Below are 1153433 nucleotides of genomic sequence, written 5' to 3' on the forward strand. Positions count from 1 at the left end.
TTAGAATAAACCCCGGGTTCTGGGCAACAAGTATGCGAAAAATGCGAAAGTATGAGCCAGATGATTGGAAATACCAGAACTAACCCAGACATAACCAGCGTTATCCTCTAAAATATTAATCGGACCAGCTTTTATTGAATGTTTCAGTGTGGTGCCACATTACTACGTGATCCAAACCAGAAATATCCCGGGATCTAGCCAACTAGTATGCGAAAAATGCGAAAGTACGAGTCAGATGAGGGCAAATCCCAGACCTGGCTGAGACATAACCGGCGTTATCCTCTAAAATATTAATCGCAACCAGGTTTAATTGACTGTTTCGGTGTGGTACCGCATTACTACGTGATCCAAACCAGAAGAAGCCCTGGATCTGGCCATCAAGTATGCGAAAAATGCGAAAGTACGAGCCAGATGATGGCAAATCCCAGACCTAACCGGGACATAACCGGCGTTATCCACTAAAATATTAATCGCAACCAGGTTTAATTGACTGTTTCGGTGTGGTACCACATTACTACGTGATCCAAACCAGAAAAAGCCCAGGATCTGGCCAACAAGTATGCGAAAAAAGCGAAAGTATGTGCCAGATGATTGCAAATACCAGAACTAACGCAAACATAACCAGCGTTATCCACCAAAATATTAATCGGAACAACGTTTAATTGACTGCTTCGGTGTGGTACCGCATTACTATGTGATCCAATCCACAAAAAACCCACGATCTGGCCAACAAGTATGCGAAAAATGCGAAAGTACGAGCCCGATGAGGGCAAATCCCAGACCTGGCCGAGCCATAACCGGTGTTATCCTCTAAAATATTAATCGCAACCAGGTTTAATTGACTGTTTCGGTGTGGTACCGTATTACTACGTGATCCAAACCAGAAAAAGCCCTGGATCTGGCCATCAAGTATGCGAAAAATGCGAAAGTACGTGCCAGATGACGGCAAATCCCAGACCTAAACGATACCCAACCGGAGTTTTGCTTTAAAATAATGATCGAGGCCACTTTTAACTGACTGTTTCAGTGTGGTACCACGTTACTACGAGATGCAAACCAGAAAAAGTACAGGATAAGGCAAGCAAGTGTGCGAAGAATGCGAAAGTATGAGCCAGATGATTGCAAGTACCAGACTTAGCAGAAACCTAAACGGTGTTATCCCTTAAAATATGGAGCGAACCCAGGTTTAATTGACCGATTCGTTCCGGTACAACATTACTGCGTGGTCCAAACCAGAAAAAGCCCAGGATCAGGCCGACAGGTATGCGAAGAATGCGGAAGCATGAGCCAGGTGAGGGCAAAACCCAGACCTATCACAGACCTCGCAGTTGTTATCCTCTGAAATACTGATCGGAATCAGGTTCAATTGACTGTTTCAATATGGTACCACATAACTACGTGATCAAACCAGAGAAAAAACCCAGGATCTGGCAAAGAAGTATGCGAAAACTGCGAAAGTATGAGCCAGATGTGGGCAAATCCCAGACATAACACAAACCTAAAGGGTGATATCCTCTTAAATATTGATCGAAACCAAGTTGAATTAGCTGTTTCAGTCTGATACAACTTTACTAAGTGATCGACACCAGAAAGAAACACAGGATCTGGCCAACAAGTATGCAAAAAATGCGAAAGTACGAGCCGGATGAGGGCAAATACCACATCTAACCCAAACATAACCAGCGTTATCCTCCAAAATATTAATCGCAACCAGGTTTAATTGACTGCTTCGGTGTGGAACCACATTAATACGGGCTCCACTCAAGAAAAAACGCTGGATCTGGCCAACAACCATGCGAAAAACGCGAAAGTATAAGCTAGATGATTGCAAATACCAGAACTAACCCAGACATAACCGGCGTTATCCTCTAAGATATTAATTGCAACCAGGTTTAATTGACTGTTTCGGTGTGGTACAGCATTACTACGTGATCCAAACCAGAAAAAACCCTCGATCTGGCCAACAAGTATGCGAAAAACGCGAAAGTATGAGACAAATGATTGCAAATCCCAGACCTAACCGTGACATAACCGGCGTTATCCTCTAAAATATTAATCGCAACCAGGTTTAAATGACTGTTTCGGTGTGGAACCATATTACTACGGGATCCAAACCAGGAAAAACCCAGGATCTGGCCAACAAGTATGTGAAAAACGCGAAAGTACGAGCCAGATGAGGGCAAATCCCAGACCTAACCGAGACATAACCAGGGTTATCCACTAAAATATTAATCGCAACCAGGTTTAATTCACTGTTTCGGTGTGGTACCACATTACTACGTGATCCAAACAAGAAAAAGCGAGGATCTGGCCAACAAGTATGCGAAAAATGCGAATGTACGAGACAGATGACGGCAAATCCCACACCTAACCGAGACATAACCGGCGTTATCCTCTAAAATATTGATCGCAAACAGGATTAATTGACTGTTTCGGTGTGGAACCACATTACTACGGGATCCAATCCAGAAAAAACCCGGGATCTGGCCAACACGTATCTGAAAAACGCGAAAGTATGACCCAGATGATTGCAAATACCAGAACTAACCCAGACATAACCAGGGTTATCCTGTAAAATGCTAATCGGAAACAGCTTTTATTGACTGTCTCAGTGTGGTACCACATTACTACGTGATCCAAACCAAAAAAAGCCCAGGATCTGTCCAACAAGTAGGCGAAAAATGCGAAAGTACGAGCCAGATGAGGACAAATTCCAGACCTGGCCGAGACATAACCGGCGTTATCCTCTAAAATATTAATCGCAACCAGGTGTAATTGACTGTTTCGGTGTGGTACCGCATTACTACGTGATCCAAACCAGAAAAAGCCCCGGATCTGGCCATCAAGTTTGCGAAAAATGCGAAAGTACGAGCCAGATGACGGCAAATCTCAGACCTGGCCGAGACATAACCGGCGTTATCCTCTAAAATATTAATCGCAACCAGGTTTAATTGACTGTTTCGGTGTGGAACCACATTACTACTTGGTCCAAGCCAGGAAAAGACCAGGATCTGGCCAACAAGTATGCGAAAAATGCGAATGTACGAGACAGATGACGGCAAGTCCCAGACCTAACCGTGACATAACCGGCGCTATCCTCTAAAATATTTATCGCAACCAGGTTTAATTGACTGTTTCAGTGTGGTCCCGCATTACTACTTGGTCCAAGCCAGAAAAAGGCCAGGATCTGGCCAACAAGTATGCGAAAAATGCGAAAGTACGAGGCATATGAGGGCAAATCCCAGACCTAACCGAGACATAACCGGCGTTATCCACTAAAATATTAATCGCAACCAGGTGTAATTGGCTGTTTCGGTGTGGTACCACATTACTACGTGATCCAAACCAGAAAAAGCCCAGGATCTGGCCAACAAGTATGCGAAATAAGCGAAAGTATGTGCCAGATGATTGCAAATACCAGAACTAACCCAAACATAACCAGCGTTATCCACCAAAATATTAATCGGAACAACGTTTAATTGACTGTTTCCGTGCGGAACCACATTACGACAGGATACAACCCACAAAAAACCCAAGATCTGGCCAACAACTATGTGAAAAACGCGAAAGTATAAGCCAGATGATTGCAAATACCAGTACTAGCCCAGACATAACCAGCGTTATCCTCTAAAATACTAATCGGAACCAGCTATTATTGACTGTTTCTGTGTGGTTCCACATTACTACGTGATCCAAACCAAAAAAAGCCCAGGATCTGGCCAACAGGTATGCGAAAAATGCGGAAGTACGAGCCAGATGAGGGCAAATCCCAGACCTAACCGAGACATAACCGGCGTTATCCCCTAAAATATTGGTCGCAACCAGGATTAATTGACTGTTTCGGTGAGGAACCACATTACTACGGGGTCCAATCCAGAAAAAACGCTGGATCTGGCCAACAACTATGCGAAAAACGCGAAAGTATGAGCCAGATGATTGCAAATACCAGAACTAACCCAGACATAACCAGAGTTATCCTCTAAAATACTATTCGGAACCAGCTTCTATTGACTGTTTCAGTATGGTACCACATTACTACGTGATCCAAACCAGAAAAAGGCCAGGATCTGGCCAACAAGTATGCGAAAAATGCGAAAGAACGAGGCAGATGAGGGCAAATCCCAGTCCTAGCCTAGACATAACCGGCGTTATCCTCTTAAATAATAATCGGAACCAGCTTCTATTGACTGTTTCAGTGTGGTACCACATTACTACGCGATCCAAACAAGAAAAAGCGAGGATCTGGCCAACAAGTATGCGAAAAATGCGTAAGAACGAGCCAGATGATTGCAAATACCAGAACTAACCCAGACATAACCAGGGTTATCCTCTAAAATACTAATCGAAAACAGATTTTATTGACTGTTTCAGTGTGGTACCACATTACTACGTGATCCAAACCAGAAAAAGCCCAGGATCTGGCCAACAAGTATGCGAAAAATGCGAAGCTACGAGCCAGATGAGCTCAAATCCCAGACCTAACCGAGACATAACCGGCGTTATCCTCTAAAATATTAATCGCAACCAGGTTTAATTGACCGTTTCGGTGTGGTACCGCATTACTACGTGATCCAAACCAGAAAAAGCCCTGGATCTGGCCATCAAGTATGCGAAAAATGCGAAAGTACGAGCCAGATGACGGCAAATACCAGACCTAACCCAGACATAACCGTCGTTATCCTCTAAAATATTAATCGCAACCAGGTTTAATTGACTATTTCGGTGTGGTACCGCATTATTACGTGATCCAAACCAGAAGAGGCGAGGATCTGGCCAACAATTATGCAAAAAAGGCGAAAGTACGAGCCAGATGAGGGCAAATCCCAGACCTAACCGAGACATAACCAGCGTTATCCACTAAAATATTAATCGCGACCAGGTTTAATTCACTGTTTCGGTGTGGTACCGCATTACTACGTGATCCAAACCAGAGAAAGCCCTGGATCTGGCCATCAAGTATGCGAAAAATGCGAAAGTACGTGCCAGATGAGGGCAAATCCCAGACCTGGCCGAGACATAACCGGCGTTTTCCTCTAAAATATTAATCGCAACCAGGTTTAATTTACTGTTTCGGTGTGGAACCACATTACTACTTGGTCCAAGCCAGAAAAAGGCCAGGATCTGGCCAACAAGTATGCGAAAACTGCGAATGTACGAGACAGATGACGGCAAGTCCCAGACCTAACCGAGACATAACCGGCGTTATCCTCTAAAATATTAATTGCAACCAGGTGTAGTTGACTGTTTCGGTGTGGTACCATATTACTACGTGATCCAAACCAGAAAAAGCCCAGGATCTGGCCAACAAGTATGCGAAATAAGCGAAAGTATGTGCCAGATGATTGCAAATACCAGAACTAACCCAAACATAACCAGCGTTATCCACCAAAATATTAATCGGAACAACGTATAATTGACTTTTTCCGTGCGGAACCACATTACGACGGGATACAACCCACAAAAAACCCAAGATCTGGCCAACAACTATGCGAAAAACGCGAAAGTATAAGCCAGATGGTTGCAAATACCAGTACTAACCCAGACATAACCAGCGTTATCCTCTAAAATACTATTCGGAACCAGCTTCTATTGACTGTTTCAGTGTGGTAACACATTACTACGTGATCCAAACCAGAAAAAGGCCAGGATCTGGCCAACAAGTATGCGAAAAATGCGAAAGTACGAGCCAGATGGGGGCAAATCCCAGACCTAACCCAGACGTAACCGGCATTATCCTCTAAAATATTACTCGCAACCAGGTTTAAATGACTGTTTCGGTGTGGAACCACATTGCTACGGGATCGAAACCAGAAAAATCCCAGGATCTGGCCAACAAGTATGTGAAAAACGCGAAAGTATGAGCCAGATGTTTGCAATTACCAGAACTAACCCAAACATAACCAGCGTTATCCTCCAAAATATTAATCGCAACCAGATTTAATTGACTGTTTCAGTGTGGTCCCACATTACTACTTGGTCCAAGCCAGAAAAAGCCCTGGATCTGGCCAACAATTATGCGAAAAATGCGAAGGTACGAGCCAGATGAGCTCAAATGCCAGACCTAACCCAGACATAACCGGCGTTATCCTCTAAAATATTAATCGCAACCAGGTTTAAATGACTGTTTCGGTGTGGAACCACATTACTACGTGATCCAAACCAGAAAAAACCCAGGATCTGGCCAACAAGTAGGTGAAAAACGCGAAAGTATGAGCCAGATGATTGCAAATACCAGAACTAACCCAAACATAACCAGCGTTATCCTCCAAAATATTAATCGCAATCAGGTTTAATTGACTGTTTCGGTGTGGTAACACATTACTACGTGATCCAAACCAGAAAAAGCCCAGGATCTTGCTAACAAGTATGCGAAAAATGCGAAGGTACGAGCCAGATGAAGGGCAAATCCCAGACATAACCGAGACATAACCGGCGTTATCCTCTAAAATATTAATCGCAACCAGGTTTAATTGACTGCTTCGGTGTGGTACCGCATTACTATGTGATCCAATCCAGAAAAAGTCCTGGATCTGGCCAACAAGTATGCGAAAAATGCGAAGGTACGAGCCAGATGAGCTCAAATCCCAGACCTAACCGAGACATAACCGGCGTTATCCTCTAAAATATTAATCGCAACCAGGTTTAAATGACTGTTTCGGTGTGGAACCACATTACTACGGGATCCAAACCAGAAAAAACCCAGGATCTGGCCAACAGGTATGTGAAAAACGCGAAAGTATGAGCCAGATGATTGCAAATACCAGAACTAATCCAAACATAACCAGCGTTATCCTCCAAAATATTAATCGGAACCAGGTATAATTGACTGTTTCGGTGTGGTACCGCATTACTACGGGATACAAACCAGAAAAGGGCCAGGATCTGGCCAACAAGTATGCGAAAAATGCGAAAGTACGAGGCAGATGAGGGCAAATCCCAGACCTAAGCTAGACATAACCGGCGTTATCCTCTTAAATATTAATCGGAACCAGCTTCTATTGACTGTTTCAGTGTGGTACCACATTACGACGTGATTCAAACCAGAAAAAGGCCAGGATCCTGCCAACAAGTATGCGAATAATACCAAAGTACGAGCCAGATGAGGGCAAATCCCAGACATAACCCAGACATAACCGGCATTACCCTCTAAAATATTACTCGCAACCAGGTTTAATTGTCTATTTCGGTGTGGTACCGCATTACTGCGTGATCCAAACAAGAAAAAGCGAGGATCTGGCCAACAAGTATGCGAAAAATGCGAAAGAACGAGCCAGATGAGGGCAAATCCCAGACCTAACCGAGACATAACCAGCGTTATCCACTAAAATATTAATAGCAACCAGGTTTAAATGACTGTTTCGGTGTGGAACCACATTACTACGGGATCCAAACCAGAAAAAACCCAGGATCTGGCCAACAGGTATGTGAAAAACGCGAAAGTATGAGCCAGATGATTGCAAATACCAGAACTAATCCAAACATAACCAGCGTTATCCTCCAAAATATTAATCGCAATCAGGTTTAGTTCACTGTTTCGGTGTGGTACCACATTACTACGTGATCCAAACCAGAAAAAGCACAGGATCTGGCCAACACGTATCTGAAAAACGCGAAAGTATGAGCCAGATGATTGCAAATACCAGAACTAACCCAGACATAACCAGGGTTATCCTCTAAAATACTAATCGGAAACAGCTTTTATTGACTGTTTCAGTGTGGTACCACATTACTACGTGATCCAAACCAGAAAAAGCCCAGGATCTGGCCAACAAGTATGCGGAAAATGCGAAAGTACGAGCCGGATGAGGGCAAATCCCAGACCTGGCCGAGACATAACCGGCGTTATCCTCTAAAATATTAATCGCAATCAGGTTTAATTGACTGTTTCGGTGTGGAACCACATTACTACTTGGTCCATGCCAGAAAAGGGCTAGGACCTGGCCAACAAGTATGCGAAAAATGCGAATGTACGAGACAGATGACGGCAAATCCCACACCTAACCGAGACATAACCGGCGTTATCCTCTAAGATATTGATTGCAACCAGGATTAATTGACTGTTTCGGTGTGGAACCACATTACTACGGGATCCAATCCAGAAAAAACCCAGGATCTGGCCAACACGTATCTGAAAAACGCGAAAGTATGACCCAGATGATTGCAAATTCCAGAACTAACCCAGACATAACCAGGGTTATCCTCTAAAATGCTAATCGGAAACAGCTTTTATTGACTGTTTCAGTGTGGTACCACATTACTACGTGATCCAAACCAGAAAAAGCACAGGATCTGACCAACACGTATCTGAAAAACGCGAAAGTATGAGCCAGATGATTGCAAATACCAGAACTAACCCAGACATAACCAGGGTTATCCTCTAAAATACTAATCGGAAACAGCTTTTATTGACTGTTTCAGTGTGGTACCACATTACTACGTGATCCAAACCAGAAAAAGCCCAGGATCTGGCCAACAAGTATGCGGAAAATGCGAAAGTACGAGCCGGATGAGGGCAAATCCCAGACCTGGCCGAGACATAACCGGCGTTATCCTCTCAAATATTAATCGCAACCAGGTTTAATTGACTGTTTCGGTGTGGTACTGCATTACTACGTGATCCAAAGCAGAAAAAGCCCTGGATCTGGCCATCAAGTATGCGAAATAAGCGAAAGTATGAGCCAGATGGTTTCAAATACCAGAACTAACCCAGAAATAACCAGGGTTATCATCTAAAATACTATTCGGAACCAGCTTCTATTGACTGTTTCAGTGTGGTACCACATTACTGCGTGATCCAAACAAGAAAAAGCGAGGATCTGGCCAACAAGTATGCGAAAAATGCGAAAGTATGAGCCAGATGAGGGCAAATCCCAGACCTAACCGAGACATAACCAGCGTTATCCACTAAAATATTAATCGCGACCAGGTTTAATTCACTGTTTCGGTGTGGAACCACATTACTACGGGATCCAAACCAGGAAAAACCCAGGGTCTGGGCAACAAGTATGCGAAAAATGCGAAAGTACGAGCCAGATGATTGCAAATACCAGAACTAACCCAAACATAACCAGCGTTATCCACCAAAATATTAATCGGAACAACGTTTAATTGACTGTTTCCGTGCGGAACCACATTACGACAGGATACAACCCACAAAAAACCCAAGATCTGGCCAACAACTATGTGAAAAACGCGAAAGTATAAGCCAGATGATTGCAAATACCAGTACTAGCCCAGACATAACCAGCGTTATCCTCTAAAATACTAATCGGAACCAGCTATTATTGACTGTTTCTGTGTGGTTCCACATTACTACGTGATCCAAACCAAAAAAAGCCCAGGATCTGGCCAACAGGTATGCGAAAAATGCGGAAGTACGAGCCAGATGAGGGCAAATCCCAGACCTAACCGAGACATAACCGGCGTTATCCCCTAAAATATTGGTCGCAACCAGGATTAATTGACTGTTTCGGTGAGGAACCACATTACTACGGGGTCCAATCCAGAAAAAACGCTGGATCTGGCCAACAACTATGCGAAAAACGCGAAAGTATGAGCCAGATGATTGCAAATACCAGAACTAACCCAGACATAACCAGAGTTATCCTCTAAAATACTATTCGGAACCAGCTTCTATTGACTGTTTCAGTATGGTACCACATTACTACGTGATCCAAACCAGAAAAAGGCCAGGATCTGGCCAACAAGTATGCGAAAAATGCGAAAGAACGAGGCAGATGAGGGCAAATCCCAGTCCTAGCCTAGACATAACCGGCGTTATCCTCTTAAATAATAATCGGAACCAGCTTCTATTGACTGTTTCAGTGTGGTACCACATTACTACGCGATCCAAACAAGAAAAAGCGAGGATCTGGCCAACAAGTATGCGAAAAATGCGTAAGAACGAGCCAGATGATTGCAAATACCAGAACTAACCCAGACATAACCAGGGTTATCCTCTAAAATACTAATCGAAAACAGATTTTATTGACTGTTTCAGTGTGGTACCACATTACTACGTGATCCAAACCAGAAAAAGCCCAGGATCTGGCCAACAAGTATGCGAAAAATGCGAAGCTACGAGCCAGATGAGCTCAAATCCCAGACCTAACCGAGACATAACCGGCGTTATCCTCTAAAATATTAATCGCAACCAGGTTTAATTGACCGTTTCGGTGTGGTACCGCATTACTACGTGATCCAAACCAGAAAAAGCCCTGGATCTGGCCATCAAGTATGCGAAAAATGCGAAAGTACGAGCCAGATGACGGCAAATACCAGACCTAACCCAGACATAACCGTCGTTATCCTCTAAAATATTAATCGCAACCAGGTTTAATTGACTATTTCGGTGTGGTACCGCATTATTACGTGATCCAAACCAGAAGAGGCGAGGATCTGGCCAACAATTATGCAAAAAAGGCGAAAGTACGAGCCAGATGAGGGCAAATCCCAGACCTAACCGAGACATAACCAGCGTTATCCACTAAAATATTAATCGCGACCAGGTTTAATTCACTGTTTCGGTGTGGTACCGCATTACTACGTGATCCAAACCAGAGAAAGCCCTGGATCTGGCCATCAAGTATGCGAAAAATGCGAAAGTACGTGCCAGATGAGGGCAAATCCCAGACCTGGCCGAGACATAACCGGCGTTTTCCTCTAAAATATTAATCGCAACCAGGTTTAATTTACTGTTTCGGTGTGGAACCACATTACTACTTGGTCCAAGCCAGAAAAAGGCCAGGATCTGGCCAACAAGTATGCGAAAACTGCGAATGTACGAGACAGATGACGGCAAGTCCCAGACCTAACCGAGACATAACCGGCGTTATCCTCTAAAATATTAATTGCAACCAGGTGTAGTTGACTGTTTCGGTGTGGTACCATATTACTACGTGATCCAAACCAGAAAAAGCCCAGGATCTGGCCAACAAGTATGCGAAATAAGCGAAAGTATGTGCCAGATGATTGCAAATACCAGAACTAACCCAAACATAACCAGCGTTATCCACCAAAATATTAATCGGAACAACGTATAATTGACTTTTTCCGTGCGGAACCACATTACGACGGGATACAACCCACAAAAAACCCAAGATCTGGCCAACAACTATGCGAAAAACGCGAAAGTATAAGCCAGATGGTTGCAAATACCAGTACTAACCCAGACATAACCAGCGTTATCCTCTAAAATACTATTCGGAACCAGCTTCTATTGACTGTTTCAGTGTGGTAACACATTACTACGTGATCCAAACCAGAAAAAGGCCAGGATCTGGCCAACAAGTATGCGAAAAATGCGAAAGTACGAGCCAGATGGGGGCAAATCCCAGACCTAACCCAGACGTAACCGGCATTATCCTCTAAAATATTACTCGCAACCAGGTTTAAATGACTGTTTCGGTGTGGAACCACATTGCTACGGGATCGAAACCAGAAAAATCCCAGGATCTGGCCAACAAGTATGTGAAAAACGCGAAAGTATGAGCCAGATGTTTGCAATTACCAGAACTAACCCAAACATAACCAGCGTTATCCTCCAAAATATTAATCGCAACCAGATTTAATTGACTGTTTCAGTGTGGTCCCACATTACTACTTGGTCCAAGCCAGAAAAAGCCCTGGATCTGGCCAACAATTATGCGAAAAATGCGAAGGTACGAGCCAGATGAGCTCAAATGCCAGACCTAACCCAGACATAACCGGCGTTATCCTCTAAAATATTAATCGCAACCAGGTTTAAATGACTGTTTCGGTGTGGAACCACATTACTACGTGATCCAAACCAGAAAAAACCCAGGATCTGGCCAACAAGTAGGTGAAAAACGCGAAAGTATGAGCCAGATGATTGCAAATACCAGAACTAACCCAAACATAACCAGCGTTATCCTCCAAAATATTAATCGCAATCAGGTTTAATTGACTGTTTCGGTGTGGTAACACATTACTACGTGATCCAAACCAGAAAAAGCCCAGGATCTTGCTAACAAGTATGCGAAAAATGCGAAGGTACGAGCCAGATGAAGGGCAAATCCCAGACATAACCGAGACATAACCGGCGTTATCCTCTAAAATATTAATCGCAACCAGGTTTAATTGACTGCTTCGGTGTGGTACCGCATTACTATGTGATCCAATCCAGAAAAAGTCCTGGATCTGGCCAACAAGTATGCGAAAAATGCGAAGGTACGAGCCAGATGAGCTCAAATCCCAGACCTAACCGAGACATAACCGGCGTTATCCTCTAAAATATTAATCGCAACCAGGTTTAAATGACTGTTTCGGTGTGGAACCACATTACTACGGGATCCAAACCAGAAAAAACCCAGGATCTGGCCAACAGGTATGTGAAAAACGCGAAAGTATGAGCCAGATGATTGCAAATACCAGAACTAATCCAAACATAACCAGCGTTATCCTCCAAAATATTAATCGGAACCAGGTATAATTGACTGTTTCGGTGTGGTACCGCATTACTACGGGATACAAACCAGAAAAGGGCCAGGATCTGGCCAACAAGTATGCGAAAAATGCGAAAGTACGAGGCAGATGAGGGCAAATCCCAGACCTAAGCTAGACATAACCGGCGTTATCCTCTTAAATATTAATCGGAACCAGCTTCTATTGACTGTTTCAGTGTGGTACCACATTACGACGTGATTCAAACCAGAAAAAGGCCAGGATCCTGCCAACAAGTATGCGAATAATACCAAAGTACGAGCCAGATGAGGGCAAATCCCAGACATAACCCAGACATAACCGGCATTACCCTCTAAAATATTACTCGCAACCAGGTTTAATTGTCTATTTCGGTGTGGTACCGCATTACTGCGTGATCCAAACAAGAAAAAGCGAGGATCTGGCCAACAAGTATGCGAAAAATGCGAAAGAACGAGCCAGATGAGGGCAAATCCCAGACCTAACCGAGACATAACCAGCGTTATCCACTAAAATATTAATAGCAACCAGGTTTAAATGACTGTTTCGGTGTGGAACCACATTACTACGGGATCCAAACCAGAAAAAACCCAGGATCTGGCCAACAGGTATGTGAAAAACGCGAAAGTATGAGCCAGATGATTGCAAATACCAGAACTAATCCAAACATAACCAGCGTTATCCTCCAAAATATTAATCGCAATCAGGTTTAGTTCACTGTTTCGGTGTGGTACCACATTACTACGTGATCCAAACCAGAAAAAGCACAGGATCTGGCCAACACGTATCTGAAAAACGCGAAAGTATGAGCCAGATGATTGCAAATACCAGAACTAACCCAGACATAACCAGGGTTATCCTCTAAAATACTAATCGGAAACAGCTTTTATTGACTGTTTCAGTGTGGTACCACATTACTACGTGATCCAAACCAGAAAAAGCCCAGGATCTGGCCAACAAGTATGCGGAAAATGCGAAAGTACGAGCCGGATGAGGGCAAATCCCAGACCTGGCCGAGACATAACCGGCGTTATCCTCTAAAATATTAATCGCAATCAGGTTTAATTGACTGTTTCGGTGTGGAACCACATTACTACTTGGTCCATGCCAGAAAAGGGCTAGGACCTGGCCAACAAGTATGCGAAAAATGCGAATGTACGAGACAGATGACGGCAAATCCCACACCTAACCGAGACATAACCGGCGTTATCCTCTAAGATATTGATTGCAACCAGGATTAATTGACTGTTTCGGTGTGGAACCACATTACTACGGGATCCAATCCAGAAAAAACCCAGGATCTGGCCAACACGTATCTGAAAAACGCGAAAGTATGACCCAGATGATTGCAAATTCCAGAACTAACCCAGACATAACCAGGGTTATCCTCTAAAATGCTAATCGGAAACAGCTTTTATTGACTGTTTCAGTGTGGTACCACATTACTACGTGATCCAAACCAGAAAAAGCACAGGATCTGACCAACACGTATCTGAAAAACGCGAAAGTATGAGCCAGATGATTGCAAATACCAGAACTAACCCAGACATAACCAGGGTTATCCTCTAAAATACTAATCGGAAACAGCTTTTATTGACTGTTTCAGTGTGGTACCACATTACTACGTGATCCAAACCAGAAAAAGCCCAGGATCTGGCCAACAAGTATGCGGAAAATGCGAAAGTACGAGCCGGATGAGGGCAAATCCCAGACCTGGCCGAGACATAACCGGCGTTATCCTCTCAAATATTAATCGCAACCAGGTTTAATTGACTGTTTCGGTGTGGTACTGCATTACTACGTGATCCAAAGCAGAAAAAGCCCTGGATCTGGCCATCAAGTATGCGAAATAAGCGAAAGTATGAGCCAGATGGTTTCAAATACCAGAACTAACCCAGAAATAACCAGGGTTATCATCTAAAATACTATTCGGAACCAGCTTCTATTGACTGTTTCAGTGTGGTACCACATTACTGCGTGATCCAAACAAGAAAAAGCGAGGATCTGGCCAACAAGTATGCGAAAAATGCGAAAGTATGAGCCAGATGAGGGCAAATCCCAGACCTAACCGAGACATAACCAGCGTTATCCACTAAAATATTAATCGCGACCAGGTTTAATTCACTGTTTCGGTGTGGAACCACATTACTACGGGATCCAAACCAGGAAAAACCCAGGGTCTGGGCAACAAGTATGCGAAAAATGCGAAAGTACGAGCCAGATGAGGGCAAATACCAGGACTAACCCAAACATAACCAGCGTTATCCACCAAAATATTAATCGCAACCAGATTTAATTGACTGTTTCGCTGTGGTACCGCATTACTACGTGATCCAAACCAGAAAAAGCCCAGGATCTGGGCAACAAGTATGCGAAAAATGCGAAAGTACGTGCCAGATGAGGGCAAATCCCAGACCTGGCCGAGACATAACCGGCGCTATCCTCTAAAATATTAATCGCAACCAGGTTTAATTGACTGTTTCGGTGTGGAACCACATTACTACTTGGTCCAAACCAGAAAAAGCCTTGGATCTGGCCAACAAGTATGCGAAAAATGCGAAAGTATGAGCCAGATGAGGGCAAATCCCAGACCTAACCGAGACATAACCAGCGTTATCCACTAAAATATTAATCGCGACCAGGTTTAATTCACTGTTTCGGTGTGGAACCACATTACTACGGGATCCAAACCAGGAAAAACCCAGGGTCTGGGCAACAAGTATGCGAAAAATGCGAAAGTACGAGACAGATGAGGGCAAATCCCAGACCTAACCGAGACATAACCGGCGTTATCCGCTAAAATATTAATCGCGACCAGGTTTAATTCACTGTTTCGGTGTGGAACCACATTACTACGGGATCCAAACCAGGAAAAACCCAGGGTCTGGGCAACAAGTATGCGAAAAATGCGAAAGTACGAGCCAGATGATTGCAAATACCAGAACTAACCCAGACATAACCAGGGTTATCCTCTAAAATACTAATCGGAAACAGATTTTATTGACTGTTTCAGTGTGGTACCACATTACTTCGTGATACAAACCAGAAAAAGCCCTGGCTCTGGCCAACAAGTATGCGAAAAATGCGAAGCTACGAGCCAGATGAGCTCAAATCCCAGACCTAACCGAGACATAACCGGCGTTATCCGCTAAAATATTAATCGCAACCAGGTTTAATTGACTGTTTCGGTGTGGTACCGCATTACTACGTGATCCAAACCAGAAAAAGCCTTGGATCTGGCCAACAAGTATGCGAAAAATGCGAAAGTAGGAGCCAGATGACGGCAAATACCAGACCTAACCCAGACATAACCGTCGTTATCCTCTAAAATATTAATCGCAACCAGGTTTAATTGACTATTTCGGTGTGGTACCGCATTACTACGTGATCCAAACCAGAAAAGGCGAGGATCTGGCCAACAATTATGCAAAAAATGCGAAAGTACGAGCCAGATGAGGGCAAATCCCAGACCTGGCCGAGACATAACCGGCGTTATCCTCTAAAATATTAATCGCAACCAGGTTTAATTTACTGTTTCGGTGTGGAACCACATTACTACTTGGTCCAAGCCAGAAAAAGGCCAGGATCTGGCCAACAAGTATGCGAAATATGCGAATGTACGAGACAGATGACGGCAAGTCCCAGACCTAACCGAGACATAACCGGCGTTATCCTCTAAAATATTAATCGCAACCAGGTGTAATTGACTGTTTCGGTGTGGTACCATATTACTACGTGATCCAAACCAGAAAAAGCCCAGGATCTGGCCAACAAGTATGCGAAATAAGCGAAAGTATGTGCCAGAAGATTGCAAATACCAGAACTAACCCAAACATAACCAGCGTTATCCACCAAAATATTAATCGGAACAACGTTTAATTGACTGTTTCCGTGCGGAACCACATTACGACGGGATACAACCCACAAAAAACCCAAGATCTGGCCAACAACTATGCGAAAAACGCGAAAGTATAAGCCAGATGATTGCAAATACCAGTACTAACCCAGACATAACCAGCGTTATCCTCTAAAATACTATTCGGAACCAGCTTCTATTGACTGTTTCATTGTGGTAACACATTACTACGTGATCCAAACCAGAAAAAGGCCAGGATCTGGCCAACAAGTATGCGAAAAATGCGAAAGTACGAGCCAGATGGGGGCAAATCCCAGACCTAACCCAGACATAACCGGCATTATCGTCTAAAATATTACTCGCAACCAGGTTTAATTGACTATTTCGGTGTGGTACCGCATTACTGCGTGATCCAAACAAGAAAAAGGCGAGGATCTGGCCAACAAGTATGCGAAAAATGCGAAAGTACGAGCCAGATGAGCTCAAATCCCAGACCTAACCGAGACATAACCGGCGTTATCCTCTAAAATATTAATCGCAACCAGGTTTAAATGACTGTTTCGGTGTGGAACCACATTGCTACGGGATCCAAACCAGAAAAAACCCAGGATCTGGCCAACAAGTATGTGAAAAACGCGAAAGTATGAGCCAGATGTTTGCAATTACCAGAACTAACCCAAACATAACCAGCGTTATCCTCCAAAATATTAATCGCAACCAGGTTTAATTGACTGTTTCAGTGTGGTCACACATTACTACTTGGTCCAAGCCAGAAAAAGCCCTGGATCTGGCCAACAAGTATGCGAAAAATGCGAAGGTACGAGCCAGATGAGCTCAAAACCCAGACCTAACCCAGACATAACCGGCGTTATCCTCTAAAATATTAATCGCAGCCAGGTTTAAATGACTGTTTCGGTGTGGAACCACATTACTACGTGATCCAAACCAGAAAGAACCCAGGATCTGGCCAACAAGTAGGTGAAAAACGCGAAAGTATGAGCCAGATGATTGCAAATACCAGAACTAACCCAAACATAACCAGCGTTATCCTCCAAAATATTAATTGCAACCAGGTTTAATTGACTGTATCGGTGTGGTAACACATTACTACGTGATCCAAACCAGAAAAAGCCCAGGATCTTGCTAACAAGTATGCGAAAAATGCGAAGGTACGAGCCAGAGGAAGGGAAAATCCCAGACCTAACCGAGACATAACCGGCGTTATCCTCTAAAATATTAATCGCAACCAGGTTTAAATGACTGTTTCGGTGTGGAACCACATTGCTACGGGATCCAAACCAGAAAAAACCCAGGATCTGGCCAACAAGTATGTGAAAAACGCGAAAGTATGAGCCAGATGTTTGCAATTACCAGGACTAACCCAAACATAACCAGCGTTATCCTCCAAAATATTAATCGGAACCAGGTTTAATTGACTGTTTCGGTGTGGTACCGCATTACTACGGTATCCAAACCAGAAGAAACCCAGGATCTGGCCAAAAAGTATGCGAAAAATGCGAAAGTACTAGCCAGATGAGGGACAAATGCTAGACCTAACCGAGACATAACCGGTGTTAACCTCTAAAATATTAATCGCAGACAGGTTTAATTGACTCTTTCGGTGCGGTACCGCATTACTACGGGATCCAAACCAGAAGAAACCCAGGATCTGGCCAACAAGTATGCGAAAAATGCGAATGTGCGAGACAGATGACGGCAAATCCCAGACCTAACCGAGACAAAACCAGCGTTATCCTCCAAAATATTAATCGCAACCAGGTTTAATAGACTGCTTCGGTGTGGAACCACATTACTGCGGCTTCCAATCCGGAAAAGACGCTGGATCTGGCCAACAACTATGCGAAAAACGTGAAAGTATATGCCAGATGTGTGCAAATACCAGAACTAACCCAGACATAACCAGCGTTATCCTCTAAAATGCTAATCGGAACCAGCTTTTATTGACTGTTTCTGTGTGGTACCACATTACTACGTGATCCAAACCAGAAAAAGCCCAGGATCTGGCCAACAAGTATGCGAAAAATGCGAAAGTACGAGCCAGATGAGCTCAAATCCCAGACCTAACCAAGACATAACCGGCGTTATCCACTAAAATATTAATCGCAGACAGGTTTAATTAACTCTTTCGGTGCGGTACCGCATTACTACGGGATCCAAACCAGAAGAAACCCAGGATCTGGCCAACAAGTATGCGAAAAATGCGAAAGTACGAGCCAGATGAGCTCAAATCCCGGACCTAACCGAGACATAACCGGCGTTATCCTCTAAAATATTAATCCCAACCAGGTTTAATTGACTGTTTCGGTGTGGAACCATATTACTACGGGATCCAAACCAGGAGAAACCCAGGATCTGGCCAACAAGTATGTGAAAAACGCGAAAGTACGAGCCAGATGATTGCAAATCCCAGACCTAACCGAGACATAACCGGCGTTATCCTCTAAAATATTAATCGCAACCAGGTTTAATTGACTGTTTCAGTGTGGTCCCACATTACTACTTGGTCCAAGCCAGAAAAAACGCTGGATCTGGCCAACAACTATGCGAAAAACGCGAAAGTATGTGCCAGATGATTGCAAATACCAGAACTAACCCTGACATAACCAGAGTTATCCTCTAAAATACTATTCGGAACCAGCTTCTATTGACTGTTTCAGTATGGTACCACATTACTACGTGATCCAAACCAGAAAAGGGCCAGGATCTGGCCAACAAGTATGCGAAAAATGCGAAAGTACGAGGCAGATGAGGGCAAATCCCAGACCTAACCTAGACATAACCGGCGTTATCCTCTTAAATATTAATCGGAATCAGCTTCTATTGACTGTTTCAGTGTGGTGCCACATTACTACGTGATCCAAACCAGAAAAAGGCCAGGATCTGGCCATCAAGTATGCGAAAAATGCGAAAGTACGAGACAGATGAGGGCAAATCCCAGACCTAACCGAGACATAACCGGCGTTATCCGCTAAAATATTAATCGCGACCAGGTTTAATTCACTGTTTCGGTGTGGAACCACATTACTACGGGATCCAAACCAGGAAAAACCCAGGGTCTGGGCAACAAGTATGCGAAAAATGCGAAAGTACGAGCCAGATGATTGCAAATACCAGAACTAACCCAGACATAACCAGGGTTATCCTCTAAAATACTAATCGGAAACAGATTTTATTGACTGTTTCAGTGTGGTACCACATTACTTCGTGATACAAACCAGAAAAAGCCCTGGATCTGGCCAACAAGTATGCGAAAAATGCGAAGCTACGAGCCAGATGAGCTCAAATCCCAGACCTAACCGAGACATAACCGGCGTTATCCTCTAAAATATTAATCGCAACCAGGTTTAAATGACTGTTTCGGTATGGAACCACATTACTACGGGATCCAAACAAGAAAAAACCCAGGATCTGGCCATCAAGTATGGGAAAAATGCGAATGTACGAGACAGATGACGGCAAATCCCAGACCTAACCGAGACATAACCGGCGTTATACTCCAAAATATTAATCACAAACAGGTTTAATTGACTGTTTCGGTGTGGAACCACATTACTACTTGGTCCATGCCAGAAAAAGGCTAGGATCTGGCCAACAAGTATGCGAAAAATGCGAATGTACGAGACAGATGACGGCAAATCCCACACCTAACCGAGACATAACCGGCGTTATCCTCTAAAATATTGATCGCAACCAGGATTAATTGACTGTTTCGGTGTGGAACCACATTACTACGGGATCCAAACCAGAAAAAACCCAGGATCTGGCCAACAAGTATATGAAAACGCGAAAGTATGAGCCAGATGATTGCAAATACCAGAACTAACCCAAACATAACCAGCGTTATCCTCCAAAATATTAATCGGAACCAGGTTTAATTGACTGTTTCGGTGTGGTACCGCATTACTACGGGATCCAAACCAGAAGAAACCCAGGATCTGGCCAACAAGTATGCGAAAAATGCGAAAGTACTAGCCAGATGAGGGACGAATGCTAGACCTAACCGAGACATAACCGGTGTTAACCTCTAAAATATTAATCGCAGACAGGTTTAATTGACTCTTTCGGTGCGGTACCGCATTACTACGGGATCCAAACCAGAAGAAACCCAGGATCTGGCCAACAAGTATGCGAAAAATGCGAAAGTACGAGCCAGATGAGCTCAAATCCCAGACCTAACCGTGACATAACCGGCGTTATCCTCTAAAATATTAATCGCAACCAGGTTTAAATGACTGTTTCGGTGTGGAACCACATTACTACGGGATCCAAACCAGAAAAAGCCCAGGGTCTTGCCAACAGGTATGCGAAAAATGCGAAGGTACGAGCCAGATGACGGCAAATCCCAGACATAACCCAGACATAACCGGCGGTATCCTCTAAAATATTAATCGCAAGCAGCTTTAATTGACTGTTTCAGTGTGGAACCACATTACTACGGGATCCAAACCAGAAGAAACCCAGGATCTGGCCAACAAGTATGCGAAAAATGCGAAAGTACTAGCCAGATGAGGGACAAATGCTAGACCTAACCGAGACATAACCGGTGTCAACCTCTAAAATATTTATCGCAGACAGGTTTAATTGACTCTTTCGGTGCGGTACCGCATTACTACGGGATCCAAACCAGAAGAAACCCAGGATCTGGCCAACAAGTATGCGAAAAATTCGAAAGTACTAGCCAGATCAGGGACAAATGCTAGACCTAACCGAGACATAACCGGTGTTAACCTCTAAAATATTAATCGCAGACAGGTTTAATTGACTCTTTTGGTGCGGTACCGCATTACTACGGGATCCAAACCAGAAGAAACCCAGGATCTGGCCAACAAGTATGCGAAAAATGCGAAAGTACGAGCCAGATGAGCTCAAATCCCAGACCTAACCAAGACATAACCGGCGTTATCCACTAAAATATTAATCGCAACCAGGTTTAATTGACTGTTTCGGTGTGGTACCACATTACGACGGGATCCAAACCAGAAAAAACCCAGGATCTGGCCATCAGGTATGCGAAAAATGCGAATGTACGAGACAGATGACGGCAAATCCCAGACCTAACCGAGACAAAACCAGCGTTATCCTCCAAAATATTAATCGCAACCAGGTTTAATTGACTGCTTCGGTGTGGAACCACATTACTGCGGGTTCCAATCCGGAAAAGACGCTGGATCTGGCCAACAACTATGCGAAAAACGTGAAAGTATATGCCAGATGACTGCAAATACCAGAACTAACCCAGACATAACCAGCGTTATCCTCTAAAATGCTAATCGGAACCAGCTTTTATTGACTGTTTCTGTGTGGTACCACATTACTACGGGATCCAAACCAGAAAAAGCCCAGGATCTGGCCAACAAGTATGCGAAAAATGCGAAGGTACGAGCCAGATGAGCTCAAATCCCAGACCTAACCGAGACATAACCGGCGTTATCCTCTGAAATATTAATCGCAACCAGGTTTAAATGACTGTTTCGGTATGGAACCACATTACTACGGGATCCAAACAAGAAAAAACCCAGGATCTGGCCATCAAGTATGGGAAAAATGCGAATGTACGAGACAGATGACGGCAAATCCCAGTCCTAACCGAGACATAACCGGCGTTATACTCCAAAATATTAATCACAAACAGGTTTAATTGACTGTTTCGGTGTGGAACCACATTACTACTTGGTCCATGCCAGAAAAAGGCTAGGATCTGGCCAACAAGCATGCGAAAAATGCGAATGTACGAGACAGATGACGGCAAATCCCACACCTAACCGAGACATAACCGGCGTTATCCTCTAAAATATTGATCGCAACCAGGATTAATTGACTGTATCGGTGTGGAACCACATTACTACGGGATCCAAACCAGAAAAAACCCAGGATCTGGCCAACAAGTATGTGAAAAACGCGAAAGTATGAGTCAGATGAGGGACGAATGCTAGACCTAACCGAGACATAACCGGTGTTAACCTCTAAAATATTAATCGCAGACAGGTTTAATTGACTCTTTCGGTGCGGTACCGCATTACTACGGGATCCAAACCAGAAGAAACCCAGGATCTGGCCAACAAGTATGGGAAAAATGCGAATGTACGAGACAGATGACGGCAAATCCCAGACCTAACCGAGACAAAACCAGCGTTATCCTCCAAAATATTAATCGCAACCAGGTTTAATTGACAGCTTCGGGGTGAACTACATTACTGCGGGTTCCAATCCAGAAAAGACGCTGGATCTGGCCAACAACTATGCGAAAAACGTGAAAGTATATGCCAGATGATTGCAAATACCAGAACTAACCCAGACATAACCAGCGTTATCCTCTAAAATGCTTATCGGAACCAGCTTTTATTGACTGTTTCTGTGTGGTACCACATTACTACGTGATCCAAACCAGAATAAGCCCAGGATCTGGCCAACAAGTATGCGAAAAAGGCGAAAGTACGAGCCAGATGAGCTCAAATCCCAGACCTAACCGTGACATAACCGGCGTTATCCTCTAAAATATTAATCGCAACCAGGTTTAAATGACTGTTTCGGTGTGGAACCACATTACTACGGGATCCAAACCAGAAAAAGGCTAGGGTCTTGCCAACAGGTATGCGAAAAATGCGAAGGTACGAGCCAGATGACGGCAAATCCCAGACCTAACCCAGACATAACCGGCATTACCCTCTAAAATATTAATCGCAAGCAGCTTTAATTGACTGTTTCAGTGTGGAACCACATTACTACGGGATTCCAACCAGAAGAAACCCAGGATCTGGCCAACAAGTATGCGAAAAATGCGAAAGTACTAGCCAGATGAGGGACAAATGCTAGACCTAACCGAGACATAACCGGTGTCAACCTCTAACATATTTATCGCAGACAGGTTTAATTGACTCTTTCGGTGCGGTACCGCATTACTACGGGATCCAAACCAGAAGAAACCCAGGATCTGCCCAACAAGTATGCGAAAAATGCGAAAGCACGAGCCAGATGAGGGCAAATACCAGACCTAACCCGGACATAACCGGCGTTATCCTCTAAAATAGTAATCGCAACCTGGTTCAATTGACTGTTTCGGTGTGGTACCGCATTACTCCGTGATACAAACCAGAAAAAGGCTTGTATCTGGGCAACAAGTATGCGAAAAATGCGAAAGTACGAGCCAGATGAGGGCAAATCCCAGACCGAACCGAGACATAACCGGCGTTATCCTCTTAAATATTAATCACAACCAGGTTGAAGTGACTGTTTCGGTGTGGTACCGCATTACTGCGTGATCCAAACCAGACAAAGGCGAGGATCTGGCCAAGAAGTATGCGAAAAATGCGAAAGTATGTGCCAGATGATTGGAAATAGCAGAACTAACTCAAACATAACCAGCGTTATACTCTAAAATATTAATCGGAACCAACTCTTATTGACTGTTTCAGTGTGGTACCACGTCACTACGTGATCCAATCCAGAAAAAGCCCTGGATCTGGCCAACAAGTATGCGAAAAATGCGAAAGTACGAGCCAGATGAGGGCAAATCTCAGTCCTAACTAAGACATAACCGGCGTTTTCCACTTAAATATTTATCGCAACCAGGTTTACTTGACTGTTTCGGTGTGGTACCGCATTACTACGTGTTCCAAACCAGAGAAAGGCCAGGATCTGCCCAACAAGTATGCGAAAAATGCGAAAGCACGAGCCAGATGAGGGCAAATACCAGACCTAACCCGGACATAACCGGCGTTATCCTCTAAAATATTAATCGCAACCTGGTTTAATTGACTGTTTCGGTGTGGTACCGCATTACTCCGTGATCCAAACCAGACAAAGGCGAGGATCTGGCCAAGAAGTATGCGAAAAATGCCAAAGTACGAGCCAGATGAGGCCAAATACCAGACCTAACCCAGAAATAACCGGCGTTATCCTCTAAAATATTAATCGCAACCAGGTTTAATTGACTGTTCCGGTGTGGAACCACATTAGTGCGGGATCCAAACCAGAAAGAGGCCAGGATCTGGCCAACAAGTATGCGAAAAACGCGAAGGTATGAGCCAGATGATTGCAAATACCAGAACTAACTCAGACATAACCAGCGTCTTCCTCTAAAATACTAATCGGAACAAGCATTTATTGGCTGTTTCTGTGTGGTACCACATTACTACGTGATGCCAACCAGAAAAAGCCCAGGATCTGGACAACAAGTATGCGAAAAATGCGAAAGTACGAGGCAGATGAGGGCAAATACCCGACCTAACCCAGCCATAACCGGCGTTATCCACTAAAATATTAATCGCAGACAGGTTTAATTAACTCTTTCGGTGCGGTACCGCATTACTACGGGATCCAAACCAGAAGAAACCCAGGATCTGGCCAACAAGTATGCGAAAAATGCGAAAGTACGAGCCAGATGAGCTCAAATCCCGGACCTAACCGAGACATAACCGGCGTTATCCTCTAAAATATTAATCCCAACCAGGTTTAATTGACTGTTTCGGTGTGGAACCACATTACTACGGGATCCAAACCAGGAGAAACCCAGGATCTGGCCAACAAGTATGTGAAAAACGCGAAAGTACGAGCCAGATGAGGGCAAATCCCAGACCTAACCGAGACATAACCAGCGTTATCCACTAAAATATTAATCGCAACCAGGTTTAGTTCACTGTTTCGGTGTGGTACCACATTACTACGTGATCCAAACAAGAAAAAGCGAGGATCTGGCCAACAAGTATGCGAAAAATGCGAAAGTACGAGCCAGATGATTGCAAATCCCAGACCTAACCGAGACATAACCGGCGTTATCCTCTAAAATATTAATCGCAACCAGGTTTAATTGACTGTTTCAGTGTGGTCCCACATTACTACTTGGTACAAGCCAGAAAAAACGCTGGATCTGGCCAACAACTATGCGAAAAACGCGAAAGTATGAGCCAGATGATTGCAAATACCAGAACTAACCCTGACATAACCGGCGTTATCCTCTTAAATATTAATCGGAATCAGCTTCTATTGACTGTTTCAGTGTGGTGCCACATTACTACGTGATCCAAACCAGAAAAAGTCCAGGATCCTGCCAACAAGTATGCGAATAATGCCAAAGTACGAGCCAGATGAGGGCAAATCCCAGACGTAACCCAGACATAACCGGCATTACCCTCTAAAATATTACTGGCAACCAGGTTTAATTGTATATTCCGGTGTGGAACCACATTACTACTTGGTCCATGCCAGAAAAAGGCTAGGATCTGTCCAACACGTATCTGAAAAACGCGAAAGTATGACCCAGATTATTGCAAATACCAGAACTAACCTAGACATAACCAGGGTTATCCTCTAAAATGCTAATCGGAAACAGCTTTTATTGACTGTTTCAGTGTGGTACCACATTACTACGTGATCCAAACCAAAAAAAGCCCAGGATCTGGCCAACAAGTATGCGAAAAATGCGAAGGTACGAGCCAGATGAGCACAAATCCCAGACCTAACCGAGACATAACCGGCGTTATCCTCTAAAATATTAATCGCAACCAGGTTTAAATGACTGTTTCGGTATGGAACCACATTACTACGGGATCCAAACAAGAAAAAACCCAGGATCTGGCCATCAAGTATGGGAAAAATGCGAATGTACGAGACAGATGACGGCAAATCCCAGACCTAACCGAGACATAACCGGCGTTATACTCCAAAATATTAATCACAAACAGGTTTAATTGACTGTTTCGGTGTGGAACCACATTACTACTTGGTCCATGCCAGAAAAAGGCTAGGATCTGGCCAACAAGTATGCGAAAAATGCGAATGTACGAGACAGATGACGGCAAATCCCACACCTAACCGAGACATAACCGGCGTTATCCTCTAAAATATTGATCGGAACCAGGTTTAATTGTCTGTTTCGGTGTGGTACCGCATTACTACGGGATCCAAACCAGAAGAAACCCAGGATCTGGCCAACAAGTATGCGAAAAATGCGAAAGTACTAGCCAGATGAGGGACGAATGCTAGACCTAACCGAGACATAACCGGTGTTAACCTCTAAAATATTAATCCCAGACAGGTTTAATTGACTCTTTCGGTGCGGTACCGCATTACTACGGGATCCAAACCAGAAGAAACCCAGGATCTGGCCAACAAGTATGGGAAAAATGCGAATGTACGAGACAGATGACGGCAAATCCCAGACCTAACCGAGACAAAACCAGCGTTATCCTCCAAAATATTAATCGCAACCAGGTTTAATTGACAGCTTCGGTGTGGAACCACATTACTGCGGGTTCCAATCCAGAAAAGACGCTGGATCTGGCCAACAACTATGCGAAAAACGTGAAAGTATATGCCAGATGATTGCAAATACCAGAACTAACCCAGACATAACCAGCGTTATCCTCTAAAATGCTTATCGGAACCAGCTTTTATTGACTGTTTCTGTGTGGTACCACATTACTACGTGATCCAAACCAGAATAAGCCCAGGATCTGGCCAACAAGTATGCGAAAAATGCGAAAGTACGAGCCAGATGAGCTCAAATCCCAGACCTAACCGTGACATAACCGGCGTTATCCTCTAAAATATTAATCGCAACCAGGTTTAAATGACTGTTTCGGTGTGGAACCACATTACTACGGGATCCAAACCAGAAAAAGGCTAGGGTCTTGCCAACAGGTATGCGAAAAATGCGAAGGTACGAGCCAGATGACGGCAAATCCCAGACCTAACCCAGACATAACCGGCATTACCCTCTAAAATATTAATCGCAAGCAGCTTTAATTGACTGTTTCAGTGTGGAACCGCATTACTACGGGATTCCAACCAGAAGAAACCCAGGATCTGGCCAACAAGTATGCGAAAAATGCGAAAGTACTAGCCAGATGAGGGACAAATGCTAGACCTAACCGAGACATAACCGGTGTCAACCTCTAACATATTTATCGCAGACAGGTTTAATTGACTCTTTCGGTGCGGTACCGCATTACTACGGGATCCAAACCAGAAGAAACCCAGGATCTGCCCAACAAGTATGCGAAAAATGCGAAAGCACGAGCCAGATGAGGGCAAATACCAGACCTAACCCGGACATAACCGGCGTTATCCTCTAAAATAGTAATCGCAACCTGGTTCAATTGACTGTTTCGGTGTGGTACCGCATTACTCCGTGATACAAACCAGAAAAAGGCTTGTATCTGGGCAACAAGTATGCGAAAAATGCGAAAGTACGAGCCAGATGAGGGCAAATCCCAGCCCGAACCGAGACATAACCGGCGTTATCCTCTTAAATATTAATCGCAACCAGGTTTAATTGACTGCACCGGTGTGGAACCACATTAGTGCGGGATCCAAACCAGAAAGAGGCCAGGATCTGGCCAACAAGTATGCGAAAAACGCGAAAGTACGAGCCAGATGACGGCAAATCCCAGACCTAACCCAGACATAACCGTCGTTATCCTCTAAAATATTAATCGCAACCAGGTTTAATTGACTATCTCGGTGTGGTACCGCATTACTACGTGATCCAAACCAGAAAAAGGCGAGGATCTGGCCAACAATTATGCGAAAAATGCGAAAGTATGTGCCAGATGATTGGAAATAGCAGAACTAACTCAAACATAACCAGCGTTATACTCTAAAATATTAATCGGAACCAGCTTTTATTGACTGTTTCAGTATGGTACCACGTCACTACGTGATCCAATCCAGAAAAAGCCCTGGATCTGGCCAACAAGTATGCGAAAAATGCGAAAGTACGAGCCAGATGAGGGCAAATCTCAGTCCTAACTAAGACATAACCGGCGTTTTCCACTTAAATATTAATCGCAACCAGGTTTACTTGACTGTTTCGGTGTGGTACCGCATTACTACGTGTTCCAAACCAGAGAAAGGCCAGGATCTGCCCAACAAGTATGCGAGAAATGCGAAAGCACGAGCCAGATGAGGGCAAATACCAGACCTAACCCGGACATAACCGGCGTTATCCTCTAAAATATTAATCGCAACCTGGTTTAATTGACTGTTTCGGTGTGGTACCGCATTACTCCGTGATCCAAACCAGACAAAGGCGAGGATCTGGCCAAGAAGTATGCGAAAAATGCCAAAGTACGAGCCAGATGAGGCCAAATACCAGACCTAACCCAGACATAACCGGCGTTATCCTCTAAAATATTAATCGCAACCAGGTTTAATTGACTGTTCCGGTGTGGAACCACATTAGTGCGGGATCCAAACCAGAAAGAGGCCAGGATCTGGCCAACAAGTATGCGAAAAACGCGAAGGTATGAGCCAGATGATTGCAAATACCAGAACTAACTCAGACATAACCAGCGTCTTCCTCTAAAATACTAATCGGAACAAGCATTTATTGGCTGTTTCTGTGTGGTACCACATTACTACGTGATGCCAACCAGAAAAAGCTCAGGATCTGGACAGCAAGTATGCGAAAAATGCGAAAGTACGAGCCAGATGAGGGCAAATACCCGACCTAACTCAGCCATAACCGGCGTTATCCTCGAAAATATTAATCGGAACCAGCTTTTATTGACAGTCTCAGTGTGGTACCTCATTACTACGTGATCCAAACCAGAGAAAGCCCAGGATCTGTACAACAAGTATGCGAAAAATGCGAAAGTACGAGCCAGATGAGGGCAAATCCCAGACCTAACCGAGACATAACCGGCGTTATCCTCTTAAATATTAATCGCAACCAGGTTAAATTGATTGCTTCGGTGTGGTACCGCATTAGTACGTGATCCAAACCAGAAAAAGGCCAGGATCTGGCCAACAAGTATGCGAAAAATGCGAAAGTACGAGCCAGATGAGGGCAAATACCCGAACTAACCCAGCCATAACCGGCGTTATCCTCGAAAATATAAATCGGAACCAGCTTTTATTGACAGTTTCAGTGTGGTACCGCATTACTACGTGATCCAAACCAGAAAAAGCCCAGGATCTGGCCAACAAGTAAGCGAAAAATGCGAAAGTACGAGCCAGATGAGGGCAAATACCCGACCTAACTCAGCCATAACCGGCGTTATCCTCGAAAATATTAATCGGAACCAGCTTTTATTGACAGTCTCAGTGTGGTACCTCATTACTACGTGATCCAAACCAGAGAAAGCCCAGGATCTGTACAACAAGTATGCGAAAAATGCGAAAGTACGAGCCAGATGAGGGCAAATCCCAGACCTAACCGAGACATAACCGGCGTTATCCTCTAAAATATTAATCGCAACCAGGTTTAATTGACTGTTTCGGTGTGGTACCGCATTAATACGTGATACAAGCCAGAAGAAACCCTGTAGCTGGCCAACAAGTAAGCGAAAAATGCGAAAGTACGAGCCAGATGAGGGCAAATGCCAGACCTAACCCAGACGTAACCGGCGTTATCCTCGATAATATTAATCGCAACCAGGTTTAATTGACTGTTTCGGTGTGGAACCACATTAGTGCGTGATCCAAACCAGAAAGAGGGCAGGATCTGGCCAACAAGTATGCGAAAAACGCGAAAGTATGAGCCAGATGATTGCAAATACCTTGACTAACCCAGTCATAACCAGCGTTATCCTCTAAAATACTATTCGGAACAAGCTTTTATTGACTGTTTCAGTGTGGTACCACATTACTACGTGACACAAACCTGAAAGAGCGCTGGATCTGGCCAACAAGTATGCGAAAAACGCGAAAGTATGAGCCAGATGATTGCAAATACCAGAACCTACCCAGACATAACCCGTGTTATCCTCTAAAATCCTAATCGGAACCAGCTTTTATTGACTGTTTCACTGTCGTACCACATTACTACGTTGTTCAAGCCAGAAAAATGTCAGGACCTGGCCAACGAGTATAAGAAAAATGCGAAAGTACGAGCCAGATGAGGGCAAATCCCAGACTTAACCGAGACATAACCGGCGTTATCCTCTAAAATATTAATCGCAACCAGGTTTAATTGACTGTTTCGGTGTGGTACCGCATTACTACGTGATTCAAACCAGAAAAAGGCCAGGATCTGGCCAACAAGTATGCGAAAAATGCGAAAGTACAAGCCAGATGAGGGCAAATCCCAGTGCTAACCTAGACATAACCGGCGTTATCCTCCAAAATATTAATCGCAACCAGGTTTAATTGACTGTTTCGGTGTAGTACCGCATTACTACGTGATGCAAGCCAGAAAAAGCCCTGGATCTGGCCAACAAGTATGCGAAAAATGCGAAAGTACGAGCCAGATGAGGGCAAATCCCAGACCTAACCAAGACATAACCGGCGTTATCCTCTTAAATATTAATCGCAACCAGGTTTAATTGACTGTTTCGGTGTGGTACCGCATTACTACGTGATACAAGCCAGAAAAAGCCCTGTATCTGGCCAACAAGTAAGCGAAAAATGCGAAAGTACGAGCCAGATGAGGGCAAATCCCAGACCTAACCCAGACGTAACCGGCGTTATCCTCGAAAATATTAATCGCAACCAGGTTCAATTGAATGCTTCGGTGAGGTACCGCATTACTACGTGATCCAAACCAGAAAAAGCCTAGGATCTTGCCAACAAGTATGCGAAAAATGCGAAAGTACGAGCCGGATGAGGGCAAATCCCAGACCTAACCAAGACATAATCAGCGTTATCCTCTTAAATATTAATCGCAACCAGGTTTAATTGACTGTTTCGGTGTGGTACCACATTACTACGTGATCCAAACCAGAAAAAGCCCAGGATCTGGCCAACAAGTAAGCGAAAAATGCGAAAGTACGAGCCAGTTGAGGGCAAATCCCAGACCTAACCGAGACATAACCGGCGTTATCCTCTAGAATATTAATCGCAACCAGGTTTAATTGACTGTTTCGGTGTGGTACCGCATTACTACGTGATACAAGCCGGAAGAAACCCTGTATCTGGCCAACAAGTAAGCGAAAAATGCGAAAGTACGAGCCAGATGAGGGCAAATCCCAGAGCTAACCCAGACGTAACCGGCGTTATCCTCGAAAATACTAATCGCAACTAGGTTCAATTGAATCCTTCGGTGAGGTACCGCATTACTACGTGATCCAAACCAGAAAAAGCCCAGGATCTTGCCAACAAGTATGCGAAAAATGCGAAGGCACGAGCCAGATGAGGGCAAACCTCAGACCCAGCCCAGACATAACCGGCGTTATCCTCTAAAATATTAATCGCAACCAGGTTTAATTGACTGTTTCGGTGTGGAACCACATTAGTGCGGGATCCAAACCAGAAAGAGGCCAGGATCTGGCCAACAAGTATGCGAAAAACGCGAAAGAATGAGCCAGATGGTTGCAAATACCTTGACTAACCCAGTCATAACCAGCGTTATCCTCTAAAATACTAATCGGAACAAGCTTTTATTGACTGTTTCAGTGTGGCACCACATTACTACGTGACACAAACCTGAAAGAGCGCTGGATCTGGCCAACAAGTATAAGAAAAATGCGAAAGTACAAGCCAGATGAGGGCAAATCCCAGTGCTAACTAAGACATAACCGGCGTTTTCCTCTTAAATATTAATCGCAACCAGGTTTAATTGACTGTTTCGGTGTGGTACCGCACTACTACGTGTTCCAAACCAGAAAATGGCCAGGATCTGCCCAACAAGTATGCGAAAAATGCGAAAGCACGAGCCAGATGAGGGCAAACCCCAGACCTAACCCAGACATAACCGGCGTTATCCTCTAAAATATTACTCGCAACCAGGTTCAATTGACTGCTTCGGTGTGGTACCGCATTACTACGTGATCCAAACCAGAAAAAGCCCAGGACCTGGCCAACAAGTATAAGAAAAATGTGAAAGTACGAGCCAGATGAGGGCAAATACCAGACCTAACCAAGACATAACCGGCGTTACCCACCAAAATATTAATCGCAACCAGGTTTAATTGACTGTTTCAGTGTGGTACCACATTACTACGTGGGCCAAGCCAGAAAAAGGCCAGGATCTGGCCAACAAGTATAAGAAAAATGCGAAAGTACGAGCCAGATGAGGGCAAATCCCAGACTTAACCGAGACATAACCGGCGTTATCCTCTAAAATATTAATCGGAACCAGGTTTAATTAACTGTTTCGGTGTGGTACCGCATTACTACGTGATCCAAACCAGAAAAAGGCCAGGATCTGGACAACAAGTATGCGAAAAATGCGAAAGTTCGACCCAGAAGAGGGCAAATCCCAGTGCTAACCAAGACATAACCGGCGTTATCCTCCAAAATATGAATCGCAACCAGGCTTAATTGACTGTTTCGGTGTGGTACCGCATTACTACGTGATGCAAGCCAGAAAAAGCCCTGGATCTGGCCAACAAGTATGCGAAAAATGCGAAAGTACGAGCCAGATGAGGGCAAATCCCAGACCTAACCAAGACATAACCGGCGTTATCCTCTTAAATATTAATCGCAACCAGGTTTAATTGACTGTTTCGGTGTGGTACCGCATTACTACGTGATACAAGCCAGAAAAAGCCCTGTATCTGGCAAACAAGTAAGCGAAAAATGCGAAAGTACGAGGCAGTTGAGGGCAAATCCCAGACCTAACCGAGACATAACCGGCGTTATTCTCTAAAATATTAATCGCAACCAGGTTTAATTGACTGTTTCGGTGTGGTACCGCATTACTACGTGATACAAGCCAGAAAAAGCCCTGCATCTGGCCAAGAAGTAAGCGAAAAATGCGAAAGTACGAGCCAGATGAGGGCAAATCCCAGACCTAAACCAGACGTAACCGGCGTTATCCTCGAAAATATTAATCGCCACCAGGTTTAATTGACTGCTTCGGTGTCGTATCGCATTACTACGTGATCCAAACCAGAAAAAGCCCAGGATCTTGCCAACAAGTATGCGAAAAATGCGAAGGCACGAGCCAGATGAGGGCAAACCCCAGACATAGCCCAGGCATAACCGGCGTTATCCTCTAAAATATTAATCGCAACCAGGTTTAATTGACTGTTTCGGTGTGGAACCACATTAGTGCGGAATCCAAACCAGAAAGAGGCCAGGATCTGACCAACAAGTATGCGAAAAATGCGAAAGTACGAGCCGGATGAGGGCAAATCCCAGACCTAACCAAGACATAACCGGCGTTATCCTCTTAAATATTAATCGCAACCAGGTTTAATTGACTGTTTCGGTGTGGTACCGCATTACTACGTGATGCAAACCAGAAAGAGGCCAGGATCTGGCCAACAAGTATGCGAAAAATGCGAAAGTACGAGCCAGATGAGGGCAAATCCCAGAACTAAACAAGACATAACCGGCGTTATCCTCTTAAATATTAATCGCAACCAGGTTTAATTGACTGTTTCGGTGTGGTACCGCATTACTACGTGATACAAGCCAGAAAAAGCCCTGTATCTGGCCAACAAGTAAGCGAAAAATGCGAAAGTACGAGCCAGTTGAGGGCAAATCCCAGACCGAACCGAGACATAACCGGCGTTATTCTCTAAAATATTAATCGCAACCAGGTTTAATTGACTGTTTCGGTGTGGTACCGCATTACTACGTGATACAAGCCAGAAAAAGCCCTGTATCTGGCCAACAAGTAAGCGAAAAATGCGAAAGTACGAGCCAGATGAGGGCAAATCCCAGACCTAACCCAGACGTAACCGGTGTTATCCTCGAAAATATTGTTGCGCCGGGGAGTATTGCTCGTCGCTCGCCTCATATTGTCACAACACAATTAAAACAGCACAACGTGACACACTAATGTAAACTGGGAACTTTATTAACAACAGTGCTTTTCAATACGTCTGTTCGCCTTGCGATCTGTCGTAATTCTAATCTTCAAAATCGTTGCCGGTTTTTCGGCAACCGGAAGGCTCGGGATCTCGCATCCGCTCGTTTTCGTGTGGCAGCTTCACCTCATCGCAAAGCCTGTTCACACCATTGCGACGATGCAATTTCGCGGTATTGCGCGGCATCTTCATACCGTGGCAGTACTGCTCCCTCTTCCTTCAGAGCGGTCGTCCCGACCGCTGCAAATTCCGTTCGAACAGCCAACTTCACCCGTAGTCTCCTAACCTCCGGGTTGTCGCGAAGCTGCGTCGAACCTGTACACCTCTGTCTGTAAAGTAGATAAACTAATAGGTCGAACATTTACCTGAGTGGCCTTTATCAGACAGTCAGCACCTTGACATTCGTCCTTCGTCCCAAGGGAAACCACTCAAAATCCTTGAGCAAGGCGCCGGTGTAACCTTCAGAATACTTCGTCCGAACTTAGACATCTTCGAGGATGAGGAAATCCCGACTGCTCCTCGCCCTCCTCTTGACTCTTACGACTTGCGTACTTCTTTCTTGATGTCTTCCCGGATGCGGATCCCCCCCCCCCCAGCCTCACGAGAGAACTTCCCATGGGATGTTCCCCAATCTCCAAGGAGAATTTCCTCGAAGATCGGTTGTGGAACATACCACAATTCCGCCGCCCGACCGTCTGTGCCCCACTCCGCTATTAGAGTCGAGCATGACTGGGGGGCGACCCTCCCCGGGGAGAATCGCACTTCCCCGGCTGTTTTGACCTGCGGAAATGGAGAGTCCTCCGCGGCCGGTATGAAAACCCGATCCTCGCCTTCTGCGATGAAACGTCCTCTTCTTGGTCGAAGATGTCGGCCATCTTTCTCAATCCTCACCTCGCAGTTACTTCGCAGGGGGCCTCTCGTGAATCGTACCGGGCCAGTCGATTCACATGCACCACCCTTGGTTTGGACTTCGGGGAACGGACTATCCGGTAGATCAACTCATTCAGCCGATTTTTCACCTCGTATGGTCCTTCCCAGTCGTATTAGAGCTTCGGGCATCTTCCTTTCGTCCTTCGAGGATTGTATAACCACACCTTCTCTCCTGGAGCAAAGGAAATTGATCTCGAGAACGAATCATACCACGATTTCGTCCTCTCCGAACAAATTCGCATCCGCTGTCGAACGAATTTGTGAACTTCTTCAATCCTTTTCTTGGTTTCCTCAATGAAATCATCTTCATCCTTCCTCTCAGCAGGAACAGCTCCCCTTAGAAGATCCAGAGAAAGGCGCAGCTCCCGTCCCGTGAGGACCATTGACGGAGTATTCTGTGTCACTTCATGTTGCGAGGAACGATAAGCAAGCAAGAACGTTGGAATCCATTCGTCCCAGTCCTTTTGATGTTCTGCAACAAACTGAGACAAATATCGCAACAAGGTTCTAATCATCCGCTCAACGAGCCCGTCCGACTGAGGGTGTAATGGAGTTGTCCTTGTCTTCTTAATTCCAAGCATCTTCATCAGTTCCCTGAAGATGCTTGATTCGAAACTTCGACCCTGATCAGAATGCAGCTCTAGCGGAACTCCATGTCGGCTTATCACTTCCTTCAGCAACGCCGTGGAAATCGTTGTCGCCCGCTGGTTGGGAAGTGGAATAACCTCTGGCCACTTCGAAAAATAATCCATCACAACCAGCGCGAATCTGTTCCCAGCGAAAGACCTCGGCAGGGGACCAACAACGTCGAGCGCTACCCTCTCAAAAGGTGCTCCTACGTTATAAACCTTCATGGTTCCTCTTCCCTTCTCCGCAGGTCCTTTCCTCGCAGAACAGCTATGGCACCGGCGACACCAATCTTCCACGTCCCGACGGTGGTTCGGCCAAAAGAAGCGCTGTCGAATTTTCGCCAATGTCTTCCTCACCCCAAAGTGTCCTCCAGAAGGCGCATCATGGCATTCCTGAAGGGCTTCGGCAATTTTGCTTTTCGGTACAACCACTAACCGATTGAACTCATTTCCATCAGCAGATTCCCACCTCCGGAACAATAATCCACGTTGTACTTCCAAGGAATCCCACGTTTTCCAGAAGTACTTCGCTTCAGGAGAAAGTGCTGAAACATCCTGCCAAGTAGGCTTATTCTCTTCAATCTTCGCTTGTCGAATAAATCGCAGATCCTCATCCTCTTCCTGGGCCTTAATCTAATCTTCCGTCTTCGCAGATACGCAGGTAGTCCTGAGAACAAGATGCTCTTCTTCGCGATCTTGCTCCAGACGTAAGCAGCGTTTGCATTGCAAAGCTTCGCATGGTCTCCGGGAAAGGCTGTCTGCATTCCCGTGGTTCTTTCCTTCACGATGTTTGATCTCGAACTCGTACTGTTGAAGACGCTCTATCCATCTTGCAGTTTGTCCTTCGGGATTCTTGAAAGAGAGGAGCCATCTTAAGGAAGCATGATCCGTCCTCACCAAGAACTTGCGGCCATAGAGGTAATGGTGGAAATGCTCAATGGATTTCACGATGGCTAATAGTTCCCTTCTTGTCACACAATAATTTCTTTCCGCCTTTCCCAGCACCTTCGAGAAATACGCAATCACCTTTTCTTGCCCATCTTGAATCTGGGGAAGGACTGCACCAATTCCATTGCTCGATGCGTCGGTGTTCAAGATGAAATCCGCATCAGGCAAGGGGTAAGCCAAGATAGGGGACTTTGCAAGATGTGTCTTCAAATCTTCGAATACCTTCTGGCATTCCTCTGTCCATTGGAAAGAAACCTTACTCTCCGTCAAACGATACAAGGGCTTTGCAATCGCTGAAAAGTTTCGGACAAATTTCCTGTAATAAGTGCAAAGTCCTAAGAAACTTCGCAGTTCCGTCTGATTTTTGGGTATAGGCCATTCTCGTACCGCGGCTATCTTCTCGGGGTCCGTCTTAACGCCTTGCTCGGAAACCATGTGATCAAGGTATTTAACCTCCCGGCAAAAGAAATTGCATTTCTTCGGGCTCATGACCAATTTCGCCTTGCGCAGGCGGGTGAAAACTTTCCTCAAATTTTCAATTTCCTCCTCGAAACTTCTTCCGAAAATTATAACATCGTCCAGGTATACCAGACAGATTTTCCAGTTTAAATCCGTCAATACTGTATCCATAAGACGTTCGAAAGTAGCAGGGGCATTGCAGAGTCCAAACGGCATCACCTTGAATTGCCAAAGACCAGCACCAACACAAAAGGCGGTTTTCTCCTTATCCTCTTCGTGTACAGCAATTTGCCAGTAACCACTTTGCAAATCTATCGTCGAGAACCAGGTTGCACCAGCCAGGGCATCCAGCGTGTCCTCAATCCTGGGAAGCGGATAGGAGTCCTTCTTCGAGACTTTGTTAAGACGACGATAGTCTACACAGAATCGGGTGCTTCCATCCTTCTTCTTCACCAGTACAATTGGAGAAGACCACGGACTTCCTGATTTCTCAATTACTCCCTGCCTTTCCATTTTCGCAAGCAGCTCTTCAACTTCACCACGACGATGTATAGGCAAACGCCGCGGTGGTTGTTTAATCGGACGATGATCCCCAGTGTCAATTCTGTGTTGAACGACATCGCATCTTCCTACTTGATCAGGATCCCTTGCGAAAACGTCTTGAAATTCGTTTAATAACTTTCGGAATTCAGTCTTCTGCTGTTCGGAAAGGTCAACAGAGCAACGTCCATACAGATCTTGAAGAAATTCCGGAGTAGAAGCTTCAGTCTTCATTTCCGCAAGCATCAGGACCCGGTCTTCAGGATGATTCCTCTTCAAATCCATATTTTGATGTCCTTTAATCCGAAGTTTTCCTAGGATGAAATCCAGCTGGCAAGAATGCTTTCGGAGAAAGTTCGTTCCTAAAATGCATTCTTCAACCATTTCAATCAAAAGAAAATCTTCCTCGGTTCGGAGGCTTCCAATGGTAACAGAGAAACGTCGTTTTCCTAGAATTTGTAACTTTTCACCGGAAACAAAGTAAATGTTAATGTTTTCTTGTACTCCCGCCGCGCAAGACTTGTCATTCTTGTGAAATTTCCTCAAGTTCACACTTGAGCCTGTGTCGATGACGAACCGACACCTCCTTCCCTCGACGGTTCCCTCGACGCTAGTCGAATCTTCTGACAAGTTTGTCTTCCTTACGACGGGGGTAGAAGAAAACGAAGCCGGAGTCTCTCCCTCTACGCCGACTTCTTCAAGTTTCCCTTCTTCGAGAGGGCCTCTTCTCTCCTCCTCTTCTTCGGGCAGTTCCGCTGTAATCAAGGCTGGACTCGCGATCCTCGCTACGGAACGCCGCGGCCGACACGTTATCAATCACATTTTTAAAATTCTCCGCAAGCACCTGATAACGATCTTCCATGGCCCTTATGCTTCCTTCCACAGCAGCCTCCTTCGCCGAAGCGGCAGCCTCCTTCGCGGCCTGCCTCTCTTCGGTCCGCTTCCGATCCTCTTCCCACCTGGACTCGAAAGTTCTCTGCTGCTCCTGGAACTGCGCCGCGAGGCTCCTCTGCAGGCCCTCGAACAACAGTTCCAAGGAAGGAACGGCCTCTCCCTCCCCGGCGGTAGATCGGGTCGACATCCCACTTCTGACACCACTGTTGCGCCGGGGAGTATTGCTCGTCGCTCGCCTCATATTGTCACAACACAATTAAAACAGCACAACGTGACACACTAATGTAAACTGGGAACTTTATTAACAACAGTGCTTTTCAATACGTCTGTTCGCCTTGTGATCTGTCGTAATTCTAATCTTCAAAATCGTTGCCGGTTTCTCAGCAACCGGAAGGCTCGGGATCTCGCATCCGCTCGTTTTCGTGTGGCAGCTTCACCTCATCGCAAAGCCTCTTCACACCATTGCGACGATGCAATTTCGCGGTATTGCGCGGCACCTTCATACCGTCGCAACACTATTAATCGCCACCAGGTTTAATTGACTGCTTCGGTGTGGTATCGCATTACTACGTGATCCAAACCAGAAAAAGCCCAGGATCTTGCCAACAAGTATGCGAAAAATGCGAAGGCACGAGCCAGATGAGGGCAAACCCCAGACCTAGCCCAGGCATAACCGGCGTTATCCTCTAAAATATTAATCGCAACCAGATTTAATTGACTGTTTCGGTGTGGTACCACATTACTACGTGAACCAAACCAGAAAAAGCCCAGAATCTGGCCAACAAGTAAGCGAAAAATGCGAAAGTACGAGCCAGTTGAGGGCAAATCCCAGACCTAACCGAGACATAAACGGCGTTATCCTCTAAAATATCAATCGCAACCAGGTTTAATTGACTGTTTCGGTGTGGTACCGCATTACTACGTGATACAAGCCAGAAAAAGCCCTGTATCTGGCCAACAAGTAAGCGAAAAATGCGAAAGTACGAGCCAGTTGAGGGCAAATCCCAGACCTAACCGAGTCATAACCGGCGTTATCCTCTTAAATATTAATCGCAACCAGGTTTAATTGACTGTTTCAGTGTGGTACCGCATTACTACGTGTTCCAAACCAGAAAAAGGCCAGGATCTGGCCAACAAGTATGCGAAAAATGCGAACGTACGAGCCATATGAGGGCTAATACCAGACCTAACCCAGACATAACCGGCGTTATCCTCTAAAATATTAATCGCAACCAGGTGTAATTGACTGTTTCGGTATGGTACCGCATTACTACGTGATCCAAACCAGAAAAAGGCCAGTATCTGGCCAACAAGTACGCGAAAAATGCGAACGTACGAGCCAGATGAGGGCAAATACCAGACCTAACCCAGACATAACCGGCGTTATCCTCTAAAATATTAATCGCAACCTGGTTTAATTGAATGTTTCGGTGTGGTACCGCATCACTACGTGATACAAGCCAGAAAAAGCCCTGTATCTGGCCAACAAGTATGCGGAAAATGCGAAAATACAAGCCAGATGAGTGCAAATCCCAGACCTAACCGGGACATAACCGGCGTTATCCTCGAAAATATTAATCGCAACCAGGTGTAGTTGACAGTTTCGGTGTGGTACCGCAATACTACGTGATCCAAACCAGCAAAAGGCCAGGATCTGGCCATCAAGTATGCGAAAAATGCGAAAGTACGAGCCAGATGCAGGCGTATCCCAGACCTAACCGAGACATTACTGGCGTTATCCTCTTAAATATTAATCGTAACCAGGTTTAATTGACTGTTTCGGTGTGGTACCGCATTACTGCGTGATCCAAGCCTGAAAAAGGCGAGGATCTGGCCAACAAGTATGCGAAAAATGCCAAAGTATGAGACAGATGAGGACAAATACCAGATCTAACCCAGACATAACCGGCGTTATCCTCTAAAATATTAATCGCAACCAGGTTTAATTGACTGTTTCGGTGTGGTACCGCATTACTACGTGATCCAAACCAGAAAAAGCCCAGGATCCGGCTAACAAGTATGCGAAAAATGCGAAAGTACGAGCCAGATGAGGGCAAATACCAGACCTAACCCAGACATAACCGGCGTTATCCAATAAAATATTAATCGCAACCAGGTGTAGTTGACAGTTTCGGTGTGGTACCGCATTACTACGTGATCCAAACCAGCAAAAGGCCAGGATCTGGCCATCAAGTATGCGAAAAATGCGAAAGTACGAGCCAGATGCTGGCGTATCCCAGACCTAACCGAGACATTACTGGCGTTATCCTCTTAAATATTAATCGTAACCAGGTTTAATTGACTGTTTCGGTGTGGTACCGCATTACTGCGTGATCCAAACCAGAAAGAGGCCAGGATCTGGCCAACAAGTATGCGAAAAATGCCAAAGTATGAGACACATGAGGACAAATGCCAGACCTAACCCAGACATAACCGGCGTTATCCTCTAAAATATTAATCGCAACCAGGTTTAATAGACTGTTTCGGTGTGGAACCACATTAGTGCGGGATCCAAACCAGAAAGAGGCCAGGATCTGGCCTTCAAGTATGCGAAAAACGCGAAAGTACGAGCCAGATGAGGGCAAATACCAGAACTAACCCAGACATATCCGGCGTTATCCAATAAAATATTAATCGCAACCAGGTTTAATAGACTGTTTCGGTGTGGAACCACATTAGTGCGGGATCCAAACCAGAAAGAGGCCAGGATCTGGCCATCAAGTATGCGAAAAACGCGAAAGTATGACCCAGGTGATTGCAAATACCATGACTAACCCAGACATAACCGGCGTTATCCTCTAAATTATTAATCGCAACCAGGTTTAATTGACTGTTTCGGTGTGGTACCGCGTTACTACGTGATGCAAGCCTGAAAAGCCCTGGATCTGGCCAACAATTATGCGAAAAATGCGAATGTACGAGCCAGATGAGTGCAAATCCCAGACCTTACCGAGACATAACCGGCGTTATCCTGTTAAATATTAATCGCAACCAGGTTTAATTGACTGTTTCGGTATGGTACCGCATTACTACGTGATCCAAACCAGAAAAAGGGCCGGATCCGGCCAACAAGTATGCGAAATATGCGAAAGTACGAGCCAGATGCGGGCAAATCCCATACCTAACCGAGACATAAACGGCGTTATCCTCTAAATTATTAATCGCAACCAGGTTTAATTGACTGTTTCGGTGTGGAACCACATTAGTGTGGGATCCATACCAGAAAGAGGTCAGGATCTGGCCAACAAGTATGCGAAAAACGCGAAAGTATGAGCCAGATGATTGCAAATACCAGAACTATCCCAGACATAACCGGCGTTATCCTCTTAAATATTAATCGCAACCAGGTTTAATTGACTGTATCGGTGTGGTACCGCATTACTACGTGTTCCAAACCAGAAAAAGGCCAGGATGATGTCAAGAAGTATGCGAAAAATGCGAAAGCACGAGTCAGATCAGGGCAAATACCACACCTAACCCAGACATAACCTACGTTATCCTCCAAAATATTAACGCCAACAAGGTTTAATTGACTGTTTCGTTGTGGTACCCCATTACTACGTGATCCAAACCAGAAAAAGCCCAGGATCTCGCCTTCAAGTATGCGAAAAACGCGAAAGTACGAGCCAGATGAGGGCATATACCAGACCTAACCCAGACATATCCGGCGTTATCCAATAAAATATTAATCGCAACCAGGTTTAATAGACTGTTTCGGTGTGGAACCACATTAGAGCGGGATCCAAACCAGAAAGAGGCCAGGATCTGGCCATCAAGTATGCGAAAAACGCGAAAGTATGACCCAGGTGATTGCAAATACCATGACTAACCCAGACATAACCGGCGTTATCCTCTAAATTATTAATCGCAACCAGGTTTAATTGACTGTTTCGGTGTGGTACTGCATTACTACGTGATCCAAACCAGAAAAAGCCCAGGATCTGGCCAACAAGTATGCGAAAAACGCGAAAGTATCAGCCAGATGATTGTAAATACCAGAACCTACCCAGACATAACCGGCGTTCTCCTCTATATTATTAATCGCAACCAGGTTTAAATGACTGTTTCGGTGTGGTACCGCATTACTATGTGATCCAAACCAGAGACAGGCCAGGATCTGGCCAACAAGTATGCGAAAAATGCGAAAGTACGAGCCAGATGGGGGCAAATCCCAGACCTAACCAAGGCATAACCGGCGTTATCCTCTAAATTATTAATCGCAACCAGGTTTAATTGACTGTTTCGGTGTGGTACCGCATTACTACGTGATCCAAACCAGAGAAAGCCCAGGATCTGGCCAACAAGTATGCGAAAAATGCGAAAGTATAAGCCAGATGATTGCAAATACCAGAACTAACCCAGACATAACCAGCGTTTTCCTCTAAAATACTAATCGGAACAAGCTTTTATTGACTGTTTCAGTGTGGTACCACATTACTACGTGGTCCAAACCAGAAAAAAGCCAGGACCTGGCCAACAAGTATAAGAAAAATGCGAAGGTACGACACAGATGAGGGCAAATCCCAGTGCTAACCAAGACATAACCGGCGTTATCCACCAAAATATTAATCACAACCAGGTTTGATTGACAGTTTCGGTGTGGTACCGCACTACTACGTGATCCAAACCAGAAAAAGGCCAGGATCTGGCCAACAAGTATGCGAAAAATGCGAAAGTTCGAGCCAGATGAGGGCAAACCCCAGACCTAACCCAGACATAACCGGCGTTATCCTCTAAAATATAAATCGCAACCTGGTTTAATTGACTGTTTCGGTGTGGTACCGCATTACTACGTGATACAAGCCAGAAAAAGCCCTGTATCTGGCCAACAAGTATGCGGAAAATGCGAAAGTACGAGCCAGATGAGTGCAAATCCCAGACCTAACCGAGACATAACCTGCGTTATCCTCTAAATTATTAATCGCAACCAGGTTTAATTGACTGTTTCGGTGTGGTACCGCATTACTACCTGATCCAAACCAGAGAAAGCCTAGGATCTGGCCAACAAGTATGCGAAAAACGCGAAAGTACGAGCCAGATGAGGGCAAATACCAGACCTAACCCAGACATATCCGGCGTTATCCAATAAAATATTAATCGCAACCAGGTTTAATAGACTGTTTCGGTGTGGAACCACATTAGTGCGGGATCCAAACCAGAAAGAGGCCAGGATCTGGCCATCAAGTATGCGAAAAACGCGAAAGTATGACCCAGTTGATTGCAAATACCATGACTAACCCAGACATAACCGGCGTTATCCTCTAAATTATTAATCGCAACCAGGTTTAATTGACTGTTTCGGTGTGGTACCGCGTTACTACGTGATGCAAGCCTGAAAAGCCCTGGATCTGGCCAACAATTATGCGAAAAATGCGAATGTACGAGCCAGATGGGGCAAATCCCAGACCTAACCGAGACATAACCGGCGTTATCCTCTAAAATAATAATCGCAACCAGGTTTAATTGACTCTTTCGGTGTGGAACCACATTAGTGCGGGATCCAAACCAGAAAGAGGCCAGGATCTGGCCATCAAGTATGCGAAAAACGCGAAAGTATGACCCAGGTGATTGCAAATACCATGACTAACCCAGACATAACCATCGTTATCCTCTAAAATACTAATCGGAAGAAGCTTTTATTGACTGTTTCAGTGTGGTACCACATTACTACGTGACCCAAACCAGAAAAAGCGCTGGATCTGGCCTACAAGTATGCGAAAAACGCGAAAGTATCAGCCAGATGATTGTAAATACCAGAACCTACCCAGACATATCCAGAGTTTTCCTCTAAAATAACAATCGGAACAAGCTCTTATTGACTGTTTCAGTGTGGTACCACATTACTACGTGATCCAAACCAGAAAAAGCCCAGGATCTGGCCAACGAGTATAAGAAAAATGCGAAAGTACGAGCCAGATGAGTGCAAATCCCAGACCTTACCGAGACATAACCGGCGTTATCCTGTTAAATATTAATCGCAACCAGGTTTAATTGACTGTTTCGGTATGGTACCGCATTACTACGTGATCCAAACCAGAAAAAGGGCCGGATCCGGCCAACAAGTATGCGAAATATGCGAAAGTACGAGCCAGATGCGGGCAAATCCCATACCTAACCGAGACATAAACGGCGTTATCCTCTAAATTATTAATCGCAACCAGGTTTAATTGACTGTTTCGGTGTGGAACCACATTAGTGTGGGATCCATACCAGAAAGAGGTCAGGATCTGGCCAACAAGTATGCGAAAAACGCGAAAGTATGAGCCAGATGATTGCAAATACCAGAACTAACCCAGACATAACCGGCGTTATCCTCTTAAATATTAATCGCAACCAGGTTTAATTGACTGTATCGGTGTGGTACCGCATTACTACGTGTTCCAAACCAGAAAAAGGCCAGGATGATGTCAAGAAGTATGCGAAAAATGCGAAAGTACGAGTCAGATCAGGGCAAATACCACACCTAACCCAGACATAACCTACGTTATCCTCCAAAATATTAACGCCAACAAGGTTTAATTGACTGTTTCGTTGTGGTACCCCATTACTACGTGATCCAAACCAGAAAAAGCCCAGGATCTCGCCTTCAAGTATGCGAAAAACGCGAAAGTACGAGCCAGATGAGGGCATATACCAGACCTAACCCAGACATATCCGGCGTTATCCAATAAAATATTAATCGCAACCAGGTTTAATAGACTGTTTCGGTGTGGAACCACATTAGAGCGGGATCCAAACCAGAAAGAGGCCAGGATCTGGCCATCAAGTATGCGAAAAACGCGAAAGTATGACCCAGGTGATTGCAAATACCATGACTAACCCAGACATAACCGGCGTTATCCTCTAAATTATTAATCGCAACCAGGTTTAATTGACTGTTTCGGTGTGGTACCGCATTACTACGTGATCCAAACCATAAAAAGCCCAGGATCTGGCCAACAAGTATGCGAAAAACGCGAAAGTATCAGCCAGATGATTGTAAATACCAGAACCTACCCAGACATAACCGGCGTTCTCCTCTATATTATTAATCGCAACCAGGTTTAAATGACTGTTTCGGTGTGGTACCGCATTACTATGTGATCCAAACCAGAGACAGGCCAGGATCTGGCCAACAAGTATGCGAAAAATGCGAAAGTACGAGCCAGATGGGGGCAAATCCCAGACCTAACCAAGGCATAACCGGCGTTATCCTCTAAATTATTAATCGCAACCAGGTTTAATTGACTGTTTCGGTGTGGTACCGCATTACTACGTGATCCAAACCAGAGAAAGCCCAGGATCTGGCCAACAAGTATGCGAAAAATGCGAAAGTATGAGCCAGATGATTGCAAATACCAGAACTAACCCAGACATAACCAGCGTTTTCCTCTAAAATACTAATCGGAACAAGCTTTTATTGACTGTTTCAGTGTGGTACCACATTACTACGTGGTCCAAACCAGAAAAAAGCCAGGACCTGGCCAACAAGTATAAGAAAAATGCGAAGGTACGACACAGATGAGGGCAAATCCCAGTGCTAACCAAGACATAACCGGCGTTATCCACCAAAATATTAATCACAACCAGGTTTGATTGACAGTTTCGGTGTGGTACCGCACTACTACGTGATCCAAACCAGAAAAAGGCCAGGATCTGGCCAACAAGTATGCGAAAAATGCGAAAGTTCGAGCCAGATGAGGGCAAACCCCAGACCTAACCCAGACATAACCGGCGTTATCCTCTAAAATATAAATCGCAACCTGGTTTAATTGACTGTTTCGGTGTGGTACCGCATTACTACGTGATACAAGCCAGAAAAAGCCCTGTATCTGGCCAACAAGTATGCGGAAAATGCGAAAGTACGAGCCAGATGAGTGCAAATCCCAGACCTAACCGAGACATAACCTGCGTTATCCTCTAAATTATTAATCGCAACCAGGTTTAATTGACTGTTTCGGTGTGGTACCGCATTACTACCTGATCCAAACCAGAGAAAGCCTAGGATCTGGCCAACAAGTATGCGAAAAATGCGAAAGTATGAGCCAGATGAGGGCAAATACCAGACCTAACCCAGACATATCCGGCGTTATCCAATAAAATATTAATCGCAACCAGGTTTAATTGACTGTTTCGGTGTGGAACCACATTAGTGCGGGATCCAAACCAGAAAGAGGCCAGGATCTGGCCATCAAGTATGAGAAAAACGCGAAAGTATGACCGAGGTGATTGCAAATACCATGACTAACCCAGACATAACCGGCGTTATCCTCTAAATTATTAATCGCAACCAGGTTTAATTGACTGTTTCGGTGTGGTACCGCGTTACTACGTGATGCAAGCCTGAAAAGCCCTGGATCTGGCCAACAATTATGCGAAAAATGCGAATGTACGAGCCGGGTGAGGGCAAATCCCAAACCTAACCCAGCCATAACCGGCGTTATCCTCTAAAATATTAATCGCAACCAGGTTTAATTGACTGTTTCGGTGTGGTACCGCGTTACTACGTGATCCAAATCAGAAAAAGGCCTGTATCTGGCCAACAAGTATGCGAAAAATGCGAAAGTACGAGCCAGATGGGGGCAAATCCCAGTGCTAACCAAGACATAACCGGCGTTATCCACATAAATATTAATCGCAACCATGTTTAATTGAATGTTTCGGTGTGGTACCGCATTACTACGTGACACAAGCCAGAAAAGCCCGGTATCTGGCCAACAAGTATGCGGAAAATGCGAAAGTACGAGCCAGATGAGTGCAAATCCCAGACCTAACCGAGACATAACCGGCGTTATCCTCTAAATTATTAACCGCAACCAGGTTTAATTGACTGTTTCGGTATGGTACCGCATTACTACGTGATCCAAACCAGAGAAAGCCCAGGATCTGGCCAACAAGTATGCGAAAAATGCGAAAGTATGAGCCAGATGATTGCAAATACCAGAACTAACCCAGACATAACCAGAGTCTTCCTCTAAAATACTAATCGGAACAAGCTTTTATTGACAGTTTCAGTGTGGTACCACATTACTACGTGGTCCAAACCAGAAAAAAAGCCATGAACTGGCCAGCAAGTATGCGAAAAATGCGAAAGTACGAGCCAGGTGAGGGCAAATACTAGACCTAACCCAGAGATAACCGGCGATATCCTCTAAAATATTAATCGCAACCAGGTTTAATTGACTGTTTCGGTGTGGAACCACATTAGTGCGGGATCCAAACCAGAAAGAGGCCAGGATCTGGCCATCAAGTATGCGAAAAACGCGGAAGTATGACACAGGTGATTGCAAATACCATGACTAACCCAGACATAACCGGCGTTATCCTCTAAATTATTAATCGCAACCAGGTTTAATTGACTGTTTCGGTGTGGTACCGCGTTACTACGTGATGCAAGCCTGAAAAGCCCTGGATCTGGCCAACAATTATGCGAAAAATGCGAATGTACGAGCCGGGTGAGGGCAAATCCCAAACCTAACCCATCCATAACCGGCGTTATCCTCTAAAATATTAATCGCAACCAGGTTTTATTGACTGTTTCGGTGTGGTACCGCGTTACTACGTGATCCAAATCAGAAAAAGGCCTGTATCTGGCCAACAAGTACGCGGAAAACGCGAAAGTACGAGCCAGATGAGTGCAAATCCCAGACCTAACCGAGACATAACCGGCGTTATCCTCTAAATTATTAATCGCAACCAGGTTTAATTGACTGTTTCGGTGTGGTACCGCATTACTACGTGATCCAAACCAGAAAAAGCCCAGGATCCGGCCAACAAGTATTCGAAAAATGCGAAAGTACGAGCCAGATGAGGGCAAATAGCAGACCTAACCCAGACATAACCGGCGTTATCCTGTTAAATATTAATCGCAACCAGGTTTAATTGACTGTTTCGGTGTGGTACCGCATTACTACGTGATCCAAACCAGAGAAAGCCCAGGATCTGGCCAACAAGTATGCGAAAAACGCGAAAGTATGACCCAGGTGATTGCAAATACCATGACTAATCCAGACATAACCATCGTTATCTTCTAAAATACTATTCGGAAGAAGCTTTTATTGACTGTTTCAGTGTGGTACCACATTACTACGTGACCCAAACCAGAAAAAGCGCTGGATCTGGCCAACAAGTATGCGAAAAATGCGAAAGTTCGAGCCAGATGGGGGCAAATCCCAGACCTAACCGAGACATAACCGGCGTTACCCTTTAAAATATTAATCGCAACCAGGTTTAACTGTCTGTTTCGGTGTGGTACTGCATTACTACGTGATACAAGCCAGAAAAAGCCCTGTATCTGGCCAACAAGTATGCGGAAAATGCGAAGGTACGAGCCAGATGTGTGCAAATCCCAGACCTAACCGAGACATAACCTGCGTTATCCTCTAAATTATTAATCGCAACCAGGTTTAATTGACTGTTTCGGTGTGGTACCGCATTACTACGTGACCCAAAACAGAAAAAGCCCAGAATCTGGCCAATAAGTAAGCGAAAAATGCGAAAGTACGAGCCGGATGAGGGCAAATCCCAGACCTAACCAAGACATAACCGGCGTTATCCTCTTAAATATTAATCGCAACCAGATTTAATTGACTGTTTCGGTGTGGTACCACATTACTACGTGAACCAAACCAGAAAAAGCCCAGATTCTGGCCAACAAGTAAGCGAAAAATGCGAAAGTACGAGCCAGTTGAGGGCAAATCCCAGACCTAACCGAGACATTACTGGCGTTATCCTCTTAAATATTAATCGCAACCAGGTTTAATTGACTGTTTCAGTGTGGTACCGCATTACTACGTGTTCCAAACCAGAAAAAGGCCAGGATCTGGCCAACAAGTATGCGAAAAATGCGAATGTGCGAGCCATATGAGGGCTAATACCAGACCTAACCCAGACATAACCGGCGTTATCCTCTAAAATATTAATCGCAACCAGGTGTAATTGACTGTTTCGGTATGGTACCGCATTACTACGTGATCCAAACCAGAAAAAGGCCAGTATCTGGCCAACAAGTAAGCGAAAAATGCGAACGTACGAGCCAGATGAGGGCAAATACCAGACCTAACCCCGACATAACCGACGTTATCCTCTAAAATATTAATCGGAACCAGGTTTAATTGACTGTTTCGGTGTGGTACCGCATTACTACGTGATCCAAACCAGAAAAAGCCCAGGATCCGGCTAACAAGTATGCGAAAAATGCGAAAGTACGAGCCAGATGAGGGCAAATACCAGACCTAACCCAGACATAACCGGCGTTATCCAATAAAATATTAATCGCAACCAGGTGTAGTTGACAGTTTCGGTGTGGTACCGCATTACTACGTGATCCAAACCAGCAAAAGGCCAGGATCTGGCCATCAAGTATGCGAAAAATGCGAAAGTACGAGCCAGATGCTGGCGTATCCCAGACCTAACCGAGACATTACTGGCGTTATCCTCTTAAATATTAATCGTAACCAGGTTTAATTGACTGTTTCGGTGTGGTACCGCATTACTGCGTGATCCAAACCAGAAAGAGGCCAGGATCTGGCCAACAAGTATGCGAAAAATGCCAAAGTATGAGACACATGAGGACAAATGCCAGACCTAACCCAGACATAACCGGCGTTATCCTCTAAAATATTAATCGCAACCAGGTTTAATAGACTGTTTCGGTGTGGAACCACATTAGTGCGGGATCCAAACCAGAAAGAGGCCAGGATCTGGCCTTCAAGTATGCGAAAAACGCGAAAGTACGAGCCAGATGAGGGCAAATACCAGACCTAACCCAGACATATCCGGCGTTATCCAATAAAATATTAATCGCAACCAGGTTTAATAGACTGTTTCGGTGTGGAACCACATTAGTGCGGGATCCAAACCAGAAAGAGGCCAGGATCTGGCCATCAAGTATGCGAAAAACGCGAAAGTATGACCCAGGTGATTGCAAATACCATGACTAACCCAGACATAACCGGCGTTATCCTCTAAATTATTAATCGCAACCAGGTTTAATTGACTGTTTCGGTGTGGTACCGCGTTACTACGTGATGCAAGCCTGAAAAGCCCTGGATCTGGCCATCAATTATGCGAAAAATGCGAATGTACGAGCCAGATGGGGCAAATCCCAGACCTAACCCAGAGATAACCGGCGATATCCTCTAAAATATTAATCGCAACCAGGTTTAATTGACTGTTTCGGTGTGGAACCACATTAGTGCGGGATCCAAACCAGAAAGAGGCCAGGATCTGGCCATCAAGTATGCGAAAAACGCGGAAGTATGACACAGGTGATTGCAAATACCATGACTAACCCAGACATAACCGGCGTTATCCTCTAAATTATTAATCGCAACCAGGTTTAATTGACTGTTTCGGTGTGGTACCGCGTTACTACGTGATGCAAGCCAGAAAAAGGCCAGGATGATGTCAAGAAGTATGCGAAAAATGCGAAAGTACGAGTCAGATCAGGGCAAATACCACACCTAACCCAGACATAACCTACGTTATCCTCCAAAATATTAACGCCAACAAGGTTTAATTGACTGTTTCGTTGTGGTACCCCATTACTACGTGATCCAAACCAGAAAAAGCCCAGGATCTGGCCTTCAAGTATGCGAAAAACGCGAAAGTACGAGCCAGATGAGGGCATATACCAGACCTAACCCAGACATATCCGGCGTTATCCAATAAAATATTAATCGCAACCAGGTTTAATAGACTGTTTCGGTGTGGAACCACATTAGAGCGGGATCCAAACCAGAAAGAGGCCAGGATCTGGCCATCAAGTATGCGAAAAACGCGAAAGTATGACCCAGGTGATTGCAAATACCATGACTAACCCAGACATAACCGGCGTTATCCTCTAAATTATTAATCGCAACCAGGTTTAATTGACTGTTTCGGTGTGGTACCGCATTACTACGTGATCCAAACCATAAAAAGCCCAGGATCTGGCCAACAAGTATGCGAAAAACGCGAAAGTATCAGCCAGATGATTGTAAATACCAGAACCTACCCAGACATAACCGGCGTTCTCCTCTATATTATTAATCGCAACCAGGTTTAAATGACTGTTTCGGTGTGGTACCGCATTACTATGTGATCGAAACCAGAGACAGGCCAGGATCTGGCCAACAAGTATGCGAAAAATGCGAAAGTACGAGCCAGATGGGGGCAAATCCCAGACCTAACCAAGGCATAACCGGCGTTATCCTTTAAATTATTAATCGCGACCAGGTTTAATTGACTGTTTCGGTGTGGTACCGCATTACTACGTGATCCAAACCAGAGAAAGCCCAGGATCTGGCCAACAAGTATGCGAAAAATGCGAAAGTATGAGCCAGATGATTGCAAATACCAGAACTAACCCAGACATAACCAGCGTTTTCCTCTAAAATACTAATCGGAACAAGCTTTTATTGACTGTTTCAGTGTGGTACCACATTACTACGTGGTCCAAACCAGAAAAAAGCCAGGACCTGGCCAACAAGTATAAGAAAAATGCGAAGGTACGACACAGATGAGGGCAAATCCCAGTGCTAACCAAGACATAACCGGCGTTATCCACCAAAATATTAATCACAACCAGGTTTGATTGACAGTTTCGGTGTGGTACCGCACTACTACGTGATCCAAACCAGAAAAAGGCCAGGATCTGGCCAACAAGTATGCGAAAAATGCGAAAGATCGAGCCAGATGAGGGCAAACCCCAGACCTAACCCAGACATAACCGGCGTTATCCTCTAAAATATAAATCGCAACCTGGTTTAATTGACTGTTTCGGTGTGGTACCGCATTACTACGTGATACAAGCCAGAAAAAGCCCTGTATCTGGCCAACAAGTATGCGGAAAATGCGAAAGTACGAGCCAGATGAGTGCAAATCCCAGACCTAACCGAGACATAACCTGCGTTATCCTCTGAATTATTAATCGCAACCAGGTTTAATTGACTGTTTCGGTGTGGTACCGCATTACTACCTGATCCAAACCAGAGAAAGCCCAGGATCTGGCCAACAAGTATGCGAAAAATGCGAAAGTATGAGCCAGATGAGGGCAAATACCAGACCTAACCCAGACATATCCGGCGTTATCCAATAAAATATTAATCGCAACCAGGTTTAATTGACTGTTTCGGTGTGGAACCACATTAGTGCGGGATCCAAACCAGAAAGAGGCCAGGATCTGGCCATCAAGTATGAGAAAAACGCGAAAGTATGACCCAGGTGATTGCAAATACCATGACTAACCCAGACATAACCGGCGTTATCCTCTAAATTATTAATCGCAACCAGGTTTAATTGACTGTTTCGGTGTGGTACCGCGTTACTACGTGATGCAAGCCTGAAAAGCCCTGGATCTGGCCAACAATTATGCGAAAAATGCGAATGTACGAGCCGGGTGAGGGCAAATCCCAAACCTAACCCAGCCATAACCGGCGTTATCCTCTAAAATATTAATCGCAACCAGGTTTAATTGACTGTTTCGGTGTGGTACCGCGTTACTACGTGATCCAAATCAGAAAAAGGCCTGTATCTGGCCAACAAGTATGCGAAAAATGCGAAAGTACGAGCCAGATGGGGGCAAATCCCAGTGCTAACCAAGACATAACCGGCGTTATCCACATAAATATTAATCGCAACCATGTTTAATTGAATGTTTCGGTGTGGTACCGCATTACTACGTGATACAAGCCAGAAAAGCCCGGTATCTGGCCAACAAGTATGCGGAAAATGCGAAAGTACGAGCCAGATGAGTGCAAATCCCAGACCTAACCGAGACATAACCGGCGTTATCCTCTAAATTATTAACCGCAACCAGGTTTAATTGACTGTTTCGGTATGGTACCGCATTACTACGTGATCCAAACCAGAGAAAGCCCAGGATCTGGCCAACAAGTATGCGAAAAATGCGAAAGTATGAGCCAGATGATTGCAAATACCAGAACTAACCCAGACATAACCAGAGTCTTCCTCTAAAATACTAATCGGAACAAGCTTTTATTGACAGTTTCAGTGTGGTACCACATTACTACGTGGTCCAAACCAGAAAAAAAGCCCTGGAACTGGCCAGCAAGTATGCGAAAAATGCGAAAGTACGAGCCAGGTGAGGGCAAATACTAGACCTAACCCAGAGATAACCGGCGATATCCTCTAAAATATTAATCGCAACCAGGTTTAATTGACTGTTTCGGTGTGGAACCACATTAGTGCGGGATCCAAACCAGAAAGAGGCCAGGATCTGGCCATCAAGTATGCGAAAAACGCGGAAGTATGACCCAGGTGATTGCAAATACCATGACTAACCCAGACATAACCGGCGTTATCCTCTAAATTATTAATCGCAACCAGGTTTAATTGACTGTTTCGGTGTGGTACCGCGTTACTACGTGATGCAAGCCTGAAAAGCCCTGGATCTGGCCAACAATTATGCGAAAAATGCGAATGTACGAGCCGGGTGAGGGCAAATCCCAAACCTAACCCAGACATAACCGGCGTTATCCAATAAAATATTAATCGCAACCAGGTGTAGTTGACAGTTTCGGTGTGGTACCGCATTACTACGTGATCCAAACCAGCAAAAGGCCAGGATCTGGCCATCAAGTATGCGAAAAATGCGAAAGTACGAGCCAGATGCTGGCGTATCCCAGACCTAACCGAGACATTACTGGCGTTATCCTCTTAAATATTAATCGTAACCAGGTTTAATTGACTGTTTCGGTGTGGTACCGCATTACTGCGTGATCCAAACCAGAAAGAGGCCAGGATCTGGCCAACAAGTATGCGAAAAATGCCAAAGTATGAGACACATCAGGACAAATGCCAGACCTAACCCAGACATAACCGGCGTTATCCTCTAAAATATTAATCGCAACCAGGTTTAATAGACTGTTTCGGTGTGGAACCACATTAGTGCGGGATCCAAACCAGAAAGAGGCCTGGATCTGGCCTTCAAGTATGCGAAAAACGCGAAAGTACGAGCCAGATGAGGGCAAATACCAGACCTAACCCAGACATATCCGGCGTTATCCAATAAAATATTAATCGCAACCAGGTTTAATAGACTGTTTCGGTGTGGAACCACATTAGTGCGGGATCCAAACCAGAAAGAGGCCAGGATCTGGCCATCAAGTATGCGAAAAACGCGAAAGTATGACCCAGGTGATTGCAAATACCATGACTAACCCAGACATAACCGGCGTTATCCTCTAAATTATTAATCGCAACCAGGTTTAATTGACTGTTTCGGTGTGGTACCGCGTTACTACGTGATGCAAGCCTGAAAAGCCCTGGATCTGGCCAACAATTATGCGAAAAATGCGAATGTACGAGCCAGATGGGGCAAATCCCAGACCTAACCGAGACATAACCGGCGTTATCCTCTAAAATAATAATCGCAACCAGGTTTAATTGACTGTTTCGGTGTGGAACCACATTAGTGCGGGATCCAAACCAGAAAGAGGCCAGGATCTGGCCATCAAGTATGCGAAAAACGCGAAAGTATGACCCAGGTGATTGCAAATACCATGACTAACCCAGACGTAACCATCGTTATCCTCTAAAATACTAATCGGAAGAAGCTTTTATTGACTGTTTCAGTGTGGTACCACATTACTACGTGACCCAAACCAGAAAAAGCGCTGGATCTGGCCTACAAGTATGCGAAAAACGCGAAAGTATCAGCCAGATGATTGTAAATACCAGAACCTACCCAGACATATCCAGAGTTTTCCTCTAAAATAACAATCGGAACAAGCTCTTATTGACTGTTTCAGTGTGGTACCACATTACTACGTGATCCAAACCAGAAAAAGCCCAGGATCTGGCCAACGAGTATAAGAAAAATGCGAAAGTACGAGCCAGATGAGTGCAAATCCCAGACCTTACCGAGACATAACCGGCGTTATCCTGTTAAATATTAATCGCAACCAGGTTTAATTGACTGTTTCGGTATGGTACCGCATTACTACGTGATCCAAACCAGAAAAAGGGCCGGATCCGGCCAACAAGTATGCGAAATATGCGAAAGTACGAGCCAGATGCGGGCAAATCCCATACCTAACCGAGACATAAACGGCGTTATCCTCTAAATTATTAATCGCAACCAGGTTTAATTGACTGTTTCGGTGTGGAACCACATTAGTGTGGGATCCATACCAGAAAGAGGTCAGGATCTGGCCAACAAGTATGCGAAAAACGCGAAAGTATGAGCCAGATGATTGCAAATACCAGAACTATCCCAGACATAACCGGCGTTATCCTCTTAAATATTAATCGCAACCAGGTTTAATTGACTGTATCGGTGTGGTACCGCATTACTACGTGTTCCAAACCAGAAAAAGGCCAGGATGATGTCAAGAAGTATGCGAAAAATGCGAAAGTACGAGTCAGATCAGGGCAAATACCACACCTAACCCAGACATAACCTACGTTATCCTCCAAAATATTAACGCCAACAAGGTTTAATTGACTGTTTCGTTGTGGTACCCCATTACTACGTGATCCAAACCAGAAAAAGCCCAGGATCTGGCCTTCAAGTATGCGAAAAACGCGAAAGTACGAGCCAGATGAGGGCATATACCAGACCTAACCCAGACATATCCGGCGTTATCCAATAAAATATTAATCGCAACCAGGTTTAATAGACTGTTTCGGTGTGGAACCACATTAGAGCGGGATCCAAACCAGAAAGAGGCCAGGATCTGGCCATCAAGTATGCGAAAAACGCGAAAGTATGACCCAGGTGATTGCAAATACCATGACTAACCCAGACATAACCGGCGTTATCCTCTAAATTATTAATCGCAACCAGGTTTAATTGACTGTTTCGGTGTGGTACCGCATTACTACGTGATCCAAACCATAAAAAGCCCAGGATCTGGCCAACAAGTATGCGAAAAACGCGAAAGTATCAGCCAGATGATTGTAAATACCAGAACCTACCCAGACATAACCGGCGTTCTCCTCTATATTATTAATCGCAACCAGGTTTAAATGACTGTTTCGGTGTGGTACCGCATTACTATGTGATCCAAACCAGAGACAGGCCAGGATCTGGCCAACAAGTATGCGAAAAATGCGAAAGTACGAGCCAGATGGGGGCAAATCCCAGACCTAACCAAGGCATAACCGGCGTTATCCTCTAAATTATTAATCGCGACCAGGTTTAATTGACTGTTTCGGTGTGGTACCGCATTACTACGTGATCCAAACCAGAGAAAGCCCAGGATCTGGCCAACAAGTATGCGAAAAATGCGAAAGTATGAGCCAGATGATTGCAAATACCAGAACTAACCCAGACATAACCAGCGTTTTCCTCTAAAATACTAATCGGAACAAGCTTTTATTGACTGTTTCAGTGTGGTACCACATTACTACGTGGTCCAAACCAGAAAAAAGCCAGGACCTGGCCAACAAGTATAAGAAAAATGCGAAGGTACGACACAGATGAGGGCAAATCCCAGTGCTAACCAAGACATAACCGGCGTTATCCACCAAAATATTAATCACAACCAGGTTTGATTGACAGTTTCGGTGTGGTACCGCACTACTACGTGATCCAAACCAGAAAAAGGCCAGGATCTGGCCAACAAGTATGCGAAAAATGCGAAAGATCGAGCCAGATGAGGGCAAACCCCAGACCTAACCCAGACATAACCGGCGTTATCCTCTAAAATATAAATCGCAACCTGGTTTATTTGACTGTTTCGGTGTGGTACCGCATTACTACGTGATACAAGCCAGAAAAAGCCCTGTATCTGGCCAACAAGTATGCGGAAAATGCGAAAGTACGAGCCAGATGAGTGCAAATCCCAGACCTAACCGAGACATAACCTGCGTTATCCTCTGAATTATTAATCGCAACCAGGTTTAATTGACTGTTTCGGTGTGGTACCGCATTACTACCTGATCCAAACCAGAGAAAGCCCAGGATCTGGCCAACAAGTATGCGAAAAATGCGAAAGTATGAGCCAGATGAGGGCAAATACCAGACCTAACCCAGACATATCCGGCGTTATCCAATAAAATATTAATCGCAACCAGGTTTAATTGACTGTTTCGGTGTGGAACCACATTAGTGCGGGATCCAAACCAGAAAGAGGCCAGGATCTGGCCATCAAGTATGAGAAAAACGCGAAAGTATGACCCAGGTGATTGCAAATACCATGACTAACCCAGACATAACCGGCGTTATCCTCTAAATTATTAATCGCAACCAGGTTTAATTGACTGTTTCGGTGTGGTACCGCGTTACTACGTGATGCAAGCCTGAAAAGCCCTGGATCTGGCCAACAATTATGCGAAAAATGCGAATGTACGAGCCGGGTGAGGGCAAATCCCAAACCTAACCCAGCCATAACCGGCGTTATCCTCTAAAATATTAATCGCAACCAGGTTTAATTGACTGTTTCGGTGTGGTACCGCGTTACTACGTGATCCAAATCAGAAAAAGGCCTGTATCTGGCCAACAAGTATGCGAAAAATGCGAAAGTACGAGCCAGATGGGGGCAAATCCCAGTGCTAACCAAGACATAACCGGCGTTATCCACATAAATATTAATCGCAACCATGTTTAATTGAATGTTTCGGTGTGGTACCGCATTACTACGTGATACAAGCCAGAAAAGCCCGGTATCTGGCCAACAAGTATGCGGAAAATGCGAAAGTACGAGCCAGATGAGTGCAAATCCCAGACCTAACCGAGACATAACCGGCGTTATCCTCTAAATTATTAACCGCAACCAGGTTTAATTGACTGTTTCGGTATGGTACCGCAGTACTACGTGATCCAAACCAGAGAAAGCCCAGGATCTGGCCAACAAGTATGCGAAAAATGCGAAAGTATGAGCCAGATGATTGCAAATACCAGAACTAACCCAGACATAACCAGAGTCTTCCTCTAAAATACTAATCGGAACAAGCTTTTATTGACAGTTTCAGTGTGGTACCACATTACTACGTGGTCCAAACCAGAAAAAAAGCCCTGGAACTGGCCAGCAAGTATGCGAAAAATGCGAAAGTACGAGCCAGGTGAGGGCAAATACTAGACCTAACCCAGAGATAACCGGCGATATCCTCTAAAATATTAATCGCAACCAGGTTTAATTGACTGTTTCGGTGTGGAACCACATTAGTGCGGGATCCAAACCAGAAAGAGGCCAGGATCTGGCCATCAAGTATGCGAAAAACGCGGAAGTATGACCCAGGTGATTGCAAATACCATGACTAACCCAGACATAACCGGCGTTATCCTCTAAATTATTAATCGCAACCAGGTTTAATTGACTGTTTCGGTGTGGTACCGCGTTACTACGTGATGCAAGCCTGAAAAGCCCTGGATCTGGCCAACAATTATGCGAAAAATGCGAATGTACGAGCCGGGTGAGGGCAAATCCCAAACCTAACCCAGACATAACCGGCGTTATCCAATAAAATATTAATCGCAACCAGGTGTAGTTGACAGTTTCGGTGTGGTACCGCATTACTACGTGATCCAAACCAGCAAAAGGCCAGGATCTGGCCATCAAGTATGCGAAAAATGCGAAAGTACGAGCCAGATGCTGGCGTATCCCAGACCTAACCGAGACATTACTGGCGTTATCCTCTTAAATATTAATCGTAACCAGGTTTAATTGACTGTTTCGGTGTGGTACCGCATTACTGCGTGATCCAAACCAGAAAGAGGCCAGGATCTGGCCAACAAGTATGCGAAAAATGCCAAAGTATGAGACACATGAGGACAAATGCCAGACCTAACCCAGACATAACCGGCGTTATCCTCTAAAATATTAATCGCAACCAGGTTTAATAGACTGTTTCGGTGTGGAACCACATTAGTGCGGGATCCAAACCAGAAAGAGGCCTGGATCTGGCCTTCAAGTATGCGAAAAACGCGAAAGTACGAGCCAGATGAGGGCAAATACCAGACCTAACCCAGACATATCCGGCGTTATCCAATAAAATATTAATCGCAACCAGGTTTAATAGACTGTTTCGGTGTGGAACCACATTAGTGCGGGATCCAAACCAGAAAGAGGCCAGGATCTGGCCATCAAGTATGCGAAAAACGCGAAAGTATGACCCAGGTGATTGCAAATACCATGACTAACCCAGACATAACTGGCGTTATCCTCTAAATTATTAATCGCAACCAGGTTTAATTGACTGTTTCGGTGTGGTACCGCGTTACTACGTGATGCAAGCCTGAAAAGCCCTGGATCTGGCCAACAATTATGCGAAAAATGCGAATGTACGAGCCAGATGGGGCAAATCCCAGACCTAACCGAGACATAACCGGCGTTATCCTCTAAAATAATAATCGCAACCAGGTTTAATTGACTGTTTCGGTGTGGAACCACATTAGTGCGGGATCCAAACCAGAAAGAGGCCAGGATCTGGCCATCAAGTATGCGAAAAACGCGAAAGTATGACCCAGGTGATTGCAAATACCATGACTAACCCAGACGTAACCATCGTTATCCTCTAAAATACTAATCGGAAGAAGCTTTTATTGACTGTTTCAGTGTGGTACCACATTACTACGTGACCCAAACCAGAAAAAGCGCTGGATCTGGCCTACAAGTATGCGAAAAACGCGAAAGTATCAGCCAGATGATTGTAAATACCAGAACCTACCCAGACATATCCAGAGTTTTCCTCTAAAATAACAATCGGAACAAGCTCTTATTGACTGTTTCAGTGTGGTACCACATTACTACGTGATCCAAACCAGAAAAAGCCCAGGATCTGGCCAACGAGTATAAGAAAAATGCGAAAGTACGAGCCAGATGAGTGCAAATCCCAGACCTTACCGAGACATAACCGGCGTTATCCTGTTAAATATTAATCGCAACCAGGTTTAATTGACTGTTTCGGTATGGTACCGCATTACTACGTGATCCAAACCAGAAAAAGGGCCGGATCCGGCCAACAAGTATGCGAAATATGCGAAAGTACGAGCCAGATGCGGGCAAATCCCATACCTAACCGAGACATAAACGGCGTTATCCTCTAAATTATTAATCGCAACCAGGTTTAATTGACTGTTTCGGTGTGGAACCACATTAGTGTGGGATCCATACCAGAAAGAGGTCAGGATCTGGCCAACAAGTATGCGAAAAACGCGAAAGTATGAGCCAGATGATTGCAAATACCAGAACTATCCCAGACATAACCGGCGTTATCCTCTTAAATATTAATCGCAACCAGGTTTAATTGACTGTATCGGTGTGGTACCGCATTACTACGTGTTCCAAACCAGAAAAAGGCCAGGATGATGTCAAGAAGTATGCGAAAAATGCGAAAGTACGAGTCAGATCAGGGCAAATACCACACCTAACCCAGACATAACCTACGTTATCCTCCAAAATATTAACGCCAACAAGGTTTAATTGACTGTTTCGTTGTGGTACCCCATTACTACGTGATCCAAACCAGAAAAAGCCCAGGATCTGGCCTTCAAGTATGCGAAAAACGCGAAGGTACGACACAGATGAGGGCAAATCCCAGTGCTAACCAAGACATAACCGGCGTTATCCACCAAAATATTAATCACAACCAGGTTTGATTGACAGTTTCGGTGTGGTACCGCACTACTACGTGATCCAAACCAGAAAAAGGCCAGGATCTGGCCAACAAGTATGCGAAAAATGCGAAAGATCGAGCCAGATGAGGGCAAACCCCAGACCTAACCCAGACATAACCGGCGTTATCCTCTAAAATATAAATCGCAACCTGGTTTAATTGACTGTTTCGGTGTGGTACCGCATTACTACGTGATACAAGCCAGAAAAAGCCCTGTATCTGGCCAACAAGTATGCGGAAAATGCGAAAGTACGAGCCAGATGAGTGCAAATCCCAGACCTAACCGAGACATAACCTGCGTTATCCTCTAAATTATTAATCGCAACCAGTTTTAATTGACTGTTTCGGTGTGGTACCGCATTACTACCTGATCCAAACCAGAGAAAGCCCAGGATCTGGCCAACAAGTATGCGAAAAATGCGAAAGTATGAGCCAGATGAGGGCAAATACCAGACCTAACCCAGACATATCCGGCGTTATCCAATAAAATATTAATCGCAACCAGGTTTAATTGACTGTTTCGGTGTGGAACCACATTAGTGCGGGATCCAAACCAGAAAGAGGCCAGGATCTGGCCATCAAGTATGAGAAAAACGCGAAAGTATGACCCAGGTGATTGCAAATACCATGACTAACCCAGACATAACCGGCGTTATCCTCTAAATTATTAATCGCAACCAGGTTTAATTGACTGTTTCGGTGTGGTACCGCGTTACTACGTGATGCAAGCCTGAAAAGCCCTGGATCTGGCCAACAATTATGCGAAAAATGCGAATGTACGAGCCGGGTGAGGGCAAATCCCAAACCTAACCCAGCCATAACCGGCGTTATCCTCTAAAATATTAATCGCAACCAGGTTTAATTGACTGTTTCGGTGTGGTACCGCGTTACTACGTGATCCAAATCAGAAAAAGGCCTGTATCTGGCCAACAAGTATGCGAAAAATGCGAAAGTACGAGCCAGATGGGGGCAAATCCCAGTGCTAACCAAGACATAACCGGCGTTATCCACATAAATATTAATCGCAACCATGTTTAATTGAATGTTTCGGTGTGGTACCGCATTACTACGTGATACAAGCCAGAAAAGCCCGGTATCTGGCCAACAAGTATGCGGAAAATGCGAGAGTACGAGCCAGATGAGTGCAAATCCCAGACCTAACCGAGACATAACCGGCGTTATCCTCTAAATTATTAACCGCAACCAGGTTTAATTGACTGTTTCGGTATGGTACCGCATTACTACGTGATCCAAACCAGAGAAAGCCCAGGATCTGGCCAACAAGTATGCGAAAAATGCGAAAGTATGAGCCAGATGATTGCAAATACCAGAACTAACCCAGACATAACCAGAGTCTTCCTCTAAAATACTAATCGGAACAAGCTTTTATTGACAGTTTCAGTGTGGTACCACATTACTACGTGGTCCAAACCAGAAAAAAAGCCAGGAACTGGCCAGCAAGTATGCGAAAAATGCGAAAGTACGAGCCAGGTGAGGGCAAATACTAGACCTAACCCAGAGATAACCGGCGATATCCTCTAAAATATTAATCGCAACCAGGTTTAATTGACTGTTTCGGTGTGGAACCACATTAGTGCGGGATCCAAACCAGAAAGAGGCCAGGATCTGGCCATCAAGTATGCGAAAAACGCGGAAGTATGACCCAGGTGATTGCAAATACCATGACTAACCCAGACATAACCGGCGTTATCCTCTAAATTATTAATCGCAACCAGGTTTAATTGACTGTTTCGGTGTGGTACCGCGTTACTACGTGATGCAAGCCTGAAAAGCCCTGGATCTGGCCAACAATTATGCGAAAAATGCGAATGTACGAGCCGGGTGAGGGCAAATCCCAAACCTAACCCATCCATAACCGGCGTTATCCTCTAAAATATTAATCGCAACCAGGTTTTATTGACTGTTTCGGTGTGGTACCGCGTTACTACGTGATCCAAATCAGAAAAAGGCCTGTATCTGGCCAACAAGTACGCGGAAAACGCGAAAGTACGAGCCAGATGAGTGCAAATCCCAGACCTAACCGAGACATAACCGGCGTTATCCTCTAAATTATTAATCGCAACCAGGTTTAATTGACTGTTTCGGTGTGGTACCGCATTACTACGTGATCCAAACCAGAGAAAGCCCAGGATCTGGCCAACAAGTATGCGCAAAATGCGAAAGTATGAGCCAGATGATTGCAAATACCAGAACTAACCCAGACATAACCTGCGTTATCCTCCAAAATATTAACGCCAACAAGGTTTAATTGACTGTTTCGGTGTGGTACCGCATTACTACGTGATCCAAACCAGAAAAAGCCCAGGATCCGGCCAACAAGTATTCGAAAAATGCGAAAGTACGAGCCAGATGAGGGCAAATAGCAGACCTAACCCAGACATAACCGGCGTTATCCACATAAATATTAATCGCAACCAGGTTTAATTGACTGTTTCGGTGTGGTACCGCATTGCTACGTGACGCAAGCGAGAAAAAGCCCTGGATCTGTCCAACAAGTATGCGAAAAATGCGAAAGTACGAGCCAGATGAGTGCAAATCCCAGACCTAACTGAGACATAACCGGCGTTATCCTGTTAAATATTAATCGCAACCAGGTTTAATTGACTGTTTCGGTGTGGTACCGCATTACTACGTGATCCAAACCAGAGAAAGCCCAGGATCTGGCCAACAAGTATGCGAAAAACGCGAAAGTATGACCCAGGTGATTGCAAATACCATGACTAATCCAGACATAACCATCGTTATCTTCTAAAATACTATTCGGAAGAAGCTTTTATTGACTGTTTCAGTGTGGTACCACATTACTACGTGACCCAAACCAGAAAAAGCGCTGGATCTGGCCAACAAGTATGCGAAAAATGCGAAAGTTCGAGCCAGATGGGGGCAAATCCCAGACCTAACCGAGACATAACCGGCGTTACCCTTTAAAATATTAATCGCAACCAGGTTTAACTGTCTGTTTCGGTGTGGTACTGCATTACTACGTGATACAAGCCAGAAAAAGCCCTGTATCTGGCGAACAAGTATGCGGAAAATGCGAAGGTACGAGCCAGATGTGTGCAAATCCCAGACCTAACCGAGACATAACCTGCGTTATCCTCTAAATTATTAATCGCAACCAGGTTTAATTGACTGTTTCGGTGTGGTACCGCATTACTACGTGACACAAAACAGAAAAAGCCCAGAATCTGGCCAATAAGTAAGCGAAAAATGCGAAAGTACGAGCCGGATGAGGGCAAATCCCAGACCTAACCGAGACATAACCGGCGTTATCGTTTAAAATATCAATCGCAACCAGGTTTAATTGACTGTTTCGGTATGGTACCGCATTACTAGGTGAACCAAACCAGAAAAAGCCCAGAATCTGGCCAACAAGTAAGCGAAAAATGCGAAAGTACGAGCCAGTTGAGGGCAAATCCCAGACCTATCCGAGACATAACCGGCGTTATCCTCTAAAATATCAATCGCAACCAGGTTTAATTGACTGTTTCGGTGTGGTACCGCATTACTACGTGATACAAGCCAGAAAAAGCCCTGTATCTGGCCAACAAGTATGCGGAAAATGCGAAAGTACGAGCCAGATGAGGACATATACCAGGCCTAACCCAGACATAACCGGCGTTATCCTCTTAAATATTAATCGCAACCAGGTTTAATTGACTGTTTCAGTGTGGTACCGCATTACTACGTGTTCCAAACCAGAAAAAGGCCAGGATCTGGCCAACAAGTATGCGAAAAATGCGAATGTGCGAGCCATATGAGGGCTAATACCAGACCTAACCCAGACATAACCGGCGTTATCCTCTAAAATATTAATCGCAACCAGGTGTAATTGACTGTTTCGGTATGGTACCGCATTACTACGTGATCCAAACCAGAAAAAGGCCAGTATCTGGCCAACAAGTAAGCGAAAAATGCGAACGTACGAGCCAGATGAGGGCAAATACCAGACCTAACCCCGACATAACCGACGTTATCCTCTAAAATATTAATCGGAACCAGGTTTAATTGACTGTTTCGGTGTGGTACCGCATTACTACGTGATCCAAACCAGAAAAAGTCCAGGATCTTGCCAACAAGTATGCGAAAAATGCGAAGGTACGAACCTGTTGAGGGCAAACCCCAGACCTAACCCAGACATAACCGGCGTTATCCTCTAAAATATTAATCGCAACCTGGTTTAATTGAATGTTTCGGTGTGGTACCGCATCACTACGTGATACAAGCCAGAAAAAGCCCTGTATCTGGCCAACAAGTATGCGGAAAATGCGAAAGTACAAGCCAGATGAGTGCAAATCCCAGACCTAACCGGGACATAACCGGCGTTATCCTCGAAAATATTAATCGCAACCAGGTGTAGTTGACAGTTTCGGTGTGGTACCGCATTACTACGTGATCCAAACCAGCAAAAGGCCAGGATCTGGCCATCAAGTATGCGAAAAATGCGAAAGTACGAGCCAGATGCGGGCGTATCCCAGACCTAACCGAGACATTACTGGCGTTATCCTCTAAAATATTAATCGCAACCAGGTTTAATTGACTGTTTCGGTGTGGTACCGCATTACTACGTGATCCAAACCAGAAAAAGCCCAGGATCCGGCCAACAAGTATGCGAAAAATGCGAAAGTACAAGCCAGATGAGGGCAAATACCAGACCTAACCCAGACGTAACCGGCGTTATCCAATAAAATATTAATCGCAACCAGGTTTAATTGACTGTTTCGGTGTGGAACCACATTAGTGCGGGATCCAAACCAGAAAGAGGCCAGGATCTGGCCATCAAGTATGCGAAAAATGCGAAAGTACGAGCCAGATGCGGGCGTATCCCAGACCTAACCGAGACATTACTGTCGTTATCCTCTTAAATATTAATCGCAACCAGGTTTAATTGACTGTTTCGGTGTGGTACCGCATTACTGCGTGATCCAAACCAGAAAGAGGCCAGGATCTGGCCAACAAGTATGCGAAAAATGCCAAAGGATGAGACAGATGAGGACAAATACCAGACCTAACCCAGACATAACCGGCTTTATCCTCTAAAATATTAATCGCAACAAGGTTTAATTGACTGTTTCGGTGTGGTACCGCATTACTGCGTGATCCAAACCAGAAAGAGGCCAGGATCTGGCCAACAAGTATGCGAAAAATGCCAAAGGATGAGACAGATGAGGAAAAATCCCAGACCTAACCGGGACATAACCGGCGTTATCCTCGAAAATATTAATCGCAACCAGGTGTAGTTGACAGTTTCGGTGTGGTACCGCATCACTACGTGATACAAGCCAGAAAAAGCCCTGTATCTGGCCAACAAGTATGCGGAAAATGCGAAAGTACAAGCCAGATGAGTGCAAATCCCAGACCTAACCGGGACATAACCGGCGTTATCCTCGAAAATATTAATCGCAACCAGGTGTAGTTGACAGTTTCGGTGTGGTACCGCATTACTACGTGATCCAAACCAGCAAAAGGCCAGGATCTGGCCAACAAGTATGCGAAAAATGCCAAAGTATGAGACAGATGAGGACAAATACCAGACCTAACCCAGACATAACCGGCGTTATCCACTAAAATATTAATCGTAACCAGGTTTAATTGACTGTTTCGGTGTGGTACCGCATTACTGCGTGATCCAAGCCTGAAAAAGGCGAGGATCTGGCCATCAAGTATGCGAAAAATGCGAAAGTACGAGCCAGATGAGGGCAAATACCAGACCTAACCCAGACATAACTGGCGTTATCCAATAAAATATTAATCGCAACCAGGTTTAATTGACTGTTTCGGTGTGGAACCACATTAGTGCGGGATCCAATCCAGAAAGAGGCCGGGATCTGGCCATCAAGTATGCGAAAAATGCAAAAGTACGAGCCAGATGCGGGCGCATCCCAGACCTAACCGAGACATTACTGTCGTTATCCTCTTAAATATTAATCGCAACCAGGTTTAATTGACTGTTTCGGTGTGGTACCGCATTACTGCGTGATCCAAACCAGAAAGAGGCCAGGATCTGGCCAACAAGTATGCGAAAAATGCCAAAGTATGAGACAGATGAGGACAAATACCAGACCTAACCCAGACATAACCGGCGTTATCCTCTAAAATATTAATCGCAACCAGGTTTAATAGACTGTTTCGGTGTGGAACCACATTAGTGCGGGATCCAAACCAGAAAGAGGCCAGGATCTGGCCTTCAAGTATGCGAAAAACGCGAAAGTACGAGCCAGATGAGGGCAAATACCAGACCTAATCCCGACATATCCGGCGTTATCCAATAAAATATTAATCGCAACCAGGTTTAATAGACTGTGTCGGTGTGGAGCCACATTAGTGCGGGATCCAAACCAGAAAGAGGCCAGGATCTGGCCATCAAGTATGCGAAAAACGCGAAAGTATGACCCAGGTGATTGCAAATACCATGACTAACCCAGACATAACCGGCGTTATCCTCTAAATTATTAATCGCAACCAGGTTTAATTGACTGTTTCGGTGTGGTACCGCGTTACTACGTGATGCAAGCCTGAAAAGCCCTGGATCTGGCCAACAATTATGCGAAAAATGCGAATGTACGAGCCAGATGGGGCAAATCCCAGACCTAACCGAGACATAACCGGCGTTATCCTCTAAAATATTAATCGCAACCAGGTTTAATTGACTGTTTCGGTGTGGAACCACATTAGTGCGGGATCCAAACCAGAAAGAGGCCAGGATCTGGCCATCAAGTATGCGAAAAACGCGAAAGTATGACCCAGGTGATTGCAAATACCATGACTAACCCAGACATAACCATCGTTATCCTCCAAAATACTAATCGGAAGAAGCTTTTATTGACTGTTTCAGTGTGGTACCACATTACTACGTGACACAAACCAGAAAAAGCGCTGGATCTGGCCTACAAGTATGCGAAAAACGCGAAAGTATCAGCCAGATGATTGTAAATACCAGAACCTACCCAGACATATCCAGAGTTTTCCTCTAAAATAACAATCGGAACAAGCTCTTATTGACTGTTTCAGTGTGGTACCACATTACTACGTGAACCAAATCAGAAAAAGCCCAGGATCTGGCCAACGAGTATAAGAAAAATGCGAAAGTACGAGCCAGATGAGTGCAAATCCCAGACCTAACCGAGACATAACCGGCGTTATCCTGTTAAATATTAATCGCAACCAGGTTTAATTGACTGTTTCGGTATGGTACCGCATTACTACGTGATCCAAACCAGAAAAAGGGCCGGATCCGGCCAACTAGTATGCGAAAAATGCGAAAGTACGAGCCAGATGCGGGCAAATCCCATACCTATCCGAGTCATAAACGGCGTTATCCTCTAAATTATTAATCGCAACCAGGTTTAATTGACTGTTTCGGTGTGGAACCACATTAGTGTGGGATCCATACCAGAAAGAGGCCAGGATCTGGCCAACAAGTATGCGAAAAACGCGAAAGTATGAGCCAGATGATTGCAAGTACCAGAACTATCCCAGACATAACCGGCGTTCTCCTCTATATTATTAATCGCAACCAGGTTTAAATGACTGTTTCGGTGTGGTACCGCATTACTATGTGATCCAAACCAGAGAAAGGCCAGGATCTGGCCAACAAGTATGCGATAAACGCGAAAGTATCAGCCAGATGATTGTAAATACCAGACCTAACTGAGACATAACCGGCGTTATCCTGTTAAATATTAATCGCAACCAGGTTTTATTGACTGTTTCGGTGTGGTACCGCGTTACTACGTGATCCAAATCAGAAAAAGGCCTGTATCTGGCCAACAAGTACGCGGAAAACGCGAAAGTACGAGCCAGATGAGTGCAAATCCCAGACCTAACCGAGACATAACCGGCGTTATCCTCTAAATTATTAATCGCAACCAGGTTTAATTGACTGTTTCGGTGTCGTACCGCATTACTACGTGATCCAAACCAGAGAAAGCCCAGGATCTGCCCAACAAGTATGCGCAAAATGCGAAAGTATGAGCCAGATGATTGCAAATACCAGAACTAACCCAGACATAACCTGCGTTATCCTCCAAAATATTAACGCCAACAAGGTTTAATTGACTGTTTCGGTGTGGTACCGCATTACTACGTGATCCAAACCAGAAAAAGCCCAGGATCCGGCCAACAAGTATTCGAAAAATGCGAAAGTACGAGCCAGATGAGGGCAAATAGCAGACCTAACCCAGACATAACCGGCGTTATCCACATAAATATTAATCGCAACCAGGTTTAATTGACTGTTTCGGTGTGGTACCGCATTGCTACGTGACGCAAGCGAGAAAAAGCCCTGGATCTGTCCAACAAGTATGCGAAAAATGCGAAAGTACGAGCCAGATGAGTGCAAATCCCAGACCTAACTGAGACATAACCGGCGTTATCCTGTTAAATATTAATCGCAACCAGGTTTAATTGACTGTTTCGGTGTGGTACCGCATTACTACGTGATCCAAACCAGAGAAAGCCCAGGATCTGGCCAACAAGTATGCGAAAAACGCGAAAGTATGACCCAGGTGATTGCAAATACCATGACTAATCCAGACATAACCATCGTTATCTTCTAAAATACTATTCGGAAGAAGCTTTTATTGACTGTTTCAGTGTGGTACCACATTACTACGTGACCCAAACCAGAAAAAGCGCTGGATCTGGCCAACAAGTATGCGAAAAATGCGAAAGTTCGAGTCAGATGGGGGCAAATCCCAGACCTAACCGAGACATAACCGGCGTTACCCTTTAAAATATTAATCGCAACCAGGTTTAACTGTCTGTTTCGGTGTGGTACTGCATTACTACGTGATACAAGCCAGAAAAAGCCCTGTATCTGGCGAACAAGTATGCGGAAAATGCGAAGGTACGAGCCAGATGTGTGCAAATCCCAGACCTAACCGAGACATAACCTGCGTTATCCTCTAAATTATTAATCGCAACCAGGTTTAATTGACTGTTTCGGTGTGGTACCGCATTACTACGTGACACAAAACAGAAAAAGCCCAGAATCTGGCCAATAAGTAAGCGAAAAATGCGAAAGTACGAGCCGGATGAGGGCAAATCCCAGACCTAACCAAGACATAACCGGCGTTATCCTCTTAAATATTAATCGCAACCAGATTTAATTGACTGTTTCGGTGTGGTACCACATTACTACGTGAACCAAACCAGAAAAAGCCCAGATTCTGGCCAACAAGTAAGCGAAAAATGCGAAAGTACGAGCCAGTTGAGGGCAAATCCCAGACCTAACCGAGACATAACCGGCGTTATCCTTTAAAATATCAATCGCAACCAGGTTTAATTGACAGTTTCGGTATGGTACCGCATTACTAGGTGAACCAAACCAGAAAAAGCCCAGAATCTGGCCAACAAGTAAGCGAAAAATGCGAAAGTACGAGCCAGTTGGGGGCAAATCCCAGACCTATCCGAGACATAACCGGCGTTATCCTCTAAAATATCAATCGCAACCAGGTTTAATTGACTGTTTCGGTGTGGTACCGCATTACTACGTGATACAAGCCAGAAAAAGCCCTGTATCTGGCCAACAAGTATGCGGAAATTGCGAAAGTACGAGCCAGATGAGGACATATACCAGGCCTAACCCAGACATAACCGGCGTTATCCTCTTAAATATTAATCGCAACCAGGTTTAATTGACTGTTTCAGTGTGGTACCGCATTACTACGTGTTCCAAACCAGAAAAAGGCCAGGATCTGGCCAACAAGTATGCGAAAAATGCGAATGTGCGAGCCATATGAGGGCTAATACCAGACCTAACCCAGACATAACCGGCGTTATCCTCTAAAATATTAATCGCAACCAGGTGTAATTGACTGTTTCGGTATGGTACCGCATTACTACGTGATCCAAACCAGAAAAAGGCCAGTATCTGGCCAACAAGTAAGCGAAAAATGCGAACGTACGAGCCAGATGAGGGCAAATACCAGACCTAACCCCGACATAACCGACGTTATCCTCTAAAATATTAATCGGAACCAGGTTTAATTGACTGTTTCGGTGTGGTACCGCATTACTACGTGATCCAAACCAGAAAAAGTCCAGGATCTTGCCAACAAGTATGCGAAAAATGCGAAGGTACGAACCTGATGAGGGCAAACCCCAGACCTAACCCAGACATAACCGGCGTTATCCTCTAAAATATTAATCGCAACCTGGTTTAATTGAATGTTTCGGTGTGGTACCGCATCACTACGTGATACAAGCCAGAAAAAGCCCTGTATCTGGCCAACAAGTATGCGGAAAATGCGAAAGTACAAGCCAGATGAGTGCAAATCCCAGACCTAACCGGGACATAACCGGCGTTATCCTCGAAAATATTAATCGCAACCAGGTGTAGTTGACAGTTTCGGTGTGGTACCGCATTACTACGTGATCCAAACCAGCAAAAGGCCAGGATCTGGCCATCAAGTATGCGAAAAATGCGAATGTACGAGCCAGATGCGGGCGTATCCCAGACCTAACCGAGACATTACTGGCGTTATCCTCTTAAATATTAATCGTAACCAGGTTTAATTGACTGTTTCGGTGTGGTACCGCATTACTGCGTGATCCAAGCCTGAAAAAGGCGAGGATCTGGCCAACAAGTATGCGAAAAATGCCAAAGTATGAGACAGATGAGGACAAATACCAGATCTAACCCAGACATAACCGGCGTTATCCTCTAAAATATTAATCGCAACCAGGTTTAATTGACTGTTTCGGTGTGGTACCGCATTACTACGTGATCCAAACCAGAAAAAGCCCAGGATCCGGCCAACAAGTATGCGAAAAATGCGAAAGTACGAGCCAGATGAGGGCAAATACCAGACCTAACCCAGACGTAACCGGCGTTATCCAATAAAATATTAATCGCAACCAGGTTTAATTGACTGTTTCGGTGTGGAACCACATTAGTGCGGGATCCAAACCAGAAAGAGGCCAGGATCTGGCCATCAAGTATGCGAAAAATGCGAAGCCAGATGCGGGCGTATCCCAGACCTAACCGAGACATTACTGTCGTTATCCTCTTAAATATTAATCGCAACCAGGTTTAATTGACTGTTTCGGTGTGGTACCGCATTACTGCGTGATCCAAACCAGAAAGAGGCCAGGATCTGGCCAACAAGTATGCGAAAAATGCCAAAGGATGAGACAGATGAGGACAAATACCAGACCTAACCCAGACATAACCGGCTTTATCCTCTAAAATATTAATCGCAACCAGGTTTAATTGACTGTTTCGGTGTGGTACCGCATTACTGCGTGATCCAAACCAGAAAGAGGCCAGGATCTGGCCAACAAGTATGCGAAAAATGCCAAAGGATGAGACAGATGAGGAAAAATCCCAGACCTAACCGGGACATAACCGGCGTTATCCTCGAAAATATTAATCGCAACCAGGTGTAGTTGACAGTTTCGGTGTGGTACCGCATCACTACGTGATACAAGCCAGAAAAAGCCCTGTATCGGGCCAACAAGTATGCGGAAAATGCGAAAGTACAAGCCAGATGAGTGCAAATCCCAGACCTAACCGGGACATAACCGGCGTTATCCTCGAAAATATTAATCGCAACCAGGTGTAGTTGACAGTTTCGGTGTGGTACCGCATTACTACGTGATCCAAACCAGCAAAAGGCCAGGATCTGGCCAACAAGTATGCGAAAAATGCCAAAGTATGAGACAGATGAGGACAAATACCAGACCTAACCCAGACATAACCGGCGTTATCCACTAAAATATTAATCGTAACCAGGTTTAATTGACTGTTTCGGTGTGGTACCGCATTACTGCGTGATCCAAGCCTGAAAAAGGCGGGGATCTGGCCATCAAGTATGCGAAAAATGCGAAAGTACGAGCCAGATGAGGGCAAATACCAGACCTAACCCAGACATAACTGGCGTTATCCAATAAAATATTAATCGCAACCAGGTTTAATTGACTGTTTCGGTGTGGAACCACATTAGTGCGGGATCCAATCCAGAAAGAGGCCGGGATCTGGCCATCAAGTATGCGAAAAATGCAAAAGTACGAGCCAGATGCGGGCGCATCCCAGACCTAACCGAGACATTACTGTCGTTATCCTCTTAAATATTAATCGCAACCAGGTTTAATTGACTGTTTCGGTGTGGTACCGCATTACTGCGTGATCCAAACCAGAAAGAGGCCAGGATCTGGCCAACAAGTATGCGAAAAATGCCAAAGTATGAGACAGATGAGGACAAATACCAGACCTAACCCAGACATAACCGGCGTTATCCTCTAAAATATTAATCGCAACCAGGTTTAATAGACTGTTTCGGTGTGGAACCACATTAGTGCGGGATCCAAACCAGAAAGAGGCCAGGATCTGGCCTTCAAGTATGCGAAAAACGCGAAAGTACGAGCCAGATGAGGGCAAATACCAGACCTAATCCCGACATATCCGGCGTTATCCAATAAAATATTAATCGCAACCAGGTTTAATAGACTGTGTCAGTGTGGAGCCACATTAGTGCGGGATCCAAACCAGAAAGAGGCCAGGATCTGGCCATCAAGTATGCGAAAAACGCGAAAGTATGACCCAGGTGATTGCAAATACCATGACTAACCCAGACATAACCGGCGTTATCCTCTAAATTATTAATCGCAACCAGGTTTAATTGACTGTTTCGGTGTGGTACCGCGTTACTACGTGATGCAAGCCTGAAAAGCCCTGGATCTGGCCAACAATTATGCGAAAAATGCGAATGTACGAGCCAGATGGGGCAAATCCCAGACCTAACCGAGACATAACCGGCGTTATCCTCTAAAATATTAATCGCAACCAGGTTTAATTGACTGTTTCGGTGTGGAACCACATTAGTGCGGGATCCAAACCAGAAAGAGGCCAGGATCTGGCCATCAAGTATGCGAAAAACGCGAAAGTATGACCCAGGTGATTGCAAATACCATGACTAACCCAGACATAACCATCGTTATCCTCCAAAATACTAATCGGAAGAAGCTTTTATTGACTGTTTCAGTGTGGTACCACATTACTACGTGACACAAACCAGAAAAAGCGCTGGATCTGGCCTACAAGTATGCGAAAAACGCGAAAGTATCAGCCAGATGATTGTAAATACCAGAACCTACCCAGACATATCCAGAGTTTTCCTCTAAAATAACAATCGGAACAAGCTCTTATTGACTGTTTCAGTGTGGTACCACATTACTACGTGAACCAAACCAGAAAAAGCCCAGGATCTGGCCAACGAGTATAAGAAAAATGCGAAAGTACGAGCCAGATGAGTGCAAATCCCAGACCTAACCGAGACATAACCGGCGTTATCCTGTTAAATATTAATCGCAACCAGGTTTAATTGACTGTTTCGGTATGGTACCGCATTACTACGTGATCCAAACCAGAAAAAGGGCCGGATCCGGCCAACTAGTATGCGAAAAATGCGAAAGTACGAGCCAGATGCGGGCAAATCCCATACCTATCCGAGTCATAAACGGCGTTATCCTCTAAATTATTAATCGCAACCAGGTTTAATTGACTGTTTCGGTGTGGAACCACATTAGTGTGGGATCCATACCAGAAAGAGGCCAGGATCTGGCCAACAAGTATGCGAAAAACGCGAAAGTATGAGCCAGATGATTGCAAGTACCAGAACTATCCCAGACATAACCGGCGTTCTCCTCTATATTATTAATCGCAACCAGGTTTAAATGACTGTTTCGGTGTGGTACCGCATTACTATGTGATCCAAACCAGAGAAAGGCCAGGATCTGGCCAACAAGTATGCGATAAACGCGAAAGTATCAGCCAGATGATTGTAAATACCAGAACCTACCCAGACATAACCGGCGTTCTCCTCTATATTATTAATCGCAACCAGGTTTAAATGACTGTTTCGGTGTGGTACCGCATTACTATGTGATCCAAACCAGAGAAAGGCCAGGATCTGGCCAACAAGTATGCGAAAAACGCGAAAGTACGAGCCAGATGGGGGCAAATCCCAGACCTAACCGAGACATAACCGGCGATATCCTCTAAATTATTAATCGCAACCAGGTTTAATTGACTGTTTCGGTGTGGTACCGCATTACTACGTGATCCAAACCAGAGAAAGCCCAGGATCTGGCCAACAAGTATGCGAAAAATGCGAAAGTATGAGCCAGATGATTGCAAATACCAGAACTAACCCAGACATAACCAGCGTTTTCCTCTAAAATACTAATCGGAACAAGCTTTTATTGACTGTTTCAGTGTGGTACCACATTACTACGTGGTCCAAACCAGAAAAAAGCCAGGACCTGGCCAACAAGTATAAGAAAAATGCGAAGGTACGACACAGATGAGGGCAAATCCCAGTGCTAACCCAGACATAACCGGCGTTATCCTCTAAAATATAAATCGCAACCTGGTTTAATTGACTGTTTCGGTGTGGTACCGCATTACTACGTGATACAAGCCAGAAAAAGCCCTGTATCTGGCCAACAAGTATGCGGAAAATGCGAAAGTACGAGCCAGATGAGTGCAAATCCCAGACATAACCGGCGTTATCCTCTAAAATATAAATCGCAACCTGGTTTAATTGACTGTTTCGGTGTGGTACCGCATTACTACGTGATACAAGCCAGAAAAAGCCCTGTATCTGGCCAACAAGTATGCGGAAAATGCGAAAGTACGAGCCAGATGAGTGCAAATCCCAGACCTAACCGAGACATAACCTGCGTTATCCTCTAAATTATTCGTCGCAACCAGGTTTAATTGACTGTTTCGGTGTGGTACCGCATTACTACCTGATCCAAACCAGAGAAAGCCCAGGATCTGGCCAACAAGTATGCGAAAAATGCGAAAGTATGAGCCAGATGATTGCAAATACCAGACCTAACCCAGACATAACCGGCGTTATCCTCTAAAATATTAATCGCAACCAGGTTTAATTGACTGTTTCGGTGTGGTACCGCATCACTACGTGATTCAAACCAGAAGAAGCCCAGGATCCGGCCAACAAGTATGCGAAAAATGCGAAAGTACGAGCCAGATGAGGGCAAATACCAGACCTAACCCAGACATATCCGGCGTTATCCAATAAAATATTAATCGCAACCAGGTTTAATTGACTGCTTCGGTGTGGAACCACATTAGTGCGGGATCCAAACCAGAAAGAGGCCACGATCTGGCCATCAAGTATGAGAAAAACGCGAAAGTATGACCCAGGTGATTGCAAATACCATGACTAACACAGACATAACCGGCGTTATCCTCTAAATTATTAATCGCAACCAGGTTTATTTGACTGTTTCGGTGTGGTACCGCGTTACTACGTGATGCAAGCCTGAAAAGCCCTGGATCTGGCCAACAATTATGCGAAAACAGCGAATGTACGAGCCGGGTGAGGGCAAATCCCAAACCTAACCCAGCCATAACCGGCGTTATCCTCTAAAATATTAATCGCAACCAGGTTTAATTGACTGTTTCGGTGTGGTACCGCGTTACTACGTGATCCAAATCAGAAAAAGGCCTGTATCTGGCCAACAAGTATGCGAAAAATGCGAAAGTACGAGCCAGTTGGGGGCAAATCCCAGTGCTAACCAAGACATAACCGGCGTTATCCACATAAATATTAATCGCAACCAGGTTTAATTGACTGTTTCGGTGTGGTACCGCATTGCTACGTGACGCAAGCGAGAAAAAGCCCTGGATCTGTCCAACAAGTATGCGAAAAATGCGAAAGTACGAGCCAGATGAGTGCAAATCCCAGACCTAACCGAGACATAACCGGCGTTATCGTGTTAAATATTAATCGCAACCAGGTTTAATTGACTGTTTCGGTGTGGTACCGCATTACTACGTGATCCAAACCAGAAAAAGCCAAGGATCTGGCCAACAAGTATGCGAAAAACGCGAAAGTATGACCCAGGTGATTGCAAATACCATGACTAATCCAGACATAACCATCGTTATCCTCTAAAATACTAATCGGAAGAAGCTTTTATTGACTGTTTCAGTGTGGTACCACATTACTACGTGACTCAAACCAGAAAAAGCGCTGGATCTGGCCAGCAAGTATGCGAAAAATGCGAAAGTACGAGCCAGATGGGGGCAAATCCCAGACCTAACCGAGACATAACCAGAGTCTTCCTCTAAAATACTAATCGGAACAAGCTTTTATTGACTGTTTCAGTGTGGTACCACATTACTACGTGGTCCAAACCAGAAAAAAGCCAGGACCTGGCCAACAAGTATAAGAAAAATGCGAAGGTACGACACAGATGAGGGCACACCCCAGACCTAACCCAGACATAACCGGCGTTATCCTCTAAAATATAAATCGCAACCTGGTTTAATTGACTGTTTCGGTGTGGTACCGCATTACTACGTGATACACGCCAGAAAAAGCCCTGTATCTGGCCAACAAGTATGCGGAAAATGCGAAAGTACGTGCCAGATGAGTGCAAATCCCAGACCTAACCGAGACATAACCGCCGTTATCCTCTAAAATATTAATCGCAACCAGGTTTACTTGACTGTTTCGGTGTGGTACCGCGTTACTACGTGATCCAAATCAGAAAAAGGCGTGTATCTGGCCAACAAGTACGCGGAAAATGCGAAAGTACGAGCCAGATGAGTGCAAATCCCAGACCTAACCGAGACATAACCGGCGTTATCCTCTAAATTATTAATCGCAACCAGGTTTAATAGACTGTTTCGGTGTGGTACCGCATTACTACGTGATCTAAACCAGAGAAAGCCCAGGATCTGGCCAACAAGTATGCGAAAAATGCGAAAGTATGAGCCAGATGAGGGCAAATCCCAGACCGAACCCAGACATAAACGGCGTTATCCTCTTAAATATTAATCGCAACCAGGTTTAATTGAGTGTTTCGGTGTGGTACCGCATTACTACGTGTTCCAAACCTGAAAAAGGCCAGGATCTGGCCAACAAGTATGCGAAAAATGCGAAAGTACGAGCCAGATGAGTGCAAATCCCAGACCTAACCGAGACATAACCGGCGTTATCCTGTTAAATATTAATCGCAACCAGGTTTAATTGACTGTTTCGGTGTGGTACCGCATTACTACGTGATCCAAACCAGAAAAAGCCCAGGATCCGGCCAACAAGTATGCGAAAAATGCGAAAGTACGAGCCAGATGAGGGCAAATAGCAGACCTAACCCAGACATAACCGGCGTTATCCACATAAATATTAATCGCAACCAGGTTTAATTGACTGTTTCGGTGTGGTACCGCATTGCTACGTGACGCAAGCGAGAAAAAGCCCTGGATCTGTCCAACAATTATGCGAAAAATGCGACAGTACCAGCCAGATGAGGGCAAATCCCAGACCGAACCCAGACATAACCGGCGTTATCCTCTTAAATATTAATCGCAACCAGGTTTAATTGAGTGTTTCGGTGTGGTACCGCATTACTACGTGTTCCAAACCTGAAAAAGGCCAGGATCTGGCCAACAAGTATGCGAAAAATGCGAAAGTACGAGCCAGATGAGTGCAAATCCCAGACCTAACCGAGACATAACCTGCGTTATCCTCTAAATTATTAATCGCAACCAGGTTTAATTGACTGTTTCGGTGTGGTACCGCATTACTACGTGATCCAAACCAGAGAAAGCCCAGGATCTGGCCAACAAGTATGCGAAAAATGCGAAAGTATGAGCCGGATGATTGCAAATACCAAAACTAACCCAGACATAACCAGAGTCTTCCTCTAAAATACTAATCGGAACAAGCTTTTATTGACTGTTTCAGTGTGGTACCACATTACTACGTGATACACACCAGAAAAAGCCCTATATCTGGCCAACAAGTATGCGGAAAATGCGAAAGTACGTGCCAGATGAGTGCAAATCCCAGACCTAACCGAGACATAACCGACGTTATCCTGTTAAATATTAATCGCAACCAGGTTTAATTGACTGTTTCGCTGTGGTACCGCATTACTACGTGATCCAAACCAGAAAAAGCCCAGGATCTGGCCAACAAGTATGCGAAAAACGCGAAAGTATGAGCCAGACGATTGCAAATACCATGACTAACCCAGTCATAACCAGAGTTTTCCTCTAAAATACTAATTGGAACAAGCTTTTATTGACTGTTTCAGTGTGGTACCACATTACTACGTGGTCCAAACCAGAAAAAAGCCAGGCCCTGGCCAACAAGTATAAGAAAAATGCGAAGGTACGACACAGATGAGGGCAAACCCCAGACCTAACCAAGACATAACCGGCGTTATCCTCTAAAATATAAATCGCAACCTGGTTTAATTGACTGTTTCGGTGTGGTACCGCATTACTTCGTGATACAAGCCAGAAAAAGCCCTGTATCTGGCCAACAAGTATGCGGAACATGCGAAAGTATGAGCCAGATGATTGCGAATACCAGACCTAACCCAGACATAACCGGCGTTATCCACATAAATATTAATCGCAACCATGTTTAATTGAATGTTTCGGTGTGGGACCGCATTACTACGTGATACAAGCCAGAAAAAGCCCGGTACCTGGCCAACAAGTATGCGGAAAATGCGAAAGTACGTGCCAGATGAGTGCAAATCCCAGACCTAACCGAGACATAACCGGCGTTATCCTCTAAATTATTAACCGCAACCAGGTTTAACTGACTGTTTCGGTGTGGTACCGCATTACTACGTGATCCAAACCAGAAAAAGCCCAGGATCCGGCCAACAAGTATGCGAAAAATGCGAATGTACGAGCCAGATGAGGGCAAATACCAGACCTAACCCAGACATATCCGGCGTTATCCAATAAAATATTAATCGCAACCAGGTTTAATTGACTGTTTCGGTGTGGAACCACATTAGTGCGGGATCCAAACCAGAAAGAGGCCAGGATCTGGCCAACAAGTATGCGAAAAATGCGAAAGTACGAGCCAGATGGGGGCAAATCCCAGTGCTAACCAGGACATAACCGGCGTTATCCACATAAATATTAATCGCAACCATGTTTAATTGAATGTTTCGGTGTGGGACCGCATTACTACGTGATACAAGCCAGAAAAAGCCCGGTATCTGGCCAACAAGTATGCGGAAAATGCGAAAGTACGTGCCAGATGAGTGCAAATCCCAGACCTAACCGAGACATGACCGGCGTTATCCTCTAAATTATTAACCGCAACCAGGTTTAACTGACTGTTTCGGTGTGGTACCGCATTACTACGTGATCCAAAATGGAGAAAGCCCAGGATCTGGCCAACAAGTATGCGAAAATTGCGAAAGTATGAGCCAGATGATTGCAAATACCAGAACTAACCCAGACATAACCACAGTCTTCCTCTAAAATACTAATCGGAACAAGCTTTTATTGACAGTTTCAGTGTGGTACCACATTACTACGTGGTCCAAACCAGAAAAAAAGCCAGGACCTGGCCAGCAAGTATGCGAAAAATGCGAAAGTACGAGCCAGGTGAGGGCAAATACTAGACCTAACCCAGACATAACGGCGATATCCTCGAAAATATTAATCGCAACCAGGTTTAATTGACTGTTTCGGTGTGGAACCACATTAGTGCGGGATCCAAACCAGAAAGAGGCCAGGATCTGGCCATCAAGTATGCGAAAAACGCAAAAGTATGACCCAGGTGATTGCAAATACCATGACTAACCCAGACATAACCGGCGTTATCCTCTAAATTATTAATCGCAACCAGGTTTAATTGACTGTTTCGGTGTGGTACCGCGTTACTACGTGATGCAAGCCTGAAAAGCCCTGGATCTGGCCAACAATTATGCGAAAAATGCGAATGTACGAGCCGGGTGAGGGCAAATCCCAAACCTAACCCATCCATAACCGGCGTTATCCTCTAAAATATTAATCGCAACCAGGTTTTATTGACTGTTTCGGTGTGGTACCGCGTTACTACGTGATCCAAATCAGAAAAAGGCCTGTATCTGGCCAACAAGTACGCGGAAAACGCGAAAGTACGAGCCAGATGAGTGCAAATCCCAGACCTAACCGAGACATAACCGGCGTTATCCTCTAAATTATTAATCGCAACCAGGTTTAATTGACTGTTTCGGTGTGGTACCGCATTACTACGTGATCCAAACCAGAGAAAGCCCAGGATCTGGCCAACAAGTATGCGAAAAATGCGAAAGTATGAGCCAGATGATTGCAAATACCAGAACTAACCCAGACATAACCTGCGTTATCCTCCAAAATATTAACGCCAACAAGGTTTAATTGACTGTTTCGGTGTGGTACCGCATTACTACGTGATCCAAACCAGAAAAAGCCCAGGATCCGGCCAACAAGTATGCGAAAAATGCGAAAGTACGAGCCAGATGAGGGCAAATCCCAGACCTAACCGAGACATAACCGGCGTTATCCTGTTAAATATTAATCGCAACCAGGTTTAATTGACTGTTTCGGTGTGGTACCGCATTACTACGTGATCCAAACCAGAGAAAGCCCAGGATCTGGCCAACAAGTATGCGAAAAATGCGAAAGTATGAGCCAGATGATTGCAAAAACCAGACCTAACCCAGACATAACCGGCGTTATCCTGTTAAATATTAATCGCAACCAGGTTTAATTGACTGTTTCTGTGTGGTACCGCATTACTTCGTGATACAAGCCAGAAAAAGCCCTGTATCTGGCCAACAAGTATGCGGAACATGCGAAAGTATGAGCCAGATGATTGCGAATACCAGACCTAACCCAGACATAACCGGCGTTATCCACATAAATATTAATCGCAACCATGTTTAATTGAATGTTTCGGTGTGGGACCGCATTACTACGTGATACAAGCCAGAAAAAGCCCGGTACCTGGCCAACAAGTATGCGGAAAATGCGAAAGTACGTGCCAGATGAGTGCAAATCCCAGACCTAACCGAGACATAACCGGCGTTATCCTCTAAATTATTAACCGCAACCAGGTTTAACTGACTGTTTCGGTGTGGTGCCGCATTACTACGTGATCCAAACCAGAAAAAAAGCCAGGACCTGGCCAGCAAGTATTCGAAAAATGCGAAAGTACGAGCCAGGTGAGGGCAAATACTAGACCTAACCCAGACATAACGGCGATATCCTCGAAAATATTAATCGCAACCAGGTTTAATTGACTGTTTCGGTGTGGAACCACATTAGTGCAGGATCCAAACCAGAAAGAGGCCAGGATCTGGCCATCAAGTATGCGAAAAACGCGAAAGTATGACCCAGGTGATTGCAAATACCATGACTAACCCAGACATAACCGGCGTTATCCTCTAAATTATTAATCGCAACCAGGTTTAATTGACTGTTTCGGTGTGGTACCGCGTTACTACGTGATGCAAGCCTGAAAAGCCCTGGATCTGGCCAACAATTATGCGAAAAATGCGAATGTACGAGCCGGGTGAGGGCAAATCCCAAACCTAACCCATCCATAACCGGCGTTATCCTCTAAAATATTAATCGCAACCAGGTTTTATTGACTGTTTCGGTGTGGTACCGCGTTACTACGTGATCCAAATCAGAAAAAGGCCTGTATCTGGCAAACAAGTACGCGGAAAACGCGAAAGTACGAGCCAGATGAGTGCAAATCCCAGACCTAACCGAGACATAACCGGCGTTATCCTCTAAATTATTAATCGCAACCAGGTTTAATTGACTGTTTCGGTGTGGTACCGCATTACTACGTGATCCAAACCAGAGAAAGCCCAGGATCTGGCCAACAAGTATGCGAAAAATGCGAAAGTATGAGCCAGATGATTGCAAATACCAGAACTAACCCAGACATAACCTGCGTTATCCTCCAAAATATTAACGCCAACAAGGTTTAATTGACTGTTTCGGTGTGGTACCGCATTACTACGTGATCCAAACCAGAAAAAGCCCAGGATCCGGCCAACAAGTATGCGAAAAATGCGAAAGTACGAGCCAGATGAGGGCAAATAGCAGACCTAACCCAGACATAACCGGCGTTATCCACATAAATATTAATCGTAACCAGGTTTAATTGACTGTTTCGGTGTGGTACCGCATTGGTACGTGACGCAAGCGAGAAAAAGCCCTGGATCTGTCCAACAATAATGCGAAAAATGCGACAGTACGAGCCAGATGAGGGCAAACCCCAGACCTAACCCAGACATAACCGGCGTTATCCTCTAAATTATTAATCGCAACCAGGTTTAATTGACTGTTTCGGTGTGGTACCGTATTACTACGTGATACAAGCCAGAAAAAGCCCTGTATCTGGCCAACAAGTATGCGGAAAATGCGAAAGTACGAGCCAGATGAGGGCAAATCCCAGACCTAACCGAGACATAACCGGCGTTATCCTGTTAAATATTAATCGCAACCAGGTTTAATTGACTGTTTCGGTGTGGTACCGCATTACTACGTGATCCAAACCAGAGAAAGCCCAGGATCTGGCCAACAAGTATGCGAAAAATGCGAAAGTATGAGCCAGATGATTGCAAAAACCAGACCTAACCCAGACATAACCGGCGTTATCCTGTTAAATATTAATCGCAACCAGGTTTAATTGACTGTTTCGGTGTGGTACCGCATTACTACGTGATACACGCCAGAGAAAGCCCTGTATCTGGCCAACAAGTATGCGGAAAATGCGAAAGTACGAGCCAGATGAGTGCAAATCCCAGACCTAACCGAGACATAACCGACGTTATCCTGTTAAATATTAATCGCAACCAGGTTTAATTGACTGTTTCAGTGTGGTACCACATTACTACGTGGTCCAAACCAGAAAAAAGCCAGGACATGGCCAACAAGTATAAGAAAAATGCGAAGGTACGACATAGATGAGGGCACACCCCAGACCTAACCCAGACATAACCGGCGATATTTTCTAAAATATAAATCGCCACCTGGTTTAATTGACTGCTTCGGTGTGGTACCGCATTACTACGTGATACACGCCAGAAAAAGCCCTGTATCTGGCCAACAAGTATGCGGAAAATACGACAGTACCAGCCAGATGAGGGCAAATCCCAGACCGAACCCAGACATAACCGGCGTTATCCTCTTAAATATTAATCGCAACCAGGTTTAATTGAGTGTTTCGGTGTGGTACCGCATTACTACGTGTTCCAAACCTGAAAAGGGCCAGGATCTGGCCAACAAGTATGCGAAAAATGCGAAAGTACGAGCCAGATGAGTGCAAATCCCAGACCTAACCGAGACATAACCGGCGTTATCCTGTTAAATATTAATCGCAACCAGGTTTAATTGACTGTTTCGGTGTGGTACCGCATTACTACGTGGTCCAAACCAGAGAAAGGCCAGGATCTGGCCAACAAGTATGCGAAAAATGCGAAAGTACGAGCCAGATGTGTGCAAATCCCAGACCTAACCGAGACATAACCGGCGTTATCCTCTTAAATATTAATCGCAACCAGGTTTAATTGAGTGTTTCGGTGTGGTACCGCATTACTACGTGATCCAAACCAGAAAAAGCCCAGGATCCGGCCAACAAGTATGCGAAAAATGCGAAAGTACGAGCCAGATGAGGGCAAATAGCAGACCTAACCCAGACATAACCGGCGTTATCCACATAAATATTAATCGCAACCAGGTTTAATTACTGTTTCGGTGTGGTACCGCATTGCTACGTGACGCAAGCGAGAAAAAGCCCTGGATCTGTCCAACAATTATGCGAAAAATGCGACAGTACCAGCCAGATGAGGGCAAATCCCAGACCGAACCCAGACATAACCGGCGTTATCCTCTTAAATATTAATCGCAACCAGGTTTAATTGAGTGTTTCGGTGTGGTACCGCATTACTACGTGTTCCAAACCTGAAAAGGGCCAGGATCTGGCCAACAAGTATGCGAAAAATGCGAAAGTACGAGCCAGATGAGTGCAAATCCCAGACCTAACCGAGACATAACCGGCGTTATCCTGTTAAATATTAATCGCAACCAGGTTTAATTGACTGTTTCGGTGTGGTACCGCATTACTACGTGATCCAAACCAGAGAAAGGCCAGGATCTGGCCAACAAGTATGCGAAAAATGCGAAAGTACGAGCCAGATGTGTGCAAATCCCAGACCTAACCGAGACATAACCTGCGTTATCCTCTAAATTATTAATCGCAACCAGGTTTAATTGACTGTTTCGGTGTGGTACCGCATTACTACGTGATCCAAACCAGAGAAAGCCCAGGATCTGGCCAACAAGTATGCGAAAAATGCGAAAGTATGAGCCGGATGATTGCAAATACCAGAACTAACCCAGACATAACCAGAGTCTTCCTCTAAAATACTAATCGGAACAAGCTTTTATTGACTGTTTCAGTGTGGTACCACATTACTACGTGATACACGCCAGAAAAAGCCCTATATCTGGCCAACAAGTATGCGGAAAATGCGAAAGTACGTGCCAGATGAGTGCAAATCCCAGACCTAACCGAGACATAACCGACGTTATCCTGTTAAATATTAATCGCAACCAGGTTTAATTGACTGTTTCGCTGTGGTACCGCATTACTACGTGATCCAAACCAGAAAAAGCCCAGGATCTGGCCAACAAGTATGCGAAAAACGCGAAAGTATGAGCCAGACGATTGCAAATACCATAACTAACCCAGTCATAACCAGAGTTTTCCTCTAAAATACTAATCGGAACAAGCTTTTATTGACTGTTTCAGTGTGGTACCACATTACTACGTGGTCCAAACCAGAAAAAAGCCAGGCCCTGGCCAACAAGTATAAGAAAAATGCGAAGGTACGACACAGATGAGGGCAAACCCCAGACCTAACCCAGACATAACCGGCGTTATCCTCTAAAATATAAATCGCAACCTGGTTTAATTGACTGTTTCGGTGTGGTACCGCATTACTACGTGATACAAGCCAGAAAAAGCCCTGTATCTGGCCAACAAGTATGCGGAAAATGCGAAAGTACGAGCCAGATGAGTGCAAATCCCAGACCTAACCGAGACATAACCTACGTTATCCTCTAAATTATTAATCGCAACCAGGTTTAATTGACTGTTTCGGTGTGGTACCGCATTACTACGTGATCCAAACCAGAGAAAGCCCAGGATCTGGCCAACAAGTATGCGAAAAATGCGAAAGTATGAGCCAGATGATTGCAAATACCAGACCTAACCCAGACATAACCGGCGTTATCCTCTAAAATATTAATCGCAACCAGGTTTAATTAACTGTTTCGGTGTGGTAACGCATTACTACGTGATTCAAACAAGAAAAAGGCCAGGATCCGGCCAACAAGTATGCGAAAAATGCGAATGTACGAGCCAGATGAGGGCAAATACCAGACCTAACCCAGACATATCCGGCGTTATCCAATAAAATATTAATCGCATCCAGGTTTAATTGATTGTTTCGGTGTGGAACCACATTAGTGCGGGATCCAAACCAGAAAGAGGCCAGGATTTGGCCATCAAGTATGCGAAAAACGCGAAAGTATGACCCAGGTGAATGCAAATACCATGACTAACCCAGACATAACCGGCGTTATCCTCTAAATTATTAATCGCAACCAGGTTTAATTGACTGTTTCGGTGTGGTACCGCGTTACTACGTGATGCAAGCCTGAAAAGCCCTGGATCTGGCCAACAATTATGCGAAAAATGCGAATGTACGAGCCGGGTGAGGGCAAATCCCAGTGCTAACCAAGACATAACCGGCGTTATCCACATAAATATTACTCGCAACCATGTTTAATTGAATGTTTCGGTGTGGGACCGCATTACTACGTGATACAAGCCAGAGAAAGCCCAGGATCTGGCCAACAAGTATGCGAAAATTGGGAAAGTATGAGCCAGATGATTGCAAATACCAGAACTAACCCAGACATAACCAGAGTCTTCCTCTAAAATACTAATCGGAACAAGCTTTTATTGACAGTTTCAGTGTGGTACCACATTACTACGTGGTCCAAACCAGAAAAAAAGCCAGGACCTGGCCAGCAAGTATGCGAAAAATGCGAAAGTACGAGCCAGGTGAGGGCAAATACTAGACCTAACCCAGACATAACCGGCGATATCCTCTAAAATATTAATCGCAACCAGGTTCAATTGACTGTTTCGGTGTGGAACCACATTAGTGCGGGATCCAAACCAGAAAGAGGCCAGGATCTGGCCATCAAGTACGCGAAAAACGCGAAAGTATGACCCAGGTGATTGCAAATACCATGACTAACCCAGACATAACCGGCGTTATCCTCTAAATTATTAATCGCAACCAGGTTTAATTGACTGTTTCGGTGTGGTACCGCGTTACTATGTGATGCAAGCCTGAAAAGCCCTGGATCTGGCCAACAATTATGCGAAAAATGCGAATGTACGAGCCGGGTGAGGGCAAATCCCAAACCTAACCCATCCATAACCGGCGTTATCCTCTAAAATATTAATCGTAACCAAGTTTAATTGACTGTTTCGGTGTGGTACCACATTACTGCGTGACCCAAACCAGAAAAAGCGCTGGATCTGGCCAACAAGTATGCGAAAAATGCGAAAGTACGAGCCAGATGGGGGCAAATCCCAGACCTAACCGAGACATAACCGGCGTTATCCTCTAAATTATTAATCGCAACCAGGTTTAATTGACTGTTTCGGTGTGGTACCGCATTACTACGTGATCCAAACCAGAGAAAGCCCAGGATCTGGCCAACAAGTATGCGAAAAATGCGAACGTATGAGCCAGATGATTGCAAATACCAGAACTAACCCAGACATAACCTGCGTTATCCTCCAAAATATTAACGCCAACAAGGTTTAATTGACTGTTTCGGTGTGGTACCGCATTACTACGTGATCCAAACCAGAAAAAGCCCAGGATCCGGCCAACAAGTATGCGAAAAATGCGAAAGTGCGAGCCAGATGAGGGCAAATAGCAGACCTAACCAAGACATAACCGGCGTTATCCACATAAATATTAATCGTAACCAGGTTTAATTGACTGTTTCGGTGTGGTACCGCATTGGTACGTGACGCAAGCGAGAAAAAGCCCTGTATCTGGCCAACAAGTATGCGGAAAATGCGAAAGTACGAGCCAGATGAGGGCAAATCCCAGACCTAACCGAGACATAACCGGCGTTATCCTGTTAAATATTAATCGCAACCAGGTTTAATTGACTGTTTCGGTGTGGTACCGCATTACTACGTGATCCAAACCAGAAAAAGCCCAGGATCTGGCCAACAAGTATGCGAAAAACGCGAAAGTATGACCCAGGTGATTGCAAATACCATGAATAATCCAGACATAACCATCGTTATCCTCTAAAATACTAATCGGAAGAAGCATTTATTGACTGTTTCAGTGTGGTACCACATTACTGCGTGACCCAAACCAGAAAAAGCGCTGGATCTGGCCAACAAGTATGCGAAAAATGCGAAAGTACGAGCCAGATGGGGGCAAATCCCAGACCTAACCGAGACATAACCGGCGTTACCCTCTAAAATATTAATCGCAACCAGGTTTAACTGTCTGTTTCGGTGTGGTACTGCATTACTACGTGATACAAGCCAGAAAAAGCCCTGTATCTGGCCAACAAGTATGCGAAAAATGTGAAAGTATGAGCCAGATGATTGCAAATACCAGAACTAACCCAGACATAACCAGAGTTTTCCTCTAAAATACTAATCGGAACAAGCTTTTATTGACTGTTTCAGTGTGGTACCACATTACTACGTGGTCCAAGCCAGAAAAAAGCCAGGACCTGGCCAACAAGTATAAGAGAAATGCGTAGGTACGACACAGATGAGGGCAAATCCCAGTGCTAACCAAGACATAACCGGCGTTATCCACCAAAATATTAATCGCAACCAGGTTTGATTGACTGTTTCGGTGTGGTACCGCACTACTACGTGATCTAAACCAGAAAAAGGCCAGGATCTTGCCAACAAGTATGCGAAAAATGCGAAAGTTCGAGGCAGATGAGGGCAAACCCCAGACCTAACCCAGACATAACCGGCGTTATCCTCTAAAATATAAATCGCAACCTGGTTTAATTGACTGTTTCGGTGTGGTACCGCATTACTACGTTATACAAGCCAGAAAAAGCCCTGTATCTGGCCAACAAGTATGCGGAAAAAGCGAAGGTACGAGCCAGATGTGTGCAAATCCCAGACCTAACCGAGACATAACCTGCGTTATCCCCTAAATTATTAATCGCAACCAGGTTTAATTGACTGTTTCGGTGTGGTACCGCATTACTACGTGATCCAAACCAGAGAAAGCCCAGGATCTGGCCAACAAGTATGCGAAAAATGCGAAAGTATGAGCCAGATGATTGCAAATACCAGACCTAACCCAGACATAACCGGCGTTATCCTGTTAAATATTAATCGCAACCAGGTTTAATTGACTGTTTCGGTGTGGTACCGCATTACTACGTGATACACGCCAGAAAAAGCCCTGTATCTGGCCAACAAGTATGCGGAAAATGCGAAAGTACGAGCCAGATGAGTGAAAATCCCAGACCTAACCGAGACATAACCGACGTTATCCTGTTAAATATTAATCGCAACCAGGTTTAATTGACTGTTTCAGTGTGGTACCACATTACTACGTGGTCCAAACCAGAAAAAAGCCAGGACATGGCCAACAAGTATAAGAAAAATGCGAAGGTACGACATAGATGAGGGCACACCCCAGACCTAACCCAGACATAACCGGCGTTATTTTCTGAAATATAAATCGCAACCTGGTTTAATTGACTGTTTCGGTGTGGTACCACATTACTACGTGATCCAAACCAGAAAAAGGGCCGGATCTGGCCAACAAGTATGCGAAAAATGCGAAAGTACGAGCCAGATGCGGGCAAATCCCATACCTAACCGAGACATAACCGGCGTTATCCTCTAAATTATTAATCGCAACCAGGTTTAGTTGACTGTTTCGATGTGGTACCGCATTACTACGTGATCCAAACCAGAAAAAGCCCAGGATCTGGCCAGCAAGTATGCGAAAAACGCGAAAGTACGAGCCAGGTGAGGGCAAATACTAGACCTAACCCAGACATAACCGGCGACATCCTCTAAAATATTAATCGCAACCAGGTTTAATTGACTGTTTCGGTGTGGAACCACATTAGTGCGGGATCCAAACCAGAAAGAGGCCAGGATCTGGCCATCAAGTATGCGAAAAACGCGAAAGTATGACCCAGGTGATTGCAAATACCATGACTAACCCAGATATAACCGGCGTTATCCTCTAAATTATTAATCGCAACCAGGTTTAATTGACTGTTTCGGTGTGGTACCGCATTACTACGTGATCCAAACCAGAGAAAGCCCAGGATCTGGCCAACAAGTATGCGAAAAATGCGAAAGTACGAGCCAGATGAGTGCAAATCCCAGAACTAACCTAGACATAACCTGCGTTATCCTCCAATATATTAACGCCAACAAGGTTTAATTGACTGTTTCGGTGTGGTACCGCATTACCACGTGATCCAAACCAGAGAAAGGCCAGGATCTGGCCAACAAGTATGCGAAAAATGCGAAAGTACGAGCCGGATGTGTGCAAATCCCAGACCTAACTGAGACATAACCTGCGTTATCCTCTAAATTATTAATCGCAACCAGGTTTAATTGACTGTTTCGGTGTGGTACCGCATTACTACGTGATCCAGACCAGAGAAAGCCCAGGATCTGGCCAACAAGTATGCGAAAAATGCGAAAGTATGAGCCAGATGATTGCAAATACCAGAACTAACCCAGACATAACCAGAGTCTTCCTCTAAAATACTAATCGGAACAAGCTTTTATTGACTGTTTCAGTGTGGTACCACATTACTACGTGATACACGCCAGAAAAAGCCCTATATCTGGCCAACAAGTATGCGGAAAATGCGAAAGTACGTGCCAGATGAGTGCAAATCCCAGACCTAACCGAGACATAACCGACGTTATCCTGTTAAATATTAATCGCAACCAGGTTTAATTGACTGTTTCGCTGGGGTACCGCATTACTACGTGATCCAAACCAGAAAAAGCCCAGGATCTGGCCAACAAGTATGCGAAAAACGCGAAAGTATGAGCCAGACGATTGCGAATACCATGACTAACCCAGTCATAACCAGAGTTTTCCTCTAAAATAGTAATCGGAACAAGCTTTTATTGACTGTTTCAGTGTGGTACCACATTACTACGTGGTCCAAACCAGAAAAAAGCCAGGACCTGGCCAACAAGTGTAAGAAAAATGCGAAGGTACGACACAGATGAGGGCAAACCCCAGACCTAACCCAGACATAACCGGCGTTATCCTCTAAAATACAAATCACAACCTGGTTTAATTGACTGTTTCGGTGTGGTACCGCATTACTACGTGATACAAGCCAGAAAAAGCCCTGTATCTGGCCAACAAGTGTGCGGAAAATGCGAAAGTACGAGCCAGATGAGTGCAAATCCCAGACCTAACCGAGACATAACCTGCGTTATCCTCTAAATTATTAATCGCAACCAGGTTTAATTGACTGTTTCGGTGTGGAACCACATTAGTGCGGGATCCAAACCAGAAAGAGGCCAGGATCTGGCCATCAAGTATGCGAAAAACGCGAAAGTATGACCCAGGTGATTGCAAATACCATGACTAACCCAGACATAACCGGCGTTATCCTCTAAATTATTAATCGCAACCAGGTTTAATTGACTGTTTCGGTGTGGTACCGCGTTACTACGTGATGCAAGCCTGAAAAGCCCTGGATCTGGCCAACAATTATGCGAAAAATGCGAATGTACGAGCCGGGTGAGGGCAAATCCCAAACCTAACCCAGCCATAACCGGCGTTATCCTCTAAAATATTTATCGCAACCAGGTTTAATTGACTGTTTCGGTGTGGTACCGCGTTACTACGTGATCCAAATCAGAAAAAGGCCTGTATCTGGCCAACAAGTATGCGAAAAATGCGAAAGTACGAGCCAGATGGGGGCAAATCCCAGTGCTAACCAAGACATAACTGGCGTTATCCACATAAATATTAATCGCAACCATGTTTAATCGAATGTTTCGGTGTGGGACCGCATTACTACGTGTTCCAAACCTGAAAAAGGCCAGGATCTGGCCAACAAGTATGCGAAAAATGCGAAAGTACGAGCCAGATGAGTGCAAATCCCAGACCTAACCGAGACATAACCGGCGTTATCCTGTTAAATATTAATCGCAACCAGGTTTAATTGACTGTTTCGGTGTGGTACCGCATTACTACGTGATCCAAACCAGAGAAAGGCCAGGATCTGGCCAACAAGTATGCGAAAAATGCGAAAGTACGAGCCAGATGTGTGCAAATACCAGAACTAACCCAGACATAACCAGAGTCTTCCTCTAAAATACTAATCGGAACAAGCTTTTATTGACTGTTTCAGTGTGGTACCACATTACTACGTGATACACGCCAGAAAAAGCCCTATATCTGGCCAACAAGTATGCGGAAAATGCGAAAGTACGTGCCAGATGAGTGCAAATCCCAGACCTAACCGAGACATAACCGACGTTATCCTGTTAATCGCAACCAGGTTTAATTGACTGTTTCGCTGTGGTACCGCATTACTACGTGATTCAAACCAGAAAAAGCCCAGGATCCGGCCAACAAGTATGCGAAAAATGCGAATGTACGAGCCAGATGAGGGCAAATACCAGACCTAACCCAGACATATCCGGCGTTATCCAATAAAATATTAATCGCAACCAGGTTTAATTGACTGTTTCGGTGTGGAACCACATTAGTGCGGGATCCAAACCAGAAAGAGGCCAGGATCTGGCCATCAAGTATGCGAAAAACGCGAAAGTATGACCCAGGTGATTGCAAATACCATGACTAACCCAGACATAACCGGCGTTATCCTCTAAATTATTAATCGCAACCAGGTTTAATTGAGTGTTTCGGTGTGGTACCGCGTTACTACGTGATGCAAGCCTGAAAAGCCCTGGATCTGGCCAACAATTATGCGAAAAATGCGAATGTACGAGCCGGGTGAGGGCAAATACCAAACCTAACCCAGCCATAACCGGCGTTATCCTCTAAAATATTAATCGCAACCAGGTTTAATTGACAGTTTCGGTGTGGTACCGCGTTACAACGTGATCCAAATCAGAAAAAGGCCTGTATCTGGCCAACAAGTATGCGAAAAATGCGAAAGTACGAGCCAGATGGGGGCAAATCCCAGTGCTAACCAGGACATAGCCGGCGTTATCCACATAAATATTAATCGCAACCATGTTTAATTGAATGTTTCGGTGTGGGACCGCATTACTACGTGTTCCAAACCTGAAAAAGGCCAGGCTCTGGCCAACAAGTATGCGAAAAATGCGAAAGTACGAGCCAGATGAGTGCAAATCCCAGACCTAACCGAGACATAACCGGCGTTATCCTGTTAAATATTAATCGCAACCAGGTTTAATTGACTGTTTCGGTGTGGTACCGCATTACTACGTGATCCAAACCAGAGAAAGGCCAGGATCTGGCCAACAAGTATGCGAAAAATGCGAAAGTACGAGCCAGATGTGTGCAAATCCCAGACCTAACCGAGACATAACCTGCGTTATCCTCTAAATTATTAATCGCAACCAGGTTTAATTGACTGTTTCGGTGTGGTACCGCATTACTACGTGATCCAAACCAGAGAAAGCCCAGGATCTGGCCAACAAGTATGCGAAAAATGCGAAAGTATGAGCCGGATGATTGCAAATACCAGAACTAACCCAGTCATAACCAGAGTCTTCCTCTAAAATACTAATCGGAACAAGCTTTTATTGACTGTTTCAGTGTGGTACCACATTACTACGTGATACACGCCAGAAAAAGCCCTATATCTGGCCAACAAGTATGCGGAAAATGCGAAAGTACGTGCCAGATGAGTGCAAATCCCAGACCTAACCGAGACATAACCGACGTTATCCTGTTAATCGCAACCAGGTTTAATTGACTGTTTCGCTGTGGTACCGCATTACTACGTGATCCAAACCAGAAAAAGCCCAGGATCTGGCCAACAAGTATGCGAAAAACGCGAAAGTATGAGCCAGACGATTGCAAATACCATGACTAACCCAGTCATAACCAGAGTTTTCCTCTAAAATACTAATCGGAACAAGCTTTTATTGACTGTTTCAGTGTGGTACCACATTACTACGTGGTCCAAACCAGAAAAAAGCCAGTCCCTGGCCAACAAGTATAAGAAAAATGCGAAGGTACGACACAGATGAGGGCAAACCCCAGACCTAACCCAGACATAACCGGCGTTATCCTCTAAAATATAAATCGCAACCTGGTTTAATTGACTGTTTCGGTGAGGTACCGCATTACTACGTGATACAAGCCAGAAAAAGCCCTGTATCTGGCCAACAAGTATGCGGAAAATGCGAAAGTACGAGCCAGATGAGTGCAAATCCCAGACCTAACCGAGACATAACCTGCGTTATCCTCTAAATTATTAATCGCAACCAGGTTTAATTGACTGTTTCGGTGTGGTACCGCATTACTACGTGATCCAAACCAGAGAAAGCCCAGGATCTGGCCAACAAGTATGCGAAAAATGCGAAAGTATGTGCCAGATGATTGCAAATACCAGACCTAACCCAGACATAACCGGCGTTATCCTCTAAAATATTAATCGCAACCAGGTTTAATTAACTGTTTCGGTGTGGTACCGCATTACTACGTGATTCAAACCAGAAAAAGCCCAGGATCCGGCCAACAAGTATGCGAAAAATGCGAATGTACGAGCCAGATGAGGGCAAATACCAGACCTAACCCAGACATATCCGGCGTTATCCAATAAAATATTAATCGCAACCAGGTTTAATTGACTGTTTCGGTGTGGAACCACATTAGTGCGGGATCCAAACCAGAAAGAGGCCAGGACCTGGCCAACAAGTGTAAGAAAAATGCGAAAGTACGAGCCAGGTGAGGGCAAATACTAGACCTAACCCAGACATAACCGGCGACATCCTCTAAAATATTAATTGCAACCAGGTTTAAATGACTGTTTCGGTGTGGAACCACATTAGTGCGGGATCCAAACCAGAAAGAGGCCAGGATCTGGCTATCAAGTATGCGAAAAACGCGAAAGTATGACCCAGGTGATTGCAAATACCATGACTACCCCAGACATAACCGGCGTTATCCTCTAAATTATTAATCGCAACCAGGTTTAATTGACTGTTTCGGTGTGGTACCGCGTTACTACGTGATGCAAGCCTGAAAAGCCCTGGATCTGGCCAACAATTATGCGAAAAATGCGAATGTACGAGCCGGGTGAGGGCAAATCCCAAACCTAACCCAGCCATAACCGGCATTATCCTCTACAATATTAATCGCAACCAGGTTTAATTGACTGTTTCGGTGTGGTACCGCGTTACTACGTGATCCAAATCAGAAAAAGGCGTGTATCTGGCCAACAAGTACGCGGAAAATGCGAAAGTACGATCCAGATGAGTGCAAATCCCAGACCTAACCGAGACATAACCGGCGTTATCCTCTAAATTATTATTCGCAACCAGGTTTAATAGACTGTTTCGGTGTGGTACCGCATTACTACGTGATCCAAACCAGAAAAAGCCCAGGATCCGGCCAACAAGTATGCGAAAAATGCGAAAGTACGAGCCAGATGAGGGCAAATAGCAGACCTAACCCAGACATAACCGGCGTTATCCACATAAATATTAATCGCAACCAGGTTTAATTGACTGTTTCTGTGTGGTACCGCATTGCTACGTGACGCAAGCGAGAAAAAGCCCTGGATTTGTTCAACAATTATGCGAAAAATGCGACAGTACGAGCCAGATGAGGGCAAATCCCAGACCGAACCCAGACATAACCGGCGTTATCCTCTTAAATATTAATCGCAACCAGGTTTAATTGAGTGTTTCGGTGTGGTACCGCATTACTACGTGTTCCAAACCTGAAAAAGGCCAGGATCTGGCCAACAAGTATGCGAAAAATGCGAAAGTACGAGCCAGATGAGTGCAAATCCCAGACCTAACCGAGACATAACCGGCGATATCCTGTTAAATATTAATCGCAACCAGGTTTAATTGACTGTTTCGGTGTGGTACCGCATTACCACGTGATCCAAACCAGAGAAAGGCCAGGATCTGGCCAACAAGTATGCGAAAAATGCGAAAGTACGAGCCAGATGTGTGCAAATCCCAGACCTAACCGAGACATAACCTGCGTTATCCTCTAAATTATTAATCGCAACCAGGTTTAATTTACTGTTTCGTTGTGGTACCGCATTACTACGTGATCCAAACCAGAGAAAGCCCAGGATCTGGCCAACAAGTATGCGAAAAATGCGAAAGTATGAGCCAGATGATTGCAAATACCAGAAATAACCCAGACATAACCAGAGTCTTCCTCTAAAATACTAATCGGAACAAGCTTTTATTGACTGTTTCAGTGTGGTACCACATTACTACGTGATACACGCCAGAAGAAGCCCTATATCTGGCCAACAAGTATGCGGAAAATGCGAAAGTACGTGCCAGACGAGTGCAAATCCCAGACCTAACCGAGACATAACCGACGTTATCCTGTTAAATATTAATCGCAACCAGGTTTAATTGACTGTTTCGCTGTGGTACCGCATTACTACGTGATCCAAACCAGAAAAAGCCCAGGATCTGGCCAACAAGTATGCGAAAAACGCGAAAGTATGAGCCAGACGATTGCAAATACCATGACTAACCCAGTCATAACCAGAGTTTTCCTCTAAAATACTAATCGGAACAAGCTTTTATTGACTGTTTCAGTGTGGTACCACATTACTACGTGGTCCAAACCAGAAAAAAGCCAGGACCTGGCCAACAAGAATAAGAAAAATGCGAAGGTACGACACAGATGAGGGCAAACCCCAGACCTAACCCAGACATAACCGGCGTTATCCTCTAAAATATAAATCGCAGCCTGGTTTAATTGACTGTTTCGGTGTGGTACCGCATTACTACGTGATACAAGCCAGAAAAAGCCCTGTATCTGGCCAACAAGTACGCGGAAAATGCGAAAGTACGAGCCAGATGAGTACAAATCCCAGACCTAACCGAGACATAACCTGCGTTATCCTCTAAATTATTAATCGCAACCAGGTTTAATTGACAGTTTCGGTGTGGTACCGCATTACTACGTGATTCAAACCAGAAATGCCCAGGATCCGGCCAACAAGTATTCGAAAAATGCGAAAGTACGAGCCAGATGAGGGCAAATACCAGACCTAACCCAGACATATCCGGCGTTATCCAATAAAATATTAATCGCAACCAGGTTTAATTGACTGTTTCGGTGTGGTACCGCATTACTACGTGATCCAAACCAGAAAAAGCCCAGGATCTGGCCAACAAGTATGCGAAAAACGCGAAAGTATGAGCCAGACGATTGCAAATACCATGACTAACCCAGTCATAACCAGAGTTTTCCTCTAAAATACTAATCGGAACAAGCTTTTATTGACTGTTTCAGTGTGGTACCACATTACTACGTGGTCCAAACCAGAAAAAAGCCAGTCCCTGGCCAACAAGTATAAGAAAAATGCGAAGGTACGACACAGATGAGGGCAAACCCCAGACCTAACCCAGACATAACCGGCGTTATCCTCTAAAATATAAATCGCAACCTGGTTTAATTGACTGTTTCGGTGAGGTACCGCATTACTACGTGATACAAGCCAGAAAAAGCCCTGTATCTGGCCAACAAGTATGCGGAAAATGCGAAAGTACGAGCCAGATGAGTGCAAATCCCAGACCTAACCGAGACATAACCTGCGTTATCCTCTAAATTATTAATCGCAACCAGGTTTAATTGACTGTTTCGGTGTGGTACCGCATTACTACGTGATCCAAACCAGAGAAAGCCCAGGATCTGGCCAACAAGTATGCGAAAAATGCGAAAGTATGTGCCAGATGATTGCAAATACCAGACCTAACCCAGACATAACCGGCGTTATCCTCTAAAATATTAATCGCAACCAGGTTTAATTAACTGTTTCGGTGTGGTACCGCATTACTACGTGATTCAAACCAGAAAAAGCCCAGGATCCGGCCAACAAGTATGCGAAAAATGCGAATGTACGAGCCAGATGAGGGCAAATACCAGACCTAACCCAGACATATCCGGCGTTATCCAATAAAATATTAATCGCAACCAGGTTTAATTGACTGTTTCGGTGTGGAACCACATTAGTGCGGGATCCAAACCAGAAAGAGGCCAGGACCTGGCCAACAAGTGTAAGAAAAATGCGAAAGTACGAGCCAGGTGAGGGCAAATACTAGACCTAACCCAGACATAACCGGCGACATCCTCTAAAATATTAATTGCAACCAGGTTTAAATGACTGTTTCGGTGTGGAACCACATTAGTGCGGGATCCAAACCAGAAAGAGGCCAGGATCTGGCTATCAAGTATGCGAAAAACGCGAAAGTATGACCCAGGTGATTGCAAATACCATGACTACCCCAGACATAACCGGCGTTATCCTCTAAATTATTAATCGCAACCAGGTTTAATTGACTGTTTCGGTGTGGTACCGCGTTACTACGTGATGCAAGCCTGAAAAGCCCTGGATCTGGCCAACAATTATGCGAAAAATGCGAATGTACGAGCCGGGTGAGGGCAAATCCCAAACCTAACCCAGCCATAACCGGCATTATCCTCTACAATATTAATCGCAACCAGGTTTAATTGACTGTTTCGGTGTGGTACCGCGTTACTACGTGATCCAAATCAGAAAAAGGCGTGTATCTGGCCAACAAGTACGCGGAAAATGCGAAAGTACGATCCAGATGAGTGCAAATCCCAGACCTAACCGAGACATAACCGGCGTTATCCTCTAAATTATTATTCGCAACCAGGTTTAATAGACTGTTTCGGTGTGGTACCGCATTACTACGTGATCCAAACCAGAAAAAGCCCAGGATCCGGCCAACAAGTATGCGAAAAATGCGAAAGTACGAGCCAGATGAGGGCAAATAGCAGACCTAACCCAGACATAACCGGCGTTATCCACATAAATATTAATCGCAACCAGGTTTAATTGACTGTTTCTGTGTGGTACCGCATTGCTACGTGACGCAAGCGAGAAAAAGCCCTGGATTTGTTCAACAATTATGCGAAAAATGCGACAGTACGAGCCAGATGAGGGCAAATCCCAGACCGAACCCAGACATAACCGGCGTTATCCTCTTAAATATTAATCGCAACCAGGTTTAATTGAGTGTTTCGGTGTGGTACCGCATTACTACGTGTTCCAAACCTGAAAAAGGCCAGGATCTGGCCAACAAGTATGCGAAAAATGCGAAAGTACGAGCCAGATGAGTGCAAATCCCAGACCTAACCGAGACATAACCGGCGATATCCTGTTAAATATTAATCGCAACCAGGTTTAATTGACTGTTTCGGTGTGGTACCGCATTACCACGTGATCCAAACCAGAGAAAGGCCAGGATCTGGCCAACAAGTATGCGAAAAATGCGAAAGTACGAGCCAGATGTGTGCAAATCCCAGACCTAACCGAGACATAACCTGCGTTATCCTCTAAATTATTAATCGCAACCAGGTTTAATTTACTGTTTCGTTGTGGTACCGCATTACTACGTGATCCAAACCAGAGAAAGCCCAGGATCTGGCCAACAAGTATGCGAAAAATGCGAAAGTATGAGCCAGATGATTGCAAATACCAGAAATAACCCAGACATAACCAGAGTCTTCCTCTAAAATACTAATCGGAACAAGCTTTTATTGACTGTTTCAGTGTGGTACCACATTACTACGTGATACACGCCAGAAGAAGCCCTATATCTGGCCAACAAGTATGCGGAAAATGCGAAAGTACGTGCCAGACGAGTGCAAATCCCAGACCTAACCGAGACATAACCGACGTTATCCTGTTAAATATTAATCGCAACCAGGTTTAATTGACTGTTTCGCTGTGGTACCGCATTACTACGTGATCCAAACCAGAAAAAGCCCAGGATCTGGCCAACAAGTATGCGAAAAACGCGAAAGTATGAGCCAGACGATTGCAAATACCATGACTAACCCAGTCATAACCAGAGTTTTCCTCTAAAATACTAATCGGAACAAGCTTTTATTGACTGTTTCAGTGTGGTACCACATTACTACGTGGTCCAAACCAGAAAAAAGCCAGGACCTGGCCAACAAGAATAAGAAAAATGCGAAGGTACGACACAGATGAGGGCAAACCCCAGACCTAACCCAGACATAACCGGCGTTATCCTCTAAAATATAAATCGCAGCCTGGTTTAATTGACTGTTTCGGTGTGGTACCGCATTACTACGTGATACAAGCCAGAAAAAGCCCTGTATCTGGCCAACAAGTACGCGGAAAATGCGAAAGTACGAGCCAGATGAGTACAAATCCCAGACCTAACCGAGACATAACCTGCGTTATCCTCTAAATTATTAATCGCAACCAGGTTTAATTGACAGTTTCGGTGTGGTACCGCATTACTACGTGATTCAAACCAGAAATGCCCAGGATCCGGCCAACAAGTATTCGAAAAATGCGAAAGTACGAGCCAGATGAGGGCAAATACCAGACCTAACCCAGACATATCCGGCGTTATCCAATAAAATATTAATCGCAACCAGGTTTAATTGACTGTTTCGGTGTGGAACCTCATTAGTGCGGGATCCAAACCAGAAAGAGGCCAGGATCTGGCCATCAAGTATGCGAAAAACGCGAAAGTATGACCCAGGTGATTGCAAATACCATGACTAACCCAGACATATCCGGCGTTATCCTCTAAATTATTAATCGCAACCAGGTTTAATTGACTGTTTCGGTGTGGTACCGCGTTACTACGTGATGCAAGCCTGAAAAGCCCTGGATCTGGCCAACAATTATGCGAAAAATGTGAATGTACGAGCCGGGTGAGGGCAAATCCCAAACCTAACCCAGCCATAACCGGCGTTATCCTCAAAAATATTAATCGCAACCAGGTTTAATTGACTGTTTCGGTGTGGTACCGCGTTACTACGTGATCCAAATCAGAAAAAGGCCTGTATCTGGCCAACAAGTATGCGAAAAATGCGAAAGTACGAGCCAGATGGGGGCAAATCCCAGTGCTAACCAAGACATAACCGGCGTTATCCACATAAATATTAATCGCAACCATGTTTAATTGAATGTTTCGGTGTGGTACCGCATTACTACGTGATACAAGCCAGAAAAAGCCCGGTATCTGGCCAACATGTATGCGGAAAATGCGAAAGTACGAGCCAGATGAGTGCAAATCCCAGACCTAACCGAGACATAACCGGCGTTATCCTCTAAATTATTAACCGCAACCAGGTTTAACTGACTGTTTCGGTGTGGTACCGCATTACTACGTGATCCCAACCAGAGAAAGCCCAGGATCTGGCCAACAAGTATGCGAAAAATGCGAAAGTATGAGCCAGATGATTGCAAATACCAGAACTAACCCAGACATAACCAGAGTCTTCCTCTAAAATACTAATCGGAACAAGCTTTTATTGACAGTTTCAGTGTGGTACCACATTACTACGTGGTCCAAACCAGAAAAAAAGCCAGGACCTGGCCAGCAAGTATGCGAAAAATGCGAAAGTACGAGCCAGGTGAGGGCAAATACTAGACCTCACCCAGACATAACCGGCGATATCCTCTAAAATATTAATCGCAACCAGGTTTAATTGACTGTTTCGGTGTGGCACCGCATTACTAAGTGATACTAGTCAGAAAAAGCCCTGTATCTGGCCAACAAGTATGCGGAAAATGCGAAAGTACGAGCCAGATGAGGGCAAATCCCAGACCTAACCGAGACATAACCGGCGTTATCCTGTTAAATATTAATCGCAACCAGGTTTGATTGACTGTTTCGGTGTGGTACCGCATTACTGCGTGATCCAACCAGAAAAAGGCCAGGATCTTGCCAACAAGTATGCGAAAAATGCGAAGGTACGAGCCAGATGAGTGCAAACCCCAGACCTAACCCAGACATAACCGGCGTTATCCTCTAAAATATTAATCGCAAACTGGTTTAATTGACTGTTTCGGTGTTTCACCGCATTACTACGTGATACAAGCCAGAAAAAGCCCTGTATCTGGCCAACAAGTATGCGGAAAATGCGAAAGTACAAGCCAGATGTGTGCAAATCTCAGACCTAACCGAGACATAACCGTCGTTATCCTCTAAAATATTAATCGCAACCAGGTTTAATTGACTGTTTCGGTGTGGAACCTCATTAGTGCGGGATCCAAACCAGAAAGAGGCCAGGATCTGGCCAACAAGTATGCGAAAAATGCGAAAGTGCGAGCCAGATGCGGTTAAATCCCAGACCTAACCGAGACATAACCGGCCTTATCCTCTAAATTATTAATCGCAACCAGGTTTAATTGACTGTTTCGGTGTGGTACCGCATTACTACGTGATACAAGGCAGAAGAAGCCCTGTATCTGGCTAACAAGTATGCGGAAAATGCGAAAGTACAAGCCAGACGAGTGCAAATCCCAGTCATAACCGAGTCATAAACGGCGTTATCCTCTTTAATATTAATCGCAACCAGGTTTTATTGACTGTTTCGGTGTGGTACCGCATTACTGCGTGATCCAAACCAGAAAAAGGCGAGGATCTGGCCATGAAGTATGCGAAAAATGCCAAAGCACGAGCCAGATGAGGGCAAATCCCAGACCTAACCGAGACATAACCGGCGTTATCCTGTTAAATATTAATCGCAACCAGGTTTAATTGACTGTTTCGGTGTGGTACCGCATTACTGCGTGATCCAAACCAGAAAAAGGCGAGCATCTGGCCAACAAGTATGCGAAAAATGCCATAGTACGAGCCAGATGAGTGCAAAAACCAGACCTAACGCAGACATAACCGGCGTTATCCTCTAAAATATTAACCGCAACCTGGTTTAACTGACTGTTTCGGTATGGCACCGCATTACTACGTGATACAAGTCACAAAAAGCCCTGTATCTGGCAAACAAGTATGCGGAAAATGTGAAAGTACGAGCCAGATGAGGGCAAATCCCAGACCTAACCGAGACATAACTGGCGTGATCCTCGAAAATATTAATCGCAACCAGGTTTAATTAACTGTTTCGATGTGATACCGCATTACTACGTGATGCAAGCCAGAAAATGCTCAGGATCTGGCGAACAAATATGCGAAGAATGCGAAAGTACGAGCCAGATGATGGTAAATCCCAGACCTAACCCAGACATAACCGGCGTTATCCTCTAAATTATTAATCGCAACCAGGTTTAATTGACTGTTTCGGTGTGGAACCACATTAGTGCGGGATCCAAACCAGAAAGAGGCCAGGATCTGGCCATCAAGTATGCGAAAAACGCGAAAGTATGACCCAGGTGATTGCAAATACCATGACTAACCCAGACATAACCGGCGTTATCCTCTAAATTATTAATCGCAACCAGGTTTAATTGACTGTTTCGGTGTGGTACCGCATTACTACGTGATACAAGCCAGAAAAAGCCCGGTATCTGGCCAACAAGTATGCGGAAAATGCGAAAGTACGAGCCAGATGAGTGCAAATCCCAAACCTAACCGAGACATAACCGACGTTATCCTGTTAATTATTAATCGCAACCAGGTTTAATTGACTGTTTCAGTGTGGTACCACATTACTACGTGGTCCAAACCAGAAAAAAGCCAGGACATGGCCAACAAGTATAAGAAAAATGCGAAGGTACGACATAGATGAGGGCACACCCCAGACCTAACCCAGACATAACCGGCGTTATTTTCTAAAATATAAATCGCAACCTGGTTTAATTGACTGTTTCGGTGTGGTACCGCATTACTACGTGATACACGCCACAAAAAGCCCTGTATCTGGCCAACAAGTATGCGGAAAATACGAAAGTACGTGCCAGATGAGTGCAAATCCCAGACCTAACCGAGACATAACCGGCGTTATCCTGTTAAATATTAATCGCAACCAGGTTTAATTGACTGTTTCGCTGTGGTACCGCATTACTACGTGATCCAAACCAGAAAAAGCCCAGGATCTGGCCAACAAGTATGCGGAAAACGCGAAAGTATGAGCCAGACGATTGCAAATACCATGACTAACCCAGTCATAACCAGCGTTATCCTCTAAAATACTAATCGGAACAAGCTTTTATTGACTGTTTCGGTGTGGTACCACATTACTACGTGATCCAAACCAGAAAAAGGGCCGGATCTGGCCAACAAGTATGCGAAAAATGCGAAAGTACGAGCCAGATGCGGGCAAATCCCATACCTAACCGAGACATAACCGGCGTTATCCTCTAAATTATTAATCGCAACCAGGTTTAGTTGACTGTTTCGCTGTGGTACCGCATTACTACGTGATCCAAACCAGAAAAAGCCCAGGATCTGGCCAGCAAGTATGCGAAAAATGCGAAAGTACGAGCCAGGTGAGGGCAAATACTAGACCTAACCCAGACATAACCGGCGACATCCTCTAAAATATTAATTGCAACCAGGTTTAAATGACTGTTTCGGTGTGGAACCACATTAGTGCGGGATCCAAACCAGAAAGAGGCCAGGATCTGGCCATCAAGTATGCGAAAAACGCGAAAGTATGACCCAGGTGATTGCAAATACCATGACTAACCCAGACATAACCGGCGTTATCCTCTAAATTATTAATCGCAACCAGGTTTAATTGACTGTTTCGGTGTGGTACCGCGTTACTACGTGATGCAAGCCTGAAAAGCCCTGGATCTGGCCAACAATTATGCGAAAAATGCGAATGTACGAGCCGGGTGAGGGCAAATCCCAAACCTAACCCAGCCATAACCGGCATTATCCTCTAAAATATTAATCGCAACCAGGTTTAATTGACTGTTTCGGTGTGGTACCGCGTTACTACGTCATCCAAATCAGAAAAAGGCGTGTATCTGGCCAACAAGTACGCGGAAAATGCGAAAGTACGAGCCAGATGAGTGCAAATCCCAGACCTAACCGAGACATAACCGGCGTTATCCTCTAAATTATTAATCGCAACCAGGTTTAATTGACTGTTTCGGTGTGGTACCGCATTACTACGTGATCCCAACCAGAAAAAGCCCAGGATCCGGCCAACAAGTATGCGAAAAATGCGAAAGTACGAGCCAGATGAGGGCAAATAGCAGACCTAACCCAGACTTAACCGGCGTTATCCACATAAATATTAATCGCAACCAGGTTTAATTGACTGTTTCTGTGTGGTACCGCATTGCTACGTGACGCAAGCGAGAAAAAGCCCTGGATTTGTCCAACAATTATGCGAAAAATGCGACAGTACGAGCCAGATGAGGGCAAATCTCAGACCGAACCCAGACATAACCGGCGTTATCCTCTTAAATATTAATCGCAACCAGGTTTAATTGAGTGTTTCGGTGTGGTACCGCATTACTACGTGTTCCAAACCTGAAAAAGGCCAGGATCTGGCCAACAAGTATGCGAAAAATGCGAAAGTACGAGCCAGATGAGTGCAAATCCCAGACCTAACCGAGACATAACCGGCGTTATCCTGTTAAATATTAATCGCAACCAGGTTTAATTGACTGTTTCGGTGTGGTACCGCATTACTACGTGATCCAAACCAGAGAAAGGCCAGGATCTGACCAACAAGTATGCGAAAAATGCGAAAGTACGAGCCAGATGAGTGCAAATCCCAGACCTAACCGAGACATAACCTGCGTTATCCTCTAAACTATTAATCGCAACCAGGTTTAATTGACTGTTTCGGTGTGGTACCGCACTACTACGTGATCCAAACCAGAGAAAGCCCAGGATCTGGCCAACAAGTATACGAAAAATGCGAAAGTATGAGCCAGATGATTGCAAATACCAGAACTAACCCAGACATAACCAGAGTCTTCCTCTAAAATACTAATCGGAACAAGCTTTTATTGACTGTTTCAGTGTGGTACCACATTACTACGTGATACAAGCCAGAAAAAGCCCTGTATCTGGCCAACAAGTATGCGGAAAATGCGAAAGTACGAGCCAGACGAGTGCAAATCCCAGACCTAACCGAGACATAACCTGCGTTATCCTCTAAATTATTAATCGCAACCAGGTTTAATTGACTGTTTCGGTGTGGTACCGCATTACTACGTGATTCAAACCAGAAAAAGCCCAGGATCCGGCCAACAAGTATTCGAAAAATGCGAAAGAACGAGCCAGATGAGGGCAAATACCAGACCTAACCCAGACATATCCGGCGTTATCCAATAAAATATTAATCGCAACCAGGTTTAATTGACTGTTTCGGTGTGGAACCACATTAGTGCGGGATCCAAACCAGAAAGAGGCCAGGATCTGGCCATCAAGTATGCGAAAAACGCGAAAGTATGACCCAGGTGATTGCAAATACCATGACTAACCCAGACATAACCGGCGTTATCCTCTAAATTATTAATCGCAACCAGGTTTAATTGACTGTTTCGGTGTGGTACCGCGTTACTACGTGATGCAAGCCTAAAAAGCCCTGGATCTGGCCAACAATTATGCGAAAAATGCGAAAGTGCGAGCCAGATGCGGTTAAATCCCAGACCTAACCGAGACATAACCGGCCTTATCCTCTAAATTATTAATCGCAACCAGGTTTAATTGACTGTTTCGGTGTGGTACCGCATTACTACGTGATACAAGGCAGAAGAAGCCCTGTATCTGGCTAACAAGTATGCGGAAAATGCGAAAGTACAAGCCAGACGAGTGCAAATCCCAGACCTAACCGAGACATAACCGACGTTATCCTGTTAAATATTAATCGCAACCAGGTTTAATTGACTGTTTCGCTGTGGTACCGCATTACTACGTGATCCAAACCAGAAAAAGCCCAGGATCTGGCCAACAAGTATGCGAAAAACGCGAAAGTATGAGCCAGACGATTGCAAATACCATGACTAACCCAGTCATAACCAGAGTTTTCCTCTAAAATACTAATCGGAACAAGCTTTTATTGACTGTTTCGGTGTGGTACCACATTACTACGTGGTCCGAACCAGAAAAAAGCCAGGACCTGGCCAACAAGTATAAGAAAAATGCGAAGGTACGACACAGATGAGGGCAAACCCCAGACCTAACCCAGACATAACCGGCGTTATCCTCTAAAATATAAATCGCAACCTGGTTTAATTGACTGTTTCGGTGTGGTACCGCATTACTACGTGATACAAGCCAGAAAAAGCCCTGTATCTGGCCAACAAGTATGCGGAAAATGCGAAAGTACGAGCCAGATGAGTGCAAATCCCAGACCTAACCGAGACATAACCTGCGTTATCCTCTAAATTATTAATCGCAACCAGGTTTAATTGACTGTTTCGGTGTGGTACCGCGTTACTACGTGATGCAAGCCTGAAAAGCCCTGGATCTGGCCAACAATTATGCGAAAAATGTGAATGTACGAGCCGGGTGAGGGCAAATCCCAAACCTAACCTAGCCATAACCGGCGTTATACTCAAAAATATTAATCGCAACCAGGTTTAATTGACTGTTTCGGTGTGGTACCGCGTTACTACGTGATCCAAATCAGAAAAAGGCCTGTATCTGGCCAACAAGTATGCGAAAAATGCGAAAGTACGAGCCAGATGGGGGCAAATCCCAGTGCTAACCAAGACATAACCGGCGTTATCCACATAAATATTAATCGCAACCATGTTTAATTGAATGTTTCGGTGTGGTACCGCATTACTACGTGATACAAGCCAGAAAAAGCCCGGTATCTGGCCGACAAGTATGCGGAAAATGCGAAAGTACGAGCCAGATGAGTGCAAATCCCAGACCTAACCGAGACATAACCGGCGTTATCCTCTAAATTATTAACCGCAACCAGGTTTAATTGACTGTTTCGGAGTGGTACCGCATTACTACGTGATCCCAACCAGAGAAAGCCCAGGATCTGGCCAACAAGTATGCGAAAAATGCGAAAGTATGAGCCAGATGATTGCAAATACCAGAACTAACCCAGACATAACCAGAGTCTTCCTCTAAAATACTAATCGGAACAAGCTTTTATTGACAGTTTCAGTGTGGTACCACATTACTACGTGGTCCAAACCAGCAAAAAAAGCCAGGACCTGGCCAGCAAGTATGCGAATAATGCGAAAGTACGAGCCAGGTGAGGGGAAATACTAGACCTCACCCAGACATAACCGGCGATATCCTCTAAAATATTAATCGGAACCAGGCTTAATTGACTGTTTCAGTGTGGTACCACATTACTACGTGGTCCAAACCAGAAAGAGGCCAGGATCTGGCCAACAAGTATGCGAAAAACGCGAAAGAATGATCCAGATGATTGCAAATACCATGACTAACCCAGACATAAACGGCGTTATCCTCTAAAATATTAATCGCAACCATGTTTAATTGACTGTTTCGGTGTGGTACCGCATTACTACGTGATCCAAACCAGAAAAAGGCCAGGATCTGGCCAACAAGTATGCGAAAAATGCGAAAGTACGAGCCAGGTGAGGGCAAATCCCAGACCTAACCGAGACATAACCGGCGTGATCCTCGAAAATATTAATCGCAACCAGGTTTAATTGACTGTTTCGGTGTGGCACCGCATTACTAAGTGATACAAGTCAGAAAAAGCCCTGTATCTGGCCAACAAGCATGCGGAAAATGCGAAAGTCCGAGCCAGATGAGGGCAAATCCCAGACCTAACCGAGACATAACCGGCGTTATCCTGTTAAATATTAATCGCAACCAGGTTCGATTGACGGTTTCGGTGTGGTACCGCATTACTGCGTGATCCAAACCAGAAAAAGGCCAGGATCTTGCCAACAAGTATGCGAAAAATGCGAAGGTACGAGCCAGATGAGTGCAAACCCCAGACCTAACCCAGACATAACCGGCGTTATCCTCTAAAATATTAATCGCAAACTGGTTTAATTGACTGTTTCGGTGTTTCACCGCATTACTACGTGATACAAGCCAGAAAAAGCCCTGTATCTGGCCAACAAGTATGCGGAAAATGCGAAAGTACAAGCCAGATGTGTGCAAATCTCAGACCTAACCAAGACATAACCGTCGTTATCCTCTAAAATATTAATCGCAACCAGGTTTAATTGACTGTTTCGGTGTGGAACCTCATTAGTGCGGGATCCAAACCAGAAAGAGGCCAGGATCTGGCCAACAAGTATGCGAAAAATGCGAAAGTGCGAGCCAGATGCGGTTAAATCCCAGACCTAACCGAGACATAACCGGCCTTATCCTCTAAATTATTAATCGCAACCAGGTTTAATTGACTGTTTCGGTGTGGTACCGCATTACTACGTGATACAAGGCAGAAGAAGCCCTGTATCTGGCTGACAAGTATGCGGAAAATGCGAAAGTACAAGCCAGACGAGTGCAAATCCCAGACCTAACCGAGACATAACCGACGTTATCCTGTTAAATATTAATCGCCACCAGGTTTAATTGACTGTTTCGCTGTGGTACCGCATTACTACGTGATCCAAACCAGAAAAAGCCCAGGATCTGGCCAACAAGTATGCGAAAAACGCGAAAGTATGAGCCAGACGATTGCAAATACCATGACTAACCCAGTCATAACCAGAGTTTTCCTCTAAAATACTAATCGGAACAAGCTTTTATTGACTGTTTCGGTGTGGTACCACATTACTACGTGGTCCGAACCAGAAAAAAGCCAGGACCTGGCCAACAAGTATAAGAAAAATGCGAAGGTACGACACAGATGAGGGCAAACCCCAGACCTAACCCAGACATAACCGGCGTTATCCTCTAAAATATAAATCGCAACCTGGTTTAATTGACTGTTTCGGTGTGGTACCGCATTACTACGTGATACAAGCCAGAAAAAGCCCTGTATCTGGCCAACAAGTATGCGGAAAATGCGAAAGTACGAGCCAGATGAGTGCAAATCCCAGACCTAACCGAGACAACCTGCGTTATCCTCTAAATTATTAATCGCAACCAGGTTTAATTGACTGTTTCGGTGTGGTACCGCGTTACTACGTGATGCAAGCCTGAAAAGCCCTGGATCTGGCCAACAATTATGCCAAAAATGTGAATGTACGAGCCGGGTGAGGGCAAATCCCAAACCTAACCTAGTCATAACCGGCGTTATCCTCAAAAATATTAATCGCAACCAGGTTTAATTGACTGTTTCGGTGTGGTACCGCGTTACTACGTGATCCAAATCAGAAAAAGGCCTGTATCTGGCCAACAAGTATGCGAAAAATGCGAAAGTACGAGCCAGATGCGGGCAAATCCCAGTGCTAACCAAGACATAACCGGCGTTATCCACATAAATATTAATCGCAACCATGTTTAATTGAATGTTTCGGTGTGGTACCGCATTACTACGTGATACAAGCCAGAAAAAGCCCGGTATCTGGCCGACAAGTATGCGGAAAATGCGAAAGTACGAGCCAGATGAGTGCAAATCCCAGACCTAACCGAGACATAACCGGCGTTATCCTCTAAATTATTAACCGCAACCAGGTTTAATTGACTGTTTCGGTGTGGTACCGCATTACTACGTGATCCCAACCAGAGAAAGCCCAGGATCTGGCCAACAAGTATGCGAAAAATGCGAAAGTATGAGCCAGATGATTGCAAATACCAGAACTAACCCAGACATAACCAGAGTCTTCCTCTAAAATACTAATCGGAACAAGCTTTTATTGACAGTTTCAGTGTGGTACCACATTACTACGTGGTCCAAACCAGAAAAAATGCCAGGACCTGGCCAGCAAGTATACGAGAAATGCGAAAGTACGAGCCAGGTGAGGGCAAATACTAGACCTCACCCAGACATAACCGGCGATATCCTCTAAAATATTAATCGGAACCAGGCTTACCCTCAGGGGCTGCCAGCCTTTCAGCTGCAGTACGGGCTTAACGAACCCGGGGTACCCGAGTCATACACACACCGTAAGCCTCCTGTTGGTCGTCACAACGACCCATTCACAATTCCCTATTGGTTTTGTGAATGGTACGTGACGGCAGGAGGAACGGGGGTCTTGGCTTAACCGCCTGGGCCACGAGTATGGCGACTCTATAAAATCGCCCTCCAATCCTAAGCTATGGTGCGCGGCGATGGGATGCATGGTTGGGGGAGAAGGCCCAATCCCAAGCGACCACCTCCGGGGAACCTGCCGAACCCCCGGAGTATTAGGCTTACCCGGGTAAGGCGGCTCTGCCCGGGTGGACCTTTATTTCCGACCATCTCGTGGGATTTTTATGGACACTGAAAATAAAATGGGGATGGGGCGGGTTTTGTCGGTTGGGGAGGACGGAGACGGGGTTGGGGTTAGGGTGGCGGCGCTCGCGCCCCACTCAGCGCCAGGTCCGGCTTCGTGGAGGGTGGAGGAGGACGACGAGACGGCGTCGGTCTCGTCCTTCTCCTCCAGCACGAGCCACATAGGCTCTAAGAGGAAGAGGACGGGGCAGGCCGTCGTCGAGGTGGGCGGGGCGATGAGCCCGTCGGTGAGGCTGAGTTGCCTCAGGGACGAGGTGACCGAGGAGATATCGGAGAGGATCTCCTCGTCCCTGAGGCGGGTGGAGAAAGTCGCCGCTGCCTGCGCCTTTAAGGGGCAGAAAAGCGGTGGCGCGGAGGCCCTGAAGGCCGCGGCGGAGGAAATGAGGGAGGCGGCGCGGGAGCTCAGAGGGCGGAACGCCCGTCTGCAGCTCCTGTTGGAGGAGGAGCGACAGGGGAGGAGGAGGGCAGAGGCGCTGTGGAACAGCGCGGCCCTCCCTCCCATCCTCCCTCCTCCTCCACCGCCGCGTCCCTCGGCGGAAGTAAATAAGCGGAGTGCGGCGGCAGTGGTGCGGGGCACCGCGGGCCCCTCCACCCGCATTCCGCCCGTGAAGAAGTCCCCGTCCTCCTCAGAAGACGATCTTCTGAGGAGGATTGGGGACATGATTGATGGCAAGCTGGCCGCCTTCCGGGAGGAGCTCCTCGCCGGAAGAGCGGTCAGCAGGAAGGCGGTGCCTCCCCGACCTGTTCCGGTACAGTCGGGGAAGGCAAAGAAGGGCGGAGTGAAGGCTCCGCCCAGCGTTGCGGCACCAGGGCCCCGGGTCGCGACCCCCAAGGGGGGTGGTGTACCCGTGGTCGCGGTGGTCGCGTCCTCCACAGCACCCTCCCAAGGGGGGGTGGCGTGGAGTGAGGTGGTGGGGCGGAAGGCGAAGCGGGCGGCGAGGAAGGCCTCGCAACTGCAGCCTCCGCCTCCGCCGCCGGCGGCCAAGGTAAAGGCCGCGAAGGTCGGGAAGGCACGACCAGGTCGTCCCCCAAAAACGGCAGCGGTGACGCTGACCGTTGCGCAGGGGGGCGACCTGACCCTCGCGGAGGCGATGCGGCTCGCCAGGGAGAATATCTCCCTGGAAGAGCTGGGCATCGCCTCCGTGAGGGCGAAGAGGGCCGTGACCGGGGGTCTCTTGCTGGAGATCCCCGGTGCAGAAGGCGGCGCGAAGGCGGATCGTCTCGCCCAGAGGCTCCGGGAGCAGCTGGGCGAGCGAGGTGTCCGGGTCGCCCGGCCCACGAAGCGCACGGAGATGCGCGTTTGTGGGCTGGACGACTCGGTCAGCGCACAGGATGTGTCCCGTGCCCTTGCGAGGGCAGGGGACTGTCCTGTGGAGGACCTGCGGATCGGAGAGATCCGCAGGTCGCCCTCCGGCCTCGGGTCGGTGTGGGCCCGGTGCCCCCTCTCCGCCGCCCGTAAGGTGGCGGAATCCGGGAGGGTGTTGGTGGGGTGGGTTTCGGCGCGAGTGGAAATCCTCGCGCCGCGCCCGCTCCAGTGTCACCGCTGCCTCGAATTGGGGCACGTGAGGCAGTGGTGCACCTCGCCGGTAGACCGCAGCGGTCAGTGTTACCGCTGCGGTGCCAAAGAGCACCGTGCGAGCCAGTGCTCGGCGGCCCCCCACTGCCCGCTGTGTGCGGACATGGGGAGGCCAGCCGATCACAGGGTGGGGAGCAAGAAGTGCTCCCCCCCCTCCCGGAAGGAGAGGAAGAGGCGGGCTGCACCGGCTCCGGTGCCGAGGGCGGTGGCATCGTCCTCCATGGAGGTGGACGGTGCTACGGGGACGGACGGCCGGGAGGAGGCTGGCGCGGCCATTAATTAATGCCGCCCCGCCTCCTCCTCCAGGCCAACCTCAACCACTGCCGCGCGGCACAGGACTTGATGTCCCAAGTCCTCGCGGAGTGGGGGGTTGGCCTGGCGGTCGCCGCCGAGCCGTACCGCGTCCCTGATCACCCTCATTGGGTGGGCGACGCGGACGGCTTGGTGGCGACGGTATGGGGAGGGGGCGACGGGTCCCCACCGTTCTCCTTGTTGGAGCGCGGTCGGGGATTCGTCGCCGTGGACTGGGGGGGAGTCGCTGTGGTGGGGTGCTACATTTCGCCCCGTAGCGGTCACGCTGCGTTCGAGCTGTACTTGGCCGAGGTCGCGGCATGCGTGCAGCGCTACGCGGCCCGGCCGGTGCTGGTCCTGGGGGATTTTAATGCCAAGTCGGTGGCTTGGGGATCCCCCAGGACCTCCGTTCGCGGCGGGATCCTGGGCGATTGGGCGGCGGGGCTCGACCTCCGGGTATTGAACCGGGGGTCGGAGCACACATGCGTGCGGCGATATGGGGGGTCCATCGTGGATGTTGGATTCGCGACCCCCAACGCCGTGCGCATGGTGTCGGGTTGGCACGTGGTCGCGAGGGCAGAGACACTCTCCGATCACCGGTACATCCGGATGGAGGTCTCTGCCGCCGCGAGTGCATCCCGACACGGACGCCTGCGTGGCACCCCACCACGCCGCTGGGCGCTTCGGCGCCTGGACAAGGACGCCCTGATGGCAGCTGCCCTCGCTGCAACTTGGCCGCAGGGAGCGGCCGAGTTGCCGAGCATAGAGGAGGAGGTCGCCCGGCTCGGAGCATTGGTCGCGGGTATTTGCGACGCGGCGATGCCTCGGGTCGGGCGGGCTTCTCCTCGCCGGGCGGTGTACTGGTGGTCGGACGCGATCGCGGAGTTGCGAGTCGCGACTGTCCGCGCCCGACGCCAGTACACCCGCGCGCGCCGTCGTCAACGTACAGGCGACGGCGTGGCGCGAGCGAGGGCAGCTGATGACCTGTATGGAGCATACCGCGTGGCGCGGGTTGCTCTGCAGGTCGCCATCAAACGGGCCAAGACCCAGGCATGGAAGGAGCTCCTCCAGACCCTTGATGACGATCCATGGGGGCGCCCATATAAGGTGGTGCTGAATAAGCTCCGCCCGTGGGCGCCCCCCGTCACCGAGGGTCTTGACCCCCGGCTGCTGGAGGACGTGGTCAATACACTCTTCCCAATTGGGGAGAGGGGACCGCGTCCTCCGGCGGCGGCGGCTGTCCCAGTGGAGTGGACGGCCGAGCTGGGGGTCACGCAGGAGGAGCTGGCAGCGGCCATCAGACGGCTCGGGGTTCGTAACACGGCCCCGGGTCCGGATGGTGTGCCCGGCCGGGTTTGGGTCTTGACCCAGGGCGTCCTTGGGGCCGACCTCAGGCGGTTGTTCGACCGCTGCCTGAGGGACGGGCGATTCCCCCCCAGTTGGAAGGTGGCGAGGATGGTCCTCCTCCGGAAGGAGGGTCGGCCCGCGGAGTCTCCCTCCGCATACCGGCCCATTTGTCTCCTCGACGAGGTGGGCAAGCTCTTCGAGCGTGTGATTGCTGCCCGCCTCGTCGAGCACCTGTCGCGGGGTGATCCCGGTCTGGCCGACTGCCAGTTCGGTTTCCGGGGGGGCCGATCGACTATCGACGCGATAGGTCGTGTGAGGGCCCTCTCGGGGGCGGCCGTCTCCCGGGGAGGGGTGGCATTGGCAATATCCTTGGATATTGCCAATGCCTTTAACACCCTCCCCTGGGAAGAGATAAGGAGGGGGCTCGAATATCATCGAGTCCCCCCTTGTCTCAGGGCGGTCGTCGGGGATTATCTCCGCGGCAGGTGGATCGAGTATCCGGGCCGGGATGGTGATATGCGGAGGGAGGTGTACTGCGGTGTTCCGCAGGGGTCGGTCCTCGGGCCACTCCTGTGGAACATCGCGTACGACTCGGTGTTGCGGGCCGGCCTCCCCGACGGCGTCAGCACGGTGTGTTATGCGGATGACACACTGGTGCTGGCCGTCGGGGCACACTGGGGGAGGGCCATGCGTCGCGCGGAGGAGGGGTCGCAACGCGTCGTCGACCGGATCAGGGGGATGGGGATGACGGTGGCGGTCCATAAGACCGAGGTGATTGCGTTTCATTCACCTCGGCAGGATCCGCCACCCCCTCTGATTCGGGTGGGTGGGGCTGACATCGAGGTGAAGCCCCAGATCAGGTATCTGGGGCTGATCCTCGATAGCCACTGGCGTTTCGAGAAGCATTTCCGCTGCCTGGTCCCCCGGTTGGAAAGGATGGTTGCGGCTCTGGGCCGGATCCTGCCCAACCTGGGGGGCCCGGCGGGCCGAGTTCGTCGCCTCTATGTGGCAATGGTCCAGTCGGTGGCCCTATACGGGGCCCCCGTCTGGGCGGACGACCTGGCTGCCTCCCGGCGCAGCATGACTATGCTGCGTCGGGTGCAGAGGCGCATGGCGCTCAGGGTCGTCCGCGGGTATCGGACCATGTCACATGAGGCGGCGACGGTTCTAGCGGGGATGCCGCCCATGGACCTGCTCGCGCGATCGCACGCGGTGATGTACCGGCACCGCGTCGACCGTCGCGCGGGGGTGGGGGCGGTCCCGGGCGGGCAGGAACCTGCTTGGGGCGATTTGAAGCGCCAGGCCCGGCAGTCCGTGTTGCTCGCGTGGCAGGAGCGGCTGGCTCTGCCAACCGCGGGGCACCGGACTGTCGGGGCGGTTCGGCCACTCCTGAAGGAGTGGCTGGACAGAGGCCATGGCAGCCTCACCTACCGGATGGCACAGGTATTTTCCGGGCATGGCAGCTTCGGAAGATACCTGTGCCGGATAGGGAAGGAGCCGACGGCGCGTTGCTGCCACTGCGACGCTGAGCAGGACACGGCGGATCATACCCTGGAGGTATGCCCCGCGTGGGAGGGGGAGCGCCGTGTCCTGGTCGGCGTCGTCGGGCGGGATGTCTCGCTGCCGGGCGTGGTGCGCGCCATGCTCGGCAGCGAGGAGAAGTGGAGGGCCGTGGCCTCCTTCTGCGAGAACGTAATGTTGCAGAAGGAGGCCGCGGGGAGGGAGCGCGAGCTTCAGCGGCGTGCTGAAGCGCGCGCTCGTGCGGTGGCCCGAGGTCGCCGCCCGGTCGCGAGGCGTCGCGGGCGGCCGCCTCGGCGTGGCGGATGACCTAGGCTGGGAGGGGGGTCCTGAGGGGACCCTCCTCCCGCCAGGCGGCGCCGGGTCGGACCGGTTGGGGGTAGGAGTGCCTCCCCCTACCGGTCCGACGCAAGGGGAGGCACCCTCGGCGGTCTGGTGCGGCCATGAACGCCCGGCCGCCGAGGGGTGGAAACGGGGTCGCGGGCGGTTGCGAGTTGGGGCTCGCAGCCGCCACTAAACGCGACCCCGGGACGGATAGCGGCGGGATGGAGTGGCCCCGTCCCGCCGCTATGAGGCAGTGTGTCTACTGGGGGGACCGGTCCCCCCGGGGGATGGGCGCGAAAGCGCGGGCACGGGGAGGATACCGGAAGAATGCTTCGAGCGATTCCCGGTATCCTCCCAAAGCGTGCCGAAGGGTCACCGTGGGGTTTTTAGTGGGTAGGTCCCGCGCCTGTCGTTGTACGGGCGCGGGGAATCCCACACACCCCTCCCACCTCTCCCCAAGGAGGTGGGAGGGAGTCTTTCGAAGATTTTCCCCACGACAAAAAAAAAAAAAAAAAAAAAAAAAAAAAAATAAAAAAAAATCGGAACCAGGCTTAATTGACTGTTTCAGTGTGGTACCACATTACTACGTGGTCCATACCAGAAAGAGGCCAGGATCTGGCCAACAAGTATGCGAAAAACGCGAAAGAATGATCCAGATGATTGCAAATACCATGACTAACCCAGACATAAACGGCGTTATCCTCTAAAATATTAATCGCAACCAGGTTTAATTGACTGTTTCGGTGTGGTACCGCATTACTACGTGATCCAAACCAGAAAAAGGCCAGGATCTGGCCAACAAGTATGCGAAAAATGCGAAAGTACGAGCCAGGTGAGGGCAAATCCCAGACCTAACCGAGACATAACCGGCGTGATCCTCGAAAATATTAATCGCAACCAGGTTTAATTGACTGTTTCGGTGTGGCACCGCATTACTAAGTGATACAAGTCAGAAAAAGCCCTGTATCTGGCCAACAAGTATGCGGAAAATGCGAAAGTACGAGCCAGATGAGGGCAAATCCCAGACCTAACCCAGACATAACCGGCGTTATCCTCTAAAATATTAATCGCAACCAGGTTTGATTGACTGTTTCGGTGTGGTACCGCATTACTGCGTGATCCAAACCAGAAAAAGGCCAGGATCTTGCCAACAAGTATGCGAAAAATGCGAAGGTACGAGCCAGATGAGTGCAAACCCCAGACCTAACCCAGACATAACCGGCGTTATCCTCTAAAATATTAATCGCAAACTGGTTTAATTGACTGTTTCGGTGTTTCGCCGCATTACTACGTGATACAAGCCAGAAAAAGCCCTGTATCTGGCCAACAAGTATGCGGAAAATGCGAAAGTACAAGCCAGATGTGTGCAAATCTCAGACCTAACCGAGACATAACCGTCGTTATCCTCTAAAATATTAATCGCACCCAGGTTTAATTGACTGTTTCGGTGTGGAACCTCATTAGTGCGGGATCCAAACCAGAAAGAGGCCAGGATCTGGCCAACAAGTATGCGAAAAATGCGAAAGTGCGAGCCAGATGCGGTTAAATCCCAGACCTAACCGAGACATAACCGGCCTTATCCTCTAAATTATTAATCGCAACCAGGTTTAATTGACTGTTTCGGTGTGGTACCGCATTACTACGTGATACAAGACAGAAGAAGCCCTGTATCTGGCTAACAAGTATGCGGAAAATGCGAAAGTACAAGCCAGACGAGTGCAAATCCCAGTCATAACCGAGACATAAACGGCGTTATCCTCTTTAATATTAATCGCAACCAGGTTTTATTGACTGTTTCGGTGTGGTACCGCATTACTGCGTGATCCAAACCAGGAAAAGGCGAGGATCTGGCCATGAAGTATGCGAAAAATGCCAAAGCACGAGCCAGATGAGGGCAAATCCCAGACCTAACCGAGACATAACCGGCGTTATCCTGTTAAATATTAATCGCAACCAGGTTTAATTGACTGTTTCGGTGTGGCACCGCATTACTACGTGATACAAGTCAGAAAAAGCCCTGTATCTGGCCAACAAGTATGCGGAAAATGCGAAAGTACGAGCCAGATGAGGGCAAATCCCAGACCTAACCGAGACATAACCGGCGTTATCCTGTTAAATATTAATCGCAACCAGGTTTGATTGACTGTTTCGGTGTGGTACCGCATTACTGCGTGATCCAAACCAGAAAAAGGCCAGGATCTTGCCAACAAGTATGCGAAAAATGCGAAGGTACGAGCCAGATGAGTGCAAACCCCAGACCTAACCCAGACATAACCGGCGTTATCCTGTTAAATATTAATCGCAAACTGGTTTAATTGACTGTTTCGGTGTTTCACCGCATTACTACGTGATACAAGCCAGAAAAAGCCCTGTACCTGGCCAACAAGTATGCGGAAAATGCGAAAGTACAAGCCAGATGAGTGCAAATCTCAGACCTAACCGAGACATAACCGTCGTTATCCTCTAAATTATTAATCGCAACCAGGTTTAATTGACTGTTTCGGTGTGGTACCGCATTACTACGTGATCCAAACCAGAGAAAGCCCAGGATCTGGCCAACAAGTATGCGAAAAATGCGAAAGTATGAGCCAGATGATTGCAAATACCAGAACTAACCCAGACATAACCAGAGTCTTCCTCTAAAATACTAATCGGAACAAGCTTTTATTGACTGTTTCAGTGTGGTACCACATTACTACGTGATACACGCCAGAAGAAGCCCTATATCTGGCCAACAAGTATGCGGAAAATGCGAAAGTACGTGCCAGATGAGTGCAAATCCCAGACCTAACCGAGACATAACCGACGGTATCCTGTTAAATATTAATCGCAACCAGGTTTAATTGACTGTTTCGCTGTGGTACCGCATTACTACGTGATCCAAACCAGAAAAAGCCCAGGATCTGGCCAACAAGTATGCGAAAAACGCGAAAGTATGAGCCAGACGATTGCAAATACCATGACTAACCCAGTCATAACCAGAGTTTTCCTCTAAAATACTAATCGGAACAAGCTTTTATTGACTGTTTCAGTGTGGTACCACATTACTACGTGGTCCAAACCAGAAAAAGCCCTGTATCTGGCCAACAAGTATGCGGAAAATGCGAAAGTACGAGCCAGATGAGTGCAAATCCCAGACCTAACCGAGACATAACCTGCGTTATCCTCTAAATTATTAATCGCAACCAGGTTTAATTGACTGTTTCGGTGTGGTACCGCATTACTACGTGATCCGAACCAGAGAGAGCCCAGGATCTGGCCAACAAGTATGCGAAAAATGCGAAAGTATGAGCCAGATGATTGCAAATACCAGACCTAACCCAGACATAACCGGCGTTATCCTCTAAAATACTAATCGCAACCGGGTTTAATTGACTGTTTCGGTGTGGTACCGCGTTACTACGTGATGCAAGCCAGAAAAAGCCCGGTATCTGGCCAACAAGTATGCGGAAAATGCGAAAGTACGAGCCAGATCAGTGCAAATCCCAGACCTAACCGAGACGTAACCGGCGTTATCCTCTAAATTATTAACCGCAACCAGGTTTAATTGACTGTTTCGGTGTGGTACCGCGTTACTACGTGATCCAAATCAGAAAAAGGCCTGTATCTGGCCAACAAGTATGCGAAAAATGCGAAAGTACGAGCCAGATGGGGGCAAATCCCAGTGCTAACCAAGACATATCCGGCGTTATCCAATAAAATATTAATCGCAACCAGGTTTAATTGACTGTTTCGGGGTGGAACCACATTAGTGCGGGATCCAAACCAGAAAGAGGCCAGGACCTGGCCATCAAGTATGCGAAAAACGCGAAAGTATGACCCAGGTGATTGCAAATACCATGACTAACCCAGACATAACCGGCGTTATCCTCTAAATTATTAATCGCAACCAGGTTTAATTGACTGTTTCGGTGTGGTACCGCGTTACTACGTGATGCAAGCCTGAAAAGCCCTGGATCTGGCCAACAATTATGCGAAAAATGCGAATGTACGAGCCGGGTGAGGGCAAATCCCAAACCTAACCCAGCCATAACCGGCGTTATCCTCAAAAATATTAATCGCAACCAGGTTTAATTGACTGTTTCGGTGTGGTACCGCGTTACTACGTGATCCAAATCAGAAAAAGGCCTGTATCTGGCCAACAAGTATGCGAAAAATGCGAAAGCATGAGCCAGATGATTGCAAATACCAGAACTAACCCAGACATAACCAGAGTCTTCCTCTAAAATATTAATCGGAACCAGGCTTAATTGACTGTTTCAGTGTGGTACCACATTACTACGTGGTCCAAACCAGAAAGAGGCCAGGATCTGGCCAACAAGTATGCGAAAAACGCGAAAGAATGATCCAGATGATTGCAAATACCATGACTAACCCAGACATAAACGGCGTTATCCTCTAAAATATTAATCGCAACCAGGTTTAATTGACTGTTTCGGTGTGGTACCGCATTACTACGTGATCCAAACCAGAAAAAGGCCAGGATCTTGCCTACAAGTATGCGAAAAATGCGAAAGTACGAGCCAGGTGAGGGCAAATCCCAGACCTAACCGAGACATAACCGGCGTGATCCTCGAAAATATTAATCGCAACCAGGTTTAATTAACTGTTTCGATGTGATACCGCATTACTACGTGATGCAAGCCAGAAAATGCTCAGGATCTGGCGAACAAATATACGAAGAATACGAAAGTACGAGCCAGATGTGGGTAAATCCCAGACCTAACCCAGACATAACCGGCGTTATCCTCTAAAATATTAATCGCAACCTGGTTTAATTGACTGTTTCGGTGTGGCACCGCATTACTAAGTGATACAAGTCAGAAAAAGCCCTGTATCTGGCCAACAAGTATGCGGAAAATGCGAAAGTACGAGCCAGATGAGGGCAAATCCCAGACCTAACCGAGACATAACCAGCGTTATCCTGTTAAATATTAATCGCAACCAGGTTTGATTGACTGTTTCGGTGTGGTACCGCATTACTGCGTGATCCAAACCAGAAAAAGGCCAGGATCTTGCCAACAAGTATGCGAAAAATGCGAAGGTACGAGCCAGATGAGTGCAAACCCCAGACCTAACCCAGACATAACCGGCGTTATCCTCTAAAATATTAATCGCAAACTGGTTTAATTGACTGTTTCGGTGTTTCACCGCATTACTACGTGATACAAGCCAGAAAAAGCCCTGTATCTGGCCAACAAGTATGCGGAAAATGCGAAAGTACAAGCCAGATGTGTGCAAATCTCAGACCTAACCGAGACATAACCGTCGTTATCCTCTAAAATATTAATCGCAACCAGGTTTAATTGACTGTTTCGGTGTGGAACCTCATTAGTGCGGGATCCAAACCAGAAAGAGGCCAGGATCTGGCCAACAAGTATGCGAAAAATGCGAAAGTACAAGCCAGACGAGTGCAAATCCCAGTCATAACCGAGACATAACCAGCGTTATCCTGTTAAATATTAATCGCAACCAGGTTTAATTGACTCTTTCGGTGTGGTACCGCATTACTGCGTGATCCAAACCAGAAAAAGGCGAGCATCTGGCCAACAAGTATGCGAAAAATGCCAAAGTACGAGCCAGATGAGTGCAAAAACCAGACCTAACCCAGACATAACCGGCGTTATCCTCTAAAATATTAATCGCAACCTGGTTTAACTGACTGTTTCGGTGTGGCGCCGCATTACTACGTGATACAAGTCAGAAAAAGCCCTGTATCTGGCCAACAAGTATGCGGAAAATGCGAAAGTACGAGCCAGATGAGGGCAAATCCCAGACCTAACCGAGACATAACTGGCGTGATCCTCGAAAATATTAATCGCAACCAGGTTTAATTAACTGTTTCGATGTGATACCGCATTACTACGTGATGCAAGCCAGAAAATGCTCAGGATCTGGCGAACAAATATGCGAAGAATGCGAAAGTACGAGCCAGATGAGGGTAAATCCCAGGCCTAACCCAGACATAACCGGCGTTATCCTCTAAAATATTAATCGCAACCTGGTTTAATTGACTGTTTCGGTGTGGCACCGCATTACTACGTGATACAAGTCAGAAAAAGCCCTGTATCTGGCCAACAAGTATGCGGAAAATGCGAAAGTACGAGCCAGATGAGGGCAAATCCCAGACCTAACCGAGACATAACCGGCGTTATCCTGTTAAATATTAATCGCAACCAGGTTTGATTGACTGTTTCGGTGTGGTACCGCATTACTGCGTGATCCAAACCAGAAAAAGGCCAGGATCTTGCCAACAAGTGTGCGAAAAATGCGAAGGTACGAGCCAGATGAGTGCAAACCCCAGACCTAACCCAGACACAACCGGCGTTATCCTCTAAAATATTAATCGCAAACTGGTTTAATTGACTGTTTCGGTGTTTCACCGCATTACTACGTGATACAAGCCAGAAAAAGCCCTGTACCTGGCCAACAAGTATGCGGAAAATGCGAAAGTACAAGCCAGATGAGTGCAAATCTCAGACCTAACCGAGACATAACCGTCGTTATCCTCTAAAATATTAATCGCAACCACGTTTAATTGACTGTTTCGGTGTGGAACCACATTAGTGCGGGATCCAAACCAGAAAGAGGCCAGGATCTGGCCAACAAGTATGCGAAAAACGCGAAAGTATGAGCCAGATGATTGCAAATACCATGGCTAACCCAGCCATAACCAGCGTTATCCTCTAAAATACTAATCGGAACAAGCTTTTATTGACTGTTTCGGTGTGGTACCACATTACTACGTGATCCAAACCAGAAAAAGGCCAGGATCTGGCCAACAAGCATGCGAAAAATGCGAAAGTGCGAGCCAGATGCGGTTAAATCCCAGACCTAACCGAGACATAACCGGCGTTATCCTCTAAATTATTAATCGCAACCAGGTTTAATTGACTGTTTCGGCGCGGTGCTGCATTACTACGTGATAAAAGCCAGAAAAAGCCCTGTATCTGGCCAACAAGTATGCGGAAAATGCGAAAGTACAAGCCAGATGAGTGCAAATCCCAGACCTAACCGAGACATAACCGGCGTTATCCTCCAAATTATTAATCGCAACCAGGTTTAACTGACTGTTTCGGTGTGCTACCGCATTACTACGTGATCCAAACCAGTAAAAGGCCAGGATCTGGCCAACAAGTATGCGAAAAATGCGAAAGTACAAGCCAGATGAGGGCAAATCCCAGACCTAACCGAGACATAACCGGCGTTATCCTGTTAAATATTAATCGCAACCAGGTTTAATTGACTGTTTCGGTGTGGTACCGCATTACTGCGTGATCCAAACCAGAAAAAGGCGAGCATCTGGCCAACAAGTATGCGAAAAATGCCAAAGTACGAGCCAGATGAGTGCAAAAACCAGACCTAACCCAGACATAACCGGCGTTATCCTCTAAAATATTAATCGCAACCTGGTTTAACTGACTGTTTCGGTGTGGCACCGCATTACTACGTGATACAAGTCAGAGAAAGCCCTGTATCTGGCAAACAAGTATGCAGAAAATGCGAAAGTACGAGCCAGATGAGGGCAAATCCCAGACCTAACCGAGACATAACTGGCGTGATCCTCGAAAATATTAATCGCAACCAGGTTTAATTAACTGTTTCGATGTGATACCGCATTACTACGTGATGCAAGCCAGAAAATGCTCAGGATCTGGCGAACAAATATGCGAAGAATGCGAAAGTACGAGCCAGATGAGGGTAAATCCCAGACCTAACCCAGACATAACCGGCGTTATCCTCTAAAATATTAATCGCAACCTGGTTTAATTGACTGTTTCGGTGTGGCACCGCATTACTACGTGATACAAGTCAGAAAAAGCCCTGTATCTGGCCAACAAGTATGCGGAAAATGCGAAAGTACGAGCCAGATGAGGGCAAATCCCAGACCTAACCGAGACATAACCGGCGTTATCCTGTTAAATATTAATCGCAACCAGGTTTAATTGACTGTTTCGGTGTGGTACCGCATTACTGCGTGATCCAAACCAGAAAAAGGCCAGGAACTTGCCAACAAGTATGCGAAAAATGCGAAGGTACGAGCCAGATGAGTGCAAACCCCAGACCTAACCCAGACATAACCGGCGTTAACCTCTAAAATATTAATCGCAAACTGGTTTAATTGACTGTTTCGGTGTTTCGTCGCATTACTACGTGATACAAGCCAGAAAAAGCCCTGTACCTGGCCAACAAGTATGCGGAAAATGCGAAAGTACAAGCCAGATGAGTGCAAATCTCAGACCTAACCGAGACATAACCGTCGTTATCCTCTAAAATATTAATCGCAACCACGTTTAATTGACTGTTTCGGTGTGGAACCACATTAGTGCGGGATCCAAACCAGAATGAGGCCAGGATCTGGCCAACAAGTATGCGAAAAACGCGAAAGTATGAGCCAGATGATTGCAAATACCATGGCTAACCCAGTCATAACCAGCGTTATCCTCTAAAATACTAATCGGAACAAGCTTTTATTGACTGTTTCGGTGTGGTACCACCTTACTACGTGATCCAAACCAGTAAAAGGCCAGGATCTGGCCAACAAGTATGCGAAAAATGCGAAAGTGCGAGCCAGATGCGGTTAAATCCCAGACCTAACCGAGACATAACCGGCGTTATCCTCTAAATTATTAATCGCAACCAGGTTTAATTGACTGTTTCGGTGCGGTACCGCATTACTACGTGATACAAGCCAGAAAAAGCCCTGTATCTGGCCAACAAGTATGCGGAAAATGCGAGAGTACAAGCCAGACGAGTGCAAATCCCAGACCTAACCGAGACATAACCGTCGTTATCCTCTTAAATATTAATCGCAACCAGGTTTAATTGACTGTTTCGGTGTGGTACCGCATTACTGCGTGATCCACACCAGAAAAAGGCGAGGATCTGGCCAACAAGTATGCGAAAAATGCGAAGGTACGAGCCAGATGAGGGCAAACCCCAGACCTAACCCAGACATAACCGGCGTTATCCTCTAAAATATTAATCGCAACCTGGTTTAATTGACTGTTTCGGTGTGCTACCGCATTACTACGTGATCCAAACCAGAAAAAACCCAGGATCTAGCCAACAAGTATGCGAAAAATGCGAAGGTACGAGCGAGATGAGGGCAACCCCAGACCTAACCCAGACATAACCGGCGTTATCCTCTTAAATATTAATCGCAACCAGGTTTAATTGACTGTTTGGGTGTGGTACCGCATTACTGCGTGATACAAACCAGAAAAAGGTGAGGATCTGGTCAACAAATATGCGGAAAATGCGAAAGTACAGGCCAGATGAGGGCAAATCCCAGACCTAACCGAGACATAACCGGCGTTATCCTCTTAAATATTAATCGCAACCAGGTTTAATTGACTGTTTCGGTGTGGTACCGCATTACTGCGTGATCCAAACCAGAAAAAGGCGAGGATCTGGCCTACAAGCATGCGAAAAATGCCAAAGTACGAGCCAGATGAGGGCAAATACCAGACCTAACCCAGACATAACCGTTGTTATCCTCTAAAATATTAATCGCAACCAGGTTTAATTAACTGTTTCGGTGTGGATCCACATTAGTGCGGGATCCAAACCAGAAAAAGGCCAGGATCTGGCTAACAAGTATGCGAAAAATGCGAAAGTACGAGCCACATGCGGTTAAATCCCAGACCTAACCGAGACATAACCGGCGTTATCCTCTAAATTATTAATCGCAACCAGGTTTAATTGACTGTTTCGGTGTGGTAGCGCATTACTACGTGATACAAGCCAGAAAAAGCCCTGTATCTGGCCAACAAGTATGCGGAAAATGCGAAAGTACAAGCCAGATGTGTGCAGATCCCAGACCTAACCGAGACATAACCGTCGCTATCCTCTAAAATATTAATCGCAACCAGGTTTAACTGACTGTTTCGCTGTGGAACCACATTAGTGCGGGATCCAAACCAGAAAGAGGCCAGGATCTGGCCAACAAGTATGCGAAAAACGCGAAAGTATGAGCCAGATGATTGCAAATACCATGGCTAACCCAGTCATAACCAGCGTTATCCTCTAAAATACTAAAAGGAACAAGCTTTTATTGACTGTGTCGGTGTAGTACCACATTACTACGTGATCCAAACCATAAAAAGACCAGGATCTGGCCAACAAGTATGCGAAAAATGCGAAAGTACGAGCCAGATGCGGGCAAATCCCAGACCTAACCGAGACCTAACCGGCATTATCCTCTCAATTATTAATCGCAACCAGGTTAAATTGACTGTTTCGGTGTGGTACCACATTACTACGTGGTCCAAAACCAGAAAAAGCCCAGAATCTTGCCACCAAGTATGCGAAAAATGCGAAGGTATGAGCCAGATGAGGGCAAACCCCAGACCTAACCGAGACATAACCGGCGTTATCCTCTTAAATATTAATCGCAACCAGGTTTAATTGACTGGTTGGGTGTGGTACCGCATTACTGCGTGATCCAAACCAGAAAATGGCGAGGATCTGGCCTACAAGTATGCGAAAAATGCCAAAGCACGAGCCAGATAAGGGCAAATACCAGACCTAACCCAGACATAACCGGCGTTGTCCTCTAAAATAATAATCGCAACCAGGTTTAATTTACTGTCTCGGTGTGGAACCACATTAGTGCGGGATCCATACCAGAAAGAGGCCAGGATCTGGCCAACAAGTATGCGAAAAATGCGAAAGTACAAGCCAGATGAGGGCAAATCCCAGACCTAACCGAGACATAACCGGCGTTATCCTGTTAAATATTAATCGCAACCAGGTTTAATTGACTGTTTCGGTGTGGTACCGCATTACTGCGTGATCCAAACCAGAAAAAGGCGAGCATCTGGCCAACAAGTATGCGAAAAATGCCAAAGTACGAGCCAGATGAGTGCAAAAACCAGACCTAACCGAGACATAACCGGCGTTATCCTCCAAATTATTAATCGCAACCAGGTTCAACTGACTGTTTCGGTGTGCTACCGCATTACTACGTGATCCAAACCAGTAAAAGGCCAGGATCTGGCCAACAGGTATGCGAAAAATGCGAAAGTACAAGCCAGATGAGGGCAAATCCCAGACCTAACCGAGACATAACCGGCGTTATCCTGTTAAATATTAATCGCAACCAGGTTTAATTGACTGTTTCGGTGTGGTACCGCATTACTGCGTGATCCAAACCAGAAAAAGGCGAACATCTGGCCAACAAGTATGCGAAAAATGCCAAAGTACGAGCCAGATGAGTGCAAAAACCAGACCTAACCCAGACATAACCGGCGTTATCCTCTAAAATATTAATCGCAACCTGGTTTAACTGACTGTTTCGGTGTGGCACCGCATTACTACGTGATACAAGTCAGAGAAAGCCCTGTATCTGGCAAACAAGTATGCGGAAAATGCGAAAGTACGAGCCAGATGAGGGCAAATCCCAGACCTAACCGAGACATAACTGGCGTGAACCTCGAAAATATTAATCGCAACCAGGTTTAATTAACTGTTTCGATGTGATACCGCATTACTACGTGATGCAAGCCAGAAAATGCTCAGGATCTGGCGAACAAATATGCGAAGAATGCGAAAGTACGAGCCAGATGAGGGTAAATCCCAGACCTAACCCAGACATAACCGGCGTTATCCTCTAAAATATTAATCGCAACCTGGTTTAATTGACTGTTTCGGTGTGGTACCGCATTACTGCGTGATCCAAACCAGAAAAAGGCCAGGATCTTGCCAACAAGTATGCGAAAAACGCGAAAGTATGAGCCAGATGATTGCAAATACCATGGCTAACCCAGCCATAACCAGCGTTATCCTCTAAAATACTAATCGGAACAAGCTTTTATTGACTGTTTCGGTGTGGTACCACATTACTACGTGATCCAAACCAGAAAAAGGCCAGGATCTGGCCAACAAGTATGCGAAAAATGCGAAAGTGCGAGCCAGATGCGGTTAAATCCTTGACCTAACCGAGACATAACCGGCGTTATCCTCTAAATTATTAATCGCAACCAGGTTTAATTGACTGTTTCGGCGCGGTACCGCATTACTACGTGATACAAGCCAGAAAAAGCCCTGTATCTGGCCAACAAGTATGCGGAAAATGCGAAAGTACAAGCCAGATGAGGGCAAATCCCAGACCTAACCCAGACATAACCGGCGTTATCCTGTTAAATATTAATCGCAACCAGGTTTAATTGACTGTTTCGGTGTGGTACCGCATTACTGCGTGATCCAAACCAGAAAAAGGCGAGGATCTGGCCAACAAGTATGCGAAAAATGCCAAAGTACGAGCCAGATGAGGGCAAAAACCAGACTTAACCGAGACATAACCAGCGTTATCCTGTTAAATATTAATCGCAACCAGGTTTAATTGACTGTTTCGGTGTGCTACCGCATTACTACGTGATACAAGTCAGAAAAAGCCCTGTATCTGGCCAACAAGTATGCGGAAAATGCGAAAGTACGAGCCAGATGAGGGCAAATCCCAGACCTAACCGAGACATAACCGGCGTTATCCTGTTAAATATTAATCGCAACCAGGTTTAATTGACTGTTTCGGTGTGGTACCGCATTACTGCGTGATCCAAACCAGAAAAAGGCCAGGAACTTGCCAACAAGTATGCGAAAAATGCGAAGGTACGAGCCAGATGAGTGCAAACCCCAGACCTAACCCAGACATAACCGGCGTTAACCTCTAAAATATTAATCGCAAACTGGTTTAATTGACTGTTTCGGTGTTTCACCGCATTACTACGTGATACAAGCCAGAAAAAGCCCTGTACCTGGCCAACAAGTATGCGGAAAATGCGAAAGTACAAGCCAGATGAGTGCAAATCTCAGACCTAACCGAGACATAACCGTCGTTATCCTCTAAAATATTAATCGCAACCACGTTTAATTGACTGTTTCGGTGTGGAACCACATTAGTGCGGGATCCAAACCAGTAAAAGGCCCGGATCTGGCCAACAAGTATGCGAAAAATGCGAAAGTGCGAGCCAGATGCGGTTAAATCCCAGACCTAACCGAGACATAACCGGCGTTATCCTCTAAATTATTAATCGCAACCAGGTTTAATTGACTGTTTCGGTGCGGTACCGCATTACTACGTGATACAAGCCAGAAAAAGCCCTGTATCTGGCCAACAAGTATGCGGAAACTGCGAGAGCACAAGCCAGACGAGTGCAAATCCCAGACCTAACCGAGACATAACCGTCGTTATCCTCTTAAATATTAATCGCAACCAGGTTTAATTGACTCTTTCGGTGTGGTACCGCATTACTGCGTGATCCACACCAGAAAAAGGCGAGGATCTGGCCAACAAGTATGCGAAAAATGCGAAGGTACGAGCCAGATGAGGGCAAACCCCAGACCTGACCCAGACATAACCGGCGTTATCCTCTAAAATATTAATCGCAACCTGGTTTAATTGACTGTTTCGGTGTGCTACCGCATTACTACGTGATCCAAACCAGAAAAAGCCCAGGATCTAGCCAACAAGTATGCGAAAAATGCGAAGGTACGAGCGAGATGAGGGCAACCCCAGACCTAACCCAGACATAACCGGCGTTATCATCTTAAATATTAATCGCAACCAGGTTTAATTGACTGTTTGGGTGTGGTACCGCATTACTGCGTGATCCAAACCAGAAAAAGGTGAGGATCTGGCCAACAAATATGCGGAAAATGCGAAAGTACAGGCCAGATGAGGGCAAATCCCAGACCTAACCGAGACATAACCGGCGTTATCCTCTTAAATATTAATCGCAACCAGGTTTAATTGACTGTTTCGGTGTGGTACCGCATTACTGCGTGATCCAAACCAGAAAAAGGCGAGGATCTGGCCTACAAGCATGCGAAAAATGCCAAAGTACGAGCCAGATGAGGGCAAATACCAGACCTAACCCAGCCATAACCGTCGTTATCCTCTAAAATATTAATCGCAACCAGGTTTAATTGACTGTTTCGGCGTGGATCCACATTAGTGCGGGATCCAAACCAGAAAAAGTCCAGGATCTGGCTAACAAGTATGCGAAAAATGCGAAAGTACGAGCCACATGCGGTTAAATCCCAGACCTAACCGAGACATAACCGGCGTTATCCTCTAAGTTATTAATCGCAACCAGGTTTAATTGACTGGTTGGGTGTGGTACCGCATTACTGCGTGATCCAAACCAGAAAATGGCGAGGATCTGGCCAACAAGTATGCGAAAAATGCCAAAGCACGAGCCAGATAAGGGCAAATACCAGACCTAACCCAGACATAACCGGCGTTATCCTCTAAAATAATAATCGCAACCAGGTTTAATGGACTGTTTCGGTGTGGAACCACATTAGTGCGGGATCCATACCAGAAAGAGGCCAGGATCTGGCCAACAAGTATGCGAAAAACGCGAAAGTAAGTGCCAGATGATTGCAAATACCATGACTGACCCAGACATAACCAGCGTTATCCTCTAAAATACTAACCGGAACAAGATTTTATTGACTGTTTCGGTGTGGTACCACATTGCTATGTGATCCAAACCAGAAAAAGGCCAGGATCTGGCCAACAAGTGTGCGAAAAATGCGAAAGTACGAGCCAGATGCGGGCAAATCCCAGACCTAACCGAGACATAACCAGCGTTATCCTCTAAATTATTAATCGCAACCAGGTTTAATTGACTGATCGCTGTGGTACCGCATTACTACGTGATCGAAACCAGAAAAAGCCCAGGATCTTGCCAACGAGTATGCGAAAAATGCGAAGGTACGAGCCGGATGAGGGCAAACCCCAGACCTAACCCAGACATAAACGGCGCTATCCTCTAAAATATTAATCGCAACCTGGTTTAATTGACTGTTTCGGTGTGGTACCGCATTACTACGTGATACAAGCCAGAAAAAGCCCTGTATCTGGCCAACAAGTATGCGGAAAATGCGAAAGTACCAGCCAGATGAGGGCAAATCCGAGACCTAACCGAGACATAACAGTCGTTATCCTCTAAAATATTAATAGCAACCTGGTTTAATTGACTGTTTCGGTGTGGTACCGCATTACTACGAGATACAAGCCAGAAAAAGCCCTGTATCTGGCGAACAAGTATGCGAAAAATGCGAAAGTACGAGCCAGATCAGGGCAAATACCAGACCTAACCCACACATAACCGGCGTTATCCTCTAAAATATTAATCTCAACCAGGTTTAATTGACTGTTTCGGTGTGGAACCACATTAGTGCGGGATCCAAACCTGAAAGCGGCCAGGATCTGGCCGACAAGTATGCGAAAAATGCCAAAGTACGATCCAGATGAGGGCAAATACCAGACCTAACCCAGACATAACCGGCGTTATCCACTAAAATATTAATCGCAACCAGGGTTAATTGACTGTTTCAGTGTGGTACCACATTACTACGTGGTTCAAGCCAGAAAAAAGCCAGGACCTGGCCAACAAGTATAAGAAAAATGCGAAAGTATGAGCCAGATGAGGGCAAATACCAGACCTAACCCAGTCAGAACCAGCGTTATCCTCTAAATTATTAATCGCAACCAGGTTTAATTGACTGTTTCGCTGTGGTACCGCATTACTACGTGATCCAAACCAGCAAAAGGCCAGGATCTGGCCAACAAGTATGCGAAAAACGCCAAAGTAGGAGCCAGATGAGGGCAAATACCAGACCTAACCCAGTCATAACCACCGTTATCCTCTAAAATACTAATCGCAACAAGCTTTTATTGACTGTTTCGGTGTGGTACCACATTACTACGTGATGCAAACCAGAAAAAGGCCAGGATCTGGCCAACAAGTATGCGAAAAATGCGTAAGTACGAGCCAGATGCGGGCAAATCCCAGGCCTAACCGAGACATAACCAGCGTTATCCTCTAAATTATTAATCGCAACCAGGTTTAATTGACTGTTTCGCTGTGGTACCGCATTACTACGTGACCCGAACCAGAAAAAGGCCAGGATCGGGCCTACAAGTATGCGAAAAATGTGAAACTACGAGCCAGATGAGGGCAAACCCCAGACCTAACCCAGACATAACCGGCGTTATCCTCTAAATTATTAATCGCAACCAGGTTTAATTGACTGTTTCGGTGTGGTACCGTATTACTAGGTGATACAAGCCAGAAAAAGCCCTGTATCTGGCCAACAAGTATGCGGAAAATGCGAAAGTACGAGCCAGATGAGGGCAAATCCCAGACCTAACCGAGACAAAACCGGCGTTATCCTGTTAAATATTAATCGCAACCAGGTTTAATTGACTGTTTCGGTGTGGTACCGCATTACTGCGTGATCAAACCAGAACAAGGCGAGGATCTGGCCAACAAGTATGCGAAAAACGCGAAAGTATGAGCCAGATGAGGGCAAATACCAGACCTAACCAAGCCATAACCAGCGTTATCCTCTAAAATACTAATCGGAACAAGCTTTTATTGACTGTTTCGGTGTGGTACCACATTACTACGTGATCCAGACCAGAAAAAGGCCAGGATCTGGCCAACAAGTATGGGAAAACTCCAAAGTAGGAGCCAGATGAGGGCAAATACCAGACCTAACCCAGTCATAACCACCGTTATCCTCTAAAATACTAATCGGAACAAGCTTTTATTGACTGTTTCGGTGTGGTACCACATTACTACGTGATCCAAACCAGAAAAAGGCCAGGATCTGGCCAACAAGTATGCGAAAAATGCGAAAGTACGAGCCAGATGCGGGCAAATCCCAGACCTAACCGAGACATAACCAGCGTTATCCTCTAAATTATTAATCGCAACCAGGTTTAATTGACTGTTTCGCTGTGGTACCGCATTACTACGTGATCCCAACCAGCAAAAGCCCAGGATCTTGCCAACAAGTATGCGAAAAATGCGAAGGTACGAGCCAGATGAGGGCAAACCCCAGACCTAACCCAGACTTAACCGGCGTTATCCTCTAAAATATTAATCGCAACCTGGTTTAATTGACTGTTTCGGTGTGGTACCGCATTACTACGAGATACAAGCCAGAAAAAGCCCTGTATCTGGCCAAGAAGTATGCGGAAAATGCGAAAGTACGAGCCAGATGAGGGCAAATCCCAGACCTAACCCAGACTTAACCGGCGTTATCCTCTAAAATATTAATCGCAATCTGGTTTGATTGACTGTTTCGGTGTGGTACCGCATTACTACGAGATACAAGCCAGAAAAAGCCCTGTATCTGGCCAGCAAGAATGCGAAAAATCCTTAAGTACGAGCCAGATGAAGGCAAATCCCAGACCTAACCGAGACATAACCGGCGTTATCCTCGAAAATATTAATCGCAACCAGGTTTAATTGACTGTTTCGATGTGATACCGCATTACTACGTGATGCAAGCCAGAAAATGCTCAGGATCTGGCGAACAAGTATGCGAAAAATGCGAAAGTACGAGCCAGATGAGGGCAAATCCCAGACCTAACCCAGTCATAACCAGCGTTATCCTGTAAAATATTAATCGCAACCTGGTTTAATTGACTGTTTCGGTGTGGTACCGCATTACTGCGGGATCCAAACCAGAAAAAGGCCAGGATCTGGTCAAGAAGTATGCGAAAAATGCGAGAGGACGAGCCAGATGCGGTTAAATCCCAGACCTAACAGAGACATAACCGGCGTTATCCTCTAAATTATTAATCGCAACCAGGTTTAATTGACTGTTTCGGTGTGGTACCGTATTACTACGTGATGCAAGCCAGAAAAAGCCCTGTATCTGGCCAACAAGTATGCGGAAAATGCGAAAGTACGAGCCAGATGAGGGCAAATCCCAGACCTAACCGAGACATAACCGGCGTTATCCTGTTAAATATTAATCGCAACCAGGTTTAATTGACTGTTTCGTTGTGGTACCGCATTACTGCGTGATCAAACCAGAAAAAGGCGAGGATCTGGCCAACAAGTATGCGAAAAACGCGAAAGTATGAGCCAGACGATTGCAAATACCATGACTAACCCAGTCATAACCAGCGTTATCCTCTAAAATGCTAATCGGAACAAGCTTTTATTGACTGTTTCGGTGCGGTACCACATTACTGCGTGATCCAAACCAGAAAAAGGCGAGGATCTGGCCAACAAGTATGCGAAAAATGCGATGGTACGAGCTAGATGAGGGCAAATCCCAGACCTAACCGAGACATAACCGGCGTTATCCTGTTAAATATTAATCGCAACCAGGTTTAATTGACTGTTTCGGTGTGGTACCGTATTACTAGGTGATACAAGCCAGAAAAAGCCCAGGATCTAGCCAACAAGTATGCGAAAAATGCGAAGGTACGAGCGAGATGAGGGCAACCCCAGACCTAACCCAGACATAACCGGCGTTATCCTCTTAAATATTAATCGCAACCAGGTTTAATTGACTGTTTGGGTGTGGTACCGCATTACTGCGTGATCCAAACCAGAAAAAGGTGAGGATCTGGCCAACAAATATGCGGAAAATGCGAAAGTACAGGCCAGATGAGGGCAAATCCCAGACCTAACCGAGACATAACCGGCGTTATCCTCTTAAATATTAATCGCAACCAGGTTTAATTGACTGTTTCGGTGTGGTACCGCATTACTGCGTGATCCAAACCAGAAAAAGGCGAGGATCTGGCCTACAAGCATGCGAAAAATGCCAAAGTACGAGCCAGATGAGGGCAAATACCAGACCTAACCCAGCCATAACCGTCGTTATCCTCTAAAATATTAATCGCAACCAGGTTTAATTGACTGTTTCGGCGTGGATCCACATTAGTGCGGGATCCAAACCAGAAAAAGTCCAGGATCTGGCTAACAAGTATGCGAAAAATGCGAAAGTACGAGCCACATGCGGTTAAATCCCAGACCTAACCGAGACATAACCGGCGTTATCCTCTAAGTTATTAATCGCAACCAGGTTTAATTGACTGTTTCGGTGTGGTACCGCGTTACTACGTGATACAAGCCAGAAAAAGCCCTGTATCTGGCCAACAAGTATGCGGAAAATGCGAAAGTACAAGCCAGATCCGGGGGATGGGCGCGAAAGCGCGGGCACGGGGAGGATACCGGAAGAATGCTTCGAGCGATTCCCGGTATCCTCCCAAAGCGTGCCGAAGGGTCACCGTGGGGTTTTTAGTGGGTAGGTCCCGCGCCTGTCGTTGTACGGGCGCGGGGAATCCCACACACCCCTCCCACCTCTCCCCAAGGAGGTGGGAGGGAGTCTTTCGAAGATTTTCCCCACGACAAAAAAAAAAAAAAAAAAAAAAAAAAAAAAAGTACAAGCCAGATGAGTGCAGATCCCAGACCTAACCGAGACATAACCGTCGTTATCCTCTAAAATATTAATCGCAACCTGGTTTAACTGATTGCTTCGGTGTGGAACCACATTAGTGCGGGATCCAAACCAGAAAGAGGCCAGGGTCTGGCCAACAAGTATGCGAAAAACGCGAAAGTATGAGCCAGATGATTGCAAATACCATGGCTAACCCAGTCATAACCAGCGTTATCCTCTAAAATACTAAAAGGAACAAGCTTTTATTGACTGTGTCGGTGTAGTACCACATTACTACGTGATCCAAACCAGAAAAAGACCAGGATCTGGCCAACAAGTATGCGAAAAATGCGAAAGTACGAGCCAGATGCGGGCAAATCCCAGACCTAACCGAGACCTAACCGGCATTATCCTCTCATTTATTAATCGCAACCAGGTTTAATTGACTGTTTCGGTGTGGTACCACATTACTACGTGGTCCAAAACCAGAAAAAGCCCAGGATCTTGCCACCAAGTATGCGAAAAATGCGAAGGTATGAGCCAGATGAGGGCAAACCCCAGACCTAACCGAGACATAACCGGCGTTATCCTCTTAAATATTAATCGCAACCAGGTTTAATTGACTGGTTGGGTGTGGTACCGCATTACTGCGTGATCCAAACCAGAAAATGGCGAGGATCTGGCCAACAAGTATGCGAAAAATGCCAAAGCACGAGCCAGATAAGGGCAAATACCAGACCTAACCCAGACATAACCGGCGTTATCCTCTAAAATAATAATCGCAACCAGGTTTAATTGACTGTTTCGGTGTGGAACCACATTAGTGCGGGATCCATACCAGAAAGAGGCCAGGATCTGGCCAACAAGTATGCGAAAAACGCGAAAGTATGAGCCAGATGATTGCAAATACCATGACTGACCCAGACATAACCAGCGTTATCCTCTAAAATACTAATCGGAACAAGATTTTATTGACTGTTTCGGTGTGGTACCACATTGCTACGTGATCCAAACCAGAAAAAGGCCAGGATCTGGCCAACAAGTATGCGAAAAATGCGAAAGTACGAGCCAGATGCGGGCAAATCCCAGACCTAACCGAGACATAACCAGCGTTATCCTCTAAATTATTAATCGCAACCAGGTTTAATTGAGTGATCGCTGTGGTACCGCATTACTACGTGATCCAAACCAGAAAAAGCCCAGGATCTTGCCAACGAGTATGCGAAAAATGCGAAGGTACGAGCCGGATGAGGGCAAACCCCAGACCTAACCCAGACATAAACGGCGCTATCCTCTAAAATATTAATCGCAACCTGGTTTAATTGACTGTTTCGGTGTGGTACCGCATTACTACGTGATACAAGCCAGAAAAAGCCCTGTATCTGGCCAACAAGTATGCGGAAAATGCGAAAGTACCAGCCAGATGAGGGCAAATCCGAGACCTAACCGAGACATAACAGGCGTTATCCTCTAAAATATTAATAGCAACCTGGTTTAATTGACTGTTTCGGTGTGGTACCGCATTACTACGAGATACAAGCCAGAAAAAGCCCTGTATCTGGCGAACAAGTATGCGAAAAATGCGAAAGTACGAGCCAGATCAGGGCAAATACCAGACCTAACCCACACATAACCGGCGTTATCCTCTAAAATATTTATCTCAACCAGGTTTAATTGACTGTTTCGGTGTGGAACCACATTAGTGCGGGATCCAAACCTGAAAGCGGCCAGGATCTGGCCGACAAGTATGCGAAAAATGCCAAAGTACGATCCAGATGAGGGCAAATACCAGACCTAACCCAGACATAACCGGCGTTATCCACTAAAATATTAATCGCAACCAGGGTTAATTGACTGTTTCAGTGTGGTACCACATTACTACGTGGTTCAAGCCAGAAAAAAGCCAGGACCTGGCCAACAAGTATAAGAAAAATGCGAAAGTATGAGCCAGATGAGGGCAAATACCAGACCTAACCCAGTCATAACCAGCGTTATCCTCTAAATTATTAATCGCAACCAGGTTTAATTGACTGTTTCGCTGTGGTACCGCATTACTACGTGATCCAAACCAGCAAAAGGCCAGGATCTGGCCAACAAGTATGCGAAAAACGCCAAAGTAGGAGCCAGATGAGGGCAAATACCAGACCTAACCGAGACATAACCGGCGTTATCCTCTAAATTATTAATCGCAACCAGGTTTAATTGACTGTTTCGCTGTGGTACCGCATTACTACGTGATCCGAACCAGAAAAAGGCCAGGATCGGGCCAACAAGTATGCGAAAAATGTGAAACTACGAGCCAGATGAGGGCAAACCCCAGACCTAACCCAGACATAACCGGCGTTATCCTCTAAATTATTAATCGCAACCAGGTTTAATTGACTGTTTCGGTGTGGTACCGTATTACTAGGTGATACAAGCCAGAAAATGCCCTGTATCTGGCCAACAAGTATGCGGAAAATGCGAAAGTACGAGCCAGATGAGGGCAAATCCCAGACCTAACCGAGACAAAACCGGCGTTATCCTGTTAAACATTAATCGCAACCAGGTTTAATTGACTGTTTCGGTGTGGTACCGCATTACTGCGTGATCAAACCAGAAAAAGGCCAGGATCTGGCCAACAAGTATGGGAAAACTCCAAAGTAGGAGCCAGATGAGGGCAAATACCAGACCTAACCCAGTCATAACCACCGTTATCCTCTAAAATACTAATCGGAACGAGCTTTTATTGACTGTTTCGGTGTGGTACCACATTACTACGTGATCCAAACCAGAAAAAGGCCAGGATCTGGCCAACAAGTATGCGAAAAATGCGAAAGTACGAGCCAGATGCGGGCAAATCCCAGACCTAACCGAGACATAACCAGCGTTATCCTCTAAATTATTAATCGCAACCAGGTTTAATTGACTGTTTCGCTGTGGTACCGCATTACTACGTGATCCCAACCAGCAAAAGCCCAGGATCTTGCCAACAAGTATGCGAAAAATGCGAAGGTACGAGCCAGATGAGGGCAAACCCCAGACCTAACCCAGACTTAACCGGCGTTATCCTCTAAAATATTAATCGCAACCTGGTTTAATTGACTGTTTCGGTGTGGTACCGCATTACTACGAGATACAAGCCAGAAAAAGCCCTGTATCTGGCCAAGAAGTATGCGGAAAATGCGAAAGTACGAGCCAGATGAGGGCAAATCCCAGACCTAACCCAGACTTAACCGGCGTTAACCTCTAAAATATTAATCGCAACCTGGTTTAATTGACTGTTTCGGTGTGGTACCGCAATACTGCGTGATCCAAACCAGAAAAAGGCGAGGATCTGGCCAACAAGTATGCGGAAAATGCGACAGAACAGGCCAGATGAGGGCAAATCCCAGACCTAACCCAGACATAACCGGCGTTATCCTCTAAAATATTAATCGCAACCAGGGTTAATTGACTGTTTCGGTGTGGTACCACATTAGTACGTGGTTCAAGCCAGAAAAAAGCCAGGACCTGGCCATCAAGTATGCGAAAAATGCCAAAGAACGAGCCAGATGAGGGCAAATCCCAGACCTAACCGAGACATAACCGGCGTTATCCTGTTAAATATTAATTGCAACCAGGTTTAATTGACTGTTTCGGTGTGGTACCGCATTTCTGCATGATCCAAACCAGAAAAAGGCGAGGATCTGGCCAACAATTATGCGAAAAACGCGAAAGTATGAGCCAGACGATTGCGAATACCAGACCTAACCGAGACATAACCGGCGTGATCCTCGAAAATATTAATCGCAACCAGGTTTAATTAACTGTTTCGATGTGATACCGCATTACTACGTGTTCCAAACCAGAAAAAGGCAAGGATGAGGTCAAGAAGTATGCGCAAAATGCGAAAGTACGAGCCAGATGAGGGCAAATACCAGACCTAACCCAGACATAACCGGCGTTATCCACGAAAATATTAATCGTATCCAGGTTTAACTGACTGCTTCGGTGTGGTACAGCATTACTGCGTGATCCAAGCCAGAAAATGCTCAGGATCTGGCGAACAAGTATGCGAAAAATGCGAAAGTACGAGCCAGATGAGGGCAAATCCCAGACCTAACCGAGACATAACCGGCGTTATCCTCGGATATAATAATCGCAACCAGGTTTAATTGACTGTTTCGATGTGATACCGCATTACTACGTGATGCAAGCCAGAAAATGCTCAGGATCTGGCGAACAAGTATGCGAAAAATGCGAAAGTACGAGCCAGATCAGGGCAAATACCAGACCTAACCCACACATAACCGGCGTTATCCTCTAAAATATTAATCGCAACCTGGTTTAGTTGACTGTTTCGGTGTGGAACCACATTACTACGAGATACAAGCCAGAAAAAGCCCTGTATCTGGCCAACAAGTATGCGGAAAATGCCAAAGTACGAGCCAGATGCGGGCAATTCCCAGACCTAACCGAGAGATAACCAGCGTTATCCTCTAAATTATTAATCGCAACCAGGTTTAATTGACTGTTTCGCTGTGGTACCGCATCACTACGTGATCCAAACCAGAAAAAGCCCAGGATCTTGCCAACAAGTATGCGAAAAATGCGAAGGTACGAGCCAGATGAGGGCAAACCCCAGACCTAACCCAGACATAACCGGCGTTATCCTTTAAAATATTAATCGCAACCTGGTTTAATTGACTGTTTCGGTGTGGTACCGCATTACTACGAGATACAAGCCAGAAAAAGCCCTGTATTTGGCCAACAAGTATGCGGAAAATGCCAAAGTACGGGCCAGATGAGGGCAAATACCAGACCTAACCCAGACATAACCGGCGTTATCCTCTAAAATATTAATCGCAACCAGGTTTAATTGACTGTTTCGATGTGGTGCCGCATTACTACGTGATGTAAGCCAGAAAATGCCCAGGATCTGGCGAACAAGAATGCGAAAAATGCGAAAGTAGGAGCCAGATGAGGGCAATTACCAGACATGACCGGGACATAACCAGCGTTATCCTCTAGAATATTAATCGGAACCAGGCTTAATTCACTGTTTCAGTGTGGTACCACATTACTACGTGGTCCAAACCAGAAAGAGGCCAGGATCTGGCCAACAAGTATGCGAAAAACGCGAAAGAATGATCCAGATGATTGCAAATACCATGACTAACCCAGACATAAACGGCGTTATCCTCTAGAATATTAATCGCAACCAGGTTTAATTGACTGTTTCGGTGTGGTACCGCAACACTACGTGATCCAAACCAGAAAAAGGCCAGGATCTGGCCAACAAGTATGCGAAAAATGCGAAAGTACGAGCCAGATCAGGGCAAATCCCAGACCTAACAGAGACATAACCGGCGTGATCCTCGAAAATATTAATCGCAACCAGGTTTAATTAACTGTTTCGATGTGATACCGCATTACTACGTGATGCAAGCCAGAAAATGGTCAGGATCTGGCGAACAAATATGCGAAGAATGCGAAAGTACGAGCCAGATGAGGGTAAATCCCAGACCTAACCGAGACATAACCGGCGTTATCCTCTTAAATATTAATTGCAACCAGGCTTAGTTGACTGTATCGGTGTGGTACCGCATTACTACGTGTTCCAAACCAGAAAAACGCCAGGATGAGGTCAAGAAGTATGCGAAAAATGCGAAGGTACGAGCCAGATGAGGGCAAACCCCAGACCTAACCCAGACATAACCGGCGTTATCCTCTAAAATATTAATCGCAACCTGGTTTAATTGACTGTTTCGGTGTGGCACCGCATTACTACGTGATACAAGTCAGAAAAAGCCCTGTATCTGGCCAACAAGTATGCGGAAAATGCGAAAGTACGAGCCAGATGAGGGCAAATCCCAGACCTAACCGAGACATAACCGGCGTTATCCTGTTAAGTATTAATCGCAACCAGGTTTAATTGACTGTTTCGGTGTGGTACCGCATTACTGCGTGATCCAAACCAGAAAAAGGCCAGGATCTTGCCAACAAGTATGCGAAAAATGCGAAGGTACGAGCCAGATGAGTGCAAACCTCAGACCTAACCCAGACATAACCGGCGTTGTCCTCCAAAATATTAATCGCAAACTGGTTTAATTGACTGTTTCGGTGTTTCACCGCATTACTACGTGATACAAGCCAGAAAAAGCCCAGGATCTTGCCAACAAGTATGCGAAAAATGCGAAGGTACGAGCCAGATGAGGGCAAACCCCAGACCTAACCCAGACATAACCGGCGTTATCCTTTAAAATATTAATCGCAACCTGGTTTAATTGACTGTTTCGGTGTGGTACCGCATTACTACGAGATACAAGCCAGAAAAAGCCCTGTATTTGGCCAACAAGTATGCGGAAAATGCCAAAGTACGGGCCAGATGAGGGCAAATACCAGACCTAACCCAGACATAACCGGCGTTATCCTCTAAAATATTAATCGCAACCAGGTTTAATTGACTGTTTCGGTGTGGTACCGCATTACTGCGTGATCCAAACCAGAGAAAGGCTAGGATCTGGCCAACAAGTATGCGAAAAATGCCAAAGTACGAGCCAGATGAGGGCAAATACCAGACCTATCCCAGACATAACCGGCGTTATCCACTAAAATATTAATCGCAACCAGGGTTAATTGACTGTTTCAGTGTGGTACCACATTACTACGTGGTTCAAGTCAGAAAAAAGCCAGGACCTGGCCAACAAGTATAAGAAAGATGCGAAAGTACGAGCCAGATGAGGGCAAATCCCAGTGCTAACCAAGCCATAACCGGCTTTATCCACCAAAATATTAATCGCAACCAGGTTAAATTGACTGTTTCAGTGTCGTACCACATTACTACGTGGTCCAAACCAGATAAAAGCCAGGACCTGCCCAACAAGTATAAGAAAAATGCGAAAGTACGAGCCAGATGTGGGCAAATCCCAGTGCTAACCAAGACATAACCGGCGTTATCCACCAAAATATTAATCGGAACCAGGTTTAATTGACTGTTTCGGTGTGGTACCGCATTACTACGTGATCCGAACCAGAAAAAGGCCAGGATCTGGTCAAGAAGTATGCGAAAAATGCGAGAGGACGAGCCAGATGCGGTTAAATCCCAGACCTAACAGAGACATAACCGGCGTTATCCTCTAAATTATTCATCGCAACCAGGTTTAATTGACTGTTTCGGTGTGGTACCGCATTACTGCGTGATCAAACCAGAAAAAGGCGAGGATCTGGCCAACAAGTATGCGAAAAACGCGAAAGTATGAGCCAGACGATTGCAAATACCATGACTAACCCAGTCATAACCAGCGTTATCCTCTAAAATGCTAATCGGAACAAGCTTTTATTGACTGTTTCGGTGTGGTACCGCATTACTACGTGTTCCAAACCAGAAAAAGGCCAGGATGAGGTCAAGAAGTATGCGAAAAATGCGAAAGTACGAGCCAGATGAGGGCAAACCTCAGACCTATCTCAGGTATAACCGGCGTTATCCTCTAAAATATTACTCGCAACCAGGTTTAATTGACTGTTTCGGTGTGGAACCACGTTAGTGCGGGATCCAAACCAGAATGAGGCCAGGATCTGGCCAACAAGTATGCGAAAAATACGAAAGTACGAGCCAGATGCGGGCAAATCCCAGACCTAACCGAGACATAACCGGCGTTATCGTTTAAATTGTTATTCGCAAACAGGTTTAATTGACTGTTCCGGTGTGGTACCGCATTACTACGTGATGCAAACCAGAAAAAGCCCTGTATCTGGCCAACAAGTATGCGGAAAATGCGTAAGTACGAGCCAGATGAGGGCAAATCTCAGACCAAACCGAGACATAACTGGCGTTATCCCCTTAAATATTAATCGCAACCAGGTTTAATTAACTGTTTCGGTGTGGTACCGCATTACTGCGTGATCCAAACCAGAAAAAGGCGAGGATCTGGCCAACAAGTATGCGAAAAATGCGAAAGTACGGGCCAGATGAGGGCAAATACCAGACCTAACCGAGACATAACCGGCGTTATCCTCGAAAATATTAATCGCAACCAGGTTTAATTGACTGCCTAGGTGTGGTACCGCATTACTACGTGATCCAAATCAGAAAAAGACCAGGATCTTGCCAATAAGTATGCGAAAAATGCGAAGGTACGAGCCAGATGAGGGCATACCCCAGACCTAACCCAGACATAACCGGCGTTATCCTCTAAAATATTAATCGCAACCTGGTTTAATTGACTGTTTCGGTGTGGTACCGCATTACTACGTGATCCAAACCAGAAAAAGGACAGGTTCTGGCCAACAAGTATGCGAAAAATGCGAAAGTACAAGCCAGATGAGGGCAAATCCCAGACTTAACCGAGACATAACCAGCGTTATCCTGTTAAATATTAATCGCAACCAGGGTTAAATGACTGTGTCGGTGTGGTATCGCATTACTACGTGATCCAAACCAGAAAAAGGCGAGGATCTGGCCATCAAGTATGCGAAAAATGCCAAAGCACGAGCCAGATGAGGGTAAATCCCAGACCTAGCCGAGACATAACCGGCGTTATCCTGTTAAATATTAATTGCAACCAGGTTTAATTGACTGTTTCGGTGTGGTACCGCATTACTGCATGATCCAAACCAGAAAAAGGCGAGGATCTGGCCATCAAGTATGCGAAAAACGCGAAAGTATGAGCCAGACGATTGGGAATACCAGACCTAACCGAGACATAACCTGCGTGATCCTCGAAAATATTAATCGCAACCAGGTTTAATTAATTGTTTCGATGTGATACCGCATTACTACGTGTTCCAAACCAGAAAAAGGCAAGGATGAGGTCAGGAAGTATGCGAAAAATGCGAAAGTACGAGCCAGATGAGGGCAAATACCAGACCTAACCCAGACATAACCGGCGTTTTCCACCAAAATATTAATCCCAACCAGGTTTAATTGACGGTTTCGATGTGGTGCCGCATTACTACGTGATGTAAGCCAGAAAATGCCCAGGATCTGGCGAACAAGAATGCGAAAAATGCGAAAGTAGGAGCCAGATGAGGGCAAATACCAGACCTAACCGAGACATAACCGGCGTTATCCTCTTAAATATTAATCGCAACCAGGTTTAATTGACTGTTTGGGTGTGGTACCGCATTACTGCGTGATCCAAACCAGAAACAGGCGAGGATCTGGCCAACAAGTATGCGGAAAATGCGAAAGTACAAGCCAGATGAGGGCAAACCTCAGACCTATCCCAGGTATAACCGGCGTTATCCTCTAAAATATTACTCGCAACCAGGTTTAATTGACTGTTTCGGTGTGGAACCTCGTTAGTGCGGGATCCAAACCAGAATGAGGCCAGGATCTGGCCAACAAGTATGCGAAAAATACGAAAGTACGAGCCAGATGCGGGCAAATCCCAGACCTAACCGAGACATAACCGGCGTTATCGTTTAAATTGTTATTCGCAAACAGGTTTAATTGACTGTTCCGGTGTGGTACCGCATTACTACGTGATGCAAACCAGAAAAAGCCCTGTATCTGGCCAACAAGTATGCGGAAAATGCGTAAGTACGAGCCAGATGAGGGCAAATCTCAGACCAAACCGAGACATAACTGGCGTTATCCCCTTAAATATTAATCGCAACCAGGTTTAATTGACTGTTTCGGTGTGGTACCGCATTACTGCGTGATCCAAACCAGAAAAAGGCGAGGATCTGGCCAACAAGTATGCGAAAAATGTGAAAGTACAGGCCAGATGAGGGCAAATACCAGACCTAACCGAGACATAACCGGCGTTATCCTCTAAAATATTAATCGCAACCAGGTTTAATTGACTGCCTAGGTGTGGTACCGCATTACTGCGTGATCCAAACCTGAAAAAGGCGAGGATCTGGCCAACAAGTATGCGAAAAACGCGATACTATGAGCCAGATGAATACAAATACCAGAACTAACCCAGACATAACCAGAGTCTTCCTCTAAAATACTAATCGGAACAAGCTTTTATTGACTGTTTCAGTGTGGTAACACATTACTACGTGGTCCAAACCAGAAAAAAGCCAGGACCTGGCCAAGAAGTATGCGAAAAATGCGAAGGTACGAACCTGATGAGGGCAAACCCCAGCCCTAACACAGACATAACCGGCGTTATCCTCTATAATATTAATCTCAAACAGGTTTAATTGGCTGTTTTTTTTGTGGTACAGCATTACTACGTGATCCAAACCAGAAAATGGCCAGGATCTGGCCAACAAGTATGCGAAAAATGCGAAAGTACGAGCCAGATGAGGGCAATTACCAGACCTGACCGGGACATAACCAGCGTTATCCTCTAGAATATTAATCGGAACCAGGCTTAATTCACTGTTTCAGTGTGGTACCACATTACTACGTGGTCCAAACCAGAAAGAGGCCAGGATCTGGCCAACAAGTATGCGAAAAACGCGAAAGAATGATCCAGATGATTGCAAATACCATGACTAACCCAGACTTAAACGGCGTTATCCTCTAAAATATTAATCGCAACCAGGTTTAATTGACTGTTTCGGTGTGGTACCGCATTACTACGTGATCCAAACCAGAAAAAGGCCAGGATCTGGCCAACAAGTATGCGAAAAATGCGAAAGTACGAGCCAGATGAGGGCAAATCCCAGACCTAACAGAGACATAACCGGCGTGATCCTCGAAAATATTAATCGCAACCAGGTTTAATTAACTGTTTCGATGTGATACCGCATTACTACGTGATGCAAGCCAGAAAATGGTCAGGATCTGGCGAACAAATATGCGAAGAATGCGAAAGTACGAGCCAGATGAGGGTAAATCCCAGACCTAACCGAGACATAACCGGCGTTATCCTCTTAAATATTAATTGCAACCAGGCTTAGTTGACTGTATCGGTGTGGTACCGCATTACTACGTGTTCCAAACCAGAAAAACGCCAGGATGAGGTCAAGAAGTATGCGAAAAATGCGAAGGTACGAGCCAGATGAGGGCAAACCCCAGACCTAACCCAGACATAACCGGCGTTATCCTCTAAAATATTAATCGCAACCTGGTTTAATTGACTGTTTCGGTGTGGCACCGCATTACTACGTGATACAAGTCAGAAAAAGCCCTGTATCTGGCCAACAAGTATGCGGAAAATGCGAAAGTACGAGCCAGATGAGGGCAAATCCCAGACCTAACCGAGACATAACCGGCGTTATCCTGTTAAGTATTAATCGCAACCAGGTTTAATTGACTGTTTCGGTGTGGTACCGCATTACTGCGTGATCCAAACCAGAAAAAGGCCAGGATCTTGCCAACAAGTATGCGAAAAATGCGAAGGTACGAGCCAGATGAGTGCAAACCTCAGACCTAACCCAGACATAACCGGCGTTGTCCTCCAAAATATTAATCGCAAACTGGTTTAATTGACTGTTTCGGTGTTTCACCGCATTACTACGTGATACAAGCCAGAAAAAGCCCTGTATCTGGCCAACAAGTATGCGGAAAATGCGAAAGTACGAGCCAGATGAGTGCAAATCTCAGACCTAACCGAGACATAACCGTCGTTATCCTCTAAAATATTAATCGCAACCAGGTTTAATTGACTGTTTCGGTGTGGAACCACATTAGTGCGGGATCCAAACCAGAAAAAGGCCAGGATCTGGCCAACAAGTATGCGAAAAATGCGAAAGTACGAGCCAGATGCGGTTAAATCCTAGACCTAACCGAGACATAACCGGCGTTATCCTCTAAAATATTACTCGCAACCAGGCTTCATTGACTATTTCGGTGTGGTACCGCATTACTGCGTGATCCAAACCAGAAAAACGCGAGGATCTGGCCATCAAGTATGCGAAAAATGCCAAAGCACGAGCCAGATGAGGGCAAATCCCAGACCTAACCGAGACATAACCGGCGTTATCCAGTTAAATATTAATCGCAACCAGGTTTAATTGACTGTTTCGGTGTGGTGCCGCATTACTGCGTGATCCAAACCAGAAAAAGGCGAGGATCTGGCCAACAAGTATGCGAAAAATGCCAAAGTACGAGCCAGATGAGGGCAAATACCAGACCTAACCCAGACATAACCGGCGTTATCCTCCAAATTATTAATCGCAACCAGGTTTAATTGACTGTTTCGGTGTGCTACCGCATTACTACGTGATCCAAACCAGAAAAAGGACAGGATCTGGCCAACAAATATGCGAAAAATGCGAAAGTACGAGCCAGATGAGCTCAAATCCCAGACCTAACCGAGACATAACCGGCGTTATCCTCTAAATTATTAATCGCAACCAGGTTTAATTGACTGTTTCGGTGTGGTACCGCATTACCGCGTGATCCAAACCAGAAAAAGGCCAGGATCTTGCCAACAAGTATGGGAAAAATGCGAAGGTACGAGCCAGATGAGTGCAAACCCCAGACCTAACCCAGACATAACCGGCGTTATCCTCTAAAATATTAATCGCAACCTGGTTTAATTGACTGTTTCGGTGTGGCACCGCATTACTACGTGATACAAGCCAGAAAAAGCCCTGTATCTGGCCAACAAGTATGCGGAAAATGCGAAAGTACAACCCAGATGAGTGCAAATCCCAGACCTAACCGAGACATAACCGGCGTTATCCTGTTAAATATTAATCGCAACCAGGTCTAATTGACTGTTTCGGTGTGGTACCGCATTACTGCGTGATCCAAACCAGAAAAAGGCGAGGATCTGGCCAACAAGTATGCGAAAAATGCCAAAGAACGAGCCAGATGAGGGCAAATACCAGACCTAACCCAGACTTAACCGGCGTTATCGTCCAAATTATTAATCGCAACCAGGTTTAATTGACTGTTTCGGTGTGCTACCGCATTACTACGTTATCCAAACCAGAAAAAGGCCAGGATCTGGCCAACAAGTATGCGAAAAATGCGAAAGTACGAGCCAGATGCGGTTAAATCCCAGACCTAACCGAGACATAACCGGCGTTACCCTCTAAAATATTACTCGCAACCAGGCTTCATTGACTATTTCGGTGTGGTACCTCATTACTGCGTGATCCAAACCAGAAAAAGGCGAGGTTCTGGCCATCAAGTATGCGAAAAATGCCAAAGCACGAGCCAGATGAGGGCAAATCCCAGACCTAACCGAGACGTAACCGGCGTTATCCTGTTAAATATTAATCGCAACCAGGTTTAATTGACTGTTTCGGTGTGGTACCGCATTACTGCGTGATCCAAACCAGATAAAGGCGAGGATCTGGCCAACAAGTATGCGAAGAATGCCAAAGTACGAGCCAGATGAGGGCAAATACCAGACCTAACCCAGACATAACCGGCGTTATCCTCTAAAATATTAATCGCAACCAGGTTTAATTGACTGTTTCGGTGTGGTACCGCATTACTGCGTGATCCAAACCAGAAAAAGGCGAGATCCTGGCCAACAAGTATGCGAAAAATGCCAAAGTACGAGCCAGATGAGGGCAAATACCAGACCTAACCCAGACATAACCGGCGTTATCCTCTAAATTATTAATCGCAACCAGGTTTAATTGACTGTTTCGGTGTGCTACCGCATTACTTCGTGATCCAAACCAGAAAAAGCCCAGGATCTAGCCAACAAGTATGCGAAAAATGCGAAGGTACGAGCCAGTTGAGGGCAAACCCCAGACCTAACCCAGACATAACCGGCGTTATCCTCTAAAATATTAATCGCAACCTGGTTTAATTGACTGTTTCGGTGTGGTACCGCATTACTGCGTGATCCAAACCAGAAAAAGGCGAGGATCTGGCCAACAAATATGCGAGAAATGCCAAAGTACGAGTCAGATGAGGGCAAATACCAGACCTAACCCAGACATAACCGGCGTTATCCTCTAAATTATTAATCGCAACCAGGTTTAATTGACTGTTTCGGTGTGCTACCGCATTACTACGTGATCCAAACCAGAAAAAGCCCAGGATCTAGCCAACAAGTATGCGAAAAATGCGAAGGTACGAGCCAGATGAGGGCAAACCCCAGACCAAACCCAGACATAACCGGCGTTATCCTCTAAAATATTAATCGCAACCTGGTTTAATTGACTGTTTCGGTGTGGTACCGCATCACTACGTGATACAAGCGAGAAAAAGCCCTGTATCTGGCCAACAAGTATGCGGAAAATGCGAAAGTACAAGCCAGATGAGGGCAAATCCCAGACTTAACCGAGACATAACCAGCGTTATCCTGTTAAATATTAATCGCAACCAGGTTTAATTGACTGTTTCGGTGTGGTACCGCATTACTGCGTGATCCAAACCAGAAAAAGGCCAGGATCTTGCCAACAAGTATGCGAAAAATGCGAAGGTACGAGCCAGATGAGTGCAAACCCCAGACCTAACCCAGACATAACCGGCGTTATCCTCTAAAATATTAATCGCAACCTGGTTTAATTGACTGTTTCGGTGTGGCACCGCATTACTACGTGATACAAGCCAGAAAAAGCCCTGTATCTGGCCAACAAGTATGCGGAAAATGCGAAAGTACAAGCCAGATGAGTGCAAATCCCAGACCTAACCGAGACATAACCGTCGTTATCCTGTTAAATATTAATCGCAACCAGGTCTAATTGACTGTTTCGGTGTGGTACCGCATTACTGCGTGATCCAAACCAGAAAAAGGCGAGGATCTGGCCAACAAGTATGCGAAAAATGCCAAAGAACGAGCCAGATGAGGGCAAATACCAGACCTAACCCAGACTTAACCGGCGTTATCCTCCAAATTATTAATCGCAACCAGGTTTAATTGACTGTTTCGGTGTGCTACCGCATTACTACGTTATCCAAACCAGAAAAAGGCCAGGATCTGGCCAACAAGTATGCGAAAAATGCGAAAGTACGAGCCAGATGCGGTTAAATCCCAGACCTAACCGAGACATAACCGGCGTTATCCTCTAAAATATTACTCGCAACCAGGCTTCATTGACTATTTCGGTGTGGTACCTCATTACTGCGTGATCCAAACCAGAAAAAGGCGAGGTTCTGGCCATCAAGTATGCGAAAAATGCGAAGGTACGAGCCAGATGAGGGCAAACCCCAGACCTAACCCAGACATAACCGGCGTTATCCTCTAAAATATTAACCGCAACCTGGTTTAATTGACTGTTTCGGTGTGGTACCGCATTACTGCGTGATGCAAACCAGAAAAAGGCGAGGATCTGGCCAACAAGTATGCGAAGAATGCCAAAGTACGAGCCAGATGAGGGCAAATACCAGACCTAACCCAGACATAACCGGCGTTATCCTCTATAATATTAATCGCAACCAGGTTTAATTGACTGTTTCGGTGTGGAACCGCATTACTGCGTGATCCAAACCAGAAAAAGCCCAGGATCTAGCCAACAAGTATGCGAAAAATGCGAAGGTACGAGCCAGAAGAGGGCAAACCCCAGACCTAACTCAGACATAACCGGCGTTATCCTCTAAAATATTAATCGCAACCTGGTTTAATTGACTGTTTCGGTGTGGTACCGTATCACTACGTGATACAAGCCAGAAAAAGCCCTGTATCTGGCCAACAAGTATGCGGAAAATGCCAAAGTACGAGCCAGATGAGGGCAAATACCAGACCTAACCCAGACATAACCGGCGTTATCCTCTGAAATATTAGTCGCAACCAGGTTTAATTGACTGTTTCGGTGTGGTACCGCATTACTGCGTGATCCAAACCAGAAAAAGGCGAGGATCTGGCCAACAAGTATGCGAAAAATGCCAAAGTACGAGCCAGATGAGGGCAAATACCAGACCTAACCCAGACATAACCGGCGTTATCCTCTAAATTATTAATCGCAAACAGGTTTAATTGACTGCTTCGGTGTGCTACCGCATTACTACGTGATCCAAACCAGAAAAAGCCCAGGATCTAGCCAACAAGTATGCGAAAAATGCGAAGGTACGAGCCAGATGAGGGCAAACCCCAGACCTAACCCAGACATAACCGGCGTTATCCTCTAAAATATTAATCGCAACCTGGTTTAATTGACTGTTTCGGTGTGGTACCGCATCACTACGTGATACAAGCGAGAAAAAGCCCTGTATCTGGCCAACAAGTATGCGGAAAATGCGAAAGTACAAGCCAGATGAGGGCAAATCCCAGACTTAACCGAGACATAACCAGCGTTATCCTGTTAAATATTAATCGCAACCAGGTTTAATTGACTGTTTCGGTGTGGTACCGCATTACTGCGTGATCCAAACCAGAAAAAGGCCAGGATCTTGCCAACAAGTATGCGAAAAATGCGAAGGTACGAGCCAGATGAGTGCAAACCCCAGACCTAACCCAGACATAACCGGCGTTATCCTCTAAAATATTAATCGCAACCTGGTTTAATTGACTGTTTCGGTGTGGCACCGCATTACTACGTGATACAAGCCAGAAAAAGCCCTGTATCTGGCCAACAAGTATGCGGAAAATGCGAAAGTACAAGCCAGATGAGTGCAAATCCCAGACCTGACCGAGACATAACCGTCGTTATCCTCTAAAATATTAATCGCAACCAGGTTTAATTGACTGTTTCGGTGTGGAACCACATTAGTGCGGGATCCAAACCAGAAAGAGGCCAGGATCTGGCCAACAAGTATGCGAAAAACGCGAAAGTATGAGCCAGACGATTGCAAATACCATGACTAACCCAGTCATAACCAGCGTTATCCTCTAAAATACTAATCGGAACAAGCTTTTATTGACTGTTTCGGTGTGGTACCACATTACTACGTGATCCAAACCAGAAAAAGGCCAGGATCTGGCCAACAAGTATGCGAAAAATGCGAAAGTACTAGCCAGATGAGGGCAAATCCCGGACCTAGCCGAGACATAACCGGCGTTATCCTCTTAAATATTAATCGCAACCAGGTTTAATTGGCTGTTTCGGTGTGGTACCGCATTACTGCGTGATCCACACCAGAAAAAGGCGAGGATCTGGCCAACAAGTATGCGAAAAATGCCAAAGTACGAGCCAGATGAGGGCAAATACCAGACCTAACCCAGACATAACCGGCGTTATCCTCTAAATTATTAATCGCTACCAGGTTTAATTGACTGTTTCGGTGTGCTACCGCATTACTACGTGATCCAAACCAGAAAAAGCCCAGGATCTAGCCAACAAGTATGCGAAAAATACGAAGGTACGAGCCAGATGAGGGCAAACCCCAGACCTAACCCAGACATAACCGGCGTTATCCTCTAAAATATTAATCGCAACCTGGTTTAATTGACTGTTTCGGTGTGGTACCGCATCACTACGTTATCCAAACCAGAAAAAGGCCAGGATCTGGCCAACAAGTATGCGAAAAATGCGAAAGTACGAGCCAGATGCGGTTAAATCCCAGACCTAACCGAGACATAACCGGCGTTATGCTCTTAAATATTAAGCGCAACCTGGTTTAATTGACTGTTTGGGTGTGGTACCGCATTACTGCGTGATCCAAACCTGGAAAAGGCGAGGATCTGGCCAACATGTATGCGAAAAACCCGAAAGTATGAGCCAGATGATTGCAAATACCAGAACTAACCCAGACATAAACAGTGTCTTCCTCTAAAATACTAATCCGAACAAGCTTTCATTGACTGTTTCAGTGTGGTACCACATTACTACGTGGTCCATACCAGAAAAAAGCCAGGACCTGGCCAACAAGTATGCGAAAAATGCCAAAGTACGAGCCAGATGAGCACAAATCCCAGACCTAACAGAGACATAACCGGCGTTATCCTCTAAATTATTAATCGCAACCAGGTTTAATTGACTGTTTCGGTGTGGTACCGCATTACTGCCTGATCCAAACCAGAAAAAGGCCAGGATCTGGCCAACAAATATGCGAAAAATGCGAAAGTACAAGCCAGATGAGGGCAAATTCCAGAACTAGCCGAGACATAACCGGCGTTATCCTCTTAAATACTAATCGCAACCAGGTTTAATTGTCTGTTTCGGTGTGGTACCGCATTACTGCGTGATACAAGCCAGAAAAAGCCCTGTATCTGGCCAACAAGTATGCGGAAAATGCGAAAGTACAAGCCAGATGAGGGCAAATCCAAGACTTAACCGAGACATAACCAGCGTTATCCTGTTAAATATTAATCGCAACCAGGTTTAATTGACTGTTTCGGTGTGGTACCGCATTACTGCCTGATCCAAACCAGAAAAAGGCCAGGATCTGCCCAACAAATATGCGAAAAATGCGAAGGTACGAGCCAGATGAGTGCAAACCCCAGACCTAACCCAGACATAACCGGCGTTATCCTCCAAATTATTAATCGCAACCAGGTTTAATTGACTGTTTCGGTGTGCTACCGCATTACTACGTTATCCAAGCCAGAAAAAGGCCAGGATCTGGCCAACAAGTATGCGAAAAATGCGAAAGTACAAGCCAGATGAGGGCAAATTCCAGAACTAGCCGAGACATAACCGGCGTTATCCTCTTAAATACTAATCGCAACCAGGTTTAATTGTCTGTTTCGGTGTGGTACCGCATTACTACGTGATCCAAACCAGAAAAAGCCCAGGATCTAGCCAACAAGTATGCGAAAAATGCGAAGGTACGAGCCAGATGAGGGCAAACCCCAGACCTAACCCAGACATAACCGGCGTTATCCTCTAAAATATTAATCGCAACCTGGTTTAATTGACTGTTTCGGTGTGGTACCGCATCACTACGTGATACAAGCCAGAAAAAGCCCTGTATCTGGCCAACAAGTATGCGGAAAATGCGAAAGTACAAGCCAGATGAGGGCAAATCCCAGACTTAACCGAGACATAACCAGCGTTATCCTGTTAAATATTAATCGCAACCAGGTTTAATTGACTGTTTCGGTGTGGTACCGCATTACTGCGTGATCCAAACCAGAAAAAGGCCAGGATCTTGCCAACAAGTATGCGAAAAATGCGAAGGTACGAGCCAGATGAGTGCAAACCCCAGACCTAACCCAGACATAACCGGCGTTATCCTCCAAATTATTAATCGCAACCAGGTTTAATTGACTGTTTCGGTGTGCTACCGCATTACTACGTTATCCAAGCCAGAAAAAGGCCAGGATCTAGCCAACAAGTATGCGAAAAATGCGAAAGTACAAGCCAGATGAGGGCAAATTCCAGAACTAGCCGAGACATAACCGGCGTTATCCTCTTAAATACTAATCGCAACCAGGTTTAATTGTCTGTTTCGGTGTGGTACCGCATTACTGCGTGATGCAAACCAGAAAAAGGCGAGGATCTGGCCAACAAGTATGCGAAGAATGCCAAAGTACGAGCCAGATGAGGGCAAATACCAGACCTAACCCAGACATAACCGGCGTTATCCTCTAAAATATTAATCGCAACCAGGTTTAATTGACTGTTTCGGTGTGGAACCGCATTACTGCGTGATCCAAACCAGAAAAAGCCCAGGATCTAGCCAACAAGTATGCGAAAAATGCGAAGGTACGAGCCAGAAGAGGGCAAACCCCAGACCTAACTCAGACATAACCGGCGTTATCCTCTAAAATATTAATCGCAACCTGGTTTAATTGACTGTTTCGGTGTGGTACCGTATCACTACGTGATACAAGCCAGAAAAAGCCCTGTATCTGGCCAACAAGTATGCGGAAAATGCCAAAGTACGAGCCAGATGAGGGCAAATACCAGACCTAACCCAGACATAACCGGCGTTATCCTCTGAAATATTAGTCGCAACCAGGTTTAATTGACTGTTTCGGTGTGGTACCGCATTACTGCGTGATCCAAACCAGAAAAAGGCGAGGATCTGGCCAACAAGTATGCGAAAAATGCCAAAGTACGAGCCAGATGAGGGCAAATACCAGACCTAACCCAGACATAACCGGCGTTATCCTCTAAATTATTAATCGCAAACAGGTTTAATTGACTGCTTCGGTGTGCTACCGCATTACTACGTGATCCAAACCAGAAAAAGCCCAGGATCTAGCCAACAAGTATGCGAAAAATGCGAAGGTACGAGCCAGATGAGGGCAAACCCCAGACCTAACCCAGACATAACCGGCGTTATCCTCTAAAATATTAATCGCAACCTGGTTTAATTGACTGTTTCGGTGTGGTACCGCATCACTACGTGATACAAGCCAGAAAAAGCCCTGTATCTGGCCAACAAGTATGCGGAAAATGCGAAAGTACAAGCCAGATGAGGGCAAATCCCAGACTTAACCGAGACATAACCAGCGTTATCCTGTTAAATATTAATCGCAACCAGGTTTAATTGACTGTTTCGGTGTGGTACCGCATTACTGCGTGATCCAAACCAGAAAAAGGCCAGGATCTTGCCAACAAGTATGCGAAAAATGCGAAGGTACGAGCCAGATGAGTGCAAACCCCAGACCTAACCCAGACATAACCGGCGTTATCCTCTAAAATATTAATCGCAACCTGGTTTAATTGACTGTTTCGGTGTGGCACCGCATTACTACGTGATACAAGCCAGAAAAAGCCCTGTATCTGGCCAACAAGTATGCGGAAAATGCGAAAGTACAAGCCAGATGAGTGCAAATCCCAGACCTAACCGAGACATAACCGTCGTTATCCTCCAAAATATTAATCGCAACCAGGTTTAATTGACTGTTTCGGTGTGGAACCACATTAGTGCGGGATCCAAACCAGAAAGAGGCCAGGATCTGGCCAACAAGTATGCGAAAAACGCGAAAGTATGAGCCAGACGATTGCAAATACCATGACTAACCCAGTCATAACCAGCGTTATCCTCTAAAATACTAATCGGAACTAGCTTTTATTGACTGTTTCGGTGTGGTACCACATAACAACATGATCCAAACCAGAAAAAGGCCAGGATCTGGCCAACAAGTATGCGAAAAATGCGAAAGTACGAGCCAGATGAGGGCAAACCCCAGACCTAACCCAGACATAACCGGCGTTATCCTCTAAAATATTAATCGCAACCTGGTTTAATTGACTGTTTCGGTGTGGTACCGCATCACTCCGTGATACAAGCCAGAAAAAGCCCTGTATCTGGCCAACAAGTATGCGGAAAATGCGAAAGTACAAGCCAGATGAGGGCAAATCCCAGACTTAACCGAGACATAACCAGCGTTATCCTGTTAAATATTAATCGCAACCAGGTTTAATTGACTGTTTCGGTGTGGTACCGCATTACTGCGTGATCCAAACCAGAAAAAGGCCAGGATCTTGCCAACAAGTATGCGAAAAATGCGAAGGTACGAGCCAGATGATTGCAAATACCAGAACTAACCCAGACATAACCAGAGACTTCCTCTAAAATACTAATCGGAACAAGCTTTTATTGACTGTTTCAGTGTGGTACCACATTACTACGTGGTCCAAACCAGAAAAAGCCCAGGATCTAGCCAACAAGTATGCCAAAAATGCGAAGGTACGAGCCAGATGAGGGCAAACCCCAGACCTAACCCAGACATAACCGGCGTTATCCTCTAAACTATTAATCGCAACCTGGTTTAATTGACTGTTTCGGTGTGGTACCGCATCGCTACGTGATACAAGCGTGAAAAAGCCCTGTATCTGGCCAACAAGTATGCGAAAAATGCCAAAGTACGAGCCAGATGAGGGCAAATACGAGACCTAACCCAGACATAACCGGCGTTATCCTCTAAATTATTAATCGCAACCAGGTTTAATTGACTGTTTCGGTGTGCTACCGCATTACTTCGTGATCCAAACCAGAAAAAGCCCAGGATCTTGCCAACAAGTATGCGAAAAATGCGAAGGTACGAGCCAGATGAGGGCAAACCCCAGACCTAACCCAGACATAACCGGCGTTATCCTCTAAAATATTAATCGCAACCTGGTTTAATTGACTGTTTCGGTGTGGTACCGCATTACTGCGTGATCCAAACCAGAAAAAGGCGAGGATCTGGCCAACAAGTATGCGAGAAGTGCCAATGTACGAGCCAGATGAGGGCAAATACCAGACCTAACCCAGACATAACCGGCGTTATCCTCTAAATTATTAATCGCAACCAGGTTTAATTGACTGTTTCGGTGTGCTACCGCATTACTACGTGATCCAAAAAAGAAAAAGCCCAGGATCTAGCCAACAAGTATGCGAAAAATGCGAAGGTACGAGCCTGATGAGGGCAAACCCCAGACCTAACCCAGACATAACCGGCGTTATCCTCTAAAATATTAATCGCAACCTGGTTTAATTGACTGTTTCGGTGTGGTACCGCATCTCTACGTGATACAAGCCAGAAAAAGCCCTGTATCTGGCCAACAAGTATGCGGAAAATGCGAAAGTACAAGCCAGATGAGGGCAAATCCCAGACTTAACCGAGACATAACCAGCGTTATCCTGTTAAATATTAATCGCAACCAGGTTTAATTGAGTGTTTCGGTGTGGTACCGCATTACTGCGTGATCCACACCAGAAAAAGGCGAGGATCTGGCCAACAAGTATGCGAAAAATGCGAAAGTACAAGCCAGATGAGGGCAAATCCCAGACCTAACCGAGACATAACCGTCGTTATCCTCCAAAATATTAATCGCAACCAGGTTTAATTGACTGTTTCGGTGTGGAACCACATTAGTGCGGGATCCAAACCAGAAAGAGGCCAGGATCTGGCCAACAAGTATGCGAACAATGCCAAAGTACGAGCCAGATGAGGGCAAATACCAGACCTAACCCAGACATAACCGGCGTTATCCTCTTAAATATTAATCGCAACCAGGTTTAATTGACTGTTTCGGTGTGGTACCGCATTACTGCGTGATCCACACCAGAAAAAGGCGAGGATCTGGCCAACAAGTATGCGAACAATGCCAAAGTACGAGCCAGATGAGGGCAAATACCAGACCTAACCCAGACATAACCGGCGTTATCCTCTAAATTATTAATCGCAACCGGTTTTAATTGACTGTTTCGGTGTGCTACCGCATTTCTACGTGATCCAAACCAGAAAAAGCCCAGGATCTAGCCAACAAGTATGCGAAAAATACGAAGGTACGAGCCAGATGTGGGCAAACCCCAGACCTAACCCAGGCATAACCGGCGTTATCCTCCAAAATATTAATCGCAACCTGGTTTAATTGACTGTTTCGGTGTGGTACCGCACCACTACATGATACAAGCCAGAAAAAGCCCTGTATCTGGCCAACAAGTATGCGGAAAATGCGAAAGTACAAGCCAGATGAGGGCAAATCCCAGACTTAGCCGAGACATAACCAGCGTTATCCTGTTAAATATTAATCGCAACCAGGTTTAATTGACTGTTTCGGTGTGGTACCGCATTACTGCGTGATCCAAACCAGAAAAAGGCCAGGATCTTGCCAACTAGTATGCGAAAAATGCGAAGGTACGAGCCAGATGATTGCAAATACCAGAACTAACCCAGACATAACCAGAGACTTCCTCTAAAATACTAATCGGAACAAGCTTTTATTGACTGTTTCAGTGTGGTACCACATTACTACGTGGTCCAAACCAGAAAAAGCCCAGGATCTAGCCAACAAGTATGCGAAAAATGCGAAGGTACGAGCCAGATGAGGGCAAACCCCAGACCTAACCCAGACATAACCGGCGTTATCCTCTAAAATATTAATCGCAACCTGGTTTAATTGACTGTTTCGGTGTGGTACCGCATCACTACGTGATACAAGCCAGAAAAAGCCCTGTATCTGGCCAACAAGTATGCGAAAAATGCCAAAGTACGAGCCAGATGAGGGCAAATACCAGACCTAACCCAGACATAACCGGCGTTATCCTCTAAATTATTAATCGCAACCAGGTTTAATTGACTGTTTCGGTGTGCTACCGCATTACTTCGTGATCCAAACCAGAAAAAGCCCAGGATCTAGCCAACAAGTATGCGAAAAATGCGAAGGTACGAGCCAGATGAGGGCAAACCCCAGACCTAACCCAGACATAACCGGCGTTATCCTCTAAAATATTAATCGCAACCTGGTTTAATTGACTGTTTCGGTGTGGTACCGCATTACTGCGTGATCCAAACCAGAAAAAGGCGAGGATCTGGCCAACAAGTATGCGAGAAATGCCAAAGTACGAGCCAGATGAGGGCAAATACCAGACCTAACCCAGACATAACCGGCGTTATCCTCTAAAATATTAATCGCAACCTGGTTTAATTGACTGTTTCGGTGTGGTACCGCATCTCTACGTGATACAAGCCAGAAAAAGCCCTGTATCTGGCCAACAAGTATGCGGAAAATGCGAAAGTATAAGCCAGATGAGGGCAAATCCCAGACTTAACCGAGACATAACCAGCGTTATCCTGTTAAATATTAATCGCAACCAGGTTTAATTGACTGTTTCGGTGTGGTACCGCATTACTGCGTGATCCAAACCAGAAAAAGGCCAGGATCTTGCCTACAAGTATGCGAAAAATGCGAAGGTACGAGCCAGATGAGTGCAAACCCCAGACCTAACCCAGACATAACCGGCGTTATCCTCTAAAATATTAATCGCAACCTGGTTTAATTGACTGTTTCGGTGTGGCACCGCATTACTACGTGATACAAGCCAGAAAAAGCCCTGTATCTGGCCAACAAGTATGCGGAAAATGCGAAAGTACAAGCCAGATGAGTGCAAATCCCAGACCTAACCGAGACATAACCGTCGTTATCCTCTAAAATATTAATCGCAACCAGGTTTAATTGACTGTTTCGGTGTGGAACCACATTAGTGCGGGATCCAAACCAGAAAGAGACCAGGATCTGGCCAACAAGTATGCGAAAAACGCGAAAGTATGAGCCAGACGATTGCAAATACCATGACTAACCCAGTCATAACCAGCGTTATCCTCTAAAATACTAATCGGAACAAGCTTTTATTGACTGTTTCGGTGTGGTACCACATTACTACGTGATCCAAACCAGAAAAAAGCCAGGACCTGGCCAACAAGTATGCGAAAAATGCGAAGGTACGAACCTGATGAGGGCACACCCCAGCCCTAACACAGACATAACCGGCGTTATCCTCCAAAATATTAATCGCAACCTGGTTTAATTGACTGTTTCGGTGTGGTACCGCATTACTGCGTGATCCACACCAGAAAAAGGCGAGGATCTGGCCAACAAGTATGCGAAAAATGCCAAAGTACGAGTCAGATGAGGGCAAATACCAGACCTAACCCAGACATAACCGGCGTTATCCTCCAAAATATTAATCGCAACCAGGTTTAATTGACTGTTTCGGTGTGGTACCGCATTACTGCGTGATCCAAACCAGAAAAAGGCGAGGATCTGGCCAACAAGTATGCGAAAAATGCCAAAGTACGAGTCAGATGAGGGCAAATACCAGACCTAACCCAGACATAACCGGTGTTATCCTCTAAATTATTAATCGCAACCAGGTTTAATTGACTGTTTCGGTGTGCTACCGCATTACTACGTGATCCAAACCAGAAAAAGCCCAGGATCTAGCCAACAAGTATGCGAAAAATACGAAGGTACGAGCCAGATGAGGGCAAACCCCAGACCTAACCCAGACATAACCGGCGTTATCCTCCAAAATATTAATCGCAACCTGGTTTAATTGACTGTTTCGGTGTGGTACCGCACCACTACATGATACAAGCCAGAAAAAGCCCCGTATCTGGCCAACAAGTATGCGGAAAATGCGAAAGCACAAGCCAGATGAGGGCAAATCCCAGACTTAACCGAGACATAACCACCGTTATCCTGTTAAATATTAATCGCAACCAGGTTTAATTGACTGTTTGGGTGTGGTACCGCATTACTGCGTGATCCAAACCAGAAAAAGGCCAGGATCTTGCCAACAAGTATGCGAAAAATGCGGAAGTACGAGCCAGATGCGGTTAAATCCCAGACCTAACCCAGACATAACCGGCGTTATCCTCTAAAATATTAATCGCAACCTGGTTTAATTGACTGTTTCGGTGTGGTACCGCATTACTACGTGATACAAGCCAGAAAAAGCCCTGTATCTGGCCAACAAGTATGCGGAAAATGCGAAAGTACAAGCCGGATGAGGGCAAATCCCAGACCTAACCGAGACATAACCGGCGTTATGCTCTTAAATATTAAGCGCAACCTGGTTTAATTGACTGTTTGGGTGTGGCACCGCATTACTGCGTGATCCAAACCTGGAAAAGGCGAGGATCTGGCCAACATGTATGCGAAAAACGCGAAAGTATGAGCCAGATGATTGCAAATACCAGAACTAACCCTGACATAACCAGTGTCTTCCTCTAAAATACTAATCGGAACAAGCTTTTATTGACTGCTTCAGTGTGGTACCACATTACTACGTGGTCCAAACCAGAAAAAAGCCAGGACCTGGCCAACAAGTATGCGAAAAATGCGAAGGTACGAACCTGATGAGGGCACACCCCAGCCCTAACACAGACATAACCGGCGTTATCCTCTAAAATATTAATCGCAACCTGGTTTAATTGACTATTTTGGTGTGGTACCTCATTACTGCGTGATCCAAACCAGAAAAAGGCGAGGATCTGGCCATCAAGTATGCGAAAAATGCCAAAGCACGAGCCAGATGAGGGCAAATCCCAGACCTAACCGAGACATAACCGGCGTTATCCTGTTAAATATTAATCGCAACCAGGTTTAATTGACTGTTTCGGTGTGGTGCCGCATTACTGCGTGATCCAAACCAGAAACAGGCGAGGATCTGGCCAACAAGTATGCGGAAAATGCGAAAGTACAAGCCAGATGAGTGCAAATCCCAGACCTAACCGAGACATAACCGGCGTTATCCTGTTAAATATTAATCGCAACCAGGTCTAATTGACTGTTTCGGTGTGGTACCGCATTACTGCGTGATCCAAACCAGAAAAAGGCGAGGATCAGGCCAACAAGTATGCGAAAAATGCCAAAGAACGAGCCAGATGAGGGCAAATACCAGACCTAACCCAGACATAACCGGCGTTATCCTCCAAATTATTAATCGCAACCAGGTTTAATTGACTGTTTCGGTGTGCTACCGCATTACTACGTTATCCAAGCCAGAAAAAGGCCAGGATCTGGCCAACAAGTATGCGAAAAATGCGAAAGTACAAGCCAGATGAGGGCAAATTCCAGAACTAGCCGAGACATAACCGGCGTTATCCTCTTAAATACTAATCGCAACCAGGTTTAATTGTCTGTTTCGGTGTGGTACCGCATTACTGCGTGATCCAAACCAGAAAAAGGCGAGGATCTGACCAACAAGTATGCGAAGAATGCCAAAGTACGAGCCAGATGAGGGCAAATACCAGACCTAACCCAGACATAACCGGCGTTATCCTCTAAAATATTAATCGCAACCAGGTTTAATTGACTGTTTCGGTGTGGTACCGCATTACTGCGTGATCCAAACCAGAAAAAGGCGAGGATCTGGCCAACAAGTATGCGAGAAATGCCAAAGTACGAGCCAGATGAGGGCAAATACCAGACCTAACCCAGACATAACCGGCGTTATCCTCTAAATTATTAATCGCAACCAGGTTTAATTGACTGTTTCGGTGTGCTACCGCATTACTACGTGATCCAAACCAGAAAAAGCCCAGGATCTAGCCAACAAGTATGCGAAAAATGCGAAGGTACGAGCCAGAAGAGGGCAAACCCCAGACCTAACCCAGACATAACCGGCGTTATCCTCTAAAATATTAATCGCAACCTGGTTTAATTGACTGTTTCGGTGTGGTACCGCATCACTACGTGATACAAGCCAGAAAAAGCCCTGTATCTGGCCAACAAGTATGCGAAAAATGCCAAAGTACGAGCCAGATGAGGGCAAATACCAGACCTAACCCAGACATAACCGGCGTTATCCTCTAAATTACTAATCGCAACCAGGTTTAATTGACTGTTTCGGTGTGCTACCGCATTACTGCGTGATCCAAACTAGATAAAGGCGAGGATCTGGCCAACAAGTATGCGAAGAATGCCAAAGTACGAGCCAGATGAGGGCAAATACCAGACCTAACCCAGACATAACCCGCGTTATCCTCTAAAATATTAATCGCAACCAGGTTTAATTGACTGTTTCGGTGTGGTACCGCATTACTGCGTGATCCAAACCAGAAAAAGGCGAGGATCTGGCCAACAAGTATGCGAAAAATGCCAAAGTACGAGCCAGATGAGGGCAAATACCAGACCTAACCCAGACATAACCGGCGTTATCCTCTAAATTATAAATCGCAACCAGGTTTAATTGACTGTTTCGGTGTGGTACCACATTACTACGTGATCCAAACCAGAAAAAGGCCAGCATCTGGCCAACAAGTATGCGAAAAATACGAAGGTACGAGCCAGATGAGGGCAAACCCCAGACCTAACCCAGACATAACCGGCGTTATCCTCCAAAATATTAATCGCAACCTGGTTTAATTGACTGTTTCGGTGTGGTACCGCACCACCCCATGATACAAGCCAGAAAAAGCCCCGTATCTGGCCAACAAGTATGCGGAAAATGCGAAAGTACAAGCCAGATGAGGGCAAATCCCAGACCTAACCGAGACATAACCGGCGTTATGCTCTTAAATATTAAGCGCAACCTGGTTTAATTGACTGTTTGGGTGTGGTACCGCATTACTGCGTGATCCAAACCTGGAAAAGGCGAGGATCTGGCCAACATGTATGCGAAAAACGCGAAAGTATGAGCCAGATGATTGCAATTACCAGAACTAACCCAGACATAACCAGAGTCTTCCTCTAAAATACTAATCGGAACAAGCTTTCATTGACTGTTTCAGTGTGGTACCACATTACTACGTGGTCCAAACCAGAAAAAAGCCAGGACCTGGCCAACAAGTATGCGAAAAATGCGAAGGTACGAACCTGATGAGGGCACACCCCTGCCCTAACACAGACATCACCGGCGTTATCCTCTAAAATATTAATCGCAACCTGGTTTAATTGACTATTTCGGTGTGGTACCTCATTACTGCGTGATCCAAACCAGACAAAGGCGAGGATCTGGCCATCAAGTATGCGAAAAATGCCAAAGCACGAGCCAGATGAGGGCAAATCCCAGACCTAACCGAGACATAACCGGCGTTATCCTGTTAAATATTAATCGCAACCAGGTTTAATTGACTGTTTCGGTGTGGTGCCGCATTACTGCGTGATCCAAACCAGAAAAAGGCGAGGATCTGGCCAACAAGTATGCGAAAAATGCCAAAGTACGAGCCAGATGAGGGCAAATACCAGACCTAACCCAGACATAACCGTCGTTATCCTCTAAAATATTAATCGCAACCAGGTTTAACTGACTGTTTCGGTGTGGTACCGCATTACTGCGTGATCCAAACCAGAAAAAGGCGAGGATCTGGCCAACAAGTATGCGAGAAATGCCAAAGTACGAGCCAGATGAGGGCAAATACCAGACCTAACCCAGACATAACCGGCGTTATCCTCTAAATTATTAATCGCAACCAGGTTTAATTGACTGTTTCGGTGTGCTACCGCATTACTACGTGATCCAAACCAGAAAAAGCCCAGGATCTAGCCAACAAGTATGCGAAAAATGCGAAGGTACGAGCCAGATGAGGGCAAACCCCAGACCTACCGGCGTTATCCTCTAAAATATTAATCGCAACCTGGTTTAATTGACTGTTTCGGTGTGGTACCGCATCACTACGTGATACAAGCCAGAAAAAGCCCTGTATCTGGCCAACAAGTATGCGGAAAATGCGAAAGTACAAGCCAGATGAGGGCAAATCCCAGACTTAACCGAGACATAACCAGCGTTATCCTGTTAAATATTACTCGCAACCAGGTTTAATTGACTGTTTCGGTGTGGTACCGCATTACTGCGTGATCCAAACCAGATAAAGGCGAGGATCTGGCCAACAAGTATGCGAAGATTGCCAAAGTACGAGCCAGATGAGGGCAAATACCAGACCTAACCCAGACATAACCGGCGTTATCCTCTAAAATATTAATCGCAACCTGGTTTAATTGACTGTTTCGGTGTGGTACCGCATCACTACGTGATACAAGCCAGAAAAGCCCTGTATCTGGCCAACTAGTATGCGGAAAATGCGAAAGCACAAGCCAGATGAGGGCAAATCCCAGACTTAACCGAGACATAACCAGCGTTATCCTGTTAAATATTATTCGCAACCAGGTTTAATTGACGGTTTCGGTGTGGTACCGCATTACTGCCTGATCCAAACCGGAAAAAGGCCAGGATCTGGCCAACAAATATGCGAAAAATGCGAAATTACGAGCCAGATGAGCTCAAATCCCAGACCTAACCGAGACATAACCAGCGTTATCCTCTAAATTATTAATCGCAACCAGGTTTAATTGACTGTTTCGGTGTGGTACCGCATTACTGCGTGATCCAAACCAGAAAAAGGCGAGGATCTGGCCAACAAGTATGCGAAGAATGCCAAAATACGAGCCAGATGAGGGCAAATACCAGACCTAACCCAGACATAACCGGCGTTATCCTCTAAAATATTAATCGCAACCAGGTTTAATTGACTGTTTCGGTGTGGTACCGCATTACTGCGTGATCCAAACCAGAAAAAGGCGAGGATCTGGCCAACAAGTATGCGAGAAATGCCAAAGTACGAGCCAGATGAGGGCAAATACCAGACCTAACCCAGACATAACCGGCGTTATCCTCTAAATTATTAATCGCAACCAGGTTTAATTGACTGTTTCGGTGTGCTACCGCATTACTACGTGATCCAAACCAGAAAAAGCCCAGGATCTAGCCAACAAGTATGCGAAAAATGCGAAGGTACGAGCCAGATGAGGGCAAACCCCAGACCTACCGGCGTTATCCTCTAAAATATTAATCGCAACCTGGTTTAATTGACTGTTTCGGTGTGGTACCGCATCACTACGTGATACAAGCCAGAAAAAGCCCTGTATCTGGCCAACAAGTATGCGGAAAATGCGAAAGTACAAGCCAGATGAGGGCAAATCCCAGACTTAACCGAGACATAACCAGCGTTATCCTGTTAAATATTACTCGCAACCAGGTTTAATTGACTGTTTCGGTGTGGTACCGCATTACTGCGTGATCCAAACCAGATAAAGGCGAGGATCTGGCCAACAAGTATGCGAAGAATGCCAAAGTACGAGCCAGATGAGGGCAAATACCAGACCTAACCCAGACATAACCGGCGTTATCCTCTAAAATATTAATCGCAACCTGGTTTAATTGACTGTTTCGGTGTGGTACCGCATCACTACGTGATACAAGCCAGAAAAGCCCTGTATCTGGCCAACTAGTATGCGGAAAATGCGAAAGTACAAGCCAGATGAGGGCAAATCCCAGACTTAACCGAGACATAACCAGCGTTATCCTGTTAAATATTAATCGCAACCAGGTTTAATTGACGGTTTCGGTGTGGTACCGCATTACTGCGTGATCCAAACCAGAAAAAGGCCAGGATCTTGCCAACAAGTATGCGAAAAATGCGAAGGTACGAGCCAGATGAGTGCAAACCCCAGACCTAACCCAGACATAACCGGCGTTATCCTCTAAAATATTAATCGCAACCTGGTTTAATTGACTGTTTCGGTGTGGCACCGCATTACTACGTGATACAAGCCAGAAAAAGCCCTGTATCTGGCCAACAAGTATGCGGAAAATGCGAAGGTACAAGCCAGATGAGTGCAAATCCCAGACCTAACCGAGACATAACCGTCGTTATCCTCTAAAATATTAATCGCAACCAGGTTTAATTGACTGTTTCGGTGTGGAACCTCATTAGCGCGGGATCCAAACCAGAAAAAGCCCAGGATCTAGCCAACAAGTATGCGAAAAATGCGAAGGTACGAGCCAGATGAGGGCAAACCCCAGACCTAACCCAGACATAACTGGCGTTATCCTCTAAAATATTAATCGCAACCTGGTTTAATTGACTGTTTCGGTGTGGTACCGCATTACTGCGTGATCCAAACCAGAAAAAGGCCAGGATCTTGCCAACAAGTATGCGAAAAATGCGAAAGTACGAGCCAGATGCGGTTAAATCCCAGACCTAACCCAGACATAACCGGCGTTATCCTCTAAAATATTAATCGCAACCTGGTTTAATTGACTGTTTCGGTGTGGTACCGCATTACTACGTGATACAAGCCAGAAAAAGCCCTGTATCTGGCCAACAAGTATGCGGAAAATGCGAAAGTACATGCCAGATGAGGGCAAATCCCAGACCTAACCGAGACATAACCGGCGTTATCCTCTTAAATATTAATGGCAACCAGGTTTAATTGACTGTTTGGGTGCGGTACCGCATTACTGCGTGATCCAAACCAGAAAAAGGCGAGGATCCGTCCAACAAGTATGCGGAAAATGCCAAAGTACGTGCCAGATGAGGGCAAATACCAGACCTAACCCAGACATAACAGGCGTTATCCTCTAAAATACTAATCGGAACAAGCTTTTATTGACTGTTTCGGTGTGCTACCGCATTACTACCTGATCCAAACCAGAAAAAGCCCAGGATCTAGCCAACAAGTATGCGAAAAATGCGAAGGTACGAGCCAGATGAGGCCAAACCCCAGAACTAACCCAGACATAACCGGCGTTATCCTCTAAAATATTAATCGCAACCTGGTTTAATTGACTGTTTCGGTGTGGTACCGCATTACTACGTGATACAAGCCAGAAAAAGGCGAGGATCTGGCCAACAAGTATGCGAAAAATGCCAAAGTACGAGCCAGATGCGGGCAAATACCAGACCTAACCCAGACATAACCGGCGTTATCCTCTAAAATATTAATCGCAACCAGGTTTAATTGACTGTTTCGCTGTGGTACCGCATTACTACGTGATCCAAACCAGAAAAAGCCCAGGATCATGCCAACAAGTATGCGAAAAATGCGAAGGTACGAGCCAGATGAGGGCAAACCCCAGACCTAACCCAGACTTAACCGGCGTTATCCTCTAAAATATTAATCGCAACCTGGATTAATTGACTGTTTCGGTGTGGTACCGCATTACTACGAGATACAAGCCAGAAAAAGCCCTGTATCTGGCCAACAAGTATGCGGAAAATGCGAAAGTACGAGCCAGATGGGGGCAAGTCCCAGACCTAACCGAGACATAACCGGCGCTATCCTGTTAAATATTAATCGCAAACAGGTTTAATTGACTGTTTCGGTGTGGTACCGCATTACTGCGTGATCCAAACCAGAAAAAGGCCAGGATATTGCCAACAAGTATGCGAAAAATGCGAAGGAACGAGCCAGATGGGGGCAAACCCCAGACCTAACCCAGCCATAACCGGCGTTATCCTCCAAACTATTAATCGCAACCAGGTTTAATTGACTGTTTCGGTGTGCTACCGCATTACCACGTGATCCAAACCAGAAAAAGGCCAGGATCTGGCCAACAAGTATGCGAAAAATGCGAAAGTACAAGCCAGATGCGGTTAAATCCCAGACCTAACAGAGACATAACCGGCGTTATCCTCTAAATTATTAATCGCAACCAGGTTTAATTGACTGTTTCGGTGTGGTACCGCATTACTGCGTGATCCAAACCAGAAAAAGGCGAGGATCTGGCCAACAAGTATGCGAAAAATGCGAAACTACGAGCCAGATGAGGGCAAACCCCAGTCCTAACCCAGACATAACCGGCGTTATCCTCTAAAACATTAATCGCAACCAGGTTTAATTGACAGTTTCGGTGTGGAACCACATTAGTGCGGGATCCAAACCTGAAAGAGGCCAGGATCTGGCCAACAAGTATGCGAAAAACGCGAAAGTATGAGCCAGATGATTGCAAATACCATGACTAACCCAGTCATAACCAGCGTTATCCTCTAAAATACTAATCGGAACAAGCTTTTATTGACTGTTTCGGCGTGGTACCACATTACTACGTGATCCAAACCAGAAAAAGGCCAGGATCTGGCCAACAAGTATGCGAAAATTGCGAAAGTACAAGCCAGATGAGGGCAAATCCCAGACCTAACCGAGACGTAACCGGCGTTATCCTCCAAACTATTAATCGCAACCAGGTTTAATTGACTGTTTCGGTGTGCTACCGCATTACCACGTGATCCAAACCAGAAAAAGGCCAGGATCTGGCCAACAAGTATGCGAAAAATGCGAAAGTACAAGCCAGATGAGGGCAAATCCCAGACCTAGCCGAGACATAACCGGCGCTATCCTGTTAAATATTAATCGCAAACAGGTTTAATTGACTGTTTCGGTGTGGTACCGCATTACTGCGTGATCCAAACCAGAAAAAGGCCAGGATATTGCCAACAAGTATGCGAAAAATGCGAAGGAACGAGCCAGATGGGGGCAAACCCCAGACCTAACCCAGCCATAACCGGCGTTATCCTCCAAACTATTAATCGCAACCAGGTTTAATTGACTGTTTCGGTGTGCTACCGCATTACCACGTGATCCAAACCAGAAAAAGGCCAGGATCTGGCCAACAAGTATGCGAAAAATGCGAAAGTACAAGCCAGATGCGGTTAAATCCCAGACCTAACAGAGACATAACCGGCGGTATCCTCTAAATTATTAATCGCAACCAGGTTTAATTGACTGTTTCGGTGTGGTACCGCATTACTGCGTGATCCAAACCAGAAAAAGACGAGGATCTGGCCAACAAGTATGCGAAAAATGCGAAACTACGAGCCAGATGAGGGCAAACCCCAGTCCTAACCCAGACATAACCGGCGTTATCCTCTAAAACATTAATCGCAACCAGGTTTAATTGACAGTTTCGGTGTGGAACCACATTAGTGCGGAATCCAAACCTGAAAGAGGCCAGGATCTGGCCAACAAGTATGCGAATAACGCGAAAGTATGAGCCAGATGATTGCAAATACCATGACTAACCCAGTCATAACCAGCGTTATCCTCTAAAATACTAATCGGAACAAGCTTTTATTGACTGTTTCGGCGTGGTACCACATTACTACGTGATCCAAACCAGAAAAAGGCCAGGATCTGGCCAACAAGTATGCGAAAATTGCGAAAGTACAAGCCAGATGAGGGCAAATCCCAGACCTAACCGAGACGTAACCGGCGTTATCCTCCAAACTATTAATCGCAACCAGGTTTAATTGACTGTTTCGGTGTGCTACCGCATTACCACGTGATCCAAACCAGACAAAGGCCAGGATCTGGCCAACAAGTATGCGAAAAATGCGAAAGTACAAGCCAGATGAGGGCAAATCCCAGACCTAGCCGAGACATAACCGGCGTTATCCTCTTAAATATTAATCGGAACCAGGTTTAATTGACTGTTTCGGTGTGGTACCGCATTACTGCGTGATCCAAACCAGAAAAAGGCGAGGATCTGGCCAACAAGTATGCGAAAAATTCCAAAGTACGAGGCAGATGAGGGCAAATACCAGACCTAGCCGAGACATAACCGGCGTTATCCTCTTAAATATTAATCGGAACCAGGTTTAATTGACTGTTTCGGTGTGGTACCGCATTACTGCGTGATCCAAACCAGAAAAAGGCGAGGATCTGGCCAACAAGTATGCGAAAAATTCCAAAGTACGAGCCAGATGAGGGCAAATACCAGACCTAACCGAGACATAACCGGCGTTATCCTGTTAAACATTAATCGCAACCAGGTTTAATTGACTGTTTCGGTGTGGTACCGCATTACTACGTGATCCAAACCTGAAAAAGGCGAGGATCTGGCCAACAAGTATGCGAAAAACGCGAAAGTATGAGCCAGACGATTGCAAAGACCATGGTTAACCCAGTCATAACCAGCGTTATCCTCTAAAATACTAAGCGGAACAAGCTTTTATTCACTGCTTCGGCGTGGTACCACATTACTACGTGATCCAAACCAGAAAAAGGCCAGGATCTGGCCAACAAGTATGCGAAAATTGCGAAAGTACAAGCGGGATGAGGGCAAATCCCAGACCTAACCGAGACGTAACCGGCGTTATCCTCTTAAATATTAATCGCAACCAGGTTTAATTGACTGTTTCGGTGTGGTACCGCATTACCACGTGATCCAAACCAGAAAAAGGCCAGGATCTTGCCAAAAAGTATGCGAAAAATGCGAAGGAACGAGCCAGATGGGGGCAAACCCCAGACCTAACCCAGCCATAACCGGCGTTATCCTCCAAACTATTAATCGCAACCAGGTTTAATTGACTGTTTCGGTGTGCCACCGCATTACCACGTGATCCAAACCAGAAAAAGGCCAGGATCTGGCCAACAAGTATGCGAAAAATGCGAAAATACAAGCCAGATGCGGTTAAATCCCAGACCTAACAGAGACATAACCGGCGTTATCCTCTAAATTATTAATCGCAACCAGGTTTAATTGACTGTTTCGGTGTGGTACCGCATTACTGCGTGATCCAAACCAGAAAAAGACGAGGATCTGGCCAACAAGTATGCGAAAAATGCGAAACTACGAGCCAGATGAGGGCAAACCCCAGTCCTAACCCAGACATAACCGGCGTTATCCTCTAAAATATTAATCGCAACCAGGTTTAATTGACAGTTTCGGTGTGGAACCACATTAGTGCGGGATCCAAACCTGAAAGAGGCCAGGATCTGGCCAACAAGTATGCGAATAACGCGAAAGTACAAACCAGATGAGGGCAAATCCCAGACCTAACCGAGACATAACCGGCGTTATCCTCGAAAATATTAATCGCAACCAGGTTTAATTGACTGTATCGGTGTGGTACTGCATTACTACGTGTTCCAAACCAGAAAAACGCCAGGATGAGGTCAAGAAGTATGCGAAAAATGCGAAAGTACAAGCCAGATGAGGGCAAATACCAGACCTAACCCAGACATAACCGGCGTTATCCTCTAAAATATTAATCGCAACCAGGTTTAATTGACTGTTTCGGTGTGGTACCGCATTACTGCGTGATCCAAACCAGAAAAAGTCGAGGATCTGGCCATCAAGTATGCGAAAAATGCCAAAGTACGTGCCAGATGATTGCAAATACCATGACTAACCCAGTCATAACCAGCGTTATCCTCCAAATTACTAATCGCAACAAGATTTTATTGACTGTTTCGGTGTGGTACCACATCACTACGTGATCCAAACCAGAAAAAGGCCAGGATCTGGCCAACAAGTATGCGAAAAATGCGAAAGTACGAGCCAGATGAGGGCAAATCCCAGACCTAACCGAGACATAACCGGCGTTATCCTCGAAAATATTAATCGCAACCAGGTTTAATTGACTGTTTCGATGTGATACCGCATTACTACGTGACGCAAGCCAGAAAATGCTCAGGATCTGGCGAACAAGTATGCGAAAAATGCGAAAGTACGAGCCAGATCAGGGCAAATACCAGACCTAACCCACACATAACCGGCGTATCCTCTAAAATATTAATCGCAACCAGGTTTAATTGACTGTTTCGGTGGGGAACCACATTAGTGCGGGATCCAAATCAGAAAGAGGCCAGGATCTGGCCAACAAGTATGCGTAAAACGCGAAAGTATGAGCCAGATGATTGCAAATACCATGACTAACCCAGTCATCACCAGCGTTATCCTCTAAAATACTAATCGGAACAAGCTTTTATCGACTGTTTCGTTGTGGTACCACATTACTACGTGATACAAACCAGAAAAAGGCCAGGATCTGGCGAACAAGTGTGCGAAAAATGCGAAAGTACGAGCCAGATGCGGTCAAATCCCAGACCTAACAGAGACCTAACCGGCATTATCCTCTCAATTATTAATCGCAACCAGGTTTAGTTGACTGTTTCGGTGTGGTACCGCATTACTACGTGGTCCAAAACCAGAAAAAGCCCAGGATCTTGCCAACAAGTATGCGAAAAATGCGAAGGTATGAGCCAGATGAGGGCAAACCCCAGACCTAACCGAGACATAACCGGCGTTATCCTCGAAAATATTAATCGCAACCAGGTTTAATTGACTGTTTCGATGTGATACCGCATTACTACGTGACGCAAGCCAGAAAATGCTCAGGATCTGGCGAACAAGTATGCGAAAAATGCGAAAGTACGAGCCAGATCAGGGCAAATACCAGACCTAACCCACACATAACCGGCGTTATCCTCTAAAATATTAATCGCAACCAGGTTTAATTGACTGTTTCGGTGTGGTACCACATTACCACGTGATCCAAACCAGAAAAAGGCCAGGATCTGGGCAACAAGTATGCGAAAAACGCGAAAGTATGAGACAGATGATTGCAAATACCATGACTAACCCAGTCATGGCCACCGTTATCCTCTAAACTCGGAACAAGCTTTTATTGACTGTTTCGGTGTGGTACCACATTACTACGTGATCCAAACCAGAAAAAGGCCAGGATCTGGCCAACAAGTATGCGAAAAATGCGAAAGTACGAGCCAGATGCGGGCAAATCCCAGACCTAACCGAGACATAACCAGCGTTATCCTCTAAATTATTAATCGCAACCAGGTTTAATTGACTGTTTCGCTGTGGTACCGCATTACTACGTGATCCAAGCCAGAAAAAGCCCAGGATCTTGCCAACAAGTATGCGAAAAATGCGAAGGTACGAGCCAGATGAGGGCAAACCCCAGACCTAACCCAGACTTAACCGGCGTTATCCTCTAAAATATTAATGGCAACCTGGATTAATTGACTGTTTCGGTGTGGTACCGCATTACTACGAGATACAAGCTAGAAAAAGCCCTGTATCTGGCCAACAAGTATGCGGAAAATGCGAAAGTACGAGCCAGATGAGGGCAAGTCCCAGACCTAACCGAGACATAACCGGCGCTATCCTGTTAAATATTAATCGCAACCAGGTTTAATTGACTGTTTCGGTGTGGTACCGCATTACTGCGTGATCCAAACCAGAAAAAGACGAGGATCTGGCCAACAAGTATGCGAAAAATGCGAAACTACGAGCCAGATGAGGGCAAACCCCAGTCCTAACCCAGACATAACCGGCGTTATCCTCCAAAATATTAATCGCAACCAGGTTTAATTGACAGTTTCGGTGTGGAACCACATTAGTGCGGGATCCAAACCTGAAAGAGGCCAGGATCTGGCCAACAAGTATGCGAAAAACGCGAAAGTATGAGCCAGATGATTGCAAATACCATGACTAACCCAGTCATAACCAGCGTTATCCTCTAAAATACTAATCGGAACAAGCTTTTATTGACTGTTTCGGCGTGGTACCACATTACTACGTGATCCAAACCAGAAAAAGGCCAGGATCTGGCCAACAAGTATGCGAAAATTGCGAAAGTACAAGCCAGATGAGGGCAAATCTCAGACCTAACCGAGACGTAACCGGCGTTATCCTCCAAACTATTAATCGCAACCAGGTTCAATTGACTGTTTCGGTGTGCTACCGCATTACCACCTGATCCAAACCAGAAAAAGGCCAGGATCTGGCCAACAAGTATGCGAAAAATGCGAAAGTACAAGCCAGATGAGGGCAAATCCCAGACCTAGCCGAGACATAACCGGCGTTATCCTCTTAAATATTAATCGGAACCAGGTTTAATTGACTGTTTCGGTGTGGTACCGCATTACTGCGTGATCCAAACCAGAAAAAGGCGAGGATCTGGCCAACAAGTATGCGAAAAATTCCAAAGTACGAGCCAGATGAGGGCAAATACCAGACCTAGCCGAGACATAACCGGCGTTATCCTCTTAAATATTAATCGGAACCAGGTTTAATTGACTGTTTCGGTGTGGTACCGCATTACTGCGTGATCCAAACCAGAAAAAGGCGAGGATCTGGCCAACAAGTATGCGAAAAATTCCAAAGTACGAGCCAGATGAGGGCAAATACCAGACCTAACCGAGACATAACCGGCGTTATCCTGTTAAACATTAATCGCAACCAGGTTTAGTTGACTGTTTCGGTGTGGTACCGCATTACTACGTGATCCAAACCTGAAAAAGGCGAGGATCTGGCCAACAAGTATGCGAAAAACGCGAAAGTATGAGCCAGACGATTGCAAAGACCATGATTAACCCAGTCATAACCAGCGTTATCCTCTAAAATACTAATCGGAACAAGCTTTTATTGACTGTTTCGGCGTGGTACCACATTACTACGTGATCCAAACCAGAAAAAGGCCAGGATCTGGACAACAAGTATGCGAAAATTGCGAAAGTACAAGCGAGATGAGGGCAAATCCCAGACCTAACCGAGACGTAACCGGCGTTATCCTCTTAAATATTAATCGCAACCAGGTTTAATTGACTGTTTCGGTGTGGTACCGCATTACCACGTGATCCAAACCAGAAAAAGGCCAGGATCTGGGCAACAAGTATGCGAAAAACGCGAAAGTATGAGCCAGATGAATGCAAATACCATGACTAACCCAGTCAAGGCCACCGTTATCCTCTAAAATACTAATCGGAACAAGCTTTTATTGACTGTTTCGGTGTGGTACCACATTACTACGTGATCCAAACCAGAAAAAGGCCAGGATCTGGCCAACAAGTATGCGAAAAATGCGAAAGTACAAGCCAGATGCGGTTAAATCCCAGACCTAACAGAGACATAACCGGCGTTATCCTCTAAATTATTAATCGCAACCAGGTTTAATTGACTGTTTCGGTGTGGTACCGCATTACTGCGTGATCCAATCCAGAAAAAGACGAGGATCTGGCCAACAAGTATGCGAAAAATGCGAAACTACGAGCCAGATGAGGGCAAACCCCAGTCCTAACCCAGACATAACCGGCGTTATCCTCTAAAATATTAATCGCAACCAGGTTTAATTGACAGTTTCGGTGTGGAACCACATTAGTGCGGGATCCAAACCTGAAAGAGGCCAGGATCTGGCCAACAAGTATGCGAAAAACGCGAAAGTATGAGCCAGATGATTGCAAATACCATGACTAACCCAGTCATAACCAGCGTTATCCTCTAAAATACTAATCGGAACAAGCTTTTATTGACTGTTTCGGCGTGGTACCACATTACTACGTGATCCAAACCAGAAAAAGGCCAGGATCTGGCCAACAAGTATGCGAAAATTGCGAAAGTACAAGCCAGATGAGGGCAAATCTCAGACCTAACCGAGACGTAACCGGCGTTATCCTCCAAACTATTAATCGCAACCAGGTTTAATTGACTGTTTCGGTGTGCTACCGCATTACCACGTGATCCAAACCAGAAAAAGGCCAGGATCTGGCCAACAAGTATGCGAAAAATGCGAAAGTACAAGCCAGATGAGGGCAAATCCCAGACCTAGCCGAGACATAACCGGCGTTATCCTCTTAAATATTAATCGGAACCAGGTTTAATTGACTGTTTCGGTGTGGTACCGCATTACTGCGTGATCCAAACCAGAAAAAGGCGAGGATCTGGCCAACAAGTATGCGAAAAATTCCAAAGTACGAGCCAGATGAGGGCAAATACCAGACCTAGCCGAGACATAACCGGCGTTATCCTCTTAAATATTAATCGGAACCAGGTTTAATTGACTGTTTCGGTGTGGTACCGCATTACTGCGTGATCCAAACCAGAAAAAGGCGAGGATCTGGCCAACAAGTATGCGAAAAATTCCAAAGTACGAGCCAGATGAGGGCAAATACCAGACCTAACCGAGACATAACCGGCGTTATCCTGTTAAACATTAATCGCAACCAGGTTTAGTTGACTGTTTCGGTGTGGTACCGCATTACTACGTGATCCAAACCTGAAAAAGGCGAGGATCTGGCCAACAAGTATGCGAAAAACGCGAAAGTATGAGCCAGACGATTGCAAAGACCATGATTAACCCAGTCATAACCAGCGTTATCCTCTAAAATACTAATCGGAACAAGCTTTTATTGACTGTTTCGGCGTGGTACCACATTACTACGTGATCCAAACCAGAAAAAGGCCAGGATCTGGCCAACAAGTATGCGAAAATTGCGAAAGTACAAGCGAGATGAGGGCAAATCCCAGACCTAACCGAGACGTAACCGGCGTTATCCTCTTAAATATTAATCGCAACCAGGTTTAATTGACTGTTTCGGTGTGGTACCGCATTACCACGTGATCCAAACCAGAAAAAGGCCAGGATCTGGGCAACAAGTATGCGAAAAACGCGAAAGTATGAGCCAGATGATTGCAAATACCATGACTAACCCAGTCATGGCCACCGTTATCCTCTAAAATACTAATCGGAACAAGCTTTTATTGACTGTTTCGGTGTGGTACCACATTACTACGTGATCCAAACCAGAAAAAGGCCAGGATCTGGCCAACAAGTATGCGAAAAATGCGAAAGTACAAGCCAGATGCGGTTAAATCCCAGACCTAACAGAGACATAACCGGCGTTATCCTCTAAATTATTAATCGCAACCAGGTTTAATTGACTGTTTCGGTGTGGTACCGCATTACTGCGTGATCCAAACCAGAAAAAGACGAGGATCTGGCCAACAAGTATGCGAAAAATGCGAAACTACGAGCCAGATGAGGGCAAACCCCAGTCCTAACCCAGACATAACCGGCGTTATCCTCTAAAATATTAATCGCAACCAGGTTTAATTGACAGTTTCGGTGTGGAACCACATTAGTGCGGGATCGAAACCTGAAAGAGGCCAGGATCTGGCCAACAAGTATGCGAATAACGCGAAAGTACAAACCAGATGAGGGCAAATCCCAGACCTAACCGAGACATAACCGGCGTTATCCTCTTAAATATTAATCGCAACCAGGTTTAATTGACTGTTTGGGTGTGGTACCGCATTACTGCGTGATCCAAACCAGAAACAGGCGAGGATCTGGCCAACAAGTATGCGGAAAATGCGAAAGTACAAGCCAGATGAGGGCAAATACCAGACCTAACCGAGACATAACCGGCGTTATCCTCTAAAATATTAATGGCAACCTGGATTAATTGACTGTTTCGGTGTGGTACCGCATTACTACGAGATACAAGCTAGAAAAAGCCCTGTATCTGGCCAACAAGTATGCGGAAAATGCGAAAGTACGAGCCAGATGAGGGCAAGTCACAGACCTAACCGAGACATAACCGGCGCTATCCTGTTAAATATTAATCGCAACCAGGTTTAATTGACTGTTTCGGTGTGGTACCGCATTACTGCGTGATCCAAACCAGAAAAAGACGAGGATCTGGCCACCAAGTATGCGAAAAATGCGAAACTACGAGCCAGATGAGGGCAAACCCCAGTCCTTACCGAGACATAACCAGCGTTATCCTCTAAATTATTAATCGCAACCAGGTTTAATTGACTGTTTCGCTGTGGTACCGCATTACTACGTGATCCAAGCCAGAAAAAGCCCAGGATCTTGCCAACAAGTATGCGAAAAATGCGAAGGTACGAGCCAGATGAGGGCAAACCCCAGACCTAACCCAGACTTAACCGGCGTTATCCTCTAAAATATTAATGGCAACCTGGATTAATTGACTGTTTCGGTGTGGTACCGCATTACCACGTGATCCAAACCAGAAAAAGGCCAGGATCTGGCCAACAAGTAGGCGAAAAATGCGAAAGTACAAGCCAGATGCGGTTAAATCCCAGACCTAACAGAGACATAACCGGCGTTATCCTCTAAATTATTAATCGCAACCAGGTTTAATTGACTGTTTCGGTGTGGTACCGCATTACTGCGTGATCCAAACCAGAAAAAGACGAGGATCTGGCCAACAAGTATGCGAAAAATGCGAAACTACGAGCCAGATGAGGGCAAACCCCAGTCCTAACCCAGACATAACCGGCGTTATCCTCTAAAATATTAATCGCAACCAGGTTTAATTGACAGTTTCGGTGTGGAACCACATTAGTGCGGGATCCAAACCTGAAAGAGGCCAGGATCTGGCCAACAAGTATGCGAAAAACGCGAAAGTATGAGCCAGATGATTGCAAATACCATGACTAACCCAGTCATAACCAGCGTTATCCTCTAAAATACTAATCGGAACAAGCTTTTATTGACTGTTTCGGCGTGGTACCACATTACTACGTGATCCAAACCAGAAAAAGGCCAGGATCTGGCCAACAAGTATGCGAAAATTGCGAAAGTACAAGCCAGATGAGGGCAAATCTCAGACCTAACCGAGACGTAACCGGCGTTATCCTCCAAACTATTAATCGCAACCAGGTTTAATTGACTGTTTTGGTGTGGAACCACATTAGTGCGGGATCCAAATCAGAAAGAGGCCAGGATCTGGCCAACAAGTATGCGAAAAACGCGAAAGTATGAGCCAGATGATTGCAAATACCATGACTAACCCAGTCATCACCAGCGTTATCCTCTAAAATACTAATCGGAACAAGATTTTATTGACTGTTTCGGTGTGGTACCACATTACTACGTGATCCAAACCAGAAAAAGGCCAGGATCTGGCCAACAAGTATGCGAAAATTGCGAAAGTACGAGCCAGATGCGGTTAAATCCCAGACCTAACAGAGACATAACCGGCGTTATCCTCTAAATTATCAATCGCAACCAGGTTTAATTGACTGTTTCGGTGTGGTACCGCATTACTGCGTGATCCAAACCAGAAAAAGTCGAGGATCTGGCCATCAAGAATGCGAAAAATGCCAAAGTACGTGCCAGATGATTGCAAATACCATGACTAACCCAGTCATAACCAGCGTTATCCTCCAAATTACTAATCGCAACAAGATTTTATTGACTGTTTCGGTGTGGTACCACATCACTACGTGATCCAAACCAGAAAAAGGCCAGGATCTGGCCAACAAGTATGCGAAAAATGCGAAAGTACGAGCCAGATGAGGGCAAATCCCAGACCTAACCGAGACATAACCGGCGTTATCCTCGAAAATATTAATCGCAACCAGGTTTAATTGACTGTTTCGATGTGATACCGCATTACTACGTGACGCAAGCCAGAAAATGCTCAGGATCTGGCGAACAAGTATGCGAAAAATGCGAAAGTACGAGCCAGATCAGGGCAAATACCAGACCTAACCCACACATAACCGGCGTTATCCTCTAAAATATTAATCGCAACCAGGTTTAATTGACTGTTTCGGTGGGGAACCACATTAGTGCGGGATCCAAGCATGAAAGCGGCCAGGATCTGGCCTACAAGTATGCGAAAAACGCGAAAGTACGAGCCAGATGATTGCAAATACCATGACTAACCCAGTCATCACCAGCGTTATCCTCTAAAATACTAATCGGAACAAGCTGTTATCGACTGTTTCGTTGTGGTACCACATTACTACGTGATACAAACCAGAAAAAGGCCAGGATCTGGCGAACAAGTGTGCGAAAAATGCGAAAGTACGATCCAGATGCGGTCAAATCCCAGACCTAACCGAGACCTAACCGGCATTATCCTCTCAATTATTAATCGCAACCAGGTTTAGTTGACTGTTTCGGTGTGGTACCGCATTACTACGTGGTACAAAACCAGAAAAAGCCCAGGATCTTGCCAACAAGTATGCGAAAAATGCGAAGGTATGAGCCAGATGAGGGCAAACCCCAGACCTAACCGAGACATAACCGGCGTTATCCTCTAAAATATTAATCGCAACCAGGTTTAATTGACTGTTTCGGTGTGGTACCACATTACCACGTGATCCAAACCAGAAAAAGGCCAGGATCTGGGCAACAAGTATGCGAAAAACGCGAAAGTATGAGCCAGATGATTGCAAATACCATGACTAACCCAGTCATGGCCACCGTTATCCTCTAAACTCGGAACAAGCTTTTATTGACTGTTTCGGTGTGGTACCACATTACTACGTGATCCAAACCAGAAAAAGGCCAGGATCTGGCCAACAAGTATGCGAAAAATACGAAAGTACGAGCCAGATGCGGGCAAATCCCAGACCTAACCGAGACATAACCAGCGTTATCCTCTAAATTATTAATCGCAACCAGGTTTAATTGACTGTTTCGCTGTGGTACCGCATTACTACGTGATCCAAGCCAGAAAAAGCCCAGGATCTTGCCAACAAGTATGCGAAAAATGCGAAGGTACGAGCCAGATGAGGGCAAACCCCAGACCTAACCCAGACTTAACCGGCGTTATCCTCTAAAATATTAATGGCAACCTGGATTAATTGACTGTTTCGGTGTGGTACCGCATTACTACGAGATACAAGCTAGAAAAAGCCCTGTATCTGGCCAACAAGTATGCGGAAAATGCGAAAGTACGAGCCAGATGAGGGCAAGTCCCAGACCTAACCGAGACATAACCGGCGCTATCCTGTTAAATATTAATCGCAACCAGGTTTAATTGACTGTTTCGGTGTGGTACCGCATTACTGCGTGATCCAAACCAGAAAAAGACGAGGATCTGGCCAACAAGTATGCGAAAAAGGCGAAACTACGAGCCAGATGAGGGCAAACCCCAGTCCTTACCGAGACATAACCAGCGTTATCCTCTAAATTATTAATCGCAACCAGGTTTAATTGACTGTTTCGCTGTGGTACCGCATTACTACGTGATCCAAGCCAGAAAAAGCCCAGGATCTTGCCAACAAGTATGCGAAAAATGCGAAGGTACGAGCCAGATGAGGGCAAACCCCAGACCTAACCCAGACTTAACCGGCGTTATCCTCTAAAATATTAATGGCAACCTGGATTAATTGACTGTTTCGGTGTGGTACCGCATTACCACGTGATCCAAACCAGAAAAAGGCCAGGATCTGGCCAACAAGTAGGCGAAAAATGCGAAAGTACAAGCCAGATGCGGTTAAATCCCAGACCTAACAGAGACATAACCGGCGTTATCCTCTAAATTATTAATCGCAACCAGGTTTAATTGACTGTTTCGGTGTGGTACCGCATTACTGCGTGATCCAAACCAGAAAAAGACGAGGATCTGGCCAACAAGTATGCGAAAAATGCGAAACTACGAGCCAGATGAGGGCAAACCCCAGTCCTAACCCAGACATAACCGGCGTTATCCTCTAAAATATTAATCGCAACCAGGTTTAATTGACAGTTTCGGTGTGGAACCACATTAGTGCGGGATCCAAACCTGAAAGAGGCCAGGATCTGGCCAACAAGTATGCGAAAAACGCGAAAGTATGAGCCAGATGATTGCAAATACCATGACTAACCCAGTCATAACCAGCGTTATCCTCTAAAATACTAATCGGAACAAGCTTTTATTGACTGTTTCGGCGTGGTACCACATTACTACGTGATCCAAACCAGAAAAAGGCCAGGATCTGGCCAACAAGTATGCGAAAATTGCGAAAGTACAAGCCAGATGAGGGCAAATCTCAGACCTAACCGAGACGTAACCGGCGTTATCCTCCAAACTATTAATCGCAACCAGGTTTAATTGACTGTTTCGGTGTGCTACCGCATTACCACGTGATCCAAACCAGAAAAAGGCCAGGATCTGGCCAACAAGTATGCGAAAAATGCGAAAGTACAAGCCAGATGAGGGCAAATCCCAGACCTAGCCGAGACATAACCGGCGTTATCCTCTTAAATATTAATCGGAACCAGGTTTAATTGACTGTTTCGGTGTGGTACCGCATTACTGCGTGATCCAAACCAGAAAAAGGCGAGGATCTGGCCAACAAGTATGCGAAAAATTCCAAAGTACGAGCCAGATGAGGGCAAATACCAGACCTAGCCGAGACATAACCGGCGTTATCCTCTTAAATATTAATCGGAACCAGGTTTAATTGACTGTTTCGGTGTGGTACCGCATTACTGCGTGATCCAAACCAGAAAAAGGCGAGGATCTGGCCAACAAGTATGCGAAAAATTCCAAAGTACGAGCCAGATGAGGGCAAATACCAGACCTAACCGAGACATAACCGGCGTTATCCTGTTAAACATTAATCGCAACCAGGTTTAGTTGACTGTTTCGGTGTGGTACCGCATTACTACGTGATCCAAACCTGAAAAAGGCGAGGATCTGGCCAACAAGTATGCGAAAAACGCGAAAGTATGAGCCAGACGATTGCAAAGACCATGATTAACCCAGTCATAACCAGCGTTATCCTCTAAAATACTAATCGGAACAAGCTTTTATTGACTGTTTCGGCGTGGTACCACATTACTACGTGATCCAAACCAGAAAAAGGCCAGGATCTGGCCAACAAGTATGCGAAAATTGCGAAAGTACAAGCGAGATGAGGGCAAATCCCAGACCTAACCGAGACGTAACCGGCGTTATCCTCTTAAATATTAATCGCAACCAGGTTTAATTGACTGTTTCGGTGTGGTACCGCATTACCACGTGATCCAAACCAGAAAAAGGCCAGGATCTGGGCAACAAGTATGCGAAAAACGCGAAAGTATGAGCCAGATGATTGCAAATACCATGACTAACCCAGTCATGGCCACCGTTATCCTCTAAAATACTAATCGGAACAAGCTTTTATTGACTGTTTCGGTGTGGTACCACATTACTACGTGATCCAAACCAGAAAAAGGCCAGGATCTGGCCAACAAGTATGCGAAAAATGCGAAAGTACGAGCCAGATGCGGGCAAATCCCAGACCTAACCGAGACATAACCAGCGTTATCCTCTAAATTATTAATCGCAACCAGGTTTAATTGACTGTTTCGCTGTGGTACCGCATTACTACGTGATCCAAACCAGAAAAAGCCCAGGATCTTGCCAACACGTATGCGAAAAATGCGAAGGTACGAGCCAGATGAGGGCAAACCCCAGACCTAACCCAGACTTAACCGGCGTTATCCTCTAAAATATTAATCGCAACCTGGATTAATTGACTGTTTCGGTGTGGTACCGCATTACTACGAGATACAAGCCAGAAAAAGCCCTGTATCTGGCCAACAAGTATGCGGAAAATGCGAAAGTACGAGCCAGATGAGGGCAAGTCCCAGACCTAACCGAGACATAACCGGCGCTATCTTGTTAAATATTAATCGCAACCAGGTTTAATTGACTGTTTCGGTGTGGTACCGCATTACTGCGTGATCCAAACCAGAAAAAGGCCAGGATCTTGCCAACAAGTATGCGAAAAATGCAAAGGAACGAGCCAGATGGGGGCAAACCCCAGACCTAACCCAGCCATAACCGGCGTTATCCTCCAAACTATTAATCGCAACCAGGTATAATTGACTGTTTCGGTGTGCTACCGCATTACCACGTGATCCAAACCAGAAAAAGGCCAGGATCTGGCCAACAAGTATGCGAAAAATGCGAAAGTACAAGCCAGATGCGGTTAAATCCCAGACCTAACAGAGACATAACCGGCGTTATCCTCTAAATTATTAATCGCAACCAGGTTTAATTGACTGTTTCGGTGTGGTACCGCATTACTGCGTGATCCAAACCAGAAAAAGACGAGGATCTGGCCAACAAGTATGCGAGAAATGCGAAACTACGAGCCAGATGAGGGCAAACCCCAGTCCTAACCCAGACATAACCGGCGTTATCCTCTAAAATATTAATCGCAACCAGGTTTAATTGACAGTTTCGGTGTGGAACCACATTAGTGCGGGATCCAAACCTGAAAGAGGCCAGGATCTGGCCAACAAGTATGCGAAAAACGCGAAAGTATGAGCCAGATGATTGCAAATACCATGACTAACCCAGTCATAACCAGCGTTATCCTCTAAAATACTAATCGGAACAAGCTTTTATTGACTGTTTCGGCGTGGTACCACATTACTACGTGATCCAAACCAGAAAAAGGCCAGGATCTGGCCAACAAGTATGCGAAAATTGCGAAAGTACAAGCCAGATGAGGGCAAATCCCAGACCTAACCGAGACGTAACCGGCGTTATCCTCCAAACTATTAATCGCAACCAGGTTTAATTGACTGTTTCGGTGTGCTACCGCATTACCACGTGATCCAAACCAGAAAAAGGCCAGGATCTGGCCAACGAGTATGCGAAAAATGCGAAAGTACAAGCCAGATGAGGGCAAATCCCAGACCTAGCCGAGACATAACCGGCGTTATCCTCTTAAATAATAATCGGAACCAGGTTTAATTGACTGTTTCGGTGTGGTACCCCATTACTGCGTGATCCAAACCAGAAAAAGGCGAGGATCTGGCCAACAAGTATGCGAAAAATTCCAAAGTATGAGCCAGATGAGGGCAAATACCAGACCTAGCCGAGACATAACCGGCGTTATCCTCTTAAATATTAATCGGAACCAGGTTTAATTGACTGTTTCGGTGTGGTACCGCATTACTGCGTGATCCAAACCAGAAAAAGGCGAGGATCTGGCCAACAAGTATGCGAAAAATTCCAAAGTACGAGCCAGATGAGGGCAAATACCAGACCTAACCGAGACATAACCGGCGTTATCCTGTTAAACATTAATCGCAACCAGGTTTAATTGACTGTTTCGGTGTGGTACCGCATTACTACGTGATCCAAACCTGAAAAAGGCGAGGATCTGGCCAACAAGTATGCGAAAAACGCGAAAGTATGAGCCAGACGATTGCAAAGACCATGATTAACCCAGTCATAACCAGCGTTATCCTCTAAAATACTAATCGGAACAAGCTTTTATTGACTGTTTCGGCGTGGTACCACATTACTACGTGATCCAAACCAGAAAAAGGCCAGGATCTGGCCAACAAGTATGCGAAAATTGCGAAAGTACAAGCGAGATGAGGGCAAATCCCAGACCTAACCGAGACGTAACCGGCGTTATCCTCTTAAATATTAATCGCAACCAGGTTTAATTGACTGTTTCGGTGTGGTACCGCATTACCACGTGATCCAAACCAGAAAAAGGCCAGGATCTGGGCAACAAGTATGCGAAAAACGCGAAAGTATGAGCCAGATGATTGCAAATACCATGACTAACCCAGTCATGGCCACCGTTATCCTCTAAAATACTAATCGGAACAAGCTTTTATTGACTGTTTCGGTGTGGTACCACATTACTACGTGATCCAAACCAGAAAAAGGCCAGGATCTGGCCAACAAGTATGCGAAAAATGCGAAAGTACGAGCCAGATGCGGGCAAATCCCAGACCTAACCGAGACATAACCAGCGTTATCCTCTAAATTATTAATCGCAACCAGGTTTAATTGACTGTTTCGCTGTGGTACCGCATTACTACGTGATACAAGCCAGAAAAAGCCCTGTATCTGGCCAACAAGTATGCGGAAAATGCGAAAGTACGAGCCAGATGAGGGCAAGTCCCAGACCTAACCGAGACATAACCGGCGCTATCCCGTTAAATATTAATCGCAACCAGGTTTAATTGACTGTTTCGGTGTGGTACCGCATTACTGCGTGATCCAAACCAGAAAAAGGCCAGGATCTTGCCAACAAGTATGCGAAAAATGCGAAGGAACGAGCCAGATGGGGGCAAACCCCAGACCTAACCCAGCCATAACCGGCGTTATCCTCCAAACTATTAATCGCAACCAGGTTTAATTGACTGTTTCGGTGTGCTACCGCATTACCACGTGATCCAAACCAGAAAAAGGCCAGGATCTGGCCAACAAGTATGCGAAAAATGCGAAAGTACAAGCCAGATGCGGTTAAATCCCAGACCTATCAGAGACATAACCGGCGATATCCTCTAAATTATTAATCGCAACCAGGTTTAATTGACTGTTTCGGTGTGGTACCGCATTACTGCGTGATCCAAACCAGAAAAAGACGAGGATCTGGCCAACAAATATGCGAAAAATGCGAAACTACGAGCCAGATGAGGGCAAACCCCAGTCCTAACCCAGACATAACCGGCGTTATCCTCTAAAATATTAATCGCAACCAGGTTTAATTGACAGTTTCGGTGTGGAACCACATTAGTGCGGGATCCAAACCTGAAAGAGGCCAGGATCTGGCCAACAAGTATGCGAAAAACGCGAAAGTATGAGCCAGATGATTGCAAATACCATGACTATCCCAGTCATAACCAGCGTTATCCTCTAAAATACTAATCGGAACAAGCTTTTATTGACTGTTTCGGCGTGGTACCACATTACTACGTGATCCAAACCAGAAAAAGGCCAGGATCTGGCCAACAAGTATGCGAAAATTGCGAAAGTACAAGCCAGATGAGGGCAAATCCCAGACCTAGCCGAGACATAACCGGCGTTATCCTCTTAAATATTAATCGGAACCAGGTTTAATTGACTGTTTCGGTGTGGTACCGCATTACTGCGTGATCCAAACCAGAAAAAGGCGAGGATCTGGCCAACAAGTATGCGAAAAATTCCAAAGTACGAGCCAGATGAGGGCAAATACCAGACCTAGCCGAGACATAACCGGCGTTATCCTCTTAAATATTAATCGGAACCAGGTTTAATTGACTGTTTCGGTGTGGTACCGCATTACTGCGTGATCCAAACCAGAAAAAGGCGAGGATCTGGCCAACAAGTATGCGAAAAATTCCAAAGTACGAGCCAGATGAGGGCAAATACCAGACCTAGCCGAGACATAACCGGCGTTATCCTCTTAAATATTAATCGGAACCAGGTTTAATTGACTGTTTCGGTGTGGTACCGCATTACTGCGTGATCCAAACCAGAAAAAGGCGAGGATCTGGCCAACAAGTATGCGAAAAATTCCAAAGTACGAGCCAGATGAGGGCAAATACCAGACCTAACCGAGACATAACAAGCGTTATCCTGTTAAACATTAATCGCAACCAGGTTTAATTGACTGTTTCGGTGTGGTACCGCATTACTACGTGATCCAAACCTGAAAAAGGCGAGGATCTGGTCAACAAGTATGCGAAAAACGCGAAAGTATGAGCCAGACGATTGCAAAGACCATGATTAACCCAGTCATAACCAGCGTTATCCTCTAAAATACTAATCGGAACAAGCTTTTATTGACTGTTTCGGCGTGGTACCACATTACTACGTGATCCAAACCAGAAAAAGGCCAGGATCTGGCCAACAAGTATGCGAAAATTGCGAAAGTACAAGCCAGATGAGGGCAAGTCCCAGACCTAACCGAGACATAACCGGCGCTATCCTGTTAAATATTAATCGCAACCAGGTTTAATTGACTGTTTCGGTGTGGTACCGCATTACTGCGTGATCCAAACCAGAAAAAGGCCAGGATCTTGCCAACAAGTATGCGAAAAATGCAAAGGAACGAGCCAGATGGGGGCAAACCCCAGACCTAACCCAGCCATAACCGGCGTTATCCTCCAAACTATTAATCGCAACCAGGTTTAATTGACTGTTTCGGTGTGCTACCGCATTACCACGTGATCCAAACCAGAAAAAGGCCAGGATCTGGCCAACAAGTATGCGAAAAATGCGAAAGTACAAGCCAGATGCGGTTAAATCCCAGACCTAACAGAGACATAACCGGCGTTATCCTCTAAATTATTAATCGCAACCAGGTTTAATTGACTGTTTCGGTGTGGTACCGCATTACTGCGTGATCCAAACCAGAAAAAGACGAGGATCTGGCCAACAAGTATGCGAAAAATGCGAAACTACGAGCCAGATGAGGGCAAACCCCAGTCCTAACCCAGACATAACCGGCGTTATCCTCTAAAATATTAATCGCAACCAGGTTTAATTGACAGTTTCGGTGTGGAACCACATTAGTGCGGGATCCAAACCTGAAAGAGGCCAGGATCTGGCCAACAAGTATGCGAAAAACGCGAAAGTATGAGCCAGATGATTGCAAATACCATGACTAACCCAGTCATAACCAGCGTTATCCTCTAAAATACTAATCGGAACAAGCTTTTATTGACTGTTTCGGCGTGGTACCACATTACTACGTGATCCAAACCAGAAAAAGGCCAGGATCTGGCTAACAAGTATGCGAAAATTGCGAAAGTACAAGCCAGATGAGGGCAAATCCCAGACCTAACCGAGACGTAACCGGCGTTATCCTCCAAACTATTAATCGCAACCAGGTTTAATTGACTGTTTCGGTGTGCTACCGCATTACCACGTGATCCAAACCAGAAAAAGGCCAGGATCTGGCCAACAAGTATGCGAAAAATGCGAAAGTACAAGCCAGATGAGGGCAAATCCCAGACCTAGCCGAGACATAACCGGCGTTATCCTCTTAAATAATAATCGGAACCAGGTTTAATTGACTGTTTCGGTGTGGTACCCCATTACTGCGTGATCCAAACCAGAAAAAGGCGAGGATCTGGCCAACAAGTATGCGAAAAATTCCAAAGTACGAGCCAGATGAGGGCAAATACCAGACCTAGCCGAGACATAACCGGCGTTATCCTCTTAAATATTAATCGGAACCAGGTTTAATTGACTGTTTCGGTGTGGTACCGCATTACTGCGTGATCCAAACCAGAAAAAGGCGAGGATCTGGCCAACAAGTATGCGAAAAATTCCAAAGTACGAGCCAGATGAGGGCAAATACCAGACCTAACCGAGACATAACCGGCGTTATCCTGTTAAACATTAATCGCAACCAGGTTTAATTGACTGTTTCGGTGTGGTACCGCATTACTACGTGATCCAAACCTGAAAAAGGCGAGGATCTGGCCAACAAGTATGCGAAAAACGCGAAAGTATGAGCCAGACGATTGCAAAGACCATGATTAACCCAGTCATAACCAGCGTTATCCTCTAAAATACTAATCGGAACAAGCTTTTATTGACTGTTTCGGCGTGGTACCACATTACTACGTGATCCAAACCAGAAAAAGGCCAGGATCTGGCCAACAAGTATGCGAAAATTGCGAAAGTACAAGCGAGATGAGGGCAAATCCCAGACCTAACCGAGACGTAACCGGCGTTATCCTCTTAAATATTAATCGCAACCAGGTTTAATTGACTGTTTCGGTGTGGTACCGCATTACCACGTGATCCAAACCAGAAAAAGGCCAGGATCTGGGCAACAAGTATGCGAAAAACGCGAAAGTATGAGCCAGATGATTGCAAATACCATGACTAACCCAGTCATGGCCACCGTTATCCTCTAAAATACTAATCGGAACAAGCTTTTATTGACTGTTTCGGTGTGGTACCACATTACTACGTGATCCAAACCAGAAAAAGGCCAGGATCTGGCCAACAAGTATGCGAAAAATGCGAAAGTACGAGCCAGATGCGGGCAAATCCCAGACCTAACCGAGACATAGCCAGCGTTATCCTCTAAATTATTAATCGCAACCAGGTTTAATTGACTGTTTCGCTGTGGTACCGCATTACTACGTGATCCAAACCAGAAAAAGCCCAGGATCTTGCCAACAAGTATGCGAAAAATGCGAAGGTACGAGCCAGATGAGGGCAAACCCCAGACCTAACCCAGACTTAACCGGCGTTATCCTCTAAAATATTAATCGCAACCTGGATTAATTGACTGTTTCGGTGTGGTACCGCATTACTACGAGATACAAGCCAGAAAAAGCCCTGTATCTGGCCAACAAGTATGCGGAAAATGCGAAAGTACGAGCCAGATGAGGGCAAGTCCCAGACCTAACCGAGACATAACCGGCGCTATCCCGTTAAATATTAATCGCAACCAGGTTTAATTGACTGTTTCGGTGTGGTACCGCATTACTGCGTGATCCAAACCAGAAAAAGGCCAGGATCTTGCCAACAAGTATGCGAAAAATGCGAAGGAACGAGCCAGATGGGGGCGAACTCCAGACCTAACCCAGCCATAACCGGCGTTATCCTCCAAACTATTAATCGCAACCAGGTTTAATTGACTGTTTCGGTGTGCTACCGCATTACCACGTGATCCAAACCAGAAAAAGGCCAGGATCTGGCCAACAAGTATGCGAAAAATGCGAAAGTACAAGCCAGATGCGGTTAAATCCCAGACCTATCAGAGACATAACCGGCGATATCCTCTAAATTATTAATCGCAACCAGGTTTAATTGACTGTTTCGGTGTGGTACCGCATTACTGCGTGATCCAAACCAGAAAAAGACGAGGATCTGGCCAACAAGTATGCGAAAAATGCGAAACTACGAGCCAGATGAGGGCAAACCCCAGTCCTAACCCAGACATAACCGGCGTTATCCTCTAAAATATTAATCGCAACCAGGTTTAATTGACAGTTTCGGTGTGGAACCACATTAGTGCGGGATCCAAACCTGAAAGAGGCCAGGATCTGGCCAACAAGTATGCGAAAAGCGCGAAAGTATGAGCCAGATGATTGCAAATACCATGACTATCCCAGTCATAACCAGCGTTATCCTCTAAAATACTAATCGGAACAAGCTTTTATTGACTGTTTCGGCGTGGTACCACATTACTACGAGATCCAAACCAGAAAAAGGCCAGGATCTGGCCAACAAGTATGCGAAAATTGCGAAAGTACAAGCCAGATGAGGGCAAATCCCAGACCTAGCCGAGACATAACCGGCGTTATCCTCTTAAATATTAATCGGAACCAGGTTTAATTGACTGTTTCGGTGTGGTACCGCATTACTGCCTGATCCAAACCAGAAAAAGGCGAGGATCTGGCCAACAAGTATGCGAAAAATTCCAAAGTACGAGCCAGATGAGGGCAAATACCAGACCTAGCCGAGACATAACCGGCGTTATCCTCTTAAATATTAATCGGAACCAGGTTTAATTGACTGTTTCGGTGTGGTACCGCATTACTGCGTGATCCAAACCAGAAAAAGGCGAGGATCTGGCCAACAAGTATGCGAAAAATTCCAAAGTACGAGCCAGATGAGGGCAAATACCAGACCTAACCGAGACATAACCGGCGTTATCCTGTTAAACATTAATCGCAACCAGGTTTAATTGACTGTTTCGGTGTGGTACCGCATTACTACGTGATCCAAACCTGAAAAAGGCGAGGATCTGGTCAACAAGTATGCGAAAAACGCGAAAGTATGAGCCAGACGATTGCAAAGACCATGATTAACCCAGTCATAACCAGCGTTATCCTCTAAAATACTAATCGGAACAAGCTTTTATTGACTGTTTCGGCGTGGTACCACATTACTACGTGATCCAAACCAGAAAAAGGCCAGGATCTGGCCAACAAGTATGCGAAAATTGCGAAAGTACAAGCCAGATGAGGGCAAATCCCAGACCTAACCGAGACGTAACCGGCGTTATCCTCCAAACTATTAATCGCAACCAGGTTTAATTGACTGTTTCGGTGTGCTACCGCATTACCACTTGATCCAAACCAGAAAAAGGCCAGGATCTGGCCAACAAGTATGCGAAAAATGCGAAAGTACAAGCCAGATGAGGGCAAATCCCAGACCTAGCCGAGACATAACCGGCGTTATCCTCTTAAATAATAATCGGAACCAGGTTTAATTGACTGTTTCGGTGTGGTACCGCATTACTGCGTGATCCAAACCAGAAAAAGGCGAGGGTCTGGCCAACAAGTACGCGAAAAATTCCAAAGTACGAGCCAGATGAGGGCAAATACCAGACCTAGCCGAGACATAACCGGCGTTATCCTCTTAAATATTAATCGCAACCAGGTTTAATTGACTGTTTCGGTGTGGTACCGCATTACTACGTGATCCAAACCTGAAAAAGGCGAGGATCTGGCCAACAAGTATGCGAAAAACGCGAAAGTATGAGCCAGACGATTGCAAAGACCATGATTAACCCAGTCATAACCAGCGTTATCCTCTAAAATACTAATCGGAACAAGCTTTTATTGACTGTTTCGGCGTGGTACCACATTACTACGTGATCCAAACCAGAAAAAGGCCAGGATCTGGCCAACAAGTATGCGAAAATTGCGAAAGTACAAGCGAGATGAGGGCAAATCCCAGACCTAACCGAGATGTAACCGGCGTTATCCTCTAAATTATTAATCGCAACCAGGTTTAATTGACTGTTTCGCTGTGGTACCGCATTACTACGTGATCCAAACCAGAAAAAGCCCAGGATCTTGCCAACAAGTATGCGAAAAATGCGAAGGTACGAGCCAGATGAGGGCAAACCCCAGACCTAGCCGAGACATAACCGGCGTTATCCTCTTAAATAATAATCGGAACCAGGTTTAATTGACTGTTTCGGTGTGGTACCCCATTACTGCGTGATCCAAACCAGAAAAAGGCGAGGATCTGGCCAACAAGTATGCGAAAAATTCCAAAGTACGAGCCAGATGAGGGCAAATACCAGACCTAGCCGAGACATAACCGGCGTTATCCTCTTAAATATTAATCGGAACCAGGTTTAATTGACTGTTTCGGTGTGGTACCGCATTACTGCGTGATCCAAACCAGAAAAAGGCGAGGATCTGGCCAACAAGTATGCGAAAAATTCCAAAGTACGAGCCAGATGAGGGCAAATACCAGACCTAACCGAGACATAACCGGCGTTATCCTGTTAAACATTAATCGCAACCAGGTTTAATTGACTGTTTCGGTGTGGTACCGCATTACTACGTGATCCAAACCTGAAAAAGGCGAGGATCTGGCCAACAAGTATGCGAAAAACGCGAAAGTATGAGCCAGACGATTGCAAAGACCATGATTAACCCAGTCATAACCAGCGTTATCCTCTAAAATACTAATCGGAACAAGCTTTTATTGACTGTTTCGGCGTGGTACCACATTACTACGTGATCCAAACCAGAAAAAGGCCAGGATCTGGCCAACAAGTATGCGAAAATTGCGAAAGTACAAGCGAGATGAGGGCAAATCCCAGACCTAACCGAGACGTAACCGGCGTTATCCTCTTAAATATTAATCGCAACCAGGTTTAATTGACTGTTTCGGTGTGGTACCGCATTACCACGTGATCCAAACCAGAAAAAGGCCAGGATCTGGGCAACAAGTATGCGAAAAACGCGAAAGTATGAGCCAGATGATTGCAAATACCATGACTAACCCAGTCATGGCCACCGTTATCCTCTAAAATACTAATCGGAACAAGCTTTTATTGACTGTTTCGGTGTGGTACCACATTACTACGTGATCCAAACCAGAAAAAGGCCAGGATCTGGCCAACAAGTATGCGAAAAATGCGAAAGTACGAGCCAGATGCGGGCAAATCCCAGACCTAACCGAGACATAACCAGCGTTATCCTCTAAATTATTAATCGCAACCAGGTTTAATTGACTGTTTCGCTGTGGTACCGCATTACTACGTGATCCAAACCAGAAAAAGCCCAGGATCTTGCCAACAAGTATGCGAAAAATGCGAAGGTACGAGCCAGATGAGGGCAAACCCCAGACCTAACCCAGACTTAACCGGCGTTATCCTCTAAAATATTAATCGCAACCTGGATTAATTGACTGTTTCGGTGTGGTACCGCATTACTACGAGATACAAGCCAGAAAAAGCCCTGTATCTGGCCAACAAGTATGCGGAAAATGCGAAAGTACGAGCCAGATGAGGGCAAGTCCCAGACCTAACCGAGACATAGCCGGCGCTATCCCGTTAAATATTAATCGCAACCAGGTTTAATTGACTGTTTCGGTGTGGTACCGCATTACTGCGTGATCCAAACCAGAAAAAGGCCAGGATCTTGCCAACAAGTATGCGAAAAATGCGAAGGAACGAGCCAGATGGGGGCAAACCCCAGACCTAACCCAGCCATAACCGGCGTTATCCTCCAAACTATTAATCGCAACCAGGTTTAATTGACTGTTTCGGTGTGCTACCGCATTACCACGTGATCCAAACCAGAAAAAGGCCAGGATCTGGCCAACAAGTATGCGAAAATTGCGAAAGTACAAGCGAGATGAGGGCAAATCCCAGACCTAACCGAGATGTAACCGGCGTTATCCTCTTAAATATTAATCGCAACCAGGTTTAATTGACTGTTTCGGTGTGGTACCGCATTACCACGTGATCCAAACCAGAAAAAGGCCAGGATCTGGGCAACAAGTATGCGAAAAACGCGAAAGTATGAGCCAGATGATTGCAAATACCATGACTAACCCAGTCATAACCAGCGTTATCCTCTAAAATACTAATCGGAACAAGCTTTTATTGACTGTTTCGGCGTGGTACCACATTACTACGTGATCCAAACCAGAAAAAGGCCAGGATCTGGCCAACAAGTATGCGAAAATTGCGAAAGTACAAGCGAGATGAGGGCAAATCCCAGACCTAACCGAGATGTAACCGGCGTTATCCTCTAAATTATTAATCGCAACCAGGTTTAATTGACTGTTTCGCTGTGGTACCGCATTACTACGTGATCCAAACCAGAAAAAGCCCAGGATCTTGCCAACAAGTATGCGAAAAATGCGAAGGTACGAGCCAGATGAGGGCAAACCCCAGACCTAACCCAGACTTAACCGGCGTTATCCTCTAAAATATTAATCGCAACCTGGATTAATTGACTGTTTCGGTGTGGTACCGCATTACTACGAGATACAAGCCAGAAAAAGCCCTGTATCTGGCCAACAAGTATGCGGAAAATGCGAAAGTACGAGCCAGATGAGGGCAAGTCCCAGACCTAACCGAGACATAACCGGCGCTATCCCGTTAAATATTAATCGCAACCAGGTTTAATTGACTGTTTCGGTGTGGTACCGCATTACTGCGTGATCCAAACCAGAAAAAGGCCAGGATCTTGCCAACAAGTATGCGAAAAATGCGAAGGAACGAGCCAGATGGGGGCAAACCCCAGACCTAACCCAGCCATAACCGGCGTTATCCTCCAAACTATTAATCGCAACCAGGTTTAATTGACTGTTTCGGTGTGCTACCGCATTACCACGTGATCCAAACCAGAAAAAGGCCAGGATCTGGCCAACAAGTATGCGAAAAATGCGAAAGTACAAGCCAGATGCGGTTAAATCCCAGACCTAACAGAGACATAACCGGCGATATCCTCTAAATTATTAATCGCAACCAGGTTTAATTGACTGTTTCGGTGTGGTACCGCATTACTGCGTGATCCAAACCAGAAAAAGACGAGGATCTGGCCAACAAGTATGCGAAAAATGCGAAACTACGAGCCAGATGAGGGCAAACCCCAGTCCTAACCCAGACATAACCGGCGTTATCCTCTAAAATATTAATCGCAACCAGGTTTAATTGACAGTTTCGGTGTGGAACCACATTAGTGCGGGATCCAAACCTGAAAGAGGCCAGGATCTGGCCAACAAGTATGCGAAAAACGCGAAAGTATGAGCCAGATGATTGCAAATACCATGACTATCCCAGTCATAACCAGCGTTATCCTCTAAAATACTAATCGGAACAAGCTTTTATTGACTGTTTCGGCGTGGTACCACATTACTACGTGATCCAAACCAGAAAAAGGCCAGGATCTGGCCAACAAGTATGCGAAAATTGCGAAAGTACAAGCCAGATGAGGGCAAATCCCAGACCTAGCCGAGACATAACCGGCGTTATCCTCTTAAATATTAATCGGAACCAGGTTTAATTGACTGTTTCGGTGTGGTACCGCATTACTGCGTGATCCAAACCAGAAAAAGGCGAGGATCTGGCCAACAAGTATGCGAAAAATTCCAAAGTACGAGCCAGATGAGGGCAAATACCAGACCTAGCCGAGACATAACCGGCGTTATCCTCTTAAATATTAATCGGAACCAGGTTTAATTGACTGTTTCGGTGTGGTACCGCATTACTGCGTGATCCAAACCAGAAAAAGGCGAGGATCTGGCCAACAAGTATGCGAAAAATTCCAAAGTACGAGCCAGATGAGGGCAAATACCAGACCTAACCGAGACATAACCGGCGTTATCCTGTTAAACATTAATCGCAACCAGGTTTAATTGACTGTTTCGGTGTGGTACCGCATTACTACGTGATCCAAACCTGAAAAAGGCGAGGATCTGGCCAAGAAGTATGCGAAAAACGCGAAAGTATGAGCCAGACGATTGCAAAGACCATGATTAACCCAGTCATAACCAGCGTTATCCTCTAAAATACTAATCGGAACAAGCTTTTATTGACTGTTTCGGCGTGGTACCACATTACTACGTGATCCAAACCAGAAAAAGGCCAGGATCTGGCCAACAAGTATGCGAAAATTGCGAAAGTACAAGCCAGATGAGGGCAAATCCCAGACCTAACCGAGACGTAACCGGCGTTATCCTCTTAAATATTAATCGCAACCAGGTTTAATTGACTGTTACGGTGTGGTACCGCATTACTGCGAGATCCAAACCAGAAAAAGGCGAGGATCTGGCCAACAAGTATGCGAAAAATGCCAAAGTACGAGCCAGATGAGGGCAAATACCAGACCTAGCCCAGACATAACCGGCGTTATCCTCTAAAATATTAATCGCAACCAGGTTTAATTGACTGTTTCGGTGTGGAACCACACTAGTGCGGGATCCATACCAGAAAGAGGACAGGATCTGGCCAACAAGTATGCGAAAAATGCCAAAGTACGAGCCAGATGAGGGCAAATACCAGACCTAGCCCAGACATAACCGGCGTTATCCTCTAAAATATTAATCGCAACCAGGTTTAATTGACTGTTTCGGTGTGGAACCACATTAGTGCGGGATCCATACCAGAAAGAGGACAGGATCTGGCAAACAAGTATGCGAAAAACGCGAAAGTACGAGCCAGATGCGGTTAAATCCCAGACCTAACAGAGACATAACCGGCGTTATCCTCCAAATTATCAATCGCAACCAGGTTTAATTGACTGTTTCGGTGTGGTACCGCATTACTACGAGATACAAGCCAGAAAAAGGCGAGGATCTGGCCAACAAGTATGCGAAAAATGCCAAAGTACGAGCCAGATCAGGGGAAATACCAGACCTGACCCACACATAACCGGCGTTATCCTCTAAAATATTAATCGCAACCAGGTTTAATTGACTGTTTCGGTGTGGAACCACATTAGTGCGGGATCCAAACCAGGAAGAGGCCAGGATCTGGCCAACAAGTATGCGAAAAACGCGAAAGTATGTGCCAGATGATTGCAAATACCATGGCTAACCCAGTCATCAACAGCGTTATCCTCTAAAATACTAATCGGAACAAGATTTTATTGACTGTTTCGGTGTGGTACCACATTACTACGTGATCCAAACCAGAAAAAGGCCAGGATCTGGCCAACAAGTATGCGAAAAATGCGAAAGTACGAGCCACATGCGGTTAAATCCCAGACCTAACAGAGACATAACCGGCGTTATCCTCCAAATTATCAATCGCAACCAGGTTTAATTGACTGTTTCGGTGTGGTACCGCATTACTACGAGATGCAAGCCAGAAAAAGCCCTGTATCTGGCCAACAAGTATGCGAAAAATGCGAAAGTACGAGCCAGATGCGGTTAAATCCCAGACCAACCAGAGACATAACCGGCGTTATCCTCGAAAATTTTAATCGCAACCAGGTTTAATTGACTGTTTCGATGTGATACCGCATTACTACGTGACGCAAGCCAGAAAATGCTCAGGATCTGGCGAACAAGTATGCGAAAAATGCGAAAGTGCGAGCCAGATGAGGGCAAATCCCAGACCTATCCGAGACATAACCGGCGTTATCCTCTTAAATATTAATCGCAACCAGGTTTAATTGACTGTATCGGTGTGGTACCGCATTACTACGTGTTCCAAACCAGAAAAACGCCAGGATGAGGTCAAGAAGTATGCGAAAAATGCGAAAGTACGAGCCAGATCAGGGCAAATACCAGACCTGACCCACACATAACCGGCGTTATCCTCTAAAATATTAATCGCAACCAGGTTTAATTGACTGTTTCGGTGTGGAACCACATTAGTGCGGGATCCAAACCAGGAAGAGGCCAGGATCTGGCCAACAAGTATGCGAAAAACGCGAAAGTATGTGCCAGATGATTGCAAATACCATGGCTAACCCAGTCATCAACAGCGTTATCCTCTAAAATACTAATCGGAACAAGATTTTATTGACTGTTTCGGTGTGGTACCACATTACTACGTGATCCAAACCAGAAAAAGGCCAGGATCTGGCCAACAAGTATGCGAAAAATGCGAAAGTACGAGCCAGATGCGGTTAAATCCCAGACCTAACAGAGACATAACCGGCGTTATCCTCCAAATTATCAATCGCAACCAGGTTTAATTGACTGTTTCGGTGTGGTACCGCATTACTGCGTGATCCAAGCCAGAAAAAGGCGAGGATCTGGCCAACAAGTATGCGAAAAATGCCAAAGTACGAGCCAGATGATTGCAAATACCATGACTAACCCAGTCATAACCAGCGTTATCCTCTAAAATACTAATCGGAACAAGCTTTTATTGACTGTTTCGGTGTGGTACCACATTACTGCGTGATCCAAACCAGAAAAAGGCGAGGATCTGGCCAACAAGTATGCGAAAAATGCCAAAGTACGAGCCAGATGATTGCAAATACCATGACTAACCCAGTCATAACCAGCGTTATCCTCTAAAATACTAATCGGAACAAGCTTTTATTGACTGTTTCGGTGTGGTACCACATTACTGCGTGATCCAAACCAGAAAAAGGCGAGGATCTGGCCAACAAGTATGCGAAAAATGCCAAAGTACGAGCCAGATGAGGGCAAACCCCAGACCTAACCCAGACATAACCGGCGTTATCCTCTAAAATATTAATCGCAACCAGGTTTAATTGACAGTTTCGGTGTGGAACCACATTAGTGCGGGATCCAAACCTGAAAGAGGCCAGGATCTGGCCAACAAGTATGCGAAAAACGCGAAAGTATGAGCCAGATGATTGCAAATACCATGACTAACCCAGTCATAACCAGCGTTATCCTCTAAAATACTAATCGGAACAAGCTTTTATTGACTGTTTCGGTGTGGTACCACATTACTACGTGATCCAAACCAGAAAAAGCCCAGGATCTAGCCAACAAGTATGCGAAAAATGCGAAAGTACGAGCCAGATGCGGTTAAATCCCAGACCTAACCGAGACATAACCGGCGTTATCCTCTAAATTATTAATCGCAACCAGGTTTAATTGACTGTTTCGGTGTGGTACCGCAATACTACGTGATCCAAACCAGAAAAAGGCCAGGATCTGGCCAACAAGTATGCGAAAAATTCCAAAGTACGAGCCAGATGAGGGCAAATACCAGACCTAACCCAGACATAACCGGCGTTATCCTCTAAAATATTAATCGCAACCAGGTTTAATTGACTGTTTCGGTGTGGTACCGCATTACTGCGTGATCCAAACCAGAAAAGGGCGTGGATCTGGCCAACAAGTATGCGAAAAATGCCAAAGTACGAGCCAGATGAGGGCAAATACCAGACCTAACCCAGACATAACCGGCGTTATCCTCTAAAATACTAATCGGAACAAGCTTTTATTGACTGTTTCGGTGTGCTACCGCATTACTACGTGATACAAGCCAGAAAAAGCCCTGTATCTGGCCAACAAGTATGCGGAAAATGCGAAAGTACAAACCAGATGAGGGCAAATCCCAGACCTAACCGAGACATAACCGGCGTTATCCTCTTAAATATTAATCGCAACCAGGTTTAATTGACTGTTTGGGTGTGGTACCGCATTACTGCGTGAACCAAACCAGAAACAGGCGAGGATCTGGCCAACAAGTATGCGGAAAATGCGAAAGTACAAGCCAGATTCGGCGGTCTGGTGCGGCCATGAACGCCCGGCCACCGAGGGGTGGAAACGGGGTCGCGGGCGGTTGCGAGTTGGGGCTCGCAGCCGCCACTAAACGCGGCCCCGGGATGGAGTGGCCCCGTCCCGCCGCTATGAGGCAGTGTGTCTACTGGGGGGACCGATTGTCCCCCCGGGGGATGGGCGCGAAAGCGCGGGCACGGGGAGGATACCGGAAGAATGCTTCGAGCGATTCCCGGTATCCTCCCAAAGCGTGCCGAAGGGTCACCGTGGGGTTTTTAGTGGGTAGGTCCCGCGCCTGTCGTTGTACGGGCGCAGGGAATCCCACACACCCCTCCCACCTCTCCCCAAGGAGGTGGGAGGGAGTCTTTCGAAGATTTTCCCCACGACAAAAAAAAAAAAAAAGAAAAAAAAAAAAAAGAAAAAAAAAGTACAAGCCAGATGAGGGCAAATACCAGACCTAACCCAGACATAACCGGCGTTATCCTCTAAAATATTAATCGCAACCTGGTTTAATTGACTGTTTCAGTGTGGTACCGCATTACTACGTGATACAAGCCAGAAAAAGCCCTGTATCTGGCCAACAAGTATGCGGAAAATGCGAAAGTACGAGCCAGATGAGGGCAAATCCCAGACCTAACCGAGACATAACCGGCGTTATCCTGTTAAATATTAATCGCAACCAGGTTTAATTGACTGTTTCGGTGTGGTACCGCATTACTGCGTGATCCAAACCAGAAAAAGGCGAGGATCTTGCCAACAAGTATGCGAAAAACGCGAAAGTATGAGCCAGATGATTGCAAATACCATGGCTAACCCAGTCATAACCAGCGTTATCCTCTAAAATACTAATCGGAACAAGCTTTTATTGACTGTTTCGGTGTGGTACCACATTACTACGTGATCCAAACCAAAAAAAGGCCAGGATCTGGCCATCAAGTTTGCGAAAAATGCCAAAGCACGAGCCAGATGAGGGCAAATCCCAGACCTAACCGAGACATAACCGGCGTTATCCTGTTAAACATTAATCGCAACCAGGTTTAATTGACTGTTTCGGTGTGGTACCGCATTACTACGTGATCCAAACCAGAGAAAGCCCAGGATCTGGCCAACAAGTATGCGAAAAATGCCAAAGTACGAGCCAGATGAGGGCAAATACCAGACCTAGCCCAGACATAACCGGCGTTATCCTCTAAAATATTAATCGCAACCAGGTTTAATTGACTGTTTCGGTGTGGAACCACATTAGTGCGGGATCCATACCAGAAAGAGGACAGGATCTGGCAAACAAGTATGCGAAAAACGCGAAAGTACGAGCCAGATGAGGGCAAATCCCAGACCTAACCGAGACATAACCGGCGTTATCCTCGAAAATATTAATCGCAACCAGGTTTAATTGACTGTTTCGATGTGATACCGCATTACTACGTGACGCAAGCCAGAAAATGCTCAGGATCTGGCGAACAAGTATGCGAAAAATGCGAAAGTGCGAGCCAGATGAGGGCAAATCCCAGACCTATCCGAGACATAACCGGCGTTATCCTCTTAAATATTAATCGCAACCAGGTTTAATTGACTGTATCGGTGTGGTACTGCATTACTACGTGTTCCAAACCAGAAAAACGCCAGGATGAGGTCAAGAAGTATGCGAAAAATGCGAAAGTACGAGCCAGATCAGGGCAAATACCAGACCTAACCCACACATAACCGGCGTTATCCTCTAAAATATTAATCGCAACCAGGTTTAATTGACTGTTTCGGTGTGGAACCACATTACTACGAGATACAAGCCAGAAAAAGCCCTGTATCTGGCCAACAAGTATGCGAAAAATGCGAAAGTACGAGCCAGATGCGGTTAAATCCCAGACCAACCAGAGACATAACCGGCGTTATCCTACAAATTATCAATCGCAACCAGGTTTAGTTGACTGTTTCGGTGTGGTACCGCATTACTGCGTGATCCAAACCAGAAAAAGGCCAGGAACTTGCCAACAAGTATGCGAAAAATGCGAAGGTACGAGCCAGATGAGGGCAAACCCCAGACCTAACCCAGCCATAACCGGCGTTATCCTCCAAACTATTAATCGCAACCAGGTTTAATTGACTGTTTCGGTGTGCTACCGCATTACCACGTGATCCAAACCAGAAAAAGGCCAGGATCTGGCCAACAAGTATGCGAAAAATGCCAAAGTACGAGCCAGATGAGGGCAAATACCAGACCTAGCCCAGACATAACCGGCGTTATCCTCTAAAATATTAATCGCAACCAGGTTTAATTGACTGTTTCGGTGTGGAACCACATTAGTGCGGGATCCATACCAGAAAGAGGACAGGATCTGGCCAACAAGTATGCGAAAAACGCGAAAGTACGAGCCAGATGAGGGCAAATCCCAGACCTAACCGAGACATAACCGGCGTTATCCTCGAAAATATTAATCGCAACCAGGTTTAATTGACTGTTTCGATGTGATACCGCATTACTACGTGACGCAAGCCAGAAAATGCTCAGGATCTGGCGAACAAGTATGCGAAAAATGCGAAAGTGCGAGCCAGATGAGGGCAAATCCCAGACCTTACAGAGACATAACCGGCGTTATCCTCCAAATTATCAATCGCAACCAGGTTTAATTGACTGTTTCGGTGTGGTACCGCATTACTGCGTGATCCAAGCCAGAAAAAGGCGAGGATCTGGCCAACAAGTATGCGAAAAATGCCAAAGTACGAGCCAGATGATTGCAAATACCATGACTAACCCAGTCATAACCAGCGTTATCCTCCAAAATACTAATCGCAACAAGCTTTCATTGACTGTATCGGTGTGGTACCGCATTACTACGTGTTCCAAACCAGAAAAACGCCAGGATGAGGTCAAGAAGTATGCGAAAAATGGGAAAGTACGAGCCAGATCAGGGCAAATACCAGACCTAACCCACACATAACCGGCGTTATCCTCTAAAATATTAATCGCAACCAGGTTTAATTGACTGTTTCGGTGTGGAACCACATTAGTGCGGGATCCAAACCAGGAAGAGGCCAGGATCTGGCCAACAAGTATGCGAAAAACGCGAAAGTATGTGCCAGATGATTGCAAATACCATGGCTAACCCAGTCATCAACAGCGTTATCCTCTAAAATACTAATCGGAACAAGATTTTATTGACTGTTTCGGTGTGGTACCACATTACTACGTGATCCAAACCAGAAAAAGGCCAGGATCTGGCCAACAAGTATGCGTAAATGCGAAAGTACGAGCCAGATGCGGTTAAATCCCAGACCTAACAGAGACATAACCGGCGTTATCCTCCAAATTATCAATCGCAACCAGGTTTAATTGACTGTTTCGGTGTGGTACCGCATTACTGCGTGATCCAAGCCAGAAAAAGGCGAGGATCTGGCCAACAAGTATGCGAAAAATGCCAAAGTACGAGCCAGATGATTGCAAATACCATGACTAACCCAGTCATAACCAGCGTTATCCTCTAAAATACTAATCGGAACAAGCTTTTATTGACTGTTTCGGTGTGGTACCACATTACTGCGTGATCCAAACCAGAAAAAGGCGAGGATCTGGCCAACAAGTATGCGAAAAATGCCAAAGTACGAGCGAGATGAGGGCAAATACCAGACCTAACCCAGACATAACCGGCGTTATGCACCAAAATATTAATCGCAACCAGGTTTAATTGACTGTTTCGGTGTGGTACCGCATTACTACGTGATCCAAACTAGAAAAAGGCCAGGATCTGGCCAACAAGTTTGCGAAAAATGCTTAAGTACGAGCCTGATGAGGACAAATCCCAGTCCTAACCGAGACATAACCGGCGTTATCCTCGAAAATATTAATCGCAACCAGGTTTAATTGACTGTTTCGGTGTGGAACCACATTAGTGCGGGATCCAAACCAGAAAGAGGCCAGGATCTGGCCAACAAGTATGCGAAAAACGCGAAAGTATGAGCCAGATGATTGCAAATACCATGACTAACCCAGTCATAACCAGCGTTATCCTCTAAAATACTAATCGGAACAAGCTTTTATTGACTGTTTCGGTGTGGTACCACATTACTACGTGATCCAAACCAGAAAAAGCCCAGGATCTAGCCAACAAGTATGCGAAAAATGCGAAAGTACGAGCCAGATGCGGTTAAATCCCAGACCTAACCGAGACATAACCGGCGTTATCCTCTAAATTATTAATCGCAACCAGGTTTAATTGACTGTTTCGGTGTGGTACCGCAATACTACGTGATCCAAACCAGAAAAGGGCCAGGATCTGGCCAACAAGTATGCGAAAAATTCCAAAGTACGAGCCAGATGAGGGCAAATACCAGACCTAACCCAGACATAACCGGCGTTATCCTCTAAAATATTAATCGCAACCAGGTTTAATTGACTGTTTCGGTGTGGTACCGCATTACTGCGTGATCCAAACCAGAAAAGGGCGTGGATCTGGCCAACAAGTATGCGAAAAATGCCAAAGTACGAGCCAGATGAGGGCAAATACCAGACCTAACCCAGACATAACCGGCGTTATCCTCTAAAATACTAATCGGAACAAGCTTTTATTGACTGTTTCGGTGTGCTACCGCATTACTACGTGATACAAGCCAGAAAAAGCCCTGTATCTGGCCAACAAGTATGCGGAAAATGCGAAAGTACAAACCAGATGAGGGCAAATCCCAGACCTAACCGAGACATAACCGGCGTTATCCTCTTAAATATTAATCGCAACCAGGTTTAATTGACTGTTTGGGTGTGGTACCGCATTACTGCGTGAACCAAACCAGAAACAGGCGAGGATCTGGCCAACAAGTATGCGGAAAATGCGAAAGTACAAGCCAGATTCGGCGGTCTGGTGCGGCCATGAACGCCCGGCCGCCGAGGGGTGGAAACGGGGTCGCGGGCGGTTGCGAGTTGGGGCTCGCAGCCGCCACTAAACGCGGCCCCGGGATGGAGTGGCCCCGTCCCGCCGCTATGAGGCAGTGTGTCTACTGGGGGGACCGATTGTCCCCCCGGGGGATGGGCGCGAAAGCGCGGGCACGGGGAGGATACCGGAAGAATGCTTCGAGCGATTCCCGGTATCCTCCCAAAGCGTGCCGAAGGGTCACCGTGGGGTTTTTAGTGGGTAGGTCCCGCGCCTGTCGTTGTACGGGCGCAGGGAATCCCACACACCCCTCCCACCTCTCCCCAAGGAGGTGGGAGGGAGTCTTTCGAAGATTTTCCCCACGACAAAAAAAAAAAAAAAGAAAAAAAAAAAAAGAAAAAAAAAGTACAAGCCAGATGAGGGCAAATACCAGACCTAACCCAGACATAACCGGCGTTATCCTCTAAAATATTAATCGCAACCTGGTTTAATTGACTGTTTCGGTGTGGTACCGCATTACTACGTGATACAAGCCAGAAAAAGCCCTGTATCTGGCCAACAAGTATGCGGAAAATGCGAAAGTACGAGCCAGATGAGGGCAAATCCCAGACCTAACCGAGACATAACCGGCGTTATCCTGTTAAATATTAATCGCAACCAGGTTTAATTGACTGTTTCGGTGTGGTACCGCATTACTGCGTGATCCAAAACAGAAAAAGGCGTGGATCTTGCCAACAAGTATGCGAAAAACGCGAAAGTATGAGCCAGATGATTGCAAATACCATGGCTAACCCAGTCATAACCAGCGTTATCCTCTAAAATACTAATCGGAACAAGCTTTTATTGACTGTTTCGGTGTGGTACCACATTACTACGTGATCCAAACCAAAAAAAGGCCAGGATCTGGCCATCAAGTTTGCGAAAAATGCCAAAGCACGAGCCAGATGAGGGCAAATCCCAGACCTAACCGAGACATAACCGGCGTTATCCTGTTAAACATTAATCGCAACCAGGTTTAATTGACTGTTTCGGTGTGGTACCGCATTAGTGCGGGATCCAAATCAGAAAGAGGCCAGGATCTGGCCAACAAGTATGCGAAAAATTCCAAAGTACGAGCCAGATGATTGCAAATACCACGGCTAACCCAGTCATAACCAGCGTTATCCTCTAAAATACTAATCGGAACAAGCTTTTATTGACTGTTTCGGTGTGGTACCACATTACTACGTGATCCAAACCAAAAAAAGGCCAGGATCTGGCCATCAAGTTTGCGAAAAATGCCAAAGCACGAACCAGATGAGGGCAAATACCAGACCTAACCGAGACATAACCGGCGTTATCCTGTTAAACATTAATCACAACCAGGTTTAATTGACTGTTTCGGTGTGGTACCGCATTAGTACGTGATCCAAACCTGAAAAAGGCGAGGATCTGGCCAACAAGTATGCGAAAAACGCGAAAGTACGAGCCAGATGAGGGCAAATCCCTGACCTAACCGAGACATAACCGGCGTTATCCTCGAAAATATTAATCGCAACCAGGTTTAATTGACTGTTTCGATGTGATACCGCATTACTACGTGACGCAAGCCAGAAAATGCTCAGGATCTGGCGAACAAGTATGCGAAAAATGCGAAAGTGCGAGCCAGATGAGGGCAAATCCCAGACCTATCCGAGACATAACCGGCGTTATCCTCTTAAATATTAATCGCAACCAGGTTTAATTGACTGTATCGGTGTGGTACCGCATTACTACGTGTTCCAAACCAGAAAAAGGCGAGGATCTGGCCAAAAAGTATGCGAAAAATGCCAAAGTACGAGCCAGATGAGGGCAAATACCAGACCTAACCCAGACATAACCGGCGTTATCCTCTAAAATATTAATCGCAACCAGGTTTAATTGACTGTTTCGGTGTGGTAACGCATTACTGCGTGATCCAAACCAGAAAGAGGCCAGGATCTGGCCAACAAGTATGCGAAAAACGCGACAGTACGAACCAGATGAGGGCAAATCCCAGTGCTAACCAAGACATAACCTGCGTTATCCACCAAAATATTAATCGCAACCAGGTTTAATTGACTGTTTCGGTGTGGTAACGCATTACTGCGTGATCCAAACCAGAAAGAGGCCAGGATCTGGCCAACAAGTAAGCGAAAAACGCGATAGTATGATCCAGATGATTGCAAATACCATGGCTAACCCTGTCATCAACAGCGTTATCCTCTAAAATACTAATCGGAACAAGATTTTATTGACTGTTTCGGTGTAGTACCACATTACTACGTGATCCAAACCAGAAAAAGGCCAGGATCTGGCCAACAAGTATGCGAAAAATGCGAAAGTACGAGCCAGATGAGGGCAAATCCCAGACCTAACCGAGACATAACCGGCGTTATCCTCGAAAATATTAATCGCAACCAGGTTTAATTGACTGTTTCGATGTGATACCGCATTACTACGTGACGCAAGCCAGAAAATGCTCTGGATCTGGCGAACAAGTATGCGAAAAATGCGAAAGTACGAGCCAGATCAGGGCAAATACCAGACCTAACCCACACATAACCGGCGTTATCCTCTAAAATATTAATCGCAACCAGGTTTAATTGACTGTTTCGGTGTGGAACCACATTAGTGCGGGATCCAAACATGAAAGCGGCCAGGATCTGGCCAACAAGTATGCGAAAAACGCGAAAGTATGAGCCAGATGATTGCAAATACCATGACTAACCCAGTCATCACCAGCGTTATCCTCTAAAATACTAATCGGAACAAGCTTTTATTGACTGTTTCGTTGTGGTACCACATTACTACGTGATACAAACCAGAAAAAGGCCAGGATCTTGCCAACAAGTATGCGAAAAATGCGAAGGTATGAGCCAGATGAGGGCAAACCCCAGACCTAACCGAGACATAACCGGCGTTATCCTCCTAAATATTAATCGCAACCAGGTTTAATTGACTGTATCGGTGTGGTACCGCATTACTACGTGTTCCAAACCAGAAAAACGCCAGGATGAGGTCAAGAAGTATGCGAAAAATGCGAAAGTACGAGCCAGATCAGGGCAAATACCAGACCTAACCCACACATAACCGGCGTTATCCTCTAAAATATTAATCGCAACCAGGATTAATTGACTGTTTCGGTGTGGTACCACATTACCACGTGATCCAAACCAGAAAAAGGCCAGGATCTGGGCAACAAGTATGCGAAAAACGCGAAAGTATGAGCCAGATGATTGCAAATACCATGACTAACCCAGTCATGGCCACCGTTATCCTCTAAAATACTAATCGGAACAAGCTTTTATTGACTGTTTCGGTGTGGTACCACATTACTACGTGATCCAAACCAGAAGAAGGCCAGGATCTGGCCAACAAGTATGCGAAAAATGCGAAGGTATGAGCCAGATGAGGGCAAACCCCAGACCTAACCGAGACATAACCGGCGTTATCCTCTTAAATATTAATCGCAACCAGGTTTAATTGACTGTATCGGTGTGGTACCGCATTACTACGTGTTCCAAACCAGAAAAACGCCAGGATGAGGTCAAGAAGTATGCGAAAAATGCGAAAGTACGAGCCAGATCAGGGCAAATACCAGACCTAACCCACACATAACCGGCGTTATCCTCTAAAATATTAATCGCAACCAGGTTTAATTGACTGTTTCGCTGTGGTACCGCATTACTACGTGATCCAAACCAGAAAAAGCCCAGGATCTAGCCAACGAGTATGCGAAAAATGCGAAGGTACGAGCCAGATGAGGGCAAACCCCAGACCTAACCCAGACTTAACCGGCGTTATCCTCTAAAATATTAATCGCAACCTGGATTAATTGACTGTTTCGGTGTGGTACCGCATTACTACGAGATACAAGCCAGGAAAAGCCCTGTATCTGGCCAACAGGTATGTGGAAAATGCGAAGGTACGAGCCAGATGAGGGCAAACCCCAGACCTAACCCAGACTTAACCGGCGTTATCCTCTAAAATATTAATCGCAACCTGGATTAATTGACTGTTTCGGTGTGGTACCGCATTACTACGAGATACAAGCCAGAAAAAGCCCTGTATCTGGCCAACAAGTATGTGGAAAATGCGAAAGTACGAGCCAGATGAGGGCAAGTCCCAGACCTAACCGAGACATAACCGGCGCTATCCTGTTAAATATTAATCGCAACCAGGTTTAATTGACTGTTTCGGTGTGGTACCGCATTACTGCGTGATCCAAACCAGAAAAAGGCCAGGATCTTGCCAACAAGTATGCGAAAAATGCGAAGGTACGAGCCAGATGAGGGCAAACCCCAGACCTAACCCAGCCATAACCGGCGTTATCCTCCAAATTATTAATCGCAACCAGGTTTAATTGACTGTTTCGGTGTGCTACCGCATTACCACGTGATCCAAACCAGAAAAAGGCGAGGATCTGGCCAACAAGTATGCGAAAAACGCGAAAGTATGAGCCAGATGATTGCAAATACCATGGCTAACCCAGTCATAACCAGCGTTATCCTCTAAAATACTAATCGGAACAAGCTTTTATTGACTGTTTCGGTGTGGTACCACATTACTACGTGATCCAAACCAAAAAAAGGCCAGGATCTGGCCATCAAGTTTGCGAAAAATGCCAAAGCACGAGCCAGATGAGGGCAAATCCCAGACCTAACCGAGACATAACCGGCGTTATCCTGTTAAACATTATTCGCAACCAGGTTTAATTGACTGTTTCGGTGTGGTACCGCATTAGTGCGGGATCCATACCAGAAAGAGGACAGGATCTGGCCAACAAGTATGCGAAAAACGCGACAGTACGAGCCAGATGAGGGCAAATCCCAGTGCTAACCGAGACATAACCTGCGTTACCCTCTAAAATATTAATCGCAACCAGGTTTAATTGACTGTTTCGGTGTGGAACCACATTAGTGCGGGATCCAAATCAGAAAGAGGCCAGGATCTGGCCAACAAGTATGCGAAAAACGCGAAAGTATGAGCCAGATGTTTGCAAATACCATGGCTAACCCAGTCATAACCAGCGTTATCCTCTAAAATACTAATCGGAACAAGCTTTTATTGACAGTTTCGATGTGGTACCACATTACTACGTGATCCAAACCAAAAAAAGGCCAGGATCTGGCCATCAAGTTTGCGAAAAATGCCAAAGCACGAGCCAGATGAGGGCAAATCCCAGACCTAACCGAGACATAACCGGCGTTATCCTGTTAAACATTAATCGCAACAAGGTTTAATTGACTGTTTCGGTGTGGTACCGCATTAGTACGTGATCCAAACCTGAAAAAGGCGAGGATCTGGCCAACAAGTATGCGAAAAACGCGAAAGTATGAGCCAGACGATTGCAAAGACCATGACTAACCCAGTCATAACCAGCGTTATCCTCTAAAATACTAATCGGAACAAGCTTTTATTGACTGTTTCGGCGTGGTACCACATTACTGCGTGATCCAAACCTGAAAACGGCGAGGATCTGGCCAACAAGTGTGCGAAGAATGCCAAAGTACGAGCCAGATGAGGGCAAATACCAGACCTAACCCAGACATAACCGGCGTTATCCTCTAAAATATTAATCGCAACCAGGTTTAATTGACTGTTTCGGTGTGGAACCACATTAGAGCGGGATCCATACCAAAAAGAGGACAGGATCTGGCCAACAAGTATGCGAAAAACGCGACAGTACGAGCCAGATGAGGGCAAATCCCAGTGCTAACCAAGACATATCCTGCGTTATCCACCAAAATATTAATCGCAACCAGGTTTACTTGACTGTTTCGGTGTGGTAACGCATTACTGCGTGATCCAAACCAGAAAGAGGCCAGGATCTGGCCAACAAGTAAGCGAAAAACGCGAAAGTATGATCCAGATGATTGCAAATACCATGACTAACCCAGAAATAACCGGCGTCATCCTCTAAAATATTAATCGCAACCAGGTTTAATTGACTGTTTCGGTGTGGTACCGCATTACTACGTGATCCAAACCAGAAAAAGGCCAGGATCTGGCGAACAAGTATGCGAAAAATGCGAAAGTACGAGCCAGATGAGGGCAAATCCCAGACCTAACCGAGAGATAACCGGCGTTATCCTCTTAAATATTAATCGCAACCAGGTTTAATTAACTGTATCGGTGTGGTACCGCATTACTACGTGTTCCAAACCAGAAAAACGCCAGGACGAGGTCAAGAAGTATGCGAAAAATGCGAAAGTACGAGCCAGATCAGGGCAAATACCAGACCTAACCCACACATAACCGGCGTTATCCTCTAAAATATTAATCGCAAGCAGGTTTAATTGACTGTTTCGGTGTGGAACCACATTAGTGCGGGATCCAAACCTGAAAGCGGCCAGGATCTGGCGAACAAGTATGCGAAAAATGCGAAAGTACGAGCCAGATGCGGTCAATTCCCAGACCTAACCGAGACCTAACCGGCAATATCCTCTCAATTATTAATCGCAACCAGGTTTAATTGACTGTTTCGGTGTGGTACCGCATTACTACGTGGTCCGAAACCAGAAAAAGCCCAGGATCTTGCCAACAAGTATGCGAAAAATGCGAAGTTATGAGCCAGATGGGGGCAAACCCCAGACCTAACCGAGACATAACCGGCGTTATCCTCTTAAATATTAATGGCATCCAGGTTTAGTTGACTGTTTGGGTGTGGTACCGCATTACTGCGTGATCCAAACCAGAAAATGGCGAGGATCTGGCCAACAAGTATGCGAAAAATGCCAAAGTACGAGCCAGATGCGGTCAAATCCCAGACCTCACCGAGACCTAACCGGCATTATCCTCTCAATTATTAATCGCAACCAGGGTTAATTGACTGTGTCGGTGTGGTACCACATTACTACGTGGTCCAAAACCACAAAAAGCCCAGGATCTTGCCAACAAGTATGCGAAAAACGCGAAAGTATGAGCCAGATGATTGCAAATACCATGACTAACCCAGTCATAACCAGCGTTATCCTCTAAAATACTAATCGGAACAAGCTTTTATTGACTGTTTCGTTGTGGTACCACATTACTACGTGATACAAACCAGAAAAAGGCCAGTATCTGGCGAACAAGTATGCGGAAAATGCGAAAGTACGAGCCAGATGCGGTCAAATCCCAGACCTAACCGAGACCTAACCGGCATTATCCTCTCAATTATTAATCGCAACCAGGTTTAATTGACTGTTTCGGTGTGGTACCGCATTACTACGTGGTCCAAAACCAGAAAAAGCCCAGGATCTTGCCAAGAAGTATGCGAAAAATGCGAAGGTATGAGCCAGATGAGGGCTAACCCCTGAGCTAACCGAGACATAACCGGCGTTATGCTCTTAAATATTAATCGCAACCAGGTTTAATTGACTGTTTGGGTGTGGTACCGCATTACTGCGTGATCCAAACCAGAAAATGGCGAGGATCTGGCCAACAAGTATGCGAAAAATGCGAAAGTACGAGCCAGATCAGGGCAAATACCAGACCTAACCCACACATAACCGGCGTTATCCTCTAAAATATTAATCGCAACCAGGTTTAATTGACTGTTTCGGTGTGGTACCACATTACTACGTGATCCAAACCAGGAAGAGGCCAGGATCTGGCCAACAAGTATGCGAAAAAAGCGAAAGTATGTGCCAGAATATTGCAAATACCATGGCTAACCCAGTCATCAACAGCGTTATCCTCTAAAATACTAATCGGAACAAGATTTTATTGACTGTTTCGGTGTGGTACCACATTACTACGTGATCCAAACCAGAAAAAGGCCAGGATCTGGCAAGGAGTATGCGGAAAATGCGAAAGTACAAGCCAGATGAGGGCAAATCCCAGACCTAACAGAGACATAACCGGCGTTATCCTCTAAATTATTAATCGCAACCAGGTTTAATTGACTGTTTCGGTGTGGTACCGCATTACTGCGTGATCCACACCAGAAGAAGGCGAGGATCTGTCAAACAAGTATGCGAAAAATGCGAAAGTACGAGCCAGATGAGGGCAAATCCCAGACCTAACCGAGACATAACCGGCGTTATCCTCTTAAATATTAATGGCATCCAGGTTTAGTTGACTGTTTGGGTGTGGTACCGCATTACTGCGTGATCCAAACCAGAAAATGGCGAGGATCTGGCCAACAAGTATGCGAAAAATGCCAAAGTACGAGCCAGATGCGGTCAAATCCCAGACCTAACCGAGACCTAACCGGCATTATCCTCTCAATTATTAATCGCAACCAGGGTTAATTGACTGTGTCGGTGTGGTACCACATTACTACGTGGTCCAAAACCACAAAAAGCCCAGGATCTTGCCAACAAGTATGCGAAAAACGCGAAAGTATGAGCCAGATGATTGCAAATACCATGACTAACCCAGTCATAACCAGCGTTATCCTCTAAAATACTAATCGGAACAAGCTTTTATTGACTGTTTCGTTGTGGTACCACATTACTACGTGATACAAACCAGAAAAAGGCCAGTATCTGGCGAACAAGTATGCGGAAAATGCGAAAGTACGAGCCAGATGCGGTCAAATCCCAGACCTAACCGAGACCTAACCGGCATTATCCTCTCAATTATTAATCGCAACCAGGTTTAATTGACTGTTTCGGTGTGGTACCGCATTACTACGTGGTCCAAAACCAGAAAAAGCCCAGGATCTTGCCAAGAAGTATGCGAAAAATGCGAAGGTATGAGCCAGATGAGGGCTAACCCCTGACCTAACCGAGACATAACCGGCGTTATGCTCTTAAATATTAATCGCAACCAGGTTTAATTGACTGTTTGGGTGTGGTACCGCATTACTGCGTGATCCAAACCAGAAAATGGCGAGGATCTGGCCAACAAGTATGCGAAAAATGCGAAAGTACGAGCCAGATCAGGGCAAATACCAGACCTAACCCACACATAACCGGCGTTATCCTCTAAAATATTAATCGCAACCAGGTTTAATTGACTGTTTCGGTGTGGTACCACATTACTACGTGATCCAAACCAGGAAGAGGCCAGGATCTGGCCAACAAGTATGCGAAAAAAGCGAAAGTATGTGCCAGAAGATTGCAAATACCATGGCTAACCCAGTCATCAACAGCGTTATCCTCTAAAATACTAATCGGAACAAGATTTTATTGACTGTTTCGGTGTGGTACCACATTACTACGTGATCCAAACCAGAAAAAGGCCAGGATCTGGCAAGGAGTATGCGGAAAATGCGAAAGTACAAGCCAGATGAGGGCAAATCCCAGACCTAACAGAGACATAACCGGCGTTATCCTCTAAATTATTAATCGCAACCAGGTTTAATTGACTGTTTCGGTGTGGTACCGCATTACTGCGTGATCCACACCAGAAGAAGGCGAGGATCTGTCAAACAAGTATGCGAAAAATACCAAAGTACGAGCCAGATGAGGGCAAATACCAGACCTAACCCAGACATAACCGGCGTTATCCTCTAAATTATTAATCGCAACCAGGTTTAATTGACTGTTTCGGTGTGCTACCGCATTACTACGTGATCCAAACCAGAAAAAGCCCAGGATCTAGCCAACAAGTATGCGAAAAATGCGAAGGTACGAGCCATATGAGGGCAAACCCCAGACCTAACCCAGACATAACCGGCGTTATCCTCTAAAATATTAATCGCAACCTGGTTTAATTGACTGTTTCGGTGTGGTACCGCATCACTACGTGATACAAGCCTGAAAAAGCCCTGTATCTGGCCAACAAGTATGCGGAAAATGCGAAAGTACGAGCCAGATGAGGGCAAATCCCAGACCTAACCGAGACATAACCGGCGTTATCCTCTTAAATATTAATCGCAACCAGGTTTAATTGACTGTTTCGGTGTGGTACCGCATTACTGCGTGATCCAAACCAGAAAAAGGCGAGGATCTGGCCATCAAGTATGCGAAAAATTCCAAAGTACGAGCCTGATGAGGGCAAATCCCAGTGCTAACCAAGCCATAACCGGCTTTTTCCACCAAAATATTAATCACAACCATGTTTAATTGACTGTTTCGGTGTGGTACCGCATTACTACGTGATCCGAACCAGAAAAAGGCCAGGATCTGGCAAGAAGTATGCGGAAAATGCGAAAGTACAGGCCAGATGAGGGCAAATCCCAGACCTAATCGAGACATAACCGGCGTTATCCTCTTAAATATTAATCGCAACCAGGTTTAATTGACTGTTTCGGTGTGGTACCGCATTACTGCGTGATCCAAACCAGAAAAAGGCGAGGATCTGGCCATCAAGTATGCGAAAAATTCCAAAGTACGAGCCAGATGAGGGCAAATACCAGACCAAACCCAGACATAACCGGCGTTATCCTCTAAAGTATTAATCGCAACCAGGTTTAATTGACTGTTTCGGTGTGGTACCGCATTACTGCGTGATCCAAACCAGAAAAGGGCGAGGATCTGGCCAACAAGTATGCGAAAAATGCCAAAGTACGAGCCAGATGAGGGCAAATCCCAGTGCTAACCAAGCCATCACCGGCTTTATCCACCAAAATATTAATCACAACCATGTTTAATTGACTGTTTCGGTGTGGTACCGCATTACTACGTGATCCGAACCAGAAAAAGGCCAGGATCTGGCCAACAAGTATGCGAAAAATGCGAAGGTACGAGCCTGATGAGGGCAAACCCCAGACCTAACCCAGACATAACCGGCGTTATCCACTAAAATATTAATCGCAACCAGGTTTAATTGTCTGCTTCGGTGTGGTACCGCATTACTACGACATACAAGCCAGAAAATGCCCTGTATCTGGCCAACAAGTATGCGGAAAATGCGAAAGTACGAGCCAGATGAGGGCAAATCCCAGACCTAACCGAGACATAACCGGCGCTATCCTGTTAAATATTAATCGCAACCAGGTTTAATTGACTGTTTCGGTGTGGTACCGCGTTACTGCGTGATCCAAACCAGAAAATGGCGAGGATCTGGCCAACAAGTATGCGAAAAATGCCAAACCACGAGCCAGATGAGGGCAAATCCCAGACCTAACCGAGACATAACAGGCGTTATGCTGTTAAATATTAATCGCAACCAGGTTTAATTGACTGTTTCGGTGTGGTACCGCATTACTGCGTGATCCAAACCAGAAAAAGACCAGGATCTTGCCAACAAGTATGCGAAAAATGCGAAGGTACGAGCCAGATGAGGGCAAACCCCAGACCTAACCCAGACTTAACCGGCGTTATCCTCTAAAATATTAATCGCAACCTGGTTTAATTGACTGTTTCGGTGTGGTACCGCATTACTACGACATACAAGCCAGAAAAAGCCCAGCATCTGGCCAACAAGTATGCGGAAAATGCGAAAGTACGAGCCAGATGAGGGCAAACCCCACACCTAACCGAGACATAACTGGCGTTATCCTGTTAAATATTAATCGCAACCAGGTTTAATTGACTGCTTCGGTGTGGTACCGCATTCCTGCGTGATCCAAACCAGAAAAAGGCGTGGATCTGGCCAACAAGTATGCGAAAAACGCGAAAGTATGAGCCAGACGATTGCAAATACCATGACTAACCCAGTCATAACCAGCGTTATCCTCTAAAATACTAATCGGAACAAGCTTTTATTGACTGTTTCGGTGTGGTACCACATTACTGCGTGATCCAAACCAGAAAAAGGCGAGGATCTGGCCAACAAGTATGCGAAAAATGCCAAAGTACGAGCCAGATGAGGGCAAATCCCAGACCTAACCCAGACATAACCGGCGTTATCCTCTAAAATATTTATCGCAACCAGGTTTAATTGACTGTTTCGGTGTGGAACCACATTAGTGCGGGATCCAAACCAGAAAGAGGCCAGGATCTGGCCAACAAGTATGCGAAAAACGCGAAAGTATGAGCCAGATGATTGCAAATACCATGGCTAAACCAGTCATAACCAGCGTTATCCTCTAAAATACTAATCGGAACAAGCTTTTATTGACTGTTTCGGTGCGGTACCACATTACTACGTGATCCAAACCATAAAAAGGCCAGGATCTGGCCAACAAGTATGCGAAAAATGCGTAAGTACGAGCCAGATGCGCATAAATCCCAGACCTAACCGAGACATAACCGGCGTTATCCTCCAAAATATTAATCGCAACCTGGTTTAACTGACTGTTTCGGTGTGGTACCGCATTACTGCGTGATCCAAACCTGAAAAAGGCGAGGAACTGGCCAACAAGTATGCGAAAAATGCCAAAGTACGAGCCAGATGAGGGCAAATACCAGACCTAACCGAGACATAACCGGCGTTATCCTCTTAAATATTAAACGCAACCAGGTTTAATTGACTGTTTCGGTGTGGTACCGCATTACTGCGTGATCCAAACGAGAAAAAGGCGAGGATCTGGCCAACATGTATGCGAAAAACGTGAAAGTCTGAGCCAGATGAGGGCAAATACCAGACCTAACCCAGACATAACCGGCGTTATCCTCTAAAATATTAATCGCAACCTGGTTTAATTGACTGTTTCGGTGTGGTACCGCATTACTACGTGATACAAGCCAGAAAAAGCCCTGTATCTGGCCAACAAGTATGCGGAAAATGCGAAAGTACAAGCCAGATGAGGGCAAATCCCAGAACTAACCGAGACATAACCGGCGCTATCCTCTTAAATATTAATCGCAACCAGGTTTTATTGACTGTTTCAGTGTGGTACCGCATTACTACGTGATCCAAACGAGAAAAAGGCGAGGATCTGGCCAACATGTATGCGAAAAACGCGAAAGTCTGAGCCAGATGAGGGCAAATACCAGACCTAACCCAGACATAACCGGCGTTATCCTCTAAAATATTAATCGCAAGCAGGTTTAATTGACTGTTTCGGTGTGGAACCACATTAGTGCGGGATCCAAACCTGAAAGCGGCCAGGATCTGGCGAACAAGTATGCGAAAAATGCGAAAGTACGAGCCAGATGCGGTCAATTCCCAGACCTAGCCGAGACCTAACCGGCATTATCCTCTCAATTATTAATCGCAACCAGGTTTAATTGACTGTTTCGGTGTGGTACCGCATTACTACGTGGTCCGAAACCAGAAAAAGCCCAGGATCTTGCCAACAAGTATGCGAAAAATGCGAAGTTATGAGCCAGATGGGGGCAAACCCCAGACCTAACCGAGACATAACCGGCGTTATCCTCTTAAATATTAATGGCATCCAGGTTTAGTTGACTGTTTGGGTGTGGTACCGCATTACTACGTGATCCGAACCAGAAAAAGGCCAGGATCTGGCAAGAAGTATGCGGAAAATGCGAAAGTACAGGCCAGATGAGGGCAAATCCCAGACCTAATCGAGACATAACCGGCGTTATCCTCTTAAATATTAATCGCAACCAGGTTTAATTGACTGTTTCGGTGTGGTACCGCATTACTGCGTGATCCAAACCAGAAAAAGGCGAGGATCTGGCCATCAAGTATGCGAAAAATTCCAAAGTACGAGCCAGATGAGGGCAAATACCAGACCAAACCCAGACATAACCGGCGTTATCCTCTAAAGTATTAATCGCAACCAGGTTTAATTGACTGTTTCGGTGTGGTACCGCATTACTGCGTGATCCAAACCAGAAAAAGGCGAGGATCTGGCCAACAAGTATGCGAAAAATGCCAAAGTACGAGCCAGATGAGGGCAAATCCCAGTGCTAACCAAGCCATAACCGGCTTTATCCACCAAAATATTAATCACAACCATGTTTAATTGACTGTTTCGGTGTGGTACCGCATTACTACGTGATCCGAACCAGAAAAAGGCCAGGATCTGGCCAACAAGTATGCGAAAAATGCGAAGGTACGAGCCTGATGAGGGCAAACCCCAGACCTAACCCAGACATAACCGGCGTTATCCCCTAAAATATTAATCGCAACCAGGTTTAATTGTCTGCTTCGGTGTGGAACCACATTAGTGCGGGATCCAATCCAGAAAGAGGCCAGGATCTGGCCAACAAGTATGCGAAAAACGCGAAAGTATGAGCCAGGTGATTGCAAATACCATGACTAACCCAGTCGTCACCAGCGTTATCCTCTAAAATACTAATCGGAACAAGCTTTTATTGAATGTTTCGGTGTGGTACCACTTTGCTACGTGATCCAAACCAGAAAAAGCCCAGGATCTTGCCAACAAGTATGCGAAAAATGCGAAGGTATGAGCCAGATGGGGGCAAACCCCAGACCTAACCGAGACATAACCGGCGTTATCCTCTTAAATATTAATGGCATCCAGGTTTAGTTGACTGTTTGGGTGTGGTACCGCATTACTGCGTGATCCGAACAAGAAAATGGCGAGGATCTGGCCAACAAGTATGCGAAAAATGCGAAACTACGAGCCAGATGAGGGCAAACCCCAGACCTAACCCAGACATAACCGGCGTTATCCTCTAAAATATTAATCGCAACCAGGTTTAATTGACAGTTTCGGTGTGGAACCACATTAGTGCGGGATCCAAACCTGAAAGAGGCCAGGATCTGGCCAACAAGTATGCGAAAAACGCGAAAGTATGAGCCAGATGATTGCAAATACCATGACTAACCCAGTCATAACCAGCGTTATCCTCTAAAATACTAATCGCTACAAGCTTTTATTGACTGTTTCTGTGTGGTACCACATTACTACGTGGCCCAAACCAGATAAAAGCCAGGACCTGGCCAACAAGTATAAGACAAATGCGAAAGTACGAGCCAGATGAGGGCAAACCCCTGTGCTAACCAAGGCATAGCCGGCGTTATCCACCAAAATATTAATCGGAACCAGGTTTAATTGACTGTTTCGGTGTGGTACCGCATTACTACGTGATCCGAACCAGAAAAAGGCCAGGATCTGGCCAACAAGTATGCGAAAAATGCGAAACTACGAGCCAGATGAGGGCAAACCCCAGACCTAACCCAGACATAACCGGCGTTATCCTCTAAAATATTAATTGCAACCAGGTTTAATTGACTGTTTCGGTGTGGTACCGCATTACTACGTGATACAAGCCAGAAAAAGCCCTGTATCTGGCCAACAAGTATGCGGAAAATGCGAAAGTACAAGCCAGATGAGGGCAAATCCCAGACCTAACCGAGACCTAACCGGCATTATCCTCTCAATTATTTATCGCAACCAGGTTTAATTGACTGTGTCGGTGTGGTACATTACTACGTGGTCCAAAACCGCAAAAAGCCCAGGATCTTGCCAACAAGTATGCGAAAAACGCGAAAGTATGAGCTAGATGATTGCAAATACCATGACTAACCCAGTCATAACCAGCGTTATCCTCTAAAATACTAATCGGAACAAGCTTTTATTGACTGTTTCGTTGTGGTACCACATTACTACGTGATACAAACCAGAAAAAGGCCAGTATCTGGCGAACAAGTATGCGGAAAATGCGAAAGTACGAGCCAGATGCGGTCAAATCCCAGATCTAACCGAGACCTAACCGGCATTATCCTCTCAATTATTAATCGCAACCAGGTTTAATTGACTGTTTCGGTGTGGTACCGCATTACTATGTGGTCCAAAACCAGAAAAAGCCCAGGATCTTGCCAAGAAGTATGCGAAAAATGCGAAGGTATGAGCCAGATGAGGGCTAACCCCAGACCTAACCGAGACATAACCGGCGTTATGCTCTTAAATATTAATCGCAACCAGGTTTAATTGACTGTTTGGGTGTGGTACCGCATTACTGCGTGATCCAAACCAGAAAATGGCGAGGATCTGGCCAACAAGTATGCGAAAATTGCGAAAGTACGAGCCAGATCAGGGCAAATACCAGACCTAACCCACACATAACCGGCGTTATCCTCTAAAATATTAATCGCAACCAGGTTTAATTGACTGTTTCGGTGTGGTACCACATTACTACGTGATCCAAACCAGGAAGAGGCCAGGATCTGGCCAACAAGTATGCGAAAAAAGCGAAAGTATGTGCCAGAAGATTGCAAATACCATGGCTAACCCAGTCATCAACAGCGTTATCCTCTAAAATACTAATCGGAACAAGATTTTATTGACTGTTTCGGTGTGGTACCACATTACTACGTGATCCAAACCAGAAAAAGGCCAGGATCTGGCAAGAAGTATGCGGAAAATGCGAAGGTACGAGCCAGATGAGCGCAAACCCCAGACCTAACCCAGACATAACCGGCGTTATCCTCTAAAATATTAATCGCAACCTGGTTTAATTGACTGTTTCGGTGTGGTACCGCATCACTACGTGATACAAGCCAGAAAATGCCCTGTATCTGGCAACAAGTATGCGGAAAATGCGAAAGTACAAGCCAGATGAGGGCAAATCCCAGACCTAACCGAGACATAACCGGCGTTATCCTCTTAAATATTAATCGCAACCAGGTTTAATTGACTGTTTCGGTGTGGTACCGCATTACTGCGTGATCCACACCAGAAAAAGACGAGGATGTGTCAAACAAGTATGCGAAAAATACCAAAGTACGAGCCAGATGAGGGCAAATACCAGACCTAACCCAGACATAACCGGCGTTACCCTCTAAATTATTAATCGCAACCAGGTTTAATTGACTGTTTCGGTGTGCTACCGCATTACTACGTGATCCAAACCAGAAAAAGCCCAGGATCTAGCCAACAAGTATGCGAAAAATGCGAAGGTACGAGCCAGATGAGGGCAAACCCCAGACCTAACCCAGACATAACCGGCGTTATCCTCTAAAATATTAATCGCAACCTGGTTTAATTGACTGTTTCGGTGTGGTACCGCATCACTACGTGATACAAGCCAGAAAAAGCCCTGTATCTGGCAACAAGTATGCGGAAAATGCGAAAGTACAAGCCAGATGAGGGCAAATCCCAGACTTAACCGAGACATAACCAGCGTTATCCTGTTAAATATTAATCGCAACCAGGTTTAATTGACTGTTTCGGTGTGGTACCGCATTACTGCGTGATCCAAACCAGAAAAAGGCCAGGATCTTGCCAACAAGTATGCGAAAAATGCGAAAGTACGAGCCAGATGCGGTTAAATCCCAGACCTAACCCAGACATAACCGGCGTTATCCTCTAAAATATTAATCGCAACCTGGTTTAATTGACTGTTTTGGTGTGGTACCGCGTTACTACGTGATACAAGCCTGAAAAAGCCCTGTATCTGGCCAACAAGTATGCGGAAAATGCGAAAGTACGAGCCAGATGAGGGCAAATCCCAGACCTAACCGAGACATAACCGGCGTTATCCTCTTAAATATTAATCGCAACCAGGTTTAATTGACTGTTTCGGTGTGGTACCGCATTACTGCGTGATCCAAACCAGAAAAAGGCGAGGATCTGGCCATCAAGTATGCGAAAAATTCCAAAGTACGAGCCAGATGAGGGCAAATCCCAGTGCTAACCAAGCCATAACCGGCTTTATCCACCAAAATATTAATCACAACCATGTTTAATTGACTGTTTCGGTGTGGTACCGCATTACTACGTGATCCGAACCAGGAAAAGGCCAGGATCTGGCAAGAAGTATGCGGAAAATGCGAAAGTACAAGCCAGATGAGGGCAAATCCCAGTCCTAACAGAGACATAACCGGCGTTATCCTCTAAATTATTAATCGCAACCAGGTTTAATTGACTGTTTCGGTGTGGTACCGCATTACTGCGTGATCCATACCAGAAAAAGGCGAGGATCTGGCCAACAAGTTTGTGGAAAATGCGAAAGTACAGGCCAGATGAGGGCAAATCCCAGACCTAATCGAGACATAACCGGCTTTATCCTCTTAAATATTAATCGCAACCAGGTTTAATTGACTGTTTCGGTGTGGTACCGCATTACTGCGTGATCCAAACCAGAAAAAGGCGAGGATCTGGCCATCAAGTATGCGAAAAATTCCAAAGTACGAGCCAGATGAGGGCAAATACCAGACCAAACCCAGACATAACCGGCGTTATCCTCTAAAGTATTAATCGCAACCAGGTTTAATTGACTGTTTCGGTGTGGTACCGCATTACTGCGTGATCCAAACCAGAAAAGGGCGAGGATCTGGCCAACAAGTATGCGAAAAATGCCAAAGTACGAGCCAGATGAGGGCAAATCCCAGTGCTAACCAAGCCATAACCGGCTTTATCCACCAAAATATTAATCACAACCATGTTTAATTGACTGTTTCGGTGTGGTACTGCATTACTACGTGATCCGAACCAGAAAAAGGCCAGGATCTCGCCAACAAGTATGCGAAAAATGCGAAGGTACGAGCCTGATGAGGGCAAACCCCAGACCTAACCCAGACATAACCGGCGTTATCCCCTAAAATATTAATCGCAACCAGGTTTAATTGTCTGCTTCGGTGTGGAACCACATTAGTGCGGGATCCATTCCAGAAAGAGGCCAGGATCTGGCCAACAAGTATGCGAAAAACGCGAAAGTATGAGCCAGATGATTGCAAATACCATGACTAACCCAGTCGTCACCAGCGTTATCCTCTAAAATACTAATCGGAACAAGCTTTTATTGAATGTTTCGGTGTGGTACCACTTTGCTACGTGATCCAAACCAGAAAAAGGCCAGGATCTGGCAAGAAGTATGCGGAAAATGCGAAGGTACGAGCCAGATGAGCGCAAACCCCAGACCTAACCCAGACATAACCGGCGTTATCCTCTAAAATATTAATCGCAACCTGGTTTAATTGACTGTTTCGGTGTGGTACCGCATCACTACGTGATACAAGCCAGAAAATGCCCTGTATCTGGCAACAAGTATGCGGAAAATGCGAAAGTACAAGCCAGATGAGGGCAAATCCCAGACCTAACCGAGACATAACCGGCGTTATCCTCTTAAATATTAATCGCAACCAGGTTTAATTGACTGTTTCGGTGTGGTACCGCATTACTGCGTGATCCACACCAGAAAAAGACGAGGATGTGTCAAACAAGTATGCGAAAAATACCAAAGTACGAGCCAGATGAGGGCAAATACCAGACCTAACCCAGACATAACCGGCGTTACCCTCTAAATTATTAATCGCAACCAGGTTTAATTGACTGTTTCGGTGTGCTACCGCATTACTACGTGATCCAAACCAGAAAAAGCCCAGGATCTAGCCAACAAGTATGCGAAAAATGCGAAGGTACGAGCCAGATGAGGGCAAACCCCAGACCTAACCCAGACATAACCGGCGTTATCCTCTAAAATATTAATCGCAACCTGGTTTAATTGACTGTTTCGGTGTGGTACCGCATCACTACGTGATACAAGCCAGAAAAAGCCCTGTATCTGGCAACAAGTATGCGGAAAATGCGAAAGTACAAGCCAGATGAGGGCAAATCCCAGACTTAACCGAGACATAACCAGCGTTATCCTGTTAAATATTAATCGCAACCAGGTTTAATTGACTGTTTCGGTGTGGTACCGCATTACTGCGTGATCCAAACCAGAAAAAGGCCAGGATCTTGCCAACAAGTATGCGAAAAATGCGAAAGTACGAGCCAGATGCGGTTAAATCCCAGACCTAACCCAGACATAACCGGCGTTATCCTCTAAAATATTAATCGCAACCTGGTTTAATTGACTGTTTTGGTGTGGTACCGCGTTACTACGTGATACAAGCCTGAAAAAGCCCTGTATCTGGCCAACAAGTATGCGGAAAATGCGAAAGTACGAGCCAGATGAGGGCAAATCCCAGACCTAACCGAGACATAACCGGCGTTATCCTCTTAAATATTAATCGCAACCAGGTTTAATTGACTGTTTCGGTGTGGTACCGCATTACTGCGTGATCCAAACCAGAAAAAGGCGAGGATCTGGCCATCAAGTATGCGAAAAATTCCAAAGTACGAGCCAGATGAGGGCAAATCCCAGTGCTAACCAAGCCATAACCGGCTTTATCCACCAAAATATTAATCACAACCATGTTTAATTGACTGTTTCGGTGTGGTACCGCATTACTACGTGATCCGAACCAGGAAAAGGCCAGGATCTGGCAAGAAGTATGCGGAAAATGCGAAAGTACAAGCCAGATGAGGGCAAATCCCAGTCCTAACAGAGACATAACCGGCGTTATCCTCTAAATTATTAATCGCAACCAGGTTTAATTGACTGTTTCGGTGTGGTACCGCATTACTGCGTGATCCATACCAGAAAAAGGCGAGGATCTGGCCAACAAGTTTGTGGAAAATGCGAAAGTACAGGCCAGATGAGGGCAAATCCCAGACCTAATCGAGACATAACCGGCTTTATCCTCTTAAATATTAATCGCAACCAGGTTTAATTGACTGTTTCGGTGTGGTACCGCATTACTGCGTGATCCAAACCAGAAAAAGGCGAGGATCTGGCCATCAAGTATGCGAAAAATTCCAAAGTACGAGCCAGATGAGGGCAAATACCAGACCAAACCCAGACATAACCGGCGTTATCCTCTAAAGTATTAATCGCAACCAGGTTTAATTGACTGTTTCGGTGTGGTACCGCATTACTGCGTGATCCAAACCAGAAAAGGGCGAGGATCTGGCCAACAAGTATGCGAAAAATGCCAAAGTACGAGCCAGATGAGGGCAAATCCCAGTGCTAACCAAGCCATAACCGGCTTTATCCACCAAAATATTAATCACAACCATGTTTAATTGACTGTTTCGGTGTGGTACTGCATTACTACGTGATCCGAACCAGAAAAAGGCCAGGATCTCGCCAACAAGTATGCGAAAAATGCGAAGGTACGAGCCTGATGAGGGCAAACCCCAGACCTAACCCAGACATAACCGGCGTTATCCCCTAAAATATTAATCGCAACCAGGTTTAATTGTCTGCTTCGGTGTGGAACCACATTAGTGCGGGATCCATTCCAGAAAGAGGCCAGGATCTGGCCAACAAGTATGCGAAAAACGCGAAAGTATGAGCCAGATGATTGCAAATACCATGACTAACCCAGTCGTCACCAGCGTTATCCTCTAAAATACTAATCGGAACAAGCTTTTATTGAATGTTTCGGTGTGGTACCACTTTGCTACGTGATCCAAACCAGAAAAAGCCCAGGATCTTGCCAACAAGTATGCGAAAAATGCGAAGGTATGAGCCAGATGGGGGCAAACCCCAGACCTAACCGAGACATAACCGGCGTTATCCTCTTAAATATTAATGGCATCCAGGTTTAGTTGACTGTTTGGGTGTGGTACCGCATTACTGCGTGATCCAAACCAGAAAATGGCGAGGATCTGGCCAACAAGTATGCGAAAAATGCCAAACCACGAGCCAGATGAGGGCAAATCCCAGACCTAACCGAGACATAACAGGCGTTATGCTGTTAAATATTAATCGCAACCAGGTTTAATTGACTGTTTCGGTGTGGTACCGCATTACTGCGTGATCCAAACCAGAAAAAGACCAGGATCTTGCCAACAAGTATGCGAAAAATGCGAAGGTACGAGCCAGATGAGGGCAAACCCCAGACCTAACCCAGACTTAACCGGCGTTATCCTCGAAAATATTAATCGCAACCTGGTTTAATTGACTGTTTCGGTGTGGTACCGCATTACTACGACATACAAGCCAGAAAATGCCCTGTATCTGGCCAACAAGTATGCGGAAAATGCGAAAGTACGAGCCAGATGAGGGCAAATCCCAGACCTAACCGAGTCATAACCGGCGCTATCCTGTTAAATATTAATCGCAACCAGGTTTAATTGACTGTTTCGGTGTGGTACCGCGTTACTGCGTGATCCAAACCAGAAAAAGACCAGGATCTTGCCAACAAGTATGCGAAAAATGCGAAGGTACGAGCCAGATGAGGGCAAACCCCAGACCTAACCCAGACATAACCGGCGTTATCCTCTAAAATATTAATCGCAACCTGGTTTAATTGACTGTTTCGGTGTGGCACCGCATTACTACGTGATACAAGCCAGAAAAAGCCCAGCATCTGGCCAACAAGTATGCGGAAAATGCGAAAGTACAAGCCAGATGAGTGCAAATCCCAGACCTAACCGAGACGTAACCGGCGTTATCCTCTAAAATATTAATCGCAACCAGGTTTAATTGACTGTTTCGGTGTGGAACCACATTAGTGCGTGATCCAAACCAGGAAGAGGCCAGGATCTGCCAACAAGTATGCGAAAAACGCGAAAGTATGTGCCAGTTGATTGCAAATACCATGGCTAACCCAGTCATAACCAGCGTTATCCTCTAAAATACTAGTCGGAACAAGATTTTAGTGACTGTTTCGGTGTGGTACCACATTACTACGTGTTCCAAACCAGAAAAAGGCCAGGATCTGGCCAACAAGTATGCGAAAAATGCGAAAGTACGAGCCAGATGCGGTTAAATCCCAGACCTAACAGAGACATAACCGGCGTTATCCCCTAAATTATTAATCGCAACCAGGTTTAATTGACTGTTTCGGTGTGGTACCGTATTACTACGTGATACAAGCCAGAAAAAGCCCTGTATCTGGCCAACAAGTATGCGGAAAATGCGAAAGTACGAGCCAGATGAGGGCAAACCCCAGACCTAACCGAGACATAACTGGCGTTATCCTGTTAAATATTAATCGCAACCAGGTTTAATTGACTGTTTCGGTGTGGTACCGCATTCCTGCGTGATCCAAACCAGAAAAAGGCGAGGATCTGGCCAACAAGTATGCGAAAAACGCGAAAGTATGAGCCAGACGATTGCAAATACCATGACTAACCCAGTCATAACCAGCGTTATCCTCTAAAATACTAATCGGAACAAGCTTTTATTGACTGTTTCGGTGTGGTACCACATTACTGCGTGATCCAAACCAGAAAAAGGCGAGGATCTGGCCAACAAGTATGCGAAAAATGCCAAAGTACGAGCCAGATGAGGGCAAATACCAGACCTAACCCAGACATAACCGGCGTTATGCTCCAAAATATTAATCGCAACCAGGTTTAATTGACTGTTTCGGTGTGGTACCGCATTACTACGTGTTCCAAACTAGAAAAAGGCCAGGATCTGGCCAACAAGTATGCGAAAAATGCGAAACTACGAGCCAGATGAGGGCAAACCCCAGACCTAACCCAGACATAACCGGCGTTATCCTCTAAAATATTAATCGCAACCAGGTTTAATTGACAGTTTCGGTGTGGAACCACATTAGTGCGGGATCCAAACCTGAAAGAGGCCAGGATCTGGCCAACAAGTATGCGAAAAACGCGAAAGTATGAGCCAGATGATTGCAAATACCATGACTAACCCAGTCATAACCAGCGTTATCCTCTAAAATACTAATCGCTACAAGCTTTTATTGACTGTTTCAGTGTGGTACCACATTACTACGTGGCCCAAACCAGATAAAAGCCAGGACCTGGCCAACAAGTATAAGACAAATGCGAAAGTACGAGCCAGATGAGGGCAAACCCCTGTGCTAACCAAGACATAGCCGGCGTTATCCACCAAAATATTAATCGGAACCAGGTTTAATTGACTGTTTCGGTGTGGTACCGCATTACTACGTGATCCGAACCAGGAAAAGGCCAGGATCTGGCCAACAAGTATGCGAAAAATGCGAAACTACGAGCCAGATGAGGGCAAACCCCAGACCTAACCCAGACATAACCGGCGTCATCCGCTAAATTAGTAATCGCAACCAGGTTTAATTGACTGTTTCGCTGTGGTACCGCATTACTACGTGATCCAAAGCAGAAAAAGCGCAGGATTTTGCCAACAAGTATGCGAAAAATGCGAAGGTACGAGCCAGATGAGGGCAAACCCCAGACCTAACCCAGACATAACCGGCGTTATCCTCTAAAATATTAATCGCAACCTGGTTTAATTGACTGTTTCTGTGTGGCAACGCATTACTACGTGATACAAGCCAGAAAAAGCCCTGCATCTGGCCAACAAGTATGCGGAAAATGCGAAAGTACAAGCCAAATGAGTGCAAATCCCAGACCTAACCGAGACATAACCGGCGCTATCCTCTAAAATATTAATCGCAACCTGGTTTAACTGACTGTTTCGGTGTGGTACCGCATTACTGCGTGACCCAAACCTGAAAAAGGCGAGGAACTGGCCAACAAGTATGCGAAAAATGCCAAAGTACGAGCCAGATGAGGGCAAATACCAGACCTAACCGAGACATAACCGGCGTTATCCTCTTAAATATTAAACGCAACCAGGTTTAATTGACTGTTTCGGTGTGGTACCGCATTACTGCGTGATCCAAACGAGAAGAAGGCGAGGATCTGGCCAACATGTATGCGAAAAACGCGAAAGTCTGAGCCAGATGAGGGCAAATACCAGACCTAACCCAGACATAACCGGCGTTATCCTCTAAAATATTAATCGCAACCAGGGTTAATTGACTGTTTCGGTGTGGTACCGCATTACTGCGTGATCCAAACCTGAAAAAGGCGAGGATCTGGCCAACAAGTATGCGAAAAATGCCAAAGTACGAGCCAGATGAGGGCAAATACCAGACCTAACCGAGACATAACCGGCGTTATCCTCTTAAATATTAATTACAACCAGGTTTAATTGACTGTTTCGGTGTGCTACCGCATTGCTGCGTGATCCAAACCAGAAAAAGCCCAGGATCTGCCCCAACAAGTTTGCGAAAAATGCGAAGGTACGAGCCAGATGAGGGCAAACCCCAGACCTAACCCAGACATAACGGGCGTTATCCTCTAAAATATTAATCGCAACCTGGTTTAATTGACTGTTTCGGTGTGGTACCGCATTACTACGTGATACAAGCCAGAAAAAGCCCTGTATCTGGCCAACAAGTATGCGGAAAATGCGAAAGTACAAGCCAGATGAGGGCAAATCCCAGAACTAACCGAGACATAACCGGCGCTATCCTCTTAAATATTAATCGCAACCAGGTTTAATTGACCGTTTCGGTGTGGTACCGCATTACTGCGTGATCCAATCCTGAAAAAGGCGAGGATCTGGCCAACAAGTATGCGAAAAATGCCAAAGTACGTGCCAGATGAGGGCAAATACCAGACCTAACCGAGACATAACCGGCGTTATCCTCTTAAATATTAATCGCAACCAGGTTTAATTGACAGTTTCGGTGTGCTACCGCATTACTACGTGATCCAAACCAGAAAAAGCCCAGGATCTGGCCAACAAGTATGCGAAAAATGCGAAGGTACGAGCCAGATGAGGGCAAACCCCAGACCTAACCCAGACATAACCGGCGTTATCCTCTAAAATATTAATCGCAACCTGGTTTAATTGACTGTTTCCGTGTGGTACCGCATTACTACGTGATACAAGCCGGAAAAAGCCCTGTATCTGGCCAACAAGTATGCGGAAAATGCGAAAGTACAAGCCAGATGAGGGCAAATCCCAGACCTAACCGAGCCATAACCGGCGCTATCCTCTTAAATATTAATCGCAACCAGGTTTAATTGACTGTTTCGGTGTGGTACCGCATTACTGCGTGATCCAAACCTGAAAAAGGCGAGGATCTGGCCAACAAGTATGCGAAAAATGCCAAAGTACGTGCCAGATGAGGGCAAATACCAGACCTAACCGAGACATAACCGGCGTTATCCTCTTAAATATTAATCGCAACCAGGTTTAATTGACGTTTTCGGTGTGCTACCGCATTACTACGTGATCCAAACCAGAAAAAGCCCAGGATCTTGCCAACAAGTATGCGAAAAATGCGAAGCTACGAGCCAGATGGGTGCAAACCCCAGACCTAACCCAGACATAACCGGCGTTATCCTCTAAAATATTAATCGCAACCTGGTTTAATTGACTGTTTCTGTGTGGCAACGCATTACTACGTGATACAAGCCAGAAAAAGCTTTGCATCTGGCCAACAAGTATGCGGAAAATGCGAAAGTACAAGCCAGATGAGTGCAAATCCCAGACCTAACCGAGACATAACCGGCGTTATCCTCTAAAATATTAATCGCAACCAGGTTTAATTGACTGTTTCGGTGTGGTACCACATTACTACGTGATCCAAACCATAAAAAGGCCAGAATCTTGCCAACAAGTATGCGAAAAATGCGAAGGTACGAGCCAGATGAGGGCAAACCCCAGACCTAACCCAGAGATAACCGGCGTTATCCTCTAAAATATTAATCGCAACCTGGTTTAATTGACTGTTTCTGTGTGGCAACGCATTACTACGTGATACAAGCCAGAAAAAGCCCTGCATCTGGCCAACAAGTATGCGGAAAATGCGAAAGTACAAGCCAGATGAGGGCAAACCCCAGACCTAACCCAGACATAACCGGCGTTATCCTCTAAAATATTAATCGCAACCTGGTTTAATTGACTGTTTCTGTGTGGCAACGCATTACTACGTGATACAAGCCAGAAAAAGCTTTGCATCTGGCCAACAAGTATGCGGAAAATGCGAAAGTACAAGCCAGATGAGTGCAAATCCCAGACCTAACCGAGACATAACCGGCGTTATCCTCTAAAATATTAATCGCAACCAGGTTTAATTGACTGTTTCGGTTTGGAACCACATTAGTGCGGGATCCAAACCTGAAAAAGGCGAGGATCTGGCCAACAAGTATGCGAAAAATGCCAAAGTACGAGCCAGATGCGGTTAAATCCCAGACCTAACCGAGACATAACCGGCGTTATCCTCTAAAATAATAATCGCAACCAGGTTTAATTGACTGTTTCGGTGTGGTACCGCATTACTGCGTGATCCAAACCTGTAAAGGGCGAGGATCTGGCCAACAAGTATGCGAAAAACGCGAAAGTATGAGCCAGATGATTGCAAATACCAGAACTAACCCAGACATAATTAGAGCCTTCCTCCTAAATACTAATCGGAAAAAGATTTTATTGACTGTTTTAGTGTGGTAACACATTACTACGTGGTCCAAGCCAGAAAAAAGCCATGGCCTGGCCAACAAGTATAAGAGAAATGCAAAAATACGAGCCAGGTGAGGGCAAATCCCAGTGCTAAGCAAGACATAACCGCCGATATCCGCTTAAATATTAATCGCAACCAGGTTTAATTGACTGTTTCTGTGTGGTACGGCATTACTACATGATCCAAACCAGAAAAAGGCCAGGATCTGGCCAACAAGTATGCGAAAAATGCGAAATTACGAGCCAGATGAGGGCAAATCCCAGACCCAACCGAGACATAATCGGCGTTCTCCTCGAAAATATTAATCGCAACCAGGTTTAATTGACTGTTTCGATGTGGTACCGCATTACTACGTGATACAAGCCAGAAAATGCCCAGGATCTGGCGAACAAGTATGCGAAAAATGCGAAAGTATGGGCCAGATGAGGGCAAATGCCACACCTAACCGAGACATAACCGGCGTTATCCTCTTAAATATTATTCGCAACCAGGTTTAATTGACTGTATCGGTGTGGTACCGCATTACTACGTGTTCTAAACCAGAAAAAGGCCGGGGTCAGGTCAAGAAGTATGCGAAAAAAGCGAAAGTACGAGCCAGATGAGGGCAAATCCCACACCTAACCGAGACATAACCGGCGTTATCCTCTTAAATATTATTCGCAACCAGGTTTAATTGACTGTATCGGTGTGGTACCGCATTACAACGTGGTCCAAACCGGAAAAAGCCCAGGATCTGGCCAACAAGTATGCGAAAATGCGAAAGCACGAGCCAGATGATGGCAAATCCCAGACCTAACCGAGACATAACCGGCGTTATCCTCTAAAATATTAATCGCAACCAGGTTTAATAGACTGTTTCGTTGAGAAACCACATTTCTACGGGATCCAGACCAGAAAAAACCCAGGATCTGGCCAACAAGTACACGCAAAATGCGAAAGTACGAGCCAGATGATAGCAAATACCAGAACTAACCCAGACATGACCGGCGTTATCCTCCAAAATATTAATCGCAACCAGGTTTAATTGAATGTTTCGGTGTGGTACCGCATTTCTACGTGATGCAAGCCAGAAAAAGCCCTGGATCTGGCCACCAAGTATGCGAAAAATGCGAAAGTACGAGCCAGATGATAGCAAATACCAGAACTAACCCAGACATAACCGGCGTTATCCTCCAAAATATTAATCGCAACCAGGTTTAATTGAATATTTCGGTGTGGTACCGCATTTCTACGTGATGCAAGCCAGAAAAAGCCCTGGATCTGGCCAACAAGTATGCGAGAAATGCGAAAGTACGAGCCAGATGAGGGCAAATACCAGACCTAACCCTGACATAACCAGAGTTTTCCTCTAAAATACTAATCGGAACAAGCTTTTATTGACTGTTTCAGTGTGGTACCACATTACTACGGGATCCAAACCAGAAAAAACCCAGGATCTGGCCAACAAGTATACGCAAAATGCGAAAGTACGAGCTAGATGAGGGCAAATCCCAAACCTAACCAAGACATAATCGTTGTTACCCTCCAAAATATTAATCGCATCCAGGTTTAATTGAATGTTTCGGTGTGGTACCGCATTACTACGTGATGCAAGCCAGAAAAAGCCCTGGATCTGGCCACCAAGTATGCGAAAAATGCGAAAGTACGAGCCAGATGAGGGCAAATACCAGACCTAACCCTGACATAACCGGCGTTATCCTCTAGAATATTAATCGCAACCAGGTTTAATTGACTGTTTCGGTGTGGTACCGCATTTCTACGTGATCAAAACCAGAAAAAGGCCAGGATCTTGCCAACTAGTATGCGAAAAATGCGAAAGTATGAGCCAGATGATTGCAAATACCAGAACTAACCCAGACATAACCAGTGTTATCCTCTAAAATACTAATCGGAACCAGCTTTTATTGACTGTTTCAGTGTGGTACCACATTACTACGTGATCGAAACCAGAAAAAGCCCAGGATCTGGCCAACAAGTATGCGAAAAATGCGAAAGTACGAGTCAGATGAGGGCAAATCCCAAACCTAACCAAGACATAACCGTTGTTACCCTCCAAAATATTAATCGCATCCAGGTTTAATTGAATGTTTCGGTGTGGTACCACATTACTGCGTGATCCAAACCAGAAAAAGCCCAGGATCTTGCCAACAAGTATGCGAAAAATGCGAAAGTACGAGTCAGATGAGGGTAAATACAACACCTAACCGAGACATAACCGGCGTTATCCTCTAAAATATTAATCGCAACCAGGTTTAATTGTCAGTTTCGGTGTGGTACCGCATTACTACGTGGTCCAAACCGGAAAAACCACTGGATCTGGCAAACAAGTATGCGAAAAACGCGAAAGTATATGCCAGATGATCGCTAATACCAGAACTAACCCAGACATAACCAGAGTTTTCCTCTAAAATAATAATCGGAACAAGCATTTATTGACTGTTTCAGTGTGGTACCACATTACTACGTGATCGAAACCAGAGAAAGCCTAGGATCTGGCCAACAAGTATGCGAAAAATGCGAAAGTACGAGCCAGATGAGGGCAAATACAACACCTAACCGAGACATAACCGGCGTTATCCTCTAAAATATTAATCGCAACCAGGTTTAATTGATAGTTTCGGCGTGGTACCGCATTACTACGTGGTCCAAACCGGAAAAACCACTTGATCTGGCAAACAAGTATGCGAAAGACGCGAAAGCAAGTGCCAGATGATTGCAAATACCAGAACACACCCAGACATAACCGGCGTTATCCTCCAAAGAATTAATCGCAACCAGGTTTAATTGATTGTTTCGGTGTGGTACCGCATTACTACGTGATCCAATCCAGAAAAAGCCCAGGATCAGGCTAACAAGTATGCGAAAAATGCGAAAGTACGAGCCAGATGAGGGCAAATCCCAGACCTAACCGAGACATAATCGGCGTTATCCTCTAAAATATTAATCGCAACCAGGTTTAATAGACTGTTTCGTTGAGAAACCACATTTCTACGGGATCCAGACCAGAAAAAGCCCAGGATCTGGCCAACAAGTATGCGAAAAATGCGAAAGTACGAGCCAGATGAGGGCAAATACCAGACCTAACCGAGACATAACCGGCGTTATCCTCTAAAATATTAATCGCAACCAGGTTTAATAGACTGTTTCGGTGAGAAGCCACATTACTACGGGATCCAGACCAGAAAAAACCCAGGATCTGGTCAACAAGTATACGCAAAATGCGAAAGTACGAGCCAGATGAGGGCAAATCCCAGACCTAACCGAGACATAACCGGCGTTATCCTTTAATATATTAATCGCAACCAGGTTCAATTGACTGTTTCAGTGTGGTACCACATTACTACGTGATCGAAACCAGAAAAAGCCCAGGATCTGGCCAACAAGTATGCGAAAAATGCGAAAGAACAAGTCAGATGAGGGCAAATACAACACCTAACCGAGACATAACCGGCGTTATCCTCTAAAATATTAATCGCCACCAGGTTTAATTGACAGTTTCGGTGTGGTACCGCATTACTACGTGGTCGAAACCGGAAAAAGCCCAGGATCTGGCCAACAAGTATGCGAAAAATGCGAAAGTACGAGCCAGATGAGGGCAAATCCCAGACCTAACCGAGACATAACCGGCGTTATCCTCTAAAATATTAATCGCAACCAGGTTTAATAGACTGTTTCGTTGAGAAACCACATTACTACGGGATCCAGACCAGAAAAAGCCAGGATCAGGCCAACAAGTATGCGAAAAATGCGAAAGTACGAGCCAGATGGGGGCAAATCTCAGACCAAACCGAGACATAACCAGCGTTATCCTCTAAACTATTAATCGCAACCAGGATTAGTTGACTGTTTCGGTGTGGAACCACATTAGTACGAGATCCAAATCGGAAAAAGCGCTGGATCTGGCCAACAGGTATGCCAAAAACGCAAAAGTATGAGCCAGATGATTGCTAATACCACAACTAACCCAGACATAACCAGAGTTTTCCTCTAAAATACTAATCGAAACAAGCTTTTATTGACTGTTTCAGTGTGGTACCACATTACTACGTGATCCCAACCAGACAAAGCGCAGGATATGGCCAACAAGTATGCGAAATAAGCGAAAGTACGAGCCAGATGAGGGCAAATCTCAGACCTAACCGAGACATAACCAGCGTTATCTTCTGAAGTATTAATCGCAACCAGGATTAATTGACTGTTTCGGTATGGAACCATATTACTACGAGATACAAATCAGAAAAAGCGCTGGATCTGGCCAACAGGTATGCAAAATACGCGATAGTATGAGCCAGATGATTGCTAATACCAGAACTAACCCAGACATAACCAGAGTTTTCCTCTAAAATACTAATCGAAACAAGCTTTTATTGACTGTTTCAGTGTGGTACCACATTACTACGTGATCCCAACCAGACAAAGCGCAGGATATGGCCAACAAGTATGCGAAATAAGCGAAAGTACGAGCCAGATGAGGGCAAATCCCAGACCTGACCGAGACATAACCGGCGTTATCCTCTAAAATAATATTCGCAACCACGTTTAATTGACTGTTGCGGTGTGGCACCGCATTACTACGTGATCTAAACCAGAAAAAGCCAGGATCAGGCCAACAAGTATGCGAAAAATGCGAAAGTACGAGCCAGATGGGGGCAAATCTCAGACCTAACCGAGACATAACCAGCGTTATCCTCTAAACTATTAATCGCAGCCAGGATTAGTCGACTGTTTCGGTGTGGAACCACATTAGTACGAGATCCAAATCGGAAAAAGCGCTGGATCTGGCCAACAGGTATGCCAAAAACGCGAAAGTATGAGCCAGATGATCGCTAATACCAGAACTAACACAGACATAACCAGAGTTTTCCTCTAAAATTATAATCGGAACAAGCTTTTATTGACTGTTTCAGTGTGGTACCACATTACTGCGTGATCCCAACCAGAAAAAGCCCAGGATCTTGCCAACAAGTATGCGAAAAATGCGAAAGTACGAGCCAGATGAGGGCAAATACCAGACCTAACCCTGACAAAAGGGGCGTAATCCTCTAAAATATTAATCGCAACCAGGTTTAATTGACTGTTTCGTTGAGAACCCACATTACTACGTGGTCCAAGCCAGAAAAAGGCCAGGATCTGGCCAACAAGTATGCGAAAAATGCGAAAGTACGAGCCAGATGAGGGCAAATCACAGAACTAACCGAGACATAACCAGCGTTATCCTCCAAAGTATTAATCGCAACCAGGTTTAATTGACTGTTTCGGTGTGGTACCACATTACTACGTGGTCCAATCCAGAAAAAGGCCAGGACCTGGCCAACAAGTATGCGAAAAATGCGAAAGTACGAGCCAGATGAGGGCAAATCTCAGACCTGACCGATACATAACCGGCGTTATCCTCTAAAATAATAATCGCAACCACGTTTAATTGACTGTTTCGGTGTGGTACGGCATTACTACGTGATTCAAACCAGAAAGAGGCCAGGATCTGGCCAACAAGTATGCGAAAAATGCGAAAGTATGAGCCAGATGATTGCAAATACCAGAACTAACCCAGCCATAACCGGCGTTATCCTCTAAAATACTAATCGGAACCAGCTTTTATTGACTGTTTCAGTGTGGTACCACATTACTACGGGATCCAAACCAGAAAAAACGCAGGATCCGGCCAACAAGTATGAGAAAAACGTGAAAGTATGAGCCAGATGATTGCAAATACCAGACCTAACACAGACAAAACCGGCGTTATCCTCTGAAGTATTAATCGCAACCAGGTTTAATTGTCAGTTTCAGTGTGGTACCACATTACTACGTGATCCAAAGCAGACAAAGCACAGGATATGGCCAACAAGTATGCGAAATAAGCGAAAGTACGAGCCAGATGAGGGCAAATCCCAGACCTAACCGAGACATAACCGGCGTTATCCTCTAAAATATTAATGGCAACCAGGTTTAATTGACTGTTTCGGTGTGGAACCACATTACTACGGGATCCAATCCAGATAAAACGCGGGATCTGGCCAAGAACTATGCGAAAAACGCGAAGGTATGAGCCAGATGATTGCAAATACCAGAACTAACCCAGACATAACCAGCGTTATCCTCTAAGATACTAATCGGAACCAGCTTTTATTGACTGTTTCGGTGTGGAACCACATTACTACGGGATCCAATCCTGATAAAACGCAGGATCTGGCCAACAAGTATGCGAAAAACGCGAATGTATGAGCCAGATGATTGCAAATACCAGAACTAACCCAGACATAACCGGCGCTATCCTCCAAAATATTAATCGCAACCAGGATTAATTGACTGTTTCGGTGTGGTGCCGCATTACTACGTGATCCAAACCAGAGAAAGCCCAGGATCTGGCCAACAAGTATGCGAAAAACGTGATCATACGAGCCAGATGAGGTCAAATACCAGACCTAACACAGACATAAACGGCGTTATCCTCTAAAATATTAATCGCAACCAGGTTTAATTAACTGTCTCGGTGTGGTACCGCATTACTGCGTGATCCAAACCAGAAAAAGCCCAGGATCATGCCAACAAGTATGCGAAAAATGCGAAAGTACGAGCCAGATGAGGGCAAATACCAGACCTAACACAGACATAACCGGCGTTAACCTCTAAAATATTAATAGCAACCAGGTTTAATTGACTGTTTCGGTGTGGTACCGCATTTCCACGTGATCCAAACCAGAAAAAGCCCAGGATCTGGCCAACAAGTATCCGAAAAATGCGAAAGTACGAGCCAGATGAGGGCAAATCTCAGACCTAACCGAGACATAACCAGCGTTAGCCTCCAAAATATTAATCGCAACCAGGATTTATTGACGGTTTCGGTGTGGAACCACATTAGTACGAGATCCAAATCAGAAAAAACGCTGGATCTGGCCAACAGGTATGCGAAAAACTCGAAAGTATGAGCCAGATGATTGCAAATACCAGAATTAACCCAGACATAACCGGCGTTATCCTCCAAAATATTAATCGCAACCAGGTTTAATTGAATCATTCGGTGTGGTACCGCATTACTACGTGATGCAAGCCAGAAAAAGCCCTGGATCTGGCCAACAAGTGTGCGAAAAACGCGTAAGTATGAGCCAGATGATTGCGAATACCAGAACTAACACAGACATAACCAGTGTTATCCTCTAAAATACTAATCGGAACCAGATTTTGTTGACTGCTTCAGTGTGGTACCACATTACTACGTGATTGAAACCAGAAAAAGCCCAGGATCTGGCCAACAAGTATGCTAAAAATGCGAAAGTACGAGCCAGATGAGGGCACATCTCATACCTAACCGAGACATAACCAGAGTTATCCTCTAAAATATTATTCGCAACCAGGTTTAATTGACTGTATCGGTGTGGTACGGCATTACTACGTGATTCAAACCAGAAAGAGGCCAGGATCTGGCCAACAAATATCCGAAAATTGCGAAAGTATGAGCCAGATGATTGCAAATACCAGAACTAACCCAGACATAACCGGAGTTATCCTCTAAAATACTAACCGGAACCAGCTTTTATTGACTGTTTCAGCGTGGTACCACATTACTACGGGATCCAAGCCAGAAAAAACGCAGGATCTGGCCAACAAGTATGCGAAAAACATGAAAGTATGAGCCAGATGATTGCAAATACCAGACCTAACCCAGACAAAACCGGCGTTATCCTCTAAAATATTAATACCAACGAGGTTTAATTGACTGTTTCGGTGTGGTACCGCATTACTACGTGATCCAAACCAGAAAAAGTCCAGGATCTGGCCAACAAGTATGCGAAAAATGCGAAAGTACGAGCCAGATGAGGGCAAATACAACACCTAACCGAGACATAACCGGCGTTATCCTCTAAAGTATTAATCGCAACCAGGTTTAATTGACTGTTTCGGTGTGGAACCACATTAGTACGAGATCCAAATCGGAAAAAGCGCTGGATCTGGCCAACAGGTATGCCAAAAACGCGAAAGTGTGAGCCAGATGATGGCTAATACCAGAACTAACCCAGACATAACCGGCGTTATCTTCCAAAATATTAATCGCAACCAGGTTTAATTGAATGTTTCGGTGTGGTACCGCATTACTACCTGATGCAAGCTTGAAAAAGCCCTGGATCTGGCCAACAAATATGCGAAAATTGCGAAAGTATGAGCCAGATGATTGCAAATACCAGAACTAACCCAGACATAACCGGAGTTATCCTCTAAAATACTAACCGGATCCAGCTTTTATTGACTGTTTCAGTGTGGTACCGCATTACTACGTGATCCAAACCAGAAAAAGCACAGGGTCTGGCCAACAAGTATGCGAAAAATGTGAAAGTACGAGCCAGATGAGGGCAAATCTCTGACCTAACCGAGACATAACCAGCGTTAGCCTCCAAAATATTAATCGCAACCAGGATTTATTGACTGTTTCTGTGTGGAACCACATTAGTACGAGATCCAAATCAGAAAAAGCGCTGGATCTGGCCAACAGGTATGCGAAAAACTCGAAAGTATGAGCCAGATGATTGCTAATACCAGAACTAACCCAGACATAACCAGAGTTTTCCTCTAAAATGCTAATCGGAACAAGCTTTTATTGGCTGTTTCAGTGTGGTACCATATTACTACGTGATCCAAACCAGAAAAAGCCCTGTATGTGGCCAACAAGTAAGCGAAAAATACGAAAGCACGAGCCAGATGAGGGCAAATCCCAGACCTAACCGTGACATAACCGGCGTTATCCTCTAAAATATTAATGGCAACCTGGTTTAATTGACTGTTTCGGTGTGGAACCACATTACTACGGGATCCAATCCAGAAAAAACGCGGGATCTGGCCAACAACTATGCGAAAAACGCGAAAGTGCGAGGCAGACGAGGGCAAATCCCAGACCTAATCGAGACATAGCCGGCGTTACCCTCTAAAATATTAATGGCAACCAGGTTTAATTGACTGTTTCGTTGTGAGAACCACATTACTACGGGATCCAATCCAGAAAAAACGCGGGATCAGGCCAACAACTATGTGCAAAACGCGAAAGTATGAGCCAGATGATTGCAAATACCAGAACTAACCCAGACATAACCAGCGTTATCCTCTAAGATACTAATCGGAACCAGCTTTTATTGACTGCTTCGGTGTGGAACCACATTACTACGGGATCCAATCCTGAAAAAACGCAGGATCTGGCCAACAAGTTTGCGAAAAACGAGGAAGTATGAGCCAGATGATTGCAAATACCAGAACTAACCCAGACATAACCAGCGTTATCCTCCAAAATATTAATCGCAACCAGGTTTGATTGACTGTTTCGGTGTGGTGCCGCACTACTACGTGATGCAAGTCTGAAAAAGCCCTGGATCTGGCCAACAAGTATGCGATAAATGCGAAAGTACGTGCCAGATGAGGGCAAATACCAGACCTAACCCTGACTTAACCGGCGTTATCCTTTAAAATATTTATCGCAACCAGGTTTAATTGACTGCCTCGGTGTGGTACCGCATTACTGCGTGATCCAAACCAGAAAAACCACTAGATCTGGCCAACAAGTATGCGAAAAACGCGAAAGTATGAGCCAGATGATTGCAAATACCAGAACTAACCCAGACATAACCGGCGCTATCCTCCAAAATATTAATCGCAACCAGGTTTAATTGACTGTTTCGGTGTGGTACCGCAATACTACGTGATGCAAGCCTGAAAGTGCCCTGGATCTGGCTAACAAGTATGCGAAAAATGCGAAAGTACGTGCCAGATGAGGGCAAATACCAGACCTAACCCTGACATAGGGGGCGTTAATCTCTAAAATATTAATAGCAGCCAGGTTTAATTGACTGTTTCGGTGTGGTACCGCATTACTACGTTATCCAAACCAGAAAAAGGCCAGGATCTGGCCAACAAGTATGCGAAAAATGCGAAAGAACGAGCCAGATGCGGGCAAATCCCAGACATAACAGAGACATAACCGGCGTTATCCTCTAAAATATTAATCGCAACCAGGTTTAATTGACTGTTTCGGTGTGGTACCGCATTACTTCGTGATACAAGCCAGAAAAAGCCCTGTATGTGGCCAACCAGTAAGCGAAAAATACGAAAGCACGAGCCAGATGAGGGCAAATACAACACCTAACCGAGACATAACCGGCGTTATCCTCTAAAATATTAATCACAACCAGGTTCAATTGACTGTTTCGGTGTGGTACCGCATTACTACGGTGTCCAAACCGGAAAAACCACTGGATCTGGCCAACAAGTATACGCAAAATGCGAAAGTACGAGCCAGATGGGGGCAAATCCCAGACCTAACCGAGACATAACCTGCGTTATCCTTTAAAATATTAATCGCAACCAGGTTTAATTGACTGTCTCGGTCTGGTACCGCATTACAGCGTGATGCAAGCCAAAAAAGCCCTGGATCTGGCCAACAAGAATGCGAAAAATGCGAAGGTACGAGCCAGATGATTCCTAATACCAGAACTAACCCAGACATAACCAGAGTTTTCCTCTAAATTAATAATCGGAACAAGCTTTTATTGACTGTTTCAGTGTGGTACCACATTACTGCATGATCCAAACCAGAAAAAGCCCAGGATCTGGCCAACAAGTATGCGAAAAATGCGAAAGTACGAGCCAGATGAGGGCAAATACCAGACCTAACCCTGACATCACCGGCGTTATCCTCTAAAATACTAATTGGAACCAGCTTTTATTGACTGTTTCAGTGTGGTACCACATTACTACGTGATCCAATCCAGAAAAAGCCCAGGATCTGGCCAACATGTATGCGAAAAATGCGAAAGTACGAGCCAGATGAGGGCAAATCTCAGACCTAACCGAGACATAACAAGCGTTATCCTCCAAAATATTAATCGCAACCAGGTTTAATTGAATGTTTCGGTGTGGAACCACATTACTACGAGATCCAAATCAGAAAAAGCGCTGGATCTGGCCAACAGGTTTGCGAGAAACGCGAAAGTATGCGCCAGATGATTGCTAATACCAGAACTAACCCAGACATAACCGGCGTTATCTTCTAAAATATTAATCGGAACCAGGTTTAATTGACTGTTTCAGTGTGGTACCACATTACTACGTGGTCCAAGCCAGAAAAAGGCCAGGATCTGGCCAACAAGTATGCGAAAAATGCGAAAGTACGAGCCAGATGAGGGCAAATCTCAGACCTAACCGAGACATAACCAGCGTTATCCTCCAAAATATTAATCGCAACCAGGTTTAATTGATTGTTTCGGTGTGGTGCCGCACTACTACGTGATGCAAGCCTGAAAAAGCCCTGGATCTTGCCTAGAAGTATGCGAAAAACGCGAAAGTATGAGCCAGATGATTGCAAATACCAGAACTAACCCAGCCATAACCGGCGTTATCCTCTAAAATACTAATCGGAACCAGCTTTTATTGACTGTTTCAGTGTGGTGCCACATTACTACGGGATCCAAACCAGAAAAAACGCAGGATCTGGCCAACAAGTATGCGAAAAACGTGAAAGTATGAGCCAGATGATTGCAAATACCAGACCTAACACAGACAAAACCGGCGTTATCCTCTAAAATATTAATAGCAACCAGGTTTAATTGACTGTTTCGGTGTGGTACCGTATTACTACGTGATCCAAACCTGGAAAAGGCCAGGATCTGGCCAACAAGTATGCGAAAAATGCGAAAGAACGAGCCAGATGAGGGCAAATCTCAGACCTAACCGAGACATAACCAGCGTTATCCTCCAAAATATTAATCGCAACCAGGTTTAATTGACTGTTTCGGTGTGGTGCCGCACTACTACGTGATGCAATCCTGATAAAACGCAGGATCTGGCCAACAAGTATGCGAAAAACGCGAAAGTATGAGCCAGATGATTGCAAATACCAGAACTAACCCAGACATAACCGGCGCTATCCTCCAAAATATTAATCGCAACCAGGTTTAATTGACTGTTTCGGTGTGGTGCCGCATTACTACGTGATCCAAACCAGAGAAAGCCCAGGATCTGGCCAACAAGTATGCGAAAAACGTGATCATACGAGCCAGATGAGTTCAAATACCAGACCTAACACAGACATAACCGGCGTTATCCTCTAAAATATTAATCGCAACCAGGTTTAATTAACTGTCTCGGTGTGGTACCGCATTACTGCGTGATCCAAACCAGAAAAAGCCCAGGAACATGCCAACAAGTATGCGAAAAATGCGAAAGTACGAGCCAGATGAGGGCAAATACCAGACCTAACACAGACATAACCGGTGTTACCCTCTAAAATATTAATAGCAACCAGGTTTAATTGACTGTTTCGGTGTGGTACCGCATTACCACGTGATCCAAACCAGAAAAAGCCCAGGATCTGGCCAACAAGTATGCGAAAAATGCGAAAGTACGAGCCAGATGAGTGCAAATCTCAGAACTAACCGAGACATAACCAGCGTTAGCCTCCAAAATATTAATCGCAACCAGGATTTATTGACTGTTTCGGTGTGGAACCACATTAGTACGAGATCCAAATCAGAAAAAACGCTGGATCTGGCCAACAGGTATGCGAAAAACTCGAAAGTATGAGCCAGATGATTGCAAATACCAGAATTAACCCAGACATAACCGGCGTTATCCTCGAAAATATTAATCGCAAACAGGTTTAATTAACTGTCTCGGTGTGGTACCGCATTACTGCGTGATCCAAACCAGAAAAAGCCCAGGATCATGCCAACAAGTATGCGAAAAATGCGAAAGTACGAGCCAGATGAGGGCAAATACCAGACCTAACACAGACGTAACCGGCGTTACCCTCTACAATATTAATAGCAACCAGCTTTTATTGACTGCTTCAGTGTGGTACCACATTACTACGTGATCGAAACCAGAAAAAGCCTGGCAAACAAGTATGCTAAAAATGCGAAAGTACGAGCCAGATGAGGGCACATCTCATTCCTAACCGAGACATAACCAGAGTTATCCCCTAAAATATTATTCGCAACCAGGTTTAATTGACTGTATCGTTGTGGTACGGCCTTACTACGTGATTCAAACCAGAAAGAGGCCAGGATCTGGCCAACAAATATGCGAAAATTGCGAAAGTATGAGCCAGATGATTGCAAATACCAGAACTAACCCAGACATAACCGGAGTTATCCTCTAAAATACTAACCGGAACCAGCTTTTATTGACTGTTTCAGTGTGGTACCACATTACTACGGGATCCAAACCAGAAAAAATGCAGGATCTGGCCAACAAGTATGCGAAAAACGTGAAAGTATGAGCCAGACGATTGCAAATACCAGACCTAACCCAGACAAAACCGGCGTTATCCTCTAAAATATTAATACCAACCAGGTTTAATTGACTGTTTCGGTGTGGTACCGCATTACTACGAGATCCAAACCAGAAAAAGTCCAGGATCTGGCCAACAAGTATGCGAAAAATGCGAAAGTACGAGCCAGATGAGGGCAAATACAACACCTAACCAAGACATAACCGGCGTTATCCTCTAAAGTATTAATCGCAACCAGGTTTAATTGACTGTTTCGGTGTGGAACCACATTAGTACGAGATCCAAATCGGAAAAAGCGCTGGATATGGCCAACATGTATGCCAAAAACGCGAAAGTGTGAGCCAGATGATCGCTAATACCAGAACTAACCCAGACATAACCGGCGTTATACTCCGAAATATTAATCGCAACCAGGTTTAATTGACTGTTTCGGTGTGGAACCACATTAGTACGAGATCCAAATCGGAAAAAGCGCTGGATCTGGCCAACAGGTATGCCAAAAACGCGAAAGTGTGAGCCAGATGATGGCTAATACCAGAACTAACCCAGACATAACCGGCGTTATCTTCCAAAATATTAATCGCAACCAGGTTTAATTGAATGTTTCGGTGTGGTACCGCATTACTACGTGATGCAAGCTTGAAAAAGCCCTGGATCTGGCCAACAAATATGCGAAAATTGCGAAAGTATGAGCCAGATGATTGCAAATACCAGAACTAACCCAGACATAACCGGAGTTATCCTCTAAAATACTAACCGGAACCAGCTTTTATTGACTGTTTCAGTGTGGTACCGCATTACTACGTGATCCAAACCAGAAAAAGCCCAGGGTCTGGCCAACAAGTATGCGAAAAATGCGAAAGTACGAGCCAGATGAGGGCAAATCTCTGACCTAACCGAGACATAACCAGCGTTAGCCTCCAAAATATTAATCGCAACCAGGATTTATTGACTGTTTCGGTGTGGAACCACATTAGTACGAGATCCAAATCAGAAAAAGCGCTGGATCTGGCCAACAGGTATGCGAAAAACTCGAAAGTATGAGCCAGATGATTGCTAATACCAGAACTAACCCAGACATAACCAGAGTTTTCCTCTAAATTAATAATCGGAACATGCTATTATTGACTGTTTCAGTGTGGTACCACATTACTGCGTGATCCAAACCAGAAAAAGTCCAGGATCTGGCCAACAAGTATGCTAAAAATGCGAAAGTACGAGCCAGATGAGGGCACATCTCAGACCTAACCGAGACATACCCAGAGTTATCCTCTAAAATATTATTCGCAACCAGGATTAGGTGACTGTTTCGGTGTGGAACCACATTACTACGAGATCCAAATCAGAAAAAGCGCTGGATCTGGCCAACAGGTATGCGAAAAACGCGAAAGTATGAGCCAGATGATTGCTAATACCAGACCTAACCCAGACATAACCAGAGTTTTCCTCTAAAATGCTAATCGGAACAAGCTTTTATTGGCTGTTTCAGTGTGGTACCATATTACTACGTGATCCAAACCAGAAAAAGCCCTGTATGTGGCCAACAAGTAAGCGAAAAATACGAAAGCACGAGCCAGATGAGGGCAAATCCCAGACCTAACCGTGACATAACCGGCGTTATCCTCTAAAATATTAATGGCAACCTGGTTTAATTGACTGTTTCGGTGTGGAACCACATTACTACGGGATCCAATCCAGAAAAAACGCGGGATCTGGCCAACAACTATGCGAAAAACGCGAAAGTGCGAGGCAGACGAGGGCAAATCCCAGACCTAATCGAGACATAGCCGGCGTTACCCTCTAAAATATTAATGGCAACCAGGTTTAATTGACTGTTTCGTTGTGAGAACCACATTACTACGGGATCCAATCCAGAAAAAACGCGGGATCAGGCCAACAACTATGTGCAAAACGCGAAAGTATGAGCCAGATGATTGCAAATACCAGAACTAACCCAGACATAACCAGCGTTATCCTCTAAGATACTAATCGGAACCAGCTTTTATTGACTGCTTCGGTGTGGAACCACATTACTACGGGATCCAATCCTGAAAAAACGCAGGATCTGGCCAACAAGTTTGCGAAAAACGAGGAAGTATGAGCCAGATGATTGCAAATACCAGAACTAACCCAGACATAACCAGCGTTATCCTCCAAAATATTAATCGCAACCAGGTTTGATTGACTGTTTCGGTGTGGTGCCGCACTACTACGTGATGCAAGTCTGAAAAAGCCCTGGATCTGGCCAACAAGTATGCGATAAATGCGAAAGTACGTGCCAGATGAGGGCAAATACCAGACCTAACCCTGACTTAACCGGCGTTATCCTTTAAAATATTTATCGCAACCAGGTTTAATTGACTGCCTCGGTGTGGTACCGCATTACTGCGTGATCCAAACCAGAAAAACCACTAGATCTGGCCAACAAGTATGCGAAAAACGCGAAAGTATGAGCCAGATGATTGCAAATGCCAGAACTAACCCAGACATAACCGGCGCTATCCTCCAAAATATTAATCGCAACCAGGTTTAATTGACTGTTTCGGTGTGGTACCGCACTACTACGTGATGCAAGCCTGAAAGTGCCCTGGATCTGGCTAACAAGTATGCGAAAAATGCGAAAGTACGTGCCAGATGAGGGCAAATACCAGACCTAACCCTGACATAGCCGGCGTTAATCTCTAAAATATTAATAGCAGCCAGGTTTAATTGACTGTTTCGGTGTGGTACCGCATTACTACGTGATCCAAACCAGAAAAAGGCCAGGATCTGGCCAACAAGTATGCGAAAAATGCGAAAGAACGAGCCAGATGCGGGCAAATCCCAGACATAACAGAGACATAACCGGCGTTATCCTCTAAAATATTAATCGCAACCAGGTTTAATTGACTGTTTCGGTGTGGTACCGCATTACTTCGTGATACAAGCCAGAAAAAGCCCTGTATGTGGCCAACCAGTAAGCGAAAAATACGAAAGCACGAGCCAGATGAGGGCAAATACAACACCTAACCGAGACATAACCGGCGTTATCCTCTAAAATATTAATCGCAACCAGGTTCAATTGACTGTTTCGGTGTGGTACCGCATTACTACGGTGTCCAAACCGGAAAAACCACTGGATCTGGCCAACAAGTATACGCAAAATGCGAAAGTACGAGCCAGATGGGGGCAAATCCCAGACCTAACCGAGACATAACCTGCGTTATCCTTTAAAATATTAATCGCAACCAGGTTTAATTGACTGTCTCGGTCTGGTACCGCATTACAGCGTGATGCAAACCAGAAAAAGTCCAGGATCTGGCCAACAAGTATGCTAAAAATGCGAAAGTACGAGCCAGATGAGGGCACATCTCAGACCTAACCGAGACATAACCAGAGTTATCCTCTAAAATATTATTCGCAGCCAGGATTAGTTGACTGTTTCGGTGTGGAACCACATTACTACGAGATCCAAATCAGAAAAAGCGCTGGATCTGGCCAACAGGTATGCGAAAAACGCGAAAGTATGAGCCAGATGATTGCTAATACCAGACCTAACCCAGACATAACCAGAGTTTTCCTCTAAAATGCTAATCGGAACAAGCTTTTATTGGCTGTTTCAGTGTGGTACCATATTACTACGTGATCCAAACCAGAAAAAGCCCTGTATGTGGCCAACAAGTAAGCGAAAAATACGAAAGCACGAGCCAGATGAGGGCAAATCCCAGACCTAACCGTGACATAACCGGCGTTATCCTCTAAAATATTAATGGCAACCTGGTTTAATTGACTGTTTCGGTGTGGAACCACATTACTACGGGATCCAATCCAGAAAAAACGCGGGATCTGGCCAACAACTATGCGAAAAACGCGAAAGTGCGAGGCAGACGAGGGCAAATCCCAGACCTAATCGAGACATAGCCGGCGTTACCCTCTAAAATATTAATGGCAACCAGGTTTAATTGACTGTTTCGTTGTGAGAACCACATTACTACGGGATCCAATCCAGAAAAAACGCGGGATCAGGCCAACAACTATGTGCAAAACGCGAAAGTATGAGCCAGATGATTGCAAATACCAGAACTAACCCAGACATAACCAGCGTTATCCTCTAAGATACTAATCGGAACCAGCTTTTATTGACTGCTTCGGTGTGGAACCACATTACTACGGGATCCAATCCTGAAAAAACGCAGGATCTGGCCAACAAGTTTGCGAAAAACGAGGAAGTATGAGCCAGATGATTGCAAATACCAGAACTAACCCAGGCATAACCAGCGTTATCCTCCAAAATATTAATCGCAACCAGGTTTGATTGACTGTTTCGGTGTGGTGCCGCACTACTACGTGATGCAAGTCTGAAAAAGCCCTGGATCTGGCCAACAAGTATGCGATAAATGCGAAAGTACGTGCCAGATGAGGGCAAATACCAGACCTAACCCTGACTTAACCGGCGTTATCCTTTAAAATATTTATCGCAACCAGGTTTAATTGACTGCCTCGGTGTGGTACCGCATTACTGCGTGATCCAAACCAGAAAAACCACTAGATCTGGCCAACAAGTATGCGAAAAACGCGAAAGTATGAGCCAGATGATTGCAAATGCCAGAACTAACCCAGACATAACCGGCGCTATCCTCCAAAATATTAATCGCAACCAGGTTTAATTGACTGTTTCGGTGTGGTACCGCACTACTACGTGATGCAAGCCTGAAAGTGCCCTGGATCTGGCTAACAAGTATGCGAAAAATGCGAAAGTACGTGCCAGATGAGGGCAAATACCAGACCTAACCCTGACATAGCCGGCGTTAATCTCTAAAATATTAATAGCAGCCAGGTTTAATTAACTGTTTCGGTGTGGTACCGCATTACTACGTGATCCAAACCAGAAAAAGGCCAGGATCTGGCCAACAAGTATGCGAAAAATGCGAAAGAACGAGCCAGATGCGGGCAAATCCCAGACATAACAGAGACATAACCGGCGTTATCCTCTAAAATATTAATCGCAACCAGGTTTAATTGACTGTTTCGGTGTGGTACCGCATTACTTCGTGATACAAGCCAGAAAAAGCCCTGTATGTGGCCAACCAGTAAGCGAAAAATACGAAAGCACGAGCCAGATGAGGGCAAATACAACACCTAACCGAGACATAACCGGCGTTATCCTCTAAAATATTAATCGCAACCAGGTTCAATTGACTGTTTCGGTGTGGTACCGCATTACTACGGTGTCCAAACCGGAAAAACCACTGGATCTGGCCAACAAGTATACGCAAAATGCGAAAGTACGAGCCAGATGGGGGCAAATCCCAGACCTAACCGAGACATAACCTGCGTTATCCTTTAAAATATTAATCGCAACCAGGTTTAATTGACTGTCTCGGTCTGGTACCGCATTACAGCGTGATGCAAGCCAGAAAAAGCCCTGGATCTGGCCAACAAGAATGCGAAAAATGCGAAGGTACGAGCCAGATGATTCCTAATACCAGAACTAACCCAGACATAACCAGAGTTTTCCTCTAAATTAATAATCGGAACAAGCTTTTATTGACTGTTTCAGTGTGGTACCACATTACTGCATGATCCAAACCAGAAAAAGCCCAGGATCTGGCCAACAAGTATGCGAAAAATGCGAAAGTACGAGCCAGATGAGGGCAAATACCAGACCTAACCCTGACATCACCGGCGTTATCCTCTAAAATACTAATTGGAACCAGCTTTTATTGACTGTTTCAGTGTGGTACCACATTACTACGTGATCCAATCCAGAAAAAGCCCAGGATCTGGCCAACATGTATGCGAAAAATGCGAAAGTACGAGCCAGATGAGGGCAAATCTCAGACCTAACCGAGACATAACAAGCGTTATCCTCCAAAATATTAATCGCAACCAGGTTTAATTGAATGTTTCGGTGTGGAACCACATTACTACGAGATCCAAATCAGAAAAAGCGCTGGATCTGGCCAACAGGTTTGCGAGAAACGCGAAAGTATGAGCCAGATGATTGCTAATACCAGAACTAACCCAGACATAACCGGCGTTATCTTCTAAAATATTAATCGGAACCAGGTTTAATTGACTGTTTCAGTGTGGTACCACATTACTACGTGGTCCAAGCCAGAAAAAGGCCAGGATCTGGCCAACAAGTATGCGAAAAATGCGAAAGTACGAGCCAGATGAGGGCAAATCTCAGACCTAACCGAGACATAACCAGCGTTATCCTCCAAAATATTAATCGCAACCAGGTTTAATTGACTGTTTCGGTGTGGTGCCGCACTACTACGTGATGCAAGCCTGAAAAAGCCCTGGATCTTGCCTAGAAGTATGCGAAAAATGCGAAGGTACGAGCCAGATGATTCCTAATACCAGAACTAACCCAGACATAACCAGAGTTTTCCTCTAAATTAATAATCGGAACAAGCTTTTATTGACTGTTTCAGTGTGGTACCACATTACTGCATGATCCAAACCAGAAAAAGCCCAGGATCTGGCCAACAAGTATGCGAAAAATGCGAAAGTACGAGCCAGATGAGGGCAAATACCAGACCTAACCCTGACATCACCGGCGTTATCCTCTAAAATACTAATTGGAACCAGCTTTTATTGACTGTTTCAGTGTGGTACCACATTACTACGTGATCCAATCCAGAAAAAGCCCAGGATCTGGCCAACATGTATGCGAAAAATGCGAAAGTACGAGCCAGATGAGGGCAAATCTCAGACCTAACCGAGACATAACAAGCGTTATCCTCCAAAATATTAATCGCAACCAGGTTTAATTGAATGTTTCGGTGTGGAACCACATTACTACGAGATCCAAATCAGAAAAAGCGCTGGATCTGGCCAACAGGTTTGCGAGAAACGCGAAAGTATGAGCCAGATGATTGCTAATACCAGAACTAACCCAGACATAACCGGCGTTATCTTCTAAAATATTAATCGGAACCAGGTTTAATTGACTGTTTCAGTGTGGTACCACATTACTACGTGGTCCAAGCCAGAAAAAGGCCAGGATCTGGCCAACAAGTATGCGAAAAATGCGAAAGTACGAGCCAGATGAGGGCAAATCTCAGACCTAACCGAGACATAACCAGCGTTATCCTCCAAAATATTAATCGCAACCAGGTTTAATTGACTGTTTCGGTGTGGTGCCGCACTACTACGTGATGCAAGCCTGAAAAAGCCCTGGATCTTGCCTAGAAGTATGCGAAAAACGCGAAAGTATGAGCCAGATGATTGCAAATACCAGAACTAACCCAGCCATAACCGGCGTTATCCTCTAAAATACTAATCGGAACCAGCTTTTATTGACTGTTTCAGTGTGGTGCCACATTACTACGGGATCCAAACCAGAAAAAACGCAGGATCTGGCCAACAAGTATGCGAAAAACGTGAAAGTATGAGCCAGATGATTGCAAATACCAGACCTAACACAGACAAAACCGGCGTTATCCTCTAAAATATTAATAGCAACTAGGTTTAATTGACTGTTTCGGTGTGGTACCGTATTACTACGTGATCCAAACCTGGAAAAGGCCAGGATCTGGCCAACAAGTATGCGAAAAATGCGAAAGAACGAGCCAGATGAGGGCAAATCTCAGACCTAACCGAGACATAACCAGCGTTATTCTCCAAAATATTAATCGCAACCAGGTTTAATTGACTGTTTCGGTGTGGTGCCGCACTACTACGTGATGCAATCCTGATAAAACGCAGGATCTGGCCAACAAGTATGCGAAAAACGCGAAAGTACGAGCCAGATGAGTGCAAATCTCAGAACTAACCGAGACATAACCAGCGTTAGCCTCCAAAATATTAATCGCAACCAGGATTTATTGACTGTTTCGGTGTGGAACCACATTAGTACGAGATCCAAATCAGAAAAAACGCTGGATCTGGCCAACAGGTATGCGAAAAACTCGAAAGTATGAGCCAGATGATTGCAAATACCAGAATTAACCCAGACATAACCGGCGTTATCATCGAAAATATTAATCGCAAACAGGTTTAATTAACTGTCTCGGTGTGGTACCGCATTACTGCGTGATCCAAACCAGAAAAAGCCCAGGATCATGCCAACAAGTATGCGAAAAATGCGAAAGTACGAGCCAGATGAGGGCAAATACCAGACCTAACACAGACATAACCGGCGTTACCCTCTAAAATATTAATAGCAACCAGGTTTAATTGACTGTTTCGGTGTGGTACCGCATTACCACGTGATCCAAACCAGAAAAAGCCCAGGATCTGGCCAACAAGTATGCGAAAAATGCGAAAGTACGAGCCAGATGAGTGCAAATCTCAGAACTAACCGAGACATAACCAGCGTTAGCCTCCAAAATATTAATCGCAACCAGGATTTATTGACTGTTTCGGTGTGGAACCACATTAGTACGAGATCCAAATCAGAAAAAACGCTGGATCTGGCCAACAGGTATGCGAAAAACTCGAAAGTATGAGCCAGATGATTGCAAATACCAGAATTAACCCAGACATAACCGGCGTTATCCTCGAAAATATTAATCGCAAACAGGTTTAATTAACTGTCTCGGTGTGGTACCGCATTACTGCGTGATCCAAACCAGAAAAAGCCCAGGATCATGCCAACAAGTATGCGAAAAATGCGAAAGTACGAGCCAGATGAGGGCAAATACCAGACCTAACACAGACGTAACCGGCGTTACCCTCTACAATATTAATAGCAACCAGCTTTTATTGACTGCTTCAGTGTGGTACCACATTACTACGTGATCGAAACCAGAAGAAGCCCAGGATCTGGCAAACAAGTATGCTAAAAATGCGAAAGTACGAGCCAGATGAGGGCACATCTCATACCTAACCGAGACATAACCAGAGTTATCCCCTAAAATATTATTCGCAACCAGGTTTAATTGACTGTATCGTTGTGGTACGGCATTACTACGTGATTCAAACCAGAAAGAGGCCAGGATCTGGCCAACAAATATGCGAAAATTGCGAAAGTATGAGCCAGATGATTGCAAATACCAGAACTAACCCAGACATAACCGGAGTTATCCTCTAAAATACTAACCGGAACCAGCTTTTATTGACTGTTTCAGTGTGGTACCACATTACTACGGGATCCAAACCAGAAAAAACGCAGGATCTGGCCAACAAGTATGCGAAAAACGTGAAAGTATGAGCCAGATGATTGCAAATACCAGACCTAACCCAGACAAAACCGGCGTTATCCTCTATAATATTAATACCAACCAGGTTTAATTGACTGTTTCGGTGTGGTACCGCATTACTACGTGATCCAAACCAGAAAAAGTCCAGGATCTGGCCAACAAGTATGCGAAAAATGCGAAAGTACGAGCCAGATGAGGGCAAATACAACACCTAACCAAGACATAACCGGCGTTATCCTTTAAAGTATTAATCGCAACCAGGTTTAATTGACTGTTTCGGTGTGGAACCACATTAGTACGAGATCCAAATCGGAAAAAGCGATGGATATGGCCAACATGTATGCCAAAAATGCGAAAGTACGAGCCAGATGAGGGCATATACCAGACCTAACCCTGACATAACCAGAGTTTTCCTCTAAAATACTAATCGGAACAAGCTTTTATTGACTGTTTCAGTGTGGTACCACATTACTACGGGATCCAAACTAGAAAAAACCCAGGATCTGGCCAACAAGTATACGCAAAATGCGAAAGTACGAGCCAGATGGGGGCAAATCCCAGACCTAGCCGAGACATAACCGGCGTTATCCTTTAAAATATTAATCGCAACCAGGTTTAATTGACTGTCTCGATCTGGTACCGCATTACAGCGTGATCCAAACCAGAAAAAGCCCAGGATCTTGCCAACAAGTATGCGAAAAATGCGAAAGTACGAGCCAGATGAGGGCAAGTACCAGACCTAACACTGACATAACCGGCGTTATCCTCTAAAATATTAATGGCAACCAGGTTCAATTGACTGTCTCGTTCTGGTACCGCATTACAGCGTGATACAAACCAGAAAAAGGCCAGGATCTGGCCAACTAGTATGCGAATAATGCGAAAGTATGAGCCAGATGGGGGCAAATCCCAGACCTAACCGAGACATAACCGGCGTTATCCTCTAAAGTATTAATCGCAACCAGGTTTAATTGACTGTTTCGGTGTGGAACCACATTAGTACGAGATCCAAATCGGAAAAAGCGCTGGATCTGGCCAACAAGTATGCGAAAAATGCGAAAGTACGAGCCAGATGAGGGCAAATACCAGACCTAACACAGACATAACTGGCGTTACCCTCTAAAATATTAATAGCAACCAGGTTTAATTGACAGTTTCGGTGTGGTACCGCATTACCACGTGATCCAAACCAGAAAAAGCCCAGGATCTGGCCAACAAGTATGCGAAAAATGCGAAAGTACGAGCCAGATGAGTGCAAATCTCAGAACTAACCGAGACATAACCAGAGTTATCCTCTAAAATATTATTCGAAACCAGGTTTAATTGACTGTATCGTTGTGGTACCGCATTACAGCGTGATCCAAACCAGAAAAAGCCCAGGATCTTGCCAACAAGTATGCGAAAAATGCGAAAGTACGAGCCAGATGAGGGCAAGTACCAGACCTAACACTGACATAACCGGCGTTATCCTCTAAAATATTAATGGCAACCAGGTTCAATTGACTGTCTCGTTCTGGTACCGCATTACAGCGTGATACAAACCAGAAAAAGGCCAGGATCTGGCCAACTAGTATGCGAATAATGCGAAAGTATGAGCCAGATGGGGGCAAATCCCAGACCTAACCGAGACATAACCGGCGTTATCCTCTAAAGTATTAATCGCAACCAGGTTTAATTGACTGTTTCGGTGTGGAACCACATTAGTACGAGATCCAAATCGGAAAAAGCGCTGGATCTGGCCAACAAGTATGCGAAAAATGCGAAAGTACGAGCCAGATGAGGGCAAATACCAGACCTAACACAGACATAACTGGCGTTACCCTCTAAAATATTAATAGCAACCAGGTTTAATTGACAGTTTCGGTGTGGTACCGCATTACCACGTGATCCAAACCAGAAAAAGCCCAGGATCTGGCCAACAAGTATGCGAAAAATGCGAAAGTACGAGCCAGATGAGTGCAAATCTCAGAACTAACCGAGACATAACCAGAGTTATCCTCTAAAATATTATTCGAAGCCAGGTTTAATTGACTGTATCGTTGTGGTACCGCATTACTGCGTGATCCAAACCAGAAAAAGTCCAGGATCTGGCCAACAAGTATGCGAAAAATGCGAAAGTACGAGCCAGATGAGGGCAAATACAACACCTAACCAAGACATAACCGGCGTTATCCTCTAGAGTATTAATCGCAACCAGGTTTAATTGACTGTTTCGGTGTGGAACCACATTGGTACGAGATCCAAATCGGAAAAAGCGCTGGATCTGGCCAACATGTATGCCAAAAACGCGAAAGTGTGAGCCAGATGATCGCTAATTCCAGAACTAACCCAGACATAACCGGCGTTATCCTCCAAAATATTAATCGCAACCAGGTTTAATTGAATGTTTCGGTGTGGTACCGCATTACTACGTGATGCAAGCCAGAAAAAGCCCTGGATCTGGCCAACAAGTATGCGAAAAATGCGAAAGTACGAGCCAGATGAGGGCATATACCAGACCTAACCCTGACATAACCAGAGTTTTCCTCTAAAATACTAATCGGAACAAGCTTTTATTGACTGTTTCAGTGTGGTACCACATTACTACGGGATCCAAACCAGAAAAAACCCAGGATCTGGCCAACAAGTATACGCAAAATGCGAAAGTACGAGCCAGATGGGGGCAAATCGCAGACCTAACCGAGACATAACCGGCGTTATCCTTTAAACTATTAATCGCAACCAGGTTTAATTGACTGTCTCGTTCTGGTACCGCATTACAGCGTGATCCAAACCAGAAAAAGCCCAGGATCTTGCCAACAAGTATGCGAAAAATGCGAAAGTACGTGCCAGATGAGGGCAAGTACCAGACCTAACACTGACATAACCGGCGTTATCCTCTAAAATATTAATGGCAACCAGGTTCAATTGACTTTCTCGTTCTGGTACCGCATTACAGCGTGATACAAACCAGAAAAACGCCAGGATCTGGCCAACTAGTATGCGAAAAATGCGAAAGTATGAGCCAGATGGGGGCAAATCCCAGACCTAACCGAGACATAACCGGCGTTATCCTCCAAAATATTAATCGCAACCAGGTTTAATTGACTGTCTCGGTCTGGTACCGCATTACAGCGTGATTCAAACCAGAAGAAGCCCAGAATCTTGCCAACAAGTATGCGAAAAATGCGAAAGTACGAGCCAGATGAGGGCAAATTCCAGACCTAACCCTGACAAAACGGGCGTAATCCTCTAAAATATTAATGTCAACCAGGTTTAATTGACTGTTTCGTTGAGAAACCACATTACTACGGGATCCAAACCAGAAAAAACCCAGGATCTGGCCAACAAGTATACGCAAAATGCGAAAGAACGAGCCAGATGAGGGCAAATCCCAGACCTAACCCAGACATAACCAGTGTTTTCCTCTAAAATACTAATGGGAACCAGCTTTTATTGACTGCTTCAGTGTGGTACCACATTACTACGTGATCGAAACCAGAAATAGCCCAGGATCTGGCCAACAAGTATGCGAAAAATGCGAAAGTACGAGTCAGATGAGGGCAAATACAACACCTAACCGAGACATAACCGGCGTTATCCTCTAAAATATTAATCGCAACCACGTTTAATTGACTGTTTTGGTGTGGTACCGCATTACTACGTGGTCCAAACCGGAAAAACCACTGGATCTGGCCAACAAGTATGCGAAAAACGCGAAAGTATGAGCCAGATGATTGCAAATACCAGAACTAACCCAGACATGACCAGTGTTATCCTCTAAAATACTAATCGGAACCAGCTTTTATTGACTGCTTCAGTGTGGTACCACATTCCTACGTGATCGAAACCAGAAAAAGCCCAGGATCTGGCCAACAAGTATGCTAAAAATGCGAAAGTACGAGCCAGATGAGGGCACATCTCAGACCTAAACGAGACATAACCAGCGTTATCCTCTAAAATATTATTCGCAACCAGGATTAGTTGACTGTTTCGGTGTGGAACCACATTACTACAAGATCCAAATCAGAAAAAGCGCTGGATCTGGCCAACAGGTATGCGAAAAACGCGAAAGTACGAGCCAGATGAGGGCAAATACCAGAGCTAACCCTGACATAATCAGAGTTTTCCTCTAAAATACTAATCGGAACAAGCTTTTATTGGCTATTTCAGTGTGGTACCATATTACTACGTGATCCAAACCAGAGAAAGCCCAGGATCTGGCCAACAAGTATGCGAAATATGTGAAAGTACGAGCCAGATGAGGGCAAATACCAGACCTAACCCTGACATAACCAGAGTTTTCCTCTAAAATACTAATCGGAACAAGCTTTTATTGACTGTTTCAGTGTGGTACCACATTACTACGGGATCCAAACCAGAAAAAACCCAGGATCTGGCCAACAAGTATACGCAAAATGCGAAAGTACGAGCCAGATGGGGGCAAATCCCAGACCTAACCGAGACATAACCGGCGTCATCCTTTAAAATATTAATCGCAACCAGGTTTAATTGACTGTCTCGGTCTGGTACCGCATTACAGCGTGATCCAAACCAGAAAAAGCCCAGGATCTTGCCAACAAGTATGCGAAAAATGCGAAAGTCCGAGCCAGATGAGGGCAAGAACCAGACCTAACACTGACATAACCGGCGTTATCCTCTAAAATATTAATGGCAAGCAGGTTTAATTGACTGTTTCGGTGTGGTACCGCGTTACTACGTGATCCAAACCAGAAAAAGGCCAGGATCTGGCCAACTAGTATGCGAAAAATGCGAAAGTATGAGCCAGATGATTGCAAATACCAGAACTAACCCAGACATAACCAGTGTTATCGTCTAAAATACTAACCGGAACCCGCTTTTATTGACTGCTTCAGTGTGGTACCACATTACTACGTGTTCGAAACCAGAAAAAGCCCAGGATCTGGCCAACAAGTATGCGGAAAATGCGAAAGTACGAGCCAGATGGGGGCAAATCTCAGACCTAACCGAGACATAACCAGCGTTATCCTCTAAACTATTAATCGCAACCAGGATTAGTTGACTGTTTCGGTGTGGAACCACATTAGTACGAGATCCAAATCGGAAAAAGCGCCGGATCTGGCCAACAGGTATGCCAAAAACGCGAAAGTATGAGCCAGATGATCGCTAATACCAGAACTAACCCAGACATAACCACAGTTTTCCTCTAAAATAATAATCGGAAGAAGCTTTTATTGACTGTTTCAGTGTGGTACCACATTACTACGGAATCCAATCCTGAAAAAACGCAGGATCTGGCCAACAACTATGCGAAAAACGCGTCGGTATGAGCCAGATGATTGCAAATACCAGACCTAACCCAGACATAACCGGCGTTATCCTCTAAAATATTAATCGGAACCAGGTTTAATTGACTGTTTCAGTGTGGTACCACATTACTACGTGGTCCAAGCCAGAAAAAGGCCAGGATCTTGCCAACAAGTATGCGAAAAATGCGAAAGTACGGGCCAGATGTGGGCAAATACCAGACCTAACCCTGACATAACCGGCGTTATCCTCTAAAATATTAATCGGAACCAGGTTTAATTGACTGTTTCAGTGTGGTACCACATTACTGGTCCAAGCCAGAAAAAGCCCAGGATCTGGCCAACAAGTATGCGAAAAATGCGAAAGTACGAGTCAGATGAGGGCAAATACAACACCTAACCGAGACATAACCGGCGTTATCCTCTAAAATATTAATCGCAACCAGGTTTAATTGACTGTTTTGGTGGGGTACCGCATTACTACGTGGTCCAAACCGGAAAAACCACTGGATCTGGCCAACAAGTATGCGAAATATGTGAAAGTACGAGCCAGATGAGGCCAAATACCAGACCTAACCCAGACATAACCGGCGTTATCCTCTAAAATATTAATCGGAACCAGGTTTAATTGACTGTTTCAGTGTGGTACCACATTACTACGTGGTCCAAGCCAGAAAAAGGCCAGGATCTTGCCCACAAGTATGCGAAAAATGCGAAAGTCCGAGCCAGATGAGGGCAAGAACCAGACCTAACACTGACATAACCGGCGTTATCCTCTAAAATATTAATGGCAACCAGGTTTAATTGACTGTTTCGGTGTGGTACCGCGTTACTACGTGATCCAAACCAGAAAAAGGCCAGGATCTGGCCAACTAGTATGCGAAAAATGCGAAAGTATGAGCCAGATGATTGCAAATACCAGAACTAACCCAGACATAACCAGTGTTATCGTCTAAAATACTAACCGGAACCCGCTTTTATTGACTGCTTCAGTGTGGTACCACATTACTACGTGTTCGAAACCAGAAAAAGCCCAGGATCTGGCCAACAAGTATGCGGAAAATGCGAAAGTACGAGCCAGATGGGGGCAAATCTCAGACCTAACCGAGACATAACCAGCGTTATCCTCTAAACTATTAATCGCAACCAGGATTAGTTGACTGTTTCGGTGTGGAACCACATTAGTACGAGATCCAAATCGGAAAAAGCGCCGGATCTGGCCAACAGGTATGCCAAAAACGCGAAAGTATGAGCCAGATGATCGCTAATACCAGAACTAACCCAGACATAACCACAGTTTTCCTCTAAAATAATAATCGGAAGAAGCTTTTATTGACTGTTTCAGTGTGGTACCACATTACTACGGAATCCAATCCTGAAAAAACGCAGGATCTGGCCAACAACTATGCGAAAAACGCGTCGGTATGAGCCAGATGATTGCAAATACCAGACCTAACCCAGACATAACCGGCGTTATCCTCTAAAATATTAATCGGAACCAGGTTTAATTGACTGTTTCAGTGTGGTACCACATTACTACGTGGTCCAAGCCAGAAAAAGGCCAAGATCTTGCCAACAAGTATGCGAAAAATGCGAAAGTACGGGCCAGATGTGGGCAAATACCAGACCTAACCCTGACATAACCGGCGTTATCCTCTAAAATATTAATCGGAACCAGGTTTAATTGACTGTTTCAGTGTGGTACCACATTACTGGTCCAAGCCAGAAAAAGCCCAGGATCTGGCCAACAAGTATGCGAAAAATGCGAAAGTACGAGTCAGATGAGGGCAAATACAACACCTAACCGAGACATAACCGGCGTTATCCTCTAAAATATTAATCGCAACCAGGTTTAATTGACTGTTTTGGTGGGGTACCGCATTACTACGTGGTCCAAACCGGAAAAACCACTGGATCTGGCCAACAAGTATGCGAAATATGTGAAAGTACGAGCCAGATGAGGCCAAATACCAGACCTAACCCAGACATAACCGGCGTTATCCTCTAAAATATTAATCGGAACCAGGTTTAATTGACTGTTTCAGTGTGGTACCACATTACTACGTGGTCCAAGCCAGAAAAAGGCCAGGATCTTGCCAACAAGTATGCGAAAAATGCGAAAGTACGGGCCAGATGTGGGCAAATACCAGACCTAACCCTGACATAACCGGCGTTATCCTCTAAAATATTAATCGGAACCAGGTTTAATTGACTGTTTCGGTGTGGTACCCCATTACTACGTGATCCAAACAAGAAAAAGGCCAGGATCTGGCCAACAAGTATGCGAAAAACGCGAAAGTACGAGCCAGATGAGGGCAAATCACAGACCTAACCGTGTCATAACCAGCGTTATCCTCTGAAATATTAATCGCAACCACGATTAATTGACTGTTTCGGTGTGGAACCACATTAGTACGAGATCCAAATCGGAAAAAGCGCTGGATCTGGCCAACATGTATGCCAAAAACGCGAAAGTGTGAGCCAGATGATAGCTAATACCAGAACTAACCCAGACATAACCGGCGTTATCCTCCAAAATATTAATCGCAACCAGGTTTAATTGAATGTTTCGGTGTGGTACCGCATTACTACGTGATGCAAGCCAGAAAAAGCCCTGGATCTGGCCAACAAGTATACGCAAAATGCGAAAGTACGAGCCAGATGAGGGCATATACCAGACCTAACCCTGACATAACCAGAGTTTTCCTCTAAAATACTAATCGGAACAAGCTTTTATTGACTGTTTCAGTGTGGTACCACATTACTACGTGATCGAAACCAGAAAAAGCCCAGGATCTGGCCAACAAGTATGCGAAAAATGCGAAAGTACGAGTCAGATGAGGGCAAATACAACACCTAACCGAGACATAACCGGCGTTATCCTCTGAAATATTAATCGCAACCAGGTTTAATTGACTGTTTTGGTGTGGTACCGCATTACTACGTGGTTCAAACCGGAAAAACCACTGGATCTTGCCAACAAGTATACGAAAAACGCGAAAGTATGAGCCAGATGATTGCAAATACCAGAACTAACCCAGACATAACCAGTGTTATCCTCTAAAATACTAATCGGAACCAGCTTTTATTGAATGCTTCAGTGTGGTACCACATTACTACGTGCTCGAAACCAGAAAAAGCCCAGGATCTGGCCAACAAGTATGCGAAAAATGCGAAAGTACGAGTCAGATGAGGGCAAATACAACACCTAACCGGGACATAACCGGCGTTATTCTCTAAAATATTAATCGCAACCAGGTTTAATTGACTGTTTTGGTGTGGTACCGCATTACTACGTGGTCCAAACCGGAAAAACCTCTGGATCTGGCCAACAAGTATGCGAAATATGTGAAAGTACGAGCCAGATGAGGCCAAATACCAGACCTAACCCAGACATAACCGGCGTTATCCTCTAAAATATTAATCGGAACCAGGTTTAATTGACTGTTTCAGTCTGGTACCACATTACTACGTGGTCCAAGCCAGAAAAAGGCCAGGATCTTGCCAACAAGTATGCGAAAAATGCGAAAGTACGAGCCAGATGAGGGCACATCTCATACCTAACCGAGACATAACCAGAGTTATCCTCTAAAATATTATTCGCAACCAGGTTTAATTGACTGTATCGTTGTGGTACGGCATTACTACGTGATTCAAACCAGAAAGAGGCCAGGATCTGGCCAACAAATATGCGAAAATTGCGAAAGTATGAGCCAGATGATTGCAAATACCAGAACTAACCCAGACATAACCGGAGTTATCCTCTAAAATACTAACCGTAACCAGCTTTTATTGACTGTTTCAGTGTGGTACCACATTACTACGGGATCCAAACCAGAAAAAACGCAGGATCTGGCCAACAAGTATGCGAAAAACGTGAAAGTATGAGCCAGATGATTGCAAACACCAGACCTAACCCAGACAAAACCGGCGTTATCCTCTAAAATATTAATACCAACCAGGTTTAATTGACTGTTTCGGTGTGGTACCGCATTACTACGTGGTCCAAACCGGAAAAACCTCTGGATCTGGCCAACAAGTATGCGAAATATGTGAAAGTACGAGCCAGATGAGGCCAAATACCAGACCTAACCCAGACATAACCGGCGTTATCCTCTAAAATATTAATCGGAACCAGGTTTAATTGACTGTTTCAGTCTGGTACCACATTACTACGTGGTCCAAGCCAGAAAAAGGCCAGGATCTTGCCAACAAGTATGCGAAAAATGCGAAAGTACGGGCCAGATGTGGGCAAATACCAGACCTAACCCTGACATAACCGGCGTTATCCTCTAAAATATTAATCGCAATCAGGTTTAATTGACTGTTCCGGTGCGGTACCGCATTACTACGTGATCCAAACCAGAAAAACCACTAGATGTGGCCAACAAGTATGCGAAAAACGCGAAAGTACGAGCCAGATGAGGGGCAAATCTCAGACCTAACCGAGACATAACCAGCGTTATCCTCTGAAATATTAATCGCAACCGGGATTAATTGACTGTTTCGGTATGGAACCATATTACTACGAGATCCAAATCAGAAAAAGCGCTGGATCTGGCCAACAGGTATGCGAAAAACGCGAAAGTATGAGCCAGATGATTGCAAATACCAGAACTAACCCAGACATAACCAGCGTTATCCTCTAAGATACTAATCGGAACCAGCTTTTATTGACTGTTTCCATGTGGAACCACATTACTACGGAATCCAATCCTGAAAAAACGCAGGATCTGGCCAACAACTATGCGAAAAACGCGTAAGTATGAGCCAGATGATTGCAAATACCAGACCTAACCCAGACATAACCGGCGTTATCCTCTAAAATATTAATCGGAACCAGGTTTAATTGACTGTTTCAGTGTGGTACCACATTACTACGTGGTCCAAGCCAGAAAAAGGCCAGGATCTTGCCAACAAGTATGCGAAAAATGCGAAAGTACGGGCCAGATGTGGGCAAATACCAGACCTAACCCTGACATAACCGGCGTTATCCTCTAAAATATTAATCGGAACCAGGTTTAATTGACTGTTTCAGTGTGGTACCACATTACTGGTCCAAGCCAGAAAAAGCCCAGGATCTGGCCAACAAGTATGCGAAAAATGCGAAAGTACGAGTCAGATGAGGGCAAATACAACACCTAACCGAGACATAACCGGCGTTATCCTCTAAAATATTAATCGCAACCAGGTTTAATTGACTGTTTTGGTGGGGTTCCGCATTACTACGTGGTCCAAACCGGAAAAACCACTGGATCTGGCCAACAAGTATGCGAAATATGTGAAAGTACGAGCCAGATGAGGCCAAATACCAGACCTAACCCAGACATAACCGGCGTTATCCTCTAAAATATTAATCGGAACCAGGTTTAATTGACTGTTTCAGTGTGGTACCACATTACTACGTGGTCCAAGCCAGAAAAAGGCCAGGATCTTGCCAACAAGTATGCGAAAAATGCGAAAGTACGGGCCAGATGTGGGCAAATACCAGACCTAACCCTGACATAACCGGCGTTATCCTCTAAAATATTAATCGGAACCAGGTTTAATTGACTGTTTCGGTGTGGTACCCCATTACTACGTGATCCAAACAAGAAAAAGGCCAGGATCTGGCCAACAAGTATGCGAAAAATGCGAAAGTACGAGCCATATGAGGGCAAGTACCAGAACTAACCCAGACATAAACGGCGTTATCCTGCAAAATATTAATCGCAACCAGGTTTCACTGAATGTTTCGGTGTGGTACCGCATTACTACGTGATGCAAGCCAGAGAAAGCCCTGGATCTGGCCAACAAGTATGCGAAAAATGTAAAAGTACGAGCCAGATGAGGGCAAATACCAGACCTAACCCTGACAAAACAGGCGTAATCCTATAAAATATTAATGACAACCAGGTTTAATTGACTGTTTCGTTGAGAAACCACATTACTACGGGATACAAACCAGAAAAAACCAGGATCTGGCCAACAAGTATACGCAAAATGCGAAAGTACGAGCCAGATGAGGGCAAATCCCAGACCTAACCCAAACATAACCAGTGTTTTCCTCTAAAATACTAATCGGAACCAGCTTTTATTGACTGCTTCAGGGTGGTACCACATTACTACGTGCTCGAAACCAGAAAAAGCCCAGGATCTGGCCAACAAGTATGCGAAAAATGCGAAAGTACGAGTCAGATGAGGGCAAATACAACACCTAACCGAGACATAACCGGCGTTATCCTCTAAAATATTAATCGCAACCAGATTTAATTGACTGTTTTGGTGTGGTACCGCATTACTACGTGGTCCAAGCCAGAAAAAGGCCAGGATCTTGCCGACAAGTATGCGAAAAATGCGAAAGTACGGGCCAGATGTGGGCAAATACCAGACCTAACCCTGACATAACCGGCGTTATCCTCTAAAATATTAATCGCAACCAGGATTTATTGACTGTTTCGGTGTGGAACCACATTAGTACGAGATCCAAATCAGAAAAAACGCTGGATCTGGCCAACAGGTATGCGAAAAACTCGAAAGTATGAGCCAGATGATTGCAAATACCAGAATTAACCCAGACATAACCGGCGTTATCCTCGAAAATATTAATCGCAAACAGGTTTAATTAACTGTCTCGGTGTGGTACCGCATTACTGCGTGATCCAAACCAGAAAAAGCCCAGGATCATGCCAACAAGTATGCGAAAAATGCGAAAGTACGAGCCAGATGAGGGCAAATACCAGACCTAACACAGACGTAACCGGCGTTACCCTCTAAAATATTAATAGCAACCAGCTTTTATTGACTGCTTCAGTGTGGTACCACATTACTACGTGATCGAAACCAGAAAAAGCCCAGGATCTGGCCAACAAGTATGCTAAAAATGCGAAAGTACGAGCCAGATGAGGGCACATCTCATACCTAACCGAGACATAACCAGAGTTATCCTCTAAAATATTATTCGCAACCAGGTTTAATTGACTGTATCGTTGTGGTACGGCATTACTACGTGATTCAAACCAGAAAGAGGCCAGGATCTGGCCAACAAATATGCGAAAATTGCGAAAGTATGAGCCAGATGATTGCAAATACCAGAACTAACCCAGACATAACCGGAGTTATCCTCTAAAATACTAACCGTAACCAGCTTTTATTGACTGTTTCAGTGTGGTACCACATTACTACGGGATCCAGACCAGAAAAAACGCAGGATCTGGCCAACAAGTATGCGAAAAACGTGAAAGTATGAGCCAGATGATTGCAAATACCAGACCTAACCCAGACAAAACCGGCGTTATCCTCTAAAATATTAATACCAACCAGGTTTAATTGACTGTTTCGGTGTGGTACCACATTACTACGTGATCGAAACCAGAAAAAGCCCAGGATCTGGCCAACAAGTATGCTAAAAATGCGAAAGTACGAGCCAGATGAGGGCACATCTCATACCTAACCGAGACATAACCAGAGTTATCCTCTAAAATATTATTCGCAACCAGGTTTAATTGACTGTATCGTTGTGGTACCGCATTACAGCGTGATCCAAACCAGAAAAAGCCCAGGATCTTGCCAACAAGTATGCGAAAAATGCGAAAGTACGAGCCAGATGAGGGCAAGTACCAGACCTAACACTGACATAACCGGCCTTATCCTCTAAAATATTAATGGCAACCAGGTTCAATTGACTGTCTCGTTCTGGTACCGCATTACAGCGTGATACAAACCAGAAAAAGGCCAGGATCTGGCCAACTAGTATGCGAAAAATGCGAAAGTATGAGCCAGATGGGGGCAAATCCCAGACCTAACCGAGACATAACCGGCGTTATCCTCTAAAGTATTAATCGCAACCAGGTTTAATTGACTGTTTCGGTGTGGAACCACATTAGTACGAGATCCAAATCGGAAAAAGCGCTGGATCTGGCCAACAAGTATGCGAAAAATGCGAAAGTACGAGCCAGATGAGGGCAAATACCAGACCTAACACAGACATAACTGGCGTTACCCTCTAAAATATTAATAGCAACCAGGTTTAATTGACTGTTTCGGTGTGGAACCACATTAGTACGAGATCCAAATCAGAAAAAACGCTGGATCTGGCCAACAGGTATGCGAAAAACTCGAAAGTATGAGCCAGATGATTGCAAATACCAGAATTAACCCAGACATAACCGGCGTTATCCTCGAAAATATTAATCGCAACCAGGTTTAATTAACTGTATCGGTGTGGTACCGCATTACTGCGTGATCCAAACCACAAAAAGCCCAGGATCATGCCAACAAGTACGCGAAAAATGCGAAAGTACGAGCCAGATGGGGGCAAATACCAGACCTAACACAGACATAACCGGCGTTACCCTCTAAAATATTAATAGCAACCAGCTTTTATTGTCTGCTTCAGTGTGGTACCACATTACTACGTGATCGAAACCAGAAAAAGCCCAGGATCTGGCCAACAAGTATGCTAAAAATGCGAAAGTACGAGCCAGATGAGGGCACATCTCATACCTAACCGAGACATAACCAGAGTTATCCTCTAAAATATTATTCGCAACCAGGTTTAATTGACTGTATCGTTGTGGTACCGCATTACTGCGTGATCCAAACCAGAAAAAGTCCAGGATCTGGCCAACAAGTATGCGAAAAATGCGAAAGTACGAGCCAGATGAGGGCAAATACAACACCTAACCAAGACATAACCGGCGTTATCCTCTAAAGTATTAATCGCAACCAGGTTTAATTGACTGTTTCGGTGTGGAACCACATTAGTACGAGATCCAAATCGGAAAAAGCGCTGGATCTGGCCAACATGTATGCCAAAAACGCGAAAGTGTGAGCCAGATGATCGCTAATACCAGAACTAACCCAGACATAACCGGCGTTATCCTCCAAAATATTAATCGCAACCAGGTTTAATTGAATGTTTCGGTGTGGTACCGCATTACTACGTGATGCAAGCCAGAAAAAGCCCTGGATCTGGCCAACAAGTATGCGAAAAATGCGAAAGTACGAGCCAGATGAGGGCATATACCAGACCTAACCCTGACATAACCAGAGTTTTCCTCTAAAATACTAATCGGAACAAGCTTTTATTGACTGTTTCAGTGTGGTACCACATTACTACGGGATCCAAACCAGAAAAAACCCAGGATCTGGCCAACAAGTATACGCAAAATGCGAAAGTACGAGCCAGATGGGGGCAAATCCCAGACCTAACCGAGACATAACCGGCGTTATCCTTTAAAATATTAATCGCAACCAGGTTTAATTGACTGTCTCGTTCTGGTACCGCATTACAGCGTGATCCAAACCAGAAAAAGCCCAGGATCTTGCCAACAAGTATGCGAAAAATGCGAAAGTACGAGCCAGATGAGGGCAAGTACCAGACCTAACACTGACATATCCGGCGTTATCCTCTAAAATATTAATGGCAACCAGGTTCAATTGACTGTCTCGTTCTGGTACCGCATTACAGCGTGATACAAACCAGAAAAAGGCCAGGATCTGGCCAACTAGTATGCGAAAAATGCGAAAGTATGAGCCAGATGGGGGCAAATCCCAGACCTAACCGAGACATAACCGGCGTTATCCTCTAAAGTATTAATCGCAACCAGGTTTAATTGACTGTTTCGGTGTGGAACCACATTAGTACGAGATCCAAATCGGAAAAAGCGCTGGATCTGGCCAACATGTATGCCAAAAACGCGAAAGTGTGAGCCAGATGATCGCTAATACCAGAACTAACCCAGACATAACCGGCGTTATCCTCCAAAATATTAATCGCAACCAGGTTTAATTGACTGTCTCGGTCTGGTACCGCATTACAGCGTGATTCAAACCAGAAAAAGCCCAGAATCTTAGCAACAAGTATGCGAAAAATGCAAAAGTACGAGCCAGATGAGGGCAAATTCCAGACCTAACCCTGACAAAACGGGCGTAATCCTCTAAAATATTAATGTCAACCAGGCTTAATTGACTGTTTCGTTGAGAAACCACATTACTACGGGATCCAAACCAGAAAAAACCCAGGATCTGGCCAACAAGTATACGCAAAATGCGAAAGTACGAGCCAGATGAGGGCAAATCCCAGACCTAACCCAGACATAACCAGTGTTTTCCTCTAAAATACTAATCGGAACCAGCTTTTATTGACTGCTTCAGTGTGGTACCACATTCCTACGTGATCGAAACCAGAAAAAGCCCAGGATCTGGCCAACAAGTATGCTAAAAATGCGAAAGTATGAGCCAGATGATTGCAAATACAACACCTAACCGAGACATAACCGGCGTTATCCTCTAAAATATTAATCGCAACCAGGTTTAATTGACTGTTTTGGTGTGGTACCGCATTACTACGTGGTCCAAACCAGAAAAAGGCCAGGATCTTGCCAACAAGTATGCGAAAAATGCGAAAGTACGGGCCAGATGTGGGCAAATACCAGACCTAACCCTGACATAACCGGCGTTATACTCTAAAATATTAATCGCAATCAGGTTTAATTGACTGTTCCGGTGCGGTACCGCATTACTACGTGATCCAAACCAGAAAAACCACTAGATCTGGCCAACAAGTATGCGAAAAACGCGAAAGTACGAGCCAGATGAGGGGCAAATCTCAGACCTAACCGAGACATAACCAGCGTTATCCTCTGAAATATTAATCGCAACCGGGATTAATTGACTGTTTCGGTATGGAACCATATTACTACGAGATCCAAATCAGAAAAAGCGCTGGATCTGGCCAACAGGTATGCGAAAAACGCGAAAGTATGAGCCAGATGATTGCAAATACCAGAACTAACCCAGACATAACCAGCGTTATCCTCTAAGATACTAATCGGAACCAGCTTTTATTGACTGTTTCCATGTGGAACCACATTACTACGGAATCCAATCCTGAAAAAACGCAGGATCTGGCCAACAACTATGCGAAGAACGCGTAAGTATGAGCCAGATGATTGCAAATACCAGACCTAACCCAGACATAACCGGCGTTATCCTCTAAAATATTAATCGGAACCAGGTTTAATTGACTGTTTCAGTGTGGTACCACATTACTACGTGGTCCAAGCCAGAAAAAGGCCAGGATCTTGCCAACAAGTATGCGAAAAATGCGAAAGTACGGGCCAGATGTGGGCAAATACCAGACCTAACCCTGACATAACCGGCGTTATCCTCTAAAATATTAATCGGAACCAGGTTTAATTGACTGTTTCAGTGTGGTACCACATTACTGGTCCAAGCCAGAAAAAGCCCAGGATCTGGCCAACAAGTATGCGAAAAATGCGAAAGTACGAGTCAGATGAGGGCAAATACAACACCTAACCGAGTCATAACCGGCGTTTTCCTCTAAAATATTAATCGCAACCAGGTTTAATTGACTGTTTTGGTGGGGTACCGCATTACTACGTGGTCCAAACCGGAAAAACCACTGGATCTGGCCAACAAGTATGCCAAATATGTGAAAGTACGAGCCAGATGACGCCAAATACCAGACCTAACCCAGACATAACCGGCGTTATCCTCTAAAATATTAATCGGAACCAGGTTTAATTGACTGTTTCAGTGTGGTACCACATTACTACGTGGTCCAAGCCAGAAAAAGGCCAGGACCTTGCCAACAAGTATGCGAAAAATGCGAAAGTACGGGCCAGATGTGGGCAAATACCAGACCTAACCCTGACATAACCGGCGTTATCCTCTAAAATATTAATCGGAACCAGGTTTAATTGACTGTTTCGGTGTGGTACCCCATTACTACGTGATCCAAACAAGAAAAAGGCCAGGATCTGGCCAACAAGTATGCGAAAAACGCGAAAGTACGAGCCAGATGAGGGCAAATCACAGACCTAACCGAGTCATAACCAGCGTTATCCTCTGAAATATTAATCGCAACCACGATTAATTGACTGTTTCGGTGTGGAACCACATTAGTACGAGATCCAAATCGGAAAAAGCGCTGGATCTGGCCAACATGTATGCCAAAAACGCGAAAGTGTGAGCCAGATGATAGCTAATACCAGAACTAACCCAGACATAACCGGCGTTATCCTCCAAAATATTAATCGCAACCAGGTTTAATTGAATGTTTTGGTGTGGTACCGCATTACTACGTGGTCCAAACCGGAAAAACCACTGGATCTGGCCAACAAGTATGCGAAATATGTGAAAGTACGAGCCAGATGAGGCCAAATACCAGACCTAACCCAGACATAACCAGTGTTATCCTCTAAAATACTAATCGGAACAAGCTTTTAATGACTGCTTCAGTGTGGTACCACATTACTACGTGCTCGAAACCAGAAAAAGCCCAGGACCTGGCCAACAAGTATGCGAAAAATGCGAAAGTACGAGTCAGATGAGGGCAAATACAACACCTAACCGAGACATAACCGGCGTTATCCTCTAAAATATTAATCGCAACCAGGTTTAATTGACTGTTTTGGTGTGGTACCGCATTACTACGTGGCCCAAACCGGAAAAACCACTGGATCTGGCCAACAAGTATGCGAAATATGTGAAAGTACGAGCCAGATGAGGCCAAATACCAGACCTAACCCAGACATAACCGGCGTTATCCTCTAAAATATTAATCGGAACCAGGTTTAATTGACTGTTTCAGTGTGGTACCACATTACTACGTGGTCCAAGCCAGAAAAAGGCCAGGATCTTGCCAACAAGTATGCGAAAAATGCGAAAGTACGGGCCAGATGTGGCCAAATACCAGACCTAACCCTGACATAACCGGCGTTATCCTCTAAAATATTAATCGCAATCAGGTTTAATTGACTGTTCCGGTGCGGTACCGCATTACTAAGTGATCCAAACCAGAAAAACCACTAGATCTGGCCAACAAGTATGCGAAAAACGCGAAAGTACGAGCCAGATGAGGGGCAAATCTCAGACCTAACCGAGACATAACCAGCGTTATCCTCTGAAATATTAATCGCAACCGGGATTAATTGACTGTTTCGGTATGGAACCATATTACTACGAGATCCAAATCAGAAAAAGCGCTGGATCTGGCCAACAGGTATGCGAAAAACGCGAAAGTATGAGCCAGATGATTGCAAATACCAGAACTAACCTAGACATAACCAGCGTTATCCTCTAAGATACTAATCGGAACCAGCTTTTATTGACTGTTTCCATGTGGAACCACATTACTACGGAATCCAATCCTGAAAAAACGCAGGATCTGGCCAACAACTATGCGAAAAACGCGTAAGTATGAGCCAGATGATTGCAAATACCAGACCTAACCCAGACATAACCGGCGTTATCCTCTAAAATATTAATCGGAACCAGGTTTAATTGACTGTTTCAGTGTGGTACCACATTACTACGTGGTCCAAGCCAGAAAAAGGCCAGGATCTTGCCAACAAGTATGCGAAAAATGCGAAAGTACGGGCCAGATGTGGGCAAATACCAGACCTAACCCTGACATAACCGGCGTTATCCTCTAAAATATTAATCGGAACCAGGTTTAATTGACTGTTTCAGTGTGGTACCACATTACTGGTCCAAGCCAGAAAAAGGCCAGGATATGGCCAACAAGTATGCGAAAAATGCGAAAGAACGAGCCAGATGCGGGCAAATCCCAGACCTAACTGAGACATAACCGGCGTTATCCTCTAAAATATTAACCGCAACCAGGTTTAATTGACTGTTTCGGTGTGGTACCGCATTACTTCGTGATACAAGCCAGAAAAAGCCATGTATGTGGCCAACAAGTAAGCGAAAAATGCGAAAGCACGAGCCAGATGAGTGCACATCCCAGACCTAGCCGAGACATAACCGGCGTTATCCTCTAAAATATTGATCGCCACCAGGTTTAATTGACTGTTTCGGTGTGGTGCCGCATTACTACGTGATCCAAACCAGAAAAAGGCCAGGATCTGGCCAACAAGTATGCGAAAAATGCGAAAGTACGTGGCAGATGATTGTAAATACCAGAACTAACCCAGACATAACCAGCGTTATCCTCTAAGATACTGATCGGAACCAGCTTTTATTGACTGTTTCCATGTGGAACCACATTACTACGGGATCCAAACCAGAAAAAACCCAGGATCTGGCCAACAAGTATACGCAAAATGCGAAAGTACGAGCCAGATGAGTGCACATCCCAGACCTAGCCGAGACATAACCGGCGTTATCCTCCAAAATATTAACCGCAACCAGGTTTAATTGAATGTTTCGGTGTGGTACCGCATTACTACGTGATGCAAGCCAGAAAAAGCCCTGGATCTGGCCAACAAGTATACGCAAAATGCGAAAGTACGAGCCAGATGAGGGCATATACCAGACCTAACCCTGACATAACCAGAGTTTTCCTCTAAAATACTAATCGGAACAAGCTTTTATTGACTGTTTCAGTGTGGTACCATATTACTACGGGATCCAAACCAGAAAAAACCCAGGATCTGGCCAACAAGTATACGCAAAATGCGAAAGTACGAGCCAGATGGGGGCAAATCCCAGACCAAACCGAGACATAACCGGCGTTATCCTTTAAAATATTAATCGCAACCAGGTTTAATTGACTGTCTCGTTCTGGTACCGCATTACAGCGTGATCCAAACCAGAAAAAGCCCAGGATCTTGCCAACAAGTATGCGAAAAATGCGAAAGTACGAGCCATATGAGGGCAAGTACCAGAACTAACCCAGACATAACCAGCGTTATCCTCTAAGATACTGATCGGAACCAGCTTTTATTGACTGTTTCCATGTGGAACCACATTACTACGGAATCCAATCCTGAAAAAACGCAGGATCTGGCCAACAACTATGCGAAAAACGCGTAAGTATGAGCCAGATGATTGCAAATACCAGACCTAACCGAGACATAACCGGCGTTATCCTCTAAAATATTAATCGGAACCAGGTTTAACTGACTGTTTCAGTGTGGTACCACATTACTGGTCCAAGCCAGAAAAAGGCCAGGATATGGCCAACAAGTATGCGAAAAATGCGAAAGAACGAGCCAGATGCGGGCAAATCCCAGACCTAACTGAGACATAACCGGCGTTATCCTCTAAAATATTAATCGCAACCAGGTTTAATTGACTGTTTCGGTGTGGTACCGCATTACTTCGTGATACAAGCCAGAAAAAGCCATGTATGTGGCCAACAAGTAAGCGAAAAGTGCGAAAGCACGAGCCAGATGAGTGCAAATCCCAGACCTAGCCGAGACATAACCGGCGTTATCCTCTAAAATATTGATCGCAACCAGGTTTAATTGACTGTTTCGGTATGGAACCATATTACTACGAGATCCAAATCAGAAAAAGCGCTGGATCTGGCCAACAGGTATGCGAAAAACGCGAAAGTATGAGCCAGATGATTGCAAATACCAGCACTAACCCAGACATAACCAGCGTTATCCTCTAAGATACTAATCGGAACCAGCTTTTATTGACTGTTTCCATGTGGAACCACATTACTACGGAATCCAATCCGGAAAAAACGCAGGATCTGGCCAACAACTATGCGAAAAACGCGTAAGTATGAGCCAGATGATTGCAAATACCAGACCTAACCCAGACATAACCGGCGTTATCCTCTAAAATATTAATCGGAACCAGGTTTAATTGACTGTTTCAGTGTGGTACCACATTACTACGTGGTCCAAGCCAGAAAAAGGCCAGGATCTTGCCAACAAGTATGCGAAAAATGCGAAAGTACGGGCCAGATGTGGGCAAATACCAGACCTAACCCTGACATAACCGGCGTTATCCTCTAAAATATTAATCGGAACCAGGTTTAATTGACTGTTTCAGTGTGGTACCACATTACTGGTCCAAGCCAGAAAAAGGCCAGGATATGGCCAACAAGTATGCGAAAAATGCGAAAGAACGAGCCAGATGCGGGCAAATCCCAGACCTAACTGAGACATAACCGGCGTTATCCTCTAAAATATTAACCGCAACCAGGTTTAATTGACTGTTTCGGTGTGGTACCGCATTACTTCGTGATACAAGCCAGAAAAAGCCATGTATGTGGCCAACAAGTAAGCGAAAAATGCGAAAGCACGAGCCAGATGAGTGCACATCCCAGACCTAGCCGAGACATAACCGGCGTTATCCTCTAAAATATTGATCGCAACCAGGTTTAATTGACTGTTTCGGTGTGGTGCCGCATTACTACGTGATCCAAACCAGAAAAAGGCCAGGATCTGGCCAACAAGTATGCGAAAAATGCGAAAGTACGTGCCAGATGATTGTAAATACCAGAACTAACCCAGACATAACCGGCGCTATCCTCCAAAATCTTAATGGCAACCAGGTTTAATTGACTGTTCCGGTGTGGTACCGCACTACTACGTGATGCAAGCCTGAAACAGCCCTGGATCTGGCCAACAAGTATGCGAAAAATGCGAAAGTACGTGCCAGATGTGGGCAAATACCAGACCTAACCCTGACATAACCGGCGTCATCCTCTAAAATATTAGTCGCAACCAGGTTTAATTGACTGTTTCGGTGTGGTACCCCATTACTACGTGATCCAAACAAGAAAAAGGCCAGGATCTGGCCAACAAGTATGCGAAAAACGCGAAAGTACGAGCCAGATGAGGGCAAATCACAGACCTAACCGAGTCATAACCAGCGTTATCCTCTGAAATATTAATCGCAACCCGGATTAATTGACTGTTTCGGTGTGGAACCACATTAGTACGAGATCCAAATCGGAAAAAGCGCTGGATCTGGCCAACATGTATGCCAAAAACGCGAAAGTGTGAGCCAGATGATCGCTAATACCAGAACTAACCCAGACATAACCGGCGTTATCCTCCAAAATATTAATCGCAACCAGGTTTAATTGAATGTTTCGGTGTGGTACCGCATTACTACGTGATGCAAGCCAGAAAAAGCCCTGGATCTGGCCAACAAGTATACGCAAAATGCGAAAGTACGAGCCAGATGAGGGCACATACCAGACCTAACCCTGACATAACCAGAGTTTTCCTCTAAAATACTAATCGGAACAAGCTTTTATTGACTGTTTCAGTGTGGTACCATATTACTACGGGATCCAAACCAGAAAAAACCCAGGATCTGGCCAACAAGTATACGCAAAATGCGAAAGTACGAGCCAGATGGGGGCAAATCCCAGACCAAACCGAGACATAACCGGCGTTATCCTTTAAAATATTAATCGCAACCAGGTTTAATTGACTGTCTCGTTCTGGTACCGCATTACAGCGTGATCCAAACCAGAAAAAGCCCAGGATCTTGCCAACAAGTATGCGAAAAATGCGAAAGTACGAGCCATATGAGGGCAAGTAGCAGAACTAACCCAGACATAACCAGCGTTATCCTCTAAGATACTGATCGGAACCAGCTTTTATTGACTGTTTCCATGTGGAACCACATTACTACGGAATCCAATCCTGAAAAAACGCAGGATCTGGCCAACAACTATGCGAAAAACGCGTAAGTATGAGCCAGATGATTGCAAATACCAGACCTAACCGAGACATAACCGGCGTTATCCTCTAAAATATTAATCGGAACCAGGTTTAACTGACTGTTTCAGTGTGGTACCACATTACTGGTCCAAGCCAGAAAAAGGCCAGGATATGGCCAACAAGTATGCGAAAAATGCGAAAGAACGAGCCAGATGCGGGCAAATCCCAGACCTAACTGAGACATAACCGGCGTTATCCTCTAAAATATTAATCGCAACCAGGTTTAATTGACTGTTTCGGTGTGGTACCGCATTACTTCGTGATACAAGCCAGAAAAAGCCATGTATGTGGCCAACAAGTAAGCGAAAAGTGCGAAAGCACGAGCCAGATGAGTGCAAATCCCAGACCTAGCCGAGACATAACCGGCGTTATCCTCTAAAATATTGATCGCAACCAGGTTTAATTGACTGTTTCGGTGTGTAACCACACTTCTACGGGATCCAAACCAGAAAAAACGCAGGATCTGGGCAACAAGTTTGCGAGAAATGCGAAAGCACGAGCCTGACGAGGGCAAATCCTAGTCCTAACCGAGACATAACCGGCGTTATCCTCTAAAATATTAATCGCAACCAGGTTTAATAGACAGTTTCGGCGTGGTACCGCATTACTACGTGGCCCAAACCAGAAAAAGGCCAGGATCTGGCCAACAAGTATGCTAAAAATGCGACAGTACGAGCCAGATGAGGGCACATCTCAGACCTAAACGAGACATAACCAGCGTTATCCTCTAAAATATTATTCGCAACCAGGATTAGTTGACTGTTTCGATGTGGAACCACATTACTACAAGATCCAAATCAGAAAAAGCGCTGGATCTGGCCAACAGGTATGCGAAAAACGCGAAAGTACGAGCCGGATGAGGGCAAATACCAGACCTAACCCTGACATCACCAGAGTTTTCCTCTAAAATACTAATCGGAACAAGCTTTTATTGGCTATTTCAGTGTGGTACCATATTACTACGTGATCCAAACCAGAGAAAGCCCAGGATCTGGCCAACAAGTATGCGAAATATGTGAAAGCACGAGCCAGATGAGGGCAAATACCAGACCTAACCCTGACATAACCAGAGTTTTCCTCTAAAATACTAATCGGAACAAGCTTTTATTGACTGTCTCGGTCTGGTACCGCATTACAGCGTGATCCAAACCAGAAAAAACCCAGGATCTGGCCAACAAGTATACGCAAAATGCGAAAGTACGAGCCAGATGAGGGCAAATCCCAGACCTAACCCAGACATAACCAGTGTTTTCCTCTAAAATACTAATCGGAACCAGCTTTTATTGACTGCTTCAGTGTGGTACCACAATACTACGTGATCGAAACCAGAAAAAGCCCAGGATCTGGCCAACAAGTATGCGAAAAATGCGAAAGTACGAGCCAGATGAGGGCAAATACAACACCTAACCGAGACATAACCGGCGTTATCCTCTAAAATATTAATCGCAACCAGGTTTAATTGACTGTTTTGGTGTGGTACCGCTTTACTACGTGGTCCAAACCGGAAAAACCACTGGATCTGGCCAACAAGTATACGAAAAACGCGAAAGTATGAGCCAGATGATTGCAAATACCAGAACTAACCCAGACATAATCAGTGTTATCCTCTAAAATACTAATCGGAACCAGCTTTTATTGACTGCTTCAGTGTGGTACCACATTACTACGTGCTCGAAACCAGAAAAAGCCCAGGATCTGGCCAACAAGTATGCGAAAAATGCGAAAGTACGAGTCAGATGAGGGCAAATACAACACCTAACCGAGACATAACCGGCGTTATCCTCTAAAATATTAATCGCAACCAGGTTTAATTGACTGTTTTGGTGTGGTACCGCATTACTACGTGGTCCAAACCGGAAAAACCACTGGATCTGGCCAACAACTATGCGAAAAACGCGTAAGTATGAGCCAGATGATTGCAAATACCAGAACTAACTCAGACATAACCAGCATTATCCTCTAAGATACTAATCGCAACCAGGTTTAATTGACTGTTTCGGTGTGGTGCCGCACTACTACGTGATGCAAGCCTGAAAAAGCCGTGGATCTAGCCAACAAGTATGCGAAAAATGCGAAAGTACGTGCCAGATGAAGGCAAATACCAGACCTAACCCTGACATAACCGGCGTTATCCTCTGAAATATTAATCGCAACCAGGTTTAATTGACTGTTTCGGTGTGGTACCGCATTACTACGTGATCCAAACCAGAAAAAGGCCAGGATCTGGCCAACAAGTATGCGAAAAATGCGAAAGTACGAGCCAGATGAGGGGCAAATCTCAGACCTAACCGAGACATAACCAGCGTTATCCTCTGAAATATTAATCGCAACCGGGATTAATTGACTGTTTCGGTATGGAACCATATTACTACGAGATCGAAATCAGAAAAAGCGCTGGATCTGGCCAACAGGTATGCGAAAAACGGGAAAGTATGAGCCAGATGAATGCAAATACCAGAACTAACCCAGGCATAACCAGCGTTATCCTCTAAGATACTGATCGGAACCAGCTTTTATTGACTGTTTCCATGTGGAACCACATTACTACGGAATCCAATCCTGAAAAAACGCAGGATCTGGCCAACAACTATGCGAAAAACGCGTAAGTATGAGCCAGATGATTGCAAATACCAGACCTAACCCAGACATAACCGGCGTTATCCTCTAAAATATTAATCGGAACCAGGTTTAATTGACTGTTTCAGTGTGGTACCACATTACTGGTCCAACCCAGAAAAAGGCCAGGATATGGCCAACAAGTATGCGAAAAATGCGAAAGAACGAGCCAGATGCGGGCAAATCCCAGACCTAACAGAGACATAACCGGCGTTATCCTCTAAAATATTAATCGCAACCAGGTTTAAGTGACTGTTTCGGTGTGGTACCGCATTACTTCGTGATACAAGCCAGAAAAAGCCATGTATGTGGCCAACAAGTATGCGAAATAAGCGAAAGTACGAGCCATGTGAGGGCAAATCTCAGACCTGACCGAGACATAACCGGCGTTATCCTCTAAAATAATAATCGCAACCACGTTTAATTGACTGTTGCGGTGTGGTACCGCATTACTACGTGATCTAAACCAGAAAAAGCCAGGATCAGGCCAACAAGTAAGCGTAAAATGCGAACGTACGAGCCAGATGAGGGCAAATACGAGACCTAACCCAGACATAACCGGCGTTAGCCGCTAAAATATTAATCGGCACCAGGTTTATTTGACTGTTTCAGTGTGGTGCCACATTACTACGTGGCCCAAGCCCGAAAAAGGCCAAGATCTGACCAACAAGTATACGCAAATGCGAAAGTACGAGCCAGTGGGGGGCAAATCCCAGACCTAACCGAGACATTACCGGCGTTATCCTCTAAAATATTAATCGCAACCAGGTTTAATTGACTGCTTCGGTGTGGTACCGCATTACTACGCGATCCAAACCAGAAAAAACCCAGGATCTGGCCAACAAGTATGCGAAAAACGTGAACATACGAGCCAGATGAGGTCAAATACCAGACCTAACACAGACATAACCGCCGTTATCCTTTAAAATATTAACTGCAACCAGGTTTAATTGACTGTCACGGTGTGGTACTGCATTACTGCGTGATCCAAACCAGAAAAAGCCCAGGATCTTGCCAACAAGTATGCGAAAAAAGCGAAACTACGAGACAGATGAGGGTAAATACCAGACCTAACCCAGACATAACCGGCGTTATCCTCTAAAATATTAATCGCAACCAGGTTTAATTGACAGTTTCAGTGTAGTACCACATTACTACGTGGTCCAAGCCCGAAAAAGGCCAAGATCTGACCAACAAGTATAAGCAAATGCGAAAGTACGAGCCAGTGGGGGCAAATCCCAGACCTAACCGAGACATTACCGGCGTTATCCTGTAAAATATTAATCGCAACCAGGTTTAATTGACTGTTTCGGTGTGGTACCGCATTACTACGCGATCCAAACCAGAAAAAACCCAGGATCTCGCCAACAAGTATGCGAAAAACGTGAACATACGAGCCAGATGAGGGCAAATACCAGACCTAACACAGACATAACCGCCGTTATCCTTTAAAATATTAACTGCAACCAGGTTTAATTGACTGTCACGGTGTGGTACTGCATTACTGCGTGATCCAAACCAGAAAAAGCCCAGGATCTTGCCAACAAGTATGCGAAAAATACGAAAGTACGAGCCAGATGATGGCAAATACAACACCTAACCGAGACATAACCGGCGTTATCCTCTAAAATATTAATCGCAACCAGGTTTGATAGACAGTTTCGGTGTGGCACCGCATTACTACGTGGCCCAAACCAGAAAAAGGCGAGGATCTGGCCAACAAGTATGTTAAAAATGCGAAAGTACGAGCCAGTTGAGGGCACATCTCAGACCTAACCGAGACATAACCAGAGTTTTCCTCTAAAATACTAATCGGAACAAGCTTTTATTAGCTGTTTCAGTGTGGTACCATATTACTACGTGATCCAAACCAGAGAAAGCCCAGGATCTGGCCAACAAGTATGCGAAATATGTGAAAGTACGAGCCAGATGAGGGCAAATACCAGACCTAACCCAGAAATAACGGCGTCATCCTCTAAAATATTAATCGGAACCAGGTTTAATTGACTGTTTCAGTGTGGTACCACATTACTACGTGGTCCAAGCCAGAAAAAGGCCAGGATCTGGCCAACAAGTATGCGAAAAATGCGAAAGAACGAGCCAGATGCGGGCAAATCCCAGACCTAACCGAGATATAACCGGCGTTATCCACTAAAATATTAATCGCAATCAGGTTTAATTGACTGTTTCGGTGTGGTACCGCATTACTTCGTGATACAATCCAGAAAAAGCCTTGTATGTGGTCAACAAGTAAGCGAAAAATGCGAAAGCACGAGCCAATTGAGTGCAAATCCCAGACCTAACCGAGACATAACCGGCGTTATCCTCTAAAATATTGATCGGAACCAGGTTTAATTGACTGTTTCAGTGTGGTACCACATTACTACGTGGTCCAAGCCAGAAAAAGGCCAGGATCTGGCCAACGAGTATGCGAAAAATGCGAAAGAACGTGCCAGATGCGGGCAAATCCCAGACCTAACCTAGACGTAACCGGCGTTATCCTCTAAAATATTAATTGCATCCAGGATTAATTGACTGTTTCGGTGTGGAACCACACTACTACGGGATCCAATCCAGAAAAAGCGCTGGATCTGGCCAACAACTATGCGAAAAACGCGATGGTACGAGCCAGATGAGGGCAAATCCCAGACCTAATCGAGACATAGCCGGCGTTATCCTCTAAAATATTAATCGCAACCAGGTTTAATTGATTGTTTCGGTGTGGTGCCGCATTACTACATGATCCAAATGAGAAAAATCCTAGGATCTGGCCAACAAGTATGCGAAAAACGCGAACGTACGAGCCAGATGAGAGCAAATCCCAGACCTAACAGAGACATAACCGGCGTTATCCTCTAAAATATTAATCGCAACCAGGTTTAATTGACTGTTTCGGTGTGTAACCACACTTCGACGGGATCCAAACCAGAAAAAACGCAGGATCTGGCCAACAAGTATGCGAGAAATGCGAAAGCACGAGCCAGATGAGGGCAAATACCAGACCTAACCGAGACATAACCGGCGTTATCCTCTAAAATATTAATTGCATCCAGGATTAATTGACTGTTTCGGTGTGGAACCACATTACTACGGGATCCAATCCAGAAAAAACGCTGGATCTGGCCAACAACTATGCGAAAAACGCGAAAGTACGTGCCAGATGAGGGCAAATCCCAGACCTAATCGAGAAATAGCCGGCGTTATCCTCTAAAATATTAATGGCAACCAGGTTTAATTGACTGTTTCGGTGTGGAACCACATTACTACGGGATCCAATCCAGAAAAAACGCGGGATCTGGCCAACAATTATGCGAAAAACGCGAAAGTATGAGACAGATGATTGCAAATACCAGAACTAACCCAGACATAACCAGCGTTATCCTCTAAGATACTAATCGGAACCAGCTTTTATTGACTGTTTCGGTGTGGAACCACATTACTACGGCATCCAATCCTGAAAAAACGCAGGATCTGGCCAACAAGTATGCGAAAAACGAGGAAGTATGAGCCAGATTATTGCAAATACCAGAACTAACCCAGACATAATCAGCGTTATCCACCAAAATATTAATCGCAACCAGGATTAATTGACTGTTTCGGTGGGGTACCGCACTACTACGTGATGCAAGCCTGAAAAAGCCCTGGATCTGGCCAACAAGTATGCGAAAAATGCGATAGTACGTGCCAGATGAGGGCAAATACCAGACCTAACCCTGACATAACCGGCGTTATCCTTTAAAATATTTATCGCAATCGGGTTTAATTGACTGTTTCGGTGCGGTACCGCATTACTACGTGATCCAAACCAGAAAAACCACTAGATCTGGCCAACAAGTATGCGAAAAACGCGAAAGTATGAGCCAGATGATTGAAAATACCAGAACTAACCCAGACATAACCGGCGCTATCCTCCAAAATATTAATCGCAACCAGGTTTAATTGACTGTTTCGGTGTGGTACCGCACTACTACGTGATGCAAGCCTGAAAAAGCCCTGGATCTGGCCAACAAGTATGCGAAAAATGCGAAAGTACGTGCCAGATGTGGGCAAATACCAGACCTAACCCTGACATAACCGGCGTTATCCTCTAAAATATTAATCGCAACCAGGTTTAATTGACTGTATCGGTGTGGTACCACATTACTACAAGTTCCAAACCAGAAAAAGGCCTGGATCAGGTCAAGAAGTATGCGAAAAATGCGAAAGTACGAGCCAGATCAGGGCAAATACCAGACCTAACCCAGACATAACCGGCGTTATCCTCTAAAATATTACTCGCAACCAGGTTTAATTGACTGCTTCGGTGTGGTACAGCAATACTACGTGGTCCAAGCCAGAAAAAGGCCAGGATCTGGCCAACAAGTATGCGAAAAATGTGGAAGTATGAGCCCGATGAGGGCAAATCCCAGACCTAACCGAGACATAACCGGCGTTATCCTCCAAAATATTAATCGCAACCAGGATTAGTTGACTGTTTCGGTGTGGAACCACATTAGTACGAAATCCAAATCAGAAAAAGCGCTGGATCTGGTCAACAAATATGCGAAAAATGCGAAAGAACAAGTCAGATGAGGGCAAATACAACACCTAACCGAGACATAACCGGCGTTATCCTCTAAAATATTAATCGCCACCAGGTTTAATTGACAGTTTCGGTGTGGTACCGCATTACTACGTGGTCCAAACCGGAAAAAGCCCAGGATCTGGCCAACAAGTATGCGAAAAATGCGAAAGTACGAGCCAGATGATGGCAAATCCCAGACCTAACCGAGACATAACCGGCGTTATCCTCTAAAATATTAATCGCAACCAGGTTTAATAGACTGTTTCGTTGAGAAACCACATTACTACGGCATCCAGACCAGAAAAAACCCAGGATCTGGCCAACAAGTACACGCAAAATGCGAAAGTACGAGCCAGATGATAGCAAATACCAGAACTAACCCAGACATGACCGGCGTTATCCTCCAAAATATTAATCGCAACCAGGTTTAATTGAATGTTTCGGTGTGGTACCGCATTTCTACGTGATGCAAGCCAGAAAAAGCCCTGGATCTGGCCACCAAGTATGCGAAAAATGCGAAAGTACTAGCCAGATGATAGCAAATACCAGAACTAACCCAGACATAACCGGCGTTATCCTCCAAAATATTAATCGCAACCAGGTTTAATTGAATGTTTCGGTGTGGTACCGCATTTCTACGTGATGCAAACCAGAAAAAGCCCTGGATCTGGCCAACAAGTATGCGAGAAATGCGAAAGTACGAGCCAGATGAGGGCAAATACCAGACCTAACCCTGACATAACCAGAGTTTTCCTCTAAAATACTAATCGGAACAAGCTTTTATTGACTGTTTCAGTGTGGTACCACATTACTACGGGATCCAAACCAGAAAAAACCCAGGATCTGGCCAACAAGTATGCGAAAAATGCGAAAGTACGAGTCAGATGAGGGCAAATCCCAACCCTAACCAAGACATAACCGTTGTTACCCTCCAAAATATTAATCGCATCCAGGTTTAATTGAATGTTTCGGTGTGGTACCACGTTACTGCGTGATCCAAACCAGAAAAAGCCCAGGATCTTGCCAACAAGTATGCGAAAAATGCGAAAGTACGAGTCAGATGAGGGTAAATACAACACCTAACCGAGACATAACCGGCGTTATCCTCTAAAATATTAATCGCAACCAGGTTTAATTGTCAGTTTCGGTGTGGTACCGCATTACTACGTGGTCCAAACCGGAAAAACCACTGGATCTGGCAAACAAGTATGCGAAAAACGCGAAAGTATGTGCCAGATGATCGCTAATACCAGAACTAACCCAGACATAACCAGAGTTTTCCTCTAAAATACTATTCGGAACAAGCTTTTATTGACTGTTTCAGTGTGGTACCACATTACTACGTGATCCAAACCAGACAAAGCCCAGGATATGGCCAACAAGTATGCGAAATAAGCGAAAGTACGAGCCAGATGAGGGCAAATCCCAGACCTGACCGAGACATAACCGGCGTTATCCTCTAAAATAATAATCGCAACCACGTTTGATTAACTGCTGTGGTGTGGTACCGTATTACTACGTGATCTAAACCAGAAAAAGCCAGGATCAGGCCAACATGTAAGCGAAAAATACGAAAGTACGAGCCAGATGAGGGCAAATACAACACCTAACCGAGACATAACTGGCGTTATCCTCTAAAATATTAATCGCAACCAGTTTTAATAGTCAGTTTCGGTGTGGTACCGCATTACTTCGTGGCCCAAACCAGAAAAAGGCCAGGATCTGGCCAACAAGTATGCGAAAAACGTGAAAGTATGAGCCAGATGATTGCAAATACCAGAACTAACCCAGACATAACCAGAGTTTTCCACTAAAATACTAATCGGAACAAGCTCTTATTGACTGTTTCAGTGTGGTACCACATTACTACGTGATCCAAATCAGAAAAAGCGCTGGATCTGGCCAACAGGTATGCGAAAACTGCGAAAGTACGAGCCAGATGAGGGTAAATGCCAGACCTAACCCGGACATAACCGGCGTTATCCGCTAAAATATTAATCAGAACCAGGTTTATTTGACTGTTTCAGTGTGGTGCCACATTACTACGTGGCCCAAACCAGAAAAAGGCCAGGATCTGGCCAACAAGTATGCGAAAAATGCGAAAGTACGAGCCAGATGAGGGCAAATACCAGACCTAACCCTGACATAACCGGCGTTATCCTCTAAAATATTAATCGCAATCAGGTTTAATTGACTGTTTCGGTGCGGTACCGCATTACTACGTGATCCAAACCAGAAAAACCACTAGATTTGGCCAACAGGTGTGCGAAAAACGCGAAAGTATGAGCCAGATGCTTGCTAATACCAGAACTAACCCAGACACAACCAGAGTTTTCCTCTAAAATACTAATCGGAACAAGCTTTTATTGACTGTTTCAGTGTGGTACCACGTTACTACGTGATCCAAACAAGACAAAGCCCAGGATATGGCCAACAAGTATGCGAAATAAGCGAAAGTACGAGCCAGGTCAGGGCAAATCTCAGACCTGACCGAGACATAACCGGCGTTATCCTCTAAAATAATAATCGCAACCACGTTTAATTGACTGTTGCGGTGTGGTACCGCATTACTACGTGATCTAAACCAGAAAAAGGCCAGGATCTGGCCAACAAGTATGCGCAAATGCGAAAGTACGAGCCAGTGGGGGCAAATCCCAGACCTAACCGAGACATTACCGGAGTTATCCTCTAATATATTAATCGCAACCAGGTTTAATTGACTGTTTCGGTGTGGTACCGCATTACTACGCAATCCAAACCAGAAAAAACCCAGGATCTGGCCAACAAGTATGCGAAAAACGTGAACATACGAGCCAGATGAGGTCAAATACCAGACCTAACACAGACATAACCGCCGTTATCCTTTAAAATATTAACTGCAACCAGGTTTAATTGACGGTCACGGTGTGGTACTGCATTATTGCGTGATCCAAACCAGAAAAAGCCCCGGATCTTGCCAACAAGTATGCGAAAAAAGCGAAACTACGAGACAGATGAGGGTAAATACCAGACCTAACCCAGACATAACCGGCGTTATCCTCTAAAATATTAATCGCAACCAAGTTTAATTGACAGTTTCAGTGTAGTACCACATTACTACGTGGTCCAAGCCCGAAGAAGGCCAAGATCTGACCAACAAGTATACGCAAATGCGAAAGTACGAGCCAGTGGGGGCAAATCCCAGACCTAACCGAGACATTACCGGCGTTATCCTCTAATATATTAATCGCAACCAGGTTTAATTGACTGTTTCGGTGTGGTACCGCATTACTACGCGATCCAAACCAGAAAAAACCCAGGATCTCGCCAACAAGTATGCGAAAAACGTGACCATACGAGCCAGATGAGGTCAAATACCAGACCTAACACAGACATAACCGCCGTTATCCTTTAAAATATTAACTGCAACCAGGTTTAATTGACTGTTACGGTGTGGTACTGCATTACTGCGTGATCCAAACCAGAAAAAGCCCAGGATCTTGCCAACAAGTATGCGAAAAATACGAAAGTACGAGCCAGATGAGGGCAAATACAACACCTAACCGAGACATAACCGGCGTTATCCTCTAAAATATTAATCGCAACCAGGTTTAATAGATAGTTTCGGTGTGGTACCGCATTACTACGTGGCCCAAACCAGAAAAAGGCGAGGATCTGGCCAACAAGTATGCTAAAAATGCGAAAGTACGAGCCAGTTGAGGGCACATCTCAGACCTAACCGAGACATTACCAGCGTTATCCTCTAAAATATTAATCGCAACCAGGTTTAATTGACTGTTTCTGTGTGGTACCGCATTACTACGCGATCCAAACCAGAAAAAACCCAGGATCTGGCCAACAAGTATGCGAAAAACGTGACCATACGAGCCAGATGAGGTCAAATACCAGACCTAACACAGACATAACCGCCGTTATCCTTTAAAATATTAACTGCAACCAGCTTTAATTGACTGTCACGGTGTGGTACTGCATTACTGCGTGATCCAAACCAGAAAAAGCCCAGGATCTTGCCAACAAGTATGCGAAAAATACGAAAGTACGAGCCAGATGAGGGCAAATACAACACCTAACCGAGACATAACCGGCGTTATCCTCTAAAATATTAATCGCAACCAGGTTTAATAGACAGTTTCGGTGTGATACAGCATTACTGCGTGGCCCAAACCAGAAAAAGGCGAGGATCTGACCAACAAGTATGCTAAAAATGCGAAAGTACAAGCCAGTTGAGGGCACATCTCAGACCTAACCGAGACATAACCATCGTTATCCTCTAAAATATTAATCGCAACCAGGTTTAATTGACTGTTTCGGTGTGGAACCACATTACTACGAGATCCAAATCAGAAAAAGCGCTGGATCTGACCAACAGGTATACTAAAAACGCGAAAGTATGAACCAGATGATTGCTAATACCAGAACTAACCCAGACATAACCAGAGTTTTCCTCTAAAATACTAATCGGAACAAGCTTTTATTGGCTGTTTCAGTGTGGTACCATATTACTACGTGATCCAAACCAGAGAAAGCCCAGGATCTGGCCAACAAGTATGCGAAATATGTGAAAGTACGAGCCAGATGAGGGCAAATACCAGACCTAACCCAGAAATAACCTTCGTCATCCTCTAAAATATTAATCGGAACCAGGTTTAATTGACTGTTTCAGTGTGGTACCACATTACTACGTGGTCCAAGCCAGAAAAAGGCCAGGATCTGGCCAACAAGTATGCGAAAAATGCGAAAGAACGAGCCAGATGCGGGCAAATCCCAGACCTAACCGAGATATAACCGGCGTTATCCTCTAAAATATTAATCGCAATCAGGTTTACTTGACTGTTTTGGTGTGGTACCGCATTACTTCGTGATACAATCCAGAAAAAGCCTTGTATGTGGTCAACAAGTAAGCGAAAAATGCGAAAGCACGAGCCAATTGAGTGCAAATCCCAGACCTAACCGAGACATAACCGGCGTTATCCTCTAAAATATTGATCGGAACCAGGTTTAATTGACTGTTTCAGTGTGGTACCACATTACTACGTGGTCCAAGCCAGAAAAAGGCCAGGATCTGGCCAACGAGTATCCGAAAAATGCGAAAGAACGTGCCAGATGCGGGCAAATTCCAGACCTAACCCAGACGTAACCGGCGTTATCCTCTAAAATATTACTCGCAAGCAGGTTTAATTGACTGTTTCTGTGTGGTGCCGCATTACTACGCGATCCAAACCAGAGAAAGGCCAGGATCTGGCCAACAAGTATGCGAAAAATGCGAAAGTACGAGCCAGATGAGGGCAAATCCCAGACCTAACCGAGACATAACCAGCGTTATCCTCTAAAATATTAATTGCATCCAGGATTAATTGACTGTTTCGGTGTGGAACCACACTACTACGGGATCCAATCCAGAAAAAGCGCTGGATCTGGCCAACAACTATGCGAAAAACGCGAGGGTACGAGCCAGATGAGGGAGAATCCCTGACCTAATCGAGACATAGCCGGCGTTATCCTCTAAAATATTAATGGCAACCAGGTTTAATTGACTGTTTCGGTGTGGAACTATATTACTACGGGATCCAATCCAGAAAAAACGCGGGATCTGGCCAACAACTATGCGAAAAACGCGAAAGTACGAGCCAGTGTGGGGCATATCCCTGACCTAATCGAGACATAGCCGGCGTTATCCTCTAAAATATTAATCGCAACCAGGTTTGATTGATTGTTTCGGTGTGGTGCCGCATTACTGCATGATCCAAATGAGAAAAATCCTAGGATCTGGCCAACAAGTATGCGAAAAACGCGAACGTACGAGCCAGATGAGAGCAAATCCCAGACCTAACAGAGACATAACCGGCGTTATCCTCTAAAATATTAATCGCAACCAGGTTTAATTGACTGTTTCGGTGTGTAACCACACTTCGACGGGATCCAAACCAGAAAAAACGCAGGATCTGGCCAAGAAGTATGCGAGAAATGCGAAAGCACGAGCCAGATGAGGGCAAATACCAGACCTAACCGAGACATAACCGGCGTTATCCTCTAAAATATTAATTGCATCCAGGATTAATTGACTGTTTCGGTGTGGAACCACATTACTACGGGATCCAATCCAGAAAAAACGCTGGATCTGGCCAACAACTATGCGAAAAACGCGAAAGTACGTGCCAGATGAGGGCGAATCACAGACCTAATCGAGAAATAGCCGGCGTTATCCTCTAAAATATTAATGGCAACCAGGTTTAATTGACTGTTTCGGTGTGGAACCACATTACTACGGGATCCAATCCAGAAAAAACGCGGGATCTGGCCAACAATTATGCGAAAAACGCGAAAGTATGTGACAGATGATTGCAAATACCAGAACTAACCCAGACATAACCAGCGTTATCCTCTAAGATACTAATCGGAACCAGCTTTTATTGACTGTTTCGGTGTGGAACCACATTACTACGGCATCCAATCCTGAAAAAACGCAGGATCTGGCCAACAAGTATGCGAAAAACGAGGAAGTATGAGCCAGATTATTGCAAATACCAGAACTAACCCAGACATAATCAGCGTTATCCACCAAAATATTAATCGCAACCAGGATTAATTGACTGTTTCGGTGGGGTACCGCACTACTACGTGATGCAAGCCTGAAAAAGCCCTGGATCTGGCCAACAAGTATGCGAAAAATGCGATAGTACGTGCCAGATGAGGGCAAATACCAGACCTAACCCTGACATAACCGGCGTTATCCTTTAAAATATTAATCGCAATCGGGTTTAATTGACTGTTTCGGTGCGGTACCGCATTACTACGTGATCCAAACCAGAAAAACCACTAGATCTGGCCAACAAGTATGCGAAAAACGCGAAAGTATGAGCCAGATGATTGAAAATACCAGAACTAACCCAGACATAACCGGCGCTATCCTCCAAAATATTAATCGCAACCAGGTTTAATTGACTGTTTCGGTGTGGTACCGCACTACTACGTGATGCCAGCCTGAAAAAGCCCTGGATCTGGCCAACAAGTATGCGAAAAATGCGAAAGTACGTGCCAGATGTGGGCAAATACCAGACCTAACCCTGACATAACCGGCGTTATCCTCTAAAATATTAATCGCAACCAGGTTTAATTGACTGTTTCGGTGTGGTACCGCATTACTACATGATCCAAACCAGAAAAAGGCCAGGATCTGGCCAACAGGTATGCGAAAAACGCGAAAGTGTGAGCCAGATGATTGCTAATACCACAACTAACCCAGACATAACCAGAGTTTTCCTCTGAAATACTAATCGGAACAAGCTTTTATTGACTGTTTCGGTGTGGTACCACGGTACTACGTGATCCAAACAAGACAAAGCCCAGGATATGGCCAACAAGTATGCGAAATAAGCGAAAGTACGAGCCAGGTGAGGGCAAATCCCAGACCTGACCGAGACATAACCGGCGTGATCCTCTAAAATAATAATCGCAACCACGTTTAATTGACTGTTGCGGTGTGGTACCGCATTACTACGTGATCTAAACCAGAAAAAGCCAGGATCAGGCCAACAAGTAAGCGTAAAATGCGAACGTACGAGCCAGATGAGGGCAAATACGAGACCTAACCCAGACATAACCGGCGTTATCCTCTTAAATATTAATCGCTACCAGGTTTAATTGACTGTATCGGTGTGGTACCACATTACTACAAGTTCCAAACCAGAAAAAGGCCTGGATCAGGTCAAGAAGTATGCGAAAAATGCGAAAGTACGAGCCAGATCAGGGCAAATACCAGACCTAACCCAGACATAACCGGCGTTATCCTCTAAAATATTACTCGCAACCAGGTTTAATTGACTGCTTCGGTGTGGTACAGCAATACTACGTGGTCCAAGCCAGAAAAAGGCCAGGATCTGGCCAACAAGTATGCGAAAAAAGTGGAAGTATGAGCCCGATGAGGGCAAATCCCAGACCTAACCGAGACATAACCGGCGTTATCCTCCAAAATATTAATCGCAACCAGGATTAGTTGACTGTTTCGGTGTGGAACCACATTAGTACGAAATCCAAATCAGAAAAAGCGCTGGATCTGGTCAACAAGTATGCGAAAAATGCGAAAGAACAAGTCAGATGAGGGCAAATACAACACCTAACCGAGACATAACCGGCGTTATCCTCTAAAATATTAATCGCCACCAGGTTTAATTGAATGTTTCGGTGTGGTACCGCATTTCTACGTGATGCAAGCCAGAAAAAGCCCTGGATCTGGCCAACAAGTATGCGAGAAATGCGAAAGTACGAGCCAGATGAGGGCAAATACCAGATCTAACCCTGACATAACCAGAGTTTTCCTCTAAAATACTAATCGGAACAAGCTTTTATTGACTGTTTCAGTGTGGTACCACATTACTACGGGATCCAAACCAGAAAAAACCCAGGATCTGGCCAACAAGTATGCGAAAAATGCGAAAGTACGAGTCACATGAGGGCAAATCCCAACCCTAACCAAGACATAACCGTTGTTACCCTCCAAAATATTAATCGCATCCAGGTTTAATTGAATGTTTCGGTGTGGTACCACGTTACTGCGTGATCCAAACCAGAAAAAGCCCAGGATCTTGCCAACAAGTATGCGAAAAACGCGAAAGTACGAGTCAGATGAGGGTAAATACAACACCTAACCGAGACATAACCGGCGTTATCCTCTAAAATATTAATCGCAACCAGGTTTAATTGTCAGTTTCGGTGTGGTACCGCATTACTACGTGGTCCAAACCGGAAAAACCACTGGATCTGGCAAACAAGTATGCGAAAAACGCGAAAGTATGTGCCAGATGATCGCTAATACCAGAACTAACCCAGACATAACCAGAGTTTTCCTCTAAAATAATAATCGGAACAAGCATTTATTGACTGTTTCAGTGTGGTACCACATTACTACGCGATCGAAACCAGAAAAAGCCCAGGATCTGGCCAACAAGTATGCGAAACATGCGAAAGTACGAGCCAGATGAGGGCAAATACAACACCTAACCGAGACATAACCGGCGTTATCCTCTAAAATATTAATCGCAACCAGGTTTAATTGACAGTTTCGGCGTGGTACCGCATTACTACGTGGTCCAAACCGGAAAAACCACTTGATCTGGCAAACAAGTATGCGAAAAACGCGAAAGCATGTGCCAGATGATTGCAAATACCAGAACTAACCCAGACATAACCGGCGTTATCCTCCAAAGTATTAAACGCAACCAGGTTTAATTGAATGTTTCGGTGTGGTACCGCATTACTACGTGATGCAAGCCAGAAAAAGCCCTGGATCTGGCCAACAAGTATGCGAAAAATGCGATAGTACGAGCCAGATGAGGGCAAATACCAGACCTAACCGAGACATAACCGGCGTTATCCTCTAAAATATTAATCGCAACCAGGTTTAATAGACTGTTTCGTTGAGAAACCACATTACTACGGGATCCAGACCAGAAAAAGCCCAGGATCTGGCCAACAAGTATACGCAAAATGCGAAAGTACGAGCCAGATGAGGGCAAATCCCAGACCTAACCCAGACATAACCAGAGTTTTCCTCTAAAATAATAATCGGGAGAAGCTTTTAATGACTGTTTCAGTGTGGTACCACATTACTGCGTGATCCAAACCAGAAAAAGCCCAGGATCTTGCCAACAAGTATGCGAAAAATGCGAAAGTACGAGTCAGATGAGGGCAAATACAACACCTAACCGAGACATAACCGGCGTTATCCTCTAAAATATTAATCGCAACCAGGTTTAATTGACAGTTTCGGTGTGGTACCGCATTACTACGTGGTCCAAACCGGAAAAGCCACTGGATCTGGCAAACAAGTATGCGAAAAACGCGAAGGCAAGAGCCAGATGATTGCAAATACCAGAACTAACCCAGACATAACCGGCGTTATCCTCCAAAATATTAATCGCAACCAGGTTTAATTGACAGTTTCGGTGTGGTACCGCATTACTACGTGATCCAAACCAGAAAAAGGCCAGGACCTGGCCAACAAGTATGCGAAAAATGCGAAAGTACGAGCCAGATGAGGGCAAATCCCAGACCTAACCGAGACATAACCAGCGTTATCCTCCAAAATATTAATCGCAACCTGGTTTAATTGAAAGTTTCGGTGTGGTACCGCATTACTACGTGATGCAAGCCAGAAAAAGCCCTGGATCTGGCCAACAAGTATGCGAAAAATGCGAAAGTACGAGTCAGATGAGGGCAAATCCCAACCCTAACCAAGACATAACCGTTGTTACCCTCCAAAATATTAATCGCATCCAGGTTTAATTGAATGTTTCGGTGTGGTACCACGTTACTCCGTGATCCAAACCAGAAAAAGCCCAGGATCTTGCCAACAAGTATGCGAAAAACGCGAAAGTACGAGTCAGATGAGGGTAAATACAACACCTAACCGAGACATAACCGGCGTTATCCTCTAAAATATTAATCGCAACCAGGTTTAATTGCCAGTTTCGGTGTGGTACCGCATTACTACGGGATCCAGACCAGAAAAAACCCAGGATCTGGTCAACAAGTATACGCAAAATGCGAAAGTACGAGCCAGATGAGGGCAAATCCCAGACCTAACCGAGACATAACCGGCGTTATCCTTTAAAATATTAATCGCAACCAGGTCTAATTGACTGTTTCAGTGTGGTACCACATTACTACGTGATCGAAACCAGAAAAAGCCCAGGATCTGGCCAACAAGTATGCGAAAAATGCGAAAGAACAAGTCAGATGAGGGCAAATACAACACCTAACCGAGACATAACCGGCGTTATCCTCTAAAATATTAATCGCCACCAGGTTTAATTGACAGTTTCGGTGTGGTACCGCATTACTACGTGGTCCAAACCGGAAAAAGCCCAGGATCTGGCCAACAAGTATGCGAAAAATGCGAAAGTACGAGCCAGATGAGGGCAAATCCCAGACCTAACCGAGACATAACCGGCGTTATCCTCTAAAATATTAATCGCAACCAGGTTTAATAGACTGTTTCGTTGAGAAACCACATTACTACGGGATCCAGACCAGAAAAAGCCAGGATCAGGCCAACAAGTATGCGAAAAATGCGAAAGTACGAGCCAGATGGGGGCAAATCTCAGACCAAACCGAGACATAACCAGCGTTATCCTCTAAACTATTAATCGCAACCAGGATTAGTTGACTGTTTCGGTGTGGAACCACATTAGTACGAGATCCAAATCGGAAAAAGCGCTGGATCTGGCCAACAGGTATGCCAAAAACGCGAAAGTATGAGCCAGATGATTGCTAATACCAGAACTAACCCAGACATAACCAGGGTTTTCCTCTAAAATACTAATCGAAACAAGCTTTTATTGACTGTTTCAGTGTGGTACCACATTACTACGTGATCCCAACCAGACAAAGCGCAGGATATGGCCAACAAGTATGCGAAATAAGCGAAAGTACGAGCCAGATGAGGGCAAATCCCAGACCTGACCGAGACATAACCGGCGTTATCCTCTGAAGTATTAATCGCAACCAGGATTAATTGACTGGTTCGGTATGGAACCATATTACTACGAGATACAAATCAGAAAAAGCGCTGGATCTGGCCAACAGGTATGCAAAATACGCGAAAGTATGAGCCAGATGATTGCTAATACCAGAACTAACCCAGACATAACCAGAGTTTTCCTCTAAAATACTAATCGAAACAAGTTTTTATTGACTGTTTCAGTGTGGTACCACATTACTACGTGATCCCAACCAGACAAAGCGCAGGATATGGCCAACAAGTATGCGAAATAAGCGAAAGTACGAGCCAGATGAGGGCAAATCCCAGACCTGACCGAGACATAACCGGCGTTATCCTCTAAAATGTTAATCGCCACCAGGTTTAATTGACAGTTTCGGTGTGGTACCACATTACTACGTGGTCCAAACCGGAAAAAGCCCAGGATCTGGCCAACAAGTATGCGAAAAATGCGAAAGAACGAGCCAGATGAGGGCAAATCTCAGACCTAACCGAGACATAACCAGCGTTATCTTCTGAAGTATTAATCGCAACCAGGATTAATTGACTGTTTCGGTATGGAACCATATTACTACGAGATACAAATCAGAAAAAGCGCTGGATCTGGCCAACAGGTATGCAAAATACGCGAAAGTATGAGCCAGATGATTGCTAATACCAGAACTAACCCAGACATAACCAGAGTTTTCCTCTAAAATACTAATCGAAACAAGCTTTTATTGACTGTTTCAGTGTGGTACCACATTACTACGTGATCCCAACCAGACAAAGCGCAGGATATGGCCAACAAGTATGCGAAATAAGCGAAAGTACGAGCCAGATGAGGGCAAATCCCAGACCTGACCGAGACATAACCGGCGTTATCCTCTAAAATAATATTCGCAACCACGTTTAATTGACTGTTGCGGTGTGGCACCGCATTACTACGTGATCTAAACCAGAAAAAGCCAGGATCAGGCCAACAAGTATGCGAAAAATGCGAAAGTACGAGCCAGATGGGGGCAAATCTCAGACCTAACCGAGACATAACCAGCGTTATCCTCTAAACTATTAACCGCAACCAGGATTAGTTGACTGTTTCGGTGTGCAACCACAATAGTACGAGATCCAAATCGGAAAAAGCGCTGGATCTGGCCAACAGGTATGCCAAAAACGCGAAAGTATGAGCCAGATGATCGCTAATACCAGAACTAACCCAGACATAACCAGAGTTTTCCTCTAAAATAATAATCGGAACAAGCTTTTATTGACTGTTTCAGTGTGGTACCACATTACTGCGTGAACCAAACCAGAAAAAGCCCAGGATCTTGCCAACAAGTATGCGAAAAATGCGAAAGTACGAGCCAGATGAGGGCAAATACCAGACCTAACCCTGACAAAAGGGGCGTAATCCTCTAAAATATTAATCGCAACCAGGTTTAATTGACTGTTTCGTTGAGAAACCACATTACTACGTGGTCCAAGCCAGAAAAAGGCCAAGATCTGGCCAACAAGTATGCGAAAAATGCGAAAGAACGAGCCAGATGCGGGCAAATCCCAGACCTAACAGAGACATAACCGGTGTTATCCTCTAAAATATTAATCGCAACCAGGTTTAATTGACTGTTTCGGTGTGGTACCGCATTACTTCGTGATACAAGCCAGAAAAAGCCCTGTATGTGGCCAACAAGTAAGCGAAAAATACGAAAGCACGAGCCAGATGAGGGCAAATACAACACCTAACCGAGACATAACCGGCGTTATCCTCTAAAATATTAATCGCAACCAGGTTCAATTGACTGTTTCGGTGTGGTACCGCATTACTACGGGGTCCAAACCGGAAAAACCACTGGATCTGGCCAACAAGTATACGCAAAATGCGAAAGTACGAGCCAGATGGGGGCAAATCCCAGACCTAACCGAGACATAACCGGCGTTATCCTTTAAAATATTAATCGCAACCAGGTTTAATTGACTGTCTCGGCCTGGTACCGCATTACAGCGTGATGCAAGCCAGAAAAAGCCCAGGATCTGGCCAACAAGAATGCGAAAAATGCGAAGGTACGAGCCAGATGAATCCTAATACCAGAACTAACCCAGACATAACCAGAGTTTTCCTCTAAATTAATAATCAGAACAAGCTTTTATTGACCTTTTCAGTGTGGTACCACATTACTGCATGATCCAAACCAGAAAAAGCCCAGGATCTGGCCAACAAGTATGCGAAAAATGCGAAAGTACGAGCCATATGGGGGCAAATCTCAGACCTAACCGAGACATAACCAGCGTTATCCTCTAAACTATTAATCGCAACCAGGATTAGTTGACTGTTTCGGTGTGGAACCACACTAGTACGAGATCCAAATCGGAAAAAGCGCCGGATCTGGCCAACAGGTATGCCAAAAACGCGAAAGTATGAGCCAGATGATCGCTAATACCAGAACTAACCCAGACATAACCACAGTTTTCCTCTAAAATAATAATCGGAAGAAGCTTTTATTGACTGTTTCAGTGTGGTACCACATTACTGCGTGAACCAAACGAGAAAAAGCCCAGGATCATGCCAACAAGTATGCGAAAAATGCGAAAGTACGAGCCAGATGAGGGCAAATACCAGACCTAACCCTGACAAAACGGGCGTAATCCTATAAAATTTTAATGACAACCAGGATTAATTGACTGTTTCGTTGAGAAACCACATTACTACGGGATACAAACCAGAAAAAGCCCAGGATCTGGCCAACAAGTATACGCAAAATGCGAAAGTACGAGCCAGATGAGGGCAAACCCCAGACCTAACCCAGACATAACCAGTGTTTTCCTCTAAAATACTAATCGGAACCAGCTTTTATTGACTGCTTCAGTGTGGTACCACATTACTACGTGATCGAAACCAGAAAAAGCCCAGGATCTGGCCAACAAGTATGCGAAAAATGCGAAAGTACGAGCCAGATGAGGGCAAATACAACACCTAACCGAGACATAACCGGCGTTATCCTCTAAAATATTAATCGCAACCAGGTTTAATTGACTGTTTTGGTGTGGTACCGCATTACTACGTGGTCCAAACCGGAAAAACCACTGGATCTGGCCAACATGTATACGAAAAACGCAAAAGTATGAGCCAGATGATTGCAAATACCAGAACTAACCCAGACATAACCAGTGTTATCCTCTAAAATACTAATCGGAACCAGCTTTTATTGACTGCTTCAGTGTGGTACCACATTACTACGTTCTCGAAACCAGAAAAAGCCCAGGATCTGGCCAACAAGTATGCGAAAAATGCGAAAGTACGAGCCAGATGAGGGCAAATACAACACCTAACCGAGACATAACCGGCGTTATCCTCTAAAATATTAATCGCAACCAGGTTTAATTGACTGTTTTGGTGTGGTACCGCATTACTACGTGGTCCAAACCGGAAAAACCACTGGATCTGGCCAACAAGTATGCGAAATATGTGAAAGTACGAGCCAGATGAGGCCAAATACCAGACCTAACCCAGACATAACCGGCCTTATCCTCTAAAATATTAATCGGAATCAGGTTTAATTGACTGTTTCAGTGTGGTACCACATTACTACGTGGTCCAAGCCAGAAAAAGGCCAGGATCTTGCCAACAAGTATGCGAAAAATGCGAAAGTACGGGCCAGATGTGGGCAAATACCAGACCTAACCCTGACATAACCGGCGTTATCCTCTAAAATATTAATCGCAATCAGGTTTAATTGACTGTTCCGGTGTGAGAACCACATTACTACGGGATCCTGTCCAGAAAAAACGCGGGATCTGGCCAACAACTATGCGAAAAACGCGTAAGTATGAGCCAGATGATTGCAAATACCAGAACTAACTCAGACATAACCAGCATTATCCTCTAAGATACTAATCGCATCCAGGTTTAATTGACTGTTTCGGTGTGGTGCCGCACTACTACGTGATGCAAGCCTGAAAAAGCCGTGGATCTAGCCAACAAGTATGCGAAAAATGCGAAAGTAAGTGCCAAGTGAAGGCAAATACCAGACCTAACCCTGACATAACCGGCGTTATCCTCTAAAATATTAATCGCAACCAGGTTTAATTGGCTGTTTCGGTGTGGTACCGCATTACTACGTGATCCAAACCAGAAAAAGGCCAGGATCTGGCCAACAAGTATGCGAAAAATGCGAAAGTACGGGCCAGATGTGGGCAAATACCAGACCTAACCCTGACATAACCGGCGTTATCCTCTAAAATATTAATCGGAACCAGGTTTAATTGACTGTTTCAGTGTGGTACCACATTACTGGTCCAAGCCAGAAAAAGGCCAGGATATGGCCAACAAGTATGCGAAAAATGCGAAAGAACGAGCCAGATGCGGGCAAATCCCAGACCTAACTGAGACATAACCGGCGATATCCTCTAAAATATTAATCGCAACCAGGTTTAATTGACTGTTTCGGTGTGGTACCGCATTACTTCGTGATACAAGCCAGAAAAAGCCATGTATGTGGCCAACAAGTAAGCGAAAAATGCGAAAGCACGAGCCAGATGAGTGCAAATCCCAGACCTAGCCGAGACATAACCGGCGTTATCCTCTAAAATATTGATCGCAACCAGGTTTAATTGACTGTTTCGGTGTGGTGCCGCATTACTACGTGATCCAAACCAGAAAAAGGCCAGGATCTGGCCAACAAGTATGCGAAAAATGCGAAAGTACGTGCCAGATGATTGTAAATACCAGAACTAACCCAGACATAACCGGCGCTATCCTCCAAAATATTAATGGCAACCAGGTTTAATTGACTGTTCCGGTGTGGTACCGCACTACTACGTGATGCAAGCCTGAAACAGCCCTGGATCTGGCCAACAAGTATGTGAAAAATGCGAAAGTACGTGCCAGATGTGGGCAAATACCAGACCTAACCCTGACATAACCGGCGTCATCCTCTAAAATATTAATCGCAACCAGGTTTAATTGACTGTTTCGGTGTGGTACCCCATTACTACGTGATCCAAACAAGAAAAAGGCCAGGATCTGGCCAACAAGTATGCGAAAAACGCGAAAGTACGAGCCAGATGAGGGCAAATCACAGACCTAACCGAGTCATAACCAGCGTTATCCTCTGAAATATTAATCGCAACCAGGATTAATTGACTGTTTCGGTGTGGAACCACATTAGTACGAGATCCAAATCAGAAAAAGCGCTGGATCTGGCCAACATGTATGCCAAAAACGCGAAAGTGTGAGCCAGATGATCGCTAATACCAGAACTAACCCAGACATAACCGGCGTTATCCTCCAAAATATTAATCGCAACCAGGTTTAATTGAATGTTTCGGTGTGGTACCGCATTACTACGTGATGCAAGCCAGAAAAAGCCCTGGATCTGGCCAACAAGTATGCGAAAAATGCGAAAGTACGAGCCAGATGAGGGCATATACCAGACCTAACCCTGACATAACCAGAGTTTTCCTCTAAAATACTAATCGGAACAAGCTTTTATTGACTGTTTCAGTGTGGTACCATATTACTACGGGATCCAAACCAGAAACAACCCAGGATCTGGCCAACAAGTATACGCAAAATGCGAAAGTACGAGCCAGAGTGGGGCAAATCCCAGACCAAACCGAGACATAACCGGCGTTATCCTTTAAAATATTAATCGCAACCAGGTTTAATTGACTGTCTCGTTCTGGTACCGCATTACAGCGTGATCCAAACCAGAAAAAGCCCAGGATCTTGCCAACAAGTATGCGAAAAATGCGAAAGTACGAGCCAGATGAGGGCAAGTACCAGACCTAACACTGACATAACCGGCGTTATCCTCTAAAATATTAATGGCAACCAGGTTTAATTGACTGTTTCGGTGTGGTACCGCGTTACTACGTGATCCAAACCAGAAAAAGCCCAGCATCTTGCCAACAAGTATGCGAAAAATGCGAAAGTACGAGCCAGATGAGGGCAAGTACCAGAACTAACCCAGACATAAACGGCGTTATCCTGCAAAATATTAATCGCAACCAGGTTTCACTGAATGTTTCGGTGTGGTACCGCATTACTACGTGATGCAAGCCAGAAAAAGCCCTGGATCTGGCCAACAAGTATGCGAAAAATGTAAAAGTACGAGCCAGATGAGGGCAAATACCAGACCTAACCCTGACATAACCAGAGTTTTCCTCTAAAATACTAATCGGGACAAGCTTTTATTGACTGATTCAGTGTGGTACCACATTACTACGGGATCCAAACCAGAAAAAACCCAGGATCTGGCCAACAAGTATACGCAAAATGCGAAAGTACGAGCCAGATGGGGGCAAATCCCAGACCTAACCGAGACATAACCGGCGTTATCCTTTAAAATATTAATCGCAACCAGGTTTAATTGACTGTCTCGGTCTGGTACCGCATTACAGAGTGATTCAAACCAGAAAAAGCCCAGAATCTTGCCAACAAGTATGCGAAAAATGCGAAAGTATGAGCCAGATGATTGCAAATACCAGAACTAACCCAGACATAACCAGTGTTATCGTCTAAAATACTAATCGGAATCCGCTTTTATTGACTGCTTCAGTGTGGTACCACATTACTACGTGTTCGAAACCAGAAAAAGCCCAGGATCTGGCCAACAAGTATGCGGAAAATGCGAAAGTACGAGCCAGATGAGGGCAAATACCAGACCTAACCCTGACAAAACGGGCGTAATCCTATAAAATATTAATGACAACCAGGATTAATTGACTGTTTCGTTGAGAAACCACATTACTACGGGATACAAACCAGAAAAAGCCCAGGATCTGGCCAACAAGTATACGCAAAATGCGAAAGTACGAGCCAGATGAGGGCAAATCCCAGACCTAACCCAGACATAACCAGTGTTTTCCTCTAAAATACTAATCGGAACCAGCTTTTATTGACTGCTTCAGTGTGGTACCACATTACTACGTGATCGAAACCAGAAAAAGCCCAGGATCTGGCCAACAAGTATGCGAAAAATGCGAAAGTACGAGCCAGATGAGGGCAAATACAACACCTAACCGAGACATAACCGGCGTTATCCTCTAAAATATTAATCGCAACCAGGTTTAATTGACTGTTTTGGTGTGGTACCGCATTACTACGTGGTCCAAACCGGAAAAACCACTGGATCTGGCCAACATGTATGCGAAATATGTGAAAGTACGAGCCAGATGAGGCCAAATACCAGACCTAACCCAGACATAACCGGCGTTATCCTCTAAAATACTAATCGGAACCAGCTTTTATTGACTGCTTCAGTGTGGTACCACATTACTACGTGGTCCAAGCCAGAAAAAGGCCAGGATCTTGCCAACAAGTATGCGAAAAATGCGGAAGTACGGGCTAGATGTGGGCAAATACCAGACCTAACCCTGACATAACCGGCGTTATCCTCTAAAATATTAATCGCAATCAGGTTTAATTGACTGTTCCGGTGTGAGAACCACATTACTACGGGATCCTATCCAGAAAAAACGCGGGATCTGGCCAACAACTATGCGAAAAACGCGTAAGTATGAGCCAGATGATTGCAAATACCAGAACTAACTCAGACATAACCAGCATTATCCTCTAAGATACTAATCGCAACCAGGTTTAATTGACTGTTTCGGTGTGGTGCCGCACTACTACGTGATGCAAGCCTGAAAAAGCCGTGGATCTAGCCAACAAGTATGCGAAAAATGCGAAAGTAAGTGCCAGATGAAGGCAAATACCAGACCTAACCCTGACATAACCGGCGTTATCCTCTAAAATATTAATCGCAACCAGGTTTAATTGACTGTTTCGGTGTGGTACCGCATTACTACGTGATCCAAACCAGAAAAAGGCCAGGATCTGGCCAACAAGTATGCGAAAAATGCGAAAGTACGAGCCAGATGAGGGGCAAATCTCAGACCTAACCGAGACATAACCAGCGTTATCCTCTGAAATATTAATCGCAACCGGGATTAATTGACAGTTTCGGTATGGAACCATATTACTACGAGATCCAAATCAGAAAAAGCGCTGGATCTGGCCAACAGGTATGCGAAAAACGCGAAAGTGTGAGCCAGATGGTTGCAAATACCAGAACTAACCCAGACATAACCAGCGTTATCCTCTAAGATACTGATCGGAACCAGCTTTTATTGACTGCTTCAGTGTGGTACCACATTACTACGTGATCGAAACCAGAAAAAGCCCAGGATCTGGCCAACAAGTATGCGAAAAATGCGAAAGTACGAGCCAGATGAGGGCAAATACAACACCTAACCGAGACATAACCGGCGTTATCCTCTAAAATATTAATCGCAATCAGGTTTAATTGACTGTTCCGGTGTGAGAACCACATTACTACGGGATCCTATCCAGAAAAAACGCGGGATCTGGCCAACAACTATGCGAAAAACGCGTAAGTATGAGCCAGATGATTGCAAATACCAGAACTAACTCAGACATAACCAGCATTATCCTCTAAGATACTAATCGCAACCAGGTTTAATTGACTGTTTCGGTGTGGTGCCGCACTACTACGTGATGCAAGCCTGAAAAAGCCGTGGATCTAGCCAACAAGTATGCGAAAAATGCGAAAGTAAGTGCCAGATGAAGGCAAATACCAGACCTAACCCTGACATAACCGGCGTTATCCTCTAAAATATTAATCGCAACCAGGTTTAATTGACTGTTTCGGTGTGGTACCGCATTACTACGTGATCCAAACCAGAAAAAGGCCAGGATCTGGCCAACAAGTATGCGAAAAATGCGAAAGTACGAGCCAGATGAGGGGCAAATCTCAGACCTAACCGAGACATAACCAGCGTTATCCTCTGAAATATTAATCGCAACCGGGATTAATTGACTGTTTCGGTATGGAACCATATTACTACGAGATCCAAATCAGAAAAAGCGCTGGATCTGGCCAACAGGTATGCGAAAAACGCGAAAGTGTGAGCCAGATGGTTGCAAATACCAGAACTAACCCAGACATAACCAGCGTTATCCTCTAAGATACTGATCGGAACCAGCTTTTATTGACTGTTTCCATGTGGAACCACATTACTACGGAATCCAATCCTGAAAAAACGCAGGATCTGGCCAACAACTATGCGAAAAACGCGTAAGTATGAGCCAGATGATTGCAAATACCAGACCTAACCCAGACATAACCGGCGTTATCCTCTAAAATATTAATCGGAACCAGGTTTAATTGACTGTTTCCGTGTGGTACCACATTACTACGTGGTCCAAGCCAGAAAAAGGCCAGGATCTTGCCAACAAGTATGCGAAAAATGCGAAAGTCCGGGCCAGATGTGGGCAAATACCAGACCTAACCCTGACATAACCGGCGTTATCCTCTAAAATATTAATCGGAACCAGGTTTAATTGACTGTTTCAGTGTGGTACCACATTACTGGTCGAAGCCAGAAAAAGGCCAGGATATGGCCAACAAGTATGCGAGAAATGCGAAAGTACGTGCCAGATGATTGCTAATACCAGAACTAACCCAGACATAACCAGAGTTTTCCTCTAAAATACTAATCGGAACAAGCTTTTATTGACTGTTTCAGTGTGGTACCACATTACTACGTGATCCAAACCAGACAAAGCCCAGGATATGGCCAACAAGTATGCGAAATATGTGAAAGTACGATCCAGATGAGGGCAAATACCAGAGCTAACCCAGAAATAACCGGCGTTATCCTCTGAAATATTAATCGGAACCAGGTTTAATTGACTGTTTCAGTGTGGTAACACATTACTGGTCCAAGCCCGAAAAAGGCCAAGATCTGACCAACAAGTATACGCAAATGCGAAAGTACGAGCCAGTGGGGGGCAAATCCCAGACCTAACCGAGACATTACCGGCGTTATCCTCTAAAATATTAATCGCATCCAGGTTTAATTGACTGTTTCGGTGTGTAACCACACTTCTACGGGATCCAAACCAGAAAAAACGCAGGATCTGGGCAACAAGTTTGCGAGAAATGCGAAAGCACGAGCCTGACGAGGGCAAATCCTAGTCCTAACCGAGACATAACCGGCGTTATCCTCTAAAATATTAATCGCAACCAGGTTTAATAGACAGTTTCGGCGTGGTACCGCATTACTACGTGGCCCAAACCAGAAAAAGGCCAGGATCTGGCCAACAAGTATGCGAAAAATGCGAAAGTACGAGCCAGATGAGGGAAAATCCCAGACCTAATCGAGACATAGCCGGCGTTATCCTCTAAAATATTAATGGCAACCAGGTTTAATTGACTGTTTCGGTGTGGAACCATATTACTACGGGATCCAATCCAGAAAAAACGCGGGACCTGGCCAACAGGTATGCGAAAAACGCGAAAGTATGAGCCAGATGCTTGCTAATACCAGAACTAACCCAGACATAACCAGAGTTTTCCTCTAAAATACTATTCGGAACAAGCTTATATTGACTGTTTCAGTGTGGTACCACATTACTATGTGATCCAAACCAGACAAAGCCCAGGATATGGCCAACAAGTATGCGAAATAAGCGAAAGTACGAGCCAGATGAGGGCAAATCCCAGACCTGACCGAGACATAACCGGCGTTATCCTCTAAAATAATAATCGCAACCACGTTTGATTAACTGCTGTGGTGTGGTACCGTATTACTACGTGATCTAAACCAGAAAAAGCCAGGATCAGGCCAACATGTAAGCGAAAAATACGAAAGTACGAGCCAGATGAGGGCAAATACAACACCTAACCGAGACATAACTGGCGTTATCCTCTAAAATATTAATCGCAACCAGTTTTAATAGTCAGTTTCGGTGTGGTACCGCATTACTTCGTGGCCCAAACCAGAAATAGGCCAGGATCTGGCCAACAAGTATGCGAAAAACGTGAAAGTATGAGCCAGATGATTGCAAATACCAGAACTAACCCAGACATAACCAGAGTTTTCCACTAAAATACTAATCGGAACAAGCTTTTATTGACTGTTTCAGTGTGGTACCACATTACTACGTGATCCAAATCAGAAAAAGCGCTGGATCTGGCCAACAGGTATGCGAAAACTGCGAAAGTACGAGCCAGATGAGGGTAAATGCCAGACCTAACCCGGACATAACCGGCGTTATCCGCTAAAATATTAATCAGAACCAGGTTTATTTGACTGTTTCAGTGTGGTGCCACATTACTACGTGGCCCAAACCAGAAAAAGGCCAGGATCTGGCCAACAAGTATGCGAAAAATGCGAAAGTACGAGCCAGATGAGGGCAAATACCAGACCTAACCCTGACATAACCGGCGTTATCCTCTAAAATATTAATCGCAATCAGGTTTAATTGACTGTTTCGGTGCGGTACCGCATTACTACGTGATCCAAACCAGAAAAACCACTAGATTTGGCCAACAGGTGTGCGAAAAACGCGAAAGTATGAGCCAGATGATTGCTAATTCCACAACTAACCCAGACATAACCAGAGTTTTCCTCTAAAATACTAATCGGAACAAGCTTTTATTGACTGTTTCAGTGTGGTACCACGTTACTACGTGATCCAAACAAGACAAAGCCCAGGATATGGCCAACAAGTATGCGAAATAAGCGAAAGTACGAGCCAGGTGAGGGCAAATCTCAGACCTGACCGAGACATAACCGGCGTTATCCTCTAAAATAATAATCGCAACCACGTTTAATTGACTGTTGCGGTGTGGTACCGCATTACTACGTGATCTAAACCAGAAAAAGGCCAGGATCTGGCCAACAAGTATGCGAAAAATGCGAACGTACGAGCCAGATGAGGGTAAATACCAGACCTAACCCAGACATAACCGGCGTTATCCTCTAAAACATTAATCGCAACCAGGTTTAATTGACAGTTTCAGTGTAGTACCACATTACTACGTGGTCCAAGCCCGAAAAAGGCCAAGATCTGACCAACAAGTATACGCAAATGCGAAAGTACGAGCCAGTGGGGGGCAAATCCCAGACCTAACCGAGACATTACCGGCGTTATCCTCTAAAATATTAATCGCAACCAGGTTTAATTGACTGTTTCGGTGTGGTACCGCATTACTACGCAATCCAAACCAGAAAAAACCCAGGATCTGGCCAACAAGTATGCGAAAAACGTGAACATACGAGCCAGATGAGGTCAAATACCAGACCTAACACAGACATAACCGGCGTTTTCCTCTAAAATATTAATCGCAACCAAGTTTAATTGACAGTTTCAGTGTAGTACCACATTACTACGTGGTCCAAGCCCGAAGAAGGCCAAGATCTGACCAACAAGTATACGCAAATGCGAAAGTACGAGCCAGTGGGGGCAAATCCCAGACCTAACAGAGACATTACCGGCGTTATCCTCTAATATATTAACTGCAACCAGGTTTAATTGACTGTTACGGTGTGGTACTGCATTACTGCGTGATCCAAACCAGAAAAAGCCCAGGATCTTGCCAACAAGTATGCGAAAAATACGAAAGTACGAGCCAGATGAGGGCAAATACAACACCTAACCGAGACATAACCGGCGTTATCCTCCAAAATATTAATCGCAACCAGATTTAATAGACAGTTTCGGTGTGGTACCGCATTACTACGTGGCCCAAACCAGAAAAAGGCGAGGATCTGGCCAACAAGTATGCAAAAAATGCGAAAGTACGAACCAGTTGAGGGCACATCTCAGACCTAACCGAGACATAACCATCGTTATCCTCTAAAATATTAATCGCAACCAGGTTTAATTGACTGTTTCGGTGTGGAACCACATTACTACGAGATCCAAATCAGAAAAAGCGCTGGATCTGACCAACAGGTATACTAAAAACGCGAAGGTATGAACCAGATGATTGCTAATACCAGAACTAACCCAGACATAACCAGAGTTTTCCTCTAAAATACTAATCGGAACAAGCTTTTATTGGCTGTTTCAGTGTGGTACCATATTACTACGTGATCCAAACCAGAGAAAGCCCAGGATCTGGCCAACAAGTATGCGAAATATGTGAAAGTACGAGCCAGATGAGGGCAAATACCAGACCTAACCCAGAAATAACCGGCGTCATCCTCTAAAATATTAATCGGAACCAGGTTTAATTGACTGTTTCAGTGTGGTACCACATTACTACGTGGTCCAAGCCAGAAAAAGGCCAGGATCTGGCCAACAAGTATGCGAAAAATGCGAAAGAACGAGCCAGATGCGGGCAAATCCCAGACCTAACCGTGATATAACCGGCGTTATCCTCTAAAATATTAATCGCAATCAGGTTTACTTGACTGTTTCGGTGTGGTACCGCATTACTTCGTGATACAATCCAGAAAAAGCCTTGTATGTGGTCAACAAGTAAGCGAAAAATGCGAAAGCACGAGCCAATTGAGTGCAAATCCCAGACCTAACCGAGACATAACCGGCGTTATCCTCTAAAATATTGATCGGAACCAGGTTTAATTGACTGTTTCAGTGTGGTACCACATTACTACGTGGTCCAAGCCTGAAAAAGGCCAGGATCTGGCCAACGAGTATGCGAAAAATGCGAAAGAACGTGCCAGATGCGGGCAAATCCCAGACCTAACCCAGGCGTAACCGGCGTTATCCTCTAAAATATTACTCGCAAGCAGGTTTAATTGACTGTTTCTGTGTGGTGCCGCATTACTACGCGATCCAAACCAGAGAAAGGCCAGGATCTGGCCAACAAGTATGCGAAAAATGCGAAAGTACGAGCCAGATGAGGGCAAATCCCAGACCTAACCGAGACATAACCAGCGTTATCCTCTAAAATATTAATTGCATCCAGGATTAATTGACTGTTTCGGTGTGGAACCACACTACTACGGGATCCAATCCAGAAAAAGCGCTGGATCTGGCCAACAACTATGCGAAAAACGCGAGGGTACGAGCCAGATGAGGGAAAATCCCTGACCTAATCGAGACATAGCCGGCGTTATCCTCTAAAATATTAATGGCAACCAGGTTTAATTGACTGTTTCGGTGTGGAACCATATTACTACGGGATCCAATCCAGAAAAAACGCTGGATCTGGCCAACAACTATGCGAAAAACGCGAAAGTACGAGCCAGTGTGGGGCATATCCCTGACCTAATCGAGACATAGCCGGCGTTATCCTCTAAAATATTAATCGCAACCAGGTTTGATTGATTGTTTCGGTGTGGTGCCGCATTACTGCATGATCCAAATGAGAAAAATCCTAGGATCTGGCCAACAAGTATGCGAAAAACGCGAACGTACGAGCCAGATGAGAGCAAATCCCAGACCTAACAGAGACATAACCGGCGTTATCCTCTAAAATATTAATCGCAACCAGGTTTAATTGACTGTTTCGGTGTGTAACCACACTTCTACGGGATCCAAACCAGAAAAAACGCAGGATCTGGGCAACAAGTATGCGAGAAATGCCAAAGCACGAGCCAGATGAGAGCAAATCCCAGACCTAACAGAGACATAACCGGCGTTATCCTCTAAAATATTAATCGCAACCAGGTTTAATTGGCTGTTTCGGTGTGTAACCACACTTCTACGGGATCCTAACCAGAAAAAACGCAGGATCTGGCCAACAAGTATGCGAGAAATGCGAAAGCACGAGCCAGATGAGGGCAAATACCAGACCTAACACAGACATAACCGGCGTTATCCTCTAAAATATTGATCGCAACCAGGTTTAATTGACTGTTTCGGTGCGGTGCCGCATTACTACGTGATCGAAACCAGAAAAAGGCCAGGATCTGGCCAACAAGTATGCGAAAAATGCGAAAGCACGAGCCAGATGAGGGCAAATACCAGAACTAACCCAGACATAACCAGCGTTATCCTCTAAGATACTAATCGGAACCAGCTTTTATTGACTGTTTCGGTGTGGAACCACATTACTACGGCATCCAATCCTGAAAAAACGCAGGATCTGGCCAACAAGTATGCGAAAAACTAGGAAGTATGAGCCAGATTATTGCAAATACCAGAACTAACCCAGACATAATCAGCGTTATCCACCAAAATATTAATCGCAACCAGGATTAATTGACTGTTTCGTTGGGGTACTGCATTACTACGTGATGCAAGCCTGAAAAAGCCCTGGATCTGGCCAACAAGTATGCGAAAAATACGATAGTACGTGCCAGATGAGGGCAAATACCAGACCTAACCCTGACATAACCGGCGTTATCCTTTAAAATATTAATCGCAATCGGGTTTATTTGACTGTTTCGGTGCGGTACCGCATTACTACGTGATCCAAACCAGAAAAACCACTAGATCTGGCCAACAAGTATGCGAAAAACGCGAAAGTATGAGCCAGATGATTGAAAATATCAGAACTAACCCAGACATAACCGGCGCTATCCTCCAAAATATTAATCGCAACCAGGTTTAATTGACTGTTTCGGTGTGGTACCGCACTACTACGTGATGCAAGCCTGAAAAAGCCCTGGATCTGGCCAACAAGTATGCGAAAAATGCGAAAGTACGTGCCAGATGTGGGCAAATACCAGACCTAACCCTGACATAACCGGCGTTATCCTCTAAAATATTAATCGCAACCAGGTTTAATTGACTGTTTCGGTGTGCTACCGCATTACTACGTGATCCAAACCAGAAAAAGGCCAGGATCTGGCCAACAGGTATGCGAAAAACGCGAAAGTGTGAGCCAGATGATTGCTCATACCACAACTAACCCAGACATAACCAGAGTTTTCCTCTAAAATACTAATCGGAACAAGCTTTTATTGACTGTTTCGGTGTGGTACCACGGTACTACGTGATCCAAACAAGACAAAGCCCAGGATATGGCCAACAAGTATGCGAAATAAGCGAAAGTACGAGCCAGGTGAGGGCAAATCCCAGACCTGACCGAGACATAACCGGCGTGATCCTCTAAAATAATAATCGCAACCACGTTTAATTGACTGTTGCGGTGTGGTACCGCATTACTACGTGATCTAAACCAGAAAAAGCCAGGATCAGGCCAACAAGTAAGCGTAAAATGCGAACGTACGAGCCAGATGAGGGCAAATACGAGACCTAACCCAGACATAACCGGCGTTAGCCGCTAAAATATTAATCGGAACCAGGTTTATTTGACTGTTTCAGTGTGGTGCCACATTACTACGTGGCCCAAATCAGAAAAAGGCCAGGATCTGACCAACAAGTATGCGAAAAATGCGAACGTACGAGCCAGATGAGGGTAAATACCAGACCTAACCCAGACATAACCGGCGTTATCATCTAAAATATTAATCGCAACCAGGTTTAATTGACAGTTTCAGTGTAGTACCACATTACTACGTTGTCCAAGCCCGAAAAAGGCGAGGATCTGGCCAACAAGTATACGCAAATGCGAAAGTACGAGCCAGTGGGGGGCAAATCCCAGTCCTAACCGAGACATTACCGGCGTTATCCTCTAAAATATTAATCGCAACCAGGTTTAATGTACTGTTTCGGTGTGGTACCGCATTACTACGCGATCCGAACCAGAAAAAATCCAGGACCTGGCCAACAAGTATGCGAAAAACGTGAACATACGAGCCAGATGAGGTCAAATACCAGACCTAACACAGACATAACCGCCGTTATCCTTTAAAATATTAACTGCAACCAGGTTTAATTGACTGTCACGGTGTGGTACTGCATTACTGCGTGATCCAAACCAGAAAAAGCCTTGTATGTGGCCAACAAGTAAGCGAAAAATGCGAAACCACGAGCCAATTGAGTGCAAATCCCAGACCTAACCGAGACATAACCGGCGTTATCCTCTAAAATATTGATCGGAACCAGGTTTAATTGACTGTTTCAGTGTGGTACCACATTACTACGTGATCCAAACCAGACAAAGCCCAGGATCTGGCCAACAAGTATGCGAAAAATGCGTAAGAACGAGCCAGATGCGGGCAAATCCCAGGCCTAACCGAGATATAACCGGCGTTATCCTCTAAAATATTAATCGCAACCGGGTTTAATTGACTGTTTCGGTGTGGTACCGCATTACTTCGTGATACAAGCCAGAAAAAGCGCTGGATCTGGCCAACGAGTATGCGAAAAACGCGAAAGTACGAGCCAGATGAGGGAAAATCCCAGACCTAGTCGAGACATAGCCGGCGTTATCCTCTAAAATATTAATGGCAACCAGGTTTAATTGACTGTTTCAATGTGGTGCCACATTACTGCGTGATCCAAACCAGAAAAACCACAAGATCTGGCCAACAAGTATGCGAAAAACGCGAAAGTATGAGCCAGATGATTGCAAATACCAGAACTAACCCAGACATAACCAGCGTTATCCTCTAAGATACTAATCTGAACCAGCTTTTATTGACTGTTTCGGTGTGGAACCACATTACTACGGGATCCAATCCTGAAAAAACGCAGGATCTGGCCAACAAGTATGCGAAAAACGAGGAAGTATGAGCCAGATTATTGCAAATACCAGAACTAACCCAGACATAACCAGCGTTATCCACCAAAATATTAATCGCAACCAGGTTTAATTGACTGTTTCGGTGTGGAACCACATAACTACGAGATCCAAATCAGAAAAAGCGCTGGATCTGACCAACAGGTATGCGAAAAACGCGAAAGTATGAACCAGATGATTGCTAATACCAGAACTAACCCAGACATAACCAGAGTTTTCCTCTAAAATACTAATCGGAACAAGCTTTTATTGGCTGTTTCAGTGTGGCACCATATTACTACGTGATCCAAACCAGAGAAAGCCCAGGATCTGGCCAACAAGTATGCGAAATATGTGAAAGTACGAGCCAGATGAGGGCAAATACCAGACCTAACCCAGAAATAACCGGCGTTATCCTCTAAAATATTAATCGGAACCAGGTTTAATTGACTGTTTCAGTGTGGTACCACATTACTACGTGGTCCAAGCCAGAAAAAGGCCAGGATCTGGCCATCAAGTATGCGAAAAATGCGAAAGAACGAGCCAGATGAGGGCAAATCCCAGACCTAACCGAGACATAACCGGCGTTATCCTCTAAAATATTAATTGCATCCAGGATTAATTGACTGTTTCGGTGTGGAACCACATTACTACGGGATCGAATCCAGAAAAAGCGCTGGATCTGGCCAACAACTATGCGAAAAACGCGAAAGTACGAGCCAGATGAGGGAAAATCCCAGACCTAATCGAGACATAGCCGGCGTTATCCTCTAATATATTAATGGCAACCAGGTTTAATTGACTGTTTCGGTGTGGAACCATATTACTACGGGATCCAATCCAGAAAAAACGCGGGATCTGGCCAACAAGTATGCGAAAAACGAGGAAGTATGTGCCAGATTATTGCAAATACCAGAACTAACCCAGACATAACCAGCGTTATCCACCAAAATATTAATCGCAACCAGGTTTAATTGACTGTTCCGGTGTGGTACCGCTCTACTACGTGATGCAAGCCTGAAACAGCCCTGGATCTGGCCAACAAGTATGAGAAAAACGTGAAAGTATGAGCCAGATGATTGCAAATACCAGAACTAACCCAGACATAACCAGAGTTTTCCTCTAAAATACCAATCGGAACAAGCTTTTATTGACTGTTTCAGTGTGGTACCACATTACTACGTGATCCAAACCAGACAAAGCCCAGGATCTGGCCAACAAGTATGCGAAAACTTCGAAAGTACGAGACAGATGAGGGTAAATACCGGACCTAACCCAGACATAACCGGCGTTATCCGCTAAAATATTAATCGGAACCAGGTTTATTTGACTGTTTCAGTGTGGTGCCACATTACTACGTGGCCCAAACCAGAAAAAGGCCAGGATCTGGCCAACAAGTATGCGAAAAATGCGTAAGAACGAGCCAGATGCGGGCAAATCCCAGACCTAACCGAGACATAACCGGCGTTATCCTCTAAAATATTAATCGCAACCAGGTTTAATTGACTGTATCAGTGTAGTACCACATTACTACGTAGTCCAAACCCGAAAAAGGCCAAGATCTGACCAACAAGTATACGCAAATGCGAAAGTACGAGCCAGTGGGGGGCAAATCCCAGTGTTAACCGAGACATTACCGGCGTTATCCTCTAAAATATTAATCGCAACCAGGTTTAATGTACTGTTTCGGTGTGGTACCGCATTACTACGTGATCCAAACCAGACAAAGCCCAGGATCTGGCCAACAAGTATGCGAAATATGTGAAAGTACGAGCCAGATGAGGGCAAATACCAGACCTAACCCAGAAATAACCGGCGTTATCCTCTATAATATTAATCGGAACCAGGTTTCATTGACTGTTTCAGTGTGGTACCACATTACTACGTGGTCCAAGCCAGAAAAAGGCCAGGATCTGGCCAACAAGTATGCGAAAAATGCGTAAGAACGAGCCAGATGCGGGCAAATCCCAGACCTAACCGAGATATAACCGGCGTTATCCTCTAAAATATTAATCGCAACCAGGTTTAATTGACTGTTTCGGTGTGGTACCGCATTACTTCGTGATACAAGCCAGAAAAAGCCTTGTATGTGGCCAACACGTAAGCGAAAAATGCGAAAGCACGAGCCAATTGAGTGCAAATCCCAGACCTAACCGAGACATAACCGGCGTTATCCTCTAAAATATTGATCGGAACCAGGTTTAATTGACTGTTTCAGTGTGGTACCACATTACTACGTGGTCCAAGCCAGAAAAAGGCCAGGATCTGGCCAACGAGTATGCGAAAAATGCGAAAGAACCTGCCAGATGCGGGCAAATCCCAGACCTAACCGAGACATAACCGGCGTTATCCTCTAAAATATTAATTGCATCCAGGATTAATTGACTGTTTCGGTGTGAAACCACATTACTACGGGATCCAATCCAGAAAAAGCGCTGGATCTGGCCAACGAGTATGCGAAAATCGCGAAAGTACGAGCCAGATGAGGGAAAACCCCAGACCTAATCGAGACATAGCCGGCGTTATCCTCTAAAATGTTAATGGCAACCAGGTTTAATTGACTGTTTCGGTGTGGAACCATATTACTACGGGATCCAATCCAGAAAAAACGCGGGATCTGGCCAACAACTATGCGAAAAACGCGGAAGTATGAGCCAGATGACTGCAAATACCAGAACTAACCCAGACATAACCAGCGTTATCCTCTAAGGTACTAATCTGAACCAGATTTTATTGACTGTTTCGGTGTGGAACCTCATTACTACGGGATCCAATCCTGAAAAAACGCAGGATCTGGCCAACAAGTATGCGAAAAACGAGGAAGTATGAGCCAGATTATTGCAAATACCAGAACTAACCCAGACATAACCAGCGTTATCCACCAAAATATTAATCGCAACCAGGTTTAATTGACTGTTTCGGTGCGGTACCGCTCTACTACGTGATGCAAGCCTGAAAAAGCCCTGGATCTGGCCAACAAGTATGCGAAAAACGCGAAAGTATGAGCCAGATGATTGCAAATACCAGAACTAACCCAGACATAATCGGCGCTATCCTCCAAAATATTAATCGCAACCAGGTTTAATTGACTGTTTCTGTGTGGTACCGCATTACTACGCGATCCAAACCAGAAAAAACCCAGGATCTGGCCAACAAGTATGCGAAAAACGTGAACATACGAGCCAGATGAGGTCAAATACCAGACCTAACACAGACATAACCGCCGTTATCCTTTAAAATATTAACTGCAACCAGCTTTAGTTGACTGTCACGGTGTGGTACTGCATTACTGCGTGATCCAAACCAGAAAAAGCCCAGGATCTTGCCAACAAGTATGCGAAAAATACGAAAGTACGAGCCAGATGAGGGCAAATACAACACCTAACCGAGACATAACCGGCGTTATCCTCTAAAATATTAATCGCAACCAGGTTTAATAGACAGTTTCGGTGTGGTAGCGCATTACTGCGTGGCACAAACCAGAAAAAGGCGAGGATCTGGCCAACAAGTATGCTAAAAATGCGAAAGTACAAGCCAGTTGAGGGCACATCTCAGACCTAACCGAGACATAACCATCGTTATCCTCTAAAATATTAATCGCAACCAGGTTTAATTGACTGTTTCGGTGTGGAACCACATTACTACGAGATCCAAATCAGAAAAAGCGCTGGATCTGACCAACAGGTATACTAAAAACGCGAAGGTATGAACCAGATGATTGCTAATACCAGAACTAACCCAGACATAACCAGAGTTTTCCTCCAAAATACTAATCGGAACAAGCTTTTATTGGCTGTTTCAGTGTGGTACCATATTACTACGTGATCCAAACCAGAGAAAGCCCAGGATCTGGCCAACAAGTATGCGAAATATGTGAAAGTACGAGCCAGATGAGGGCAAATACCAGACCTAACCCAGAAATAACCGGCGTCATCCTCTAAAATATTAATCGGAACCAGGTTTAATTGACTGTTTCAGTGTGGTACCACATTACTACGTGGTCCAAGCCAGAAAAAGGCCAGGATCTGGCCAACAAGTATGCGAAAATTGCGAAAGAACGAGCCAGATGCGGGCAAATCCCAGACCTAACCGAGATATAACCGGCGTTATCCTCTAAAATATTAATCGCAATCAGGTTTACTTGACTGTTTCGGTGTGGTACCGCATTACTTCGTGATACAATCCAGAAAAAGCCTTGTATGTGGTCAACAAGTAAGCGTAAAATGCGAAAGCACGAGCCAATTGAGTGCAAATCCCAGACCTAACCGAGACATAACCGGCGTTATCCTCTAAAATATTGATCGGAACCAGGTTTCATTGACTGTTCCTGTGTGGTGCCGCATTACTACGCGATCCAAACCAGAGAAAGGCCAGGATCTGGCCAACAAGTATGCGAAAAATGCGAAAGTACGAGCCAGATGAGGGCAAATCCCAGACCTAACCGAGACATAACCAGCGTTATCCTCTAAAATATTAATTGCATCCAGGATTAATTGACTGTTTCGGTGTGGAACCACACTACTACGGGATCCAATCCAGAAAAAGCGCTGGATCTGGCCAACAACTATGCGAAAAACGCGAGGGTACGAGCCAGATGAGGGAAAATCCCTGACCTAATCGAGACATAGCCGGCGTTATCCTCTAAAATATTAATGGCAACCAGGTTTAATTGACTGTTTCGGTGTGGAACCATATTACTACGGGATCCAATCCAGAAAAAACGCTGGATCTGGCCAACAACTATGCGAAAAACGCGAAAGTACGAGCCAGTGTGGGGCATATCCCTGACCTAATCGAGACATAGCCGGCGTTATCCTCTAAAATATTAATCGCAACCAGGTTTGATTGATTGTTTCGGTGTGGTGCCGCATTACTGCATGATCCAAATGAGAAAAATCCTAGGATCTGGCCAACAAGTATGCGAAAAACGCGAACGTACGAGCCAGATGAGAGCAAATCCCAGACATAACAGAGACATAACCGGCGTTATCCTCTAAAATATTAATCGCAACCAGGTTTAATTGACTGTTTCGGTGTGTAACCACACTTCTACGGGATCCAAACCAGAAAAAACGCAGGATCTGGGCAACAAGTATGCGAGAAATGCCAAAGCACGAGCCAGATGAGAGCAAATCCCAGACCTAACAGAGACATAACCGGCGTTATCCTCTAAAATATTAATCGCAACCAGGTTTAATTGGCTGTTTCGGTGTGTAACCACACTTCTACGGGATCCTAACCAGAAAAAACGCAGGATCTGGCCAACAAGTATGCGAGAAATGCGAAAGCACGAGCCAGATGAGGGCAAATACCAGACCTAACACAGACATAACCAGCGTTATCCACCAAAATATTAATCGCAACCAGGTTTAATTGACTGTTTCGGTGTGGAACCACATAACTACGAGATCCAAATCAGAAAAAGCGCTGGATCTGACCAACAGGTATGCGAAAAACGCGAAAGTATGAACCAGATGATTGCTAATACCAGAACTAACCCAGACATAACCAGAGTTTTCCTCTAAAATACTAATCGGAACAAGCTTTTATTGGCTGTTTCAGTGTGGCACCATATTACTACGTGATCCAAACCAGAGAAAGCCCAGGATCTGGCCAACAAGTATGCGAAATATGTGAAAGTACGAGCCAGATGAGGGCAAATACCAGACCTAACCCAGAAATAACCGGCGTTATCCTCTAAAATATTAATCGGAACCAGGTTTAATTGACTGTTTCAGTGTGGTACCACATTACTACGTGGTCCAAGCCAGAAAAAGGCCAGGATCTGGCCATCAAGTATGCGAAAAATGCGAAAGAACGAGCCAGATGAGGGCAAATCCCAGACCTAACCGAGACATAACCGGCGTTATCCTCTAAAATATTAATTGCATCCAGGATTAATTGACTGTTTCGGTGTGGAACCACATTACTACGGGATCGAATCCAGAAAAAGCGCTGGATCTGGCCAACAACTATGCGAAAAACGCGAAAGTACGAGCCAGATGAGGGAAAATCCCAGACCTAATCGAGACATAGCCGGCGTTATCCTCTAATATATTAATGGCAACCAGGTTTAATTGACTGTTTCGGTGTGGAACCATATTACTACGGGATCCAATCCAGAAAAAACGCGGGATCTGGCCAACAAGTATGCGAAAAACGAGGAAGTATGTGCCAGATTATTGCAAATACCAGAACTAACCCAGACATAACCAGCGTTATCCACCAAAATATTAATCGCAACCAGGTTTAATTGACTGTTCCGGTGTGGTACCGCTCTACTACGTGATGCAAGCCTGAAACAGCCCTGGATCTGGCCAACAAGTATGCGAAAAACGTGAAAGTATGAGCCAGATGATTGCAAATACCAGAACTAACCCAGACATAACCAGAGTTTTCCTCTAAAATACCAATCGGAACAAGCTTTTATTGACTGTTTCAGTGTGGTACCACATTACTACGTGATCCAAACCAGACAAAGCCCAGGATCTGGCCAACAAGTATGCGAAAACTTCGAAAGTACGAGACAGATGAGGGTAAATACCGGACCTAACCCAGACATAACCGGCGTTATCCGCTAAAATATTAATCGGAACCAGGTTTATTTGACTGTTTCAGTGTGGTGCCACATTACTACGTGGCCCAAACCAGAAAAAGGCCAGGATCTGGCCAACAAGTATGCGAAAAATGCGTAAGAACGAGCCAGATGCGGGCAAATCCCAGACCTAACCGAGATATAACCGGCGTTATCCTCTAAAATATTAATCGCAACCAGGTTTAATTGACTGTATCAGTGTAGTACCACATTACTACGTAGTCCAAACCCGAAAAAGGCCAAGATCTGACCAACAAGTATACGCAAATGCGAAAGTACGAGCCAGTGGGGGGCAAATCCCAGTGTTAACCGAGACATTACCGGCGTTATCCTCTAAAATATTAATCGCAACCAGGTTTAATGTACTGTTTCGGTGTGGTACCGCATTACTACGCGATCCGAACCAGAAAAAATCCAGGATCTGGCCAACAAGTATGCGAAAAACGTGAACATACGAGCCAGATGAGGTCAAATACCAGACCTATCACAGACATAACCGCCGTTATCCTTTAAAATATTAACTGCAACCAGGTTTAATTGACTGTCACGGTGAGGTACTGCATTACTGCGTGATCCAAACCAGAAAAAGCCTTGTATGTGGCCAACAAGTAAGCGAAAAATGCGAAAGCACGAGCCAATTGAGTGCAAATCCCAGACCTAACCGAGACATAACCGGCGTTATCCTCTAAAATATTGATCGGAACCAGGTTTAATTGACTGTTTCAGTGTGGTACCACATTACTACGTGATCCAAACCAGACAAAGCCCAGGATCTGGCCAACAAGTATGCGAAATATGTGAAAGTACGAGCCAGATGAGGGCAAATACCAGACCTAACCCAGAAATAACCGGCGTTATCCTCTAAAATATTAATCGGAACCAGGTTTCATTGACTGTTTCAGTGTGGTACCACATTACTACGTGGTCCAAGCCAGAAAAAGGCCAGGATCTGGCCAACAAGTATGCGAAAAATGCGTAAGAACGAGCCAGATGCGGGCAAATCCCAGACCTAACCGAGATATAACCGGCGTTATCCTCTAAAATATTAATCGCAACCAGGTTTAATTGACTGTTTCGGTGTGGTACCGCATTACTTCGTGATACAAGCCAGAAAAAGCCTTGTATGTGGCCAACAAGTAAGCGAAAAATGCGAAAGCACGAGCCAATTGAGTGCAAATCCCAGACCTAACCGAGACATAACCGGCGTTATCCTCTAAAATATTGATCGGAACCAGGTTTAATTGACTGTTTCAGTGTGGTACCACATTACTACGTGGTCCAAGCCAGAAAAAGGCCAGGATCTGGCCAACGAGTATGCGAAAAATACGAAAGTACGAGCCAGATGAGGGCAAATACAACACCTAACCGAGACATAACCGGCGTTATCCTCTAAAATATTAATCGCAACCAGGTTTAATAGACAGTTTCGGTGTGGTAGCGCATTACTGCGTGGCCCAAACCAGAAAAAGGCGAGGATCTGGCCAACAAGTATGCTAAAAATGCGAAAGTACAAGCCAGTTGAGGGCACATCTCAGACCTAACCGAGACATAACCATCGTTATCCTCTAAAATATTAATCGCAACCAGGTTTAATTGACTGTTTCGGTGTGGAACCACATTACTACGAGATCCAAATCAGAAAAAGCGCTGGATCTGACCAACAGGTATACTAAAAACGCGAAGGTATGAACCAGATGATTGCTAATACCAGAACTAACCCAGACATAACCAGAGTTTTCCTCTAAAATACTAATCGGAACAAGCTTTTATTGGCTGTTTCAGTGTGGTACCATATTACTACGTGATCCAAACCAGAGAAAGCCCAGGATCTGGCCAACAAGTATGCGAAATATGTGAAAGTACGAGCCAGATGAGGGCAAATACCAGACCTAACCCAGAAATAACCGGCGTCATCCTCTAAAATATTAATCGGAACCAGGTTTAATTGACTGTTTCAGTGTGGTACCACATTACTACGTGGTCCAAGCCAGAAAAAGGCCAGGATCTGGCCAACAAGTATGCGAAAAATGCGAAAGAACGAGCCAGATGCGGGCAAATCCCAGACCTAACCGAGATATAACCGGCGTTATCCTCTAAAATATTAATCGCAATCAGGTTTACTTGACTGTTTCGGTGTGGTACCGCATTACTTCGTGATACAATCCAGAAAAAGCCTTGTATGTGGTCAACAAGTAAGCGTAAAATGCGAAAGCACGAGCCAATTGAGTGCAAATCCCAGACCTAACCGAGACATAACCGGCGTTATCCTCTAAAATATTGATCGGAACCAGGTTTCATTGACTGTTTCTGTGTGGTGCCGCATTACTACGCGATCCAAACCAGAGAAAGGCCAGGATCTGGCCAACAAGTATGCGAAAAATGCGAAAGTACGAGCCAGATGAGGGCAAATCCCAGACCTAACCGAGACATAACCAGCGTTATCCTCTAAAATATTAATTGCATCCAGGATTAATTGACTGTTTCGGTGTGGAACCACACTACTACGGGATCCAATCCAGAAAAAGCGCTGGATCTGGCCAACAACTATGCGAAAAACGCGAGGGTACGAGCCAGATGAGGGAAAATCCCTGACCTAATCGAGACATAGCCGGCGTTATCCTCTAAAATATTAATGGCAACCAGGTTTAATTGACTGTTTCGGTGTGGAACCATATTACTACGGGATCCAATCCAGAAAAAACGCTGGATCTGGCCAACAACTATGCGAAAAACGCGAAAGTACGAGCCAGTGTGGGGCATATCCCTGACCTAATCGAGACATAGCCGGCGTTATCCTCTAAAATATTAATCGCAACCAGGTTTGATTGATTGTTTCGGTGTGGTGCCGCATTACTGCATGATCCAAATGAGAAAAATCCTAGGATCTGGCCAACAAGTATGCGAAAAACGCGAACGTACGAGCCAGATGAGAGCAAATCCCAGACATAACAGAGACATAACCGGCGTTATCCTCTAAAATATTAATCGCAACCAGGTTTAATTGACTGTTTCGGTGTGTAACCACACTTCTACGGGATCCAAACCAGAAAAAACGCAGGATCTGGGCAACAAGTATGCGAGAAATGCCAAAGCACGAGCCAGATGAGAGCAAATCCCAGACCTAACAGAGACATAACCGGCGTTATCCTCTAAAATATTAATCGCAACCAGGTTTAATTGGCTGTTTCGGTGTGTAACCACACTTCTACGGGATCCTAACCAGAAAAAACGCAGGATCTGGCCAACAAGTATGCGAGAAATGCGAAAGCACGAGCCAGATGAGGGCAAATACCAGACCTAACACAGACATAACCAGCGTTATCCACCAAAATATTAATCGCAACCAGGTTTAATTGACTGTTTCGGTGTGGAACCACATAACTACGAGATCCAAATCAGAAAAAGCGCTGGATCTGACCAACAGGTATGCGAAAAACGCGAAAGTATGAACCAGATGATTGCTAATACCAGAACTAACCCAGACATAACCAGAGTTTTCCTCTAAAATACTAATCGGAACAAGCTTTTATTGGCTGTTTCAGTGTGGCACCATATTACTACGTGATCCAAACCAGAGAAAGCCCAGGATCTGGCCAACAAGTATGCGAAATATGTGAAAGTACGAGCCAGATGAGGGCAAATACCAGACCTAACCCAGAAATAACCGGCGTTATCCTCTAAAATATTAATCGGAACCAGGTTTAATTGACTGTTTCAGTGTGGTACCACATTACTACGTGGTCCAAGCCAGAAAAAGGCCAGGATCTGGCCATCAAGTATGCGAAAAATGCGAAAGAACGAGCCAGATGAGGGCAAATCCCAGACCTAACCGAGACATAACCGGCGTTATCCTCTAAAATATTAATTGCATCCAGGATTAATTGACTGTTTCGGTGTGGAACCACATTACTACGGGATCGAATCCAGAAAAAGCGCTGGATCTGGCCAACAACTATGCGAAAAACGCGAAAGTACGAGCCAGATGAGGGAAAATCCCAGACCTAATCGAGACATAGCCGGCGTTATCCTCTAATATATTAATGGCAACCAGGTTTAATTGACTGTTTCGGTGTGGAACCATATTACTACGGGATCCAATCCAGAAAAAACGCGGGATCTGGCCAACAAGTATGCGAAAAACGAGGAAGTATGTGCCAGATTATTGCAAATACCAGAACTAACCCAGACATAACCAGCGTTATCCACCAAAATATTAATCGCAACCAGGTTTAATTGACTGTTCCGGTGTGGTATCGCTCTACTACGTGATGCAAGCCTGAAACAGCCCTGGATCTGGCCAACAAGTATGCGAAAAACGTGAAAGTATGAGCCAGATGATTGCAAATACCAGAACTAACCCAGACATAACCAGAGTTTTCCTCTAAAATACTAATCGGAACAAGCTTTTATTGACTGTTTCAGTGTGGTACCACATTACTACGTGATCCAAATCAGAAAAAGCGCTGGATCTGGCCAACAGGTATGCGAAAAACGAGAAAGTATGAGCCAGATGATTGCTAATACCAGAACTAACCCAGACATAACCAGAGTTTTCCTCTAAAATACTAATCGGAACAAGCTTTTATTGACTGTTTCAGTGTGGTACCACATTACTACGTGATCCAAACCAGACAAAGCCCAGGATCTGGCCAACAAGTATGCGAAAACTTCGAAAGTACGAGACAGATGAGGGTAAATACCGGACCTAACCCAGACATAACCGGCGTTATCCGCTAAAATATTAATCGGAACCAGGTTTATTTGACTGTTTCAGTGTGGTGCCACATTACTACGTGGCCCAAACCAGAAAAAGGCCAGGATCTGGCCAACAAGTATGCGAAAAATGCGTAAGAACGAGCCAGATGCGGGCAAATCCCAGACCTAACCGAGATATAACCGGCGTTATCCTCTAAAATATTAATCGCAACCAGGTTTAATTGACTGTATCAGTGTAGTACCACATTACTACGTAGTCCAAACCCGAAAAAGGCCAAGATCTGACCAACAAGTATACGCAAATGCGAAAGTACGAGCCAGTGGGGGGCAAATCCCAGTGTTAACCGAGACATTACCGGCGTTATCCTCTAAAATATTAATCGCAACCAGGTTTAATGTACTGTTTCGGTGTGGTACCGCATTACTACGCGATCCGAACCAGAAAAAATCCAGGATCTGGCCAACAAGTATGCGAAAAACGTGAACATACGAGCCAGATGAGGTCAAATACCAGACCTATCACAGACATAACCGCCGTTATCCTTTAAAATATTAACTGCAACCAGGTTTAATTGACTGTCACGGTGTGGTACTGCATTACTGCGTGATCCAAACCAGAAAAAGCCTTGTATGTGGCCAACAAGTAAGCGAAAAATGCGAAAGCACGAGCCAATTGAGTGCAAATCCCAGACCTAACCGAGACATAACCGGCGTTATCCTCTAAAATATTGATCGGAACCAGGTTTAATTGACTGTTTCAGTGTGGTACCACATTACTACGTGATCCAAACCAGACAAAGCCCAGGATCTGGCCAACAAGTATGCGAAAACTTCGAAAGTACGAGACAGATGAGGGTAAATACCGGACCTAACCCAGACATAACCGGCGTTATCCGCTAAAATATTAATCGGAACCAGGTTTATTTGACTGTTTCAGTGTGGTGCCACATTACTACGTGGCCCAAACCAGAAAAAGGCCAGGATCTGGCCAACAAGTATGCGAAAAATGCGTAAGAACGAGCCAGATGCGGGCAAATCCCAGACCTAACCGAGATATAACCGGCGTTATCCTCTAAAATATTAATCGCAACCAGGTTTAATTGACTGTATCAGTGTAGTACCACATTACTACGTAGTCCAAACCCGAAAAAGGCCAAGATCTGACCAACAAGTATACGCAAATGCGAAAGTACGAGCCAGTGGGGGGCAAATCCCAGTGTTAACCGAGACATTACCGGCGTTATCCTCTAAAATATTAATCGCAACCAGGTTTAATGTACTGTTTCGGTGTGGTACCGCATTACTACGCGATCCGAACCAGAAAAAATCCAGGATCTGGCCAACAAGTATGCGAAAAACGTGAACATACGAGCCAGATGAGGTCAAATACCAGACCTATCACAGACATAACCGCCGTTATCCTTTAAAATATTAACTGCAACCAGGTTTAATTGACTGTCACGGTGTGGTACTGCATTACTGCGTGATCCAAACCAGAAAAAGCCTTGTATGTGGCCAACAAGTAAGCGAAAAATGCGAAAGCACGAGCCAATTGAGTGCAAATCCCAGACCTAACCGAGACATAACCGGCGTTATCCTCTAAAATATTGATCGGAACCAGGTTTAATTGACTGTTTCAGTGTGGTACCACATTACTACGTGATCCAAACCAGACAAAGCCCAGGATCTGGCCAACAAGTATGCGAAATATGTGAAAGTACGAGCCAGATGAGGGCAAATACCAGACCTAACCCAGAAATAACCGGCGTTATCCTCTAAAATATTAATCGGAACCAGGTTTCATTGACTGTTTCAGTGTGGTACCACATTACTACGTGGTCCAAGCCAGAAAAAGGCCAGGATCTGGCCAACAAGTATGCGAAAAATGCGTAAGAACGAGCCAGATGCGGGCAAATCCCAGACCTAACCGAGATATAACCGGCGTTATCCTCTAAAATATTAATCGCAACCAGGTTTAATTGACTGTTTCGGTGTGGTACCGCATTACTTCGTGATACAAGCCAGAAAAAGCCTTGTATGTGGCCAACAAGTAAGCGAAAAATGCGAAAGCACGAGCCAATTGAGTGCAAATCCCAGACCTAACCGAGACATAACCGGCGTTATCCTCTAAAATATTGATCGGAACCAGGTTTAATTGACTGTTTCAGTGTGGTACCACATTACTACGTGGTCCAAGCCAGAAAAAGGCCAGGATCTGGCCAACGAGTATGCGAAAAATGCGAAAGAACCTGCCAGATGCGGGCAAATCCCAGACCTAACCGAGACATAACCGGCGTTATCCTCTAAAATATTAATTGCATCCAGGATTAATTGACTGTTTCGGTGTGAAACCACATTACTACGGGATCCAATCCAGAAAAAGCGCTGGATCTGGCCAACGAGTATGCGAAAAACGCGAAAGTACGAGCCAGATGAGGGAAAACCCCAGACCTAATCGAGACATAGCCGGCGTTATCCTCTAAAATGTTAATGGCAACCAGGTTTAATTGACTGTTTCGGTGTGGAACCATATTACTACGGGATCCAATCCAGAAAAAACGCGGGATCTGGCCAACAACTATGCGAAAAACGCGAAAGTATGAGCCAGATGACTGCAAATACCAGAACTAACCCAGACATAACCAGCGTTATCCTCTAAGGTACTAATCTGAACCAGATTTTATTGACTGTTTCGGTGTGGAACCACATTACTACGGGATCCAGTCCTGAAAAAACGCAGGATCTGGCCAACAAGTATGCGAAAAACGAGGAAGTATGAGCCAGATGATTGCTAATACCAGAACTAACCCAGACATAACCAGAGTTTTCCTCTAAAATACTAATCGGAACAAGCTTTTATTGACTGTTTCAGTGTGGTACCACATTACTACGTGATCCAAACCAGACAAAGCCCAGGATCTGGCCAACAAGTATGCGAAAACTTCGAAAGTACGAGACAGATGAGGGTAAATACCGGACCTAACCCAGACATAACCGGCGTTATCCGCTAAAATATTAATCGGAACCAGGTTTATTTGACTGTTTCAGTGTGGTGCCACATTACTACGTGGCCCAAACCAGAAAAAGGCCAGGATCTGGCCAACAAGTATGCGAAAAATGCGTAAGAACGAGCCAGATGCGGGCAAATCCCAGACCTAACCGAGATATAACCGGCGTTATCCTCTAAAATATTAATCGCAACCAGGTTTAATTGACTGTATCAGTGTAGTACCACATTACTACGTAGTCCAAACCCGAAAAAGGCCAAGATCTGACCAACAAGTATACGCAAATGCGAAAGTACGAGCCAGTGGGGGGCAAATCCCAGTGTTAACCGAGACATTACCCGCGTTATCCTCTACAATATTAATCGCACCCAGGTTTAATGTACTGTTTCGGTGTGGTACCGCATTACTACGCGATCCGAACCAGAAAAAATCCAGGATCTGGCCAACAAGTATGCGAAAAACGTGAACATACGAGCCAGATGAGGTCAAATACCAGACCTATCACAGACATAACCGCCGTTATCCTTTAAAATATTAACTGCAACCAGGTTTAATTGACTGTCACGGTGTGGTACTGCATTACTGCGTGATCCAAACCAGAAAAAGCCTTGTATGTGGCCAACAAGTAAGCGAAAAATGCGAAAGCACGAGCCAATTGAGTGCAAATCCCAGACCTAACCGAGACATAACCGGCGTTATCCTCTAAAATATTGATCGGAACCAGGTTTAATTGACTGTTTCAGTGTGGTACCACATTACTACGTGATCCAAACCAGACAAAGCCCAGGATCTGGCCAACAAGTATGCGAAATATGTGAAAGTACGAGCCAGATGAGGGCAAATACCAGACCTAACCCAGAAATAACCGGCGTTATCCTCTAAAATATTAATCGGAACCAGGTTTCATTGACTGTTTCAGTGTGGTACCACATTACTACGTGGTCCAAGCCAGAAAAAGGCCAGGATCTGGCCAACAAGTATGCGAAAAATGCGTAAGAACGAGCCAGATGCGGGCAAATCCCAGACCTAACCGAGATATAACCGGCGTTATCCTCTAAAATATTAATCGCAACCAGGTTTAATTGACTGTTTCGGTGTGGTACCGCATTACTTCGTGATACAAGCCAGAAAAAGCCTTGTATGTGGCCAACAAGTAAGCGAAAAATGCGAAAGCACGAGCCAATTGAGTGCAAATCCCAGACCTAACCGAGACATAACCGGCGTTATCCTCTAAAATATTGATCGGAACCAGGTTTAATTGACTGTTTCAGTGTGGTACCACATTACTACGTGGTCCAAGCCAGAAAAAGGCCAGGATCTGGCCAACGAGTATGCGAAAAATGCGAAAGAACCTGCCAGATGCGGGCAAATCCCAGACCTAACCGAGACATAACCGGCGTTATCCTCTAAAATATTAATTGCATCCAGGATTAATTGACTGTTTCGGTGTGAAACCACATTACTACGGGATCCAATCCAGAAAAAGCGCTGGATCTGGCCAACGAGTATGCGAAAAACGCGAAAGTACGAGCCAGATGAGGGAAAACCCCAGACCTAATCGAGACATAGCCGGCGTTATCCTCTAAAATGTTAATGGCAACCAGGTTTAATTGACTGTTTCGGTGTGGAACCATATTACTACGGGATCCAATCCAGAAAAAACGCGGGATCTGGCCAACAACTATGCGAAAAACGCGAAAGTATGAGCCAGATGACTGCAAATACCAGAACTAACCCAGACATAACCAGCGTTATCCTCTAAGATACTAATCTGAACCAGCTTTTATTGACTGTTTCGGTGTGGAACCACATTACTACGGGATCCAATCCTGAAAAAACGCAGGATCTGGCCAACAAGTATGCGAAAAACGAGGAAGTATGAGCCAGATTATTGCAAATACCAGAACTAACCCAGACATAACCAGCGTTATCCACCAAAATATTAATCGCAACCAGGTTTAATTGACTGTTTCGGTGCGGTACCGCTCTACTACGTGATGCAAGCCTGAAAAAGCCCTGGATCTGGCCAACAAGTATGCGAAAAACGCGAAAGTATGAGCCAGATGATTGCAAATACCAGAACTAACCCAGACATAACCGGCGCTATCCTCCAAAATATTAATCGCAACCAGGTTTAATTGACAGTTTCGGTGTTGTACCGCATTACTTCGTGATCCAAACCAGAAAAAGGCCAGGATATGGCCAACAAGTATGCGAAAAATGCGAAAGTACGAGCCAGATGAGGGCAAATCCCAGACCTAACCGAGATATAACCGGCGTTATCCTCTAAAATATTAATCGCAACCGGGTTTAATTGACTGTTTCGGTGTGGTACCGCATTACTTCGTGATACAAGCCAGAAAAAGCGCTGGATCTGGCCAACGAGTATGCGAAAAACGCGAAAGTACGAGCCAGATGAGGGAAAATCCCAGACCTAGTCGAGACATAGCCGGCGTTATCCTCTAAAATATTAATGGCAACCAGGTTTAATTGACTGTTTCAATGTGGTGCCACATTACTGCGTGATCCAAACCAGAAAAACCACAAGATCTGGCCAACAAGTATGCGAAAAACGCGAAAGTATGAGCCAGATGATTGCAAATACCAGAACTAACCCAGCCATACCCAGCGTTATCCTCTAAGATACTAATCTGAACCAGCTTTTATTGACTGTTTCGGTGTGGAACCACATTACTACGGGATCCAATCCTGAAAAAACGCAGGATCTGGCCAACAAGTATGCGAAAAACGAGGAAGTATGAGCCAGATTATTGCAAATACCAGAACTAACCCAGACATAACCAGCGTTATCCACCAAAATATTAATCGCAACCAGGTTTAATTGACTGTTTCGGTGTGGAACCACATAACTACGAGATCCAAATCAGAAAAAGCGCTGGATCTGACCAACAGGTATGCGAAAAACGCCAAAGTATGAACCAGATGATTGCTAATACCAGAACTAACCCAGACATAACCAGAGATTTCCTCTAAAATACTAATCGGAACAAGCTTTTATTGGCTGTTTCAGTGTGGCACCATATTACTACGTGATCCAAACCAGAGAAAGCCCAGGATCTGGCCAACAAGTATGCGAAATATGTGAAAGTACGAGCCAGATGAGGGCAAATACCAGACCTAACCCAGAAATAACCGGCGTTATCCTCTAAAATATTAATCGGAACCAGGTTTAATTGACTGTTTCAGTGTGGTACCACATTACTACGTGGTCCAAGCCAGAAAAAGGCCAGGATCTGGCCATCAAGTATGCGAAAAATGCGAAAGAACGAGCCAGATGAGGGCAAATCCCAGACCTAACCGAGACATAACCGGCGTTATCCTCTAAAATATTAATTGCATCCAGGATTAATTGACTGTTTCGGTGTGGAACCACATTACTACGGGATCGAATCCAGAAAAAGCGCTGGATCTGGCCAACAACTATGCGAAAAACGCGAAAGTACGAGCCAGATGAGGGAAAATCCCAGACCTAATCGAGACATAGCCGGCGTTATCCTCTAATATATTAATGGCAACCAGGTTTAATTGACTGTTTCGGTGTGGAACCATATTACTACGGGATCCAATCCAGAAAAAACGCGGGATCTGGCCAACAAGTATGCGAAAAACGAGGAAGTATGTGCCAGATTATTGCAAATACCAGAACTAACCCAGACATAACCAGCGTTATCCACCAAAATATTAATCGCAACCAGGTTTAATTGACTGTTCCGGTGTGGTACCGCTCTACTACGTGATGCAAGCCTGAAACAGCCCTGGATCTGGCCAACAAGTATGCGAAAAACGTGAAAGTATGAGCCAGATGATTGCAAATACCAGAACTAACCCAGACATAACCAGAGTTTTCCTCTAAAATACTAATCGGAACAAGCTTTTATTGACTGTTTCAGTGTGGTACCACATTACTACGTGATCCAAATCAGAAAAAGCGCTGGATCTGGCCAACAGGTATGCGAAAAACGCGAAAGTATGAGCCAGATGATTGCTAATACCAGAACTAACCCAGACATAACCAGAGTTTTCCTCTAAAATACTAATCGGAACAAGCTTTTATTGACTGTTTCAGTGTGGTACCACATTACTACGTGATCCAAACCAGACAAAGGCCAGGATCTGGCCAACAAGTATGCGAAAAATGCGTAAGAACGAGCCAGATGCGGGCAAATCCCAGACCTAACCGAGATATAACCGGCGTTATCCTCTAAAATATTAATCGCAACCAGGTTTAATTGACTGTATCAGTGTAGTACCACATTACTACGTAGTCCAAACCCGAAAAAGGCCAAGATCTGACCAACAAGTATACGCAAATGCGAAAGTACGAGCCAGTGGGGGGCAAATCCCAGTGTTAACCGAGACATTACCGGCGTTATCCTCTAAAATATTAATCGCAACCAGGTTTAATGTACTGTTTCGGTGTGGTACCGCATTACTACGCGATCCGAACCAGAAAAAATCCAGGATCTGGCCAACAAGTATGCGAAAAACGTGAACATACGAGCCAGATGAGGTCAAATACCAGACCTATCACAGACATAACCGCCGTTATCCTTTAAAATATTAACTGCAACCAGGTTTAATTGACTGTCACGGTGTGGTACTGCATTACTGCGTGATCCAAACCAGAAAAAGCCTTGTATGTGGCCAACAAGTAAGCGAAAAATGCGAAAGCACGAGCCAATTGAGTGCAAATCCCAGACCTAACCGAGACATAACCGGCGTTATCCTCTAAAATATTGATCGGAACCAGGTTTAATTGACTGTTTCAGTGTGGTACCACATTACTACGTGATCCAAACCAGACAAAGCCCAGGATCTGGCCAACAAGTATGCGAAATATGTGAAAGTACGAGCCAGATGAGGGCAAATACCAGACCTAACCCAGAAATAACCGGCGTTATCCTCTAAAATATTAATCGGAACCAGGTTTCATTGACTGTTTCAGTGTGGTACCACATTACTACGTGGTCCAAGCCAGAAAAAGGCCAGGATCTGGCCAACAAGTATGCGAAAAATGCGTAAGAACGAGCCAGATGCGGGCAAATCCCAGACCTAACCGAGATATAACCGGCGTTATCCTCTAAAATATTAATCGCAACCAGGTTTAATTGACTGTTTCGGTGTGGTACCGCATTACTTCGTGATACAAGCCAGAAAAAGCCTCGTATGTGGCCAACAAGTAAGCGAAAAATGCGAAAGCACGAGCCAATTGAGTGTAAATCCCAGACCTAACCGAGACATAACCGGCGTTATCCTCTAAAATATTGATCGGAACCAGGTTTAATTGACTGTTTCAGTGTGGTACCACATTACTACGTGGTCCAAGCCAGAAAAAGGCCAGGATCTGGCCAACGAGTATGCGAAAAATGCGAAAGAACCTGCCAGATGCGGGCAAATCCCAGACCTAACCGAGACATAACCGGCGTTATCCTCTAAAATATTAATTGCATCCAGGATTAATTGACTGTTTCGGTGTGAAACCACATTACTACGGGATCCAATCCAGAAAAAGCGCTGGATCTGGCCAACGAGTATGCGAAAAACGCGAAAGTACGAGCCAGATGAGGGAAAACCCCAGACCTAATCGAGACATAGCCGGCGTTATCCTCTAAAATGTTAATGGCAACCAGGTTTAATTGACTGTTTCGGTGTGGAACCATATTACTACGGGATCCAATCCAGAAAAAACGCGGGATCTGGCCAACAACTATGCGAAAAACGCGAAAGTATGAGCCAGATGACTGCAAATACCAGAACTAACCCAGACATAACCAGCGTTATCCTCTAAGGTACTAATCTGAACCAGATTTTATTGACTGTTTCGGTGTGGAACCACATTACTACGGGATCCAGTCCTGAAAAAACGCAGGATCTGGCCAACAAGTATGCGAAAAACGAGGAAGTATGAGCCAGATGATTGCTAATACCAGAACTAACCCAGACATAACCAGAGTTTTCCTCTAAAATACTAATCGGAACAAGCTTTTATTGACTGTTTCAGTGTGGTACCACATTACTACGTGATCCAAACCAGACAAAGCCCAGGATCTGGCCAACAAGTATGCGAAAACTTCGAAAGTACGAGACAGATGAGGGTAAATACCGGACCTAACCCAGACATAACCGGCGTTATCCGCTAAAATATTAATCTGAACCAGGTTTATTTGACTGTTTCAGTGTGGTGCCACATTACTACGTGGCCCAAACCAGAAAAAGGCCAGGATCTGGCCAACAAGTATGCGAAAAATGCGTAAGAACGAGCCAGATGCGGGCAAATCCCAGACCTAACCGAGATATAACCGGCGTTATCCTCTAAAATATTAATCGCAACCAGGTTTAATTGACTGTATCAGTGTAGTACCACATTACTACGTAGTCCAAACCCGAAAAAGGCCAAGATCTGACCAACAAGTATACGCAAATGCGAAAGTACGAGCCAGTGGGGGGCAAATCCCAGTGTTAACCGAGACATTACCGGCGTTATCCTCTAAAATGTTAATCGCAACCAGGTTTAATGTACTGTTTCGGTGTGGTACCGCATTACTACGCGATCCGAACCAGAAAAAATCCAGGATCTGGCCAACAAGTATGCGAAAAACGTGAACATACGAGCCAGATGAGGTCAAATACCAGACCTATCACAGACATAACCGCCGTTATCCTTTAAAATATTAACTGCAACCAGGTTTAATTGACTGTCACGGTGTGGTACTGCATTACTGCGTGATCCAAACCAGAAAAAGCCTTGTATGTGGCCAACAAGTAAGCGAAAAATGCGAAAGCACGAGCCAATTGAGTGCAAATCCCAGACCTAACCGAGACATAACCGGCGTTATCCTCTAAAATATTGATCGGAACCAGGTTTAATTGACTGTTTCAGTGTGGTACCACATTACTACGTGATCCAAACCAGACAAAGCCCAGGATCTGGCCAACAAGTATGCGAAATATGTGAAAGTACGAGCCAGATGAGGGCAAATACCAGACCTAACCCAGAAATAACCGGCGTTATCCTCTAAAATATTAATCGGAACCAGGTTTCATTGACTGTTTCAGTGTGGTACCACATTACTACGTGGTCCAAGCCAGAAAAAGGCCAGGATCTGGCCAACAAGTATGCGAAAAATGCGTAAGAACGAGCCAGATGCGGGCAAATCCCAGACCTAACCGAGATATAACCGGCGTTATCCTCTAAAATATTAATCGCAACCAGGTTTAATTGACTGTTTCGGTGTGGTACCGCATTACTTCGTGATACAAGCCAGAAAAAGCCTTGTATGTGGCCAACAAGTAAGCGAAAAATGCGAAAGCACGAGCCAATTGAGTGTAAATCCCAGACCTAACCGAGACATAACCGGCGTTATCCTCTAAAATATTGATCGGAACCAGGTTTAATTGACTGTTTCAGTGTGGTACCACATTACTACGTGGTCCAAGCCAGAAAAAGGCCAGGATCTGGCCAACGAGTATGCGAAAAATGCGAAAGAACCTGCCAGATGCGGGCAAATCCCAGACCTAACCGAGACATAACCGGCGTTATCCTCTAAAATATTAATTGCATCCAGGATTAATTGACTGTTTCGGTGTGAAACCACATTACTACGGGATCCAATCCAGAAAAAGCGCTGGATCTGGCCAACGAGTATGCGAAAAACGCGAAAGTACGAGCCAGATGAGGGAAAACCCCAGACCTAATCGAGACATAGCCGGCGTTATCCTCTAAAATGTTAATGGCAACCAGGTTTAATTGACTGTTTCGGTGTGGAACCATATTACTACGGGATCCAATCCAGAAAAAACGCGGGATCTGGCCAACAACTATGCGAAAAACGCGAAAGTATGAGCCAGATGACTGCAAATACCAGAACTAACCCAGACATAACCAGCGTTATCCTCTAAGATACTAATCTGAACCAGCTTTTATTGACTGTTTCGGTGTGGAACCACATTACTACGGGATCCAATCCTGAAAAAACGCAGGATCTGGCCAACAAGTATGCGAAAAACGAGGAAGTATGAGCCAGATTATTGCAAATACCAGAACTAACCCAGACATAACCAGCGTTATCCACCAAAATATTAATCGCAACCAGGTTTAATTGACTGTTTCGGTGCGGTACCGCTCTACTACGTGATGCAAGCCTGAAAAAGCCCTGGATCTGGCCAACAAGTATGCGAAAAACGCGAAAGTATGAGCCAGATGATTGCAAATACCAGAACTAACCCAGACATAACCGGCGCTATCCTCCAAAATATTAATCGCAACCAGGTTTAATTGACAGTTTCGGTGTTGTACCGCATTACTTCGTGATCCAAACCAGAAAAAGGCCAGGATATGGCCAACAAGTATGCGAAAAATGCGAAAGTACGAGCCAGATGAGGGCAAATCCCAGACCTAACCGAGATATAACCGGCGTTATCCTCTAAAATATTAATCGCAACCGGGTTTAATTGACTGTTTCGGTGTGGTACCGCATTACTTCGTGATACAAGCCAGAAAAAGCGCTGGATCTGGCCAACGAGTATGCGAAAAACGCGAAAGTACGAGCCAGATGAGGGAAAATCCCAGACCTAGTCGAGACATAGCCGGCGTTATCCTCTAAAATATTAATGGCAACCAGGTTTAATTGACTGTTTCAATGTGGTGCCACATTACTGCGTGATCCAAACCAGAAAAACCACAGGATCTGGCCAACAAGTATGCGAAAAACGCGAAAGTATGAGCCAGATGATTGCAAATACCAGAACTAACCCAGACATAACCAGCGTTATCCTCTAAGATACTAATCTGAACCAGCTTTTATTGACTGTTTCGGTGTGGAACCACATTACTACGGGATCCAATCCTGAAAAAACGCAGGATCTGGCCAACAAGTATGCGAAAAACGAGGAAGTATTAGCCAGATTATTGCAAATACCAGAACTAACCCAGACATAACCAGCGTTATCCACCAAAATATTAATCGCAACCAGGTTTAATTGACTGTTTCGGTGTGGAACCACATAACTACGAGATCCAAATCAGAAATAGCGCTGGATCTGACCAACAGGTATGCGAAAAACGCCAAAGTATGAACCAGATGATTGCTAATACCAGAACTAACCCAGACATAACCAGAGATTTCCTCTAAAATACTAATCGGAACAAGCTTTTATTGGCTGTTTCAGTGTGGCACCATATTACTACGTGATCCAAACCAGAGAAAGCCCAGGATCTGGCCAACAAGTATGCGAAATATGTGAAAGTACGAGCCAGATGAGGGCAAATACCAGACCTAACCCAGAAATAACCGGCGTTATCCTCTAAAATATTAATCGGAACCAGGTTTAATTGACTGTTTCAGTGTGGTACCACATTACTACGTGGTCCAAGCCAGAAAAAGGCCAGGATCTGGCCATCAAGTATGCGAAAAATGCGAAAGAACGAGCCAGATGAGGGCAAATCCCAGACCTAACCGAGACATAACCGGCGTTATCCTCTAAAATATTAATTGCATCCAGGATTAATTGACTGTTTCGGTGTGGAACCACATTACTACGGGATCGAATCCAGAAAAAGCGCTGGATCTGGCCAACAACTATGCGAAAAACGCGAAAGTACGAGCCAGATGAGGGAAAATCCCAGACCTAATCGAGACATAGCCGGCGTTATCCTCTAATATATTAATGGCAACCAGGTTTAATTGACTGTTTCGGTGTGGAACCATATTACTACGGGATCCAATCCAGAAAAAACGCGGGATCTGGCCAACAAGTATGCGAAAAACGAGGAAGTATGTGCCAGATTATTGCAAATACCAGAACTAACCCAGACATAACCAGCGTTATCCACCAAAATATTAATCGCAACCAGGTTTAATTGACTGTTTCAGTGTGGTACCACATCACTACGTGATCCAAATCAGAAAAAGCGCTGGATCTGGCCAACAGGTATGCGAAAAACGCGAAAGTATGAGCCAGATGATTGCTAATACCAGAACTAACCCAGACATAACCAGAGTTTTCCTCTAAAATACTAATCGGAACAAGCTTTTATTGACTGTTTCAGTGTGGTACCACATTACTACGTGATCCAAACCAGACAAAGCCCAGGATCTGGCCAACAAGTATGCGAAAACTTCGAAAGTACGAGACAGATGAGGGTAAATACCGGACCTAACCCAGACGTAACCGGCGTTATCCGCTAAAATATTAATCGGAACCAGGTTTATTTGACTGTTTCAGTGTGGTGCCACATTACTACGTGGCCCAAACCAGAAAAAGGCCAGGATCTGGCCAACAAGTATGCGAAAAATGCGTAAGAACGAGCCAGATGCGGGCAAATCCCAGACCTAACCGAGATATAACCGGCGTTATCCTCTAAAATATTAATCGCAACCAGGTTTAATTGACTGTATCAGTGTAGTACCACATTACTACGTAGTACAAACCCGAAAAAGGCCAAGATCTGACCAACAAGTATACGCAAATGCGAAAGTACGAGCCAGTGGGGGGCAAATCCCAGTGTTAACCGAGACATTACCCGCGTTATCCTCTAAAATATTAATCGCAACCAGGTTTAATTGACTGTTTCGGTGTAGTACCGCATTACTTCGTGATACAAGCCAGAAAAAGCCTTGTATGTGGCCAACAAGTAAGCGAAAAATGCGAAAGCACGAGCCAATTGAGTGCAAATCCCAGACCTAACCGAGACATAACCGGCGTTATCCTCTAAAATATTGATCGGAACCAGGTTTAATTGACTGTTTCAGTGTGGTACCACATTACTACGTGGTCCAAGCCAGAAAAAGGCCAGGATCTGGCCAACAAGTATGCGAAAAATGCGTAAGAACGAGCCAGATGCGGGCAAATCCCAGACCTAACCGAGATATAACCGGCGTTATCCTCTAAAATATTAATCGCAACCAGGTTTAATTGACTGTATCAGTGTAGTACCACATTACTACGTAGTACAAACCCGAAAAAGGCCAAGATCTGACCAACGAGTATGCGAAAAATGCGAAAGAACCTGCCAGATGCGGGCAAATCCCAGACCTAACCGAGACATAACCGGCGTTATCCTCTAAAATATTAATTGCATCCAGGATTAATTGACTGTTTCGGTGTGAAACCACATTACTACGGGATCCAATCCAGAAAAAGCGCTGGATCTGGCCAACGAGTATGCGAAAAACGCGAAAGTACGAGCCAGATGAGGGAAAACCCCAGACCTAATCTAGACATAGCCGGCGTTATCCTCTAAAATGTTAATGGCAACCAGGTTTAATTGACTGTTTCGGTGTGGAACCATATTACTACGGGATCCAATCCAGAAAAAACGCGGGATCTGGCCAACAACTATGCGAAAAACGCGAAAGTATGAGCCAGATGACTGCAAATAGCAGAACTAACCCAGACATAACCAGCGTTATCCTCTAAGGTACTAATCTGAACCAGATTTTATTGACTGTTTCGGTGTGGAACCACATTACTACGGGATCCAATCCTGAAAAAACGCAGGATCTGGCCAACAAGTATGCGAAAAACGAGGAAGTATGAGCCAGATTATTGCAAATACCAGAACTAACCCAGACATAACCAGCGTTATCCACCAAAATATTAATCGCAACCAGGTTTAATTGACTGCTTCGGTGCGGTACCGCTCTACTACGTGATGCAGGCCTGAAAAAGCCCTGGATCTGGCCAACAAGTATGCGAAAAACGCGAAAGTATGAGCCAGATGATTGCAAATACCAGAACTAACCCAGACATAACCGGCGCTATCCTCCAAAATATTAATCGCAACCAGGTTTAATTGACAGTTTCGGTGTTGTACCGCATTACTTCGTGATCCAAACCAGAAAAAGGCCAGGATATGGCCAACAAGTATGCGAAAAATGCGAAAGTACGAGCCAGATGAGGGCAAATCTCAGACCTAACCGAGACATAACCAGCGTTATCCTCTGAAATATTAATCGCAACCAGGATTAATTGACTGTTTCGGTATGGAACCATATCACTACGAGATCCAAATCAGAAAAAGCGCAGGATCTGGCCAACACGTATGCGAGAAACGCGAAAGTATGAGCCAGATTGTTGCTAATACCAGAAGTAACCCAGACATAACCAGAGTTTTCCTCTAAAATACTAATCGGAACAAGCTTTTATTGACTGTTTCAGTGTGGTACCACATTACTACGCGATCCAAACCAGACAAAGCCCAGGATATGGCCAACAAGTATGCGAAATAAGCGAAAGTACGAGCCAGATGAGCGCAAATCCCAGACCTAACCGAGACATAACCGGCGTTATCCTCTAAAATATTAATCGCAACCAGGTTTAATTGACTGTTTCGGTGTGGTACCGCATTACTACGTGATCCAAACCAGAAAAAACCCAGGATCTGGCCAACAAGTATGCGAAAAACGTGAACATACGAGCCAAATGAGGTCAAATACCAGACCTAACACAGACATAACCGGCGTTATCCTTTAAAATACTAAATGCAACCAGGTTTAATCGACTGTTCCGTTGTGGAACCGCATTACTACGGGATCATAACCAGAAAAAACCCAGGATCTGGCCAACAAGTATGCGAAAAATGCGAAAGTACGACCCAGATGAGAACAAATACCAGACCTAACACAGACATAACCGGCGTTGTCCTCAAAAATATTAATCGCAACCAAGTTTAATTGACTGTTTCGTTGTGGTGCCGCATTACTACGTGATCCAAATGAGAAAAATCCTAGGACCTGGCCAACGAGTATGCGAAAAATGCGAAAGTATGAGCCAGATGAGAGCAAATCCGAGACCTAACAGAGACATAACCAACGTTATCCTCTAAAATACTAATCGGAACCAGCTTTTATTGACTGCTTCAGTGAACTACCACATTACTACGGCATCCAAACCAGAAAAAACGCAGGATCTGGGCAACAAGTATGCGAGAAATGCGAAAGCACGAGCCTGACGAGGGCAAATCCTAGTCCTAACCGAGACATAACCGACGTTATCCTCTAAAATATTAATCTCAACCATGTTTAATTGACTGTTTCGGTGTGGTACCGCATTACTACGTGATCCAATCCAGAAAAACCCCTGGATCTGGCCAACAAGTACGAGAATAATACGAAAGTACGAGCCAGATGAGGGCAAATACCAGACCTAACCCAGACATAACCGGCGTTATCCTCTAAAATAATAATCGCAACCAGGTTTAATTAACTGTTTCAGTGTAGTACCACATTACTACGTGGTCCATGCCCGAAAAAGGCCAAGATCTCACCAACAAGTATACGCAAAATGCGAAAGTACGGGCCAGTGGGGGGGCATATCCCAGACCTAACCGAGACATAACCGGCGTTATCCTCTAAAATATTAATCGCAACCAGGTTTAATTGACTGTTTCGGTGTTGTACCGCATTACTACGTGATCCAAACCAGAAAAAACCCAGGATCTGGCCAACAAGTATGCGAAAAACGTGAACATACGAGCCAGATGAGACCAAATACCAGACCTAACACAGACATAACCGGCGTTATCCTTTAAAATACTAAATGCAACCAGGTTTAATTGACTGTTTCAGTGTGGTACCACATTACTACGTGGTCCAAGCCAGAAAAAGGCCAGGATCTGGCCAACGAGTATGCGAAAAATGCGAAAGAACGTGCCAGATGCGGGCAAATCCCAGACCTAACCGAGACATAACCGGCGTTATCCTCTAAAATATTAATTGCATCCAGGATTAATTGACTGTTTCGGTGTGAAACCACATTACAACGGGATCCAATCCAGAAAAAGCGCTGGATCTGGCCAACGAGTATGCGAAAAACGCGAAAGTACGAGCCAGATGAGGGAAAATCCCAGACCTAATCGAGACATAGCCGGCGTTATCCTCTAAAATATTAATGGCAACCAGGTTTAATTGACTGTTTCGGTGTGGAACCATATTACTACGGGATCCAATCCAGAAAAAACGCGGGATCTGGCCAACAACTATGCGAAAAACGCGAAAGTATGAGCCAGATGACTGCAAATACCAGAACTAACCCAGACATAACCAGCGTTATCCTCTAAGATACTAATCTGAACCAGATTTTATTGACTGTTTCGGTGTGGAACCACATTACTACGGGATCCAATCCTGAAAAAACGCAGGATCTGGCCAACAAGTATGCGAAAAACGAGGAAGTATGAGCCAGATTATTGCAAATACCAGAACTAACCCAGACATGACCAGCGTTATCCACCAAAATATTAATCGCAACCAGGTTTAATTGACTGTTTCGGTGCGGTACCGCTCTACTACGTGATGCAAGCCTGAAAAAGCCCTGGATCTGGCCAACAAGTATGCGAAAGATGCGAAAGTATGAGCCAGATGATTGCAAATACCAGAACTAACCCAGACATAACCGGCGCTATCCTCCAAAATATTAATCGCAACCAGGTTTAATTGACAGTTTCGGTGTTGTACCGCATTACTTCGTGATCCAAACCAGAAAAAGGCCAGGATCTGGCCAACAAGTATGCGTAAAATGCGAAAGTACGAGCCAGATGAGGGCAAATCTCAGACCTAACCGAGACATAACCAGCGTTATCCTCTGAAATATTAATCGCAACCAGGATTAATTGACTGTTTCGGTATGGAACCATATTACTACGAGATCCAAATCAGAAAGAGCGCAGGATCTGGCCAACACGTATGCGAAAAACGCGAAAGTATGAGCCAGATTGTTGCTAATACCAGAAGTAACCCAGACATAACCAGAGTTTTCCTGTAAAATACTAATCGGAACAAGCTTTTATTGACTGTTTCAGTGTGGTACCACATTACTACGCGATCCAAACCAGACAAAGCCCAGGATATGGCCAACAAGTATGCGAAATAAGCGAAAGTACTAGCCAGATGAGCGCAAATCCCAGACCTAACCGAGACATAACCGGCGTTATCCTCTAAAATATTAATCGCAACCAGGTTTAATTGACTGTTTCGGTGTGGTACCGCATTACTACGTGATCCAAACCAGAAAAAACCCAGGATCTGGCCAACAAGTATGCGAAAAACGTGAACATACGAGCCAGATGAGGTCAAATACCAGACCTAACACAGACATAACCGGCGTTATCCTTTAAAATATTAACTGCAACCAGGTTTAATTAACTGTCTCGGTGTGGTACTGCATTACTGCGTGATCCAAACCAGAAAAAGCCCAGGATCTTGCCAACAAGTATGCGAAAAATGCGAAAGTACGAGCCAGATGAGGGCAAATACAACACCTAACCAAGATATAACCGGCGTTATCCTCCAAAATATTAATCGCAACCAGGTTTAATTGACAGTTTCGGTGTGGTACCGCATTACTACGTGACCTGAACCAGAAAAAGGCCAAGATCTGGCCAACAAGTATGCGGAAACAGCGAAAGTACGAGCCAGATGAGCGCAAATCCCAGACCTAACCGAGACATAACCGGCGTTATCCTCTAAAATATTTATCGCAACCAGGTTTAATTGACTGTTTCGGTGTGGTACCGCATTACTACGTGATGAAAGCCAGAAAAAGGCCAGGATCTGGCCAACAAGTATGCGAAAAATGCGAAAGTATGAGCCAGATGATTGCAAATACCAGAACTGACCCAGACATAACCGGCGTTATCCTCTAAAATATTAATCGCAACCAGGTTTAATCGACTGTTCCGTTGTGGAACCGCATTACTACGGGATCATAACCAGAAAAAACACTGGATCTGGCCAACAAGTATACGCAAAATGCGTAAGTACGAGCCAGATGAGGGCAAATCCCAGACCTAACCGAGACATAACCGGCGTTATCCTGTAAAATATTAATCGCAACCAGGTTTAATTGACTGTCTCGGTGTGGTACCGCATTACTGCGTGATCCAAACCAGTAAAAACTCAGGATCTTGCAACAAGTATGCGAAAAATGCGAAAGTACGAGCCAGATGAGGGCAAATACAACACCTAACCGAGACATAACGGGCGTTATCCTCTAAAGTATTAATCGCACCCAGGTTTAATTGTCTGTTTCGGTGTGGTACCGCATTACTACGAGATCCAAATCAGAAAAAGCGCTGGATCTGCCCAACAAGTATGCGAAAAATGCGAAAGTACGAGCCAGATGAGGGCAAATCCCAGACCTATCCAAGATATAACCGGCGTTATCCTCTAAAATATTAATCGCAACCAGGTTTAATTGACTGTTTCGGTGTGGTACCGCATTACTACGTGGTCCAAACCGGAGAAACCACTGGATCTGGCCAACAACTCTGCGAAAAACGCGAAAGTATGAGCCAGATGATTGCAAATACCAGAACTAACCCAGACATCACCGGCGTTATCCTCTAAAATATTAATCGCAACCAGGATTAATTGAATGTTTCGGGGTGGCACCCCATTACTACGTGATGCAAGCCAGAAAAAGCCCTGGATCTGGCCAACAAGTTTGCGAAAAATGCGAAAGTACGATACAGATGAGGGTAAATACCAGACCTAACCCAGACATAACCGGCGTTATCCTCTAAAATATTAATCGCAACCAGGTTTAATTGACTGTTTCGGTGTGGTACCGCATTACTACGTGATCTCAACCAGAAAAAGGCCAGGATCAGGCCAACAAGTATGCGAAAAATGCGAAAGTACGAGCCAGATGAGGGCAAATCCCAGACCTAACCAAGATATAACCGGCGTTATCCTCTAAAATATTAATCGCAACCAGGTTTAATTGACTGTTTCGGTGTGGTACGGCATTACTACGTGATCCAAACCAGAAAGAGGCCAGGATCTGGCCAACGAGTATGCGAAAAATGCGAAAGTATGAGCCAGATGATTGCAAATACCAAAACTAGCCCAGACATAACCAGCGTTATCCTCTAAAATACTAATCGGAACCAGCTTTTATTGACTGCTTCAGTGAACTACCACATTACTACGGCATCCAAACCAGAAAAAGGCCAGGCTCTGTCCAACAAGTATGAGAAAAATGCGAAAGTACGAGCCAGATGAGGGCAAATACAACACCTAACCGAGACACAACCAGCGTTATCCTCTAAAATATTAATCGCAACCAGGTTATTTGACTGTTTCGGTGTGGTACCGCATTACTACGTGGCCCAAACCGGAAAAACCACTGGATCTGGCCAACAAGTATGCGAAAATCGCGAAAGTATGAGCCAGATGATTGCAAATACCAGAACTAACCCAGACATAACCGGCGTTATCCTCTAAAATATTAATCGCAACCAGGTTTAATCGACTGTTCCGTTGTGGAACCGCAGTACTACGGGATCATAACCAGAAAAAACACAGGATCTGGCCAACAAGTATGCGAAAAATGCGAAAGTACGAGCCAGATGAGGGTAAATACCAGACCTAACCCAGACATAACCGGCGTTATCCTCTAAAATAATAATCGCAACCAGGTTTAATTAACTGTTTCAGTGTAGCACCACATTACTACGTGGTCCATGCCCGAAAAAGGCCAAGATCTCAACAACAAGTATACGCAAAATGCGAAAGTACGAGCCAGTGGGGGGCATATCCCAGACCTAACCGAGACATAACCGGCGTTATCCTCTAAAATATTAATCGCAACCAGGTTTAATTGACTGTTTCGGTGTGGTACCGCAGTACTACGTGATCCAATCCAGAAAAAACCCAGGATCTGGCCAACAAGTATGCGAAAAACGTGAATATACGGGCCAGATGAGGTCAAATACCAGACCTAACACAGACATAACCAGCGTTACCCTTTAAAATATTAACTGCAACCAGGTTTAATTAACTGTCTCGGTGTGGTACTGCATTACTGCGTGATCCAAACCAGAAAAAGGCCAGGATCTTGCCAACAAGTATGCGAAAAATGCGAAAGTACGAGCCAGATGAGGGCAAATACAACACCTAACCGGGATATAACCGGCGTTATCCTCCAAAATATTAATCGCAACCAGGTTTAATTGACAGTTTCGGTGTGGTACCGCATTACTACGTGATCCGAACCAGAAGAAGGCCAAGATCTGGCCAACAAGTATGCGGAAACAGCGAAAGGACGAGCCAGGTGAGCGCAAATCCCAGACATAACCGAGACATAACCGGCGTTATCCTCTAAAATATTTATCGCAACCAGGTTTAATTGACTGTTTCGGTGTGGTACCGCATTACTACGTGATGGAAGCCAGAAAAAGGCCTGGATCTGGCCAACAAGTATGCGAAAAATGCGAAAGTATGAGCCAGATGATTGCAAATACCAGACCTAACCCAGACGTAACCGGCATTATCCTCTAAAATATTAATCGCAACCAGGTTTAATCGACTGTTCCGTTGTGGAACCGCATAATTACGGGATCATAACCAGAAAAAACACAGGATCTGGCCAACAAGTATACGCAAAATGCGTAAGTACGAGCCAGATGAGGACAAATCCCAGACCTAACCGAGACATAACCGGCGTTATCCTGTAAAATATTAATCGCAACCAGGTTTAATTGACTGTCCCGGTGTGGTACCGCATTACTGCGTGATGCAAACCAGAAAAAACACAGGATCTTGCAACAAGTATGCGAAAAATGCGAAAGTACGAGCCAGATGAGGGCAAATACAACACCTAACCGAGACATAACGGGCGTTATCCTCTAAAGTATTAATCGCAACCAGGTTTAAGTGACTGTTTCGGTGTGGTACCGCATTACTACGTTGTCCAAACCGGAGAAACCACTGGATCTGGCCAACAACTCTGCGAAAAACGCGAAAGTATGAGCCAGATGATTGCAAATACCAGAACTAACCCAGACATCACCGGCGTTATCCTCTAAAATATTAATCGCAACCAGGTTTAATTGAATGTTTCGGGGTGGCACCCCATTACTACGTGATGCAAGCCAGAAAATGCCCTGGATCTGGCCAACAAGTATGCGATAAATGCGAAAGTACGAGACAGATGAGGGTAAATACCAGACCTAACCCAGACATAACCGGCGTTATCCTCTAAAATATTAATCGCAACCAGGTTTAATTGACTGTTTCGGTGTGGTACCGCATTACTACGTGATCCAAACCAGAAAAAACCCAGGATCTGGCCAACAAGTATGCGAAAAACGTGAACATACGAGCCAGATGAGGTCAAATACCAGACCTCGCACAGACATAACCGGCGTTATCCTTTAAAATATTAACTGCAACCAGGTTTAATTAACTGTCTCGGTGTGGTACTGCATTACTGCGTGATCCGAACCAGAAAAAGCCCAGGATCTTGCCAACAAGTATGCGAAAAATGCGAAAGTACGAGCCAGATGAGGGCAAATACAACACTTAACCGAGATATAACCGGCGTTATCCTCTAAAATATTAATCGCAACCAGGTTTAATTGACAGTTTCTGTGTGGTACCGCATTACTACGTGATCCAAACCAGGAAAAGGCCAGTCTCTGTCCAACAAGTATGAGAAAAATGCGAAAGCACGAGTCAGATGTGGGCAAATACCAGACCTAACCCAGACAAAACCGGCGATATCCTCTAAAATATTAATCGCAACCAGGTATAATTGACTGTTTCGGTGTGGTACCACCACACGGTGTGATACAAACCAGAAAAAGGCCAAGATCTGGCCAACAAGTATGCGGAAAATGCGAAAGTACGAGCCAGATGAGGGCAAATACCAGAACTAACCCAAACGTAACCAACGGTATACACCAAAATATAAATCGCAACCAGGTTTAATTAGCTGTCTCGGTGTGGAACCACATTACGCCGGGATCCAATCCACAAAAAACCGTGGATCTGGCCAACAAGTGTGCAAAAAATGCAAAAGTACGAGCCAAATGAGGGCAAATGCCAGACCTAACCCAGACATAACCGGCGTTATCCTCTAAAATATTAATCGCAACCAGTTTAATTGACTGTTGCAGTGTGGAACCTCATTACTACGAGATCCAAACCAGAAAAAACCCACGATCTGGCCAACAGGTATGCGAAAAATGCGAGAGTACGAGACAGATGAGGGCAAATCCCAGACCTAACCGAGACATAACCGGCGTTATCGTATAAAATATTAATCGCAACCAGGTTTAGTTGACTGTTTCGGTGTGGTACCGCATTACTAGGTGATCCAAACCAGAAAAAGCCCTGGATCTGGCCAACAGGTATGCGAAAAATGGGAAAGTGCGAGCCAGATGAGGGCAAATACCAGAACTAACCCAAACGTAACCAACGGTATACACCAAAATATAAATCGCAACCAGGTTTAATTAGCTGTCTCGGTGTGGAACCACATTACGCCGGGATCCAATCCACAAAAAACCCTGGATCTGGCCAACAAGTGTGCGAAAAACGCGAAAGTACGAGACAGATGACGGCAAATCCCAGACCTAACCCAGCCATAACCGGCGTTATCCTCTAAAATATTAATCGCAACCAGGTTTAATTGACTGTTACAGTGTGGTCCCACATTACTACTTGGTCCAAGCCAGAAAAAGCCCTGGGTCTGGCCAACAAGTATGCGAAAAATGCGAAAGTACGAGCCAGATGAGGCCATATGCCAGAGCTAACCCAGACATCACCGGCGTTATCCTCTAAAATATTAAACGCCACTAGGTTTCGGTGTGCAACCACATTACTAGGGGATCCAAACCAGAAAAATCCCAGGATCTGGCCAACAAGTATGCGAAAAACGCGAATGTATTGGCCAGATGATTGCAAATACCAGAACTAAGCCAGACATAACCAGAGTTATCCTCTATAATACTAATCGGAGCCAGCTTTTATTGACAGTGTGGTACCACATTACTACGTGATCCAAACTAGAAAAAGCACCGGATCTGGCCAACAAGTATGCAAAAAATGCGAAAGTACGAGCCAGATGAGGGCAAATACCAGACCTAACCCAGATATAACCGGCGTTATCCTCTAAAATATTAATCGGAACCAGGTTTAATTGACTGTTTCGGTGTGGAACCTCATTACTACGGGATCCAAACCAGAAAAATCCCAGGATCTGGCCAACAAGTATGCGAAAAACGCGAATGTATTGGCCAGACGACTGCAAATACCAGAACTAACACAGACATAACCGGCGATATCCTCGAAGATATTAATCGCAAACAGGTTTGATTGACTGCTTCGGTGTGGAACCACATTACTACGGGATCCAATCCAGATAAAACGCTGGATCTGGCCAACAAGTATGCGAAAATCACGAAAGTATGAGCCAGATGATTGCAAATACCAGAACTAAGCCAGACATAACCAGAGTTATCCTCTATAATACTAATCGGAGCCAGCTTTTATTGACAGTGTGGTACCACATTACTACGTGATCCAAACCAGAAAAAGCACAGGATCTGGCCAACAAGTATGCAAAAAATGCGAAAGTACGAGCCAGATGAGGGCAAATACCAGACCTAACCCAGATATAACCGGCGTTATCCTCTAAAATATTAATCGGAACCAGGTTTAATTGACTGTTTCGGTGTGGAACCTCATTACTACGGGATCCAAACCAGAAAAATCCCAGGATCTGGCCAACAAGTATGCGAAAAACGCGACTGTATTGGCCTGATGATTGCAAATATCAGAACTAACACAGACATAACCGGCGATATCCTCGAAGATATTAATCGCAAACAGGTTTGATTGACTGCTTCGGTGTGGAACCACATTACTACGGGATCCAAACCAGAAAAAACCCAGGATCTAGCCAACAGGTATACGAAAAACGCGAAAGTATGTGCCAGATGATTGCAAATACCAGAACTGACCCAGACATAACCAGCGGTATCCTCTAAAATACTAATCGGAACTAGCTTTTATTGACTGTTTCAGTGTGGTACCACATTACTACGGGATCCTAACCAGAAAAAAGGATCTGGCCAACAAGTATGCGAAAAATGCGAAAGTACGAGTCAGATGATGGCAAATCCCAGAACTAACCGAGACACAACCGGCGTTATCCTCTAAAATATAAATCGCAACCAGGTTTGATTGACTGCTCAGGTGTGGAACCACATTACTACGGGATCCAAGCCAGAAGAAGGCCAGGATCTGGCCAACAAGTATACGAAAAATGAGAAAGTACGAGCCAGATGATGGCAAATCCCAGAACTAACCGAGACACAACCGGCGTTATCCTCTAAAATATAAATCGCAACCAGGTTTGATTGACTGCTAAGGTGTGGAACCACATTACTACGGGATCCAATCCAGATAAAACGCTGGATCTGGCCATCAAGTATGCGAAAAACGCGGAAGTACGAATTAGATGAGGACAAATCCCAGACCTACCCGAGACATAACCGGCGTTATCATCTAAAATATTAATCGCAACCAGTTTAATTGACTGTTTCGGTGTGGAACCTCATTACTACGTGATCCAAACCAGAAAATGCCCAGGGCGTCTGGCCAACAAGTATGCGAAAAATGCGAAAGTACGAGCCAGATGTGGGCAAATCCCAGACCTAACCGAGACATAGCCGGCGTTATCGTCTGAAATATTAATCACAACCAGGTTTAATTGACTGTTTCGGTGTGGAACCACATTACTACGGGATCCAATCCAGAAAAAACGCTGGATCTGGCCAACAACTATGCGAAAAACGCGAAAGTATGAGCCAGACGTTTGCAAATACCAGAACAAACCCAGACATAACCAGCGTTATCCTCCAAAATATTAATCGCAACCAGGTTAAATTGAATGTTTCGGGGTGGTACCCCATTACTACGTAATGCAAGCCAGAAAAAGCCCTGGATCTGGCCAACAAGTATGCGAAAAATGCGAAAGTACGAGCCAGATGGGGGCAAATACCAGACCTAACCCAGACAAAACCGGCGATATCCTCTAAAATATTAATCGCAACCAGGTATAATAGACTGTTTCGGTGTTGTACCGCAATACTACGTGATACAAACCAGAAAAAGGCCAAGATCTGGCCAACAAGTATGCGAAAAATGCGAAAGTACGAGTCAAATGTGGGCAAATACCAGACCTAACCCAGACAAAACCGGCGTTATCCTTTAAAATATTAATCGCAACCAGGTTTAATTGACAGTCTCGGTGTGGTACCGCATTACTGCGTGATCCAAACCAGAAAAAACCCAGGATCTTGCCAACAAGTATGCGAAAAATGCGAAAGTACGAGCCAGATGAGGGCAAATAGAACACCTAACCGAGACATAACCGGCGTTATCCTCTAAAATATTAATCGCAACCAGGTCTAATTGACTGTTTCGGTGTGGTACCGCATTACTATGTGGTCCAAACCGGAAAAACCACTGGATCTGGCCAACAAGTATGCGTAAAACGCGAAAGTATGTGCCAGATGATTGCTAATACCAGAACTAATCCAGACATAACCAGAGTTTTCCTCTAAAATACTAATCGGAACAAGATTTTATTGGCTGTTTCAGTGTGGTGCCACATTACTACGTGATCCAAACCAGAAAAAGCCCAGGATCTGGCCAACAGGTATGCGGAAAATGCGAAAGTACGAGCCAGATGAGGGCAAATACCAGAACTAACCCAAACGTAACCAACGGTATACACCAAAATATAAATCGCAACCAGGTTTAATTAGCTGTCTCGGTGTGGAACCACATTACGCCGGGATCCCATCCACAAAAAACCCTGGATCTGGCCAACAAGTGTGCAAAAAATGCAAAAGTACGAGCCAAATGAGGGCAAATGCCAGACCTAACCCAGACATAACCGGCGTTATCCTCTAAAATATTAATCGCAACCAGTTTAATTGACTGTTGCAGTGTGGAACCTCATTACTACGAGATCCAAACCAGAAAAAACCCACGATCTGGCCAACAGGTATGCGAAAAATGCGAGAGTACGAGACAGATGAGGGCAAATCCCAGACCTAACCGAGACATAACCGGCGTTATCGTCTAAAATATTAATCGCAACCAGGTTTAGTTGACTGTTTCGGTGTGGTACCGCATTACTAGGTGATCCAAACCAGAAAAAGCCCTGGATCTGGCCAACAGGTATGCGAAAAATGCGAAAGTGCGAGCCAGATGAGGGCAAATACCAGAACTAACCCAAACGTAACCAACGGTATACACCAAAATATAAATCGCAACCAGGTTTAATTAGCTGTCTCGGTGTGGAACCACATTACGCCGGGATCCAATCCACAAAAAACCCTGGATCTGGCCAACAAGTGTGCGAAAAACGCGAAAGTACGAGACAGATGACGGCAAATCCCAGACCTAACCCAGACATAACCGGCGTTATCCTCTAAAATATTAATCGCAACCAGGTTTAATTGACTGTTACAGTGTGGTCCCACATTACTACTTGGTCCAAGCCAGAAAAAGCCCTGGGTCTGGCCAACAAGTATGCGAAAAATGCGAAAGTACGAGCCAGATGAGGCCACATGCCAGAGCTAACCCAGACATCACCGGCGTTATCCTCTAAAATATTAAACGCCACTAGGTTTCGGTGTGCAACCACATTACTAGGGGATCCAAACCAGAAAAATCCCAGGATCTGGCCAACAAGTATGCGAAAAACGCGAATGTATTGGCCAGATGATTGCAAATACCAGAACTAACACAGACATAACCGGCGATATCCTCGAAGATATTAATCGCAAACAGGTTTGATTGACTGCTTCGGTGTGGAACCACATTACTACGGGATCCAATCCAGATAAAACGCTGGATCTGGCCAACAAGTATGCGAAAATCGCGAAAGTATGAGCCAGATGATTGCAAATACCAGAACTAAGCCAGACATAACCAGAGTTATCCTCTATAATACTAATCGGAGCCAGCTTTTATTGACAGTGTGGTACCACATTACTACGTGATCCAAACCAGAAAAAGCACAGGATCTGGCCAACAAGTATGCAATAAATGCGAAAGTACGAGCCAGATGAGGGCAAATACCAGACCTAACCCAGATATAACCGGCGTTATCCTCTAAAATATTAATCGGAACCAGGTTTAATTGACTGTTTCGGTGTGGAACCTCATTACTACGGGATCCAAACCAGAAAAATCCCAGGATCTGGCCAACAAGTATGCGAAAAACGCGACTGTATTGGCCAGATGATTGCAAATACCAGAACTAACACAGACATAACCGGCGATATCCTCGATGATATTAATCGCAAACAGGTTTGAATGACTGCTTCGGTGTGGAACCACATTACTACGGGATCCAAACCAGAAAAAACCCAGGATCTAGCCAACAGGTATACGAAAAACGCGAAAGTATGTGCCATATGATTGCAAATACCAGAACTGACCCAGACATAACCAGCGGTATCCTCTAAAATACAAATCGGAACTAGCTTTTATTGACTGTTTCAGTGTGGTACCACATTACTACGGGATCCTAACCAGAAAAAAGGATCTGGCCAACAAGTATGCGAAAAACGCGAATGTACGAGACAGATGACGGCAAATCCCAGACCTAACCGAGACATAACCCGCGTTATCCTCTAAAATATTAATCGCAACCAGGTTTAATTGGCTGTTTCAGTGTGGTACCACATTACTATGTGGTCCAAGCCAGAAGAAGGCCAGGATCTGGCCAACAAGTATACGAAAAATGCGAAAGTACGAGCCAGATGATGGCAAATCCCAGAACTAACCGAGACACAACCGGCGTTATCCTCTAAAATATAAATCGCAACCAGGTTTGATTGACTGCTAAGGTGTGGAACCACATTACTACGGGATCCAATCCAGATAAAACGCTGGATCTGGCCATCAAGTATGCGAAAAACGCGGAAGTACGAATTAGATGAGGACAAATCCCAGACCTACCCGAGACATAACCGGCGTTATCATCTAAAATATTAATCGCAACCAGGTTTAATTGACTGTTTCGGTGTGGAACCTCATTACTACAGGATCCAAACCAGAAAAAACCCAGGATCTGTCCAACAGGTATACGAAAAATGCGAAAGTATGTGCCACATGATTGCAAATACCAGAACTGACCCAGACATAGCCAGCGTTATCCTCTAAATTACTAATCAGAACCAGCTTTTATTGACAGTGAGGTACCACATTACTACGTGATCCAAACCAGAAAAAGCACTGGATCTGGCCAACAAGTATGCAAAAAATGCGAAAGTACGAGCCAGATGAGGGCAAATACCAGACCTAACCCAGACATAACCGGCGTTATCCTCTAAAATATAAATCGCAAACAGGTTTGATTGACTGCTTCGGTGTGGAACCACATTACTACGGGATCCAATCCAGATAAAACGCTGGACCTGGCCAACAAGTATGCGAAAAACGCGAAAGCATGAGCAAGATGATTGCAAATACCAGAACTAACCCAGACATAACCAGCGTTATCCTCTATAATACTAATCGGAACTAGCTTTTATTGACTGTTTCAGTGTGGTACCACATTACTACGGGATCCTAACCAGAAAAAAGGATCTGGCCAACAAGAATGCAAAGAATGCGAAAGTACGAGCCAGATGAGGGCAAATACTAGACGTAACCCAGACATAACCGGCGTTATCCTCTAAAATATTAATCGGAACTAGGTTTAATTGGCTGTTTCGGTGTGGTACCGCGTTACTACGTGATCCAAACCAGAAAAAGCTCTGGGTCTGGTCAACAAGTATGCGAAAAATGCGAAGGTACGAGGCAGATGAGGGCAAATCCCCGACCTAACCGAGACATAACCGGCGTTATCCTCTAAAATATTATTCGCAACCGGCTTCTATAGACTACTTCAGTGTGGTACCACATTACTACGTGATCCAATCCAGAAAAAGGCCAGGAGCTGGCAAACAAGTATGCGAAAAACGCGAATGTACGAGCCAGATGGCGACAAATCCCAGACCAACCCGAGACATAACCGGCGTTATCCTCTAAAATATTAATCGCAACCAGGTTTAATTGACTGTTTCGGTGTGGAACCTCATTACTACGGGATCCAAACGAGAAAAAACCCAGGATCTGTCCAACAGGTATACGAAAAATGCGAAAGTATGTGCCAAATGATTGCAACTACCAGAACTGACCCAGACATAACCAGCGTTACCCTCTAAAATATTAATCGCAACCAGGTTTAATTGACCGTTTCGGTGTGGAACCATATTACTTCGGGATCCAAAGCAGAAAAAACCCAAGATCTGGCCAACAAGTATGCGAAAAACGCGAAAGTATTGGCCAGATGATTGCAAATACCAGAACTAACACAGACATAACCAGCGTTATCCTCTAAAATACTAATCGGAACTAGCTTTTATTGACTGTTTCAGTGTGGTACCACATTACTACGGGATCCTAACCAGAAAAAAGGATCTGGCCAACAAGTATGCAAAGAATGCGAAATTACGAGCCAGATGAGGGCAAATACTAGACGTAACCCAGACATAACCGGCGTTATCCTCTAAAATATTAATCGGAACTAGGTTTAATTGGCTGTTTCACTGTGGTACAACATTACTACGTGGTCCAAGCCAGAAGAAGGCCAGGATCTGGCCAACGAGTATGCGAAAAATGCGAAAGTATGAGCCAGATGAGGGCAAATCCCAGACCTAACCGAGACATAACCGGCGAAATCCTCTAAAATATTAATCGCAAACAGGTTTGATTGACTGCTTCGGTGTGGAACCACATTACTACGGGATCCAATCCAGATAAAACGCTGGATCTGGCCAACAAATATGCGAAAAACGAGAAAGTATGAGCCAGATGATTGCAAATACCAGAACTAACCCAGACATAACCAGCCTTATCCTCTAAAATACTAATCGGAACCAGCTTTTATTGACAGTGTAGTACCACTTTACTACGCGATCCAAACCAGAAAAAGCACAGGATCTGGCCAACAAGTATGCAAAAAATGCGAAAGTACGAGCCAGATGAGGGCAAATACCAGACCTAACCCAGACATAACCGGCGTTATCCTCCCAAATATTAACCGCAACAAGGTTTAATTAACTGTTTCGGTGTGGTACCGCGTTACTACGTGATCCAAACCAGAAAAAGCCCTGGGTCTGGCCAACAAGTATGCGAAAAATGCGAAGGTACGAGGCAGATGAGGGCAAATCCCCGACCTAACCGAGACATAACCGGCGTTATCCTCTAAGATATTAATCGCAACCAGGTTTAATTGACTGTTTCGGTGTGGAACCTCATTACTACGGGATCCAAACCAGAAAAAACCCAGGATCTGCCCAACAGGTATACGAAAAATGCGAAAGTATGTGCCACATGATTGCAAATACCAGAACTGACCCAGACATAACCAGCGTTATCCTCTAAATTACTAATCGGAACCAGCTTTTATTGACAGTGAGGTACCACATTACTACGTGATCCAAACCAGAAAAAGCACTGGATCTGGCCAACAAGTATGCAAAAAATGCGAAAGTACGAGCCAGATGAGGGCAAATACCAGACCTAACCCAGACATAACCGGCGTTATCCTCTAAAATATTAATCGCAACCAGGTGTAATTGACTGTTTCGGTGTGGAACCTCATTACTACGAGATCCAAACCAGAAAAAACCCAGGATCTGGCCAACAGGTATACGAAAAACGCTTAAGTATATGCCAGATGATTGCAAATACCAGAACTGACCCAGACATAACCAGAGTTATCCTTTAAAATACTAATCGGAACCAGCTTCTATTGACTGTTTCTGTGTGGTCCCACATTACTGCTGGATCCAACCCAGAAAAAGACCAGGATCTGGCCAACAAGTATGCGAAAAAAGCGGAAGTACGAGCCAGATGAGGGCGAATACCAGACCTAACCCAGACATAACCGGCGTTATCCTCCTAAATATTAATCGCAAACAGGTTTGATTGACTGCTTCGGTGTGGAACCACATTACTACGGGATTCAATCCAGATAAAACGCTGGATCTGGCCAACTAGTATGCGAAAAACGCGAAAGTATGAGCCAGATGATTGCAAATACCAGAACTAACCCAGACATAACCAGCGTTATCCTCTAAAAGACTAATCGGAACCAGCTTTTATTGACAGTGTGGTACCACATTACTACGTGATCCAAACCAGAAAAAGCACAGGATCTGGCCAACAAGTATGCAAAAGATGCGAAAGTACGAGCCAGATGAGGGCAAATACCAGACCTAACCCAGACATAACCGGCGTTATCCTCTAAAATATTATTCGCAACCGGCTTCTATAGACTACTTCAGTGTGGTACCACATTACTACGTGATCCAAACCAGAAAAAGGCCAAGAGCTGGCAAACAACTATGCGAAAAACGCGAATGTACGAGCCAGATGGGGACAAATCCCAGACCTACCAGAGACATAACCGGCGTTATCCTCTAAAATATTAATCGCAACCAGGTTTAATTGACTGTTTTGGTGTGGAACCTCATAACTACGGGATCCAAACCAGAAAAAACCCAGGATCTGTCCAACAGGTATACGAAAAATGCGAAAGTATGTGCCAGACGATTGCAAATACCAGAACTGACCCAACAATAACCAGCGTTATCCTCCAAAATATTAATCGCAACCGGGTTTAATTGACCGTTTCGGTGTGGAACCACATTACTACGGGATCCAAACCTGAAAATACCCAAGTTCTGGCCAACAAGTATGCGAAAAATGCGAAAATATTGGCTAGATGATTGCAAATACCAGAACTAACCGAGACATAACCGGCGTTATCCTCTAAAATATTAATCGCAACCAGGTTTAATTGGCTGTTTCAGTGTGGTACCACATTACTACGTGGTCCAAGCCAGAAGAAGGCCAGGATCTGGCCAACGAGTATGGGAAAAATGCGAAAGTATGAGCCAGATGAGGGCAAATCCTAGACCTAACCGAGACATAACCAGCGATATCCTCTAAAATATTAATCGGAAACAGGTTTGATTGACTGCTTCGGTGTGGAACCACATTACTACGGGATTCAATCCAGATAAAACGCTGGATCTGGCCAACTAGTATGCGAAAAACGCGAAAGTATGAGCCCGATGATTGCAAATACCAGAACTAACCCAGACATAACCAGCGTTATCCTCTAAAATACTAATCGGAACCAGCTTTTATTGACAGTGTGGTACCACATTACTACGTGATCCAAACCAGAAAAAGCACAGGATCTGGCCAACAAGTATGCAAAAGATGCGAAAGTACGAGCCAGATGAGGGCAAATACCAGACCTAACCCAGACATAACCGGCGTTATCCTCTAAAATATTATTCGCAACCAGGTTTAATTGACTGTTTCGGTGTGGAACCTCATAATTACGGGATCCAAACCAGAAAAACCCCAGGATCTGCCCAACAGGTATACGAAAAATGCGAAAGTATGTGCCACATGATTGCAAATACCAGAACTGATCCAGACATAACCAGCGTTATCCTCTAAAATATTAATCGCAACCGGGTTTAATTGAGCGTTTCGGTGTAAAACCACATTACTACGGGATCGTAACCTGAAAAAACCCAAGATCTGGCCAACAAGTATGCAAAAACGCGAAAGTATTGGCCAGATGATTGCAAATACCAGAACTAACACAGACATAACCAGCGTTATCCTCTAAAATACTAATCGGAACCAGCTTTTATTGACAGTGAGGTACCACATTACTACGTGATCCAAACCAGGAAAAGCACAGGATCTGGCCAACAAGTATGCAAAAAATGCGAAAGTACGAGCCAGATGAGTGCAAATCCCAGACCTAACCGAGACATAACCGGCGTTATACTCTAAAATATTATACGCAACCGGCTTCTATAGACTACTTCAGTGTGGTACCACATTACTACGTGATCCAAACCAGAAAAAGGCCAGGAGCTGGCAAACAAGTATACGAAAAACACGAAAGTACGAGCTAGATGGGGACAAATCCCTGACCTACCCGAGACATAACCGGCGTTATCCTCTAAAATATTAATCGCAACCAGGTTTAATTGACTGTTTCGGTGTGGAACCTCATTACTACGGAATCCAAACCAGAAAAAACCCAGGATCTGCCCAAGAGGTATACGAAAAATGCGAAAGTATGTGCCACATGATTGCAAATACCAGAACTGACCCAGACATAACCAGCGTTATCCTCTAAAATATTAATCGCAGCCGGGTTTAATTGAGCGCTTCGGTGTGGAACCACATTACTACGGGATCCAAACCTGAAAAAACCCAAGATCTGGCCAACAAGTATGCAAAAACGCGAAAGTATTGGCCAGATGATTGCAAATACCAGAACTAACACAGACATAACCAGCGTTATCCTCGAAAATACTAATCGGAACCAGCTTTTATTGACAGTGAGGTACCACATTACTACGTGATCCAAACCAGAAAAAGCGCAGGATCTGGCCAACAAGTATGCAAAAAATGCGAAAGTGCGAGCCAGATGAGGGCAAATACCAGACCTAATCCAGACATAACCGGCGTTATCCTCCTAAATATTAATCGCAACAAGGTTTAATTGACTGTTTCGGTGTGGAACCACATTACGACGTGATCCCATCTACAAAAAACGCAGGATGTTGGCAACAAGTATGCAAAAAATGCGAAATTACGAGCCAGATGAGGGCAAATACCAGACCTAACCCAGACATAACCGGCGTTATCCTCTAAAATATTAATCGCAAACAGGTTTGATTGACTGCTTCGATGTGGAACCACATTACTACGGGATCCAATCCAGATAAAACGCTGGATCTGGCCAACAAGTGTGCGAAAAACGCGAAAGTATGTGCCAGATGACTGCAAATACAAGAACTAACGCAGACATAACCAGCGTTATCCTTTAAAATACTAATCGGAAACAGCTTTTAATGGCTGTTTCAGTGTGGTACCACATTACTACGTGATCCAAACCAGAAAAATGCCAGGATCTGGCGAACAAGTGTGCGAAATACGCGAAAGTATGTGCCAGATGATTGCAAATACCAGAACTAACACAGACATAACCAGCGTTGTCCTCTAAAATACTAATCGGAAACAGCTTTTATTGGATGTTTCAGTGAGGTACCACATTACTACGTTATGCAAACCAGAAAAAGCCTAGGATCTGGCCAACATGTATACGATAAATGCGATAGTACGAGCCAGATGAGGGCAAATCCCAGACCTAACCGAGACATAACCGGCGTTATCCTCTAAAATATTAACCGCAACCAGTTTAATTGACTGTTTCAGTGTGGTACCACATTACTACGTGGTCCAGCCAAAAGAAGGCCAGGATCTGGCCAAGAAGTATGCGAAAAATGTGAAAGTATAAGCCAGATGAGGGGAAATCCCAGACCTAACCGAGACATAACCGCCGACGCCCTCTAAAATATTAATCGCAACCAGGTTTAATTGACTGTTTCGGTGTGGAACCACATTACGACGTGATCCCATCTACAAAAAACCCAGGATGTTGGCAACAAGTATGCAAAATATGCGAAAGTACGAGCCAGATGAGGGCAAATACGAGACCTAACTCAGACATAACCGGCGTTATCCTTCTAAATATTAATCGCGACAAGGTTTAATTAACTGTTTCGTTGTGGTACCGCGTTACTACGTGATCCAAACCAGAAAAAGCCCTGGGTCTGGCCAACAAGTATGCGAAAAATGCGAAGGTACGAGGCAGATGAGGGCAAATACGAGACCTAACTCAGACATAACCGGCGTTATCCTCTAAAATATTAATCGAAACCAGGTTTAATTGACTGTTTCGGTGTGGAACCTCATTAGTACGGGATCCAAGCCGGAAAACCCCCAGGATCTGCCCAACAGGTATACGAAAAATGCGAAAGTATGTGCCACATGATTGCAAATACCAGAACTGACCCAGACATAACCAGCGTTATCCTCTAAAATATTAATCGCAACCGGGTTTAATTGGGCGTTTCGGTGTGGAACCACATTACTACGGGATCCAAACCTGAAAAAACCCAAGATATGGCCAACAAGTATGCAAAAACGCGAAATTATTGGCCAGATGATTGCAAATACCAGAACTAAGGCAGACATAACCAGCGTTATCCTCTAAAATACTAATCGGAACCAGCTTTCATTGACAGTGAGGTACCACATTACTACGTGATCCAAACCAGAAAAAGCGCAGGATGTGGCCAACAAGTATGCAAAAAATGCGAAAGTACGAGCCAGATGAGTGCAAATCCCAGACCTATCCGAGACATAACCGGCGATATCCTTTAAAATATTAATCGCAAACAGGTTTGATTGACTGCTTCGGTGTGGAACCTCATTACTACGGGATCCAATCCAGATAAAACGCTGGATCTGGCCAATAAGTATGCGAAAAACGCGAAAGTACGAGCCAGATGAGGGCAAATACCAGACCTAATCCAGACATAACCGGCGTTATCCTCCTAAATATTAATCGCAACAAGGTTTAATTGGCTGTTTCAGTGTGGTACCACATTACTACGTGGTCCAAGCCAGAAGAAGGCCAGGATCTGGCCAACAAGTATGCGAAAAATGCGAAAGTATGAGCCAGATGAGTGCAAATCCCAGACCTTACCGAGACATAACCGGCGATATCCTTTAAAATATTAATCGCAAACAGGTTTGATTGACTGCTTCGGTGTGGAACCTCATTACTACGGGATCCAATCCAGATAAAACGCTGGTTCTGGCCAATAAGTATGCGAAAACCGCGAAAGTATGAGCCAGATGAGTGCAAATCCCAGACCTAACCGAGACATAACTGGCGATATCCTTTAAAATATTAATCGCAAACAGGTTTGATTGACTGCTTCGGTGTGGAACCTCATTACTACGGGATCCAATCCAGATAAAACGCTGGATCTGGCCAATAAGTTATCCTCCTAAATATTAATCGCAACAAGGTTTAATTGACTGTCTCGGTGTGGTACCGCGTTACTAAGTGACCCAAACCAGAAAAAGCCCTGGGTCTGGCCAACAAGTATGCGAAATATGCGAAAGTACGAGCCAGATGAGGGCAAACACCAGACCTAATCCAGACATAACCGGCGTTATCCTCCTAAATATTAATCACAACAAGGTTTAATTGACTGTCTCGGTGTGGTAACGCGTTACTAAGTGATCCAAACCAGAAAAAGCCTAGGATCTGGCCTACATGTATACGATAAATGCGAAAGTACGAGCCAGATGAGGGCAAATCTCTGACCTAACCGAGACATAACCTGCGTTATCCTCTAAAATATTAATCGCAACCAGGTTTAATTGGCTGTTTCAGTGTGGTACCACATTACTATGTGGTCGAAGCCAGAAGAAGGCCAGGATCTGGCCAACAAGTATACGAAAAATGCGAAAGTACGGGCCAGATGAGGGCAAATCCCAGACCTAACCGAGACATAACCGACGTTATCCTCTATAACATTATTCGCAACCAGGTTTAATTGACTGTTTCGGTGTGGAACCACATTACGACGTGATCCAAACGAGAAAAAAGGATCTGGCCAACAAGTATGCGAAAAACGCGAAAGTACGGGACAGATGAGGACAAATCCCAGACCTAAACGGGACATAACCGGCGATATCCTCTAAAATATTAATCGCAACCATGTTTAATTCACCGTTTCGGTGTGGAACCATATGACTACGGGATCCAAACCAGAAACACCCAGGATCTGGCCAACAAGTATGCGAAAAACGCGAAAGTATGAGCCAGATCATTGCAAAAACCAGAACTAACACAGACATAACCAGCGTTATCATCTAAAATATTAATCGCAACCAGGTTTAATTGACCGTTTCGGTGTGGTACCGCATTACCACGTGATCGAAACCAGAAAAAACCCACGATCTTGGCAACAAGTACGCACAAAATGCGAAAGTACGAGCCAGATGAGGGCAAATACCAGACCTAACCCAAACATAACCGGCGTTGTCCTCTAAAACATTATTCGCAACCAGGTTTAATTGACTGTTTCGGTGTGGAACCACATTACGACGTGATCCAAACGAGAAAAAAGGATCTGGCCAACAAGTATGCGAAAAACGCGAAAGTACGAGACAGATGAGGGCAAACCCCAGACCTAAACGGGACATAACCGGCGATATCCTCTAAAATATTAATCGCAACCATGTTTAATTGTCTGTTTCGGTGTGCTACCGCATTTCTACGGGATCCAAACCAGAAAAATCCCAGGATCTGGACAACAAGTATGCGAAAAACGTTAAAGTATGCGCCAGATGATTGCAAATACCAGAACTAACGCAGACATAACCAGCGTTATCCTCTAAAATACCAATCGGAAACAGCTTTTATTGGCTATTTCAGTGTGGTACCACATTACTACGTTATGCAAACCAGAAAAAGCCTAGGATCTGGCCAACATGTATACGATAAATGCGATTGTATGAGCCAGATGAGGGCAAATCCCAGACCTAACCGAGACATTACCGGCGATATCCTCTAAAATATTAACCGGAACCAGGTTTAATTGGCTGTATCAGTGTGGTACCACATTACTACGTGGTCCAGCCAGAAAAAGCACAGGATCTGGCCAACAAGTATGCAAAAAATGCGAAAGTACGAGCCAGATGAGGGCAAATACGAGACCTAACTCAGACATAACCGGCGTTATCCTCCTAAATATTAATCGCAACAAGGTTTAATTAACTGTCTCGGTGTGGTACCGCGTTGTTACGTGATCCAAACCAGAAAAAGCCCTGGGTCTGGCCAACAAGTATGCGAAAAATGCGAAGGTACGAGGCCGATGAGGGCAAATCCCCGACCTAACCGAGACATAACCGGCGTTATCCTCTAAAATATTATTCGCAACCGGCTTCTATAGACTACTTCAGTGTGGTACCACATTACTACGTGATCCAAACCAGAAAAAGGCCAGGAGCTGGCAAACAAGTATGCGAAAAACGCGAAAGTACGAGCCAGATGGGGACAAATCCCAGACCTCCCCGAGACATAACCGTCGTTATCCTCTAAAATATTAATCGCAACCAGGTTTAATTGACTGTTACGTTGTGGAACCTCATTACTACGGGATCCAAACCAGAAAAAATCCAGGATCTGCCCAACAGGTATACGAAAAATGCGAAAGTATGTGCCACATGATTGCAAATACCAGAACTGACCCAGACATAACCAGCGTTATCCTCTAAAATATTAATCGGAACCAGGTTTAATTGGCTGTTTCAGTGTGGTACCACATTACTGCGTGGTCGAAGCCAGAAGAAGGCCAGGATCTGGCCAACAAGTATGCGAAAAATGCGAAAGTATGAGCCAGATGAGGGCAAATCCCAAACCTAACCGAGACATAACCGGCGATATCCTCTAAAATATTAATCGCAACCAGGTTTGATTGACTGCTTCAGTGTGGAACCTCATCACTACGGGATCCAATCCAGATGAAACGCTGGATCTGGCCAATAAGTACGCGAGAAACGCGAAAGTATTGGCCAGATGATTGCAAATACCAGAACTAACACAGACATAATCAGCGTTATCCTCTAAAATACTAATCGGAACCAGCTTCTATTGACTGTCTCAGTGTGGTACCACATTACTACGTGATCCAAACCAGAAAGAGCACAGGATCTGGCCAACAAGTATGCAAAAAATGCGAAAGTACGAGCCAGATGAGGGCAAATACCAGACCTAACCCAGACATAACCGGCGTTATCCTCTAAAATATTAATCGCAACCAGGTTTAATTGACTGTTTCGGTGTGGAACCTCATTATTACGGGATCCAAACCAGAAAAAACCCAGGATCTGGCCAACAAGTATGCGAAAAATGCGAAAGTACGAGCCAGATGAGGGCAAATACCAGACCTAATCCAGACATAACCGGCGTTATCCTCCTAAATATTAATCGCAACAAGGTTTAATTGACTGTCTCGGTGTGGTACCGCGTTACTAAGTGATCCAAACCAGAAAAAGCCCTGGGTCTGGCCAACAAGTATGCGAAAAATGCGAATGTACGAGGCAGATGAGGGCTAATTCCCGACCTAACCGAGACATAACCGGCGTTATCCTCTAAAATATTAATCGCAACCGGGTTTAATTGACCGTTTCGGTGTGGAACCACATTACTACGGGATCCAAATCTGAAAAAACCCAAGATCTGGCCAACAAGTATGCGAAAAACGCGAAAGTATTGGCCAGATGATTGCAAATACCAGAACTAACACAGACATAATCAGCGTTATCCTCTAAAATACTAATCGGAACCAGCATTTATTGGCTGTTTCAGTGTGGTACCACATTACTACGTTATGCAAACCAGAAAAAGCCCAGGATCTGGCCAACATGTATACGATAAATGCAAAAGTATGTGTCAGATGATAGCAAATACCAGAACTAACCCAGACATAACCAGCGTTATCCTTTAAAATTCTAATCGGAACCAGCTTCTATTGACTGTTTCAGTGTGGTACCACATTACTACGTGATCCAAACCAGAAAAATGCCAGGATCTGGCCAACAAGTGTGCGAAAAACGCGAAAGTATGTGCCAGATGATTGCAAATACCAGAACTAACACAGATATAACCAGCGTTATCCTCTAAAATACTAATCGGAAACAGCTTTTATTGGCTGATTCAGTGTGGTACCACATTACTACGTTATGCAAACCAGAAAAAGCCTAGGATCTGGCCAACATGTATACGATAAATGCGATAGTACGAGCCAGATGAGGGCAAATCCCAGACCTAACCGAGACATCACCGGCGTTATCCTCTAAAATATTAATCGCAACTAGGTTTAATTGATTGTTTCGGTGTGGAACCACATTACTACGGATATCCAAACCAGAAAAAGGCAAGGATCTGGCCAACATGTATACGATAAGTGCGATAGTACGAGCCAGATGAGGGCAAATCCCAGACCTAACCGAGACATAACCGGCGATATCCTCTAAAATATTAATCGGAACCAGGTTTAATTGGCTGTTTCAGTGTGGTACCACATTACTACGTGGTCCAGCCAGAAGAAGGCCAGGTTCTGGCCAACAAGTATGCGAAAAATGCGAAAGTATGAGCCAGATGAGGGGAAATCCCAGACTTAACCGAGACATAACCGCCGATGTCCTCTAAAATATTAATCGCAAACAGGTTTAATTGACTGTATCGGTGTGGAACCTCATTACTACGTGATCCAAACCAGAAAAAACCCAGGATCTGCCCAACAGGTATACGAAAAATGCGAAAGTATGTGCCAGATGATTGCAAATACCAGAACTGACCCAGACATAACCAGCGTTATCCTCTAAAATACTAATCGGAGCCAGCTTCTATTGACTGTTTCAGTGTGGTCCCACATTACTACTTGGTCCAAGCCAGAAGAAGGCCAGGATCTGGCCAACAAGTATACGAAAAATGCGAAAGCACGGGCCAGATGAGGGCAAATCCCAGACCTAACCGAGACATAACCGGCGATATCCTCTAAAATATTAATCGGAACCAGGTTTAATAGACTGTTTCATTGTGGTACCGCATTACTTCGTGATCCAAAGCAGAAAAAGCCCAGGATCTTGCCAACAAGTATGCGAAAAACGCGAAAGTGTGCGCCATATGATTGCAAATACCAGAACTAACACAGACATAACCAGCGTTATCCTCTAAAATACTAATCGGAAACAGCTTTTATTGGCTGTTTCAGTGTGGTACCACATTACTACGTTATGCAAACCAGAAAAAGCCTAGGATCTGGCCAACATGTATACGATAAATGCGAAAGTACGAGCCAGATGAGGGCAAATCCCAGACCAACCCGAGACATAACCGGCGCTATCCTCTAAAATATTAATCCCAACCAGGTTTAATTGACTGTTTCGGTGTGGAACCTCATTACTACGGGATCCAAACCAGAAAAAACCCAGGATCTGCCTAACAGGTATACGAAAAATGCGAAAGTATGTGCCAGATGATTGCAAATACCAGAATTGACCCAGACATAACCAGCGTTATCCTTTAAAATATTAATCGCAACCGGGTTTAAAAGACCGTTTCGTTGTGAAACCACATTACTACGGGATCCAAACCTGAAAAAACCCATGATCTGGCCAACAAGTATGCGAAAAACGCGAAGTATTGGCCAGATGATTGCAAATACCAGAACTAACACAGACATAACCAGCGTTATCCTCTAAAATACTAATCGGAAACAGCTTTTATTGGCTGTTTCAGTGTGGTACCACATTACTACGTTATGCAAACCAGAAAACGCCTAGGATCTGGCCAACATGTATACGATAAATGCGAAAGTACGTGCCAGATGAGGGCAAATCTCAGACCTAACCGAGACATAACCTGCGTTATCCTCTAAAATATTAATCGCAACCAGGTTTAATTGGCTGTTTCGGTGTGGAACCACATTACGACGTGATCCAAACGAGAAAAAAGGATCTGGACAACAAGTATGCGAAAAACGCGAAAGTACGAGACAGATGAGGGCAAATCCCAGACCTAAACGGGACATAACCGGCGATATCGTCTAAAATATTAATCGCAACCATGTTTAATTGACCGTTTCGGTGTGGAACCACATGACTACGGGATCCAAACCAGAAAAAACCCAGGATCTGCCTAACAGGTATACGAAAAATGCGAAAGTATGTGCCAGATGATTCCAAATACCAGAACTGACCCAGACATAACCAGCGTTATCCTTTAAAATATTAATCGCAACCGGGTTTAAAAGACCGTTTCGGTGTGAAACCACATTACTACGGGATCCAAACCTGAAAAAACCCATGATCTGGCCGACAAGTATGCGAAAAACGCGAAGTATTGGCCAGATGATTGCAAATACCAGAACTAACACAGACATAACCAGCGTTATCCTCTAAAACACTAATCGGAAACAGCTTTTATTGGCTGTTTCAGTGTGGTACCACATTACTACGTTATGCAAACCAGAAAACGCCTAGGATCTGGCCAACATGTATACGAAAAATGCGAACGTACGGGCCAGATGAGGGCAAATCCCAGACCTAACCGAGACATAACCGGCGTTATCCTCTAAAATATTAATCGCAACCAGGTTTAATTGACTGTTTCGGTGTGGAACCACATTACGACGTGGTCCAGCCAGAAGAAGGGCAGGATCTGGCCAACAAGTATGCGAAAAATGCGAATGTACGAGCCAGATGAGGGCAAATACCAGACCTAACCCAGACATAACCGGCGTTATTCTCTAAAATATTAATCGGAACCAGGTTTAATAGACTGTTTCATTGTGGTACCGCATTACTTCGAGATCCAAAGCAGAAAAAGCCCAGGATCTTGCCAACAAGTATGCGAAAAACGCGAAAGTATGCGCCAGATGATTGCAAATACCAGAACTAACACAGACATAACCAGCGTTATCCTCTAAAATACTAATCGGAAACAGCTTTTATTGGCTGTTTCAGTGTGGTACCACATTACTACGTTATGCAAACCAGAAAAAGCCTAGGATCTGGCCAACATGTATACGATAAATGCGAAAGTATGAGCCAGATGAGGGCAAATCCCAGACCTACCCGAGACATAACCGGCGCTATCCTCTAAAATATTAATCCCAACCAGGTTTAATTGACTGTTTCGGTGTGGAACCTCATTACTACGAGATCCAAACCAGAAAAAACCCAGGATCTGCCCAACAGGTACACGAAAAATGCGAAAGTATGTGCCAGATGATTGCAAGTACCAGAACTGACCCGGACATAAACAGCGTTATCCTTTAAAATATTAATCGCAACCGGGTTTAAAAGACCGTTTCGGTGTGGAACCACATTACTACGGGATCCAAACCAGAAAAATCCCAGGATCTGGACAACAAGTGTGCGAAAAACGCGAAAGTATGCGCCAGATGATTGCAAATACCAGAACTAACACAGACATAACCAGCGTTATCCTCTAAAATACTAATCGGAACTAGCTTTTATTGACTGTTTCAGTGTGGTACCACATTACTACGGGATCCTAACCAGAAAAAAGGATCTGGCCAACAAGTATGCGAAAAACGCGAAAGTACGAGACAGATGACGGCAAATCCCAGACCTAACCGAGACATAACCGGCGTTATCTTCTGAAATATTAATCGCAACCAGGTTCAATCGACTGTTTCGGTGTGGAACCATATTACGACGTGATCCCATCTACAAAAACCCAGGATCTGGCCAACAAGTGTGCGAAAAACGCGAAAGTATGTGCCAGATGATTGCGAATACCAGAACTAATACAGATATAACCAGCGTTATCCTCTAAAATACTAATCGGAAACAGCTTTTATTGGCTGATTCAGTGTGGTACCACATTACTACGTTATGCAAACCAGAAAAAGCCTAGGATCTGGCCAACATGTATACGATAAATGCGATAGTACGAGCCAGATGAGGGCAAATCCCAGACCTAACCGAGACATAACCGGCGATATCCTCTAAAATATTAATCGGAACCAGGTTTAATAGACTGTTTCATTGTGGTACCGCATTACTTCGTGATCCAAAGCAGAAAAAGCCCAGGATCTTGGCAACAAGTATGTACAAAATGCGAAAGTACGAGCCAGATGAGGGCAAATCCCAGACCTAACCGAGACATAACCGGCGTTATCCTCTAAAATATTAACCGCAACCTGGTTTAATTGACTGTCTCGCTGTGGAACCACATAACTACGGGATACAAATCGGAAAAAACCCAGGATCTGGCCAACAGGTTGTGCGAAAAATGCAAAAGTACGAGTCAGATGAGGGCAAATCCCAGACCTAACCGAGACATAACCGGCGATATCCTCTAAAATATTAATCGGAACCAGGTTTAATAGACTGTTTCATTGTGGTACCGCATTACTTCGTGATCCAAAGCAGAAAAAGCCCAGGATCTTGGCAACAAGTATGTACAAAATGCGAAAGTACGAGCCAGATGAGGGCAAATACCAGACCTAACCCAGACATAACCGGCGTTGCCCTCTAAAATATTAATTGCAACCAGATTTAATTGTCTGTTTCGGTGTGGTACCGCATTACTACGGGATCCAAACCAGAAAAATCCCAGGATCTGGACAACAAGTGTGCGAAAAACGCGAAAGTATGTGCCAGATGATTGCGAATACCAGAACTAACACAGATATAGCCAGCGTTATCCTCTAAAATACTAATCGGAAACAGCTTTTATTGGCTGATTCAGTGTGGTACCACATTACTACGTTATGCAAACCAGAAAAAGCCTAGGATCTGGCCAACATGTATACGATAAATGCGATAGTACGAGCCAGATGAGGGCAAATCCCACACCTAACCGAGACATAACCGGCGTTATCCTCTAAAATATTAACCGCAACCTAGTTTAATTGACTGTCTCGCTGTGGATCCTCATTGCTAAGAGATCCAAACCAGAAAAATCACAGGATCTGGCCAACAAGTATGCGAAAAACGCGAAAGAATGAGCCAGATGAGGGCAAATCCCAGACCTAACCGAGACATAACCGGCGATATCCTCTAAAATATTAATCGGAACCAGGTTTAATTGGCTGTTTCAGTGTGGTACCACATTACTACGTGGTCCAGCCAGAAGAAGGGCAGGATCTGGCCAACAAGTATGCGAAAAATGCGAAAGTACGAGCCAGATGAGGGCAAATACCTGACCTAACCCAGACATAACCGGCGTTATTCTCTAAAATATTAATCGGAACCAGGTTTAATAGACTGCTTCATTGTGGTACCGCATTACTTCGAGATCCAAAGCAGAAAAAGCCCAGGATCTTGCCAACAAGTATGCGAAAAACGCGAAAGTATGCGCCAGATGATTGCAAATACCAGAACTAACACAGACATAACCAGCGTTATCCTCTAAAATACTAATCGGAAACAGCTTTTATTGGCTGTTTCAGTGTGGTACCACATTACTACGTTATGCAAACCAGAAAAAGCCTAGGATCTGGCCAACATGTATACGATAAATGCGAAAGTATGTGCCAGATGATTGCAAGTACAAGAACTGACCCGGACATGAACTGCGTTATCCTTTAAAATATTAATCGCAACCGGGTTTAAAAGACCGTTTCGGTGTGGAACCACATTACTACGGGATCCAAACCTGAAAAACCCCAGATCTGGCCAAAAAGTATGCGAAAAACGCGAAGGTATTGGCCAGATGATTGCAAATACCATAACTAACACAGCCATAACCAGCGTTATCCTTTAAAATACTAATCGGAACTAGCTTTTATTGACTGTTTCAGTGTGGTACCACATTACTACGGGATCCTAACCAGAAAAAAGGATCTGGCCAACAAGTATGCGAAAAACGCGAAAGTACGAGACAGATGACGGCAAATCCCAGACCTAACCGAGACATAACCGGCGTTATCTTCTGAAATATTAATCGCAACCAGGTTCAATCGACTGTTTCGGTGTGGAACCATATTACGACGTGATCCCATCTACAAAAACCCAGGATCTTGGCAACAAGTATGCATAAAATGCGAAAGTACGAGCCAGATGTGGGCAAATACCAGACCTAACCCAGACATAACCGACGATATCCTCTAAAATATTAATCGCAAACAGGTTTGATTGACTGCTTCGGTGTGGAACCACATTACTACGTGGTCCAAGCCAGAAGAAGGCCAGCATCTGGCCAACAAGTATGCGGAAAGTGCGAAAGTATGAGCCAGATGAGGGCAAATCCCAGACCTAACCCAGACATAACCGGCGATATCCTCTATAATATAAATCGCAAACAGGTTTGATTGACTGCTTCGGTGTGGAACCACATTACTACGGGATCCAAACCAGAAAAAGCACAGGATCTGGCCAACAAGTATGCAAAAAATGCGAAAGCACGAGCCAGATGAGGGCAAATACCAGACCTAACCCAGACAAAACCGGCGTTATCCTCTAAAATATTAATCGCAACCAGGTTTAATTGACTGTTTCGGTGTGGAACCTCGTTACTACGGGATCCAAACCAGAATATACCCAGGATCTGGCCAACAGGTATACGAAAAACGCGAAAGTATGTGCCGATGATTGCAAATACCAGAACTGACCCAGACATAACCAGAGTTATCATCTAAAATACTAATCGGAACCAGGTTTAATTGACTGTTTCGGTGTGGAACCACATTACGACGTGATCCCATCTACAAAAACCCAGGATCTTGGCAACAAGTATGCATAAAATGCGAAAGTACGAGCCAGATGAGGGCAAATACCAGACATAACCCAGACATAACCGGCGATAACCTCTATAATATTAATCGCAAACAGGTTTGATTGACTGCTTCGGTGTGGAACCACATTACTACGGGATTCAATCCAGATAAAACGCTGGATCTGGCCAACATGTATGCGAAAAACGCGAAAGTATGAGACAGATGAGGGCAAATCCCAGACCTAACCGAGACATACCCGGTGATATCCTCTATAATATTAATCGCAACCAGGTTTAATTGACTGTTTCGGTGTGGAACCACATTACGACGTGATCCCATCTACAAAAAACCCAGGATCTTGGCAACAAGTATGCGAAAAATGCGAATGTACGAGCCAGATGAGGGCAAATACCAGACCTAACTCAGACATAACCGGCGATATCCTCCTAAATATTAATCGCAACAAGGTTTAATTAACTGTTTCGGTGTTGTACCGCGTTACTACGTGATCCAAACCAGAAAAAGCCCTGGGTCTGGCCAACAAGTATGCGTAAAATGCGAAGGTACGAGGCATATGCGGGCAAATCCCCGACCTAACCGAGACATACACGGCGTAATCCTCTAAAATATTATTCGCAACCGGATTCTATAGACTACTTCAGTGTGGTACCACATTACTACGTGATCCAAACCAGAAAAAGGCCTGGAGCTGGCAAACAAGTATGCGAAAAACGCGAAAGTACGAGCCAGATGGGGACAAATCCCGGACCTACCGAAGACATAACCGGCGTTATCCTCTAAAATATTAATCGCAACCAGGTTTAATTGACTGTTTGGTGTGGAACCTCATTACTACGGGATCCAAACCAGAAAAAACCCAGGATCTGCCCAACAGGTATACGAAAAATGCGAAAGTATGTGCCAGGTGATTGCAAATACCAGAACTGACACAGACATAACCAGCGTTATCCTCTAAAATATTAATCGGAACCAGGTTTAATTGACTGTCTCGTTGTGGATCCTCATTGCTAAGAGATCCAAACCAGAAAAATCCCAGGATCTGGCCAACAAGTATGCGGAAAACGCGAAAGAATGAGCCAGATGAGGGCAAATCCCAGACCTAACCGAGACATAACCGGCGATATCCTCTAAAATATTATTCGGAACCAGGTTTAATTGGCTGTTTCAGTGTGGTACCACATTACTACGTGGGCCAGCCAGAAGAAGGGCAGGATCTGGCCAACAAGTATGCGAAAAATGCGAAAGTATGTGCCAGATGATTGCAAATACCAGAACTGACCCAGACATAACCAGCGTTATCCTCTAAAATACTAATCGGAGCCAGCTTCTATTGACTGTTTCAGTGTGGTCCCACATTACTGCTTGGCCCAAGCCAGAAAAATGCCAGGATCTGGCCAACAAGTATGCGAAAAATGCGAAAGTACGAGCCAGATGAGGGCAAATGCCAGACCTAACCCAGACATAACCGGCGTTATTCTCTAAAATATTAATCGGAACCAGGTTTAATAGACTGTTTCATTGTGGTACCGCATTACTTCCTGATCCAAAGCAGAAAAAGCCCAGAATCTTGCCAACAAGTATGCGAAAAACACGAAAGTATGCGCCAGATGATTGCAAATACCAGAACTGACCCAGACATAACCAGCGTTATCCTTTAAAATATTAATCGCAACCGGGTGTAAAAGACCGTTTCGGTGTGGAACCACATTACTACGGGATCCAAACTTGAAAAAACCCAGGATCTGGCCAACAAGTATGCGAAAAACGCGAAAGTATTGGCCAGATGATTGCATATACCAGAACTAACACAGACATAACCAGCGTTATCCTCTAAAATACTAATCGGAACTAGCTTTTATTGACTATTTCAGTGTGGTACCACATTACAACGTGATCCTAACCAGAAAAATCCCAGGATCTGGCCAACAAGTATGCGAAAAACGCGAAAGTACGAGACAGATGACGGCAAATCCCAGACCTAACCGAGACATAACCGGCGTTATCCTCAAAAAAATTAATCGCAACCAGGTTTAATTGACTGTTTCGGTGTGGAACCACATTACGACGTGATCCCATCTACAAAAACCCAGGATCTTGGCAACAAGTATGCATAAAATGCGAAAGTACGAGCCAGATGAGGGCAAATACCAGACCTAACCCAGACATAACCGGCGTTATCCTCAAAAAAATTAATCGCAACCAGGTTTAATTGACTGTTTCGGTGTGGAACCACATTACTACGTGGTCCAAGCCAGAAGAAGGCCAGGATCTGGCCAACAAGTATGCGGAAAATGCGAAAGTATGAGCCAGATGAGGGCAAATACCAGACCTAACCCAGACATAACCGGCGATATCCTCTAAAATATTAATCCCAAACAGGTTTGATTGACTGCTTCGGTGTGGAACCACATTACTACGTGGTCCAAGCCAGAAGAAGGCCAGGATCTGGCCAACAAGTATGCGGAAAATGCGAAAGTATGAGCCAGATGATTGCAAATACCAGAACTAACCCAGACATAACCAGCGTTATCCTTTAAAATATTAATCGCAACCGGGTTTAATTGATCGTTCCGGTGTGGAACCACATTACTACGGGATCCAAACTTGAAAAAACCCAAGATCTGGCCAACAAGTATGCGAAAAACGCGAAAGTATTGGCCAGATGATTGCAAATACCAGAACTAACACAGACATAACCAGCGTTATCCTCTAAAATACTAATCGGAACTAGCTTTTATTGACTGTTTCAGTGTGGTACCACATTACTACGGGATCCTAACCAGAAAAAAGGATCTGGCCAACAAGTATGCGAAAAACGCGAAAGTACGAGACTGATGACGGCAAATCCCGGACCTAACCGTGACATAACCTGCGTTATCCTCTAAAATATTAATCGCAACCAGGCTTAATTGTCTGTTTCAGTGTGGTACCACATTACTATGTGGTCCAAGCTTGAAGAAGGCTAGGATCTGGCCAACAAGTATACGAAAAATGCGAAAGTACGGGCCTGATTAGGGCAAATCCCAGACCTAACCGAGACATAACCGGCGATATCCTCTAAAATATTAATCGCAAACAGGTTTGATTGACTGCTTCGGTGTGGAACCACATTACTACGGGATTCAATCCAGATAAAACGCTGGATCTGGCCAACAAGTATGCGGAAAACGCGAAAGTACGAGACTGATGACGGCAAATCCCGGACATAACCGAGACGTAACCGGCGTTATCCTCCTAAATATTAATCGCAACAAGGTTTAATTGACTGTTTCGGTGTGGTACCGCGTTACTACGTGATCCAAACCAGAAAATGCCCTGGGTCTGGCCAACAAGTATGCGAAAAATGCGAAGGTACGAGGAAGATGAGGGCAAATCCCCGACCTAACCGAGACATAACCGGCGTTATCCCCTAAAATATTATTCGCAACCGGCTCCTATAGAATACTTCAGTGTGGTACCACATTACTACGTGATCCAAACCAGAGAAAGGCCAGGAGCTGGCGAACAAGTATGCGAAAGACGCGAAAGTACGAGCCAGATGGGGACAAATCCCAGACCTACCAGGGACATAACCGGCGTTATCCTCTAAAATATTAATCGCAACCAGGTTTAATTGACTGTTTCAGTGTGGCACCACATTACTACGTTATGCAAACCAGAAAAATCCCAGGATCTGGCCAACAAGTATGCGAAAAACGCGAAAGTATGTGTCAGATGATAGCAAATCCCAAACCTAACCGAGACATAACCGGCGTTATCCTCTAAAATATTAATCGCAATCAGGTTTAGTTGACTGTTTTGGTGTGATACCGCATTACTACGTGATCCAAACCAGAAAACGCACTGGGTCTGGCCAACAAGTATGCGAAAAATGCGAAAGTACGAGCCAAATGAGGGCAAATACCTGACGTAACCCAGACATAACCGGCGTTATCCTCCAAAATATTAATCGCAACCTGGTTTAATTGACAGTCTCGGTGTGGAACCACATTACTACAGGATCCAAATCGGAATAAACCCAGGATATGGCCAACAAGTATTCGAAAAATGCGGAAGTACGAGCCAGATGAGGCCAAATGCCAGAGCTAACCCAGACATCACCGGCGTTATCCTCTAAAATATTAATCGCAACTAGGTTTCGGTGTGGAACCACCATTACTAGGGGATCCAAACCAGAAATATCCCAGGATCTGGCCAACAAGTATCAGAAAAACGCGAAAGTATGAGCCCGATGATTGCAAGTACCTGAACTAACGCAGACATAATCAGCGTTATCCTCTAAAATACTAATCGGAACCATCTTTTATTGACTGTTTCAGAGTGGTACCACGTTACTACGTTATGCAAACCAGAAAAATCCCAGGATCTGGCCAACAAGTATGCGAAAAACGCGAAAGTATGTGTCAGATGATATACAAATACCAGAACTAACCCAGACATAACCAGCGTTATCCTCTAAAATTCTAATCGGAACCAGCTTCTATTGACTGTTTCAGTGTGGTACCACATTACTACGTGATCAAAACCAGAAAAAGGCCAGGATCTGGCCAACAAGTGTACGAAAAACACGAAAGTATGTGCCAGATGATAGCATCTAACAGAACTAACAGAGACATAACCAGCTTTATCTTCTAAAATACTAATCGGAACCAGCTTTTATTGACTGCTTCAGTGTTGTACCACATTACTACGGGATCCAAACGAGAAAAAAGGATCTGGCCAACAAGTATGCGAAAAACGCGAAAGTACGAGACGGATGAGGGCAAATCCCAGACCTAACCCAGACAAAACCGGCGTTATCCTCTAAAATAATAATCGCAACCAGGTTTAATTGACTGTTTCGGTGTGGAACCACATTACGACGGGATCCAAACCACAAAAAACCCAAGATCTGGCCAACAAGTACGCGAAAATTGCGAAAGTACGTGCTAGATGATTGCAAATACCAGAACTGACCCAAACATAACCAGCGTTATCCTCTAAAATACTAATCGGAGCCAGCTTCTATTGACTGTTTCATTGTGGTCCCACACAACTACTTGGTCCAAGCCATAAAAAGGCCAGGATCGGGCCAACAAGTATGCGAAAAAAGCGAAAGTACGAGCCAGATGGTTGCAAATACCAGAACTTACCCAGACATAACCAGCGTTATCCTCCAAAATAGTAACCGCAACCAGGTTTAATTGACTGTTTCGGTGTGGTACCGCATTACTACGGGATCCAATCCACAAAAAACCCAAGATCTGGCCAACAAGTATACGAAAAACGCGAAAGTATGAGCCAGATGAGGGCAATTCCCAGACCTAACCGAGACACAACCGGCGATATCCCCTAAAATATTAATCGCAAACAGGTTTTATTGACTGCTTCGGTGTGGAACCACATTACTACGGGATCCAAACCAGATAAAACGCAGGATCTGGCAAACAAGTATGCGAAAAACGCGAAAGTATGAGCCAGATGGTTGCAAATACCAGAACTAACTCGGACATAACCGACGTTATCCTCTAAAATATTAATCGCAACCAGGTTTAATTGACTGTTTCGGTGTGTTGCCGCATTACTACGTGATCCAAACCAGAAAAAACCCAGGATCTGGCCAACAACTATGCAAAAAACGCGAAAGTACGAGCCAGATGAGGGCAAAACCAGAACTAACCCAGACATAATCGGCGTAATCCTCTAAAATATTAATCGCAACCAGGTTTAATTGACTGCTTCGGTGTGGTACCACATTACTACGTGATCAAAACCAGAAAAAACCCAGGATCTGGCCAACAACTATGCAAAAAACGCGAAAGTACGAGCCAGATGAGGGCAAAACCAGAACTAACCCAGACATAATCGGCGTAATCCTCTAAAATATTAATCGCAACCAGGATTAATTGACTGTTTCGGTGTGGTACCGCATTACTACGTGATCCAAACCAGAAAAAACCCAGGATCTGGCCAACAACTATGCAAAAAACGCGAAAGTACGAGCCAGATGAGGGCAAAACCAGACCTAACCCAGACATAACCGGCGTTATCCTCTAAAATAGTAATCGCAACAAGGTTTAACTGACTGTTTCGGTGTGGAACTACATTACGACGGGAGCCAAACCACAAAAAACCCAAGATCTGGCCAACATGTACGCGAAAATTGCGAAAGTATGTGGCAGATGATTGCGAATACCAGAACTGACCCAAACATAACCAGCGTTATACTCCAAAATATTAATCGCAACCAGGTTTAATTCACTGTTTCGGTGTGGAACCACATTACTACGGGATGCAAACCAGATAAAACGCAGGATCTGGCCAACAAGTATGCGAAAAACGCGAAACTATGTGCCAGATGATTCCAATTACCAGAACTAACACAGACATAACCAGCGTTATCCTCTAAAATATTAATCGGAACCAGGTTTAATTGACTGTCTCGTTGTGGATCCTCATTGCTAAGAGATCCAAACCAGAAAAATCCCAGGATCTGGCCAACAAGTATGCGGAAAACGCGAAAGAATGAGCCAGATGAGGGCAAATCCCAGACCTAACCGAGACATAACCGGCGATATCCTCTAAAATATTATTCGGAACCAGGTTTAATTGGCTGTTTCAGTGTGGTACCACATTACTACGTGGGCCAGCCAGAAGAAGGGCAGGATCTGGCCAACAAGTATGCGAAAAATGCGAAAGTATGTGCCAGATGATTGCAAATACCAGAACTGACCCAGACATAACCAGCGTTATCCTCTAAAATACTAATCGGAGCCAGCTTCTATTGACTGTTTCAGTGTGGTCCCACATTACTGCTTGGCCCAAGCCAGAAAAATGCCAGGATCTGGCCAACAAGTATGCGAAAAATGCGAAAGTACGAGCCAGATGAGGGCAAATGCCAGACCTAACCCAGACATAACCGGCGTTATTCTCTAAAATATTAATCGGAACCAGGTTTAATAGACTGTTTCATTGTGGTACCGCATTACTTCCTGATCCAAAGCAGAAAAAGCCCAGGATCTTGCCAACAAGTATGCGAAAAACACGAAAGTATGCGCCAGATGATTGCAAATACCAGAACTGACCCAGACATAACCAGCGTTATCCTTTAAAATATTAATCGCAACCGGGTGTAAAAGACCGTTTCGGTGTGGAACCACATTACTACGGGATCCAAACATGAAAAAACCCAAGATCTGGCCAACAAGTATGCGAAAAACGCGAAAGTATTGGCCAGATGATTGCATATACCAGAACTAACACAGACATAACCAGCGTTATCCTCTAAAATACTAATCGGAACTAGCTTTTATTGACTATTTCAGTGTGGTACCACATTACAACGTGATCCTAACCAGAAAAATCCCAGGATCTGGCCAACAAGTATGCGAAAAACGCGAAAGTACGAGACAGATGACGGCAAATCCCAGACCTAACCGAGACATAACCGGCGTTATCCTCAAAAAAATTAATCGCAACCAGGTTTAATTGACTGTTTCGGTGTGGAACCACATTACGACGTGATCCCATCTACAAAAACCCAGGATCTTGGCAACAAGTATGCATAAAATGCGAAAGTACGAGCCAGATGAGGGCAAATACCAGACCTAACCCAGACATAACCGGCGTTATCCTCAAAAAAATTAATCGCAACCAGGTTTAATTGACTGTTTCGGTGTGGAACCACATTACTACGTGGTCCAAGCCAGAAGAAGGCCAGGATCTGGCCAACAAGTATGCGGAAAATGCGAAAGTATGAGCCAGATGAGGGCAAATACCAGACCTAACCCAGACATAACCGGCGATATCCTCTAAAATATTAATCCCAAACAGGTTTGATTGACTGCTTCGGTGTGGAACCACATTACTACGTGGTCCAAGCCAGAAGAAGGCCAGGATCTGGCCAACAAGTATGCGGAAAATGCGAAAGTATGAGCCAGATGATTGCAAATACCAGAACTAACCCAGACATAACCAGCGTTATCCTTTAAAATATTAATCGCAACCGGGTTTAATTGATCGTTCCGGTGTGGAACCACATTACTACGGGATCCAAACTTGAAAAAACCCAAGATCTGGCCAACAAGTATGCGAAAAACGCGAAAGTATTGGCCAGATGATTGCAAATACCAGAACTAACACAGACATAACCAGCGTTATCCTCTAAAATACTAATCGGAACTAGCTTTTATTGACTGTTTCAGTGTGGTACCACATTACTACGGGATCCTAACCAGAAAAAAGGATCTGGCCAACAAGTATGCGAAAAACGCGAAAGTACGAGACTGATGACGGCAAATCCCGGACCTAACCGTGACATAACCTGCGTTATCCTCTAAAATATTAATCGCAACCAGGCTTAATTGTCTGTTTCAGTGTGGTACCACATTACTATGTGGTCCAAGCTTGAAGAAGGCTAGGATCTGGCCAACAAGTATACGAAAAATGCGAAAGTACGGGCCTGATTAGGGCAAATCCCAGACCTAACCGAGACATAACCGGCGATATCCTCTGAAATATTAATCGCAAACAGGTTTGATTGACTGCTTCGGTGTGGAACCACATTACTACGGGATTCAATCCAGATAAAACGCTGGATCTGGCCAACAAGTATGCGAAAAACGCGAAAGTACGAGACTGATGACGGCAAATCCCGGACATTACCGAGACGTAACCGGCGTTATCCTCCTAAATATTAATCGCAACAAGGTTTAATTGACTGTTTCGGTGTGGTACCGCGTTACTACGTGATCCAAACCAGAAAATGCCCTGGGTCTGGCCAACAAGTATGCGAAAAATGCGAAGGTACGAGGAAGATGAGGGCAAATCCCCGACCTAACCGAGACATAACCGGCGTTATCCCCTAAAATATTATTCGCAACCGGCTCCTATAGAATACTTCAGTGTGGTACCACATTACTACGTGATCCAAACCAGAGAAAGGCCAGGAGCTGGCGAACAAGTATGCGAAAAACGCGAAAGTACGAGCCAGATGGGGACAAATCCCAGACCTACCAGGGACATAACCGGCGTTATCCTCTAAAATATTAATCGCAACCAGGTTTAATTGACTGTTTCGGTGTGGAACCTCATTACTACGGGATCCAAACCAGAAAAAACCCAGGATCTGGCCAACAGGTATGCGAAAAACGCGAAAGTATGTGCCAGATGATTGCAAATACAAGAACTGACCCAAACATAACAGGCGTTATCCTCCTAAATATTAATCGCAACAAGGTTTAATTGACTGTTTCGGTGTGGTACCGCATTACTACGGGATGCAATCCACAAAAAACCCAAGATCTGGCCAACAAGTATACGAAAAACGCGAAAGTATGAGCCAGGTGATTGCAAATACCAGAACTGACCCAGACATAACCAGCGTTATCCTCCAAAATACTAATCGGAAATAGCTTTTATTGACTGTTTCAGTGTGGCACCACATTACTACGTTATGCAAACCAGAAAAATCCCAGGATCTGGCCAACAAGTATGCGAAAAACGCGAAAGTATGTGTCAGATGATAGCAAATCCCAAACCTAACCGAGACATAACCGGCGTTATCCTCTAAAATATTAATCGCAATCAGGTTTAGTTGACTGTTTTGGTGTGATACCGCATTACTACGTGATCCAAACCAGAAAACGCACTGGGTCTGGCCAACAAGTATGCGAAAAATGCGAAAGTACGAGCCAGATGAGGGCAAATACCTGACGTAACCCAGACATAACCGGCGTTATCCTCCAAAATATTAATCGCAACCTGTTTTAATTGACAGTCTCGGTGTGGAACCACATTACTACAGGATCCAAATCGGAATAAACCCAGGATATGGCCAACAAGTATTCGAAAATGCGGAAGTACGAGCCAGATGAGGCCAAATGCCAGAGCTAACCCAGACATCACCGGCGTTATCCTCTAAAATATTAATCGCAACTAGGTTCCGGTGTGGAACCACCATTACTAGGGGATCCAAACCAGAAATATCCCAGGATCTGGCCAACAAGTATCAGAAAAACGCGAAACTATGAGCCCGATGATTGCAAGTACCTGAACTAACGCAGACATAATCAGCGTTATCCTCTAAAATACTAATCGGAACCATCTTTTATTGACTGTTTCAGAGTGGTACCACGTTACTACGTTATGCAAACCAGAAAAATCCCAGGATCTGGCCAACAAGTATGCGAAAAACGCGAAAGTATGTGTCAGATGATATACAAATACCAGAACTAACCCAGACATAACCAGCGTTATCCTCTAAAATTCTAATCGGAACCAGCTTCTATTGACTGTTTCAGTGTGGTACCACATTACTACGTGATCAAAACCAGAAAAAGGCCAGGATCTGGCCAACAAGTGTACGAAAAACACGAAAGTATGTGCCAGATGATAGCATCTAACAGAACTAACAGAGACATAACCAGCTTTATCTTCTAAAATACTAATCGGAACCAGCTTTTATTGACTGCTTCAGTGTTGTACCACATTACTACGGGATCCAAACGAGAAAAAAGGATCTGGCCAACAAGTATGCGAAAAACGCGAAAGTACGAGACGGATGAGGGCAAATCCCAGACCTAACCCAGACAAAACCGGCGTTATCCTCTAAAATAATAATCGCAACCAGGTTTAATTGACTGTTTCGGTGTGGAACCACATTACGACGGGATCCAAACCACAAAAAACCCAAGATCTGGCCAACAAGTACGCGAAAATTGCGAAAGTACGAGCTAGATGATTGCAAATACCAGAACTGACCCAAACATAACCAGCGTTATCCTCTAAAATACTAATCGGAGCCAGCTTCTATTGACTGTTTCATTGTGGTCCCACACAACTACTTGGTCCAAGCCATAAAAAGGCCAGGATCGGGCCAACAAGTATGCGAAAAAAGCGAAAGTACGAGCCAGATGGTTGCAAATACCAGAACTTACCCAGACATAACCAGCGTTATCCTCCAAAATAGTAACCGCAACCAGGTTTAATTGACTGTTTCGGTGTGGTACCGCATTACTACGGGATCCAATCCACAAAAAACCCAAGATCTGGCCAACAAGTATACGAAAAACGCGAAAGTATGAGCCAGATGAGGGCAATTCCCAGACCTAACCGAGACACAACCGGCGATATCCCCTAAAATATTAATCGCAAACAGGTTTTATTGACTGCTTCGGTGTGGAACCACATTACTACGGGATCCAAACCAGATAAAACGCAGGATCTGGCAAACAAGTATGCGAAAAACGCGAAAGTATGAGCCAGATGGTTGCAAATACCAGAACTAACTCGGACATAACCGACGTTATCCTCTAAAATATTAATCGCAACCAGGTTTAATTGACTGTTTCGGTGTGGTACCGCATTACTACGTGATCCAAACCAGAAAAAACCCAGGATCTGGCCAACAACTATGCAAAAAACGCGAAAGTACGAGCCAGATGAGGGCAAAACCAGAACTAACCCAGACATAATCGGCGTAATCCTCTAAAATATTAATCGCAACCAGGTTTAATTGACTGCTTCGGTGTGGTACCACATTACTACGTGATCAAAACCAGAAAAAACCCAGGATCTGGCCAACAACTATGCAAAAAACGCGAAAGTACGAGCCAGATGAGGGCAAAACCAGAACTAACCCAGACATAATCGGCGTAATCCTCTAAAATATTAATCGCAACCAGGATTAATTGACTGTTTCGGTGTGGTACCGCATTACTACGTGATCCAAACCAGAAAAAACCCAGGATCTGGCCAACAACTATGCAAAAAACGCGAAAGTACGAGCCAGATGAGGGCAAAACCAGACCTAACCCAGACATAACCGGCGTTATCCTCTAAAATAGTAATCGCAACAAGGTTTAACTGACTGTTTCGGTGTGGAACTACATTACGACGGGAGCCAAACCACAAAAAACCCAAGATCTGGCCAACATGTACGCGAAAATTGCGAAAGTATGTGGCAGATGATTGCGAATACCAGAACTGACCCAAACATAACCAGCGTTATACTCCAAAATATTAATCGCAACCAGGTTTAATTCACTGTTTCGGTGTGGAACCACATTACTACGGGATGCAAACCAGATAAAACGCAGGATCTGGCCAACAAGTATGCGAAAAACGCGAAACTATGTGCCAGATGATTCCAATTACCAGAACTGACCCAGACATAACCAGCGTTCTCCTCTAAAATACTAATCGGAACCAGCTTTTATTGACTGTTTCAGTGTGGTCCCACATTACTACTTGGTCCGAGCCAGAAAAAGGCCAGGATCTGGCTATCAAGTATGCGAAAAATGCGACAGTACGAGCCAGATGAGGACAAATACCAGACCTAACTCAGACATAACCGGCGTTATCCTCTAAAATATTAATCGCAACCAGGTTTAATTGACCGTTTCGGTGTGGAAACACATTACTACGGGATCAAACCTGAAAAAACCCAGGATCTGGCCAACAAGTATGCGAAAAACACGAAAGTAGGAGCCAGATGATTGCAAATACCAGAACTAACCCAGACATAACCAGCGTTATCCTCAAAAATACTAATCGGAACCAGCTTCTATTGACTGTTTCAGTGTGGTACCACATTACTACGTGATCTAAACCAGATAAAACGCAGGATCTGGCCAACAAGTATGCGAAAAACGCAAAAGTATGAGCCAGATGATTGGAAATACCAGAACTAACCCAGACATAACCAGCGTTCTCCTCTAAAATACTAATCGGAACCAGCTTTTATTGCCTGTTTCAGTGTGGTCCCACATTACTTCTTGGTCCAAGCCAGAAAAAGGCCAGGATCTGGCCATCAAGTATGCGAAAAATGCGAAAGTACGAGCCAGATGAGGACAAATCCCGGACCTACCCGAGACATAACCGGCGATAGCCCCTAAAATATTAACCGCAAACAGGTTTAATTGACTGCTTCGGTGTGGTACCGCGTTACTACGGGATCCAAACCAGTTAAAACGCAGGATCTGGCCAACAAGTATGCGTAAAATGCGAAAGTACGAGACAGATGAGGGCAAATACCAGACCTAACTCAGACATAACCGGCGTTATCCTCTCAAATATTAATCGCAACCAGGTTTAATTGACCGTTTCGGTGTGGAACCACATTACTACAGGATCCAAACCAGAAAAAGGCCAGGATCTGGCCAACAAGTATGCGAAAAATGCGAAAGTATGTGCCAGATGAGGGCAAATACCAGACATAACCCAGACATAACCGGCCTTATCCTCTAAAATATTAATCGGACCCAGGTTTAATTGACTGATTCAGTGTGGTACCACATCACTACAGGATCCAAACCAGAAAAAACCCACGATCTGGCCAACAAGTATGGGAAAAAAGCGAAAGTACGAGCCAGATGAGGACAATTCCCGGACATACCCGAGACATAACCGGCGTTATCCTCTAAAATATAAATCGCAACCAGGTTTAATTGACTGTTTCCGTGTGGAACCACATTACTACGGGATCCAAACCAGAAAAAACCCAGGATCTGGCCAACAAGTATGCGAAAATTGCGAAAGTATGTGCCAGATGATTGCTAATACCAGAACTAACCCAAACATTACCAGCGTTATACTCCAAAATAGTAATCGCAACCAGGTTTAATTGACTGTTTCGGTGTGGTACCGCGTTACTACGGGATCCAAACCAGAAAAAACCCAGGATCTGCCCAACAGGTATACGAAAAACGCGAAAGTATGTGCCAGATGATTCCAAATACCAGAACTGACCCAGACGTAACCAGCGTTATCCTCTAAAATACTAACCGGAACCAGCTTCTATTGACTGTTTCAGTGTGGTCCCACATTGCTACGTGGTCCAAGCCAGAAAAAGGCCAGGATCTGGCCAACAAGTATGCGAAAAATGCGAAAGTATGAGCCAGATGAGTGCAATTCCCAGACCTAACCGAGACATAACCGGCGATAGCCCCTAAAATATTAATCGGACCCAGGTTTAGTGACTGTTTCAGTGTGGTACCACATTACTACGTGGTCCAAGCCAGAAAAAGGCCAGGATCTGGCAAACAAGTGTGCGAGAAATGCGAAAGTACGAGCCAGGTGAGGGCAAATACCAGACCTAACCTAGACATAAGCGGCGTTATCCTCCAAAATAGTAATCGCATCCAGGTTTGATTGACTGTTTCGGTGTGGAACCACATTACGACGGGATCCAAACCACAAAAAACCCAAGATCTGGCCAACAAGTATGTGAAAATTGCGTAAGTATGAGCCAGATGCATGCAAATACCAGAACTCACCCAGACATAACCAGCGGTATCCTCTAAAATACTAATCGGAACCAGCTTCTATTGACTGTTTCAGTTTGGTACCACATTACTACGTGATCCATGCCAGAAAAAGGCCAGGATCTGGCCAACAAGTATGCGAAAAATGCGAAAGTACGAGGCAGATGAGGGCAAATACCAGACCTAACTCAGACATAACCGGCGTTATCCTCCAAAATAGCAATCGCAACCAGGTTCAATTGATTGTTTCGGTGTGGTACCGCGTTACAACGTGATCCAAACCAGAAAAAGGCCAGGATCTGGCCAACAAGTATGCAAAAAATGCGAAAGCACGAGCCAGATGAGGGCAAATACCAGACATAACCCAGACATAACCGGCGTTATCCTCTAAAATATTAATCGGACCCTGGTTTAATTGACTGTTTCAGTGTGGTACCACATTACCACGTGGCCCAAGCCAGAAAAAGGCCAGGATCTGGCCAACAAGTATGCGAAAAATGCGAAAGTATGAGCCAGATGAGGGCAATTCCCAGACCTAACCGAGACATAACCGGCAATAGCCTCTAAAATATTAATCGCAAACAGGTCTAATTGACTGCTTCGGTGTGGAACCACGTTACTGCGGGATACAAACCAGATAAGACGCAGGATCTGGCCAACAAGTATGCGAAAAATGCGAAAGTATGAGCCAGATGAGGGCAATACCCAGACCTAACCGAGACATAACCGGCGATAGCCCCTAAAATATTAATCGCAAACAGGTTTAATGGTCTGCTTCGGTGTGGAACCACATTACTACGGAATCCAAACCTGGAAAAACCCAGGATCTGGCCAACAGGTATGCGAAAAACGCGAATGTATGTGCCAGATGATTGCAAATACCAGAACTGACCCAGACATAACCAGCGTTATCCACTAAAATACTAATCGGAACCTGCTTCTATTGACTGTTTCAGTGTGGTCTCACATTACTACGTGATCCAAACCAGAAAAAGGCCAAGAAGTATGCGAAAAATGCGAAAGCACGAGCCAGATGAGGGCAAATACCAGACATAACCCAGACATAACCGGCGTTATCCTCTAAAATATTAATCGGACCCAGGTTTAATTGACTGTTTCAGTGTGGTACCACATTACTACGTGGTCCAAACCTGGAAAAACCCAGGATCTGGCCAACAGGTATACGAAAAACGCGAATGTATGTGCCAGATGATTGCAAATACCAGAACTGACCCAGACATAACCAGCGTTATACTCCATAATATTAATCGCAACCAGGTTTAATTGACCGTTTCGGTGTGGAACCACATTACTACGGGATCCAAACCTGAAAAAAACCAGGATCTGGCCAACAAGTATGCGAAAAACGCGAAAGTATGAGCCAGATGAGGGCAAATACCAGACCTAACACAGGCATAACCTCCGTTATCCTCTAAAATACTAATCGGAACCAGCTTTTATTGACTGTTTCAGTGTGATACCACATTACTACGTGTTCCAAATCAGAAAAAGGCCAGGATCTTGCCAACAAGTATGCGAAAAATGCGAAAGTATGAGCCAGATGAGGGCAATTCCCAGACCTAACCGAGACATAACCGCCGATAGCCTCTAAAATATTAATCGCAAACAGGTTTAATTGACTGCATCGGTGTGGAACCACGTTACTACGGGATATAAACCAGATAAAACGCAGGAACTGGCCAACAAGTATACGAAAAACGCGAAAGTATGAGCCAGATGAGGACAAATACCAGAACTAACACAGGCATAACCAGCGTTATCCTCTAAAATACTATTCGGAACCAGCTTTTATTGACTGTTTCAGTGTGGTACCACATTACTACGTGATCCAAACCTGAAAAAACCTAGGATCTGGCCAACAAGTATGCGAAAAATGCGATAGTACGAGCCAGATGAGGGCAAATACCGGACCTAACCCAGACATCACCGGCGTTATCCTCTAAAATACTAATCGCAACCAGGTTTAATTGACCGTTTCGGTGTGGAACCACATTACTACGGGATCCAAACCTGAAAAAACCCAGGATCTGGCCAACAAGTATGCGAAAAACGCGAAAGTATGAGCCAGAAAATGGCAAATACCAGAACTAACACAGGCATAACCGGCGATATCCTCTAAAATATTAATCGCAACTAGGTAAAATTGTCTGTTTCGGTGTGGAACCACATTACTACGGGATCCAAACCAGAAAAATCCCAGGATCTGGCCAACAAGTATGCGAAAAACGCGAAAGTACGAGACAGATGAGGGCAATACCCAGACCTAACCGAGACATAACCGGCGATAGCCCCTAAAATATTAATCGCAAACAGGTTTAATTGTCTGCTTCCGTGTGGTACCACATTACTACGTGGTCCAAACCAGAAAAAGGCCAGGATCTGGCTAACAAGTGTGCGAGAAATGCGAAAGGACGAGCCAGGTGAGGGCAAATACCAGACCTAACACAGACATAAGCGGCGTTATCCTACAAAATAGTAATCGCAACCAGGTTTAAATGACTGTTTCGGTGTGAAACCACATTACGACGGGATCCAGACCACAAAAAACCCAAGATCTTTCCAACAATTATGTGAAAATTGCGAAAGTATGAGCCAGATGATTGCAAATACCAGAACTCACCCAGACATAACCAGCGTTATCCTCTAAAATACTAATCGGAACCAGCTTCTATTGACTGTTTCAGTGTGGTACCACATTACTACGTGATCCAAGCCAGACAAAGGCCAGGATCTGGCCAACAAGTATGCGAAAATTGCGAAAGCACGAGCCAGATGAGGGCAAATACCAGACATAACCCAGACATAACCGGCGTTTTCCTCTAAAATATTAATCGGACCCAGGTTTAATTGACTGTTTCAGTGTGGTACCACATTACTACGTGGTCCAAACCAGAAAAGGGCCAGGATCTGGCAAACAAGTGTGCGAGAAATGCGAAAGTACGAGCCAGGTGAGGGCAAATACCAGACCTAACACAGACATAAGCGGCGTTATCCTACAAAATAGTAATCGCAACCAGGTTTAAATGACTGTTTCGGTGTGGAACCACATTACGACGGGATCCAGACCACAAAAAACCCAAGATCTTTCCATCAAGTATGTGAAAATTGCGAAAGTATGAGCCAGATGATTGCTAATACCAGAACTAACCCAAACATAACCAGCGTTATACTCCATAATATTAATCGCAACCAGGTTTAATTGACCGTTTCGGTGTGGAACCACATTACTACGGAATCCAAACCTGGAAAAACCCAGGATCTGGCCAACAAGTATGCGAAAAACGCGAAAGTATTGGCCAGATGATTGCATATACCAGAACTAACACAGACATAACCAGCGTTATCCTCTAAAATACTAATCGGAACTAGCTTTTATTGACTATTTCAGTGTGGTACCACATTACAACGTGATCCTAACCAGAAAAATCCCAGGATCTGGCCAACAAGTATGCGAAAAACGCGAAAGTACGAGACAGATGACGGCAAATCCCAGACCTAACCGAGACATAACCGGCGTTATCCTCAAAAAAATTAATCGCAACCAGGTTTAATTGACTGTTTCGGTGTGGAACCACATTACGACGTGATCCCATCTACAAAAACCCAGGATCTTGGCAACAAGTATGCATAAAATGCGAAAGTACGAGCCAGATGAGGGCAAATACCAGACCTAACCCAGACATAACCGGCGTTATCCTCAAAAAAATTAATCGCAACCAGGTTTAATTGACTGTTTCGGTGTGGAACCACATTACTACGTGGTCCAAGCCAGAAGAAGGCCAGGATCTGGCCAACAAGTATGCGGAAAATGCGAAAGTATGAGCCAGATGAGGGCAAATACCAGACCTAACCCAGACATAACCGGCGATATCCTCTAAAATATTAATCCCAAACAGGTTTGATTGACTGCTTCGGTGTGGAACCACATTACTACGTGGTCCAAGCCAGAAGAAGGCCAGGATCTGGCCAACAAGTATGCGGAAAATGCGAAAGTATGAGCCAGATGATTGCAAATACCAGAACTAACCCAGACATAACCAGCGTTATCCTTTAAAATATTAATCGCAACCGGGTTTAATTGATCGTTCCGGTGTGGAACCACATTACTACGGGATCCAAACTTGAAAAAACCCAAGATCTGGCCAACAAGTATGCGAAAAACGCGAAAGTATTGGCCAGATGATTGCAAATACCAGAACTAACACAGACATAACCAGCGTTATCCTCTAAAATACTAATCGGAACTAGCTTTTATTGACTGTTTCAGTGTGGTACCACATTACTACGGGATCCTAACCAGAAAAAAGGATCTGGCCAACAAGTATGCGAAAAACGCGAAAGTACGAGACTGATGACGGCAAATCCCGGACCTAACCGTGACATAACCTGCGTTATCCTCTAAAATATTAATCGCAACCAGGCTTAATTGTCTGTTTCAGTGTGGTACCACATTACTATGTGGTCCAAGCTTGAAGAAGGCTAGGATCTGGCCAACAAGTATACGAAAAATGCGAAAGTACGGGCCTGATTAGGGCAAATCCCAGACCTAACCGAGACATAACCGGCGATATCTTCTAAAATATTAATCGCAAACAGGTTTGATTGACTGCTTCGGTGTGGAACCACATTACTACGGGATTCAATCCAGATAAAACGCTGGATCTGGCCAACAAGTATGCGAAAAACGCGAAAGTACGAGACTGATGACGGCAAATCCCGGACATAACCGAGACGTAACCGGCGTTATCCTCCTAAATATTAATCGCAACAAGGTTTAATTGACTGTTTCGGTGTGGTACCGCGTTACTACGTGATCCAAACCAGAAAATGCCCTGGGTCTGGCCAACAAGTATGCGAAAAATGCGAAGGTACGAGGAAGATGAGGGCAAATCCCCGACCTAACCGAGACATAACCGGCGTTATCCCCTAAAATATTATTCGCAACCGGCTCCTATAGAATACTTCAGTGTGGTACCACATTACTACGTGATCCAAACCAGAGAAAGGCCAGGAGCTGGCGAACAAGTATGCGAAAAACGCGAAAGTACGAGCCAGATGGGGACAAATCCCAGACCTACCAGGGACATAACCGGCGTTATCCTCTAAAATATTAATCGCAACCAGGTTTAATTGACTGTTTCGGTGTGGAACCTCATTACTACGGGATCCAAACCAGAAAAAACCCAGGATCTGGCCAACAGGTATGCGAAAAACGCGAAAGTATGTGCCAGATGATTGCAAATACAAGAACTGACCCAAACATAACAGGCGTTATCCTCCTAAATATTAATCGCAACAAGGTTTAATTGACTGTTTCGGTGTGGTACCGCATTACTACGGGATCCAATCCACAAAAAACCCAAGATCTGGCCAACAAGTATACGAAAAACGCGAAAGTATGAGCCAGGTGATTGCAAATACCAGAACTGACCCAGACATAACCAGCGTTATCCTCCAAAATACTAATCGGAAATAGCTTTTATTGACTGTTTCAGTGTGGCACCACATTACTACGTTATGCAAACCAGAAAAATCCCAGGATCTGGCCAACAAGTATGCGAAAAACGCGAAAGTATGTGTCAGATGATAGCAAATCCCAAACCTAACCGAGACATAACCGGCGTTATCCTCTAAAATATTAATCGCAATCAGGTTTAGTTGACTGTTTTGGTGTGATACCGCATTACTACGTGATCCAAACCAGAAAACGCACTGGGTCTGGCCAACAAGTATGCGAAAAATGCGAAAGTACGAGCCAGATGAGGGCAAATACCTGACGTAACCCAGACATAACCGGCGTTATCCTCCAAAATATTAATCGCAACCTGGTTTAATTGACAGTCTCGGTGTGGAACCACATTACTACAGGATCCAAATCGGAATAAACCCAGGATATGGCCAACAAGTATTCGAAAAATGCGGAAGTACGAGCCAGATGAGGCCAAATGCCAGAGCTAACCCAGACATCACCGGCGTTATCCTCTAAAATATTAATCGCAACTAGGTTTCGGTGTGGAACCACCATTACTAGGGGATCCAAACCAGAAATATCCCAGGATCTGGCCAACAAGTATCAGAAAAACGCGAAAGTATGAGCCCGATGATTGCAAGTACCTGAACTAACGCAGACATAATCAGCGTTATCCTCTAAAATACTAATCGGAACCATCTTTTATTGACTGTTTCAGAGTGGTACCACGTTACTACGTTATGCAAACCAGAAAAATCCCAGGATCTGGCCAACAAGTATGCGAAAAACGCGAAAGTATGTGTCAGATGATATACAAATACCAGAACTAACCCAGACATAACCAGCGTTATCCTCTAAAATTCTAATCGGAACCAGCTTCTATTGACTGTTTCAGTGTGGTACCACATTACTACGTGATCAAAACCAGAAAAAGGCCAGGATCTGGCCAACAAGTGTACGAAAAACACGAAAGTATGTGCCAGATGATAGCATCTAACAGAACTAACAGAGACATAACCAGCTTTATCTTCTAAAATACTAATCGGAACCAGCTTTTATTGACTGCTTCAGTGTTGTACCACATTACTACGGGATCCAAACGAGAAAAAAGGATCTGGCCAACAAGTATGCGAAAAACGCGAAAGTACGAGACGGATGACGGCAAATCCCAGACCTAACCCAGACAAAACCGGCGTTATCCTCTAAAATAATAATCGCAACCAGGTTTAATTGACTGTTTCGGTGTGGAACCACATTACGACGGGATCCAAACCACAAAAAACCCAAGATCTGGCCAACAAGTACGCGAAAATTGCGAAAGTACGTGCTAGATGATTGCAAATACCAGAACTGACCCAAACATAACCAGCGTTATCCTCTAAAATACTAATCGGAGCCAGCTTCTATTGACTGTTTCATTGTGGTCCCACACAACTACTTGGTCCAAGCCATAAAAAGGCCAGGATCGGGCCAACAAGTATGCGAAAAAAGCGAAAGTACGAGCCAGATGGTTGCAAATACCAGAACTTACCCAGACATAACCAGCGTTATCCTCCAAAATAGTAACCGCAACCAGGTTTAATTGACTGTTTCGGTGTGGTACCGCATTACTACGGGATCCAATCCACAAAAAACCCAAGATCTGGCCAACAAGTATACGAAAAACGCGAAAGTATGAGCCAGATGAGGGCAATTCCCAGACCTAACCGAGACACAACCGGCGATAACCCCTAAAATATTAATCGCAAACAGGTTTTATTGACTGCTTCGGTGTGGAACCACATTACTACGGGATCCAAACCAGATAAAACGCAGGATCTGGCAAACAAGTATGCGAAAAACGCGAAAGTATGAGCCAGATGGTTGCAAATACCAGAACTAACTCGGACATAACCGACGTTATCCTCTAAAATATTAATCGCAACCAGGATTAATTGACTGTTTCGGTGTGGTACCGCATTACTACGTGATCCAAACCAGAAAAAACCCAGGATCTGGCCAACAACTATGCAAAAAACGCGAAAGTACGAGCCAGATGAGGGCAAAACCAGACCTAACCCAGACATAGCCGGCGTTATCCTCTAAAATAGTAATCGCAACAAGGTTTAACTGACTGTTTCGGTGTGGAACTACATTACGACGGGAGCCAAACCACAAAAAACCCAAGATCTGGCCAACATGTACGCGAAAATTGCGAAAGTATGTGGCAGATGATTGCGAATACCAGAACTGACCCAAACATAACCAGCGTTATACTCCAAAATATTAATCGCAACCAGGTTTAATTCACTGTTTCGGTGTGGAACCACATTACTACGGGATGCAAACCAGATAAAACGCAGGATCTGGCCAACAAGTATGCGAAAAACGCGAAACTATGTGCCAGATGATTCCAATTACCAGAACTGACCCAGACATAACCAGCGTTCTCCTCTAAAATACTAATCGGAACCAGCTTTTATTGACTGTTTCAGTGTGGTCCCACATTACTACTTGGTCCAAGCCAGAAAAAGGCCAGGATCTGGCCATCAAGTATGCGAAAAATGCGAAAGTACGAGCCAGATGAGGACAAATCCCGGACCTACCCGAGACATAACCGGCGATAGCCCCTAAAATATTAACCACAAACAGGTTTAATTGACTGCTTCGGTGTGGTACCGCGTTACTACGGGATCCAAACCAGTTAAAACGCAGGATCTGGCCAACAAGTATGCGAAAAACGCGAGAGCATCAGCCAGATGAGGGCAATTCCCAGACCTAACCGAGACGTAACCAGCGTTATCCTCTAAAATAGTAATCGCAACCAGGTTCAATTGACTGTTTCGGTGTGGTACCGCGGTACTACGTGATCCAAACCAGAAAAAGGCCAGGATCTGGCCAACAAGTATGCGAAAATTGCGAAGGTATGTGCCAGATGATTCCAATTACCAGAACTGAACCAGACGTAACTGGCGTTATCCTCTAAAATACTAATCGGAACCAGCTTCTATTGACTGTTTCAGTGTGGTCCCACAGTACTACTTGGTCCAAGCCAGAAAAAGGCCAGGATCTGGCCAACAAGTATGCGTAAAATGCGAAAGTACGAGACAGATGAGGGCAAATACCAGACCTAACTCAGACATAACCGGCGTTATCCTCTCAAATATTAATCGCAACCAGGTTTAATTGACCGTTTCGGTGTGGAACCACATTACTACAGGATCCAAACCAGAAAAAGGCGAGGATCTGGCCAACAAGTATGCGAAAAATGCGAAAGTATGTGCCAGATGAGGGCAAATACCAGACATAACCCAGACATAACCGGCCTTATCCTCTAAAATATTAATCGGACCCAGGTTTAATTGACTGATTCAGTGTGGTACCACATCACTACAGGATCCAAACCAGAAAAAACCCACGATCTGGCCAACAAGTATGGGAAAAAAGCGAAAGTACGAGACAGATGAGGGCAAATCCCAGACCTATCCGAGACATAACCGGCGTTATCCTCTAAAATATAAATCGCAACCAGGTTTAATTGACTGTTTCCGTGTGGAACCACATTACTACGGGATCCAAACCAGAAAAAACCCAGGATCTGGCCAACAAGTATGCGAAAAATGCGAAAGTATGAGCCAGATGAGGGCAATTCCCAGACCTAACCGAGACATAACCGGCGATAGCCCCTAAAATATTAATCGGACCCAGGTTTAGTGACTGTTTCAGTGTGGTACCACATTACTACGTGGTCCAAGCCAGAAAAAGGCCAGGATCTGGCAAACAAGTGTGCGAGAAATGCGAAAGTACGAGCCAGGTGAGGGCAAATACCAGACCTAACCTAGACATAAGCGGCGTTATCCTCCAAAATAGTAATCGCATCCAGGTTTGATTGACTGTTTCGGTGTGGAACCACATTACGACGGGATCCAAACCACAAAAAACTCAAGATCTGGCCAACAAGTATGTGAAAATTGCGTAAGTATGAGCCAGATGCATGCAAATACCAGAACTCACCCAGACATAACCAGCGGTATCCTCTAAAATACTAATCGGAACCAGCTTCTATTGACTGTTTCAGTTTGGTACCACATTACTACGTGATCCATGCCAGAAAAAGGCCAGGATCTGGCCAACAAGTATGCGAAAAATGCGAAAGTACGAGGCAGATGAGGGCAAATACCAGACCTAACTCAGACATAACCGGCGTTATCCTCCAAAATAGCAATCGCAACCAGGTTCAATTGATTGTTTCGGTGTGGTACCGCGTTACAACGTGATCCAAACCAGAAAAAGGCCAGGATCTGGCCAACAAGTATGCAAAAAATGCGAAAGCACGAGCCAGATGAGGGCAAATACCAGACATAACCCAGACATAACCGGCGTTATCCTCTAAAATATTAATCGGACCCTGGTTTAATTGACTGTTTCAGTGTGGTACCACATTACCACGTGGCCCAAGCCAGAAAAAGGCCAGGATCTGGCCAACAAGTATGCGAAAAATGCGAAAGTATGAGCCAGATGAGGGCAATTCCCAGACCTAACCGAGACATAACAGGCAATAGCCTCTAAAATATTAATCGCAAACAGGTCTAATTGACTGCTTCGGTGTGGAACCACGTTACTGCGGGATACAAACCAGATAAGACGCAGGATCTGGCCAACAAGTATGCGAAAAATGCGAAAGTATGAGCCAGATGAGGGCAATACCCAGACCTAACCGAGACATAACCGGCGATAGCCCCTAAAATATTAATCGCAAACAGGTTTAATGGTCTGCTTCGGTGTGGAACCACATTACTACGGAATCCAAACCTGGAAAAACCCAGGATCTGGCCAACAGGTATGCGAAAAACGCGAATGTATGTGCCAGATGATTGCAAATACCAGAACTGACCCAGACATAACCAGCGTTATCCACTAAAATACTAATCGGAACCTGCTTCTATTGACTGTTTCAGTGTGGTCTCACATTACTACGTGATCCAAACCAGAAAAAGGCCAAGAAGTATGCGAAAAATGCGAAAGCACGAGCCAGATGAGGGCAAATACCAGACATAACCCAGACATAACCGGCGTTATCCTCTAAAATATTAATCGGACCCAGGTTTAATTGACTGTTTCAGTGTGGTACCACATTACTACGTGGTCCAAACCTGGAAAAACCCAGGATCTGGCCAACAGGTATACGAAAAACGCGAATGTATGTGCCAGATGATTGCAAATACCAGAACTGACCCAGACATAACCAGCGTTATACTCCATAATATTAATCGCAACCAGGTTTAATTGACCGTTTCGGTGTGGAACCACATTACTACGGGATCCAAACCTGAAAAAAACCAGGATCTGGCCAACAAGTATGCGAAAAACGCGAAAGTATGAGCCAGATGAGGGCAAATACCAGACCTAACACAGGCATAACCACCGTTATCCTCTAAAATACTAATCGGAACCAGCTTTTATTGACTGTTTCAGTGTGATACCACATTACTACGTGTTCCAAATCAGAAAAAGGCCAGGATCTTGCCAACAAGTATGCGAAAAATGCGAAAGTATGAGCCAGATGAGGGCAATTCCCAGACCTAACCGAGACATAACCGCCGATAGCCTCTAAAATATTAATCGCAAACAGGTTTAATTGACTGCTTCGGTGTGGAACCACGTTACTACGGGATATAAACCAGATAAAACGCAGGAACTGGCCAACAAGTATGCGAAAAACGCGAAAGTATGAGCCAGATGAGGACAAATACCAGAACTAACACAGGCATAACCAGCGTTATCCTCTAAAATACTATTCGGAACCAGCTTTTATTGACTGTTTCAGTGTGGTACCACATTACTACGTGATCCAAACCTGAAAAAACCTAGGATCTGGCCAACAAGTATGCGAAAAATGCGATAGTACGAGCCAGATGAGGGCAAATACCGGACCTAACCCAGACATCACCGGCGTTATCCTCTAAAATACTAATCGCAACCAGGTTTAATTGACCGTTTCGGTGTGGAACCACATTACTACGGGATCCAAACCTGAAAAAACCCAGGATCTGGCCAACAAGTATGCGAAAAACGCGAAAGTATGAGCCAGAAAATGGCAAATACCAGAACTAACACAGGCATAACCGGCGATATCCTCTAAAATATTAATCGCAACTAGGTAAAATTGTCTGTTTCGGTGTGGAACCACATTACTACGGGATCCAAACCAGAAAAAACCCAGGATCTGGCCAACAAGTATGCGAAAAACGCGAAAGTACGAGACAGATGAGGGCAATACCCAGACCTAACCGAGACATAACCGGCGATAGCCCCTAAAATATTAATCGCAAACAGGTTTAATTGTCTGCTTCCGTGTGGTACCACATTACTACGTGGTCCAAACCAGAAAAAGGCCAGGATCTGGCAAACAAGTGTGCGAGAAATGCGAAAGGACGAGCCAGGTGAGGGCAAATACCAGACCTAACACAGACATAAGCGGCGTTATCCTACAAAATAGTAATCGCAACCAGGTTTAAATGACTGTTTCGGTGTGAAACCACATTACGACGGGATCCAGACCACAAAAAACCCAAGATCTTTCCAACAATTATGTGAAAATTGCGAAAGTATGAGCCAGATGATTGCAAATACCAGAACTCACCCAGACATAACCAGCGTTATCCTCTAAAATACTAATCGGAACCAGCTTCTATTGACTGTTTCAGTGTGGTACCACATTACTACGTGATCCAAGCCAGACAAAGGCCAGGATCTGGCCAATAAGTATGCGAAAATTGCGAAAGCACGAGCCAGATGAGGGCAAATACCAGACATAACCCAGACATAACCGGCGTTTTCCTCTAAAATATTAATCGGACCCAGGTTTAATTGACTGTTTCAGTGTGGTACCACATTACTACGTGGTCCAAACCAGAAAAAGGCCAGGATCTGGCAAACAAGTGTGCGAGAAATGCGAAAGTACGAGCCAGGTGAGGGCAAATACCAGACCTAACACAGACATAAGCGGCGTTATCCTACAAAATAGTAATCGCAACCAGGTTTAAATGACTGTATCGGTGTGGAACCACATTACGACGGGATCCAGACCACAAAAAACCCAAGATCTTTCCATCAAGTATGTGAAAATTGCGAAAGTATGAGCCAGATGATTGCTAATACCAGAACTAACCCAAACATAACCAGCGTTATACTCCATAATATTAATCGCAACCAGGTTTAATTGACCGTTTCGGTGTGGAACCACATTACTACGGAATCCAAACCTGGAAAAACCCAGGATCTGGCCAACAGGTATGCGAAAAACGCGAATGTATGTGCCAGATGATTGCAAATACCAGAACTGACCCAGACATAACCAGCGTTATCCACTAAAATACTAATCGGAACCTGCTTCTATTGACTGTTTCAGTGTGGTCTCACATTACTACGTGATCCAAACCAGAAAAAGGCCAAGAAGTATGCGAAAAATGCGAAAGCACGAGCCAGATGAGGGCAAATACCAGACATAACCCAGACATAACCGGCGTTATCCTCTAAAATATTAATCGGACCCAGGTTTAATTGACTGTTTCAGTGTGGTACCACATTACTACGTGGTCCAAACCTGGAAAAACCCAGGATCTGGCCAACAGGTATACGAAAAACGCGAATGTATGTGCCAGATGATTGCAAATACCAGAACTGACCCAGACATAACCAGCGTTATACTCCATAATATTAATCGCAACCAGGTTTAATTGACCGTTTCGGTGTGGAACCACATTACTACGGGATCCAAACCTGAAAAAAACCAGGATCTGGCCAACAAGTATGCGAAAAACGCGAAAGTATGAGCCAGATGAGGGCAAATACCAGACCTAACACAGGCATAACCACCGTTATCCTCTAAAATACTAATCGGAACCAGCTTTTATTGACTGTTTCAGTGTGATACCACATTACTACGTGTTCCAAATCAGAAAAAGGCCAGGATCTTGCCAACAAGTATGCGAAAAATGCGAAAGTATGAGCCAGATGAGGGCAATTCCCAGACCTAACCGAGACATAACCGCCGATAGCCTCTAAAATATTAATCGCAAACAGGTTTAATTGACTGCTTCGGTGTGGAACCACGTTACTACGGGATATAAACCAGATAAAACGCAGGAACTGGCCAACAAGTATGCGAAAAACGCGAAAGTATGAGCCAGATGAGGACAAATACCAGAACTAACACAGGCATAACCAGCGTTATCCTCTAAAATACTATTCGGAACCAGCTTTTATTGACTGTTTCAGTGTGGTACCACATTACTACGTGATCCAAACCTGAAAAAACCTAGGATCTGGCCAACAAGTATGCGAAAAATGCGATAGTACGAGCCAGATGAGGGCAAATACCGGACCTAACCCAGACATCACCGGCGTTATCCTCTAAAATACTAATCGCAACCAGGTTTAATTGACCGTTTCGGTGTGGAACCACATTACTACGGGATCCAAACCTGAAAAAACCCAGGATCTGGCCAACAAGTATGCGAAAAACGCGAAAGTATGAGCCAGAAAATGGCAAATACCAGAACTAACACAGGCATAACCGGCGATATCCTCTAAAATATTAATCGCAACTAGGTAAAATTGTCTGTTTCGGTGTGGAACCACATTACTACGGGATCCAAACCAGAAAAAACCCAGGATCTGGCCAACAAGTATGCGAAAAACGCGAAAGTACGAGACAGATGAGGGCAATACCCAGACCTAACCGAGACATAACCGGCGATAGCCCCTAAAATATTAATCGCAAACAGGTTTAATTGTCTGCTTCCGTGTGGTACCACATTACTACGTGGTCCAAACCAGAAAAAGGCCAGGATCTGGCAAACAAGTGTGCGAGAAATGCGAAAGGACGAGCCAGGTGAGGGCAAATACCAGACCTAACACAGACATAAGCGGCGTTATCCTACAAAATAGTAATCGCAACCAGGTTTAAATGACTGTTTCGGTGTGAAACCACATTACGACGGGATCCAGACCACAAAAAACCCAAGATCTTTCCAACAATTATGTGAAAATTGCGAAAGTATGAGCCAGATGATTGCAAATACCAGAACTCACCCAGACATAACCAGCGTTATCCTCTAAAATACTAATCGGAACCAGCTTCTATTGACTGTTTCAGTGTGGTACCACATTACTACGTGATCCAAGCCAGACAAAGGCCAGGATCTGGCCAACAAGTATGCGAAAATTGCGAAAGCACGAGCCAGATGAGGGCAAATACCAGACATAACCCAGACATAACCGGCGTTTTCCTCTAAAATATTAATCGGACCCAGGTTTAATTGACTGTTTCAGTGTGGTACCACATTACTACGTGGTCCAAACCAGAAAAAAGCCAGGATCTGGCAAACAAGTGTGCGAGAAATGCGAAAGTACGAGCCAGGTGAGGGCAAATACCAGACCTAACACAGACATAAGCGGCGTTATCCTACAAAATAGTAATCGCAACCAGGTTTAAATGACTGTTTCGGTGTGGAACCACATTACGACGGGATCCAGACCACAAAAAACCCAAGATCTTTCCATCAAGTATGTGAAAATTGCGAAAGTATGAGCCAGATGATTGCTAATACCAGAACTAACCCAAACATAACCAGCGTTATACTCCATAATATTAATCGCAACCAGGTTTAATTGACTGTTTCGGTGTGGGACCACATTACTACGGGATCCAACCCTGAAAAAACCCAGGATCTGGCCAACAAGTATGCGAAAAACGCGAAAGTATGAGCCAGATGATTGCAAATACCAGAACTAACCTAGACATAACCTGCGATAGCCACTAAAATATTAATCGCAAACAGGTTTAATTGACTGTTTCAGTGTGATACCACATTACTACGTGTTCCAACCCTGAAAAAACCCAGGATCTGGCAAACAAGTGTGCGAGAAATGCGAAAGGACGAGCCAGATGATTGCAAATACCAGAACTCACCCAGACATAACCAGCGTTATCCTCTAAAATACTAATCGGAACCAGCTTCTATTGACTGTTTCAGTGTGGTACCACATTACTACGGGATCCAACCCTGAAAAAACCCAGGATCTGGCAAACAAGTGTGCGAGAAATGCGAAAGGACGAGCCAGATGAGGGCAATTCCCAGACCTAACCGAGACATCAACGGCGTTATCCTACAAAATAGTAATCGCAACCAGGTTTAAATGACTGTTTCGGTGTGGAACCACATTACTACGGGATCCAAACCAGAAAAAACCCAGGATCTGGCCAACAAGTATGCGAAAAACGCGAAAGTTTGAGCCAGATGACGGCAATACCCAGACCTAACCGAGACATAACCGGCGATAGCCCCTAAAATATTAATCGCAGACAGGTTTAATTGTCTGCTTCGGTGTGGTACCGCGTTACTACGTGATCCAACCCAGAAAATGGCCAACAAGTATACGAAAAACGCGAAAGTATGAGCCAGATGATTGCAAATACCAGAACTAACCCAGACATAACCGGCGATATCCTCTAAAATATTAATCGCAACCAGGTAAAATTGACTGTTTCGGTGTGGAACCACGTTACTACGGGATACAAACCAGAAAAACGCAGGATCTGGCCAAAAAGTATGCGAAAAACGCGAAAGTATGAGCCAGATGATTGCAAATACCAGAACTAACCCAGACATAACCGGCGATATCCTCTAAAATATTAATCGCAACTAGGTTTAATTGACTGTTTCGGTGTGGAACCACATTACGACGGTATCCAATCCACAAAAAACCCAAGATCTGTCCAACAAGTATGCGAAAAATGCGAAAGTACGAGCCAGATGAGGGCAAATACCAGACCGAACAGAGACATAACCGGCGTTATCCTCTAAGATATTAATCGCAGCCAGGTTTAATTGACTGTTTCGGTGTGGAACCACAATACTACGGAATCCAAACCAGAAAAAACCCAGGATCTGGCCAAGAAGTATGCGAAAAACGCGAAAGTATGTGCCAGATGTTTGCAAATACCAGAACTGACCCAGACATAACCAGCGTTATCCTCTAAAATACTAATCGGAACCTGCTTCTATTGACTGTTTTAGTGTGGTCTCACATTACTACGTGATCCAAACCAGAAAAAGGCCAGGATCTGGCCAGCAAGTATGCGAAAAATGCGAAAGTATGAGCCAGATGAGGGCAATTCCCAGACCTAACCGAGACATAACCTGCGATAGCCTCTAAAATATTAATCGCAAACAGGTTTAATTGACTGCATCGGTGTGGTACCGCGTTACTACGTGATCCAAACCAGATAAAACGCAGGATCTGGCCAAGAAGTATGCGAAAAACGCGAAAGTACGAGCCAGATGTGGGCAAATACCAGACCTAACCTAAACATAAACGGCGTGATCCTCTAAAATATTAATCGCAACCAGGTTTAATTGTCTGTTTCGGTGTGGAACCACATTACGACGGTATCCAATCCACAAAAAACCCAAGATCTGTCCAACAAGTATGCGAAAAATGCGAAAGTACGAGCCAGATGAGGGCAAATACCAGACCGAACAGAGACATAAGCGGCGTTATCCTCTAAGATATTAATCGCAGCCAGGTTTAATTGACTGTTTCGGTGTGGAACCACAATACTACGGAATCCAAACCTGAAAAAACCCAGGATCTGGCCAACACGTATTCGAAAAACGCGAAAGTATGTGCCAGATGATTGCAAATACCAGAACTGACCCAGACATAACCAGCGTTTTCCTCTAAAATACTAGTCGGAACCAGGTTCTATTGACTGTTTCAGTGTGGTCCCACATTGCTACGTGATCCAAACCAGAAAAAGGCCAGAATCTGTCCAACAAGTATGCGAAAAATGCGAAAGTATGAGCCAGATGAGGGCAATTCCCAGACCTAACCGAGACATAACCGGCGATAGCCCCTAAAATATTAATCGCAAACAGGTTTAATTGACTGCTTCGGTGTGGTACCGCGTTACTACGTGATCCAAACCAGAAAAAGGCTAGGATCTAGCCAACAAGTATGCGAAAAATGCGAAAGCACGAGCCAGATGAGGGCAAATACCAGACATAACCGAGACATAACCGGCGTTATCCTCTAAAACATTAATCGAACCCAGGTTTAATTGACTGTTTCAGTGTGGTACCACATTACTACGTGGTCCAAGCCAGAAAAAGGCCAGGATCTGGCCAACAGGTGTGCGAGAAATGCGAAAGTACGAGCCAGATGAGGGCAAATACCAGACCTAACCCAGACATAAGCGGCGTTATCCTCCAAAACAGTATTCGCAACCAGGTTTAATTGACGGTTTCGGTGTGGTACTGCGTTACTAAGTGATCCACACCAGAAAAAGGCCAGGATACGGCCAACAAGTATGCGAAACATGCGATAGTACGAGCCAGATGAGGGCAAATACCGGACCTAACCCAGACATCACCGGCGTTATCCTCTAAAATACTAATCGCAACCAGGTTTAATTGCCTGCTTCGGTGTGGTACCGCGTTGCTACGTGATCCAAACCAGAAAAAGGCTAGGATCTAGCCAACAAGTATGCGAAAAATGCGAAAGCACGAGCCAGATGAGGGCAAATACCAGACATAACCGAGACATAACCGGCGTTATCCTCTAAAACATTAATCGAACCCAGGTTTAATTGACTGTTTCAGTGTGATACCACATTACTACGTGTTCCAACCCTGAAAAAACCCAGGATCTGGCAAACAAGTGTGCGAGAAACGCGAAAGTATGAGCCACATGAGGACAAATACCAGAACTAACACAGGCATAACCAGCGTTATCCTCTAAAATACTATTCGGAACCAGCTTTTATTGACTGTTTCAGTGTGGTACCACATTACTACGTGATCCAAACCTGAAAAAACCTAGGATCTGGCCAACAAGTATGCGAAAAATGCGATAGTACGAGCCAGATGAGGGCAAATACCGGATCTAACCCAGACATCACCGGCGTTATCCTCTAAAATACTAATCGCAACCAGGTTTAATTGACCGTTTCGGTGTGGAACCACATTACTACGGGATCCAAACCTGAAAAAACCCAGGATCTGGCCAACAAGTATGCGAAAAACGCGAAAGTATGAGCCAGAAAATGGCAAATACCAGAACTAACACAGGCATAACCGGCGATATCCTCTAAAATATTAATCGCAACTAGGTAAAATTGTCTGTTTCGGTGTGGAACCACATTACTACGGGATCGAAACCAGAAAAAACCCAGGATCTGGCCAACAAGTATGCGAAAAACGCGAAAGTACGAGACAGATGAGGGCAATACCCAGACCTAACCGAGACATAACCGGCGATAGCCCCTAAAATATTAATCGCAAACAGGTTTAATTGTCTGCTTCCGTGTGGTACCACATTACTACGTGGTCCAAACCAGAAAAAGGCCAGGATCTGGCAAACAAGTGTGCGAGAAATGCGAAAGGACGAGCCAGGTGAGGGCAAATACCAGACCTAACACAGACATAAGCGGCGTTATCCTACAAAATAGTAATCGCAACCAGGTTTAAATGACTGTTTCGGTGTGAAACCACATTACGACGGGATCCAGACCACAAAAAACCCAAGATCTTTCCAACAATTATGTGAAAATTGCGAAAGTATGAGCCAGATGATTGCAAATACCAGAACTCACCCAGACATAACCAGCGTTATCCTCTAAAATACTAATCGGAACCAGCTTCTATTGACTGTTTCAGTGTGGTACCACATTACTACGTGATCCAAGCCAGAAAAAGGCCAGGATCTGGCCAACAAGTATGCGAAAATTGCGAAAGCACGAGCCAGATGAGGGCAAATACCAGACATAACCCAGACATAACCGGCGTTTTCCTCTAAAATATTAATCGGACCCAGGTTTAATTGACTGTTTCAGTGTGGTACCACATTACTACGTGGTCCAAACCAGAAAAAGGCCAGGATCTGGCAAACAAGTGTGCGAGAAATGCGAAAGTACGAGCCAGGTGAGGGCAAATACCAGACCTAACACAGACATAAGCGGCGTTATCCTACAAAATAGTAATCGCAACCAGGTTTAAATGACTGTTTCGGTGTGAAACCACATTACGACGGGATCCAGACCAGAAAAAACCCAGGATCTGGCCAAGAAGTATGCGAAAAACGCGAAAGTATGTGCCAGATGTTTGCAAATACCAGAACTGACCCAGACATAACCAGCGTTATCCTCTAAAATACTAATCGGAACCAGGTTTAATTGACCGTTTCGGTGTGGAACCACATTACTACGGGATCCAACCCTGAAAAAACCCAGGATCTGGCCAACAAGTATGCGAAAAACGCGAAAGTATGAGCCAGATGATTGCAAATACCAGAACTAACCTAGACATAACCTGCGATAGCCACTAAAATATTAATCGCAAACAGGTTTAATTGACTGTTTCAGTGTGATACCACATTACTACGTGTTCCAACCCTGAAAAAACCCAGGATCTGGCAAACAAGTGTGCGAGAAATGCGAAAGGACGAGCCAGGTGAGGGCAAATACCAGACCTAACACAGACATAAGCGGCGTTATCCTACAAAATAGTAATCGCAACCAGGTTTAAATGACTGTTTCGGTGTGGAACCACATTACGACGGGTTCCAAACCACAAAAAAGATCTGGCCAACAAGGTTGTGAAAATTGCGAAAGTATGAGCCAGATGATTGCAAATACCAGAACTCACCCAGACATAACCAGCGTTATCCTCTAAAATACTAATCGGAACCAGCTTCTATTGACTGTTTCAGTGTGGTACCACATTACTACGTGATCCAAGCCAGAAAAAGGCCAGGATCTGGCCAACAAGTATGCGAAAATTGCGAAAGTATGAGCCAGATGAGGGCAATTCCCAGACCTAACCGAGACATCAACGGCGTTATCCTCTAATATATTAATCGCAACCAGGTTTAATTGACCGTTTCGGTGTGGAACCACATTACTACGGGATCCAAACCAGAAAAAACCCAGGATCTGGCCAACAAGTATGCGAAAAACGCGAAAGTTTGAGCCAGATGACGGCAATACCCAGACCTAACCGAGACATAACCGGCGATAGCCCCTAAAATATTAATCGCAAACAGGTTTAATTGTCTGCTTCGGTGTGGTACCGCGTTACTACGTGATCCAAACCAGAAAATGGCCAACAAGTATGCGAAAAACGCGAAAGTATGAGCCAGATGATTGCAAATACCAGAACTAACCCAGACATAACCGGCGATATCCTCTAAAATATTAATCGCAACCAGGTAAAATTGACTGTTTCGGTGTGGAACCACGTTACTACGGGATACAAACCAGAAAAACGCAGGATCTGGCCAAAAAGTATGCGAAAAACGCGAAAGTATGAGCCAGATGATTGCAAATACCAGAACTAACCCAGACATAACCGGCGATATCCTCTAAAATATTAATCGCAACTAGGTTTAATTAACTGTTTCGGTGTGGAACCACATCACTACGGGATCCAAACCAGAAAAAACCCAGGATCTGGCCAACAAGTATGCGAAAAACCCGAAAGTATGTGCCAGATGTTTGCAAATACCAGAACTGACCCAGACATAACCAGCGTTATCCTCTAAAATACTAATCGGAACCTGCTTCTATTGACTGTTTTAGTGTGGTCTCACATTACTACGTGATCCAAACCAGAAAAAGGCCAGGATCTGGCCAGCAAGTATGCGAAAAATGCGAAAGTATGAGCCAGATGAGGGCAATTCCCAGACCTAACCGAGACATAACCTGCGATAGCCTCTAAAATATTAATCGCAAACAGGTTTAATTGACTGCATCGGTGTGGTACCGCGTTACTACGTGATCCAAACCAGATAAAACGCAGGATCTGGCCAAGAAGTATGCGAAAAACGCGAAAGTACGAGCCAGATGTGGGCAAATACCAGACCTAACCTAGACATAAACGGCGTAATCCTCTAAAATATTAATCGCAACCAGGTTTAATTGACTGTTTCGGTGTGGAACCACAATACTACGGAATCCAAACCTGAAAAAACCCAGGATCTGGCCAACACGTATACGAAAAACGCGAAAGTATGTGCCAGATGATTGCAAATACCAGAACTGACCCAGACATAACCAGCGTTTTCCTCTAAAATACTAGTCGGAACCAGGTTCTATTGACTGTTTCAGTGTGGTCCCACATTGCTACGTGATCCAAACCAGAAAAAGGCCAGAATCTGTCCAACAAGTATGCGAAAAATGCGAAAGTATGAGCCAGATGAGGGCAATTCCCAGACCTAACCGAGACATAACCGGCGATAGCCCCTAAAATATTAATCGCAAACAGGTTTAATTGACTGCTTCGGTGTGGTACCGCGTTACTACGTGATCCAAACCAGAAAAAGGCTAGGATCTAGCCAACAAGTATGCGAAAAATGCGAAAGCACGAGCCAGATGAGGGCAAATACCAGACATAACCGAGACATAACCGGCGTTATCCTCTAAAACATTAATCGAACCCAGGTTTAATTGACTGTTTCAGTGTGGTACCACATTACTACGTGGTCCAAGCCAGAAAAAGGCCAGGATCTGGCCAACAAGTGTGCGAGAAATGCGAAAGTACGAGCCAGATGAGGGCAAATACCAGACCTAACCCAGACATAAGCGGCGTTATCCTCCAAAACAGTATTCGCAACCAGGTTTAATTGACGGTTTCGGTGTGGTACTGCGTTACTATGTGATCCACACCAGAAAAAGGCCAGGATACGGCCAACCAGAATGCGAAAAATGCGAAAGTACGAGCCAGATGTGGACAAATCCCAGACCTACCCGAGACATAACCGGCGTTATCCTCTAAAATATAAATCGCAACTTGGTTTAATTGACAGTTTCGGTGTGGAACCACATCACTACGGAATCCAAACCAGAAAAAACCCAGGATCTGGCCAAGAAGTATGCGAAAAACGCGAAAGTGTGTGCCAGATGTTTGCAAATACCAGAACTGACCCAGACATAACCAGCGTTATCCTCTAAAATACTAATCGGAACCTGCTTCTATTGACTGTTTTAGTGTGGTCTCACATTACTACGTGATCCAAACCAGAAAAAGGCCAGGATCTGGCCAGCAAGTATGCGAAAAATGCGAAAGTATGAGCCAGATGAGGGCAATTCCCAGACCTAACCGAGACATAACCTGCGATAGCCTCTAAAATATTAATCGCAAACAGGTTTAATTGACTGCATCGGTGTGGTACCGCGTTACTACGTGATCCAAACCAGATAAAACGCAGGATCTGGCCAAGAAGTATGCGAAAAACGCGAAAGTACGAGCCAGATGTGGGCAAATACCAGACCTAACCTAGACATAAACGGCGTGATCCTCTAAAATATTAATCGCAACCAGGTTTAATTGTCTGTTTCGGTGTGGAACCACATTACGACGGTATCCAATCCACAAAAAACCCAAGATCTGTCCAACAAGTATGCGAAAAATGCGAAAGTACGAGCCAGATGAGGGCAAATACCAGACCGAACAGAGACATAAGCGGCGTTATCCTCTAAGATATTAATCGCAGCCAGGTTTAATTGACTGTTTCGGTGTGGAACCACAATACTACGGAATCCAAACCTGAAAAAACCCAGGATCTGGCCAACACGTATACGAAAAACGCGAAAGTATGTGCCAGATGATTGCAAATACCAGAACTGACCCAGACATAACCAGCGTTTTCCTCTAAAATACTAGTCGGAATCAGGTTCTATTGACTGTTTCAGTGTGGTCCCACATTGCTACGTGATCCAAACCAGAAAAAGGCCAGAATCTGTCCAACAAGTATGCGAAAAATGCGAAAGTATGAGCCAGATGAGGGCAATTCCCAGACCTAACCGAGACATAACCGGCGATAGCCCCCAAAATATTAATCGCAAACAGGTTTAATTGACTGCGTCGGTGTGGTACCGCGTTACTACGTGATCCAAACCAGAAAAAGGCTAGGATCTAGCCAACAAGTATGCGAAAAATGCGAAAGCACGAGCCAGATGAGGGCAAATACCAGACATAACCGAGACATAACCGGCGTTATCCTCTAAAACATTAATCGAACCCAGGTTTAATTGACTGTTTCAGTGTGGTACCACATTACTACGTGGTCCAAGCCAGAAAAAGGCCAGGATCTGGCCAACAGGTGTGCGAGAAATGCGAAAGTACGAGCCAGATGAGGGCAAATACCAGACCTAACCCAGACATAAGCGGCGTTATCCTCCAAAACAGTATTCGCAACCAGGTTTAATTGACGGTTTCGGTGTGGTACTGCGTTACTAAGTGATTCACACCAGAAAAAGGCCAGGATACGGCCAACAAGTATGCGAAAAATGCGATAGTACGAGCCAGATGAGGGCAAATACCGGACCTAACCCAGACATCACCGGCGTTATCCTCTAAAATACTAATCGCAACCAGGTTTAATTGCCTGCTTCGGTGTGGTACCGCGTTGCTACGTGATCCAAACCAGAAAAAGGCTAGGATCTAGCCAACAAGTATGCGAAAAATGCGAAAGCACGAGCCAGATGAGGGCAAATACCAGACATAACCGAGACATAACCGGCGTTATCCTCTAAAACATTAATCGAACCCAGGTTTAATTGACTGTTTCAGTGTGATACCACATTACTACGTGTTCCAACCCTGAAAAAACCCAGGATCTGGCAAACAAGTGTGCGAGAAACGCGAAAGTATGAGCCAGATGAGGACAAATACCAGAACTAACACAGGCATAACCAGCGTTATCCTCTAAAATACTATTCGGAACCAGCTTTTATTGACTGTTTCAGTGTGGTACCACATTACTACGCGATCCAAACCTGAAAAAACCTAGGATCTGGCCAACAAGTATGCGAAAAATGCGATAGTACGAGCCAGATGAGGGCAAATACCGGATCTAACCCAGACATCACCGGCGTTATCCTCTAAAATACTAATCGCAACCAGGTTTAATTGACCGTTTCGGTGTGGAACCACATTACTACGGGATCCAAACCTGAAAAAACCCAGGATCTGGCCAACAAGTATGCGAAAAACGCGAAAGTATGAGCCAGAAAATGGCAAATACCAGAACTAACACAGGCATAACCGGCGATATCCTCTAAAATATTAATCGCAACTAGGTAAAATTGTCTGTTTCGGTGTGGAACCACATTACTACGGGATCGAAACCAGAAAAAACCCAGGATCTGGCCAACAAGTATGCGAAAAACGCGAAAGTACGAGACAGATGAGGGCAATACCCAGACCTAACCGAGACATAACCGGCGATAGCCCCTAAAATATTAATCGCAAACAGGTTTAATTGTCTGCTTCCGTGTGGTACCACATTACTACGTGGTCCAAACCAGAAAAAGGCCAGGATCTGGCAAACAAGTGTGCGAGAAATGCGAAAGGACGAGCCAGGTGAGGGCAAATACCAGACCTAACACAGACATAAGCGGCGTTATCCTACAAAATAGTAATCGCAACCAGGTTTAAATGACTGTTTCGGTGTGAAACCACATTACGACGGGATCCAGACCACAAAAAACCCAAGATCTTTCCAACAATTATGTGAAAATTGCGAAAGTATGAGCCAGATGATTGCAAATACCAGAACTCACCCAGACATAACCAGCGTTATCCTCTAAAATACTAATCGGAACCAGCTTCTATTGACTGTTTCAGTGTGGTACCACATTACTACGTGATCCAAGCCAGAAAAAGGCCAGGATCTGGCCAACAAGTATGCGAAAATTGCGAAAGCACGAGCCAGATGAGGGCAAATACCAGACATAACCCAGACATAACCGGCGTTTTCCTCTAAAATATTAATCGGACCCAGGTTTAATTGACTGTTTCAGTGTGGTACCACATTACTACGTGGTCCAAACCAGAAAAAGGCCAGGATCTGGCAAACAAGTGTGCGAGAAATGCGAAAGTACGAGCCAGGTGAGGGCAAATACCAGACCTAACACAGACATAAGCGGCGTTATCCTACAAAATAGTAATCGCAACCAGGTTTAAATGACTGTTTCGGTGTGGAACCACATTACGACGGGTTCCAAACCACAAAAAAGATCTGGCCAACAAGGTTGTGAAAATTGCGAAAGTATGAGCCAGATGATTGCAAATACCAGAACTCACCCAGACATAACCAGCGTTATCCTCTAAAATACTAATCGGAACCAGCTTCTATTGACTGTTTCAGTGTGGTACCACATTACTACGTGATCCAAGCCAGAAAAAGGCCAGGATCTGGCCAACAAGTATGCGAAAATTGCGAAAGCATGAGCCAGATGAGGGCAATTCCCAGACCTAACCGAGACATCAACGGCGTTATCCTCTAATATATTAATCGCAACCAGGTTTAATTGACCGTTTCGGTGTGGAACCACATTACTACGGGATCCAAACCAGAAAAAACCCAGGATCTGGCCAACAAGTATGCGAAAAACGCGAAAGTTTGAGCCAGATGACGGCAATACCCAGACCTAACCGAGACATAACCGGCGATAGCCCCTAAAATATTAATCGCAAACAGGTTTAATTGTCTGCTTCGGTGTGGTACCGCGTTACTACGTGATCCAAACCAGAAAATGGCCAACAAGTATGCGAAAAACGCGAAAGTATGAGCCAGATGATTGCAAATACCAGAACTAACCCAGACATAACCGGCGATATCCTCTAAAATATTAATCGCAACCAGGTAAAATTGACTGTTTCGGTGTGGAACCACGTTACTACGGGATACAAACCAGAAAAACGCAGGATCTGGCCAAAAAGTATGCGAAAAACGCGAAAGTATGAGCCAGATGATTGCAAATACCAGAACTAACCCAGACATAACCGGCGATATCCTCTAAAATATTAATCGCAACTAGGTTTAATTGACTGTTTCGGTGTGGAACCACATCACTACGGGATCCAAACCAGAAAAAACCCAGGATCTGGCCAACAAGTATGCGAAAAACCCGAAAGTATGTGCCAGATGTTTGCAAATACCAGAACTGACCCAGACATAACCAGCGTTATCCTCTAAAATACTAATCGGAACCTGCTTCTATTGACTGTTTTAGTGTGGTCTCACATTACTACGTGATCCAAACCAGAAAAAGGCCAGGATCTGGCCAGCAAGTATGCGAAAAATGCGAAAGTATGAGCCAGATGAGGGCAATTCCCAGACCTAACCGAGACATAACCTGCGATAGCCTCTAAAATATTAATCGCAAACAGGTTTAATTGACTGCATCGGTGTGGTACCGCGTTACTACGTGATCCAAACCAGATAAAACGCAGGATCTGGCCAAGAAGTATGCGAAAAACGCGAAAGTACGAGCCAGATGTGGGCAAATACCAGACCTAACCTAGACATAAACGGCGTAATCCTCTAAAATATTAATCGCAACCAGGTTTAATTGACTGTTTCGGTGTGGAACCACAATACTACGGAATCCAAACCTGAAAAAACCCAGGATCTGGCCAACACGTATACGAAAAACGCGAAAGTATGTGCCAGATGATTGCAAATACCAGAACTGACCCAGACATAACCAGCGTTTTCCTCTAAAATACTAGTCGGAACCAGGTTCTATTGACTGTTTCAGTGTGGTCCCACATTGCTACGTGATCCAAACCAGAAAAAGGCCAGAATCTGTCCAACAAGTATGCGAAAAATGCGAAAGTATGAGCCAGATGAGGGCAATTCCCAGACCTAACCGAGACATAACCGGCGATAGCCCCTAAAACATTAATCGAACCCAGGTTTAATTGACTGTTTCAGTGTGGTACCACATTACTACGTGGTCCAAGCCAGAAAAAGGCCAGGATCTGGCCAACAAGTGTGCGAGAAATGCGAAAGTACGAGCCAGATCAGGGCAAATACCAGACCTAACCCAGACATAAGCGGCGTTATCCTCCAAAACAGTATTCGCAACCAGGTTTAATTGACGGTTTCGGTGTGGTACTGCGTTACTATGTGATCCACACCAGAAAAAGGCCAGGATACGGCCAACCAGAATGCGAAAAATGCGAAAGTACGAGCCAGATGTGGACAAATCCCAGACCTACCCGAGACATAACCGGCGTTATCCTCTAAAATATAAATCGCAACTTGGTTTAATTGACAGTTTCGGTGTGGAACCACATCACTACGGGATCCAAACCAGAAAAAACCCAGGATCTGGCCAACAAGTATGCGAAAAACGCGAAAGTACGAGACAGATGAGGGCAAACCCCAGACCTAACCGAGACATAACCGGCGTTATCCTCTAAAATATTAATCGCAACCAGGTTTAATTGACTGTACCGGTGTAGAACCACATTACGACGGGTTCCAAACCACAAAAAAGATCTGGCCAACAAGTATGTGAAACTTGCGAAAGTACGAGCCAGATGAGGGCAAATACCAGACCTAACCCAGACATCACCGGCGTTATCCTCTAAAATATTAATCGCAACCAGGTTTAATTGACCGTTTCGGTGTGGAACCACATTACTACGGGAACCAAACCTGAAAAAACCCAGGATCTGGCCAACAAGTATGCGAAAAACGCGAAAGTATGAGCTAGATGAGGGCAAATACCAGAACTAACACTGGCATAACCAGCGTTATCCTCTAAAATACTAATCGGAACCAGGTTTTATTGACTGTTTCAGTGTGGTACCACATTACTATGTGATCCAAACCAGAAAAAGGCCAGGATCTGGCCTACAAGTATGCGAAAAATGCGAAAGTACGAGCCAGATGAGGGCAAATACCAGACCTAGCCCAGACATAACCGGCGTTATCCTCTAAAATATTAATCGCAACCAGGCTTAATTGACTGTTTCGGTGTGCTACCGCGTTACTAAGTGATCCACACCAGCAAAAGGCCAGGATATGGCCAACAAGAATGCGAAAAATGTGAAAGTACGAGCCCGATGTGGGCAAATCCCAGACCTACCCGAGACATAACCGGCGTTATCCTCTAAAATATTAATCGCAACTAGGTTTAATTGACTGTTTCGGTGTGGAACCACATCACTACGGGATTCAAACCAGAAAAAACCCAGGATCTGGCCAACAAGTATGCGAAAAACGCGAAAGTACGAGACAGATGAGGGCAAATACCAGACCTAACCGAGACATAACCGGCGTTATCCTCTAAAATATTAATCGCAACCAGGTTTAATTGACTGTACCGGTGTGGAACCACATTACGACGGGTTCCAAACCACAAAAAAGATCTGGCCAACAAGTATGTGAAAATTGCGAAAGTATGAGCCAGGTGATTGCAAATACCAGAACTCACCCAGACATAACCAGCGTTATCCTCTAAAATACTAATCGGAACCAGCTTCTATTGACTGTTTCAGTGTGGTACCACATTACTACGTGATCCAAGCCAGAAAAAGGCCAGGATCTGGCCAACAAGTATGCGAAAATTGCGAAAGTATGTGCCAGATGATTGCAAATACCAGAACTAACCCAAACATAACCAGCGTTATACTCCATAATATTAATCGCAACCAGGTTTAATTGACCATTTCGGTGTGGAACCACATTACTACGGGATCCAAACCTGAAAAAAACCAGGATCTGGCCAACAAGTACGCGAAAAATGCGAAAGTATGAGCCAGATGAGGGCAATTCTCAGACCTAACCGAGACATAACCGGCGATAGCCTCTAAAATATTATTCGCAAACAGGTTTAATTGACTGCTTCGCTGTGGAACCACGTTACTACGGGATATAAACCAGATAAAACCCAAGATCTGGCCAACAAGTATGCGAAAAATGCGAAAGTATGAGCCTGATGAGGGCAAATACCAGACCTAACCCAGACATCACCGGCGTTATCCTCTAAAATATTAATCGCAACCAGGTTTAATTGACCGTTTCGGTGTGGAACCACATTACTACGGGATCCAAACCTGAAAAAACCCAGGATCTGGCCAACAAGTATGCGAAAAACGCGGAAGTATGAGCCAGATGAGGGCAAATACCAGAACTAACACAGGCATAACCAGCCTTATCCTCTAACTTACTAATCAGAACCAACTTTTACTGACTGTTTCAGTGAGCTACCATATTACTACGTGATCCAAACCAGAAAAAGGCCAGGATCTGGCCAACAAGTATGCGAAAAACGCGAAAGTATGAGCCAGGTGAGGGCAAATACCAGAACTAACACAGGCATAACCAGCCTTATCCTCTAACTTACTAATCAGAACCAACTTTTACTGACTGCTTCGGTGTGGTATCGCGTTACTACGTGATCCAAACCAGAAAAAGGCTAGGATCTAGCCAACATGTATGCGAAAAATTAATCGCAACCAGGTTTAATTGATTGTTTCGGTGTGGAACCACATTACTACGGAATCCAAACCTGAAAAAACCCAGGATCTGGCCAACAGGTATACGAAAAACGCGAAAGTATGAGCCAGATGATTGCAAATAGCAGAAATGACCCAGACATAACCAGCGTTATCCTCTAAAATACTAATCGGAACCAGCTTCTATTGACTGTTTCAGTGTGGTACCACATTACTACGTGATCCAAGCCAGAAAAAGGCCAGGATCTGGCCAACAAGTATGCGAAAATTGCGAAAGTATGTGCCAGATGATTGCAAATACCAGAACTAACCGAGACATAACCGGCGATAGCCTCTAAAATATTAATCGCAAACAGGTTTAATTGACTGCTTCGGTGTGCAACCACATTACTACGGGATACAAACCAGATAAAACGCAGGATCTGGCCAAAAAGTATGCGAATAACGCGAAAGTATGAGCCAGATGATTGCAAATACGAGAACTAACCCAGGCAAAACCAGCGTTATCCTCCAAAGTACTAATCGGAACCAGCTTCTATTGACTGTTTCAGTGTTGTCCCTCACTACTACGTGATCCAAACCAGCAAAAGGCCAGGATCTGGCCAAGAAGTATGCGAAAAACGCGAAAGTACGAGCCAGATGAGGACAAATCCCAGAACTAACACAAACATAACCACCGTTATACTCCAAAATATTATTCGAAACCAGGTTTAATCGACTGCTTCGGTGTGGAACCACATTACGACGGGATCAAAACCACAAAAACCCCAAGATCTGTCCAACGAGTGTGTGAAAATTGCGAAAGTATGAGCCAGATGATTGCAAATACAAGAACTAACCCAGACATAACCAGCGTTATCCTCTAAAATACTAATCGGAAGCAGCTTTTATTGGCTGTTTCAGTGTGGTACCACATTACTACGTTATGCAAACCAGAAAAAACCCATGATCTGGCCAAGAAGTATGCGAAAAACGCGAAAGTACGAGCCAGATGAGGGCAAATACCAGACCTAGCCCAGACATAACCGGCGTTATCCTCTAAAATATTAATCGCAACCAGGCTTAATTGACTGTTTCGGTGTGGTACCGTGTTACTAAGTGATGCAAACCAGAAAAAGGCCAGGATCTGGCCAACAAGAATGCGAAAAATGCGAAAGTACGAGCCAGATGTGGACAAATCCCAGTCCTACCCGAGACATAACCGGCGATAGCCTCTAAAATGTTAATCGCAAACAGGTTTAATTGACTGCTTCGGTGTGGAACCACATTACTACGGGATACAAACCAGAAAAAGGCCAGGATCTGGCCAAGAAGTATGCGAAAAACGCGATAGTTCGAGCCAGATGAGGGCAAATACCAGTCCTAACCAAGACATCACCGGCGTTATCCTCTATAATATTAATCGCAACCAGGTTTAATTGACTGTTTCGGTGTGGAACCACATTACTACGGAATCCAAACCTGAAAAAACCCAGGATCTGGCCAGGAGGTATAAAACAAACGCGAAAGTATGTGCCAGATGATTGCAAATACCAGACCTATCCCAGACATAAGCGGCGTTATCCTCGAAAATATTAATCGCAACCAGGTTTTATTGACCGTTTCGGTGTGGAACCACATTACTACGGGATCCAAACCCGAAAAAACCTAGGATCTGGCCAACAAGTATGCGAAAAATGCGATAGTACGAGCCAGATGAGGGCAAATACCAGACCTAACCCAGACATCACCGGCGTTATACTCTAAAATACTAATCGCAGCCAGGTTTAATTGACTGTTTCGGTGTGGTACCGCGTTACTAAGTGATCCACACCAGAAAAAGGCCAGGATATGGCCAACCAGAATGCGAAAAATGTGAAAGTACGAGCCCGATGTGGGCAAATCCCAGACCTACCCGAGACACAACCGGCGATAGCCCCTAAAATATTAATCGCAAACAGGTTTAATTGACTGCTTCGGTGTGGTACCGCGTTACTACGTGATCCAAAGCAGAAAAAGGCCAGGATCTGGCCAACAAGTATGCGAAAAACGCGAAAGCACGAGCCAGATGAGGGCAAATACCAGACCTAACCGAGACATAACCGGCGTTATCCTCTAAAATATTAATCGCAACCAGGTTTAATTGACTGTACCGGTGTAGAACCACATTACGACGGGTTCCAAACCACAAAAAAGATCTGGCCAACAAGTATGTGAAAATTGCGAAATTATGAGCCAGATGATTGCAAATACCAGAACTCACCCAGGCATAACCAGCCTTATCCTCTAACTTACTAATCAGAACCAACTTTTACTGACTGTTTCAGTGAGGTACCACATTACTACGTGATCCAAACCAGAAAAAGGCCAGGATCTGGCCTACAAGTATGCGAAAAATGCGAAAGTACGAGCCAGATGAGGGCAAATACCAGACCTAGCCCAGACATAACCGGCGTTATCCTCTAAAATATTAATCGCAACCAGGCTTAATTGACTGTTTCGGTGTGGTACCGCGTTACTAAGTGATGCAAACCAGAAAAAGGCCAGGATCTGGCCAACAAGAATGCGAAAAATGCGAAAGTACGAGCCAGATGTGGACAAATCCCAGACCTACCCGAGACATAACCGGCGATAGCCTCTAAAATATTAATCGCAAACAGGTTTAATAGACTGCTTCGGTGTGGAACCACATTAGTACGGGATACGAACCAGAAAAAGGCCAGGATCTGGCCAACAAGTATGCGAAAATTGCGAAGGTATGTGCCAGATGATTGCAAATACCAGAACTAACCCAAACATAACCAGCGTTATACTCCATAATATTAATCGCAACCAGGTTTAATTGACCGTTTCGGTGTGGAACCACATTACTACGGGATCCAAACCTGAAAAAACCCAGGATCTGACCAACAAGTATGCGAAAAACGCGAAGGTATGAGCCAGATGAGGGCAAATACCAGAACTAACACAGGCACAACCAGCGTTATCCTCTAAAATACTAATCGGAACCAGCTTTTGTTGACTGTTTCAGTGTGGTACCACATTACTACGGGATCCAAACCAGAAAAAACCCATGATCTGGCCAAGAAGTATGCGAAAAACGCGACAGTTCGAGCCAGATGAGGGCAAATACCAGTCCTAACCAAGACATCAACGGCGTTATCCTCTATAATATTAATCGCAGCCAGGTTTAATTGACCGTTTCGGTGTGGAAACACAATACTACGGAATCCAAACCTGAAAAAACCCAGGATCTGGCCAACAGGTATGCGAAAAACGCGAAAGTATGTGCCAGATGATTGCAAACACCAGAACTGACCCAGACATAACCAGCGTTATCCTCTAAAATACTAATCGGAACCAGCTTCTATTGACTGTTTCAGTGTGGTCCTACATTACTACGTGATCCAAACCAGAAAAAGGCCAGGATCTATCCAACAAGTATGCGAAAAATGCGAAAGTATGAGCCAGATGAGGGCAATTCCCAGACCTAACCGAGACATAACCGGCGATAGCCCCTAAAATATTAATCGCAAACAGGTTTAATTGACTGCTTCGGTGTGGTACCGCGTTACTACGTGATCCAAAGCAGAAAAAGGCCAGGATCTGGCCAACAAGTATGCGAAAAATGCGAAAGCACGAGCCAGATGAGGGCAAATACCAGACCTAACCCAGACATAAGCGGCGTTATCCTCCAAAATAGTAATCGCAACCAGGTTTAATTGACTGTTTCGGTGTGGTACCGCGTTACTAAGTGATCCACACCAGAAAAAGGCCAGGATATGGCCAACAAGAATGCGAAAAATGTGAAAGTACGAGCCAGATGAGGGCAAATACCAGACCTAACCCTGACATCACCGGCGTTATACTCTAAAATATTAATCGCAGCCAGGTTTAATTGACCGTTTCGGTGTGGAACCACAACACTACGGAATCCAAACCTGAAAAAACCCAGGATCTGGCCAACAGGTATTCGAAAAACGCGAAAGTATGTGCCAGATGATTACAAATCCCAGACCTACCCGAGACATAACCGGCGTTATCCTCTAAAATATTAATCGCAACTAGGTTTAATTGACTGTTTCGGTGTGGAACCACATCACTACGGGATCCAAACCAGGAAAAACCCAGGATCTGGCCAACAAGTATGCGAAAAACGCGAAAGTACGAGACAGATGAGGGCAAATACCAGACCTAACCGAGACATAACCGGCGTTATCCTCTAAAATATTAATCGCAACCAGGTTTAATTGACTGTACCGGTGTGGAACCACATTACGACGGGTTCCAAACCACAAAAAAGATCTGGCCAACAAGTATGTGAAAATTGCAAAAGTATGAGCCAGATGGTTGCAAATACCAGAACTCACCCAGACATAACCAGCGTTATCCTCTAAAATACTAATCGGAACCAGCTTCTATTGACTGTTTCAGTGTGGTACCACATTACTACGTGATCCAAGCCAGAAAAAGGCCAGGATCTGGCCAACAAGTATGCGAAAATTGCGAAAGTATGTGCCAGATGATTGCAAATACCAGAACTAACCCAAACATAACCAGCGTTATACTCCATAATATTAATCGCAACCAGGTTTAATTGACCATTTCGGTGTGGAACCACATTACTACGGGATCCAAACCTGAAAAAAACCAGGATCTGGCCAAAAAGTATGCGAATAACGCGAAAGTATGAGCCAGATGATTGCAAATACGAGAACTAACCCAGGCATAACCAGCGTTATCCTCCAAAGTACTAATCGGAACCAGCTTCTATTGACTGTTTCAGTGTGGTCCCACATTACTACGTGATCCAAACCAGCAAGAGGCCAGGATCTGGCCAAGAAGTATGCGAAAAACGCGAAAGTACGAGCCAGATGAGGACAAATCCCAGAACTAACACAAACATAACCACCGTTATACTCCAAAATATTATTCGAAACCAAGTTTAATCGACTGTTTCGGTGTGGAAACACATTACGACGGGATCAAAACCACAAAAAACCCAAGATCTGGCCAACGAGTGTGTGAAAATTGCGAAAGTATGAGCCAGATGATTGCAAATACAAGAACTAACCCAGACATAACCAGCGTTATCCTCTAAAATACTAATCGGAACCAGCTTTTATTGGCTGTTTCAGTGTGGTACCACATTACTACGTTATGCAAACCAGAAAAAGCCCAGGAACTGGCCAGCATGTGTACGAAAACAGCGAAAGTATAAGCCAGATGATTGCAAATACCAGAACTAACCCAGACATAAGCGGCGTTATCCTCCAAAATAGTTTACGCAACCAGGTTTAATTGACTGTTTCAGTGTGGTACCGCGTTACTACGGGATACAAACCAGGTAAAACGCAGGATCTGTCCTAAAAGTATGCGAAAAACGCGAAAGAATGAGCCAGGTGTGGGCAAATACCAGACCTAACCTAGACACAAACGGCGTTATCCTGTAAAATACTAATCGGAACCAGCTTCTATTGACTGTTTCAGTGTGGTACCACATTACTACGTGATCCAAGCCAGAAAAAGGACAGGATCTGGCCAACAGGTATGCGAAAAATGCGAAAGTATGAGCCAGATGAGGGCAAATACCAGAACTAACCCAGACATAACCGGCGATATCCTCTAAAATATTAATCGCAACCAGGTTTAGTTGACTGTTTCGGTGTGGAACCACATTACTACGGGATCCAAACCAGAAAAAACCCAGGATCTGGCCAAGAAGTAAGCGAAAAATGCGAACGTACGAGGCAGATGAGGGCAAATCCCCGACCTAACCGAGACATAACCGGCGTTATCCTCTAAAATATAAATTCGCAACCGGCTTCTATAGACTACTTCAGTGTGGTACCACATTACTACGTGATCCAAACCAGAAAAAGGCCAGGAGCTGGCAAACAAGTATGCGAAAAATGCGAAAGTATGTGCCACATGATTGCAAATACCAGAACTGACCCAGACATAACCAGCGTTATCCTCTAAAATATTAATCGCAACCGGGTTTAATTGGGCGTTTCGGTGTGGATCCACATTACTACGGGATCCAAACCTGAAAAAACCCAAGATCTGGCCAACAAGTATCCAAAAACGCGAAATTATTGGCCAGATGATTGCAAATACCAGAACTAAGACAGACATAACCAGCAGTTATCCTCTAAAATACTAATCGGAACCAGCTTTTATTGACAGTGAGGTACCACATTACTACGTGATCCAAACCAGAAAAAGCGCAGGATGTGGCCAACAAGTATGCAAAAAATGCGAAAGTACGAGCCAGATGAGTGCAAATCCCAGACCTAACCGAGACATAACCGGCGATATCCTTTAAAATATTAATCGCAAACAGGTTTGATTGACTGCTTCGGTGAGGTACCACATTACTACGTGATCCAAACCAGAAAAAGCGCAGGATGTGGCCAACAAGTATGCAAAAAATGCGAAAGTACGAGCCAGATGAGTGCAAATCCCAGACCTAACCGAGACATAACCGGCGATATCCTTTAAAATATTATTCGCAAACAGGTTTGATTGACTGCTTCGGTGTGGAACCTCATTACTACGGGATCCAATCCAGATAAAACGCTGGATCTGGCCAATAAGTATGCGAAAAACGCGAAAGTACGAGCCAGATGAGGGCAAATACCAGACCTAATCCAGACATAACCGGCGTTATCCTCCTAAATATTAATCGCAACAAGGTTTAATTGGCTGCTTCAGTGTGGTACCACATTACTACGTGGTCCAAGCCAGAAGAAGGCCAGGATCTGGCCAACAAGTATGCGAAAAATGCGAAAGTATGAGCCAGATGAGTGCAAATCCCAGACCTAACCGAGACATAACCGGCGATATCCGTTAAAATATTAATCGCAAACAGGTTTGATTGACTGTTTCGGTGTGGTACCGCGTTACTACGGGATACAAACCAGGTAAAACGCAGGATCTGTCCTAAAAGTATGCGAAAAACGCGAAAGAATGAGCCAGATGATTGCAAATACGAGAACTAACCCAGGCATAACCAGCGTTATTCTCTAAAGTACTAATCGGAACCAGCTTCTATTGACTGTTTCAGTGTGGTCCCACATTACTACGTGATCCAAACCAGCAAAAGGCCAGGATCTGGCCAACAAGTATGCGAAAAATGCGAAAGTACGAGCCAGATGAGGGCAAATACCAGAACTACCACAGGCATTACCAGTGTTATCCTCTAAAACACTAATCGGAACCAGCTTTTATTGACTGTTTCAGTGTTGTACAACATTACTACGTGATCCAAACCAGAAGAAGGCCAGGATCTGGCCAACGAGTATGCGAATAATGCGAAAGTATGAGCCAGATGAGGGCAATTCCCAGACCTAACCGAGACATAACCGGCGATAGCCTCTAAAATACTAATCGGAACCAGCTTCTATTGGCTGCTCCAGTGTGGTGCCACATTACTACGTGATCCAAACCAGAAAAAGGCCGGGATCTGGCCAACAAGTATGCGAAAAATGCGAGAGTACGAGCCAGATGAGGGCAAATACCAGACCTAACCCAGACATCACCGGCGTTATCCTTTAAAATGTTAATCGCAACCAGGTTTAATTGACCGTTTCGGTGTGGAACCACATTACGACGGGATCCAATCCACAAAAAACCGAAAATCTGGCCAACAAGTATGCGAGAAATGCCAATGCACGAGGCAGATGAGGGCAAATACCAGAACTAACACAGGCATAACCAGTGTTATCCTCTAAAACACTAATCGGAACAAGCTTTTATTGACTGTTTCAGTGTGGTACCACATTACTACGTGATCCAAGCCAGAAAAAGGCCAGGATCTGGCCAACAAGTATGCGAAAATTGCGAAAGTATGTGCCAGATGATTGCAAATACCAGAACTAACCCAAACATAACCAGCGTTATACTCCATAATATTAATCGCAACCAGGTTTAATTGACCATTTCGGTGTGGAACCGCATTACTACGGGATCCAAACCTGAAAAAACCCAGGATCTGGCCAACAAGTACGCGAAAAACGCAAAAGTATGAGCCAGATGAGGGCAAATACCAGACCTAACACAGGCATAACCAGCTTTATCCTCTAAAATACTAATCGGAATCAGCTTTTAATGACTGTTTCAGTATGGTACCACATTACTACGTGATCCAAAGCAGAAAAAGGCCAGGATCTGGCCTACAAGTATGCGAAAAATGCGAAAGTATGAGCCAGATGAGGGCAATTTCCAGACCTAACAGAGACATAACCGGCGATAGCCTCTAAAATATTAATCGCAAACAGGTTTAATTGACTGCTTCGGTGTGGAACCACTACGGGATACAAACCAGATAAAACGCAGGATCTGGCCACAAAGTATGCGAAAACGCGAAAGTATGAGCCAGATGATTGCAAATACCAGAACTAACCCAGACATAACCGGCGATATCCTCTAAAATATTAATCGCAACCAGGTAAAATTGACTGTTTCGGTGTGGAACCACATTACTACGGGATCCAAACCAGAAAAAACCCAGGATCTGTCCTAAAAGTATGCGAAAAACGCGAAAGAATGAGCCAGATGTGGGCAAATACCAGACCTAACCTAGACTTAAACGGCGTTATCCTGTAAAATACTAATCGGAACCAGCTTCTATTGACTGTTTCAGTGTGGTACCACATTACTACGTGATCCAAGCCAGAAAAAGGACAGGATCTGGCCAACAGGTATGCGAAAATTGCGAAAGTATGAGCCAGATGAGGGCAAATCCCCGACCTAACCGAGACATAACCGGCGTTATCCTCCAAAATAGTAATCGCAACCAGGTTTAATTGACTGTTTCGGTGTGGTACCGCGTTACTAAGTGATCCACACCAGAAAAAGGCCAGGATATGGCCAACAAGAATGCGAAAAATGTGAAAGTACGAGCCAGATGAGGGCAAATACCAGACCTAACCCTGACATCACCGGCGTTATACTCTAAAATATTAATCGCAGCCAGGTTTAATTGACCGTTTCGGTGTGGAACCACAACACTACGGAATCCAAACCTGAAAAAACCCAGGATCTGGCCAACAGGTATTCGAAAAACGCGAAAGTATGTGCCAGATGATTACAAATCCCAGACCTACCCGAGACATAACCGGCGTTATCCTCTAAAATATTAATCGCAACTAGGTTTAATTGACTGTTTCGGTGTGGAACCACATCACTACGGGATCCAAACCAGGAAAAACCCAGGATCTGGCCAACAAGTATGCGAAAAACGCGAAAGTACGAGACAGATGAGGGCAAATACCAGACCTAACCGAGACATAACCGGCGTTATCCTCTAAAATATTAATCGCAACCAGGTTTAATTGACTGTACCGGTGTGGAACCACATTACGACGGGTTCCAAACCACAAAAAAGATCTGGCCAACAAGTATGTGAAAATTGCAAAAGTATGAGCCAGATGGTTGCAAATACCAGAACTCACCCAGACATAACCAGCGTTATCCTCTAAAATACTAATCGGAACCAGCTTCTATTGACTGTTTCAGTGTGGTACCACATTACTACGTGATCCAAGCCAGAAAAAGGCCAGGATCTGGCCAACAAGTATGCGAAAATTGCGAAAGTATGTGCCAGATGATTGCAAATACCAGAACTAACCCAAACATAACCAGCGTTATACTCCATAATATTAATCGCAACCAGGTTTAATTGACCGTTTCGGTGTGGAACCACATTACTACGGGATCCAAACCTGAAAAAAACCAGGATCTGGCCAAAAAGTATGCGAATAACGCGAAAGTATGAGCCAGATGATTGCAAATACGAGAACTAACCCAGGCATAACCAGCGTTATCCTCCAAAGTACTAATCGGAACCAGCTTCTATTGACTGTTTCAGTGTGGTCCCACATTACTACGTGATCCAAACCAGCAAGAGGCCAGGATCTGGCCAAGAAGTATGCGAAAAACGCGAAAGTACGAGCCAGATGAGGACAAATCCCAGAACTAACACAAACATAACCACCGTTATACTCCAAAATATTATTCGAAACCAAGTTTAATCGACTGTTTCGGTGTGGAAACACATTACGACGGGATCAAAACCACAAAAAACCCAAGATCTGGCCAACGAGTGTGTGAAAATTGCGAAAGTATGAGCCAGATGATTGCAAATACAAGAACTAACCCAGACATAACCAGCGTTATCCTCTAAAATACTAATCGGAACCAGATTTTATTGGCTGTTTCAGTGTGGTACCACATTACTACGTTATGCAAACCAGAAAAAGCCCAGGAACTGGCCAGCATGTGTACGAAAACAGCGAAAGTATAAGCCAGATGATTGCAAATACCAGAACTAACCCAGACATAAGCGGCGTTATCCTCCAAAATAGTTTACGCAACCAGGTTTAATTGACTGTTTCAGTGTGGTACCGCGTTACTACGGGATACAAACCAGGTAAAACGCAGGATCTGTCCTAAAAGTATGCGAAAAACGCGAAAGAATGAGCCAGGTGTGGGCAAATACCAGACCTAACCTAGACACAAACGGCGTTATCCTGTAAAATACTAATCGGAACCAGCTTCTATTGACTGTTTCAGTGTGGTACCACATTACTACGTGATCCAAGCCAGAAAAAGGACAGGATCTGGCCAACAGGTATGCGAAAAATGCGAAAGTATGAGCCAGATGAGGGCAAATACCAGAACTAACCCAGACATAACCGGCGATATCCTCTAAAATATTAATCGCAACCAGGTTTAGTTGACTGTTTCGGTGTGGAACCACATTACTACGGGATCCAAACCAGAAAAAACCCAGGATCTGGCCAAGAAGTAAGCGAAAAATGCGAAGGTACGAGGCAGATGAGGGCAAATCCCCGACCTAACCGAGACATAACCGGCGTTATCCTCTAAAATATAAATTCGCAACCGGCTTCTATAGACTACTTCAGTGTGGTACCACATTACTACGTGATCCAAACCAGAAAAAGGCCAGGAGCTGGCAAACAAGTATGCGAAAAATGCGAAAGTATGTGCCACATGATTGCAAATACCAGAACTGACCCAGACATAACCAGCGTTATCCTCTAAAATATTAATCGCAACCGGGTTTAATTGGGCGTTTCGGTGTGGATCCACATTACTACGGGATCCAAACCTGAAAAAACCCAAGATCTGGCCAACAAGTATCCAAAAACGCGAAATTATTGGCCAGATGATTGCAAATACCAGAACTAAGACAGACATAACCAGCAGTTATCCTCTAAAATACTAATCGGAACCAGCTTTTATTGACAGTGAGGTACCACATTACTACGTGATCCAAACCAGAAAAAGCGCAGGATGTGGCCAACAAGTATGCAAAAAATGCGAAAGTACGAGCCAGATGAGTGCAAATCCCAGACCTAACCGAGACATAACCGGCGATATCCTTTAAAATATTAATCGCAAACAGGTTTGATTGACTGCTTCGGTGAGGTACCACATTACTACGTGATCCAAACCAGAAAAAGCGCAGGATGTGGCCAACAAGTATGCAAAAAATGCGAAAGTACGAGCCAGATGAGTGCAAATCCCAGACCTAACCGAGACATAACCGGCGATATCCTTTAAAATATTATTCGCAAACAGGTTTGATTGACTGCTTCGGTGTGGAACCTCATTACTACGGGATCCAATCCAGATAAAACGCTGGATCTGGCCAATAAGTATGCGAAAAACGCGAAAGTACGAGCCAGATGAGGGCAAATACCAGACCTAATCCAGACATAACCGGCGTTATCCTCCTAAATATTAATCGCAACAAGGTTTAATTGGCTGCTTCAGTGTGGTACCACATTACTACGTGGTCCAAGCCAGAAGAAGGCCAGGATCTGGCCAACAAGTATGCGAAAAATGCGAAAGTATGAGCCAGATGAGTGCAAATCCCAGACCTAACCGAGACATAACCGGCGATATCCGTTAAAATATTAATCGCAAACAGGTTTGATTGACTGTTTCGGTGTGGTACCGCGTTACTACGGGATACAAACCAGATAAAACGCAGGATCTGTCCTAAAAGTATGCGAAAAACGCGAAAGAATGAGCCAGATGATTGCAAATACGAGAACTAACCCAGGCATAACCAGCGTTATTCTCTAAAGTACTAATCGGAACCAGCTTCTATTGACTGTTTCAGTGTGGTCCCACATTACTACGTGATCCAAACCAGCAAAAGGCCAGGATCTGGCCAACAAGTATGCGAAAAATGCGAAAGTACGAGCCAGATGCGGAGGAGGGGTCGCAACGCGTCGTCGACCGGATCAGGGGGATGGGGATGACGGTGGCGGTCCATAAGACCGAGGTGATTGCGTTTCATTCACCTCGGCAGGATTCGCCACCCCCTCTGATTCGGGTGGGTGGGGCTGACATCGAGGTGAAGCCCCAGATCAGGTATCTGGGGCTGATCCTCGATAGCCACTGGCGTTTCGAGAAGCATTTCCGCTGCCTGGTCCCCCGGTTGGAAAGGATGGTTGCGGCTCTGGGCCGGATCCTGCCCAACCTGGGGGGCCCGGCGGGCCGAGTTCGTCGCCTCTATGTGGCAATGGTCCAGTCGGTGGCCCTATACGGGGCCCCCGTCTGGGCGGACGACCTGGCTGCCTCCCGGCGCAGCATGACTATGCTGCGTCGGGTGCAGAGGCGCATAGCGCTCAGGGTCGTTCGCGGGTATCGGACCATGTCACATGAGGCGGCGACGGTTCTAGCGGGGATGCCGCCCATGGACCTGCTCGCGCGGTCGCACGCGGTGATGTACCGGCACCGCGTCGACCGACGCGCGGAGGTGGGGGCGGTCCCGGGCGGGCAGGAACCTGCTTGGGGCGATTTGAAGCGCCAGGCCCGGCAGTCCGTGTTGCTCGCGTGGCAGGAGCGGCTGGCTCTGCCAACCGCGGGGCACCGGACTGTCGGGGCGGTTCGGCCACTCCTGACGGAGTGGGTGGACAGAGGCCATGGCAGCCTCACCTACCGGATGGCACAGGTATTTTCCGGGCATGGCAGCTTCGGAAGATACCTGTGCCGGATAGGGAAGGAGCCGACGGCGCGTTGCTGCCACTGCGACGCTGAGCAGGACACGGCGGATCATACCCTGGAGGTATGCCCCGCGTGGGAGGGGGAGCGCCGTGTCCTGGTCGGCGTCGTCGGGCGGGATGTCTCGCTGCCGGGCGTGGTGCGCGCCATGCTCGGCAGCGAGGAGAAGTGGAGGGCCGTGGCCTCCTTCTGCGAGAACGTAATGTTGCAGAAGGAGGCCGCGGGGAGGGAGCGCGAGCTTCAGCGGCGCACTGAAGCTCGCGCTCGTGCGGTGGCCCGAGGTCGTCGCCCGGTCGCGAGGCGTCGCGGGCGGCCGCCTCGGCGTGGCGGATGACCTAGGCTGGGAGGGGGGTCCTGAGGGGACCCTCCTCCCGCCAGGCGGCGCCGGGTCGGACCGGTTGGGGGTAGGAGTGCCTCCCCCTACCGGTCCGACGCAAGGGGAGGCACCCTCGGCGGTCTGGTGCGGCCATGAACGCCCGGCCGCCGAGGGGTGGAAACGGGGTCGCGGGCGGTTGCGAGTTGGGGCTCGCAGCCGCCACTAAACGCGGCCCCGGGACGGATAGCGGCGGGATGGAGTGGCCCCGTCCCGCCGCTATGAGGCAGTGTGTCTACTGGGGGGACCGATTGTCCCCCCGGGGGATGGGCGCGAAAGCGCGGGCACGGGGAGGATACCGGAAGAATGCTTCGAGCGATTCCCGGTATCCTCCCAAAGCGTGCCGAAGGGTCACCGTGGGGTTTTTAGTGGGTAGGTCCCGCGCCTGTCGTTGTACGGGCGCGGGGAATCCCACACACCCCTCCCACCTCTCCCCAAGGAGGTGGGAGGGAGTCTTTCGAAGATTTTCCCCACGACAAAAAAAAAAAAAAAAAAAAAAAAAAGTACGAGCCAGATGAGGGCAAATACCAGAACTACCACAGGCATTACCAGTGTTATCCTCTAAAACACTAATCGGAACCAGCTTTTATTGACTGTTTCAGTGTTGTACAACATTACTACGTGATCCAAACCAGAAGAAGGCCAGGATCTGGCCAACGAGTATGCGAATAATGCGAAAGTATGAGCCAGATGAGGGCAATTCCCAGACCTAACCGAGACATAACCGGCGATAGCCTCTAAAATACTAATCGGAACCAGCTTCTATTGGCTGCTCCAGTGTGGTGCCACATTACTACGTGATCCAAACCAGAAAAAGGCCGGGATCTGGCCAACAAGTATGCGAAAAATGCGAGAGTACGAGCCAGATGAGGGCAAATACCAGACCTAACCCAGACATCACCGGCGTTATCCTTTAAAATGTTAATCGCAACCAGGTTTAATTGACCGTTTCGGTGTGGAACCACATTACGACGGGATCCAATCCACAAAAAACCGAAAATCTGGCCAACAAGTATGCGAGAAATGCCAATGCACGAGGCAGATGAGGGCAAATACCAGAACTAACACAGGCATAACCAGTGTTATCCTCTAAAACACTAATCGGAACAAGCTTTTATTGACTGTTTCAGTGTGGTACCACATTACTACGTGATCCAAGCCAGAAAAAGGCCAGGATCTGGCCAACAAGTATGCGAAAATTGCGAAAGTATGTGCCAGATGATTGCAAATACCAGAACTAACCCAAACATAACCAGCGTTATACTCCATAATATTAATCGCAACCAGGTTTAATTGACCATTTCGGTGTGGAACCGCATTACTACGGGATCCAAACCTGAAAAAACCCAGGATCTGGCCAACAAGTACGCGAAAAACGCAAAAGTATGAGCCAGATGAGGGCAAATACCAGACCTAACACAGGCATAACCAGCTTTATCCTCTAAAATACTAATCGGAATCAGCTTTTAATGACTGTTTCAGTATGGTACCACATTACTACGTGATCCAAAGCAGAAAAAGGCCAGGATCTGGCCTACAAGTATGCGAAAAATGCGAAAGTATGAGCCAGATGAGGGCAATTTCCAGACCTAACAGAGACATAACCGGCGATAGCCTCTAAAATATTAATCGCAAACAGGTTTAATTGACTGCTTCGGTGTGGAACCACTACGGGATACAAACCAGATAAAACGCAGGATCTGGCCACAAAGTATGCGAAAACGCGAAAGTATGAGCCAGATGATTGCAAATACCAGAACTAACCCAGACATAACCGGCGATATCCTCTAAAATATTAATCGCAACCAGGTAAAATTGACTGTTTCGGTGTGGAACCACATTACTACGGGATCCAAACCAGAAAAAACCCAGGATCTGTCCTAAAAGTATGCGAAAAACGCGAAAGAATGAGCCAGATGTGGGCAAATACCAGACCTAACCTAGACTTAAACGGCGTTATCCTGTAAAATACTAATCGGAACCAGCTTCTATTGACTGTTTCAGTGTGGTACCACATTACTACGTGATCCAAGCCAGAAAAAGGACAGGATCTGGCCAACAGGTATGCGAAAATTGCGAAAGTATGAGCCAGATGAGGGCAAATCCCCGACCTAACCGAGACATAACCGGCGTTATCCTCTAAAATATAAATTCGCAACCGGCTTCTATAGACTACTTCAGTGTGGTACCACATTACTACGTGATCCAAACCAGAAAAAGGCCAGGAGCTGGCAAACAAGTATGCGAAAACGCGAAATTATTGGCCAGATGATTGCAAATACCAGAACTAAGACAGACATAACCAGCGTTATCCTCTAAAATACTAATCGGAACCAGCTTTTGTTGACAGTGAGGTACCACATTACTACGTGATCCAAACCAGAAAAAGCGCAGGATGTGGCCAACAAGTATGCAAAAAATGCGAAAGTACGAGCCAGATGAGTGCAAATCCCAGACCTAACCGAGACATAACCGGCGATATCCTTTAAAATATTATTCGCAAACAGGTTTGATTGACTGCTTCGATGTGGAACCTCATTACTACGGGATCCAATCCAGATAAAACGCTGGATCTGGCCAATAAGTATGCGAAAAACGCGAAAGTACGAGCCAGATGAGGGCAAATACCAGACCTAATCCAGAAATAACCGGCGTTATCCTCCTAAATATTAATCGCAACAAGGTTTAATTGGCTGTTTCAGTGTGGTACCACATTACTACGTGGTCCAAGCCAGAAGAAGGCCAGGATCTGGCCAACAAGTATGCGAAAAATGCGAAAGTATGAGCCAGATGAGTGCAAATCCCAGACCTAACCGAGACATAACCGGCGATATCCTTTAAAATATTTATCGCAAACAGGTTTGATTGACTGTGTGGTACCGCGTTACTACGGGATACAAACCAGGTAAAACGCAGGATCTGTCCTAAAAGTATGCGAAGAACGCGAAAGAATGAGCCAGATGATTGCAAATACGAGAACTAACACAGGCATAACCTGCGTTATTCTCTAAAGTACTAATGGGAACCAGCTTCTATTGACTGTTTCAGTGTGGTCCCACATTACTACGTGATCCAAACCAGCAAAAGGCCAGGATCAGGCCAACAAGTATGCGAAAAATGCGAAAGTACGAACCAGATGAGGGCAAATACCAGAACTGACACAGGCATAACCAGTGTTATCCTCTAAAACACTAATCGGAACCAGCTTTTATTGACTGTTTCAGTGTTGTACAACATTACTACGTGATCCAAACCAGAAGAAGGCCAGGATCTGGCCAACGAGTATGCGAATAATGCGAAAGTATGAGCCAGATAAGGGCAATTCCCAGACCTAACCGAGACATAACCGGCGATAGCCTCTAAAATACTAATCGCAAACAGGTTTAATCGACTGCTTCGTTGTGGAAACACATTACTACGGGATACAAACCAGATAGACCGCAGGATGTGGCCAACAAGTATGCGAAAAATGCGGTAGTATGAGCCAGATGATTGCAAATACCAGAACTCACCCAGACATAACCAGCGTTATCCTCTAAAATACTAATCGGAACCAGCTTCTATTGACTGCTCCAGTGTGGTACCACATTACTACGTGATCCAAACCAGAAAAAGGCCAGGATCTGGCCAACAAGTATGCGAAAAATGCGAGAGCACGAGCCAGATGAGGGCAAATACCAGACCTAACGCAGACATCACCGGCGTTATCCTTTAAAATGTTAATCGCAACCAGGTTTAATTGACCGTTTCGGTGTGGAACCACATTACGACGGGATCCAATCCACAAAAAACCCAAAATCTGGCCAACAAGTATGCGAGAAATGCCAATGTACGAGGCAGATGAGGGCAAATACCAGAACTAACACAGGCATAACCAGTGTTATCCTCAAAAACACTAATCGGAACCAGCTTTTATTGACTGTTTCAGTGTGGTACCACATTACTACGTGATCCAAACCAGAAAAAGGCCAGGATCTGGCCAACAAGTATGCGAAAATTGCGAAAGTATGTGCCAGATGATTGCAAATACCAGAAATAACCGAGACACAACCGGCGATAGCCCCTAAAATATTAATCGCAAACAGGTTTAATTGACTGCTTCGGTGTGGAACCACATTACTACGGAATCCAAACCTGAAAGAACCCAGGATCTGGCCAACAAGAATGCGAAAAACGCGAAAGTATGAGCCAGATGAGGGCAAATACCAGAACTAACACAGGCATAACCAGCGTTATCCTCTAAAATACTAATCGGAACCAGCTTTTATTGACTGTTTCAGTGTGGTACCACATTACTACGTGATCCAAACCAGAAAAAGGCCAGGATCTGGCCAACAAGTATGCGAAAAATGCGAAAGTATGAGCCAGATGAGGGCAAATCCCTGACCTAACCTAGACATAACCGGCGATATCCTCTAAAATATTAATCGCAACCAGGTTTAATCGACTGTTTCGGTGTGGAACCACACTACGACGGGATCCAATCCACAAAAAACCCAAGATCTGGCCAACAAGTATGCGAAAAATGCCAAAGTACGTGGCAGATGAGGGCAAATGCCAGACCTAACCCAGACATCATCGGCGTTATCCTCTAAAATGTTAATCGCAACCAGGTTTAATTGACAGTTTCGGTGTGGAACCACATTACTACGGGATCCAAACCTGAAAAAACCCAGGATCTGGCCAACAAGTATGCGAAAAATGCGAAAGTATGAGCCAGATGAGGGCAATTCCCAGACCTAACCGAGACATAACCGGCGATGGCCTCGAAAATATTAATCGCAAACAGGTTTAATTGACTGCTTCGGTGTGGAACCACATTACTACGGGATACAAACCAGATAAAACGCAGGATCTGGCCAACAAGTATGCGAAAATCGCGAAAGTATGAGCCAGATGATTGCAAATACCAGAACTAACCCAGACATAACCGGCTATATCCTCTAAAATATTAATCGCAACCAGGTTTAATTGACTGTTTCGGTGTGGAACCACATTACGACGGGACCCAATCCACAAAAAACCCAAAATCTGGCCGACAAGTATGCGAGAAATGCCAATGTACGAGCCAGATGAGGGCAAATACCGGAACTAACACAGACATAACCAGCGTTATCCTCTAAAATTCTAATCGGAACCAGCTTTTATTGGCTGTTTCAGTATGGTACCACATTACTACGTTATGCAAACCAGAGGAAGCCCAGGATCTGGCCAACATGTGTACGAAGAAAGCGAAAGTATGAGCCACATGATTGCAAATACCAGAACTAACCCAGACATAACCAGCGTTATCCTCTAAAATAATAATCGGAACCAGCTTCTACTGACTGTTCCAGTGTGGAACCACATTGCTACGTGATCCAAACCAGAAAAAACCCAGGTTCTGGCCAACAACTATGCGGAAAACGCGAAAGTACGAGCCAGATGAGGGCAAATCCCAGACCTAACCTCGACATAACCGGCGATATCCTCTAAAATATTAATCGCAACCAGGTTTAATTGACTGTTTCGGTGTGGAACCACACTACGACGGGATCCAATCCACAAAAAACCCAAGATCTGGCCAACAAGTATGCGAAAAATGCCAAAGTACGAGCCAGATGAGGGCAAATACCAGACCTAACCCAGACATCACCGGCGTTATCCTCTAAAATGTTAATCGCAACCAGGTTTAATTGACAGTTTCGGTGTGGAACCACATTACTACGGGATCCAAACCTGAAAAAACCCAGGATCTGGCCAACAAGTATGCGAAAAATGCGAAAGTATGAGCCAGATGAGGGCAATTCCGAGACCTAACCGAGACATAACCGGCGATGGCCTCGAAAATATTAATCGCAAACGGGTTTAATTGACTGCTTCGGTGTGGAACCACATTACGACGGGATCCAATCCACAAAAAACCCAAGATCTGGCCAAAAAGTATTCGAAAAATGCGACAGTACGAGCCAGATGAGGGCAAATACCAGAGCTAACCAAGCCATCACCGGCGTTATCCCCTAAAATATTAATCGCAACCAGGTTAAATTGACTGTTTCGGTGTGGAACCACATTACGACGGGATCCAATCCACAAAAAACCCAACATCTGGCCAACAAGTATGCGAGAAATGCCAATGTACGAGCCAGATGAGGGCAAATACCAGACCTAGCCGAGACATAACCGGCGTTATCCTCCAAAATATTAATCGCAACCAGGTTTAATTAACCGTTTCGGTGTGGAACAACATTACGACGGGGTCCAATCCACAAAAAACCCAACATCTGGCCAACAAGTATGCGAAAAATGCGAAAGCATGAGCCAGATGAGGGCAATTCCCAGAACAAACCGAGACATAACCGGCGATGGCCTCGAAAATATTAATCGCAAACAGGTTTAATTGACTGCTTCGGTGTGGAACCACATTACTACGTGATCCAAACCAGAAAAAACCCAGGATCTGCCCAAGAACTATGGGAAAAACGCGAATGTAGGAGCCAGATGATTGCAAATACCAGAACTAACCCAGACATAACCAGCGTTATCCTCTAAAATATTAATCACAACCAGGTTGAATTGACTGCTTCGGTGTGGTACCGCACTACTACGTGATCCAAACCAGAAAAAACCCAGGATCTGCCCAAGAACTATGCGAAAAACGCGAATGTAGGAGCCAGATGATTGCAAATACCAGAACTAACCCAGACATAACCAGCGTTATCCTCTAAAATATTAATCGCAACCAGGTTGAATTGACTGTTTGGGTGTGGTACCGCATTACTACGTGATCCAAACCAGAAAAAACCCAGGATCTGCCCAAGAACTATGCGAAAAACGCGAAAGTACGAGCCAGATGGGGGCAAATACCGGAACTAACACAGACATAACCAGCGTTATCCTCTAAAATTCTAATCGGAACCAGCTTCTATTGGCTGTTTCAGTGTGGTACCACAATACTACGGTATGCAAACCAGAGAAAGCCCAGGATCTGGCCAACATGTATACGAAAAAAGCGAAAGTATGAGCCACATGATTGCAAATACCAGAACTAACCCAGACATAACCAGCGTTATCCTCTAAGATACTAATCGGAACCAGCTTTTACTGACTGTTCCAGTGTGGAACCACATTGCTACGTGATCCAAACCAGAAAAAACCCAGGATCTGGCCAACAACTATGCGGAAAACGCGAAAGTACGAGCCAGATGAGGGCAAATCCCAGACCTAACCTAGACATAACCGGCGATATCCTCTAAAATGTTAATCGCAACCAGGTTTAATTGACTGTTTCGGTGTGGAACCGCGTTACTAAGTGATCCACACCAGAAAAAGGCCAGGATATGGCCAACCAGAATGCGAAAAATGTGAAAGTACGAGCCCGATGTGGGCAAATCCCAGACCTACCCGAGACACAACCGGCGATAGCCCCTAAAATATTAATCGCAAACAGGTTTAATTGACTGCTTCGGTGTGGTACCGCGTTACTACGTGATCCAAAGCAGAAAAAGGCCAGGATCTGGCCAACAAGTATGCGAAAAATGCGAAAGCACGAGCCAGATGAGGGCAAATACCAGACCTAACCGAGACATAACCGGCGTTATCCTCTAAAATATTAATCGCAACCAGGTTTAATTGACTGTACCGGTGTAGAACCACATTACGACGGGTTCCAAACCACAAAAAAGATCTGGCCAACAAGTATGTGAAAATTGCGAAATTATGAGCCAGATGATTGCAAATACCAGAACTCACCCAGGCATAACCAGCCTTATCCTCTAACTTACTAATCAGAACCAACTTTTACTGACTGTTTCAGTGAGGTACCACATTACTACGTGATCCAAACCAGAAAAAGGCCAGGATCTGGCCTACAAGTATGCGAAAAATGCGAAAGTACGAGCCAGATGAGGGCAAATACCAGACCTAGCCCAGACATAACCGGCGTTATCCTCTAAAATATTAATCGCAACCAGGCTTAATTGACTGTTTCGGTGTGGTACCGCGTTACTAAGTGATGCAAACCAGAAAAAGGCCAGGATCTGGCCAACAAGAATGCGAAAAATGCGAAAGTACGAGCCAGATGTGGACAAATCCCAGACCTACCCGAGACATAACCGGCGATAGCCTCTAAAATATTAATCGCAAACAGGTTTAATTGACTGCTTCGGTGTGGAACCACATTAGTACGGGATACAAACCAGAAAAAGGCCAGGATCTGGCCAACAAGTATGCGAAAATTGCGAAAGTATGTGCCAGATGATTGCAAATACCAGAACTAACCCAAACATAACCAGCGTTATACTCCATAATATTAATCGCAACCAGGTTCAATTGACCGTTTCGGTGTGGAACCACATTACTACGGGATCCAAACCTGAAAAAACCCAGGATCTGACCAACAAGTATGCGAAAAACGCGAAGGTATGAGCCAGATGAGGGCAAATACCAGAACTAACACAGGCACAACCAGCGTTATCCTCTAAAATACTAATCGGAACCAGCTTTTGTTGACTGTTTCAGTGTGGTACCACATTACTACGGGATCCAAACCAGAAAAAACCCATGATCTGGCCAAGAAGTATGCGAAAAACGCGACAGTTCGAGCCAGATGAGGGCAAATACCAGTCCTAACCAAGACATCAACGGCGTTATCCTCTATAATATTAATCGCAGCCAGGTTTAATTGACCGTTTCGGTGTGGAAACACAATACTACGGAATCCAAACCTGAAAAAACCCAGGATCTGGCCAACAGGTATGCGAAAAACGCGAAAGTATGTGCCAGATGATTCCAAACACCAGAACTGACCCAGACATAACCAGCGTTATCCTCTAAAATACTAATCGGAACCAGCTTCTATTGACTGTTTCAGTGTGGTCCTACATTACTACGTGATCCAAACCAGAAAAAGGCCAGGATCTATCCAACAAGTATGCGAAAAATGCGAAAGTATGAGCCAGATGAGGGCAATTCCCAGACCTAACCGAGACATAACCGGCGATAGCCCCTAAAATATTAATCGCAAACAGGTTTAATTGACTGCTTCGGTGTGGTACCGCGTTACTACGTGATCCAATGCAGAAAAAGGCCAGGATCTGGCCAACAAGTATGCGAAAAATGCGAAAGCACGAGCCAGATGAGGGCAAATACCAGACCTAACCCAGACATAAGCGGCGTTATCCTCCAAAATAGTAATCGCAACCAGGTTTAATTGACTGTTTCGGTGTGGTACCGCGTTACTAAGTGATCCACACCAGAAAAAGGCCAGGATATGGCCAACAAGAATGCGAAAAATGTGAAAGTACGAGCCAGATGAGGGCAAATACCAGACCTAACCCAGACATCACCGGCGTTATACTCTAAAATATTAATCGCAGCCAGGTTTAATTGACCGTTTCGGTGTGGAACCACAATACTACGGAATCCAAACCTGAAAAAACCCAGGATCTGGCCAAGAAGTAAGCGAAAAATGCGAAGGTACGAGGCAGATGAGGGCAAATCCCCGACCTAACCGAGACATAACCGGCGTTATCCTCTAAAATATAAATTCGCAACCGGCTTCTATAGACTACTTCAGTGTGGTACCACATTACTACGTGATCCAAACCAGAAAAAGGCCAGGAGCTGGCAAACAAGTATGCGAAAAATGCGAAAGTATGTGCCACATGATTGCAAATACCAGAACTGACCCAGACATAACCAGCGTTATCCTCTAAAATATTAATCGCAACCGGGTTTAATTGGGCGTTTCGGTGTGGAACCACATTACTACGGGATCCAAACCTGAAAAAACCCAAGATCTGGCCAACAAGTATCCAAAAACGCGAAATTATTGGCCAGATGATTGCAAATACCAGAACTAAGACAGACATAACCAGCAGTTATCCTCTAAAATACTAATCGGAACCAGCTTTTATTGACAGTGAGGTACCACATTACTACGTGATCCAAACCAGAAAAAGCGCAGGATGTGGCCAACAAGTATGCAAAAAATGCGAAAGTACGAGCCAGATGAGTGCAAATCCCAGACCTAACCGAGACATAACCGGCGATATCCTTTAAAATATTAATCGCAAACAGGTTTGATTGACTGCTTCGGTGAGGTACCACATTACTACGTGATCCAAACCAGAAAAAGCGCAGGATGTGGCCAACAAGTATGCAAAAAATGCGAAAGTACGAGCCAGATGAGTGCAAATCCCAGACCTAACCGAGACATAACCGGCGATATCCTTTAAAATATTATTCGCAAACAGGTTTGATTGACTGCTTCGGTGTGGAACCTCATTACTACGGGATCCAATCCAGATAAAACGCTGGATCTGGCCAATAAGTATGCGAAAAACGCGAAAGTACGAGCCAGATGAGGGCAAATACCAGACCTAATCCAGACATAACCGGCGTTATCCTCCTAAATATTAATCGCAACAAGGTTTAATTGGCTGCTTCAGTGTGGTACCACATTACTACGTGGTCCAAGCCAGAAGAAGGCCAGGATCTGGCCAACAAGTATGCGAAAAATGCGAAAGTATGAGCCAGATGAGTGCAAATCCCAGACCTAACCGAGACATAACCGGCGATATCCGTTAAAATTTTAATCGCAAACAGGTTTGATTGACTGTTTCGGTGTGGTACCGCGTTACTACGGGATACAAACCAGGTAAAACGCAGGATCTGTCCTAAAAGTATGCGAAAAACGCGAAAGAATGAGCCAGATGATTGCAAATACGAGAACTAACCCAGGCATAACCAGCGTTATTCTCTAAAGTACTAATCGGAACCAGCTTCTATTGACTGTTTCAGTGTGGTCCCACATTACTACGTGATCCAAACCAGCAAAAGGCCAGGATCTGGCCAACAAGTATGCGAAAAATGCGAAAGTACGAGCCAGATGAGGGCAAATACCAGAACTACCACAGGCATTACCAGTGTTATCCTCTAAAACACTAATCGGAACCAGCTTTTATTGACTGTTTCAGTGTTGTACAACATTACTACGTGATCCAAACCAGAAGAAGGCCAGGATCTGGCCAACGAGTATGCGAATAATGCGAAAGTATGAGCCAGATGAGGGCAATTCCCAGACCTAACCGAGACATAACCGGCGATAGCCTCTAAAATACTAATCGGAACCAGCTTCTATTGGCTGCTCCAGAGTGGTGCCACATTACTACGTGATCTAAACCAGAAAAAGGCCGGGATCTGGCCAACAAGTATGCGAAAAATGCGAGAGTACGAGCCAGATGAGGGCAAATACCAGACCTAACCCAGACATCACCGGCGTTATCCTTTAAAATGTTAATCGCAACCAGGTTTAATTGACCGTTTCGGTGTGGAACCACATTACGACGGGATCCAATCCACAAAAAACCGAAAATCTGGCCAACAAGTATGCGAGAAATGCCAATGCACGAGGCAGATGAGGGCAAATACCAGAACTAACACAGGCATAACCAGTGTTATCCTCTAAAACACTAATCGGAACAAGCTTTTATTGACTGTTTCAGTGTGGTACCACATTACTACGTGATCCAAGCCAGAAAAAGGCCAGGATCTGGCCAACAAGTATGCGAAAATTGCGAAAGTATGTGCCAGATGATTGCAAATACCAGAACTAACCCAAACATAACCAGCGTTATACTCCATAATATTAATCGCAACCAGGTTTAATTGACCATTTCGGTGTGGAACCGCATTACTACGGGATCCAAACCTGAAAAAACCCAGGATCTGGCCAACAAGTACGCGAAAAACGCAAAAGTATGAGCCAGATGAGGGCAAATACCAGACCTAACACAGGCATAACCAGCTTTATCCTCTAAAATACTAATCGGAATCAGCTTTTAATGACTGTTTCAGTATGGTACCACATTACTACGTGATCCAAACCAGAAAACGGCCAGGATCTGGCCTACAAGTATGCGAAAAATGCGAAAGTATGAGCCAGATGAGGGCAATTTCCAGACCTAACAGAGACATAACCGGCGATAGCCTCTAAAATATTAATCGCAAACAGGTTTAATTGACTGCTTCGGTGTGGAACCACTACGGGATACAAACCAGATAAAACGCAGGATCTGGCCACAAAGTATGCGAAAACGCGAAAGTATGAGCCAGATGATTGCAAATACCAGAACTAACCCAGACATAACCGGCGATATCCTCTAAAATATTAATCGCAACCAGGTAAAATTGACTGTTTCGGTGTGGAACCACATTACTACGGGATCCAAACCAGAAAAAACCCAGGATCTGTCCTAAAAGTATGCGAAAAACGCGAAAGAATGAGCCAGATGTGGGCAAATACCAGACCTAACCTAGACTTAAACGGCGTTATCCTGTAAAATACTAATCGGAACCAGCTTCTATTGACTGTTTCAGTGTGGTACCACATTACTACGTGATCCAAGCCAGAAAAAGGACAGGATCTGGCCAACAGGTATGCGAAAATTGCGAAAGTATGAGCCAGATGAGGGCAAATCCCCGACCTAACCGAGACATAACCGGCGTTATCCTCTAAAATATAAATTCGCAACCGGCTTCTATAGACTACTTCAGTGTGGTACCACATTACTACGTGATCCAAACCAGAAAAAGGCCAGGAGCTGGCAAACAAGTATGCGAAAAATGCGAAAGTATGTGCCACATGATTGCAAATACCAGAACTGACCCAGACATAACCAGCGTTATCCTCTAAAATATTAATCGCAACCGGGTTTAATTGGGCGTTTCGGTGTGGAACCACATTACTACGGGATCCAAACCTGAAAAAACCCAAGATCTGGCCAACAAGTATGCAAAAACGCGAAATTATTGGCCAGATGATTGCAAATACCAGAACTAAGACAGACATAACCAGCGTTATCCTCTAAAATACTAATCGGAACCAGCTTTTGTTGACAGTGAGGTACCACATTACTACGTGATCCAAACCAGAAAAAGCGCAGGATGTGGCCAACAAGTATGCAAAAAATGCGAAAGTACGAGCCAGATGAGTGCAAATCCCAGACCCAACCGAGACATAACCGGCGATATCCTATAAAATATTAATCGCAAACAGGTTTGATTGACTGCTTCGGTGAGGTACCACATTACTACGTGATCCAAACCAGAAAAAGCGCAGGATGTGGCCAACAAGTATGCAAAAAATGCGAAAGTACGAGCCAGATGAGTGCAAATCCCAGACCTAACCGAGACATAACCGGCGATATCCTTTAAAATATTATTCGCAAACAGGTTTGATTGACTGCTTCGGTGTGGAACCTCATTACTACGGGATCCAATCCAGATAAAACGCTGGATCTGGCCAATAAGTATGCGAAAAACGCGAAAGTACGAGCCAGATGAGGGCAAATACCAGACCTAATCCAGAAATAACCGGCGTTATCCTCCTAAATATTAATCGCAACAAGGTTTAATTGGCTGTTTCAGTGTGGTACCACATTACTACGTGGTCCAAGCCAGAAGAAGGCCAGGATCTGGCCAACAAGTATGCGAAAAATGCGAAAGTATGAGCCAGATGAGTGCAAATCCCAGACCTAACCGAGACATAACCGGCGATATCCTTTAAAATATTAATCGCAAACAGGTTTGATTGACTGTGTGGTACCGCGTTACTACGGGATACAAACCAGGTAAAACGCAGGATCTGTCCTAAAAGTATGCGAAGAACGCGAAAGAATGAGCCAGATGATTGCAAATACGAGAACTAACCCAGGCATAACCTGCGTTATTCTCTAAAGTACTAATGGGAACCAGCTTCTATTGACTGTTTCAGTGTGGTCCCACATTACTACGTGATCCAAACCAGCAAAAGGCCAGGATCAGGCCAACAAGTATGCGAAAAATGCGAAAGTACGAACCAGATGAGGGCAAATACCAGAACTGACACAGGCATAACCAGTGTTATCCTCTAAAACACTAATCGGAACCAGCTTTTATTGACTGTTTCAGTGTTGTACAACATTACTACGTGATCCAAACCAGAAGAAGGCCAGGATCTGGCCAACGAGTATGCGAATAATGCGAAAGTATGAGCCAGATAAGGGCAATTCCCAGACCTAACCGAGACATAACCGGCGATAGCCTCTAAAATACTAATCGCAAACAGGTTTAATCGACTGCTTCGTTGTGGAAACACATTACTACGGGATACAAACCAGATAGACCGCAGGATGTGGCCAACAAGTATGCGAAAAATGCGATAGTATGAGCCAGATGATTGCAAATACCAGAACTCACCCAGACATAACCAGCGTTATCCTCTAAAATACTAATCGGAACCAGCTTCTATTGACTGCTCCAGTGTGGTACCACATTACTACGTGATCCAAACCAGAAAAAGGCCAGGATCTGGCCAACAAGTATGCGAAAAATGCGAGAGTACGAGCCAGATGAGGGCAAATACCAGACCTAACGCAGACATCACCGGCGTTATCCTTTAAAATGTTAATCGCAACCAGGTTTAATTGACCGTTTCGGTGTGGAACCACATTACGACGGGATCCAATCCGCAAAAAACCCAAAATCTGGCCAACAAGTATGCGAGAAATGCCAATGTACGAGGCAGATGAGGGCAAATACCAGAACTAACACAGGCATAACCAGTGTTATCCTCTAAAACACTAATCGGAACCAGCTTTTATTGACTGTTTCAGTGTGGTACCACATTACTACGTGATCCAAACCAGAAAAAGGCCAGGATCTGGCCAACAAGTATGCGAAAATTGCGAAAGTATGTGCCAGATGATTGCAAATACCAGAAATAACCGAGACACAACCGGCGATAGCCCCTAAAATATTAATCGCAAACAGGTTTAATTGACTGCTTCGGTGTGGAACCACATTACTACGGAATCCAAACCTGAAAGAACCCAGGATCTGGCCAACAAGAATGCGAAAAACGCGAAAGTATGAGCCAGATGAGGGCAAATACCAGAACTAACACAGGCATAACCAGCGTTATCCTCTACAATACTAATCGGAACCAGCTTTTATTGACTGTTTCAGTGTGGTACCACATTACTACGTGATCCAAACCAGAAAAAGGCCAGGATCTGGCCAACAAGTATGCGAAAAATGCGAAAGTACGAGCCAGATGAGGGCAAATACCAGAACTAACACAGGCATAACCAGCGTTATCCTCTAAAATACTAATTGGAACCAGCTTTTATTGACTGTTTCAGTGTGGTACCACATTACTACGTGATCCAAACCAGAAAAAGGCCAGGATCTGGCCAACAAGTATGCGAAAATTGCGAAAGTATGTGCCAGATGATTGCAAATACCAGAAATAACCGAGACACAACCGGCGATAGCCCCTAAAATATTAATCGCAAACAGGTTTAATTGACTGCTTCGGTGTGGAACCACATTACTACGGAATCCAAACCTGAAAGAACCCAGGATCTGGCCAACAAGAATGCGAAAAACGCGAAAGTATGAGCCAGATGAGGGCAAATACCAGAACTAACACAGGCATAACCAGCGTTATCCTCTACAATACTAATCGGAACCAGCTTTTATTGACTGTTTCAGTGTGGTACCACATAACTACGGGATCCCAACCAGAAAAAACCCAGGATCTGGTCAAGAAGTATGCGAAAAACGCGAAAGTACGAGCCAGATGAGGGCAAATACCAGACCCAACGTAGACATCACCGGCGTTATCCTCTAAAATATTAATCGCAACCAGGTTAAATTGACTGTTTCGGTGTGGAACCACATTACGACGGGATCCAATCCACAAAAAACCCAAAATCTGGCCAACAAGTATGCGAGAAATGCCAATGTACGAGCCAGATGAGGGCAAATCCCTGACCTAACCTAGACATAACCGGCGATATCCTCTAAAATATTAATCGCAACCAGGTTTAATCGACTGTTTCGGTGTGGAACCACACTACGACGGGATCCAATCCACAAAAAACCCAAGATCTGGCCAACAAGTATGCGAAAAATGCCAAAGTACGTGGCAGATGAGGGCAAATGCCAGACCTAACCCAGACATCATCGGCGTTATCCTCTAAAATGTTAATCGCAACCAGGTTTAATTGACAGTTTCGGTGTGGAACCACATTACTACGGGATCCAAACCTGAAAAAACCCAGGATCTGGCCAACAAGTATGCGAAAAATGCGAAAGTATGAGCCAGATGAGGGCAATTCCCAGACCTAACCGAGACATAACCGGCGATGGCCTCGAAAATATTAATCGCAAACAGGTTTAATTGACTGCTTCGGTGTGGAACCACATTACTACGGGATACAAATCAGATAAAACGCAGGATCTGGCCAACAAGTATGCGAAAATCGCGAAAGTATGAGCCAGATGATTGCAAATACCAGAACTAACCCAGACATAACCGGCTATATCCTCTAAAATATTAATCGCAACCAGGTTTAATTGACTGTTTCGGTGTGGAACCACATTACGACGGGACCCAATCCACAAAAAACCCAAAATCTGGCCGACAAGTATGCGAGAAATGCCAATGTACGAGCCAGATGAGGGCAAATACCGGAACTAACACAGACATAACCAGCGTTATCCTCTAAAATTCTAATCGGAACCAGCTTTTATTGGCTGTTTCAGTATGGTACCACATTACTACGTTATGCAAACCAGAGAAAGCCCAGGATCTGGCCAACATGTGTACGAAGAAAGCGAAAGTATGAGCCACATGATTGCAAATACCAGAACTAACCCAGACATAACCAGCGTTATCCTCTAAAATAATAATCGGAACCAGCTTCTACTGACTGTTCCAGTGTGGAACCACATTGCTACGTGATCCAAACCAGAAAAAACCCAGGATCTGGCCAACAACTATGCGGAAAACGCGAAAGTACGAGCCAGATGAGGGCAAATCCCAGACCTAACCTCGACATAACCGGCGATATCCTCTAAAATATTAATCGCAACCAGGTTTAATTGACTGTTTCGGTGTGGAACCACACTACGACGGGATCCAATCCACAAAAAACCCAAGATCTGGCCAACAAGTATGCGAAAAATGCCAAAGTACGAGCCAGATGAGGGCAAATACCAGACCTAACCCAGACATCACCGGCGTTATCCTCTAAAATGTTAATCGCAACCAGGTTTAATTGACAGTTTCGGTGTGGAACCACATTACTACGGGATCCAAACCTGAAAAAACCCAGGATCTGGCCAACAAGTATGCGAAAAATGCGAAAGTATGAGCCAGATGAGGGCAATTCCGAGACCTAACCGAGACATAACCGGCGATGGCCTCGAAAATATTAATCGCAAACGGGTTTAATTGACTGCTTCGGTGTGGAACCACATTACGACGGGATCCAATCCACAAAAAACCCAAGATCTGGCCAAAAAGTATTCGAAAAATGCGACAGTACGAGCCAGATGAGGGCAAATACCAGAACTAACCAAGCCATCACCGGCGTTATCCCCTAAAATATTAATCGCAACCAGGTTAAATTGACTGTTTCGGTGTGGAACCACATTACGACGGGATCCAATCCACAAAAAACCCAAAATCTGGCCTACAAGTATGCGAGAAATGCCAATGTACGAGCCAGATGAGGGCAAATACCAGACCTAGCCGAGACATAACCGGCGTTATCCTCCAAAATATTAATCGCAACCAGGTTTAATTAACCGTTTCGGTGTGGAACAACATTACGACGGGGTCCAATCCACAAAAAACCCAACATCTGGCCAACAAGTATGCGAAAAATGCGAAAGCATGAGCCAGATGAGGGCAATTCCCAGAACAAACCGAGACATAACCGGCGATGGCCTCGAAAATATTAATCGCAAACAGGTTTAATTGACTGCTTCGGTGTGGAACCACATTACTACGTGATCCAAACCAGAAAAAACCCAGGATCTGCCCAAGAACTATGGGAAAAACGCGAATGTAGGAGCCAGATGATTGCAAATACCAGAACTAACCCAGACATAACCAGCGTTATCCTCTAAAATATTAATCACAACCAGGTTGAATTGACTGCTTCGGTGTGGTACCGCATTACTACGTGATCCAAACCAGAAAAAACCCAGGATCTGCCCAAGAACTATGCGAAAAACGCGAATGTAGGAGCCAGATGATTGCAAATACCAGAACTAACCCAGACATAACCAGCGTTATCCTCTAAAATATTAATCGCAACCAGGTTGAATTGACTGTTTGGGTGTGGTACCGCATTACTACGTGATCCAAACCAGAAAAAACCCAGGATCTGCCCAAGAACTATGCGAAAAACGCGAAAGTACGAGCCAGATGGGGGCAAATACCGGAACTAACACAGACATAACCGGCGATATCCTCTAAAATGTTAATCGCAACCAGGTTTAATTGACTGTTTCGGTGTGGAACCACATAACGACGGGATCCAATCCACAAAAAACCCACGATCTGGCCAACAAGTATGCGAAAAATGCGAAAGTATGAGCCAGATGAGGGCAATTCCAAGACCTAACCGAGATATAACCGGCGATGGGCTCCAAAATATTAATCGCAAACAGGTTTCATTGACTGCTTCGGTGTGGAACCACATTACTACGGGATCCCAACCTGAAAAAACCCAGGATCTGGCCAAGAAGTATGCGAAAAACGCGAAAGTACGAGCCAGATGAGGGCAAATACCAGACCTAACCTAGACATAACCGGCGTTATCCTCTAAAATATTAATCGCAACCAGGTTTAATTGACCGTTTCGGTGTGGAACCACATTTCTACGGGATCCAAACCTGAAAAAACCCAGGATCTGGCCAACAAGTATGCGAAAACCGCGAAAGCATGAGCCAGACGAGGACAAATCCCAGAACTAACACAAACATAGCCACCCTTATACTCCAAAATATTAATCGCAACCAGGTTTGATCGACCGTTTCGGTGTGGAACCACATTACGACGGGATCAAAACCACAAAAAACCCAAGATCTGGCCAACAAGTATGAGAAAATTGCGAAAGTATGAGCCAGATGATTGGAAATACAAGAACTAACCCAGACATAACCAACGTTATCCTCTAAAATATTAATTGCAACCAGGTTTAATTGACTGTTTCGGTGTGGTACCGCACCACTACGTGATCCAAACCAGAGAAAACCCAGGATCTGCCCAAGAACTATGCGAAAAACGCGAAAGTACGAGCCAGATGAGGGCAAATACCAGACCTAAGGCAGACATCACCCGCGTTATCCTCTAAAATATTAATCGCTGCCGGGTTTAATTGACCGTTTCGGTGTGGACCCACATTACTACGGGATCCAAACCAGAAATAACCCAGGATCTGGCCAACAAGTATGCGAAAAACGCGAATGTATGAGCCAGATGATTGCAAATACCTGAACTAACCCAGACATAACCAGCGTTATCCTCTAAAATACTAATCGGAACCAGCTTCTATTGACTGTTTCAGTGTGGAACCACATTGCTACGTGATCCAAACCAGAAAAAACCGAGGATCTGGCCAACATCTATGCGGAAAACGCGAAAGTACGAGCCAGATGAGGGCAAATCCCAGACCTAACCGAGACATAACCGCCGATATCCTCTAAAATATTAATCGCAACCAGGTTTAATTGACTGTTTCGGTGTGGAACCACATTACGACGGGATCCCATTCTCAAAAAACCCAAGATCTGGCCAACAAGTATGCGAAAAATGCCAAAGTACGAGCTAGATGAGGGCAAATACCAGACCTACCCCCGACATCACCGGCGTTATCCTCTAAAATATTAATCGCTGCCGGGTTTAATTGACCGTTTCGGTGTGGAACCACATTACTACGGGATCCAAACTTGAAAAAACCCAGGATCTGGCCAACAAGTATGCAAAAACGCGAATGTAGGAGCCAGATGAGGGCAAATACCAGACCTAACCTAGACATAACCGGCGATGGCCTCGAAAATATTAATCGCAAACAGGTTTAATTGACTGCTTCGGTGTGGAACCACATTGCTACGTGATCCAAACCAGAAAAATCCCAGGATCTGGCCAACAAGTATGCGAAAAATGCGACAGTACGAGCCAGATGAGGGCAAATACCAGACCTAACCCAGACATCACCGGCGTTATCCTCTAAAATATTAATCGCAACCAGGTTTAATTGACTGCTTCGGCGTGGAACCACATTACGACGGGATCCAACTCACAAAAAACCCAAGATCTGGCCAACAAGTATGCGAAAAATGCCAAAGTACGAGCCAGATGAGGGTAAATACCAGACCTCACCCAGACATCACCGGCGTTATCCTCTAAAATATTAATCGCTGCCGGGTTTAATTGACCGTTTCGGTGTGGAACCACATTACTACGGGATCCATACTTGAAAAAACCCAGGATCTGGCCAACAAGTTTGCGAAAAACGCGAATGTAGGAGCCAGATGAGGGCAAATACCAGACCTAACCTAGACATAACCGGCGTTATCCTCCAAAATATTAATCGCAACCAGGTTTAACTGACTGCTTCGGTGTGGAACCACGTTACGACGGGATCCAATCCACAAAAAACCCAAGATCTGGCCAAAAAGTATTCGAAAACTGCGACAGTACGAGCCAGATGAGGGCAAATACCAGAACTAACCAAGCCATCACCGGCGTTATCCCCTAAAATATTAATCGCAACCAGGTTAAATTGACTGTTTCGGTGTGGAACCACATTACGACGGGATCCAATCCACAAAAAACCCAAAATCTGGCCAACAAGTATGCGTGAAATGCCAATGTACGAGCCAGATGAGGGCAAATACCAGACCTAACCGAGACATAACCGGCGTTATCCTCCAAAATATTAATCGCTGCCGGGTTTAATTGACCGTTTCGGTGTGGAACCACATTACTACGGGATCCAAACCTGAAAAAACCCAGGATCTGGCCAACAAGTATGCGAAAACCGCGAAAGTATGAGCCAGATGATTGCAAATACCAGAACTAACCTAGACATAACCAGCGTTATCCTCTAAAATATTAATCGCAACCAGGTTGAATTGACTGTTTCGGTGTGGTACCGCATTACTACGTGATCCAAACCAGAAAAAACCCAGGATCTGCCCAAGAACTATGCGATAAACGCGAAAGTACGAGCCAGATGGGGGCAAATACCGGAACTAACACAGACATAACCAGCGTTATCCTCTAAAATTCTAATCGGAACCAGCTTTTATTGGCTGTTTCAGTATGGTACCACATCACTACGTTATGCAAACCAGAGAAAGCCCAGGATCTGGCCAACATGTATACGAAAAAAGCGAAAGTATGAGCCACATGATTGCAAATACCAGAACTAACCCAGACATAACCAGCGTTATCCTCTAAAATACTAATCGGAACCAGCTTTTACTGACTGTTCCAGTGTGGAACCACATTGCTACGTGATCCAAACCAGAAAGAACACAGGATCTGGCCAACAACTATGCGGGAAACGCGAAAGTACGAGCCAGATGAGGGCAAATCCCAGACCTAACCTAGACATAACCGGCGATATCCTCTAAAATATTAATCGCAACCAGGTTTAATTGACTGTTTCGGTGTGGAACCACACTACGACGGGATCCAATCCACAAAAAACCCAAGATCTGGCCAAAAAGTATGCGAAAATTCCAAAGTACGAGTCAGATGAGGGCAAATACCAGACCTAACCCAGACAACACCGGCGTTATCCTCTAAAATATTAATCGCTGCCGGGTTTAATTGACCGTTTCGGTGTGGAACCACATTACCACGCGATCCAAACCTGAAAAAACCCAGGATCTGGCCAACAAGTATGCGAAAAACGCGAAAGTATGAGCCAGATGAGGGCAAATACCAGAACTAACACAGGCATAACCAGCGCTATCCTCTAAAATACTAATCGGAACCAGCTTTTATTGACTGTTTCAGTGTGGTACCACATTACTACGTGATCCAAACCAGAAAAAACCCAGGATCTGCCCAAGAACTATGCGAAAAACGCGAAAGTACGAGCCAGATGAGGGCAAATACCAGACCTAACCTAGACATAACCGGCGTTATCCTCTAAAATATTAATCGCAACCAGGTTTAATTGACTGTTTCTGTGTGGAAACACATTACGACGGGATCCAATCCACAAAAACCCAAGATCTGGCCAACAAGTATGCGAAAAACGCGACAGTACGAGCCAGATGAGGGCAAATACCAGACCTAACCCAGACATCACCGGCGTTATCCTCTAAAATATTAATCGCAACCAGGTTTAATTGACTGTTTCGGTGTGGAACCACATTACGACGGGATCCAATCCACAAAAAACCCAAGATCTGGCCAACAAGTATGCGAAAGATGCCAAAGTACGAGCCAGATGAGGGCAAATACCAGACCTAACCCAGACATCACCGGCGTTATCCTCTAAAATATTAATCGCTGCCGTGTTTAATTGACCGTTTCGGTGTGGAACCACATTCCTACGGGATCCAAACATAAAAACCCAGGATCTGGCTAACAAGTATGCGAAAAACGCGAAAGTAGGAGCCAGATGATTGCAAATACCAGAACTAACCCAGACATATCCAGCGTTATCCTCTAAAATACTATTCGGAAACAGCTTCTATTGACTGTTTCAGTGTGGTAACACATTACTACGTGATCCAAACAAGAAAAAGGCCAAGATCTGGCCAACATGTATGTGAAAATTGCGAAAGTATGAGCCAGATGATTGCAAATACCAGAACTAATCCAGACATAACCGGCGTTATCCTCTAAAATATTAATCGCAACCAGGTTTAATTGACTGTTTCGGTGTGGAACCACATTACGACGGGGTCCAATCCACAGAAAACCCAAAATCTGGCCAACAGGAATGCGAAAAATGCGACAGCACGAGCCAGATGAGGGCAAATTCCGGACCTAACCCAGACATCACCGGCGTTATCCTCTAAAATATTAATCGCAACCATGTTTAATTGACTTTTTCGGTGTGGAACCACATTACGACGGGATCCAATCCACAAAAAACACAAGATCTGGCCAACAAGTATGCGAAAAATGCGAAAGTACGAGCCAGATGAGGGCAAATACCAGACCTAACCCAGACATTACCGGCGTTATCCTCTAAAATATTAATCGCTGCCGGGTTTAATTGACCGTATCGGTGTGGGACCACATTACTACGGGATCAAAACCACAAAAAACCCAAGATCTGGCCAACAAGTATGCGAAAAATGCGAAAGTACGAGCCCGATGAGGGCAAATACCAGACATAACCCAGACACAACCAGCGTTATCCTCTAAAATACTAATCGGAACCAGCTTCTATTGACTGTTTCAGTGTGGCACCACATTACTACGTGATCTAAACAAGAAAAAGGCCAGGATCTGGCCAACAAGTATGCGAAAAACGCGAAAGTACGAGCCAGATGAGGACAAATCCCAGAACTAACACAAACATAGCCACCGTTATACTCCAAAATATTAATCGCAACCAGGTTTAATCGACTGTTACGGTGTGGAACCACATTACGACGGGATCAAAACCACAAAAAACCCAAGATCTGGCCAACAAATACGTGAAAATTGCGAAAGTATGAGCCAGATGATTGCAAATACCGGAACTAACCCAGACATAACCATCGTTATCCTCTAAAATATTAATCGCAACCAGGTTTAATTGACTGTTTCAGTGTGGCACCACATTACTACGTGATCTAAACAAGAAAAAGGCCAGGATCTGGCCAACAAGTATGCGAAAAACGCGAAAGTACGAGCCAGATGAGGACAAATCCCAGAACTAACACAAACATAGCCACCGTTATACTCCAAAATATTAATCGCAACCAGGTTTAATCGACTGTTACGGTGTGGAACCATATTACGACGGGATCAAAACCACAAAAAACCCAAGATCTGACCAACAAATACGTGAAAATTGCGAAAGTATGAGCCAGATGATTGCAAATACCGGAACTAACCCAGACATAACCATCGTTATCCTCTAAAATATTAATCGCAACCAGGTTTAATTGACTGTTTCGGTGTGGTACCGCATCACTACGTGATCCAAACCAGAGAAAACCCATGATCTGGCCAAGAAGTATGCGAAAAACCCGAAAGTACGAGCCAGATGAGGGCAAATACCAGACCTAACCTAGACATAACCGGCATTATACTCGAAAATATTAATCGCAACCAGGTTTAATTGACTGTTTCTGTGTGGAAGCACATTACGACGGGATCCAATCAACAAAACACCCAAGATCTGGCCATCAAGTATGCGAGAAATGCGAAAATACGAGCCAGATGGGGGCAAATCCCAGACCTAACCGAGACATAACCGGCGTTATCCTCTTAAATATTAATCGCAACCAGGTTTAATTGACTGTTTCGGTGTGGAAACACATTAGTGCGGGATCCAAACAAGAAAGAGGCCAGCATCTGGCCAACAAGTATGCGAAAAATGCGAAAGTACGAGCCTGATGAGGGCAAATCCCAGACCTGACCGAGACATAACCGGCGTTATCCTCTAAAATATTAATCGCAACCAGGTTTAATTGACTGCTTCGGTGTGGTACCGCATTACAGCGTGAGCCAAACCAGAAAAAGGCGAGGATCTGGCCAACAAGTATGCGAAAAATGCGAAAGTACGAGCCAGATGAGGGCAAATACCAGACCTAACAACAGACATAACCGGCGTTATTCTCTAAAATATTAATGGCACCCAGGTTTAATTGACTGTTTCGTTGTGGAACCACATTAGTGCGCGATCCAAACCAGAAAGAGGCCAGCATCTGGCCAACAAGTATGCGAAAAATGCGAACGTACGAGCCAGATGAGCGCAAATACCAGACCTAACCCAGACATAAACGGCGTTATCCTCTAAAATACTACTCGCAACCAGGTTTCATTGACTATTTCGGTGTGGTACCGCATTACTGCGTGATCCAAACCAGAAAAAGGCGAGGGTCTGGCCAACAAGTATGCGAAAAATGCCAAAGTACGAGCCAGATGAGGGCAAATACCAGACCGAACCCAGACATAACCGGCGTTGTCCTCTAAAATATTAATAGGAACAAGCTTTTATTGACTGTTTCTGTGTGGTACCACATTACTACGTGATCCAAACCAGAAAAAGCCCAGGATCTGGCCAACAAGTATGCGAAAAATGCGAAAGTATGAGCCAGATGATTGCAAATACCAGAACTAACCCTGACATAACCAGAGTCTTCCTCTAAAATACTAATCGGAACAGGCTTTTATTGACTGTTTCAGTGTGGTACCACATTACTACGTGGTCCAAGCCAGGAAAAAGTCAGGACCTGGCCAACAAGTATAAGAAAAATGCGAAAGTACGAGCCAGATGGGGGCAAATCCCAGTGATAATAAAGTCATAACCGGCGTAATCCACCAAAATATTAATCGCAACCAGGTTTAATTGACTGTTTCGGTGTGGTACCGCATTACTACGTGATCCAAGCCAGAAGAAGGCCAGGATCTGGCCAACAAGTATGCGAAAAATGCGAATGTACGCGCCAGATGAGGGCAAATCCCAGACCTAACCGAGACATAACCGGCGTTATCCTCTTAAATATTAATCGCAACCAGGTTTAATTGACTGTTTCGGTGTGGAACCACATTAGTGGGGGATCCAAACCAGAAAGAGGCCAGGATCTGGCCAACAAGTATGCGAAAAACGCGAAAGTATGAGCCAGATGATTGCAAATACCATAACTAACCCAGTCATAACCAGCGTTATCCTCTAAAATACTAATCGGAACAAGCTTTTATTGACTGTTTCGGTGTGGTACCACATTACTACGTGGTCCAAGCCAGAAAAAGGCCAGGACCTGGCCGACAAGTATGCGAAAAAAGAGAAAGTACGAGCCAGATGCGGGCAAATCCCAGACCTAACCGAGACATAACCGGCGTTATCCTCTAAAATAATAATCGCGACCTGGTTTAATTGACTGTTTCGATGTGGTACCCCATTACTACGTGATACAAGCCAGAAAAAGCCCTGTATCTGGCCAACAAGTATGCGAAAAATGCGAAAGTACGAGCCAGATGAGGGCAAATCCCAGACCTAACAGAGACATAACCGGCGTTATCCTCTAAAATACTAATCGGAACAAGCTTTTATTGACTGTTTCTGTGTGGTACCACATTACTACGTGATCCAAACCAGAAAAAGCCCAGGATCTGGCCATCAAGTTAGCGAAAAATGCGAAAGTACGAGCTAGATCAGGGCAATTACCAGACCTGACCGAGACATAACCGGCGTTATCCTCTAAAATATTACTCGCAACCAGGTTTAATTGACTATTTCGGTGTGGTACCGCATTACTACGTGATACATGCCAGAAAAAGCCCTGTATCTGGCCAACAAGTAAGCGAGAAATGCGAAAGTATGTGCCAGATGATTGCAAATACCATGACTAACCCAGTCATAACCAGCGTTATCCTCTAAAATACTAATCAGAACAAGCTTTTATTGACTGTTTCAGTGTGATACCACATTGCTACGTGATCCAGGCCAGTAAAAGGCCAGGATCTGGCCAAGAAGTATGCGAAAAATGCGAAAGTACGAGTCAGATGAGGGCAAATCCCAGACCTAACCGAGACATAACCGGCGTTATCCTCTTAAATATTAATCGCAACCAGGTTTAATTGACTGTTTCGGTGTGGAACCACATTAGTGCGGGATCCAAACCAGAAAGAGCCCAGGATCTGGCCAACAAGTATGCGAAAAACGCGAAAGTATGAGCCAGATGATTGCAAATACCATAACTAACCCAGTCATAACCAGCGTTATCCTCTAAAATACTAATCGGAACAAGCTTTTATTGACTGTTTCGGTGTGGTACCACATTACTACGTGGTCCAAGCCAGAAAAAGGCCAGGACCTTGCCGACAAGTATGCGAAATAGAGAAAGTACGAGCCAGATGCGGGCAAATCCCAGACCTAACCGAGACATAACCGGCGTTATCCTCTAAAATATTAATTGCGACCTGGTTTAATTGACTGTTTCGATGTGGTACCCCATTACTACGTGATACAAGCCAGAAAAAGCCCTGTATCTGGCCAACAAGTATGCGAAAAATGCGAAAGTACGAGCCAGATGAGGGCAAATCCCAGACCTAACAGAGACATAACCGGCGTTATCATCTAAAATACTAATCGGAACAAGCTTTTATTGACTGTTTCTGTGTGGTACCACATTACTACGTGATCCAAACCAGAAAAAGCCCAGGATCTGGCCATCAAGTTAGCGAAAAATGCGAAAGTACGAGCTAGATCAGGGCAATTACCAGACCTGACCGAGACATAACCGGCGTTATCCTCTAAAATATTACTCGCAACCAGGTTTAATTGACTATTTCGGTGTGGTACCGCATTACTACGTGATACATGCCAGAAAAAGCCCTGTATCTGGCCAACAAGTAAGCGAGAAATGCGAAAGTATGTGCCAGATGATTGCAAATACCATGACTAACCCAGTCATAACCAGCGTTATCCTCTAAAATACTAATCGGAACAAGCTTTTATTGACTGTTTCAGTGTGATACCACATTGCTACGTGATCCAGGCCAGTAAAAGGCCAGGATCTGGCCAAGAAGTATGCGAAAAATGCGAAAGTACGAGTCAGATGAGGGCAAATCCCAGACCTAACCGAGACATAACCGGCGTTATCCTCTTAAATATTAATCGCAACCAGGTTGAATTGACAGTTTCGGTGTGGTACCGCATTAATGCGTGATCCAAACCAGAAAAAGGCGAGGATCTGGCCAACAAGTATGCGAAAAATGCCAAAATTCCGAGCCAGATGAGGGCAAATACCTAACCCAGACATAACCGTCGTTATCCTCTAAAATATTAATCGCAACCAGGTTTAATTGACTGTTTCGGTGTGGAACCACATTAGTGCGGGATCCAAACCAGAAAGAGACCAGGATCTGGCCAACAAGTATGCGAAGAACGCGAAAGTATGAGCCAGATGATTGCAAATACCAGAACAAACCCAGACATAACCAGAGTCTTACTCTAAAACACTAATCGGAACAAGCCTTTATTGACTGTTTCAGTGTGGTACCACATTACTACGTGGTCCAAGCCAGAAAAAAGTCAGGACCTGGCCAACAAGTATAAGAAAAATGCGAAAGTACGAGCCAGATGAGGGCAAATCCCAGACCTAACCGAGACATAACCGGCGTTATCCTCTTAAATATTAATCGCAACCAGGTTTAATTGACTGTATCGGTGTGGTACCGCATTACTACGTGTTCCAAACCAGAAAAAGGCCAGGATCAGGTCAAGAAGTATGTGAAAAATACGAAGGTACGAGCCAGATGGGGGCAAATCCCAGTGATAATCAAGTCATAACCGGCGTAATCCACCAAAATATTAATCGCAACCAGGTTTAATTGACTGTTTCGGTGTGGTACCGCATTACTACGTGATCCAAACCAGAAGAAGGCCAGGATCTGCCCAAGAACTATGCGAAAAACGCGAAAGTACGAGCCAGATGATTGCAAATACCATAACTAACCCAGTCATAACCAGCGTTATCCTCTAAAATACTAATCGGAACAAGCTTTTATTGACTGTTTCGGTGTGGTACCGCATTACTACGTTATCCAAACCAGAAAAAGGCCAGGATCTGGCCAACAAGAAAGCGAAAAATGCCAACGTACGAGACAGATGAGGGCAAATACCAGATCTAACCCAGACATAACCGGCGTTGTCCTCTAAGATATTAATCGGAACCAGGTTTAATTGACTGTATCGGTGTGCTACCGCATTACTACGTGTTCCAAACCAGAAAAAGGCCAGGATCAGGTCAAGAAGTATGCGAAAAATGCGAAGGTACGAGCCAGATGAGGGCAAACCCCAGACCTAACCCAGACATAAACGGCGTTATCCTCTAAAATATTACTCGCAACCAGGTTTCATTGACTATTTCGGTGTGGTACCGCATTACTGCGTGATCCAAACCAGAAAAATGCGAGGATCTGTCCAACAAGTATGCGAAAAATGCCAAAGTACGGGCCAGATGAGGGCAAATACCAGAACTAACCCAGACATAACCGGCGTTATCCTCTAAAATATTAATCGGAACCAGGTTTAATTGACTGTTTCAGTGTGGTACCACATTACTACGTGATCCAAACCAGAAAAAGGCCAGGATCTGGCCAACAAGTATGCGAAAAATGCGAAAGTTTGAGCCAGATGAGGGCAATGCCCAGACCTAACCGAGACATAACCGGCGATAGCCCCTAAAATATTAATCGCAAACAGGTTTAATTGTCTGCTTCGGTGTGGTACGGCGTTACTACGTGATCCAAACCAGAAAAAGGCCAACAAGTATGCGAAAAATGCGAAAGCACGAGCCAGATGAGGGCAAATACCAGACATAACCCAGACATAACCGGCGTTATCCTCTAAAATACTAATCGGAACAAGCTTTTATTGACTGTTTCAGTGTGGTACCACATTACTACGTGGTCCAAGCCAGGAAGAAGTCAGGACCTGGCCAACAAGTATAAGAAAAATGCGAAAGTACGAGCCAGATGGGGGCAAATCCCAGTGATAATCAAGTCATAACCAGCGTTATCCTCTAAAATACTAATCGGAACAAGCTCTTATTGACTGTTTCGGTGTGGTACCGCATTACTACGTTATCCAAACCAGAAAAAGGCCAGGATCTGGCCAACAAGAAAGCGAAAAATGCCAACGTACGAGACAGATGGGGGCAAATACCAGACCTAACCCAGACATAACCGGCGTTGTCCTCTAAATTATTAATCGCAACCAGGTTTAATTGACTGTTTCGGTGTGGTACCGCATTACTACGTGTTCCAAACCAGAAAAAGGCCAGGACCAGGTCAAGAAGTATGCGAAAAATGCGAAGGTACGAGCCAGATGAGGGCAAACCCCAGACCTAACCCAGACATAACCGGCGTTATCCTCTAAAATATTACTCGCAACCAGGTTTCATTGACTATTTCGGTGTGGTACCCCATTACTGCGTGATCCAAACCAGAAAAATGCGAGGATCTGTCCAAGAAGTATGCGAAAAATGCCAAAGTACGGGCCAGATGAGGGCAAATACCCGACCTAACCCAGACATAACCGGCGTTATCCTCTAAAATATTACTCGCAACCAGGTTTAATTGACTGTTTCAGTGTGGTACCACATTACTACGTGGTCCAAGCCAGAAGAAGGCCAGGATCTGGCCGACAAGTATGCGAAAAATGCGAAAGTACGAGCCAGATGCGGGCATATCCCAGACCTAACCGAGACATAACCGGCGTTATCCTCTAAAATATTATTCGCGATCTGGTTTAATTGACTGTTTCGATGTGGTACCGCATTACTACGTGATACAAGCCAGAAAAAGCCCTGTATCTGGCCAACAAGTATGCGAAAAATGCGAAAGTACGAGCCAGATGAGGGCAAATCCCAGACCTAACCGAGACATAACCGGCGTTATCCTCTAAAATACTATTCGGAACAAGCTTTTATTGACTGTTTCTGTGTGGTACCACATTACTACGTGATCCAAACCAGAAAAAGCCCAGGTTCTGGCCATGAAGTTAGCGAAAAATGCGAAAGTACGAGCTAGATGATTGCAAATACCAGAACTAACCCAGACATAACCAGAGTCTTACTCTAAAATACTAATCGGAACAAGCCTTTATTGACTGTTTCAGTGTGGTACCACATTACTACGTGGTCCAAGCCAGAAAAAAGTCAGGACCTGGCCAACAAGTATAAGAAAAATGCGAAAGTACGAGCCAGATGAGCGCAAATACCAGACCTAACCCAGACATAAACGGCGTTATCCTCTAAAATATTACTCGCAACCAGGTTTCATTGACTATTTCGGTGTGGTACCGCATTACTACGTGATCCAAACCAGAAAAAGCCCAGGATCTGGCAAACAAGTATGCGAAAAATGCGAAAGTATGAACCAGATGATTGCAAATACCAGAACTAACCCAGACATAACCAGAGTCTTCCTCTAAAATACTAATCGGAACAAGCTTTTATTGACTGTTTCAGTGTGGTACCACATTACTACGTGGTCCAAGCCAGGAAAAAGTCAGGACCTGGGCAACAAGTATAAGAAAAATGCGAAAGTACGAGCCAGATGAGGGCAAATACCAGACCTAACCCAGACATAACCGGCGTTATCCTCTAAAATATTACTCGCAACCAGGTTTCATTGACTATTTCGGTGTGGTACCGCATTACTACGTGATCCAAACCAGAAGAAGGCCAGGATCTGGCCAACAAGTATGCGAAAAATGCGAAAGTACGCGCCAGATGAGGGCAAATCCCAGACCTAACCGAGACATAACGGGCGTTATCCTCTTAAATACTAATCGGAACAAGCTTTTATTGACTGTTTCTGTGTGGTACCACATTAGTACGTGATCCAAACCAGAAAAAGCCCAGGATCTGGCCATCAAGTTAGCGAAAAATGCGAAAGTACGAGCTAGATGATTGCAAATACCAGACCTGACCGAGACATAACCGGCGTTATCCTCTAAAATATTACTCGCAACCAGGATTAATTGACTGTTTCGGTGTGGTACCGCATTACTACGTAATCCAAACCAGAAAAAAGCCAGGATCTGGCCAACAAGTATGCAAAAAATGCGAACGTACGAACCAGATGCGGGCAAATCACAGACCTAACCGAGACGTAACCGGGCGTTATCCTCTAAAATATTACTCGCAACCAGGTTTCATTGACTATTTCGGTGTGGTGCCGCATTACTACGTGATCCAAACCAGAAAAAGCCCAGGATCTGGCCAACAAGTATGCAAAAAATGCGAAAGTATGAGCCAGATGATTGCAAATACCAGAACTAACCCAGACATAACCAGAGTCTTCCTCTAAAATACTAATCGGAACAAGCTTTTATTGACTGTTTCAGTGTGGTACCACATTACTACGTGGTCCAAGCCAGGAAGAAGTCAGGACCTGGCCAACAAGTATAAGAAAAATGCGAAAGTACGAGCCAGATGGGGGCAAATCCCAGTGATAATCAAGTCATAACCGGCGTAATCCACCAAAATATTAATCGCAACCAGGTTTAACTGACTGTTTCGGTGTGGTACCGCATTACTACGTGATCCAAACCAGAAGAAGGCCAGGATCTGCCCAAAAACTATGCGAAAAACGCGAAAGTACGAGCCAGATGATTGCAAATACCATAACTAACCCAGTCATAACCAGCGTTATCCTCTAAAATACTAATCGGAACAAGCTTTTATTGACTGTTTCGGTGTGGTACCGCATTACTACGTTATCCAAACCAGAAAAAGGCCAGGATCTGGCCAACAAGAAAGCGAAAAATGCCAACGTACGAGACAGATGAGGGCAAATACCAGATCTAACCCAGACATAACCGGCGTTGTCCTCTAAGATATTAATCGGAACCAGGTTTAATTGACTGTATCGGTGTGCTACCGCAATACTACGTGTTCCAAACCAGAAAAAGGCCAGGATCAGGTCAAGAAGTATGCGAAAAATGCGAAGGTACGAGCCAGATGAGGGCAAACCCCAGACCTAACCCAGACATAACCGGCGTTATCCTCTAAAATATTACTCGCAACCAGGTTTCATTGACTATTTCGGTGTGGTACCGCATTACTGCGTGATCCAAACCAGAAAAATGCGAGGATCTGTCCAACAAGTATGCGAAAAATGCCAAAGTACGGGCCAGATGAGGGCAAATACCCGAACTAACCCAAACATAACCGGCGTTATCCTCTAAAATATTAATCGGAACCAGGTTTAATTGACTGTTTCAGTGTGGTACCACATTACTACGTGGTCCAAGCCAGAAAATGGCCAGGATCTGGCCAACAAGTATGAGAAAAATGCGAAAGTACGAGCCAGATGCGGGCATATCCCAGACCTAACCGAGACATAACCGGCGTTATCCTCTAAAATATTATTCGCGACCTGGTTTAATTGACTGTTTCGATGTGGTACCGCATTACTACGTGATACAAGCCAGAAAAAGCCCTGTATCTGGCCAACAAGTATGCGAAAAATGCGAAAGTACGAGCCAGATGAGGGCAAATCCCAGACCTAACCGAGACATAACCGGCGTTATCCTCTAAAATACTAATCGGAACAAGCTTTTATTGACTGTTTCTGTGTGGTACCACATTACTACGTGATCCAAACCAGAAAAAGCCCAGGTTCTGGCCATGAAGTTTGCGAAAAATGCGAAAGTACGAGCTAGATGATTGCAAATACCAGAACTGACCCAGACATAACCAGAGTCTTACTCGCAAATACTAATCGGAACAAGCCTTTATTGACTGTTTCAGTGTGGTACCACATTACTACGTGGTCCAAGCCAGAAAAAAGTCAGGACCTGGCCAACAAGTATAAGAAAAATGCGAAAGTACGAGCCAGATGAGCGCAAATACCAGACCTAACCCAGACATAAACGGCGTTATCCTCTAAAATATTATTCGCAACCAGGTTTCATTGACTATTTCGGTGTGGTACCGCATTACTACATGATCCAAACCAGAAAAAGCCCAGGATCTGGCAAACAAGTATGCGAAAAATGCGAAAGTATGAACCAGATGATTGCAAATACCAGAACTAACCCAGACATAACCAGAGTCTTCCTCTAAAATACTAATCGGAACAAGCTTTTATTGACTGTTTCAGTGTGGTACCACATTACTACGTGGTCCAAGCCAGGAAAAAGTCAGGACCTGGGCAACAAGTATAAGAAAAATGCGAAAGTACGAGTCAGATGAGGGCAAATACCAGACCTAACCCTGACATAACCGGCGTTATCCTCTAAAATATTAATCGGAACCAGGTTTAATTGACTGTTTCGGTGTGGTACCGCATTACTACGTGTTCCAAACCAGAAAAAGGCCAGGACCAGGTCAAGAAGTATGCGAAAAATGCGAAGGTACGAGCCAGATGAGGGCAAACCCCAGACCTAACCCAGACATAACCGGCGTTATCCTCTAAAATATTACTCGCAACCAGGTTTCATTGACTATTTCGGTGTGGTACCGCATTACTACGTGATCCAAACCAGAAGAAGGCCAGGATCTGGCCAACAAGTATGCGAAAAATGCGAAAGTACGCGCCAGATGAGGGCAAATCCCAGACCTAACCGAGACATAACCGGCGTTATCCTCTTAAATACTAATCGGAACAAGCTTTTATTGACTGTTTCTGTGTGGTACCACATTAGTACGTGATCCAAACCAGAAAAAGCCCAGGATCTGGCCATCAAGTTAGCGAAAAATGCGAAAGTACGAGCTAGATCAGGGCAATTACCAGACCTGACCGAGACATAACCGGCGTTATCCTCTAAAATATTACTCGCAACCAGGATTAATTGACTGTTTCGGTGTGGTACCGCATTACTACGTAATCCAAACCAGAAAAAAGCCAGGATCTGGCCAACAAGTATGCAAAAAATGCGAACGTACGAACCAGATGCGGGCAAATCACAGACCTAACCGAGACGTAACCGGGCGTTATCCTCTAAAATATTACTCGCAACCAGGTTTCATTGACTATTTCGGTGTGGTACCCCATTACTACGTGATCCAAACCAGAAAAAGCCCAGCATCTGGCCAACAAGTATGCAAAAAATGCGAAAGTATGAGCCAGATGATTGCAAATACCAGAACTAACCCAGACATAACCAGAGTCTTCCTCTGAAATACTAATCGGAACAAGCTTTTATTGACTGTTTCAATGTGGTACCACATTACTACGTGGTCCAAGCCAGGAAAAAGTCAGGACCTGGCCAACAGGTATAAGAAAAATGCGAAAGTACGAGCCAGATGGGGGCAAATCCCAGTGATAATCAAGTCATAACCGGCGTAATCCACCAAAATATTAATCGCAACCAGGTTTAATTGACTGTTTCGGTGTGGAACCACATTAGTACGGGATCCAAACCAGAAAGAGGCCAGGATCTGGCCAACAAGTATGCGAAAAACGCGAAAGTACGAGCCAGATGCGGGCAAATCCCAGACCTAACCGAGACGTAACCGGCGATATCCTCTAAAATATTACTCGCAACCAGGTTTCATTGACTATTTCGGTGTGGTACCACATCACTACGTGGTCCAAGCCAGAAAAAGCCCAGGATCTGGCCAACAAGTATGCGAAAAATGCGAAAGTACGAGCCAGATGAGGGCAAATACCAGACCTAACCCTGACATAACCGGCGTTATCCTCTAAAATATTAATCGGAACCAGGTTTAATTGACTGTTTCAGTGTGGTACCACATTACTACGAGGTCCAAGACAGAAAAAGGTCAGGATCTGGGCAACAAGTATGCGAAAAATGCGAAAGTACGAGCCAGATGAGGGCAAATCCCAGACCTAGCCGAGACATAACCGGCGTTATCCTCTTAAATATTAATCGCAACCGGGTTTAATTGACTTTATCGGTGTGGTACCGCATTATTACGTGTGCCAAACCAGAAAAAGGCCAGGATCAGGTCAGGAAGTATGCGAAAAATGCGAAGGTACGAGCCAGATGAGGGCAAACCCCAGACCTAACCCAGACATAACCGGCGTTATCCTCTAAAATATTACGCGCAACCAGGTTTCAATGACTATTTCGGTGTGGTACCGCATTACTGCGTGATCCAAACCAGAAAAAGGCGAGGAACTGGCCAACAAGTATGCGGAAAATGCCAAAGTGCGAGCCAGATGAGGGCAAATACCAGAACTAACCCAGACATAACCGGCGTTATCCTCCAAAATATTAATCGCAACCAGGTTTAATTGACTGTTTCAGTATGGTACCACATCACTACGTGGTCCAAGCCAGAAAAAGCCCAGGATCTGGCCAACAAGTATGCGAAAAATGCCAAAGTACGAGCCAGATGAGGGCAAATACCAGACCTAACCCTGACATAACCGGCGTTATCCTCTAAAATATTAATCGCAACCAGGTTTAATTGACTGTTTCAGTGTGGTACCACATTACTACGAGGTCCAAGACAGAAAAATGGCAGGATCTGGGCAACAAGTATGCGAAAAATGCGAAAGTACGAGCTAGATGAGGGCAATTACCAGACCTGACCGAGACATATCCGGCGTTATCCTCTTAAATATTACTCGCAACCAGGATTAATTGACTGTTTCGGTGTGGTACCGCATTACTACGTGATCCAAACCAGAAAAAGGCCAGGATCTGGCCAACAAGTATGCGAAAAATGCGAAAGTACGAGCCAGATGAGGGCAAATACCAGACCTAACCCTGACATAACCGGCGTTATCCTCTAAAATATTAATCGCAACCAGGTTTAATTGACTGTTTCAGTGTGGTACCACATTACTACGAGGTCCAAGACAGAAAAATGGCAGGATCTGGGCAACAAGTATGCGTAAAATGCGAAAGTACGAGCCAGATGCGGGCATATCCCAGACCTAACCGAGACATAACCGGCGTTATCCCGTAAAATACTAACCGGAACAAGCTTTTATTGACTGTTTCTGTGTGGTACCACATTACTACGTGATCCAAACCAGAAAAAGCCCAGGTTCTGGCCATCAAGTTAGCGAAAAATGCGAAAGTACGAGCTAGATGATTGCAAATACCAGAACTAACCCAGACATAACCAGAGTCTTACTCTAAAATACTAATCGGAACAAGCCTTTATTGACTGTTTCAGTGTGGTACCACATTACTACGTGGTCCAAGCCAGAAAAAAGTCAGGAACTGGCCAACAAGTATAAGAAAAATGCGAAAGTACGAGCCAGATGAGCGCAAATACCAGACCTAACCCAGACATAAACGGCGTTATCCTCTAAAATATTACTCGCAACCAGGTTTCATTGACAATTTCGGTGTGGTACCGCATTACTACGTGATCCAAACCAGAAAAAGCCCAGGATCTGGCAAACAAGTATGCGAAAAATGCGAAAGTATGAACCAGATGATTGCAAATACCAGAACTAACCCAGACATAACCAGAGTCTTCCTCTAAAATACTAATCGGAACAAGCTTTTATTGACTGTTTCAGTGTGGTACCACATTACTACGTGGTCCAAGCCAGGAAAAAGTCAGGACCTGGCCAACAAGTATAAGAAAAATGCGAAAGTACGAGACAGATGAGGGCAAATACCAGACCTAACCCTGACATAACCGGCGTTATCCTCTAAAATATTAATCGGAACCAGGTTTAATTGACTGTTTCGGTGTGGTACCGCATTACTACGTGTTCCAAACCAGAAAAAGGCCAGGACCAGGTCAAGAAGTATGCGAAAAAAACGAAGGTACGAGCCAGATGAGGGCAAACCCCAGACCTAACCCAGACATAACCGGCGTTATCCTCTAAAATATTACTCGCAACCAGGTTTCATTGACTATTTCGGTGTGGTACCGCATTACTACGTGATCCAAACCAGAAGAAGGCCAGGATCTGGCCAACAAGTATGCGAAAAATGCGAAAGTACGCGCCAGATGAGGGCAAATCCCAGACCTAACCGAGACATAACCGGCGTTATCCTCTTAAATACTAATCGGAACAAGCTTTTATTGACTGTTTCTGTGTGGTACCACATTAGTACGTGATCCAAACCAGAAAAAGCCCAGGATCTGGCCATCAAGTTAGCGAAAAATGCGAAAGTACGAGCTAGATCAGGGCAATTACCTGACCTGACCGAGACATAACCGGCGTTATCCTCTAAAATATTACTCGCAACCAGGATTAATTGACTGTTTCGGTGTGGTACCGCATTACTACGTAATCCAAACCAGAAAAAAGCCAGGATCTGGCCAACAAGTATGCAAAAAATGCGAACGTACGAACCAGATGCGGGCAAATCACAGACCTAACCGAGACGTAACCGGCGATATCCTCTAAAATATTACTCGCAACCAGGTTTCATTGACTATTTCGGTGTGGTACCACATCACTACGTGGTCCAAGCCAGAAAAAGCCCAGGATCTGGCCAACAAGTATGCGAAAAATGCGAAAGTACGAGCCAGATGAGGGCAAATACCAGACCTAACCCTGACATAACCGGCGTTATCCTCTAAAATATTAATCGGAACCAGGTTTAATTGACTGTTTCAGTGTGGTACCACATTACTACGAGGTCCAAGACAGAAAAAGGCCAGGATCTGGGCAAGAAGTATGCGAAAAATGCGAAAGTACGAGCCAGATGAGGGCAAATCCCAGACCTAACCGAGACATAACCGGCGTTATCCTCTAAAATACTAATCGGCACAAGCTTTTATTGACTGTTTCTGTGTGGTACCACATTACTACGTGATCCAAACCAGAAAAAGCCCAGGATCTGGCCATCAAGTATGCAAAAAATGCGAAAGTACGAGCCAGATGCGGGCATATCCCAGACCTAACCAAGAAATAACCGGCGTTATCCTCTAAAATATTAATCGCAACCTGGCTTAATTGACTGTTTCGGTGTGGTACCACATGACTACGTGATACAAGCCAGAAAAAGCCCTGTATCTGGCCAACAAGTATGCGAAAAATGCGAAAGTACGAGCCAGATGAGGGCAAATCCCAGACCTAACCGAGACATAACCGGCGTTATCGTCTTAAATATTAATTCCAACCAGGTTTAATTGACTGTTTCTGTGTGGTACCACATTACTACGTGATCCAAACCAGAAAAAGGCCAGGACCTGGCCAACACGTATGCGAAAAATGCGAAAGTACGAGCCAGATGAGGGCAAATCCCAGACCTAGCCGAGACATAACCGGCGTTATCCTCTTAAATACTAATCGGAACAAGCTTTTATTGACTGTTTCTGTGTGGTACCACATTAGTACGTGATCCAAACCAGAAAAAGCCCAGGATCTGGCCATCAAGTTAGCGAAAAATGCGAAAGTACGAGCTAGATCAGGGCAATTACCTGACCTGACCGAGACATAACCGGCGATATCCTCTAAAATATTACTCGCAACCAGGATTAATTGACTGTTTCGGTGTGGTACCGCATTACTACGTAATCCAAACCAGAAAAAAGCCAGGATCTGGCCAACAAGTATGCAAAAAATGCGAACGTACGAACCAGATGCGGGCAAATCACAGACCTAACCGAGACGTAACCGGCGATATCCTCTAAAATATTACTCGCAACCAGGTTTCATTGACTATTTCGGTGTGGTACCACATCACTACGTGGTCCAAGCCAGAAAAAGCCCAGGATCTGGCCAACAAGTATGCGAAAAATGCGAAAGTACGAGCCAGATGAGGGCAAATACCAGACCTAACCCAGACATAACCGGCGTTATCCTCTAAAATATTAATCGGAACCAGGTTTAATTGACTGTTTCAGTGTGGTACCACATTACTACGAGGTCCAAGACAGAAAAAGGCCAGGATCTGGGCAACAAGTATGCGAAAAATGCGAAAGTACGAGCCAGATGAGGGCAAATCCCAGACCTAACCGAGACATAACCGGCGTTATCCTCTAAAATACTAATCGGCACAAGCTTTTATTGACTGTTTCTGTGTGGTACCACATTACTACGTGATACAAGCCAGAAAAAGCCCTGTATCTGGCCAACAAGTATGCGAAAAATGCGAAAGTACGAGCCAGATGAGGGCAAATCCCAGACCTAACCGAGACATAACCGGCGTTATCGTCTTAAATATTAATTCCAACCAGGTTTAATTGACTGTTTCTGTGTGGTACCACATTACTACGTGATCCAAACCAGAAAAAGGCCAGGACCTGGCCAACACGTATGCGAAAAATGCGAAAGTACGAGCCAGATGAGGGCAAATCCCAGACCTAGCCGAGACATAACCGGCGTTATCCTCTTAAATATTAATCGCAACCGGGTTTAATTGACTTTATCGGTGTGGTACCGCATTATTACGTGTGCCAAACCAGAAAAAGGCCAGGATCAGGTCAGGAAGTATGCGAAAAATGCGAAGGTACGAGCCAGATGAGGGCAAACCCCAGACCTAACCCAGACATAGCCGGCGTTATCCTCTAAAATATTACGCGCAACCAGGTTTCAATGACTATGTCGGTGTGGTACCGCATTACTGCGTGATCCAAACCAGAAAAAGGCGAGGAACTGGCCAACAAGTATGCGGAAAATGCCAAAGTGCGAGCCAGATGAGGGCAAATACCAGAACTAACCCAGACATAACCGGCGTTATCCTCCAAAATATTAATCGCAACCAGGTTTAATTGACTGTTTCAGTATGGTACCACATCACTACGTGGTCCAAGCCAGAAGAAGCCCAGGATCTGGCCAACAAGTATGCGAAAAATGCGAAAGTACGAGCCAGATGAGGGCAAATACCAGACCTGACCCTGACATAACCGGCGTTATCCTCTAAAATATTAATCGCAACCAGGTTTAATTGACTGTTTCAGTGTGGTACCACATTACTACGAGGTCCAAGACAGAAAAATGGCAGGATCTGGGCAACAAGTATGCGAAAAATGCGAAAGTACGAGCCAGATGAGGGCAAATCCCAGACCTAACCGAGACATAACCGGCGTTATCCTCTAAAATACTAATCGGAACAAGCTTTTATTGACTGTTTCTGGGTGGTACCACATTACTACGTGATCCAAACCAGAAAACGCCCAGGATCTGGCCATCAAGTATGCGAAAAATGCGAAAGTACGAGCCAGATGCGGGCATATCCCAGACCTAACCGAGACATAACCGGCGTTATCCTCTAAAATATTAATCGCAACCAGGTTTGAATGACTATTTCGGTGTGGTACCGCATTACTGCGTGATCCAAACCAGAAAAAGGCGAGGAACTGGCCAACAAGCATGCGAAAAATGCGAAAGTACGAGCTAGATGATTGCAAATACCAGAACTAACCCAGACATAACCAGAGTCTTACTCTAAAATACTAATCGGAACAAGCCTTTATTGACTGTTTCAGTGTGGTACCACATTACTACGTGGTCCAAGCCAGGAAAAAGTCAGGACCTGGCCAACAGGAATAAGAAAAATGCGAAAGTACGAGCCAGATGAGCGCAAATACCAGACCTAACCCAGACATAAACGGCGTTATCCTCTAAAATATTACTCGCAACCAGGTTTCATTGACTATTTCGGTGTGGTACCGCATTACTACGTGATCCAAACCAGAAAAAGCCCAGGATCTGGCAAACAAGTATGCGAAAAATGCGAAGGTACAAGCTAGATCAGGGCAATTACCAGACCTGACCGAGACATAACCGGCGTTATCCTCTAAAATATTAATCGGAACCAGGTTTAATTGACTGTTTCGGTGTGGTACCGCATTACTACGTGTTCCAAACCAGAAAAAGGCCAGGACCAGGTCAAGAAGTATGCGAAAAATGCGAAGGTACGAGCCAGATGAGGGCAAACCCCAGACCTAACCCAGACATAACCGGCGTTATCCTCTATAATATTACTCACAACCAGGTTTCATTGACTATTTCGGTGTGGTACCGCATTACTACGTGATCCAAACCAGAAGAAGGCCAGGATCTGGCCAACAAGTATGCGAAAAATGCGAAAGTACGCGCCAGATGAGGGCAAATCCCAGACCTAACCGAGACATAACCGGCGTTATCCTCTTAAATACTAATCGGAACAAGCTTTTATTGACTGTTTCTGTGTGGTACCACATTAGTACGTGATCCAAACCAGAAAAAGCCCAGGATCTGGCCATCAAGTTAGCGAAAAATGCGAAAGTACGAGCTAGATCAGGGCAATTACCAGACCTGACCGAGACATAACCGGCGTTATCCTCTAAAATATTACTCGCAACCAGGATTAATTGACTGTTTCGGTGTGGTACCGCATTACTACGTAATCCAAACCAGAAAAAAGCCAGGATCTGGCCAACAAGTATGCAAAAAATGCGAACGTACGAACCAGATGCGGGCAAATCACAGACCTAACCGAGACGTAACCGGGCGTTATCCTCTAAAATATTACTCGCAACCAGGTTTCATTGACTATTTCGGTGTGGTACCGCATTACTACGTGATCCAAACCAGAAAAAGCCCAGGATCTGGCCAACAAGTATGCAAAAAATGCGAAAGTATGAGCCAGATGATTGCAAATACCAGAACTAACCCAGACATAACCAGAGTCTTCCTCTGAAATACTAATCGGAACAAGCTTTTATTGACCGTTTCAGTGTGGTACCACATTACTACGTGGTCCAAGCCAGGAAAAAGTCAGGACCTGGCCAACAGGTATAAGAAAAATGCGAAAGTACGAGCCAGATGGGGGCAAATCCCAGTGATAATCAAGTCATAACCGGCGTAATCCACCAAAATATTAATCGCAACCAGGCTTAATTGACTGTTTCGGTGTGGAACCACATTAGTACGGGATCCAAACCAGAAAGAGGCCAGGATCTGGCCAACAAGTATGCGAAAAACGCGAAAGTACGAGCCAGATGCGGGCAAATCCCAGACCTAACCGAGACGTAACCGGCGATATCCTCTAAAATATTACTCGCAACCAGGTTTCATTGACTATTTCGGTGTGGTACCACATCACCACGTGGTCCAAGCCAGAAAAAGCCCAGGATCTGGCCAACAAGTATGCGAAAAATGCGAAAGTACGAGCCAGATGAGGGCAAATACCAGACCTAACCCTGACATAACCGGCGTTATCCTCTAAAATATTAATCGGAACCAGGTTTAATTGACTGTTTCAGTGTGGTACCACATTACTACGAGGTCCAAGACAGAAAAAGGTCAGGATCTGGGCAAGAAGTATGCGAAAAATGCGAAAGTACGAGCCAGATGCGGGCATATCCCAGACCTAACCAAGGCATTACCGGCGTTATCCTCTAAAATATTAACCGCAACCTGGTTTAATTGACTGTTTCGGTGTGCTACCACATGACTACGTGATACAAGCCAGAAAAAGCCCTGTATCTGGCCAACAAGTATGCGAAAAATGCGAAAGTGCGAGCCAGATGAGGGCAAATCCCAGACCTAGCCGAGACATAACCGGCGTTATCCTCTTAAATATTAATCGCAACCGGGTTTAATTGACTTTATCGGTGTGGTACCGCATTATTACGTGTGCCAAACCAGAAAAAGGCCAGGATCAGGTCAGGAAGTATGCGAAAAATGCGAAGGTACGAGCCAGATGAGGGCAAACCCCAGACCTAACCCAGACATAACCGGCGTTATCCTCTAAAATATTACGCGCAACCAGGTTTCAATGACTATTTCGGTGTGGTACCGCATTACTGCGTGATCCAAACCAGAAAAAGGCGAGGAACTGGCCAACAAGTATGCGGAAAATGCCAAAGTGCGAGCCAGATGAGGGCAAATACCAGAACTAACCCAGACATAACCGGCGTTATCCTCCAAAATATTAATCGCAACCAGGTTTAATTGACTGTTTCAGTATGGTACCACATCACTACGTGGTCCAAGCCAGAAAAAGCCCAGGATCTGGCCAACAAGTATGCGAAAAATGCGAAAGTACGAGCCAGATGAGGGCAAATACCAGACCTAACCCTGACATAACCGGCGTTATCCTCTAAAATATTAATCGCAACCAGGTTTAATTGACTGTTTCAGTGTGGTACCACATTACTACGTGGTCCAAGACAGAAAAATGGCAGGATCTGGGCAACAAGTATGCGAAAAATGCGAAAGTACGAGCCAGATGCGGGCATATCCCAGACCTAACCGAGACATAACCGGCGTTATCCTCTAAAATATTATTCGCGACCTGGTTTAATTGACTGTTTCGATGTGGTACCGCATTACTACGTGATACAAGCCAGAAAAAGACCTGTATCTGGCCAACAAGTATGCGAAAAATGCGAAAGTACGAGCCAGATGAGGGCAAATCCCAGACCTAACCGAGACATAACCGGCGTTATCCTCTAAAATACTAATCGGAACAAGCTTTTATTGACTGTTTCTGTGTGGTACCACATTACTACGTGATCCAAACCAGAAAAAGCCCAGGTTCTGGCCATCAAGTTAGCGAAAAATGCGAAAGTACGAGCTAGATGATTGCAAATACCAGAACTAACCCAGACATAACCAGAGCCTTACTCTAAAATACTAATCGGAACAAGCCTTTATTGACTGTTTCAGTGTGGTACCACATTACTACGTGGTCCAAGCCAGAAAAAAGTCAGGACCTGGCCAACAAGTATAAGAAAAATGCGAAAGTACGAGCCAGATGAGCGCAAATACCAGACCTAACCCAGACATAAACGGCGTTATCCTCTAAAATATTACTCGCAACCAGGTTTCATTGACTATTTCGGTGTGGTACCACATTACTACGTGGTCCAAGCCAGAAAAAAGTCAGGACCTGGCCAACAAGTATGCGAAAAATGCGAAAGTACGAGCCAGATGAGGGCAAATACCAGACCTAACCCTGACATAACCGGCGTTATCCTCTAAAATATTAATCGGAACCAGGTTTAATTGACTGTTTCAGTGTGGTACCACATTACTACGAGGTCCAAGACAGAAAAAGGCCAGGATCTGGGCAACAAGTATGCGAAAAATGCGAAAGTACGAGCCAGATGAGGGCAAATCCCAGACCTAACCGAGACATAACCGGCGTTATCCTCCAAAATACTAATCGGCACAAGCTTTTATTGACTGTTTCTGTGTGGTACCACATTACTACGTGATCCAAACCAGAAAAAGCCCAGGATCTGGCCATCAAGTATGCAAAAAATGCGAAAGTACGAGCCAGATGCGGGCATATCCCAGACCTAACCAAGACATAACCGGCGTTATCCTCTAAAATATTAATCGCAACCTGGTTTAATTGACTGTTTCGGTGTGGTACCACATGACTACGTGATACAAGCCAGAAAAAGCCCTGTATCTGGCCAACAAGTATGCGAAAAATGCGAAAGTACGAGCCAGATGAGGGCAAATCCCAGACCTAACCGAGACATAACCGGCGTTATCGTCTTAAATATTAATCCCAACCAGGTTTAATTGACTGTTTCTGTGTGGTACCACATTACTACGTGATCCAAACCAGAAAAAGGCCAGGACCTGGCCAACACGTATGCGAAAAATGCGAAAGTACGAGCCAGATGAGGGCAAATCCCAGACCTAGCCGAGACATAACCGGCGTTATCCTCTTAAATATTAATCGCAACCGGGTTTAATTGACTTTATCGGTGTTGTACCGCATTATTACGTGTGCCAAACCAGAAAAAGGCCAGGATCTGGCCAACAAGTATGCGAAAAATGCGAAAGTACGCGCCAGATGAGGGCAAATCCCAGACCTAACCGAGACATAACCGGCGTTATCCTCTTAAATACTAATCGGAACAAGCTTTTATTGACTGTTTCTGTGTGGTACCACATTAGTACGTGATCCAAACCAGAAAAAGCCCAGGATCTGGCCATCAAGTTAGCGAAAAATGCGAAAGTACGAGCTAGATCAGGGCAATTACCAGACCTGACCGAGACATAACCGGCGTTATCCTCTAAAATATTACTCGCAACCAGGATTAATTGACTGTTTCGGTGTGGTACCGCATTACTACGTAATCCAAACCAGAAAAAAGCCAGGATCTGGCCAACAAGTATGCAAAAAATGCGAACGTACGAACCAGATGCGGGCAAATCACAGACCTAACCGAGACGTAACCGGGCGTTATCCTCTAAAATATTACTCGCAACCAGGTTTCATTGACTATTTCGGTGTGGTACCGCATTACTACGTGATCCAAACCAGAAAAAGCCCAGGATCTGGCCAACAAGTATGCAAAAAATGCGAAAGTATGAGCCAGATGATTGCAAATACCAGAACTAACCCAGACATAACCAGAGTCTTCCTCTGAAATACTAATCGGAACAAGCTTTTATTGACTGTTTCAGTGTGGTACCACATTACTACGTGGTCCAAGCCAGGAAAAAGTCAGGACCTGGCCAACAGGTATAAGAAAAATGCGAAAGTACGAGCCAGATGGGGGCAAATCCCAGTGATAATCAAGTCATAACCGGCGTAATCCACCAAAATATTAATCGCAACCAGGCTTAATTGACTGTTTCGGTGTGGAACCACATTAGTACGGGATCCAAACCAGAAAGAGGCCAGGATCTGGCCAACAAGTATGCGAAAAACGCGAAAGTACGAGCCAGATGCGGGCAAATCCCAGACCTAACCGAGACGTAACCGGCGATATCCTCTAAAATATTACTCGCAACCAGGTTTCATTGACTTTTTCGGTGTGGTACCACATCACTACGTGGTCCAAGCCAGAAAAAGCCCAGGATCTGGCCAACAAGTATGCGAAAAATGCGAAAGTACGAGCCAGATGAGGGCAAATACCAGACCTAACCCTGACATAACCGGCGTTATCCTCTAAAATATTAATCGGAACCAGGTTTAATTGACTGTTTCAGTGTGGTACCACATTACTACGAGGTCCAAGACAGAAAAAGGTCAGGATCTGGGCAAGAAGTATGCGAAAAATGCGGAAGTACGAGCCAGATGCGGGCATATCCCAGACATAACCAAGGCATTACCGGCGTTATCCTCTAAAATATTAACCGCAACCTGGTTTAATTGACTGTTTCGGTGTGCTACCACATGACTACGTGATACAAGCCAGAAAAAGCCCTGTATCTGGCCAACAAGTATGCGAAAAATGCGAAAGTGCGAGCCAGATGAGGGCAAATCCCAGACCTAGCCGAGACATAACCGGCGTTATCCTCTTAAATATTAATCGCAACCGGGTTTAATTGACTTTATCGGTGTGGTACCGCATTATTACGTGTGCCAAACCAGAAAAAGGCCAGGATCAGGTCAGGAAGTATGCGAAAAATGCGAAGGTACGAGCCAGATGAGGGCAAACCCCAGACCTAACCCAGACATAACCGGCGTTATCCTCTAAAATATTACGCGCAACCAGGTTTCAATGACTATTTCGGTGTGGTACCGCATTACTGCGTGATCCAAACCAGAAAAAGGCGAGGAACTGGCCAACAAGTATGCGGAAAATGCCAAAGTGCGAGCCAGATGAGGGCAAATACCAGAACTAACCCAGACATAACCGGCGTTATCCTCCAAAATATTAATCGCAACCAGGTTTAATTGACTGTTTCAGTATGGTACCACATCACTACGTGGTCCAAGCCAGAAAAAGCCCAGGATCTGGCCAACAAGTATGCGAAAAATGCGAAAGTACGAGCCAGATGAGGGCAAATACCAGACCTAACCCTGACATAACCGGCGTTATCCTCTAAAATATTAATCGCAACCAGGTTTAATTGACTGTTTCAGTGTGGTACCACATTACTACGAGGTCCAAGACAGAAAAATGGCAGGATCTGGGCAACAAGTATGCGAAAAATGCGAAAGTACGAGCCAGATGCGGGCATATCCCAGACCTAACCGAGACATAACCGGCGTTATCCTCTAAAATATTATTCGCGACCTGGTTTAATTGACTGTTTCGATGTGGTACCGCATTACTACGTGATACAAGCCAGAAAAAGACCTGTATCTGGCCAACAAGTATGCGAAAAATGCGAAAGTACGAGCCAGATGAGGGCAAATCCCAGACCTAACCGAGACATAACCGGCGTTATCCTCTAAAATACTAATCGGAACAAGCTTTTATTGACTGTTTCTGTGTGGTACCACATTACTACGTGATCCAAACCAGAAAAAGCCCAGGTTCTGGCCATCAAGTTAGCGAAAAATGCGAAAGTACGAGCTAGATGATTGCAAATACCAGAACTAACCCAGACATAACCAGAGCCTTACTCTAAAATACTAATCGGAACAAGCCTTTATTGACTGTTTCAGTGTGGTACCACATTACTACGTGGTCCAAGCCAGAAAAAAGTCAGGACCTGGCCAACAAGTATAAGAAAAATGCGAAAGTACGAGCCAGATGAGCGCAAATACCAGACCTAACCCAGACATAAACGGCGTTATCCTCTAAAATATTACTCGCAACCAGGTTTCATTGACTATTTCGGTGTGGTACCACATTACTACGTGGTCCAAGCCAGAAAAAAGTCAGGACCTGGCCAACAAGTATGCGAAAAATGCGAAAGTACGAGCCAGATGAGGGCAAATACCAGACCTAACCCTGACATAACCGGCGTTATCCTCTAAAATATTAATCGGAACCAGGTTTAATTGACTGTTTCAGTGTGGTACCACATTACTACGAGGTCCAAGACAGAAAAAGGCCAGGATCTGGGCAACAAGTATGCGAAAAATGCGAAAGTACGAGCCAGATGAGGGCAAATCCCAGACCTAACCGAGACATAACCGGCGTTATCCTCTAAAATACTAATCGGCACAAGCTTTTATTGACTGTTTCTGTGTGGTACCACATTACTACGTGATCCAAACCAGAAAAAGCCCAGGATCTGGCCATCAAGTATGCAAAAAATGCGAAAGTACGAGCCAGATGCGGGCATATCCCAGACCTAACCAAGACATAACCGGCGTTATCCTCTAAAATATTAATCGCAACCTGGTTTAATTGACTGTTTCGGTGTGGTACCACATGACTACGTGATACAAGCCAGAAAAAGCCCTGTATCTGGCCAACAAGTATGCGAAAAATGCGAAAGTACGAGCCAGATGAGGGCAAATCCCAGACCTAACCGAGACATAACCGGCGTTATCGTCTTAAATATTAATCCCAACCAGGTTTAATTGACTGTTTCTGTGTGGTACCACATTACTACGTGATCCAAACCAGAAAAAGGCCAGGACCTGGCCAACACGTATGCGAAAAATGCGAAAGTACGAGCCAGATGAGGGCAAATCCCAGACCTAGCCGAGACATAACCGGCGTTATCCTCTTAAATATTAATCGCAACCGGGTTTAATTGACTTTATCGGTGTTGTACCGCATTATTACGTGTGCCAAACCAGAAAAAGGCCAGGATCAGGTCAGGAAGTATGCGAAAAATGCGAAGGTACGAGCCAGATGAGGGCAAACCCCAGACCTAACCCAGACATAACCGGCGTTATCCTCTAAAATATTACGCGCAACCAGGTTTCAATGACTATTTCGGTGTGGTACCGTATTACTGCGTGATCCAAACCAGAAAAAGGCGAGGAACTGGCCAACAAGTATGCGGAAAATGCCAAAGTGCGAGCCAGAAGAGGGCAAATACCAGAACTAACCCAGACATAACCGGCGTTATCCTCCAAAATATTAATCGCAACCAGGTTTAATTGACTGTTTCAGTATGGTACCACATCACTACGTGGTCCAAGCCAGAAAAAGCCCAGGATCTGGCCAACAAGTATGCGAAAAATGCGAAAGTACGAGCCAGATGAGGGCAAATACCAGACCTAACCCTGACATAACCGGCGTTATCCTCTAAAATATTAATCGCAACCAGGTTTAATTGACTCTTTCAGTGTGGTACCACATTACTACGAGGTCCAAGACAGAAAAATGGCAGGATCTGGGCAACAAGTATGCGAAAAATGCGAAAGTACGAGCCAGATGCGGGCATATCCCAGACCTAACCGAGACATAACCGGCGTTATCCTCTAAAATATTATTCGCGACCTGGTTTAATTGACTGTTTCGATGTGGTACCGCATTACTACGTGATACAAGCCAGAAAAAGACCTGTATCTGGCCAACAAGTATGCGAAAAATGCGAAAGTACGAGCCAGATGAGGGCAAATCCCAGACCTAACCGAGACATAACCGGCGTTATCCTCTAAAATACTAATCGGAACAAGCTTTTATTGACTGTTTCTGTGTGGAACCACATTACTACGTGATCCAAACCAGAAAAAGCCCAGGTTCTGGCCATCAAGTTAGCGAAAAATGCGAAAGTACGAGCTAGATGATTGCAAATACCAGAACTAACCCAGACATAACCAGAGCCTTACTCTAAAATACTAATCGGAACAAGCCTTTATTGACTGTTTCAGTGTGGTACCACATTACTACGTGGTCCAAGCCAGAAAAAAGTCAGGACCTGGCCAACAAGTATAAGAAAAATGCGAAAGTACGAGCCAGATGAGCGCAAATACCAGACCTAACCCAGACATAAACGGCGTTATCCTCTAAAATATTACTCGCAACCAGGTTTCATTGACTATTTCGGTGTGGTACCACATTACTACGTGGTCCAAGCCAGAAAAAAGTCAGGACCTGGCCAACAAGTATGCGAAAAATGCGAAAGTACGAGCCAGATGAGGGCAAATACCAGACCTAACCCTGACATAACCGGCGTTATCCTCTAAAATATTAATCGGAACCAGGTTTAATTGACTGTTTCAGTGTGGTACCACATTACTACGAGGTCCAAGACAGAAAAAGGCCAGGATCTGGGCAACAAGTATGCGAAAAATGCGAAAGTACGAGCCAGATGAGGGCAAATCCCAGACCTAACCGAGACATAACCGGCGTTATCCTCTAAAATACTAATCGGCACAAGCTTTTATTGACTGTTTCTGTGTGGTACCACATTACTACGTGATCCAAACCAGAAAAAGCCCAGGATCTGGCCATCAAGTATGCAAAAAATGCGAAAGTACGAGCCAGATGCGGGCATATCCCAGACCTAACCAAGACATAACCGGCGTTATCCTCTAAAATATTAATCGCAACCTGGTTTAATTGACTGTTTCGGTGTGGTACCACATGACTACGTGATACAAGCCAGAAAAAGCCCTGTATCTGGCCAACAAGTATGCGAAAAATGCGAAAGTACGAGCCAGATGAGGGCAAATCCCAGACCTAACCGAGACATAACCGGCGTTATCGTCTTAAATATTAATCCCAACCAGGTTTAATTGACTGTTTCTGTGTGGTACCACATTACTACGTGATCCAAACCAGAAAAAGGCCAGGACCTGGCCAACACGTATGCGAAAAATGCGAAAGTACGAGCCAGATGAGGGCAAATCCCAGACCTAGCCGAGACATAACCGGCGTTATCCTCTTAAATATTAATCGCAACCGGGTTTAATTGACTTTATCGGTGTTGTACCGCATTATTACGTGTGCCAAACCAGAAAAAGGCCAGGATCAGGTCAGGAAGTATGCGAAAAATGCGAAGGTACGAGCCAGATGAGGGCAAACCCCAGACCTAACCCAGACATAACCGGCGTTATCCTCTAAAATATTACGCGCAACCAGGTTTCAATGACTATTTCGGTGTGGTACCGTATTACTGCGTGATCCAAACCAGAAAAAGGCGAGGAACTGGCCAACAAGTATGCGGAAAATGCCAAAGTGCGAGCCAGAAGAGGGCAAATACCAGAACTAACCCAGACATAACCGGCGTTATCCTCCAAAATATTAATCGCAACCAGGTTTAATTGACTGTTTCAGTATGGTACCACATCACTACGTGGTCCAAGCCAGAAAAAGCCCAGGATCTGGCCAACAAGTATGCGAAAAATGCGAAAGTACGAGCCAGATGAGGGCAAATACCAGACCTAACCCTGACATAACCGGCGTTATCCTCTAAAATATTAATCGCAACCAGGTTTAATTGACTGTTTCAGTGTGGTACCACATTACTACGAGGTCCAAGACAGAAAAATGGCAGGATCTGGGCAACAAGTATGCGAAAAATGCGAAAGTACGAGCCAGATGCGGGCATATCCCAGACCTAACCGAGACATAACCGGCGTTATCCTCTAAAATATTATTCGCGACCTGGTTTAATTGACTGTTTCGATGTGGTACCGCATTACTACGTGATACAAGCCAGAAAAAGACCTGTATCTGGCCAACAAGTATGCGAAAAATGCGAAAGTACGAGCCAGATGAGGGCAAATCCCAGACCTAACCGAGACATAACCGGCGTTATCCTCTAAAATACTAATCGGAACAAGCTTTTATTGACTGTTTCTGTGTGGAACCACATTACTACGTGATCCAAACCAGAAAAAGCCCAGGTTCTGGCCATCAAGTTAGCGAAAAATGCGAAAGTACGAGCTAGATGATTGCAAATACCAGAACTAACCCAGACATAACCAGAGCCTTACTCTAAAATACTAATCGGAACAAGCCTTTATTGACTGTTTCAGTGTGGTACCACATTACTACGTGGTCCAAGCCAGAAAAAAGTCAGGACCTGGCCAACAAGTATAAGAAAAATGCGAAAGTACGAGCCAGATGAGCGCAAATACCAGACCTAACCCAGACATAAACGGCGTTATCCTCTAAAATATTACTCGCAACCAGGTTTCATTGACTATTTCGGTGTGGTACCACATTACTACGTGGTCCAAGCCAGAAAAAAGTCAGGACCTGGCCAACAAGTATGCGAAAAATGCGAAAGTACGAGCCAGATGAGGGCAAATACCAGACCTAACCCTGACATAACCGGCGTTATCCTCTAAAATATTAATCGGAACCAGGTTTAATTGACTGTTTCAGTGTGGTACCACATTACTACGAGGTCCAAGACAGAAAAAGGCCAGGATCTGGGCAACAAGTATGCGAAAAATGCGAAAGTACGAGCCAGATGAGGGCAAATCCCAGACCTAACCGAGACATAACCGGCGTTATCCTCTAAAATACTAATCGGCACAAGCTTTTATTGACTGTTTCTGTGTGGTACCACATTACTACGTGATCCAAACCAGAAAAAGCCCAGGATCTGGCCATCAAGTATGCAAAAAATGCGAAAGTACGAGCCAGATGCGGGCATATCCCAGACCTAACCAAGACATAACCGGCGTTATCCTCTAAAATATTAATCGCAACCTGGTTTAATTGACTGTTTCGGTGTGGTACCACATGACTACGTGATACAAGCCAGAAAAAGCCCTGTATCTGGCCAACAAGTATGCGAAAAATGCGAAAGTACGAGCCAGATGAGGGCAAATCCCAGACCTAACCGAGACATAACCGGCGTTATCGTCTTAAATATTAATCCCAACCAGGTTTAATTGACTGTTTCTGTGTGGTACCACATTACTACGTGATCCAAACCAGAAAAAGGCCAGGACCTGGCCAACACGTATGCGAAAAATGCGAAAGTACGAGCCAGATGAGGGCAAATCCCAGACCTAGCCGAGACATAACCGGCGTTATCCTCTTAAATATTAATCGCAACCGGGTTTAATTGACTTTATCGGTGTTGTACCGCATTATTACGTGTGCCAAACCAGAAAAAGGCCAGGATCTGGCCAACAAGTATGCGAAAAATGCGAAAGTACGCGCCAGATGAGGGCAAATCCCAGACCTAACCGAGACATAACCGGCGTTATCCTCTTAAATACTAATCGGAACAAGCTTTTATTGACTGTTTCTGTGTGGTACCACATTAGTACGTGATCCAAACCAGAAAAAGCCCAGGATCTGGCCATCAAGTTAGCGAAAAATGCGAAAGTACGAGCTAGATCAGGGCAATTACCAGACCTGACCGAGACATAACCGGCGTTATCCTCTAAAATATTACTCGCAACCAGGATTAATTGACTGTTTCGGTGTGGTACCGCATTACTACGTAATCCAAACCAGAAAAAAGCCAGGATCTGGCCAACAAGTATGCAAAAAATGCGAACGTACGAACCAGATGCGGGCAAATCACAGACCTAACCGAGACGTAACCGGGCGTTATCCTCTAAAATATTACTCGCAACCAGGTTTCATTGACTATTTCGGTGTGGTACCGCATTACTACGTGATCCAAACCAGAAAAAGCCCAGGATCTGGCCAACAAGTATGCAAAAAATGCGAAAGTATGAGCCAGATGATTGCAAATACCAGAACTAACCCAGACATAACCAGAGTCTTCCTCTGAAATACTAATCGGAACAAGCTTTTATTGACTGTTTCAGTGTGGTACCACATTACTACGTGGTCCAAGCCAGGAAAAAGTCAGGACCTGGCCAACAGGTATAAGAAAAATGCGAAAGTACGAGCCAGATGGGGGCAAATCCCAGTGATAATCAAGTCATAACCGGCGTAATCCACCAAAATATTAATCGCAACCAGGCTTAATTGACTGTTTCGGTGTGGAACCACATTAGTACGGGATCCAAACCAGAAAGAGGCCAGGATCTGGCCAACAAGTATGCGAAAAACGTGAAAGTACGAGCCAGATGCGGGCAAATCCCAGACCTAACCGAGACGTAACCGGCGATATCCTCTAAAATATTACTCGCAACCAGGTTTCATTGACTATTTCGGTGTGGTACCACATCACTACGTGGTCCAAGCCAGAAAAAGCCCAGGATCTGGCCAACAAGTATGCGAAAAATGCGAAAGTACGAGCCAGATGAGGGCAAATACCAGACCTAACCCTGACATAACCGGCGTTATCCTCTAAAATATTAATCGGAACCAGGTTTAATTGACTGTTTCAGTGTGGTACCACATTACTACGAGGTCCAAGACAGAAAAAGGTCAGGATCTGGGCAAGAAGTATGCGAAAAATGCGAAAGTACGAGCCAGATGCGGGCATATCCCAGACCTAACCAAGGCATTACCGGCGTTATCCTCTAAAATATTAACCGCAACCTGGTTTAATTGACTGTTTCGGTGTGCTACCACATGACTACGTGATACAAGCCAGAAAAAGCCCTGTATCTGGCCAACAAGTATGCGAAAAATGCGAAAGTGCGAGCCAGATGAGGGCAAATCCCAGACCTAGCCGAGACATAACCGGCGTTATCCTCTTAAATATTAATCGCAACCGGGTTTAATTGACTTTATCGGTGTGGTACCGCATTATTACGTGTGCCAAACCAGAAAAAGGCCAGGATCAGGTCAGGAAGTATGCGAAAAATGCGAAGGTACGAGCCAGATGAGGGCAAACCCCAGACCTAACCCAGACATAACCGGCGTTATCCTCTAAAATATTACGCGCAACCAGGTTTCAATGACTATTTCGGTGTGGTACCGCATTACTGCGTGATCCAAACCAGAAAAAGGCGAGGAACTGGCCAACAAGTATGCGGAAAATGCCAAAGTGCGAGCCAGATGAGGGCAAATACCAGAACTAACCCAGACATAACCGGCGTTATCCTCCAAAATATTAATCGCAACCAGGTTTAATTGACTGTTTCAGTATGGTACCACATCACTACGTGGTCCAAGCCAGAAAAAGCCCAGGATCTGGCCAACAAGTATGCGAAAAATGCGAAAGTACGAGCCAGATGAGGGCAAATACCAGACCTAACCCTGACATAACCGGCGTTATCCTCTAAAATATTAATCGCAACCAGGTTTAATTGACTGTTTCAGTGTGGTACCACATTACTACGAGGTCCAAGACAGAAAAATGGCAGGATCTGGGCAACAAGTATGCGAAAAATGCGAAAGTACGAGCCAGATGCGGGCATATCCCAGACCTAACCGAGACATAACCGGCGTTATCCTCTAAAATATTATTCGCGACCTGGTTTAATTGACTGTTTCGATGTGGTACCGCATTACTACGTGATACAAGCCAGAAAAAGACCTGTATCTGGCCAACAAGTATGCGAAAAATGCGAAAGTACGAGCCAGATGAGGGCAAATCCCAGACCTAACCGAGACATAACCGGCGTTATCCTCTAAAATACTAATCGGAACAAGCTTTTATTGACTGTTTCTGTGTGGTACCACATTACTACGTGATCCAAACCAGAAAAAGCCCAGGTTCTGGCCATCAAGTTAGCGAAAAATGCGAAAGTACGAGCTAGATGATTGCAAATACCAGAACTAACCCAGACATAACCAGAGCCTTACTCTAAAATACTAATCGGAACAAGCCTTTATTGACTGTTTCAGTGTGGTACCACATTACTACGTGGTCCAAGCCAGAAAAAAGTCAGGACCTGGCCAACAAGTATAAGAAAAATGCGAAAGTACGAGCCAGATGAGCGCAAATACCAGACCTAACCCAGACATAAACGGCGTTATCCTCTAAAATATTACTCGCAACCAGGTTTCATTGACTATTTCGGTGTGGTACCACATTACTACGTGGTCCAAGCCAGAAAAAAGTCAGGACCTGGCCAACAAGTATGCGAAAAATGCGAAAGTACGAGCCAGATGAGGGCAAATACCAGACCTAACCCTGACATAACCGGCGTTATCCTCTAAAATATTAATCGGAACCAGGTTTAATTGACTGTTTCAGTGTGGTACCACATTACTACGAGGTCCAAGACAGAAAAAGGCCAGGATCTGGGCAACAAGTATGCGAAAAATGCGAAAGTACGAGCCAGATGAGGGCAAATCCCAGACCTAACCGAGACATAACCGGCGTTATCCTCTAAAATACTAATCGGCACAAGCTTTTATTGACTGTTTCTGTGTGGTACCACATTACTACGTGATCCAAACCAGAAAAAGCCCAGGATCTGGCCATCAAGTATGCAAAAAATGCGAAAGTACGAGCCAGATGCGGGCATATCCCAGACCTAACCAAGACATAACCGGCGTTATCCTCTAAAATATTAATCGCAACCTGGTTTAATTGACTGTTTCGGTGTGGTACCACATGACTACGTGATACAAGCCAGAAAAAGCCCTGTATCTGGCCAACAAGTATGCGAAAAATGCGAAAGTACGAGCCAGATGAGGGCAAATCCCAGACCTAACCGAGACCTAACCGGCGTTATCGTCTTAAATATTAATCCCAACCAGGTTTAATTGACTGTTTCTGTGTGGTACCACATTACTACGTGATCCAAACCAGAAAAAGGCCAGGACCTGGCCAACACGTATGCGAAAAATGCGAAAGTACGAGCCAGATGAGGGCAAATCCCAGACCTAGCCGAGACATAACCGGCGTTATCCTCTTAAATATTAATCGCAACCGGGTTTAATTGACTTTATCGGTGTTGTACCGCATTATTACGTGTGCCAAACCAGAAAAAGGCCAGGATCAGGTCAGGAAGTATGCGAAAAATGCGAAGGTACGAGCCAGATGAGGGCAAACCCCAGACCTAACCCAGACATAACCGGCGTTATCCTCTAAAATATTACGCGCAACCAGGTTTCAATGACTATTTCGGTGTGGTACCGTATTACTGCGTGATCCAAACCAGAAAAAGGCGAGGAACTGGCCAACAAGTATGCGGAAAATGCCAAAGTGCGAGCCAGAAGAGGGCAAATACCAGAACTAACCCAGACATAACCGGCGTTATCCTCCAAAATATTAATCGCAACCAGGTTTAATTGACTGTTTCAGTATGGTACCACATCACTACGTGGTCCAAGCCAGAAAAAGCCCAGGATCTGGCCAACAAGTATGCGAAAAATGCGAAAGTACGAGCCAGATGAGGGCAAATACCAGACCTAACCCTGACATAACCGGCGTTATCCTCTAAAATATTAATCGCAACCAGGTTTAATTGACTGTTTCAGTGTGGTACCACATTACTACGAGGTCCAAGACAGAAAAATGGCAGGATCTGGGCAACAAGTATGCGAAAAATGCGACAGTACGAGCCAGATGAGGGCAAATCCCAGACCTAACCGAGACATAACCGGCGTTATCCTCTAAAATACTAATCGGCACAAGCTTTTATTGACTGTTTCTGTGTGGTACCACATTACTACGTGATCCAAACCAGAAAAAGCCCAGGATCTGGCCATCAAGTATGCAAAAAATGCGAAAGTACGAGCCAGATGCGGGCATATCCCAGACCTAACCAAGACATAACCGGCGTTATCCTCTAAAATATTAATCGCAACCTGGTTTAATTGACTGTTTCGGTGTGGTACCACATGACTACGTGATACAAGCCAGAAAAAGCCCTGTATCTGGCCAACAAGTATGCGAAAAATGCGAAAGTACGAGCCAGATGAGGGCAAATCCCAGACCTAACCGAGACCTAACCGGCGTTATCGTCTTAAATATTAATCCCAACCAGGTTTAATTGACTGTTTCTGTGTGGTACCACATTACTACGTGATCCAAACCAGAAAAAGGCCAGGACCTGGCCAACACGTATGCGAAAAATGCGAAAGTACGAGCCAGATGAGGGCAAATCCCAGACCTAGCCGAGACATAACCGGCGTTATCCTCTTAAATATTAATCGCAACCGGGTTTAATTGACTTTATCGGTGTTGTACCGCATTATTACGTGTGCCAAACCAGAAAAAGGCCAGGATCAGGTCAGGAAGTATGCGAAAAATGCGAAGGTACGAGCCAGATGAGGGCAAACCCCAGACCTAACCCAGACATAACCGGCGTTATCCTCTAAAATATTACGCGCAACCAGGTTTCAATGACTATTTCGGTGTGGTACCGTATTACTGCGTGATCCAAACCAGAAAAAGGCGAGGAACTGGCCAACAAGTATGCGGAAAATGCCAAAGTGCGAGCCAGAAGAGGGCAAATACCAGAACTAACCCAGACATAACCGGCGTTATCCTCCAAAATATTAATCGCAACCAGGTTTAATTGACTGTTTCAGTATGGTACCACATCACTACGTGGTCCAAGCCAGAAAAAGCCGTGTATCTGGCCAACAAGTATGCGAAAAATGCGAAAGTACGAGCCAGATGAGGGCAAATCCCAGACCTAACAGAGACATAACCGGCGTTATCCTCTTAAATATTAATCCCAACCAGGTTTAATTGACTTTATCGGTGTGGTACCGCATTATTACGTGTGCCAAACCAGAAAAAGGCCAGGATCAGGTCAGGAAGTATGCGAAAAATGCGAAGGTACGAGCCAGATGAGGGCAAACCCCAGACCTAACCCAGACATAACCGGCGTTATCCTCTAAAATATTACGCGCAACCAGGTTTGAATGACTATTTCGGTGTGGTACCGCATTACTGCGTGATCCAAACCAGAAAAAGGCGAGGAACTGGCCAACAAGTATGCGAAAAATGCGGAAGTACGAGCCAGATGAGGGCAAATACCAGACCTAACCCTGACATAACCGGCGTTATCCTCTAAAATATTAATCGCAACCAGGTTTAATTGACTGTTTCAGTGTGGTACCACATTACTACGAGGTCCAAGACAGAAAAAGGCCAGGATCAGGTCAAGAAGTATGCGAAAAATGCGAAAGTATGAGCCAGATGATTGCAAATACCATGACTAACCCAGTCATAACCAGCGTTATCCTCTAAAATACTAATCGGAACAAGCTTTTATTGACAGTTTCAGTGTGATACCACATTGCTACGTGGTCCAAACCAGAAAAAGCCCAGGATCTGGCCAACAAGTAAGCGAAAAATGCGAAAGTACGAGCCAGATGCGGGCATATCCCAGACCTAACAGAGACATAACCGGCGTTATCCTCTAAAATATTAATCGCAACCAGGTTTATTTGACTGTTTCGGTGTCGTACCACATTACTACGTGGTCCAACCCAGAAAAAGGCAAGGGTCTGACCAATCAAGTATGCGAAAAATGCGAAAGTACAAGCCAGATGAGGGCAAATCCCAGACCTAACCGAGACATTACCGGCGTTATCCTCGAAAATATTAATCGCAACCAGGTTTAATTGGCTGTTTCGGTGTGGAACCGCATTAGTGCGGGACCCAAACCAGAAAGAGGCCAGGATCTGGCCAACAAGTATGCGAAAAATGCCAAAGTACGAGCCAGATGAGGGCAAATACCAGACCTAACCCAGACATAACCGGCGTTATCCTCTAAAATATTAATCGGAACCAGGTTCAATTGACTGTTTCAGTGTGGTACCACATTACTACGTGGTCCAAGCCAGAAAAAGGCCAGGATCTGGCCACAAGTATGCGAAAAATGCGAAAGTACGAGCCAGATGCGGGCATATCCCAGACCTAACCGAGACATAACCGGCGTTATCCTCTAAAATATTAATCGTAACCTGGTTTATTTAACTGTTGCGGTGTGGTGCCGCATTACTACGTGATACAAGCCAGAAAAAGCCCTGTATCTGGCCAACAAGTATGCGAAAATTGCAAAAGTACGAGCCAGATGAGGGCAAATACCAGAACTAACCCAGACATAACCGGCGTTATCCTCGAAAATATTAATCGCAACCAGGTTTCATTGACTGTTTCGGTGTGGAGCCACATTAGTGCGGGATACAAACCAGAAAGAGGCCAGGATCTGGCCAACAAGTATGCGAAAAATGCCAAAGTACGAGCCAGATGAGGGCAAATCCTAGACCTAACCGAGACATAACCGGCGTTATCCTCTAAAATATTAATCGCAACCAGGTTTAATTGACTGTATCGGTGTGGTACCGCATTATTTCGTGTGCCAAACCAGAAAAAGGCCAGGATCAGGTCAGGCAGTATGCGAAAAATGCGAAGGTACGAGCCAGATGAGGGCAAACCCCAGACCTAACCCAGACATAACCGGCGTTATCCTCTAAAATATTACGCGCAACCATGTTTCAATGACTATTTCGGTGTGGTACCGCATTACTGCGTGATCCAAACCAGAAAAAGGCGAGGATCTGGCCAACAAGTATGCGAAAAATGCCAAAGTGCGAGCCAGATGAGGGCAAATAACAGACCTAGCCCAGACATAACCGGCGTTATCCTCTAAAATATTAATCGCAACCAGGTTTAATTGACTGTTTCAGTGTGGTACCACATCACTACGTGGTCCAAGCCAGAAAAAGGCCAGGATCTGCCCAACAAGTAAGCGAAAAATGCGAAAGTATGAGCCAGATGATTGCAAGTACCAGAACTAAACCAGACATAACCAGCGTTGTCCTCTAAAATACTAATCGGGACCAGCTTTTATTGACTGTTTCAGTGTGGTACCACATTACTACGTGATCCAAACCAGAAAAAGCCCAGGATCTGGCTAACAAGTATGCGAAAGATGCGAAAGTACGAGCCAGATGAGGGCAAATACCAGACCTAACCCTGACATAACCGGCGTTATCCTCTAAAATATTAATCGCAACCAGGTTTAATTGACTGTTTCAGTGTGGTACCACATTACTACGAGGTCCGAGCCAAAAAAAGGCCAGGATCTGGGCAACAAGTATGCGAAAAATGCGAAAGTACGAGCCAGATGAGGGCAAATCCCAGTCCTAACCAAGACATAACCGGCCTTATCCTTCAAAATATTAATCGCAACCAGGTTTAATTGACTGTTTCGGTGTGGTTACCGCATTACTACGTGATGCAAGCCAGAAAGTGCCCTGGATCTGGCCAACAAGTATGCGAAAAATGCGAAAGTACGAGCTACATGAGGGCAATTACCAGACCCAACGGAGACATAACCGGCGTTATCCTCTTAAATATTAACCACAACCAGGTTTAATTGACTGTATCGGTGCGGTACCGCATTACTACGTGTTCCAAACCAGAAAAAGGCCAGGATCAGGTCAAGAAGTATGCGAAAAATGCGAAAGTATGAGCCAGATGATTGCAAATACCATGACTAACCCAGTCATAACCAGCGTTATCCTCTAAAATACTAATCGGAACAAGCTTTTATTGACAGTTTCAGTGTGATACCACATTGCTACGTGGTCCAAACCAGAAAAAGCCCAGGATCTGGCCAACAAGTAAGCGAAAAATGCGAAAGTACGAGCCAGATGCGGGCATATCCCAGACCTAACAGAGACATAACCGGCGTTATCCTCTAAAATATTAATCGCAACCAGGTTTATTTGACTGTTTCGGTGTCGTACCACATTACTACGTGGTCCAACCCAGAAAAAGGCAAGGATCTGACCAATCAAGTATGCGAAAAATGCGAAAGTACGAGCCAGATGAGGGCAAATCCCAGACCTAACCGAGACATTACCGGCGTTATCCTCGAAAATATTAATCGCAACCAGGTTTAATTGGCTGTTTCGGTGTGGAACCACATTAGTGCGGGACCCAAACCAGAAAGAGGCCAGGATCTGGCCAACAAGTATGCGAAAAATGCCAAAGTACGAGCCAGATGAGGGCAAATACCAGACCTAACCGAGACATAACCGGCGTTATCCTCTAAAATACTAAACGGAACAAGCTTTTATTGACTGTTTCTGTGTGGTACCACATTACTACGTGATCCAAACCAGAAAAAGCCCAGGATCTGGCCATCAAGTATGCGAAAAATGCGAAAGTACGAGCCAGATGCGGGCATATCCCAGACCTAACCGAGACATAACCGGCGTTATCCTCTAAAATATTAATCGCAACCTGGTTTAATTGACTGTTTCGGTGTGGTACCGCATCACTACGTGATACAAGCCAGAAAAAGCCCTGTATCTGGCCAACAAGTATGCGAAAAATGCGAAAGTACGAGCCAGATGAGGGCAAATGCCAGACCTAACCGAGACATAACCGGCGTTATCCTCTTAAATATTAATCCCAACCAGGTTTAATTGACTGTTTCTGTGTGGTACTACATTACTACGTGGTCCAACCCAGAAAAAGGCAAGGATCTGACCAATCAAGTATGCGAAAAATGCGAAAGTACGAGCCAGATGCGGGCAAATCCCAGACCTAACCGGGACATAACCGGCGTTATCCTCGAAAATATTAATCGCAACCAGGTTTAATTGATTGTTTCGGTGTGGAGCCACATTAGTGCGGGATACAAACCAGAAAGAGGCCAGGATCTGGCCAACAAGTATGCGAAAAATGCCAAAGTACGAGCCAGATGAGGGCAAATACCAGACCTAACCCAGACATAACCGGCGTTATCCTCTTAAATATTAATCGCAACAAGCTTTTATTGACTGTTTCTGTGTGGTACCACATTACTACGTGATCCAAACCAGAAAAAGCCCAGGATCTGGCCATCAAGTATGCGAAAAATGCGAAAGTACGAGCCAGATGCGGGCATATCCCAGACCTAACCGAGACATAACCGGCGTTATCCTCTAAAATATTAATCGCAACCTGGTTTAATTGACTGTTTCGGTGTGGTACCGCATCACTACGTGATACAAGCCAGAAAAAGCCCTGTATCTGGCCAACAAGTATGCGAAAAATGCGAAAGTACGAGCCAGATGAGGGCAAATGCCAGACCTAACCGAGACATAACCGGCGTTATCCTCTTAAATATTAATCCCAACCAGGTTTAATTGACTGTTTCTGTGTGGTACTACATTACTACGTGGTCCAACCCAGAAAAAGGCAAGGATCTGACCAATCAAGTATGCGAAAAATGCGAAAGTACGAGCCAGATGTGGGCAAATCCCAGACCTAACCGGGACATAACCGGCGTTATCCTCGAAAATATTAATCGCAACCAGGTTTAATTGATTGTTTCGGTGTGGAGCCACATTAGTGCGGGATACAAACCAGAAAGAGGCCAGGATCTGGCCAACAAGTATGCGAAAAATGCCAAAGTACGAGCCAGATGAGGGCAAATACCAGACCTAACCCAGACATAACCGGCGTTATCCTCTTAAATATTAATCGCAACCAGGTTTAATTGAGTGTATCGGTGTGGTACCGCATTATTACGTGGTCCAAACCAGAAAAAGCCCAGGATCTGGCCAACAAGTAAGCGAAAAATGCGAAAGTACGAGCCAGATGCGGGCATATCCCAGACCTAACAGAGACATAACCGGCGTTATCCTCTAAAATATTAATCGCAACCAGGTTTATTTGACTGTTTCGGTGTCGTACCACATTACTACGTGGTCCAACCCAGAAAAAGGCAAGGATCTGACCAATCAAGTATGCGAAAAATGCGAAAGTACGAGCCAGATGAGGGCAAATCCCAGACCTAACCGAGACATTACCGGCGTTATCCTCGAAAATATTAATCGCAACCAGGTTTAATTGGCTGTTTCGGTGTGGAACCACATTAGTGCGGGACCCAAACCAGAAAGAGGCCAGGATCTGGCCAACAAGTATGCGAAAAATGCCAAAGTACGAGCCAGATGAGGGCAAATACCAGACCTAACCGAGACATAACCGGCGTTATCCTCTAAAATACTAATCGGAACAAGCTTTTATTGACTGTTTCTGTGTGGTACCACATTACTACGTGATCCAAACCAGAAAAAGCCCAGGATCTGGCCATCAAGTATGCGAAAAATGCGAAAGTACGAGCCAGATGCGGGCATATCCCAGACCTAACCGAGACATAACCGGCGTTATCCTCTAAAATATTAATCGCAACCTGGTTTAATTGACTGTTTCGGTGTGGTACCGCATCACTACGTGATACAAGCCAGAAAAAGCCCTGTATCTGGCCAACAAGTATGCGAAAAATGCGAAAGTACGAGCCAGATGAGGGCAAATGCCAGACCTAACCGAGACATAACCGGCGTTATCCTCTTAAATATTAATCCCAACCAGGTTTAATTGACTGTTTCTGTGTGGTACTACATTACTACGTGGTCCAACCCAGAAAAAGGCAAGGATCTGACCAATCAAGTATGCGAAAAATGCGAAAGTACGAGCCAGATGCGGGCAAATCCCAGACCTAACCGGGACATAACCGGCGTTATCCTCGAAAATATTAATCGCAACCAGGTTTAATTGATTGTTTCGGTGTGGAGCCACATTAGTGCGGGATACAAACCAGAAAGAGGCCAGGATCTGGCCAACAAGTATGCGAAAAATGCCAAAGTACGAGCCAGATGAGGGCAAATACCAGACCTAACCCAGACATAACCGGCGTTATCCTCTTAAATATTAATCGCAACCAGGTTTAATTGTGTGTATCGGTGTGGTACCGCATTATTACGTGTGCCAAACCAGAAAAAGGCCAGGATCAGGTCAGGAAGTCTGCGAAAAATGCGAAAGTACGAGCCAGATGAGGGCAAATCCCAGACCTAACCGAGACATAACCGGCGTTAACCTCGAAAATATTAATCGCAACCAGGTTTAATTGACTGCTTCGGTGTGGAACCACATTAGTGCGGGATCCAAACCAGAAAGAGGCCAGGATCTGGCCAACAAGTATGCGAAAAATGCCAAAGTACGAGCCAGATGAGGGCAAATACCAGACCTAACCCAGACATAACCGGCGTTATCCTCTAAAATATTTATCGGAACCAGGTTTAATTGACTGTTTCAGTGTGGTACCACATTACTACGTGGTCCAAGCCAGAAAAAGGCCAGGATCTGGCCACAAGTATGCGAAAAATGCGAAAGTACGAGCCAGATGCGGGCATATCCCAGACCTAACCGAGACATAACCGGCGTTATCCTCTAAAATATTAATCGTAACCTGGTTTATTTAACTGTTACGGTGTGGTGCCGCATTACTACGTGATACAAGCCAGAAAAAGCCCTGTATCTGGCCAACAAGTATGCGAAAATTGCAAAAGTACGAGCCAGATGAGGGCAAATCCCAGACCTAACCGAGACATAACCGGCGTTATCCTCTTAAATATTAATCGCAACCAGGTTGAATTGACTGTTTCGGTGTGGTACCGCATTACTGCGTGATCCAAACCAGAAAAAGGCGAGGATCTGCCCAACAAGTATGCGAAAAACGCGAAAGTATGAGCCAGATGATTGCAAATACCATGACTAACCCAGTCATAACCAGCGTTATCCTCTAAAATACTAATCGGAACAAGCTTTTATTGACTGTTTCAGTGTGGTACCACATTGCTACGTTGTCCAAGCCAGAAAAAGGCCAGGATCTGGCCAACAAGTATGCGAAAAATGCGAAAGTACGAGCCAGATGCGGGCATATCCTAGACCTAACCGAGACATAACCGGCGTTATCCTCTTAAATATTACTCGCAACCAGGATTAATTGACTGTTTCGGTGTGGTACCGCATTACTACGTGATCCAAACCAGAAAAAGGCCAGGATCTGGCCAACAAGTAAGCGAAAAATGCGAACGTACGAGCCAGATGAGAGCAAATACCAGACCTAACCCAGACATAACCGGCGTTGTCCTCTAAAATATTAATCGGAACAAGCATTTATTGACTGTTTCTGTGTGGTACCACATTACTACGTGGTCCAAGCCAGAAAAAAGTCAGGACCTGGCCAACAAGTATAAGAAAAATGCGAAAGTACGAGCCAGATGAGGGCAAATCCCAGTGCTAACCAAGACATAACCGGCGTAATCCACCAAAATATTAATCGCAACCAGGTTTATTTGACTGTTTCGGTGTGGTACCGCATTACTACGTGATCCAAACCAGAAAAAGGCCAGGATCTGGCCAACAAGTATGCGAAAAATGCCAAAGTATGAGCTAGATGAGGGCAAATACCAGACCTAACCCAGTTAAAACCAGCGTTATCCTCTAAAATAAAAATCGGAACAAGCTTTTATTGACTGTTTCTGTGTGGTACCACATTGCTACGTGATCCAAACCAGTAAAAGCCCAGGATCTGGCCAAAAAGTATGCGAAAAATGCGAAAGTACGAGCTAGATGAGGGCAATTACCAGACCTGACCGAGACATAACCGGCGTTATCCTCTTAAATATTACTCGCAACCAGGATTAATTGACTGTTTCGGTGTGGTACCGCATTACTACGTGATCCAAACCAGAAAAAGGCCAGGATCTGGCCAACAAGTAAGCGAAAAATGCGAACGTACGAGCCAGATGAGAGCAAATACCAGACCTAACCCAGACATAACTGGCGTTATCCTCTAAAATAAAAATCGGAACAAGCTTTTATTGACTGTTTCTGTGTGGTACCACATTGCTACGTGATCCAAACCAGTAAAAGCCCAGGATCTGGCCAAAAAGTATGCGAAAAATGCGAAAGTACGAGCTAGATGAGGGCAATTACCAGACCTGACCGAGACATAACCGGCGTTATCCTCTTAAATATTACTCGCAACCAGGATTAATTGACTGTTTCGGTGTGGTACCGCATTACTACGTGATCCAAACCAGAAAAAGGCCAGGATCTGGCCAACAAGTAAGCGAAAAATGCGAACGTACGAGCCAGATGAGGGCAAATCCCAGACTTAACCGAGACATAACCGGCGTTATCCTCTAAAATATTAATCGCAACCAGGTTTAAATGACTGTTTCGGTGTGGTACCGCATTACTACGTGATACAAGCCAGAAAAAGCCCTGTATCTGGCCAACAAGTAAGCGGAAAATGCGAAAGTACGAGTCAGATGAGGGCAAATCCCAGACCTAACCGAGACATAACCGGCGTTATCCTCTAAAATATTAATCGGAACCAGGTTTAATTGACTGTTTCACTGTGGTACCACATTACTACGTGGTCCAAGCCAGAAAAAGGCCAGGATCTGGCCAACAAGTATGCGAAAAATGCGAAAGTATGAGCCAGATGATTGCAAATACCATGACTAACCCAGTCATAACCAGCGTTATCCTCTAAAATACTAATGTGAACAAGCTTTTATTGACAGTTTCAGTGTGATACCACATTGCTACGTGAGACAAGCCAGAAAAAGCCCTGTATCTGGCCAACAAGTAAGCGAAAAATGCGAAAGTATGAGCCAGATGATTGCAAGTACCAGAACTAACCCAGACATAACCAGCGTTGTCCTCTAAAATACTAATCGGGACCAGCTTTTATTTGACTGTTTCAGTGTGGTACCACATTACTACGTGATCCAAACCAGAAAATGCCCAGGATCTGGCAAACAAGTATGCGAAAAATACGAAAGTACGAGCCAGATGAGGGCAAATCCCAGACTTAACCGAGACATAACCGGCGTTATCCTCTAAAATATTAATCGCAACCAGGTTTAAATGACTGTTTCGGTGTGGTACCGCATTACTACGTGATACAAGCCAGAAAAAGCCCTGTATCTGGCCAACAAGTAAGCGGAAAATGCGAAAGTACGAGTCAGATGAGGGCAAATCCCAGACCTAACCGAGACATAACCGGCGTTATCCTCTAAAATATTAATCGGAACCAGGTTTAATTGACTGTTTCACTGTGGTACCACATTACTACGTGGTCCAAGCCAGAAAAAGGCCAGGATCTGGCCAACAAGTATGCGAAAAATGCGAAAGTATGAGCCAGATGATTGCAAATACCATGACTAACCCAGTCATAACCAGCGTTATCCTCTAAAATACTAATGTGAACAAGCTTTTATTGACAGTTTCAGTGTGATACCACATTGCTACGTGAGACAAGCCAGAAAAAGCCCTGTATCTGGCCAACAAGTAAGCGAAAAATGCGAAAGTATGAGCCAGATGATTGCAAGTACCAGAACTAACCCAGACATAACCAGCGTTGTCCTCTAAAATACTAATCGGGACCAGCTTTTATTTGACTGTTTCAGTGTGGTACCACATTACTACGTGATCCAAACCAGAAAATGCCCAGGATCTGGCCAACAAGTATGCGAAAAATGCGAAAGTACGAGCCATATGACGACAAATCCCAGTCCTAACCAAGACATAACCGGCCTTATCCTCCAAAATATTAATCGCAACCTGGTTTATTTGACTGTTTCGGTGTCGTACCACATTACTACGTGGTCCAACCCAGAAAAAGGCAAGGATCTGACCATTCAAGTATGCGAAAAATGCGAAAGTACGAGCCAGATGAGGGCAAATCCCAGACCTAACCGAGACATAACCGGCGTTATCCTCGAAAATATTAATCGCAACCAGGTTTATTTGACTGTTTCGGTGTGGTACCACATTACTACGTGATCCAAACCAGAAAAAGGCCAGGATCTGGCCAACAAGTATGCGAAAAATGCGAAAGTACGAGCCAGATTGTACTGGTGGTCGGACGCGATCGCGGAGTTGCGAGTCGCGACTGTCCGCGCCCGACGCCAGTACACCCGCGCGCGCCGTCGTCAACGTACAGGCGACGGCGTGGCGCGAGCGAGGGCAGCTGATGACCTGTATGGAGCATACCGCGTGGCGCGGGTTGCTCTGCAGGTCGCCATCAAACGGGCCAAGACCCAGGCATGGAAGGAGCTCCTCCAGACCCTTGATGACGATCCATGGGGGCGCCCATATAAGGTGGTGCTGAATAAGCTCCGCCCGTGGGCGCCCCCCGTCACCGAGGGTCTTGACCCCCGGCTGCTGGAGGACGTGGTCAATACACTCTTCCCAATTGGGGAGAGGGGACCGCGTCCTCCGGCGGCGGCGGCTGTCCCAGTGGAGTGGACGGCCGAGCTGGGGGTCACGCAGGAGGAGCTGGCAGCGGCCATCAGACGGCTCGGGGTTCGTAACACGGCCCCGGGTCCGGATGGTGTGCCCGGCCGGGTTTGGGTCTTGACCCAGGGCGTCCTTGGGGCCGACCTCAGGCGGTTGTTCGACCGCTGCCTGAGGGACGGGCGATTCCCCCCCAGTTGGAAGGTGGCGAGGATGGTCCTCCTCCGGAAGGAGGGTCGGCCCGCGGAGTCTCCCTCCGCATACCGGCCCATTTGTCTCCTCGACGAGGTGGGCAAGCTCTTCGAGCGTGTGATTGCTGCCCGCCTCGTCGAGCACCTGTCGCGGGGTGATCCCGGTCTGGCCGACTGCCAGTTCGGTTTCCGGGGGGGCCGATCGACTATCGACGCGATAGGTCGTGTGAGGGCCCTCTCGGAGGCGGCCGTCTCCCGGGGAGGGGTGGCATTGGCAATATCCTTGGATATTGCCAATGCCTTTAACACCCTCCCCTGGGAAGAGATAAGGAGGGGACTCGAATATCATCGAGTCCCCCCTTGTCTCAGGGCGGTCGTCGGGGATTATCTCCGCGGCAGGTGGATCGAGTATCCGGGCCGGGATGGTGATATGCGGAGGGAGGTGTACTGCGGTGTTCCGCAGGGGTCGGTCCTCGGGCCACTCCTGTGGAACATCGCGTACGACTCGGTGTTGCGGGCCGGCCTCCCCGACGGCGTCAGCACGGTGTGTTATGCGGATGACACACTGGTGCTGGCCGTCGGGGCGCACTGGGGGAGGGCCATGCGTCGCGCGGAGGAGGGGTCGCAACGCGTCGTCGACCGGATCAGGGGGATGGGGATGACGGTGGCGGTCCATAAGACCGAGGTGATTGCGTTTCATTCACCTCGGCAGGATCCGCCACCCCCTCTGATTCGGGTGGGTGGGGCTGACATCGAGGTGAAGCCCCAGATCAGGTATCTAGGGCTGATCCTCGATAGCCACTGGCGTTTCGAGAAGCATTTCCGCTGCCTGGTCCCCCGGTTGGAAAGGATGGTTGCGGCTCTGGGCCGGATCCTGCCCAACCTGGGGGGCCCGGCGGGCCGAGTTCGTCGCCTCTATGTGGCAATGGTCCAGTCGGTGGCCCTATACGGGGCCCCCGTCTGGGCGGACGACCTGGCTGCCTCCCGGCGCAGCATGACTATGCTGCGTCGGGTGCAGAGGCGCATGGCGCTCAGGGTCGTCCGCGGGTATCGGACCATGTCACATGAGGCGGCGACGGTTCTAGCGGGGATGCCGCCCATGGACCTGCTCGCGCGGTCGCACGCGGTGATGTACCGGCACCGCGTCGACCGTCGCGCGGGGGTGGGGGCGGTCCCGGGCGGGCAGGAACCTGCTTGGGGCGATTTGAAGCGCCAGGCCCGGCAGTCCGTGTTGCTCGCGTGGCAGGAGCGGCTGGCTCTGCCAACCGCGGGGCACCGGACTGTCGGGGCTGTTCGGCCACTCCTGAAGGAGTGGCTGGACAGAGGCCATGGCGGCCTCACCTACCGGCTGGCACAGGTATTTTCCGGGCATGGCAGCTTCGGAAGATACCTGTGCCGGATAGGGAAGGAGCCGACGGCGCGTTGCTGCCACTGCGACGCTGAGCAGGACACGGCGGATCATACCCTGGAGGTATGCCCTGCGTGGGAGGGGGAGCGCCGTGTCCTGGTCGGCGTCGTCGGGCGGGATGTCTCGCTGCCGGGCGTGGTGCGCGCCATGCTCGGCAGCGAGGAGAAGTGGAGGGCCGTGGCCTCCTTCTGCGAGAACGTAATGTTGCAGAAGGAGGCCGCGGGGAGGGAGCGCGAGCTTGAGCGGCGTGCTGAAGCGCGCGCTCGTGCGGTGGCCCGAGGTCGTCGCCCGGTCGCGAGGCGTCGCGGGCGGCCGCCTCGGCGTGGCGGATGACCTAGGCTGGGAGGGGGGTCCTGAGGGGACCCTCCTCCCGCCAGGCGGCGCCGGGTCGGACCGGTTGGGGGTAGGAGTGCCTTCCCCTACCGGTCCGACGCAAGGGGAGGCACCCTCGGCGGTCTGGTGCGGCCATGAACGCCCGGCCGCCGAGGGATGGAAACGGGGTCGCGGGCTGTTGCGAGTTGGGGCTCGCAGCCGCCACTAAACGCGGCCCCGGGACGGATAGCGGCGGGATGGAGTGGCCCCGTCCAGCCGCTATGAGGCAGTGTGTCTACTGGGGGGACCGATTTTCACCCCGGGGGACGGGCGCGAAAGCGCGGGCACGGGGAGGATACCGGAAGAATGCTTCGAGCGATTCCCGGTATCCTCCCAAAGCGTGCCGAAGGGTCACCGTGGGGTTTTTAGTGGGTAGGTCCCGCGCCTGTCGTTGTACGGGCGCGGGGAATCCCACACACGCCTCCCACCTCTCCCCAAGGAGGTGGGAGGGAGTCTTTCGAAGATTTTCCCCACGACAAAAAAAAAAAAAAAAAAAAAAAAAAAAAAGTACGAGCCAGATGAGGGCAAATCCCAGACCTAACCGAGACATAACCGGCGTTATCCTCTTAAATATTAATCGCAACCAGGTTTAATTGACTGTATCGGTGTGGTACCGCATTACTACGTGTTCCAAACCAGAAAAAGGCCAGGATCAGGTCAAGAAGTATGCGAAAAATGCGAAGGTACGAGCCAGGTGAGGGCAAACCCCAGACCTAACCCAGACATAACCGGCGTTATCCTCTAAAATATTACTCGCAACCAGGTTTCATTGACTATTTCGGTGTGGTACTGCATTACTGCGTGATCCAAACCAGAAAAAGGCGAGGATCTGGCCAACAAGTATGCGAAAAATGCCAAAGTATGAGCTAGATGAGGGCAAATACCAGACCTAACCCAGTTATAACCAGCGTTATCCTCTAAAATAATAATCGGAACAAGCTTTTATTGACTGTTTCTGTGTGGTACCACATCACTACGTGATCCAAACCAGAAAAAGCCCAGGATCTGGCCAAAAAGTATGCGAAAAATGCGAAAGTACGAGCTAGATGAGGGCAATTACCAGACCTGACCGAGACATAACCGGCGTTATCCTCTTAAATATTACTCGCAACCAGGATTAATTGACTGTTTCGGTGTGGTACCGCATTACTACGTGATCCAAACCAGGAAAAGGCCAGGATCTGGCCAACAAGTATGCGAAAAATGCGAAAGTACGAGCCAGATGAGGGCAAATCCCAGACCTAACCGAGACATAACCGGCGTTATCCTCTTAAATATTAATCGCAACCAGGTTTAATTGACTGTATCGGTGTGGTACCGCATTACTACGTGTTCCAAGCCAGAAAAAGCCCTGTATCTGGCCAACAAGTAAGCGAAAAATGCGAAAGTATGAGCCAGATGATTGCAAGTACCAGAACTAACCCAGACATAACCAGCGTTGTCCTCTAAAATACTAATCGGGACCAGCTTTTATTTGACTGTTTCAGTGTGGTACCACATTACTACGTGATCCAAACCAGAAAAAGCCCAGGATCTGGCCAACAAGTATGCGAAAAATGCGAAAGTACGAGCCAGATGAGGGCAAATACCAGACCTAACCCTGACATAACCGGCGTTATCCTCGAAAATATTAATCGCAACCTGGTTTAGTTGACTGTTTCGGTGTGGTACCGCATCACTACGAGGTCCAAGCCAGAAAAAGGCCAGGATCTGGGCAACAAGTATGCGAAAAATGCGAAAGTACGAGCCAGATGAGGGCAAATCCCAGATCGAACCAAGACATAACCGGCGTTATCCTCTAAAAGATTAATCGCAACCAGGTTTAATTGACTGTTTCAGTATGGTACCACATAACTACGTGGTCCAAGCCAGAAAAAGCCCTGTATCTGGCCAACAAGTATGCGAAAAATGCGAAAGTACGAGCCAGATGAGGGCAAATCCCAGACCTAACCGAGACATAACCGGCGTTATCCTCTTAAATATTAATCCCAACCAGGTTTAATTGACTTTATCGGTGTGGTACCGCATTATTACGTGTGCCAAACCAGAAAAAGGCCAGGATCAGGTCAGGAAGTATGCGAAAAATGCGAAGGTACGAGCCAGATGAGGGCAAACCCCAGACCTACCCCAGACATAACCGGCGTTATCCTCTAAAATATTACGCGCAACCAGGTTTGAATGACTATTTCGGTGTGGTACCGCATTACTGCGTGATCCAAACCAGAAAAAGGCGAGGAACTGGCCAACAAGTATGCGAAAAATGCGAAAGTACGAGCCAGATGAGGGCAAATACCAGACCTAACCCTGACATAACCGGCGTTATCCTCTAAAATATTAATCGCAACCAGGTTTAATTGACTGTTTCAGTGTGGTACCACATTACTACGAGGTCCAAGACAGAAAAAGGCCAGGATCTGGGCAACAAGTATGCGAAAAATGCGAAAGTACGAGCCAGATGAGGGCAAATCCTAGACCTAACCGAGACATAACCGGCGTTATCCTCTAAAATATTAATCGCAACCAGGTTTAATTGACTGTATCGGTGTGGTACCGCATTATTTCGTGTGCCAAACCAGAAAAAGGCCAGGATCAGGTCAGGAAGTATGCGAAAAATGCGAAGGTACGAGCCAGATGAGGGCAAACCCCAGACCTAACCCAGACATAACCGGCGTTATCCTCTAAAATATTACGCGCAACCAGGTTTCAATGATTATTTCGGTGTGGTACCGCATTACTGCGTGATCCAAACCAGAAAAAGGCGAGGATCTGGCCAACAAGTATGCGAAAAATGCCAAAGTGCGAGCCAGATGAGGGCAAATAACAGACATAGCCCAGACATAACCGGCGTTATCCTCTAAAATATTAATCGCAACCAGGTTTAATTGACTGTTTCGGTGTGGTACCACATCACTACGTGGTCCAAGCCAGAAAAAGGCCAGGATCTGCCCAACAAGTGAGCGAAAAATGCGAAAGTATGAGCCAGATGATTGCAAGTACCAGAACTAACCCAGACATAACCAGCGTTGTCCTCTAAAATACTAATCGGGACCAGCTTTTATTGACTGTTTCAGTGTGGTACCACATTACTACGTGATCCAAACCAGAAAAAGCCCAGGATCTGGCCAACAAGTATGCGAAAAATGCGAAAGTACGAGCCAGATGAGGGCAAATACCAGACCTAACCCTGACATAACCGGCGTTATCCTCTAAAATATTAATCGCAACCAGGTTTAATTGACTGTTTCAGTGTGGTACCACATTACTACGAGGTCCAAGCCAGAAAAAGGCGAGGATCTGGCCAACAAGTATGCGAAAAATGCCAAAGTGCGAGCCAGATGAGGGCAAATAACAGACCTAGCCCAGACATAATCGGCGTTATCCTCTAAAATATTAATCGCAACCAGGTTTAATTGACTGTTTCGGTGTGGTACCACATTACTACGTGTTCCAAACCAGAAAAAGGCCAGGATCAGGTCAAGAAGTATGCAAAAAATGCGAAAGTATGAGCCAGATGATTGCAAATACCATGACTAACCCAGTCATAACCAGCGTTATCCTCTAAAATAGTAATCGGAACAAGCTTTTATTGACAGTTTCAGTGTGATACCACATTGCTACGTGATACAAGCCAGAAAAAGGCCAGGATCTGGCCAACAAGTATGCGAAAAATGCGAAAGTACGAGCCAGATGCGGGCCTATCCCAGACCTAACAGAGACATAACCGGCGTTATCCTCTAAAATATTAATCGCGACATGGTTTAATTGATTGTTTCGATGTGGTACCGCATTGCTACGTGATACAAGCCAGAAAAAGCCCTGTATCTGGCCAACAAGTATGCGAAAAATGTGAAAGTACGAGCCAGATGAGGGCAAATCCCAGACCTAACCGCGACACAACCGGCGTTATCCTCTTAAATATTAATCGCAACCAGGTTGAATTGACTGTTTCAGTGTGGTACCACATTACTACGAGGTCCAAGCCAGAAAAAGACCAGGATCTGGGCAACAAGTATGCGAAAAATGCGAAAGTACGAGCCAGATGACGGCAAATCCCAGTCCTAACAAAGACATAAACGGCCTTATCCTCCAAAATATTAATCGCAACCAGGTTTATTTGACTGTTTCGGTGTCGTACCACATTACTACGTGGTCCAACCCTGAAAAAGGCAAGGATCTGATCAATCAAGTATGCGAAAAATGCGAAAGTACGAGCCAGATGAGGGCAAATCCCAGACCTAACCGAGACATAACCGGCGTTATCCTCGAAAATATTAATCGCAACCAGGTTTAATTGACTGTTTCGGTGTGGAACCACATTAGTGCGGGATCCAAACCAGAAAGAGACCAGGATCTGGCCAACAAGTATGCGAAAAATGCCAAAGTACGAGCCAGATGAGGGCAAATACCAGACCTAACCCAGACATAACCGGCGTTATCCTCTAAAATATTAATCGGAACCAGGTTTAATTGACTGTTTCAGTGTGGTACCACATTACTACGTGGTCCAAGCCAGAAAAAGGCCAGGATCTGGCCACAAGTATGCGAAAAATGCGAAAGTACGAGCCAGATGCGGGCATATCCCAGACCTAACCGAGACATAACCGGCGTTATCCTCTAAAATATTAATCGTAACCTGGTTTATTTAACTGTTACGGTGTGGTGCCGCATTACTACGTGATACAAGCCAGAAAAAGCCCTGTATCTGGCCAACAAGTATGCGAAAATTGCAAAAGTACGAGCCAGATGAGGGCAAATCCCAGACCTAACCGAGACATAACCGGCGTTATCCTCTTAAATATTAATCGCAACCAGGTTGAAATGACTGTTTCAGTGTGGTACCACATTGCTACGTTGTCGAAGCCAGAAAAAAGTCTGGACCTGGCCAACAAGTAAGCGAAAAATGCGAACGTACGAGCCAGATGAGGGCAACTACCAGACCTAACCCAGACATAACCGGCGATATCCTCTAAAATATTAATCGGAACCAGGTTTAATTGACTGTTTCAGTGTGGTACCACATTACTACGTGGTCCAAGCCAGAAAAAGGCCAGGATCTGGCCAACAAGTATGCGAAAAATGCGAAAGTACGAGCCAGATGACGGCAAATCCCAGTCCTAACAAAGACATAAACGGCCTTATCCTCCAAAATATTAATCGCAACCAGGTTTATTTGACTGTTTCGGTGTCGTACCACATTACTACGTGGTCCAACCCAGAAAAAGGCAAGGATCTGATCAATCAAGTATGCGAAAAATGCGAAAGTACGAGCCAGATGAGGGCAAATCCCAGACCTAACCGAGACATAACCGGCGTTATCCTCGAAAATATTAATCGCAACCAGGTTTAATTGACTGTTTCGGTGTGGGACCACATTAGTGCGGGATCCAAACCAGAAAGAGACCAGGATCTGGCCAACAAGTATGCGAAAAATGCCAAAGTACGAGCCAGATGAGGGCAAATACCAGACCTAACCCAGACATAACCGGCGTTATCCTCTAAAATATTAATCGGAACCAGGTTTAATTGACTGTTTCAGTGTGGTACCACATTACTACGTGGTCCAAGCCAGAAAAAGGCCAGGATCTGGCCACAAGTATGCGAAAAATGCGAACGTACGAGCCAGATGAGAGCAAATACCAGACCTAACCCAGACATAACCGGCGTTGTCCTCTAAAATATTAATCGGAACAAGCATTTATTGACTGTTTCTGTGTGGTACCACATTACTACGTGGTCCAAGCCAGAAAAAAGTCAGGACCTGGCCAACAAGTATAAGAAAAATGCGAAAGTACGAGCCAGATGAGGGCAAATCCCAGTGCTAACCCAGACATAACCGGCGTTATCCTCTAAAATATTACTCGCACCCAGGTTTCATTGACTATTTCGGTGTGGTACTGCATTACTGCGTGATCCAAACCAGAAAAAGGCGAGGATCTGGCCAACAAGTATGCGAAAAATGCCAAAGTATGAGCTAGATGAGGGCAAATACCAGAACTAACCCAGTTAAAACCAGCGTTATCCTCTAAAATAATAATCGGAACAAGCTTTTATTGACTGTTTCTGTGTGGTACCACATTGCTACGTGATCCAAACCAGTAAAAGCCCAGGATCTGGCCAAAAAGTATGCGAAAAATGCGAAAGTACGAGCTAGATGAGGGCAATTACCAGACCTGACCGAGACATATCCGGCGTTATCCTCTTAAATATTACTCGCAACCAGGATTAATTGACTGTTTCTGTGTGGTACCGCATTACTACGTGATCCAAACCAGAAAAAGGCCAGGATCTGGCCAACAAGTATGCGAAAAATGCGAAAGTACGAGCCAGATGAGGGCAAATCCCCGACCTAACCGAGACATAACCGGCGTTATCCTCTTAAATATTAATCGCAACCAGGTTTAATTGACTGTATCGGTGTGGTACCGCATTACTACGTGTACCAAACCAGAAAAAGGCCAGGATCAGGTCAAGAAGTATGCGAAAAATGCGAAGGTACGAGCCAGGTGAGGGCAAACCCCAGACCTAACCCAGACATAACCGGCGTTATCCTCTAAAATATTACTCGCAACCAGGTTTCATTGACTATTTCGGTGTGGTACTGCATTACTGCGTGATCCAAACCAGAAAAAGGCGAGGATCTGGCCAACAAGTATGCGAAAAATGCCAAAGTATGAGCTAGATGCGGGCAAATACCAGACCTAACCCAGTTATAACCAGCGTTATCCTCTAAAATAATAATCGGAACAAGCTTTTATTGACTGTTTCTGTGTGGTACCACATTACTACGTGATCCAAACCAGAAAAAGCCCAGGATCTGGCCAAAAAGTATGCGAAAAATGCGAAAGTACGAGCTAGATGTGGGCAATTACCAGACCTGACCGAGACATAACCGGCGTTATCCTCTTAAATATTACTCGCAACCAGGTTTAATTGACTGTTTCAGTGTGGTACCACATTACTAGGAGGTCCAAGCCAGAAAAAGGCCAGGATCTGGGCAACAAGTATGCGAAAAATGCCAAAGTACGAGCCAGACGAGGGCAAATACCAGACCTAACCCAGACATAACCGGCGTTATCCTCTAAAATATTAATCGGAACCAGGTTTAATTGACTGTTTCAGTGTGGTACCACATTACTACGTGGTCCAAGCCAGAAAAAGGCCAGGATCTGGCCACAAGTATGCGAAAAATGCGAAAGTACGAGCCAGATGCGGGCATATCCCAGACCTAACCGAGACATAACCGGCGTTATATTCTAAAATATTAATCGTAACCTGGTTTATTTAACTGTTACGGTGAGGTGCCGCATTACTACGTGATACAAGCCAGAAAAAGCCCTGTATCTGGCCAACAAGTATGCGAAAATTGCCAAAGTACGAGCCAGATGAGGGCAAATACCAGACCTAACCCAGACATAACCGGCGTTATCCTCTTAAATATTAATCGCAACCAGGTTTAATTGACTGTATCGGTGTAGTACCGCATTATTACGTGTGCCAAACCAGAAAAAGGCCAGGATCAGGTCAGGAAGTCTGCGAAAAATGCGAAGGTACGAGCCAGATGAGGGCAAACCCCAGACCTAACCCAGACATAACCGGCGTTATCCTCTAAAATATTACGCCCAACCAGGTTTCAATGACTATTTCGGTGTGGGACCGCATTACTGCGTGATCGAAACCAGAAAAAGCCCTGTATCTGGTCAACAAGTATGCGAAAAATGCGAAAGTACGATCAGATGAGGGCAAATGCCAGACCTAACCGAGACATAACCAGCGTTGTCCTCTAAAATACTAATCGGGACCAGCTTTTATTGACTGTTTCAGCGTGGTACCACATTACGACGTGATCCAAACCAGAAAAAGCCCAGGATCTGGCCAACAAGTATGCGAAAAATGCGAAAGTACGAGCCAGATGAGGGCAAATACCAGACCTAACCCTGACATAACCGGCGTTATCCTCTAAAATATTAATCGCAACCAGGTTTAATTGACTGTTTCAGTGTAGTACCACATTACTAGGAGGTCCAAGCCAGAAAAAGGCCAGGATCTGGGCAACAAGTATGCGAGAAATGCGAAAGTACGAGCCAGATGCGGGCATATCCCAGACCTAACAGAGACATAACCGGCGTTATCCTCTAAAATATTAATCGCGACATGGTTTAATTGACTGTTTCGATGTGGTACCGCATTGCTACGTGATACAAGCCAGAAAAAGCCCTGTATCTGGCCAACAAGTATGCGAAAAATGTGAAAGTACGAGCCAGATGAGGGCAAATCCCAGACCTAACCGAGACATAACCGGCGTTATCCTCTTAAATATTAATCGCAACCAGGTTTAATTGACTGTATCGGTGTGGTACCGCATTACTACGTGTTCCAAACCAGAAAAAGGTCAGGATCAGGTCAAGAAGTATGCGAAAAATGCGAAGGTACGAGCCAGGTGAGGGCAAACCCCAGACCTAACCCAGACATAACCGGCGTTATCCTCTAAAATATTACTCGCAACCAGGTTTCATTGACTATTTCGGTGTGGTACTGCATTACTGCGTGATCCAAACCAGAAAAAGGCGAGGATCTGGCCAACAAGTATGCGAAAAATGCCAAAGTATGAGCTAGATGAGGGCAAATACCAGACCTAACCCAGTTATAACCAGCGTTATCCTCTAAAATAATAATCGGAACAAGCTTTTATTGACTGTTTCTGTGTGGTACCACATCACTACGTGATCCAAACCAGAAAAAGCCCAGGATCTGGCCAAAAAGTATGCGAAAAATGCGAAAGTACGAGATAGATGAGGGCAATTACCAGACCTGACCGAGACATAACCGGCGTTATCCTCTAAAATATTAATCGCAACAAGGTTTAATTGACTGTTTCGGTGTGGAACCATATCAGTGCGGGATACAAACCAGAGAGAGGCCAGGATCTGGCCAACAAGTATGCGAAAAATGCGAAAGTACGAGCTACATGAGGGCAATTACCAGACCCAAACGAGACATAACCGGCGTTATCCTCTTAAATATTAATCGCAACCAGGTTTAATTGACTGTATCGGTGTGGTACCGCATTTCTACGTGTTCCAAACCAGAAAAAGGCCAGGATCAGGTCAAGTAGTATGCGAAAAATGCGAAGGTACGTGCCAGGTGAGGGCAAACCCCAGACCTAACCCAGACATAACCGGCGTTATCCTCTAAAATATTACTCGCAACCAGGTTTCATTGACTATTTCGGTGTGGTACTGCATTACTGCGTGATCCAAACCAGAAAAAGGCGAGGATCTGGCCAACAAGTATGCGAAAAATGCCAAAGTATGAGCTAGATGAGGGCAAATACCAGACCTAACCCAGTTATAACCAGCGTTATACTCTAAAATAATAATCGGAACAAGCTTTTATTGACTGTTTCTGTGTGGTACCGCATTACTACGAGGTCCAAGCCAGAAAAAGGCAAGGATCTGACCAATCAAGTATGCGAAAAATGCGAAAGTACGAGCCAGATGACGGCAAATCCCAGACCTAACCGAGACATAACCGGCGTTATCCTCGAAAATACTAATCGCAACCAGGTTTAATTGACTGTTTCGGTGTGGAACCACATTAGTGCGGGATCCAAACCAGAAAGAGGCCAGGATCTGGCCAACAAGTATGCGAAAAATGCCAAAGTACGAGCCAGACGAGGGCAAATACCAGACCTAACCCAGACATAACCGGCGTTATCCTCTAAAATATTAATCGGAACCAGGTTTAATTGACTGTTTCAGTGTGGTACCACATTACTACGTGGTCCAAGCCAGAAAAAGGCCACGATCTGGCCACAAGTATGCGAAAAATGCGAAAGTACGAGCCAGATGCGGGCATATCCCAGACCTAACCGAGACATAAACGGCGTTATCCTCTAAAATATTAATCGTAACCTGGTTTATTTAACTGTTACGGTGTGGTGCCGCATTACTACGTGATACAAGCCAGAAAAAGCCCTGTATCTGGCCAACAAGTATGCGATAATTGCAAAAGTACGAGCCAGATGCGGGCAAATCCCAGACCTAACCGTGACATAACCGGCGTTATCCTCTTAAATATTACTCGCAACCAGGATTAATTGACTGTTTCGGTGTGGTACCGCATTACTACGTGATCCAAACCAGAAAAAGGCCAGGATCTGGCCAACAAGTATGCGAAACATGCGAAAGTACGAACCAGATGAGGGCAAATCCCAGACCTGACCGACCCACATAACCGGCGTTATCCTCGAAAATATTAATCGCAACCAGGTTGAATTGACTGTTTCGGTGTGGTACCGCATCACTGCGTGAGCCAAACCAGAAAAAGGCGAGCATCTGCCAACAAGTATGCGAAAAATGCGAAATTGCGAGCCTGATGACGGCAAGTCCCAGGCCTAACCAAGACATAACCGGCGTTATCCTCTAAAATATTAATCGCAACCAGGTTTAATTGACTGTTTCGGTGTGGAACCACATTAGTGCGGGATCCAAACCAGAAAGAGGCCAGGATCTGGCCAACAAGTATGCGAAAAACGCGAAAGTATGAGCCAGATGATTGCAAATACCAGACCTAACCGAGACATAACCGGCGTTATCCTCTTAAATATTAATCGCAACCAGGTTTAATTGACTGTATCGGTGTGGTACCGCATTACTACGTGTTCCAAACCAGAAAAAGGCCAGGATCAGGTCAAGAAGTATGCGAAAAATGCGAAGGTACGAGCCAGGTGAGGGCAAGCCCCAGACCTAACCCAGACATAACCGGCGTTATCCTCTAAAATATTACTCGCAACCAGGTTTCATTGACTATTTCGGTGTGGTACTGCATTACTACGTGTTCCAAACCAGAAAAAGGCCAGGATCAGGTCAAGAAGTATGCGAAAAATGCGAAGGTACGAGCCAGGTGAGGGCAAACCCCTGACCTAACCCAGACATAACCGGCGTTATCCTCTAAAATATTACTCGCAACCAGGTTTCATTGACTATTTCGGTGTTGTACTGCATTACTGCGTGATCCAATCCAGAAAAAGCCCAGGATCTGGCCAACAAGTATGCGAAAAATGCGAAAGTACGAGCCAGATGAGCGCAAATCGCAGACTTAACCGATACATAACCGGCGTTATCCACTAAAATATTAATCGCGACATGGTTTAATTGACTCTTTCGATGTGGTACCGCATTGCTACGTGATACAAGCCAGAAAAAGCCCTGTATCTGGCCAACAAGTATGCGAAAAATGTGAAAGTACGAGCCAGATGAGGGCAAATCCCAGACCTAACCGAGACATAACCGGCGTTATCCTCTTAAATATTAATCGCAACCAGGTTGAATTAACTGTTTCAGTGTGGTACCACATTACTACGAGGTCCAAGCCAGAAAAAGGCCAGGATCTGGGCAACAAGTATGCGAAAAATGCGAAGGTACGAGCCAGGTGAGGGCAAACCCCGGACTTAACCCAGACATAACCGGCGTTATCCTCTAAAATATTACTCGCAACCAGGTTTCATTGACTATTTCGGTGTGGTACTGCATTACTGCGTGATCCAAACCAGAAAAAGGCGAGGATCTGGCCAACAAGTATGCGAAAAATGCTAAAGTATGAGCTAGATGAGGGCAAATACCAGACCTAACCCAGTTATAACCAGCGTTATCTTCTAAAATAATAATCGGAACAAGCTTTTATTGACTGTTTCTGTGTGGTACCACATTACTACGTGATCCAAACCAGAAAAAGCCCAGGATCTGGCCAAAAAGTATGCGAAAAATGCGAAAGTACGAGCTAGATGAGGGCAATTACCAGACCTGACCGCGACATAACCGGCGTTATCCTCTTAAATATTACTCGCAACCAGGTTTAATTGACTGTTTCAGTGTGGTACCACATCACTACGAGGTCCAAGCCAGGAAAAGGCCAGGATCTGGGCAACAAGTATGCGAAAAATGCGAAAGTACGAGCCAGATGACGGCAAATCCCAGTCCTAACAAAGACATAAACGGCCTTATCCTCCAAAATATTAATCGCAACCAGGTTTATTTGACTGTTTCGGTGTCGTACCATATTACTACGTGGTCCAACCCAGAAAAAGGCAAGGATCTGACCAATCAAGTATGCGAAAAATGCGAAAGTACGAGCCAGATGAGGGCAAATCCCAGACCTAACCGAGACATAACCGGCGTTATCCTCGAAAATATTAATCGCAACCAGGTTTAATTGACTGTTTCGGTGTGGAACCACATTAGTGCGGGATCCAAACCAGAAAGAGGCCAGGATCTGGCCAACAAGTATGCGAAAAATGCCAAAGTACGAGCCAGATGAGGGCAAATACCAGACCTAACCCAGACATAACCGGCGTTATCCTCTAAAATATTAATCGGAACCAGGTTTTATTGACTGTTTCAGTGTGGTACCACATTACTACGTGGTCCAAGCCAGAAAAAGGCCAGGATCTGGCCACAAGTATGCGAAAAATGCGAAAGTACGAGCCAGATGCGGGCATATCCCAGTCCTAACCGAGACATAACCGGCGTTATCCTCTAAAATATTAATCGTAACCTGGTTTATTTAACTGTTACGGTGTGGTGCCGCATTACTACGTGATACAAGCCAGAAAAAGCCCTGTATCTGGCCAACAAGTATGCGAAAATTGCAAAAGTACGAGCCAGATGAGGGCAAATCCCAGACCTAACCGAGACATAACCGGCGTTATCCTCTTAAATATTAACCGCAACCAGGTTGAATTGACTGTTTCGGTGTGGTACCGCATTACTGCGTGATCCAAACCAGAAAAAGGCGAGGATCTGCCCAACAAGTATGCAAAAAACGCGAAAGTATGAGCCAGATGGTTGCAAATACCAGAACTAACCCAGACATAACCGGCGTTATCCTCTAAAATATTAATCGCAACCAGGTTTAATTGACTGTTTCGGTTTGGAACCATATTAGTGCGGGATCCAAACCAGAGAGAGGCCAGGATCTGGCCAACAAGTATGCGAAAAATGCGAAAGTACGAGCTACATGAGGGCAATTACCAGACCCAACGGAGACATAACCGGCGTTATCCTCTTAAATATTAACCGCAACCAGGTTTAATTGACTGTATCGGTGTGGTACCGCATTACTACGTGTTCCAAACCAGAAAAAGGCCAGGATCAGGTCAAGAAGTATGCGAAAAATGCGAAAGTATGAGCCAGATGATTGCAAATACCATGACTAACCCAGTCATAACCAGCGTTATCCTCTAAAATACTAATCGGAACAAGCTTTTATTGACTGTTTCAGTGTGGTACCACATTGCTACGTTGTCCAAGCCAGAAAAAAGTCTGGACCTGGCCAACAAGTAAGCGAAAAATGCGAACGTACGAGCCAGATGCGGGCATATCCCAGACCTAACCGAGACATAACCGGCGTTATCCTCTTAAATATTACTCGCAACCAGGATTAATTGACTGTTTCGATGTGGTGCCGCATTACTACGTGATCCAAAACCAGAAAAAGGCCAGGATCTGGCCAACAAGTATGCGAAACATGCGAAAGTACGAGCCAGATGAGGGCAAATCCCAGGCCTAACCAAGACATAACCGGCGTTATCCTCTAAAATATTAATCGCAACCAGGTTTAATTGACTGTTTCGGTGTGGAACCACATTAGTGCGGGATCCAAACCAGAAAGAGACCAGGATCTGGCCAACAAGTATGCGAAAAATGCGAAAGTACGAGCCAGATGAGGGCAAATCCCAGACCTAACCGAGACATAACCGGCGTTATCCTCTTAAATATTAATCGCAACCAGGTTTAATTGACTGTATCGGTGTGGTACCGCATTACTACGTGTTCCAAACCAGAAAAAGGCCAGGATCAGGTCAAGAAGTATGCGAAAAATGCGAAGGTACGAGCCAGATGATTGCAAATACCAGAACTAATCCAGACATAACCAAAGTCTTCCTCTAAAATACTAATCGGAACAAGCTTTTATTGACTGTTTCAGTGTGGTACCACATTACTACGTGGTCCAAGCCAGAAAAAAGTCAGGACCTGGCCAACAGGTATAAGAAAAATGCGAAGGTACGAGCCAGATGATTGCAAGTACCAGAACTAACCCAGACATAACCGGCGTAATCCACCAAAATATTAATCGCAACCAGGTTTATTTGACTGTTTCGGTGTGGTACCGCATTACTACGTGATACAAACCAGAAAAAGGCCATGATCTGGCCAACAAGTATGCGAAAAATGCGAAAGTACGAGCCAGATGAGGGCAAATCCCAGACCTAACCGAGACATAACCGGCGTTATCCTCTTAAATATTAATCGCAACCAGGTTTAATTGACTGTATCGGTGTGGTACCGCATTACTACGTGTTCCAAACCAGAAAAAGGCCAGGATCAGGTTAAGAAGTATGCGAAAAATGCGAAGGTACGAGCCAGGTGAGGGCAAACCCCAGACCTAACCCAGACATAACCGGCGTTATCCTCTAAAATATTACTCGCAACCATGTTTCACTGACTATTTCGGTGTGGTACTGCATTACTGCGTGATCCAAATCAGAAAAAGGCGAGGATCTGGCCAACAAGTATGCGAAAAATGCGAAAGTACGAGCCAGATGAGGGCATATCCCAGACCGAACCAAGACATAACCGGCGTTATCCTCTAAAAGATTAATCGCAACCAGGTTTAATTGACTGTTTCAGTGTGGTACCACATAACTACGTGGTCCAAGCCAGAAAAAGGCCAGGATCTGGCCAACAAGTATGCGAAAAATGCGAAAGTACGAGCCAGATGCGGGCGAATCCCAGACCTAACCGAGACGTAACCGGCGTTATCCTCTAAGGTATTAATCACAACCAGGTTTAATTGACTCTTTCGGTGTGGTACCGCATTACTACGTGAGACAAGCCAGAAAAAGCCCTGTATCTGGCCAACAAGTAAGCGAAAAATGCGAAAGTACGAGCCAGATGAGGGCAAATCCCAGACCTAACCGAGACATAACCGGCGTTATCCTCTTAAATATTAATCGCAACCAGGTTTAATTGACTGTTTCGGTGTGGTACCGCATTACTACGTGATACAAACCAGAAAAAGGCCATGATCTGGCCAACAAGTATGCGAAAAATGCGAAAGTACGAGCCAGATGAGGGCAAATCCCAGACCTAACCGAGACATAACCGGCGTTATCCTCTAAAATATTAATCGGAACCAGGTTTAATTGACTGTTTCTGTGTGGTACCACATTACTACGTGATCCAATCCAGAAAAAGCCCAGGATCTGGCCAACAAGTATGCGAAAAATGCGAAAGTATGAGCCAGATGATTGCAAATACCATGACTAACCCAGTCATAACCAGCGTTATCCTCTAAAATACTAATGTGAACAAGCTTTTATTGACAGTTTCAGTGTGATACCACATTGCTACGTGAGACAAGCCAGAAAAAGCCCTGTATCTGGCCAACAAGTAAGCGAAAAATGCGAAAGTATGAGCCAGATGATTGCAAGTACCAGAACTAACCCAGACATAACCAGCGTTGTCCTCTAAAATACTAATCGGGACCAGCTTTTATTTGACTGTTTCAGTGTGGTACCACATTACTACGTGATCCAAACCAGAAAAAGCCCAGGATCTGGCCAACAAGTATGCGAAAAATGCGAAAGTACGAGCCAGATGAGGGCAAATACCAGACCTAACCCTGACATAACCGGCGTTATCCTCGAAAATATTAATCGCAACCTGGTTTAATTGACTGTTTCGGTGTGGTACCGCATCACTACGAGGTCCAAGCCAGAAAAAGGCCAGGATCTGGGCAACAAGTATGCGAAAAATGCGAAAGTACGAGCCAGATGAGGGCATATCCCAGACCGAACCAAGACATAACCGGCGTTATCCTCTAAAAGATTAATCGCAACCAGGTTTAATTGACTGTTTCAGTGTGGTACCACATAACTACGTGGTCCAAGCCAGAAAAAGGCCAGGATCTGGCCAACAAGTATGCGAAAAATGCGAAAGTACGAGCCAGATGCGGGCGAATCCCAGACCTAACCGAGACGTAACCGGCGTTATCCTCTAAGGTATTAATCACAACCAGGTTTAATTGACTCTTTCGGTGTGGTACCGCATTACTACGTGAGACAAGCCAGAAAAAGCCCTGTATCTGGCCAACAAGTAAGCGAAAAATGCGAAAGTATGAGCCAGATGAGGGCAAATCCCAGACCTAACCGAGTCATAACCGGCGTTATCCTCTTAAATATTAATCGCAACCAGGTTGAATTAACTGTTTCAGTGTGGTACCACATTACTACGAGGTCCAAGCCAGAAAAAGGCCAGGATCTAGGCAACAAGTATGCGAAAAATGCGAACGTACGAGCCGGATGACGACAAATCCCAGTCCTAACCAAGACATAACCGGCCTTATCCTCCAAAATATTAATCGCCACCTGGTTTATTTGACTGTTTCGGTGTCGTACCACATTACTACGTGGTCCAACCCAGAAAAAGGCAAGGATCTGACCATTTAAGTATGCGAAAAATGCGAAAGTACGAGCCAGATGAGGGCAAATCCCAGACCTAACCGAGACATAACCGGCGTTATCCTCGAAAATATTAATCGCAACCAGGTTGAATTGACTGTTTCGGTGTGGTACCGCATTACTGCGTGATCCAAACCAGAAAAAGGCGAGCATCTGCCCAACAAGTATGCGAAAAATGCGAAATTACGAGCCTGATGACGGCAAATCCCAGGCCTAACCAAGACATAACCAGAGTCTTCCTCTAAAATACTAATCGGAACAAGCTTTTAATGACTGTTTCAGTGTGGTACCACATTACTACGTGGTCCAAGCCAGAAAAAGGCCAGGTTCTGGGCAACAAGTATGCGAAAAATGCGAAAGTATGAGCCAGATGAGGGCAAATCCCAGACCTAACCGAGTCACAACCGGCGTTATCCTCTTAAATATTAATCGCAACCAGGTTGAATTAACTGTTTCAGTGTGGTACCACATTACTACGAGGTCCAAGCCAGAAAAAGGCCAGGATCTGGGCAACAAGTATGCGAAAAATGCGAAAGTACGAGCCAGATGACGACAAATCCCAGTCCTAACCAAGACATAACCGGCCTTATCCTCCAAAATATTAATCGCAACCTGGTTTATTTGAGTGCTTCGGTGTCGTACCACATTACTACGTGGTCCAACCCAGAAAAAGGCAAGGATCTGACCATTCAAGAATGCGAAAAATGCGAAAGTACGAGCTAGATGAGGGCAATTACCAGACCTGACCGAGACATAACCGGCGTTATCCTCTTAAATATTACTCGCAACCAGGATTAATTGACTGTTTCGGTGTGGTACCGCATTACTACGTGATCCAAACCAGAAAAAGGCCAGGATCTGGCCAACAAGTATGCGAAAAATGTGAAAGTACGAGCCAGGTGAGGACAAATCCCAGACCTAACCGAGACATAACCGGCGTTATCCTCTTAAATATTAATCGCAACCAGGTTGAATTAACTGTTTCAGTGTGGTACCACATTACTACGTGGTCCAAGCCAGAAAAAGGCCAGGATCTGGGCAACAAGTATGCGAAAAATGCGAAGGTACGAGCCAGGTGAGGGCAAACCCCAGACCTAACCCAGACATAACCGGCGTTATCCTCTAAAACATTACTCGCAACCAGGTCTCATTGACTATTTCGGTGTGGTACTGCATTACTGCGTGATCCAAACCAGAAAAAGGCGAGGATCTGGCCAACAAGTATGCGTAAAATGCTAAAGTATGAGCTAGATGAGGGCAAATACCAGACCTAACCCAGTTATAACCAGCGTTATCCTCTAAAATAATAATCGGAACAAGCTTTTATTGACTGTTTCTGTGTGGTACCACATTACTACGTGATCCAAACCAGAAAAAGCCCAGGATCTGGCCAAAAAGTATGCGAAAAATGCGAAAGTACGAGCTAGATGAGGGCAATTACCAGACCTGACCGAGACATAACCGGCGTTATCCTCTTAAATATTACTCGCAACCAGGTTTAATTGACTGTTTCAGTGTGGTACCACATTACTACGAGGTCCAAACCAGAAAAAGGCCAGGATCTGGCCAACAAGTATGCGAAAAATGTGAAAGTACGAGCCAGATGAGGGCAAATCCCAGACCTAACCGAGACATAACCGGCGTTATCCTCTTAAATATTAATCGCAACCAGGTTGAATTAACTGTTTCAGTGTGGTACCACATTGCTACGAGGTCCAAGCCAGAAAAAGGCCAGGATCTGGGCAACAAGTATGCGAAAAATGCGAAGGTACGAACCAGGTGAGGGCAAACCCCAGACCTAACCCAGACATAACCGGCGTTATCCTCTAAAATATTACTCGCAACCGGGTTTCATTGACTATTTCGGTGTGGTACTGCATTACTGCGTGATCCAAACCAGAAAAAGGCGAGGATCTGGCCAACAAGCATGCGAAAAATGCTAAAGTATGAGCTAGATGAGGGCAAATACCAGACCTAACCCAGTTATAACCAGCGTTATCCTCTAAAATAATAATCGGAACAAGCTTTTATAGACTAATTCTGTGTGGTACCACATTACTACGTGATCCAAACCAGAAAAAGCCCAGGATCTGGCCAAAAAGTATGCGAAAAATGCGAAAGTACGAGCTAGATGAGGGCAATTACCAGACCTGACCGAGACATAACCGGCGTAATCCTCTTAAATATTACTCGCAACCAGGTTTAATTGACTGTTTCAGTGTGGTATCACATTACTACTAGGTCCAAGCCAGAAAAAGGCCAGGATCTGGGCAACAAGTATGCGAAAAATGCGAAAGTACGAGCCAGATGAGGGCAAATCCCAGTCCTAACCAAGACATAACCGGCCCTATCCTTCAAAATATTAATCGCAACCAGGTTTAATTGACTGTTTCGGTGTGGTACCGCATTACTACGTGATGCAAGCCAGAAAGAGCCCTGGATCTGGCCAACAAGTATGCGAAAAATGCGAAAGTACGAGCCAGGTGAGGGCAAACCCCAGACCTAACCCAGACATAACCGGCGTTATCCTCTAAAATATTACTCGCAACCAGGTTTCACTGACTATATCGGTGTGGTACTGCATTACTGCGTGATCCAAACCAGAAAAAGGCGAGGATCTGGCCAACAAGTATGCGAAAAATGCCAAAGTATGAGCTAGATGAGGGCAAATACCAGACCTAACCTAGTTATAACCAGCGTTATCCTCTAAAATAATAATCGGAACAAGCTTTTATTGGCTGTTTCTGTGTGGTACCACATTGCTACGTGATCCAAACCAGAAAAAGCCCAGGATCTGGCCAAAAAGTATGCGAAAAATGCGAAAGTACGAGCTAGATGAGGGCAATTACCAGACCTGACCGAGACATAACCGGCGTTATCCTCTTAAATATTACTCGCAACCAGGATTAATTGACTGTTTCGGTGTGGTACCGCATTACTACGTGATCCAAACCAGAAAAAGGCCAGGATCTGGCCAACAAGTAAGCGAAAAATGCGAAAGTATGAGCCAGATGATTGCAAATACCAGAACTAACCCAGACATAACCAGAGTCTTCCTCTAAAATACTAATCGGAACAAGCTTTTAATGACTGTTTCAGTGTGGTACCACATTACTACGTGGTCCAAGCCAGAAAAAAGTCAGGACCTGGCCAACAAGTATAAGAAAAATGCGAAAGTACGAGCCAGATGAGGGCAAATACCAGACCATCCCTGACATAACCGGCGTTATCCTCGAAAATATTAATCGCAACCTGGTTTAATTGACTGTTTCGGTGTGGTACCGCATCACTACGAGGTCCAAGCCAGAAAAAGGCCAGGTTCTGGGCAACAAGTATGCGAAAAATGCGAAAGTATGAGCCAGATGAGGGCAAATCCCAGACCTAACCGAGTCACAACCGGCGTTATCCTCTTAAATATTAATCGCAACCAGGTTGAATTAACTGTTTCAGTGTGGTACCACATTACTACGAGGTCCAAGCCAGAAAAAGGCCAGGATCTGGGCAACAAGTATGCGAAAAATGCGAAAGTACGAGCCAGATGACGACAAATCCCAGTCCTAACCAAGACATAACCGGCCTTATCCTCCAAAATATTAATCGCAACCTGGTTTATTTGAGTGCTTCGGTGTCGTACCACATTACTACGTGGTCCAACCCAGAAAAAGGCAAGGATCTGACCATTCAAGAATGCGAAAAATGCGAAAGTACGAGCTAGATGAGGGCAATTACCAGACCTGACCGAGACATAACCGGCGTTATCCTCTTAAATATTACTCGCAACCAGGATTAATTGACTGTTTCGGTGTGGTACCGCATTACTACGTGATCCAAACCAGAAAAAGGCCAGGATCTGGCCAACAAGTATGCGAAAAATGTGAAAGTACGAGCCAGGTGAGGACAAATCCCAGACCTAACCGAGACATAACCGGCGTTATCCTCTTAAATATTAATCGCAACCAGGTTGAATTAACTGTTTCAGTGTGGTACCACATTACTACGTGGTCCAAGCCAGAAAAAGGCCAGGATCTGGGCAACAAGTATGCGAAAAATGCGAAGGTACGAGCCAGGTGAGGGCAAACCCCAGACCTAACCCAGACATAACCGGCGTTATCCTCTAAAACATTACTCGCAACCAGGTCTCATTGACTATTTCGGTGTGGTACTGCATTACTGCGTGATCCAAACCAGAAAAAGGCGAGGATCTGGCCAACAAGTATGCGTAAAATGCTAAAGTATGAGCTAGATGAGGGCAAATACCAGACCTAACCCAGTTATAACCAGCGTTATCCTCTAAAATAATAATCGGAACAAGCTTTTATTGACTGTTTCTGTGTGGTACCACATTACTACGTGATCCAAACCAGAAAAAGCCCAGGATCTGGCCAAAAAGTATGCGAAAAATGCGAAAGTACGAGCTAGATGAGGGCAATTACCAGACCTGACCGAGACATAACCGGCGTTATCCTCTTAAATATTACTCGCAACCAGGTTTAATTGACTGTTTCAGTGTGGTACCACATTACTACGAGGTCCAAACCAGAAAAAGGCCAGGATCTGGCCAACAAGTATGCGAAAAATGTGAAAGTACGAGCCAGATGAGGGCAAATCCCAGACCTAACCGAGACATAACCGGCGTTATCCTCTTAAATATTAATCGCAACCAGGTTGAATTAACTGTTTCAGTGTGGTACCACATTGCTACGAGGTCCAAGCCAGAAAAAGGCCAGGATCTGGGCAACAAGTATGCGAAAAATGCGAAGGTACGAACCAGGTGAGGGCAAACCCCAGACCTAACCCAGACATAACCGGCGTTATCCTCTAAAATATTACTCGCAACCGGGTTTCATTGACTATTTCGGTGTGGTACTGCATTACTGCGTGATCCAAACCAGAAAAAGGCGAGGATCTGGCCAACAAGCATGCGAAAAATGCTAAAGTATGAGCTAGATGAGGGCAAATACCAGACCTAACCCAGTTATAACCAGCGTTATCCTCTAAAATAATAATCGGAACAAGCTTTTATAAACTAATTCTGTGTGGTACCACATTACTACGTGATCCAAACCAGAAAAAGCCCAGGATCTGGCCAAAAAGTATGCGAAAAATGCGAAAGTACGAGCTAGATGAGGGCAATTACCAGACCTGACCGAGACATAACCGGCGTAATCCTCTTAAATATTACTCGCAACCAGGTTTAATTGACTGTTTCAGTGTGGTATCACATTACTACTAGGTCCAAGCCAGAAAAAGGCCAGGATCTGGGCAACAAGTATGCGAAAAATGCGAAAGTACGAGCCAGATGAGGGCAAATCCCAGTCCTAACCAAGACATAACCGGCCCTATCCTTCAAAATATTAATCGCAACCAGGTTTAATTGACTGTTTCGGTGTGGTACCGCATTACTACGTGATGCAAGCCAGAAAGAGCCCTGGATCTGGCCAACAAGTATGCGAAAAATGCGAAAGTACGAGCCAGGTGAGGGCAAACCCCAGACCTAACCCAGACATAACCGGCGTTATCCTCTAAAATATTACTCGCAACCAGGTTTCACTGACTATTTCGGTGTGGTACTGCATTACTGCGTGATCCAAACCAGAAAAAGGCGAGGATCTGGCCAACAAGTATGCGAAAAATGCCAAAGTATGAGCTAGATGAGGGCAAATACCAGACCTAACCTAGTTATAACCAGCGTTATCCTCTAAAATAATAATCGGAACAAGCTTTTATTGGCTGTTTCTGTGTGGTACCACATTGCTACGTGATCCAAACCAGAAAAAGCCCAGGATCTGGCCAAAAAGTATGCGAAAAATGCGAAAGTACGAGCTAGATGAGGGCAATTACCAGACCTGACCGAGACATAACCGGCGTTATCCTCTTAAATATTACTCGCAACCAGGATTAATTGACTGTTTCGGTGTGGTACCGCATTACTACGTGATCCAAACCAGAAAAAGGCCAGGATCTGGCCAACAAGTAAGCGAAAAATGCGAACGTACGAGCCAGATGAGAGCAAATACCAGACCTAACCCAGACATAACCGGCGTTGTCCTCTAAAATATTAATCGGAACAAGCATTTATTGACTGTTTCTGTGTGGTACCACATTACTACGTGATCCAATCCAGAAAAAGCCCAGGATCTGGCCAACAAGTATGCGAAAAATGCGAAAGTACGAGCCAGATGAGGGCAAATCCCAGACTTAACCCAGACATAACCGGCGTTATCCTCTAAAATATTAATCGCAACCAGGTTTAAATGACTGTTTCGGTGTGGTACCGCATTACTACGTGATACAAGCCAGAAAAAGCCCTGTATCTGGCCAACAAGTAAGCGGAAAATGCGAAAGTTCGAGTCAGATGAGGGCAAATCCCAGAGCTAAACGAGACATAACCGGCGTTATCCTCGAAAATATTAATCGCAACCAGGTTTAATTGACTGTTTCGGTGTGGAACCACATTAGTGCGGGATCCAAACCAGAAAGAGGGCAGGATCTGGCCAACAAGTATGCGAAAAATGCCAAAGTACGAGCCAGATGAGGGCAAATACCAGACCTAACCCAGACATAACCGGCGTTATCCTCTAAAATATTAATCGGAACCAGGTTTAATTGACTGTTTCGGTGTGGTACCACATTACTACGTGGTCCAAGCCAGAAAAAGGCCAGGATCTGGCCACAAGTATGCGAAAAATGCGAAAGTACGAGCCAGATGCGGGCATATCCCAGACCTAACCGAGACATAACCGGCGTTTCCTCTAAAATATTAATCGTAACCTGGTTTATTTAACTGTTACGGTGTGGTGCCGCATTACTACGTGATACAAGCCAGAAAAAGCCCTGTATCTGGCCAACAAGTATGCGACAATTGCAAAAGGACGAGCCAGATGAGGGCAAATCCCAGACCTAACCGAGACGTAACCGGCGTTATCCTCTTAAATATTAATCGCAACCAGGTTGAATTGACTGTTTCGGTGTGGTACCGCATTACAGCGTGATCCAAACCAGAAAAAGGCGAGGATCTGCCCAACAACTACGCGAAAAACGCGAAAGTATGAGCCAGATGATTGCAAATACCAGAACAAACCCAGACATAACCGGCGTTATCCTCTAAAATATTAATCGCAACCAGGTTTAATTGACTGTTTCGGTGTGGAACCATATTAGTGCGGGATCCAAACCAGAGAGAGGCCAGGATCTGGCCAACAAGTATGCGACAATTGCAAAAGTACGAGCCAGATGAGGGCAAATCCCAGACCTAACCGAGACGTAACCGGCGTTATCCTCTTAAATATTAACCGCAACCAGGTTTAATTGACTGTATCGGTGTGGTACCGCATTACTACGTGTTCCAAACCAGAAAAAGGCCAGGATCAGGTCAAGAAGTATGCGAAAAATGCGAAAGTATGAGCCAGATGATTGCAAATACCAGAACTAACCCAGACATAACCGGCGTTATCCTCTAAAATATTAATCGCAACCAGGTTTAATTGACTGTTTCGGTGTGGAACCATATTAGTGCGGGATCCAAACCAGAGAGAGGCCAGGATCTGGCCAACAAGTATGCGGAAAATGCGAACGTACGAGCCAGATGCGGGCATATCCCAGACCTAACCGAGACATAACCGGCGTTATCCTCTTAAATATTACTCGCAACCAGGATTAATTGACTGTTTCGGTGTGGTACCGCATTACTACGTGATCCAATCCAGAAAAAGCCCAGGATCTGGCCAACAAGTATGCGAAACATGCGAAAGTACGAGCCAGATGAGGGCAAATCCCATACCTAACCGACCCACATAACCGGCGTTATCCTCGAAAATATTAATCGCAACCAGGTTGAATTGACTGTTTCGGTGTGGTACCGCATTACTGCGTGATCCAAACCAGAAAAAGGCGAGCGTCTGCCCAACAAGTATGCGAAAAATGCGAAATTACGAGACTGATGACGGCAAATCCCAGGCCTAACCAAGACATAACCGGCGTTATCCTCGAAAATATTAATCGCAACCTGGTTTAATTGACTGTTTCGGTGTGGTACCGCATCACTACGAGGTCCAAGCCAGAAAAAGCCCAGGATCTGGCCAACAAGTATGCGAAAAATGCGAAAGTACGAGCCAGCTGAGGGCAAATACCAGACCTAACCCTGACATAACCGGCGTTATCCTCGAAAATATTAATCGCAACCTGGTTTAATTGACTGTTTCGGTGTGGTACCGCATCACTACGAGGTCCAAGCCAGAAAAAGGCCAGGATCTGGGCAACAAGTATGCGAAAAATGCGAAAGTACGAGCCAGATGAGGGCAAATCCCAGACCGAACCAAGACATAACCGGCGTTATCCTCTAAAAGATTAATCGCAACCAGGTTTAATTGACTGTTTCAGTGTGGTACCCCATAACTACGTGGTCCAAGCCAGAAAAAGGCCAGGATCTGGCCAACAAGTATGCGAAAAATGCGAAAGTACGAGCCAGATGCGGGCAAATCCCAGACCTAACCGAGACGTAACCGGCGTTATCCTCTAAGGTATTAATCACAACCAGGTTTAATTGACTCTTTCGGTGTGGTACCGCATTACTACGTGAGACAAGCCAGAAAAAGCCCTGTATCTGGCCAACAAGTAAGCGAAAAATGCGAAAGTATGAGCCAGATGAGGGCAAATCCCAGACCTAACCGAGTCATAACCGGCGTTATCCTCTTGAATATTAATCGCAGCCAGGTTGAATTAACTGTTTCAGTGTGGTACCACATTACTACGAGGTCCAAGCCAGAAAAAGGCCAGGATCTGGGCAACAAGTATGCGAAAAATGCGAAAGTACGAGCCAGATGACGACAAATCCCAGTCCTAACCAAGACATAACCGGCCTTATCCTCCAAAATATTAATCGCAACCTGGTTTATTTGACTGTTTCGATGTCGTACCACATTACTACGTGGTCCAACCCAGAAAAAGGCAAGGATCTGACCATTCAAGTATGCGAAAAATGCGAAAGTACGAGACAGATGAGGGCAAATCCCAGACCTAACCGAGACATAACCGGCGTTATCCTCGAAAATATTAATCGCAACCAGGTTGAATTGACTGTTTCGGTGTGGTACCGCATTACTGCGTGATCCAAACCAGAAAAAGGAGAGCATCTGCCCAACAAGTATGCGAAAAATGCGAAATTACGAGCCTGACGACGGCAAATCCCAGGCCTAACCAAGACATAACCGGCGTTATCCTCTAAAATATTAATCGCAACCAGGTTTAATTGACTGTTTCGGTGTGGTACCACATTAGTGCGGGATCCAAACCAGAAAGAGGCCAGGATCTGGCCAACAAGTATGCGAAAAACGCGAAAGTATGAGCCAGATGATTGCAAATACCAGAACTAACCCAGACATAACCAGAGTCTTCCTCTAAAATACTAATCGGAACAAGCTTTTATTGACTGTTTCAGTGTGGTACCACATTACTACGTGGTCCAAGCCAGAAAAAAGTCAGGACCTGGCCAACAAGTATAAGAAAAATGCGAAAGTACGAGCCAGATGAGGGCAATTACCAGACCAAACCCTGACATAACCGGCGTTATCCTCGAAAATATTAATCGCAACCTGGTTTAATTGACTGTTTCGGTGTGGTACCGCATCACTACGAGGTCCAAGCCAGAAAAAGGCCAGGATCTGGCCAACAAGTATGCGAAAAATGCGAAAGTATGAGCCAGATGATTGCAAATACCATGACTAACCCAGTCATAACCAGCGTTATTCTCTAAAATACTAATGTGAACAAGCTTTTATTGACAGTTTCAGTGTGATACCACATTGCTACGTGAGACAAGCCAGAAAAAGCCCTGTATCTGGCCAACAAGTAAGCGAAAAATGCGAAAGTATGAGCCAGATGATTGCAAGTACCAGAACTAACCCAGACATAACCAGCGTTGTCCTCTAAAATACTAATCGGGACCAGCTTTTATTTGACTGTTTCAGTGTGGTACCACATTACTACGTGATCCAAACCAGAAAAAGCCCAGGATCTGGCCAACAAGTATGCGAAAAATGCGAAAGTACGAGCCAGATGAGGGCAAATACCAGACCTAACCCTGACATAACCGGCGTTATCCGCGAAAATATTAATCGCAACCTGGTTTAATTGACTGTTTCGGTGTGGTACCGCATCACTACGAGGTCCAAGCCAGAAAAAGGCCAGGATCTGGGCAACAAGTATGCGAAAAATGCGAAAGTACGAGCCAGATGCGGGCAAATCCCAGACCTAACCGCGACGTAACCGGCGTTATCCTCTAAGGTATTAATCACAACCAGGTTTAATTGAATCTTTCGGTGTGGTACCGCATTACTACGTGAGACAAGCCAGAAAAAGCCCTGTATCTGGCCAACAAGTAAGCGAAAAATGCGAAAGTATGAGCCAGATGAGGGCAAATCCCAGACCTAACCGAGTCATAACCGGCGTTATCCTCTTAAATATTAATCGCAACCAGGTTGAATTAACTGTTACAGTGTGGTACCACATTACTACGAGGTCCAAGCCAGAAAAAGGCCAGGATCTGGGCAACAAGTATGCGAAAAATGCGAAAGTACGAGCCAGATGAGGGCAAATCCCAGACCTAACCGAGACATAACCGGCGTTATCCTCGAAAATATTAATCGCAACCAGGTTGAATTGACTGTTTCGTTGTGGTACCGCATTACTGCGTGATCCAAACCAGAAAAAGGCGAGCATCTGCCCAACAAGTATGCGAAAAATGCGAAATTACGACCCTGATGACGGCAAATCCCAGGCCTAACCAAGACATAACCGGCGTTATCCTCTAAAATATTAATCGCAACCAGGTTTAATTGACTGTTTCGGTGTGGTACCACATTAGTGCGGGATCCAAACCAGAAAGAGGCCAGGATCTGGCCAACCAGTATGCGAAAAACGCGAAAGTATGGGCCAGATGATTGCAAATACCAGAACTAACCCAGACATAACCAGAGTCTTCCTCTAAAATACTAATCGGAACAAGCTTTTATTGACTGTTTCAGTGTGGTACCACATTACTACGTGGTCCTAGCCAGAAAAAAGTCAGGACCTGGCCAACAAGTATAAGAAAAATGCGAAAGTACGAGCCAGATGAGGGCAAATACCAGACCAAACCCTGACATAACCGGCGTTATCCTCGAAAATATTAATCGCAACCTGGTTTACTTGACTGTTTCGTTGTGGTACCGCATCACTACGAGGTCCAAGCCAGAAAAAGGCCAGGATCTGGCCAACAAGTATGCGAAAAATACGAAAGTATGAGCCAGATGATTGCAAATACCATGACTAACCCAGTCATAACCAGCGTTGTCCTCTAAAATACTAATCGGGACCAGGTTGAATTAACTGTTTCAGTGTGGTACCACATTACTACGAGGTCCAAGCCAGAAAAAGGCCAGGATCTGGGCAACAAGTATGCGAAAAATGCGAAAGTACGAGCCAGATGACGACAAATCCCAGTCCTAACCAAGACATAACCGGCCTTATCCTCCAAAATATTAATCGCAACCTGGTTTATTTGACTGTTTCGGTGACGTACCACATTACTACGTGGTCCAACCCAGAAAAAGGCAAGGATCTGACCATTCAAGTATGCGAAAAATGCGAAAGTACGAGCCAGATGAGGGCAAATCCCAGACCTAACCGACCCACATAACCGGCGTTATCCTCGAAAATATTAATCGCAACCAGGTTGAATTGACTGTTTCGGTGTGGTACCGCATTACTGCGTGATCCAAACCAGAAAGAGGCGAGCATCTGCCCAACAAGTATGCGAAAAATGCGAAATTACGAGCCTGATGACGGCAAATCCCAGGCCTAACCAAGACATAACCGGCGTTATCCTCTAAAATATTAATCGCAACCAGGTTTAATTGACTGTTTCGGTGTGGTACCACATTAGTGCGGGATCCAAACCAGAAAGAGGCCAGGATCTGGCCAACAAGTATGCGAAAAACGCGAAAGTATGAGCCAGATGATTGCAAATACCAGAACTAACACAGACATAACCAGAGTCTTCCTCTAAAATACTAATCGGAACAAGCTTTTATTGACTGTTTCAGTGTGGTACCACATTACTACGTGGTCCAAGCCAGAAAAAAGTCAGAACCTGGCCAACAAGTATAAGAAAAATGCGAAAGTACGAGCCAGATGAGGGCAAATCCCAGTGCTAACCAAGACATAACCGGCGTAATCCACCAAAATATTAATCGCAACCAGGTTTATTTGACTGGTTCGGTGTGGTACCGCATTACTACCTGATCCAAACCAGAAAAAGGCCACGATCTGGCCAACAAGTATCCGAAAAATGCGAAAGTACGAGCCAGTTGATTGCAAATACCAGACCTAACCGAGACGTAACCGGCGTTATCCTCTTAAATATTAATCGCAACCAGGTTTAATTGACTGTATCGGTGTGGTACCGCATTACTACGTGTTGCAAACCAGAAAAAGGCCAGGATCAGGACAAGAAGTATGCGAAAAATGCGAAGGTACGAGCCAGGTGAGGGCAAGCCCCAGACCTAACCGAGACATAACCGGCGTTATCCTCTTAAATATTAATCGCAACCAGGTTGAATTAACTGTTTCAGTGTGGTACCACATTACTACGAGGTCCAAGCCAGAAAAAGGCCAGGATCTGGGCAACAAGTATGCGAAAAATGCGAAGGTACGAGCCAGATGAGGGCAAATCCCAGTCCTAACCGAGACATAACCGGCGTTATCCTCTTAAATATTAATCGCAACCAGGTTGAATTAACTGCTTCAGTGTGGTACCACATTACTACGAGGTCCAAACCAGAAAAAGGCCAGGATCTGGGCAACAAGTATGCGAAAAATGCGAAAGTACGAGCCAGATGACGGCATATCCCAGACCTAACCGAGACATAACCGGCGTTATCCTCGAAAATATTAATCGCAACCAGGTTTATTTGACTGTTTCGGTGTCGTACCACTTTACTACGTGGTCCAACCCAGAAAAAGGCAAGGATCTGACCAATCAAGTATGCGAAAAATGCGAAAGTACGAGCCAGATGAGGGCAAATCCCAGACCTAACCGAGACATAACCGGCGTTATCCTCGAAAATATTAATCGCAACCAGGTTTAATTGACTGTTTCGGTGTGGAACCACATTAGTGCGGGATCCAAAACAGAAAGAGGCCAGGATCTGGCCAACAAGTATGCGAAAAATGCCAAAGTACGAGCCAGATGAGAGCAAATACCAGACCTAACCCAGACAAAACCGGCGTTATCCTCTAAAATATTAATCGGAACCTGGTTTAATTGACTGTTTCAGTGTGGTACCACATTACTACGTGGTCCAAGCCAGAAAAAGGCCAGGATCTGGCCACAAGTACGCGAAAAATGCGAAAGTACGAGCCAGATGCGGGCATATCCCCGACCTAACCGAGACATAACCGGCGTTATCCTCTAAAATATTAATCGTAACCTGGTTTATTTAACTGTTACGGTGTGGTGCCGCATTACTACGTGATACAAGCCAGAAAAAGCCCTGTATCTGGCCAACAAGTATGCGAAAATTGCAAAAGTACGAGCCAGATGAGGGCAAATCCCAGACCTAACCGAGACGTAACCGGCGTTATCCTCTTAAATATTAATCGCAACCAGGTTGAATTGACTGTTTCGGTGTGGTACCGCATTACTGCGTGATCCAAACCAGAAAAAGGCGAGGATCTGCCCAACAAGTATGCGAAAAACGCGAAAGTATGAGCCAGATGATTGCAAATACCAGAACTAACCCAGACATAACCGGCGTTATCCTCTAAAATATTAATCGCAACAAGGTTTAATTGACTGTTTCGGTGTGGAACCATATTAGAGCGGGATCCAAACCAGAGAGAGGCCAGGATCTGGCCAACAAGTATGCGAAAAATGCGAAAGTACGAGCCAGATGAGGGCAAATCCCAGACCTAACCGAGACATAACCGGCGTTATCCTCTTAAATATTAATCGCAACCAGGTTTAATTGACTGTATCGGTGTGGTACCGCATTACTACGTGTTCCAAACCAGAAAAAGGCCAGGATCAGGTCAAGAAGTATGCGAAAAATGCGAAAGTACGAGCTAGATGAGGGCAATTACCAGACCTGACCGAGACGTAACCGGCGTTATCCTCTTAAATATTACTCGCACCCTGGATTAATTGACTGTTTCGGTGTGGAACCACATTAGTGCGGGATCCAAACCAGAAAGAGGCCAGGATCTGGCCAACAAGTATGCGAAAAACGCGAAAGTATGAGCCAGATGATTGCAAATACCAGAACTAACCCAGACATAACCAGAGTCTTCCTCTAAAATACTAATCGGAACAAGCTTTTATTGACAGTTTCAGTGTGATACCACATTGCTACGTGATCCAAACCAGAAAAGGTCAAAGATCTGGCCAACAAGCGTGCGAAAAACGCGAAAGTATGTGCCAGATGATAGCAAATACCAGAACTAACCCAGACATAACCAGCGTTATCCTCTAACATACTAATCGGAGCTAGTGTTTTTATTGACTGTCTCAGTGTGGTACCACATTACTACGTGATACAAACCAGAAAAAGGCAAGGATCTGGCCAACAAGTATGCGAATAACGCGAAAGCGCGAGCCAGATGAGGGCAAAACCAGACCTAACACAGACATAACCGGCGTTATCCTCTAAAATATTAATCTCAAGCAGGTTTAATTGCCTGTTTCGGTGTGGAACCACATTACGACGGGATCCAAACAACAAAAAACCCAAGACCTGGCCAACAATTATGCAAAAATTGCGAAAGCATGTGCCAGATGAGGGCAAATACCAGACATAACCGAGACATAACCGGCGTTATCCTCCAAAATAGTAATCGCAACCAGGTTTAAATGACTGTCTCGGTGTGGTACCGCGTCACTACGTGATCCAAACCAGAGAAACGCCAGGATCGGGCCAAGAAGTATGCGAAAAATGCGAAAGGACGAGGCAGATTACGGCAAATACCAGACCTTACCCAGACATACCCGGCGTTGTCCTCCAAAATAGTAATCGCAACCAGGTTTAATTGACTGTCTCGGTGTGGTACCGCTTTACTACGTGATCCAAACCAGAGAAAGGCCAGGATCGGGCCAAGAAGTATGAGAAAAATGCGAAAGGACGAGCCAGATGACGGCAAATACCAGACCTAACCCAGACATTCACGGCGTTATCCTCCAAAATAGTAATCGCAACCAGGTTTAATTGACTGTTTCGGTGTGGTACCGCGTTACTACGTGTTCCAAACCAGAGAAAGGCCAGGATCGGGCTAAGAAGTATGCGAAAAATGCGAAAGGATGAGCCAGATGACGGCGAATACCAGACCTAACCCAGACATACCCGGCGTTATCCTCCAAAATAGTAATCGCAACCAGGTTTAATTGACTGTTTCGGTGTGGTACCGCGTTACTACGTGTTCCAAACCAGAGAAAGGCCAGGATCGGGCCAAGATGTATGCGAAAAATGCGAAAGGACGAGCCAGATGACGGCAAATACCAGACATAACCCAGACATAACCGGCGTTATCCTCTAAAATATTAATCGGACCCAGGTTTAATTGACTGTTTCAGTGTGGTACCACATTACTACGTGGTCCAAGCCAGAAAAAGGCCAGGGTCTGGCCAACAAGTATGTGAAAAACGCGAAAGTAGGAGCCAGATGATTGCAAATACCAGAACTAACCCGGACATAACCAGCGTTATCCTCTAAAATACTAATCGGAACCAGCTTCTATTGACTGTTTCAGTGTGGCCCCACATTACTCCTTGGTCCAAGCCAGAAAAAGGCCAGGATCTGGCCAACAAGTATGCGAAAAACGCGAAAGTAGGTGCCAGATGATTGCAAATACCAGAACTAACCCGGACATAACCAGCGTTATCCTCTAAAATACTAATCGGAACCAGCTTCTATTGACTGTTTCAGTGTGACCCCACATTACTCCTTGGTCCAAGCCAGAAAAACGCCAGGATCTGGCCAACAAGTATGCGAAATACGCGAAAGTAGGAGCCATATTATTGCAAATACCAGCACTAACCCGGACATTACCAACGTTATCCACTAAAATACTAATCGGAACCAGCTTCTATTGACTGTTTCAGTGTGGTACCACATTACTACGTGATCCAAACCAGAAAAAGGCCAGGATCTGTCCAACAAGTATGCGAAAAATGCGAAAGTATGTGTCAGATGGTAGCAAATACCAGAACTAACCCACACATAACCAGCGTTATCCTCTAAAATATTAATCGCAACCAGGATTACTTTACTGTTTCGGTATGGTACCGCATTACTACTTGGTCCAAGCAAGAAAAAGGCGAGGATCTGGCCAACACGTATGCGAGAAACGCGAAAGTAGAAGCCAGATGATTGCAAACACCAGAACTAACCCAGACATAACCAGCGTTATCCTCTAAAATACTAAGCGGAACCAGCTTCTATTGACTGTTTCAGTGTGGCCCCACATTACGACGGGATCCAATCCACAAAAAACCCAAGATCTGGCCAACAAGTATGCGAAAAACGCGAAAGTAGGAGCCAGATGATTGCAAATACTAGAACTAACCCGGACATAACCAGCGTTATCCTCCAAAATACTAATCGGACCCAGCTTCTATTGACTGTTTCAGTGTGGCCCCGCATTACTCCTTGGTCCAAGCCAGAAGAAGGCCAGGATCTGGCCAACAAGTATGCGAAATACGCGAAAGTAGGAGCCAGATGATTGCAAATACCAGTACTAACCCGGACATAACCAACGTTATCCACTAAAATAATAATCGGAACGAGCTTCTATTGACTGTTTCAGTGTGGTACCACATTACTACGTGATCCAAACCAGAAAAAGGCCAGGATCTGGCCAACAAGTATGCGAAAAATGCGAAAGTATGGGTCAGATGATAGCAAATACCAGAACTAACCCACACATAACCAGCGTTATCCTCTAAAATATTAATCGCAACCAGGATTAATTTACTGTTTCGGTATGGTACCGCATTACTACGTGATCGAAACCAGAAAAAGTCAAGGATCTGGCCAACAAGCATGCGAAAATCGCGAAAGTATGTGCCAGATGATAGCACATACCAGAACTAACCGAGACATAACCGGCGTTATCCTCCAAAATAGTAATCGCAACTAGGTTTAATTGACTGTCTCGGTGTGGTACCGCGTTACTACGTGATCCAAACCAGAGAAAGGCCAGGATCGGGCCAAGAGGTATGCGAAAAATGCGAAAGGACGAGCCAGATGACGGCAAATACCAGACCTAACCCAGTCATACCCGGCGTTATCCTCCAAAATAGTAATCGCAACCAGGTTTAATTGACTGTCTCGGTGTGGTACCGCGTTACTACGTGATCCAAACCAGAGAAAGGCCAGGATCGGGCCAAGAGGTATGCGAAAAATGCGAAAGGACGAGCCAGATGAGGGCAAAACCAGACCTAACACAGACATAACCGGCGTTATCCTCTAAAATATTAATCGCAAGCAGGTTTAATTGACTGTTTCGGTGTGGAACCACATTACGACGGGATCCAAACAACAAAAAACCCAAGAGCTGGCCTACAATTATGCGAAAATTGCGAAAGCATGTGCCAGATGAGGGCGAATACCAGACCTAACCGAGACATAACCGGCGTTATCCTCCAAAATAGTAATCGCAACCAGGTTTAATTGACTGTTTCGGTGTGGTACCGCGTTACTACGTGATCCAAACCAGAGAAAGGCCAGGATCGGGCCAAGAAGTATGCGAAAGATGCAGAAGTACGAGACAGATGAGGGCAAAACCAGACCTAACACAGACATAACCGGCGTTACCCTCTCAAATATTAATCGAAAGATGGTTTAATTGACTGCTTCGGTGTGGAACCACATTACGACGGGATCCAAACCAGAAAAAACCCAGGATATGGCCAACAGGTATACGAAAAACGCGAAAGTATGTGTCAGATGAGGGCAAATACCAGACGTAACCCAGACGTAACCGGCGTTATCCTCTAAAATATTAATCGCAACCAGGTTTAATTGACTGTCTGGGTGTGGATCCACATTACGACGGGATCCAATCCACAAAAATCCCAGCATCTGGCCAACAAGTATTCAAAAAATGCGAAAGTACGAGACAGATGAGGGCAAAACCAGTCCTAACCCAGACATAACCAGCTTTATCCTCTAAAATATTAATCGCAACTAGGTTTAATTGACTGTTTCGGCGTGGAACCACATTACTACGGGATCCAAATCGGAAAAAACCCAGGATCTGGCCAAGAAGTATGCGAAAAATGCGAAAGTACGAGCCAGATGAGGGCAAATGCCAGACCTAACCCAGACATCACCGGCGTTATCCTCTAAAATATTTATCGCAACTAGGTTTAATTGACTGTTTCGGTGTGGAACCACATTACTACGGGATCCAAACCAGAGAAAGGCAAGGATCTGGCCAACAAGTATACGAAAAATGCGAAGGTACGAGTCAGATGAGGGCAAATACCAGACATAACCAAGACATAACCGGCGTTATCCTCTAAAATATTAATCGGACCCAGGTTTAATTGACTGTTCCAGTGTGGTACCACATTACTCCGTGGTCCAAGCCAGAAAAAGGCCAGGGTCTGGCCAACAAGTATGCGAAAAACGCGAAAGTAGGAGCCAGATGATTGCAAATACCAGAACTAACCCGGACATAACCAGCGTTATCCTCTAAAATGCTAATCGGAACCAGCTTCTATTGACTGTTTCAGTGTGGCCCCACATTACTCCTTGGTCCAAGCCAGAAAAAGGCCAGGATCTGGCCAACAAGTATTCAAAAAATGCGAAAGTACGAGACAGATGTGGGCAAAACCAGTCCTAACCCAGACATAACCAGCTTTATCCTCTAAAATATTAATCGCAACTAGGTTTAATTGACTGTTTCGGCGTGGAACCACATTACTACGGGATCCAAATCGGAAAAAACCCAGGATCTGGCCAAGAAGTATGCGAAAAATGCGAAAGTACGAGCCAGATGAGGGCAAATGCCAGACCTAACCCAGACATCACCGGCGTTATCCTCTAAAATATTTATCGCAACTAGGTTTAATTGACTGTTTCGGCGTGGAACCACATTACTACGGGATCCAAATCGGAAAAAACCCAGGATCTGGCCAAGAAGTATGCGAAAAATGCGAAAGTACGAGCCAGATGAGGGCAAATGCCAGACCTAACCCAGACATCACCGGCGTTATCCTCTAAAATAATTATCGCAACTAGGTTTAATTGACTGTTTCAGTGCGGTACCACATTACTACGTGATCCAAACCAGAAAAAGGCCAGGATCTGGCCAACAAGTATGCGAAAAACGCGAAAGTATGTGTCAGATGATAGCAAATACCAGAACTAACCCAGACATAACCAGCGTTATCCTCTAAAATATTAATCGCAACCAGGATTAATTTACTGTTTCGGTATGGTACCGCATTACTACGTGATCCAAACCAGAAAAAGTCAAGGATCTGGCCAACAAGCATGCGAAAAACGCGAAAGTATGTGCCAGATGATAGCAAATACCAGAACTAACCCAGACATAACCTGCGTTATCCTCTAAAATACTAATCGGAGCTGGTGGTTTTATTGACTGTCTCAGTGTGTTACCACATTACTACGTGATGCAAACCAGAAAAAGGCAAGGATCTGGCCAACAAGTATGTGAAAAACGCGAAAGTACGAGCCAGATGAGGGCAAAACCAGACCTAACACAGACATAACCGGCGTTATCCTCTAAAATATTAATCGCAAGCAGGTTTAATTGACTGTTTCGGTGTGGAACCACATTACGACGGGATCCAAACAACAAAAAACCCAAGAGCTGGCCTAGAATTATGCGAAAATTGCGAAAGCATGTGCCAGATGAGGGCAAATACCAGACCTAACCGAGACATAACCGGCGTTATCCTCCAAAATAGTAATCGCAACCAGGTTTAATTGACTGTTTCGGTGTGGTACCGCATTACTACCTGACCCGAACCTGAAAAAACCCAGGATCTTGGCAACATGTATGCAAAAAATGAGAAAGTACGAGCCAGATGAGGGCAAATACCAGACCTAACCGAGACATAACCAGCGTTATCCTCTAAAATATTAATCGCAACCAGGTTTAGTTGACTGTTTCGGTGTGGTACCGCATTACTACGTGACCCAAACCTGAAAAAACCCGGGATCTTGGCAACATGTATGCAAAAAATGAGAAAGTACGAGCCAGATGAGGGCAAATACCAGACCTAACCCTTGACATCACCGGCGCTATTCTCTAAAATATTAATCGGAACCAGGTTTAATAGACTGTTTCAGTGTGGTACCGCATTACTACGAGATCCAAACCAGAAAAAGCCCAGGATCTTGCCATGAAGTATGCGAAAAACGCGAAGGTACGAGCCAGATGAGGGTAAATCCCAGACTTAACCGAGTCATAACCGGCGTTATCCTCTAAAATATTAACCGCAACCGGGTTTAATTGCCCGTTTAGGTGTGGAACCACATTACAACGGGATCCAAACCTGAAAAAACCCAGGATTTGGCCAACAAGTATGCGAAAAATGCGAAAGTACGAGCCAGATGAGGGCAAATACCAGACATACACCCAGACATAACCGGCGTTATCCTCTAAAATATTAATCGCAACCAGGTTTAATAGACTGTTTCGGTGTGGTACCGCACTACTACGGGATCCAAACCAGAAAGAACCCAGGATCTGGCCAACAAGTATGCGAAAAACGCGAAAGTACGAGCCAGATGAGGCCAAATACCAGACCTAACCGAGACGTAACCAGCGTTCTCTTCTAAAATATTAATCGCAACCAGCTATAATTGACTGTTTCAGTGTGGTACCACATTGCTACGGGATCCAAACCAGAAAAAACTCTGGATCTGGCCAACAAGTATGCGAAAAACGCGAAAGTACGAGACAGATGACGGCAAATCCCAGACCTAACCCAGACATAACCGGCGTTATTCTCTAAAATATTAATCGGACCCAGCTCTTATTGACTGTTTCAGCGTGGTACCACATTACTACGCTATGCAAACCAGAAAAAGCCCAGGATCTGGCCAACATGTATACGAAAAATGCGAAAGTACGAGCCAGATGAGGGCAAATCCCAGACCTAACCGAGACATAGCCGGCGTTATCCTCTAAAATATTAATCGCAACCAGGTTTAATTGCCCGTTTAGGGGTGGAACCACATTACAACGGGATCCAAACCTGAAAAAACCCAGGATTTGGCCAACAAGTATGCGAAAAATGCGAAAGTACGAGCCAGATGAGGGCAAATACCAGACATACACCCAGACATAACCGGCGTTATCCTCTAAAATATTAATCGCAACCAGGTTTAATAGACTGTTTCGGTGTGGTACCGCACTACTACGGGATCCAAACCAGAAAGAACCCAGGATCTGGCCAACAACTATGCGAAAAACGGGAAAGTACAAGCCAGATGAGGGTAAATACCAGACCTAACCCTTGACATCACCGGCGCTATTCTCTAAAATATTAATCGGAACCAGGTTTAATAGACTGTTTCAGTGTGGTACCGCATTACTACGAGATCCAAACCAGAAAAAGCCCAGGATCTTGCCATGAAGTATGCGAAAAACACGAAGGTACGAGCCAGATGTGGGCAAATCCCAGACCTAACCGAGACATAACCGGCGTTATCCTCTAAAATATTAATCGCAACCAGGTTTAGTTGACTGTTTCGGTGTGGTGCCGCATTACGACGGGATCCAAACCACAAAAAACCCAAGATCTGGCCAAGAAGTATGCGAAAAACGCGAAAGTACGAGACACATGAGGGCAAGTCTCAGACCTAACCGAGACATAGCCGGCGTTATCCTCTAAAATATTAATCGCAACCAGGTTTAGTTGACTGTTTCGGTGTGGTACCGCAATACTACGTGACGCAAACCTGAAAAAACCCAGGATCTTGGCAACATGCATGCAAAAAATGAGAAAGTACGAGCCAGATGAGGGCAAATACCAGACCTAACACTTGACATCACCGGTGCTATTCTCTAAAGTATTAATCGGAACCAGGTTTAGTTGACTGTTTCTGTGTGGTCCCACATTACGACGGGATCCAAACCACAAAAAACCCAAGATCTGGCCAACAAGTATGCGAAAGTTGCGAAAGAATGTGCCAGGTGATTGCAAATATCAGAACTAACCCAAACATAACCATCTGTATACTTCAAAATATTAATCGCAACCAGCTTTAATTGACTGTTTCAGTGTGGTACCACATTGCTACGGGATCCAAACCAGAAAAAACTCTGGATCTGGCCAACAAGTATGCGAAAAACGCGAAAGTACGAGACAGATGACGGCAAATCCCAGAACTAACCCAGACATAACCGGCGTTATACTCTAAAATATTAATCGGACCCAGGTTTAATTGACTGTTTCGGTGTGGTACCACATTACTACGTGGTCCAAGCCAGAAAATTGCCAGGATCTGGCCAACAAGTATGCGAAAAATGCGAAAGTACGAGCCAGATGAGGGCAAATACCAGACCTAACCGAGACATAACCGGCGTCATCCCCTAAAGTATTAATCGCAACCAGGTTTAATTGACTGTTTCGGTGTGGAACCATATTACTACGGGATCCAATCCACAAAAAACCCAGGATCTGGCCAACAGGTATACGAAAAACGCGAAAGTATGTGCCAGATGATTGCAAATACCAGAACTAACCCAAACATAACCATCGTTATACTCCAAAATATTAAGCGCAACCAGGTTTAATTGCCTGTTTCGGTGTGGTACCGCATTACTACGTGATCCAAATCAGAAAAAACCCAGGATCTGGCCAACAACTATGCGAAAAACGCGAAAGTACGAGCCAGATAAGGGCAAATACCAGAACTAACACAGACATAACCGGCGTCATCCTCTAAAATACTAATCGGAACCAGCTTCGATTGACTGCTTCAGTGTGGTACCCCATTACTACGTGATCCAAACCAGAAAAAACCCAGGATCTGGCCAACAAGAATGCGAAAAATCCGAAAGTATGAGCCAGCTGAGGCAATTCCCAGACCTAACCGAGACATAACCGGCGATAGCCTCTAAAATATTAATCGCAAACAGGTTTAATTGACTGCTTCGGTGTGGAACCTCATTACTACGGGATCCAAACCAGAAAAAAACCAGGATCTGGCCAACAGGTATACGAAAAACGCGAAAGTATTTGCCAGATGATTCCAAATACCAGAACTAACACAGACATAACATGCGCTATCATCTAAAATACTAATCGGAACCAGCTTCTATTGACTGTTTCAGTGTGGTACCACATTGCTACGTGATCCAAACCAGAAAAAGGCTAGAATCTGGCCAACAAGTATGCGAAAAATGCGAAAGTACAAGCCAGATGAGGGCAAATACCAGACCTAACCCAGACATAAGCGGCGTTATCCTCCAAAGTAGTAATCGCAACCAGGTTTAATTGACTGTTTCGGTGTGGTACCGCGTTACTACGTGATCCAAACCAGAAAAAGGCCAGGATCTAGCCAACAAGTATGCGAAAATTGCGAAAGTATGTGCCAGATGATTGCAAATACCAGAACTAACCCGAACATAACCGGCGTTATCCACTAAAATATTAATCGCAACCAGGTTTTATTGACTGTTTCAGTGTGGAACCACATCACTACGGGATCCAAACCAGAAAAAACACAGGATCTGGCCAACAAGTATGCGAACAACGCGAAAGTACGAGACAGATGAGGGCAAATACCAGACCTAACCCAGACATAAGCGGCGTTATCCTCCAAAATAGTAATCGCAACCAGGTTTAATTGACTGTTTCGGTGTCGTACCGCGTTACTACGTGATCCAAACCAGAAAAAGGCCAGGATCTAGCCAACAAGTATGCGAAAATTGCGAAAGTATGTGCCAGATGATTGCAAATACCAGAACTAACCCGAACATAACCGGCGTTATCCTCCAAAATATTAATCGGAACCAGGATTAATTGACTGTTTCAGTATGGTACCACATTACTACCTGTTCCAAGCCAGAAAAAGGCCAGGATCTGGCCAACAAGTATGCGAGAAAAACGAAAGTACGAGCCAGATGAGGACAAATCCCAGACCTGCCCGAGACATAACCGGCGTTATCCTCTAAAATATTAATCGTAACTAGGTTTAAGTGACTGTTTCGGTGTGGAACCTCATTACTACGGGATCCAAACCTGATAAAACGCTGGATCTGGCCAACAACTATGCGAAAAACGCGAAAGTATGAGCCAGATGAGGGCAAATACCAGAACTAACATAGGCATAACCAGCGTTATACTCCAAACACTAATCGGTACCAGCTTCTATTGACTGTTTCAGTGTGGTACCACATTACTACGTGATCCAAACCTGAAAAACCGAGGATCAGGCCAACAAGTATGCGAAAAACGCGAAAGTACGAGACAGATGAGGGCAAACATCAGACCTAACCGAGACATAACCGGCGTTATCCTCTAATATATTAATCGGAACCAGGTTTAATTGGCTGTTTCAGTGTGGTACCACATTACAACGTGGTCCAAGCCAGAAGAAGGCTAGGATCTGGCCAACAAGCATGCGAAAAACGCGAAAGTACGAGCCAGATGAGGGCAAAACCAGACCTAACCCAGACATAACCGGCGTTATCCTCTAAAATGTTAATCGCAACCACGTTTAATTGGCTGTTTCGGTGTGGAACCACATTACTACGGAATCCAAACCTGAAAAACCGAGGATCAGGCCAACAAGTATGCGAAAAACGCGAAAGTACGAGACAGATGAGGGCAAACATCAGACCTAACCGAGACATAACCGGCGTTATCCTCTAAAATATTAATCGGACCCAGGTTTAATTGACTGTTTCAGTATGGTACCACATTACTACCTGTTCCAAGCCAGAAAAAGGCCAGGATCTGGCCAACAAGTATGCGAGAAAAACGAAAGTACGAGCCAGATGAGGACAAATCCCAGACCTGCCCGAGACATAACCGGCGTTATCCTCTAAAATATTAATCGTAACTAGGTTTAAGTGACTGTTTCGGTGTGGAACCTCATTACTACGGGATCCAAAACATAAAAAGGCCAGGATCTGGCCAACAAGTATGCGAACATTGCGAAAGTATGTGCCAGATGATTGCAAATACCAGAACTAACCCAAACATAACCAACGGTATACTCCAAAATATTAGTCGCAACCAGGTTTAATTGACTGTTTCTGTGTGGAACCACATTACGACGGGATCCAAACCACAAAAAACCCAAGATCTGGCCAACAAGTATGCGAAAATTGCGAAAGTATGAGCCAGATTATTGCAAATACCAGAACTAACCCAGACATAACCAGAGTTATCCTCTAAAATATTATTCGCAACCAGGTATAATTGACCGTTTCGGTGTGGTACAGCATTACTACGTGATTCAAACCAGAAAAAGGCCAGGATATGGCCAACAACTATGAGAAAATTGCGAAAGTATGAGCCAGATTATTGCAAATACCAGAACTAACCCAGGCATAACCTGAGGTATCCTCTAAAATATTATTCGCAACCAGGTTTAATTGACTGTTTCGTTGTGGTACAGCATTACTGCGTGATTCAAACCAGAAAAAGGCCAGGATATGGCCAACATGTATGCGAAAAGAGCGAAAGTGCGTGCCTGATGAGGGCAAATACCAGATCTCTCCCAGACATCACCGGCGTTATCCTCTAAAATATTAATCGCAACTAGGTTTAATTGACTGTTTCGGTGTGGAACCATATTACTACGTGATCCCAACCAGAAAAAGGCCAGGATCTGGCCAATAAGTGTGCGAAAAACGCGAAAGTTTGAGGCAGATGATTGCAAAAACCGGAACTAACACAGACATAACCAGCGTTATCCTCTAAAACACAAATCGGAACCAGCTTCTATTGACTGTTTCAGTGTGGTCCCACATTACTACTTGGTCCAAGCCAGAAAAAGGCCAGGATCTGGCCAACAAGTATGCGAAGTATGCGAAAGTACGAGCCAGATGAGGGCAAATGCCAGACCTAACCGAGACATAACCGGCGTTATCCTCCAAAAAATTAATCGGAACCAGGTTTAATTGACTGTTTCCGTGGGGAACCACATCACTACGGGATCCAAACCAGAAAAAACCCAGGATCTGGCCAACAAGTATGCGAAAAACGCGAAAGTACGAGACAGATGAGGATAAATCTCAGACCTAACCGAGACATAACCGGCGTCATCCCCTAAAATATTAATCGCAACCAGGTTTAATTGACTGTTTAGGTGTGGAACCACATTACTACGGGATCGAAACCAGAAAAAACCCAGGATCTGGCCAACAGGTATACGAAAAACGCGAAAGTATGTGCCAGATGATTTCAAATACCAGAACTGACCCAGACGTAACCAACGTTATCCTCTAAAATACTAATCGGAACCAGCTTCTATTGACTGTTTCAGTGTGGTCCCACATTACCACTTGGTCCAAGCCAGAAAAAGGCCAGGATCTGGCCAACAAGTATGCGAAGAATGCGAAAGTACGAGCCAGATGAGGGCAAATCCCAGACCTAACCGAGACATAACCGGCGTTATCCTCCAAAAAATTAATTGGAACCAGGTTTAATTGACTGTTTCCGTGGGGAACCACATCACTACGGGATCCAAACCAGAAAAAACCCAGGATCTGGCCAACAAGTATGCGAAAAACGCGAAAGTACGAGACAGATGAGGATAAATCTCAGACCTAACCGAGACATAACCGGCGTCATCCCCTAAAATATTAATCGCAACCAGGTTTAATTGACTGTTTAGGTGTGGAACCACATTACTACGGGATCCAAACCAGAAAAAGGCCAGGATCTGGCCAACAAGTATGCGAAAATTGCGAAAGTACGAGCCAGATGAGGGCAAATACCAAAACTGACCCAGACATAAGCAGCGTTATCCTCTAAAATACTAATCGGAGCCAGCTTCTATTGACTGTTTCAGTGTGGTCCCACATTACTACTTGGTCCAAGTCAGAAGTAGGCTAGGATCTGGCCAACAAGTATGCGAAAAGTGCGAAAGTACGAGCCAGATGAGGGCAAATCCCTGACCTAACCGAGACATTACCGGCGTTATCCTCCAAAATATTAATCGGAACCAGGTTTAATTGACTGTTTCAGAGTGGAACCACATCACGACGGGATCCAAACCAGAAAAAACCCAGGATCTGGCCAACAAGTATGCGAAAATTGCGAAAGTATGTGCCAGATGATTGCAAATACCAGAACTAACCCAAACATAACCGGCGTTATCCTCTAAAATATTAATCGCAACCAGGTTTTATTGACTGTTTCAGTGTGGAACCACATCACTACGGGATCCAAACCAGAAAAAACCCAGGATCTGGCCAACAAGTATGCGAAAAACGCGAAAGTACGAGACAGATGAGGGCAAATCCCAGACCTAACCGAGACATAACCGGCGTTATCCTCTAAAATATCAATCGCAACCACGTTTAATTGACTGTTTCGGTGTGGAAACACATTACTACGGAATCCAAACCTGAAAAACCCCAGGATCAGGCCAACAAGTATGCGAAAAATCCGAAAGCATGAGCCAGATGATTGCAAATATCAGAACTAACCGAGACATAACCGGCGTTATCCTCCAAAATATTAATCGGAACCAGGTTTAATTGACTGTTTCCGTGGGGAACCACATCACGACGGGATCCAAACCAGAAAAAACCCAGGATCTGGCCAACAAGTATGCGAAAAACACGAACGTACGAGACAGATGAGGGCAAATCTCAGACCTAACCGAGACATAACCGGCGTTATCCTCTAAAGTATTAATCGGAACCAGGTTTAATTGGCTGTTTCAGTGCGGTACCACATTACTAAGTGGTCCAAGCCAGAAGAAGGCTAGGATCTGGCCAACAAGTATGCGAAAAGTGCGAAAGTACGAGCCAGATGAGGGCAAATCCCTGACCTAACCGAGACATTACCGGCGTTTTCCTCCAAAATATTAATCGGAACCAGGTTTAATTGACTGTTTCAGAGTGGAACCACATCACGACGGGATCCAAACCAGAAAAAACCCAGGATCTGGCCAACAAGTATGCGAAAATAGCGAAAGTATGTGCCAGATGATTGCAAATACCAGAACTAACCCAAACATAACCGGCGTTATCCTCCAAAATATTAATCGGAACCAGGTTTAATTGACTGTTTCCGTGGGGAACCACATCACGACGGTATACAAACCAGAAAAAACCCAGGATCTGGCCAACAAGTATGCGAAAAACACGAACGTACGAGACAGATGAGGGCAAATCTCAGACCTAACCGAGACATAACCGGCGTTATCCCCTAAAATATTAATCGCAACCAGGTTTAACCGACAGTTTCGGAGTGGTACCGCATTACTATGTGATCCAAACCAGAAAAAACCCTGGATCTGGCCAACAAGTATGCGAAAAATGCGAGAGTACGACCCAGATGAGGGCAAATGCCAGACCTAACCCAGACATAACCGGCGTTATCCTCTAAAATACTATTCGGAACCAGCTTCTATTGACTGTTTCAGTGTGGTCCCACATTACTACTTGGTCCAAGCCAGAAAAAGGCCACGATCTGGCCAACAAGTATGCGAAAATTGCGAAAGTATGTGCCAGATGATTCCAAATACCAGAACTGACCACGACGTAACCAGCGTTATCCTCTAAAATACTATTCGGAACCAGCTTCTATTGACTGTTTCAGTGTGGTCCCACATTACTACTTGGCCCAAGCCAGAAAAAGGCCAGGATCTGGCCAACAAGTATGCGAAGAATGCGAAACTACGAGCCAGATGAGAGCAAATCCCAGACCTAACCGAGACATTACCGGCGCTATCCACTAAAATATTAATCGCAACCAGGTTTAATTGACTGTTTCGGTGTGGTACCGCATTACTACGTGATCCAAACCGGAAAAAGGCCAGGATCTGGCCAACAAGTATGCGAACATTGCGAAAGTATGTGCCAGATGATTGCAAATACCAGAACTAACCCAAACATAACCGGCGTTATCCTCTAAAATATTAATCGCAACCAGGTTTTATTGACTGTTTCGGTGTGGTACCGCATTACTACGTGATCCAAACCGGAAAAAGGCCAGGATCTGGCCAACAAGTATGCGAACATTGCGAAAGTATGTGCCAGATGATTGCAAATACCAGAACTAACCCAAACATAACCGGCGTTATCCTGTAAAATATTAATCGCAACCAGGTTTTATTGACAGTTTCGGTGTGGTACCACATTACTACGGGATACAAACCAGAAAAAACTCAGGATCTGGCCCACAAGTATGCGAGAAAAACGAAAGTACGAGCCAGATGAGAGCAAATCCCTGACCTAACCGAGACATTACCGGCGTTATCCTCTAAAATATTAATCGGAACCAGGTTTAATTGGCTGTTTCAGTGTGGTACCACATTACTACATGGTCCAAGTCAGAAGTAGGCTAGGATCTGGCCAACAAGTATGCGAAAAGTGCGAAAGTACGAGCCAGATGAGGGCAAATCCCTGACCTAACCGAGACATTACCGGCGTTATCCTCCAAAATATTAATCGGAACCAGGTTTAATTGACTGTTTCAGAGTGGAACCACATCACGACGGGATCCAAACCAGAAAAAACCCAGGATCTGGCCAACAAGTATGCGAAAATTGCGAAAGTATGTGCCAGATGATTGCAAATACCAGAACTAACCCAAACATAACCGGCGTTATCCTCTAAAATATTAATCGCAACCAGGTTTTATTGACTGTTTCAGTGTGGAACCACATCACTACGGGATCCAAACCAGAAAAAACCCAGGATCTGGCCAACAAGTATGCGAAAAACGCGAAAGTACGAGACAGATGAGGGCAAATCCCAGACCTAACCGAGACATAACCGGCGTTATCCTCTAAAATATCAATCGCAACCACGTTCAATTGACTGTTTCGGTGTGGAAACACATTACTACGGAATCCAAACCTGAAAAACCCCAGGATCAGGCCAACAAGTATGCGAAAAATCCGAAAGCATGAGCCAGATGATTGCAAATATCAGAACTAACCGAGACATAACCGGCGTTATCCTCCAAAATATTAATCGGAACCAGGTTTAATTGACTGTTTCCGTGGGGAACAACATCACGACGGGATCCAAACCAGAAAAAACCTAGGATCTCGCCAACAAGTATGCGAAAAACACGAACGTACGAGACAGATGAGGGCAAATCTCAGACCTAACCGAGGCATAACCGGCGTTATCCCCTAAAATATTAATCGCAACCAGGTTTAACCGACTGTTTCGGAGTGGTACCGCATTACTATGTGATCCAAACCAGAAAAAGCCCTGGATCTGGCCAACAAGTATGCGAAAAATGCGAGAGTACGACCCAGATGAGGGCAAATGCCAGACCTAACCCAGACATAACCGGCGTTATCCTCTAAACTATTAATCGGAACCAGGTTTAATTGGCTGTTTCAGTGCGGTACCACATTACTACGTGGTCCAAGCCAGAAGAAGGCTAGGATCTGGCCAACAAGTATGCGAAAAGTGCGAAAGTACGAGCCAGATGAGGGCAAATCCCTGACCTAACCGAGACATTACCGGCGTTATCCTCCAAAATATTAATCGGAACCAGGTTTAATTGACTGTTTCAGTGTGGAACCACATCACGACGGGATCCAAACCAGAAAAAACCCAGGATCTGGCCAACAAGTATGCGAAAAACACGAACGTACGAGACAGATGAGGGCAAATCTCAGACCTAACCGAGGCATAACCGGCGTTATCCCCTAAAATATTAATCGCAACCAGGTTTAACCGACTGTTTCGGAGTGGTACCGCATTACCATGTGATCCAAACCGGAAAAAGGCCAGGATCTGGCCAACAAGTATGCGAACATTACGAAAGTATGTGCCAGATGATTGCAAATACCAGAACTAACCCAAACATAACCGGCGTTATCCTCTAAAATATTAATCGCAACCAGGTTTTATTGACTGTTTCGGTGTGGTACCGCATTACTACGTGATCCAAACAGGAAAAAGGCCAGGATCTGGCCAACAAGTATGCGAACATTGCGAAAGTATGTGCCAGATACTTGCAAATACCAGAACTAACCCAAGCATAACCGGCGTTATCCTCTAAAATATTAATCGCAACCAGGTTTTATTCACTGTTTCGGTGTGGTACCACATTACTACGGGATACAAACCAGAAAAAACTCAGGATCTGGCCCACAAGTATGCGAGATAAACAAAAGTACGAGCCAGATGAGAGCAAATCCCTGACCTAACCGAGACATTACCGGCGTTATCCTCTAAAATATTAATCGGAACCAGGTTCAATTGGCTGTTTCAGTGTGGTACCACATTACGACGTGGTCCAAGTCAGAAGAAGGCTAGGATCTGGCCAACAAGTATGCGAAAAGTGCGAAAGTACGAGCCAGATGAGGGCAAATCCCTGACCTAACCGAGACATTACCGGCGTTATCCTCGAAAGTATTAATCGGAACCAGGTTTAATTGACTGTTTCAGAGTGGAACCACATCACGACGGGATCCAAACCAGAAAAAACCCAGGATCTGGCCAACAAGTATGCGAAAATTGCGAAAGTATGTGCCAGATGATTGCAAATACCAGAACTAACCCAAACATAACCGGCGTTATCCTCTAAAATATTAATCGCAACCAAGTTTTATTGACTGTTTCAGTGTGGAACCACATCACTACGGGATCCAAACCAGAAAAAACACAGGATCTGGCCAACAAGTATGCGAAGAATGCGAAAGTACGAGCCAGATGAGGGCAAATCCCTGACCTAACCGAGACATTACCGGCGTTATCCTCTAAAATATTAATCGCAACCAGATTAATTGACTGTTTCGGTGTGGTACCGCAATTCCTACGTGATGCCAACCAGAAAAAGGCCGGGATCTGGCCAACAAGTATGCGAAAATTGTGAAAGTATTTGCCTGATGACTGCAACTACCAGAACTAACCCAAACATAACCAACGGTATACTCCAAAATATTAATCGCAACCAGGTTTGATTGACTGTTTCGGTGTGGTACCGCATTACTAGGTGATCCAAACCAGAAAAACCCCAGGATCTGGCCAACAACTATGCGAAAAAGACGAAAGTACGTGCCAGATGAGGGCAAAACCAGACCTAACCCAGACATAACCGGCGTTATCCTCTAAAATATTTATCGCAACCAGGTTTTTGTTGACTGTTTCAATGTGGAACCACATCACTACGGGATCCAAACCAGACAAAACCCAGGATCTGGCCAACAAGTATGCGAAAAACGCGAAAGTACGAGCCAGATGGGGACAATTCCCGGACCTAACCAAGACATAACCGGCGTTATCCTCTAAAATATTAATCGCAACCACGTTTAATTGACTGTTTCGTTGTGGAACCACATTACTACGGAATCCAAACCTGAAAAAACCCAGGATCAGGCCAACAAGTATGCGAAAAATGCGAAAGCATGAGCCAGATGATTGCAAATACCAGAACTAACCGAGACATAACCGGCGTGATCCTCCAAAATATTAATCGCAACCAGGTTTAATTGATTGTTTCGGTGTGGAACCTCATTACTACGGGATCCATACCAGAAAAAGGCCAGTATCTGGCCAAAAAGTATGCGAAAAACACGAAAGTACGTGCCAGATGAGGGCAAACCCCAGACCTAACCGAGACATAACCGGCGTTATCCTCTAAAATATTAATCGCAACCACGTTTAATTGACTGTTTCAGTGTGGAACCACATCACTACGGGATCCATACCAGAGAAAACCCAGGATCTGGCCAACAAGTATGCGAAAAACACGAAAGTACGAGACAGATGAGGGCAAATACCAGACCTAACCGAGACATAACCGGCGTTATCCTCTAAGATATTAATCGCAACCACGTTTAATTGACTGTTTCAGTGTGGAACCACATCACTACGGGATCCAAACCAGAAAAAACCCAGGATCTGGCCAACAAGTATGCGAAAAATGCGAGAGTACGACCCAGATGAGGGCAAATGACAGACCTAACCCAGACATAACCGGCGTTATCCTCTAAACTATTAATCGCAACCAGGTTTAACCGACTGTTTCGGAGTGGTACCGCATTACTATGTGATCCAAACCAGAATAAACCCTGGATCTGGCCAACAAGTATGCGAAAAACACGAACGTACGAGACAGATGAGGGCAAATCTCAGACCTAACCGAGACATAACCGGCGTTATCCCCTAAAATATTAATCGCAACCAGGTTTAACCGTCTGTTTCGGAGTGGTACCGCATTACTATGTGATCCAAACCAGAAAAAGGCCAGGATCTGGCCAAGAAGTATGCGAATAACGCGAAAGGACGAGCCAGATGAGGGTAAATACCGGACCTAACCCAGACATAACCGGCGTTATCCTCTAAAATATTAATCGGTCCAAGGTTTAATTGGCTGTTTCGGTGTGGTACCACATTACTACGTGGTCCAAGCCAGAAAATGGCCAGGATCTGGCCAAGAAGTATGCCAACATTGCGAAAGTATGTGCCAGATGATTGCAAATGCCAGAACTAACCCAAACGTAGCCAGCGTTATACTCCAAAATATTAATCGCAACCAGGTTTAATCGACTGTTTCGGAGTGGTACCGCATTACTATGTGATCCAAACCAGAAACAGCCCTGGCTCTGGCCAACAAGTATGCGAAAAGTGCGAAAGTACGAGCCAGATGAGGGCAAATCCCTTAACTAATCCAGACATAACCGGCGTTATCCTCTAAAATGTTAATCGCAACCACGTTTAATTGACTGTTTCGGTGTGGAACCACATTACTACGGAATCCAAACCTGAAAAACCCAGGATCAGGCCAACAAGTATGCGAAAAATCCGAAAGCATGAGCCAGATGATTGCAAATATCAGAACTAACCGAGACATAACCGGCGTTATCCTCTAAAATATTAATCGGACCCAGGTTTAATTGACTGTTTCAGTATGGTACCACATTACTACGTGGTCCAAGCCAGAAGAAGGGTAGGATCTGGCCAACAAGTATGCGAAAAGTGCGAAAGTGCGTGCCAGATGAGGGCAAATACCAGATCTATCCCAGACATCACCGGCGTTATCCTCTAAAATATTAATCGGACCCAGGTTTAATTGACTGTTTCAGTGTGGAACCACATCACTACGGGATCCAAACCAGAAAAAACCCAGGATCAGGCCAACAAGTATGCGAAAAACGCGAAAGTACGAGACAGATGAGGGCAAATCCCTGACCTAACCGAGACATTACCGGCGTTATCCTCCAAAATATTAATCGGAACCAGGTTTAATTGACTGTTTCAGAGTGGAACCACATCACGACGGGATCCAAACCAGAAAAAACCCAGGATCTGGCCAACAAGTATGCGAAAATTGCGAAAGTATGTGCCAGATGATTGCAAATACCAGAACTAACCCAAACATAACCGGCGTTATCCTCTAAAATATTAATCGCAACCAGGTTGTATTGACTGTTTCAGTGTGGAACCACATCACTACGGGATCCAAACCAGAAAAAACCCAGGATCTGGCCAACAAGTATGCGAAAAACGCGAAAGTACGAGACAGATGAGGGCAAATCCCAGACCTAACCGAGACATAACCGGCGTTATCCTCTAAAATATCAATCGCAACCACGTTTAATTGACTGTTTCGGTGTGGAAACACATTACTACGGAATGCAAACCTGAAAAACCCCAGGATCAGGCCAACAAGTATGCGAAAAATCCGAAAGCATGAGCCAGATGATTGCAAATATCAGAACTAACCGAGACATAACCGGCGTTATCCTCCAAAATATTAATCGGAACCAGGTTTAATTGACTGTTTCCGTGGGGAACCACATCACGACGGGATCCAAACCAGAAAAAACCCAGGATCTGGCCAACAAGTATGCGAAAAACACGAACGTACGAGACAGATGAGGGCAAATCTCAGACCTAACCGAGACATAACCGGCGTTATCCCCTAAAATATTAATCGCAACCAGGTTTAACCGACTGTTTCGGAGTGGTACCGCATTACTATGTGATCCAAACCAGAAAAAACCCTGGATCTGGCCAACAAGTATGCGAAAAATGCGAGAGTACGACCCAGATGAGGGCAAATGCCAGACCTAACCCAGACATACCCGGCGTTGTCCTCTAAACTATTAATCGCAACCAGGTTTAACCGACTGTTTCGGAGTGGTACCGCATTACTATGTGATCCAAACCAGAAAAAACCCTGGATCTGGCCAACAAGTATGCGAAAAATGCGAGAGTACGACCCAGATGAGGGCAAATGCCAGACCTAACCCAGACATAACCGGCGTTATCCTCTAAACTATTAATCGGAACCAGGTTTAATTGGCTGTTTCAGTGCGGTACCACATTACTACGTGGTCCAAGCCAGAAGAAGGCTAGGATCTGGCCAACAAGTATGCGAAAAGTGCGAAAGTACGAGCCAGATGAGGGCAAATCCCTGACCTAACCGAGACATTACCGGCGTTATCCTCCAAAATATTAATCGGAACCAGGTTTAATTGACTGTTTCAGTGTGGAACCACATCACGACGGGATCCAAACCAGAAAAAACCCAGGACCTGGCCAACAAGTATGCGAAAAACACGAACGTACGAGACAGATGAGGGCAAATCTCAGACCTAACCGAGACATAACCGGCGTTATCCCCTAAAATATTAATCGCAACCAGGTTTAACCGACTGTTTCGGAGTGGTACCGCATTACTATGTGATCCAAACCAGAAAAAACCCTGGATCTGGCCAACAAGTATGCGAAAAATGCGAGAGTACGACCCAGATGAGGGCAAATGCCAGACCTAACCCAGACATAACCGGCGTTATCCTCTAAACTATTAATCGCAACCAGGTTTAACCGACTGTTTCGGAGTGGTGCCGCATTACTATGTGATCCAAACCGGAAAAAGGCCAGGATCTGGCCAACAAGTATGCGAAAATTGTGAAAGTAAGTGCCTGATGACTGCAAATACCAGAACTGACCCAAACATAACCAACGGTATACTCCAAAATATTAATCGCAACCAGGTCTAATTGACTGTTTCGGTGTGGTACCGCATTACTAGGTGATCCAAACCAGAAAAACCCCAGGATCTGGCCAACAACTATGCGAAAAAGACGAAAGTACGTGCCAGATGAGGGCAAAACCAGACCTAACCCAGACATAACCGGCGTTATCCTCTAAAATATTTATCGCAACCAGGTTTTTGTTGACTGTTTCAATGTGGAACCACATCACTACGGGATCCAAACCAGACAAAACCCAGGATCTGGCCAACAAGTATGCGAAAAACGCGAAAGTACGAGCCAGATGGGGACAATTCCCGGCCCTAACCAAGACATAACCGGCGTTATCCTCTAAAATATTAGTCGCAACCAGGTTTCATTGACTCTTTCGGTGTGGAACCACATTACTACGGGATCCAAACCAGAAGGAACCCAGGATCTGGCCAACAACTATGCGAAAAACGCGAAAGTATGTGCCAGATGATTGCAAATGCCAGAACTAACCCAAACGTAGCCAGCGTTATCCTCCAAAATATTAATCGCAACCAGGTTTAATCGACTGTTTCGGAATGGTACCGCATTACTATGTGATCCAAACCAGAAAAAGCCCTGGTTCTGGCCAACAAGTATGCGAAAAGTGCGAAAGTGCGTGCCAGATGAGGGCAAATACCAGATCTATCCCTGACATCACCGGCGTTATCCTCTAAAATATTAATCGGTCCCAGGTTTAATTGACTGTTTCAGTGTGGCACAACATTACTACGTGGACCAAGCCAGAAAAAGGCCAGGATCTGGCCAACAAGTATGCGAAAAATGCGAAAGTACGAGCGAGATGGGGGCAAATACCAGACCTAACCGAGACATAACCGGTGTTATCCTCTAAAATATAAATCGCAACCAGGTTTAATTGACTGTTTCGGTGTGGAACCACATTACTACGTGATCCAAGTCAGAAAAAACACAGGATCTGGCCAACAAGTGTGCAAAAAAATGCAAAAGTGCGAGCCAGATGAGGGCAAATGCCAGACCTAACTCAGACATAACCGGCGTTATCCTCTAAAATATTAATCGCAAGCAGTTAAATTGACTGTTTCGGTGTGGTACCGCGTTACTACGTGATCCAAACCAGAAAAAGGCCAGGATCTGGCCAACAAGTATGCGAAAATTGCGAAAGTATGTGCCAGATGATTGCAAATACCAGAACTAACCCAGACATAACCGACGTTATCCCCTAAAATATTAATCGGAACCAGGTTTAATTGGCTGTTTCAGTGTGGTACCACATTACTACGTGGTCCAAGCCAGAAGAAGGGTAGGATCTGGCCAACAAGTATGGGAAAAATGCGAAAGTACGAGCCAGATGAGGGCAAATACCAGACCTAACCCAGACATTACCGGCGCTATCCTCTAAAATATTAATCGCAACCAGGTATAATTGACTGTTTCGGTGTGGAACCGCATTACTACGTGATCCAAACCTGAAAAAGGCCAGGATCTGGCCAACAAGTATGCGAACATTGCGAAAGTATGTGCCAGATGATTGCAAATGCCAGAACTAACCCAAACGTAGCCAGTGTTATACTCCAAAATATTAATCGCAACCAGGTTTAATCGACAGTCTCGGAATGGTACCGCATTACTATGTGATCCAAACCAGAAAAAGCCCTGGATCTGGCCAACAAGTATGCGAAAAACGCGAAGGTACGAGCCAGATGAGGGCAAAACCAGACCTAACCCAGACATAACCGGCGTTATCCTCTAAAATGTTAATCGCAACCAGGTTTAATTGACTGTTTCGGTGTGGAACCACATTACGACGGGATCCAAACCACAATAAACCCAAGATCTGGCCAACAAGTATGCGAAAATTGCGAAAGTATGTGTAAGATGATTCCAAATACCAGAACTGACACAGACATAACCAGCGTTATCCTCTAAAATACTAATCGGAACCAGCTTCTATTGACTGTTTCAGTCTGGTACCACATTACTACGATGATCCATACCAGAAAAAGGCCAGGATCTGGCCAACAAGTATGCGAAAAATGCGAAAGTACGAGCCAGATGATTGCAAATACCAGAACTAACCCAGACATACCCGACGTTATCCCCTAAAATATTAATCGGAACCAGGTTTAATTGGCTGTTTCAGTGTGGTACCACATTACTACGTGGTCCAAGCCAGAAGAAGGGTAGGATCTGGCCAACAAGTATGCGAAAAGTGCGAAAGTGCGTGCCAGATGAGGGCAAATACCAGATCTATCCCAGACATCACCGGCGTTATCCTCTAAAATATTAATCGGACCCAGGTTTAATTGACTGTTTCAGTGTGGAACCACATCACTACGGGATCCAAACCAGAAAAAACCCAGGATCAGGCCAACAAGTATGCGAAAAACGCGAAAGTACGAGACAGATGAGGGCAAATCCCTGACCTAACCGAGACATTACCGGCGTTATCCTCCAAAATATTAATCGGAACCAGGTTTAATTGACTGTTTCAGAGTGGAACCACATCACGACGGGATCCAAACCAGAAAAAACCCAGGATCTGGCCAACAAGTATGCGAAAATTGCGAAAGTATGTGCCAGATGATTGCAAATACCAGAACTAACCCAAACATAACCGGCGTTATCCTCTAAAATATTAATCGCAACCAGGTTTTATTGACTGTTTCAGTGTGGAACCACATCACTACGGGATCCAAACCAGAAAAAACCCAGGATCTGGCCAACAAGTATGCGAAAAACGCGAAAGTACGAGACAGATGAGGGCAAATCCCAGACCTAACCGAGACATAACCGGCGTTATCCTCTAAAATATCAATCGCAACCACGTTTAATTGACTGTTTCGGTGTGGAAACACATTACTACGGAATGCAAACCTGAAAAACCCCAGGATCAGGCCAACAAGTATGCGAAAAATCCGAAAGCATGAGCCAGATGAATGCAAATATCAGAACTAACCGAGACATAACCGGCGTTATCCTCCAAAATATTAATCGGAACCAGGTTTAATTGACTGTTTCCGTGGGGAACCACATCACGACGGGACCCAAACCAGAAAAAACCCAGGATCTGGCCAACAAGTATGCGAAAAACACGAACGTACGAGACAGATGAGGGCAAATCTCAGACCTAACCGAGACATAACCGGCGTTATCCCCTAAAATATTAATCGCAACCAGGTTTAACCGACTGTTTCGGAGTGGTACCGCATTACTATGTGATCCAAACCAGAAAAAACCCTGGATCTGGCCAACAAGTATGCGAAAAATGCGAGAGTACGACCCAGATGAGGGCAAATGCCAGACCTAACCCAGACATACCCGGCGTTGTCCTCTAAACTATTAATCGCAACCAGGTTTAACCGACTGTTTCGGAGTGGTACCGCATTACTATGTGATCCAAACCAGAAAAAACCCTGGATCTGGCCAACAAGTATGCGAAAAATGCGAGAGTACGACCCAGATGAGGGCAAATGCCAGACCTAACCCAGACAGAACCGGCGTTATCCTCTAAACTATTAATCGGAACCAGGTTTAATTGGCTGTTTCAGTGCGGTACCACATTACTACGTGGTCCAAGCCAGAAGAAGGCTAGGATCTGGCCAACAAGTATGCGAAAAGTGCGAAAGTACGAGCCAGATGAGGGCAAATCCCTGACCTAACCGAGACATTACCGGCGTTATCCTCCAAAATATTAATCGGAACCAGGTTTAATTGACTGTTTCAGTGTGGAACCACATCACGACGGGATCCAAACCAGAAAAAACCCAGGACCTGGCCAACAAGTATGCGAAAAACACGAACGTACGAGACAGATGAGGGCAAATCTCAGACCTAACCGAGACATAACCGGCGTTATCCCCTAAAATATTAATCGCAACCAGGTTTAACCGACTGTTTCGGAGTGGTACCGCATTACTATGTGATCCAAACCAGAAAAAACCCTGGATCTGGCCAACAAGTATGCGAAAAATGCGAGAGTACGACCCAGATGAGGGCAAATGCCAGACCTAACCCAGACATAACCGGCGTTATCCTCTAAACTATTAATCGCAACCAGGTTAAACCGACTGTTTCGGAGTGGTGCCGCATTACTATGTGATCCAAACCGGAAAAAGGCCAGGATCTGGCCAACAAGTATGCGAAAATTGTGAAAGTAAGTGCCTGATGACTGCAAATACCAGAACTGACCCAAACATAACCAACGGTATACTCCAAAATATTAATCGCAACCAGGTTTAATTGACTGTTTCGGTGTGGTACCGCATTACTAGGTGATCCAAACCAGAAAAACCCCAGGATCTGGCCAACAACTATGCGAAAAAGACGAAAGTACGTGCCAGATGAGGGCAAATACCAGAACTAACCCAAACGTAGCCAGCGTTATCCTCCAAAATATTAATCGCAACCAGGATTAATCGACTGTTTCGGAATGGTACCGCATTACTATGTGATCCAAACCAGAAAAAGCCCTGGTTCTGGCCAACAAGTATGCGAAAAGTGCGAAAGTGCGTGCCAGATGAGGGCAAATACCAGATCTATCCCTGACATCACCGGCGTTATCCTCTAAAATATTAATCGGTCCCAGGTTTAATTGACTGTTTCAGTGTGGCACAACATTACTACGTGGACCAAGCCAGAAAAAGGCCAGGATCTGGCCAACAAGTATGCGAAAAATGCGAAAGTACGAGCGAGATGGGGGCAAATACCAGGCCTAACCGAGACATAACCGGTGTTATCCTCTAAAATATAAATCGCAACCAGGTTTAATTGACTGTTTCGGTGTGGAACCACATTACTACGTGATCCAAGTCAGAAAAAACACAGGATCTGGCCAACAAGTGTGCAAAAAAATGCAAAAGTGCGAGCCAGATGAGGGCAAATGCCAGACCTAACTCAGACATAACCGGCGTTATCCTCTAAAATATTAATCGCAAGCAGTTAAATTGACTGTTTCGGTGTGGTACCGCGTTACTACGTGATCCAAACCAGAAAAAGGCCAGGATCTGGCCAACAAGTATGCGAAAATTGCGAAAGTATGTGCCAGATGATTGCAAATACCAGAACTAACCCAGACATAACCGACGTTATCCCCTAAAATATTAATCGGAACCAGGTTTAATTGGCTGTTTCAGTGTGGTACCACATTACTACGTGGTCCAAGCCAGAAGAAGGGTAGGATCTGGCCAACAAGTATGGGAAAAATGCGAAAGTACGAGCCAGATGAGGGCAAATACCAGACCTAACCCAGACATTACCGGCGCTATCCTCTAAAATATTAATCGCAACCAGGTATAATTGACTGTTTCGGTGTGGAACCGCATTACTACGTGATCCAAACCTGAAAAAGGCCAGGATCTGGCCAACAAGTATGCGAACATTGCGAAAGTATGTGCCAGATGATTGCAAATGCCAGAACTAACCCAAACGAAGCCAGCGTTATACTCCAAAATATTAATCGCAACCAGGTTTAATCGACAGTCTCGGAATGGTACCGCATTACTATGTGATCCAAACCAGAAAAAGCCCTGGATCTGGACAACAAGTATGCGAAAAACGCGAAGGTACGAGCCAGATGAGGGCAAAACCAGACCTAACCCAGACATAACCGGCGTTATCCTCTAAAATGTTAATCGCAACCAGGTTTAATTGACTGTTTCGGTGTGGAACCACATTACGACGGGATCCAAACCACAATAAGCCCAAGATCTGGCCAACAAGTATGCGAAAATTGCGAAAGTATGTGTAAGATGATTCCAAATACCAGAACTAACACAGACATAACCAGCGTTATCCTCTAAAATACTAATCGGAACCAGCTTCTATTGACTGTTTCAGTGTGGTACCACATTACTACGATGATCCATACCAGAAAAAGGCCAGGATCTGGCCAACAAGTATGCGAAAAATGCGAAAGTACGAGCCAGATGATTGCAAATACCAGAACTAACCCAGACATAACCGACGTTATCCCCTAAAATATTAATCGGAACCAGGTTTAATTGGCTGTTTCAGTGTGGTACCACATTACTACGTGGTCCAAGCCAGAAGAAGGGTAGGATCTGGCCAACAAGTATGCGAAAAGTGCGAAAGTGCGTGCCAGATGAGGGCAAATACCAGATCTATCCCAGACATCACCGGCGTTATCCTCTAAAATATTAATCGGACCCAGGTTTAATTGACTGTTTCAGTGTGGAACCACATCACTACGGGATCCAAACCAGAAAAAACCCAGGATCAGGCCAACAAGTATGCGAGAAACGCGAAAGTACGAGACAGATGAGGGCAAATCCCTGACCTAACCGAGACATTACCGGCGTTATCCTCCAAAATATTAATCGGAACCAGGTTTAATTGACTGTTTCAGAGTGGAACCACATCACGACGGGATCCAAACCAGAAAAAACCCAGGATCTGGCCAACAAGTATGCGAAAATTGCGAAAGTATGTGCCAGATGATTGCAAATACCAGAACTAACCCAAACATAACCGGCGTTATCCTCTAAAATATTAATCGCAACCAGGTTTTATTGACTGTTTCAGTGTGGGACCACATCACTACGGGATCCAAACCAGAAAAAACCCAGGATCTGGCCAACAAGTATGCGAAAAACGCGAAAGTACGAGACAGATGAGGGCAAATCCCAGACCTAACCGAGACATAACCGGCGTTATCCTCTAAAATATCAATCGCAACCACGTTTAATTGACTGTTTCGGTGTGGAAACACATTACTACGGAATGCAAACCTGAAAAACCCCAGGATCAGGCCAACAAGTATGCGAAGAATCCGAAAGCATGAGCCAGATGATTGCAAATATCAGAACTAACCGAGACATAACCGGCGTTATCCTCCAAAATATTAATCGGAACCAGGTTTAATTGACTGTTTCCGTGGGGAACCACATCACGACGGGATCCAAACCAGAAAAAACCCAGGATCTGGCCAACAAGTATGCGAAAAACACGAACGTACGAGACAGATGAGGGCAAATCTCAGACCTAACCGAGACATAACCGGCGTTATCCTCTAAAATATTAATCGCAACCAGGTTTAACCGACTGTTTCGGAGTGGTACCGCATTACTATGTGATCCAAACCAGAAAAAACCCTGGATCTGGCCAACAAGTATGCGAAAAATGCGAGAGTACGACCCAGATGAGGGCAAATGCCAGACCTAACCCAGACATACCCGGCGTTGTCCTCTAAACTATTAATCGCAACCAGGTTTAACCGACTGTTTCGGAGTGGTACCGCATTACTATGTGATCCAAACCAGAAAAAACCCTGGATCTGGCCAACAAGTATGCGAAAAATGCGAGAGTACGACCCAGATGAGGGCAAATGCCAGACCTAACCCAGACATAACCGGCGTTATCCTCTAAACTATTAATCGGAACCAGGTTTAATTGGCTGTTTCAGTGCGGTACCACATTACTACGTGGTCCAAGCCAGAAGAAGGCTAGGATCTGGCCAACAAGTATGCGAAAAGTGCGAAAGTACGAGCCAGATGAGGGCAAATCCCTGACCTAACCGAGACATTACCGGCGTTATCCTCCAAAATATTAATCGGAACCAGGTTTAATTGACTGTTTCAGTGTGGAACCACATCACGACGGGATCCAAACCAGAAAAAACCCAGGACCTGGCCAACAAGTATGCGAAAAACACGAACGTACGAGACAGATGAGGGCAAATCTCAGACCTAACCGAGACATAACCGGCGTTATCCCCTAAAATATTAATCGCAACCAGGTTTAACCGACTGTTTCGGAGTGGTACCGCATTACTATGTGATCCAAACCAGAAAAAACCCTGGATCTGGCCAACAAGTATGCGAAAAATGCGAGAGTACGACCCAGATGAGGGCAAATGCCAGACCTAACCCAGACATAACCGGCGTTATCCTCTAAACTATTAATCGCAACCAGGTTTAACCGACTGTTTCGGAGTGGTGCCGCATTACTATGTGATCCAAACCGGAAAAAGGCCAGGATCTGGCCAACAAGTATGCGAAAATTGTGAAAGTAAGTGCCTGATGACTGCAAATACCAGAACTGACCCAAACATAACCAACGGTATACTCCAAAATATTAATCGCAACCAGGTTTAATTGACTGTTTCGGTGTGGTACCGCATTACTAGGTGATCCAAACCAGAAAAACCCCAGGATCTGGCCAACAACTATGCGAAAAAGACGAAAGTACGTGCCAGATGAGGGCAAAACCAGACCTAACCCAGACATAACCGGCGTTATCCTCTAAAATATTTATCGCAACCAGGTTTTTGTTGACTGTTTCAATGTGGAACCACATCACTACGGGATCCAAACCAGACAAAACCCAGGATCTGGCCAACAAGTATGCGAAAAACGCGAAAGTACGAGACAGATGGGGACAATTCCCGGACCTAACCAAGACATAACCGGCGTTATCCTCTAAAATATTAATCGCAACCACGTTTAATTGACTGTTTCGTTGTGGAACCACATTACTACGGAATCTAAACCTGAAAAAACCCAGGATCAGCCCAACAAGTATGCGAAAAATGCGAAAGCATGAGCCAGATGATTGCAAATTCCAGAACTAACCGAGACATAACCGGCGTTATCCTCCAAAATATTAATCGCAACCAGGTTTAATTGATTGTTTCGGTGTGGAACCTCATTACTACGGGATCCAAACCAGAAAAAGGGCAGTATCTGGCCAAAAAGTATGCGAAAAACACGAAAGTACGAGACAGATGAGGGCAAGTACCACACCTAACCCAGACATAACCGGCGTTGTCCTCTAAAATATTAATCGCAACGAGGTTTAATTGACTGTTTCAGTATGGTACCACATTACTACGTGGTCCAAGCCAGAAAAAACCCAAGATCTGGCCAACAAGTATGCGAAAATTGCGAAAGAATGAGCCAGATGATTGCAAATACCCGAACTAACCCAGACATAACCAGCCTTATCCTCTAAAATATTATTCGCAACCAGGTTTAGTTGACTGTTTCGGTGTGGTACCGCATTACTACGTGATCCAAACCAGAAAAAGGCCAGGATCTGGCCAACAACTATGGGAAAAACACGAAAGTACGAGCCAGATGAGGGCAAATACCAGACCTAACCCAGACATCACCGGCGTTAACCTCTAAAATATTAATCGCGACCAGGATAGTTGACCGTTTCGGTGTGGAACCACATTAGTACGGGATCCAAACCTGAAAAAACCCAGGATCAGGCCGATAAGTATGCGAAAAACGCGAATGTATGAGCCAGATGAGGGCAAATACCAGAACTAACACAGGCACAACCAGCGTTATCCTCTAAACACAAATCGGAACCAGCTTCTATTGACAGTTTCAGTGTGGTACCACACTACTACGTGATCCAAACCAGAAAAAGGCCATGATCTGGCCAAGAAGTATGCGAAAAACGCGAAAGTACGAACCAGATGACGGCAAATACCAGACCTAACCCAGACATAACCGGCGTTATCCCCCAAAATATTAATCGGACCATGGTTTAATTGACTGTTTCGGTGTGGAACCACATTACTACGTGATCCAAGTCAGAAAAAACACAGGATCTGGCCAACAAGTGTGCAAAAAAATGCAAAAGTGCGAGCCAGATGAGGGCAAATGCCAGACCTAACTCAGACATAACCGGCGTTATCCTCTAAAATATTAATCGCAAGCAGTTAAATTGACTGTTTCGGTGTGGTACCGCGTTACTACGTGATCCAAACCAGAAAAAGGCCAGGATCTGGCCAACAAGTATGCGAAAATTGCGAAAGTATGTGCCAGATGATTGCAAATACCAGAACTAACCCAGACATAACCGACGTTATCCCCTAAAATATTAATCGGAACCAGGTTTAATTGGCTGTTTCAGTGTGGTACCACATTACTACGTGGTCCAAGCCAGAAGAAGGGTAGGATCTGGCCAACAAGTATGCGAAAAGTGCGAAAGTGCGTGCCAGATGAGGGCAAATACCAGATCTATCCCAGACATCACCGGCGTTATCCTCTAAAATATTAATCGGACCCAGGTTTAATTGACTGTTTCGGTGTGGAACCACATTACTACGGAATCCAAACCTGAAAAAACCCAGGATCAGGCCTACAGGTATGCGAAAAACGCGAAAGTACGAGACAGATGAGGGCAAGTACCACACCTAACCCTGACATCACCGGCGTTATCCTCTAAAATATTAATCGCAACCAGGTTTAATTGACTGTTTCAGTATGGTACCACATTACTACGTGGTCCAAGCCAGAAAAAGGCCAGGATCTGGCCAATAACTATGCGAAAAACGCGAAAGTACGAGACAGATGAGGACAAATCCCAGACCTACTCGAGACATAACCGGCGTTATCCTCTAAAATATTAATCGCAACCAGGTTTATGTGACTGTTTCTGTGTGGAACCACATTACTACGGGATCCAAACCAGAAAAAACCCAGGATCTGGCCAACAGGTATGCGAAAAATGCGAAAGTACGAGCGAGATGAGGGCAAATCCCTGACCTAACCGAGACATAACCGGCGTTATCGTCTAAAATATTAATGGCAACTAGGTTTAGTTGACTGTTTCGGTGTGGTACCGCATTACTAGGTGATCCAAACCAGAAAAAGCCCTGGATCTGGCCAACAGGTATGCGAAAAGTGCGAAAGTGCGTGCCAGATGAGGGCAAATACCAGAAGTAACCCAAACGTAACCAGCGTTATACTCCAAAATAATAATCGGAACCAGGTTTAATTGACTGTTTCGGAGTGGTACCGCAATAGTATGTGATACAAACTAGAAAAAGCCCTGGATATGGCCAACAGGTATGCGAAAAATGCGAAAGTACGAGCCAGATGAGGGCAAATACCAGACGTAACCCAGACATAACCGGCGTTATCCTTTAAAATATTAATCGCAACCAGGTTTAATTAGCTGTCTCGGTGTGGAACCACATTACGGCGGGATCCAATCCACAAAAAACCCAGGCTCTGGCCAACAAGTATGCAAAAAACGCGAAAGTACGAGACAGATGAGGGCAAATACCAGACCTAACCCAGACATAACCGGCGTTATCCTCTAAAATATTAATCGCAACCAGGTTTAATTGACTGTTTCTGTGTGGAACCACATTACTACGGGATCCAAACCAGAAAAAACCCAGGATCTGGCCAACAGGTATGCGAAAAATGCGAAAGTACGAGCGAGATGAGGACAAATCCCTGACCTAACCGAGACATAACCGGCGTTATCGTCTAAAATATTAATGGCAACCAGGTTTAGTTGACTGTTTCGGTGTGGTACCGCATTACTAGGTGAGCCAAACCAGAAAAAGCCCTGGATCTGGCCAACAGGTATGCGAAAAATGCGAAAGTACGAGCCAGATGAGGGCAAATACCAGAACTAACCCAAACGTAACCAGCGTTATACTCCAAAATAATAATCGGAACCAGGTTTAATTGACTGTTTCGGAGTGGTACCGCAATAGTATGTGATACAAACTAGAAAAAGCCCTGGATATGGCCAACAGGTATGCGAAAAATGCGAAAGTACGAGCCAGATGAGGGCAAATACCAGACGTAACCCAGACATAACCGGCGTTATCCTCTAAAATATTAATCGCAACCAGGTTTAATTAGCTGTTTCAGTGTGGTACCACATTACTACGTGATCCAAGCCAGAAGAAGGGTAGGATCTGGCCAACAAGTATGCGAAAAGTGCGAAAGTGCGTGCCAGATGAGGGCAAATACCAGATCTATCCCAGACATCACCGGCGTTATCCTCTAAAATATTAATCGGACCCAGGTTCAATTGACTGTTTCAGTGTGGTACCACATTACTACGTGGACCAAGCCAGAAAAGGGCCAGGATCTGGCTAACAAGTATGCGAAAAATGCGAAAGTGCGAGCCAAATGGGGCAAATACCAGACCTAAGCGAGACATTACCGGTGTTGTCCTCTAAAATATAAATCGCAACCAGGTTTGATTGACTGCTTCGGTGTGGAACCACATCACTACGGGATCCAAACCTGAAAAAACCAAGGATCAGGCCAACAAGTATGCGAAAAACGCGAAAGTACGAGACAGATGAGGGCAAATCCCAGACCTAACCGAGACATAACCGGCGTTATCCTGTAAAGTATTAATCGCAACCATGTTTAATTGACTGAACCGGTGTGGAACCACATTACTACGGAATCCAAACCTGAAAAAACCCAGGATCAGGCCTACAAGTATGCGAAAAACGCGAAAGTACGAGCCAGATGAGGGCATATACCATAACTAACCCAAACGTAACCAGCGTTATACTCCAAAATATTAATCGCAACCAGGTTTAATCGACTGTTTCAGAGTGGTACCGCATTACTATGTAATCCAAACCAGAAAAAGCCCTGGATCTGGCCAACAAGTATGCGAAAAATGCGAGAGTACGACCCAGATGAGCGCAAATGCCTGACCTAACACAGACATAACCGGCGTTATCCTCTAAACTATTAATCGGAACCAGGTTTAATTGGCTGTCTCGGTGTGGAACCACATTACTACGGGATCCAAACCAGAAGGAACCCAGGATCTGGCCAACAACTATGCGAAAAACGCGAATGTAAGAGCCAGATGATTGCAAATACCAGAACTAACCCAGACATAACCAGCGTTATCCTCTAAAACATCATTCGCAACCAGGTTTAAATGACCGTCTCGGTGTGGTACCACATTACTACGTGGTCCAAGCCAGAAAAAGGCCAGAATCTGGCCAAAAAGTATGCGAAAAATGCGAAAGTACGTGCCAGATGAGGGCAAATCCCAGACCTAACCGAGACATAACCGGCGCTATCCTCTAAAATATTAATCGCAACCAGGTTTAATTGGCTGTTTCAGTGTGGTACCACATTACTACGTGGTCCAAGCCAGAAGAAGGGTAGGATCTGGCCAACAAGTATGCGAAAAGTGCGAAAGTACGAGTCAGATGAGGGCCAATACCAGACATAACCCAGACATAACCGGCGCTATCCTCTAAAATATTAAGCGGACCCAGGTTTAATTGCCTGTTTCAGTGTGGTACCGCATTACTACGTGATCCAAACCAGAAAAAGGCCAGGATCTGGCCAACAAGTATAAGAACATTGCGAAAGTAAGTGCCAGATGATTGCAAATACCAGAACTAACCCACACGTAGCCAGCGTTAGCCTCCAAAATATTAATCGCAACCAGGTTTAATCGACTGTTTTGGGGTGGTACTGCATTACTATGTGATCGAAACCAGAAGAAGGCCAGGATCTGGCCAACAAGGATGCGAAAAATGAGAAAGTACGAGCCAGATGGGGGCAAATACCAGACCTAACCGAGACATAACCGATGTTATCCTCTAAAATATTAATGGCAACCAGGTTTGAATTGACTGTTTCGGTGTGGAACCACATTACTACCGGATCCAAACCAGAAAAAAACACAGGATCTGGCCAACAACTATGCGAAAAACGCGAAAGTATGCGCCAGATGATTGCAAATACCATAACTAACCCAGACATAACCAGCGTTATCCTCTAAAACATCATTCGCAACCAGGTTTAATTGACTGTTTCGGAGTGGTACCGCATTACTATGTGATCCAAACCAGAAAAAGCCGTGGATCTGGCCAACAGGTATGAGAAAAATGCGAAAGTACGAGCCAGATGAGGGCAAATACCAGACGTAACCCAGACATAACCGGCGTTATCCTTTAAAATATTAATCGCAACCAGGTTTAATTAGCTGTCTCGGTGTGGAACCACATTACGGCGGGATCCAATCCACAAAAAACCCAGGCTCTGGCCAACAAGTAGGCAAAAAATTCAAAAGTACAAGCCAGATGAGGGCAAATGCCAGAACTAACCCAGACATAACCGGCGTTATCCTCTAGAATATTAATCGGAACCAGGTTTAATTGGCTGTTTCAAGGTGGTACCACATTACTACGTGGTCCAAGCCAGAAGAAGGGTAGGATCTGGCCAACAAGTATGCGAAAAGTGCGAAAGTGCGTGCCAGATGAGGGCAAATACCAGATCTATCCCAGACATCACTGGCATTACCCTCTAAAATATTAATCGGACCCAGGTTTAATTGACTGTTTCGGTGTGGTACCACATTACTACGTGGTCCAAGCCTGAAGAAGACCAGGATCTGGCCAACAAGTATGCGAAAAATGCGAAAGTACGAGCCAGATGGGAGCAAATACCAGACCTAACCGAGACATAACCGGTGTTATCCTCTAAAATATTAATCGCAACCAGGTTAAATTGACTGTTTCGGTGTGGAACCACATTACTACGGGATCCAAACCAGAAAAAACACAGGATCTGGCCAACAACTATGCGAAAAACGCGTAAGTATGAGCCAGATGATTGCAAATACCAGAACTAACCCGGACATAACCAGCGTTATCCTCTAAAACATCATTCGCAACCAGGTTTAATTGACTGTTTCGGTGTGGAACCACATTACTACGTGGTGCAAGCCAGAAAAAGGCCAGGATCTGGTCAACAAGTATGCGAAAAATGCGAAAGTACGAGCCAGATGAGGGCAAATACCAGACCTAACTCAGACATAACCGGCGTTATCCTCTAAAATATTAATCGCAACCAGGTTTAATTAGCTGTCTCGGTGTGGAACCACATTACGCCGGGATCCAATCCACAAAAAACCCTGGATCTGGCCAACAAGTGTGCAAAAAATGCAAAAGTACGAGCCAAATGAGGGCAAATGCCAGACCTAACCCAGACATAACCGGCGTTATTCTCTAAAATATTAATCGCAACCAGGTTTAATTGACTGTTTCGGTGTGGAACCACATTACTATGTGGTCCAAGCCAGAAGAAGGCCAGGATCTGGCCAACAAGTATACGAAAAATGCGAAAGTACGAGCCAGATGAGGGCAAATCCCAGACCTAACCGAGACATAACCGGCGTTATCCTCTAAAGTATAAATCGCAACCAGGTTTGATTGACTGCTACGGTGTGGAACCACATTACTACGGGATCCAATCCAGATAAAACGCTGGATCTGGCCATCAAGTATGCGAAAAACGCGGAAGTACGAATTAGATGAGGACAAATCCCAGACCTACCCGAGACATAACCGGCGTTATCATCTAAAATATTAATCGCAACCAGTTTAATTGACTGTTTCAGTGTGGAACCTCATTACTACGGGATCCAAACCAGAAAAAACCCAGGATCTGGCCAACAGGTATACGAAAAACGCGAAAGTATGTGGCAGATGATTGCAAATACCAGAACTGACCCAGACATAACCAGAGTTATCCTCTAAAATACTAATCGGAACCAGCTTCTACTGACTGTTTCTGTGTGGTCCCACATTACTGCTGGGTCCAAGCCAGAAAAAGACCAGGAGCTGGCAAACAAGTATGCGAAAAACGCGTAAGTACGAGCCAAATGGGGACAAATCCCAGACCTACCCGAGACATAACCGGCGTAATCCTCCAAAATATTAGTTGCAACCAGGTTTGATTGACTGCTTCGGTGTGGAACCACATTACTACGGGATCCAATCCAGATAAAACGCTGGATCTGGCCAACAAGTATGCGAATAACGCGAAAGTATGAGCCAGATGATTGGAAATACCAGAACTGACCCAGACATAACCAGCGTTATCCTCTAAAATATTAATCGCAACCGGGTTTAATTGACCGTTTCGGTGTGGAACCACATTACTACGGGATCCAATCCAGATAAAACGCTGGATCTGGCCAACAAGTATGCGAATAACGCGAAAGTATGAGCCAGATGATTGGAAATACCAGAACTAACCCAGACATAACCAGAGTTATCCTCTAAAATGCTAATCGGATCCAGCTTTTATTGACAGTGTGGTACCACATTACTACGTGATCCAAACCAGAAAAAGCACAGGATCTGGCCAACAAGTATGCAAAAAATGCGAAAGTACGACCCAGATGAGGGCAAATGCCAGACCTAACCCAGACATAACCGGCGTTATCCTCTAATATATTAATCGGAACCAGGTTTAATTGGCTGTTTCAGTGTGGTACCACATTACTATGTGGTCCAAGCCAGAAGAAGGCCAGGATCTGGCCAACAAGTATACGAAAAATGCGAAAGTACGAGCCAGATGAGGGCAAATCCCAGACCTAACCGAGACATAACCGGCGTTATCCTCTAAAGTATAAATCGCAACCATGTTTGATTGACTGCTTCGGTGTGGAACCACATTACTACGGGATCCAATCCAGATAAAACGCTGGATCTGGCCAACAAGTATGCGAATAACGCGAAAGTATGAGCCAGATGATTGGAAATACCAGAACTAACCCAGACATAACCAGAGTTATCCTCTAAAATACTAATCGGATCCAGCTTTTATTGACAGTGTGGTACCACATTACTACGTGATCCAAACCAGAAAAAGCACAGGATCTGGCCAACAAGTATGCAAAAAATGCGAAAGTACGTGCCAGATGAGGGCAAATACCAGACCTAACCCAGATATAACCGGCGTTATCTTCTAAAATATTAATCGCAACCAGGTTTCATTGACTGTTTCGGTGTGGAACGTCATTACTACGGGATCCAAACCAGAAAAAACCCCGGATCTGGCCAACAAGTATGCGAAAAACGCGAAAGTATTGGCCAGATAATTGCAAATACCAGAACTAACACAGACATAACCAGCGTTATCCTCTAAAATACTAATCGGAACTAGCTTTTATTGACTTTTTCAGTGTGGTACCACATTACTACGGGATCCTAACCAGAGAAAAGGATCTGGCCAACAAGTATGCAAAGAATGCGAAAGTATGAGCCAGATGAGGGCAAATCCCAGACCTAACCGAGACATAACCGGCGAAATCCTCTAAAATATTAATCGCAAACAGGTTTGATTGACTGCTTCGGTGTGGTACAACATTACTACGTGGTCCAAGCCAGAAGAAGGCCAGGATCTGGCCAACGAGTATGCGAAAAACGCGAAAGTATGAGCCAGATGATTGCAAATACCAGAACTAACCCAGACATAACCAGCGTTATCCTCTAAAATACTAATCGGAACCAGCTTTTATTGGCAGTGTGGTCCTACGTTACTACGGGATCCAAACCAGAAAAAGCACAGGATCTGGCCAACAAGTATGCTAAAAATGCGAAAGTACGAGCCAGATTGGGGCAAATACTTGACCTAACCCAGACATAACCGGCGTTATCCTCCTAAATATTAATCGCATCAAGGTTTAATTGACTGTTTCGGTGTGGTACCGCGTTACTACGTGATCCAAACCAGAAAAAGCCCTGGGTCTGGCCAACAAGTATGCGAAAAATGCGAAGGTACGAGGCAGATGAGGGCAAATCCTCGACCTAACCGAGACATAATCGGCGTTATCCTCTAAAATATTATTCGCAACAGGCTTCTATAGACTACTTCAGTGTGGTACCACATTACTACGTGATCCAAACCAGAAAAAGGCCAGGAGCTGGCAAACAAGTATACGAAAAACGCGAAAGTACGAGCCAGATGGGGACAAATCCCAGACCTACCCAAGACATAACCGGCGTTATCCTCTAAAATATTAATCGCGACCAGGTCTAATTAACTGCTTCGGTGTGGAACCTCATTACTACGGGATCCAAACCAGAAAAAACCCAGGATCTGCCCAAGAGGTATACGAAAAATGCGAAAGTATGTGCCACATGATTGCAAATACCAGAACTGACCCAGACATAACCAGCGTTATCCTGTAAATAATTAATCGCAGCCGGGTTTAATTGAGCGTTTCGGTGTGGAACCACATTACTACGGGATCCAAACCTGAAAAAAACCCAAGATCTGGCCAACAAGTATGTGAAAAATGCGAAAGTGCGAGCCAGATGAGGGCAAATCCCAGACCTAACCGAGACACAACCGGCGTTATCCTCTAAAATATTAATCGCAACCAGGTTTAATAGACTGTTTCGGTGTGGGACCACATTACGACGTGATCCCATCTACAAAAAACCCAGGATGTTGGCAACAAGTATGCAAAAAATGCGAAAGTACGAGCCAGATGAGTGCAAATCCCAGACCTAACCGAGACATAACCGGCGATATCCTTTAAAATATTAATCGCAAACAGGTTTGATTGACTGCTTCGGTGTGGAACCTCATTACTACGGGATCCAATCCAGATAAAACGCTGGATCTGGCCAATAAGTATGCGAAAAAGGCGAAAGTACGAGCCAGATGAGGGCAAATACCAGACCTAATCCAGACATAACCGGCGTTATCCTCCTAAATATTAATCGCAACAAGGTTTAATTGGCTGTTTCAGTGTGGTACCACATTACGACGTGATCCCATCTACAAAAAACCCAGGATCTTGGCAACAAGTATGCAAAAAATGCGAAAGTACGAGCCAGATGCGGGCAAATACGAGACCTAACTCAGACATAACCGGCGTTATCCTCCTAAATATTAATCGCAACAAGGTTTAATTAACTGTTTCGTTGTGGTACCGCGTTACTACGTGATCCAAATCAGAAAAAGCCCTGGGTCTGGCCAACAAGTATGCGAAAAATGCGAAGGTACGAGGCAGATGAGGGCAAATCCCCGTCCTAACCGAGACGTAACCGGCGTTATCCTCTAAAATATAAATTCGCAACCGGCATCTATAGACTACTTCAGTGTGGTACCACAGCCCTACGTGATCCAAACCATAAAAAGGCCAGGAGCTGGCAAACAAGTATGCGAAAAACGCGAAAGTACGAGCCAGATGGGGACAAATCCCAGACCTACCCGAGACATAACCGGCGTTATCCTCTAAAATATTAATCGCAACCAGGTTTAATTGACTGCTTCGGTGTGGAACCTCATTACTACGGGATCCAAACCAGAAAAAACCCAGGATCTGTCCAACAGGTATACGAAAAATGCGAAAGTATGTGCCACATGATTGCAAATACCAGAACTGACCCAGACATAACCGGCGTTATCCTCCTAAATATTAACCGCAACAAGGTTTAATTAACTGTTTCGTTGTGGTACCGCGTTACTACGTGATCCAAACCAGAAAAAGCCCTGGGTCTGGCCAACAAGTATGCGAAAAATGCGAAGGTACGAGGCAGATGAGGGCAAATCCCCGACCTAACCGAGACGTAACCGGCGTTATCCTCTAAAATATAAATTCGCAACCGGCTTCTATAGACTACTTCAGTGTGGTACCACATTACTACGTGATCCAAACCAGAAAAAGGCCAGGAGCTGGCAAACAAGTATGCGAAAAACGCGAAAGTACGAGCCAGATGGGGACAAATCCCAGACCTACCCGAGACATAACCGGCGTTATCCTCTAAAATATTAATCGCAACCAGGTTTAATTGACTGCTTCGGTGTGGAACCTCATTACTACAGGATCCAAACCAGAAAAAACCCAGGATCTGCCCAACAGGTATACGAAAAATGCGAAAGTATGTGCCACATGATTGCAAATACCAGAACTGACCCAGACATAACCAGCGTTATCCTCTAAAATATTAATCGCAACCGGGTTTAATTGAGCGTTTCGGTGTGAAACCACATTACTACGGGATCCAAACCTGAAAAAACCCAAGATCTGGCCAACAAGTATGCAAAAACGCGAAAGTATTGGCCAGATGATTGCAAATACCAGAACTAACGCAGACATAACCAGCGTTATCATCTAAAATACTAATCGGAACCAGCTTTTATTGACAGTGAGGTACCACATTACTACGTGATCCAAACCAGGAAAAGGACAGGATCTGGCCAACAAGTATGCAAAAAATGCGAAAGTACGAGCCAGATGAGGGCAAATACCAGACCGAACCCAGATATCACCGGCGTTATCCTCTAAAATATTAATTGGAACCAGGTTTAATTGGCTGTTTCAGTGTGGTACCACATTACTGCGTGGTCCAAGCCAGAAGAAGGCCAGGATCTGGCCAACAAGAATGCGAAAAATGCGAAAGTATGAGCCAGGTGAGTGCAAATCCCAGACCTAACCGAGACATACCCGGCGATATCTTTTAAAATATTAATCGCAAACAGGTTTGATTGACTGCTTCGATGTGGAACCACATTACTACGGGATCCAATCCAGATAAAACGCTGGATGTGGCCAACAAGTATGCGAAAAACGCGAAAGTATGAGCCAGATGATTGCAAATACCAGAACTAACCCAGACATAACCAGCGTTATCCTCTAAAATACTAATCGGAACCAGCTTTTATTGGCAGTGTGGTCCTACGTTACTACGTGATCCAAACCAGAAAAAGCACAGGATCTGGCCAACAAGTATGCTAAAAATGCGAAAGTACGAGCCAGATGAGGGCAAATACCAGGCCTAACCCAGACATAACCGGCGTTATCATCCTAAATATTAATCGCAACAAGGTTTAATTGACTGTTTCGGTGTGGTACCGCGTTACTACGTGATCCAAACCAGAAAAAGCCCTGGGTCTGGCCAACAACTATGCGAAAAATGCGAAGGTACGAGGCTGATGAGGGCAAATCCTCGACCTAACCGAGACATAACCGGCGTTATCCTCTAAAATATTAATCGCAACCAGGTTTAATTGACTGTTTCGGTGTGGAACCTCATTACTACGGGATCCAAACCAGAAAAAACCCAGGATCTGCCCCAGAGGTATACGAAAAATGCGAAAGTATGTGCCACATGATTGCAAATACCAGAACTGACCCAGACATAACCAGCGTTATCCTCTAAAATATTAATCGCAGCCGGGTTTAATTGGCTGTTTCAGTGTGGTACCACATTACGACGTGATCCCATCTACAAAAAACCCAGGATCTTGGCAACAAGTATGCAAAAAATGCGAAAGTACGAGCCAGATGCGGGCAAATACGAGACCTAACTCAGACATAACCGGCGTTATCCTCCTAAATATTAATCGCAACAAGGTTTAATTAACTGTTTCGTTGTGGTACCGCGTTACTACGTGATCCAAATCAGAAAAAGCCCTGGGTCTGGCCAACAAGTATGCGAAAAATGCGAAGGTACGAGGCAGATGAGGGCAAATCCCCGTCCTAACCGAGACGTAACCGGCGTTATCCTCTAAAATATAAATTCGCAACCGGCATCTATAGACTACTTCAGTGTGGTACCACAGCCCTACGTGATCCAAACCATAAAAAGGCCAGGAGCTGGCAAACAAGTATGCGAAAAACGCGAAAGTACGAGCCAGATGGGGACAAATCCCAGACCTACCCGAGACATAACCGGCGTTATCCTCTAAAATATTAATCGCAACCAGGTTTAATTGACTGCTTCGGTGTGGAACCTCATTACTACGGGATCCAAACCAGAAAAAACCCAGGATCTGTCCAACAGGTATACGAAAAATGCGAAAGTATGTGCCACATGATTGCAAATACCAGAACTGACCCAGACATAACCGGCGTTATCCTCCTAAATATTAACCGCAACAAGGTTTAATTAACTGTTTCGTTGTGGTACCGCGTTACTACGTGATCCAAACCAGAAAAAGCCCTGGGTCTGGCCAACAAGTATGCGAAAAATGCGAAGGTACGAGGCAGATGAGGGCAAATCCCCGACCTAACCGAGACGTAACCGGCGTTATCCTCTAAAATATAAATTCGCAACCGGCTTCTATAGACTACTTCAGTGTGGTACCACATTACTACGTGATCCAAACCAGAAAAAGGCCAGGAGCTGGCAAACAAGTATGCGAAAAACGCGAAAGTACGAGCCAGATGGGGACAAATCCCAGACCTACCCGAGACATAACCGGCGTTATCCTCTAAAATATTAATCGCAACCAGGTTTAATTGACTGCTTCGGTGTGGAACCTCATTACTACAGGATCCAAACCAGAAAAAACCCAGGATCTGCCCAACAGGTATACGAAAAATGCGAAAGTATGTGCCACATGATTGCAAATACCAGAACTGACCCAGACATAACCAGCGTTATCCTCTAAAATATTAATCGCAACCGGGTTTAATTGAGCGTTTCGGTGTGAAACCACATTACTACGGGATCCAAACCTGAAAAAACCCAAGATCTGGCCAACAAGTATGCAAAAACGCGAAAGTATTGGCCAGATGATTGCAAATACCAGAACTAACGCAGACATAACCAGCGTTATCATCTAAAATACTAATCGGAACCAGCTTTTATTGACAGTGAGGTACCACATTACTACGTGATCCAAACCAGGAAAAGGACAGGATCTGGCCAACAAGTATGCAAAAAATGCGAAAGTACGAGCCAGATGAGGGCAAATACCAGACCGAACCCAGATATCACCGGCGTTATCCTCTAAAATATTAATTGGAACCAGGTTTAATTGGCTGTTTCAGTGTGGTACCACATTACTGCGTGGTCCAAGCCAGAAGAAGGCCAGGATCTGGCCAACAAGAATGCGAAAAATGCGAAAGTATGAGCCAGGTGAGTGCAAATCCCAGACCTAACCGAGACATACCCGGCGATATCTTTTAAAATATTAATCGCAAACAGGTTTGATTGACTGCTTCGATGTGGAACCACATTACTACGGGATCCAATCCAGATAAAACGCTGGATGTGGCCAACAAGTATGCGAAAAACGCGAAAGTATGAGCCAGATGATTGCAAATACCAGAACTAACCCAGACATAACCAGCGTTATCCTCTAAAATACTAATCGGAACCAGCTTTTATTGGCAGTGTGGTCCTACGTTACTACGTGATCCAAACCAGAAAAAGCACAGGATCTGGCCAACAAGTATGCTAAAAATGCGAAAGTACGAGCCAGATGAGGGCAAATACCAGGCCTAACCCAGACATAACCGGCGTTATCATCCTAAATATTAATCGCAACAAGGTTTAATTGACTGTTTCGGTGTGGTACCGCGTTACTACGTGATCCAAACCAGAAAAAGCCCTGGGTCTGGCCAACAACTATGCGAAAAATGCGAAGGTACGAGGCTGATGAGGGCAAATCCTCGACCTAACCGAGACATAACCGGCGTTATCCTCTAAAATATTAATCGCAACCAGGTTTAATTGACTGTTTCGGTGTGGAACCTCATTACTACGGGATCCAAACCAGAAAAAACCCAGGATCTGCCCCAGAGGTATACGAAAAATGCGAAAGTATGTGCCACATGATTGCAAATACCAGAACTGACCCAGACATAACCAGCGTTATCCTCTAAAATATTAATCGCAGCCGGGTTTAATTGAGCGTTTCGGTGTGGAACCACATTACTACGGGATCCAAAACTGAAAAAACCCAAGATCTGGCCAACAGGTATGCGAAATACGCGAGAGTATTGGCCAGATGATTGCAAATACCAGAACTAACACAGACATAACCAGCGTTATCCTCTAAAATACTAATCGGAACCAGCTTTTATTGACAGTGAGGTACCACATTACTACGTGATCCAAACCAGAAAAAGCGCAGGATCTGGCCAACAAGTATGCAAAAAATGCGAAAGTACGAGCCAGATGAGTGCAAATCCCAGACCTAACCGAGACATAACCGGCGATATCCTTTAAAATATTAATCGCAAACAGGTTTGATTGACTGCTTCGGTGTGGAACCTCATTACTACGGGATCCAATCCAGATAAAACGCTGGATCCGGCCAATATGTATGCGAAAAACGCGAAAGTACGAGCCAGATGACTGCAAATACCAGAACTAACACAGACATAACCAGCGTTATCCTCTAAAATACTAATCGGAAACAGCTTTTATTGGCTGTTTCAGTGTGGTACCACATTACTACGTTATGCAAACCAGAAAAAGCCTAGGATCTGGCCAACATGTATACGATAAATGCGAAAGTATGTGTCAGATGATAGCAAATACCAGAACTAACCCAGACATAACCAGCGTTATCCTCTAAAATACTAATCGGGACCAGCTTCTATTGACTGTTTCAGTGTGGTACCACATTACTACGTGATCCAAACCAGAAAAAGGCCAGGATCTGGCCAACAAGTGTGCGAAAAACGCGAAAGTATGTGTCAGATGATGGCAAATACCAGAACTAACAGAGACATAACCGGCGTTATCCTCTAAAATATTAATCGCAACCAGGTTTAGTTGACTGTTTCGGTGTGGTACCGCATTACTACGTGATCCAAACCAGAAAAAGCCCTGGGTCTGGCCAGCAAGTGTGCGAAAAACGCGAAAGTATTGGCCAGATGATTGCAAATACCAGAACTAACACAGACATAATCAGCGTTATCCTCTAAAATACTAATCGGAACCAGCTTCTATTGACTGTTTCAGTGTGGTACCACATTACTACGTGATCCAAACCAGAAAAAGGCCAGGATCGGGCCAACAAGTGTGCGAAAAACGCGAAAGTATGTGTCAGATGATGGCAAATACCAGAACTAACAGAGACATAACCGGCGTTATCCTCTAAAATATTAATCGCAACCAGGTTTAGTTGACTGTTTCGGTGTGGTACCGCATTACTACGTGGTCCAAACCAGAAAAAGCCCTGGGTCTGGCCAGCAAGTGTGCGAAAAACGCGAAAGTATGTGCCAGATGACTGCAAATACCAGAACTAACACAGACATAACCAGCGTTATCCTCTAAAATACTAATCGGAAACAGCTTTTATTGGCTGTTTCAGTGTGGTACCACATTACTACGTTATGCAAACCAGAAAAAGCCTAGGATCTGGCCAACATGTATACGATAAATGCGAAAGTATGTGTCAGATGATAGCAAATACCAGAACTAACCCAGACATAACCAGCGTTATCCTCTAAAATACTAATCGGGACCAGCTTCTATTGACTGTTTCAGTGTGGTCCCACATTACTACGTGATCCAAACGAGAAAAAGGCGAGGATCTGGCCAACAAGTATGCGAAAAACGCGAAAGTATGAGCCAGATGAGGGGAAATCCCAGACCTAACCGAGACATAACCGCCGATGCCCTCTAAAATATTAATCAGAACCAGGTTTAATAGACTGTTTCATTGTGGTACCGCATTACTTCGAGATCCGAAGCAGAAAAAGCCCAGGATCTTGCCAACAAGTATGCGAAAAACGCGAAAGTATGCGCCAGATGATTGCAAATACCAGAACTAACACAGACATAACCAGCGTTATCCTCTAAAATACTAATCGGAAACAGCTTTTATTGGCTGTTTCAGTGTGGTACCACATCACTACGTTATGCAAACCAGAAAAAGCCTAGGATCTGGCCAACATGTATACGATAAATGCGAAAGTACGAGCCAGATGAGGGCAAATACCAGACCTAACCCAGACATAACCGGCGTTATTCTCTAAAATATTAATCGGAACCAGGTTTAATAGACTGTTTCACTGTGGTACCGCATTACTTCGAGATCCAAAGCAGAAAAAGCCCAGGATCTTGCCAACAAGTATGCGAAAAACGCGAAAGTATGCGCCAGATGATTGCAAATACCAGAAATAACACAGACATAACCAGCGTTATCCTCTAAAATACTAATCGGAAACAGCTTTTATTGGCTGTTTCAGTGTGGTACCACATCACTACGTTATGCAAACCAGAAAAAGCCTAGGATCTGGCCAACATGTACACGATAAATGCGAAAGTACGAGCCAGATGAGGGCAAATACCAGACCTAACCCAGACATAACCGGCGTTATTCTCTAAAATATTAATCGGAACCAGGTTTAAAAGACCGTTTCGGTGTGGAACCACATTACTACGGGATCCAAACCTGAAAAAACCCAAGATCTGGCCAACAAGTATGCGAAAAACGCGAAAGTATTGGCCAGATGATTGCAAATACCAGAACTAACACAGACATAATCAGCGTTATCCTCTAAAATACTAATCGGAGCCAGCTTCTATTGACTGTTTCAGTGTGGTACCACACTACTACGTGATCCAAACCAGAAAAAGGCCAGGATCTGGCCAACAAGTGTGCGAAAAACGCGAAAGTATGTGTCAGATGATGGCAAATACCAGAACTAACAGAGACATAACCGGCGTTATCCTCTAAAATATTAATCGCAACCAGGTTTAGTTGACTGTTTCGGTGTGGTACCGCATTACTACGTGATCCAAACCAGAAAAAGCCCTGGGTCTGGCCAGCAAGTGTGCGAAAAACGCGAAAGTATGTGCCAGATGACTGCAAATACCAGAACTAACACAGACATAACCAGCGTTATCCTCTAAAATACTAATCGGAAACAGCTTTTATTGGCTGTTTCAGTGTGGTACCACATTACTACGTTATGCAAACCAGAAAAAGCCTAGGATCTGGCCAACATGTATACGATAAATGCGCAAGTATGTGTCAGATGATAGCAAATACCAGAACTAACCCAGACATAACCAGCGTTATCCTCTAAAATACTAATCGGGACCAGCTTCTATTGACTGTTTCAGTGTGGTCCCACATTACTACGTGATCCAAACGAGAAAAAGGCGAGGATCTGGCCAACAAGTATGCGAAAAACGCGAAAGTATGAGCCAGATGAGGGGAAATCCCAGACCTAACCGAGACATAACCGCCGATGCCCTCTAAAATATTAATCAGAACCAGGTTTAATAGACTGTTTCATTGTGGTACCGCATTACTTCGAGATCCGAAGCAGAAAAAGCCCAGGATCTTGCCAACAAGTATGCGAAAAACGCGAAAGTATGCGCCAGATGATTGCAAATACCAGAACTAACACAGACATAACCAGCGTTATCCTTTAAAATACTAATCGGAAACAGCTTTTATTGGCTGTTTCAGTGTGGTACCACATCACTACGTTATGCAAACCAGAAAAAGCCTAGGATCTGGCCAACATGTATACGATAAATGCGAAAGTACGAGCCAGATGAGGGCAAATACCAGACCTAACCCAGACATAACCGGCGTTATTCTCTAAAATATTAATCGGAACCAGGTTTAATAGACTGTTTCACTGTGGTACCGCATTACTTCGAGATCCAAAGCAGAAAAAGCCCAGGATCTTGCCAACAAGTATGCGAAAAACGCGAAAGTATGCGCCAGATGATTGCAAATACCAGAAATAACACAGACATAACCAGCGTTATCCTCTAAAATACTAATCGGAAACAGCTTTTATTGGCTGTTTCAGTGTGGTACCACATCACTACGTTATGCAAACCAGAAAAAGCCTAGGATCTGGCCAACATGTACACGATAAATGCGAAAGTACGAGCCAGATGAGGGCAAATACCAGACCTAACCCAGACATAACCGGCGTTATTCTCTAAAATATTAATCGGAACCAGGTTTAAAAGACCGTTTCGGTGTGGAACCACATTACTACGGGATCCAAACCTGAAAAAACCCAAGATCTGGCCAACAAGTATGCGAAAAACGCGAAAGTATTGGCCAGATGATTGCAAATACCAGAACTAACACAGACATAACCAGCGTTATCCTCTAAAATACTAATCGGAAACAGCTTTTATTGGCTGTTTCAGTGTGGTACCACATTACTACGTTATGCAAACCAGAAAAAGCCTAGGATCTGGCCAACATGTATACGATAAATGCGAAAGTACGAGCCAGATGAGGGCAAATCTCAGACCTAACCGAGACATAACCTGCGTTATCCTCTAAAATAATAATCGCAACCAGGTTTAATTGGCTGTTTCAATGTGGTACCACATTACTATGTGGTCGAAGCCAGAAGATGGCCAGGATCTGGCCAACAAGTATACGAAAAATGCGAAAGTACGGGCCAGATGAGGGCAAATCCCAGACCTAACCGAGACATAACCGGCGTTATCCTCTAAAACATTATTCGCAACCAGGTTTAATTGACTGTTTCGGTGTGGAACCACATTACGACGTGATCCAAACGAGAAAAAAGGATCTGGCCAACAAGTATGCGAAAAACGCGAAAGTACGAGACAGATGAGGGCAAATCCCAGACCTAAACGGGACATAACCGGCGATATCCTCTAAAATATTAATCGCAACCATGTTTAATTGTCTGTTTCGGTGTGCTACCGCATTACTACGGGATCCAAACCAGAAAAATCCCAGGATCTGGACAACAAGTATGCGAAAAACGCTAAAGTATGCGCCAGATGATTGCAAATACCAGAACAAACACAGACATAACCAGCGTTATCCTCTAAAATACTAATCGGAAACAGCTTTTATTGGCTGTTTCAGTGTGGTACCACATTACTACGTTATGCAAACCAGAAAAAGCCTAGGATCTGGCCAACATGTATACGATAAATGCGATTGTATGAGCCAGATGAGGGCAAATCCCAGACCTAACCGAGACATTACCGGCGATATCCTCTAAAATATTAATCGGAACCAGGTTTAATTGGCTGTTTCAGTGTGGTACCACATTACTACGTGGTCCAGCCAGAAGAAGGCCAGGATCTGGCCAACAAGTATGCGAAAAATGCGAAGGGACGAGGCAGATGAGGGCAAATCATCGACCTAACCGAGACATAACCGGCGTTATCCTCTAAAATATTATTCGCAACCGGCTTCTACAGACTACTTCAGTGTGGTAACACATTACTACGAGACTCAAACTAGAAAAAGGCCAGGAGCTGGCAAACAAGTATGCGAAAAACGCGAAAGTACGAGCCAGATGGGGACAAATCCCAGACCTACCCGAGACATAACCAGCGTTATCCTCTAAAATATTAATCGCAACCAGGTTTAATTGACTGTTTCGGTGCGGAACCTCATTACTACGGGATCCAAACCAGGAAAAACCCAGGATCTGTCCAACAGGTATACGAAAAATGCGAAAGTATGTGCCAGATGATTGCAAATACCAGAACTGACCAACACATAACCAGCGTTATCCTCTAAAATATTAATCGCAACCGGGTTTAATTGACCGTTTCGGTGTGGAACCACATTACTACGGGAGCCAAACCTGAAAAAACCCAAAATCTGGCCAACAAGTATGCGAAAAACGCGAAAGGATTGGCCAGATGATTGCAAATACCAGAACTAACACAGACATAATCTGCGTTATCCTCTAAAATACTAATCGGAACCAGCTTTTATTGGCTGTTTCAGTGTGGTACCACATTACTACGTTATGCAAACCAGAAAAAGCCCAGGATCTGGCCAACATGTATGCGATAAATGCGAAAGTATGTGTCAGATGATAGCAAATACCAGAACTAACCCAGACATAATCTGCGATATCCTCTAAAATACTAATCGGAACCAGCTTTTATTGGCTGTTTCAGTGTGGTACCACATTACTACGTTATGCAAACCAGAAAAAGCCCAGGATCTGGCCAACATGTATACGATAAGTGCGAAAGTACGAGCCAGATGTGGGCAAATCCCAGACCTAACCCAAACATAACCGGCGTTGTCCTCTAAAATATTAATTGCAACCAGATTTAATTGTCTGTTTCGGTGTGGTACCGCATTACTACGGGATCCAAACCAGAAAAATCCCAGGATCTGGACAACCAGTATGCGAAAAACGCTAAAGTATGCGCCAGAAGATTGCAAATACCAGAACTAACACAGACATAACCAGCGTTATCCTCTAAAATACTAATCGGAAACAGCTTTTATTGTCTGTTTCAGTGTGGTACCACATTACTACGTTATGCAAACCAGAAATAGCCTAGGATCTGGCCAACATGTATACGATAAATGCGATAGTACGAGCCAGATGAGGGCAAATCCCAGACCTAACCGAGACATAACCGGCGTTATCCTCTAAAATATTAACCGCAACCTAGTTTAATTGACTGTCTCGCTGTGGATCCTCATTGCTAAGAGATCCAAACCAGAAAAATCCCAGGATCTGGCCAACAAGTATGCGAAAAACGCGAAAGAATGAGCCAGATGAGGGCAAATCCCAGACCTAACCGAGACATAACCGGCGATATCCTCTAAAATATTAATCGGAACCAGGTTTAATTGGCTGTTTCTGTGTGGTACCACATTACTACGTGGTCCAGCCAGAAGAAGGGCAGGATCCGGCCAACAAGTATGCGAAAAATGCGAAAGTACGAGCCAGATGAGGGCAAATACCAGACCTAACCCAGACATAACCGGCGTTATTCTCTAGAATATTAATCGGAACCAGGTTTAATAGACTGTTTCATTGTGGTACCGCATTACTTCGAGATCCAAAGCAGAAAAAGCCCAGGATCTTGCCAACAAGTATGCGAAAAACGCGAAAGCATGCGCCAGATGATTGCAAATACCAGAACTAACACAGACTTATCCAGCGTTATCCTCTAAAATACTAATCGAAAACAGCTTTTATTGGCTGTTTCAGTGTGGTACCACATTACTACGTTATGCAAACCAGACATAGCCTAGGATCTGGCCAACATGTATACGATAAATGCGATAGTACGAGCCAGATGAGGGCAAATCCCAGACCTAACCTAGACATAACCGGCGCTATCCTCTAAAATATTAACCGCAACCTGGTTTAATTGACTGTCTCGCTGTGGATCCTCATCGCTAAGAGATTCAAACCAGAAAAATCCCAGGATCAGGCCAACAAGTATGCGGAAAACGCGAAAGAATGAGCCAGATGAGGGCAAATCCCAGACCTAACCGAGACATAACCGGCGATATCCTCTAAAATATTAATCGGAACCAGGTTTAATTGGCTGTTTCAGTGTGGTACCATATTACTACGTGGTCCAGCCAGAAGAAGGGCAGGATCTGGCCAACAAGTATGCGGAAAACGCGAAAGAATAAGCCAGATGAGGGCAAATCCCAGACCTAACCGAGACATAACCGGCGATATCCTCTAAAATATTAATCGGAACCAGGTTTAATTGGCTGTTTCAGTGTGGTACCACATTACTATGTGGTCCAAGCTTGAAGAAGGCTAGGATCTGGCCAACAAGTATACGAAAAATGCGAATGTACGGGCCAGATGAGGGCAAATCCCAGACCTAACCGAGACATATCCGGCGATATCCTCTAAAATATTAATCGCAAACAGGTTTGATTGACTGCTTCGGTGTGGAACCACATTACTACGGGATTCAATCCAGATAAAACGCTGGATCTGGCCAACAGGTATACGAAAAATGCGAAAGTATTGGCCAGATGAGGGCAAATCCCAGACCTAACCGAGACATATCCGGCGATATCCTCTAAAATATTAATCGCAAACAGGTTTGATTGACTGCTTCGGTGTGGTACCATATTACTACGTGGTCCAGCCAGAAGAAGGCCAGGATCTGGCCAACAAGTATGCGAGAAATGCGAAAGTATGAGCCAGATGAGGGCAAATCCCAGACCTAACCGAGACATAACCGCCGATATCCTCTAAAATATTAATCGCAAACAGGTTTAGTTGACTGTTTCGGTGTGGAACCTCATTACTACGTGATCCAAACCAGAAAAAACCCAGGATCTGCCCAACAGGTATACGAAAAATGCGAAAGTATGTGCCAGATGATTGCAAATACCAGAACTGACCCAGACATAACCAGCGTTATCATCTAAAATAGTGATCGGAGCCTGCTTCTATTGACTGTTTCAGTGTGGTCCCACATTACTACTTGGTCCAAGCCAGAAAAATGCCAGGATCTGGCAAACAAGTATGCGAAAAATGCGAAAGTACGAGCCAGATGAGGGCAAATACCAGACCTAACCCAGACATAACCGGCGTTATTCTCTAAAATATTAATCGGAACCAGGTTTAATAGACTGTTTCATTGTGGTACCGCATTACTTCGAGATCCGAAGCAGAAAAAGCCCAGGATCTTGCCAACAAGTATGCGAAAAATGCGAAGGGACGAGGCAGATGAGGGCAAATCATCGACCTAACCGAGACATAACCGGCGTTATCCTCTAAAATATTATTCGCAACCGGCTTCTACAGACTACTTCAGTGTGGTAACACATTACTACGAGACTCAAACCAGAAAAAGGCCAGGAGCTGGCAAACAAGTATGCGAAAAACGCGAAAGTACGAGCCAGATGGGGACAAATCCCAGACCTACCCGAGACATAACCAGCGTTATCCTCTAAAATATTAATCGCAACCAGGTTTAATTGACTGTTTCGGTGCGGAACCTCATTACTACGGGATCCAAACCAGAAAAAACCCAGGATCTGTCCAACAGGTATACGAAAAATGCGAAAGTATGTGCCAGATGATTGCAAATACCAGAACTGACCAACACATAACCAGCGTTATCCTCTAAAATATTAATCGCAACCGGGTTTAATTGACCGTTTCGGTGTGGAACCACATTACTACGGGAGCCAAACCGGAAAAAACCCAAAATCTGGCCAACAAGTATGCGAAAAACGCGAAAGGATTGGCCAGATGATTGCAAATACCAGAACTAACACAGACATAATCTGCGTTATCCTCTAAAATACTAATCGGAACCAGCTTTTATTGGCTGTTTCAGTGTGGTACCACATTACTACGTTATGCAAACCAGAAAAAGCCCAGGATCTGGCCAACATGTATGCGATAAATGCGAAAGTATGTGTCAGATGATAGCAAATACCAGAACTAACCCAGACATAATCTGCGTTATCCTCTAAAATACTAATCGGAACCAGCTTTTATTGGCTGTTTCAGTGTGGTACCACATTACTACGTTATGCAAACCAGAAAAAGCCCAGGATCTGGCCAACATGTATACGATAAGTGCGAAAGTACGAGCCAGATGTGGGCAAATCCCAGACCTAACCCAAACATAACCGGCGTTGTCCTCTAAAATATTAATTGCAACCAGATTTAATTGTCTGTTTCGGTGTGGTACCGCATTACTACGGGATCCAAACCAGAAAAATCCCAGGATCTGGACAACCAGTATGCGAAAAACGCTAAAGTATGCGCCAGAAGATTGCAAATACCAGAACTAACACAGACATAACCAGCGTTATCCTCTAAAATACTAATCGGAAACAGCTTTTATTGTCTGTTTCAGTGTGGTACCACATTACTACGTTATGCAAACCAGAAATAGCCTAGGATCTGGCCAACATGTATACGATAAATGCGATAGTACGAGCCAGATGAGGGCAAATCCCAGACCTAACCGAGACATAACCGGCGTTATCCTCTAAAATATTAACCGCAACCTAGTTTAATTGACTGTCTCGCTGTGGATCCTCATTGCTAAGAGATCCAAACCAGAAAAATCCCAGGATCTGGCCAACAAGTATGCGAAAAACGCGAAAGAATGAGCCAGATGAGGGCAAATCCCAGACCTAACCGAGACATAACCGGCGATATCCTCTAAAATATTAATCGGAACCAGGTTTAATTGGCTGTTTCTGTGTGGTACCACATTACTACGTGGTCCAGCCAGAAGAAGGGCAGGATCCGGCCAACAAGTATGCGAAAAATGCGAAAGTACGAGCCAGATGAGGGCAAATACCAGACCTAACCCAGACATAACCGGCGTTATTCTCTAGAATATTAATCGGAACCAGGTTTAATAGACTGTTTCATTGTGGTACCGCATTACTTCGAGATCCAAAGCAGAAAAAGCCCAGGATCTTGCCAACAAGTATGCGAAAAACGCGAAAGCATGCGCCAGATGATTGCAAATACCAGAACTAACACAGACATATCCAGCGTTATCCTCTAAAATACTAATCGGAAACAGCTTTTATTGGCTGTTTCAGTGTGGTACCACATTACTACGTTATGCAAACCAGACATAGCCTAGGATCTGGCCAACATGTATACGATAAATGCGATAGTACGAGCCAGATGAGGGCAAATCCCAGACCTAACCTAGACATAACCGGCGCTATCCTCTAAAATATTAACCGCAACCTGGTTTAATTGACTGTCTCGCTGTGGATCCTCATCGCTAAGAGATTCAAACCAGAAAAATCCCAGGATCTGGCCAACAAGTATGCGGAAAACGCGAAAGAATGAGCCAGATGAGGGCAAATCCCAGACCTAACCGAGACATAACCGGCGATATCCTCTAAAATATTAATCGGAACCAGGTTTAATTGGCTGTTTCAGTGTGGTACCATATTACTACGTGGTCCAGCCAGAAGAAGGGCAGGATCTGGCCAACAAGTATGCGGAAAACGCGAAAGAATAAGCCAGATGAGGGCAAATCCCAGACCTAACCGAGACATAACCGGCGATATCCTCTAAAATATTAATCGGAACCAGGTTTAATTGGCTGTTTCAGTGTGGTACCACATTACTATGTGGTCCAAGCTTGAAGAAGGCTAGGATCTGGCCAACAAGTATACGAAAAATGCGAATGTACGGGCCAGATGAGGGCAAATCCCAGACCTAACCGAGACATATCCGGCGATATCCTCTAAAATATTAATCGCAAACAGGTTTGATTGACTGCTTCGGTGTGGAACCACATTACTACGGGATTCAATCCAGATAAAACGCTGGATCTGGCCAACAGGTATACGAAAAATGCGAAAGTATTGGCCAGATGAGGGCAAATCCCAGACCTAACCGAGACATATCCGGCGATATCCTCTAAAATATTAATCGCAAACAGGTTTGATTGACTGCTTCGGTGTGGTACCATATTACTACGTGGTCCAGCCAGAAGAAGGGCAGGATCTGGCCAACAAGTATGCGAAAAACGCGAAAGTATGAGACAGATGATTGCAAATACCAGAACTAACAGAGACATAACCGGCGTTATCCTCTAAAATATTAATCGCAACCTGGTTTAATTGGCTGTTTCAGTGTGGTACCGCATTACTATGTGGTCCAAGCCAGAAGAAGCCCAGATTCTGGCCAACAGGTATGCGAAAAATGCGAAAGTACGAGCCAGATGAGGGCAAATGCCAGAGCTAACCCAGACATCACCGGCGTTATCCTCTAAAGTATTAATCGCAGCTAGGTTTCGGTGTGGAACCACATTACTAGGGGATCCAAACCAGAAAAATTCCAGGATCTAGCCAACAAATATTCGAAAAATGCGAAAGTACGAGCCAGATGAGGCCAAATGCCAGAGCTAACCCAGACATCACCGGCGTTATCCTCTAAAATATTAATCGCAACCAGGTTTAGTTGACTGTTTTGGTGTGGTACCGCATTACTACGTGATCCAAACCAGAAAAAGCCCTGCGTCTGGCCAACAAGTATGCGAAAAATGCGAAAGTACGAGCCAGATGAGGGCAAATATCAGACGTAACCCAGACATAACCGGCGTTATCCTCTAAAATATTAATCGCAACTAGGTTTCGGAGTGGAACCACCATGACTAGGGGATCCAAACCAGAAAAATTCCAGGATCTGGCCAACAAGTATCCGAAAAACGCGACAGTATGAGCCAGATGATTGCAAATACCTGAACTAACACAGACATAATCAGCGTTATCCTCTAAAATACTAATCGGAACCAGCTTTTATTGACTGTTTCAGTGTGGTACCACATTACTACGTCATGCAAACCAGAAAAATCCCAGGATCTGGCCAACAAGTATGCGAAAAACGCGAAAGTATGTGTCAGATGATAGCAAATAGCAGAACTAACACAGACATAACCAGCGTTATCCTCTAAAATTCTAATCGGAACCAGCTTCTATTGACTGTTTCAGTGTGGTACCACATTACTACGTGATCCAAACCAGAAAAACGCCAGGATCTGGCCAACAAGTGTGCGAAAAACGCGAAAGTATGTGCCAGATGATTGCAAATACCAGAACTAACAGAGACATAACCAGCTTTATTCTCTAAAATACTAATCGGATCCAGCTTTTATTGACTGCTTCAGTGTGGTACCACATTACTACGGGATCCAAACGAGAAAAAAGGATCTGGCCAATAAGTATGCGAAAAACGCGAAAGTACGAGACAGATGAGGGCAAATCCCAGACCTAAACGAGACATAACCGGCGATATCCTCTAAAATATTAATCGCAACCATGTTTAATTGAGTGTTTCGGTGTGGAACCACATGACTACGGGATCCAAACCAGAAAAAACCCAGGATCTGGCCAAGAAGTATGCGAAAAACGCGAAAGTATGAGCCAGATCATTGCAAATACCAGAACTAACAGAGACATAACCAGCTTTATTCTCTAAAATACTAATCGGATCCAGCTTTTATTGACTGCTTCAGTGTGGTACCACATTACTACGGGATCCAAACGAGAAAAAAGTATCTGGCCAATAAGTATGCGAAAAACGCGAAAGTACGTGCCAGATGAGGGCAAATACCAGACCTAACCCAGACATAACCGGCGTTATCCTCTAAAATACTAATCGGAACCAGGTTTAATTGACTGTTTCGGTGTGGAACCACATTACTACGGAATCCAAACCTGAAAAAACCCAGGATCTACCCAACAGGTATAAAAAAACGCGAAAGTATGTGCCAGATGATTGCAAATACCAGACCTAACCCAGACATAAGCGGCGTTATCCTCTAAAATATTAATCGCAACCAGGTTTAATTGCACGTTTCGGTGTGGAACCACATTACTACGGGATCCATACCTGAAAAAACCTAGGATCTGGCCAACAAGTATGCGAAAAATGCGATAGTACGAGCCAGATGAGGGCAAATACCAGACCTAACCCAGACATCACCGGCGTTATACTCTAAAATATTAATCGCAGCCAGGTTTAATTGACCGTTTCGGTGTGGAACCACAATACTACGGAATCCAAACCTGAAAAAAACCAGGATCTGGCCAACAAGTATGCGAAAAACGCAAAAGTACGAGACAGATGAGGGCAAATACCAGACCTAACCGAGACATAACCGGCGTTATCCTCTAAAATATTAATCGCAACCAGGTTTAATTGACTGTACCTGTGTGGAACCACATTACGACGGGTTCCAAACCACAAAAAAGATCTGGCCAACAAGTATGTGAAAATTGCGAAAGTATGAGCCAGATGATTGCAAATACCAGAACTCACCCAGACATAACCAGCGTTATACTCCATAATATTAATCGCAACCAGGTTTAATTGACCGTTTCGGTGTGGAACCACATTACTACGGGATCCAAACCTGAAAAAAACCAGGATCTGGCCAACAAGTATGCGAAAAACGCAAAAGTATGAGCCAGATCAGGGCAAATACCAGACCTAACAAAGGCATAACCAGCGTTATCCTCTAAAATACTAATCGGTACTAGCTTTCATTGACTGTTTCAGTGTGGTACCACGATACTACGTGTTCCAAACCAGAAAAAGGCCAGGATCTGGCCAACAAGTATGCGAAAAATGCGAAAATAAGAGCCAGATGATTGCAAATACCAGAACTAACCCAGACATAACCAGCGTTATCCTCTAAAATATTAATCGGAACCAGCTTCTATTGACTGTTTCAGTGTGGTCCCACATTACTACGGGATCCAAACCAGAAAAAGTCCAGGATCTGGCCAACAAGTATGCGAAAAATGCGAAAGTACGAGCCAGTTGAGGGCAAATACCAGACCTAACCCAGACATCACCGGCGTTATCCTCTAAAATATTAATCGCAACCAGGTTTAATTGACCGTTTCGGTGTGGAACCACGTTACTACGGGATATAAACCAGATAAAACGCGGGATCTGGACAAAAAGTATGCGAAAAACGCGAAAGTATGAGCCAGATGAGGGCAAATACCAGACCTAACCCAGACATCACCGGCGTTATCCTCTAAAATATTAATCGCAAACAGGTTTAATTGACCGTTTCGGTGTGGAACCACATTACTACGGGATCCAAACCTGAAAAAACCCAGGATCTGGCCAACAAGTATGCGAAAAACGCGAAAGTATGAGCCAGAAAAGGGCAAATACCAGAACTAACACAGGCACAACCAGCGTTATCCTCTAAAATACTAATCGGAACCAGCTTTTATTGACTGTTTCAGTGTGGTACCACATTACTACGTGATACAAACCAGAAAAAGGCCAGGATCTGGCCAACAAGTATGCGAAATATGCGAAAGTATGAGCCAGATGAGGGCAAATACCAGACCTAACCAAGACATCACCGGCGTTATCCTCTAAAATATTAATCGCAACCAGGTTTAATTGACTGTTTCGGTGTGGAACCACATTACTACGGAATCCAAACCTGAAAAAACCCAGGATCTACCCAACAGGTATAAAAAAACGCGAAAGTATGTGCCAGATGATTGCAAATACCAGACCTAACCCAGACATAAGCGGCGTTATCCTCTAAAATATTAATCGCAACCAGGTTTAATTGCACGTTTCGGTGTGGAACCACATTACTACGGGATCCAAACCTGAAAAAACCTAGGATCTGGCCAACAGGTATACGAAAAACGCGAAAGTATGTGCCAGATAATTGCAAATACCAGAACTGACCCAGACATAACCAGCGTTATCCTCTAAAATACTAATCGGAACCAGCTTCTATTGACTGTTTCAGTGTGGTCACACATTACTACGTGATCCAAACCAGAAAAAGGCCAGGATCTGTCCACCAAGTAGGCGAAAAATGCGAAAGTATGAGCCAGATGAGGGCAATTCCCAGACCTAACCGAGACATAACGAGCGATAGCCCCTAAAATATTAATCGCAAACTGGTTTAATTGACTGCTTCGGTGTGGTACCGCGTTACTAAGTGATCCACACCAGAAAAAACCCAGGATTTGGCCAACAAGTATGCGAAAAACGCGAAAGTACGAGACAGATGAGGGCAAATACCAGACCTAACCGAGACATAACCGGCGTTATCCTCTAAAATATTAATCGCAACCAGGTTTAATTGACTGTACCTGTGTGGAACCACATTACGACGGGTTCCAAACCACAAAAAAGATCTGGCCAACAAGTATGTGAAAATTGCGAAAGTATGAGCCAGATGATTGCAAATACCAGAACTCACCCAGACATAACCAGCGTTATACTCCATAATATTAATCGCAACCAGGTTTAATTGACCGTTTCGGTGTGGAACCACATTACTACGGGATCCAAACCTGAAAAAAACCAGGATCTGGCCAACAAGTATGCGAAAAACGCAAAAGTATGAGCCAGATCAGGGCAAATACCAGACCTAACAAAGGCATAACCAGCGTTATCCTCTAAAATACTAATCGGTACTAGCTTTCATTGACTGTTTCAGTGTGGTACCACGATACTACGTGTTCCAAACCAGAAAAAGGCCAGGATCTGGCCAACAAGTATGCGAAAAATGCGAAAATAAGAGCCAGATGATTGCAAATACCAGAACTAACCCAGACATAACCAGCGTTATCCTCTAAAATATTAATCGGAACCAGCTTCTATTGACTGTTTCAGTGTGGTCCCACATTACTACGGGATCCAAACCAGAAAAAGTCCAGGATCTGGCCAACAAGTATGCGAAAAATGCGAAAGTACGAGCCAGTTGAGGGCAAATACCAGACCTAACCCAGACATCACCGGCGTTATCCTCTAAAATATTAATCGCAACCAGGTTTAATTGACCGTTTCGGTGTGGAACCACGTTACTACGGGATATAAACCAGATAAAACGCGGGATCTGGACAAAAAGTATGCGAAAAACGCGAAAGTATGAGCCAGATGAGGGCAAATACCAGACCTAACCCAGACATCACCGGCGTTATCCTCTAAAATATTAATCGCAAACAGGTTTAATTGACCGTTTCGGTGTGGAACCACATTACTACGGGATCCAAACCTGAAAAAACCCAGGATCTGGCCAACAAGTATGCGAAAAACGCGAAAGTATGAGCCAGAAAAGGGCAAATACCAGAACTAACACAGGCACAACCAGCGTTATCCTCTAAAATACTAATCGGAACCAGCTTTTATTGACTGTTTCAGTGTGGTACCACATTACTACGTGATACAAACCAGAAAAAGGCCAGGATCTGGCCAACAAGTATGCGAAATATGCGAAAGTATGAGCCAGATGAGGGCAAATACCAGACCTAACCAAGACATCACCGGCGTTATCCTCTAAAATATTAATCGCAACCAGGTTTAATTGACTGTTTCGGTGTGGAACCACATTACTACGGAATCCAAACCTGAAAAAACCCAGGATCTACCCAACAGGTATAAAAAAACGCGAAAGTATGTGCCAGATGATTGCAAATACCAGACCTAACCCAGACATAAGCGGCGTTATCCTCTAAAATATTAATCGCAACCAGGTTTAATTGCACGTTTCGGTGTGGAACCACATTACTACGGGATCCAAACCTGAAAAAACGTAGGATCTGGCCAACAAGTATGCGAAAAATGCGATAGTACGAGCCAGATGAGGGCAAATACCAGACCTAACCCAGACATCACCGGCGTTATACTCTAAAATATTAATCGCAGCCAGGTTTAATTGACCGTTTCGGTGTGGAACCACAATACTACGGAATCCAAACCTGAAGAAACCCAGGATCTGGCCAACAGGTATACGAAAAACGCGAAAGTATGTGCCAGATAATTGCAAATACCAGAACTGACCCAGACATAACCAGCGTTATCCTCTAAAATACTAATCGGAACCAGCTTCTATTGACTGTTTCAGTGTGGTCACACATTACTACGTGTTCCAAACCAGAAAAAGGCCAGGATCTGTCCACCAAGTAGGCGAAAAATGCGAAAGTATGAGCCAGATGAGGGCAATTCCCAGACCTAACCGAGACATAACGGGCGATAGCCCCTAAAATATTAATCGCAAACTGGTTTAATTGACTGCTTCGGTGTGGTACCGCGTTACTACGTGATCCAAAGCAGAAAAAGACCAGGATCTGGCCAACAAGTATGCGGAAAATGCGAAAGCACGAGCCAGATGAGGGCAAATACCAGACATAACCGAGACATAACCGGCGTTATCCTCTAAAACATTAATCGAACCTAGTTTTAATTGACTGTTTCAGTGTGGTACCACATTACTACGTGGTCCAAGCCAGAAATAGCCCAGGATCTGGCCAACAAGTGTGCGAGAAATGCGAAAGTACGAGCCAGATGAGGGCAAATACCGGACCTAACCCAGACATAAGCGGCGTTGTCCTCCAAAATAGTAATCGCAACCAGGTTTAATTGACTGTTTCGGTGTGGTACCGCGTTACTAAGTGATCCACACCAGAAAAAACCCAGGATTTGGCCAACAAGTATGCGAAAAACGCGAAAGTAAGAGCCAGATGATTGCAAATACCAGACCGAACCCAGACATAAGCGGCGTTATCCTCTAAAATATTAAGCGCAACCAGGTTTAATTGACCGTTTCGGTGTGGAACCACATTACTACGGGATCCAAACCTGAAAAAACCCAGGATCTGGGCAACAAGTATGCGAAAAACGCGAAAGTATGAGCCAGAAAAGGGCAAATGCCAGAACTAACACAGGCATAACCAGCCTTATCCTCTAACTTACTAACCAGAACCAGCTTTTACTGACTGCTTCAGTGTGGTACCACATTACTACGTGATCCAACCAGAAAAAGGCCAGGATCTGGCCAACAAGTATGCGAAATATGCGAAGGTATGAGCCAGATGAGGGCAATTCCCGGGCCTAATCGAGACATAACCGGCGACAGCCTCTAAAATATTAATCGCAACCAGGTTTAATTGACTGCTTCGGTGTGGAACCACGTTACTACGGGATACAAACCAGATAAAACGCAGGATCTGGCCAAAAAGTATGCGAAAAACGCGAAAGTAAGAGCCAGATGATTGCAAATACCAGACCTAACCCAGACATAACCAGCGTTATCCTCTAAAATATTAGTCGCAACCTGGTTTAATTGACAGTTTCGGTGTGGAACCACATTACTGCGGGATCCAAACCTGAAAAAACCCAGGATCTGGCCAACAAGTATGCGAAAAACGCGAAAGTATGAGCCAGATGAGGGCAAATACCAGAACTAACACAGGCATAACCAGCGTTATCCTCCAAAATACTAATCGGAACCAGCTTTTATTGACTGTTTCAGTGTGGTACCACATTACTACGTGACCCAAACCAGAAAAAGGCCAGGATCTGGCCTACAAGTATGCGAAAAATTGCGAAAATATGAGCCAGATGAGGGCAATTCCCAGACCTAACCGAGTCATAACCGGCGATAGCCTCTAAAATATTAATCGCAAACAGGTTTAATTGACTGCTTCGGTGTGGAACCACATTAATACGGGATACAAACCAGATAAAACGCAGGATCTGGCCAAAAAGTATGCGAAAAACGCGAAAGTATGAGCCAGATGATTGCAAATACCAGAACTAACCCAGACATAACCGGCGATATCCTCTAAAATATTAATCGCAGCCAGGTAAAATTGACTGTTTCGGTGTGGAACCACATTACTACGGGATCCAAACCAGAAAAAACCCAGGATCTGGCCAAGAAGTATGCGAAAAACGCGAAAGTACGATCCAGATGAGGGCAAATACAAGACCTAACCCAGACATCACCGGCGTTATCCTCTAAAATATTAATCGCAACCAGGATTAATTGACCGTTTCGGTTTGGAACCATATTACTACGGGATCCAAACCTGAAAAAACCCAGGATCTGGCCAACAGGTATGTGAAAAATGCGAAAGCACAACCCAGATGAGGGAAAATACCAGACATAGCCGAGACATAACCGGCGTTATCCTCTAAAATATTAATCGGCCCCAGGTTTAATTGACAGTTTCAGTGTGGTACCACATTACTACGTGGTCCAAGCCAGAAAACGGCCAGGATCTGGACAACAAGAATGCGAAAAATGCGAAAGTACGAGCCAGATGATTGCAAATACCAGAACTAACCCAAACATAACCAGCGTTATACTCCATAATATTAATCGCAACCAGGTTTAATTGACCGTTTCGGTGTGCAACCACATTACTACGGGATCCATACCTGAAAAAAACCAGGTTCTGGCCAACAAGTTTGCGAAAAACGCGAAAGTATGAGCCAGATGAGGGCAAATACCAGAACTAACACAGGCATAACCAGCGTTATCCTCTAAAATAGTAATCGCAACCAGGTTTAATTGACTGTTTCGGTATGGTACCGCGTTACTACGTGATCCAAAGCAGAAAAAGGCCAGGATCTGGCCAACAAGTATGCGAAAAATGCGAAAGCACGAGCCAGATGAGGGCAAATACCAGACATAACCGAGACATAACCGGCGTTATCCTCTAAAACATTAATCGAACCTAGGTTTAATTGACTGTTTCAGTGTGGTACCAAATTACTACGTGGTCCAAGCCAGAAAAAGCCCAGGATCTGGCCAACAAGTGTGCGAGAAATGCGAAAGTACGAGCCAGATGAGGGCAAATACCGGACCTAACACAGGCATAACCAGCGTTATCCTCTAAAATAGTAATCGCAACCAGGTTTAATTGACTGTTTCGGTATGGTACCGCGTTACTACGTGATCCAAAGCAGAAAAAGGCCAGGATCTGGCCAACAAGTATGCGAAAAATGCGAAAGCACGAGCCAGATGAGGGCAAATCCCAGACCTACCCGAGACATAACCGGCGTTATCCTCTAAAATATTAATCGCAACTAGGTTTAATTGACTGTTCCGGTGTGGAACCACATCACTACGGGATCCAAACCAGAAAAAACCCAGGATCTGGCCAACAAGTATGCGAAAATTGCGAAAGTATGTGCCAGATGATTGCAAATACCAGAACTAACCCAAACATAATCAGCGTTATACTCCATAATATTAATCGCAACCTGGTTTAATTGACCGTTTCGGTGTGGAACCACATTACTACGGGATCCAAACCTGAAAAAGCCAGGATCTGGGCAACAAGTATGCGAAAAACGCAAAAGTATGAGCCAGATGAGGGCAAATACCAGACCTAACACAGGCATAACCAGCGTTATACTCTAAAATACTAATCAGAATCAGCTTTTATTGACTGTTTCAGTGTGGTACCACATTACTACGTGTTCCAAACCAGAAAAAGGCCAGGATCTGGCCAACAAGTATGCGAAAATTGCGAAAGTATGTGCCAGATGATTGCAAATACCAGAACTAACCCAAACATAATCAGCGTTATACTCCATAATATTAATCGCAACCAGGTTTAATTGACCGTTTCGGTGTGGAACCACATTACTACGGGATCCAAACCTGAAAAAACCCAGGATCTGGCCAACAAGTATGCGAAAAACGCAAAAGTATGAGCCAGATGAGGACAAATACCAGACCTAACACAGGCATAACCAGCCTTATCCTCTAACTTACTAACCAGAACCAGCTTTTACTGACTGTTCCAGTGTGGTACCACATTACTACGTGATCCAACCAGAAAAAGGCCAGGATCTGGCCAACAAGTATGCGAAATATGCGAAGGTATGAGCCAGATGAGGGCAATTCCCAGGCCTAACCGAGACATAACCGGCGACAGCCTCTAAAATATTAATCGCAACCAGGTTTAATTGACTGCTTCGGTGTGGAACCACGTTACTACGGGATACAAACCAGATAAAACGCAGGATCTGGCCAAAAAGTATGCGAAAAACGCGAAAGTATGAGCCAGATGAGGGCAAATACCAGAACTAACACAGGCATAACCAGCGTTATCCTCCAAAATACTAATCGGAACCAGCTTTTATTGACTGTTTCAGTGTGGTACCACATTACTACGTGACCCAAACCAGAAAAAGGCCAGGATCTGGCCTACAAGTATGCGAAAAATTGCGAAAATATGAGCCAGATGAGGGCAATTCCCAGACCTAACCGAGTCATAACCGGCGATAGCCTCTAAAATATTAATCGCAAACAGGTTTAATTGACTGCTTCGGTGTGGAACCACATTAATACGGGATACAAACCAGATAAAACGCAGGATCTGGCCAAAAAGTATGCGAAAAACGCGAAAGTATGAGCCAGATGATTGCAAATACCAGAACTAACCCAGACATAACCGGCGATATCCTCTAAAATATTAATCGCAGCCAGGTAAAATTGACTGTTTCGGTGTGGAACCACATTACTACGGGATCCAAACCAGAAAAAACCCAGGATCTGGCCAAGAAGTATGCGAAAAACGCGAAAGTACGATCCAGATGAGGGCAAATACAAGACCTAACCCAGACATCACCGGCGTTATCCTCTAAAATATTAATCGCAACCAGGATTAATTGACCGTTTCGGTTTGGAACCATATTACTACGGGATCCAAACCTGAAAAAACCCAGGATCTGGCCAACAGGTATGTGAAAAATGCGAAAGCACAACCCAGATGAGGGAAAATACCAGACATAGCCGAGACATAACCGGCGTTATCCTCTAAAATATTAATCGGCCCCAGGTTTAATTGACAGTTTCAGTGTGGTACCACATTACTACGTGGTCCAAGCCAGAAAACGGCCAGGATCTGGACAACAAGAATGCGAAAAATGCGAAAGTACGAGCCAGATGATTGCAAATACCAGAACTTACCCAAACATAACCAGCGTTATACTCCATAATATTAATCGCAACCAGGTTTAATTGACCGTTTCGGTGTGCAACCACATTACTACGGGATCCATACCTGAAAAAAACCAGGTTCTGGCCAACAAGTTTGCGAAAAACGCGAAAGTATGAGCCAGATGAGGGCAAATACCAGAACTAACACAGGCATAACCAGCGTTATCCTCTAAAATAGTAATCGCAACCAGGTTTAATTGACTGTTTCGGTATGGTACCGCGTTACTACGTGATCCAAAGCAGAAAAAGGCCAGGATCTGGCCAACAAGTATGCGAAAAATGCGAAAGCACGAGCCAGATGAGGGCAAATACCAGACATAACCGAGACATAACCGGCGTTATCCTCTAAAACATTAATCGAACCTAGGTTTAATTGACTGTTTCAGTGTGGTACCAAATTACTACGTGGTCCAAGCCAGAAAAAGCCCAGGATCTGGCCAACAAGTGTGCGAGAAATGCGAAAGTACGAGCCAGATGAGGGCAAATACCGGACCTAACACAGGCATAACCAGCGTTATCCTCTAAAATAGTAATCGCAACCAGGTTTAATTGACTGTTTCGGTATGGTACCGCGTTACTACGTGATCCAAAGCAGAAAAAGGCCAGGATCTGGCCAACAAGTATGCGAAAAATGCGAAAGCACGAGCCAGATGAGGGCAAATCCCAGACCTACCCGAGACATAACCGGCGTTATCCTCTAAAATATTAATCGCAACTAGGTTTAATTGACTGTTCCGGTGTGGAACCACATCACTACGGGATCCAAACCAGAAAAAACCCAGGATCTGGCCAACAAGTATGCGAAAAACGCGAAAGTACGAGACAGATGAGGGCAAATACCAGACCTAACCGAGACATAACCGGCGTTATCCTCTAAAATATTAATCGCAACCAGGTTTAATTGACTGTACCTGTGTGGAACCACATTACGACGGGTTCCAAACCACAAAAAAGATCTGGCCAACAAGTATGTGAAAATTGCGAAAGTATGAGCCAGATGATTGCAAATACCAGAACTCACCCAGACATAACCAGCGTTATCCTCTAAAATACTAATCGGAACCAGGTTCTATTGACTGTTTCAGTGTGGTACCACATTACTACGTGATCCAAGCCAGAGATGTCCAGGATCTGGCCAACAAGTATGCGAAAATTGCGAAAGTATGTGCCAGATGATTGCAAATACCAGAACTAACCCAAACATAACCAGCGTTATACTCCATAATATTAATCGCAACCAGGTTTAATTGACCGTTTCAGTGTGCAACCACATTACTACGGGATCCATACCTGAAAAAAACCAGGTTCTGGCCAACAAGTTTGCGAAAAACGCGAAAGTATGAGCCAGATGAGGGCAATTCCCAGGCCTAACCGAGACATAACCGGCGACAGCCTCTAAAATATTAATCGCAACCAGGTTTAATTGACTGCTTCGGTGTGGAACCACGTTACTACGGAATACAAACCAGATAAAACGCAGGATATGGCCAAAAAGTATGCGAAAAACGCGAAAGTAAGAGCCAGATGATTGCAAATACCAGGCCTAACCCAGACATAAGCGGCGTTATCCTCTAAAATATTAATCGCAACCAGGTTTACTTGACCGTTTCGGTGTGGAACCACATTACTACGGGATCCAAACCTGAAAAAACCTAGGATCTGGCCAACAGGAATGCGAAAAATGCGAAAGTACGAGCCAGATGAAGGCAATTCCCAGACCTAACCGAGACATAACCGGCGACAGCCTCTAAAATATTAATCGCAACCAGGTTTAATTGACTGCTTCGGTGTGGAACCACGTTAATACGGGATACAAACCAGATAAAACGCAGGTTCTGGCCAAAAAGTATGCGAAAAACGCGAAAGTAAGAGCCAGATGATTGCAAATACCAGGCCTAACCCAGACATAAGCGGCGTTATCCTCTAAAATATTAATCGCAACCAGGTTTACTTGACCGTTTCGGTGTGGAACCACATTACTACGGGATTCAAACCTGAAAAAACCCAGGATCTGGCCAACAAGTATGCGAAAAACGCGAAAGTATGAGCCAGATGAGGGCAAATACCAGAACTAACACAGGCATAACCAGCGTTATCCTCTAAAATACTAATCGGAACCAGCTCTTACTGACTGTTTCAGTGTGGTACCACATTACTACGTGATCCAAACCAGAAAAAGGCCAGGATCTGGCCTACAAGTATGCGAAAAATTGCGAAAGTATGAGCCAGATGAGGGCAATTCCCAGACCTAACCGAGACATAACCGGCAATAGCCTCTAAAATATTAATCGCAAACAGGTTTAATTGACTGCTTCGGTGTGGAACCACGTTAATACGGGATACAAACCAGATAAAACGCAGGTTCTGGCCAAAAAGTATGCGAAAAACGCGAAAGTATGAGCCAGATGATTGCAAATACCAGAACTAACCCAGACATCACCGGCGTTATCCTCTAAAATAGTAATCGCAACCAGGTTTAATTGACTGTTCCGGTGTGGTACCGCGTTACTAAGTGATCCAAACCAGAAAAAGGCCAGGATCTGCCCAACAAGATTGCGATAAATGCGAAAGTACGAGCCAGATGTGGACAAATCCTAGACTTACCCGAGACATAACCGGCGTTATCCTCTATAATATTAATCACAACTAGGTTTAATTGACTGTTTCGGTGTGGAACCACATCGCTACGGGATCCAAACCAGAAAAAACCCAGGATCTGGCCAACAAGTATGCGAAAAACGCGAAAGTACAAGACAGATGAGGGCAAATCCCAGACCCAACCGAGACATAACCGGCGTTATCCTCTAAAATATTAATCGCAACCAGGTTTAATTGATTGTTTCGGTGTGGTACCACATAACGACGGGATCCAGACCACAAAAAACCCAAGATCTGGCCAACATGTATATGAAAATGCGAAAGTATGAGCCAGATGATTGCAAATACCAGAACTCACCCAGACATAACCAGCGTTATCCTCTAAAATACTAATCGGAGCCAGCTTCTATTGACTGCTTCAGTGTGGTACCAAATTACTACGTGATCCAAGCCAGAAAAAGTCCAGGATCTGGCCAACAAGTATGCGAAAAACGCGAAAGTACGAGCCAGATGATGGCAAATACCGGAACTAACACAGACATAACCAGCGTTATCCTCTAAAATACTAATCGGAACCAGCTTTTATTGGCTGTTTCAGTGTGGTACCACATTACTACGTTATGCAAACCAGAAAAAGCACAGGATCTGGCCAGCATGTATACGAAAAAAGCGAAAGTATAAGCCAGATGGTTGCAAATACCAGAACTAACTCAGACATAAGCGGCGTTATCCTCCAAAATAGTAATCGCAACCAGGTTTAATTGACTGTGTCAGTGTGGTACCGCTTTACTAAGTGCTCCAAACCAGAAAAAGGCCAGGATCTGGCCAACAAGTATGCGAAAAACGCGAAAGTATGTGCCCGATGATTGCAAATACCAGAACTAACCCAAACATAACCAGCGTTATACACCATAATATTAATCGCAACCAGGTTTAATTGACCGTTTCGGTGTGGATCCACATTACTACGGGATCCAAACCTGAAAAAACCCAGGATCTGGCCAACAAGTATGCGAAAAACGCGAAAGTATGAGCCAGATGAGGGCAAATACCAGAACTAACACAGGCATAACCAGCGTTATCCTCTAAAATATTAATCGCAACCAGCTTTTATTGACTGTTTCAGTGTGGTACCACATTACTACATGATCCAAACCAGAAAAGGGCCAGGATCTGGCCAAAAAGTATGCGAAAAACGCGGAAGTACGAGCCAGATGTGGGCAAATACCTGACCTAACCTAGACATAAACGGCGTTATCCTCTAAAATATTAATCGCAACCAGGTTTAATTGACTGTTTCGATGTGGAACCACATTACGACGGGATCCAAACCACAAAAAACCCAAGATCTGGCCAACATGTATGTGAAAATTGCGAAAGTATGAGCCAGATGATTGCAAATACCAGAACTCACCCAGACATAACCAGCGTTATCCTCTAAAATACTAATCGGAAGCAGCTTCTATTGACTGTTTCAGTGTGGTACCACATTACTACGTGATCCAAGCCAGAAAAAGTCCAGGATCTGTCCAACAAGTATCCGAAAATTTCGAAAGTATGTGCCAGATGATTGCAAATACCAGAACTAACCCAAACATAACCAGCGTTATACTCCATAATATTAATCGCAACCAGGTTTAATTGACAGTTTCGGTGTGCAACCACAATACTACGGGATCCATACCTGAAAAAAACCAGGATCTGGCCAACAAGAATGCGAAATATGCGAAAGTACGAGCCAGATGAGGGCAAATACCAGAACTAACACAGGCATAACCAGCGTTATCCTCTAAAATATTAATCGCAACCAGCTTTTATTGACTGTTTCAGTGTGGTACCACATTACTACGTGATCCAAACCAGAAAAGGGCCAGGATCTGGCCAATATGTATGTGAAAATTGCGAAAGTATGAGCCAGATGATTGCAAATACCAGAACTCACCCAGACATAACCAGCGTTATCCTCTAAAATACTAATCGGAAGCAGCTTCTATTGACTGTTTCAGTGTGGTACCACATTACTACGTGATCCAAACAAGAGAAAGGCCGGGATCTGGCCAACAAGTATCCGAAAAACGCGAAAGTACGAGCCAGATGAGGACAAATCCCAGAACTAACACAAACATAACCACCGTTATACTCCAAAATATTATTCGAAACCAGGTTTAATCGACTGTTTCGGTGTGGACCCACATTACGACGGGATCAAAACCACAAAAAACCAAAGATCTGGCCAACAAGTGTGTGAAAATTGCGAAAGTATGAGCCAGATGATTGCAAATACCAGAACTAACCCAGACATAACCAGCGTTATCCTCTAAAATACAAATCGGAACCAGCTTTTATTGGCTGTTTCAGTGTGGTACCACATTACTACGTTATGCAAACCAGAAAAAGCCCAGGACCTGGCCAGCATGTATACGAAAACAGCGAAAGTATAAGCCAGATGATTGCAAATACCAGAACTAACTCAGACATAAGCGGCGTTATCCTCCAAAATAGTAATCGCAACCAGGTTTAATTGACTGTTTCGGTGTGGTACCGCGTTACTACGGGATACAATCCAGGTAAAACGCAGGATCTGTCCTAAAAGTATGCGAAAAACGCGAAAGAATGAGCCAGATGATTGCAAATACGAGAACTAACCCAGGCATAACCAGCGTTATCCTCTAAAGTACTAATCGGAACCAGCTTCTATTGACTGTTTCAGTGTGGTCCCACATTACTACGTGATCCAAACTAGCAAAAGGCCAGGATCTGGCCAACAAGTATGCGAGAAATGCGAATGTACGAGCCAGATGAGGGCAAATACCAGACCTAACCGAAACATAACCGGCGTTATCCTCCAAAATATTAATCGCTGCAGGGTTTAATTGACCGTTTCGGTGTGGAACCACATTACTACGGGATCCAAACCTGAAAAAAACCCAGGATCTGGCCAACAATTATGCAAAAAACGCGAAAGTATGAGCCAGATGAGGGCAATTCCCAGACCTAACCGAGACACAACCGGCGATATCCTCTAAAATATTAATCGCAACCAGGTTTAATTGACTGCTTCGGTGTGGAACCACATTACGACGGGATCCAATCCACAAAAAACCCAAGATCTGGCCAAAAAGTATTCGAGAAATGCGAAAGTATGAGCCAGATGAGGGCAATTCCCAGACCTAACCGAGACATAACCGGCGATAGCCTCTAAAATATTAATCGCAAACAGGTTTAATTGACTGCTTCGGTGTGGAACCACCTTACTACGGGATATAAACCAGATAAAACGCAGGATCTGGCCAAAAAGTATGCGAAAAACGCGGAAGTAAGAGCCAGATGATTGCAAATACCAGACCTAACCGAGACATAACCGGCGATAGCCTCTAAAATATTAATCGCAAACAGGTTTAATTGACTGCTTCGGTGTGGAACCACATTACTACGGGATACAAACCAGATAAAACGCAGGATCTGGCCAAGAAGTATGCGAAAAACGCAAAAGTATGAGCCAGATGAGGGCAAATACCAGAACTAACACAGGCATAACCAGCGTTATCCTCTAAAATAGTAATCGCAACCAGGTTTAATTGACTGTTTCGGTATGGTACCGCGTTACTAAGTGATCCAAACCAGAAAAAGGCCAGGATCTGGCCAACAAGAATGCGAAAAATGCGAAAGTACGAGCCAGATGATTGCAAATACCAGAACTAACCCAAACATAACCAGCGTTATACTCCATAATATTAATCGCAACCAGGTTTAATTGACGGTTTCGGTGTGCAACCTCATTACTACGGGATCCATACCTGAAAAAAACCAGGTTCTGGCCAACAAGTTTGCGAAAAACGCGAAAGTATGAGCCAGATGAGGGCAAATACCAGAACTAACACAGGCATAACCAGCGTTATCCTCTAAAATATTAATCGCAACCAGGTTTAATTGACTGTTTCGGTGTGGAACCACATTACGACGGGATCCAAACCACAAAAAACCCAAGATCTGGCCAATATGTATGTGAAAATTGCGAAAGTATGAGCCAGATGATTGCAAATACCAGAACTCACCCAGACATAACCAGCGTTATCCTCTAAAATACTAATCGGAACCAGGTTCTATTGACTGTTTCAGTGTGGTACCACATTACTACGTGATCCAAGCCAGAGATGTCCAGGATCTGGCCAACAAGTATGCGAAAATTGCGAAAGTATGTGCCAGATGATTGCAAATACCAGAACTAACCCAAACATAACCAGCGTTATACTCCATAATATTAATCGCAACCAGGTTTAATTGACCGTTTCAGTGTGCAACCACATTACTACGGGATCCATACCTGAAAAAAACCAGGTTCTGGCCAACAAGTTTGCGAAAAACGCGAAAGTATGTGCCAGATGAGGGCAAATACCAGAACTAACACAGGCATAACCAGCGTTATCGTCTATAATACTAATCGGAACCAGGTTTAATTGACCGTTTCGCTGTGGAACCACACTACTACGGGATCCAAACCGGAAAAAACCCAGGATCTAGCCAACAAGTATGCGAAAAACGCGAAAGTATGAGCCAGATGGGGGCAATTCCCAGGCCTAACCGAGACATAACCGGCGACAGCCTCTAAAATATTAATCGCAACCAGGTTTAATTGACTGCTTCGGTGTGGAACCACGTTACTACGGAATACAAACCAGATAAAACGCAGGATATGGCCAAAAAGTATGCGAAAAACGCGAAAGTAAGAGCCAGATGATTGCAAATACCAGGCCTAACCCAGACATAAGCGGCGACAGCATCTAAAATATTAATCGCAACCAGGTTTAATTGACCGTTTCGGTGTGGAACCACATTACTACGGGATTCAAACCTGAAAAAACCCAGGATCTGGCCAACAAGTATGCGAAAAACGCGAAAGTACGAGCCAGATGTGGGCAAATAACAGAACTAACCTAGACATAAACGGCGTTATCCTCTAAAATATCAATCGCAACCAGGTTTAATTGACCGTATCGGTGTGGAACCACATTACTACAGGATCCAAACCTGAAAAAACCCAGCATCTGGCCAACAAGTATGCGAAAAATGCGAAAGTACGAGCCAGATGAGGGCAAATACCAGACCTAACCCAGACATCACCGGTGTTATCCTCTAAAATATTAATCGCAACCAGGCTTAATTGACCGTTTCGGTGTGGAACCACATTACTACGGGATCCAAACCTGAAAAAACCCAGGATCTGGCCAACAAGTATGCGAAAAATGCGAAAGTACGAGCCAGATGAGGGAAAATACCAGACCTAACCCAGACACCACCGGCGTTATCCTCTAAAATATTAATCGGAACCATGTTTAATTAACCGTTTCGGTTTGGAACCACATTTCTACGGGATCCAAACATGAAAAAACCCAGGATCTGGCCAACAGGTATGTGAAAAATGCGAAAGCACAAGCCAGATGAGGGAAAATACCAGACATAGCCGAGACATAACCGCCGTTATCCTCTAAAATATTAATCGGCCCCAGGTTTAATTGACAGTTTCAGTGTGGTACCACATTACTACGTGGTCCAAGCCAGAAAACGGCCAGGATCTGGACAACATGTGTGCGAGAAATGCGAAAGTACGAGCCAGATGAGGGCAAATACCAGACCTATCCCAGACATAAACGGCGTTATACTCTAAAATAGTAATCGCAACCAGGTTTAATTGACTGTTCCGGTGTGGTACCGCGTTACTAAGTGATCCAAACCAGAAAAAGGCCAGGATCTGCCCAACAAGTATGCGAGAAATGCCAATGTACGAGCCAGATGAGGGCAAATACCAGACCTAACCGAGACATAACCGGCGTTATCCTCCAAAATATTAATCGCTGCCGGGTTTAATTGACCGTTTCGGTGTGGAACCACATTACTACGGGATCCAAACCTGAAAAAAACCCAGGATCTGGCCAACAAGTATGCGAGAAATGCCAATGTACGAGCCAGATGATGGCAAATACCGGAACTAACACAGACATAACCAGCGTTATCCTCTAAAATACTAATCGGAACCAGCTTTTATTGGCTGTTTCAGTGTGGTACCACATTACTACGTTATGCAAACCAGAAAAAGCACAGGATCTGGCCAGCATGTGTACGAAAAAAGCGAAAGTATAAGCCAGATGGTTGCAAATACCAGAACTAACTCAGACATAAGCGGCGTTATCCTCCAAAATAGTAATCGCAACCAGGTTTAATTGACTGTGTCAGTGTGGTACCGCGTTACTAAGTGCTCCAAACCAGAAAAAGGCCAGGATCTGGCCAACAAGTATGCGAAAAACGCGAAAGTATGTGCCCGATGATTGCAAATACCAGAACTAACCCAAACATAACCAGCGTTATACACCATAATATTAATCGCAACCAGGTTTAATTGACCGTTTCGGTGTGGATCCACATTACTACGGGATCCAAACCTGAAAAAACCCAGGATCTGGCCAACAAGTATGCGAAAAACGCGAAAGTATGAGCCAGATGAGGGCAAATACCGGAACTAACACAGGCATAACCAGCGTTATCCTCTAAAATACTAATCGGAACCAGCTTTTATTGGCTGTTTCAGTGTGGTACCACATTACTACGTTATGCAAACCAGAAAAAGCCCAGGAACTGGCCAGCATGTATACGAAAACAGCGAAAGTATAAGTCAGATGATTGCAAATACCAGAACTAACCCAGACATAAGCGGCGTTATCCTCCAAAATAGTAATCGCAACCAGGTTTAATTGACTGTTTCGGTGTGGTACCGCGTTACTACGGGATCCAAACCTGAAAAAACCCAGGATCTGTCCTAAAAGTATGCGAAAAACGCGAAAGAATGAGCCAGATGATTGCAAATACGAGAACTAACCCAGGCATAACCAGCGTTATCCTCTAAAGTACTAATCGGAACCAGCTTCTATTGACTGTTTCAGTGTGGTCCCACATTACTACGTGATCCAAACCAGCAAAAGGCCAGGATCTGGCCAACAAGTATGCGAAAAATGCGACAGTACGAGCCAGATGAGGGCAAATACCAGAACTAACACAGGCATAACCAGCGCTATCCTCTAAAATATTAATCGCAACCAGGTTTAATTGACTGTTTCGGTGTGGGACCACATTACGACGGGATCCAATCCACAAAAAACCCAAGATCTGGCCAACAAGTATGCGAAAAATGCCAAAGTTCGAGCCAGATGAGGGCAAATACCAGACCTAACCCAGACATCACCAGCGTTATCCTCTAAAATATTAATCGCAACCAGGTTTAATTGACTGCTTCGGTGTGGAACCACATTACGACGGGATCCAATCCACAAAAAACCCAAGATCTGGCCAAAAAGTATTCGAAAAATGCGACAGTACGAGCCAGATGAGGGCAAATACCAGAACTAACCAAGCCATCACCGGCGTTATCCCCAAAAATATTAATCGCAACCAGGTTAAATTGACTGTTTCGGTGTGGAACCACATTACGACGGGATCCAATTCACAAAAAACCCAAAATCTGGCCAACAAGTATGCGAGAAATGCCAATGTACGAGCCAGATGAGGGCAAATACCAGACCTAACCGAGACATAACCGGCGTTATCCTCCAAAATATTAATCGCTGCCGGGTTTAATTGACCGTTTCGGTGTGGAACCACATTACTACGGGATCCAAACCTGAAAAAAACCCAGGATCTGGCCAACAAGTATGCGAAAACCGCGAAAGTATGAGCCAGATGATTGCAAATACCAGAACTAACCTTGACATAACCAGCGTTATCCTCTAAAATATAAATCGCAACCAGGTTGAATTGACTATTTCGGTGTGGTACCGCATTACTACGTGATCCAAAACAGAAAAACCCCAGGATCTGCCCAAGAACTATGCGAAAAACGCGAAAGTACGAGCCAGATGAGGGCAAATACCGGAACTAACACAGACATATCCAGCGTTATCCTCTAAAATTCTAATCGGAACCAGCTTTTATTGACTGTTTCGGTGTGGAACCACATTACGACGGGATCCAATCCACGAAAAACCCAAAATCTGGCCAACAAGTATGCGAGAAATGCCAATGTACGAGCCAGATAAGGGCAAATACCAGACCTAACCCAGACAACACCGGCCTTATCCTCTAAAACATTAATCGCTGCCGGGTTTAATTGACCGTTTCGGTGTGGAACCACATTACTACGGGATCCAAACCTGAAATAACCCAGGATCTGGACAACAAGTATGCAAAAAACGCGAATGTAGGAGCCAGATGATTGCAAATACCAGAACTAACCCAGACATAACCAGCGTTATCCTCTAAAATACTAGTCGGAACCAGCTTCTATTGACTGTTTCAGTGTGGTACCACATTACTACGTGATCCAAAATAGAAAAACCCCAGGATCTGCCCAAGAACTATGCGAAAAACGCGAAAGTACGAGCCAGATGAGGGCAAATACCAGACCTAACCAAGACATCACCGGCGTTATCCTCTAAAATGTTAATCGCAACCAGGCTTAATTGACAGTTTCGGTGTGGAACCACATTACTACGGGATCCAAACCTGAAAAAACCCAGGATCTGGCCTACAAGTATGCGAAAAATGCGAAATTATGAGCCAGATGAGGGCAATTCCGAGACCTAACCGAGACATAACCGGCGATGGCCTCGAAAATATTAATCGCAAACAGGTTTAATTGACTGCTTCGGTGTGGAACCACATTACTACGGGATACAAACCAGATAAAACGCAGGATCTGGCCAACAAGTATGCGAAAAACGCGAAAGTATGAGCCAGATGATTGCAAATACCAGAACTAACCCAGACATAACCGGCGATATCCTCTAAAATATTAATCGCAACCAGGTTTAATTGACTGTTTCGGTGTGGAACCACATTACTACGGGATACAAACCAGATAAAACGCAGGATCTGGCCAACAAGTATGCGAAAAACGCGAAAGTATGAGCCAGATGATTGCAAATACCAGAACTAACCCAGACATAACCGGCGATATCCTCTAAAATATTAATCGCAACCAGGATTAATTGACTGTTTCGGTGTGGAACCGCATTACGACGGGATCCAATCCACAAACAACCCAACATCTGGCCAACAAGTATGCGAAAAATGCCAAAGTACGAGCCAGATGAGGGCAAATACCAGACCTAACCCAGACAACACCGGCGTTATCCTCTAAAATACTAATCGCTGCCGGGTATACTTGACCGTTTCGGTGTGGAACCACATTGCTACGCGATCCAAACCTGAAAAAACCCAGGATCTGGCCAACAAGTATGCGAAAAACGCGAAAGTATGAGCCAGATGAGGGCAAATACCAGAACTAACACAGGCATAACCAGCGCTATCCTCTAAAATACTAATCGGAACCAGCTTTTATTGACTGTTTCAGTGTGGTACCACATTACTACGTGATCCAAACCAGAAGAAACCCAGGATCTGCCCAAGAACTATGCGAAAAACGCGAAAGTACGAGCCAGATCAGGGCAAATACCAGACCTAACCTAGACATAACCGGCGTTATCCTCTAAAATATTAATCGCAACCAGGTTTAATTGACTGTTTCTGTGTGGAAACACATTACGACGGGATCCAATCCACAAAAAACCCAAGATCTGGCCAACAAGAATGCGAAAAACGCGACAGTACGAGCCAGATGAGGGCAAATACCAGACCTAACCCAGACATCACCGGCGTTATCCTCTAAAATATTAATCGCAACCAGGTTTAATTGGCTGTTTCTGTGTGGAACCACATTACGACGCGATCCAATCCACAAAAAACCCAAGATCTGGCCAACAAGTATTCGAAAAATGCGACAGTACGAGCCAGATGAGGGTAAATACCAGAACTAACCAAGACATCACCGGTGTTATCCTCTAAAATATTAATCGCTGCCGGGTTTAATTGACCGTTTCGGTGTGGAACCACATTACTACGGGATCCAAACCTGAAATAACCCAGGATCTGGCCAACAAGTATGCGAAAAACGCGAATGTAGGAGCCAGATGATTGCAAATACCAGAACTAACCCAGACATAACCAGCGTTATCCTCTAAAATACTAATCGGAACTAGCTTCTATTGACTGTTTCAGTGTGGTACCACATTACTACGTGATCCAAAAAAGAAAAACCCCAGGATCTGCCCAAGAACTATGCGAAAAACGCGAAAGTACGAGCCAGATGAGGGCAAATCCCAGACCTAACCTAGACATAACCGGCGATATCCTCTAAAATATTAATCGCAACCAGGTTTAACTGACTGTGTCGGTGTGGAACCACACTACGACGGGATCCAATCCACAAAAAACCCAAGATCTGGCCAACAAGTATGCGAAAAATGCCAAAGTACGAGCCAGATGAGGGCAAATACCAGACCTAACCCAGACATCACCGGCGTTGTCCTCTAAAATGTTAATCGCAACCAGGTTTAATTGACAGTTTCGGTGTGGAACCACATTACTACGGGATCCAAACCTGAAAAAACCCAGGATCTGGCCAACAAGTATGCGAAAAATGCGAAAGTATGAGCCAGATGTGGGCAATTCCGAGACCTAACCGAGACATAACCGGCGATGGCCTCGAAAATATTAATCGCAAACAGGTTTAATTGACTGCTTCGGTGTGGAACCACATTACTACGGGATACAAACCAGATAAAACGCAGGATCTGGCCAACAAGTATGCGAAAAACGCGAAAGTATGAGCCAGATGATTGCAAATACCAGAACTAACCCAGACATAACCGGCGATATCCTCTAAAATATTAATCGCAACCAGGTTTAATTGACTGTTTCGGTGTGGAACCACATTACTACGGGATACAAACCAGATAAAACGCAGGATCTGGCCAACGAGTATGCGAAAAACGCGAGAGTATGAGACAGATGATTGCAAATACCAGAACTAACCCAGACATAACCGGCGATATCCTCTAAAATATTAATCGCAACCAGGTTTAATTGACTGTTTCGGTGTGGAACCACATTACGACGGGATCCAATCCACAAACAACCCAACATCTGGCCAACAAGTATGCGAAAAATGCCAAAGTACGAGCCAGATGAGGGCAAATACCAGACCTAACCCAGACAACACCGGCGTTATCCTCTAAAATACTAATCGCTGCCGGGTTTACTTACCGTTTCGGTGTGGAACCACATTACTACGCGATCCAAACCTGAAAAAACCCAGGATCTGGCCAACAAGTATGCGAAAAACGCGAAAGTACGAGCCAGATGAGGGCAAATACCAGACCTAACCTAGACATAACCGGCGTTATCCTCTAAAATATTAATCGCAACCAGGTTTAATTGACTGTTTCTGTGTGGAAACACATTACGACGGGATCCAATCCACAAAAAACCCAAGATCTGGCCAACAAGTATGCGAAAAATGCGACAGTACGAGCCAGATGAGGGCAAATACCAGACCTAACCCAGACATCACCGGCGTTATCCTCTAAAATATTAATCGCAACCAGGTTTAATTGACTGCTTCGGTGTGGAACCACATTACGACGGGATCCAATCCATAAAAAACCCAAGATCTGGCCAAAAAGTATTCGAAAAATGCGACAGTACGAGCCAGATGAGGGTAAATACCAGAACTAGCCAAGACATCACCGGCGTTATCCCCTAAAATATTAATCGCAACCAGGTTAAATTGACTGTCTCGGTGCGTAACCACATTACGACGGGATCCAATCCACAAAAAACCCAAAATCTGGCAAACAAGTATGAGAGAAATGCCAATGTACGAGCCAGATAGGGGCAAATACCAGACCTAACCCAGACAACACCGGCGTTATCCTCTAAAGTATTAATCGCTGCCGGGTTTAATTGACCGTTTCGGTGTGGAACCACATTACTACGGGATCCAAACCTGAAATAACCCAGGATCTGGCCAACAAGTATGCGAAAAACGCGAATGTAGGAGCCAGATGATTGCAAATACCAGAACTAACCCAGACATAACCAGCGTTATCCTCTAAAATACTAATCGGAACCAGCTTCTATTGACTGTTTCAGTGTGGTACCACATTACTTCGTGATCCAAACAAGAAAAAGGCCAGGATCTGGCCAACAATTATGCGAAAAATGCGAAAGTACGAGCCAGATGAGGGCAAATACCAGACCTAACCCAGACATCACCGGCGATATCCTCTAAAATATTAATCACAAACAGGTTTAATTGACTGTTTCGGTGTGGAACCACATTACGACGGGATCCAATCCACAAAAAACCCAAGATCTGGCCAACAAGTATGCGAAAAATGCCAAAGTACGAGCCAGATGAGGGCAAATACCAGACCTAACCCAGACATCACCGGCGTTATCCTCTAAAATGTTAATCGCAACTAGGTTTAATTGACCGTTTCGGTGTGGAACCTCATTACAACGGGATCCAAACCAGAAAAAACGCAGGATCTGGCCAACAAGTATGTGAAAATTGCGAAAGTATGAGCCAGATGATTGCAAATACCAGAACTCACCCAGGCATATCCAGCGTTATCCTCTAAAATGTTAATCGCAACCAGGTTTAATTAACCGTTTCGGTACGGAACCACATTACGACGGGATCCCATCCACAAAAAACCCAAAATCTGGCCAACAAGTATGCGAGAAATGCCAAAGTACGAGCCTGATGAGGGCAAATACGAGACCTAACCCAGACATAACCGACGTTATCCTCTAAAATACTAATCGGAACCAGCTCTTATTGACTGTTTCAGTGTGGTTCCACATTACTACGTGATCCAAACCAGAAAAAGGCCAGGATCTGGCCAACAAGTATGCGAAAAATGCGAAAGTATGAGCCAGATGAGGGCAATTCCCAGAACTAACCGAGACATAACCGGCGATGGCCTCGAAAATATTAATCGCAAACAGGTTCAATTGACTGCTTCGGTGTGGAACCACATTACTACGTGATCCAAACCAGAAAAAACCCAGGATATGCCCAAGAACTATGCGAAAAACGCGAATGTAGGAGCCAGATGATTGCAAATACCAGAACTAACCCAGACATAACCAGCGTTATCCTCTAAAATATTAATCGCAACCAGGTTGAATTGACTGTTTCGGTGTGGTACCGCATTACTACGTGATCCAAACCAGAAAAAACCCAGGATCTGCCCAAGAACTATGCGAAACACGCGAAAGTACGAGCCAGATGGGGGCAAATACCGGAACTAACACAGACATAACCAGCGTTATCCTCTAAAATTCTAATCGGAACCAGCTTCTATTGGCTGTTTCAGTGTGGTAGCACATTACTACGTTATGCAAACCAGAGAAAGCCCAGGATCTGGCCAACATGTATGCGAAAAATGCGAAAGTATGAGCCAGATGAGGGCAATCCCCAGACCTAACCGAGACATAACCGGCGATGGCCTCGAAAATATTAATCGCAAACAGGTTTAATTGACTGCTTCGGTGTGGAACCACATTACTACGGGATCCCAAACAGAAAAAACCCAGGATCTGCCCAAGAACTATGCGAAAAACGCGTATGTACGAGCCAGATGAGGGCAAATACCGGCACTAACACAGACATAACCAGCGTTATCCTCTAAAATTCTAATCGGAACCAGCTTATATTGACTGTTCCCGTGTGGAACCACATTGCTACGAGATCCAAACCAGCAAAAACCCAGGATCTGGTCAACAACTATGCGGAAAATGCGAATGTACGAGCCAGATGAGGGCAAATCCCAGACCTAACCCAGACATCACCGGCGTTATCCTCTAAAATATTAATAGCTGCCGTGTTTAATTGACCGTTTCGGTGTGGAACCACATTACTACGGGATCCAAACCTGAAAAAACCCAGCATCTGGCCAACAAGTATGCGAAAAACGCGAAAGTACGAGCCAGATGAGGGCAAATCCCAGACCTAACCGAGACATAACCGGCGATATCCTCTAAAATATTAATCGCAACCAGGTTTAATTGACTGTTTCGGTGTGGAACCACATTACGACGGGATCCAATCCACAAAAAACCCAAGATCTGGCAAACAAGAATGCGAAAAATGCCAAAGTACGAGCCAGATGAGGGCAAATACCAGACCTAACCCAGACATCACCGGCGTTATCCTCTAAAATATTAATCGCTGCCGTGTTTAATTGACCGTTTCGGTGTGGAACCACATTACTACGGGATCCAAACCTGAAAAAACCCAGCATCTGGCCAACAAGTATGCGAAAAACGCGAAAGTAGGAGCCAGATGATTGCAAATACCAGAACTAACCCAGACATATCCAGCGTTATCCTCTAAAATACTATTCGGAACCAGCTTCTATTGACTGTTTCAGTGTGGTAACACATTACTACGTGATCCAAACAAGAAAAAGGCCAAGATCTGGCCAACAAGTATGCGAAAAATGCGAAAGTATGAGCCAGATGATTGCAAATACCAGAACTCACCCAGACATAACCAGCGTTATCCTCTAAAATACTAATCGGAACCAGCTTCTATTGACTGCACCAGTGTGGTACCACATTACTACATGATCCAAACCAGAAAAAGGCCAGGATCTGGCCAACAAGTATGCGAAAAATGCGAGAGTACGAGCCAGATGATGGCAAATACCAGACCTAACACAGACATCACCGGCGTTATCCATTAAAATGTTAATCGCAACCAGGTTTAATTGACCGTTTCGGTGTGGAACCACATTACGACGGTATCCAATCCACAAAAAACCCAAAATCTGGCCAACAAGTATGCGAGAAATGCCAATGTACGAGGCAGATGAGGGCAAATACCAGACCTAACCCAGACATAATCGGCGTTATCCTCTAAAATACTAATCGGAACCAGCTTTTATTGACTGTTTCAGTGTGGTTCCACATTACTACGTGATCCAAACCAGAAAAAGGCCGGGATGTGGCCAACAAGTATGGGAAAAATGCGAAAGTACGAGCGAGATGAGGGCAAATACCAGACCTAACCCAGACATCACCGGCGTTATCCTCTAAAATATTAATCGCAACAAGGTTTAATTGACCGTTTCGGTGTGGAACCACATTACTACGGGATCCAAACCTGAAAGAACGCAGGATCTGGCCAACAAGTATGCGAAAAACGCGAAAGTATGAGCCAGATGAGGGCAAATACCAGAACTAACACAGGCATAACCAGCGTTATCCTCTAAAATACTAATCGGAACCAGCTTTTATTGACTGTTTCAGTGTGGTACCACATTACTACGTGATCCAAACCAGAAAAAGGCCAGGCTCTGGCCAACAAGTATGCGAAAAATGCGAAAGTACGAGCCAGATGAGGGCAAATACCAGAACTAACACAGGCATTACCAGCGTTATCCTCTAAAATACTAATCGGAACCAGCTTTTATTGACTGCTTCAGTGAGGTACCACATTACTACGTGATCCAAACCAGAAAAAGGCCAGGATCTGGCCAACAAGTATGCGAAAAATGCGAAAGTACGAGCCAGATGAGGGCAAATACCAGAACTAACACAGGCATAACCAGTGTTATCCTCGAAAACACTAATCGGAACCAGCTTTTATTGACTGTTTCAGTGTTGTACGACATTACTACGTGATCCAAACCAGAAGAAGGCCAGGATCTGGCCAACAAATATGCGAAAAATGCGAAAGTATGAGCCAGATGATTGCAAATACCAGAACTAACCCAGACATAACCGGCGATATCCTTTAAAATATTAATAGCAACCAGGTTTAATTGACTGTTTCGGTGTGGAACCACATTACTACGGGATCCCAACCAGAAAAAACCCAGGATCTGGTCAAGAAGTATGCGAAAAACGCGAAAGTACGAGCCAGATGAGGGCAAATACCAGACCCAACCTAGACATCACCGGCGTTATCCTCTAAAATATTAATCGCAACCAGGTTAAATTGACTGTTTCGGTGTGGAACCACATTACGACGGGATCCAATCCACAAAAAACCCAAAACCTGGCCAACAAGTATGCGAGAAATGCCAATGTACGAGCCAGATGAGGGCAAATACCAGACCTAACCGAGACATAACCGGCGTTATCCTACAAAATATTAATCGCAACCAGGTTTAATTGACTGTTTCGGTGTGGAACCACATTACGACGGGATCCAATCCACAAAAAACCCAAGATCTGGCCAACAAATATGCGAAAAATGCCAAAGTACGAGCCAGATAAGGGCAAATACCAGACCTAACCCAGACATCACCGGCGTTATCCTCTAAAATGTTAATGGCAACCAGGTTTAATTGACAGTTTCGGTGTGGAACCACATTACTACGGGATCCAAACCTGAAAAAACCCAGGATCTGGCCAACAAGTATGCGAAAAATGCGAAAGTATGAGCCAGATGAGGGCAATTCCCAGACCTAACCGAGACATAACCGGCGATGGCCTCGAAAATATTAATCGCAAACAGGTTTAATTGACTGCTTCGGTGTGGAACCACATTACTACGGGATACAAACCAGATAAAACGCAGGATCTGGCCAACAAGTATGCGAAAAACGCGAAAGTATGAGCCTGATGATTGCAAATACCAGAACTAACCCAGACATAACCGGCTATATCCTCTAAAATATTAATCGCAACCAGGTTTAATTGACTGTTTCGGTGTGGAACCACATTACGACGGGATCCAATCCACAAAAAACCCAAAATCTGGCCAACAAGTATGCGAGAAATGCCAATGTACGAGCCAGATGACGGCAAATACCGGAACTAACACAGACATAACCAGCGTTATCCTCTAAAATTCTAATCGGAACCAGCTTTTATTGGCTGTTTCAGTGTGGTACCACATTACTACGTTATGCAGACCAGAGAAAGCCCAGGATCTGGCCAACATGTATACGAAAAAAGCGAAAGTATGAGCCACATGATTGCAAATACCAGAACTAACCCACACATAACCAGCGTTATCCTCTAAAATAATAATCGGAACCAGCTTTTACTGACTGTTCCAGTGTGGAACCACATTGCTACGTGATCCAAACCAGAAAAAACCCAGGATCTGGCCAACAAGTATGCGAAAAACGCGAAAGTATGAGCCAGATGAGGGCAAATACCAGAACGAACACAGGCATAACCAGCGCTATCCTCTAAAATACTAATCGGAACCAGCTTTTATTGACTGTTTCAGTGTGGTACCACATTACTACGTGATCCAAACCAGAAGAAACCCAGGATCTGCCCAAGAACTATGCGAAAAACGCGAAAGTACGTGCCAGATGAGGGCAAATACCAGACCTAACCTAGACATAACCGGCGTTATCCCCTAAAATATTAATCGCAACCACGTTTAATTGACTGTTTCTGTGTGGAAACACATTACGACGGGATCCAATCCACAAAAAACCCAAAATCTGGCCAACAAGTATGCGAGAAATGCCAATGTACGAGCCAGATAAGGGCAAATACCAGACCTAAACCAGACAACACCGGCGTTATCCTCTAAAATATTAATCGCTGCCGGGTTTAATTGACCGTTTCGGTGTGGAACCACATTACTACGGGATCCAAACCTGAAATAACCCAGGATCTGGCCAACAAGTATGCGAAAAACGCGAATGTAGGAGCCAGATGATTGCAAATACCAGAACTAACCCAGACATAACCAGCGTTATCCTCTAAATTACTAATCGGAACCAGCTTCTATTGACTGTTTCAGTGTGGTACCACATTACTACGTGATCCAAAACAGAAAAACCCCAGGATCTGCCCAAGAACTATGCGAAAAACGCGAAAGTACGAGCCAGATGAGGGCAAATCCCAGACCTAACCTAGACATAACCGGCGATATCCTCTAAAATATTAATCGCAACCAGGTTTAATTGACTGTTTCGGTGTGGAACCACACTACGACGGGATCCAATCCACAAAAAACCCAAGATCTGGCCAACAAGTATGCGAAAAATGCCAAAGTACGAGTCAGATGAGGGCAAATACCAGACCTAACCCAGACATCACCGGGGTTATCCTCTAAAATGTTAATCGCAACCAGGCTTAATTGACAGTTTCGGTGTGGAACCACATTACTACGGGATCCAAACCTGAAAAAACCCAGGATCTGGCCAACAAGTATGCGAAAAATGCGAAATTATGAGCCAGATGAGGGCAATTCCGAGACCTAACCGAGACATAACCGGCGATGGCCTCGAAAATATTAATCGCAAACAGGTTTAATTGACTGCTTCGGTGTGGAACTACATTACTACGGGATACAAACCAGATAAAACGCAGGATCTGGCCAACAAGTATGCGAAAAACGCGAAAGTATGAGCCAGATGATTGCAAATACCAGAACTAACCCAGACATAACCGGCGATATCCTCTAAAATATTAATCGCAACCAGGTTTAATTGACTGTTTCGGTGTGGAACCACATTACTACGGGATACAAACCAGATAAAACGCAGGATCTGGCCAACAAGTATGCGAAAGATGCCAAAGTACGAGCCAGATGAGGGCAAATACCAGACCTAACCCAGACAACACCGGCGTTATCCTCTAAAATACTAATCGCTGCCGGGTTTACTTGACCGTTTCGGTGTGGAACCACATTGCTACGCGATCCAAACCTGAAAAAACCCAGGATCTGGCCAACAAGTATGCGAAAAACGCGAAAGTATGAGCCAGATGAGGGCAAATACCAGAACTAACACAGGCATAACCAGCGCTATCCTCTAAAATACTAATCGGAACCAGCTTTTATTGACTGTTTCAGTGTGGTACCACATTACTACGTGATCCAAACCAGAAGAAACCCAGGATCTGCCCAAGACCTATGCGAAAAACGCGAAAGTACGAGCCAGATCAGGGCAAATACCAGACCTAACCTAACATAACCGGCGCTATCCTCTAAAATATTAATCGCAACCAGGTTTAATTGCCTGTTTCTGTGTGGAAACACATTACGACGGGATCCAATCCACAAAAAACCCAAGATCTGGCCAACAAGTATGCGAAAAACGCGACAGTACGAGCCAGATGAGGGCAAATACCAGACCTAACCCAGACATCACCGGCGTTATCTTCTAAAATATTAATCGCAACCAGGTTTAATTGGCTGTTTCTGTGTGGAACCACATTACGACGCGATCCAATCCACAAAAAACCCAAGATCTGGCCAACAAGTATTCGAAAAATGCGACAGTACGAGCCAGATGAGGGTAAATACCAGAACTAACCAAGACATCACCGGTGTTATCCTCTAAAATATTAATCGCTGCCGGGTTTAATTGACCGTTTCGGTGTGGAACCACATTACTACGGGATCCAAACCTGAAATAACCCAGGATCTGGCCAACAAGTATGCGAAAAACGCGAATGTAGGAGCCAGAAGATTGCAAATACCAGAACGAACCCAGACATAACCAGCGTTATCCTCTAAAATACTAATCGGAACTAGCTTCTATTGACTGTTTCAGTGTGGTACCACATTACTACGTGATCCAAAACAGAAAAACCCCAGGATCTGCCCAAGAACTATGCGAAAAACGCGAAAGTACGAGCCAGATGAGGGCAAATCCCAGACCTAACCTAGACATAACCGGCGATATCCTCTAAAATATTAATCGCAACCAGGTTTAATTGACTGTGTCGGTGTGGAACCACACTACGACGGGATCCAATCCACAAAAAACCCAAGATCTGGCCAACAAGTATGCGAAAAATGTCAAAGTACGAGCCAGATGAGGGCAAATACCAGACCTAACCCAGACATCACCGGCGTTATCCTCTAAAATGTTAATCGCAACCAGGTTTAATTGACAGTTTCGGTGTGGAACCACATTACTACGGGATCCAAACCTGAAAAAACCCAGGATCTGGCCAACAAGTATGCGAAAAATGCGAAAGTATGAGCCAGATGTGGGCAATTCCGAGACCTAACCGAGACATAACCGGCGATGGCCTCGAAAATATTAATCGCAAACAGGTTTAATTGACTGCTTCGGTGTGGAACCACATTACTACGGGATACAAACCAGATAAAACGCAGGATCTGGCCAACAAGTATGCGAAAAACGCGAAAGTATGAGCCAGATGATTGCAAATACCAGAACTAACCCAGACATAACCGGCGATATCCTCTAAAATATTAATCGCAACCAGGTTTAATTGACTGTTTCGGTGTGGAACCACATTACTACGGGATACAAACCAGATAAAACGCAGGATCTGGCCAACAAGTATGCGAAAAACGCGAAAGTACGAGCCAGATGAGGGCAAATACCAGACCTAACCCAGACATCACCGGCGTTATCCTCTAAAATGTTAATCGCAACCAGGTTTAATTGACAGTTTCGGTGTGGAACCACATTACTACGGGATCCAAACCTGAAAAAACCCAGGATCTGGCCAACAAGTATGCGAAAAACGCGAAAGTATGAGCCAGATGAGGGCAAATACCAGAACTAACACAGGCATAACCAGCGCTATCCTCTAAAATACTAATCGGAACCAGCTTTTATTGACAGTTTCAGTGTGGTACCACATTACTACGTGATCCAAACCAGAAGAAACCCAGGATCTGCCCAAGAACTATGCGAAAAACGCGAAAGTACGAGCCAGATGAGGGCAAATACCAGACCTAACCTAGACATAACCGGCGTTATCCTCTAAAATATTAATCGCAACCAGGTTTAATTGACTGTTTCTGTGTGGAAACACATTACGACGGGATCCAATCCACAAAAAAACCCAAGATCTGGCCAACAAGTATGCGAAAAATGCGACAGTACGAGCCAGATGAGGGCAAATACCAGACCTAACCCAGACATCACCGGCGTTATCCTCTAAAATATTAATCGCAACCAGGTTTAATTGACTGTTTCGGTGTGGAACCACATTACGGCGTTATCCAATCCACAAAAAACCCAAGATCTGGCCAAAAAGTATGCGAAAAATGCCAAAGTTCGAGCCAGATGAGGGCAAATACCAGACCTAACCCAGACATCACCAGCGTTATCCTCTAAAATATTAATCGCAACCAGGTTTAATTGACTGCTTCGGTGTGGAACCACATTACGACGGGATCCAATCCACAAAAAACCCAAGATCTGGCCAAAAAGTATTCGAAAAATGCGACAGTACGAGCCAGATGAGGGCAAATACCAGAACTAGCCAAGACATCACCGGCGTTATCCCCTAAAATATTAATCGCAACCAGGTTAAATTGACTGTTTCGGTGTGGAACCACATTACGACGGGATCCAATCCACAAAAAACCCAAAATCTGGCCAACAAGTATGCGAGAAATGCCAATGTACGAGCCAGATGAGGGCAAATACCAGACCTAACCGAGACATAACCGGCGTTATCCTACAAAATATTAATCGCTGCCGGGTTTAATTGACCGTTTCGGTGTGGAACCACATTACTACGGGATCCAAACCTGAAAAAAACCCAGGATCTGGCCAACAAGTATGCGAGAAATGCCAATGTACGAGCCAGATGAGGGCAAATACCGGAACTAACACAGACATAACCAGCGTTATCCTCTAAAATTCTAATCGGAACCAGCTTTTATTGGCTGTTTCAGTGTGGTACCACATTACTACGTTATGCAAACCAGAGAAAGCCCAGGATCTGGCCAACATGTATACGAAAAAAGCGAAAGTATGAGCCACATGATTGCAAATACCAGAACTAACCCACACATAACCAGCGTTATCCTCTAAAATAATAATCGGAACCAGCTTTTACTGACTGTTCCAGTGTGGAACCACATTGCTACGTGATCCAAACCAGAAAAAACCCAGGATCTGGCCAACAAGTATGCGAAAAACGCGAAAGTATGAGCCAGATGAGGGCAAATACCAGAACTAACACAGGCATAACCAGCGCTATCCTCTAAAATACTAATCGGAACCAGCTTTTATTGACTGTTTCAGTGTGGTACCACATTACTACGTGATCCAAACCAGAAGAAACCCAGGATCTGCCCAAGAACTATGCGAAAAACGCGAAAGTACGTGCCAGATGAGGGCAAATACCAGACCTAACCTAGACATAACCGGCGTTATCCCCTAAAATATTAATCGCAACCAGGTTTAATTGACTGTTTCTGTGTGGAAACACATTACGACGGGATCCAATCCACAAAAAACCCAAAATCTGGCCAACAAGTATGCGAGAAATGCCAATGTACGAGCCAGATAAGGGCAAATACCAGAACTAACCCAGACAACACCGGCGTTATCCTCTAAAATATTAATCGCTGCCGGGTTTAATTGACCGTTTCGGTGTGGAACCACATTACTACGGGATCCAAACCTGAAATAACCCAGGATCTGGCCAACAAGTATGCGAAAAACGCGAATGTAGGAGCCAGATGATTTAAAATACCAGAACTAACCCAGACATAACCAGCGTTATCCTCTAAAATACTAGTCGGAACCAGCTTCTATTGACTGTTTCAGTGTGGTACCACATTACTACGTGATCCAAAATAGAAAACCCCAGGATCTGCCCAAGAACTATGCGAAAAACGCGAAAGTACGAGCCAGATGAGGGCAAATCCCAGACCTAACCTAGACATAACCGGCGATATCCTCTAAAATATTAATCGCAACCAGGTTTAATTGACTGTTTCGGTGTGGAACCACACTACGACGGGATCCAATCCACAAAAAACCCAAAATCTGGCCAACAAGTATGCGAAAAATGCCAAAGTACGAGCCAGATGAGGGCAAATACCAGACCTAACCCAGACATCACCGGCGTTATCCTCTAAAATGTTAATCGCAACCAGGCTTAATTGACAGTTTCGGTGTGGAACCACATTACTACGGGATCCAAACCTGAAAAAACCCAGGATCTGGCCAACAAGTATGCGAAAAATGCGAAATTATGAGCCAGATGAGGGCAATTCCGAGACCTAACCGAGACATAACCGGCGATGGCCTCGAAAATATTAATCGCAAACAGGTTTAATTGACTGCTTCGGTGTGGAACCACATTACTACGGGATACAAACCAGATAAAACGCAGGATCTGGCCAACAAGTATGCGAAAAACGCGAAAGTATGAGCCAGATGATTGCAAATACCAGAACTAACCCAGACATAACCGGCGATATCCTCTAAAATATTAATCGCAACCAGGTTTAATTGACTGTTTCGGTGTGGAACCACATTACTACGGGATACAAACCAGATAAAACGCAGGATCTGGCCAACAAGTATGCGAAAAACGCGAAAGTATGAGCCAGATGATTGCAAATACCAGAACTAACCCAGACATAACCGGCGATATCCTCTAAAATATTAATCGCAACCAGGTTTAATTGACTGTTTCGGTGTGGAACCACATTACGACGGGATCCAATCCACAAACAACCCAACATCTGGCCAACAAGTATGCGAAAAATGCCAAAGTACGAGCCAGATGAGGGCAAATACCAGACCTAACCCAGACAACACCGGCGTTATCATCTAAAATACTAATCGCTGCCGGGTTTACTTGACCGTTTCGGTGTGGAACCACATTGCTACGCGATCCAAACCTGAAAAAACCCAGGATCTGGCCAACAAGTATGCGAAAAACGCGAAAGTATGAGCCAGATGAGGGCAAATACCAGAACTAACACAGGCATAACCAGCGCTATCCTCTAAAATACTAATCGGAACCAGCTTTTATTGACTGTTTCAGTGTGGTACCACATTACTACGTGATCCAAACCAGAAAAAGGCCAGGATCTGGCCAACAAGTATGCGAAAAATGCGAAAGTACGAGCCAGATGAGGGCAAATACCAGAACTAACACAGGCATTACCAGCGTTATCCTCTAAAATACTAATCGGAACCAGCTTTTATTGACTGTTTCAGTGAGGTACCACATTACTACGTGATCCAAACCAGAAAAAGGCCAGGATCTGGCCAACAAGTATGCGAAAAATGCGAAAGTACGAGCCAGATGAGGGCAAATACCAGAACTAACACAGGCATAATCAGTGTTATCCTCGAAAACACTAATCGGAACCAGCTTTTATTGACTGTTTCAGTGTTGTACGACATTACTACGTGATCCAAACCAGAAGAAGGCCAGGATCTGGCCAACAAGTATGCGAAAAATGCGAAAGTATGAGCCAGATGATTGCAAATACCAGAACTAACCCAGACATAACCGGCGATATCCTTTAAAATATTAATCGCAACCAGGTTTAATTGACTGTTTCGGTGTGGAACCACATTACTACGGGATCCCAACCAGAAAAAACCCAGGATCTGGTCAAGAAGTATGCGAAAAACGCGAAAGTACGAGCCAGATGAGGGCAAATACCAGACCCAACCTAGACATCACCGGCGTTATCCTCTAAAATATTAATCGCAACCAGGTTAAATTGACTGTTTCGGTGTGGAACCACATTACGACGGGATTCAAACCAGATAAAACCCAAGATCTGGCCAACAAATATGCGAAAAATGCCAAAGTACGAGCCAGATAAGGGCAAATACCAGACCTAACCCAGACATCACCGGCGTTATCCTCTAAAATGTTAATGGCAACCAGGTTTAATTGACAGTTTCGGTGTGGAACCACATCACTACGGGATCCGAACCTGAAAAAACCCAGGATCTGGCCAACAAGTATGCGAAAAATGCGAAAGTATGAGCCAGATGAGGGCAATTCCCAGACCTAACCGAGACATAACCGGCGATGGCCTCGAAAATATTAATCGCAAACAGGTTCAATTGACTGCTTCGGTGTGGAACCACATTACTACGGGATACAAACCAGATAAAACGCAGGATCTGGCCAACAAGTATGCGAAAAACGCGAAAGTATGAGCCTGATGATTGCAAATACCAGAACTAACCCAGACATAACCGGCTATATCCTCTAAAATATTAATCGCAACCAGGTTGAATTGACTGTTTCGGTGTGGAACCACATTACGACGCGATCCAATCCACAAAAAACCCAAGATCTGGCCAACAAGTATTCGAAAAATGCGACAGTACGAGCCAGATGAGGGCAAATACCAGGACTAACCAAGACATCACCGGCGTTATCCTCTAAAATATTAATCGCAACCAGGTTAAATTGACTGTTTCGGTGTGGAACCACATTACGACGGGATCCAATCCACAAAAAACCCAAGATCTGGCCAAAAAGTATTCGAACAATGCGACAGTACGAGCCAGATGAGGGCAAATACCAGAACTAACCAAGCCATCACCGGCGTTATCCCCTAAAATATTAATCGCAACCAGGTTAAATTGACCGTTTCGGTGTGGAACCACATTACTACGGGATGCAAACCTGAAATAACCCAGGATCTGGCTAACAAGTATGCGAAAACCGCGAAAGCATGAGCCAGATGATTGCAAATACCAGAACTAACCCAGACATAACCAGCGTTATCCTCTAAAATATTAATCGCAACCAGGTTGAATTGACTGTTTCGGTGTGGAACCACATTACTACGGGATCGAAACCAGAAAAAACCCGGGATCTGCCCATGAACTATGCGAAAAACGCGAAAGTACGAGCCAGATGAGGGCAAATACCAGACCTAATCTAGACATAACCGTTGTATCCCCTAAAATATTAATCGCAACCAGGTTTAATTGACTGTTTCTGTGTGGAAACACATTCCGACGGGGTCCAATCCACAAAAAACCCAAGATCTGGCCAACAAGTGTGCGAAAAATGCGACAGTACGAGCCAGATGAGGGCAAATACCAGACCTAACCCAGACACCACCGGCGTTATCCTCTAAAATATTAATCGCAACCAGGTTTAATTGACTGTTTCGGTGTGGAACCACATTACGACGGGATCCAATCAACAAAAAACCCAAGATCTGGCCAACAAGTATGCGAAAAATGCCAAAGTTCGAGCCAGATGAGGGCAAATACCAGACCTAACCCAGACATCACCAGCGTTATCCTCTAAAATATTAATCGCAACCAGGTTTAATTGACTGCTTCGGTGTGGAACCACATTACGACGGGATCCAATCCACAAAAAACCCAAGATCTGACCAAAAAGTATTCGAAAAATGCGACAGTACGAGCCAGATGAGGGCAAATACCAGAACTAACCAGGCCATCACTGGCGTTATCCCCTAAAATATTAATCGCAACCAGGTTAAATTGACTGTTTCGGTGTGGAACCACATTACGACGGGATCCAATCCACAAAAAACCCAAAATCTGGCCAACAAGTATGCGAGCAATGCCAATGTACGAGCCAGATGAGGGCAAATACGAGACCTAACCGAGACATAACCGGCGTTATCCTCCAAAATATTAATCGCTGCCGGGTTTAATTGACCGTTTCGGTGTGGAACCACATTACTACGGGATCCAAACCTGAAAAAAACCCAGGATCTGGCCAACAAGTATGCGAAAACCGCGAAAGTATGAGCCAGATGAGGGCAAATACCAGAACTAACCTTGACATAACCAGCGTTATCCTCTAAAATATAAATCGCAACCAGGTTGAATTGACTGTTTCGGTGTGGTACCGCATTACTACGTGATCCAAAACAGAAAAACCCCAGGATCTGCCCAAGAACTATGCGAAAAACGCGAAAGTACGAGCCAGATGAGGGCAAATACCGGAACTAACACAGACATAACCAGCGTTATCCTCTAAAATTCTAATCGGAACCAGCTTTTATTGACTGTTTCAGTGTGGTACCACATTACTACGTGATCCAAACCAGAAAAAGGCCAGGATCTGGCCAACAAATATGCGAAAAATGCGAAAGTACGAGCCAGATGAGGGCAAATACCAGAACTAACACAGGCATAACCAGTGTTATCCTCGAAAACACTAATCGGAACCAGCTTTTATTGACTGTTTCAGTGTTGTACGACATTACTACGTGATCCAAACCAGACGAAGGCCAGGATCTGGCCAACAAGTATGCGAAAAATGCGAAAGTATGAGCCAGATGATTGCAAATGCCAGAACTAACCCAGACATAACCGGCGATATCCTCTAAAATATTAATCGCAACCAGGTTTAATTGACTGTTTCGGAGTGGAACCACATTACTACGGGATCCCAACCAGAAAAAACCCTGGATCTGGTCAAGAAGTATGCGAAAAACGCGAAAGTACGAGCCAGATGAGGGCAAATACCAGACCCAACCTAGACATCACCGGCGTTATCCTGTAAAATATTAATCGCAACCAGGTTAAATTGACTGTTTCGGTGTGGAACCACATTACGACGGGATCCAATCCACAAAAAACCAAAAATCTGGCCAACAAGTATGCGAGAAATGCCAATGTACGAGCCAGATGAGGGCAAATCCCAGACCTAACCTAGACGTAACCGGCGATATCCTCTAAAATATTAATCGCAACCAGGTTTAATTGACTGTTTCGGCGTGGAACCACACTACGACGGGATCCAATCCACAAAAAACCCAAGATCTGGCCAACAAATATGCGAAATATGCCAAAGTACGAGCCAGATGAGGGCAAAAAACCAGACCTAACCCAGACATCACCGGCGTTATCCTCTAAAATGTTAATCGCAACCAGGTTTAATTGACAGTTTCGGTGTGGAACCACATTACTACGGGATCCAAACCTGAAAAAACCCAGGATCTGGTCAACAAGTATGCGAAAAATGCGAAAGTATGAGCCAGATGAGGGCAATTCCCAGACCTAACCGAGACATAGCCGGCGATGGCCTCGAAAATATTAATCGCAAACAGGTTTAATTGACTGCTTCGGTGTGGAACCACATTACTACGGGATACAAACGAGATAAAACGCAGGATCTGGCCAACAAGTATGCGAAAAACGCGAAAGTATGAGCCAGATGATTGCAAATACCAGAACTAACCCAGACATAACCGGCTATATCCTCTAAAATATTAATTGGAACCAGGTTTTATTAACTGTTTCAGTGTGGTACCACATTAATACGTGATCCTAACCAGAAAAAAACCCAGGATCTGGCTATTCAAGTATGCGAAGGATGCGAAAGTATGTGCTAGATGATGGCAAATACCGGACCTAACCCAGACATAACCGGCGATATCCTCGAAAATATTAATCGGAACCAGGTTTAATTGACTGTTACAGTGTGGTGCCACATTAATACGTGATCCTAACCAGAAAAAAACCCAGGATCTGGCCAACAAGTACGTCAGAAATGCGAAAGTGTGAGGAACCTGATTGCAAATACCAGACGTAACCCAGTCATAACCTCCGATATCCTCTAAAATATTAATCGCAACCAGGTTTAATTGACTGTTTCGGTATGGTACCACATTACTACGTGGTCCAAACCAGAAAAAGCCCAGGATATGGCCAACAAGTATGCGAAAAATGCGAAAGTATGGGCTAGATGATGCCAAATACCAGACTTATCCCAGGCATAACCGGCGTTCGCCTCCAAAATATTAATCGGAACCAGATTTTATTGACTGTTTCAGTGTGGTACCACATTAATACGTGATCCTAACCAGAAAAAAACCCAGGATCTGGCCAGCAAGTATGCAAAAAACGTGAAAGCATGAGCTAGATGATGGCAAATACCAGACATAACCCAGGCCTAACCGGTGTTATCCTCTGAAATATTGTTCGAAACCAGGTTTACTTGACTGTTTCAGTGTGGTACCACATTACTACGTGATCCCAACCAGAAAAAAAACCCTGGACCTGGCCAACAAGTATGCGAAAGGTACGAAAGTATCAGGCAGATGACTGCAAATACCAGACGCAACCCAGACCTAACCGGCGTTATCCTCTAAAATATTAATCGGAACCAGGATTTATTGACTGTTTCATTGTGGTACCACACTACTACGTGATCCAAACCAGAAAAAGACCAGGAGCTGGCCATTCAAGTATGCGAAAAGTGCGGACGTATGTGCTAAATGATGGCAAATACCAGACGTAACCCAGACATAACCGGCGTTATCCTCCAAAATATTACTCGGAACCAGGTTTAGTAGACTGTTTCGTTGTGGTACCACATTAATACGTGATTCTAACCAGAAAAAAAACCCAGGATCTGGCCAACAAGCATGCGAAAAATGTGAAAGTATGAGCTAGATGATGGCAAATACCAGACCTAACCCAGACATAAACGGCGTTATCCTCCAAAATATTAATCGCAACCAGGTTTAATTGACTGTTTCAGTGTGGTACCACATTAGTACGTGATCCAAGTCAGAAAAAGCCCATGATACGGCCAACAAGAATGTCAAAAATGAGAAAGTATGAGGAAGATGATTGCAAATACCAGACGTAACCCAGTCATAACTGGCGTTATCCTCTAAAATATTAATCGCAACCAGGTTTAATTGACTGTTTCGGTGTCGTACCACATTACTACGTGGTCCAACCCAGAAAAAGGCAAGGATCTGACCATTCAAGTATGCGAAAAATGCGAAAGTACGCGCCAGATGATGGCAAATCCCAGTCCTAACCGAGACATAACCGGCGGTATCCTCTAAAATAGTAATCGCAACGAGGCTTAATTGACTGTTGCGGTGTGGCACCGCATTACTACGTGATCCAAACCAGAAAAAGCCCAGGATCTGGCCAACAATTATGCGAAAAATGCGAAAGTATGAGCCAGGTGATTGCAAATACCAGAATTAATCCAGACATAACCGGCGTTATCCTCTAAAATATCAATCGGAACCAGGTTTAATTGACAGTTTCAGTGTGGTACCACATTACTACGTGGGCCAAGCCAGAAATAGGCCAGGATCTGACCATTCAGGTATGCGAAAAGTGCGAAAGTATGTGCTAGATGATGGCAAATACCAGACCTAACCCAGATGTAACCGGCGTTATCCTCCAAAATGTTACTCGGAACCAGGTTTAATTGACTGTTTCGGTGTGGTACCACATTACTACGTGGTCCAAACCAGAAAAAGCCCAGGATCTGGCCAACAAGTATGCGAAAAATGCGAAAGTATGGGCTAGATGATGCCAAATACCAGACCTATCCCAGGCATAACCGGCGTTCTCCTCCAAAATATTAATCGGAACCAGATTTTATTGACTGTTTCCGTGTGGTACCACATTAATACGTGATCCTAACCAGAAAAAAACCCAGGATCTGGCCAACAAGTACGCGAAAAATGTGAAAGTATGAGCTAGATGTTGGCAAATACCAGACCTAACCCAGACCTAACCGGTGTTATCCTCTGAAATATTGTTCGAAACCAGGTTTACTTGACTGTTTCAGTGTGGTACCACATTAATACGTGATCCCAACCAGAAAAGAACCCAGGACCTGGCCAACAAGTATGCGAAAGGTGCGAAAGTATCAGGCAGATGACTGCAAATACCAGTCGCAACCCAGCCCTAACCGGCGTTATCCTCTAAAATATTAATCGGAACCAGGTCTTATTGACTGTCTCATTGTGGTACCATACTACTACGTGATCCAAACCAGAAAAAGACCAGGATCTGGCCATTCAAGTATGCGAAAGATGCGAAAGTATGTGCTAGGTGATCGCAAATACCAGACCTAACCCAGACATAACCGGCGTTATCCTCCAAAGTATTACTCGGAACCACGTTTAATTAACTGTTACAGTGTGGTGCCACATTGCTACATGATCCAAACCAGAAAAAGGCCAGGATCTGGCCAACAAGTATGCGAAAAATGCGAAAGTACGAGGCAGGTGACTGCAAATACCAGTACTTACCCAGACATAACTGATGTTATCCTCTAAAATATCAATCGCAAACAGTTTTAATTGTCTGTTTCAGTGTGGTACCACATTAGTACGTGATCCAAGTCAGAAAAAGCCCAGTATCCGGCCAAGAAGTATGTCAAAAATGCGAAAGTATGAGGAAGATGATTGCAAAAACCACACGTAACCCAGTCATAACTGGCGTTATCCTCTAAAATATTAATCGCAACCAGGTTTAATTGACTGTTTCGGTGTCGTACCACATTACTACGTGTGTCCAACCCAGAAAATGGCAAGGATCTGACCATTCAAGTATGCGAAAAATGCGAAAGTACGAACCAGATGATGGCAAATCCCAGTCCTAACCGAGACATAACCGGCGGTATCCTCTAAAATATTAATCGGAACCAGGTTTAATTGACTGTTTCTGTGTGGTACCACAGTGGTACGTGATGCAAGGCAGAAAAAGGTCAGGATCTGGCCAACAAGTATGTCAAAAGTGCGAAAGTATGAGGAAGATAATTGGAAATACCAGACGTAACACAGACATAACCGGCGTTATCCTCTAAAATATTAATCGCAACCAGGTTTAATTGACTGTTTCTGTGTGGTACCACATTACTACGTGGTCCAAACCAGAAAAAGCCCAGGATCTGGCCATTCAAGTATGCGAAAAATGCGAAAGTATGGGCTAGATGATGCCAAATACCAGACCTATCCCAGGCATAACCGGCGTTCTCCTCCAAAATATTAATCGGAACCAGGTTTTATTGACTGTCTCATTGTGGTACCATACTACTACATGATCCAAACCAGAAAAAGGCCAGGAACTGGCCAACAAGCATGCGAAAAATGAGAAAGTACGAGGCAGGTGACTGCAAATACCAGTACTTACCCAGACATAACTGACGTTATCCTCTAAAATATCAATCGCAAACAGGTTTAATTGATAGTTTCAGTGTGGTACCACATTAGTACGTGATCCAAGTCAGAAAAAGCCCAGGATCTGGCCAACAAGCATGCGAAAAATGTGAAAGTATGAGCTAGATGATGGCAAATACCAGACCTAACCCAGACATAATCGGCGTTATCCTCCAAAATATTAATCGCAACCAGGTTTAATTGACTGTTTCGGTGTCGTATCACATTACTACGTGGTCCAACCCAGAAAAAGGCAATGATCTGACCATTCAAGTATGCGAAAAATGCGAAAGTACGAGCCAGATGATGGCAAATCCCAGTCCTCACCGAGACATAACCGGCGGTATCCTCTAAAATATCAATCGGAACCAGGTTTAATTAACAGTTTCAGTGTGGTACCACATTGGTACGTGATCCAAGGCAGAAAAAGGTCAGGATCTGGCCAACAAGTATGTCAAAAGTGCGAAAGTATGAGGAAGATAATTGCAAATACCAGACGTAACACAGTCATAACCGGCGTTATCCTCCAAAATATTAATCGCAACCAGGTTTAATTGACTGCTTCGGTGTGGTACCACATTACTACGTGGTCCAAACCAGAAAAAGCCCAGGATCTGGCCATTCAAGTATGCGAAAATGCGAAAGTATGGGCTAGATGATGCCAAATACCAGATCTATCCCAGGCATAACCGGCGTTCTCCTCCAAAATATTAATCGGAACCAGGTTTTATTGACTGTCTCATTGTGGTACCATACTACTACATGATCCAAACCAGAAAAAGGCCAGGATCTGGCCAACAAGTATGCGAAAAATGAGAAAGTACGAGGCAGGTGACTGCAAATACCAGTACTTACCCGAACATAACTGACGTTATCCTCTAAAATATCAATCGCAAACAGGTTTAATTGACAGTTTCAGTGTGGTACCACATTAGTACGTGATCCAAACCAGAGAAAGCCCAGGATCTGGCCATTCAAGTATGCGAAAAGTGCGAAAGTTAGTGCTAGATGATGGCAAATCCCAGTCCTAACCCAGACATCACCGGCGTTATCCTCTAAAATGTTAATCGCAACCAGGTTTAATTGACAGTTTCGGTGTGGAACCACATTACTACGGGATCCAAACCTGAAAAAACCCAGGATCTGGCCAACAAGTATGCGAAAAATGCGAAAGTATGAGCCAGATGAGGGCAATTCCCAGACCTAACCGAGACATAGCCGGCGATGGCCTCGAAAATATTAATCGCAAACAGGTTTAATTGACTGCTTCGGTGTGGAACCACATTACTACGGGATACAAACGAGATAAAACGCAGGATCTGGCCAACAAGTATGCGAAAAACGCGAAAGTATGAGCCAGATGATTGCAAATACCAGAACTAACCCAGACATAACCGGCTATATCCTCTAAAATATTAATTGGAACCAGGTTTTATTAACTGTTTCAGTGTGGTACCACATTAATACGTGATCCTAACCAGAAAAAAACCCAGGATCTGGCTATTCAAGTATGCGAAGGATGCGAAAGTATGTGCTAGATGATGGCAAATACCGGACCTAACCCAGACATAACCGGCGATATCCTCGAAAATATTAATCGGAACCAGGTTTAATTGACTGTTACAGTGTGGTGCCACATTACTACATGATCCAAACCAGGAAAAGGCCAGGATCTGGCCAACAAGTACGTCAGAAATGCGAAAGTGTGAGGAACCTGATTGCAAATACCAGACGTAACCCAGTCATAACCTCCGATATCCTCTAAAATATTAATCGCAACCAGGTTTAATTGACTGTTTCGGTATGGTACCACATTACTACGTGGTCCAAACCAGAAAAAGCCCAGGATATGGCCAACAAGTATGCGAAAAATGCGAAAGCATGAGCTAGATGATGGCAAATACCAGACATAACCCAGGCCTAACCGGTGTTATCCTCTGAAATATTGTTCGAAACCAGGTTTACTTGACTGTTTCAGTGTGGTACCACATTACTACGTGATCCCAACCAGAAAAAAAACCCTGGACCTGGCCAACAAGTATGCGAAAGGTACGAAAGTATCAGGCAGATGACTGCAAATACCAGACGCAACCCAGACCTAACCGGCGTTATCCTCTAAAATATTAATCGGAACCAGGATTTATTGACTGTTTCATTGTGGTACCACACTACTACGTGATCCAAACCAGAAAAAGACCAGGAGCTGGCCATTCAAGTATGCGAAAAGTGCGAAAGTATGTGCTAAATGATGGCAAATACCAGACGTAACCCAGACATAACCGGCGTTATCCTCCAAAATATTACTCGGAACCAGGTTTAGTAGACTGTTTCGTTGTGGTACCACATTAATACGTGATTCTAACCAGAAAAAAAACCCAGGATCTGGCCAACAAGCATGCGAAAAATGTGAAAGTATGAGCTAGATGATGGCAAATACCAGACCTAACCCAGACATAATCGGCGTTATCCTCCAAAATATTAATCGCAACCAGGTTTAATTGACTGTTTCAGTGTGGTACCACATTAGTACGTGATCCAAGACAGAAAAAGCCCATGATACGGCCAACAAGAATGTCAAAAATGAGAAAGTATGAGGAAGATGATTGCAAATACCAGACGTAACCCAGTCATAACTGGCGTTATCCTCTAAAATATTAATCGCAACCAGGTTTAATTGACTGTTTCGGTGTCGTACCACATTACTACGTGGTCCAACCCAGAAAAAGGCAAGGATCTGACCATTCAAGTATGCGAAAAATGCGAAAGTACGCGCCAGATGATGGCAAATCCCAGTCCTAACCGAGACATAACCGGCGGTATCCTCTAAAATAGTAATCGCAACGAGGCTTAATTGACTGTTGCGGTGTGGCACCGCATTACTACGTGATCCAAACCAGAAAAAGCCCAGGATCTGGCCAACAATTATGCGAAAAATGCGAAAGTATGAGCCAGGTGATTGCAAATACCAGAATTAATCCAGACATAACCGGCGTTATCCTCTAAAATATCAATCGGAACCAGGTTTAATTGACAGTTTCAGTGTGGTACCACATTACTACGTGGGCCAAGCCAGAAATAGGCCAGGATCTGACCATTCAGGTATGCGAAAAGTGCGAAAGTATGTGCTAGATGATGGCAAATACCAGACCTAACCCAGATGTAACCGGCGTTATCCTCCAAAATGTTACTCGGAACCAGGTTTAATTGACTGTTTCGGTGTGGTACCACATTACTACGTGGTCCAAACCAGAAAAAGCCCAGGATCTGGCCATTCAAGTATGCGAAAAATGCGAAAGTATGGGCTAGATGATGCCAAATACCAGACCTATCCCAGGCATAACCGGCGTTCTCCTCCAAAATATTAATCGGAACCAGATTTTATTGACTGTTTCCGTGTGGTACCACATTAATACGTGATCCTAACCAGAAAAAAACCCAGGATCTGGCCAACAAGTACGCGAAAAATGTGAAAGTATGAGCTAGATGATGGCAAATACCAGACCTAACCCAGACCTAACCGGTGTTATCCTCTGAAATATTGTTCGAAACCAGGTTTACTTGACTGTTTCAGTGTGGTACCACATTAATACGTGATCCCAACCAGAAAAGAACCCAGGACCTGGCCAACAAGTATGCGAAAGGTGCGAAAGTATCAGGCAGATGACTGCAAATACCAGTCGCAACCCAGCCCTAACCGGCGTTATCCTCTAAAATATTAATCGGAACCAGGTCTTATTGACTGTCTCATTGTGGTACCATACTACTACGTGATCCAAACCAGAAAAAGACCAGGATCTGGCCATTCAAGTATGCGAAAGATGCGAAAGTATGTGCTAGGTGATCGCAAATACCAGACCTAACCCAGACATAACCGGCGTTATCCTCCAAAGTATTACTCGGAACCACGTTTAATTAACTGTTACAGTGTGGTGCCACATTGCTACATGATCCAAACCAGAAAAAGGCCAGGATCTGGCCAACAAGTATGCGAAAAATGCGAAAGTACGAGGCAGGTGACTGCAAATACCAGTACTTACCCAGACATAACTGATGTTATCCTCTAAAATATCAATCGCAAACAGTTTTAATTGTCTGTTTCAGTGTGGTACCACATTAGTACGTGATCCAAGTCAGAAAAAGCCCAGTATCCGGCCAAGAAGTATGTCAAAAATGCGAAAGTATGAGGAAGATGATTGCAAAAACCACACGTAACCCAGTCATAACTGGCGTTATCCTCTAAAATATTAATCGCAACCAGGTTTAATTGACTGTTTCGGTGTCGTACCACATTACTACGTGTGTCCAACCCAGAAAATGGCAAGGATCTGACCATTCAAGTATGCGAAAAATGCGAAAGTACGAACCAGATGATGGCAAATCCCAGTCCTAACCGAGACATAACCGGCGGTATCCTCTAAAATATTAATCGGAACCAGGTTTAATTGACTGTTTCTGTGTGGTACCACAGTGGTACGTGATGCAAGGCAGAAAAAGGTCAGGATCTGGCCAACAAGTATGTCAAAAGTGCGAAAGTATGAGGAAGATAATTGGAAATACCAGACGTAACACAGACATAACCGGCGTTATCCTCTAAAATATTAATCGCAACCAGGTTTAATTGACTGTTTCTGTGTGGTACCACATTACTACGTAGTCCAAACCAGAAAAAGCCCAGGATCTGGCCATTCAAGTATGCGAAAAATGCGAAAGTATGGGCTAGATGATGCCAAATACCAGACCTATCCCAGGCATAACCGGCGTTCTCCTCCAAAATATTAATCGGAACCAGGTTTTATTGACTGTCTCATTGTGGTACCATACTACTACATGATCCAAACCAGAAAAAGGCCAGGAACTGGCCAACAAGCATGCGAAAAATGAGAAAGTACGAGGCAGGTGACTGCAAATACCAGTACTTACCCAGACATAACTGACGTTATCCTCTAAAATATCAATCGCAAACAGGTTTAATTGACAGTTTCAGTGTGGTACCACATTAGTACGTGATCCAAGTCAGAAAAAGCCCAGGATCTGGCCAACAAGCATGCGAAAAATGTGAAAGTATGAGCTAGATGATGGCAAATACCAGACCTAACCCAGACATAATCGGCGTTATCCTCCAAAATATTAATCGCAACCAGGTTTAATTGACTGTTTCGGTGTCGTATCACATTACTACGTGGTCCAACCCAGAAAAAGGCAATGATCTGACCATTCAAGTATGCGAAAAATGCGAAAGTACGAGCCAGATGATGGCAAATCCCAGTCCTCACCGAGACATAACCGGCGGTATCCTCTAAAATATCAATCGGAACCAGGTTTAATTAACAGTTTCAGTGTGGTACCACATTGGTACGTGATCCAAGGCAGAAAAAGGTCAGGATCTGGCCAACAAGTATGTCAAAAGTGCGAAAGTATGAGGAAGATAATTGCAAATACCAGACCTAAACCAGACATAATCGGCGTTATCCTCCAAAATATTAATCGCAACCAGGTTTAATTGACTGCTTCGGTGTGGTACCACATTACTACGTGGTCCAAACCAGAAGAAGCCCAGGATCTGGCCATTCAAGTATGCGAAAATGCGAAAGTATGGGCTAGATGATGCCAAATACCAGATCTATCCCAGGCATAACCGGCGTTCTCCTCCAAAATATTAATCGGAACCAGGTTTTATTGACTGTCTCATTGTGGTACCATACTACTACATGATCCAAACCAGAAAAAGGCCAGGATCTGACCAACAAGTATGCGAAAAATGAGAAAGTACGAGGCAGGTGACTGCAAATACCAGTACTTACCCAAACGTAACTGACGTTATCCTCTAAAATATCAATCGCAAACAGGTTTAATTGACAGTTTCAGTGTGGTACCACATTAGTACGTGATCCAAGTCAGAAAAAGCCCAGGATCTGGCCAACAAGTATGTCAAAAATGCGAAACTATGAGGAAGATGATTGCAAATACCAGACGTAACCCAGTCATAACTAGCGTTATCCTCTAAAATATTAATCGCAACCAGGTTTTATAGACTGTTTCAGTGTGGTACCACATTAATACGTGATCCTAACCAGAAAAAAACCCAGGATCTGGGCAACAAGCATGCGAAAAATGTGAAAGTATGAGCTAGATGATGGCAAATACCAGACCTGACCCAGACATAATCGGCTTTATCCTCCAAAATATTAATCGCAACCAGGTTTAATTGACTGTTTCAGTGTGGTACCACATTAGTACGTGATCCAAACCAGAAAAAGCCCAGGATCCGGCCAAGAAGTATGTCAAAAATGCGAAAGTAAGAGGAAGATGATTGCAAAAACCAGACCTAACCGAGACATAACCGGCGTTATCCTCTAAAATATTAATCGCAACCAGGTTTAATTGATTGTTGCGGTGTGTTACCGCATTACTACGTGATCTAAACCAGAAAAAGCCCAGGATCTAGCCATTCAAGTATGCGAAAAGTGCGAAAGTTAGAGTTAGATGATGCCAAATCCCAGTCCTAACCGAGACATAACCGGCGGTATCCTCTAAAATATCAATCGGAACCAGGTTTAATTGACAGTTTCAGTGTGGTACCACATTACTACGTGGGCCAAGCCAGAAAAAGGCCAGGATCTGACCATTCAAGTATGCGAAAAGTGCGAAAGTTAGTGCTAGATGATGGCAAATACCAGACCTATCCCAGGCATAACCGGCGTTCACCTCCAAAATATTAATCGGAATCAGTTTTTATTGACTGTTTCCGTGTGGTACCACATTAATACGTGATTCTAACCAGAAAAAAACCCAGGATCTGGCCAACAAGCATGCGAAAAATGTGAAAGTATGAGCTAGATGATGGCAAATACCAGACCTAACCCAGACATAATCGGCGTTATCCTCCAAAATATTAATCGCAACCAGGTTTAATTGACTGTTTCAGGGTGGTACCACATTAGTACGTGATCCAAGTCAGAAAAAGGCCAGGATACGGCCAACAAGTATGTCAAAAATGCGAAAGTATGAGGAAGATGATTGCAAATACCAGACGTAACCCAGTCATAACCGGCGTTATCCTCTAAAATATAAATCGCAACCAGGTTTAATTGACTGTTTCTGTGTGGTACCATACTACTACATGATCCAAACCAGAAACAGGCCAGGATCTGGCCAACAAGCATGCGAAAAATGCGAAAGTACGAGGCAGGTGACTGCAAATACCAGTACTTACCCAGGCATAACCGGCGTTATCCTCCAAAATATTACTCGGAACCAGGTTTTATTGACTGTTTCGGTGTCGTATCACATTACTACGTGGGCCAAGCCAGAAAAAGGCCAGGATCTGACCATTCAAGTATGCGAAAAGTGCGAAAGTATGTGCTAGATGATGGCAAATACCAGACCTAACCCAGACATAACCGGCGTTGTCCTCCAAAATATTACTCGGAACCAGGTTTAATTGACTGTTTCAGTGTGGTACCACATTGGTACGTGATCCAAGGCAGAAAAAGGTCAGGATCTGGCCAACAAGTATGTCAAAAGTGCGAAAGTATGAGGAAGATAATTGCAAATACCAGACGTAACACAGTCATAACCGGCGTTATACTCTAATATATTAATCGCAACCAGGTTTAATTGACTGCTTCGGTGTGGTACCACATTACTACGTGGTCCAAACCAGAAAAAGCCCAGGATCTGGCCATTCAAGTATGCGAAAATGCGAAAGTATGGGCTAGATGATGCCAAATGCCAGATCTATCCCAGGCATAACCGGCGTTCTCCTCCAAAATATTAATCGGAACCAGGTTTTATTGACTGTCCCATTGTGGTACCATACTACTACATGATCCAAACCAGAAAAAGGCCAGGATCTGGCCATCAAGTATGCGAAAAATGAGAAAGTACGAGGCATGTGACTGCAAATACCAGTACTTACCCAAACATAACTGACGTTATCCTCTAAAATATCAATCGCAAACAGGTTTAATTGACAGTTTCAGTGTGGTACCACATTAGTACGTGATCCAAGTCAGAAAAAGCCCAGGATCTGGCCAACAAGTATGTCAAAAATTCGAAACTATGAGGAAGATGATTGCAAATACCAGACGTAACCCAGTCATAACTGGCGTTATCCTCTAAAATATTAATCGCAACCAGGTTTTATAGACTGTTTCAGTGTGGTACCACATTAATACGTGATCCTAACCAGAAAAAAACCCAGGATCTGGCCAACAAGCATGCGAAAAATGTGAAAGTATGAGCTAGATGATGGCAAATACCAGACCTAACCCAGACATAATCGGCGTTATCCTCCAAAATATTAATCGCAACCAGGTTTAATTGACTGTTTCAGGGTGGTACCACATTAGTACGTGATCCAAGTCAGAAAAAGGCCAGGATACGGCCAACAAGTATGTCAAAAATGCGAAAGTATGAGGAAGATGATTGCAAATACCAGACGTAACCCAGTCATAACTGGCGTTATCCTCTAAAATATTAATCGCAACCAGGTTTAATTGACTGTTTCGGAGTCGTACCACATTACTACGTGGTCCAACCCAGAAAAAGGCAAGGATCTGACCATGCAAGTATGCGAAAAGTGCGAAAGTTAGTGCTAGATGATGGCAAATCCCAGTCCTAACCGAGACATAACCGGCGGTATCCTCTAAAATATCAATCGGAACCAGGTTTAATTGACAGTTTCAGTGCGGTACCACATTACTACGTGGGCCAAGCCAGAAAAAGCCCAGGATCTGACCATTCAAGTATGCGAAAAGTGCGAAAGTTAGTGCTAGATGATGGCAAATACCAGACCTATCCCAGGCATAACCGGCGTTCACCTCCAAAATATTAATCGGAATCAGTTTTTATTGACTGTTTCCGTGTGGTACCACATTAATACGTGATTCTAACCAGGAAAAAACCCAGGATGTGGCCAACAAGCATGCGAAAAATGTGAAAGTATGAGCTAGATGATGGCAAATACCAGACCTAACCCAGACATAATCGGCGTTATCCTCCAAAATATTAATCGCAACCAGGTTTAATTGACTGTTTCAGGGTGGTACCACATTAGTACGTGATCCAAGTCAGAAAAAGGCCAGGATACGGCCAACAAGTATGTCAAAAATGCGAAAGTATGAGGAAGATGATTGCAAATACCAGACGTAACCCAGTCATAACTGGCGTTATCCTCTAAAATATTAATCGCAACCAGGTTTAATTGACTGTTTCGGAGTCGTACCACTTTACTACGTGGTCCAACCCAGAAAAAGGCAAGGATCTGACCATTCAAGTATGCGAAAAATGCGAAAGTACGAGCCAGATGATGGCAAATCCCAGTCCTAACCGAGACATAACCGGCGGTATCCTCTAAAATATCAATCGGAACCAGGTTTAATTGACAGTTTCAGTGTTGTACCACATTACTACGTGGGCCAAGCCAGAAAAAGGCCAGGATCTGACCATTCAAGTATGCGAAAAATGCGAAAGTATGGGCTAGATGATGCCAAATACCAGACCTATCCCAGGCATAACCGGCGTTCTCCTCCAAAATATTAATCGGAACCAGGTTTTATTGACTGTTTCAGTGTGGTACCACATTGGTACGTGATCCAAGGCAGAAAAAGGTCAGGATCTGGCCAACAAGTATGTCAAAAGTGCGAAAGTATGAGGAAGATAATTGCAAATACCAGACGTAACACAGTCATAACCGGCGTTATCCTCTAAAATATTAATCGCAACCAGGTTTAATTGACTGTTTCGGTGTGGTACCACATTACTACGTGGTCCAAACCAGAAAAAGCCCAGGATCTGGCCATTCAAGTATGCGAAAAATGCGAAAGTATGGGCTAGATGATGCCAAATACCAGACCTATCCCAGGCATAACCGGCGTTCTCCTCCAAAATATTAATCGCAACCAGGTTTAATTGACTGTTTCAGGGTGGTACCACATTAGTACGTGATCCAAGTCAGAAAAAGGCCAGGATCTGGCCAACAAGTATGCGAAAAATGCGAAAGTACGAGGCAGGTGACTGCAAATACCAGTACTTACCCAGACATAACTGACGTTATCCTCTAAAATATCAATCGCAAACAGGTTTAATTGACAGTTTCTGTGTGATACCACATTAGTACGTGATCCAAGTCAGAAAAAGCCTAGGATCTCGCCAACAAGTATGTCAAAAATGCGAAAGTATGAGGAAGATGATTGCAAATACCAGACGTAACCCAGTCATAACCGGCGTTATCCTCCAAAATATTAATCGCAACCAGGTTTAATTGACTGTTTCGGTGTGGTACCACATTACTACGTGGTCCAAGTCAGAAAAAGCCCAGGATCCGGCCAAGAAGTATGTCAAAAATGCGAAAGTATGAGCCAGATGATGGCAAATACCAGACCTAACCCAGACATAACCGGCGTTATCCTCCAAAATATTAATCGCAACCAGGTTTAATTGACTGTTTCGGTGTGGTACCACATTACTACGTGGTCCAAACCAGAAAAAGCCCAGGATCTGGCCATTCAAGTATGCGAAAAATGCGAAAGTATGGGCTAGATGATGCCAAATACCAGACCTATCCCAGGCTTAACCGGCGTTCTCCTCCAAAATATTAATCGGAACCAGATTTTATTGACTGTTTCCGTGTGGTACCACATTAATTCGTGATCCTAACCAGAAAAAAACCCAGGATCCGGCCAACAAGTATGCGAAAAATGTGAAAGTATGAGCTAGATGATGGCAAATGCCAGACCTAACCCAGACCTAACCGGTGTTATCCTCTGAAATATTGTTCGAAACCAGGTTTACTTGACTGTTTCAGTGTGGTACCACATTAATACGTGATCCCAACCAGAAAAGAACCCAGGACCTGGCCAACAAGTATGCGAAAGGTGCGAAAGTATCAGGCAGATGACTGCAAATACCAGTCGCAACCCAGACCTAACCGGCGCTATCCTCTAAAATATTAATCGGAACCAGGTTTTATTGACTGTCTCATTGTGGTACCATACTACTACGTGATCCAAACCAGATAAAGCCCAGGATCTGGCCATTCAAGTATGCGAAGAATGCGAAAGTATGGGCTAGATGATGCCAAATACCAGACCTATCCCAGGCATAAACGGCGTTCTCCCCCAAAATATTAATCGGAACCAGGTTTTATTGACTGTTTCAGTGTGGCACCACATTAATACGTGATCCTAACCAGAAAAAAACCCAGGATCTGGCCAACAAGCATGCGAAAAATGTGAAAGTATGAGCTAGATGATGGCAAATACCAGACCTATCCCAGGCATAACCGGCGTTCTCCTCCAAAATATTAATCGGAACCAGGTTTTATTGACTGTCTCATTGTGGCACCATACTACTACATGATCCAAACCAGAAAAAGGCTAGGATCTGGCCAACAAGCAAGCGAAAAATGCGAAAGTACGAGGCAGGTGACTGCAAATACCAGTACTTACCCAGACATAACTGACGTTATCCTCTAAAATATCAATCGCAAACAGGTTTAATTGACAGTTTCAGTGTGGTACCACATTAGTACGTGATCCAAGTCAGAAAAAGCCCAGGATCTGGCCAACAAGCATGCGAAAAGTGCGAAAGTATGAGCTAGATGATGGCAAATACCAGACCTAACCCAGACATAATCGGCGTTATCCTCCAAAATATTAATCGCAACCAGGCTTAATTGACTGTTGCGGTGTGGTACCGCATTACTACGTGATCCAAACCAGAAAAAGCCCAGGATCTGGCCAAGAAGTATGCGAAAAATGCGAAAGTATGAGCCAGATGATTGCAAATACCAGAACTAACCCAGACATAACCGGCTTTATCCTCTAAAATATCAATCGGAACCAGGTTTAATTGACAGTTTCAGTGTGGTACCACATTACTACGTGGGCCAAGCCAGAAAAAGGCCAGGATCTGACCATTCAAGTATGCGAAAAGTGCGAAAGCATGTGCTAGATGATGGCAAATACCAGACCTAACCCAGACATAACCGGCGTTATCCACCAAAATATTACTCGGAACCAGGTTTAATTGACTGTTTCAGTGTGGTACCACATTGGTACGTGATCCAAGGCAGAAAAAGGTCAGGATCTGGCCAACAAGTATGTCAAAAGTGCGAAAGTATGAGGAAGATAATTGCAAATACCAGACGTAACACAGTCATAACCGGCGTTATCCTCTAAAATATTAATCGCAACCAGGTTTAATTGACTGTTTCGGTGTGGTACCACATTACTACGTGGTCCAAACCAGAAAAAGCCCAGGATCTGGCCATTCAAGTATGCGAAAAATGCGAAAGTATGGGCTAGATGATGCCAAATACCAGATCTATCCCAGGCATAACCGGCGTTCTCCTCCAAAATATTAATCGGAATCAGGTTTTATTGACTGTCTCATTGTAGTACCATACTACTACATGATTCAAACCAGAAAAAGGCCAGGATCTGGCCAACAAGCATGCGAAAAATGAGAAAGTACGAGGCAGGTGACTGCAAATACCAGTACTTACCCAGACATAACTGACGTTATCCTCTAAAATATCAATCGCGAACAGGTTTAATTGACAGTTTCAGTGTGGTACCACATTAGTACGTGATCCAAGTCAGAAAAAGCCCAGGATCTGGCCAACAAGTATGTCAAAAATGCGAAAGTATCAGGAAGATGATTGCAAAAACCAGACGTAACCCAGTCATAACTGGCGTTATCCTCTAAAATATTAATCGCAACCAGGTTTAATTGACTGTTTCGGTGTCGTACCACATTACTACGTGATCCAAACCAGAAAAACCCCAGGATCTGGCCAACAAGTATGCGAAAACTGCGAAAGTATGAGCCAGATGATTGCAAATACCAGAACTAACCCAGACATAACCGGCGTTATCCTCTAAAATATCAATCGGAACCAGGTTTAATTGACAGTTTCACTGTGGTACCACATTACTACGTGGGCCAAGCCAGAAAAAAGCCAGGATCTGACCGTTCAAGTATGTGAAAAGTGCGAAAGTATGTGCTAGATGATGGCAAATACCAGACCTAACCCAGACATAACCGGCGTTATCCTCCAAAATATTACACGGAACAAGGTTTAATTGACTGTTTCAGTGTGGTACCACATTGGTACGTGATCCAAGGCAGAAAAAGGTCAGGATCTGGCCAACAAGTATGTCAAAAGTGCGAAAGTATGAGGAAGATAATTGCAAATACCAGACGTAACACAGTCATAACCGGCGTTATCCTCCAAAATATTAATCGCAACCAGGCTTAATTGACTGTCGCGGTGTGGTACCGCATTACTACGTGATCCAAACCAGAAAAAGCCCAGGATCTGGCCAACAAGTATGCGAAAAATGCGAAAGTATGAGCCAGATGTTTGCAAATACCAGAACTAACCCAGACATAACCGGCTTTATCCTCTAAAATATCAATCGGAACCAGGTTTAATTGACAGTTTCAGTGTGGTACCACATTACTACGTGGGCCAAGCCAGAAAAAGGCCAGGATCTGACCATTCAAGTATGCGAAAAGTGCGAAAGTATGTGCTAGATGATGGCAAATACCAGACCTAACCCAGACATAACCGGCGTTATCCTCCAAAATATTACTCGGAACCAGGTTTAATTGACTGTTTCAGTGTGGTACCACATTGGTACGTGATCCAAGGCAGAAAAAGGTCAGGATCTGGCCAACAAGTATGTCAAAAGTGCGAAAGTATGAGGAAGATAATTGCAAATACCAGACGTAACGCAGTCATAACCGGCGTTATCCTCTAAAATATTAATCGCAACCAGGTTTAATTGACTGTTTCGGTGTGGTACCACATTACTACGTGGTCCAAACCAGAAAAAGCCCAGGATCTGGCCATTCAAGTATGCGAAAAATGCGAAAGTATGGGCTAGATCATGCCAAATACCAGACCTATCCCAGGCTTAACCGGCGTTCTCCTACAAAATATTAATCGGAACCAGATTTTATTGACTGTTTCCGTGTCGTACCACATTAATACGTGATCCTAACCAGAAAAAAACCCAGGATCTGGCCAACAAATAGGCGAAAAATGTGAAAGTATGAGCTAGATGATGGCGAATCCCAGTCCTAACCCAGACCTAACCGGTGTTATCCTCTGAAATATTGTTCGAAACCAGGTTTACTTGACTGTTTCAGTGTGGTACCACATTAATACGTGATCCCAACCAGAAAAGAACCCAGGACCTGGCCAACAAGTATGCGAAAGGTGCGAAAGTATCAGGCAGATGACTGCAAATACCAGTCGCAACCCAGACCTAACCGGCGCTATCCTCTAAAATATTAATCGGAACCAGGTTTTATTGACTGTCTCATTGTGGTACCATACTACTACGTGATCCAAACCAGATAAAGCCCAGGATCTGGCCATTCAAGTATGCGAAGAATGCGAAAGTATGGGCTAGATGATGCCAAATACCAGACCTATCCCAGGCATAAACGGCGTTCTCCCCCAAAATATTAATCGGAACCAGGTTTTATTGACTGTTTCAGTGTGGCACCACATTAATACGTGATCCTAACCAGAAAAAAACCCAGGATCTGGCCAACAAGCATGCGAAAAATGTGAAAGTATGAGCTAGATGATGGGTAATACCAGACCTATCCCAGGCATAACCGGCGTTCTCCTCCAAAATATTAATCGGAACCAGGTTTTATTGACTGTCTCATTGTGGCACCATACTACTACATGATCCAAACCAGAAAAAGGCTAGGATCTGGCCAACAAGCAAGCGAAAAATGCGAAAGTACGAGGCAGGTGACTGCAAATACCAGTACTTACCCAGACATAACTGACGTTATCCTCTAAAATATCAATCGCAAACAGGTTTAATTGACAGTTTCAGTGTGGTACCACATTAGTACGTGATCCAAGTCAGAAAAAGCCCAGGATCTGGCCAACAAGCATGCGAAAAGTGCGAAAGTATGAGCTAGATGATGGCAAATACCAGACCTAACCCAGACATAATCGGCGTTATCCTCCAAAATATTAATCGCAACCAGGCTTAATTGACTGTTGCGGTGTGGTACCGCATTACTACGTGATCCAAACCAGAAAAAGCCCAGGATCTGGCCAAGAAGTATGCGAAAAATGCGAAAGTATGAGCCAGATGATTGCAAATACCAGAACTAACCCAGACATAACCGGCTTTATCCTCTAAAATATCAATCGGAACCAGGTTTAATTGACAGTTTCACTGTGGTACCACATTAATACGTGATCCCAACCAGAAAAGAACCCAGGACCTGGCCAACAAGTATGCGAAAGGTGCGAAAGTATCAGGCAGATGACTGCAAATACCAGTCGCAACCCAGACCTAACCGGCGCTATCCTCTAAAATATTAATCGGAACCAGGTTTTATTGACTGTCTCATTGTGGTACCATACTACTACGTGATCCAAACCAGAAAAAGCCCAGGATCTGGCCAACAAATATGCGAAAAATGTGAAAGCATGAGCTAGATGATGGCAAATACCAGACCTAACACAGACATAATCGGCGTTATCCTCCAAAATATTAATCGCAACCAGGTTTAATTGACTGTTTCAGTGTGGTACCACATTAGTACGTGATCCAACCCAGAAAAAGGCAAGGATCTGACCATTCAAGTATGCGAAAAATGCGAAAGTACGAGCCAGATGATGGCGAATCCCAGTCCTAACCGAGACATAACCGGCGTTATCCTCTAAAATATTAATCGCAACCAGGTTTAATGGAATGTTGCGGTGTGTTACCGCATTACTACGTGATCCAAACCAGAAAAAGCCCATGATCTGGCCATTCAAGTATGCGAAAAATGCGAGAGAACGAGCCAGATGATGGCAAATCCCAGTCCTAACCGAGACATAACCGGCGGTATCCTCTAAAATATTAATCGCAACCAGGCTTAATTGACTGTTGCGGTGTGGTACCGCATTACTACGTGATCCAAACCAGCAAAAGCCCAGGATCTGGCCATTCAAGTATGCGAAAAATGCGAAAGTATGAGCCAGATGATTGCAAATACCAGACCTATCCCAGGCATAACCGGCGTTCTCATCCAAAATATTAATCGGAACCAGATTTTATTGACTGTTTCCGTGTGGTACCACATTAATACGTGATTCTAACCAGAAAAAGTCCCAGGATCTGGCCAACAAGTATGCGAAAGATGCGAAAGTATGTGCTAGATGATGGCACATACCAGACCTAACCCAGACATAACCGGCGTTATCCTCTAAAATATTAATCGCAACCAGGTTTAATTGACTGTTGCGGTGTGGTACCTCATTACTACGGGATCCAAACCAGAAAAAGCCTAGGATCTGGCCAGCAAGTATGCGAAAAATGCGAATGTATGAGCCAGATGATTGCAAATACCAGAACAAACCCAGACATAACTGGCGTTATCCTCCACAATATTACTCGGAACCAGGATTAATTGACTGTAACAGAGTGGTACCACATTTCTACGCGATCCAAACCAGAAAGAGCCAACGATCTGGCCATTCAAGTATGCGAAAAATGCGAAAGTATGAGTTAGATGATTACAAATACCAGAACATACCCAGACCTAACCGGCGTTATCCTCTAAAATATTAATCGGAATCTGATTTAGTTGACTGTTACAGTGTGGTACCACATTACTACGTGATCCAAACCAGAAAGAGCCAACGATCTGGCCATTCAAGTATGCGAAAAATGCGAAAGTATGAGCTAGATGATGGCAAATGCCAGATCTAACCCAGGCATAACCGGCGTTATCCTTTAAAATATTAATTGGAACGAGGTTTTATTGATTATTTCAGTGTGGTACCACATTAACACGTGATCCAGATCGGAAAAAGCCCAGGATCTGAGCATAAGTATGCGAAAAATGCGAAAGTATGTGAGCCAGATATTTGCAAATACCAGAACAAACCCAGACATAACCGGCGTTATCCTCCGAAATATTGATCGAAACCAGGTTTAATTTACTGCTTCAGTGTGGTACCACTTTACTGCGTGACCCAAACCAGAAGAAGTCCAGGCCCTGGCCATTCAAGTATGCGAAAAATGCGAAAGTATGAGCTAGATGATGGCAAATACCGGAACTAATCCAGGCATAACCGGCGTTCTCCTCTGAAATATTGTTCGAAACCAGGTTTACTTGACTGTTTCAGTGTGGTACCACATTAATACGTGATCCCAACCAGAAAAAAACCCAGGACCTGGCCAACAAATATGCGAAACGTGCGAAAGTATCAGGCTGATGACTGCAAATACCAGATGCAACCCAGACCTAACCGGCGTTATCCTGTAAAATATTAATCGGAACCAGGTTTTATTGACTGTCTCATTGTGGTACCACACTACTACGTGTTCCAAACCAGAAAATGACCAGGATCTGGCCATTCAAGTATGCGAAAGATGCGAAAGTATGTGCCAGATGATTGCAAATACCAGACGTAACCCAGGCATTACTGGCGTTATACTCTAAAATATTAATCCCAACCAGGTTTAATTGACTGTTTCGGTGTCGTACCACATTACTACGTGGTCCAACCCAGAAAAAGGCAAGGATCTGACCATTCAAGTATGCGAAAAATGCAAAAGTACGAGCCACATGATCGCAAATACCATAACTAACCCAGACATAACCGGCGTTATCCTCTAAAATATTAATCGCAACCAGGTTTAATTGACTGTTGCGGTGTGGTACCTCATTACTACGGGATCCAAACCAGAAAAAGCCCAGGATCTGGCCAGCAAGTATGCGAAAAATGCGAAAGTATGAGCCAGATGATTGCAAATACCAGACGTAACCCAGGCATTACTGGCGTTATCCTCTAAAATATTAATCGCAACCAGGTTTAATTGACTGTTTCGGTGTCGTACCACATTACTACGTGATCCTAACCAGAAAAAAAACCCAGGACCTGGCCAACAAGTATGCGACATGTGCGAAAGTATCAGGCAGATGACTGCAAATACCAGACCTAACACAAACCTAACCGGTATTGTCCTCTAAAGTACTGATCGAATCCAGGTTTAATTGACTGATTCGGTGTGGTACCACATTACTACGTGATCCAAATCAGAAAAAGCCCGGGTTCTGGCCAACAAGTATGCGAAAAATGCGAATGTATGAGCCAGATGATTGCAAATACCAGAACAAACCCAGACATAACCGGCGTTATCCTCCAAAATATTACTCGGAACCAGGATTAATTGACTGTTACAGGGTGGTACCACATTTCTACGCGATCCAAACCAGAAAGAGCCAACGATCTGGCCATTCAAGTATGCGAAAAATGCGAAAGTATGAGTTAGATGATTGCAAATACCAGAACATACCCAGACCTAACCGGCGTTATCCTCTAAAATATTAATCGGAATCTGATTTAGTTGACTGTTACAGTGTGGTACCACATTACTACGTGATCCAAACCAGAAAGAGCCAACGATCTGGCCATTCAAGTATGCGAAAAATGCGAAAGTATGAGCTAGATGATGGCAAATACCGGAACTAACCCCGGCATAACCGGCGTCCTCCTCTGAAATATTGTTCGAAACCAGGTTTACTTGACTGTTTCAGTGTGGTACCTCATTAATACGTGATCCCAACCAGAAAAAAACCCAGGACCTGGCCAACAAATATGCGAAACGTGCGAAAGTATCAGGCTGATGACTGCAAATACAAGATGCAACCCAGACCTAACCGGCGTTATCCAGTAAAATATTAATCGGAACCAGGTTTTATTGACTGTCTCATTGTGGTACCACACTACTACGTGTTCCAAACCAGAGAATGACCAGGATCTGGCCATTCAAGTATGCGAAAGATGCGAAAGTATGTGCCAGATGATTGCAAATACCAGACGTAACCCAGGCATTACTGGCGTTATACTCTAAAATATTAATCCCTACCAGGTTTAATTGACTGTTTCGGTGTCGTACCACATTACTACGTGATCCTAACCTGAAAAAAAACCCAGGACCTGGCCAACAAGTATGCGAGAGGTGCGAAAGTATCAGGCAGATGACTGCAAATACCAGACCTAACACAAACCTTATCGGTATTGTCCTCTAAAGTACTGATCGAATCCAGGTTTAATTGACTGATTCGGTGTGGTACCACATTACTACGTGATCCACATCAGAAAAAGCCCGGGTTCTGGCCAACAAGTATGCGAAAAATGCGAATGTATGAGCCAGATGATTGCAAATACCAGAACATACCCAGACCTAACCGGCGTTATCCTCTAAAATATTAATCGGAATCAGATTTAGTTGACTGTTACAGTGTGGTACCACATTACTACGTGATCCAAACCAGAAAGAGCCAACGATCTGGCCATTCAAGTATGCGAAAAATGCGAAAGTATGAGCTAGATGATGGCAAATGCCAGATCTAACCCAGGCATAACCGGCGCTATCCTTTAAAATATTAATTGGAACCAGGTTTTATTGATTATTTCAGTGTGGTACCACATTAACACGTGATCCAGATCAGAAAAAGCTCAGGATCTGAGCAACAAGTATGCGAAAAATGCGAAAGCACATGCCAGATGAGGGCAAATACCAGACCTAAGCCAGACATAACCGGCGATATCCTTTAGAATATTAATCGTAACCAGGTTGAATTGACTATTTCGGTGTGGTACCACATTACTACGTGATCCAAACCAGAAAAAACCCAGGTTCTGGCCAACAAGTATGCGAAAAATGCGAAAGTATGAGCCAGATGTTTGCAAATACCAGAACAAACCCAGACATAACCGGCGTTATCCTCTGAAATATTGATCGAAACCAGGTTTAATTGACTGCTTCAGTGTGGTACCACTTTACTGCGTGACCCAAACCAGAAGAAGCCCAGGCCCTGCCCATTCAAGTATGCGAAAAATGCGAAAGTATGAGCTAGATGATGGCAAATACCGGAACTAACCCCGGCATAACCGGCGTCCTCCTCTGAAATATTGTTCGAAACCAGGTTTACTTGACTGTTTCAGTGTGGTACCTCATTAATACGTGATCCCAACCAGAAAAAAACCCAGGACCTGGCCAACAAATATGCGAAACGTGCGAAAGTATCAGGCTGATGACTGCAAATACAAGATGCAACCCAGACCTAACCGGCGTTATCCAGTAAAATATTAATCGGAACCAGGTTTTATTGACTGTCTCATTGTGGTACCACACTACTACGTGTTCCAAACCAGAGAATGACCAGGATCTGGCCATTCAAGTATGCGAAAGATGCGAAAGTATGTGCCAGATGATTGCAAATACCAGACGTAACCCAGGCATTACTGGCGTTATACTCTAAAATATTAATCCCTACCAGGTTTAATTGACTGTTTCGGTGTCGTACCACATTACTACGTGATCCTAACCTGAAAAAAAACCCAGGACCTGGCCAACAAGTATGCGAGAGGTGCGAAAGTATCAGGCAGATGACTGCAAATACCAGACCTAACACAAACCTTATCGGTATTGTCCTCTAAAGTACTGATCGAATCCAGGTTTAATTGACTGATTCGGTGTGGTACCACATTACTACGTGATCCACATCAGAAAAAGCCCGGGTTCTGGCCAACAAGTATGCGAAAAATGCGAATGTATGAGCCAGATGATTGCAAATACCAGAACATACCCAGACCTAACCGGCGTTATCCTCTAAAATATTAATCGGAATCAGATTTAGTTGACTGTTACAGTGTGGTACCACATTACTACGTGATCCAAACCAGAAAGAGCCAACGATCTGGCCATTCAAGTATGCGAAAAATGCGAAAGTATGAGCTAGATGATGGCAAATGCCAGATCTAACCCAGGCATAACCGGCGCTATCCTTTAAAATATTAATTGGAACCAGGTTTTATTGATTATTTCAGTGTGGTACCACATTAACACGTGATCCAGATCAGAAAAAGCTCAGGATCTGAGCAACAAGTATGCGAAAAATGCGAAAGCACATGCCAGATGAGGGCAAATACCAGACCTAAGCCAGACATAACCGGCGATATCCTCTAGAATATTAATCGTAACCAGGTTGAATTGACTATTTCGGTGTGGTACCACATTACTACGTGATCCAAACCAGAAAAAACCCAGGTTCTGGCCAACAAGTATGCGAAAAATGCGAAAGTATGAGCCAGATGATTGCAAATACCAGAACAAACCCAGACATAACCGGCGTTATCCTCTGAAATATTGATCGAAACCAGGTTTAATTGACTGCTTCAGTGTGGTACCACTTTACTGCGTGACCCAAACCAGAAGAAGGCCAGGCCTTGGCCATTCAAGTATGCGAAAAATGCGAAGGTATGACCTAGATGATGGCAAATACCAGACCTAACCCTGACATAACCGGCGTTATCCTCTAAAATATTAATCGCAACCAGGTTTAATTGACTGTTTCAGTTTGGTACCACATTACCGCGTGATCCAAACCAGAAAAATCCCAGGATATGGCTATCAAGTATGCGAAAAATGCGAAAGTACGAGGCAGATGTTTACAAATACCAGACCTAACACAGACCTAACCGGTGTTATCCCATAAAATATTGATCGAATCCAGCCTTAATTGACTGTGTCGGTGTGGAACCACATTACTTCGTGAACCTAACAAGAAAAAAACCCAGAATCTGGCCAACAAGTATTTGAAATATGCGAAAGTACGAGCCAGATGAGGGCAAATACCAGACCTAACCTAGACATAACCGGCGTTATCCTCTACAGTATTGATCGAATCCAGGTTGAATTGACTGTTTCAGTGTGGCACCCCATTATTACGTGAACCTAACAAGAAAAAAACCCAGAATGTGGCCAACAAGTATTTGAAAAATGCGAAAGTACGAGCCAGATGAGAGCAAACACCAGACCTAACCCAGACATAACCGGCGTTGTCCTCTAGAATATTAACCGTAACCAGCTTTAATTGACAGTATCGATGTGGAACCACATTTCTACGTGATCCAAACCAGGAAAAACCCAGGATCTGGCCAGCAAGTATGTGAAAAATGCGAAAGTATGAGCCAGATGATTGCAAATACCAGAACTAACCCAGACATAACGAGCGTTATCCTCAAAAATATTAATCGGAACAAGGTTTAATTGACTGTTTCAGAGTGGTACCACATTACTACGTGATCCAAACCAGAAAAAGCCCAGGATCTGGCCAACAAGTATTTGAAAAACGCGAAAGTACGAGCCAGATGAGGGCAAATACCAGACCTAACCTAGACATAACCGGCGATATCCTCTAGAATATTAAACGTAACCAGGTTAAATTGTCTGTTTCGATGTGGAACCACATATCTACGGGATCCAAACCAGGAAAAACCCAGGATCTGGCCAACAAGTATGCGAAAAATGCGAATGTATGAGCCAGATGATTGCAAATACCAGAACATACCCAGACCTAACCGGCGTTATCCTCTAAAATATTAATCGGAATCAGATTTAGTTGACTGTTACAGTGTGGTACCACATTACTACGTGATCCAAACCAGAAAGAGCCAACGATCTGGCCATTCAAGTATGCGAAAAATGCGAAAGTATGAGCTAGATGATGGCAAATGCCAGATCTAACCCAGGCATAACCGGCGCTATCCTTTAAAATATTAATTGGAACCAGGTTTTATTGATTATTTCAGTGTGGTACCACATTAACACGTGGACCAGATCAGAAAAAGCTCAGGATCTGAGCAACAAGTATGCGAAAAATGCGAAAGCACATGCCAGATGAGGGCAAATACCAGACCTAAGCCAGACATAACCGGCGATATCCTCTAGAATATTAATCGTAACCAGGTTGAATTGACTATTTCGGTGTGGTACCACATTACTACGTGATCCAAACCAGAAAAAACCCAGGTTCTGGCCAACAAGTATGCGAAAAATGCGAAAGTATGAGCCAGATGATTGCAAATACCAGAACAAACCCAGACATAACCGGCGTTATCCTCTGAAATATTGATCGAAACCAGGTTTAATTGACTGCTTCAGTGTGGTACCACTTTACTGCGTGACCCAAACCAGAAGAAGGCCAGGCCTTGGCCATTCTAGTATGCGAAAAATGCGAAAGTATGAGCCAGGTGATTGTAAATATCAGAACTAACCCAGACATAACAAGCGTTATCCTCTAAAATATTAATCGCAACCAGGTTTAATAAGACTGTTGCGGTGTGGTACCTCATTACTATGTGATCCAAACCAGAAAAAGCCCCGGATCTGGCCAGCAAGTATGTGAAAAATGCGAAAGTATGAGCTAGATGATGGCAAATGCCAGATCTAACCCAGGCATAACCGGCGTTATCCTTTAAAATATTAATTGGAACCAGGTTTTATTGATTATGTCAGTGTGGTACCACATTAACACGTGATCCAGATCAGAAAAAGCCCAGGATCTGAGCAACAAGTATGCGAAAAATGCGACAGTACAAGCCGGATGAGGGCAAATACCAGACCTAAGCCAGACATAACCGGCGATATCCTCTAGAATATTAATCGTAACCAGGTTGAATTGACTGCTTCAGTGTGGTACCACTTTACTGCGTGACCCAAACCAGAAGAAGCCCAGGCCCTGGCCATTCAAGTATGCGAAAAATGCAAAAGTACGAGCCAGATGATCGCAAATACCATAACTAACCCAGACATAACCGGCGTTATCCTCTAAAATATTAATCGCAACCAGGTTTAATTGACTGTTGCGGTGTGGTACCTCATTACTACGGGATCCAAAGCAGAAAAAGCCCAGGACCTGGCCAGCAAGTATGCGAAAAATGCGAAAGTATGAGCCAGATGATTGCAAATACCAGACGTAACCCAGGCATTACTGGCGTTATCCTCTAAAATATTAATCGCAACCAGGTTTAATTGACTGTTGCGGTGTGGTACCTCATTACTACGGGATCCAAACCAGAAAAAGCCCAGGATCTGGCCAACAAGTATGCGAAAAATGCGAAAGTATGAGGCAGATAATTGCAAATACCAGACGCAACCCAGACCTAACCGGTGTTATCCTCTGAAATATTGATCGAATCCAGGTTTAATTGATTGTCTCGGTGTGGTACCACGTTACTACGTGATCCAAATCAGAAAAAGCCCAGTATCTGGCCAACAAGTATGCGAAAAATGCGAAAGTATGAGGTAGATGATTGCAAATACCAGGCGCAACCCAGACCTAACCGGTGTCAGCCTCTACAATATTGATCGAATCCAGGTTGAATTGACTACCTCAGTGTGGCACCACATTAAAACGTGATCCTAACCAGGTAAAAACCCAGGATATGGCCAACAAGTTTGCGAAAAATGCGAAAGTATGAGGCAGATAATTGCAAATACCAGACGCAACCCAGACCTAACCGGTGTTATCCTCTGAAATATTGATCGAAACCAGGATTAGTTGACTGTTACAGTGTGGTACCACATTACTACGTGATCCAAATCAGAAAAAGCCCGGGTTCTGGCCAGCAAGTATGCGAAAGATGCGAAAGTATGCGGCAGATTATAGCAAATACCAGTCCTAACACAATCCTAACCGGGTGTTGCCCTCTAAAATATTGATCGAATCCAGGTTTAATTGACTATTTCAGTGTGCCACCACATTAATACGTGATCCTAACCAGAAAAAAACCCAGGATCTGGCCAACATGTTTGCGAAAAATGCGAAAGTATGAGGCAGATGATTGCAAATACCAGACGTAACCCAGACCTAACCGGTGTTATCCTCTGAAATATTGATCGATATCAGGATTAGTTGACTGTTTCAGTGTGTAACCACTTTACTACGTGATCCAAACCAGAAAGAGCCAACGATCTGGCCATTCAAGTATGCGAAAAATGCGAAAGTATGAGCTAGATGATGGCAAATGCCAGATCTAACCCAGGCATAACCGGCGCTATCCTTTAAAATATTAATTGGAACCAGGTTTTATTGATTATTTCAGTGTGGTACCACATTACTACGTGATCCAAATCAGAAAAAGTCCAGTATCTGGCCAACAAGTATGCGAAAAATGCGAAAGTATGAGGTAGATGATTGCAAATACCAGGCGCAACCCAGACCTAACCGGTGTCAGCCTCTACAATATTGATCGAATCCAGGTTGAATTGACTACCTCAGTGTGGCACCACATTAATACGTGATCCTAACCAGAAAAAAACCCAGGATATGGCCAACAAGTTTGCGAAAAATGCGAAAGTATGAGGCAGATAATTGCAAATACCAGACGCAACCCAGACCTAACCGCTGTTATCCTCTGAAATATTGATCGAAACCAGGATTAGTTGACTGTTACAGTGTGGTATCACATTACTACGTGATCCAAATCAGAAAATCCAAATACCAGTCCTAACACAATTCTAACCGGGTGTTGCCCTCTAAAATATTGATCGAATCCAGGTTTAATTGACCATTTCAATGTGGTACCTCATTACTACGGGATCCAAAGCAGAAAAAGCCCAGGACCTGGCCAGCAAGTATGCGAAAAATCCGAAAGTATGAGCCAGATGATTGCAAATACCAGACGTAACCCAGGCATTACTGGCGTTATCCTCTAAAATATTAATCGCAACCAGGTTTAATTGACTGTTGCGGTGTGGTACCTCATTACTACGGGATCCAAACCAGAAAAAGCCCAGGATCTGGCCAACAAGTATGCGAAAAATGCGAAAGTATGAGGCAGATAATTGCAAATACCAGACGCAACCCAGACCTAACCGGTGTTATCCTCTGAAATATTGATCGAATCCAGGTTTAATTGATTGTCTCGGTGTGGTACCACGTTACTACGTGATCCAAATCAGAAAAAGCCCAGTATCTGGCCAACAAGTATGCGAAAAATGCGAAAGTATGAGGTAGATGATTGCAAATACCAGGCGCAACCCAGACCTAACCGGTGTCAGCCTCTACAATATTGATCGAATCCAGGTTGAATTGACTACCTCAGTGTGGCACCACATTAAAACGTGATCCTAACCAGGAAAAAACCCAGGATATGGCCAACAAGTTTGCGAAAAATGCGAAAGTATAAGGCAGATAATTGCAAATACCAGACGCAACCCAGACCTAACCGGTGTTATCCTCTGAAATATTGATCGAAACCAGGATTAGTTGACTGTTACAGTGTGGTACCACATTACTACGTGATCCAAATCAGAAAAAGCCCGGGTTCTGGCCAGCAAGTATGCGAAAGATGCGAAAGTATGCGGCAGATTATAGCAAATACCAGTCCTAACACAATCCTAACCGGGTGTTGCCCTCTAAAATATTGATCGAATCCAGGTTTAATTGACTATTTCAGTGTGCCACCACATTAATACGTGATCCTAACCAGAAAAAAACCCAGGATCTGGCCAACATGTTTGCGAAAAATGCGAAAGTATGAGGCAGATGATTGCAAATACCAGACGTAACCCAGACCTAACCGGTGTTATCCTCTGAAATATTGATCGATATCAGGATTAGTTGACTGATTCAGTGTGTAACCACTTTACTACGTGATCCAAACCAGAAAAAGCCCAGGATCTGGCCATTCAAGAATGCGAAAAATGCGAAAGTATGAGCTAGATGATGGCAAATACCAGATCTAACCCAGGCATAACCGGCGCTATCCTTTAAAATATTAATTGGAACCAGGTTTCATTGATTATTTCAGTGTGGTACCACATTAATACGTGATCCAAATCAGAAAAAGACCAGGATCTGGCCAACAAGTATGCGAAAAATGCGAAAGTATGAGCCAGATGATTGCAAATACCAGAACTAACCCAGACATAACCTGCATTATCCTCCAAAATATTAATCGGTGCAAGGTTTTATTGACTACTTCAGTGTGGTAGCACACTAATACGTGATCCAAACCAGAAAAAAGCCCAGGATCTGGCCAACAAGTATGCGAAAAATGCGAAAGTATAAGGTAGATGATTGCAAATACCAAACCTAACCCAGGTCTAACCGGTGTTATCCCCTAAAGTATTGATCGAAACCAGGTTTAATTGACTGCTTCAGTGATGTACTACATTAGTACGTGATCCAAATCAGAAAAAGCCCACAATCTTGCCACCAAGTATGTTAAAAATGCGAAAGTATGAGGCAGATGTTTGCAAATACCAGACCTAACCCTGACCTAACCGGTGTTATCCTCCAAAATATTACTCGGAACCAGGTTTAATTGACTGTTCCGGTGTGGTACCACATTACTACGTGATCGAAACCAGAAAAAGCCCGGGTTCTGGCCAGCAAGTATGTGAAAGATGCGAAAGTATGCGGCAGATTATAGCAAATACCAGTCCTAACAGAAACCTAACCGGTGTTGTCCACTAAAATATTGATCGAATCCAGTTTTAATTGACTATTTCAGTGTGGTACCACATTACTACGTGATCCAAATCGGAAAAAGCCCAGTATCTGGCCAACAAGTATGCGGAAAATGCGAAAGTATGAGGTAGATGATTGCAAATACCAGACGCTACCCAGACCTAACCGGTGTCAGCCTCTACAATATTGACCGAATCCAGGTTGAATTGACTATTTTAGTGTGGCACCACATTAATACGTGATCCTAACCAGAAAAAAACCCAGGATATGGCCAGCAAGTTTGCGAAAAATGCGGAAGTATGAGCTTGGTGATGGCAAATACCAGCCCTAGCCCATACATAACCGACGTTATCCTCTAAAATATTAATCGCAGCCAGGTCTAATTGAATGTTTCGGTGTGGTAGCACATTACTACGTGATCCAGAACAGAAAAAGCCCGGGTTCTGGCCAACAAGTATGCCAAAGTTGCGAATGTATGAGCCAGTTGATTGCAAATACCAGTCCTAACAAAAACCTAACCGGTGTTATCCTCTGAAATATTGATCGAAACCAGGTTTACTTGACCGTTCCAGTGTGGTACCACATTAATACGTGATCCTAACCAGAAAAAAAACCCAGGACCTGGCCAACAAGTATGCGAAGGTTGCGAAAGTATCAGGCAGATTGTTGCAAATACCAGACCTATCGCAGGCATAACCGGCGTTCTCCTCTAAAATATTGACCGAAACCAGGTTTTATTGATTATTTCAGTGTGCTACCACATTAATACGTGATGCTATCCAGAAGAAGACCCAGCATCTGTCCAACAAGTATGCGAAAGATGTGAATGTATGAGGCAGATGATTGCAAATACCAGACCTAACACAAACCTAACCGGTATTGTCCTCTAAAGTATTGATCGATTCCAGGTTTAATTGACTGTTTCGGTGTGCTACCATATTACTACGTGATCCAAATCATAAAAAGCCCGGGTTCTGGCCAACAAGTATGCGAAAAATGCGAAAGTATGAGCCAGATGAGGGCAAATACCAGAACAAACCCAGACATAACCGGCGTTGTCCTCTAGAATATTAACCGTAACCAGGTTTAATTGACTGTATCGATGTGGTACAACATTAGTGCGTGATCCTAACCAGAAGAGAACCCAGGATCTGGCCAACAAGTATGCGAAAGATGCGAAAGTATCAGGCAGATGATTGCAAATACCAGACCTAACCCAGACACAACCGTCGTTATCCTCCAAAATATTACTCGGAACCAGGTTTAGTTGACTGCTTCAGTGTGGTACTACATTAGTACGTGATCCAAATCAGAAAAAGTCCACGATCAGGCCGTTCAAGTATGCGAAAAATGCGAATGTATGAGCCAGATGATTGCAAATACCAGACCTAACCCAAACATAGCCTGCATTATCCTCCAAAATATTAATCGGAGCAAGGTTTTATTAACTACTTCAGTGTGGCACTACATTAGTACGTGATCCAAATCAGAAAAAGCCCACGATCTGGCCATTCAAGTATGCGAAAAATGCGAAAGTATGAGCTAGATGATGGCAAATACCAGATCTAACCCAGGCATAACCGGCGTTATCCTTTAAAATATTAATTGGAACCAGGCTTTATTGATTATTTCAGTGTGGTACCACATTAATACGTGATCCAAATCAGAAAAAGACCAGGATCTGAGCAACAAGTATGCGAAAAATGCGAAAGTATAAGGTAGATGATTGCAAATAGCAGACCTAGCCCATACATAACCGACGTTATCCTCTAAAATATTAATCGCAACGAGGTCTAATTGAATGTTTCGGTGTGGTAGCACATTACTACGTGATCCAGAACAGAAAATGCCCGGGTTCTGACCAACAAGTTTGCGAAAAATGCGAATGTATGAGCCAGATGATTGCAAACACCAGACCTAACCCAGACATAACCGGCGTTATCCTCCAAAATATTACTCGGAACCAGGTTTAATTGACTGTTCCGGTGTGGTACCACATTACTACGTGATCCAAATCTGAAAAAGCCCAGTATCTGGCCAACAAGTATGCGAAAGATTGGAAAGTATGTGCTAGATGATGGCAAATACCAGACGTAACCCAGTCATAACTGGCGTTATCCACTAAAATATTAATCGCAACCAGGGTTAATTGACTGTTTCGGTGTGGTACCACATTACTACGTGGTCCAAACCAGAAAAAGCCCAGGATCTGGCCAACAAGTATGCGTAAAATGCGAAAGTATGAGCCAGATGATTGCAAATACCAGAACTAACCCAGACATAACCGGCGTTATCCACTAAAATATTAATCGCAACCAGGGTTAATTGACTGTTTCGGTGTGGTACCACATTACTACGTGGTCCAAGCCTGAAAAAGGCCAGGATCTGGCCAACAAGCGTGCCCAAAATGCGAAAGTACGAGCCAGATGAGGGCAAATCCCAGACCTAACCGAGACATAACCGGCGTTATCCCCTAAAATATTAATCGCAACCAGGTTTAATTGACTGTTGCGGTGTGTTACCGCATTACTACGTGATCCAAACCAGAAAAAGCCCAGGATCTGGCCATTCAAGTATGCGAAAAATGCGAAACTATGGGCTAGATGATGCCAAATACCAGACCTTTCCCAGGCATAACCGGCGTTCTCCTCCAAAATATTAATCGGAACCAGATTTTATTGAATGTTTCAGTGTGGTACCACATTACTACGTGATCCTAACCAGAAAAAAAACCCAGGATCTGGCCAGCAAGTATGCAAAAAACGTGAAAGTATGAGCTAGATAATGGCAAATACCAGACATAACCCAGGCCTAACCGGTGTTATCCCCTGAAATATTGTTCGAAACCAGGTTTACTTGACTGTTTCAGTGTGCTACCACATTACTACGTGATCCCAACCAGAAAAAAACCCAGGACCTGGCCAACAAGTATGCGAAAGGTGCGAAAGTATCAGGCAGATGTCTGCAAATACCAGACGCAACCCAGACCTAACCGGCGTTATCCTCTAAAATATTAATCGGAACCAGGTTTTATTGACTGTTTCAGTGTGGTACCACATTAGTACGTGGTCCAACCCAGAAAAAGGCAAGGATCTGACCATTCAAGTATGCGAAAAGTGCGAAAGTATGAGCCCCGATGATTGCAAATACCAGAACTAACCCAGACATAACCGGCGTTATCCTCTAAAATATTAATCGCAACCAGGTTTAATTGACTGTTTCGGTGTGGTACCACATTACTACCTGGTCCAAACCAGAAAAAGCCCAGGATCTGGCCAACAAGTATGCGAAAAATGCGAAAGTATGAGCCCCGACGATTGCAAATACCAGAAGTAACCCAGACATAACCGGCGTTATCCTCTAAAATATTAATCGCAACCAGGTTTAATTAATTGTTGCGGTGTAGTACCTCGTTACTACGTGATCCAAACCAGAAAAAGCCCAGGATCTGGCCAGCAAGTATGCGAAAAATGCGAAAGTACGAGCCAGATGATTGCAAATACCAGAACTAACCGAGACATAACCGGCGGTATCCTCTAAAATATTAATCGGTACCAGGTTTAATTGACTGTTTCGGTGTGGTACCGCACTACGTGATCCAAACCAGAAGAAAGCCAAGATCTGGCCATTCAAGTATGCGAAAATGCGAAAGTATGGGCTAGATGTTGCCAAATACAAGACCCACCCCAGGCATAACCGGCGGTCTCCTCCAAAATAATAATCGCAACCAGTTTTAATTGACTTTTTCGGTGTGGTACCACATTAACACGTGATCCAAGTCAGAAAAAGCCCAGGATCTGGCCAACAAGTATGTCAAAAATCCGAAAGTATGAGGAAGATGATTGCAAATACCAGACGTAACCCAGTCATAACTGGCGTTATCCTCTAAAATATTAATCGCAACCAGGTTTAATTGACTGTTTCGGTGTCGTACCACATTACTACGTGGTCCAACCCAGAAAAAGGCAAGGATCTGACCATTCATGTATGCAAAAAATGCGAAAGTACGAGCCAGATGATGGCAAATCCCAGTCCTAACCGAGACATAACCGGCGTTATCCTCTAAAATATTAATCGCAACCAGGCTTAATTGACTGTTGCGGTGTGGTACCGCATTACTACGTGATCCAAACTAGAAAAAGCCCAGGATCTGGCCAACAAGTATCCGAAAAATGCGAAAGTATGAGCCAGATGATTGCAAATACCAGACCTAACCCAGACATAACCGGCGTTATCCTCCAAAATATTACTCGGAACCAGGTTTAATTGACAGTTTCAGTGTGGTACCACATCGGTACGTGATCCAAGTCAGAAAAAGCCCAGGATCTGGCCAACAAGTATGTCAAAAAAGCGAAAGTATGAGGAAGATGATTGCAAATACCAGACGTAACCCAGTCATAACCGGCGTTATCCTCTAAAATATTAATCGCAACCAGGTTTAACTGACTGTTTCGGTGTGGTACCACATTACTACGTGGTCCGCACCAGAAAATGCCCAGGATCTGGCCAACAAGTATGCGAAAAATGCGAAAGTATGAGCCCCGATGATTGCAAATACCAGAACAAACCCAGACATAACCGGCGTTATCCTCTAAAATATTAATCGCAACCAGGTTTAATTGACTGTTTCGGTGTGGTACCACATTACTACGTTGCCCAAGCCTGAAAAAGGCCAGGATCTGGCCAACAGGTGTGCGCAAAATGCGAAAGTACGAGCCAGATGAGGACAAATCCCAGACCTAACCTAGACATAACCGGCGTTATCCTCTAAAATATTAATCGGAACCAGGTTTAATTGACTGTTTCGGTGTGGTACCGCACTACGTGATCCAAACCAGAAGAAAGCCAGGATCTGGACATTCAAGTATTCGAAAATGCGAAAGTATGGGCTAGATGATGCCAAATACCAGACCCACCCCAGGCATAACCGGCGGTCTCCTCCAAGATAATAATCGGAACCAGATTTTATTGACTGTTTCAGTGTGGTACCACATTAATACGCGATCCTCGCCAGAAAAAAACCCAGGATCTGGCCAATAAGCATGCGAAAAATGCGAAAGTATGAGCTAGATGATTGCAAATACCAGAACTAACCCAGACATAACCGGCGTTATCCTCTCAAATATTAATCGGAACCAGGTTTAATTGACTGTTTCGGTGTGGTACCGCACTACGTGATCCAAACCAGAAGAAAGCCAGGATCTGGCCATTCAAGTATGCGAAAAATGCGAATGTATGGGCTAGATGATGCCAAATACCAGACCCACCCCAGGCATAACCGGCGGTCTCCTCCAAGATAATAATCGGAACCAGATTTTATTGACTGTTTCAGTGTGGTACCACATTTATACGCGATCCTCACCAGCAAAAAACCCAGGATCTAGCCAACAAGTATGCGAAAAGTGTGAAAGTATGAGCTACATGATGGCAAATACCAGACTTAACCCAGACATAACCGGCGTTATCCTCCAAAATAAAACTCGGAACCAGGTTGAATTGACTGTTTCAGTGTGGTACCACATTAGTACGTGATCCAAGACAGAAAAAGCCCAGGATCTGGCCAACAAGTATGTCAAAAATGCGAAAGTATGAGGAAGATGATTGCAAATACCAGACGTAACCCAGTCAAAACTGGCGTTATCCTCTAAAATATTAATCGGATCCAGGTTTTATCGACTGTTTCATTGTGGTACCACACTACTACGTGATCCAAACTAGAAAAAGACCAGGATCTGGCCAGCAAGAATGCGAAAAATGCGAAAGTATGAGCCTGATGATTGCAAATACCAGAACTAACCCAGACATAACCGGCGTTATCCTCTAAAATATCAATCGGAACCAGGTTTAATTGACAGTTTCAGTGTGGTACCACATCGGTACGTGATCCAAGTCAGAAAAAGCCCAGGATGTGGCCAACAATTATGTCAAAAAAGCGAGAGTATGAGGAAGATGATTGCAAATACCAGACGTAACCCAGATCTAACCGGTGTTATCCTCCAAAATATTACTCGGAACCAGGTTTAATTGACTGTTCCAGGGTGGTACCACATTACTACGTGATGCAAATCAGAAAAAGCCCAGTATCTGGCCAACAAGTTTGCGAAAAATGCGAAAGTATGAGGCAGATGATTGCAAATACCAGACGTAACCCAGACCTAACCGGCGTTATCCTCTAAAATATTAATCGCAATCAGATTTAATTGACTGTTACAGTGTGGTACCACATTACTACGTGATCCAAACCAGGAAGAGCCAACGATCTGGCCATGCAAGTATGCGAAAAATGCGAAAGTATGAGCTGGATGATGGCAAATACCAGATCTAACCCAGGCATAACCGGCGTTATCCTTTAAAATATTAATTGGAACCAGGTTTTATTGATTATTTCAGTGTGGTGCCACATAAATACGTGATCCAAATCAGAAAAAGCCCAGGTTCTGGCCAACAAGTATGCGAAAAATGCGAAAGTATGAGCCAGATGATTGCAAATACCAGAACAAACCCAGACATAACCGTCGTTATCCTCTGAAATATTGATGGAAACCAGGTTTAATTGACTGCTTCAGTGTGGTACCACTTTACTGCGTGACCAAAACCAAAAGAAGCCAAGGCCCTGGCCATTCAAGTATGCGAAAAATGCGAAAGTATGAGCTAGATGATGGCAAATACCAGACCTAACCCTGACATAACCGACGTTATCCTCTAAAATATTAATCGCAACCAGGTTTAATTGACTGTGTCAGTTTGGTACCACATTACTGCGTGATCCAAACCAGAAAAATCCCAGGATCTGGCTATCAAGTATGCGAAAAATGCGAAAGTATGAGCCAGATGATTGCAAATACCAGAACAAACCCAGACATAACCGGCGTTATCCTCTAAAATATCAATCGGAACCAGGTTTAATTGACAGTTTCAGTGTGGTACCACATCGGTACGTGATCCAAGTCAGAAAAAGCCCAGGATCTGGCCAACAAGTATTTGAAAAATGCGAAAGTACAAGCCAGATGAGGGCAAACACCAGACCTAACCCAGACATAACCGGCGTTATCCTCCAAAATATTACTCGGAACCAGGTTTAGTTGACTGCTTCAGTGTGGTACTACATTAGTACGTGATCCAAATCAGAAAAAGCCCACGATCAGGCCATTCAAGTATGCGAAAAATGCGAAAGTATGAGCCAGATGATTGCAAATACCAGAACAAACCCTGACATAACCGACGTTATCCTCTAAAATATTAATCGCAACCAGGTTTAATTGAAGGTTACAGTGTGGTACCACATTACGACGTGATCTTAACCAGAAAAAGCCCAGGATCTGGCCAACAAGTATCCGAAAAATGCGAAAGTATGAGCCAGATGATGGCAAATCCCAGTCCTAACCGAGACATAACCGGCGTTATCCTCTAAAATATTAATCGCAACCAGGCTTAATTGACTGTTGCGGTGTGGTACCGCATTACTACGTGATCCAAACTAGAAAAAGCCCAGGATCTGGCCAACAAGTATCCGAAAAATGCGAAAGTATGAGCCAGATGATTGCAAATACCAGACGTAACCCAGTCATAACCGGCGTTATCCTCTAAAATATTAATCGCAACCAGGTTTAACTGACTGTTTCGGTGTGGTACCACATTACTACGTGGTCCGCACCAGAAAATGCCCAGGATCTGGCCAACAAGTATGCGAAAAATGCGAAAGTATGAGCCCCGATGATTGCAAATACCAGAACTAACCCAGACATAACCGGCGTTATCCTCTAAAATATTAATCGCAACCAGGTTTAATTGACTGTTTCGGTGTGGTACCACATTACTACGTTGCCCAAGCCTGAAAAAGGCCAGGATCTGGCCAACAGGTGTGCGCAAAATGCGAAAGTACGAGCCAGATGAGGACAAATCCCAGACCTAACCTAGACATAACCGGCGTTATCCTCTAAAATATTAATCGCAACCAGGTTTAATTGACTGTTGCGGTGTGGTACCTCATTACTACGTGATCCAAACCAGAAAAAGCCCAGGATCTGGCCAGCAAGTATGCGAAAAATGCGAATGTACGAGCCAGATGATTGCAAATACCAGAACTAACCGAGACATAACCGGCGATATCCTCTAAAATATTAATCGGCACCAGGTTTAATTGACTGTTTCGTTGTGGTACCGCACTACGTGATCCAAACCAGAAGAAAGCCAGGATCTGGACATTCAAGTATTCGAAAATGCGAAAGTATGGGCTAGATGATGCCAAATACCAGACCCACTCCAGGCATAACCGGCGGTCTCCTCCAAGATAATAATCGGAACCAGATTTTATTGACTGTTTCAGTGTGGTACCACATTAATACGCGATCCTCACCAGAAAAAAACCCAGGATCTGGCCAATAAGCATGCGAAAAATGCGAAAGTATGAGCTAGATGATTGCAAATACCAGAACTAACCCAGACATAACCGGCGTTATCCTCTCAAATATTAATCGGAACCAGGTTTAATTGACTGTTTCGGTGTGGTACCGCACTACGTGATCCAAACCAGAAGAAAGCCAGGATCTGGCCATTCAAGTATGCGAAAAATGCGAATGTATGGGCTAGATGATGCCAAATACCAGACCCACCCCAGGCATAACCGGCGGTCTCCTCCAAGATAATAATCGGAACCAGATTTTATTGACTGTTTCAGTGTGGTACCACATTAATACGCGATCCTCACCAGAAAAAAACCCAGGATCTAGCCAACAAGTATGCGAAAAGTGTGAAAGTATGAGCTACATGATGGCAAATACCAGACCTAACCCAGACATAACCGGCGTTTTCCTCCAAAATAAAACTCGGAACCAGGTTGAATTGACTGTTTCAGTGTGGTACCACATTAGTACGTGATCCAAGACAGAAAAAGCCCAGGATCTGGCCAACAAGTTTGTCAAAAATGCGAAAGTATGAGGAAGATGATTGCAAATACCAGACGTAACCCAGTCAAAACTGGCGTTATCCTCTAAAATATTAATCGGAACCAGGTTTTATCGACTGTTTCATTGTGGTACCACACTACTACGTGATCCAAACTAGAAAAAGACCAGGATCTGGCCAGCAAGAATGCGAAAAATGCGAAAGTATGAGCCTGATGATTGCAAATACCAGAACTAACCCAGACATAACCGGCGTTATCCTCTAAAATATCAATCGGAACCAGGTTTAATTGACAGTTTCAGTGTGGTACCACATCGGTACGTGATCCGAGTCAGAAAAAGCCCAGGATGTGGCCAACAATTATGTCAAAAAAGCGAGAGTATGAGGAAGATGATTGCAAATACCAGACGTAACCCAGATCTAACCGGTGTTATCCTCCAAAATATTACTCGGAACCAGGTTTAATTGACCGTTCCGGGGTGGTACCACATTACTACGTGATGCAAATCAGAAAAAGCCCAGTATCTGGCCAACAAGTTTGCGAAAAATGCGAAAGTATGAGGCAGATGATTGCAAATACCAGACGTAACCCAGACCTAACCGGCGTTATCCTCTAAAATATTAATCGCAATCAGATTTAATTGACTGTTACCGTGTGGTACCACATTACTACGTGATCCAAACCAGGAAGAGCCAACGATCTGGCCATTCAAGTATGCGAAAAATGCGAAAGTATGAGCTGGATGATGGCAAATACCAGATCTAACCCAGGCATAACCGGCGTTATCCTTTAAAATATTAATTGGAACCAGGTTTTATTGATTATTTCAGTGTGGTGCCACATTAATACGTGATCCAAATCAGAAAATGCCCAGGTTCTGGCCAACAAGTATGCGAAAAATGCGAAAGTATGAGCCAGATGATTGCAAATACCAGAACAAACCCAGACATAACCGTCGTTATCCTCTGAAATATTGATGGAAACCAGGTTTAATTGACTGCTTCAGTGTGGTACCACTTTACTGCGTGACCAAAACCAGAAGAAGCCAAGGCCCTGGCCATTCAAGTATGCGAAAAATGCGAAAGTATGAGCTAGATGATGGCAAATACCAGACCTAACCCTGACATAACCGACGTTATCCTCTAAAATATTAATCGCAACCAGGTTTAATTGACTGTGTCAGTTTGGTACCACATTACTGCGTGATCCAAACCAGAAAAATCCCAGGATCTGGCTATCAAGTATGCGAAAAATGCGAAAGTATGAGCCAGATGATTGCAAATACCAGAACAAACCCAGACATAACCGGCGTTATCCTCTAAAATATCAATCGGAACCAGGTTTAATTGACAGTTTCAGTGTGGTACCACATCGGTATGTGATCCAAGTCAGAAAAAGACCAGGATCTGGCCAACAAGTATGTCAATATTGCGAAAGTATGAGGAAGATGATTGCAAATACCAGACGTAACCCAGTCATAACTGGCGTTATCCTCTAAAATATTAATCGCAACCAGGTTTAATTGACTGTTTCGGTGTCGTACCACATTACTACGTGGTCCAACCCAGAAAAAGGCAAGGATCTGGCCAGCAAGTATGCGAAAAATGCGAAAGTATGTGCTAGATGATGGCAAATACCAGACCTAACCCAGACATAACCGGCGTTATCCTCCAAAATATTACTCGGAACCAGGTTTAATTGACTGTTTCAGTGTGGTACCACATCGGTACGTGATCCAAGTCAGAAAAAGCCCAGGATCTGGCCAACAAGTATGTCAAAAATGCGAATGTATGGGGAAGATGATTGCAAATACCAGACGTAACCCAGTCATAACCGGCGTTATCCTGTAAAATATTAATTGCAACCAGGGTTAATTGACTGTTTCGTTGTGGTACCACATTACTACGTGTTCCAAGCCTGAAACAGGCCAGGATCTGGCCTACAAGTGTGCGCAAAATGCGAAAGTACGAGCCAGATGAGGGCAAATCCCAGTCCTAACCGAGACATAACCGGCGTTATCCTTTAAAATATTAATCGCAACCAGGTTTAATTGACTGTTGCGGTGTGTTACCGCATTACTACGTGATCCAAACCAGAAAAAGCCTAGGATCTGGCCATTCAACTATGCGAAAAATGCGAAAGTATGGACTTGATGATGCCAAATACCAGATCTAATCCAGGCATAACCGGCGTTCTCCTCCAAAATATTAATCGGAACCAGATTTTATTGACTGTTTCAGTGTGGTACCACATTAATACGTGATCCTAACCAGAAAAAAACCCAGGATCTGGCCAACAAGTATGCGAAAAATGTGCAAGTATGAGCTAGATGATGGCAAATACCAGACATAACCCAGACCTAACCGGTGTTATCCTCTGAAATATTGTTCGAAACCAGGTTTACTTGACTGTTTCAGTGTGGTACCACATTACTACGTGATCCCAACCTGAAAAAAACCCAGGACCTGGCCAACAAGTATGCGAAAGGTGCGAAAGTATCAGGCAGATGACTGCAAATACCGGACGCAACCCAGACCTAACCGGCGTTATTCCCTAAAATATTAATCGGACCCAGGTTTTATTGACTGTTTCATTGTGGTACCACACTACTACGTGATCCAAACCAGAAAAAGACCAGGATCTGGCCATTCAAGTATGCGAAAGATGCGAAAGTATGTGCTAGATGATGGCAAAACCCAGACCTAACCCAGACATAACTGGCGGTATCCTCGAAAATATGAATCGAAACCAGGTTTAATTGACTGTTACAGTGTGGTGCCACATTGCTACATGATCCAAACCAGAAAAAGGCCAGGATCTGACCAACAAGTATGCGAAAAATGCGAAAGTACGAGGCAGGTGACTGCAAATGCCAGTACTTACCCAGACATAACTGACGTTATCCTCTAAAATATCAATCGCAACCAGGTTTAATTGACAGACTCAGTGTGGTACCACATTAGTACGTGATCCAAGTCAGAAAAAGCCCAGGATCTGGCCAACAAGTATGTCAAAAATGCGAAAGTACGAGGCAGGTGACTGCAAATACCAGTACTTACCCAGACATAACTGACGTTATCCTCTAAAATATCAATCGCAACCAGGTTTAATTGACTGTTACAGTGTGGTGCCACATTGCTACATGATCCAAACCAGAAAAAGGCCAGGATCTGACCAACAAGTATGCGAAAAATGCGAAAGTACGAGGCAGGTGACTGCAAATACCAGTACTTACCCAGACATAACTGACGTTATCCTCTAAAATATCAATCGCAACCAGGTTTAATTGACTGTTTCGGTGTGGTACCACATTAGTACGTGATCCAAGTCAGAAAAAGCCCAGGATCTGGCCAACAAGTTTGTCAAAAATGCGAAAGTATGAGGAAGATTATTGCAAATACCAGACGTAAGCCAGACATAACCGGCGTTATCCTCTACAATATTAAACGCAACCAGGTTTAATTGACTGTTGCGGTGTGGTACCTCATTACTATGTGATCCAAACCAGAAAAAGCCCAGGATCTGGCCAGCAAGTATGCGAAAAATGCGAAAGTACGAGGCAGGTGACTGCAAATGCCAGTACTTACCCAGACATAACTGACGTTATCCTCTAAAATATCAATCGCAACCAGGTTTAATTGACAGACTCAGTGTGGTACCACATTAGTACGTGATCCAAGTCAGAAAAAGCCCAGGATCTGGCCAACAAGTATGTCAAAAATGCGAAAGTACGAGGCAGGTGACTGCAAATACCAGTACTTACCCAGACATAACTGACGTTATCCTCTAAAATATCAATCGCAACCAGGTTTAATTGACTGTTACAGTGTGGTGCCACATTGCTACATGATCCAAACCAGAAAAAGGCCAGGATCTGACCAACAAGTATGCGAAAAATGCGAAAGTACGAGGCAGGTGACTGCAAATACCAGTACTTACCCAGACATAACTGACGTTATCCTCTAAAATATCAATCGCAACCAGGTTTAATTGACTGTTTCGGTGTGGTACCACATTAGTACGTGATCCAAGTCAGAAAAAGCCCAGGATCTGGCCAACAAGTTTGTCAAAAATGCGAAAGTATGAGGAAGATTATTGCAAATACCAGACGTAAGCCAGACATAACCGGCGTTATCCTCTACAATATTAAACGCAACCAGGTTTAATTGACTGTTGCGGTGTGGTACCTCATTACTATGTGATCCAAACCAGAAAAAGCCCAGGATCTGGCCAGCAAGTATGCGAAAAATGCGAAAGTATGAGCCAGATGAGGGCAAATCCCAGTCCTAACCCAGACATAACCGGCGTTATCCTCCAAAATATTACTCGGAACCAGGTTTAATTGACTGTTTCGGTGTGGTACCACATTAGTACGTGATCCAAGTCAGAAAAAGCCCAGGATCTGGCCAACAAGTATGTCAAAAATGCGAAAGTACGAGCCAGATGAGGGCAAACCCAGACCTAACCGAGACATAACCGGCGTTATCCTCTAAAATATTAATCGCAACCAGGTTTAATTGACTGTTGCGGTGTGGCACCACATTAGTACGTGATCCAAGTCAGAAAAAGCCCAGGATCTGGCCAACAAGTACGTCAAAAATGCGAAGGTATGAGGAAGATGATTGTAAATACCAGACGTAACCCAGTCATAACTGGCGTTATCCGTCTAAAATATTAATCGCAACCAGGTTTCATTGACTGTTTCGGTGTCGTACCACATTGCTACGTGGTCCAACCCAGAAAAAGGAAAAGATCTGGCCAGCAAGTATGCGAAAAATGTGAAAGTATGAGGCAGATAATTGCAAATAACAGACGCAACCCAGACCTATCCGGTGTTATCCTCTGAAGTATTGATCGAAACCAGGATTAGTTGACTGTTTCAGTGTGTAACCACTTTACTACGTGATCCAAACCAGAAAAAGCCGAGGATCTGGCCTTTCAAGTATGCGAAAAATGCGAAAGTATGAGCTAGATGATTGCAAATACCAGAACGTACCCAGACCTAACTGGCGTTATCCTCTAAAATATTAATCGGAATCAGATTTAATTGACTGTTACAGTGTGGTACCACATTACTACGTGATCCAAACCAGAAAGAGCCCACGATCTGGCCAACAAGTATGTCAATATTGCGAAAGTATGAGGAAGATGATTGCAAATACCAGACGTAACCCAGTCATAACTGGCGTTATCCTCTAAAATATTAATCGCAACCAGGTTTAATTGACTGTTTCGGTGTCGTACCACATTACTACGTGGTCCAACCCAGAAAAAGGCAAGGATCTGGCCAGCAAGTATGCGAAAAATGCGAAAGTATGTGCTAGATGATGGCAAATACCAGACCTAACCCAGACATAACCGGCGTTATCCTCCAAAATATTACTCGGAACCAGGTTTAATTGACTGTTTCAGTGTGGTACCACATCGGTACGTGATCCAAGTCAGAAAAAGCCCAGGATCTGGCCAACAAGTATGTCAAAAATGCGAATGTATGAGGAAGATGATTGCAAATACCAGACGTAACCCAGTCATAACCGGCGTTATCCTCTAAAATATTAATCGCAACCAGGTTTAATTGACTGTTTCGGTGTGGTACCACATTACTACGTGGTCCAAACCAGAAAAAGCCCAGGATCTGGCCAACAAGTATGCGAAAAATGCGAAAGTATGAGCCCCGACGATTGCAAATACCAGAACTAACCCAGACATAACCGGCGTTATCCTCTAAAATATTAATCGCAACCAGGTTTAATTGACTGTTTCGGTGTGGGACCACATTACTACGTGGCCCAAGACTGAAAAAGGCCAGGATCTGGCCAACAGGTGTGCGCAAAATGCGAAAGTACGTGCCAGATGAGGACAAATCCCAGACCAAACCTAGACATAACCGGCGTTATCCTCTAAAATATTAATCGCAACCAGGTTTAATTGACTGTTGCGGTGTGGTACCTCATAACTACGTGATCCAAACCAGAAAAAGCCCAGGATCTGGCCAGCAAGTATGCGAAAAATGCGAAAGTAGGAGTCAGATGATGGCAAATCCCAGTCCTAACCGAGACATAACCGGCGTTATCCTCTAAAATATTAATCGCAACCAGGCTTAATTGACTGTTGCGGTGTGGTACCGCATTACTACGTGATCCAAACCAGAAAAAGCCCAGGATCTGGCCAACAAGTATGCGAAAAATGCGAAAGTATGAGCCAGATGTTTGCAAATACCAGAACTAACCCAGATATAACCAGCGTTATCCTCTAAAATATCAATCGGAACCAGGTTTAATTGACAGTTTCAGTGTGGTACCACATTACTACGTGGGCCAAGCCTGAAAAAGGCCAGGATCTGACCATTCAAGTATGCGAAAAATGCGCAAGTATGGACTAGATGATGCCAAATACCAGACCTAATCCAGGCATAACCGGCGTTATCCTCCAAAATATTACTCGGAACCAGGTTTAATTGACTGTTTCAGTGTGGTACCACATCGGTACGTGATCCAAGTCAGAAAAAGACCAGGATCTGGCCAACAAGTATGTCAATATTGCGAAAGTATGAGGAAGATGATTGCAAATACCAGACGTAAGCCAGACATAACCGGCGTTATCCTCTAAAATATTAAACGCAACCAGGTTTAATTGACTGTTGCGGGGTGGTACCTCATTACTATGTGATCCAAACCAGAAAAAGCCCAGGATCTGGCCAGCAAGTATGCGAAAAATGCGAAAGTATGAGCCAGATGAGGGCAAATCCCAGTCCTAACCCAGACATAACCGGCGTTATCCTCCAAAATATTACTCGGAACCAGGTTTAATTGACTGTTTCGGTGTGGTACCACATTAGTACGTGATCCAAGTCAGAAAAAGCCCAGGATCTGGCCAACAAGTATGTCAAAAATGCGAAAGTACGAGCCAGATGAGGGCAAATCCCAGACATAACCGAGACATAACCGGCGTTATCCTCTAAAATATTAATCGCAACCAGGTTTAATTGACTGTTGCGGTGTGGCACCACATTAGTACGTGATCCAAGTCAGAAAAAGCCCAGGATCTGGCCAACAAGTATGTCAAAAATGTGAAAGTATGAGGAAGATGATTGCAAATACCAGACGTAACCCAGTCATAACTGGCGTTATCCTCTAAAATATTAATCGCACCCAGGTTTAATTGACTGTTTCGGTGTCGTACCACATTACTACGTGGTCCAACCCAGAAAAAGGCAAGGATCTGGCCAACAAGTATGCGAAAAATGCGAAATTATGAGCCCCGATGATTGCAAATACCGGAACTAACCCAGACATAACCGGCGTTATCCTCTGAAATATCAATCGGAACCAGGTTTAATTGACAGTTTCAATGTGGTACCACATTACTACGTGGGCCAAGCCTGAAAAAGGCCAGGACCTGACCATTCAAGTATGCGAAAAATGCGAAAGTATGGACTAGATGATGCCAAATACCAGACCTAATCCAGGCATAACCGGCGTTCTCCTCCAAAATATTAATCGGAACCAGATTTTATTGACTGTTTCAGTGTGGTACCACATTAATACGTGATCCTAACCAGAGAAAAACCCAGGATCTGGCCAACAAGTATGCGAAAAATGTGAAAGTATGAGCTAGATGATGGCAAATACCAGACATAACCCAGACCTAACCGGTGTTATCCTCTGAAATATTGATCGAAACCAGGTTTACTTGACTGTTTCGGTGTGGTACCACATTACTACGTGATCCGAACCAGAAAAAAACCCAGGACCTGGCCAACAAGTATGCGAAAGGTGCGAAAGTATCAGGCAGATGACTACAAATACCGGACGCAACCCAGACCTAACCGGCGTTATCCTCTAAAATATTAATCGGACCCAGGTTTTATTGACCGTTTCATTGTGGTACCACACTACTACGTGATCCAACACAGAAAAATACCAGGATCTGGCCACTCAAGTATGCGAAAGATGCGAAAGTATGTGCTAGATGATGGCAAAACCCAGACCTAACCCAGACATAACCGGCGATATCCTCGAAAATATTAATCGAAACCAGGTTTAATTGACTGTTACAGTGTGGTGCCACATTGCTACATGATCCAAACCAGAAGAAGGCCAGGATCTGGCGAACAAGTATGCGAAAAATGCGAAAGTGCGAGGCAGGTGACTGCAAATACCAGTACTTACCCAGACATAACTGACGTTATCCTCTAAAATATCAATCGCAACCAGGTTTAATTGACAGTTTCAGTGTGGCACCACATTAGTACGTGATCCAAGTCAGAAAAAGCCCAGGATCTGGCCAACAAGTATGACAAAAATGCGAAAGTATGAGGAAGATGATTGCAAATACCAGACGTAACACAGTCATAACTGGCGTTATCCTCTAAAATATTAATCGCAACCAGGTTTAATTGACAGTTTCAGTGTGGTACCACATTACTACGTGGTCCAACCCAGAAAAAGGCAAGGATCTGGCCAACAAGTATGCGAAAGTGCGAAATTATGAGCCCCGATGATTGCAAATACCAGAACTAACCCAGACATAACAGGCGTTATCCACTAAAATATCAATCGGTACCAGGTTTAATTGACAGTTTCAGTGTGGTACCACTTTACTACGTGGGCCAAGCCAGAAAAAGGCAAGGATCTGGCCAGCAAGTATGCGAAAAATGCGAAACTATGAGCCCCGATGATTGCAAATACCAAAACTAACCCAGACATAACCGGCGTTATCCTCGGAAATATTAATCGCAACCAGGTTTAATTGACTGTTTCGGTGTGGTACCACATTACTACGTGGTCCAAACCAGAAAAAGCCCAGGATCTGGCCAACAAATATGCGAAAAATGCGAAAGTACGAGGCAGATGACTGCAAATACCAGAACTTACCCAGACATAACTGACGTTGTCCTCTAAAATATTAATCGCAACCAGGTTTAATTGACTGTTCGGTGTCGTACCACATTACTGCGTGGTCCAACCCAGAAAAAGGCAAGGATCTGACCATTCAAGTATGCGAAAAATGCGAAAGTACGAGCCAGATGAGGGCAAATCCCAGTCCTAACCGAGACATCACCGGCGTGATCCTCTAAAATATTAATCGCAACCAGGTTTAATTGACTGTTGCGGTGTGGTACCGCGTTACTACGTGATCCAAACCAGAAAAAGCCCAGGATCTGGCCAACAAGTATGCGAAAAATGCGAAAGTATGAGCCAGATGTTTGCAAATACCAGAACTAACCCAGACATAACCGGCGTTATCCTCTAAAATATCAATTGGAACCAGGTTTAATTGACAGTTTCAGTGTGGTACCACATTACTACGTGGGCCAAGCCTGAAAAAGGCCAGGATCTGACCATTCAAGTATGCGAAAGGTGCGAAAGTATGTGCTAGAAGATGGCAAATACCAGACCTAACCCAGTCATAACCGGCGTTATCCTGTAAAATATTAATTGCAACCAGGGTTAATTGACTGTTTCGTTGTGGTACCACATTACTACGTGGTCCAAGCCTGAAAAAGGCCAGGATATGGCCTACAAGTGTGCGCAAAATGCGAAAGTACGAGCCAGATGAGGGCAAATCCCAGTCCTAACCGAGACATAACCGGCGTTATCCTTTAAAATATTAATCGCAACCAGGTTTAATTGACTGTTGCGGTGTGTTACCGCATTACTACGTGATCCAAACCAGAGAAAGCCTAGGATCTGGCCATTCAACTATGCGAAAAATGCGAAAGTATGGACTTGATGATGCCAAATACCAGACCTAATCCAGGCATAACCGGCGTTCTCCTCCAAAATATTAATTGGAACCAGATTTTATTGACTGTTTCAGTGTGGTACCACATTAATACGTGATCCTAACCAGAAAAAAACCCAGGATCTGGCCAACAAGTATGCGAAAAATGTGCAAGTATGAGCTAGATGATGGCAAATACCAGACATAACCCAGACCTAACCGGTGTTACCCTCTGAAATATTGTTCGCAACCAGGTTTACTTGACTGTTTCAGTGTGGAACCACATTACTGCGTGATCCCAACCTGAAAAAAACCCAGGACCTGGCCAACAAGTATGCGAAAGGTGCGAAAGTATCAGGCAGATGACTGCAAATACCGGACGCAACCCAGACCTAACCGGCGTTATTCCCTAAAATATTAATCGGACCCAGGTTTTATTGACTGTTTCATTGTGGTACCACACTACTACCTGATCCAAACCAGAAAAAGACCAGGATCTGGCCATTCAACTATGCGAAAGATGCGAAAGTATGTGCTAGATGATGGCAAAACCCAGACCTAACCCAGACATAACTGGCGGTATCCTCGAAAATATGAATCGAAACCAGGTTTAATTGACTGTTACAGTGTGGTGCCACATTGCTACATGATCCAAACCAGAAAAAGGCCAGGATCTGACCAACAAGTATGCGAAAAATGCGAAAGTACGAGGCAGGTGACTGCAAATGCCAGTACTTACCCAGACATAACTGACGTTATCCTCTAAAATATCAATCGCAACCAGGTTTAATTGACAGTTTCAGTGTGGTACCACATTAGTACGTGATCCAAGTCAGAAAAAGCCCAGGATCTGGCCAACAAGTATGTCAAAAATGCGAAAGTACGAGGCAGGTGACTGCAAATACCAGTACTTACCCAGACATAACTGACGTTATCCTCTAAAATATCAATCGCAACCAGGTTTAATTGACTGTTACAGTGTGGAGCCACATTGCTACATGATCCAAACCAGAAAAAGGCCAGGATCTGACCAACAAGTATGCGAAAAATGCGAAAGTACGAGGCAGGTGACTGCAAATACCAGTACTTACCCAGACAAAACTGACGTTATCCTCTAAAATATCAATCGCAACCAGGTTTAATTGACTGTTTCGGTGTGGTACCACATTAGTACGTGATCCAAGTCAGAAAAAGCCCAGGATCTGGCCAACAAGTATGTCAAAAATGCGAAAGTATGAGGAAGATTATTGCAAATACCAGTCGTAACCCAGTCATAACTGGCGTTATCCTCTAAAATATTAATCGCACCCAGGTTTAATTGACTGTTTCGGTGTCGTACCACATTACTACGTGGTCCAACCCAGAAAAAGGCAAGGATCTGACCATTCAAGTATGCGAAAAATGCGAAAGTACGAGCCAGATGAGGGCAAATACCAGACGTAACACAGTCATAACTGGCGTTATCCTCTAAAATATTAATCGCAACCAGGTTTAATTGACAGTTTCAGTGTGGTACCACATTACTACGTGGTCCAACCCAGAAAAAGGCAAGGATCTGGCCAACAAGTATGCGAAAAATGCGAAATTATGAGCCCCGATGATTGCAAATACCGGAACGAACCCAGACATAACCGGCGTTATCCTCTGAAATATCAATCGGAACCAGGTTTAATTGACAGTTTCAGTGTGGTACCACATTACTACGTGGGCCAAGCCTGAAAAAGGCCAGGATCTGACCATTCAAGTATGCGAAAAATGCGAAAGTATGGACTAGATGATGCCAAATACCAGACCTAATCCAGGCATAACCGGCGTTCTCCTCCAAAATATTAATCGGAACCAGATTTTATTGACTGTTTCAGTGTGGTACCACATCGGTACGTGATCCAAGTCAGAAAAAGCCCAGGATCTGGCCAACAAGTATGTCAAAAATGCGAATGTATGAGGAAGATGATTGCAAATACCAGGCGTAACCCAGTCATAACCGGCGTTATCCTGTAAAATATTAATTGCAACCAGGGTTAATTGACTGTTTCGTTGTGGTACCACATTACTACGTGTTCCAAGCCTGAAACAGGCCAGGATCTGGCCTACAAGTGTGCGCAAAATGCGAAAGTACGAGCCAGATGAGGGCAAATCCCAGTCCTAACCGAGACATAACCGGCGTTATCCTTTAAAATATTAATCGCAACCAGGTTTAATTGACTGTTGCGGTGTGTTACCGCATTACTACGTGATCCAAACCAGAAAAAGCCTAGGATCTGGCCATTCAACTATGCGAAAAATGCGAAAGTATGGACTTGATGATGCCAAATACCAGATCTAATCCAGGCATAACCGGCGTTCTCCTCCAAAATATTAATCGGAACCAGATTTTATTGACTGTTTCAGTGTGGTACCACATTAATACGTGATCCTAACCAGAAAAAAACCCAGGATCTGGCCAACAAGTATGCGAAAAATGTGCAAGTATGAGCTAGATGATGGCAAATACCAGACATAACCCAGACCTAACCGGTGTTATCCTCTGAAATATTGTTCGAAACCAGGTTTACTTGACTGTTTCAGTGTGGTACCACATTACTACGTGATCCCAACCTGAAAAAAACCCAGGACCTGGCCAACAAGTATGCGAAAGGTGCGAAAGTATCAGGCAGATGACTGCAAATACCGGACGCAACCCAGACCTAACCGGCGTTATTCCCTAAAATATTAATCGGACCCAGGTTTTATTGACTGTTTCATTGTGGTACCACACTACTACGTGATCCAAACCAGAAAAAGACCAGGATCTGGCCATTCAAGTATGCGAAAGATGCGAAAGTATGTGCTAGATGATGGCAAAACCCAGACCTAACCCAGACATAACTGGCGGTATCCTCGAAAATATGAATCGAAACCAGGTTTAATTGACTGTTACAGTGTGGTGCCACATTGCTACATGATCCAAACCAGAAAAAGGCCAGGATCTGACCAACAAGTATGCGAAAAATGCGAAAGTACGAGGCAGGTGACTGCAAATGCCAGTACTTACCCAGACATAACTGACGTTATCCTCTAAAATATCAATCGCAACCAGGTTTAATTGACAGACTCAGTGTGGTACCACATTAGTACGTGATCCAAGTCAGAAAAAGCCCAGGATCTGGCCAACAAGTATGTCAAAAATGCGAAAGTACGAGGCAGGTGACTGCAAATACCAGTACTTACCCAGACATAACTGACGTTATCCTCTAAAATATCAATCGCAACCAGGTTTAATTGACTGTTACAGTGTGGTGCCACATTGCTACATGATCCAAACCAGAAAAAGGCCAGGATCTGACCAACAAGTATGCGAAAAATGCGAAAGTACGAGGCAGGTGACTGCAAATACCAGTACTTACCCAGACATAACTGACGTTATCCTCTAAAATATCAATCGCAACCAGGTTTAATTGACTGTTTCGGTGTGGTACCACATTAGTACGTGATCCAAGTCAGAAAAAGCCCAGGATCTGGCCAACAAGTTTGTCAAAAATGCGAAAGTATGAGGAAGATTATTGCAAATACCAGACGTAAGCCAGACATAACCGGCGTTATCCTCTACAATATTAAACGCAACCAGGTTTAATTGACTGTTGCGGTGTGGTACCTCATTACTATGTGATCCAAACCAGAAAAAGCCCAGGATCTGGCCAGCAAGTATGCGAAAAATGCGAAAGTATGAGCCAGATGAGGGCAAATCCCAGTCCTAACCCAGACATAACCGGCGTTATCCTCCAAAATATTACTCGGAACCAGGTTTAATTGACTGTTTCGGTGTGGTACCACATTAGTACGTGATCCAAGTCAGAAAAAGCCCAGGATCTGGCCAACAAGTATGTCAAAAATGCGAAAGTACGAGCCAGATGAGGGCAAACCCAGACCTAACCGAGACATAACCGGCGTTATCCTCTAAAATATTAATCGCAACCAGGTTTAATTGACTGTTGCGGTGTGGCACCACATTAGTACGTGATCCAAGTCAGAAAAAGCCCAGGATCTGGCCAACAAGTACGTCAAAAATGCGAAGGTATGAGGAAGATGATTGTAAATACCAGACGTAACCCAGTCATAACTGGCGTTATCCGTCTAAAATATTAATCGCAACCAGGTTTCATTGACTGTTTCGGTGTCGTACCACATTGCTACGTGGTCCAACCCAGAAAAAGGAAAAGATCTGGCCAGCAAGTATGCGAAAAATGTGAAAGTATGAGGCAGATAATTGCAAATAACAGACGCAACCCAGACCTATCCGGTGTTATCCTCTGAAGTATTGATCGAAACCAGGATTAGTTGACTGTTTCAGTGTGTAACCACTTTACTACGTGATCCAAACCAGAAAAAGCCGAGGATCTGGCCTTTCAAGTATGCGAAAAATGCGAAAGTATGAGCTAGATGATTGCAAATACCAGAACATACCCAGACCTAACTGGCGTTATCCTCTAAAATATTAATCGGAATCAGATTTAATTGACTGTTACAGTGTGGTACCACATTACTACGTGATCCAAACCAGAAAGAGCCCACGATCTGGCCAACAAGTATGTCAATATTGCGAAAGTATGAGGAAGATGATTGCAAATACCAGACGTAACCCAGTCATAACTGGCGTTATCCTCTAAAATATTAATCGCAACCAGGTTTAATTGACTGTTTCGGTGTCGTACCACATTACTACGTGGTCCAACCCAGAAAAAGGCAAGGATCTGGCCAGCAAGTATGCGAAAAATGCGAAAGTATGTGCTAGATGATGGCAAATACCAGACCTAACCCAGACATAACCGGCGTTATCCTCCAAAATATTACTCGGAACCAGGTTTAATTGACTGTTTCAGTGTGGTACCACATCGGTACGTGATCCAAGTCAGAAAAAGCCCAGGATCTGGCCAACAAGTATGTCAAAAATGCGAATGTATGAGGAAGATGATTGCAAATACCAGACGTAACCCAGTCATAACCGGCGTTATCCTCTAAAATATTAATCGCAACCAGGTTTAATTGACTGTTTCGGTGTGGTACCACATTACTACGTGGTCCAAACCAGAAAAAGCCCAGGATCTGGCCAACAAGTATGCGAAAAATGCGAAAGTATGAGCCCCGACGATTGCAAATACCAGAACTAACCCAGACATAACCGGCGTTATCCTCTAAAATATTAATCGCAACCAGGTTTAATTGACTGTTTCGGTGTGGGACCACATTACTACGTGGCCCAAGACTGAAAAAGGCCAGGATCTGGCCAACAGGTGTGCGCAAAATGCGAAAGTACGTGCCAGATGAGGACAAATCCCAGACCAAACCTAGACATAACCGGCGTTATCCTCTAAAATATTAATCGCAACCAGGTTTAATTGACTGTTGCGGTGTGGTACCTCATAACTACGTGATCCAAACCAGAAAAAGCCCAGGATCTGGCCAGCAAGTATGCCAAAAATGCGAAAGTAGGAGTCAGATGATGGCAAATCTCAGTCCTAACCGAGACATAACCGGCGTTATCCTCTAAAATATTAATCGCAACCAGGCTTAATTGACTGTTGCGGTGTGGTACCGCATTACTACGTGATCCAAACCAGAAAAAGCCCAGGATCTGGCCAACAAGTATGCGAAAAATGCGAAAGTATGAGCCAGATGTTTGCAAATACCAGAACTAACCCAGATATAACCAGCGTTATCCTCTAAAATATCAATCGGAACCAGGTTTAATTGACAGTTTCAGTGTGGTACCACATTACTACGTGGGCCAAGCCTGAAAAAGGCCAGGATCTGACCATTCAAGTATGCGAAAAATGCGCAAGTATGGACTAGATGATGCCAAATACCAGACCTAATCCAGGCATAACCGGCGTTATCCTCCAAAATATTACTCGGAACCAGGTTTAATTGACTGTTTCAGTGTGGTACCACATCGGTACGTGATCCAAGTCAGAAAAAGACCAGGATCTGGCCAACAAGTATGTCAATATTGCGAAAGTATGAGGAAGATGATTGCAAATACCAGACGTAAGCCAGACATAACCGGCGTTATCCTCTAAAATATTAAACGCAACCAGGTTTAATTGACTGTTGCGGGGTGGTACCTCATTACTATGTGATCCAAACCAGAAAAAGCCCAGGATCTGGCCAGCAAGTATGCGAAAAATGCGAAAGTATGAGCCAGATGAGGGCAAATCCCAGTCCTAACCCAGACATAACCGGCGTTGTCCTCCAAAATATTACTCGGAACCAGGTTTAATTGACTGTTTCGGTGTGGTACCACATTAGTACGTGATCCAAGTCAGAAAAAGCCCAGGATCTGGCCAACAAGTATGTCAAAAATGCGAAAGTACGAGCCAGATGAGGGCAAATCCCAGACATAACCGAGACATAACCGGCGTTATCCTCTAAAATATTAATCGCAACCAGGTTTAATTGACTGTTGCGGTGTGGCACCACATTAGTACGTGATCCAAGTCAGAAAAAGCCCAGGATCTGGCCAACAAGTATGTCAAAAATGTGAAAGTATGAGGAAGATGATTGCAAATACCAGACGTAACCCAGTCATAACTGGCGTTATCCTCTAAAATATTAATCGCACCCAGGTTTAATTGACTGTTTCGGTGTCGTACCACATTACTACGTGGTCCAACCCAGAAAAAGGCAAGGATCTGGCCAACAAGTATGCGAAAAATGCGAAATTATGAGCCCCGATGATTGCAAATACCGGAACTAACCCAGACATAACCGGCGTTATCCTCTGAAATATCAATCGGAACCAGGTTTAATTGACAGTTTCAATGTGGTACCACATTACTACGTGGGCCAAGCCTGAAAAAGGCCAGGACCTGACCATTCAAGTATGCGAAAAATGCGAAAGTATGGACTAGATGATGCCAAATACCAGACCTAATCCAGGCATAACCGGCGTTCTCCTCCAAAATATTAATCGGAACCAGATTTTATTGACTGTTTCAGTGTGGTACCACATTAATACGTGATCCTAACCAGAGAAAAACCCAGGATCTGGCCAACAAGTATGCGAAAAATGTGAAAGTATGAGCTAGATGATGGCAAATACCAGACATAACCCAGACCTAACCGGTGTTATCCTCTGAAATATTGATCGAAACCAGGTTTACTTGACTGTTTCGGTGTGGTACCACATTACTACGTGATCCGAACCAGAAAAAAACCCAGGACCTGGCCAACAAGTATGCGAAAGGTGCGAAAGTATCAGGCAGATGACTACAAATACCGGACGCAACCCAGACCTAACCGGCGTTATCCTCTAAAATATTAATCGGACCCAGGTTTTATTGACCGTTTCATTGTGGTACCACACTACTACGTGATCCAACACAGAAAAATACCAGGATCTGGCCACTCAAGTATGCGAAAGATGCGAAAGTATGTGCTAGATGATGGCAAAACCCAGACCTAACCCAGACATAACCGGCGATATCCTCGAAAATATTAATCGAAACCAGGTTTAATTGACTGTTACAGTGTGGTGCCACATTGCTACATGATCCAAACCAGAAGAAGGCCAGGATCTGGCGAACAAGTATGCGAAAAATGCGAAAGTGCGAGGCAGGTGACTGCAAATACCAGTACTTACCCAGACATAACTGACGTTATCCTCTAAAATATCAATCGCAACCAGGTTTAATTGACAGTTTCAGTGTGGCACCACATTAGTACGTGATCCAAGTCAGAAAAAGCCCAGGATCTGGCCAACAAGTATGACAAAAATGCGAAAGTATGAGGAAGATGATTGCAAATACCAGACGTAACACAGTCATAACTGGCGTTATCCTCTAAAATATTAATCGCAACCAGGTTTAATTGACAGTTTCAGTGTGGTACCACATTACTACGTGGTCCAACCCAGAAAAAGGCAAGGATCTGGCCAACAAGTATGCGAAAGTGCGAAATTATGAGCCCCGATGATTGCAAATACCAGAACTAACCCAGACATAACAGGCGTTATCCACTAAAATATCAATCGGTACCAGGTTTAATTGACAGTTTCAGTGTGGTACCACTTTACTACGTGGGCCAAGCCAGAAAAAGGCAAGGATCTGGCCAGCAAGTATGCGAAAAATGCGAAATTATGAGCCCCGATGATTGCAAATACCAAAACTAACCCAGACATAACCGGCGTTATCCTCGGAAATATTAATCGCAACCAGGTTTAATTGACTGTTTCGGTGTGGTACCACATTACTACGTGGTCCAAACCAGAAAAAGCCCAGGATCTGGCCAACAAATATGCGAAAAATGCGAAAGTACGAGGCAGATGACTGCAAATACCAGAACTTACCCAGACATAACTGACGTTGTCCTCTAAAATATTAATCGCAACCAGGTTTAATTGACTGTTCGGTGTCGTACCACATTACTGCGTGGTCCAACCCAGAAAAAGGCAAGGATCTGACCATTCAAGTATGCGAAAAATGCGAAAGTACGAGCCAGATGAGGGCAAATCCCAGTCCTAACCGAGACATAACCGGCGTGATCCTCTAAAATATTAATCGCAACCAGGTTTAATTGACTGTTGCGGTGTGGTACCGCGTTACTACGTGATCCAAACCAGAAAAAGCCCAGGATCTGGCCAACAAGTATGCGAAAAATGCGAAAGTATGAGCCAGATGTTTGCAAATACCAGAACTAACCCAGACATAACCGGCGTTATCCTCTAAAATATCAATTGGAACCAGGTTTAATTGACAGTTTCAGTGTGGTACCACATTACTACGTGGGCCAAGCCTGAAAAAGGCCAGGATCTGACCATTCAAGTATGCGAAAGGTGCGAAAGTATGTGCTAGAAGATGGCAAATACCAGACCTAACCCAGTCATAACCGGCGTTATCCTGTAAAATATTAATTGCAACCAGGGTTAATTGACTGTTTCGTTGTGGTACCACATTACTACGTGGTCCAAGCCTGAAAAAGGCCAGGATATGGCCTACAAGTGTGCGCAAAATGCGAAAGTACGAGCCAGATGAGGGCAAATCCCAGTCCTAACCGAGACATAACCGGCGTTATCCTTTAAAATATTAATCGCAACCAGGTTTAATTGACTGTTGCGGTGTGTTACCGCATTACTACGTGATCCAAACCAGAGAAAGCCTAGGATCTGGCCATTCAACTATGCGAAAAATGCGAAAGTATGGACTTGATGATGCCAAATACCAGACCTAATCCAGGCATAACCGGCGTTCTCCTCCAAAATATTAATTGGAACCAGATTTTATTGACTGTTTCAGTGTGGTACCACATTAATACGTGATCCTAACCAGAAAAAAACCCAGGATCTGGCCAACAAGTATGCGAAAAATGTGCAAGTATGAGCTAGATGATGGCAAATACCAGACATAACCCAGACCTAACCGGTGTTACCCTCTGAAATATTGTTCGCAACCAGGTTTACTTGACTGTTTCAGTGTGGAACCACATTACTGCGTGATCCCAACCTGAAAAAAACCCAGGACCTGGCCAACAAGTATGCGAAAGGTGCGAAAGTATCAGGCAGATGACTGCAAATACCGGACGCAACCCAGACCTAACCGGCGTTATTCCCTAAAATATTAATCGGACCCAGGTTTTATTGACTGTTTCATTGTGGTACCACACTACTACCTGATCCAAACCAGAAAAAGACCAGGATCTGGCCATTCAACTATGCGAAAGATGCGAAAGTATGTGCTAGATGATGGCAAAACCCAGACCTAACCAAGACATAACTGGCGGTATCCTCGAAAATATGAATCGAAACCAGGTTTAATTGACTGTTACAGTGTGGTGCCACATTGCTACATGATCCAAACCAGAAAAAGGCCAGGATCTGACCAACAAGTATGCGAAAAATGCGAAAGTACGAGGCAGGTGACTGCAAATGCCAGTACTTACCCAGACATAACTGACGTTATCCTCTAAAATATCAATCGCAACCAGGTTTAATTGACTGTTACAGTGTGGTGCCACATTGCTACATGATCCAAACCAGAAAAAGGCCAGGATCTGACCAACAAGTATGCGAAAAATGCGAAAGTACGAGGCAGGTGACTGCAAATACCAGTACTTACCCAGACAAAACTGACGTTATCCTCTAAAATATCAATCGCAACCAGGTTTAATTGACTGTTTCGGTGTGGTACCACATTAGTACGTGATCCAAGTCAGAAAAAGCCCAGGATCTGGCCAACAAGTATGTCAAAAATGCGAAAGTACGAGCCAGATGAGGGCAAATCCCAGACCTAACCGAGACATAACCGGCGTTATCCTCTAAAATATTAATCGCAACCAGGTTTAATTGACTGTTGCGGTGTGGCACCACATTAGTACGTGATCCAAGACAGAAAAAGCCCAGGATCTGGCCAACAAGTATGTCAAAAATGTGAAAGTATGAGGAAGATGATTGCAAATACCAGTCGTAACCCAGTCATAACTGGCGTTATCCTCTAAAATATTAATCGCACCCAGGTTTAATTGACTGTTTCGGTGTCGTACCACATTACTACGTGGTCCAACCCAGAAAAAGGCAAGGATCTGACCATTCAAGTATGCGAAAAATGCGAAAGTACGAGCCAGATGAGGGCAAATACCAGACGTAACACAGTCATAACTGGCGTTATCCTCTAAAATATTAATCGCAACCAGGTTTAATTGACAGTTTCAGTGTGGTACCACATTACTACGTGGTCCAACCCAGAAAAAGGCAAGGATCTGGCCAACAAGTATGCGAAAAATGCGAAATTATGAGCCCCGATGATTGCAAATACCGGAACGAACCCAGACATAACCGGCGTTATCCTCTGAAATATCAATCGGAACCAGGTTTAATTGACAGTTTCAGTGTGGTACCACATTACTACGTGGGCCAAGCCTGAAAAAGGCCAGGATCTGACCATTCAAGTATGCGAAAAATGCGAAAGTATGGACTAGATGATGCCAAATACCAGACCTAATCCAGGCATAACCGGCGTTCTCCTCCAAAATATTAATCGGAACCAGATTTTATTGACTGTTTCAGTGTGGTACCACATTAATACGTGATCCTAACCAGAGAAAAACCCAAGATCTGGCCAACAAGTATGCGAAAAATGTGAAAGTATGAGCTAGATGATGGCAAATACCAGACATAACCCAGACCTAACCGGTGTTATCCTCTGAAATATTAATCGAAACCAGGTTTAATTGACTGTTACAGTGTGGTGCCACATTGCTACATGATCCAAACCAGAAGAAGGCCAGGATCTGGCGAACAAGTATGCGAAAAATGCGAAAGTACGAGGCAGGTGACTGCAAATACCAGTACTTACCCAGACATAACTGACGTTATCCTCTAAAATATCAATCGCAACCAGGTTTAATTGACAGTTTCAGTGTGGCACCACATTAGTACGTGATCCAAGTCAGAAAAAGCCCAGGATCTGGCCAACAAGTATGACAAAAATGCGAAAGTATGAGGAAGATGATTGCAAATACCAGACGTAACACAGTCATAACCGGCGTTATCCTCTGAAATATTAATCGCAACCAGGTTTAATTGACAGTTTCAGTGTGGTACCACATTACTACGTGGTCCAACCCAGAAAAAGGCAAGGATCTGGCCAACAAGTATGCGAAAGTGCGAAATTATGAGCCCCGATGATTGCAAATACCAGAACTAACCCAGATATAACAGGCGTTATCCACTAAAATATCAATCGGTACCAGGTTTAATTGACAGTTTCAGTGTGGTACCACTTTACTACGTGGGCCAAGCCAGAAAAAGGCAAGGATCTGGCCAGCAAGTATGCGAAAAATGCGAAACTATGAGCCCCGATGATTGCAAATACCAAAACTAACCCAGACATAACCGGCGTTATCCTCGGAAATATTAATCGCAACCAGGTTTAATTGACTGTTTCGGTGTGGTACCACATTACTACGTTGTTCAAACCAGAAAAAGCCCAGGATCTGGCCAAATAATATGCGAAAAATGCGAAAGTACGAGGCAGATGACTGCAAATACCAGAACTTACCCAGACATAACTGACGTTATCCTCTAAAATATCAATCGCAACCAGGTTTTATTGACAGTTTCAGTGTGGTACCACATTAGTACGTGATCCAAGTCAGAAAAAGTCCAGGATCTGGCCAACAAGTATGTCAAAAATGCGAAAGTATGTGCTAGATGATGCCAAATACCAGACCTAACCCAGACATAACCGGCGTTATCCTCCAAAATATTACTCGGAACCAGGCTTAATTGACTGTTTCGGTGTGGTACCACATTGGTACGTTATCCAAGTCAGAAAAAGCCCTGGATCTGGCCAACAAGTATGTCAAAAATGCGAAAGTACGAGCCAGATGAAGGCAAATCCCAGACCTAACCGAGACATAACCGGCGTGATCCTCTAAAATATTAATCGCAACCAGGTTTAATTGACTGTTGCGGTGTGGTACCGCATTACTACGTGATCCAAACCAGAAAAAGCCCAGGATCTGGCCAACAAGTATGCGAAAAATGTGAAAGTATGAGGATGATGATTGCAAATACCAGACGTAACCCAGTCATAACTGGCGTTATCCTCTAAAATATTAATCGCAACCAGGTTTAATTGACTGTTTCGGTGTCGTACCACATTACTACGTGGTCCAACCCACAAAAAGGCAAGGATCTGACCATTCAAGTATGCGAAAGATGCGAAAGTACGAGCCAGATGAGGGCAAATCCCAGTCCTAACCGAGACATAACCGGCGTGATCCTCTAAAATATTAATCGCAACCAGGTTTAATTGACTGTTGCTGTGTGGTACCGCATTACTACGTGGTCCAAACCAGAAAAAGCCCAGGATCTGGCCAACAAGTATGCGAAAAATGCGAAAGTATGAGCCAGATGTTTGCAAATACCAGAACTAACCCAGACATAACCGGCGTTATCCTCTAAAATATCAATCGGGACCAGGTTTAATTGACAGTTTCAGTGTGGTACCACATTACTACGTGGGCCAAGCCAGAAAAAGGCCAGGATCTGACCATTCAAGTATGCGAAAAGTGCGAAAGTATGTGCTAGATGATGGCAAATACCAGACCTAACCCAGTCATAACCGGCGTTATCCTGTAAAATATTAATTGCAACCAGGGTTAATTGACTGTTTCGTTGTGGTACCACATTACTACGTGGTCCAAGCCTGAAAAAGGCCAGGATCTGGCCTACAAGTGTGCGCAAAATGTGCAAGTATGAGCTAGATGATGGCAAATACCAGACATAACCCAGACCTAACCGGTGTTATCCTCTGAAATATTGTTCGAAACCAGGTTCACTTGACTGTTTCAGTGTGGTACCACATTACTACGTGATCCCAACCTGAAAAAAACCCAGGACCTGGCCAACAAGTATGCGAAAGGTGCGAAAGTATCAGGCAGATGACTGCAAATACCGGACACAACCCAGACCTAACCGGCGTTATTCCCTAAAATATTAATCGGACCCAGGTTTTATTGACTGTTTCATTGTGGTACCACACTACTACGTGATCCAAACCAGAAAAAGACCAGGATCTGGCCATTCAAGTATGCGAAAGATGCGAAAGTATGTGCTAGATGATGGCAAAACCCAGACCTAACCCAGACATAACTGGCGGTATCCTCGAAAATATGAATCGAAACCAGGTTTAATTGACTGTTACAGTGTGGTGCCACATTGCTACATGATCCAAACCAGAAAAAGACCAGGATCTGGCCATTCCAGTATGCGAAAGATGCGAAAGTATGTGCTAGATTATGGCAAATACCAGACCTAACCCAGACATAACCGGCGATATCCTCGAAAATATTAATCGGAAACAGGTTTAATTGACTGTTTCGGTGTGGTACCACATTAGTACGTGATTCAAGTCAGAAAAAGCCCAGGATCTGGCCAACAAGTATGTCAAAAATGCGAAAGTACGAGCCAGATGAGGGCAAATCCCAGACTGTACCGAGACATAACCGGCGTTATCCTCTAAAATATTAATCGCAACCAGGTTTAATTGACGGTTGCGGTGTGGTACCACATTAGTACGTGATCCAAGTCAGAAAAAGCTCAGGATCTGGCCAACAAGTATGTCAAAAATGTGAAAGTATGAGGAAGATGATTGCAAATACCAGACGTAAGCCAGACATAACCGGCGTTATCTAAAATATTAAGCGCAACCAGGTTTAATTGACTGTTGCGGTGTGGTACCTCATTACTATGTGATCCACGCCAGAAAAAGCCCAGGTTCTGGCCAGCAAGTATGCGAAAAATGCGAAAGTATGAGCCAGATGAGGGCAAATCCCAGTCCTAATCCAGACATAACCGGCGTTATCCTCCAAAATATTACTCGGAACCAGGTTTAATTGACTGTTTCGGTGTGGTACCACATTAGTACGTGATCCAAGTCAGAAAAAGCCCAGGATCTGGCCAACAAGTATGTCAAAAATGCGAAAGTACGAGCCAGATGAGGGCAAATCCCAGACCTAACCCAGACATAACCGGCGTTATCCTCTAAAATATTAATCGCAACAAGGTTTAATTGGCGGTTGCGGTGTGGTACCAAATTAGTACGTGATCCAAGTCAGAAAAAGCCCAGGATCTGGCCAACAAGTATGTCAAAAATGTGAAAGTATGAGGAAGATGATTCCAAATACCAGACGTAACCCAGACATAACTGGCGTTATCCTCTAAAATATTAATCGCAACCAGGTTTAATTGACTGTTTCGGTGTCGTACCACATTACTACGTGGTCCAACCCAGAAATAGGCAAGGATCTGACCATTTAAGTATGCGAAAAATGCGAAAGTACGAGCCAGATGACTGCAAATACCGGATGCAACCCAGGCCTAACCGGGGTTATCCTCTAAAATATTAATCGCAACCAGGTTTAATTGACTGTTTCATTGTGGTACCACACTACTACGTGATCCAAACCAGAAAAAGACCAGGATCTGGCCAACAAGTATGCGAAAAATGCGAAAGTACGAGGCAGGTGACTGCAAATACTAGTACTTACCCAGACATAACTGACGTTATCCTCTAAAATATCAATCGCAACCAGGTTTAATTGACAGTTTCAGTGTGGTACCACATTAGTACGTGATCCAAGTCAGAAATAGCCCAGGATCTGGCCAACAAGTATGTCAAAAATGCGAAAGTATGAGGAAGATGATTGCAAATACCAGACGTAACACAGTCATAACTGGCGTTATCCTCTAAAATATTAATCGCAACCAGGTTTAATTGACAGTTTCGGTGTGGTACCACATTACTACGTGGTCCAACCCAGAAAAAGGCAAGGATCTGGCCAACAAGTATGCGAAAAATGCGAAATTATGAGCCCCGATGATTGCAAATACCAGAACGAACCCAGACATAACCGGCGTTATCCTCTAAAATATCAATCGGTACCTGGTTTAATTGACAGTTTCAGTGTGGTACCACTTTACTACGTGGGCCAAGCCAGAAAAAGGCAAGGATCTGGCCAGCAAGTATGCGAAAAATGCGAAAGTACGAGGCAGGTGACTGCAAATACCAGTACTTACCCAGACATAACTGACGTTATCCTCTAAAATATCAATCGCAACCAGGTTTAATTGACAGTTTCAGTGTGGTACCACATTAGTACGTGATCCAAGTCAGAAATAGCCCAGGATCTGGCCAACAAGTATGTCAAAAATGCGAAAGTATGAGGAAGATGATTGCAAATACCAGACGTAACACAGTCATAACTGGCGTTATCCTCTAAAATATTAATCGCAACCAGGTTTAATTGACAGTTTCGGTGTGGTACCACATTACTACGTGGTCCAACCCAGAAAAAGGCAAGGATCTGGCCAACAAGTATGCGAAAAATGCGAAATTATGAGCCCCGATGATTGCAAATACCAGAACGAACCCAGACATAACCGGCGTTATCCTCTAAAATATCAATCGGTACCTGGTTTAATTGACAGTTTCAGTGTGGTACCACTTTACTACGTGGGCCAAGCCAGAAAAAGGCAAGGATCTGGCCAGCAAGTATGCGAAAAATGCGAAACTATGAGCCCCGATGATTGCAAATACCAAAACTAACCCAGACATAACCGGCGTTATCCTCTAAAATATTAATCGCAACCAGGTTTAATTGACTGTTTCGGTGTGCTACCACATTACTACGTGGTCCAAACCAGAAAAAGCCCAGTACCTGGCCAAGAAGTACGCGAAAGGTGCGAAAGTATCAGGCAGATGACTGCAAATACCGGACGCAACCCAGACCTAACCGGCGTTATCCTCTAAAATATTAATCGGACCCAGGTTTTATTGACTGTTTCATTGTGGTACCACACTACTACGTGATCCAAACCAGAAAAAGACCAGGATCTGGCCATTCAAGTATGCGAAAGATGCGAAAGGATGTGCTAGATGATGGCAAAACCCAGACCTAACCCAGACATAACCGGCGGTATCCTCGAAAATATTAATCGCAACCAGGTTTAATTGACTGTTTCGGTGTGCTACCACATTACTACGTGGTCCAACCCAGAAAAAGGCAAGGATCTGGCCAGCAAGTATGCGAAAAATGCGAAATTATGAGCCCCGATGATTGCAAATACCAGAACTAACCCAGACATAACTGACGTTATCCTCTAAAATATCAATCGCAACCAGGTTTAATTGACAGTTTCAGTGTGGTCCCACATTAGTACGTGATCCAAGTCAGAAATAGCCCAGGATCTGGCCAACAAGTATGTCAAAAATGCGAAAGTATGAGGAAGATGATTGCAAATACCAGACGTAACACAGTCATAACTGGCGTTATCCTCTAAAATATTAATCGCAACCAGGTTTAATTGACAGTTTCGGTGTGGTACCACATTACTACGTGGTCCAACCCAGAAAAAGGCAAGGATCTGGCCAACAAGTATGCGAAAAATGCGAAATTATGAGCCCCAATGATTGCAAATACCAGAACTAACCCAGACATAACCGGCGTTATCCTCTAAAATATCAATCGGTACCAGGTTTAATTGACAGTTTCAGTGTGGTACCACATTAGTACGTGATCCAAGTCGGAAAAAGCCCAGGATCTGGCCAACAAGTATGTCAAAAATGCGAAAGTATTAGGAAGATGATTGCAAATACCAGACGTAACCCAGTTATAACTGGCGTTATCCTCTAAAATATTAATCGCAACCAGTTTTAATTGACTGTTTCGGTGTCGTACCACATTACTACGTGGTCCAACCCAGAAAAAGGCAAGGGTCTGGCCAGCAAGTATGCGAAAAATGCGAAATTATGAGACCCGATGATTACAAATACCAGAACTAACCCAGACATAACCGGCGTTATCCTCTAAAATATCAATCGGTACCATGTTCAATTGACAGTTTCAGTGTGGTACCACATTACTACGTGGGCCAAGCCAGAAAAAGGCAAGGATCTGGCAAGCAAGTATGCGAAAAATGCGAAAGTATGGGCTAGATGATGCCAAATACCAGACCTATCCCAGGGATAACCGGCGTTCTCCTCCAAAATATTAATCGGAACCAAATTTTATTGACTGTTTCAGTGTGGTACCACATTAATACGTGATCCTAACCAGAAAAAAGCCCAGGATCTGGCCAGCAAGTATGCGAAAAATGTGAAAAATGTGAGCTAGATGAGGGCAAATCCCAGACCTAACCCAGACCTAACCGGTGTTATCCTCTGAAATATTGTTCGGAACCAGGTTTACTTGACTGTTTCAGTGTGGTACCACATTACTACGTGATTCCAACCAGAAAAAAACCCAGGACCTGGCCAACAAGTATGCGAAAGGTGCGAAAGTATCAGGCAGATGACTGCAAATACCAGACGCAACCCAGACCTAACCGGCGTTATCCTCTAAAATATTAATCGGAACCAGGTTTAATTGACTGTTACAGTGTGGTGCCACATTGCTACATGATCCAAACCAGAAAAAGGCCAGGATCTGGCCAACAAGTATGCGAAAAATGCGAAAGTATGAGCTAGATGAGGGCAAATCCCAGTCCTAACCCAGACATAACCGGCGTTATCCTCTAAAATATTAATCGCAACCAGGTTTAATTGACTGTTTCGGTGTCGTACCACATTACTACGTGGTCCAACCCAGAAATAGGCAAGGATCTGACCATTTAAGTATGCGAAAAATGCGAAAGTACGAGCCAGATGAGGGCAAATCCCAGTCCTAACCGAGACATAACCGGCGTGATCCTCTAAAATATTAATCGCAACCAGGTTTAATTACCTGTTGCGGTGTGGTACCGCATTACTACGTGATCCAAACCAGAAATAGCCCAGGATCTGGCCAACAAGTATGCGAAAAATGCGAAAGTATGAGCCAGATGTTTGCTAATACCAGAACTAACCCAGACATAACCGGCGTTATCCTCTAAAATATCAATCGGAACCAGGTTTAATTGACAGTTTCAGTGTGGTACCACATTACTACGTGGGCCAAGCCTGAAAAAGGCCAGGATCTGACCATTCAGGTATGCGAAAAATGCGAAAGTATGGACTAGATGATGCCAAATACCAGACCTAATCCAGGCATAACCGGCGTTCTCCTCCAAAATATTAATCGGAACCAGATTTTATTGACTGTTTCAGTGTGGTACCACATTACTACGTGATCCCAACCAGAAAAAAACCCAGGACCTGGCCACCAAGTATGCGAAAGGTGCGAAAGTATCAGGCAGATGACTGCAAATACCGGACGCAACCCAGACCTAACCGGCGTTATCCTCTAAAATATTAATCGGACCCAGGTTTTATTGACTGTTTCATTGTGGTACCACACTACTACGTGATCCAAACCAGAAAAAGACCAGGATCTGGCCATTCCAGTATGCGAAAGATGCGAAAGTATGTGCTAGATGATGGCAAAACCCAGACCTAACCCAGACATAACCGGCGATATCCTCGAAAATATTAATCGAAACCAGGTTTAATTGACTGTTACAGTGTGGTGCCACATTGCTACATGATCCAAACCAGAAAAAGGCCAGGATCTGGCCAACAAGTATGCGAAAAATGCGAAAGTACGAGGCAGGTGACTGCAAATACCAGTACTTACCCAGACATAACTGACGTTATCCTCTAAAATATCAATCGCAACAAGGTTTAATTGACAGTTTCAGTGTGGTACCACATTAGTACGTGATCCAAGTCAGAAATAGCCCAGGATCTGGCCAACAAGTATGTCAAAAATGCGAAAGTATGAGGAAGATGATTGCAAATACCAGACGTAACACAGTCATAACTGGCGTTATCCTCTAAAATATTAATCGCAACCAGGTTTAATTGACAGTTTCGGTGTGGTACCACATTACTACGTGGTCCAAACCAGAAAAAGCCCAGGATCTGGCCAACAAGTATGCGAAAAATGCGAAAGTATGAGACCCGATGATTGCAAATACCAGAACCAACCCAGACATAACCGGCGTTATCCTCTAAAATATTAATCGCAACCAGGTTTAATTGACTGTTTCGGTGTGGTACCACATTACTACGTGGCCCAAGCCTGAAAAAGGCCAGGATCTGGCCAACAGGTGTGCGAAAAATGCGAAAGTACGAGCCAGATGAGGGCAAATCCCAGACCTAACCGAGACATAACCGGCGTTATCCTCTAAAATATTAATCGGAACCAGGTTTAATTGACTGTTACAGTGTGGTGCCACATTGCTACATGATCCAAACCAGAAAAAGACCAGGATCTCGCCATTCCAGTATGCGAAAGATGCGAAAGTATGTGCTAGATTATGGCAAATACCAGACCTAACCCAGACATAACCGGCGATATCCTCGAAAATATTAATCGGAAACAGGTTTAATTGACTGTTTCGGTGTGGTACCACATTAGTACGTGATTCAAGTCAGAAAAAGCCCAGGATCTGGCCAACAAGTATGTCAAAAATGCGAAAGTACGAGCCAGATGAGGGCAAATCCCAGACTGTACCGAGACATAACCGGCGTTATCCTCTAAAATATTAATCGCAACCAGGTTTAATTGACGGTTGCGGTGTGGTACCACATTAGTACGTGATCCAAGTCAGAAAAAGCTCAGGATCTGGCCAACAAGTATGTCAAAAATGTGAAAGTATGAGGAAGATGATTGCAAATACCAGACGTAAGCCAGACATAACCGGCGTTATCTAAAATATTAAGCGCAACCAGGTTTAATTGACTGTTGCGGTGTGGTACCTCATTACTATGTGATCCACGCCAGAAAAAGCCCAGGATCTGGCCAGCAAGTATGCGAAAAATGCGAAAGTACGAGCCAGATGAGGGCAAATCCCAGACCTAAGCGAGACATAACCGGCGTTATCCTCTAAAATATTAATCGGAACCAGGTTTAATTGACTGTTACAGTGTGGTGCCACATTGCTACATGATCCAAACCAGAAAAAGACCAGGATCTCGCCATTCCAGTATGCGAAAGATGCGAAAGTATGTGCTAGATTATGGCAAATACCAGACCTAACCCAGACATAACCGGCGATATCCTCGAAAATATTAATCGGAAACAGGTTTAATTGACTGTTTCGGTGTGGTACCACATTAGTACGTGATTGAAGTCAGAAAAAGCCCAGGATCTGGCCAACAAGTATGTCAAAAATGCGAAAGTACGAGCCAGATGAGGGCAAATCCCAGACTTAACCGAGACATAACCGGCGTTATCCTCTAAAATATTAATCGCAACCAGGTTTAATTGACGGTTGCGGTGTGGTACCACATTAGTACGTGATCCAAGCCAGAAAAAGCCCAGGATCTGGCCAACAAGTATGTCAAAAATGCGAAAGTATGAGGAAGATGATTGCAAATACCAGACGTAAGACAGACATAACCGGCGTTATCTAAAATATTAAGCGCAACCAGGTTTAATTGACTGTTGCGGTGTGGTACCTCATTACTATGTGATCCACGCCAGAAAATGCCCAGGATCTGGCCAGCAAGTATGCGAAAAATGCGAAAGTACAAGCCAGATGAGGGCAAATCCCAGACCTAACCGAGACATAACCGGCGTTATCCTCTAAAATATTAATCGGAACCAGGTTTAATTGACTGTTACAGTGTGGTGCCACATTGCTACATGATCCAAACCAGAAAAAGACCAGGATCTCGCCATTCCAGTATGCGAAAGATGCGAAAGTATGTGCTAGATTATGGCAAATACCAGACCTAACCCAGACATAACCGGCGATATCCTCGAAAATATTAATCGGAAACAGGTTTAATTGACTGTTTCGGTGTGGTACCACATTAGTACGTGATTGAAGTCAGAAAAAGCCCAGGATCTGGCCAACAAGTATGTCAAAAATGCGAAAGTACGAGCCAGATGAGGGCAAATCCCAGACTTAACCGAGACATAACCGGCGTTATCCTCTAAAATATTAATCGCAACCAGGTTTAATTGACGGTTGCGGTGTGGTACCACATTAGTACGTGATCCAAGCCAGAAAAAGCCCAGGATCTGGCCAACAAGTATGTCAAAAATGCGAAAGTATGAGGAAGATGATTGCAAATACCAGACGTAAGACAGACATAACCGGCGTTATCTAAAATATTAAGCGCAACCAGGTTTAATTGACTGTTGCGGTGTGGTACCTCATTACTATGTGATCCACGCCAGAAAAAGCCCAGGATCTGGCCAGCAAGTATGCGAAAAATGCGAAAGTATGAGCCAGATGAGGGCAAATCCCAGACCTAACCCAGACATAACCGGCGTTATCCTCTAAAATATTAATCGCAACAAGGTTTAATTGACGGTTGCGGTGTGGTACCAAATTAGTACGTGATCCAAGTCAGAAAAAGCCCAGGATTTAGCCAACAAGTATGTCAAAAATGCGAAAGTACGAGCCAGATGAGGGCAAATCCCAGACCTAACCCAGACATAACCGGCGTTATCCTCTAAAATATTAATCGCAACAAGGTTTAATTGACGGTTGCGGTGTGGTACCAAATTAGTACGTGATCCAAGTCAGAAAAAGCCCAGGATCTGGCCAACAAGTATGTCAAAAATGTGAAAGTATGAGGAAGATGATTCCAAATACCAGACGTAACCCAGTCATAACTGGCGTTATCCTCTAAAATATTAATCGCAACCAGGTTTAATTGACTGTTTCGGTGTCGTACCACATTACTACGTGGTCCAACCCAGAAATAGGCAAGGATCTGACCATTTAAGTATGCGAAAAATGCGAAAGTACGAGCCAGATGACTGCAAATACCGGATGCAACCCAGACCTAACCGGCGTTATCCTCTAAAATATTAATCGCAACCAGGTTTAATTGACTGTTTCATTGTGGTACCACACTACTACGTGATCCAAACCAGAAAAAGACCAGGATCTGGCCATTCAAGTATGTGAAAGATGCGAAAGTATGTGCTAGATGATGGCAAAACCCAGACCTAACCCAGACATAACCGGCGATATCCTCGAAAATATTAATCGAAACCAGGTTTAATTGACTGTTACAGTGTGGTGCCACATTGCTACATGATCCAAACCAGAAAAAGGCCAGGATCTGGCCAACAAGTATGCGAAAAATGCGAAAGTACGATGCAGGTGACTGCAAATACCAGTACTTACCCAGACATAACTGACGTTATCCTCTAAAATATCAATCGCAACCAGGTTTAATTGACTGTTTCATTGTGGTACCACACTACTACATGATCCAAACCAGAAAAAGACCAGGATCTGGCCATTCAAGTATGCGAAAGATGCGAAAGTATGTGCTAGATGATGGCAAAACCCAGACCTAACACAGACATAACCGGCGGTATCTTCGAAAATATTAATCGAAACCAGGTTTAATTGACTGTTATAGTGTCGTACCACATTACTACGTGGTCCAACCCAGAAAAAGGCAAGGATCTGGCCAGCAAGTATGCGAAAAATGCGAAATTATGAGCCCCGATGATTGCAAATACCAGAACTAACCCAGACATAACCGGCGTTATCCTCTAAAATATTAATCGGACCCAGGTTTTATTGACTGTTCCATTGTGGTACCACACTACTACGTGATCCAAACCAGAAAAAGACCAGGATCTGGCCATTCAAGTATGCGAAAGATGCGAAAGTATGTGCTAGATGATGGCAAAACCCAGACCTAACCCAGACATAACCGGCGGTTTCCTCGAAAATATTAATCGAAACCAGGTTTAATTGACTGTTATAGTGTGATGCCACATTGCTACATGATCCAAACCAGAAAAAGGCTAGGATCTGACCAACAAGTATGCGAAAAATGCGAAAGTACGAGGCAGGTGACTGCAAATACCAGTACTTACGCAGACATAACTGACGTTATCATCTAAAATATCAATCGCAACCAGGTTTAATTGACAGTTTCAGTGTGGTACCACATTAGTACGTGATCCAAGTTAGAAAAAGCCCAGGATCTGGCCAACAAGTATGTCAAAAATGCGAAAGTATGAGGAAGATGATTGCAAATATCAGACGTAACCCAGTCATAACTGGCGTTATCCTCTAAAATATTAATCGCAACCAGGTTTAATTGACTGTTTCGGTGTGGTACCGCACTACGTGATCCAAACCAGAAGAAAGCCAGGATCTGGCCATTCAAGTATGCGAAAGATGCGAAAGTATGTGCTAGATGATGGCAAAACCCAGACCTAACCCAGACATAACCGGCGGTATCCTCGAAAATATTAATCGAAACCAGGTTTAATTGACTGTTATAGTGTCGTACCACATTACTACGTGGTCCAACCCAGAAAAAGGCAAGGATCTGGCCAGCAAGTATGCGAAAAATGCGAAATTATGAGCCCCGATGATTGCAGATACCAGAACTAACCCAGACATAACCGGCGTTATCCTCTAAAATATTAATCGCAACCAGGTTTAATTGACTGTTTCGGTGTGGTACCACATTACTACGTGGTCCAAACCAGAAAAAGCCCAGGATCTGGCCAACAAGTATGCGAAAAATGCGAAAGTATGAGCCCCGATGATTGCAAATACCAGAACTAACCCAGACATAACCGGCGTTATCCTCTAAAATATTAGTCGCAACTAGGTTTAATTGACTGTTTCGGTGTGGTACCACATTGCTACGTGGCCCAAGCCTGTAAAAGGCCAGGATCTGGCCAACAGGTGTGCGCAAAATGCGAAAGTACGAGCCAGATGAGGACAAATCCCAGACCTAACCTAGACATAACCGGCGTTATCCTTTAAAATATTAATCGCAACCAGGTTTAATTGACTGTTGCGGTGTGGTACCTCATTACTACGTGATCCAAACCAGAAAAAGCCCAGGATCTGGCCAGCAAGTATGCGAAAAATGCGAAAGTACGAGCCAGATGATTGCAAATACCAGAACTAACCCAGACATAACCGGCGTTATCCTCTAAAATATAAATCGCAACCAGGTTTAATTGACTGTTTCGGTGTGGTACCACATTGCTACGTGGCCGAAGCCTGTAAAAGGCCAGGATCTGGCCAACAGGTGTGCGCAAAATGCGAAAGTACGAGCCAGATGATGCCAAACCCCAGACATAACCCAGACATAACCGGCGTTATCCTCCAAAATATTACTCGGAACCAGGTTTAATTGACTGTTTCGGTGTGGTACCACATTGGTACGTGATCCAAGTCAGAAAAAGCCCAGGATCTGGCCAGCAAGTATGCGAAAAATGCGAAATTATGAGCCAGATGATTGCAAATACCAGAACTAACCCAGACATAACCGGCGTTATCCTCTAAAATATCAATCGGTACCAGGTTTAATTGACAGTTTCACCACACTACTACGTGATCCAAACCAGAAAAAGACCAGGATCTGGCCATTCAAGAATGCGAAAGATGCGAAAGTATGTGCTAGATTATGGCAAATACCAGACCTAACCCAGACATAAACGGCGATATCCTCGAAAATATTAATCGGAACCAGGTTTAATTGACTGTTACATGTGGTGCCACATTGCTACATGATCCAAACCAGAAAAAGGCCAGGATCTGGCCAACAAGTGTGCGCAAAATGCGAAAGTATGAGCTAGATCATGGCAAATACCAGACCTAACCCAGACCTAACCGGTGTAAACCTCTGAAATATTGCTCGAAACCAGGTTTACTTGACTGTTTCAGTGTGGTACCACATTAATAGGTGATCCCAACCAGAAAAAATCCCAGGACCTGGCCAACAAGTATGCGAAAGATGCGAAAGTATGTGCTAGATGATGGCATATACCAGACCTAACCCAGACATAACCAGCGTTATCCTCCAAAATATTACTCGGAACCAGGTTTAATTGACTGTTTCAGTGTGGTACCACATTAGTACGTGATCCAAGTCAGAAAAAGCCCAGGATCTGGCCAACAAGTATGTCAAAAATGCGAAAGTATGAGGAAGATGATTACAAATACCAGACGTAACCCAGTCATAATTGGCGTTATCCTCTAAAATATTAATCGCAACCAGGTTTAATTGACCGTTGCGGTGTGTTACCGCATTACTACGTGATCCAAACCAGAAAAAGCCCAGGATCTGGCCAACAAGTATGTCAAAAATGCGAAAGTATGAGTAAGATGATTGCAAATACCAGACGTAAGCCAGTCATAACCGGCGTTATCCTCTAAAATATTAATCGCAACCAGGTTTAATTGACTGTTGCGGTGTGGTACCTCATTACTATGTGATCCAAACCAAAAAAAGCCCAGGATCTGGCCAGCAAGTGTGTGAAAAATGCGAAAGTATGAGGAAGATAATTGCAAATACCAGACGTAAGCCAGTCATAACCGGCGTTATCCTCTAAAATATTAATCGCAACCAGGTTTAATTGACTGTTGCGGTGTGGTACCTCATTACTATGTGATCCAAACCAAAAAAAGCCCAGGATCTGGCCAGCAAGTATGTGAAAAATGCGAATGTATGAGCCAGATGAGGGCAAATCCCAGTCCTAACCCAGACATAACCGGCGTTATCCTCCAAAATATTACTCGGAACCAGGTTTAATTGACTGTTTCGGTGTGGTACCACATTGGTACGTGATCCAAGTCAGAAAAAGCCCAGGATCTGGCCAGCAAGTATGCGAAAAATGCGAAAGTATGAGCCAGATGGGGGCGAATCCCAGTCCTAACCGAGACATAACCGGCGTGATCCTCTAAAATATTAATCGCAACCAGGTTTAATTGACTGTTGCGGTGTGGTACCGCATTACTACGTGATCCAAACCAGAAAAAGCCCAGGATCTGGCCAACAAGTATGCGAAAAGTGCGAAAGTATGTGCTAGATGATGGCAAATACCAGACCTAACCCAGACATAACCGGCGTTATCCTCTAAAATATTAATTGCATCCAGGGTTAATTGACTGTTTCGTTGTGGTACCACATTACTACGTGGTCCAAGCCTGAAAAAGGCCAGGATCTGGCCAACAAGTGTGCGCAAAATGCGAAAGTACGAGCCAGATGAGGGCAAATCCCAGTCCTAACCGAGACATAACCGGCGTTATCCTTTAAAATATTAATCGCAACCAGGTTTAATTGACTGTTGCGGTGTGTTACCGCATTACTACGTGATCCAAACAAGAAAAAGCCCAGGATCTGGCCATTCAAGTATGCGAAAAATGCGAAAGTATGGACTAGATGATGCCTAATACCAGACCTATCCCAGGCATAACCGGCGTTCTCCTCCAAAATATTAACCGGAACCAGATTTTATTGACTCTTTCAGTGTGGTATCACATTAATACGTGATCCTAACCAGAAAAAAACCCAGGATCTGGCCAACAAGTATGCGAAAAATGCGAAAGTATGTGCTAGATTATGGCAAATACCAGACCTAACCCAGACATAAACGGCGATATCCTCGAAAATGTTAATCGGAACCAGGTTTAATTGACTGTTTCATTGTGGTACCACACTACTACGTGAACCAAACCAGAAAAAGGCCTGGATCTGGCCAAGTAATATGCGAAAAATGCGAAAGTATGAAGAAGATGATTGCAAATACCAGACGTAACCTAGTCATAACTGGCGTTATCCACTAAAATATTAATCGCAACTAGGTTTAATTGACTGCTTCGATGTCGTACCACATTACTACGTGGTCCAACCCAGAAAAAGGCAAGGATCTGGCCAGCAAGTATGCAAAAAATGCGAAATTATGGGCCAGATGATTGCAAATACCAGAACTAACCCAGACATAACCGGCGTTAACCTCTAAAATATCAATCGGTACCAGGTTTAATTGACAGTTTCACCACACTACTACGTGATCCAAACCAGAAAAAGACCAGGATCTGGCCATTCAAGTATGCGAAAGATGCGAAAGTATGTGCTAGATTATGGCAAATACCAGACCTAACCCAGACATAAACGACGATATCCTCGAAAATATTAATCGGAACCAGGTTTAATTGACTGTTACATGTGGTGCCACATTGCTATATGATCCAAACCAGAAAAAGGCCAGGATCTGGCCAACAAGTATGTCAAAAATGCGAAAGTATGAGGAAGATGATTGCAAATACCAGACGTAACCCAGTCATAACTGGCGTTATCCTCTAAAGTATTAATCGCATCCAGGTTTAATTGACTATTTCGGTGTCGTACCACATTACTACGTGGTCCAACCCAGAAAAAGGCAAGGATCTGGCCAGCAAGTATGCGAAAAATGCGAAATTATGAGCCAGATGATTGCAAATACCAGAACTAACCCAGACATAAATGGCGTTATTCTCTGAAATATTGATCGAAACCAGGTTTTATTGACTGTGTCATTGTGGTACCACACTACTACGTGATCCAAACCAGAAAAAGACCAGGCCATTCAAGTATGCGAAAGATGCGAAGGTATGTGCTAGATTATGGCAAATACCAGACCTAACCCAGACATAAACGGCGATATCCTCGAAAATATTAATCGGAACCAGGTTTAATTGACTGTTACATGTGGTGCCACATTGCTACATGATCCAAACCAGAAAAAGGCCAGGATCTGGCCAACAAGTGTGCGCAAAATGCGAAAGTATGAGCTAGATCATGGCAAATACCAGACCTAACCCAGACCTAACCGGTGTAAACCTCTGAAATATTGCTCGAAACCAGGTTTACTTGACTGTTTCAGTGTGGTACCACATTAATAGGTGATCCCAACCAGAAAAAATCCCAGGACCTGGCCAACAAGTATGCGAAAGATGCGAAAGTATGTGCTAGATGATGGCAAATACCAGACCTAACCCAGACATAACCAGCGTTATCCTCCAAAATATTACTCGGAACCAGGTTTAATTGACTGTTTCAGTGTGGTACCACATTAGTACGTGATCCAAGTCAGAAAAAGCCCAGGATCTGGCCAACAAGTATGTCAAAAATGCGAAAGTATGAGGAAGATGATTACAAATACCAGACGTAACCCAGTCATAATTGGCGTTATCCTCTAAAATATTAATCGCAACCAGGTTTAATTGACAGTTGCGGTGTGTTACCGCATTACTACGTGATCCAAACCAGAAAAAGCCCAGGATCTGGCCAACAAGTATGTCAAAAATGCGAAAGTATGAGTAAGATGATTGCAAATACCAGACGTAAGCCAGTCATAACCGGCGTTATCCTCTAAAATATTAATCGCAACCAGGTTTAATTGACTGTTGCGGTGTGGTACCTCATTACTATGTGATCCAAACCAAAAAAAGCCCAGGATCTGGCCAGCAAGTGTGTGAAAAATGCGAAAGTATGAGGAAGATGATTGCAAATACCAGACGTAAGCCAGTCATAACCGGCGTTATCCTCTAAAATATTAATCGCAACCAGGTTTAATTGACTGTTGCGGTGTGGTACCTCATTACTATGTGATCCAAACCAAAAAAAGCCCAGGATCTGGCCAGCAAGTATGTGAAAAATGCGAATGTATGAGCCAGATGAGGGCAAATCCCAGTCCTAACCCAGACATAACCGGCGTTATCCTCCAAAATATTACTCGGAACCAGGTTTAATTGACTGTTTCGGTGTGGTACCACATTGGTACGTGATCCAAGTCAGAAAAAGCCCAGGATCTGGCCAGCAAGTATGCGAAAAATGCGAAAGTATGAGCCAGATGGGGGCAAATCCCAGTCCTAACCGAGACATAACCGGCGTGATCCTCTAAAATATTAATCGCAACCAGGTTTAATTGACTGTTGCGGTGTGGTACCGCATTACTACGTGATCCAAACCAGAAAAAGCCCAGGATCTGGCCAACAAGTATGCGAAAAGTGCGAAAGTATGTGCTAGATGATGGCAAATACCAGACCTAACCCAGACATAACCGGCGTTATCCTCTAAAATATTAATTGCATCCAGGGTTAATTGACTGTTTCGTTGTGGTACCACATTACTACGTGGTCCAAGCCTGAAAAAGGCCAGGATCTGGCCAACAAGTGTGCGCAAAATGCGAAAGTACGAGCCAGATGAGGGCAAATCCCAGTCCTAACCGAGACATAACCGGCGTTATCCTTTAAAATATTAATCGCAACCAGGTTTAATTGACTGTTGCGGTGTGTTACCGCATTACTACGTGATCCAAACAAGAAAAAGCCCAGGATCTGTCCATTCAAGTATGCGAAAAATGCGAAAGTATGGACTAGATGATGCCTAATACCAGACCTATCCCAGGCATAACCGGCGTTCTCCTCCAAAATATTAACCGGAACCAGATTTTATTGACTCTTTCAGTGTGGTATCACATTAATACGTGATCCTAACCAGAAAAAAATCCAGGATCTGGCCAACAAGTATGCGAAAAATGCGAAAGTATGTGCTAGATTATGGCAAATACCAGACCTAACCCAGACATAAACGGCGATATCCTCGAAAATGTTAATCGGAACCAGGTTTAATTGACTGTTTCATTGTGGTACCACACTACTACGTGAACCAAACCAGAAAAAGGCCAGGATCTGGCCAAGTAATATGCGAAAAATGCGAATGTATGAAGAAGATGATTGCAAATACCAGACGTAACCCAGTCATAACTGGCGTTATCCACTAAAATATTAATCGCAACCAGGTTTAATTGACTGCTTCGATGTCGTACCACATTACTACGTGGTCCAACCCAGAAAAAGGCAAGGATCTGGCCAGCAAGTATGCAAAAAATGCGAAATTATGAGCCAGATGATTGCAAATACCAGAACTAACCCAGACATAAATGGCGTTATTCTCTGAAATATTGATCGAAACCAGGTTTTATTGACTGTGTCATTGTGGTACCACACTACTACGTGATCCAAACCAGAAAAAGACCAGGCCATTCAAGTATGCGAAAGATGCGAAGGTATGTGCTAGATTATGGCAAATACCAGACCTAACCCAGACATAAAGGGCGATATTCTCGAAAATATTAATCGGAACCAGGTTTAATTGACTGTTTCGGTGTGGTACCATATTGGTACGTGATCCAAGTCAGAAAAAGCCCAGGATCTGGCCAACAAATATGTCAAAAATGCGATAGTATGAGGAAGATGATTACAAATACCAGACGTAACCCAGTCATAATTGGCGTTATCCTCTAAAATATTAATCGCAACCAGGTTTAATTGACTGTTTCGGTGTCGTACCACATTACTACGTGGTCCAACCCAGAAAAAGCCCAGGATCTGGCCATTCAAGTATGCGAAAAATGCGAAAGTACGAGCCAGATGAGGGCAAATCCCAGTCCTAACCGAGACATAACCGGCGTTATCCTCTAAAATATTAATCGCAACCAGGTTTAATTGACTGTTGCCGTGTGGTACCGCATTACTACGTGATCCAAACCAGAAAAAGCCCAGGATCTGGCCGACAGGTATCCGAAAAATGCGAAAGTATGGGTCAGATGATTTCAAATACCAGACCTAACCCAGACCTAACCGGTGTTATCCTCTGAAATATTGTTCGAAACCAGGTTTACTTGACTGTTTCAGTGTGGTACCACATTAATACGTGATCCCAACCAGAAAAAAACCCAGGACCTGGCCAACAAGTATGCGAAAGATGCGAAATTATGAGCTAGATCATGGCAAATACCAGACCTAACCCAGACCTAACCGGTGATACCCTCTGAAATATTGCTCGAAACCAGGTTTACTTGACTGTTCCAGTGTGGTACCACATTAATACGTGACCCCAACCAGAAAAAATCCCAGGACCGGGCCAACAAGTATACGAAAGATGCGAAAGTATGTGCTAGATGATGGCAAATACCAGACCTAACCCAGACATAACCGGCGTTATCCTCCAAAATATTACTCGGAACCAGGTTTAATTGACTGCTTCAGTGTGGTACCACATTAGTACGTGATCCAAGTCAGAAAAAGCCCAGGATCTGGCCAACATGTATGTCAAAAATGCGAAAGTATGAGGAAGATGATTACAAATACCAGACGTAACCCAGTCATAATTGGCGTTATCCTCTAAAATATTAATCGCAACCAGGTTTAATTGACTGTTTCGGTGTCGTACCACATTACTACGTGGTCCAACCCAGAAAAAGGCAAGGATCTGGCTAGCAAGTATGCGAAAAATGCGAAATTATGAGCCAGATGATTGCAAATACCAGAACTAACCCAGACATAAATGGCGTTAGTCTCTGAAATATTGATCGAAACCAGGTTTTATTGACTGTGTCATTGTGGTACCACACTACTACGTGATCCAAACCAGAAAAAGACCAGGCCATTCAAGTATGCGAAAGATGCGAAGGTATGTGCTAGATTATGGCAAATACCAGACCTAACCCAGACATAAACGGCGATATTCTCGAAAATATTAATCGGAACCAGGTTTAATTGACTGTTACAGTGTGGTGCCACAATGCTACATGATCCAAACCAGAAAAAGGCCAGGATCTGGCCAACAAGTATGTCAAAAATGCGAAAGTATGTGCTAGATGATGCCAAATACCAGTCCTAACCCAGACATATCCGGCGTTATCCTCCAAAATATTACTCGGAACCAGGTTTAATTGACTGTTTCGGTGTGGTACCATATTGGTACGTGATCCAAGTCAGAAAAAGCCCAGGATCTGGCCAACAAATATGTCAAAAATGCGATAGTATGAGGAAGATGATTACAAATACCAGACGTAACCCAGTCATAATTGGCGTTATCCTCTAAAATATTAATCGCAACCAGGTTTAATTGACTGTTTCGGTGTCGTACCACATTACTACGTGGTCCAACCCAGAAAAAGCCCAGGATCTGGCCATTCAAGTATGCGAAAAATGCGAAAGTACGAGCCAGATGAGGGCAAATCCCAGTCCTAACCGAGACATAACCGGCGTTATCCTCTAAAATATTAATCGCAACCAGGTTTAATTGACTGTTGCCGTGTGGTACCGCATTACTACGTGATCCAAACCAGAAAAAGCCCAGGATCTGGCCAACAGGTATCCGAAAAATGCGAAAGTATGGGTCAGATGATTTCAAATACCAGACCTAACCCAGACCTAACCGGTGTTATCCTCTGAAATATTGTTCGAAACCAGGTTTACTTGACTGTTTCAGTGTGGTACCACATTAATACGTGATCCCAACCAGAAAAAAACCCAGGACCTGGCCAACAAGTATGCGAAAGATGCGAAAGTATGAGCTAGATCATGGCAAATACCAGACCTAACCCAGACCTAACCGGTGATACCCTCTGAAATATTGCTCGAAACCAGGTTTACTTGACTGTTTCAGTGTGGTACCACATTAATACGTGACCCCAACCAGAAAAAATCCCAGGACCGGGCCAACAAGTATACGAAAGATGCGAAAGTATGTGCTAGATGATGGCAAATACCAGACCTAACCCAGACATAACCGGCGTTATCCTCCAAAATATTACTCGGAACCAGGTTTAATTGACTGCTTCAGTGTGGTACCACATTAGTACGTGATCCAAGTCAGTAAAGCCCAGGATCTGGCCAACAAGTATGTCAAAAATGCGAAAGTATGAGGAAGATGATTACAAATACCAGACGTAACCCAGTCATAATTGGCGTTATCCTCTAAAATATTAATCGCAACCAGGTTTAATTGACTGTTTCGGTGTCGTACCACATTACTACGTGGTCCAACCCAGAAAAAGGCAAGGATCTGGCTAGCAAGTATGCGAAAAATGCGAAATTATGAGCCAGATGATTGCAAATACCAGAACTAACCCAGACATAAATGGCGTTAGTCTCTGAAATATTGATCGAAACCAGGTTTTATTGACTGTGTCATTGTGGTACCACACTACTACGTGATCCAAACCAGAAAAAGACCAGGCCATTCAAGTATGCGAAAGATGCGAAGGTATGTGCTAGATTATGGCAAATACCAGACCTAACCCAGACATAAACGGCGATATTCTCGAAAATATTAATCGGAACCAGGTTTAATTGACTGTTACAGTGTGGTGCCACAATGCTACATGATCCAAACCAGAAAAAGGCCAGGATCTGGCCAACAAGTATGTCAAAAATGCGAAAGTATGTGCTAGATGATGCCAAATACCAGTCCTAACCCAGACATATCCGGCGTTATCCTCCAAAATATTACTCGGAACCAGGTTTAATTGACTGTTTCGGTGTGGTACCATATTGGTACGTGATCCAAGTCAGAAAAAGCCCAGGATCTGGCCAACAAATATGTCAAAAATGCGATAGTATGAGGAAGATGATTACAAATACCAGACGTAACCCAGTCATAATTGGCGTTATCCTCTAAAATATTAATCGCAACCAGGTTTAATTGACTGTTTCGGTGTCGTACCACATTACTACGTGGTCCAACCCAGAAAAAGCCCAGGATCTGGCCATTCAAGTATGCGAAAAATGCGAAAGTACGAGCCAGATGAGGGCAAATCCCAGTCCTAACCGAGACATAACCGGCGTTATCCTCTAAAATATTAATCGCAACCAGGTTTAATTGACTGTTGCCGTGTGGTACCGCATTACTACGTGATCCAAACCAGAAAAAGCCCAGGATCTGGCCAACAGGTATCCGAAAAATGCGAAAGTATGGGTCAGATGATTTCAAATACCAGACCTAACCCAGACCTAACCGGTGTTATCCTCTGAAATATCGTTCGAAACCAGGTTTACTTGACTGTTTCAGTGTGGTACCACATTAATACGTGATCCCAACCAGAAAAAAACCCAGGACCTGGCCAACAAGTATGCGAAAGATGCGAAAGTATGAGCTAGATCATGGCAAATACCAGACCTAACCCAGACATAACCGGTGTTATCCTCTGAAATATTGCTCGAAACCAGGTTTACTTGACTGTTCCAGTGTGGTACCACATTAATACGTGATCCCAACCAGAAAAAATCCCAGGACCTGGCCAACAAGTATGCGAAAGATGCGAAAGTATGTGCTAGATGATGGCAAATACCAGACCTAACCCAGACATAACCGGCGTTATCCTCCAAAATATTACTCGGAACCAGGTTTAATTGACTGTTTCGGTGTCGTACCACATTACTACGTGGTCCAACCCAGAAAAAGGCAAGGATCTGACCACTCAAGTATGCGAAAAATGCGAAAGTACGAGCCAGATGATGGCAAATCCCAGTCCTAACCGAGACATAACCGGCGTTATCCTCTAAAATATTAATCGCTACCAGGCTTAATTGACTGTTGCGGTGTAGTACCGCATTACTACGTGATCCAAACCAGAAAAAGCCCAGGATCCGGCCAACAAGTATGTCAAAAATGCGAAAGTATGAGGAAGATGATTGCAAATACCAGACCTAACCCAGACATAACCGGCGTTATCCTCCAAAATATTACTCGGAACCAGGTTTAATTGACTGTTTCAGTGTGGTACCACATTGGTACATGATCCAAGTCAGAAACAGCCCAGGATCTGGCCAACAAGTATGTCAAAAGTGCGAAAGTATGAGGAAGATGATTACAAATACCAGACGTAACCCAGTCATAATTGGCGTTATCCTCTAAAATATTAATCGCAACCAGGTTTAATTGACTGTTTCTGTGTCGTACCACATTACTACGTGGTCCAACCCAGAAAAAGGCAAGGATCTGACCACTCAAGTATGCGAAAAATGCGAAAGTATGAGCTAGATTATGGCAAATACCAGACCTAACCCAGTCATAACCGGCGTTATCCTCCAAAATGTTACTCGGAACCAGGTTTAATTGACTGTTTCGGTGTCGTACCACATTACTACGTGGTCCAACCCAGAAAAAGGCAAGGATCTGGCCAGCAAGTATGCGAAAAATGCGAAATTATGAGCCAGATGATTGCAAATACCAGAACTAACCCAGACATAACCGGTGTTATCCTCTGAAATATTGCCCGAAACCAGGTTTACTTGACTGTTTCAGTGTGGTACCACATTAATACGTGATCCCAACCAGAAAAAAACCCAGGACCTAGCCAACAAGTATGCGAAAGATGCGAAAGTATGTGCTAGATGATGGCAAATACCAGACCTAACCCAGACATAACCGGCGTTATCCTCCAAAATATTACTCGGAACCAGGTTTAATTGACTGTTTCAGTGTGGTACCACATTGGTACATGATCCAAGTCAGAAACAGCCCAGGATCTGGCCAACAAGTATGTCAAAAGTGCGAAAGTATGAGGAAGATAATTGCAAATACCAAACGTAACCCAGTCATTACCGGCGTTATCCTCTAAAATATTAATCGCAACCAGGTTTAATTGACTGTTTCGGTGTGGTACCACATTACTACGTGGTCCAAGCCTGAAAAATGCCAGGATCTGGCCAACAAGTGTGCGCTAAATGCGAAAGTATGAGCTAGATGATGGCAAATACCAGACCTTTTTTTTTTTTTTTTTTTTTTTAATTTGGTGAAATCCTCATGGACACCCCGGTTCCCTGGGGGGAGGCCGGGGTAGTGCCGGACTCTTACCGGCTAAAACACCACGGTGACCGCCTGCGCCCTTTATCTGGGGAGAGTCACGGGAACCAAACTGGCGATACTACCGTGGCTCTCCCCGTTGGCGCAACGCCCTACTACGGGCCCTTCCCGGGGGAGGAGATGTGATCCTCCTCCCCCAATGTGGGGCAAACATAATTGATTGCCCCCCGGCGACGCTACGCGGTCACACGCCACGTCGCCCCCACTCGTGCCGTTGCTACTAGCCGCGACCGGGCCCCCACCCGATCGCGACCACGGCTGCGAGGCCGGCTAACGAAGCCGCCCCCGCTGGGCGGGGCCCCTGCCACGGACCCCCGGTCCGGTGATGGGCTGTGTGCGAGGGGGAATGAGGGAATAAAGTCCCTCACCCCGCACCACAAACACCATCACCGACCCCTTCACGCTTCCCCTGCCACGGGGAGTGGTGGAGGGCCTTACGGTCGGCGTCGCCGCCTGCCCCCCACCTCTTCACGCGCCCTTTCGGCGTCCTCCTTGGCGGCCATGACCTCCTCACAAGACAGGGCCATGGCCGCCCATGCCTGATCACTGCCGACCATCGCACGTATGACGGCCGGCAGCGAGAGGTCAGCTCCAATCGCTCTAATAAGGACACCGCGCTGCGCTGCCCACGCCGGGCAAAACTGCAGCGTGTGCTGCGCGGTGTCCTCCCGGCCCCTGCAGTGACGGCACGCAGCCGTCGCCTCCCGCCCTATCCGATGCAGGTACCGACCGAAGCAACCGTGTCCGGTCAATACCTGTGTCAGGCGGTAGGTGGGCGTACCCCAGCTACGGCCTACTCAGGCATAAAACACTGGGCGGACCGCCGCGGCGACGCGATCATCCCGCTGGTCTGGCTTCGATAACCAGACCAGCCACCGACTATAGACGCGTCGGCGTGCCTGGCTTCGGGCCCTGGCGGCCTCCTCGCCGTGCGGATCCACGCCCCGCTGGCGAAGGTCGCAGAGGCTTTGATAGACCTCTGCGTCCATTTTCGCCAGCAGGTGAAACGGCGCGGAACCCGTCAGCAAGGTGGCGGCTGTGTAGGAGATCGTGCGATAACCCCGCATGACTCTGATGGCCACCAACCTCTGTAACCGGCGGAGTACAAATGCACCCCGCCGATTTGCCATCAGACCGCCGGCCCATATAGGCGCGCCATAAAGCGCCATGGACCGGACGACTCCCAAATACAGCCGCCGTGCCGCCATGTTGGGCCCCCCGAGATTGGGCATTATGCGGCCTAACGCGGCCGCTGCCCTTTCAATACGGGGACCCAACCCTTCCAAATGATGCCCGAACCGCCAGTAGCTGTCGAGGGTGAGGCCCAGATACTTCATCCGGCGCCCCACCCCGACTTGGGCTCCGCCCACCCTTAGAGACGCCTGGCGCGGCAGCCCCCGACCACTGACATTATACAGCCAGATGGCCTCGGTCTTCTGGGGTGCCACGTGCAACCCCAGACGCTCTACCTCGGCGACGACTCGTGCCGTCCCTTCCTCCGCGAGGGCCACGGCCCTCCTCCACGTATCCCCGCCGGCTATCACCAGAGTGTCGTCGGCGTAACATACCAACGACACGCCGACGGGGAGATCAGCCCGCAGCACCGCATCATAGGCCAAGTTCCACAGAAGCGGCCCGAGCACCGACCCCTGTGCAACCCCGCGGCGCACCGCTCTCTGCTCCATCCCGTTCCGACCCGGGTATTGGACTACCCTGCCCCGCAGATAATCCCTGATCAGTCGGCATAGATAGTCGGGCACCCGGTGGTACTGGAGTGCCCGACCTATTGCCCCCCAGCAAATACCGGACCTAACCCAGACCTAACCGGTGTTATCCTCTGAAATATTGCCCGAAACCAGGTTTACTTGACTGTTTCAGTGTGGTACCACATTAATACGTGATCCCAACCAGAAAAAAACCCAGGACCTAGCCAACAAGTATGCGAAAGATGCGAAAGTATGTGCTAGATGATGGCAAATACCAGACCTAACCCAGACATAACCGGCGTAATCCTCCAAAATATTACTCGGAACCATGTTTAATTGACTGTTTCAGTGTGGTACCACATTGCTACTTGATCTAAGTCAGAAAAAGCCCAGGATCTGTCCAACAAGTATGTCAAAAATGCGAACGTATGAGGAAGATGATTGCAAATACCAGACGTAACCCAGACATAACTGGCGTTATCCTCTAAAATATTAATCGCAACCAGGTTTAATTGACAGTTTCGGTGTCGTACCACATTACTACGTGGTCCAACCCAGAAAAAGGCAAGGATCTGACCATTCAGGTATGCGAAAAATGCGAAAGTACGAGCCAGATGAGAGCAAATCCCAGCCCTAACCGAGACATAACCGTCGCTATCCTCTAAAATATTAATCGCAACCAGGTTTAATTGACTGTTCCGGTGTGGTACCGCATTACTACGTGATCCAAACCAGAAAAAGCCCAGGATCTGGCCAACAAGTATGCGAAAAATGCGAAAGTATGAGCCAGATGATTGCAATTTACAGAACTAACCCAGACATAACCGGCGTTATCCTCTAAAATATCAATCGGAAACAGGTTTAATTGACAGTTTCAGTGTGGTACCACATTACTACGTGGGCCAAGCCAGAAAAGGCCAGGATCTGACCATTCAAGTATGCGAAAAGTGCGAAAGTATGTGCTAGATGATGGCAAATACCAGTCCCAACCCAGACATAACCGGCGTTATCCTCCAAAATATTACTCGGAACCTGGTTTAATTGACTGTTACAGTGTGGTACCACATTGGTACGTGATCCAAACCAGAAAAAGCCCAGGATCTGGCCAACAAGTATGTCAAAAGTGCGAAAGTATGAGGAAGATAATTGCAAATACCAGACGTAACCCAGTCATAACCGGCGTTATCCTCTAAAATATTAATCGCAACCAGGTTTAATTGACTGTTTGGGTGTGGTACCACATTACCACGTGGTCCAAGCCTGAAAAAGGCCAGGATCTGGCCAACAAGTATGCGAAAGATGCGAAAGTATGGGCTAGATGATGCCAATTACCAGACCTATCCCAGGCATAACCGGCGTTCTCCTCCAAAATATTAATCGGCACCAGATTTTATTGACTGTTTCAGTGTGGTACCACATTAATACGTGGTCCCAACCAGAAAATACCCAGGATCTGGCAAACAAGTATGCGAAAAATGTGAAAGTATGAGCTAGATGATGGCAAATACCAGACATAACCCAGAGCTAACCGGTGTTATCCTCTGAAATATTGTTCGAAACCAGGTTTACTTGACTGTTTCAGTGTGGTACCACATTAATATGTGATCCCAACCAGAAAAAAACCAAGGACCTGGCCAACAAGTATGCGAAAGATGCGAAAGTATGTGCTAGATGATGGCAAATGCCAGACGTAAGCCAGTCATTACCGGCGTTATCCTCTAAAATATTAATCGCAACCAGGTTTAATTGACTGTTTCAGTGTGGTACCACATTACTACGTGATCCTAACCAGAAAAAAACGCAGGACCTGGCCAACGAGAATGCGAAAGGTGCGAAAGTATCAGGCAGATGACTGCAAATACCAGACGCAACCCAGACCTAACCGGCGTTATCCTCTAAAATATTAATCGGACCCAGGCTTTATTGACTGTTTCATTGTGGTACCATACTACTACGTGATCCAAACCAGAAAAAGACCAGGATCTGGCCATTCAAGTATGCGAAAGATGCGAAAGTATGTGCTAGATTATGACAAATACCAGACCTAACCCAGACATAACCGGCGTTATCCTCCAAAGTATTACTCGGAACCAGGTTTAATTGACAGTTTCAGTGTGGTACCACATTACTACGTGGGCCAAGCCAGAAAAAGGCCAGGATCTGACCATTCAAGTATGCGAAAAGTGCGAACGTATGTGCTAGATGATGGCAAATACCAGACCTAACCCAGACATAACCGGCGTTATCCTCCAAAATATTACTCGGAACCAGGTTTAATTGACTGTTTCGGTGTGGTACCACATTGGTACGTGATCCAAGTCAGAAAATGCCCCGGATCTGGCCAGCAAGTATGCGAAAAATGCGAAAGTATGAGCCAGATGATTGCAAATACCAGAACTAACCCAGACATAACCGGCGTTATCCTCTAAAATATTAATCGGAACCAGGTTTAATTGACTGTTTCGGTGTGGTACCGCACTACGTGATCCAAACCAGAAAAAGGCAAGGATCTGACGATTCAAGTATGCGAAAAATGCGAAAGTACGAGCCAGATGAGGGAAATCCCAGTCCTAACCGAGACATAACCGGCGTTATCCTCTAAAATATTAATCGCAACCAGGTTTAATTGACTGTTGCGGTGTGGTACCGCATTACTACGTGATCCAAATCAGAAAAAGCCCAGGATCTGGCCAGCAAGTATGCGAAAAATGCGAAAGTACGAGCTATATGGGGGCAAATACCAGACCTAACCGAGACATAACCGGCGTTAACCTCTAAAATATTAATCGCAACCAGGTTTAACTGACTGTTGCGGTGTGGAACTACATTACGACGGGATCCAAACCACAGGAAACCCAAGATCTGGCCAACAAGTATGTGAAAAATGCGAAAGTATGTACTAAATGATGGCAAATACCAGACCTAACCCAGGCATAACCGGCGTTCTCCACTAAAATATTAATCACACCAGCTTTTATTGACCGTTTCAGTGTGGTACCACATTACTACGTGATCCAAACCAGAAAAAGCCCAGGATCTGGCCAACAAGTATGTCAAAAGTGCGAAAGTATGAGGAAGATAATTGCAAATACCAGACGTAACCCAGTCATAACCGGCATTATCCTCTAAAATGTTAATCGCAACCAGGTTTAATTGACTGTTTCGGTGTGGTACCGCATTACTACGGGGTCCAAGCCAGAAAAAACCCATGCTCTGGCCAACAAGTATGCGAAAAATGAGACAGTATGAGCCAGATGATTGCAAATACCAGATCTAACCCAGATATAACCAGCGTTATCTTCTAAAATATTAATCGGAACCAGCTTTTATTGAATGTTTCGTTGTGGTACCACATTACTACGTGATCCAAACCAGAAAAAGCCCAGGATCTGGCTAACAAGTATGCGAAAAATGCGAAAGTACGAGCCAGATGAGGGCAATTCCCAGGCCTAACCGAGACATAACCGGCGTTATCCTCTAAAATATTAATCGCAACCAGGTTTAATTGACTGTTCCGGTGTGGTACCGCATTACTACGTGATCCAAACCAGAAAAAGCCCTGGGTCTGGCCAACAAGTATGCGAAAAATGCGAAAGTACGGGCTGATGAGGGCAAATCCCAGACCTAACCGAGACATAACCGGCGTTATCCTCTAAAATATTAATCGCAACCAGGTTTAATTGACTGTTCCGGTGTGGTACCGCATTACTACGCGATCCAAACCAGAAAAAGCCCTGGATCTGGCCATCAAGTATGCGAAAAATGCGAAAGTACGAGCCAGATGAGGGCAAATCCCAGACCTGGCCGAGACATAACCGGCGTTATCCTCTAAAATATTAATCGCAAGCAGGTTTAATTGACTGTTTCGGTGTGGTACCGCATTACTACGTGATCCAAACCAGAAAAAGCCCTGGATCTGGCCATCAAGTATGCGAAAAATGCGAAAGTACGAGCCAGATGACGGCAAATCCCAGACCTAAACGATACCCAACCGGAGTTTTCCTTTAAAATAATGATCGAGGCCACTTTTAACTGACTGTTTCAGTGTGGTACCACATTACTACGAGATCCAAACCAGAAAAAGTACAGGATAAGGCAAGCAAGTGTGCGAAGAATTCGATAGTATGAGCCAGATGATTGCAAGTACCAGACTTAGCACAAACCTAAACAGTGTTATCCCTTAAAATATGGAGCGAACCCAGGTTTAATTGACCGATTCGTTCCGGTACAACATTACTGCGTGGTCCAAACCAGAAAAAGCCCAGGATCAGGCCGACAGGTATGCGAAGAATGCGGAAGCATGAGCCCGGTGAGGGCAAAACCCAGACCTATCACAGACCTCGCAGTTGTTATCCTCTGAAATACTGATCGGAATCAGGTTCAATTGACTGTTTCAATATGGTACCACATAACTACGTGATCAAACCAGAGAAAAAACCCAGGATCTGGCAAAGAAGTATGCGAAAACTGCGAAGGTATGAGCCAGATGTGGGCAAATCCCAGACATAACACAAACCTAAAGGGTGATATCCTCTTAAATATTGATCGAAACCAAGTTGAATTAGCTGTTTCAGTCTGATACCACTTTACTAAGTGATCGACACCAGAAAGAAACACAGGATCTGGCCAACAAGTATGCAAAAAATGCGAAAGTACGAGCCGGATGAGGGCAAATACCAGACCAAACCCCGACATAACCGGTGTTAACCTCTAAAATATTACTCGCAGACAGGTGTAATTGACTGTTTCGGTGTGGTACCACATTACTACGTGGTCCAAACCAGAAAAAGGCCAGGATCTGGCCAACAAGTATGCGAAGAAAGCGAAAATATGTGCCAGATGATTGCAAATACCACATCTAACCCAAACATAACCAGCGTTATCCTCCAAAATATTAATCGCAACCAGGTTTAATTGACTGCTTCGGTGTGGAACCACATTAATACGGGCTCCAATCAAGAAAAAACGCTGGATCTGGCCAACAACCATGCGAAAAACGCGAAAGTATAAGCTAGATGATTGCAAATACCAGAAGTAACCCAGACATAACCGGCGTTATCCTCTAAGATATTAATTGCAACCAGATTTAATTGACTGTTTCGGTGTGGTACAGCATTACTACGTGATCCAAACCAGAAAAAACCCTCGATCTGGCCAACAAGTATGCGAAAAACGCGAAAGTATGAGACAAATGATTGCAAATCCCAGACCTAACCGTGACATAGCCGGCGTTATCCTCTAAAATATTAATCGCAACCAGGTTTAAATGACTGTTTCGGTGTGGTATCGCATTACTACGTGATCCAAACCAGAAAAAGGCCAGGATCTGGCCAACAAGTATGCGAAGAAAGCGAAAGTATGTGCCAGATGATTGCAAACACCAGAACTGACCGAAACATAACCAGCGTTATCCTCCAAAATATTAATCGCAAGCAGGTTCAATTGACTGTTTCAGTGTGGATCCACATTAGTACGAGATCCAAACCAGAAGAAACCCAGGATCTGGCCAACAAGTATGCGAAAAATGCGAAAGTACTAGCCAGATGAGGGGCAAATCCCAGACCTAACCGAGACATAACCGGTGTTATACTCTAAAATATTAATCGCAAGCAGGTTTTGTTGACTGCTTCAGTGTGGATCCACATTACTACGAGATCCAAACCAGAAGAAACCCAGGATCTGTCCAACAAGTATGCGAAAAATGCGAAAGTACTAACCAGATGGTTGCAAATACCAGACCTAACCGAGACATAACCGGCGTTATCCTCTAAAATATTAATCGCAAACAGGTTTAATTGACTGTTTCGGTGTACTACCACATTACTACGTGATCCAAACCAGAAATATCCCAGGATCTGGCCAACTAGTATGCGAAAAATGCGAATGTACGAGACAGATGACGGCAAATCCCAGACCTAACCGAGACATAACCGGCGTTATCCTCTAAAATATTAATCGCAACCAGGTTTAATTGACTGTTTCATTGTGGTCCCACATTACAACTTCGTCCAAGCCTGAAAAAGGCTAGGATCTGGCCAACAAGTATGCGAAAAATGCGAATGTACGAGACAGATGACGGCAAATCCCAGACCTTACCGAGACATAACCGGCGTTATCCTCTAAAATATTAATCGCAACCAGGTTTAATTGACTGTTTCAGTGTGGTCCCACATTACTACTTGGTCCAAGCCAGAAAAAGGCCAGGATCTGGCCAACAAGTATGCGAAGAAAGCGAAAGTATGTGCCAGATGATTGCAAATACCGCATCTAACCCAAACATAACCAGCGTTATCCTCCAAAATATTAATCGCAACCAGGTGTAATTGACTGCTTCGGTGTGGAACCACATTAATACGGGCTCCAATCCAGAAAAAACGCTGGATCTGGCCAACAACCATGCGAAAAACGCGATAGTATAAGCCAGATGATTGCAAATACCAGAACTAACCCAGACATAACCGGCGTTATCCTCTAAGATATTAATTGCAACCAGGTTTAATTGACTGTTTCGGAGTGGTACAGCATTACTACGTGATCCAAACCAGAAAAAGGCCAGGATCTGGCCAACAAGTATGCGAAAAATACGAAAGTACGAGCCAGATGAGGGCAAATCCCAGACCTAACCGAGACATAACCGGCGTTATCCTCTAAAATACTAATGGGAGCCAGCTTTTATTGACTGTTTCTGTGTGGTACCACATTGCTACGTGATCCAAACCAGAAAACGGCCAGGATCTGGCCAACAAGTATGCGAAAAATGCGAAAGTATGTGCCAGATGATTGCAAATACCAGAACGAACCCAAACATAACCAGCGTTATCCTCCAAAATATTAATCGCAACCAGGTTTAATGGTCTGTTTCGGTGTGGAACCACATTACTACGGGATCCAGACCAGGAAAAACCCTCGATCTGGCCAACAAGTATGCGAAAAACGCGAAAGTATGAGCCAAATGATTGCAAATCCCAGACCTAACCGTGACATAACCGGCGTTATCCTCTAAAATATTAATCGCAACCAGGTTTAAATGACTGTTTCGGTGTCCTCTAAAATATTAATCGCAACCAGGTTTAATTGACTGTTTCAGTGTGGTCCCACATTACAACTTCGTCCAAGCCTGAAAAAGGCCAGGATCTGGCCAACAAGTATGCGAAAAATGCGAATGTACGAGACAGATGACGGCAAATCCCAGACCTAACCGAGACATAACCGGCGTTATCCTCTAAAATATTAATCGCAACCAGGTTTAATTGACTGTTTCAGTGTGGTCCCACATTACTACTTGGTCCAAACCAGAAAAAGGCCAGGATCTGGCCAACAAGTATGCGAAAAATGCGAAAGTACGAGCCAGATGAGGGGCAAATCCCAGACCTAACCGAGACATAACCAGTGTTAACCTCTAAAATATTAATCGCAAGCAGGTTTAATTGACTGTTTCAGTGTGGTCCCACATTACTACTTGGTCCAAGCCAGAAAAAGGCCTGGATCTGGCCAGCAAGTATGCGGAAAATGCGAAAGTACTAGCCAGATGGTTGCAAATCCCAGACATAACCGAGACATAACCGGCGTTATACTCTAAAATATTAATCGCAAGCAGGTTTAATTGACTGTTTCAGTGTGGTCCCACATTACTACTTGGTCCAAGCCAGAAAAAGGCCTGGATCTGGCCAGCAAGTATGCGGAAAATGCGAAAGTACTAGCCAGATGGTTGCAAATCCCAGACATAACCGAGACATAACCGGTGTTAACCTCTAAAATATTAATCGCAAGCAGGTTTAGTTGACTGTTTCGGTGTGGTACAGCATTACTACGTTCTCCAAACCAGAAGTATCCCAGGATCTGGCCAACAAGTATGCGAAAAACGAGAAAGTATGAGCCAGATGGTTGCAAATACCAGACCTAACCGAGACATAACCGGCGTTATCCTCAAAAATATTAATCGCAGACAGGTTTAATTGACTGCTTCGGTGTGCTACCACATTACTACGTGATCCAAACCAGAAATATCCCAGGATCTGGCCAACTAGTATGCGAAAAATGCGAATGTACGAGACACATGACGGCAAATCCCAGTCCTAAACGAGACATAACCGGCGTTATCCTCTAAAATATTAATCGCAACCAGGTTTAATTGACAATTTCGGTGTGGTACAGCATTACTACGGGATCCAAACCAGAAAAAGGCCAGGATCTGGCCAACAAGTATGCGAAAAATGCGAAAGTACGAGCCAGATGAGTGCAAATCCCAGACCTGGCCGAGACATAACCGGCGTTATCCTCTAAAATTTTAATCGCAACCACGTTTAATTGACTGTTTCGGTGTGGTACCGCATTACTACGTGATCCAAACCAGAAAAAGCCCTGGATCTGGCCATCAAGTATACGAAAAATGCGAATGTACGAGACAGATGGCGGCAAATCCCAGACCTAACCGAGACATAACCTGCGTTATCCTCTAAAATATTAATCGCAACCAGGTTGAATTGACTGTTTCAGTGTGGAACCACAATACTACGAGATCCAAACCAGAAGAAACCCAGGATCTGGCCAAGAAGTATGCGAAAAATGCGAAGGTACTAGCCAGATGGGGGGCAAATCCCAGACCTAACCGAGACATAACCGGTGTTAACCTCTAAAATATTAATCGCAAGCAGGTTTAATTGACTGTTTCAGTGTGGAACCACATTACTACGAGATCCAAACCAGAAGAAACCCAGGATCTGGCAAACAAGTATGCGAAAAATGCGAAAGTAGTAGCCAGATGAGGGGCCAATCCCAGACCTAACCGAGACATAACCGGTGTTAACCTCTAAAATATTAATCGCAAGCAGGTTTAATTGACTGTTTCAGTGTGGAACCACATTACTACGAGATCCAAACCAGAAGAGACCCAGGATCTGGCCAACAAATATGCGAAAAATGCGAAAGTACTAGCCAGATGAGGGGCAAATCCCAGACCTAACCGAGACATAACCGGCGTTATCCTCTAAAATATTAATCGCAAGCAGGTTTAATTGACTGTTTCAGTGTGGTACCGCATTACTACGTGATCCAAACCAGAAGAAGCCCTGGATCTGGCCAATAAGTATGCGATAAATGCGAAGGTACGAGCCAGATGAGGGCAAATCCCAGACATAACCGAGACATAACCGGCGTTATCCTCTAAAATATTAATCGCAAGCAGGTTTAATTGACTGTTTCAGTGTGGTCCCACATTACTAGTTGGTCCAAGCCGGAAAAGGGCCAGGATCTGGCCAACAAGTATGCGAAAAATGCGAAAGTACTAGCCAGACGGTTGCAAATCCCAGACATAACCGAGACATAACCGGCGTTATACTCTAAAATATTAATCGCAAGCCGTTTAATTGACCGTTTCAGTGTGGAACCACATTACTACGAGATCCAAACCAGAAATATCCCAGGATCTGGCCAACTAGTATGCGAAATATGCGAATGTACGAGACAGATGACGGCAAAGCCCAGTCCTAACCGAGACATAACCGGCGTTATCCTCTAAAATATTAATCGCAATCAGGTTTAATTGACTGTTTCTGTGTGGTCCCACATTACAACTTCGTCCAAGCCTGAAAAAGGTCAGGATCTGGCCAACAAGTATGCGAAAAATGCGAATGTACGAGACAGATGACGGCAAATCCCGGACCTTACCGAGACATAACCGGCGTTATCCTCTAAAATATTAATCGCAACCAGGTTTAATTGACTGTTTCAGTGTGGAACCACATTACTACGAGATCCGAACCAGAAGAAGCCCTGGATCTGGCCAATAAGTATGCGGTAAATGCGAAGGTGCGAGCCAGATGAGGGCAAATCCCAGACATAACCGAGACATAACCGGCGTTATACTCTAAAATATTAATCGCAAGCAGGTTTAATTGACTGTTTCGGTGTGGTACAGCATTAGTACGTGATCCAAACCAGAAATATCCCAGGATCTGGCCAACAAGTATGTGAAAAAAGCGAAAGTATGTGCCAGATGATTGCAAATACCACATCTAACCCAAACATAACCAGCGTCATCCTCCAAGATATTAATCGCAACCAGGTTTAACTGACTGCTTCGGTGTGGAACCACATTAATACAGGCTCCAATCCAGAAAAAACGCTGGATCTGGCCAACAACTATGCGAAAAACGCGAAAGTATAAGCCAGATGATTGCAAATACCAGAACTAACCCAGACATAACCGGCGTTATCCTCTAAGATATTAATTGCAACCAGGTTTAATTGACTGTTTCGGTGTGGTACAGCATTACTACGTGATCCAAACCAGAAAAAGGCCAGGATCTGGCCAACAAGTATGCGAAAAATACGAAAGTACGAGCCAGATGAGGGCAAATCCCAGACCTAACCGAGACATAACCGGCGTTATCCTCTAAAATACTAATGGGAGCCAGCTTTTATTGACTGTTTCTGTGTGGTACCACATTGCTACGTGATCCAAACCAGAAAACGGCCAGGATCTGGCCAACAAGTATGCGAAAAATGCGAAAGTATGTGCCAGATGATTGCAAATACCAGAACGAACCCAAACATAACCAGCGTTATCCTCCAAAATATTAATCGCAACCAGGTTTAATGGTCTGTTTCGGTGTGGAACCACATTACTACGGGATCCAGACCAGGAAAAACCCTCGATCTGGCCAACAAGTATGCGAAAAACGCGAAAGTATGAGCCAAATGATTGCAAATCCCAGACCTAACCGTGACATAACCGGCGTTATCCTCTAAAATATTAATCGCAACCAGGTTTAAATGACTGTTTCGGTGTGGTATCGCATTACTACGTGATCCAAACCAGAAAAAGGCCAGGATCTGGCCAACAAGTATGCGAAAAATGCGAAAGTACGAGCCAGATGAGGGGCAAATCCCAGACCTAACCGAGACATAACCGGTGTTAACCTCTAAAATATTAATCGCAAGCAGGTTTAATTGACTGTTTCAGTGTGGTCCCACATTACTACTTGGTCCAAGCCAGAAAAAGGCCTGGATCTGGCCAGCAAGTATGCGGAAAATGCGAAAGTACTAGCCAGATGGTTGCAAATCCCAGACATAACCGAGACATAACCGGCGTTATACTCTAAAATATTAATCGCAAGCAGGTTTAATTAACTGTTTCAGCGTGGAACCGCATTACTACGAGATCCAAACCAGAAGAAACCCAGGATCTGGCCAACAAGTATTGGAATAATGCGAAAGTACTAGCCAGATGAGGGGCAAATCCCAGACCTATCCGAGACAGAACCGGTGTTAACCTCTAAAATATTAATCGCAAGCAGGTTTAGTTGACTGTTTCGGTGTGGTACAGCATTACTACGTTCTCCAAACCAGAAGTATCCCAGGATCTGGCCAACAAGTATGCGAAAAACGAGAAAGTATGAGCCAGATGGTTGCAAATACCAGACCTAACCGAGACATAACCGGCGTTATCCTCGAAAATATTAATCGCAGACAGGTTTAATTGACTGTTTCGGTGTGCTACCACATTACTACGTGATCCAAACCAGAAATATCCCAGGATCTGGCCAACTAGTATGCGAAAAATGCGAATGTACGAGACAGATGACGGCAAATCCCAGTCCTAAACGAGACATAACCGGCGTTATCCTCTAAAATATTAATCGCAACCAGGTTTAATTGACAATTTCGGTGTGGTACAGCATTACTACGGGATCCAAACCAGAAATGGCCAGGATCTGGCCAACAAGTATGCGAAAAATGCGAAAGTACGAGCCAGATGAGTGCAAATCCCAGACCTGGCCGAGACATAACCGGCGTTATCCTCTAAAATATTAATCGCAACCACGTTTAATTGACTGTTTCGGTGTGGTACCGCATTACTACGTGATCCAAACCAGAAAAAGCCCTGGATCTGGCCATCAAGTATACGAAAAATGCGAATGTACGAGACAGATGGCGGCAAATCCCAGACCTAACCGAGACATAACCTGCGTTATCCTCTAAAATATTAATCGCAACCAGGTTGAATTGACTGTTTCAGTGTGGAACCACATTACTACGAGATCCAAACCAGAAGAAACCCAGGATCTGGCCAAGAAGTATGCGAAAAATGCGAAGGTACTAGCCAGATGGGGGGCAAATCCCAGACCTAACCGAGACATAACCGGTGTTAACCTCTAAAATATTAATCGCAAGCAGGTTTAATTGACTGTTTCAGTGTGGAACCACATTACTACGAGATCCAAACCAGAAGAAACCCAGGATCTGGCAAACTAGTATGCGAAAAATGCGAAAGTAGTAGCCAGATGAGGGGCCAATCCCAGACCTAACCGAGACATAACCGGTGTTAACCTCTAAAATATTAATCGCAAGCAGGTTTAATTGACTGTTTCAGTGTGGAACCACATTACTACGAGATCCAAACCAGAAGAGACCCAGGATCTGGCCAACAAATATGCGATAAATGCGAAGGTACGAGCCAGATGAGGGCAAATCCCAGACATAACCGAGACATAACCGGCGTTATCCTCTAAAATATTAATCGCAACCAGGTTTAATTGACTGTTTCTGTGTGGTCCCACATTACAACTTCGTCCAAGCCTGAAAAAGGTCAGGATCTGGCCAACAAGTATGCGAAAAATGCGAATGTACGAGACAGATGACGGCAAATCCCGGACCTTACCGAGACATAACCGGCGTTATCCTCTAAAATATTAATCGCAACCAGGTTTAATTGACTGTTTCAGTGTGGAACCACATTACTACGAGATCCGAACCAGAAGAAGCCCTGGATCTGGCCAATAAGTATGCGGTAAATGCGAAGGTACGAGCCAGATGAGGGCAAATCCCAGACATAACCGAGACATAACCGGCGTTATACTCTAAAATATTAATCGCAAGCAGGTTTAATTGACTGTTTCGGTGTGGCACAGCATTACTACGTGATCCAAACCAGAAATATCCCAGGATCTGGCCAACAAGTATGCGAAAAACGAGAAAGTATGAGCCAGATGGTTGCAAATACCAGACCTAACCGAGACATAACCGGCGTTATCGTCAAAAATATTAATCGCAGACAGGTTTAATTGACTGTTTCAGTGTGGTCCCACATTACAACTTCGTCCAAGCCTGAAAAAGGCCAGGATCTGGCCAACAAGTATGCGAAAAATGCGAATGTACGAGACAGATGACGTCAAATCCCAGACCTTACCGAGACATAACCGGCGTTATCCTCTAAAATATTAATCGCAACCAGGTTTAATTGACAGTTTCAGTGTGGTCCCACATTACTACTTGGTCCAAACCAGAAAAAGGCCAGGATCTGGCCAACAAGTATGTGAAAAAGCGAAAGTATGTGCCAGATGATTGCAAATACCACATCTAACCCAAACATAACCAGCGTCATCCTCCAAGATATTAATCGCAACCAGGTTTAACTGACTGCTTCGGTGTGGAACCACATTAATACAGGCTCCAATCCAGAAAAAACGCTGGATCTGGCCAACAACTATGCGAAAAACGCGAAAGTATAAGCCAGATGATTGCAAATACCAGAACTAACCCAGACATAACCGGCGTTATCCTCTAAGATATTAATTGCAACCAGGTTTAATTGACTGTTTCGGTGTGGTACAGCATTACTACGTGATCCAAACCAGAAAAAGGCCAGGATCTGGCCAACAAGTATGCGAAAAATACGAAAGAACGAGCCAGGTGAGGGCAAATCCCAGACCTAACCGAGACATAACCGGCGTTATCCTCTAAAATACTAATGGGAGCCAGCTTTTATTGACTGTTTCTGTGTGGTACCACATTGCTACGTGATCCAAACCAGAAAAAGGCCAGGATCTGGCCAACAAGTATGCGAAAAATGCGAACGTACGAGCCAGATGAGGGCAAATCCCAGAACTGGCCGAGACATTACCGGCGTTATCCTCTAAAATATTAATCGCAACCACGTTTAATTGAATGTTTCGGTGTGGTACCGCATTGCTACGTGATCCAAACCAGAAAAAGGCCAGGAACTGGCCAACAAGTATGCGAAAAAAGCGAAAGTATGTGCCAGATGATTGCAAATACCACATCTAACTCAAACATAACCAGCGTCATCCTCCAAGATATTAATCGCAACCAGGTTTAACTGACTGCTTCGGTGTGGAACCACATTAATACAGGCTCCAATCCAGAAAAAACGCTGGATCTGGCCAACAACTATGCGAAAAACGCGAAAGTATAAGCCAGATGATTGCAAATACCAGAACTAACCCAGACATAACCGGCGTTATCCTCTAAGATATTAATTGCAACCAGGTTTAATTGACTGTTTCGGTGTGGTACAGCATTACTACGTGATCCAAACCAGAAAAAGGCCAGGATCTGGCCAACAAGTATGCGAAAAATACGAAAGTACGAGCCAGATGAGGGCAAATCCCAGACCTAACCGAGACATAACCGGCGTTATCCTCTAAAATACTAATGGGAGCCAGCTTTTATTGACTGTTTCTGTGTGGTACCACATTGCTACGTGATCCAAACCAGAAAAAGGCCAGGATCTGGCCAACAAGTATGCGAAAAATGCGAAAGTACGAGCCAGATGAGGGCAAATCCCAGAACTGGCCGAGACATAACCGGCGTTATCCTCTAAAATATTAATCGCAACCACGTTTAGTTGAATGTTTCGGTGTGGTACCGCATTACTACGTGATCCAAACCAGAAAAAGGCCAGGATCTGGCCAACAAGTATGCGAAAAATGCGAAAGTACTAGCCAGATGGTTGCAAATCCCAGACATAACCGAGACATAACCGGCGTTATACTCTAAAATATTAATCGCAAGCAGGTTTAATTGACCGTTTCAGTGTGGAACCACATTACTACGAGATCCAAACCAGAAGAAACCCAGGAGCTGGCCAACAAGTATTGGAAAAATGCGAAAGTACTAGCCAGATGAGGGGCAATTCCCAGACCTAACCGAGACATAACCGGCGTTATCCTCTAGAATACTAATGGGAGCCAGCTTTTATTGACTGTTTCTGTGTGGTACCACATTGCTACGTGATCCAAACCAGAAAAAGGCCAGGATCTGGCCAACAAGTATGCGAAAAATGCGAAAGTACTAGCCAGATGAGGGGCAATTCCCAGACCTATCCGAGACATAACCGGTGGTAACCTCTAAAATATTAATCGCAAGCAGGTTTAATTGACTGTTTCGGTGTGGTACAGCATTACTACGTGATCCAAACCAGAAATAACCCAGGATCTGGCCAACTAGTATGCGAAAAATGCGAATGTACGAGACAGATGACGGCAAATCCCAGTCCTAACCGAGACATAACCGGCGTTATCCTCAAAATATTAATCGCAACCAGGTTTAATCGACTGTTTCAGTGTGGTCCCACATTACAACTTCGTCCAAGCCTGAAAAAGGCCAGGATCTGGCCAACAAGTATGCGAAAAATGCTAATGTACGAGACAGATGACGGCAAATCCCAGACCTTACCGAGACATAACCGGCGTTATCCTCTAAAATATTAATCGCGACCAGGTTTAATTGACTGTTTCAGTGTGGAACCACATTACTATGAGATCCAAACCAGAAGAAACCCAGGATCTGGCCAACAAGTATGCGAAAAATACGAAAGTACGAGCCAGATGAGGGCAAATCCCAGACCTAACCGAGACATAACCGGCGTTATCCTCTAGAATACTAATGGGAGCCAGCTTTTATTGACTGTTTCTGTGTGGTACCACATTGCTACGTGATCCAAACCAGAAAAAGGCCAGGATCTGGCCAACAAGTATGCGAAAAATGCGAAAGTACGAGCCAGATGAGGGCAAATCCCAGACCTGGCCGAGACATAACCGGCGTTATCCTCTAAAATATTAATCGCAACCACGTTTAATTGACTGTTTCGGTGTGGTACCGCATTACTACGTGATCCAAACGAGAAAAAACCCTGGATCTGTCCATCAAGTATGCGAAAAATGCGAATGTACGAGACAGATGGCGGCAAATCCCAGACCTAACCGAGACATAACCGGTGTTAACCTCTAAAATATTAATCGCAAGCTGGTTTAATTGACTGTTTCAGTGTGGAACCACATTACTACGAGATCCAAACCAGAAGAAAGCCAGGATCTGGCCAACGAATATGCGAAAAATGCGAAAGTACTAGCCAGATGAGGGGCAAATCCCAGACCTAACCGAGACATAACCGGTGTTAACCTCTAAAATATTAATCGCAAGCAGGTTTAATTGACTGTTTCAGTGTGGAACCACATTACTACGAGATCCAAACCAGAAGAAACCCAGGATCTGGCCAACAAGTATGCGAAAAATGCGAAAGTACTAGCCAGATGAGGGGCAAATCCCAGACCTAACCGAGACATAACCGGTGTTAACCTCTAAAATATTAATCGCAAGCTGGTTTAATTGACTGTTTCAGTGTGGAACCACATTACTACGAGATCCAAACCAGAAGAAAGCCAGGATCTGGCCAACGAATATGCGAAAAATGCGAAAGTACTAGCCAGATGAGGGGCAAATCCCAGACCTAACCGAGACATAACCGGTGTTAACCTCTAAAATATTAATCGCAAGCTGGTTTAATTGACTGTTTCAGTGTGGAACCACATTACTACGAGATCCAAACCAGAAGAAAGCCAGGATCTGGCCAACGAATATGCGAAAAATGCGAAAGTACTAGCCAGATGAGGGGCAAATCCCAGACCTAACCGAGACATAACCGGCGTTATCCTCTAAAATATTAATCGCAAGCAGGTTTAATTGACTGTTTCAGTGTGGTACCGCATTACTACGTGATCCAAACCAGAAGAAGCCCTGGATCTGGCCAATAAGTATGCGAAAAATGCGAAAGTACGAGCCAGATGACGGCAAATCCCAGACCTAACCGAGACATAACCGGCGTTATCCACTAAAATATTAATCGCAACCAGGTTTAATTGACTGTTTCGGTGTGGTACCGCATTACTACGTGATCAAAACCAGAAAAAGCCCTGGATCTGGCCATCAAGTATGCGAAAAATGCGAAAGTACGTGCTTGATGAGGGCAAATCCCAGACATGGCCGAGACATAACCGGCGTTATCCTCTAAAATATTAATCGCAAACAGGTTTAATTGACTGTTTCGGTGTGCTACCACATTACTACGCGATCCAAACCAGAAATATCCCAGGATCTGTCCAACTATGATCCAAGCATGACAAAGCCCTGGATCTGGCCAATAAGTATGCGATAAATGCGAAAGTACTAGCCAGATGAGGGGCAAATCCCAGACCTAACCGAGACATAACCGGCGTTATCCTCTAAAATATTAATCGCAACCAGGTTTAATTGACTGTTTCGGTGTGGTACAGCATTACTACGTGATCCAAACCAGAAATATCCCAGGACCTGACCAACAAGTATGCGAAAAACGAGAAAGTATGAGCCAGATGGTTGCAAATACAAGACCTAACCGAGACATAACCGGCGTTATCCTCAAAAATATTAATCGCAGACAGGTTTAATTGACTGTTTCGTTGTGCTACCACATTACTACCTGATCCAAACCAGAAATATCCCAGGATCTGGCCAACTAGTATGCGAAAAATACGAAAGTACGAGCCAGATGAGGGCAAATCCCAGACCTGGCCGAGACATAACCGGCGTTATCCTCTAAAATATTAATCGCAACCACGTTTAATTGACTGTTTCGGTGTGGTACCGCATTACTACGTGATCCAAACCAGAAAAAGCCCTGGATCTGGCCATCAAGTATGCGAAAAATGCGAATGTACGAGACAGATGACGGCAAATCCCAGACCTAACCGAGACATAACCGGCGCTATCCTCTAAAATATTAATCGCAACCAGGTTTAATTGACTGTTTCAGTGTGGTCCCACATTTCAACTTCGTCCAAGCCTGAAAAAGGCCAGGATCTGGCCAACAAGTATGCGAAAAAAGCGAAAGTATGTGCCAGATGATTGCAAATACCACATCTAACCCAAACATAACCAGCGTTATCCTCCAAAATATTAATCGCAACCAGGTTTAATTGACTGCTTCGGTGTGGAACCACATTACTACGAGCTCCAATCCAGAAAAAACGCTGGATCTGGCCAACAACTATGCGAAAAACGCGAATGTACGAGACAGATGACGGCAAATCCCAGACCTTACCGAAACATAACCGGCGTTATCCTCTAAAATATTAATCGCAACCAGGTTTAATTGGCACTTTCGGTGTGGTACCGCATTACTACTTGGTCCAAGCCAGAAAAAGGCCAGGATCTGGCCAACAAGTATGCGAAAAAAGCGAAAGTATGTGCCAGAAGATTGCAAATACCACATCTAACCCAAACATAACCAGCGTTATCCTCCAAAATATTAATCGCAACCAGGTTTAATTGACTGCTTCGGTGTGGAACCACATTACTACGGGCTCCAATCCAGAAAAAACGCTGGATCTGGCCAACAACTATGCGAAAAACGCGAAAGTATAAGCCAGATCATTGCAAATACCAGAACTAACCCAGACATAACCGGCGTTATCCTCTAAGATATTAATTGCAACCAGGTTTAATTGACTGTTTCGGTGTGGTACAGCATTACTACGTGATCCAAACCAGAAAAAGGCCAGGATCTGGCCAACAAGTATGCGAAAAATACGAAAGTACGAGCCAGATGAGGGCAAATCCCAGAACTGGCCGAGACATTACCGGCGTTATCCTCTAAAATATTAATCGCAACCACGTTTAATTGAATGTTTCGGTGTGGTACCGCATTGCTACGTGATCCAAACCAGAAAAAGGCCAGGAACTGGCCAACAAGTATGCGAAAAAAGCGAAAGTATGTGCCAGATGATTGCAAATACCACATCTAACTCAAACATAACCAGCGTCATCCTCCAAGATATTAATCGCAACCAGGTTTAACTGACTGCTTCGGTGTGGAACCACATTAATACAGGCTCCAATCCAGAAAAAACGCTGGATCTGGCCAACAACTATGCGAAAAACGCGAAAGTATAAGCCAGATCATTGCAAATACCAGAACTAACCCAGACATAACCGGCGTTATCCTCTAAGATATTAATTGCAACCAGGTTTAATTGACTGTTTCGGTGTGGTACAGCATTACTACGTGATCCAAACCAGAAAAAGGCCAGGATCTGGCCAACAAGTATGCGAAAAATACGAAAGTACGAGCCAGATGAGGGCAAATCCCAGACCTAACCGAGACATAACCGGCGTTATCCTCTAAAATACTAATGGGAGCCAGCTTTTATTGACTGTTTCTGTGTGGTACCACATTGCTACGTGATCCAAACCAGAAAAAGGCCAGGATCTGGCCAACAAGTATGCGAAAAATGCGAAAGTACGAGCCAGATGAGGGCAAATCCCAGAACTGGCCGAGACATAACCGGCGTTATCCTCTAAAATATTAATCGCAACCACGTTTAGTTGAATGTTTCGGTGTGGTACCGCATTACTACGTGATCCAAACCAGAAAAAGGCCAGGATCTGGCCAACAAGTATGCGAAAAATGCGAAAGTACTAGCCAGATGGTTGCAAATCCCAGACATAACCGAGACATAACCGGCGTTATACTCTAAAATATTAATCGCAAGCAGGTTTAATTGACCGTTTCAGTGTGGAACCACATTACTACGAGATCCAAACCAGAAGAAACCCAGGAGCTGGCCAACAAGTATTGGAAAAATGCGAAAGTACTAGCCAGATGAGGGGCAATTCCCAGACCTAACCGAGACATAACCGGCGTTATCCTCTAGAATACTAATGGGAGCCAGCTTTTATTGACTGTTTCTGTGTGGTACCACATTGCTACGTGATCCAAACCAGAAAAAGGCCAGGATCTGGCCAACAAGTATGCGAAAAATGCGAAAGTACTAGCCAGATGAGGGGCAATTCCCAGACCTATCCGAGACATAACCGGTGGTAACCTCTAAAATATTAATCGCAAGCAGGTTTAATTGACTGTTTCGGTGTGGTACAGCATTACTACGTGATCCAAACCAGAAATAACCCAGGATCTGGCCAACTAGTATGCGAAAAATGCGAATGTACGAGACAGATGACGGCAAATCCCAGTCCTAACCGAGACATAACCGGCGTTATCCTCAAAATATTAATCGCAACCAGGTTTAATCGACTGTTTCAGTGTGGTCCCACATTACAACTTCGTCCAAGCCTGAAAAAGGCCAGGATCTGGCCAACAAGTATGCGAAAAATGCTAATGTACGAGACAGATGACGGCAAATCCCAGACCTTACCGAGACATAACCGGCGTTATCCTCTAAAATATTAATCGCGACCAGGTTTAATTGACTGTTTCAGTGTGGAACCACATTACTATGAGATCCAAACCAGAAGAAACCCAGGATCTGGCCAACAAGTATGCGAAAAATACGAAAGTACGAGCCAGATGAGGGCAAATCCCAGACCTAACCGAGACATAACCGGCGTTATCCTCTAGAATACTAATGGGAGCCAGCTTTTATTGACTGTTTCTGTGTGGTACCACATTGCTACGTGATCCAAACCAGAAAAAGGCCAGGATCTGGCCAACAAGTATGCGAAAAATGCGAAAGTACGAGCCAGATGAGGGCAAATCCCAGACCTGGCCGAGACATAACCGGCGTTATCCTCTAAAATATTAATCGCAACCACGTTTAATTGACTGTTTCGGTGTGGTACCGCATTACTACGTGATCCAAACGAGAAAAAACCCTGGATCTGTCCATCAAGTATGCGAAAAATGCGAATGTACGAGACAGATGGCGGCAAATCCCAGACCTAACCGAGACATAACCTGCGTTATCCTCTAAAATATTAATCGCAACCAGGTTGAATTGACTGTTTCAGTGTGGAACCACATTACTACGAGATCCAAACCAGAAGAAACCACAGGATCTGGCCAACAAGTATGCGAAAAATGCGAAAGTACTAGCCAGATGAGGGGCAAATCCCAGACCTAACCGAGACATAACCGGTGTTAACCTCTAAAATATTAATCGCAAGCAGGTTTAATTGACTGTTTCAGTGTGGAACCACATTACTACGAGATCCAAACCAGAAGAAACCCAGGATCTGGCCAACAAGTATGCGAAAAATGCGAAAGTACTAGCCAGATGAGGGGCAAATCCCAGACCTAACCGAGACATAACCGGTGTTAACCTCTAAAATATTAATCGCAAGCTGGTTTAATTGACTGTTTCAGTGTGGAACCACATTACTACGAGATCCAAACCAGAAGAAAGCCAGGATCTGGCCAACGAATATGCGAAAAATGCGAAAGTACTAGCCAGATGAGGGGCAAATCCCAGACCTAACCGAGACATAACCGGCGTTATCCTCTAAAATATTAATCGCAAGCAGGTTTAATTGACTGTTTCAGTGTGGTACCGCATTACTACGTGATCCAAACCAGAAGAAGCCCTGGATCTGGCCAATAAGTATGCGAAAAATGCGAAAGTACGAGCCAGATGACGGCAAATCCCAGACCTAACCGAGACATAACCGGCGTTATCCACTAAAATATTAATCGCAACCAGGTTTAATTGACTGTTTCGGTGTGGTACCGCATTACTACGTGATCAAAACCAGAAAAAGCCCTGGATCTGGCCATCAAGTATGCGAAAAATGCGAAAGTACGTGCTTGATGAGGGCAAATCCCAGACATGGCCGAGACATAACCGGCGTTATCCTCTAAAATATTAATCGCAAACAGGTTTAATTGACTGTTTCGGTGTGCTACCACATTACTACGCGATCCAAACCAGAAATATCCCAGGATCTGTCCAACTATGATCCAAGCATGACAAAGCCCTGGATCTGGCCAATAAGTATGCGATAAATGCGAAAGTACTAGCCAGATGAGGGGCAAATCCCAGACCTAACCGAGACATAACCGGCGTTATCCTCTAAAATATTAATCGCAACCAGGTTTAATTGACTGTTTCGGTGTGGTACAGCATTACTACGTGATCCAAACCAGAAATATCCCAGGACCTGACCAACAAGTATGCGAAAAACGAGAAAGTATGAGCCAGATGGTTGCAAATACAAGACCTAACCGAGACATAACCGGCGTTATCCTCAAAAATATTAATCGCAGACAGGTTTAATTGACTGTTTCGTTGTGCTACCACATTACTACCTGATCCAAACCAGAAATATCCCAGGATCTGGCCAACTAGTATGCGAAAAATACGAAAGTACGAGCCAGATGAGGGCAAATCCCAGACCTGGCCGAGACATAACCGGCGTTATCCTCTAAAATATTAATCGCAACCACGTTTAATTGACTGTTTCGGTGTGGTACCGCATTACTACGTGATCCAAACCAGAAAAAGCCCTGGATCTGGCCATCAAGTATGCGAAAAATGCGAATGTACGAGACAGATGACGGCAAATCCCAGACCTAACCGAGACATAACCGGCGCTATCCTCTAAAATATTAATCGCAACCAGGTTTAATTGACTGTTTCAGTGTGGTCCCACATTTCAACTTCGTCCAAGCCTGAAAAAGGCCAGGATCTGGCCAACAAGTATGCGAAAAAAGCGAAAGTATGTGCCAGATGATTGCAAATACCACATCTAACCCAAACATAACCAGCGTTATCCTCCAAAATATTAATCGCAACCAGGTTTAATTGACTGCTTCGGTGTGGAACCACATTACTACGGGCTCCAATCCAGAAAAAACGCTGGATCTGGCCAACAACTATGCGAAAAACGCGAATGTACGAGACAGATGACGGCAAATCCCAGACCTTACCGAAACATAACCGGCGTTATCCTCTAAAATATTAATCGCAACCAGGTTTAATTGGCACTTTCGGTGTGGTACCGCATTACTACTTGGTCCAAGCCAGAAAAAGGCCAGGATCTGGCCAACAAGTATGCGAAAAAAGCGAAAGTATGTGCCAGAAGATTGCAAATACCACATCTAACCCAAACATAACCAGCGTTATCCTCCAAAATATTAATCGCAACCAGGTTTAATTGACTGCTTCGGTGTGGAACCACATTACTACGGGCTCCAATCCAGAAAAAACGCTGGATCTGGCCAACAACTATGCGAAAAACGCGAAAGTATAAGCCAGATCATTGCAAATACCAGAACTAACCCAACCATAACCGGCGTTATCCTCTAAGATATTAATTGCAACCAGGTTTAATTGACTGTTTCGGTGTGGTACAGCATTACTACGTGATCCAAACCAGAAAAAGGCCAGGATCTGGCCAACAAGTATGCGAAAAATACGAAAGTACGAGCCTGATGAGGGCAAATCCCAGACCTAACCGAGACATAACCGGCGTTATCCTCTAAAATACTAATGGGAGCCAGCTTTTATTGACTGTTTCTGTTGTGGTACCACAATGCTACGTGATCCAAACCAGAAAAAGGCCAGGATCTGGCCAACAAGTATGCGAGAAATGCGAACGTACGAGCCAGATGAGGGCAAATCCCAGACCTGGCCGAGACATAACCGGCGTTATCCTCTAAAATATTAATCGCAACCACGTTTAATTGACTGTTTCGGTGTGGTACCACATTACTACGTGATCCAAACCAGAAATATCCCAGGATCTGGCCAACTAGTATGCGAAAAATGCGAAAGTACGAGCCAGATGAGGGCAAATCCCAGACCTAACCGAGACATAACCGGCGTTATCCTCTAAAATATTAATCGCAATCTGGTTTAATTGACTGTTTCGGCGTGTTACCGCGTTACTACCTGATCCAAACCAGAAAAAGGCCATGATCTGGCCAACAAGTATGCGAAAAATGCGGAAGTATGTGCCAGATGATTGCAAATAGCAGAACTAACCCAAACATAAGCAGCGTTATCCTCTAAAATATTAATCGGAACCAGGTTTAGTTGACTGTTCCGGTGTGGAACCACATTACTACGGGATCCAAACCAGAAAAAACCCGGGATCTGGCCAACAAGTATGCGAAAAATGCGGAAGTATGAGCTAGGTGATGGCAATGACCAGGCCAAACCCAGACATAACCGGTGTGATCCTCTAAAATATTGATCGAATCCAGGTTTAGTTGACTGTTTCATTCTGGTACCATATTACTACGTGATCCAAACCAGAAAAAGCCCAGGATCTGGCCAACAAGTATGCGAAAAATGCGAAAGTATGAGCCAGATGATTGCAACTACCAGACCTATCACAAACCTAAACGGTGTTATCCTCTAAAATATTAAGGGCAACCAGGTTTAATTGACTGTTTAGGTGTGGTAACACATTACTACGTGATCCAAACCACAAAAAGCCCAGGATCTTGCTAACAAGTATGCGAAAAATGCGAAGGTACGTGCCAGATGAAGGGCAAATCCCAGACATAACCGACACATAACCGGCGTTATCCTCCAGAATATTAATCGGAACCAGGTTTCATTGACTGTTTCGGTGTGGAACCACATTACTACGGGATCCAAACCAGAAAAAACCCAGGATCTGGCCATCAAGTATGCGAAAAATGCGAAAGGTCGGGCCAGATGACGGCAAATCCCAGACCTAACCGAGACATAACCGGCGTTATCCTCTAAGATATTAATCGCAACCAGGTTTAATTGACTGTTTCGGTGTGGCACAGCATTACCACGTGATCCAAACCAGAAATATCCCAGGATCTGGCCAACAAGTATGCGAAAAACGAGAAAGTATGAGCCAAATGGTTGCAAATACTAGACCTAACCGAGACATAACCGGCGTTATCGTCAAAAATATTAATCGCAAACAGGTTTAATTGACTGTTTCGGTGTGGTACCACATTACTACGTGATCCAAACCAGAAATATCCCAGGATCTGGCCAACAAGTATGCGAAAAACGAGAAAGTATGAGCCAAATGGTTGCAAATACTAGACCTAACCGAGACATAGCCGGCGTTATCCTCAAAAATATTAATCGCAAACAAGTTTAATTGACTGCTTCGGTGTGGAACCACATTACTACTTGGTCCAAGCCAGAAGAATCCCAGGATCTGGCCAACAAGTATGCGAAAAATGCGAAAGTACGAGCCAGATGAGCTCAAATCCCAGACCTAACCAAGACATAACCGGCGTTATCCACTAAAATATTAATCGCAACCAGGTTTAAATGACTGTTTCGGTGTGGTACCACATTACTACGGGATCCAAACCAGAAAAAGGCCAGGATCTGGCCAACAAGTATGCGAAAAATGCGAATGTACGAGACAGATGACGGCAAGTCCCAGACCTAACCGAGACATAACCGGCGCTATCCTCTAAAATATTAATCGCAACCAGGTTTAATTGACTGTTTCAGTGTGGTCCCGCATTACTACTTGGTCCAAGCCAGAAAAAGGCCAGGATCTGGCCAACAAGTATGCGAAAAATGCGAAAGTACGAGCCAGATGAGGGCAAATCCCAGACCTAACCGAGACATAACCGGCGTTATCCACTAAAATATTAATCGCAACCAGGTGTAATTGACTGTTTCGGTGTGGTACCACATAACTACGTGATCCAAACCAGAAAAAGCCCAGGATCTTGCTAACAAGTATGCGAAAAATGCGAAGGTACGAGCCAGATGAAGGGCAAATCCCAGAACTAACCCAGACATAACCAGCGTTATCCTCTAAAATGCTAATCGGAACCAGCTTTTATTGACTGTTTCTGTGTGGTACCACATTACTACGTGATCCAAACCAGAGAAAACCCAAGATCTGGCCAACAACTATTCGAAAAACGCGAAAGTATAAGCCAGATGATTGCAAATACCAGTACTAACCCAGACATAACCAGCGTTATCCTCTTAAATAATAATCAGAACCAGCTTCTATTGACTGTTTCAGTGTGGTACCACATTACTACGTGATCCAAACCAGAAAAAGGCCAGGATCTGGCCAACAAGTATGCGAAAAATGCCAAAGTACGTGCCAGATGAGGGCAAATCCCAGACCTAACCCAGACATAACCGGCATTACCCTCTAAAATATTACTCGCAAACAGGTTTAATTGACTATTTCGGTGTGGTACCGCATTACTGCGTGATCCAAACAAGAAAAAGCGAGGATCTGGCCAACAAGTATGCGAAAAATGCGAATGTACGAGACAGATGACGGCAAGTCCCAGACCTAACCCAGACATAACCAGGGTTATCCTCTAAAATGCTAATCGGAAACAGCTTATATTGACTGTTTCAGTGTGGTACCACATTACTACGTGATCCAAACCAAAAAAAGCCCAGGATCTGTCCAACAAGTAGGCGAAAAATGCGAAAGTACGAGCCAGATGAGGGCAAATTCCAGACCTGGCCGAGACATAACCGGCGTTATCCTCTAAAATATTAATCGCAACCAGGTGTAATTGTCTGTTTCGGTGTGGTACCGCATTACTACGTGATCCGAGCCAGAAAAAGCCCTGGATCTGGCCATCAAGTTTGCGAAAAATGCGAAAGTACGAGCCAGATGACGGCAAATCCCAGACCTGGCCGAGACATAACCGGCGTTATCCTCTAAAATATTAATCGCAACCAGGTTTAATTGACTGTTTCGGTGTGGTACTGCATTACTACGTGATCCAAAGCAGAAAAAGCCCTGGATCTGGCCATCAAGTATGCGAAATAAGCGAAAGTATGAGCCAGATGATTGCAAATACCAGAACTAACCCAGAAATAACCAGAGTTATCATCTAAAATACTATTCGGAACCAGCTTCTAATGACTGTTTCAGTGTGGTACCACATTACTGCGTGATCCAAACAAGAAAAAGCGAGGATCTGGCCAACAAGTATGCGAAAAATGCGAAAGTACGAGCCAGATGAGGGCAAATCCCAGACCTAATAGAGACATAACCAGCGTTATCCACTAAAATATTAATCGCGACCAGGTTTAATTGACTATTTCGGTGTGGCACCGCATTACTGCGTGATCCAAACAAGAATAGCGAGGATCTGGCCAACAAGTATGCGAAGAACGCGAAAGTATAAGCCAGATGATTGCAAATACCAGTACTATCCCAGACATAACCAGCGTTATCCTCTAAAATACTAATCGGAACCAGCATTATTGACTGTTTCTGTGTGGTTCCACATTACTACGTGATCCAAACCAAAAAAAGCCCAGGATCTGGCCAACAGGTATGCGAAAAATGCGGAAGTACGTGCCAGATGAGGACAAATCCCAGACCTAACCGAGACATAACCGGCGTTATCCCCTAAAATATTGATCGCAACCAGGATTAATTGACTGTTTCGGTGAGGAACCACATTACTACGGGGTCCAATCCAGAAAAAACGCTGGATCTGGCCAACAACTATGCGAAAAACGCGAAAGTATGAGCCAGATGATTGCAAATACCAAAACTAACCCAGACATAACCAGAGTTATCCTCTAAAATACTATTCGGAACCAGCTTCTATTGACTGTTTCAGTATGGTACCACATTACTACGTGATCCAAACCAGAAAAAGGCCAGGATCTGGCCAACAAGTATGCGAAAAATGCGAAAGTACGAGGCAGATGAGGGCAAATCCCAGTCCTAGCCTAGACATAACCGGCGTTATCCTCTTAAATAATAATCGGAACCAGCTTCTATTGACTGTTTCAGTGTGGTACCACATTACTACGTGATCCAAACCAGAAAAAGGCCAGGATCTAGCCAACAATTATGCGAAAAATGCCAAAGTACGAGCCAGATGAGGGCAAATACCAGACCTAACCCAGACATAACCGGCATTACCCTCTAAAATATTACTCGCAACCAGGTTTAATTGACTATTTCGGTGTGGTACCGCATTACTGCGTGATCCAAACAAGAATAGCGAGGATCTAGCCAACAAGTATGCGAAAAATGCGTAAGTACGAGCCAGATGATTGCAAATACCAGAACTAACCCAGACATAACCAGCGTTATCCTCTAAAATGCTAATCGGAACCAGCTTTTATTGACTGTTTCTGTGTGGTACCACATTACTACGTGATCCAAACCAGAAAAAGCCCAGGATCTGGCCAAGAAGTATGCGAAAAATGCGAAAGTACGAACCAGATGAGCTCAAATCCCAGGCCTAACCGAGACATATCCGGCGTTATCCTCTAAAATATTAATCGCAGACAGGTTTAATTGACTCTTTCGGTGCGGTGCCGCATTACTACGTGATCCAAACCAGAAAAAGACCAGGATCTTGCCAACAGGTATGCGAAAAATGCGAAGGTACGAGCCAGATGAGCTCAAATCCCGGACCTAACCGAGACATAACCGGCGTTATCCTCTAAAATATTAATCCCAACCAGGTTTAATTGACTGTTTCGGTGTGGAACCATATTACTACGGGATCCAAACCAGGAAAAACCCAGGATCTGGCCAACAAGTATGTGAAAAACGCGAAAGTACGAGCCAGATGAGGGCAAATCCCAGACCTGGCCGAGACATAACCGGCGTTATCCACTAAAATATTAATCGCCACCAGGTTTAATTGACTGTTTCGGTGTGCTACCACATTACTACGTGATCCAAACCAGAAAAAGCCCAGGATCTGTCCAACAAGTAGGCGAAAAATGCGAAAGTACGAGCCAGATGAGGGCAAATCCCAGACCTGGCCGAGACATAACCGGCGTTATCCACTAAAATATTAATCGCCACCAGGTTTAATTGACTGTTTCGGTGCGGTGCCGCATTACTACGTGATCCAAACCAGAAAAAGACCAGGATCTTGCCAACAGGTATGCGAAAAATGCGAAGGTACGAGCCAGATGAGCTCAAATCCCGGATCTAACCGAGACATAACCGGCGTTATCCTCTAAAATATTAATCCCAACCAGGTTTAATTGACTGTTTCAGTATGGTACCACATTACTACTTGGTCCATGCCAGAAAAAGGCTAGGATCTGGCCAACAAGTATGCGAAAAATGCGAATGTACGAGACAGATGACGGCAAATCCCACACCTAACCGAGACATAACCGGCGTTATCCACTAAAATATTAATCGCCACCAGGTGTAATTGACTGTTTCGGTGTGGTACCACATTACTACGTGATCCAAACCTGAAAAAGCCCAGGATCTGTCCAACAATTAGGCGAAAAATGCGAAAGTACGAGCCAGATGAGGGCAAATTCCAGACCTGGCCGAGACATAACCGGCGTTATCCTCTAAAATATTAATCGCAACCAGGTGTAATTGACTGTTTCGGTGTGGTACCGCATTACTACGTGATCCGAGCCAGAAAAAGCCCTGGATCTGGCCATCAAGTTTGCGAAAAATGCGAAAGTACGAGCCAGATGAGGGCAAATTCCAGACCTGACCGAGACATAACCGGCGTTATCCTCTAAAATATTAATCGCAACCAGGTGTAATTGACTGTTTCGGTGAGGTACTGCATTACTACGTGATCCAAACCAGAAAAAGCCCAGGATCTGTCCAACAAGTAGGCGAAAAATGCGAAAGTACGAGCCAGATGAGGGCAAATTCCAGACCTGGCCGAGACATAACCGGCGTTATCCTCTAAAATATTAATCGCAACCAGGTGTAATTGACTGTTTCGGTGAGGTACTGCATTACTACGTGATCCGAGCCAGAAAAAGCCCTGGATCTGGCCATCAAGTTTGCGAAAAATGCGAAAGTACGAGCCAGATGACGGCAAATCCCAGACCTGGCCGAGACATAACCGGCGTTATCCTCTAAAATATTAATCGCAACCAGGTTTAATTGACTGTTTCGGTGTGGTACTGCATTACTACGTGATCCAAAGTAGAAAAAGCGCTGGATCTGGCCATCAAGTATGCGAAATAACCGAAAGTATGAGCCAGATGATTGCAAATACCAGAACTAACCCAGAAATAACCAGAGTTATCATCTAAAATACTATTCGGAACCAGTTTCTAATGACTGTTTCAGTGTGGTGCCACATTACTGCGTGATCCAAACAAGAAAAAGCGAGGATCTGGCCAACAAGTATGCGAAAAATGCGAAAGTACGAGCCAGATGAGGGCAAATCCCAGACCTAATCGAGACATAACCAGCGTTATCCACTAAAATATTAATCGCGACCAGGTTTAATTCACTGTTTCGGTGTGGAACCACATTACTACGTGATCCAAACCAGGAAAAACCCAGGGTCTGGGCAACAACTATGCGAAAAACGCGAAAGTATAAGCCAGATGATTGCAAATACCAGTACTAACCCAGACATAACCAGCGTTATCCTCTAAAATACTAATCGGAACCAGCTTCTATTGACTGTTTCTGTGTGGTTCCACATTACTACGTGATCCAAACCAAAAAAAGACCAGGATCTGGCCAACAGGTATGCGAAAAATGCGGAAGTACGAGCCAGATGTGGACAAATCCCAGACCTAACCGAGACATAACCGGCGTTATCCCCTAAAATATTGATCGCAACCAGGATTAATTGACTGTTTCGGTGAGGAACCACATTACTGCGGGGTCCAATCCAGAAAAAACGCTGGATCTGGCCAACAACTATGCGAAAAACGCGAAAGTATGAGCCAGATGAATGCAAATATCAGAACTAACCCAGACATAACCAGAGTTATCCTCTAAAATACTATTTGGAACCAGCTTCTATTGACTGTTTCAGTATGGTACCACATTACTACGTGATCCAAACCAGAAAAAGGCCAGGATCTGGCCAACAAGTATGCGAAAAATGCGAAAGTACGAGGCAGATGAGGGCAAATCCCAGTCCTAGCGTAGACATAACCGGCGTTATCCTCTTAAATAATAATCGGAACCAGCTTCTATTGACTGTTTCAGTGTGGTACCACATTACTACGTGATCCAAACCAGAAAAAGGCCAGGATCTAGCCAACAATTATGCGAAAAATGCCAAAGTACGAGCCAGATGAGGGCAAATACCAGACCCAACCCAGACATAACCGGCATTACCCTCTAAAATATTACTCGCAACCAGGTTTAATTGCCTATTTCGGTGTGGTACCGCATTACTGCGTGATCCAAACACGAATAGCGATGATCTGGCCAACAAGTATGCGAAAAATGCGTAAGTACGAGCTAGATGATTGCAAATACCAGAACTAACCCAGACATAACCAGGGTTATCCTCTAAAATATTAATCGCAACCAGGTTTAATTGACTGTTTCGGTGTGGTGCCGCATTACTACGTGATCCAAACCAGAAAAAGCCCTGGATCTGGCCATCAAGTATGCGAAAAATGCGAAGCTACGAGCCAGATGAGCTCAAATCCCAGACCTAACCGAGACATAACCGGCGTTATCCTCTAAAATATTAATCGCAACCAGGTTTAATTGACTGTTTCGGTGTGGTGCCGCATTACTACGTGATCCAAACCAGAAAAAGCCCTGGATCTGGCCATCAAGTATGCGAAAAATGCGAAAGTACGAGTCAGATGACGGCAAATACCAGACCTAACCCAGACATAACCGTCGTTATCCTCTAAAATATTAATCGCAACCAGGTTTAATTGACTATTTCGGTGTGGTACCACATTACTACGTGATCCAAACCAGAGAAAGGCCAGGATCTGGCCAACAAGTATGCGAAAAATGCGAAAGTACGAGGCAGATGAGGGCAAATCCCAGTCCTAGTCTAGACATAACCAGCGTTATCCACTAAAATATTAATCGCGACCAGGTTTAATTCACTGTTTCGGTGTGGAACCACATTACTACGGGATCCAAACTAGGAAAAACCCAGGATCTGGGCAACGAGTATGCAAAAATGCGAAAGTACGAGCCAGATGAGGGCAAATACCAGAACTAACCCAAACATAACCAGCGTTATCCACCAAAATATTAATCGCAACCAGATTTAATTGACTGTTTCGGTGTGGTACCGCATTACTACGTGATCCAAACCAGAAAAAGCCCAGGATCTGGGCAACAAGTATGCGAAAAATGCCAAAGTACGAGCCAGATGAGGGCAAATCCCAGACCTGGCCGAGACATAACCGGCGTTATCCTCTAAAATATTAATCGCAACCAGGTTTAATTTACTGTTTCGGTGTGGAACCACATTACTACTTGGCCCAAGCCAGAAAAAGGCCAGGATCTGGCCAACAAGTATGCGAAAAATGCGAAAGTACGAGCCAGATGAGCTCAAATCCCAGACCTAACCGAGACATAACCGGCGTTATCCTCTAAAATATTAATCGCAACCAGGTTTAATTTACTGTTTCGGTGTGGAACCACATTACTACTTGGTCCAAGCCAGAAAAAGGCCAGGATCTGGCCAACAAGTATGCGAAAAATGCGAATGTACGAGACAGATGACGGCAAGTCCCAGACCTAACCAAGACATAACCGGCGTTATCCTCTAAAATATTAATCGCAACCAGGTGTAATTGACTGTTTCGGTGTGGTACCACATTACTACGTGATCCAAACCAGAAAAAGCCCAGGATCTGGCCAACAAGTATGCGAAATAAGCGAAAGTATGTTCCAGATGATTGCAAATACCAGAACTAACCCAAACATAACCAGCGTTATCCACCAAAATATTAATCGGAACAACGTTTAATTGACTGTTTCCGTGCGGAACCACATTACGACGGGATACAACCCACAAGAACCCCAAGATCTGGCCAACAACTATGCGAAAAACGCGAAAGTATAAGCCAGATGATTGCAAATACCAGTACTAACCCACACATAACCAGCGTTATCCTCTAAAATACTATTCGGAACCAGCTTCTATTGACTCTTTCAGTGTGGTAACACATTACTACGTGATCCAAACCAGAGAAAGGCCAGGATCTGGCCAACAAGTATCTGAAAAACGCGAAAGTATGAGCCAGATGGTTGCAAATACCTGAACTAACCCAAACATAACCAGCGTTATCCTCCAAAATATTAATCGGAACCAGGTTTGATTGACTGTTTCGGTGTGGTATCACATTACTACGTGATCCAAACCAGAAAAAGCCGAGGATCTTGCTAACAAGTATGCGAAAAATGCGAAGGTACGAGCCAGATGAAGGGCAAATCCCAGACATAACCGAGACATAACCGGCGTTATCCTCTAAAATATTAATCGCAACCAGGTTTAATTGACTGTTTCGGTGTGGTACCGCATTACTATGTGATCCAATCCAGAAAAAGTCCTGGATCTGGCCAACAAGTATGCGAAAAATGCGAAGGTACGTGCCAGATGAGCTCAAATCCCAGACCTAACCGAGACATAACCGGCGTTATCGTCTAAAATATTAATCGCAACAAGGTTTAATTGACTGTTTCGGTGTGCAACCATATTACTACGGGATCCAAACCAGAAAAAACCCAGGATCTGGCCAACAAGTATCTGAAAAACGCGAAAGTATGAGCCAGATGGTTGCAAATACCTGAACTAACCCAAACATAACCAGCGTTATCCTCCAAAATATTAATCGGAACCAGGTTTAATTGACTGTTTCGGTGTGGTACCGCATTACTACGGGATCCAAACCAGAAGAAACCCAGGACCTGGCCAACAAGTATGCGAAAAATGCGAAAGTACTAGCCAGATGAGGGACAAATGGTAGACCTAACCGAGACATAACCGGTGTTATCCTCTAAAATATTAATCGCAACCAGGTTTAATTGACTGTTTCGGTGTGGAACCACATTGCTACGGGATCCAAACCAGAAAAAACCCAGGATCTGGCCAACAAGTATCTGAAAAACGCGAAAGTATGAGCCAGATGGTTGCAAATACCTGAACTAACCCAAACATAACCAGCGTTATCCTCCAAAATATTAATCGGAACCAGGTTTAATTGACTGTTTCGGTGTGGTACCGCATTACTACGGGATCCAAACCAGAAGAAACCCAGGACCTGGCCAACAAGTATGCGAAAAATGCGAAAGTACTAGCCAGATGAGGGACAAATGCTAGACCTAATCGAGACATAACCGGTGTTAACCTCTATAATATTAATCGCAGACAGGTTTAATTGACTCTTTCGGTGCGATAACGCATTACTACGGGACCCAAACCAGAAGAAACCCAGGATCTGGCCAACAAGTATGCGAAAAATGCGAAAGTACTAGCCAGATGAGGGACAAATGCTAGACCTAACCGAGACATAACCGGTGTCAACCTCTAAAATATTAATCGCAGACAGGTTTAATTGACCCTTTCGGTGCGGTACCGCATTACTACGTGATCCAAACCAGGAAAAGACCAGGATCTTGCCAACAGGTATGCGAAAAATGCGAAGGTACGAGCCAGATGAGCTCAAATCCCGGACCTAACCGAGACATAACCGGCGTTATCCTCTAAAATATTGATCCCAACAAGGTTTAATTGACTGTTTCGGTGTGCAACCATATTACTACGGGATCCAAACCAGGAAAAACCCAGGATCTGGCCAACAAGTATGTGAAAAACGCGAAAGTACGAGCCAGATGAGGGCAAATCCCAGACCTAACCGAGACATAACCAGGGTTATCCACTAAAATATTAATCGCAACCAGGTTTAATTCACTGTTTCGGTGTGGTACCACATTACTACGTGATCCAAACAAGAAAAAGCGAGGATCTGGCCAACAAGTATGCGAAAAATGCGAAAGTACGAGTCAGATGACGGCAAATACCAGACCTAACCCAGACATAACCGTCGTTATCCTCTAAAATATTAATCGCAACCAGGTTTAATTGACTATTTCGGTGTGGTACCGCATTACTGCGTGATCCAAACAAGAAAAAGCGAGGATCTGGCCAACAAGTATGCGAAAAATGCGAAAGAACGAGCCAAATGAGGGCAAATCCCAGACCTAACCGAGACATAACCAGCGTTATCCACTAAAATATTAATCGCAACCAGGTTTAATTCACTGTTTCGGTGTGGTACCACATTAGTACGTGATCCAAACCAGAAAAAGCACAGGATCTGGCCAACACGTATCTGAAAAACGCGAAAGTATGAGCCAGATGATTGCAAATACCAGAACTAACCCAGACATAACCAGGGTTATCCTCTAAAATACTAATCGGAAACAGCTTTTATTGACTGTTTCCGTGTGGTACCACATTACTACGTGATCCAAACCGGAAAAAGCCCAGGATCTGGCCAACAAGTATGCGGAAAATGCGAAAGTACGAGCCAGATGAGGGCAAATCCCAGACCTGGCCGAGACATAACCGGCGCTATCCTCTAAAATATTAATCGCAACCAGGTTTAATTGACTGTTTCAGTGTGGTCCCGCATTACTACTTGGTCCATGCCAGAAAAAGGCTAGGATCTGGCCAACAAGTATGCGAAAAATGCGAATGTACGAGACAGATGACGGCAAATCCCACACCTAACCGAGACATAACCGGCGTTATCCTCTAAAATATGGATCGCAAACAGGATTAATTGACTGTTTCGGTGTGGTAACACATTACTACGTGATCCAAGCCAGAAAAAGCCCAGGATCTTGCTAACAAGTATGCGAAAAATGCGAAGGTACGAGCCAGATGAAGGGCAAATCCCAGACATAACCGGGACATAACCGGCGTTATCCTCTAAAATATTAATCGCAACCAGGTTTAATTGACTGTTTCGGTGTGGTACCGCACTACTATGTGATCCAATCCAGAAAAAGTCCTGGATCTGGCCAACAAGTATGCGAAAAATGCGAAGGTACGAGCCAGATGAGCTCAATTCCCAGACCTAACCGAGACATAACCGGCGTTATCCTCTAAAATATTAATCGCAACCAGGTTTAAATGACTGTTTCGGTGTGGAACCACATTACTACGTGATCCAAACCAGAAAAAGCCCAGGATCTGGCCAACAAGTATGCGAAATAAGCGAAAGTATGTGCCAGATGATTGCAAATACCAGAACTAACCCAAACATAACCAGAGTTATCCACCAAAATATTAATCGGAACAACGTTTAATTGACTGTTTCCGTGCGGAACCACATTACGACGGGATAGAACCCACAAAAAACCCAAGATCTGGCCAACAACTATGCGAAAAACGCGAAAGTATAAGCCAGATGATTGCAAATACCAGTACTAACCCAGACATAACCAGGGTTATCCTCTAAAATACTAATCGGAAACAGCTTTTATTGACTGTTTCCGTGTGGTACCACATTACTACGTGATCCAAACCGGAAAAAGCCCAGGATCTGGCCAACAAGTATGCGGAAAATGCGAAAGTACGAGCCAGATGAGGGCAAATCCCAGACCTGGCCGAGACATAACCGGCGCTATCCTCTAAAATATTAATCGCAACCAGGTTTAATTGACTGTTTCAGTGTGGTCCCGCATTACTACTTGGTCCATGCCAGAAAAAGGCTAGGATCTGGCCAACAAGTATGCGAAAAATGCGAATGTACGAGACAGATGACGGCAAATCCCACACCTAACCGAGACATAACCGGCGTTATCCTCTAAAATATGGATCGCAAACAGGATTAATTGACTGTTTCGGTGTGGTAACACATTACTACGTGATCCAAGCCAGAAAAAGCCCAGGATCTTGCTAACAAGTATGCGAAAAATGCGAAGGTACGAGCCAGATGAAGGGCAAATCCCAGACATAACCGGGACATAACCGGCGTTATCCTCTAAAATATTAATCGCAACCAGGTTTAATTGACTGTTTCGGTGTGGTACCGCACTACTATGTGATCCAATCCAGAAAAAGTCCTGGATCTGGCCAACAAGTATGCGAAAAATGCGAAGGTACGAGCCAGATGAGCTCAATTCCCAGACCTAACCGAGACATAACCGGCGTTATCCTCTAAAATATTAATCGCAACCAGGTTTAAATGACTGTTTCGGTGTGGAACCACATTACTACGTGATCCAAACCAGAAAAAGCCCAGGATCTGGCCAACAAGTATGCGAAATAAGCGAAAGTATGTGCCAGATGATTGCAAATACCAGAACTAACCCAAACATAACCAGAGTTATCCACCAAAATATTAATCGGAACAACGTTTAATTGACTGTTTCCGTGCGGAACCACATTACGACGGGATAGAACCCACAAAAAACCCAAGATCTGGCCAACAACTATGCGAAAAACGCGAAAGTATAAGCCAGATGATTGCAAATACCAGTACTAACCCAGACATAACCAGCGTTATCCTCTAAAATACTAATCGGAACCAGCTTTTAATGACAGTTTCTGTGTGGTTCCACATTACTACGTGATCCAAACCAAAAAAAGCCCAGGATCTGGCCAACAGGTATGCGAAAAATGCGGAAGTACGAGCCAGATGAGGGCAAATCCCAGACCTAACCGAGACATAACCGGCGTTATCCCCTAAAATATTGATCGCAACCAGGATTAATTGACTGTTTCGGTGAGGAACCACATTACTACGGGGTCCAATCCAGAAAAAACGCTGGATCTGGCCAACAACTATGCGAAAAACGCGAAAGTATGAGCCAGATGGTTGCAAATACCAGAACTAACCCAGACATAACCAGAGTTATCCTCTAAAATACTATTCGGAACCAGCTTCTATTGACTGTTTCAGTATGGTACCACATTACTACGTGATCCAAACCAGAAAAAGGCCAGGATCTGGCCAACAAGTATGCGAAAAATGCGAAGCTACGAGCCAGATGAGCTCAAATCCCAGACCTAACCGAGACATAACCGGCGTTATCCTCTAAAATATTAATCGCAACCAGGTTTAATTGACCGTTTCGGTGTGGTACCGCATTACTACGTGATCCAAACCAGAAAAAGCCCTGGATCTGGCCATCAAGTATGCGAAAAATGCCAAAGTACGAGCCAGATGAGGGCAAATACCAGGCCTAACCCAGACATAACCGTCGTTATCCTCTAAAATATTAATCGCAACCAGGTTTAATTGACCGTTTCGGTGTGGTACCGCATTACTACGTGATCCAAACCAGGAAAAGCCCTGGATCTGGCCATCAAGTATGCGAAAAATGCGAAAGTACGAGCCAGATGACGGCAAATAACAGACCTAACCGAGACATAACCAGCGTTATCCACTAAAATGTTAATCGCGACCAGGTTTAATTCACTGTTTCGGTGTGGAACCACATTGCTACTTGGTCCAAGCCAGAAAAAGGCCAGGATCTGGCCAACAAGTATGCGAAAAATGCGAATGTACGAGACAGATGACGGCAAGTCCCAGACCTAACCGAGACATAACCGGCGTTATCCTCTAAAATATTAATCGCAACCAGGTGTAATTGACTGTTTCGGTGTGGTACCATATTACTACGTGATCCAAACCAGAAAAAGCCCAGGATCTGGCCAGCAAGTATGCGAAATAAGCGAAAGTATGTGCGAGATGATTGCAAATACCAGAACTAACCCAAACATAACCAGCGTTATCCACCAAAATATTAATCGGAACAACGTTTAATTGACTTTTTCCGTGCGGAACCACATTACGACGGGATACAACCCACAAAAAACCCAAGATCTGGCCAACAACTATGCGAAAAACGCGAAAGTATAAGCCAGATGATTGCAAATACCAGTACTAACCCAGACATAACCAGCGTTATCCTCTAAAATACTATTCGGAACCAGCTTCTATTGACTGTTCCAGTGTGGTAACACATTACTACGTGATCCAAACCAGAAAAAGGCCAGGATCTGGCCAACAAGTATGCGAAAAATGCGAAAGTACGAGCCAGATGGGGGCAAATCCCAGACCTAACCCAGACATAACCGGCATTATCCTCTAAAATATTACTCGCAACCAGGTTTAATTGACTATTTCGGTGTGGTACCGCATTACTGCGTGATCCAAACAAGAAAAAGGCGAGGATCTGGCCAACAAGTATGCGAAAAATGCGAAAGTACGAGCCAGATGAGCTCAAATCCCAGACCTAACCGAGACATAACCGGCGTTATCCTCTAAAATATTAATCGCAACCAGGTTTAAATGACTGTTTCGGTGTGGAACCACATTGCTACGGGATCAAAACCAGAAAAATCCCAGGATCTGGCCAACAAGTATGTGAAAAACGCGAAAGTACGAGCCAGATGAGCTCAAATCCCAGACCTAACCGAGACATAACCGGCGTTATCCTCCAAAATATTAATCGGAACCAGGTTTAATTGACAGTTTCGGTGTGGTACCGCATTACTACGTGATCCAAACCAGAAAAAGGCTAGGATCCTGCCAACAAGTATGCGAATAATACCAAAGTACAAGCCAGATGAGGGCAAATCCCAGACCTAACCCAGACATAACCGGCATTACCCTCTAAAATATTACTCGCAACCAGGTTTAATTGTCTATTTCGGTGTGGTACCGCATTACTGCGTGATCCAAACAAGAAAAAGCGAGGATCTGGCCAACAAGTATGCGAAAAATGCGAATGTACGAGACAGATGACGGCAAATCCCAGACCTGGCCGAGACATAACCGGCGTTATCCTCTAAAATATTAATCGCAATCAGGTTTAATTGACTGTTTCGGTGTGGAACCACATTACTACTTGGTCCATGCCAGAAAAAGGCTAGGATCTGGCCAACAAGTATGCGAAAAATGCGAATGTACGAGACAGATGACGGCAAATCCCAGACCTGGCCGAGACATAACCGGCGTTATCCTCTAAAATATTAATCGCAACCAGGTTTAATTGACTGTTTCGGTGTGGTACTGCATTACTACGTGATCCAAAGCAGAAAAAGCGAGGATCTGGCCAACAAGTATGCGAAAAATGCGAAAGAACGAGCCAAATGAGGGCAAATCCCAGACCTAACTGAGCCATAACCAGCGTTATCCACTAAAATATTAATCGCAACCAGGATTAATTGACTGTTTCGGTGTGGAACCACATTACTACGGGATCCAATCCAGAAAAAACAAAGGATCTGGCCAACACGTATCTGAAAAACGCGAAAGTATGACCCAGATGATTGCAAATTCCAGAACTAACCCAGACATAACCAGGGTTATCCTCTAAAATGCTAATCGGAAACAGCTTTTATTGACTGTTTCAGTGTGGTACCACATTACTACGTGATCCAAACCAAAAAAAGCCCAGGATCTGTCCAACAAGTAGGCGAAAAATGCGAAAGTACGAGCCAGATGAGGGCAAATTCCAGACCTGGCCGAGACATAACCGGCGTTATCCTCAAAAATATTAATCGCAACCAGGTGTAATTGACTGTTTCGGTGTGGTACCGCATTACTACGTGATCCGAGCCAGAAAAAGGCTCGGATCAGGCCAACAAGTATGCGAAAAATGCGAATGTACGAGACAGATGACGGCAAATCCCAGACCTAACCGAGACATAACCGGCGTTATCCACTAAAATCTTAATCACAACCAGGTTTAATTGACTGTTTCGGTGTGGTACCGCATTACTATGTGATCCAATCCAGAAAAAGCCCTGGATCTGGCCAACAAGTATGCGAAAAATGCGAATGTACGAGCCAGATGAGGGCAAATACCAGATCTAACCGAGACATAACCGGCGTTAACCTCTAAAATATTAATCGCAACCAGGTTTAGTTGACTGTTTCGGCGTGGTACCGCATTCCTACGTGATCGAAACCAGAAAAAGCCAAGGATCTTGCCAACAAGTATGCGAAAAATGCGATGGTACGAGCGAGATGAGGGCAAACCCAAGAACTAGCCCAGACATAACCGGCGTTATCCTCTAAAATATTACTCGCAACCAGGTTTAATTGACTGTTTCGGTGTGGAACTACATTAGTACGGGATCCAAACCAGAAAAAACGCAGGATCTGGCCAGCAAGTATGCGAAAAACGCGAAAGTATGAGCCAGATGATTGCAAATACCAGAACTAACCCAGACATAACCAGAGTTTCCCTCTAAAATACTAATCGGAACAAGCTTTTATTGATTGTTCCAGTGTGGTACCACGTCACTACGTGATCCAATCCAGAAAAAGCCCTGGATCTGGCCAACAAGTATGCGAAAAATGCGAAAGTACGAGCCAGATGTGGGCAAATCTCAGTCCTAGCTAAGACATAACCGGCGTTTTCCACTTAAATATTAATCGCAACCAGGTTTACTTGACTGTTTCGGTGTGGTACTGCATTACTACTTGTTCCAAACCAGAGAAAGGCCAGGATCTGCCCAACAAGTATGCGAAAAATGCGAAAGCACGAGCCAGACAAGGGCAAATACCAGACCTAACCCGGACATAACCGGCGTTATCCTCTAAAATATTAATCGCAACCTGGTTTAATTGACTGCTTTGGTGTGGTACCGCATTACTCCGTGATACAAACCAGAAAAAGGCTTGTATCTGGCCAACAAGTATGCGAAAAATGCGAAAGTACGAGCCAGATGACGGCAAATCCCAGACCTAACCGAGACATAACCGGCGTTATCCTCTTAAATATTAATCGCAACCAGGTTGAAGTGACTGTTTCGGTGTGGTACCGCATTACTGCGTGATCCAAACCAGACAAAGGCGAGGATCTGGCCAAGAAGTATGCGAAAAATGCCAAAGTACGAGCCAGATGAGGCCAAATACCAGACCTAACCCAGACATAACCGGCGTTATCCTCTAAAATATTAATCGCAACCAGGTTTAATTGACTGTTCCGGTGTGGAACCACATTAGTGCGGGATCCAAACCAGAAAGAGGCCAGGATCTGGCCAACAAGTATGCGAAAAACGCGAAGGTATGAGCCAGATGATTGCAAATACCAGAACTGACTCAGACATAACCAGCGTCTTCCTCTAAAATACTAATCGGAACAAGCATTTATTGGCTGTTTCTGTGTGGTACCACATTACTACGTGATGCCAACCAGAAAAAGCCCAGGATCTGGACTACAAGTATGCGAAAAATGCGAAAGTACGAGCCAGATGAGGGCAAATACCCGACCTAACCCAGCCATAACCGGCGTTATCCTCGAAAATATTAATCGGAACCAGCTTTTATTGACAGTCTCAGTGTGGTACCTCATTACTACGTGATCCAAACCAGAGAAAGCCCAGGATCTGTACAACAAGTATGCGAAAAATGCGAAAGTACGAGCCAGATGAGGGCAAATCCCAGACCTAACCGAGACATAACCGGCGTTATCCTCTTAAATATTAATCGCAACCAGGTTTAATTGAATGTTTCTGTGTGGTACCGCATTACTACGTGATACAAGCCAGAAAAAGCCCTGTATCTGGCCAACAAGTATGCGAAAAATGCGAAAGTACGAGCCAGATGAGGGCAAATACCAGACCTACCCCAGACACAACCGGCGTTATCCTCTAAAATATTAATCGGAACCAGGTTTAATTGACTGTTTCGGTGTGGTACCGCAGTACTACGTGATGCAAGCCAGAAAAAGCCCTGGATCTGGCCAACAAGTATGCGAAAAATGCGATAGTACGAGCCAGATGAGGGCAAATCCCAGACCTGGCCGAGACATAACCGGCGATATCCTCTTAAATATTAATCGCAACCTGTTTTAATTGACTGTTTCGGTGTGGTACCGCATTACTACGTGATACAAGCCAGAAAAAGCCCTGTATCTGGCCAACAAGTATGCGGAAAATGCGAAAGTACGAGCCATATGAGTGCAAATACCAGAACTAACCCAGACATAACCGGCGTTATCCTCTAAAATATTAATCGCAACCAGGTTTAATTAACTGTTTCGGTGTGGTACCGCATTACTACGTGATCCAAACCAGAAAAATGCCAGGATCTGGACAACAAGTATGCGAAAAATGCGAAAGTACGACCCAGATGAGGGCAAATCCCAGTGCTAACCAAGACATAACCGGCGTTATCCTCCAAAATATTAATCGCAACCAGGCTTAATTGACTGTTTCGGTGTGGTACCGCATTACTACGTGATGCAAGCCAGAAAAAGCCCTGGATCTGGCCAACAAGTATGCGAAAAATGCGGAAGTACGAGCCAGATGAGGGCAAATCCCAGACCTAACCAAGACATAACCGGCGTTATCCTCTTAAATATTAATCGCAACCAGGTTTAATTGACTGTTTCGGTGTGGTACCGCATTACTACGTGATACAAGCCAGAAAAAGCCCTGTATCTGGCAAACAAGTAAGCGAAAAATGCGAAAGTACGAGGCAGTTGAGGGCAAATCCCAGACCTAACCGAGACATAACCGGCGTTATTCTCTAAAATATTAATCGCAACCAGGTTTAATTGACTGTTTCGGTGTGGTACCGCATTACTACGTGATACAAGCCAGAAAAAGCCCTGCATCTGGCCAAGAAGTAAGCGAAAAATGCGAAAGTACGAGCCAGATGAGGGCAAATCCCAGACCTAAACCAGACGTAACCGGCGTTATCCTCTTAAATATTAATCGCAACCAGGTTGAAGTGACTGTTTCGGTGTGGTACCGCATTACTGCGTGATCCAAACCAGACAAAGGCGAGGATCTGGCCAAGAAGTATGCGAAAAATGCCAAAGTACGAGCCAGATGAGGCCAAATACCAGACCTAACCCAGACATAACCGGCGTTATCCTCTAAAATATTAATCGCAACCAGGTTTTATTGACAGTCTCAGTGTGGTACCTCATTACTACGTGATCCAAACCAGAGAAAGCCCAGGATCTGTACAACAAGTATGCGAAAAATGCGAAAGTACGAGCCAGATGAGGGCAAATCCCAGACCTAACCGAGACATAACCGGCGTTATCCTCTTAAATATTAATCGCAACCAGGTTTAATTGAATGTTTCTGTGTGGTACCACATTACTACGTGATGCCAACCAGAAAAAGCCCAGGATCTGGACTACAAGTATGCGAAAAATGCGAAAGTACGAGCCAGATGAGGGCAAATACCCGACCTAACCCAGCCATAACCGGCGTTATCCTCGAAAATATTAATCGGAACCAGCTTTTATTGACAGTCTCAGTGTGGTACCTCATTACTACGTGATCCAAACCAGAGAAAGCCCAGGATCTGTACAACAAGTATGCGAAAAATGCGAAAGTACGAGCCAGATGAGGGCAAATCCCAGACCTAACCGAGACATAACCGGCGTTATCCTCTTAAATATTAATCGCAACCAGGTTTAATTGAATGTTTCTGTGTGGTACCGCATTACTACGTGATACAAGCCAGAAAAAGCCCTGTATCTGGCCAACAAGTATGCGAAAAATGCGAAAGTACGAGCCAGATGAGGGCAAATACCAGACCTACCCCAGACACAACCGGCGTTATCCTCTAAAATATTAATCGGAACCAGGTTTAATTGACTGTTTCGGTGTGGTACCGCAGTACTACGTGATGCAAGCCAGAAAAAGCCCTGGATCTGGCCAACAAGTATGCGAAAAATGCGATAGTACGAGCCAGATGAGGGCAAATCCCAGACCTGGCCGAGACATATCCGGCGATATCCTCTTAAATATTAATCGCAACCTGTTTTAATTGACTGTTTCGGTGTGGTACCGCATTACTACGTGATACAAGCCAGAAAAAGCCCTGTATCTGGCCAACAAGTATGCGGAAAATGCGAAAGTACGAGCCATATGAGTGCAAATACCAGAACTAACCCAGACATAACCGGCGTTATCCTCTAAAATATTAATCGCAACCAGGTTTAATTAACTGTTTCGGTGTGGTACCGCATTACTGCGTGATCCAAACCAGAAAAATGCCAGGATCTGGACAACAAGTATGCGAAAAATGCGAAAGTACGACCCAGATGAGGGCAAATCCCAGTGCTAACCAAGACATAACCGGCGTTATCCTCTTAAATATTAATCGCAACCAGGTTTAATTGACTGTTTCGGTGTGGTACCGCATTACTACGTGATACAAGCCAGAAAAAGCCCTGCATCTGGCCAAGAAGTAAGCGAAAAATGCGAAAGTACGAGCCAGATGAGGGCAAATCCCAGACCTAAACCAGACGTAACCGGCGTTATCCTCTTAAATATTAATCGCAACCAGGTTGAAGTGACTGTTTCGGTGTGGTACCGCATTACTGCGTGATCCAAACCAGACAAAGGCGAGGATGTGGCCAAGAAGTATGCGAAAAATGCCAAAGTACGAGCCAGATGAGGCCAAATACCAGACCTAACCCAGACATAACCGGCGTTATCCTCTAAAATATTAATCGCAACCAGCTTTTATTGACAGTCTCAGTGTGGTACCTCATTACTACGTGATCCAAACCAGAGAAAGCCCAGGATCTGTACAACAAGTATGCGAAAAATGCGAAAGTACGAGCCAGATGAGGGCAAATCCCAGACCTAACCGAGACATAACCGGCGTTATCCTCTTAAATATTAATCGCAACCAGGTTTAATTGAATGTTTCTGTGTGGTACCGCATTACTACGTGATACAAGCCAGAAAAAGCCCTGTATCTGGCCAACAAGTATGCGAAAAATGCGAAAGTACGAGCCAGATGAGGGCAAATACCAGACCTACCCCAGACACAACCGGCGTTATCCTCTAAAATATTAATCGGAACCAGGTTTAATTGACTGTTTCGGTGTGGTACCGCAGTACTACGTGATGCAAGCCAGAAAAAGCCCTGGATCTGGCCAACAAGTATGCGAAAAATGCGAAAGTACGAGCCAGATGAGGGCAAATCCCAGACCTGGCCGAGACATAACCGGCGATATCCTCTTAAATATTAATCGCAACCTGGTTTAATTGACTGTTTCGGTGTGGTACCGCATTACTACGTGATACAAGCCAGAAAAAGCCCTGTATCTGGCCAACAAGTAAGCGAAAAATGCGAAAGTACGAGCCAGATGAGGGCAAATCCCAGACCTAACCCAGACGTAACCGGTGTTATCCTCGAAAATATTGTTGCGCCGGGGAGTATTGCTCGTCGCTCGCCTCATATTGTCACAACACAATTAAAACAGCACAACGTAACACACTAATGTAAACTGGGAACTTTATTAACAACAGTGCTTTTCAATACGTCTGTTCGCCTTGCGATCTGTCGTAATTCTAATCTTCAAAATCGTTGCCGGTTTTTCGGCAACCGGAAGGCTCGGGATCTCGCATCCGCTCGTTTTCGTGTGGCAGCTTCACCTCATCGCAAAGCCTGTTCACACCATTGCGACGATGCAATTTCGCGGTATTGCGCGGCATCTTCATACCGTGGCAGTACTGCTCCCTCTTCCTTCAGAGCGGTCGTCCCGACCGCTGCAAATTCCGTTCGAACAGCCAACTTCACCCGTAGTCTCCTAACCTCCGGGTTGTCGCGAAGCTGCGTCGAACCTGTACACCTCTGTCTGTAAAGTAGATAAACTAATAGGTCGAACATTTACCTGAGTGGCCTTTATCAGACAGTCAGCACCTTGACATTCGTCCTTCGTCCCAAGGGAAACCACTCAAAATCCTTGAGCAAGGCGCCGGTGTAACCTTCAGAATACTTCGTCCGAACTTAGACATCTTCGAGGATGATGAAATCCCGACTGCTCCTCGCCCTCCTCTTGACTCTTACGACTTGCGTACTTCTTTCTTGATGTCTTCCCGGATGCGGATCCCCCCCCCCAGCCTCACGAGAGAACTTCCCATGGGATGTTCCCCAATCTCCAAGGAGAATTTCCTCGAGGATCGGTTGTGGAACATACCACAATTCCGCCGCCCGACCGTCTGTGCCCCACTCCGCTATTAGAGTCGAGCATGACTGGGGGGCGACCCTCCCCGGGGAGAATCGCACTTCCCCGGCTGTTTTGACCTGCGGAAATGGAGAGTCCTCCGCGGCCGGTATGAAAACCCGATCCTCGCCTTCTGCGATGAAACGTCCTCTTCTTGGGCGAAGATGTCGGCCATCTTTCTCAATCCTCACCTCGCAGTTACTTCGCAGGGGGCCTCTCGTGAATCGTACCGGGCCAGTCGATTCACATGCACCACCCTTGGTTTGGACTTCGGGGAACGGACTATCCGGTAGATCAACTCATTCAGCCGATTTTTCACCTCGTATGGTCCTTCCCAGTCGTATTGGAGCTTCGGGCATCTTCCTTTCGTCCTTCGAGGATTGTATAACCACACCTTCTCTCCTGGAGCAAAGGAAATTGATCTCGAGAACGAATCATACCACGATTTCGTCCTCTCCGAACAAATTCGCATCCGCTGTCGAACGAATTTGTGAACTTCTTCAATCCTTTTCTTGGTTTCCTCAATGAAATCATCTTCATCCTTCCTCTCAGCAGGAACAGCTCCCCTTAGAAGATCCAGAGAAAGGCGCAGCTCCCGTCCCGTGAGGACCATTGACGGAGTATTCTGTGTCACTTCATGTTGCGAGGAACGATAAGCAAGCAAGAACGTTGGAATCCATTCGTCCCAGTCCTTTTGATGTTCTGCAACAAACTGAGACAAATATCGCAACAAGGTTCTAATCATCCGCTCAACGAGCCCGTCCGACTGAGGGTGTAATGGAGTTGTCCTTGTCTTCTTAATTCCAAGCATCTTCATCAGTTCCCTGAAGATGCTTGATTCGAAACTTCGACCCTGATCAGAATGCAGCTCTAGCGGAACTCCATGTCGGCTTATCACTTCCTTCAGCAACGCCGTGGAAATCGTTGTCGCCCGCTGGTTGGGAAGTGGAATAACCTCTGGCCACTTCGAAAAATAATCCATCACAACCAGCGCGAATCTGTTCCCAGCGAAAGACCTCGGCAGGGGACCAACAACGTCGAGCGCTACCCTCTCAAAAGGTGCTCCTACGTTATAAACCTTCATGGTTCCTCTTCCCTTCTCCGCAGGTCCTTTCCTCGCAGAACAGCTATGGCACCGGCGACACCAATCTTCCACGTCCCGACGGTGGTTCGGCCAAAAGAAGCGCTGTCGAATTTTCGCCAATGTCTTCCTCACCCCAAAGTGTCCTCCAGAAGGCGCATCATGGCATTCCTGAAGGGCTTCGGCAATTTTGCTTTTCGGTACAACCACTAACCGATTGAACTCATTTCCATCAGCAGATTCCCACCTCCGGAACAATAATCCACGTTGTACTTCCAAGGAATCCCACGTTTTCCAGAAGTACTTCGCTTCAGGAGAAAGTGCTGAAACATCCTGCCAAGTAGGCTTATTCTCTTCAATCTTCGCTTGTCGAATAAATCGCAGATCCTCATCCTCTTCCTGGGCCTTAATCTAATCTTCCGTCTTCGCAGATACGCAGGTAGTCCTGAGAACAAGATGCTCTTCTTCGCGATCTTGCTCCAGACGTAAGCAGCGTTTGCATTGCAAAGCTTCGCATGGTCTCCGGGAAAGGCTGTCTGCATTCCCGTGGTTCTTTCCTTCACGATGTTTGATCTCGAACTCGTACTGTTGAAGACGCTCTATCCATCTTGCAGTTTGTCCTTCGGGATTCTTGAAAGAGAGGAGCCATCTTAAGGAAGCATGATCCGTCCTCACCAAGAACTTGCGGCCATAGAGGTAATGGTGGAAATGCTCAATGGATTTCACGATGGCTAATAGTTCCCTTCTTGTCACACAATAATTTCTTTCCGCCTTTCCCAGCACCTTCGAGAAATACGCAATCACCTTTTCTTGCCCATCTTGAATCTGGGGAAGGACTGCACCAATTCCATTGCTCGATGCGTCGGTGTTCAAGATGAAATCCGCATCAGGCAAGGGGTAAGCCAAGATAGGGGACTTTGCAAGATGTGTCTTCAAATCTTCGAATACCTTCTGGCATTCCTCTGTCCATTGGAAAGAAACCTTACTCTCCGTCAAACGATACAAGGGCTTTGCAATCGCTGAAAAGTTTCGGACAAATTTCCTGTAATAAGTGCAAAGTCCTAAGAAACTTCGCAGTTCCGTCTGATTTTTGGGTATAGGCCATTCTCGTACCGCGGCTATCTTCTCGGGGTCCGTCTTAACGCCTTGCTCGGAAACCATGTGATCAAGGTATTTAACCTCCCGGCAAAAGAAATTGCATTTCTTCGGGCTCATGACCAATTTCGCCTTGCGCAGGCGGGTGAAAACTTTCCTCAAATTTTCAATTTCCTCCTCGAAACTTCTTCCGAAAATTATAACATCGTCCAGGTATACCAGACAGATTTTCCAGTTTAAATCCGTCAATACTGTATCCATAAGACGTTCGAAAGTAGCAGGGGCATTGCAGAGTCCAAACGGCATCACCTTGAATTGCCAAAGACCAGCACCAACACAAAAGGCGGTTTTCTCCTTATCCTCTTCGTGTACAGCAATTTGCCAGTAACCACTTTGCAAATCTATCGTCGAGAACCAGGTTGCACCAGCCAGGGCATCCAGCGTGTCCTCAATCCTGGGAAGCGGATAGGAGTCCTTCTTCGAGACTTTGTTAAGACGACGATAGTCTACACAGAATCGGGTGCTTCCATCCTTCTTCTTCACCAGTACAATTGGAGAAGACCACGGACTTCCTGATTTCTCAATTACTCCCTGCCTTTCCATTTTCGCAAGCAGCTCTTCAACTTCACCACGACGATGTATAGGCAAACGCCGCGGTGGTTGTTTAATCGGACGATGATCCCCAGTGTCAATTCTGTGTTGAACGACATCGCATCTTCCTACTTGATCAGGATCCCTTGCGAAAACGTCTTGAAATTCGTTTAATAACTTTCGGAATTCAGTCTTCTGCTGTTCGGAAAGGTCAACAGAGCAACGTCCATACAGATCTTGAAGAAATTCCGGAGTAGAAGCTTCAGTCTTCATTTCCGCAAGCATCAGGACCCGGTCTTCAGGATGATTCCTCTTCAAATCCATATTTTGATGTCCTTTAATCCGAAGTTTTCCTAGGATGAAATCCAGCTGGCAAGAATGCTTTCGGAGAAAGTTCGTTCCTAAAATGCATTCTTCAACCATTTCAATCAAAAGAAAATCTTCCTCGGTTCGGAGGCTTCCAATGGTAACAGAGAAACGTCGTTTTCCTAGAATTTGTAACTTTTCACCGGAAACAGAGTAAATGTTAATGTTTTCTTGTACTCCCGCCGCGCAAGACTTGTCATTCTTGTGAAATTTCCTCAAGTTCACACTTGAGCCTGTGTCGATGACGAACCGACACCTCCTTCCCTCGACGGTTCCCTCGACGCTAGTCGAATCTTCTGACAAGTTTGTCTTCCTTACGACGGGGGTAGAAGAAAACGAAGCCGGAGTCTCCCCCTCTACGCCGACTTCTTCAAGTTTCCCTTCTTCGAGGGGGCCTCTTCTCTCCTCCTCTTCTTCGGGCAGTTCCGCTGTAATCAAGGCTGGACTCGCGATCCTCGCTACGGAACGCCGCGGCCGACAGGTTATCAATCACATTTTTAAAATTCTCCGCAAGCACCTGATAACGATCTTCCATGGCCCTTATGCTTCCTTCCACAGCAGCCTCCTTCGCCGAAGCGGCAGCCTCCTTCGCGGCCTGCCTCTCTTCGGTCCGCTTCCGATCCTCTTCCCACCTGGACTCGAAAGTTCTCTGCTGCTCCTGGAACTGCGCCGCGAGGCTCCTCTGCAGGCCCTCGAACAACAGTTCCAAGGTAGGAACGGCCTCTCCCTCCCCGGCGGTAGATCGGGTCGACATCCCACTTCTGACACCACTGTTGCGCCGGGGAGTATTGCTCGTCGCTCGCCTCATATTGTCACAACACAATTAAAACAGCACAACGTGACACACTAATGTAAACTGGGAACTTTATTAACAACAGTGCTTTTCAATACGTCTGTTCGCCTTGCGATCTGTCGTAATTCTAATCTTCAAAATCGTTGCCGGTTTCTCAGCAACCGGAAGGCTCGGGATCTCGCATCCGCTCGTTTTCGTGTGGCAGCTTCACCTCATCGCAAAGCCTCTTCACACCATTGCGACGATGCAATTTCGCGGTATTGCGCGGCACCTTCATACCGTCGCAACACTATTAATCGCCACCAGGTTTAATTGACTGCTTCGGTGTGGTATCGCATTACTACGTGATCCAAACCAGAAAAAGCCCAGGATCTTCCCAACAAGTATGCGAAAAATGCGAAGGCACGAGCCAGATGAGGGCAAACCCCAGACCTAGCCCAGGCATAACCGGCGTTATCCTCTAAAATATTAATCGCAACCAGGTTTAATTGACTGTTTCGGTGTGGAACCACATTAGTGCGGAATCCAAACCAGAAAGAGGCCAGGACCTGGCCAACAAGTATGCGAAAAATGCGAAAGTACGAGCCGGATGAGGGCAAATCCCAGACCTAACCAAGACATAACCGGCGTTATCCTCTTAAATATTAATCGCAACCAGATTTAATTGACTGTTTCGGTGTGGTACCACATTACTACGTGAACCAAACCAGAAAAAGCCCAGAATCTGGCCAACAAGTAAGCGAAAAATGCGAAAGTACGAGCCAGTTGAGGGCAAATCCCAGACCTAACCGAGACATAACCGGCGTTATCCTCTAAAATATCAATCGCAACCAGGTTTAATTGACTGTTTCGGTATGGTACCGCATTACTACGTGAACCAAACCAGAAAAAGCCCAGAATCTGGCCAACAAGTAAGCGAAAAATGCGAAAGTACGAGCCAGTTGAGGGCAAATCCCAGACCTAACCGAGACATAACCGGCGTTATCCTCTGAAATATCAATCGCAACCAGGTTTAATTGACTGTTTCGGTGTGGTACCGCATTACTACGTGATACAAGCCAGAAAAAGCCCTGTATCTGGCCAACAAGTAAGCGAAAAATGCGAAAGTACGAGCCAGTTGAGGGCAAATCCCAGACCTAACCGAGACATAACCGGCGCTATCCTCTTAAATATTAATCGCAACCAGGTTTAATTGACTGTTTCAGTGTGGTACCGCATTACTACGTGTTCCAAACCAGAAAAAGGCCAGGATCTGGCCAACAAGTATGCGAAAAATGCGAACGTACGAGCCATATGAGGGCTAATACCAGACCTAACCCAGACATAACCGGCGTTATCCTCTAAAATATTAATCGCAACCAGGTGTAATTGACTGTTTCGGTATGGTACCGCATTACTACGTGATCCAAACCAGAAAAAGGCCAGTATCTGGCCAACAAGTAAGCGAAAAATGCGAACGTACGAGCCAGATGAGGGCAAATACCAGACCTAACCCCGACATAACCGACGTTATCCTCTAAAATATTAATCGCAACCTGGTTTAATTGAATGTTTCGGTGTGGTACCGCATCACTACGTGATACAAGCCAGAAAAAGCCCTGTATCTGGCCAACAAGTATGCGGAAAATGCGAAAGTACAAGCCAGATGAGTGCAAATCCCAGACCTAACCGGGACATAACCGGCGTTATCCTCGAAAATATTAATCGCAACCAGGTGTAGTTGACAGTTTCGGTGTGGTACCGCATTACTACGTGATCCAAACCAGCAAAAGGCCAGGATCTGGCCATCAAGTATGCGAAAAATGCGAAAGTACCAGCCAGATGTTGGCGTATCCCAGACCTAACCGAGACATTACTGGCGTTATCCTCTAAAATATTAATCGTAACCAGGTTTAATTGACTGTTTCGGTGTGGTACCGCATTACTGCGTGATCCAAGCCTGAAAAAGGCGAGGATCTGGCCAACAAGTATGCGAAAAATGCGAAAGTACGAGCCAGATGAGGGCAAATACCAGACCTAACCCAGACATAACCGGCGTTATCCAATAAAATATTAATCGCAACCAGGTTTAATTGACTGTTTCGGTGTGGAACCACATTAGTGCGGGATCCAAACCAGAAAGAGGCCAGGATCTGGCCATCAAGTATGCGAAAAATGCAAAAGTACGAGCCAGATGCGGGCGTATCCCAGACCTAACCGAGACATTACTGTCGTTATCCTCTTAAATATTAATCGCAACCAGGTTTAATTGACTGTTTCGGTGTGGTACCGCATTACTGCGTGATCCAAGCCTGAAAAAGGCGAGGATCTGGCCAACAAGTATGCGAAAAATGCGAAAGTACGAGCCAGATGAGGGCAAATACCAGACCTAACCCAGACATAACCGGCGTTATCCAATAAAATATTAATCGCAACCAGGTTTAATTGACTGTTTCGGTGTGGAACCACATTAGTGCGGGATCCAAACCAGAAAGAGGCCAGGATCTGGCCATCAAGTATGCGAAAAATGCAAAAGTACGAGCCAGATGCGGGCGTATCCCAGACCTAACCGAGACATTACTGTCGTTATCCTCTTAAATATTAATCGCAACCAGGTTTAATTGACTGTTTCGGTGTGGTACAGCATTACTGCGTGATCCAAACCAGAAAGAGGCCAGGATCTGGCCAACAAGTATGCGAAAAATGCCAAAGTATGAGACAGATGAGGACAAATACCAGACCTAACCCAGACATAACCGGCGTTATCCTCTAAAATATTAATCGCAACCAGGTTTAATAGACTGTTTCGGTGTGGAACCACATTAGTGCGGGATCCAAACCAGAAAGAGGCCAGGATCTGGCCTTCAAGTATGCGAAAAACGCGAAAGTACGAGCCAGATGAGGGCAAATACCAGACCTAACCCAGACATATCCGGCGTTATCCAATAAAATATTAATCGCAACCAGGTTTAATAGACTGTTTCGGTGTGGAACCACATTAGTGCGGGATCCAAACCAGAATGAGGCCAGGATCTGGCCATCAAGTATGCGAAAAACGCGAAAGTATGACCCAGGTGATTGCAAATACCATGACTAACCCAGACATAACCGGCGTTATCCTCTAAATTATTAATCGCAACCAGGTTTAATTGACTGTTTCGGTGTGGTACCGCGTTACTACGTGATGCAAGCCTGAAAAGCCCTGGATCTGGCCAACAATTATGCGAAAAATGCGAATGTACGAGCCAGATGGGGCAAATCCCAGACCTAACCGAGACATAACCGGCGTTATCCTCTAAAATATTAATCGCAACCAGGTTTAATTGACTGTTTCGGTGTGGAACCACATTAGTGCGGGATCCAAACCAGAAAGAGGCCAGGATCTGGCCATCAAGTATGCGAAAAACGCGAAAGTATGACCCAGGTGATTGCAAATACCATGACTAACCCAGACATAACCATCGTTATCCTCTAAAATACTAATCGGAAGAAGCTTTTATTGACTGTTTCAGTGTGGTACCACATTACTACGTGACCCAAACCAGAAAAAGCGCTGGATCTGGCCTACAAGTATGCGAAAAACGCGAAAGTATCAGCCAGATGATTGTAAATACCAGAACCTACCCAGACGTATCCAGAGTTTTCCTCTAAAATAACAATCGGAACAAGCTCTTATTGACTGTTTCAGTGTGGTACCACATTGCTACGTGATCCAAACCAGAAAAAGCCCAGGATCTGGCCAACGAGTATAAGAAAAATGCGAAAGTACGAGCCAGATGAGTGCAAATCCCAGACCTAACCGAGACATAACCGGCGTTATCCTGTTAAATATTAATCGCAACCATGTTTAATTGACTGTTTCGGTATGGTACCGCATTACTACGTGATCCAAACCAGAAAAAGGGCCGGATCCGGCCAACAAGTATGCGAAAAATGCGAAAGTACGAGCCAGATGCGGGCAAATCCCATACCTAACCGAGACATAAACGGAGTTATCCTCTAAATTAATAATCGCAACCAGGTTTAATTGACTGTTTCGGTGTGGAACCACATTAGTGTGGGATCCACACCAGAAAGAGGCCAGGATCTGGCCCACAAGTATGCGAAAAACGCGAAAGTATGAGCCAGATGATTGCAAATACCAGAACTATCCCAGACATAACCGGCGTTATCCTCTTAAATATTAATCGCAACAAGGTTTAATTGACTGTTTCGTTGTGGTACCCCATTACTACGTGATCCAAACCAGAAAAAGCCCAGGATCCGGCCAACAAGTATGCGAAAAATGCGAAAGTACGAGCCAGATGAGGGCAAATAGCAGACCTAACCCAGACATAACCGGCGTTATCCACATAAATATTAATCGCAACCAGGTTTAATTGACTGTTTCGGTGTGGTACCGCATTGCTACGTGACGCAAGCGAGAAAATGCCCTGGATCTGTCCAACAATTACGCGAAAAATGCGAAGGTACGAGCCAGAAGAGGGCAAATCCCAGACCGAACCCAGACATAACCGGCGTTATCCTCTTAAATATTAATCGCAACCAGGTTTAATTGAGTGTTTCGGTGTGGTACCGCATTACTACGTGATCCAAACCAGAAAAAGCCCAGGATCTGGCCAACAAGTATGCGAAAAACGCGAAAGTATCAGCCAGATGATTGTAAATACCAGAACCTACCCAGACATAACCGGCGTTCTCCTCTATATTATTAATCGCAACCAGGTTTAAATGACTGTTTCGGTGTGGTACCGCATTACTATGTGATCCAAACCAGAGAAAGGCCAGGATCTGGACAACAAGTATGCGAAAAATGCGAAAGTACGAGCCAGATGGGGGCAAATCCCAGACGTAACCAAGGCATAACCGGCGTTATCCTCAAAATTATTAATCGCAACCAGGTTTAATTGACTGTTTCGGTGTGGAACCACATTAGTGTGGGATCCACACCAGAAAAAGCCCAGGATCCGGCCAACAAGTATGCGAAAAATGCGAAAGTACGAGCCAGATGAGGGCAAATAGCAGACCTAACCCAGACATAACCGGCGTTATCCACATAAATATTAATCGCCACCAGGTTTAATTGACTGTTTCGGTGTGGTACCGCATTGCTACGTGACGCAAGCGAGAAAATGCCCTGGATCTGTCCAACAATTATGCGAAAAATGCGAAGGTACGAGCCAGAAGAGGGCAAATCCCAGACCGAACCCAGACATAACCGGCGTTATCCTCTTAAATATTAATCGCAACCAGGTTTAATTGAGTGTTTCGGTGTGGTACCGCATTACTACGTGATCCAAACCAGAAAAAGCCCAGGATCTGGCCAACAAGTATGCGAAAAACGCGAAAGTATCAGCCAGATGATTGTAAATACCAGAACCTACCCAGACATAACCGGCGTTCTCCTCTATATTATTAATCGCAACCAGGTTTAAATGACTGTTTCGGTGTGGTACCGCATTACTATGTGATCCAAACCAGAGGAAGGCCAGGATCTGGCCAACAAGTATGCGAAAAATGCGAAAGTACGAGCCAGATGGGGGCAAATCCCAGACCTAACCAAGGCATAACCGGCGTTATCCTCTAAATTATTAATCGCAACCAGGTTTAATTGACTGTTTCGGTGTGGTACCGCATTACTACGTGGTCCAAACCAGAAAAAAGCCAGGACCTGGCCAACAAGTATAAGAAAAATGCGAAGGTACGACACAGATGAGGCCAAATCCCAGTGCTAACCAAGACATAACCGGCGTTATCCACCAAAATATTAATCGCAACCAGGTTTGATTGACAGTTTCGGTGTGGTACCGCACTACTACGTGATCCAAACCAGAAAAAGGCCAGGATCTGGCCAACAAGTATGCGAAAAATGCGAAAGTTCGAGGCAGATGAGGGCAAACCCCAGACCTATCCCAGACATAACCGGCGTTATCCTCTAAAATATAAATCGCAACCTGGTTTAATTTACTGTTTCGGTGTGGTACCGCATTACTACGTGATACAAGCCAGAAAAAGCCCTGTATCTGGCCAACAAGTACGCGGAAAATGCGAAAGTACGAGCCAGATGAGTGCAAATCCCAGACCTAACCGAGACATAACCTGCGTTATCCTCTAAATTATTAATCGCAACCAGGTTTAATTGACTGTTTCGGTGTGGTACCGCATTACTACCTGATCCAAACCAGAGAAAGCCCAGGATCTGGCCAACAAGTATGCGAAAAATGCGAAAGTATGAGCCAGATGATTGCAAATACCAGACCTAACCCAGACATAACCGGCGTTATCCTCTAAAATATTAATCGCAACCACGTTTAACTGACTGTTTCGGTGTGGTATCGCATTACTACGTGATTCAAACCAGAAAAAGCCCAGGATCCGGCCAACAAGTATGCGAAAAATGCGAAAGTACGAGCCAGATGAGGGCAAATACCAGACCTAACCCAGACATATCCGGCGTTATCCAATAAAATATTAATCGCAACCAGGTTTAATTGACTGTTTCGGTGTGGAACCACATTAGTGCGGGATCCAAACCAGAAAGAGGCCAGGATCTGGCCATCAAGTATGCGAAAAACGCGGAAGTATGACCCAGGTGATTGCAAATACCATGACTAACCCAGACATAACCGGCGTTATCCTCTAAAATACTAATCGGAACAAGCTTTTATTGACAGTTTCAGTGTGGTACCGCGTTACTACGTGATGCAAGCCTGAAAAGCCCTGGATCTGGCCAACAATTATGCGAAAAATGCGAATGTACGAGCCGGGTGAGGGCAAATCCCAAACCTAACCCATCCATAACCGGCGTTATCCTCTAAAATATTAATCGCAACCAGGTTTTATTGACTGTTTCGGTGTGGTACCGCGTTACTACGTGATCCAAATCAGAAAAAGGCCTGTATCTGGCCAACAAGTACGCGGAAAACGCGAAAGTACGAGCCAGATGAGTGCAAATCCCAGACCTAACCGAGACATAACCGGCGTTATCCTCTAAATTATTAATCGCAACCAGGTTTAATTGACTGTTTCGGTGTGGTACCGCATTACTACGAGATCCAAACCAGGGAAAGCCCAGGATCTGGCCAACAAGTATGCGAAAAATACGAAAGTATGAGCCAGATGATTGCAAATACCAGAACTAACCCAGACATAACCTGCGTTATCCTCCAAAATATCAACGCCAACAAGGTTTAATTGACTGTTTCGGTGTGGTACCGCATTACTACGTGATCCAAACCAGAAAAAGCCCAGGATCCGGCCAACAAGTATGCGAAAAATGCGAAAGTACGAGCCAGATGAGGGCAAATAGCAGACCTAACCCAGACATAACCGGCGTTATCCACATAAATATTAATCGCAACCAGGTTTAATTGACTGTTTCGGTGTGGTACCGCATTGCTACGTGACGCAAGCGAGAAAAAGCCCTGGATCTGTCCAACAAGTATGCGAAAAATGCGAAAGTACGAGCCAGATGAGTGCAAATCCCAGACCTAACCGAGACGTAACCGGCGTTATCCTGTTAAATATTAATCGCAACCAGGTTTAATTGACTGTTTCGGTGTGGTACCGCATTACTACGTGATCCAAACCAGAAAAAGCCCAGGATCTGGCCAACAAGTATGCGAAAAACGCGAAAGTATGACCCAGGTGATTGCAAATACCATGACTAATCCAGACATAACCATCGTTATCCTCTAAAATACTAATCGGAAGAAGCTTTTATTGACTGTTTCAGTGTGGTACCACATTACTACGTGACCCAAACCAGAAAAAGCGCTGGATCTGGCCAACAAGTATGCGAAAAATGCGAAAGTACGAGCCAGATGGGGGCAAATCCCAGACCTAACCGAGACATAACCGGCGTTACCCTCTAAAATATTAATCGCAACCAGGTTTAACTGTCTGTTTCGGTGTGGTACTGCATTACTACGTGATACAAGCCAGAAAAAGCCCTGTATCTGGCCAACAAGTATGCGGAAAATGCGAAGGTACGAGCCAGATGTGTGCAAATCCCAGACCTAACCGAGACATAACCTGCGTTATCCTCTAAATTATTATTCGCAACCAGGTTTAATTGACTGTTTCGGTGTGGAACCACATTAGTGCGGGATCCATACCAGAAAGAGGACAGGATCTGGCCAACAAGTATGCGAAAAACGCGACAGTACGAGCCAGATGAGGGCAAATCCCAGTGCTAACCAAGACATAACCTGCGTTATCCACCAAAATATTAATCGCAACCAGGTTTAATTGACTGTTTCGGTGTGGTACCGCATTACTACGTGATCCAAACCAGAAAAAGGCCAGGATCTGGCCAACAAGTATGCGAAAAATGCGAAAGTACGAGCCAGATGAGGGCAAATCCCAGACCTAACCGAGACATAACCGGCGTTATCCTCGAAAATATTAATCGCAACCAGGTTTAATTGACTGTTTCGATGTGATACCGCATTACTACGTGACGCAAGCCAGAAAATGCTCAGGATCTGGCGAATAAGTATGCGAAAAATGCGAAAGTGCGAGCCAGATGAGGGCAAATCCCAGACCTATCCGAGACATAACCGGCGTTATCCTCTTAAATATTAATCGCAACCAGGTTTAATTGACTGTATCGGTGTGGTACCGCATTACTACGTGTTCCAAACCAGAAAAACGCCAGGATGAGGTCAAGAAGTATGCGAAAAATGCGAAGGTACGAGCCAGAAGAGGGCAAATCCCAGACCGAACCCAGACATAACCGGCGTTATCCTCTTAAATATTAATCGCAACCAGGTTTAATTGAGTGTTTCGGTGTGGTACCGCATTACTACGTGATCCAAACCAGAAAAAGCCCAGGATCTGGCCAACAAGTATGCGAAAAACGCGAAAGTATCAGCCAGATGATTGTAAATACCAGAACCTACCCAGACATAACCGGCGTTCTCCTCTATATTATTAATCGCAACCAGGTTTAAATGACTGTTTCGGTGTGGTACCGCATTACTATGTGATCCAAACCAGAGAAAGGCCAGGATCTGGACAACAAGTATGCGAAAAATGCGAAAGTACGAGCCAGATGGGGGCAAATCCCAGACCTAACCAAGGCATAACCGGCGTTATCCTCAAAATTATTAATCGCAACCAGGTTTAATTGACTGTTTCGGTGTGGAACCACATTAGTGTGGGATCCACACCAGAAAGAGGCCAGGATCTGGCCAACAAGTATGCGAAAAACGCGAAAGTATGAGCCAGATGATTGCAAATACCAGAACTATCCCAGACATAACCGGCGTTATCCTCTTAAATATTAATCGCAACCAGGTTTAATTGACTGTATCGGTGTGGTACCGCATCACTACGTGTTCCAAACCAGAAAAAGGCCAGGAAGATGTCTAGAAGTATGCGAAAAATGCGAAAGTACGAGTCAGATCAGGGCAAATACCACACCTAACCCAGACATAACCTACGTTATCCTCCAAAATATTAACGCCAACAAGGTTTAATTGACTGTTTCGGTGTGGTACCGCATTACTACGTGAACCAAACCACAAAAAGCCCAGAATCTGGCCAACAAGTAAGCGAAAAATGCGAAAGTACGAGCCAGATGAGGGCAAATAGCAGACCTAACCCAGACATAACCGGCGTTATCCACATAAATATTAATCGCAACCAGGTTTAATTGACTGTTTCGGAGTGGTACCGCATTGCTACGTGACGCAAGCGAGAAAATGCCCTGGATCTGTCCAACAATTATGCGAAAAATGCGAAGGTACGAGCCAGAAGAGGGCAAATCCCAGACCGAACCCAGACATAACCGGCGTTATCCTCTTAAATATTAATCGCAACCAGGTTTAATTGAGTGTTTCGGTGTGGTACCGCATTACTACGTGATCCAAACCAGAAAAAGCCCAGGATCTGGCCAACAAGTATGCGAAAAACGCGAAAGTATCAGCCAGATGATTGTAAATACCAGAACCTACCCAGACATAACCGGCGTTCTCCTCTATATTATTAATCGCAACCAGGTTTAAATGACTGTTTCGGTGTGGTACCGCATTACTATGTGATCCAAACCAGAGGAAGGCCAGGATCTGGCCAACAAGTATGCGAAAAATGCGAAAGTACGAGCCAGATGGGGGCAAATCCCAGACCTAACCAAGGCATAACCGGCGTTATCCTCTAAATTATTAATCGCAACCAGGTTTAATTGACTGTTTCGGTGTGGTACCGCATTACTACGTGATCCAAACCAGAGAAAGCCCAGGATCTGGCCAACAAGTATGCGAAAAATGCGAAAGTATGAGCCAGATGATTGCAAATACCAGAACTAACCCAGACATAACCAGCGTTTTCCTCTAAAATACTAATCGGAACAAGCATTTATTGACTGTTTCAGTGTGGTACCACATTACTACGTGGTCCAAACCAGAAAAAAGCCAGGACCTGGCCAACAAGTATAAGAAAAATGCGAAGGTACGACACAGATGAGGCCAAATCCCAGTGCTAACCAAGACATAACCGGCGTTATCCACCAAAATATTAATCGCAACCAGGTTTCATTGACAGTTTCGGTGTGGTACCGCACTACTACGTGATCCAAACCAGAAAAAGGCCAGGATCTGGCCAACAAGTATGCGAAAAATGCGAAAGTTCGAGGCAGATGAGGGCAAACCCCAGACCTATCCCAGACATAACCGGCGTTATCCTCTAAAATATAAATCGCAACCTGGTTTAATTTACTGTTTCGGTGTGGTACCGCATTACTACGTGATACAAGCCAGAAAACGCCCTGTATCTGGCCAACAAGTATGCGGAAAATGCGAAAGTACGAGCCAGATGAGTGCAAATCCCAGACCTAACCGAGACATAACCTGCGTTATCCTCTAAATTATTAATCGCAACCAGGTTTAATTGACTGTTTCGGTGTGGTACCGCATTACTACCTGATCCAAACCAGAGAAAGCCCAGGATCTGGCCAACAAGTATGCGAAAAATGCGAAAGTATGAGCCAGATGATTGCAAATACCAGACCTAACCCAGACATAACCGGCGTTATCCTCTAAAATATTAATCGCAACCACGTTTAACTGACTGTTTCGGTGTGGTATCGCATTACTACGTGATTCAAACCAGAAAAAGCCCAGGATCCGGCCAACAAGTATGCGAAAAATGCGAAAGTACGAGCCAGATGAGGGCAAATACCAGACCTAACCCAGACATATCCGGCGTTATCCAATAAAATATTAATCGCAACCAGGTTTAATTGACTGTTTCGGTGTGGAACCACATTAGTGCGGGATCCAAACCAGAAAGAGGCCAGGATCTGGCCATCAAGTATGAGAAAAACGCGAAAGTATGACCCAGGTGATTGCAAATACCATGACTAACCCAGACATAACCGGCGTTATCCTCCAAATTATTAATCGCAACCAGGTTTAACTGACTGTTTCGGTGTGGTACCGCGTTACTACGTGATGCAAGCCTGAAAAGCCCTGGATCTGGCCAACAATTATGCGAAAAATGCGAATGTACGAGCCGGGTGAGGGCAAATCCCAAACCTAACCTAGCCATAACCGGCGTTATCCTCTAAAATATTAATCGCAACCAGGTTTAATTGACTGTTTCGGTGAGGTACCGCGTTACTACGTGATCCAAATCAGAAAAAGGCCTGTATCTGGCCAACAAGTATGCGAAAAATGCGAAAGTACGAGCCAGATGGGGGCAAATCCCAGTGCTAACCAAGACATAACCGGCGTTATCCACATAAATATTAATCGCAACCATGTTTAATTGAATGTTTCGGTGTGGTACCGCATTACTACGTGATACAAGCCAGAAAAAGCCCGGTATCTGGCCAACAAGTATGCGGAAAATGCGAAAGTACGAGCCGGATGAGGGCAAATCCCAGACCTAACCAAGACATAACCGGCGTTATCCTCTTAAATATTAATCGCAACCAGATTTAATTGACTGTTTCGGTGTGGTACCACATTACTACGTGAACCAAACCAGAAAAAGCCCAGACTCTGGCCAACAAGTAAGCGAAAAATGCGAAAGTACGAGCCAGTTGAGGGCAAATCCCAGACCTAACCGAGACATAACCGGCGTTATCCTCTAAAATATCAATCGCAACCAGGTTTAATTGACTGTTTCGGTATGGTACCGCATTACTACGTGAACCAAACCAGAAAAAGCCCAGAATCTGGCCAACAAGTAAGCGAAAAATGCGAAAGTACGAGCCAGTTGAGGGCAAAACCCAGACCTAACCGAGACATAATCGGCGTTATCCTCTAAAATATCAATCGCAACCAGGTTTAATTGACTGTTTCGGTGTGGTACCGCATTACTACGTGATACAAGCCAGAAAAAGCCCTGTATCTGGCCAACAAGTATGCGGAAAATGCGAAAGTACAAGCCAGATGAGTGCAAATCCCAGACCTAACCGGGACATAACCGGCGTTATACTCGAAAATATTAATCGCAACCAGGTGTAGTTGACAGTTTCGGTGTGGTAGCGCATTACTACGTGATCCAAACCAGCAAAAGGCCAGGATCTGGCCATCAAGTATGCGAAAAATGCGAAAGTACGAGCCAGATGCGGGCGTATCCCAGACCTAACCGAGACATTACTGTCGTTATCCTCTTAAATATTAATCGCAACCAGGTTTAATTGACTGTTTCGGTGTGGTACCGCATTACTGCGTGATCCAAACCAGAAAGAGGCCAGGATCTGGCCAACAAGTATGCGAAAAATGCCAAAGGATGAGACAGATGAGGACAAATACCAGACCTAACCCAGACATAACCGGCTTTATCCTCTAAAATATTAATCCCAACCAGGTTTAATTGACTGTTTCGGTGTGGTACCGCATTACTACGTGATCCAAACCTGAAAAAGCGCTGGATCTGGCCTACAAGTATGCGAAAAACGCGAAAGTATCAGCCAGATGATTGTAAATACCAGAACCTACCCAGACATATCCAGAGTTTTCCTCTAAAATACTAATCGGAACAAGCTTTTATTGACTGTTTCGGTGTGGTACCGCATCACTACGTGATACAAGCCAGAAAAAGCCCTGTATCTGGCCAACAAGTATGCGGAAAATGCGAAAGTACAAGCCAGATGATTGCAAATCCCAGACCTAACCGGGACATAACCGGCGTTAGCCTCGAAAATATTAATCGCAACCAGGTGTAGTTGACAGTTTCGGTGTGGTACCGCATTACTACGTGATCCAAACAAGCAAAAGGCCAGGATCTGGCCAACAAGTATGCGAAAAATGCCAAAGTATGAGGCAGATGAGGACAAATACCAGACCTAACCCAGACATAACCGGCGTTATCCTCTAAAATATTAATCGTAACCAGGTTTAATTGACTGTTTCGGTGTGGTACCGCATTACTGCGTGATCCAAGCCTGAAAAAGGCGAGGATCTGGCCAACAAGTATGCGAAAAATGCGAAAGTACGAGCCAGATGAGGGCAAATACCAGACCTAACCCAGACATAACCGGCGTTATCCAATAAAATATTAATCCCAACCAGGTTTCATTGACTGTTTCGGTGTGGAACCACATTTGTGCGGGATCCAAACCAGAAAGAGGCCAGGATCTGGCCATCAAGTATGCGAAAAATGCAAAAGTACGAGCCAGATGCGGGCGTATCCCAGACCTAACCGAGACATTACTGTCGTTATCCTCTTAAATATTAATCGCAACCAGGTTTAATTGACTGTTTCGGTGTGGTACCGCATTACTGCGTGATCCAAGCCTGAAAAAGGCGAGGATCTGGCCAACAAGTATGCGAAAAATGCGAAAGTACGAGCCAGATGAGGGCAAATACCAGACCTAACCCAGACATAACCGGCGTTATCCAATAAAATATTAATCGCAACCAGGTTTAATTGACTGTTTCGGTGTGGAACCACATTAGTGCGGGATCCAAACCAGAAAGTGGCCAGGATCTGGCCATCAAGTATGCGAAAAATGCAAAAGTACGAGCCAGATGTGGGCGTATCCCAGACCTAACCGAGACATTACTGTCGTTATCCTCTTAAATATTAATCGCAACCAGGTTTAATTGACTGTTTCGGTGTGGTACCGCATTACTGCGTGATCCAAACCAGAAAGAGGCCAGGATCTGGCCAACAAGTATGCGAAAAATGCCAAAGTATGAGACAGATGAGGACAAATACCAGACCTAACCCAGACATAACCGGCGTTATCCTGTTAAATATTAATCGCAACCAGGTTTAATAGACTGGTTCGGTGTGGAACCACATTAGTGCGGGATCCAAACCAGAAAGAGGCCAGGATCTGGCCTTCAAGTATGCGAAAAACGCGAAAGTACGAGCCAGATGAGGGCAAATACCAGACCTAACCCAGACATATCCGGCGTTATCCAATAAAATATTAATCGCAACCAGGTTTAATAGACTGTTTCGGTGTGGAACCACATTAGTGCGGGATCCAAACCAGAAAGAGGCCAGGATCTGGCCATCAAGTATGCGAAAAACGCGAAAGTATGACCCAGGTGATTGCAAATACCATGACTAACCCAGACATAACCGGCGTTATCCTCTAAATTATTAATCGCAACCAGGTTTAATTGACTGTTTCGGTGTGGTACCGCATTACTACGTGATGCAAGCCTGAAAAGCCCTGGATCTGGCCAACAATTATGCGAAAAATGCGAATGTACGAGCCAGATGGGGCAAATCCCAGACCTAACCGAGACATAACCGGCGTTATCCTCTAAAATATTAATCGCAACCAGGTTTAATTGACTGTTTCGGTGTGGAACCACATTAGTGCGGGATCCAAACCAGAAAGAGGCCAGGATCTGGCCATCAAGTATGCGAAAAACGCGAAAGTATGACCCAGGTGATTGCAAATACCATGACTAACCCAGACATAACCATCGTTATCCTCCAAAATACTAATCGGAAGAAGCTTTTATTGACTGTTTCAGTGTGGTACCACATTACTACGTGACCCAAACCTGAAAAAGCGCTGGATCTGGCCTACAAGTATGCGAAAAACACGAAAGTATCAGCCAGATGATTGTAAATACCAGAACCTACCCAGACATATCCAGAGTTTTCCTCTAAAATAAGAATCGGAACAAGCTCTTATTGACTGTTTCAGTGTGGTACCACATTACTACGTGATCCAAACCAGAAAAAGCCCAGGATCTGGCCAACGAGTATAAGAAAAATGCGAAAGTACGAGCCAGATGAGTGCAAATCCCAGACCTAACCGAGACATAACCGGCGTTATCCTGTTAAATATTAATCGCAACCAGGTTTAATTGACTGTTTCGGTATGGTACCGCATTACTACGTGATCCAAACCAGAAAAAGGGCCGGATCCGGCCAACAAGTATGCGAAAAATGCGAAAGTACGAGCCAGATGCGGGCAAATCTCATACCTAACCGAGACATAAACGGCGTTATCCTCTAAATTATTAATCGCAACCAGGTTTAATTGACTGTTTCGGTGTGGAACCATATTAGTGTGGGATCCATACCAGAAAGAGGCCGGGATCTGGCCAACAAGTATGCGAAAAACGCGAAAGTATGAGCCAGATGATTGCAAATACCAGAACTATACCAGACATAACCGGCGTTATCCTCTTAAATATTAATCGCAACCAGGTTTAATTGACTGTATCGGTGTGGTACCGCATTACTACGTGTTCCAAGCCAGAAAAAGGCCAGGATGATGTCAAGAAGTATGCGAAAAATGCGAAAGTACGAGTCAGATCAGGGCAAATACCAGACCTAACCCAGACATAACCTACGTTATCCTCCAAAATATTAACGCCAACAAGGTTTAATTGACTGTTTCGTTGTGGTGCCCCATTACTACGTGATCCAAACCAGAAAAAGCCCAGGATCCGGCCAACAAGTATGCGAAAAATGCGAAAGTACGAGCCAGATGAGGGCAAATAGCAGAACTAACCCAGACATAACCGGCGTTATCCACATAAATATTAATCGCAACCAGGTTTAATTGACTGTTTCGGTGTGGTACCGCATTGCTACGTGACGCAAGCGAGAAAATGCCCTGGATCTGTCCAACAATTATGCGAAAAATGCGACAGTACGAGCCAGATGAGGGCAAATCCCAGACCGAACCCAGACATAACCGGCGTTATCCTCTTAAATATTAATCGCAACAAGGTTTAATTGACTGTTTCGTTGTGGTGCCCCATTACTACGTGATCCAAACCAGAAAAAGCCCAGGATCCGGCCAACAAGTATGCGAAAAACGCGAAAGTATCAGCCAGATGATTGTAAATACCAGAACCTACCCAGACATAACCGGCGTTCTCCTCTATATTATTAATCGCAACCAGGTTTAAATGACTGTTTCGGTGTGGTACCGCATTACTATGTGATCCAAACCAGAGAAAGGCCAGGATCTGGCCAACAAGTATGCGAAAAATGCGAAAGTACGAGCCAGATGGGGGCAAATCTCAGACCTAACCGAGACATAACCGGCGTTATCCTCTAAATTATTAATCGCAACCAGGTTTAATTGACTGTTTCGGTGTGGTACCGCATTACTACGTGATCCAAACCAGAGAAAGCCCAGGATCTGGCCAACAAGTATGCGAAAAATGCGAAAGTATGACCCAGGTGATTGCAAATACCAGAACTAACCCAGACATAACCAGCGTTTTCCTCTAAAATACTAATCGGAACAAGCTTTTATTGACTGTTTCAGTGTGGTACCACATTACTACGTGGTCCAAACCAGAAAAAAGCCAGGACCTGGCCAACAAGTATAAGAAAAATGCGAAGGTACGACACAGATGAGGGCAAATCCCAGTGCTAACCAAGACATAACCGGCGTTATCCACCAAAATATTAATCGCAACCAGGTTTGATTGACAGTTTCGGTGTGGTACCGCACTACTACGTGATCCAAACCAGAGAAAGGCCAGGATCTGGCCAACAAGTATGCGAAAAATGCGAAAGTACGAGCCAGATGGGGGCAAATCCCAGACCTAACCGAGACATAACCGGCGTTATCCTCTAAATTATTAATCGCAACCAGGTTTAATTGACTGTTTCGGTGTGGTACCGCATTACTACGTGATCCAAACCAGAGAAAGCCCAGGATCTGGCCAACAAGTATGCGAAAAATGCGAAAGTATGACCCAGGTGATTGCAAATACCATGACTAATCCAGACATAACCGGCGTTATCCTCTAAATTATTAATCGCAACCAGGTTTATTTGACTGTTTCGGTGTGGTACCGCGTTACTATGTGATCCAAACCAGAGAAAGGCCAGGATCTGGCCAACAAGTATGCGAAAAATGCGAAAGTACGAGCCAGATGGGGGCAAATCCCAGACCTAACCGAGACATAACCGGCGTTATCCTCTAAATTATTAATCGCAACCAGGTTTAATTGACTGTTTCGGTGTGGTACCGCATTACTACGTGATCCAAACCAGAGAAAGCCCAGGATCTGGCCAACAAGTATGCGAAAAATGCGAAAGTATGACCCAGGTGATTGCAAATACCATGACTAATCCAGACATAACCGGCGTTATCCTCTAAATTATTAATCGCAACCAGGTTTATTTGACTGTTTCGGTGTGGTACCGCGTTACTACGTGATGCAAGCCTGAAAAGCCCTGGATCTGGCCAACAATTATGCGAAAAATGCGAATGAACGAGCCGGGTGAGGGCAAATCCCAAACCTAACCCAGCCATAACCGGCGTTATCCTCTAAAATATTAATCGCCACCAGGTTTAATTGACTGTTTCGGTGTGGTACCGCGTTACTACGTGATCCAAATCAGAAAAAGGCCTGTATCTGGCCAACAAGTATGCGAAAAATGCGAAAGTACGAGCCAGATGGGGGCAAATCCCAGTGCTAACCAAGCCATAACCGGCGTTATCCACATAAATATTAATCGCAACCATGTTTTATTGAATGTTTCGGTGTGGTACCGCATTACTACGTGATACAAGCCAGAAAAAGCCCAGGATCTGGCCAACAAGTATGCGAAAAATGCGAAAGTATGAGCCAGATGATTGCAAATACCAGACCTAACCCAGACATAACCGGCGTTATCCTGTTAAATATTAATCGCAACCAGGTTTAATTGACTGTTTCGGTGTGGTACCGCATTACTACGTGATACACGCCAGAAAAAGCCCTGTATCTGGCCAACAAGTATGCGGAAAATGCGAAAGTACGAGCCAGATGAGTGCAAATCCCAGACCTAACCGAGACATAACCGGCGTTATCCTGTTAAATATTAATCGCAACCAGGTTTAATTGACTGTTTCGGTGTGGTACCGCATTACTACGTGATCCAAACCAGAAAAAGCCCAGGATCTGGCCAACAAGTATGCGAAAAACGCGAAAGTATGAGCCAGACGATTGCAAATACCATGACTAACCCAGTCATAACCAGCGTTATCCTCTAAAATACTAATCGGAACAAGCTTTTATTGACTGTTTCGGTGTGGTACCACATTACTACGTGATCCAAACCAGAAAAAGGGCCGGATCTGGCCAACAAGTATGCGAAAAATGCGAAAGTACGAGCCAGATGCGGGCAAATCCCATACCTAACCGAGACATAACCGGCGTTATCCTCTAAATTATTAATCGCAACCAGGTTTAGTTGACTGTTCCGCTGTGGTACCGCATTACTACGTGATCCAAACCAGAAAAAGCCCAGGATCTGGCCAACAAGTATGCGAAAAATGCGAAAGTATGAGCCGGATGATTGCAAATACCAGAACTAACCCAGACATAACCAGAGTCTTCCTCTAAAATACTAATCGGAACAAGCTTTTATTGACTGTTTCAGTGTGGTACCACATTACTACGTGGTCCAAACCAGAAAAAAGCCAGGACCTGGCCAACAAGTATAAGAAAAATGCGAAGGTACGACACAGATGAGGGCACACCCCAGACCTAACCCAGACATAACCGGCGTTATCCTCTAAAATATAAATCGCAACCTGGTTTAATTGACTGTTTCGGTGTGGTACCGCATTACTACGTGATACACGCCAGAAAAAGCCCTGTATCTGGCCAACAAGTATGCGGAAAATGCGAAAGTACGTGCCAGATGAGTGCAAATCCCAGACCTAACCGAGACATAACCGGCGTTATCCTGTTAAATATTAATCGCAACCAGGTTTAAGTGACTGTTTCGCTGTGGTACCGCATTACTACGTGATCCAAACCAGAAAAAGCCCAGGATCTGGCCAACGAGTATGCGAAAAACGCGAAAGTATGAGCCAGACGATTGCAAATACCATGACTAACCCAGTCATAACCAGCGTTATCCTCTAAAATACTAATCCGAACAAGCTTTTATTGACTGTTTCGGTGTGGTACCACATTACTACGTGATCCAAACCAGAAAAAGGGCCGGATCTGGCCAACAAGTATGCGAAAAATGCGAAAGTACGAGCCAGATGCGGGCAAATCCCATACCTAACCGAGACATAACCGGCGTTATCCTCTAAATTATTAATCGCAACCAGGTTTAGTTGACTGTTCCGCTGTGGTACCGCATTACTACGTGATCCAAACCAGAAAAAGCCCAGGATCTGGCCAACAAGTATGCGAAAAATGCGAAAGTATGAGCCGGATGATTGCAAATACCAGAACTAACCCAGACAAAACCAGAGTCTTCCTCTAAAATACTAATCGGAACAAGCTTTTATTGACAGTTTCAGTGTGGTACCACATTACTACGTGGTCCAAACCAGAAAAAGGGCCGGATCTGGCCAACAAGTATGCGGAAAATGCGAAAGTACGACCCAGATGAGTGCAAATACCAGAACTAACCCAGACATAACCGGCGTTATCCTCTAAAATATTAATCGCAACCAGGTTTAATTAACTGTTTCGGTGTGGTACCGCATTACTACGTGATCCAAACCAGAAAAAGGCCAGGATCTGGACAACAAGTATGCGAAAAATGCGAAAGTACGACCCAGATGAGGGCAAATCCCAGTGCTAACCAAGACATAACCGGCGTTATCCTCCAAAATATTAATCGCAACCAGGCTTAATTGACTGTTTCGGTGTGGTACCGCATTACTACGTGATGCAAGCCAGAAAAAGCCCTGGATCTGGCCAACAAGTATGCGAAAAATGCGAAAGTACGAGCCAGATGAGGGCAAATCCCAGACCTAACCAAGACATAACCGGCGTTATCCTCTTAAATATTAATCGCAACCAGGTTTAATTGACTGTTTCGGTGTGGTACCGCATTACTACGTGATACAAGCCAGAAAAAGCCCTGTATCTGGCAAACAAGTAAGCGAAAAATGCGAAAGTACGAGGCAGTTGAGGGCAAATCCCAGACCTAACCGAGACATAACCGGCGTTATTCTCTAAAATATTAATCGCAACCAGGTGTAATTGACTGTTTCGGTGTGGTACCGCATTAGTACGTGATACAAGCCAGAAAAAGCCCTGCATCTGGCCAAGAAGTAAGCGAAAAATGCGAAAGTACGAGCCAGATGAGGGCAAATCCCAGACCTAAACCAGACGTAACCGGCGTTATCCTCTTAAATATTAATCGCAACCAGGTTGAAGTGACTGTTTCGGTGTGGTACCGCATTACTGCGTGATCCAAACCAGACAAAGGCGAGGATCTGGCCAAGAAGTATGCGAAAAATGCCAAAGTACGAGCCAGATGAGGCCAAATACCAGACCTAACCCAGACATAACCGGCGTTATCCTCTAAAATATTAATCGCAACCAGCTTTTATTGACAGTCTCAGTGTGGTACCTCATTACTACGTGATCCAAACCAGAGAAAGCCCAGGATCTGTACAACAAGTATGCGAAAAATGCGAAAGTACGAGCCAGATGAGGGCAAATCCCAGACCTAACCGAGACATAACCGGCGTTATCCTCTTAAATATTAATCGCAACCAGGTTTAATTGAATGTTTCTGTGTGGTACCGCATTACTACGTGATACAAGCCAGAAAAAGCCCTGTATCTGGCCAACAAGTATGCGAAAAATGCGAAAGTACGAGCCAGATGAGGGCAAAGACCAGACCTACCCCACACACAACCGGCGTTATCCTCTAAAATATTAATCGGAACCAGGTTTAATTGACTGTTTCGGTGTGGTACCGCAGTACTACGTGATGCAAGCCAGAAAAAGCCCTGGATCTGGCCAACAAGTATGCGAAAAATGCGAAAGTACGAGCCAGATGAGGGCAAATCCCAGACCTGGCCGAGACATAACCGGCGATATCCTCTTAAATATTAATCGCAACCTGGTTTAATTGACTGTTTCGGTGTGGTACCGCATTACTACGTGATACAAGCCAGAAAAAGCCCTGTATCTGGCCAACAAGTATGCGGAAAATGCGAAAGTACGAGCCATATGAGTGCAAATACCAGAACTAACCCAGACATAACCGGCGTTATCCTCCAAAATATTAATCGCAACCAGGCTTAATTGACTGTTTCGGTGTGGTACCGCATTACTACGTGATGCAAGCCAGAAAAAGCCCTGGATCTGGCCAACAAGTATGTGAAAAATGCGAAAGTACGAGCCAGATGAGGGCAAATCCCAGACCTAACCAAGACATAACCGGCGTTATCCTCTTAAATATTAATCGCAACCAGGTTTAATTGACTGTTTCGGTGTGGTACCGCATTACTACGTGATACAAGCCAGAAAAAGCCCTGTATCTGGCAAACAAGTAAGCGAAAAATGCGAAAGTACGAGGCAGTTGAGGGCAAATCCCAGACCTAACCGAGACATAACCGGCGTTATTCTCTAAAATATTAATCGCAACCAGGTTTAATTGACTGTTTCGGTGTGGTACCGCATTACTACGTGATACAGGCCAGAAAAAGCCCTGCATCTGGCCAAGAAGTAAGCGAAAAATGCGAAAGTACGAGCCAGATGAGGGCAAATCCCAGACCTAAACCAGACGTAACCGGCGTTATCCTCGAAAATATTAATCGCCACCAGGTTTAATTGACTGCTTCGGTGTGGTATCGCATTACTACGTGATCCAAACCAGAAAAAGCCCAGGATCTTGCCAACAAGTATGCGAAAAATGCGAAGGCACGAGCCAGATGAGGGCAAACCCCAGACATAGCCCAGGCGTAACCGGCGTTATTCTCTAAAATATTAATCGCAACCAGGTTTAATTGACTGTTTCGGTGTGGAACCACATTAGTGCGGAATCCAAACCAGAAAGAGGCCAGGATCTGACCAACAAGTATGCGAAAAATGCGAAAGTACGAGCCGGATGAGGGCAAATCCCAGACCTAACCAAGACATAACCGGCGTTATCCTCTTAAATATTAATCGCAACCAGGTTTAATTGACTGTTTCGGTGTGGTACCGGATTACTACGTGATGCAAACCAGAAAGAGGCCAGGATCTGGCCAACAAGTATGCGAAAAATGCGAAAGTACGAGCCAGATGAGGGCAAATCCCAGAACTAAACAAGACATAACCGGCGTTATCCTCTTAAATATTAATCGCTACCAGGTTTAATTGACTGTTTCGGTGTGGTACCGCATTACTACGTGATACAAGCCAGAAAAAGCCCTGTATCTCGCCAACAAGTAAGCGAAAAATGCGAAAGTACGAGCCAGTTGAGGGCAAATCCCAGACCGAACCGAGACATAACCGGCGTTATTCTCTTAAATATTAATCGCAACCAGGTTTAATTGACTGTTTCGGTGTGGTACCGCATTACTACGTGATACAAGCCAGAAAAAGCCCTGTATCTGGCCAACAAGTAAGCGAAAAATGCGAAAGTACGAGCCAGATGAGGGCAAATCCCAGACCTAACCCAGACGTAACCGGTGTTATCCTCGAAAATATTGTTGCGCCGGGGAGTATTGCTCGTCGCTCGCCTCATATTGTCACAACACAATTAAAACAGCACAACGTAACACACTAATGTAAACTGGGAACTTTATTAACAACAGTGCTTTTCAATACGTCTGTTCGCCTTGCGATCTGTCGTAATTCTAATCTTCAAAATCGTTGCCGGTTTTTCGGCAACCGGAAGGCTCGGGATCTCGCATCCGCTCGTTTTCGTGTGGCAGCTTCACCTCATCGCAAAGCCTGTTCACACCATTGCGACGATGCAATTTCGCGGTATTGCGCGGCATCTTCATACCGTGGCAGTACTGCTCCCTCTTCCTTCAGAGCGGTCGTCCCGACCGCTGCAAATTCCGTTCGAACAGCCAACTTCACCCGTAGTCTCCTAACCTCCGGGTTGTCGCGAAGCTGCGTCGAACCTGTACACCTCTGTCTGTAAAGTAGATAAACTAATAGGTCGAACATTTACCTGAGTGGCCTTTATCAGACAGTCAGCACCTTGACATTCGTCCTTCGTCCCAAGGGAAACCACTCAAAATCCTTGAGCAAGGCGCCGGTGTAACCTTCAGAATACTTCGTCCGAACTTAGACATCTTCGAGGATGATGAAATCCCGACTGCTCCTCGCCCTCCTCTTGACTCTTACGACTTGCGTACTTCTTTCTTGATGTCTTCCCGGATGCGGATCCCCCCCCCCCCAGCCTCACGAGAGAACTTCCCATGGGATGTTCCCCAATCGCCAAGGAGAATTTCCTCGAGGATCGGTTGTGGAACATACCACAATTCCGCCGCCCGACCGTCTGTGCCCCACTCCGCTATTAGAGTCGAGCATGACTGGGGGGCGACCCTCCCCGGGGAGAATCGCACTTCCCCGGCTGTTTTGACCTGCGGAAATGGAGAGTCCTCCGCGGCCGGTATGAAAACCCGATCCTCGCCTTCTGCGATGAAACGTCCTCTTCTTGGGCGAAGATGTCGGCCATCTTTCTCAATCCTCACCTCGCAGTTACTTCGCAGGGGGCCTCTCGTGAATCGTACCGGGCCAGTCGATTCACATGCACCACCCTTGGTTTGGACTTCGGGGAACGGACTATCCGGTAGATCAACTCATTCAGCCGATTTTTCACCTCGTATGGTCCTTCCCAGTCGTATTGGAGCTTCGGGCATCTTCCTTTCGTCCTTCGAGGATTGTATAACCACACCTTCTCTCCTGGAGCAAAGGAAATTGATCTCGAGAACGAATCATACCACGATTTCGTCCTCTCCGAACAAATTCGCATCCGCTGTCGAACGAATTTGTGAACTTCTTCAATCCTTTTCTTGGTTTCCTCAATGAAATCATCTTCATCCTTCCTCTCAGCAGGAACAGCTCCCCTTAGAAGATCCAGAGAAAGGCGCAGCTCCCGTCCCGTGAGGACCATTGACGGAGTATTCTGTGTCACTTCATGTTGCGAGGAACGATAAGCAAGCAAGAACGTTGGAATCCATTCGTCCCAGTCCTTTTGATGTTCTGCAACAAACTGAGACAAATATCGCAACAAGGTTCTAATCATCCGCTCAACGAGCCCGTCCGACTGAGGGTGTAATGGAGTTGTCCTTGTCTTCTTAATTCCAAGCATCTTCATCAGTTCCCTGAAGATGCTTGATTCGAAACTTCGACCCTGATCAGAATGCAGCTCTAGCGGAACTCCATGTCGGCTTATCACTTCCTTCAGCAACGCCGTGGAAATCGTTGTCGCCCGCTGGTTGGGAAGTGGAATAACCTCTGGCCACTTCGAAAAATAATCCATCACAACCAGCGCGAATCTGTTCCCAGCGAAAGACCTCGGCAGGGGACCAACAACGTCGAGCGCTACCCTCTCAAAAGGTGCTCCTACGTTATAAACCTTCATGGTTCCTCTTCCCTTCTCCGCAGGTCCTTTCCTCGCAGAACAGCTATGGCACCGGCGACACCAATCTTCCACGTCCCGACGGTGGTTCGGCCAAAAGAAGCGCTGTCGAATTTTCGCCAATGTCTTCCTCACCCCAAAGTGTCCTCCAGAAGGCGCATCATGGCATTCCTGAAGGGCTTCGGCAATTTTGCTTTTCGGTACAACCACTAACCGATTGAACTCATTTCCATCAGCAGATTCCCACCTCCGGAACAATAATCCACGTTGTACTTCCAAGGAATCCCACGTTTTCCAGAAGTACTTCGCTTCAGGAGAAAGTGCTGAAACATCCTGCCAAGTAGGCTTATTCTCTTCAATCTTCGCTTGTCGAATAAATCGCAGATCCTCATCCTCTTCCTGGGCCTTAATCTAATCTTCCGTCTTCGCAGATACGCAGGTAGTCCTGAGAACAAGATGCTCTTCTTCGCGATCTTGCTCCAGACGTAAGCAGCGTTTGCATTGCAAAGCTTCGCATGGTCTCCGGGAAAGGCTGTCTGCATTCCCGTGGTTCTTTCCTTCACGATGTTTGATCTCGAACTCGTACTGTTGAAGACGCTCTATCCATCTTGCAGTTTGTCCTTCGGGATTCTTGAAAGAGAGGAGCCATCTTAAGGAAGCATGATCCGTCCTCACCAAGAACTTGCGGCCATAGAGGTAATGGTGGAAATGCTCAATGGATTTCACGATGGCTAATAGTTCCTTTCTTGTCACACAATAATTTCTTTCCGCCTTTCCCAGCACCTTCGAGAAATACGCAATCACCTTTTCTTGCCCATCTTGAATCTGGGGAAGGACTGCACCAATTCCATTGCTCGATGCGTCGGTGTTCAAGATGAAATCCGCATCAGGCAAGGGGTAAGCCAAGATAGGGGACTTTGCAAGATGTGTCTTCAAATCTTCGAATACCTTCTGGCATTCCTCTGTCCATTGGAAAGAAACCTTACTCTCCGTCAAACGATACAAGGGCTTTGCAATCGCTGAAAAGTTTCGGACAAATTTCCTGTAATAAGTGCAAAGTCCTAAGAAACTTCGCAGTTCCGTCTGATTTTTGGGTATAGGCCATTCTCGTACCGCGGCTATCTTCTCGGGGTCCGTCTTAACGCCTTGCTCGGAAACCATGTGATCAAGGTATTTAACCTCCCGGCAAAAGAAATTGCATTTCTTCGGGCTCATGACCAATTTCGCCTTGCGCAGGCGGGTGAAAACTTTCCTCAAATTTTCAATTTCCTCCTCGAAACTTCTTCCGAAAATTATAACATCGTCCAGGTATACCAGACAGATTTTCCAGTTTAAATCCGTCAATACTGTATCCATAAGACGTTCGAAAGTAGCAGGGGCATTGCAGAGTCCAAACGGCATCACCTTGAATTGCCAAAGACCAGCACCAACACAAAAGGCGGTTTTCTCCTTATCCTCTTCGTGTACAGCAATTTGCCAGTAACCACTTTGCAAATCTATCGTCGAGAACCAGGTTGCACCAGCCAGGGCATCCAGCGTGTCCTCAATCCTGGGAAGCGGATAGGAGTCCTTCTTCGAGACTTTGTTAAGACGACGATAGTCTACACAGAATCGGGTGCTTCCATCCTTCTTCTTCACCAGTACAATTGGAGAAGACCACGGACTTCCTGATTTCTCAATTACTCCCTGCCTTTCCATTTTCGCAAGCAGCTCTTCAACTTCACCACGACGATGTATAGGCAAACGCCGCGGTGGTTGTTTAATCGGACGATGATCCCCAGTGTCAATTCTGTGTTGAACGACATCGCATCTTCCTACTTGATCAGGATCCCTTGCGAAAACGTCTTGAAATTCGTTTAATAACTTTCGGAATTCAGTCTTCTGCTGTTCGGAAAGGTCAACAGAGCAACGTCCATACAGATCTTGAAGAAATTCCGGAGTAGAAGCTTCAGTCTTCATTTCCGCAAGCATCAGGACCCGGTCTTCAGGATGATTCCTCTTCAAATCCATATTTTGATGTCCTTTAATCCGAAGTTTTCCTAGGATGAAATCCAGCTGGCAAGAATGCTTTCGGAGAAAGTTCGTTCCTAAAATGCATTCTTCAACCATTTCAATCAAAAGAAAATCTTCCTCGGTTCGGAGGCTTCCAATGGTAACAGAGAAACGTCGTTTTCCTAGAATTTGTAACTTTTCACCGGAAACAGAGTAAATGTTAATGTTTTCTTGTACTCCCGCCGCGCAAGACTTGTCATTCTTGTGAAATTTCCTCAAGTTCACACTTGAGCCTGTGTCGATGACGAACCGACACCTCCTTCCCTCGACGGTTCCCTCGACGCTAGTCGAATCTTCTGACAAGTTTGTCTTCCTTACGACGGGGGTAGAAGAAAACGAAGCCGGAGTCTCCCCCTCTACGCCGACTTCTTCAAGTTTCCCTTCTTCGAGGGGGCCTCTTCTCTCCTCCTCTTCTTCGGGCAGTTCCGCTGTAATCAAGGCTGGACTCGCGATCCTCGCTACGGAACGCCGCGGCCGACAGGTTATCAATCACATTTTTAAAATTCTCCGCAAGCACCTGATAACGATCTTCCATGGCCCTTATGCTTCCTTCCACAGCAGCCTCCTTCGCCGAAGCGGCAGCCTCCTTCGCGGCCTGCCTCTCTTCGGTCCGCTTCCGATCCTCTTCCCACCTGGACTCGAAAGTTCTCTGCTGCTCCTGGAACTGCGCCGCGAGGCTCCTCTGCAGGCCCTCGAACAACAGTTCCAAGGAAGGAACGGCCTCTCCCTCCCCGGCGGTAGATCGGGTCGACATCCCACTTCTGACACCACTGTTGCGCCGGGGAGTATTGCTCGTCGCTCGCCTCATATTGTCACAACACAATTAAAACAGCACAACGTGACACACTAATGTAAACTGGGAACTTTATTAACAACAGTGCTTTTCAATACGTCTGTTCGCCTTGCGATCTGTCGTAATTCTAATCTTCAAAATCGTTGCCGGTTTCTCAGCAACCGGAAGGCTCGGGATCTCGCATCCGCTCGTTTTCGTCTGGCAGCTTCACCTCATCGCAAAGCCTCTTCACACCATTGCGACGATGCAATTTCGCGGTATTGCGCGGCACCTTCATACCGTCGCAACACTATTAATCGCCACCAGGTTTAATTGACTGCTTCGGTGTGGTATCGCATTACTACGTGATCCAAACCAGAAAAAGCCCAGGATCTTCCCAACAAGTATGCGAAAAATGCGAAGGCACGAGCCAGATGAGGGCAAACCCCAGACCTAGCCCAGGCATAACCGGCGTTATCCTCTAAAATATTAATCGCAACCAGGTTTAATTGACTGTTTCGGTGTGGAACCACATTAGTGCGGAATCCAAACCAGAAAGAGGCCAGGACCTGGCCAACAAGTATGCGAAAAATGCGAAAGTACGAGCCGGATGAGGGCAACTCCCAGACCTCACCAAGACATAACCGGCGTTATCCTCTTAAATATTAATCGCAACCAGATTTAATTGACTGTTTCGGTGTGGTACCACATTACTACGTGAACCAAACCAGAAAAAGCCCAGAATCTGGCCAACAAGTAAGCGAAAAATGCGAAAGTACGAGCCAGTTGAGGGCAAATCCCAGACCTAACCGAGACATAACCGGCGTTATCCTCTAAAATATCAATCGCAACCAGGTTTAATTGACTGTTTCGGTATGGTACCGCATTACTACGTGAACCAAACCAGAAAAAGCCCAGAATCTGGCCAACAAGTAAGCGAAAAATGCGAAAGTACGAGCCAGTTGAGGGCAAATCCCAGACCTAACCGAGACATAACCGGCGTTATCCTCTGAAATATCAATCGCAACCAGGTTTAATTGACTGTTTCGGTGTGGTACCGCATTACTACGTGATACAAGCCAGAAAAAGCCCTGTATCTGGCCAACAAGTAAGCGAAAAATGCGAAAGTACGAGCCAGTTGAGGGCAAATCCCAGACCTAACCGAGACATAACCGGCGTTATCCTCTTAAATATTAATCGCAACCAGGTTTAATTGACTGTTTCAGTGTGGTACCGCATTACTACGTGTTCCAAACCAGAAAAAGGCCAGGATCTGGCCAACAAGTATGCGAAAAATGCGAACGTACGAGCCATATGAGGGCTAATACCAGACCTAACCCAGACATAACCGGCGTTATCCTCTAAAATATTAATCGCAACCAGGTGTAATTGACTGTTTCGGTATGGTACCGCATTACTACGTGATCCAAACCAGAAAAAGGCCAGTATCTGGCCAACAAGTAAGCGAAAAATGCGAACGTACGAGCCAGATGAGGGCAAATACCAGACCTAACCCCGACATAACCGACGTTATCCTCTAAAATATTAATCGCAACCTGGTTTAATTGAATGTTTCGGTGTGGTACCGCATCACTACGTGATACAAGCCAGAAAAAGCCCTGTATCTGGCCAACAAGTATGCGGAAAATGCGAAAGTACAAGCCAGATGAGTGCAAATCCCAGACCTAACCGGGACATAACCGGCGTTATCCTCGAAAATATTAATCGCAACCAGGTGTAGTTGACAGTTTCGGTGTGGTACCGCATTACTACGTGATCCAAACCAGCAAAAGGCCAGGATCTGGCCATCAAGTATGCGAAAAATGCGAAAGTACCAGCCAGATGTTGGCGTATCCCAGACCTAACCGAGACATTACTAGCGTTATCCTCTTAAATATTAATCGTAACCAGGTTTAATTGACTGTTTCGGTGTGGTACCGCATTACTGCGCGATCCAAGCCTGAAAAAGGCGAGGATCTGGCCAACAAGTATGCGAAAAATGCCAAAGTATGAGACAGATGAGGACAAATACCAGATCTAACCCAGACATAACCGGCGTTATCCTCTAAAATATTAATCGCAACCAGGTTTAATTGACTGTTTCGGTGTGGTACCGCATTACTACGTGATCCAAACCAGAAAAAGCCCAGGATCCGGCTAACAAGTATGCGAAAAATGCGAAAGTACGAGCCAGATGAGGGCAAATACCAGACCTAACCCAGACATAACCGGCGTTATCCAATAAAATATTAATCGCAACCAGGTTTAATTGACTGTTTCGGTGTGGAACCACATTAGTGCGGGATCCAAACCAGAAAGAGGCCAGGATCTGGCCATCAAGTATGCGAAAAATGCGAAAGTACGAGCCAGATGCGGGCGTATCCCAGACCTAACCGAGACATTACTGTCGTTATCCTCTTAAATATTAATCGCAACCAGGTTTAATTGACTGTTTCGGTGTGGTACCGCATTACTGCGTGATCCAAACCAGAAAGAGGCCAGGATCTGGCCAACAAGTATGCGAAAAATGCCAAAGTATGAGACAGATGAGGACAAATACCAGACCTAACCCAGACATAACCGGCTTTATCCTCTAAAATATTAATCGCAACCAGGTTTAATTGACTGTTTCGGTGTGGTACCGCATTACTACGTGATCCAAACCAGAAAAAGCCCAGGATCCGGCCAACAAGTATGCGAAAAACGCGAAGGTATGAGCCAGATGATTGCAAATACCAGAACTAACCCAGACATAACCAGAGTTTTCCTCTAAAATACTAATCGAAACAAGCTTTTATTGACTGTTTCGGTGTGGTACCGCATCACTACGTGATACAAGCCAGAAAAAGCCCTGTATCTGGCCAACAAGTATGCGGAAAATGCGAAAGTACAAGCCAGATGAGTGCAAATCCCAGACCTAACCGGGACATAACCGGCGTTATCCTCGAAAATATTAATCGCAACCAGGTGTAGTTGACAGTTTCGGCGTGGTACCGCATTACTACGTGATCCAAACCAGCAAAAGGCCAGGATCTGGCCAACAAGTATGCGAAAAATGCCAAAGTATGAGACAGATGAGGACAAATACCAGACCTAACCCAGACATAACCGGCGTTATCCTCTAAAATATTAATCGTAACCAGGTTTAATTGACTGTTTCGGTGTGGTACCGCATTACTGCGTGATCCAAGCCTGAAAAAGGCGAGGATCTGGCCAACAAGTATGCGAAAAATGCGAAAGTACGAGCCAGATGAGGGCAAATACCAGACCTAACCCAGACATAACCGGCGTTATCCAATAAAATATTAATCGCAACCAGGTTTAATTGACTGTTTCGGTGTGGAACCACATTAGTGCGGGATCCAAACCAGAAAGAGGCCAGGATCTGGCCATCAAGTATGCGAAAAATGCAAAAGTACGAGCCAGATGCGGGCGTATCCCAGACCTAACCGAGACATTACTGTCGTTATCCTCTTAAATATTAATCGCAACCAGGTTTAATTGACTGTTTCGGTGTGGTACCGCATTACTGCGTGATCCAAGCCTGAAAAAGGCGAGGATCTGGCCAACAAGTATGCGAAAAATGCGAAAGTACGAGCCAGATGAGGGCAAATACCAGACCTAACCCAGACATAACCGGCGTTATCCAATAAAATATTAATCGCAACCAGGTTTAATTGACTGTTTCGGTGTGGAACCACATTAGTGCGGGATCCAAACCAGAAAGAGGCCAGGATCTGGCCTTCAAGTATGCGAAAAACGCGAAAGTACGAGCCAGATGAGGGCAAATACCTGACCTAACCCAGACATATCCGGCGTTATCCAATAAAATATTAATCGCAACCAGGTTTAATAGACTGTTTCGGTGTGGAACCACATTAGTGCGGGATCCAAACCAGAATGAGGCAAGGATCTGGCCATCAAGTATGCGAAAAACGCGAAAGTATGACCCAGGTGATTGCAAATACCATGACTAACTCAGACATAACCGGCGTTATCCTCTAAATTATTAATCACAACCAGGTTTAATTGACTGTTTCGGTGTGGTACCGCGTTACTACGTGATGCAAGCCTGAAAAGCCCTGGATCTGGCCAACAATAATGCGAAAAATGCGAATGTACGAGCCAGATGGGGCAAATCCCAGACCTAACCGAGACATAACCGGCGTTATCCTCTAAAATATTAATCGCAACCAGGTTTAATTGACTGTTTCGGTGTGGAACCACATTAGTGCGGGATCCAAACCAGAAAGAGGCCAGGATCTGGCCATCAAGTATGCGAAAAACGCGAAAGTATGACCCAGGTGATTGCAAATACCATGACTAACCCAGACATAACCATCGTTATCCTCTAAAATACTAATCGGAAGAAGCTTTTATTGACTGTTTCAGTGTGGTACCACATTACTACGTGACCCAAACCAGAAAAAGCGCTGGATCTGGCCTACAAGTATGCGAAAAACGCGAAAGTATCAGCCAGATGATTGTAAATACCAGAACCTACCCAGACGTATCCAGAGTTATCCTCTAAAATAACAATCGGAACAAGCTCTTATTGACTGTTTCAGTGTGGTACCACATTGCTACGTGATCCAAACCAGAAAAAGCCCAGGATCTGGCCAACGAGTATAAGAAAAATGCGAAAGTACGAGCCAGATGAGTGCAAATCCCAGACCTAACCGAGACATAACCGGCGTTATCCTGTTAAATATTAATCGCAACCATGTTTAATTGACTGTTTCGGTATGGTACCGCATTACTACGTGATCCAAACCAGAAAAAAGGCCGGATCCGGCCAACAAGTATGCGAAAAATGCGAAAGTACGAGCCAGATGCGGGCAAATCCCATACCTAACCGAGACATAAACGGCGTTATCCTCTAAATTAATAATCGCAACCAGGTTTAATTGACTGTTTCGGTGTGGAACCACATTAGTGTGGGATCCATACCAGAAAGAGGCCAGGATCTGGCCAACAAGTATGCGAAAAACGCGAAAGTATGAGCCAGATGATTGCAAATACCAGAACTATCCCAGACATAACCGGCGTTATCCTCTTAAATATTAATCGCAACCCGGTTTAATTGACTGTATCGGTGTGGTACCGCATTACTACGTGTTCCAAACCAGAAAAAGGCCATGATGATGTCAAGAAGTATGCGAAAAATGCGAAAGTACGAGTCAGATCAGGGCAAATACCACACCTAACCCAGACATAACCTACGTTATCCTCCAAAATATTAACGCCAACAAGGTTTAATTGACTGTTTCGTTGTGGTACCCCATTACTACGTGATCCAAACCAGAAAAAGCCCAGGATCCGACCAACAAGTATGCGAAAAATGCGAAAGTACGAGCCAGATGAGGGCAAATAGCAGACCTAACCCAGACATAACCGGCGTTATCCACATAAATATTAATCGCAACCAGGTTTAATTGACTGTTTCGGTGTGGTACCGCATTGCTACGTGACGCAAGCGAGAAAATGCCCTGGATCTGTCCAACAATTATGCGAAAAATGCGAAGGTACGAGCCAGAAGAGGGCAAATCCCAGACCGAACCCAGACATAACCTGCGTTATCCTCTAAATTATTAATCGCAACCAGGTTTAATTGACTGTTTCGTTGTGGTACCGCATTACTACCTGATCCAAACCAGAGAAAGCCCAGGATCTGGCCAACAAGTATGCGAAAAATGCGAAAGTATGAGCCAGATGATTGCAAATACCAGACCTAACCCAGACATAACCGGCGTTATCCTCTAAAATATTAATCGCAACCAGGTTTAACTGACTGTTTCGGTGTGGTACCGCATTACTACGTGATTCAAACCAGAAAAAGCCCAGGATCCGGCCAACAAGTATGCGAAAAATGCGAAAGTACGAGCCAGATGAGGGCAAATACCAGACCTAACCCAGACATATCCGGCGTTATCCAATAAAATATTAATCGCAACCAGGTTTAATTGACTGTTTCGGTGTGGAACCACATTAGTGCGGGATCCAAACCAGAAAGAGGCCAGGATCTGGCCATCAAGTATGAGAAAAACGCGAAAGTATGACCCAGGTGATTGCAAATACCATGACTAACCCAGACATAACCGGCGTTATCCTCTAAATTATTAATCGCAACCAGGTTTAACTGACTGTTTCGGTGTGGTACCGCGTTACTACGTGATGCAAGCCTGAAAAGCCCTGGATCTGGCCAACAATTATGCGAAAAATGCGAATGTACGAGCCGGGTGAGGGCAAATCCCAAACCTAACCCAGCCATAACCGGCGTTATCCTCTAAAATATTAATCGCAACCAGGTTTAATTGACTGTTTCGGTGAGGTACCGCGTTACTACGTGATCCAAATCAGAAAAAGGCCTGTATCTGACAACAAGTATGCGAAAAATGCGAAAGTACGAGCCAGATGGGGGCAAATCCCAGTGCTAACCAAGACATAACCGGCGTTATCCACATAAATATTAATCGCAACCATGTTTAATTGAATGTTTCGGTGTGGTACCGCATTACTACGTGATACAAGCCAGAAAAAGCCCGGTGTCTGGCCAACAAGTATGCGGAAAATGCGAAAGTACGAGCCAGATGAGTGCAAATCCCAGACCTAACCGAGACATAACCGGCGTTATCCTCTAAATTATTAACCGCAACCAGGTTTAATTGACTGTTTCGGTATGGTACCGCATTACTACGTGATCCAAACCAGAGAAAGCCCAGGATCTGGCCAACAAGTATGCGAAAAATGCGAAAGTATGAGCCAGATGATTGCAAATACCAGAACTAACCCAGACATAACCAGAGTCTTCCTCTAAAATACTAATCGGAACAAGCTTTTATTGACAGTTTCAGTGTGGTACCACATTACTACGTGGTCCAAACCTGAAAAAAAGCCAGGAACTGGCCAGCAAGTATGCGAAAAATGCGAAAGTACGAGCCAGGTGAGGGCAAATACTAGACCTAACCCAGAGATAACCGGCGATATCCTCTAAAATATTAATCGCAACCAGGTTTAATTGACTGTTTCGGTGTGGAACCACATTAGTGCGGGATCCAAACCAGAAAGAGGCCAGGATCTGGCCATCAAGTATGCGAAAAACGCGGAAGTATGACCCAGGTGATTGCAAATACCATGACTAACCCAGACATAACCGGCGTTATCCTCTAAATTATTAATCGCAACCAGGTTTAATTGACTGTTTCGGTGTGGTACCGCGTTACTACGTGATGCAAGCCTGAAAAGCCCTGGATCTGGCCAACAATTATGCGAAAAATGCGAAAGTACGAGCCAGATGAGGGCAAATAGCAGACCTAACCCAGACATAACCGGCGTTATCCACATAAATATTAATCGCAACCAGGTTTAATTGACTGTTTCGGTGTGGTACCGCATTGCTACGTGACGCAAGCGAGAAAAAGCCCTGGATCTGTCCAACAAGTATGCGAAAAATGCGAAAGTACGAGCCAGATGAGTGCAAATCCCAGACCTAACCGAGACATAACCGGCGTTATCCTGTTAAATATTAATCGCAACCAGGTTTAACTGACTGTTTCGGTGTGGTACCGCATTACTACGTGATCCAAACCAGAAAAAGCCCAGGATCTGGCCAACAAGTATGCGAAAAACGCGAAAGTATGACCCAGGTGATTGCAAATACCATGACTAATCCAGACATAACCATCGTTATCCTCTAAAATACTCATCGGAAGAAGCTTTTATTGACTGTTTCAGTGTGGTACCACATTACTACGTGACCCAAACCAGAAAAAGCGCTGGATCTGGCCAACAAGTATGCGAAAAATGCGAAAGTACGAGCCAGATGGGGGCAAATCCCAGACCTAACCGAGACATAACCGGCGTTACCCTCTAAAATATTAATCGCAACCAGGTTTAACTGTCTGTTTCGGTGTGGTACTGCATTACTACGTGATACAAGCCAGAAAAAGCCCTGTATCTGGCCAACAAGTATGCGGAAAATGCGAAGGTACGAGCCAGATGTGTGCAAATCCCAGACCTAACCGAGACATAACCTGCGTTATCCTCTAAATTATTATTCGCAACCAGGTTTAATTGACTGTTTCGGTGTGGTACCGCATTACTACGTGATCCAAACCAGAGAAAGCCCAGGATCTGGCCAACAAGTATGCGAAAAATGCGAAAGTATGAGCCAGATGATTGCAAATACCAGGCCTAACCCAGACATAACCGGCGTTATCCTCTTAAATATTAATCGCAACCAGATTTAATTGACTGTTTCAGTGTGGTACCGCATTACTACGTGTTCCAAACCACAAAAAGGCCAGGATCTGGCCAACATGTATGCGAAAAATGCGAATGTACGAGCCATATGAGGGCTAATACCAGACCTAACCCAGACATAACCGGCGTTATCCTCTAAAATATTAATCGCAACCAGGTGTAATTGACTGTTTCGGTATGGCACCGCATTACTACGTGATCCAAACCAGAAAAAGGCCAGTATCTGGCCAACAAGTAAGCGAAAAATGCGAACGTACGAGCCAGATGAGGGCAAATACCAGAGCTAACCCCGACATAACCGACGTTATCCTCTAAAATATTAATCGGAACCAGGTTTAATTGACTGTTTCGGTGTGGAACCACATTAGTGCGGGATCCAAACCAGAAAGAGGCCAGGATCTGGCCATCAAGTATGCGAAAAATGCGAAAGTACGAGCCAGATGCGGGCGTATCCCAGACCTAACCGAGACATTACTGTCGTTATCCTCTTAAATATTAATCGCAACCAGGTTTAATTGACTGTTTCGGTGTGGTACCGCATTACTGCGTGATCCAAACCAGAAAGAGGCCAGGATCTGGCCAACAAGTATGCGAAAAATGCCAAAGTATGAGACAGATGAGGACAAATACCAGACCTAACCCAGACATAACCGGCTTTATCCTCTAAAATATTAATCGCAACCAGGTTTAATTGACTGTTTCGGTGTGGTACCGCATTACTACGTGATCCAAACCAGAAAAAGCCCAGGATCCGGCCAACAAGTATGCGAAAAACGCGAAAGTATGAGCCAGATGATTGCAAATACCAGAACTAACCCAGACATAACCAGAGTTTTCCTCTAAAATACTAATCGAAACAAGCTTTTATTGACTGTTTCGGTGTGGTACCGCATCACTACGTGATACAAGCCAGAAAAAGCCCTGTATCTGGCCAACAAGTATGCGGAAAATGCGAAAGTACAAGCCAGATGAGTGCAAATCCCAGACCTAACCGGGACATAACCGGCGTTATCCTCGAAAATATTAATCGCAACCAGGTGTAGTTGACAGTTTCGGCGTGGTACCGCATTACTACGTGATCCAAACCAGCAAAAGGCCAGGATCTGGCCAACAAGTATGCGAAAAATGCCAAAGTATGAGACAGATGAGGACAAATACCAGACCTAACCCAGACATAACCGGCGTTATCCTCTAAAATATTAATCGTAACCAGGTTTAATTGACTGTTTCGGTGTGGTACCGCATTACTGCGTGATCCAAGCCTGAAAAAGGCGAGGATCTGGCCAACAAGTATGCGAAAAATGCGAAAGTACGAGCCAGATGAGGGCAAATACCAGACCTAACCCAGACATAACCGGCGTTATCCAATAAAATATTAATCGCAACCAGGTTTAATTGACTGTTTCGGTGTGGAACCACATTAGTGCGGGATCCAAACCAGAAAGAGGCCAGGATCTGGCCATCAAGTATGCGAAAAATGCAAAAGTACGAGCCAGATGCGGGCGTATCCCAGACCTAACCGAGACATTACTGTCGTTATCCTCTTAAATATTAATCGCAACCAGGTTTAATTGACTGTTTCGGTGTGGTACCGCATTACTGCGTGATCCAAGCCTGAAAAAGGCGAGGATCTGGCCAACAAGTATGCGAAAAATGCGAAAGTACGAGCCAGATTGGGCGGACGACCTGGCTGCCTCCCGGCGCAGCATGACTATGCTGCGTCGGGTGCAGAGGCGCATGGCGCTCAGGGTCGTCCGCGGGTATCGGACCATGTCACATGAGGCGGCGACGGTTCTAGCGGGGATGCCGCCCATGGACCTGCTCGCGCGGTCGCACGCGGTGATGTACCGGCACCGCGTCGACCGTCGCGCGGGAGTGGGGGCGGTCCCGGGCGGGCAGGAACCTGCTTGGGGCGATTTGAAGCGCCAGGCCCGGCAGTCCGTGTTGCTCGCGTGGCATGAGCGGCTGGCTCTGCCAACCGCGGGGCACCGGACTGTCGGGGCTGTTCGGCCACTCCTGAAGGAGTGGCTGGACAGAGGCCATGGCAGCCTCACCTACCGGCTGGCACAGGTATTTTCCGGGCATGGCAGCTTCGGAAGATACCTGTGCCGGATAGGGAAGGAGCCGACGGCGCGTTGCTGCCACTGCGACGCTGAGCAGGACACGGCGGATCATACCCTGGAGGTATGCCCCGCGTGGGAGGGGGAGCGCCGTGTCCTGGTCGGCGTCGTCGGGCGGGATGTCTCGCTGCCGGGCGTGGTGCGCGCCATGCTCGCCAGCGAGGAGAAGTGGAGGGCCGTGGCCTCCTTCTGCGAGAACGTAATGTTGCAGAAGGAGGCCGCGGGGAGGGAGCGCGAGCTTCAGCGGCGTGCTGAAGCACGCGCTCGTGCGGTGGCCCGAGGTCGTCGCCCGGTCGCGAGGCGTCGCGGGCGGCCGCCTCGGCGTGGCGGATGACCTAGGCTGGGAGGGGGGTCCTGAGGGGACCCTCCTCCCGCCAGGCGGCGCCGGGTCGGACCGGTTGGGGGTAGGAGTGCCTCCCCCAACCGGTCCGACGCAAGGGGAGGCACCCTCGGCGGTCTGGTGCGGCCATGAACGCCCGGCCGCCGAGGGATGGAAACGGGGTCGCGGGCGGTTGCGAGTTGGGGCTCGCAGCCGCCACTAAACGCGGCCCCGGGACGGATAGCGGCGGGATGGAGTGGCCCCGTCCCGCCGCTATGAGGCAGTGTGTCTACTGGGGGGACCGATTGTCCCCCCGGGGGATGGGCGCGAAAGCGCGGGCACGGGGAGGATACCGGAAGAATGCTTCGAGCGATTCCCGGTATCCTCCCAAAGCGTGCCGAAGGGTCACCGTGGGGTTTTTAGTGGGTAGGTCCCGCGCCTGTCGTTGTACGGGCGCGGGGAATCCCACACACGCCTCCCACCTCTCCCCAAGGAGGTGGGAGGGAGTCTTTCGAAGATTTTCCCCACGACAAAAAAAAAAAAAAAAAAAAAAAAAAAAAAAAAAAGTACGAGCCAGATGAGGGCAAATACCAGACCTAACCCAGACATAACCGGCGTTATCCAATAAAATATTAATCGCAACCAGGTTTAATTGACTGTTTCGGTATGGAACCACATTAGTGCGGGATCCAAACCAGAAAGAGGCCAGGATCTGGCCTTCAAGTATGCGAAAAACGCGAAAGTACGAGCCAGATGAGGGCAAATACCTGACCTAACCCAGACATATCCGGCGTTATCCAATAAAATATTAATCGCAACCAGGTTTAAGAGACTGTTTCGGTGTGGAACCACATTAGTGCGGGATCCAAACCAGAATGAGGCAAGGATCTGGCCATCAAGTATGCGAAAAACGCGAAAGTATGACCCAGGTGATTGCAAATACCATGACTAACCCAGACATAACCATCGTTATCCTCTAAAATACTAATCGGAAGAAGCTTTTATTGACTGTTTCAGTGTGGTACCACATTACTACGTGACCCAAACCAGAAAAAGCGCTGGATCTGGCCTACAAGTATGCGAAAAACGCGAAAGTATCAGCCAGATGATTGTAAATACCAGAACCTACCCAGACGTATCCAGAGTTATCCTCTAAAATAACAATCGGAACAAGCTCTTATTGACTGTTTCAGTGTGGTACCACATTGCTACGTGATCCAAACCAGAAAAAGCCCAGGATCTGGCCAACGAGTATAAGAAAAATGCGAAAGTACGAGCCAGATGAGTGCAAATCCCAGACCTAACCGAGACATAACCGGCGTTATCCTGTTAAATATTAATCGCAACCATGTTTAATTGACTGTTTCGGTATGGTACCGCATTACTACGTGATCCAAACCAGAAAAAAGGCCGGATCCGGCCAACAAGTATGCGAAAAATGCGAAAGTACGAGCCAGATGCGGGCAAATCCCATACCTAACCGAGACATAAACGGCGTTATCCTCTAAATTAATAATCGCAACCAGGTTTAATTGACTGTTTCGGTGTGGAACCACATTAGTGTGGGATCCATACCAGAAAGAGGCCAGGATCTGGCCAACAAGTATGCGAAAAACGCGAAAGTATGAGCCAGATGATTGCAAATACCAGAACTATCCCAGACATAACCGGCGTTATCCTCTTAAATATTAATCGCAACCCGGTTTAATTGACTGTATCGGTGTGGTACCGCATTACTACGTGTTCCAAACCAGAAAAAGGCCATGATGATGTCAAGAAGTATGCGAAAAATGCGAAAGTACGAGTCAGATCAGGGCAAATACCACACCTAACCCAGACATAACCTACGTTATCCTCCAAAATATTAACGCCAACAAGGTTTAATTGACTGTTTCGTTGTGGTACCCCATTACTACGTGATCCAAACCAGAAAAAGCCCAGGATCCGACCAACAAGTATGCGAAAAATGCGAAAGTACGAGCCAGATGAGGGCAAATAGCAGACCTAACCCAGACATAACCGGCGTTATCCACATAAATATTAATCGCAACCAGGTTTAATTGACTGTTTCGGTGTGGTACCGCATTGCTACGTGACGCAAGCGAGAAAATGCCCTGGATCTGTCCAACAATTATGCGAAAAATGCGAAGGTACGAGCCAGAAGAGGGCAAATCCCAGACCGAACCCAGACATAACCTGCGTTATCCTCTAAATTATTAATCGCAACCAGGTTTAATTGACTGTTTCGTTGTGGTACCGCATTACTACCTGATCCAAACGAGAGAAAGCCCAGGATCTGGCCAACAAGTATGCGAAAAATGCGAAAGTATGAGCCAGATGATTGCAAATACCAGACCTAACCCAGACATAACCGGCGTTATCCTCTAAAATATTAATCGCAACCAGGTTTAACTGACTGTTTCGGTGTGGTACCGCATTACTACGTGATTCAAACCAGAAAAAGCCCAGGATCCGGCCAACAAGTATGCGAAAAATGCGAAAGTACGAGCCAGATGAGGGCAAATACCAGACCTAACCCAGACATATCCGGCGTTATCCAATAAAATATTAATCGCAACCAGGTTTAATTGACTGTTTCGGTGTGGAACCACATTAGTGCGGGATCCAAACCAGAAAGAGGCCAGGATCTGGCCATCAAGTATGAGAAAAACGCGAAAGTATGACCCAGGTGATTGCAAATACCATGACTAACCCAGACATAACCGGCGTTATCCTCTAAATTATTAATCGCAACCAGGTTTAACTGACTGTTTCGGTGTGGTACCGCGTTACTACGTGATGCAAGCCTGAAAAGCCCTGGATCTGGCCAACAATTATGCGAAAAATGCGAATGTACGAGCCGGGTGAGGGCAAATCCCAAACCTAACCCAGCCATAACCGGCGTTATCCTCTAAAATATTAATCGCAACCAGGTTTAATTGACTGTTTCGGTGAGGTACCGCGTTACTACGTGATCCAAATCAGAAAAAGGCCTGTATCTGACAACAAGTATGCGAAAAATGCGAAAGTACGAGCCAGATGGGGGCAAATCCCAGTGCTAACCAAGACATAACCGGCGTTATCCACATAAATATTAATCGCAACCATGTTTAATTGAATGTTTCGGTGTGGTACCGCATTACTACGTGATACAAGCCAGAAAAAGCCCGGTGTCTGGCCAACAAGTATGCGGAAAATGCGAAAGTACGAGCCAGATGAGTGCAAATCCCAGACCTAACCGAGACATAACCGGCGTTATCCTCTAAATTATTAACCGCAACCAGGTTTAATTGACTGTTTCGGTATGGTACCGCATTACTACGTGATCCAAACCAGAGAAAGCCCAGGATCTGGCCAACAAGTATGCGAAAAATGCGAAAGTATGAGCCAGATGATTGCAAATACCAGAACTAACCCAGACATAACCAGAGTCTTCCTCTAAAATACTAATCGGAACAAGCTTTTATTGACAGTTTCAGTGTGGTACCACATTACTACGTGGTCCAAACCTGAAAAAAAGCCAGGAACTGGCCAGCAAGTATGCGAAAAATGCGAAAGTACGAGCCAGGTGAGGGCAAATACTAGACCTAACCCAGAGATAACCGGCGATATCCTCTAAAATATTAATCGCAACCAGGTTTAATTGACTGTTTCGGTGTGGAACCACATTAGTGCGGGATCCAAACCAGAAAGAGGCCAGGATCTGGCCATCAAGTATGCGAAAAACGCGGAAGTATGACCCAGGTGATTGCAAATACCATGACTAACCCAGACATAACCGGCGTTATCCTCTAAATTATTAATCGCAACCAGGTTTAATTGACTGTTTCGGTGTGGTACCGCGTTACTACGTGATGCAAGCCTGAAAAGCCCTGGATCTGGCCAACAATTATGCGAAAAATGCGAAAGTACGAGCCAGATGAGGGCAAATAGCAGACCTAACCCAGACATAACCGGCGTTATCCACATAAATATTAATCGCAACCAGGTTTAATTGACTGTTTCGGTGTGGTACCGCATTGCTACGTGACGCAAGCGAGAAAAAGCCCTGGATCTGTCCAACAAGTATGCGAAAAATGCGAAAGTACGAGCCAGATGAGTGCAAATCCCAGACCTAACCGAGACATAACCGGCGTTATCCTGTTAAATATTAATCGCAACCAGGTTTAACTGACTGTTTCGGTGTGGTACCGCATTACTACATGATCCAAACCAGAAAAAGCCCAGGATCTGGCCAACAAGTATGCGAAAAACGCGAAAGTATGACCCAGGTGATTGCAAATACCATGACTAATCCAGACATAACCATCGTTATCCTCTAAAATACTAATCGGAAGAAGCTTTTATTGACTGTTTCAGTGTGGTACCACATTACTACGTGACCCAAACCAGAAAAAGCGCTGGATCTGGCCAACAAGTATGCGAAAAATGCGAAAGTACGAGCCAGATGGGGGCAAATCCCAGACCTAACCGAGACATAACCGGCGTTACCCTCTAAAATATTAATCGCAACCAGGTTTAACTGTCTGTTTCGGTGTGGTACTGCATTACTACGTGATACAAGCCAGAAAAAGCCCTGTATCTGGCCAACAAGTATGCGGAAAATGCGAAGGTACGAGCCAGATGTGTGCAAATCCCAGACCTAACCGAGACATAACCTGCGTTATCCTCTAAATTATTATTCGCAACCAGGTTTAATTGACTGTTTCGGTGTGGTACCGCATTACTACGTGATCCAAACCGGAGAAAGCCCAGGATCTGGCCAACAAGTATGCGAAAAATGCGAAAGTATGAGCCAGATGATTGCAAATACCAGGCCTAACCCAGACATAACCGGCGTTATCCTCTTAAATATTAATCGCAACCAGATTTAATTGACTGTTTCAGTGTGGTACCGCATTACTACGTGTTCCAAACCACAAAAAGGCCAGGATCTGGCCAACATGTATGCGAAAAATGCGAATGTACGAGCCATATGAGGGCTAATACCAGACCTAACCCAGACATAACCGGCGTTATCCTCTAAAATATTAATCGCAACCAGGTGTAATTGACTGTTTCGGTATGGCACCGCATTACTACGTGATCCAAACCAGAAAAAGGCCAGTATCTGGCCAACAAGTAAGCGAAAAATGCGAACGTACGAGCCAGATGAGGGCAAATACCAGAGCTAACCCCGACATAACCGACGTTATCCTCTAAAATATTAATCGGAACCAGGTTTAATTGACTGTTTCGGTGTGGTACCGCATTACTACGTGATCCAAACCAGAAAAAGTCCAGGATCTTGCCAACAAGTATGCGAAAAATGCGAAGGTACGAACCTGATGAGGGCAAACCCCAGACCTATCCCAGACATAACCGGCGTTATCCTCTAAAATATTAATCGCAACCTGGTTTAATTGAATGTTTCGGTTTGGTACCGCTTCACTACGTGATACAAGCCAGAAAAAGCCCTGTATCTGGCCAACAAGTATGCCGAAAATGCGAAAGTACAAGCCAGATGAGTGCAAATCCCAGACCTAACCGGGACATAACCGGCGTTATCCTCGAAAATATTAATCGCAACCAGGTGTAGTTGACAGTTTCGGTGTGGTAGCGCATTACTACGTGATCCAAACCAGCAAAATGCCAGGATCTGGCCATCAAGTATGCGAAAAATGCGAAAGTACGAGCCAGATGCGGGCGTATCCCAGACCTAACCGAGACATTACTGGCGTTATCCTCTTAAATATTAATCGTAACCAGGTTTAATTGACTGTTTCGGTGTGGTACCGCATTACTGCGTGATCCAAGCCTGAAAAAGGCGAGGATCTGGCCAACAAGTATGCGAAAAATGCCAAAGTATGAGACAGATGAGGACAAATACTAGATCTAACCCAGACATAACCGGCGTTATCCTCTAAAATATTAATCGCAACAAGGTTTAATTGACTGTTTCGGTGTGGTACCGCATGACTACGTGATCCAAACCAGAAAAAGCCCAGGATCCGGCCAACAAGTATGCGAAAAATGCGAAAGTACGAGCCAGATGAGGGCAAATACCAGACCTAACCCAGACATAACCGGCGTTATCCAATAAAATATTAATCGCAACCAGGTTTAATTGACTGTTTCGGTGTGGAACCACATTAGTGCGGGATCCAAACCAGAAAGAGGCCAGGATCTGGCCATCTAGTATGCGAAAAATGCGAAAGTACGAGCCAGATGCGGGCGTATCCCAGACCTAACCGAGACATTACTGTCGTTATCCTCTTAAATATTAATCGCAACCAGGTTTAATTGACTGTTTCGGTGTGGTACCGCATTACTGCGTGTTCCAAACCAGAAAGAGGCCAGGATCTGGCCAACAAGTATGCGAAAAATTGCAAAGGATGAGACAGATGAGGACAAATACCAGACCTAACCCAGACATAACCGGCTTTATCCTCTAAAATATTAATCGCAACCAGGTTTAATTGACTGTTTCGGTGTGGTACCGCATTACTACGTGATCCAAACCTGAAAAAGCGCCGGATCTGGCCTACAAGTATGCGAAAAACGCGAAAGTATCAGCCAGATGATTGTAAATACCAGAACCTACCCAGACATATCCAGAGTTTTCCTCTAAAATACTAATCGGAACAAGCTTTTATTGACTGTTTCGGTGTGGTACCGCATCACTACGTGATACAAGCCAGATAAAGCCCTGTATCTGGCCAACAAGTATGCGGAAAATGCGAAAGTACAAGCCAGATGAGTGCAAATCCCAGACCTAACCGGGACATAACCGGCGTTATCCTCGAAAATATTAATCGCAACCAGGTGTAGTTGACAGTTTCGGTGTGGTAGCGCATTACTACGTGATCCAAACCAGCAAAAGGCCAGGATCTGGCCAACAAGTATGCGAAAAATGCCAATGTATGAGACAGATGAGGACAAATACCAGACCTAACCCAGACATAACCGGCGTTATCCTCTAAAATATTAATCGTAACCAGGTTTAATTGACTGTTTCGGTGTGGTACCGCATTACTGCGTGATCCAAGCCTGAAAAAGGCGAGGATCTGGCCAACAAGTATGCGAAAAATGCGAAAGTACGAGCCAGATGAGGGCAAATACCAGACCTAACCCAGACATAACCGGCGTTATCCAATAAAATATTAATCGCAACCAGGTTTAATTGACTGTTTCGGTGTGGAACCACATTAGTGCGGGATCCAAACCAGAAAGAGGCCAGGATCTGGCCATCAAGTATGCGAAAAATGCAAAAGTACGAGCCAGATGTGGGCGTATCCCAGACCTAACCGAGACATTACTGTCGTTATCCTCTTAAATATTAATCGCAACCAGGTTTAATTGACTGTTTCGGTGTGGTACCGCATTACTGCGTGATCCAAACCAGAAAGAGGCCAGGATCTGGCCAACAAGTATGCGAAAAATGCCAAAGTATGAGACAGATGAGGACAAATACCAGACCTAACCCAGACATAACCGGCGTTATCCTCTAAAATATTAATCGCAACCAGGTTTAATAGACTGTTTCGGTGTGGAACCACATTAGTGCGGGATCCAAACCAGAAAGAGGCCAGGATCTGGCCTTCAGGTATGCGAAAAACGCGAAAGTACGAGCCAGATGAGGGCAAATACCAGACCTAACCCAGACATATCCGGCGTTATCCAATAAAATATTAATCGCAACCAGGTTTAATAGACTGTTTCGGTGTGGAACCACATTAGTGCGGGATCCAAACCAGAAAGAGGCCAGGATCTGGCCATCAAGTATGCGAAAAACGCGAAAGTATGACCCAGGTGATTGCAAATACCATGACTAACCCAGACATAACCGGCGTTATCCTCTAAATTATTAATCGCAACCAGGTTTAATTGACTGTTTCGGTGTGGTACCGCATTACTACGTGATGCAAGCCTGAAAAGCCCTGGATCTGGCCAACAATTATGCGAAAAATGCGAATGTACGAGCCAGATGGGGCAAATCGCAGACCTAACCGAGACATAACCGGCGTTATCCTCTAAAATATTAATCGCAACCAGGTTTAATTGACTGTTTCGGTGTGGAACCACATTAGTGCGGGATCCAAACCAGAAAGAGGCCAGGATCTGGCCATCAAGTATGCGAAAAACGCGAAAGTATGACCCAGGTGATTGCAAATACCATGACTAACCCAGACATAACCATCGTTATCCTCCAAAATACTAATCGGAAGAAGCTTTTATTGACTGTTTCAGTGTGGTACCACATTACTACGTGACCCAAACCTGAAAAAGCGCTGGATCTGGCCTACAAGTATGCGAAAAACGCGAAAGTATCAGCCAGATGATTGTAAATACCAGAACCTACCCAGACATATCCAGAGTTTTCCTCTAAAATAAGAATCGGAACAAGCTCTTATTGACTGTTTCAGTGTGGTACCACATTACTACGTGATCCAAACCAGAAAAAGCCCAGGATCTGGCCAACGAGTATAAGAAAAATGCGAAAGTACGAGCCAGATGAGTGCAAATCCCAGACCTAACCGAGACATAACCGGCGTTATCCTGTTAAATATTAATCGCAACCAGGTTTAATTGACTGTTTCGGTATGGTACCGCATTACTACGTGATCCAAACCAGAAAAAGGGCCGGATCCGGCCAACAAGTATGCGAAAAATGCGAAAGTACGAGCCAGATGCGGGCAAATCTCATATCTAACCGAGACATAAACGGCGTTATCCTCTAAATTATTAATCGCAACCAGGTTTAATTGACTGTTTCGGTGTGGAACCATATTAGTGTGGGATCCATACCAGAAAGAGGCCGGGATCTGGCCAACAAGTATGCGAAAAACGCGAAAGTATGAGCCAGATGATTGCAAATACCAGAACTATACCAGACATAACCGGCGTTATCCTCTTAAATATTAATCGCAACCAGGTTTAATTGACTGTATCGGTGTGGTACCGCATTACTACGTGTTCCAAGCCAGAAAAAGGCCAGGATGATGTCAAGAAGTATGCGAAAAATGCGAAAGTACGAGTCAGATCAGGGCAAATACCAGACCTAACCCAGACATAACCTACGTTATCCTCCAAAATATTAACGCCAACAAGGTTTAATTGACTGTTTCGTTGTGGTACCCCATTACTACGTGATCCAAACCAGAAAAAGCCCAGGATCCGGCCAACAAGTATGCGAAAAATGCGAAAGTACGAGCCAGATGAGGGCAAATAGCAGACCTAACCCAGACATAACCGGCGTTATCCACATAAATATTAATCGCAACCAGGTTTAATTGACTGTTTCGGTGTGGTACCGCATTGCTACGTGACGCAAGCGAGAAAATGCCCCGGATCTGTCCAACAATTATGCGGAAAATGCGACAGTACGAGCCAGATGAGGGCAAATCCCAGACCGAACCCAGACATAACCGGCGTTATCCTCTTAAATATTAATCGCAACCAGGTTTAATTGAGTGTTTCGGTGTGGTACCGCATTACTACGAGATCCAAACCAGAAAAAGCCCAGGATCTGGCCAACAAGTATGCGAAAAACGCGAAAGTATCAGCCAGATGATTGTAAATACCAGAACCTACCCAGACATAACCGGCGTTCTCCTCTATATTATTAATCGCAACCAGGTTTAAATGACTGTTTCGGTGTGGTACCGCATTACTATGTGATCCAAACCAGAGAAAGGCCAGGATCTGGCCAACAAGTATGCGAAAAATGCGAAAGTACGAGCCAGATGGGGGCAAATCCCAGACCTAACCGAGACATAACCGGCGTTATCCTCTAAATTATTAATCGCAACCAGGTTTAATTGACTGTTTCGGTGTGGTACCGCATTACTACGTGATCCAAACCAGAGAAAGCCCAGGATCTGGCCAACAAGTATGCGAAAAATGCGAAAGTATGAGCCAGATAATTGCAAATACCAGAACTAACCCAGTCATAACCAGCGTTTTCCTCTAAAATACTAATCGGAACAAGCTTTTATTGACTGTTTCAGTGTGGTACCACATTACTACGTGGTCCAAACCAGAAAAAAGCCAGGACCTGGCCAACAAGTATAAGAAAAATGCGAAGGTACGACACAGATGAGGGCAAATCCCAGTGCTAACCAAGACATAACCGGCGTTATCCACCAAAATATTAATCGCAACCAGGTTTGATTGACAGTTTCGGTGTGGTACCGCACTACTACGTGATCCAAACCAGAAAAAGGCCAGGATCTGGCCAACAAGTATGCGAAAAATGCGAAGGTTCGAGGCAGATGAGGGCAAACCCCAGACCTAACGCACACATAACCGGCGTTATCCTCTAAAATATAAATCGCAACCTGGTTTAATTGACTGTTTCGGTGTGGTACCGCATTACTACGTGATACAAGCCAGAAAAAGCCCTGTATCTGGCCAACAAGTATGCGGAAAATGCGAAAGTACGAGCCAGATGAGTGCAAATCCCAGACCTAACCGAGACATAACCTGCGTTATCCTCTAAATTATTAATCGCAACCAGGTTTAATTGACTGTTTCGGTGTGGTACCGCATTACTACCTGATCCAAACCAGAGAAAGCCCAGGATCTGGCCAACAAGTATGCGAAAAATGCGAAAGTATGAGCCAGATGATTGCAAATACCAGACCTAACCCAGACATAACCGGCGTTATCCTCTAAAATATTAATCGCAACCAGGTTTAATTGACTGTTCCGGTGTGGTACCGCATTACTACGTGATTCAAACCAGAAAAAGCCCAGGATCCGGCCAACAAGTATGCGAAAAATGCGAAAGTACGAGCCAGATGAGGGCAAATACCAGACCTAACCCAGACATATCCGGCGTTATCCAATAAAATATTAATCGCAACCAGGTTTAATTGACTGTTTCGGTGTGGAACCACATTAGTGCGGGATCCAAACCAGAGAAAGCCCAGGATCTGGCCAACAGGTATGCGAAAAATGCGAAAGTATGAGCCAGATGATTGCAAATACCAGACCTAACCGAGACATAACCTGCGTTATCCTCTAAATTATTAATCGCAACCAGGTTTAATTGACTGTTTCGGTGTGGTACCGCATTACTACCTGATCCAAACCAGAAAAAGCCCAGGATCCGGCCAACAAGTATGCGAAAAATGCGAAAGTACGAGCCAGATGAGGGCAAATACCAGACCTAACCCAGACATATCCGGCGTTATCCAATAAAATATTAATCGCAACCAGGTTTAATTGACTGTTTCGGTGTGGTACCGCATTACTACGTGATACACGCCAGAAAAAGCCCTGTATCTGGCCAACAAGTATGCGGAAAATGCGAAAGTACGAGCCAGATGAGTGCAAATCCCAGACCTAACCGAGACATAACCGGCGTTATCCTGTTAAATATTAATCGCAACCAGGTTTAATTGACTGTTTCGGTGTGGTACCGCATTACTACGTGATGCAAACCAGAAAAAGCCCAGGATCTGGCCAACAAGTATGCGAAAAACGCGAAAGTATGAGCCAGACGATTGCAAATACCATGACTAACCCAGTCATAACCAGCGTTATCCTCTAAAATACTAATCGGAACAAGCTTTTATTGACTGTTTCGGTGTGGTACCACATTACTACGTGATCCAAACCAGAAAAAGGGCCGGATCTGGCCAACAAGTATACGAAAAATGCGAAAGTATGAGCCAGATGATTGCAAATACCAGACCTAACCCAGACATAACCGGCGTTATCCTCTAAAATATTAATCGCAACCAGGTTTAATTGACTGTTTCGGTGTGGTACCGCATTACTACGTGATTCAAACCAGAAAAAGCCCAGGATCCGGCCAACAAGTATTCGAAAAGTGCGAAAGTACGAGCCAGATGAGGGCAAATACCAGACCTAACCCAGACATATCCGGCGTTATCCAATAAAATATTAATCGCAACCAGGTTTAATTGACTGTTTCGGTATGGAACCACATTAGTGCAGGATCCAAACCAGAAAGAGGCCAGGATCTGACCATCAAGTATGCGAAAAACGCGAAAGTATGACCCAGGTGATTGCAAATACCATGACTAACCCAGACATAACCGGCGTTATCCTCTAAATTATTAATCGCAACCAGGTTTAATTGACTGTTTCGGTGTGGTACCGCGTTACTACGTGATGCAAGCCTGAAAAGCCCTGGATCTGGCCAACAATTATGCGAAAAATGCGAATGTACGAGCCGGGTGAGGGCAAATCCCAAACCTAACCCAGCCATAACCGGCGTTATCCTCAAAAATATTAATCGCAACCAGGTTTAATTGACTGTTTCGGTGTGGTACCGCGTTACTACGTGATCCAAATCAGAAAAAGGCCTGTATCTGGCCAACAAGTATGCGAAAAATGCGAAAGTACGAGCCAGATGGGGGCAAATCCCAGTGCTAACCAAGACATAACCGGCGTTATCCACATAAATATTAATCGCAACCATGTTTAATTGAATGTTTCGGTGTGGTATCGCATTACTACGTGATACAAGCCAGAAAAAGCCCGGTATCTGGCCAACAAGTATGCGGAAAATGCGAAAGTACGAGCCAGATGAGTGCAAATTCCAGACCTAACCGAGACATAACCGGCGTTATCCTCTAAATTATTAACCGCAACCAGGTTTAATTGACTGTTTCGGTGTGGTACCGCATTACTACGTGATCCAAACCAGAGAAAGCCCAGGATCTGGCCAACAAGTATGCGAAAAATGCGAAAGTATGAGCCAGATGATTGCAAATACCAGAACTAACCCAGACATAACCAGAGTCTTCCTCTAAAATACTAATCGGAACAAGCTTTTATTGACAGTTTCAGTGTGGTACCACATTACTACGTGGTCCAAACCAGAAAAAAAGCCAGGACCTGGCCAGCAAGTATGCGAAAAATGCGAAAGTACGAGCCAGGTGAGGGCAAATACTAGACCTAACCCAGACATAACCGGCGATATGCTCTAAAATATTAATCGGAACCAGGCTTAATTGACTGTTTCAGTGTGGTACCACATTACTACGTGGTCCAAACCAGAAAGAGGCCAGGATCTGGCCAACAAGTATGCGAAAAACGCGAAAGAATGATCCAGATGATTGCAAATACCATGACTAACCCAGACATAAACGGCGTTATCCTCTAAAATATTAATCGCAACCAGGTTTAATTGACTGTTTCGGTGTGGTACCGCATTACTACGTGATCCAAACCAGAAAAAGGCCAGGATCTGGCCAACAAGTATACGAAAAATGCGAAAGTACGAGCCAGGTGAGGGCAAATCCCAGACCTAAGCGAGACATAACCGGCGTGATCCTCGAAAATATTAATCGCAACCAGGTTTAATTAACTGTTTCGATGTGATACCGCATTACTACGTGATGCAAGCCAGAAAATGCTCAGGATCTGGCGAACAAATATGCGAAGAATACGAATGTACGAGCCAGATGAGGGTAAATCCCAGACCTAACCCAGACATAACCGGCGTTATCCTCTAAAATATTAATCGCAACCTGGTTTAATTGACTGTTTCGGTGTGGCACCGCATTACTAAGTGATACAAGTCAGAAAAAGCCCTGTATCTGGCCAACAAGTATGCGGAAAATGCGAAAGTACGAGCCAGATGAGGGCAAATCCCAGACCTAACCGAGACATAACCGGCGTTATCCTGTTAAATATTAATCGCAACCAGGTTTCATTGACTGTTTCGGTGTGGTACCGCATTACTACGTGATACAAGGCAGAAGAAGCCCTGTATCTGGCTAACAAGTATGCGGAAAATGCGAAAGTACAAGCCAGACGAGTGCAAATCCCAGTCATAACCGAGACATAAACGGCGTTATCCTCTTTAATATTAATCGGAACCAGGCTTAATTGACTGTTTCAGTGTGGTACCACATTACTACGTGGTCCAAACCAGAAAGAGGCCAGGATCTGGCCAACAAGTATGCGAAAAACGCGAAAGAATGATCCAGATGATTGCAAATACCATGACTAACCCAGACATAAACGGCGTTATCCTCTAAAATATTAATCGCAACCAGGTTTAATTGACTGTTTCGGTGTGGTACCGCATTACTACGTGATCCAAACCAGAAAAAGGCCAGGATCTGGCCAACAAGTATACGAAAAATGCGAAAGTACGAGCCAGGTGAGGGCAAATCCCAGACCTAAGCGAGACATAACCGGCGTGATCCTCGAAAATATTAATCGCAACCAGGTTTAATTAACTGTTTCGATGTGATACCGCATTACTACGTGATGCAAGCCAGAAAATGCTCAGGATCTGGCGAACAAATATGCGAAGAATACGAATGTACGAGCCAGATGAGGGTAAATCCCAGACCTAACCCAGACATAACCGGCGTTATCCTCTAAAATATTAATCGCAACCTGGTTTAATTGACTGTTTCGGTGTGGCACCGCATTACTAAGTGATACAAGTCAGAAAAAGCCCTGTATCTGGCCAACAAGTATGCGGAAAATGCGAAAGTACGAGCCAGATGAGGGCAAATCCCAGACCTAACCGAGACATAACCGGCGTTATCCTGTTAAATATTAATCGCAACCAGGTTTCATTGACTGTTTCGGTGTGGTACCGCATTACTACGTGATACAAGGCAGAAGAAGCCCTGTATCTGGCTAACAAGTATGCGGAAAATGCGAAAGTACAAGCCAGACGAGTGCAAATCCCAGTCATAACCGAGACCTAAACGGCGTTATCCTCTTTAATATTAATCGCAACCAGGTTTTATTGACTGTTTCGATGTGGTACCGCATTACTGCGTGATCCAAACCAGAAAAAGGCGAGGATCTGGCCATGAAGTATGCGAAAAATGCCAAAGCACGAGCCAGATGAGGGCAAAGCCCAGACCTAACCGAGACATAACCGGCGTTATCCTGTTAAATATTAATCGCAACCAGGTTTAATTGACTGTTTCGGTGTGGTACCGCATTACTGCGTGATCCAAACCAGAAAAAGGCGAGCATCTGGCCAACAAGTATGCGAAAAATGCCAAAGTACGAGCCAGATGAGTGCAAAAACCAGACCTAACCCAGACATAACCGGCGTTATCCTCTAAAATATTAATCGCAACCTGGTTTAACTGACTGTTTCGGTGTGGCACCGCATTACTACGTGATACAAGTCAGAAAAAGCCCTGTATCTGGCAAACAAGTATGCGGAAAATGCGAAAGTACGAGCCAGATGAGGGCAAATCCCAGACCTAACCGAGACATAACTGGCGTGATCCTCGAAAATATTAATCGCAACCAGGTTTAATTAACTGTTTCGATGTGATACCGCATTACTACGTGAAGCAAGCCAGAAAATGCTCAGGATCTGGCGAACAAATATGCGAAGAATGCGAAAGTACGAGCCAGATGAGGGTAAATCCCAGACCTAACCCAGACATAACCGGCGTTATCCTCTAAAATATTAATCGCAACCTGGTTTAAGTGACTGTTTCGGTGTGGCACCGCATTACTACGTGATACAAGTCAGAAAAAGCCCTGTATCTGGCCAACAAGTATGCGGAAAATGCGAAAGTACGAGCCAGATGAGGGCAAATCCCAGACCTAACCGAGACATAACCGGCGTTATCCTGTTAAATATTAATCGCAACCAGGTTTGATTGACTGTTTCGGTGTGGTACCGCATTACTACGTGATTCAAACCAGAAAAAGCCCAGGATCCGGCCAACAAGTATTCGAAAAATGCGAAAGTACGAGCCAGATGAGGGCAAATACCAGACCTAACCCAGACATATCCGGCGTTATCCAATAAAATATTAATCGCAACCAGGTTTAATTGACTGTTTCGGTGTGGAACCACATTAGTGCGGGATCCAAATCAGGAGGCCAGGATCTGGCCGTCAAGTATGCGAAAAACGTGAAAGTATGACCCAGGTGATTGCAAATACCATGACTAACCCAGACATAACCGGCGTTATCCTCTAAATTATTAATCGCAAACAGGTTTAATTGACTGTTTCGGTGTGGTACCGCGTTGCTACGTGATGCAAGCCTGAAAAGCCCTGGATCTGGCCAACAATTATGCGAAAAATGCGAATGTACGAGCCGGGTGAGGGCAAATCCCAAACCTAACCCAGCCATAACCGGCGTTATCCTCAAAAATATTAATCGCAACCAGGTTTAATTGACTGTTTCGGTGTGGTACCGCGTTACTACGTGATCCAAATCAGAAAAAGGCCTGTATCTGGCCAACAAGTATGCGAAAAATGCGAAAGTACGAGCCAGATAGTGGCAAATCCCAGTGCTAACCAAGACATAACCGGCGTTATCCACATAAATATTAATCGCAACCATGTTTAATAGAATGTTTCGGTGTGGTACCGCATTACTACGTGACACAAGCCAGAAAAAGCCCGGTATCTGGCCAACAAGTATGCGGAAAATGCGAAAGTACGAGCCAGATGAGTGCAAATCCCAGACCTAACCGAGACATAACCGGCGTTATCCAATAAAATATTAATCGCAACCAGGTTTAATTGACTGTTTCGGTGTGGAACCACATTAGTGCGGGATCCAAATCAGGAGGCCAGGATCTGGCCATCAAGTATGCGAAAAACGCGAAAGAATGATCCAGATGATTGCAAATACCATGACTAACACAGACATAAACGGCGTTATCCTCTAAAATATTAATCGCAACCAGGTTTAATTGACTGTTTCGGTGTGGTACCGCATTACTACGTGATCCAAACCAGAAAAAGGCCAGGATCTGGCCAACAAGTATGCGAAAAATGCGAAAGTACGAGCCAGGCGAGGGCAAATCCCAGACCTAACCGAGACATAACCGGCGTGATCCTCGAAAATATTAATCGCAACCAGGTTTAATTAACTGTTTCGATGTGATACCGCATTACTACGTGATGCAAGCCAGAAAATGCTCAGGATCTGGCGAACAAATATGCGAAGAATACGAAAGTACGAGCCAGATGAGGGTAAATCCCAGACCTAACCCAGACATAACCGGCGTTATCCTCTAAAATAGTAATCGCAACCTGGTTTAATTGACTGTTTCGGTGTGGCACCGCATTACTAAGTGATACAAGTCAGAAAAAGCCCTGTATCTGGCCAACAAGTATGCGGAAAATGCGAAAGTACGAGCCAGATGAGGGCAAATCCCAGACCTAACCGAGACATAACCGGCGTTATCCTGTTAAATATTAATCGCAACCAGGTTTGATTGACTGTTTCGGTGTGGTACCGCATTGCTGCGTGATCCAAACCAGAAAAAGGCCAGGATCTTGCCAACAAGTATGCGAAAAATGCGAAGGTACGAGCCAGATGAGTGCAAACCCCAGACCTAACCCAGACATAACCGGCGTTATCCTCTAAAATATTAAACGCAAACTGGTTTAATTGACTGTTTCGGTGTTTCACCGCATTGCTACGTGATACAAGCCAGAAAAAGCCCTGTATCTGGCCAACAAGTTTGCGGAAAATGCGAAAGTACAAGCCAGATGTGTGCAAATCTCAGACCTAACCGAGACATAACCGTCGTTATCCTCTAAAATATTAATCGCAACCACGTTTAATTGACTGTTTCGGTGTGGAACCACATTAGTGCGGGATCCAAACCAGAAAGAGGCCAGGATCTGGCCAACAAGTATGCGAAAAACGCGAAAGTATGAGCCAGATGATTGCAAATACCATGGCTAACCCAGTCATAACCAGCGTTATCCCCTAAAATACTAATCGGAACAAGCTTTTATTGACTGTTTCGGTGTGGTACCACATTACTACGTGATCCAAACCAGAAAAAGGCCAGGATCTGGCCAACAAGTATGCGAAAAATGCGAAAGTGCGAGCCAGATGCGGTTAAATCCCAGACCTAACCGAGACATAACCGGCGTTATCCTCTAAATTATTAATCGCAACCAGGTTTAATTGGCTGTTTCGGCGCGGTACCGCATTACTACGTGATACAAGCCAGAAAAAGCCCTGTATCTGGCCAACAAGTATCCGGAAAATGCGAAAGTACAGGCCAGATGAGTGCAAATCCCAGACCTAACCGAGACATAACCGGCGTTATCCTCCAAATTATTAATCGCAACCAGGTTTAATTGACTGTTTCGGTGTGGTACCGCATTACTGCGTGATCCAAACCAGAAAAAGGCGAGGGTCTGGCCATGAAGTATGCGAAAAATGCCAAAGCACGAGCCAGATGAGGGCAAATCCCAGACCTAACCGAGACATAACTGGCGTTATCCTGTTAAATATTAATCGCAACCAGGTTTAATTGTCTGTTTCGATGTGGTACCGCATTACTGCGTGATCCAAACCAGAAAAAGGCGAGGATCTGGCCAACAAGTATGCGAAAAATGCCAAAGTACGAGCCAGATGAGGGCAAAAACCAGACTTAACCGAGACATAACCAGCGTTATCCTGTTAAATATTAATCGCAACCAGGTTTAATTGACTGTTTCGGTGTGCTACCGCATTACTACGTGATACAAGTCAGAAAAAGCCCTGTATCTGGCCAACAAGTATGCGGAAAATGCGAAAGTACGAACCAGATGAGGGCAAATCCCAGACCTAACCGAGACATAACCGGCGTTATCCTGTTAAATATTAATCGCAACCAGGTTTAATTGACTGTTTCGGTGTGGTACTGCATTACTGCGTGATCCAAACCAGAAAAAGGCCAGGATCTTGCCAACAAGTATGCGAAAAATGCGAAGGTACGAGCCAGATGAGTGCAAACCCCAGACCTAACCCAGACATAACCGGCGTTAACCTCTAAAATATTAATCGCAAACTGGTTTAATTGACTGTTTCGGTGTTTCACCGCATTACTACGTGATACAAGCCAGAAGAAGCCCTGTACCTGGCCAACAAGTATGCGGAAAATGCGAAAGTACAAGCCAGATGAGTGCAAATCTCAGACCTAACCGAGACATAACCGTCGTTATCCTCTAAAATATTAATCGCAACCACGTTTAATTGACTGTTTCGGTGTGGAACCACATTAGTGCGGGATCCAAACCAGAATGAGGCCAGGATCTGGCCAACAAGTATGCGAAAAACGCGAAAGTATGAGCCAGATGATTGCAAATACCATGGCTAACCCAGTCATAACCAGCGTTATCCTCTAAAATACTAATCGGAACAAGCTTTTATTGACTGTTTCGGTGTGGTACCACATTACTACGTGATCCAAACCAGTAAAAGGCCAGGATCTGGCCAACAAGTATGCGAAAAATGCGAAAGTGCGAGCCAGATGCGGTTAAATCCCAGACCTAACCGAGACATAACCGGCGTTATCCTCTAAATTATTAATCGCAACCAGGTTTAATTGACTGTTTCGGTGCGGTACCGCATTACTACGTGATACAAGCCAGGAAAAGCCCTGTATCTGGCCAACAAGTATGCGGAAAATGCGAGAGTACAAGCCAGACGAGTGCAAATCCCAGACATAACCGAGACATAAACGGCGTTATCCTCTTTAATATTAATCGCAACCAGGTTTTATTGACTGTTTCGGTGTGGTACCGCATTACTGCGTGATCCAAACCAGAAAAAGGCGAGGATCTGGCCATGAAGTATGCGAAAAATGCCAAAGCACGAGCCAGATGAGGGCAAATCCCAGACCTATCCGAGACATAACCGGCGTTATCCTGTTAAATATTAATCGCAACCAGGTTTAATTGACTGTTTCGGTGTGGTACCGCATTACTGCGTGATCCAAACCAGAAAAAGGCGAGGATCTGGCCAACAAGTATGCGAAAAATGCGAAGGTAAGAGCCAGATGAGTGCAAACCCCAGACCTAACCCAGACATAACCGGCGTTATCCTCTAAAATATTAATTGCAACCTGGTTTAATTGACTGTTTCGGTGTGGAACCACATTAGTGCGTGATCCAAACCAGAAAGAGGCCAGGATCTGGCCAACAAGTATGCGGAAAATGCGAAAGTTCAAGCCAGATGAGTGCAAATCCCAGACCTAACCGAAACATAACCGGCGTTATCCTCTTTAATATTAATCGCAACCAGGTTTAATTGACTGTTTCGGTGTGGTACCGCATTACTGCGTGATCCAAACCAGAATGAGGCCAGGATCTGGCCAACAAGTATGCGAAAAACGCGAAAGTATGAGCCAGATGATTGCAAATACCATGGCTAACCCAGTCATAACCAGCGTTATCCTCTAAAATACTAATCGGAACAAGCTTTTATTGACTGTTTCGGTGTGGTACCACATTACTACGTGATCCAAACCAGTAAAAGGCCAGGATCTGGCCAACAAGTATGCGAAAAATGCGAAAGTGCGAGCCAGATGCGGTTAAATCCCAGACCTAACCGAGACATAACCGGCGTTATCCTCTAAATTATTAATCGCAACCAGGTTTAATTGACTGTTTCGGTGCGGTACCGCATTACTACGTGATACAAGCCAGGAAAAGCCCTGTATCTGGCCAACAAGTATGCGGAAAATGCGAGAGTACAAGCCAGACGAGTGCAAATCCCAGACATAACCGAGACATAAACGGCGTTATCCTCTTTAATATTAATCGCAACCAGGTTTTATTGACTGTTTCGGTGTGGTACCGCATTACTGCGTGATCCAAACCAGAAAAAGGCGAGGATCTGGCCATGAAGTATGCGAAAAATGCCAAAGCACGAGCCAGATGAGGGCAAATCCCAGACCTATCCGAGACATAACCGGCGTTATCCTGTTAAATATTAATCGCAACCAGGTTTAATTGACTGTTTCGGTGTGGTACCGCATTACTGCGTGATCCAAACCAGAAAAAGGCGAGGATCTGGCCAACAAGTATGCGAAAAATGCGAAGGTAAGAGCCAGATGAGTGCAAACCCCAGACCTAACCCAGACATAACCGGCGTTATCCTCTAAAATATTAATTGCAACCTGGTTTAATTGACTGTTTCGGTGTGGAACCACATTAGTGCGTGATCCAAACCAGAAAGAGGCCAGGATCTGGCCAACAAGTATGCGGAAAATGCGAAAGTTCAAGCCAGATGAGTGCAAATCCCAGACCTAACCGAAACATAACCGGCGTTATCCTCTTTAATATTAATCGCAACCAGGTTTAATTGACTGTTTCGGTGTGGTACCGCATTACTGCGTGATCCAAACCAGAAAAAGGCGAGGATCTGGCCATCAAGTATGCGAAAAACGCCAAAGTAGGAGCCAGATGAGGGCAAATACCAGACCTAACCCAGTCATAACCACCGTTATCCTCTAAAATACTAATCGGAACAAGCTTTTATTGACTGTTTCGGTGTGGTACCACATTACTACGTGATCCAAACCAGAAAAAGGCCAGGATCTGGCCAACAAGTATGCGAAAAATGCGAAAGTACGAGCCAGATGCGGGCAAATCCCAGACCTAACCGAGACATAACCAGCGTTATCCTCTAAATTATTAATCGCAACCAGGTTTAATTGACTGTTTCGCTGTGGTACCGCATTACTACGTGATCCAAACCAGCAAAAGCCCAGGATCTTGCCAACAAGTATGCGAAAAATGCGAAGGTACGAGCCAGATGAGGGCAAACCCCAGACCTAACCCAGACTTAACCGGCGTTATCCTCTAAAATATTAATCGCAACCTGGTTTAATTGACTGTTCCGGTGTGGTACCGCATTACTACGAGATACAAGCCAGAAAAAGCCCTGTATCTGGCCAACAAGTGTGCGGAAAATGCGAAAGTACGAGCCAGATGAGGGCAAATCCCAGACCTAACCGAGACATAACCGGCGTTATCCTCTTAAATATTAATCGCAACCAGGTTTAATTGACTGTTTCGGTGTGGTACCGCATTACTACGTGATCCAAACCAGAAAAAGGCCAGGATCTGGCCAACAAGTATGCGAAAAATGCGAAAGTACAAGCCAGATGAGGGCAAATCCCAGACCTAACCGAGACATAACCGGCGTTATCCTGTTAAATATTAATCGCAACCAGGTTTAATTGACTGTTTCGGTGTGGTACCGCATTACTGCGTGATCCAAACCAGAAAAAGGCGAGGATCTGGCCATGAAGTATGCGAAAAATGCCAAAGCACGAGCCAGATGAGGGCAAATCCCAGACCTAACCGAGACATAACTGGCGTTATCCTGTTAAATATTAATCGCAACCAGGTTTAATTGACTGTTTCGATGTGGTACCGCATTACTGCGTGATCCAAACCAGAAAAAGGCGAGGACCTGGCCAACAAGTATGCGAAAAATGCCAAAGTACGAGCCAGATGAGGGCAAAAACCAGACTTAACCGAGACATAACCAGCGTTATCCTGTTAAATATTAATCGCAACCAGGTTTAATTGACTGTTTCGGTGTGCTACCGCATTACTACGTGATACAAGTCAGAAAAAGCCCTGTATCTGGCCAACAAGTATGCGGAAAATGCGAAAGTACGAACCAGATGAGGGCAAATCCCAGACCTAACCGAGACATAACCGGCGTTATCCTGTTAAATATTAATCGCAACCAGGTTTAATTGACTGTTTCGGTGTGGTACTGCATTACTGCGTGATCCAAACCAGAAAAAGGCAAGGATCTTGCCAACAAGTATGCGAAAAATGCGAAGGTACGAGCCAGATGAGTGCAAACCCCAGACCTAACCCAGACATAACCGGCGTTAACCTCTAAAATATTAATCGGAACAAGCTTTTATTGACTGTTTCGGTGTGGTACCACATTACTACGTGATCCAAACCAGAAAAAGGCCAGGATCTGGCCAACAAGTATGCGAAAAATGCGAAGGTACGAGCCAGTTGAGGGCAAACCCCAGACCTAACCCAGACATAACCGGCGTTATCCTCTAAAATATTAATCGCAACCAGGTTTAATTGACTGTTTCGCTGTGGTACCGCATTACTACGTGATCCAAACCAGCAAAAGCCCAGGATCTTGCCAACAAGTATGCGAAAAATGCGAAGGTACGAGCCAGATGAGGGCAAACCCCAGACCTAACCCAGACTTAACCGGCGTTATCCTCTAAAATATTAATCGCAACCTGGTTTAATTGACTGTTCCGGTGTGGTACCGCATTACTACGAGATACAAGCCAGAAAAAGCCCTGTATCTGGCCAACAAGTATGCGGAAAATGCGAAAGTACGAGCCAGATGAGGGCAAATCCCAGACCTAACCGAGACATAACCGGCGTTATCCTCTTAAATATTAATCGCAACCAGGTTTAATTGACTGTTTCGGTGTGGTACCGCATTACTGCGTGATCCAAACCAGAAAAAGGCCAGGATCTTGCCAACAAGTATGCGAAAAATGCGAAGGTACGAGCCAGTTGAGGGCAAACCCCAGACCTAACCCAGACATAACCGGCGTTATCCTCTAAAATATTAATCGCAACCTGGTTTAATTGACTGTTTCGGTGTGGCACCGCATTACTGCGTGATACAAGCCAGAAAAAGCCCTGCATCTGGCCAACAAGTATGCGGAAAATGCGAAAGTACAAGCCAGATGAGTGCAAATCCCAGACCTAACCGAGACATAACCGGCGTTATCCTCTAAAATATTAATCGCAACCAGGTTTAATTGACTGTTTCGGTGTGGAACCACATTAGTTTGGGATCCAAACCAGGAAGAGGCCAGGATCTGGCCAACAAGTATGCGAAAAATGCGAAAGTTCAAGCCAGATGAGTGCAAATCCCAGACCTAACCGAAACATAACCGGCGTTATCCTCTTTAATATTAATCGCAACCAGGTTTAATTGACTGTTTCGGTGTGGTACCGCATTACTGCGTGATCCAAACCAGAAAAAGGCGAGGATCTGGCCATCAAGTATGCGAAAAACGCCAAAGTAGGAGCCAGATGAGGGCAAATACCAGACCTAACCCAGTCATAACCACCGTTATCCTCTAAAATACTAATCGGAACAAGCTTTTATTGACTGTTTCGGTGTGGTACCACATTACTACGTGATCCAAACCAGAAAAAGGCCAGGATCTGGCCAACAAGTATGCGAAAAATGCGAAAGTACGAGCCAGATGCGGGCAAATCCCAGACCTAACCGAGACATAACCAGCGTTATCCTCTAAATTATTAATCGCAACCAGGTTTAATTGACTGTTTCGCTGTGGTACCGCATTACTACGTGATCCAAACCAGCAAAAGCCCAGGATCTTGCCAACAAGTATGCGAAAAATGCGAAGGTACGAGCCAGATGAGGGCAAACCCCAGACCTAACCCAGACTTAACCGGCGTTATCCTCTAAAATATTAATCGCAACCTGGTTTAATTGACTGTTCCGGTGTGGTACCGCATTACTACGAGATACAAGCCAGAAAAAGCCCTGTATCTGGCCAACAAGTGTGCGGAAAATGCGAAAGTACGAGCCAGATGAGGGCAAATCCCAGACCTAACCGAGACATAACCGGCGTTATCCTCTTAAATATTAATCGCAACCAGGTTTAATTGACTGTTTCGGTGTGGTACCGCATTACTACGTGATCCAAACCAGAAAAAGGCCAGGATCTGGCCAACAAGTATGCGAAAAATGCGAAAGTACAAGCCAGATGAGGGCAAATCCCAGACCTAACCGAGACATAACCGGCGTTATCCTGTTAAATATTAATCGCAACCAGGTTTAATTGACTGTTTCGGTGTGGTACCGCATTACTGCGTGATCCAAACCAGAAAAAGGCGAGGATCTGGCCATGAAGTATGCGAAAAATGCCAAAGCACGAGCCAGATGAGGGCAAATCCCAGACCTAACCGAGACATAACTGGCGTTATCCTGTTAAATATTAATCGCAACCAGGTTTAATTGACTGTTTCGATGTGGTACCGCATTACTGCGTGATCCAAACCAGAAAAAGGCGAGGACCTGGCCAACAAGTATGCGAAAAATGCCAAAGTACGAGCCAGATGAGGGCAAAAACCAGACTTAACCGAGACATAACCAGCGTTATCCTGTTAAATATTAATCGCAACCAGGTTTAATTGACTGTTTCGGTGTGCTACCGCATTACTACGTGATACAAGTCAGAAAAAGCCCTGTATCTGGCCAACAAGTATGCGGAAAATGCGAAAGTACGAACCAGATGAGGGCAAATCCCAGACCTAACCGAGACATAACCGGCGTTATCCTGTTAAATATTAATCGCAACCAGGTTTAATTGACTGTTTCGGTGTGGTACTGCATTACTGCGTGATCCAAACCAGAAAAAGGCAAGGATCTTGCCAACAAGTATGCGAAAAATGCGAAGGTACGAGCCAGATGAGTGCAAACCCCAGACCTAACCCAGACATAACCGGCGTTAACCTCTAAAATATTAATCGGAACAAGCTTTTATTGACTGTTTCGGTGTGGTACCACATTACTACGTGATCCAAACCAGAAAAAGGCCAGGATCTGGCCAACAAGTATGCGAAAAATGCGAAGGTACGAGCCAGTTGAGGGCAAACCCCAGACCTAACCCAGACATAACCGGCGTTATCCTCTAAAATATTAATCGCAACCAGGTTTAATTGACTGTTTCGCTGTGGTACCGCATTACTACGTGATCCAAACCAGCAAAAGCCCAGGATCTTGCCAACAAGTATGCGAAAAATGCGAAGGTACGAGCCAGATGAGGGCAAACCCCAGACCTAACCCAGACTTAACCGGCGTTATCCTCTAAAATATTAATCGCAACCTGGTTTAATTGACTGTTCCGGTGTGGTACCGCATTACTACGAGATACAAGCCAGAAAAAGCCCTGTATCTGGCCAACAAGTATGCGGAAAATGCGAAAGTACGAGCCAGATGAGGGCAAATCCCAGACCTAACCGAGACATAACCGGCGTTATCCTCTTAAATATTAATCGCAACCAGGTTTAATTGACTGTTTCGGTGTGGTACCGCATTACTGCGTGATCCAAACCAGAAAAAGGCCAGGATCTTGCCAACAAGTATGCGAAAAATGCGAAGGTACGAGCCAGTTGAGGGCAAACCCCAGACCTAACCCAGACATAACCGGCGTTATCCTCTAAAATATTAATCGCAACCTGGTTTAATTGACTGTTTCGGTGTGGCACCGCATTACTGCGTGATACAAGCCAGAAAAAGCCCTGCATCTGGCCAACAAGTATGCGGAAAATGCGAAAGTACAAGCCAGATGAGTGCAAATCCCAGACCTAACCGAGACATAACCGGCGTTATCCTCTAAAATATTAATCGCAACCAGGTTTAATTGACTGTTTCGGTGTGGAACCACATTAGTTTGGGATCCAAACCAGGAAGAGGCCAGGATCTGGCCAACAAGTATGCGAAAAACGCCAAAGTTCGAGCCAGATGAGGGCAAATACCAGACCTAACCCAGACATAACCGGCGTTATCCTCTAAAATATTAATCGCAACCAGGGTTAATTGACTGTTTCAGTGTGGTACCACGTTACTACGTGGTTCAAGCCAGAAAAGGCCAGGACCTGGCCAACAAGTATAAGAAAAATGCGAAAGTACGAGCCAGTTGAGGGCAAACCCCAGACCTAACCCAGACATAACCGGCGTTATCCTCTAAAATATTAATCGCAACCAGGTTTAATTGACTGTTTCGCTGTGGTACCGCATTACTACGTGATCCAAACCAGCAAAAGCCCAGGATCTTGCCAACAAGTATGCGAAAAATGCGAAGGTACGAGCCAGATGAGGGCAAACCCCAGACCTAACCCAGACTTAACCGGCGTTATCCTCTAAAATATTAATCGCAACCTGGTTTAATTGACTGTTCCGGTGTGGTACCGCATTACTACGAGATACAAGCCAGAAAAAGCCCTGTATCTGGCCAACAAGTATGCGGAAAATGCGAAAGTACGAGCCAGATGAGGGCAAATCCCAGACCTAACCGAGACATAACCGGCGTTATCCTCTTAAATATTAATCGCAACCAGGTTTAATTGACTGTTTCGGTGTGGTACCGCATTACTGCGTGATCCAAACCAGAAAAAGGCCAGGATCTTGCCAACAAGTATGCGAAAAATGCGAAGGTACGAGCCAGTTGAGGGCAAACCCCAGACCTAACCCAGACATAACCGGCGTTATCCTCTAAAATATTAATCGCAACCTGGTTTAATTGACTGTTTCGGTGTGGCACCGCATTACTGCGTGATACAAGCCAGAAAAAGCCCTGCATCTGGCCAACAAGTATGCGGAAAATGCGAAAGTACAAGCCAGATGAGTGCAAATCCCAGACCTAACCGAGACATAACCGGCGTTATCCTCTAAAATATTAATCGCAACCAGGTTTAATTGACTGTTTCGGTGTGGAACCACATTAGTTTGGGATCCAAACCAGGAAGAGGCCAGGATCTGGCCAACAAGTATGCGAAAAATGCGAAAGTTCAAGCCAGATGAGTGCAAATCCCAGACCTAACCGAAACATAACCGGCGTTATCCTCTTTAATATTAATCGCAACCAGGTTTAATTGACTGTTTCGGTGTGGTACCGCATTACTGCGTGATCCAAACCAGAAAAAGGCGAGGATCTGGCCATCAAGTATGCGAAAAACGCCAAAGTAGGAGCCAGATGAGGGCAAATACCAGACCTAACCCAGTCATAACCACCGTTATCCTCTAAAATACTAATCGGAACAAGCTTTTATTGACTGTTTCGGTGTGGTACCACATTACTACGTGATCCAAACCAGAAAAAGGCCAGGATCTGGCCAACAAGTATGCGAAAAATGCGAAAGTACGAGCCAGATGCGGGCAAATCCCAGACCTAACCGAGACATAACCAGCGTTATCCTCTAAATTATTAATCGCAACCAGGTTTAATTGACTGTTTCGCTGTGGTACCGCATTACTACGTGATCCAAACCAGCAAAAGCCCAGGATCTTGCCAACAAGTATGCGAAAAATGCGAAGGTACGAGCCAGATGAGGGCAAACCCCAGACCTAACCCAGACTTAACCGGCGTTATCCTCTAAAATATTAATCGCAACCTGGTTTAATTGACTGTTCCGGTGTGGTACCGCATTACTACGAGATACAAGCCAGAAAAAGCCCTGTATCTGGCCAACAAGTGTGCGGAAAATGCGAAAGTACGAGCCAGATGAGGGCAAATCCCAGACCTAACCGAGACATAACCGGCGTTATCCTCTTAAATATTAATCGCAACCAGGTTTAATTGACTGTTTCGGTGTGGTACCGCATTACTACGTGATCCAAACCAGAAAAAGGCCAGGATCTGGCCAACAAGTATGCGAAAAATGCGAAAGTACAAGCCAGATGAGGGCAAATCCCAGACCTAACCGAGACATAACCGGCGTTATCCTGTTAAATATTAATCGCAACCAGGTTTAATTGACTGTTTCGGTGTGGTACCGCATTACTGCGTGATCCAAACCAGAAAAAGGCGAGGATCTGGCCATGAAGTATGCGAAAAATGCCAAAGCACGAGCCAGATGAGGGCAAATCCCAGACCTAACCGAGACATAACTGGCGTTATCCTGTTAAATATTAATCGCAACCAGGTTTAATTGACTGTTTCGATGTGGTACCGCATTACTGCGTGATCCAAACCAGAAAAAGGCGAGGACCTGGCCAACAAGTATGCGAAAAATGCCAAAGTACGAGCCAGATGAGGGCAAAAACCAGACTTAACCGAGACATAACCAGCGTTATCCTGTTAAATATTAATCGCAACCAGGTTTAATTGACTGTTTCGGTGTGCTACCGCATTACTACGTGATACAAGTCAGAAAAAGCCCTGTATCTGGCCAACAAGTATGCGGAAAATGCGAAAGTACGAACCAGATGAGGGCAAATCCCAGACCTAACCGAGACATAACCGGCGTTATCCTGTTAAATATTAATCGCAACCAGGTTTAATTGACTGTTTCGGTGTGGTACTGCATTACTGCGTGATCCAAACCAGAAAAAGGCAAGGATCTTGCCAACAAGTATGCGAAAAATGCGAAGGTACGAGCCAGATGAGTGCAAACCCCAGACCTAACCCAGACATAACCGGCGTTAACCTCTAAAATATTAATCGGAACAAGCTTTTATTGACTGTTTCGGTGTGGTACCACATTACTACGTGATCCAAACCAGAAAAAGGCCAGGATCTGGCCAACAAGTATGCGAAAAATGCGAAGGTACGAGCCAGTTGAGGGCAAACCCCAGACCTAACCCAGACATAACCGGCGTTATCCTCTAAAATATTAATCGCAACCAGGTTTAATTGACTGTTTCGCTGTGGTACCGCATTACTACGTGATCCAAACCAGCAAAAGCCCAGGATCTTGCCAACAAGTATGCGAAAAATGCGAAGGTACGAGCCAGATGAGGGCAAACCCCAGACCTAACCCAGACTTAACCGGCGTTATCCTCTAAAATATTAATCGCAACCTGGTTTAATTGACTGTTCCGGTGTGGTACCGCATTACTACGAGATACAAGCCAGAAAAAGCCCTGTATCTGGCCAACAAGTATGCGGAAAATGCGAAAGTACGAGCCAGATGAGGGCAAATCCCAGACCTAACCGAGACATAACCGGCGTTATCCTCTTAAATATTAATCGCAACCAGGTTTAATTGACTGTTTCGGTGTGGTACCGCATTACTGCGTGATCCAAACCAGAAAAAGGCCAGGATCTTGCCAACAAGTATGCGAAAAATGCGAAGGTACGAGCCAGTTGAGGGCAAACCCCAGACCTAACCCAGACATAACCGGCGTTATCCTCTAAAATATTAATCGCAACCTGGTTTAATTGACTGTTTCGGTGTGGCACCGCATTACTGCGTGATACAAGCCAGAAAAAGCCCTGCATCTGGCCAACAAGTATGCGGAAAATGCGAAAGTACAAGCCAGATGAGTGCAAATCCCAGACCTAACCGAGACATAACCGGCGTTATCCTCTAAAATATTAATCGCAACCAGGTTTAATTGACTGTTTCGGTGTGGAACCACATTAGTTTGGGATCCAAACCAGGAAGAGGCCAGGATCTGGCCAACAAGTATGCGAAAAACGCCAAAGTTCGAGCCAGATGAGGGCAAATACCAGACCTAACCCAGACATAACCGGCGTTATCCTCTAAAATATTAATCGCAACCAGGGTTAATTGACTGTTTCAGTGTGGTACCACGTTACTACGTGGTTCAAGCCAGAAAAGGCCAGGACCTGGCCAACAAGTATAAGAAAAATGCGAAAGTACGAGCCAGATGAGGGCAAACCCCAGACCTAACCCAGACATAACCGGCGTTATCCCCTAAAATATTAATCGCAATCGGGTTTAATTGTCTGCTTCGGTGTGGAACCACATTAGTGCGGGATCCAAACCAGAAAGAGGCCAGGATCTGGCCAACAAGTATGCGAAAAACGCGAAAGTATGAGCCAGATGATTGCAAATACCATGACTAACCCAGACATAACCAGCGTTATCCTCTAAAATACTAATCGGAACAAGCTTTTATTGACTGTTTCGGTGTGGTACCACATTACCACACGTGATCCAAACCAGAAAAAGGCCAGGATCTGGCCAACAAGTATGCGAAAAATGCGAAAGTACGAGCCAGATGCGGTTAAATCCCAGACCTAACAGAGACATAACCGGCGTTATCCTCTAAATTATTAATCGCAACCAGGTTTAATTGACTGTTTCGGCGTGGTACCGTATTACTACGTGATACAAGCCTGAAAAAGCCCTGTATCTGGCCAACAAGTATGCGGAAAATGCGAAAGTACAAGCCAGATGAGGGCAAATCCGAGACCTAACCGAGACATAACCGGCGTTATCCTCTAAAATATTGTTCGTAACCAGGTTTAATTGACTGTTTCGGTGCGGTACCGCATTACTGCGTGATCCAAACCAGAAAAAGGCGAGGATCTGGCCAACAAGTGTGCGAAAAATGCCAAAGTACGAGCCAGATGAGGGCAAATACCAGACCTAACCCAGACATAACCGGCGTTATCCTCTAAAATATTAATCGCAACCAGGGTTAATTGACTGTTTCGGCGTGGTACCGTATTACTACGTGATCCAAGCCTGAAAAAGCCCTGTATCTGGCCAACAAGTATGCGGAAAATGCGAAAGTACAAGCCAGATGAGGGCAAATTTGAGACCTAACCGAGACATAACCGGCGTTATCCTCTAAAATATTAATCGCAATCGGGTTTAATTGTCTGCTTCGGTGTGGAACCACATTAGTGCGGGATCCAAACCAGAAAGAGGCCAGGATCTGGCGAACAAGTATGCGAAAAATGCGAAAGTACGAGGCAGATCAGGGCAAATACCAGACCTAACCCACACATAACCGGCGTTATCCTCTAAAATATTAATCTCAACCAGGTTTAATTGACTGTTTCGGTGTGGAACCACATTAGTTCGGGACCCAAACCTGAAAGCGGCCAGGATCTGGCCAACAAGTATGCGAAAAATGCGAAGGTACGAGCCAGATGAGGGCAAACCCCAGACCTAACCCAGACATTACAGGCGTTATCCTCTAAAATATTAATCGCAACCTGGTTTAATTGATTGTTTCGGTGTGGTACCGCATTACTACGAGATACAAGCCAGAAAAAGCCCTGTATCTGGCCAACAAGTATGCGGAAAATGCCAAAGTACGGGCCAGATGAGGGCAAATACCAGACCTAACCCAGACATAACCGGCGTTATCCTCTAAAATATTAATCGCAACCAGGTTTAATTGACTGTTTCGGTGTGGTACCGCATTACTACGTGATCCGAACCAGAAAAAGGCCAGGATCTGGCCAACAAGTATGCGAAAAATGCGAAACTACGAGCCAGATGAGGGCAAACCCCAGACCTAACCCAGACATAACCGGCGTTATCCTCGAAAATACTAATCGGAACAAGCTTTTATTGACTGTTTCGGTGTGGTACCACATTACTACGTGATCCAAACCAGAAAAAGGCCAGGATCTGGCCAACAAGTATGCGAAAAACGCCAAAGTAGGAGCCAGATGAGGGCAAATACCAGACCTAACCCAGTCATAACCACCGTTATCCTCTAAAATACTAATCGGAACAAGCTTTTATTGACTGTTTCGGTGTGGTACCGCATTACTACGTGATCCAAACCAGCAAAAGCCCAGGATCTTGCCAACAAGTATGCGAAAAATGCGAAGGTACGAGCCAGATGGGGGCAAACCCCAGACCTAACCCAGACTTAACCGGCGTTATCCTCTAAAATATTAATCGCAACCTGGTTTAATTGACTGTTCCGGTGTGGTACCGCATTACTACGAGATACAAGCCAGAAAAAGCCCTGTATCTGGCCAACAAGTATGCGGAAAATGCGAAAGTACGAGCCAGTTGAGGGCAAATCCCAGACCTAACCGAGACATAACCGGCGTTATCCTCTTTAATATTAATCGCAACCTGGTTTAATTGACTGTTTCGGTGTGGTACCGCATTACTGCGTGATCCAAACCAGAAAAAGGAGAGGACCTGGCCATCAAGTTTGCGAAAAATGCCAAAGCACGAGCCAGATGAGGGCAAATCCCAGACCTAACCGAGACATAACCGGCGTTATCCTCTTAAATATTAATCGCAACCAGGTTTAATTGACTGTTTCGGTGTGGTACCGCATTACTGCGTGATCCAAACCAGAAAAAGGCCAGGATCTGGCCAACAAGTATGCGAAAAATGCGAAAGTACAAGCCAGAAGAGTGCAAATCCCAGACGTAACCGAGACATAACCGGCGTTATCCTCTTTAATATTAATCGCAACCTGGTTTAATTGACTGTTTCGGTGTGGTACCGCATTACTGCGTGATCCAAACCAGAAAAAGGCGAGGACCTGGCCATCAAGTTTGCGAAAAATGCCAAAGCACGAGCCAGATGAGGGCAAATCCCAGACCTAACCGAGACATAACCGGCGTTATCCTCTTAAATATTAATCGCAACCAGGTTTAATTGACTGTTTCGGTGTGGTACCGCATTACTGCGTGATCCAAACCAGAAAAAGGCGAGGATCTGGCCAACAAGTGTGCGAAAAATGCCAAAGTACGAGCCAGATGAGGGCAAATACCAGACCTAACCCAGACATAACCGGCGTTATCCTCTAAAATATTAATCGCAACCAGGGTTAATTGACTGTTTCAGTGTGGTACCACGTTACTTCGTGGTTCAAGCCAGAAAAAAGCCAGGACCTGGCCAACAAGTATAAGAAAAATGCGAAAGTACGAGCCAGATGAGGGCAAACCCCAGACCTAACCCAGACATAACCGGCGTTATCCCCTAAAATATTAATCGCAACCAGGTTTAATTGTCTGCTTCGGTGTGGAACTACATTAGTGCGGGATCCAAACCAGAAAGAGGCCAGGATCTGGCCAACAAGTATGCGAAAAACGCGAAAGTATGAGCCAGATGATTGCAAATACCATGACTAACCCAGTCATAACCAGCGTTATCCTCTAAAATACTAATCGGAACAAGCTTTTATTGACTGTTTCGGTGTGGTGCCACATTACTACGTGATCCAAACCAGAAAAAGGCCAGGATCTGGCCAACAAGTATGCGAAAAATGCGAAAGTACGAGCCAGATGAGGGTAAATCCCAGACCTAACCGAGACATAACCGGCGTTATCCTCGAAAATATTAATCGCAACCAGGTTTAATTGACTGTTTCGATGTGATACCGCATTACTACGTGATGCAAGCCAGAGAATGCTCAGGATCTGGCGAACAAGTATGCGAAAAATGCGAAAGTACGAGCCAGATGAGGGCAAACCCCAGACCTAACCCAGACATAACAGGCGTTATCCTCTAAAATATTAATCGCAACCTGGTTTAATTGACTGTTTCGGTGTGGTACCGCATTACTACGAGATACAAGCCAGAAAAAGCCCTGTATCTGGCGAACAAGTATGCGAAAAATGCGAAAGTACGAGCCAGATCAGGGCAAATACCAGACCTAACCCACACATAACCGGCGTTATCCTCTAAAATATTAATCTCAACCAGGTTTAATTGACTGTTTCGGTGTGGAACCACATTAGTGCGGGATCCAAACCTGAAAGCGGCCAGGATCTGGCCAACAAGTATGCGAAAAATGCGAAGGTACGAGCCAGATGAGGGCAAACCCCAGACCTAACCCAGACATTACAGGCGTTATCCTCTAAAATATTAATCGCAACCTGGTTTAATTGACTGTTTCGGTGTGGTACCGCATTACTACGAGATACAAGCCAGAAAAAGCCCTGTATCTGGCCAACAAGTATGCGGAAAATGCCAAAGTACGGGCCAGATGAGGGCAAATACCAGACCTAACCCAGACATAACCGGCGTTATCCTCTAAAATATTAATCGCAACCAGGTTTAATTGACTGTTTCGGTGTGGTACCGCATTACTGCGTGATCCAAACCAGAGAAAGGCTAGGATCTGGCCAACAAGTATGCGAAAAATGCCAAAGTACGATCCAGATGAGGGCAAATACTAGACCTAACCCAGACATAACCGGCGTTATCCACTAAAATATTAATCGCAACCAGGGTTAATTGACTGTTTCAGTGTGGTACCACATTACTACGTGGTTCAAGCCAGAAAAAAGCCAGGACCTGGCCAACAAGTATAAGAAAAATGCGAAAGTACGAGCCAGATGAGGGCAAATCCCAGTGCTAACCAAGCCATAACCGGCTTTATCCACCAAAACATTAATCGCAACCAGGTTAAATTGACTGTTTCAGTGTGGTACCACATTACTACGTGGTCCAAACCAGATAAAAACCAGGACCTGGCCAACAAGTATAAGAAAAATGCGAAAGTACGAGCCAGATGAGGGCAAATCCCAGTGCTAACCAAGACATAACCGGCGTTATCCACCAAAATATTAATCGGAACCAGGTCTAATTGACTGTTTCGGTGTGGTACCGCATTACTACGTGATCCGAACCAGAAAAAGGCCAGGATCTGGCCAACAAGTATGCGAAAAATGCGAAACTACGAGCCAGATGAGGGCAAACCCCAGACCTAACCCAGACATAACCGGCGTTATCCTCTAAAATACTAATCGGAACAAGCTTTTATTGACTGTTTCTGTGTGGTACCACATTACTACGTGATCCAAACCAGAAAAAGGCCAGGATCTGGCCAACAAGTATGCGAAAAACGCCAAAGTAGGAGCCAGATGAGGGCAAATACCAGACCTAACCCAGTCATAACCACCGTTATCCTCTAAAATACTAATCGGAACCTGGTTTAATTGACTGTTCCGGTGTGGTACCGCATTACTACGAGATACAAGCCAGAAAAAGCCCTGTATCTGGCCAACAAGTATGCGGAAAATGCGAAAGTACGAGCCAGATGAGGGCAAATCCCAGACCTAACCGAGACATAACCGGCGTTATCCTCTTAAATATTAATCGCAACCAGGTTTAATTGACTGTTTCGGTGTGGTACCACGTTACTTCGTGTTTCAAGCCAGAAAAAAGCCAGGACCTGGCCAACAAGTATAAGAAAAATGCGAAAGTACGAGCCAGATGATGGCAAACCCCAGACCTAACCCAGACATAACCGGCGTTATCCCCTAAAATATTAATCGCAACCAGGTTTAATTGTCTGCTTCGGTGTGGAACTACATTAGTGCGGGATCCAAACCAGAAAGAGGCCAGGATCTGGCCAACAAGTACGCGAAAAACGCGAAAGTATGAGCCAGATGATTGCAAATACCATGACTAACCCAGTCATAACCAGCGTTATCCTCTAAAATACTAATCGGAACAAGCTTTTATTGACTGTTTCGGTGTGGTGCCACATTACTACGTGATCCAAACCAGAAAAAGGCCAGGATCTGGCCAACAAGTATGCGAAAAATGCGAAAGTACGAGCCAGATGAGGGTAAATCCCAGACCTAACCGAGACATAACCGGCGTTATCCTCGAAAATATTAATCGCAACCAGGTTTAATTGACTGTTTCGATGTGATACCGCATTACTACGTGATGCAAGCCAGAAAATGCTCAGGATCTGGCGAACAAGTATGCGAAAAATGCGAAAGTACGAGCCAGATGAGGGCAAACCCCAGACCTAACCGAGACATAACCAGCGTTATCCTCTAAATTATTAATCGCAACCAGGTTTAATTGACTGTTTCGGTGTGGTACCGCATTACTACGAGATACAAACCAGCAAAAGCCCAGGATCTTGCCAACAAGTATGCGAAAAATGCGAAGGTACGAGCCAGATGGGGGCAAACCCCAGACCTAACCCAGACTTAACCGGCGTTATCCTCTAAAATATTAATCGCAACCTGGTTTAATTGACTGTTCCGGTGTGGTACCGCATTACTACGAGATACAAGCCAGAAAAAGCCCTGTATCTGGCCAACAAGTATGCGGAAAATGCGAAAGTACGAGCCAGTTGAGGGCAAATCCCAGACCTAACCGAGACATAACCGGCGTTATCCTCTTAAATATTAATCGCAACCAGGTTTAATTGACTGTTTCGGTGTGGTACCGCATTACTGCGTGATCCAAACCAGAAAAAGGCCAGGATCTGGCCAACAAGTATGCGAAAAATGCGAAAGTACAAGCCAGTTGAGGGCAAATCCCAGACCTAACCGAGACATAACCGGCGTTATCCTCTTAAATATTAATCGCAACCAGGTTTAATTGACTGTTTCGGTGTGGTACCGCATTACTGCGTGATCCAAACCAGAAAAAGGCCAGGATCTGGCCAACAAGTATGCGAAAAATGCGAAAGTACAAGCCAGTTGAGGGCAAATCCCAGACCTAACCGAGACATAACCGGCGTTATCCTCTTAAATATTAATCGCAACCTGGTTTAATTGACTGTTCCGGTGTGGTACCGCATTACTACGAGATACAAGCCAGAAAAAGCCCTGTATCTGGCCAACAAGTATGCGGAAAATGCGAAAGTACGAGCCAGTTGAGGGCAAATCCCAGACCTAACCGAGACATAACCGGCGTTATCCTCTTAAATATTAATCGCAACCAGGTTTAATTGACTGTTTCGGTGTGGTACCGCATTACTGCGTGATCCAAACCAGAAAAAGGAGAGGACCTGGCCATCAAGTTTGCGAAAAATGCCAAAGCACGAGCCAGATGAGGGCAAATCCCAGACCTAACCGAGACATAACCGGCGTTATCCTCTTAAATATTAATCGCAACCAGGTTTAATTGACTGTTTCGGTGTGGTACCGCATTACTGCGTGATCCAAACCAGAAAAAGGCCAGGATCTGGCCAACAAGTATGCGAAAAATGCGAAAGTACAAGCCAGTTGAGGGCAAATCCCAGACCTAACCGAGACATAACCGGCGTTATCCTCTTTAATATTAATCGCAACCGGGTTTAATTGACTGTTTCGGTGTGGTACCGCATTACTGCGTGATCCAAACCAGAAAAAGGCGAGGACCTGGCCATCAAGTTTGCGAAAAATGCCAAAGCACGAGCCAGATGAGGGCAAATCCCAGACCTAACCGAGACATAACCGGCGTTATCCTCTTAAATATTAATCGCAACCAGGTTTAATTGACTGTTTCGGTGTGGTACCGCATTACTGCGTGATCCAAACCAGAAAAAGGCGAGGATCTGGCCAACAAGTGTGCGAAAAATGCCAAAGTACGAGCCAGATGAGGGCAAATACCAGACCTAACCCAGACATAACCGGCGTTATCCTCTAAAATATTAATCGCAACCAGGGTTAATTGACTGTTTCAGTGTGGTACCACGTTACTTCGTGGTTCAAGCCAGAAAAAAGCCAGGACCTGGCCAACAAGTATAAGAAAAATGCGAAAGTACGAGCCAGATGAGGGCAAACCCCAGACCTAACCCAGACATAACCGGCGTTATCCCCTAAAATATTAATCGCAACCAGGTTTAATTGTCTGCTTCGGTGTGGAACTACATTAGTGCGGGATCCAAACCAGAAAGAGGCCAGGATCTGGCCAACAAGTATGCGAAAAACGCGAAAGTATGAGCCAGATGATTGCAAATACCATGACTAACCCAGTCATAACCAGCGTTATCCTCTAAAATACTAATCGGAACAAGCTTTTATTGACTGTTTCGGTGTGGTGCCACATTACTACGTGATCCAAACCAGAAAAAGGCCAGGATCTGGCCAACAAGTATGCGAAAAATGCGAAGGTACGAGCCAGATGAGGGCAAACCCCAGACCTAACCCAGACATTACAGGCGTTATCCTCTAAAATATTAATCGCAACCTGGTTTAATTGACTGTTTCGGTGTGGCACCGCATTACTGCGTGATACAAGCCAGAAAAAGCCCTGCATCTGGCCAACAAGTATGCGGAAAATGCGAAAGTACAAGCCAGATGAGTGCAAATCCCAGACCTAACCGAGACATAACCGGCGTTATCCTCTAAAATATTAATCGCAACCAGGTTTAATTGACTGTTTCGATGTGGAACCACATTAGTTAGGGATCCAAACCAGGAAGAGGCCAGGATCTGGCCATCAAGTATGCGAAAAACGCGAAAGTATGTGCCAGATGATTGCAAATACCATGGCTAACCCAGTCATAACCAGCGTTATCCTCTAAAATATTAATCGCAACCTGGTTTAATTGACTGTTTCGGTGTGGTACCGCATTACTGCGGGATCCAAACCGGAAAAAGGCCAGGATCTGGCCAACAAGTATGCGAAAAATGCGAAAGTACGAGCCAGATGCGGTTAAATCCCAGACCTAACAGAGACATAACCGGCGTTATCCTCTAAATTATTAATCGCAACCAGGTTTAATTGACTGTTTCGGCGTGGTACCGTATTACTACGTGATACAAGCCTGAAAAAGCCCTGTATCTGGCCAACAAGTATGCGGAAAATGCGAAAGTACAAGCCAGATGAGTGCAAATCCCAGACCTAACCGAGACATAACCGGCGTTATCCTCTAAAATATTAATCGCAACCTGGTTTAATTGACTGTTTCGGTGTGGTACCGCATTACTGCGTGATCCAAACCAGAAAAAGGCGAGGATCTGGCCAACAAGTGTGCGAAAAATGCCATAGTACGAGCCAGATGAGGGCAAATACCAGACCTAACCCAGACATAACCGGCGTTATCCTCTAAAATATTAATCGCAACCAGGGTTAATTGACTGTTTCAGTGTGGTACCACGTTACTACGTGGTTCAAGCCAGAAAAAGCCAGGACCTGGCTAACAAGTATAAGAAAAATGCGAAAGTACGAGCCAGATGAGGGCAAACCCCAGACCTAACCCAGACATAACCGGCGTTATCCCCTAAAATATTAATCGCAATCGGGTTTAATTGTCTGCTTCGGTGTGGAACCACATTAGTGCGGGATCCAAACCAGAAAGAGGCCAGGATCTGGCGAACAAGTATGCGAAAAATGCGAAAGTACGAGCCAGATCAGGGCAAATACCAGACCTAACCCACACATAACCGGCGTTATCCTCTAAAATATTAATCTCAACCAGGTTTAATTGACTGTTTCGTTGTGGAACCACATTAGTTCGGGATCCAAACCTGAAAGCGGCCAGGATCTGGCCAACAAGTATGCGAAAAATGCGAAGGTACGAGCCAGATGGGGGCAAACCCCAGACCTAACCCAGACTTAACCGGCGTTATCCTCTAAAATATTAATCGCAACCTGGTTTAATTGACTGTTCCGGTGTGGTACCGCATTACTACGAGATACAAGCCAGAAAAAGCCCTGTATCTGGCCAACAAGTATGCGGAAAATGCGAAAGTACGAGCCAGTTGAGGGCAAATCCCAGACCTAACCGAGACATAACCGGCGTTATCCTCTTTAATATTAATCGCAACCTGGTTTAATTGACTGTTTCGGTGTGGTACCGCATTACTGCGTGATCCAAACCAGAAAAAGGCGAGGACCTGGTCATCAAGTTTGCGAAAAATGCCAAAGCACGAGCCAGATGAGGGCAAATCCCAGACCTAACCGAGACATAACCGGCGTTATCCTCTTAAATATTAATCGCAACCAGGTTTAATTGACTGTTTCGGTGTGGTACCGCATTACTGCGTGATCCAAACCAGAAAAAGGCCAGGATCTGGCCAACAAGTATGCGAAAAATGCGAAAGTACAAGCCAGAAGAGTGCAGATCCCAGACCTAACCGAGACATAACCGGCGTTATCCTCTTTAATATTAATCGCAACCTGGTTTAATTGACAGTTTCGGTGTGGTACCGCATTACTGCGTGATCCAAACCAGAAAAAGGCGAGGACCTGGCCATCAAGTTTGCGAAAAATGCCAAAGCACGAGCCAGAAGAGTGCAAATCCCAGACCTAACCGAGACATAACCGGCGTTATCCTCTTTAATATTAATCGCAACCTGGTTTAATTGACTGTTTCGGTGTGGTACCGCATTACTGCGTGATCCAAACCAGAAAAAGGCCAGGATCTGGCCAACAAGTATGCGAAAAATGCGAAAGTACGAGCCAGATGAGGGCAAATACCAGACCTAACCCAGACATAACCGGCGTTATCCTCTAAAATATTAATCGCAACCAGGGTTAATTGACTGTTTCAGTGCGGTACCACGTTACTTCGTGGTTCAAGCCAGAAAAAAGCCAGGACCTGGCCAACAAGTATAAGAAAAATGCGAAAGTACGAGCCAGATGAGGGCAAACCCCAGACCTAACCCAGACATAACCGGCGTTATCCCCTAAAATATTAATCGCAACCAGGTTTAATTGTCTGCTTCGGTGTGGAACTACATTAGTGCGGGATCCAAACCAGAAAGAGGCCAGGATCTGGCCAACAAGTATGCGAAAAACGCGAAAGTATGAGCCAGATGATTGCAAATACCATGACTAACCCAGTCATAACCAGCGTTATCCTCTAAAATACTAATCGGAACAAGCTTTTATTGACTGTTTCGGTGTGGTGCCACATTACTACGTGATCCAAACCAGAAAAAGGCCAGGATCTGGCCAACAAGTATGCGAAAAATGCGAAAGTACGAGCCAGATGAGGGTAAATCCCAGACCTAACCGAGACATAACCGGCGTTATCCTCGAAAATATTAATCGCAACCAGGTTTAATTGACTGTTTCGATGTGATACCGCATGACTACGTGATGCAAGCCAGAAAATGCTCAGGATCTGGCGAACAAGTATGCGAAAAATGCGAAAGTACGAGCCAGATGAGGGCAAACCCCAGACCTAACCCAGACATAACAGGCGTTATCCTCTAAAATATTAATCGCAACCTGGTTTAATTGACTGTTTCGGTGTGGTACCGCATTACTACGAGATACAAGCCAGAAAAAGCCCTGTATCTGGCGAACAAGTATGCGAAAAATGCGAAGGTACGAGCCAGATGAGGGCAAGCCCCAGACCTAACCCAGACATTACAGGCGTTATCCTCTAAAATATTACTCGCAACCTGGTTTAATTGACTGTTTCGGTGTGGTACCGCATTACTACGAGATACAAGCCAGAAAAAGCCCTGTATCTGGCCAACAAGTATGCGGAAAATGCCAAAGTACGGGCCAGATGAGGGCAAATACCAGACCTAACCCAGACATAACCGGCGTTATCCTCTAAAATATTAATCGCAACCAGGTTTAATTGACTGTTTCGGTGTGGTACCGCATTACTGCGTGATCCAAACCAGAGAAAGGCTAGGATCTGGCCAACAAGTATGCGAAAAATGCCAAAGTACGATCCAGATGAGGGCAAATACTAGACCTAACCCAGACATAACCGGCGTTATCCACTAAAATATTAATCGCAACCAGGGTTAATTGACTGTTTCAGTGTGGTACCACATTACTACGTGGTTCAAGCCAGAAAAAAGCCAGGACCTGGCCAACAAGTATAAGAAAAATGCGAAAGTACGAGCCAGATGAGGGCAAATCCCAGTGCTAACCAAGCCATAACCGGCTTTATCCACCAAAACATTAATCGCAACCAGGTTAAATTGACTGTTTCAGTGTGGTACCACATTACTACGTGGTCCAAACCAGATAAACACCAGGACCTGGCCAACAAGTATAAGAAAAATGCGAAAGTACGAGCCAGATGAGGGCAAATCCCAGTGCTAACCAAGACATAACCGGCGTTATCCACCAAAATATTAATCGGAACCAGGTTTAATTGACTGTTTCGGTGTGGTACCGCATTACTACGTGATCCGAACCAGAAAAAGGCCAGGATCTGGCCAACAAGTATGCGAAAAATGCGAAACTACGAGCCAGATGAGGGCAAACCCCAGACCTAACCCAGACATAACCGGCGTTATCCTCTAAAATACTAATCGGAACAAGCTTTTATTGACTGTTTCGGTGTGGTACCACATTACTACGTGATCCAAACCAGAAAAAGGCCAGGATCTGGCCAACAAGTATGCGAAAAATGCGAAAGTACGAGCCAGATGCGGGCAAATCCCAGACCTAACCGAGACATAACCAGCGTTATCCTCTAAATTATTAATCGCAACCAGGTTTAATTGACTGTTTCGGTGTGGTACCGCATTACTACGTGATTCAAACCAGAAGAAGCCCAGGATCCGGCCAACAAGTATGCGAAAAACGCCAAAGTAGGAGCCAAATGAGGGCAAATACCAGACCTAACCCAGTCATAACCACCGTTATCCTCTAAAATACTAATCGGAACAAGCTTTTATTGACTGTTTCGGTGTGGTACCACATTACTACGTGATCCAAACCAGAAAAAGGCCAGGATCTGGCCAACAAGTATGCGAAAAATGCGAAAGTACGAGCCAGATGCGGGCAAATCCCAGACCTAACCGAGACATAACCAGCGTTATCCTCTAAATTATTAATCGCAACCAGGTTTAATTGACTGTTTCGCTGTGGTACCGCATTACTACGTGATCCAAAACAGCAAAAGCCCAGGATCTTGCCAACAAGTATGCGAAAAATACGAAGGTACGAGCCAGATGAGGGCAAACCCCAGACCTAACCCAGACTTAACCGGCGTTATCCTCTAAAATATTAATCGCAACCTGGTTTAATTGACTGTTTCGGTGTGGTACCGCATTACTACGAGATACAAGCCAGAGAAGCCCTGTATCTGGCCAAGAAGTATGCGGAAAATGCGAAAGTACGAGCCAGATGAGGGCAAATCCCAGACCTAACCCAGACTTAACCGGCGTTATCCTCTAAAATATTAATCGCAACCTGGTTTAATTGACTGTTTCGGTGTGGTACCGCATTACTACGAGATACAAGCCAGAAAAAGCCCTGTATCTGGCCAAGAAGTATGCGGAAAATGCGAAAGTATGTGCCAGATGATTGCAAATACCATGGCTAACCCAGTCATAACCAGCGTTATCCTCTAAAATATTAATCGCAACCTGGTTTAATTGACTGCTTCGGTGTGGAACCACATTAGTGCGGGATCCAAACCAGGAAGAGGCCAGGATCTGGCCAACAAGTATGCGAAAAACGCGAAAGTATGTGCCAGATGATTGCAAATACCATGGCTAACCCAGTCATAACCAGCGTTATCCTCTAAAATATTAATCGCAACCTGGTTTAATTGACTGCTTCGGTGTGGTACCGCATTACTGCGGGATCCAAACCAGAAAAAGGCCAGGATCTGGCCAACAAGTATGCGAAAAATGCGAAAGTACGAGCCAGATGCGGTTAAATCCCAGACCTAACAGAGACATAACCGGCGTTATCCTCTAAATTATTAATCGCAACCAGGATTAATTGACTGTTTCGGTGTGGTACCGTATTACTGCGTGATGCAAGCCAGAAAAAGCCCTGTATCTGGCCAACAAGTATGCGGAAAATGCGAAAGTACGAGCCAGATGAGGGCAAATCCCAGACCTAACCGAGACATAACCGGCGTTATCCTGTTAAATATTAATCGCAACCAGGTTTGATTGACTGTTTCGGAGTGGTACCGCATTACTGCGTGATCCAAACCAGAAAAAGGCCAGGATCTTGCCAACAAGTATGCGAAAAATGCGAAGGTACGAGCCAGATGAGTGCAAACCCCAGACCTAACCCAGACATAACCGGCGTTATCCTCTAAAATATTAATCGCAACCAGGTTTAATTGACTGTTTCGGTGTGGTACCGCATTACTACGTGATTCAAACCAGAAAAAGCCCAGGATCCGGCCAACAAGTATTCGAAAAATGCGAAAGTACGAGCCAGATGAGGGCAAATACCAGACCTAACCCAGACATATCCGGCGTTATCCAATAAAATATTAATCGCAACCAGGTTTAATTGACTGTTTCGGTGTGGTACCGCATTACTACGTGATTCAAACCAGAAAAAGCCCAGGATCCGGCCAACAAGTATTCGAAAAATGCGAAAGTACGAGCCAGATGAGGGCAAATACCAGACCTAACCCAGACATATCCGGCGTTATCCAATAAAATATTAATCGCAACCAGGTTTAATTGACTGTTTCGGTGTGGAACCACATCAGTGCGGGATCCAAACCAGAAAGAGGCCAGGATCTGGCCATCAAGTATGCGAAAAACGCGAAAGTATGACCCAGGTGATTGCAAATACCATGACTAACCCAGACATAACCGGCGTTATCCTCTAAATTATTAATCGCAACCAGGTTTAATTGACTGTTTCGGTGTGGTACCGCGTTACTACGTGATGCAAGCCTGAAAAGCCCTGGATCTGGCCAACAATTATGCGAAAAATGCGAATGTACGAGCCGGGTGAGGGCAAATCCCAAACCTAACCCAGCCATAACCGGCGTTATCCTCAAAAATATTAATCGCAACCAGGTTTAATTGACTGTTTCGGTGTGGTACCGCGTTACTACGTGATCCAAATCAGAAAAAGGCCTGTATCTGGCCAACAAGTATGCGAAAAATGCGAAAGTACGAGCCAGATGGGGGCAAATCCCAGTGCTAACCAAGACATAACCGGCGTTATCCACATAAATATTAATCGCAACCATGTTTAATTGAATGTTCCGGTGTGGTACCGGATTACTACGTGATACAAGCCAGAAAAAGCCCTGTACCTGGCCAACAAGTATGCGGAAAATGCGAAAGTACAAGCCAGATGAGTGCAAATCCCAGACCTAACCGAGACATAACCGGCGTTATCCTGTTAAATATTAATCGCAACCAGGTGTGATTGACTGTTTCGGTGTGGTACCGCGTTACTACGTGATCCAAATCAGAAAAAGGCCTGTATCTGGCAAACAAGTATGCGGAAAATGCGAAAGTACGAGCCAGATGAGGGCAAATCCCAGACCTAACCGAGACATAACCGGCGTTATCCTGTTAAATATTAATCGCAACCAGGTTTGATTGACTGTTTCGGTGTGGTACCGCATTACTGCGTGATCCAAACCAGAAAAAGGCCAGGATCTTGCCAACAAGTATGCGAAAAATGCGAAGGTACGAGCCAGATGAGTGCAAACCCCAGACCTAACCCAGATATAACCGGCGTTATCCTCTAAAATATTAATCGCAAACTGGTTTAATTGACTGTTTCGGTGTTTCACCGCATTACTACGTGATACAAGCCAGAAAAAGCCCTGTACCTGGCCAACTAGTATGCGGAAAATGCGAAAGTACAAGCCAGATGAGTGCAAATCCCAGACCTAACCGAGACATAACCGGCGTTATCCTGTTAAATATTAATCGCAACCAGGTTTGATTGACTGTTTCGGTGTGGTACCGCATTACTACGTGATACAAGCCAGAGAAAGCCCAGGATCTGGCCAACAAGTATGCGAAAAATGCGAAAGTATGAGCCAGATGATTGCAAATACCAGAACTAACCCAGACATAACCAGAGTCTTCCTCTAAAATACTAATCGGAACAAGCTTTTATTGACAGTTTCAGTGTGGTACCACATTACTACGTGGTCCAAACCAGAAAAAAAGCCAGGACCTGGCCAGCAAGTATGCGAAAAATGCGAAAGTACGAGCCAGGTGAGGGCAAATACTAGACCTAACCCAGACATAACCGGCGATATCCTCTAAAATATTAATCGGAACCAGGCTTAATTGACTGTTTCAGTGTGGTACCACATTACTACGTGGTCCAAACCAGAAAGAGCCCAGGATCTGGCCAACAAGTATGCGAAAAACGCGAAAGAATGATCCAGATGATTGCAAATACCATGACTAACCCAGACATAAACGGCGTTATCCTCTAAAATATTAATCGCAACCAGGTTTAATTGACTGTTTCGGTGTGGTACCGCATTACTACGTGATCCAAACCAGAAAAAGGCCAGGATCTGGCCAACAAGTATGCGAAAAATGCGAAAGTACGAGCCAGGTGAGGGCAAATCCCAGACCTAACCGAGACATAACCGGCGTGATCCTCGAAAATATTAATCGCAACCAGGTTTAATTAACTGTTTCGATGTGATACCGCATTACTACGTGATGCAAGCCAGAAAATGCTCAGGATCTGGCGAACAAATATGCGAAGAATACGAAAGTACGAGCCAGATGAGGGTAAATCCCAGACCTAACCCAGACATAACCGGCGTTATCCTCTAAAATATTAATCGCAACCTGGTTTAATTGACTGTTTCGGTATGGGACCGCATTACTACGTGATGCAAGCCAGAAAATGCTCAGGATCTGGCGAACAAGTATGCGAAAAATGCGAAAGTACGAGCCAGATGAGGGCAAATCCCAGACCTAACCGAGACATAACCGGCGTTATCCTGTTAAATATTAATCGCAACCAGGTTTGATTGACTGTTTCGGTGTGGTACCGCATTACTGCGTGATCCAAACCAGAAAAAGGCCAGGATCTTGCCAACAAGTATGCGAAAAATGCGAAGGTACGAGCCAGATGCGTGCAAACCCCAGACCTAAACCAGACATAACCGGCGTTATCCTCTAAAATATTAATCGCAAACTGGTTTAATTGACTGTTTCGGTGTTTCACCGCATTACTACGTGATACAAGCCAGAAAAAGCCCTGTATCTGGCCAACAAGTATGCGGAAAATGCGAAAGTACAAGCCAGATGTGTGCAAATCTCAGACCTAACCGAGACATAACCGTCGTTATCCTCTAAAATATTAATCGCAACCTGGTTTAATTGACTGTTTCGGTGTGGAACCTCATTAGTGCGGGATCCAAACCAGAAAGAGGCCAGGATCTGGCCAACAAGTATGCGAAAAATGCGAAAGTGCGAGCCAGATGCGGTTAAATCCCAGACCTAACCGAGACATAACCGGCCTTATCCTCTAAATTATTAATCGCAACCAGGTTTAATTGACTGTTTCGGCGCGGTACCGCATTACTACGTGGTCCAAACCAGAAAAAGGCGAGCATCTGGCCAACAAGTATGCGAAAAATGCCAAAGTACGAGCCAGATGAGTGCAAAAACCAGACCTAACCCAGACATAACCGGCGTTATCCTCTAAAATATTAATCGCAACCTGGTTTAACTGACCGTTTCGGTGTGGCACCGCATTACTACGTGATACAAGTCAGAAAAAGCCCTGTATCTGGCAAACAAGTATGCGGAAAATGCGAAAGTACGAGCCAGATGAGGGCAAATCCCAGACCTAACCGAGACATAACTGGCGTGATCCTCGAAAATATTAATCGCAACCAGGTTTAATTAACTGTTTCGATGTGATACCGCATTACTACGTGATGCAAGCCTGAAAATGCTCAGGATCTGGCGAACAAATATGCGAAGAATGCGAAAGTACGAGCCAGATGAGGGTAAATCCCAGACCTAACCCAGACATAACCGGCGTTATCCTCTAAAATATTAATCGCAACCTGGTTTAATTGACTGTTTCGGTGTGGCACCGCATTACTACGTGATACAAGTCAGAAAAAGTCCTGTATCTGGCCAACAAGTATGCGGAAAATGCGAAAGTACGAGCCAGATGAGGGCAAATCCCAGACCTAACCGAGACATAACCGGCGTTATCCTGTTAAATATTAATCGCAACCAGGTTTGATTGACTGTTTCGGTGTGGTACCGCATTACTGCGTGATCCAAACCAGAAAAAGGCCAGGATCTTGCCAACAAGTATGCGAAAAATGCGAAGGTACGAGCCAGATGAGTGCAAACCCCAGACCTAACCCAGATATAACCGGCGTTATCCTCTAAAATATTAATCGCAAACTGGTTTAATTGACTGTTTCGGTGTTTCACCGCATTACTACGTGATACAAGCCAGAAAAAGCCCTGTACCTGGCCAACAAGTATGCGGAAAATGCGAAAGTACAAGCCAGATGAGTGCAAATCTCAGACCTAACCGAGACATAACCGTCGTTATCCTCTAAAATATTAATCGCAACCACGTTTAATTGACTGTTTCGGTGTGGAACCACATTAGTGCGGGATCCAAACCAGAATGAGGCCAGGATCTGGCCAACAAGTATGCGAAAAACGCGAAAGTATGAGCCAGATGATTGCAAATACCATGGCTAACCCAGTCATAACCAGCGTTATCCTCTAAAATACTAATCGGAACAAGCTTTTATTGACTGTTTCGGTGTGGTACCACATTATTACGTGATCCAAACCAGAAAAAGGCCAGGATCTGGCCAACAAGTATGCGAAAAATGCGAAAGTGCGAGCCAGATGCGGTTAAATCCCAGACCTAACCGAGACATAACCGGCGTTATCCTCTAAATTATTAATCGCAACCAGGTTTAATTGACTGTTTCGGCGCGGTACCGCATTACTACGTGATACAAGCCAGAAAAAGCCCTGTATCTGGCCAACAAGTATGCGGAAAATGCGAAAGTACAAGCCAGATGAGTGCAAATCCCAGACCTAACCGAGACATAACCGGCGTTATCCTGTTAAATATTAATCGCAACCAGGTTTGATTGACTGTTTCGGTGTGGTACCGCATTACTGCGTGATCCAAACCAGAAAAAGGCCAGGATCTTGCCAACAAGTATGCGAAAAATGCGAAAGTGCGAGCCAGATGCGGTTAAATCCCAGACCTAACCGAGACATAACCGGCGTTATCCTCTAAATTATTAATCGCAACCAGGTTTAATTGACTGTTTCGGCGCGGTACCGCATTACTACGTGATACAAGCCAGAAAAAGCCCTGTATCTGGCCAACAAGTATGCGGAAAATGCGAAAGTACGAGCCAGATGAGGGTATATCCCAGACCTAACCCAGACATAACCGGCGTTATCCTCTAAAATATTAATCGCAACCTGGTTTAATTGACTGTTTCGGTGTTTCACCGCATTACTACGTGATACAAGCCAGAAAAAGCCCTGTATCTGGCCAACAAGTATGCGGAAAATGCGAAAGTACAAGCCAGATGTGTGCAAATCTCAGACCTAACCGAGACATAACCGTCGTTATCCTCTAAAATATTAATCGCAACCAGGTTTAATTGACTGTTTCGGTGTGGAACCTCATTAGTGCGGGATCCAAACCAGAAAGAGGCCAGGATCTGGCCAACAAGTATGCGAAAAATGCGAAAGTGCGAGCCAGATGCGGTTAAATCCCAGACCTAACCGAGACATAACCGGCCTTATCCTCTAAATTATTAATCGCAACCAGGTTTAATTGACTGTTTCGGTGTGGTACCGCATTACTACGTGATACAAGGCAGAAGAAGCCCTGTATCTGGCTAACAAGTATGCGGAAAATGCGAAAGTACAAGCCAGACGAGTGCAAATCCCAGTCATAACCGAGACATAAACGGCGTTATCCTCTTTAATATTAATCGCAACCAGGTTTTATTGACTGTTTCGGTGTGGTACCGCATTACTGCGTGATCCCAACCAGAAAAAGGCGAGGATCTGGCCATGAAGTATGCGAAAAATGCCAAAGCACGAGCCAGATGAGGGCAAATCCCAGACCTAACCGAGACATAACCGGCGTTATCCTGTTAAATATTAATCGCAACCAGGTTTAATTGACTGTTTCGGTGTGGTACCGCATTACTGCGTGATCCAAACCAGAAAAAGGCGAGCATCTGGCCAACAAGTATGCGAAAAATGCCAAAGTACGAGCCAGATGAGTGCAAAAACCAGACCTAACCCAGACATAACCGGCGTTATCCTCTAAAATATTAATCGCAACCTGGTTTAACTGACTGTTTCGGTGTGGCACCGCACTACTACGTGATACAAGTCAGAAAAAGCCCTGTATCTGGCAAACAAGTATGCGGAAAATGCGAAAGTACGACCCAGATGAGGGCAAATCCTAGACCTAACCGAGACATAACTGGCGTGATCCTCGAAAATATTAATCGCAACCAGGTTTAATTAACTGTTTCGATGTGATACCGCATTACTACGTGATGCAAGCCTGAAAATGCTCAGGATCTGGCGAACAAATATGCGAAGAATGCGAAAGTACGAGCCAGATGAGGGTAAATCCCAGACCTAACCCAGACATAACCGGCGTTATCCTCTAAAATATTAATCGCAACCTGGTTTAATTGACTGTTTCGGTGTGGCACCGCATTACTACGTGATACAAGTCAGAAAAAGTCCTGTATCTGGCCAACAAGTATGCGGAAAATGCGAAAGTACGAGCCAGTTGAGGGCAAATCCCAGACCTAACCGAGACATAACCGGCGTTATCCTGTTAAATATTAATCGCAACCAGGTTTGATTGACTGTTTCGGTGTGGTACCGCATTACTGCGTGATCCAAACCAGAAAAAGGCCAGGATCTTGCCAACAAGTATGCGAAAAATGCGAAGGTACGAGCCAGATGAGTGCAAACCCCAGACCTAACCCAGATATAACCGGCGTTATCCTCTAAAATATTAATCGCAAACTGGTTTAATTGACTGTTTCGGTGTTTCACCGCATTACTACGTGATACAAGCCAGAAAAAGCCCTGTACCTGGCCAACAAGTATGCGGAAAATGCGAAAGTACAAGCCAGATGAGTGCAAATCTCAGACCTAACCGAGACATAACCGTCGTTATCCTCTAAAATATTAATCGCAACCACGTTTAATTGACTGTTTCGGTGTGGAACCACATTAGTGCGGGATCCAAACCAGAAAGAGGCCAGGATCTGGCCAACAAGTATGCGAAAAACGCGAAAGTATGAGCCAGATGATTGCAAATACCATGGCTAACCCAGTCATAACCAGCGTTATCCTCTAAAATACTAATCGGAACAAGCTTTTATTGACTGTTTCGGTGTGGTACCACATTACTACGTGATCCAAACCAGAAAAAGGCCAGGATCTGGCCAACAAGTATGCGAAAAATGCGAAAGTGCGAGCCAGATGCGGTTAAATCCCAGACCTAACCGAGACATAACCGGCGTTATCCTCTAAATTATTAATCGCAACCAGGTTTAATTGACTGTTTCGGCGCGGTACCGCATTACTACGTGATACAAGCCAGAAAAAGCCCTGTATCTGGCCAACAAGTATGCGGAAAATGCGAAAGTACAAGCCAGATGAGTGCAAATCCCAGACCTAACCGAGACATAACCGGCGTTATCCTCCAAATTATTAATCGCAATCAGGTTTAATTGACTGTTTCGGTGTGCTACCGCATTACTACCTGATCCAAACCAGAAAAAGGCCAGGATCTGGCCAACAAGTATGCGAAAAATGCGAAAGTACAAGCCAGATGGGGGCAAATCCCAGACCTAACCGAGACATAACCGGCGTTATCCTGTTAAATATTAATCGCAACCAGGTTTAATTGACTGTTTCGATGTGGTACCGCATTACTGCCTGATCCAAACCAGAAAAAGGCCAGGATCTTGCCAACAAGTATGCGAAAAATGCGAAGGTACGAGCCAGATGAGTGCATACCCCAGACCTAACCCAGACATAACCGGCGTTAACCTCTAAAATATTAATCGCAAACTGGTTTAATTGACTGTTTCGGTGTTTCACCGCATTACTACGTGATACAAGCCAGAAAAAGGCGAGGATCTGGCCATGAAGTATGCGAAAAATGCCAAAGCACGAGCCAGATGAGGGCAAATCCCAGACCTAACCGAGACATAACCGGCGTTATCCTGTTAAATATTAATCGCAACCAGGTTTAATTGACTGTTTCGATGTGGTACCGCATTACTGCGTGATCCAAACCAGAAAAAGGCGAGGATCTGGCCAACAAGTATGCGAAAAATGCCAAAGTACGAGCCAGATGAGGGCAAAAACCAGACTTAACCGAGACATAACCAGCGTTATCCTGTTAAATATTAATCGCAACCAGGTTTAATTGACTGTTTCGGTGTGCTACCGCATTACTACGTGATACAAGTCAGAAAAAGCCCTGTATCTGGCCAACAAGTATGCGGAAAATGGAAAGTACGAGCCAGATGAGGGCAAATCCCAGACCTAACCGAGACATAACCGGCGTTATCCTGTTAAATATTAATCGCAACCAGGTTTAATTGACTGTTTCGGTGTGGTACCGCATTACTGCGTGATCCAAACCAGAAAAAGGCCAGGATCTTGCCAACAAGTATGCGAAAAATGCGAAGGTACGAGCCAGATGAGTGCATACCCCAGACCTAACCCAGACATAACCGGCGTTAACCTCTAAAATATTAATCGCAAACTGGTTTAATTGACTGTTTCGGTGTTTCACCGCATTACTACGTGATACAAGCCAGAAAAAGCCCTGTACCTGGCCAACAAGTATGCGGAAAATGCGAAAGTACAAGCCAGATGAGTGCAAATCTCAGACCTAACCGAGACATAACCGTCGTTATCCTCTAAAATATTAATCGCAACCACGTTTAATTGACTGTTTCGGTGTGGAACCACATTAGTGCGGGATCCAAACCAGAATGAGGCCAGGATCTGGCCAACAAGTATGCGAAAAATGCGAAAGTGCGAGCCAGATGCGGTTAAATCCCAGACCTAACCGAGACATAACCGGCGTTATCCTCTAAATTATTAATCGCAACCAGGTTTAATTGACTGTTTCGGTGTGGTACCGCATTACTACGTGATACAAGCCAGAAAAAGCCCTGTATCTGGCCAACAAGTATGCGGAAAATGCGAGAGTACAAGCCAGACGAGTGCAAATCCCAGACATAACCGAGACATAAACGGCGTTATCCTCTTTAATATTAATCGCAACCAGGTTTACTTGACTGTTTCGGTGTGGTACCGCATTACTGCGTGATCCGAACCAGAAAAAGGCGAGGATCTGGCCAACAAGTGTGCGAAAAATGCCAAAGTACGAGCCAGATGAGGGCAAAAACCAGACCTAACCCAGACATAACCGGCGTTATCCTCCAAATTATTAATCGCAACCAGGTTTAATTGACTGTTTCGGTGTGCTACCGCATTACTACGTGATCCAAACCAGAAAAAGGCCAGGATCTGGCCAACAAGTATGCGAAAAATGCGAAAGTACAAGCCAGATGAGGGCAAATCCCAGACTTAACCGAGACATAACCAGCGTTATCCTGTCAAATATTAATCGCAACCAGGTTTAGTTGACTGTTTCGGTGTGGTACCGCATTACTGCGTGATCCAAACCAGAAAAAGGCCAGGATCTTGCCAGCAAGTATGCGAAAAATGCGAAGGTAAGAGCCAGATGAGTGCAAACCCCAGACCTAACCCAGACATAACCGGCGTTATCCTCTAAAATATTAATCGCAACCTGGTTTAATTGACTGTTTCGGTGTGGCACCGCATTACTACGTGATACAAGCCAGAAAAAGCCCTGTATCTGGCCAACCAGTATGCGGAAAATGCGAAAGTACAAGCCAGATGAGTGCAAATCCCAGACCTAACCGAGACATAACCGTCGTTATCCTCTAAAATATTAATCGCAACCATGTTTAATTGACTGTTTCGGTGTGGAACCACATTAGTGCGGGATCCAAACCAGAAAGAGGCCAGGTTCTGGCCAACAAGTATGCGGAAAATGCGAAAGTACAAGCCAGATGAGTGCAAATCCCAGACCTAACCGAAACATAACCGGCGTTATCCTCTTTAATATTAATCGCAACCAGGTTTAATTGACTGTTTCGGTGTGGTACCGCATTACTGCGTGATCCAAACCAGAAAAAGGCGAGGATCTGGCCATCAAGTATGCGAAAAATGCCAAAGCACGAGCCAGATGAGGGCAAATCCCAGACCTACCCGAGACATCAACGGCGTTATCCTGTTAAATATTAATCGCAACCAGGTTTAATTGACTGTTTCGGTGTGGTACCACATTACTACGTGATCCAAACCTGAAAAAGGCAAGGATCTGGCCAACAAGTATGCGAAAAACGCGAAAGTATGAGCCAGACGATTGCAAATACCATGACTACCCAGTCATAACCAGCGTTATCCTCTAAAATACTAATCGGAACAAGCTTTTATTGACTGTTTCGGTGTGGTACCACATTACTACGTGCTCCAAACCAGAAAAAGGCCAGGATATGGCCAACAAGTATGCGAAAAATGCGAAAGTACATGCCAGATGAGGGCAAATCCCAGACCAAGACGAGACATAAACGGCGTTATCCTCTTAAATATTAATCGCAACCTGGTTTAATTGACTGTTTCGGTGTGGTACCGCATTACTGCGTGATCCACACCAGAAAAAGGCGAGGATCTGGCCAACAAGTATGCGAAAAATGCCAAAGTACGAGCCAGATGAGGGCAAATACCAGACCTAACCCAGACATAACAGGCGTTATCCTCTAAATTATTAATCGCAACCAGGTTTAATTGACTGTTTCGGTGTGCTACCGCATTACTACGTGATCCAAACCAGAAAAAGCCCAGGATCTAGCCAACAAGTATGCGAAAAATGCGAAGGTACGAGCGAGATGAGTGCAACCCCAGACCTAACCCAGACATAGCCGGCGTTATCCTCTAAAATATTAATCGCAACCTGGTTTAATTGACTGTTTCGGTGTGGCACCGCATTACTACGTGATACAAGCCAGAAAAAGCCCTGTATCTGGCCAACCAGTATGCGGAAAATGCGAAAGTACAAGCCAGATGAGTGCAAATCCCAGACCTAACCGAGACATAACCGTCGTTATCCTCTAAAATATTAATCGCAACCATGTTTAATTGACTGTTTCGGTGTGGAACCACATTAGTGCGGGATCCAAACCAGAAAGAGGCCAGGTTCTGGCCAACAAGTATGCGGAAAATGCGAAAGTACAAGCCAGATGAGTGCAAATCCCAGACCTAACCGAAACATAACCGGCGTTATCCTCTTTAATATTAATCGCAACCAGGTTTAATTGACTGTTTCGGTGTGGTACCGCATTACTGCGTGATCCAAACCAGAAAAAGGCGAGGATCTGGCCATCAAGTATGCGAAAAATGCAAAAGCACGAGCCAGATGAGGGCAAATCCCAGACCTACCCGAGACATCAACGGCGTTATCCTGTTAAATATTAATCGCAACCAGGTTTAATTGACTGTTTCGGTGTGGTACCACATTACTACGTGATCCAAACCTGAAAAAGGCGAGGATCTGGCCAACAAGTATGCGAAAAACGCGAAAGTATGAGCCAGACGATTGCAAATACCATGACTACCCAGTCATAACCAGCGTTATCCTCTAAAATACTAATCGGAACAAGCTTTTATTGACTGTTTCGGTGTGGTACCACATTACTACGTGCTCCAAACCAGAAAAAGGCCAGGATATGGCCAACAAGTATGCGAAAAATGCGAAAGTACATGCCAGATGAGGGCAAATCCCAGACCAAGACGAGACATAAACGGCGTTATCCTCTTAAATATTAATCGCAACCTGGTTTAATTGACTGTTTCGGTGTGGTACCGCATTACTGCGTGATCCACACCAGAAAAAGGCGAGGATCTGGCCAACAAGTATGCGAAAAATGCCAAAGTACGAGCCAGATGAGGGCAAATACCAGACCTAACCCAGACATAACAGGCGTTATCCTCTAAATTATTAATCGCAACCAGGTTTAATTGACTGTTTCGGTGTGCTACCGCATTACTACGTGATCCAAACCAGAAAAAGCCCAGGATCTAGCCAACAAGTATGCGAAAAATGCGAAGGTACGAGCGAGATGAGTGCAACCCCAGACCTAACCCAGACATAACCGGCGTTATCCTCTTAAATATTAATCGCAACCAGGTTTAATTGACTGTTTCGGTGTGGTACCGCATTACTACGTGATACAAGCCAGAAAAAGCCCTGTATCTGGCCAACAAGTATGCGGAAAATGCGAAAGTACAAGCCAGATGAGTGCAGATCCCAGACCTAACCGAGACATAACCGTCGTTATCATCTAAAATATTAATCGCAACCAGGTTTAACTGACTGTTTCGGTGTGGAACCACATTAGTGCGGGATCCAAACCAGAAAGAGGCCAGGATCTGGCCAACAAGTATGCGAAAAACACGAAAGTATGAGCCAGATGATTGCAAATACCATGGCTAACCCAGTCATAACCAGCGTTATCCTCTAAAATACTAAAAGGAACAAGCTTTTATTGACTGTGTCGGTGTAGTACCACATTACTACGTGATCCAAACCAGAAAAAGACCAGGATCTGGCCAACAAGTATGCGAAAAATGCGAAAGTACGAGCCAGATGCGGGCAAATCCCAGACCTAACCGAGACATAACCGGCGTTATCCTCTTAAATATTAATCGCAACCAGGTTTAATTGACTGGTTGGGTGTGGTACCGCATTACTGCGTGATCCAAACCAGAAAATGGCGAGGATCTGGCCAACAAGTATGCGAAAAATGCCAAAGCACGAGCCAGATAAGGGCAAATACCAGACCTAACCCAGACATAACCGGCGTTATCCTCTAAAATAATAATCGCAACCAGGTTTAACTGACTGTTTCGGTGTGGAACCACATTAGTGCGGGATCCATACCAGAAAGAGGCCAGGATCTGGCCAACAAGTATGCGAAAAACGCGAAAGTATGAGCCAGATGATTGCAAATACCATGACTGACCCAGACATAACCAGCGTTATCCTCTAAAATACTAATCGGAACAAGATTTTATTGACTGTTTCGGTGTGGTACCACATTGCTACGTGATCCAAACCAGAAAAAGGCCAGGATCTGGCCAACAAGTATGCGAAAAATGCGAAAGTACGAGCCAGATGCGGGCAAATCCCAGACCTAACCGAGACATAACCAGCGTTATCCTCTAAATTATTAATCGCAACCAGGTTTAATTGACTGATCGCTGTGGTACCGCATTACTACGTGATCCAAACCAGAAAAAGCCCAGGATCTTGCCAACGAGTATGCGAAAAATGCGAAGGTACGAGCCGGATGAGGGCAAACCCCAGACCTAACCCAGACATAAACGGCGCTATCCTCTAAAATATTAATCGCAACCTGGTTTAATTGACTGTTTCGGTGTGGTACCGCATTACTACGTGATACAAGTCAGAAAAAGCCCTGTATCTGGCCAACGAGTATGCTGAAAATGCGAAAGTACAAGCCAGATGAGGGCAAATCCGAGACCTAACCGAGACATAACCGGTGTTATCCTCTAAAATATTGTTCGTAACCAGGTTTAATTGACTGTTTCGGTGTGGTACCGCATTACTGCGTGATCCAAACCAGAAAAAGGCGAGGATCTGGCCAACAAGTGTGCGAAAAATGCCAAAGTACGAGCCAGATGAGGGCAAATACCAGACCTAACCCAGACATAACCGGCGTTATCCTCTAAAATATTAATCGCAACCAGGGTTAATTGACTGTTTCAGTGTGGTACCACGTTACTTCGTGGTTTTGCCAGAAAAAAGCCAGGACCTGGCCAACAAGTATAAGAAAAATGCGAAAGTACGAGCCAGATGAGGGCAAACCCCAGACCTAACCCAGACATAACCGGCGTTATCCCCTAAAATATTAATCGCAACCAGGTTTAATTGTCTGCTTCGGTGTGGAACCACATTAGTGCGGGATCCAAACCAGAAAGAGGCCAGGATCTGGCCAACACGTATGCGAAAAACGCGAAAGTATGAGCCAGATGATTGCAAATACCATGACTAACCCAGTCATGACCAGCGTTATCCTCTAAAATACTAATCGGAACAAGCTTTTATTGACTGTTTCGGTGTGGTGCCACATTACTACGTGATCCAAACCAGAAAAAGGCCAGGATCTGGCCAACAAGTATGCGAAAAATGCGAAAGTACAAGCCAGAAGAGTGCAAATCCCAGACCTAACCGAGACATAACCGGCGTTATCCTCTTTAATATTAATCGCAACCAGGTTTAATTGACTGTTTCGGTATGGTACCGCATTACTGCGTGATCCAAACCAGAAAAAGGCGAGGATCTGGCCAACAAGTTTGCGAAAAATGCCAAAGTACGAGCCAGATGAGGGTAAACCCCAGACCTAACCGAGACATAACCGGCGTTATCCTCTTAAATATTAATCGCAACCAGGTTTAATTGACTGTTTGGATGTGGTACCGCATTACTGTGTGATCCAAACCAGAAAATGGCGAGGATCTGGCCAACAAGTATGCGAAAAATGCCAAAGCACGAGCCAGATGAGGGCAAATACCAGACCTAACCCAGACATAACCGGCGTTATACTCTAAAATAATAATCGCAACCAGGTTTAATTGACTGTTTCGGTGTGGAACCACATTAGTGCGGGATCCATACCAGAAAGAGGCCAGGATCTGGCCAACAAGTATGCGAAAAACGCGAAAGTATGAGCCAGATGATTGCAAATACCATGACTAACCCAGCCATAACCAGCGTTATCCTCTAAAATACTAATCGGAACAAGCTTTTATTGACTGTTTCGGTGTGGTACCACATTGCTACGTGATCCAAACCAGAAAAAGGCCAGGATCTGGCCTACAAGTATGCGAAAAATGCGAAAGTACGAGCCAGATGCGGGCAATTCCCAGACCTAACCGAGAGATAACCAGCGTTATCCCCTAAATTATTAATCGTAACCAGGGTTAATTGACTGTTTCGGTGTGGTACCGCATTACTACGAGATACAAGCGAGAAAAAGCCCTGTATCTGGCCAACAAGTATGCGGAAAATGCCAAAGTACGGGCCAGATGAGGGCAAATACCAGACCTAACCCAGACATAACCGGCGTTATCCTCTAAAATATTAATCGCAACCAGGTTTAATTGACTGTTTCGGTGTGGTACCGCATTACTGCGTGATCCAAACCAGAGAAAGGCTAGGATCTGGCCAACAAGTATGCGAAAAATGCCAAAGTACGAGCCAGATGAGGGCAAATACCAGACCTATCCCAGACATAACCGGCGTTATCCACTAAAATATTAATCGCAACCAGGGTTAATTGACTGTTTCAGTGTGGTACCACATTACTACGTGGTTCAAGTCAGAAAAAAGCCAGGACCTGGCCAACAAGTATAAGAAAGATGCGAAAGTACGAGCCAGATGGGGGCAAATCCCAGTGCTAACCAAGCCATAACCGGCTTTATCCACCAAAATATTAATCGCAACCCGGTTAAATTGACTGTTTCAGTGTGGTACCACATTACTACGTGGTCCAAACCAGATAAAAGCCAGGACCTGCCCAACAAGTATAAGAAAAATGCGAAAGTACGAGCCAGATGAGGGCAAATCCCAGTGCTAACCAAGACATAACCGGCGTTATCCACCAAAATATTAATCGGAACCAGGTTTAATTGACTGTTTCGGTGTGGTACCGCATTACTACGTGATCCGAACCAGAAAAAGGCCAGGATCTGGCCAACAAGTATGCGGAAAATGCGAAAGTACGAGCCAGATGAGGGCAAATCCCAGACCTAACCGAGACATAACCGGCGTTATCCTGTTAAATATTAATCGCAACCAGGTTTAATTGACTGTTTCGGTGTGGTACCGCATTACTGCGTGATCAAACCAGAAAAAGGCGAGGATCTGGCCAACAAGTATGCGAAAAACGCGAAAGTATGAGCCAGATGAGGGCAAATACCAAACCTAACCAAGCCATAACCAGCGTTATCATCTAAAATACTAATCGGAACAAGCTTTTATTGACTGTTTCGGTGTGGTACCACATTACTACGTGATCCAAACCAGAAAAAGGCCAGGATCTGGCCAACAAGTATGCGAAAAACGCCAAAGTAGGAGCCAGATGAGGGCAAATACCAGACCTAACCCAGTCATAACCACCGTTATCCTCTAAAATACTAATCGGAACAAGCTTTTATTGACTGTTCCGGTGTGGTACCACATTACTACGTGATCCAAACCAGAAAAAGGCCAGGATCTGGCCAACAAGTATGCGAAAAATGCCAAAGCACGAGCCAGATAAGGGCAAATACCAGACCTAACCCAGACATAACCGGCGTTATCCTCTAAAATAATAATCGCAACCAGGTTTAACTGACTGTTTCGGTGTGGAACCACATTAGTGCGGGATCCATACCAGAAAGAGGCCAGGATCTGGCCAACAAGTATGCGAAAAACGCGAAAGTATGAGCCAGATGATTGCAAATACCATGACTGACCCAGACATAACCAGCGTTATCCTCTAAAATACTAATCGGAACAAGATTTTATTGACTGTTTCGGTGTGGTACCACATTGCTACGTGATCCAAACCAGAAAAAGGCCAGGATCTGGCCAACAAGTATGCGAAAAATGCGAAAGTACGAGCCAGATGCAGGCAAATCCCAGACCTAACCGAGACATAACCAGCGTTATCCTCTAAATTATTAATCGCAACCAGGTTTAATTGACTGATCGCTGTGGTACCGCATTACTACGTGATCCAAACCAGAAAAAGCCCAGGATCTTGCCAACGAGTATGCGAAAAATGCGAAGGTACGAGCCGGATGAGGGCAAACCCCAGACCTAACCCAGACATAAACGGCGCTATCCTCTAAAATATTAATCGCAACCTGGTTTAATTGACTGTTTCGGTGTGGTACCGCATTACTACGTGATACAAGCCAGAAAAAGCCCTGTATCTGGCCAACGAGTATGCTGAAAATGCGAAAGTACAAGCCAGATGAGGGCAAATCCGAGACCTAACCGAGACATAACCGGTGTTATCCTCTAAAATATTGTTCGTAACCAGGTTTAATTGACTGTTTCGGTGTGGTACCGCATTACTGCGTGATCCAAACCAGAAAAAGGCGAGGATCTGGCCAACAAGTGTGCGAAAAATGCCAAAGTACGAGCCAGATGAGGGCAAATACCAGACCTAACCCAGACATAACCGGCGTTATCCTCTAAAATATTAATCGCAACCAGGGTTAATTGACTGTTTCAGTGTGGTACCACGTTACTTCGTGGTTTTGCCAGAAAAAAGCCAGGACCTGGCCAACAAGTATAAGAAAAATGCGAAAGTACGAGCCAGATGAGGGCAAACCCCAGACCTAACCCAGACATAACCGGCGTTATCCCCTAAAATATTAATCGCAACCAGGTTTAATTGTCTGCTTCGGTGTGGAACCACATTAGTGCGGGATCCAAACCAGAAAGAGGCCAGGATCTGGCCAACACGTATGCGAAAAACGCGAAAGTATGAGCCAGATGATTGCAAATACCATGACTAACCCAGTCATAACCAGCGTTATCCTCTAAAATACTAATCGGAACAAGCTTTTATTGACTGTTTCGGTGTGGTGCCACATTACTACGTGATCCAAACCAGAAAAAGGCCAGGATCTGGCCAACAAGTATGCGAAAAATGCGAAAGTACAAGCCAGAAGAGTGCAAATCCCAGACCTAACCGAGACATAACCGGCGTTATCCTCTTTAATATTAATCGCAACCTGGTTTAATTGACTGTTTCGGTGTGGTACCGCATTACTGCGTGATCCAAACCAGAAAAAGGCGAGGACCTGGCCATCAAGTTTGCGAAAAATGCCAAAGCACGAGCCAGATGAGGGCAAATCCCAGACCTAACCGAGACATAACCGGCGTTATCCTCTTAAATATTAATCGCAACCAGGTTTAATTGACTGTTTCGGTATGGTACCGCATTACTGCGTGATCCAAACCAGAAAAAGGCGAGGATCTGGCCAACAAGTTTGCGAAAAATGCCAAAGTACGAGCCAGATGAGGGTAAACCCCAGACCTAACCGAGACATAACCGGCGTTATCCTCTTAAATATTAATCGCAACCAGGTTTAATTGACTGTTTGGATGTGGTACCGCATTACTGTGTGATCCAAACCAGAAAATGGCGAGGATCTGGCCAACAAGTATGCGAAAAATGCCAAAGCACGAGCCAGATGAGGGCAAATACCAGACCTAACCCAGACATAACCGGCGTTATACTCTAAAATAATAATCGCAACCAGGTTTAATTGACTGTTTCGGTGTGGAACCACATTAGTGCGGGATCCATACCAGAAAGAGGCCAGGATCTGGCCAACAAGTATGCGAAAAACGCGAAAGTATGAGCCAGATGATTGCAAATACCATGACTAACCCAGCCATAACCAGCGTTATCCTCTAAAATACTAATCGGAACAAGCTTTTATTGACTGTTTCGGTGTGGTACCACATTGCTACGTGATCCAAACCAGAAAAAGGCCAGGATCTGGCCTACAAGTATGCGAAAAATGCGAAAGTACGAGCCAGATGCGGGCAATTCCCAGACCTAACCGAGAGATAACCAGCGTTATCCCCTAAATTATTAATCGTAACCAGGGTTAATTGACTGTTTCGGTGTGGTACCGCATTACTACGAGATACAAGCGAGAAAAAGCCCTGTATCTGGCCAACAAGTATGCGGAAAATGCCAAAGTACGGGCCAGATGAGGGCAAATACCAGACCTAACCCAGACATAACCGGCGTTATCCTCTAAAATATTAATCGCAACCAGGTTTAATTGACTGTTTCGGTGTGGTACCGCATTACTGCGTGATCCAAACCAGAGAAAGGCTAGGATCTGGCCAACAAGTATGCGAAAAATGCCAAAGTACGAGCCAGATGAGGGCAAATACCAGACCTATCCCAGACATAACCGGCGTTATCCACTAAAATATTAATCGCAACCAGGGTTAATTGACTGTTTCAGTGTGGTACCACATTACTACGTGGTTCAAGTCAGAAAAAAGCCAGGACCTGGCCAACAAGTATAAGAAAGATGCGAAAGTACGAGCCAGATGGGGGCAAATCCCAGTGCTAACCAAGCCATAACCGGCTTTATCCACCAAAATATTAATCGCAACCCGGTTAAATTGACTGTTTCAGTGTGGTACCACATTACTACGTGGTCCAAACCAGATAAAAGCCAGGACCTGCCCAACAAGTATAAGAAAAATGCGAAAGTACGAGCCAGATGAGGGCAAATCCCAGTGCTAACCAAGACATAACCGGCGTTATCCACCAAAATATTAATCGGAACCAGGTTTAATTGACTGTTTCGGTGTGGTACCGCATTACTACGTGATCCGAACCAGAAAAAGGCCAGGATCTGGCCAACAAGTATGCGGAAAATGCGAAAGTACGAGCCAGATGAGGGCAAATCCCAGACCTAACCGAGACATAACCGGCGTTATCCTGTTAAATATTAATCGCAACCAGGTTTAATTGACTGTTTCGGTGTGGTACCGCATTACTGCGTGATCAAACCAGAAAAAGGCGAGGATCTGGCCAACAAGTATGCGAAAAACGCGAAAGTATGAGCCAGATGAGGGCAAATACCAGACCTAACCAAGCCATAACCAGCGTTATCATCTAAAATACTAATCGGAACAAGCTTTTATTGACTGTTTCGGTGTGGTACCACATTACTACGTGATCCAAACCAGAAAAAGGCCAGGATCTGGCCAACAAGTATGCGAAAAACGCCAAAGTAGGAGCCAGATGAGGGCAAATACCAGACCTAACCCAGTCATAACCACCGTTATCCTCTAAAATACTAATCGGAACAAGCTTTTATTGACTGTTCCGGTGTGGTACCACATTACTACGTGATCCAAACCAGAAAAAGGCCAGGATCTGGCCAACAAGTATGCGAAAAATGCGAAAGTACGAGCCAGATGCGGGCAAATCCCAGACCTAACCGAGACATAACCGGCGTTATCCTCGAAAATATTAATCGTATCCAGGTTTAACTGACTGCTTCGGTGTGGAACCACGTTAGTGCGGGATCCAAACCAGAATGAGGCCAGGATCTGGCCAACAAGTATGCGAAAAAAACGAAAGTACGAGCCAGATGCGGGCAAATCCCAGACCTAACCGAGACATAACCGGCGTTATCCTTTAAATTATTATTCGCAAACAGGTTTAATTGACTGTTCCGGTGTGGTACCGCATTACTACGTGATGCAAACCAGAAAAAGCCCTGTATCTGGCCAACAAGTATGCGGAAAATGCGTAAGTACGAGCCAGATGAGGGCAAATCTCAGACCAAACCGAGACATAACTGGCGTTATCCTCTTAAATATTAATCCCAACCAGGTTTAATTGACTGCTTCGGTGTGGTACCACATTGCTGCGTGATCCAAACCAGAAAAAGGCGAGGATCTGGCCAACAAGTTTGCGAAAAATGCGAAAGTACGAGCCAGATGAGGGCAAACCCCAGACCTAACCGAGACATAACCGGCGTTATCCTCTTAAATATTAATCCCAACCAGGTTTAATTGACTGCTTCGGTGTGGTACCACATTGCTGCGTGATCCAAACCAGAAAAAGGCGAGGATCTGGCCAACAAGTATGCGGAAAATGCGACAGAACAGGCCAGATGAGGGCAAATCCCAGACCTAACCCAGACATAACCGGCGTTATCCTCGAAAATATTAATCGTATCCAGGTTTAACTGACTGCTTCGGTGTGGTACAGCATTACTGCGTGATGTAAGCCAGAAAATGCCCAGGATCTGGCGAACAAGAATGCGAAAAATGCGAAAGTACGAGCCAGATGCGGGCAAATCCCAGACCTAACCGAGACATAACCGGCGTTATCCTTTAAATTATTATTCGCAAACAGGTTTAATTGACTGTTCCGGTGTGGTACCGCATTACTACGTGATGCAAACCAGAAAAAGCCCTGTATCTGGCCAACAAGTATGCGAACAACGCGAAAGTACGAGACAGATGAGGGCAAATACCAGACCTAACCCAGACATAAGCGGCGTTATCCTCCAAAAAAGTAATCGCAACCAGGTTTAATTGACTGTTTCGGTGTCGTACCGCGTTACTACGTGATCCAAACCAGAAAAAGGCCAGGATCTAGCCAACAAGTATGCGAAAATTGCGAAAGTATGTGCCAGATGATTGCAAATACCAGAACTAACCCGAACATAACCGGCGTTATCCTCCAAAATATTAATCGGAACCAGGTTTAATTGACTGTTTCAGTATGGTACCACATTACTACCTGTTCCAAGCCAGAAAAAGGCCAGGATCTGGCCAACAAGTATGCGAGAAAATGAAAGTACGAGCCAGATGAGGACAAATCCCAGACCTGCCCGAGACATAACCGGCGTTATCCTCTAAAATATTAATCGTAACTAGGTTTAAGTGACTGTTTCGGTGTGGAACCTCATTACTACGGGATCCAAACCTGATAAAACGCTGGATCTGGCCAACAACTATGCGAAAAACGCGAAAGTATGAGCCAGATGAGGGCAAATACCAGAACTAACATAGGCATAACCAGCGTTATACTCCAAACACTAATCGGTACCAGCTTCTATTGACTGTTTCAGTGTGGTACCACATTACTACGTGATCCAAACCTGAAAAACCGAGGATCAGGCCAACAAGTATGCGAAAAACGCGAAAGTACGAGACAGATGAGGGCAAACATCAGACCTAACCGAGACATAACCGGCGTTATCCTCTAATATATTAATCGGAACCAGGTTTAATTGGCTGTTTCAGTGTGGTACCACATTACAACGTGGTCCAAGCCAGAAGAAGGCTAGGATCTGGCCAACAAGCATGCGAAAAACGCGAAAGTACGAGCCAGATGAGGGCAAAACCAGACCTAACCCAGACATAACCGGCGTTATCCTCTAAAATGTTAATCGCAACCACGTTTAATTGGCTGTTTCGGTGTGGAACCACATTACTACGGAATCCAAACCTGAAAAACCGAGGATCAGGCCAACAAGTATGCGAAAAACGCGAAAGTCCGAGACAGATGAGGGCAAACATCAGACCTAACCGAGACATAACCGGCGTTATCCTCTAAAATATTAATCGGACCCAGGTTTAATTGACTGTTTCAGTATGGTACCACATTACTACCTGTTCCAAGCCAGAAAAAGGCCAGGATCTGGCCAACAAGTATGCGAGAAAAACGAAAGTACGAGCCAGATGAGGACAAATCCCAGACCTGCCCGAGACATAACCGGCGTTATCCTCTAAAATATTAATCGTAACTAGGTTTAAGTGACTGTTTCGGTGTGGAACCTCATTACTACGGGATCCAAAACATAAAAAGGCCAGGATCTGGCCAACAAGTATGCGAACATTGCGAAAGTATGTGCCAGATGATTGCAAATACCAGAACTAACCCAAACATAACCAACGGTATACTCCAAAATATTAGTCGCAACCAGGTTTAATTGACTGTTTCTGTGTGGAACCACATTACGACGGGATCCAAACCACAAAAAACCCAAGATCTGGCCAACAAGTATGCGAAAATTGCGAAAGTATGAGCCAGATTATTGCAAATACCAGAACTAACCCAGACATAACCAGAGTTATCCTCTAAAATATTATTCGCAACCAGGTATAATTGACCGTTTCGGTGTGGTACAGCATTACTACGTGATTCAAACCAGAAAAAGGCCAGGATATGGCCAACAACTATGAGAAAATTGCGAAAGTATGAGCCAGATTATTGCAAATACCAGAACTAACCCAGGCATAACCAGAGGTATCCACTAAAATATTAATCGCAACCAGGTTTAATTGACTGTTTCGGTGTGGTACCGCATTACTACGTGATCCAAACCGGAAAAAGGCCAGGATCTGGCCAACAAGTATGCGAACATTGCGAAAGTATGTGCCAGATGATTGCAAATACCAGAACTAACCCAAACATAACCGGCGTTATCCTCTAAAATATTAATCGCAACCAGGTTTTATTGACCGTTTCGGTGTGGTACCGCATTACTACGTGATCCAAACCGGAAAAAGGCCAGGATCTGGCCAACAAGTATGCGAACATTGCGAAAGTATGTGCCAGATGATTGCAAATACCAGAACTAACCCAAACATAACCGGCGTTATCCTGTAAAATATTAATCGCAACCAGGTTTTATTGACAGTTTCGGTGTGGTACCACATTACTACGGGATACAAACCAGAAAAAACTCAGGATCTGGCGAACAAGAATGCGAAAAATGCGAAAGTACGAGCCAGATGCGGGCAAATCCCAGACCTAACCGAGACATAACCGGCGTTATCCTTTAAATTATTATTCGCAAACAGGTTTAATTGACTGTTCCGGTGTGGTACCGCATTACTACGTGATGCAAACCAGAAAAAGCCCTGTATCTGGCCAACAAGTATGCGAACAACGCGAAAGTACGAGACAGATGAGGGCAAATACCAGACCTAACCCAGACATAAGCGGCGTTATCCTCCAAAAAAGTAATCGCAACCAGGTTTAATTGACTGTTTCGGTGTCGTACCGCGTTACTACGTGATCCAAACCAGAAAAAGGCCAGGATCTAGCCAACAAGTATGCGAAAATTGCGAAAGTATGTGCCAGATGATTGCAAATACCAGAACTAACCCGAACATAACCGGCGTTATCCTCCAAAATATTAATCGGAACCAGGTTTAATTGACTGTTTCAGTATGGTACCACATTACTACCTGTTCCAAGCCAGAAAAAGGCCAGGATCTGGCCAACAAGTATGCGAGAAAATGAAAGTACGAGCCAGATGAGGACAAATCCCAGACCTGCCCGAGACATAACCGGCGTTATCCTCTAAAATATTAATCGTAACTAGGTTTAAGTGACTGTTTCGGTGTGGAACCTCATTACTACGGGATCCAAACCTGATAAAACGCTGGATCTGGCCAACAACTATGCGAAAAACGCGAAAGTATGAGCCAGATGAGGGCAAATACCAGAACTAACATAGGCATAACCAGCGTTATACTCCAAACACTAATCGGTACCAGCTTCTATTGACTGTTTCAGTGTGGTACCACATTACTACGTGATCCAAACCTGAAAAACCGAGGATCAGGCCAACAAGTATGCGAAAAACGCGAAAGTACGAGACAGATGAGGGCAAACATCAGACCTAACCGAGACATAACCGGCGTTATCCTCTAATATATTAATCGGAACCAGGTTTAATTGGCTGTTTCAGTGTGGTACCACATTACAACGTGGTCCAAGCCAGAAGAAGGCTAGGATCTGGCCAACAAGCATGCGAAAAACGCGAAAGTACGAGCCAGATGAGGGCAAAACCAGACCTAACCCAGACATAACCGGCGTTATCCTCTAAAATGTTAATCGCAACCACGTTTAATTGGCTGTTTCGGTGTGGAACCACATTACTACGGAATCCAAACCTGAAAAACCGAGGATCAGGCCAACAAGTATGCGAAAAACGCGAAAGTCCGAGACAGATGAGGGCAAACATCAGACCTAACCGAGACATAACCGGCGTTATCCTCTAAAATATTAATCGGACCCAGGTTTAATTGACTGTTTCAGTATGGTACCACATTACTACCTGTTCCAAGCCAGAAAAAGGCCAGGATCTGGCCAACAAGTATGCGAGAAAAACGAAAGTACGAGCCAGATGAGGAGAAATCCCAGACCTGCCCGAGACATAACCGGCGTTATCCTCTAAAATATTAATCGTAACTAGGTTTAAGTGACTGTTTCGGTGTGGAACCTCATTACTACGGGATCCAAAACATAAAAAGGCCAGGATCTGGCCAACAAGTATGCGAACATTGCGAAAGTATGTGCCAGATGATTGCAAATACCAGAACTAACCCAAACATAACCAACGGTATACTCCAAAATATTAGTCGCAACCAGGTTTAATTGACTGTTTCTGTGTGGAACCACATTACGACGGGATCCAAACCACAAAAAACCCAAGATCTGGCCAACAAGTATGCGAAAATTGCGAAAGTATGAGCCAGATTATTGCAAATACCAGAACTAACCCAGACATAACCAGAGTTATCCTCTAAAATATTATTCGCAACCAGGTATAATTGACCGTTTCGGTGTGGTACAGCATTACTACGTGATTCAAACCAGAAAAAGGCCAGGATATGGCCAACAACTATGAGAAAATTGCGAAAGTATGAGCCAGATTATTGCAAATACCAGAACTAACCCAGGCATAACCAGAGGTATCCTCTAAAATATTATTCGCAACCAGGTTTAATTGACTGTTTCGTTGTGGTACAGCATTACTGCGTGATTCAAACCAGAAAAAGGCCAGGATATGGCCAACATGTATGCGAAAAGAGCGAAAGTGCGTGCCTGATGAGGGCAAATACCAGATCTCTCCCAGACATCACCGGCGTTATCCTCTAAAATATTAATCGCAACTAGGTTTAATTGACTGTTTCGGTGTGGAACCATATTACTACGTGATCCCGACCAGAAAAAGGCCAGGATCTGGCCAATAAGTGTGCGAAAAACGCGAAAGTTTGGGGCAGATGATTGCAAAAACCGGAACTAACACAGACATAACCAGCGTTATCCTCTAAAACACAAATCGGAACCAGCTTCTATTGACTGTTTCAGTGTGGTCCCACATTACTACTTGGTCCAAGCCAGAAAAAGGCCAGGATCTGGCCAACAAGTATGCGAAGAATGCGAAAGTACGAGCCAGATGAGGGCAAATCCCAGACCTAACCGAGACATAACCGGCGTTATCCTCCAAAAAATTAATCGGAACCAGGTTTAATTGACTGTTTCCGTGGGGAACCACATCACTACGGGATCCAAACCAGAAAAAACCCAGGATCTGGCCAACAAGTATGCGAAAAACGCGAAAGTACGAGACAGATGAGGATAAATCTCAGACCTAACCGAGACATAACCGGCGTCATCCCCTAAAATATTAATCGCAACCAGGTTTAATTGACTGTTTAGGTGTGGAACCACATTACTACGGGATCCAAACCAGAAAAAGGCCAGGATCTGGCCAACAAGTATGCGAAAATTGCGAAAGTACGAGCCAGATGAGGGCAAATACCAAAACTGACCCAGACATAAGCAGCGTTATCCTCTAAAATACTAATCGGAGCCAGCTTCTATTGACTGTTTCAGTGTGGTCCCACATTACTACTTGGTCCAAGTCAGAAGTAGGCTAGGATCTGGCCAACAAGTATGCGAAAAGTGCGAAAGTACGAGCCAGATGAGGGCAAATCCCTGACCTAACCGAGACATAACCGGCGTTATCCTCTAAAGTATTAATCGGAACCAGGTTTAATTGGCTGTTTCAGTGCGGTACCACATTACTAAGTGGTCCAAGCCAGAAGAAGGCTAGGATCTGGCCAACAAGTATGCGAAAAGTGCGAAAGTACGAGCCAGATGAGGGCAAATCCCTGACCTAACCGAGACATTACCGGCGTTTTCCTCCAAAATATTAATCGGAACCAGGTTTAATTGACTGTTTCAGAGTGGAACCACATCACGACGGGATCCAAACCAGAAAAAACCCAGGATCTGGCCAACAAGTATGCGAAAATAGCGAAAGTATGTGCCAGATGATTGCAAATACCAGAACTAACCCAAACATAACCGGCGTTATCCTCCAAAATATTAATCGGAACCAGGTTTAATTGACTGTTTCCGTGGGGAACCACATCACGACGGTATACAAACCAGAAAAAACCCAGGATCTGGCCAACAAGTATGCGAAGAATGCGAAACTACGAGCCAGATGAGAGCAAATCCCAGACCTAACCGAGACATTACCGGCGCTATCCACTAAAATATTAATCGCAACCAGGTTTAATTGACTGTTTCGGTGTGGTACCGCATTACTACGTGATCCAAACCGGAAAAAGGCCAGGATCTGGCCAACAAGTATGCGAACATTGCGAAAGTATGTGCCAGATGATTGCAAATACCAGAACTAACCCAAACATAACCGGCGTTATCCTCTAAAATATTAATCGCAACCAGGTTTTATTGACCGTTTCGGTGTGGTACCGCATTACTACGTGATCCAAACCGGAAAAAGGCCAGGATCTGGCCAACAAGTATGCGAACATTGCGAAAGTATGTGCCAGATGATTGCAAATACCAGAACTAACCCAAACATAACCGGCGTTATCCTGTAAAATATTAATCGCAACCAGGTTTTATTGACAGTTTCGGTGTGGTACCACATTACTACGGGATACAAACCAGAAAAAACTCAGGATCTGGCCCACAAGTATGCGAGAAAAACGAAAGTACGAGCCAGATGAGAGCAAATCCCTGACCTAACCGAGACATTACCGGCGTTATCCTCTAAAATATTAATCGGAACCAGGTTTAGTTGGCTGTTTCAGTGTGGTACCACATTACTACATGGTCCAAGTCAGAAGTAGGCTAGGATCTGGCCAACAAGTATGCGAAAAGTGCGAAAGTACGAGCCAGATGAGGGCAAATCCCTGACCTAACCGAGACATTACCGGCGTTATCCTCCAAAATATTAATCGGAACCAGGTTTAATTGACTGTTTCAGAGTGGAACCACATCACGACGGGATCCAAACCAGAAAAAACCCAGGATCTGGCCAACAAGTATGCGAAAATTGCGAAAGTATGTGCCAGATGATTGCAAATACCAGAACTAACCCAAACATAACCGGCGTTATCCTCTAAAATATTAATCGCAACCAGGTTTTATTGACTGTTTCAGTGTGGAACCACATCACTACGGGATCCAAACCAGAAAAAACCCAGGATCTGGCCAACAAGTATGCGAAAAACGCGAAAGTACGAGACAGATGAGGGCAAATCCCAGACCTAACCGAGACATAACCGGCGTTATCCTCTAAACTATCAATCGCAACCACGTTCAATTGACTGTTTCGGTGTGGAAACACATTACTACGGAATCCAAACCTGAAAAACCCCAGGATCAGGCCAACAAGTATGCGAAAAATCCGAAAGCATGAGCCAGATGATTGCAAATATCAGAACTAACCGAGACATAACCGGCGTTATCCTCCAAAATATTAATCGGAACCAGGTTTAATTGACTGTTTCCGTGGGGAACAACATCACGACGGGATCCAAACCAGAAAAAACCTAGGATCTCGCCAACAAGTATGCGAAAAACACGAACGTACGAGACAGATGAGGGCAAATCTCAGACCTAACCGAGGCATAACCGGCGTTATCCCCTAAAATATTAATCGCAACCAGGTTTAACCGACTGTTTCGGAGTGGTGCCGCATTACTATGTGATCCAAACCAGAAAAAACCCTGGATCTGGCCAACAAGTATGCGAAAAATGCGAGAGTACGACCCAGATGAGGGCAAATGCCAGACCTAACCCAGACATAACCGGCGTTATCCTCTAAACTATTAATCGGAACCAGGTTTAATTGGCTGTTTCAGTGCGGTACCACATTACTACGTGGTCCAAGCCAGAAGAAGGCTAGGATCTGGCCAACAAGTATGCGAAAAGTGCGAAAGTACGAGCCAGATGAGGGCAAATCCCTGACCTAACCGAGACATTACCGGCGTTATCCTCCAAAATATTAATCGGAACCAGGTTTAATTGACTGTTTCAGTGTGGAACCACATCACGACGGGATCCAAACCAGAAAAAACCCAGGATCTGGCCAACAAGTATGCGAAAAACACGAACGTACGAGACAGATGAGGGCAAATCTCAGACCTAACCGAGACATAACCGGCGTTATCCCCTAAAATATTAATCGCAACCAGGTTTAACCGACTGTTTCGGAGTGGTACCGCATTACCATGTGATCCAAACCGGAAAAAGGCCAGGATCTGGCCAACAAGTATGCGAACATTACGAAAGTATGTGCCAGATGATTGCAAATACCAGAACTAACCCAAACATAACCGGCGTTATCCTCTAAAATATTAATCGCAACCAGGTTTTATTGACTGTTTCGGTGTGGTACCGCATTACTACGTGATCCAAACAGGAAAAAGGCCAGGATCTGGCCAACAAGTATGCGAACATTGCGAAAGTATGTGCCAGATACTTGCAAATACCAGAACTAACCCAAGCATAACCGGCGTTATCCTCTAAAATATTAATCGCAACCAGGTTTTATTCACTGTTTCGGTGTGGTACCACATTACTACGGGATACAAACCAGAAAAAACTCAGGATCTGGCCCACAAGTATGCGAGATAAACGAAAGTACGAGCCAGATGAGAGCAAATCCCTGACCTAACCGAGACATTACCGGCGTTATCCTCTAAAATATTAATCGGAACCAGGTTCAATTGGCTGTTTCAGTGTGGTACCACATTACTACGTGGTCCAAGTCAGAAGAAGGCTAGGATCTGGCCAACAAGTATGCGAAAAGTGCGAAAGTACGAGCCAGATGAGGGCAAATCCCTGACCTAACCGAGACATTACCGGCGTTATCCTCGAAAGTATTAATCGGAACCAGGTTTAATTGACTGTTTCAGAGTGGAACCACATCACGACGGGATCCAAACCAGAAAAAACCCAGGATCTGGCCAACAAGTATGCGAAAATTGCGAAAGTATGTGCCAGATGATTGCAAATACCAGAACTAACCCAAACATAACCGGCGTTATCCTCTAAAATATTAATCGCAACCAGGTTTTATTGACTGTTTCAGTGTGGAACCACATCACTACGGGATCCAAACCAGAAAAAACTCAGGATCTGGCCAACAAGTATGCGAAGAATGCGAAAGTACGAGCCAGATGAGGGCAAATCCCTGACCTAACCGAGACATTACCGGCGTTATCCTCTAAAATATTAATCGCAACCAGATTAATTGACTGTTTCGGTGTGGTACCGCAATTCCTACGTGATGCCAACCAGAAAAAGGCCGGGATCTGGCCAACAAGTATGCGAAAATTGTGAAAGTATTTGCCTGATGACTGCAACTACCAGAACTAACCCAAACATAACCAACGGTATACTCCAAAATATTAATCGCAACCAGGTTTGATTGACTGTTTCGGTGTGGTACCGCATTACTAGGTGATCCAAGCCAGAAAAACCCCAGGATCTGGCCAACAACTATGCGAAAAAGACGAAAGTACGTGCCAGATGAGGGCAAAACCAGACCTAACCCAGACATAACCGGCGTTATCCTCTAAAATATTTATCGCAACCAGGTTTTTGTTGACTGTTTCAATGTGGAACCACATCACTACGGGATCCAAACCAGACAAAACCCAGGATCTGGCCAACAAGTATGCGAAAAACGCGAAAGTACGAGCCAGATGGGGACAATTCCCGGACCTAACCAAGACATAACCGGCGTTATCCTCTAAAATATTAATCGCAACCACGTTTAATTGACTGTTTCGTTGTGGAACCACATTACTACGGAATCCAAACCTGAAAAAACCCAGGATCAGGCCAACAAGTATGCGAAAAATGCGAAAGCATGAGCCAGATGATTGCAAATACCAGAACTAACCGAGACATAACCGGCGTGATCCTCCAAAATATTAATCGCAACCAGGTTTAATTGATTGTTTCGGTGTGGAACCTCATTACTACGGGATCCATACCAGAAAAAGGCCAGTATCTGGCCAAAAAGTATGCGAAAAACACGAAAGTACGTGCCAGATGAGGGCAAACCCCAGACCTAACCGAGACATAACCGGCGTTATCCTCTAAAATATTAATCGCAACCACGTTTAATTGACTGTTTCAGTGTGGAACCACATCACTACGGGATCCATACCAGAGAAAACCCAGGATCTGGCCAACAAGTATGCGAAAAACACGAAAGTACGAGACAGATGAGGGCAAATACCAGACCTAACCGAGACATAACCGGCGTTATCCTCTAAGATATTAATCGCAACCACGTTTAATTGACTGTTTCAGTGTGGAACCACATCACTACGGGATCCAAACCAGAAAAAACCCAGGATCTGGCCAACAAGTATGCGAAAAATGCGAGAGTACGACCCAGATGAGGGCAAATGACAGACCTAACCCAGACATAACCGGCGTTATCCTCTAAACTATTAATCGCAACCAGGTTTAACCGACTGTTTCGGAGTGGTACCGCATTACTATGTGATCCAAACCAGAATAAACCCTGGATCTGGCCAACAAGTATGCGAAAAACACGAACGTACGAGACAGATGAGGGCAAATCTCAGACCTAACCGAGACATAACCGGCGTTATCCCCTAAAATATTAATCGCAACCAGGTTTAACCGTCTGTTTCGGAGTGGTACCGCATTACTATGTGATCCAAACCAGAAAAAGGCCAGGATCTGGCCAAGAAGTATGCGAATAACGCGAAAGGACGAGCCAGATGAGGGTAAATACCGGACCTAACCCAGACATAACCGGCGTTATCCTCTAAAATATTAATCGGTCCAAGGTTTAATTGGCTGTTTCGGTGTGGTACCACATTACTACGTGGTCCAAGCCAGAAAATGGCCAGGATCTGGCCAAGAAGTATGCCAACATTGCGAAAGTATGTGCCAGATGATTGCAAATGCCAGAACTAACCCAAACGTAGCCAGCGTTATACTCCAAAATATTAATCGCAACCAGGTTTAATCGACTGTTTCGGAGTGGTACCGCATTACTATGTGATCCAAACCAGAAACAGCCCTGGCTCTGGCCAACAAGTATGCGAAAAGTGCGAAAGTACGAGCCAGATGAGGGCAAATCCCTTAACTAATCCAGACATAACCGGCGTTATCCTCTAAAATGTTAATCGCAACCACGTTTAAGTGACTGTTTCGGTGTGGAACCACATTACTACGGGATCCAAACCTGAAAAACCCAGGATCAGGCCAACAAGTATGCGAAAATTGCGAAAGTATGAGCCAGATTATTGCAAATACCAGAACTAACCGAGACATAACCATAGTTATCCTCTAAAATATTATTCGCAACCACGTTTAATTGGCTGTTTCAGTGTGGTACCCCATTACTACGTGGTCCAAGCCAGACAAAGGGTAGGATCTGGCCAACAAGTATGCGAAAAGTGCGAAAGTGCGTGCCAGATGAGGGCAAATACCAGACCTCTCCCAGACATCACCGGCGTTATCCTCTAAAATATTAATCGCAACTAGGTTTAATTGACTGTTTCGGTGTGGAACCATATTACTACGTGCTCCCAACCAGAAAAAGGCCAGGATCTGGCCAACAAGTGTGCGAAAAACGCGAAAGTGTGAGCCAGATGATTGCAAAAACCGGAACTAACACAGACATAACCAGCGTTATCCTCTAAAACACTAATCGGAACCAGCTTCTATTGACTGTTTCAGTGTGGTCCCACATTACTACTTGGTCCAAGCCAGAAAATGGCCAGGATCTGGCCAACAAGTATGGGAAAAATGCGAAAGTACGAGCCAGATGAGGGCAAATACCAGACCTAACCCAGACATTACCGGCGCTATCCTCTAAAATATTAATCGCAACCAGGTTTAATCGACAGTCTCGGAATGGTACCGCATTACTATGTGATCCAAACCAGAAAAAGCCCTGGATCTGGCCAACAAGTATGCGAAAAACGCGAAGGTACGAGCCAGATGAGGGCAAAACCAGACCTAACCCAGACATAACCGGCGTTATCCTCTAAAATGTTAATCGCAACCAGGTTTAATTGACTGTTTCGGTGTGGAACCACATTACGACGGGATCCAAACCACAATAAACCCAAGATCTGGCCAACAAGTATGCGAAAATTGCGAAAGTATGTGTAAGATGATTCCAAATACCAGAACTAACACAGACATAACCAGCGTTATCCTCTAAAATACTAATCGGAACCAGCTTCTATTGACTGTTTCAGTGTGGTACCACATTACTACGATGATCCATACCAGAAAAAGGCCAGGATCTGGCCAACAAGTATGCGAAAAATGCGAAAGTACGAGCCAGATGATTGCAAATACCAGAACTAACCCAGACATAACCGACGTTATCCCCTAAAATATTAATCGGAACCAGGTTTAATTGGCTGTTTCAGTGTGGTACCACATTACTACGTGGTCCAAGCCAGAAGAAGGGTAGGATCTGGCCAACAAGTATGCGAAAAGTGCGAAAGTGCGTGCCAGATGAGGGCAAATACCAGATCTATCCCAGACATCACCGGCGTTATCCTCTAAAATATTAATCGGACCCAGGTTTAATTGACTGTTTCAGTGTGGAACCACATCACTACGGGATCCAAACCAGAAAAAACCCAGGATCAGGCCAACAAGTATGCGAAAAACGCGAAAGTACGAGACAGATGAGGGCAAATCCCTGACCTAACCGAGACATTACCGGCGTTATCCTCCAAAATATTAATCGGAACCAGGTTTAATTGACTGTTTCAGAGTGGAACCACATCACGACGGGATCCAAACCAGAAAAAACCCAGGATCTGGCCAACAAGTATGCGAAAATTGCGAAAGTATGTGCCAGATGATTGCAAATACCAGAACTAACCCAAACATAACCGGCGTTATCCTCTAAAATATTAATCGCAACCAGGTTTTATTGACTGTTTCAGTGTGGAACCACATCACTACGGGATCCAAACCAGAAAAAACCCAGGATCTGGCCAACAAGTATGCGAAAAACGCGAAAGTACGAGACAGATGAGGGCAAATCCCAGACCTAACCGAGACATAACCGGCGTTATCCTCTAAAATATCAATCGCAACCACGTTTAATTGACTGTTTCGGTGTGGAAACACATTACTACGGAATGCAAACCTGAAAAACCCCAGGATCAGGCCAACAAGTATGCGAAAAATCCGAAAGCATGAGCCAGATGATTGCAAATATCAGAACTAACCGAGACATAACCGGCGTTATCCTCCAAAATATTAATCGGAACCAGGTTTAATTGACTGTTTCCGTGGGGAACCACATCACGACGGGATCCAAACCAGAAAAAACCCAGGATCTGGCCAACAAGTATGCGAAAAACACGAACGTACGAGACAGATGAGGGCAAATCTCAGACCTAACCGAGACATAACCGGCGTTATCCCCTAAAATATTAATCGCAACCAGGTTTAACCGACTGTTTCGGAGTGGTACCGCATTACTATGTGATCCAAACCAGAAAAAACCCTGGATCTGGCCAACAAGTATGCGAAAAATGCGAGAGTACGACCCAGATGAGGGCAAATGCCAGACCTAACCCAGACATACCCGGCGTTGTCCTCTAAACTATTAATCGCAACCAGGTTTAACCGACTGTTTCGGAGTGGTACCGCATTACTATGTGATCCAAACCAGAAAAAACCCTGGATCTGGCCAACAAGTATGCGAAAAATGCGAGAGTACGACCCAGATGAGGGCAAATGCCAGACCTAACCCAGACATAACCGGCGTTATCCTCTAAACTATTAATCGGAACCAGGTTTAATTGGCTGTTTCAGTGCGGTACCACATTACTACGTGGTCCAAGCCAGAAGAAGGCTAGGATCTGGCCAACAAGTATGCGAAAAGTGCGAAAGTACGAGCCAGATGAGGGCAAATCCCTGACCTAACCGAGACATTACCGGCGTTATCCTCCAAAATATTAATCGGAACCAGGTTTAATTGACTGTTTCAGTGTGGAACCACATCACGACGGGATCCAAACCAGAAAAAACCCAGGACCTGGCCAACAAGTATGCGAAAAACACGAACGTACGAGACAGATGAGGGCAAATCTCAGACCTAACCGAGACATAACCGGCGTTATCCCCTAAAATATTAATCGCAACCAGGTTTAACCGACTGTTTCGGAGTGGTACCGCATTACTATGTGATCCAAACCAGAAAAAACCCTGGATCTGGCCAACAAGTATGCGAAAAATGCGAGAGTACGACCCAGATGAGGGCAAATGCCAGACCTAACCCAGACATAACCGGCGTTATCCTCTAAACTATTAATCGCAACCAGGTTTAACCGACTGTTTCGGAGTGGTGCCGCATTACTATGTGATCCAAACCGGAAAAAGGCCAGGATCTGGCCAACAAGTATGCGAAAATTGTGAAAGTAAGTGCCTGATGACTGCAAATACCAGAACTGACCCAAACATAACCAACGGTATACTCCAAAATATTAATCGCAACCAGGTTTAATTGACTGTTTCGGTGTGGTACCGCATTACTAGGTGATCCAAACCAGAAAAACCCCAGGATCTGGCCAACAACTATGCGAAAAAGACGAAAGTACGTGCCAGATGAGGGCAAAACCAGACCTAACCCAGACATAACCGGCGTTATCCTCTAAAATAGTTATCGCAACCAGGTTTTTGTTGACTGTTTCAATGTGGAACCACATCACTACGGGAGCCAAACCAGACAAAACCCAGGATCTGGCCAACAAGTATGCGAAAAACGCGAAAGTACGAGCCAGATGGGGACAATTCCCGGACCTAACCAAGACATAACCGGCGTTATCCTCTAAAATATTAGTCGCAACCAGGTTTCATTGACTCTTTCGGTGTGGAACCACATTACTACGGGATCCAAACCAGAAGGAACCCAGGATCTGGCCAACAACTATGCGAAAAACGCGAAAGTATGTGCCAGATGATTGCAAATGCCAGAACTAACCCAAACGTAGCCAGCGTTATCCTCCAAAATATTAATCGCAACCAGGTTTAATCGACTGTTTCGGAATGGTACCGCATTACTATGTGATCCAAACCAGAAAAAGCCCTGGTTCTGGCCAACAAGTATGCGAAAAGTGCGAAAGTGCGTGCCAGATGAGGGCAAATACCAGATCTATCCCTGACATCACCGGCGTTATCCTCTAAAATATTAATCGGTCCCAGGTTTAATTGACTGTTTCAGTGTGGCACAACATTACTACGTGGACCAAGCCAGAAAAAGGCCAGGATCTGGCCAACAAGTATGCGAAAAATGCGAAAGTACGAGCGAGATGGGGGCAAATACCAGACCTAACCGAGACATAACCGGTGTTATCCTCTAAAATATAAATCGCAACCAGGTTTAATTGACTGTTTCGGTGTGGAACCACATTACTACGTGATCCAAGTCAGAAAAAACACAGGATCCGGCCAACAAGTGTGCAAAAAAATGCAAAAGTGCGAGCCAGATGAGGGCAAATGCCAGACCTAACTTAGACATAACCGGCGTTATCCTCTAAAATATTAATCGCAAGCAGTTAAATTGACTGTTTCGGTGTGGTACCGCGTTACTACGTGATCCAAACCAGAAAAAGGCCAGGATCTGGCCAACAAGTATGCGAAAATTGCGAAAGTATGTGCCAGATGATTGCAAATACCAGAACTAACCCAGACATAACCGACGTTATCCCCTAAAATATTAATCGGAACCAGGTTTAATTGGCTGTTTCAGTGTGGTACCACATTACTACGTGGTCCAAGCCAGAAGAAGGGTAGGATCTGGCCAACAAGTATGGGAAAAATGCGAAAGTACGAGCCAGATGAGGGCAAATACCAGACCTAACCCAGACATTACCGGCGCTATCCTCTAAAATATTAATCGCAACCAGGTATAATTGACTGTTTCGGTGTGGAACCGCATTACTACGTGATCCAAACCTGAAAAAGGCCAGGATCTGGCCAACAAGTATGCGAACATTGCGAAAGTATGTGCCAGATGATTGCAAATGCCAGAACTAACCCAAACGTAGCCAGTGTTATACTCCAAAATATTAATCGCAACCAGGTTTAATCGACAGTCTCGGAATGGTACCGCATTACTATGTGATCCAAACCAGAAAAAGCCCTGGATCTGGCCAACAAGTATGCGAAAAACGCGAAGGTACGAGCCAGATGAGGGCAAAACCAGACCTAACCCAGACATAACCGGCGTTATCCTCTAAAATGTTAATCGCAACCAGGTTTAATTGACTGTTTCGGTGTGGAACCACATTACGACGGGATCCAAACCACAATAAACCCAAGATCTGGCCAACAAGTATGCGAAAATTGCGAAAGTATGTGTAAGATGATTCCAAATACCAGAACTAACACAGAGATAACCAGCGTTATCCTCTAAAATACTAATCGGAACCAGCTTCTATTGACTGTTTCAGTGTGGTACCACATTACTACGATGATCCATACCAGAAAAAGGCCAGGATCTGGCCAACAAGTATGCGAAAAATGCGAAAGTACGAGCCAGATGATTGCAAATACCAGAACTAACCCAGACATACCCGACGTTATCCCCTAAAATATTAATCGGAACCAGGTTTAATTGGCTGTTTCAGTGTGGTACCACATTACTACGTGGTCCAAGCCAGAAGAAGGGTAGGATCTGGCCAACAAGTATGCGAAAAGTGCGAAAGTGCGTGCCAGATGAGGGCAAATACCAGATCTATCCCAGACATCACCGGCGTTATCCTCTAAAATATTAATCGGACCCAGGTTTAATTGACTGTTTCAGTGTGGAACCACATCACTACGGGATCCAAACCAGAAAAAACCCAGGATCAGGCCAACAAGTATGCGAAAAACGCGAAAGTACGAGACAGATGAGGGCAAATCCCTGACCTAACCGAGACATTACCGGCGTTATCCTCCAAAATATTAATCGGAACCAGGTTTAATTGACTGTTTCAGAGTGGAACCACATCACGACGGGATCCAAACCAGAAAAAACCCAGGATCTGGCCAACAAGTATGCGAAAATTGCGAAAGTATGTGCCAGATGATTGCAAATACCAGAACTAACCCAAACATAACCGGCGTTATCCTCTAAAATATTAATCGCAACCAGGTTTTATTGACTGTTTCAGTGTGGAACCACATCACTACGGGATCCAAACCAGAAAAAACCCAGGATCTGGCCAACAAGTATGCGAAAAACGCGAAAGTACGAGACAGATGAGGGCAAATCCCAGACCTAACCGAGACATAACCGGCGTTATCCTCTAAAATATCAATCGCAACCACGTTTAATTGACTGTTTCGGTGTGGAAACACATTACTACGGAATGCAAACCTGAAAAACCCCAGGATCAGGCCAACAAGTATGCGAAAAATCCGAAAGCATGAGCCAGATGAATGCAAATATCAGAACTAACCGAGACATAACCGGCGTTATCCTCCAAAATATTAATCGGAACCAGGTTTAATTGACTGTTTCCGTGGGGAACCACATCACGACGGGACCCAAACCAGAAAAAACCCAGGATCTGGCCAACAAGTATGCGAAAAACACGAACGTACGAGACAGATGAGGGCAAATCTCAGACCTAACCGAGACATAACCGGCGTTATCCCCTAAAATATTAATCGCAACCAGGTTTAACCGACTGTTTCGGAGTGGTACCGCATTACTATGTGATCCAAACCAGAAAAAACCCTGGATCTGGCCAACAAGTATGCGAAAAATGCGAGAGTACGACCCAGATGAGGGCAAATGCCAGACCTAACCCAGACATACCCGGCGTTGTCCTCTAAACTATTAATCGCAACCAGGTTTAACCGACTGTTTCGGAGTGGTACCGCATTACTATGTGATCCAAACCAGAAAAAACCCTGGATCTGGCCAACAAGTATGCGAAAAATGCGAGAGTACGACCCAGATGAGGGCAAATGCCAGACCTAACCCAGACATAACCGGCGTTATCCTCTAAACTATTAATCGGAACCAGGTTTAATTGGCTGTTTCAGTGCGGTACCACATTACTACGTGGTCCAAGCCAGAAGAAGGCTAGGATCTGGCCAACAAGTATGCGAAAAGTGCGAAAGTACGAGCCAGATGAGGGCAAATCCCTGACCTAACCGAGACATTACCGGCGTTATCCTCCAAAATATTAATCGGAACCAGGTTTAATTGACTGTTTCAGTGTGGAACCACATCACGACGGGATCCAAACCAGAAAAAACCCAGGACCTGGCCAACAAGTATGCGAAAAACACGAACGTACGAGACAGATGAGGGCAAATCTCAGACCTAACCGAGACATAACCGGCGTTATCCCCTAAAATATTAATCGCAACCAGGTTTAACCGACTGTTTCGGAGTGGTACCGCATTACTATGTGATCCAAACCAGAAAAAACCCTGGATCTGGCCAACAAGTATGCGAAAAATGCGAGAGTACGACCCAGATGAGGGCAAATGCCAGACCTAACCCAGACATAACCGGCGTTATCCTCTAAACTATTAATCGCAACCAGGTTTAACCGACTGTTTCGGAGTGGTGCCGCATTACTATGTGATCCAAACCGGAAAAAGGCCAGGATCTGGCCAACAAGTATGCGAAAATTGTGAAAGTAAGTGCCTGATGACTGCAAATACCAGAACTGACCCAAACATAACCAACGGTATACTCCAAAATATTAATCGCAACCAGGTTTAATTGACTGTTTCGGTGTGGTACCGCATTACTAAGTGATCCAAACCAGAAAAACCCCAGGATCTGGCCAACAACTATGCGAAAAAGACGAAAGTACGTGCCAGATGAGGGCAAATACCAGAACTAACCCAAACGTAGCCAGCGTTATCCTCCAAAATATTAATCGCAACCAGGTTTAATCGACTGTTTCGGAATGGTACCGCATTACTATGTGATCCAAACCAGAAAAAGCCCTGGTTCTGGCCAACAAGTATGCGAAAAGTGCGAAAGTGCGTGCCAGATGAGGGCAAATACCAGATCTATCCCTGACATCACCGGCGTTATCCTCTAAAATATTAATCGGTCCCAGGTTTAATTGACTGTTTCAGTGTGGCACAACATTACTACGTGGACCAAGCCAGAAAAAGGCCAGGATCTGGCCAACAAGTATGCGAAAAATGCGAAAGTACGAGCGAGATGGGGGCAAATACCAGGCCTAACCGAGACATAACCGGTGTTATCCTCTAAAATATAAATCGCAACCAGGTTTAATTGACTGTTTCGGTGTGGAACCACATTACTACGTGATCCAAGTCAGAAAAAACACAGGATCTGGCCAACAAGTGTGCAAAAAAATGCAAAAGTGCGAGCCAGATGAGGGCAAATGCCAGACCTAACTCAGACATAACCGGCGTTATCCTCTAAAATATTAATCGCAAGCAGTTAAATTGACTGTTTCGGTGTGGTACCGCGTTACTACGTGATCCAAACCAGAAAAAGGCCAGGATCTGGCCAACAAGTATGCGAAAATTGCGAAAGTATGTGCCAGATGATTGCAAATACCAGAACTAACCCAGACATAACCGACGTTATCCCCTAAAATATTAATCGGAACCAGGTTTAATTGGCTGTTTCAGTGTGGTACCACATTACTACGTGGTCCAAGCCAGAAGAAGGGTAGGATCTGGCCAACAAGTATGGGAAAAATGCGAAAGTACGAGCCAGATGAGGGCAAATACCAGACCTAACCCAGACATTACCGGCGCTATCCTCTAAAATATTAATCGCAACCAGGTATAATTGACTGTTTCGGTGTGGAACCGCATTACTACGTGATCCAAACCTGAAAAAGGCCAGGATCTGGCCAACAAGTATGCGAACATTGCGAAAGTATGTGCCAGATGATTGCAAATGCCAGAACTAACCCAAACGTAGCCAGCGTTATACTCCAAAATATTAATCGCAACCAGGTTTAATCGACAGTCTCGGAATGGTACCGCATTACTATGTGATCCAAACCAGAAAAAGCCCTGGATCTGGCCAACAAGTATGCGAAAAACGCGAAGGTACGAGCCAGATGAGGGCAAAACCAGACCTAACCCAGACATAACCGGCGTTATCCTCTAAAATGTTAATCGCAACCAGGTTTAATTGACTGTTTCGGTGTGGAACCACATTACGACGGGATCCAAACCACAATAAGCCCAAGATCTGGCCAACAAGTATGCGAAAATTGCGAAAGTATGTGTAAGATGATTCCAAATACCAGAACTAACACAGACATAACCAGCGTTATCCTCTAAAATACTAATCGGAACCAGCTTCTATTGACTGTTTCAGTGTGGTACCACATTACTACGATGATCCATACCAGAAAAAGGCCAGGATCTGGCCAACAAGTATGCGAAAAATGCGAAAGTACGAGCCAGATGATTGCAAATACCAGAACTAACCCAGACATAACCGACGTTATCCCCTAAAATATTAATCGGAACCAGGTTTAATTGGCTGTTTCAGTGTGGTACCACATTACTACGTGGTCCAAGCCAGAAGAAGGGTAGGATCTGGCCAACAAGTATGCGAAAAGTGCGAAAGTGCGTGCCAGATGAGGGCAAATACCAGATCTATCCCAGACATCACCGGCGTTATCCTCTAAAATATTAATCGGACCCAGGTTTAATTGACTGTTTCAGTGTGGAACCACATCACTACGGGATCCAAACCAGAAAAAACCCAGGATCAGGCCATCAAGTATGCGAGAAACGCGAAAGTACGAGACAGATGAGGGCAAATCCCTGACCTAACCGAGACATTACCGGCGTTATCCTCCAAAATATTAATCGGAACCAGGTTTAATTGACTGTTTCAGAGTGGAACCACATCACGACGGGATCCAAACCAGAAAAAACCCAGGATCTGGCCAACAAGTATGCGAAAATTGCGAAAGTATGTGCCAGATGATTGCAAATACCAGAACTAACCCAAACATAACCGGCGTTATCCTCTAAAATATTAATCGCAACCAGGTTTTATTGACTGTTTCAGTGTGGGACCACATCACTACGGGATCCAAACCAGAAAAAACCCAGGATCTGGCCAACAAGTATGCGAAAAACGCGAAAGTACGAGACAGATGAGGGCAAATCCCAGACCTAACCGAGACATAACCGGCGTTATCCTCTAAAATATCAATCGCAACCACGTTTAATTGACTGTTTCGGTGTGGAAACACATTACTACGGAATGCAAACCTGAAAAACCCCAGGATCAGGCCAACAAGTATGCGAAGAATCCGAAAGCATGAGCCAGATGATTGCAAATATCAGAACTAACCGAGACATAACCGGCGTTATCCTCCAAAATATTAATCGGAACCAGGTTTAATTGACTGTTTCCGTGGGGAACCACATCACGACGGGATCCAAACCAGAAAAAACCCAGGATCTGGCCAACAAGTATGCGAAAAACACGAACGTACGAGACAGATGAGGGCAAATCTCAGACCTAACCGAGACATAACCGGCGTTATCCTCTAAAATATTAATCGCAACCAGGTTTAACCGACTGTTTCGGAGTGGTACCGCATTACTATGTGATCCAAACCAGAAAAAACCCTGGATCTGGCCAACAAGTATGCGAAAAATGCGAGAGTACGACCCAGATGAGGGCAAATGCCAGACCTAACCCAGACATACCCGGCGTTGTCCTCTAAACTATTAATCGCAACCAGGTTTAACCGACTGTTTCGGAGTGGTACCGCATTACTATGTGATCCAAACCAGAAAAAACCCTGGATCTGGCCAACAAGTATGCGAAAAATGCGAGAGTACGACCCAGATGAGGGCAAATGCCAGACCTAACCCAGACATAACCGGCGTTATCCTCTAAACTATTAATCGGAACCAGGTTTAATTGGCTGTTTCAGTGCGGTACCACATTACTACGTGGTCCAAGCCAGAAGAAGGCTAGGATCTGGCCAACAAGTATGCGAAAAGTGCGAAAGTACGAGCCAGATGAGGGCAAATCCCTGACCTAACCGAGACATTACCGGCGTTATCCTCCAAAATATTAATCGGAACCAGGTTTAATTGACTGTTTCAGTGTGGAACCACATCACGACGGGATCCAAACCAGAAAAAACCCAGGACCTGGCCAACAAGTATGCGAAAAACACGAACGTACGAGACAGATGAGGGCAAATCTCAGACCTAACCGAGACATAACCGGCGTTATCCCCTAAAATATTAATCGCAACCAGGTTTAACCGACTGTTTCGGAGTGGTACCGCATTACTATGTGATCCAAACCAGAAAAAACCCTGGATCTGGCCAACAAGTATGCGAAAAATGCGAGAGTACGACCCAGATGAGGGCAAATGCCAGACCTAACCCAGACATAACCGGCGTTATCCTCTAAACTATTAATCGCAACCAGGTTTAACCGACTGTTTCGGAGTGGTGCCGCATTACTATGTGATCCAAACCGGAAAAAGGCCAGGATCTGGCCAACAAGTATGCGAAAATTGTGAAAGTAAGTGCCTGATGACTGCAAATACCAGAACTGACCCAAACATAACCAACGGTATACTCCAAAATATTAATCGCAACCAGGTTTAATTGACTGTTTCGGTGTGGTACCGCATTACTAGGTGATCCAAACCAGAAAAACCCCAGGATCTGGCCAACAACTATGCGAAAAAGACGAAAGTACGTGCCAGATGAGGGCAAAACCAGACCTAACCCAGACATAACCGGCGTTATCCTCTAAAATATTTATCGCAACCAGGTTTTTGTTGACTGTTTCAATGTGGAACCACATCACTACGGGATCCAAACCAGACAAAACCCAGGATCTGGCCAACAAGTATGCGAAAAACGCGAAAGTACGAGACAGATGGGGACAATTCCCGGACCTAACCAAGACATAACCGGCGTTATCCTCTAAAATATTAATCGCAACCACGTTTAATTGACTGTTTCGTTGTGGAACCACATTACTACGGAATCCAAACCTGAAAAAACCCAGGATCAGCCCAACAAGTATGCGAAAAATGCGAAAGCATGAGCCAGATGATTGCAAATACCAGAACTAACCGAGACATAACCGGCGTTATCCTCCAAAATATTAATCGCAACCAGGTTTAATTGATTGTTTCGGTGTGGAACCTCATTACTACGGGATCCAAACCAGAAAAAGGGCAGTATCTGGCCAAAAAGTATGCGAAAAACACGAAAGTACGAGACAGATGAGGGCAAGTACCACACCTAACCCAGACATAACCGGCGTTGTCCTCTAAAATATTAATCGCAACCAGGTTTAATTGACTGTTTCAGTATGGTACCACATTACTACGTGGTCCAAGCCAGAAAAAACCCAAGATCTGGCCAACAAGTATGCGAAAATTGCGAAAGAATGAGCCAGATGATTGCAAATACCCGAACTAACCCAGACATAACCAGCCTTATCCTCTAAAATATTATTCGCAACCAGGTTTAGTTGACTGTTTCGGTGTGGTACCGCATTACTACGTGATCCAAACCAGAAAAAGGCCAGGATCTGGCCAACAACTATGGGAAAAACACGAAAGTACGAGCCAGATGAGGGCAAATACCAGACCTAACCCAGACATCACCGGCGTTAACCTCTAAAATATTAATCGCGACCAGGATAGTTGACCGTTTCGGTGTGGAACCACATTAGTACGGGATCCAAACCTGAAAAAACCCAGGATCAGGCCGATAAGTATGCGAAAAACGCGAATGTATGAGCCAGATGAGGGCAAATACCAGAACTAACACAGGCACAACCAGCGTTATCCTCTAAACACACATCGGAACCAGCTTCTATTGACAGTTTCAGTGTGGTACCACACTACTACGTGATCCAAACCAGAAAAAGGCCATGATCTGGCCAAGAAGTATGCGAAAAACGCGAAAGTACGAACCAGATGAGGGCAAATACCAGACCTAACCCAGACATAACCGGCGTTATCCCCCAAAATATTAATCGGACCATGGTTTAATTGACTGTTTCGGTGTGGAACCACATTACTACGTGATCCAAGTCAGAAAAAACACAGGATCTGGCCAACAAGTGTGCAAAAAAATGCAAAAGTGCGAGCCAGATGAGGGCAAATGCCAGACCTAACTCAGACATAACCGGCGTTATCCTCTAAAATATTAATCGCAAGCAGTTAAATTGACTGTTTCGGTGTGGTACCGCGTTACTACGTGATCCAAACCAGAAAAAGGCCAGGATCTGGCCAACAAGTATGCGAAAATTGCGAAAGTATGTGCCAGATGATTGCAAATACCAGAACTAACCCAGACATAACCGACGTTATCCCCTAAAATATTAATCGGAACCAGGTTTAATTGGTTGTTTCAGTGTGGTACCACATTGCTACGTGGTCCAAGCCAGAAGAAGGGTAGGATCTGGCCAACAAGTATGCGAAAAGTGCGAAAGTGCGTGCCAGATGAGGGCAAATACCAGATCTATCCCAGACATCACCGGCGTTATCCTCTAAAATATTAATCGGACCCAGGTTTTATTGACTGTTTCGGTGTGGAACCACATTACTACGGAATCCAAACCTGAAAAAACCCAGGATCAGGCCTACAGGTATGCGAAAAACGCGAAAGTACGAGACAGATGAGGGCAAGTACCACACCTAACCCTGACATCACCGGCGTTATCCTCTAAAATATTAATCGCAACCAGGTTTAATTGACTGTTTCAGTATGGTACCACATTACTACGTGGTCCAAGCCAGAAAAAGGCCAGGATCTGGCCAATAACTATGCGAAAAACGCGAAAGTACGAGACAGATGAGGACAAATCCCAGACCTACTCGAGACATAACCGGCGTTATCCTCTAAAATATTAATCGCAACCAGGTTTATGTGACTGTTTCTGTGTGGAACCACATTACTACGGGATCCAAACCAGAAAAAACCCAGGATCTGGCCAACAGGTATGCGAAAAATGCGAAAGTACGAGCGAGATGAGGGCAAATCCCTGACCTAACCGAGACATAACCGGCGTTATCGTCTAAAATATTAATGGCAACTAGGTTTAGTTGACTGTTTCGGTGTGGTACCGCATTACTAGGTGATCCAAACCAGAAAAAGCCCTGGATCTGGCCAACAGGTATGCGAAAAGTGCGAAAGTGCGTGCCAGATGAGGGCAAATACCAGAACTAACCCAATCGTAACCAGCGTTATACTCCAAAATAATAATCGGAACCAGGTTTAATTGACTGTTTCGGAGTGGTACCGCAATAGTATGTGATACAAACTAGAAAAAGCCCTGGATATGGCCAACAGGTATGCGAAAAATGCGAAAGTACGAGCCAGATGAGGGCAAATACCAGACGTAACCCAGACATAACCGGCGTTATCCTTTAAAATATTAATCGCAACCAGGTTTAATTAGCTGTCTCGGTGTGGAACCACATTACGGCGGGATCCAATCCACAAAAAACCCAGGCTCTGGCCAACAAGTATGCAAAAAACGCGAAAGTACGAGACAGATGAGGGCAAATACCAGACCTAACCCAGACATAACCGGCGTTATCCTCTAAAATATTAATCGCAACCAGGTTTAATTGACTGTTTCTGTGTGGAACCACATTACTACGGGATCCAAACCAGAAAAAACCCAGGATCTGGCCAACAGGTATGCGAAAAATGCGAAAGTACGAGCGAGATGAGGACAAATCCCTGACCTAACCGAGACATAACCGGCGTTATCGTCTAAAATATTAATGGCAACCAGGTTTAGTTGACTGTTTCGGTGTGGTACCGCATTACTAGGTGAGCCAAACCAGAAAAAGCCCTGGATCTGGCCAACAGGTATGCGAAAAATGCGAAAGTACGAGCCAGATGAGGGCAAATACCAGAACTAACCCAAACGTAACCAGCGTTATACTCCAAAATAATAATCGGAACCAGGTTTAATTGACTGTTTCGGAGTGGTACCGCAATAGTATGTGATACAAACTAGAAAAAGCCCTGGATATGGCCAACAGGTATGCGAAAAATGCGAAAGTACGAGCCAGATGAGGGCAAATACCAGACGTAACCCAGACATAACCGGCGTTATCCTCTAAAATATTAATCGCAACCAGGTTTAATTAGCTGTTTCAGTGTGGTACCACATTACTACGTGATCCAAGCCAGAAGAAGGGTAGGATCTGGCCAACAAGTATGCGAAAAGTGCGAAAGTGCGTGCCAGATGAGGGCAAATACCAGATCTATCCCAGACATCACCGGCGTTATCCTCTAAAATATTAATCGGACCCAGGTTTAATTGACTGTTTCAGTGTGGTACCACATTACTACGTGGACCAAGCCAGAAAAGGGCCAGGATCTGGCTAACAAGTATGCGAAAAATGCGAAAGTGCGAGCCAAATGGGGCAAATACCAGACCTAAGCGAGACATTACCGGTGTTGTCCTCTAAAATATAAATCGCAACCAGGTTTGATTGACTGCTTCGGTGTGGAACCACATCACTACGGGATCCAAACCTGAAAAAACCAAGGATCAGGCCAACAAGTATGCGAAAAACGCGAAAGTACGAGACAGATGAGGGCAAATCCCAGACCTAACCGAGACATAACCGGCGTTATCCTGTAAAGTATTAATCGCAACCATGTTTAATTGACTGAACCGGTGTGGAACCACATTACTACGGAATCCAAACCTGAAAAAACCCAGGATCAGGCCTACAAGTATGCGAAAAACGCGAAAGTACGAGCCAGATGAGGGCATATACCATAACTAACCCAAACGTAACCAGCGTTATACTCCAAAATATTAATCGCAACCAGGTTTAATCGACTGTTTCAGAGTGGTACCGCATTACTATGTAATCCAAACCAGAAAAAGCCCTGGATCTGGCCAACAAGTATGCGAAAAATGCGAGAGTACGACCCAGATGAGCGCAAATGCCTGACCTAACACAGACATAACCGGCGTTATCCTCTAAACTATTAATCGGAACCAGGTTTAATTGGCTGTTTCAGTGTGGTACCACATTACTACGTGGTCCAAGCCAGAAAAAGGCCAGGATCTGGTCAACAAGTATGCGAAAAATGCGAAAGTACGAGCCGGATGAGGGCAAATACCTGACCTAACCCAGACATAACCGGCGTTATCCTCTAAAATATTAATCGAAACCTGGTTTAATTATCTGTCTCGGTGTGGAACCACATTACTACGGGATCCAAACCAGAAGGAACCCAGGATCTGGCCAACAACTATGCGAAAAACGCGAATGTAAGAGCCAGATGATTGCAAATACCAGAACTAACCCAGACATAACCAGCGTTATCCACTAAAACATCATTCGCAACCAGGTTTAAATGACCGTCTCGGTGTGGTACCACATTACTACGTGGTCCAAGCCAGAAAAAGGCCAGAATCTGGCCAAAAAGTATGCGAAAAATGCGAAAGTACGTGCCAGATGAGGGCAAATCCCAGACCTAACCGAGACATAACCGGCGCTATCCTCTAAAATATTAATCGCAACCAGGTTTAATTGGCTGTTTCAGTGTGGTACCACATTACTACGTGGTCCAAGCCAGAAGAAGGGTAGGATCTGGCCAACAAGTATGCGAAAAGTGCGAAAGTACGAGTCAGATGAGGGCCAATACCAGACATAACCCAGACATAACCGGCGCTATCCTCTAAAATATTAAGCGGACCCAGGTTTAATTGCCTGTTTCAGTGTGGTACCGCATTACTACATGATCCAAACCAGAAAAAGGCCAGGATCTGGCCAACAAGTATAAGAACATTGCGAAAGTAAGTGCCAGATGATTGCAAATACCAGAACTAACCCACACGTAGCCAGCGTTAACCTCCAAAATATTAATCGCAACCAGGTTTAATCGACTGTTTTGGGGTGGTACCGCATTACTATGTGATCGAAACCAGAAGAAGGCCAGGATCTGGCCAACAAGGATGCGAAAAATGAGAAAGTACGAGCCAGATGGGGGCAAATACCAGACCTAACCGAGACATAACCGATGTTATCCTCTAAAATATTAATGGCAACCAGGTTTGAATTGACTGTTTCGGTGTGGAACCACATTACTACCGGATCCAAACCAGAAAAAAACACAGGATCTGGCCAACAACTATGCGAAAAACGCGAAAGTATGCGCCAGATGATTGCAAATACCAGAACTAACCCAGACATAACCAGCGTTATCCTCTAAAACATCATTCGCAACCAGGTTTAATTGACTGTTTCGGAGTGGTACCGCATTACTATGTGATCCAAACCAGAAAAAGCCGTGGATCTGGCCAACAGGTATGAGAAAAATGCGAAAGTACGAGCCAGATGAGGGCAAATACCAGACGTAACCCAGACATAACCGGCGTTATCCTTTAAAATATTAATCGCAACCAGGTTTAATTAGCTGTCTCGGTGTGGAACCACATTACGGCGGGATCCAATCCACAAAAAACCCAGGCTCTGGCCAACAAGTAGGCAAAAAATTCAAAAGTACAAGCCAGATGAGGGCAAATGCCAGAACTAACCCAGACATAACCGGCGTTATCCTCTAGAATATTAATCGGAACCAGGTTTAATTGGCTGTTTCAAGGTGGTACCACATTACTACGTGGTCCAAGCCAGAAGAAGGGTAGGATCTGGCCAACAAGTATGCGAAAAGTGCGAAAGTGCGTGCCAGATGAGGGCAAATACCAGATCTATCCCAGACATCACTGGCATTACCCTCTAAAATATTAATCGGACCCAGGTTTAATTGACTGTTTCGGTGTGGTACCACATTACTACGTGGTCCAAGCCTGAAGAAGGCCAGGATCTGGCCAACAAGTATGCGAAAAATGCGAAAGTACGAGCCAGATGGGAGCAAATACCAGACCTAACCGAGACATAACCGGTGTTATCCTCTAAAATATTAATCGCAACCGGGTTAAATTGACTGTTTCGGTGTGGAACCACATTACTACGGGATCCAAACCAGAAAAAACACAGGATCTGGCCAACAACTATGCGAAAAACGCGTAAGTATGAGCCAGATGATTGCAAATACCAGAACTAACCCGGACATAACCAGCGTTATCCTCTAAAACATCATTCGCAACCAGGTTTAATTGACTGTTTCGGTGTGGAACCACATTACTACGTGGTGCAAGCCAGAAAAAGGCCAGGATCTGGTCAACAAGTATGCGAAAAATGCGAAAGTACGAGCCAGATGAGGGCAAATACCAGACCTAACTCAGACATAACCGGCGTTATCCTCTAAAATATTAATCGCAACCAGGTTTAATTAGCTGTCTCGGTGTGGAACCACATTACGCCGGGATCCAATCCACAAAAAACCCTGGATCTGGCCAACAAGTGTGCAAAAAATGCAAAAGTACGAGCCAAATGAGGGCAAATGCCAGAACTAACCCAGACATAACCGGCGTTATCCTCTAGAATATTAATCGGAACCAGGTTTAATTGGCTGTTTCAAGGTGGTACCACATTACTACGTGGTCCAAGCCAGAAGAAGGGTAGGATCTGGCCAACAAGTATGCGAAAAGTGCGAAAGTGCGTGCCAGATGAGGGCAAATACCAGATCTATCCCAGACATCACTGGCATTACCCTCTAAAATATTAATCGGACCCAGGTTTAATTGACTGTTTCGGTGTGGTACCACATTACTACGTGGTCCAAGCCTGAAGAAGGCCAGGATCTGGCCAACAAGTATGCGAAAAATGCGAAAGTACGAGCCAGATGGGAGCAAATACCAGACCTAACCGAGACATAACCGGTGTTATCCTCTAAAATATTAATCGCAACCGGGTTAAATTGACTGTTTCGGTGTGGAACCACATTACTACGGGATCCAAACCAGAAAAAACACAGGATCTGGCCAACAACTATGCGAAAAACGCGTAAGTATGAGCCAGATGATTGCAAATACCAGAACTAACCCGGACATAACCAGCGTTATCCTCTAAAACATCATTCGCAACCAGGTTTAATTGACTGTTTCGGTGTGGAACCACATTACTACGTGGTGCAAGCCAGAAAAAGGCCAGGATCTGGTCAACAAGTATGCGAAAAATGCGAAAGTACGAGCCAGATGAGGGCAAATACCAGACCTAACTCAGACATAACCGGCGTTATCCTCTAAAATATTAATCGCAACCAGGTTTAATTAGCTGTCTCGGTGTGGAACCACATTACGCCGGGATCCAATCCACAAAAAACCCTGGATCTGGCCAACAAGTGTGCAAAAAATGCAAAAGTACGAGCCAAATGAGGGCAAATGCCAGACCTAACCCAGACATAACCGGCGTTATTCTCTAAAATATTAATCGCAACCAGGTTTAATTGACTGTTTCGGTGTGGAACCACATTACTATGTGGTCCAAGCCAGAAGAAGGCCAGGATCTGGCCAACAAGTATACGAAAAATGCGAAAGTACGAGCCAGATGAGGGCAAATCCCAGACCTAACCGAGACATAACCGGCGTTATCCTCTAAAGTATAAATCGCAACCAGGTTTGATTGACTGCTACGGTGTGGAACCACATTACTACGGGATCCAATCCAGATAAAACGCTGGATCTGGCCATCAAGTATGCGAAAAACGCGGAAGTACGAATTAGATGAGGACAAATCCCAGACCTACCCGAGACATAACCGGCGTTATCATCTAAAATATTAATCGCAACCAGTTTAATTGACTGTTTCAGTGTGGAACCTCATTACTACGGGATCCAAACCAGAAAAAACCCAGGATCTGGCCAACAGGTATACGAAAAACGCGAAAGTATGTGGCAGATGATTGCAAATACCAGAACTGACCCAGACATAACCAGAGTTATCCTCTAAAATACTAATCGGAACCAGCTTCTACTGACTGTTTCTGTGTGGTCCCACATTACTGCTGGGTCCAAGCCAGAAAAAGACCAGGAGCTGGCAAACAAGTATGCGAAAAACGCGTAAGTACGAGCCAAATGGGGACAAATCCCAGACCTACCCGAGACATAACCGGCGTAATCCTCCAAAATATTAGTTGCAACCAGGTTTGATTGACTGCTTCGGTGTGGAACCACATTACTACGGGATCCAATCCAGATAAAACGCTGGATCTGGCCAACAAGTATGCGAATAACGCGAAAGTATGAGCCAGATGATTGGAAATACCAGAACTGACCCAGACATAACCAGCGTTATCCTCTAAAATATTAATCGCAACCGGGTTTAATTGACCGTTTCGGTGTGGAACCACATTACTACGGGATCCAATCCAGATAAAACGCTGGATCTGGCCAACAAGTATGCGAATAACGCGAAAGTATGAGCCAGATGATTGGAAATACCAGAACTAACCCAGACATAACCAGAGTTATCCTCTAAAATACTAATCGGATCCAGCTTTTATTGACAGTGTGGTACCACATTACTACGTGATCCAAACCAGAAAAAGCACAGGATCTGGCCAACAAGTATGCAAAAAATGCGAAAGTACGACCCAGATGAGGGCAAATGCCAGACCTAACCCAGACATAACCGGCGTTATCCTCTAATATATTAATCGGAACCAGGTTTAATTGGCTGTTTCAGTGTGGTACCACATTACTATGTGGTCCAAGCCAGAAGAAGGCCAGGATCTGGCCAACAAGTATACGAAAAATGCGAAAGTACGAGCCAGATGAGGGCAAATCCCAGACCTAACCGAGACATAACCGGCGTTATCCTCTAAAGTATAAATCGCAACCATGTTTGATTGACTGCTTCGGTGTGGAACCACATTACTACGGGATCCAATCCAGATAAAACGCTGGATCTGGCCAACAAGTATGCGAATAACGCGAAAGTATGAGCCAGATGATTGGAAATACCAGAACTAACCCAGACATAACCAGAGTTATCCTCTAAAATACTAATCGGATCCAGCTTTTATTGACAGTGTGGTACCACATTACTACGTGATCCAAACCAGAAAAAGCACAGGATCTGGCCAACAAGTATGCAAAAAATGCGAAAGTACGTGCCAGATGAGGGCAAATACCAGACCTAACCCAGATATAACCGGCGTTATCTTCTAAAATATTAATCGCAACCAGGTTTCATTGACTGTTTCGGTGTGGAACGTCATTACTACGGGATCCAAACCAGAAAAAACCCCGGATCTGGCCAACAACTATGCGAAAAATGCGAAGGTACGAGGCTGATGAGGGCAAATCCTCGACCTAACCGAGACATAACCGGCGTTATCCTCTAAAATATTAATCGCAACCAGGTTTAATTGACTGTTTCGGTGTGGAACCTCATTACTACGGGATCCAAACCAGAAAAAACCCAGGATCTGCCCCAGAGGTATACGAAAAATGCGAAAGTATGTGCCACATGATTGCAAATACCAGAACTGACCCAGACATAACCAGCGTTATCCTCTAAAATATTAATCGCAGCCGGGTTTAATTGAGCGTTTCGGTGTGGAACCACATTACTACGGGATCCAAAACTGAAAAAACCCAAGATCTGGCCAACAGGTATGCGAAATACGCGAGAGTATTGGCCAGATGATTGCAAATACCAGAACTAACACAGACATAACCAGCGTTATCCTCTAAAATACTAATCGGAACCAGCTTTTATTGACAGTGAGGTACCACATTACTACGTGATCCAAACCAGAAAAAGCGCAGGATCTGGCCAACAAGTATGCAAAAAATGCGAAAGTACGAGCCAGATGAGTGCAAATCCCAGACCTAACCGAGACATAACCGGCGATATCCTTTAAAATATTAATCGCAAACAGGTTTGATTGACTGCTTCGGTGTGGAACCTCATTACTACGGGATCCAATCCAGATAAAACGCTGGATCCGGCCAATATGTATGCGAAAAACGCGAAAGTACGAGCCAGATGACTGCAAATACCAGAACTAACACAGACATAACCAGCGTTATCCTCTAAAATACTAATCGGAAACAGCTTTTATTGGCTGTTTCAGTGTGGTACCACATTACTACGTTATGCAAACCAGAAAAAGCCTAGGATCTGGCCAACATGTATACGATAAATGCGAAAGTATGTGTCAGATGATAGCAAATACCAGAACTAACCCAGACATAACCAGCGTTATCCTCTAAAATACTAATCGGGACCAGCTTCTATTGACTGTTTCAGTGTGGTACCACATTACTACGTGATCCAAACCAGAAAAAGGCCAGGATCTGGCCAACAAGTGTGCGAAAAACGCGAAAGTATGTGTCAGATGATGGCAAATACCAGAACTAACAGAGACATAACCGGCGTTATCCTCTAAAATATTAATCGCAACCAGGTTTAGTTGACTGTTTCGGTGTGGTACCGCATTACTACGTGATCCAAACCAGAAAAAGCCCTGGGTCTGGCCAGCAAGTGTGCGAAAAACGCGAAAGTATTGGCCAGATGATTGCAAATACCAGAACTAACACAGACATAATCAGCGTTATCCTCTAAAATACTAATCGGAACCAGCTTCTATTGACTGTTTCAGTGTGGTACCACATTACTACGTGATCCAAACCAGAAAAAGGCCAGGATCTGGCCAACATGTATACGATAAATGCGAAAGTACGAGCCAGATGAGGGCAAATACCAGACCTAACCCAGACATAACCGGCGTTATTCTCTAAAATATTAATCGGAACCAGGTTTAATAGACTGTTTCACTGTGGTACCGCATTACTTCGAGATCCAAAGCAGAAAAAGCCCAGGATCTTGCCAACAAGTATGCGAAAAACGCGAAAGTATGCGCCAGATGATTGCAAATACCAGAAATAACACAGACATAACCAGCGTTATCCTCTAAAATACTAATCGGAAACAGCTTTTATTGGCTGTTTCAGTGTGGTACCACATCACTACGTTATGCAAACCAGAAAAAGCCTAGGATCTGGCCAACATGTACACGATAAATGCGAAAGTACGAGCCAGATGAGGGCAAATACCAGACCTAACCCAGACATAACCGGCGTTATTCTCTAAAATATTAATCGGAACCAGGTTTAAAAGACCGTTTCGGTGTGGAACCACATTACTACGGGATCCAAACCTGAAAAAACCCAAGATCTGGCCAACAAGTATGCGAAAAACGCGAAAGTATTGGCCAGATGATTGCAAATACCAGAACTAACACAGACATAATCAGCGTTATCCTCTAAAATACTAATCGGAACCAGCTTCTATTGACTGTTTCAGTGTGGTACCACATTACTACGTGATCCAAACCAGAAAAAGGCCAGGATCTGGCCAACAAGTGTGCGAAAAACGCGAAAGTATGTGTCAGATGATGGCAAATACCAGAACTAACAGAGACATAACCGGCGTTATCCTCTAAAATATTAATCGCAACCAGGTTTAGTTGACTGTTTCGGTGTGGTACCGCATTACTACGTGATCCAAACCAGAAAAAGCCCTGGGTCTGGCCAGCAAGTGTGCGAAAAACGCGAAAGTATGTGCCAGATGACTGCAAATACCAGAACTAACACAGACATAACCAGCGTTATCCTCTAAAATACTAATCGGAAACAGCTTTTATTGGCTGTTTCAGTGTGGTACCACATTACTACGTTATGCAAACCAGAAAAAGCCTAGGATCTGGCCAACATGTATACGATAAATGCGCAAGTATGTGTCAGATGATAGCAAATACCAGAACTAACCCAGACATAACCAGCGTTATCCTCTAAAATACTAATCGGGACCAGCTTCTATTGACTGTTTCAGTGTGGTCCCACATTACTACGTGATCCAAACGAGAAAAAGGCGAGGATCTGGCCAACAAGTATGCGAAAAACGCGAAAGTATGAGCCAGATGAGGGGAAATCCCAGACCTAACCGAGACATAACCGCCGATGCCCTCTAAAATATTAATCAGAACCTGGTTTAATAGACTGTTTCATTGTGGTACCGCATTACTTCGAGATCCGAAGCAGAAAAAGCCCAGGATCTTGCCAACAAGTATGCGAAAAACGCGAAAGTATGCGCCAGATGATTGCAAATACCAGAACTAACACAGACATAACCAGCGTTATCCTCTAAAATACTAATCGGAAACAGCTTTTATTGGCTGTTTCAGTGTGGTACCACATCACTACGTTATGCAAACCAGAAAAAGCCTAGGATCTGGCCAACATGTACACGATAAATGCGAAAGTACGAGCCAGATGAGGGCAAATACCAGACCTAACCCAGACATAACCGGCGTTATTCTCTAAAATATTAATCGGAACCAGGTTTAAAAGACCGTTTCGGTGTGGAACCACATTACTACGGGATCCAAACCTGAAAAAACCCAAGATCTGGCCAACAAGTATGCGAAAAACGCGAAAGTATTGGCCAGATGATTGCAAATACCAGAACTAACACAGACATAACCAGCGTTATCCTCTAAAATACTAATCGGAAACAGCTTTTATTGGCTGTTTCAGTGTGGTACCACATTACTACGTTATGCAAACCAGAAAAAGCCTAGGATCTGGCCAACATGTATACGATAAATGCGAAAGTACGAGCCAGATGAGGGCAAATCTCAGACCTAACCGAGACATAACCTGCGTTATCCTCTAAAATAATAATCGCAACCAGGTTTAATTGGCTGTTTCAGTGTGGTACCACATTACTATGTGGTCGAAGCCAGAAGAAGGCCAGGATCTGGCCAACAAGTATACGAAAAATGCGAAAGTACGGGCCAGATGAGGGCAAATCCCAGACCTAACCGAGACATAACCGGCGTTATCCTCTAAAACATTATTCGCAACCAGGTTTAATTGACTGTTTCGGTGTGGAACCACATTACGACGTGATCCAAACGAGAAAAAAGGATCTGGCCAACAAGTATGCGAAAAACGCGAAAGTACGAGACAGATGAGGGCAAATCCCAGACCTAAACGGGACATAACCGGCGATATCCTCTAAAATATTAATCGCAACCATGTTTAATTGTCTGTTTCGGTGTGCTACCGCATTACTACGGGATCCAAACCAGAAAAATCCCAGGATCTGGACAACAAGTATGCGAAAAACGCTAAAGTATGCGCCAGATGATTGCAAATACCAGAACAAACACAGACATAACCAGCGTTATCCTCTAAAATACTAATCGGAAACAGCTTTTATTGGCTGTTTCAGTGTGGTACCACATTACTACGTTATGCAAACCAGAAAAAGCCTAGGATCTGGCCAACATGTATACGATAAATGCGATTGTATGAGCCAGATGAGGGCAAATCCCAGACCTAACCGAGACATTACCGGCGATATCCTCTAAAATATTAATCGGAACCAGGTTTAATTGGCTGTTTCAGTGTGGTACCACATTACTACGTGGTCCAGCCAGAAGAAGGCCAGGATCTGGCCAACAAGTATGCGAGAAATGCGAAAGTATGAGCCAGATGAGGGCAAATCCCAGACCTAACCGAGACATAACCGCCGATATCCTCTAAAATATTAATCGCAAACAGGTTTAGTTGACTGTTTCGGTGTGGAACCTCATTACTACGTGATCCAAACCAGAAAAAACCCAGGATCTGCCCAACAGGTATACGAAAAATGCGAAAGTATGTGCCAGATGATTGCAAATACCAGAACTGACCCAGACATAACCAGCGTTATCATCTAAAATAGTGATCGGAGCCTGCTTCTATTGACTGTTTCAGTGTGGTCCCACATTACTACTTGGTCCAAGCCAGAAAAATGCCAGGATCTGGCAAACAAGTATGCGAAAAATGCGAAAGTACGAGCCAGATGAGGGCAAATACCAGACCTAACCCAGACATAACCGGCGTTATTCTCTAAAATATTAATCGGAACCAGGTTTAATAGACTGTTTCATTGTGGTACCGCATTACTTCGAGATCCGAAGCAGAAAAAGCCCAGGATCTTGCCAACAAGTATGCGAAAAATGCGAAGGGACGAGGCAGATGAGGGCAAATCATCGACCTAACCGAGACATAACCGGCGTTATCCTCTAAAATATTATTCGCAACCGGCTTCTACAGACTACTTCAGTGTGGTAACACATTACTACGAGACTCAAACCAGAAAAAGGCCAGGAGCTGGCAAACAAGTATGCGAAAAACGCGAAAGTACGAGCCAGATGGGGACAAATCCCAGACCTACCCGAGACATAACCAGCGTTATCCTCTAAAATATTAATCGCAACCAGGTTTAATTGACTGTTTCGGTGCGGAACCTCATTACTACGGGATCCAAACCAGAAAAAACCCAGGATCTGTCCAACAGGTATACGAAAAATGCGAAAGTATGTGCCAGATGATTGCAAATACCAGAACTGACCAACACATAACCAGCGTTATCCTCTAAAATATTAATCGCAACCGGGTTTAATTGACCGTTTCGGTGTGGAACCACATTACTACGGGAGCCAAACCTGAAAAAACCCAAAATCTGGCCAACAAGTATGCGAAAAACGCGAAAGGATTGGCCAGATGATTGCAAATACCAGAACTAACACAGACATAATCTGCGTTATCCTCTAAAATACTAATCGGAACCAGCTTTTATTGGCTGTTTCAGTGTGGTACCACATTACTACGTTATGCAAACCAGAAAAAGCCCAGGATCTGGCCAACATGTATGCGATAAATGCGAAAGTATGTGTCAGATGATAGCAAATACCAGAACTAACCCAGACATAATCTGCGTTATCCTCTAAAATACTAATCGGAACCAGCTTTTATTGGCTGTTTCAGTGTGGTACCACATTACTACGTTATGCAAACCAGAAAAAGCCCAGGATCTGGCCAACATGTATACGATAAGTGCGAAAGTACGAGCCAGATGTGGGCAAATCCCAGACCTAACCCAAACATAACCGGCGTTGTCCTCTAAAATATTAATTGCAACCAGATTTAATTGTCTGTTTCGGTGTGGTACCGCATTACTACGGGATCCAAACCAGAAAAATCCCAGGATCTGGACAACCAGTATGCGAAAAACGCTAAAGTATGCGCCAGAAGATTGCAAATACCAGAACTAACACAGACATAACCAGCGTTATCCTCTAAAATACTAATCGGAAACAGCTTTTATTGTCTGTTTCAGTGTGGTACCACATTACTACGTTATGCAAACCAGAAATAGCCTAGGATCTGGCCAACATGTATACGATAAATGCGATAGTACGAGCCAGATGAGGGCAAATCCCAGACCTAACCGAGACATAACCGGCGTTATCCTCTAAAATATTAACCGCAACCTAGTTTAATTGACTGTCTCGCTGTGGATCCTCATTGCTAAGAGATCCAAACCAGAAAAATCCCAGGATCTGGCCAACAAGTATGCGAAAAACGCGAAAGAATGAGCCAGATGAGGGCAAATCCCAGACCTAACCGAGACATAACCGGCGATATCCTCTAAAATATTAATCTGAACCAGGTTTAATTGGCTGTTTCTGTGTGGTACCACATTACTACGTGGTCCAGCCAGAAGAAGGGCAGGATCCGGCCAACAAGTATGCGAAAAATGCGAAAGTACGAGCCAGATGAGGGCAAATACCAGACCTAACCCAGACATAACCGGCGTTATTCTCTAGAATATTAATCGGAACCAGGTTTAATAGACTGTTTCATTGTGGTACCGCATTACTTCGAGATCCAAAGCAGAAAAAGCCCAGGATCTTGCCAACAAGTATGCGAAAAACGCGAAAGCATGCGCCAGATGATTGCAAATACCAGAACTAACACAGACATATCCAGCGTTATCCTCTAAAATACTAATCGGAAACAGCTTTTATTGGCTGTTTCAGTGTGGTACCACATTACTACGTTATGCAAACCAGACATAGCCTAGGATCTGGCCAACATGTATACGATAAATGCGATAGTACGAGCCAGATGAGGGCAAATCCCAGACCTAACCTAGACATAACCGGCGCTATCCTCTAAAATATTAACCGCAACCTGGTTTAATTGACTGTCTCGCTGTGGATCCTCATCGCTAAGAGATTCAAACCAGAAAAATCCCAGGATCTGGCCAACAAGTATGCGGAAAACGCGAAAGAATGAGCCAGATGAGGGCAAATCCCAGACCTAACCGAGACATAACCGGCGATATCCTCTAAAATATTAATCGGAACCAGGTTTAATTGGCTGTTTCAGTGTGGTACCATATTACTACGTGGTCCAGCCAGAAGAAGGGCAGGATCTGGCCAACAAGTATGCGGAAAACGCGAAAGAATAAGCCAGATGAGGGCAAATCCCAGACCTAACCGAGACATAACCGGCGATATCCTCTAAAATATTAATCGGAACCAGGTTTAATTGGCTGTTTCAGTGTGGTACCACATTACTATGTGGTCCAAGCTTGAAGAAGGCTAGGATCTGGCCAACAAGTATACGAAAAATGCGAATGTACGGGCCAGATGAGGGCAAATCCCAGACCTAACCGAGACATATCCGGCGATATCCTCTAAAATATTAATCGCAAACAGGTTTGATTGACTGCTTCGGTGTGGAACCACATTACTACGGGATTCAATCCAGATAAAACGCTGGATCTGGCCAACAGGTATACGAAAAATGCGAAAGTATTGGCCAGATGAGGGCAAATCCCAGACCTAACCGAGACATATCCGGCGATATCCTCTAAAATATTAATCGCAAACAGGTTTGATTGACTGCTTCGGTGTGGTACCATATTACTACGTGGTCCAGCCAGAAGAAGGGCAGGATCTGGCCAACAAGTATGCGAAAAACGCGAAAGTATGAGACAGATGATTGCAAATACCAGAACTAACAGAGACATAACCGGCGTTATCCTCTAAAATATTAATCGCAACCTGGTTTAATTGGCTGTTTCAGTGTGGTACCGCATTACTATGTGGTCCAAGCCAGAAGAAGCCCAGATTCTGGCCAACAAGTATGCGAAAAATGCGAAAGTACGAGCCAGATGAGGGCAAATATCAGACGTAACCCAGACATAACCGGCGTTATCCTCTAAAATATTAATCGCAACTAGGTTTCGGAGTGGAACCACCATGACTAGGGGATCCAAACCAGAAAAATTCCAGGATCTGGCCAACAAGTATCCGAAAAACGCGACAGTATGAGCCAGATGATTGCAAATACCTGAACTAACACAGACATAATCAGCGTTATCCTCTAAAATACTAATCGGAACCAGCTTTTATTGACTGTTTCAGTGTGGTACCACATTACTACGTCATGCAAACCAGAAAAATCCCAGGATCTGGCCAACAAGTATGCGAAAAACGCGAAAGTATGTGTCAGATGATAGCAAATAGCAGAACTAACCCAGACATAACCAGCGTTATCCTCTAAAATTCTAATCGGAACCAGCTTCTATTGACTGTTTCAGTGTGGTACCACATTACTACGTGATCCAAACCAGAAAAACGCCAGGATCTGGCCAACAAGTGTGCGAAAAACGCGAAAGTATGTGCCAGATGATTGCAAATACCAGAACTAACAGAGACATAACCAGCTTTATTCTCTAAAATACTAATCGGATCCAGCTTTTATTGACAGCTTCAGTGTGGTACCACATTACTACGGGATCCAAACGAGAAAAAAGGATCTGGCCAATAATTATGCGAAAAACGCGAAAGTACGAGACAGATGAGGGCAAATCCCAGACCTAAACGAGACATAACCGGCGATATCCTCTAAAATATTAATCGCAACCATGTTTAATTGAGTGTTTCGGTGTGGAACCTCATTACGACGTGATCCCATCTACAAAAACCCAGGATCTTGGCAACAAGTATGCATAAAATGCGAAAGTACGAGCCAGATGAGGGCAAATACCAGACCTAACCCAGACATAACCGGCGATATCCTCTATAATATTAATCGCAAACAGGTTTGATTGACTGCTTCGGTGTGGAACCACATTACTACGGGATTCAATCCAGATAAAACGCTGGATCTGGCCAACAAGTATGCGAAAAACGCGAAAGTATGAGACAGATGAGGGCAAATCCCAGACCTAACCGAGACATAACCGGCGATATCCTCTATAATATTAATCGCAACCAGGTTTAATTGACTGTTTCGGTGTGGAACCACATTACGACGTGATCCCATCTACAAAAAACCCAGGATCTTGGCAACAAGTATGCGAAAAATGCGAAAGTACGAGCCAGATGAGGGCAAATACCAGACCTAACTCAGACATAACCTGCGATATCCTCCTAAATATTAATCGCAACAAGGTTTAATTAACTGTTTCGGTGTTGTACCGCGTTACTACGTGATCCAAACCAGAAAAAGCCCTGGGTCTGGCCAACAAGTATGCGTAAAATGCGAAGGTACGAGGCAGATGAGGTCAAATCCCCGACCTAACCGAGACATAACCGGCGTTATCCTCTAAAATATTATTCGCAACCGGATTCTATAGACTACTTCAGTGTGGTACCACATTACTACGTGATCCAAACCAGAAAAAGGCCTGGAGCTGGCAAACAAGTATGCGAAAAACGCGAAAGTACGAGCCACATGGGGACAAATCCCGGACCTACCGGAGACATAACCGGCGTTATCCTCTAAAATATTAATCGCAACCAGGTTTAATTGACTGTTTCGGTGTGGAACCTCATTACTACGGGAACCAAACCAGAAAAAACCCAGGATATGGCCAACAAGTATTCGAAAAATGCGAAAGTACGAGCCAGATGAGGCCAAATGCCAGAGCTAACCCAGACATCACCGGCGTTATCCTCTAAAGTATTAATCGCAGCTAGGTTTCGGGGTGGAACCACATTACTAGGGGATCCAAACCAGAAAAATCCCAGGATCTGGCCAACAAGTATGCGAAAAACGCGAAAGTATGTGTCAGATGATAGCAAATAGCAGAACTAACCCAGACATAACCAGCGTTATCCTCTAAAATTCTAATCGGAACCAGCTCCTATTGACTGTTTCAGTGTGGTACCACATTACTACGTGATCCAAACCAGAAAAATGCCAGGATCTGGCCAACAAGTGTGCGAAAAACGCGAAAGTATGTGCCAGATGATTGCAAATACCAGAACTAACAGAGACATAACCAGCTTTATTCTCTAAAATACTAATCGGATCCAGCTTTTATTGACTGCTTCAGTGTGGTACGACATTACTACGGGATCCAAACGAGAAAAAAGGATCTGGCCAACAAGAATGCGAAAAACGCGAAAGTACGAGACAGATGAGGGCAAATCCCAGACCTAAACGAGACATAACCGGCGATATCCTCTAAAATATTAATCGCAACCATGTTTAATTGACCGTTTCTGTGTGGAACCACATGACTACGGGATCCAAACCAGAAAAAACCCAGGATCTGGCCAACAAGTATGCGAAAAACTCGAAAGTATGAGCCAGATCATTGGAAATACCAGAACTAACACAGACATAACCAGCGTTATCCTCTAAAATATTAATCGCAACCAGGTTTAATTGACCGTTTCGGTGTGGTACCGCATTACCTCGTGATCCAAACCTGAGAAAACCCACGATCTTGGCAACAAGTATGCACAAAATGCGAAAGTACGAGCCAGATCAGGGCAAATACCAGACCTAACCCAAACATAACCGGCGTTGTCCTCTAAAATATTAATTGCAACCTGATTTAATTGTCTGTTTCATTGTGGTACCGCATTACTTCGTGATCCAAAGCAGAAAAAGCCCAGGATCTTGCTAACAAGTATGCGAAAAACGCGAAAGTATGCGCCAGATGATTGCAAATACCAGAACTAACACAGACATAACCAGCGTTATCCTCTAAAATATTAATCGCAACCAGGTTTAATTGTCTGTTTCAGTGTGGTACCACATTACTATGTGGTCCAAGCTTGAAGAAGGCTAGGATCTGGCCAACAAGTATGCGATAAATGCGAAAGTATGTGTCAGATGATAGCAAATACCAGAACTAACCCAGACATAACCAGCGTTATCCTTGAAAATTCTAGTCGGAACCAGCTTCTATTGACTGTTTCAGTGTGGTACCACATTACTACGTGATCCAAACCAGAAAAATGCCAGGATCTGGCCAACAAGTATGCGAAAAACGCGAAAGTGTGCGCCAGATGATTGCAAATACCAGAACTAACACAGACATAACCAGCGTTATCCTCTAAAATACTAATCGGAAACAGCTTTTATTGGCTGTTTCAGTGTGGTACCACATTACTACGTTATGCAAACCAGAAAAAGCCTAGGATCTGGCCAACATGTATACGATAATTGCGAAAGTACGAGCCAGATGTGGGCAAATCCCAGACCTAACCCAAACATAACCGGCGTTGTCCTCTAAAATATTAATTGCAACCAGATTTAATTGTCTGTTTCGGTGTGGTACCGCATTACTACGGGATCCAAACCAGAAAAATCCCAGGATCTGGACAACCAGTATGCGAAAAACGCTAAAGTATGCGCCAGAAGATTGCAAATACCAGAACTAACACAGACATAACCAGCGTTATCCTCTAAAATATTAACCGCAACCTAGTTTAATTGACTGTCTCGCTGTGGATCCTCATTGCTAAGAGATCCAAACCAGAAAAATCCCAGGATCTGGCCAACAAGTATGCGAAAAATGCGAAAGTACGAGCCAGATGAGGGCAAATACCAGACCTAACCCAGACATAACCGGCGTTATTCTCTAGAATATTAATCGGAACCAGGTTTAATAGACTGTTTCATTGTGGTACCGCATTACTTCGAGATCCAAAGCAGAAAAAGCCCAGGATCTTGCCAACAAGTATGCGAAAAACGCGAAAGCATGCGCCAGATGATTGCAAATACCAGAACTAACACAGACATAACCAGCGTTATCCTCTAAAATACTAATCGGAAACAGCTTTTATTGGCTGTTTCAGTGTGGTACCACATTACTACGTTATGCAAACCAGACATAGCCTAGGATCTGGCCAACATGTATACGATAAATGCGATAGTACGAGCCAGATGATTGCAAATACCTGAACTAACACAGACATAATCAGCGTTATCCTCTAAAATACTAATCGGAACCAGCTTTTATTGACTGTTTCAGTGTGGTACCACATTACTACGTCATGCAAACCAGAAAAATCCCAGGATCTGGCCAACAAGTATGCGAAAAACGCGAAAGTATGTGTCAGACGATAGCAAATAGCAGAACTAACACAGACATAACCAGCGTTATCCTCTAAAATTCTAATCGGAACCAGCTTCTATTGACTGTTTCAGTGTGGTACCACATTACTACGTGATCCAAACCAGAAAAACGCCAGGATCTGGCCAACAAGTGTGCGAAAAACGCGAAAGTATGTGCCAGATGATTGCAAATACCAGAACTAACAGAGACATAACCAGCTTTATTCTCTAAAATACTAATCGGATCCAGCTTTTATTGACTGCTTCAGTGTGGTACCACATTACTACGGGATCCAAACGAGAAAAAAGGATCTGGCCAATAAGTATGCGAAAAACGCGAAAGTACGAGACAGATGAGGGCAAATCCCAGACCTAAACGAGACATAACCGGCGATATCCTCTAAAATATTAATCGCAACCATGTTTAATTGAGTGTTTCGGTGTGGAACCACATGACTACGGGATCCAAACCAGAAAAAACCCAGGATCTGGCCAAGAAGTATGCGAAAAACGCGAAAGTATGAGCCAGATCATTGCAAATACCAGAACTAACAGAGACATAACCAGCTTTATTCTCTAAAATACTAATCGGATCCAGCTTTTATTGACTGCTTCAGTGTGGTACCACATTACTACGGGATCCAAACGAGAAAAAAGTATCTGGCCAATAAGTATGCGAAAAACGCGAAAGTACGTGCCAGATGAGGGCAAATACCAGACCTAACCCAGACATAACCGGCGTTATCCTCTAAAATACTAATCGGAACCAGGTTTAATTGACTGTTTCGGTGTGGAACCACATTACTACGGAATCCAAACCTGAAAAAACCCAGGATCTACCCAACAGGTATAAAAAAACGCGAAAGTATGTGCCAGATGATTGCAAATACCAGACCTAACCCAGACATAAGCGGCGTTATCCTCTAAAATATTAATCGCAACCAGGTTTAATTGCACGTTTCGGTGTGGAACCACATTACTACGGGATCCATACCTGAAAAAACCTAGGATCTGGCCAACATGTATGCGAAAAATGCGATAGTATGAGCCAGATCAGGGCAAATACCAGACCTAACAAAGGCATAACCAGCGTTATCCTCTAAAATACTAATCGGTACTAGCTTTCATTGACTGTTTCAGTGTGGTACCACGATACTACGTGTTCCAAACCAGAAAAAGGCCAGGATCTGGCCAACAAGTATGCGAAAAATGCGAAAATAAGAGCCAGATGATTGCAAATACCAGAACTAACCCAGACATAACCAGCGTTATCCTCTAAAATATTAATCGGAACCAGCTTCTATTGACTGTTTCAGTGTGGTCCCACATTACTACGGGATCCAAACCAGAAAAAGTCCAGGATCTGGCCCACAAGTATGCGAAAAATGCGAAAGTACGAGCCAGTTGAGGGCAAATACCAGACCTAACCCAGACATCACCGGCGTTATCCTCTAAAATATTAATCGCAACCAGGTTTAATTGACCGTTTCGGTGTGGAACCACGTTACTACGGGATATAAACCAGATAAAACGCGGGATCTGGACAAAAAGTATGCGAAAAACGCGAAAGTATGAGCCAGATGAGGGCAAATACCAGACCTAACCCAGACATCACCGGCGTTATCCTCTAAAATATTAATCGCAAACAGGTTTAATTGACCGTTTCGGTGTGGAACCACATTACTACGGGATCCAAACCTGAAAAAACCCAGGATCTGGCCAACAAGTATGCGAAAAACGCGAAAGTATGAGCCAGAAAAGGGCAAATACCAGAACTAACACAGGCACAACCAGCGTTATCCTCTAAAATACTAATCGGAACCAGCTTTTATTGACTGTTTCAGTGTGGTACCACATTACTACGTGATACAAACCAGAAAAAGGCCAGGATCTGGCCAACAAGTATGCGAAATATGCGAAAGTATGAGCCAGATGAGGGCAAATACCAGACCTAACCAAGACATCACCGGCGTTATCCTCTAAAATATTAATCGCAACCAGGTTTAATTGACTGTTTCGGTGTGGAACCACATTACTACGGAATCCAAACCTGAAAAAACCCAGGATCTACCCAACAGGTATAAAAAAACGCGAAAGTATGTGCCAGATAATTGCAAATACCAGACCTAACCCAGACATAAGCGGCGTTATCCTCTAAAATATTAATCGCAACCAGGTTTAATTGCACGTTTCGGTGTGGAACCACATTACTACGGGATCCAAACCTGAAAAAACCTAGGATCTGGCCAACAAGTATGCGAAAAATGCGATAGTACGAGCCAGATGAGGGCAAATACCAGACCTAACCCAGACATCACCGGCGTTATACTCTAAAATATTAATCGCAGCCAGGTTTAATTGACCGTTTCGGTGTGGAACCACAATACTACGGAATCCAAACCTGAAAAAACCCAGGATCTGGCCAACAGGTATACGAAAAACGCGAAAGTATGTGCCAGATAATTGCAAATACCAGAACTGACCCAGACATAACCAGCGTTATCCTCTAAAATACTAATCGGAACCAGCTTCTATTGACTGTTTCAGTGTGGTCACACATTACTACGTGTTCCAAACCAGAAAAAGGCCAGGATCTGTCCACCAAGTAGGCGAAAAATGCGAAAGTATGAGCCAGATGAGGGCAATTCCCAGACCTAACCGAGACATAACGGGCGATAGCCCCTAAAATATTAATCGCAAACTGGTTTAATTGACTGCTTCGGTGTGGTACCGCGTTACTACGTGATCCAAAGCAGAAAAAGGCCAGGATCTGGCCAACAAGTATGCGAAAAATGCGAAAGCACGAGCCAGATGAGGGCAAATACCAGACATAACCGAGACATAACCGGCGTTATCCTCTAAAACATTAATCGAACCTAGTTTTACTTGACTGTTTCAGTGTGGTACCACATTACTACGTGGTCCAAGCCAGAAATAGCCCAGGATCTGGCCAACAAGTGTGCGAGAAATGCGAAAGTACGAGCCAGATGAGGGCAAATACCGGACCTAACCCAGACATAAGCGGCGTTGTCCTCCAAAATAGTAATCGCAACCAGGTTTAATTGACTGTTTCGGTGTGGTACCGCGTTACTAAGTGATCCACACCAGAAAAAACCCAGGATTTGGCCAACAAGTATGCGAAAAACGCGAAAGTACGAGACAGATGAGGGCAAATACCAGACCTAACCGAGACATAACCGGCGTTATCCTCTAAAATATTAAGCGCAACCAGGTTTAATTGACCGTTTCGGTGTGGAACCACATTACTACGGGATCCAAACCTGAAAAAACCCAGGATCTGGGCAACAAGTATGCGAAAAACGCGAAAGTATGAGCCAGAAAAGGGCAAATACCAGAACTAACACAGGCATAACCAGCCTTATCCTCTAACTTACTAACCAGAACCAGCTTTTACTGACTGTTTCAGTGTGGTACCACATTACTACGTGATCCAACCAGAAAAAGGCCAGGATCTGGCCAACAAGTATGCGAAATATGCGAAGGTATGAGCCAGATGAGGGCAATTCCCAGGCCTAACCGAGACATAACCGGCGACAGCCTCTAAAGTATTAATCGCAACCAGGTTTAATTGACTGCTTCGGTGTGGAACCACGTTACTACGGGATACAAACCAGATAAAACGCAGGATCTGGCCAAAAAGTATGCGAAAAACGCGAAAGTAAGAGCCAGATGATTGCAAATACCAGACCTAACCCAGACATAACCAGCGTTATCCTCTAAAATATTAGTCGCAACCTGGTTTAATTGACAGTTTCGGTGTGGAACCACATTACTGCGGGATCCAAACCTGAAAAAACCCAGGATCTGGCCAACAAGTATGCGAAAAACGCGAAAGTAAGAGCCAGATGATTGCAAATACCAGACCGAACCCAGACATAAGCGGCGTTATCCTCTAAAATATTAAGCGCAACCAGGTTTAATTGACCGTTTCGGTGTGGAACCACATTACTACGGGATCCAAACCTGAAAAAACCCAGGATCTGGGCAACAAGTATGCGAAAAACGCGAAAGTATGAGCCAGAAAAGGGCAAATACCAGAACTAACACAGGCATAACCAGCCTTATCCTCTAACTTACTAACCAGAACCAGCTTTTACTGACTGTTTCAGTGTGGTACCACATTACTACGTGATCCAACCAGAAAAAGGCCAGGATCTGGCCAACAAGTATGCGAAATATGCGAAGTTATGAGCCAGATGAGGGCAATTCCCAGGCCTAATCGAGACATAACCGGCGACAGCCTCTAAAATATTAATCGCAACCAGGTTTAATTGACTGCTTCGGTGTGGAACCACGTTACTACGGGATACAAACCAGATAAAACGCAGGATCTGGCCAAAAAGTATGCGAAAAACGCGAAAGTAAGAGCCAGATGATTGCAAATACCAGACCTAACCCAGACATAACCAGCGTTATCCTCTAAAATATTAGTCGCAACCTGGTTTAATTGACAGTTTCGGTGTGGAACCACATTACTGCGGGATCCAAACCTGAAAAAACCCAGGATCTGGCCAACAAGTATGCGAAAAACGCGAAAGTATGAGCCAGATGAGGGCAAATACCAGAACTAACACAGGCATAACCAGCGTTATCCTCCAAAATACTAATCGGAACCAGCTTTTATTGACTGTTTCAGTGTGGTACCACATTACTACGTGACCCAAACCAGAAAAAGGCCAGGATCTGGCCTACAAGTATGCGAAAAATTGCGAAAATATGAGCCAGATGAGGGCAATTCCCAGACCTAACCGAGTCATAACCGGCGATAGCCTCTAAAATATTAATCGCAAACAGGTTTAATTGACTGCTTCGGTGTGGAACCACATTAATACGGGATACAAACCAGATAAAACGCAGGATCTGGCCAAAAAGTATGCGAAAAACGCGAAAGTATGAGCCAGATGATTGCAAATACCAGAACTAACCCAGACATAACCGGCGATATCCTCTAAAATATTAATCGCAGCCAGGTAAAATTGACTGTTTCGGTGTGGAACCACATTACTACGGGATCCAAACCAGAAAAAACCCAGGATCTGGCCAAGAAGTATGCGAAAAACGCGAAAGTACGATCCAGATGAGGGCAAATACAAGACCTAACCCAGACATCACCGGCGTTATCCTCTAAAATATTAATCGCAACCAGGATTAATTGACCGTTTCGGTTTGGAACCATATTACTACGGGATCCAAACCTGAAAAAACCCAGGATCTGGCCAACAGGTATGTGAAAAATGCGAAAGCACAACCCAGATGAGGGAAAATACCAGACATAGCCGAGACATAACCGGCGTTATCCTCTAAAATATTAATCGGCCCCAGGTTTAATTGACAGTTTCAGTGTGGTACCACATTACTACGTGGTCCAAGCCAGAAAACGGCCAGGATCTGGACAACAAGAATGCGAAAAATGCGAAAGTACGAGCCAGATGATTGCAAATACCAGAACTAACCCAAACATAACCAGCGTTATACTCCATAATATTAATCGCAACCAGGTTTAATTGACCGTTTCGGTGTGCAACCACATTACTACGGGATCCATACCTGAAAAAAACCAGGTTCTGGCCAACAAGTTTGCGAAAAACGCGAAAGTATGAGCCAGATGAGGGCAAATACCAGAACTAACACAGGCATAACCAGCGTTATCCTCTAAAATAGTAATCGCAACCAGGTTTAATTGACTGTTTCGGTATGGTACCGCGTTACTACGTGATCCAAAGCAGAAAAAGGCCAGGATCTGGCCAACAAGTATGCGAAAAATGCGAAAACACGAGCCAGATGAGGGCAAATACCAGACATAACCGAGACATAACCGGCGTTATCCTCTAAAACATTAATCGAACCTAGGTTTAATTGACTGTTTCAGTGTGGTACCAAATTACTACGTGGTCCAAGCCAGAAAAAGCCCAGGATCTGGCCAACAAGTGTGCGAGAAATGCGAAAGTACGAGCCAGATGAGGGCAAATACCGGACCTAACACAGGCATAACCAGCGTTATCCTCTAAAATAGTAATCGCAACCAGGTTTAATTGACTGTTTCGGTATGGTACCGCGTTACTACGTGATCCAAAGCAGAAAAAGGCCAGGATCTGGCCAACAAGTATGCGAAAAATGCGAAAGCACGAGCCAGATGAGGGCAAATCCCAGACCTACCCGAGACATAACCGGCGTTATCCTCTAAAATATTAATCGCAACTAGGTTTAATTGACTGTTCCGGTGTGGAACCACATCACTACGGGATCCAAACCAGAAAAAACCCAGGATCTGGCCAACAAGTATGCGAAAATTGCGAAAGTATGTGCCAGATGATTGCAAATACCAGAACTAACCCAAACATAATCAGCGTTATACTCCATAATATTAATCGCAACCTGGTTTAATTGACCGTTTCGGTGTGGAACCACATTACTACGGGATCCAAACCTGAAAAAGCCAGGATCTGGCCAACAAGTATGCGAAAAACGCAAAAGTATGAGCCAGATGAGGGCAAATACCAGACCTAACACAGGCATAACCAGCGTTATACTCTAAAATACTAATCAGAATCAGCTTTTATTGACTGTTTCAGTGTGGTACCACATTACTACGTGTTCCAAACCAGAAAAAGGCCAGGATCTGGCCAACAAGTATGCGAAAATTGCGAAAGTATGTGCCAGATGATTGCAAATACCAGAACTAACCCAAACATAATCAGCGTTATACTCCATAATATTAATCGCAACCAGGTTTAATTGACCGTTTCGGTGTGGAACCACATTACTACGGGATCCAAACCTGAAAAAACCCAGGATCTGGCTAACAAGTATGCGAAAAACGCAAAAGTATGAGCCAGATGAGGACAAATACCAGACCTAACACAGGCATAACCAGCCTTATCCTCTAACTTACTAACCAGAACCAGCTTTTACTGACTGTTCCAGTGTGGTACCACATTACTACGTGATCCAACCAGAAAAAGGCCAGGATCTGGCCAACAAGTATGCGAAATATGCGAAGGTATGAGCCAGATGAGGGCAATTCCCAGGCCTAACCGAGACATAACCGGCGACAGCCTCTAAAATATTAATCGCAACCAGGTTTAATTGACTGCTTCGGTGTGGAACCACGTTACTACGGGATACAAACCAGATAAAACGCAGGATCTGGCCAAAAAGTATGCGAAAAACGCGAAAGTAAGAGCCAGATGATTGCAAATACCAGACCTAACCCAGACATAACCAGCGTTATCCTCTAAAATATTAGTCGCAACCTGGTTTAATTGACAGTTTCGGTGTGGAACCACATTACTGCGGGATCCAAACCTGAAAAAACCCAGGATCTGGCCAACAAGTATGCGAAAAACGCGAAAGTATGAGCCAGATGAGGGCAAATACCAGAACTAACACAGGCATAACCAGCGTTATCCTCCAAAATACTAATCGGAACCAGCTTTTATTGACTGTTTCAGTGTGGTACCACATTACTACGTGACCCAAACCAGAAAAAGGCCAGGATCTGGCCTACAAGTATGCGAAAAATTGCGAAAATATGAGCCAGATGAGGGCAATTCCCAGACCTAACCGAGTCATAACCGGCGATAGCCTCTAAAATATTAATCGCAAACAGGTTTAATTGACTGCTTCGGTGTGGAACCACATTAATACGGGATACAAACCAGATAAAACGCAGGATCTGGCCAAAAAGTATGCGAAAAACGCGAAAGTATGAGCCAGATGATTGCAAATACCAGAACTAACCCAGACATAACCGGCGATATCCTCTAAAATATTAATCGCAGCCAGGTAAAATTGACTGTTTCGGTGTGGAACCACATTACTACGGGATCCAAACCAGAAAAAACCCAGGATCTGGCCAAGAAGTATGCGAAAAACGCGAAAGTACGATCCAGATGAGGGCAAATACAAGACCTAACCCAGACATCACCGGCGTTATCCTCTAAAATATTAATCGCAACCAGGATTAATTGACCGTTTCGGTTTGGAACCATATTACTACGGGATCCAAACCTGAAAAAACCCAGGATCTGGCCAACAGGTATGTGAAAAATGCGAAAGCACAACCCAGATGAGGGAAAATACCAGACATAGCCGAGACATAACCGGCGTTATCCTCTAAAATATTAATCGGCCCCAGGTTTAATTGACAGTTTCAGTGTGGTACCACATTACTACGTGGTCCAAGCCAGAAAACGGCCAGGATCTGGACAACAAGAATGCGAAAAATGCGAAAGTACGAGCCAGATGATTGCAAATACCAGAACTTACCCAAACATAACCAGCGTTATACTCCATAATATTAATCGCAACCAGGTTTAATTGACCGTTTCGGTGTACAACCACATTACTACGGGATCCATACCTGAAAAAAACCAGGTTCTGGCCAACAAGTTTGCGAAAAACGCGAAAGTATGAGCCAGATGAGGGCAAATACCAGAACTAACACAGGCATAACCAGCGTTATCCTCTAAAATAGTAATCGCAACCAGGTTTAATTGACTGTTTCGGTATGGTACCGCGTTACTACGTGATCCAAAGCAGAAAAAGGCCAGGATCTGGCCAACAAGTACGCGAAAAATGCGAAAGCACGAGCCAGATGAGGGCAAATACCAGACATAACCGAGACATAACCGGCGTTATCCTCTAAAACATTAATCGAACCTAGGTTTAATTGACTGTTTCAGTGTGGTACCAAATTACTACGTGGTCCAAGCCAGAAAAAGCCCAGGATCTGGCCAACAAGTGTGCGAGAAATGCGAAAGTACGAGCCAGATGAGGGCAAATACCGGACCTAACACAGGCATAACCAGCGTTATCCTCTAAAATAGTAATCGCAACCAGGTTTAATTGACTGTTTCGGTATGGTACCGCGTTACTACGTGATCCAAAGCAGAAAAAGGCCAGGATCTGGCCAACAAGTATGCGAAAAATGCGAAAGCACGAGCCAGATGAGGGCAAATCCCAGACCTACCCGAGACATAACCGGCGTTATCCTCTAAAATATTAATCGCAACTAGGTTTAATTGACTGTTCCGGTGTGGAACCACATCACTACGGGATCCAAACCAGAAAAAACCCAGGATCTGGCCAACAAGTATGCGAAAAACGCGAAAGTACGAGACAGATGAGGGCAAATACCAGACCTAACCGAGACATAACCGGCGTTATCCTCTAAAATATTAATCGCAACCAGGTTTAATTGACTGTACCTGTGTGGAACCACATTACGACGGGTTCCAAACCACAAAAAAGATCTGGCCAACAAGTATGTGAAAATTGCGAAAGTATGAGCCAGATGATTGCAAATACCAGAACTCACCCAGACATAACCAGCGTTATCCTCTAAAATACTAATCGGAACCAGGTTCTATTGACTGTTTCAGTGTGGTACCACATTACTACGTGATCCAAGCCAGAGATGTCCAGGATCTGGCCAACAAGTATGCGAAAATTGCGAAAGTATGTGCCAGATGATTGCAAATACCAGAACTAACCCAAACATAACCAGCGTTATACTCCATAATATTAATCGCAACCAGGTTTAATTGACCGTTTCAGTGTGCAACCACATTACTACGGGATCCATACCTGAAAAAACCAGGTTCTGGCCAACAAGTTTGCGAAAAACGCGAAAGTATGAGCCAGATGAGGGCAATTCCCAGGCCTAACCGAGACATAACCGGCGACAGCCTCTAAAATATTAATCGCAACCAGGTTTAATTGACTGCTTCGGTGTGGAACCACGTTACTACGGAATACAAACCAGATAAAACGCAGGATATGGCCAAAAAGTATGCGAAAAACGCGAAAGTAAGAGCCAGATGATTGCAAATACCAGGCCTAACCCAGACATAAGCGGCGTTATCCTCTAAAATATTAATCGCAACCAGGTTTACTTGACCGTTTCGGTGTGGAACCACATTACTACGGGATCCAAACCTGAAAAAACCTAGGATCTGGCCAACAGGAATGCGAAAAATGCGAAAGTACGAGCCAGATGAAGGCAATTCCCAGACCTAACCGAGACATAACCGGCGACAGCCTCTAAAATATTAATCGCAACCAGGTTTAATTGACCGTTTCGGTGTGGAACCACATTACTACGGGATTCAAACCTGAAAAAACCCAGGATCTGGCCAACAAGTATGCGAAAAACGCGAAAGTATGAGCCAGATGAGGGCAAATACCAGAACTAACACAGGCATAACCAGCGTTATCCTCTAAAATACTAATCGGAACCAGCTCTTACTGACTGTTTCAGTGTGGTACCACATTACTACGTGATCCAAACCAGAAAAAGGCCAGGATCTGGCCTACAAGTATGCGAAAAATTGCGAGAGTATGAGCCAGATGAGGGCAATTCCCAGACCTAACCGAGACATAACCGGCAATAGCCTCTAAAATATTAATCGCAAACAGGTTTAATTGACTGCTTCGGTGTGGAACCACGTTAATACGGGATACAAACCAGATAAAACGCAGGTTCTGGCCAAAAAGTATGCGAAAAACGCGAAAGTATGAGCCAGATGATTGCAAATACCAGAACTAACCCAGACATAACCGGCGATATCCTCTAAAATATTAATCGCAGACTGGTAAAATTGACTGTTTCGGTGTGGAACCACATTACTACGGGATCCAAACCAGAAAAAACCCAGGATCTGGCCAAGAAGTATGCGAAAAACGCGAAAGTACGAGCCAGATGTGGGCAAATAACAGACCTAACCTAGACATAAACGGCGTTATCCTCTAAAATATCAATCGCAACCAGGTTTAATTGACCGTTTCGGTGTGGAACCACATTACTACAGGATCCAAACCTGAAAAAACCCAGCATCTGGCCAACAAGTATGCGAAAAATGCGAAAGTACGAGCCAGATGAGGGCAAATACCAGACCTAACCCAGACATCACCGGCGTTATCCTCTAAAATAGTAATCGCAACCAGGTTTAATTGACTGTTCCGGTGTGGTACCGCGTTACTAAGTGATCCAAACCAGAAAAAGGCCAGGATCTGCCCAACAAGATTGCGATAAATGCGAAAGTACGAGCCAGATGTGGACAAATCCTAGACTTACCCGAGACATAACCGGCGTTATCCTCTATAATATTAATCACAACTAGGTTTAATTGACTGTTTCGGTGTGGAACCACATCGCTACGGGATCCAAACCAGAAAAAACCCAGGATCTGGCCAACAAGTATGCGAAAAACGCGAAAGTACAAGACAGATGAGGGCAAATCCCAGACCCAACCGAGACATAACCGGCGTTATCCTCTAAAATATTAATCGCAACCAGGTTTAATTGATTGTTTCGGTGTGGTACCACATAACGACGGGATCCAGACCACAAAAAACCCAAGATCTGGCCAACATGTATGTGAAAATGCGAAAGTATGAGCCAGATGATTGCAAATACCAGAACTCACCCAGACATAACCAGCGTTATCCTCTAAAATACTAATCGGAGCCAGCTTCTATTGACTGCTTCAGTGTGGTACCACATTACTACGTTATGCAAACCAGAAAAAGCACAGGATCTGGCCAGCATGTATACGAAAAAAGCGAAAGTATAAGCCAGATGGTTGCAAATACCAGAACTAACTCAGACATAAGCGGCGTTATCCTCCAAAATAGTAATCGCAACCAGGTTTAATTGACTGTGTCAGTGTGGTACCGCTTTACTAAGTGCTCCAAACCAGAAAAAGGCCAGGATCTGGCCAACAAGTATGCGAAAAACGCGAAAGTATGTGCCCGATGATTGCAAATACCAGAACTAACCCAAACATAACCAGCGTTATACACCATAATATTAATCGCAACCAGGTTTAATTGACCGTTTCGGTGTGGATCCACATTACTACGGGATCCAAACCTGAAAAAACCCAGGATCTGGCCAACAAGTATGCGAAAAACGCGAAAGTATGAGCCAGATGAGGGCAAATACCAGAACTAACACAGGCATAACCAGCGTTATCCTCTAAAATATTAATCGCAACCAGCTTTTATTGACTGTTTCAGTGTGGTACCACATTACTACGTGATCCAAACCAGAAAAGGGCCAGGATCTGGCCAATATGTATGTGAAAATTGCGAAAGTATGAGCCAGATGATTGCAAATACCAGAACTCACCCAGACATAACCAGCGTTATCCTCTAAAATACTAATCGGAAGCAGCTTCTATTGACTGTTTCAGTGTGGTACCACATTACTACGTGATCCAAACAAGAGAAAGGCCGGGATCTGGCCAACAAGTATCCGAAAAACGCGAAAGTACGAGCCAGATGAGGACAAATCCCAGAACTAACACAAACATAACCACCGTTATACTCCAAAATATTATTCGAAACCAGGTTTAATCGACTGTTTCGGTGTGGACCCACATTACGACGGGATCAAAACCACAAAAAACCAAAGATCTGGCCAACAAGTGTGTGAAAATTGCGAAAGTATGAGCCAGATGATTGCAAATACCAGAACTAACCCAGACATAACCAGCGTTATCCTCTAAAATACAAATCGGAACCAGCTTTTATTGGCTGTTTCAGTGTGGTACCACATTACTACGTTATGCAAACCAGAAAAAGCCCAGGACCTGGCCAGCATGTATACGAAAACAGCGAAAGTATAAGCCAGATGATTGCAAATACCAGAACTAACTCAGACATAAGCGGCGTTATCCTCCAAAATAGTAATCGCAACCAGGTTTAATTGACTGTTTCGGTGTGGTACCGCGTTACTACGGGATACAATCCAGGTAAAACGCAGGATCTGTCCTAAAAGTATGCGAAAAACGCGAAAGAATGAGCCAGATGATTGCAAATACGAGAACTAACCCAGGCATAACCAGCGTTATCCTCTAAAGTACTAATCGGAACCAGCTTCTATTGACTGTTTCAGTGTGGTCCCACATTACTACGTGATCCAAACTAGCAAAAGGCCAGGATCTGGCCAACAAGTATGCGAGAAATGCCAATGTACGAGCCAGATGAGGGCAAATACCAGACCTAACCGAAACATAACCGGCGTTATCCTCCAAAATATTAATCGCTGCAGGGTTTAATTGACCGTTTCGGTGTGGAACCACATTACTACGGGATCCAAACCTGAAAAAAACCCAGGATCTGGCCAACAATTATGCAAAAAACGCGAAAGTATGAGCCAGATGAGGGCAATTCCCAGACCTAACCGAGACACAACCGGCGATATCCTCTAAAATATTAATCGCAACCAGGTTTAATTGACTGCTTCGGTGTGGAACCACATTACGACGGGATCCAATCCACAAAAAACCCAAGATCTGGCCAAAAAGTATTCGAGAAATGCGAAAGTATGAGCCAGATGAGGGCAATTCCCAGACCTAACCGAGACATAACCGGCGATAGCCTCTAAAATATTAATCGCAAACAGGTTTAATTGACTGCTTCGGTGTGGAACCACCTTACTACGGGATATAAACCAGATAAAACGCAGGATCTGGCCAAAAAGTATGCGAAAAACGCGGAAGTAAGAGCCAGATGATTGCAAATACCAGACCTAACCGAGACATAACCGGCGATAGCCTCTAAAATATTAATCGCAAACAGGTTTAATTGACTGCTTCGGTGTGGAACCACATTACTACGGGATACAAACCAGATAAAACGCAGGATCTGGCCAAGAAGTATGCGAAAAACGCAAAAGTATGAGCCAGATGAGGGCAAATACCAGAACTAACACAGGCATAACCAGCGTTATCCTCTAAAATAGTAATCGCAACCAGGTTTAATTGACTGTTTCGGTATGGTACCGCGTTACTAAGTGATCCAAACCAGAAAAAGGCCAGGATCTGGCCAACAAGAATGCGAAAAATGCGAAAGTACGAGCCAGATGATTGCAAATACCAGAACTAACCCAAACATAACCAGCGTTATACTCCATAATATTAATCGCAACCAGGTTTAATTGACGGTTTCGGTGTGCAACCTCATTACTACGGGATCCATACCTGAAAAAAACCAGGTTCTGGCCAACAAGTTTGCGAAAAACGCGAAAGTATGAGCCAGATGAGGGCAAATACCAGAACTAACACAGGCATAACCAGCGTTATCCTCTAAAATATTAATCGCAACCAGGTTTAATTGACTGTTTCGGTGTGGAACCACATTACGACGGGATCCAAACCACAAAAAACCCAAGATCTGGCCAATATGTATGTGAAAATTGCGAAAGTATGAGCCAGATGATTGCAAATACCAGAACTCACCCAGACATAACCAGCGTTATCCTCTAAAATACTAATCGGAACCAGGTTCTATTGACTGTTTCAGTGTGGTACCACATTACTACGTGATCCAAGCCAGAGATGTCCAGGATCTGGCCAACAAGTATGCGAAAATTGCGAAAGTATGTGCCAGATGATTGCAAATACCAGAACTAACCCAAACATAACCAGCGTTATACTCCATAATATTAATCGCAACCAGGTTTAATTGACCGTTTCAGTGTGCAACCACATTACTACGGGATCCATACCTGAAAAAAACCAGGTTCTGGCCAACAAGTTTGCGAAAAACGCGAAAGTATGTGCCAGATGAGGGCAAATACCAGAACTAACACAGGCATAACCAGCGTTATCGTCTATAATACTAATCGGAACCAGGTTTAATTGACCGTTTCGGTGTGGAACCACACTACTACGGGATCCAAACCGGAAAAAACCCAGGATCTGGCCAACAAGTATGCGAAAAACGCGAAAGTATGAGCCAGATGGGGGCAATTCCCAGGCCTAACCGAGACATAACCGGCGACAGCCTCTAAAATATTAATCGCAACCAGGTTTAATTGACTGCTTCGGTGTGGAACCACGTTACTACGGAATACAAACCAGATAAAACGCAGGATATGGCCAAAAAGTATGCGAAAAACGCGAAAGTAAGAGCCAGATGATTGCAAATACCAGGCCTAACCCAGACATAAGCGGCGACAGCATCTAAAATATTAATCGCAACCAGGTTTAATTGACCGTTTCGGTGTGGAACCACATTACTACGGGATTCAAACCTGAAAAAACCCAGGATCTGGCCAACAAGTATGCGAAAAACGCGAAAGTACGAGCCAGATGTGGGCAAATAACAGACCTAACCTAGACATAAACGGCGTTATCCTCTAAAATATCAATCGCAACCAGGTTTAATTGACCGTATCGGTGTGGAACCACATTACTACAGGATCCAAACCTGAAAAAACCCAGCATCTGGCCAACAAGTATGCGAAAAATGCGAAAGTACGAGCCAGATGAGGGCAAATACCAGACCTAACCCAGACATCACCGGTGTTATCCTCTAAAATATTAATCGCAACCAGGCTTAATTGACCGTTTCGGTGTGGAACCACATTACTACGGGATCCAAACCTGAAAAAACCCAGGATCTGGCCAACAAGTATGCGAAAAATGAGAAAGTACGAGCCAGATGAGGGAAAATACCAGACCTAACCCAGACACCACCGGCGTTATCCTCTAAAATATTAATCGGAACCATGTTTAATTGACCGTTTCGGTTTGGAACCACATTTCTACGGGATCCAAACATGAAAAAACCCAGGATCTGGCCAACAGGTATGTGAAAAATGCGAAAGCACAAGCCAGATGAGGGAAAATACCAGACATAGCCGAGACATAACCGCCGTTATCCTCTAAAATATTAATCGGCCCCAGGTTTAATTGACAGTTTCAGTGTGGTACCACATTACTACGTGGTCCAAGCCAGAAAACGGCCAGGATCTGCCCAACAAGTATGCGAGAAATGCCAATGTACGAGCCAGATGAGGGCAAATACCAGACCTAACCGAGACATAACCGGCGTTATCCTCCAAAATATTAATCGCTGCCGGGTTTAATTGACCGTTTCGGTGTGGAACCACATTACTACGGGATCCAAACCTGAAAAAAACCCAGGATCTGGCCAACAAGTATGCGAGAAATGCCAATGTACGAGCCAGATGATGGCAAATACCGGAACTAACACAGACATAACCAGCGTTATCCTCTAAAATACTAATCGGAACCAGCTTTTATTGGCTGTTTCAGTGTGGTACCACATTACTACGTTATGCAAACCAGAAAAAGCACAGGATCTGGCCAGCATGTGTACGAAAAAAGCGAAAGTATAAGCCAGATGGTTGCAAATACCAGAACTAACTCAGACATAAGCGGCGTTATCCTCCAAAATAGTAATCGCAACCAGGTTTAATTGACTGTGTCAGTGTGGTACCGCGTTACTAAGTGCTCCAAACCAGAAAAAGGCCAGGATCTGGCCAACAAGTATGCGAAAAACGCGAAAGTATGTGCCCGATGATTGCAAATACCAGAACTAACCCAAACATAACCAGCGTTATACACCATAATATTAATCGCAACCAGGTTTAATTGACCGTTTCGGTGTGGATCCACATTACTACGGGATCCAAACCTAAAAAAACCCAGGATCTGGCCAACAAGTATGCGAAAAACGCGAAAGTATGAGCCAGATGAGGGCAAATACCGGAACTAACACAGGCATAACCAGCGTTATCCTCTAAAATACTAATCGGAACCAGCTTTTATTGGCTGTTTCAGTGTGGTACCACATTACTACGTTATGCAAACCAGAAAAAGCCCAGGAACTGGCCAGCATGTATACGAAAACAGCGAAAGTATAAGTCAGATGATTGCAAATACCAGAACTAACCCAGACATAAGCGGCGTTATCCTCCAAAATAGTAATCGCAACCAGGTTTAATTGACTGTTTCAGTGTGGTCCCACATTACTACGTGATCCAAACCAGCAAAAGGCCAGGATCTGGCCAACAAGTATGCGAAAAATGCGACAGTACGAGCCAGATGAGGGCAAATACCAGAACTAACACAGGCATAACCAGCGCTATCCTCTAAAATACTAATCGGAACCAGGTTTAATTGACTGTTTCGGTGTGGAACCACATTACGACGGGATCCAATCCACAAAAAACCCAAAATCTGGCCAACAAGTATGCGAGAAATGCCAATGTACGAGCCAGATGAGGGCAAATACCAGACCTAACCGAAACATAACCGGCGTTATCCTCCAAAATACTAATCGCTGCCGGGTTTAATTGACCGTTTCGGTGTGGAACCACATTACTACGGGATCCAAACCTGAAAAAAACCCAGGATCTGGCCAACAAGTATGCGAAAACCGCGAAAGTATGAGCCAGATGATTGCAAATACCAGAACTAACCCAGACATTACCGGCGTTATCCTCTAAAATATTAATCGCAACCAGGTTTAATTGACTGTTTCGGTGTGGGACCACATTACGACGGGATCCAATCCACAAAAAACCCAAGATCTGGCCAACAAGTATGCGAAAAATGCCAAAGTTCGAGCCAGATGAGGGCAAATACCAGACCTAACCCAGACATCACCAGCGTTATCCTCTAAAATATTAATCGCAACCAGGTTTAATTGACTGCTTCGGTGTGGAACCACATTACGACGGGATCCAATCCACAAAAAACCCAAGATCTGGCCAAAAAGTATTCGAAAAATGCGACAGTACGAGCCAGATGAGGGCAAATACCAGAACTAACCAAGCCATCACCGGCGTTATCCCCTAAAATATTAATCGCAACCAGGTTAAATTGACTGTTTCGGTGTGGAACCACATTACGACGGGATCCAATTCACAAAAAACCCAAAATCTGGCCAACAAGTATGCGAGAAATGCCAATGTACGAGCCAGATGAGGGCAAATACCAGACCTAACCGAGACATAACCGGCGTTATCCTCCAAAATATTAATCGCTGCCGGGTTTAATTGACCGTTTCGGTGTGGAACCACATTACTACGGGATCCAAACCTGAAAAAAACCCAGGATCTGGCCAACAAGTATGCGAAAACCGCGAAAGTATGAGCCAGATGATTGCAAATACCAGAACTAACCTTGACATAACCTGCGTTATCCTCTAAAATATAAATCGCAACCAGGTTGAATTGACTATTTCGGTGTGGTACCGCATTACTACGTGATCCAAAACAGAAAAACCCCAGGATCTGCCCAAGAACTATGCGAAAAACGCGAAAGTACGAGCCAGATGAGCGCAAATACCGGAACTAACACAGACATATCCAGCGTTATCCTCTAAAATTCTAATCGGAACCAGCTTTTATTGACTGTTTCGGTGTGGAACCACATTACGACGGGATCCAATCCACGAAAAACCCAAAATCTGGCCAACAAGTATGCGAGAAATGCCAATGTACGAGCCAGATAAGGGCAAATACCAGACCTAACCCAGACAACACCGGCCTTATCCTCTAAAACATTAATCGCTGCCGGGTTTAATTGACCGTTTCGGTGTGGAACCACATTACTACGGGATCCAAACCTGAAATAACCCAGGATCTGGACAACAAGTATGCGAAAAACGCGAATGTAGGAGCCAGATGATTGCAAATACCAGAACTAACCCAGACATAACCAGCGTTATCCTCTAAAATACTAGTCGGAACCAGCTTCTATTGACTGTTTCAGTGTGGTACCACATTACTACGTGATCCAAAATAGAAAAACCCCAGGATCTGCCCAAGAACTATGCGAAAAACGCGAAAGTACGAGACAGATGAGGGCAAATACCAGACCTAACCAAGACATCACCGGCGTTATCCTCTAAAATGTTAATCGCAACCAGGCTTAATTGACAGTTTCGGTGTGGAACCACATTACTACGGGATCCAAACCTGAAAAAACCCAGGATCTGGCCTACAAGTATGCGAAAAATGCGAAATTATGAGCCAGATGAGGGCAATTCCGAGACCTAACCGAGACATAACCGGCGATGGCCTCGAAAATATTAATCGCAAACAGGTTTAATTGACTGCTTCGGTGTGGAACCACATTACTACGGGATACAAACCAGATAAAACGCAGGATCTGGCCAACAAGTATGCGAAAAACGCGAAAGTATGAGCCAGATGATTGCAAATACCAGAACTAACCCAGACATAACCGGCGATATCCTCTAAAATATTAATCGCAACCAGGTTTAATTGACTGTTTCGGTGTGGAACCACATTACTACGGGATACAAACCAGATAAAACGCAGGATCTGGCCAACAAGTATGCGAAAAACGCGAAAGTATGAGCCAGATGATTGCAAATACCAGAACTAACCCAGACATAACCGGCGATATCCTCTAAAATATTAATCGCAACCAGGATTAATTGACTGTTTCGGTGTGGAACCGCATTACGACGGGATCCAATCCACAAACAACCCAACATCTGGCCAACAAGTATGCGAAAAATGCCAAAGTACGAGCCAGATGAGGGCAAATACCAGACCTAACCCAGACAACACCGGCGTTATCCTCTAAAATACTAATCGCTGCCGGGTATACTTGACCGTTTCGGTGTGGAACCACATTGCTACGCGATCCAAACCTGAAAAAACCCAGGATCTGGCCAACAAGTATGCGAAAAACGCGAAAGTATGAGCCAGATGAGGGCAAATACCAGAACTAACACAGGCATAACCAGCGCTATCCTCTAAAATACTAATCGGAACCAGCTTTTATTGACTGTTTCAGTGTGGTACCACATTACTACGTGATCCAAACCAGAAGAAACCCAGGATCTGCCCAAGAACTATGCGAAAAACGCGAAAGTACGAGCCAGATCAGGGCAAATACCAGACCTAACCTAGACATAACCGGCGTTATCCTCTAAAATATTAATCGCAACCAGGTTTAATTGACTGTTTCTGTGTGGAAACACATTACGACGGGATCCAATCCACAAAAAACCCAAGATCTGGCCAACAAGAATACGAAAAACGCGACAGTACGAGCCAGATGAGGGCAAATACCAGACCTAACCCAGACATCACCGGCGTTATCCTCTAAAATATTAATCGCAACCAGGTTTAATTGGCTGTTTCTGTGTGGAACCACATTACGACGCGATCCAATCCACAAAAAACCCAAGATCTGGCCAACAAGTATTCGAAAAATGCGACAGTACGAGCCAGATGAGGGTAAATACCAGAACTAACCAAGACATCACCGGTGTTATCCTCTAAAATATTAATCGCTGCCGGGTTTAATTGACCGTTTCGGTGTGGAACCACATTACTACGGGATCCAAACCTGAAATAACCCAGGATCTGGCCAACAAGTATGCGAAAAACGCGAATGTAGGAGCCAGATGATTGCAAATACCAGAACTAACCCAGACATAACCAGCGTTATCCTCTAAAATACTAGTCGGAACCAGCTTCTATTGACTGTTTCAGTGTGGTACCACATTACTACGTGATCCAAAATAGAAAAACCCCAGGATCTGCCCAAGAACTATGCGAAAAACGCGAAAGTACGAGACAGATGAGGGCAAATACCAGACCTAACCAAGACATCACCGGCGTTATCCTCTAAAATGTTAATCGCAACCAGGCTTAATTGACAGTTTCGGTGTGGAACCACATTACTACGGGATCCAAACCTGAAAAAACCCAGGATCTGGCCTACAAGTATGCGAAAAATGCGAAATTATGAGCCAGATGAGGGCAATTCCGAGACCTAACCGAGACATAACCGGCGATGGCCTCGAAAATATTAATCGCAAACAGGTTTAATTGACTGCTTCGGTGTGGAACCACATTACTACGGGATACAAACCAGATAAAACGCAGGATCTGGCCAACAAGTATGCGAAAAACGCGAAAGTATGAGCCAGATGATTGCAAATACCAGAACTAACCCAGACATAACCGGCGATATCCTCTAAAATATTAATCGCAACCAGGTTTAATTGACTGTTTCGGTGTGGAACCACATTACTACGGGATACAAACCAGATAAAACGCAGGATCTGGCCAACAAGTATGCGAAAAACGCGAAAGTATGAGCCAGATGATTGCAAATACCAGAACTAACCCAGTCATAACCGGCGATATCCTCTAAAATATTAATCGCAACCAGGATTAATTGACTGTTTCGGTGTGGAACCGCATTACGACGGGATCCAATCCACAAACAACCCAACATCTGGCCAACAAGTATGCGAAAAATGCCAAAGTACGAGCCAGATGAGGGCAAATACCAGACCTAACCCAGACAACACCGGCGTTATCCTCTAAAATACTAATCGCTGCCGGGTATACTTGACCGTTTCGGTGTGGAACCACATTGCTACGCGATCCAAACCTGAAAAAACCCAGGATCTGGCCAACAAGTATGCGAAAAACGCGAAAGTATGAGCCAGATGAGGGCAAATACCAGAACTAACACAGGCATAACCAGCGCTATCCTCTAAAATACTAATCGGAACCAGCTTTTATTGACTGTTTCAGTGTGGTACCACATTACTACGTGATCCAAACCGGAAAAAACCCAGGATCTGGCCAACAAGAATGCGAAAAATGCGAAAGTACGAGCCAGATGATTGCAAATACCAGAACTAACCCAAACATAACCAGCGTTATACTCCATAATATTAATCGCAACCAGGTTTAATTGACGGTTTCGGTGTGCAACCACATTACTACGGGATCCATACCTGAAAAAAACCAGGTTCTGGCCAACAAGTTTGCGAAAAACGCGAAAGTATGTGCCAGATGAGGGCAAATACCAGAACTAACACAGGCATAACCAGCGTTATCGTCTATAATACTAATCGGAACCAGGTTTAATTGACTGCTTCGGTGTGGAACCACATTACTACGGGATACAAACCAGATAAAACGCAGGATCTGGCCAAGAAGTATGCGAAAAACGCAAAAGTATGAGCCAGATGAGGGCAAATACCAGAACTAACACAGGCATAACCAGCGTTATCCTCTAAAATAGTAATCGCAACCAGGTTTAATTGACTGTTTCGGTATGGTACCGCGTTACTAAGTGATCCAAACCAGAAAAAGGCCAGGATCTGGCCAACAAGAATGCGAAAAATGCGAAAGTACGAGCCAGATGATTGCAAATACCAGAACTAACCCAAACATAACCAGCGTTATACTCCATAATATTAATCGCAACCAGGTTTAATTGACGGTTTCGGTGTGCAACCTCATTACTACGGGATCCATACCTGAAAAAAACCAGGTTCTGGCCAACAAGTTTGCGAAAAACGCGAAAGTATGAGCCAGATGAGGGCAAATACCAGAACTAACACAGGCATAACCAGCGTTATCCTCTAAAATATTAATCGCAACCAGGTTTAATTGACTGTTTCGGTGTGGAACCACATTACGACGGGATCCAAACCACAAAAAACCCAAGATCTGGCCAATATGTATGTGAAAATTGCGAAAGTATGAGCCAGATGATTGCAAATACCAGAACTCACCCAGACATAACCAGCGTTATCCTCTAAAATACTAATCGGAACCAGGTTCTATTGACTGTTTCAGTGTGGTACCACATTACTACGTGATCCAAGCCAGAGATGTCCAGGATCTGGCCAACAAGTATGCGAAAATTGCGAAAGTATGTGCCAGATGATTGCAAATACCAGAACTAACCCAAACATAACCAGCGTTATACTCCATAATATTAATCGCAACCAGGTTTAATTGACCGTTTCAGTGTGCAACCACATTACTACGGGATCCATACCTGAAAAAAACCAGGTTCTGGCCAACAAGTTTGCGAAAAACGCGAAAGTATGTGCCAGATGAGGGCAAATACCAGAACTAACACAGGCATAACCAGCGTTATCGTCTATAATACTAATCGGAACCAGGTTTAATTGACCGTTTCGGTGTGGAACCACACTACTACGGGATCCAAACCGGAAAAAACCCAGGATCTGGCCAACAAGTATGCGAAAAACGCGAAAGTATGAGCCAGATGGGGGCAATTCCCAGGCCTAACCGAGACATAACCGGCGACAGCCTCTAAAATATTAATCGCAACCAGGTTTAATTGACTGCTTCGGTGTGGAACCACGTTACTACGGAATACAAACCAGATAAAACGCAGGATATGGCCAAAAAGTATGCGAAAAACGCGAAAGTAAGAGCCAGATGATTGCAAATACCAGGCCTAACCCAGACATAAGCGGCGACAGCATCTAAAATATTAATCGCAACCAGGTTTAATTGACCGTTTCGGTGTGGAACCACATTACTACGGGATTCAAACCTGAAAAAACCCAGGATCTGGCCAACAAGTATGCGAAAAACGCGAAAGTACGAGCCAGATGTGGGCAAATAACAGACCTAACCTAGACATAAACGGCGTTATCCTCTAAAATATCAATCGCAACCAGGTTTAATTGACCGTATCGGTGTGGAACCACATTACTACAGGATCCAAACCTGAAAAAACCCAGCATCTGGCCAACAAGTATGCGAAAAATGCGAAAGTACGAGCCAGATGAGGGCAAATACCAGACCTAACCCAGACATCACCGGTGTTATCCTCTAAAATATTAATCGCAACCAGGCTTAATTGACCGTTTCGGTGTGGAACCACATTACTACGGGATCCAAACCTGAAAAAACCCAGGATCTGGCCAACAAGTATGCGAAAAATGAGAAAGTACGAGCCAGATGAGGGAAAATACCAGACCTAACCCAGACACCACCGGCGTTATCCTCTAAAATATTAATCGGAACCATGTTTAATTGACCGTTTCGGTTTGGAACCACATTTCTACGGGATCCAAACATGAAAAAACCCAGGATCTGGCCAACAGGTATGTGAAAAATGCGAAAGCACAAGCCAGATGAGGGAAAATACCAGACATAGCCGAGACATAACCGCCGTTATCCTCTAAAATATTAATCGGCCCCAGGTTTAATTGACAGTTTCAGTGTGGTACCACATTACTACGTGGTCCAAGCCAGAAAACGGCCAGGATCTGCCCAACAAGTATGCGAGAAATGCCAATGTACGAGCCAGATGAGGGCAAATACCAGACCTAACCGAGACATAACCGGCGTTATCCTCCAAAATATTAATCGCTGCCGGGTTTAATTGACCGTTTCGGTGTGGAACCACATTACTACGGGATCCAAACCTGAAAAAAACCCAGGATCTGGCCAACAAGTATGCGAGAAATGCCAATGTACGAGCCAGATGATGGCAAATACCGGAACTAACACAGACATAACCAGCGTTATCCTCTAAAATACTAATCGGAACCAGCTTTTATTGGCTGTTTCAGTGTGGTACCACATTACTACGTTATGCAAACCAGAAAAAGCACAGGATCTGGCCAGCATGTGTACGAAAAAAGCGAAAGTATAAGCCAGATGGTTGCAAATACCAGAACTAACTCAGACATAAGCGGCGTTATCCTCCAAAATAGTAATCGCAACCAGGTTTAATTGACTGTGTCAGTGTGGTACCGCGTTACTAAGTGCTCCAAACCAGAAAAAGGCCAGGATCTGGCCAACAAGTATGCGAAAAACGCGAAAGTATGTGCCCGATGATTGCAAATACCAGAACTAACCCAAACATAACCAGCGTTATACACCATAATATTAATCGCAACCAGGTTTAATTGACCGTTTCGGTGTGGATCCACATTACTACGGGATCCAAACCTAAAAAAACCCAGGATCTGGCCAACAAGTATGCGAAAAACGCGAAAGTATGAGCCAGATGAGGGCAAATACCGGAACTAACACAGGCATAACCAGCGTTATCCTCTAAAATACTAATCGGAACCAGCTTTTATTGGCTGTTTCAGTGTGGTACCACATTACTACGTTATGCAAACCAGAAAAAGCCCAGGAACTGGCCAGCATGTATACGAAAACAGCGAAAGTATAAGTCAGATGATTGCAAATACCAGAACTAACCCAGACATAAGCGGCGTTATCCTCCAAAATAGTAATCGCAACCAGGTTTAATTGACTGTTTCAGTGTGGTCCCACATTACTACGTGATCCAAACCAGCAAAAGGCCAGGATCTGGCCAACAAGTATGCGAAAAATGCGACAGTACGAGCCAGATGAGGGCAAATACCAGAACTAACACAGGCATAACCAGCGCTATCCTCTAAAATACTAATCGGAACCAGGTTTAATTGACTGTTTCGGTGTGGAACCACATTACGACGGGATCCAATCCACAAAAAACCCAAAATCTGGCCAACAAGTATGCGAGAAATGCCAATGTACGAGCCAGATGAGGGCAAATACCAGACCTAACCGAAACATAACCGGCGTTATCCTCCAAAATACTAATCGCTGCCGGGTTTAATTGACCGTTTCGGTGTGGAACCACATTACTACGGGATCCAAACCTGAAAAAAACCCAGGATCTGGCCAACAAGTATGCGAAAACCGCGAAAGTATGAGCCAGATGATTGCAAATACCAGAACTAACCCAGACATTACCGGCGTTATCCTCTAAAATATTAATCGCAACCAGGTTTAATTGACTGTTTCGGTGTGGGACCACATTACGACGGGATCCAATCCACAAAAAACCCAAGATCTGGCCAACAAGTATGCGAAAAATGCCAAAGTTCGAGCCAGATGAGGGCAAATACCAGACCTAACCCAGACATCACCAGCGTTATCCTCTAAAATATTAATCGCAACCAGGTTTAATTGACTGCTTCGGTGTGGAACCACATTACGACGGGATCCAATCCACAAAAAACCCAAGATCTGGCCAAAAAGTATTCGAAAAATGCGACAGTACGAGCCAGATGAGGGCAAATACCAGAACTAACCAAGCCATCACCGGCGTTATCCCCTAAAATATTAATCGCAACCAGGTTAAATTGACTGTTTCGGTGTGGAACCACATTACGACGGGATCCAATTCACAAAAAACCCAAAATCTGGCCAACAAGTATGCGAGAAATGCCAATGTACGAGCCAGATGAGGGCAAATACCAGACCTAACCGAGACATAACCGGCGTTATCCTCCAAAATATTAATCGCTGCCGGGTTTAATTGACCGTTTCGGTGTGGAACCACATTACTACGGGATCCAAACCTGAAAAAAACCCAGGATCTGGCCAACAAGTATGCGAAAACCGCGAAAGTATGAGCCAGATGATTGCAAATACCAGAACTAACCTTGACATAACCTGCGTTATCCTCTAAAATATAAATCGCAACCAGGTTGAATTGACTATTTCGGTGTGGTACCGCATTACTACGTGATCCAAAACAGAAAAACCCCAGGATCTGCCCAAGAACTATGCGAAAAACGCGAAAGTACGAGCCAGATGAGCGCAAATACCGGAACTAACACAGACATATCCAGCGTTATCCTCTAAAATTCTAATCGGAACCAGCTTTTATTGACTGTTTCGGTGTGGAACCACATTACGACGGGATCCAATCCACGAAAAACCCAAAATCTGGCCAACAAGTATGCGAGAAATGCCAATGTACGAGCCAGATAAGGGCAAATACCAGACCTAACCCAGACAACACCGGCCTTATCCTCTAAAACATTAATCGCTGCCGGGTTTAATTGACCGTTTCGGTGTGGAACCACATTACTACGGGATCCAAACCTGAAATAACCCAGGATCTGGACAACAAGTATGCGAAAAACGCGAATGTAGGAGCCAGATGATTGCAAATACCAGAACTAACCCAGACATAACCAGCGTTATCCTCTAAAATACTAGTCGGAACCAGCTTCTATTGACTGTTTCAGTGTGGTACCACATTACTACGTGATCCAAAATAGAAAAACCCCAGGATCTGCCCAAGAACTATGCGAAAAACGCGAAAGTACGAGACAGATGAGGGCAAATACCAGACCTAACCAAGACATCACCGGCGTTATCCTCTAAAATGTTAATCGCAACCAGGCTTAATTGACAGTTTCGGTGTGGAACCACATTACTACGGGATCCAAACCTGAAAAAACCCAGGATCTGGCCTACAAGTATGCGAAAAATGCGAAATTATGAGCCAGATGAGGGCAATTCCGAGACCTAACCGAGACATAACCGGCGATGGCCTCGAAAATATTAATCGCAAACAGGTTTAATTGACTGCTTCGGTGTGGAACCACATTACTACGGGATACAAACCAGATAAAACGCAGGATCTGGCCAACAAGTATGCGAAAAACGCGAAAGTATGAGCCAGATGATTGCAAATACCAGAACTAACCCAGACATAACCGGCGATATCCTCTAAAATATTAATCGCAACCAGGTTTAATTGACTGTTTCGGTGTGGAACCACATTACTACGGGATACAAACCAGATAAAACGCAGGATCTGGCCAACAAGTATGCGAAAAACGCGAAAGTATGAGCCAGATGATTGCAAATACCAGAACTAACCCAGACATAACCGGCGATATCCTCTAAAATATTAATCGCAACCAGGATTAATTGACTGTTTCGGTGTGGAACCGCATTACGACGGGATCCAATCCACAAACAACCCAACATCTGGCCAACAAGTATGCGAAAAATGCCAAAGTACGAGCCAGATGAGGGCAAATACCAGACCTAACCCAGACAACACCGGCGTTATCCTCTAAAATACTAATCGCTGCCGGGTATACTTGACCGTTTCGGTGTGGAACCACATTGCTACGCGATCCAAACCTGAAAAAACCCAGGATCTGGCCAACAAGTATGCGAAAAACGCGAAAGTATGAGCCAGATGAGGGCAAATACCAGAACTAACACAGGCATAACCAGCGCTATCCTCTAAAATACTAATCGGAACCAGCTTTTATTGACTGTTTCAGTGTGGTACCACATTACTACGTGATCCAAACCAGAAGAAACCCAGGATCTGCCCAAGAACTATGCGAAAAACGCGAAAGTACGAGCCAGATCAGGGCAAATACCAGACCTAACCTAGACATAACCGGCGTTATCCTCTAAAATATTAATCGCAACCAGGTTTAATTGACTGTTTCTGTGTGGAAACACATTACGACGGGATCCAATCCACAAAAAACCCAAGATCTGGCCAACAAGAATACGAAAAACGCGACAGTACGAGCCAGATGAGGGCAAATACCAGACCTAACCCAGACATCACCGGCGTTATCCTCTAAAATATTAATCGCAACCAGGTTTAATTGGCTGTTTCTGTGTGGAACCACATTACGACGCGATCCAATCCACAAAAAACCCAAGATCTGGCCAACAAGTATTCGAAAAATGCGACAGTACGAGCCAGATGAGGGTAAATACCAGAACTAACCAAGACATCACCGGTGTTATCCTCTAAAATATTAATCGCTGCCGGGTTTAATTGACCGTTTCGGTGTGGAACCACATTACTACGGGATCCAAACCTGAAATAACCCAGGATCTGGCCAACAAGTATGCGAAAAACGCGAATGTAGGAGCCAGATGATTGCAAATACCAGAACTAACCCAGACATAACCAGCGTTATCCTCTAAAATACTAGTCGGAACCAGCTTCTATTGACTGTTTCAGTGTGGTACCACATTACTACGTGATCCAAAATAGAAAAACCCCAGGATCTGCCCAAGAACTATGCGAAAAACGCGAAAGTACGAGACAGATGAGGGCAAATACCAGACCTAACCAAGACATCACCGGCGTTATCCTCTAAAATGTTAATCGCAACCAGGCTTAATTGACAGTTTCGGTGTGGAACCACATTACTACGGGATCCAAACCTGAAAAAACCCAGGATCTGGCCTACAAGTATGCGAAAAATGCGAAATTATGAGCCAGATGAGGGCAATTCCGAGACCTAACCGAGACATAACCGGCGATGGCCTCGAAAATATTAATCGCAAACAGGTTTAATTGACTGCTTCGGTGTGGAACCACATTACTACGGGATACAAACCAGATAAAACGCAGGATCTGGCCAACAAGTATGCGAAAAACGCGAAAGTATGAGCCAGATGATTGCAAATACCAGAACTAACCCAGACATAACCGGCGATATCCTCTAAAATATTAATCGCAACCAGGTTTAATTGACTGTTTCGGTGTGGAACCACATTACTACGGGATACAAACCAGATAAAACGCAGGATCTGGCCAACAAGTATGCGAAAAACGCGAAAGTATGAGCCAGATGATTGCAAATACCAGAACTAACCCAGTCATAACCGGCGATATCCTCTAAAATATTAATCGCAACCAGGATTAATTGACTGTTTCGGTGTGGAACCGCATTACGACGGGATCCAATCCACAAACAACCCAACATCTGGCCAACAAGTATGCGAAAAATGCCAAAGTACGAGCCAGATGAGGGCAAATACCAGACCTAACCCAGACAACACCGGCGTTATCCTCTAAAATACTAATCGCTGCCGGGTATACTTGACCGTTTCGGTGTGGAACCACATTGCTACGCGATCCAAACCTGAAAAAACCCAGGATCTGGCCAACAAGTATGCGAAAAACGCGAAAGTATGAGCCAGATGAGGGCAAATACCAGAACTAACACAGGCATAACCAGCGCTATCCTCTAAAATACTAATCGGAACCAGCTTTTATTGACTGTTTCAGTGTGGTACCACATTACTACGTGATCCAAACCAGAAGAAACCCAGGATCTGCCCAAGAACTATGCGAAAAACGCGAAAGTACGAGCCAGATCAGGGCAAATACCAGACCTAACCTAGACATAACCGGCGTTATCCTCTAAAATATTAATCGCAACCAGGTTTAATTGACTGTTTCTGTGTGGAAACACATTACGACGGGATCCAATCCACAAAAAACCCAAGATCTGGCCAACAAGAATGCGAAAAACGCGACAGTACGAGCCAGATGAGGGCAAATACCAGACCTAACCCAGACATCACCGGCGTTATCCTCTAAAATATTAATCGCAACCAGGTTTAATTGGCTGTTTCTGTGTGGAACCACATTACGACGCGATCCAATCCACAAAAAACCCAAGATCTGGCCAACAAGTATTCGAAAAATGCGACAGTACGAGCCAGATGAGGGTAAATACCAGAACTAACCAAGACATCACCGGTGTTATCCTCTAAAATATTAATCGCTGCCGGGTTTAATTGACCGTTTCGGTGTGGAACCACATTACTACGGGATCCAAACCTGAAATAACCCAGGATCTGGCCAACAAGTATGCGAAAAACGCGAATGTAGGAGCCAGATGATTGCAAATACCAGAACTAACCCAGACATAACCAGCGTTATCCTCTAAAATACTAATCGGAACTAGCTTCTATTGACTGTTTCAGTGTGGTACCACATTACTACGTGATCCAAAACAGAAAAACCCCAGGATCTGCCCAAGAACTATGCGAAAAACGCGAAAGTACGAGCCAGATGAGGGCAAATCCCAGACCTAACCTAGACATAACCGGCGATATCCTCTAAAATATTAATCGCAACCAGGTTTAATTGACTGTGTCGGTGTGGAACCACACTACGACGGGATCCAATCCACAAAAAACCCAAGATCTGGCCAACAAGTATGCGAAAAATGCCAAAGTACGAGCCAGATGAGGGCAAATACCAGACCTAACCCAGACATCACCGGCGTTATCCTCTAAAATGTTAATCGCAACCAGGTTTAATTGACAGTTTCGGTGTGGAACCACATTACTACGGGATCCAAACCTGAAAAAACCCAGTATCTGGCCAACAAGTATGCGAAAAATGCGAAAGTATGAGCCAGATGTGGGCAATTCCGAGACCTAACCGAGACATAACCGGCGATGGCCTCGAAAATATTAATCGCAAACAGGTTTAATTGACTGCTTCGGTGTGGAACCACATTACTACGGGATACAAACCAGATAAAACGCAGGATCTGGCCAACAAGTATGCGAAAAACGCGAAAGTATGAGCCAGATGATTGCAAATACCAGAACTAACCCAGACATAACCGGCGATATCCTCTAAAATATTAATCGCAACCAGGTTTAATTGACTGTTTCGGTGTGGAACCACATTACTACGGGATACAAACCAGATAAAACGCAGGATCTGGCCAACGAGTATGCGAAAAACGCGAAAGTATGAGACAGATGATTGCAAATACCAGAACTAACCCAGACATAACCGGCGATATCCTCTAAAATATTAATCGCAACCAGGTTTAATTGACTGTTTCGGTGTGGAACCACATTACGACGGGATCCAATCCACAAACAACCCAACATCTGGCCAACAAGTATGCGAAAAATGCCAAAGTACGAGCCAGATGAGGGCAAATACCAGACCTAACCCAGACAACACCGGCGTTATCCTCTAAAATACTAATCGCTGCCGGGTTTACTTACCGTTTCGGTGTGGAACCACATTACTACGCGATCCAAACCTGAAAAAACCCAGGATCTGGCCAACAAGTATGCGAAAAACGCGAAAGTACGAGCCAGATGAGGGCAAATACCAGACCTAACCTAGACATAACCGGCGTTATCCTCTAAAATATTAATCGCAACCAGGTTTAATTGACTGTTTCTGTGTGGAAACACATTACGACGGGATCAAATCCATAAAAAACCCAAGATCTGGCCAAAAAGTATTCGAAAAATGCGACAGTACGAGCCAGATGAGGGTAAATACCAGAACTAGCCAAGACATCACCGGCGTTATCCCCTAAAATATTAATCGCAACCAGGTTAAATTGACTGTCTCGGTGCGTAACCACATTACGACGGGATCCAATCCACAAAAAACCCAAAATCTGGCAAACAAGTATGAGAGAAATGCCAATGTACGAGCCAGATAGGGGCAAATACCAGACCTAACCCAGACAACACCGGCGTTATCCTCTAAAGTATTAATCGCTGCCGGGTTTAATTGACCGTTTCGGTGTGGAACCACATTACTACGGGATCCAAACCTGAAATAACCCAGGATCTGGCCAACAAGTATGCGAAAAACGCGAATGTAGGAGCCAGATGATTGCAAATACCAGAACTAACCCAGACATAACCAGCGTTATCCTCTAAAATACTAATCGGAACCAGCTTCTATTGACTGTTTCAGTGTGGTACCACATTACTTCGTGATCCAAACAAGAAAAAGGCCAGGATCTGGCCAACAATTATGCGAAAAATGCGAAAGTACGAGCCAGATGAGGGCAAATACCAGACCTAACCCAGACATCACCGGCGATATCCTCTAAAATATTAATCACAAACAGGTTTAATTGACTGTTTCGGTGTGGAACCACATTACGACGGGATCCAATCCACAAAAAACCCAAGATCTGGCCAACAAGTATGCGAAAAATGCCAAAGTACGAGCCAGATGAGGGCAAATACCAGACCTAACCCAGACATCACCGGCGTTATCCTCTAAAATGTTAATCGCAACTAGGTTTAATTGACCGTTTCGGTGTGGAACCTCATTACAACGGGATCCAAACCAGAAAAAACGCAGGATCTGGCCAACAAGTATGTGAAAATTGCGAAAGTATGAGCCAGATGATTGCAAATACCAGAACTCACCCAGGCATATCCAGCGTTATCCTCTAAAATGTTAATCGCAACCAGGTTTAATTAACCGTTTCGGTACGGAACCACATTACGACGGGATCCCATCCACAAAAAACCCAAAATCTGGCCAACAAGTATGCGAGAAATGCCAAAGTACGAGCCTGATGAGGGCAAATACGAGACCTAACCCAGACATAACCGGCGTTATCCTCTAAAATACTAATCGGAACCAGCTCTTATTGACTGTTTCAGTGTGGTTCCACATTACTACGTGATCCAAACCAGAAAAAGGCCAGGATCTGGCCAACAAGTATGCGAAAAATGCGAAAGTATGAGCCAGATGAGGGCAATTCCCAGAACTAACCGAGACATAACCGGCGATGGCCTCGAAAATATTAATCGCAAACAGGTTCAATTGACTGCTTCGGTGTGGAAGCACATTACTACGTGATCAAAACCAGAAAAAACCCAGGATATGCCCAAGAACTATGCGAAAAACGCGAATGTAGGAGCCAGATGATTGCAAATACCAGAACTAACCCAGACATAACCAGCGTTATCCTCTAAAATATTAATCGCAACCAGGTTGAATTGACTGTTTCGGTGTGGTACCGCATTACTACGTGATCCAAACCAGAAAAAACCCAGGATCTGCCCAAGAACTATGCGAAACACGCGAAAGTACGAGCCAGATGGGGGCAAATACCGGAACTAACACAGACATAACCAGCGTTATCCTCTAAAATTCTAATCGGAACCAGCTTCTATTGGCTGTTTCAGTGTGGTAGCACATTACTACGTTATGCAAACCAGAGAAAGCCCAGGATCTGGCCAACATGTATGCGAAAAATGCGAAAGTATGAGCCAGATGAGGGCAATCCCCAGACCTAACCGAGACATAACCGGCGATGGCCTCGAAAATATTAATCGCAAACAGGTTTAATTGACTGCTTCGGTGTGGAACCACATTACTACGGGATCCCAAACAGAAAAAACCCAGGATCTGCCCAAGAACTATGCGAAAAACGCGTATGTACGAGCCAGATGAGGGCAAATACCGGCACTAACACAGACATAACCAGCGTTATCCTCTAAAATTCTAATCGGAACCAGCTTATATTGACTGTTCCCGTGTGGAACCACATTGCTACGAGATCCAAACCAGCAAAAACCCAGGATCTGGTCAACAACTATGCGGAAAATGCGAATGTACGAGCCAGATGAGGGCAAATCCCAGACCTAACCCAGACATCACCGGCGTTATCCTCTAAAATATTAATAGCTGCCGTGTTTAATTGACCGTTTCGGTGTGGAACCACATTACTACGGGATCCAAACCTGAAAAAACCCAGCATCTGGCCAACAAGTATGCGAAAAACGCGAAAGTACGAGCCAGATGAGGGCAAATCCCAGACCTAACCGAGACATAACCGGCGATATCCTCTAAAATATTAATCGCAACCAGGTTTAATTGACTGTTTCGGTGTGGAACCACATTACGACGGGATCCAATCCACAAAAAACCCAAGATCTGGCAAACAAGAATGCGAAAAATGCCAAAGTACGAGCCAGATGAGGGCAAATACCAGACCTAACCCAGACATCACCGGCGTTATCCTCTAAAATATTAATCGCTGCCGTGTTTAATTGACCGTTTCGGTGCGGAACCACATTACTACGGGATCCAAACCTGAAAAAACCCAGCATCTGGCCAACAAGTATGCGAAAAACGCGAAAGTAGGAGCCAGATGATTGCAAATACCAGAACTAACCCAGACATATCCAGCGTTATCCTCTAAAATACTATTCGGAACCAGCTTCTATTGACTGTTTCAGTGTGGTAACACATTACTACGTGATCCAAACAAGAAAAAGGCCAAGATCTGGCCAACAAGTATGCGAAAAATGCGAAAGTATGAGCCAGATGATTGCAAATACCAGAACTCACCCAGACATAACCAGCGTTATCCTCTAAAATACTAATCGGAACCAGCTTCTATTGACTGCACCAGTGTGGTACCACATTACTACATGATCCAAACCAGAAAAAGGCCAGGATCTGGCCAACAAGTATGCGAAAAATGCGAGAGTACGAGCCAGATGATGGCAAATACCAGACCTAACACAGACATCACCGGCGTTATCCATTAAAATGTTAATCGCAACCAGGTTTAATTGACCGTTTCGGTGTGGAACCACATTACGACGGTATCCAATCCACAAAAAACCCAAAATCTGGCCAACAAGTATGCGAGAAATGCCAATGTACGAGGCAGATGAGGGCAAATACCAGACCTAACCCAGACATAATCGGCGTTATCCTCTAAAATACTAATCGGAACCAGCTTTTATTGACTGTTTCAGTGTGGTTCCACATTACTACGTGATCCAAACCAGAAAAAGGCCGGGATGTGGCCAACAAGTATGGGAAAAATGCGAAAGTACGAGCGAGATGAGGGCAAATACCAGACCTAACCCAGACATCACCGGCGTTATCCTCTAAAATATTAATCGCAACAAGGTTTAATTGACCGTTTCGGTGTGGAACCACATTACTACGGGATCCAAACCTGAAAGAACGCAGGATCTGGCCAACAAGTATGCGAAAAACGCGAAAGTATGAGCCAGATGAGGGCAAATACCAGAACTAACACAGGCATAACCAGCGTTATCCTCTAAAATACTAATCGGAACCAGCTTTTATTGACTGTTTCAGTGTGGTACCACATTACTACGTGATCCAAACCAGAAAAAGGCCAGGCTCTGGCCAACAAGTATGCGAAAAATGCGAAAGTACGAGCCAGATGAGGGCAAATACCAGAACTAACACAGGCATTACCAGCGTTATCCTCTAAAATACTAATCGCAACCAGCTTTTATTGACTGCTTCAGTGAGGTACCACATTACTACGTGATCCAAACCAGAAAAAGGCCAGGATCTGGCCAACAAGTATGCGAAAAATGCGAAAGTACGAGCCAGATGAGGGCAAATACCAGAACTAACACAGGCATGACCAGTGTTATCCTCGAAAACACTAATCGGAACCAGCTTTTATTGACTGTTTCAGTGTTGTACGACATTACTACGTGATCCAAACCAGAAGAAGGCCAGGATCTGGCCAACAAATATGCGAAAAATGCGAAAGTATGTGCCAGATGATTGCAAATACCAGAACTAACCCAGACATAACCGGCGATATCCTTTAAAATATTAATAGCAACCAGGTTTAATTGACTGTTTCGGTGTGGAACCACATTACTACGGGATCCCAACCAGAAAAAACCCAGGATCTGGTCAAGAAGTATGCGAAAAACGCGAAAGTACGAGCCAGATGAGGGCAAATACCAGACCCAACCTAGACATCACCGGCGTTATCCTCTAAAATATTAATCGCAACCAGGTTAAATTGACTGTTTCGGTGTGGAACCACATTACGACGGGATCCAATCCACAAAAAACCCAAAATCTGGCCAACAAGTATGCGAGAAATGCCAATGTACGAGCCAGATGAGGGCAAATACCAGACCTAACCGAGACATAACCGGCGTTATCCTACAAAATATTAATCGCAACCAGGTTTAATTGACTGTTTCGGTGTGGAACCACATTACGACGGGATCCAATCCACAAAAAACCCAAGATCTGGCCAACAAATATGCGAAAAATGCCAAAGTACGAGCCAGATGAGGGCAAATACCAGACCTAACCCAGACATCACCGGCGTTATCCTCTAAAATGTTAATGGCAACCAGGTTTAATTGACAGTTTCGGTGTGGAACCACATTACTACGGGATCCAAACCTGAAAAAACCCAGGATCTGGCCAACAAGTATGCGAAAAATGCGAAAGTATGAGCCAGATGAGGGCAATTCCCAGACCTAACCGAGACATAACCGGCGATGGCCTCGAAAATATTAATCGCAAACAGGTTTAATTGACTGCTTCGGTGTGGAACCACATTACTACGGGATACAAACCAGATAAAACGCAGGATCTGGCCAACAAGTATGCGAAAAACGCGAAAGTATGAGCCTGATGATTGCAAATACCAGAACTAACCCAGACATAACCGGCTATATCCTCTAAAATATTAATCGCAACCAGGTTTAATTGACTGTTTCGGTGTGGAACCACATTACGACGGGATCCAATCCACAAAAAACCCAAAATCTGGCCAACAAGTATGCGAGAAATGCCAATGTACGAGCCAGATGACGGCAAATACCGGAACTAACACAGACATAACCAGCGTTATCCTCTAAAATTCTAATCGGAACCAGCTTTTATTGGCTGTTTCAGTGTGGTACCACATTACTACGTTATGCAGACCAGAGAAAGCCCAGGATCTGGCCAACATGTATACGAAAAAAGCGAAAGTATGAGCCACATGATTGCAAATACCAGAACTAACCCACACATAACCAGCGTTATCCTCTAAAATAATAATCGGAACCAGCTTTTACTGACTGTTCCAGTGTGGAACCACATTGCTACGTGATCCAAACCAGAAAAAACCCAGGATCTGGCCAACAAGTATGCGAAAAACGCGAAAGTATGAGCCAGATGAGGGCAAATACCAGAACGAACACAGGCATAACCAGCGCTATCCTCTAAAATACTAATCGGAACCAGCTTTTATTGACTGTTTCAGTGTGGTACCACATTACTACGTGATCCAAACCAGAAGAAACCCAGGATCTGCCCAAGAACTATGCGAAAAACGCGAAAGTACGTGCCAGATGAGGGCAAATACCAGACCTAACCTAGACATAACCGGCGTTATCCCCTAAAATATTAATCGCAACCACGTTTAATTGACTGTTTCTGTGTGGAAACACATTACGACGGGATCCAATCCACAAAAAACCCAAAATCTGGCCAACAAGTATGCGAGAAATGCCAATGTACGAGCCAGATAAGGGCAAATACCAGACCTAACCCAGACAACACCGGCGTTATCCTCTAAAATATTAATCGCTGCCGGGTTTAATTGACCGTTTCGGTGTGGAACCACATTACTACGGGATCCAAACCTGAAATAACCCAGGATCTGGCCAACAAGTATGCGAAAAACGCGAATGTACGAGCCAGATGATTGCAAATACCAGAACTAACCCAGACATAACCAGCGTTATCCTCTAAAATACTAATCGGAACCAGCTTCTATTGACTGTTTCAGTGTGGTACCACATTACTACGTGATCCAAAACAGAAAAACCCCAGGATCTGCCCAAGAACTATGCGAAAAACGCGAAAGTACGAGCCAGATGAGGGCAAATCCCAGACCTAACCTAGACATAACCGGCGATATCCTCTAAAATATTAATCGCAACCAGGTTTAATTGACTGTTTCGGTGTGGAACCACACTACGACGGGATCCAATCCACAAAAAACCCAAGATCTGGCCAACAAGTATGCGAAAAATGCCAAAGTACGAGCCAGATGAGGGCAAATACCAGACCTAACCCAGACATCACCGGGGTTATCCTCTAAAATGTTAATCGCAACCAGGCTTAATTGACAGTTTCGGTGTGGAACCACATTACTACGGGATCCAAACCTGAAAAAACCCAGGATCTGGCCAACAAGTATGCGAAAAATGCGAAATTATGAGCCAGATGAGGGCAATTCCGAGACCTAACCGAGACATAACCGGCGATGGCCTCGAAAATATTAATCGCAAACAGGTTTAATTGACTGCTTCGGTGTGGAACTACATTACTACGGGATACAAACCAGATAAAACGCAGGATCTGGCCAACAAGTATGCGAAAAACGCGAAAGTATGAGCCAGATGATTGCAAATACCAGAACTAACCCAGACATAACCGGCGATATCCTCTAAAATATTAATCGCAACCAGGTTTAATTGACTGTTTCGGTGTGGAACCACATTACTACGGGATACAAACCAGATAAAACGCAGGATCTGGCCAACAAGTATGCGAAAAATGCCAAAGTACGAGCCAGATGAGGGCAAATACCAGACCTAACCCAGACAACACCGGCGTTATCCTCTAAAATACTAATCGCTGCCGGGTTTACTTGACCGTTTCGGTGTGGAACCACATTGCTACGCGATCCAAACCTGAAAAAACCCAGGATCTGGCCAACAAGTATGCGAAAAACGCGAAAGTATGAGCCAGATGAGGGCAAATACCAGAACTAACACAGGCATAACCAGCGCTATCCTCTAAAATACTAATCGGAACCAGCTTTTATTGACTGTTTCAGTGTGGTACCACATTACTACGTGATCCAAACCAGAAGAAACCCAGGATCTGCCCAAGACCTATGCGAAAAACGCGAAAGTACGAGCCAGATCAGGGCAAATACCAGACCTAACCTAACATAACCGGCGCTATCCTCTAAAATATTAATCGCAACCAGGTTTAATTGCCTGTTTCTGTGTGGAAACACATTACGACGGGATCCAATCCACAAAAAACCCAAGATCTGGCCAACAAGTATGCGAAAAACGCGACAGTACGAGCCAGATGAGGGCAAATACCAGACCTAACCCATACATCACCGGCGTTATCTTCTAAAATATTAATCGCAACCAGGTTTAATTGGCTGTTTCTGTGTGGAACCACATTACGACGCGATCCAATCCACAAAAAACCCAAGATCTGGCCAACAAGTATTCGAAAAATGCGACAGTACGAGCCAGATGAGGGTAAATACCAGAACTAACCAAGACATCACCGGTGTTATCCTCTAAAATATTAATCGCTGCCGGGTTTAATTGACCGTTTCGGTGTGGAACCACATTACTACGGGATCCAAACCTGAAATAACCCAGGATCTGGCCAACAAGTATGCGAAAAACGCGAATGTAGGAGCCAGAAGATTGCAAATACCAGAACGAACCCAGACATAACCAGCGTTATCCTCTAAAATACTAATCGGAACTAGCTTCTATTGACTGTTTCAGTGTGGTACCACATTACTACGTGATCCAAAACAGAAAAACCCCAGGATCTGCCCAAGAACTATGCGAAAAACGCGAAAGTACGAGCCAGATGAGGGCAAATCCCAGACCTAACCTAGACATAACCGGCGATATCCTCTAAAATATTAATCGCAACCAGGTTTAATTGACTGTGTCGGTGTGGAACCACACTACGACGGGATCCAATCCACAAAAAACCCAAGATCTGGCCAACAAGTATGCGAAAAATGTCAAAGTACGAGCCAGATGAGGGCAAATACCAGACCTAACCCAGACATCACCGGCGTTATCCTCTAAAATGTTAATCGCAACCAGGTTTAATTGACAGTTTCGGTGTGGAACCACATTACTACGGGATCCAAACCTGAAAAAACCCAGGATCTGGCCAACAAGTATGTGAAAAATGCGAAAGTATGAGCCAGATGTGGGCAATTCCGAGACCTAACCGAGACATAACCGGCGATGGCCTCGAAAATATTAATCGCAAACAGGTTTAATTGACTGCTTCGGTGTGGAACCACATTACTACGGGATACAAACCAGATAAAACGCAGGATCTGGCCAACAAGTATGCGAAAAACGCGAAAGTATGAGCCAGATGATTGCAAATACCAGAACTAACCCAGACATAACCGGCGATATCCTCTAAAATATTAATCGCAACCAGGTTTAATTGACTGTTTCGGTGTGGAACCACATTACTACGGGATACAAACCAGATAAAACGCAGGATCTGGCCAACAAGTATGCGAATAACGCGAAAGTACGAGCCAGATGAGGGCAAATACCAGACCTAACCCAGACATCACCGGCGTTATCCTCTAAAATGTTAATCGCAACCAGGTTTAATTGACAGTTTCGGTGTGGAACCACATTACTACGGGATCCAAACCTGAAAAAACCCAGGATCTGGCCAACAAGTATGCGAAAAACGCGAAAGTATGAGCCAGATGAGGGCAAATACCAGAACTAACACAGGCATAACCAGCGCTATCCTCTAAAATACTAATCGGAACCAGCTTTTATTGACAGTTTCAGTGTGGTACCACATTACTACGTGATCCAAACCAGAAGAAACCCAGGATCTGCCCAAGAACTATGCGAAAAACGCGAAAGTACGAGCCAGATGAGGGCAAATACCAGACCTAACCTAGACATAACCGGCGTTATCCTCTAAAATATTAATCGCAACCAGGTTTAATTGACTGTTTCTGTGTGGAAACACATTACGACGGGATCCAATCCACAAAAAACCCAAGATCTGGCCAACAAGTATGCGAAAAATGCGACAGTACGAGCCAGATGAGGGCAAATACCAGACCTAACCCAAACATCACCGGCGTTATCCTCTAAAATATTAATCGCAACCAGGTTTAATTGACTGTTTCGGTGTGGAACCACATTACGGCGTTATCCAATCCACAAAAAACCCAAGATCTGGCCAAAAAGTATGCGAAAAATGCCAAAGTTCGAGCCAGATGAGGGCAAATACCAGACCTAACCCAGACATCACCAGCGTTATCCTCTAAAATATTAATCGCAACCAGGTTTAATTGACTGCTTCGGTGTGGAACCACATTACGACGGGATCCAATCCACAAAAAACCCAAGATCTGGCCAAAAAGTATTCGAAAAATGCGACAGTACGAGCCAGATGAGGGCAAATACCAGAACTAGCCAAGACATCACCGGCGTTATCCCCTAAAATATTAATCGCAACCAGGTTAAATTGACTGTTTCGGTGTGGAACCACATTACGACGGGATCCAATCCACAAAAAACCCAAAATCTGGCCAACAAGTATGCGAGAAATGCCAATGTACGAGCCAGATGAGGGCAAATACCAGACCTAACCGAGACATAACCGGCGTTATCCTACAAAATATTAATCGCTGCCGGGTTTAATTGACCGTTTCGGTGTGGAACCACATTACTACGGGATCCAAACCTGAAAAAAACCCAGGATCTGGCCAACAAGTATGCGAGAAATGCCAATGTACGAGCCAGATGAGGGCAAATACCGGAACTAACACAGACATAACCAGCGTTATCCTCTAAAATACTAATCGGAACCAGCTTTTATTGACTGTTTCAGTGTGGTACCACATTACTACGTGATCCAAACCAGAAGAAACCCAGGATCTGCCCAAGAACTATGCGAAAAACGCGAAAGTACGTGCCAGATGAGGGCAAATACCAGACCTAACCTAGACATAACCGGCGTTATCCCCTAAAATATTAATCGCAACCAGGTTTAATTGACTGTTTCTGTGTGGAAACACATTACGACGGGATCCAATCCACAAAAAACCCAAAATCTGGCCAACAAGTATGCGAGAAATGCCAATGTACGAGCCAGATAAGGGCAAATACCAGAACTAACCCAGACAACACCGGCGTTATCCTCTAAAATATTAATCGCTGCCGGGTTTAATTGACCGTTTCGGTGTGGAACCACATTACTACGGGATCCAAACCTGAAATAACCCAGGATCTGGCCAACAAGTATGCGAAAAACGCGAATGTAGGAGCCAGATGATTTAAAATACCAGAACTAACCCAGACATAACCAGCGTTATCCTCTAAAATACTAGTCGGAACCAGCTTCTATTGACTGTTTCAGTGTGGTACCACATTACTACGTGATCCAAAACAGAAAACCCCAGGATCTGCCCAAGAACTATGCGAAAAACGCGAAAGTACGAGCCAGATGAGGGCAAATACCAGACCTAACCCAGACATCACCGGCGTTATCCTCTAAAATGTTAATCGCAACCAGGCTTAATTGACAGTTTCGGTGTGGAACCACATTACTACGGGATCCAAACCTGAAAAAACCCAGGATCTGGCCAACAAGTATGCGAAAAATGCGAAATTATGAGCCAGATGAGGGCAATTCCGAGACCTAACCGAGACATAACCGGCGATGGCCTCGAAAATATTAATCGCAAACAGGTTTAATTGACTGCTTCGGTGTGGAACCACATTACTACGGGATACAAACCAGATAAAACGCAGGATCTGGCCAACAAGTATGCGAAAAACGCGAAAGTATGAGCCAGATGATTGCAGATACCAGAACTAACCCAGACATAACCGGCGATATCCTCTAAAATATTAATCGCAACCAGGTTTAATTGACTGTTTCGGTGTGGAACCACATTACTACGGGATACAAACCAGATAAAACGCAGGATCTGGCCAACAAGTATGCGAAAAACGAGAAAGTATGAGCCAGATGATTGCAAATACCAGAACTAACCCAGACATAACCGGCGATATCCTCTAAAATATTAATCGCAACCAGGTTTAATTGACTGTTTCGGTGTGGAACCACATTACGACGGGATCCAATCCACAAACAACCCAACATCTGGCCAACAAGTATGCGAAAAATGCCAAAGTACGAGCCAGATGAGGGCAAATACCAGACCTAACCCAGACAACACCGGCGTTATCCTCTAAAATACTAATCGCTGCCGGGTTTACTTGACCGTTTCGGTGTGGCACCACATTGCTACGCGATCCAAACCTGAAAAAACCCAGGATCTGGCCAACAAGTATGCGAAAAACGCGAAAGTATGAGCCAGATGAGGGCAAATACCAGAACTAACACAGGCATAACCAGCGCTATCCTCTAAAATACTAATCGGAACCAGCTTTTATTGACTGTTTCAGTGTGGTACCACATTACTACGTGATCCAAACCAGAAGAAACCCAGGATCTGCCCAAGAACTATGCGAAAAACGCGAAAGTACGAGCCAGATCATGGCAAATACCAGACCTAACCTAACATAACCGGCGTTATCCTCTAAAATATTAATCGCAACCAGGTTTAATTGACTGTTTCTGTGTGGAAACACATTACGACGGGATCCAATCCACAAAAAACCCAAGATCAGGCCAACAAGTATGCGAAAAACGCGACAGTACGAGCCAGATGAGGGCAAATACCAGACCTAACCCAGACATCACCGGCGTTATCTTCTAAAATATTAATCGCAACCAGGTTTAATTGGCTGTTTCTGTGTGGAACCACATTACGACGCGATCCAATCCACAAAAAACCCAAGATCTGGCCAACAAGTATTCGAAAAATGCGACAGTACGAGCCAGATGAGGGTAAATACCAGAACTAACCAAGACATCACCGGTGTTATCCTCTAAAATATTAATCGCTGCCGGGTTTAATTGACCGTTTCGGTGTGGAACCACATTACTACGGGATCCAAACCTGAAATAACCCAGGATCTGGCCAACAAGTATGCGAAAAACGCGAATGTAGGAGCCAGAAGATTGCAAATACCAGAACTAACCCAGACATAACCAGCGTTATCCTCTAAAATACTAATCGGAACTAGCTTCTATTGACTGTTTCAGTGTGGTACCACATTACTACGTGATCCAAAACAGAAAAACCCCAGGATCTGGCCAACTAGTATGCGAAAAACGCGAATGTAGGAGCCAGATGACTTAAAATACCAGAACTAACCCAGGCATAACCGGCGATATCCTCTAAAATATTAATCGCAACCAGGTTTAATTGACTGTGTCGGTGTGGAACCACACTACGACGGGATCCAATCCACAAAAAACCCAAGATCTGGCCAACAAGTATGCGAAAAATGCCAAAGTACCAGCCAGATGAGGGCAAATACCAGACCTAACCCAGACATCACCGGCGTTATCCTCTAAAATGTTAATCGCAACCAGGTTTAATTGACAGTTTCGGTGTGGAACCGCATTACTACGGGATCCAAACCTGAAAAAACCCAGGATCTGGCCAACAAGTATGCGAAAAATGCGAAAGTATGAGCCAGATGTGGGCAATTCCGAGACCTAACCGAGACATAACCGGCGATGGCCTCGAAAATATTAATCGCAAACAGGTTTAATTGACTGCTTCGGTGTGGAACCACATTACTACGGGATACAAACCAGATAAAACGCAGGATCTGGCCAACAAGTATGCGAAAAACGCGAAAGTATGAGCCAGATGATTGCAAATACCAGAACTAACCCAGACATAACCGGCGATATCCTCTAAAATATTAATCGCAACCAGGTTTAATTGACTGTTTCGGTGTGGAACCACATTACGACGGGATCCAATCCACAAACAACCCAACATCTGGCCAACAAGTATGCGAAAAATGCCAAAGTACGAGCCAGATGAGGGCAAATACCAGATCTAACCCAGACAACACCGGCGTTATCCTCTAAAATACTAATCGCTGCCGGGTTTACTTGACCGTTTCGGTGTGGAACCACATTACTACGCGATCCAAACCTGAAAAAACCCAGGATCTGGCCAACAAGTATGCGAAAAACGCGAAAGTATGAGCCAGATGAGGGCAAATACCAGAACTAACACAGGCATAACCAGCGCTATCCTCTAAAATACTAATCGGAACCAGCTTTTATTGACTGTTTCAGTGTGGTACCACATTACTACGTGATCCAAACCAGAAGAAACCCAGGATCTGCCCAAGAACTATGCGAAAAACGCGAAAGTACGAGCCAGATGAGGGCAAATACCAGACCTAACCTAGACATAACCGGCGTTATCCTCTAAAATATTAATCGCAACCAGGTTTAATTGACTGTTTCTGTGTGGAAACACATTACGACGGGATCCAATCCACAAAAAACCCAAGATCTGGCCAACAAGTATGCGAAAAATGCGACAGTACGAGCCAGATGAGGGCAATTACCAGACCTAACCCAGACATCACCGGCGTTATCCTCTAAAATTCTAATCGCAACCATCTTTTATTGACTGTTTCGGTGTGGAACCACATTACGACGGGATCCAATCCACAAAAATCCCAAAATCTGGCCAACAAGTATGCGAGAAATGCCAATGTACGAGCCTGATAGGGGCAAATACCAGACCTAACCCAGACAACACCGGCGTTATCCTCTAAAATATTAATCGCTGCCGGGTTTAATTGACCGTTTCGGTGTGGAACCACATTACTACGGGATCCAAACCTGAAATAACCCAGGATCTGGCCAACAAGTATGCGAAAAACGCGAATGTAGGAGCCAGATGATTGCAAATACCAGAACTAACCCAGACATAACCAGCGTTATCCTCTAAAATACTAATCGGAACCAGCTTCTATTGACTGTTTCAGTGTGGTACCACATTACTTCGTGATCCAAACAAGAAAAAGGCCAGGATCTGGCCAACAATTATGCGAAAAATGCGAAAGTACGAGCCAGATGAGGGCAAATACCAGACCTAACCCAGACATCACCGGCGATATCCTCTAAAATATTAATCGCAACCAGGTTTAATTGACCGTTTCGGTGTGGAACCACATTACGACGGGATCCAATCCACAAAAAACCCAAAATCTGGCCAACAAGTATGCGAGAAATGCCAATGTACGAGGCAGATGAGGGCAAATACCAGACCTAACCCAGACATAATCGGCGTTATCCTCTAAAATACTAATCGGAACCAGCTTTTATTGACTGTTTCAGTGTGGTTCCACATTACTACGTGATCCACACCAGAAAAAGGCCGGGATCTGGCCAACAAGTATGGGAAAAATGCGAAAGTACGAGCGAGATGAGGGCAAGTACCAGACCTAACCCAGACATCACCGGCGTTATCCTCTAAAATATTAATCGCAACCAGGTTTAATTGACCGTTTCGGTGTGGAACCACATTACTACGGGATCCAAACCTGAAAGAACGCAGGATCTGGCCAACAAGTATGCGAAAAACGCGAAAGTATGAGCCAGATGGGGGCAAATACCAGAACTAACACAGGCATAACCAGCGTTATCCTCTAAAATACTAATCGGAACCAGCTTTTATTGACTGTTTCAGTGTGGTACCACATTACTACGTGATCCAAACCAGAAAAAGGCCAGGATCTGGCCAACAAGTATGCGAAAAATGCGAAAGTACGAGCCAGATGAGGGCAAATACCAGAACTAACACAGGCATTACCAGCGTTATCCTCTAAAATACTAATCGGAACCAGCTTTTATTGACTGTTTCAGTGAGGTACCACATTACTACGTGATCCAAACCAGAAAAAGGCCAGGATCTGGCCAACAAGTATGCGAAAAATGCGAAAGTACGAGCCAGATGAGGGCAAATACCAGAACTAACACAGGCATAATCAGTGTTATCCTCGAAAACACTAATCGGAACCAGCTTTTATTGACTGTTTCAGTGTTGTACGACATTACTACGTGATCCAAACCAGAAGAAGGCCAGGATCTGGCCAACAAGTATGCGAAAAATGCGAAAGTATGAGCCAGATGATTGCAAATACCAGAACTAACCCAGACATAACCGGCGATATCCTTTAAAATATTAATCGCAACCAGGTTTAATTGACTGTTTCGGTGTGGAACCACATTACTACGGGATCCCAACCAGAAAAAACCCAGGATCTGGTCAAGAAGTATGCGAAAAACGCGAAAGTACGAGCCAGATGAGGGCAAATACCAGACCCAACCTAGACATCACCGGCGTTATCCTCTAAAATATTAATCGCAACCAGGTTAAATTGACTGTTTCGGTGTGGAACCACATTACGACGGGATTCAAACCAGATAAAACCCAAGATCTGGCCAACAAATATGCGAAAAATGCCAAAGTACGAGCCAGATAAGGGCAAATACCAGACCTAACCCAGACATCACCGGCGTTATCCTCTAAAATGTTAATGGCAACCAGGTTTAATTGACAGTTTCGGTGTGGAACCACATCACTACGGGATCCGAACCTGAAAAAACCCAGGATCTGGCCAACAAGTATGCGAAAAATGCGAAAGTATGAGCCAGATGAGGGCAATTCCCAGACCTAACCGAGACATAACCGGCGATGGCCTCGAAAATATTAATCGCAAACAGGTTCAATTGACTGCTTCGGTGTGGAACCACATTACTACGGGATACAAACCAGAAAAAACGCAGGACCTGGCCAACAAGTATGCGAAAAACGCGAAAGTATGAGCCTGATGATTGCAAATACCAGAACTAACCCAGACATAACCGGCTATATCCTCTAAAATATTAATCGCAACCAGGTTGAATTGACTGTTTCGGTGTGGAACCACATTACGACGCGATCCAATCCACAAAAAACCCAAGATCTGGCCAACAAGTATTCGAAAAATGCGACAGTACGAGCCAGATGAGGGCAAATACCAGGACTAACCAAGACATCACCGGCGTTATCCTCTAAAATATTAATCGCAACCAGGTTAAATTGACTGTTTCGGTGTGGAACCACATTACGACGGGATCCAATCCACAAAAAACCCAAGATCTGGCCAAAAAGTATTCGAACAATGCGACAGTACGAGCCAGATGAGGGCAAATACCAGAACTAACCAAGCCATCACCGGCGTTATCCCCTAAAATATTAATCGCAACCAGGTTAAATTGACCGTTTCGGTGTGGAACCACATTACTACGGGATGCAAACCTGAAATAACCCAGGATCTGGCTAACAAGTATGCGAAAACCGCGAAAGCATGAGCCAGATGATTGCAAATACCAGAACTAACCCAGACATAACCAGCGTTATCCTCTAAAATATTAATCGCAACCAGGTTGAATTGACTGTTTCGGTGTGGAACCACATTACTACGGGATCGAAACCAGAAAAAACCCGGGATCTGCCCATGAACTATGCGAAAAACGCGAAAGTACGAGCCAGATGAGGGCAAATACCAGACCTAATCTAGACATAACCGTTGTATCCCCTAAAATATTAATCGCAACCAGGTTTAATTGACTGTTTCTGTGTGGAAACACATTCCGACGGGGTCCAATCCACAAAAAACCCAAGATCTGGCCAACAAGTGTGCGAAAAATGCGACAGTACGAGCCAGATGAGGGCAAATACCAGACCTAACCCCGACACCACCGGCGTTATCCTCTAAAATATTAATCGCAACCAGTTTTAATTGACTGTTTCGGTGTGGAACCACATTACGACGGGATCCAATCAACAAAAAACCCAAGATCTGGCCAACAAGTATGCGAAAAATGCCAAAGTTCGAGCCAGATGAGGGCAAATACCAGACCTAACCCAGACATCACCAGCGTTATCCTCTAAAATATTAATCGCAACCAGGTTTAATTGACTGCTTCGGTGTGGAACCACATTACGACGGGATCCAATCCACAAAAAACCCAAGATCTGACCAAAAAGTATTCGAAAAATGCGACAGTACGAGCCAGATGAGGGCAAATACCAGAACTAACCAGGCCATCACCGGCGTTATCCCCTAAAATATTAATCGCAACCAGGTTAAATTGACTGTTTCGGTGTGGAACCACATTACGACGGGATCCAGTCCACAAAAAACCCAAAATCTGGCCAACAAGTATGCGAGCAATGCCAATGTACGAGCCAGATGAGGGCAAATACGAGACCTAACCGAGACATAACCGGCGTTATCCTCCAAAATATTAATCGCTGCCGGGTTTAATTGACCGTTTCGGTGTGGAACCACATTACTACGGGATCCAAACCTGAAAAAAACCCAGGATCTGGCCAACAAGTATGCGAAAACCGCGAAAGTATGAGCCAGATGAGGGCAAATACCAGAACTAACCTTGACATAACCAGCGTTATCCTCTAAAATATAAATCGCAACCAGGTTGAATTGACTGTTTCGGTGTGGTACCGCATTACTACGTGATCCAAAACAGAAAAACCCCAGGATCTGCCCAAGAACTATGCGAAAAACGCGAAAGTACGAGCCAGATGAGGGCAAATACCGGAACTAACACAGACATAACCAGCGTTATCCTCTAAAATTCTAATCGGAACCAGCTTTTATTGACTGTTTCAGTGTGGTACCACATTACTACGTGATCCAAACCAGAAAAAGGCCAGGATCTGGCCAACAAGTATGCGAAAAATGCGAAAGTACGAGCCAGATGAGGGCAAATACCAGAACTAACACAGGCATTACCAGCGTTATCCTCTAAAATACTAATCGGAACCAGCTTTTATTGACTGTTTCAGTGTGGTACCACATTACTACGTGATCCAAACCAGAAAAAGGCCAGGATCTGGCCAACAAATATGCGAAAAATGCGAAAGTACGAGCCAGATGAGGGCAAATACCAGAACTAACACAGGCATAACCAGTGTTATCCTCGAAAACACTAATCGGAACCAGCTTTTATTGACTGTTTCAGTGTTGTACGACATTACTACGTGATCCAAACCAGACGAAGGCCAGGATCTGGCCAACAAGTACGCGAAAAATGCGAAAGTATGAGCCAGATGATTGCAAATGCCAGAACTAACCCAGACATAACCGGCGATATCCTCTAAAATATTAATCGCAACCAGGTTTAATTGACTGTTTCGGAGTGGCACCACATTACTACGGGATCCCAACCAGAAAAAACCCTGGATCTGGTCAAGAAGTATGCGAAAAACGCGAAAGTACGAGCCAGATGAGGGCAAATACCAGACCCAACCTAGACATCACCGGCGTTATCCTGTAAAATATTAATCGCAACCAGGTTAAATTGACTGTTTCGGTGTGGAACCACATTACGACGGGATCCAATCCACAAAAAACCAAAAATCTGGCCAACAAGTATGCGAGAAATGCCAATGTACGAGCCAGATGAGGGCAAATCCCAGACCTAACCTAGACGTAACCGGCGATATCCTCTAAAATATTAATCGCAACCAGGTTTAATTGACTGTTTCGGCGTGGAACCACACTACGACGGGATCCAATCCACAAAAAACCCAAGATCTGGCCAACAAATATGCGAAATATGCCAAAGTACGAGCCAGATGAGGGCAAAAAACCAGACCTAACCCAGACATCACCGGCGTTATCCTCTAAAATGTTAATCGCAACCAGGTTTAATTGACAGTTTCGGTGTGGAACCACATTACTACGGGATCCAAACCTGAAAAAACCCAGGATCTGGCCAACAAGTATGCGAAAAATGCGAAAGTATGAGCCAGATGAGGGCAATTCCCAGACCTAACCGAGACATAGCCGGCGATGGCCTCGAAAATATTAATCGCAAACAGGTTTAATTGACTGCTTCGGTGTGGAACCACATTACTACGGGATACAAACGAGATAAAACGCAGGATCTGGCCAACAAGTATGCGAAAAACGCGAAAGTATGAGCCAGATGATTGCAAATACCAGAACTAACCCAGACATAACCGGCTATATCCTCTAAAATATTAATTGGAACCAGGTTTTATTAACTGTTTCAGTGTGGTACCACATTAATACGTGATCCTAACCAGAAAAAAACCCAGGATCTGGCTATTCAAGTATGCGAAGGATGCGAAAGTATGTGCTAGATGATGGCAAATACCGGACCTAACCCAGACATAACCGGCGATATCCTCGAAAATATTAATCGGAACCAGGTTTAATTGACTGTTACAGTGTGGTGCCACATTACTACATGATCCAAACCAGGAAAAGGCCAGGATCTGGCCAACAAGTACGTCAGAAATGCGAAAGTGTGAGAAACCTGATTGCAAATACCAGACGTAACCCAGTCATAACCTCCGATATCCTCTAAAATATTAATCGCAACCAGGTTTAATTGACTGTTTCGGTATGGTACCACATTACTACGTGGTCCAAACCAGAAAAAGCCCAGGATATGGCCAACAAGTATGCGAAAAATGCGAAAGTATGGGCTAGATGATGCCAAATACCAGACTTATCCCAGGCATAACCGGCGTTCGCCTCCAAAATATTAATCGGAACCAGATTTTATTGACTGTTTCAGTGTGGTACCACATTAATACGTGATCCTAACCAGAAAAAAACCCAGGATCTGGCCAGCAAGTATGCAAAAAACGTGAAAGCATGAGCTAGATGATGGCAAATACCAGACATAACCCAGGCCTAACCGGTGTTATCCTCTGAAATATTGTTCGAAACCAGGTTTACTTGACTGTTTCAGTGTGGTACCACATTACTACGTGATCCCAACCAGAAAAAAAACCCTGGACCTGGCCAACAAGTATGCAAAAAACGTGAAAGCATGAGCTAGATGATGGCAAATACCAGACGCAACCCAGACCTAACCGGCGTTATCCTCTAAAATATTAATCGGAACCAGGATTTATTGACTGTTTCATTGTGGTACCACACTACTACGTGATCCAAACCAGAAAAAGACCAGGAGCTGGCCATTCAAGTATGCGAAAAGTGCGAAAGTATGTGCTAAATGATGGCAAATACCAGACGTAACCCAGACATAACCGGCGTTATCCTCCAAAATATTACTCGGAACCAGGTTTAGTAGACTGTTTCGTTGTGGTACCACATTAATACGTGATTCTAACCAGAAAAAAAACCCAGGATCTGGCCAACAAGCATGCGAAAAATGTGAAAGTATGAGCTAGATGATGGCAAATACCAGACCTAACCCAGACATAAACGGCGTTATCCTCCAAAATATTAATCGCAACCAGGTTTAATTGACTGTTTCAGTGTGGTACCACATTAGTACGTGATCCAAGTCAGAAAAAGCCCATGATACGGCCAACAAGAATGTCAAAAATGAGAAAGTATGAGGAAGATGATTGCAAATACCAGACGTAACCCAGTCATAACTGGCGTTATCCTCTAAAATATTAATCGCAACCAGGTTTAATTGACTGTTTCGGTGTCGTACCACATTACTACGTGGTCCAACCCAGAAAAAGGCAAGGATCTGACCATTCAAGTATGCGAAAAATGCGAAAGTACGCGCCAGATGATGGCAAATCCCAGTCCTAACCGAGACATAACCGGCGGTATCCTCTAAAATAGTAATCGCAACGAGGCTTAATTGACTGTTGCGGTGTGGCACCGCATTACTACGTGATCCAAACCAGAAAAAGCCCAGGATCTGGCCAACAATTATGCGAAAAATGCGAAAGTATGAGCCAGGTGATTGCAAATACCAGAATTAATCCAGACATAACCGGCGTTATCCTCTAAAATATCAATCGGAACCAGGTTTAATTGACAGTTTCAGTGTGGTACCACATTACTACGTGGGCCAAGCCAGAAATAGGCCAGGATCTGACCATTCAGGTATGCGAAAAGTGCGAAAGTATGTGCTAGATGATGGCAAATACCAGACCTAACCCAGATGTAACCGGCGTTATCCTCCAAAATGTTACTCGGAACCAGGTTTAATTGACTGTTTCGGTGTGGTACCACATTACTACGTGGTCCAAACCAGAAAAAGCCCAGGATCTGGCCATTCAAGTATGCGAAAAATGCGAAAGTATGGGCTAGATGATGCCAAATACCAGACCTATCCCAGGCATAACCGGCGTTCTCCTCCAAAATATTAATCGGAACCAGATTTTATTGACTGTTTCCGTGTGGTACCACATTAATACGTGATCCTAACCAGAAAAAAACCCAGGATCTGGCCAACAAGTACGCGAAAAATGTGAAAGTATGAGCTAGATGTTGGCAAATACCAGACCTAACCCAGACCTAACCGGTGTTATCCTCTGAAATATTGTTCGAAACCAGGTTTACTTGACTGTTTCAGTGTGGTACCACATTAATACGTGATCCCAACCAGAAAAGAACCCAGGACCTGGCCAACAAGTATGCGAAAGGTGCGAAAGTATCAGGCAGATGACTGCAAATACCAGTCGCAACCCAGCCCTAACCGGCGTTATCCTCTAAAATATTAATCGGAACCAGGTCTTATTGACTGTCTCATTGTGGTACCATACTACTACGTGATCCAAACCAGAAAAAGACCAGGATCTGGCCATTCAAGTATGCGAAAGATGCGAAAGTATGTGCTAGGTGATCGCAAATACCAGACCTAACCCAGACATAACCGGCGTTATCCTCCAAAGTATTACTCGGAACCACGTTTAATTAACTGTTACAGTGTGGTGCCACATTGCTACATGATCCAAACCAGAAAAAGGCCAGGATCTGGCCAACAAGTATGCGAAAAATGCGAAAGTACGAGGCAGGTGACTGCAAATACCAGTACTTACCCAGACATAACTGATGTTATCCTCTAAAATATCAATCGCAAACAGTTTTAATTGTCTGTTTCAGTGTGGTACCACATTAGTACGTGATCCAAGTCAGAAAAAGCCCAGTATCCGGCCAAGAAGTATGTCAAAAATGCGAAAGTATGAGGAAGATGATTGCAAAAACCACACGTAACCCAGTCATAACTGGCGTTATCCTCTAAAATATTAATCGCAACCAGGTTTAATTGACTGTTTCGGTGTCGTACCACATTACTACGTGTGTCCAACCCAGAAAATGGCAAGGATCTGACCATTCAAGTATGCGAAAAATGCGAAAGTACGAACCAGATGATGGCAAATCCCAGTCCTAACCGAGACATAACCGGCGGTATCCTCTAAAATATTAATCGGAACCAGGTTTAATTGACTGTTTCTGTGTGGTACCACAGTGGTACGTGATGCAAGGCAGAAAAAGGTCAGGATCTGGCCAACAAGTATGTCAAAAGTGCGAAAGTATGAGGAAGATAATTGGAAATACCAGACGTAACACAGACATAACCGGCGTTATCCTCTAAAATATTAATCGCAACCAGGTTTAATTGACTGTTTCTGTGTGGTACCACATTACTACGTGGTCCAAACCAGAAAAAGCCCAGGATCTGGCCATTCAAGTATGCGAAAAATGCGAAAGTATGGGCTAGATGATGCCAAATACCAGACCTATCCCAGGCATAACCGGCGTTCTCCTCCAAAATATTAATCGGAACCAGGTTTTATTGACTGTCTCATTGTGGTACCATACTACTACATGATCCAAACCAGAAAAAGGCCAGGAACTGGCCAACAAGCATGCGAAAAATGAGAAAGTACGAGGCAGGTGACTGCAAATACCAGTACTTACCCAGACATAACTGACGTTATCCTCTAAAATATCAATCGCAAACAGGTTTAATTGATAGTTTCAGTGTGGTACCACATTAGTACGTGATCCAAGTCAGAAAAAGCCCAGGATCTGGCCAACAAGCATGCGAAAAATGTGAAAGTATGAGCTAGATGATGGCAAATACCAGACCTAACACAGACATAATCGGCGTTATCCTCCAAAATATTAATCGCAACCAGGTTTAATTGACTGTTTCGGTGTCGTATCACATTACTACGTGGTCCAACCCAGAAAAAGGCAATGATCTGACCATTCAAGTATGCGAAAAATGCGAAAGTACGAGCCAGATGATGGCAAATCCCAGTCCTCACCGAGACATAACCGGCGGTATCCTCTAAAATATCAATCGGAACCAGGTTTAATTAACAGTTTCAGTGTGGTACCACATTGGTACGTGATCCAAGGCAGAAAAAGGTCAGGATCTGGCCAACAAGTATGTCAAAAGTGCGAAAGTATGAGGAAGATAATTGCAAATACCAGACGTAACACAGTCATAACCGGCGTTATCCTCCAAAATATTAATCGCAACCAGGTTTAATTGACTGCTTCGGTGTGGTACCACATTACTACGTGGTCCAAACCAGAAAAAGCCCAGGATCTGGCCATTCAAGTATGCGAAAATGCGAAAGTATGGGCTAGATGATGCCAAATACCAGATCTATCCCAGGCATAACCGGCGTTCTCCTCCAAAATATTAATCGGAACCAGGTTTTATTGACTGTCTCATTGTGGTACCATACTACTACATGATCCAAACCAGAAAAAGGCCAGGATCTGGCCAACAAGTATGCGAAAAATGAGAAAGTACGAGGCAGGTGACTGCAAATACCAGTACTTACCCAAACATAACTGACGTTATCCTCTAAAATATCAATCGCAAACAGGTTTAATTGACAGTTTCAGTGTGGTACCACATTAGTACGTGATCCAAACCAGAGAAAGCCCAGGATCTGGCCATTCAAGTATGCGAAAAGTGCGAAAGTTAGTGCTAGATGACGGCAAATCCCAGTCCTAACCCAGACATCACCGGCGTTATCCTCTAAAATGTTAATCGCAACCAGGTTTAATTGACAGTTTCGGTGTGGAACCACATTACTACGGGATCCAAACCTGAAAAAACCCAGGATCTGGCCAACAAGTATGCGAAAAATGCGAAAGTATGAGCCAGATGAGGGCAATTCCCAGACCTAACCGAGACATAGCCGGCGATGGCCTCGAAAATATTAATCGCAAACAGGTTTAATTGACTGCTTCGGTGTGGAACCACATTACTACGGGATACAAACGAGATAAAACGCAGGATCTGGCCAACAAGTATGCGAAAAACGCGAAAGTATGAGCCAGATGATTGCAAATACCAGAACTAACCCAGACATAACCGGCTATATCCTCTAAAATATTAATTGGAACCAGGTTTTATTAACTGTTTCAGTGTGGTACCACATTAATACGTGATCCTAACCAGAAAAAAACCCAGGATCTGGCTATTCAAGTATGCGAAGGATGCGAAAGTATGTGCTAGATGATGGCAAATACCGGACCTAACCCAGACATAACCGGCGATATCCTCGAAAATATTAATCGGAACCAGGTTTAATTGACTGTTACAGTGTGGTGCCACATTACTACATGATCCAAACCAGGAAAAGGCCAGGATCTGGCCAACAAGTACGTCAGAAATGCGAAAGTGTGAGGAACCTGATTGCAAATACCAGACGTAACCCAGTCATAACCTCCGATATCCTCTAAAATATTAATCGCAACCAGGTTTAATTGACTGTTTCGGTATGGTACCACATTACTACGTGGTCCAAACCAGAAAAAGCCCAGGATATGGCCAACAAGTATGCGAAAAATGCGAAAGTATGGGCTAGATGATGCCAAATACCAGACTTATCCCAGGCATAACCGGCGTTCGCCTCCAAAATATTAATCGGAACCAGATTTTATTGACTGTTTCAGTGTGGTACCACATTAATACGTGATCCTAACCAGAAAAAAACCCAGGATCTGGCCAGCAAGTATGCAAAAAACGTGAAAGCATGAGCTAGATGATGGCAAATACCAGACATAACCCAGGCCTAACCGGTGTTATCCTCTGAAATATTGTTCGAAACCAGGTTTACTTGACTGTTTCAGTGTGGTACCACATTACTACGTGATCCCAACCAGAAAAAAAACCCTGGACCTGGCCAACAAGTATGCGAAAGGTACGAAAGTATCAGGCAGATGACTGCAAATACCAGACGCAACCCAGACCTAACCGGCGTTATCCTCTAAAATATTAATCGGAACCAGGATTTATTGACTGTTTCATTGTGGTACCACACTACTACGTGATCCAAACCAGAAAAAGACCAGGAGCTGGCCATTCAAGTATGCGAAAAGTGCGAAAGTATGTGCTAAATGATGGCAAATACCAGACGTAACCCAGACATAACCGGCGTTATCCTCCAAAATATTACTCGGAACCAGGTTTAGTAGACTGTTTCGTTGTGGTACCACATTAATACGTGATTCTAACCAGAAAAAAAACCCAGGATCTGGCCAACAAGCATGCGAAAAATGTGAAAGTATGAGCTAGATGATGGCAAATACCAGACCTAACCCAGACATAATCGGCGTTATCCTCCAAAATATTAATCGCAACCAGGTTTAATTGACTGTTTCAGTGTGGTACCACATTAGTACGTGATCCAAGTCAGAAAAAGCCCATGATACGGCCAACAAGAATGTCAAAAATGAGAAAGTATGAGGAAGATGATTGCAAATACCAGACGTAACCCAGTCATAACTGGCGTTATCCTCTAAAATATTAATAGCAACCAGGTTTAATTGACTGTTTCGGTGTCGTACCACATTACTACGTGGTCCAACCCAGAAAAAGGCAAGGATCTGACCATTCAAGTATGCGAAAAATGCGAAAGTACGCGCCAGATGATGGCAAATCCCAGTCCTAACCGAGACATAACCGGCGGTATCCTCTAAAATAGTAATCGCAACGAGGCTTAATTGACTGTTGCGGTGTGGCACCGCATTACTACGTGATCCAAACCAGAAAAAGCCCAGGGTCTGGCCAACAATTATGCAAAAAATGCGAAAGTATGAGCCAGGTGATTGCAAATACCAGAATTAATCCAGACATAACCGGCGTTATCCTCTAAAATATCAATCGGAACCAGGTTTAATTGACAGTTTCAGTGTGGTACCACATTACTACGTGGGCCAAGCCAGAAATAGGCCAGGATCTGACCATTCAGGTATGCGAAAAGTGCGAAAGTATGTGCTAGATGATGGCAAATACCAGACCTAACCCAGATGTAACCGGCGTTATCCTCCAAAATGTTACTCGGAACCAGGTTTAATTGACTGTTTCGGTGTGGTACCACATTACTACGTGGTCCAAACCAGAAAAAGCCCAGGATCTGGCCATTCAAGTATGCGAAAAATGCGAAAGTATGGGCTAGATGATGCCAAATACCAGACCTATCCCAGGCATAACCGGCGTTCTCCTCCAAAATATTAATCGGAACCAGATTTTATTGACTGTTTCCGTGTGGTACCACATTAATACGTGATCCTAACCAGAAAAAAACCCAGGATCTGGCCAACAAGTACGCGAAAAATGTGAAAGTATGAGCTAGATGATGGCAAATACCAGACCTAACCCAGACCTAACCGGTGTTATCCTCTGAAATATTGTTCGAAACCAGGTTTACTTGACTGTTTCAGTGTGGTACCACATTAATACGTGATCCCAACCAGAAAAGAACCCAGGACCTGGCCAACAAGTATGCGAAAGGTGCGAAAGTATCAGGCAGATGACTGCAAATACCAGTCGCAACCCAGCCCTAACCGGCGTTATCCTCTAAAATATTAATCGGAACCAGGTCTTATTGACTGTCTCATTGTGGTACCATACTACTACGTGATCCAAACCAGAAAAAGACCAGGATCTGGCCATTCAAGTATGCGAAAGATGCGAAAGTATGTGCTAGGTGATCGCAAATACCAGACCTAACCCAGACATAACCGGCGTTATCCTCCAAAGTATTACTCGGAACCACGTTTAATTAACTGTTACAGTGTGGTGCCACATTGCTACATGATCCAAACCAGAAAAAGGCCAGGATCTGGCCAACAAGTATGCGAAAAATGCGAAAGTACGAGGCAGGTGACTGCAAATACCAGTACTTACCCAGACATAACTGATGTTATCCTCTAAAATATCAATCGCAAACAGTTTTAATTGTCTGTTTCAGTGTGGTACCACATTAGTATGTGATCCAAGTCAGAAAAAGCCCAGTATCCGGCCAAGAAGTATGTCAAAAATGCGAAAGTATGAGGAAGATGATTGCAAAAACCACACGTAACCCAGTCATAACTGGCGTTATCCTCTAAAATATTAATCGCAACCAGGTTTAATTGACTGTTTCGGTGTCGTACCACATTACTACGTGTGTCCAACCCAGAAAATGGCAAGGATCTGACCATTCAAGTATGCGAAAAATGCGAAAGTACGAACCAGATGATGGCAAATCCCAGTCCTAACCGAGACATAACCGGCGGTATCCTCTAAAATATTAATCGGAACCAGGTTTAATTGACTGTTTCTGTGTGGTACCACAGTGGTACGTGATGCAAGGCAGAAAAAGGTCAGGATCTGGCCAACAAGTATGTCAAAAGTGCGAAAGTATGAGGAAGATAATTGGAAATACCAGACGTAACACAGACATAACCGGCGTTATCCTCTAAAATATTAATCGCAACCAGGTTTAATTGACTGTTTCTGTGTGGTACCACATTACTACGTGGTCCAAACCAGAAAAAGCCCAGGATCTGGCCATTCAAGTATGCGAAAAATGCGAAAGTATGGGCTAGATGATGCCAAATACCAGACCTATCCCAGGCATAACCGGCGTTCTCCTCCAAAATATTAATCGGAACCAGGTTTTATTGACTGTCTCATTGTGGTACCATACTACTACATGATCCAAACCAGAAAAAGGCCAGGAACTGGCCAACAAGCATGCGAAAAATGAGAAAGTACGAGGCAGGTGACTGCAAATACCAGTACTTACCCAGACATAACTGACGTTATCCTCTAAAATATCAATCGCAAACAGGTTTAATTGACAGTTTCAGTGTGGTACCACATTAGTACGTGATCCAAGTCAGAAAAAGCCCAGGATCTGGCCAACAAGCATGCGAAAAATGTGAAAGTATGAGCTAGATGATGGCAAATACCAGACCTAACCCAGACATAATCGGCGTTATCCTCCAAAATAAAAACCGCAACCAGGTTTAATTGACTGTTTCGGTGTCGTATCACATTACTACGTGGTCCAACCCAGAAAAAGGCAATGATCTGACCATTCAAGTATGCGAAAAATGCGAAAGTACGAGCCAGATGATGGCAAATCCCAGTCCTCACCGAGACATAACCGGCGGTATCCTCTAAAATATCAATCGGAACCAGGTTTAATTAACAGTTTCAGTGTGGTACCACATTGGTACGTGATCCAAGGCAGAAAAAGGTCAGGATCTGGCCAACAAGTATGTCAAAAGTGCGAAAGTATGAGGAAGATAATTGCAAATACCAGACGTAACACAGTCATAACCGGCGTTATCCTCCAAAATATTAATCGCAACCAGGTTTAATTGACTGCTTCGGTGTGGTACCACATTACTACGTGGTCCAAACCAGAAAAAGCCCAGGATCTGGCCATTCAAGTATGCGAAAATGCGAAAGTATGGGCTAGATGATGCCAAATACCAGATCTATCCCAGGCATAACCGGCGTTCTCCTCCAAAATATTAATCGGAACCAGGTTTTATTGACTGTCTCATTGTGGTACCATACTACTACATGATCCAAACCAGAAAAAGGCCAGGATCTGGCCAACAAGTATGCGAAAAATGAGAAAGTACGAGGCAGGTGACTGCAAATCCCAGTACTTACCCAAACATAACTGACGTTATCCTCTAAAATATCAATCGCAAACAGGTTTAATTGACAGTTTCAGTGTGGTACCACATTAGTACGTGATCCAAACCAGAAAAAGCCCAGGATCTGGCCATTCAAGTATGCGAAAAGTGCGAAAGCTAGTGCTAGATGATGGCAAATCCCAGTCCTAACCGAGACATAACCGGCGGTATCCTCTAAAATATCAATCGGAACCAGGTTTAATTGACAGTTTCAGTGTGGTACCACATTACTACGTGGGCCAAGCCAGAAAAAGGCCAGGATCTGACCATTCAAGTATGCGAAAAGTGCGAAAGTTAGTGCTAGATGATGGCAAATACCAGACCTATCCCAGGCATAAGCGGCGTTCACCTCCAAAATATTAATCGGAATCAGTTTTTATTGACTGTTTCCGTGTGGTACCACATTAATACGTGATTCTAACCAGAAAAAAACCCAGGATCTGGCCAACAAGCATGCGAAAAATGTGAAAGTATGAGCTAGATGATGGCAAATACCAGACCTAAACCAGACATAATCGGCGTTATCCTCCAAAATATTAATCGCAACCAGGTTTAATTGACTGCTTCGGTGTGGTACCACATTACTACGTGGTCCAAACCAGAAAAAGCCCAGGATCTGGCCATTCAAGTATGCGAAAATGCGAAAGTATGGGCTAGATGATGCCAAATACCAGATCTATCCAAGGCATAACCGGCGTTCTCCTCCAAAATATTAATCGGAACCAGGTTTTATTGACTGTCTCATTGTGGTACCATACTACTACATGATCCAAACCAGAAAAAGGCCAGGATCTGGCCAACAAGTATGCGAAAAATGAGAAAGTACGAGGCAGGTGACTGCAAATACCAGTACCTACCCAAACATAACTGGCGTTATCCTCTAAAATATTAATCGCAACCAGGTTTTATAGACTGTTTCAGTGTGTTACCGCATTACTACGTGATCCAAACCAGAAAAAGCCCAGGATCTGGCCATTCAAGTATGCGAAAAGTGCGAAAGTTAGTGCTAGATGATGGCAAATCCCAGTCCTAACCGAGACATAACCGGCGGTATCCTCTAAAATATCAATCGGAACCAGGTTTAATTGACAGTTTCAGTGTGGTACCACATTACTACGTGGGCCAAGCCAGAAAAAGGCCAGGATCTGACCATTCAAGTATGCGAAAAGTGCGAAAGTTAGTGCTAGATGATGGCAAATACCAGACCTATCCCAGGCATAACCGGCGTTCACCTCCAAAATATTAATCGGAATCAGTTTTTATTGACTGTTTCCGTGTGGTACCACATTAATACGTGTTTCTAACCAGAAAAAAAACCCAGGATCTGGCCAACAAGCATGCGAAAAATGTGAAAGTATGAGCTAGATGATGGCAAATACCAGACCTAACCCAGACATAATCGGCGTTATCCTCCAAAATATTAATCGCAACCAGGTTTAATTGACTGTTTCAGGGTGGTACCACATTAGTACGTGATCCAAGTCAGAAAAAGGCCAGGATACGGCCTACAAGTATGTCAAAAATGCGAAAGTATGAGGAAGATGATTGCGAATACCAGACGTAACCCAGACATAACTGGCGTTATCCTCTAAAATATTAATCGCAACCAGGTTTAATTGACTGTTTCGGAGTCGTACCACATTACTACGTGGTCCAACCCAGAAAAAGGCAAGGATCTGACCATTCAAGTATGCGAAAAATGCGAAAGTACGAGCCAGATGATGGCAAATCCCAGTCCTAACCGAGACATAACCGGCGGTATCCTCTAAAATATCAATCGGAACCAGGTTTAATTGACAGTTTCAGTGTTGTACCACATTACTACGTGGGCCAAGCCAGAAAAAGGCCAGGATCTGACCATTCAAGTATGCGAAAAGTGCGAAAGTTAGTGCTAGATGATGGCAAATACCAGACCGAACCCAGGCATAACCGGCGTTATCCTCCAAAATATTACTCGGAACCAGGTTTAATTGACTGTTTCAGTGTGGTACCACATTAATACGTGATTCTAACCAGAAAAAAACCCAGGATCTGGCCAACAAGCATGCGAAAAATGTGAAAGTATGAGCTAGATGATGGCAAATACCAGACCTAAACCAGACATAATCGGCGTTATCCTCCAAAATATTAATCGCAACCAGGTTTAATTGACTGCTTCGGTGTGGTACCACATTACTACGTGGTCCAAACCAGAAGAAGCCCAGGATCTGGCCATTCAAGTATGCGAAAATGCGAAAGTATGGGCTAGATGATGCCAAATACCAGATCTATCCCAGGCATAACCGGCGTTCTCCTCCAAAATATTAATCGGAACCAGGTTTTATTGACTGTCTCATTGTGGTACCATACTACTACATGATCCAAACCAGAAAAAGGCCAGGATCTGACCAACAAGTATGCGAAAAATGAGAAAGTACGAGGCAGGTGACTGCAAATACCAGTACTTACCCAAACGTAACAGACGTTATCCTCTAAAATATCAATCGCAAACAGGTTTAATTGACAGTTTCAGTGTGGTACCACATTAGTACGTGATCCAAGTCAGAAAAAGCCCAGGATCTGGCCAACAAGTATGTCAAAAATGCGAAACTATGAGGAAGATGATTGCAAATACCAGACGTAACCCAGTCATAACTAGCGTTATCCTCTAAAATATTAATCGCAACCAGGTTTTATAGACTGTTTCAGTGTGGTACCACATTAATACGTGATCCTAACCAGAAAAAAACCCAGGATCTGGGCAACAAGCATGCGAAAAATGTGAAAGTATGAGCTAGATGATGGCAAATACCAGACCTGACCCAGACATAATCGGCTTTATCCTCCAAAATATTAATCGCAACCAGGTTTAATTGACTGTTTCAGTGTGGTACCACATTAGTACGTGATCCAAACCAGAAAAAGCCCAGGATCCGGCCAAGAAGTATGTCAAAAATGCGAAAGTAAGAGGAAGATGATTGCAAAAACCAGACCTAACCGAGACATAACCGGCGTTATCCTCTAAAATATTAATCGCAACCAGGTTTAATTGATTGTTGCGGTGTGTTACCGCATTACTACGTGATCTAAACCAGAAAAAGCCCAGGATCTAGCCATTCAAGTATGCGAAAAGTGCGAAAGTTAGAGTTAGATGATGCCAAATCCCAGTCCTAACCGAGACATAACCGGCGGTATCCTCTAAAATATCAATCGGAACCAGGTTTAATTGACAGTTTCAGTGTGGTACCACATTACTACGTGGGCCAAGCCAGAAAAAGGCCAGGATCTGACCATTCAAGTATGCGAAAAGTGCGAAAGTTAGTGCTAGATGATGGCAAATACCAGACCTATCCCAGGCATAACCGGCGTTCACCTCCAAAATATTAATCGGAATCAGTTTTTATTGACTGTTTCCGTGTGGTACCACATTAATACGTGATTCTAACCAGAAAAAAACCCAGGATCTGGCCAACAAGCATGCGAAAAATGTGAAAGTATGAGCTAGATGATGGCAAATTCCAGACCTAACCCAGACATAATCGGCGTTATCCTCCAAAATATTAATCGCAACCAGGTTTAATTGACTGTTTCAGGGTGGTACCACATTAGTACGTGATCCAAGTCAGAAAAAGGCCAGGATACGGCCAACAAGTATGTCAAAAATGCGAAAGTATGAGGAAGATGATTGCAAATACCAGACGTAACCCAGTCATAACCGGCGTTATCCTCTAAAATATAAATCGCAACCAGGTTTAATTGACTGTTTCTGTGTGGTACCATACTACTACATGATCCAAACCAGAAACAGGCCAGGATCTGGCCAACAAGCATGCGAAAAATGCGAAAGTACGAGGCAGGTGACTGCAAATACCAGTACTTACCCAGACATAACTGACGTTATCCTCTAAAATATCAATCGCAAACAGGTTTAATAGACAGTTTCAGTGTGGTACCACATTAGTACGTGATCCAAACCAGAAAAAGCCCAGGATCTGACCATTCAAGTATGCGCAAAGTGCGAAAGTTAGTGCTAGATGATGCCAAATACCAGACCTATCCCAGGCATAACCGGCGTTATCCTCCAAAATATTACTCGGAACCAGGTTTTATTGACTGTTTCGGTGTCGTATCACATTACTACGTGGGCCAAGCCAGAAAAAGGCCAGGATCTGACCATTCAAGTATGCGAAAAGTGCGAAAGTATGTGCTAGATGATGGCAAATACCAGACCTAACCCAGACATAACCGGCGTTGTCCTCCAAAATATTACTCGGAACCAGGTTTAATTGACTGTTTCAGTGTGGTACCACATTGGTACGTGATCCAAGGCAGAAAAAGGTCAGGATCTGGCCAACAAGTATGTCAAAAGTGCGAAAGTATGAGGAAGATAATTGCAAATACCAGACGTTACACAGTCATAACCGGCGTTATACTCTAAAATATTAATCGCAACCAGGTTTAATTGACTGCTTCGGTGTGGTACCACATTACTACGTGGTCCAAACCAGAAAAAGCCCAGGATCTGGCCATTCAAGTATGCGAAAATGCGAAAGTATGGGCTAGATGATGCCAAATACCAGATCTATCCCAGGCATAACCGGCGTTCTCCTCCAAAATATTAATCGGAACCAGGTTTTATTGACTGTCCCATTGTGGTACCATACTACTACATGATCCAAACCAGAAAAAGGCCAGGATCTGGCCATCAAGTATGCGAAAAATGAGAAAGTACGAGGCATGTGACTGCAAATACCAGTACTTACCCAAACATAACTGACGTTATCCTCTAAAATATCAATCGCAAACAGGCTTAATTGACAGTTTCAGTGTGGTACCACATTAGTACGTGATCCAAGTCAGAAAAAGCCCAGGATCTGGCCAACAAGTATGTCAAAAATTCGAAACTATGAGGAAGATGATTGCAAATACCAGACGTAACCCAGTCATAACTGGCGTTATCCTCTAAAATATTAATCGCAACCAGGTTTTATAGACTGTTTCAGTGTGGTACCACATTAATACGTGATCCTAACCAGAAAAAAACCCAGGATCTGGCCAACAAGCATGCGAAAAATGTGAAAGTATGAGCTAGATGATGGCAAATACCAGACCTAACCCAGACATAATCGGCGTTATCCTCCAAAATATTAATCGCAACCAGGTTTAATTGACTGTTTCAGGGTGGTACCACATTAGTACGTGATCCAAGTCAGAAAAAGGCCAGGATACGGCCAACAAGTATGTCAAAAATGCGAAAGTATGAGGAAGATGATTGCAAATACCAGACGTAACCCAGTCATAACTGGCGTTATCCTCTAAAATATTAATCGCAACCAGGTTTAATTGACTGTTTCGGAGTCGTACCACATTACTACGTGGTCCAACCCAGAAAAAGGCAAGGATCTGACCATGCAAGTATGCGAAAAGTGCGAAAGTTAGTGCTAGATGATGGCAAATCCCAGTCCTAACCGAGACATAACCGGCGGTATCCTCTAAAATATCAATCGGAACCAGGTTTAATTGACAGTTTCAGTGCGGTACCACATTACTACGTGGGCCAAGCCAGAAAAAGCCCAGGATCTGACCATTCAAGTATGCGAAAAGTGCGAAAGTTAGTGCTAGATGATGGCAAATACCAGACCTATCCCAGGCATAACCGGCGTTCACCTCCAAAATATTAATCGGAATCAGTTTTTATTGACTGTTTCCGTGTGGTACCACATTAATACGTGATTCTAACCAGGAAAAAACCCAGGATGTGGCCAACAAGCATGCGAAAAATGTGAAAGTATGAGCTAGATGATGGCAAATACCAGACCTAACCCAGACATAATCGGCGTTATCCTCCAAAATATTAATCGCAACCAGGTTTAATTGACTGTTTCAGGGTGGTACCACATTAGTACGTGATCCAAGTCAGAAAAAGGCCAGGATACGGCCAACAAGTATGTCAAAAATGCGAAAGTATGAGGAAGATGATTGCAAATACCAGACGTAACCCAGTCATAACTGGCGTTATCCTCTAAAATATTAATCGCAACCAGGTTTAATTGACTGTTTCGGAGTCGTACCACTTTACTACGTGGTCCAACCCAGAAAAAGGCAAGGATCTGACCATTCAAGTATGCGAAAAATGCGAAAGTACGAGCCAGATGATGGCAAATCCCAGTCCTAACCGAGACATAACCGGCGGTATCCTCTAAAATATCAATCGGAACCAGGTTTAATTGACAGTTTCAGTGTTGTACCACATTACTACGTGGGCCAAGCCAGAAAAAGGCCAGGATCTGACCATTCAAGTATGCGAAAAATGCGAAAGTATGGGCTAGATGATGCCAAATACCAGACCTATCCCAGGCATAACCGGCGTTCTCCTCCAAAATATTAATCGGAACCAGGTTTTATTGACTGTTTCAGTGTGGTACCACATTGGTACGTGATCCAAGGCAGAAAAAGGTCAGGATCTGGCCAACAAGTATGTCAAAAGTGCGAAAGTATGAGGAAGATAATTGCAAATACCAGACGTAACACAGTCATAACCGGCGTTATCCTCTAAAATATTAATCGCAACCAGGTTTAATTGACTGTTTCGGTGTGGTACCACATTACTACGTGGTCCAAACCAGAAAAAGCCCAGGATCTGGCCATTCAAGTATGCGAAAAATGCGAAAGTATGGGCTAGATGATGCCAAATACCAGACCTATCCCAGGCATAACCGGCGTTCTCCTCCAAAATATTAATCGCAACCAGGTTTAATTGACTGTTTCAGGGTGGTACCACATTAGTACGTGATCCAAGTCAGAAAAAGGCCAGGATACGGCCAACAAGTATGCCAAAAATGCGAAAGTATGAGGAAGATGATTGCAAATACCAGACGTAACCCAGTCATAACTGGCGTTATCCTCTAAAATATTAATCGCAACCAGGTTTAATTGACTGTTTCGGAGTCGTACCACATTACTACGTGGTCCAACCCAGAAAAAGGCAAGGATCTGACCATTCAAGTATGCGAAAAATGCGAAAGTACGAGCCAGATGATGGCAAATCCCAGTCCTAACCGAGACATAACCGGCGGTATCCTCTAAAATATCAATCGGAACCAGGTTTAATTGACAGTTTCAGTGTTGTACCACATTACTACGTGGGCCAAGCCAGAAAAAGGCCAGGATCTGACCATTCAAGTATGCGAAAAATGCGAAAGTATGGGCTAGATGATGCCAAATACCAGACCTATCCCAGGCATAACCGGCGTTCTCCTCCAAAATATTAATCGGAACCAGGTTTTATTGACTGTTTCAGTGTGGTACCACATTGGTACGTGATCCAAGGCAGAAAAAGGTCAGGATCTGGCCAACAAGTATGTCAAAAGTGCGAAAGTATGAGGAAGATAATTGCAAATACCAGACGTAACACAGTCATAACCGGCGTTATCCTCTAAAATATTAATCGCAACCAGGTTTAATTGACTGTTTCGGTGTGGTACCACATTACTACGTGGTCCAAACCAGAAAAAGCCCAGGATCTGGCCATTCAAGTATGCGAAAAATGCGAAAGTATGGGCTAGATGATGCCAAATACCAGACCTATCCCAGGCATAACCGGCGTTCTCCTCCAAAATATTAATCGCAACCAGGTTTAATTGACTGTTTCAGGGTGGTACCACATTAGTACGTGATCCAAGTCAGAAAAAGGCCAGGATACGGCCAACAAGTATGCCAAAAATGCGAAAGTATGAGGAAGATGATTGCAAATACCAGACGTAACCCAGTCATAACTGGCGTTATCCTCTAAAATATTAATCGCAACCAGGTTTAATTGACTGTTTCGGAGTCGTACCACATTACTACGTGGTCCAACCCAGAAAAAGGCAAGGATCTGACCATTCAAGTATGCGAAAAATGCGAAGGTACGAGCCAGATGATGGCAAATCCCAGTCCTAACCGAGACATAACCGGCGTTATCCACTAAAATATCAATCGGAACCAGGTTTAATTGACAGTTTCAGTGTGGTACCACATTACTACGTGGGCCAAGCCAGAAAAAGGCCTGGATCTGATCATTCAAGTATGCGAAAAGTGCGAAAGTATGTGCTAGGTGATGGCAAATACCAGACGTAACCCAGACATAACCGGCGTTATCCTCCAAAATATTACTCGGAACCAGGTTTAATTGACTGTTTCAGTGTGGTACCACAATGGTACGTGATGCAAGGCAGAAAAAGGTCAGGATCTGGCCAACAAGTATGTCAAAAGTGCGAAAGTATGAGGAAGATAATTGCAAATACTAGACTTAACACAGTCATAACGGCGTTATCCTCTAAAATATTAATCGCAACCAGGTTTAATTGACTGTTTCGGTGTGGTACCACATTACTACGTGGTCCAAACCAGAAAAAGCCCAGGATCTGGCCATTCAAGTATGCGAAAAATGCGAAAGTATGGGCTAGATGATGCCAAATACCAGACCTATCCCAGGCATAACCGGCGTTGTCCTCCAAAATATTACTCGGAACCAGGTTTAATTGACTGTTTCAGTGTGGTACCACATTGGTACGTGATCCAAGGCAGAAAAAGGTCAGGATCTGGCCAACAAGTATGTCAAAAGTGCGAAAGTATGAGGAAGATAATTGCAAATACCAGACGTAACACAGTCATAACCGGCGTTATACTCTAAAATATTAATCGCAACCAGGTTTAATTGACTGCTTCGGTGTGGTACCACATTACTACGTGGTCCAAACCAGAAAAAGCCCAGGATCTGGCCATTCAAGTATGCGAAAATGCGAAAGTATGGGCTAGATGATGCCAAATACCAGATCTATCCCAGGCATAACCGGCGTTCTCCTCCAAAATATTAATCGGAACCAGGTTTTATTGACTGTCCCATTGTGGTACCATACTACTACATGATCCAAACCAGAAAAAGGCCAGGATCTGGCCATCAAGTATGCGAAAAATGAGAAAGTACGAGGCATGTGACTGCAAATACCAGTACTTACCCAAACATAACTGACGTTATCCTCTAAAATATCAATCGCAAACAGGTTTAATTGACAGTTTCAGTGTGGTACCACATTAGTACGTGATCCAAGTCAGAAAAAGCCCAGGATCTGGCCAACAAGTATGTCAAAAATTCGAAACTATGAGGAAGATGATTGCAAATACCAGACGTAACCCAGTCATAACTGGCGTTATCCTCTAAAATATTAATCGCAACCAGGTTTTATAGACTGTTTCAGTGTGGTACCACATTAATACGTGATCCTAACCAGAAAAAAACCCAGGATCTGGCCAACAAGCATGCGAAAAATGTGAAAGTATGAGCTAGATGATGGCAAATACCAGACCTAACCCAGACATAATCGGCGTTATCCTCCAAAATATTAATCGCAACCAGGTTTAATTGACTGTTTCAGGGTGGTACCACATTAGTACGTGATCCAAGTCAGAAAAAGGCCAGGATACGGCCAACAAGTATGTCAAAAATGCGAAAGTATGAGGAAGATGATTGCAAATACCAGACGTAACCCAGTCATAACTGGCGTTATCCTCTAAAATATTAATCGCAACCAGGTTTAATTGACTGTTTCGGAGTCGTACCACATTACTACGTGGTCCAACCCAGAAAAAGGCAAGGATCTGACCATGCAAGTATGCGAAAAGTGCGAAAGTTAGTGCTAGATGATGGCAAATCCCAGTCCTAACCGAGACATAACCGGCGGTATCCTCTAAAATATCAATCGGAACCAGGTTTAATTGACAGTTTCAGTGCGGTACCACATTACTACGTGGGCCAAGCCAGAAAAAGCCCAGGATCTGACCATTCAAGTATGCGAAAAGTGCGAAAGTTAGTGCTAGATGATGGCAAATACCAGACCTATCCCAGGCATAACCGGCGTTCACCTCCAAAATATTAATCGGAATCAGTTTTTATTGACTGTTTCCGTGTGGTACCACATTAATACGTGATTCTAACCAGGAAAAAACCCAGGATGTGGCCAACAAGCATGCGAAAAATGTGAAAGTATGAGCTAGATGATGGCAAATACCAGACCTAACCCAGACATAATCGGCGTTATCCTCCAAAATATTAATCGCAACCAGGTTTAATTGACTGTTTCAGGGTGGTACCACATTAGTACGTGATCCAAGTCAGAAAAAGGCCAGGATACGGCCAACAAGTATGTCAAAAATGCGAAAGTATGAGGAAGATGATTGCAAATACCAGACGTAACCCAGTCATAACTGGCGTTATCCTCTAAAATATTAATCGCAACCAGGTTTAATTGACTGTTTCGGAGTCGTACCACTTTACTACGTGGTCCAACCCAGAAAAAGGCAAGGATCTGACCATTCAAGTATGCGAAAAATGCGAAAGTACGAGCCAGATGATGGCAAATCCCAGTCCTAACCGAGACATAACCGGCGGTATCCTCTAAAATATCAATCGGAACCAGGTTTAATTGACAGTTTCAGTGTTGTACCACATTACTACGTGGGCCAAGCCAGAAAAAGGCCAGGATCTGACCATTCAAGTATGCGAAAAATGCGAAAGTATGGGCTAGATGATGCCAAATACCAGACCTATCCCAGGCATAACCGGCGTTCTCCTCCAAAATATTAATCGGAACCAGGTTTTATTGACTGTTTCAGTGTGGTACCACATTGGTACGTGATCCAAGGCAGAAAAAGGTCAGGATCTGGCCAACAAGTATGTCAAAAGTGCGAAAGTATGAGGAAGATAATTGCAAATACCAGACGTAACACAGTCATAACCGGCGTTATCCTCTAAAATATTAATCGCAACCAGGTTTAATTGACTGTTTCGGTGTGGTACCACATTACTACGTGGTCCAAACCAGAAAAAGCCCAGGATCTGGCCATTCAAGTATGCGAAAAATGCGAAAGTATGGGCTAGATGATGCCAAATACCAGACCTATCCCAGGCATAACCGGCGTTCTCCTCCAAAATATTAATCGCAACCAGGTTTAATTGACTGTTTCAGGGTGGTACCACATTAGTACGTGATCCAAGTCAGAAAAAGGCCAGGATACGGCCAACAAGTATGCCAAAAATGCGAAAGTATGAGGAAGATGATTGCAAATACCAGACGTAACCCAGTCATAACTGGCGTTATCCTCTAAAATATTAATCGCAACCAGGTTTAATTGACTGTTTCGGAGCCGTACCACATTACTACGTGGTCCAACCCAGAAAAAGGCAAGGATCTGACCATTCAAGTATGCGAAAAATGCGAAAGTACGAGCCAGATGATGGCAAATCCCAGTCCTAACCGAGACATAACCGGCGGTATCCTCTAAAATATCAATCGGAACCAGGTTTAATTGACAGTTTCAGTGTTGTACCACATTACTACGTGGGCCAAGCCAGAAAAAGGCCAGGATCTGACCATTCAAGTATGCGAAAAATGCGAAAGTATGGGCTAGATGATGCCAAATACCAGACCTATCCCAGGCATAACCGGCGTTCTCCTCCAAAATATTAATCGGAACCAGGTTTTATTGACTGTTTCAGTGTGGTACCACATTGGTACGTGATCCAAGGCAGAAAAGGGTCAGGATCTGGCCAACAAGTATGTCAAAAGTGCGAAAGTATGAGGAAGATAATTGCAAATACCAGACGTAACACAGTCATAACCGGCGTTATCCTCTAAAATATTAATCGCAACCAGGTTTAATTGACTGTTTCGGTGTGGTACCACATTACTACGTGGTCCAAACCAGAAAAAGCCCAGGATCTGGCCATTCAAGTATGCGAAAAATGCGAAAGTATGGGCTAGATGATGCCAAATACCAGACCTATCCCAGGCATAACCGGCGTTCTCCTCCAAAATATTAATCGCAACCAGGTTTAATTGACTGTTTCAGGGTGGTACCACATTAGTACGTGATCCAAGTCAGAAAAAGGCCAGGATACGGCCAACAAGTATGCCAAAAATGCGAAAGTATGAGGAAGATGATTGCAAATACCAGACGTAACCCAGTCATAACTGGCGTTATCCTCTAAAATATTAATCGCAACCAGGTTTAATTGACTGTTTCGGAGTCGTACCACATTACTACGTGGTCCAACCCAGAAAAAGGCAAGGATCTGACCATTCAAGTATGCGAAAAATGCGAAAGTACGAGCCAGATGATGGCAAATCCCAGTCCTAACCGAGACATAACCGGCGTTATCCACTAAAATATCAATCGGAACCAGGTTTAATTGACAGTTTCAGTGTGGTACCACATTACTACGTGGGCCAAGCCAGAAAAAGGCCTGGATCTGATCATTCAAGTATGCGAAAAGTGCGAAAGTATGTGCTAGGTGATGGCAAATACCAGACGTAACCCAGACATAACCGGCGTTATCCTCCAAAATATTACTCGGAACCAGGTTTAATTGACTGTTTCAGTGTGGTACCACAATGGTACGTGATGCAAGGCAGAAAAAGGTCAGGATCTGGCCAACAAGTATGTCAAAAGTGCGAAAGTATGAGGAAGATAATTGCAAATACTAGACTTAACACAGTCATAACGGCGTTATCCTCTAAAATATTAATCGCAACCAGGTTTAATTGACTGTTTCGGTGTGGTACCACATTACTACGTGGTCCAAACCAGAAAAAGCCCAGGATCTGGCCATTCAAGTATGCGAAAAATGCGAAAGTATGGGCTAGATGATGCCAAATACCAGACCTATCCCAGGCATAACCGGCGTTCTCCTCCAAAATATTAATCGGAACCAAGTTTTATTGACTGTCTCATTGTGGTACCATACTACTACATGATCCAAACCAGAAAAAGGACAGGATCTGGCCAACAAGCATGCGAAAAATGCGAAAGTACGAGGCAGGTGACTGCAAATACCAGTACTTACCCAGACATAACTGACGTTATCCTCTAAAATATCAATCGCAAACAGGTTTAATTGACAGTTTCTGTGTGATACCACATTAGTACGTGATCCAAGTCAGAAAAAGCCTAGGATCTCGCCAACAAGTATGTCAAAAATGCGAAAGTATGAGGAAGATGATTGCAAATACCAGACGTAACCCAGTCATAACCGGCGTTATCCTCCAAAATATTAATCGCAACCAGGTTTAATTGACTGTTTCGGTGTGGTACCACATTACTACGTGGTCCAAGTCAGAAAAAGCCCAGGATCCGGCCAAGAAGTATGTCAAAAATGCGAAAGTATGAGCCAGATGATGGCAAATACCAGACCTAACCCAGACATAACCGGCGTTATCCTCCAAAATATTAATCGCAACCAGGTTTAATTGACTGTTTCGGTGTGGTACCACATTACTACGTGGTCCAAACCAGAAAAAGCCCAGGATCTGGCCATTCAAGTATGCGAAAAATGCGAAAGTATGGGCTAGATGATGCCAAATACCAGACCTATCCCAGGCTTAACCGGCGTTCTCCTCCAAAATATTAATCGGAACCAGATTTTATTGACTGTTTCCGTGTGGTACCACATTAATTCGTGATCCTAACCAGAAAAAAACCCAGGATCCGGCCAACAAGTATGCGAAAAATGTGAAAGTATGAGCTAGATGATGGCAAATGCCAGACCTAACCCAGACCTAACCGGTGTTATCCTCTGAAATATTGTTCGAAACCAGGTTTACTTGACTGTTTCAGTGTGGTACCACATTAATACGTGATCCCAACCAGAAAAGAACCCAGGACCTGGCCATTCAAGTATGCGAAAAATGCGAAAGTATGGGCTAGATGATGCCAAATACCAGATCTATCCCAGGCATAACCGGCGTTCTCCTCCAAAATATTAATCGGAATCAGGTTTTATTGACTGTCTCATTGTAGTACCATACTACTACATGATTCAAACCAGAAAAAGGCCAGGATCTGGCCAACAAGCATGCGAAAACTGCGAAAGTATGAGCCAGATGATTGCAAATACCAGAACTAACCCAGACATAACCGGCGTTATCCTCTAAAATATCAATCGGAACCAGGTTTAATTGACAGTTTCACTGTGGTACCACATTACTACGTGGGCCAAGCCAGAAAAAAGCCAGGATCTGACCGTTCAAGTATGTGAAAAGTGCGAAAGTATGTGCTAGATGATGGCAAATACCAGACCTAACCCAGACATAACCGGCGTTATCCTCCAAAATATTACACGGAACCAGGTTTAATTGACTGTTTCAGTGTGGTACCACATTGGTACGTGATCCAAGGCAGAAAAAGGTCAGGATCTGGCCAACAAGTATGTCAAAAGTGCGAAAGTATGAGGAAGATAATTGCAAATACCAGACGTAACACAGTCATAACCGGCGTTATCCTCCAAAATATTAATCGCAACCAGGCTTAATTGACTGTCGCGGTGTGGTACCGCATTACTACGTGATCCAAACCAGAAAAAGCCCAGGATCTGGCCAACAAGTATGCGAAAAATGCGAAAGTATGAGCCAGATGATTGCAAATACCAGAACTAACCCAGACATAACCGGCTTTATCCTCTAAAATATCAATCGGAACCAGGTTTAATTGACAGTTTCAGTGTGGTACCACATTACTACGTGGGCCAAGCCAGAAAAAGGCCAGGATCTGACCATTCAAGTATGCGAAAAGTGCGAAAGTATGTGCTAGATGATGGCAAATACCAGACCTAACCCAGACATAACCGGCGTTATCCTCCAAAATATTACTCGGAACCAGGTTTAATTGACTGTTTCAGTGTGGTACCACATTGGTACGTGATCCAAGGCAGAAAAAGGTCAGGATCTGGCCAACAAGTATGTCAAAAGTGCGAAAGTATGAGGAAGATAATTGCAAATACCAGACGTAACGCAGTCATAACCGGCGTTATCCTCTAAAATATTAATCGCAACCAGGTTTAATTGACTGTTTCGGTGTGGTACCGCATTACTACGTGGTCCAAACCAGAAAAAGCCCAGGATCTGGCCATTCAAGTATGCGAAAAATGCGAAAGTATGGGCTAGATCATGCCAAATACCAGACCTATCCCAGGCTTAACCGGCGTTCTCCTACAAAATATTAATCGGAACCAGATTTTATTGACTGTTTCCGTGTCGTACCACATTAATACGTGATCCTAACCAGAAAAAAACCCAGGATCTGGCCAACAAATAGGCGAAAAATGTGAAAGTATGAGCTAGATGATGGCGAATCCCAGTCCTAACCCAGACCTAACCGGTGTTATCCTCTGAAATATTGTTCGAAACCAGGTTTACTTGACTGTTTCAGTGTGGTACCACATTAATACGTGATCCCAACCAGAAAAGAACCCAGGACCTGGCCAACAAGTATGCGAAAGGTGCGAAAGTATCAGGCAGATGACTGCAAATACCAGTCGCAACCCAGACCTAACCGGCGCTATCCTCTAAAATATTAATCGGAACCAGGTTTTATTGACTGTCTCATTGTGGTACCATACTACTACGTGATCCAAACCAGAAAAAGCCCAGGATCTGGCCAACAAATATGCGAAAAATGTGAAAGCATGAGCTAGATGATGGCAAATACCAGACCTAACACAGACATAATCGGCGTTATCCTCCAAAATATTAATCGCAACCAGGTTTAATTGACTGTTTCAGTGTGGTACCACATTAGTACGTGATCCAACCCAGAAAAAGGCAAGGATCTGACCATTCAAGTATGCGAAAAATGCGAAAGTACGAGCCAGATGATGGCGAATCCCAGTCCTAACCGAGACATAACCGGCGTTATCCTCTAAAATATTAATCGCAACCAGGTTTAATGGAATGTTGCGGTGTGTTACCGCATTACTACGTGATCCAAACCAGAAAAAGCCCATGATCTGGCCATTCAAGTATGCGAAAAATGCGAGAGAACGAGCCAGATGATGGCAAATCCCAGTCCTAACCGAGACATAACCGGCGGTATCCTCTAAAATATTAATCGCAACCAGGCTTAATTGACTGTTGCGGTGTGGTACCGCATTACTACGTGATCCAAACCAGCAAAAGCCCAGGATCTGGCCATTCAAGTATGCGAAAAATGCGAAAGTATGAGCCAGATGATTGCAAATACCAGACCTATCCCAGGCATAACCGGCGTTCTCATCCAAAATATTAATCGGAACCAGATTTTATTGACTGTTTCCGTGTGGTACCACATTAATACGTGATTCTAACCAGAAAAAGTCCCAGGATCTGGCCAACAAGTATGCGAAAGATGCGAAAGTATGTGCTAGATGATGGCGCATACCAGACCTAACCCAGACATAACCGGCGTTATCCTCTAAAATATTAATCGCAACCAGGTTTAATTGACTGTTGCGGTGTGGTACCTCATTACTACGGGATCCAAACCAGAAAAAGCCTAGGATCTGGCCAGCAAGTATGCGAAAAATGCGAATGTATGAGCCAGATGATTGCAAATACCAGAACAAACCCAGACATAACTGGCGTTATCCTCCAAAATATTACTCGGAACCAGGATTAATTGACTGTAACAGAGTGGTACCACATTTCTACGCGATCCAAACCAGAAAGAGCCAACGATCTGGCCATTCAAGTATGCGAAAAATGCGAAAGTATGAGTTAGATGATTACAAATACCAGAACATACCCAGACCTAACCGGCGTTATCCTCTAAAATATTAATCGGAATCTGATTTAGTTGACTGTTACAGTGTGGTACCACATTACTACGTGATCCAAACCAGAAAGAGCCAACGATCTGGCCATTCAAGTATGCGAAAAATGCGAAAGTATGAGCTAGATGATGGCAAATGCCAGATCTAACCCAGGCATAACCGGCGTTATCCTTTAAAATATTAATTGGAACGAGGTTTTATTGATTATTTCAGTGTGGTACCACATTAACACGTGATCCAGATCGGAAAAAGCCCAGGATCTGAGCATAAGTATGCGAAAAATGCGAAAGTATGTGAGCCAGATATTTGCAAATACCAGAACAAACCCAGACATAACCGGCGTTATCCTCCGAAATATTGATCGAAACCAGGTTTAATTGACTGCTTCAGTGTGGTACCACTTTACTGCGTGACCCAAACCAGAAGAAGTCCAGGCCCTGGCCATTCAAGTATGCGAAAAATGCGAAAGTATGAGCTAGATGATGGCAAATACCGGAACTAATCCAGGCATAACCGGCGTTCTCCTCTGAAATATTGTTCGAAACCAGGTTTACTTGACTGTTTCAGTGTGGTACCACATTAATACGTGATCCCAACCAGAAAAAAACCCAGGACCTGGCCAACAAATATGCGAAACGTGCGAAAGTATCAGGCTGATGACTGCAAATACCAGATGCAACCCAGACCTAACCGGCGTTATCCTGTAAAATATTAATCGGAACCAGGTTTTATTGACTGTCTCATTGTGGTACCACACTACTACGTGTTCCAAACCAGAAAATGACCAGGATCTGGCCATTCAAGTATGCGAAAGATGCGAAAGTATGTGCCAGATGATTGCAAATACCAGACGTAACCCAGGCATTACTGGTGTTATACTCTAAAATATTAATCCCAACCAGGTTTAATTGACTGTTTCGGTGTCGTACCACATTACTACGTGGTCCAACCCAGAAAAAGGCAAGGATCTGACCATTCAAGTATGCGAAAAATGCAAAAGTACGAGCCACATGATCGCAAATACCATAACTAACCCAGACATAACCGGCGTTATCCTCTAAAATATTAATCGCAACCAGGTTTAATTGACTGTTGCGGTGTGGTACCTCATTACTACGGGATCCAAACCAGAAAAAGCCCAGGATCTGGCCAGCAAGTATGCGAAAAATGCGAAAGTATGAGCCAGATGATTGCAAATACCAGACGTAACCCAGGCATTACTGGCGTTATCCTCTAAAATATTAATCGCAACCAGGTTTAATTGACTGTTTCGGTGTCGTACCACATTACTACGTGATCCTAACCAGAAAAAAAACCCAGGACCTGGCCAACAAGTATGCGACAGGTGCGAAAGTATCAGGCAGATGACTGCAAATACCAGACCTAACACAAACCTAACCGGTATTGTCCTCTAAAGTACTGATCGAATCCAGGTTTAATTGACTGATTCGGTGTGGTACCACATTACTACGTGATCCAAATCAGAAAAAGCCCGGGTTCTGGCCAACAAGTATGCGAAAAATGCGAATGTATGAGCCAGATGATTGCAAATACCAGAACAAACCCAGACATAACCGGCGTTATCCTCCAAAATATTACTCGGAACCAGGATTAATTGACTGTTACAGGGTGGTACCACATTTCTACGCGATCCAAACCAGAAAGAGCCAACGATCTGGCCATTCAAGTATGCGAAAAATGCGAAAGTATGAGTTAGATGATTGCAAATACCAGAACATACCCAGACCTAACCGGCGTTATCCTCTAAAATATTAATCGGAATCTGATTTAGTTGACTGTTACAGTGTGGTACCACATTACTACGTGATCCAAACCAGAAAGAGCCAACGATCTGGCCATTCAAGTATGCGAAAGATGCGAAAGTATGAGCTAGATGATGGCAAATGCCAGATCTAACCCAGGCATAACCGGCGTTATCCTTTAAAATATTAATTGGAACCAGGTTTTATTGATTATTTCAGTGTGGTACCACATTAACACGTGATCCAGATCAGAAAAAGCCCAGGATCTGAGCAACAAGTATGCGAAAAATGCGAAAGTACATGCCAGATGAGGGCAAATACCAGACCTAAGCCAGACATAACCGGCGATATCCTTTAGAATATTAATCGTAACCAGGTTGAATTGACTATTTCGGTGTGGTACCACATTACTACGTGATCCAAACCAGAAAAAACCCAGGTTCTGGCCAACAAGTATGCGAAAAATGCGAAAGTATGAGCCAGATGTTTGCAAATACCAGAACAAACCCAGACATAACCGGCGTTATCCTCTGAAATATTGATCGAAACCAGGTTTAATTGACTGCTTCAGTGTGGTACCACTTTACTGCGTGACCCAAACCAGAAGAAGCCCAGGCCCTGCCCATTCAAGTATGCGAAAAATGCGAAAGTATGAGCTAGATGATGGCAAATACCGGAACTAACCCCGGCATAACCGGCGTCCTCCTCTGAAATATTGTTCGAAACCAGGTTTACTTGACTGTTTCAGTGTGGTACCTCATTAATACGTGATCCCAACCAGAAAAAAACCCAGGACCTGGCCAACAAATATGCGAAACGTGCGAAAGTATCAGGCTGATGACTGCAAATACAAGATGCAACCCAGACCTAACCGGCGTTATCCAGTAAAATATTAATCGGAACCAGGTTTTATTGACTGTCTCATTGTGGTACCACACTACTACGTGTTCCAAACCAGAGAATGACCAGGATCTGGCCATTCAAGTATGCGAAAGATGCGAAAGTATGTGCCAGATGATTGCAAATACCAGACGTAACCCAGGCATTACTGGCGTTATACTCTAAAATATTAATCCCTACCAGGTTTAATTGACTGTTTCGGTGTCGTACCACATTACTACGTGATCCTAACCTGAAAAAAAACCCAGGACCTGGCCAACAAGTATGCGAGAGGTGCGAAAGTATCAGGCAGATGACTGCAAATACCAGACCTAACACAAACCTTATCGGTATTGTCCTCTAATGTACTGATCGAATCCAGGTTTAATTGACTGATTCGGTGTGGTACCACATTACTACGTGATCCAAATCAGAAAAAGCCCGGGTTCTGGCCAACAAGTATGCGAAAAATGCGAATGTATGAGCCAGATGAGAGCAAACACCAGACCTAACCCAGACATAACCGGCGTTGTCCTCTAGAATATTAACCGTAACCAGCTTTAATTGACAGTATCGATGTGGAACCACATTTCTACGTGATCCAAACCAGGAAAAACCCAGGATCTGGCCAGCAAGTATGTGAAAAATGCGAAAGTATGAGCCAGATGATTGCAAATACCAGAACTAACCCAGACATAACGAGCGTTATCCTCAAAAATATTAATCGGAACAAGGTTTAATTGACTGTTTCAGAGTGGTACCACATTACTACGTGATCCAAACCAGAAAAAGCCCAGGATCTGGCCAACAAGTATTTGAAAAACGCGAAAGTACGAGCCAGATGAGGGCAAATACCAGACCTAACCTAGACATAACCGGCGATATCCTCTAGAATATTAATCGTAACCAGGTTAAATTGACTGTTTCGATGTGGAACCACATATCTACGGGATCCAAACCAGGAAAAACCCAGGATCTGGCCAACAAGTATGCGAAAAATGCGAATGTATGAGCCAGATGATTGCAAATACCAGAACATACCCAGACCTAACCGGCGTTATCCTCTAAAATATTAATCGGAATCAGATTTAGTTGACTGTTACAGTGTGGTACCACATTACTACGTGATCCAAACCAGAAAGAGCCAACGATCTGGCCATTCAAGTATGCGAAAAATGCGAAAGTATGAGCTAGATGATGGCAAATGCCAGATCTAACCCAGGCATAACCGGCGCTATCCTTTAAAATATTAATTGGAACCAGGTTTTATTGATTATTTCAGTGTGGTACCACATTAACACGTGGACCAGATCAGAAAAAGCTCAGGATCTGAGCAACAAGTATGCGAAAAATGCGAAAGCACATGCCAGATGAGGGCAAATACCAGACCTAAGCCAGACATAACCGGCGATATCCTCTAGAATATTAATCGTAACCAGGTTGAATTGACTATTTCGGTGTGGTACCACATTACTACGTGATCCAAACCAGAAAAAACCCAGGTTCTGGCCAACAAGTATGCGAAAAATGCGAAAGTATGAGCCAGATGATTGCAAATACCAGAACAAACCCAGACATAACCGGCGTTATCCTCCGAAATATTGATCGAAACCAGGTTTAATTGACTGCTTCAGTGTGGTACCACTTTACTGCGTGACCCAAACCAGAAGAAGGCCAGGCCTTGGCCATTCAAGTATGCGGAAAATGCGAAGGTATGACCTAGATGATGGCAAATACCAGACCTAACCCTGACATAACCGGCGTTATCCTCTAAAATATTAATCGCAACCAGGTTTAATTGACTGTTTCAGTTTGGTACCACATTACCGCGTGATCCAAACCAGAAAAATCCCAGGATATGGGTATCAAGTATGCGAAAAATGCGAAAGTACGAGGCAGATGTTTACAAATACCAGACCTAACACAGACCTAACCGGTGTTATCCCATAAAATATTGATCGAATCCAGCCTTAATTGACTGTGTCGGTGTGGAACCACATTACTTCGTGAACCTAACAAGAAAAAAACCCAGAATCTGGCCAACAAGTATTTGAAATATGCGAAAGTACGAGCCAGATGAGGGCAAATACCAGACCTAACCTAGACATAACCGGCGTTATCCTCTACAGTATTGATCGAATCCAGGTTGAATTGACTGTTTCAGTGTGGCACCCCATTATTACGTGAACCTAACAAGAAAAAAACCCAGAATGTGGCCAACAAGTATTTGAAAAATGCGAAAGTACGAGCCAGATGAGAGCAAACACCAGACCTAACCCAGACATAACCGGCGTTGTCCTCTAGAATATTAACCGTAACCAGCATTAATTGACAGTATCGATGTGGAACCACATTTCTACGTGATCCAAACCAGGAAAAACCCAGAATCTGGCCAACAAGTATTTGAAATATGCGAAAGTACGAGCCAGATGAGGGCAAATACCAGACCTAACCTAGACATAACCGGCGTTATCCTCTACAGTATTGATCGAATCCAGGTTGAATTGACTGTTTCAGAGTGGTACCACATTACTACGTGAGCCAAACCAGAAAAAGCCCAGGATCTGGCCAACAAGTATTTGAAAAACGCGAAAGTACGAGCCAGATGAGGGCAAATACCAGACCTAACCTAGACATAACCGGCGATATCCTCTAGAATATTAATCGTAACCAGGTTAAATTGACTGTTTCGATGTGGAACCACATATCTACGGGATCCAAACCAGGAAAAACCCAGGATCTGGCCAACAAGTATGCGAAAAATGCGAAAGTATGAGCCAGGTGATTGTAAATATCAGAACTAACCCAGACATAACAAGCGTTATCCTCTAAAATATTAATCGCAACCAGGTTTAATAAGACTGTTGCGGTGTGGTACCTCATTACTATGTGATCCAAACCAGAAAAAGCCCCGGATCTGGCCAGCAAGTATGTGAAAAATGCGAAAGTATGAGCTAGATGATGGCAAATGCCAGATCTAACCCAGGCATAACCGGCGTTATCCTTTAAAATATTAATTGGAACCAGGTTTTATTGATTATGTCAGTGTGGTACCACATTAACACGTGATCCAGATCAGAAAAAGCCCAGGATCTGAGCAGCAAGTATGCGAAAAATGCGACAGTACAAGCCGGATGAGGGCAAATACCAGACCTAAGCCAGACATAACCGGCGATATCCTCTAGAATATTAATCGTAACCAGGTTGAATTGACTGCTTCAGTGTGGTACCACTTTACTGCGTGACCCAAACCAGAAGAAGCCCAGGCCCTGGCCATTCAAGTATGCGAAAAATGCAAAAGTACGAGCCAGATGATCGCAAATACCATAACTAACCCAGACATAACCGGCGTTATCCTCTAAAATATTAATCGCAACCAGGTTTAATTGACTGTTGCGGTGTGGTACCTCATTACTACGGGATCCAAAGCAGAAAAAGCCCAGGACCTGGCCAGCAAGTATGCGAAAAATGCGAAAGTATGAGCCAGATGATTGCAAATACCAGACGTAACCCAGGCATTACTGGCGTTATCCTCTAAAATATTAATCGCAACCAGGTTTAATTGACTGTTGCGGTGTGGTACCTCATTACTACGGGATCCAAACCAGAAAAAGCCCAGGATCTGGCCAACAAGTATGCGAAAAATGCGAAAGTATGAGGCAGATAATTGCAAATACCAGACGCAACCCAGACCTAACCGGTGTTATCCTCTGAAATATTGATCGAATCCAGGTTTAATTGATTGTCTCGGTGTGGTACCACGTTACTACGTGATCCAAATCAGAAAAAGCCCAGTATCTGGCCAACAAGTATGCGAAAAATGCGAAAGTATGAGGTAGATGATTGCAAATACCAGGCGCAACCCAGACCTAACCGGTGTCAGCCTCTACAATATTGATCGAATCCAGGTTGAATTGACTACCTCAGTGTGGCACCACATTAAAACGTGATCCTAACCAGGAAAAAACCCAGGATATGGCCAACAAGTTTGCGAAAAATGCGAAAGTATAAGGCAGATAATTGCAAATACCAGACGCAACCCAGACCTAACCGGTGTTATCCTCTGAAATATTGATCGAAACCAGGATTAGTTGACTGTTACAGTGTGGTACCACATTACTACGTGATCCAAATCAGAAAAAGCCCGGGTTCTGGCCAGCAAGTATGCGAAAGATGCGAAAGTATGCGGCAGATTATAGCAAATACCAGTCCTAACACAATCCTAACCGGGTGTTGCCCTCTAAAATATTGATCGAATCCAGGTTTAGTTGGCTATTTCAGTGTGCCACCACATTAATACGTGATCCTAACCAGAAAAAAACCCAGGATCTGGCCAACATGTTTGCGAAAAATGCGAAAGTATGAGGCAGATGATTGCAAATACCAGACGTAACCCAGACCTAACCGGTGTTATCCTCTGAAATATTGATCGATATCAGGATTAGTTGACTGTTTCAGTGTGTAACCACTTTACTACGTGATCCAAACCAGAAAGAGCCAACGATCTGGCCATTCAAGTATGCGAAAAATGCGAAAGTATGAGCTAGATGATGGCAAATGCCAGATCTAACCCAGGCATAACCGGCGCTATCCTTTAAAATATTAATTGGAACCAGGTTTTATTGATTATTTCAGTGTGGTACCACATTACTACGTGATCCAAATCAGAAAAAGTCCAGTATCTGGCCAACAAGTATGCGAAAAATGCGAAAGTATGAGGCAGATAATTGCAAATACCAGACGCAACCCAGACCTAACCGCTGTTATCCTCTGAAATATTGATCGAAACCAGGATTAGTTGACTGTTACAGTGTGGTATCACATTACTACGTGATCCAAATCAGAAAATCCAAATACCAGTCCTAACACAATTCTAACCGGGTGTTGCCCTCTAAAATATTGATCGAATCCAGGTTTAATTGACCATTTCAATGTGGTACCTCATTACTACGGGATCCAAAGCAGAAAAAGCCCAGGACCTGGCCAGCAAGTATGCGAAAAATCCGAAAGTATGAGCCAGATGATTGCAAATACCAGACGTAACCCAGGCATTACTGGCGTTATCCTCTAAAATATTAATCGCAACCAGGTTTAATTGACTGTTGCGGTGTGGTACCTCATTACTACGGGATCCAAACCAGAAAAAGCCCAGGATCTGGCCAACAAGTATGCGAAAAATGCGAAAGTATGAGGCAGATAATTGCAAATACCAGACGCAACCCAGACCTAACCGGTGTTATCCTCTGAAATATTGATCGAATCCAGGTTTAATTGATTGTCTCGGTGTGGTACCACGTTACTACGTGATCCAAATCAGAAAAAGCCCAGTATCTGGCCAACAAGTATGCGAAAAATGCGAAAGTATGAGGTAGATGATTGCAAATACCAGGCGCAACCCAGACCTAACCGGTGTCAGCCTCTACAATATTGATCGAATCCAGGTTGAATTGACTACCTCAGTGTGGCACCACATTAAAACGTGATCCTAACCAGGAAAAAACCCAGGATATGGCCAACAAGTTTGCGAAAAATGCGAAAGTATAAGGCAGATAATTGCAAATACCAGACGCAACCCAGACCTAACCGGTGTTATCCTCTGAAATATTGATCGAAACCAGGATTAGTTGACTGTTACAGTGTGGTACCACATTACTACGTGATCCAAATCAGAAAAAGCCCGGGTTCTGGCCAGCAAGTATGCGAAAGATGCGAAAGTATGCGGCAGATTATAGCAAATACCAGTCCTAACACAATCCTAACCGGGTGTTGCCCTCTAAAATATTGATCGAATCCAGGTTTAATTGACTATTTCAGTGTGCCACCACATTAATACGTGATCCTAACCAGAAAAAAACCCAGGATCTGGCCAACATGTTTGCGAAAAATGCGAAAGTATGAGGCAGATGATTGCAAATACCAGACGTAACCCAGACCTAACCGGTGTTATCCTCTGAAATATTGATCGATATCAGGATTAGTTGACTGATTCAGTGTGTAACCACTTTACTACGTGATCCAAACCAGAAAAAGCCCAGGATCTGGCCATTCAAGAATGCGAAAAATGCGAAAGTATGAGCTAGATGATGGCAAATACCAGATCTAACCCAGGCATAACCGGCGCTATCCTTTAAAATATTAATTGGAACCAGGTTTCATTGATTATTTCAGTGTGGTACCACATTAATACGTGATCCAAATCAGAAAAAGACCAGGATCTGGCCAACAAGTATGCGAAAAATGCGAAAGTATGAGCCAGATGATTGCAAATACCAGAACTAACCCAGACATAACCTGCATTATCCTCCAAAATATTAATCGGTGCAAGGTTTTATTGACTACTTCAGTGTGGTAGCACACTAATACGTGATCCAAACCAGAAAAAAGCCCAGGATCTGGCCAACAAGTATGCGAAAAATGCGAAAGTATAAGGTAGATGATTGCAAATACCAAACCTAACCCAGGTCTAACCGGTGTTATCCCCTAAAGTATTGATCGAAACCAGGTTTAATTGACTGCTTCAGTGATGTACTACATTAGTACGTGATCCAAATCAGAAAAAGCCCACAATCTTGCCACCAAGTATGTTAAAAATGCGAAAGTATGAGGCAGATGTTTGCAAATACCAGACCTAACCCTGACCTAACCGGTGTTATCCTCCAAAATATTACTCGGAACCAGGTTTAATTGACTGTTCCGGTGTGGTACCACATTACTACGTGATCGAAACCAGAAAAAGCCCGGGTTCTGGCCAGCAAGTATGTGAAAGATGCGAAAGTATGCGGCAGATTATAGCAAATACCAGTCCTAACAGAAACCTAACCGGTGTTGTCCACTAAAATATTGATCGAATCCAGTTTTAATTGACTATTTCAGTGTGGTACCACATTACTACGTGATCCAAATCGGAAAAAGCCCAGTATCTGGCCAACAAGTATGCGGAAAATGCGAAAGTATGAGGTAGATGATTGCAAATACCAGACGCTACCCAGACCTAACCGGTGTCAGCCTCTACAATATTGACCGAATCCAGGTTGAATTGACTATTTTAGTGTGGCACCACATTAATACGTGATCCTAACCAGAAAAAAACCCAGGATATGGCCAGCAAGTTTGCGAAAAATGCGGAAGTATGAGCTTGGTGATGGCAAATACCAGCCCTAGCCCATACATAACCGACGTTATCCTCTAAAATATTAATCGCAACCAGGTCTAATTGAATGTTTCGGTGTGGTAGCACATTACTACGTGATCCAGAACAGAAAAAGCCCGGGTTCTGGCCAACAAGTATGCCAAAGTTGCGAATGTATGAGCCAGTTGATTGCAAATACCAGTCCTAACAAAAACCTAACCGGTGTTATCCTCTGAAATATTGATCGAAACCAGGTTTACTTGACTGTTCCAGTGTGGTACCACATTAATACGTGATCCTAACCAGAAAAAAAAACCCAGGACCTGGCCAACAAGTATGCGAAGGTTGCGAAAGTATCAGGCAGATTGTTGCAAATACCAGACCTATCGCAGGCATAACCGGCGTTCTCCTCTAAAATATTGACCGAAACCAGGTTTTATTGATTATTTCAGTGTGCTACCACATTAATACGTGATGCTATCCAGAAGAAGACCCAGCATCTGTCCAACAAGTATGCGAAAGATGTGAATGTATGAGGCAGATGATTGCAAATACCAGACCTAACACAAACCTAACCGGTATTGTCCTCTAAAGTATTGATCGATTCCAGGTTTAATTGACTGTTTCGGTGTGCTACCATATTACTACGTGATCCAAATCATAAAAAGCCCGGGTTCTGGCCAACAAGTATGCGAAAAATGCGAAAGTATGAGCCAGATGAGGGCAAATACCAGAACAAACCCAGACATAACCGGCGTTGTCCTCTAGAATATTAACCGTAACCAGGTTTAATTGACTGTATCGATGTGGTACAACATTAGTGCGTGATCCTAACCAGAAGAGAACCCAGGATCTGGCCAACAAGTATGCGAAAAATGCGAAAGTATGAGCCAGATGAGGGCAAATACCAGAACAAACCCAGACATAACCGGCGTTGTCCTCTAGAATATTAACCGTAACCAGGTTTAATTGACTGTATCGATGTGGTACAACATTAGTGCGTGATCCTAACCAGAAGAGAACCCAGGATCTGGCCAACAAGTATGCGAAAGATGCGAAAGTATCAGGCAGATGATTGCAAATACCAGACCTAACCCAGACACAACCGTCGTTATCCTCCAAAATATTACTCGGAACCAGGTTTAGTTGACTGCTTCAGTGTGGTACTACATTAGTACGTGATCCAAATCAGAAAAAGTCCACGATCAGGCCGTTCAAGTATGCGAAAAATGCGAATGTATGAGCCAGATGATTGCAAATACCAGACCTAACCCAAACATAGCCTGCATTATCCTCCAAAATATTAATCGGAGCAAGGTTTTATTAACTACTTCAGTGTGGCACTACATTAGTACGTGATCCAAATCAGAAAAAGCCCACGATCTGGCCATTCAAGTATGCGAAAAATGCGAAAGTATGAGCTAGATGATGGCAAATACCAGATCTAACCCAGGCATAACCGGCGTTATCCTTTAAAATATTAATTGGAACCAGGCTTTATTGATTATTTCAGTGTGGTACCACATTAATACGTGATCCAAATCAGAAAAAGACCAGGATCTGAGCAACAAGTATGCGAAAAATGCGAAAGTATAAGGTAGATGATTGCAAATAGCAGACCTAGCCCATACATAACCGACGTTATCCTCTAAAATATTAATCGCAACGAGGTCTAATTGAATGTTTCGGTGTGGTAGCACATTACTACGTGATCCAGAACAGAAAATGCCCGGGTTCTGACCAACAAGTTTGCGAAAAATGCGAATGTATGAGCCAGATGATTGCAAACACCAGACCTAACCCAGACATAACCGGCGTTATCCTCCAAAATATTACTCGGAACCAGGTTTAATTGACTGTTCCGGTGTGGTACCACATTACTACGTGATCCAAATCTGAAAAAGCCCAGTATCTGGCCAACAAGTATGCGAAAGATTGGAAAGTATGTGCTAGATGATGGCAAATACCAGACGTAACCCAGTCATAACTGGCGTTATCCACTAAAATATTAATCGCAACCAGGGTTAATTGACTGTTTCGGTGTGGTACCACATTACTACGTGGTCCAAACCAGAAAAAGCCCAGGATCTGGCCAACAAGTATGCGTAAAATGCGAAAGTATGAGCCAGATGATTGCAAATACCAGAACTAACCCAGACATAACCGGCGTTATCCACTAAAATATTAATCGCAACCAGGGTTAATTGACTGTTTCGGTGTGGTACCACATTACTACGTGGTCCAAGCCTGAAAAAGGCCAGGATCTGGCCAACAAGCGTGCCCAAAATGCGAAAGTACGAGCCAGATGAGGGCAAATCCCAGACCTAACCGAGACATAACCGGCGTTATCCCCTAAAATATTAATCGCAACCAGGTTTAATTGACTGTTGCGGTGTGTTACCGCATTACTACGTGATCCAAACCAGAAAAAGCCCAGGATCTGGCCATTCAAGTATGCGAAAAATGCGAAACTATGGGCTAGATGATGCCAAATACCAGACCTTTCCCAGGCATAACCGGCGTTCTCCTCCAAAATATTAATCGGAACCAGATTTTATTGAATGTTTCAGTGTGGTACCACATTACTACGTGATCCTAACCAGAAAAAAAACCCAGGATCTGGCCAGCAAGTATGCAAAAAACGTGAAAGTATGAGCTAGATAATGGCAAATACCAGACATAACCCAGGCCTAACCGGTGTTATCCCCTGAAATATTGTTCGAAACCAGGTTTACTTGACTGTTTCAGTGTGCTACCACATTACTACGTGATCCCAACCAGAAAAAAACCCAGGACCTGGCCAACAAGTATGCGAAAGGTGCGAAAGTATCAGGCAGATGTCTGCAAATACCAGACGCAACCCAGACCTAACCGGCGTTATCCTCTAAAATATTAATCGGAACCAGGTTTTATTGACTGTTTCAGTGTGGTACCACATTAGTACGTGGTCCAACCCAGAAAAAGGCAAGGATCTGACCATTCAAGTATGCGAAAAGTGCGAAAGTATGAGCCCCGATGATTGCAAATACCAGAACTAACCCAGACATAACCGGCGTTATCCTCTAAAATATTAATCGCAACCAGGTTTAATTGACTGTTTCGGTGTGGTACCACATTACTACGTGATCCAAACTAGAAAAAGCCCAGGATCTGGCCAACAAGTATCCGAAAAATGCGAAAGTATGAGCCAGATGATTGCAAATACCAGAACTAACCCAGACATAACCGGCGTTATCCTCTAAAATATCAATCGGAACCAGGTTTAATTGACAGTTTCAGTGTGGTACCACATCGGTACGTGATCCAAGTCAGAAAAAGCCCAGGATCTGGCCAACAAGTATGTCAAAAAAGCGAAAGTATGAGGAAGATGATTGCAAATACCAGACGTAACCCAGTCATAACCGGCGTTATCCTCTAAAATATTAATCGCAACCAGGTTTAACTGACTGTTTCGGTGTGGTACCACATTACTACGTGGTCCGCACCAGAAAATGCCCAGGATCTGGCCAACAAGTATGCGAAAAATGCGAAAGTATGAGCCCCGATGATTGCAAATACCAGAACTAACCCAGACATAACCGGCGTTATCCTCTAGAATATTAATCGCAACCAGGTTTAATTGACTGTTTCGGTGTGGTACCACATTACTACGTTGCCCAAGCCTGAAAAAGGCCAGGATCTGGCCAACAGGTGTGCGCAAAATGCGAAAGTACGAGCCAGATGAGGACAAATCGCAGACCTAACCTAGACATAACCGGCGTTATCCTCTAAAATATTAATCGGAACCAGGTTTAATTGACTGTTTCGGTGTGGTACCGCACTACGTGATCCAAACCAGAAGAAAGCCAGGATCTGGACATTCAAGTATTCGAAAATGCGAAAGTATGGGCTAGATGATGCCAAATACCAGACCCACCCCAGGCATAACCGGCGGTCTCCTCCAAGATAATAATCGGAACCAGATTTTATTGACTGTTTCAGTGTGGTACCACATTAATACGCGATCCTCACCAGAAAAAAACCCAGGATCTGGCCAATAAGCATGCGAAAAATGCGAAAGTATGAGCTAGATGATTGCAAATACCAGAACTAACCCAGACATAACCGGCGTTATCCTCTCAAATATTAATCGGATCCAGGTTTAATTGGCTGTTTCGGTGTGGTACCGCACTACGTGATCCAAACCAGAAGAAAGCCAGGATCTGGCCATTCAAGTATGCGAAAAATGCGAATGTATGGGCTAGATGATGCCAAATACCAGACCCACCCCAGGCATAACCGGCGGTCTCCTCCAAGATAATAATCGGAACCAGATTTTATTGACTGTTTCAGTGTGGTACCACATTTATACGCGATCCTCACCAGCAAAAAACCCAGGATCTAGCCAACAAGTATGCGAAAAGTGTGAAAGTATGAGCTACATGATGGCAAATACCAGACTTAACCCAGACATAACCGGCGTTATCCTCCAAAATAAAACTCGGAACCAGGTTGAATTGACTGTTTCAGTGTGGTACCACATTAGTACGTGATCCAAGACAGAAAAAGCCCAGGATCTGGCCAACAAGTATGTCAAAAATGCGAAAGTATGAGGAAGATGATTGCAAATACCAGACGTAACCCAGTCAAAACTGGCGTTATCCTCTAAAATATTAATCGGATCCAGGTTTTATCGACTGTTTCATTGTGGTACCACACTACTACGTGATCCAAACTAGAAAAAGACCTGGATCTGGCCAGCAAGAATGCGAAAAATGCGAAAGTATGAGCCTGATGATTGCAAATACCAGAACTAACCCAGACATAACCGGCGTTATCCTCTAAAATATCAATCGGAACCAGGTTTAATTGACAGTTTCAGTGTGGTACCACATCGGTACGTGATCCAAGTCAGAAAAAGCCCAGGATGTGGCCAACAATTATGTCAAAAAAGCGAGAGTATGAGGAAGATGATTGCAAATACCAGACGTAACCCAGATCTAACCGGTGTTATCCTCCAAAATATTACTCGGAACCAGGTTTAATTGACTGTTCCAGGGTGGTACCACATTACTACGTGATGCAAATCAGAAAAAGCCCAGTATCTGGCCAACAAGTTTGCGAAAAATGCGAAAGTATGAGGCAGATGATTGCAAATACCAGACGTAACCCAGACCTAACCGGCGTTATCCTCTAAAATATTAATCGCAATCAGATTTAATTGACTGTTACAGTGTGGTACCACATTACTACGTGATCCAAACCAGGAAGAGCCAACGATCTGGCCATTCAAGTATGCGAAAAATGCGAAAGTATGAGCTGGATGATGGCAAATACCAGATCTAACCCAGGCATAACCGGCGTTATCCTTTAAAATATTAATTGGAACCAGGTTTTATTGATTATTTCAGTGTGGTGCCACATTAATACGTGATCCAAATCAGAAAAAGCCCAGGTTCTGGCCAACAAGTATGCGAAAAATGCGAAAGTATGAGCCAGATGATTGCAAATACCAGAACAAACCCAGACATAACCGTCGTTATCCTCTGAAATATTGATGGAAACCAGGTTTAATTGACTGCTTCAGTGTGGTACCACTTTACTGCGTGACCAAAACCAAAAGAAGCCAAGGCCCTGGCCATTCAAGTATGCGAAAAATGCGAAAGTATGAGCTAGATGATGGCAAATACCAGACCTAACCCTGACATAACCGACGTTATCCTCTAAAATATTAATCGCAACCAGGTTTAATTGACTGTGTCAGTTTGGTACCACATTACTGCGTGATCCAAACCAGAAAAATCCCAGGATCTGGCTATCAAGTATGCGAAAAATGCGAAAGTATGAGCCAGATGATTGCAAATACCAGAACAAACCCAGACATAACCGGCGTTATCCTCTAAAATATCAATCGGAACCAGGTTTAATTGACAGTTTCAGTGTGGTACCACATCGGTACGTGATCCAAGTCAGAAAAAGCCCAGGATCTGGCCAACAAGTATTTGAAAAATGCGAAAGTACAAGCCAGATGAGGGCAAACACCAGACCTAACCCAGACATAACCGGCGTTATCCTCCAAAATATTACTCGGAACCAGGTTTAGTTGACTGCTTCAGTGTGGTACTACATTAGTACGTGATCCAAATCAGAAAAAGCCCACGATCAGGCCATTCAAGTATGCGAAAAATGCGAAAGTATGAGCCAGATGATTGCAAATACCAGAACAAACCCTGACATAACCGACGTTATCCTCTAAAATATTAATCGCAACCAGGTTTAATTGAAGGTTACAGTGTGGTACCACATTACGACGTGATCTTAACCAGAAAAAGCCCAGGCCCTGGCCATTCAAGTATGGGAAAAATGCGAAAGTATGAGCTAGATGATGGCAAATACCAGACCTAGTCCATACATAACCGGCGTTATCCTCCAAAATATTACTCGGAACCAGGTTTAATTGACTGTTCCAGTGTGGTACCACATTACTACGTGATCCAAATCTGAAAAAGCCCAGTATCTGGCCAACAAGTATGCGAAAAATGCGAAAGTATGAGGCAGATAATTGCAAATACCAGAACATACCCAGACCTAACCGGCGTTATCCTCTAAAATATTAATCGGAATCAGATTTAATTGAATGTTTCGGTGTGGTAGCACATTACTACGTGATCCAGAACAGAAAATGCCCGGGTTCTGGCCAACAAGTATGCGAAACATACGAATGTATGAGGCAGGTGACTGCAAATACCAGTACTTACCCAGACATAACTGACGTTATCCTCTAAAATATCAATCGCAACCAGGTTTAATTGACAGTTTCAGTGTGGTACCACATTAGTATGTGATCGAAGTCGAAAAAGCCCAGGATCTGGCCAACAAGTATGCCAAAAATGCGAAAGTATGAGGAAGATGATTGTAAATACCAGACGCAACCCAGGCCTAACCGGTGTCAGCCTCTACAATATTGATCGAATCCAGGTTGAATTGACTATTTCAGTGTGGCACCACATTAATACGTGATCCTAACCAGAAAAAAACCCAGGATATGGCCAACAAGTTTGCGAAAAATGCGAAAGTATGAGGCAGATAATTGCAAATAACAGACGCAACCCAGACCTAACCGGTGTTATCCTCTGAAGTATTGATCGAAACCAGGATTAGTTGACTGTTTCAGTGTGTAACCGCTTTACTACGTGATCCAAACCAGAAAAAGCCGAGGATCTGACCATTCAAGTATGCGAAAAGTGCGAAAGTATGAGCCCCGATGATTGCAAATACCAGAACTAACCCAGACATAACCGGCGTTATCCTCTAAAATATTAATCGCAACCAGGTTTAATTGACTGTTTCGTTGTGGTACCACATTACTACGTGGTCCAAGCCTGAAAAAGGCCTGGATCTGGCCAACAAGTGTGCCCAAAATGCGAAAGTACGAGCCAGATGAGGGCAAATCCCAGACCTAACCGAGACATAACCGGCGTTATCCCCTAAAATATTAATCGCAACCAGGTTTAATTGACTGTTGCGGTGTGTTACCGCATTACTACGAGATCCAAACCAGAAAAAGCCCAGGATCTGGCCAACAAGTATGTCAAAAATGCGAAAGTATGAGGAAGATGATTGCAAATACCAGACGTAACCCAGTCATAACTGGCGTTATCCTCTAAAATATTAATCGCAACCAGGTTTAATTGACTGTTTCGGTGTCGTACCACATTACTACGTGATCCAAGCAAGAAAAAGGCCAGGATCTGACCATTCAAGTATGCGAAAAGTGCGAAAGTATGTGCTAGATGATGGCAGATACCAGACCTAACCCAGACATAACCGGCGTTATCCTCCAAAATATTACTCGGAACCAGGTTTAATTGACTGTTTCAGTGTGGTACCACATCGGTACGTGATCCAAGTCAGAAAGAGCCCAGGATCTGGCCAACAAGTATGTCAAAAATGCGAAAGTATGAGGAAGATGATTGCAAATACCAGACGTAACCCAGTCATAACTGGCGTTATCCTCTAAAATATTAATGGCAACCAGGTTTAATTGACTGTTTCGGTGTCGTACCACATTACTACGTGATCCAAATCTGAAAAAGCCCAGTATCTGGCCAACAAGTATGCGAAAAATGCGAAAGTATGAGGCAGATAATTGCAAATACCAGAACATACCCAGACCTAACCGGCGTTATCCTCTAAAATATTAATCGGAATCAGATTTAATTGAATGTTTCGGTGTGGTAGCACATTACTACGTGATCCAGAACAGAAAATGCCCGGGTTCTGGCCAACAAGTATGCGAAACATACGAATGTATGAGGCAGGTGACTGCAAATACCAGTACTTACCCAGACATAACTGACGTTATCCTCTAAAATATCAATCGCAACCAGGTTTAATTGACAGTTTCAGTGTGGTACCACATTAGTATGTGATCGAAGTCGAAAAAGCCCAGGATCTGGCCAACAAGTATGCCAAAAATGCGAAAGTATGAGGAAGATGATTGTAAATACCAGACGCAACCCAGGCCTAACCGGTGTCAGCCTCTACAATATTGATCGAATCCAGGTTGAATTGACTATTTCAGTGTGGCACCACATTAATACGTGATCCTAACCAGAAAAAAACCCAGGATATGGCCAACAAGTTTGCGAAAAATGCGAAAGTATGAGGCAGATAATTGCAAATAACAGACGCAACCCAGACCTAACCGGTGTTATCCTCTGAAGTATTGATCGAAACCAGGATTAGTTGACTGTTTCAGTGTGTAACCGCTTTACTACGTGATCCAAACCAGAAAAAGCCGAGGATCTGACCATTCAAGTATGCGAAAAGTGCGAAAGTATGAGCCCCGATGATTGCAAATACCAGAACTAACCCAGACATAACCGGCGTTATCCTCTAAAATATTAATCGCAACCAGGTTTAATTGACTGTTTCGTTGTGGTACCACATTACTACGTGGTCCAAGCCTGAAAAAGGCCTGGATCTGGCCAACAAGTGTGCCCAAAATGCGAAAGTACGAGCCAGATGAGGGCAAATCCCAGACCTAACCGAGACATAACCGGCGTTATCCCCTAAAATATTAATCGCAACCAGGTTTAATTGACTGTTGCGGTGTGTTACCGCATTACTACGAGATCCAAACCAGAAAAAGCCCAGGATCTGGCCAACAAGTATGTCAAAAATGCGAAAGTATGAGGAAGATGATTGCAAATACCAGACGTAACCCAGTCATAACTGGCGTTATCCTCTAAAATATTAATCGCAACCAGGTTTAATTGACTGTTTCGGTGTCGTACCACATTACTACGTGATCCAAGCAAGAAAAAGGCCAGGATCTGACCATTCAAGTATGCGAAAAGTGCGAAAGTATGTGCTAGATGATGGCAGATACCAGACCTAACCCAGACATAACCGGCGTTATCCTCCAAAATATTACTCGGAACCAGGTTTAATTGACTGTTTCAGTGTGGTACCACATCGGTACGTGATCCAAGTCAGAAAGAGCCCAGGATCTGGCCAACAAGTATGTCAAAAATGCGAAAGTATGAGGAAGATGATTGCAAATACCAGACGTAACCCAGTCATAACTGGCGTTATCCTCTAAAATATTAATGGCAACCAGGTTTAATTGACTGTTTCGGTGTCGTACCACATTACTACGTGGTCCTACTCAGAAAAAGGCAAGGATCTGGCCAGCAAGTATGCGAAAAATGCGAAAGTATGTGCTAGATGATGGCAAATACCAGACCTAACCCAGACATAACCGGCGTTATCCTCCAAAATATTACTCGGAACCAGGTTTAATTGACTGTTTCAGTGTGGTACCACATCGGTACGTGATCCAAGTCAGAAAAAGCCCAGGATCTGGCCAACAAGTATGTCAAAAATGCGAATGTATGGGGAAGATGATTGCAAATACCAGACGTAACCCAGTCATAACCGGCGTTATCCTCTAAAATATTAATCGCAACCAGGTTTAATTGACTGTTTCGGTGTGGTACCACATTACTACCTGGTCCAAACCAGAAAAAGCCCAGGATCTGGCCAACAAGTATGCGAAAAATGCGAAAGTATGAGCCCCGACGATTGCAAATACCAGAAGTAACCCAGACATAACCGGCGTTATCCTCTAAAATATTAATCGCAACCAGGTTTAATTAACTGTTGCGGTGTGGTACCTCATTACTACGTGATCCAAACCAGAAAAAGCCCAGGATCTGGCCAGCAAGTATGCGAAAAATGCGAAAGTACGAGCCAGATGATTGCAAATACCAGAACTAACCGAGACATAACCGGCGGTATCCTCTAAAATATTAATCGGTACCAGGTTTAATTGACTGTTTCGGTGTGGTACCGCACTACGTGATCCAAACCAGAAGAAAGCCAAGATCTGGCCATTCAAGTATGCGAAAATGCGAAAGTATGGGCTAGATGTTGCCAAATACAAGACCCACCCCAGGCATAACCGGCGGTCTCCTCCAAAATAATAATCGCAACCAGTTTTAATTGACTTTTTCGGTGTGGTACCACATTAATACATGATCCTAACCAGAAAAAAACCCAGGATCTGGCCAACAAGCATGCGAAAAATGTGAAAGTATGAGCTAGATGATGGCAAACACCAGACCTAACCCAGACACAATCGGCGTTATCCTCCAAAATATTGATCGCAACCAGGTTTAATTGACTGTTTCAGTGTGGTACCACATTAACACGTGATCCAAGTCAGAAAAAGCCCAGGATCTGGCCAACAAGTATGTCAAAAATCCGAAAGTATGAGGAAGATGATTGCAAATACCAGACGTAACCCAGTCATAACTGGCGTTATCCTCTAAAATATTAATCGCAACCAGGTTTAATTGACTGTTTCGGTGTCGTACCACATTACTACGTGGTCCAACCCAGAAAAAGGCAAGGATCTGACCATTCATGTATGCAAAAAATGCGAAAGTACGAGCCAGATGATGGCAAATCCCAGTCCTAACCGAGACATAACCGGCGTTATCCTCTAAAATATTAATCGCAACCAGGCTTAATTGACTGTTGCGGTGTGGTACCGCATTACTACGTGATCCAAACTAGAAAAAGCCCAGGATCTGGCCAACAAGTATCCGAAAAATGCGAAAGTATGAGCCAGATGATTGCAAATACCAGACCTAACCCAGACATAACCGGCGTTATCCTCCAAAATATTACTCGGAACCAGGTTTAATTGACAGTTTCAGTGTGGTACCACATCGGTACGTGATCCAAGTCAGAAAAAGCCCAGGATCTGGCCAACAAGTATGTCAAAAAAGCGAAAGTATGAGGAAGATGATTGCAAATACCAGACGTAACCCAGTCATAACCGGCGTTATCCTCTAAAATATTAATCGCAACCAGGTTTAACTGACTGTTTCGGTGTGGTACCACATTACTACGTGGTCCGCACCAGAGAATGCCCAGGATCTGGCCAACAAGTATGCGAAAAATGCGAAAGTATGAGCCCCGATGATTGCAAATACCAGAACTAACCCAGACATAACCGGCGTTATCCTCTAAAATATTAATCGCAACCAGGTTTAATTGACTGTTTCGGTGTGGTACCACATTACTACGTTGCCCAAGCCTGAAAAAGGCCAGGATCTGGCCAACAGGTGTGCGCAAAATGCGAAAGTACGAGCCAGATGAGGACAAATCCCAGACCTAACCTAGACATAACCGGCGTTATCCTCTAAAATATTAATCGCAACCAGGTTTAATTGACTGTTGCGGTGTGGTACCTCATTACTACGTGATCCAAACCAGAAAAAGCCCAGGATCTGGCCAGCAAGTATGCGAAAAATGCGAATGTACGAGCCAGATGATTGCAAATACCAGAACTAACCGAGACATAACCGGCGATATCCTCTAAAATATTAATCGGCACCAGGTTTAATTGACTGTTTCGTTGTGGCACCGCACTACGTGATCCAAACCAGAAGAAAGCCAGGATCTGGACATTCAAGTATTCGAAAATGCGAAAGTATGGGCTAGATGATGCCAAATACCAGACCCACCCCAGGCATAACCGGCGGTCTCCTCCAAGATAATAATCGGAACCAGATTTTATTGACTGTTTCAGTGTGGTACCACATTAATACGCGATCCTCACCAGAAAAAAACCCAGGATCTGGCCAATAAGCATGCGAAAAATGCGAAAGTATGAGCTAGATGATTGCAAATACCAGAACTAACCCAGACATAACCGGCGTTATCCTCTCAAATATTAATCGGAACCAGGTTTAATTGACTGTTTCGGTGTGGTACCGCACTACGTGATCCAAACCAGAAGAAAGCCAGGATCTGGCCATTCAAGTATGCGAAAAATGCGAATGTATGGGCTAGATGATGCCAAATACCAGACCCACCCCAGGCATAACCGGCGGTCTCCTCCAAGATAATAATCGGAACCAGATTTTATTGACTGTTTCAGTGTGGTACCACATTAATACGCGATCCTCACCAGCAAAAAACCCAGGATCTAGCCAACAAGTATGCGAAAAGTGTGAAAGTATGAGCTACATGATGGCAAATACCAGACGTAACCCAGATCTAACCGGTGTTATCCTCCAAAATATTACTCGGAACCAGGTTTAATTGACCGTTCCGGGGTGGTACCACATTACTACGTGATGCAAATCAGAAAAAGCCCAGTATCTGGCCAACAAGTTTGCGAAAAATGCGAAAGTATGAGGCAGATGATTGCAAATACCAGACGTAACCCAGACCTAACCGGCGTTATCCTCTAAAATATTAATCGCAATCAGATTTAATTGACTGTTACCGTGTGGTACCACATTACTACGTGATCCAAACCAGGAAGAGCCAACGATCTGGCCATTCAAGTATGCGAAAAATGCGAAAGTATGAGCTGGATGATGGCAAATACCAGATCTAACCCAGGCATAACCGGCGTTATCCTTTAAAATATTAATTGGAACCAGGTTTTATTGATTATTTCAGTGTGGTGCCACATTAATACGTGATCCAAATCAGAAAATGCCCAGGTTCTTGCCAACAAGTATGCGAAAAATGCGAAAGTATGAGCCAGATGATTGCAAATACCAGAACAAACCCAGACATAACCGTCGTTATCCTCTGAAATATTGATGGAAACCAGGTTTAATTGACTGCTTCAGTGTGGTACCACTTTACTGCGTGACCAAAACCAGAAGAAGCCAAGGCCCTGGCCATTCAAGTATGCGAAAAATGCGAAAGTATGAGCTAGATGATGGCAAATACCAGACCTAACCCTGACATAACCGACGTTATCCTCTAAAATATTAATCGCAACCAGGTTTAATTGACTGTGTCAGTTTGGTACCACATTACTGCGTGATCCAAACCAGAAAAATCCCAGGATCTGGCTATCAAGTATGCGAAAAATGCGAAAGTATGAGCCAGATGATTGCAAATACCAGAACAAACCCAGACATAACCGGCGTTATCCACTAAAATATCAATCGGAACCAGGTTTAATTGACAGTTTCAGTGTGGTACCACATCGGTATGTGATCCAAGTCAGAAAAAGACCAGGATCTGGCCAACAAGTATGTCAATATTGCGAAAGTATGAGGAAGATGATTGCAAATACCAGACGTAACCCAGTCATAACTGGCGTTATCCTCTAAAATATTAATCGCAACCAGGTTTAATTGACTGTTTCGGTGTCGTACCACATTACTACGTGGTCCAACCCAGAAAAAGGCAAGGATCTGGCCAGCAAGTATGCGAAAAATGCGAAAGTATGTGCTAGATGATGGCAAATACCAGACCTAACCCAGACATAACCGGCGTTATCCTCCAAAATATTACTCGGAACCAGGTTTAATTGACTGTTTCAGTGTGGTACCACATCGGTACGTGATCCAAGTCAGAAAAAGCCCAGGATCTGGCCAACAAGTATGTCAAAAATGCGAATGTATGAGGAAGATGATTGCAAATACCAGACGTAACCCAGTCATAACCGGCGTTATCCTGTAAAATATTAATTGCAACCAGGGTTAATCGACTGTTTCGTTGTGGTACCACATTACTACGTGTTCCAAGCCTGAAACAGGCCAGGATCTGGCCTACAAGTGTGCGCAAAATGCGAAAGTACGAGCCAGATGAGGGCAAATCCCAGTCCTAACCGAGACATAACCGGCGTTATCCTTTAAAATATTAATCGCAACCAGGTTTAATTGACTGTTGCGGTGTGTTACCGCATTACTACGTGATCCAAACCAGAAAAAGCCTAGGATCTGGCCATTCAACTATGCGAAAAATGCGAAAGTATGGACTTGATGATGCCAAATACCAGATCTAATCCAGGCATAACCGGCGTTCTCCTCCAAAATATTAATCGGAACCAGATTTTATTGACTGTTTCAGTGTGGTACCACATTAATACGTGATCCTAACCAGAAAAAAACCCAGGATCTGGCCAACAAGTATGCGAAAAATGTGCAAGTATGAGCTAGATGATGGCAAATACCAGACATAACCCAGACCTAACCGGTGTTATCCTCTGAAATATTGTTCGAAACCAGGTTTACTTGACTGTTTCAGTGTGGTACCACATTACTACGTGATCCCAACCTGAAAAAAACCCAGGCCCTGGCCAACAAGTATGCGAAAGGTGCGAAAGTATCAGGCAGATGACTGCAAATACCGGACGCAACCCAGACCTAACCGGCGTTATTCCCTAAAATATTAATCGGACCCAGGTTTTATTGACTGTTTCATTGTGGTACCACACTACTACGTGATCCAAACCAGAAAAAGACCAGGATCTGGCCATTCAAGTATGCGAAAGATGCGAAAGTATGTGCTAGATGATGGCAAAACCCAGACCTAACCCAGACATAACTGGCGGTATCCTCGAAAATATGAATCGAAACCAGGTTTAATTGACTGTTACAGTGTGGTGCCACATTGCTACATGATCCAAACCAGAAAAAGGCCAGGATCTGACCAACAAGTATGCGAAAAATGCGAAAGTACGAGGCAGGTGACTGCAAATGCCAGTACTTACCCAGACATAACTGACGTTATCCTCTAAAATATCAATCGCAACCAGGTTTAATTGACAGACTCAGTGTGGTACCACATTAGTACGTGATCCAAGTCAGAAAAAGCCCAGGATCTGGCCAACAAGTATGTCAAAAATGCGAAAGTACGAGGCAGGTGACTGCAAATACCAGTACTTACCCAGACATAACTGACGTTATCCTCTAAAATATCAATCGCAACCAGGTTTAATTGACTGTTACAGTGTGGTGCCACATTGCTACATGATCCAAACCAGAAAAAGGCCAGGATCTGACCAACAAGTATGCGAAAAATGCGAAAGTACGAGGCAGGTGACTGCAAATACCAGTACCTACCCAGACATAACTGACGTTATCCTCTAAAATATCAATCGCAACCAGGTTTAATTGACTGTTTCGGTGTGGTACCACATTAGTACGTGATCCAAGTCAGAAAAAGCCCAGGATCTGGCCAACAAGTTTGTCAAAAATGCGAAAGTATGAGGAAGATTATTGCAAATACCAGACGTAAGCCAGACATAACCGGCGTTATCCTCTACAATATTAAACGCAACCAGGTTTAATTGACTGTTGCGGTGTGGTACCTCATTACTATGTGATCCAAACCAGAAAAAGCCCAGGATCTGGCCAGCAAGTATGCGAAAAATGCGAAAGTATGAGCCAGATGAGGGCAAATCCCAGTCCTAACCCAGACATAACCGGCGTTATCCTCCAAAATATTACTCGGAACCAGGTTTAATTGACTGTTTCGGTGTGGTACCACATTAGTACGTGATCCAAGTCAGAAAAAGCCCAGGATCTGGCCAACAAGTATGTCAAAAATGCGAAAGTACGAGCCAGATGAGGGCAAACCCAGACCTAACCGAGACATAACCGGCGTTATCCTCTAAAATATTAATCGCAACCAGGTTTAATTGACTGTTGCGGTGTGGCACCACATTAGTACGTGATCCAAGTCAGAAAAAGCCCAGGATCTGGCCAACAAGTACGTCAAAAATGCGAAGGTATGAGGAAGATGATTGTAAATACCAGACGTAACCCAGTCATAACTGGCGTTATCCGTCTAAAATATTAATCGCAACCAGGTTTCATTGACTGTTTCGGTGTCGTACCACATTGCTACGTGGTCCAACCCAGAAAAAGGAAAAGATCTGGCCAGCAAGTATGCGAAAAATGTGAAAGTATGAGGCAGATAATTGCAAATAACAGACGCAACCCAGACCTATCCGGTGTTATCCTCTGAAGTATTGATCGAAACCAGGATTAGTTGACTGTTTCAGTGTGTAACCACTTTACTACGTGATCCAAACCAGAAAAAGCCGAGGATCTGGCCTTTCAAGTATGCGAAAAATGCGAAAGTATGAGCTAGATGATTGCAAATACCAGAACATACCCAGACCTAACTGGCGTTATCCTCTAAAATATTAATCGGAATCAGATTTAATTGACTGTTACAGTGTGGTACCACATTACTACGTGATCCAAACCAGAAAGAGCCCACGATCTGGCCAACAAGTATGTCAATATTGCGAAAGTATGAGGAAGATGATTGCAAATACCAGACGTAACCCAGTCATAACTGGCGTTATCCTCTAAAATATTAATCGCAACCAGGTTTAATTGACTGTTTCGGTGTCGTACCACATTACTACGTGGTCCAACCCAGAAAAAGGCAAGGATCTGGCCAGCAAGTATGCGAAAAATGCGAAAGTATGTGCTAGATGATGGCAAATACCAGACCTAACCCAGACATAACCGGCGTTATCCTCCAAAATATTACTCGGAACCAGGTTTAATTGACTGTTTCAGTGTGGTACCACATCGGTACGTGATCCAAGTCAGAAAAAGCCCAGGATCTGGCCAACAAGTATGTCAAAAATGCGAATGTATGAGGAAGATGATTGCAAATACCAGACGTAACCCAGTCATAACCGGCGTTATCCTCTAAAATATTAATCGCAACCAGGTTTAATTGACTGTTTCGGTGTGGTACCACATTACTACGTGGTCCTAACCAGAAAAAGCCCAGGATCTGGCCAACAAGTATGCGAAAAATGCGAAAGTATGAGCCCCGACGATTGCAAATACCAGAACTAACCCAGACATAACCGGCGTTATCCTCTAAAATATTAATCGCAACCAGGTTTAATTGACTGTTTCGGTGTGGGACCACATTACTACGTGGCCCAAGACTGAAAAAGGCCAGGATCTGGCCAACAGGTGTGCGCAAAATGCGAAAGTACGTGCCAGATGAGGACAAATCCCAGACCAAACCTAGACATAACCGGCGTTATCCTCTAAAATATTAATCGCAACCAGGTTTAATTGACTGTTGCGGTGTGGTACCTCATAACTACGTGATCCAAACCAGAAAAAGCCCAGGATCTGGCCAGCAAGTATGCGAAAAATGCGAAAGTAGGAGTCAGATGATGGCAAATCCCAGTCCTAACCGAGACATAACCGGCGTTATCCTCTAAAATATTAATCGCAACCAGGCTTAATTGACTGTTGCGGTGTGGTACCGCATTACTACGTGATCCAAACCAGAAAAAGCCCAGGATCTGGCCAACAAGTATGCGAAAAATGCGAAAGTATGAGCCAGATGTTTGCAAATACCAGAACTAACCCAGATATAACCAGCGTTATCCTCTAAAATATCAATCGGAACCAGGTTTAATTGACAGTTTCAGTGTGGTACCACATTACTACGTGGGCCAAGCCTGAAAAAGGCCAGGATCTGACCATTCAAGTATGCGAAAAATGCGCAAGTATGGACTAGACGATGCCAAATACCAGACCTAATCCAGGCATAACCGGCGTTATCCTCCAAAATATTACTCGGAACCAGGTTTAATTGACTGTTTCAGTGTGGTACCACATCGGTACGTGATCCAAGTCAGAAAAAGACCAGGATCTGGCCAACAAGTATGTCAATATTGCGAAAGTATGAGGAAGATGATTGCAAATACCAGACGTAAGCCAGACATAACCGGCGTTATCCTCTAAAATATTAAACGCAACCAGGTTTAATTGACTGTTGCGGGGTGGTACCTCATTACTATGTGATCCAAACCAGAAAAAGCCCAGGATCTGGCCAGCAAGTATGCGAAAAATGCGAAAGTATGAGCCAGATGAGGGCAAATCCCAGTCCTAACCCAGACATAACCGGCGTTATCCTCCAAAATATTACTCGGAACCAGGTTTAATTGACTGTTTCGGTGTGGTACCACATCAGTACGTGATCCAAGTCAGAAAAAGCCCAGGATCTGGCCAACAAGTATGTCAAAAATGCGAAAGTACGAGCCAGATGAGGGCAAATCCCAGACATAACCGAGACATAACCGGCGTTATCCTCTAAAATATTAATCGCAACCAGGTTTAATTGACTGTTGCGGTGTGGCACCACATTAGTACGTGATCCAAGTCAGAAAAAGCCCAGGATCTGGCCAACAAGTATGTCAAAAATGTGAAAGTATGAGGAAGATGATTGCAAATACCAGACGTAACCCAGTCATAACTGGCGTTATCCTCTAAAATATTAATCGCACCCAGGTTTAATTGACTGTTTCGGTGTCGTACCACATTTCTACGTGGTCCAACCCAGAAAAAGGCAAGGATCTGGCCAACAAGTATGCGAAAAATGCGAAATTATGAGCCCCGATGATTGCAAATACCGGAACTAACCCAGACATAACCGGCGTTATCCTCTGAAATATCAATCGGAACCAGGTTTAATTGACAGTTTCAATGTGGTACCACATTACTACGTGGGCCAAGCCTGAAAAAGGCCAGGACCTGACCATTCAAGTATGCGAAAAATGCGAAAGTATGGACTAGATGATGCCAAATACCAGACCTAATCCAGGCATAACCGGCGTTCTCCTCCAAAATATTAATCGGAACCAGATTTTATTGACTGTTTCAGTGTGGTACCACATTAATACGTGATCCTAACCAGAGAAAAACCCAGGATCTGGCCAACAAGTATGCGAAAAATGTGAAAGTATGAGCTAGATGATGGCAAATACCAGACATAACCCAGACCTAACCGGTGTTATCCTCTGAAATATTGATCGAAACCAGGTTTACTTGACTGTTTCGGTGTGGTACCACATTACTACGTGATCCGAACCAGAAAAAAACCCAGGACCTGGCCAACAAGTATGCGAAAGGTGCGAAAGTATCAGGCAGATGACTACAAATACCGGACGCAACCCAGACCTAACCGGCGTTATCCTCTAAAATATTAATCGGACCCAGGTTTTATTGACCGTTTCATTGTGGTACCACACTACTACGTGATCCAACACAGAAAAATACCAGGATCTGGCCACTCAAGTATGCGAAAGATGCGAAAGTATGTGCTAGATGATGGCAACACCCAGACCTAACCCAGACATAACCGGCGATATCCTCGAAAATATTAATCGAAACCAGGTTTAATTGACTGTTACAGTGTGGTGCCACATTGCTACATGATCCAAACCAGAAGAAGGCCAGGATCTGGCGAACAAGTATGCGAAAAATGCGAAAGTGCGAGGCAGGTGACTGCAAATACCAGTACTTACCCAGACATAACTGACGTTATCCTCTAAAATATCAATCGCAACCAGGTTTAATTGACAGTTTCAGTGTGGCACCACATTAGTACGTGATCCAAGTCAGAAAAAGCCCAGGATCTGGCCAACAAGTATGACAAAAATGCGAAAGTATGAGGAAGATGATTGCAAATACCAGACGTAACACAGTCATAACTGGCGTTATCCTCTAAAATATTAATCGCAACCAGGTTTAATTGACAGTTTCAGTGTGGTACCAAATTACTACGTGGTCCAACCCAGAAAAAGGCAAGGATCTGGCCAACAAGTATGCGAAAGTGCGAAATTATGAGCCCCGATGATTGCAAATACCAGAACTAACCCAGACATAACCGGCGTTATCCTCGGAAATATTAATCGCAACCAGGTTTAATTGACTGTTTCGGTGTGGTACCACATTACTACGTGGTCCAAACCAGAAAAAGCCCAGGATCTGGCCAACAAATATGCGAAAAATGCGAAAGTACGAGGCAGATGACTGCAAATACCAGAACTTACCCAGACATAACTGACGTTGTCCTCTAAAATATTAATCGCAACCAGGTTTAATTGACTGTTCGGTGTCGTACCACATTACTGCGTGGTCCAACCCAGAAAAAGGTAAGGATCTGACCATTCAAGTATGCGAAAAATGCGAAAGTACGAGCCAGATGAGGGCAAATCCCAGTCCTAACCGAGACATAACCGGCGTGATCCTCTAAAATATTAATCGCAACCAGGTTTAATTGACTGTTGCGGTGTGGTGCCACATTGCTACATGATCCAAACCAGAAAAAGGCCAGGATCTGGCCAACAAGTATGCGAAAAATGCGAAAGTATGAGCCAGATGTTTGCAAATACCAGAACTAACCCAGACATAACCGGCGTTATCCTCTAAAATATCAATTGGAACCAGGTTTAATTGACAGTTTCAGTGTGGTACCACATTACTACGTGGGCCAAGCCTGAAAAAGGCCAGGATCTGACCATTCAAGTATGCGAAAGGTGCGAAAGTATGTGCTAGAAGATGGCAAATACCAGACCTAACCCAGTCATAACCGGCGTTATCCTGTAAAATATTAATTGTAACCAGGGTTAATTGACTGTTTCGTTGTGGTACCACATTACTACGTGGTCCAAGCCTGAAAAAGGCCAGGATATGGCCTACAAGTGTGCGCAAAATGCGAAAGTACGAGCCAGATGAGGGCAAATCCCAGTCCTAACCGAGACATAACCGGCGTTATCCTTTAAAATATTAATCGCAACCAGGTTTAATTGACTGTTGCGGTGTGTTACCGCATTACTACGTGATCCAAACCAGAGAAAGCCTAGGATCTGGCCATTCAACTATGCGAAAAATGCGAAAGTATGGACTTGATGATGCCAAATACCAGACCTAATCCAGGCATAACCGGCGTTCTCCTCCAAAATATTAATTGGAACCAGATTTTATTGACTGTTTCAGTGTGGTACCACATTAATACGTGATCCTAACCAGAAAAAAACCCAGGATCTGGCCAACAAGTATGCGAAAAATGTGCAAGTATGAGCTAGATGATGGCAAATACCAGACATAACCCAGACCTAACCGGTGTTACCCTCTGAAATATTGTTCGCAACCAGGTTTACTTGACTGTTTCAGTGTGGAACCACATTACTGCGTGATCCCAACCTGAAAAAAACCCAGGACCTGGCCAACAAGTATGCGAAAGGTGCGAAAGTATCAGGCAGATGACTGCAAATACCGGACGCAACCCAGACCTAACCGGCGTTATTCCCTAAAATATTAATCGGACCCAGGTTTTATTGACTGTTTCATTGTGGTACCACACTACTACCTGATCCAAACCAGAAAAAGACCAGGATCTGGCCATTCAACTATGCGAAAGATGCGAAAGTATGTGCTAGATGATGGCAAAACCCAGACCTAACCCAGACATAACTGGCGGTATCCTCGAAAATATGAATCGAAACCAGGTTTAATTGACTGTTACAGTGTGGTGCCACATTGCTACATGATCCAAACCAGAAAAAGGCCAGGATCTGACCAACAAGTATGCGAAAAATGCGAAAGTACGAGGCAGGTGACTGCAAATGCCAGTACTTACCCAGACATAACTGACGTTATCCTCTAAAATATCAATCGCAACCAGGTTTAATTGACAGTTTCAGTGTGGTACCACATTAGTACGTGATCCAAGTCAGAAAAAGCCCAGGATCTGGCCAACAAGTATGTCAAAAATGCGAAAGTACGAGGCAGGTGACTGCAAATACCAGTACTTACCCAGACATAACTGACGTTATCCTCTAAAATATCAATCGCAACCAGGTTTAATTGACTGTTACAGTGTGGTGCCACATTGCTACATGATCCAAACCAGAAAAAGGCCAGGATCTGACCAACAAGTATGCGAAAAATGCGAAAGTACGAGGCAGGTGACTGCAAATACCAGTACTTACCCAGACAAAACTGACGTTATCCTCTAAAATATCAATCGCAACCAGGTTTAATTGACTGTTTCGGTGTGGTACCACATTAGTACGTGATCCAAGTCAGAAAAAGCCCAGGATCTGGCCAACAAGTATGTCAAAAATGCGAAAGTATGAGGAAGATTATTGCAAATACCAGACGTAAGCCAGACATAACCGGCGTTATCCTCTAAAATATTAAACGCAACCAGGTTTAATTGACTGTTGCGGTGTGGTACCTCATTACTATGTGATCCAAACCAGAAAAAGCCCAGGATCTGGCCAGCAAGTTTGCGAAAAATGCGAAAGTATGAGCCAGATGAGGGCAAATCCCAGTCCTAACCCAGACATAACCGGCGTTATCCTCCAAAATATTACTCGGAACCAGGTTTAATTGACTGTTTCGGTGTGGTACCACATTAGTACGTGATCCAAGTCAGAAAAAGCCCAGGATCTGGCCAACAAGTATGTCAAAAATGCGAAAGTACGAGCCAGATGAGGGCAAATCCCAGACCTAACCGAGACATAACCGGCGTTATCCTCTAAAATATTAATCGCAACCAGGTTTAATTGACTGTTGCGGTGTGGCACCACATTAGTACGTGATCCAAGACAGAAAAAGCCCAGGATCTGGCCAACAAGTATGTCAAAAATGTGAAAGTATGAGGAAGATGATTGCAAATACCAGTCGTAACCCAGTCATAACTGGCGTTATCCTCTAAAATATTAATCGCACCCAGGTTTAATTGACTGTTTCGGTGTCGTACCACATTACTACGTGGTCCAACCCAGAAAAAGGCAAGGATCTGACCATTCAAGTATGCGAAAAATGCGAAAGTACGAGCCAGATGAGGGCAAATACCAGACGTAACACAGTCATAACTGGCGTTATCCTCTAAAATATTAATCGCAACCAGGTTTAATTGACTGTTTCAGTGTGGTACCACATTACTACGTGGTCCAACCCAGAAAAAGGCAAGGATCTGGCCAACAAGTATGCGAAAAATGCGAAATTATGAGCCCCGATGATTGCAAATACCGGAACGAACCCAGACATAACCGGCGTTATCCTCTGAAATATCAATCGGAACCAGGTTTAATTGACAGTTTCAGTGTGGTACCACATTACTACGTGGGCCAAGCCTGAAAAAGGCCAGGATCTGACCATTCAAGTATGCGAAAAATGCGAAAGTATGGACTAGATGATGCCAAATACCAGACCTAATCCAGGCATAACCGGCGTTCTCCTCCAAAATATTAATCGGAACCAGATTTTATTGACTGTTTCAGTGTGGTACCACATTAATACGTGATCCTAACCAGAGAAAAACCCAAGATCTGGCCAACAAGTATGCGAAAAATGTGAAAGTATGAGCTAGATGATGGCAAATACCAGACATAACCCAGACCTAACCGGTGTTATCCTCTGAAATATTGTTCGAAACCAGGTTTACTTGACTGTTTCGGTGTGGTACCACATTACTACGTGATCCGAACCAGAAAAAAACCCAGGACCTGGCCAACAAGTATGCGAAAGGTGCGAAAGTATCAGGCAGATGACTACAAATACCGGACGCAACCCAGACCTAACCGGCGTTATCCTCCAAAATATTACTCGGAACCAGGTTTAATTGACTGTTTCGGTGTGGTACCACATTAGTACGTGATCCAAGTCAGAAAAAGCCCAGGATCTGGCCAACAAGTATGTCAAAAATGCGAAAGTACGAGCCAGATGAGGGCAAATCCCAGACCTAACCCAGACATAACCGGCGTTATCCTCTAAAATATTAATCGCAACAAGGTTTAATTGGCGGTTGCGGTGTGGTACCAAATTAGTACGTGATCCAAGCCAGAAAAAGCCCAGGATCTGGCCAACAAGTATGTCAAAAATGTGAAAGTATGAGGAAGATGATTCCAAATACCAGACGTAACCCAGACATAACTGGCGTTATCCTCTAAAATATTAATCGCAACCAGGTTTAATTGACTGTTTCGGTGTCGTACCACATTACTACGTGGTCCAACCCAGAAATAGGCAAGGATCTGACCATTTAAGTATGCGAAATATGCGAAAGTACGAGCCAGATGACTGCAAATACCGGATGCAACCCAGGCCTAACCGGGGTTATCCTCTAAAATATTAATCGCAACCAGGTTTAATTGACTGTTTCATTGTGGTACCACACTACTACGTGATCCAAACCAGAAAAAGACCAGGATCTGGCCAACAAGTATGCGAAAAATGCGAAAGTACGAGGCAGGTGACTGCAAATACTAGTACTTACCCAGACATAACTGACGTTATCCTCTAAAATATCAATCGCAACCAGGTTTAATTGACAGTTTCAGTGTGGTACCACATTAGTACGTGATCCAAGTCAGAAATAGCCCAGGATCTGGCCAACAAGTATGTCAAAAATGCGAAAGTATGAGGAAGATGATTGCAAATACCAGACGTAACACAGTCATAACTGGCGTTATCCTCTAAAATATTAATCGCAACCAGGTTTAATTGACAGTTTCGGTGTGGTACCACATTACTACGTGGTCCAACCCAGAAAAAGGCAAGGATCTGGCCAACAAGTATGCGAAAAATGCGAAATTATGAGCCCCGATGATTGCAAATACCAGAACGAACCCAGACATAACCGGCGTTATCCTCTAAAATATCAATCGGTACCTGGTTTAATTGACAGTTTCAGTGTGGTACCACTTTACTACGTGGGCCAAGCCAGAAAAAGGCAAGGATCTGGCCAGCAAGTATGCGAAAAATGCGAAAGTACGAGGCAGGTGACTGCAAATACCAGTACTTACCCAGACATAACTGACGTTATCCTCTAAAATATCAATCGCAACCAGGTTTAATTGACAGTTTCAGTGTGGTACCACATTAGTACGTGATCCAAGTCAGAAATAGCCCAGGATCTGGCCAACAAGTATGTCAAAAATGCGAAAGTATGAGGAAGATGATTGCAAATACCAGACGTAACACAGTCATAACTGGCGTTATCCTCTAAAATATTAATCGCAACCAGGTTTAATTGACAGTTTCGGTGTGGTACCACATTACTACGTGGTCCAACCCAGAAAAAGGCAAGGATCTGGCCAACAAGTATGCGAAAAATGCGAAATTATGAGCCCCGATGATTGCAAATACCAGAACGAACCCAGACATAACCGGCGTTATCCTCTAAAATATCAATCGGTACCTGGTTTAATTGACAGTTTCAGTGTGGTACCACTTTACTACGTGGGCCAAGCCAGAAAAAGGCAAGGATCTGGCCAGCAAGTATGCGAAAAATGCGAAACTATGAGCCCCGATGATTGCAAATACCAAAACTAACCCAGACATAACCGGCGTTATCCTCTAAAATATTAATCGCAACCAGGTTTAATTGACTGTTTCGGTGTGCTACCACATTACTACGTGGTCCAAACCAGAAAAAGCCCAGTACCTGGCCAAGAAGTATGCGAAAGGTGCGAAAGTATCAGGCAGATGACTGCAAATACCGGACGCAACCCAGACCTAACCGGCGTTATCCTCTAAAATATTAATCGGACCCAGGTTTTATTGACTGTTTCATTGTGGTACCACACTACTACGTGATCCAAACCAGAAAAAGACCAGGATCTGGCCATTCAAGTATGCGAAAGATGCGAAAGGATGTGCTAGATGATGGCAAAACCCAGACCTAACCCAGACATAACCGGCGGTATCCTCGAAAATATTAATCGCAACCAGGTTTAATTGACTGTTTCGGTGTGCTACCACATTACTACGTGGTCCAACCCAGAAAAAGGCAAGGATCTGGCCAGCAAGTATGCGAAAAATGCGAAATTATGAGCCCCGATGATTGCAAATACCAGAACTAACCCAGACATAACTGACGTTATCCTCTAAAATATCAATCGCAACCAGGTTTAATTGACAGTTTCAGTGTGGTCCCACATTAGTACGTGATCCAAGTCAGAAATAGCCCAGGATCTGGCCAACAAGTATGTCAAAAATGCGAAAGTATGAGGAAGATGATTGCAAATACCAGACGTAACACAGTCATAACTGGCGTTATCCTCTAAAATATTAATCGCAACCAGGTTTAATTGACAGTTTCGGTGTGGTACCACATTACTACGTGGTCCAACCCAGAAAAAGGCAAGGATCTGGCCAACAAGTATGCGAAAAATGCGAAATTATGAGCCCCAATGATTGCAAATACCAGAACTAACCCAGACATAACCGGCGTTATCCTCTAAAATATCAATCGGTACCAGGTTTAATTGACAGTTTCAGTGTGGTACCACTTTACTACGTGGGCCAAGCCAGAAAAAGGCAAGGATCTGGCCAGGAAGTATGCGAAAAATGCGAAAATATGAGCCCCGATGGTTGCAAATACCAAAACTTACCCAGACATAACCGGCGTTATCCTCTAAAATATTAATCGCAACCCGGTTTAATTGACTGTTTCGGTGTGGTACCACATTACTACGTGGTCCAAACCAGAAAAAGCCCAGGATCTGGCCAACAAATATGCGAAAAATGCGAAAGTACGTGGCAGATGACTGCAAACACCAGAACTTACCCAGACATAACTGACGTTATCCTCCAAAATATTACTCGGAACCAGGTTTCATTGACTGTTTCGGTGTGGTACCACATTGGTACGTGATCCAAATCAGAAGAAGCCCAGGATCTGGCCAACAAGTATGTCAAAAATGCGAAAGTATGAGGAAGATGATTGCAAATACCAGACGTAAGCCAGACATAACCGGCGTTATCCTCTAAAATATTAAACGCAACCAGGTTTAATTGACTGTTGCGGTGTGGTACCTCATTACTATGTGATCCAAACCAGAAAAAGCCCAGGATCTGGCCAGCAAGTATGCGAAAAATGCGAAAGTATGAGCCAGATGAGGGCAAATCCCAGTCCTAACCCAGACATAACCGGCGTTATCCTCCAAAATATTACTCGGAACCAGGTTTAATTGACTGTTTCGGTGTGGTACCACATTAGTACGTGATCCAAGTCAGAAAAAGCCCAGGATCTGGCCAACAAGTATGTCAAAAATGCGAAAGTACGAGCCAGATGATGGCAAAACCCAGACCTAACCCAGACATAACCGGCGGTATCCTCGAAAATATTAGTCGAAACCAGGTTTAATTGACTGTTACAGTGTGGTGCCACATTGCTACATGATCCAAACCAGAAAAAGGCCAGGATCTGACCAACAAGTATGCGAAAAATGCGAAAGTACGAGGCAGGTGACTGCAAATACCAGTACTTACCCAGACATAACTGACGTTATCCTCTAAAATATCAATCGCAACCAGGTTTAATTGACAGTTTCAGTGTGGTACCACATTAGTACGTGATCCAAGTCGGAAAAAGCCCAGGATCTGGCCAACAAGTATGTCAAAAATGCGAAAGTATTAGGAAGATGAGGGCAAATCCCAGACCTAACCCAGACCTAACCGGTGTTATCCTCTGAAATATTGTTCGGAACCAGGTTTACTTGACTGTTTCAGTGTGGTACCACATTACTACGTGATTCCAACCAGAAAAAAACCCAGGACCTGGCCAACAAGTATGCGAAAGGTGCGAAAGTATCAGGCAGATGACTGCAAATACCAGACGCAACCCAGACCTAACCGGCGTTATCCTCTAAAATATTAATCGGAACCAGGTTTAATTGACTGTTACAGTGTGGTGCCACATTGCTACATGATCCAAACCAGAAAAAGGCCAGGATCTGGCCAACAAGTATGCGAAAAATGCGAAAGTATGAGCTAGATGAGGGCAAATCCCAGTCCTAACCCAGACATAACCGGCGTTATCCTCTAAAATATTAATCGCAACCAGGTTTAATTGACTGTTTCGGTGTCGTACCACATTACTACGTGGTCCAACCCAGAAATAGGCAAGGATCTGACCATTTAAGTATGCGAAAAATGCGAAAGTACGAGCCAGATGAGGGCAAATCCCAGTCCTAACCGAGACATAACCGGCGTGATCCTCTAAAATATTAATCGCAACCAGGTTTAATTACCTGTTGCGGTGTGGTACCGCATTACTACGTGATCCAAACCAGAAATAGCCCAGGATCTGGCCAACAAGTATGCGAAAAATGCGAAAGTATGAGCCAGATGTTTGCTAATACCAGAACTAACCCAGACATAACCGGCGTTATCCTCTAAAATATCAATCGGGACCAGGTTTAATTGACAGTTTCAGTGTGGTACCACATTACTACGTGGGCCAAGCCTGAAAAAGGCCAGGATCTGACCATTCAGGTATGCGAAAAATGCGAAAGTATGGACTAGATGATGCCAAATACCAGACCTAATCCAGGCATAACCGGCGTTCTCCTCCAAAATATTAATCGGAACCAGATTTTATTGACTGTTTCAGTGTGGTACCACATTACTACGTGATCCCAACCAGAAAAAAACCCAGGACCTGGCCACCAAGTATGCGAAAGGTGCGAAAGTATCAGGCAGATGACTGCAAATACCGGACGCAACCCAGACCTAACCGGCGTTATCCTCTAAAATATTAATCGGACCCAGGTTTTATTGACTGTTTCATTGTGGTACCACACTACTACGTGATCCAAACCAGAAAAAGACCAGGATCTGGCCATTCCAGTATGCGAAAGATGCGAAAGTATGTGCTAGATGATGGCAAAACCCAGACCTAACCCAGACATAACCGGCGATATCCTCGAAAATATTAATCGAAACCAGGTTTAATTGACTGTTACAGTGTGGTGCCACATTGCTACATGATCCAAACCAGAAAAAGGCCAGGATCTGGCCAACAAGTATGCGAAAAATGCGAAAGTACGAGGCAGGTGACTGCAAATACCAGTACTTACCCAGACATAACTGACGTTATCCTCTAAAATATCAATCGCAACAAGGTTTAATTGACAGTTTCAGTGTGGTACCACATTAGTACGTGATCCAAGTCAGAAATAGCCCAGGATCTGGCCAACAAGTATGTCAAAAATGCGAAAGTATGAGGAAGATGATTGCAAATACCAGACGTAACACAGTCATAACTGGCGTTATCCTCTAAAATATTAATCGCAACCAGGTTTAATTGACAGTTTCGGTGTGGTACCACATTACTACGTGGTCCAAACCAGAAAAAGCCCAGGATCTGGCCAACAAGTATGCGAAAAATGCGAAAGTATGAGACCCGATGATTGCAAATACCAGAACCAACCCAGACATAACCGGCGTTATCCTCTAAAATATTAATCGCAACCAGGTTTAATTGACTGTTTCGGTGTGGTACCACATTACTACGTGGCCCAAGCCTGAAAAAGGCCAGGATCTGGCCAACAGGTGTGCGAAAAATGCGAAAGTACGAGCCAGATGAGGGCAAATCCCAGACCTAACCGAGACATAACCGGCGTTATCCTCTAAAATATTAATCGGAACCAGGTTTAATTGACTGTTACAGTGTGGTGCCACATTGCTACATGATCCAAACCAGAAAAAGACCAGGATCTCGCCATTCCAGTATGCGAAAGATGCGAAAGTATGTGCTAGATTATGGCAAATACCAGACCTAACCCAGACATAACCGGCGATATCCTCGAAAATATTAATCGGAAACAGGTTTAATTGACTGTTTCGGTGTGGTACCACATTAGTACGTGATTCAAGTCAGAAAAAGCCCAGGATCTGGCCAACAAGTATGTCAAAAATGCGAAAGTACGAGCCAGATGAGGGCAAATCCCAGACTGTACCGAGACATAACCGGCGTTATCCTCTAAAATATTAATCGCAACCAGGTTTAATTGACGGTTGCGGTGTGGTACCACATTAGTACGTGATCCAAGTCAGAAAAAGCTCAGGATCTGGCCAACAAGTATGTCAAAAATGTGAAAGTATGAGGAAGATGATTGCAAATACCAGACGTAAGCCAGACATAACCGGCGTTATCTAAAATATTAAGCGCAACCAGGTTTAATTGACTGTTGCGGTGTGGTACCTCATTACTATGTGATCCACGCCAGAAAAAGCCCAGGATCTGGCCAGCAAGTATGCGAAAAATGCGAAAGTACGAGCCAGATGAGGGCAAATCCCAGACCTAACCGAGACATAACCGGCGTTATCCTCTAAAATATTAATCGGAACCAGGTTTAATTGACTGTTACAGTGTGGTGCCACATTGCTACATGATCCAAACCAGAAAAAGACCAGGATCTCGCCATTCCAGTATGCGAAAGATGCGAAAGTATGTGCTAGATTATGGCAAATACCAGACCTAACCCAGACATAACCGGCGATATCCTCGAAAATATTAATCGGAAACAGGTTTAATTGACTGTTTCGGTGTGGTACCACATTAGTACGTGATTGAAGTCAGAAAAAGCCCAGGATCTGGCCAACAAGTATGTCAAAAATGCGAAAGTACGAGCCAGATGAGGGCAAATCCCAGACTTAACCGAGACATAACCGGCGTTATCCTCTAAAATATTAATCGCAACCAGGTTTAATTGACGGTTGCGGTGTGGTACCACATTAGTACGTGATCCAAGCCAGAAAAAGCCCAGGATCTGGCCAACAAGTATGTCAAAAATGCGAAAGTATGAGGAAGATGATTGCAAATACCAGACGTAAGACAGACATAACCGGCGTTATCTAAAATATTAAGCGCAACCAGGTTTAATTGACTGTTGCGGTGTGGTACCTCATTACTATGTGATCCACGCCAGAAAAAGCCCAGGATCTGGCCAGCAAGTATGCGAAAAATGCGAAAGTACAAGCCAGATGAGGGCAAATCCCAGACCTAACCGAGACATAACCGGCGTTATCCTCTAAAATATTAATCGGAACCAGGTTTAATTGACTGTTACAGTGTGGTGCCACATTGCTACATGATCCAAACCAGAAAAAGACCAGGATCTCGCCATTCCAGTATGCGAAAGATGCGAAAGTATGTGCTAGATTATGGCAAATACCAGACCTAACCCAGACATAACCGGCGATATCCTCGAAAATATTAATCGGAAACAGGTTTAATTGACTGTTTCGGTGTGGTACCACATTAGTACGTGATTGAAGTCAGAAAAAGCCCAGGATCTGGCCAACAAGTATGTCAAAAATGCGAAAGTACGAGCCAGATGAGGGCAAATCCCAGACTTAACCGAGACATAACCGGCGTTATCCTCTAAAATATTAATCGCAACCAGGTTTAATTGATGGTTGCGGTGTGGTACCACATTAGTACGTGATCCAAGCCAGAAAAAGCCCAGGATCTGGCCAACAAGTATGTCAAAAATGCGAAAGTATGAGGAAGATGATTGCAAATACCAGACGTAAGACAGACATAACCGGCGTTATCTAAAATATTAAGCGCAACCAGGTTTAATTGACTGTTGCGGTGTGGTACCTCATTACTATGTGATCCACGCCAGAAAAAGCCCAGGATCTGGCCAGCAAGTATGCGAAAAATGCGAAAGTATGAGCCAGATGAGGGCAAATCCCAGACCTAACCCAGACATAACCGGCGTTATCCTCTAAAATATTAATCGCAACAAGGTTTAATTGACGGTTGCGGTGTGGTACCAAATTAGTACGTGATCCAAGTCAGAAAAAGCCCAGGATTTAGCCAACAAGTATGTCAAAAATACGAAAGTACGAGCCAGATGAGGGCAAATCCCAGACCTAACCCAGACATAACCGGCGTTATCCTCTAAAATATTAATCGCAACAAGGTTTAATTGACGGTTGCGGTGTGGTACCAAATTAGTACGTGATCCAAGTCAGAAAAAGCCCAGGATCTGGCCAACAAGTATGTCAAAAATGTGAAAGTATGAGGAAGATGATTCCAAATACCAGACGTAACCCAGTCATAACTGGCGTTATCCTCTAAAATATTAATCGCAACCAGGTTTAATTGACTGTTTCGGTGTCGTACCACATTACTACGTGGTCCAACCCAGAAATAGGCAAGGATCTGACCATTTAAGTATGCGAAAAATGCGAAAGTACGAGCCAGATGACTGCAAATACCGGATGCAACCCAGACCTAACCGGCGTTATCCTCTAAAATATTAATCGCAACCAGGTTTAATTGACTGTTTCATTGTGGTACCACACTACTACGTGATCCAAACCAGAAAAAGACCAGGATCTGGCCATTCAAGTATGTGAAAGATGCGAAAGTATGTGCTAGATGATGGCAAAACCCAGACCTAACCCAGACATAACCGGCGATATCCTCGAAAATATTAATCGAAACCAGGTTTAATTGACTGTTACAGTGTGGTGCCACATTGCTACATGATCCAAACCAGAAAAAGGCCAGGATCTGGCCAACAAGTATGCGAAAAATGCGAAAGTACGATGCAGGTGACTGCAAATACCAGTACTTACCCAGACATAACTGACGTTATCCTCTAAAATATCAATCGCAACCAGGTTTAATTGACAGTCTCAGTGTGGTACCACATTAGTACATGATCCAAGTCAGAAATAGCCCAGGATCTGGCCAACAAGTATGTCAAAAATGCGAAAGTATGAGGAAGATGATTGCAAATACCAGACGTAACACAGTCATAACTGGCGTTATCCTCTAAAATATTAATCGCAACCAGGTTTAATTGACAGTTTCGGTGTGGTACCGCACTACGTGATCCAAACCAGAAGAAGGCCAGGATCTGGCCATTCAAGTATGCGAAAATGCGAAAGAATGAGGAAGATGATTGCAAATACCAGAATTAACCCAGTCATAACTGGCGTTATCCTCTAAAATATTCATCGCAACCAGGTTTAATTGACTGTTTCATTGTGGTACCACACTACTACATGATCCAAACCAGAAAAAGACCAGGATCTGGCCATTCAAGTATGCGAAAGATGCGAAAGTATGTGCTAGATGATGGCAAAACCCAGACCTAACACAGACATAACCGGCGGTATCTTCGAAAATATTAATCGAAACCAGGTTTAATTGACTGTTATAGTGTCGTACCACATTACTACGTGGTCCAACCCAGAAAAAGGCAAGGATCTGGCCAGCAAGTATGCGAAAAATGCGAAATTATGAGCCCCGATGATTGCAAATACCAGAACTAACCCAGACATAACCGGCGTTATCCTCTAAAATATTAATCGGACCCAGGTTTTATTGACTGTTCCATTGTGGTACCACACTACTACGTGATCCAAACCAGAAAAAGACCAGGATCTGGCCATTCAAGTATGCGAAAGATGCGAAAGTATGTGCTAGATGATGGCAAAACCCAGACCTAACCCAGACATAACCGGCGGTTTCCTCGAAAATATTAATCGAAACCAGGTTTAATTGACTGTTATAGTGTGATGCCACATTGCTACATGATCCAAACCAGAAAAAGGCTAGGATCTGACCAACAAGTATGCGAAAAATGCGAAAGTACGAGGCAGGTGACTGCAAATACCAGTACTTACGCAGACATAACTGACGTTATCATCTAAAATATCAATCGCAACCAGGTTTAATTGACAGTTTCAGTGTGGTACCACATTAGTACGTGATCCAAGTTAGAAAAAGCCCAGGATCTGGCCAACAAGTATGTCAAAAATGCGAAAGTATGAGGAAGATGATTGCAAATATCAGACGTAACCCAGTCATAACTGGCGTTATCCTCTAAAATATTAATCGCAACCAGGTTTAATTGACTGTTTCGGTGTGGTACCGCACTACGTGATCCAAACCAGAAGAAAGCCAGGATCTGGCCATTCAAGTATGCGAAAGATGCGAAAGTATGTGCTAGATGATGGCAAAACCCAGACCTAACCCAGACATAACCGGCGGTATCCTCGAAAATATTAATCGAAACCAGGTTTAATTGACTGTTATAGTGTCGTACCACATTACTACGTGGTCCAACCCAGAAAAAGGCAAGGATCTGGCCAGCAAGTATGCGAAAAATGCGAAATTATGAGCCCCGATGATTGCAGATACCAGAACTAACCCAGACATAACCGGCGTTATCCTCTAAAATATTAATCGCAACCAGGTTTAATTGACTGTTTCGGTGTGGTACCACATTACTACGTGGTCCAAACCAGAAAAAGCCCAGGATCTGGCCAACAAGTATGCGAAAAATGCGAAAGTATGAGCCCCGATGATTGCAAATACCAGAACTAACCCAGACATAACCGGCGTTATCCTCTAAAATATTAGTCGCAACTAGGTTTAATTGACTGTTTCGGTGTGGTACCACATTGCTACGTGGCCCAAGCCTGTAAAAGGCCAGGATCTGGCCAACAGGTGTGCGCAAAATGCGAAAGTACGAGCCAGATGAGGACAAATCCCAGACCTAACCTAGACATAACCGGCGTTATCCTTTAAAATATTAATCGCAACCAGGTTTAATTGACTGTTGCGGTGTGGTACCTCATTACTACGTGATCCAAACCAGAAAAAGCCCAGGATCTGGCCAGCAAGTATGCGAAAAATGCGAAAGTACGAGCCAGATGATTGCAAATACCAGAACTAACCCAGACATAACCGGCGTTATCCTCTAAAATACAAATCGCAACCAGGTTTAATTGACTGTTTCGGTGTGGTACCACATTGCTACGTGGCCGAAGCCTGTAAAAGGCCAGGATCTGGCCAACAGGTGTGCGCAAAATGCGAAAGTACGAGCCAGATGATGCCAAACCCCAGACATAACCCAGACATAACCGGCGTTATCCTCCAAAATATTACTCGGAACCAGGTTTAATTGACTGTTTCGGTGTGGTACCACATTGGTACGTGATCCAAGTCAGAAAAAGCCCAGGATCTGGCCAGCAAGTATGCGAAAAATGCGAAATTATGAGCCAGATGATTGCAAATACCAGAACTAACCCAGACATAACCGGCGTTATCCTCTAAAATATCAATCGGTACCAGGTTTAATTGACAGTTTCACCACACTACTACGTGATCCAAACCAGAAAAAGACCAGGATCTGGCCATTCAAGAATGCGAAAGATGCGAAAGTATGTGCTAGATTATGGCAAATACCAGACCTAACCCAGACATAAACGGCGATATCCTCGAAAATATTAATCGGAACCAGGTTTAATTGACTGTTACATGTGGTGCCACATTGCTACATGATCCAAACCAGAAAAAGGCCAGGATCTGGCCAACAAGTGTGCGCAAAATGCGAAAGTATGAGCTAGATCATGGCAAATACCAGACCTAACCCAGACCTAACCGGTGTAAACCTCTGAAATATTGCTCGAAACCAGGTTTACTTGACTGTTTCAGTGTGGTACCACATTAATAGGTGATCCCAACCAGAAAAAATCCCAGGACCTGGCCAACAAGTATGCGAAAGATGCGAAAGTATGTGCTAGATGATGGCAAATACCAGACCTAACCCAGACATAACCAGCGTTATCCTCCAAAATATTACTCGGAACCAGGTTTAATTGACTGTTTCAGTGTGGTACCACATTAGTACGTGATCCAAGTCAGAAAAAGCCCAGGATCTGGCCAACAAGTATGTCAAAAATGCGAAAGTATGAGGAAGATGATTACAAATACCAGACGTAACCCAGTCATAATTGGCGTTATCCTCTAAAATATTAATCGCAACCAGGTTTAATTGACTGTTGCGGTGTGTTACCGCATTACTACGTGATCCAAACCAGAAAAAGCCCAGGATCTGGCCAACAAGTATGTCAAAAATGCGAAAGTATGAGTAAGATGATTGCAAATACCAGACGTAAGCCAGTCATAACCGGCGTTATCCTCTAAAATATTAATCGCAACCAGGTTTAATTGACTGTTGCGGTGTGGTACCTCATTACTATGTGATCCAAACCAAAAAAAGCCCAGGATCTGGCCAGCAAGTGTGTGAAAAATGCGAAAGTATGAGGAAGATGATTGCAAATACCAGACGTAAGCCAGTCATAACCGGCGTTATCCTCTAAAATATTAATCGCAACCAGGTTTAATTGACTGTTGCGGTGTGGTACCTCATTACTATGTGATCCAAACCAAAAAAAGCCCAGGATCTGGCCAGCAAGTATGTGAAAAATGCGAATGTATGAGCCAGATGAGGGCAAATCCCAGTCCTAACCCAGACATAACCGGCGTTATCCTCCAAAATATTACTCGGAACCAGGTTTAATTGACTGTTTCGGTGTGGTACCACATTGGTACGTGATCCAAGTCAGAAAAAGCCCAGGATCTGGCCAGCAAGTATGCGAAAAATGCGAAAGTATGAGCCAGATGGGGGCGAATCCCAGTCCTAACCGAGACATAACCGGCGTGATCCTCTAAAATATTAATCGCAACCAGGTTTAATTGACTGTTGCGGTGTGGTACCGCATTACTACGTGATCCAAACCAGAAAAAGCCCAGGATCTGGCCAACAAGTATGCGAAAAGTGCGAAAGTATGTGCTAGATGATGGCAAATACCAGACCTAACCCAGACATAACCGGCGTTATCCTCTAAAATATTAATTGCATCCAGGGTTAATTGACTGTTTCGTTGTGGTACCACATTACTACGTGGTCCAAGCCTGAAAAAGGCCAGGATCTGGCCAACAAGTGTGCGCAAAATGCGAAAGTACGAGCCAGATGAGGGCAAATCCCAGTCCTAACCGAGACATAACCGGCGTTATCCTTTAAAATATTAATCGCAACCAGGTTTAATTGACTGTTGCGGTGTGTTACCGCATTACTACGTGATCCAAACAAGAAAAAGCCCAGGATCTGGCCATTCAAGTATGCGAAAAATGCGAAAGTATGGACTAGATGATGCCTAATACCAGACCTATCCCAGGCATAACCGGCGTTCTCCTCCAAAATATTAACCGGAACCAGATTTTATTGACTCTTTCAGTGTGGTATCACATTAATACGTGATCCTAACCAGAAAAAAACCCAGGATCTGGCCAACAAGTATGCGAAAAATGCGAAAGTATGTGCTAGATTATGGCAAATACCAGACCTAACCCAGACATAAACGGCGATATCCTCGAAAATGTTAATCGGAACCAGGTTTAATTGACTGTTTCATTGTGGTACCACACTACTACGTGAACCAAACCAGAAAAAGGCCTGGATCTGGCCAAGTAATATGCGAAAAATGCGAAAGTATGAAGAAGATGATTGCAAATACCAGACGTAACCTAGTCATAACTGGCGTTATCCACTAAAATATTAATCGCAACTAGGTTTAATTGACTGCTTCGATGTCGTACCACATTACTACGTGGTCCAACCCAGAAAAAGGCAAGGATCTGGCCAGCAAGTATGCAAAAAATGCGAAATTATGGGCCAGATGATTGCAAATACCAGAACTAACCCAGACATAACCGGCGTTAACCTCTAAAATATCAATCGGTACCAGGTTTAATTGACAGTTTCACCACACTACTACGTGATCCAAACCAGAAAAAGACCAGGATCTGGCCATTCAAGTATGCGAAAGATGCGAAAGTATGTGCTAGATTATGGCAAATACCAGACCTGACCCAGACATAAACGACGATATCCTCGAAAATATTAATCGGAACCAGGTTTAATTGACTGTTACATGTGGTGCCACATTGCTATATGATCCAAACCAGAAAAAGGCCAGGATCTGGCCAACAAGTATGTCAAAAATGCGAAAGTATGAGGAAGATGATTGCAAATACCAGACGTAACCCAGTCATAACTGGCGTTATCCTCTAAAGTATTAATCGCATCCAGGTTTAATTGACTATTTCGGTGTCGTACCACATTACTACGTGGTCCAACCCAGAAAAAGGCAAGGATCTGGCCAGCAAGTATGCGAAAAATGCGAAATTATGAGCCAGATGATTGCAAATACCAGAACTAACCCAGACATAAATGGCGTTATTCTCTGAAATATTGATCGAAACCAGGTTTTATTGACTGTGTCATTGTGGTACCACACTACTACGTGATCCAAACCAGAAAAAGACCAGGCCATTCAAGTATGCGAAAGATGCGAAGGTATGTGCTAGATTATGGCAAATACCAGACCTAACCCAGACATAAACGGCGATATCCTCGAAAATATTAATCGGAACCAGGTTTAATTGACTGTTACATGTGGTGCCACATTGCTACATGATCCAAACCAGAAAAAGGCCAGGATCTGGCCAACAAGTGTGCGCAAAATGCGAAAGTATGAGCTAGATCATGGCAAATACCAGACCTAACCCAGACCTAACCGGTGTAAACCTCTGAAATATTGCTCGAAACCAGGTTTACTTGACTGTTTCAGTGTGGTACCACATTAATAGGTGATCCCAACCAGAAAAAATCCCAGGACCTGGCCAACAAGTATGCGAAAGATGCGAAAGTATGTGCTAGATGATGGCAAATACCAGACCTAACCCAGACATAACCAGCGTTATCCTCCAAAATATTACTCGGAACCAGGTTTAATTGACTGTTTCAGTGTGGTACCACATTAGTACGTGATCCAAGTCAGAAAAAGCCCAGGATCTGGCCAACAAGTATGTCAAAAATGCGAAAGTATGAGGAAGATGATTACAAATACCAGACGTAACCCAGTCATAATTGGCGTTATCCTCTAAAATATTAATCGCAACCAGGTTTAATTGACAGTTGCGGTGTGTTACCGCATTACTACGTGATCCAAACCAGAAAAAGCCCAGGATCTGGCCAACAAGTATGTCAAAAATGCGAAAGTATGAGTAAGATGATTGCAAATACCAGACGTAAGCCAGTCATAACCGGCGTTATCCTCTAAAATATTAATCGCAACCAGGTTTAATTGACTGTTGCGGTGTGGTACCTCATTACTATGTGATCCAAACCAAAAAAAGCCCAGGATCTGGCCAGCAAGTGTGTGAAAAATGCGAAAGTATGAGGAAGATGATTGCAAATACCAGACGTAAGCCAGTCATAACCGGCGTTATCCTCTAAAATATTAATCGCAACCAGGTTTAATTGACTGTTGCGGTGTGGTACCTCATTACTATGTGATCCAAACCAAAAAAAGCCCAGGATCTGGCCAGCAAGTATGTGAAAAATGCGAATGTATGAGCCAGATGAGGGCAAATCCCAGTCCTAACCCAGACATAACCGGCGTTATCCTCCAAAATATTACTCGGAACCAGGTTTAATTGACTGTTTCGGTGTGGTACCACATTGGTACGTGATCCAAGTCAGAAAAAGCCCAGGATCTGGCCAGCAAGTATGCGAAAAATGCGAAAGTATGAGCCAGATGGGGGCAAATCCCAGTCCTAACCGAGACATAACCGGCGTGATCCTCTAAAATATTAATCGCAACCAGGTTTAATTGACTGTTGCGGTGTGGTACCGCATTACTACGTGATCCAAACCAGAAAAAGCCCAGGATCTGGCCAACAAGTATGCCAAAAGTGCGAAAGTATGTGCTAGATGATGGCAAATACCAGACCTAACCCAGACATAACCGGCGTTATCCTCTAAAATATTAATTGCATCCAGGGTTAATTGACTGTTTCGTTGTGGTACCACATTACTACGTGGTCCAAGCCTGAAAAAGGCCAGGATCTGGCCAACAAGTGTGCGCAAAATGCGAAAGTACGAGCCAGATGAGGGCAAATCCCAGTCCTAACCGAGACATAACCGGCGTTATCCTTTAAAATATTAATCGCAACCAGGTTTAATTGACTGTTGCGGTGTGTTACCGCATTACTACGTGATCCAAACAAGAAAAAGCCCAGGATCTGTCCATTCAAGTATGCGAAAAATGCGAAAGTATGGACTAGATGATGCCTAATACCAGACCTATCCCAGGCATAACCGGCGTTCTCCTCCAAAATATTAACCGGAACCAGATTTTATTGACTCTTTCAGTGTGGTATCACATTAATACGTGATCCTAACCAGAAAAAAATCCAGGATCTGGCCAACAAGTATGCGAAAAATGCGAAAGTATGTGCTAGATTATGGCAAATACCAGACCTAACCCAGACATAAACGGCGATATCCTCGAAAATGTTAATCGGAACCAGGTTTAATTGACTGTTTCATTGTGGTACCACACTACTACGTGAACCAAACCAGAAAAAGGCCAGGATCTGGCCAAGTAATATGCGAAAAATGCGAAAGTATGAAGAAGATGATTGCAAATACCAGACGTAACCCAGTCATAACTGGCGTTATCCACTAAAATATTAATCGCAACCAGGTTTAATTGACTGCTTCGATGTCGTACCACATTACTACGTGGTCCAACCCAGAAAAAGGCAAGGATCTGGCCAGCAAGTATGCAAAAAATGCGAAATTATGAGCCAGATGATTGCAAATACCAGAACTAACCCAGACATAAATGGCGTTATTCTCTGAAATATTGATCGAAACCAGGTTTTATTGACTGTGTCATTGTGGTACCACACTACTACGTGATCCAAACCAGAAAAAGACCAGGCCATTCAAGTATGCGAAAGATGCGAAGGTATGTGCTAGATTATGGCAAATACCAGACCTAACCCAGACATAAAGGGCGATATTCTCGAAAATATTAATCGGAACCAGGTTTAATTGACTGTTTCGGTGTGGTACCATATTGGTACGTGATCCAAGTCAGAAAAAGCCCAGGATCTGGCCAACAAATATGTCAAAAATGCGATAGTATGAGGAAGATGATTACAAATACCAGACGTAACCCAGTCATAATTGGCGTTATCCTCTAAAATATTAATCGCAACCAGGTTTAATTGACTGTTTCGGTGTCGTACCACATTACTACGTGGTCCAACCCAGAAAAAGCCCAGGATCTGGCCATTCAAGTATGCGAAAAATGCGAAAGTACGAGCCAGATGAGGGCAAATCCCAGTCCTAACCGAGACATAACCGGCGTTATCCTCTAAAATATTAATCGCAACCAGGTTTAATTGACTGTTGCCGTGTGGTACCGCATTACTACGTGATCCAAACCAGAAAAAGCCCAGGATCTGGCCGACAGGTATCCGAAAAATGCGAAAGTATGAGCTAGATCATGGCAAATACCAGACCTAACCCAGACCTAACCGGTGATACCCTCTGAAATATTGCTCGAAACCAGGTTTACTTGACTGTTCCAGTGTGGTACCACATTAATACGTGACCCCAACCAGAAAAAATCCCAGGACCGGGCCAACAAGTATACGAAAGATGCGAAAGTATGTGCTAGATGATGGCAAATACCAGACCTAACCCAGACATAACCGGCGTTATCCTCCAAAATATTACTCGGAACCAGGTTTAATTGACTGCTTCAGTGTGGTACCACATTAGTACGTGATCCAAGTCAGAAAAAGCCCAGGATCTGGCCAACAAGTATGTCAAAAATGCGAAAGTATGAGGAAGATGATTACAAATACCAGACGTAACCCAGTCATAATTGGCGTTATCCTCTAAAATATTAATCGCAACCAGGTGTAATTGACTGTTTCGGTGTCGTACCACATTACTACGTGGTCCAACCCAGAAAAAGGCAAGGATCTGGCTAGCAAGTATGCGAAAAATGCGAAATTATGAGCCAGATGATTGCAAATACCAGAACTAACCCAGACATAAATGGCGTTAGTCTCTGAAATATTGATCGAAACCAGGTTTTATTGACTGTGTCATTGTGGTACCACACTACTACGTGATCCAAACCAGAAAAAGACCAGGCCATTCAAGTATGCGAAAGATGCGAAGGTATGTGCTAGATTATGGCAAATACCAGACCTAACCCAGACATAAACGGCGATATTCTCGAAAATATTAATCGGAACCAGGTTTAATTGACTGTTACAGTGTGGTGCCACAATGCTACATGATCCAAACGAGAAAAAGGCCAGGATCTGGCCAACAAGTATGTCAAAAATGCGAAAGTATGTGCTAGATGATGCCAAATACCAGTCCTAACCCAGACATATCCGGCGTTATCCTCCAAAATATTACTCGGAACCAGGTTTAATTGACTGTTTCGGTGTGGTACCATATTGGTACGTGATCCAAGTCAGAAAAAGCCCAGGATCTGGCCAACAAATATGTCAAAAATGCGATAGTATGAGGAAGATGATTACAAATACCAGACGTAACCCAGTCATAATTGGCGTTATCCTCTAAAATATTAATCGCAACCAGGTTTAATTGACTGTTTCGGTGTCGTACCACATTACTACGTGGTCCAACCCAGAAAAAGCCCAGGATCTGGCCATTCAAGTATGCGAAAAATGCGAAAGTACGAGCCAGATGAGGGCAAATCCCAGTCCTAACCGAGACATAACCGGCGTTATCCTCTAAAATATTAATCGCAACCAGGTTTAATTGACTGTTGCCGTGTGGTACCGCATTACTACGTGATCCAAACCAGAAAAAGCCCAGGATCTGGCCAACAGGTATCCGAAAAATGCGAAAGTATGGGTCAGATGATTTCAAATACCAGACCTAACCCAGACCTAACCGGTGTTATCCTCTGAAATATCGTTCGAAACCAGGTTTACTTGACTGTTTCAGTGTGGTACCACATTAATACGTGATCCCAACCAGAAAAAAACCCAGGACCTGGCCAACAAGTATGCGAAAGATGCGAAAGTATGAGCTAGATCATGGCAAATACCAGACCTAACCCAGACATAACCGGTGTTATCCTCTGAAATATTGCTCGAAACCAGGTTTACTTGACTGTTCCAGTGTGGTACCACATTAATACGTGATCCCAACCAGAAAAAATCCCAGGACCTGGCCAACAAGTATGCGAAAGATGCGAAAGTATGTGCTAGATGATGGCAAATACCAGACCTAACCCAGACATAACCGGCGTTATCCTCCAAAATATTACTCGGAACCAGGTTTAATTGACTGTTTCAGTGTGGTACGACTTTAGTACGTGATCCAAGTCAGAAAAAGCCCAGGATCTGGCCAACAAGTATGTCAAAAATGCGAAAGTATGAGGAAGATGATTACAAATACCAGACGTAACCCAGTCATAATTGGCGTTATCCTTTAATATATTAATCGCAACCAGGTTTAATTGACTGTTTCGGTGTCGTACCACATTACTACGTGGTCCAACCCAGAAAAAGGCAAGGATCTGACCACTCAAGTATGCGAAAAATGCGAAAGTACGAGCCAGATGATGGCAAATCCCAGTCCTAACCGAGACATAACCGGCGTTATCCTCTAAAATATTAATCGCTACCAGGCTTAATTGACTGTTGCGGTGTAGTACCGCATTACTACGTGATCCAAACCAGAAAAAGCCCAGGATCCGGCCAACAAGTATGTCAAAAATGCGAAAGTATGAGGAAGATGATTGCAAATACCAGACCTAACCCAGACATAACCGGCGTTATCCTCCAAAATATTACTCGGAACCAGGTTTAATTGACTGTTTCAGTGTGGTACCACATTGGTACATGATCCAAGTCAGAAACAGCCCAGGATCTGGCCAACAAGTATGTCAAAAGTGCGAAAGTATGAGGAAGATGATTACAAATACCAGACGTAACCCATTCATAATTGGCGTTATCCTCTAAAATATTAATCGCAACCAGGTTTAATTGACTGTTTCGGTGTGGTACCACATTACTACGTGGTCCAAGCCTGAAAAATGCCAGGATCTGGCCAACAAGTGTGCGCTAAATGCGAAAGTATGAGCTAGATGATGGCAAATACCAGACCTTTTTTTTTTTTTTTTTTTTTTTAATTTGGTGAAATCCTCATGGACACCCCGGTTCCCTGGGGGGAGGCCGGGGTAGTGCCGGACTCTTACCGGCTAAAACACCACGGTGACCGCCTGCGCCCTTTATCTGGGGAGAGTCACGGGAACCAAACTGGCGATACTACCGTGGCTCTCTCCGTTGGCGCAACGCCCTACTACGGGCCCTTCCCGGGGGAGGAGATGTGATCCTCCTCCCCCAATGTGGGGCAAACATAATTGATTGCCCCCCGGCGACGCTACGCGGTCACACGCCACGTCGCCCCCACTCGTGCCGTTGCTACTAGCCGCGACCGGGCCCCCACCCGATCGCGACCACGGCTGCGAGGCCGGCTAACGAAGCCGCCCCCGCTGGGCGGGGCCCCTGCCACGGACCCCCGGTCCGGTGATGGGCTGTGTGCGAGGGGGAATGAGGGAATAAAGTCCCTCACCCCGCACCACAAACACCATCACCGACCCCTTCACGCTTCCCCTGCCACGGGGAGTGGTGGAGGGCCTTACGGTCGGCGTCGCCGCCTGCCCCCCACCTCTTCACGCGCCCTTTCGGCGTCCTCCTTGGCGGCCATGACCTCCTCACAAGACAGGGCCATGGCCGCCCATGCCTGATCACTGCCGACCATCGCACGTATGACGGCCGGCAGCGAGAGGTCAGCTCCAATCGCTCTAATAAGGACACCGCGCTGCGCTGCCCACGCCGGGCAAAACTGCAGCGTGTGCTGCGCGGTGTCCTCCCGGCCCCTGCAGTGACGGCACGCAGCCGTCGCCTCCCGCCCTATCCGATGCAGGTACCGACCGAAGCAACCGTGTCCGGTCAATACCTGTGTCAGGCGGTAGGTGGGCGTACCCCAGCTACGGCCTACTCAGGCATAAAACACTGGGCGGACCGCCGCGGCGACGCGATCATCCCGCTGGTCTGGCTTCGATAACCAGACCAGCCACCGACTATAGACGCGTCGGCGTGCCTGGCTTCGGGCCCTGGCGGCCTCCTCGCCGTGCGGATCCACGCCCCGCTGGCGAAGGTCGCAGAGGCTTTGATAGACCTCTGCGTCCATTTTCGCCAGCAGGTGAAACGGCGCGGAACCCGTCAGCAAGGTGGCGGCTGTGTAGGAGATCGTGCGATAACCCCGCATGACTCTGATGGCCACCAACCTCTGTAACCGGCGGAGTACAAATGCACCCCGCCGATTTGCCATCAGACCGCCGGCCCATATAGGCGCGCCATAAAGCGCCATGGACCGGACGACTCCCAAATACAGCCGCCGTGCCGCCATGTTGGGCCCCCCGAGATTGGGCATTATGCGGCCTAACGCGGCCGCTGCCCTTTCAATACGGGGACCCAACCCTTCCAAATGATGCCCGAACCGCCAGTAGCTGTCGAGGGTGAGGCCCAGATACTTCATCCGGCGCCCCACCCCGACTTGGGCTCCGCCCACCCTTAGAGACGCCTGGCGCGGCAGCCCCCGACCACTGACATTATACAGCCAGATGGCCTCGGTCTTCTGGGGTGCCACGTGCAACCCCAGACGCTCTACCTCGGCGACGACTCGTGCCGTCCCTTCCTCCGCGAGGGCCACGGCCCTCCTCCACGTATCCCCGCTGGCTATCACCAGAGTGTCGTCGGCGTAACATACCAACGACACGCCGACGGGGAGATCAGCCCGCAGCACCGCATCATAGGCCAAGTTCCACAGAAGCGGCCCGAGCACCGACCCCTGTGCAACCCCGCGGCGCACCGCTCTCTGCTCCATCCCGTTCCGACCCGGGTATTGGACTACCCTGCCCCGCAGATAATCCCTGATCAGTCGGCATAGATAGTCGGGCACCCGGTGGTACTGGAGTGCCCGACCTATTGCCCCCCAGCAAATACCGGACCTAACCCAGACCTAACCGGTGTTATCCTCTGAAATATTGCCCGAAACCAGGTTTACTTGACTGTTTCAGTGTGGTACCACATTAATACGTGATCCCAACCAGAAAAAAACCCAGGACCTAGCCAACAAGTATGCGAAAGATGCGAAAGTATGTGCTAGATGATGGCAAATACCAGACCTAACCCAGACATAACCGGCGTAATCCTCCAAAATATTACTCGGAACCATGTTTAATTGACTGTTTCAGTGTGGTACCACATTGCTACTTGATCTAAGTCAGAAAAAGCCCAGGATCTGTCCAACAAGTATGTCAAAAATGCGAACGTATGAGGAAGATGATTGCAAATACCAGACGTAACCCAGACATAACTGGCGCTATCCTCTAAAATATTAATCGCAACCAGGTTTAATTGACAGTTTCGGTGTCGTACCACATTACTACGTGGTCCAACCCAGAAAAAGGCAAGGATCTGACCATTCAGGTATGCGAAAAATGCGAAAGTACGAGCCAGATGAGAGCAAATCCCAGCCCTAACCGAGACATAACCGTCGCTATCCTCTAAAATATTAATCGCAACCAGGTTTAATTGACTGTTCCGGTGTGGTACCGCATTACTACGTGATCCAAACCAGAAAAAGCCCAGGATCTGGCCAACAAGTATGCGAAAAATGCGAAAGTATGAGCCAGATGATTGCAATTTACAGAACTAACCCAGACATAACCGGCGTTATCCTCTAAAATATCAATCGGAAACAGGTTTAATTGACAGTTTCAGTGTGGTACCACATTACTACGTGGGCCAAGCCAGAAAAGGCCAGGATCTGACCATTCAAGTATGCGAAAAGTGCGAAAGTATGTGCTAGATGATGGCAAATACCAGTCCCAACCCAGACATAACCGGCGTTATCCTCCAAAATATTACTCGGAACCTGGTTTAATTGACTGTTACAGTGTGGTACCACATTGGTACGTGATCCAAACCAGAAAAAGCCCAGGATCTGGCCAACAAGTATGTCAAAAGTGCGAAAGTATGAGGAAGATAATTGCAAATACCAGACGTAACCCAGTCATAACCGGCGTTATCCTCTAAAATATTAATCGCAACCAGGTTTAATTGACTGTTTGGGTGTGGTACCACATTACCACGTGGTCCAAGCCTGAAAAAGGCCAGGATCTGGCCAACAAGTGTGCGCAAAATGCGAAAGTACGAACCAGATGAGGGCAAATCCCAGACCTAACCGAGACATAACCAGCGTTATCCTCTAAAACATTAATCGCAACCAGGTTTAATTGACCGTTGCTGTGTGGTAACGCATTACTACGTGATCCAAACCAGAAAAAGCCCTGGGTCTGGCCAACAAGTATGCGAAAAATGCGAAAGTATGAGCCGGATGAATGCTAATACCAGATCTAACCCAGATATAACCAGCGTTATCCTCTAAAATATTAATCGGAACCAGGTTTTATTGAATGTTTCGTTGTGGTACCACATTAATACGTGATCCAAACCAGAAATATCCCAGGATCTGGCAACAAGTATGCGAAAAATGCGAAAGTACGAGCCAGATGAGGGCAATTCCCAGACCTAACCGAGACATTACCGGCGTTATCCTCTAAAATATTAATCGCAACCAGGTATAATTGACTGTTGCTGTGTGGTAACGCATTACTACGTGATCCAAACCAGAAAAAGCCCAGGATCTGGCCAACAAGTATGCGAAAAATGCGAAAGTATCAGGCAGATGACTGCAAATACCAGACGAAACCCAGACATTGCTGGCGTTATCCTCTAAAATATTAATCGCAACCAGGTTTAATTGACTGTTTCGGTGTCGTACCACATTACTACGTGGTCCAACCCAGAAAAAGGCAAGGATCTGACCATTCAAGTATGCGAAAAATGCGAAAGTATGAGCTAGATTATGGCAAATACCAGACCTAACCCAGACATAACCGGCGTTATCCTCCAAAATGTTACTCGGAACCAGGTTTAATTGACAGTTTCAGTGTGGTACCACATTACTACGTGGGCCAAGCCAGAAAAAGGCAAGGATCTGACCATTCAAGAATGCGAAAAGTGCGAAAGTATGTGCTAGATGATGGCAGATACCAGACCTAACCCAGACATAACCGGCGTTATCCTCCAAAATATTACTCGGAACCAGGTTTAATTGACTGTTTCGGTGTCGTACCACATCACTACGTGGTCCAACCCAGAAAAAGGCAAGGATCTGACCATTCAAGTATGCGAAAAATGCGAAAGTATGAGCCAGGTGATTGCAAATACCAGACCTAACCCAGGCCTAACCGGTGTTATCCTCTGAAATATTGTTCGAAACCAGGATTACTTGACTGTTTCAGTGTTGTACCACATTAATACGTGATCCCATGCAGAAAAAAACCCAGGACCTGGCCAACAAGTATGCGAAAGATGCGAAAGTATGGGCTAGATGATGCCAATTACCAGACCTATCCCAGGCATAACCGGCGTTCTCCTCCAAAATATTAATCGGCACCAGATTTTATTGACTGTTTCAGTGTGGTACCACATTAATACGTGGTCCCAACCAGAAAATACCCAGGATCTGGCAAACAAGTATGCGAAAAATGTGAAAGTATGAGCTAGATGATGGCAAATACCAGACATAACCCAGACCTAACCGGTGTTATCCTCTGAAATATTGTTCGAAACCAGGTTTACTTGACTGTTTCAGTGTGGTACCACATTAATATGTGATCCCAACCAGAAAAAAACCAAGGACCTGGCCAACAAGTATGCGAAAGATGCGAAAGTATGTGCTAGATGATGGCAAATGCCAGACGTAAGCCAGTCATTACCGGCGTTATCCTCTAAAATATTAATCGCAACCAGGTTTAATTGACTGTTTCAGTGTGGTACCACATTACTACGTGATCCTAACCAGAAAAAAACGCAGGACCTGGCCAACGAGAATGCGAAAGGTGCGAAAGTATCAGGCAGATGACTGCAAATACCAGACGCAACCCAGACCTAACCGGCGTTATCCTCTAAAATATTAATCGGACCCAGGCTTTATTGACTGTTTCATTGTGGTACCATACTACTACGTGATCCAAACCAGAAAAAGACCAGGATCTGGCCATTCAAGTATGCGAAAGATGCGAACGTATGTGCTAGATTATGACAAATACCAGACCTAACCCAGACATAACCGGCGTTATCCTCCAAAGTATTACTCGGAACCAGGTTTAATTGACAGTTTCAGTGTGGTACCACATTACTACGTGGGCCAAGCCAGAAAAAGGCCAGGATCTGACCATTCAAGTATGCGAAAAGTGCGAACGTATGTGCTAGATGATGGCAAATACCAGACCTAACCCAGACATAACCGGCGTTATCCTCCAAAATATTACTCGGAACCAGGTTTAATTGACTGTTTCGGTGTGGTACCACATTGGTACGTGATCCAAGTCAGAAAATGCCCAGGATCTGGCCAGCAAGTATGCGAAAAATGCGAAAGTATGAGCCAGATGATTGCAAATACCAGAACTAACCCAGACATAACCGGCGTTATCCTCTAAAATATTAATCGGAACCAGGTTTAATTGACTGTTTCGGTGTGGTACCGCACTACGTGATCCAAACCAGAAAAAGGCAAGGATCTGACGATTCAAGTATGCGAAAAATGCGAAAGTACGAGCCAGATGAGGGAAATCCCAGTCCTAACCGAGACATAACCGGCGTTATCCTCTAAAATATTAATCGCAACCAGGTTTAATTGACTGTTGCGGTGTGGTACCGCATTACTACGTGATCCAAATCAGAAAAAGCCCAGGATCTGGCCAGCAAGTATGCGAAAAATGCGAAAGTACGAGCCATATGGGGGCAAATACCAGACCTAACCGAGACATAACCGGCGTTAACCTCTAAAATATTAATCGCAACCAGGTTTAACTGACTGTTGCGGTGTGGAACTACATTACGACGGGATCCAAACCACAGGAAACCCAAGATCTGGCCAACAAGTATGTGAAAAATGCGAAAGTATGTACTAAATGATGGCAAATACCAGACCTAACCCAGGCATAACCGGCGTTCTCCACTAAAATATTAATCACACCAGCTTTTATTGACCGTTTCAGTGTGGTACCACATTACTACGTGATCCAAACCAGAAAAAGCCCAGGATCTGGCCAACAAGTATGTCAAAAGTGCGAAAGTATGAGGAAGATAATTGCAAATACCAGACGTAACCCAGTCATAACCGGCATTATCCTCTAAAATGTTAATCGCAACCAGGTTTAATTGACTGTTTCGGTGTGGTACCGCATTACTACGGGGTCCAAGCCAGAAAAAACCCATGCTCTGGCCAACAAGTATGCGAAAAATGAGACAGTATGAGCCAGATGATTGCAAATACCAGATCTAACCCAGATATAACCAGCGTTATCTTCTAAAATATTAATCGGAACCAGCTTTTATTGAATGTTTCGTTGTGGTACCACATTACTACGTGATCCAAACCAGAAAAAGCCCAGGATCTGGCTAACAAGTATGCGAAAAATGCGAAAGTACGAGCCAGATGAGGGCAATTCCCAGGCCTAACCGAGACATAACCGGCGTTATCCTCTAAAATATTAATCGCAACCAGGTTTAATTGACTGTTCCGGTGTGGTACCGCATTACTACGTGATCCAAACCAGAAAAAGCCCTGGGTCTGGCCAACAAGTATGCGAAAAATGCGAAAGTACGGGCTGATGAGGGCAAATCCCAGACCTAACCGAGACATAACCGGCGTTATCCTCTAAAATATTAATCGCAACCAGGTTTAATTGACTGTTCCGGTGTGGTACCGCATTACTACGCGATCCAAACCAGAAAAAGCCCTGGATCTGGCCATCAAGTATGCGAAAAATGCGAAAGTACGAGCCAGATGAGGGCAAATCCCAGACCTGGCCGAGACATAACCGGCGTTATCCTCTAAAATATTAATCGCAACCAGGTTTAATTGACTGTTTCGGTGTGGTACCGCATTACTACGTGATCCAAACCAGAAAAAGCCCTGGATCTGGCCATCAAGTATGCGAAAAATGCGAAAGTACGAGCCAGATGACGGCAAATCCCAGACCTAAACGATACCCAACCGGAGTTTTCCTTTAAAATAATGATCGAGGCCACTTTTAACTGACTGTTTCAGTGTGGTACCACATTACTACGAGATCCAAACCAGAAAAAGTACAGGATAAGGCAAGCAAGTGTGCGAAGAATTCGATAGTATGAGCCAGATGATTGCAAGTACCAGACTTAGCACAAACCTAAACAGTGTTATCCCTTAAAATATGGAGCGAACCCAGGTTTAATTGACCGATTCGTTCCGGTACAACATTACTGCGTGGTCCAAACCAGAAAAAGCCCAGGATCAGGCCGACAGGTATGCGAAGAATGCGGAAGCATGAGCCCGGTGAGGGCAAAACCCAGACCTATCACAGACCTCGCAGTTGTTATCCTCTGAAATACTGATCGGAATCAGGTTCAATTGACTGTTTCAATATGGTACCACATAACTACGTGATCAAACCAGAGAAAAAACCCAGGATCTGGCAAAGAAGTATGCGAAAACTGCGAAGGTATGAGCCAGATGTGGGCAAATCCCAGACATAACACAAACCTAAAGGGTGATATCCTCTTAAATATTGATCGAAACCAAGTTGAATTAGCTGTTTCAGTCTGATACCACTTTACTAAGTGATCGACACCAGAAAGAAACACAGGATCTGGCCAACAAGTATGCAAAAAATGCGAAAGTACGAGCCGGATGAGGGCAAATACCAGACCAAACCCCGACATAACCGGTGTTAACCTCTAAAATATTACTCGCAGACAGGTGTAATTGACTGTTTCGGTGTGGTACCACATTACTACGTGGTCCAAACCAGAAAAAGGCCAGGATCTGGCCAACAAGTATGCGAAGAAAGCGAAAATATGTGCCAGATGATTGCAAATACCACATCTAACCCAAACATAACCAGCGTTATCCTCCAAAATATTAATCGCAACCAGGTTTAATTGACTGCTTCGGTGTGGAACCACATTAATACGGGCTCCAATCAAGAAAAAACGCTGGATCTGGCCAACAACCATGCGAAAAACGCGAAAGTATAAGCTAGATGATTGCAAATACCAGAAGTAACCCAGACATAACCGGCGTTATCCTCTAAGATATTAATTGCAACCAGATTTAATTGACTGTTTCGGTGTGGTACAGCATTACTACGTGATCCAAACCAGAAAAAACCCTCGATCTGGCCAACAAGTATGCGAAAAACGCGAAAGTATGAGACAAATGATTGCAAATCCCAGACCTAACCGTGACATAACCGGCGTTATCCTCTAAAATATTAATCGCAACCAGGTTTAAATGACTGTTTCGGTGTGGTATCGCATTACTACGTGATCCAAACCAGAAAAAGGCCAGGATCTGGCCAACAAGTATGCGAAGAAAGCGAAAGTATGTGCCAGATGATCGCAAACACCACAACTGACCGAAACATAACCAGCGTTATCCTCCAAAATATTAATCGCAAGCAGGTTCAATTGACTGTTTCAGTGTGGATCCACATTAGTACGAGATCCAAACCAGAAGAAACCCAGGATCTGGCCAACAAGTATGCGAAAAATGCGAAAGTACTAGCCAGATGAGGGGCAAATCCCAGACCTAACCGAGACATAACCGGTGTTATACTCTAAAATATTAATCGCAAGCAGGTTTTGTTGACTGCTTCAGTGTGGATCCACATTACTACGAGATCCAAACCAGAAGAAACCCAGGATCTGTCCAACAAGTATGCGAAAAATGCGAAAGTACTAACCAGATGGTTGCAAATACCAGACCTAACCGAGACATAACCGGCGTTATCCTCTAAAATATTAATCGCAAACAGGTTTAATTGACTGTTTCGGTGTACTACCACATTACTACGTGATCCAAACCAGAAATATCCCAGGATCTGGCCAACTAGTATGCGAAAAATGCGAATGTACGAGACAGATGACGGCAAATCCCAGACCTAACCGAGACATAACCGGCGTTATCCTCTAAAATATTAATCGCAACCAGGTTTAATTGACTGTTTCATTGTGGTCCCACATTACAACTTCGTCCAAGCCTGAAAAAGGCTAGGATCTGGCCAACAAGTATGCGAAAAATGCGAATGTACGAGACAGATGACGGCAAATCCCAGACCTTACCGAGACATAACCGGCGTTATCCTCTAAAATATTAATCGCAACCAGGTTTAATTGACTGTTTCAGTGTGGTCCCACATTACTACTTGGTCCAAGCCAGAAAAAGGCCAGGATCTGGCCAACAAGTATGCGAAGAAAGCGAAAGTATGTGCCAGATGATTGCAAATACCGCATCTAACCCAAACATAACCAGCGTTATCCTCCAAAATATTAATCGCAACCAGGTGTAATTGACTGCTTCGGTGTGGAACCACATTAATACGGGCTCCAATCCAGAAAAAACGCTGGATCTGGCCAACAACCATGCGAAAAACGCGATAGTATAAGCCAGATGATTGCAAATACCAGAACTAACCCAGACATAACCGGCGTTATCCTCTAAGATATTAATTGCAACCAGGTTTAATTGACTGTTTCGGAGTGGTACAGCATTACTACGTGATCCAAACCAGAAAAAGGCCAGGATCTGGCCAACAAGTATGCGAAAAATACGAAAGTACGAGCCAGATGAGGGCAAATCCCAGACCTAACCGAGACATAACCGGCGTTATCCTCTAAAATACTAATGGGAGCCAGCTTTTATTGACTGTTTCTGTGTGGTACCACATTGCTACGTGATCCAAACCAGAAAACGGCCAGGATCTGGCCAACAAGTATGCGAAAAATGCGAAAGTATGTGCCAGATGATTGCAAATACCAGAACGAACCCAAACATAACCAGCGTTATCCTCCAAAATATTAATCGCAACCAGGTTTAATGGTCTGTTTCGGTGTGGAACCACATTGCTACGGGATCCAGACCAGGAAAAACCCTCGATCTGGCCAACAAGTATGCGAAAAACGCGAAAGTATGAGCCAAATGATTGCAAATCCCAGACCTAACCGTGACATAACCGGCGTTATCCTCTAAAATATTAATCGCAACCAGGTTTAAATGACTGTTTCGGTGTCCTCTAAAATATTAATCGCAACCAGGTTTAATTGACTGTTTCAGTGTGGTCCCACATTACAACTTCGTCCAAGCCTGAAAAAGGCCAGGATCTGGCCAACAAGTATGCGAAAAATGCGAATGTACGAGACAGATGACGGCAAATCCCAGACCTAACCGAGACATAACCGGCGTTATCCTCTAAAATACTAATGGGAGCCAGCTTTTATTGACTGTTTCTGTGTGGTACCACATTGCTACGTGATCCAAACCAGAAAACGGCCAGGATCTGGCCAACAAGTATGCGAAAAATGCGAAAGTATGTGCCAGATGATTGCAAATACCAGAACGAACCCAAACATAACCAGCGTTATCCTCCAAAATATTAATCGCAACCAGGTTTAATGGTCTGTTTCGGTGTGGAACCACATTACTACGGGATCCAGACCAGGAAAAACCCTCGATCTGGCCAACAAGTATGCGAAAAACGCGAAAGTATGAGCCAAATGATTGCAAATCCCAGACCTAACCGTGACATAACCGGCGTTATCCTCTAAAATATTAATCGCAACCAGGTTTAAATGACTGTTTCGGTGTGGTATCGCATTACTACGTGATCCAAACCAGAAAAAGGCCAGGATCTGGCCAACAAGTATGCGAAAAATGCGAAAGTACGAGCCAGATGAGGGGCAAATCCCAGACCTAACCGAGACATAACCGGTGTTAACCTCGAAAATATTAATCGCAGACAGGTTTAATTGACTGTTTCGGTGTGCTACCACATTACTACGTGATCCAAACCAGAAATATCCCAGGATCTGGCCAACTAGTATGCGAAAAATGCGAATGTACGAGACAGATGACGGCAAATCCCAGTCCTAAACGAGACATAACCGGCGTTATCCTCTAAAATATTAATCGCAACCAGGTTTAATTGACAATTTCGGTGTGGTACAGCATTACTACGGGATCCAAACCAGAAATGGCCAGGATCTGGCCAACAAGTATGCGAAAAATGCGAAAGTACGAGCCAGATGAGTGCAAATCCCAGACCTGGCCGAGACATAACCGGCGTTATCCTCTAAAATATTAATCGCAACCACGTTTAATTGACTGTTTCGGTGTGGTACCGCATTACTACGTGATCCAAACCAGAAGAAGCCCTGGATCTGGCCATCAAGTATACGAAAAATGCGAATGTACGAGACAGATGGCGGCAAATCCCAGACCTAACCGAGACATAACCTGCGTTATCCTCTAAAATATTAATCGCAACCAGGTTGAATTGACTGTTTCAGTGTGGAACCACATTACTACGAGATCCAAACCAGAAGAAACCCAGGATCTGGCCAAGAAGTATGCGAAAAATGCGAAGGTACTAGCCAGATGGGGGGCAAATCCCAGACCTAACCGAGACATAACCGGTGTTAACCTCTAAAATATTAATCGCAAGCAGGTTTAATTGACTGTTTCAGTGTGGAACCACATTACTACGAGATCCAAACCAGAAGAAACCCAGGATCTGGCAAACTAGTATGCGAAAAATGCGAAAGTAGTAGCCAGATGAGGGGCCAATCCCAGACCTAACCGAGACATAACCGGTGTTAACCTCTAAAATATTAATCGCAAGCAGGTTTAATTGACTGTTTCAGTGAGGAACCACATTACTACGAGATCCAAACCAGAAGAGACCCAGGATCTGGCCAACAAATATGCGATAAATGCGAAGGTACGAGCCAGATGAGGGCAAATCCCAGACATAACCGAGACATAACCGGCGTTATCCTCTAAAATATTAATCGCAACCAGGTTTAATTGACTGTTTCTGTGTGGTCCCACATTACAACTTCGTCCAAGCCTGAAAAAGGTCAGGATCTGGCCAACAAGTATGCGAAAAATGCGAATGTACGAGACAGATGACGGCAAATCCCGGACCTTACCGAGACATAACCGGCGTTATCCTCTAAAATATTAATCGCAACCAGGTTTAATTGACTGTTTCAGTGTGGAACCACATTACTACGAGATCCGAACCAGAAGAAGCCCTGGATCTGGCCAATAAGTATGCGGTAAATGCGAAGGTACGAGCCAGATGAGGGCAAATCCCAGACATAACCGAGACATAACCGGCGTTATACTCTAAAATATTAATCGCAAGCAGGTTTAATTGACTGTTTCGGTGTGACACAGCATTACTACGTGATCCAAACCGGAAATATCCCAGGATCTGGCCAACAAGTATGCGAAAAACGAGAAAGTATGAGCCAGATGGTTGCAAATACCAGACCTAACCGAGACATAACCGGCGTTATCGTCAAAAATATTAATCGCAGACAGGTTTAATTGACTGTTTCAGTGTGGTCCCACATTACAACTTCGTCCAAGCCTGAAAAAGGCCAGGATCTGGCCAACAAGTATGCGAAAAATGCGAATGTACGAGACAGATGACGGCAAATCCCAGACCTTACCGAGACATAACCGGCGTTATCCTCTAAAATATTAATCGCAACCAGGTTTAATTGACAGTTTCAGTGTGGTCCCACATTACTACTTGGTCCAAACCAGAAAAAGGCCAGGATCTGGCCAACAAGTATGTGAAAAAAGCGAAAGTATGTGCCAGATGATTGCAAATACCACATCTAACCCAAACATAACCAGCGTCATCCTCCAAGATATTAATCGCAACCAGGTTTAACTGACTGCTTCGGTGTGGAACCACATTAATACGGGCTCCAATCCAGAAAAAACGCTGGATCTGGCCAACAACTATGCGAAAAACGCGAAAGTATAAGCCAGATGATTGCAAATACCAGAACTAACCCAGACATAACCGGCGTTATCCTCTAAGATATTAATTGCAACCAGGTTTAATTGACTGTTTCGGTGTGGTACAGCATTACTACGTGATCCAAACCTGAAAAAGGCCAGGATCTGGCCAACAAGTATGCGAAAAATACGAAAGAACGAGCCAGGTGAGGGCAAATCCCAGACCTAACCGAGACATAACCGGCGTTATCCTCTAAAATACTAATGGGAGCCAGCTTTTATTGACTGTTTCTGTGTGGTACCACATTGCTACGTGATCCAAACCAGAAAAAGGCCAGGATCTGGCCAACAAGTATGCGAAAAATGCGAACGTACGAGCCAGATGAGGGCAAATCCCAGAACTGGCCGAGACATTACCGGCGTTATCCTCTAAAATATTAATCGCAACCACGTTTAATTGAATGTTTCGGTGTGGTACCGCATTGCTACGTGATCCAAACCAGAAAAAGGCCAGGAACTGGCCAACAAGTATGCGAAAAAAGCGAAAGTATGTGCCAGATGATTGCAAATACCACATCTAACTCAAACATAACCAGCGTCATCCTCCAAGATATTAATCGCAACCAGGTTTAACTGACTGCTTCGGTGTGGAACCACATTAATACAGGCTCCAATCCAGAAAAAACGCTGGATCTGGCCAACAACTATGCGAAAAACGCGAAAGTATAAGCCAGATGATTGCAAATACCAGAACTAACCCAGACATAACCGGCGTTATCCTCTAAGATATTAATTGCAACCAGGTTTAATTGACTGTTTCGGTGTGGTACAGCATTACTACGTGATCCAAACCAGAAAAAGGCCAGGATCTGGCCAACAAGTATGCGAAAAATACGAAAGTACGAGCCAGATGAGGGCAAATCCCAGACCTAACCGAGACATAACCGGCGTTATCCTCTAAAATACTAATGGGAGCCAGCTTTTATTGACTGTTTCTGTGTGGTACCACATTGCTACGTGATCCAAACCAGAAAAAGGCCAGGATCTGGCCAACAAGTATGCGAAAAATGCGAAAGTACGAGCCAGATGAGGGCAAATCCCAGAACTGGCCGAGACATAACCGGCGTTATCCTCTAAAATATTAATCGCAACCACGTTTAGTTGAATGTTTCGGTGTGGTACCGCATTGCTACGTGATCCAAACCAGAAAAAGGCCAGGAACTGGCCAACAAGTATGCGAAAAAAGCGAAAGTATGTGCCAGATGATTGCAAATACCACATCTAACTCAAACATAACCAGCGTCATCCTCCAAGATATTAATCGCAACCAGGTTTAACTGACTGCTTCGGTGTGGAACCACATTAATACAGGCTCCAATCCAGAAAAAACGCTGGATCTGGCCAACAACTATGCGAAAAACGCGAAAGTATAAGCCAGATGATTGCAAATACCAGAACTAACCCAGACATAACCGGCGTTATCCTCTAAGATATTAATTGCAACCAGGTTTAATTGACTGTTTCGGTGTGGTACAGCATTACTACGTGATCCAAACCAGAAAAAGGCCAGGATCTGGCCAACAAGTATGCGAAAAATACGAAAGTACGAGCCAGATGAGGGCAAATCCCAGACCTAACCGAGACATAACCGGCGTTATCCTCTAAAATACTAATGGGAGCCAGCTTTTATTGACTGTTTCTGTGTGGTACCACATTGCTACGTGATCCAAACCAGAAAAAGGCCAGGATCTGGCCAACAAGTATGCGAAAAATGCGAAAGTACTAGCCAGATGGTTGCAAATCCCAGACATAACCGAGACATAACCGGCGTTATACTCTAAAATATTAATCGCAAGCAGGTTTAATTGACCGTTTCAGTGTGGAACCACATTACTACGAGATCCAAACCAGAAGAAACCCAGGAGCTGGCCAACAAGTATTGGAAAAATGCGAAAGTACTAGCCAGATGAGGGGCAATTCCCAGACCTAACCGAGACATAACCGGCGTTATCCTCTAGAATACTAATGGGAGCCAGCTTTTATTGACTGTTTCTGTGTGGTACCACATTGCTACGTGATCCAAACCAGAAAAAGGCCAGGATCTGGCCAACAAGTATGCGAAAAATGCGAAAGTACTAGCCAGATGAGGGGCAATTCCCAGACCTATCCGAGACATAACCGGTGGTAACCTCTAAAATATTAATCGCAAGCAGGTTTAATTGACTGTTTCGGTGTGGTACAGCATTACTACGTGATCCAAACCAGAAATAACCCAGGATCTGGCCAACTAGTATGCGAAAAATGCGAATGTACGAGACAGATGACGGCAAATCCCAGTCCTAACCGAGACATAACCGGCGTTATCCTCAAAATATTAATCGCAACCAGGTTTAATTGACTGTTTCAGTGTGGTCCCACATTACAACTTCGTCCAAGCCTGAAAAAGGCCAGGATCTGGCCAACAAGTATGCGAAAAATGCTAATGTACGAGACAGATGACGGCAAATCCCAGACCTTACCGAGACATAACCGGCGTTATCCTCTAAAATATTAATCGCAACCAGGTTTAATTGACTGTTTCAGTGTGGAACCACATTACTATGAGATCCAAACCAGAAGAAACCCAGGATCTGGCCAACAAGTATGCGAAAAATACGAAAGTACGAGCCAGATGAGGGCAAATCCCAGACCTAACCGAGACATAACCGGCGTTATCCTCTAGAATACTAATGGGAGCCAGCTTTTATTGACTGTTTCTGTGTGGTACCACATTGCTACGTGATCCAAACCAGAAAAAGGCCAGGATCTGGCCAACAAGTATGCGAAAAATGCGAAAGTACGAGCCAGATGAGGGCAAATCCCAGACCTGGCCGAGACATAACCGGCGTTATCCTCTAAAATATTAATCGCAACCACGTTTAATTGACTGTTTCGGTGTGGTACCGCATTACTACGTGATCCAAACGAGAAAAAACCCTGGATCTGTCCATCAAGTATGCGAAAAATGCGAATGTACGAGACAGATGGCGGCAAATCCCAGACCTAACCGAGACATAACCTGCGTTATCCTCTAAAATATTAATCGCAACCAGGTTGAATTGACTGTTTCAGTGTGGAACCACATTACTACGAGATCCAAACCAGAAGAAACCACAGGATCTGGCCAACAAGTATGCGAAAAATGCGAAAGTACTAGCCAGATGAGGGGCAAATCCCAGACCTAACCGAGACATAACCGGTGTTAACCTCTAAAATATTAATCGCAAGCAGGTTTAATTGACTGTTTCAGTGTGGAACCACATTACTACGAGATCCAAACCAGAAGAAACCCAGGATCTGGCCAACAAGTATGCGAAAAATGCGAAAGTACTAGCCAGATGAGGGGCAAATCCCAGACCTAACCGAGACATAACCGGTGTTAACCTCTAAAATATTAATCGCAAGCTGGTTTAATTGACTGTTTCAGTGTGGAACCACATTACTACGAGATCCAAACCAGAAGAAAGCCAGGATCTGGCCAACAAATATGCGAAAAATGCGAAAGTACTAGCCAGATGAGGGGCAAATCCCAGACCTAACCGAGACATAACCGGCGTTATCCTCTAAAATATTAATCGCAACCAGGTTTAATTGACTGTTTCAGTGTGGAACCACATTACTATGAGATCCAAACCAGAAGAAACCCAGGATCTGGCCAACAAGTATGCGAAAAATACGAAAGTACGAGCCAGATGAGGGCAAATCCCAGACCTAACCGAGACATAACCGGCGTTATCCTCTAGAATACTAATGGGAGCCAGCTTTTATTGACTGTTTCTGTGTGGTACCACATTGCTACGTGATCCAAACCAGACAAAGGCCAGGATCTGGCCAACAAGTATGCGAAAAATGCGAAAGTACGAGCCAGATGAGGGCAAATCCCAGACCTGGCCGAGACATAACCGGCGTTATCCTCTAAAATATTAATCGCAACCACGTTTAATTGACTGTTTCGGTGTGGTACCGCATTACTACGTGATCCAAACGAGAAAAAACCCTGGATCTGTCCATCAAGTATGCGAAAAATGCGAATGTACGAGACAGATGGCGGCAAATCCCAGACCTAACCGAGACATAACCTGCGTTATCCTCTAAAATATTAATCGCAACCAGGTTGAATTGACTGTTTCAGTGTGGAACCACATTACTACGAGATCCAAACCAGAAGAAACCACAGGATCTGGCCAACAAGTATGCGAAAAATGCGAAAGTACTAGCCAGATGAGGGGCAAATCCCAGACCTAACCGAGACATAACCGGTGTTAACCTCTAAAATATTAATCGCAAGCAGGTTTAATTGACTGTTTCAGTGTGGAACCACATTACTACGAGATCCAAACCAGAAGAAACCCAGGATCTGGCCAACAAGTATGCGAAAAATGCGAAAGTACTAGCCAGATGAGGGGCAAATCCCAGACCTAACCGAGACATAACCGGTGTTAACCTCTAAAATATTAATCGCAAGCTGGTTTATTTGACTGTTTCAGTGTGGAACCACATTACTACGAGATCCAAACCAGAAGAAAGCCAGGATCTGGCCAACAAATATGCGAAAAATGCGAAAGTACTAGCCAGATGAGGGGCAAATCCCAGACCTAACCGAGACATAACCGGCGTTATCCTCTAAAATATTAATCGCAAGCAGGTTTAATTGACTGTTTCAGTGTGGTACCGCATTACTACGTGATCCAAACCAGAAGAAGCCCTGGATCTGGCCAATAAGTATGCGAAAAATGCGAAAGTACGAGCCAGATGACGGCAAATCCCAGACCTAACCGAGACATAACCGGCGTTATCCACTAAAATATTAATCGCAACCAGGTTTAATTGACTGTTTCGGTGTGGTACCGCATTACTACGTGATCAAAACCAGAAAAAGCCCTGGATCTGGCCATCAAGTATGCGAAAAATGCGAAAGTACGTGCTTGATGAGGGCAAATCCCAGACATGGCCGAGACATAACCGGCGTTATCCTCTAAAATATTAATCGCAAACAGGTTTAATTGACTGTTTCGGTGTGCTACCACATTACTACGTGATCCAAACCAGAAATATCCCAGGATCTGTCCAACTATGATCCAAGCATGACAAAGCCCTGGATCTGGCCAATAAGTATGCGATAAATGCGAAAGTACTAGCCAGATGAGGGGCAAATCCCAGACCTAACCGAGACATAACCGGCGTTATCCTCTAAAATATTAATCGCAACCAGGTTTAATTGACTGTTTCGGTGTGGTACAGCATTACTACGTGATCCAAACCAGAAATATCCCAGGACCTGACCAACAAGTATGCGAAAAACGAGAAAGTATGAGCCAGATGGTTGCAAATACAAGACCTAACCGAGACATAACCGGCGTTATCCTCAAAAATATTAATCGCAGACAGGTTTAATTGACTGTTTCGTTGTGCTACCACATTACTACCTGATCCAAACCAGAAATATCCCAGGATCTGGCCAACTAGTATGCGAAAAATACGAAAGTACGAGCCAGATGAGGGCAAATCCCAGACCTGGCCGAGACATAACCGGCGTTATCCTCTAAAATATTAATCGCAACCACGTTTAATTGACTGTTTCGGTGTGGTACCGCATTACTACGTGATCCAAACCAGAAAAAGCCCTGGATCTGGCCATCAAGTATGCGAAAAATGCGAATGTACGAGACAGATGACGGCAAATCCCAGACCTAACCGAGACATAACCGGCGCTATCCTCTAAAATATTAATCGCAACCAGGTTTAATTGACTGTTTCAGTGTGGTCCCACATTTCAACTTCGTCCAAGCCTGAAAAAGGCCAGGATCTGGCCAACAAGTATGCGAAAAAAGCGAAAGTATGTGCCAGATGATTGCAAATACCACATCTAACCCAAACATAACCAGCGTTATCCTCCAAAATATTAATCGCAACCAGGTTTAATTGACTGCTTCGGTGTGGAACCACATTACTACGGGCTCCAATCCAGAAAAAACGCTGGATCTGGCCAACAACTATGCGAAAAACGCGAATGTACGAGACAGATGACGGCAAATCCCAGACCTTACCGAAACATAACCGGCGTTATCCTCTAAAATATTAATCGCAACCAGGTTTAATTGGCACTTTCGGTGTGGTACCGCATTACTACTTGGTCCAAGCCAGAAAAAGGCCAGGATCTGGCCAACAAGTATGCGAAAAAAGCGAAAGTATGTGCCAGAAGATTGCAAATACCACATCTAACCCAAACATAACCAGCGTTATCCTCCAAAATATTAATCGCAACCAGGTTTAATTGACTGCTTCGGTGTGGAACCACATTACTACGGGCTCCAATCCAGAAAAAACGCTGGATCTGGCCAACAACTATGCGAAAAACGCGAAAGTATAAGCCAGATCATTGCAAATACCAGAACTAACCCAGACATAACCGGCGTTATCCTCTAAGATATTAATTGCAACCAGGTTTAATTGACTGTTTCGGTGTGGTACAGCATTACTACGTGATCCAAACCAGAAAAAGGCCAGGATCTGGCCAACAAGTATGCGAAAAATACGAAAGTACGAGCCTGATGAGGGCAAATCCCAGACCTAACCGAGACATAACCGGCGTTATCCTCTAAAATACTAATGGGAGCCAGCTTTTATTGACTGTTTCTGTTGTGGTACCACAATGCTACGTGATCCAAACCAGAAAAAGGCCAGGATCTGGCCAACAAGTATGCGAGAAATGCGAACGTACGAGCCAGATGAGGGCAAATCCCAGACCTGGCCGAGACATAACCGGCGTTATCCTCTAAAATATTAATCGCAACCACGTTTAATTGACTGTTTCGGTGTGGTACCACATTACTACGTGATCCAAACCAGAAATATCCCAGGATCTGGCCAACTAGTATGCGAAAAATGCGAAAGTACGAGCCAGATGAGGGCAAATCCCAGACCTAACCGAGACATAACCGGCGTTATCCTCTAAAATATTAATCGCAATCTGGTTTAATTGACTGTTTCGGCGTGTTACCGCGTTACTACCTGATCCAAACCAGAAAAAGGCCATGATCTGGCCAACAAGTATGCGAAAAATGCGGAAGTATGTGCCAGATGATTGCAAATAGCAGAACTAACCCAAACATAAGCAGCGTTATCCTCTAAAATATTAATCGGAACCAGGTTTAGTTGACTGTTCCGGTGTGGAACCACATTACTACGGGATCCAAACCAGAAAAAACCCGGGATCTGGCCAACAAGTATGCGAAAAATGCGGAAGTATGAGCTAGGTGATGGCAATGACCAGGCCAAACCCAGACATAACCGGTGTGATCCTCTAAAATATTGATCGAATCCAGGTTTAGTTGACTGTTTCATTCTGGTACCATATTACTACGTGATCCAAACCAGAAAAAGCCCAGGATCTGGCCAACAAGTATGCGAAAAATGCGAAAGTATGAGCCAGATGATTGCAACTACCAGACCTATCACAAACCTAAACGGTGTTATCCTCTAAAATATTAAGGGCAACCAGGTTTAATTGACTGTTTAGGTGTGGTAACACATTACTACGTGATCCAAACCACAAAAAGCCCAGGATCTTGCTAACAAGTATGCGAAAAATGCGAAGGTACGTGTCAGATGAAGGGCAAATCCCAGACATAACCGACACATAACCGGCGTTATCCTCCAGAATATTAATCGGAACCAGGTTTCATTGACTGTTTCGGTGTGGAACCACATTACTACGGGATCCAAACCAGAAAAAACCCAGGATCTGGCCATCAAGTATGCGAAAAATGCGAAAGGTCGGGCCAGATGACGGCAAATCCCAGACCTAACCGAGACATAACCGGCGTTATCCTCTAAGATATTAATCGCAACCAGGTTTAATTGACTGTTTCGGTGTGGCACAGCATTACCACGTGATCCAAACCAGAAATATCCCAGGATCTGGCCAACAAGTATGCGAAAAACGAGAAAGTATGAGCCAAATGGTTGCAAATACTAGACCTAACCGAGACATAACCGGCGTTATCGTCAAAAATATTAATCGCAAACAGGTTTAATTGACTGTTTCGGTGTGGTACCACATTACTACGTGATCCATACCAGAAATATCCCAGGATCTGGCCAACAAGTATGCGAAAAACGAGAAAGTATGAGCCAAATGGTTGCAAATACTACACCTAACCGAGACATAGCCGGCGTTATCCTCAAAAATATTAATCGCAAACAGGTTTAATTGACTGCTTCGGTGTGGAACCACATTACTACTTGGTCCAAGCCAGAAGAATCCCAGGATCTGGCCAACAAGTATGCGAAAAATGCGAAAGTACGAGCCAGATGAGCTCAAATCCCAGACCTAACCAAGACATAACCGGCGTTATCCACTAAAATATTAATCGCAACCAGGTTTAAATGACTGTTTCGGTGTGGTACCACATTACTACGGGATCCAAACCAGAAAAAGGCCAGGATCTGGCCAACAAGTATGCGAAAAATGCGAATGTACGAGACAGATGACGGCAAGTCCCAGACCTAACCGAGACATAACCGGCGCTATCCTCTAAAATATTAATCGCAACCAGGTTTAATTGACTGTTTCAGTGTGGTCCCGCATTACTACTTGGTCCAAGCCAGAAAAAGGCCAGGATCTGGCCAACAAGTATGCGAAAAATGCGAAAGTACGAGCCAGATGAGGGCAAATCCCAGACCTAACCGAGACATAACCGGCGTTATCCACTAAAATATTAATCGCAACCAGGTGTAATTGACTGTTTCGGTGTGGTACCACATAACTACGTGATCCAAACCAGAAAAAGCCCAGGATCTTGCTAACAAGTATGCGAAAAATGCGAAGGTACGAGCCAGATGAAGGGCAAATCCCAGAACTAACCCAGACATAACCAGCGTTATCCTCTAAAATGCTAATCGGAACCAGCTTTTATTGACTGTTTCTGTGTGGTACCACATTACTACGTGATCCAAACCAGAAAAAACCCAAGATCTGGCCAACAACTATTCGAAAAACGCGAAAGTATAAGCCAGATGATTGCAAATACCAGTACTAACCCAGACATAACCAGCGTTATCCTCTTAAATAATAATCAGAACCAGCTTCTATTGACTGTTTCAGTGTGGTACCACATTACTACGTGATCCAAACCAGAAAAAGGCCAGGATCTAGCCAACAAGTATGCGAAAAATGCCAAAGTACGAGCCAGATGAGGGCAAATCCCAGACCTAACCCAGACATAACCGGCATTACCCTCTAAAATATTACTCGCAAACAGGTTTAATTGACTATTTCGGTGTGGTACCGCATTACTGCGTGATCCAAACAAGAAAAAGCGAGGATCTGGCCAACAAGTATGCGAAAAATGCGTAAGTACGAGCCAGATGATTGCAAATACCAGAACTAACCCAGACGTAACCAGGGTTATCCTCTAAAATACTAATCGGAAACAGATTTTATTGACTGTTTCAGTGTGGTACCACATTACTACGTGATCCAAACCAGAAAAAGCCCAGGATCTGGCCAACAAGTATGCGAAAAATGCGAAGCTACGAGCCAGATGAGCTCAAATCCCAGACCTAACCGAGACATAACCGGCGTTATCCTCTAAAATATTAATCGCAACCAGGTTTAATTGACTGTTTCGGTGTGGTACCGCATTACTACGTGATCCAAACCAGAAAAAGGCCAGGATCTGGCCAACAAGTATGCGAAAAATGCGAATGTACGAGACAGATGACGGCAAGTCCCAGACCTAACCGAGACATAACCGGCCTATCCTCTAAAATATTAATCGCAACCAGGTTTAATTGACTGTTTCAGTGTGGTCCCGCATTACTACTTGGTCCAAGCCAGAAAAAGGCCAGGATCTGGCCAACAAGTATGCGAAAAATGCGAAAGTACGAGCCAGATGAGGGCAAATCCCAGACTTAACCGAGACATAACCGGCGTTATCCTCTAAAATATTAATCGCAATCAGGTTTAATTGACTGTTTCGGTGTGGAACCACATTACTACTTGGTCCATGCCAGAAAAAGGCTAGGATCTGGCCGACAAGTATGCGAAAAATGAGAATGTACGAGACAGATGACGGCAAATCCCACACCTAACCGAGACATAACCGGCGTTATCCTTTAAAATATTGATCGCAACCAGGATTAATTGACTGTTTCGGTGTGGAACCACATTACTACGGGATCCAATCCTGAAAAAACCCAGGATCTGGCCAACACGTATCTGAAAAACGCGAAAGTATGACCCAGATGATTGCAAATACCAGAACTAACCCAGACATAACCAGGGTTATCCTCTAAAATGCTAATCGGAAACAGCTTATATTGACTGTTTCAGTGTGGTACCACATTACTACGTGATCCAAACCAAAAAAAGCCCAGGATCTGTCCAACAAGTAGGCGAAAAATGCGAAAGTACGAGCCAGATGAGGGCAAATTCCAGACCTGGCCGAGACATAACCGGCGTTATCCTCTAAAATATTAATCGCAACCAGGTGTAATTGTCTGTTTCGGTGTGGTACCGCATTACTACGTGATCCGAGCCAGAAAAAGCCCTGGATCTGGCCATCAAGTTTGCGAAAAATGCGAAAGTACGAGCCAGATGACGGCAAATCCCAGACCTGGCCGAGACATAACCGGCGTTATCCTCTAAAATATTAATCGCAACCAGGTTTAATTGACTGTTTCGGTGTGGTACTGCATTACTACGTGATCCAAAGCAGAAAAAGCCCTGGATCTGGCCATCAAGTATGCGAAATAAGCGAAAGTATGAGCCAGATGATTGCAAATACCAGAACTAACCCAGAAATAACCAGAGTTATCATCTAAAATACTATTCGGAACCAGCTTCTAATGACTGTTTCAGTGTGGTACCACATTACTGCGTGATCCAAACAAGAAAAAGCGAGGATCTGGCCAACAAGTATGCGAAAAATGCGAAAGTACGAGCCAGATGAGGGCAAATCCCAGACCTAATAGAGACATAACCAGCGTTATCCACTAAAATATTAATCGCGACCAGGTTTAATTGACTATTTCGGTGTGGTACCGCATTACTGCGTGATCCAAACAAGAATAGCGAGGATCTGGCCAACAAGTATGCGAAGAACGCGAAAGTATAAGCCAGATGATTGCAAATACCAGTACTATCCCAGACATAACCAGCGTTATCCTCTAAAATACTAATCGGAACCAGCATTATTGACTGTTTCTGTGTGGTTCCACATTACTACGTGATCCAAACCAAAAAAAGCCCAGGATCTGGCCAACAGGTATGCGAAAAATGCGGAAGTACGTGCCAGATGAGGACAAATCCCAGACCTAACCGAGACATAACCGGCGTTATCCCCTAAAATATTGACCGCAACCAGGATTAATTGACTGTTTCGGTGAGGAACCACATTACTACGGGGTCCAATCCAGAAAAAACGCTGGATCTGGCCAACAACTATGCGAAAAACGCGAAAGTATGAGCCAGATGATTGCAAATACCAAAACTAACCCAGACATAACCAGAGTTATCCTCTAAAATACTATTCGGAACCAGCTTCTATTGACTGTTTCAGTATGGTACCACATTACTACGTGATCCAAACCAGAAAAAGGCCAGGATCTGGCCAACAAGTATGCGAAAAATGCGAAAGTACGAGGCAGATGAGGGCAAATCCCAGTCCTAGCCTAGACATAACCGGCGTTATCCTCTTAAATAATAATCGGAACCAGCTTCTATTGACTGTTTCAGTGTGGTACCACATTACTACGTGATCCAAACCAGAAAAAGGCCAGGATCTAGCCAACAACTATGCGAAAAATGCCAAAGTACGAGCCAGATGAGGGCAAATACCAGACCTAACCCAGACATAACCGGCATTACCCTCTAAAATATTACTCGCAACCAGGTTTAATTGACTATTTCGGTGTGGTACCGCATTACTGCGTGATCCAAACAAGAATAGCGAGGATCTAGCCAACAAGTATGCGAAAAATGCGTAAGTACGAGCCAGATGATTGCAAATACCAGAACTAACCCAGACATAACCAGCGTTATCCTCTAAAATGCTAATCGGAACCAGCTTTTATTGACTGTTTCTGTGTGGTACCACATTACTACGTGATCCAAACCAGAAAAAGCCCAGGATCTGGCCAAGAAGTATGCGAAAAATGCGAAAGTACGAACCAGATGAGCTCAAATCCCAGGCCTAACCGAGACATATCCGGCGTTATCCTCTAAAATATTAATCGCAGACAGGTTTAATTGACTCTTTCGGTGCGGTGCCGCATTACTACGTGATCCAAACCAGAAAAAGACCAGGATCTTGCCAACAGGTATGCGAAAAATGCGAAGGTACGAGCCAGATGAGCTCAAATCCCGGACCTAACCGAGACATAACCGGCGTTATCCTCTAAAATATTAATCCCAACCAGGTTTAATTGACTGTTTCGGTGTGGAACCATATTACTACGGGATCCAAACCAGGAAAAACCCAGGATCTGGCCAACAAGTATGTGAAAAACGCGAAAGTACGAGCCAGATGAGGGCAAATCCCAGACCTGGCCGAGACATAACCGGCGTTATCCACTAAAATATTAATCGCCACCAGGTTTAATTGACTGTTTCGGTGTGCTACCACATTACTACGTGATCCAAACCAGAAAAAGCCCAGGATCTGTCCAACAAGTAGGCGAAAAATGCGAAAGTACGAGCCAGATGAGGGCAAATCCCAGACCTGGCCGAGACATAACCGGCGTTATCCACTAAAATATTAATCGCCACCAGGTTTAATTGACTGTTTCGGTGCGGTGCCGCATTACTACGTGATCCAAACCAGAAAAAGACCAGGATCTTGCCAACAGGTATGCGAAAAATGCGAAGGTACGAGCCAGATGAGCTCAAATCCCGGACCTAACCGAGACATAACCGGCGTTATCCTCTAAAATATTAATCCCAACCAGGTTTAATTGACTGTTTCGGTGTGGAACCATATTACTACGGGATCCAAACCAGGAAAAACCCAGGATCTGGCCAACAAGTATGTGAAAAACGCGAAAGTACGAGCCAGATGAGGGCAAATCCCAGACCTAACCGAGACATAACCGGCGTTATCCACTAAAATATTAATCGCCACCAGGTTTAATTGACTGTTTCGGTGTGCTACCACATTACTACGTGATCCAAACCAGAAAAAGCCCAGGATCTGTCCAACAAGTAGGCGAAAAATGCGAAAGTACGAGCCAGATGAGGGCAAATTCCAGACCTGGCCGAGACATAACCGGCGTTATCCTCTAAAATATTAATCGCAACCAGGTGTAATTGACTGTTTCGGTGTGGTACTGCATTACTACGTGATCCGAGCCAGAAAAAGCCCTGGATCTGGCCATCAAGTTTGCGAAAAATGCGAAAGTACGAGCCAGATGACGGCAAATCCCAGACCTGGCCGAGACATAACCGGCGTTATCCTCTAAAATATTAATCGCAACCAGGTTTAATTGACTGTTTCGGTGTGGTACTGCATTACTACGTGATCCAAAGTAGAAAAAGCGCTGGATCTGGCCATCAAGTCTGCGAAATAACCGAAAGTATGAGCCAGATGATTGCAAATACCAGAACTAACCCAGAAATAACCAGAGTTATCATCTAAAATACTATTCGGAACCAGCTTCTAATGACTGTTTCAGTGTGGTGCCACATTACTGCGTGATCCAAACAAGAAAAAGCGAGGATCTGGCCAACAAGTATGCGAAAAATGCGAAAGTACGAGCCAGATGAGGGCAAATCCCAGACCTAATCGAGACATAACCAGCGTTATCCACTAAAATATTAATCGCGACCAGGTTTAATTCACTGTTTCGGTGTGGAACCACATTACTACGTGATCCAAACCAGGAAAAACCCAGGGTCTGGGCAACAACTATGCGAAAAACGCGAATGTATAAGCCAGATGATTGCAAATACCAGTACTAACCCAGACATAACCAGCGTTATCCTCTAAAATACTAATCGGAACCAGCTTCTATTGACTGTTTCTGTGTGGTTCCACATTACTACGTGATCCAAACCAAAAAAAGACCAGGATCTGGCCAACAGGTATGCGAAAAATGCGGAAGTACGAGCCAGATGTGGACAAATCCCAGACCTAACCGAGACATAACCGGCGTTATCCCCTAAAATATTGATCGCAACCAGGATTAATTGACTGTTTCGGTGAGGAACCACATTACTGCGGGGTCCAATCCAGAAAAAACGCTGGATCTGGCCAACAACTATGCGAAAAACGCGAAAGTATGAGCCAGATGAATGCAAATATCAGAACTAACCCAGACATAACCAGAGTTATCCTCTAAAATACTATTTGGAACCAGCTTCTATTGACTGTTTCAGTATGGTACCACATTACTACGTGATCCAAACCAGAAAAAGGCCAGGATCTGGCCAACAAGTATGCGAAAAATGCGAAAGTACGAGGCAGATGAGGGCAAATCCCAGTCCTAGCGTAGACATAACCGGCGTTATCCTCTTAAATAATAATCGGAACCAGCTTCTATTGACTGTTTCAGTGTGGTACCACATTACTACGTGATCCAAACCAGAAAAAGGCCAGGATCTAGCCAACAATTATGCGAAAAATGCCAAAGTACGAGCCAGATGAGGGCAAATACCAGACCCAACCCAGACATAACCGGCATTACCCTCTAAAATATTACTCGCAACCAGGTTTAATTGCCTATTTCGGTGTGGTACCGCATTACTGCGTGATCCAAACACGAATAGCGATGATCTGGCCAACAAGTATGCGAAAAATGCGTAAGTACGAGCTAGATGATTGCAAATACCAGAACTAACCCAGACATAACCAGGGTTATCCTCTAAAATACTAATCGGAAACAGATTTTATTGACTGTTTCAGTGTGGTACCACATTACTACGTGATCCAAACCAGAAAAAGCCCAGGATCTGGCCAACAAGTATGCGAAAAATGCGAAGCTACGAGCCAGATGAGCTCAAATCCCAGACCTAACCGAGACATAACCGGCGTTATCCTCTAAAATATTAATCGCAACCAGGTTTAATTGACTGTTTCGGTGTGGTACCGCATTACTACGTGATCCAAACCAGAAAAAGCCCTGGATCTGGCCATCAAGTATGCGAAAAATGCGAAAGTACGAGTCAGATGACGGCAAATACCAGACCTAACCCAGACATAACCGTCGTCATCCTCTAAAATATTAATCGCAACCAGGTTTAATTGACTATTTCGGTGTGGTACCACATTACTACGTGATCCAAACCAGAGAAAGGCCAGGATCTGGCCAACAAGTATGCGAAAAATGCGAAAGTACGAGGCAGATGAGGGCAAATCCCAGTCCTAGCCTAGACATAACCAGCGTTATCCACTAAAATGTTAATCGCGACCAGGTTTAATTCACTGTTTCGGTGTGGAACCACATTACTACGGGATCCAAACTAGGAAAAACCCAGGATCTGGCCAACGAGTATGCAAAAATGCGAAAGTACGAGCCAGATGAGGGCAAATACCAGAACTAACCCAAACATAACCAGCGTTATCCACCAAAATATTAATCGCAACCAGATTTAATTGACTGTTTCGGTGTGGTACCGCATTACTACGTGATCCAAACCAGAAAAAGCCCAGGATCTGGGCAACAAGTATGCGAAAAATGCCAAAGTACGAGCCAGATGAGGGCAAATCCCAGACCTGGCCGAGACATAACCGGCGTTATCCTCTAAAATATTAATCGCAACCAGGTTTAATTTACTGTTTCGGTGTGGAACCACATTACTACATGGTCCAAGCCAGAAAAAGGCCAGGATCTGGCCAACAAGTATGCGAAAAATGCGAATGTACGAGACAGATGACGGCAAGTCCCAGACCTAACCAAGACATAACCGGCGTTATCCTCTAAAATATTAATCGCAACCAGGTGTAATTGACTGTTTCGGTGTGGTACCACATTACTACGTGATCCAAACCAGAAAAAGCCCAGGATCTGGCCAACAAGTATGCGAAATAAGCGAAAGTATGTTCCAGATGATTGCAAATACCAGAACTAACCCAAACATAACCAGCGTTATCCACCAAAATATTAATCGGAACAACGTTTAATTGACTGTTTCCGTGCGGAACCACATTACGACGGGATACAACCCACAAGAACCCCAAGATCTGGCCAACAACTATGCGAAAAACGCGAAAGTATAAGCCAGATGATTGCAAATACCAGTACTAACCCACACATAACCAGCGTTATCCTCTAAAATACTATTCGGAACCAGCTTCTATTGACTCTTTCAGTGTGGTAACACATTACTACGTGATCCAAACCAGAGAAAGGCCAGGATCTGGCCAACAAGTATCTGAAAAACGCGAAAGTATGAGCCAGATGGTTGCAAATACCTGAACTAACCCAAACATAACCAGCGTTATCCTCCAAAATATTAATCGGAACCAGGTTTAATTGACTGTTTCGGTGTGGTATCACATTACTACGTGATCCAAACCAGAAAAAGCCGAGGATCTTGCTAACAAGTATGCGAAAAATGCGAAGGTACGAGCCAGATGAAGGGCAAATCCCAGACATAACCGAGACATAACCGGCGTTATCCTCTAAAATATTAATCGCAACCAGGTTTAATTGACTGTTTCGGTGTGGTACCGCATTACTATGTGATCCAATCCAGAAAAAGTCCTGGATCTGGCCAACAAGTATGCGAAAAATGCGAAGGTACGTGCCAGATGAGCTCAAATCCCAGACCTAACCGAGACATAACCGGCGTTATCGTCTAAAATATTAATCGCAACAAGGTTTAATTGACTGTTTCGGTGTGCAACCATATTACTACGGGATCCAAACCAGAAAAAACCCAGGATCTGGCCAACAAGTATCTGAAAAACGCGAAAGTATGAGCCAGATGGTTGCAAATACCTGAACTAACCCAAACATAACCAGCGTTATCCTCCAAAATATTAATCGGAACCAGGTTTAATTGACTGTTTCGGTGTGGTACCGCATTACTACGGGATCCAAACCAGAAGAAACCCAGGACCTGGCCAACAAGTATGCGAAAAATGCGAAAGTACTAGCCAGATGAGGGACAAATGCTAGACCTAACCGAGACATAACCGGTGTTATCCTCTAAAATATTAATCGCAACCAGGTTTAATTGACTGTTTCGGTGTGGAACCACATTGCTACGGGATCCAAACCAGAAAAAACCCAGGATCTGGCCAACAAGTATCTGAAAAACGCGAAAGTATGAGCCAGATGGTTGCAAATACCTGAACTAACCCAAACATAACCAGCGTTATCCTCCAAAATATTAATCGGAACCAGGTTTAATTGACTGTTTCGGTGTGGTACCGCATTACTACGGGATCCAAACCAGAAGAAACCCAGGACCTGGCCAACAAGTATGCGAAAAATGCGAAAGTACTAGCCAGATGAGGGACAAATGCTAGACCTAATCGAGACATAACCGGTGTTAACCTCTATAATATTAATCGCAGACAGGTTTAATTGACTCTTTCGGTGCGATAACGCATTACTACGGGACCCAAACCAGAAGAAACCCAGGATCTGGCCAACAAGTATGCGAAAAATGCGAAAGTACTAGCCAGATGAGGGACAAATGCTAGACCTAACCGAGACATAACCGGTGTCAACCTCTAAAATATTAATCGCAGACAGGTTTAATTGACCCTTTCGGTGCGGTACCGTATTACTACGTGATCCAAACCAGGAAAAGACCAGGATCTTGCCAACAGGTATGCGAAAAATGCGAAGGTACGAGCCAGATGAGCTCAAATCCCGGACCTAACCGAGACATAACCGGCGTTATCCTCTAAAATATTGATCCCAACAAGGTTTAATTGACTGTTTCGGTGTGCAACCATATTACTACGGGATCCAAACCAGGAAAAACCCAGGATCTGGCCAACAAGTATGTGAAAAACGCGAAAGTACGAGCCAGATGAGGGCAAATCCCAGACCTAACCGAGACATAACCAGGGTTATCCACTAAAATATTAATCGCAACCAGGTTGAATTCACTGTTTCGGTGTGGTACCACATTACTACGTGATCCAAACAAGAAAAAGCGAGGATCTCGCCAACAAGTATGCGAAAAATGCGAAAGTACGAGTCAGATGACGGCAAATACCAGACCTAACCCAGACATAACCGTCGTTATCCTCTAAAATATTAATCGCAACCAGGTTTAATTGACTATTTCGGTGTGGTACCACATTACTACGTGATCCAAACCAGAAAAAGCCCTGGATCTGGCCATCAAGTATGCGAAAAATGCGAAAGTACGAGTCAGATGACGGCAAATACCAGACCTAACCCAGACATAACCGTCGTTATCCTCTAAAATATTAATCGCAACCAGGTTTAATTGACTATTTCGGTGTGGTACCGCATTACTGCGTGATCCAAACAAGAAAAAGCGAGGATCTGGCCAACAAGTATGCGAAAAATGCGAAAGAACCAGCCAAATGAGGGCAAATCCCAGACCTAACCGAGACATAACCAGCGTTATCCACTAAAATATTAATCGCAACCAGGTTCAATTCACTGTTTCGGTGTGGTACCACATTAGTACGTGATCCAAACCAGAAAAAGCACAGGATCTGGCCAACACGTATCTGAAAAACGCGAAAGTATGAGCCAGATGATTGCAAATACCAGAACTAACCCAGACATAACCAGGGTTATCCTCTAAAATACTAATCGGAAACAGCTTTTATTGACTGTTTCCGTGTGGTACCACATTACTACGTGATCCAAACCGGAAAAAGCCCAGGATCTGGCCAACAAGTATGCGGAAAATGCGAAAGTACGAGCCAGATGAGGGCAAATCCCAGACCTGGCCGAGACATAACCGGCGCTATCCTCTAAAATATTAATCGCAACCAGGTTTAATTGACTGCTTCAGTGTGGTCCCGCATTACTACTTGGTCCATGCCAGAAAAAGGCTAGGATCTGGCCAACAAGTATGCGAAAAATGCGAATGTACGAGACAGATGACGGCAAATCCCACACCTAACCGAGACATAACCGGCGTTATCCTCTAAAATATGGATCGCAAACAGGATTAATTGACTGTTTCGGTGTGGTAACACATTACTACGTGATCCAAGCCAGAAAAAGCCCAGGATCTTGCTAACAAGTATGCGAAAAATGCGAAGGTACGAGCCAGATGAAGGGCAAATCCCAGACATAACCGGGACATAACCGGCGTTATCCTCTAAAATATTAATCGCAACCAGGTTTAATTGACTGTTTCGGTGTGGTACCGCACTACTATGTGATCCAATCCAGAAAAAGTCCTGGATCTGGCCAACAAGTATGCGAAAAATGCGAAGGTACGAGCCAGATGAGCTCAATTCCCAGACCTAACCGAGACATAACCGGCGTTATCCTCTAAAATATTAATCGCAACCAGGTTTAAATGACTGTTTCGGTGTGGAACCACATTACTACGTGATCCAAACCAGAAAAAGCCCAGGATCTGGCCAACAAGTATGCGAAATAAGCGAAAGTATGTGCCAGATGATTGCAAATACCAGAACTAACCCAAACATAACCAGAGTTATCCACCAAAATATTAATCGGAACAACGTTTAATTGACTGTTTCCGTGCGGAACCACATTACGACGGGATAGAACCCACAAAAAACCCAAGATCTGGCCAACAACTATGCGAAAAACGCGAAAGTATAAGCCAGATGATTGCAAATACCAGTACTAACCCAGACATAACCAGCGTTATCCTCTAAAATACTAATCGGAACCAGCTTTTAATGACAGTTTCTGTGTGGTTCCACATTACTACGTGATCCAAACCAAAAAAAGCCCAGGATCTGGCCAACAGGTATGCGAAAAATGCGGAAGTACGAGCCAGATGAGGGCAAATCCCAGACCTAACCGAGACATAACCGGCGTTATCCCCTAAAATATTGATCGCAACCAGGATTAATTGACTGTTTCGGTGAGGAACCACATTACTACGGGGTCCAATCCAGAAAAAACGCTGGATCTGGCCAACAACTATGCGAAAAACGCGAAAGTATGAGCCAGATGGTTGCAAATACCAGAACTAACCCAGACATAACCAGAGTTATCCTCTAAAATACTATTCGGAACCAGCTTCTATTGACTGTTTCAGTATGGTACCACATTACTACGTGATCCAAACCAGAAAAAGGCCAGGATCTGGCCAACAAGTATGCGAAAAATGCGAAGCTACGAGCCAGATGAGCTCAAATCCCAGACCTAACCGAGACATAACCGGCGTTATCCTCTAAAATATTAATCGCAACCAGGTTTAATTGACCGTTTCGGTGTGGTACCGCATTACTACGTGATCCAAACCAGAAAAAGCCCTGGATCTGGCCATCAAGTATGCGAAAAATGCCAAAGTACGAGCCAGATGAGGGCAAATACCAGGCCTAACCCAGACATAACCGTCGTTATCCTCTAAAATATTAATCGCAACCAGGTTTAATTGACCGTTTCGGTGTGGTACCGCATTACTACGTGATCCAAACCAGGAAAAGCCCTGGATCTGGCCATCAAGTATGCGAAAAATGCGAAAGTACGAGCCAGATGACGGCAAATACCAAACCTAACCGAGACGTAACCAGCGTTATCCACTAAAATATTAATCGCGACCAGGTTTAATTCACTGTTTCGGTGTGGAACCACATTGCTACTTGGTCCAAGCCAGAAAAAGGCCAGGATCTGGCCAACAAGTATGCGAAAAATGCGAATGTACGAGACAGATGACGGCAAGTCCCAGACCTAACCGAGACATAACCGGCGTTATCCTCTAAAATATTAATCGCAACCAGGTGTAATTGACTGTTTCGGTGTGGTACCATATTACTACGTGATCCAAACCAGAAAAAGCCCAGGATCTGGCCAACAAGTATGCGAAATAAGCGAAAGTATGTGCGAGATGATTGCAAATACCAGAACTAACCCAAACATAACCAGCGTTATCCACCAAAATATTAATCGGAACAACGTTTAATTGACTTTTTCCGTGCGGAACCACATTACGACGGGATACAACCCACAAAAAACCCAAGATCTGGCCAACAACTATGCGAAAAACGCGAAAGTATAAGCCAGATGATTGCAAATACCAGTACTAACCCAGACATAACCAGCGTTATCCTCTAAAATACTATTCGGAACCAGCTTCTATTGACTGTTCCAGTGTGGTAACACATTACTACGTGATCCAAACCAGAAAAAGGCCAGGATCTGGCCAACAAGTATGCGAAAAATGCGAAAGTACGAGCCAGATGGGGGCAAATCCCAGACCTAACCCAGACATAACCGGCATTATCCTCTAAAATATTACTCGCAACCAGGTTTAATTGACTATTTCGGTGTGGTACCGCATTACTGCGTGATCCAAACAAGAAAAAGGCGAGGATCTGGCCAACAAGTATGCGAAAAATGCGAAAGTACGAGCCAGATGAGCTCAAATCCCAGACCTAACCGAGACATAACCGGCGTTATCCTCTAAAATATTAATCGCAACCAGGTTTAAATGACTGTTTCGGTGTGGAACCACATTGCTACGGGATCAAAACCAGAAAAATCCCAGGATCTGGCCAACAAGTATGCGAAAAATGCGAAAGTACGAGCCAGATGAGGGCAAATCCCAGACCTAACCAAGACATAACCGGCGTTATCCTCTTAAATATTAATCGCAACCAGGTTTAATTGACTGTTTCGGTGTGGTACCGCATTACTACGTGATACAAGCCAGAAAAAGCCCTGTATCTGGCAAACAAGTAAGCGAAAAATGCGAAAGTACGAGGCAGTTGAGGGCAAATCCCAGACCTAACCGAGACATAACCGGCGTTATTCTCTAAAATATTAATCGCAACCAGGTTTAATTGACTGTTTCGGTGTGGTACCGCATTACTACGTGATACAGGCCAGAAAAAGCCCTGCATCTGGCCAAGAAGTAAGCGAAAAATGCGAAAGTACGAGCCAGATGAGGGCAAATCCCAGACCTAAACCAGACGTAACCGGCGTTATCCTCGAAAATATTAATCGCCACCAGGTTTAATTGACTGCTTCGGTGTGGTATCGCATTACTACGTGATCCAAACCAGAAAAAGCCCAGGATCTTGCCAACAAGTATGCGAAAAATGCGAAGGCACGAGCCAGATGAGGGCAAACCCCAGACATAGCCCAGGCATAACCGGCGTTATCCTCTAAAATATTAATCGCAACCAGGTTTAATTGACTGTTTCGGTGTGGAACCACATTAGTGCGGAATCCAAACCAGAAAGAGGCCAGGATCTGACCAACAAGTATGCGAAAAATGCGAAAGAACGAGCCAAATGAGGGCAAATCCCAGACCTAACTGAGACATAACCAGCGTTATCCACTAAAATATTAATCGCAACCAGGATTAATTGACTGTTTCGGTGTGGAACCACATTACTACGGGATCCAATCCAGAAAAAACAAAGGATCTGGCCAACACGTATCTGAAAAACGCGAAAGTATGACCCAGATGATTGCAAATTCCAGAACTAACCCAGACATAACCAGGGTTATCCTCTAAAATGCTAATCGGAAACAGCTTTTATTGACTGTTTCAGTGTGGTACCACATTACTACGTGATCCAAACCAAAAAAAGCCCAGGATCTGTCCAACAAGTAGGCGAAAAATGCGAAAGTACGAGCCAGATGAGGGCAAATTCCAGACCTGGCCGAGACATAACCGGCGTTATCCTCAAAAATATTAATCGCAACCAGGTGTAATTGACTGTTTCGGTGTGGTACCGCATTACTACGTGATCCGAGCCAGAAAAAGGCTCGGATCTGGCCAACAAGTATGCGAAAAATGCGAATGTACGAGACAGATGACGGCAAATCCCAGACCTAACCGAGACATAACCGGCGTTATCCACTAAAATCTTAATCACAACCAGGTTTAATTGACTGTTTCGGTGTGGTACCGCATTACTATGTGATCCAATCCAGAAAAAGCCCTGGATCTGGCCAACAAGTATGCGAAAAATGCGAATGTACGAGCCAGATGAGGGCAAATACCAGATCTAACCGAGACATAACCGGCGTTAACCTCTAAAATATTAATCGCAACCAGGTTTAGTTGACTGTTTCGGCGTGGTACCGCATTCCTACGTGATCGAAACCAGAAAAAGCCAAGGATCTTGCCAACAAGTATGCGAAAAATGCGATGGTACGAGCGAGATGAGGGCAAACCCAAGAACTAGCCCAGACATAACCGGCGTTATCCTCTAAAATATTACTCGCAACCAGGTTTAATTGACTGTTTCGGTGTGGAACTACATTAGTACGGGTTCCAAACCAGAAAAAACGCAGGATCTGGCCAGCAAGTATGCGAAAAACGCGAAAGTATGAGCCAGATGATTGCAAATACCAGAACTAACCCAGACATAACCAGAGTTTCCCTCTAAAATACTAATCGGAACAAGCTTTTATTGATTGTTCCAGTGTGGTACCACGTCACTACGTGATCCAATCCAGAAAAAGCCCTGGATCTGGCCAACAAGTATGCGAAAAATGCGAAAGTACGAGCCAGATGAGGGCAAATCTCAGTCCTAGCTAAGACATAACCGGCGTTTTCCACTTAAATATTAATCGCAACCAGGTTTACTTGACTGTTTCGGTGTGGTACTGCATTACTACGTGTTCCAAACCAGAGAAAGGCCAGGATCTGCCCAACAAGTATGCGAAAAATGCGAAAGCACGAGCCAGACAAGGGCAAATACCAGACCTAACCCGGACATAACCGGCGTTATCCTCTAAAATATTAATCGCAACCTGGTTTAATTGACTGCTTTGGTGTGGTACCGCATTACTCCGTGATACAAACCAGAAAAAGGCTTGTATCTGGCCAACAAGTATGCGAAAAATGCGAAAGTACGAGCCAGATGACGGCAAATCCCAGACCTAACCGAGACATAACCGGCGTTATCCTCTTAAATATTAATCGCAACCAGGTTGAAGTGACTGTTTCGGTGTGGTACCGCATTACTGCGTGATCCAAACCAGACAAAGGCGAGGATCTGGCCAAGAAGTATGCGAAAAATGCCAAAGTACGAGCCAGATGAGGCCAAATACCAGACCTAACCCAGACATAACCGGCGTTATCCTCTAAAATATTAATCGCAACCAGGTTTAATTGACTGTTCCGGTGTGGAACCACATTAGTGCGGGATCCAAACCAGAAAGAGGCCAGGATCTGGCCAACAAGTATGCGAAAAACGCGAAGGTATGAGCCAGATGATTGCAAATACCAGAACTGACTCAGACATAACCAGCGTCTTCCTCTAAAATACTAATCGGAACAAGCATTTATTGGCTGTTTCTGTGTGGTACCACATTACTACGTGATGCCAACCAGAAAAAGCCCAGGATCTGGACTACAAGTATGCGAAAAATGCGAAAGTACGAGCCAGATGAGGGCAAATACCCGACCTAACCCAGCCATAACCGGCGTTATCCTCGAAAATATTAATCGGAACCAGCTTTTATTGACAGTCTCAGTGTGGTACCTCATTACTACGTGATCCAAACCAGAGAAAGCCCAGGATCTGTACAACAAGTATGCGAAAAATGCGAAAGTACGAGCCAGATGAGGGCAAATCCCAGACCTATCCGAGACATAACCGGCGTTATCCTCTTAAATATTAATCGCAACCAGGTTTAATTGAATGTTTCTGTGTGGTACCGCATTACTACGTGATACAAGCCAGAAAAAGCCCTGTATCTGGCCAACAAGTATGCGAAAAATGCGAAAGTACGAGCCAGATGAGGGCAAATACCAGACCTACCCCAGACACAACCGGCGTTATCCTCTAAAATATTAATCGGAACCAGGTTTAATTGACTGTTTCGGTGTGGTACCGCAGTACTACGTGATGCAAGCCAGAAAAAGCCCTGGATCTGGCCAACAAGTATGCGAAAAATGCGATAGTACGAGCCAGATGAGGGCAAATCCCAGACCTGGCCGAGACATAACCGGCGATATCCTCTTAAATATTAATCGCAACCTGTTTTAATTGACTGTTTCGGTGTGGTACCGCATTACTACGTGATACAAGCCAGAAAAAGCCCTGTATCTGGCCAACAAGTATGCGGAAAATGCGAAAGTACGAGCCATATGAGTGCAAATACCAGAACTAACCCAGACATAACCGGCGTTATCCTCTAAAATATTAATCGCAACCAGGTTTAATTAACTGTTTCGGTGTGGTACCGCATTACTACGTGATCCAAACCAGAAAAATGCCAGGATCTGGACAACAAGTATGCGAAAAATGCGAAAGTACGACCCAGATGAGGGCAAATCCCAGTGCTAACCAAGACATAACCGGCGTTATCCTCCAAAATATTAATCGCAACCAGGCTTAATTGACTGTTTCGGTGTGGTACCGCATTACTACGTGATGCAAGCCAGAAAAAGCCCTGGATCTGGCCAACAAGTATGCGAAAAATGCGGAAGTACGAGCCAGATGAGGGCAAATCCCAGACCTAACCAAGACATAACCGGCGTTATCCTCTTAAATATTAATCGCAACCAGGTTTAATTGACTGTTTCGGTGTGGTACCGCATTACTACGTGATACAAGCCAGAAAAAGCCCTGTATCTGGCAAACAAGTAAGCGAAAAATGCGAAAGTACGAGGCAGTTGAGGGCAAATCCCAGACCTAACCGAGACATAACCGGCGTTATTCTCTAAAATATTAATCGCAACCAGGTTTAATTGACTGTTTCGGTGTGGTACCGCATTACTACGTGATACAAGCCAGAAAAAGCCCTGCATCTGGCCAAGAAGTAAGCGAAAAATGCGAAAGTACGAGCCAGATGAGGGCAAATCCCAGACCTAAACCAGACGTAACCGGCGTTATCCTCTTAAATATTAATCGCAACCAGGTTGAAGTGACTGTTTCGGTGTGGTACCGCATTACTGCGTGATCCAAACCAGACAAAGGCGAGGATCTGGCCAAGAAGTATGCGAAAAATGCCAAAGTACGAGCCAGATGAGGCCAAATACCAGACCTAACCCAGACATAACCGGCGTTATCCTCTAAAATATTAATCGCAACCAGGTTTTATTGACAGTCTCAGTGTGGTACCTCATTACTACGTGATCCAAGCCAGAGAAAGCCCAGGATCTGTACAACAAGTATGCGAAAAATGCGAAAGTACGAGCCAGATGAGGGCAAATCCCAGACCTAACCGAGACATAACCGGCGTTATCCTCTTAAATATTAATCGCAACCAGGTTTAATTGAATGTTTCTGTGTGGTACCACATTACTACGTGATGCCAACCAGAAAGAGCCCAGGATCTGGACTACAAGTATGCGAAAAATGCGAAAGTACGAGCCAGATGAGGGCAAATACCCGACCTAACCCAGCCATAACCGGCGTTATCCTCGAAAATATTAATCGGAACCAGCTTTTATTGACAGTCTCAGTGTGGTACCTCATTACTACGTGATCCAAACCAGAGAAAGCCCAGGATCTGTACAACAAGTATGCGAAAAATGCGAAAGTACGAGCCAGATGAGGGCAAATCCCAGACCTAACCGAGACATAACCGGCGTTATCCTCTTAAATATTAATCGCAACCAGGTTTAATTGAATGTTTCTGTGTGGTACCGCATTACTACGTGATACAAGCCAGAAAAAGCCCTGTATCTGGCCAACAAGTATGCGAAAAATGCGAAAGTACGAGCCAGATGAGGGCAAATACCAGACCTACCCCAGACACAACCGGCGTTATCCTCTAAAATATTAATCGGAACCAGGTTTAATTGACTGTTTCGGTGTGGTACCGCAGTACTACGTGATGCAAGCCAGAAAAAGCCCTGGATCTGGCCAACAAGTATGCGAAAAATGCGATAGTACGAGCCAGATGAGGGCAAATCCCAGACCTGGCCGAGACATATCCGGCGATATCCTCTTAAATATTAATCGCAACCTGTTTTAATTGACTGTTTCGGTGTGGTACCGCATTACTACGTGATACAAGCCAGAAAAAGCCCTGTATCTGGCCAACAAGTATGCGGAAAATGCGAAAGTACGAGCCATATGAGTGCAAATACCAGAACTAACCCAGACATAACCGGCGTTATCCTCTAAAATATTAATCGCAACCAGGTTTAATTAACTGTTTCGGTGTGGTACCGCATTACTACGTGATCCAAACCAGAAAAATGCCAGGATCTGGACAACAAGTATGCGAAAAATGCTAAAGTACGACCCAGATGAGGGCAAATCCCAGTGCTAACCAAGACATAACCGGCGTTATCCTCCAAAATATTAATCGCAACCAGGCTTAATTGACTGTTTCGGTGTGGTACCGCATTACTACGTGATGCAAGCCAGAAAAAGCCCTGGATCTGGCCAGCAAGTATGCGAAAAATGCGAAAGTACGAGCCAGATGAGGGCAAATCCCAGACCTAACCAAGACATAACCGGCGTTATCCTCTTAAATATTAATCGCAACCAGGTTTAATTGACTGTTTCGGTGTGGTACCGCATTACTACGTGATACAAGCCAGAAAAAGCCCTGTATCTGGCAAACAAGTAAGCGAAAAATGCGAAAGTACGAGGCAGTTGAGGGCAAATCCCAGACCTAACCGAGACATAACCGGCGTTATTCTCTAAAATATTAATCGCAACCAGGTTTAATTGACTGTTTCGGTGTGGTACCGCATTACTACGTGATACAGGCCAGAAAAAGCCCTGCATCTGGCCAAGAAGTAAGCGAAAAATGCGAAAGTACGAGCCAGATGAGGGCAAATCCCAGACCTAAACCAGACGTAACCGGCGTTATCCTCGAAAATATTAATCGCCACCAGGTTTAATTGACTGCTTCGGTGTGGTATCGCATTACTACGTGATCCAAACCAGAAAAAGCCCAGGATCTTGCCAACAAGTATGCGAAAAATGCGAAGGCACGAGCCAGATGAGGGCAAACCCCAGACATAGCCCAGGCATAACCGGCGTTATCCTCTAAAATATTAATCGCAACCAGGTTTAATTGACTGTTTCGGTGTGGAACCACATTAGTGCGGAATCCAAACCAGAAAGAGGCCAGGATCTGACCAACAAGTATGCGAAAAATGCGAAAGTACGAGCCGGATGATGGCAAATCCCAGACCTAACCAAGACATAACCGGCGTTATCCTCTTAAATATTAATCGCAACCAGGTTTAATTGACTGTTTCGGTGTGGTACCGCATTACTACGTGATACAAGCCAGAAAAAGCCCTGCATCTGGCCAAGAAGTAAGCGAAAAATGCGAAAGTACGAGCCAGATGAGGGCAAATCCCAGACCTAAACCAGACGTAACCGGCGTTATCCTCTTAAATATTAATCGCAACCAGGTTGAAGTGACTGTTTCGGTGTGGTACCGCATTACTGCGTGATCCAAACCAGACAAAGGCGAGGATGTGGCCAAGAAGTATGCGAAAAATGCCAAAGTACGAGCCAGATGAGGCCAAATACCAGACCTAACCCAGACATAACCGGCGTTATCCTCTAAAATATTAATCGCAACCAGCTTTTATTGACAGTCTCAGTGTGGTACCTCATTACTACGTGATCCAAACCAGAGAAAGCCCAGGATCTGTACAACAAGTATGCGAAAAATGCGAAAGTACGAGCCAGATGAGGGCAAATCCCAGACCTAACCGAGACATAACCGGCGTTATCCTCTTAAATATTAATCGCAACCAGGTTTAATTGAATGTTTCTGTGTGGTACCGCATTACTACGTGATACAAGCCAGAAAAAGCCCTGTATCTGGCCAACAAGTATGCGAAAAATGCGAAAGTACGAGCCAGATGAGGGCAAATACCAGACCTACCCCAGACACAACCGGCGTTATCCTCTAAAATATTAATCGGAACCAGGTTTAATTGACTGTTTCGGTGTGGTACCGCAGTACTACGTGATGCAAGCCAGAAAAAGCCCTGGATCTGGCCAACAAGTATGCGAAAAATGCGAAAGTACGAGCCAGATGAGGGCAAATCCCAGACCTGGCCGAGACATAACCGGCGATATCCTCTTAAATATTAATCGCAACCTGGTTTAATTGACTGTTTCGGTGTGGTACCGCATTACTACGTGATACAAGCCAGAAAAAGCCCTGTATCTGGCCAACAAGTAAGCGAAAAATGCGAAAGTACGAGCCAGATGAGGGCAAATCCCAGACCTAACCCAGACGTAACCGGTGTTATCCTCGAAAATATTGTTGCGCCGGGGAGTATTGCTCGTCGCTCGCCTCATATTGTCACAACACAATTAAAACAGCACAACGTAACACACTAATGTAAACTGGGAACTTTATTAACAACAGTGCTTTTCAATACGTCTGTTCGCCTTGCGATCTGTCGTAATTCTAATCTTCAAAATCGTTGCCGGTTTTTCGGCAACCGGAAGGCTCGGGATCTCGCATCCGCTCGTTTTCGTGTGGCAGCTTCACCTCATCGCAAAGCCTGTTCACACCATTGCGACGATGCAATTTCGCGGTATTGCGCGGCATCTTCATACCGTGGCAGTACTGCTCCCTCTTCCTTCAGAGCGGTCGTCCCGACCGCTGCAAATTCCGTTCGAACAGCCAACTTCACCCGTAGTCTCCTAACCTCCGGGTTGTCGCGAAGCTGCGTCGAACCTGTACACCTCTGTCTGTAAAGTAGATAAACTAATAGGTCGAACATTTACCTGAGTGGCCTTTATCAGACAGTCAGCACCTTGACATTCGTCCTTCGTCCCAAGGGAAACCACTCAAAATCCTTGAGCAAGGCGCCGGTGTAACCTTCAGAATACTTCGTCCGAACTTAGACATCTTCGAGGATGATGAAATCCCGACTGCTCCTCGCCCTCCTCTTGACTCTTACGACTTGCGTACTTCTTTCTTGATGTCTTCCCGGATGCGGATCCCCCCCCCCCCCAGCCTCACGAGAGAACTTCCCATGGGATGTTCCCCAATCTCCAAGGAGAATTTCCTCGAGGATCGGTTGTGGAACATACCACAATTCCGCCGCCCGACCGTCTGTGCCCCACTCCGCTATTAGAGTCGAGCATGACTGGGGGGCGACCCTCCCCGGGGAGAATCGCACTTCCCCGGCTGTTTTGACCTGCGGAAATGGAGAGTCCTCCGCGGCCGGTATGAAAACCCGATCCTCGCCTTCTGCGATGAAACGTCCTCTTCTTGGGCGAAGATGTCGGCCATCTTTCTCAATCCTCACCTCGCAGTTACTTCGCAGGGGGCCTCTCGTGAATCGTACCGGGCCAGTCGATTCACATGCACCACCCTTGGTTTGGACTTCGGGGAACGGACTATCCGGTAGATCAACTCATTCAGCCGATTTTTCACCTCGTATGGTCCTTCCCAGTCGTATTGGAGCTTCGGGCATCTTCCTTTCGTCCTTCGAGGATTGTATAACCACACCTTCTCTCCTGGAGCAAAGGAAATTGATCTCGAGAACGAATCATACCACGATTTCGTCCTCTCCGAACAAATTCGCATCCGCTGTCGAACGAATTTGTGAACTTCTTCAATCCTTTTCTTGGTTTCCTCAATGAAATCATCTTCATCCTTCCTCTCAGCAGGAACAGCTCCCCTTAGAAGATCCAGAGAAAGGCGCAGCTCCCGTCCCGTGAGGACCATTGACGGAGTATTCTGTGTCACTTCATGTTGCGAGGAACGATAAGCAAGCAAGAACGTTGGAATCCATTCGTCCCAGTCCTTTTGATGTTCTGCAACAAACTGAGACAAATATCGCAACAAGGTTCTAATCATCCGCTCAACGAGCCCGTCCGACTGAGGGTGTAATGGAGTTGTCCTTGTCTTCTTAATTCCAAGCATCTTCATCAGTTCCCTGAAGATGCTTGATTCGAAACTTCGACCCTGATCAGAATGCAGCTCTAGCGGAACTCCATGTCGGCTTATCACTTCCTTCAGCAACGCCGTGGAAATCGTTGTCGCCCGCTGGTTGGGAAGTGGAATAACCTCTGGCCACTTCGAAAAATAATCCATCACAACCAGCGCGAATCTGTTCCCAGCGAAAGACCTCGGCAGGGGACCAACAACGTCGAGCGCTACCCTCTCAAAAGGTGCTCCTACGTTATAAACCTTCATGGTTCCTCTTCCCTTCTCCGCAGGTCCTTTCCTCGCAGAACAGCTATGGCACCGGCGACACCAATCTTCCACGTCCCGACGGTGGTTCGGCCAAAAGAAGCGCTGTCGAATTTTCGCCAATGTCTTCCTCACCCCAAAGTGTCCTCCAGAAGGCGCATCATGGCATTCCTGAAGGGCTTCGGCAATTTTGCTTTTCGGTACAACCACTAACCGATTGAACTCATTTCCATCAGCAGATTCCCACCTCCGGAACAATAATCCACGTTGTACTTCCAAGGAATCCCACGTTTTCCAGAAGTACTTCGCTTCAGGAGAAAGTGCTGAAACATCCTGCCAAGTAGGCTTATTCTCTTCAATCTTCGCTTGTCGAATAAATCGCAGATCCTCATCCTCTTCCTGGGCCTTAATCTAATCTTCCGTCTTCGCAGATACGCAGGTAGTCCTGAGAACAAGATGCTCTTCTTCGCGATCTTGCTCCAGACGTAAGCAGCGTTTGCATTGCAAAGCTTCGCATGGTCTCCGGGAAAGGCTGTCTGCATTCCCGTGGTTCTTTCCTTCACGATGTTTGATCTCGAACTCGTACTGTTGAAGACGCTCTATCCATCTTGCAGTTTGTCCTTCGGGATTCTTGAAAGAGAGGAGCCATCTTAAGGAAGCATGATCCGTCCTCACCAAGAACTTGCGGCCATAGAGGTAATGGTGGAAATGCTCAATGGATTTCACGATGGCTAATAGTTCCCTTCTTGTCACACAATAATTTCTTTCCGCCTTTCCCAGCACCTTCGAGAAATACGCAATCACCTTTTCTTGCCCATCTTGAATCTGGGGAAGGACTGCACCAATTCCATTGCTCGATGCGTCGGTGTTCAAGATGAAATCCGCATCAGGCAAGGGGTAAGCCAAGATAGGGGACTTTGCAAGATGTGTCTTCAAATCTTCGAATACCTTCTGGCATTCCTCTGTCCATTGGAAAGAAACCTTACTCTCCGTCAAACGATACAAGGGCTTTGCAATCGCTGAAAAGTTTCGGACAAATTTCCTGTAATAAGTGCAAAGTCCTAAGAAACTTCGCAGTTCCGTCTGATTTTTGGGTATAGGCCATTCTCGTACCGCGGCTATCTTCTCGGGGTCCGTCTTAACGCCTTGCTCGGAAACCATGTGATCAAGGTATTTAACCTCCCGGCAAAAGAAATTGCATTTCTTCGGGCTCATGACCAATTTCGCCTTGCGCAGGCGGGTGAAAACTTTCCTCAAATTTTCAATTTCCTCCTCGAAACTTCTTCCGAAAATTATAACATCGTCCAGGTATACCAGACAGATTTTCCAGTTTAAATCCGTCAATACTGTATCCATAAGACGTTCGAAAGTAGCAGGGGCATTGCAGAGTCCAAACGGCATCACCTTGAATTGCCAAAGACCAGCACCAACACAAAAGGCGGTTTTCTCCTTATCCTCTTCGTGTACAGCAATTTGCCAGTAACCACTTTGCAAATCTATCGTCGAGAACCAGGTTGCACCAGCCAGGGCATCCAGCGTGTCCTCAATCCTGGGAAGCGGATAGGAGTCCTTCTTCGAGACTTTGTTAAGACGACGATAGTCTACACAGAATCGGGTGCTTCCATCCTTCTTCTTCACCAGTACAATTGGAGAAGACCACGGACTTCCTGATTTCTCAATTACTCCCTGCCTTTCCATTTTCGCAAGCAGCTCTTCAACTTCACCACGACGATGTATAGGCAAACGCCGCGGTGGTTGTTTAATCGGACGATGATCCCCAGTGTCAATTCTGTGTTGAACGACATCGCATCTTCCTACTTGATCAGGATCCCTTGCGAAAACGTCTTGAAATTCGTTTAATAACTTTCGGAATTCAGTCTTCTGCTGTTCGGAAAGGTCAACAGAGCAACGTCCATACAGATCTTGAAGAAATTCCGGAGTAGAAGCTTCAGTCTTCATTTCCGCAAGCATCAGGACCCGGTCTTCAGGATGATTCCTCTTCAAATCCATATTTTGATGTCCTTTAATCCGAAGTTTTCCTAGGATGAAATCCAGCTGGCAAGAATGCTTTCGGAGAAAGTTCGTTCCTAAAATGCATTCTTCAACCATTTCAATCAAAAGAAAATCTTCCTCGGTTCGGAGGCTTCCAATGGTAACAGAGAAACGTCGTTTTCCTAGAATTTGTAACTTTTCACCGGAAACAGAGTAAATGTTAATGTTTTCTTGTACTCCCGCCGCGCAAGACTTGTCATTCTTGTGAAATTTCCTCAAGTTCACACTTGAGCCTGTGTCGATGACGAACCGACACCTCCTTCCCTCGACGGTTCCCTCGACGCTAGTCGAATCTTCTGACAAGTTTGTCTTCCTTACGACGGGGGTAGAAGAAAACGAAGCCGGAGTCTCCCCCTCTACGCCGACTTCTTCAAGTTTCCCTTCTTCGAGGGGGCCTCTTCTCTCCTCCTCTTCTTCGGGCAGTTCCGCTGTAATCAAGGCTGGACTCGCGATCCTCGCTACGGAACGCCGCGGCCGACAGGTTATCAATCACATTTTTAAAATTCTCCGCAAGCACCTGATAACGATCTTCCATGGCCCTTATGCTTCCTTCCACAGCAGCCTCCTTCGCCGAAGCGGCAGCCTCCTTCGCGGCCTGCCTCTCTTCGGTCCGCTTCCGATCCTCTTCCCACCTGGACTCGAAAGTTCTCTGCTGCTCCTGGAACTGCGCCGCGAGGCTCCTCTGCAGGCCCTCGAACAACAGTTCCAAGGAAGGAACGGCCTCTCCCTCCCCGGCGGTAGATCGGGTCGACATCCCACTTCTGACACCACTGTTGCGCCGGGGAGTATTGCTCGTCGCTCGCCTCATATTGTCACAACACAATTAAAACAGCACAACGTGACACACTAATGTAAACTGGGAACTTTATTAACAACAGTGCTTTTCAATACGTCTGTTCGCCTTACGATCTGTCGTAATTCTAATCTTCAAAATCGTTGCCGGTTTCTCAGCAACCGGAAGGCTCGGGATCTCGCATCCGCTCGTTTTCGTGTGGCAGCTCCACCTCATCGCAAAGCCTCTTCACACCATTGCGACGATGCAATTTCGCGGTATTGCGCGGCACCTTCATACCGTCGCAACACTATTAATCGCCACCAGGTTTAATTGACTGCTTCGGTGTGGTATCGCATTACTACGTGATCCAAACCAGAAAAAGCCCAGGATCTTCCCAACAAGTATGCGAAAAATGCGAAGGCACGAGCCAGATGAGGGCAAACCCCAGACCTAGCCCAGGCATAACCGGCGTTATCCTCTAAAATATTAATCGCAACCAGGTTTAATTGACTGTTTCGGTGTGGAACCACATTAGTGCGGAATCCAAACCAGAAAGAGGCCAGGACCTGGCCAACAAGTATGCGAAAAATGCGAAAGTACGAGCCGGATGAGGGCAAATCCCAGACCTAACCAAGACATAACCGGCGTTATCCTCTTAAATATTAATCGCAACCAGATTTAATTGACTGTTTCGGTGTGGTACCACATTACTACGTGAACCAAACCAGAAAAAGCCCAGAATCTGGCCAACAAGTAAGCGAAAAATGCGAAAGTACGAGCCAGTTGAGGGCAAATCCCAGACCTAACCGAGACATAACCGGCGTTATCCTCTAAAATATCAATCGCAACCAGGTTTAATTGACTGTTTCGGTATGGTACCGCATTACTACGTGAACCAAACCAGAAAAAGCCCAGAATCTGGCCAACAAGTAAGCGAAAAATGCGAAAGTACGAGCCAGTTGAGGGCAAATCCCAGACCTAACCGAGACATAACCGGCGTTATCCTCTGAAATATCAATCGCAACCAGGTTTAATTGACTGTTTCGGTGTGGTACCGCATTACTACGTGATACAAGCCAGAAAAAGCCCTGTATCTGGCCAACAAGTAAGCGAAAAATGCGAAAGTACGAGCCAGTTGAGGGCAAATCCCAGACCTAACCGAGACATAACCGGCGCTATCCTCTTAAATATTAATCGCAACCAGGTTTAATTGACTGTTTCAGTGTGGTGCCGCATTACTACGTGTTCCAAACCAGAAAAAGGCCAGGATCTGGCCAACAAGTATGCGAAAAATGCGAACGTACGAGCCATATGAGGGCTAATACCAGACCTAACCCAGACATAACCGGCGTTATCCTCTAAAATATTAATCGCAACCAGGTGTAATTGACTGTTTCGGTATGGTACCGCATTACTACGTGATCCAAACCAGAAAAAGGCCAGTATCTGGCCAACAAGTAAGCGAAAAATGCGAACGTACGAGCCAGATGAGGGCAAATACCAGACCTAACCCCGACATAACCGACGTTATCCTCTAAAATATTAATCGCAACCTGGTTTAATTGAATGTTTCGGTGTGGTACCGCATCACTACGTGATACAAGCCAGAAAAAGCCCTGTATCTGGCCAACAAGTATGCGGAAAATGCGAAAGTACAAGCCAGATGAGTGCAAATCCCAGACCTAACCGGGACATAACCGGCGTTATCCTCGAAAATATTAATCGCAACCAGGTGTAGTTGACAGTTTCGGTGTGGTACCGCATTACTACGTGATCCAAACCAGCAAAAGGCCAGGATCTGGCCATCAAGTATGCGAAAAATGCGAAAGTACCAGCCAGATGTTGGCGTATCCCAGACCTAACCGAGACATTACTGGCGTTATCCTCTAAAATATTAATCGTAACCAGGTTTAATTGACTGTTTCGGTGTGGTACCGCATTACTGCGTGATCCAAGCCTGAAAAAGGCGAGGATCTGGCCAACAAGTATGCGAAAAATGCGAAAGTACGAGCCAGATGAGGGCAAATACCAGACCTAACCCAGACATAACCGGCGTTATCCAATAAAATATTAATCGCAACCAGGTTTAATTGACTGTTTCGGTGTGGAACCACATTAGTGCGGGATCCAAACCAGAAAGAGGCCAGGATCTGGCCATCAAGTATGCGAAAAATGCAAAAGTACGAGCCAGATGCGGGCGTATCCCAGACCTAACCGAGACATTACTGTCGTTATCCTCTTAAATATTAATCGCAACCAGGTTTAATTGACTGTTTCGGTGTGGTACCGCATTACTGCGTGATCCAAGCCTGAAAAAGGCGAGGATCTGGCCAACAAGTATGCGAAAAATGCGAAAGTACGAGCCAGATGAGGGCAAATACCAGACCTAACCCAGACATAACCGGCGTTATCCAATAAAATATTAATCGCAACCAGGTTTAATTGACTGTTTCGGTGTGGAACCACATTAGTGCGGGATCCAAACCAGAAAGAGGCCAGGATCTGGCCATCAAGTATGCGAAAAATGCAAAAGTACGAGCCAGATGCGGGCGTATCCCAGACCTAACCGAGACATTACTGTCGTTATCCTCTTAAATATTAATCGCAACCAGGTTTAATTGACTGTTTCGGTGTGGTACAGCATTACTGCGTGATCCAAACCAGAAAGAGGCCAGGATCTGGCCAACAAGTATGCGAAAAATGCCAAAGTATGAGACAGATGAGGACAAATACCAGACCTAACCCAGACATAACCGGCGTTATCCTCTAAAATATTAATCGCAACCAGGTTTAATAGACTGTTTCGGTGTGGAACCACATTAGTGCGGGATCCAAACCAGAAAGAGGCCAGGATCTGGCCTTCAAGTATGCGAAAAACGCGAAAGTACGAGCCAGATGAGGGCAAATACCAGACCTAACCCAGACATATCCGGCGTTATCCAATAAAATATTAATCGCAACCAGGTTTAATAGACTGTTTCGGTGTGGAACCACATTAGTGCGGGATCCAAACCAGAATGAGGCCAGGATCTGGCCATCAAGTATGCGAAAAACGCGAAAGTATGACCCAGGTGATTGCAAATACCATGACTAACCCAGACATAACCGGCGTTATCCTCTAAATTATTAATCGCAACCAGGTTTAATTGACTGTTTCGGTGTGGTACCGCGTTACTACGTGATGCAAGCCTGAAAAGCCCTGGATCTGGCCAACAATTATGCGAAAAATGCGAATGTACGAGCCAGATGGGGCAAATCCCAGACCTAACCGAGACATAACCGGCGTTATCCTCTAAAATATTAATCGCAACCAGGTTTAATTGACTGTTTCGGTGTGGAACCACATTAGTGCGGGATCCAAACCAGAAAGAGGCCAGGATCTGGCCATCAAGTATGCGAAAAACGCGAAAGTATGACCCAGGTGATTGCAAATACCATGACTAACCCAGACATAACCATCGTTATCCTCTAAAATACTAATCGGAAGAAGCTTTTATTGACTGTTTCAGTGTGATCCACATTACTACGTGACCCAAACCAGAAAAAGCGCTGGATCTGGCCTACAAGTATGCGAAAAACGCGAAAGTATCAGCCAGATGATTGTAAATACCAGAACCTACCCAGACGTATCCAGAGTTTTCCTCTAAAATAACAATCGGAACAAGCTCTTATTGACTGTTTCAGTGTGGTACCACATTGCTACGTGATCCAAACCAGAAAAAGCCCAGGATCTGGCCAACGAGTATAAGAAAAATGCGAAAGTACGAGCCAGATGAGTGCAAATCCCAGACCTAGCCCAGGCATAACCGGCGTTATCCTCTAAAATATTAATCGCAACCAGGTTTAATTGACTGTTTCGGTGTGGAACCACATTAGTGCGGAATCCAAACCAGAAAGAGGCCAGGATCTGGCCATCAAGTATGCGAAAAATGCAAAAGTACGAGCCAGATGCGGGCGTATCCCAGACCTAACCGAGACATTACTGTCGTTATCCTCTTAAATATTAATCGCAACCAGATTTAATTGACTGTTTCGGTGTGGTACCACATTACTACGTGAACCAAACCAGAAAAAGCCCAGAATCTGGCCAACAAGTAAGCGAAAAATGCGAAAGTACGAGCCAGTTGAGGGCAAATCCCAGACCTAACCGAGACATAACCGGCGTTATCCTCTAAAATATCAATCGCAACCAGGTTTAATTGACTGTTTCGGTATGGTACCGCATTACTACGTGAACCAAACCAGAAAAAGCCCAGAATCTGGCCAACAAGTAAGCGAAAAATGCGAAAGTACGAGCCAGTTGAGGGCAAATCCCAGACCTAACCGAGACATAACCGGCGTTATCCTCTGAAATATCAATCGCAACCAGGTTTAATTGACTGTTTCGGTGTGGTACCGCATTACTACGTGATACAAGCCAGAAAAAGCCCTGTATCTGGCCAACAAGTAAGCGAAAAATGCGAAAGTACGAGCCAGTTGAGGGCAAATCCCAGACCTAACCGAGACATAACCGGCGCTATCCTCTTAAATATTAATCGCAACCAGGTTTAATTGACTGTTTCAGTGTGGTACCGCATTACTACGTGTTCCAAACCAGAAAAAGGCCAGGATCTGGCCAACAAGTATGCGAAAAATGCGAACGTACGAGCCATATGAGGGCTAATACCAGACCTAACCCAGACATAACCGGCGTTATCCTCTAAAATATTAATCGCAACCAGGTGTAATTGACTGTTTCGGTATGGTACCGCATTACTACGTGATCCAAACCAGAAAAAGGCCAGTATCTGGCCAACAAGTAAGCGAAAAATGCGAACGTACGAGCCAGATGAGGGCAAATACCAGACCTAACCCCGACATAACCGACGTTATCCTCTAAAATATTAATCGCAACCTGGTTTAATTGAATGTTTCGGTGTGGTACCGCATCACTACGTGATACAAGCCAGAAAAAGCCCTGTATCTGGCCAACAAGTATGCGGAAAATGCGAAAGTACAAGCCAGATGAGTGCAAATCCCAGACCTAACCGGGACATAACCGGCGTTATCCTCGAAAATATTAATCGCAACCAGGTGTAGTTGACAGTTTCGGTGTGGTACCGCATTACTACGTGATCCAAACCAGCAAAAGGCCAGGATCTGGCCATCAAGTATGCGAAAAATGCGAAAGTACCAGCCAGATGTTGGCGTATCCCAGACCTAACCGAGACATTACTGGCGTTATCCTCTAAAATATTAATCGTAACCAGGTTTAATTGACTGTTTCGGTGTGGTACCGCATTACTGCGTGATCCAAGCCTGAAAAAGGCGAGGATCTGGCCAACAAGTATGCGAAAAATGCGAAAGTACGAGCCAGATGAGGGCAAATACCAGACCTAACCCAGACATAACCGGCGTTATCCAATAAAATATTAATCGCAACCAGGTTTAATTGACTGTTTCGGTGTGGAACCACATTAGTGCGGGATCCAAACCAGAAAGAGGCCAGGATCTGGCCATCAAGTATGCGAAAAATGCAAAAGTACGAGCCAGATGCGGGCGTATCCCAGACCTAACCGAGACATTACTGTCGTTATCCTCTTAAATATTAATCGCAACCAGGTTTAATTGACTGTTTCGGTGTGGTACCGCATTACTGCGTGATCCAAGCCTGAAAAAGGCGAGGATCTGGCCAACAAGTATGCGAAAAATGCGAAAGTACGAGCCAGATGAGGGCAAATACCAGACCTAACCCAGACATAACCGGCGTTATCCAATAAAATATTAATCGCAACCAGGTTTAATTGACTGTTTCGGTGTGGAACCACATTAGTGCGGGATCCAAACCAGAAAGAGGCCAGGATCTGGCCATCAAGTATGCGAAAAATGCAAAAGTACGAGCCAGATGCGGGCGTATCCCAGACCTAACCGAGACATTACTGTCGTTATCCTCTTAAATATTAATCGCAACCAGGTTTAATTGACTGTTTCGGTGTGGTACAGCATTACTGCGTGATCCAAACCAGAAAGAGGCCAGGATCTGGCCAACAAGTATGCGAAAAATGCCAAAGTATGAGACAGATGAGGACAAATACCAGACCTAACCCAGACATAACCGGCGTTATCCTCTAAAATATTAATCGCAACCAGGTTTAATAGACTGTTTCGGTGTGGAACCACATTAGTGCGGGATCCAAACCAGAAAGAGGCCAGGATCTGGCCTTCAAGTATGCGAAAAACGCGAAAGTACGAGCCAGATGAGGGCAAATACCAGACCTAACCCAGACATATCCGGCGTTATCCAATAAAATATTAATCGCAACCAGGTTTAATAGACTGTTTCGGTGTGGAACCACATTAGTGCGGGATCCAAACCAGAATGAGGCCAGGATCTGGCCATCAAGTATGCGAAAAACGCGAAAGTATGACCCAGGTGATTGCAAATACCATGACTAACCCAGACATAACCGGCGTTATCCTCTAAATTATTAATCGCAACCAGGTTTAATTGACTGTTTCGGTGTGGTACCGCGTTACTACGTGATGCAAGCCTGAAAAGCCCTGGATCTGGCCAACAATTATGCGAAAAATGCGAATGTACGAGCCAGATGGGGCAAATCCCAGACCTAACCGAGACATAACCGGCGTTATCCTCTAAAATATTAATCGCAACCAGGTTTAATTGACTGTTTCGGTGTGGAACCACATTAGTGCGGGATCCAAACCAGAAAGAGGCCAGGATCTGGCCATCAAGTATGCGAAAAACGCGAAAGTATGACCCAGGTGATTGCAAATACCATGACTTACCCAGACATAACCATCGTTATCCTCTAAAATACTAATCGGAAGAAGCTTTTATTGACTGTTTCAGTGTGGTACCACATTACTACGTGACCCAAACCAGAAAAAGCGCTGGATCTGGCCTACAAGTATGCGAAAAACGCGAAAGTATCAGCCAGATGATTGTAAATACCAGAACCTACCCAGACGTATCCAGAGTTTTCCTCTAAAATAACAATCGGAACAAGCTCTTATTGACTGTTTCAGTGTGGTACCACATTGCTACGTGATCCAAACCAGAAAAAGCCCAGGATCTGGCCAACGAGTATAAGAAAAATGCGAAAGTACGAGCCAGATGAGTGCAAATCCCAGACCTAACCGAGACATAACCGGCGTTATCCTGTTAAATATTAATCGCAACCATGTTTAATTGACTGTTTCGGTATGGTACCGCATTACTACGTGATCCAAACCAGAAAAAGGGCCGGATCCGGCCAACAAGTATGCGAAAAATGCGAAAGTACGAGCCAGATGCGGGCAAATCCCATACCTAACCGAGACATAAACGGAGTTATCCTCTAAATTAATAATCGCAACCAGGTTTAATTGACTGTTTCGGTGTGGAACCACATTAGTGTGGGATCCACACCAGAAAGAGGCCAGGATCTGGCCAACAAGTATGCGAAAAACGCGAAAGTATGAGCCAGATGATTGCAAATACCAGAACTATCCCAGACATAACCGGCGTTATCCTCTTAAATATTAATCGCAACAAGGTTTAATTGACTGTTTCGTTGTGGTACCCCATTACTACGTGATCCAAACCAGAAAAAGCCCAGGATCCGGCCAACAAGTATGCGAAAAATGCGAAAGTACGAGCCAGATGAGGGCAAATAGCAGACCTAACCCAGACATAACCGGCGTTATCCACATAAATATTAATCGCAACCAGGTTTAATTGACTGTTTCGGTGTGGTACCGCATTGCTACGTGACGCAAGCGAGAAAATGCCCTGGATCTGTCCAACAATTACGCGAAAAATGCGAAGGTACGAGCCAGAAGAGGGCAAATCCCAGACCGAACCCAGACATAACCGGCGTTATCCTCTTAAATATTAATCGCAACCAGGTTTAATTGAGTGTTTCGGTGTGGTACCGCATTACTACGTGATCCAAACCAGAAAAAGCCCAGGATCTGGCCAACAAGTATGCGAAAAACGCGAAAGTATCAGCCAGATGATTGTAAATACCAGAACCTACCCAGACATAACCGGCGTTCTCCTCTATATTATTAATCGCAACCAGGTTTAAATGACTGTTTCGGTGTGGTACCGCATTACTATGTGATCCAAACCAGAGAAAGGCCAGGATCTGGACAACAAGTATGCGAAAAATGCGAAAGTACGAGCCAGATGGGGGCAAATCCCAGACCTAACCAAGGCATAACCGGCGTTATCCTCAAAATTATTAATCGCAACCAGGTTTAATTGACTGTTTCGGTGTGGAACCACATTAGTGTGGGATCCACACCAGAAAGAGGCCAGGATCTGGCCAACAAGTATGCGAAAAACGCGAAAGTATGAGCCAGATGATTGCAAATACCAGAACTATCCCAGACATAACCGGCGTTATCCTCTTAAATATTAATCGCAACCAGGTTTAATTGACTGTATCGGTGTGGTACCGCATCACTACGTGTTCCAAACCAGAAAAAGGCCAGGATGATGTCTAGAAGTATGCGAAAAATGCGAAAGTACGAGTCAGATCAGGGCAAATACCACACCTAACCCAGACATAACCTACGTTATCCTCCAAAATATTAACGCCAACAAGGTTTAATTGACTGTTTCGTTGTGGTACCCCATTACTACGTGATCCAAACCAGAAAAAGCCCAGGATCCGGCCAACAAGTATGCGAAAAATGCGAAAGTACGAGCCAGATGAGGGCAAATAGCAGACCTAACCCAGACATAACCGGCGTTATCCACATAAATATTAATCGCAACCAGGTTTAATTGACTGTTTCGGTGTGGTACAGCATTGCTACGTGACGCAAGCGAGAAAATGCCCTGGATCTGTCCAACAATTATGCGAAAAATGCGAAGGTACGAGCCAGAAGAGGGCAAATCCCAGACCGAACCCAGACATAACCGGCGTTATCCTCTTAAATATTAATCGCAACCAGGTTTAATTGAGTGTTTCGGTGTGGTACCGCATTACTACGTGATCCAAACCAGAAAAAGCCCAGGATCTGGCCTACAAGTATGCGAAAAACGCGAAAGTATCAGCCAGATGATTGTAAATACCAGAACCTACCCAGACATAACCGGCGTTCTCCTCTATATTATTAATCGCAACCAGGTTTAAATGACTGTTTCGGTGTGGTACCGCATTACTATGTGATCCAAACCAGAGGAAGGCCAGGATCTGGCCAACAAGTATGCGAAAAATGCGAAAGTACGAGCCAGATGGGGGCAAATCCCAGACCTAACCAAGGCATAACCGGCGTTATCCTCTAAATTATTAATCGCAACCAGGTTTAATTGACTGTTTCGGTGTGGTACCGCATTACTACGTGATCCAAACCAGAGAAAGCCCAGGATCTGGCCAACAAGTATGCGAAAAATGCGAAAGTATGAGCCAGATGATTGCAAATACCAGAACTAACCCAGACATAACCAGCGTTTTCCTCTAAAATACTAATCGGAACAAGCATTTATTGACTGTTTCAGTGTGGTACCACATTACTACGTGGTCCAAACCAGAAAAAAGCCAGGACCTGGCCAACAAGTATAAGAAAAATGCGAAGGTACGACACAGATGAGGCCAAATCCCAGTGCTAACCAAGACATAACCGGCGTTATCCACCAAAATATTAATCGCAACCAGGTTTGATTGACAGTTTCGGTGTGGTACCGCACTACTACGTGATCCAAACCAGAAAAAGGCCGGGATCTGGCCAACAAGTATGCGAAAAATGCGAAAGTTCGAGGCAGATGAGGGCAAACCCCAGACCTATCCCAGACATAACCGGCGTTATCCTCTAAAATATAAATCGCAACCTGGTTTAATTTACTGTTTCGGTGTGGTACCGCATTACTACGTGATACAAGCCAGAAAAAGCCCTGTATCTGGCCAACAAGTATGCGGAAAATGCGAAAGTACGAGCCAGATGAGTGCAAATCCCAGACCTAACTGAGACATAACCTGCGTTATCCTCTAAATTATTAATCGCAACCAGGTTTAATTGACTGTTTCGGTGTGGTACCGCATTACTACCTGATCCAAACCAGAGAAAGCCCAGGATCTGGCCAACAAGTATGCGAAAAATGCGAAAGTATGAGCCAGATGATTGCAAATACCAGACCTAACCCAGACATAACCGGCATTATCCTCTAAAATATTAATCGCAACCACGTTTAACTGACTGTTTCGGTGTGGTATCGCATTACTACGTGATTCAAACCAGAAAAAGCCCAGGATCCGGCCAACAAGTATGCGAAAAATGCGAAAGTACGAGCCAGATGAGGGCAAATACCAGACCTAACCCAGACATATCCGGCGTTATCCAATAAAATATTAATCGCAACCAGGTTTAATTGACTGTTTCGGTGTGGAACCACATTAGTGCGGGATCCAAACCAGAAAGAGGCCAGGATCTGGCCATCAAGTATGAGAAAAACGCGAAAGTATGACCCAGGTGATTGCAAATACCATGACTAACCCAGACATAACCGGCGTTATCCTCCAAATTATTAATCGCAACCAGGTTTAACTGACTGTTTCGGTGTGGTACCGCGTTACTACGTGATGCAAGCCTGAAAAGCCCTGGATCTGGCCAACAATTATGCGAAAAATGCGAATGTACGAGCCGGGTGAGGGCAAATCCCAAACCTAACCTAGCCATAACCGGCGTTATCCTCTAAAATATTAATCGCAACCAGGTTTAATTGACTGTTTCGGTGAGGTACCGCGTTACTACGTGATCCAAATCAGAAAAAGGCCTGTATCTGGCCAACAAGTATGCGAAAAATGCGAAAGTACGAGCCAGATGGGGGCAAATCCCAGTGCTAACCAAGACATAACCGGCGTTATCCACATAAATATTAATCGCAACCATGTTTAATTGAATGTTTCGGTGTGGTACCGCATTACTACGTGATACAAGCCAGAAAAAGCCCGGTATCTGGCCAACAAGTATGCGGAAAATGCGAAAGTACGAGCCAGATGAGTGCAAATCCCAGACCTAACCGAGACATAACCGGCGTTATCCTCTAAATTATTAACCGCAACCTGGTTTAATTGACTGTTTCGGTATGGTACCGCATTACTACGTGATCCAAACCAGAGAAAGCCCTGGATCTGGCCAACAAGTATGCGAAAAATGCGAAAGTATGAGCCAGATGATTGCAAATACCAGAACTAACCCAGACATAACCAGAGTCTTCCTCTAAAATACTAATCGGAACAAGCTTTTATTGACAGTTTCAGTGTGGTACCACATTACTACGTGGTCCAAACCTGAAAAAAAGCCAGGAACTGGCCAGCAAGTATGCGAAAAATGCGAAAGTACGAGCCAGGTGAGGGCAAATACTAGACCTAACCCAGAGATAACCGGCGATATCCTCTAAAATATTAATCGCAACCAGGTTTAATTGACTGTTTCGGTGTGGTACCGCGTTACTACGTGATCCAAATCAGAAAAAGGCCTGTATCTGGCCAACAAGTACGCGGAAAACGCGAAAGTACGAGCCAGATGAGTGCAAATCCCAGACCTAACCGAGACATAACCGGCGTTATCCTCTAAATTATTAATCGCAACCAGGTTTAATTGACTGTTTCGGTGTGGTACCGCATTACTACGAGATCCAAACCAGAGAAAGCCCAGGATCTGGCCAACAAGTATGCGAAAAATACGAAAGTATGAGCCAGATGATTGCAAATACCAGAACTAACCCAGACATAACCTGCGTTATCCTCCAAAATATCAACGCCAACAAGGTTTAATTGACTGTTTCGGTGTGGTACCGCATTACTACGTGATCCAAACCAGAAAAAGCCCAGGATCCGGCCAACAAGTATGCGAAAAATGCGAAAGTACGAGCCAGATGAGGGCAAATAGCAGACCTAACCCAGACATAACCGGCGTTATCCACATAAATATTAATCGCAACCAGGTTTAATTGACTGTTTCGGTGTGGTACCGCATTGCTACGTGACGCAAGCGAGAAAAAGCCCTGGATCTGTCCAACAAGTATGCGAAAAATGCGAAAGTACGAGCCAGATGAGTGCAAATCCCAGACCTAACCGAGACGTAACCGGCGTTATCCTGTTAAATATTAATCGCAACCAGGTTTAATTGACTGTTTCGGTGTGGTACCGCATTACTACGTGATCCAAACCAGAAAATGCCCAGGATCTGGCCAACAAGTATGCGAAAAACGCGAAAGTATGACCCAGGTGATTGCAAATACCATGACTAATCCAGACATAACCATCGTTATCCTCTAAAATACTAATCGGAAGAAGCTTTTATTGACTGTTTCAGTGTGGTACCACATTACTACGTGACCCAAACCAGAAAAAGCGCTGGATCTGGCCAACAAGTATGCGAAAAATGCGAAAGTACGAGCCAGATGGGGGCAAATCCCAGACCTAACCGAGACATAACCGGCGTTACCCTCTAAAATATTAATCGCAACCAGGTTTAACTGTCTGTTTCGGTGTGGTACTGCATTACTACGTGATACAAGCCAGAAAAAGCCCTGTATCTGGCCAACAAGTTTGCGGAAAATGCGAAGGTACGAGCCAGATGTGTGCAAATCCCAGACCTAACCGAGACATAACCTGCGTTATCCTCTAAATTATTATTCGCAACCAGGTTTAATTGACTGTTTCGGTGTGGAACCACATTAGTGCGGGATCCATACCAGAAAGAGGACAGGATCTGGCCAACAAGTATGCGAAAAACGCGACAGTACGAGCCAGATGAGGGCAAATCCCAGTGCTAACCAAGACATAACCTGCGTTATCCACCAAAATATTAATCGCAACCAGGTTTAATTGACTGTTTCGGTGTGGTACCGCATTACTACGTGATCCAAACCAGAAAAAGGCCAGGATCTGGCCAACAAGTATGCGAAAAATGCGAAAGTACGAGCCAGATGAGGGCAAATCCCAGACCTAACCGAGACATAACCGGCGTTATCCTCGAAAATATTAATCGCAACCAGGTTTAATTGACTGTTTCGATGTGATACCGCATTACTACGTGACGCAAGCCAGAAAATGCTCAGGATCTGGCGAATAAGTATGCGAAAAATGCGAAAGTGCGAGCCAGATGAGGGCAAATCCCAGACCTATCCGAGACATAACCGGCGTTATCCTCTTAAATATTAATCGCAACCAGGTTTAATTGACTGTATCGGTGTGGTACCGCATTACTACGTGTTCCAAACCAGAAAAACGCCAGGATGAGGTCAAGAAGTATGCGAAAAATGCGAAAGTACGAGCCAGATCAGGGCAAATACCAGACCTAACCCACACATAACCGGCGTTATCCTCTAAAATTTTAATCGCAACCAGGTTTAATTGACTGTTTCGGTGTGGAACCACATTAGTGCGGGATCCAAACCAGGAAGAGGCCAGGATCTGGCCAACAAGTATGGGAAAAACGCGAAAGTATGTGCCAGATGATTGCAAATACCATGGCTAACCCAGTCATCAACAGCGTTATCCTCTAAAATACTAATCGGAACAAGATTTTATTGACTGTTTCGGTGTGGTACCACATTACTACGTGATCCAAACCAGAGAAAGCCCAGGATCTGGCCAACAAGTATGCGAAAAATGCGAAAGTATGAGCCAGATGATTGCAAATACCAGACCTAACCCAGACATAACCGGCGTTATCCTGTTAAATATTAATCGCAACCAGGTTTAATTGACTGTTTCGGTGTGGTACCGCATTACTACGTGAACCAAACCACAAAAAGCCCAGAATCTGGCCAACAAGTAAGCGAAAAATGCGAAAGTACGAGCCGGATGAGGGCAAATCCCAGACCTAACCAAGACATAACCGGCGTTATCCTCTTAAATATTAATCGCAACCAGATTTAATTGACTGTTTCGGTGTGGTACCACATTACTACGTGAACCAAACCAGAAAAAGCCCAGAATCTGGCCAACAAGTAAGCGAAAAATGCGAAAGTACGAGCCAGTTGAGGGCAAATCCCAGACCTAACCGAGACATAACCGGCGTTATCCTCTAAAATATCAATCGCAACCAGGTTTAATTGACTGTTTCGGTATGGTACCGCATTACTACGTGAACCAAACCAGAAAAAGCCCAGAATCTGGCCAACAAGTAAGCGAAAAATGCGAAAGTACGAGCCAGTTGAGGGCAAAACCCAGACCTAACCGAGACATAATCGGCGTTATCCTCTAAAATATCAATCGCAACCAGGTTTAATTGACTGTTTCGGTGTGGTACCGCATTACTACGTGATACAAGCCAGAAAAAGCCCTGTATCTGGCCAACAAGTATGCGGAAAATGCGAAAGTACAAGCCAGATGAGTGCAAATCCCAGACCTAACCGGGACATAACCGGCGTTATACTCGAAAATATTAATCGCAACCAGGTGTAGTTGACAGTTTCGGTGTGGTAGCGCATTACTACGTGATCCAAACCAGAAAGAGGCCAGGATCTGGCCAACAAGTATGCGAAAAATGCCAAAGGATGAGACAGATGAGGACAAATACCAGACCTAACCCAGACATAACCGGCTTTATCCTCTAAAATATTAATCCCAACCAGGTTTAATTGACTGTTTCGGTGTGGTACCGCATTACTACGTGATCCAAACCTGAAAAAGCGCTGGATCTGGCCTACAAGTATGCGAAAAACGCGAAAGTATCAGCCAGATGATTGTAAATACCAGAACCTACCCAGACATATCCAGAGTTTTCCTCTAAAATACTAATCGGAACAAGCTTTTATTGACTGTTTCGGTGTGGTACCGCATCACTACGTGATACAAGCCAGAAAAAGCCCTGTATCTGGCCAACAAGTATGCGGAAAATGCGAAAGTACAAGCCAGATGATTGCAAATCCCAGACCTAACCGGGACATAACCGGCGTTATCCTCGAAAATATTAATCGCAACCAGGTGTAGTTGACAGTTTCGGTGTGGTACCGCATTACTACGTGATCCAAACAAGCAAAAGGCCAGGATCTGGCCAACAAGTATGCGAAAAATGCCAAAGTATGAGGCAGATGAGGACAAATAACAGACCTAACCCAGACATAACCGGCGTTATCCTCTAAAATATTAATCGTAACCAGGTTTAATTGACTGTTTCGGTGTGGTACCGCATTACTGCGTGATCCAAGCCTGAAAAAGGCGAGGATCTGGCCAACAAGTATGCGAAAAATGCGAAAGTACGAGCCAGATGAGGGCAAATACCAGACCTAACCCAGACATAACCGGCGTTATCCAATAAAATATTAATCCCAACCAGGTTTCATTGACTGTTTCGGTGTGGAACCACATTTGTGCGGGATCCAAACCAGAAAGAGGCCAGGATCTGGCCATCAAGTATGCGAAAAATGCAAAAGTACGAGCCAGATGCGGGCGTATCCCAGACCTAACCGAGACATTACTGTCGTTATCCTCTTAAATATTAATCGCAACCAGGTTTAATTGACTGTTTCGGTGTGGTACCGCATTACTGCGTGATCCAAGCCTGAAAAAGGCGAGGATCTGACCAACAAGTATGCGAAAAATGCGAAAGTACGAGCCAGATGAGGGCAAATACCAGACCTAACCCAGACATAACCGGCGTTATCCAATAAAATATTAATCGCAACCAGGTTTAATTGACTGTTTCGGTGTGGAACCACATTAGTGCGGGATCCAAACCAGAAAGTGGCCAGGATCTGGCCATCAAGTATGCGAAAAATGCAAAAGTACGAGCCAGATGTGGGCGTATCCCAGACCTAACCGAGACATTACTGTCGTTATCCTCTTAAATATTAATCGCAACCAGGTTTAATTGACTGTTTCGGTGTGGTACCGCATTACTGCGTGATCCAAACCAGAAAGAGGCCAGGATCTGGCCAACAAGTATGCGAAAAATGCCAAAGTATGAGACAGATGAGGACAAATACCAGACCTAACCCAGACATAACCGGCGTTATCCTGTTAAATATTAATCGCAACCAGGTTTAATAGACTGTTTCGGTGTGGAACCACATTAGTGCGGGATCCAAACCAGAAAGAGGCCAGGATCTGGCCTTCAAGTATGCGAAAAACGCGAAAGTACGAGCCAGATGAGGGCAAATACCAGACCTAACCCAGACATATCCGGCGTTATCCAATAAAATATTAATCGCAACCAGGTTTAATAGACTGTTTCGGTGTGGAACCACATTAGTGCGGGATCCAAACCAGAAAGAGGCCAGGATCTGGCCATCAAGTATGCGAAAAACGCGAAAGTATGACCCAGGTGATTGCAAATACCATGACTAACCCAGACATAACCGGCGTTATCCTCTAAATTATTAATCGCAACCAGGTTTAATTGACTGTTTCGGTGTGGTACCGCATTACTACGTGATGCAAGCCTGAAAAGCCCTGGATCTGGCCAACAATTATGCGAAAAATGCGAATGTACGAGCCAGATGGGGCAAATCCCAGACCTAACCGAGACATAACCGGCGTTATCCTCTAAAATATTAATCGCAACCAGGTTTAATTGACTGTTTCGGTGTGGAACCACATTAGTGCGGGATCCAAACCAGAAAGAGGCCAGGATCTGGCCATCAAGTATGCGAAAAACGCGAAAGTATGACCCAGGTGATTGCAAATACCATGACTAACCCAGACATAACCATCGTTATCCTCCAAAATACTAATCGGAAGAAGCTTTTATTGACTGTTTCAGTGTGGTACCACATTACTACGTGACCCAAACCTGAAAAAGCGCTGGATCTGGCCTACAAGTATGCGAAAAACACGAAAGTATCAGCCAGATGATTGTAAATACCAGAACCTACCCAGACATATCCAGAGTTTTCCTCTAAAATAAGAATCGGAACAAGCTCTTATTGACTGTTTCAGTGTGGTACCACATTACTACGTGATCCAAACCAGAAAAAGCCCAGGATCTGGCCAACGAGTATAAGAAAAATGCGAAAGTACGAGCCAGATGAGTGCAAATCCCAGACCTAACCGAGACATAACCGGCGTTATCCTGTTAAATATTAATCGCAACCAGGTTTAATTGACTGTTTCGGTATGGTACCGCATTACTACGTGATCCAAACCAGAAAAAGGGCCGGATCCGGCCAACAAGTATGCGAAAAATGCGAAAGTACGAGCCAGATGCGGGCAAATCTCATACCTAACCGAGACATAAACGGCGTTATCCTCTAAATTATTAATCGCAACCAGGTTAAATTGACTGTTTCGGTGTGGAACCATATTAGTGTGGGATCCATACCAGAAAGAGGCCGGGATCTGGCCAACAAGTATGCGAAAAACGCGAAAGTATGAGCCAGATGATTGCAAATACCAGAACTATACCAGACATAACCGGCGTTATCCTCTTAAATATTAATCGCAACCAGGTTTAATTGACTGTATCGGTGTGGTACCGCATTACTACGTGTTCCAAGCCAGAAAAAGGCCAGGATGATGTCAAGAAGTATGCGAAAAATGCGAAAGTACGAGTCAGATCAGGGCAAATACCAGACCTAACCCAGACATAACCTACGTTATCCTCCAAAATATTAACGCCAACAAGGTTTAATTGACTGTTTCGTTGTGGTGCCCCATTACTACGTGATCCAAACCAGAAAAAGCCCAGGATCCGGCCAACAAGTATGCGAAAAATGCGAAAGTACGAGCCAGATGAGGGCAAATAGCAGAACTAACCCAGACATAACCGGCGTTATCCACATAAATATTAATCGCAACCAGGTTTAATTGACTGTTTCGGTGTGGTACCGCATTGCTACGTGACGCAAGCGAGAAAATGCCCTGGATCTGTCCAACAATTATGCGAAATATGCGACAGTACGAGCCAGATGAGGGCAAATCCCAGACCGAACCCAGACATAACCGGCGTTATCCTCTTAAATATTAATCGCAACAAGGTTTAATTGACTGTTTCGTTGTGGTGCCCCATTACTACGTGATCCAAACCAGAAAAAGCCCAGGATCCGGCCAACAAGTATGCGAAAAACGCGAAGGTATCAGCCAGATGATTGTAAATACCAGAACCTACCCAGACATAACCGGCGTTCTCCTCTATATTATTAATCGCAACCAGGTTTAAATGACTGTTTCGGTGTGGTACCGCATTACTATGTGATCCAAACCAGAGAAAGGCCAGGATCTGGCCAACAAGTATGCGAAAAATGCGAAAGTACGAGCCAGATGGGGGCAAATCTCAGACCTAACCGAGACATAACCGGCGTTATCCTCTAAATTATTAATCGCAACCAGGTTTAATTGACTGTTTCGGTGTGGTACCGCATTACTACGTGATCCAAACCAGAGAAAGCCCAGGATCTGGCCAACAAGTATGCGAAAAATGCGAAAGTATGACCCAGGTGATTGCAAATACCAGAACTAACCCAGACATAACCAGCGTTTTCCTCTAAAATACTAATCGGAACATGCTTTTATTGACTGTTTCAGTGTGGTACCACATTACTACGTGGTCCAAACCAGAAAAAAGCCAGGACCTGGCCAACAAGTATAAGAAAAATGCGAAGGTACGACACAGATGAGGGCAAATCCCAGTGCTAACCAAGACATAACCGGCGTTATCCACCAAAATATTAATCGCAACCAGGTTTGATTGACAGTTTCGGTGTGGTACCGCACTACTACGTGATCCAAACCAGAGAAAGGCCAGGATCTGGCCAACAAGTATGCGAAAAATGCGAAAGTACGAGCCAGATGGGGGCAAATCCCAGACCTAACCGAGACATAACCGGCGTTATCCTCTAAATTATTAATCGCAACCAGGTTTAATTGACTGTTTCGGTGTGGTACCGCATTACTACGTGATCCAAACCAGAGAAAGCCCAGGATCTGGCCAACAAGTATGCGAAAAATGCGAAAGTATGACCCAGGTGATTGCAAATACCATGACTAATCCAGACATAACCGGCGTTATCCTCTAAATTATTAATCGCAACCAGGTTTATTTGACTGTTTCGGTGTGGTACCGCGTTACTACGTGATGCAAGCCTGAAAAGCCCTGGATCTGGCCAACAATTATGCGAAAAATGCGAATGAACGAGCCGGGTGAGGGCAAATCCCAAACCTAACCCAGCCATAACCGGCGTTATCCTCTAAAATATTAATCGCCAGCAGGTTTAATTGACTGTTTCGGTGTGGTACCGCGTTACTACGTGATCCAAATCAGAAAAAGGCCTGTATCTGGCCAACAAGTATGCGAAAAATGCGAAAGTACGAGCCAGATGGGGGCAAATCCCAGTGCTAACCAAGCCATAACCGGCGTTATCCACATAAATATTAATCGCAACCATGTTTTATTGAATGTTTCGGTGTGGTACCGCATTACTACGTGATACAAGCCAGAAAAAGCCCAGGATCTGGCCAACAAGTACGCGAAAAATGCGAAAGTATGAGCCAGATGATTGCAAATACCAGACCTAACCCAGACATAACCGGCGTTATCCTGTTAAATATTAATCGCAACCAGGTTTAATTGACTGTTTCGGTGTGGTACCGCATTACTACGTGATACACGCCAGAAAAAGCCCTGTATCTGGCCAACAAGTATGCGGAAAATGCGAAAGTACGAGCCAGATGAGTGCAAATCCCAGACCTAACCGAGACATAACCGGCGTTATCCTGTTAAATATTAATCGCAACCAGGTTTAATTGACTGTTTCGGTGTGGTACCGCATTACTACGTGATCCAAACCAGAAAAAGCCCAGGATCTGGCCAACAAGTATGCGAAAAACGCGAAAGTATGAGCCAGACGATTGCAAATACCATGACTAACCCAGTCATAACCAGCGTTATCCTCTAAAATACTAATCGGAACAAGCTTTTATTGACTGTTTCGGTGTGGTACCACATTACTACGTGATCCAAACCAGAAAAAGGGCAGGATCTGGCCAACAAGTATGCGAAAAATGCGAAAGTATGAGCCAGATGATTGCAAATACCAGAACTAACCCAGACATAACCAGAGTCTTCCTCTAAAATACTAATCGGAACAAGCTTTTATTGACTGTTTCAGTGTGGTACCACATTACTACGTGGTCCAAACCAGAAAAAAGCCAGGACCTGGCCAACAAGTATAAGAAAAATGCGAAGGTACGACACAGATGAGGGCACACCCCAGACCTAACCCAGACATAACCGGCGTTATCCTCTAAAATATAAATCGCAACCTGGTTTAATTGACTGTTTCGGTGTGGTACCGCATTACTACGTGATACACGCCAGAAAAAGCCCTGTATCTGGCCAACAAGTATGCGGAAAATGCGAAAGTACGTGCCAGATGAGTGCAAATCCCAGACCTAACCGAGACATAACCGGCGTTATCCTGTTAAATATTAATCGCAACCAGGTTTAAGTGACTGTTTCGCTGTGGTACCGCATTACTACGTGATCCAAACCAGAAAAAGCCCAGGATCTGGCCAACGAGTATGCGAAAAACGCGAAAGTATGAGCCAGACGATTGCAAATACCATGACTAACCCAGTCATAACCAGCGTTATCCTCTAAAATACTAATCCGAACAAGCTTTTATTGACTGTTTCGGTGTGGTACCACATTACTACGTGATCCAAACCAGAAAAAGGGCCGGATCTGGCCAACAAGTATGCGAAAAATGCGAAAGTACGAGCCAGATGCGGGCAAATCCCATACCTAACCGAGACATAACCGGCGTTATCCTCTAAATTATTAATCGCAACCAGGTTTAGTTGACTGTTCCGCTGTGGTACCGCATTACTACGTGATCCAAACCAGAAAAAGCCCAGGATCTGGCCAACAAGTATGCGAAAAATGCGAAAGTATGAGCCAGATGATTGCAAATACCAGAACTAACCCAGACAAAACCAGAGTCTTCCTCTAAAATACTAATCGGAACAAGCTTTTATTGACAGTTTCAGTGTGGTACCACATTACTACGTGGTCCAAACCAGAAAAAGGGCCGGATCTGGCCAACAAGTATGCGGAAAATGCGAAAGTACGACCCAGATGAGTGCAAATACCAGAACTAACCCAGACATAACCGGCGTTATCCTCTAAAATATTAATCGCAACCAGGTTTAATTAACTGTTTCGGTGTGGTACCGCATTACTACGTGATCCAAACCAGAAAAAGGCCAGGATCTGGACAACAAGTATGCGAAAAATGCGAAAGTACGACCCAGATGAGGGCAAATCCCAGTGCTAACCAAGACATAACCGGCGTTATCCTCCAAAATATTAATCGCAACCAGGCTTAATTGACTGTTTCGGTGTGGTACCGCATTACTACGTGATGCAAGCCAGAAAAAGCCCTGGATCTGGCCAACAAGTATGCGAAAAATGCGAAAGTACGAGCCAGATGAGGGCAAATCCCAGACCTAACCAAGACATAACCGGCGTTATCCTCTTAAATATTAATCGCAACCAGGTTTAATTGACTGTTTCGGTGTGGTACCGCATTACTACGTGATACAAGCCAGAAAAAGCCCTGTATCTGGCAAACAAGTAAGCGAAAAATGCGAAAGTACGAGGCAGTTGAGGGCAAATCCCAGACCTAACCGAGACATAACCGGCGTTATTCTCTAAAATATTAATCGCAACCAGGTGTAATTGACTGTTTCGGTGTGGTACCGCATTAGTACGTGATACAAGCCAGAAAAAGCCCTGCATCTGGCCAAGAAGTAAGCGAAAAATGCGAAAGTACGAGCCAGATGAGGGCAAATCCCAGACCTAAACCAGACGTAACCGGCGTTATCCTCTTAAATATTAATCGCAACCAGGTTGAAGTGACTGTTTCGGTGTGGTACCGCATTACTGCGTGATCCAAACCAGACAAAGGCGAGGATCTGGCCAAGAAGTATGCGAAAAATGCCAAAGTACGAGCCAGATGAGGCCAAATACCAGACCTAACCCAGACATAACCGGCGTTATCCTCTAAAATATTAATCGCAACCAGCTTTTATTGACAGTCTCAGTGTGGTACCTCATTACTACGTGATCCAAACCAGAGAAAGCCCAGGATCTGTACAACAAGTATGCGAAAAATGCGAAAGTACGAGCCAGATGAGGGCAAATCCCAGACCTAACCGAGACATAACCGGCGTTATCCTCTTAAATATTAATCGCAACCAGGTTTAATTGAATGTTTCTGTGTGGTACCGCATTACTACGTGATACAAGCCAGAAAAAGCCCTGTATCTGGCCAACAAGTATGCGAAAAATGCGAAAGTACGAGCCAGATGAGGGCAAATACCAGACCTACCCCACACACAACCGGCGTTATCCTCTAAAATATTAATCGGAACCAGGTTTAATTGACTGTTTCGGTGTGGTACCGCAGTACTACGTGATGCAAGCCAGAAAAAGCCCTGGATCTGGCCAACAAGTATGCGAAAAATGCGAAAGTACGAGCCAGATGAGGGCAAATCCCAGACCTGGCCGAGACATAACCGGCGATATCCTCTTAAATATTAATCGCAACCTGGTTTAATTGACTGTTTCGGTGTGGTACCGCATTACTACGTGATACAAGCCAGAAAAAGCCCTGTATCTGGCCAACAAGTATGCGGAAAATGCGAAAGTACGAGCCATATGAGTGCAAATACCAGAACTAACCCAGACATAACCGGCGTTATCCTCCAAAATATTAATCGCAACCAGGCTTAATTGACTGTTTCGGTGTGGTACCGCATTACTACGTGATGCAAGCCAGAAAAAGCCCTGGATCTGGCCAACAAGTATGTGAAAAATGCGAAAGTACGAGCCAGATGAGGGCAAATCCCAGACCTAACCAAGACTTAACCGGCGTTATCCTCTTAAATATTAATCGCAACCAGGTTTAATTGACTGTTTCGGTGTGGTACCGCATTACTACGTGATACAAGCCAGAAAAAGCCCTGTATCTGGCAAACAAGTAAGCGAAAAATGCGAAAGTACGAGGCAGTTGAGGGCAAATCCCAGACCTAACCGAGACATAACCGGCGTTATTCTCTAAAATATTAATCGCAACCAGGTTTAATTGACTGTTTCGGTGTGGTACCGCATTACTACGTGATACAGGCCAGAAAAAGCCCTGCATCTGGCCAAGAAGTAAGCGAAAAATGCGAAAGTACGAGCCAGATGAGGGCAAATCCCAGACCTAAACCAGACGTAACCGGCGTTATCCTCGAAAATATTAATCGCCACCAGGTTTAATTGACTGCTTCGGTGTGGTATCGCATTACTACGTGATCCAAACCAGAAAAAGCCCAGGATCTTGCCAACAAGTATGCGAAAAATGCGAAGGCACGAGCCAGATGAGGGCAAACCCCAGACATAGCCCAGGCATAACCGGCGTTATCCTCTAAAATATTAATCGCAACCAGGTTTAATTGACTGTTTCGGTGTGGAACCACATTAGTGCGGAATCCAAACCAGAAAGAGGCCAGGATCTGACCAACAAGTATGCGAAAAATGCGAAAGTACGAGCCGGATGAGGGCAAATCCCAGACCTAACCAAGACATAACCGGCGTTATCCTCTTAAATATTAATCGCAACCAGGTTTAATTGACTGTTTCGGTGTGGTACCGGATTACTACGTGATGCAAACCAGAAAGAGGCCAGGATCTGGCCAACAAGTATGCGAAAAATGCGAAAGTACGAGCCAGATGAGGGCAAATCCCAGAACTAAACAAGACATAACCGGCGTTATCCTCTTAAATATTAATCGCTACCAGGTTTAATTGACTGTTTCGGTGTGGTACCGCATTACTACGTGATACAAGCCAGAAAAAGCCCTGTATCTCGCCAACAAGTAAGCGAAAAATGCGAAAGTACGAGCCAGTTGAGGGCAAATCCCAGACCGAACCGAGACATAACCGGCGTTATTCTCTTAAATATTAATCGCAACCAGGTTTAATTGACTGTTTCGGTGTGGTACCGCATTACTACGTGATACAAGCCAGAAAAAGCCCTGTATCTGGCCAACAAGTAAGCGAAAAATGCGAAAGTACGAGCCAGATGAGGGCAAATCCCAGACCTAACCCAGACGTAACCGGTGTTATCCTCGAAAATATTGTTGCGCCGGGTAGTATTGCTCGTCGCTCGCCTCATATTGTCACAACACAATTAAAACAGCACAACGTAACACACTAATGTAAACTGGGAACTTTATTAACAACAGTGCTTTTCAATACGTCTGTTCGCCTTGCGATCTGTCGTAATTCTAATCTTCAAAATCGTTGCCGGTTTTTCGGCAACCGGAAGGCTCGGGATCTCGCATCCGCTCGTTTTCGTGTGGCAGCTTCACCTCATCGCAAAGCCTGTTCACACCATTGCGACGATGTAATTTCGCGGTATTGCGCGGCATCTTCATACCGTGGCAGTACTGCTCCCTCTTCCTTCAGAGCGGTCGTCCCGACCGCTGCAAATTCCGTTCGAACAGCCAACTTCACCCGTAGTCTCCTAACCTCCGGGTTGTCGCGAAGCTGCGTCGAACCTGTACACCTCTGTCTGTAAAGTAGATAAACTAATAGGTCGAACATTTACCTGAGTGGCCTTTATCAGACAGTCAGCACCTTGACATTCGTCCTTCGTCCCAAGGGAAACCACTCAAAATCCTTGAGCAAGGCGCCGGTGTAACCTTCAGAATACTTCGTCCGAACTTAGACATCTTCGAGGATGATGAAATCCCGACTGCTCCTCGCCCTCCTCTTGACTCTTACGACTTGCGTACTTCTTTCTTGATGTCTTCCCGGATGCGGATCCCCCCCCCCCCCAGCCTCACGAGAGAACTTCCCATGGGATGTTCCCCAATCTCCAAGGAGAATTTCCTCGAGGATCGGTTGTGGAACATACCACAATTCCGCCGCCCGACCGTCTGTGCCCCACTCCGCTATTAGAGTCGAGCATGACTGGGGGGCGACCCTCCCCGGGGAGAATCGCACTTCCCCGGCTGTTTTGACCTGCGGAAATGGAGAGTCCTCCGCGGCCGGTATGAAAACCCGATCCTCGCCTTCTGCGATGAAACGTCCTCTTCTTGGGCGAAGATGTCGGCCATCTTTCTCAATCCTCACCTCGCAGTTACTTCGCAGGGGGCCTCTCGTGAATCGTACCGGGCCAGTCGATTCACATGCACCACCCTTGGTTTGGACTTCGGGGAACGGACTATCCGGTAGATCAACTCATTCAGCCGATTTTTCACCTCGTATGGTCCTTCCCAGTCGTATTGGAGCTTCGGGCATCTTCCTTTCGTCCTTCGAGGATTGTATAACCACACCTTCTCTCCTGGAGCAAAGGAAATTGATCTCGAGAACGAATCATACCACGATTTCGTCCTCTCCGAACAAATTCGCATCCGCTGTCGAACGAATTTGTGAACTTCTTCAATCCTTTTCTTGGTTTCCTCAATGAAATCATCTTCATCCTTCCTCTCAGCAGGAACAGCTCCCCTTAGAAGATCCAGAGAAAGGCGCAGCTCCCGTCCCGTGAGGACCATTGACGGAGTATTCTGTGTCACTTCATGTTGCGAGGAACGATAAGCAAGCAAGAACGTTGGAATCCATTCGTCCCAGTCCTTTTGATGTTCTGCAACAAACTGAGACAAATATCGCAACAAGGTTCTAATCATCCGCTCAACGAGCCCGTCCGACTGAGGGTGTAATGGAGTTGTCCTTGTCTTCTTAATTCCAAGCATCTTCATCAGTTCCCTGAAGATGCTTGATTCGAAACTTCGACCCTGATCAGAATGCAGCTCTAGCGGAACTCCATGTCGGCTTATCACTTCCTTCAGCAACGCCGTGGAAATCGTTGTCGCCCGCTGGTTGGGAAGTGGAATAACCTCTGGCCACTTCGAAAAATAATCCATCACAACCAGCGCGAATCTGTTCCCAGCGAAAGACCTCGGCAGGGGACCAACAACGTCGAGCGCTACCCTCTCAAAAGGTGCTCCTACGTTATAAACCTTCATGGTTCCTCTTCCCTTCTCCGCAGGTCCTTTCCTCGCAGAACAGCTATGGCACCGGCGACACCAATCTTCCACGTCCCGACGGTGGTTCGGCCAAAAGAAGCGCTGTCGAATTTTCGCCAATGTCTTCCTCACCCCAAAGTGTCCTCCAGAAGGCGCATCATGGCATTCCTGAAGGGCTTCGGCAATTTTGCTTTTCGGTACAACCACTAACCGATTGAACTCATTTCCATCAGCAGATTCCCACCTCCGGAACAATAATCCACGTTGTACTTCCAAGGAATCCCACGTTTTCCAGAAGTACTTCGCTTCAGGAGAAAGTGCTGAAACATCCTGCCAAGTAGGCTTATTCTCTTCAATCTTCGCTTGTCGAATAAATCGCAGATCCTCATCCTCTTCCTGGGCCTTAATCTAATCTTCCGTCTTCGCAGATACGCAGGTAGTCCTGAGAACAAGATGCTCTTCTTCGCGATCTTGCTCCAGACGTAAGCAGCGTTTGCATTGCAAAGCTTCGCATGGTCTCCGGGAAAGGCTGTCTGCATTCCCGTGGTTCTTTCCTTCACGATGTTTGATCTCGAACTCGTACTGTTGAAGACGCTCTATCCATCTTGCAGTTTGTCCTTCGGGATTCTTGAAAGAGAGGAGCCATCTTAAGGAAGCATGATCCGTCCTCACCAAGAACTTGCGGCCATAGAGGTAATGGTGGAAATGCTCAATGGATTTCACGATGGCTAATAGTTCCCTTCTTGTCACACAATAATTTCTTTCCGCCTTTCCCAGCACCTTCGAGAAATACGCAATCACCTTTTCTTGCCCATCTTGAATCTGGGGAAGGACTGCACCAATTCCATTGCTCGATGCGTCGGTGTTCAAGATGAAATCCGCATCAGGCAAGGGGTAAGCCAAGATAGGGGACTTTGCAAGATGTGTCTTCAAATCTTCGAATACCTTCTGGCATTCCTCTGTCCATTGGAAAGAAACCTTACTCTCCGTCAAACGATACAAGGGCTTTGCAATCGCTGAAAAGTTTCGGACAAATTTCCTGTAATAAGTGCAAAGTCCTAAGAAACTTCGCAGTTCCGTCTGATTTTTGGGTATAGGCCATTCTCGTACCGCGGCTATCTTCTCGGGGTCCGTCTTAACGCCTTGCTCGGAAACCATGTGATCAAGGTATTTAACCTCCCGGCAAAAGAAATTGCATTTCTTCGGGCTCATGACCAATTTCGCCTTGCGCAGGCGGGTGAAAACTTTCCTCAAATTTTCAATTTCCTCCTCGAAACTTCTTCCGAAAATTATAACATCGTCCAGGTATACCAGACAGATTTTCCAGTTTAAATCCGTCAATACTGTATCCATAAGACGTTCGAAAGTAGCAGGGGCATTGCAGAGTCCAAACGGCATCACCTTGAATTGCCAAAGACCAGCACCAACACAAAAGGCGGTTTTCTCCTTATCCTCTTCGTGTACAGCAATTTGCCAGTAACCACTTTGCAAATCTATCGTCGAGAACCAGGTTGCACCAGCCAGGGCATCCAGCGTGTCCTCAATCCTGGGAAGCGGATAGGAGTCCTTCTTCGAGACTTTGTTAAGACGACGATAGTCTACACAGAATCGGGTGCTTCCATCCTTCTTCTTCACCAGTACAATTGGAGAAGACCACGGACTTCCTGATTTCTCAATTACTCCCTGCCTTTCCATTTTCGCAAGCAGCTCTTCAACTTCACCACGACGATGTATAGGCAAACGCAGCGGTGGTTGTTTAATCGGACGATGATCCCCAGTGTCAATTCTGTGTTGAACGACATCGCATCTTCCTACTTGATCAGGATCCCTTGCGAAAACGTCTTGAAATTCGTTTAATAACTTTCGGAATTCAGTCTTCTGCTGTTCGGAAAGGTCAACAGAGCAACGTCCATACAGATCTTGAAGAAATTCCGGAGTAGAAGCTTCAGTCTTCATTTCCGCAAGCATCAGGACCCGGTCTTCAGGATGATTCCTCTTCAAATCCATATTTTGATGTCCTTTAATCCGAAGTTTTCCTAGGATGAAATCCAGCTGGCAAGAATGCTTTCGGAGAAAGTTCGTTCCTAAAATGCATTCTTCAACCATTTCAATCAAAAGAAAATCTTCCTCGGTTCGGAGGCTTCCAATGGTAACAGAGAAACGTCGTTTTCCTAGAATTTGTAACTTTTCACCGGAAACAGAGTAAATGTTAATGTTTTCTTGTACTCCCGCCGCGCAAGACTTGTCATTCTTGTGAAATTTCCTCAAGTTCACACTTGAGCCTGTGTCGATGACGAACCGACACCTCCTTCCCTCGACGGTTCCCTCGACGCTAGTCGAATCTTCTGACAAGTTTGTCTTCCTTACGACGGGGGTAGAAGAAAACGAAGCCGGAGTCTCCCCCTCTACGCCGACTTCTTCAAGTTTCCCTTCTTCGAGGGGGCCTCTTCTCTCCTCCTCTTCTTCGGGCAGTTCCGCTGTAATCAAGGCTGGACTCGCGATCCTCGCTACGGAACGCCGCGGCCGACAGGTTATCAATCACATTTTTAAAATTCTCCGCAAGCACCTGATAACGATCTTCCATGGCCCTTATGCTTCCTTCCACAGCAGCCTCCTTCGCCGAAGCGGCAGCCTCCTTCGCGGCCTGCCTCTCTTCGGTCCGCTTCCGATCCTCTTCCCACCTGGACTCGAAAGTTCTCTGCTGCTCCTGGAACTGCGCCGCGAGGCTCCTCTGCAGGCCCTCGAACAACAGTTCCAAGGAAGGAACGGCCTCTCCCTCCCCGGCGGTAGATCGGGTCGACATCCCACTTCTGACACCACTGTTGCGCCGGGGAGTATTGCTCGTCGCTCGCCTCATATTGTCACAACACAATTAAAACAGCACAACGTGACACACTAATGTAAACTGGGAACTTTATTAACAACAGTGCTTTTCAATACGTCTGTTCGCCTTGCGATCTGTCGTAATTCTAATCTTCAAAATCGTTGCCGGTTTCTCAGCAACCGGAAGGCTCGGGATCTCGCATCCGCTCGTTTTCGTGTGGCAGCTTCACCTCATCGCAAAGCCTCTTCACACCATTGCGACGATGCAATTTCGCGGTATTGCGCGGCACCTTCATACCGTCGCAACACTATTAATCGCCACCAGGTTTAATTGACTGCTTCGGTGTGGTATCGCATTACTACGTGATCCAAACCAGAAAAAGCCCAGGATCTTGCCAACAAGTATGCGAAAAATGCGAAGGCACGAGCCAGATGAGGGCAAACCCCAGACCTAGCCCAGGCATAACCGGCGTTATCCTCTAAAATATTAATCGCAACCAGGTTTAATTGACTGTTTCGGTGTGGAACCACATTAGTGCGGAATCCAAACCAGAAAGAGGCCAGGACCTGGCCAACAAGTATGCGAAAAATGCGAAAGTACGAGCCGGATGAGGGCAACTCCCAGACCTCACCAAGACATAACCGGCGTTATCCTCTTAAATATTAATCGCAACCAGATTTAATTGACTGTTTCGGTGTGGTACCACATTACTACGTGAACCAAACCAGAAAAAGCCCAGAATCTGGCCAACAAGTAAGCGAAAAATGCGAAAGTACGAGCCAGTTGAGGGCAAATCCCAGACCTAACCGAGACATAACCGGCGTTATCCTCTAAAATATCAATCGCAACCAGGTTTAATTGACTGTTTCGGTATGGTACCGCATTACTACGTGAACCAAACCAGAAAAAGCCCAGAATCTGGCCAACAAGTAAGCGAAAAATGCGAAAGTACGAGCCAGTTGAGGGCAAATCCCAGACCTAACCGAGACATAACCGGCGTTATCCTCTGAAATATCAATCGCAACCAGGTTTAATTGACTGTTTCGGTGTGGTACCGCATTACTACGTGATACAAGCCAGAAAAAGCCCTGTATCTGGCCAACAAGTAAGCGAAAAATGCGAAAGTACGAGCCAGTTGAGGGCAAATCCCAGACCTAACCGAGACATAACCGGCGTTATCCTCTTAAATATTAATCGCAACCAGGTTTAATTGACTGTTTCAGTGTGGTACCGCATTACTACGTGTTCCAAACCAGAAAAAGGCCAGGATCTGGCCAACAAGTAAGCGAAAAATGCGAACGTACGAGCCAGATGAGGGCAAATACCAGACCTAACCCCGACATAACCGACGTTATCCTCTAAAATATTAATCGCAACCTGGTTTAATTGAATGTTTCGGTGTGGTACCGCATCACTACGTGATACAAGCCAGAAAAAGCCCTGTATCTGGCCAACAAGTATGCGGAAAATGCGAAAGTACAAGCCAGATGAGTGCAAATCCCAGACCTAACCGGGACATAACCGGCGTTATCCTCGAAAATATTAATCGCAACCAGGTGTAGTTGACAGTTTCGGTGTGGTACCGCATTACTACGTGATCCAAACCAGCAAAAGGCCAGGATCTGGCCATCAAGTATGCGAAAAATGCGAAAGTACCAGCCAGATGTTGGCGTATCCCAGACCTAACCGAGACATTACTAGCGTTATCCTCTTAAATATTAATCGTAACCAGGTTTAATTGACTGTTTCGGTGTGGTACCGCATTACTGCGCGATCCAAGCCTGAAAAAGGCGAGGATCTGGCCAACAAGTATGCGAAAAATGCCAAAGTATGAGACAAATGAGGACAAATACCAGATCTAACCCAGACATAACCGGCGTTATCCTCTAAAATATTAATCGCAACCAGGTTTAATTGACTGTTTCGGTGTGGTACCGCATTACTACGTGATCCAAACCAGAAAAAGCCCAGGATCCGGCTAACAAGTATGCGAAAAATGCGAAAGTACGAGCCAGATGAGGGCAAATACCAGACCTAACCCAGACATAACCGGCGTTATCCAATAAAATATTAATCGCAACCAGGTTTAATTGACTGTTTCGGTGTGGAACCACATTAGTGCGGGATCCAAACCAGAAAGAGGCCAGGATCTGGCCATCAAGTATGCGAAAAATGCGAAAGTACGAGCCAGATGCGGGCGTATCCCAGACCTAACCGAGACATTACTGTCGTTATCCTCTTAAATATTAATCGCAACCAGGTTTAATTGACTGTTTCGGTGTGGTACCGCATTACTGCGTGATCCAAACCAGAAAGAGGCCAGGATCTGGCCAACAAGTATGCGAAAAATGCCAAAGTATGAGACAGATGAGGACAAATACCAGACCTAACCCAGACATAACCGGCTTTATCCTCTAAAATATTAATCGCAACCAGGTTTAATTGACTGTTTCGGTGTGGTACCGCATTACTACGTGATCCAAACCAGAAAAAGCCCAGGATCCGGCCAACAAGTATGCGAAAAACGCGAAAGTATGAGCCAGATGATTGCAAATACCAGAACTAACCCAGACATAACCAGAGTTTTCCTCTAAAATACTAATCGAAACAAGCTTTTATTGACTGTTTCGGTGTGGTACCGCATCACTACGTGATACAAGCCAGAAAAAGCCCTGTATCTGGCCAACAAGTATGCGGAAAATGCGAAAGTACAAGCCAGATGAGTGCAAATCCCAGACCTAACCGGGACATAACCGGCGTTATCCTCGAAAATATTAATCGCAACCAGGTGTAGTTGACAGTTTCGGCGTGGTACCGCATTACTACGTGATCCAAACCAGCAAAAGGCCAGGATCTGGCCAACAAGTATGCGAAAAATGCCAAAGTATGAGACAGATGAGGACAAATACCAGACCTAACCCAGACATAACCGGCGTTATCCTCTAAAATATTAATCGTAACCAGGTTTAATTGACTGTTTCGGTGTGGTACCGCATTACTGCGTGATCCAAGCCTGAAAAAGGCGAGGATCTGGCCAACAAGTATGCGAAAAATGCGAAAGTACGAGCCAGATGAGGGCAAATACCAGACCTAACCCAGACATAACCGGCGTTATCCAATAAAATATTAATCGCAACCAGGTTTAATTGACTGTTTCGGTGTGGAACCACATTAGTGCGGGATCCAAACCAGAAAGAGGCCAGGATCTGGCCATCAAGTATGCGAAAAATGCAAAAGTACGAGCCAGATGCGGGCGTATCCCAGACCTAACCGAGACATTACTGTCGTTATCCTCTTAAATATTAATCGTAACCAGGTTTAATTGACTGTTTCGGTGTGGTACCGCATTACTGCGTGATCCAAGCCTGAAAAAGGCGAGGATCTGGCCAACAAGTATGCGAAAAATGCGAAAGTACGAGCCAGATGAGGGCAAATACCAGACCTAACCCAGACATAACCGGCGTTATCCAATAAAATATTAATCGCAACCAGGTTTAATTGACTGTTTCGGTGTGGAACCACATTAGTGCGGGATCCAAACCAGAAAGAGGCCAGGATCTGGCCTTCAAGTATGCGAAAAACGCGAAAGTACGAGCCAGATGAGGGCAAATACCTGACCTAACCCAGACATATCCGGCGTTATCCAATAAAATATTAATCGCAACCAGGTTTAATAGACTGTTTCGGTGTGGAACCACATTAGTGCGGGATCCAAACCAGAATGAGGCAAGGATCTGGCCATCAAGTATGCGAAAAACGCGAAAGTATGACCCAGGTGATTGCAAATACCATGACTAACTCAGACATAACCGGCGTTATCCTCTAAATTATTAATCACAACCAGGTTTAATTGACTGTTTCGGTGTGGTACCGCGTTACTACGTGATGCAAGCCTGAAAAGCCCTGGATCTGGCCAACAATTATGCGAAAAATGCGAATGTACGAGCCAGATGGGGCAAATCCCAGACCTAACCGAGACATAACCGGCGTTATCCTCTAAAATATTAATCGCAACCAGGTTTAATTGACTGTTTCGGTGTGGAACCACATTAGTGCGGGATCCAAACCAGAAAGAGGCCAGGATCTGGCCATCAAGTATGCGAAAAACGCGAAAGTATGACCCAGGTGATTGCAAATACCATGACTAACCCAGACATATCCATCGTTATCCTCTAAAATACTAATCGGAAGAAGCTTTTATTGACTGTTTCAGTGTGGTACCACATTACTACGTGACCCAAACCAGAAAAAGCGCTGGATCTGGCCTACAAGTATGCGAAAAACGCGAAAGTATCAGCCAGATGATTGTAAATACCAGAACCTACCCAGACGTATCCAGAGTTATCCTCTAAAATAACAATCGGAACAAGCTCTTATTGACTGTTTCAGTGTGGTACCACATTGCTACGTGATCCAAACCAGAAAAAGCCCAGGATCTGGCCAACGAGTATAAGAAAAATGCGAAAGTACGAGCCAGATGAGTGCAAATCCCAGACCTAACCGAGACATAACCGGCGTTATCCTGTTAAATATTAATCGCAACCATGTTTAATTGACTGTTTCGGTATGGTACCGCATTACTACGTGATCCAAACCAGAAAAAAGGCCGGATCCGGCCAACAAGTATGCGAAAAATGCGAAAGTACGAGCCAGATGCGGGCAAATCCCATACCTAACCGAGACATAAACGGCGTTATCCTCTAAATTAATAATCGCAACCAGGTTTAATTGACTGTTTCGGTGTGGAACCACATTAGTGTGGGATCCATACCAGAAAGAGGCCAGGATCTGGCCAACAAGTATGCGAAAAACGCGAAAGTATGAGCCAGATGATTGCAAATACCAGAACTATCCCAGACATAACCGGCGTTATCCTCTTAAATATTAATCGCAACCCGGTTTAATTGACTGTATCGGTGTGGTACCGCATTACTACGTGTTCCAAACCAGAAAAAGGCCATGATGATGTCAAGAAGTATGCGAAAAATGCGAAAGTACGAGTCAGATCAGGGCAAATACCACACCTAACCCAGACATAACCTACGTTATCCTCCAAAATATTAACGCCAACAAGGTTTAATTGACTGTTTCGTTGTGGTACCCCATTACTACGTGATCCAAACCAGAAAAAGCCCAGGATCCGACCAACAAGTATGCGAAAAATGCGAAAGTACGAGCCAGATGAGGGCAAATAGCAGACCTAACCCAGACATAACCGGCGTTATCCACATAAATATTAATCGCAACCAGGTTTAATTGACTGTTTCGGTGTGGTACCGCATTGCTACGTGACGCAAGCGAGAAAATGCCCTGGATCTGTCCAACAATTATGCGAAAAATGCGAAGGTACGAGCCAGAAGAGGGCAAATCCCAGACCGAACCCAGACATAACCTGCGTTATCCTCTAAATTATTAATCGCAACCAGGTTTAATTGACTGTTTCGTTGTGGTACCGCATTACTACCTGATCCAAACCAGAGAAAGCCCAGGATCTGGCCAACAAGTATGCGAAAAATGCGAAAGTATGAGCCAGATGATTGCAAATACCAGACCTAACCCAGACATAACCGGCGTTATCCTCTAAAATATTAATCGCAACCAGGTTTAACTGACTGTTTCGGTGTGGTACCGCATTACTACGTGATTCAAACCAGAAAAAGCCCAGGATCCGGCCAACAAGTATGCGAAAAATGCGAAAGTACGAGCCAGATGAGGGCAAATACCAGACCTAACCCAGACATATCCGGCGTTATCCAATAAAATATTAATCGCAACCAGGTTTAATTGACTGTTTCGGTGTGGAACCACATTAGTGCGGGATCCAAACCAGAAAGAGGCCAGGATCTGGCCATCAAGTATGAGAAAAACGCGAAAGTATGACCCAGGTGATTGCAAATACCATGACTAACCCAGACATAACCGGCGTTATCCTCTAAATTATTAATCGCAACCAGGTTTAACTGACTGTTTCGGTGTGGTACCGCGTTACTACGTGATGCAAGCCTGAAAAGCCCTGGATCTGGCCAACAATTATGCGAAAAATGCGAATGTACGAGCCGGGTGAGGGCAAATCCCAAACCTAACCCAGCCATAACCGGCGTTATCCTCTAAAATATTAATCGCAACCAGGTTTAATTGACTGTTTCGGTGAGGTACCGCGTTACTACGTGATCCAAATCAGAAAAAGGCCTGTATCTGACAACAAGTATGCGAAAAATGCGAAAGTACGAGCCAGATGGGGGCAAATCCCAGTGCTAACCAAGACATAACCGGCGTTATCCACATAAATATTAATCGCAACCATGTTTAATTGAATGTTTCGGTGTGGTACCGCATTACTACGTGATACAAGCCAGAAAAAGCCCGGTATCTGGCCAACAAGTATGCGGAAAATGCGAAAGTACGAGCCAGATGAGTGCAAATCCCAGACCTAACCGAGACATAACCGGCGTTATCCTCTAAATTATTAACCGCAACCAGGTTTAATTGACTGTTTCGGTATGGTACCGCATTACTACGTGATCCAAACCAGAGAAAGCCCAGGATCTGGCCAACAAGTATGCGAAAAATGCGAAAGTATGAGCCAGATGATTGCAAATACCAGAACTAACCCAGACATAACCAGAGTCTTCCTCTAAAATACTAATCGGAACAAGCTTTTATTGACAGTTTCAGTGTGGTACCACATTACTACGTGGTCCAAACCTGAAAAAAAGCCAGGAACTGGCCAGCAAGTATGCGAAAAATGCGAAAGTACGAGCCAGGTGAGGGCAAATACTAGACCTAACCCAGAGATAACCGGCGATATCCTCTAAAATATTAATCGCAACCAGGTTTAATTGACTGTTTCGGTGTGGAACCACATTAGTGCGGGATCCAAACCAGAAAGAGGCCAGGATCTGGCCATCAAGTATGCGAAAAACGCGGAAGTATGACCCAGGTGATTGCAAATACCATGACTAACCCAGACATAACCGGCGTTATCCTCTAAATTATTAATCGCAACCAGGTTTAATTGACTGTTTCGGTGTGGTACCGCGTTACTACGTGATGCAAGCCTGAAAAGCCCTGGATCTGGCCAACAATTATGCGAAAAATGCGAAAGTACGAGCCAGATGAGGGCAAATAGCAGACCTAACCCAGACATAACCGGCGTTATCCACATAAATATTAATCGCAACCAGGTTTAATTGACTGTTTCGGTGTGGTACCGCATTGCTACGTGACGCAAGCGAGAAAAAGCCCTGGATCTGTCCAACAAGTATGCGAAAAATGCGAAAGTACGAGCCAGATGAGTGCAAATCCCAGACCTAACCGAGACATAACCGGCGTTATCCTGTTAAATATTAATCGCAACCAGGTTTAACTGACTGTTTCGGTGTGGTACCGCATTACTACGTGATCCAAACCAGAAAAAGCCCAGGATCTGGCCAACAAGTATGCGAAAAACGCGAAAGTATGACCCAGGTGATTGCAAATACCATGACTAATCCAGACATAACCATCGTTATCCTCTAAAATACTAATCGGAAGAAGCTTTTATTGACTGTTTCAGTGTGGTACCACATTACTACGTGACCCAAACCAGAAAAAGCGCTGGATCTGGCCAACAAGTATGCGAAAAATGCGAAAGTACGAGCCAGATGGGGGCAAATCCCAGACCTAACCGAGACATAACCGGCGTTACCCTCTAAAATATTAATCGCAACCAGGTTTAACTGTCTGTTTCGGTGTGGTACTGCATTACTACGTGATACAAGCCAGAAAAAGCCCTGTATCTGGCCAACAAGTATGCGGAAAATGCGAAGGTACGAGCCAGATGTGTGCAAATCCCAGACCTAACCGAGACATAACCTGCGTTATCCTCTAAATTATTATTCGCAACCAGGTTTAATTGACTGTTTCGGTGTGGTACCGCATTACTACGTGATCCAAACCAGAGAAAGCCCAGGATCTGGCCAACAAGTATGCGAAAAATGCGAAAGTATGAGCCAGATGATTGCAAATACCAGGCCTAACCCAGACATAACCGGCGTTATCCTCTTAAATATTAATCGCAACCAGATTTAATTGACTGTTTCAGTGTGGTACCGCATTACTACGTGTTCCAAACCACAAAAAGGCCAGGATCTGGCCAACATGTATGCGAAAAATGCGAATGTACGAGCCATATGAGGGCTAATACCAGACCTAACCCAGACATAACCGGCGTTATCCTCTAAAATATTAATCGCAACCAGGTGTAATTGACTGTTTCGGTATGGCACCGCATTACTACGTGATCCAAACCAGAAAAAGGCCAGTATCTGGCCAACAAGTAAGCGAAAAATGCGAACGTACGAGCCAGATGAGGGCAAATACCAGAGCTAACCCCGACATAACCGACGTTATCCTCTAAAATATTAATCGGAACCAGGTTTAATTGACTGTTTCGGTGTGGTACCGCATTACTACGTGATCCAAACCAGAAAAAGTCCAGGATCTTGCCAACAAGTATGCGAAAAATGCGAAGGTACGAACCTGATGAGGGCAAACCCCAGACCTAACCCAGACATAACCGGCGTTATCCTCTAAAATATTAATCGCAACCTGGTTTAATTGAATGTTTCGGTTTGGTACCGCTTCACTACGTGATACAAGCCAGAAAAAGCCCTGGATCTGGCCAACAATTATGCGAAAAATGCGAATGTACGAGCCAGATGGGGCAAATCCCAGACCTAACCGAGACATAACCGGCGTTATCCTCTAAAATATTAATCGCAACCAGGTTTAATTGACTGTTTCGGTGTGGAACCACATTAGTGCGGGATCCAAACCAGAAAGAGGCCAGGATCTGGCCATCAAGTATGCGAAAAACGCGAAAGTATGACCCAGGTGATTGCAAATACCATGACTAACCCAGACATAACCATCGTTATCCTCTAAAATACTAATCGGAAGAAGCTTTTATTGACTGTTTCAGTGTGGTACCACATTACTACGTGACCCAATCCAGAAAAAGCGCTGGATCTGGCCTACAAGTATGCGAAAAACGCGAAAGTATCAGCCAGATGATTGTAAATACCAGAACCTACCCAGACGTATCCAGAGTTATCCTCTAAAATAACAATCGGAACAAGCTCTTATTGACTGTTTCAGTGTGGTACCACATTGCTACGTGATCCAAACCAGAAAAAGCCCAGGATCTGGCCAACGAGTATAAGAAAAATGCGAAAGTACGAGCCAGATGAGTGCAAATCCCAGACCTAACCGAGACATAACCGGCGTTATCCTGTTAAATATTAATCGCAACCATGTTTAATTGACTGTTTCGGTATGGTACCGCATTACTACGTGATCCAAACCAGAAAAAAGGCCGGATCCGGCCAACAAGTATGCGAAAAATGCGAAAGTACGAGCCAGATGCGGGCAAATCCCATACCTAACCGAGACATAAACGGCGTTATCCTCTAAATTAATAATCGCAACCAGGTTTAATTGACTGTTTCGGTGTGGAACCACATTAGTGTGGGATCCATACCAGAAAGAGGCCAGGATCTGGCCAACAAGTATGCGAAAAACGCGAAAGTATGAGCCAGATGATTGCAAATACCAGAACTATCCCAGACATAACCGGCGTTATCCTCTTAAATATTAATCGCAACCCGGTTTAATTGACTGTATCGGTGTGGTACCGCATTACTACGTGTTCCAAACCAGAAAAAGGCCATGATGATGTCAAGAAGTATGCGAAAAATGCGAAAGTACGAGTCAGATCAGGGCAAATACCACACCTAACCCAGACATAACCTACGTTATCCTCCAAAATATTAACGCCAACAAGGTTTAATTGACTGTTTCGTTGTGGTACCCCATTACTACGTGATCCAAACCAGAAAAAGCCCAGGATCCGACCAACAAGTATGCGAAAAATGCGAAAGTACGAGCCAGATGAGGGCATATAGCAGACCTAACCCAGACATAACCGGCGTTATCCACATAAATATTAATCGCAACCAGGTTTAATTGACTGTTTCGGTGTGGTACCGCATTGCTACGTGACGCAAGCGAGAAAATGCCCTGGATCTGTCCAACAATTATGCGAAAAATGCGAAGGTACGAGCCAGAAGAGGGCAAATCCCAGACCGAACCCAGACATAACCTGCGTTATCCTCTAAATTATTAATCGCAACCAGGTTTAATTGACTGTTTCGTTGTGGTACCGCATTACTACCTGATCCAAACCAGAGAAAGCCCAGGATCTGGCCAACAAGTATGCGAAAAATGCGAAAGTATGAGCCAGATGATTGCAAATACCAGACCTAACCCAGACATAACCGGCGTTATCCTCTAAAATATTAATCGCAACCAGGTTTAACTGACTGTTTCGGTGTGGTACCGCATTACTACGTGATTCAAACCAGAAAAAGCCCAGGATCCGGCCAACAAGTATGCGAAAAATGCGAAAGTACGAGCCAGATGAGGGCAAATACCAGACCTAACCCAGACATATCCGGCGTTATCCAATAAAATATTAATCGCAACCAGGTTTAATTGACTGTTTCGGTGTGGAACCACATTAGTGCGGGATCCAAACCAGAAAGAGGCCAGGATCTGGCCATCAAGTATGAGAAAAACGCGAAAGTATGACCCAGGTGATTGCAAATACCATGACTAACCCAGACATAACCGGCGTTATCCTCTAAATTATTAATCGCAACCAGGTTTAACTGACTGTTTCGGTGTGGTACCGCGTTACTACGTGATGCAAGCCTGAAAAGCCCTGGATCTGGCCAACAATTATGCGAAAAATGCGAATGTACGAGCCGGGTGAGGGCAAATCCCAAACCTAACCCAGCCATAACCGGCGTTATCCTCTAAAATATTAATCGCAACCAGGTTTAATTGACTGTTTCGGTGAGGTACCGCGTTACTACGTGATCCAAATCAGAAAAAGGCCTGTATCTGACAACAAGTATGCGAAAAATGCGAAAGTACGAGCCAGATGGGGGCAAATCCCAGTGCTAACCAAGACATAACCGGCGTTATCCACATAAATATTAATCGCAACCATGTTTAATTGAATGTTTCGGTGTGGTACCGCATTACTACGTGATACAAGCCAGAAAAAGCCCGGTATCTGGCCAACAAGTATGCGGAAAATGCGAAAGTACGAGCCAGATGAGTGCAAATCCCAGACCTAACCGAGACATAACCGGCGTTATCCTCTAAATTATTAACCGCAACCAGGTTTAATTGACTGTTTCGGTATGGTACCGCATTACTACGTGATCCAAACCAGAGAAAGCCCAGGATCTGGCCAACAAGTATGCGAAAAATGCGAAAGTATGAGCCAGATGATTGCAAATACCAGAACTAACCCAGACATAACCAGAGTCTTCCTCTAAAATACTAATCGGAACAAGCTTTTATTGACAGTTTCAGTGTGGTACCACATTACTACGTGGTCCAAACCTGAAAAAAAGCCAGGAACTGGCCAGCAAGTATGCGAAAAATGCGAAAGTACGAGCCAGGTGAGGGCAAATACTAGACCTAACCCAGAGATAACCGGCGATATCCTCTAAAATATTAATCGCAACCAGGTTTAATTGACTGTTTCGGTGTGGAACCACATTAGTGCGGGATCCAAACCAGAAAGAGGCCAGGATCTGGCCATCAAGTATGCGAAAAACGCGGAAGTATGACCCAGGTGATTGCAAATACCATGACTAATCCAGACATAACCGGCGTTATCCTCTAAATTATTAATCGCAACCAGGTTTAATTGACTGTTTCGGTGTGGTACCGCGTTACTACGTGATGCAAGCCTGAAAAGCCCTGGATCTGGCCAACAATTATGCGAAAAATGCGAAAGTACGAGCCAGATGAGGGCAAATAGCAGACCTAACCCAGACATAACCGGCGTTATCCACATAAATATTAATCGCAACCAGGTTTAATTGACTGTTTCGGTGTGGTACCGCATTGCTACGTGACGCAAGCGAGAAAAAGCCCTGGATCTGTCCAACAAGTATGCGAAAAATGCGAAAGTACGAGCCAGATGAGTGCAAATCCCAGACCTAACCGAGACATAACCGGCGTTATCCTGTTAAATATTAATCGCAACCAGGTTTAACTGACTGTTTCGGTGTGGTACCGCATTACTACGTGATCCAAACCAGAAAAAGCCCAGGATCTGGCCAACAAGTATGCGAAAAACGCGAAAGTATGACCCAGGTGATTGCAAATACCATGACTAATCCAGACATAACCATCGTTATCCTCTAAAATACTAATCGGAAGAAGCTTTTATTGACTGTTTCAGTGTGGTACCACATTACTACGTGACCCAAACCAGAAAAAGCGCTGGATCTGGCCAACAAGTATGCGAAAAATGCGAAAGTACGAGCCAGATGGGGGCAAATCCCAGACCTAACCGAGACATAACCGGCGTTACCCTCTAAAATATTAATCGCAACCAGGTTTAACTGTCTGTTTCGGTGTGGTACTGCATTACTACGTGATACAAGCCAGAAAAAGCCCTGTATCTGGCCAACAAGTATGCGGCAAATGCGAAGGTACGAGCCAGATGTGTGCAAATCCCAGACCTAACCGAGACATAACCTGCGTTATCCTCTAAATTATTATTCGCAACCAGGTTTAATTGACTGTTTCGGTGTGGTACCGCATTACTACGTGATCCAAACCAGAGAAAGCCCAGGATCTGGCCAACAAGTATGCGAAAAATGCGAAAGTATGAGCCAGATGATTGCAAATACCAGGCCTAACCCAGACATAACCGGCGTTATCCTCTTAAATATTAATCGCAACCAGATTTAATTGACTGTTTCAGTGTGGTACCGCATTACTACGTGTTCCAAACCACAAAAAGGCCAGGATCTGGCCAACATGTATGCGAAAAATGCGAATGTACGAGCCATATGAGGGCTAATACCAGACCTAACCCAGACATAACCGGCGTTATCCTCTAAAATATTAATCGCAACCAGGTGTAATTGACTGTTTCGGTATGGCACCGCATTACTACGTGATCCAAACCAGAAAAAGGCCAGTATCTGGCCAACAAGTAAGCGAAAAATGCGAACGTACGAGCCAGATGAGGGCAAATACCAGAGCTAACCCCGACATAACCGACGTTATCCTCTAAAATATTAATCGGAACCAGGTTTAATTGACTGTTTCGGTGTGGTACCGCATTACTACGTGATCCAAACCAGAAAAAGTCCAGGATCTTGCCAACAAGTATGCGAAAAATGCGAAGGTACGAACCTGATGAGGGCAAACCCCAGACCTAACCCAGACATAACCGGCGTTATCCTCTAAAATATTAATCGCAACCTGGTTTAATTGAATGTTTCGGTTTGGTACCGCTTCACTACGTGATACAAGCCAGAAAAAGCCCTGTATCTGGCCAACAAGTATGCGGAAAATGCGAAAGTACAAGCCAGATGAGTGCAAATCCCAGACCTAACTGGGACATAACCGGCGTTATCCTCGAAAATATTAATCGCAACCAGGTGTAGTTGACAGTTTCGGTGTGGTAGCGCATTACTACGTGATCCAAACCAGCAAAAGGCCAGGATCTGGCCATCAAGTATGCGAAAAATGCGAAAGTACGAGCCAGATGCGGGCGTATCCCAGACCTAACCGAGACATTACTGGCGTTATCCTCTTAAATATTAATCGTAACCAGGTTTAATTGACTGTTTCGGTATGGTACCGCATTACTGCGTGATCCAAGCCTGAAAAAGGCGAGGATCTGGCCAACAAGTATGCGAAAAATGCCAAAGTATGAGACAGATGAGGACAAATACCAGATCTAACCCAGACATAACCGGCGTTATCCTCTAAAATATTAATCGCAACCAGGTTTAATTGACTGTTTCGGTGTGGTACCGCATGACTACGTGATCCAAACCAGAAAAAGCCCAGGATCCGGCCAACAAGTATGCGAAAAATGCGAAAGTACGAGCCAGATGAGGGCAAATACCAGACCTAACCCAGACATAACCGGCGTTATCCAATAAAATATTAATCGCAACCAGGTTTAATTGACTGTTTCGGTGTGGAACCACATTAGTGCGGGATCCAAACCAGAAAGAGGCCAGGATCTGGCCATCTAGTATGCGAAAAATGCGAAAGTACGAGCCAGATGCGGGCGTATCCCAGACCTAACCGAGACATTACTGTCGTTATCCTCTTAAATATTAATCGCAACCAGGTTTAATTGACTGTTTCGGTGTGGTACCGCATTACTGCGTGTTCCAAACCAGAAAGAGGCCAGGATCTGGCCAACAAGTATGCGAAAAATGCCAAAGGATGAGACAGATGAGGACAAATACCAGACCTAACCCAGACATAACCGGCTTTATCCTCTAAAATATTAATCGCAACCAGGTTTAATTGACTGTTTCGGTGTGGTACCGCATTACTACGTGATCCAAACCTGAAAAAGCGCCGGATCTGGCCTACAAGTATGCGAAAAACGCGAAAGTATCAGCCAGATGATTGTAAATACCAGAACCTACCCAGACATATCCAGAGTTTTCCTCTAAAATACTAATCGGAACAAGCTTTTATTGACTGTTTCGGTGTGGTACCGCATCACTACGTGATACAAGCCAGAAAAAGCCCTGTATCTGGCCAACAAGTATGCGGAAAATGCGAAAGTACAAGCCAGATGAGTGCAAATCCCAGACCTAACCGGGACATAACCGGCGTTATCCTCGAAAATATTAATCGCAACCAGGTGTAGTTGACAGTTTCGGTGTGGTAGCGCATTACTACGTGATCCAAACCAGCAAAAGGCCAGGATCTGGCCAACAAGTATGCGAAAAATGCCAAAGTATGAGACAGATGAGGACAAATACCAGACCTAACCCAGACATAACCGGCGTTATCCTCTAAAATATTAATCGCAACCAGGTTTAATAGACTGTTTCGGTGTGGAACCACATTAGTGCGGGATCCAAACCAGAAAGAGGCCAGGATCTGGCCTTCAGGTATGCGAAAAACGCGAAAGTACGAGCCAGATGAGGGCAAATACCAGACCTAACCCAGACATATCCGGCGTTATCCAATAAAATATTAATCGCAACCAGGTTTAATAGACTGTTTCGGTGTGGAACCACATTAGTGCGGGATCCAAACCAGAAAGAGGCCAGGATCTGGCCATCAAGTATGCGAAAAACGCGAAAGTATGACCCAGGTGATTGCAAATACCATGACTAACCCAGACATAACCGGCGTTATCCTCTAAATTATTAATCGCAACCAGGTTTAATTGACTGTTTCGGTGTGGTACCGCATTACTACGTGATGCAAGCCTGAAAAGCCCTGGATCTGGCCAACAATTATGCGAAAAATGCGAATGTACGAGCCAGATGGGGCAAATCCCAGACCTAACCGAGACATAACCGGCGTTATCCTCTAAAATATTAATCGCAACCAGGTTTAATTGACTGTTTCGGTGTGGAACCACATTAGTGCGGGATCCAAACCAGAAAGAGGCCAGGATCTGGCCATCAAGTATGCGAAAAACGCGAAAGTATGACCCAGGTGATTGCAAATACCATGACTAACCCAGACATAACCATCGTTATCCTCCAAAATACTAATCGGAAGAAGCTTTTATTGACTGTTTCAGTGTGGTACCACATTACTACGTGACCCAAACCTGAAAAAGCGCTGGATCTGGCCTACAAGTATGCGAAAAACGCGAAAGTATCAGCCAGATGATTGTAAATACCAGAACCTACCCAGACATATCCAGAGTTTTCCTCTAAAATAAGAATCGGAACAAGCTCTTATTGACTGTTTCAGTGTGGTACCACATTACTACGTGATCCAAACCAGAAAAAGCCCAGGATCTGGCCAACGAGTATAAGAAAAATGCGAAAGTACGAGCCAGATGAGTGCAAATCCCAGACCTAACCGAGACATAACCGGCGTTATCCTATTAAATATTAATCGCAACCAGGTTTAATTGACTGTATCGGTGTGGTACCGCATTACTACGTGTTCCAAGCCAGAAAAAGGCCAGGATGATGTCAAGAAGTATGCGAAAAATGCGAAAGTACGAGTCAGATCAGGGCAAATACCAGACCTAACCCAGACATAACCTACGTTATCCTCCAAAATATTAACGCCAACAAGGTTTAATTGACTGTTTCGTTGTGGTACCCCATTACTACGTGATCCAAACCAGAAAAAGCCCAGGATCCGGCCAACAAGTATGCGAAAAATGCGAAAGTACGAGCCAGATGAGGGCAAATAGCAGACCTAACCCAGACATAACCGGCGTTATCCACATAAATATTAATCGCAACCAGGTTTAATTGACTGTTTCGGTGTGGTACCGCATTGCTACGTGACGCAAGCGAGAAAATGCCCCGGATCTGTCCAACAATTATGCGGAAAATGCGACAGTACGAGCCAGATGAGGGCAAATCCCAGACCGAACCCAGACATAACCGGCGTTATCCTCTTAAATATTAATCGCAACCAGGTTTAATTGAGTGTTTCGGTGTGGTACCGCATTACTACGAGATCCAAACCAGAAAAAGCCCAGGATCTGGCCAACAAGTATGCGAAAAACGCGAAAGTATCAGCCAGATGATTGTAAATACCAGAACCTACCCAGACATAACCGGCGTTCTCCTCTATATTATTAATCGCAACCAGGTTTAAATGACTGTTTCGGTGTGGTACCGCATTACTATGTGATCCAAACCAGAGAAAGGCCAGGATCTGGCCAACAAGTATGCGAAAAATGCGAAAGTACGAGCCAGATGGGGGCAAATCCCAGACCTAACCGAGACATAACCGGCGTTATCCTCTAAATTATTAATCGCAACCAGGTTTAATTGACTGTTTCGGTGTGGTACCGCATTACTACGTGATCCAAACCAGAGAAAGCCCAGGATCTGGCCAACAAGTATGCGAAAAATGCGAAAGTATGAGCCAGATAATTGCAAATACCAGAACTAACCCAGTCATAACCAGCGTTTTCCTCTAAAATACTAATCGGAACAAGCTTTTATTGACTGTTTCAGTGTGGTACCACATTACTACGTGGTCCAAACCAGAAAAAAGCCAGGACCTGGCCAACAAGTATAAGAAAAATGCGAAGGTACGACACAGATGAGGGCAAATCCCAGTGCTAACCAAGACATAACCGGCGTTATCCACCAAAATATTAATCGCAACCAGGTTTGATTGACAGTTTCGGTGTGGTACCGCACTACTACGTGATCCAAACCAGAAAAAGGCCAGGATCTGGCCAACAAGTATGCGAAAAATGCGAAGGTTCGAGGCAGATGAGGGCAAACCCCAGACCTAACCCACACATAACCGGCGTTATCCTCTAAAATATAAATCGCAACCTGGTTTAATTGACTGTTTCGGTGTGGTACCGCATTACTACGTGATACAAGCCAGAAAAAGCCCTGTATCTGGCCAACAAGTATGCGGAAAATGCGAAAGTACGAGCCAGATGAGTGCAAATCCCAGACCTAACCGAGACATAACCTGCGTTATCCTCTAAATTATTAATCGCAACCAGGTTTACTTGACTGTTTCGGTGTGGTACCGCATTACTACCTGATCCAAACCAGAGAAAGCCCAGGATCTGGCCAACAAGTATGCGAAAAATGCGAAAGTATGAGCCAGATGATTGCAAATACCAGACCTAACCCAGACATAACCGGCGTTATCCTCTAAAATATTAATCGCAACCAGGTTTAATTGACTGTTCCGGTGTGGTACCGCATTACTACGTGATTCAAACCAGAAAAAGCCCAGGATCCGGCCAACAAGTATGCGAAAAATGCGAAAGTACGAGCCAGATGAGGGCAAATACCAGACCTAACCCAGACATATCCGGCGTTATCCAATAAAATATTAATCGCAACCAGGTTTAATTGACTGTTTCGGTGTGGAACCACATTAGTGCGGGATCCAAACCAGAGAAAGCCCAGGATCTGGCCAACAGGTATGCGAAAAATGCGAAAGTATGAGCCAGATGATTGCAAATACCAGACCTAACCGAGACATAACCTGCGTTATCCTCTAAATTATTAATCGCAACCAGGTTTAATTGACTGTTTCGGTGTGGTACCGCATTACTACCTGATCCAAACCAGAAAAAGCCCAGGATCCGGCCAACAAGTATGCGAAAAATGCGAAAGTACGAGCCAGATGAGGGCAAATACCAGACCTAACCCAGACATATCCGGCGTTATCCAATAAAATATTAATCGCAACCAGGTTTAATTGACTGTTTCGGTGTGGTACCGCATTACTACGTGATACACGCCAGAAAAAGCCCTGTATCTGGCCAACAAGTATGCGGAAAATGCGAAAGTACGAGCCAGATGAGTGCAAATCCCAGACCTAACCGAGACATAACCGGCGTTATCCTGTTAAATATTAATCGCAACCAGGTTTAATTGACTGTTTCGGTGTGGTACCGCATTACTACGTGATCCAAACCAGAAAAAGCCCAGGATCTGGCCAACAAGTATGCGAAAAACGCGAAAGTATGAGCCAGACGATTGCAAATACCATGACTAACCCAGTCATAACCAGCGTTATCCTCTAAAATACTAATCGGAACAAGCTTTTATTGACTGTTTCGGTGTGGTACCACATTACTACGTGATCCAAACCAGAAAAAGGGCCGGATCTGGCCAACAAGTATGCGAAAAATGCGAAAGTACGAGCCAGGTGAGGGCAAATACTAGACCTAACCCAGACATAACCGGCGATATGCTCTAAAATATTAATCGGAACCAGGCTTAATTGACTGTTTCAGTGTGGTACCACATTACTACGTGGTCCAAACCAGAAAGAGGCCAGGATCTGGCCAACAAGTATGCGAAAAACGCGAAAGAATGATCCAGATGATTGCAAATACCATGACTAACCCAGACATAAACGGCGTTATCCTCTAAAATATTAATCGCAACCAGGTTTAATTGACTGTTTCGGTGTGGTACCGCATTACTACGTGATCCAAACCAGAAAAAGGCCAGGATCTGGCCAACAAGTATACGAAAAATGCGAGAGTACGAGCCAGGTGAGGGCAAATCCCATACCTAAGCGAGACATAACCGGCGTGATCCTCGAAAATATTAATCGCAACCAGGTTTAATTAACTGTTTCGATGTGATACCGCATTACTACGTGATGCAAGCCAGAAAATGCTCAGGATCTGGCGAACAAATATGCGAAGAATACGAAAGTACGAGCCAGATGAGGGTAAATCCCAGACCTAACCCAGACATAACCGGCGTTATCCTCTAAAATATTAATCGCAACCTGGTTTAATTGACTGTTTCGGTGTGGCACCGCATTACTAAGTGATACAAGTCAGAAAAAGCCCTGTATCTGGCCAACAAGTATGCGGAAAATGCGAAAGTACGAGCCAGATGAGGGCAAATCCCAGACCTAACCGAGACATAACCGGCGTTATCCTGTTAAATATTAATCGCAACCAGGTTTCATTGACTGTTTCGGTGTGGTACCGCATTACTACGTGATACAAGGCAGAAGAAGCCCTGTATCTGGCTAACAAGTATGCGGAAAATGCGAAAGTACAAGCCAGACGAGTGCAAATCCCAGTCATAACCGAGACATAAACGGCGTTATCCTCTCTAATATTAATCGGAACCAGGCTTAATTGACTGTTTCAGTGTGGTACCACATTACTACGTGGTCCAAACCAGAAAGAGGCCAGGATCTGGCCAACAAGTATGCGAAAAACGCGAAAGAATGATCCAGATGATTGCAAATACCATGACTAACCCAGACATAAACGGCGTTATCCTCTAAAATATTAATCGCAACCAGGTTTAATTGACTGTTTCGGTGTGGTACCGCATTACTACGTGATCCAAACCAGAAAAAGGCCAGGATCTGGCCAACAAGTATACGAAAAATGCGAAAGTACGAGCCAGGTGAGGGCAAATCCCAGACCTAAGCGAGACATAACCGGCGTGATCCTCGAAAATATTAATCGCAACCAGGTTTAATTAACTGTTTCGATGTGATACCGCATTACTACGTGATGCAAGCCAGAAAATGCTCAGGATCTGGCGAACAAATATGCGAAGAATACGAATGTACGAGCCAGATGAGGGTAAATCCCAGACCTAACCCAGACATAACCGGCGTTATCCTCTAAAATATTAATCGCAACCTGGTTTAATTGACTGTTTCGGTGTGGCACCGCATTACTAAGTGATACAAGTCAGAAAAAGCCCTGTATCTGGCCAACAAGTATGCGGAAAATGCGAAAGTACGAGCCAGATGAGGGCAAATCCCAGACCTAACCGAGACATAACCGGCGTTATCCTGTTAAATATTAATCGCAACCAGGTTTCATTGACTGTTTCGGTGTGGTACCGCATTACTACGTGATACAAGGCAGAAGAAGCCCTGTATCTGGCTAACAAGTATGCGGAAAATGCGAAAGTACAAGCCAGACGAGTGCAAATCCCAGTCATAACCGAGACCTAAACGGCGTTATCCTCTTTAATATTAATCGCAACCAGGTTTTATTGACTGTTTCGGTGTGGTACCGCATTACTGCGTGATCCAAACCAGAAAAAGGCGAGGATCTGGCCATGAAGTATGCGAAAAATGCCAAAGCACGAGCCAGATGAGGGCAAAGCCCAGACCTAACCGAGACATAACCGGCGTTATCCTGTTAATTATTAATCGCAACCAGGTTTAATTGACTGTTTCGGTGTGGTACCGCATTACTGCGTGATCCAAACCAGAAAAAGGCGAGCATCTGACCAACAAGTATGCGAAAAATGCCAAAGTACGAGCCAGATGAGTGCAAGAACCAGACCTAACCCAGACATAACCGGCGTTATCCTCTAAAATATTAATCGCAACCTGGTTTAACTGACTGTTTCGGTGTGGCACCGCATTACTACGTGATACAAGTCAGAAAAAGCCCTGTATCTGGCAAACAAGTATGCGGAAAATGCGAAAGTACGAGCCAGATGAGGGCAAATCCCAGACCTAACCGAGACATAACTGGCGTGATCCTCGAAAATATTAATCGCAACCAGGTTTAATTAACTGTTTCGATGTGATACCGCATTACTACGTGAAGCAAGCCAGAAAATGCTCAGGATCTGGCGAACAAATATGCGAAGAATGCGAAAGTACGAGCCAGATGAGGGTAAATCCCAGACCTAACCCAGACATAACCGGCGTTATCCTCTAAAATATTAATCGCAACCTGGTTTAAGTGACTGTTTCGGTGTGGCACCGCATTACTACGTGATACAAGTCAGAAAAAGCCCTGTATCTGGCCAACAAGTATGCGGAAAATGCGAAAGTACGAGCCAGATGAGGGCAAATCCCAGACCTAACCGAGACATAACCGGCGTTATCCTGTTAAATATTAATCGCAACCAGGTTTGATTGACTGTTTCGGTGTGGTACCGCATTACTACGTGATTCAAACCAGAAATAGCCCAGGATCCGGCCAACAAGTATTCGAAAAATGCGAAAGTACGAGCCAGATGAGGGCAAATACCAGACCTAACCCAGACATATCCGGCGTTATCCAATAAAATATTAATCGCAACCAGGTTTAATTGACTGTTTCGGTGTGGAACCACATTAGTGCGGGATCCAAATCAGGAGGCCAGGATCTGGCCATCAAGTATGCGAAAAACGTGAAAGTATGACCCAGGTGATTGCAAATACCATGACTAACCCAGACATAACCGGCGTTATCCTCTAAATTATTAATCGCAAACAGGTTTAATTGACTGTTTCGGTGTGGTACCGCGTTGCTACGTGATGCAAGCCTGAAAAGCCCTGGATCTGGCCAACAATTATGCGAAAAATGCGAATGTACGAGCCGGGTGAGGGCAAATCCCAAACCTAACCCAGCCATAACCGGCGTTATCCTCAAAAATATTAATCGCAACCAGGTTTAATTGACTGTTTCGGTGTGGTACCGCGTTACTACGTGATCCAAATCAGAAAAAGGCCTGTATCTGGCCAACAAGTATGCGAAAAATGCGAAAGTACGAGCCAGATGGTGGCAAATCCCAGTGCTAACCAAGACATAACCGGCGTTATCCACATAAATATTAATCGCAACCATGTTTAATTGAATGTTTCGGTGTGGTACCGCATTACTACGTGACACAAGCCAGAAAAAGCCCGGTATCTGGCCAACAAGTATGCGGAAAATGCGAAAGTACGAGCCAGATGAGTGCAAATCCCAGACCTAACCGAGACATAACCGGCGTTATCCTCTAAATTATTAACCGCAACCAGGTTTAATTGACTGTTTCGGTGTGGTACCGCATTACTACGTGATCCAAACCAGAGAAAGCCCAGGATCTGGCCAACAAGTATGCGAAAAATGCGAAAGTATGAGCCAGATAATTGCAAATACCAGAACTAACCCAGACATAACCAGAGCCTTCCTCTAAAATACTAATCGGAACAAGCTTTTATTGACAGTTTCAGTGTGGTACCACATTACTACGTGGTCCAAACCAGAAAAAAAGCCAGGACCTGGCCAGGAAGTATGCGAAAAATGCGAAAGTACGAGCCAGGTGAGGGCAAATACTAGACCTAACCCAGACATAACCGGCGATATCCTCTAAAATATTAATCGGAACCAGGCTTAATTGACTGTTTCAGTGTGGTACCACATTACTACGTGGTCCAAACCAGAAAGAGGCCAGGATCTGGCCAACAAGTATGCGAAAAACGCGAAAGAATGATCCAGATGATTGCAAATACCATGACTAACACAGACATAAACGGCGTTATCCTCTAAAATATTAATCGCAACCAGGTTTAATTGACTGTTTCGGTGTGGTACCGCATTACTACGTGATCCAAACCAGAAAAAGGCCAGGATCTGGCCAACAAGTATGCGAAAAATGCGAAAGTACGAGCCAGGCGAGGGCAAATCCCAGACCTAACCGAGACATAACCGGCGTGATCCTCGAAAATATTAATCGCAACCAGGTTTAATTAACTGTTTCGATGTGATACCGCATTACTACGTGATGCAAGCCAGAAAATGCTCAGGATCTGGCGAACAAATATCCGAAGAATACGAAAGTACGAGCCAGATGAGGGTAAATCCCAGACCTAACCCAGACATAACCGGCGTTATCCTCTAAAATAGTAATCGCAACCTGGTTTAATTGACTGTTTCGGTGTGGCACCGCATTACTAAGTGATACAAGTCAGAAAAAGCCCTGTATCTGGCCAACAAGTATGCGGAAAATGCGAAAGTACGAGCCAGATGAGGGCAAATCCCAGACCTAACCGAGACATAACCGGCGTTATCCTGTTAAATATTAATCGCAACCAGGTTTGATTGACTGTTTCGGTGTGGTACCGCATTGCTGCGTGATCCAAACCAGAAAAAGGCCAGGATCTTGCCAACAAGTATGCGAAAAATGCGAAGGTACGAGCCAGATGAGTGCAAACCCCAGACCTAACCCAGACATAACCGGCGTTATCCTCTAAAATATTAAACGCAAACTGGTTTAATTGACTGTTTCGGTGTTTCACCGCATTGCTACGTGATACAAGCCAGAAAAAGCCCTGTATCTGGCCAACAAGTTTGCGGAAAATGCGAAAGTACAAGCCAGATGTGTGCAAATCTCAGACCTAACCGAGACATAACCGTCGTTATCCTGCAAAATATTAATCGCAACCACGTTTAATTGACTGTTTCGGTGTGGAACCACATTAGTGCGGGATCCAAACCAGAAAGAGGCCAGGATCTGGCCAACAAGTATGCGAAAAACGCGAAAGTATGAGCCAGATGATTGCAAATACCATGGCTAACCCAGTCATAACCAGCGTTATCCTCTAAAATACTAATCGGAACAAGCTTTTATTGACTGTTTCGGTGTGGTACCACAATACTACGTGATCCAAACCAGAAAAAGGCCAGGATCTGGCCAACAAGTATGCGAAAAATGCGAAAGTGCGAGCCAGATGCGGTTAAATCCCAGACCTAACCGAGACATAACCGGCGTTATCCTCTAAATTATTAATCGCAACCAGGTTTAATTGACTGTTTCGGCGCGGTACCGCATTACTACGTGATACAAGCCAGAAAAAGCCCTGTATCTGGCCAACAAGTATCCGGAAAATGCGAAAGTACAGGCCAGATGAGTGCAAATCCCAGACCTAACCGAGACATAACCGGCGTTATCCTCCAAATTATTAATCGCAACCAGGTTTAATTGACTGTTTCGGTGTGCTACCGCATTACTACGTGATCCAAACCAGAAAAAGGCCAGGATCTGGCCAACAAGTATGCGAAATATGCGAAAGTACAAGCCAGATGAGGGCAAATCCCAGACCTAACCGAGACATAACCGGCGTTATCCTGTTAAATATTAATCGCAACCAGGTTTAATTGACTGTTTCGGTGTGGTACCGCATTACTGCGTGATCCAAACCAGAAAAAGGCGAGGATCTGGCCATGAAGTATGCGAAAAATGCCAAAGCACGAGCCAGATGAGGGCAAATCCCAGACCTAACCGAGACATAACTGGCGTTATCCTGTTAAATATTAATCGCAACCAGGTTTAATTGTCTGTTTCGATGTGGTACCGCATTACTGCGTGATCCAAACCAGAAAAAGGCGAGGATCTGGCCAACAAGTATGCGAAAAATGCCAAAGTACGAGCCAGATGAGGGCAAAAACCAGACTTAACCGAGACATAACCAGCGTTATCCTGTTAAATATTAATCGCAACCAGGTTTAATTGACTGTTTCGGTGTGCTACCGCATTACTACGTGATACAAGTCAGAAAAAGCCCTGTATCTGGCCAACAAGTATGCGGAAAATGCGAAAGTACGAACCAGATGAGGGCAAATCCCAGACCTAACCGAGACATAACCGGCGTTATCCTGTTAAATATTAATCGCAACCAGGTTTAATTGACTGTTTCGGTGTGGTACTGCATTACTGCGTGATCCAAACCAGAAAAAGGCCAGGATCTTGCCAACAAGTATGCGAAAAATGCGAAGGTACGAGCCAGATGAGTGCAAACCCCAGACCTAACCCAGACATAACCGGCGTTAACCTCTAAAATATTAATCGCAAACTGGTTTAATTGACTGTTTCGGTGTTTCACCGCATTACTACGTGATACAAGCCAGAAGAAGCCCTGTACCTGGCCAACAAGTATGCGGAAAATGCGAAAGTACAAGCCAGATGAGTGCAAATCTCAGACCTAACCGAGACATAACCGTCGTTATCCTCTAAAATATTAATCGCAACCACGTTTAATTGACTGTTTCGGTGTGGAACCACATTAGTGCGGGATCCAAACCAGAATGAGGCCAGGATCTGGCCAACAAGTATGCGAAAAACGCGAAAGTATGAGCCAGATGATTGCAAATACCATGGCTAACCCAGTCATAACCAGCGTTATCCTCTAAAATACTAATCGGAACTAGCTTTTATTGACTGTTTCGGTGTGGTACCACATTACTACGTGATCCAAACCAGTAAAAGGCCAGGATCTGGCCAACAAGTATGCGAAAAATGCGAAAGTGCGAGCCAGATGCGGTTAAATCCCAGACCTAACCGAGACATAACCGGCGTTATCCTCTAAATTATTAATCGCAACCAGGTTTAATTGACTGTTTCGGTGCGGTACCGCATTACTACGTGATACAAGCCAGGAAAAGCCCTGTATCTGGCCAACAAGTATGCGGAAAATGCGAGAGTACAAGCCAGACGAGTGCAAATCCCAGACATAACCGAGACATAAACGGCGTTATCCTCTTTAATATTAATCGCAACCAGGTTTTATTGACTGTTTCGGTGTGGTACCGCATTACTGCGTGATCCAAACCAGAAAAAGGCGAGGATCTGGCCATGAAGTATGCGAAAAATGCCAAAGCACGAGCCAGATGAGGGCAAATCCCAGACCTATCCGAGACATAACCGGCGTTATCCTGTTAAATATTAATCGCAACCAGGTTTAATTGACTGTTTCGGTGTGGTACCGCATTACTGCGTGATCCAAACCAGAAAAAGGCGAGGATCTGGCCAACAAGTATGCGAAAAATGCGAAGGTAAGAGCCAGATGAGTGCAAACCCCTGACCTAACCCAGACATAACCGGCGATATCCTCTAAAATATTAATTGCAACCTGGTTTAATTGACTGTTTCGGTGTGGAACCACATTAGTGCGTGATCCAAACCAGAAAGAGGCCAGGATCTGGCCAACAAGTATGCGGAAAATGCGAAAGTACAAGCCAGATGAGTGCAAATCCCAGACCTAACCGAAACATAACCGGCGTTATCCTCTTTAATATTAATCGCAACCAGGTTTAATTGACTGTTTCGGTGTGGTACCGCATTACTGCGTGATCCAAACCAGAAAAAGGCGAGGATCTGGCCATCAAGTATGCGAAAAACGCCAAAGTAGGAGCCAGATGAGGGCAAATACCAGACCTAACCCAGTCATAACCACCGTTATCCTCTAAAATACTAATCGGAACAAGCTTTTATTGACTGTTTCGGTGTGGTACCACATTACTACGTGATCCAAACCAGAAAAAGGCCAGGATCTGGCCAACAAGTATGCGAAAAATGCGAAAGTACGAGCCAGATGCGGGCAAATCCCAGACCTAACCGAGACATAACCAGCGTTATCCTCTAAATTATTAATCGCAACCAGGTTTAATTGACTGTTTCGCTGTGGTACCGCATTACTACGTGATCCAAACCAGCAAAAGCCCAGGATCTTGCCAACAAGTATGCGAAAAATGCGAAGGTACGAGCCAGATGAGGGCAAACCCCAGACCTAACCCAGACTTAACCGGCGTTATCCTCTAAAATATTAATCGCAACCTGGTTTAATTGACTGTTCCGGTGTGGTACCGCATTACTACGAGATACAAGCCAGAAAAAGCCCTGTATCTGACCAACAAGTGTGCGGAAAATGCGAAAGTACGAGCCAGATGAGGGCAAATCCCAGACCTAACCGAGACATAACCGGCGTTATCCTCTTAAATATTAATCGCAACCAGGTTTAATTGACTGTTTCGGTGTGGTACCGCATTACTACGTGATCCAAACCAGAAAAAGGCCAGGATCTGGCCAACAAGTATGCGAAAAATGCGAAAGTACAAGCCAGATGAGGGCAAATCCCAGACCTAACCGAGACATAACCGGCGTTATCCTGTTAAATATTAATCGCAACCAGGTTTAATTGACTGTTTCGGTGTGGTACCGCATTACTGCGTGATCCAAACCAGAAAAAGGCGAGGATCTGGCCATGAAGTATGCGAAAAATGCCAAAGCACGAGCCAGATGAGGGCAAATCCCAGACCTAACCGAGACATAACTGGCGTTATCCTGTTAAATATTAATCGCAACCAGGTTTAATTGTCTGTTTCGATGTGGTACCGCATTACTGCGTGATCCAAACCAGAAAAAGGCGAGGACCTGGCCAACAAGTATGCGAAAAATGCCAAAGTACGAGCCAGATGAGGGCAAAAACCAGACTTAACCGAGACATAACCAGCGTTATCCTGTTAAATATTAATCGCAACCAGGTTTAATTGACTGTTTCGGTGTGCTACCGCATTACTACGTGATACAAGTCAGAAAAAGCCCTGTATCTGGCCAACAAGTATGCGGAAAATGCGAAAGTACGAACCAGATGAGGGCAAATCCCAGACCTAACCGAGACATAACCGGCGTTATCCTGTTAAATATTAATCGCAACCAGGTTTAATTGACTGTTTCGGTGTGGTACTGCATTACTGCGTGATCCAAACCAGAAAAAGGCAAGGATCTTGCCAACAAGTATGCGAAAAATGCGAAGGTACGAGCCAGATGAGTGCAAACCCCAGACCTAACCCAGACATAACCGGCGTTAACCTCTAAAATATTAATCGGAACAAGCTTTTATTGACTGTTTCGGTGTGGTACCACATTACTACGTGATCCAAACCAGAAAAAGGCCAGGATCTGGCCAACAAGTATGCGAAAAATGCGAAGGTACGAGCCAGTTGAGGGCAAACCCCAGACCTAACCCAGACATAACCGGCGTTATCCTCTAAAATATTAATCGCAACCAGGTTTAATTGACTGTTTCGCTGTGGTACCGCATTACTACGTGATCCAAACCAGCAAAAGCCCAGGAACTTGCCAACAAGTATGCGAAAAATGCGAAGGTACGAGCCAGATGAGGGCAAACCCCAGACCTAACCCAGACTTAACCGGCGTTATCCTCTAAAATATTAATCGCAACCTGGTTTAATTGACTGTTCCGGTGTGGTACCGCATTACTACGAGATACAAGCCAGAAAAAGCCCTGTATCTGGCCAACAAGTATGCGGAAAATGCGAAAGTACGAGCCAGATGAGGGCAAATCCCAGACCTAACCGAGACATAACCGGCGTTATCCTCTTAAATATTAATCGCAACCAGGTTTAATTGACTGTTTCGGTGTGGTACCGCATTACTGCGTGATCCAAACCAGAAAAAGGCCAGGATCTTGCCAACAAGTATGCGAAAAATGCGAAGGTACGAGCCAGTTGAGGGCAAACCCCAGACCTAACCCAGACATAACCGGCGTTATCCTCTAAAATATTAATCGCAACCTGGTTTAATTGACTGTTTCGGTGTGGCACCGCATTACTGCGTGATACAAGCCAGAAAAAGCCCTGCATCTGGCCAACAAGTATGCGGAAAATGCGAAAGTACAAGCCAGATGAGTGCAAATCCCAGACCTAACCGAGACATAACCGGCGTTATCCTCTAAAATATTAATCGCAACCAGGTTTAATTGACTGTTTCGGTGTGGAACCACATTAGTTTGGGATCCAAACCAGGAAGAGGCCAGGATCTGGCCAACAAGTATGCGAAAAACGCCAAAGTTCGAGCCAGATGAGGGCAAATACCAGACCTAACCCAGACATAACCGGCGTTATCCTCTAAAATATTAATCGCAACCAGGGTTAATTGACTGTTTCAGTGTGGTACCACGTTACTACGTGGTTCAAGCCAGAAAAGGCCAGGACCTGGCCAACAAGTATAAGAAAAATGCGAAAGTACGAGCCAGATGAGGGCAAACCCCAGACCTAACCCAGACATAACCGGCGTTATCCCCTAAAATATTAATCGCAATCGGGTTTAATTGTCTGCTTCGGTGTGGAACCACATTAGTGCGGGATCCAAACCAGAAAGAGGCCAGGATCTGGCCAACAAGTATGCGAAAAACGCGAAAGTATGAGCCAGATGATTGCAAATACCATGACTAACCCAGACATAACCAGCGTTATCCTCTAAAATACTAATCGGAACAAGCTTTTATTGACTGTTTCGGTGTGGTACCACATTACCACACGTGATCCAAACCAGAAAAAGGCCAGGATCTGGCCAACAAGTATGCGAAAAATGCGAAAGTACGAGCCAGATGCGGTTAAATCCCAGACCTAACAGAGACATAACCGGCGTTATCCTCTAAATTATTAATCGCAACCAGGTTTAATTGACTGTTTCGGCGTGGTACCGTATTACTACGTGATACAAGCCTGAAAAAGCCCTGTATCTGGCCAACAAGTATGCGGAAAATGCGAAAGTACAAGCCAGATGAGGGCAAATCCGAGACCTAACCGAGACATAACCGGCGTTATCCTCTAAAATATTGTTCGTAACCAGGTTTAATTGACTGTTTCGGTGCGGTACCGCATTACTGCGTGATCCAAACCAGAAAAAGGCGAGGATCTGGCCAACAAGTGTGCGAAAAATGCCAAAGTACGAGCCAGATGAGGGCAAATACCAGACCTAACCCAGACATAACCGGCGTTATCCTCTAAAATATTAATCGCAACCAGGGTTAATTGACTGTTTCGGCGTGGTACCGTATTACTACGTGATGCAAGCCTGAAAAAGCCCTGTATCTGGCCAACAAGTATGCGGAAAATGCGAAAGTACAAGCCAGATGAGGGCAAATTTGAGACCTAACCGAGACATAACCGGCGTTATCCTCTAAAATATTAATCGCAATCGGGTTTAATTGTCTGCTTCGGTGTGGAACCACATTAGTGCGGGATCCAAACCAGAAAGAGGCCAGGATCTGGCGAACAAGTATGCGAAAAATGCGAAAGTACGAGGCAGATCTGGGCAAATACCAGACCTAACCCACACATAACCGGCGTTATCCTCTAAAATATTAATCTCAACCAGGTTTAATTGACTGTTTCGGTGTGGAACCACATTAGTTCGGGACCCCAACCTGAAAGCGGCCAGGATCTGGCCAACAAGTATGCGAAAAATGCGAAGGTACGAGCCAGATGAGGGCAAACCCCAGACCTAACCCAGACATTACAGGCGTTATCCTCTAAAATATTAATCGCAACCTGGTTTAATTGATTGTTTCGGTGTGGTACCGCATTACTACGATATACAAGCCAGAAAAAGCCCTGTATCTGGCCAACAAGTATGCGGAAAATGCCAAAGTACGGGCCAGATGAGGGCAAATACCAGACCTAACCCAGACATAACCGGCGTTATCCTCTAAAATATTAATCGCAACCAGGTTTAATTGACTGTTTCGGTGTGGTACCGCATTACTACGTGATCCGAACCAGAAAAAGGCCAGGATCTGGCCAACAAGTATGCGAAAAATGCGAAACTACGAGCCAGATGAGGGCAAACCCCAGACCTAACCCAGACATAACCGGCGTTATCCTCGAAAATACTAATCGGAACAAGCTTTTATTGACTGTTTCGGTGTGGTACCACATTACTACGTGATCCAAACCAGAAAAAGGCCAGGATCTGGCCAACAAGTATGCGAAAAACGCCAAAGTAGGAGCCAGATGAGGGCAAATACCAGACCTAACCCAGTCATAACCACCGTTATCCTCTAAAATACTAATCGGAACAAGCTTTTATTGACTGTTTCGGTGTGGTACCGCATTACTACGTGATCCAAACCAGCAAAAGCCCAGGATCTTGCCAACAAGTATGCGAAAAATGCGAAGGTACGAGCCAGATGGGGGCAAACCCCAGACCTAACCCAGACTTAACCGGCGTTATCCTCTAAAATATTAATCGCAACCTGGTTTAATTGACTGTTCCGGTGTGGTACCGCATTACTACGAGATACAAGCCAGAAAAAGCCCTGTATCTGGCCAACAAGTATGCGGAAAATGCGAAAGTACGAGCCAGTTGAGGGCAAATCCCAGACCTAACCGAGACATAACCGGCGTTATCCTCTTTAATATTAATCGCAACCTGGTTTAATTGACTGTTTCGGTGTGGTACCGCATTACTGCGTGATCCAAACCAGAAAAAGGAGAGGACCTGGCCATCAAGTTTGCGAAAAATGCCAAAGCACGAGCCAGATGAGGGCAAATCCCAGACCTAACCGAGACATAACCGGCGTTATCCTCTTAAATATTAATCGCAACCAGGTTTAATTGACTGTTTCGGTGTGGTACCGCATTACTGCGTGATCCAAACCAGAAAAAGGCCAGGATCTGGCCAACAAGTATGCGAAAAATGCGAAAGTACAAGCCAGAAGAGTGCAAATCCCAGACGTAACCGAGACATAACCGGCGTTATCCTCTTTAATATTAATCGCAACCTGGTTTAATTGACTGTTTCGGTGTGGTACCGCATTACTGCGTGATCCAAACCAGAAAAAGGCGAGGACCTGGCCATCAAGTTTGCGAAAAATGCCAAAGCACGAGCCAGATGAGGGCAAATCCCAGACCTAACCGAGACATAACCGGCGTTATCCTCTTAAATATTAATCGCAACCAGGTTTAATTGACTGTTTCGGTGTGGTACCGCATTACTGCGTGATCCAAACCAGAAAAAGGCGAGGATCTGGCCAACAAGTGTGCGAAAAATGCCAAAGTACGAGCCAGATGAGGGCAAATACCAGACCTAACCCAGACATAACCGGCGTTATCCTCTAAAATATTAATCGCAACCAGGGTTAATTGACTGTTTCAGTGTGGTACCACGTTACTTCGTGGTTCAAGCCAGAAAAAAGCCAGGACCTGGCCAACAAGTATAAGAAAAATGCGAAAGTACGAGCCAGATGAGGGCAAACCCCAGACCTAACCCAGACATAACCGGCGTTATCCCCTAAAATATTAATCGCAACCAGGTTTAATTGTCTGCTTCGGTGTGGAACTACATTAGTGCGGGATCCAAACCAGAAAGAGGCCAGGATCTGGCCAACAAGTATGCGAAAAACGCGAAAGTATGAGCCAGATGATTGCAAATACCATGACTAACCCAGTCATAACCAGCGTTATCCTCTAAAATACTAATCGGAACAAGCTTTTATTGACTGTTTCGGTGTGGTGCCACATTACTACGTGATCCAAACCAGAAAAAGGCCAGGATCTGGCCAACAAGTATGCGAAAAATGCGAAAGTACGAGCCAGATGAGGGTAAATCCCAGACCTAACCGAGACATAACCGGCGTTATCCTCGAAAATATTAATCGCAACCAGGTTTAATTGACTGTTTCGATGTGATACCGCATTACTACGTGATGCAAGCCAGAGAATGCTCAGGATCAGGCGAACAAGTATGCGAAAAATGCGAAAGTACGAGCCAGATGAGGGCAAACCCCAGACCTAACCCAGACATAACAGGCGTTATCCTCTAAAATATTAATCGCAACCTGGTTTAATTGACTGTTTCGGTGTGGTACCGCATTACTACGAGATACAAGCCAGAAAAAGCCCTGTATCTGGCGAACAAGTATGCGAAAAATGCGAAAGTACGAGCCAGATCAGGGCAAATACCAGACCTAACCCACACATAACCGGCGTTATCCTCTAAAATATTAATCTCAACCAGGTTTAATTGACTGTTTCGGTGTGGAACCACATTAGTGCGGGATCCAAACCTGAAAGCGGCCAGGATCTGGCCAACAAGTATGCGAAAAATGCGAAGGTACGAGCCAGATGAGGGCAAACCCCAGACCTAACCCAGACATTACAGGCGTTATCCTCTAAAATATTAATCGCAACCTGGTTTAATTGACTGTTTCGGTGTGGTACCGCATTACTACGAGATACAAGCCAGAAAAAGCCCTGTATCTGGCCAACAAGTATGCGGAAAATGCCAAAGTACGGGCCAGATGAGGGCAAATACCAGACCTAACCCAGACATAACCGGCGTTATCCTCTAAAATATTAATCGCAACCAGGTTTAATTGACTGTTTCGGTGTGGTACCGCATTACTGCGTGATCCAAACCAGAGAAAGGCTAGGATCTGGCCAACAAGTATGCGAAAAATGCCAAAGTACGATCCAGATGAGGGCAAATACTAGACCTAACCCAGACATAACCGGCGTTATCCACTAAAATATTAATCGCAACCAGGGTTAATTGACTGTTTCAGTGTGGTACCACATTACTACGTGGTTCAAGCCAGAAAAAAGCCAGGACCTGGCCAACAAGTATAAGAAAAATGCGAAAGTACGAGCCAGATGAGGGCAAATCCCAGTGCTAACCAAGCCATAACCGGCTTTATCCACCAAAACATTAATCGCAACCAGGTTAAATTGACTGTTTCAGTGTGGTACCACATTACTACGTGGTCCAAACCAGATAAAAACCAGGACCTGGCCAACAAGTATAAGAAAAATGCGAAAGTACGAGCCAGATGAGGGCAAATCCCAGTGCTAACCAAGACATAACCGGCGTTATCCACCAAAATATTAATCGGAACCAGGTCTAATTGACTGTTTCGGTGTGGTACCGCATTACTACGTGATCCGAACCAGAAAAAGGCCAGGATCTGGCCAACAAGTATGCGAAAAATGCGAAACTACGAGCCAGATGAGGGCAAACCCCAGACCTAACCCAGACATAACCGGCGTTATCCTCTAAAATACTAATCGGAACAAGCTTTTATTGACTGTTTCGGTGTGGTACCACATTACTACGTGATCCAAACCAGAAAAAGGCCAGGATCTGGCCAACAAGTATGCGAAAAACGCCAAAGTAGGAGCCAGATGAGGGCAAATACCAGACCTAACCCAGTCATAACCACCGTTATCCTCTAAAATACTAATCGGAACCTGGTTTAATTGACTGTTCCGGTGTGGTACCGCATTACTACGAGATACAAGCCAGAAAAAGCCCTGTATCTGGCCAACAAGTATGCGGAAAATGCGAAAGTACGAGCCAGATGAGGGCAAATCCCAGACCTAACCGAGACATAACCGGCGTTATCCTCTTAAATATTAATCGCAACCAGGTTTAATTGACTGTTTCGGTGTGGTACCACGTTACTTCGTGTTTCAAGCCAGAAAAAAGCCAGGACCTGGCCAACAAGTATAAGAAAAATGCGAAAGTACGAGCCAGATGAGGGCAAACCCCAGACCTAACCCAGACATAACCGGCGTTATCCCCTAAAATATTAATCGCAACCAGGTTTAATTGTCTGCTTCGGTGTGGAACTACATTAGTGCGGGATCCAAACCAGAAAGAGGCCAGGATCTGGCCAACAAGTATGCGAAAAACGCGAAAGTATGAGCCAGATGATTGCAAATACCATGACTAACCCAGTCATAACCAGCGTTATCCTCTAAAATACTAATCGGAACAAGCTTTTATTGACTGTTTCGGTGTGGTGCCACATTACTACGTGATCCAAACCAGAAAAAGGCCAGGATCTGGCCAACAAGTATGCGAAAAATGCGAAAGTACGAGCCAGATGAGGGTAAATCCCAGACCTAACCGAGACATAACCGGCGTTATCCTCGAAAATATTAATCGCAACCAGGTTTAATTGACTGTTTCGATGTGATACCGCATTAC

This window comes from Colletes latitarsis, unplaced genomic scaffold (assembly GCF_051014445.1).
Source record: "Colletes latitarsis isolate SP2378_abdomen unplaced genomic scaffold, iyColLati1 scaffold0002, whole genome shotgun sequence".
Lineage (NCBI taxonomy): Eukaryota > Metazoa > Arthropoda > Insecta > Hymenoptera > Colletidae > Colletes > Colletes latitarsis.